Source organism: Marmota flaviventris, chromosome 1 (genome assembly GCF_047511675.1).
Source record: "Marmota flaviventris isolate mMarFla1 chromosome 1, mMarFla1.hap1, whole genome shotgun sequence".
In the NCBI taxonomy this organism is placed as follows: Eukaryota; Metazoa; Chordata; class Mammalia; order Rodentia; family Sciuridae; genus Marmota; species Marmota flaviventris.
The window spans coordinates 20,118,603-21,153,492 of NC_092498.1; the positions used below are offsets into that span (position 1 = coordinate 20,118,603).

A 1,034,890-nucleotide genomic window follows, 5' to 3' on the forward strand; every position below is an offset into this window, starting at 1 on the left:
TCTTCTGGCATCCGGGTACACAGAAGATGCTAACTGCTCATGCCTCTAGGTGAGGCACATGCTGTACGTGCACATGCATCAGCCTACTAGCTAATTCTGCAACCCTGAATACTCAGCAGAAGGATGACCTTCTCTTGGAAGTGTTTCCTGATCCCATTTTCCTATCTCAGACTGAATTCAATGTCCTTCCTTGGTGTTCTTTGGAGAGTCTGGAAAAGTAAATAAACGGGTTTTTTGTCTGTGGGATGCCAAATACAGCTTAGCATGCTACAGGGCCCCTAGCTACCCTAATTACCCAGTGTTGAAATCAACCCTCTTGTCTGTATTCCTTGATGACAGAGAGCGCTCCTTGAAGGGTCCTTATCGTCCCACTATATCTAGCAACTATCAGAGTATCTGGCAACAGGAAATGTTCAACAAATGCTTATTGGATGAATGACTTAATAAGTATAAATTATGATATGTTTTTAAAGTTACCCTATAACTTCTATCTTGAACAAACCAGATAAGTCAGAAGAAAATTACCAACATTACATACTTACAGGAGGATTCTTAGCTTATAAGAGGATTCCAAATCCTGGATTTTTTAAAATATCAATTTCCTCTACTGCTCTTGAAATAACATTTGCTACTCATACTGTTTTATGGACACATATCTTTTGTATAAGACATACCAGCATTTGGTCATCAGTTACATTTTTTAAATACAGAATGCCAAACATTGCTTAGCACATTGCATATGCATACAGTAATTACATAACAAATATCCTGTAAGTGTTCAACAGTGAGATCTTGGGTTTGCTGCCTGGATCACAATTACTCTCTCTTCTTGGGGAATTCAGTTTCCATACAGAGGGATGGTTTATGTCAAAGGTAACAGAGATTGGTTCAAAAACGAAATGCCTGATTGAAGATGGATTGTTTTTAATTTTAAAATTGAGGAAACATTCAAGTTAATCCCTTTATAGTAGCAAGAACTACCAGAGTTAAAACGAGATATAAACTTGACGGCTGTTGATAGCCATGTTCCCTGCCATGTGCAGAAATGGACACACAGTCATTTGTAGTCCAGAGAATGAAGCCAACATGGAGAAAGAGACAGATATGAGATGGTGTGAGTCCCAAATAAGAGTCCAGAAGATGACAAGAATCCTGGAGATGACAAAGATCCTGATGATGTTCAGTAACTGGTCCCCTATCTCTTTGAGAACCTATTGCACCTCTGCCCTTCCCATAGTTGTGTGATAAACTCCACTTCCTTCTAAACACATTCACTTAGGCTGGCCCTGGTTGGACTTACATCATTTACAGCAGTAGAAGAGAATAGACATAAATAGATAAATGAAAAAACAGATTCACCTGATTTTCTTTCCCACTAATTCTTTTAACTAATTTTACCAGATGGTTTGGCATAATGATAGCATGGGCTAATTTACATGAGATTCCTATTCCGAGAGAGAAGGAAGGTATTCGTTTTAAAATACATTTCAAATAAAAGTTCCAAGCAACATATGCCAAAGCAAATCTGAGGTGCCTGATCATAGCTACATGTGTGAAAAGATGTGTCCTCTCTCCTAAAGAAGATTCCCACAAATTAACTCTAAGTAGAGTTTTCCAGAAACAACAAGATTTCCTTTTTCAGAATTCTTTATGCTTTGGGTCCCCTCGATAATGCAACAGGTATGAGAGAATTTTCTAGAAGTGAATTTTCCTAATTCAGAGAGCAAAATTTAATGGCTCTCAGGCACTGACTGCTTTGGCCAAGTTGGAGTCCACGTTGGAATCCACTGGAATCCGTGTCTGGACACAGATTGGCCATCACTGGCAGCAACTGACCCAGCTGTCTTTCCTGCTGCTCTCTCCCTCTGCAATGGCTGCTCTTCCCACCAAAAAATGGTGAGCCAGATAAGGGGCACAGAAGTTACAAAGATTGACCACCTTCTGGGCCCCCAGGGCAGGTCAGCATGGGATGGCCCCTCCACCTGTGCTGACCTGTGGTTGCAGAAGGAAGCCTGTGTGTAACTCATAGTGCCCTGGCCTTGGCTTTTCATTCCGAGACAGTGCAGCTTGATGAGGTTTAATGATCTGGTGGCTTGAGGAAGCACTTAAACCTTGGTGCTCTGACTGCCCCTGGCACGCAGTCTTCCTGTCCGGCTGGCCTTCTCCTCAGAGGACACCTGATTTGGGGGAGCAGCAGGGCTTTTGTCCTGTGTTGCGCCCATGTTTTTACGGGTTTGTCTCTCTTTGGTTTGCTGCTTGGAAGCAAGAGCATCGTCCCTTTGGATGGGGCTCTCTTTGATCTGACGGGTGCCTTTATGGGCTAGTGTCTCTCTGACAGGCTGCTGGGCAAGGGCCACGCCCTCATGCTCTGGGGGTTCCAACACAATCTCTCTCTTCTGAGGTCTTTCCTTTTTATGAGCCTGCTCCCTTCTCTCTGGGTCCTGGATTGGCTCTGCAGGGACCTTTTCATTTCCAAGGGGTCTGCTGTGTGGGGGCCCAACTTCTTGAGTTGGCTGGTCACCACTGAGGGCAGTATCATTTTCTTGAGATAATCCTTCAGAAATCGGTGCTTTCAAAGATGGTCTCTTTTTGGATATACCTACATCTTGAACCAGGTCATGGGGGGGAAGGTTGGTTGGGGCCTTTTTTCTGGGATGACGCATATTCCCTCTTTTCTCTTCCTGTGATTTGGGATCTCTGGGTGATGGTTCAGAAATTCCTGGAGTGTGGACTGGTTCTCTCTGCTTCCCCTGGGGGCTCGGGGGAGGGACGGGGTCAGGATGGTCGGGCACCTCTGCGGGTCCTGGCTTACTCTGGGATTCTAGCTGCGAGTCTATCTGGGGGCTTCTGGGAGGTGCCTTTTTCAGAGGTGCTGTCTTTCCTTGGATAGGGAGTTTTTTTTTCCTAGCTCCCTTCTGCGGCAGGGAATCTTGGCCATGGGGCGAGGCCTGCACATCTGGAATCTTCCTGCTGGAGGAAGGGGCTGCTTTGGGAGCTCTCCTTTCCTTTGCAGGCTTTGCCTCAGGGCCTGTGCTCCGAGGCAGCTGAGGTTCCGTGACAGGAGAAGGAATGTGCGGGAGCCTAACTGTGGGCGCCTCCTCCTCCAGAGAGGCACTGGGGATGCGCTGCGAGGCTTGCTCCTGGAAGGGGGTGCTGATAGGAGGGAGTTTCACCTCGCTGGCTTTCTCTTCCTGGCCTTGCTGAGCACTGTGGGCTGCCTGGGGGCTCAGATTTGGGGGCGGTTTGGAACTGGGAGGGCTGATGGCAGGAAGCTTACTAGTGTCCCCTTCCTGAGTGAATACAGGCCTGGGAGAAGGGGTCACGTTTTGATTTGAGCTTGTCCCCGCAGCCTCTTCCCTGCTGGGTGACAGGAGCTTGGGTGTGGGCCTCCTGCTCTGCAGGGGAGCCAGTGTCTGAGGCTGGGGCAGCCTCGTAGGAGCCAGACGACTCCTAGGGAGCAAAGTCACTGGGTGTTCCCTGTCCTGGGTCTGTTTTGTGTTGGTCATTGAGTCTTGGGGAGGTGGCAGTTCTGGGTAGGGGGTACTGGCCCGGACAACTTCTGATTTGGGGGTTTCCCCCTTTAGGGGAGGTGGCTTCACTGAGTCAGGGTGGGAGGGCTCTTCTGGAAGATCATGGTGGGAACCTTGGGGCAGAGGTTTGGCTGACTCAGTTTCTTGGATTTTCTGAGGGCTGAGAGAAGATGGGCCAGGTCCCTGAGGTGGTTCAGACAGTGGAGGGCTGCTGGGGGCCACCCTGGTCTCCCCAGATTCCTCATCCTGGTCTGGCTGAGGGCCATGGGGTGGAGAAGGGCTGGAGTGTTGGGGTGGTGCTTGGGAAGCAGTGGTGTGGGACTGCCCCACTTCACCGGCTTTCATCTCAGATGGCCCGGTGTCATTTTTAGGGACATCTGGCTGAGTGGTTGTTATTTTTGGAGAAAGATCTGATTGTTGAACACCCCCTTCCGCTGGGTTTGGAGATTTGTCTTGGGTCTGCTGAGGAGCCCCAGGTGCTGATGAGTCGAGCTGCTGAGGAGGCTCTGAATTGCGGAGGCTGTTGGAAGAAAGCTCCTTCTTATGGGTTTCTCCCTCCTGAGTCAGCTCTTGATTCTGGGAGGGAACTGGGTTCTGATTGTCAGGGACCTTTCCATGAATCTGCACCCCGGAGAGATGCTCTGGTATCTGGCCATCTGCTTGCAGTCTCGCCAAGCGCCTGGGGGACGGAACCAGGTGTGCTGGTACCCCAGAGACAGTCTTCCTGCTAGAGGGAGCTCCTGCTTCAATACAAAAACAAGTTAGCTCAAAATGGTCTTGACCACCTAGAAATTAATGACAAAAACTTCTCCCTCTTGTGTGATGCACACAGATCCTCAAAAAGAATAGAATCACATAGAGGAGAACTAAATCTTCCTGCTCCTCACAGGCACTAAGTTTCTACAATTTTCTTATTTAGTAGAACTTAGGACAATTTTAATCAACTGAACACATGAACTCTAACGAGTAAACATAAAGAGGATAGCTCAAGAGCCCAGTTTGGGTTTTTGGGTGGTGAAGAAATTTTCCACATGAATGAGGTCTGAAATTTTGACCTTAGCAATCAAGGCTGTTTTTGACTAGAGAAACTAGAGGATGGACATCAAGTCAGATGACCTTGCACTTGTTTGTTCCCTTGTTTAATGGTGGTCCCCTTAAATACACTGTGAGCCCTGTGAAGAGTCCTGTCTGTTTACCAATACCTGTTTACCAATACCAATACCAATACCTGACCATCTGCATGATGGTCAGCAGAAACTCAGTAAATAAGTGATGAATGAAACAAGGAAGTAAAGAAAGTGTCCACTGAAATCCCAAGGCACCAAGGCTCAGAGAAGCTGCTCCTGAGAATCTGCACTCTGAGCTGCTCCCGCCGCCCCACCCTCATCCCCAGATCTCCTCTTTTCCCACCAAGTCTACCCTGGCTTCACAATAGCTCTCAGAAGCCACTAACGATGTTGGACATTGACATTGTAGAAAAGAATTCCTCCATCACCGTCGGCGCAAGTTCTCAGAGTGGCTCTGGTCTCGCACACTCACCTACATGTCACCTTTACCTAGCCCTTTACCTAGTGCAGTGGGCAGAAGTGGAACATCAGTCTGGAACTGGAGGAAACTTGTCTCTGATCCTCAGAGATTCCAAATCCAAAAAGACCTCTAAGTGATCCCAGAGTGGTCTGACCCCCGCAGCAAACCACACTCCCAGCCACCATTCCGAGCAGAGGGCTTAAGCTGCTCTGGGTTCACACTGAGCCTCCTACATCTGAAGCCTCCTACACTGAAGCCCCTTGCATCTGGTCAAACCAGATGTCTCTTGGGAGGGAGAGGGAACAAGTAGAAACGAGGAAAAGCTTACTTCCTGGGAGGATGCCCTGTCCATCATTTTTATGGTCCTAGTATATAACAATATAAACTAAAATACTACTTTACGCAAGAAACAAGGTTAAATTAAAATATAAAACAATGAAAATGTCTAAAATAGGCAAATTCACAGAGAACAGAAAGTAGATTAGAGATTACCAGGGATTAGGAGGAGTTATTGTTTAGTGGGTATAGAGTTTCTGTTTTGGGTGATGGAAAATTTACAAGATCTAGAAATAGGAAGTGGTGATGGCCCTACAACATGAGGAATGCTACTAAGGCCAATTAATTTAACAGTTAAGTAATTATACATACATAAATACATACATATACATACATGTAACATGTACATAATAAAACATATATATGGTTTATATACATGTGTGTGTATATAGATGTATTAAATTAAAAAGGTAATTTAAAGGGAGAAAAATATAAGAACAGTAAAACCTGATGCTAAAGGGTTTTTTCCCTCCTTAATTATCTTGATTTCCTATAATCAGACATACAGAATTTCTTTTCCTACTTTTACAACTTAGCAATTCACATAATTTGGCAAATGATTCCATGCCCTTCATTAATGATAAGGGCACCACTTTGCAGGCTAGTAAATTGCTCAGTTTTCCTCTGTTTGACTCATCATTACCATCATCATTTTCTTCTACCATTAGTCAGAATTCTGCATAATGATTTGCAAATAGAATTTCATTTCATGATCTTTTTAGCAAAAACTCAGGATGACAGTTGGTTCAGCTTTCTAAAAGCTTTATTGGAAGCACCAACTACCTAGAAATAGGCTGTCTCGAGACAAATGGAGGGCAAGACATCCCTCACCCTGAGTTGAGAATATAATATTTCTTGATTTTATAGAAAAGGTAGTGTTTAATCAACTTTTTTAGGTCTTTGTGCTTTAGAGACAAATATTATTTGTCTTATTATAAGGAAAAAAAACAAGATAATTCTATACACAAACTGCAATACTGTGTTTTAATTAGACACCTAAATATTTCAAGAGTTTATCATCTGGACCTAAAGCTACTATTTCACACATGCCTTAAATAAAAATTCAACTAACTATCCACTGGTGAAGGTTCACATTTCTAGGTCTAGGCTGACAGATGCTGTACTCAGAAATGATAGCCCCTGGCTTACTTTTCATCTCTTTGTTTCACTCCCATTTTTAAAAGCAGACGTTATAATTGCATTCTCAGTTACAAATTAGCAGCATGCAATCACTAAAGATAAAGCTATGTAACTTCAAATATTTGGGAATTATCTTTAGTTTGCATTGACACAGGATTACCTCTTTTAGAAAGACAGTGCTATTTGATTATAAGATTTCTGTTTGTACTGAAGCTAAATACATAGATGGTCTAATTCAACTGGGAAAAACCTCAGCTTTGGAAGGCCAGATTCTAATAATGGCCATAAAATTATATACAGTTTTCTTAAGAAAATAATTATTTTCAAAATAATTTCTTAGATCAAATTAATGATTACTGGCTAAATCTAGAATAAAAATGTGAGACTTCTTATTTTCAGTACAGTTTTCTAATTGCTCAGACCAATATTTCACAGAATCTTAAATTTTTTTATTTCAATTTCTTTCCTTGGACAACTCCATTAGCCAAAAAATAATTCCATTATTATTATTATTATTATTATTTCTAGGAATCTCATTTAGATAAGTAATGTATTTATATAAATGTACCTAAACCGTAGAACTTAAAGTTAGAGTACCTAGTTTAGTGCAGAGGCAAAGATGTGAGTACCAACCAGGCCCAGGACAGTGGCTTACTGGGTCAAGACCCTTTCTCAGGCATTTTTGACCATTTGTTTAGGGAACTATAGTTGAAAACTGTTTTCTTACACTGAGTTTCATTCTTATCTGGCCCTTTTCCCTTGTGTAGACTTCACAGTCCTGTAACTGAGCCACTGGTCCTAATTCTTGGGCCATTGGAGATGCCATAAAAGCTTATTAATAAGGACTGTGGCTGTTAGAATTTTTAAATACTCAGTTGAATAATGTCTGGCCTCTACAGTTTCACTTTATGTGCAAGTTTATCCTTAAAATTAATGTCAACTAAAAAAACATAACTCCCTCCACAAATTAACCATATAAATAAGGAAATACAATCTCAGCTTAAGAAAATACAACCTTTTCCAAAATATTAAACCTGCCAGAAAAGCAAAGTTCTGTTGAAGCTAGGGATCTTATATATTAATTGCAATCTCCCCCCGTCTACTTTTTCAAGCTAGAATTCTGATAGTCAATAACTGGATGGCTGGGTTTCAGTTATTAAATGTATCTGAGAGTGATAACATTTTTACAAATTCTATAATTCATACCTTTCATTAAATCAGACAGGCCTAACCTAATTAGTCCAAACAAATACAATTTTATTATACTCTTTAAAAAGGGAGTCCATTTTCCTATGAACACATTATCTGGTCTATTAATTTGCCAAATGGCAAATGCACCCAATAATCAGTGTTCCTTATCATCATAGAATAAGGAAAATACAAAATACAGAGGGAATCCTGCCAGATGTGGAAGCTGCTTTGCTCATACGCCTCGTTCAGAGGCACTGATACAGAAATGCACATGTCTCAGCTACGCAGAACTGGTTAGCCTCAGGGGACTGACTTGTATTTTTAAAACCACGAGAGACTAACATGAAAGCCAGCACACCAATATATTAATTTACAGTGGGAGATGGACCCAGCTTGGGGATCAGGGGAGGGTACACTAACGTAAGGCATAGTCCTCACAGGGACAGTCTACTCTGGGGACCAAATTAAAGATCACAGGTTGCTGGGATAGCCCAGAACCAAAGCAACAGGATCCAGATTTCCTCAAGAGAAAGTTCTGTGGCCTATGGAAGCCTCATTAAGTACCCTAAAGGCCACGGCTTTGTAAAGAACTAGTGCTTGATGTAGAGAATCGATCAGGGTTGGCTAGCTATGCCGACATGCTCCTGATTTAATGTCCCCACCCCCCACTTTGTAGATGGAACCCAGCCTTCCAATTCTCCATTACTGCCTCCGTTAATTTTTAGACAGGTCAAACTTTCTTCATGTCCTTCTCGGGCGGCAGGTCATGCTTTGGTCACTTTATCTCCTATACATGTGTAGAAGAAAATTCTCATCTGTTTTCTGTTGATTTTTACCAGTTTCACAGTGACCTCATTCCAAAATATTAGGGGCACGTGACCTGGGGAAAGCATGCAAAATTGCAAAATGGCACAGTGGGTTTGAACTCTGGCAAAATCATGACCTGGCCTCCCTCAGCCTTCCAGAATGCAATCAGTCAAACAAAATCATGTTTGGGCAAGAGTCACGGAGGTGAAACCACAAAGCTGCACAGCATCTACAAAGTGGCAAGAGCCTCAGTTGAACATTTTGCAAAACGTGACCTATGAATAAAGTTCAGTCCACTGAAGGGCCTTTTTTTTTTTTTTTTTTCCATGTTTTGGGGCATGGAACCCAGGGATGGTTAACCACTGAGTCACATCCCCAGCCCTTTTTATACTTTATCTTGAGACAGAGTCTTGATAAGTTGCTTAGGGCCTCACTAAGTTGCTGAGGCTAGCTTTGAACTTGTGATCCTCCTGCCTCAGCCTCCCAAGCCACTAGGATTACATGCACCACTGCACCCCACAAGGGGACATTTTAAAAACAATATTGATTGTAGTAAAACACACATAAAATTTGGCATTTTAACCAGTTTTTGGCCTATGGCTCAGTGGCACTAAGTACATTCACATTATTGTTAAACCATCACCATCCTCTTTCTTCAGAACTCTCTTCATCTCCCCAGTGGAAACTCTGGACATGTTAAATAATAACACTCCTTTCTCCCCTTCCCTCAGCCCCTGACAACCACCCTTCTTTGTATCCCTATGAATCTGACTACCCTAAGTACTGCATATTAGTGGAATCATATAGTATTTGCTTTTTCCTGACTGGCTTATTTACTTAGCATATCTTCAAGGTTCATTCATATTGTATCAGAATTTCTTTCCAATAATATTCCACTGTAGGTATACAGCACATTTTGTTTATCCATTCATCTGTCCATGGGCACTTCATTTGCTTCCATCTTTTGGCTAAAGTAAATGCTTCTATAAACAAGGAGGTGTAACTATCTCTTCATGCTCTTGCTTTCAATTGTTTGGGGTATATATCTGGAAGTGGAATTGCTGGATCATATGGTAGTCTATTTTTTTTCTGGGTACCAGGCATTGAACTCAGGGGCACTAAACCACTGAGCCATATCTGCAGCCCTTTTTTGTATTTTATTTAGAGACAGGGTCTCACTGAGTTGCTTAGTGCCTTGCTGTTACTGAGGCTGGCTTTGAACACGAAATCCTCCTGCCTCAGCCTTCCAAGTCACTAGGATTACAGATGTGTGCCCTGTGCCTGGCTTGGTAGTTCTATTTTTAATTTTTATGGGGAACCACCATGCTATTTCCAAAACAGCTGCACCATTTTACATTCCCACCAACAGTGCACATCCTCACCAACACTTGCTGTTTTCTATTTTTTGGTTGTTGTTGTTTTGTTTTATTCTGTTGCTAGAGTAGCTATCCTAATTTGGAGGAGAATTTGGGAAAATCTTTTAAATACATCTCAAAATACTTATGCACCAAAATTCTAAGAGAGGGCTTTCAAATTCCTAAATTCCAAGGAGATGCCCTCTTATATGTCTTACATCATTTGCTGATGATGATCAAGCAGGAATGAGGGGAACAAGAAATCCATTTAGCAAGAGAGTAAACCTAAACTCAGAACATCAAAGAAGCTTGCCCAGGGGAGTAGAGAGCCAGGAAGAGGGCCACGTGGCTAGGGCCCTGCCCCTCTATTCTGCAGTACAACACTTGAAGGGCTGGGGCAATCTGAAGGGGAAAGAAAACTCTTGGACTGAAACTCCTGGGCTAAACATCAACCTGGTGAGTAGAACAACACCTCAGCCCCATAAGGGAATAAAATTCTGGAAGGTTGAGTTCTGAACCATGAGGCTAACCCTTATTTGCTGTCCACTCCCCAAGACTATCTCGTATCTCCCGAAGGTGAGTCCCTGAGTTCTATTATGGTCATGGAGACGAGTAGAGTTATAGATCCAGGGTACTAATCCATAAAGCTCATTTGTGGGAACAATTACCCCAGAAGAACTACAGGCATTAAAGAGTTAGAACCAGATATAACCTGGTTGATGGGTACCCAGACAATAACTCAAAGATTTGCTTTCTTTTCCATAACAATAATTTTAAAATGGGCGCACAAAAGAGATAGGATGGTACCTGCAGTCGGAGCCAAGCTTGTGGCAGGTTCCTCAGTCAATCCCAGGTATTCTCTAATGAGCTCACTCAGCCTTTCGTAGGCAACTTCCAGATCATCTATGGTCAATGAGATAGGTACTTTAATGCAACAGGATCAGGTTAAAATACAGTTAGTGTTCAACTGCTGGTGGTACTGATTTGGGTGCTATGTTTAGTTCTATATATTGTGGTATCAGAATTCTAAGATGGCTCTAATGATACTTCACCCTTGTATGGTCTCCTCCCCTAAAGTGTGGGCAGAACTTACGGTGGTAATGAGATATCATTCCCAGGATTATATTATGTTATATGGCAAACAGGATTTTTTGCAGATGTAATTAAGGATACTCATGAGTCTGAGCCAATCAAAACGAAGGTTATCCACATGGTTCCTTACAATCACAGAAGGCCTACAAAAGGAGAGCAAATTCTCTGGCTGGTGGCAGAAGAGAAAACTGGAGACTGAAAGCACAGGTAGGATTTCATGTTCTGTTGCTGGCTAGTAGATGGTGGACACCACGTGCATAGGATCTGGGAGCAATCTCCAGGGAATGAGGACAGCCCCTGGCAGACAGCCAACAAGGAAACAGGGTCCTTAACCCCAAGAGACTGCACTGGGCCAACAAGTAAGAACTTTGGAGCAGATTTTCCCCCAGAGCCTTTAGACGGGACCTCAGCCCAGCTGACACCTTTGCCTCAGCCTCCTGATCCCCCTGATCCCCCTGATCCCCCAAGCAGAGAACACAGTCATGCTGTACCCGACTCCTACTGAACTGTGAGCTAATAAACAGGCATGGTTTTAAGTTGTGTGATTTTTCTTATTCAACAAAAGAAGACCAATATGCATAGGAAATACATTAACAGGTTGCAGAGCTAAACTATTAAGTGAAACCATATCAAATTATTGTTCTCGTAGGTTAAAATAGTTGAATTGGCAATTTCATATGGTTAAATTTAATGTCCCCGCTATCCAATTTCCCTCTAAAAAGATATCAATGTTATTAATTTCTTGAGGATTCTTCCATATACTTTTATGTAGTACAAGAAAATACAAAATATATAGAAAATACAACTATATAATGCTTTTTATTTCTTTTTTTAAACATAAATGATGGCATACTATACATAAGGTTATGAACCTGGCCTTTTAAAAATAACAATATGGATTAAAGATATTTCTTTAGCTACATACAGAGTGTTTTCTCATTCTCTTTTATAGCTATATAATACAGTGTGGTTTTAAAACATATAGAAATATCTATATTTTGAGAAATTCTCTATTACTTCAAATAAATAGCCATGTCTAAAGGAATCTTTGAAAATGTTTCCCACAGATATTTAATGGTTATGATATTTATAGTAGTTGGGTTTTTAACTAGAGGTAGATTATGATAAAATTGCCTGGGTATCATTTGCCTTCCTAAAAATTTAAATGTGTATTTCAAATGACGTATTATCTAACTTAGTTCTCACAATGTCCCCTAGGAAGGAACCTATTTTAGGGTCCATTTCACACCAAATCTTATTAGTTAAGATCTGAAGGATTAATAAAAATAATAAATACTCTGATTAAAAGAATAGAAGGTTAAAGCTCATGGATTCCTACCCCTTTCAACAGCTCTTTGCAATTTAGAAGTTTATTTCCATAAAACAGTCTCTAACCTAGTGACCTCATACTTCAAAAGTAAAACTGCTGAGAGTACTGACCTGCATTGATTACTGCATCAAAATACCCTGGAAATTTCTGATTAATTTTAATATAAAGGTCCACTCTGGAGACAGCAAATTCAATTTCTGCACGACTGAATAATCCTTTTCTCCGCAAATGTCCCTCATATTTTTCCTTGTTCATGGGCACCACCAAGATATAGCGAGGCTCAAAATAGGAATATTTCAAACTTCTTACACCCTAGGCGTTTAAAGAAAAGATAATAAGGTGGAAACATATGCATGATTTAGAAATCATTTTGGAGACATCTGACAATATAGTGTATAATAAGTAGTATTATATTGAAGAATTTATCTGTAGAATTAGCCACTATTTTCCCACAAATATTTCAAGATTCAATTACTTTTCTCTCTTCATCAAATATTAAATTGTCATTAGAAATATTAGATAGAATTCATTCCACCTGGTTTTTCTCTAATTAATCATTTTAATGAATATGACTGCTAAAAAGGAAAATTGCTGGATATAAAATAGGTAATTCACTTTATTACTCTAAAGTAATTTCAATTCTGTCTTTTAAAACGCATCTGTATAGCACCAGAAGAGAGCCCCTTTTCACCCTTGTCAACACACCGTGGGACCTTTCCTGCCAGCAACCTGTGTGGGCCAGTTCCAGTGACATCCTACAGGCTCTATCCAGAGCCCAGAAGGCTGAGCTCAGGGTAAGCTGCTGATCACAGCACAAGGCAGCTCAGGTACAGTTTGTGAACCCAGCGAGCTTGGCTGTGATCACAGCTCTCCACAAAGCCCCCAGCTCCCTACACATTATTCCAAAAGGATCTTAAAGTCCCTTTTGTCTCAATTCTATCAACATCAGTTGAACTCAAGTTCAAAACCTTTCTTTTAAAATTTTGGTAGGAAGGAATCCAAGCTCTTTTTAAATGATTTCTGGAAGAGTCAATGACAACAGTAGTTTGGAAAAATACATCAGCTGGGGAGAACCAAGGGAATAAAACATGGTTTTATAGACTCAACCTTCTGGAAATGAGTAGGAGTCAGCTCCCAGGGAGGAAAAAGTAATCAGGAGCCATCACTCAGATAACTGTTCAAGTGGAAAAAGGTAGCACAAAGAGGATGGAGTATTTCTGCACTCAAAAACGCATTTGTTTTTGTTTCTGCCTTGTCCAAAGAAGAAATTTTTTTTAGAACTGGTCTTTTTTTTTTTTTTTAATAATTAGCACAGGAACAAAGAAAACACCTCTTTAAGATACAAAACCAGTCCACTGCAGAAAGATAAGAATGCAAGGATTGTGCAGAAATTTAAGAGGTAGAAGAAATGGGAGTGATTTTGCTGAAGCTAGGGAACACTTAAACCAATACAAGGGGCTGAAAGGGAGTTGCAGTCCCTTGTCTGTGGTGTTACAGAAGGAAACACAGGAAAGATTCAGAGTCTACAGAAAATACCAGACTTTCTTAAGCTTTGTTTTCTGGAAGTTTGGTCTACTTGAGCCATTTTTTGCCCCTTGATTACAAAAGTGTTATACTGCTCAATGGAAGTAACTTGAGAAAGATTACTCTCTTTGAAGAAGTATTTAATGAAGTTATATATTTTTTAAACTCTGGATCTTAATTTTATAAAATTTTATAAAATTCTGGATACTCCAATTTGAGAAGATAGTTGGGGAAAGATGGCATATGGAGGCAGAGAGAAAAGTCAAACTTGGAAAACCTAAATTGCTGGAAGTATAAAAATACTGCACCCGGTGAACAAGTGGAGTCAAAAGATGCACAGCCCAACTGTCTGCAGAGACTCAAGGAACAAGGGATACCACTCAGGGCTGCCACTGTCCTGAGGGGACAAGGAACCAGGGTCACACTTGGCAGTAATTGGACTTTATCTAACATGTCTTTGCATAAACAGACCAAGTTGTAAAAAGAAAAAATAATAATAATATAGGGAAGAAATAAAAGAAAATAAATTTTGAGTGCCAGTTTTCTTCCTACTATATGTACAATTTCTTGCATTTTAATCAAAATGCTGTCTCTTTGCACCAGTCTTGCCTCCTCCTTATTAATTACAAATGGAACACCTCACGCTTTGGCATGCATTTCTCTTGGGCCTGGCAGCATGCTATCTGCCCTGCACTGTAGACCCAACCTCAAACACACACACACACACACACACACACACACACACAATTGATTGAATAAACAACACTTACTTCTATTTCCATATGAATACAGCTTGCTAATCCATCTCTTGCGATACCTTCTATGGTGTCCCTATTTAATCCATAATTGTGATTACCATAATTAAATGTTAGAATGAATTTCCCCTGGAATTTGAGAAGCACAAAGATTTTGTTTATATAAGTAGCCATAATAGAATTTAACATTTGTAAAATAATTTGATGTCTTAGTTTTATATAAATCTATAAAACTTCCAAATATGAGAAAATATGTAAGAGTGACAAATTAACAATGAGTTTATGAAGCTTAATATCAAACTTTGTGATAGAAAAATTTATTCAGAATTCTCAGCTGACCCAAAAATAGGTTTTTGGAAATAATCCATAGAGAGAAGGATCAAGGACTGGAGTTTATGGTCGGACAGACCATTTTGCGTACTTACCCACTCCTGCCAAATCCACACCATAAACCTTCACTATTGAGAGCAAAACTAATAGCTTGCCCTTTCCTGCCGCCATTTCAGCTATGCCAGCATCCAAGGGAGTCCAAAATACACTCCCATTCCCCAAAACCTTGCATTCCAAGATAAGCCATGAGTTATGGATAATTCCTAATGGCCATGAATTACAGTGACATCCTAAAAGCTTTGAAAAATAGGCCCATCCTGGTTTTCCTCATAAAGATAGTGTTTTATTGAAACTACCCCAAATCGCTGCCTGCCCTAGAGTCATTTGAACTATAAATACTGCCCTCTCTCTGCATTCTGGAAAATCGGTTTCTCTGACAGCTGTATTCCTTTGCAAAAAATACAAGTAAAAAAAAAAAATACAATTTTGAGAGCAAAACTGTGACTTTTTCTGGACAATATTCATCTAAACTGGGAGGCTGGTAACAACAGAAGGAATAAAAATGTGGATAATCTTGGGATGTGTGACATCTCACACACGTGACTTTAAAATAAATAATGAAGCCAGAGCTTCCAGGGCTGCGCTGAATCCCATCGAATGGCAGCACCATTAAGAACAGCAAGCAATTAAGAGCCCGTTGCTCCCCTCCTGGCCCCAGGTGTTCTGGAGATATGGGTGGAAGGGGAAAGGGCTGTCTCAGGGGACAGGACTAGGCAGGAGACACAGGGTGCCTCTAGGGCTAGGGTGAGTCTCTGGAGGATGTGTCTACTGCAGATGATGAGGAAAATCTGTCTCCCCCACAATCAAAAGAAGGTTCTGTGATGGATTCTAAAGTTAAAAAGTCAACAATAAATATCCTTAAGATTTTACTCCTTCAATGTCATACTATCTGTTCTTTGAAAAAAAAAAAAAATCTTTATAGATAGGTAGTTATCCGGCTCTCCTTTTAGGCATATACTTGATCCTGTTTACTGTGTGTGATGGTTAATTTTGTGTGTCAACTTGGAGAATGTTGGGGAGGAGATTAACATTTTAATTGTTGCGTTTGGAGGAAGGGGATTCCCCTCCACAATGTGGGTGAGTCTCTCTGAATTAGCTGAAGGCCTGCACAGAAAATAAAGGTCAGTCTTTGCACATCACCTCCACCTCTGACTCTCCTGGGTCTCCAGGCTGCTGGCCCACATTACAGATTTGGCTTTGCCAATCTCAATAACCATGTGAGCCCATTTCTTATACTAAATCTCTTTCTACACACATACACACAACCTATTGGTTCTGCTTCTCTGAAGAACCCTGACTAATACCCTGTTACCCCATTTTCAAAATGTGTACATATTTAAATTATTTTCAGATATATAAGTTCATTCATTTGTGTGTACAAGGACCTTCCTCTGCAGATCCCAAAAACATTTTCTGGAAGGATGTAGGGTTGGGAGAAATCTTGCGTTGTGGATACATATAAAAGAGATTGCATTGGACTGATTTGTTAGGAATTGAGTTGTAGTTCCCCCCGCCCCATAGTTTGGGTTGGTGATACTCCTCTCATTTCTTTCTGCATGTGGATTACCTAATAAGTAGCAATCATTTTATTTCCAAATACTCCAGGTCTGTGGTTTTGATTCCACAAGAGAGGGGCAGGGTCTGTGGATAAGTGACTGTGTGTGCGCCTGTGAAAGGGTTCATGTGTCAAGGGGCACGTGTAGGAATGACGTATGGGTTGGGCAGGTGTTTGTTGGGGGAGGCATGTAAATGTAGGAGGACGTGCAGGCCCTTGTGTTGTACCTGTCACAGCAAATAGATGTGACTGCCCATATAGGTGCATAGGGGTGGGGTATGCCAGGGTGTCTGTCAAAGGGGACCAGGGTAGGTGTTATGTGGAAAGGGGGCCTATGTACACAGGGCAGAGTATGGGGGCCTGGTTGGCAAATCTGACAATGTGTCATGAATTTATTATCTCTAGGTTTCTCTCTCTTCATTAGACAGTCTCGCATGTTAAAGAAAAGGAGATCAGAGGCAAAATTCAGGTGGAAGAAAATTACATTATATTGAAGTAATGCAGATAGCAAAAACAGTAAAAAGGAGTGATTCTTAAACACAGGGGATTTTTGTAGAGGCAGTTAACTATAAGGCTAAATATAGCAGAGGAGTTTCTTAGGCTAGGAATGGAACCAGACTAATTGATCATAAACCTATAACATGTGGAACCTCAGGAGAGCATCCAGAGTACTGAGCACAGGTGAACTGCACTAAGGCAAAAATGCCTCCGACTCCAACAGGAGATATTAGTATTAATTTAGGGAACCAGCTGTCTTTCACCCTAGAGTCCTAAGAGAACACTTCTTACTAAAACTCCTCTATTAAAGCTCTGAGAAATGTGAAATTCCAGAGTTCTCTTAATAAATCAAATGATACTGCCAAAATACAGGCTAGGAGAGAAAATTATAATGTCCATGATATTTCTTTTTTTTTAATTTTTCTTTTTCTTTTTTTTTTTCAGCTGTAGCTGGACACAATACCTTTATTTTATTTATTTTTCTGTGATGCTGAGGATCGAACGCAGGGCCTTGAATATGCTAGGCGAGCGCTGTACCACTGAGCCACAACCCCAGCCCTGTCCAAGATATTTCTGTGACAAGGTTGGAGGGAAAGCTGCCTTTGCAGTATAGATAGGACTTTCTCGCATGTTTCTCTGAGTGTAAGAGAAGTCCTGAAAAGACGCACCATTCAAATTAAACTAATGGAAACTGTGATTATATACACTGTAGGTGTGAGCCAGGTCTATTATTTGGGGGTGAAGCCAGAGAAAGAAGGGAGGAAAGAGGAGGGGAAAGGAGGTGGGAGGGCTGTAGCTGTAGCAGTAGTGCTGGTTGGAAGGTGATTTTATTTTAATTTTATTTTTTAATTGGTGCATTATAATTTACATAACAGTGGAATTATTGTGCCATATTTGTACATGTGTATAACACAACTTGATCATTATCCATCCCCTTTTCCTCCCCTCCTGATCTGCCTGCTCTATTCTACTCATCTCCCTTCTATTATTGTAAGTATTATTTAACTAATGCATTATAATTATATATAAGAAGGATTCAATATGGCCTATCTGTACATGATCGTAGCATCATTTGGTAGATTTCCTGCCAGTACTAGCCCTGCCCTCTGCTCCTCCCTCCCCTTCCTCTGCTCTCCTAGGCTCCTAGAAAGTGATTTTTCATAGGCAGAAACAGATTGGTCCCTCATTCAGTTTTTCAGTAGACTTTAGAAGAAATAAAACGTGATGTAGGAGCCACTGGCCAAGGAAAGAATGATAATATAAACAAAAATAAGAAAAACATAGATTTACACATTCATTCATTGTAATGAAGATACGACACACTCTCAGTTTAACTGAAGCCCCGGGTGGCTGTGGAGTATGAAAGTATTTACTTTCAAAAATAAAACACAGTAGGATTGTGAGGATTCCCTTTCCATGGGAAGGCCAAGAGGGAAGGAGTACATTCTTTTTAAGACAATGAATTAAAACACAACAGTGTCATGCTCTACTACCAGTGACTAGAGCATCAGATTTTTTTGGTCCAAACAAAAACAGAAAGATACAAATTGAACCAGATTTAAAACAAGCCCAAAATTAAATTTTTCTCTTCTTTCAAATCACTATTTCCTAATATTCTCGACGGAGAATGTCTCACTTATACAATTAAACACAAAGGAAAAGAGTCTTACCATGTTCAGCATTTCATCAAAAACTTCTTGAGAAATAAAATGATAATCAACTCGATCCCCTTCTCCAAAGTAAGGTGGTCTTGTTGTGTGGCAGGCCCTGAAATCATAAAATAAGTAACCTGGTCTATTTCTATTAACTTTGAATTCAAAATGAATAAGATCTCAGTATAAAGTATGTTTTTGAAAATGAAATTGATCCATCAATCAGAAAGCAATAGAATTGTGGAAACACCATGGTTCTGAAGTGCTAGACTACGTTCAATCACTGGTCTTCAAGGATCACACAAATCTTGGATTATCGGGATCAACTTTTTGCGTACTGCTATTGAGTACTGGGTCATCCCCTCTGAAGATGATATTTTCACTCTCCCAAATGCTTTCCTGTTCTCTCTGCTCTAGTAGCCTGCTCTGCAGGCCCCTCTCCTGTGCCTCCATGTGCCTGGCCCACTTGTTTTCAGGACTGGGTTTAAGCATCACTCCCCCCCACCGCCCCCCGCCAGTGTTCTTCCCCACCTCCCAGGGCTGCATTATGCACCTCTGCATTCTCTCATAGACTTAGCCTATGCCAACTGCATTCCAGTACTTTGGGGGGCTCCCCCACACCGCACCCTGACTTGAGGACAGAGTCGTCTCATCCACCCTGTGCTGCACTGATTCCAGTGCTGAATGGAATCCTTAACTCAACCTTTTCTATCCCCTGCCTGAAAGGGCCCCCCACCCACCACACCCCAATTACTCTCTATGACCAGAACTGCCTCTTTCACACAGTGAGCTGATTTTTCCTATCTTCCCCAGCAGAACATATAAATCACGAGGGGAGGACTTTGTCTGGCTCAGCATTCCCAATGCCTGGCTCATAGCAGGTATCCCTAAATGTTTGTATAATGAATTAAAATTTAAATGTGTGAAGTACATAAGAAGAGCTCCATTGAATGGATGATTATAAAAGTGACTTGTCCTAGGTCACACTGCTAAGCAGCAATGCCAGGACGCCTCCAAATCAATTCTTTTTTTTTTTTTTTTTTTAAAAAGGCTGGTATCAGAACTAGACTATGATGGTTCCAATTACCCAAGACTCTAGATTTCCTGTCATCCCACCTTCCCAATGTTAAGCTTAGGGATGCAAATGGATTTTTGGATTAGCCTGTGATTTTAAAATACGAGATATGAACAGCTAGACGCTCGACATTGATCCCTCACAAAACCTATCAGGCAGGTATTCCTATTTTTATTTTATAGATGGTGAAACTGAGTCATAGCCACTATGGACCTTGCTAAGCAGCAATGCCAGGATGCCTCGAAATCAATTCTTTAAAAAAAAAAAATTCTTTATTTTATTTTACTTACTTACTTACTTACTTACTTACTTATTTATTTATTTTTATGTGGTGCTGAGGATTGAAGCCAGGGCCTCTCACGTGCTGGGTAAGTGCGTTACCGCTGAGCCACATCCCCAATCCCAAATCAATTCTTTTTAAGATCACAGTAATGAAGAGGGTAAAGCTGAAACCACAAAAGTCTCTCCATTTCAAAGGCAAAGATAAAAAAAAATCCATGCACTGCTCCTCTTCTATTTTAATGAAGAAGAAACTATACCAGGAAATTTTAAGGTCCTAATAATATATTCACATTGTATACTAGGGAAAGACTGTGCATTCTTGGAGGAGACTGTCAAAACACCTTGGCGTTTGTTCTGTTGTTCGAATGCGCTGGCGTTTCTTCCCATGCTTGGCAGAGACCTGAGACCCTCTGTCTACTGGTGGCCCTGACAGAGAAGATAAATCTGTGGCCCTGCGCCCTGTGCCACAAACCCTCAGCATAGTGTTCAAACGCTACGCTGGATTTACATTTCCCAACAGAGAAATTGAGCGGCACAGATTTTTTTTCAGTTTCTAAAAGGAAGACAAAACAAAGAAGCGTTTGAAGCATCAGGCAGGTAAAAAGCCGGCTGCAGTGATGTGGAGGATGCTCACCACAGGATTGTGGCGGAACTTTCTTTGGAGGAGCACTTGATGACCTGTGGTGCTTGTGTCTGTCACCCAATTTTTACACACAGAAGCGTCCACTGTGGAGCATGCAGCCCGAATGTGAACATCTTACAAGGAAAACACTTCACGGTGAAAGCCATGTTTCCCAAACTTACTTTGAAAAAATGATGCCAGATTCTAGACAAACAAATCCACTTGGACCATCGCTTTCAATATCCCTCCTCTCCTCCACCTAAATATGTCCATGGGTTTGTTATTTACTGATTAATTTACTGGCTAAGTCATGGTCCGTAACAGGAACTACACTCTTGTTAGTTCCACTTAACAGAGGAAAGGATTGAGGTGGGACTAACCCCAGACAGTGTCTCCGGTGGTGAAGGCCCAAGGTTGAGCTTAGCCATTCTAAGGACAGACATGAGACCACAGAAAGCAGGGGACCAGGAAGGAAAAGAATCATCTGGATGGCCAGGCCAAATTAGTGGAAAAGAAAGTATCCAGGGAAATTTAACGGGAAGAACAGATGTCTGAGAAGAGCTAAGCAGGTGGATGAGGAAGTAGACTTCTTTTTTTTTTCAGTGTGATTCAGAAGCAGGCAGATTTAGAATCTAATTCTGGACCAGACTGCCTCAGGAAATAATGACTCCTTGCTGCTACCAATGTTTAGGCAGAGGCTTGGCTGGGAGCACATCTGAATTCAAGCACATTAGAACATGCTGTGTAGAGCTGGTGAGTGGGCATTTCCAATGTACACCCTCAAATGCCCAGGTGTCCAGCCAAATCCATCAGGTAGGTAGGTGAGTTACGTTGGTCTTCACATCCAATGCAAATATTCGTCACCGAATGTGGGACACACTCTAGGGATCATGAGCGCAGGGATTCCAGCACACACTGTGTCTGAGGGTCAGATTCCACAAAAGCCACGACTCTGCCATGTTCCAGTAGCTGCTCACCACCTTAGAACTCCTGCCATCCTCATTTGTCACTATATTCTAGCTGGTCTTCTTGTGTCCAGCCTTCCTTTCCTGAGCCCTGTCCCAAACTGCCCACAGGGTATGCTTTCCAAAACACAACTGGGAACTGTTTAGAAGCCCTTTGTGATCAGACCTCCGTCAGTCTCTCCCGTCTTGTCTTCTGTCACTGTCCTTCACAGCTCAGGCTTAGCCATGCCACAACCTGTACTCTCAGTTAATGCACCACGCCTGCAGTTCTCAGCGGTGTGGCTCAACGCCAGCCCAGCACCAGCTCTCTCTCTCTCACTTCTATTAGAGGCTTTTTACTTCCTCAGAATAGTACCCATCAAACCATCCTGTAAGAGAATTTCCCATTTAAACCCCATACTAGACTGAACGTAAACTGCCAGGAGGACAAGACTCATGTCTGTTCGTTTCAGCTTTATCACCAACACATGACACACGGATGGTGCTCAACAAATGCTGAGCGAATGAATAAATGAGCCATTTTACAAGTTTGCTATATTTGTAGAAATGGACACATTAGATTAGAAACTACATCTATGTTGCTATACCTCAGACCATCTCATGCAATGAAAGAGCTGTGGCCTTTTACTTTATTATAATGGTAAAAATAAAATAGATTTAGTAGTCAATACCATGAGAAGGTTATAATGGTTATGAAAATAGAGATTGCTATAAAACAGAGATGTAAAGGAGAATAAAGTTTTTCTTCCCAGACTATTCAGATCACTAAAATGGTCTTAAATCTGGAAGATAAACAGGCTTGCTGGTGTTGTTCTGTGGTACCCTCATTATTTGGCACTCTTCCAGGAAGTCACTGATTTGTGTGGCAATATAGAGTCAGAAATAAATAGACAGACTTTGAAGGCAACCAACGAATATCTCCAGGCCACCTATAACTAAAACAGGTAAAGAAAAGACATCCAACTTATTTCTAAAACCAAGAACAAATAGTAAAATCAAACATCAAAACCTAAGACCAGAGCAGACTCTTCATCCACACCGTTTGTTATAGGACTGAATTGTTTTTTTATTTGTTTATCTGGACGTGCAACTTAGCTTGTGAAAACTTTGCCGAACACCTTGATCTTGAGTGAATCTAATTTGAAAAGAAAGTAAGATACAGGAGAAAATGGAATACATAACAGGGAGAGAAAAGATTCAAGCCAAATGGCAGGGAAAGTGCCTTTGCAAATGCTTTCATGTTTCACAGAGAGACTGTATTCATGCCTGCTTTCGTTTAATTAAAAACCAATAAAACTTATGTTGGATAAAGAATAAAAGAAAAGAAAATCTAAACAAGAGAAAGGACTTGCCCCTGAAGATGTGCTTTGGTTTTATCTCCTTTTAATTAGAAAGTTGCTGTGTATAATAGTAGAGCTATCTTTCTTTCTCAATGGAGGAAATGGCTAGCCATATAATATCCTCTTTTATCCAATGACATGGTCTTTGATCTGGGCATTGATGAAATTCTTAGGACGATTGGCCACTGAACAAGCCCTGGTCTCTGCCTCCAGGAGGATGACAATGAGTGGTTTGGCCGTTGCGTCTGAGCCTGTGAGGGAGGCGAGTGAGTGACTTGGTGGGGGCAGTCAGGAGTCTCTCCACTCACCACTAATTCCATTGAGAGGAGAACAATCACAGTGGCAGCCATACAGGACATGAAATTTATTTTAGAATTTTGTTTTGCCATCTTGTGCTGCCACACAAATTTTATATCATACTAATTATCTGAGTTCCCCACCAGACTACAAATTTCCTGGAGACAAGGACCTCCTCAGTCTGGTTAACACTACATCTTCAGGGGCTATCACATGGGAGAAACTCAAAAAATACCTACTGATTGAATGAACTCATCCATTTCTCCATATCTATTAGGAAATCATCTATGCTTTTTATCATAGTCATTTCCACTAAATATTAGGTACATTACTATGAATCAAGTCTTCCATTCACTCACCCAGTCATTTCTTTTTCTTTTTTTTTTTTTTTTGAGAGTGTGAATGCAGTCCCCCACTACCACAAATTATGCAGTCGAGGTTCCTACATTTGGGGAAATCACAGGGGTCAGCACATCCGGAGTGCAATGGATGAGCCTCACCCTGGGAAAACCACCTTCGTGATCATGGAATCTCCCCTGCCAGATAAGTATCGCCCAGTCATTTAACACACAGTGCCAGGCCATATGCTGAGCACTGAGAACTCAGCAGTGAACAAAGCTGACATGGCCCCTACCCACATTGGGCTTGCAGACAAGCAGAGAAAACAAACATTAAATAAATCAATTGAAATGTGGAGGATAAGCATTCTAACAAGGGAAATACAAAATTTGGGGAAAATGAGTAATTGAGGGTGCCAAGCCAGCTAAGAATGTGGGGGTGACAGGACCAGAGTCTTGATGGTAGTCAACAAACATTCCAGGCACACAGGGACCCAGCATGCTTCAGCAATAGCACATCACAAATGCAAAGCTCTGGGCAACACAATTGGTATAGAGACGTGAAAGGAACCAGAGAAAGCCTGGCTCCCTAGGTCACTTTGGTTTGCTAAAAGGTTCCAAACTTACACATTAGCACAACAGTCCAGCATATGCCCTTTGTCCCAGTTTGACTTCACATTCACTGTGTTCAACTTATCTTTTAGGACAGGTTCAGTACCTTCATAATGACACTTTATGCTTTTTATTCTAATATTAGCTTTTAATTTATTTTGTTACTTTAGAATATTAAAATATATTAATCAAATCATTCTGTAGTATGTATGTCTTAAAGTTGTTGAGATGCAGATTGCAATTTAAAATATTTAAATAAGGTGACCTGTTTAAAATAGTATTTACATTATTTGAACTTATGTAGCTTAAGGGGAAGGAATTTTTTTTGTAAGAGCATAAGTTTGCATTTATTTTTTCTTGCTGTCCTATATATCTTTGTAGTCACATCCTCAGCTCATCAACACACACCACTAATCTAAAAGTAATTTCTTTACCATAATAAAAAATAAATAGGAAAACTGCTGAAGAGACCACAGCAGCAATTCTAAATCGCATTCACAGGAACCTCTAAAACATCCGTAAACCCAGCTGGATGGTTTTCTTGGACGGTTCTAGTTTTTCAAGATATATCCTCTATTTTAACTGGGCCATTAGGGAATCAGTCACCAAATATTTGCTCCAGAAGAGTTTATCAAGTGCTAACCTAAAGGGAAAGACAGGAGATGTTTTTGCTGCCTCTTTTCTGTCCTTGTTGCTACTGAAAGGTGCCCCAGAAGACGAAGACCAAGCTCACATGCTGCCAGCACATGTCCCAAGCGAGCAAGCTGGGGTCGCTGTCCCCTGGAGCACATCCCACCCAACACCGTGATTCACGGCTGCACCTCGAGGCAACAGGAGGAGCCTGCCTTCAAGCTCCATGCTGATCAGTTATAAAGAAGAGCACTCTCAAGCTCTGGAGAGTGATTTGGGCTGGCATTGAATCAAGTTAAACATCTGGAGGATGTATACTACAGTATAATAAATGGCAAAGAAGCCAGTGGACCTTTTATGGAAGAGGCATCTAATAGTCAGGATGTACCACTGATTGATTGCTTCAGGGAGTGGTCACTGCTATGTGCTTACTGTCTGTTTCACAAAAGACCAAACCTTCTTGCTACTTGTTAAGTTCCATAACTAGGAAGTATGCTTTAACAATCATCTTGACCATGTCTACTAACATGGCATAAGAATAAAGATTCCTAGTCTTTCTATGACCAGCTAACAACACTGATTCAATTTTATTAAAAAAAAAAAAATTACTTTCAAGAACTGACACTCTCAGGGTACTCTGTCCTTCCCAAGAGCTCATGTCTGTGGAACATTGAGTTTACTTACCACTTCTAGCTTTGTTATAAAATATAATATGAAAAAATTGATTATGTACTTTTATGAATGTGCTTAAAATTAATAGCCAAAATTAGCAATATCTGAGATTTGAGTAGAAAGGAACAACTGATACTTGTAACAACTTGGAAGAATTTCCAAGTCTTATAAGCCAATAAACACACTTACCCATATCTGAAGTAAGTACTAAACTGTCTGCAGAGGCGGTGAGCAAGTTCTCGTTTCCCACAAGCTTGAGGACCAGCAAGTATCAACATGGGATAAGGAGCGTCCAGACTGGGAAGAGTGCTGCGACACAGGACCAGAGTGAATTACTGTCCTACTCCCATTAGAGATGCAGCATATTAACTACACCCATTAGGAAAAGCCCCCATGTCACCACTACAGTAATGAGCACTTATATACATAGACACTACAGACAGAAGGATGGTCCAGAAACAAGTTGATTATGTCAAAAATAAAATCCAAAGCATAGATAAAAACTAGGTAAAATACAAATTTATGTAAATTGACTTTACTAAGCTTTTTAAAGGAAAAATATGGTAAGATAAGTAGTTATTAATTGTTCAGATATTCCCTCCAGAACTTGTCAATGAAAGAAATGACTGCCCTCTGAGACTGAGTTGGAACACAGGTAGGCAAAGCAGACTTTATAGAAATGACAAAAATTTACCTGAGCAATGTCTATGTGCTGGGCACTATTCTAGGAGTTTCTAGGAGGTGATTCTAGCATAGCACCTCATTTGATCATTACAAGAGCTAAGGAAGATGTTACTGTCATCACTCCCCTCTAACACATGAAGAAACTGAAGTGCAGAAAGGTTAATAAACTCGCTCAAAGGAAAGAAGAGTTGATAAATGACTCTAGGTTTGGCTTCTGGACATGAAGACTGGACTAAAGGACGAATTTATCGATAGAATCTCCTGCGACATGCACAGCAGTTTGGACTCTTGAAACAAATCGTAGAAGTGCAGAACAAAATAAAATGTTTGAAATACACAACTGAAGTATGGGTTCAACGAAAATTCTGTGAAGACGATGAAGCAGCATCCTGTTCTAATCTCTTTGAATGGCCACATACAGACAAATGTAAGAGCAAAGGCTCACGGAAAACCTGTGTAAGAAAACAAACACACACCCACAAAAGCTGCAGCGTGCTGGAGTCTGTGCAGGAGGGAGGAGGAAGTAATGGGGCACAGCTGGCAGATCTGAGGACAGGGAACCCCACAGCCACCAGGCTGCAGCTGTCGCACACGTGCAAAAGCCTGATCATTATGTACACAGCAACTTTATTAGTAGTGGCCAGAAGTCGGAATTAGTCCACATTTCCTCCAACAGGTAAACTGTGTGATACATCTGTACCGTGGAACACTACTCAGCACTAAAAAAGAGGAATTATTGATACATACAACAACTTGGATGAATTTCTAAGGCATTGTACTAGGGTGGGGGGATCCCTGAAAGTTATGCTGTATGACTGCACTGGCATAACATTCTTGAAGTGACATTACAGAGATGGGGAAAGATTAGTGATTGCTAGGGGAGAGCAAGGGAGGCACTGTGGCTGTGGAAGTCCTTGTGATGAAACTGGCTGCAGTGGTGCTCAGATGAATCTACAGGTGATAAAATTGCATCAAACTAAATAGTTAAGACACACATGAGGACAGGCCCAGCTGCTGAAATCCAATAAAATTGGTGGATTTCCGGGCCAATTTCCTGGGTTTGATGCTCTACCAAAGCTATGTGAGACATCACAATTGGGGGAAATTGGGGAAAATGTATACAGAATTTCTTGCTATTGTTTCTTATAATTACATGTGAATATATAATTACCTCAAAATACATTTCTTTTAGAAAAGTGTCTAAAGAGAAAAAATGTATTTGAGAGGGATTGACAAATGCTGAAAATAGACAAAGGAGATCTTCCTGAAGAAGCAACGAAAACAAAGGAATAGGAAACATAGTAAAGACTTTGAATTCAAGAAAATTTTCCTGACATTACAAAACAAAACAGATAACTACACACTTTATACCTATAAATAGCCAGAATGACCAGTACCGAGACACAATACAGTAAGATTACTGGGCTTTAAAGAAAAAGGGAAAACATGGTGGTTAAACTAGAAAAAGAGAGCACACAACTTATAAAGGAAAACAGTAGATTTGGACAGCAATGTTTTATGCCAAAACGAAGTGGAGTAACATCTTCAATGTATTCAAGGGAAAAACTGTGAGCAACCAATTTTATATTTAGCAGAAATGACCTTCAAGTGTGAAGGGGACAACTGTTACCAACATGCCAGAACTCAAAGGACAACGATCCCACAGTCCTTCCTAAGGAATCTACTAGAAAACAAGCCTCATACAACCCAAATGACTCAAGAGACACCAGTAAAAGGACTGGTAGTGAGCAATAAATATGTAGTTGCTCAAGACTAATGAGAACTAAGACTAAAAGCGAATAAATGAGAACAAAGAAGGAGAAAGTACTGTATGTGGCAACTGTATGTTCTGACCAGAAAAGTGCAGTATGCTACTTTAAAAATGGGGTTGTTGATACTTCTAGGAAATATATGGAGTAGGCAAGTTCATGGAGACAGAAAGAAGGTGAGCGATTACTAGGGACTGGAGAAGGGGAGTTACTGCTCAGTGGGTATAGAGTTTCTGTTTGGGGTGATGAAAATATTTTGAGAATAGATGGGAGTGAAGGTTGTACAACATGGTGAGTATTTAGGTCCCTGAACTGTCTGCTTAAAAATGGTTCAAGTAGCTGGGAATATATCTCAGTTGGAAGAGTGCTTGCCTCACATGCACAAGGCCCTGGGTTTAATCCTCAGCACCAACCACACACACACACACACACACACACACACACACACACGCAAAAATGGTTAAAGTAGGAATTTTATGCTGTAGATATTTTACCACAAGAAAAAATGGGGCAAAGTTAAATGGGTGCAGCATAGGCAGAAAATGCTTTCAATGTCTTTCAGGACTCATTGGCCATAGCATTTTAAAATTTTAAAAATGAGTGATTACGAGATTTTGTCATTCTATGCTCCTCTCTGTCCTTGAGAATCAGGATTATGGGTGGGGGAGAAAAGTAAATGCAGATGTAATGGAAAGGAGAAGAAATAAAGCTTAACTGTAGTCTTGAAATTTAATTTTAAGTATCGCTATGAATTGACAAGTTACTTAACCCATGGATCTCGAGGTACATACAGATAGAGCCATCTATAGAGAGATACAGTCGGATTGAATGGATGTAGATGGACACGTGCAGATAAAGATGGATGGATGAATGGAAAGAAAGCTGTTACCAGCTCTTTCCACTAAAAAGCCTAGAAACAATGACCAACCCAAAAGCTATGAGTATCTCTAGCACCATTTTAGGACAGAGAAGTACCATTTCTCACCAACACTGGGGCTTCATGGAAAAATGACTAATTCCAGATTTGGCACAAGACATGCACAAGACTGGGGAAGTTTGTCATTTCAAATAAGAAAGCTACCAATGACTACCAGGCCAGAGTCAAGGTTTGGCCGTGTCATTTGAATACGGTATCCTCTCCCTGGTCATGCCAGGAGAGGGGGAGACAAGGATTCTCCGATAATGCAACATTCATTTCCCAGGGCCAAGAGTCAGAGCTCCCCTCCTGGGCCTGACTTCTGGTGCTGGCGCCCAGCGGAAAGGGCAAAGGCAGGCCAGTGCACCAGCTGCTGAGCTAGCACCAGGAACACTGCTCCATCCTGGACATCCGGCCTGTTGGGCCTTGGCTCTTATTTTCCTGACAGTCAGAAATGATCAAGAAATACATGTTTATCAAACATGCTGCAAATTTTTGATACATGTTTTTATATAAATGCCCCCTAAAGCATGAAATAAGTAGCAATATTATAAACTGGAAAAAAAATACAATGAGGACATAAATGCCCACCTTTTAAATCAAATGTGCTTTTCCAGATGTGTACAAATAACGATAGATCATTTCACCTAGAGGGCTTCCATACACACAGAAACTGTCAATGTCCACATTATTAAATTCTACGTAAAAATCATGTCCTGGGTTGCAAAATAAAACATTTTGCTCTCTGTGGGAAACCAGCCATGTGAAATACAGAAGCAAATATCACAAGAAAGGCCATTTATACCCAAGAGTTTTACAAGTATTTTTAAAATGCCTTTGGGTATTGATAGAATTTCTGCATTATACTTACAGCATAAATGGCCATCTGCTCCAACAGATTGTTTAAAAAGAAATGGAGAAACCGTGGTAAATCTGTCTTGGAATTTAGAGGTGAGAGACTCTATTCATGCGCCCAACCAAGCTGGGCGACTCCTCCCTCAGTAAAGATATTTCAGGTCTCCCTTAGGCTAGCTGTGCTTCCTTCTAGGGACTCCCTAATAATCTGAGTTCACAGAAGGCTCTGTGGCAGGAGTATTTAGTATTAATTCACAGCAAAGGAAAGATTTACAATGGATATAAATGATCACAATTTTCCGTTAATGAGACTAGGGACTGGGTTCTGATGCTAAGGCAGAAGAATTGACAACCTTTTTTATTTTTTTATTTCAGTATCATATGGCTCAGGCTAGCCGACATACAAGGGGTCTGATGAAAGAGTAAAGATGAATCAGTGGGTCCCCCTGCTTGAGAGCAGCAGGCTGAAGTATGATAGGCCATAACTGAGACAGTACGGTCTATCAAAAAACACTTGCCCCTTCCCTCAGAGAAAGTCACATGTCTAGGAAATGAACCGGTCACAAAATAGAGGGCTGGGGAAAATGATGAGCTTGTCGTCTGCTTGCCCATCCTGAGTTCTACCCTGGAGAGTCCACATAAATACCTGTCAAAGATCCTCTGTGGCTGCAGGACGCTGTTGACAACATGAGTCAGGTGATCTTGGGCTGCGACCACTTCAGGGGGAGGGTCATATTTATTCACTGCTGAAACCTTTTCCAGAATTAGACAAGTAAAAGGGAAAATGTTTGGTTTCTGAAATGAAGACAGGGCTTAGAGTTTCTTTAATGAATTATTCTAGACATGCAACCAGGTATGCAAACTAATCTAACCCATGCCCGTGATTAGTTTTCATGTCAACTCTTACATTCCTAAAATCTAAATAATGATAATTATTTTTAAACGTTGAGTAGAATCCTTTGATCTCGTACTTTTTATATCCCTGGGTTTGGGAGGGGCAGAAGGAAAAAAAATAAAAAAACAGACCTCTGAAGTCTATGCTTGCTTTTACTATGGCAAAGATTGCAATTTTTAGTACAAGAAGAATAATAAAATTTGTAGTTCTAGATTACAGCAGTAGATACTGGGGAATTTTTTCTAATGCCATGTCACCCAGAATTATTCCACACTCTCACATTCTACCCAAACTTCCTCCTTTAGTAGAGCTTTCTCCATTGGAAAATATGGTCTTTTCTTCCTAATGAGCTGCTCCCTATCTCATCTTTACCATCTTCCAAACAGTCTCATCTGCCATACTTTTATTTAATAATGGTTATAAATTTTATTCTTTTTGCAAAATATTAAAGGAAAAGAGAAATCTACTAAGTGACTTTCAGCATGAAAATAATAATAGGGATCATCTGTATCTATTTTTAGTCAAGATTACAGAAAGGCACATCTGAGATGGAATACGTGCCTCTCCACCCATTTACACCTGTCTTCAGTCCTATCTCAAATTCACATCCAATGTGGGAAAGGCCTCACTAGTAGAGATCTCTACTCTGGCGATGGTAGGGAGGGAGTCAGGTGTTAGCATTCAAGACTGGCTGCTCTGGAATTGTATGACCAGATAAATCATTCTTTTAAAGAGCAGAATTAAAGGATTAAAAATATCAGAGAAGCTATTTATTTGAATACCTTTTGATTATATAGTAGGATGACATTATAGTACATTTTATTATTAAATTAATTTTTAAAGTAACCCAGATAGGATGGTATCCTCTCCCAACAGGATAGTTTTCAAACTGCTAATCTGCCACAACGTGGCCTAGATAAGAAGAGTGTCTTTTCTGCTTCTCATAGCTAAGCTTTCCACTGGACCAACGGAAGCCTGCATTTGTTGATGCCAAGCTCTGCAGAGGGTTTGACTGATAAATCCTGGGACAAGGAAACAGTCCCTAAGTAAGAATTAATTTACATATTAGTCTGCATCTCAAATATTGATTATACTGGTCCTACAGCACTCAGTGGAAGCTTTTTTTAACCCATAAACACATGAAATGATAATGATTTACATACCTTTTCTTCTACTTTAATCTTCTTCTGATCTAATTCTGTGAGTCGCAGTAGCATAAATATTACAAATAACCAGTATTCAGGGTTTTCCTATGTAAAATATCAAGAGGACCATTCAGTTGCTTTCTTTTCCCCAAGTCGGCAAGCACCACAGTCTTTTCTCATGAGCTCGGGCCTTTGGCCTGCCACCCCTACCATCCCCAGACCCCCTCCTAAGACTCCCCAGGCCCCATGTATTAACAATCAGATGCAGGCTGCGCCTTGTCATTTTTAAAGCTCTTCAAATGTGCAGATCTTATTAATCTCCATGTGAGATAAGCAGGGTAGGTAGGATTATCCTCATTTCTAAAGAAAAAAAACAACTAAGCCTCAGAGAGGGAAAACATCTCATCTAAGATTCCAAGGCCAGTAGCTCAAACCTTGTTTTCTAATGCCAATGAGTTTCATTACTGCAAAGAATTAAATTTTGCGATTTATTATTATTTTATTGTCTATTTGCATTTTTGTATTGATTTGTATCATTTGTTATTAATTTCTCGTAACAATAATAATTTAATATTCACTTATAAAACAAATTCTTTATTACCCCCTACCATCTGTTCTATTAGGATTATCTGCTTTTTAAAATGTCATTTTGTCTTTTGTATAAAGAAGCTACATTGCTTTGAAAGGCAAGATAATAGTGGATGGTACCTTTTATAGAAGAGAATTCATGTGACTAAATATACAAAGGTATCTTTTACTGAGCTTCCCAACAAAAAGGAATTAGGAGATGAAAATGCTAATTACCCTGATTTAATCATTATGCACTGTATACATGTACTGAATTATCACACCATATCCCATAAATAAGTACATATGTCAATTAGAAATGTTAAGCTTTCTTTGATGTATACCATGTGTGAACATTGTAGAGAGGGTGTGCACCCAGCATTCTCTCCAGGGCGTGTAGTGTTTCTTTATGGACATGTGTAAATGCAGTTTAAGGATCTGCAACTGGGACATGCAGGCCATGTCCCACTCTTCACTTTCCCAGAGACGCTTTTAAATTCTCTCTCACTAGTCCCTCAACAAGGGCTGCTTTTACTTTTAAATCTTCCTTATTTATTTTTCTATTTTGCGGTTCACTTTCCCAGACATATCCATCTACTACATACAGGAAGAAAGGCACCTGGGGATGCACACAGGCAAGAGTCTGTGGAAGCTAACGTGAAGGATGAGGTATAAAACTGGATGAAGGACAGATGGACAGGAGGGAAGGAGGGAGGCCAGAAGAATGGATCTATCAATGGAGAAAAAAAAGAAACCCAAAAACCTGAGCTTTGCATCTCAGAGGTTAAGAAACCCTAGGAGATAACTCCATACATATATACATATAGTTTTATAATAATTCTTATAACCACACCAATTTCATGGCTATATATCACTTCAGGTATTTAATCATACAGTTTCTCTGACTCTGTTACAAAATAGGAACCATGTTCTGTCTATACTTCCGGGGTCTTGTGTTCTCTGATGTGAATGAACACTGCTCTCCAGTGTCACTTGTTCTCTCCTACAATCCTAGTGCCACCCAGGATGGGCCACAAATGACCCTGCAAGGCAAGTGAATGACATTCAGTTCTGGACTCGACTTTTACTGATAGTGTTGCTGTGCAGACAGCTTGTAGTCACAAAAATCTAATTTCTAGAAAAACAGGTCATTTTAGGTGCCACGTTACTTATCCTAATTTTTTTTCTAAAAGACAGAGAAGAAAGATAAAGTGTATTCATATACCGGATGTTCTTTATCAGAAGTACTTCCCGAAGAGGAAAACTTTTAAGGTCCTCCTCCACCTCCTCCCCTCATATAAATGAGCTCTCACCTGAATTGGATTTCTTAGAAGATTGAGAATTCGGAGAATAGGAAGATTTTCAATGTATTCTATTTCATTCAGCTCAGCAATCTGTTTAATCAAAGCAAAAATATTAATAGACAATGCACAAAGGCAATAGGAAAAACAATATAATGGAGTCCAGTTTGGATTCTTAAATTTATTTTTTAATATTGCCCTATTTGAATATCCAGCTTTTTAACAAGAATTCCACAAAACTACACAGACATGGGAATTACCTCTTCAATAAATGTGAACACACAACCACCTTTTCTTCTTTTTCTCAAGTTAGAGAACCTTTGGCTTCCTTCTCTCATCCATGTTTATTTTAAATGGAAATAAAAGAGTACAAAAGTAACAGTACAAAAACTGCACACAAGGCTGGCCTGACTCCCCACCTGTCCCTACACCTACTGAGCCCTCCGCCACTCAACCTCCCTCCCTAGCCCTGCTCCTTTGTAACTGGCTAAGCCCTCTTACTCCATATGCCTGTGGCGCTATCACTTTTTTCACAGAAGAGAATTATTTTAGGAAAGGGAAAAACGAATAGGCATGACATATTTCTTGATGAGTATCCACTATTTGCCTTAATTTTTTTTTTTTTTTGCTAATAGACTGTACATTTATTTTTCACCCGTTTCTGAATAAGTTGTTTCCCAACTTTGAAAAGTAAAGGGAAAAAAGATTGCCTGGCAGATCCTTAATTTAACCAACTTGGGTTGAAGCAGGCCTGAATCCTCCACTAAAGACAAATACTTTAAATTTTCTACAATTAGACAAATCACAACGTTATTGGTATAGATATTGGAGTTTTCAATAACTTAATAATCACTTTTTCATTTCTATTTTTTTCCAAAACTTTTGTGCACATGCTGCAAAAGCATTCCAATAGCAGGGTCTCAGTAACCCTGAGTTCTGCAACCACAAAATGCACTAAAATGTAAATTAGTCCCAAAGCTAAGTTAGGAGATGAACATATGCATCATGTTCAAAGGGTGCCATTTTCAAAAATGTAATATGAAAGGCAAACTCCAAAGTTGCAATATACAACCTGCACACATCAATCTGGCTAGAGCAATGTTAGGCTATTATACACATGCTTTTCCATAGGATACTAGGCAGTCCATCATTAGATGGATCATCTAAAAAAAAAAAAAGAGATGAATTTTTTAATATTGTGTCATTCAAGAAGATAGAGTATAAACTTGTTTCATACTGCTCCACAGAACTTTTGAGTGGTGGATAATTTCCCTCTAGCATGGAATTCTTGTCCTTGAACCTAAAATAAACATTAAGAGGAAATGTGTTCCTGCACTCACCACATCTCACCAACAAGTCTTAGCCACATGCACCTGTAGACATTGCTGGTAAGAATAGAAATTAGTATATTCTTTCTAAAGGGGAATCTGATGTATTGCATGTATGTTTAAGCTATGAACGAGCTATCCTACTTCAAGATGTTTCTGATGGAGATCATCAGACAGGCAAAATTAGATATAAGAACATTCAGTCTAATGTTATTAGTAAAAGTAAAAAGTTTCTAATTTCTCAAGAACTCTATTATTATATCATTATGTCATTGAGTCATAACACAGTCCCATAGTAGGAACACTATGTATTCATTTTAGACAATTATGATATCTACAGTGATTGACATGGAAAGATCATTTTTTAATTTTAATTTTTTTTTTAGCTGTCGATGGACCTTTGTTTTATTTATTTTATGTGGTGCTGAGAGTCGAACCCAGTGCCTCACACATGCTAAGCAAGCACTCTGCCACTTAGTCACAGTCCCAGCCCCAGAAAAATCTTGATATGTTGCAAACACCATGAACAGAATGATCATGGACTGTATGAAATTATATCACCAATAAAATGTCAGCTGGGATCAGTGAATCTTTGAGAGTCAAATGCAAGGGATACAACTTTCTTCCCAGTCCTTCCAAGGGTCTGATGAGGTTGGGAAGAAGGAAGCAGCCATGGGGTAGCCTGGCTTCAAGTCTCCACTTCTGCTAAATTAGCAAATGCCACAGATACCCATTACTCTGTATGTGTCCCTGTCTCCTGCACAGCCTCACTCAGCAGCCGACACCACCATCCTCCATCTTTTCTCCAAAAGGCCACAGACCCAAGGCTATGCATGTGCCAAGCTTTTACAGGAGTGTAGAAGGGACAACAGCACCCCAAATGACTGAAAGTAAAAATTGTCAGAGAGGTTAGACTCTTATGAGCTATCTGCTGGCAAGAATGTCCTGCCAACCCCTTCCTAACCTACTTGACCCTTGGTGACCACTGCAATCCAGAAGTACACCAACTTCTTTTTTATGCCATTTCCTTCATGGTCATGCTCTCCAAGCACCATCATCCAGCACTAAAGGGATCTATTAAAGCCTTTTCTTTAAAAATATCTCAACATACATATTATATTCTCTCTCTCTCTCTCTCTCTCTCACACACACACACACACACACACACACACACCTCCTTAGGAGACCATTAGGTGCAATGATTAATTTTTTTCCACTGCTATGTATATATCCATCTGTGCAGAAAAGCAGTGTTTTTCAAACTACAGACTCTATCAATTAGATGATGATGGCGATGATGATGGTGGTGGTGATAAATGCATTACTGCATTAAAAGACAACAGATGGACCAATGGAATAGAATATTTTAAAAAGTGGACCACAGGTCAGTGAGAAAATTATTCAGAAAAGGTACTGGTTAAATGTATTAATGAATGAATGAGAATTATTGAGCATAATGTTGGGCATACAGTGAGCACTCAATAAATGATAGCTGTTATCATCATATTACTATTAGATATTGGGGAAAAAGAGAAAATTTAAATTTTTGTTTCAATTATACCACAAAATAAACTATAGATTAAAAGTTGAAGAAAAACAGACAAAAAAGCTTTGGTGAACGTGTACCAGATTTAGAATGAAAAAAGACTTCACAAACATTATAAAAAGAATAAAGGGAAGCAAAGGAATATATTGATTATACTTCATAAATTACTTTATCTTTAAAAAATTTTTTAGTTGTAGATGGACACAATACCTTTTTTTTTTTTAATGTGGTGCTGAGGATAGAACCCAGGGATCTGTTGAGTCATAACACAGTCCCATAGTAGGAACACTATGTATTGGAATCCAATCCTGATGTGCTTCATCACTTTGGCAAATACTTTTTTGAGCTTTCAGATCAAGGCCAACCACTTCCTCTCTGCCCATGGCCTCATACCTAGTGCATACCTCATGGTGATGAGTTTGGCTCCATGTATGTGCCTCCCACATTCGAGGTGAGTGCTCTATCACTGAGCTACAACCCCAACCCCTTCATAAATTATTTTAATATGTATATCAAAAGCACCTTAAGCACAATGAAAAGCAAAAGAAAAACTGTCATAAAATAATTAGTAATTAAGGGAATGAAAAGATAATTTCTAAAACAGAAATCAAAAGGTTAACAAACATACAAAAATATTTAACCTCAAAGATATTCCTAACAAACAGAATACAAAACACCATTTTCCTCTACCAGACTGACATGATTTTAAAATGACATTTGTTGACAAAAGTGTAGTAATATACTATAGCAGAGGTCTTTTTTTTTTGTCACTATAATTTGGTAACTTTATTTATTTATTTATTTATTTATTTATTTAAACATCAGAAATTTATTAGTTGCTCAAAACATTACAATGATCTTGATTTTTTTTTTTTTGGTCACTATAATTTGGTAACTTTATTTATTTATTTATTTATTTATTTTAAACATCAGAAATTTATTAGTTGCTCAAACAGCAGAGGGTCTTAATTAGTATGAACCTTCAGAAAATATATCAATCGTATTTTATTTATTTATTTATTTAGTTAATTGTTGATGGACACAATACCTTTATTTATTTATTTGTTTTTATGTGGTGCTGAGGATTGAACTCAGAGCCTCACACATGCCAGACAAGTATGGTACTACTGAGCCACAACCCCAGCCCATCAAGAGTATTTTAAATGCCCATACCCAGGAATTCCAAGAATTTATCCTCATAATAAAATATGCACATAAGGAATACACACTATAACATTATGTTTAATAGCAAATTACAGACATAACAAATTTCAGGGAGTGAATGACTTGGTAAATCCTGATGTATCATATCCATTCGGTAAAATATCTTTACTATTAAATCAGATTTTTTGAAATGCCTTTTTTTTTTTATCCACAATCACTCTAGAATCTCATCACATGCACCTTAAACGCCAACCAAGCACTTGCGAGGCGAGAGGCAAATCTGAGCGCTCTTGAGGGCTCCTGAGAGCCCTGCATTCAGTCAACAAATACTCTTCAGTGCCATCTACGAACCAGACATTGCACAAAGTGAACAAGATAAAATCCCTGAGCTCATGAAGCTAACAGTATAGTGGGAAAGACAAAAACTCTTCAAGATGTAACAACAGAATACATGATACGCTATAATCTCAGACAGAAATAAGGACTAGTGAGAAATAAAGACAGAAAATAGGGCCGGCGAGCTGGAGAGGCCTGAGATGGTCAGAGAATGTTTCTGAGGGTTTGACAGAAGCCAACATTAAACAAACATGTAAACTGTTTTGAAATTTTGGGGAAAACTCCTAGTGGAGATGCCAGATATGCAAAGCCCCTGAAGTGGAAGTGAGCTTGGTCTGTATGAAGATCGGAAGGAAACGCCAGCAACTGGGAATTCCCACCCTCTTCTGCAAGAGCGTCTCACTCCACACGCTGCCCCTAGGATGCTCTCTCCATGCCCAGTGATGCAAAAAGGCCACAACAGGCCTCAGTCCTGAACTGCTGGCTACAGCAAGCTGACTCCAACTCCATGGCGCCAAACTCACCACCATGAGGTAGGCACTAGGTATGGGGCCATGGGCAGAGAGGGAAGGGGTTGGCCTTGATCTGAAAGCTCAAAAAAGTATTTGCCAAAGTGATGAAGCAGATCAGGATTGGATTCCAAGTGTGTCCCTCTCAGGGCTTTATGCCACAGCCACCAGGAGAGAGAGACACTGGGACAGTTTCTATTGTCTTGGAAGTATATGGAAGCTCAGGTTACCTAGACCTGGCCAACCCTCCTGAATCTAAAGAGGCCAAAGGCCTCCGAAACAGGCCTCCTTCCTGTTTGCATCCCGTGGCAGGAGTTCCTTGGCCAGGTGGAATGGGAACTGAATTTAGCAGCAGATCTGATCATGCCTGCATCTCCTATACCCAGCTCAGGTGACTGCACCAATGTTGTCAGTCCCTGGAGGCCCCAAGGACCCCAAGGAGTCCAACCCCTCTCTTCTCAGGTCTAACAAATGTAAATCACAGGAGAGACCAAGTTGACTTAGGAACCAGACTGTGTTCAATCCCCCAAACTCCTTTTGTCCACAGACATAAACAGAAACATGAGCCAGGAACCAATGAAGATTTGAGCATTGCTTGCCTGAGACAAATGGTATGCATCTCCGAACAACAAGAAGCAAGAAATCTTCCATGAAGAACTTCTAATCTGTTTGAGGTGTCACAAAAATAAAAGGTAAAATTGTGGTCTTCTCATTCTGGGAGAAAGGCCAGGACACTCAAACAACAAAGACTAAGAGCTTGAGGGAGTACCACTGTTACTTAGGATCACAGTTCTTTCCTTGCTTGTATTGCTTTATGAGAATTATCTTGTTAATCCTTACAAAGACTCAGAAGAAAAAATATTTGGGATAAACCATGTGAAACGGCCACACTAAGACTCAGGGAAGTACCCCAGGATTCTCTAAGTCACTCCAGAGCAGCGTCTCACTGCTGGAAGAAAGGTCAGGGGCTACCTGATAGAGTTAACAGATTTGGCTAGGTTTTAAATGCTAGACATGGTTTAAAATCTAACAAGGTCTGCAGCATGGATGGTGACAGAGGTCCCCATGCATGTCACCAGCAGACAGTAAACAGGTGTCAAGGACAGTAATTCAAATGAAGCTGGGTAGGAGCTACCACGTTTCAATGGCCAAACAAGGAAACAACCTTGATCCAAGTCCTTCCCATCAAAACTGTGCTCCTAACCCCAAAATAATCAGATGAGAAGCAGAAACTCTGCTGTGTTTCTTTTACATGATAAATTTTCCATCCCTGATACATAGAATTCTCAGTTGTCCTGGAGAAATCTCTGAGGAACTCTTCAGATGGCTCAGCAAATGTTTCAAAGTACCATCTGTTGCTCCCCAACCTACCCAGTGGGGAGCCGGGTAATCCTGTTATTGTCAAGGACCCAGTTGTTACCAAAGGAGCTCCTTTTGGGACATGTAGCCACTTTTCTTTTTAATAGAATCTCTTTAACACTTGAAAATTATAAACTCCTGTCTTTGCTTGAGGATAGCTCTTTTTTCTTTAAACTGTTCTGAATGTAATGTGAAAAGTCTCTTGAAATGGAAGAGAACTATATACTGTTTGAGAGGTGTCTGCAGACTTGCATTCCCCAATATGGTAGTCACTAGCCTCATGTAGTACTTAGCACTTGCATTACAGCCAGAGTGAACTGAGATGTCATCTAAGCATAGAACATATACCCAATGTCAAAACTCAGTATGAGACAACAGAAGGCAAAATAACTCATTGATAATTTTTATGTAGATTATGTGCTAAAAATATCATATTTTGGATATATTAAGTAAAATATATCATTAAAGTTAATTTCACCTGTTTCTTTTTTCCATTTATTGTGACTACTAGAGAATTTTAAATGATATCCATGACTCACTTCTGTGGCTCACATTGTATTTCTAGAAAAAAGCACTATTCTCTGGCATTACACCACACCTAGTTCTGAAAGGAGGGGGGGCATTGGCATTTCATTTGCTGTGTTATCTTGCAGAGAGTAAGCACATTGACTCAGGAGGCAAAGCATTCTCTACTTGAGTCCTGGTTCTGCTTTTTGCTATATAGAACTTTGGGCAAATTACTTAATTTTTCTGTGCCCTAGTTTCTTCATCTACAAAACAACAATAATAATAGGGCTGTAATAAGGATTAAATGAGATATGTAAAGTGCTTAGACTAGTGCCTGGTGTATAAGTACTCAGCAGATATGTCTAGATAATTTTATGACTGTAATTTTTACTATCATTACCATTGCTCCTTTTCCTAAATCATGAGATGCCCCGAGTTGACATATAATGAGCTTATTCCAACTTTTCAACACCCCCGGCTATATGTGAGAACCATTTTAAGCAGGAATTTAAAAAAAAAAAAAAAACCAGCCTTCAATGGTAATTGTGTAAAAAGGAAAAAAATAACATGAAATAGAGATCATGCTGATGTCCTAAGAAACACAGTGCAATGAACAAAGTTCATCCACTACAATTGAGAAGTGATCAAAACAACTTGATATACAAATCAAGTGAGATGAAGATGAACAGTTTTTCTATGATTAAAAATTCACTTATTCTCAGACTTTAATAACTAACTTTGACTTTTAGCAACTTAACAGATGATGTAAATTTGTCAGAAAAAGGGTCAGACCTAACTGATAAACAGCATCCCAGCAAGACAGAGCAAGTCTCCACAGCGTCACACATTGCTCCACTGAGCACAGACTGTCTCAAGCTTTGACCAACTTTTCATTCTCAAGAAGAAATAAACAAGTTGGGCATGGTGGCACATGCCTGTAATCCAAGTGGCTTAGGAGGCTGAGGTAGAAGGATTGAGAGTTCAAAGCCAGCCGCAGCAATTTAGCGAGACCCTAAGCAGCTCAGTGAGACCCTGTCTCTAAATAAAATATGAAAAAAAGGGATGGGGATGTGGCTCAGTCATTAAGCACCCCTGGGTTCAATCCCTGGTACAAAAGAGAGAGAGAGAGAGAGACAGAGAGAGGAAGAAGAAATAAATGAAGTACTCAATATGAATAAAATCACTTTATAGAGATCTCATTGCTTATGAAGTTGGCTACAGGTGCCAACTTAATAGATCACGACTAGAAGTGCAAATGCTTTATTAAAAATAAAATGCAATTAAGAGTGAAAATCAGCTTATATAATTTTTGCAATATATCTTAAACCAGATTTCAAAATTTGAATATGCCCAATTCTCAACCCATTATACAGATTAGGATCATACCCTATTGTTGCCAACAGGATATAAGAAGTCACTTTCCATGCCTCTTCTCTACATTTATTTTTTTTTTGTCCCTTTCCTGGGGTGTTCACATTTTTAAAGTTTTTTATAAAATTATATGTATCCATCATGTGTAACATGATGTTTTGAAATATATATAAATTGTCAAATGGCTAAATCTAGCTGATTAACATATGTATTACTTCACCAAGTTATTATTTTATGGTAGAAACATTTAAAATCTACCATCTTGGCATTTTTCAAAAATATGATATATTATTATTAATTTTAGTAACTATGCTGTGCAATAGATCTTTTGAATTTATTCCTCCTATCAAACCAGAATGTTACACGCTTTGGCCAATGTTTTGGTCAGCTTTTTCAAAAACTGCTGCAACTGAAAGACCCGACCAGATCTACTGTAGAGGAAGAAAGAGTTATTTAAGGGTTCACAGTTTCAGAGGTCCCAGTCCACAGACAGCTGGCTCCATTCCTCAGAGCTCAAGATGAGGCAGGCATCATGGTAGAAGAGTGTGGCAAAGGGTAGCATCTCACATGATGTTCCAGAAGCAGAGAGAGAGAGAGACTCCACTCTCCAGATGCAAATTATATAGGGACATCTCCAATTCCCACCTCCTCTAGCCACACAAAACCTCTTCAGTTACCACTCACTTAATCCCTATCAGAGGATTAATTCACTGATTGGGTTAAAACTCTCACAACCCAATCATTTCTCCTCTGAACTTTCTTGCACGGTCTCACACGGGAGCTTTTGTGGGATACCTCACATCCAAACCATAACAGCCAACATCTCCCAAGCCCCTCCTCTGACATCAATACTGGCACAGTCTTCTCTTTGAATGTAGGCAAGAGTAATACCAGCCTGAGGCTAGTCTCATATTCCACTCCCCTTGATCTGACAGTTCAGATATTTCTAATGCCATCTTTCTACACAAAATTTTGCATGAGCACATTTACTCCAGAAAATTATACACACATAATTGCAGTTTAAACCTTTAAAACAGTGCAATTAGTAAGCATCAACTTTTCAAAACTCATGAACTGTAAATATTTATTTTAAAAAACAGTGCTTCTGGAACTACTGCTCTAATAAATTTGCTAGAATAACATTTCTAAACTGGCATTTCATGTGACAGGTCATTTCATGTGACAGCCCTGAGATATGTAAAAATTCCAGCTACTCTATTGCAGAGAACTTGAAGACAGGCCACCTAGATAAATAAAGGGTGTATGTGTTAACTCTCTAATGTGTCTTCTTAGGTAGATGCAGACACCAAGACTTGGGAGCACCTTACCTTATTATCCTCCAGGTTGATCACTTCCAGGAGGTCATGATTCTGTAGGCCTTGGAGGCTGCATATCTGATTATGGGACAGATCTAGGTTCTGCAGGGCTTTCAGATTCTCTAAACCCGTGATGGTCTCAATGCAGTTATTGCTCTAAAATGAACAAAATATATGTAATATTTTAAATTCGTCTCATAAGAAAAGTTGTAATAGCAAATTTTTATTTTGGATACTTCCCCGAATCTTCTTTAAAAAAAAAAAGAAAGAAAGGAAGGAAGTCATTCTTTGCACCACATACATATTTTCATCATTTACTCTTTGAAACACCCCAGAGAGTAATCCTAGTTTTTCAACTGAAAGATTGGAATATATCATCTTCATTTTAAAGATGAGTATTCAATCAATAGGAAAGACAAAAGGTGGGTAATATGAGCTTGTAACATTGCACAGCTTAAGCCTAATGGCAGTATAACTCCATCTTCCCAGTGTCTCATCGAGATAAATACAAACTAAATACAATTCTTTCAACCTATCACAATAAACCACTAGAATATTATAAGTCCCACGTATACTTTGTTTTCAGAAATACTCTAAATATAATAACATCAGACCACAAAGGCAATGGTAGTGTGCTGCTTTGGTGGCCTCCAGTGAATCTTGTCTCTAGTAATTCATACTGTGTACAATTCCCTTTTCTTAAATCTAGGCTGGCCTATAACTTCTCATAGCCAAAAGAGTATGACAAAAGTGTGCTAGTTTCAAGCTTAAGACTTAGAAGGCTGGAAAGCTTTGCTTTGGGTTTTGGGGGAGCTCTGAGATATCCAGCTACTCTATTGCAGAGGACTTGAAGACAGGCCACCTAGAGAAAAGGAAATCACATGGCAGAGTCCCTGGGACTAAAAAGAAAGAAAACCTAACCATCCTAGCATCCCAGCTGAGTCAAGTCCCAACCAATATGCCAGGTGAATGCAGCAAGCCCAGCAGAAGAACCACCCTGCAGAACCCAGCTCAGACCAGGGAACTATTAGCTAATCAAAATTATTTCTCCAAGTCATTACAATTGAGGTGGCCTGTTATGCAATGACAGGTAACAAACTAAGTTCTTCAATAATTCACACATGAGTATCTTCTCAGTCAGACTATAACAAAGATTTCATACTCAAATATTTTCTTTCCCAACCTCCATGTACTCATAATAACAAGAGGGATAAAAATAATTCTATTTTCTTGCTGGGTGCAGTGGCACACACCTGTCTGTAATCCCAGAGGCTTGGGAGGCTGAGACAGGAGGATCGTGAGTTTAAAGCGAGCCTCAGCAAAAAGTGAGGTGCTAAGCAACTCAGTGAGACCTTGTCTCTAAATAAAATACAAAATAGGGTTGGGGTGTGACTCAGTGATCTAGTGCCCCCAAGTTCAATCCCTGGTATTCCAACCCCAAAAAATAATAATTGTATTTTCTTGTATGTTTTCCAACACATTCTTTGTTTCTTGACTTCCTTAGCCTTTAGGTATAAGAAATAGTATAATAAAGTAAAATTAAAACTTTAGTTTGAGTTGAAAATTATAATAAAGAGTAATTTTGAGGTTCAGTGGATGACCTACTGTACCCATCCTTAAACTTTCAAAACTTTTAATGAGCATTTAAAAAATGAAATTCTAGTGGTTCTTCTGCTGGGCTTGCTGCATTCATCTGGCATATTGGTTGGGACTTGACTCAGCTGGGATCCTGGGATGGTTAGGTTTTCTTTCTTTTTAGTCCCAGGGACTCTGCCATGTGATTTCCTTTTCTCTAGGTGGCCTCTCTACAAGTTCTCTGCATTTTTTTCCACCTACGATATTTTCACTAGTATGGGTTTCCTGGTACATTTAATAGCAAAAGCTCATTGTCATCCTATTTTTCATAAAACTTCACTTCAATAATGAGTTGGATTTGTGTTCATTAATGTAATTCTATGACTCCTTAAAACATGTTAATAGGATGTTAATAATCTATAAAGCTGTTAAAGTGCATGAGGGCTTATTATACTATTCTTTTTATTTTTATGTTTTAAAAATGCAATAATGGAAAGGAAAAAAATATTCATAATCCCATTTGCCAAAATGAAATCAAATTTCCTTCTGTTCACACTTCAAAAAAGTTATAAAAAGCATAATAGAAAAAGGAAAGAAAAAAACTAAGCTTAGTATCATATCCATATAAATTTAATGTATTGAAATAAGACCTCAATATCCTATTCAAAAAATGCCCACACATCAAATTTATATACAATGCATTTTCCCCCAAAGAACTTTGAAGAGCTTTCGATATGTTAGATAGACCGTAATTCTTCTTCCCAGTGTCTCTGATGGCTTTCAAAGTGGTAGATGATATGAGCAGAGTGATGCATAGAAAAATTTAATTAGATAGCCTGTGGTCATAAAAGAAACCAGAACTGAGAAAATTTCAGAATTGCAAAATTTCTGAAGTGAGCGTCAGCTAGTCAAAGCCTTTACCCACCACTGAAAAACTGACCTTCCCACTAGAAAGGGACAGCAACTTCTGCATGGATGGTTCTTCCTGCTTGTTTTGTGATGATTAGCAAAGATAACACTTTTAGAGAAAAGCTATCTTCTTAAATAAGTAAAAAACATTCTTAGTCTATCGATTTGGGAGGGAAAAACCAAGTGGCTCTTAAGTGTGGAATGTGCTGTCATTACTTGCTAGGAAAAGCTGGGTGACAGAACAGCCCATTAGCGAACCACATTTTCCACTTTTCAACTTTTACATTTATCAGAAAAGTCGAAGGTTGAGAATTAGGTCTAAACTGTAAAATGAATTCAATAGTAACAAAAGCAACTGTTTTTCTGATTCCATAAATTAAAAACAAAAGCATTAAAAATGGTAGAAGTAAATATGTGTCATTTTATGGTATAAATCTATTTTTAAATATTTATTTTTTAGTTGCAGTTGGACACAATACTTCTATTTTATTTATTTTTATGTGGTGTTGAGGATTGAACCCAGGGCTTTGCACAGCAAGGTGAATGCTCTACCACTAAGCCACAACCCCAGCCCCATATGGTATAAAACTTTTTAAAAATAGAAAAAGTAAACCTTCTTATTCTCAAAAATTTTAAGGACAATAAAAGATAGCATGTTGTATATTTTGTAGCTCATTTTGGGTGATGGGAGCTGGAGTTGGATTGATCTATTTGCAGAAAAATATAAATACTTCATGCTTTTTCTAAAAACTGGTTGAGACAGACCTGTCAACATGGATTATTTATGTAGTTAATGAATCAAACTCTGAGGATGAAAGTGTTGTGTGTCATTCTCAATAATGGATTCAATTCTCATTTCCTTCCATATCTCTTTCCACTTAAAGTTCCACTTAAAAATAGTGGGAATGTTAATGCAGACGAGATATGCATAGAAAAGGAAAAGATTCTAAGAATCTAGGAAATGAGTAGTACAATATTGCTAATAATCCTTCAGATGATCATAACTTTAAAACATGACTTTCTTTTTGAATTTAAAATTTTCAATACCATTTATCAAATTCATTTTCATATGCTTTGTGAACAAACCCTAGTAGGCAGAAAACATGAAGTCCCAGGTAAATTATTAAACCTTTTGTCTGATTCTAGAATGTTAGTACTTTACCCTCACCTAACTCACTATGGAGATGCTCTAAGCTCAGGGCAAGGGAAGTTTTCACAAAGGCAACCTTCAGTGATCTGTGGTTAATAAGACAGGAATAGTATATCTCATATGTCAAAAATCTGCAGATAGCCCAAGATGTCATTTCAGACAACAGTTCAACATCCTCCTGTGGGACAGTTCACATACAAAATTGATAAGCTACAAGCTCCACAGCTGGAAATGCTTCCTGCCCACCCTGTGACACATGTAACAAAGAACAGCAAAACCATCTAAGGGTAGGAGGGAGGAGGAAAGGAAGCAAAAGAAATCTGGATATGCCAACAAACAGTATTATGGGCACCCCACATTCGTGAGCTATAGTGTTATTTTTAAGATATCATGTATATCTCTGGGACCACCATGATCCTGCTAATGTTTTTGGTAAATGACCTCTATTTTCACTGAATCATAGTCACACTGCATGTCATATGGCTTAAAAAGGATGCTCTCCATGGGAAAAACCAATCAAATTGAACATTCTGGTTGGAATTGTTCTGTTATTGTCAGCATGATTTCTGATTTTCTAGAATGAGAGACTAGAATGTACTAATATAAAAGGACAACCAAAGTTCAATGCCTAGAAACATCGTACGGTTCATTTGAAGGCAATAAAGTGTGAACCACAATAACTACTATGCTTAAATAAGGTTTAATATTATTTTCCCAAATAAAATACTGTTAAATACTTTTTCATAACTGATAAAAGATATCTTTCTTTCCCGGTATATAAAGTAAATCTTTTTAAAAAGTTGGTTAACAAATTAGAAAATCATTTTACATTTTCAAGGATTATCAATAGTGCATGCATGTGCACATATACACTCACACACATACACACACACACACACACACACACAGAGCCCAAACATGGAATGAAGCAAACAAGGAGAAGACAATGACATTTCATGAAGGAACTGGCTCTTTATCTACTTGAAAAATTCTAAGTAGTCATAATTCATAGATTTACTAAGCATTAATTGCTACTTCTACAAAGAATGACACTTACCAGACAAAGTATTTTGATGGGTAATGAGTTTAAGCCACTAATTGTCGTGATCCTGTTGTTGGACAAACTAAGGTGGGTGAGGCTACTGCACATATCTAGTCCTCTAATTTCCTCTATCTCATTGTCTGTATATCACAACGGTTTAAGGAAAATGTCATTGAAAGCATTTTGAAGATAAAAAGAATTAGTGTTAAATCATCACTAGAAAAATCAGACAACAATTGAAATAAAGATTATATGCCCAATATAAGATGAACACTAGATCCTGAGATATATTTTTCATATGGCATTCTATATGAAATTAAATGTTAAAAAAATGCTCAGTAGTATTTGCATTCATATGTGACTCATTCAAATGGTATAAAAGAACTCCCAGTTTCAGAGCTGCCTCCTTGGCAATGTCTTCTCTTGGTTGGTTAATGATCTCCAGGATAAGCTCATGTGCATTCTTCCGGCTAGGACTTCTGAATATGGGGTGGCCCTGAAGAGGGCACAGGTGCCAAGGTTTTTCATCTCTGTAACTAGAGTGACAGCCTGGGACATGCCCTCTGTAGCAAATGGGTGGCCCAACGACTAGCACCTGGCACAGAGAGGGGCATCCCTTTCTGTTTGTATTGGTTTCTCTTCTCCCTTTAAAATAAAAGAGGCGTAAACTCGGCTTTCTTCTGTCAATTAAATTTATTACTCATTGCTAAATGTTAACATTTTATCTTGTGTCCCTTCCTTGTAGTCCCCTAAAGCTGCAATCTCAAAGTCACCAGCTCTTTGTCCTCAGTCTCTCTGATCAGTTCCAGGATTTAATGTCACTGCCTCCTCTAAGCTCAGTGTTCCCTCTCAAGTAGCCTGTGACATCACCAGTTCTCAGCTATTCATAATCGGCATGACATCCCATTCATCACTAAGACCTGGCATTTTTGCCTTAAAATGTCTCTTTCATCATTCCCTGCCTTTAATCACTCCTCTGCCAACTGAACCCACCTTCAGCACTCACCTCCAACACTACTGCTATATTCATCATTCCTGCCTTTAAGTCCCCTACACACTGTAGTCAGAGGTTAATTTTTTCAAAATGTTGATTGGATATCTTGTTTCAATTTAAAAATTCTCTTAGGACGAATTTCAAAGTGCTCACTGACATTTAAGACCCTTCACAAAACCTACTTATCCTATTTCATCTCCATTATAACCCATTGAGGGTTCTCCATTTCTCCCATGTTCTCCAATTCTCTCAATTGTTCTGGAATGTACCAGGAGCTTTCTTACTTGGCAGTGTATTTTTTTAAATCCATTTTGCTTTCCTATTACTTTCTAAACCTTAATCTTTTTAAATATATTTTTTAGTTGTAGTTGGACAAAATACCTTTATTTATTAATTTTATATGGTGCTGAGGATCGAACCCAGGGCCTTGCACGTGCTAGGCAAGCGCTCTACTGTTGAGCCAGCCCTAAACCCTATTCTTTAGGATATAACTCCATATTCCATAGTTTTTTATTTTCCTTTCTCTTAAACATTCACATTACACTGATATCTCAAGTTTTATTTTTGATAATCCTCATATTCTTATTTCTTTTTTTATTACTTTTTAATTATACAAGCAAGTAGAAAGGATAGCCTGGGGGGGGCAAATTCACACTATGTGTAACAGATAAAAGACTACTACCTAGGATACATTAAAAATTACCACAAACCTAGGAGGGGAGAGGACAAACCAACTCAATATAATATGGACAAAGAATATGATCAAGCAATTTCCAGAAAATAATACCCAAGTGACTAATAAACATATAAAAAGATGTTCTACTTCACCTGAAGTCAGGAGAATGCAAACCAAGATGCCATTCTTCACCATCTGATTAGCAAATATCATAAAATAAAAGATTTTGAGGAACATAGAATTTTACATAACTGGATGAGTGGGTCTGTTATGATAGAGCCACTCTGCAGGCAAGTTGGTAATGCCTATCATACTTGCAAATACGTCACAGCACATCCACTTCTTGGTATCCATTCTAGAGAAGCCATATCTTTCTCAAGGCCTTTTCTGTTCAACTTCTAACCCCTTGCTATCCTCTCCCATCCATTGGAAAACAGAGAACTTTGTAGATAGGAAGGAAGGGATCATAAATATCATAAAAACATGTTTTGCCTCAGAATGACTTGGAATTATCCTAACTCTAGGATTTACTGGTTTTATGAATTCACTGCGCTCTGCTCAGATTATTCATTTGTAAAATGGGGACATCAAGTTGCCATTAGGCCAAATGTTAGAATGTCAATGAGCCATACCTCAGACTTATAAGGCACTGATCTCATTTACTAAATTACAATCACATGAGGCCAAGGAATCTTGTCCTGCACCTCTTGGCCAATAGCATGGAAATGGGAGATTCAAGGATGGGATTAAATCAAAAAAGAGCTAGGCCAGAGAAAAAGGTCAATAAGGAAACTAGATAAGAATATGTTGCTAAATATACAGAAATTCCTAGGTTTTCCTCACTGGTTTCAGATTCAATCTTTGGGCAGAAATCCAGCTCTGTGAGGTCAGTATGTATTTTCAGATTGACTTCCAAGAAGCTCCCACTAGAACATTCTCACACATAGATATTTGTGCTCACAAACACTATCTTTTCTGCTTCTGATTTCTTTGTGCTGTTCAAATAATTATTCTAAAACTAGAATAAAGACCAGACCTTTGTAAATATGAATTATAGCAAAAGATGGATATAAAATATAGGAAAGAGGAAATTAAACTATCTCACACAGCTATGGATGAAATAAAATACTCTTTAAAGAGGTAATCTTTGACAACAAAAACTAGGCTCTGAAACTTCAAGTGGCCACCTTCTTTAGCTATTTCAGGAGCACTAGTGTCCTGGTAGCTCTTTTATAACCAAGATGAAGATGCTCTGAATCAGGCAGAATAATACAGGTGCTTGTGAGTAACTGGGTAGGGTCCCATGGGAAACAGGCAAGGATCAGAAAACTACAAGACAGGAATCCTGATATTAGGAATTGAAAGTTTGTTTACTGGGTCCACAGTCATTTTCCCAGACATTCAAGGATACCACAGCTCCCTTGGTACACCCAGCTCCCTATCAAGTTCTCAAGTAAGTCCTGTAAGGATAGAAAGAAAGAGGAATGCAGATGTCTTACTTCAATCCAGCATGGCTCCTGCAGGTCTCACCACCATCCCTCACAGTCCTGGGAGAAAGAGTAAGGCACTAACTAAACATCTCTGCTCAGAAATATGCTCATCTCAGAAAAATTATCTCCTCCAGTTTCCCAATTCTTCACTCCAGGCACTGGAAATTAGTCAGGTTGTTGTGTAAAGAGCACAGCTGGCCCACCAAACACACAGGGTCCACGTCCTCATATTGCACCAGCCAAGAATTGAAAATATTGTATAAAGACAAAATTACATTGTAAGTATAGACTTCCTTCATTACTTTATTCTCAACAATACAGAACAACTATTGAGTATTATAAGTATTCTAGGGATGAATTAAAATTACAGGTGCATGTGCCTAGGCTATAGGCAAACACTAGGCCACTGTACATAAGGGATTCAAGCATCTATAAATCTTGGTGTCTGAGGCAGGTTCTGAAACCAATCCCCCATGGATACTTTAGTATGACTGTACTTATAGCAGCGGTATTCCAGTGCCCCTCTAATTATTCTAACAGTCACATCACACCTGGCTGCCAGCAACAGTAACAGTCGACATGCCAGACTGAGCCTTAGAGAGCTCTTGGTTGGCAGTTTGCTTTCAGGAGCACCTTTATCTCTTCAATCTCCTGCTTTCTTATTTTAAGAACCTTCACAGAATGTAACTTGCCCTTCTTCCTAACATTATTCTTTCATGTTCTTTCTTAGGTCTTAGGAGTTTCTGATAAGAAAAGGAATAATCTGATAAATCACTAAACTATTACAATGAATTAGCTTACTGGGCTAATCCTCTTAGGTATATTATAATTTTAAAAGATGGTATCAGGTAAGAGAGACTCCAGGAACTCAAAATCATCATATTGCATTCCAGCGCTGAAGTTTTGCCATTCTGTGAATAAATCTCTTGCAGGGGAATTTTAGATCCTTGTGGAAACCGAGTGGAGAACCCTGTGGCACTTTAGCATAACTTTACAAGGAGGGAAAAATCCCAACAATATATTTTTACATTTTGGCAGTCTGTCAGTACTTCTCAAATGCTTGACATGAATTATTCACTAGTTCAGTATTTGCTCTTATTCATTTGTCTACAATCATAAAATATGGTTCAGGTGTACAGAAAACAGTTACCGAGAAATACGTAGGAAATCCATCACAATTCTCTTAGTGGAGAAGACCACAATGATGGCTTTAATCAAAACTAATCCTGAAAGATCTACATCACCTTACCAGTGAAAAATGAGTGAATCTAAGAAATGAAACATGCGTATGATTTAAATGGCTATGCAATAAAAGTAATAATTACTCAGCAGATTGCAACATGGGAAAAACAACTGAGTTCTGAAGACTAATCTCAGTTCAAGCATTTACCAGATGATTCTGGGCAAGTCCTTGACCCTCAACGAGTCTCAGACTCCTTTTTCATTAAATATATAAATAAAATAATGGTAAGCACTAGATGATCTCTAAAATCCTATCTAGGTTTAAATCTCTATGAATCATTTTTTTAAATTCCATGATCCATAATCCTAAAATGCAGCCTAATCAATAACCACTCAATGCTTACAGGTAAAAAAATAAACTGTAACCTTATATAATAATAAGTACATCTACTTTACCTTAGCAAAATTTCTTATCTTGCAATTTAGGGTGATTGTCAATTAATCATCAGTTATCCATCAGTTAAAAGTTAAGACAAAATAGCCTAAAATAAGTTAAATTTTAAAATTGAGCCTTTAGAGTTTACAATTCACTCTGAGTTATTGATATAATCTACTATAATCACATTGTCAGTATTACTAGCTTGTTTAACTGATGATTTAATCATTATTCTCAACTAAATTAATTCAGATATTCGGGGTTCTTAAATTTTTATATAGAATTAAGCTAATTAAGTTAATCTTTGTACTTGATTTATTATTGGCCATGGATGGCCTTTTATATTCTTCCAAAAATAATAGGGGGTAGGATGTAGCTCAGTTGTAGAGCACCTGCCTAGCATGCTTGAGGCCCTCGGTTCAACCTGAAACCACACACATAAAATGAACATTCATGAAACTACTCTCATCCCAGCCCAAGAGTAGAACACCAGCAACAACTTAAACCTGCCTCTGCACACTGTTCCTGTTGAATCCTGTATCTGGGATCTGGCAGAGATCATCATTATGCTGGATTGTCTCTTTCCTCCTCCCTGTAGTTTCATACCTAAATTTATTTGTTTTTATCAAGATTCATCTTTATTGCTTCACGGAGGTATATTTTACTCATTGTAACTACTGTATGATATGTTATGGTGAGAATACAGTATAATTTTTGCTTTCCGTTATCAATGAACATTTGGATTGTTCCAATTTTTGCTTTGATGAGCAATATCAGTATGGACATTCTTACACACGTCTCCAGGTGCATGCTAAACTTTGCATATGAGGAATGAAAGTGTTAGGTCATAGTGAATTTGGATGTTCAACTTTACGAGATAATACGAAGTTATTTTTCAGAGATGTCATACCTACTAACAAGGTAAAAAAGAAATCCTCTTGCTCCCCATGTTCTGTACAACATAGCCTGTATTTATTTCAACAGATGCCCAGACAATTTGAGTGGACACTAAAGCCTGAGAAGCATTGGTCTAGAAATCAGCTTCCTTCCTAATCCCCTGCTTTCCAGAAGGGCCTCAGCATCCAGAGCCCCTTCCCAGCCTTCAGGGTACTCAGACATGACAGTGTAGAGTTTGATATGGAGAACGCTGTTCTCCAACATTTGCTTGGTATTTTTAGATTTCTTAAATTTTGCCAATGAAATGGATATAATACAGTGTCAAGTAGTTTTCAGTTTCATTCCTTTGAAAGCAAATAAGGCTTATCTAATTTGTTTTCTCTAAGATTCATTTTACATCTTTGCACATCTTCTTATCCAGGGTCATGGGATATATTTCTCTATAAATCTTCAATACCCTTCAAGAAAGTTTTATTATGAACCCCCCCACACTTATTTATCCTTAATAAGATTCATGTTTTTGCTCTTATAAGTGGTGTCTCTTTGTGTTTTCCAATTCCTTGCTTCTGATAAAGAGAAATGTGATTGTTTTCTGTTTATTGAAGTCATATCTAGCCACCTCGCTGAACTCTCAAAACTATTATTTCAAGTGCAAGCTCTTGTTTATATTCTCTGTAGCTATACATGTCATTTGCAAAGAACGACTTATTTTTTTTCAGTCTCAATTTTATACATCTAATTACTTTCCCTTGGTTTAGGGTATTGGCTAAGACCTCAAAAACAATAAGGGGTAAAAGTTGCAATGGTGGGTATCCTTGCCTTGTTCCCGATTTTAAAGAAGAATGCATAGGATCCCCAATCCCCCAACTAGGATAAAGTTTGAAACATTTTTGTAGACATTTTGTAACAAGAAAAGCCCCTGTTACTAGTTTACTGGGAGTTTTATTGTGAATAAGTGCTGTGTTTTATTAAATTTTACTTATCTATTCAGCTTCTTTAAGGACTATAAGGCTTGTTTTCCTTAATCTGCTAATATAGTTAATTTATAGATTTTCAAATATTAAACTACTCTTACATTCCTAAGATAAACTCATGTTCACATCTTATCATCATTTTTAATACTTTATCAAATTCAGGTGCTACTAATTTGTTTAGGATTTCTACATTTATATCGCAGTTGAAATAAGGCTGTCCTTTTCCTTTCTCTTGTAATTCCTTGTCTGGAGTGGCGACCAACGTACCTCATCAGAATGAATTGTGAATACGCTTTCTATTTTTAATGTTTGAAAGAAATTATTCATTATTGGAAGGTCTGTTCTTAAAATTATGGGTATAGTGAAATGTTTTAGTAGGAAGATTTTTAATCTAATTAATTTTAATTTGTAAGAATTACGTTTTTAATGAATTACTTTTATAGCTATAGGACTACTTGGGGTTTCTAATTCCAAATGAATGTTTTGACTTAAAATAATTTCTGGGCATTTGTCCATTTCATCTAAGTTTTCAAATGTACTACCATAAAACAAAATTATCTTTTTAATCTCAAAGTAGTTTAGTCATTTAAGAAATAATCTAATCTGGTTCATTTCCCTTCCAAATAGATTAATCTATAATCTTACCAAATGCATATTTTAGTTTCAACTGTCCAAACTTATAAAGCCCCACCACCTGCACCATGTGCAATATGATTATTGAAAGAACAAGAGGCATAAAATCGAGTACTGTTTAGAAAACAGCCTACTAGCTTTTCAAAACTGTAAGATATTTAAGTTTATTTCATTAGTAGTCCATGAAGAGTAGTTTATTTTGACTACTTTGCATTTTTTTTCAAACCAGGTGACTCATGGTGCCATGTTATGCTTTAATCAGATGCCCATATTCTGGATTTTGATTGGTTCTGATATAATAAATATAGCTGATGTGTTTCAGTGATAAAACTTGATTGCTACTTCTGATGTAAAGTTAAAAACAACAACAAAAAAAAACTAACTCCTTTCTTTATGAAAGTTGACATTTACAGAGTCATAATACTTTAATTTTATTGCATGGAAATTTAAGATTCTCATGCTTTAATATGTGTTCCCCATTTTGACTCCAGAATAATAGGAAGTTATTTTCTTTGACAATTCCAGACTGCACATAATGAATGATTTGGGGGGAAACAGTGCTTTCCATATCAAACTCCACACTGTCATGTCTGGGTACCCTGAAGGCTGGGAAGGGGCTCTGGATGCTGAGGCCCTTCTGGAAGGCAGGAGTTTAGGAAGGAAGCTGATTTCTAGACCAATGCTCTCAGGCTTTAGTGTCCACTCAAATTGTCTGGGCATCTGTTCAAATACAGGCTATGTTTGTATAATTCTGGGGTGGAGCCCAAGAACCTACTAAGACATTGCAGGTGATGCTGACTCTAGTCTCCCTGGGAAGCACACTTCCATATGGCCTGAGATGACTGGATTTCTTAACCACATGGCTTCTAAGCTGTCAGACTCATTTTCTTTGAAAATTTAATACATTTGATACTCAAGCATTAAATTAAGGTTTTATGGAGACATGCTGCTAATGGGTATTTCTAATTTGTCAATGGAACATTCCATTTGGATCACTATTTGATTTCTCTATTAGGCTACAATCAGGAGAGCATGCTCATGTCAAGAGCACATCTAAACGTCCATTAATTGCTTGTTGTCACATACAAGTTCTAAAGGGATGGGACTACGCTCTAGCATTCCATGATATATGAATAAAAGGTTTCTTTACAAAATATGTTTTCAAAAAAAATATACCTTCTGTAATCTCAGCCTTAATACAAACAAGCTGCTGCCATATCCCTGGAATGAGGTACCCAGGGGCAATCAACTCATGCTCCATTCTGTCCTGAAGAACGTCAGGTGGGTAGAAAGATGCCTAGAGAGAAGTCACTGCTCCCTTATTACCCAGAGAACATCGGTCTCTGGTGTCAGGAAGAAACTCAAGCTCATTAAACTCACAGATCTCCAATTAACTAACCTGTTAGGTCCCAGAAGTTGCTTTAGAACTTTATGAGTTCTGTCTGCATGGGAGCCTGATTCATGCAAGAGGTATGCTCCCAAAGTTGGTTGTAAATCAAAAGGGGTTCTTTGTTTTTGTTTTGTTTTGTTTTGTTTAGTGAAAGCATATTTAAATATACTAAAGGGGTTGGGGGCATAGCTCAAAGGTAGAGCCCTTGCCTAGCATACTCAAGGCCAGGTTTGATCCTCAGCCCTGCAAACAAACAAACTAGAAGGGTTTGCTTTATTTAAAGGAAACCTAATTTGAATTCTCTTGTAAAATAAATACCAGTAATTTTCCTTATAAAAATATCTGGATTTTCAAATGCTGAATTTATATAAAACTGGGCACAAATTTAAGAAAATTTGAAGAAATTCATTCACTCTGGCTCGGGAATTAAGAATAAGCCTACAATCCTCAGAAGGACTACCTTACTTCTCAGAAGTATGCTCTTGGAAAGCTCTAACTTGCAGTTTTATTCCTTAGTAAATAAAATATCTTTACTCATTTTGTGCATAACAAGTTTTAATCATTGAAACGAGTCACATCTCTAGTAAATTACACATCTGCTATTATTCCATCTAATCTGCTCCACATTCTTTGATGGAGCTAGTAGTAGCTATTAACCAAATTTTCCCCTTTACTCATTCAAAGGATACTATCCAAAATCAGTTTAGTGAGAGCATGGTATGCCGACAAATTACACATTTCAGAGATTTGATTGCTGGAAAAATCCACCATCTGGAGAGAAAAAGAGAACATGTTACCCATCATTTTTCATTCGTATTCACCACAGTAATTAATTGCATGAGAAGGTATTTCTGTCATTTCTGCACAGCTCTAGTTAGAATACGTTTCTGAAAGAACACCAAGGCTAAAACATTCAGGTGTCTCCAATTAAGTTTCCTAAACTTGTCCTTTTCCGTTGACTCTGAGGGACAGGAGGTGGGAGAGACCTTCTTTCATGGCCACCTCCCCACGACCCACAGGTTTTACGTCTGCAGCTGCGCTCTTCTGTCCAGCATTGGTTTCAAACTTCCTTGGTCTTCCTGCAGGCTTCCCTCAGCTCACCCTGACACCGTGCCTTTGGTCTTCTCCAACACCCAGTGAACCATATCCACTTCCCCTCGCCTCTTTCTTTCCTATGACAGTATATTCTCCCATGTCACCTCCTAATTGCGGGAATAGTCTTTTTTCTTCATCCCTCAGGCCGCCCTTTCAACTCTACAACCTTTTTCAAAATTGACAATTTTAGGTAAGCATTTTCAGCAACATCTGTTGTTCCTGGTCAAAAATATGAGCCTAGGGGCCGGGGGTGCAGCTCAGTGACAGACACTTGACTCCCATGAGAGGTTCTGGGTTCCAACCCCAGGACCCCCCCTCCCCCAACTCAAAAAGACAAAAGTATGAGACTAAAAATGACATTAACTTTGTTTAATTATTCACCTACCATCAAAGACTATATATATATATTTTTAATAAACTCCAAATTCTTTTAAACATTGCTTTGATAAGTTGCTGGGCAGACTAAAATCATTTTCTGAAAAACTATCAAGCAATTTATGTAATGAGTACTATCCTTAAAGTTCTTATGCCCTTTAAAGCCATGATACCACCCCCAATTTCACTAATATTTTTTTAGCAATGCACTGAATACTAAATATTTTCCATACTAAAATTTTTTTATACTAAACACTAGAAAAATTAGTACTCAAATACAAGAGTAGAAAACTGGTTAAATCAACTACCAGATAATGACAGGATTATAGTCAATAAAACACAAGTGTGTAGGCTGTGTGAAAGAATAGAAATGTGCAAATAAAACATTAAGTTAAAATTCTGACCACAAATTTGTACCTAGAAGAATGGCGGATACATAAAAGGCATACTATGAGGCAAGTAAGCTTCGCATGATGTAAATGGAGTTCAATGTGCACTTTTTTCTTCTATATAATAACCTATATAATAATTCTTCTATAATAATTTCTTCTATTTAATAATAATATAATTATTGGAAGTAAACATCATTGTCTGGGCTTACCTCACTTGACACTTTCACTTTTGTGCTGTAGCACGCCATCTAACCACACACACCTCTGTCAGAACTATCTGCCAACACTATGCCCTCTATGCACCTATGATGTTAGGTTTGTTGAGAGACTTTGAAGGGGTCATGATAGGGCTCTGAAACTAGAACTTACAGGAAGTACCCATCAAATCAAATTAATGGTTTTTTCCACCTACTAAAAGCAAAATCATTCTATAAATACAAAAAGAGTACATGTGTAAGCCCCTGCTCTTTATAAAGGAAATGTATGCTTTCAATTTGGTAGTACAAAGCTCATAGAAATGAAATGAAAAAGAAGTAATCCTCTCAAGAGGGGGGAACATAGTTCTACCCAAGCCTGATTTTCAGGAAAAAAAAAAAATGGGCTGTGGAATCTCAGGCTTTGAGCTCAATCTCAGTTCCCTACCTCCCAGTAATGGCTGATACTTAACCTTTCTGTACTTGAATGTCCAAATCTATAAAATGGGACAGAATCAGCTGGCTCACAGCTTCTTTGGGAGGGTTAAATAAGAAGATGCATTGATAACACTGGAAAGTCCTCAACCATTCCTTCCCAGGTCTGCACAGAGCTCACACAGGGTTGATAGCCCTGGTCAGGGCACTCTGGCACTTGGCAAACATGTCTCTAAAGTCACCAATATGTTTGCTCTTAATGCTCAAGGAAGTTGGAACCTTAAAGATGGGGCATATGGTTTGTTTTTGTTGGTTTGTGGAGTCTTTTGTGGGGGGTGGGGGCAAGGTAGGGTGTGAACGGAGAAACAGCCTGGTGCTGCCATGATTGATTTCCCTGGGCTCACAGCAAGGTGAGTGGGGCAGCTGAGGAGAACCAAAGCAGCTCTGCAAACACACTTCTCGATGACCTCAAGACCCGCGTTCTCAATACTAAGTACTAAAAACGCACCTAATGTGGCTTATCTGGACCAAGGAATGGCTCCCTAGGAATAACTACAATTTCAAAGCAGGAAAATGTACTACTGACAAAAACGGAGTGATATGAAGCAAAGAAGAAAATCAAGGAGTCTCACTGACAAGATTATTCATTTAGAACATTTTCGTGTTTGTGCAAGCCTCAGAACACTTGAGATCTAATTGAATTTGTAAATAAGATAGCATGAATAGATTTAAAAAGGCAGTAGCTGATGTCCATTTTTTAGGATTTTTTTTATTAAATACTAAAGTTCAATAGAAGAAAATTAATCACAAGTTCTGTGGCAATGACTCCCAAATTTGTCAGCACAGTCTGCGGCAGGGGATACAGGCTTTGGTAGTTCTTAAAACTCCCCTAGGTGACTCTAATGGGCAGAAAAGTTCGGGAACCACCACTCTGACCTCTCTATCTAAGTAGGGTCCGTGGATCAGCAGTGCCTGGAAGGGGGCTAGAAATCACTGTCTCAGGTCCCACTCCCCAACTGCCAGGTCAGAATCTCATCTTCACAAGAACCACAGGTGACTTGGGTACACATGGAAGCAGGAAACACGCCCCTCTACGGCAGAGCAAACTGTCCCCAGACCACAGAGAGTTCATTTCTGCTTTAGAAGTGCAAGAGCAAGTCCAGAGAACAAGAAGGAAGGTCTGAAAGCATTCTTTTTCAAAACAGTGAATGTTGGATAAATAAACAGGGAGATATTGGAGCCCCAAGGAAATTTGTACAGATACAAAATTTTTCATATTAAAAAAATTTACTTGCTATAATGAAATGCAATGACAATTATCTAAAAAAGGGCAAGAGGAAAACAGAAGTAAGTTAGTCCTTTGAACACTAGGTTTTAGGCAAAGCTTCCTTAAAAAACTCTCTTTTTGATAGTCCATCCCCCTTTTGCAAAATAAATGATTCACAAATATTTCATTTTTATATCAATTCAGACATACTACTCCTACATCTTATTATTTTCAAATGCTCTATTTCAGTGCTATTTTGCTTATTTAATGTATTTTGCAAACCACGCAACATATGTAATTAGTGTATTGATAAAGGGTACCTTGAGATTTTTGGGTGGCTTGAAATTGAAGAATGAAGTCAGTTTATTTTGAGAAGCATTAAGTTCTAGAAGATAAGGCATGCAACTCACACAAGACAAATCTGGGGGAAATAGATACAGAATAAGTAAGCCAAGAGAATAACGAGAAAAAGTCATTAAAAACAGTGATGTTACTTGAGAATATTTTTTAATTATGCTCGTCGTAAGCACATCTTAAATATTACAGATGAATGAAATGGGTAAAACCAGGAGTGTGTGAAATTAAAAAAAAAAAAAGTGTGGAAATTCTATGCAGCAACAATTTAACCTTTTTTCCCAGGGCTGGTCTACCTCTTCCATTCTCCCTGCTTCCAGGACCACCAATGGCCAAGGCCTCAAGCATGTTCCTGCTCATTCTCCCACAATCTGCTTATGCCTACGTGCTTCAAAAATTTCCAGCCTTTGAGGAAACAATGAGAAACTAAAGCCTTAGATAATCCTCTTGATAATTAGCCCCTAAATAACTGAATTAGGTCTTTTCAGAAGATTGGAAATGCCACAATTAGGAAACTCTCTTTGTTGTAAATTCAATTTTGTTTTAGTTGGACTTAATCCTAAATCTCATTAATTATTTGAAGTTATTTCAAGCATTATTGCTATTATTTTTTTATTCTGGATTGTTTCAAAATTACATCTAAATTTTGCATTTTTTCCCAAGCTGATATCCTCAAACTTCAATACAGAGTAAAGGACTCTATGTGGATAGAGACTTTAATGGAAATTAGATATAAAACATACTGGTTGTTTTGCCGTTCGCTGCCATTTTGTGACAGATGCACTCAGGGTAGCAGAATGAATTAGAGAAGGAAGAGATCTAGAAGAATCGCAATAAGGGTTATGGCCTTGTGGACACCAGTAATTCATTTCTCCACATGAAAATGGTACCAAGAACAGCAACTCCTGTCCCTCTCCTTCAGAAGCACAGAAGGAGCTGTTACAACCCCTCAGAGGATGGCTCCCAGTGAGAGAATGGAACCTCTACACCAAAGCCACACGCAGTGTGTCTGCCCTTCACCAGGTGGCACAGACACATGCAGAGACAGGGACTGGGTAGAACAATGGGGCAGCAGGCCTTTCCCTGAAGCATATGGGCAGCAGTGTTAGAGGGCCTCCTGCCATCTTCCCTTCTCAAGGGGCACTGAAATGAGAAAATATCCACCAATTTCTACTTCATTTCTCTGGACTAAACCATCCCCTAAATGTAAATGGTTCTAAGAGAGATGATACACTAGGACATAATCACTTGGTTAGAAATTTATCAACCAACCAGGGAAGGCTGCCTGTGAGAGGAAACCTAAGGAGTAACTAACTGCTCTGTGATATGCATCTACCTGTCCATTCTGAGCCCAGATGCATGTCAGGAGTGGTCTCACCTCTATGAACTTCTACTGGGCCCCAGACTCCTGTTGGAGCAGATCTTTTTGTGGGCAGGTAAATGCTACCAGTGAGATATGTCTTAAAGCAGAATCAGCATCAATACTTAAATATACACAAAGAGATGATGAGGACATGTCCTACTCTGGAGAGAGTCAATGTTTCAAAATCATTGTGGCAGAAATAATCCCTGGTCACAAGCAGGCTGAGAGGTCCCTACTAGGTGCAGTGACCTCCTTGTCCACCAGATGGCAGGAGCACCTCATGTCTACATCAGTGGTTCTCAAAGTCTGATCTAGGACCAGCAGTACTGGTCTCACAGGGGAGCTTAGTCCAAATGCGAATTCTCAGATCCCACCCCAAATCTACTATATCTGAGGGTAAGGCCCAGGAATCTGTATTTTAACAGACCCCCCTTCCAGATGATTCTGATAAAAGCTGAAATTTAATAAACATCATCATAGAAAAAATATACTGTAGTTGACACATAGTGGGATCTCAAACATTGGATGAATGTCAAATGGTCACATGGGAATAATGAAGGGGCTGTACAGGATCAATGAAGACTGGTCTAGATGAAGAGGAAGGTCTCAACTGTGGACTTCTGCTCAAATGGCAAGGATATGAAGCCAAGTCTCTTCCCTCGCTGCAAAGCCAAGTACGTTCCTATGGCCAAAGCCTCCCCCTACTCTGTGATTTCTTATCTAGAAAATGAAATCAATCTTGGAAATATGGGGTAGGTGGAGCACTCCTGTCCATAACACAAAAAGTCCTTCTGATGATATGATTAATCATCATCTGGGATTTACTTTAACATAACCCTGGGAAGTGGGACAGGGAGGTATAGATGAAACAAGATTGGCCATGGGCTGATAACTACTGAACCTCAATACTCATTCCAATGTTCTATTTTGCACCTGTTTGTAATTTTCCACAATAGTTTTATAAAGACTGAAAAAGATTATTGAAAAGTCTTCTTAAAACAATAGCATTTTAAAAATTAAAAGAGGCTGGAATATTTCTTAGCCCTTGAAAGGGGTGGATTTTAATTTTTAGAATCACACGTGGGGTTAAAAAAGAAAGAACATGAAACAGAGAAGACCACATCAGGAACATTCTAATTGTCGTTTTTAAAAAAGAAGGCAAGAGAAGCAAGTACAAAGAAAATCAGTGGAGAAAGCAGGTCAGAAATAATGATTTGCTTACTTCTCTAGGAGTTTAAAGGAAAAAGCACACACTGTTAACATCAAATAAGATCAGAAAATCAGAAAGGAGGATCAAGCGTTGAAAATATATGACAACTGTAGTACTAATTTCATTAAATGTGAACAAGGTATCATAACAAATATATAGAACTACAAATGATGGAGTTGAAAGAATCAATAAACACAGAGAGACAGCCAAAAGAGAGAGAAAATACATTTGTGAATCCCCAAGGCTCAAATAATTACAAAAGTAGCTCGCCAGGATTAAAATATCAATGCAAAATCAAAGTAAAGAAAATAATGTACTAGAGGGAAGAAAATATGAATTCATGGGTACTAAATTACTAAGAGAAGTAAAGAACAGGAAGTATTGAAGAGGTAATGATCAACCTCTTACAAGGAAAAAAGTGAACATTCCACTTCATTCTCTAAAGCATCACTGAGTGCATCTCAAACCTATCTTAATATTGCAGATTTTAGCCTTTTTCTTCATTCTCGGTCATTGATGCCTGGGGTGGGGGACGTGGAAAGCAAAGGATCAACATGTGAACTGAGCTACAAGTTACTATATCAAGCTTAGTGTTATTAAACTATATTGCATACTGCAACATTTACATTTTCAAATAATTTAGTAATCAATCTACCAGAATGACAATCACATACCTCCAATTTTATTCGCTGAAAGATCCAACTTCTGTAGGTGAACGTAGCCACACAGAATACTAACGTCGATTAAATCACAGCCCTGAGGAAATCAAGGTAAAAGACTTTAACAGGTTAGTTCTTGGCCTTCCAAATTTCTTTCAAAAGTATGGAAGAAATGCGCAAACAAAATCTGAGGTCTACTATTAATAGGATCTCAAAAAAGACAACAGACCCCATTAAAAAAAAATAAGACTATATTCCTCTGAAAAAAATAATAGCTTAGGAAAACAGTGGTATTAGAAAGAATGAATACAACATGAAAAGGCAAATTAAAGCAGTGTTTGTGGAGACCTTTAGCACAGAGTTTTATATTTAAAAAATAGCAATAAAGACAAAGCTTTTATCTAGTAGAAGAAAAAGCAATGCCTAGAATTTAAATTAAGTTTTAAAGAGAGTTCACGCCTAATCGGAAGATCATTAATAACAATACTACCTACATTTTCACAGGTTCATTTTCAAAGCTCTTTCCCAATAATCTCAAGGACGAAACACATCTCTGAGATCTGAAGGGCAGATTACTGTCAATTTAGAGATGAGGAATAAAAGGTACAAAGAGGTATGTAAGTAACCTGAAATTACAAAGCAAGGTAGAAAGAAGCAGCATTCCAGTCTTCTGAGTCCTGGTACAAAATTGGATCTAGGAAACTGGTGTTTCTAGGGAACTCCAAGTGAGATTAGGGAATTTGATCCTGCGGAACAATGATTTACACGATTGGTTTATGTCATATCATCAGAGTCAGAATAAAAAAAAAGACAAGCAATGAAGTCATTGTAAGCAAATTCTCATGTAGAATAATAATTGTTTAAGAAAGGCTGCTCCACAAGCAATAAATAAATACTGAATGGTTACTATGTATAAGACATCATTGTGGGGAGCTGGCATGATGAGAAATGGAATAGAGATATATTGGGCCCTTAAGAAATGTATGACTTTGGCAGGAGAGAAGATATGTACACAAGTAATAGGTGAAAGCAAAAAATAACGTGCGACCTAAGTGAGACTTGGGGGTGGTGAGGAATCACTGAACCAGAAAGTGTATTCAGCAAGACAGGTTATTAAGGCCAAGTGATTCAACATGCAATACCTCAAATGTAAGGAGGTCAGTGGCAAAATAAGTTAAACTTCAGTCCCTTCAGTTGAAATAAGATTTAAAGGATTGCCTTTTTTTTTTTTCTTGGTAGATCAATTTAAGGCATGGCACTACATACATAAGGAGAATATTGATTGAAAGGGACCCGTGGGGGGGGGGGGGGGTAATGGCTGCTGGAATCATGCCACTGCAGTGCCTAACAGTGCGAGAAGCCTAGGGTGCTCCCCATATGTTATCTCCTGGCTGGCTGAGTCTTACATAAATGTTATAAAGTGACAAGAGTAAAAGATTACAGCCTTAATAGGCTGACCTCGAAGGACACGCCATGAAATGAGCACAGGTGAAAACAGTCTTTAGTTTTACTAATTCAAATCCAAGACAGACCGGCCTTGCAATGAGTGAGCTGAAGTCAACTGTCAAGGTGCTCTCTTCACCTACGGATCTGTATTTACTCTGTGGATCTCCAAGGAATAGCTAATGCTTTATCACACAAGGAAGCAAAAAGAGCGAGATTCCTAAGATTGTGGCAAAAGGATGAGAAAAGAAGCTTCACTCTGAGCAGTCTGCTCCCACAGCTCCTCTTAGGATGAATCTGGAGCCAAGACTCGGGGCCACTCTATGACGAGGGTTGAAATCGTGAAAAGTGATGAATAAGAATAGATTTTTTTCTTCAATGATAGGTATTTTGGGAGAAGTAAAATATAGCTCAAAGCTACTTATTTCTTGACATGCTTAGGAGGGGAAGTCAATATCAAAATCCTTGGTTCCCGTGGATTCAGATATAAATTTTAATGCTTCTTTCACTGATCAGAGAGAAAATTCTTAAAGATTCTGGTTTTACAGAATCAAATTCAACTTCTTGGAAAGAAATCATTGATTACTATAACACAGGCTACTTAAGATGAAAGAAATAGAGTGTGAAGAGACTGGAAATGAAGGAATTGGGGAGCTAATGCCTGACCTGACCAGTACTCTTTGAAGTCTAATATTTACATAATTATCTCATCATTCATCTTCATCAAATGCTAAGCCCTGAGATTTTCTGTCACCATAACATCTACGAGCACCAAAGAAAATGGACATGGTCTCGACAGTGTCATGCCAGTGACCATCCCATTACACTCACTGATAAAGTCAGGTTGAGGTAGACTTGCTCGGTCCCCGGACCTGAGCGCCCCAATTCATGGAGGGCCTTGGCCACAACCTCCTCTCTCAGAACCCCATCAAATTCCTCCTGTAAAATGACAAAGAGGCAGACAAAGAAAGGATTCTCATTAGAAAAGAAACAATTTGTCTTGTCATATCTAAAATTTATTTAGCATATTATATACCCAGTGCTGTGCCCTCCACAACTTGCCACCCCCAAAGAAAATTCTATGTTGAACACATACACATACTAGGTATAATTAAATACATATCTACCAAATTAATATTTTTATTGCCACTGATTTTTCAGGTGGTCTCTTGTACTAGGCATTCAAAGTTGAGTGAACACACAGTGGTCGTAGAAGCACCACCATCAGTAGTAATGGCAGCCACTGAGTGAGTGGTCCCCAATGCAGGCACTGTGTGTGAGTTCAGTCACCCTTCCATCAATCCTCAGGCGGGTACTCTTACCTCCATCTAACAGATGAAGAAACTGAGGTTCAGAGGTTACCTTGCATGAAACTGTATTCGACAGAGCTGAGATGACCTAAATCTGTCTGACCCCGGGCAATTCTATACTTAACTACCTACCCACACCCCAAAGAATGGTTACATCAAATGAAGTAAAGTATTTCTCTAAATTTGGTATTCTTACTGTAGAAAGCAGGTCCTCAGTTCACTTCCCATTGGCCAATTTTGCTAGATTAATATAATTTGCAAGATATATTAAAAGGTATATTAAAGGATGACAATCCTTTTCATAAGGAGGTTGATCCTTGATCCATACACATCTCATGGACCAAATGGTAGCCAGAAATGCCTTTGCCCCAATAATGACAACAGAAGAGCTAACAAGTAGGTCAGTGTCATGTTTGTGCTGACTTCAATTCCATAATGACCAATGCATTAACATTGAGCAAAGCACAACAGAAAATACAGTAACCATGTAAGTCACACTGGTGTACCTATGAGTAGCATATGAACCACAATAGCAAAATATCCTTTTTCTGGGTCTTCCATTTAATTCAGGAGCCCACAGTGCAGCTGAGGCTGTGAATACTGAGGACATGAGTATAGGTCCATGCATATATTGCCCATGTGAAGACAGCACACGAGCTTTGTAACTGGGCAGGTGTGGCCAAACCACAGTTCTGCCATTTTGGATATGTGACTTTGGGGAGGTCAAGTTTTCGCAGAGTTTTATATCTTCATTTATTAGTAGGAAGTGTTATTTTCTTTGAAGGAGCTCTGGACATGCCACTCCAAAGTACGCTGCTTTGGTATATGGATTGTTTGGAACTAAAGGTGCTTGAAAACAGCACAGGCAAGGAGGGGCTCTCTCCAAATTCCTTTTATCTATTAAAGACAGATCCTCCCAAAGGAACTCAATTGTCATGAATCCCTCCCTGGGAGTTGCTCCAACCAGAGAAGACTGACCCTTCTCACAGGAAAAGAGAAGAGAGCTGACACCACACTTTGTCACAGCTAGCTTACCTCCTGGGTTCTGCGAGAGCCCCTGCAGCTTTCCGGAAAAGCATTCACTCTCCTCTAAGTGGGCTACAGCCTCCCTCCCCTTCCCCTGTAAACATGGCATTTAAACTCTCAAATCTCACTGTTTGGGGGAGGGTATTCACTTTTGTTAGTTCCTATGATGTCCCCATACATGTAATATTAAAATTAATAAATCTATATGCTGATTTCCAGTTCATCTACCTGTTGTCAGCTTATCTCATAGGCCCTGCTATCAAACCTGGAAGGTAGGAGGGAAAGCTTTTCCTCTCCTATGTCTAGTGTTTGGGGGAGAATGAAAAAAGAACATATATAACATTCTTAGTGTAGTGCCTGGAACCCAACAAGTGTCCCCATTAAATGACAGTTACTGTATTTGGTTGATGTCAGAAATTTCACATCTTAATATTTCACTCATCCATTCCAAACAACCTGTTCACAAAAGGGAAGCTATTTCTTTCCAAATAAAGTGGCAATGTCTTCTGTAAGGCCCAGGAAGGAATGGAGACAGGAGAATATTAACTCCTGTCCCAAACTTTCTACCTGGATGCTTAAGTTCACCTGTCCCATCATACCCCCATTCCCTGAAAATGTGATGGCATTCCATCCTTCCTACAGTAGGTAGATGCCTGTCTTTTGAGGTCACTGTGACAGGGAGATGGGCCACTCTGTAGGCATTTTCCCAGATTCCCTAGGCAAGACTGCCCAGCAACCTCCTCCCATGTCCTTTGAGGTTCCCATAATTTGGCCCTACCATGCTTTCCTCAAATAAGCAAAGAGAATGAGAACTCTACCGGCCTCTTCCCACATAATCTATCAGTGGCAGAACCTACATCCACGTTCCTGAGACTCTTCCTTGCCTTGGTTCCCCATTATATAGCTCTTCTTTCTTCTCCTACTTCTCTGACCAGCCTTTTCCACTTTCACTCCTTGATTCTTCTTCCTCTGCCTGTCACTAAAATTACTGTAGCCCTAAGATTCTGTTCCTGGTCATTCCCTTCCCTTCCCTTGTCTTCCCTGATGACCTCATAGGCTCCCATGCAAAATGTCCCCAAGTCATCTACTCTGAGACCACTCTCCTGATTTTCAGTCATTTGGCTCCTAGATCTACCTCCTTAATGCACAGCTCCACCTGTCCCTGATTCCTATGGTGATGGTGACCCGTAGGCCCAGCAGTCATCCCAGACCACTGACATTCAATTAGTAACTATCCCATCTTAAATATCTTGCAACCTTTCATCTTTATCTTCCTTTGCATTCCCACTGCTGTTGCCTTAATCCAGACTCTTCTAGACACTGCTAGAATCTTCTTACCGTCTTACCGACCTCTCATCTAACCCCAACTGGCCATCAGAGCAGTTCCCCACTGCTTAGAGTATCAAGTCTGTGCAACAGCAGAGAGCCCTCCACACTGGCCCTGCCACGGCTGCTGCTTCTGCTCTCACCTGGAACTCCTCAGTAGGAAGCTGCTCCGCGCACACCTTTCACCAAACAGGAGATATGATGTATGATCCAACAGAGGCTGAGTGCTAGGATTCACTCACATGCTCACCTCACTTCCAGAGCAGAGATCACGTATGTCCTCCATCATTTTCTCACCTTCTCCTACCATTACTGTTGCTATTATTTACTGCATCTTTTAATTTCTTGAGATCCTATGCTATACACTTTATGGTTTATATTTATTATATTTTGTTATAGTTAATTATGTTGTATCATATTTAATAGATTCTCTCATTAAATTTGGTGTTCATAACTATCTCATGAGTAGGCATTGTTACCCACATTCAGTTACAGACAAAGTGTGGTTTTCATGCATCAGATTTGGGGACTTGCTGTTTCTTTTTTACACAGTCAGAGGGCTTCTTATATAGCAATCATTCCATTGATGTTTGTTCGATGAAGGTCAAACTCATTAAAACCTTGGGCTGGGGATATAGCTTAGTTGGTAGAGGGCTTATGTCACATGCACAAGGCCCTGGGTTCAATCCCCAGCACCACACACACAACCTCTTAATAGACTCTACTAAGCAGATAAAAACATGTAAAACTTTATTCTATTTACAAAGTATAAGTGATATATTAGGCTAAGCATTTTACAGATAGCATCTCACTTAATTCTCACAATTCCCTTAATATAATCCTCATGTTATGCATGAGTCAGAAAGAGGTTAAGTAACTTGGTCAAGATCTCACACTAACAAAACATTAAACCAAACCTCAGACACAAATCTGTCATTCCAAAAGCACTGCTTTGAGTAGATGGACTGCACTGCTTCCCTTAAATTCATAAGGGCTTCTGAAATTTGAGGCTAATTGCAATGATAGGCACTCAATAGTCATTGTGACCATGTTAGCATTACAACTCAATCAGGCTAAGACATGGAAAATAAATCACAGAGAATGAATGGCCAAATGTTTCTTTTTAAAACTTTTTAGTTCATTCAGCACATTAAAATTTAAACAATACTATGAAAAGTCAAAATAGAATGTGAGGACCCAAAATAAATATTAATGCTTCGAACATAAATGGAAGAAATAATGAACTTTTTCTAAACACATTCTACAAGCCAAAAAGGAATAACTAGTTCAAGTCAACTCCTTCTATGGCTTGTTAATGGCATACTGAAGACAGATTAACATTGGTACTAATGAACCCCATAGCTGAAGAGCATGTGTTAATTAGAATAATAAAGTATACTGGTGGTTCATTTGTGAATTCCTCTGGGATGGAAGCTGGTGGAAACCATACAAACATTTCAAAGTTGCAAAAACACTGCTACAGTTTTGCAACAGTTATTGTTAAAGGTGGCAAACAAAGTAAATCAACAAAATATGAACAAAGTAATAACTTTCTACAATTAATTTATTTAAGCAAGACTAAAGTGCTAACTAGCATAAGTAGAAGAAGAAAAATAAAATGGAGGATTAAAGGTGGAAAACACTGCCAATTGTTCAAAGTGAATAGAAAAAGGACATTACTAAAGAAGAGGAACCCAAGTGAGGGAAGAATGTGAACAGTTAATAGTAGAATCAGTAACATGCAGGCTAGAGAGGGGAGAATGAGAAGAAATAAGACAAAGGCAGGAGTTTGTGAAAGGGAACAGTCATTAACAGAGAAACATGTTTGGCTCCAAGGAACAACAGTGACTAGGGAAAGACACAAAGATGCTAAGAGGGAAAGCAAGAAGAATACACAGAATGGAGATATTGGAAACATTCTATTTCCAATTATTATGTGTACTTCTAAAAAGAATTTGAAGCACTTTATATTATGAAGGAAGAGGAAAAGGGAAAGAAAATTATTGAAATTAGGAAAAATATTGATTCTGAGTCTCCTGGTAGCCAAAACCAAGAGGGGAAACCTAACTATGTATTGAAAGGAAAACAAATCCATTTGTTTTCAAAAAAAAAAAAAAAAAGTAAAGAATTTATTAGAAGCCAAGAGAAGAAAATGATCTGATGAGAAATGAAAAGGAACAAGAAGGCTAAGAGGGGAACAGGAAGCTAGTGGAAGAAAGAAACTGGGAGATGGACAAAAGAAGAATTGTAGAAACGGGAATTTGTATTGATGTGGAAGGTGAAGCCACCACTCCAAGTAATACAGGTGAAAATGCTGGGAAGGCTCTGCACATCTGTGAAATACGCCCCAGTAAACTGGCTGTTTGAACATTCTACACTTTTCACCTCTCTCCCCCCACCCCCGCCTCATTCACTCACATAAGGCATATGTCCCTGGCAGTAATACATGAAAGTTTTAAGTCGTTTTAAGTCACTTAGTGTTTGAGGGAGCACTTAGATTACTTCAAGAGAGTAACCCCACAACCCGGGGGAAAGTGCGAGCGTACTTCACACAGTCACGGGAAACAGATCAGCTGCTGGGGATGCCAGAGATGAATTCTGCCTGTTCACAATAAGGCAATCATTTTGTCCAGGTGTGATTTTTGAAAACGTTAAAGCCCTAACCCTCATTCAAATACATACTTCTTTTCGTAACGATGCTATATGTAACTTGACTCATAAGAAATCAAATACGTCAACGAAAAAGAAAGATGTTTGGTGATAGTTCACGCAGCGGGTGGAGAAACAGGTGACAGAAATGAGAAGCGAAGAGCGGGACTGCGCCGTCCGGCAGGGGCGCTGGAGCCCGGGAGCACGGGCCGAGCCCGGGGCTGGTGAGGGGTGCGCGGGGAGCCGCCGAGGCAGCGGCAGGGCCTGACGGCTGGAGAGGGAGGCAGGGAGGGAGGGGCAGGGGAGAAGGCACACCTCCAAATTCAGCATTTCGGACTCGGAGGACTCCTCGGATTCCCCTTCTCCCTCGGGCTCGCCCTGGTAGTCTTCTCCTTCCGCCTCCGACTCCTGATAGCGGTGAATGAGCTGCTGGAGAAGGTAGGAGGAGTCTTTGCTGAAAGTGCTTTTCTGTTTCTGCCCCATGGGGAAAGAAGACCAACAAGGATAGCGCTCTTTTTCTGAGTGCAGCATCACCGACGGGGATCCAGTTCGTAAACTGTTGAAGGCTCTCTGGAGAGAAGGCCCTCTCGGTCCCTGGGGACCTCCCTCGGAGGCCGCCATCTTGTTTGGCGGAGTTGCCTAGGAGACTAACGCCGGTGGGGCGCGGCGCCGCAAGGGATCCTGGGGGCTGTAGTCCCCGCCCTGCCGCGAGTGCTCGCCCTCCTCCCGCGCGGCCGCTCGCCTTGGTTTTGAGTTCTTTTTATCTGCATTTTTCTATTATTCTTCTCTTTTTAGCCCGTTCAGTTCAGTCACTGGCTTTGTTTCTTTTTGTGTGTCTCCTCTTTTCGCCACCCTCCTCCTTTTGTCTCCACCTGTCTCTCTTCCCTCCTAGAAGCCCCTCTCAGAGCTTTTTTTTACATCTCACATTTGATCACACGTGGGCCTCTTGTCCCGCTTGGTTCACAAAGGGCCCTTTCTTCAGAATCTTACTTTAGAAGGCTTTGATGTCCCTATATCACTGAAATTTAACCGTGTGCACAGTGTGGGGCGAGGAGATGAGGGTGTGCATTAGTGAAATCCAAGGCATGACTCCTGTTCGTATGGTTTAATTGTGGATAATAAAGAGAAACTACCAGCAGACTTCTGAGAACTAACTTGCAATTAATTTAATCTCCCCAACCTCAAATGATAAGCTCTGTCTGTCCTGGGGGAGAAAAACTGGTAGTGGTCTGGCAATCCATACAGAGAGAGGAAAAAGAATGGCTGTCAAATTGAGGCTGAATCTGAGAGCCTCCGAAAAGCTATTAGCATCCCATAAATAATTGTATTAGTCAAGTGACTTGCATTGGTAATTATTTGATTCTTGTTGCATAGTATCCCTTTGCAGTTTTATAAAAAGCATGATTCTATGCTAGTGTGATTTTATGTGACCCAAATCCCATAGCCTTAAGCTCCACAAAGTAGACACTCCATAGAAAAGCAGGATGAAAATTATAGTAACCATTATTGCCATAGTGATGACAATAGAGATCCTTGCAGGGAAGTTGCCCTCATCCTCCTGGCCTTACAGGGCCTTTTCTCCACGCTTCAGTGACAGCAGTTGCAAATACAAAATGATCCTGTCAATGGCTGTCAGGGGAGAAGGAGAAAAAATCCTTATGGACACCATCCATTGACTATTATCTTTCTCAGTGCTTGAGGGACCGTTAAAACTGACATAAAGCGTTCAGAATTACCTTCCTTCATTATCTTGCTAGTCATAAATGTAAAGGCCACAGTGAAAGTATCTCTACTAGGCTCATCTTGCTTCTTGCTTATTTTTTCTTTCTGGTAGTAAAGATTCCTCCAAGGGATTTCTCTCTACCCTCTCCCCCAAACTGACACAGGGAAAAGGGGAGCAGAAAGTATAAAAATACAAACCTTTGTTGTTGTTGTTGTTTTCTACAACAATCAGCGTTTCTAGCAAACCAGCTTTGCTGGCTTCCATCTATCAGGAAAGGTGTCTTAAGGTAGAGCTAGTTATGTCGTGTCAAAGAATAATTTCAAAAAGTAAAAAACAAACATGATTCTCATATAAAAGATAGAATAAATCACATGTGAAAGATTCTGTATAACTCATTAAATAATGAGGGAATAAGATGGTAATGGTATTCAGAATCCACTAGGAAAGACATTCTGAAATGATCTGGCTAAGTTACAAAATTTGTTAATGCTCTACAGCACCAGAAAACAGCATTTGCGTAATATATTTCTAGGTGTTTGATTTCTTTTCAGCTTCATATCTACTTCGTTTTTTTTCCCATTTTGATAGGTGAAGTCACGGAGGCTCAGGGAAGTTAAATTACTGACCCAAAACCACATGATGGTGCTGAAATCCAGAGCTAGAGTGACCAACTCCACAAACTGCCACCTTTGTAGGTGGAAAAAAAATGGGAGGCAAGATAGAGCTAGTGGTCTCAGAAGAAAACAAAAACAAACCAGTCAAGGTTCTTAAGAACAAATAAAATAATTTACTTCACACTTTTTTTTTTTTTAGTACAGAGGATTGAACAACTGAGGGGCACTTGTCCACTGAGCCGCATCCCCAGTCCTATTTTGTATTTTATTTAGTGACAGAGTATCACTGAGTTGCTTAGCTAAGGCTGGCTTTGAAATCGTGATCTTCCTGTCTCAGCCTCCAGAGCCCCTGGGATTAGAGGTATGTGCCGCTGCACCCAGTTCAGAATCACTTTTTCTTATAGATTAGATCATGTAAGAATCGAAAGGAATCTAGAAGTCCATCTTAAAACCAACTCTTTCTTTTACAGAAGAAATTGATGGCCCTTGAGGGACAATGACGTGCCCCAAATTGCCTGACTTGTTAGCCACAGAGTACTATTAGAGTCTAGACTGTTTGCCATTCTGTCTTCATTCTTGGTAGTTCACCAATATGTTCCTGAGGTTGGAATTTTTCTATAAGAATTCTGACTTTGGAATAATGGACATGAAAATAGAAAGCTTATGTCTCTATAAAGCAACTTATTTTATCAGGTACAGAAGAAAAATAGGCAGAGGGAAAGAAGGTGAGCAGAGAGCGAGTGTTAGTATAGAACATCAATCATCCTTTTCATTTATACATTGCTTACTTAGCCTTGCTAAGTGCTGTGTACATATCTCATTTAATTATTGCAGCTATCCTATGAAATAAGAATTGATATACCCTCTTTTAAAGAATGAGGCTTAAAGATGTTACATGAGTTAACCGGGCACAGTGGTGCACACCTATAATCCCAGTGGCTCAGGAGGCTGAGGCAGGAGGATCGTGAATTCAAAGTCAGCCTTAGCAATGGCAAGACACTAAGCAACTCAGTGAGACCCTGTCTCTAAATAAAATACAAAAAGAGGGCTAGGGATGTGGCTCAGTGGTCAAGTGCCCCTGAGTTCAATCCCCAGTATCAAAAAAAGATGTTACATGAGTTGCCTAGTCACACAACATGTGTCTAAACTGAAATTCCAACTCAGATCTTTCTGGATCCCAAACCCCTGATAGTAAACATAATGGTTTACTTTCTCCAAGAACATTAATTGGTTTCTCAGGAATTTATTGTGAGAGACAGACACCTGGTCCTGCTGAGATACTATAAATGGCTGTGTGTGTGTGTGTGTGTGTGTGTGTGTAGCCAGGAAGATCCCAGGTTTCGGGGCCAAGGAGGTGGAATAGGGAAGGCAGCCACTGGGCTGTGATCACCCAGCAGAGCAGGGTCTTCTGTGATGGCTCTGGGTCCTCGGCACCTTAGGTGGAAGAAAGGAGAAAGTGGAAGAATGGCACTGTGACACTTAGGAGTGTTCCTTAGAGGGCATCCAGAACAGGTAGCTGGCAGAAGAGGATCAAGGGGTGTAATGATTTGGATGTGAGGTGTCCTCCAAAAGCTCACGTGTGTGACAATGCAAGAAAGTTCAGAGGAGAACTGATGGGGTTATGAGAGTCTTCACTCAATCAGTGAATTGTCCCCTGATGGGGTTAACTGAGTGGTGACTGAGTGGACTGGGAGTGCCTGGAGGAGGAGGGTCCCTAGGGGTGTGCCTTTGGGGCATATATTTTGTATCTGGCCACCGGAGTCTCCCTCTGCTTCCCGATCATTGATGAACCCAGCCTAATTCCACTTTAAGATTGGGAACCATCTCATCACAAAGTCATGAAAAGTTAATTTCTCTTTTACTATAAATTTACTGAGGTTTCTAAACTTGTCTGGAATTCCTGCCCGTGCTCAGAACTCACCCATGCCTGGCTCTCCTTGATGAGATAACAACCCTCCCTAAAACCTCAGGGGCACCTCATAAATTCTGATGTTGGAATCTCAATTTACTCCCTACCTTGAAATGTTAAGCCTGTAGATTATGAACCTGCTTCTGCCTTTGTATTATGCTTGCCAGAATCCTGTTAGCTGTAAGTTTCAAAGACACCCCCCTCTGTAACTCTTTGTGCCATAAAACCTTTTACCTGGAGAGTTGGGCTGCTGCTCTCTAGCCCAGCTTTGGGAGAGACCGTCGCTGGCCAGCTTTTGTGTACACAATATAAGTTTGCTTTAATTTTATTTAAAATTGGAGTCGGTGGTCTTCTCTTTGCGTAGTGGTTCAACAGTGATCACTGAGCTGCTTCCTTCCACCACACTCTTCTGCCCTAACATTCAGTCTCACGTCGAGCCCCAAGGAATGGAGCAGGCTGTCTGTGGACTGAGACCTCTGAAACTGTGAGCCCCCAAAATAAATTTTCCTCCTTAAAATTGTTCTTGTCAGGGCTTTTAGTCATAGTGGCAAAAAAGCTGACTAAAACAAGGGGGCAAAAAGCTTAAGTTGGGGAGGGTAGTGACCACCAGCTTCAGGTACTTTTCCTCAGTGCTATCCTTGACTTTTCATCCTCACTTCTTTGTGTACACCTGAAGTCTTCTCCTAGTCTGGAACCCCACCCTGATGTAAGACCTTTCCTCACTGAAAATGGAAGAAAAAGGCAGAAGAAAAAGAGGGTTCGATCCCCAGCACCACATAAAAATAAATAAAATAAAGGTATTGTGTCCATCTACAACTAAAAAAAATATTTTAAAAAAAGAAAAAAAATTTTACAACCACGCTTGGTGCAGTAGCACATGCTTGTAATCCCAGTGGCTCAGGAGGCTGAGGCAGGAGGATCGTGAGTTCAAAACCAGTCTTAGCAACTCAGTGAGGCCCCCAGTGACTTAGTGAGACACTGTCTCTAAATAAAAAATTTTTTAAAAGGCTACGGATGTTTCTCAGTGATTAAGCACCCTTGGGTTCAATCCATGGTACTTAAAAAACAAAACAAAATGCGATCACAACTAATGTTTATGAGTAACAACTACATTCCAGGCAACTTTCTGAATGCTTCACGTATAGTAACTCATTTAATTGTACAGGAACCCTGCAAGGTAAAGATTCATATGATTCTACTCAGGATATTGAGCTAAGTTTGAGATCTGTATGGGCAACTTAGTGACAGCTGTCTCAAAATAAAAAATAATAATTAAAATAAGAACTGGGGATAAAGCTCAGTGCTTGTAGAGTGCTTCCTGGCTCTGACCTGAGGCCTGAATTTAATTCCCCAGTAGTTAAAAAAAAAAAAATCACATTACTATTTCCTTGTATTAACAGTGTAACTCACTAAACCCACTTTGTCAGACAGTGACAAAGTCAAGACCCATCCTACACCCTTGATCAAAACACTGCTTTTCTCGGGCTGGGGTTGTGGCTCAGCAGTGGAGCGCTCACCTAGCACATGTGAGGCCCTGGGTTGATCCTCAGCACCACATAAAAATAAATTTAAAAAATAAAGGTATTGTGTCCATCTACAACTAAAAAATAAATATTAAAAAAAAACACACACTACTTCTCAACTGCTTTAGTAAAACTTCATGGAAGAAAACCCTAAATTTGAGGTAACTCAACTATTATCCTTTTGTGTTTTATTATACCTTTATATGAAGAAGGGATGATTCTTCACAAGAAAGCTTTTTATCTAATAGATACCTGGTGGGTCCATAAACATTAAACAGTTATATACACAAATAATCATTTGGTTTTTATTGTCCCAGGGCTAAAAAGGAAGCATATAGGAGCTGTGAGAATATCACTTGGGACGTTGATCCAATATGGCAGGGAGGGGTCCTTCAAAATGTCACACAGCCACTTTAAACCTCATAATGCTTATCAAGGAAGTTGGAAAGACAATAAGGCAAATGAGGACTATTTTTATTGTCCTTGCAGAACTCGGCTGTATTCAGATTATTACTGTCATAATTAATTGTGCTAATAGGACTTTGAGTCAAATAATATCTGTTTTAGAAGATATCAAAGGCACAGGGGAAGGCGTCCCCACTCATAGAAAACGTGGATGAGACACTGGTGTTAAGATCAAAGATAAAAATTGAAGTCTAGGAAAAGTTCATCTTGAGAGCTCAGAGACTAAAGCAGAAAAGTCAAGCCCAGTGAAGAATTCTGCAAAGGAATTGCCAAGTGTCAAGTTTGAATGAAATCTGAGCCAAGGACTAGAGGGGATTCCTGGGAATTTCTAGCTCAGATTACTTTAGCCCACAGAAATGTTTATCTCTCGCACATACATGGATTTCATCAGGGAAGTCATCAAGACTTAAGGTCAAAATGACTAGAAATATCTGGGATGAAGACATGAGGTGGTGCACGTCTATAAACCCAGTGGTTCGGAGGCTGAGGCAGGAGGATCACAAGTTCACAGCCAGCCACAGCAACTTGGTGAGGCCCTAAGCAACTCAAGGAAACCCTGTCTCTAAATAAACTATATTAAAAAGGCTGGGATGTGGCTTAGTGGCAAAGCACCCCCAGGATCAAACCCTGGTTACGCACCACATACACACACACACATACACACATACACACGGACTTGAGGGTGTTATGCTAGGACATTCAGAAGATTTCAGAAGAAATTATTACAGGAGGTGGTAGGAAATAGAGCTTGAGACACACCAGGTTGCATAACCAAAGCATCAATGGCACTGAATAATAAAAACAGAAGGAAGAGCAAACAGAAGACAGGAAAATGAAATGGGCAAGAAATTCCATCAAAGCCCATCCACTTTGGAAATAGCAATGTACTTCATCTGGTTAAGAGCAAATGTGAAACGGTGGTGCTCTGTGGAAGAGCAAGTCAGACAGCCTTAGTATGAAGCACAGGGACACCCACGTCACCATTATCACCACCTGATTACAACTAGGAAAGCCCTACATATATAGAGCAGCTTGTTTTTGTACCTGTGGATACAAAAACCATTAAAGCCTGGGTCTAAAGAGATTTGCATTATCCAAGGGATTTGCATCATGGTTGGGCCACAGGATACAGACTTCAAAACATAAATTTAAAAAATACTCAAGAGGAGATAAGTTCCCCTTGATTGGTCTGCAGTTCTGTTAAGGCTCTCAGGGAGGGACTGAGTTGGGGACAGCCTGTAAGCCACCACTCCCCTCTGTAAAGAAACTTGGGCCTACTGGCTGATAAGAGGCCCAGTCAATCATGGGCTAAGCACACAGTCATTTAAAGCCACTGAGATCTGGCAAGGGTCAAAAGGCAGCAACAATCAACTTACACATATGGTGTCTGGAACACCTGCATGTTCCCCCAGCTGTTTACTAACAGCCTGAGGTTAGAGTCTTTATTTTCTGATTCTATCTGAAGGGAGGATTTGCATATTAGCCTTTAATACTGTAGGTACTATTTTCCTTGATAAACATATCTGTGCTGCTATTGAGGCTTCAGATCTTTCCAAAAATGTAAATATGTTAGTAGTCAGGGTTCTCCAGAAAAATAGAAGCAGTAGTGTGTGTATGTGTGTGTGTATGTGTGTGCACGCGCTCACACATGTGAGCATGTGTGCATATGTGTGAGAGATAAACATATACATCATAGATATTTAGATATTATCTAGCTACGCAGTTATGAAGGCTAAGAAGTTCATAATCTGCAGTTGGCAAGCTGCAGACCCAGGAAAGCAGGTGGGGCACTTCAGGTACAAATCTTGCAGGCCTAAGAATCAGGAGAGCTGATAATGTAAGTTTTAGTCCAAGGGCAGGGAAAAATCAAATTCCCAGCTCAAGCGGTCAGCTGAAGTCCTCTCTTACTCAGCCTTTTTGTTTTATTGAAGTCTTCAATGATTGGATGAAGCTCTGCACTCAGGAGGGTCATCTGCTTCCCTCTGTCCACCAATTCATATTTTCATCTCATCCCCAAACACCCTCACAGACACACCCAGAATAACATCTGTTCATTCACCTGTGCATCCCATGGCCCAGTCCAGTTGTCGTATAAAATTCACTATCTCCGCAAGTAACACTTATGGGAAGTCACTAAGTAAGTGACAGAAAAAAAGTCTGTGGAGTCTATGAAGTTCTTTGGAATTGATGACAGGGAAGAACCCCCCCATCTTTTTCATGCACCATTGTCTGGGTAGCACTCCTGCCTTCCCAAAGGTCTGTGATGTTGCAAATCTAAGAATATTAAAAAGTCTTGGTTGCACACCCAAATAATAATAATGATGATGATGAGAGCCACACTTACATGAAAAAGTACAAGTAGACAAGAAGCAGCTTTGAAATTCTTTTCCCTTCAAATCAAACATTAGAATTTCAAAGATAAAAGTGGATGGTAAGGAGAGAAATCACACCCAGAGTCATGTTATGGGGCCTTTAGGTGAGTGAGGACATTTCAATGGCAACATATATTTTTGTAGAACAAAAATCCGTAACCATCAGAAGAATCAGATGGACCTTGGCCTTTGCCCCTTACTGCCCTGTGATACCCAAGTGATCAAATTTTTATTTGAATTATTCATCTGATTTATAAAAGTCTTGCACATACAAAAAGCTTTATGTATGCATGTTTTCATTAAAAATAGCTAGAAGCTTAGGGCATTTTTCGAAGTTCATTAATTATTGAGTCCTCTTAAGCAGCTCTCTTTGTCATGCTTTGATTTTTGTTCTTGACCCAATCAAGCTACTCAAAAGTCCATCTTGACTATGAGTCCATCCAGAAAGTGGTTATGGCTTTGGAAAAAATCTTTTGAATGCAAATTATTTAGGGGAAAATTGATTTTACCTTTTTAGATATTGAGTTGCTTTTAAAAAATTATAAAACACACATAATGTATAATGTACCGTAAAACAATGGTTAAGTGCACAGTTGAGTGGCAGGAGGGACTTCATACTGCTGCACAGCCATGTCACCAGCCATCTCCTGAAACTTTTCATCTTGCAAAACTGAAATTCTGTATCCATTAAGAAATACCCTTCCATCACCCTCATTCTCCTTTCTTCCTCTATCAATTTGACTAGGTACTTCATATAAGTAGAATCATACAATATTTGTCTTTTTGTGACTGGCTTATTTCAATCAGCATAATAGTCTGTAAGGTTCAACCATGTTGCCGTATGTGTCTCAATTCTCTTCCTTTCCAAGGCCGAATACTATTCCATTGCATGTCAGTACCATTTTGCCTATCCACTCACCTACCAATGGACACTGGAATTGCTTCTATCTTTTGGTTGTGAGTAACAGAGCTATGAACATGGGTGTGCAAATATCTGTTCAAAATCTTGCTTTTAGGGATGGAGTTGTAGATCAGTGGTAGATCACTTGCCTAGCATGTGTGAGGCACTGGGTTTGATCCTCAGCACCACATAAAAATAAATAAATAAAGATATCGTGTCCATGTACAACTAAAAAAAATTAAAAAAAAAAAAGATCTTGCTTTTAACTTTGGGAATTAGGGGGTTATATATCCGGAAGCAGAATTGCTAGATCATATGGTAATTCTATATTTATTTATGTGTTTCTTTTAGAAATCACCAATTTTTCCATAGTGGCTGCACCATTTTATATTCCCACCAACTCTGCCCAAAGTTCCATTTTCTCCACATCCTCATCAGCCCTTGTTATTCTGCTTTTTGATAGTAACCATCCCAGTGGCATAAGGTTTGATCTCATTGTAGTTTTGGTTTGCATTTCCCTAGTGATTACTGATAGCGAGCATCTTTTCATATGCTTATTGCACATTTGTATACCTTCTTTGGAAAAATGTCTATCCAAGTCCTTACCTATTTTTAAATTGGCCTGTTTATTTTTTTTTACATTGTAGGAGTTCTTTATGTATTTTATATACTAACCTCTTATCAGATCTATGGTTTGCAAGCACTTTCTCTTATTCCAAATCCTTTAACCATTCTTATCCTAGAGTTTTTGTTCTCTTGATTGTGACCTTTGAGACTCAGAAGTTTTTAATTTTGATGTATTACAATTTATCTCTTTTTAATCTGTTGCCTATACGTTTACTATCATATCCAAAATATCACTGCAAATCCAATGTCATGAAGCTTTCACCCTGTTTTTTTCGAGCTTTACTCCAGTATAATAGGTATAAATTATGTATAGTTCAGTATAAAACTTGATATTTTGATAGAAGTACACATTGTGAATTGATCATCATAATCAATCTTATTAACATATCTGCCGCTTCAGTTTGAAAACCATTTTTCCTTCTTTCTTTTTTTGGTTTGGATGTGGGTATTTGTGTGCTGAGAATACTTACGCTCTGCTCTCTTGGCAAATTTAAATACACAACACAATATTGTTAACTATCTTCATTCTGCTATATATTAAACCTCTAGAATTTATTCATTTGGCCTAAAAATTTGTAACCTTTGACCAATATCTTGATTCCATTTATCCCTCCCCAAAGCCTCTGAATCCTACCATTCTAATCTGTTACTATGAGTTTGACTTTTTACAAGATTCTCCATATGAGATCACAAGAGATCATATTTGTCTTTCAGTGTTTGGATTATTTCCTTTAGTATAATGTTCAGGTTCATTCACTGTATTGTAAATAGCAGGATTTTCCTTCTTTTAAAAAACCGAATAAGGGGCTGGGATTGTGGCTCAGCGGCAGAGTGCTCACCTAGCACATGTGAGGTGCTGGGTTCAATCCTCAGCACCACATAAAAATAAATAAGTAAATAAAAATAAAGGTATTGTGCCCAACTACTAAAAAAATTTTTTTTTAAAAAACTGAATAATAGTCATGTACACTCACATATAATAGTTATATATACCTATATAAGTATACATATATATGAATTTCTGTTTTTAAATACAGATGCTTATTTTATTTAAAAAATATGTTTAAACATATTTTAAATGTTTATGTTTATTTAAAAATAGAAATCCATGTATCTATGTATACACATATTCATACATGCATATATATATATATATATCACATTTTTCTTTATCCATTCAACTATTATTGTGCATTTATGTTCTTTCTCTACCTTTGGTTATTGTAAATAGTGCTACAATGAACATGGCACTACAAATATTTCTTTGAGATCCTGATCTCATTTCCTTTGGATATGTATTCAGAAGTGGGATTGCTTAAGTAAACATCATACTGTTGTCCATACTGTTAGCCATACCAGGGTCCTGCAAGGAATCAAACCCGTGCTCAGACAGTAGCTCGGCCAGGCCAACTTCACTTCTGCAGAAGGGTGTGCTACCCAACAGAGCCTGGCATGCAAGCACACCAGGGCAGGCAGCCCGCCTGTTCTTATCCATGATGCGGCACAGCCCCTTGCTCTGATAGGAGGAGCTTAGGGTCACAATCTACGTGACTGGCTAATTTTAAAACTGGGAGGGCAAATGGAAGGGCTATGGGATCTTACATCTCAATTAAGGCTAAATACTATATTCTAAAACTGGACTTTCTATTTCTTATAACGATGACTGTACCAATTTACTCCCCAACAGTATACAAGGACTCCTTTTCTCCCATCTTTGCCAACACTTGTTTTCCTGATGGCAGGTGATGTCAAACACCTTTCCATGTATCAGTTGGCCATTTGTAGGTCTTCTTTGGAAAAATACCTAATTCAGATTCTTGGTCCACTGTTTAATTAAATTGGTCTTTGTTGTTGCTCTTTTGTTTGTTTTTGTTACTGAGTTGTCTGAATCCCTTATATATTTTGGATATTATCCCATTGTTGGCTAAATAGTCTGCACATATTTTCTTCCCTTTGCTCTGTCGATTGTTTCCCTTGCGGTGCAGAAGCATTTTAGTTTGACGCAATGCCACCTGTCTGTCTTTGCTTTTGTTGCGTGCTCTCTTGTGTCCATCTGAAAAATTATGCCAAGACCGATGTCAAGTACATTTTCTCCGAGGTTTTCTTCTAGCAGTTTTACAGTGTTTGGTCTTAGGTTTAAGTCTCAACCCATTTTGTGTTGATTTTTATACACAGCGTGAGACCAGGGTCCCATTTCATTCTTCTTCATGTAGATATCCAGTGTTGCCAACATTGTGTGCTGAAAAGACACCACTGCCTTTTAAAAAATATTGTCTGCTCCCCTTGATCCTTCCTTTTCCCACAGCGGCTAGGCCCTGGATACCTCAACCTCCTTTGTTAGTTCCTCCAACCCTGACCTTACCTCTGAAAAGTATCCCTTAGTTAAATCTCCACAGAGTTCTGAGGGGGCCTCAAGTTTCCTCCAGGGCCCCTGCCTGACAGCAATGGTAGATGGATATAGACACGACCATTTGAAAGGAGCCCATGAAACTAATTAGTCCAGAGAGATACTTGCCTCCGGGCCTAACTTCCTGTGTGGTAGCTGCAGGCTGAGGGAGAGAGACCCCGGAGTCACCTCTTTTGCCTTTTTTTCTTTTAGATTTTTTTTCTTGGTATGGAGGAGGGAGAAGCTTGGGAAGGGGATTCTGACTTTTTTTTTTTTTTAAAGGCTATGATTTCAAAGGGAAAACTTGATGTGAAAGACCAACATCCCTTGCTGAGCACTAAGTAGACTAGTAATAGGATTTTACATTGTCAGCACCTTAAAGTAACCAAAAGGGGTTTTAAAGACTCCCCAAACCCAGTCAAGAAGTTAAGCACTGGCCTGGGAGTGTGGCTCAGTGGTAGAATGCTTCCTAGCACACACAAGGTCCTGGGTTTAACCCCCAGCATGGCCAAATAAAAACAAAAACAAAAACAAGCATCGTTTATGTACTACTCAGCCACAGAAATATGTTCATAATTCAGGAATAAAAAACAAATCCAGGGCTGAATTACATTAAGCAAAAAATTTATCATTCTGGAAGTTAATGGCATCAATTTGGGACTGCCAAAGTATTCTATTTCTTTTAATCTTATGCTTTTAGTCCTCTCTCAGAGAGATTATATCTTTTCCTGGCCAATTTCTCTTCTATACATTTGAACTTATTCATTGGGAAAACCCCATTCACACTCAGCCCTGCCTCAGTTATTTACCAATCTGAGTCTAGAAGGTCCTTCTGCCATCTAACAAAACTTATATTAATAATTGTTAATAATACTCAGGCTGGGCGCAGTGGTACATGCCTGTAATTCCGGTGGCTCAGGAGGCTGAGGCAGGAAGATTATGAGTTCAAAGCCGGCCTCAGCAAAAGTGAGGCACTAAGTAATTCAGTGAGTGAGGACCTGTCTCTAAATAAAATACAAAATAGGGCTGGGGATGTGGCTCAGTGGTCGAGTGCTCCTGAGTTCAATCTCCAGTACTACTACTACTACTACTACTACTAATAATAATAATAATAATAATAAAATACTCAGAATCTTATACCATAGAGGTGAATCCTGAGCACACATGAGGTCAGAGTCACAGCACTTCCCTAGCCCTGGGGCAACCCCCATTGCTGATTCAATCATACGATGCTGCTTCTGCCCTTATAAACATGCCCACTACCACCCAACATCAGCTATCAGGATTGTAGGGGTAGATTTAAGCCTCAGATGGAAATACTCTGTGTGTGGGATTTTGTAAACCCAACTTGGTCCAAGACCAACAACTATCATAATCAGTAAGGTTACATGGTGTTATGGTTTGGAACTAAAAGGTCCCCAAAGGAATCATGGATTAATTCCTTGATGAACTCATGAATTAACAGGATATTGGCAGGTGATGGAAACTTTAGGAGATGTGGCTAGTTGCAGGAAATAGGTCACTGAGGTTGTATCTTTGAAAGGTATATTTTATCCCTGGCCCTGATCACTATGAGGTGAGCAGTTTTGCTCCACCACATCCTCCCTCCCATGATGTTCTGCCTCACCACAGACGCAGAAGCAATGGAACCAAGTGACATGGACTGAACCTTCTGAATCTGAATCTGTGAACCAAAATAAACCTTTCATCCTTTTCTTTATTGCTAAGAGCCACAGCCAAGTAATATGATGCATGGCATTTTTGGTTGAAAGGTGATGCCAGCAAGCCATTGAAATGGTATGATTATGTTAAGATCTGCATTCATATGGATATTGGACTCCTGCTGTCCACCTCGGCCTGCTACGGGACTCCTGGAGAGTTCCCATTGGTTGGGGAAGTGTGGTAGGAGGGAATTCCAGAGGAGGGACTTCCTGTTGGTCCAGGAGAACACCACATGTGTCGGTCGGCAATTTTCCCAGGAGCGTACAAAGCATTGGCGGCAGTTTCAAAAATAAAGTTTGTTCCTGCTTGAGTGGCTCATGATTTTGTGCCCAGCAAGACTGCGGCAATTGGTGGCCCGTACGGGGAACGCCTGAAGCTTGGAGGTGAGTAAAATTGCTCGCCCCTGAGGGAAGGTGAAAGAATGGGTGACCATTTCAAAAAATAATGTGTCCTTGTTTTGATTTATTTTGTTTTTGTTTCAAGCTGCGTATCCCAAGAACTTTCTCAGACAAACTGGGAAAAATGATTAACTCAAGGTTTGAAGTTGTTCGACCCTGAGAAAGAGAAAATTGATACAACGATTTTTTGTTCCATTTTTGTTTCATTCTGTTTTGGTTTTGTTTTATGTTATCTTATTGGGTTGCGTTACCTTTATAGTAGATTAGAAATTAGTAAAAAACAAACTGAAAGACTGTTAAGTAAATTGTTAGAGGTCCAGACTATGGTAGAAAACACGTTAGTTCAAGCAAAAGAAAAGGTCTCTCGAGCTAGTCAGACAGAGGAAAATTTAAAGGAAGAAAGCTTAAAGGACAAACAACCATGGGGGGGGGGGGGAGCTACAACAGGAGGCTGCTACTAACTCTGTTCTATCACCAGAGGGCATAATTCAACCAACAGCTCCATCTACAGCTGAGTGGCCCTCAACCCCCGTAGTTGATGGACGGAATCCTGAGGCAGGACCTCAAAGATTAGCATGCCCTGTACTTGAGCAGGCAGGAAGGCAACGAATTTACCGTGCTTTAGATTTCAAAACAGTGAAGCAATTAAAAGAGGCTATAACAACCTATGGTCCACAAGCACCCTTCACAATAAGCATGGTCGAATCCATTACCAACGTGGACATGACGCCAGCAGATTGGGCTAACATGTATCGATCTGTGCTAAATGGAGGACAATATTTGTTATGGAAGGTTGCCAATGAGGAATTTTGCATGGAGACAGCTAGGCGAAATGCAGCAGCCGGTTACCCTCAAAGAAATCTAGATATGTTGTTAGGAAAAGGACCTTATGAGGGTCAACGGCAACAAATTGAATATGATCCTGGCATATACACACAAATTGCTGTAGATGCGATTAGGGCATGGAAAACTTTACAGGGGCATAGAGATTTACAAGGACAATTATCTAAGGTAATACAAGGAACTAATGAACCTTACGCTGAATTTGTAGATAGGCTTATTCAAACAGCTTCCAGAATTTTGGGGGATACAGAACAAGCAATGCCATTTATAAAACAACTGGCTTATGACCAAGCAAATCGTTGCTGCAGAGAGGTCATTAGACCATGGAGACATGAAGATTTAAACACATATATTAAATTATGTAGAGACATTAATGAACAAGGGCAAGTCTTGGCAGCTGCAGTACAACAGGCTTTAGATGCCAGGCCAAAAACATGCTACAGTTGTGAACAAACAGGACATTTTAAAAGGAGTTGCCCCATAGGAGGAGGAGGATTTAACAAAGCTAGGTATCAAAGGAATAGAATACCGGGTATTTGCCCACGATGCTGTAGAGGGAGACATTGGGCTAATGAATGCCATTCTCAAACCACCATAGAGGGTATTCCGTTATCAAAAAACGGACAAGGACCAAGTGTTTACCCACGATATCGTGGAGAAAGGCATCAGGCTCCATTGCCAAAAAACGGACTGGGGGGCCCAATGCTCTGGGGCCCACAACCACAAATATACGGGGCAATGGAGGAACCCAGCAACACCATCAGGGTAGTCCTGGGCACTACCATTATCCATTAAATCCCTCATCAGACAAACTAGAGGGAATGCAGGGTTGGACATCTGCGCCTCCGCCAGAGCAGTACTAACTCCAGAGATGGGAGTTCAAATCATTCCCACAGGAGTAAAAGGACCTCTTCCCCAAGGAACAGTAGGCTTATTATTGGGACGCAGTCCTTCTACACTAAAAGGACTTATGATAAGTCCTGGGGTAATTGATCCCAATTATGAAGGTGAAATAAAAATTATAGCTAGTTCTCCAAAAGGTATATCAGTAATTTCACCAGGAGATAGAATAGCACAGTTATTAATAATACCCAGCCTGCATGATAAATTTTCCAGTCGTTCTGTAGAAAGAGGTTCCAAGGGATTAGGCTCCACAGGTGTGGATTGGGCTATGCTGTCTTTAAATTTAGATTCTCGCCCAATGCTAAAACTAAATATTCAAGGACATGAATTTAATGGGCTACTGGACAAAGGAGCTGACCTTAGCATCATATCTCGTCAAGAATGGCCAAAACATTGGCCATTACAACAAGCCACTCAAACGCTTCGAGGCCTAGGAGTGGCAACTAATCCCCATAGAAGTGCAAAGGTATTAGATTGGAAGGATCCTGAAGGATGTGAAGGAACTATACAGCCATATGTATTGGATCATCTTCCTATAATTGGCGGCATTTGGTGGCAGTTTCAAAAATAAAGTTTGTTCCTGCTTGAGTGGCTGGTGATTTTGTGCCAAGCCAGACTGCGGCAGTTTATCTCAGGTATTTTGTCATAGTAACAGAAAGCTGACTAACACACACCACTAATTCCTAATCCTTTGACACCTCAAGAATTACTCTTCATGCTAATTTTGTTTTAAATGGATATGAGTCATATTTTAAAATATAGATAGTAGAGCTGAACACAGTGGTGCACCCTATAATCCCACTGGCTCAGGAGGCTGAGGTAGGAGAGTCACAAGTTCAAAGCTAACCTCAGGCACTTAGTGAAGCCCTAAGCCCTGTCTCAAAATAAAAAAATAAAAAGGACTGGGGATGTGGCTCAGTGGTTAAGTGCCCTGGGTTCAATCCCTGGTACCAAAAAATACATAGAGAGATCCTCTCCCTAATCAATCAGCTCCTATTTATTTAAAATAATGACTTAAGCAAGGAGAGAAGACTTTCAAATTGATTCATATCTCCCCATTCAACCATTTCTCAAAGAAACCGCCACATCTTCTTAAGATAAATCCTAAACAATATTTTATATTTTCATTATGCTTGTTTTTAAAAATGAAAGTAAAAAGAGAAAGTATTTCTCACCCTGGCAATAAACCTGCACAGGCAGAGAATTAGATGTCAGAATCTTTAGTAGCAGCCACATTATTTAGCTGATGAATTAATAGGAATTCGTGGAAGAGGAGGTAGGATTTAAAGTTAAAGCTGAATAACAATTAGGTTTTAGTGTCATTAAAATTCCACTTTCAGCTGCTTCTAATTTTCTTTTGACCACAAAAGACATTCGTTTTTCTGAGTAAAGAGGAAAGAGATCTATATTGTTTTACAACAGTATCCAGCAAAAAAAAAAAAAAAAAAAAAAAAAGGCAGCCACTGTAGTAGAGGTTATCATTTGAATTGGCTCGACAGGAATAGATGAATGGAAAGGGAAAGATCGGAAAGATAAGAATGTGCTGTGGGGCGGGTTAGAATCTGGAATGCATCAGCAAACTCAGCAATACTGTTTCCAGTGGTAAGAAAACAGATAAGGGAGAGTAATAGAAAGAGCAGAGGCTAGAAGTTGGAATCAGGGAGCAGAGAGCACTAAACCTGATGTGGGCGGGGGGGGGGGGGGGGGGTGTCAGATATTATCAAGAAAAGGATAGGATGTTTTGGAAGGGAAGGTTGTGGGTGGCATGCAAGACCAAAGACAAGTCTCCTCAACTCCAAGTGACAGTGAGGCAATAGCTTTAAACCATCACTGAGCCATTGGTTTGTTTTGAGAACTTCCTTGGGGATGATGGGTTTTAGGATATAATACCCCAAAATCTGACAACTTGGTATACTGCATATTTTAAGATGAAGAGATTTGAGAAAACTATTGAACAAGGAAGGTGATCAGATGATCTCTCCCTACCTCTCCCCCACCCAGGAAGGATTCTCTGGTCTTCCCTGAAGAAGGTTCTAAGACCCTCATTGGAGAGGTGCTCTCCCTGTATTAGGAGGAAATGAACACCAGAGAAGAGGCCAAGAAGTATCTGAACAGACCTTGCTGCTCCCAGGGCAGACCCTGTTCACCTTGTCACACTTTTCCATGACTTTCTACTTTTAATCAAGTCTAGCATTAAAAACAACAACAACAACAACAAAAAACCCAAAATACTAAAATTGATCCACTTCTTTGGGTCTTCATTTCCTTACGAAGGCTCTTGTGTCACATAAAACATTAAATCCATGTGCATGTTTTCTCTTCTTAATCTGTCTTTTGGGAACCCTGGCTAATGAACTTACAGGTAGAAGGGAAAGATACCTTCCCTCTCTTATAGGGCACAGGACATGGGTTTGCCACGCAATTATGTTTTACCACCCAGCCCTCCCTCCCCTCCCCTTCCCCAAATAAATGCTGGGCATCTGTTAGTGTCACCAGGGTTATCAACCCACCTAATTCCTGATTGCAGATACTACAGACAGCAACATTTCATTGTTAAGCAGACCCATGATGTATTAATTAGACCAAAAGAATATGAGCATTTTAATTGCATGACAAACTGTAGAATCTGAGCTCTAGACCATCGAAGCTACAATTCTGAGCTCAGCCATTTAAAAACTGAAGCATCAAAAATGAGCAAATATCATAGCATGAGGAATGTGTGGAAATCCCAAATAAAACCGGGCCACCAGGGCTAAAACTCAAGGCCATTATTAGAAAACGAGTTCTTCTGAAAGCCAGTCTGGTAAACGCAGCTCCTGGAGAAAAGCACAAATTGAAGAAAGCTGAGTCAATAAAATTTGAGCCACTCTACTAGAATAGAGGAGCAAGAACTCCCTCTCAAAGAATAAGATAAAAAGAGATCTGCCAAGAGAGGCTGAGATAAAAAAGCAATGACTCAGCAACAAGATGGCAGTCCCCTTAAAAAAATGAAATGTGGGTCAGAGACTCAGCCCTCCCTTGCCTTCCTAATGGCTCCTCCGACGGTAACTCTGTTAACTTTCCAGCCATCCCTTAAAGACATGAGGAAAGGGCACCTGTGACCTCATCACAGAACTAAAAGGGGTCAGAATTAGTTAGAAAATGGCAGTCTCTCTTTGTAATTTACATACTAAACAGAAGCTTCTAGATTCCTGGCATTTCCCTTAGGAAGACAGAATAAAAAAGAATCAGTGCTTAGGCCAACTCATGATCTAGTAGGAGAAGCTGCTAAGTCCAGATGATTCTTAAGACTGGTGCTCTAATACTCGATGAATGCTAAAAATGAGCCTAGGGAACGAGTGGTAAGGGAAAGCAAGATGGTGGGACTAGCGAACCAAGTACTTCTGGACCCAACAACCCTTGCCATTACAGCCCAGTGGACAAGTGGAGTTCTAGTCCTGGAGATGAGAAAATGGGCAGCCCAGCATTTCACTGTTTGAATCCACTGATTTGCTAGACTGGTGACACGCACCTCCACCCTCAGTATTTATGACAAATATCTCATTCTACACCAGTTTTCTCTGTGGACTCTACAGAATGGTAAATTATTTAAAGTGTTCCCCTTGAAAACAAATCTGAGATGTCATCCTGCTACAAATTAATAAACAACTAGCCCATAGGGTACTGCCACTGTTTCAAATATAGATGGAATAAAGGGACTTCACTGAATGGACACCTGTTGTATTCCAGACCCTGTGCTGGGTTCTTTACATACTTTCTGTTTCTTGATGCTCATAGGTGGTAATTATAATCTCCATTTTGCAATCGAGGAAACAGGATTTAGGAGGTTAGACGACTTACCTACAAGCACATATGCTACTTGGCACAGTGAAAAATATGAATCCAGTCTCTCTCCATCCATCCCAAAGCCCTGTTCTCTCTACCAGATTCAGGGCATCCCCAAAACACTGAAATACAATCAAGTACACTGAAATTTCTTAAAGAAAAAAAAAGCTGAGATATCATTAGTTTAACAAATGGAATTAAATATTGAGTGATGAGAAACTCAAACTAGAGCATAGCCAATATTTGATAACCTAATTTCTATGTCCCCCACCTCTTCCCAGCAAAAAGCTCAGTTCCCTTCAGGAACGGGGACTTCCAGGGGCTCCCCTCCAGCCACAGCCACTTGACTGATATCAGCCAATCAGAGTGTTGTTCTTTGCTAGTGATGGGCTTAGGATGGTCACATGGAACTTGTCGGGCCACTGAAATCTATGCTGGTGAGGTTTCTGGGAATGATTTCCCTTCACTTTTTAAAAGAAAGGTCCCCAGTGAAGCCAGAATTAAAAACAGGCAGTCAACACAGATAGGTGATCCCGGTCAGATCTGGAGAAGGAAGACCAGTTTGGAGATCACATGAGGAACTGACCTGTTAATGCCTCCAGAGCCCTTCCTCCACCCTTATTCAGACAACCTGCCCCTGCTCCAACCTGTTGCTAAGGTAACCTTCCCCAGGACTGTCCCTCCCTACAGGGAGTTATAAAAGGGCACCCTTCCCGCCTGATCACTCCACCTTGGCCCCCTCCAACCCATCTCCTTCTCACCTTTTGACCATCCCACGGGAGCATCTCCTGGGCTGGATCATGTTCACAGGAAAGAGAGAGATAAGAGGGAAGAGAGGAGGAGAACATAGAATATCTAGGATGTACAAAAGAGGCAGAACACCCTCACTTCTTGGGATACTGGGATACCTTCTCCTTCCCAGGAAACATCTGTTTTACCCCTTTTTAAAATAAACCCTGCTTTATATGCTTGCCCGTGCATGCTTCTCTAATGTCTTTCTTCAACATGTCAGGGAGCAGGATCGTCACCAATTTCCAGTGGTATCATCAGGAAAAGATCTTGAGTCTTGAATAGATTGGTGACACTTCCACATAGGGCTCTTGGGACTGTGCCAGCTTCTTTGAGGTTCCAAGTTAGGCTGGCATGTCAGGATGACGTGGTGGCCAAAAACAACATACCCAAACCTGTGTATTTGGATATACGCTGAGCTTGTGCGTTCCAGCCCTGGGGCTGGGATTGTGGGACTTCATGTTATAAACATGAATCATCTCCTTCGCTGGTAGAGCTGTTGGACATTAGAGCCTTGCCATCTGTTTGCTGTGGTCCTGTACTTTGTTTTCTTTTCCTGAAAATGGGGGGTGATACCTGCTCTCCAGCCGTCTATGCTCTGTGGGTCAAAGGGCTTTGAGATCACCAAGGAAACTTAGGAGAAATTACCAATCAACTTTAAAATGGTGAGGCTCCCTTCCTGGAGGGGTTTTTCAAAGGCTCTGGTTCAGAAATGTGGATTTTCAGCTTCTGAAAATCACCAGCCTTCTTAGTCAGCAGGATGTCACCGGGGTCTGTGGGAGGGGACCTGGTGTTCTGAAAATGGCTGCCTTCTGCCCAGATCAAGATCCAGCTTGGGTCTTTCATTATTTTCATTGTTTTCCTTGATGTGTCCAATGGTTAAATGGTTACTTGAGATCTTTTGCTTCCACCCCTCCATTTTTGTAAAATCTGGGGCAGTTAATCACTTCACCTTCGTTTCTCATTTGTCATTTAGAGAGTTCTCTCTGTGAAATGCAGAGCAATTTCACAGGAAGCTGCAGGAAACTTCTCTCCCTGTGTTCCTTCCTAACATCAAACAGATATCTGTCAACAAAGGGCAGTCCTCCTGTGCTCGAGCTCTTTAATGTGATAATGAGATAATGTTGGTCTAGGATTTCTCCTGGACTCTTCAAGGGTCTGCAAGCTGCACCCTGCCTACACCTCTTCTGCCAATTCATCCCCTGTGGGCATTCTCCCTCCACTCTTCTCTCTCAATTCCAATGATTTTCTCAAAGTCTGTGTTCTTTGCCCCCTCAGCTCCTTTACTTTACAACCTTGAGTTCACAGGACATGCCAGATTTTTTTCATTTAATTCACCAAATGGAGTGTCTACTATGTGCAAAGCACAGCGATAATTGTGTACAAGAATATACCAGAAAGAAAGTCACGTGTCTACCCTCGGTTAACTTGTACTCTAGTAAGGGAAATGAGGCAGAGTAAAGTAAGGGAAGAAGAGATTACAAATCAGGGTTCCATTTTCGACTGTCAGAGGCAGAAAGGGCAGGTGAGACTGAGGGAGGGAGGGGCAGAAAGGGTGAATCAGCTCCTGCCACCCCCTTGACTGGTCTGCAGATCAGCTGCAGGCCCAGGTCCCATGCCCCCCACCAGATTTTCTACCACTGCCTTTTCTTGACCTCTCTTCTTAACCAGTCAGTCCTTTACCCCTTTTCGTTGCCCTGCTGCCTCAGCTCTCCAATAAGCAGCTCTCTTCAACCACTTTTTTTTTTTAATTAATTTTTTTTTTAGTTGTCAATGGACCTTTTTATTTTATTGATTTATATGTGGTGCTAAGAATCGAACCCAGTGCCTCACACATGGGAGACAAGCACTCTACCACTGAGCCACAACCCCAGCCCCTCTTCAACCACTTTTATAAATTTATCGTTAACTGCCGTTGCCTGCTGCCTCCTTTTCCTCCCTTAAGCTGTGCATTTCCTGGGATCTTCTAAGTCTGAGCATGAAGAAGGGCCCACTCCAAGAGGCTGATTTGTTGTAGGGACAGAGGAGGCAAAGCACGGAAGACAACAGGAAACAGTTTTACTTGGCTGCAGCCAGGTTCAGAGGGCACAGCTTTTGCTGTAATCAATCAATCCCATGAAACCTGAGTTTAGGGAGTTTCAGAGTTTTATACCCAGCATGGAAGGGGAGGGGCTCAGAAGTTCACAGTCTGCAGAAGTTCACATAAAGCAGCTTTTTCTTTCACTGTTCTGGGCAAGTTAACCCTTCAAGGACAGCACCTGAGAAGGGGAGAGCTTCTTCTCTCCTTTATTTCCTCCCCCTCCAGCTGTTACCATGGAGCCCAATTGTAACTTATCTTAAAAATGTAGACATCTCTGTGAAGCCCAGTTCAAGGCCAGAGGCCTTGTTTGCACATTTCTACAAACTACTATACTGGATATGTTTGTGAAAAACTAGTAAGGGGGTGTCCAGCACCTGGAGTGCTGGTATCTTCTCAGCCAGTGGCCAAGTAAACAGGGTGACATGAAAATAGGAAGTTTATCTACATTGGACTCTTTTGCAGACTCTTTTGCTGACAGTCCTAAAATCAGCCATGGTGAAGATTTCTGGAGAGGCCCAGTTAAGACTTTTCAGTGGAGAAAGGGGGTGCCACTTCAGATTAAGCCAGCTCTCATCCTTCAGCCCATGAGACAAGAATTTAATAGTAGAGGAGGGACTAGGATTTGTCAGGACAGGGGTTGGGCAGCCAGCTTAGCCTCTGTCTCAGTCGAACATTCCCTGTTTGTCCTTCTGCTGGAATTTTAGGGCAGAGGTCCCAACACACACAGTTTGGGGACCCTTCCAACATGCCAGCGAAAGAGATGAATCAAAGAGGAGCGATAAAGGGCAGGAAAGGAGATTTAATAAGCGTGGCAATGCCAAGAAGGACAGATTTCAGTGACCTAAGATCTGTCTTCAAGGGCCTGACAAGAACTTTGAGATTTTATAGAAAAGGGGTACAAAAGCAGGGGTTGGGGGCATGGCATGGCTGGGGATGCAGCTTGGCCTGGCTGGCAGAGCTGGGAATCTTGGTCAGGCCATTTTCTGGTTGATCATTATCTCAGGACTGGTTCTGTGCAGTTCTTAGAAAGTTGTCCTTGCTCAAGGGGTTGATTTGGTTGCCACGATGAGATGACTGCTCCAGCTTATGGGGACAACCTTGGTTCCATGGTTCCCATGACGGGGTAATCGCATCCCCTAGCAGGGCAGTCTCATCATGGGGTGATTTGTTATCTTAGGCTCATTGTTGCTTGGGGATAGTTTTTTGTCTCTTGCATAAAGATGTTTACCAATCAGACTTGTTGTTCCTGGAATCTAAGAGAAGATAGTGCTCAGAAGGGGGGTAAAGTCTGAAGAGGCAAATGAGGAAAAAAAATGGAGTCGGTTAGGTCAACGACTGGGCTCTCCTTCAGTCCCTCCTTCATCCCCCTAGCAGGAGACCTTGGTAGCTTCAGGGTGTGCTGGGCAGGGTCTGCATGGTGCTACATGTGTTAACATGAGGGGAGGTGGATGGGATGGGTCCAACGTCCACCTGCCTTAATAAGAATGTGTGACAGTTTGGATGGCCACATGACCTGCCTTCGTGTGCTCACTCAATGCAAGAGAAAAGGAAAACCATCAAGGACCTTGGCTAGTAGACCATTACTTAGAACTAAAAGGACCATTAATATTGAACATTAGACCTTTTAATGGTGACACTTACAAGCTGTTATTGCAACATGTACTTGGACAAGATATTTAGACAATTTTATATTCAGTTTTCTCATCTGAATAGGAAACTATTGTAAATGTTAATGTTCTTTCTCCCCAATGCCTTTCCATAAAAATTTGAGATTCTAGTTTGCCTTTGCACTGTAGGGTAGGAAAAAATATCTTCCCCCAAACCATAGCTAGGCTCCCTTTAACAAAAGACAGATTGATAAGAGAAAAGCACACACATTTGTTTAATGGAAATTTTAGTGACATGGGAGCCTTCATAAGGAAATGAAGATCCAAAGAATAAATAAAATTACTATATTTTTAATCCTAAATTTGATGAAGAACAGACAATCATAGAGAAATATAAGGACAAAAGGGGGATGGTTTAATGATAATAAACCAGGGTAGGGGGTGGATCCTAGGAAGGCCTATTGGCTCAGACTCCTCTGTGTGTCTGTGTTTTCAAAGATGAGGATGTTCCTTCCCTCCAGGTGAAGGGAAGGCATTTCAATGAAGGCCTTATGACCTTCTTCAAGGAAGGTCACAAAATCCTCTCTAAGTTTTATGACCTGTTTCAGGGGGCAAAGACAGAAGGCCAGTCAGTAACACTTCTGCTTCTGTGGTTTTCTCAAGTTCCTTTAGCTTAAAATAGTCAATATGCTAATGTTCCATATTTTTTGATGGGGTGGTATTAGGCTAGAGTCTTTTACTTTAAGTTTCTGCAGAAGCAAAGCAAAGCCCAATGTAAACAGTAAAAAAAAATTAGAGATTCCACCAGTCAGAATCGATCAACTAACCTCTAACTAGGACCTTTCCACTCTAGCTGGTTAAATAGATTCTTTTTGACTACTTCTGCTTATAAAAGCTCACTGCCCAGGCTACAGCAGCAGTGGGGCTCTCTGAACCTCTTTGGTGCTGCCTGATTCATGAATTGTTCTTTGCACAAATAAACTCTGTTAAATTTATATTGTTTAAAGCTTTTCTCTTTATCAGAAGTAAAAAAAAATAATAATAAAAATGAAAAAGCAAGTCAGACATAAGTGGTGCCTGCCTGTAGTCCCAGAGGCTCTGGAGGCTGAGGCAGGGGGATTGCAAATTCAAAGCCAGCCTCGGCAACTTAGTGAGACCCTGTCTCCAAATAAAAAGGGCTGGGGATGTGATTCAGTGGTTAAGCACTTCTGGATTCAACTCCCTGTACAATAAATAAATAAACATAAAAACAAGAGGTTAAAAATTTTGAAAATGAGGCAGAAAGCCTTAACTAGAGAACTGATATGTATGAATAACTTAGCAAGAGAGGAAATCTGTTCAGAGGAAAGAATGCTTTCCACTGAGGTGACCTTCAGTCACATGAGGCTATTGAACACTTGAAATGTGGCTTGTTGTTTGAGAAATGCTTTAAATATAAAATACACTCTGAATTTTGAAGACTTAATACTGTTACAGAGCTGGGGCCCTCCAAGAAACTGAGGCCATTTAAAGACCCGCCCTTCAAACCCTGATTCTTGTTATCAAGTCAGACAGATTTCAGACACGTTGCTCAGAGTATCAGGCATGATTTTATTAAAGGGATAGGAAAAGGGAAAGGGGACATTCTCAAGGGAGAGAGTGGGTCCTCTCAGAGAGGAGAGGGACAGCTGCCTCTCCTGCTCTCCAGTTTGTTTGTTTGTTTGTTTTAATATTTTCTAGTTGTAGATGGACAACACCTTTATTTATTTATCTTTATGTGGTGCTGAGGATCAAGCCCAGTGCCTCACCCGTGCCAGGTGAGTGCTCTACCACTGAGCCACAACCCAGCCCTGCACTCCAGTTTTATTGGGGATCTCAGAGAAGTTTCCAGAGAGTCCTGCCCAGGTCCACCTCTTGACTTTTGTCTGACAGCAAATGACACCAGACTTTCAAGTCACACTGCCATGACAACTCTGTGTCACCCTGGCCTATGCTAATTGGTTCTAATTGGATTTTTAACCATGCATTTTTTGTATGTTTTATGGTAAGAGAAGGAATTCTTCTTCTTCTTCTTTTTTTTTTTTTTTTTTGATACCAGGGATTGAACTCAGGGGCACTCCACTGAGCCACATCCCCAGCCCTATTTTGTAGTTTATTCAGAGACAGGTCCCAACTGAGTTGCTTAGTGCCTGGCAGTTGCTGAGGCTGGCTTTGAAGTCGCAATTTTCCTATCTCAGCCTCCCAAACTGCTGGGATTACAGGCATGCGCCACTGTGCCCTGCTAGGAGGAATTATTCTTATTTTCCAAAATCTGGTCTGTGAAAAGGGTCACAAAAGTCTCTCCCTTTCAAATAACCTGAGTTCCTTTTATCCCTGTCATTTCCTGCCTGCATTTCCTTATAGGTAACAGGTAATTTGCTGAAGAATGTGACATATCCTGTCCACTTAGGCTGGGCAGGGCTGCAGGTAAATTGCTTTTCTGCAAAGAAAACATGTGGGAGTCAGCACAATGGGCCCATTTTATAGAATTATGAATTATTCCCTTAACCTCGTATTCCTACCATCCTCCTCTATCCCCTAACAATACCAGGAAACAAAGAAAAAGTGAACTATGGTTGTGTATTGAATGTATTAGGTTAAATGAGATTATAGTTAAAATTAATTTTACCCGTTACCTGTTCCTTTTTACCTTTTAATGTGGTTATTTTAGAAATTTCTAAGTTACATGTGGCTCACATTCTAGTTTATTGGACAACACTGAGGCAGTGAGTGGTTTTGGTGACAAGTCATTCTGTGTGATCTTATTCACTGTTATTTGGCTTAACAGGCTTTGGTGACAAGAGGCCACGGGAGATATTATTCACTGGTACCTGCTTAATAAATACTTCAGCACAGAAGGAGTGGTGCTGGGTATCAGGTAAGCTGTGGGCTCTTCACTGTTTAACTTAACCAAGGCTCTTTTTACTCTACTACAGAGAAAGGAATCTCTCTCATTGTGGTGCTAAAAGCATCCAAGGTCTTCCTGAGGCTGCTTCTTTTGTCCCTTTCTGCAGATGCGTCAATTAAGGATGCTTTGATAACCTGAGCTTCCTCGGACAGAGAGCTCCTTGCTCACTTGCTAATTAACTCTCCAAAGAAAGCACGGGAGGGGCCCTCATCTCAGAGGTTTCCACTTCCGCTTCCTGTGCCTCGGGATTGCAGGGCTCCAGGCTCACCGATGAGCTGGAGTTCAAGCTTTTGTTTTTCAGGCAGGAGAGACTTTCCCTGACAAACTAGAGCATTCTCTGCAGGATGTCATTCCTCCACAGAGGAACAACTTTGCTAAAAGCAGTGCCTGGACCTCTTCTTTGCTAACAGTACTTGAACACCAACAGCACACATTCGAATAGACAGACAAGCTTCACGTGGATTAAGAGAGTGAGTCTTCCTGCCCCATTTCATTTCATTTCCTGTCGAGTGGAACAGGGTTTTCAGCTGGCTTCAAAATGTCACTTCTTGAGATGAATGATACTCACTCACTTGGAGGCTCCAGGGACACCTCAGAGTCAGTGCGTGCAAAACCAACCCATGGACACCACCCCAGGACCCTCTCTGTTCCTCACTAAGGCTTCTCATGGCACTATAGTCCCCCAGTCGTCAGACTTTCTCCCACGTTCCTCACTCCAAGTTTTGCCAGGTCAATCCATAATCTTACCTCTAGTCCTTGACCCCTTCGTCTCTGACTGGCCACCATTTTCCCTGTTTAGATTTTCCTTGCTTCTTCTTTAGATGAAGACCATGGCTTCTTACCCCGACTGTTTGCCTGTCATTTGGCTAAGGGGCATTTGAGTTCATCTTCCTGTGGAGGCTCTGATCAAGTCACTTCCTACCACCCAGCCTGGTTCCCTGTGGCCTTGCTAAGGCCAGCTACCTCCAAAACATTTTGGGGGGCCAACTGGACCACTCTGGATTTTGAAGACTTCATATCAAAAAATAAATAAATAAATAAAAGGAAATATCGTGTATTGAAGGGGTAGTATTTTTGGATTTTTTAGGTTAAATGAGATTATAGGTAAAAATCAATTGTACCTGTTCCTTTTTCTTTTAATGTGGCTATTGGAATGTTTTACATCACACGTGGCTCACATTCTAGTTTATTGGACAGCACTGAGGCAGTGAGTGGTCTTGGTGACAAGATATCCTGTGTGACTGTTATTTGGCAAATAAGCAAACTCCATAAAATAAAAAGGTGTTTCCCTAGCGTTTGAAGCCATCTATGGCTTGGTTAAAACACCCTTCCCACAATTCCTCTTCGACTTGTGATAATAGTGGAACCCCCTGTCACTATGTAGGAACATCTTTTCAACCTACTCACCTTATGCTCATCCCTATACCCGAGGCTGTTTATAAATATAGACCCTACAAATGTGTATTCATTGCTATGGCTGCTATTTTAAGCCACAAACTGGTGGCTTGAAACAAGAGAAATGTTTTGCCTCATAGGTCTGGAGGCCAGAAGTCTGAAATCAGGAGGGCAGCCTGCTGGGCTCCTCCAGAGGTGCCAGAGAAGGGTTGATTCCAGCCCCCTCTTCTAGCTGCTGCTAGTTCTGAGGCTGTGGCAGCATCGCTCCAGCCCTCACATAGCATCTCCCTATGTGTGTTGAAAAACCAGCCTCTACCTCAGAGCAAAGCCTGTCCAAGGAAGGGACACGACCTTTGTCCTTGGAAAGACCCACAGAGCACTCCTGCTAAGTTGTTTATCTACAAATGAGATCTGCTGCACCAGGTGTCCCTGACTCAGGCTAGGTGGGGACCCATAGCAACCCCCTAGCAGCCACCAATTAGCATGAGACAGGGAAATACCTGGGATGCCAGATGACCCTCCCAGTAGTTTATGGTGTTGGGAAACCATATAGTTCAGTAGAACACCCCTCTTGGCTTAAACCAATCAGTTTAAATAAATCCCCCTTTTGTAGTAACCAATCACCCCTACCCAACTTGTTCCTGCCAGTGAATGTGCTAATCATGTTTTAGAGTTGTTATTTGATTTTCCCGCGGTGTGTGATGATTTGCTAACAGATGCTATGATGTATGTGAAGTCCCTGCCTTCTCCAAAGAGTGTATAAAACTGCTGCAAACCCTGGGCTCGGGGCCTCTCAGCATTACCAGTTGCTGTGTGTGCACGCGGAGGACCAAGCTAGCTCACAATAAACACCTCTTTGCTGTTTACATCGATCTTGGTCTCTGGTGGTCTTTTGGGGGTCCCGAATTCAAGCATAAGAGCGTGTGTCTCAAAATGTCCCCTTGTAGGGACATTTCACGGCTTTCTCACCCTGGCATAGTTCATGGCTGAGACTCCTATAACCAAAGAGATTAACAATAGAGAAGTTCACACATTTATTCAACATCAGTTTTATGTGACACAAGAATCTTCATAAATAAACATACAAAGGGGACATCTACGCATTTGTATGGACTGTGTGCAGAGGTAAGATTGGAGGACAAAAGGGTTTTGGGGTACTTGGCAAGCTTGCTTGTTCTGACCCTTCGAAGCAACCCTGTGTGACATTCCTTCCCTCCAGTATAGGTGAGAACACTTGTCCCAAGGTCTTCAGAGGTCAATGGGGAGAGAAGGCAGAGAGTAACCTTCCTACGTTTTAGGAATAAAAAGTTCCCCTGCTTTAGGAATAAAGGATGAGGGGAACAGGAGAGTGGCCTTCCTGCTTCCACTGTTTTCTCAATGGCAAGGTGCCACACAGGGGGTAGCATGTTCTGAGTCCCATCTTTTGCATAAGGACAGCACTTTCATAGGATTAGAGGCCATCTTACTCCAGTATGGCATCATCTTACCTATTGACATCCATAGGATCCTGTTTCTATATAATAATTTCTGAGTTACCAGGGGTTATGACTTCATTATACAAATATCGGGAGGACACAGTTCAACCCATCCATGACACCATCTTAAGCCAAGCCCAAATGCTCTCTAGTTCTGAAAACAACCCTTTCCTCATTTCCCTATCCCAGCCTGACATAATCTCTACCCTTCCTGACACCTCAGGCCTGAGTAACTCTTTCGGATTTGTCAAGCTTATGACACACAACACTGGCTTTGCATCTGATTCAGATATTCAAGTTGGCTCCTGGCTACTTTCTGAAGGGAATGTTGACCCTGGGCCTGCAGGGTCTCTAAATCTCACTCCAGTGTTTCGTCTCTCTTGGGGACAGAGAACAGGAAGCGTAGCTGCTTCAATAAGAGTGCTCCTTGTCCCTGGAACCTCCTGTGTACAACAAGGTGTGTCCTCGTGGGAGTTCTCTGCCACACCAGTTGTTCCCAGAACCAGCACTGCAAGTTCTGAAGACATTCCTAAGGACTATCTCACCTCAGCCACTAAAGGCCGCATCTCCAATGGCTACCTCTGAAGAGCAGGCTGTTCTGAACCATCCCCACCCCAGTCAGCAACTTTCCCGTCCAGAGCAGTTAATCTGCTGTTTAAGATGCAGATCTCGATTTCTTTCCACAGCCGGCTCAGCCACGTTTTGTGGTTTTGATTAGGAGATAGCGCCCTGTGCGCAAAAATTGGGTCAGGTCACACCATTTAATAAAGCTATCATGACTGATGTGAGCAGTACACACAAAAGGGAACAGGAGTCGCACAGCTGTACTCTTTGTGGCATGAAATCGTGCAGCTTGCACTTGGGTAGGGACCCTTTTGATGTCACAGGGCGAGGGATTAAGTCATAATTATGTAGATCTAAATTACCTTCCAGCAAACCCACTGGCTGTTCTTCATTAACATCACAGCAGGCTGTAATTCCAGCATAAGACTGATCATCCTTCAGCTGCCTGACATCCAGCCTGTCGAATATGTTGGGAATTAAGCAGGGACCTTCCTCAAAAAGAACATCAGGTGCTGTTTCTCTCCTTTTGTCTCAGACTTTATGTTGATGGATACTGGGAGCCTTCCTTCCCGGGGATTGCCTGAGACGTGTGTGCCGGTTTCTGTAACAGTGGTCCACTTTATGCTTTGAATATAACCCTTGCTGCTCTGCCACCGCAACTTATTTTTGAAATGGACATATTTCTTTCTCATCCCCTCTCCCAGCTTCTCCCCCATCTCTCCCCATCCCTAATCTCAAGGGAAACAGAATCACCTTTCTTCCCCATTTTAGGCACAGTTATCTCCTTGAGCACATACCCATCATGGAACAGAAGTAATTCAGAGTTTGGGGATTGCACCAGAAGATCTCAGAAATGACTAGCTCCCAAATTAACAAGCGAATTACAGCTCTGGACAGAGCACACGTGGAAGGTAGCCTTTGAATCCCTTCTTTACAAACCCCCTCTTCCCTTTGATGGGCAGAATCACACCCTCTGGGATAAGAGTCCCCTGTGTTTCTCCTTTGCTAGCAAAGCAATGAACCTTTTTCCTTTTTTCTCAAAACCATGTCCTCATTATTGGATTGGTATTGGGGACAAGGACCGAGATGAGATTTCAGTACCAGTAACATCTTAATGTCTCTCACTAGGAAGGCTCAGATGACCAGTTTATGGCTTGGGTATTTGAATGCCACATCAGGCTATGGAGATAGATCCCCGGTCAAGGGGGGCAGGAAACCTTATTTTGCAATCACCCAGATGTTTGCCTAAGCAAGGATAGTCTATGAGCCAAAATTAAGTCTTCCATCTTCCATTAGGGTAAACTGAAGAGACTGCTCCCCAAATTACACAGAACAAAACAGCCTTACTTCAGGGCATGGCAAGCATCTCCTGTGAACAACAGAGTCCATTAAGGAGGGAGGTAGAACTTTCTCAAGCCTGCTTTCTGGGATCCTCTGTCCATGGGTTTATTTTCTATTCAAAACAAAAAATATTCAACTTACTTTAAATTGAGTAATGCTTAGATCCTCACAAATGCACAAAGGAGATGATAAGTTTGGAGGGATAGTCAGAGTCAGCAGAATTAGCAAGGGGGCTTAAAAGAAAATATATTACCTGGTTCCTCTTCAGGCTTAAGTGAATTAACATTTCCAGTGTTTAGGAGCTAGATTTCTTTCTTAAGTTTCCATGAGCCTTAATTTTAATTGTTGAAACTCTAATTCTTCTATGTGGTCTTTGATCTCTATTTTTCACTTTTTTTATTCTGAGCATTGTCTCACTCTCTTGCAGAGGGTGATCTCAAACTTCTGGGCTCAGTGATCTTCCTACTTCTGCTTCCCAAATGCTAGGTCTACAGGTTTGTGCCACTATTCACAGATCATTTTAAAATTTCTTTATGAGTATGGTTCATGATTCCAGACTACTTCAAATTCTTTCTGAAAAAAGATGGTGGTGTGTCAAATTGCAAGTAAATTTGAAAACAGAGCTCATCTCTGTTGAAAAACTCCTCTAGACACCAGAGAAGAAAACCACATTCATCCTCTATGAAAAGTGGCCATCTATCTTTGGTTGAAATCTCGAAGTATCAAGTCACATACTACTTTACAATGAATCCTAGTCCAGTGCCACAGTCTGGCTGGGCACAAATCCCGCAGTCTAATGCCACAGTCTGGCTGGGCACAAATGCCGCAGTCTGGCTGGGCACACAATCACGAGCCACCACACAGCTTGTAGATTCAAACAGCAACTCTTTATTCCCGAACTCACACCAGCCGTCTACAATCACGTTCTGGGGAAATCCACGTTCTCTGCCCAAATCCACCTCCACTGGGCTTCTATCTCCCAAAATATACTGTCTGAATCCCGTGAGAACTCAAGGGGAACTCAGGCAGCAGGATACGCCCTATTCCCAGGAGGAATAATCTTAAACCTTAAACCTGGAACCTAAACTGGGAACGCCCTAAACACGATTATCTTAGACCCGGAACACCCTAATCCGCCCTGGTCCTTGAGCAAGGTCACCTACATTCAATGTCACTGCAACATGGGGTACGCTGGCAAGGAAATTGTCATACCTACTTACTTGGCTAATGGCTCCCAGCAGTCCAGCCCAGTGTGGTGGCACATACCTGTAATCCCAGCAGCTCAGGAGGCTGAGACAGGAGGATCAGAAGTTCAAGGATGGCCACAGAAACTTAGAGAGACCATGACTCAAAATAAAAAATAAAAAGGGCTGGGAGTGTGGCTCAGTGGCAGAGTGCCCCTGGGTTCAGCCCCAGTACTAGAAATACACAAATACATAAATAATATGTGACCTATTCCCTGTGGGGTGCTCTCACTATGTAAAGTTCTTCCTGTATTAAAACAAAGTTAGCATGGTAACATTTCCCTATTTGTTTTAATTCTTTCCTTGATTAGAGAATTTTTCTTTTTAGCATGTACTAGTTACTGTTGCTGCATACCAAATTATTCTAAAATCTAGCAACTTAAACAACAAACATGGTTTGTGTGAGAGTCATAAATTCTGAGGGTCAGGAAACAAGAGCTAATGACTTGGGTGGTTCCAGCTCCTGGTCTCTCCTGAGGGTGAGATGCTGGTTGGTGGGGCTTGGCTACACTGAGGATTTGCTTCCCAGATGACCCACTCACCTGGTTGTTGGAAGAAGGCCTCGGTTGGTTCTTTGCTGGCTTCTGGCAGGAGGCCTCTGATCCTTGCCATGTGGCTTTCTCCAAATCCTGCTTAAGTGTCCCGCAGCTGCCCACCCCCAGAGGATATCTGAGAGAGAAAGAAGAAGCCTCCATGCTTGTTATGACTAATCTGGCCCCACACCATCACCCTGCCATATTCCACCCAGGAGAACTCAGGGGCTAACTGCAGTCCAGCTCAAGTGGGAAGGGAATTAAAATCAATCTCCACTTCTTTTACTTATTTTTATAATCATTTCTCTCATTGATATTCTCTGTTTGGTGAGGATTGTTCATATACTTCCTTTTAATTCCTTATACATGATTCCTTTTGTTCTTTGGACATACATTATATTAGCTGACTGAAAGTTTTGTATTATAAGTCCAACATCTGGGCTTCCTTGGAGACACTTTCTATTGACTTTCCTTTTCCCCTTGTGTATCGGCCATACTCTTCTGTTTCTTTGTGCATCTCATTTTTTTTTTTTTGTACCAGGGATTGAACCCGGGGATGCCACATCCCCAGCCCTTTTTACTTTTATTTTTTTGAGACAAGTTCTCACTAAGTTGCTTAGGGCCTCATTAAGATGCTGAGGCTGGCTTTGAATTTGTGATCCTCCTGCCTTAACTTCCCAAGTCACTGAGATTACAGGCATGTACCACACTGCACATGTAGGTCTTGATTTTTTTATTGTTGAAAACTGGACACTTATTTCTTAAACATTTTTTGAGATATGTCACATACTTTAATATTCACATTTTTTGAAGTGTACATACAATTCAACGAACTTCAGTATACTCACAGAGTGTACAAATATCACCACTCTTGTATTTTTCTCACTCTAAAAAGAAAGCTTAAAAGAAACCTTGGAGCTCCGATGGCACAATTGGTTAACATGTGGTACCTATAAAAAGAAACCCCATACTTACTACTTGAAAAGTAGAAATTTAGAATAATGTAATGTTGTTCCTCTGGAAACCAGATAGCTTCCTCTACCCAGGATCTATTGTTGCTGTCTTGTTGATGTCATTGATCTTTGTTCAGTAACTTTTCTGGACAAATTTTGTAGTCTATTCCCTGTCATGACCAAAGCCTCTGCTCGGTTAACTTAGTGGTCAGCTAATGATGAAGCAGAGGATTTCCTTAAATGCCTTGAACCAGTAAGTCTCCAACCTTTGCTAGGGGACGCTGTTTGTTGCATGCTGGGGTGCATCGTCAGTGCTCCCACAGATTAAAGCTTCCTGCTTATAGAGGGCATGAAGATCAGCCAGGAGTAAAAGGCTACCCTGTGGGTCTTTCCTGAGCAGGCAACAGTCCTGCAGGGCGTGTATAATGCCCACACACATATGAGTGGCCTTCTAGATCTCCAGGGATGTGTTGGAGCTTTTCAAAGCCCACTAAGAACATCTTGTTTGCAAGATCTTTCTTTTAAATACTTGGCCAGACTCACATTTGCCCCAACTACTACTGTAGCCTTAGGCAACCAAAAGTTGAAAAATTTCTATTGATTGTTTTTGACAAATGCCCTGGGGATGAGACCTTTCTCTTCCTCTCCTAACCCAGAAAGCTCTGAACGAAGTCACATGACAACATCCTGGGTGTGAGGCTTTTCCAGAGGCTGCAGGATAGCTTACACTAATGACAATTATATGGGATACGCAGTTTGAAAAGCTCTAGACCCAGTGTATCTTTCCAGAGGCCACAGCACTGCTTATTTGCACAGTTAACCATGATTACAAAGCTGCTGTTTTTTTAAGGCCACCACAGAGTTAGGGTGAGATGAATAGCATAAGTTAAAACACCTATTGCTATTATTATGCAGCAGTTTTTCTTGAATAAATATTCTATATGTTGTTGCATGCTTGTGATAAATTTTCAGAGTTTGGAAAAGTTGGTTTTTCCTTTTTGGATCAGTATTCTTATTGCTTTTCTAAAGAAGCACACTTTCAAAAGATCTTTAGCTCCCCATTCTAGAAGTCTCCAAGCTCCACTTTTTGAAGGAAGAAGCACCAAAGAATTTGTCAACATATTTTACAGCCACCACACTCACCTGTACTGAGAACTGAAATTCAAGGTCTCACCTCAACCTGGCCAAGAGCTGTCATTAACAGTTACAGGATACAGCAGGGGAATTAAGCGGGTGCTTTCTCTAAAGTCAAACTGGAAACTTTTGCAGAAGAGCTCATCCCCTCTTTGACCACTTGGAAAGTCTGTGTCCTCTATAAAACCACCTGCCAGCTTTGCAAGATGGGGAGGGATTTACATTCAGAGAAAGCTGCCCCAGATCCTTCTGATAGCAAGATAATCCAAGGGGAGCTCAGATGTCAACCTGAGATAGGAGCACTTGCCAGCTTTTGGGGACCTTCTTTCCCATCAGCTTTCCTAGCCAGGCTCCCCAGTGCTTCTGGCGCTCTTCTTCTCTGGATGGTGCCAGCAATTGGTAGCCGCATTCTCACTGTTGATCACTCCAATGGTGTAGCTCATGGTGTGCTAATAGGAGATTGGATGCCTTCTGTAACACTGCAAGAGGCAAGTCTCTGCTGTTAGATAAATAAGGGAGTGCTGGGCGCAGTGCTGCACACCTGTAATGCCAGTGGCTCAGGAGGCAGAGGCGGCAGGATCATGAGTTCAAAGCCAGCTTCAGTAACTTAGCAAGGACCTAAGCAACTCAGTGAGACCCTGTCTCTAAATAAAATACCAAAAAGGACTGGTGATATGACTCAGTGGTTAAGCGCCTCTGGGTTCAATCTCAGTACCAAAAAAAGAAAAAGAAAAAAGAAAAGGAAACATACTGTCAAGTTGTATTCCAGAAAAGTGCTATCATTTTCTACTTCCTTCCAAAGTCTAAAGTGCTTGCTCTGTGCTCCCTCAAGAATACTGGCTGCTGTCAAGGGTGGTAGTGCCAGTGACCTTACGAGTAATGCTGTGTATCTGCATGACATCAGTTCACACATCTTTGTATCCACCATGCCTGACATAGTGTCTAGAACAACTAGAATAATCATAAACATTTTTTGAATCACAATAAGTTTTTGCAAAATCTATTCCTCTAGCCCACTGCTCTCTCCTGTCTGTCTTGTCCTAGATATCCCACAGCTGACTCAAATTTATTACACATTTCTTGCTTCAACTCCACCCTGCCCCTCTCCTTCTGCATGGTATTTCTCCATATCATGAATGGTAACCCCCACACCCGGTTAACCGAGCAAGAAACCTGGGACCTTCTTCCCTTGCTCCTTAATTTACCACTTCATCTTGCCCCACCCCATCCAACCCATGATCATATCCTGTCAACTCCATTCATCCTCAACCTATCACTCCTCCATCCTCCACCCCCCACCCTCCTCCACCCTCCCAACACTAGCTGATAATTTGAAGGTCAAAACCTGCTTCCCCTCTCTTGCTTGAAACCCCTTGGTGGTTATTCCACACTCCTCGAAGTAAAAAATGCAAGCTCATTAAATAATGTCTCCCACAAGCTCCTGAGTCCTTCTCCAACCTTGTCTCCTCCAAGTCCCCACTCAGGGCCACAGCTGTAAGCACAGGGATGAATTCTAAGAACCTTCCTAAGATCCTTTCTTCTCATTCCATAAAGGAAACAAAGGAAGTTTGTTTTTGCTGTCAAAAATTTTTTTTTTAGTTTAATATGTATTTTAGAGAAACTGGCTCCTTTTAAAAGAGCTATTCATTCAGAAAGGGTAGGTTTTATGACAGGACAAAACTTTCTAATCAGGAAGGTAAGAGCTAATCATGCAGATGAGCGATGTTGGCAGCTTAACTAAGTCAGGAGCTGCAGCTATACATTATTAATAAGCCCAGGGCTGGTGGCATGGCCCTGGCTATTAATAGCACGAGCTAGCTGGACCCCCAGTCTTGACATGATAAGAGTACAAAGCTGTGTACCCTCAGGGAGGGTACCTATCACATGGCAATGGGGGTTAGGTTTGGTGGGGGGGATTTGCACAAGCACCTCTTTGACTCAGACTTCCTGATTGAAGGTGTATTAGGGTTCTCTAGAGGGACAGAGCCAATGGAGGTATGACTATAAGAAGGGGATCTGTTAGATTGCCTTACACAACCAGAAGCTGGATAGTCCACAATGGCTGTCTGCAGGCTGGAGAGCTGGAGGCACCAGTAGCTGCACAGTCCAAGATGTTGAAGCCTCAGAACAAGAGGGATCAATGAGGCTACTCCAGTCTGAGACCAAAGGCTTCTGGAAACTTCCTGGAGAATCACTGGCAGAGTCTGTTTTGGAAGAGTGGAGGAGCCTGAGTCTGATAGCCTCAGGTGATTGTAGCAGCAATCAAGAACCCATTCAAGAAGAATGGAGCTAGCATCTGTGGCTGCTTCCCTGTTCTTCCAAGTGTTATTCCACTCAAGCCACCTTCCTATTGGATGCTGCTGCCCACGCTTAGGGAGGGTCTCCACTTCAGTTCGCTATCCCACATGCCAATCATTCCTAGACACACCCTCACTGATACCCCAGAAGCCTGTGAATCTTAGGCATCTCTTAATTTAATCAAGATGGCAGTTCAATTGAACTGTGACAGAAGGTGACTGTGGAGCCCACTGGGTCAGAGGAGCACTGGGCCACTGGGGCCAAGCACAGTCTTGTGTGTGGCAGAGCTTCACGCTCTGAAGCAGACAGGGGCTACACCCTGGATCTTGCCATGCCAATCTGAGTTATAATTCCTAAGGCTGTGTGGACAGCTTAGTGCAAATCCATGCCCCAAACTAAGAACGTGACAATTAGTAGACGTCCTATTGCAGATTAGAGGAACTGACACTGCATCTGAAGGTTGGGATATTCATGAGGGACATGACAGCCCATGCTGATAGCTCCCTGAGAAAGGCTGTCCTTAAAGACCAGACTCAGGGGCATTCTTCTAGAAACTGCTCTCCAGAGGTGGCCACAGAGATATCTCCAGGATTGCCATCCAAATTGGAGTAGTACCAGAGGGTTGGTTAATTAGCATAAGACTGGAAATAAGTGGTGAAATGTATTTAAGATGTGTGGTTGGCTGGTAACTTCTCTGGGCTTTTGTGAGTATAGTTAAGAATAAGTAAACCCAGTACTTGACAGCCATGGAGCCACAATCCCAGACCCTGGTCTTCTATAATGAACTCTGTCTCTGGTTCTGTCTAGATGGTGGGTCTGATCCTGTTGGCAGAACGTCTTGGTTTGCCTTTGAGTAAACATTCCAATAAAGTTCTAGCCAGAAAGTGGGGCCATCACCCAACTCACAGAGCATCTTGGAAGATGACTTCCATACTTTCTTGCTAATAAGGTTAGGCCTGATTTTAAGCCTTAACAACAGCTAATTATTATAGATAGCAGCTGTTTCTATTTTTATATTGGATTTCCATAGAAGGTTTCCTATGAATAGTCAGAAATACTGAACCTATGTATATAGACTCACAAACAATATTTGAGTTAAAATAAAGGAAGGAGGCAGAGAAAACATAAGATGTAAACGAGCTGAGGGGACCCAAGGTCACACCTTGTGATGGAAAATTGTATGTGACCCCTTGACTGGGCTAAAGAATGCCCAGATAGCTGGCAAAACATAAGGAGGATCTACCTTCACCAATGTGGGAGGCCATCAGCCAATCTGTTGAGGGTCCCCAGAGGAAAAAAAGTCTGAGGAAAGATGAATTCTCTCTCTTCTCATGCCCTTTGAAATTGGAGCTCCTAGTTCTCAGGCCTTTGTACTTTAGGGCTCATATCCCTTGGTTGGAAGTTATACCCTCACTGGTCCCCTAATTCTCAGCCCTTCACACTGAGACTGAACTGTACCACCAGTTTTCCTGTTCTCCAATTTTCAGATGGCAGATCATGGGACTTCTCAGTCTCCATAATCATATGATCCAATTCTCAAAATGACTCTGTCTCTGACTCTCTGTCTCTATCTCTGTCCCTGTCTCTCTTTCTCTCTCCCTCTCTCTCTCTCTCTCTCTATATATATATATATATGCACACATACACATAAAAATATACACATACACACATATATATATACACATATGCAGATTTATATATATATATATATATATATATATATAATTTATATGAGCCTTCATAATATGTGTTCTCTTGTTGAGGGCCACAGCCGAGTTGGGATGATGCATGGCATTTTGCCAGAAGAAGGGAGTGGTTGAGAGGTGACGCCAGCGAGCCATTGAGATGATGATGGTTATGTTAAGCTGTATATTCAATTGTATATAGACCTTTACTGTCTGGCAATAGGGCAGCTCTTGCTGCTCGGGAGCCCGCTACTTTGGAGTTCCCATTGAGTTCTCGAGGGGTCCCAGAGGGTAGGCGCGGAGCCTGGTGGGGAGCTGGGGAGTTCCCGGGGAGTGTGCATGGAGTGCTGGTGGAGTTCGGGCAATAAAGTTTCCTGTTTGAACATACAAGTACTTTTGTGGCGGCTCGGTGATTTGTGCCCAGCCAGACTGCGGCATTCTCTGTCTCTTTTTTCTTACCCTTCTTCCTTCTACCATGTGATGACACAGCAGGAAGGCCCTCACCTGATCCCAGCACCTTGATCTTGGACTTTCCATTCTCCAGAACTGTGAGACATAAACTTCTGTTCTTTATAAATTTCCTAGTCTCAGGTATTCTGTAATAGTGGCACACACACACACACACAAGTGGCAAGTTTTCATGAATGCATCTGCTGGTCCTTCTTATACTTCAGATGGTTCTTTGTTTCATTTTCATACTTTTTTTTTTTTTTAAACTATGAAGTTTGTTAAAATGCCTCCCTTTATCTTGGCAAGTTTTCATGAGTGCATCTGCTGATCCTTCTTATACTTCCGGTGGTTCTTTGCTTCATTTTCATACTTCATTTTTTTTTAAACTATGGAGTTTGTTAAAATGCCTCCCTTCATCTCAAGTCCCCTCACCAACGCCCTAGCTCTACATTTTCATTAAGACCATTGTCCAATACACCTCCTTCATTAAGTAACAATAGTTTACAGATTGTTATCCCCTTTTCTGAATTCCTCAAGTATGGCGGAATGATCTTCCACTGGTGATGGGTAAACATATGCAGCCGCATCCCAGAGAAAAACCCCAGCATGGCGTCTAAGACCCTCTTTCTCCTCTTTGTTTCTTTCACTGGCGCGAAACGTTCCCGCCGGCGCCAATGTTCAAACCCTGCCGGTGGGAAGCCTTAGCCCCAATTAAAATTAACTTCTTGGGCTCCGGAACTGACATATGGAAGAGCTTGCCAATAAGCGGGCGACCTGTTATCTACCTCAGCCCTGCGACCTCTCCTTAGACCTATATAAACACACAGCCTTTTGTAATAAAGCGGAAACCTCTTTGGTAATCTGTGTCGTGTGGTGCGGCGTTTTTCCAGTCTTACAACTGGCAGGCTGGCTTAAAACACTCCATAGTTAATTCACGCGCACTGTCCTGTTCTTTCCATGAGGTGGCCATGCTTTTGCACTCAGGGCCGGGCCTTCTAACCCTCCACTTGGCAGCCTACAGTGTGAGACCCAGGCCAGGACTCTCTCAAATGCAGGGTCCCTGGAGTGTGCTGGTTTACAGACCTGGATGCCAGTCCTGGCGGGGTCATTAACTAGATGTCTCTCCTGTCTTCTTTTGGACTTCCTCATTTTGCTGCTCTGAAAAGTTTGGTGGTTAGGATGAAAGCTCTCTAAAATTCCATCCAGCTCGATGTATCCACCACAGGGTAATTTACTGCTAGAGCTTGGATCTGGAGCTAAATTTGGAGGCAAAACCCCGTGTGTTAAAATTGTAGTCCTCAGTTGGCACAACTGGAACACTGAAACCTGTAAGAAGTTAGGTCACGAGAGGGGGGGGGGCGGAGGGGGGGCTTCCCTTGAAGCGGGTATAAGGCCTTTCCTCTCTGGCTCTCTGTTTCTTTGCTTCCTGGCTGTCATGAGGTGAACAGGCCTCCTCTGCCATGATTTATTGTGCCACCCCAGGCCCAAAGCAACATGAGCCAAAATAAACCTTTTCTTCATGTAAACTGGCTTATCTCAGGTACATGTCACAGTTAGTCACATGATTAACTGAAAAATTAATTTATGTAAAATTTAATTTAATTTATGTTACTGAAAAATTAATTTATGTAAAAACCTTATCCTAGATTAGAATAAAAAAGAATACCCCCACCTCCCGTCCCTTCATAGGGAAGATTATCTTGGGATTGCTCTTGGAGTCCAAGCTCCCTTTACCTCCAGATAAACATCCTGTTTGCTATAAACCTGTAATCCCAGTGCCTCCAGAGGAGGCCAAGGCAGGAGGATCCAGAGTTCAAAGCCAGCCTCAGTAAATTTAGCAAGGCCCCTAAGCAACTCAGTGAGACCCTATCTGTAAGTCAAATACAAAAAAGGGCTGGGGATGGGGCTCAGTGGTCAAGTGCCTCTGAGTTTAAACCTTGGTACCAACCAACCAGTATGTTTCAGGGGATTGAAAAAAAGGAGGTAGAAGGAAGAGGAGAGGAGGGGGAGAGGAGAGGGGAGGGGAGGGAAGGGGAGGAGGGAGGAACATACCTTTATTTGAGGAATCCCTGCTGAAGGCTTTTGTTCTGGAAGGCTTAGGTTAACAGAAGGGAGTCCTGATCTCTCAGTGCAGAAAGGAAAAGGGATGTATGTACTGGGGACACTGAAGAGGACTTCCTCGGGAAGAGCAGCACAGCTTGGGGAGAGCAGGCATCTAGAGTCCTCACTGGTCACAGGAGGAGCAGGGTGACAAAGGGATCAGGATGCCATGACAATATTGTCTTCACCCGATCTTCCTGCCCTGCTTCAGCAGTGATGTTGGCACAGCTGGAAGGAAGGAAAGCATCCCTTTGGGGAGGAAGCCACAAAACATGACTGAAGGTGGACCTCTGCTGAGAATGTTAAGTGGGAGCTCAGCTAGATTTGATTTAGGAAAATTAAAAAAAAAAAAAAAAAAGAATGTGACATTTTTTCACCCCAATTTCATACAGCAATTTGAGAAAACCTATTAGAAATCCATGCTCTGACGTTCTTCAGCTCAGGTGGGAAGAGAAACTGCAACCCGAGCCCGGCAGAAGGCCAGGAAAGGCGGGGAAGGCCTGGCCCCTGAAGGGCACTGAGGCTCCTGAGTTAATGAGATGCGCATATAAAAACCCTGGCAGGCAGGGAGATGCAAAACTGCTCTCTAACAGGTAGAAAGGGAGACCCAGGAGCCAGACGTAGGGGGCAGTCATCTTGTGTGGGGCACCACAAGAGGCAGGGGCTGAAACAATCACCTAACAAAATCAGAACGTCTGGTTCTGGTTCTGCCCTAGATCCCTGGGGCTTCAGGCATCCAAACACAGCAGGCAGAGCTGTCTGGGACCCTCCTGCCATAACCCAGGCTTGGGCGGGGTGGCTGGCCTCTCAAGCCACCTGCAAAGAGCAAGTTGTCTCAGAATTGGGTTAAAAGTTCCTCAAAGAAATGGGCAAACAATAATCTTATTACTGGTTATGTATGTTTATTACATGGCAGGCGGGGAACACTTTGCCTACCTGAGAGAGCAGTGCTGTAGGGTAGAAGCTATTATTATTATCCCATGTCACAGATGAGGAAACTGAGAAGTTGTGCATTTAATAACTTGTATAATATCAAGGCACCTGTAAAATGGGTTGAGTTCAGTACACACGACCCCCAAATCCCGCACCCTGGCATCCTGCCTACTCAAAGCTGAAGAAGGTTTCAGGAGGGTCTCTCTGACCTTCCCCTCCTTGTCCCCCACAACAGGTCATAGAACCTTGGCAGGCATTTCTGACCTCACCCTAAAGCAGGTCTTGAGACCCGTAGGTGAAGTACCCTCTCTCCACCTGGAGGAAGGCACTTGTTTATCTCTGAAGATGAAGGTCTGAGACACGAAGCCCACAGAAGGCCCTGCCTGTTCCCCGGCCAGCTCATGCCCAGCGTCCTCTCGTTTCCACGATCTACTCTTATCAAATCTACAAAACACTGCTGAATTGCTTCGGTGGACCTTCTGGGACTCGGCCCTGGAGCTTCGGTGGCTTGTTTCCAGGGTTCCTGTGGCGTGCATCTTACTACAGGGTGGGCTCAGGCAGCCGAGGCCCAGAGAGTGGGGAGGGGCAACTCCACATTTGGTCCAGGAATGGCTCCTTCGAGGGGCCACAGGAGAGGACAGAGGAAACAGGGAGTCAGCTTTCCAGAGAACATCACCTGCAGCTCAGGCAGAGGGCCGCTCCCTTTGCCCCACAAGTTTGGCTCAGAACAGAGAACACAGAGGGGGAGTCTGAGCTTGAACTCTGGTAGTGGGCAGAACATGGCCACTTACTGGACGTGGGGCGAGGTCCTTAACGTGAGCCTCGGTTTCCTCAGATCTCCAGCACAGGCTCATTGTGGGGAGGAAATGAAATGATGTGATAAAGATTTAGCACAGCATCTGACACTCAATTTTTCAAGAACTGGTGCTTCACATAATATAATGGCAATTATACAATAAAACCAATAACCAAACCTGCCTGCTAATGGTTTCCTGATCTCTCACAGTAAATAAATCCTGAGAAAGAGAACTCAGCCTGGTTTTTCTGTTCGGAGTCAGGTTTCTCCTAGAGTGTTGCTAAGTCAGCAGGAATCAGAGGCCACATTTCTAAATGGGATCATGTGTAATGGGAACTCCACTCACCTGAAAGCACCTTGACTTGTTATTTTTTTCAGCTGTGTGTACACACATGAGCTGTATATTCATTTAAAAAAGCAGGGATTGGCTTTTACAGGTCATTACATTCTTGGGATCCCAGGAGCTCCTGCTGCAGGTGTGTGAATGTCCTGGCGATATTTTTAATCACAGACGCATCTTTGGCTCAGGTATGTTACAGCTCCCCACCCCCACCCCAGCACGTCCTGTGCATTCCATCACAGTCTCACCTGCCTCGCTCGCTCCCTTAGCAGAAAGTCTTTTCTGGTGTTTGCATCTTAGTTCACTTTTAAAGAAACTTCCAGCTCAGCTCCGATGGCTTTTGCGTCTCATTGCACTCTTGATAATTAGCTCTATCTCATTACACTCCAGCCCAGTTGGAATAGGATTAGCTGGTTCAGGTGTAAACCTGTGGCGTGCATCTTACTACATCTCTTCAAAAATCCCAGGCAGGCCTTCTGCCGCAGCCAAATTAGGACAACTGCTTCCAGCTGTGTACAGTTCATTACCACTTCTATTTCAGGAAAAAAAAAATCCACTGTATTTCACATCTGGTCATATGCTTATTAATTATGTACTTCTTATAACAACTGTGCCTAATTAGGACAGAGTTGAGACCTTTGCAGAGCCTAGTGATTCTTTATGTTTTCTGGTTCTTCGTACCTCATTACCCTCCCTCCAAATTATGCCCAATTTGTTTTACATCCCTGCCACATTAAGGCCGATTGCTCTCAGGTGTGCATGTTTCAACACTTTGCTTTTCAAGCAAGATTCTGTTGACCAGGACTCTCCTTGTGTTTATATCCTACTAGGACAGTCACCTTTTGGGGTCTTTTGATCACATTTACCCTAAATGGAGTAAATCTAGCTTGGGCTTGCTAGCCCTGGGGGTGGACTCTGTTCTCCTTCATTATTTCCTGGGAAATTTCTGTGTCCTGATCCAGGGGAGGCAGCAATGGTTATGCCTCAGTGCAAGAATCTTGGATGCAGTGGCCTTGGTCCATTCATAGAGCCTATGAGGTGGAGATCCATTTGCTTTACCAAGGAATGGTAAAGGGTGAAATGCCAGGCTGTTGCCTGCAAGGGCACATGAATAGTGACAGTCCCAAGCTTATAGAAAAGCAGAGCTCAGAAGAGAGCAGCAGGAGGTTAGGCTGAAAATTTCAGTCAATCCTATGAAATATCTTGCTAAATGAAAGGGCAGTCTTTGAGAATATGATCTCTGTAAGAGGTGGCTTGAAGAAGCAGATGGAAGTATATAAGCTCCATGTCACAAGGCCTGTCTCATTGGCTTGCCACTGCATGAATCCCACACCACCTGAGCTGTAACAGGCAATTATATCTTCCTGACTTACTGAATGAATGCGTCAGTGCTAAGAAATCCGTGCATATGACTTGACAGTAGGAGTCATTAGGGTTTGGTTGCCAATTCAGTTTGACTGTTGTTTTTCCTCCCAAACCGTTTGAAGCATGAGATTGTGACTGTGAGGCACTGAAAACATTTAGTAAGAAGGCAGTCCTGGAGAGGGGCTGGAGCTTCTGTCAATGAGGTCACTCTGCTGAATGCAGGGACTGGATGAGGGTCCCACCACTCATTCTGTGAATGCCTGTCTCAAGAGCATGGGCTGTAGAAGCTCAGGCCTGGCCCTAGCCCTTAATCTGAGCTGATTTGGATCCACTCAGAAACAAACTTGTCTTTCAGGGCTTGGAAGCAGGAATTGTCTGCTTCAGGCAAGGGCAACATGAGGAAGGTACACTTGTCCAATCAGCAGGGACATTAGTGTGAAGGGGAGAAAGTTCTAATTGGGAAATAAGATTTAAGATTTTGATGTAGCTGTAAAAATATTGCATAAGGATCAAAGCCCTGGAAGTATCTGTGTTCAGAGGCCAGGTATTTTCAATGAGTGCTCATGGGGTGCCCCAGTCTGGCTGGGCACAAAATAACGGAGCCACCACAAAAGCCTTGTAGATTCAAACAGCAACCCTTTATTCCCGAACTCTCACCGGCACTCTACACGCACGTTCTGGGAAAATCCACTCCCTCCACCGGGCTCTGCGTACCAATACTCTCAGAACCCCGCGAGAACTCCACGGGAACTCCAAGAGTGGGCGCCTGAGGCAGCAGGATCTGCCCTAATCCTGGAGCTGCCCTATTCCCAGCAGGATCCACCCTAAACACGGAGCCACCCTAATCCCTGAGCAGGGTCACCTTTCAAACCAAAATGCCATGCGTCATTCCTACTTGGCTATGGCTCTCAGCAATGGGGTAAAGGGCACAATAGCACCAAAGTGTAATTTTGTTTATAAATTAAAAGGGGGTACTGACAGGTGATAATAAGACGGCTAAGTAACAAGAAAAAACAAAAACAAAAAAAAACCCCTGCAGCAGCAACTACTACTTGCAGTTCTGAGAACACAATTTGCCAGTTAAGAACTGCGTCTAATCTGTTAAATTGGTTTTTCTTTTTTTTTAAACAAATTTATTCTAAAGGTAGCTAAGTTGAGAGAGAAGCTTCTAGTAGTTTCTGATCCCTTGGGTATGATAGAAAGGAAAGTATTATTTAGGACACAGGTTTGTTGTGGGGACAAAATGAAAAACTTGTGAAGCACTGTAGAGTAGACAATAGTGACCAGAGAAGTTAGTTTTCTCAAACTACTGTTGTTGTATCACCACCAGGCTGCGTGATACAACCAAAGCCTTCTTTCTTTCATGGTTATGTCTATGGCCATCTCAGGACCCTGCCTAGTCATGGGAGCCTTCTCCATGATGTGTGACTAGTGCTATAGACAGTGTTCCCCTTGTAGTAATCCCTTTATATCTGCAGGAGGTTGGTTCTAGGGCCCCCTCTTTCTGGATGCCCAAATCTGAAGACACTCCAGTAAGTTGGTATGGAGTGGCTTTATTATCCTATAACCTATGCACATCCTCCCATAAACTTTAAACCATCTCCAGATTACTTGTATACATAATGTGATGATGTAAATGACATGTAAACAGTGGTACAGTTTTGTTTAGGGACAAGAAGTCTATCCTGTTTGTACACATGTGGGTTTTTCCCCCTGAGTAGTTTCAGTCCACAGTTGTCTGAATCCCTAAATTTGGAACCTGAGCACTGGTTGGGCCAGCTATATATTGTTCTACTTGTCCCTTCTGTGCAGGGAGAAAGTGGAGCTGTGGTGGTGACTGCCTATATTCCCAGCACTTGGGAGGTTGGGGCGGGGGGAAGATCACTCAAATTCAGGAGTTTGAGACCAGCCTGGGTGACACAGTGACACGTTTTCTCAATACATGCAGACATATATAAAAAGAAAAAGGAAAAAGAAAACCAGGAATGAGAATATGGTTTACTTTATTTTTGGTGCCCCTTTGGTGAGGACTATTTTGTTGATCTTTTTAGCTGCAACTGCACATCTAGAGGGTGGCCTTCGTGGGAGAATGTGACTCTTGTGGTTACATGTCAGTGTGTGTGTGTGTTGGGGCTTGTCCTTGGTGGACTCTGGCTCTCTCGAGCACTTTTCAGTCATGGCTGTGAACATTGCAAAACCTGTCTCACAAATACCTCCGAAGCGGGGCCATAACATGTAGAAACCCTCACCGTGTCCCTAGTGATGGCAGATTTAAGATAATCCTGCCATCTCCAGCTGTATCCATTCAACCAGCCCCTGAATGCATCACTGGGGATTCTTAACCTTTTGAAGAATAAAGACTGATGTTCCAACTTTCAAGAAATTTGTGTCTGGAATGTCTTGCACAAAGATCACTGAACTCCCTCTTCTGTTCAGAATTGACACGTTTCAATTGCATCATTATTGTAAGCACAGTAAGGGTCCCACTTCCCTAAATGCTGCCCTGAAGCAGCTCTGTGGCCATTTTTCTGTTGGCTATCGGTGTTTCTGGCATTCTACTCAATCGACCCAAACGCCTGTCTCTCTCCACATCCAGGGAGACTCTCCTAGGCGCTCCCCAGTCCTACCCTGGCTCTTCTGGCAACACTCAGGTCCTCCCCCTAGAGAGGACAGGAAAGAGAAGAGAAGGCATAGAGGGAGGCCACTACAAACAAAAGTGGCCCACTCTAACCTCCGCTGGCCTCCCTCCTTCCTGGGGACACCAATGCCAATGACCTTGTGGAGGACCCTGTTTTCCCACAGCTTTCTCCTACACAGATTCAACTTCTTTCCAGCCAGGCCTCTGAACTACAGAGCTCTGTCACATTCCTTCCCCTGAGAAGCCTGTGGAAGGCCACCATGCAGTTTGCAGCTGGGTCCCTGCAGAGCTGCTGCACTGGCCAGCCTGGTTTCCGGCTTAGTCTTGAGCAGAGGCTGGTGGGATCTGAGTTGAGTGCAGCTCCTACACTCTGCCACAATAAGGATGTCCTCTTTATATATGTGCCCAGGGCCTCGTGGCTTGACACACTGGCCTTCAGGGAATGTTTGCTGAGTGAAGAATACAACAAAAGCAACACACAACATTTAAGCTTCTCAAACCATCTTTTAATTTTCTGTTTATTCCATCAAGACCAAAGTTGTTACAAACAAGCATAAAGCTCCCCACACCAGGGCACGAGGTGAGACCCTGCACATTCAAGTCCTTCTGGCTCTCGTTCCTGTATGTAGTCAATATGCACCCAGTCAGTGACTGTGGCCTCTGGTCACACATGAGGCATGGGCAGGCAGAAGATTTGGGAGCCTGGGGACAATGGTAAGGTCCAGTGGGCCAGGAACACAGGGAGTGCCCACCCACACCACAGAACAGCAATTAGAAACAGGCCCAGGTGGCTGCACAGAGGAGAAAGGTCACAGCTGTCTCATGGTCCTGGCACTCAGCTGAGCAGACCTGGGCTGCTTTCTGAGGTGAGAAAGACTGAGGTGCTGGCAGGAGGACAAGTGAGGACCTCAGGATCACTATCCCCCAAATTTTGAGTGAGATGGAACATTCTCTAACCCTTATTTTCTCTTGGAAATTAGAGGGGAAAACCAGGCAGAGGGTTGAATTGCCTTTCATTCTTCCATATTTGTCATTAATTTTATGGGTTTTTTTTTTTTTTTATAAAATAAAAAGGCAACAAACCAACCAATACCCTGTGTACAAGCTACAGCATACAAGTTTGCTCAGCGATGTGGATAAAGGGCATTTGTTTCTAACCCTGGAGAGTTCCTGTTTTGGTGAGGGAAATTTGTTGGAAGTCACAGCCAGCTGAGAAGCCACTTATTTAATTTTGGCAACAGAGTCAGAAAGCAATGAGCATACACTTATTTCATTAGGCTCTAAAGGGGATAAAAATCTTTTTGTTCATGTAGGAGAACCCCATTAAGTGGCTGTAGAAAGGGACTAAAACTTAGGTGGCAGTCTACTTCCCAAGGTGGAAGTTTCCATGCTGGTAATCAAACATTACTGAATGTCACAAATTCATTCTTTTGTTTTTCAGCGTGTAACAGCTTGATGTGCCCTCCCCCTGTCCCACCCCAGCCCCTGATGAACAGACTGCATTAAAATCGCTGTTACCTGGCGACACTGGTACTGCAAACTTCCTTTAGAGTTCCCGTGGAAAACCAAAACTAAAGAAAAAGCCCTCACCCCGGCTTCTGCTAGCTATCAGTGAGGACAAACTAAGCTCAGAGTATAGCGAACGACCAACTGAAGGGGGCGCGGGTCTGGCGGAGGGAAGGGCCCCAGCCCGGCGCCCCTACACCGTGGTTATTTTCTTGTCCTTGGTGGCCTGCTTGATGGCCGCCTGCTCGCAGATGATCTCCTTGAGCCGCTGCAGCCGCGTGTTCTGGGTGCTCTGGTCCCCGACGCCGGTCTGACTGCGGTGCAGCAGGGTGAGGGCGTGGATGTACTCGAGCTCGGTGTACTTGACGCCCTGGTCCACCACCAGGTTCAGGAGCTCGTCGGCCGTGTTGTAGAGCATCTCGTAGTACTGCCTGCGGGACAGGACAGGGTGGTGACATGAGACAGGAATGTGGGGGTGTTAACTGCCTACTATTCCGCAGCAGTGACTCGTCCCTGGCAGGCAGGTTTGGTCCCATTCAACCCCCCCCCATTGGTTCACTTGCTCATTCATTCATTTCTGGACGCTCCATACAGGGGGCTAATAGTAGTACCTACCTTTTAGGGTTATTGGAAGAATTAAATTAATGCATAGAATGGTGATACTTGATGAAGAGGAGCTCTTATTAGGAATGAAACAATAATGTGTCAATAGCTAGAAGTAATAGCAATAAGCAAGAAAAGGCCCCTTTCCTCAAGTAGCTTGGAGGAAAGGTAAAGAGAAGAAGAGAAATAATGACATTGCTGTTGACTGAGTTCCTTCCTGTCCAACCCTTGATGCACCCAGGAAGCTGTAACTCCCATTTCTCAGATAAGGAAACGGAGTCCAAGAGAAGTTAGCAGACTCGCCCAATATCACTAAGAGTTGTTAGAGTCTGTAAACAAGTCAAAATAACACCTGGCATTTAGTCAGGGGAATGTTAGAGTTCGTAAACAAGTCTGGATGGTGCCTGGCAAAATGCCAGAGGGAGTGGTTTGAGAAGTAACAAAAGCGAGTCATTAAGTGTAGAGATTCCTGATTGGTTGACTGATGTATCTAGTTTATGCTAATTAGATAAGCTGTGTGGAATGTATAAATACTGCTCCTGTCCTGCAATAAACGGCTCCTACTCCTGCTGTATCAATCTACACAAGTTATTCGTCACCCCCTGGTTATTTTGCTGCAGCCGGACTGCGGCAGATGGTGGCCCATTACGGGGAGCCCCGGGACACTCGGGGGTAAGTGACGAAAAAAAGCTGCCCGTCCATAGATAGGACGGGAGCAATCTGCTCGTCCCTAGGCAGATAGGGCGAGAGGAAAAATGGCCATTTTAAGAAAATGGAGAAGATTGATACAGTATGTTTGTGTCTTGTTTTGTCTTGAAATGTTGTATTGTCTATATGATGAAAATATGGAAGGGGTGAGAAGTAAATTGATAAGGGAAGGAGGCACCCCAATGGAACCAAGAATATTTAAGGCATGTGTTGATGGAAGCCCAGGAACTCTAGTCAGAAAGAAAAAGAAAGTTCAGAAGAAGAAGGATTATCAGGAAAAAAGTTGCAGCAAAATAACCAGGGGGTGACGAATAACTTGTGTAGATTGATACAGCAGGAGTAGGAGCCGTTTATTGCAGGACAGGAGCAGTATTTATACATTCCACACAGCTTATCTAATTAGCATAAACTAGATACATCAGTCAACCAATCAGGAATCTCTACACTTAATGACTCGCTTTTGTTACTTCTCAAACCACTCCCTCTGGCATTTTGCCAGGCACCATCCAGACTTGTTTACGAACTCTAACATTCCCCTGACTAAATGCCAGGTGTTATTTTGACTTGTTTACAGACTCTAACAAAGAGTGAGTTCCTGCACCAGGGTATGAACCCAGGATGCTGACTCCAAACCCATTAGCATTTCTTCGCAGACACAGAAAACTCAAAAGAAGAATGTTCATGTGCCATGAGTGAGGTGTACACAGAGTGAATTGACAGCAGAGGAAGGAAAAGTCACACTGTTGAGAGGAGGGTGTGGGACCAGGGGGACAACTCACAGGCCTAGGCTTTGGTCATATGGGGCTTCTGGGAGGAAATTCCAGATGGAAGGGAGAGCAGGAGCAAGGAGTCATTGGCTGGGTGTTGGAGAAAAGAGCAACACTGCATTCAAGTGCCACACATCTTCTCCACCCCAGAGAGAGGGTGAAGGCGGGAGTCTGAGAAGGTGAAGAGAGTCGCCATTCCTAAAATGGACATTACCACCACTATATCCCAATGCATCCGGGGGACTCTAAGTTACTACTTGCATGGTCACTCCAAACTACCCAGGAGGAGCAATTTGGCACAGGCTCCGAGCCACCTTTGCCACTATAGCTTGTTAGCAAAGGACATGAGAGCCTTCCCAGGTCTGGTTCACCTTCTCTCTTCCTGACACAAAGGGCTGGAGCTTTGCCAGGGTCGTAGGGCTAGACCAGGGAGCAGGCCCAAGGTAACTCCTGTGGGTAAAGGGGTCTCACAAATCTTATCAGGATCACTGGCTCGGAAATCCTGTATTGTTGGAATAAGGATCTTTGATTTGTTTCTTTTTCATCAAGAACATTTTGAAAAAAAAATATAGGTATATGTACATATCCTAAGGAAAGATGAGGCCATCCTGCCTAGGGAATATATTCAAGGAGCTTTATAATTTCAAAAATTACACAATGGGATTGTAATCAAGAAAAGTTCTGGTGTCTTTTCATATGATTTTTTTTCCCCCTGCTTTCCTTACTCTACTTTTCTAATTAACGTTCTATTTAAAAATGACAGCCTGTAATCCCAGCAGCTTAGGAGGCTGAGGCTGGAGGATTTTGAGTTCAAAGCTATCCTCAGCAAAAGCGAGGATAAGCAACTCAATGAGACCCTGTCTCTAAATAAAATACAAAATAGGGCTGGGGATGTGGCTCAATGTCGAGTGCTCCTGAGTTCAATTCTGGTTAAAAAAAAAAAAAAAAAAAGAAAAAAAGAAAAATTAGGAGAAGAGAAATAACACTTTTTTTTGGAGAAAGGGTCTTGCCCAGGCTGGCCTTGAATTTGCCCCCCTCCTTCTGAGTAACTGGGATTATAGTGTGCACCACTGTGCCCTGCAAAATAATTCTCTTTTGTGAACATTCCTGAAATGTGGCAGGAATGAAAGTGCTCATTTTACTGAGTGTCTCCTGGGAGCAGACTGTTCAGCATTGCCTTCGTAGAGGGTCCTCTTCAGACTAATTTTCTGTAGTGGTTTCTAAAGTGTATTCATTTAATCCCATGGAACCTGATGTGCAGGAACCCCTGGTCAAGGGTAACACTGAATATGACAAAAGCATTTCTGGTAGAAGAGCAGAATGAACTAACCTCCAGGCCCGGGGTCTGGGAGCCATATTAGCTACAGTCAGGACACCTTTTGAAGTTACATGTTTAGTATAATCCCCATGTGAGCTTTGCACCCCACTCTTCAATACACCTCTTGTAATTTAAAAATATTTGACAAAAACATTTATAAATAATATTTTAGAGAAAATCTTATGCTGTAGGAAGATGCACCATATTTGTCCTGTCTTCACGGGTTCCCTGGCACACAATGGCCTCCTCCCTGACACTGGCTTTTGTTTTAAGAAATGAGAGCCTATATCATTTAATTTGCTTTCCCGTAGCTATACCTGTGAGGAACAGAGCTGTCTGTTTAGGAAACTTCCTAAGAATAGACATGCAAAAAATTGCCTGAGAATAACTCACATACAAATTAAGGTTTACCAAATAGAATGAGAATTTGGGGCTTATGATGCTTTTGAAGCTTGAAGGGACTTGAAATCTGCAGTTTCTAGACTAGTAATTCTTGAATTTCAGAGGGCCTCAATATTAATTACCTGGGGAGTTTCTTAAAGGTACAGAGTGCAGAGACACTGACACAGATACTGTGACTGTCAAAGGTTCTGAGCCAGCCAGGACTTCCGAGTCTCTTTGGTAGGGGAATAAATACAAAACCATCCCCATCTTCTCCCACCAGGCCCTAAAAGCCTTAGGGAAGGCCACAGAAGCCTGCTGTTAAAGGGTTTGTGATGCTTTTCACTGAGACTAAACCAAAAGAATTGGAATTCTTTGCATTATAATGTTGATATTTTTCTCATTTATCTTAAGAAGTAACACTGAACCCATCAGCCTAGATGAAATTGGATTTCTTTTGAAAAGTCTGATGAATTGTTTCTAGGGATACTGGCTGGTTTTCTACAGAGACTGCTCTTTTCTGCTGGGAGCAAACAACAAGATAAAGATGCCTGGATTGCTAGTCCTGGATCTTCTGTGTGACAGTGACGAAGGGCATGCCACTTAAGTCCTTAATGTTTCAATATCCTCTGTGCAATGAAGACCTTTATAAATCCCAGATTGACACTTCGAAGTGGACTGAGAGACTGAGAGAGTTCTCAACAGCTTCAGATGAACAGTGTGCCAGAATTGCAAAGCCAAGTTATTAAACAAAATTGACAGGTAACTGATGGTGTATTTTTCTATAGTTAGGGAAAAAATTCCCCTATAACCATGATGATATATTAGATTATAAAGAAACATAAATATTTAAAGACAGAATGAAATTCATTTATCTTTCAGAAAGGTACCCAGTAGCAGAGACTAATAAATCGGCATAGCAACAGTTAGACGTGGAGGGGGGGAAAGGGTGCTGTGAGGTGCCCTAAAGAGAAAATAGGAAAATGCCCCAAACTATGCAATTAGAGTGAGCCTCCATGATAAACACTGGCAGACTGAAATGAAATTATGTCACCCAACAGGGATAAATAATTGATCAGTACTTATTGAGGCCCCAGGAAAAGCAAAACTTGGTCTCGAACAGCAAGCAGCTGTTACGGGAGCAGCCACGGCTTCCTGGGCACCACATTTTACACTAGATGGCGCTTTACTTAGCTGTCTGGGCAGGGTCAGTGACATTTTCTAGCTCATGACCTGTACAGCAAGTCTCTTCACAGGCCATGATATTCAGGGTCACTTACTAGATGTGGACCCAACACCCTAATCTAAAGACCCAAGAGTTCCGCATCAGCATGGTGGACAGCAGTCTGTGAAGAAGGGTGTGCCTTCCGAGGTGGCTTCTCTTATCCTTTGCTGTGCCTTTGGGCAGCAGTTCCCAAAGTAGTATCACCAACAGCGAGGGCAAACAGGGAGTGGTAGAGAAGCAGCGCGTGATGTCACACAGTCTGGCCCTCGTGGTCCCAGTCTATAACACACAGCATTGGCATTTTGTTCTGGGACAAACACATCATTTTCTCTTATCTTCCTCAAGTTTGCTTTAGTGGTAGACAGTTCTGCCCCGGCTTTTTCTTTCCTTTCCATACTTTTTTTTTTTGGTGCTGGGGACAGAACTCAGGGCCTCACACATTCCAGGTGAGCACTCTATCACTGAGCTGCACCCCAAGCCCCTGACTTTATCTAATGGCATTGCCCAGCAACGCTTCCCCCCAGAGATTCTGTCTGAAAACATTCATACCATTTATAATGATATGAAGGCCATTTGGTAGGGTGGGCATATCTTTTTAAAGTTTTGTAATGAATTTGTATCTCTCTGGAACTTAATACACATACCATATAGAATATATGGAACATACAGAAAAAGATTACTCATATAATTCCATCATAAAGAGATACCACATTTTGGCATATTTTCTGGTAGGTCCTCCACCCACTACCATGTAGTGTTCCAATCAATTTCTTTCTTATAGTTGAAATATTTAGGTTGAAGCACAATTGGACACTTTGGTTGTTTCCAATTATACAAGACTTTCTCTCCTGAGGTAGATTCTAAAAGCAGAATTAGTCCAAAGGTAAGCATATTGTTTTGAATACTAGGCAGTGCTGCTGGGTTGCTTTTTGATTTTCAATGTATATAAACAAACTATTGACATCTGTTTTACTTTTGAGTATTCTGATCTTTCTTTAAGAGCTTTTCATACATTTTCAAAGCTAAGACACCAGGATAGTTTTAGTCTCTCATCCCTCGCTCTATCTCCCACCTTGGCAAACTCGGTATAGAAGTTACTAATGCATCTCTGGAAGTTATTGCAAATATTACAAAAAAAATCCTTTTTTTTGTAAATTGAGGGAACAAGGCACCACTAAAACATCTACTTCCACCCAGGGCAAACTCTCCTTCTTGTACCTGTGGGCTTTGGGTGTAGGGGTGACAGGAAGGCCCTGACTATAGAACTGTCCAAAATCTCTGGATAAAGCTTTGCCATTTGCATTGGTGAGATTCAGAGTCTAGATCCCTGAATGGAAACTGTGCTTTTAAATAAAAGTTGTCCTTAAGTATCTGGGAGGGGCTGATTCCAGGATCCCCAGGCTCAAGTTCCATATATAAAATGGCATATAATTTGCATATAATCTATATACACCCTCCCATATTCTAAATCATTCCTAATTATCTGTATTACCTAATATAATGTAAATGCAACACAAATAGTTGTTATACTCTATTGTTTAGGGAATAACAAGAAAAAAATCTGTACATTTAATATTTTTTCTTAATATTTTTGATTCTTGGGTGTTGGAATCCGTGGATGGAGAGCCCATGAATAAGGCTGGCTGGCAGTGCGCTATGTCTCATGCTGGTTTTTAGAATCTGTCTTTATTTTTATAATGTTAATAATAATGTTCAACTTTTAGATATATCAACAGAGTTAAAACTTTGAAACAGGTACGACTATCCACATTTTACAGATGAGCAAACTAAGATATAGAGTACGAATGATTTATCTAAGGCCTCAAAGTGAAGTACTTTGAACTCTGTACTCATTCCAAAGCCACATAATATACATATCTGAAACTGTAAAAAGCGAAAGTACTAATTTCAAAGAATATTTGTATAGCTAATTCAGTTTTAGCCCTGATTTTGGAAATATAAATTAAATAAAATTCCTGTACTAACTCTTTGACTTCTATCATAATGGAATGAGCCAGTAAAGTGGAAAGTCAGAATTCATTTATACAAACTTTGTAGTTAAATTAAAAAACACTGGCTTGGACCTGGGAATTAAGTGATACAAACTTAAACAGTGCATAATTAAGGAGTTACAGAAAGAGTTTTGACTATTTCATTTTATTACCTTTCTTTATTCCTTCTTTGCTACTCAAAGCTAAAAGTTCATGGATGAGTAACTTTTTCCCCCTTTTTAAAGTTGACTGCTCTTCTGATTCATTACTTCTGAGTAATCAAAGCATTTTCATTGTAAAGACTTTATCTGAAGGGAAACTCTTATACACTGTTGGTGGGAATATATATTAGCAGAGCCATTTGGAAAACAGCATGAAGATTTCTTAAAAACCTAAAGAGAACTACTGCATGATCCAAACTATCACTGTGTATATATTTAAAGGAAATAAAATCATTAAAAGAGAAACTTGCCTTGTCATGTTTATGGCAGTACTATTCACAAGAGCCAAGATAAGAAAATAACTGCATTATCTACAGATGCATAAAAAAGGAAAATATGGCATACACACACACACACAATGGAGTATTAATTGATCATAAAAATAGTGAAATCCTGTTATTTGCAGCCACATAGATGAAGCTGGATGAAGGGTCATTATGTTAAGTGAAATAAGCCAGAGGCACAGAAAGACAAATGCACATGTTTGCACACATTTATAAAAAGCAAAATGTTGATTTAGAGAAAAATGGAGTGGAATAGTGGTTACTAGACACTGAAAGGGGCACAGGGAGGGCACAAAAGAAGTCAGATAAGGGCACCAAAACACAGTTAAATAGGAGGAATTAGTTCTGGTTTTCTAGAGTGCATTAGGGTAATAACTGTTGGTGGAAGAAGATGGAAGTGCTTATTACCCTCATTTCACCATTACACACTACATACATGTATTCAATTATCATACCATAACCCTGAAATCCATGTAAATATTATGTCTCAATAAAAAAGACGTTCTCTTTAATCCTTCCTGAGATAAAACTATATTGGTGTCAACAAGATAATTAAGTGCTGATTTCTGAAATACAAGTTTAAGAGGGACCTATATATACTTAGTAGCTCCCCAAATAACTTTTTAGCCAATACTTGCTGAATATTCTTTATCTGAAATGCTTGGGACTAGAACTGCTTTGGATTTCAGATGGTTTTTTTTTCACCAAATTTTAGAATATTTGCATATATATGAGATATCTTGGTGATGAGATCCAAATCTAAACATGAAATTCATTTGCTTCATATATATACTGTGGTTTGAATGTGTTTTGAGCGTTCCTCCAAAGGCACATGGGTTAGGAGGCTTGGTCCCCAAGGTAGCAGTATTAGGAGGTGGAGGGGCCTTTAAAAGGGGAGTCTGGTGGTGGGTTCTTGGGTTTTTGGGGATGCTACCCCTATCTTAGGAGGGAACTACTAGTTTCCTGGAGGAAGTTCTCTTGAGAACCAGTTGTTAGAAAAGCCTGGAGCTGACCCCTGAGTTGTTCTCTGGTTTCCTGAATCAAGATGTGATCTCTCACTCCTCCAACACTCCCACTATTGCCATCTGCTATCATGTGATCCAGCTGAGGGCCCCTCATCAGAGCTGAGCAGATTCAGCTACCATGCCCTTGAACTTCCACAACTGTGAGCGAAATAACCTCCTGTGTTCATAAGTAGCTTGCCTCAGGTACTTTGTGATAGTAATGAAAAGCTGATTAACAACATCTTACATACATAACCTGAAAGTGCATTTATACAATATTTTTAGTGAGCTTGCATTTTGACTGCAACCAGTCAGGTGAGGAAGTTTCCACTTGCAGTATCATGTTGGTGGTCAAAATTTTTTTGGATTTTGGAGCATTTCAGATTTTAATTTTCAGATTAGGGATGCTCAACCTGTTACTGGAATATTTCAAGCATTTTAGTAAAACTTCAGGGGTAAAAGGGCCACTACATCAAGTGAAACATTGAAAACATTCCTGTTTTCTCTGCCTACCCAATGGTACGTATGATAATAAGCAGGGAAATGGAAAGAAAGGAACTGAATAATCCATAAACTAGATAATCATCCCATAAATAATTGAGAGGTGGTTACAACAGAAAGACTTTGAGAGGTAATACTCAAGAGATCAACTAAACCCAGACTCTGGTTGTGTTGCTCATTCCCCCTGACTAGCTACATGACCTTGGGCAAACGATGTCAGCTCTTTGGACATCTGTTTTCCATGTGGAAACTGGAGAGGTTATAGGTGCAGCTTAGATACCGCCGGCCTTTTTGGATTTTACAACCTTTATGGCTTTCCCTGCTGGGTCCTTTAACATCATGGGGCTTCCACTGGAATCAGCTGATGCTGATTTTCACCAAGCAATGGTAAGCAAATGTATTAGCAATTGATTTGGAACACTCGGAACAAGTGTAGTCTTAGCTCTGATGTATTTTCCAGACCAATAATAAAATGTATGGTAATACTATGTGTCATAACAATAAATTAGTTTATTAAAAAATAGACTATAATTGCTCTTATTTGTTTTCCCGTTCAAAGAGCTTAGAGTTTATTACAGACATTATTGAAGATTCTAATTTGAAATGAGTTGGAAGTTATTTCCATTTCAAGAATAAGAACACTAAGGTAGAGAAAAGCTGAGTAATTTTCAGGCAGTTAGTGGCAGATTTAGATGAATAAAGGGGAAGAGAACCCGAAAGTGTATGGTTTTAATGTTTGCCTGGCATCTCTGGTCGTCTACCTACATTGTCTTTATATAAGGTGACACCCCATTTAAGTATGGCATTATATTTACAATGGCCATTGCCAGGCTGGGAGTATAGCTCCACATTTAGCATGTGGAGGTGCTGGGTTTGACTTCCTGCACCACCAAAGGAAAAAAAATGACAATTACCTTTTGGCCCAGTTCTGATGAATGCCATGCTCGACTAGTACTGTGGGTGTTTCTCCTGGGGATGCTTTAAAAGTTAAAGTCAGTTGTGTCCACTCCTTTCAGGAACATAGATCTTGTCATTTTTGACAGTCAGCAACAGCCATAGCCTGGATTTATGTCTCTTCAGAAAATATAATTGCTCAAAACAAAGGAATCCCCCACGATGTCCCCATCACTGTTGAGATGGCACACTCCCAAGCCTGGTTAGTCACTGGAATGGGGAGAAAATGTCTTCTCATTCCCTTAGCTAACAACTTTGCTCTCTCTCCACCTTTGGAATACATTCTAAATTTATAAATATCTATGGTTAAATGTCCTCTTCAACACTTAAGGATTCATATGTCACTCTCTGCTACATCAGATAATTTTTTAAATTAAGTTTTCTACAGCAGGGCTGGAGGAAGATCTGCATTTTAAATTTGGTACAATTAAAACTGTGTCTCTTTGGTCTGGCGCTGCCTTTGGTCAAAGCCCATTTATATGAATAATTATTCAGTCCATTAAGAAGTCTGCTCAACTCCTTCTCCCATTTTGAAGGTTTTAATAAATATTGATCAGGCACATTTCTGTTTGCACTTGCCAAAGCAATTTTGATGGATTCATCTTCTGATGTTATCAAATAATGAAATATGAAAGAGTGAATAGAATTACCCTCTTGTTCTGTGATTTTTTATTTAGGTCCTTCATTTTACTTTCATAATTGTGTTTGTCTCATACTTCTGTAAATGCTCTTTTGATTATCAAAAGGTGAGCCCAGGTTAAGGAGAGCTATGCTGTGCTGAATATCACTTCAGAGTCTTTTCAATTAAAAAAAATTGTTTATCGAATATCACTTTGGAGAGTCTTTTCAATTTTTAAAAATTATTTGTCTAATATCACATGTTGATAAAAAAGGACCCAGAATATATTATGCATTTTGGTGGCCAGAAAGTACACAGTCTCCCTCTCTCTCTCTATACACACACGCACACACACACACACACACACACACACGTATGTATGTATTTCTTTTAACTGATCTGCATGGGCTTCTTATACTGTGTATTATCTATATTTCCCTGCTTAGAGATCTGGAAAAACAACTGCTGAGGTATGCTGACTAAAAACAATTCAGAGGCCCTATGGCTTTTTCAGTTTTTAGTAATGAAATGGAATTATTAACTTTTCAATAAATAATGCATAGTACTTCTTCAAAGGGAAACCTAATATTATTATTATTAATGCTTAGGAAGTTCCAATAACATTTTAAATGATAACATAACATAAAAATGTATACTCCTTAACTTTAAGAGGCTTATTTAATTTACTCTTAAAAAAAAAAATCCAGTCCAGGCCCAGATCAAAGGTACTCAAGGCATAACGCAAATGTTTTAATTTAAAGTAAAACAAGGCTTTCCAGTCTGCCTGTGGTCCATTCTGCTCCATTTCTTGTTTTGTGAGATAGAATAAAAGTGTTGGAAGACCCTAGAAAGGAAAGAAATCAAGACTTGGCTCCAAGTGATGACTGGAGTTAGTAATGGGACGGAGATGTAAAAGGTAATGGGCTTTAGGTTTCTTCACTTATTCATTCATTTATTTATTTGCTGTGCTGTTGATCAAACCTTGGGTCTCACACAAGCTAGGTAAGTATTCTACTACACTACACACCCACCCAGTGTGTGTAGTGTAAAATATAAACACTTTAAACCATTTAAAATATAAACACTTCTACCTAGAAGTGTTTGGGGAGAAAGATCAGTGGGAATAGGCGTGGATCACATGGTTTTGATGGGAAAATACTCCCACTGGAGCATCATGCCAAAGAGGCCAAGGCCATGAATTGGTTCTAATAGGTGCCGGTAGTTCTAGTCTGTGGCCACTGACTGTGCCTCTAGCCAGTTGCCTCACAACTGTGTCCAGACAGGGGCCAAGTGAGGTCAAATGGATTCTTTACTGCACCCCATTGTGGCTGTTGGGCTGGAATGGAATTATAGATAATGGAAATATAGATAACACACAGTATAAGAGGCCCATGCAGATTGGTTAAAAGAAATACATACATATGTGTGTGTGTGTGTGTGTGTATGTATGTATGTATTCTGGGTCTTTTTTTTAATCAACCTGTCGTATTAGATAAATTATTTTTAAAAATTGAAAAGAGTCTTTCAAAGTGATATTCAATAAACAATTTTTTTTTTAATTGAAAAGCCTCTGAAGTGATATTCAGCACAGCATAGCTCTCCTTAACTAAAGCTCACTTATCATTTGCCCGAGTCCCTTAAACACTGACTGGACCTTGTGGTTCTACTTAGTGATCCTGGGTACACTTCTCAAAATTGTTAGGGGATTTCTCATTTTGCTGAGAGAAAAGAATGCATCTTTTAGGACTGAAAGCCAGAAGGGAAAAAGGTTTGGCAGAGGAACCAAAAAAGTCAGTGGATTATTTGAAAGCGTGAGCATATGCAAATCAGCCAGTCCCAATAGTAGAGACTTGAGGGTGTATTAACTAAAGCCTTAGGTTATTTATGAAAGAGAGAAAAACTAAATAAACCAAAGCTACAAAATGGGCCACCTGAGATTCAAGGACATGTGACTCAGAATGGATGTCAATTAGAAAAATAATGGACTAAATAGGAAGGAGCTAATGGAAATATGTACAGTATCCAGCAGGGTTTAATTAAGGACCCAAAGACTCTGCCAAATGTGATGGATAGCTGTGGAGCAATGTGAATTTGGGGGATGAAAAGACCATTGTGGCTGATACATATTCGGATGTCAGTGAACCATTTGATACAGTGCTGCTAAAAAAATATAACTAGCAAAATGAATTTATTCTGAATGGCTACCCCTGATAGGACACAGGCTGAAAAACAAACAAAGGGAAATGATAAAAGCAAATCAACAATTTCAAAGGAGAAAGCATCTAGTGAATACTAAGGACCCTGGCTTTACAACTGATCTCACTTAATACCTTAATTATAGCTCAGGAAGATACAGAGTGGTGGAGAGGGCAAATGTTAGGAAGTGGGAAGGGCTGTGCACATTGACAAAGAAATAACATGAAGGACTCCAGAGAGCTTAGAACTATGGGAAGCAAATAATGAAAAGAATTCCATCATAGAAAAACCCATGTGAATATGTCTAGAAGAAATTCTAACTTCCTGTATCAAACAGCTGAGAGAAACCTCAGAACTGTACTGGGTGAAATGGACCCGCTGTGTGTGTGCTGGGGGGAAATGGAGGAACCAGAGCATTTTCTTACTTCCTGTAAACAAAAGGACTGGAGATAGGGCAAGGAAGTGATGTAATCTCTGCCTTTGCTGTTCTTTACAGTAATTTTTTTTTTCTTTATAACAGAAGACAATTGAAAGGATATTCCAAAAGAACATCAAATGGGATTAAAGGGATAAAGAGTTGGGAGAAAATACAAAATTAAAAGAGATTCAGTCCAATTTGTTTAAATGGCAGGTTGTCAACCAGTGGGGTCTTCCCTATTACCTTATTAAAGTATGCCTGCCCCATTCTCATCCAACTGTCCTTCTATAGAACTCTTCTTTCCAGTTTCACTTCCATCTAACAAGCTATATGCTTTCAAAATATATTTTAATCTGTACATTTAAATATAGGCATGTAGAGAGATGCAGCTTAGGACAGCAGTTAAGATCCTGGACCCAGGCAGCAGTGGCCTGGGTGAAAGTCTCCACTGTGCTTCTTATTATTTGTATGACTTTGGGCGATTTATTAATTTCTCTGTATCTTATTTTCTTCATCTGAGAAAAAGAAATAGTACTATGGGGTTGTTGCAAATCATAAATAAGAGCAGAGACTGGATGGGTTAAAGTTATAGAAGCATCAATAAATACCTGCCTCCTGCTCCTAGAATACAGGCCCTCTGAGAACACAGCTAGACTCTGTATCTCTCCTTGCTCCCCCAGGGGCCTGTGAAGAGGGTGTCTTGGAGGGCTAAATAAGTGAACAGGAATAAATGAGTATGAGCTATAATCATATTCATTGATACCGAGAGGGAAGATCTATGAATAGAAAACAGTTGAACTATGTAAAATGCAAAGGACTATTATCTTGTAACACAGAGAGACATGGTTGGGCAGCTGGTTGTGAATGGAAAGGGGGAAGATATGGTCAGAAGTGATGTTTTTGGCTAATGATCTGTAATCCTCTCCATTCTTTAATTCTCTGGCAGAGAATTAGATGTGAATCCCTGTCTTTCATTAAGATGTATGACCTTGGAAATTTCTTAACCTATCTGAACTTCAGTTTCTTCACTTACAGAATGTGATAAGTAGTATGACATCACAGGTTAGATGTGAAGATTAAATCAAACAACATGTAAAAATAATGACTGACTTACTGAACACTACAGGTTGAGTCTCTACTACCTGAAATGCTGGGACCAAAGTCTTTCGGATTTGGGGTTTTAGAATATTTGCATATACATAATGAGATATCTTGGAGACGGGACCCAAGTATAAATACAAAATTCATTCATATTTCATACATTTATACTCAGGGCCTGCAAGGAATTTTATACAGTATTTAAAATAATCTAGTTCTTAAAACAAGTGTGTATGCTGAACTGTTGACTGTGTATGTGGTGTCACTTTGGAACTCAAAAAGTTTTGCATTTTGGAACATTTCAGATTTTCAAACTAGGGATGCTTAACCTGTAGGATGTGGTTTTCACCTGCACTGTTCATGTTTAGATCATTTCTTTGGTTCTTCACTCTACCACAATTGTATAAGGGATTGTATCCTCCATACTGAAATGTCAGAGAGAATGTGAGTGTGTGTGTGTGCGCATGCGTGTGTATGCATGCATGTATGTGTGTGTGTGTGTGTGTGTGTGTGTGTAATCCCTCCCTCTTGATTCAGAAAGAGGAGTATCTTTTCTTCCTTTGTCCAACATCAGCCCTGTGTTTTGGATCCCAGCCCCTCCCAATGCTTTCAGGACCTTCAGGGCATTGTTTTGAGTTAAACTCTAGTGTTCAGTATTTCCTGTTTCACTGGTTCTTTCATGTCTGCCTTCAAACATCCTATGTTTCTCTTATTTTGGAAAAACAACACAAACAACAAAACCCACGGGCCCCGTGTCCACTCCATTTCTACTCTGTGTCTTTTTTCCCTTTCACTGTTGAATTTCTTGAACAAGCATCTGTATTCCTGGTCTTTCCAAAGCCTCCATTTTGTGTTTGAAAAGGGTCACCAGTGACATCTTGGTGAACAGACACAATGGCCCTTACTTAGTCCTCTTTTCCTTGGTAGCTTTCCATCTTAAACTGACTCTGCATCATGTTTTTTTAGGTGTTGCTCTCAGCTCCCTCTCAGGTACTTCTCTGATGTAGTGGCTCTGACTCTGCCCACTGCAGTCATTCCTCCTCCCAGTCAGGTCCTTTCTCTGCTTCCCAAAGTCTTATCTGCACTTGTGATGCTTGGGTTTCTTTCTCTCAAGATCTGGCCCCTCATTTAAATAATAATAATTAATAGTAGTAGTAGTATTTGTATGGTACTGGTAATTGAACCCAGGGATGGTCTATCACTAAGCCACACCCCTAGGCCCTTTATTTTTTATTTTGAGACAGGGTCTCACTAAGTTGCTGAGGCTGGCCTTGAACTTGCAATCCTCCTGACTCAGCCTCTGAGTTACTGGGATTACAGGGTTTACTACTGTGCCTGGTTTGGTCTCTCCATAGATCAAAGCTTAATTCTCACTATTCTCCGACATTTCTACTAGAAGCCCTTATCAGGTAACCTCCCTAACTCCTGAATTTTACTGACTCTTCACTCCTTCATTTCTTCTGCCTGATTGTCACCAGGTCTATCAATATAACATCTTTCATGTTCATTTCCTCTTTCCAATCTCATGATCACCGATCCTAGGCACTTCTCACTGGATTTTTATCTACGATTGCAGACAGGAGGAGCTGCATGTGTCTCAGAGCAGTCGGAAGGTTTATTGGAGGAAACAATAATGACAAGGCAAATATGAGGGGAGAAAATCCTCCAGGACAACAGGAAATGGAACGTGTGAACTGGGTGGGAAAATAAGAAGAGTGTGGTATTTGGGGGGAACTGTGAGAGGTTTATTTCTCACTGAGTGCAATGGGGGGAAAGCAGGGAAAACACTAGCCAAGGTAAACTGGGGCCAGACTGTACCAGACCTGGGTCATGCTGAGGACTGAGGACGTTCATGGATGGCGGAAGGGGAGGAAGGGTAGGCTGCCTGAAGAGTTGTTAATATTTTACTTTGCCCAGGTTATTACAAGAAAACAATTACCATTTATTATTTCCAGGATTTAATAAAAGAAGGTATGTGAACACTCCTCAAGTAGAAAGGAAATAATGTCAGAATGAAAGGTTCCATGTTTTATTTTCTGAGAAACTTACACACTCACTACTTGGTCATGATTTTTCTAATTCTCCTGTGTGTGAGGACTGTCCTGCTTTGGTACAAACCCCTGGCATCTGGGAACTGATGCTTTAGTAGATAGGGGAGGAAGAAAACTGAAGACAGGCCATTTTGGGAAGAAGTCACACTGGATGGCCACTGTGCTTCAGAGAGATCTCTTCAGCTGCAGCACAGAGTGGGACCGAGGGTAGGAGAACTTCAGATCATTGGGCAATCCAGCCCTAGCCTGGGTTCCTTAACTTCTTTTCTCCAATCAGACTGTTAGGTAGGAGTTCAGGGACAACATGATGAAGAAGACAGGATATTAGAAAGAAGTCACTGGAGGACAAGACAGGGAAATGAGTCCTGTCCCTGTTACAATAAATCCCATTCCATGACGAGTCCTGCCAGCGAGGACTTCTCACCATGACAACTCCTGCCACAGTTTGGGTATTTTAAAATGACCAATGTGGGTAAAATGGGTAGTATTCTAATTAGTTTTTCTAAAGTAACCAATGGAGGAAAATTGGACAAAAATTAAAAATTAACTGATATTCTAATCAGTTATCATAAGGTGACCATTGGAAGCCAAGGGGATAAGGTCTTCTATCAGGTCCATATAGGGAGGAGACTGCCTCACATCTCAGCATGTAAGACACTGATTCCCAGAGACTGGGGCCTTGAGCTCCTCTCTCTTGCTCAGTCAACTCTGCTCCACCCAACAGAGTGCTACTTCACCTTCACCTTCAATAAGTCTGTACTTTGCCCGTTACTTTTGTATGTCTTATTCATTTCTTTGTTTGGGACCCCAAGGACCTGGACCCCAATTGGACTCCCTGATGATAACAAGACCATATCTGTCTCCTGAAAAACTGCCTTACAATTCTACATTCCCAAGTTGGGAACTGGACAAAATCAACCTCAAAGAGACAGAAGAATGCTGCCACCTGAGTAGAGGACAACAACAACAACAACAACAACCACCACCAGAAAAACTCCAGGTCTCTAATCTTTTACCTTTTGTTCAGGTCAGCACTGGCCTGGGACTTTCACGATACACACACCTGGACTGAGAAGAGGCAGGGGGCTGGGAGGAAAGGAGGGCTGGCAGGAAGAACACAAGTAACAGAAAAGATGCCTTTTACTCAAAAGTACCTCTCACCCCTAGTCTCCAACTAGTCAGGCTGAAGTGTGTGGAGGGCAACTGAGATGCGGGGTTATGCATTAGGAGTTATATAGCTATCTCACGTAATCACTGAAAATCTTACAACAAAGGTTTGATAACCACGATTTGGTAGGCAAATAAAGGGTCAGAGAGGTTCACAAAGTCTTCACATGAATTCAGTCCTTGGATGATCTGATCCCAAAGCTCAAGCTCCAAGGTTCTTCTGGGAGCTAATGGACACACTGGTAACTCCAAGCACCAATATCACACAGTGAGAACGTCCACTAGAATTTAGAATTGGGATTTGAGTCTGGGGAGGTTGTCTCAAGGGAAATGAGATATAGTTGGATAAAACTAACCATAGGAAATACATTCTGAGAGTCAGCAGAGAAAAATCAGGCATTAAGAGAGAGAATAGCAATTTTTTAAAAAATGGCCCTTCCCATGAAAAAAAACAAACACTGAGACTGCTCTACAATACCACTCTCCTAAGTCTACCTATAAAGAAAAGGGTCTTTGATGGGAAAAATTTATATAGCATTTGCAGTCTTCATTTAGAAAGAAAAAGTATCTGATTTGAAGAAAGCCCTCAGAAAGGGCAAGGTCTTTGAGTAAGTTTACGGCCTCTATTTAAATGCTAATGCTAACCTATGGCTCTGAACCACAGGAAAACTAAAGTTTTTCAAAGATGGTAAAGTGAATTTAAAGTGAAACTTAATTTCTTTAAGAAATGCTTTTTTATTTGTGAAGATCAAACTAGTCCATGGATTTTCATAAGAGGGATACCACTCTGATCTGTCAAGTGAGCCTGTGACAAGGCAGGGAGGTGGTGGCAGAGACTCGCCCCCCAGGTTTCCCCTCCACGCACTGGTCACACCCAGCAATTGATGGCGGATGGAGGTTGGTGTCCCTCCCATGCTCCAACCATTTCTTGTGGTGACCAGTGCCCAGAGAGTGCTAGCATCTGGGAGGAAAGCTGGGGACAAAAGCAAGGAGACACAAAGGCCGGGGAGTCACTTGGTTCAGAACAGCAGAAGGACCGGAGTGCACCTGGAGGGGCTCTGAGTGTCAGCACACAGCTTTCTCCAGGGAACCAGCATCAATGAATGCAGGCAGCTGAGGCTGGAGTGTTGGAAAGGGCTCGTCTAGTCGGAATACGGCAGCTAGGGCTCTGCAGGCTGCACAGGGATGTGGACGTGCAAACAAGGACATCAGTCTGGGGCTGGGGCTCAGTGGCAGGGCACTTGCTTAGCACGTGTGAGGCATTGGGCTGGATCCTCAGCACCACATAAAAGTAAATAAATAAAATAAAGGTATTGTGCCATCTACAACTAAAAGCATTTAAGGAAAAAGGAGGTAATCACAATAAACCAGGAGATATCTGGGGGCAGGGGGATGACTGCGGGGAACAAAAGGAAGCTTTGGGGTGATTTTAAGATTGAAAATTTTTATCTTGGTGATATTTAACAAGAATGCATTCGCTTTCTAAGAAGTAATCATGCTGTACACTTAAGATTAATGCAGTTTACTGTACGTGTATTTCAATAAAACACACTACTATTCTCCTCATCCCTCCATCAAAAAAAAAAAAAAAAAGAAAAAAGAAAAAAGGAGGAGGAGGAGGAGGAAGAAAGCAAGAAAGTGAGCAAGTGGTGGCCCAGGTGTTGGGGTAGTGACCTGAATATACCTTTTTAACTCAGTCTCATATCTTACCGTTAATAAATGTTAATTTCATGAATCTTGAAATTTTTATGCTAACTGAAAGAAGCTAGTTACAAAAGACCACATACTGCATAATTCCATTTATGTGATCTGTCCAGAAGAGAGAGAGTAATTAGTGGCTGCCAGGGGGAGGGCTTGTGGAGGAACAGGGAGTGATTGCTAATGGACACGAGGTTTCTTTGAGGGGCAATGAAAATGTTCTAAAATTAGCTGGTGATGATGGCTCTACAACTCTGTGACTACACTAAAACCCAATGAACTGCACACTTTAAAAGGGTTAGTGTGTATAGTGTGCAAATTATAACACCATAAAGCTATTATTAAAATGCAAATTTTATGAGCTAGAACCCTGGCTTAGGTATACAGAGGACATCCAGCCACAGCCACACTCCTGTGAAGATTCATCTGTTAATCAGGACATTTGCTTCAGTTCAGTGTTCCCCGGTGATGATTTGTGGAAAAGAGTCTCTAAGCTGACAGAAAAACACTTTCAGTAGGTGCCCCCAAAATGGACTAAAGTCATTTCTCAGGACTCCACACTTCTGCAGATTAGGGGACCCCCAGCATTTTGCTGTAAATGTTTCAAACTCACTCTATCCCTATATAGTATTCTCAAGAAAAATTTATGGCACCTAATAATGATTAATCCAAATTAGAAAAATAGGTTAGAATTGAAAATACTTCTAGGTGTACAATTACAGAGTAACTGAGCCAAAGATTCACTAATATTGCATTGATGTTTATTATTAAGAAGGACAATAATTAAGGGGAACAATTATCATTTAACATATAATAGGTGCCTGGTGCTTCATGGGTATACCTGATTGAGTTCTTGTAACTAAGGCTCGAAAAGGCTGAACACTTGCCTACAGTCACATGTCATGATTGAATTCTTTTTATTTTTAGGACTGGATTTTGACTACATAATGACACACTATATTGCCTTATCTCCCCTAGACCACTCCAGGAAAACAGCTGAGTTGGGCCATGAGAAAACAAACCAGAGCTTGGGTTTACTCATCGGGAAGCCCATTGAAATCATATTTGTGGCAGCCTTAGGGAAAGCCTAAAGTGCTCTGCGAGTATGCATCAGGCAGGAGCATATTGGTGGGTAGTGGATGGGGAGATTGGACACCATGGTGCAGCTGACTGCTCAAAGTATAAGTGTGACGCCCACTTGTTAAGTTAAAGGGGACGATGAGGCGTCTTGCAATCGCTGGCTCTCCTGCACAGTTAACCTTCAGATTTTTACTCGTGGTCATGAATGACCATTCACAATTGAAGAGAGAGAGAGGAAGGTGCAGACGGGATGGCCTGGGATCTCAGCAGATACAGATTTTAAAGAAAATATATGGTGATCCCTACTAGGAAAAGTAGAAGTCATCCAAAAGGCAACAGAAATATCCTGGAAGCCCAACCTAATATTTCTCAGATCCTGCAGAAGAGGGTGGCAGGCAGGATGGAGCCCAAAGGGCTTATTTCATCTACTTCCTTCACTCTTAATACCTCCAGAATCAGACTCCCATAATATTCAGTGCTTTCAAAAGCCTACTGAATTTACATAGGTGCTCACATGTTCCAGTGGGGAGGTGACTTTCTGCTTGCTTCCCTGTGACCCAGAGGAAATGCTGCTCTCATGACTTCTGTGTTAGTGGAAAGAAACAACATGGGAGGAAGCGGGTGACAAACCACCTCAACCAGACATTGGCCAGGGGCCTTTGAGCCTCTTTGCCACTGGGCCTTGTCCTGTGCAGGCTGGATTACTTGAGGTTATCCATGGGTCAGAGGTAAAGTCAAGATTCAACCTGAACTTCAAGTTGCTCGTCTCATCCCTAGATCATGCTCTGCACAGAGCAGGCCATGCTACTAAGCAAGGTTCTTCTAAATCCCCTGCTTCAAATTAATGCTACTTACTATGTGGGAGCTGCAGAGGCCATGTTGTGAAGGAGGAGAAAAAGAAGGAATCAAGTTGGCCTCACTCTGCGCCACTCTATGGTAGACTACTCAGCCTATGTCTTGCCTCCTCCCTTCACAGTTCCTACTCCATAAACACTCCAAATTCCCAGCCTGATGGGAGGACTCGCCTGCCACTTGCAAAACTCACCTGAAACCACAGCACCACTCAATATCCTTATTATAGTTTAAAGTCAAAGAATGTTAAAGAAGTCTAAGGTGATGTTGGGAGATGCCATAGTTCCTTAGTGACAGGACAACCACAAAAGTCGATGCATCAGCAATGTCGCATCATGCCTGCACGGTCACATGCAGTTCTGGAAGAACTGCTATGCTGGAAGTCCCTGGATGTCCCAAACCATGTGGCTGGGGGTGCCCCTTCCATTTCATACTTATGCTGCTGCTGGAATCTGTTTTACTGGCAAACATTTCTAATGTTTTCAAAGGGAAACATTTGAAAACATGGTGGTGAAACAAATACTGGTTTGTGACCCAAATGTTTCTGCAAATGTTTTCTCAGGCTGGGGGCAGGAGGATGGAAATGTTTACAAACCATTTGGGCAGGAAAACTGCAGTGATGTGTTTTAGTAATAGTTGCTTGGGGGGGAAATCCCAACGCTACCTAATGCAGCCAGAATGTCATTAAGAGAATGCCTTAATGCTTCTGAACTCACTCCATTCCTGCATAATGCACTGTTACATAGCATGTGACCGTGCAGGCGTGATGTGACATTGCTGATGCATCGACTCCTGTCCTTGTCCTGTCATTAGCTAACTAGTGATCATGGTCGTGCTTCTCAATCCTATTGTACCTCAGTTTCCATGTATGGAAAACTAAATGGAAAAGGCTAGAACAGATGACATCTAAAAGCCATCCCAGCCCACGTGGGAGCCCGGAGTCAAGGGAAGGGGCAGTATTATTAATATTACTTCCATTTTCCAGAAAATGCAATTTGGACTTGAGAGATGGAGAGATTAGGCCCCAGGTCACACAGCTAATCATCAGCAGAGCTTTGACTTAAATCTGCATCTCCTGAGCCCAAAGCCTGTAACCTTTCTATTATCCTACACAGGCTCTCGACAATTTATCTGGTTCCCTGGCTTCCTCCGGGCCTCTGTGCTAAACCACAGTGTACCCATAGATGGTCCACATTTGTTATTTGTCCTTTCACTTTCATTATTTTGCTAGCATGCATTGTATCACTCCATCTGCACTAAAAAAAAAAATGCTTTATGCTTTTCACAAGAGCATAGAGTGAGTGCACTGGGAAATGTGGTTGATGCAGCTTTATTTCAGTGTATATTCAATTGAATGTAATAGCAGCTTCATTGCAATAAAAAGCTTTATTGTGCTTTGTAATGAAGACACAAAGCACTTAGTTGAAATCACAGTCTTTTAAGCTAATCTGCTTTATACCCCATTGCAGAGATGTAGATACAGGGAATTCAAAAGCAGTTTCTACAAAGTGATTCACTCAAAGTAGGCAGATCTCTGAGTGGGCACCTCAGTTTTTCCTAGGGCTTCTTTGCTCAGGGTTGGACTAGGGTTTCTTATCTTTTTTCTGTTTATGTCAGATGCTCCCAGATCTTTCTCAACCTTTATTCTACTTGTGAGGACTGATGACTTCCCAGCAAACACCACTACATATTACATGATCTCAAGGCGTTCTTCCTTCCTGTGCACGCGCACACTCAGGCATGCACACCACAACAGAAGAAAGCTAGCTCAAGGGAGGAGAGGGAAATGAGGAGTTTAAAGCCTTTAAATAAAGATCGTAACTGTTGTTAGACTCCACAAAGATACGAAGTAATTAAAAAGCTCTTCAAAGAATGGAATAAGACCATTAAATCCAGTTAAATAATTTTTCAGAAACACTGCAAGAGATACTTCTTGCTGTTTCGTTCTCTCACAATGAACCAAAGGAAGAATATCTCATTTTCCAAATGGAACTTTATGGAGTTTTCAATAAGACCCCTCAGCACTTATCTAAATCTTTAATTAGTTCTATAATATACTGATGATATCAAGCCTAATTAAATTTATATAGATAAGGCGCAATGAAATTCTAACCAAGTGAGCTGGAAAGCATATATTAAATAGTAAATTTAATGGTTCAAGCTGATAACTACAATTTTATATCAAAAAATTAAATTCAATTTACATGTTGTATTCAAATTGATTTTGAGTGTGCAAATTATTGGAAAAATCTCTTAAATATATCAGTAAAATTGCTAATCCAGCCTGTTTAAATATCAGTTATTAATGTCTGCATTTGCAAATAAGCCACACACATTTGCATTTTTACTGCATATAGTAAAAAATTATCTAAACCTTATTGCTGTTTTATTAAGAATACTAAGTGATTTTTCTTTTGGCTTCATGCATAAATTAGGGAGGAAAGAAATGACTATTGGATCTAAAGAAGAGTCAGCAATTCAATATAGAGCAAGACAAATATGATACATATATTTGCTGACTAAAGCAGTTTGTTATTCTTTGGGAACAGTAATTACAATGGAAAAATTTGCCCTTATTTAGGACCAACTGGAACAGAAACCATCTACAAACATCTGATGCCATAATCACAGGGAGATCTAGACATATGCAAATTCAGTGGTGTTTACTATCAGCTTAGGGAGGGAAAGGGAAATGCATAATTACATTTTACAGAGGTCAAAAGTAAACAGCTCACTACGTTTCACCAGTCAACCAGGGAGCAGGTTGGGGAGACTACATTAAATAGTCACCTGATTAGTTAAAGAAAAGGCCCAATCACTGATACTATACTATTTGATCAATAATAACACCACGCTATAGGCAATTGGCTGCCCTTCAGAAGCATTAGCCTTAAACATTCTTAAATCTGTTTCTTTGCTGACCTCAAAATTAGCTGCATATTGGTAAAAATCTGGCAGTAACTACTCTGCCATAATTATCACATGCTTTCCCCCAGACAAACCTTTATTACCCTTGGATTCCATTTATTGAAAAATAATCTTTGAAATGATCAAATATTTATTAAGATCTATTATAATCTCTGCATTATGCAAATACAAATAATATGTTAAGGACCTTAGAAAATAGAAACATGAGGATCAACTGAAAGTAGCCAATCATTCTAGAGAACGGGTAGAGGTGCCATGTGTTTTGGATGGTGGGAATTTTAAGAATCAAGCAGCAGAATGGCAGAGCAAAGGCATGGGGGTTGGACCACAAGTCACATGTAAGGAGGACTGTGAGATCAGTGGGAACAGATGATTCCAGTATAAATAATGAGAGAACCAGCCAGCTAATTAAAAAAGGACAATTATTATTTGAGCATCAATTTTTTATTTGAGTATCAATAGTATGGGCTAGGTGGAGTATATATAAAGATGTCACACTAAGTACTGTGCAAAAAATTAGTATAAGGGGAGCACAATTTGAAAATAATTAGGCCAACAATATCACAAAGGATGGCTGAAGGGAAGAGAATGAAGAACATGGATGTCAGCTGAGAGACTGCTGCTTCATTCCAGATGTGATGTGGTAGCGAAGATGAGAAAAGTAAAACAGGAAGAAACTGAGAACCATTTAGAAAAGGAGATAATGAAACTCTGTGTTTAACTGGATGTAAGAGGGTGACAAGATAGACAGATAAACCATAGAGAGGTGTTAGCAATTGTAATGTGAAATCTAAGCGAAGGGATGGGATGTGGAGCTAAGGTTCAGATTGGAAGATCTGAGACGACCAATATATAGCTAATTCTGAGGTCACTGAAACTCAGTAACATTTTAGAGAAACAAAACCAAGCGAATGAACATGTTTGTCAGATATCAAATGCCTGAACACTAGGACCAAATATGAGTAAGGAAACAACATCAGGAGGCAGCCACTATGCGAGACTTCCCTCCGGAATGAGAATGCTGTCAAGGTTAGAAACTGGAACTTGTTTTGTGAGTGTTGCTGAGCTCTTTTTGATGTAAACTCTTCAGTGAAGTGAAAACCCTTGCATTCTACAACTGTATTCCACAGTGTTCACTCTTTTGGGGCAGCTGAACAATACTGGAGAGCGTGATCAGTTGTGAATGGAGGACTATGGGAGACACCGAGGGAGATGACACTAGTGGGCCCAGCATGGTTACCTCTTGTCCAAGTGGAATGTCTGTTCTGATCCCCAGCTTTGTGTTCAGAATGCCAAGAACGAGAGCAAATACAGAGGGCCAAGAGAAGGAACTTAGAATCTCATAGCACCTTTTGAAAATTTGGTAAAATCATGAATTACCCTGTCAGAAAAAAATTCACATCTATATAAACAAAGCTTTTGATATAATTTTAAGGTGTTTTTGTACCTCTGAAGCTCCATCATGCACTCTAAGTCAGGATTGCATGGTTTATACTTTACACTGCACATGTACACATGTGTACACACACATTCATTTATCCAGAGATACTTCTTTACAACATAAACCATGCCTATGTGAGTGCTTATATAGTTATCATCCATCTTCCTACTGATTTATCTACTATTAAGGTCTCACACAGCACTTTCTCATGCATGCTATTTCTGATTAATCAGCATTGCTGTTCAAACCAAAAGGAAGCAGAAGACTAAAGCAATGTAAATGTGGGTGGATCTTTCGACATCACAGCAAGGCAAATGAAGGCAGAAACCTCGGTGTTTCTGGAAGTAGGACCACAGGTTATGGCATTTATTATGTAGAGACACATATGTATCTTTACACATGTATTTTGAGTGCTTTGAGACTACAGTGTAAGCAAATTACAATTATTTTGTTTCACAGCATCCTTACCTAGACCCAGTCAAGCCCTAGGACAATCTTGTCCTAGAGATCATCCAGATCATCCAAGAGATGATCCTAGAGATCATCGAGGGATCACCCAAGAGCCCCTAGTTACTGTGGATGGAAACCGATAACAGATCTCAGCAGCTTGTGCAATGCCTTGCTTGGCTGGGCCTAGGCCTCACACTGCTCTTTGGGAAGAACCTCTGGCATCAGGGCCAGGAGGAGAGCAAAAGAAAGTAAGGTAAGAAATCAGGAAAGAAGTAGCACAGAGATGAGAATGAGTTAGAAGGCAGAAACAGGACCGAGATGTGGAGCAAAAGGAAGCCATGGAAAATGAACTTTAGGTATTCCAAATGATTTCTCAAAAAATATGAATTTGCCAACATAATTAAGCTCTGCACTCTACAAAAATTTAAGGCATACGTAAAACAAATTATTGAGGCCACCAACCCCAATACCTGACTCCATGGAGTGGTTCCCAGAGAGCATCAATGTAACTATAGATGCCCAGAGTATCAACGTAACACTTTTGGAAAATATTTTTATTCTATTATGCTTAACATATCCCCAAACTAATAAAGGATTTAAATCTTTTTATGTGTTTGCTAGATCTGCAGGGAGGTGTCAGGCTGCTACATCTTGGGCTGCATGTTAAGATCCTGCATCTGCCATGTGAAAGTTCAGCAGTGCTGATTTCCTGGTGCAGACTCCCCTCATCCAATGAGTTCAGACAGCCCCCATCTGCCAGATATGCTAATCCTTCCACAATCGATACCGCAACTCCTCAGCTGGTGCTACTCAGCCCTGCTGCAGAAAATGTGATGTCCGTTCTACTGTGCGGGCCACGGGAGGCAAAGAAGGCCTAAAATGCACTGGATTTTGTTTCCATCTTGACCTTCTAAAGTTAGATGGTGGAAAGAAAAGCTACCTGTTTTGGTGTCTTGTTATTTATTTGTAGTTTATGAATTCTGAAAAGAACCCCCTAGGTTTAGAAGCAGAGAAAACCTGAGCTGGTATGTAGTGAGATGCTGAGGATTACTATTTTATAATTGGAATACTGGAAATAAAGACATGCTTTGTAAAGAACTCCTGAATTATCACTGGGGAATAAGAACTTGTGAAAAGTCACAGGAAGTCTTCAGTTTGTTTTCTTGCAGCACTCCATTCTACAAACTGTTTGAACCTAGAGCGACTGTTCTAAGGGCATTCACAGATGAAACTGGAAAGATGATTCTCAGGACCAAGAAAGTCTCCCAGGAGGGATGGGGATAATCCACTTCTGAATCATGCCTGAAACGTTTGTTGCAAAGTTTATCAAGCCACAGATGAAAAAGTGTTCCAGTCTCATGGCCTTGGTGGGAACAGAAGAACAGAGGACCTAACCCCAGGCCCTCATCTCTACCGATGAATGCGTTATGATTAACTGAGATGATACATTTGAACTTATTTGTGCCTCCCCACCAGGGACAAATGCTAGAGAATTTCAATATTACTGAATTCTAATCCTATAACATATTTTACTCATCAATCATGCTTTCTGATCATCTGATTTCTTTTTATAATTCAAAGTGTTTCAGTGAAGAGATAAGGTTGCCCGGGTCTCCTCCTGTGAGGGAACAGTTCCACTGAAACACCTTCAGTGGGGCTCCGTAGGAGCCAGCTCGGGGCTAGGTGACAGCAGCTCAGTCTTTGAGAGAACGTAATTGAAATCACTGGTGTTTTCTCCCTTTGGTCTTTATTCTTGCTGCTTTTCATCTCTTTTCTTGTTGTTATAGTCGTGAGAGCTAAATTCCCCTGCCTTGCCCCCTAATTTGACTCACTTTTCAATAATATCAACCTACTAGCAAAAATATAAAAACTGGCTCATAAAAAACATGAAAACCAGGAATCCAAGAGCTAGACATCCTTTTTTGGGGGGAGGATGGGAGGACAGGGATTGAACCCAAGGATGCTTAACTACTGAGCCACATCCCCAGCCTATTTATTTATTTATATTTTGAGACAGACTTTTATGAAGTTGTTCAGGGACTGGCTAAGTTGCTGAGGCTGGCCTTCAAGTTGCAATCCTCCTGCCTCACTCAGCCTCCAGAGCTGCTGAGATTACAGGCATATGTCACTGCACCTATCTGGACAACCTCTTGCATGTTACAATCATAAGAAAAAGAGTGAACAATTACTGACCTCCCCCTTTTATTTGTAGCTGATACTTCTGTTTGTAGTTCCATTTTAATCCTTATGGCCCTCTAAAATGTGAGTACACCATCTCCATTTTATAGAGAAGGTTAACTAAAGTATTAAAAGAACAAGGAAGTTTTGAGAAGAGAAACAGAATCCTTCTGTCTTTATAGAATCTATATATTATGTAAAACTTAGAGATTACATAGAGATGAAGGATCTTTTAGCATCTTGAATTATATGAAGCTATTTAGTCAAAGAAAAAATTCACTTAACCGCTTTGAGGATCCTAACCTTTCACATTAGCCAGAAAGAAGGAAAGCCCATTTGTATATCTCAAGACAGAATTTCTGAACAAGGGAAACAGACAGTGACAGTGACCATGGTCTTTCTGAATGATGTCTGTAATGGATGTGAGTACAGGGCTAATGCGGGTATCTTTTCTTTAATAGGTCTGTTGGTGTGAGCACATACTAATTAAGAGACGAGATTAGGAGAGGATTTGCCTATATCTTAGGCTCATGCTGAGATACAAATTACCCTTTCCAGGGACCTTCCTCTGAATTCAGTGTGCTGGGGAGTGGCTGCAAGGTAGCAACTTTCCATTTTTGTTTCCAGTGACTGCTTTAGGTGTGTGGTGTGGGTGTGTGTGTGGTGTCATAAAATTTTGACCAATAAGACACGAGAGGAAGTAAGCTGAGAGACTGCAAAATGTTTCTGTGATGACAAGAATAAAGCACTGGACGAGGAAATGCTCCTCCTCTGTGGGATGTTTTTGTGATGCTTGGAAATCCAGCAGCCATCCCTGGACCACAGACAATGCTGTGGAGGATGAAGCCAGTTGACCTTGAGGAAGTAAGAGCAGAGATGGCAGTGCCTGGGCTCTTGGTGACTTCCAGAGGCCATAGAGTCAGCCACCTTATCTTGGGATTTCATATTATTTCAGAAAAAAAAATCTTAAAAAAAATGTTTTAGTAGGGTGTGGTGGTGTGTACCTGTAGGCCCAGCTGCTTGGGAGGCTGAGGCAGGACCAGTTGTGTCCAGGAGTTCAAGGCCAGCTACAGTGATTCCCATCACAGAAAAACCCTCTCAAGTCAGGGTTTCTTTTTCCCTTCCCCTCCCTCCTCTCTCTCTTCTTTCCTTCCTTTCTTTCTACCCTCCCTCCCTCTCTCTTTTTTTCTTGATGCTGGGAATTGAACTTGGGGCCTCAAGAAAACTCAGGACTTTCTGTTACAGGTAGTCTGAAGTATCCTAATAGAGAGATCTCCTGATGTGAGAAACAAAGATATGGCTCACCTATAATACTGCTCTTCTTCTAATATTTTATAGGAAAATGCTGTTCTTCGTTATTTAAATTAACCACCCAAGCCACTATTTTTACTTCATTATATCTCTTGCCTGCTCCCTTGAATGACTTTTTAAAATCTTTCTTCCTCCCTCTACCTCTGCCCACCTTCTATTCCTCTCAGCTACATTTTCATGTTGCTATGTGAAGGCAAACATTTACAAACTGTCCTGCAAACACATGAAGTCTTTCACACTTTTTCTGCAGGATGATTCACCAAACCAATAAAAAGGGTTCTTGTCACTGTGCCTATGTGTCCATAAATACTGGTCCATGCTCAGCCAGGATCCCTGCCTCCTTATAAGGCAGTCAGGATCTTCAGAAGGGATGCTTCTAGAAGTTTTTTTTTTTAATAGATCTTTTATTTTATTTATTTATTTATATGCGGTTCTGAGGATTGAACCCAGCGCCTCACACATGCCAGGCAAGTGCTCTACCACTGAGCCACAGCCCCAGCCCTATTTGTTTTGTATGAATTTCTTATTTGGTTTTTTTCCTGAACATTTTGAATTGACTTTCCTTTCTTCTGCGCTATTTGTATTTATTCTAAGTTTTTTCCAACCTGTCGATCATACTGCCTATTGTTTTTTTTTTTCCTGCCCTCATTATATTTATTTTCCCCCCGGCAAATCATTATTATTTATTTGTTCTAATTAGTTATGACAGTAGAGTGCATTTTGACACATCATACATAGATGGAGTATAACTTCTCATTTTTGTATATCATGTAGAATTACACAGGTCCTGTAATCATCTATGCATACAGAGTAATAATGTCCTATTCATTCTACTATCATTTCTACCCCACTTTTTTTTCCCTGCTGGGAGGCCTCTCCCCAAGGGAACTCTATCTTATTGCTCCAATTTGGATGGATTCTTCTCTAAGCCTGCTTCATGGCTACCCTTTCCCTGTCCTTCCATGTAGAATCAAGTTTTTTTTTTTTTTTTGTACCAAGGATTGAACTCAGGGACACTCAACTACTGAGTCACACCCCAGCCTGATTTTCTATTTTATTTAGAGACAGGCTCTCACTGAGTTCCTAAGCACCTCGCCATTGCTGAGGCTGGCTTTGAACTCATGATCCTCCTATCTCAGCCTCCTGAGCTGCTGGGATTATAAGCGTGTACCACTGTGCCTGACTCAAGTGTTGTTTTTTTTTACACATTATGTTTTCTAATTTTTTTTGTTTATTTCCTACCTTTGCTTGAATAGATCTTCAATTAGTTCTCTAGAAAGAAGACAGGAGAAGTAAGCTGTCCTTATACATCTGGAAGGATGTATCTTGCCCTCAGAATTGGCTAATACATGGGCTGGGGTTGCAGCTCAGTGGTTGAGTGCTTGCTTTGCATATGTGAGGCACTGGGTTTGATCCTCAGCATCACATTAAAAGATAAATAAATAAAACAAAGATATTGTATTCATCTACAACTAAAAAAATGCTTTAAAAAAGAGAAACTTTACCTTTGGCATTCTGAGAATTTGTGAAGCTGGGTTAGGTGTTGCTATTTTTTCATTCACTGCCCTGGGCACCAGTAGGCTCTTAATATGAAGACCTGTGTCCTTGTCAGTTTTAGGAAAGAATTTCTACTATTCTTCAGTAATTTCCTTCCCCTTCATTTTCTGTTCTCTTTTCTTGGGGCTCCAATTGAATACAAGTTTTCTATGTATGGGCAGAATCCTGTTCCTAAAAACAGTGCTGTGCCTGGGTGACGTGGGGTGGTGCAGAAGGTGCCAACAGGTAGGTTTCTCTTTTAAGGGAGCAGATGGGATGCCAACTGTCAGATAGGAAACCTCTTCCTCCAATCTCAGAATTAGGAGGTTTCACTCCAACATTCCCATCAGAATTCTTGACTATCCTTAAGTATTTCCTAAAACGGCTCTTCTAAAAATAAATTCTCCAACATGTTAGAGGGGACAATGAAAGAGAGCTACATGATATATTTCTACGCATCTTTTCTTCTGGTTTCTGTTGGCACTCCCATGGACTGTTGATTATGAGTTTGGAACTTCTCCGAGGCGGTCACTACACACTCTAAGGATTTCTCCACTGGTTTACCAGTGTCCCTTATTCTTCCTGTCTTCTAGAAATCTGTTGAAATCTTTTGTTCATTGGTAAGTAACCTCCAACTCGTTCTCAGCTGTGGATTCATTCTTTTTCATTTCTCTGTGAAAGTTCAGTAGTGGTCTGCCACATTGTGTCCTACCTATTTTTTAAGCCTCATGGGATATGTTAAAAATATTAAACATGATGCAGGACACTGTCAGCTTTCAACGTATGGCAATCAACCTCTCTCTACGCTGTGGTCATGGATGAACAGAGTACTGCCTACCTACGGTACCTGCGCAGACACAAGGTGAGGAGGAGGCTGGTGAAGCTGAGCCCTGAGCCAGAGAGCAGTTCCCAATTGCTTTCATCTCCAGAAACCAATAAACACGAGACCTGATAGGGATTGCTTTGACAACCCCAGAATTTTTTGAGTTCCTAGGTCCCATCTCACTAAGAGCTCACCTGCTTCCACAGGCAGCAAGGCGGCCACTGCAGTCACTTCACCCATGAGGCCTCCCGGCTCAGCTGGGGTAGTCCCAGTTGGTGTATTGTTGGGAGGGTGATAATGAGCAGTGGCAGTCAAGGGTGTCAGATGGCTCTGAGCCTGGCAGGGTGACAGCATATGCACCTTGATATGGCATGGAGAGGTGCCAGTCAGTCCCATTAGCAGCAGGAAGATGGTGGCAGGGGCAACAGCTTGTGTGTGATAGTGATGACAGCAGCAACGGTGAGATCAGGCTGGCAGCTGCCACAGACACCAGAGGAGCAGCCACTGGACAGTGACAGCAGCTACAACTGCAGGAGAAGGTGTTGACAGACACAGGGCTACACACATCTAATACTTTAATGTAATATAATTGTTTCCAGAACATAGCATATTGATTTCTAGTTAATGTGGTTAAAAGAAAAGACTTCAGTATGTTTAAAGATGCTATGACAAGGGGTCTCTTTCTGATGCCAGGGTCAGAGGACCTTATAAAAGCCCTTTGTCACCATCTCTTATCAATGATTCCAACTTTCATCTACCAAGAAGTTAATTTATTTCTAGAAAGGCTAGTATTTCCAGGGGGGCTGTACTCTTTGTTGTCATCAGGTGGCAATAAAGAGTCATAATTTATACTCCCGGATGATTGGGGTTCCTGCAGAGATCAGATGTAAAGTATTTTACATCATGACTTTCTAAATTCACTGTCTACTTATTATAATAATTACAACCAAAGGATTCAGCAACAAAAACATATGGAACAAAAATTTTCATTGTAAATACAAAACAATTCTGTCATATTTCTTTAGCTGTTCTGAACTTAATGGATCTATAATAGAGTCTTCAAGTCATTTGCACAGAAGTTTCCTTCTCTGCTTGAGATGCATTCATCCTGACATTGGAATTGCTATATCTTCAGTAACTTATTGCAGCACAAATCCTCTTCTAGGGTAAGAAAGTCTTCCAGCTGGGTGGAGCTGTGCGTCAGATTTGGGACCAGTAATATCTGTCTGTTCCCCCCTAAGTACAATCTACCCTTTTTTTCTAGCTGGTTCCTTAGTCCCAATTAGTTCCACAATCAATTCTTAATTATAGAAATAATAAAAATCACCAGGACTACTAAAAGCATTCCCTTACTTCCAGAGGCGATGTTGCAAACTTTGTGTCTGTTTTTCATCAACCATAAAAGATTTTTTTTTCCCTTTTGGAGGGGCACACTGGGGAGAAGCTCCTTACTATTCTCAATTTTTGCTCTTATTAATTTTTGTTTTTTAAAAACAGCTTTTTTGAGATATAATTCAGATACCATACAACTCATTCATCTAAAGTACACAATCAATGTCTTTTAGTATCATTTACAAATCTGGAAAACTATCATCACTGTGAATTTCAGACCATTTTCATTACTTCAAAAAAAAAAAAAAAAAAAAAAAAACAAAACAAAACCCAACAATACTATGTCCTTTAGCTACTATCATGTTGTCCCCTCTATTTCCCACCCACCCCTAATAAAAAAATAATTTTCCTCCCTCCCTTCCTTCCTTGTTTCCTCTGGGGATATAACCCAGGGGTGCTCTCATTCAACTATATTCCCAGCCTTTTTATTATTATTAGTTTTTGATACAGGGTTTTGCTAAATTGCTGAGGCTGGCTTGAACTTGGGATCCTCCTGCCTCGTAGCTGGGATTACAGGTATGTACTATTGTGTCTGATTCTATTTTCTGTTTGGATTTTCTAATTCTAAGTTGATATGAATAGACTCAGATAATGTGTAGTCTTTCTGATTGTCATCTTTTAGTTAGCATAATGTTTTCATAGTTTCTCCACAAGTATCTTGCATGTTTCAGTTCTTTGATCTTATTAGAGTCAAATAATATTCCATTTTATGGATATGCCAAGCTTTCTTCATTCATTCAACAAGGTATATGGCTTGTTTTCACCTTTAGACCATTATCAATAATGCTGCTATAAACAATTGTGTACAAATTTCTGTGTGAGCATATGCTTGCATTTCTCTTGGGTATATAGCTAGGAATGAATCTTGTGAGGTTTTAATACCCTTTCTTATCTCAATCCTCTCTCTTAATTCTCATCACACTGCACTGCTCATATTACTGAGCCTCCCATGACACACTACATGCAGGAACCACATATTTGTACCTATAGCTGCAGGAATTATGCTGATTATCTCTCACATACCTTTAATAGATAGTTGATATATGAATGAAATGACCGGCCCCTTGACAATCTGTCACAACCACCTCAAGCAAGTAACTTCTTTTAGAAATGCTTCAGATATTGAAATGGTTTAAAATATATGCTTTATGCTTGTACATGGCTATACTTAGTAAACAAATCTATGGTAAAAAGCCACCAATCATAGATAGTTCCATAGATACTTCAAAAGGACCACCAATATCCTAAAACTGGGGATGAGACTTAATGTACAGTCAATGAGAAAGAATCAATACATGTTGGAGAAAGAGGGCACGTCACCCCTCAACATAAGAAGGCCAGCCTATTGGGTGAACACTCTTTGCTAGCCACAAAGAGAAAATCATTAGGTGCATGTCCCATGATCCCTCCTAACTCCTTAGAAAGACCACTGGATCTCTCACATCTATGTTAGACACACCAACATAACTGAGAAAATTCTTTCAAGACAGTCAGCAGACATCTAGACTAGACCGGGGGAACATAAGAATTTGAAGATCATGTGTGAGTGGCCTCAACAATATACCTCTGCTCTTCTCCAAACTGGTCAGGGGTTTAGATTCTCCCTTTCATCTGGCATTTTAAGGGTACATTTCTACACTCTGATCATGAACTATGGGGCTCAGGAAAAGAAAGTGTGCACCCTGGAGAGAAATCTTCACTGGAGGAAAGAGACAAGCACCAGGTCAGTACTTGGCAAGGCAAGTCATCACCCAAGCTGGGGCAGTGACCCTGTGTCCACTGGTGGCAAGAGATGAGCCTAGCCATCCTCCACACTGGGATGACCTAAGAACTCTGTGTTCTATAAAGATTTAACTTTCTGTTCCTTAGCATCAGAAAAGTCTCCTATGATCTCTCATTCTCTCTGTTTTGACTTACTGTTTAGGAGAATTTAGATAGCTATAGTTTCTATTTTAATTTCCTTAATAAATTAATGTAGGTTCAGCAGACATTTACAGTTGAGAGAATACAGCAATATCAATATCAAAAGCTAATAAAACTAATAATCTGTCTACATTTGCTTAGTAATAAGGATGTGAGTAAGTGTACACAGTGAGTAGAAGTCATAATTATGGCCTTGTAGGAGTCTTCATAAGGAAGTACCTGCAGCTATACTACCGTAGTAGTAGACAGCCGACAGTGGTTGGTGAGGGAACACGACACCCTCAGGACTGCATTATGGGTAGGGAGCGGAGGGTCCAGCTGTACCATGACACCCCTTCCCAGAGGATGTTAGCAACTCCTCCTCCTCAGGTTGCCTCTCACTGGTCCATGGTGTCACTGTTTGTGAGGAGAACGTGAACAGGGTGAGAGCTTCTGCCGTCAGTCTGCAGGAAGCGTTGGGATCTTCAGGAGGGAGCCCTAGATGAGGAGGCAGGAAAGCTAGGTTCCAGACCTGCCAGGATCATTACTGACAGCTATTCCATCTCTCAGAGCCAGCTTCCTGCCTGTGAAAAGAAGGGGCCAGATGGCGCCATCTCAAAGGCCCTGTCTAATGAAGTCCTTGTAGGTTTGGGGCCATATGACGTAAGTAATCCCAGGCACCAGGAACTTTACTTACCAGATTCTACACTTTTCTCAGCCTTCCACTGCTTTCTCCTCACCCCCCTGGAAGCTGTTAAGTCAGTTTAGCTGACTCAGTTTTTGTTCCTTTGCTCTTCATATTCTCGGTCCTTTTTTGCTACTTTTCTCAGAGAGACTGAAGTGGTTGGGAGAGAGAGAGATGGTGGTCGGGGGGAGCCAATTCACTCTTTTTTCTTAACTCATGAGAGTGCTGCTAAATTAATCCACATTCATTGATGCCTTCAGCATCACAGGAGGATAGACACAGGTCACTATTATTTCTGGTAATTTCAGCATGTAATGGTAGTCAAAGTGGTAGAGGAGGAGAGATTAATACACATTTTAAAAAGGGTTTTCTTTTCTTTAATACCAATGACCTTGAAAATTTTATCTTTGTATAAGCCCATAAACACTGACACACCTATTAATCACATGTAGGGTTAAAATTTGTCTTAGAATCAATCAAATTTGAAACTATATAGTACAACATACCTAGAGTCAATAAAGTCTTGCTTTTCTTAGAGGTCTAGTTTCAGGAGAGAAGCAGCATTCCAAATTATATTTTGTAACATCTTAAAGGTCATTTAAATAGCATTTGGTTTTTGAGAAGGTAACCTTTCCTCTTCATATGATGTCCTCCTTTCTTTTAAATCTTACCTCTTTCCAAGTACAGCTCAAAAACTGCTTCTTCAACATGTTCTCTAATTATGTCAACCCACTTTCAATAATGGCCCAGCTGCATCTCTAACTCTACCCATAAAATGTCTTTCCAGAAAATAATTGTTTTAAAATGTCTATCTTCTTTGACACATCACAAACTCAGGACGTCATCGTCTGCACCACTCATTTGTTACTTAAACTGTATTCCTGCAGCAAATTGCTGTTGGGAGTAGTGGTTACCTCTTGTTTCTGTTTACCTGTCTCTCTTCTTTTGGAAACCAAGTTTTCCTCATCTCTGGAAAGTGTTCTATGAGGCCCTAATTAACCCTTCAGGACAGTTGGGGACAGGTGATTTGGGTTTAGTAGAACGCTCCATTCTTCTTGACCACAGCAACTGGTTCAGAAATGGACAGACTCCAACAAGAGTCCTGCCATGAGACTTGTTCTATGCTTTTGGAAGAAAGAGTGTCTCTCCTTCCCTAAGATTTCCAGCTGAGTATGATTTAAGTGTGTGCTCTCTTTTGCCACCATGTAGAGACAGGCTACGTAATAATAATAAAGTCCAAGTAGATTTAGGTAATATGAGATGGAGGAAGAAAAGAAGTTCTGCTGATGTGGTTTAAATCTAAGTCTAGAGCCAGCTTTCTCTTGAAAGTCTTAGTCTCATGATTTCAAAAAATTTCTTATTTTGGCTTAAACTAGTATGGATTAGGTTTCTTTCCTTGAAACTGTAAGTCTTGAAAAATACATCGGCTGTCTACTGTATCACGCACTGAATTAAATGCACCTAACCTAGAGCCTGTCCAAAGAAGACATCCCCTAATAAGCCATGACTCCCATTATTCAGGCCTTCATATAGTCCTCTCCTGTGCTAAATCTGACTAGCCTTGTGACTTTCTTAAAGGATGTGACACTGGTGATACTGTGCCAGTCCTGAGTCTAAGTCTTAAAAGTGTGTAGTAGCTTCTCTTTTCATGCTTTGGGGAGTCCTCAGTCACCATGTAAGAAGTGTGGCAACCCTGATGTCAAAGCCACATGGAAAGGCTACAGGGAGAAGGGAAAACTCTGAGAGTTCATAGAGAGGTGAGGGCTCTAGCTACCTCTGCATCCCAGCTGAGCCCAGCCTTCCAGCTCTCTCTACCAGGGCACAGACGTGTGAGGTAAGTTGTGTTGGATGTTCCAGTCCTGGCTGTCAGCAGCTTACAGCTATGCGAGAGACCTCAAGCAGTCTAGAGAAGAGCCTTGCAGCTAATCCCCAGTCATAGTGTTTTTTTTTTTTTTTTTATAAATTGGTTAAAATTTTTTAAAAAGGAAAGAAAGCAAGAAGATATGTCTTTTTGTTCTATCAACAGAAAATCAAGTCCTTTCAAAAAAAATTAGTGACATATGACATATTTTGGCTACCTAGCTTCTAAATATATATGGGGGACTCCCCATCACCTGGACTTGGAAGGAGACAGTTCACCTTCCATCAAAAAACACAGAAGTCCAGGCCTGCTGACTGTGTGGAGGACAGCCTGGACCAGTCAAATGCAGCCACTCAGAGCTCTCATCTGGGAGCTGGGGCCTTGGAATACAGAGAATGGAGAACCACGAGAGGCAGTGGCATGGCAGTGACAGCTTCCACTGACCTAAGGCTGTGACAGCAGCAGTGGTCATGGCATAGCCAACATCCAGTCCTGCAGGCAGCAGAGCGAGATGTGGTGATCTGTGTTTAGCAGCAGCGGTGGTGCTATCTTCATGAAAATATCATTGAGGAGTGATTCTGGAGTGCTTTGGCTGTGATCCCAGCTGCTGCCTAGCTTACTTCATTCTTGCTCACTTTCCAAATCTCATTCTCCTGGAACTAGGAGTTACCCAGTACCTTTTCAATAATTCCTTCTCTGCAAATTCAAACCCAGACTGCTGCATACATACATATAGACATGGATAGAAAATCTAGCATTTGTTATTATGCATGATTAAACTTTTGACCCACATCCTCTTTATCTTGGTCAATTATATAACATACTTAAATAACTATCAAGAATTGATTTTCTATTGATAGAACAAAAAGACATAACTTCTTTCTTTCTTCTCCTTTTTGAATGCTTTCACCAATTTATACAAAAACACACTAGCTTTTAAAGACAACTTCATTGGTCATCATATTACAACCATCTGCACAAGTTCTAAATACTCTGGGATCACAGTGGCAGACCCCACTCTGTTCCAGTTTTATTCACTGATTTGCACACCCTTTAACTCTGCTGCCATGCCAAGTCTCTGTGATGCCCCACACCCCTTCATGCCTCGTTTGGGTCTGTCAATGATTGTGGTCACCCATGGACAGATCTTGGCTGCTGTGCTAAACTCCTTTCTCATAATCTTTTTGTTTTCTTTTGTTTATCCCTGCAGGTTTACTAAGCAACATGGCCTTTCAGTTTCTCTCAGGGATGATAAAAAAACTGTCACACATACCCTCTTCCTTTAAGCCCTTTCAACTAGGAACACCACATCACCACTGTTTAATAGAGTCAATAAAAATGTTGAGGCCATGGTATATCTTCTTGGAATATGAAAGCATTATATTGTCATAAACTGCACAGCAGGATGGCTAAACTGCAGATAGACCTGGCTTCGGAGCAAGTCCTCTCATTTACTTGTGTAGACCTTGGGTTACTTAATCTTTCAGAGACTCCATTTTCCCATTTGTAAAATAAAAATGCAAACACCTATACACACTAGGTTAGTGTGAGGATTAAGACAAAGAGTGTTTGTAAATTGCATAAGGAGGATTCCTTGTACAAAGTAATACACATATAATTAATATTAACAATAATAAAATATTAAATAATTATTTTAAGTAATTTCTTGTTACTACCTAATCTTATAGAAAAAATGAAAGGATTATATGAACATGAAGAATTATAGAGATAGAAAAGCTCCATAATGCCGTATGGAAAGAAAACAAGGGGTCAGAGTTAATTAGACATTCTTGGTGATTCTGAGACATCACACTGAATCACCTTTTTAAAAGACCGAACACAGTGAAATTTATATAATGCTATAACCATACTAAATGTAGCAGTATTCTGCACGACAGACGGGATCTTCCACACTCAGTGGCAAACGTCACGAACCCCAAATATAGAAGTCCTGGTCAGTATGATTTTCCATAGAGAAGAATTATTGATAAAAAATTCCCACTGTTTTTATACCTGGTTCTGAATGTAAGCAATAGTCTAAAGGAAAAAATTAGTACTGGGAAAGGAAAAACAACTATTCCTTTAGGACAGGAACAGCTTGGTCTTGGAGATTAAGCAAACGTTTGAAGTTAGGATTTATAATCGCTCACTGATCAGGAATGGACAAGACAGATTAGACAGAATAGGAAAACAGAGGATTAATATTAATTAGTTGAATTGAAAAGAAATATGAATATGTAAAGTTCATATTTTTAGAGGTGGGCCAGCCTCAGCTCAAGCAGCATTACCTTCGTGATAACGCGTCAAGCTGGTCATTGCATATGCCTCGCTATGTATCCATCTGGTGAGGCTCCCTCTTGAGAGCTGCCAAAAGGAAACTTCCCTGTCTTTGTTCAGGTAAGCAAACACAGAGGTCGGTATGACCCAAGCAGATCTGCACAGGTCCCCGGGTAAGGAGCAGTAGCTGTTATGGGAAAACCGTACATTTGTTTTTGCTTTTGTTGTTTTAATTTTAAAAAGGGGAAAGGAGCTATTACAGACTATGGCTTGAGGGCCCATAATTTAAACATGCCTTTGGTGAGAAGGAGCCTCACAATGCCTGAGAGCCAATTCTCCCCTCTGTACAACACAGTAAATATTTAAGGCTCATTAGAGGAACTGGCAAATCACTGATAGCCAATAGCTACAGAACTTAACTAAGGCAATCAGCTCCCTGGCAGACATATGCTTCTCTTGTTCAAATGTTGGTTATGTGTCATCATCATTTCAATACTTACATCCCTGGAGAACTACCAAGCCAGGAAATGAAAAAAGGCAAATTTCTGAAAACTGAAAAATACAAATCCTCCTATGCTCTATAATTAAGGTTAACAAAAGAATCAGACAGAAACACATACATGAAACCCAGAGAAGCCGAAGCTTCAAATGACTGATCTATCCCTGCAAGTAATTACTTCATGTTTTTCACAAACATTTGAAACCTATTATTACTTTCCCAGCAGCACACGTCAACAGAAGACTGTCACCTGAGGGAGAAACGGGGAACCGGGCTGTAATTAATTTCTGGTCAAATATATCATGAAGCCTTTAATGTTGTCAATAAATGGCTCTAGCCACTAAAAATTCCCGACCTCTCCCTCCCTCCTCTGTCCCTAGTACCACCAAAATGTTTAATCAGCGTCTTTGTGAAGCCGATTGCCTGAAGGAGAATGAGATGCAGTGCTAATGCCTGCTGGAAGGTTGGCGCCATTGATCCGCTCCTTCCCGGCCGTGCATATCGAGAGAGAGAGAAGTCAATCAAGAGCCAGACTCTCCTACCCCCACTTGGTTTTCTTTCTTGTTTGACTCCATCTACAACTGAGAAAAATAGAAGGTGCACAATGCTTTGGAAAAATTTAAACATGTAGATGCTGGGCAATGGAAATCATTATGGCAGCAACTGAAGCCTATATCTTTAAAGGTTAGAACATAAAGATTAAGAGTGCCTCCAGGAAAAAGTAAAATGGCTGATCTGAATACAACCTTTCCATCAACTGGAAAAGCATAGCACAGCAAAGGAGATGAAGAGCTACAGCAGATGTGACATTTATGTTTTTGAGTACCTACATGTTTATTTTTTGAATTACTATTCAGAGCCTTAGAAGACCTTTATAGGTCAGGCACAAGCAGTAGCCAGCTTCTATCTCTGTCTGTCTATCTTACTCTCCTGCATGTGCAGTGAGCAAATACTATAAACATGATCTTGACTATGAAAAGAAATGAGCCCGTGTCACTTCCTTCTTCATTCATCCATTCTCACACACACATTAGTTGTGTGGCCAATCAACAAATACTAAAATGCATTCTTAGGTACTGTGTATTTCAGAAATCTTTACAGTATGGATTGTAGCTACTTTCCTTCCTTTTGAAAGCCTTTCCTGTGAGATTGTCTTTTGAAAGGTAGAGGTGAGGTAGAGCACCAGTCCTTTCAACCCCATCTCTGGCACTACATCATGGGACTCTGGGCAAGTCAAATTTGTAAAAAACCTTATGGTTGATGTTCTATTCCAACTTATTCTATACATTTAAACTTGTTATATGACTTGCTCAAGTTCATGTAATAAATGAGGGTGGAGTTTGTTGCTTAGCCATCCACTAGACAAATGAAATACAGATGCTCCTTGCCTTATAATGTTATGTCCTGATAAACCCATAGTAAACTGAAAATTATTGTAAGTTGAAAGTATTTAATACACCGAACCTATGGAACATCATAGCTTACATTAACATGTTCAGAATGCTTATATTAAGCTACAGTTAGACACAATCATCTCATACAAAGCCTATATAATACTAAAGTGCCAAATATCTCATATACTTTATTGAATACTTACTTGAAAGTGAAAACCAGAATTGCTGAAAACATGAAGCTCTAGGTTCAATCCCTAGCACCAAAATGCCAAACCACAGCAACCAACCAAAGGTAGAATTGTTGGTTGGGTATACTTCCTCACCATCATAAAGTTGAAATATGTAAGTCAAACTATTATAAGCCAAGGACTTTTATAGTGTTTTGTTTGTTTACAGTGCTGGGGATCAAATCCAGGGCCTCATGCCTGCTGGGTAAGTGCTCTACCACTGAGCTGGCTATCCAGCTGGGGATTTGTCGTTTATACCAGACTTCCAAGAATACAACTCGACTCTGCCAAAATTTCTACATATGTAAACTAAAAATAATAATAATGACTGATTCGTCCAGTAGTTTTAATGATGACTCAATCAATACAGAAAAGTTCTTTCGGGTTATTCTTTTGCTGGCTGTAGCAGGAGAGAAAGCAAGAGTGAGGTGTCTGAAGGAGAACAAGAGGCTGGAAGCACAATGGCCTGGATACCGTGTAATCCCAAAGTCTGACAGTCAGGCCTGTGTTTCTCCAAGAGTGTCCACTACTGACCAGCCATCAGGATCTGCTGGGCATCTGTCAAATTGCAGTGACCAGACCACACTTTCAACCTTGTAAATTAGAACTTTTAGGGATGGAGTCAGAGTTTCTACTTAAATCAAGTTCCCCAGGAAATTATTATACCCTGGTTCCTTTGGGAACCACTTGGCTAAGCTGCTTATTGTCTTAAAAGCACAGGTATGTGCAGCTGGGCATGGAGGCGCATGCCTGTAATCCCAGTGGCTCAGGAGGCTGAGACAGGAGGATCCTGAGTTCAAAGCCAATCTCAGCAAAAGCGAGGCGCTAAGCAACTCAGTGAGACCCCGTCTCTAAATAAAATACAAAATAAGGCTGGAGATTTGACTTACTGGTCATATGTCCCTGAGTTTAATCCGTAGTACCAAAAAAAAAAAAAAAAAAGCACAGGTATGTGAATTTGGAATTGATGCTGAAATCTGCCAGTGATGGGGATGAGCAAGTGCTACCTCTAGTTGTGGCTCTAGTGGGTGGGAGGTAAATGCTACTACTCTACAACTGTTGTGTGCAAGGTCAGCAAAGATCAACAAGCAGCACAGAGCACCTGATGGCTGTGCAAAACTAACCCCACAACACAGGCCAGGGTAGCAGGAATCTGCAGAGCTCTCTATATACTGCTAGGTTAGTTAAAACTCTGCCAGCCATCAGAGTGCAATGGAAATCAAGGAGGTAGACACACAACAACAACAAAAACAAAGGGAAAAAATATTTAAGATCTAAGAGTCTAATTGAATAGTGAAATTATATCTGAGTTAAACAAAGCAAAATAAAGACCAAATATTTACCAAAATAATAGTCTTACTTCACATGGGTAAGAGCATGTATGACTTTGGGCTTCAAGTGACCTAACTTTGAATCCTGCCTCTGCTATAATATAAATTGGGAATTTATTTAACTTCTCTCAACTATTGCTTTTTCAACTATACAATAAGAAAATTACAGCTGCAGATGACAGACTTTCAAGGAGGACTCAAGTGAACCAATGTAGATTGTAACTGAGCTCAATTATATAATAGTAATCACTTTTACATTATAATGATAATATATCATCATCAATGAAAATAACCAGTTTAGGCCTCTAGGATAATGTACATTAAGGTCACTTGTCTTCTAGGAATTGTCCTTATTTTAAAGAAAGCAGTTTAGAGTCCAAGTTTATAAGGCTAGGTACAAAAATGATTTCTTGGTAACCTATTTAACCTATTTGTATTGAGTTAAGGATGTTATCTGAAATACATGGAAATTTCTACATATCAACATACTTTGAAGCCCAAATTACACTCATAGTACTTTAGATTGTTATGAAAAAGAAAGCCTAGAAAACACCCAGAAACCAAAATACAATCATAACTAGTCATAAGGGTTTATAATTAAGTGGGGAGGGAGGACATGCTAATAAAACTGAGAGCAATAATAAGATGGGAACAAATGAAGAATGATTCAGCATATGATGAATGAGGTATTAATTTCAGAATATAGAAAAGTAGGAAAAAAGTGTAATAAAGAGAGAAACTCATGTGGGTAGACACACTGGGGAAGGGCTGGGGGAGTGTAAGGGACTGGGGCTGAGAGTGGCCCACCATGTTCCAGTGGCCTTGTTCTCTGTAGAGGGCAAAGGCTGTTACGTGAAGCAGGAGGGAGGCCTAGAGGAGGACTCTTCTGTATTCTCTGGGCAAGACAAGGCAGGAGCCAGGTAGAAAGCCTGCTCTGCAAGGGTTGGCAGCTCTGCTTTACAACTGTCACAGCTGGGCCTATTTCCTACTTTTAAGCAGCCAAATTTCAACACTACATCTTTATTTAGGAAACTAGAAAGGGCAGATTCTAGCCTCAAGTTTTTCAGTACGAATTTTAATAGAGTCAGTAAATGATCAGTCTTGGGCTTTAGTCACAGTACAAGTTTAATGTCTTTTCAGTACAATGCAATCCTTTCTTGGCAGAAAAAATGGCCTCACTGGGTAAGTTAATTTAATTTCCTAACTATGATGACTACAGAGGTATTGCAGGATATATAAATAGCACAACTTGAGGAGATTTTGGACAAGTCACTTCTGATTTCTGTTTCTCGGAATCTTTATTGGATAATAATAGCACCTGCCATCTATGCTAATCTCTAAATCATTCCAATTCCAGCAAATGTGCTACAAAGGAAAGACCGCCATGTCTGCCAGTGATCTTGAGAAACCCTAAATTATACATTGGTACTATATATGTACAAGGTATGGTGACATTAATTGAGTATAATCAAAAAAATCTTTCTTAATGAGATATGTTTATAAGAAATCAAACACCAATTACAGACATGCATTTTCCTGAGATACTTGTAAGTATTCATTGTTCTAGGACTAGATATGTAGTCTAGCAAGGCATACTCACCTGCATTTGAAAAGCCCTAACTAATTAAATAATTAATTAGAATCCAATTAATTGTTACAATGTATAGGATCTACTTTGAGTATACTAAAAATAGAAAAGGGATATGGAAGGATATCAGGTTGAAATGCCATAGCAAAGTCAAATTAGGGTTTAATCATATGTAATATTATTGAAATTGGTTTACAAAAGGTCTTTAAGAAAATTCTATCAGATTTAGTCATACACATTTTAGTTTTATTACTAAATTTTATTAACTGGTATATTTCCATCTACCAAGCAGCAGAAGCTATGTGATTCATCATATTTGCCAGTTTACTCTGGGCCCTATGAAAATTAGGGCTAGCTTTTTATCACCATTTATCAGATTTTCTAGGGGCATCATCATGAAAAGACTTTTTTTTTTTTTTTTGCATCAGGTGAATCTGTCCTATGAAATTAATCACAAATCCACATGGTTAATTAACTTGAGTCAGGAATCTGCAGTATTACAGGTCAGGCTTGGAAAAGGGACAGGTTATCCTAGAATTGAAAGGCAGGTAGACCAACGGCAGAAATAAAGGCAGGAAAACAATAAACCGAGAAAAGGACATAGAAAATATTTTTGATTCTTTTCTCTGAAACAAAACCACTCTTCTGCAAGGCAGTCAAAGAAAATTACATCTGATGGGTGGGGGCATTTCATATTTTCTGCTAAGTCACCTTTGAAGTCTACTTCAGGGGCAGTACCCATCTTTGATTCAGAAGAGATGGGGATTCAGACCACAGATATTCATCTGTCTGGATGTTGGTGGGTGTTCCAGTAGGTGGCAGCATGTCATTGCTAATCCCACTCTCAAGCTATGCCCTGGTCACTCCAAATAGGAAAACACATAACCTTTCCTGCAAATAACAAAAGTAATGCTCCTGTGCAATAGGTTTGTAGGAAAGAAGTGAACATGAACAGCTCCCCTGGGAGGAATTGGACACTCTCAGCCAGGCCAGAGATCATTCCTGGCCTTTGAGGAGGCACAAGGTCAAGGATAAAGGCTGGCTTCACCACTCACTCTATCTCCTAGAAGAAGGCATTTGGACAGCTGACCTCCAAAAGGAGTTAGAGAAGTTAAAATGAGAAAATGCTTTCATTTATTGGGAAGAAATTTGCTACAATAGTTTATGGGGTAAGTAGCACTTGGGCCCAGGCAGCAGTGGGCCACACACTCTGGTCTTCAGACACTTTCCCCTTCTGGGCCTTGTTCTAATAGTGCCTTTCCTCCTCAGGATTCCTCTTCCTTCTCATGCCCTTCAAGGTTGGGTCTGTTCTAGAGGATTCTTCCATGTCATTGTGTTCATCTTCCTTAATGGGTTTAAATTAGACTATGCTGATGATTGATAAGATCTTCTGTTGTATCCTGGCCTTTCCCTCAAGCTTCCAGCTTGTGTTTCCAGTTACCTATTACACATCCCAGAAGTTCCCCAGGCATCTTGCACACACACAGCCATGATGATCAAACCTACTGCTCCTTTCTCCTGCGGCCTGTCTTCCTTGACATACTATGGCCAAGGTCAGACACTGGAGAGTAAACCCATCCTTATTTCTCTTCCTCTACTCTTGCTGTTCAATCACTCTTCAAATCCTACCAGATTTTAGCTTCTTCACAATTCTGAAATCTGTGTCCTACTTCTCTGCCAACATTGGCTTGATTCAGGTCCTATAAATCATTCTCTTAAGAACTACTTTCCAGTTGGGCCTCAGATCCATGCCCTCAATAGCTGCTGAAAATGACTCAGTTGGAATACAAACATGACCGTTTCACTCCCCTGCTTAAAATCCTTTGGTCACCTACAAAATCAAGTCTGAATAACTGTAGCACTTCACCAGTGTTCACTGAATTCTACTACATGCTGCATGCTGGTCCAGGGCCCAGGACTCTCACACTGAACCAAAAGAAAAGAGCCTATGCCTGCAGGTCTCCCATTCTACATGGGTTTAGACAAATAAAGGAACAAATACATAAGTAAATGTAAAATATATTAGATACGTGATAAGAATAAATAAATCAAAGTAAGGAGAATAGGGAGTGCTGGTGGGGGAGGGAGGTGTGTCTCAAAATTGCAGGAGATGTAGCATTTGTAGCTGCCCTAAGCTAGCCCTGACTTCACCTCAGGCTCATGCTTACCAATTTCTTCCTTGAACATCTATCCCAGTCAGTCCCTCTGAGTGGTTTTTGTTTGAAATGGCTCTTCTCCCACCCTTGATAATTCCATTTAGAATTAGTATTCAACATCACCTCCTTCTCCAAAAAATTCTTTCTTGGTTGCCTAACTCTCAGGATGGGTTAGGGAAACTAAAAAATGAGCTAGATATTTTCATTTTCTTTACAAAGTCCCCGCACCCCCCGCCCATTAATATCACTATAAAGCTTTGGCTACTCATTTGCTGACACATAATTTAGTTTTTTTAAAGTTTTTTTTTTAAGTTGTAGTTGGATACAATACCTTTGTTTTATTTATTTATTTTTATGTGGTGCTGAGGATTGAACCCAGCGCCTCCCAAGTGCTAGGTGAGTGCTCTACCGCTAAGCCACAACCCCAGCCCCATAATTTAGGATTTTTAAGCTCAGCATTTTTTAGAACAAGTTATTGCAATACAATTCACTCACCATTATAATCCATACGTTTAAAGTATACAATTCAAGGTTGTAGTGTATTTATGGGTCATGTAACCATCAACAATCTTTTTTAGAACATGTTCATCACCTCCAAAATAAATCTTGGATCAATTTCCCCATTTCTGTTCAAGCCCCCACTCTAAGAAACCACTAACCTATTGTCTATCTCTATAAATTCACTGATTTTGAATATTTCATATAAATAGAAGCATGTAACATATAGTCTTTCCTGATTAGCTTCTTAAATATAATATAATGTTTCAAGGTTTGTCCACGTTGTATTGTGTGACTTCATCTCTTTTTATGGTCAAATAATATTCATTGTTTGGTGTACACATTTTATTCATCCATCGGTGATGGATACCTAGAATGTTTCTATTTTTTGGCTATCATCAATAATGCTCCTATGAGTATTTGCATGCAAATTTCTTATATATGTATGTTTTCATTTTCCTTGGGTCTAGAAGTGAGACTGCTGAATCATATAACTCTATGTTCAATGTTTTGAGAAACTGATAAACTGTTTTTCAAAGCAGCTATTCCATTGACATTCCCACTAGCAAAAAATGAAGATTCCAGTTGTTTGTTTTGATCATTGCAATCCTGGAGGCTGTAGAATGACAACTATTGTGGTTTTGATTTTTATTTCCCTAATGACAAATGATATCGAGCGTCTTTTTAGGCTCAGTGTGAGTTACCAATCTGTATATCTTCCTTGGATAATGTCTATTCAAATCTCTTGCCTAATTTCTATTCATAGACTTTAATTTTTAGAATAGTTTAAGATTCACAAAAAATTGAAAAGAAAGTATGAAGTTTCTACATAATTCACACCCACTTTCCCTGTTATTAACATTCTACATTAGTATGGTACATTGATCACAACTAATGGACCAATATTAACACGTTATTAATACCTTAAGTCCATGGTTTATTTGGCATCATTAGTTTTTACCTAATGCTCTTTTTCTGTTCCAGGACTAGAGCCTGGAGACCACATTACACTTGGTTGTCATGTCTCCTTGGCTTCTCTTGGCTGTGACAGTTTCCTAAACTTGTTGATGACTTTGACAGTTTGGAAGATCCCTGATCAGGTATTTTATAGGATGTCTCTATTGGAATCTTTCTGAAGTCTCTCTCATGATTAAACTGGGTTTTGGGAAAGATGGTCATAGAGGTAAAGTTCCATTTTTATCACGTATCAAGGGAACATACTCTCAAAACGGTTCCTGCATGCTGATGCTGACCTTGAAAAAAGAGAAGCTGCCAATATGGTCTTATATATTTCACACTACAAACATTCTAATCCCATTTTTGTTTGCTCTAATCACATCAGACCCTACTACTTAATTGAGGAGTGAGAGTCCTGCTTCTAAACATACCATTTGAAGCTGATTCCTGTTTTACATAAGTTGTGAAGGGAAGATGAAGGGATGCATTTCAAATGCTTGTCAGAGCTCATCAAGCCCAACACCAGACAATTCTCTCTTTCTCTTTCTCTTTTTTGTTTTTAAATATTTTTTTAGACCAGTCAGTTCTCTCTCTCTCTCTCTCTCTCTGTTTTTAAATATTTTTTTTTAGCTGTTGACGGACCTGTATTATTTATATGTGATGCTGAGAACTGAACCCAGTGCCTCACACATGCTAGGCAAGTGCTCTACCACTGAGCCACAGCTCCAGTCCACCAATTCTCTGTCTTGAGCTAATTTAATCCAGCAGCAGCATTTGACACAGGAGAAGACCCGGCCTCACCTCCTGCCCTCAGTGTTTCAAATTCTCCACTGGGCTTCCAGATGTGACCCCCCACCCCCAATCTTCCCACTCACTGGCTGTGTCCCCTCCAATCCCTAGGATGGTCCTTCCTCAGTGCTCCAGCATCTCAGCAGCGGGGTATGGAGACCCATCTCCTAGCTTCTCTTCTTCCTCTACTTGTGCTCTCACCTTTCCTCCTTTCTCATGGCTTGAAGTCCCATCTATATGCTGATGCTTCCCAAACTCAAATCTCCAGCCAGACTTCTCTTCTGAACTCTATAGTTTTAGATCCAGTTTTCTCCCTTTTTAAGAAAATCTTTTTTGATGTCTAAAAAGCTTATCAGACTTAATGTAAAGTAAAAGTCTTCCATATCTCCTCCCTATCTGTCCCCCTGCCCTCCATACACTCAGCTGGCCTCACCCATGATCTGGCTCATTTTCATTTCAGTACATCGAAATCTCAAGCTTGGGGCTGGGGCTGGGGCTGGGGCTGAGTGGTAGAGCGCTTGCCTAGCACGTGTGAGGCACTGGGTTTGATCCTTAGCACTACTTAAAACAAATAAATAAAATAAAGCTATTGTGTCCATCTACAACTAAAAATATTAAAAAACAAAAACAAAACAAAATAAACCCTAAGCTTTGAACTGCTCAGATCAAAAACCTTGGAGTCATTGGTTCACTTTGAATCTGTTAGCAAACCCTGTCAGTTCTACTTTCAAAACATACCTATGCTGACCTGCTTCTAAAAACACCTCTTCTCCTCTCCACTGCTGTCATCTTGGTTTGATCACCACTATCTTTCACCTGGAAGATCACTGACATAGTCTTCCAATGGATCCTTCTGTTTCTGTCCTTGCCTACAACCCTTCTTATCCAGGGGTCTGTTTATTCAATGTAGCAGCCAAAGTGATTCAGATTAGGGTTTTCTTCTGCCTCAAACCCTCAAAATAGCTTACTGTAGAGTAAAAGTCAATGTCGGTACAATGGTCTTCAAGATTTAACCCCTTGGATTAAGCATCTGACCTCATCTATCAGTCTTCTTTGCTTACTCCATCTACATTAGCCTGTCTACTGCTTTCAAAAGTCAAGGATTCTCCTCCCCCTGGGTCTTCACCCTTAGAGACTGTTTCCTGGTATGCTCCTCCCTAGATATCCTCACAGCTCACTCCTACTCGTCCTGTTGTTTTTTTCCTCCAATGTTACCATCTCATTAAGGATGTCCACAAACACTCCAAATTTCAGGTTATCTTGATTAGACCCTGGCACTCTCCAATCTCCTTCCCATGCCTAGCTTTTCATTATTGCTTATATCATCATCTGACATATTTTACATTTTACTTATTAATCAGATTGCATACCCCAAATGATATTTGCTGAAGGAATGGAATAAAAGGACGAGGAATCTTTCTTGTGTGTTAGAACTTGTCTCCTGGGGCTGGGGATATAGCTCAGTTGGTGCTTGCCTTGCATGCACAAGGCCCCGGATTCTAATCCCCAACACCACACACACACACACACACACACACACACACACACACAGAACTTGTCTCCTTACCACTCTCTGAAACTTAACCTTTCATTCCTTTATCTTTGTCAGATTTTAAAAAAAGAGACAGCCGTCTAAAGAAGTACTAAATGAGGGGGGAAATTCAAGGAGCAATGAAACCTTAGAGAAGCAAGTCAGGAGGCAGAGTGACAGGATAGAGGAAGAATGCCTGGCAAATGAAAAGGGTCACAGATTCAAAAGGGAGGATGGGGGAGAGAAGGAAGATGAGAAGAGAATTCTGGGGATGTTCCTTTTGAATAGGTAGTTGGTTCACTTCAATTACAAAGACTGCCAGATACACCTTGGGGCCTTTAATACCCATCCAGACCTCTGTTGTTTCATAATCATCATTGCAAATCTTTGGGGCTTTTAGTGTTTCTTACATTTTGAAACACACATGGCAGCTCAAGATGATCTGTCTGGCGCCGTGGTGCATGGCTGTAATCCTAGCAGCTCCGGAGGCTGAGGCAGGAGGACAGCAAGTTGAAAGTCTCAGCAGCTTAATGAGGCCCTAAGCAACCTAGTGAGACCCTGTCTCTAAATAAAATACAAAAACAGAATAGGGATGTTGCTCAGTGGTTAAGTGTCCCTAGGTTCAATACCTGATTACAAAAAAAAAAAAAAATCTGTGATGGAAGGAACTGAAAAGGAGGTACTTTCCACTTTATAGTTAATTTACAACGATCTTCCTAGATAAAGGATCTTTTTGAGTATGACCTGTACAACAACTGTGCGGTTGTACAGGTCAAAAATCTAGCAGTGCTTAAGCAATCATTACCCTAAAGGATCGAAGTTCAGAAATTCTGGTAACAGTATAGACTGTCTTGATCCTTTGCGCAATGAAGATTGTTGTGTATGAAAGACAGACAACAATGCCACAATCATAAGAGTCAACACAAAGGGAATCAATCACTCCGGCTCCCTCATTTCTTTTCTCTCCCTCCCGTCCCCCTCCTCTTCCTCCTTCTTGTTTTTCAGGGCTGAGGATTGAGCCCAGGGCCTTGTGCATGCTACACAAGTGCTCTACCACTGAGCTGCTCCCCCAGCTCCAGTCCCAGATCCCTCATTTCTTGAGTACAGAAAGGTGTTATATCTCCCACTGGCCAGAAAGGCTATGGAAGTAAAAAACTACCAGCACTGAGTAACTTCTTGTTAAATAAGTTTTCTGACACATGGCAACCAGTGATTAATTACTGTGTTAGAAGATAACATTCCTATAGAGATTTGCTGGAAATACAGATGCCGTCCATGCTTGATTAGACACTGCTTAAGGAATGCTGAGGCACACTGCTGCAGTCTATTATTTCTGGCTATTTTGGTACTGCTGTTAAATTTATTTTACATAGCTTCAAATTTGGTAGAATTGACGGAGCCCATTTCACAAAACCTGTCCCTACCAAAAGCAAGATGGGAAAAAATTAAGGCTATAAAGTGTGTCTCTATGAGAGTAAGAGAAAATGAGAGAAAGAGACTATGAATTATTACATTATTAGTTTTTGTAATGCTTTCTGCTCTAAAAGAAAGAAGTGTAAGGGGGGTGCTTTGTTTTTTATCAGCTTATAAGGAAACTGACCATGTCAGCTGGTTAAAATAAAACCTTCAGAGTATTAAAGATAAACTAAGCTGTCATTAAGCAAGCCCTTCATCAACAGCAAAACACACCTCCATGTGATATCCAGGCATTCAGTCAATACACACAGTGATCACCTACTCTGGTCCAGGCACTGAAGAAACAGTAGTGGCCTCCTGGACATAATCTGCACTGTGTTCATGCTAGCCTACTTCTTTTATAATCCATTTAAGAATAAGGAGTAGAAGTAGAAGAAGCTCTCCCAGTGGTCACTTCAGCTTTTACCTACTTCCTTGGACATAATTCACAAATCCAACTGTGAAAGACATGAATTGGGTGCCCTCTGATTATGTCCTGAACAGACGCTTCGTTGGAACACAGCCACTCATGCCAACCTTAATTCTGCCCAGTCAGCACTGCATGATTCAGACACCAGTGTTTTCAGCACGCGTTTGGGCCCCATACTGTCTGCCAAGAACTGTGTTAATTTACTTATTTCAGCTAAATAAAAAAAATCATTTAAAAAAGGATGATTGAATTTAGGAATTATATTCCTCAGAGAATTAGTAATGGTTCTCTGTATCCCTCAGGCCTCCATGTTCTTAACTTCCCTTGTCAATGTTATTATGAATAGACTAATTCAATAATGAGATCATTTCCCATAAGAGCAGCCAAATAAATGCAGCATTCAGTCACACCTGGTTTCCCTAATCTGAGCAAGGAAGGCTTTCCACCAAATTTACCTAGAACAGGGAGTTTAATACATACACATACACACACATACACACACACACACACACACACTTCACACACACTTACACACTCTCTTTCCTGCAAATAAGAGGAAAAAGACAGGGAAGGAGGAGGAGAGAGAAGCATAGGAATGGATGGCAAGGCAGTAAATGAAATAAAAGGAGTAATAAGGGCAGAAAGGTTAAAAATGAACATGTGTGGTTCATTTTCAAAACAAAGATACTAGAAAATATGTCTTCATAATTGTCAAAGTAACATAATGTTTTATGATCCCCTTAAATAACTCAATAATTGTTTTAATTTATCCTGAATTTTTCAAGGAATCAAAAATCAAATGAAAAGAAACAGAAGTAATAGTCAGGAACATTCTGGACTATTAAAAATAAGTAACTTCTAACCATAATGACTTTTGGAAAATGAAGGAGTTTATGGAATGATCCACCTAGGTATAAATAGCAATAGAGCGTGGGGGGTACCTTAATTATTATCCATCCGCTTCAATACTGCTTCAACTTTCATTAAAGTACCAAAGGTTTGATTGTTTAAGATACAGTGTTAAGACCAAATGAAAAGAAAATTAACTCTCAAATTTAAAAGTGTATCTTATAAGAAAAGTATCAAAAAAATTGAGATCAGCAAACCTGAAGAGAAAGGCCAGTGGTGAATAACTATTATTCTCTGGTGGAAACAAGAGGAGATGAGTTTCAGTTGCACCAAGACAGAAGAGATAAAGAAATAGGTTCTTATAAAGATACATTTGATAGTTGTTATTTACTATGAGAGAAAGAAGGTAAAAAATTCAAATGTCCAAATAATCGCACACTGATTAAAAAATAAATCATGATTTTTTTATACTATGAAATATTTGTTTAGGTATTATGTTTTCAAGAAGTATTAATGAATGTTGGAAAGATTATAGTATCAAAGAACATTATTGATATGGAAAAGTGCAATTAAATTAATATAAAATTATATTAACATAGCTCTGATTTTGCAAAAAGAGAAATAACGTGCAGTTATGTGTGTGAAAAGTTGTATATGCATTCAGCATGTGCAACAAAAGCCAAGAAGAGGGTGCACCAAGGATTGTGGCCCCTGGATCAGAAGTTTATGAGAAATGTTGATATTCTTCTTTGCATATTAGCTTATATATTTTATGCAATGAGCATATGTGACTTTTATTTAAAAAAAAATAAGTTGCTAAAGATTTATAGTAAGAACTTAGGTTAGATAGGAAAAATGACCCGCCCAAGGAATGTTAAACATTAAACAAAATTTTGTGGAATTGATTTCCTGATCAGCTAAGAACATCTATCTTTTTCCCCCTGCTATTTTTAACAAAAGCATTTTATGTATCAAGAATCCATTTAAAAGATTACTTTACAGGTAGTGAGCCTTGGCTTTGGTACAAGAAGTTGATCCCAGTCTTCACTCCTACCTTGCAAAATCCAGGTCTGCCTCCCGGGACATGGTGATATTGGTCAGATTCTGCTGAAGAACAAAAATGTTCCTGCACATTTTCTTGATGCCAGACTCACTGATACGCCTGAAGTACTGGGCTCCATTAATGAGGATGCAGGAAATGAGGTGTCCCAGGCCTGGGGGTCAGCAGGGCAGTGGGGAGAAAAGAGAAGACAGATTAGGGCATCTCTTCTAAATCTCCATAAACTGAAATGAACAAAGAAACACTTCTGATAGCTGTACTGGCTCATCTTACAATCATGTCAGAATATTTCTACATTGTCCTAGTATGTTGTCAAGAAAACCTGGTATATCTATAGTTCCTGCACTGCCACATTCACTTACAGCCACCATGCCAAGGCTTAAGGAATATGTCAGATTGTGATAAACTATTAATGAGCATTTATGTACAGACAGTTGGGAAGCAGTAAATTCAAGTGATCTGTTTTGGTCTCTCCTTTTTTTCCCATAAAACAGGAAGGGGAACAATTTGGCTTAAAATTGATTGGGAACCTACATAAGTAAAAATATTTCAATACAAAATTGGGCATTGATAATATTGTGAATAAACCTCAATATCAACAAGTAAGAAAATAAATCAATAAAAAAATGTGTTAGGGTTGAGGATGAAGCTCAGTGGTATAGCAATTGCCTAGCATGTACGACACTCTGGGTTTAATCCCTAGTACCATAAAAAGGGGTTGGGGAGGTTTACTGGCAATAATGCTTATTAATACACCTAAGCATTGGCAATGGGGTACATCTCTAAAGTAGTAATAGGAGTGATGTGATCAGAAACAAAATACAAAGGAAAAGCAGATCATGAGCTAGCTGTTGAGTTCCCACAAGATGTCTGTGAACACTTCTGGGGGCCCATAAGTGGGGGTTTGTTCTTAATCTTAAGTATTGTCTTATAGTCTATGAAATTTGGTAGAGGGCAGCCCAGGACATCAACAAACTAATGGGTCTCCTACAGGGAGATATAAGGCCAAATCTTTGTGCTCCCATGTGCTTCAGTTGAGGAATACCAGTTCAGAACAATGTGGGGCACGTACAGATTACTGTATCTAAAAGTTAGATTTAATTATACATACTTAGAACTAAGTAAATGTTTTTTCCTTCACTTTTTCTTGTTTTTGCAAAGGTGGCCCCAAAGGCTCATGTGTTAAAGGCTCAGTTCCCAGCCTGGCACTACTGGGATGTATTGGAATCTTTAGCAGGTGGGGCCTAGTGGGAGGTCCTTGAGTCAGTGGGGAGGAAACTGACCTCTCCTTCTTTCTCTTTTGTTTCCTGGCCATGAGTTGAACCATTTATTCTGCTGCTTACTCCCTGTCATTACCACCTAGGACCCCTACCAGAGGCCTAAGAGAAATGGGTCGACTCAGTCATGGGTGGGAACCTGTAAAGCTATGAACCAAAATAAACCTTTAATCTTCATAAGTTAAGTATCTTAGAGGTATTTTATTACAGTGACAGGGTTCTATGAGTGGAATTCAGCCTGAAAAAGTTTTTGGCTGGCACCATGTTTTTAAAAATTTTGAAGGTCAATGTCTTTAGATGGTACTGCCTCTCATTCTTCTTCTGCCTGCTCCTTCAAATGCATGTATGCATGCTGTTTTCCTCATTATTGCTGCATTATAATCACAGGCTTCTGTTCTTTTCCTGCGATGATGCATTCTGTGAGAGAAAACTTCTTCCTCCAATGATAATTTTAGCCAATGAAAGATTTTTTAGGGTGCTCTCCTCATTGAGTTTTTCTTTTCTTTCTTCCTTGTTTTTTTTTTTTTTTTTTTTTTTTAAATGGGCTGCTCTCTAGTTAATTCATGGTCCAACCAAATCTCATGAGTGGTCTGTCAAGGTGGACAGCAGGCAGCCATCTGCATTACCTTGGATTAAATCTCCCTGTCAATCAGGAGCAGATGGCAGCCGTATTATTTACCTACTTGTACAGGGAATGGCTGGGTTCTGCAGCTCTCATCCAAGCAAACTAGTAAAATACCTGTTTCTACAATTTTTCACTTCACAAATAAAGAATATCAAGAAAACCTTCACCCTTCCTTCCTCCCTAACTCCCAGAGACAGAGACCTTCAAAGATATACTGGAACTTGTGCTGCTGAAGGCTGGCGCTCATGGCCTCTTCGATGGCACTGATGTCTTTGTTGAGCTTGACCACCAGAGGGTCATAATCCATACTCTCCACGTTGGCGACAATGGCATAGTTCCCCTCCTTGGCCAGAGGGATGAGATAGTGGAAACAGTGAACTCTGAAAAAGAGAAAGATGAGAGCAGCTAATAATAAATCTTTCCAGGGACAATGATCTTGTGACAGAGTACCAAAATATTCGAAGTGACAGTGGCTTCATAAATTTTTATGTACTTCCCTGCCAGCCTTTTTTTTTTTTGCCAGAAAGCAATTTTAGTTTTTCTGTAGAATAGCTGAATGATCTGGAGCAAAGTGGGCTTCTAAGGTCTTTACTGATCCACACAGTGTTGATAAGGAATAGAGGAGTTCTGCAAGTCTTTTCAGGGCTAGGATTGTATGCAAAATGTGGAAAGCATTATATTTGTCAGTATAGGTCGAAATGGAAATGTCAGAGGTCACAGATCCCCAAGTGTAGGCTTTGGTGGGAAACTACTGGTTCTGATACCAAGTTCCAACATTGCTGACTTTAAGCAAGTTACTTTATCTCCCTAAGCCTCAGTTTCCTTATCTGTGAAATGGGGATGATAACCCCTACTTCATGGGGTACTACATATAAAGTATACGGCACAGTGCTGGGAATAAGGGAAGTGCACAGTGAAGTCTCGGCTATCATTACTAGCTGTATGATTATCATTGCTAATGTGTTATTTAAATACCTGCTTACTGGGCATCTATGAACTTGTTAGAAATTGTACTAGGCCCCTGGGAACACAAAGCAGTTTGTGTCCTTAAACACACCACAGCCTATTGAGGCAGAAGAAGAAAAAAAAATGCCCCCGAGGGGACACATGTCATTGAAAGCCCATCAACCTGAGGTGCCACAGAAAGTGACCCTGGGGTACCAGGAAAGGGTCACAACAGGAAGAAATACTTGAGTCTCAAAATATGTCTGAGCGAGCCTGGGAAGAAGGGCATTTCTTGGCTGAGCTGGTCTGAGTCAGTTTGGACATGGATATCCTTAGCGTCTTTTGGCTGATGTTAGTGACAGTTGGAGATATCTGAGGTGGGTGAGGACTGGCTCTGTCTCCTTAGCCTACTTAAATTGTAATGAAAGCAAGTAAGTGCCATTGGATTCTGCCTCACATACAGGAATTTCTTTTGAATAAACTAAAACACCAAACCCAATCCGTCCCCCAACACCCCCAAATCAATGCCACGCATTGGCAGGCATAGATCAAACAGTCTGCTTCTGTAAGTTCAGAAAGTCCTAACTCTCCACTGCATCAGGTGCTTTTTCTGATCCTTCATGATCTTGTTGGCTGGAAGTGACAGAAGGTTAATCCAGAGTTAGGCTGCCATGACCCAGGGATTTGGCATTAGATATAAGAAGCATTCCTAATGAAATGGTGGCAAAAGCCCAGGAAATCATTCCCAAAGATACAACTGTAGGCTTTGCCTGTCATATTTCTTATTTTTAAAATTTTTTTTTAGTTGTAGATGGACATAATACCTTTATTTTATTTCTTCATTTTTGTGGTGCTGAGGATCGAACCCAGTGCCTCACACGTGTGAGGAAAACACTCTACCACTGAGCCCTAACTCCAACCCCATCTTTCTTTTTAAAGGTTTATTGAGAAATATTTTACAGTAAATTTCCCTTTTAGTGTACAGTTGTATGAGTTTTGACAAATGCATCTAGTAGCATAAGTAGCACCATACAAATTCCCTCATGTCCCTTCGCATGTAATTCCTACTCAGACATCACTGATCTATGTTCTGTCCCTGTGGTTTTGTCTTCCTCAGAATGCAGTCAGATAGCATGTAGCCTTTGAGTTCGACTTCTTTCACTATGCACAGAGCATTTATTATGGTCTGGATGTGAGGTGTTCCCGAAAAGCTCACATGTGAGCCAGTGTAAGAAGGTTCAGAGGAGAAATGATTGGGTTGGAAGAGTCTTAACCCTATCAGTGATTTAATCCCCTGGTAGGGATTGACTGAGTGGTAACTAAAGGGGTAGGGTGTGGCTGGAGGAGGTGGGAGCTGGGGTGTGGGCATAAATTTGTATCTGGAGAGTGGAGTCTCTCAGCTTTCTGATCACCACACAAGCCTCTTCCCTCTGCCACACTCTCCGCCATGTTGTTCCTGTCTCACCTGGAGCCCTGAAGAATGGAGCCTGCTGTCCACAGATTGACACCTCTGAAACTGTGAGCCTCAAATAAATTCTTCCTCCTCTGCACTTGTGCTGGCCGGGTCATTTAGTCACAGCAGCAACAAAGCTGACTGAAACAGCTTTTGTGATTTATCTTGCTGTGTTCACTCATTGTCATTGCTGAGCAGTCTTGCACTGAATGGCAGGAGGTATATCCATTCACTAGGTGACACCGAGATTATGTCCAGCTTGGGACAGTCATAAATAAATCTACCTAATGTACAGGTTTTGTTTAAATATGAATTTTCATTTCTCTTGTTGCACAGCCATCACCAAAATGCTGTTCCAGCTGCTCTGCATCCTCGCCAGCACTCAGTGTGTCAGTTTTTAAACATTTTTTTCAGTCATTCTAATAGATGTATTGTGGAATCTCTTTGTGGCATTTATTTGCATTATCCTAATGACTAACGATGTTGAGCACTTTTTATGTACTGATTTTCCAACCAATTATCTTTGGCAAATTACATATTCACATTCCTTGACCATTTTTTTTTTAAAGTTGGGTTGTTTGTTATTAAGTTTTCAGGCTTCTTTATATATTCTGGAAACAAATCTCTTATGAAGTGTGCATTTTGCAAATATTTTCTCCCAGTCTTTGGCTTGTCTTTTCATCTTAAAAATGTCTTTCAAGGAATGGTTCTTGGGCTGGGGATGTGGCTCAAGCAGTAGCATGCTCACCAGGCATGCAGGCGGCCTGAGTTCAATTTTCAGCACCACATACAAAGATGTTGTGTCTGCCGAGAACTAAAAAATAAATAATAAAAAAATTTTCTCTCTCTCTCTCTCTGTCTCTCTCTCTCTCTCTCTTTTTTTTTTTTTTTAAAAAGGAATGGTTCTTAAATTTGATAAAGCTTGACTTACCATTTTTTCTTTTATATGTGGTTCTTTTGGTGTCTTATTTGAGAAATTTTTGCCTAAACATGTTCACAAAACTTTTCTCCTATGTTTTCTTCTAGAAGTTTTAGGTTTTACATTCAGTTTAGACCCCTCCCCCTATTGAGGGGTGCTGGGGATCAAATCCAGGGCATTGTGCATATTAGGCACATGTTTTACCACAGAGCTCTACCCCCAGTCTCCAGAATTCATTTGAGATAAGTTTTGTGTGACATTCTTATATCCTATTCAGGCAAGGGAATCTAAATATCCTGATAAACTACTGTTCATTTTCACTTACAGGTGCTCATCAAAACAACTGCTAATTAAGTAATGACTAGTTTCATCAATAAAAACTCATCCTGACATTCATATGCTAATTGACAAAGAGTACAGTTCTGATAAAAATGCCAGTAATGGTACTGGTCAGAGCCCCCTCTCAAATGTGACCTTTCTTATACAATGAAAAGTGAACAATCCTGGGATTCATGATTAGGGCAACGGATCACTACTGCAGTAGAAACTCAAAGGAAGTAGGACTTAGTTGAAATCAAAGCATGTCTGCTAAGGTATTTTTAAATTAAATTACAGTTGGCATAAACCCAGTCAACAGGAAGACTGTGTTAAGAAGGCATGAAACAGTAGGCAGAGGATGGTTCTGAGCTATGGTGAGTGGTTCTTTCTTGCTTCACTGAGATCATGACCGAGGCATGAGATAAGTCAGGGGAAAAGGACAGGAGGTCATCACAGGGTTTGGAGACCAGCTAGAGAGTTTGGACTTTGTTAGAAGCCACAGGGAGCCTTAGGAGAATTTTAAGAGATAAAATGGTATTATCAGATATGAGCTTTGGTAAGGCAACTCAGGCATAATATAAGAATGTGTTGATGATAGAGAATGGAACCAACCAAAAGTAGAGATACTGGTCAGGGAAGTCTTACGAATTGGAGGTGAGAATTTATCAGATCCTAAAGTGGTGGCAGAGAGAGAGAGAGAACCACTGTTCAAGGTATACATTTCTTCTTCCCAAATGATTAGAGGTGAAGAAATTAAAATAGTCATCAGTCAAATTCAAATAAAGTTGTTTTTTTTTTTTCCTTTAAATTCTGGCATGTTGTTGCTAACCTTAACATGACTTTGGCATTAGGTTTTCTGCAAACACTGCTGATTACATAGCAGGATGGTTGATTTTCAGAATGTGCACACTTAGGGTGCCAACAGTGATGGGCAGTTGCTGCTGAACCCACTCAGAGCCCTCTGGATAGTGAGGGAAATCAGCTGGTAAAGGTGACATTCTTGGCATCTTGGACTCAAATGACAACTTAATTTTCTTCTTCTAAAGTTCAAATGGGAAACAAAATTTTAACAATTTTTAATGGCTGCACTACATCCTTCAACTCTGGGGGTGTCATCTCCCTTATGCCTCAAACTGTGGAAAGGGGGTATTTGGTGCTTAAATGTGACCCACAGTGACCCAGATAAAAGTTTGAATGCTCTTTGGATGGGTTCTTTCACAGAGTACTTGCTGGATTTGAGAACGTTTTTTTTTTTTTTTTTGGTTTGAATTTTAAAACACTAAAGAAAATTATGGGCTATAGATATAAAGATTTTGGGGAGAATAAGAACGATTTTTGGCATTTGAAGTTGTTCTATATTTTTTGATGGCATATCCCATCACTTCTTTTTTTACATGAATCTTTTTTTTTTTCTTCCTTTCTATTCTTTCTGTGCTCTTTTATTACAGTGGCTTCTTGGCTAAAAGTGCCAGAGACAGAATCCAATGAGCCACTTCATCACACTAGCTCCTGGACAACAGGGCCCAGTGTTGATTCTCTTTCACAGAGTGATGGGAACAGCAAACATTAGCAGTACTGCACCCTTTTAAATACGAGCAGGGGACTTGCCAGTGGACTACTGTCTGAAAACAGAATCTATAAGTCGATTCATTTCCTTCAAAGAGCTTCAAATTTTGTTTGGGGAATTAGAACTTATTTTATCTAAGTGTGGTTTCAAAACAGATAATTCTTAAAAATCATTCATGCTTTTACTGAGCACCTAATATGCAAGAAGACTGATTCAGGTTCTGGGGCCGTCCACAATGGTGGATGAACTGATGGTCTCTCCCACACAGCCTTGCACTCTGGGTCCCCAGGTTGCTTAGCAGATGCCTGTGTGGTATTGTAGGATTTGTCTTATTCATTTTGTATTACCACTGTACAACCCCCTCATTGTTAATGTGGTAGGAGAGAATAAAGTGTGTTAACATTTACTGTCTGAGCCACACATGGAGTAATTTCCTAGCTTAATAAACTATAGTTTAAAAGGAACAAAGAAAAATGGAACAATAAAATAAAATAAAAATAAATAATAAATAAAAATAAAATAAAAAATGGAAAAATAAAAACATTCTGAATGTTGAAATCATGTTATAAGAGGAAATGTGTAAATTTAATTAAGAAAAAATAAGTATGTGTAGTGTTTGCAAAGTCAAGGAAAGACAATTCTGCATTCAGGATTCTAAAATCCAGTCTTTTTTGTTATTCAGCCTAAAATTGCGTTTCTCTGTTTTTAAACTAAAGTTGAAGGAGATACGGCAGAGTGTTATAGCACTGTATGGTTTCTTGTAAAGTTAATAAATAATGGCTAACACATGTTCAGCATTATAGGAATAGTATTGCCAAGATGTACAGAAATAAAAAGGACAGAATAGAGGTTAAGGATTTAAAAGATTTTACTCAAACGTGTTGAAAATATCCCACTTGGAATTAACTACACTCCAAGTAAGAAATTCAGAATGTAGAACACGTCCCGCCACCACACAATCAATAGCATAAATTCCAGGAGTTGTGAGAGTAATTAATTTGGTGTTCCCTTGTTTTTCTTTGTAACTCAGGTAACAGAGGCATCAGAACATTACTGGGTGTTTTTATCCCCCTTTGACTATTGCATTTATCTATTCATAGAAAATGCCTGACTTACTTCACTATCAGCATGAAAATAAATAGAAAACAAATCTAAAAATTATCATAAAATAAATCAAAAAACATATAGCAAGAGCCTTTATTTCTCAAAAGGTTAAAGTAAAAAATAAAATCAGAAATAATGCTGGGTAAAATAGATTCCAAATCTGCAATGCTACTTCTTTTGTTCCACTCACAAGTTGCTTATAAGCAATAAAGGAGTAAGTCATTGGCGAGATAATGAAGAATAAAAAAAGCAAGTGGCACAAAAAAGAAGTGATAGGAACACCATCTGAAAGATACCCAAGGTATAATTTGAGTCTAAGCATATTCCAAAGATGTTACTATGAACCAAAGTCCTGTTTACATTTTTAAAACCTAAATCTAATAAGACTTCAAATGAAAAGAAAATATTCTATCGATTTTAATAATGCTCCAAAGTAAACAGAAGAAAAAGTATCACCCTACAGTGTACTTTCTGGTCCTCTGAGGTTTTTGATCCTGAAGTTTCACAAGTATGCATCTGTCTACTTGACACTGCCACCTAGACGTTTAATGAGCGTCTCAAATTGAGTATCTTGAGAAAGGAATTCTTGGTATCATCCCTCCCCCACCCTTTCTCCTTCTTTGGTCTTTCACTTCAGGTAATGGCTTTGGCATCCACAATATTGCCAGGCCCCACACTGGTGGTTTTCAGTGAAACCTTCCTTTCTCCTGCTGCTACCAGCAACTCGACCCAACCCAATCAATCGTCAATAAATCTTTAGTATATGTTCCAAATCCAACACCTCTTACAACTCCACCTCTGCCACTTTAGTTCTCTTAACGGGTCCCAACTGGCCACCCTACTTCCATTCATATTTCTCCCTCTAATACCTTTTCCAAACAATAGCCAGAGTGATTTTCTGTTTGTTTTGGTACTGGGTATGGAATCCAGGGTCTTGCACATGCTAGGCAAGCTTTCTACTTCTTTTAAACATGTTAATGAATTAACATCTCTCCCCTGCTTAAAACTCTCCTGTGGCTTTTTAGTACCCTCAGAATAAAATCTGAACAATTCACTTGGCCTATAAGCTGAGGGTGAGGTTCTGTGATCCCACAGGGTCAGGTTCCAGCCTGTCACTTGGATCTTATTCTTCCAGTTCTTCCCATGGTCTTGTTCCTCATTCTACAAACATGTTGGGCTTCTCTCTGTTTCTCAAAATGGCCAAGCTTGATTTTGTCTCAGGACCTTTGTAAATGTTATTCTGTACTCTGTCTGAAATTTTCTTCCCCTAAGTTTTTGTTCGGATAGCTTTTTCTTGTCACTTTGTCATATTTCCTCTCACTACTTAATCTAAAGAAAAAAATTCCCTTTCTAGTCAACCTTGTAATTTTGCAACATCCAGTCTGCTCTGGCCACATGTGACTACTGAGCACCTGAAATGTGACTAAAATTGTAATATGCTATAAATGCAAAGTATGCAGATTCCAAAGCCTTAGTACAAAAAATGCACAATATCTTATTAATCATTTTATGTTAATTACATGTCAAAATACATTGGATATAATGGGTTAAATTAAATATATGATTATAATTCATTTTACCTATTTCCATCTATTATTTCAAATGTGACTATACGTTGAGTATTTCTTATCTGAAATGCTTGGGACCAAAAGATTTTTGGGTTTTGGAACATTTGCATAGACTTTACCAGTTGAGCACTGCTAATCTGAAAATCCAGGATTTGAAATGTTCCAAAATCAAAGGAGAATTTCGCATTCTGAATTTCTGGATTGAGGATGCTCAACTTCATTAGAAAATTTAAAATTATCTATGTAGCTCACATCTCAGTTCATATCATCTTTTTGTTGAATAGTACTGATTGATCCCATTATGTTATTTTATGACTATAGTAGCACTTATTTGAAATTGTCTTTTTAATCTAGTCTTGACTGTTTCCCCTGTTAGAATGTAGTTCTATGAGAAGGAACCTTGAGTTTTATCCATTGCTGTAACCAGTTTTTAGAACACTGCTTGGCACAAAGAAAGCACTCAATAAATACCTGTTCAACAAATAAAAGACAACTGAAGACTTCTTAGTCCTCCTTCCTCCCACTTCTATATGCATAATAATAGAGGCTGCCAAAGTCAATCAGAGTATTCCTCACTTCAGGGGGAAGAACAGGGACAAGAATATACCATATTCGAAATAATATTCTTCAATTATTATTTAACTTAATCTCTGCATTTGGATTTTAAGTACCTTGAAGAAGTAGATCATAGTTCCTGCATCTGTAACTTCCTTCATGATTCTCCCCTTCAGTAAAAATATCAATGATAATAAAGTCACCCTAAATGCAAAGCTACCATATTTGGAGCACTTCCTGTGTAGCAGGCATTCTGCTCAGTATGTATTATTTTGCTCAGAAAATCTCTCTAGATTAGGAATTACCATTTCCAGTTTTAGGAAGAGAAAACTGAGGGTTTGTAAAGTTAACTAGCTGACATGAGATCACCTACCCAGTTGGCAAATGTCAGATTTCTGACTATATGGGCCATGCCGACGCTGGATCATCGTACAATACAGCATGTGGTCAGTTAACTTCAAAGTGACTGAATAACACTAAAAATCATATTCATCATGAAAAAAGGGACAACATCAACATAAGAACCACAAATTATGGTGATACTCCACCAGTAACACACAAGTGATTTATAAATAATAATGTACTGCCACAGCAAAGTCCTACGTTTGGCTGGCCATACCTCACTTCCAGATGCAAGACTAGCAAGCAGCGGTCAGCCATATCCTGGAAGGACTTGGCGAGTTCACTTAGAGTCTGCATGATCTGCTCGGACACTGGGGGAAGGTCCATGTTCACGTGACTCTCTTGAGCAGGAGAAAGCACTGGAAGAAGGGGTGAGGACAAAACATTAATCATCTCATTAGATGTCTACAGATGTTTCTGGAATACATATTATTTTGTTGTTCATTTTCTTGTTTTTACTAATTTGGCTACTGTTAGTGTTGAGAGCACAGAAGCCCAAGATATACTAGACTATTTCTGTACTTGGTTAAACACAGAAACTATTAAATACAGAAGCCACTGCCTCCTATCAGTTCCTAGAATAATAGAAACAGGATCTCAGAGTTGGAAGTGGCCTTACTGGTTGTGTGGATGGACCCATGGATTGTACTGTATCTTCTGTACCTCTTCAAGTGGCTGACCAGCTTCTGGCTGCAGGCTCACACAAATGTTTATGCAAGAAAACTCAGTACCTTCTGTGGTAGCCTATTCCGCCTCTGAAATATCTGATTATCTAACAACGAACCAAAATCTGTCCTCATTAATTTTTCATCTTTGGCTCTGATTCCATCTTTTTACAATCCATGTCAGTGCTTCAAGTATTGAAGATCTCTCTTTTGACTTCTTGAAGTCTTCCCTAATCTAGGTTAAATGTCCTCAGTTTTTCAGTCATTCTTCAAATGACTGAATCACATTATAATTCTCAAATTTTACTGACAAAAACTTTCTAGTTGATCTATATCTCCCTTGAAATGTGGGACTCAGGATCAAGCACGATAAATTCCACAGAGGGGCATGACCTGCCTAGACAGAATTATCAATTCCCTTTTCTGAGATGCCTTGCCACTTGTACTGATGCCTAAAATCTGGGAAGAGAAACTCATATAGCTTATGGCCAACTAAGGTCTTCAAAAGATCTTTTTGGAAACACTGGTAGAGCTACCTTCTAGATCTTTCAACAATAATTTATGAAAATATTTAACCACATTTGAACATTTTCTTCAGGAACATAAATCCAGAAGTGTGAACTATATTTGTTTATTTTCAAAGTTCAATTGTATTTCCAGCTTCTCACAATTTCTCAAAGATCACCAACAATAATTTGGCAATTATTCAAATTATCCTTTCCAAATTTCTCTTGCTTCTCTGGAGCTTCAAAGGTTGGTTTTGAATCCTGTCTCTACTACTTTCTTTATATAACTAAAACATAATTACTTACGTTCTCTCTGCCTTAGTTTCTTTTGTAAAATGGGGAAAATAGTACCTATGTTATGGGGTTAAATGGATTAATATAGGTGAAATATGAAATAGCATATAAAACTTAGTCAATATTAATATAATTCAGAAAAATAAGCAATTATCATTCTCTATCCTGTTATTTCTCCAGATTATATTAAAATGAATTTTAGCTACGAATTCCTTACAAAATAATTCCATCTGTCTTGAAGTTCAATTCCCATTTATCAGCATTTTTTGATTTTCTCTCTGAAAATCTTCTCTATCAGATGATGTGAAGTCCTTTGGAAGAAGGGCTCCCTGGACCAAGGACACATGGGATCTGGTGAGCCATCACTGACTAATTGGACAGTAGCTTCACCTCACAGGGAATGGAGCCACCCTCTGGCTATCACAGTGAGCACTGTCATGGCCCTTCAGTGCTGTCTCTATTCCTAGACTGGGCCAGGTCCATACAAGGGCCTGGATAGATAATCCAGATGTATAACTTATAAAGCTAAATTATCTCCCATGGAGCCAGACTCTAAATCTAAATAAATCGAAATAATATGGTAAACACAAAAAAGTGAACATCGTTCAAGGGAGCTGACCTGCAGGGAAGAAGGAATGTAGCAATGTAGATTTTGAATTATTCCCAGGCTTGGTTTCATCCTAGATATTCACTAACTCTACCTGCTGGAAACTTGCTGAGAGCCACGGCTGAGTCTGTATGGCCCCTGGCATTTTGCCAACAGTATTGATTGACAGGCGCCTCTGCCTGTCCGCCTCTGCCGCAACTTTTGAGTTCTGGCACTATTTTGGAGTTCTCGTGGGGATTTCCGGGGATTCCCCGAGAGTTCCCATTGGTTGGGGAAGTGCAGGAGGAGGGATTTCCGGGAGAGATAGTTCCGGCTGGGGGTTCCTGGACAAGCCTCCTGGCGCGTTGGGGAGGATTCCCCGGGAGCTGTGTGAAGTGTTTTCCTGCAGTTTAAAAATAAAGTTTGTTCCTGCTTCAGTGGCTCGTGATTTGTGCCCAGCCAGACTGCGGCAGAAACTGGATAGGAAAGACACTGCATCCCCCCTCTCTTAGGTCAACATTGTTCACGTCTGATTATAAGGCAGGATCACTGCCTTCATGATGTTTCATGTGGCAGGCAAGACAAAAGCAACTGTAAATAACATTGTTGTAATATTTCAAGGCATGTGACAGCCTTTCAAACCCTGGATTCCTCTGTCATGTGACACTAAGGTGTGACACTAACTGGGGCACGTACCCAAGTTAGTGTCACACCTAAGTATCAGTAAGAAGAGGCAGAAATCAGACCCTGCAGTTTCACTTGTGGACTGAGGTCCAAAGCTATACTAATTGATCAGACTCTATCAAAGATATCCTGAACAAAACCTAAGTAGAAACTAAAACATTTCCCTTTCCTACAACAGAAAGATGTAATTTCATCATGTGGCAATTGACTACTGCCAAACTACAAATATAAGAAAAATCCAAGTGGAGTAAGTCAACAGCATGTTTAGCTGCCAAGGTAATTAACTGATTTGCAATGAGCAAGGTAAGAGCAGTTTTGAATAGAGGCACTACATTTCATTTGACTGTAATCTGCAGCAAAAATAAAACATTTTATTAAAGCAACACAAAAAATTATGCCCAGAGCTCTACTGAAAAGCTGGTTTATGAATTCCTGAGGGCCTACTGAAATTTACTAAGGGTTCTTAATGAGAAGGAATATATTGAGCAAAGAAATGCTGAGCATGGCAAATAAAGACAACACAAAATAGTTCTTAAATGTCAAATGGAAAGCTACAAAAAGGCAATGCTGACAGAATCTGGGAGATTACAGTCAAAAAATGAGATTAGTGGATATACACCACACACACACACACACATAATTGCACATATCCTTTAGCGGCCACATGATTCCATATTTATCTCAGGGATTGATCTTCACATCAGCATAGTCCACATATATTAAGTTATGAATATATTAGCACATGATTTTTTAAAAGACATGCACATAGAGTAACTTTTCTAATATTGGGATGGGTGACATCAGATCATTCATATCATTAGTCTTTTTACAATCACTGAATGCAAGCAAGCTAGTTGTTCATGGCAAGGTACTATGGCTTCCTGTACTAAACTGATTGGTTTATACGAGGAGGCGGAACCTTGGTCTCTGAAGCAGACATTTCTTTTGGGGGGAAACAACAGGGCATTTCCAATTCCCTTCTCTCTTGCTCACTCTACTTTAGCCTCTGGCAAGTGTACTATTCCCATTGTCATCCCTGTTTCTAGAAGTTACAGAAAACTCTACTTAGATAATAGCTAGACTGTGACATGTGGTCACTTCTAGCTAGTGATCTAAGTAGAGTTTTCTGTAACTTCTAGAAAGAGGCTCCCCCATCCTTGGGGCTGGGGATTAACCCCCCTACCACTATCACCACTTGAGTGCTCTAATACATTTCCAGCCTTTTAAAAATAATTTTTTAAGTTTTGAGACTGGGTCTCATTAAGTTGCTCAGGCTGGCCTTGAACTTGTGATTCTACTGCCTCTGCCTCCTGAGTACTGGGATTACAAGCCTATGCCATGGCACCTGGCTAGGAAGGTTTTTGTTTTTTTTGATAAAAGGAGAGAACTGAGGCTGGTGCTACTCCTTTCTCTCCTGCTTTTCATTTTTCTGACTGAGAGGGAAAGACCGAGAATCAGAAAGGTGCAGGTCTTATTGCTGGACCATTGGCCAAGCCTAGTCAACTGCTCGCTTTCAGATTTCTTGTTCTATTAGGAAAACAAACACCTCTTAAAACTACTGCAACTTCAAAAAGAAGCAAAACAGTAATTTGCTGCCAAGTGAAATCTTGTTTTTGCCTCTGAAATTTTTAGCACTAGGATCATATTCTGAGATGAAAACCTTCTCCTTTTCCAGCTCTCTCATACCTTCTTTCCACTATCTCTGCTGTTCCACTTAAACTCTGTAATCCCCCCATTTTCTCCTGGTAGATGAGGTCCCTCTGTGGGTCCTCATCATGGAGAGCTTGGCTGATCCTGTGTACTGCTCTTTTACCAACTCCCCTGAATCCTCTCCTTTCACATAAATGCCCTAAAACTCCATTTAACCCTGGGTCAGTTCTACAACTAACTTCTGACAGGAAAACCAAAGTACAGAGTTTTGCCAATAAGATGTTTTGGATTTCAATCTCGACAAAGGGTTTCCACATCACTTGCCAGTCCTCTCACCATTGCTTGGCTGCATCTCCCTTTCTCACTGATCTTTCTACACTCAGGCTGTTCTCCTCAGACCCTCCCCTACTACTTCTCTCATGAGAACCTCAGACTCATATTAAGGCTTCAAAAGAACTGTCAGTACTTGCTTTCTCCACAGTTCGCCTTTCTATTAACAGCTCCTCCGTGTGCCACATTATCTAATTTTGATCTCTACCTCTTTCTTAAAAAAAAAAAAAATACTACTGATAGTGCTTGTTAGGGTTTGGATCTGAAATGCCCCCCCAAAGCTTACGTGGCTTGGTTCCCAAATGCCCCAATGTCTAGAGGTGGTTTGGGGGAAGTGATTAGAAGTGATTAGATCATAAGGGCTCTGACTTCATCGGTGGATTAATCCACTGATAGCTTAACGGACTGCCGGGAAGTGGTGGAAACTATAGGCGGGTAGGGCACAGCTGCAGGAAGTAGGTCACTGGGGGCTTGTCTCTGGGGACTATACCTTGTCCCTGGCCCCTTCCTCTCTCTTTCTGTCTCTGCTTCCTGGCTGCCATGAGCTGAGCAGCTTCCCTCTGCTGCTCCCTTCCTTCATGATATCTGGCCTCATCTTAAAGCAAGGGAGCTGGCTGACCATGAACCGAATCCTGTGAAAGTGTGAGCCAAAATTAAATGTTCCACCTTTAAGTTGTTATGTCAGGCATTTTGGTCATGTTAATGAAAAGCTGACTACCACAATAATCAAGGATGTTCTAATTGCAAAACGAGGTGTTTTTCCAGTCCTAGTCTCTTAAAAGCTCTCTGCTACATGTGACATCACTGGCCATTTACTTCTTGAAACTATGTCTTATTTTGACTTATTTGGCTGTTCTTTAACTTCTCTGACATTTTCTTTATAGTCTCCTTCACTGAATGACCTTCCCTTTCATTTGCCCATAACTACTGGTGTTTCGGGGGAATTTCCCCCTATATGGGTCCTCCTTATTTCCCATTATGCTCTGGGTGATCTCATCAATTTTCATCATTTGCACTATTATCTATGACAGGATGACTCCTAAGTCTCTGTTTGCAAAATTTCTGTACCTGTGCATCCCCCCTTAGGCATCTCGAATGCAATGCGTTCAAAGCTAAACTCATCATCTTTCTTTGGCATCTGTTCTTTATCCTGAATTCCCCTTCTAACAGTGATATATCAGTTTAGGAATTTAAGCTGAATTTAAATGTGAGTAGGATCTTTGACTCATTTCCAGCAAAGGTTAATTTTATTTGCTAAACATTAAACATCATCTAAACCTTTTCTTAATATATGTTATCTCTTTTCTATACTACTACCACTCTGTTGGTTTAGACCTTATCTTTTCCATGGACAATTGGAATCATCTCCCAACTGGTGTCTTTGCCTCTTTGAATGTAATTAAATGAGTTATCCAAAATATGTGTTATCCAAAACACAAATTTGACTATGTTAATTCCTTGTGTAAACTGTATCAGTGTCTTCCACTCTCAAGTGATCAAGTCCAAGCTCCTTATCAAGGCTTTCCTATTTCTGCCCAACCTTACAGCACTACATTTTCCACTAGTCTCTTTTCTGACTTATCCCTTCCCTAACACTGGCTCTCTGACCTATCACCCTTTTAAAGCAAATTTCCCAATTATTTCATGCTGTTTCATAATCTTATACATTTGCAGGCTCTTTTAAAACTATTCACTCTTTCCAGGATAAGGTCAGTGGGGCTTCCAAGTGTTTTCAGCTGACACAATTCTAGCACGAAAGTTGTCACATTCATTAACATTATCTGCTTATCAGCATGTCTCCCTTCTTGATCATTAACTTTTTCAGGGTGTGGAAATATACATTCCATTTTCAAAGCCAGCAGAATAACTCTGAGGCACTTTGGGGGCTCAATCCACTCCTTGTTAACTAAACTGAACTAATGATTTTAATTGACCAGTGTAATATGATGAAATATTCACATAACATATTGATAAAGATCAGGAAAAAAAAGAAGGAACAGTTTGCCGTTTACAACTGTAACTTTCTTCTTAGTTTTTTCTGGGTTTGATCTAGGGAGAGAGTGAGGATGATTTCTTACAGCTGATTTCCTGGGATATTCAGGATGCTTACTGCATGCAATTTTTTTCTGCTTAATCCCTGCAGCCTGAGCACTTTTCCTATTGTTGGGGTTGCCCTTTGAAGACTCTTTAATTTCAGAGACTCAGTCCACCTTGCTGCATCAAGACTCGGAGTCTCTCTTCTCTATTGACAAAATCCTTGGCATGTCAAAGAACCAGCATCTCTCAAGGAAAACCAACATATTAACTGTCGTGGAGAAGCAATCAGTTGAGGACATTAAGATGTCTCAAGTGGTTCCATATCCTAATATTAACCGGACTGAAATCTGTGTAGGCCTTAAAATTAGTCAAAATTGGACTCATTCAGACCCAGAAGAGCATCTGTTTTCAAGGATGCAGCTGCTACACTTTCAATGGCAACTTACTGTGACTTCTTTAATTGATTCATATGAGGATGTCCTTGTGCATCTGCAATATTCTCTAAAACTGTTACAATATTAGCTTAGCCTGCTATCAGCTGTCACGAGAGTGATAAATTGAAAAGGGAAAGATAGTTATTATGGCAGAAAAAGAAAGGTTAACCCTGTGAATTCAAACTTTTTGGAAGATAGAAAAAGACAGTGAAGAATGATCTCATGAGACTTTCTTGCTGGAAACATTTTAGATCAAATTTGGGTGCAATAATTATTTCTAAATCCTCTATTCGTACAGAGGCAATAGACTCCAACATAATGATCTTTGCTCTAACCTGGGATGAAATTATTTAATTTCCAATCTTCCATATTCCTGTTTAGAAAACTGTGGCAACAGCATCTTCTTAGCTCCTATGGCAATGTGTTATTAGGTCTTGTAAAGGATTTTGAGATCCTTTGATGTTGTTACCAGGCTAAGCACCTTGTTTTAAAAAAGTAAAAATAGGAATATGATGAGGTCTGTGACATTAAGAATCCACAGGACTCACAGAGTCATTGGGGTCAGTGACAGCAGTCCCTCCACCTAGCTTCTTTTCTCTCCCTAAATGTCTACAGGATATGTGACTAGCAAGCTCAGCACTGAGGGAGGGTGTGAAAGTGTCAGACATTATAATACCACAGCTCCAAGCTGCAACTTTAGTGCCACCTAACTCTACCCTTAGTCTTCCTCATTTCTTTATACCACTAGTTTTACTTTTTATTCATTCGCTTGAATTATTTGCAAAGGTACAACAGGCATCTTCTCCCACTCTGGTACACTGTAGGAACTTAATAAATGCTTTTTAAATAAATTTTTTACCTATATGTGAAGCCACCTACTGACTTCTGGAAAGGACAGGTGGTCTTCACTGAAGTATCTCCCATCTTATTAACATCTAATTTGAGTTAGGATAGAGATGTCCTTTCCTCTTTAATTACTCTAAGCTAAATTTTCTTCCTAACTCTTTCCCCAGACATATTTTCCAATGCTCCCAACAGATCTCAGCTTCTGTTACTATTATCAATTCATTTGTTTAATTGCTCTTTCTTACCTTCCAAACCATCTGTAATCTAGTTTTGAGGTTTTTGTTTGTTTCTACATGAGGATGGGATCTAAGAAATAAGTTTGTGAAGTCTCTTCATTTTACTTCCTATTTCAGAAGCAGTGGTTCTTCCATCGCCAAAGAATAACTACTGAACCAGCAATGTTAACTGATTTTGAAAACCAACATGCAGGTTCTTAACAAGGATTCTGATTTCTAAAGGATGGGGAAACATTACCCATCACTCAGATTACACTCTATACACACATACACAAGTATATGACTGTTTCTGCAGAGAGAGCCTACTATGTGAGACACAACTCCCAACCTCTGATTTCTTATGCATCAAAGAACTGTGCAGCAACAACTACCAGCCTTGGCACTGCCGGGAGGGGAGCTCTTCTTTGTCCCCTCTGATAAGGAAGAGGGGCAAATGGAAGGTACTTTTTAAAAAGGAGAGTGGGAAAGAGTAGGAAAATTCATTACCAGGAAGGGAAAAAAATAAATAAGTTTTGAGAACTGGAAGACCAGGGGAAGGTATATTATTTCTATTTGCTTTCCTACAGATTAGTTGCTTTACTAATAATATATTTATGCTAAAAATAGGTGCAACCTAAGTATGAAGGGAACACTTCATACATGGGTATAGGAGGTAGAGATCAACTTTCTCTTCTGTGGTACTGTTATTTAAATGACCATGTATTACATCTCTCATTGCTACTGGTTATAAGACTATGGGCAATATGGCTTCTAAGCATTCCACAGCTTGCCTCCTCTGAACTGTCACATATTACCCTTTGGGGAAGAAAGGATATGCCTGTCCCCCACCTTCCCTCCAAAAAGACCAAATACCAGGCTCTTATACAAAGTTGCATTGATTTTAAGGATACCACTTAGGAGTAATTTTCATCTCTAGGAAGCCATACTCCTTTCCTGCTACTTCCCAGAAAATATAATGTATTCACTTTTTATTACCTCTAGAACAAAGTCCTTAACAATTCTAAGCCTCAGTTTCCCAATACACACAACTTATTGTGTGCACAAAAGTGGGAATGGGATACTTGGTGCCGTGCCTGCTGCAGAGCCAAGGGCCACCCTTGGACCTCTAGTAATGCTCGGCCTCTCTTCAGTCGACTTGGAACATTACACTTTGTACTTTTTTTCCACCTACAGTATCTCTCACAGGCTGTAAGACTCATGGCAACATATATAACTTGTTCTTCCCGGCCTCTCTCATACTATACAGCTCCTGCTTACACTCAGCAGACTGCCAATAATCTTTGCTGAATTTAACATTTAAGGACAAATCAAACTGTTTTTCTTCCCATTTTACAAATTATACCTCACAGTACTTTTAACCTAAGGTCTTCCAAATAGTTCACTAGCCTAGAACAGAATTCCATTTCAGGGTAATAAACTGAAGCTCCAAAAAGGGTATGAGCATCTTAAACAGAAAAAATTATTCCAAATATGAGCTACATAGAAAGAACAAAGGCAAATCATGTAAGGCCCATTCTGAAAAGCAAAACAGGAATAAGAGCCAAGTTATAGACGGATAGTTGTTCCCTTAGGCTACCATGGGATAAGAGGCCAATTCTGAGCCAACAGAACACACTGCACTCTGCACAGCTCTGTAGAGAAACGATCTCATCCAGTCACTCATGAAATAGTGCTTGATGGTAACAGGTCTGGGGAAGCCCCAGGTCCTCCAAGCATTTAGCTTCAGGGTCCTATCTACATACAGTGCAAACCAGCCCCAACATGTGCTTTACACGTCTGGTGATTGACAGGGCAGACCTCAGTCTCTTTTAGTCCCAGGGAGAAATATTAAGATTGACTTTTTTTCCTTTATTCCAAATAATCCTCCCGGAGGCTTGATAGAAACCTCATCATCTACTGAAAAGGACTGTGGTGTGGCCAGTGCAGCTCTGACAGATGTGGAAAGGAGTGTGGGGGAGGTTAATGAGCGGTTCCTATCCTGCTGAAGAGTGCTGCCCTGTCCATGGCTTTGTGAGCTCTTCATACCTCTGCAACACCCCATGTCGGAGATCGTCTTAGACTGTTAAACACACAATCAGACTTTAGTTGAATAAGTGACATGGATTGTAGTTTTAAGAGAATTTTTGAGGCAAAAATATTAAATGGCAGAAAGAAAACATTTATCTACATGTTCAAACGGGATGGTTTATTCGGTGGGTAAATGAAAAACATTAGGTTCATTTATGAATGGTAAAGTTGAACAATAATGGAGTCACATAGCAATAAAGCATGTTTCCCAAGATGGCCAGCAAGGAAATGTCACGATGCGGAAGCACTCCTCAGTGGCAGAACCAGGAGTGAACTGAGAGTCCCGGCTGGGAAACTGATAACATTTCATTGTTTTCCAGTTGCCTTTTTTCAGGGGTTTCCTTTTCAGGCAGCTGCATCACTCATAAATTTGGGCCTGGGTTGAGAAATGATCATTACCTTCTGGACTGACAGCAGATACAACCTCATTCTTATCTTTGATCTCCAGCATATAATATTTCTGGAACCAGAAAGTACCAAGTACAGTGAATGGGAAAATGCTCTTCAGAGGTAGACAGACCCAAGTTCAAATTCTGACTTTCTCATATACTATTTTTATGAGCTTCTTTGTAACAGATTCTTCATTTGCCAAAAAGGATTACTATACCTACCTCACAGGATTCTGATGGTCAAATAAGAAAATATATAAAGAACTGAAAAAAGTGTACGATACACATAGCGTCTTACTACATGGACACAGAATCCTAGATTCTTGGCTGCTCAGTCCTATTGTTACATAGACAATGTATAGATAACTGGTTTATCTGGAAGAATGAACTGTCCCTTTCACCAGGCACATGGACCATCACCATGACTATGTAGTTGGAAGGGCTCCTTTGAAGAATGTTGGAAGAAAGAAAATACACAGAGAATCAACTTACTGACATATAGTGTAGAATCTTCAGGTATAAATCTTGCTAAGATAATTTTTCCTCAGTGAGGACAAATATGGCCCCTTCTCCCATATGTGGGAAAGATAACGGATGAATACTTCCCCTTTAATCTCTTGTGTAAGATATTTAACCTGTATAGGTTAAATTGATGTGCTGGTACCATACACATATTGACTAATGCCTTATGAAGGTTAGTAATACACGGCCATATTTCTGTCTTTATATATTAGTAACACATGAACACTGTTCACACATTCATTTAAGTTTTGCCATATAATCCCTCGAATAATTAACAGCTCACATAGATGCTTCCAGAATCAACTTCCCTAAAAAGAAAAAATATTCCTAATCTGTGTTTATATCCCTCATAGAGAATCATCATTGTATCTATCAGCTGATTACATAATTTCAGGATATTGCCTCAAAATCTAAATAACTTTATCTACGTAAAAGGATGTGAGTGTTCTCATATTAATTATGAACCGAATTCTTTCATCTACAACAAAAACCTTTTCTTTTTTTGATTGACTACCTTTATTTTTACAATGGCCCAGAAAGCAGTGATTATGTTCCACTTCAACCACTTACTAATTGAATAACCTTGGGAAAATTGTTCAGCTTGTGAATCAAATGACAATATTTTCAGCTTAGATTCACTGAGCGCTTACTATGTGCTTAGCGTGTATTTTTAATCTCACTGTATTTTTAATTAAAAATACACGCTAAGCACATAGTAAGCGCTCAGTGAATCTAAGCTAGTATGCGAATGTCCTAATGGGAACCTGGAAGAGTGAGGTTCCGGGACCCACTTCTTACTCACCAAAAACTCTCTGAAAAACCTGAGAGCTGTGGGCTTAGTTGTTCACATGGCTGATGGTCAGAAAGGAAATGATATGTAGACACACTTAGGACATTTACACCGTGTAAAACCATGACTTTGAACTTAAAATAAGGAGTTACAGAAATATGAGACCCAGACAGAAGTCAAGAAATGTTGAAACCAGTAGACATGCAGGAAAAAATAGGAATTGAGGGACACTGGCCTAAAATTTATCTTTTCATCCATGAAAGGGAAGAGCAACTTTCTCTGGAGTTGCCAGCTTAGGAGTAGAGATGGCATTTCACTCAGGCATGAGGTTAGTGGCAGTCTGGGGACAGAAAGGAATGACACTCAGAAGTGGCTCTGGAAGAAATAAAAAGGGTGTTCCTTACATTATTTTGAAGGTCATTCTCATTCCTTGGAAGGGTCAAGTTTGCCAAAGAAAGGATGTGTAGAGATTTCCTTTGTTTAGCAAACAGAAGTTAGGAGTTATTTTAGGAATTCAAAAGAATATTCATCAATGCTTTAAAACTCTTCACATGTTTGAGAGATCAGGTCCATCTCACTCACATAGGACCTGAAAGGTTGAGCTTATATTTATTTTGAATCAGCATTTACATCATGACCACTTCTCTTCTACCAAAGGTGTGATGAGGAAAGAAGAAAAAGAATACACATGGGTGTGGTTCTGCATGGTACGATAAGGGGGTGATGATTATTAACCTAATAGCCATTATGGTCACATACACACTTTTGACATAAAATGACAGAAACTGGGTTATTTTTACCTGAAGAGACTAAAATTGGGTTATAAATTAGTTTAATATGCACAGAAAGACACTGACAAATCAGGCCTTCTATTAAGGCTTAAAATAGCTGAATCAGGATTACTTGGGTAATGTGCTTATCTGTTTACTACACAGGTGTCTTGTTATTTTATTTGCTTTCTTGGAAATATGTTCCCCTTCATATTACCCTAGACTAAATCTACTGTAGGAAGTGAAGTGGGAATTACCTTTGTGTCCTTACCTGCCATCACCATGGTACCCTCCGCATGAGGACATTCTCCAACATTTGTCCAGCAGGATTTAGATCCTGCCACTGGGTGGTGTTCCCCAAAGATGTGAAAGGCAAAAAAATAAAAAAAGGAAAGCATCATCTCCACTTGTAGTGGCAGAAAGATGTGCAGGCAGCTGGCAAATGAGAGGCTTGCTGCAGCTTCCCCAGAGCGCCTGCAAACAGCTGCTTTCTCACTGCAGATAGGCGAAACCCAGGGCTTGCACTTCCTGATTTTCCTGAAAGCCAGCAGCAACTTTCCTTGCTTTTTGCTTCCTTCCAACTGTTTTCTAAGCCCTTTCAGCAATTTTAAAGCATCTAATTCCCCGTATTTGATTTCCTCTTACCAGTTAAACATTTTAACTGGTTTCTGTGTTCTTGACTGAGCCTTGATGAGTGAATACAACCTTCCGCCCAGGAGAGAGTTCTGAACTATGCATCTGGAGTCTCAGAGAACATTTGGAGAGGAGGAGTGGCATGAGGGGTCACCAACAACCACTCTTTAATGGAAGGTGGTAAACCCCAAGGCAAGTGTTTGCAGAAGGTGCTCAGAGTCCCTAACCTCCGTTCTCTCAGTCTTGCTCTTCCCCACCTTAATCAGGGATGCTCCATATTTATTTGTTACCTAATTAAAATTTGCCCATAAAATTCTGCTGAAAGAAAGGGTTTTGCTGCTGCTGTTTTTTCTTTTTCTAAAGGTCTTTACAAACCATTGCTGTTGAAAAGGAAGGATCTGGTTACAAACAAACACGTTTCTACTGCATTCCACTCTTCAGTTGGCAGCCAAACTAGAATTAAAAGTCGAACATTTAAATTAGAGCACAACTCCTACAGGCTGAGGATAAGTTCCAGGAAAATCTATATAAATAATATTTATTAGGAGTAAGTGACCAGCTTTCTCCTTTTTCTTTATTATTTAGTTATATGATCTCTAGTGTCTTATTATTTTTGTATTTACTACAGAACTGATTACAAATTGCTGATTTTTGATAACACATTCCAAGATTCCCTTTCAAAGCAGATTTGAGCTTTCCCTTCAGAAAATATTTTACAGAACAATTTTGCTTTCTAATTTTTCAGAAAATTGTGCCATGTTATATATAATATTTTCTAAATAAACCTTAACTGGCACCTAGGTCAATCCCATATCTTGGTTTTGTGAATAGTGCTGCAATAAACATGCACATGAAAATGTTGATTTCATTTCCTTTGAATATATACCCAGAAGTAAGATGGCTGTATCATGTGGAAGATCGGTTTCTAGTTTTTCGAGCAACCTCCATATTGGTTGAATAGATTTAAAAAAAAATTGATATTCATATATATACACAGTGGAATATTATTCAGCCATAGAGAAGGAAATTTTGTCATTTGTTGTAAAATGGATAGAACTGGAGGGCATTATATTAAGTGAAATAAGCCAGACAAGTACTAAATGTTCTCTTTCAGTTTAGAAGGAATAAATTCTAGTGTTCTATAGCACAGTGGGGTGACCATAGTTCTCAATAACCTCGTGCATATTTTATGAAGAGTTGGAAGAGAAGAGCTTGATGCTCCAAATATAAATAAATGACAAGGAGATGGAAATGCTAGTTATCTCAATTTGATCAGTACAGGCTTTGTATACACTTGCTGAAATGTCACACTGTGACTGTGCCCTATATGATTATTGCATGTTAATACCAAGAGACATAGACCTTACAAAACAGATTTCTTAGTAAGGTCACTCAATTTTGAGTTGCTTTCAATCATTCTATGAAAGCTCAGATTAATACTGACTGTACCTTCCAAACAGACACCTTGTTCATGAACACATTGTGTCACAGCTTCTGAGCTCCACAGTTTAGCCCATCTGTCTTTTTGCAGCTAAGTTAAAGGCATAAATTAATCAAGAATCACTTTTTGAGGAAGAAGAGCTTAGTTCTTGTTCTCAGGCCCATTGTGTAGAATGTGTACTTTGAACATTGGTTGCATATCTCTTATCCAAAAGACTTGGTACCAGAAGTGTTTCAGATTTCGGATCTTTAATGGATTCTAGAATATTTGCATATACTTTACTAGTTGAACATCCCTATTCTGAAAACCCCAAATCCCATATATTCCAAAATCTGAAGCTGCATGAAATGTTACCTATCATTTGAGATTTTGGATTATTCGTTTAGGGAAGCTCAGCCTGGACTCTTAAATTTTTGCATCTTCCTCTGGTAGATTGACTAAGTAGATTTGGTTTGATAGGATGTAAATGTTAATTTAAAAACAGATTAAAATATATTTGAATATTAAATATAAATATTTTAAATTCTTTACTGATTTTTAAAAAAATACATGACAGCAGAATGCATTACAATTCTTATTATACATATAAAGCACAATTTTTCATATCTCTAGTTGTATATAAAGTATGTTCACACCAATTTGTGTCTTCCACGTACTTTGGATAATGATGTCCATCACATTCCACCATCCTTGATAACCCCCTGCCCTCTCCCTTCTCCTCTCACCCCTCTGCCCTATCTTGAGTTCGTCTATTCTTCCCATACTCCCCCTCCCTACCCCACTATGAGTCAGCCTATTTATATAAGAGATAACATTCAGCATTTGGGGGGGTGGGATTGGCTAACTTCTCTTAGCATTATCTTCTTCAACGCCATCCATTTACCTGCAAATGCCATGATTTTATTCTCTTTTATTGCTGAGTAATATTCCATTGTGTATATATGCCACATTTTTTTTTATCCATTCATCTACTAAAAGGCATCTAGGTTGGTTCCACAGTTTTAGCTATTGTGAATTGTGCTGCTACAAACATTGATGTGGCTGTGTCCCTGTAGTATGCTGGTTTTAAGTCCTTTGGGTATAGACTGAGGAGAGGGATAGCTGGGTCAAAGTGGTTCCATTCCCAGTTTTCCAAGGAATCTCCATACTGCTTTCCATATTGGCTGCACCAATTTGCAGTCCCACCAACAATGTATGAGTGTGCCCTTTGCCTCACATCCTCACCAACATTTATTGTTGTTTGTGTTCTTAATAGCTTCCATTCTGACTGCAGTGAGATGAAATCTTAGAGTAGTTTTGATTTGCATTTCTCTAATTGCTAGAGATGATGAGCATTTTTTCATATATTTGTTGATTGATTATATATCATCTTCTGAGAAGCGTCTGTTCAGGTCCTTGGCCCACTTATTAATTGGATTATTTGTTTTTTTGGTGTTTTGCTTTTTGAGTTCTTTAAATACCCTAGAGATTAGTGCTCTAACTGATGTGTGAGGGGTAAAAATTTGCTACCAAGATGTAGGCTCTCTGTTCACCTCACAGATTGTTTCTTTTGCTGAGAAGAAACTTTTTAGTTTGAATCCATCCCATTTATTGATTCTTGGTTTCAATTCTTGCACTATATTAGTCTTATTAAGGAAGTGGGGGCCTAATCCCACATGATGAAGATTAGGGCCTACTTTTTCTTCTATTAGAAGCATAGTCTCTGGTCTAATTCCTAGGTCCTTGATCCATTTTGAGTTAAGTTTTGTGCATAGTGAGAGATCGGGGTTTAATTTCATTTTGTTGCATATGGATTTCCAGTTTTCTAAGCACCATTTGTTGAAGAGGCTATCTTTTCTCCAATGCATGTTCTTGGCACCTTTGTCTAATATAAGATAATTGTAGTTTTGTGGGTTAGTCTCTGTGTCCTCTATTCTGTACCATTGGTCTACCAGTCTGTTTTGGTGCCAATCCATTCTGTTTTTGTTAAACATAAATATTGAGAATGTGGCAAGTCTTGGTCTCTGATCACCAATGATAAAAATATATATGAATATATACATATATTCACTAATCATAAGGATACATATTGTCTTTTTCAACTAATCTCTTTCTGTGGTCCTTGGCCTCCTGTGATACTTTCCCTCTGGTTAACCCCTATTATTGGCTCTTGACATTCATTCCATTCTCTCTCTCTCTCTCTTTTTTTTTTTTGTATCAGGGATTGAACCCAGGGGCATTCAACCATTGAGTCATGTCCCCAGCCCTTTTTTCATTTTTTATTTTGAGACTGAGACTTGCTACTTGCATGGGGCCTTGCTAATTTGCTGAGGCTGGCCTCGACCTTGCAATCTTCCTGCCTCAGCCCCCAGGTCACTGGGATTATAGGTATGCACCAACACACCAGGTTCCTTGTTTTCTGTGTACTAACAATCACAATGATTTTAGGGCTCATGGTCTAACTTTAGGCTGCATAATCTGTAGTTCCTAGAATTTCTTCTTTTACTGTTTTGAAAATAGCAATATTTGTGATAATCTGGTGTTTGGTCATCTTTTACGAAATCCACAACTTTTCGACTTCAGTAAATGTTCATAACATCTTCAGTTTTGATCTATTTGAGCTCTACTTTAAAGAAGCCAGGTGCCATCTGGTACTCTCCTCACAATTGTTACATACCACGACTTGTCCTGTCCTTTTATCTGGAGAATAGTTTCCTTCCTAAAGAAGAAAGAAACAAGCAGGAGAGTGGTTTGGTTTTCTACTAATGGCACACTCTCCACTTCTCTCATTGGCAGGTCTGTTCCACGTTCTTTCTGTGCCCAGCACCGCCACATTCTGCAGCAGCTGAGGACAACGAAATGACTACCAAGTCATTCTGAGCTTTAGTTTGCCTGACAGCGCACCAAAGGCTCACCTTCATGTCGTGTGCCAGCTCTGTGCTCATCTGTGATGGGTCCAAGAGTCCCCACACAGACTGTGTGGGGAAATCCAACTTGCTGTGAACTACTGATAAAGGATTGGCAAAAGTATCCATCACCTTAGGACGTGGAAATCATGAGAACAGTGTACGGACTCATCATCAAACTTGAGGGACGCTGAGAGAATGGAAAGTACGACATGTGAGGAAGAGAAGGGGAAGTAGGGTAAACTCTAAAAGGAGATGTAATGAAAACGAACAGCTCTCAGATCAGGATCCCAACTCTATCACTGGCTAAGTATAGATATATTGCATAAGGTACAAATGGAAGGCCAGGAAGGTTCCACACCTAGACCTTGACACCTTAGGAAATCAAAGAGAAAGGGAACAAAATTTAAAAATGGACACAATAACCTCAAATTTTCCTGGGGCGCCCTGGATAGTGGTTTCAAGGAGGAGAGCAGGAATGCCCACTGAAGCTCTGAAAGTGATGCAAACTCATTTGAGATGAGGCTGTGATAAGCAGGCTTGACCACAGTCCCATCGGCTCAGTAAACACAAAGGACAGAGACAGTGCAGACTGCCACCGGTGATAAAGAGCCAGCTAGACACTCGATTAGTTTTTCATTTTGTGAATTAATGTCCTTCATGGAGTGTGTACACTAACCACTAATGAATTGTCTCCTTCCAACTGCCTGGGGTACTCCACACTGACTCTGCAAGAAGGCATACATTTCACATGGAAATGAGCACTTTTAAGGAAGCAATCAGTCCTTTAAAAGTGGTTTGTTTTCCATTAGTTCTTGCAAACATCCTGCCTTAAGAAAATCTGCCTCTTTATAAATTATCTAATTTATTTGATAAAGATCAAAGACAGCAGGCAAAACAAACCTTCATAAAAATCCATCCATCCATCCGTCCATCCGTCCGATGTAAGGATTCAGATATAGGCTAAGAACATTTTTAAAAACCCAACAACTCTGAAGTCCTATTAGTTTTCCATGACAATATAGAGAAATCAATGTCTCCCTGGTTGAGTCTTAAACATTAACCCTGACGATTAAGTTTTTCTCCGTTTGCCAAGGTCCTTAGCCCTTCTCTACTCCTGCAGAATTAAGACAGTCATGCCTGGGCCTCAGATACTTCATTTCTCTGAGGTTAGGACCTCTGTGTCTTACAAAGAACTGCAGTTAAGACTGAGGTTTTCTTCTCAGCCTCTTCTCAGCTTCTCTGTGGGTTCTTCATTTGGAAGACATTTCTTAAAGTTGCAGAAGTAATCTGGGAATCATTTTAAAGTCTAAGGAGAACTTAGTAGAGGAAAAAAAGGAAGGCGGATCTGGAGAAGGTGGTTCAGAAATTGGAGTCTCCTGGTGGTAGTCGTTTTCTCTACCAGATAGAAAACTGTTTAAAAACCTGAGAGAAAAATATGGTTGGCCCTTCAACTTAACTGGCTTTCCTTTTTCTTTTTTTTTTTAGTATAAAAAGGTATGGTATAAAGAACTAGATGAAGAGCCAGGAGGTCTGAATTCTATGACTGGTTCTTTTCCTGATTTTTCTAAGAAGGTTTGGGATTTATTTTTCTCCCCAAAGAATTATACGCTGCCTATTTTCCTAAGAACTTGAAGTTCTTTCTCATATATTACCTCTTATTAGTCTTTCAGATTTTAATTAAAAAGATTTCACAAGGGCATACATACATAATAAAAACATTCTCATAAAATATATAAGACAAGTTCCCATTTCTATACTTAACATTCTTAATATTCATCCTCTCAAGATAAACTACCCCTTTCTTCTTCACGCCACAACCTTCAGTATTTCCTAGGTAACTGTGTTAAAAATAAAACAAGAATTTCTACATTGATTTAACTCATGTCTTATGTAGATAATGGCCCCTTAGGTGACAAGCCCCAAAGTGGCCAGGGCCATGTGTCCGTGGTTCACCCTGAAGTCCCCGAGCCTAACACTGGCCTTGGCATAGAGCAGGCTGAACAGGAAGAATGAAGGAATACTATCCTTTCTTGCTCTGTGCCAATTTAATCTTCCTCTCTCCTGTCATGGGACTTCTCATCTCTTTCCTTTTTGACACTTTAATATCATGGATTACACTGCACCAATTTAAATATAAAATCAGTCTTTTCCCCAAACGCTTGGCCCTACAGTTGTCCCGTGGCTCTGGGGCCCTCCACGTCAAGTGCTATGTCACTTTCCTCTCAGTCCTGGCCTCACTTGTCAGAAGAACCCCTGTGGGCTGGCACTCCTTTTGCCCTGTGCTGTCTCCCATCTATGGAGAAGTTCCTAAGAGTTCAGAATTCCTGTGTGCCACCGGGGAATGTGTTTTCTAGTTTATATCACAATGGTACTTAAGTGAGGCTGCTGGTTGGGTTGCTGGTCAATTGGTGTTTATTAAATACATGTAGACTCTACAATGACAAAAGAATTCATTTTTAAAAAAATGTCTGAGTGGTTCAAAGTTATGAGCACTTTATATGGGTATCTCCCTTCTCCCAAGCCAAAACAGAAATAGGAGCCCCACAACCACCTTCTGTGGTATCTGATCTGGGGGATGAGAAGCAGCACCACTGCAAGTGGGAATTTAGCTGAGGCCACTTGGCCAAACGAAGAGCCATGGAAGGGAGCCCCAGGCTGCAGTGTGCCCTCTGGGATCGACTCTCTGTTTTCCTGATGCCTGCCACCCTCATATCTCAAAGGCATTTCCACATGTACAGCATGTGAAAACATATTGAGATCCTCTTCAGATCACAATACATCTGTTCTAAGAGGCTGAATGAGAGATGCCAGGGGAACATTAACTCAGAATTTCCTAACTTGAGTGCAATTAAAATCTCAGCCACAGTGTGGAATTAATGTAGCCCTTTGCATGTTAAATACATATTATAATTAAATGACACCCATCTGTAGAATATGAGACTGCATTTTTATTGAGGATTTCAAATGATATAATCTGTTCCTATGAAGCGTAAATGGCTTGGTTCATGTTTCCAAAAACCTCAAAAGAATTATACAGACCTGGCATACCCGCACGTGGTGACACTCAATTTTGCTTAAATTTAAATCTGTTTAACTTGCGTGATAAGTGATGTTTGTATGATATGATCGAGACTGTGTATGAGAGTGACAGAAAACAGGAGCACAGCCTTTTAAACGTCTTGGGTTGTGTCTCCACGGAGGATGTCAGAGGGAACCAGAGGGTCAAGGCAACACATCTCCCCCTGACTAGAGCCAAGTAGTGACAGCAATCCACTTTGAACAAATTTAACCTAAGGAGACTGTCATTTAAGGTAAAGGTATGTTAATGAGCCCAGCTAACAAAATACAGACACGACAGTCACTTGGGATTTGCACAATTTCTTTTTATAGAAAGATTTCAGGTATGTACAAAATTCCTCGGGAAAACTGAACCACACTAACAAAACGGAGAGAGCAAACGCATCATTTGGTATTTAGGGCTGTTATTTAGAATCTTTGCTCAATGTGGCATTTCCACGTTAACTATGTGCTTCAAGGAGATAAACAGCAGTTTTAAATCCTGCCTTTGCCACTTTCAGCCTCAATTTCCTCCTCTGAGAAATGAAGGCACTCACCTCCTGCTTCATAGGTTGCAGTAAGGACTACACAAGATGTCACACTAGAGTGCACAGACCAGAGCCTGCCTTCTGCTTTGTTGGTGTTCAATAAATGCCAGCTACTGTTGCAACTGAAAGAGTCTTGGCTGGGAGGCACGTGGTTCTAGGTTTCAGTTCTGGGGATTAGAGTGAGGGCATTTTTGGCGCAGTGCAGCCACCATTTTGCCTAATATGCTTACCCTGACAGGGTTGTGGAAATTAGAGAAGATATTGTAAAACCCTCTGTGTAGTGTCTTGGGCATAATAAATTCTCAATAAATAGCAGTGCTCATCATTGGAGCTGACTAGTGGCTAAGACCTATGAAACTTGGAAGATCTTGTCATTTTGTAGCTAAATGATTTGCTCATAATTTTATGTTTTCATCCAAAGGAGGTAGAGTCCAAGTCCTGACTGTGTAACTGTAACATTTGTCTACTACCAATAGACAGAATATTATAACAAAATTATATTTGGCTCTCTGGTTGAACTGTTGATAGTAATTTGAGGCAAGTTAAATCTCTTAACAGGATTATTATATCTCTGGGGAAACTGTTTTAAAAAACCCTATCAAATAATTTACATAAAATAGCCACACAATAGCAAATTGTGTATACTATTACTTATGTGGAGTATAATGATATGTCTCTAAATATTAAACATATTTGCATTTTTTCCCAATTTTTCACATGTGTATTTATACAGATAGGTTTAAAATCTTTTACTATACCTGAAAAAAAAAAAAAACCAGAAGTCAAAATCTTAGGGTCCTCCCTCCTGTATCTCTTGGAAGTACTTAATGCTATTAGCAGGACCAGGTCCATCTATTCTGGTAGACATCCTACAGAATGGAAGAACATGCTATTGTTTTTAGTTATCTAACCAGTAAACACCTTGGCCAAGAGTGTGTGTCCATGACAAAGACAGAATATAGCAGAATCCATGTGGGGTCTACCAGACAGTAGCTTTTATCCTCTCACACAAATCCAAGCAAATAAATTATTCTGGTCAGATTTGGGTTTCGTGGTCAGTACTAGGAATGGGGTCTGATTATATAGTCACTCCCATTAAATTTCACAGGAAAAACTATGAAAGTCCATATTCCAACAGGTATTTGAAAGGTCTGTTTTTCTCTAGTTTTAGATCTCAAGAGGACTGACTGGAACTTTGTGGACAACAGTCTCTTCCTTGATTGGGCCCATCGGTATATTTTCATGTAGTAGGTGTTAAAAGAATTGATCACAAACTTAAAAAAAGTGAAGATTAGAGAGGACTATTACACTAAAATAACTTTAAAAAATATTTTTAGTTGGAGATGGACACAATGCCTTTATTTTATTTATTTATTTTTATGTGATGCTGAGGATCAAACCCAGAGCCTCATATTTGCTAGGCAAGTGCTTTACCGCTGAGCCACCAACCCCAGCCTTTGAAATCACTTTTTAGTTCACTCTTTACTTTATTCAAATCTAGATACTCATATAAATTAGAATCAAGTAGATTTCATAAGTTTTTTGTTTTTTGTTAGAAAAGCACTTTCCAGTTGAATTCATTGGTTCTTCCCCTGCATAGAACTAACTGGATGTCGTTGCCTTCCCACCATGAAGAATAAGGATTTCATTCCCCTTGACATGCTGTGTCCATTACCCTTTCACGACAGAGTCCTCCTAACTTTGGTTACATCAACATCTTGTGTTTGCGTGGTTGTGGCTGGGTAAATGCCATCAACGTCTAAAGAATGTTGTGTCCAATAATTTTTCTCCTCACAACATGTCTGTTTTCTCTGGCGTTTCTAGCAGTCATATTAGTTGTTTGCTTCGTTTCCTAAGTACTGAGGGATCCTCCAACCTAGACTTCTTCCCAAGTTGAACAATTCTCCTTCCATACATCTGAACAATCTGGATATTCTTTTCTTGGGGGGTGGTGGTGGGGAGATGCGGTGGGTAACGGGATTTAAGTCAGGGACCCTGGACCACGGAGCCACATCCCAGCCTTATTTAGAGACAGGGTCTAACTGAATTGCTTAGTGCCTTGCTTTTGCTGAGGCTGGCTTTGAACCTGAGCTCTTATCCTCATTGTTTTCCTGAGCTCTCCTGAGATCTGAGGTCCTCCTCCTGGGCTAGTTCCTCTGTAAGCCTGTGGCAGAGCTGGTATCCTGGCATCTCCTGTCCTCATCCCAGGGAGTTTTCTAGAATTCTCATTTCTTATAGCCTGTGTCTTCCTATCTTTATATAGTCTCCTTCAGTTTGGCAGATTGTGGGGAAGACTGTATAGAGAGTGAATTTTTTGAGACCTCAGATCTGAAAATGTGTGTATTCTCCTCTCACACTGAGTTAGTGGTATGCTTAGATATATAACCCAGGCTTGGAAGCAATTATTCCTACAATCCTAAAGGATTTTCTGTTGTTGGCTAGGTTTCTGTATTAGTTTTGACAAGTCACTTTATTTCTTTTAGGTCTTTTCTAGAAAAACTTACCTTTTTTTAAGTTAAAAAAAAAACAGTTATAGAAATTTCTCTTTATCCTAAAGGATTATATTTTGTGATACCTATATTGGTGAGACTGTCCACTCAATTTGGAATATTTTGAATATCCTTTCAATTTAAAAATTCATGTTTCCCATTTAGGAAGTTTTCTTACATTTTGAATGAATCTCGCTCCTTTATTTTCTCTTTGTGGTCCTATTACTCAGTTGTTCAACATCCTGGAGTGTTCTACAAGGTGCAGCAGCTTTTTCTTCTTCTTTTCCTCCTCCTCCCCCTTCCCCTCCTCCTCTTTCTTCTTCTTCTTTTTTTCTTTTTAGATATTTCTTCAACTCTATCTTCTAACCTTACTTCTGAGATTTTTATTTTGCTTTCTTTTTATTTCTAAGGATTCTTGTATTCCGCATGTGTTCCCTTCATACAGCATGCTCTTCTTGTTTCATGGATACAATACCTTATTTATTCTAGGGATATTAATTACAATTTTTCTCAAAAAATTTTTTCTTTCTTGATAATCCCTACCTCCTCTAAGGCACACTTCCGTTTGCTGTGGTCTCTGTGCCTCATAGTAAGAGGGTTCTGTAAATATCTACTGTCTTTGGCTGCCTGTTCATATTTAAGAGGGGCTAAGTAGTTTTGTGTCTGGGGAGGGGTGGATGGATTCTAGTCATCCTTGTAGATGATCTGACTGACCTCTTTTATGAGGGAACTACTGATGTTAAGGTCTTTGTTCCCCCTTCTCTGGGGGCTGACCAGATTCTTCTAGTCTTTTGCCTGAACACATATACCTAGATACTAGCCAATGGGGGAAAGAGGGGAGGTCTTAATAGTCGCACAAACAGTGGTTAATTCTGGTAGGGAGGCCCCCACACTCAGTCATGACTTATGTCCTCCAGTCCAGGGAATCTCTCTCTTCCCAGTCAGTTGTTATGGTTTGGATATCAGGTGTCCCCTGGAGCTCCTTATTAATGCAGGAATGCCTGGAGTGAAATGATTGAGGTGTGAGAGCTGTACCCTGATCAGGTCATCTTGGTTTTCAACCTTTCAGGACTGGGTTACTGCAGGCAGTTGGGGTGTGGCTGAAAGAGGCAGGTCACTGGGAGTGTGCCCTGGAAAGTTTCATCTTTCCTACAATCCCCTCCCGTTCCTTTCGCACTCTTTGCTTCCCAGATACCATGTCCTGACAGGTTTCTCTACCATGCCCTTCCGCCACCATGTGCTGCCTCACCTTGGGCCCAGAGCAATGGATTCAGCCAACCATGGACTGAACTTCTGAACAGTGAGCCAAAATAAACTTTCCCTCCTCTAAGTTGTTCTTCTTGGATACTTGGGTCATAGTGATGCAAAGCTAATAGGCCAGTTTTATTTATTTATTGTTCTATTTATTCATTTATATTTTATTTGTTGTTTTTACATAATCATGACAGTAGGGTGTATTTTGACATATTATACATACAAAAAGAGTGGCACATTCCAATTTGATCCCGTTCTTGTGGTTGTACATAATATGGAGTTACACTGGTCGTGTATTCATATATGAACAGAGTAAAGTTATGTCCAATTCATTCTACTGACTTTCCTATTCCCATCCCCCTTCCTTCCCTTCAATCTCCTTTGTCTAATCCAATGAATTTCTATTCCTTCACTCCCTAGCCTCCTTTGTTATGGGTTAGCATCCACATGTCAGATAGAACTGTCTTATTTCACTTAGCATGATATTCTCCAGTTCCATCCATTTACTGGCAAATGCCATATTTCATTATGGCTGAGTAATATTCTATTGTGTATATATACCATATTTTCTTTATCATCTGTTGAAGTGTACCTAGGTTGGTTTCATAGCTTGTCTATTGTGAAGTGAGCTGCTATAAACATTGATGTGGCTGTATCATTGTAGTAATCTTATTTTAGTCCTTTGGGTATAAGTGGAGGAGGGGGATAACTGGGTCAAATAGTGGATCCATTCCAAGTTTTCTAAGGAATCTCCATATTGCTTTCCAGAGTGGTTGTAACAATTTGCAGTCCCACAGCAATGCATGAGTAAACGTTTTCTCCACATCCTCAAGAGCATTTATTGTTACTTGCATTCTTGATAATTGCTATTCTGACTAGGGTGAGATAGAATCTCAGTGTAGTTTTAATTTGCATTTCCCTAATTGCTATTGATATTGAACTTTTTTTTTTCATACATTTTTTGGCCATTTATATTTCTTCTTCTGTGAAGTGTCTGTTCAGTTCCCTTGTCCATTTATTGATTGGGTTATTTATTTTTTGGTGTTAAATTTTTTGAGTTCTTTGTATATCCTGGAGATTAATGCTCTACCTGAGGTGCAGGCTGTAAAGATTTTCTCCCATCATGTAGCCTCTCTGCTCACGTACTTGATTGTTTCCTTTGCTGTGAAGAAGGTTTTTAGTTTGATGCCATCCTATTTATTGATTCTTGATTTTGCTTCTTCTGCTTTAGGAATCTTACTGAGAAAGTCCGTTCTTAAGCCAACATGATGGATAATTTGGCCTACTTTTTATTCTAGTAGGTGCAGGGCCTCTGGTCCAATAGACCAGTTTTAGATACTAAACATTTAGTACTCTATGGTTTTGATAGAAACAGTGGCATCTGGGTAAAACGGGGGAGAAATTCTGAGGTTGCATATCCCTTAAACAGATTTTCAACAAGTCTTTCTGTTTTTAGCCTCATCAGCACTTACTCCTTCTTCCAATGGTAATTAGCTATGCCAATTCCCTAACTTTTGGGTAAAAAAAAGAACTTTAGGAACATAATATATATATTACTCAGTGAGTGAGTATTTGTGCCCAATAGGTACTAAAGGACAAATCTGTATAAAAAGAAAAGACAAGTCAAAGAAAGTCAGAACATTTGCAGTAAATAAAATGTAACTTTAGGAATGGATAAAATATGCATACAATTAAATATATTGCTTTAAAGAAGGAATTAAATTACTCCTGTATTATGGAAATTCAAAGGTAATCATACCATTTAAACCTAGGAGAAATTCATAACAGAGAAAAATGTATGACCAGAAAAGAACCTTCTTCCTGTACTACAATTGTTACTATTGGTTGGGAAATATGAGGAGGAAGAAAAGAAAGAATCATGGCTACAAAATAAGAAAATAAGAAAAAGGGTTGGCCACATCAAAGTTTACAGCAGCACAATTCACAATAACTACACTGTGGAACCAACCTAGATGCCCTTTAGTAGATGATGGATAAAGAAAATGTGCTATATATACACAATGGAATACTATTCAGCATTAAAAGAGAATAAAATCATGGCATCTGCAGATAAACAGATGGAGCTGGAGAATATAATGCTAAGTGAAATTAGCCAATCCCCCCAAACCACATGCCAAATGATTTCTCTGATTTAAGGATGGTGATTCATACATAATATGCTGCAGGCTTGGGGGAAGATGGGAGGATCAAATGAATCTAGATAGGGCAAAGGGGAAAAGGGGAGGGAGGGGCAGGGAGCAGGCATAGGGGCGGAATGCGATGGTCTTCATTACCCTAAGTACATGTATGAAGACACGAAGGATGTGACTCTACTTTGTGTACAACCAGAAATATAAAAATTTGTGCTCTATATGTGTAATATGAATTGTAATGCATTCTGTTGTTATATAAAACAAATTAAAATTTAAAAAATTACCAAAAAGGGTTGGTTCATTTAATTTAGCAGCCAATTCTGAAAATGTGAGCAAAGTAGTAGATAACAGGCTCTCACTGGAAGCATTTTTTGTTAAGTTAGTTCAATTTAATCAAACATTTACTCAGTACCTGCTATGTTCAAGAAATTATACCACGAACAGGATTTATTATTGACACTGACAAAGCATATTGGCTCTGTTAACATCCAGATCAACAGGAATAATTCCTATTGTATCACTGGGCCCCATGCAGCACATCAGGGTGTGGGTACTGTTGGTTTACAGTCTAAGTCAACATGAAGTACTGGTGAGGAAAAGGAATCTTAGTGCTAACTGATCTGATAGCAGCAGTGGGGTTGTCAAGTAATTCACATGTCTACTTCTAGGAGGAAAGCAGAAAATTAAATAAATTGCAACATGGGTAACTGACCCCTAATGAATTCAAGCTAAATGGCTATTTCACTATTCTTGTTTCTTAGCCTTTCGAGTATATTACTAGAATGTACTTCTCAGCTATTCAGATGTTTCAAATAGTTCTGCTGAAGCTAATAAAAACCTCTGGTAGTACTGTCTCATGATGTAGGTAAAATCTTAAGGAATGATTCCTAGTAAAGGGCTGGTATACACAGAACTTTTATATATTATGAATAATTTATTATCTAAATAGAGGACCCAGAAACTACCTCATTAACATTTTGAATTTTGATTTTCTAAAGGCCAAAGAGGCTTGAATTTCTTGGACCCTTATAAGAAAAGTCCTAACTTTGTCTAATTTAAGCTTTTCCATCAGGAATTTATTAAAGACTAAAGACTCTACTTATTCAAAAGTTATGGTAGATTTTGAAAATAATGCATATTTATTTATTCACTTACCTTTTATATATAAAATCAGTGCATATTTATTTTAAAAATTCAGTATATATAACATTATTGGCCTGTCAGTTCTTAGTACACCTTCCTAGGTCTATTAAGGGTCACTCATATGTTGAACAGTATATAATTATTCTGTCTACCTAAAATAAAACTATTTATGAGAGGCCTAAATGAAAAAATCTCTATGAGCAATCCTTCTAATGAGACATGTTAATAAATTAATCTCTAATGAAGAAAGGAAGAAAAGATTTGACTTTAGGGAAATACACTTGCATTGAAAACTTAATTCAGTTAATTCTAAGCCATGAATATAAAGACCATTTTGAGTATGACATTGAGGAATACTAAAAAGACGTATCATTTTAATTGTGCATTTTAGTCTCTCTCTGTAGTCTTTACACTAAGAAAATCAAGAGTACTATGAGTTCAAAAATATAATAATGTTTTTTTAAATATAAGGAAATGCACAGAAAACATGTTTTTTGTATAGGCCCAACTGATTAATTAAAAATAAGTAATATCTTTTTCTGGTATTATTTCCTCATAATTAAATATGGTAACATTTCTTGCTGTTTTCCCTTTAGGAAGTAGAGTCTTTTCTCTGCCTCTTGAATCTCCACCGGCCTTCTGACTTATTTTGGCTCACAGGATGTGATTGAGGTCATGTTAGATAGGTTCCAGAACCTAGGATTGAGTATTATAGCACCCACCTTTTTGGAACTGCCAGAGACTTCTGTGCATGGGAGAAGCCCAGGTTGAAAGACCTCATGAGGGGAGGGGCCCTGCTAACCCAGATGAGGTAGCTCTCAGCTGAGGTGCTAGCCTAGCCCAGCTGTTCAGGGAGCTCTGGCAAGGAAAGGTGCCCAGTCACATCACTGAATTGTGAGAAATACTTGGGTGGTTTGTTTTATAGTAACAGATAACTGAAAGACTAAGTTTCTGTACACTCCAGCAACACCTTTTTTTTTTGACCATGGCAGTTTCATTTTGCAATGACTGAAATAGACCTGAGAGCTTCCATAAGGGAAAACTGTTGTTAATCTCTGTTTTTCCATCAAAATACCCTTTCCTATTTGAGTCACTTCTATCCTTTACCACTTACTTTATGTGGGAAAAAACCTGGAAGCTGCTAAAGTTCTAATTATGTCATATTTTCAGAGACAATTCACAGTGCTCATTTAATAAAAATAAAAACCAAAAGAATGCAAAACAATAATGGTAATGCTGTCCCTGTGGTCCCATAACAGCTCCATCTGAAGACAATACTGTCTAGGTATTGATGATCTCCGAATTCCTTTGATTACAACAGCAAAACATTGTTGAGCCCAGACCATCAGTATATGTACATTTAGTTATTTATCAATTCTACAATTTATTTTGTTACTATATATACACTTTACATAACCAGCAAAGAAATCAATAACAGATAAGCTAAGATGGAATAAACAATGTTTTTAAATGTCTTCCTTATCATGATTGCTTCAAACTGATGCCAGTGAATATCTTGAAGTACGTACACACCTAGGGCAAGGTTTGTGTTCATGATTTCAGATATAAATCCATATTCCAAATAATACTCTTGACAATTTCAACTTCTTTTTGCCAGTTTCCAGTTATCTGATTAGACTGTAATTACTCCTTAGATATATTATAATGCAACTGATGAAGAGCCTTCCAGCAGAAAGAGTGATATCAATTCTGCCATTTTATTGTTGCTCACTCTTGTTTTTATCTTTAACGCTTGTTTTTAAAATTTTCTTTATTTTTTGCAGTACTAGAGGTTGAACCCAGGGCCTGGTGCATTGGTGCATGGTAGCAAGCACTCTGCCACTGAGCTAATCCCCAGTCCCCTTGCTTATATATTTAATCCTTGGTTTCCCTTTTAAGCCATTAATCCATTTTGTGAAGGTGAGTTTAGTTAAAAACTAGAAAGTATAATCCATAAATCCATTTCACCAGTCACTCTGTACAAAATGTTGAAAATGAAAAAAATGGCAGAGATGTCAAAGTTAGCCTTCTTTGTTGTGTAATCTTTAGAATTCCCTTCCAGATGCCACCTACACAGTATCTGACATATAGCCCAAATGAGTGGCTCCATGTCATTTCTTACAGTAAATAAACGTCAGTACGTTGTTTATGATTTTTTTAGATTTCAAAATATAAATAGAAGAACTAATGTTTTCTTATGCTCCAATGTATTACAGACTCCCGGGGTGGGGGGAGGGTGCATATAGTCCCCATTGAAAACAACCTATCTAAAGAACAGAACAGTAAGCTTAATTTTCAGTGGTAAATTTAAAATTCCCCAGAAATGAAAAGAGGGCTATATCTAGGGATTTTAGAATTTTTATTTTGTATTTTGAGAGTGTTTAGGAATAATGATTCCTTTGAAGGCAGCGGGGTTGTGATGGTTAAGAGACATGAGCCCTGATTTGCTCAAATGTGAGTGTGTATTAACTCTACCACTCAACAGCAGAACCATGAATTAATGGGTCACAGGCATAAATTCTAGATGGAATAATATATACAGCTTGGCATACATTAATATAATCATCATTATTATCATATCTGAAAAAATGCTGAATTTTTCTTCAAAAGACATCTTGTATATAAGCAATCAAGGGCTTAGGAAGTACTAAGTGGAAACACAAATGAAGTTTATCTTGCCTCAAAATACTAATATTCACAATTCCATTCCAGGGTACATGCCAAAAAGAACTCAAACAGAAGGAGGAACTCAAACAGATACTTTTATATGCATGTTCACAGAAGCATTATTCAAAATGGGCAAAAGATGGAAGCAACCTCTCCATTCATTAATATATGAATAAGAAAATAAAATGTGGTATATCCATACAATAGAATATTATGTAGCCTTAAAAGAAGACAGATATTTTGACACATGCTTTGGCATAGAGGAACCTGAAGACATCGTATAAATGAAATAAGGCAGTATGAAATGACATACACTGTATAATACCTATTTTATAAAGAGTTAACAAAAATAGTCAAATTCATAGACACAGCAAGTAGAAGGGTGGCTGCCAGAGGCTGAAGGGAATGAGGAGTGGGGAATTATTGTTAATGAGTATAGAATTCCAGTTTGGGAAGATTAAAAAAAACATTCTGCAGATTGATGATGGTTATATAATAACGTGAATGTACTTACTGCTGTGGAGCTGTCCATTTGAAGATGGTTAAAATGGTAGGGGGAAAAAAGCTAATTTCCATTCTAGGTAATACTCCTAAAGTGTGAGCAAAATTGGGACCTCAGAACTCCCCTGAGTGTTTTATTATCCCAGAGGTGGCAGAGAAGGGGCAAGCAGCTAACCAGATCATATGCTACTTTTGTGGAGTAGGCTCCACTGAAGCTTGGGTATTATAATGGGAGCTATTTCATAAGCCTAGTTCAATGCAGACAGAATCCTTTGACATTAAAAGGCCCAAGAGCAGGGCTGGGGTTGTGGCTCAGTGGTAGAGAGCTTGCCTAGCACACGTGAGGCACTGGGTTTGAAACCCAGCACCACATAAAACTAAATAAATACATATTAACAACAACAACAAAAGCAGACCCAAGAGTCCAGAGCTACTAGTGGCTCTAAAATTAGATGTCTACCATTTTGTTATAGTCTTCACTGAAGCCACAATACAGCTGAGTCTTCAGTTCCATATCTCCTAATACAATAAAGTTCATGTTTACAGAGAAAGTCATTTCACAGGAGCTGGAGGTTTAACCTTAAGTTTCATTCATTTGGTCCTGAATAAATACAATCTTACCCTGCACCTCAGATCCAAGGCCACATGGGATTATGGAAGGCTGTTAAATTTAAGAGTTCAAAATCTAATTTCAAATGCAATACATCAAAGATCCCTTGACAGTGAAATTAAAGTATTAAATAGAATGGCCCAGCTATCAACAGGAAGGATGGGGGACAGGAAAGTAAACAGGAGGCACACCTAGGCATTTCACACTGCGTGTCACTGTACTCAACTATTGGCAGCAAATGGGAGAGTCAAAAATAAGATAGTCCCAGGATGGTTAAGAATGATGCAAAGAACTTTAAAAAGCAGCAGGAGAAGAAACTATTATGGATCAAGTCCACCGCCAGGCACTGTATCAGGTGTTATGTATACATCAGATCACTAGATCCACCAGGAAATCCTATGAGGGGTTTCTTACACAGGACACCTCCAGTGATGTTAAGTTCGTTTGTCCACTCCTCTGCTGAGTTATGCTGGTGCTGAGGAATAGTAAGAAGACAGAGGAGTGTAGTGTGACATTAGATGTTGAGTTGGCCTCAGTGCTCCAAGGGCAGGGTTGGTCAAGAGAATGCGAATCTGGGCACAGTGTTAAAGGAATGCACCTCTCCCTACTTGTTTTGCAGGAATGGGAGCTGGTGGGTGGAGTTTCTGGCCACTGGCAGTGCTAATGGCAGCCATCTGTCTGTCAGTGACCCATGCTCTGCTTCTCAGAGAGAGGCAGATACAGCAGCATATGCAAACTCTTGTGGGGGTGTTTCTCTAGCACACTTCCAAGATTTCTGTGAAAAGCTAAAAGGCTGTTGGCTTGAACAAATGCGTTAATTGGCTTGTGGTACCTTTAAACAAATAATACGATGGCAGATTCTTAGTCATACTCCCTCTTTTAGAAGCACAAGTTCTAATCATCTCTGGGAAAAGTTTGAGCAAATATTTTTCTTCATAAAGCCAATCCTAAAGGGCAGCCCTTACCATTAGTGTTATAAGAAAGATTCCAATGTTTCTTCTATAGATACTCATAAAGCTTAAAGTTAATATTTTGGTGGGATTATTCTCTCCAGCACAATCTTTTTACAGTATTTTGACATCACTACTGAAAAATTGTACCAGAAGAGACCAAGATCTTTTCATCAAACTTTTTGAATGAAGTTCTATTATTTCCCTAAAAAACGTGAGACTGTTTTAGACAGAATGGACAGATCCTCAGGAGGCCAAAGGACAGAGTTCCCAGTGAAACCAGAAATGTGTCTGTTTTATTCTGTTCCTTTGTTCAGGCTGTCTCACCCAAATCTCCCAGGGATTCTCATTTTAAAGAGACTGGGTTCTAGGAGAGCACCCAAGAAAAAAAATCCAGAATAAAAGGTAAACACTTAAATGTATGTGTTCTGGGTCAGGTCCAAAGCTTAGGTAAGGTTTACAGATCTTTTCAAAGAATCCTTCCAGAACCACAGGTAGAACTTTTCAAAACAGCCAAATTCTCAATAATGACCTGTGGATAGAAAGAGATGTTGTTTGCATTGGGGCCTCCTTCTCCCACGTGTAAAGCTAATGACTTTATCATTTTCCTTTCAGGACGTTTCTCATATAAAGACAGTCTTTATTTATAGAGAGAGCCATTTACATCACTTATCATCACCTACTGAGGTTCTAGAATATAATAACTTTGATAATACCCTCCTTGCCTTGCCTTCTAACCACATCAGGCTTCATAATATCTCATTTTTGCCATATACTGTGTATCTTTGCAGAATGGTGTGGGCGGAGGGGTTTCGAAGACTTCTAAAATACGCATAAATTGGAAAATAAAAAGAATGAAAAAGAAGAGGGAAAAACCCCAACTGCAATTAAAATGCAATGGTCCTCCACTGCGTGTCCCAGTGCTAGTTAACACAGACATTTCCAATAACTTTAATCTTCAAGTGGTGATTGCTGAAAAAAGAAATCAAGTTTGCGTTTCTTAAAAGACAAGAGGGAAGAAAATGACTTGTCATATCTGACTGGTTTGGAAATATAAAATCCAATTCTGAAGGAGTAGAGATAAGAAAAGTGTGGTGGAAGTGCCATCAGCTTAGCAAACACTAAATAATGAACAATGCAGAGACTGTCCAGCCTGATAAAGCACTCTATTAGAGGGACTGTTTTTAAATGAGTGATAATTGTGGCACATCCACAGTGAAAGGTTATTGAATTTTTATCTGTAGGAGAAGCTTTTGACAGACTTGCTAAAAAAGTCACCTATAAATAGTACTTCCTTTAGATGAATTTGACCAAAGGGGTTTCCCAGCATGTAACATCTTTCTGACATTTACAGGATTTTTGCTTCCTTAAGAATCAGATCAGATATTCTTGGTTTCTATAAAGACACTTAGGTTTTTTCATCAGTCTTACAGAAAAGTCTCCATTTATTCTTCTTTTCATAAAAATTGGATTAAGTTGTTAGTTAAGAGCCTAGTCAAAACCACCTAGGATTCAATGACCAGAGCTCAAAGATGTTAGTGCACAGAATTAACCGCCATTAATAAGCAACCCAGTACCTTGAAGTCTGACATCTGATATACCTGTTCCTCATATGAAGAGGAGGTCTTTTACATTTTTATTCCATAACATATGATGTTTAAAATAAATTACAGTATTGGATTTAAGATAATGAAATATAGAATTTTCCCCTGATACATGACTACCAGATTGGCTTCAAAATAGGTCCTTTGGGGGCTGGGGTTGTGGCTCCATGGTAGAGCGCTCGCCTCGCATGGGAAGGCACTGGGTTTGATCCTCAGCAAAACATAAAAATAAAAAAATAAAGGTATTGTGTCCATCTACAACTAAGAAAATATTTTTTTTAAAAAAAGGTCCTTTGGGGCCAGAGAGCTATAATGCTTCAGCTTCTCAAAGTGGGTGAAATACTGTCAAGATCACCTTCCTTCACTGTTTTTAGTGTATCTAATGTTTTTCATGCCAGTGACATGGCATGGCATTCATCTTGCCACTGTCTTTTGGGGAGACAATGAAAGAACAGCTATGTCTGTTTCTGTAGGGACCCAGCTGGTTTAATATTCGGAGGCAGCCTTATAACAGGTGAGTACATATTTTTTTCCAGATGCTGTGGTGTGCACTCTGAGAACAGTTATATTTCATCTAGATTTTGTCACTGACTCATTTTGACCTTGCCAAATGGTCAATCTTCGGTTTCATGACCATGCTTTGCAAATCTAGGAGAATAAAGGTAGGCAACTGAAGCTTGAGGCAGGGTGAAGTGATTAAGAATTAATGATTGTAGAGGTCCTTGAAAGTATGAAATGTAATCTGTTGAGTGCAATTACCATCATCCTTTGGGACGGTTACATGCACGCACAATCATATATATATATATATATATATATATATATATATATGTCTCCCTTTGCTACACTTTCTTGGGGTTGGCAGTCTAGGAAAAGTCTTTATGCACCATTGATGAATAAGCACTGAAAAAGCATATCCAGTATACATTTAGAAAATTTTTTCTCAATTCAATCCCACCAAGGAAGAGATTTCTTCCATGAAACCTCAGCCAATCCTTCAGCCTCTTTCTGGTTTCTCTGTTAGGATTTGTCTCCCTTTACCCACTCACTACCTTTTGTAACATACCTAAACTTAGTTTTAAGGGTGATGAAATTAAAAGGCACTCTCTCTAGTGAGGAGTTTATTAATCATGATTTCATGTTGGTGCAGGGCTTATCTCAAGTTTTAAAGCATCTAACTGACTACTGGTTTTCCAGAGGATAGCGTAGATTTAATAGTACAGTTGGTGCCTTCAGGTACAATCTTCCACTGCTTCTCATTGTAAGATGTCCCTCTATTTCCCAGCTAAATCAGTCCCCTCAGATTTCTTATTCAAGTCACGCTGCCACAGTAGCCATTCCTCCTCAATCTACGCAGGGTGCCAGCTCCGGCCAGGCAACTCTGCATTTCCACCATCTTCTCTGTCTGGCTCTGCAATTTCAGCATGTCACTAAAGAGCTGCCTTTTGCTTTCCACCTTCTTCTGCCTCCTCTCTTTCCTTGAGATTTTCATTTACATTTATTCTTCCTGTATCCATTTTATAGTTTTGTTTGCAGATACAGTCATTCAGCTGGAAGCTCCCCCCCAACACACTTGAGCATCCATGATATGATCATATTTTAATAAAATATTTCCCTTATGAATACAGATGTTGGCACTTGTAAAGAAATAGTCACATGATTCTTTATGGGAAGATACTCAGAACTCCATCATTACACTGGAAAGCTCACAGCACAAGTCTTCTGCTCTGCAGTTAATAATCACCTTGCAGAGTGGGGGAGGTCCTGATCAGGACTTGGCAGAGGACAATGAACTCTACAGATGACCAGCTGATCAGAGGAAGGGAACTGGGTTTGGCTCCGGGCATGTTTTTGAATAATGGTTGGGCCTTCTCAGAATTTTGAAGAACAGAAAGGTGCCCTGGCTTCTCAGACAGTCACTTGAAGCCTCTCAGATGCAAATACACTCTCAAGACATATTCCTATGACCTCAGACACATTTGGAAACTGGTGATTCACTAGAATGATTCATAAGCACATATATTAACATGTTTTAAAAACCACCATACAACTTGAGATAACAGAGAAGCCTCTGAAGGGGTATGGAAGGTAAAAAACCCAGTACAATGAATGAGAGATCTTCAGTGATAAGATTTCACAGTAGGAAGCCCAGGAATCTATTATTGCTCACTCACTGTGTGTCAGACACTGTTAAGAACTCCAAGTTCATCATTTCATTTATTGGATACAGCAACATCATTATTTCTACTTAATCGGTGAGGAAACCTATTTGGCTTATAAAGGCTAAATAATTCCCTCATGTTAATACAATAATCTGTTTATTTGTTCTCAAGTGTGACTAACTTCAGAGTCAAGTATGTCCAATATGCCTCCTACACCAAGGAAGAAAAATGGGGAAGATTCTACAAATTAAAAGGACATAGACATATGGAGAGAGACACAATCAACCATAATTAGGGAGCAATGAGAGGGCGCTCAATGAGAAAAGACAAAACAATAGAGCAGGAGTGCTTAAACAGGAGAGCTTCCATTGTGCACTAGCATTTATAATGTGCTCAAAGCAAATGAACTGGGGGACCCCACTGGGGTTAGTCTGAAGCTTGGATGACAGTGGATATTCACAGTGTGCAGCACATCAGTGTGGAGGAGACAGGGGTCCAGGTGGTATTTCTTACAAAATGGAAAAAGCAGAGACTCCATTCCTTATAACAACCTAAGTTTCAGAAGAATCTAAGAACAACCAGGTGAACACCCTGAGCATAGCAGCTTCCACACAATCCTTTCCTCATTATGATAAATGTCAATGGGTTTATAAATATCAACAGAGTACAGTTAAGACTGAAAATGGACAAAAATGAAATCATCATAAAATGATTGTTGGTATTTCTACTCCTACAAAACCTGATTAACTGTGAAATTGGGTATAACATGGAAATACATTTGGACATTATTTTAACAAGAGAGAAAGGCTCATACAGAAGTAGAGCAGTCTCAATTAGATAATACCAAAACAAATTCTGAGTTGGACCACGGGTGGGAAGCTCATAAGCAAAATATAATACCAGTGGTAATTTAATTTTCTTAGTAAACAGCATGACTGTGAAATTAACCAATGCCAATGAATTTGAAAAGTTTCACCAGTAAAAGAAGAGGAATGATAGGAATGAGTCCGCTTAAGAAAATGACAGCTACTAAGAACAAAAACTGATGACGAGTGTTTCAGTGAGCCTTTTCAATGCTGTGACAAAAAGACCTGACAAAACAATTTTAGAGGAAGAAAAGTTTATTTTGGTGCTCACGGTTTCATAGATCTCAGCGCACAGAAGGATGGCTCCATGCCTCAGGGCTCAAGGGGAGGCAGAACATGATGGCAGAAAGATGTGGAGGAGGAAAGCAGCTGAGAACATGGCACTAGGAAGCTGAGACAGAGAAGTCCCCTCTGTAAGGACACAACACCAGGGACTCATCTCCAGCCACACCCTACCTGTCTGTAGTTCCCACCCAGCTAATTCTTATCAGGGGATTAATGCACTGATTAGCTTAAGGCTTTCCTAACCCAATTATTTAATTTCTAAACTTTCTTGCCCTGTGTCACACATGAGCTTTTAGGGGACACCTAATATCTAAACAGTGGGTGAGGAAGAGACAAGAAAAGCCTAAGCACAGAAAGATGATTAGAGGAATGAAATATGCAGCAGAAGGCTAAGCATGCTGAGGAGGAGCTGTCTGATAACAGTCTACAAATATTTGAAACTTGTAAATGCTGAAGCAGAAGAGGAATTACCACACAGAGCGTCCTAATTAAAAAGAATCAGATGAAATTATGACAAGGAAAACTCTGGCTTAATAGTTTGACAAAAGCAAAGCTGAAACAGGACAGTGTCCCATGAGACCTTGGCTATAGAAATTTTTATTCTCATTTTTGCCAAGGCAGAGATTCGCATTTTAGTTTTCTTTTAACATCAAGGCACAAAAAGTCCAAGATAGTAAATTCTAGCTTAAGAGAATTCAACTTCCATCTTCAGAAAATGTAAAATCATAGTAGGCAATGCGTGCAAACATCCTGGCATGCCACACAGCCAGGCACTCAGAGATGGCTGGACAGCCACCTGGACCTTTTCCATCTTTAGTTTCAATGATATAACTGACTGATAAGCATATTTCCACATTCATTTCTAGGTGTGGCAATTGTGGTCTTTTGAGTCAAGAGAAGCACTGATTCCTTGTGTCCTTCTCATTTAGCTAGTTTGAAAGGATAAGAGGAATGTTTTTATTTGTGGTTGGATTTGGGTGACAGATGGGCTATATATCTATTGGTAAGCAGAAGTGGGTTGTTGTGCTGACTCTGGCATAGACACAAAATATGGTATCTCAGTGCCTTTGTTTTTGTCCATAAAATGGAAAATCATGTCAACCTATGCATCTGAGAATAGAAGAACTGGCAAAACAACTCCAAAGCATTTCCAAAATATAAAGAACTATAGAGATTGAAGAAGAAAATTTAGGGGTTCTTAACCCCTGGCTGTTTGTTGAAATCTCCTGGGGAGATTTCATGGGTGTTATGATAAGAGTCAAAGTTGAGAATTACTCCTTTAGAACTGTTGTTCTCAGCCTGATTTGGCTGGTTTGGGGTACAGCCAAAGCTTGGAACAATGAAATTAAAATCCCTGGGAGTAGGACCTAGTTCCTCAACTGATTACAAAAGATGTGTTGCCAAATTTGAGAATTGCTCCTCTAAAAGGATAGATCTCAGGAAGCAAGTTTTCTTCAACTCAACATTGCACATTAGAATTTAATGAAAATGAATTAAGAATGAGACTATTTCTAGTGAAGAAATCTCAATATGGTTTAGTTTCACAATGATATGGGTGTGTATGTTTATTAAGGGCAACTTATAGCACAGTGGCAACTAAGAAGTAGCTTCAGGCCCTAAAGAGTGACCCAGGTAAGAAAAAACTGTTTCTCCCGCATGGAGTCTTTCTGACCCTTAGGATTATAAGCTATATTGATTGCATAATTATTTAAGGTGGATAACCACATTTTGCAAGTATTCAACTTGTCCATTTTGCAAGCATTCAAAGGCACACTTCAGCTAAATGTATTGTGATATCCCAGATGAGCTCCTAATGAAAAGGGACACTAGACAAAAACCAAGAAAATTTAAATAAAGTATAGGCTTTGGTTAATAATAATGTACAAATATTCATTAGTTGTGACAAACCTATTGTACTAAAGTAAGATGTTAACAATAGAGAAAACTGGATGTGAGATACATGAGAATTCTCTGCAGTGTCTTTGCAACTTCATTCTAAATCTAAATGTATTGTGAAATCAATTTGATTTTAAAAAAGTCAATTCTGCAAGACTGTCAATAAATATACTAGCATTCCTCTGTGAACTGAGGTGTGATATTAGGATACTGCAGCTAGAATTTTTGAGAACTGTGAGAAAAATGCAGTCTGGAAAAGGGTCAGTATAGCAGCCAAGCTGGAAACAAACCAAAAGGGAAACCATGGTCATTTTGTATTGGGTGACTTGAACATTTCTAAAAATAATTAAACAAATCAAATCATCAAATAACCAGATTGCAAGAGAAGTTATCTGATGTTGTGCAAATTTGTCAGCAATATGACATTAAGTTTTGGTAACAGTGGAACATCTGTGCCTTACAGTATTGGGAGAAATAAAAGACAGTGAACAAATTATATAAATATAGCACTGGACTGTGTGGCTTAGAATTGTATTAAGGGGAAAAAAGACCTGTGAAAAAAAGAACTCTGAAACAAGAGAATTCTATTAAAAAATAAGCCGAAAAAACACTGCTATAATTACCTGGGTGGGTGAGGAAGAGACAAGAAAATAATTAAAAAAACATAGGTTTAGGGTATAGACTTATACTGAATATTCTTGTCCTAACTGTTTCTCAAGTCTATTTGATCACTGCACCTTTTCCCTTTAGCATCTATCAACATCAATAGAAACAAAATTGGCTAATGCTCGGCTTAAAACATGTATCTATGTACAGGCATATGAGTGATTTGGGGGCTGGGCAGTTAAGGTAGTTATCCATGTTTTGACATAACTAGGTGGATGCTTGGAGTATGCTTCAAGGACTAAGTATGTAACTGGTAACCTTTTAAACCTTTACCAATGACCTATGTGGTAATCTATGGCAATGTAAAACAGAACATTCTGTGATAATGAAAGTCTCTATTTGTGTGCTTCTACAGTAGCCACTGAACATTTAAAAAGTGGCTAGTATAACAGAAAATCTGAAATTTTAATTTAAATAGACTCAAAGTAGTGGCTACTTTATAGGATCATACAATACCTAGAATATATTGTATAGCATAATAAGACACTGTGAATAACTTACAAAACACTTCTATGCTTTAATTTTGTTTTAGCTATTGTGGGTTGAACCCAGGGCACTTAGCCACTGAGGCACATTCCCAGCCCTTTTTAGTTTTTAAAAATTCGCATAAAGGGTCTTGCTAAGTTGCTTAGGTCTTTGCTGGCTAAGTTCCTGAGGCTGACATTGAAGTTGCCTCCTGCCTCAGTCTCTCGAGCTGCTGGGATTACAGGCATGTGCCACTATACCCAGCACAAAATACTTTTAACACAAAAATAGAGGGGGGAAATTTAGAGAAATGTTTTATTATAAGTCAGATGAAATTTAAAAGAGATTTATGCAATAATTCCATCTACTTAGGGTATAAAAATTCTGACAAGGCAAAAGAAAATGATAATCAGAAGTGATCATGAGTAAACTGCAGGTATTGGAGTGTTTCAATTAAAATAAAATATGTCCACTCTGCTGAAATGGTTTAATAGGAATATGGTGTGAAACACCAGCTAGTGGTTCTAATGCTGGTATTCATTAAGACAGTGAAGTGGCAGAAAGGAAATTAGACTGAGAATTTGAAGACTTGCTTTTGTCCCAGGTCAGCATAGTCACACAGTGTGACAATCCTGAAGCCTTAATTTCCTCATGTTTAAAACAACTGAGTTGTAGCAGATGATTTTTTATCCTTAACAATAATTCTATTTTAAGAAATAAGTATATAAATAACTTTAAAATGAATACTGCAATTCCTGAAACAATCCCAGGAATCAATATTATGAGATTACCTGCCCTGGAGGTTAGAGGGATTGTGATTGCTGAGACTGAAAAAGACTAGCTGTATGACATTATTATTTTTTTATTACCCACATGTAAGGGCTCAGCGAGATCTTCAGCAATTGGGACTGAGTCAGAGGGCGGGAGATGAGTCTGGTGTCAAAGGAATCTAAACAGCTCACATTCCCCAAACCCAACAGCAAAATCACAGAGCAAGAACATGTATGTAAGTGAACCTGGGCCTGATATGGGCTTCAAATCCCACCAGGTTTGGGTACCCTTGACTCAGACTGGGACCTCCAGGCTAAAAGTCTTTAAAATGGGCAGGTATGGGATGAGGAAAATGTTCTCAGAAACATTTAAAGAAAAAACTAATCAACATTTAATTTCTGAAACTACCATAACATATGAAAAATGTTTAGAATGAGGCAATGGAGCTTTAATAATAATTTTTAAAAAGAAGATGACCTCACCAAGGATTGAACTCAGGGGCACTCAGCAACTGAGCCACATCCCATCCTTTTATATTTGTATTCTTGAATCTAAAATGGTATCTCTGACAGTATATAGTTGTATCTCATTTTTTGTTTGCTTTGATTCAGTTGGTTAATCCATTTATGTTTAATGTTCTTTTGATATAAGCTGGATTTACGTGGCCATTTTAATGGTTGTTTCCTGTCTCATGTCTTTTTGGTCTTCTATTGTTCCTTTACTGTTTTCTCTAGTATTAAGTGAACATTTTGTAATGAAGCATTTAAATTCTTTGATTTTTTTTTGTCACTATTTGGTGGGTTTTTAAATGTTTTTTTTCTTTGGGCTTCCTGTACACATCTTAACTAATCAGATTCAATTTCATATTTATACTAACAATTCCAATGAGATACAGAAATGTCACTTTTATATATTCACCACACCCCTACCTCTTTTGTCTTTATTCTTATACATATTATGTCTCTTAATGTTATAAATGAAATAATACATTGCTATAATTGTTATTTGATCATTTATAGTCATTTATGTAGCTCAATAAATGTTGGTTGCAACCATCAAAAAAGAAAAAAAAAAAGATGACCTCTTAAACAGTAAGGTTTCTTTAAAAGTAAAGGACAGTATACATTGTAGAAAGTTGTGGATTGGAATCCTATAGATTTTAACAAACTCCAAGATAGAAAGGAGGGCCTCTTTGAGAGCAATGCAGGCAAAACCAGCCCTGGAACTTCCTTCCAGCTTTATGAAGCATGATTCTAAAAGCAACACATCTTGTGGCGAGTATAGAAATAAGCCCATGCATTTACAGCCAACTGATTTTCAACAAAGGTGCTAACACATGTTGGAGAAAGTACAGCCTTTTTTAATAAATAGGGCTGGGAAAATTGGATACCCACATGCAGAAGAATGAAAGGAGACCCTTATCTCTCACCAGTTGCAAACATCAACTTTAAATTGACTGAAGACTTAAATGTGAGCTCTGAAACTGTTCAGAGAAAATAGAGGGAATGCTTCAGAATATTAGAATGGGCAAGGATTTATTGAACAAGACCCCCAAAACACAAATAACAAGTGAGGTCATATTAAAGAAAAAGCTTCTGAATAGCAACAGAGACAATCAACAGAGTGAAGACACGATCTACAAAATGGGAGGAAGTATTTGCAAACTAACCCTATAATGAGGAATTAATATCTAGATAGATATGGAACTAAAATAACTCAATAGCAAAAAAGCCAATTAACCCAATTAAAAATGGGCAATAGGCCTAAATACATATTTATCAAAAGATACAAATGACCAACAGATACATAGAGAATATCAATAATGATCAATATCATTAATCATCAGGGAAATGCAAATCAAAACAAGATATCACCTCATCCTAGTAAGAATGACTATTACCACAAAGACAAAAGATAGCAAGTACTGGCTAGAAGGCAGAAATAAGGAAACCCTGCACACTATTGGTGGGAATATAAATTAATAGATCCATATGGAAAACAGTGTGGACATTACTTGAAAAATCAGAAACAGAACCACCATATGTCCTAGCAGTCAATCCCACTCCTGGGTGTACATCCAAAGGAAATGGGACCTGTAGGTTGAAGAGACATCTGCACTCCCACGTTCACTGCAGAGCCAAGAAAAAAAAATGGATCACCTGATGAGTGGATGAACAAATGTACTACATATATAAGATGAAATACTGTTCAGCCATAAAAAATTAATGAAACCCTGTCATCTGCAACAATGTGGATAGAGCTATAGATCATTAAGTGAAATTAGCCAGGCACAGAAAGATCACTTGATCTCACTCTATATGGACTCTAAAAACATTGATTCCATAGGAGTTGAGAGTAGAATTGTGGTTACCAGAGGCTGGGGAGAAAGGGGAGGAGGGCGATATGGGGAAAGGTTGATCGGTGGTACTAAGGTACAAAAAGTTAGAATAAAGTTCTGGTGTGCTCTTGCATGGTAGGGTGACTACAGAAAATGATAATATATTATGTTTTTGAAAAAGCTAGAAGAAATGATTTTGAATGTTTTCACCAATGATAATTTTTAAGGAGATAGATATATGTAACATGATCTAAACATGACACACATGCATGTATTGAAACATCACATGGTACCCCATAAATGTTTTTTGTTTGATGTATTAGTTAAAAATGAAATAAAATAAATAAAAGCAACACATCCTTAAAACAAAAGGGTAAGTATAAAAGAAAGTAATTAATAGTAAATTGAAATATAATCCAGGAATTTTTATGTAGGTGGTAATCTACCCTTAGAACTCCCTTAATCAGAACAATTTCAAAGTCACTATTTAGAATTTTTACAAACATCAGATATTATGAAGAGCAGAGGAGATATACTTAAAAGGCCCTCCTTTGGTACCTTCACTACATGGTTGAAATTGTGATAAATGGGGGAAAATATGTATAAACATAGATTATGAATACTCAATGCTGAATGTGATCCTGATCAACTTCTTTGCACCAAAATCATGGATATTAAAACAGATCCTGAAAATTAAGGTATTCTATGGATGGGAATGGCAGATAGACATTTAGTTAAGGTTGGGAAGAAAGTCAGAAAACAAGACGAATAAACCAACAAAGAGAACCTGCTACTGACATGCAATACTTTCTTCAGCATGATATGTAATCTTTCAGATGGGCGAGAATCCTACTGTACTCTCTGAAGAGATATTCTGCCATGAAAACAATATTCTGCAAACTTTCTCTAATCTATTGCATTTATAGCTTCTTAAATTTAATAAAATATGATGTTTACTGTGTCAAATAGTTAACTGGATATAAAACAACAAATAAATCCAAAATCTTTTTGACTTGACTTGATTTTTTTTTCCCTTGTCCTTCTGAGAATCTGTGAGTACAGGATAAAAGGCCAGCATTTTCTTCATGCAATCTCATCTCCAGATGTGGAAATGCTTAGCTGGAGTAATCATTGGGTTCACTTTTCAAAAGAATAATAAAGAGCTTCCCCTTATTCCCTCCATAGAGTCACACTGACATGGAGCAATCAAAGTAACCCATTATCAGAGAATCCCCTGCTCTGTTCAAATTATAAACATCAATGAGCATCTCTCCTGGGACCTCAGAGAGCATGCAAGTGTGGGTGAGGTAGGCTGGGTGTTAGCAGGATAAACTAGGTTTGCTTGACGCTTTGTTTTAGCAAAGACACCAGAAAGTGTGATTACGGTTCACTTGGGTTTTGCACTGATCATCAAAATGCTGACAGTCACTTAAATCACTCACTGGGTGGAATAATCATCCTGAAAGGAATTGAGAGGGTACAGCTTATATTATAAAATGGAATTGAGCACATGAGACAGAGTATTAACGGGTGTGGCAGAAGAGATCTTTCTCAGAGTTACAGAGATGATTAAAGACGTGAATCAGACATCATCTCCACCGGGTACTCTTAGTGACATGAACACAACAGCTAAATTGCACAATTACAAAGTTAAGCATAACTCAGAGAGCATCTTTCTCTTTTTGAAGCAATTGATGCCAAGTTAGCCTGTTTGAATCACTCAGTGTTTTGCCTTAGAGATGGTGAGGGATCTTGCCTTGTGCAGTCCTTTGAGATTGCATAGGATAGAAATCTGGAATGCTATGCCAATGGAAACAAGATCATATTACAATTAGACACTGCTGGCCACCACATGAGAGGACCCCTTGTAAACATCACTAAGAAACCTCCCCAAGCAGCCCTGCATTTGCAGGAGCCACAAGAAGTCAAGAGGCATGTGGTCCCTTTTATAGAGCTGTTCATTTTGATATTAGTAAACAGAAAATTAGCCCTTTCTGACTGGGGGTGGGGAGAGTGGGCTTGTCTGAGATATAAAATGGACAATTTCAACTACTGCTTGTGATAGAACTGCCTGCTATTATGAGGTTCTAAAGTTGGAGGGCCTTTTAAGTATATCTCCTCACAGAGTCAGCTCAAATGCAATACTATATTTACTAGGCATATGCATTTTTTATTTTTATGGATTTCTGAGAATAAATGTATAATTTTGCCATCAGATAAAAGTAATATTTTAAATAAAAGTATAAAAATTATGTTATAAAAATAAAAGTATAAGAATAATATTTTAAGAAGATTTCTAAAGTTGATGACAAAATCTCCCTTAGAAGCCCACTCCCTCTGTCCCTTCTACCTGCCCTTTGTTGGCCCTCAGAGTAGGGACATAATCAGCATGAGACTGCAGGCAGACTGAGCATTCAAAGAAGGTCTCAGACTCAGCTATGGATCCTGTATTTCAGGGAATAATTTACCCCTATGAAATTCATCCACTCCTTTTCTATCTCTAGGCTGGAATCATGGTTAATCAAGTAGGAACTTCTCAAACGACAGTGATGGTAACTCAAGAGTCCACAGTCCAAACAACATCAGCATTTTCTAATAATCATCTGACAGTTAACCCTAAAGTGAAATACAGAGCTGATTTTGCCGCTTTCTTCCTCCTGCTGCTACGTGCTTTTTGCTATCTTGTTTTTGTTTCTCCATTCATACATCTAAACCTGCCTTTTCCTTTATTCCTTCTTCACATCAGTTTTTCTTGGTCTCTATTTTAACTACATCTTACATACATACTCCTAAAGCAATGCTGTAGAAAAAGTATTTATTTTATCACCATTAAAAGTTTATGTGCCCTAAAGTTTTCAAATTATTTTTTTCTGAGTCATTGGTCCTTGGTCGAGAAAGTTTTCCCATTCTTATTTCACACTCTATTCTTTAATTTCCTTGAAATCTATAATTGTTATCTCTCAGCCATCTCTTTTCCAGAATAATTGCTGTCCTCATTACCTCTATTTTCTAGCACCTTAATTGCTTCTATTATTCTCTTTTTAGACACTTTTTATTAGCTTTATATCAAGTTAAAATGAGAACGTAGCCATGCACTCAACCCTGAGCTCTGAGACAATTTCTGCCCTTGAGAAGCTATTGTAAGGAGGACCACAGGTACTGCTTTCTGTTCCTGAGACACAGTGGTTCAGTCCGACATGATTTTATGTTTCTAGACCTTAATATAAAGCCCTGTTAACATGAGCCTTTCCTGACTGTCCACACCCAACTCAGGGAAATTAGATTAGCTCCTTTCCAGAATCACAAAGTAGTGGAGATCAGTACAGATGGAATTCAGAGATCTAATAGGATCTTCTGACACTCTTTTCTTTTTGTTTCATTTTTTGAAGTGCTAGGAAATCACACCCAGGGCCTTGTGCACGCCAGGCAGGTGCTCTACCATCCCCAGTCTCAGATCTTCTGACAATATGGCACACGCCCTGTCCCCACATTGTGACAGAAAGACACATTTCAAACAACAGCACTCAGACTAGTTCCTCCACAGTCCCCACAATCCTGTCCTACTAGAGACTTACTCTGGGATGTAGACAGATTGGAGAAAGCTGACTTTGTTCGGCCTGCCAACCATTCCAGGCTTTCATGCATGTTTGCCAAGGCTTTGAGGTCACTGACGTCACGCAGAATGTCTTGTGGAGGGATTAATTTATCACCCAGGTTCCCAATGAGAACTTCGGACTCCTTGCCAAAGGCGGCCCTGAAAAACAAATGAGGAACACATTTCACCCGCAGCACAGCGAAGGCAGAGATGTGTGACGCTTTTGAAGGCACACTGGCGCAGTCACTGTTTCACTTTGTGCTGTGTCCTAGGCTTAACTTCGTGACAGAATGGTCATGTGCTGGCTTATAATTATTGGTGGGAAAAAGAGTTCTTGGAAGAAGAAAGAGGTAACCCCACTGGTTGCAACTTTAGGAGAAACCAGTATGGGCCCTGTGACAGTGACAGCCCCCACGGATGGTTCTTGTGCTACTCTCTTGTGGGGTCTTTCCTTACTGCTTCTCCAACTGTGGAAGAGGCACCTGGAGTTTTCTCTGAGTTCCCCTAATGAACAGCTTAGGGTGCCAAATATGGTTAGTGTTTCATCGTAAACAAAACAAAACAAAAGACCATGTTAATCCGGTGGCTACTAAACACTTTAAAATGTTCAAAAGCAAAGACGACCCGGTCTCTTTGAGGGAGCAGGTTATATCTGATAAGGATGATTAGTCTTATTCATTTACTTATTCTAAAATATCTGATGCAAATAAACTGTAAGCATCACTTGGAAAGAGAAACCAATAAAAACCAATGCCAAGTTCCTTTACTAACTGAAACGATATAATCAGGTAGGTTTCACACAGAGCCCAATATCTTCAAAATGTTTACAGGGGTGGAAAAATCAAGTTACATAGGGTTACAGAGAATAGATCTGGAAGGGACCCTGGAGACCACATGTCAAAACCACCACAGAGATGAAGAAATGGGGACTGAGAAAGTGAACTGCTTTGCCTATGTGACACATGAGCGGCAATGCTGGGCTCACGTTGCCTGGTTTCAACAGCTCTCTTTCTTTCCAATAGAGAGAGGGCTAAAATAAGAAAAGATGACTGAGGATAGTGGAAAGAAAAACTATGTTTTTTCCAGAAAATTACACAGGGCAGGTAAGAGAGTTGATGCTTGGGGAGGTAGGAAGAGGCACCGGGAGTTTTCTCTAAGTCCCACGGCTTTTAAAACACAGAACACCTTAAGTGAGAAGATGCAAGGGCTTTATTTAAGTAGAACAAGGTGAATTAAGTTTCAAGCAAGCAATGAGTAACAACAGGCGAACTACAGTCAGAAGGTGTTTAACTGACAAATAGATCCTTAGAGCCCAGCACTATAGCACTCAATGCTGAAACTACTACTATGATTAGATGTCTATTAAAAATGCTTATGCTACCAAGCAGTGACTCATGATTAACCTTATTTCAACAGAGGATTGCCTTTTTAAACGGAAAAGTCATAGATGATTGACTGATTTGAGTAAGTCCTGGTTTTAGGGACAATAAAGTACAATGGACTGAGCACATGAAATTTGAGTATGCCAACAAATCTTATCTGGGATCTTATAAAAGGTCTTGTTGTGGGACCCCAAATGCTGCATTTCTAACTAGGTTCCAGATGATTCCCAGGCTATTTAGTCTGAGTAGCAAGGGTTAAATTGCAGTCTTCCTTAAATTGCAGTTTGAATCCTGAGTCTGCTACTAGCTCACTGTAGGATGCTGCTTAATGTCCCTGAGCATGAAGTAATGCAACAATCAGATAAGGTGATTTTTTAAACTTTCTTCTTCTTTTTTTTAATGGCACTGGAGACTGAATCCAGGGATGCTCTACCATTGAGCTTTGTCCCCAGTCCTTTTTATCTTTTGAGATAGGGTCTTGCTAAGTTGCTGAGGCTGACCTCAAACTTGCAATCTTTCGGCCTCAGTTTCTTGAGTAGTTGGGATTCCAGGTGTGTGCCAACACTGTGCCCAGCAATTTTTGACTCTTTTTATTGGGAAAATTTCAATATCAGAGAGAAGAGTATTACAAACCCCAAGTACCCATATTCCAGTTCAACTGTTAGAAACTCAACATGGAATTTAGTTTCCCCTGTCCTTATATCCTCTCCCTCTTGGAATACTTCAACAAAAATCATTTAGGTGATGCTTTTAAGAGTGTATCACAGTGCTTGGAACTTGGTAAAGCTTGTCAGTTGAAGCTATTACTATTCTTAGGTCTGCTGAGATGGCTAGTTATTTAGAGTCAGCCCAAGGCATGTGATGATGAATAAATTAAACAGGTAAGAGTGAGCAGCAGGAAATAAATTAGTTCTCATTTAACAAATGGAACCTCATGACACTATAGCATGTGTCCCTGTATCTCACAGAATCTTTAAGAGGTAAATTATTGTGACAGAAATCACTACCCTACCCAATACTCAATATCCCATGTCTTTCTGGTAAGAGGAGCCTGGTATTGTTAGCAATAAACCCCAATTAAACAGAAAATGAACCCAAACAAAAAGTCCACTAAATTTCCCTGTCCCTCTTGTGGATGTGATGACCTGTGACATGTAAACTGAAATCAGATGGGCTTCTAGAAAGCTCTTTCTCTGTTAATCTTAGTTGGCAGGGACCTCTTTTGCCTTCCCACTTTTTGGAATGCAGCCATAGCAACTGAGCTCTTCTCAAACATCAGGTGACCTTGAGTGTGGAAGTAAGTGCTGCGGTAATGGAGCAGAAAGATAAGAGGGTGCAGGCACTGATGACATCATGGAGCTGCAAACTTCCCAGACAATATGCTTCTGGGCTTCATGTCATTGCAGAGCAATAGAAACCTTCTTTGTTTAAGTCACTGATATTTCAAGTTTCTGTTACTAGCTGCTAAATGTAATTTCTAACTGACACAATCATCTGATTAGCATAAATGATGTCATCCTCAGAAAACTGACTCTGTATTTATATATCCCTAAAAATCCATTTATTGGGAAAGCAAAACCATGTCCCTTCTGTGACCGAGTCCAGAAGACATTTCTAATATCTTCCCCTTGGCTGTCACCCAGTCAAATTGTAAATATTTAGTTTTCTTAATCTGTTCTTATATATCAACTCTTCCAGCCCTTAATCATCTTTGATAGATATAACACAAAGAATGCCTGCAAGTTGGGTGGTTAAAAAGCAACAGGGGAGGCAAATAGCTTTGAAAGCCAGGCTTGAAGCCATTTTTATGCATGTAGGTGTAACCCTGGGTGGAATGTGACAATCAAGACAAATGTTAAATTTATGTAGAAGGCTAATCTGTGAGAGGGCTCTGTGGGCCCCAGGCATGTCTGCTGTGCTTCCAGCGCTGGATGCCTGTCCCATTTCCCTTTGGCTCACCCAGATTTGCTTAACCTCTTTAGATGGGAGAGCAATAGACTGAGAAAAATACAAACTGCCTCATGTTGAATACATAGTAGACATTTCATTTGACAGGAATCCATAATCGCCCCCTAAGAACCTGGAACGAGCACAGAAGCCACGGCGTGGAGGATAACTGATTGACAGCTGTAACCATCTCACACAAAAACCCATTCCTTCGAGGATTTGTGTGTATGAGAGAGCTCGGTGGAAGGTTTTTATGTGTAACAATAACCTTAGAGGGCTGGCTTTAGCTGCCTGACTACAGATTTTTCCCTAAACCCTCTGATTTATTAAATTACAGTATATCTATGCTATGAAAACTTATGGAGTGATTAGAAATTACATAGTACAGAATATGTAATTTCTATGATATCATAGGAAAATGTTTGGTATTACTTATTTCTAGCCATGATATGTAGTTGAGTAAATAAATTATTATTAAAATGTATACACTGTATAATAATACAAAATAATTATATATATAAACTGGAAAAAGGATTGGATATCTAGATACAGAAAGTATTAACTATGTGACTAAATCATGCTTTTTGCTCTTCTTTACTTTCCTCATTTCTTCAAGAAACATGTTTATTTTTTAATTAAAGGAAATACCGAGGGCTGGGGTTGTGGCTCTGCGGTAGACCACTTGCCTAGCATGTGCGAGGCGCTGGGTTTGATCCTTAGCTCCACATAATAATAAATGAGGCCTGCACCGCTACCGCCATTGCTGCTGCCTCTAATTCCACTGCTGTCAGCCTGAGGTCACCTGGAGGTCTTCTTTCTGGGTGCTGCTGCCACAGAAGAAACCACTGCCCTGGATGCAACTGAAGCCGACACTGCTACTGACCTGCTGCCTGCTGTCAACAACCACCACTGCCACCCCAGCCTAGAGGACTGTTTCGGAGGAGACTCCAGGTTTGGTTGCACGTGGCTGCATGTAGTTTGGGACACCAGCCAAAGCTTGAGGCCTGGGTGCCAGCAGGTTTACCACCACAAGAGCCTCTTTCTGGGGATTTCAGCTAAGACCACAGGTCCAGTGTGGGGGTGCCTACAGGTTTGGAGGAGCCTGGGTGGGGTCTTCCTGCTGAGAGTGCTGGTGGCCCTTGTCTTGCTGCCGCATCTCATGGTTGCTCCTTTGCATGAGTGTATCCCTGGTGATCTCTCTGCAAGTAGGAGCAGCATTGAGATCTTGGGACTGGAGTGTAGCCAACCCTGAGGTATATGAAGCCCAGATAGGTGGGATAGGACTGGGTTTAAAAGGGCTAATCTGGGTTTGGTGATCCCAAGAGACATTAGAGACAGGGCTAAGAAACTGTTGAACACTGACAGAGACAGTTCGACTTTCCAGCAAGATTTATTTTATTTTTTTGATTCACTAATCTCTCTACCATATTTGGAACAGGATGTTTTTATGCATCAGTGTGTGGAGGACCATGATATATGAATGGTTTTTTGCATTTTTGTTGTATTCTTATGTCTTTAATTGTTCTCTTTGTTCGTATTCTTTCTCTCTCTTGTCTATTTTGTTTCCAACTTTTCTCCAACCAACAACCAATTTATTTCAGCTCCTCTTCCACTCTTCCTGTGAATTTTTACTTCTAACTTCTCTCTTCCTCCCTTGTGAATATTGCATATTATACTATCTCTGTTCTCTCATCTACCATTTGAAATTGTAAATCATTTTTACAAATATTCTCTTTGTACTGTAGATAGCAAATATACTGTCTTCTCAGCAGCATTCTCATTTCAGAACTCATCATTTTGGTTTAATGTGAGAAAGCAGTAGATGCCTTAGTGGGAGCTATTAGGTTTAACGCTCTATATTGTGTACACTGGGTGCTGTTGATATTGGTCTCACCAGTAAAGGCGAAGCGCTTGAAACCTTCAGGGACATAATACGTCTACAGGGTAGAATTTATCCTGCCTTAGATCCATACTTTTAGATGGGAAAACACACTAATAACATGAAAAAACAAGGGAATAAAGTGCCCCAAACAAACCAAGATGTTTCAACAACAGAAGCCACTGACAACACAGTAGAATGTCTAAGAAGGAGTTCAGAATGTAAATAGTGAAATTGATACGTGAGGTAAAGGATAGTATAAGGAGTGAAATCAAAGAAAAAATACAGGAAGTGAAAGACCACTTCAATAAAGAATTAGAAATCATGGAAAAAAAAAACAAGCAGAAATCCTTGAAATGAAGGAATCAGTACACTAAATTATAAATTCAATAGAAAGCATCACCAACACACTAGACAACTTGGAAGACAGAACCTCAGACAATGAAGACAAAATACATAATCCTGAAAGGAGAGTGGAACATGCGTAGAAGATGGTAAGAATATATGAACAGAACATCCAAGAATTATGGGATAACATGAAAAGACCAAATTTAAGAATTATTGGAATAGACGAAGAAGCAGAGATACAAATCAAAGGAATGCACAATCTTTTCAATGAAAAAATAGCAGAAAATTTCCCAAACCTAAAGAATGGAATGGAAAATCAAATACAAGAGGCTTACAGGACCCCAAATGTACAAAATTACAGTAGACCCACACCAAGACACACTATAATGAGAATGACTAATACACAGAATAAAGATAAATTCTTAAAGTCTGTGAGAGAAAAAAATCAAGTTATACATAGGGGGAAACCAATTTGGATCTCGACTGATTTCTCAACCCAGACCCTCAAAGCTAGGAGGTCCTAGAATAATATATTTCAAGCTCTGAAAGAAAATCAATGACAACCAAGAATTTTATATCCAGCAAAATTAAGTTTCAGATTTGAAGATGAGTTAAAACATTCCACGATAAACAAAAATTAAAAGAATTCACAATTAGAAGAACAGAGCATTCTCAACAAAATATTCCATGAGGATGAAGTGAAAAAAAAAAGTGAGAACCAGCAAAGGGAGGCTCTACATTAAAGGGACATTCAACCAAATGAGAAACTAAGACAAATCAAAAACCAAAAATAAATCAAAATGACAGGGAATACAAATCATATCTCAATAATAACTTTGAATGTTAATGGCCTAAACTCATCAATCAAAAGACACAGACTGACAGTTTGAATTAAAAAGCAAGACCCAACAATATGCTGTCTTCAAGAGATGGGCAAAGCATCCAGAGGGTGAAGGTGAAAGGATGGAAAAAAATTTATCACTCATATGGATTGCATAAACAAGCAGGTGTTTCTATTCTCATTTCAGATAAAGTGGACTTCAAACCACAGGTAATCAGGAGAGACAAAGAAAAGCATTTCATATTTCTTAAGGTAAGTATATCTAAACATAACAATTATGACTATTTATGCCCCAAACAATGGAGCATCTATGTACATCAAACAAACTCTTATCAATTTTAAGAGTCAAATAGACCACAATACTACAATAATACTGGGTGACTTTAACACACCTTTCTCACTACTGGACAGATCTTCCAAACAAAAACTAAAGAACTAAAGACTACAATCAATAATTTAGACTTAATAGACATATGTAGAATATTTCATCCATCAACGAGCAAATATACTTTCTTCTCAGCAGTACATGGCTCCTTCTCTAAAATAGACCATATCTTATTCCACAAAGCAACTCTTAGTAAATACAAAAAAACAGAGATGAAAAAACATTCTTAGAGGTAAATGACAACACTGATACAACATATCAAAATCTCTGGGACACTATGAAGACAGTACTAAGAGGAAAGTTTACTGCATTGAGTGCATTCATCAAAAGAATAAAAAGTCAACAAATAAATGACCTAACACTGTATCTCAAAGCCCTAGAAAAAGAAGAAAAAATCAACACCAAAAGCAGTAGAAGACAGGATATAATTAAAATCAGGGATGAAATCTAAACAAAAGAAACAACTGAAAAAGTTGACAAACAAAAAGTTTGGTTCTTTGAAAAAATAAATAAAATAGAAAAACCCCTGGCCATGCTAATGAAGAAAAAAACAGAGAAAACTCAAATTACTAAAATACAAGATGAAGAAGGAAATCTCACAACAGACACATCTGAAATAGAGAAGATAAGTAGAAACTATTTTGAAAATTTTTACTCTAAAACACAGAAAATATTAAAGACACTGACAAAGTTCTAGAGACACATGACCTACCAAACTGAATGAGGAGGCCATACATGATTTAAAAAGATCATTTCAAGTAATGAAATAGAAAATGCCATCAAAAGCCTACCAACCAAGAAAAGCCCAGGACCAGATGGATTCTCAGCCTAGTTCTACAAGTTTTTCAAAGAAGAATGAGCACCAATACTCCTCAAAGTGTTCCATGAAATAGAAAAGGAGGGAACCCTTCCAAGCTCATTCTATGAGGCTAACATCACCCTGATACCAAAACCAGACAAAGACACATCAAAGAAAGAAAACTTCAGACCAATATCCCTGATGAACACAGATGTAAAAATTCTCAATAAAATTCTGGCAAATCGCATACAAAAACATATTTAAAAGATAGTACAACACAATCAAGTGGGATTTATCCCAGGGGTTCAGGGTTGGTTCAACATACAGAAATCAATAAATGTAACTCATCATATTAATAGACTTAAAAATAAGAACCATAAGATCATCTCAATAGATGCAGAAAAAGTATTTGATAAGATACAGCACACCTTCATGTTCAAAACACTAGAAAAACTAGGGATAGCAGGAACATACCTCAACATTGTAAAAGCTATATATGCTAAACCCAACACCAGCATAATTCTAAATGGAGAAAATTTGAAAGCATTCCTGCTAAAAACTGGAATGAGACAACGATGTCCTCTTTCACTACTTTTATTCAACATTATCCTTGAAACTCTAACCAGAGCAACTAGACAAAAGAAAGAAATTAAAGGGATACAAATAGGTAAAGAAGAACTCAAACTATCACTATTTGCTGATGACATGATTCTATATCTAGAAGATCCAAAAAATTCCAACAGAAAACTTCTAGAACTAATAAATGAATTCAGCAAAGTAGTAGGATATAAAATCAATACCCACAAATCAAATGCATTCCTATATATCAGTGATGAATCCACTGAAAGAGAAATTAGGAAAACTACTCCATTCACAATAGCCTAAAAAAAAATAATTAAAAAAAAAACCAACCCTGGGAATCAACCTAACAAGAGAGGTGAAAGACCTCTACAATGAAAACTATAGAACACTAAAGAAAGAAGTTGAAGAAAACCTCAGAAGACAGAAAGAGCTCCCATGCTCCTGGAGAGGCAGAATTAATATTATCAAAATGTCCATACTACCAAAAGTGTTATACAGATTTAATGCAATTCCTATTAAAATCCCAATGACATTCTTCATAGAAATAGAAATTTATTTGGAAGATTAAAAGAGACCCAGAACAGCTAAAGCAATGCTTAGTAAGAAAAGTGAAAAAGGAGACATCACAATACCAGACTTTATACTACAGAGCTATAGTAACAAAAATGGCAATACCAAAATACCAAAATAGACTTGTAGACCAATGGTACAGAATAGAGGACACAGAGACAACCCCCCCAAATAAATAACTAGACAAGGGTGCCAAAAACATTCACTGAAGAAAAGAGAGCTTATTCAACAAATGGTGTTGGCAAAACTGGAAATCCATATGTAGCAAAATGAAATTAAACCTCTATCCTTCACCCTGCACAAAAAATCAACTCAAAGTGGATCAAAGACTTAGACACTAGAACAGATGAACCTAATAGAAGAAAAAGTAGGCACAACTCTCTCCATTATGTCAGCTTAAGAACTGAACTCTTCAACAAGACTCCTAAAGTACAAGATCTAAAATCAAGAATCAATGAAAGGGATGGATTCAAATTAAAAAGCTTCTTCTCAGCAAAGAAAACAATTGATAATGTGAGGAGAGAACCTACAAATTGGGAGAAATTCTTTACCATGTGTACCTCCAATAAAACATTAATCTCTAGGACATATAAAGATATGATAAATTGTGGTATAAAGGTGTATTAAGAATTGTATGCAAAAAAAAGAGAGCTCATGTATAATGGCATAATTTGGCGTGAACATACTTTATATACAGAGTTATGAAAAATTGTGCTGTGAATGGATAATTATGAATGTAATGCACTCCACTATTGTCATGTATGTAAGAAATAAAAAATAAAATAAAATAAAATAAAATGAGTGTTACAAAAAGAAATTCAAAAAACTTAACACCAAAACCCCAAATAACCCAATCAATAAATGGCCTAACAAACTGAACAGATACTTCACAAAAGAAAAAATAAAATTGATCAACAAATATATGAAAAAGCATTCAACATCTCTAGCAATTAGAGAAATGCAAATCAAAACTACACTAAGATTTCATCTCACTCTTGTGAGAATGGCAATCATCAAGAATACAGTCAACAATAAATGTTGGCGAGAATGTGGTAAAAAAGGTACACTCATACATTGCCGGTGGGACTGCAAATTGGTGCAACCATATGGAAAGCATTATGGAGATTCCGCAGAAAACTGGGAAGGGAACCACCATTTGCCCCAGCTATCCCACACTTTGGTTTATACCCAAAGGACTTAAAAATCAGCATAATATAGTGACACAGCCACAATGTTTATAGCACCTCAATTCATATTAAGGTGTATTAAGTTAGACTATGGAACCAACCTAGGTGTCCCTCAATAGATGAATAGATAAAGAAAATGTGATATATATATATTTTTCAATGAAATATTACTTAGATTTAAAGAAGAGTGAAATTATGGCATTTGCCAGTAAATGGTTGGAGTTGGAGAATATCATGCTAAAAGAAATAAGCCAATCCCACAAAACCAAAGGCTGAATATTTTCTCTAATATGTGGATGCTAATTCACTATAAGGCAGTGGGTGGGCACTAGGGAAGAACAGCATTACCGTAGATTAGGTAGAGGGAAGTGATGGGAGGGGAGGGAAGGGTTGTGGGATAGGAAAGATAGTAGAATGAAACAGACATTATTACTATATGTATATATATGACCATATATATATATATGTATGTATGACCATATATACATATATATATATATATATATATGACCAACATGATTCTGCAACATGTACACTCAGAAAAATGAGAAATTATATCCCATCTATGTTTGATATATCAAAGCACATAAATGCATTCTACTATCTGACTTCTTAAAAGAAATAAAGATGGTAGAGTTTGATGATCGTTATTATCCAAAGTTACATGTATGAAGACAGGAATTGGTATGAACATACTTTGTATACAATTAGAAAAAAAAAACCTAGAGAAAAAGATTTTGAAAGTCTTCACTGTAAAGAAGTGATACATATTTGAGATAAATGTGCTTAATCTGACTTAAACATTATACAATGTATACATATATTGAAGCATCATAATGTACTATATTAATATGTATGGATTTAATAGTTTTATGCATCACTTTAAAATAAATTAAAAATCATATAAGGTATTCTTTACTTTTCATTAAAATCTTTTTATAATTAAAAAAATAAATGAATAAAATAAAGATATTGTGTCTAACTACAACTAAAAAAAGAAAAAGAAAAAGAAAAAAAAGAGAAAGAAATACTGAAAATCCTCATCAAAAATGAGAAAACAAATGGGCATGTCAAGGATCCTGGAATGGCAAACAGGAAGATGTGGGTATAAAGTTATCAGAGCCAAACTGGGAGGCAATGAGTGGCTGGCCTGGGGCTGCTCTGTCCTTGTGGCTCTGGGCTTACTAAAGATGCACCGTCCCCAGCAGAATGTCTCAGTGCCACAGTGATCACCCAGCATCTGTAGCAGAACTATTTCCTCTTTCTAGATCTGAATTGTTACATAGTCTTCATCTTCTGCTTATTATGAAAATAGGTTACTTAATGAGGACATTACATAATTTTGAATGTTGTGGGCAAAAGAATGATCACTATGCTGAGAAGGTGAAGTAACAAACTCAGAAGAAATAGGCACTCATCACCATCCAGAGATCATCTGATATAGCCCAGAAGAGAAGGCAGAACTCAGAATGTGCAGGTTTTAGGTAGTAAACTGCACAGGAAGAGTCCCCTTCACAATCAGCTGGCCAATGAGCTTACACAGAAGCTTATGAAACTGAAGAAGGGCATTAAACCTGTTAAAGCTTAATTTTCACCACACAATATTTTTTAATCTTTAAAGAGCCTGATCTGACAAGAATCCATTTAAAAGAATTTTGCCAAGAGTGCTAAACCTGTTTAACTTAATTTTACCACACAATTATAATCTTTAAAGAAGACTATCTGACAAGAATTCATTTAAGAGAATGTTACCAAAGATGCACAAAATTATCTCCATTTAGTCTTTAAATAATTCTGTTATTCACTGAAAGGAAGGCCAAAAAAAATCTGCATTTTCAGCAGACTAAATGAAACCATGAAAAAAACATCATAAATGGCTTCAAAGTGATTGATTTGCATATATGTTGTTATATCTGATCAAGAGAAAATACACTTAGATCCAACCCTCTCTCCCCAAGTCCCCATCCCAATTCTTGTACCACTGCTTCCTACTGCTGAGCCCAGCCCTGACATGGCACAAGAGTCTCATACACAGGACAGTTGGGAAGGATGAAGAATGGTTCAAGTGGATGGACAGATTTCTCATATATTGAAGGGACAGTTTGGAATTGCCTTCCTTGCTTGAAAAAATTCTGCCAACACCATTGCTGAGAGATGTACTCAAAGTCATATTCACAATCATGGTATCCCATTCAATAATGCTGCTGACCAGAAACTTGTAGCAAAACAAGTGAGGTGGGGGCCCCAACTCCTGGAATTTTCCTCTCATATTGTACACTCAATTGTTCAGATAGAGGTGGCCTGACACAGGGGTTGAAGTGGCTTAGGCAGAATTTAGCCATGGCACCAGGAAAAATATTTAAAAGGCAGGAGTTCTGGAATACTGTGATCCAGAGACCAGTGTATAAAAGCCCTCCCTCCACCGATCCAAGAACAAGAAAATGTAACTTAGGAGTACAAATGATCCTCTGTTCAGCACTGCTACACATGGTGTCATACTCTTTCCCCTGCAGCTTGGGGCTAAGCTAATTTATTGATGTACAGGAAGGGATACTTCCATTGAAAATACAATGACTGCATTGAATTGGAGGGAGAAGTTGTCATCTGATTATTTGACACTTCTCACATTACTGAACCAGGCAGAGAGTGTGTTGGACTCACTGGGTCCTCTCTTCCTTGTCCATAGTAGAAGTTATGCAAAAAAACATGGTAGCCTAATAAAGGCAAGCCGACTAGGAAGTCAGGTCTTCAGGGAACAAAGGCTACATTCAGCACAAACAGGTAAAGAACTCTGACCAGCTGCAATGTTGGCCAAGGACAAGGGCAGCATGGGATGCTGAAGTAAATATATCCCACTGCCTGTGACCAGTAATAGAAAGGACTGCAGCAGCCTTACATAGTTTGTATTGATTGATGCTTTCTGTTTTTCACTTCTCCATCAATTTTTCATTATATCAAAGTGTATAAATACATATGACCTCATTACATATTAAGATGTTTTAAAGGTACAATTCATTGTCAACAAGCATATCTTCAATATTGAGCAACCAACATTTTCCAGGTCTATCACCCCGATAGAAACTGTGTCCATTGAAAAGTAACTTTCCATTCCTTCCTCTCCCTGCTGCAGTCCCTAGTTACTATATTTTACTTTGTGTCTGTGAATTTGCCTATTTTAGATACCTCATATAAGTGGAGTCCTACAATACATGTTCTTTTGTATCTGACTTATTTCACTTAGCATACTGCTTTTGAGGTTTATCTCTATTATACATCAGATTTCCTTCTTTTTCCAAGGCTGAATACTCTATCATATGTCCATTACCACATTTTATTTATCCATTCACCTTTGATGGACAGCTGGATTGTTTATACCTTTTGGCTTCTCTAAATAATGCTCCTATGAACATTGGTGTACAAAATACCTATGCTGCTTAAAATTGTTTTGAGTATATACCTAGGAGTGGAATTGCTGGATCATATGGTAACTATTTTTTTGAGGAATAACCAAACTGTTTTCTACGGTGACTGCACCTTTTATATTCCTGCCAAGAGTGCATAAGAGCTAATTTCTCCATGTCCTTGACAACATTTGCTATTTTCTACTTTTTGTTTGATTTTTAAAAAATAACAGCCATGGGTATGGGTATGAAGTGGTATTTCCTCTACTATTTTACATGAGCAGCACTGGCAGTGACAAACTTTCCAATTAGTTCAGAGGTCACCCAATACGAGGATGCAGATCTGACCTGAAATGGACGCCTGTCGAGGTCCTAGACTTGAAATGAATGGAATGACTGATGGGATTTGAGTCTATCTTGCTGGAGAGAATACCTTTATATGTGATGAACAGGAACTAATTAAGCAGAAATGCAAACCTCTAAGATAAGTCTAGGGTGAGAATGGATACACAAACATCCCAGGCTGCTTTGCTCTAAGATTCATCATTCCCCATCTTTCCCCTGCTCTGATCTGTACTGAGGGGAGAGGGATCTGACTCTTGCTGGTTGGCTTCCAAGCTCTCAGCTGAGTCCTGACAATGGGAATCCCTGGTGGGAAACTGAAGGGCAAAAAGAGAAGAGAAGCCAGGGATTATCCCCCTTGCTCATATCTCTAGCAATGGCAGCACCTCCTCCATGGCTCTGGTTCCCACCATGCCCCAGCTTCCTTCTGCTGCTTTTGTGCTCTGCTAACTTGCCTGTCTGGTTGGTATTACAGCTGGGGGGCAGTGGGGTCATGATGGTCATGGCAGGGATAATGGCTCCTTGCTCTTGCTAACATGTGGGTTATCTTAATATCCTCTGCTTGAGGCTCAGAACCTCATTAACCTATGTAACCAATTTCCTGTGTTAAATACTCTCTGAGGTAAATACCTGGAGTGACTTTGTTTTCATGTTAGACCTTGACTTATCATGATATTTCACTATGTTTAATACCAATATATTTAATACTACTTGGAATTGATTAAAGTTCTCAGCAAAGGGATCAGTAGTTCTGTCACTTAGATACAGAACCTGAAATATGTTAAGGTGACCTATTAAAAATCACTCAGGCAGGGCTGGGTCAGTGTTTGCCTAGCATTCATGAGTCCCTGGGTTCAATCCCAGCACTGTGAAAAAAAAGGAATCACTTAGGCATTATCTGGTAAAGCTGAGACTGATAAAGGTAATAAAAAAGTTGAGGTCACCTACTTAGATTCCTAATAATGCTGACTGATTCTTATGAGATGTGACAATGACACTTCCATTTAATTCTTCTACTTTTCACAACTACTCAATTTTCAGCCCTTTCAAAACCTTCCTAATTTGTCCATGTCAAAAATAATGGGGGTACTACTATTCTGATGAGTTATTTAATCAGTTTTTCAAAAATTGTTTTTCTAAAATGATCTTTGCTAAACCCTCACAAATAGAAAGTAATAAAACTGTCTAGCTATCTTGATTAAAATTTAATTTTTCCTCCTAGGAACGCTCCTTCTCATCACTAAGTTGATCCTTCAGTGGTTTTCATGCATGTGCATGTCATTACACGCTGTCATCTGCATAGCTACTTTTTTGTATTTAATAAGTAATTGCTCCTCCTTTAGTGATCATGTTCAAGGATTTTTCATTTGTTTTATCAACTTTTCTTCTACCATTTAAAATCTGCAATGCATTTGATGAGATGAGGCCATACAGTCCCACAGTGTGCAGAGCACATTGGGAAGAAGTGTGTTCTTTGTAATCAAGTTGCATAAGGAGAGATATCAGCAATGCTTCTTCCCCTGCCTCCTGTTCAATACTCACAACAATGTTCATTTAATTTTTTTTCTAGTTGAAGGGAAATTAAGGCTTCTGGATATCTGCTCACTTAGAAAATAGCCATAGAAATTCACCATGTCTGTAATTAAGGTGTGGGGAGGTGGGTGAGGGAATCAACTTGTCCCCTGTGTCTTTAAATCAGTTTGTTCCCTGGGACAGGCACAGAACATTAGACTTAGGAATTTAACTAAGTTCTGTCCTAGATCCTGTGGTGAATTCAAGGCACATGTTAGTAATAAGCATACTTAATGCTAAAATCTTAGTTTCTAAATAACATTCCCTATAAAGGAAACCAGGATTCTTAGGAGAAATGGCTGGCTTCAGACTTGGGAAGTAAAAATACAAGATGAGCTTAGATCATTTTGTTGTACTAGAAGTGATGAAAGATTAAAGGGGTCATCCCAACAGAAAAAAGGATTATCCCTGGCTATATCTGGGACAATCTGAATCTCCTCAAACTAAAAGTAATAATGACTTCCATTTTCAGTCATGATAGAGAAATTGGTATTGAATCAGCCCTCCTACTATGGGCCAACCATAAAACTGGATAAAATAATTAAATGTTCAGATGTTAAGCAACAGGCAGCATGAAACAGTAACCTCCTGGGAGAAGGAAAACAATGAAGTAAATTCCATCCCAGTTTGCCATCTGGTGGCATTATTTGACTTCAATACAGACCATATCAATGTGTATATATGTAAATATATGTATGCAAAATATATATCTGCAGTATATACACATGCACTATGTATATGTGTGTATACATATATCTTAATATAGCACTGAACTAGTAATAAGTATTTATTTCTAATATCACTGAACTACAGTAGAATACACATTCATTACAATTATACCTGGAAGAGTAATCAAGATAGATTATCTTCTTGGCAATTATACCACATTTTGGGCCCCATTTTTTTTATACCTTTACTTTATTTATTTATGTGTTTATTTATTTATATGTGGTGCTGAGGATCGAACCCAGGGCCTTGAACATAGGAGGTGAGTGTTCTATTGCTGAGCCACAACCCCAACCTGGGCCCCATTATTATAACAAATACAGTACATTTTATAATAATTATTATAAAATAAGTTTTCAAATAAATTTTACTTCTGTAACTTAAATGAACAAATTCCTTAAAGTTTAAATTTGAAAACAAATAGAAAAAGTAATAGAAAATGTAAATTGCTATATTAAAGAAATCAAAATAAGAAAAAGCTCCTAAAAAAGAAAAATACAAGTCCAGATTGCTTTGCTGTTGAATTCTATCAATTCTATCAAGCATTTAAGAAAGAAATAAAACCAGTCTTACATGAACTTTAAGAGAAAATAAGAAACAGAACAAAATGATGTTAAGGATGTGAAGGAGTTTAGCAGTTTAGCAATTTCATATGCCTAACCTATAGCACAGCAATTCTACTTCTATGCCATTGTCAAAAGAATAAAAGCATACAAAGACAGCCATTTAATAGTAATTAATGAACAACACAGCATCATTAACAGCAGTTTTATTTATCACGGAATGAAACTGGACACAACCCAAATGCCCATTAACAGGACAACTGAAAAAATGAATTGTAGCATATCCATAACAGTGGAAACAGCTCAAGAATAAACAGCAGAAAGTACTGATAAAGGGATGATATAGTATGATAATAGGGTTGAAGCTCAAACCATTATTCTGAATAAAGGAAGTCAGACACAAAAGGGCATTACTGTATGATTCTGTTACTGTGGAATTCTAGAATAGGTAAAACTATAGCAGAGATATCAGAGCAGTGGTTGCTCTGGAGAGGCAAAAGAAATCTTTCCGGTGGTAGTGAGTGTGTTCTCTATACTGACTGGGGTGCAGGTTATATGTGTGTATGAACCTGCCAAACTCACCCAATTGATCACTGAGATCTGTTGTATTACATTGTAAGTAAATTATACCTCAATATTAAATATAAATGAAAAGAGCGAGAGAGAAAGGAGAGGGAAATGTAGAGGTAGGGGAGTTAGAGGAAAAGCTCTTTTTAAATAAAAGAATGACTTAATGTTTCAGACAAGGGTTATCAATGGATGCTGAAACTATGGAAAGTTGTTACAGAAGAGGAAAATCACATTGTGTCAGAGTGCCACCCCACAAAGAATATTAATTAACCTCTTTTATTAATTAATAACAAAGGAAATAAACCTTGACCAAAAGGAGATCTGGCAGTACTACCTTGCCCAAATGGTCAGCTTGGCTTTCCTCCATGCACATAGCCAGGCTTCACAAGAGGGCTGCAGGTATAATATATCACGTATCTGGTGATCCTGACAGAAACAGTCATGCTGAATATAATCACAAAGAAACTGGTAGATGAATTCAGACCTCTGCTTGACATCTCATCCAAAGATTCCAAGTTACAAATAAATAGAGGGAGTTAATGAGACTGTTGTTGTACATTAGTGAAAACGGAGGTGCTAAAACACAATATGTGAACCTTGAGTGAATCCTGGATTTAAAAAGAAATGTAGGTGACATTTTTGAGGGGCAACTGGGAAAATATGACTGTAGATATATGCTGGATAAAGTTTTGAATGAAAGTTGATTTCATTAGGTGTGGTATGGTAAGTAGAATCATGGCCCTGCAAAAAAGTTCTAATTGCAGGGACTGTGATTATGTTACTTCAGTAAAAAAGAACTTTACAGATGAGATTAAGGTTAAACACCACATTGAGATGGGGAGATTATCCTGGATTGTCTGGGTGTATTAAATCTAATTACATGGTCCTCAAAAACAGAGCACTTCAAGTGATTGGTCAGTGAGCAAGATGTGATCATGGAAGAAGGGTCCGAGAGAGAGGCTGTGTTGCTCACTTTAAAGATGGAGGGAGACTACAGACCAAAGTGTGATGCTAGTCTGTAGAAGGTAGAGTGACAAGGAAATGGATTTTCCTCAGAACCTCCAGAAAAGAAAGACAGCCCTGCAGAAATCTCTATTTTATCTTATTGAGACTTAGGTTGGAATTCTGACCTACAGAACTGTAAGGACAGATTTGTGTTTTAAGCCACTAATTTTTGAGTAATTTGTTAGGGCAGAAACATAAAACTAATACATACTGTAAGGAGGTAGGTATTGAAGAGGGGGTCTTTGTTCTTGGGAGATGCATGCTGAAGTTCAAGGGAGAATGGTCACTGTGTTTGTAGCCTACTTTTGGAAGGCTTGGCAGGAAGGAAGTGTATGTGTATTTAGAGAGAAAGAAGAATGTACATGACAAATAGTAACAGCAAGTCCAAGTCAGTGTACAGTATATATGTATTCCTTGGATTGTTATTTCACATTTTTTGAGGGTTAAAAAATTTTTCAATTTTTAAAAAACAAAAAAGTCTAGGCTCAGGAGAAAACTAAGAAGTGAGAAACAGGGCAATGGTTGGGCTTTTCAAAATTAGTTTCTCCCTTATCTCTAAGTTTCTAACCAGTGTTGAGTTTCTAGAAATGAAGGTTTTATATAAGGTATAATATAACATGTGTGATAAGAAGGCAATGCACCAAATTAAAAACTTGAACAATATTACTAAAGCCATCAGAACTCTTGCAAACTCTTTTTGTTGTTCTCATTTCAGGTCCAGAGAGATAATATTTAGAATGACAGTTATGTTTTCACATGCTTAATTTATGAATGCATAAATGCATACTGTCTTATTTTTCTTTTCTTTTTGGGTGGTGCTGGGGATGCTAAGCACCTGTGCATGCTAAGCAGATGCTCTACCTACTGAGCTACATCTCCAACCCTGTCTTTTTCTTCTCTCGGCCTCCTCCTCCTCCGCTTCCTTCTCCTCCTCCTTTTTGTCTTTATATAAGTATTTTTGAGCACTTTATATGTTACGTTCTTATTAGGGAGCACAGAAAAAATTATATGCATAACCAAGTCTTTTCTTAAAGAAAAAAGGGCTATAGCTACCAACGCTGTAGCGGGGCAAAGGTCTAGAAACTAAATTGCAGGCACCATTCTGTTAGGGGCAGCTTTGCCACCTCTTGGGCTCCTTTTCTAAAAGAAAAGACACAAAAGCATCATTCTGACAGAGATTAGCTGGTAGCAAAAGATTGGGGTTCAAAGAGCTGGTCTCCAATTAGAGGCTAAGATTTTGATCACAGGTCAATGTAGGTAACTGTGTGATAAGTTCAAATGCATTATTATGGGAGATTCATTATTGTTAAAAAAAAAAACTTTTCCTACTTGAATCAGATCTGCATAATTTATATAAGAAGAAATTCTTTAACACTTCTCTATAATTTTATTTTTAATTTAAGCTGCTTTTCTAGCAGCATAACTTTGTTCCTTTGCCTGTATTATTAATGTATTCTATATATTATGTTAAACAGTTAACTTAAAAATCTCCAATTGCTAATGGAAAACTAGAGCTCAGATTTTAGGTAAATAGTTAAGTATCAACACTCAAAGATTCCAACACTATCCTTTTTCTTATTTAACTCCACTATTTGTATAACAAGGAGTACAAGAAGGCAGGCCTGTGTGCATTCAACAAGCATATATTGAGCAAGTACTGTGTGACTCATTCTGTTATTCAACACCAAAATTCTAGAGCAATGACTCACTCTAGTCATTTGCATTACACTTCTGATATCAGTGTTGAATCCTGAATTGATCTGGGAACTTGATGGTTTCAAAACCTATTACAAGCAGTCTTTGCTTTTGTGCAGCGTTTTGCTGAAAACTTCATTGGCCAGTAAACATCAGAGAATTAACCAAAGTTTCTTATAAAACAGCATTATAATTGAAGGTTGTTTTTCTGAGGCATCAAATAAATGATGAATGTTTGCAAATATATGCCATGAATGTAAACATACTAAAACTAGAACTCTAATTAATAACTAAAAATAGTGAAATTATATTCAAAGTTTGACAAAATGGGCAGAATGCACTAGGTGTACTCATTATACAAGGAGTTCCAATCTATTCCAGATTGTAAATCCAAAACATAAAAACACAACATAAATAAGACTTAATACGTCAGTTAAAATAAATACACATGCGTGTATGTACACACACACACTCACACACACACACACATTCAGGCTCACTATTTTTGAAAAATGACCAATAAATCTAGACTCACTGATTGTGGTTGGCAGATGAGATGGAGGTGCAGAGGAATGAGGGGACACACAGCAAATTAGAGGCAGACTGGGGCAGGAACTAAGGCTCAGTATCACGAGTTTCTCCACATTTTTAAAAATATCCCTTTTTTGGAACAAGAGTTCACTGATATATCCGTGGGTAAAGAAAGTGAAAAATTCCATGAAAATTGATGCTGCTAACAATAAGCAAAAAACCTGATTGCAAAGCAGCATCTTAGAGACTGTGGCACCAGCCCAGAGTTATGGTGTGGAAACTAAACTAGGAATAAAGTTGCATTGACTTGCTTTGTTAGCTAAGAACAAGAACACATCTTTTTTTAGAAAAGCCACTCAAGCTTGGCCACTAAGTTTCCTTCATAGATGTTGTTGAGCAACACTAGACATAAACAATTAAGCACAAGCTGTTTCTTTAGCTGCTGGAACTTCCAGGGGGTGCAGGTTTTCTACAGCACTCACACAAATAGTAATAGTTTCCCATCAAGAACATGTCTTGAGCTGAGAGACATTATCAGTGTATGATTAAAATAATCGACTACCACTTATAATTTGAACATAATATACTTTGGCTTTTCGACTACATAGAATGATGATGTTTAAAAGCTGAAATTTATATAGCATTGAACACTTTCTCCAAGTATTCTTCTAAATCTGTTCAAAGTAGAGACACTAAACAATTGATCTTAAGCCAGGGCACCCAAGCATCAGATCTTCAAGTGAGTCTCTTAGACTAGAGAGAAGAGATGAGAAACAGGGTGTGGTCTTAGGAGAAAGACACACACACACACACACACACACACACACAGATGGGAACTTTAGTGCAATGTATTCTCAGTACAGAAGAGTGAATGTTTTGTATAAAATTGGTGAAAAATAAAGATAAATGAAGACAAAGTTTTTTTTTTTCAGGGATAAAATTGTTAGAATGACAGTGTATTTTGGAGAATTAGTGAACTAGAAGCAAATAGTGACAGGGTTTGAGGATGTATGGAGTTTTTTTTAAGCAAGTAAAAATTTTAAACCAAAAGTAATAATTACCCATGGTTAAATGATGAGCACTGACCCCCATGCCACTCCTCCCCAGCCTCTGTCCTGTGCCCCAAGAAAAAATGCAGAGGTTTTGAAAAATAGTTTCTTTCTCTTAGTTCTTCTAGTGATCATGTTCATCTAGCTAAGTAATCTGTTAAAACTGCTTCTTGTTGATGTGTTGATTTTAGAGATTTTTATTCTGATCTCCTGCTTGATGGGTGGGTAAAGACTTAGCTTACTTGGGTCTCCTCCTCTTGGCCCCAATGACATCCCCCACTCCTTCCTAACATATAACGAGTTTTAGCTTTTACTAGTCTCTTCTTCATATGTTTACACATAGCTTTACCTTAAGGGGCAACAGATATCGCCCCCTAAAGTGTCTGCTCATTTGTATGACTCTCTCCAGACTGGGAGCTCCTAGCACAATGGGAAGCCCTGTGGCTTGCAGGAAGGGAGAGGGCTGCTGGGAGAAGATGCTGGGGGAGTTGATACCTGAGTTGAATCTTAAAGCCAAGCTGTGCAGGTACAGGAGGTATGGTGGGATGATCAGAGGGCATTCAGGAAGGAGGAATGGGAATGGGAGATGACAAGGGGTAGTAAAGCAGTGCAGATTGAAAACCTTAAAAATTTCAACAGGAAAAGACAGATATGAGGAGGTGAGTGGCCCTTCATCATCTGGCAGGGACTTTCAGCCTTCAGTAGAGACAGAGAGGGGAAGCTGGCAGAAGGCACAGGCCTTGCAGCAATGATTTTGCAAGTCTCATTGCCTGCCCTGTCCTGCTCACCTTCCAGGGCCCCATCCTGAACATCCTGTCCACCATCGTGATGGCAAGATGATCACTATCAGCCTCAAGGGCTAAGGTGGACTAAATTGGAAGGATGACAGTTTTTTCCTTTTACTAAGACTGCAAATGAGAAAAAGAGAAATGGGATTAAATGTACACCTAATGAAAAATATTAAATAATTCCATGAACTGAAATTAAATAAAAAATGCAGAGAATATCAAATTAGTGGCTTTTTAATAATACTAACAGGATTGTACTTGCCAAATAATTGCCTAGAGAGACTAGCACTTATGCAACTTGTAGGGGAGATTTTAAGTTTGTTTTCTCCTCCCTCTGCCTCATTTACTACCAATCTTTTGACAACAAGAACTGGATCACTAAGAAAAAAAAAGAACTTTGATGTAATAACAAAGTGCCTAATTCAGTCATCTTGAACATTAATCAATATGTTTGTTGCAGTCTCTAATTAATGGCCTGTCTTTTTTGTTTTATTTTGGGATGTAAGTCTGCTTCTCATCCTGACTTACATCTATCTATGAAGTTTGTCTGATTTAATGAAGGTAGGAAAAGGGAACATTTTAGCAGAACATTTTCTACTCTTGCACTTATTTGATATAGTCATGTTTTTAGATTCATTTTTCCTCTTATAAATATATTTTTAAAGTCATATTAAGCACCCAGAGGTAGTGAAATCAATGTCAGCACCCACTGAACATTTTCTTCAAGGTAGCTAAAGTCTTTTTCTTGCATCTCCTCTTTTATTTGCTTCCTCAAATTTATCTAAAGATTTTTGAATAGTTGTAGTTAGGTAGTACATGTTAATAGCCATTGCTTACGTTATGCTAGGGACCTTTTAAATTTTCGAGTGGAACTTTTCAGAAAATTATTAATGCTCTACTTTATGCAATTTCTATATCAAAATGTATTCCTACCTGTGCTAGATTTCTGCTTCTCTTATAATTGTCTAATTTGAACTGGATAAAGAAATAGAACAGATATAATGACCCAAAAAGGAAAACAAAACAAAACAAACTAGGTAGAGTCAATGCTGAGGACCAGAATTCAGGCCCATGAAGCTTCCTAAGGGAAAATGTTTCTATGTGTGTAACTTTCAGGAGTCTACTCAAAGCACCATCTTATAGTTTAAAGCATCCCTATTACTCACATTTTATGATTTTTAATTGAAGAGTGGCTGATTTTTCCAGTTTTTAAAATTCATTTTATTCATTCAACATCTTAAAGGACCTAGGATTCCACAGAAGTCAGGTAAAGGTGTTTTCTGCTTTTATTCAGACTCTTTTTTTTTCATTACTCACATAATACAGAAGTCATGCCAAATACAAACTCAGAAATTATCATAATCAACCAGTTGATCATTGAAAACAATATTTTGTGATTATTTAATCATCTTAACTAATAATTTATAAAACAACAAAAATGAGTCTAAATGAGCATCCACTCATTTGATTCCCCAAGTTGTAAAAGATACCTTCTAAATAACTAAATAGCTACAAATGGGCTCTCTTCCATATTCAGGACTGCATCACCCTCTATCCCAAAACTACACACTTTAGTTTTATAATTTTATATTTCATCCCCTTTGTGTTCTCCTTCCCTTTTCAACAATGGTTATTTCTATTTTCTTTGCTTTGACTAGGGAAACTTATGACTCAGAGGAAAATAAAAGAAGCATTTTTAATGCACCTATAGACTTGGTTTCAATACATTATTCTCCCTAGACATAGCTGGATATGTGCTGTTTTAAGTCTGTTATTGGAAGGAATACATATATCAAATATAACAGTGAATGTCAAAATATCAAACAAATCTAGTCAAAGTGCCAATGTGATAAAGCTTTTGACCTTATCAGAAAATGATGACTATCAGTCAAGATTATGATGGTGAATGAAAATAAAGAAATGACTCAAAAGTTCAAAAATGTAAATTCCGGATCCATTTTTAGGTGGCTGACTCCAGTGTGGTGGCTCAGGGAGCCAGGCGACCTGGATTTACATTCTAGCTCTGTCACTTGATAGCTCTGTAAACTTGGGTAAGTTGCTAATTTTTCTGCGCCTCAGTCTCCTCATTTGTTGAATGGGAGTAACAGTTCTTGGAAACTCATAACATCACTGTATGGTGGGTGCCAGGCTCTGTTAGCTCTTACTATTTAGATCGTTGAAATCGATTGTACAATCTGTCCTTAGACTTAATTCTTTATCATTCACCTCTCTACCTGCTATAGTTCAAGACTAGTTTTTAGGTTTTTATGTAATGTTTGATCCCTTATAACCTGAAAAATCTAGCCCTGGTCCCACCAATCCCATTTAAGAATTTTCAAACCTGGTTCTAGAGGAATGATACCTATTCTTTGAAATTCAGGGACCCTGAATGGATAACTGGTTTGGGGGGACTTTTTCTAATACACCTGGCCTCCCCACCTCCTACACAGCCCTTCCCTACCTCCTTTACTCCTCCATACCTTCTTCCTTCTGTTAATTACACCTCCAGCAAGCAGGGCTGCCTTTTATCAGTGGATACTCCCTGATCCCAAAAGGATAAATACATACATATACCTGACAGGTGCAAAGACAATCGTGCTAAAGAACCTGCTTTCAGCTTCCTTGGGAATAGAAGGGTATTTGCTGTTTTTCTTTGCTATTAAAGCCCTGGCTTGACCTAGTTTGTTCCCCCTCTATTCAAAATTAAACCTGGAAATAATACATTTTATTTTTTAGTTAAAAAAAAAGAATAGAAAAGGGCTTTGTTTAGTAATGAAGGGAATGTAACCTTTATTGGATGCAAAGGGCACTGGATTCTATATTCATCTCGGTGCCAAATACCCTTCTGAGCTTTAAAAACTAATTATAGGAGGAAAGTGTGACTTTTCAGTCCTTTTGGCTCGAGCCATGTTCTCTGGCGCTCTAATGTGCTGCTCAAGGCTCTCCATCAGCTCAACCATAATGAATAGCAATGAAGAGCATCCTTTCCTCCTGACTTGCTTTCAACTTCTAATCCAGAAGAGAATGTGACAGTTTAAAAAGAAAGAATCAATCAACATACAAAACAAAACAGATCGCAAAATGTAGTTCTCTTCTGTTAAAGGAAATATAATTTGTTTTCCAAGTCATGTCTACCAACAAAAACATGAGCAAATCTTTGAGGCTTATTCAGGAAAAACAAACACAAAAATAGAACCAGACAATATGATGAAATGTATGTAAAATTTAAAGACAGACAAAAGTAAGCTATGAATATAGAAATCAGAATAGTGGTTGCTTTGAGGGAAGGAAGGCCATTTGAGAACAGTCAAAAATTCCATATTTTGATCTGGGAGGGGGTTACAAGGGTATAATCATGTTTATATATTTCAGTGTGTTATACAATTAAGACTACACCTTACTTCATGTCTTCATGTAGATCGCACCAAGAAAGCTAAGAAATGTTAACATAATTTGTTTTTCCTTCAAGTTTAAGATGGAAAGTGATACAATTCTTTCATAAATTCAAGAGGGAAAAAAAAAGGGTCTTATTCGTAGCTTTTCTAAATCAAAAAAGTGAGGCATACACAGACGTTCATCTCTGGCTCAGCATTCTCTTCTCTAAAATAGAGCTAGAAACTGTTTCCTTTAATTCTATGCTATAGAGGATAACTAACACACCTGATTAAAAACCATTTGCAAGTATAAAACCCAATTCAAAAACTATAGAGCAATAAGCTGAGGAACAAGAAAAAGGCACATATTTACTTAAAGAGTCCTGCAAAGTTGGGAGAAATTGCTTCAGAAATAGCTTCTTAAACAACTATTAATGCTAACAGATATGGTTATATGAGTATACTTAAAGAAAAGGGTGAGAATATGCTTGCCCTAGACCTTTTAAGAATCTGGGAAGGCTAATATGAAGGTAATTCAGTGAGGAAGTGGAGCCCCGTGGCCTGGCTGGCTTCTGTCTTAGGTCAGTTTACTTATTTGTACTTGGGGCTCAAATTGATCAATCTCTTAATCCTCTTCACCTCTCCTGACAGAAAAAAAATCAGGAGGATACGCTCTCCTACTAAAGCCATGATAATGTGATCTAAATTAAGGAAGTATAGAGTGCAAGAATACAAAATTAAAAATTTTAGAATTTTAATTGATTTCAGAAGCTGAGATTTGGATATATATTCAGCACAATGGAAGTTTTGAAGGAAAACATCTATGTGACTTTGTATAAACAAAGGTTTCTTAATAGGGTACAAAACGGCATGTCCATAAAAGAATTAATAAACTAGATTTACTGAAACTTTTAAAAGTTTGTTTAGTAAAAGACACTGTTAGGAGAATAACAAGGCAACATGTCAAGTGGGAGAAGACTGATCCATCCATAACAGAGTTTCACCTGATGTATAAAGAACTCCCCAGAGTCTCTAGGGAGAAGACAGACAACCTATTTAGAAATTATTGGGAAATTATCTGAAACAACATATTATGAAAGAAATATCCAAATGGCCAAGAAATACATAAAAATAAATTGAAAGTTCTCATCATCTGTGAGAGAAATGCAAATTAAATAATAATGAGAGGGTTGGGATTGTGGCTTAGAGGTAGAGCACTTGCCTTTCACCTGTGAGGCACTAGGTTTAATCCACAGCACCACATAAAAAATAAATTAATAAACAAAGATAATGTGTGTCCATCTACAACTAAAAAATTATTAATAACAAATAAATAAATAAATAACAATGAGATACTGCTACAAACATACTGGAATGGATACAACTTAAAAGAATGAAAATGGCAAATGTTAATGAAATGTGGAACAACTGGCACTTTCATAGATCACTGGGAGAATGTAAATTCTTATGACCAATTTTCTTTGGAAAACTATTTGACAGTATGAACTCAACCAGCAATTCTTCTATTGGCATATACCCATGGTCACCAAAAGACACAGCAGAATATTTATAGCTATACTACTTGTTATTGCTCCAAAATGAAAGCTAAACAATGCTCACCAACTGTAGAATGAATAAATATACATATACACATTTCTGTACCTATGCGTATATACATACCACCACATACATACATAGTCATACATACACATAATAAAATATTTTCTAAATAACCTGTAGTGCTTACTACACACAGTGGTCTATTCAAAGTAAAGAGAACCTATACACAATATGGATAAATCTTGCCAACATAAGGTGGAACATAAGAAGCCTGTCATAAAAGAGTACATAACTGCATGATTCCATTTATATAAGGTCCAAAACCAGATTAAACTGTCTATGTAGTTAGAAATCAGATAAGAATAACTTGGAGTTCTCAAGTTGCTATGTTTCATCTCTTGTTGGTTACGTTATGTTTCTTTTCTTCTTTTTTTTGGTACCAGGGATCAAATCCATGGGTGCTCAACCACTGAGCAATGACTCCAGCCCTTTATAAAATTTATTTAAAAGTTTTGAGACAGACTCTTACTATGTTGCTTAGGGTCTTGCTAAGTTGCTGAGGTTGACTTTGACTCAGCCTCCCGAGTTGCTGGGATTATAGATGTGTGCCTCTGCACTTCGCTTAAGTTCTGTTTCTTGATTTGGATATTAGTTACAAACACATTCTGTTTCATCACCATGTTCACTAAACTGGCTTTGATATATGTACATTTCTATATATTTATTATGCCTCATACTATTGTGTGTACATGTATATATGTGTGTGGTATACGCACACACATACACACATGTGTGTACATATATATATATATATATATATAGAGAGAGAGAGAGAGAGAGAGAGAGAGAGAGAGAGAGAGGGGTATGTACATTTATATTTTTCTCAGTATATTGTATTAAATAAAAAGTAAACCATAGGTATATAAGAAGAGATGACATACTAAGAAATGATCAAGAGGAAATATTAGAAATCAAAAACACCCTAACCAGACTCCACAGGGCCAAGGAAGGAATCACAACCTTGAGGAGCTAAACATATGTACTTTCCTCCATATGTTTATATCACTTAGAAAACAGATCTTAAAAAAATAGATTTTTACCTTATGAAATCTTCTTCCTCTTCTCTCTTTGGCCTCAGCTGTTTGGGCTGAGCCATATTGATCCAGTTTGGTAGTGATTTCAAGAGTCTGCTGATATCATCGTCTTTTGCCCAAGATGCACTGATGACAAGTTTTTCTTCTGACTGGACAATGCCCCTAAAAATAGCCCATAAAAAAGGTGCTTTAGCACAATGCCTGGTATTCAGTTAGCTTTTTTTTTTTTTTCATTTACCTTAGCTGCAGAAAAAGATATCACATCCATCTCTCTTATAACATAATCCATTATCTGAGTAGGAAGCAGAAGCATCCATTAATAGGTCACATTATTGGGAGACATCATTTCTAGATTTCATTCTTAGTTTCTGAATTGTTGAGTAATCATGAAAGCAGATCATACTAATTAGCATTTCTTATCATGGTTAATCCCTCAGGATAAATAAATTGTGTGGTAGGTTAGGGGGTATCTTTCAAGAATATATTCAATAAATAAAAGAGGGATGATTGTATTTTTTAAAATGCTGCTAAATGACAACATGAGCGGTACCTGAAAGATGACAGAAGTGTTACAAAACATTATTCTCTGACTTCTTGGTTTAAACTATCAATTAGTTCTACTTTAAGTTTTTTTTTTTAAACTATAGACACTCCTTTATTCAAAACAAATATACCAACATAAATCTTTCTGTTGGGAGACAGAAAGAGCCTTTGATTATTGCTATCTCCAGTGGGCTTTAGCTAGTGACCCAGAGTTGACAGGCTTTTAATAAGTCCTTTAATAGTCCGCTGGGATCACTACTAACACTGCTTTTACCAGAGTGTACCTGAAAATTCACCTTAAATATTCCATTTCAACTTAATTAAAAAGCTTCTTTTTCTGTCACTAAGACTGATTTCAATGGCCTAAAAATCCTTATCAGTAATACTAGTGTTAGAAATGACATTTATTTATGAAGGAAGTGCTAATTAGCTGGATGCCCCCTGGAAGATGACCAAGGTTCCAGGAGGTTTCCCCATCCCAGGCAGAGATATCTTTTGTTGTAAGTGTCAACCTGGGAACATTATGCATTTTCAAGTAAATATATATATATATAAAATGTATTTACATATGCTAAAACTTGCTGGACCCAATAAACAATTTAAGGTTTGAAGACAAGAGAAGTTGAAGCCTCCAAACCTTGACTTAATTACAGCCTGACTTAAGGTAATGCAATAGTGCCCTGATTCTCTTAAGATAAGCTAGAATAAATAAGAGAACTGTATGTGATTTCTAGAATTTTTCTAACTCACTATAACTGAATGGTTTCTATTAGTTACCCTGGCCAGAGATAAAAATTTGAGTGTAGAACCTTCTTCCCTCTATTCTCCCAAATTACTCTCTGGGTGTTACCTTTTATTCCCTCTTTTCTCTTGTTATTTTCTGGCATCTTTCTGCAACATTAAAGGATTAATTAAAAAATCTAACTTTAATAAATTTTATAATCATACTTGCATTGCTGGGTAAAGAATGGTACCACCGCAGATTTCTGACATCTCATTGCAGGTGGACCCTCATTCTTTTTATGTGTCTCTGTTCAGCTTCCTCTCTCCACTTCTATAATGGATTTATAAACAGATAGCCATTTTGTTCTTTCTGAATCTCCACATTGCTTATTCTCCTTATCCTTCCTATCTGACAGAGAAGAGGGGACCTACTAAATATGGCTAAATATTCTGCCTCCCATCTCCAACAGATAATATGTTCAAATTTGTTCCTCATTTATTTCAAGTAATTTCTCTACTTAGGCTCTGAGGATCTATAATTATCCCTTTTCCTTCCTATATTTTTAGTATTTTTTCAATATTTTCTTAAAAAAAAAAAGATTTTTTTTTTCCCTTGATCCAACATTCTGCTCTACCAAAGCTCTTCTCTCTCCTTCAGATACTCATCAAATGAGTAGCCTGGGAACCCAGAGTTTTCCTGGTTCCATTCATGGTTAGAACAGTTCCTCTGCATAACTATGCACAAAAAAGCTCCCTCTCTCCCTGTCTTGGAGGTGTTAAAATGCCAGTCCCTGTTTGACCTCCCTATGTGATCTAATACCTTTGTGGCCTCTCAACTTTGACACTTATTTCTATGGCCTCTAATCCCTCTTTTGTTCATGACATCTGGAGAATTCTTTCTTCCTTTTGAATTTGGTTAGAGTTGGTTAGCTATTTGAAACACTTCTAAAGTTACACATTTTTATCTACTTTCCATATAAAAGGAGCAGGAAAAGGGCTTCCTAAAACTATTCACTCCATATTTTTTTGACAAGAAGTTAAAATTCAGTCTTAAACCAACTGTAAAAAGGGCTTTATAACCCAATTCCAGTGACGCTGCTTTACCAACCCACAGGCATGTTTTAATCTTCATACTCTTTGACCATTCTGAAGCATCCAATTTTTTTTTTATCACTCTTTTCCTAAAACATTATTCCTTCGTTTTCTATAATATCATTTCCTCCTGGTTGTATTCCTGCCATCCTAACCCCTTTCTTAGCTAAACTGATGGCTCTTTTCCTGTATCTATACTTCAAATGTTGTGTTTTGCAGATTCTGCATTCCTCACTTGGGCAATCTCATCTTCCTGCCAGATGTGACCAACCTGTATTCCAACAAATAAATTAATATCTCCAGGGCAGCCCTCTCTTCTAAGTCTGCATATCCAAAGGTTTACTGGAAAACCTGCTTGGTAGTCCCACCAGCATTTCAAATTAAAATGAGTCAAAGGAACTCATTTGCTTTCTACCCCTTTCTCTCCCACTAAACACCTGGTATCCCCTATTCAAGCCATGCTGTTGTTCAAGCCAGAAACACAGAGGCATCCTAATCACCCACAGTGATTACATCCTGCCAATTCCACCTCCTTACTATCTCATAAATCTGTCATTTCCTGTCCAGGTTCACTGCCATTAACCTATATTTAAACCCTCATCATTTCTCACTTGGATTTGGCAATAACCTTGTAATTGGGCTTTTTGCCTGAAGTACAAGACCATCAGTCCAACTCACCACACAGGTTGGAAGAATCTTATGTCTAAAAATCTTATGTCTAAACTACAGATATAATAATTGTATTCCCCTTCTCAGAACTCTCCAGTGACTCCTAATTCCATGTAAGACCAAGACCACACTTAGCAAGCATGAACATCTATCTTTCTGGAGGTACCTGCTGCTACTGCTTTCCTCCTTTGTCTTTGTTTACTGCTCCAAGCTTCTGTGCACGTTGGGTGAACATGCTGTATATTGTTTCCTGCTTCTCTGTATTATCACTGCCAGGGAGGCTTTTTTCTCATCCTCCTCCTTTGCCTCTGCTTATCAAGCACTACCTCCACTATGAGATAGGGATTCAGTAGAAAGATATACAGAGCCTCAAAGGAAATACCTATAATCCAACAAGATGCATCAAGATGCAAAAAAAGTGCCCAGGAAGAATTGCAATTCCTGAGCTACATGTCCTTGGCCCACACCCTTGACCCATGCCTGTGTAACATGAGCAAAACATGCAAGCACAGGAAAAACTAGAGTGAAAATGTGTAGCTCCACCCTGCTTCACCTTTAGTCCAGCCCCTAGGACCAGCCCTCTATAAATATAAACACCCCACACCAATGGGGTGCTGTTTCTCCCTCTGAAGTTAACCTGCAATCTCCCTTGAGTATTTATTGCTCTACCCCAAAGGCCTCTCTCTTGAGATTGCCTCCACTGTCCCTTGAATGTGTATCTATCTTCCTAAATAAACCTCTGTCTATGCCTTTGACTGGAGCGTGCTGAAATTCTTTTCCTTCACGTATGCCAAGAAACCCTGCAGGCCCTGAGTCAAGTTCCCCTTCTGTCTAGGAATTCTATGGACACTTCTTTGGAGACTGCTCTCCTGTGACAGTTCCTACCTTGCTACAGCTGAGTCCTCCCTTCTGTGTATGGCCCATCACTCTTACATCAGAGGTTTTCAACCTTGACTGCACATAAGAACCACCTGGGGAACACTTTCAAAAACTAGGCACCCAGGCCATACCAGACCAAGCAAATCATGATCTCTGGGGGCGGGGGCAACAAAAGATTTTCATTTCCCAGTAGATCCAAATGTGTGCACCCAAGGGTCACAATCATCACCCTGCACATTCTCTCACTGGCCCTGCTACACATTTTTACAAGTTTGGAGAGTTGATTTCTTATTAGTTTTTGTATCCTCGGTGCTCAAAACAATACCTGGTATTTGGAAGGTATATAAGAACTAAACTGGAGATAAAAATAAGCAGTCCTCAATTTAAGAAGTCTAGATAATGTATTAAACTAAAACCATTTTAGTGGGTTCCCTTTGCTTCTTCGCAGTAAATGACTCAGATGAGCTACTAAGTCACTTGGTGTTCAACAAAATCACAGATCATTCTGTGCCTCTTTGAATTTAATACAAAGAAGAATACCAACCTAGATGCCCTTCAGTAGATAAATGATAAAGAAAATGTGGTATATATACACAGTGGAATATTACTCAGCAATGAAAGAGAATGAAATCATGGCATTTACAGGTAAATGGATGAAGTTGGAGAATATAATGCTAAGTGAAGTAAGCCAATCCCCAAAAACCAAATGCCGTAATGTTTTCTCTGATATAAGGAGGCTGATTCATAGTGGATTAGAAGGGGGAAGCATGGGAAGATTAGACAAACTGTAGATAGGGCAAAGGGAAGAAAGGGAACCAGGGGGTAAAAAAAGATGGTGGAAGGAGATGGACATCACTAAATACAGGTATGAAGAAGACACGAATGGTGTGAATATACTTTGTATACAAGAAGAGAGATGAAAAATTGTGCTCTATATAGGTAATATGAATTATAATGCATTCTGCTGTCATATATAACAAATTAGAATTAAGAAGTACAATAAAAAAGAAAAAAATACAAATAAGAATAATAAATCAATATAGGTGTGTCTCCCTCTGAAAAAAATTAAACAGAAAAAGTCCTGACTCACAAAAGAAGTGAACCAAGGACTGATGACAACCTCTCCTTTCAACTATTAAAAAACTTCCTCAAAAACTCACTTTTTCTGAATAATCTGTTGGTATGACAGCCTACAATGATCTCTCCTTTGGAAAGGAAACAAAACTCTATCACTTTACAATGGTATTTTGTCCTACATAGTGGGTAGGCAGACTATGACCTGTGAATCTCATCTATCCATCAGCTGTCCTGTATTATGTCCTGTAAGCTAAAAAGAGTGTTGACATTTTTAAATGGTTTGTAAAAAAAAATTAAAATAATAATAATATTTTGTGCCATATATAAATTATGTGAAACTTAAATTTCAGTGTCAATGTCCGAAAAGAATTTTGGTTGGATGCTTCAATTCCTTTTAAAGCCACATTTCAGGCTGAATTCTGCTCTGCACTTACAAGCCCAAAATCTGACCCAAAGCATCTAAATCTTTGGGTCAGAGATAGTCTTTCCCCAACCCCACCCCCGCCCCCAAGCTTGGGATACAGTTTCAATAAGTGTGAGATGGTATTGTACACATCAGGGTTATAATTTTCTATTTTAGCATTTGATGGAATAAAACATTATCTTAGTGGGACACTATGTTAAAGGTACACATATTTTTTACTTAGGTATTTTTTAAACACCGAATTAATTCAAAAATTCAATATTATGTTACTACCTAACATTCATGGATCCAATTTTACTAAAGAATAGTAATCTGAATGAATTAAAATACTACTTCATCCTGCTCTTAACAATAAATATGTTAATTCATATTGGAATGAATACCAATCCCAAAAGCAATTCCAAATATTCTAATTTGAAATACTGGCATCAATTAGCATACAATTACCATAGAGGATTTTTTTTTTTTTCCATTCAAGTGGCAAAGTTTCCACCCTGACCAATTGCCTTGATTAGTTTTTGGTTTTGCGACAAACAGGATCATGTGGGTTACAAAATTCCAGGACATATCCAAATAGCCTTAAAAAAGAACACTGCATTCCTAACAGTTATTCTCTAAGAGAAATAGGGTTAATCATCTCTACCAGAACCATCATCTACTAATTAATTCACAGCTCAGTGGGCCACAGACAGAGCCATCTGTGAAACTATTTGTACCCGTTCCCAGGAGGAAGAGAAGATAGGTATACCTCTGGAAACAGGTGATAAGGCTGCCACAAGAAGGGTCCACCTTCTAGACACGGTTGAGTGGGTTTCATTCAGAAAACATCTGCTGGTGTCAACTCGCTCTGATGTGCATTGCTTCTGCGTTGGAGCAGTTGGGATGTGCAAGTGTGCATGGTCCCTGGACACAGCTGGGGTGCTGAGTCTTTCATTAGGTAAACAACCAGGGGCAGGTGGGGCTAATTGGATTCAACTGCTTGGTGACAACCAGGGCATGATGCTTACTTTACCAGACTGAATCTTTCAGACACTTCAAAAACTAGGAGCCAAGCTAGACAAATGAACCCTGGACAAAACTGCTCCAAATTAAACGGCTGTAGTCCAATTTAGACTGTGAATGACTGGGCCTGCAGCAGGCCAAACTGCAGAGCAGTGCCCAGAAACACAAGTGATAATGACAATGAGAGATTCAAAATAAGAGTCAGTATTATGCTACTGCTGAAGAAAATGAAACAAAACCAACAGGCAACCCAAACCAAGATCCCTCAAGATAAGATGGAAGAGAATACATAAGAGGAGAGAAACTTCAGATTATCTTTGATATCAATACCCCATGCTGGTCACACCCTATGGCGGTATGTATTTGTACCCAGAGGTTAGAAAACATCTGATAATTCTGGAGATGGTTCATGGGAAACAATTCAAGAGGACCCTAGGGAAGGAGGATTTGGAATCTGAGAGTTTACACAAGGTAACTCATAGAGATAATTTAATAGCGATCTTCAAATACACAAGTTCTCATATGAAGAGTCATAATTGTTGGACATTTAAAAGCCCAAGAAAAAATAGAATTATATTGTAGCATAGACAGTGGACCAATGATTAATATAAAATCTGTCTCAATTGTCATTGATCAGACTTTTCTTGTGCTAAGCAAATACAAACACATTCTGTGTTTGTATATCCTTAAGATCTTTATAAACAGATGTTAGACCAGGTAGCTCCCTGTTTAAACCTTGCATGTCTTCCCATTGCACTTAGAGTAAAATTCATATCCTCTGGTCTCAAGGTCCTTCATTAGTGATTCTTAAACCTGGCTGCATGTTAAACACCTGAGAAGTATTTTAAAAATATATCAATTTCACATGCTGAAGTGGGGCTCAGAGCTGGTATTTTTAAAGCTCCCACATAATTCTCACAAGTAGCCAGAAAAATACCCAAATGATCTGACTTCTGCACCTGTCTAACCTCATTCAGTATTCAATCTTTGCTCACTCTATTCTGTTTAATTTACCTGAGTTCACATAAGCTGTGAGCTAGATCCTATACTCTGCCTGTTCCTTCCTTTTCCTCTCTGTGGCTCCTTCTCATCTTTCAGAATTGAGCTCAAACATCACCATTCTTAGTGAGGCCTTTCCTGAAGCTGCCCCTCATTCAGAAACTCTTTTTTGGTGTTGTTATTTAAATCACACCATCCTCAATCCTGATAAATCTATTTTGTTCTTTCATTTGACAACTGATTATTTTTCATCTCCCTCTATTAGAATGTAAAATCCTGGAAGGCAAGACCTTGCTAGGTGATTCAGTTCTCTACTCCAGCCCTCAATAAATAATTGTGTATTTATTCAAAAATTTTATTCTTAAATCATAAATCAACAAATTATATCCAATATACATTTATGGGATACAAAGTAATGTTATGATTTATGACTATAATGTGAAAAATTAAATCAATCTAATGTGTCATTACAGATACTAGTTTTGTGTTGAGAAAGTTAGAAACTTATTGATTCTGAACATACATTATTATTTACTGTACTTATCACATTGCAATACACTAAAACAAAAAAAGTCTTCTTCCCCTGTTTAATAGCAGCTTTGTACCTGTGCCTCCCATCTCTTCATCTCCTTCTCCCAACCATTTGGTTACCACCATTCTCCTCTCTGCTTCTTTGAGTTTGATTGTTTTAGATTGCACAGATAGGTGAGGACATGAAGTTTTTGTCTTCCTATGTCTGCTTTATTTCACTTACATAATGTTTGCAAATTTCATGCATGTTTTCACAAAGGATGAATTTTCATTTTTAAAGCCGAATCATATTCCATCATGTACATATAACATTTTTCCTTTTTTATTGGTGTATTATAATTAGGCATAATAATGGAATTCATTGTTACATATTCATACATGCACAAAACAGTATAATTTGGTCAATTTCCCTGTATAACCACATTTTCTTTATCCATTCATCTACTGATGGAGGTTTATGGTTGACTTCATAATATGGCTACTGTGAACAGTGCCGCAGTGATCATGACACTTTTTGACATATTGATTTCATACAGAGTATGACATCTTTTTGACATACTGATTTCAGATGCTTTGGGTAAACATCCAAGAGTGGGATTGTTGTATTATGTGGTAATTCTATTTGTAATTTTTTTGAGGAACCCCCATCTTGAGTTTCCCATAATGGCTGTACTAATTTACATTCTCACAGCACTGTACAGGAATCCCTTTTCTCTACATCCTTGCCAACACTTATCTTCCATCTTTTTGGTAATAGTCACTGTGAAAGGTGTGAGATAATATCCCTTTGTGATTTTAATTTGCAATTCCTTATGATTAGTGATGTTGCGTTTTTTTCTCCATAATCTGCTGGCCATTTGTATGTCCTCTTTTGAAAAATGTCTATTTAGGTCCTTGCCCATTTCTTTTTTCACTTTGGTGGTGCGGGGGATTGAACCCAGGTCCTCATGCATGCTAAGCATCACTCTACCACCGAGTTATATCCCAAGCCCCCACTGCCCATTTTTAATTGGAGTAATTGCTTTCTTTGTATAGAGTTGTTTGAGTTCCTTATATCTTTTGGATATTAGCGACTTATCAGATGTATGGGTTGTACATGTTTTCTCTCAATCTATAGGTTGTGTCTTCAGTCTTTTGTTTCCTTTCTTGTATAGAACCCTTTTATTTTGGTGTAATCTCATCTATTTTTGCTTTTGTTGTCTCCATGTTGGTCAAATGTATATTTGCCTAGAGCAATGCCAAATTTTCTTCTTGTAGTTTTACAGTTTCAGATCTCACTTAAGTCTTTAATCCGTTTTGAGTTGATTTTTGTACATGGTGTGAGATAAGAATCCAGTTTCATTTGTCTGCATATGAATATCCAGTTTTCCAAACAACACTGTCCAAAATATACTCCTTTCCTCAATGTTTATTCTTAGAAACTTTGTCAAAAATAGAGGGTTCATTTCTGGGCTCTCTATTGTATTTGTTGGTTGATGAATTTACTTCTATGCCAGTACTATACTGTTTTATACTGTAGTTTTGTAGTATGGTAGTGTGATGCCTCCTCCTTTGTTCTTTTAGTCCATGATTGCCTTGGCTATTCAGGGTCTTCTATGGTTCCCTAAGAATTTTAGGATTGTTTTCTATCACTATGAAAAACAAGAATTTGGGTAGGGATTGCACTGAATCTGTCTGTGGATCACTGTGGGAAGTATGAACATAATCATGGTATTTATTTCTTCTATCCATGAGCAGAGGTTATCTTTCTACTTACTTGTGTCTTCTCCAGTCTCTTTCATTAATGTTTTAGTCTTCAGTGTGTAGGACTTTTATTGCCTTGGTTAAATTTATTCCTAAGTATTTTTAAAAGTAGTTACTGTAAATGGGATTGTATTCTTGATTGCTTTTCCAGAATATGCATTATTAGTGTATAGAAATACTACTTGTTTTTATATGTAGATTTTGTACCCTGAAACTTCACTGTATTCTTTCATCAGTTCAAATGTTTTTTTTTTTTGGTGGAATCTAAAGAGTTTTCTGTCTATATGATCATGTCATCAGCAAACAGCAACAGTTTTTCATTTTATTTCTCCCTTTTGCCTAATTTCCAAGAACTTCCAATATTATGTTAAATGGAAGCGATGAGAGTGGGCATCCTTGTCTTGATCTTCTAGATCTTCAAAGAAAGAGTTTCAGTTGTTCACCACTGAGCATGATATTAGCTGTGAGCATATCATGTCTGGCCTACACGCATTAAAGTATATTCCTTCTATACCTCATTTATTAGAATTTTTTTTGTCAAAGGGTACTATATTTTGTCAAATGCTTTTTCTGTACCTAATGAGATGATAAGATTTTTGTCCTTCACTCTGTGAATGTGATAAACAATATTCATTGATTTGTGTATGTTGAAGCATCTTTTCTTCCAAGGAATAAATCCCACTTGAACGAGGTGAATAATACTTTTAATGCATTGTGGAATTTGATGTGCTAGTTATTTTGCTGAGGATTCCTGAATCTATGTTCATCAGGAATACTGGCCAGCAGGTTTCCTTTCTTGTGATTTCCTTGTCTTACTTTAGGATCAATGGTTGTTAAGTAACATATGGAATGAGGGAATGACACAACTGAAGCACAAAACACCAGCAAAATAACAGAAGTCACAAGAATATTCTTCTTGTGACATCTTATTGGCAAATATCAACAATATTACCAATGAAATTACTTTCAAAGTATAAAACAATGAAAACACCACAAAGAGCAACAGCAATAATAATACTCGCCAACACATTATTTACCATAAACTAGGTAGGGGTTCTTCTAAGCACATTATGTCTATTAACTCTTATGATCCTCACAACAATCTCTGCGGTAGACACTATCGTTATTCCTATTTGGTGGATGAAAGTCACAGGCACAGAGGTCAGGGAACTTTCCCATGGTCAACTGGCTGGTGAGGCTGAGCTTGAAGTGGGCCCATACCCATTATTCTGGAGTCTGTGCTTCTTACTATTATACTGTCTCTCTAAACCACTTGAAACATTTTTCAGGTTTCTTTTTTCTTTTAGAATTCCATTGCCTCTTCCTTGGACTTTATAGTAGACAGACTTAGTTTCTAATGCACGTACTATGACTTTCATACTCTATGACCTTTGCCACATTATTAACCTTTTTGAACCTCTGCTTTCTCATCTCTAAGGTAAGAAAAATCCAATTTAACAGAATGGTTGTGAACGACTAGATAAAGCTAATGACTAAAAAGTCCCTTGCACAGAGACCAAGTACATTACTGAGTGTTTATTTCCATTCTCGTTCAGGTCCTCATTACTGCACATCAAGGTCACTGCTGCAAGAGACTCCTATCTGATCTTGCCAGGCTGAGTAAGGCAAGGGACATGAGGACTAGCTGCTTGCTATGAAATTCCTAGGACATGTTTTAGGGAGACACATTTGTATTGGGCCAGGAGAGCAGCCAGTGTGCACTGCCAAAGTCAAGTGAAGGTCATTTGATCAATAAACACACGTGGAAGCCCATATAGAGACACCATGCTACATAATGGAGGAAAAACTGTGTAAAACCTCATAATAACCTCCTTCTCATAGCTGAGATATGCCACAGTGATTTCTAACCAGAAAGAGAAGAGTCACTTTGGGGACATTTTAAAACCACACTTCCCCAGGTCTGTCAGTGGGCCTAATGTGGAAAAGCCAGTAAGTGTATCTGATATTATAACTCACATCGTTATAACTCTGATGTGAACCAATGGTTGAAAAATAATGTTCTAGAGAGAGGAACACATAACAGATCAAATAATACATAAAAATTTAAATTTCAGTACAATGGAATAAATATCAGAATGAAGTTATACAAAATAAATTACAGAAGCACATAATAAAAGCTCACTTGCTGAATGCCCTCTATGAAAGAGATACTGTACATATTTTATAATGTTCATTTGTATCTAATCAATATTTAATAAAAGTGAATCTATATATAATCAGTGGGAGTTGAGCTAAAAAGGTAGGGGAGAAAGTTGTAACAGGCAGATCAGAATTCAAGTTTCTGCGGAGCTTGCAGAAGGTTTCCCTGGCATTTGACCTCAGCTCTCCTGATGTTCAGAGTGAGTCAGGTGAGCAGAGCCTGCAAGGCAAGCTCAGCCGGGCTCTCATTCCTGTAGTTTCTGGTTACACAGGGAACCTGAAGGGCTTCACCAGAACTTCTGGCATCCAGTTCCTGCTCGTTAGCACAGTGGGATCAGAGGATCTTCAAACTGTGTGGTAATTGATCATATTATCCTCCTGGTGAAAACCTGTGACAGCATTCTTTTAACCTATATGGAGAACTTTCAAAACTCCCCTTTCTGACCCATTGCCACCCAACCACAGTAGTCATTTCAGTCACTTGGATTTCTCAACCTTTCCCCATGTATCATGTTCCTAGATACTGCTCTGCTGCTGGCTCATCCTGCTCAGTCTGGAAGCAATTTCCTATTTATTCAACAAGCAAATTAAGGGCAACCAGGTGCCCAGTCCTGGTCCAGACATATCTCATTATCCTTATCTTTTTTTCAGGCTCCACCATGGGTTCTAGCTCTCCTAGAAGTGGTGAAAGGTGAGCTGTGAGGATGATGATATCATCCCTCCAAAATACCTGCTTATGTCTTATATCAGTTGAACTTCTGAGAGTGCAGTTTTTATTTGTATTCTTTACTAGGCCCAGTTATTGGGTGGGATTCTCTCTCAGACCCCCAAAAAATTAATAAACTGATGCTAAATTAGAACAGATAGAAGCTTCAGAAAACTGTGATTCCAATCATGAAATTACTACTTTGGGACGCATAAGCTGCTGCTTGTGTCTCAGGGCAAAGAGGACAAGCAAAGGGAGAGAAGTGTTCAACTTAGAAGCAGCAGAGTAATGGACCAACTGCCTGATTGCTAATGCAGTGCAGAATTCACAGCTGAGTTTTCTTTTAAGCTCCAAGGGGTGTGACTAATTAAGAAAAAGACATCTAGTGCTCATTTCCCTCTTAGGAAACTTCTTTATCCAAAGCCTGTGACATGACATCATTATATAGTACAGTCCACCTCTCCAGAGTGAGGTGCTCTCAGGAAGGGAGATTTTTCTGACCTTCCGTGGATCTCTAAACTCCCAGTGGCTGCCAGGTTCTTGCAGCAAATGGAAAAGAAACCAAATCTCAGCAGAGGGCATTGTGAGCTTATGGATTTGATCACTTCTGTGAAAGATATCTGCTGAGAATCACGGGGGAGAAAATCAGATTGCAATGTTTCCTGCTCCCTTCCTCCTTCCCCAATGTTATATCATTTTGGATCATTTGAATTGTATATGGCTTTCTATTTAAATCAGTCATTTGCTGGCAGCAAAACTAGAACATTTCCTGTTTTTCCTCTCACTGTAATCAGAATTTGGCTGTCCAAATTAGGACTGCCCTAATTACTCCTCAGCAGGTGCCAATCCGGGGGAGAGCAATAAATGAAAAGAGAGGAAGTGAGGACACCTCGAATCTTCAGACCCATACAACAAGAAAACATTTTCTCTCTAGACCTGGAAAACCTGATTAAGAAACAAGCAATGTGCACCATGGGGCCGTGTGTTGTGTGTGCGTGTGTGTGTGTGACTGTGCACTGCTGCATAACAAGCATAAAGATGATTTTCTATTTATTCCCCTTCAACTCTTCACAGATTATTTTCCCAGACCCTGAGATAAATCCAACCTAGACCTGTAATTCAGCAGCCATGGCATATCATCTCAGGCATCCCCCTATTTGTGGAGTACTCTGGGAATGAGTACTAAAAAGTGGACACCACTCCAGAAATTATGGCCTGGAGAGATGTTAACGGGGTCTAGTCTCTTGGAAAGAAATCAGGATAATCTTGAGAACCATGATATGCTAACAACCAAAAGAACTGTGTTCTAGCAGACAGTGCAAAAGGTAGAAGCTTCCTGCTTGAACAAAATGGTGAATAGAAATGAGAGAAGCAACTCAATTCCTATAGGCAGAATAGACCCCAGTGAATAAAACTATTCTTGTTCCTGCCTAAAACCATCACTCCAATTATGCATGAGATCCCATGCTTGCTTACCCAGTCAAAAGCACAGTTTCAGTAATTCTCCCTATTCTTTCCTACCACCAATTTTCTCTTTCCCTAATCATTTTCTTAACATATAGATATGCATTTACTTCTCCTATTTAAAATAACATTCCATATAACAACAACAACAACAACAAAACAAACAAACAATCAAAAAAATAACCCTTTATGTGGGCTCACTTCTCCAGCCACTAACCCATTTCTGTGTTTTCTGGGCAGCAAAACTCATAAAAGTTTTGCTTATATTTACAATTTCTCTACTTCCCCTTCCATCCTTCTCTCTCTCTCTCTCTCCCCCCCCAAAATAGCTCTCATGATGGTCACTAATGACCTCCATGCAGTCCATTCTCAGTTCTAATGATGACCTAATAGGAGTATTTGACCCAGCTGATCACCTCCCTCTTCACTTGGTTTCTACAACACCATATTCTCTTGACTTCTCTCCTATTCCCTTGTTGTTCTTCTTAGTGTCCTTTGTTGTTTCTTCATTCTGCAAACTTCTGTTTTTTCTTTTTTCTGTGCCATATATATACTCACTCCTGTGGAGATTTCATCTAGTAACATGGTTTTAAATATCCCATATATAGTAGGTATATGTCAATGTCTGGCAAATATCTATCTTCAGGCCATAGCTCCCTCTATTTGATTCAACTCTCTACTCCATTTCTCCAAGTGGATATAACAGGCCCTCCAAATTTAAATCTTGGCCTATTTGATCCTAAACTTGCAGTGTCCTCCATCTTAATAGCTGGCAACTTACCTTTTCACAATGGAAATAATAAGTCCTAAGAGTCATTTTGCCACCTTTCTTTCTCTCATACCCTATGTCCAATCTGGCAAGGAACTTTGTTCACTGTTGCTTGATTTCTTATCTTGATTACCACAATAGCCCAATTGGTCCCCTTGCTTCCAATCTTGTCTCCCTATAATCCATTTTCAGTACTTATATTTTAAGTGTAAGTAAGAGCATGCTGCTCCTAGCACAATTCCTGCAATGGCACCCATTTCACTGAGTAAACTTCACATCACAACAGTGGGCTGGCCTTGTCCTCATGGCCATCCTCTAATACTCACTTCATTACTGCCTCTGTGATTCTGGCTACCTTGCTGTTCTTGAAAAGGGTCATGCAGAGTTCTGCCTTAGGGCCTCGTCCTCTGCCAGGGTACTCGTTTTCCAGATACCTTGCCTAACTCTCCAGCCTTTCCTCAACCTCGACTCTACAGGGCCTCCTTGGAATACTGACTAAACTTCTAACTACATTCTCCCACACTCACCTCAGTACTTATTATCTTCTGAAATTCCTTATGTTTATGTATTATATTTACTTATTATTTATCTCCTCTCTCCCATCCCAACAGATGTAAGCCACATAAAGGCAGATGTTTAATCTGCTTTTTCACCACTGTATCTACAAACTCTCTTATGAGTACTCCATAAACATTTGTTAAATGAATGAAATCCTAGAAATGAAGTAAATAATTGTTTTAAGGATGAAATAATAAACTGTGTTAATAATTACTGAGATGAAAGAATATTCTGACAAATTTAGGCAATTAATCTTGGGATACTGAAATAATTGAACATGGAATCATAGAACTACTGGAGATATCTTGACAGAAATGGAGAAACACTGAGAACAAATCCCTGAGGTTCAAAAAAAGAAAAGGAAATTAAATTAAAGAAATGGAGTGAATTTGGAATCATGGACAAGATTCTGAAGCGATTATAAAAGGCAGTTTGTGAACAGTGAGAAAGTGGTCCTCTCCAGGAGCTAGGAAGGTCTTTCAAAGAACAAGACACATGACTTTGTTCCTTTCCTGATTTAAATGAAGAAATGACAAATTTGGCTTTCAGTTGTTTTGACTTTGTTCTCAAGATCTGACTGTGTTAGTTTGCCTTTCATCACTGTGACCAAAATAGACAAGAACGTCTTGGAGAAGAAAAAGTTTATTTGGGGCTCATGATTTTGTTGGTCTCCATCCGTAGATTGTCAACTCCATTGTTCTTGGCCCAGGTAAGGGCCTTCATGGGGGAGGGCCCAGCAGAGGAATGCTGCTCAGTTCATGGTGAGACCAGAAAGAAGGGGCAGGGGCAGAAGAGGAGGGAGAGGGGCCACAGGAAAGAAACATCCTTCCAGGGCATTTCCCAAATGACCCATCTGATCCAGCCATGTCCCACTTCCCTACAGTTACCATCCAGTCACTCAAACTAGGATGGAGTGATAACCTCACAACTCCCATAATATAATCACTTTACCTCTGCACATTCTTACATTAACACAGGGGTTCTTTTTTGGGGGAAGGGCACCTCATATCCAACCCATAACACTGATATTTTCACTTCTGAACATTTCTGTATTGTCTAACATGAGATTTTTTGGGGACATCTCCTATCCAAACATGGCCTAAAATGAGAATTCCTAAGGAATAGTTCAGTAGAGCAGGAGAAGTAGGTCCTGAAAGTGAAGGGTTGGGAAGATTTCTGAACAAATACTTGGAGTATTGTCCACAGCTGGCTTTTACATGCACATTTTGGGGAGACACAGTAAGCGGGGTACTGTTTGCCTTAAAAGTGTTATAATTGGGAGATACCAGAAAGAAACCTGATACAATCTCTTGTAGGGCAGAAGATGAAAAATACAGGTGCCACAGGTGGTAGTCAAGGCAGCCATCACCACCACACACTGCTATCAACAAAACAGAAGCTCATCTTTGTGTGAGGGGGGACATACTATTTTACTTAAAAACAATTTTTTTTAAAAAGTTAGTATTTTTTAAAAACCTCTTGAGAAAAGAAAAGAACTATCATTATCCCTTTTTGCAGATGAGGAAGTTAAGACAGAGAGACTGGGTTAGCTGTTCAAGTTCATATAACTAGTAGGCAGAAAGCTGGTATTCACACTTGGGCTGCAGGGCCTGCTCTTGAACTAGAGTCCATGTTCTTAGTTAGAAAACCAAAGGGGCTCCTGAAGTATTGAGTGATACATAGTTATCTTAAGAAGTAGATTCCAAAATTCCTCAACTTTGTCTTGTTAGGTTGAACTTCTTCTTGTTTTTTTCTTTTCAGGACATACATAAAGAAGCTAAAAGATTGCTTCTAAAATCAAGAATGACATGGAATTTGGAAGAATAGCTTAAAATTTTTTGATGACAGAATGAAGATTTAAAAATACCTTAATAGACTTCAATAAGGAGTTAAAAATAACATTACATTTAATGGGTAAATGTAAGATCTTAAATTTATGTTTTAAAAAAAACCCACAGTGGAGCTGGGGTTGTGGCTCAGTGGTAGATCACTCGCCTAGTAAGTGCGAGGTGCTGGGTTCGATCCTCAGCACCGCATATAAATAAATAAAATAAAAATATTGTGTCCAACAACTAAAAAAAAAAAAAAAACCAAACCACAGCAATAGAAAAGATAATGCTAATTTCAACCAGTGTTTCTTCCTAACGTTTCCTTATTCTCTGTAGCCAACTAACAGTCAAACCTAAAAATTTTACCTCTTTAATTCCTCTTGAGCTGTCTACTTCCCCTCCATTATCCCTTTCTTTCCCCTAAATTCAGGGACTTAATCTCTCTCCCCTCTACTTGCCCACTCTCACTTTTCTAGTCCACCTTAAAAAATACTCAGAAAATCTCCCTGAAGCACAGGCCTGTGCCTGGTGCTGTCTACCCACACCCAGTCAGTGGCTGTCCACTACCTAGTTTTAAAAGGCCCCGCTCCTGGAGCTTGGCATTCAAGACCCTGCAGTTTGACTACAGCGTTCCTTTCCAAGCCTGCACATTCACTCACTTGTTCTTCCCTCCCCAATGTACCCCCAGTTCCTTGACATTGCTCTGGTTCCTTTCTTCCCCTGCCTAAGACTCTCTAAATCCTCCTCTTTTTCCAGAAGCCTGGTTCATATCCTTCCCTCAGTGATTTCTTTCTCCCTTACCTTACCATATTTCCTGTCATAAATTAGTGGTGTGAAGATTATATATAAAATTATGATCATTTGTCTCATATTTCCCTTTCTATCCTTTATAATATAAGTTCATTAGAGGTAGAATCAGTCACTGATTAAGTTCTTTCTTCCCACACACTTACACAGTGTCTTGGCACATGCTCAGTAAATAGCTAACAGATGCTTGAACACACTCTGTGCTATTTTGGCTGAGGTCCAAAGCCATGGGATCATCTGAGTTTTGACTGGACCCTCCAGAATGGTGAACCAAAATAATCCTTTTCTCTATATAAGCTAATTGGCTCAAACATTTTATTATAGCATCTTAAAGCAGACTAATACACATAGCTTCCAGTCACATCTCATGTTGAGAGGCAGGATCAAAAATTACGATAAAAAGAGCACCTGTGATGAATAATGTTGCAAGAATTTTAAAATTTTCTGTCAAAATATGGTGAATAACAATACTATAAAAATGACTACAAGAGGCATTTAGATTCTAGAGTCAACTTTATTATAGTCAGGTTATATAACTTCTTATTATTTGTGAGAAATTATTGGGTACTCATAATCAGATATAAGAAAAAGAGGGCAGAACTTGCTTTTTTTAAAAGTTTTAAATTTAATGGAAGTTCAACATAGTCATAAAAGCAAAATTAAAATGCAATGCTTTCAAAATGTCATTATTTAAAGACATTTTTACTATTTATGCTTTAAAATTTAAAATATGCTATTAGATTCTCATTTGGTATGTGAGACATTGGTACAACTTTTTAACTGCTTTGGAATTAGGTTTTGTGCAACTGAAAAAAACAATATGTATGGCTCAGAAATTCCAATCTCAAGACAGATATCCTAAGTCAGTGTCTTTCACAGGTGTTATTTATAATTTTATACCCTCCATTAAAATATAGATGAAAAGGCTCTTTTTTAACAGTTGGATGTATTTTCTTTTCTCTTTGAATATTATTTCTATTTCACTTCCTCAATGAATTTTATCCTAATGGGATATATGGAATTTTCTGCAAAAAATATTTATACGAATTTGAATCTAAAAAATATAAATTTAAGATTTCTGTTAACACAACAATATACTTTTTAGCCTTTTTATCTGAATTAGTATAGTAAATATTTTTAAATACTCTATTATAAGTTATTCATTATATGTATAATTTTAACCCCAAAATAATTTTTGATGAATTAATAATTGAATGAAAAAAATAAAATATTATTGGGAGTGCATCTCGGTAAAGTGGTTGGGTTTCTTTAACTGGTTCACGTAGGTGTGCACAAATACCACTTATTGCTGGAAAGAAGAAGGTTGAGCATTCATCTATACTGTATTACTCTGTCTGATTAATCTCCCCTAAACACTGCTTTCGGACTCACTTAGTATTTACTATACAATGTTTATATTTCCAAGTCTCATTTTTTAAAAAGACTATGTTGCTTGGTCTTACTCTTTCTATTCAACATTATCTCCTACTACCTTCCATTGAGAGCTCTATTCCAGCCAAACTTCCTTCTCATCGTTCCCTCCAAAGGCAAGGCAACTATGCTAGTGCTTCCCCTCCGCCCCGGCAGAGCTGCACCTCCCTAAGTGTCATCTCCCCAGCACATATGCCTCCTTCTGCAAAGTCACTCCTGGCTGCCACCATCCTTTTCCAGTCTTGCTCATGTTTTGCTCTTTCTGCCCTAAGAGTACGTCTTATAAAGTTATCACCTTTGCAGTACAGTTACTATGTTCTGTAACTCTCTATCCTTAGTTATATATCACATACATGTTAGAAAATTACCACACATTCCTATTTTGTGTGTGTGTGTGAGAGAGTGTCTGTGTGTGTGGTGCTGGGGACTGAACTCCAGCCTTGTACATGTGAGTCAAGCACTCTACCAACTGAGCCATATGCCCAGCCCACATTCCTTTCTTTGATAATTGTCCTATGTCTTGCCAACAAGATCATCATTTGTTCCTAAATTTGTTTTCTGTGAGAAGGACTATGATCTCTTCCATAAGCCCAGAAAGGTTTTTCAACCCAAAGAAAATATATCAGACGTATAACTAACCATTTTCAAGTTTGTAACATTAGTTTTTCATTTCTAGTGATATTGAAAACATCACCACAAAACTGTCCTTTTGTGAAGGTAGGAAGCTTATAGATCAAACATCAGGGAGAATACATTTGTAAGGATGAAAAAGAAGTACTTCACAGATTATTAAGAGTTTCAAATTGCTCTACTTAAAGGATCTTTTCACTCACCAGATGGACTAATCAAGGTTTGAAATTTCCTTGAGGACGGCAAACCTTACAATTCTAGAGTCTCATGAAAATCAAGGCTGACACCCTCCGCTGGGCCACTCCAGGGTAGTCTTATGTGTCTCTGATTCTTGGTCTCTTTCATTCCTTCAGTCAGGATGACTATGGAAGAATCTAAAAGCCTATTTCTATGAAACATGTTCTATCAGGCCCCCTGAAAAATTCAGGAGTGATCTTTTTTCTTAAGGTGGAAGTTAGGCAACAAAGATAGTATCATTAATCAGAGCCACCCCCGGGGTTCTAAAGTGACTTTGCTTAGGCCCTAGCAGAAGCTCTACCTGTAGGCTGCAGAGCAGGTGTCCTTGTACTCCTGGAGCTTCACACACACCATGTTGAGGAACTGATCTGAATATGCACTCAAGTCATGCATCAGGTTCATGAGGTCTTGCACCGTCTTCTCCACGATGATAGTGCTCTGGAAATGAATGAAAAAGAGGACACAGAAACTCATGAGATTTCCGTGCTCAGGTAATGTGTAGGACAAGGAAGGAAAAATGAAGGGATGTAATAATTGAAGACACTTGAACTCTCCTGAAGGATGTGACATTTAAAAACATGGACAAATATCAAGAACAAAATTAGTATCTTACATCCTACTGGGTCTTCCAAAGACCTGTGAAGGTATTTTCTCTGGAATGACATAGGATAAGGATTTGCAAACTGATTTTGAGGAATTCTTGTCAGTCACAAGATATCTCTTTGTTTTTTAAGAAAGAAAATGCATATTCAGTTGGAGCCTGATTTTCAACCTTCAGGGTTCTTCTTTGAGAGGAGTGACCTATGATAAGCAGCACAAAGAAAAAGCCTTTCATGGTTTATTTTGAAAGTTTCAAAACTATCAATCTATTAACAACAACATTTGTATTGTCTTAAAGCTTGTAGAACGTTTTCACATGCACAGCATATGTTTTCTCACTCGAGACTCACATAATCATCATGACTATCATGAACATTTATGGGGCTCTTGCAAGTGCAGGGTACAGTGCTAAGCACTTTGCATGCATCAGCTCATTTATTCCTCTCGACACCCCTACCCATCACCCCAAATCACCCCTAGTCAAAGGAAGTGTAAAGAAACTTGGAAAGATGAAGCAAATAAAGCAAGGGCTCCAGGCTTTGCTCTCTTCACCAAACTGTTTTGTCTCAGCGCTAGTCCTGAGTTCTGCTCACAGCTCAAACATTTTCCCATGATCAGAGTATATTACTGTGTTAGTCAACTTTCCATTATTCTAACAAATAACTGAGATAATCAACTTATAAAGAGAAAAGGTTTATTTTGGCTCATAGTTTGGAGGTTTTGGTCCATGACTGACTGGCCTCGTGGCTTTGGGACTATGGCAAGGGCATCATGGCAGAAGTGCACAGCAGAGGAGAACTGCTCATCTAATGGCCAGCAGCAAGAGGAGGAGGAGGAGGAGGAGGAGGAAGGGCTGGGGTTCCAAAACCTCCTTCAAGGGCATGCCTCCAGTGGCCTGAAGACCTCCCAGTAGACCCTATACTCTTGGGGGTTCTCTCCAACTTCCCAACAGCACCACTCTGGGGAACAGGCCTTTAACATAACATCCGGGCCTCTGGAGACATTTCAAATCCAAACTGTAACAACATCATCGTCACCACTACAGGAACAGGATCCAAACAGACTCAGACATATTTTAAAACTGAATTAAAGAACTATCCAAAGGGAAAAATAATAAGCCCACTTTAAAGTTGGATAGATAGTACTGTGCCACAAATCAGTGTTATATCTGAAAAGAGGCATATTCAATTAGCTGTAAATCTCTGATTAAGAAAAAGACTGAGTCTTTAAAACCATTAGTTCATGTCTCTTTCAAAAGGAGCAGAATTACATGGGAGTAAATATTAATCACATGCTTAGCAACCTGGAATCCTTTGGTCAATAACAAGTGTGTTGAATATTTATTTGTGTAAAATCACATAGGCTATAGTAGACTCAGGCATAAAAGTAAACATTAAAAACATTTTTCTAGTGACCTATGAAGGAATCAAAGGCATTTTATTATGCTTAAATACAGGCTATAGGATACAGGGTTTTGACTAATTTTTTTTTTTAATAAAGAATGGATAAAAGTGTATAGCTTTTCTCAACACAAAGGAGGATTAGCTTGAATTATGACTTACATTTGCATGCTTATTCAAGATGATTTGGTTGTAGAGGTTTCTGTCTTTTTTCCCCTTCCCCTCCCCTTTCCATTCTCAGTAAAATAATTAGAAGGAGAGAAGAAAGGAACAGTTATATTCTGTAAGGCAAACCTCTTAGGAAACCAAATTACAGTCTCTATAGAATCCCCACAAGTTCAACTTCCTTTTCTGTATTGATTTTAAGATTAAAGCACTGCAGCTTCACCCTGATCCATAATCCCATTCCTCTGTATTTGTGAGTGAGTGACAGGAATTGATTCTGCCTGGCTACATGTCCCCATGCGTAGAAACATCTAAAATTCTCATCCTGATTCAGAACACAGGGTATCCTAAAACAAGTGGACAGCAATTAATAAAGGAGAGAGGAGTCAGCCATCCTAACGGAGCCCATTTAATATCTAAAGCATTGCAGGGAAGATGAGCACAGGGAGATTACTCTAATTATTAAGAGAAAGAGCCTGGTTCTATTCCCAATCGCAGTATTGATAGTCATGTCTGGGGTAGCTTGGGTATCCCCTTCCTTTCTTCTGATTCAGTTTAGTACTCTGATAACCAAGGATAATTTGATCACTCTCATGACTCATGTATTCAATTTGCTCATCATTACACTACCTTGACATTGCTGAATCACAGTGTAATAGTTCTCAAGTCATCACAGGTACGTGTGGCCTTCCTGACTACACTGCCGAATTCTCAGGAGGGATCTTTCTCCTTTCCTTTTTGTTCAGCTCCCATGATTCCTTTCTCTCCTTGTTTATAGTTTCTCAGGACCTTCGGGATTATACTACTAATAAAAGAATGTTAATGAACATTTCTCTGAATGTCATATATGTGAGGGATGTTTGATACAGATGTCTCTGCATTTTGAAATCTCTTGCTGTGAAGTAGGTTTGCACTGTATTTACCACAGTGCATCTGGGTGACAAGAACTGCACTGATGACATCTGTAGGGGCAGAGGTGACCGCAAGCATCTCTGCCCCTTCCTTGGAGGTTCATGTTTGCGGGGTGAGAAGGATGTACAGCAGGGAATGGTCAGAATGGCATGGCTTAATTCTAATGGCTGTGCTCAGCACACACCTAGGTGATGCTATATGATTACATACAATTTTCCAGCTATTTGGTTGGTTTACCTTGTCATGGCAGCACTCTGGATAATCAATCACTACATTCTCTTCAAGGAAAATGACACTGCAGTTTGCAAAATGATGGGGATTTTTACAGGAAAAAAAAATGTTCCCATTTTTTGAGAAGTTATAACAATTTCCAAATCAGTGGCTCTGACAGATAAATGTTGAAAATATTAAATTTTTAACAAAGTCAATCCTGTTTTTTTATTTGATCTCTTTAGCATCATAATGACTCTATTAATTTTGAGGTTTGCCAATGCAGAATATAAGGACTTTATAATAAGTAAGATCTTGACTTTATTCATTATAGTTTCTATTAAATACATTACAAACGATTGATATTTGTTTAGCAACAACTCACTTCACATTTCTTGGAACTTAAAAGCAGGTCATATGGTCTGAGTATGACATAAAAAGTGAGGAGAAAAGGACAGGTGAGGCGATTAAAAAAAGTTGCTATGAAAAATAAACAGCCAAAGTTGATGACAAGGATACAAAGTGATCTAAGAAGTGAATCTATAAGAACCAGCTCTTTGGTCCTGCACATTGAAGAGGAATCACTGAGGACCGAGGGTGAAGCTTGATTGTGGAACACTTGAAGGGCATGCGCCATCCCCAGCATACCAACATAAACAGAACAGGGAATGAAGATGTTCAGACCGTGGAGACACAGTCCATTCTGTTTGTCAAAATGGGGTTCTACAGCATGACATTAATATAGAAAATTGACTCCAAGCTCAAAAAACTTGAAAAAAAAATGGTGAGTTAAAACTAAAGTGGTTCTTTTACTAGAAGACTTTGAAAACCTTTAATATGCTCTCATTGTGAATTTTGAAGAAGTGTATATAGTATTCAGTCTTCTCCTTAACTACTGAAATAATTGTTTTTTCTCATGGCCCATCTTTTTACATCTACTAGAACAATGTTCTAGAACATGGTTTGGAAATGTCTCTTTCCTGATTGCTCTGTCAAGGACACTAAAGACCAATGACATGCTTGACAAGTATTACTACCAGTGTTCTTCATAGTGGAGAAATCAGGTCTGTTCCTTCTTGACCTACACCCTGTCCTACACTCCAGGCCTCTTAAGCTCTGGCCCTGTCTACCTGTTTAGCCTTCCTTCCATCTCTACTGAGCCCCTGCTCTAACCACACTGAGTCACCAGCAGCTGCTTGCTTGCACCAGGATAATCCCTGCTTCTGTCCCTTTGTGCCTCCTGATCTCTATACCTGGAACAGTCTTCCTTCCTCATGACTCTTATCCTTGAAGATTCACCAAAGGGTTGCTTGGTCTAACGTAAATGCCAGTCTTCTGTGCTTCAGCCTAGTCTAAATCATCTTTTAAAAAATTATATCTCCCACTGACTAAATAATTTCAGCCTAGTCTTTAAATGGTCTATGGTAACCACCGGTTCACTTGGCTGTCTCTTCCACTACACTGTAAATTCTTTTTGACCAGTGACTCTACCCTAGCTAAGTATCTAACACACTGCAGGTGCTCATTAATTGTTTATTAAATAAGTTATGCACTGCACATTCAGAAGACGGTGAAAAGATAAATTTGGAATACAATTATAATGCTCAGTAGTGGGTCAAAAACCTGAGTAAAGTGGACCATAGCCTACTTACTACTGTTATGAACACATCTTGATTCCCAAGGTTCTAAGGACTAAACATTTATTGTAGCTGAAGGTCTTAGATAGTTCTGCAAAACACTTAATTTCATCCAATTATCTTAGTTTCTATAACACATTTATACATAAAACAAAATATGCTAATTAGAGATTTAAAGATATATAAATTAACTCACAATTTAGAAAAACAAACAAGGTTTGAAGGATGCTGTCTTTATGTGTGCTGTTCTAGCTCCTGTGCAGGGATGGTTCAGAGATGATGAAAGAACCTAGGATTCTGGGAAACTGCTATAGAAGAATTGGAAGGAAAACATGGTCATAAAAATCCACTCACTACCTCAGGTACACACACTGCGTCCCCATGATACACAGAGGAAGTTGTGGAATGAGGGGGTGTCACAAATTCTTGATGATGACAATAACCGTTGTTTATTGAAGGATAATCAACTACAAGTTAGCAAAACATATCATACCACACTGTCCTTCCAGTTACTATCAGCAAGAAATAGTAACTGGCTACTAAACAATGAAAATACCTACAAACACAACCGTGACAGAGGCCGAAAGGAAACCTGCCTTCTGTTTTTTGGCCCATGTTGTGATTTGTGTGATGTTTCAACTGTTCTGAATGGGTCTGCTCTTTACTGAACCAGTTGGTAAAAGGCCACAAGTTCAGAAATTGGTGCCTGAGGAACTGCCACTGCTATTCCACTAAATCATCTGTCAAAAAATTATATCTCCCACTGAAATGTATGCTCCTATTCATCAAAGGACAAGAATACACACATTCATAACAATTTTATTTAAAATGGTCAAAAAGAAGAGCAAGTTTCAGATCTATCAATAGGCGTGAGCAAATAAATTGTGGTATATTCATTCAATGAATACTGCAGAGCAATGATAAAGGACAAATGTACACAATGACAGGGATGAGTCATACAGAATTTATGCTTAGATAAAAGTGATCAGACATAAGTAGTATAAGTGTAAGATTTTATTATTATTGTAGTTTAAAAACAGGCAAAAGAAATCTCTGGAGAAGTCAGAATACTGGCTCCCCTGGGAAGGGGCAGGTCCTGAAGGGGAAGAAAGAACCTTCTTCAAGAAAGAAACTGGTGCCAGGCATGGTGATGCATACTGTAATCCCAGTGGCTTGGGAGGCTGAGACAGAAGGATCGAGAGTTCAAAGCCAGCCTCAGCAAAAGCAAGGCACTAAGCAACTCAGTTGCTAAATAAAATACAAAATAGGGCTGGGGATGTGGCTCAGTGGTTGAGTGCCCCTGAGTTCAATCCGAGGCCCACCCACCCCTCCCCCCAAAAAAGGAAAAAAAAAAAAAAAGGAACGCTCAACTTCTAGCCTGGGATGTAGCTCAGTGATAGAGCACTTGCCTAAAATATTTGAGACCCTACGCTTGATCCCCAGTAGAAAAAAAAAAAAAAATCCTGACTGGGTAGCTGTTCCTTTAACTTCTTTGTTATAATATTTTTTTTTAATTTTTTATTGTTGGCTGTTCAAAACATTACATAGTTCTTGATATATCATATTTCACACTTTGATTCAAGTGGGTTATGAGCTCCCATTTTTACCCCATATACAGATTGCAGAATTACATCAGTTACACATCCATTGATTTACATATTGCCATACTAGTGTCTGTTGTGTTCTGCTGCCTTTCCTATCCTCTACTATCCCCCCTCCCCTCCCCTCCCCTCCCCTCTTCTCTCTCTGCCCCCTCTACTGACATTCATTTGTCCCCCTTGTTTGTTATAATATTTTGTGTACTTTTAATCGCCTCCCCACTGTTCCATAAGATTCCTTAAAAGAGGGAAAATAGGCACATAAAAGGCACTGTCTATGTAAAGAGCAATCCATTACCTGTCAGAGGAAGGAGGAGAAAAGAATAAAAAGCAGATCACTGAAGATATGCTCCTTGTTCCCAAAGAAAATCTCAAGGCTAAGCTAAAAACTGGAAATAACTCAAATGTCCGTTGACAACAGAACAGAAAGTAAAATTCTGAAACAGCCACATAGTTAGATATTGCAGAGCAATGCAAAACAACAAACTAGTGGTGCACACAAGAATTCTCATGCATGAACATCACAGACATAATGCTGAAGCAGCCAGTAGTCACCAAAGAGTATGTATACCATTAGATTCCATTTATGTGAAGCTCAAAATAAGGCAAAGAGAGTTTATGGTGGCAGAAGTCAGAATAGAGTTATTTTTGCTGGAGCCAGGGGAGACTGACTAGGAAGGGCATCTGGCTAGTGGCTGTGGGAGGGGCATTTAAACCTCAATTTTAAATAACTCATCTCTAACCATTGGCACCTTTTCAAAAACTTTTCAGAACTCCATCTGTATGTATCCTATCATAATGGTTTTTACTTAGGGAGTATTTAAAACTGTGACTATGTAGCAGTGTTGCTGGCCATGCTACTACTGACCACCAGCTGAGAACTAGTCTAAAGAGGATCAGAAGGAAAATAACTAATTGAGAAGAAAATGATTTATTAATTAAATATGGTCTCTGTGCCAAATATTAGACAAACTTTAGGAGATGCAAAGCCAAACAAGACACAGTTCCTGCCTTTTAACAATCTTAGATGGAAAGACAAATGGGTTCACAAATAAAGACAATAAAATATCGGTGCTATGATGGGAACTGTATATTATACGGGAGAGGCACAGAAGAAAGAGTTAATGGGGCTATGGTGGAAGGCTAGAGAAAATGGTGAGAAGGAAAAATTCACAATTGAAATGAGTTCTAAAATATAAATAGCAATTTACAGGCTGAACAAAGATGAAAGAAAAGTACTTCAGGTTGATGCAAAGTGTGAATGCGACATAGCATGGGACTCAGAGAATTGCAAGTCGTTCTTTGTGGTTGGGTTGAAGGCTGTGTGTGTGTGTGTGTGTGTGTGTGTGTGTGTGTCTGTTTGTGTGTGACGAAAGAGAAAGAAAGAAAGAAAGAAAGAAAGATCAACTTGAAGGGCAGGCTGAGAGGCCGTCAGAAGTGAAATAATGAAAGTCCTTTTATAATACATTATATGTGTATATATATATATATATATATATATATATATATATATATATATATATATATATATATAGAACATTTTGAATATCCTTCTTTTTCAGCAAGAAAATCCAACAAAGTAATCTAATCTGATGACACTAGTCACTACGTGACCCACTTCAAATGCAGGAAGGTACTCTTGCAAAGTTCCACTGCTCAGAAAAGATGAATATACTTATATAGCAGACATGGAAAAATATTCTGAGGTTCTTTCACCAGGTTCAAGAATAAGGGAGAATTTACAAATAGGCTTAAACAAAGAAAATATGAAGTCAAATTTTGGATATTTAGAAAAAAGTATATCCCTTTAGGATCCATGTTTCTTTTTTCTTTTTTGCTGGTACTGGGGATTGAATCCAGGATCTCATGCACACCAGCAAATACTCTGCCATGAGCCACATCTCCAGGCCTAGAATTCATAAAAGTGATTATAAAGTTCATTTGCCAGTTAAAAACTTGGAAATATATATGATATAAATCATTGATAATGTATTTTTAAGCATTTTGGGTAGATAATCACTTATGTTTGAATAAAATCTATGTCTAACATATTTTACAAGCACAGTTGACTATGAGCTTATTTGGGATTTGTGATTTCATCTTCAAAACAAAGCAAAACAAAATAGCAGGAAAGGGGAATGAAACAAAAAGCATCAACAGTATGCTCAATTAGACTGTGAGCTCCTAGGGGGCAACTTCCTTTCCCTGGATAATATTAGGTAATAAGAAATGTCTGTTGACTTCTATTTATATCAGTGAAATGCTATGGCTAAGTTATCAATTCCCCTGGATATATAATAAAATCCAGAAAGTGGAAAGAGTAGAAAATATCCTCAACATATATCCTCTCTCTCTCTCTCTGTCTTTCAATAGTACCGTAAAGTTGCTCCTCAGCAAAATAGAAAGCACTATATGTTAGGAAACTTATGGATTATGTAACATTAGTAGCTACAGTACTTCTTTTGTGTCAAGAAATATTCTTGGTTAAAAAATATAGGCTCTTCTTTCTGGGGGTGATGCTAATCTAGTTAGGCTAACATCACTCAGAATAGAAAAAGGTGATATTCCAATAGCAGATGAAAATATGTGCAAAAAGGCAATTTAGGAAATAGAAGCAAAAAGGTAGGGGAGGCTGGTCTGGGATGTGGAGGATGGGTGAGGTTTGGATGCTTGGAGAGCTGAGGCAAGGTATTCCAGGCAAGAGAAGGGTGCAGGCAAAGGCTGGGGACAAGGGATGAGCTGGTCTTGTGTAGCAAACAGGAGAAAAATATGACTGGAGGAAGGGATTCCCACGGAGAAATCAGGGGAGTTGGGGCTGACTGGAGAAGAGGAACCAGTTTGTGGAAAACCTGAATGATAGGCAGGCTGAGGGTCTCCTGCACCTCGAAAGCAGCAAGGCAGTGTATGAGATAGTGGAGCTTGGAGTCCTAATTCTAGAGCTGAAAGCAACCCTTGTTCTCCAGTTGAAAAAAAGAGTCATAATAAATACAAATCTTAAAAGATCTGGCAACATGCATAGATAGATAGCCCAATCATGATATTTCAAAAGCTAAAGTCCAAGTCTCTCAATTCCCTTTGGCCAAAGCTGATGATAAAAGCATCAAAAAGAAAAAAAAAATATTGAATTGGTTATGTTTACTGAAAAACACATGAAAATCCAAAGAAGAAAGAAAATCAGAAAAAGACTTATTTGTCACAATTTGGGTTGACAAATCAAATCTCCTTTGAAAATGGGCAAAGAGAAAGTATTGAGTATTTGCTTGGTCTTTTCAGTAGAAACTGTATTTTCGTATTACCAAATAGGGAAAAGACTACTTTAAGAATGCCAGCTAATACATGGAGATGTAACTGAATTAGAAAATCATTTTGTAGCCAAACAGTGGGTTCAGGTAAAAGCTAGCCATTGGTACTGAAACAAACAAGAGACTTGACCGAGAAATGAACATTCCTTGTACCAAAGTTAATACCACATGGATTACTTTATGATCAGACAAAGAAAACCACACATGGGGTAGAGGTCAGAGGGATATAGGCCTCATCCAGACATCATCCCAGCATCACTCTCACGAAAGGACCTAAACAGAACCTGGAAGACTGGCTGAGTCGAGGAGACAGAATTTGAAGTTGGAGGAGACCAAGGCAGCTAGAGTTTTGTGAGGAAAAATACTGGAGAAGAGGTAGCTGCACAAATAGAGGGAGAGAAAAGATGATGTGATGAAGTGAAAGGGAGGGGCAGAGGGAAATGGCCAGGAGGAGGGGGAGGGAAAGAGGGAGGAAGAATGAGAGAGAGAGAGAGACAGACAGGAGAGCAGGCAGGAGACAGTGCAGGCAATCCCGGAGCTCTTCAGAAGGGTCCCTTTAACCCTTCAGCTGAGTATTGATCTACGTCAAGGAAACCACTAGAGCCAGAGAGAAGTGTTTGAAAGAAGCAGGAAGAACAGTCTACAGAGTTCACCCAGCTCAGGAATGGCCCATGGTCCCACCGGCTAGGGTGGAAGAACCTCCTAACAAATCGGTGTGGGCAAAACCCTCAGAAAAGAAATGTGACAGTAAGGGGTTCAAACTGGTCTCAGATAAAGACTGCTCTAGAAAAATCTGACAAAGCTCAGAAGCATGGCATGATCAAAATAATCTCCCCAAATTTATATGTGTTTCCAGAGTTCAGCAACATTCAAAGGACTATAACAAAATTCAGCATTTAACAATGTAAAAATAAAATTACATGTTCTGCATCACTCCAAATTTACTTGGCATGGAAGAATATGGGAAAATACCCAAGAAAAAAGAAAATTAATCAAAAGAGATCCAGTAGTACACAGATAATAAAATCAGTAGAAAGAAGGTTGAAATACCTATGATAAATGTGATTCTATGCTTCAAAATGTAAAGGAATATACGAACATGATAAGAAGAGAAGTGAAAAACATAGCAAAAGAAACTATTCAAACTAAAACACACACAGAGAAATGGATGATAAAATAGAACAGCTAGTGAACTGTGGGACAATGTCAAGTAATCTAATACACTCGCATCTTTAGTTTCCAAAGAAGGTAGAGGACAAAGAGAAGGAAAGGAGATAGAATGGCCGCAAACTTCCCAAAATGGATGAAAAATACAAGTTCACAGATTCCAGAAGTTCAATAAACCTCAAGTAGAAGACAACAAAAACAATAGCAAGGTCCACTATAGCCAAATTGCTGAAAACCAGAGATAAACAGAAAATCAAAAACAGAGGGGGGTGGGAAAGGATGAAGGAAATAAGATTGGGAAAGAAAAAATAAGTCAGGCCTTCTGATTTCCAGGTCAATGTTATCTTTACTAGCCCCTACTGTGCCCCCTCCTGGGAAAAGGGTGTTAGACATAGATGAACTGGGCAGGCACACTGGGCATGGTCTAAAGAAGGGAGAGTTCAGGGCAAGGAGGTGATTACGGACCTGGCAGGAGACTAGAATGGCTTGGACAGTCGTGGCATGAGGTAAAGATGATTAACAGAGAATAAAGAACAGAGCTATAGACAAAAAGGAGGAGGAAGAAGAGCGGAGGAGGAGAAGGAGAGGAAGGGGAGGAGAGAACAACCTTTGACAGAAGCTAAGGAAGAGGGCTTGGGCTTCCTGTCTCACCATGTGGTCTTTCTAGCTGGGCCTCATGCTCCCTCCCCCCGCCCCCACTCCGTCACCATGTGATGCAGCCTTGGGGCTCTTCATGGGAGCTAGCTGATGCTGGCACCATGCCCTAGAGCCTCCACCACTAATTCCTGAAAAATGGTTCTGCTACAAATGATGGGAATATTATTTTTTTCCCTTTAGAGTACAAAACACTCTGAGAAGATGCCTATATTGACTTAAGAACCAGCAAACACACCAAGAAGTAGTGTTCAATTCAGTTTGAAGAATGATTTTGAAATCATGATAAATATTCCTCAAAGTAGCAAGGGCCATTCGGCTTCAAAGTTCAGCTGAAGAACAATGACAAAAGTGAATTTCTGTCAACGCCACCTTGTAGTCTAAGGAAAGATTAATAGTTCCAAGGTCTCATTCTGACAGTGAAAGTGAATATTCTGCTTTCAATTTAAAGGATGATGAAGAGCTTTCTCAGAATACGAAGAGGAGACTAATGCAGTCATAGCCAAAAGATTCAAGCCTAGAATAGAGTTTCAGCTCTTGTTTGAAAAGAAACACCTTCAAAGAAAATTTAAAAAGATAAAACAAGCAACTTAGCAGAGTATTTTGAGACTCACAGCAGTTTAAAAGTTTTCACCTCTGATAGAACACTGCAGAAACCAAAGAGAGCTAACCTGGATCTGCCAACTCTGCGTAATCTATTCAGTAAGGTTTCTCCTTCCTTTTCTAAGGAACTTGCACAACTCTATGAGGAACTTAGTCATATGAACAATGGTTTCATGAATGGATGCTACAGTTACTCCTTGAGTTGTGCTTGATGGTTTGGGTTCTAAGATTTACCATAAAGGTTTTGAAGCACTATGCTGCAGGACTTTATTCATGTTGCCAACTCTGACTTCTTTCCTGAAACCAATGTGAAATTAGTCCTTAATTTTATAACTGAAGAAGTCCTTGATCATATTGGGACTTTATGACATTGCGGGGATCGACTAGACTGGATAATAATCCAATGTAAAGGAGATTCATCTTTAGAACTATACTTTCCATCCACATTTGGATGTTGAGAGGAGATGACAGCCAGCAAATTATTGGACAGTAATCATCTTTGTGTAATATACATATTGTAGCATCTACTGACTACCTCATTGCTTTTCTCAGTGGGATCATGTAAAAGAGAGTTGTTGTAACGGGCTCCGGTCTAAAGTGACTACATCTAATCCTTATACTAAAGAACATCCTATGGAAATTCTCTTATGGATAAACAGTCTGGATCTCTACCTCTTAGTTCCCTGACTCATATCTCACAAACTCTTATTCCTAACATAAGGTGGATGTTCAGGCTACTAATAAAGTATCAGTGGATAACTAGATAACTTTTCCTACAATGGACTTTCTTTTCCAGATGTTTACCAGCAGTGTTGGGGGCATTCCTAGTCAGTAGTAATCTGACACTCCAAGATCAGTTAACTGAATTTAGCTATGATAAACTTATAAATACCTAGGAGGGAATTGATGGAGTGAAGTATTTATTGATTTCTTGGAAAAGGAAGAGGAGACTTGAAGCTTTCCTTTATTCTTGAACTTTCCGTGAAAGGGTTGTTAAACCCCACCTGCCTTTCCTCCAGTCAAAAGTGCTGTGTTTACATCTAACATCAGATTATTTTCCCAACATATGACATTTAATATTGGTCAGAGGAGATGGCATCAATTAGAACCCCTGATTGGCCTGGCTGTTATATGATCTCTAGCTTAATGCAGTGGTCCTCAACTTGGGAAAAATGTGCCTTCCATTTGCTACCTCTCTGCACTTCTTGCTGGAACAAACAGTGTGCACAGGGGCTATTTGTAACTGGATGTTTTAAAATTCTTTTATACTAAAAATACTATTCCTAATTTCTGAGGGCCTTTTAGCACTTCTGGAGTTGATTGTTTGCAAGTATATACATTCCAGAGTATAGAAATACAGGTACAGCCATCACATAAATCTGCTTTATTTGCTGTTGTATATGTCAGGACCAGTGAGTGTGATGGAGAAGGCAGAGCATTTCTCGCTGTTTCTGAGACAACTTAACAAAAGGTGTAGATTGAAAAGTCAGTGCTGCTGTTTTCTTCTTTAGGCGAGAAGGTAGAGGTAAGAAAAGCACAGGAAGTACACAGGTATAGACCTAACATAGAACATAAACAATAGGTCATGATATTTGGAACGATGAATATCTGTGCCTTGACTTTGACCTTCATGATACAAGTGAGAAGTCAGTTTAGAGAAGTAAAATAAATTGATTTCTAAGTATTTTCAAGATAAAAGAAAATAAAAACATTTCATTATTCTTATAAATTGATGTATTTTTCTTTTCCTGAGTGGTGAGTGGTGTATTATTGGCTGGCTATGAATCAATCTTGAGTTTTCTGTCAAGTAGACATAAAACTCACTGTAAGACATTTCAATTTTTTTTAAAGTGACAATTTCAAGGCTTCTAAGTATTTACACAAGCCTTCTTAAGCAGGGAAAAAAATAGATAACCTTGGTTACTGTTATCAGCTTATAGTCTTTACATACTCCCTGAAATATTTCATACTTGGAAATGAAATTCTTCATTAAAATATCAGTGTAATAAAATATTTACTGCATCAGCAGTTTTAACTTAAAAAAAAAAAAAAGGATGCAGTTACAAGGAAAAGGGATAGTGTAAGGGCATCTGACTTTTAAATAACAAAACCAACCACTCATGAAATCCCAGGGAAGAAAGAAGAAACTGGGAAGATTTATTCCATCTAACATTGTTCCTGGGAATTTTACTTCCCTGTTGTATATTTCTAAATGTTCTCTTTCTGCTTAAAGAGCCCCAAATTATTCCATGTGTTAAAGGCTAGGTATACACATTTAAAAAAAAAACCTTAATTCTTTTCCTTAACAAAACCAATACAAGTTCTCTTAAAAAGGCAATTTACTTAAAGAAGAAAATTAATAACAAGAAGTAGTATAAAAGTAAAAAGGAATTAAAAGGATCAAAGATAAATGAGGTTACAAAGAATAGATGGATATTTAAAGATAACTTTATTCTAACTCTTATTGATCTTGATTGAACAAAGTAAGATTCCCAAGAACCATGGTTTCCTTTCTCAAGTTTTGGATATAAACATAAAGAGTTTACATTGTAATATAAATGTGAATGTTAAAATGAGCTGCCTACCTACCATTCATCCATCAATCCATCCAATTTTTACTGGAGTGGCATCCATTATGTGCCTGGCCCTGCCACTGTGCTTTTCTTTGGGAACATAAGAGTACAACAGTTTACACACACACACACACACACCACACACACACACACACACACACATTTTCTGCCTCCTGATGTTTATAGTTTAGATAAATAAACAAAACAGGAGATTGTAATAAAATGTGGCATAATAGGTCCAAGTACTTTATATGCATTATCTTATTTAACTCACTGTAAGTCTTACTTAAATTTCTATAAAACAGTTCCTATTGTTACCCCTGTTTTACAGTTGAGAAAATAAAAGTACCAAGAGGTGAAAAAGTTGTCCATGATCACACAACTAGAAAGTAATAGTTACATAGAGAATCGGAACTTAAGCAGCCTGATCCCAGAGTCCATTTCCTAGTCAGTATTTTTGTTGCTTTTAGTAAATACACAAACACCGTAAGTGATGCATTCTAGCTATCCAGGCAGTCTACGGTGTCTGGTGTAGCAAGGTCAAGATGAAAAAGGACTAACAGGAAGAAGCTTATTGCACCTTAAGACAACAGTTACAATGGTGGGGTTGTTAGACCAAAATCAGGTTTGTGGATGGATAGCTATGAAAGGAGTATATGCGAGGGAAGAGAGACGGTCACCTGAGATGTGTCAGTGAAAGGGAGATGAGAGGAACTCAGCCAGTGGACAAGACAGAGTCAGAACAGGAAACAAACCTTCTGGTGGATCAGCAGGCTGTTCTGTTTGACCAGGCTTCTGGAGGCAGAGGCCACTCCAGGCCAGCAGCCCATGGTCTACTCCTGGGCAGTTTTGAGCCAGCGTGGGCAAACTCTTCTTGCTTTCCTGAAACCCTGGCCTCGAATCACACCAAACTGATACCTAAGACCAAAGGACAGACCACAAGGATGCAGGACAGCTGCACAGGCTCAGATTAGTAATCCGACCTGTCTTCAAACTTGTTTCTGAGATTGTGTCTTAGCATAATTTTCCATGCCCCGCGAACAACATTGCCATAGCATTTTGTAATGCTCTTCTTCCTGTTCCTGAGAACTCAGAGTACTTTGCAAATATCTCAGTCAGTATCCTAACAGCTTGTGAGAAAGTGGAGCAGTCATTATCTCCCTATTTTATAGCAAGTCTAACACTTAGAGCAGCTTCCAGGAACAAGCATAACACTTAGAAAGAGGTTTTCAAAGAACATCAGAACATCAAGCTGCCACCAAAGGTGATTGGAAATGCTGTTACTTCTTTACATTCAAAAATTCTCATGCTCCTCAACAGATTTCTGTCATGTCACAAAGCACCTGCAGTACAGCAGCCCCTTTCTTGATGTGGCAACATTATTCCAGCATTTTATGTGATTATTTTGTCCTTTTAGAGATTACATGTCCTCAGCCACTCCCATTAGAGCCAACAAACAAATGCAAAAATTCACAGAGCAGAACCTTTGCTATTCTTTTTGCTCATAGAAGCAGGTTACTCACCAGGAGGCTGCAATGACCCACAGTGGGGCAGGATTCATTAGGGAAGAGCTACAAATAATATAAATCAACATGTCAGAGGAGGAAGTCCAGTTGGACCCAGTGGGAGATACACACTACATACGCATTTGTTCCGCTCTGTGCTGGCTCACCTGTCTTTGGTGGCTCACGCCATATAATAATCAATTATGCTGACAAGTTTCCCTACAAATTGTTTCAGCCTCAGTTACTCATGCACCTCAGAGGTGAGATCTGGAGTCCTCTGAGGAGGAGAATGAGCAGGGAGCTTGGCTTCCAGTAAAACAGAACATATGGAACTGTTTGGGGGAGAGAATGCTCCAGCAGCATGCAAGAATGCACAGGCAAGGGAGAATTTGTTCAAGGGTAGAGGTACAATTCAGATACGCCTCACACTGGGAGGCACGATAACATCTGAGAACTAATGACTTTTAAAAAGTAGTTGTTTGGTTTTTTTTTAAAAAAAACTGGCAGTTGTAAACCCAGCATTCTAGCTCATTCCAGGAATAAAGTTAACTGCTCTATATGTTCTTTCCATGCTGAGCAAAACAGAATGCACTGCAGGCACAAAATCAAACAAGCCCACAAGAGAAGTGGGCTCTGAACATCATTTTAATACTCACTGACTTTGGGATGTTAAGCACCTATGTTGGCAAGGGGCGAGATAATCTTCGTGAACCACAGTGACATCTGTAGCCTGCCTACCATAAAGTAAACTTGGGCTTTAGCTCATCTTTCCAAGACATGAGTCATCCACACTTTTCTTTCCTAGATTTTAGTTATTGAGGCACATTATTTATGAGGAGATAGGCCAAGATGAGATTGGAAATCCCTATAATGCATTCTAATGAACTAAACTCCAGGGCATCCTGCCAAAGTCAGTGTGAAAGAACAGTAATAGAACCACCCACATGCTGCCCAGGGAGGCAGCTTTTCTCTCAAGTACAAGAATAGTTAGTGGTTAAAAATCAGAATATTGAAGCTTTGATGTATTTCCTTCTAAGACAATCTCTTCACACAGGAAACACCTACGCCCTTGGGAAGGATACAGCCAATACTTAGAATCTACAATTACTTCCAGACTTTAGGATTTCACCAACCAGAAGGAAAAGGAGACCAGCATAGATATGACCTTTAATCTTATTAAGACGCTTGAACCAAAACAAGAAGATCACCTATATTGTCACTGTTTTCACAAAATTGTGACTGCTTTAACAGAAAAAAGGAGAAAAATAATATCAGAAAAAACAAAGGCAGTCCCCCAAAGAAAGTAAACTTGAAATCTTTACACAGCTCATACCTCCCATGCACATGCATACACTACCAGCTTTCGTGGACTACATGCTAGGCTGGTGGCCTAGCTTTGTGGGCCATCTTTCTACGAGGGAGAGGTAACAAAATTCATGTTTTGCAGATCACTATGCCTACTGAGACCTAGGCCAGAGGACAAAGGTCAAATATTCTGATTGTCTTCAACCTTGAATAGTATGGGAGAGTGCTTACTTTTAAGTGGGAAGCCATCATTATACCAAACAAGGGCTTCATATAGTCACTATACATGAGAATAAAGACAGCCTCCACTGATTTAAAAAGGAGGAGAAATAAAACACACAAAGACTCAGCTGTCATGATTTTATCTCTGGGTTGTTAAGTATAAATTTTTTAAAATGCAAAATTAGTACAAAATTCAAAAGCATTAAATGAAATTGTTCAACAGCCTCTTACTGTGGGTAACTTAGGAGGCACTTTAAGAACATGCAGATATAATTTGGAAAGAAAACTCTAATGATTCATAAAATTACCACAGTTCCCATGTAACAGAAAACAATAGAGCCCACCACAAAATACAGACAGAGCATTCAAATCATTTTAATGGTTTTTCATTTTTTTCTTTTAAACTCTCTGCTCCTTTTATCACTAAGATTTTTTTTTAAATGAAAAGTACAATGTCCCTGCTGCCCATTTTCTTCTTTTATTGTCTCCCTTTTGTTCTAAAAATGAGGGTAAAATTAAGTGCCTAGATCACTAGAGATTTCCAGATGGTCAAACAAACGAGTACTCTGGCTCCTGGGCCTGCGTTTTTTTTTATAGATATGGACACTCTTCTCACTCTGTCTCTGTGGCTCTTGTTCAATACATGTTTGATTTAGCTTAAGTACCTTAAATATATGACAACCAAATTTCTGTCTTGAATGAAGACTGAAATTGATTTAATTGCTAAAATAAAAATGGACATTTTCTATACAGTTAGAAAAATGTGCCTTTATTTTCCTGGTATTCTTGTTTGAAAGAAAATATTAAAAGTCTCTATTATATATTTTGTAATTTTTGTAGGTTGCTCTGAAATATTACTGTTTTTATTTTCTCTTACCTCCCTCCCTGCTGGGACCCCTCCTCTGGTTTATTTCGCCCACCTTTCCCCTAGTTTCCTAGAGCTATCATTTTCAGGTGCATCTCCAGGCAATTTGGCTTCTTTTATTTTCATGTATCCCTCTACTACTACTTGGTCTTGAACACTACCACATAAGCCTGTAGGAAAGGACTAGGTAGCTGTTTTTTGTAGCAGTGGCCAAGACACCTGACAAGAACAATCTAGAGGAGGAAGAGTTTATCTGGGGTTCCAGTTTCAGAGGTGTCAGTGCATAGATGGCCGACTGCATTGCTCTGGGCCAAGGTGAGGCAGCACATTACAAAAGGGCATGGCAGAGGAAAGTCACTCCACTGATGGCAGCAAGGAAGCAGAGGGGGAGGGGGTGGGATGGGGGAAGGGGACCTGGGGAAGATATGCTCTTCCAGGGTAAGCCCCCTCGCTCCACAGGCCTACAGGTACCACACAGTTCACTCAAACTAGGATGGTGAAGTTCCAGTGCTCCAGTGCAGTCATTTCACATTCCTACATTAGCACAGGAATGTGTTTAGGGGACACTCATTTGCAGACCATAATAGTCACAGGTGTTTATTTTAATAAAAAAAAATGTGCCTATTGCTTACTATGTGCCAGGCAGTGTTCTAGGTGATTTAAAAATCATTAATTCATTTAAGCCCCATAAAAATTGTGAGGTAAATACTATTATTATCTCCAACTCACACATAATAAACCCAAGGCAGAAAAAGTAATACCACCTGTTAATGGTGGATTCAGATTCTGAGCCATTCAGTCAGGTGGGCTTCAGAGGCCCTGCTCTTAATCACTGGTAGAGAAAGAATATGAAGGAGGAGGAAGGAGAAGGGAATTGATGGTAAAAATAGAAGAAGGAAAGGATAAATGAATGACTGGTTCATTGGTGATAAACAGGAAGGAAGGAGGAGCAGTGTAGGAGTGCTCATGAATCCAGAGTAGAAATCTGTTCACTCAGGCTTTGGGGCAAAAGACAGGTTTGACTATCTTAGTGGGAGAATTGGCCATCTTGAAGATAAACAGTAACTGTGGTGCTCAAGGTCATTGGCAACTGGTAGTAGTAGAAGAAAAGAACATGACTGGCGGTTTGATAACTGGCTCTCCAGAGAGATGGAGAAGTTCGATTTGTAGTGTTTTTGGTTTTAGTAATGTAAATAGTTCTACCATGGCCAATTTTAAACAGTAAATGTAATGCCACCAAACTCAGAGCTGGGAAGAGATGCACAGTAACATACATAGTGATACATAGTATCGCTACAATGGATGGAAATTAACTCAAGGGCAGGGATAATAGTAAGATGTAGTAAAATAATTAAGAACTTATGAATTTGAGTATTTCTTACCTTTGCTTTTAATATTATGAAATCTATTTTTATTAATGGTTGTGTTTATTAATCAGCTCACAAAATTCCTAAAAATATCAGACCATCTCTCAGGAACCTCAGGAGTATGACTACCCAAATACATCCATTCTCAAATATATGGATAGATAACAATCTGGATGTTTGATCTAATAATTCACCACATTCTGAATCTAATAAATTCAGAAAGAGAGTGACAAAAAAAGAACGCTAGAGTTTATGAAAAACAGAATATGCACTCTAATCCAATGAGTAGAACAGAGGTCAAGTGTGAAAAAGGAAGTTTGAGAAGGTAAGTCCAGTGCATGGCTGAGTCTTCATGCTCTACCATGCTATAGGCTACCATGCTCTCAACTCCCTAAGCAAGGTCTTGCATCTTCTTTCTGTGTCCTGCAGAAACTTTTAATTCACGGGAAATAATCACAGCTCAAGCCATAATGATAAAAAGAGAGTGCAACAAATGAATTTAATGAAGACAATCCATGCATAAAGCTGGATGTGGCACTAATAAGAGTCTCATGGAAAGCTCTGATGTCATTAAATATCACAAGCAACTAGCAACCTTTGGAAAAAGATGGTCTGTTTCACTGACCAAGGTTTCCCCAGAGTCAAGCAGAGTCCACTACAATCATTTTTCAGAAATATTTTTCCACTAAATGGTTACACTAAATGGATTTCCATGATATCTTTTCCATGAAGTCTTTGAAACTCTTATCACTTGAATACAAAGGGTATGTATGAAAGAAAAAATATTTTTTAAATAGAGAACATTCTACATTTTTCATTATTGCTTAAGATTCTCTTGGAAAATTCATGAGTTCACAAAGGAATGCACATTTAAATTTCTGACCTCCAGCTCTTTGTGTAATTTTTACTAGGTATGCACAATATAGAATTTTATGTACAAAGCACTTATCAAATGCTTGTTGAATTGAAAGATTAGGGCAAGATCCATCTCATTACTCCAAACTGCCAAATAATGGGCTGTTTTGCTAATTGACACCTGAACATATAATTATAACTGGCAACTCTACATAGCAGAGTGCCTTAGGTCAAAGAATCAGCTAGCTTCCAGATCCCAAGTGGCAAGCTGTGGACTGAATTGGAAGTTAGTTAACACAGTTCTCACTTTTATAATTGTAAACAGGAAGCACAGCTATAAGCCTCAGGTTGACTCTGGTAAAGCCAATACTGAGACTGAGGCCTTTTCAGTTTTACTGAACACTGTTTCTGCTCCCCTGGTGCCCTAAGAATTTCCTGCCATAACATTCTATGGACGTTAGTTGTGCCACAACTGATGTGACACAGCTTGGACAAAGTACAGTAACTATGTCTAATGGAGAATCTCTACTAAGCTCTTTTTTTCCAGAAAAATCATTTACTGAATATTTCTTGAGCTCTACTATCAAGGAAGCACTGTGCCAAGAAGATAGAATTTGTATTCAACACCTCCTCTATGCCACAGGTTACATGTCATGTCATGCAGTCCTCACACAGCTCATTTACAGATGAAGACAGAGAGCTGCAGAAAGGTTAAGTTAAATGTCCATGAAAACATAGCTGGAAAGTGGTGGAGCCCAGATCGGCCCCCAGGCTGTCCTAGTCAACGCTGCTCTTTTCAATTGATCATATTGCCACTTCCATCACAAATTATCAGACAAGGCACTAGCATGAAGAAAATGTAATTGAGTTTTAGGGTTCTGAAAGATAAAGGAAAAGATGAATATGCAAAAACTCAGTCACACACATGAAATATATATGGATGCTCTTCATTACAGCCTGGGATGCTTAGAATGGTTTCACAGACAAACCAAGAAATAAGCTGGGCCTTTATGGGGTGTAAGTGGAGAAACTGGACCTCAATAGCATGGGTAGGAAGAGAAGAAAGGGACATATTTCTCCTCAGATGCCTGTCGTGAATGGCAGAGCACAGCTCTGAGTAAAGGCACAGGTATGAGGAATAGAGAGATGCGATGAGCAAAGAGTTTACTTCCAGGTAAAGAAAGCTGACTGAACATGCAGATGGATTCTCTGTCACCCAAATCCCTGCTGAAATGACAGTAAAAGAGATTATTTCTTTTCTAAGACATAAACCTACAAAGGGTAAGGAGAACAGGAGGGAAAAAACAAAAACAAGCCAATTATGGAAGCTGGAAAGTAGATTACAGTGGCAAGCGACTCTATAAATTAGACTCCAGAAAACAGAATCCTATGGCAGTAGTGGGGAAAGTTGAAAAGCAACCCACTTCAAATTCCTATCAGCTCCAGGCATATCTGATGCAGGAGCAAAAGGGTTAATAAAAATGGCTAATAAAAGGATTGCTTATTGGTCTATTTCAGTAGTCAGACCTCCAGATCTCCTCCCCACTCTAACAAAAACCTGAAGGTTTATTCTCTGGAAGAATAAAATAGAGGGTCTCTGGACTAGGCGGTGGCATGAATAATTGAGGGCGAGAGAAAAACGTGGGCATTAGGTGAATTGACACATATTGGATGACAAGAATCACCAGCCCACTGCCACTTTGTTTGCATTTGGTTTCTTTGATGTTGGCAGCCAGGCTTTAGTCTCCAGAAAGTAGTTTAGAGAATCTTCCTCTGTGGAATCTGGTCCAAAAGGAATGATCTAAAGATGTGAACACTGGAGGTCTCCCAAATAAATGGCCCAGTCAAATCTTCACAGTTCTATGACCCCTATCCAAGCCAAGAAGTTTGATCAGAAGGGTAAAAAAAGTTAAAGAACCCTTGCTCTTAAAATAAAATAAAATTTGAAAAAAAGGAAGAATCTCTTTGAATCATATTCCACATAGAACTCTTACTAAAGACAGTTTATAGTATTTTAACTTATAAAAGAAAATTCTTATTTTTCGCCTTCTGTATTCTTGGTGATTATTTGATTACCAAATTGATGAAATATGTCAAATGCATGCAGGGCTAAAAGAGAAGGCCATTAGCACACATGCTTTAAACAGCCCGTGGAAGCATACAGTAGTCAAGAGAACACACGGAGTGCAGTGCACAAGTTATAATCTTCCTTTAATTAAGTGAATCAATACGCATTTGCTCAGGGTTCTGCTGAAAGACCTGGTCTTTTTAAATATGCATGCCCACTTCTGAGGCATCGAAAAATTGGTCTTTGCAGGTTTAAGGAAGTGATGAAGGTATTCCACTGTTATTCTACAGGTCATCCTAAATGTCACTTTTAAGTGAATATGGCAGGAAAATTTGAGAGACTAATTCTGTTATAGCCAATAAAGAAATGGCTGAGGGAAACCCCTCAAATACATTATTCTCCTTCCCTGACTCCATGTGAAAGAATAATCATCTTTTTTTTTTTCCCCAGGAAAAGTTTAACAGCTTGTAAGGAGACCTGACCTGCACTGGTCAGGCCGCTGAAAGAGGAGGTTGGGATACTGCCCTCAGTGGGAAGGGGCAGAAGGTTCTGTATGTTCTGAAAGGGTTGAGGTCAATGATGACAATGACAATAACAGCATGTTAGCTGAGTGCTGATCACTACTTCAGAGAGCATTCATAGGACACATATTAGAAATTTATAATAGTTTACTTAGTCCTTTCAATAATCTTGTGAAGAAGGTGCTATTATTGCCATTTTGCAAAGCAAAAAACTGAGGCAGAGGGGGTAAGAAATTTTCCCAAGGCTACCCAGGTAGTAAGTGGCAGAGCCACAACTTGAACTCAAGCAGTCTGGCTCCAGAGCCTACTGGCTTAATTACTCCTAGTGGATCCCTGGAGCCTGGCAATGCCTGGACTGAGTAGTAGCAGCTTCCATAAGTGGCAGAATCCTCTATTATAGTGCCCAAGGTCACTGATAGGTGGTGTGTGGCTGTCTGGGAGCCCAATACTACACTACAACCAGGCAAGTTCCAGGGGTTGAGTTTTGTTGGTTTGGATAGAGAGAATGCAGGGCACAGGACAGATAAATGTTTTCAAATCAACCAAAGGGACTTACAAATGAGCCTCTCCATGAAAACTAGGATGGACTGAATCCATTTCAGCAAAGGGAGCATGCACACTTCTGTCTTTATTAGAAGCTGTACAAGTCCTGCAAAGCTCTAAAACTCAAAGCTTCAAAGAGTAAGTATATGAAGCAATGCATGTACTAATTAGCTTGATTGTGGTAATCGTTTCACAATGTATACATATATCAAATCATCACGTTCTACACCTTAACTATGTAGAATTTTTATTTGTAAATTATACTTCAACTTGGGATGGGGGAACCACCTCCAAGCTTCAGAGCACACGGGCTCTCAGATCCAGAGATGAATCAAAATGAGTTCTACTTTGGAACACAGATAAATAATTAAATAGGAGGGCAGTTGTCAGAGTTTAGCAGGAGGAGGAAGCTGCAGTGCCTCAGATTAACCAAATCCCTGCTGCCCAGCCTGTGTGACTGAGTACCCTCGCCAGTAATAGGACAGCAGTCTTGCCAGCATGGTGTCTCCAGTTGGCCTCATCTCTTGCCTATTTCCTCTGGTACTGCTTGCACTGAAAAACACACCTGCACCCCTATTCTTTAGTCCCTGCCCCAAACCATCTCATCCCAACTAAACCTTGAGACACATAGGGCCCTGCACACCCTGAGCAGCCAGCCAGTGTCTGATACCCAGTAAGCCAGATGCTTGAGGGAAGACTTGTAGCAAGGAGAGCAAAGTGTGGGGATTCACTGCTAACTCTGATAGTAACTTGCTCTGTGCCCTGAGAAGTCACTTAGTTTCCCTTGATTTAAAGTATTCACTTCAGAGGATTATTGCAAAGATTAAATAAGATTATATTTACGAAAAGCACTTAGTGAAATAAATGGTGGTTTTATAGTCCCCATTCATAAATGTTGACCAAATTAAGTTTAGTTCACCTGCAAAAATACTCGAGACATGAATATAAAGAAAAATATGCACAGCAAAATAGATGCCTTTGCATTCATTTGGTTATCAAAATGTATCTTGAGAAATCAATTAATTAAAAAACAAGTATCCCTACAGGAATGAATAAAAATAAACATGACAGTGCAACAATGGGATTATAATGTAGTTCAATTAAATGTTCAGAATATTAGTATAATTTAAAAAAAACTTTTGGCATACACTGAATTTATATGTCATTTGTAAGTAGATTATATGACTCTTAGAGGTTTTCATCACAAGCTACTTGTTTTCATCTGTTTCAATGCACTGCCAATGAATTTCTTAATTTTCATTTCTTTTGACACAAGGTTGCCATTTTTTAAGAGAATGAAAATAAGAAATTCAGTAAAAATAAAAATGCTAAAAATCACTTTAAATCTGATTGGGAAGATGAAATTAGCCAAAATAACAACTCTGTTACATGAAATTTGTTTAAGCAAATTAAAAACTATTAGATAACTATAAATATCATTGAAATTACATGCATAATAGGGGTGGGGCTATAGCTCAGTGGCAGAGTGCTTGCCTTGCAAGTATGAGGCACTGGGTCGATCCTCAGCACCACATAAAAAAATAAATACATAAATAAATATATTTTAAAAATGCATGCATAATAATCCTTTACTACTCACTTACATTTTCAGAAAAATAATTCCCAAATAAAATCCCAATTCCTAATAAGTAGTTTACCTGTTTTAATATAATATTTAATAAATCAAACTTCCAGTATAAACAAACACTTTAATGATTTATATAATTTCTTACACTCCAGTCTTTGATGATTTTTCTAAAATATATTCATGCTGCCCTGCCTTTTGTAGTGAAATCCATAGATCTTAATGTAACCACATAATGACTCATTATGAATTAATGGTTTGTTGTTATCACAATTAACCTCTCTGTTCAGCAACAAAGCCATGCCCTCAAAAGGTACTGTGGCAGAGAAAGCAGTTTGTGTCCCACTTAAATAGTTGCAAATCAGCATGTAGTTTAATGATTTCATAGTTTTCCTTATAGAGACTGGCAGCTATTAAATCTTAATGCTTTGAATAAAAAAAATAGTAGTAGACCCTGACTATTTTCAGTTCCTGAAATATTAGTATGCTGCTTTTTAAAAATAATGTGAACCAGAGGCTGGAGATGTAGTTCAGAAGCAGAGCACTTGCTTAGCATGTGAGAGGTCATAGGTTCAATCCCCAACACCAAAACTAATTAATAACAATGTTAGTCAGAAAATCAAATAGCTGAAATTTTCTAGAATAACTAGATTTGACTAAGGGTCTGTGGGTAAGTACACAAACTTTGGTACCTAGGTTAAGATCACTAGTTACGAACTCGGAAGCTTCCATTTTATTTATACTAATCTACTTTTACTGTTAATTTCTTAAAGCAATCAATTACTTTAAGTGCAAGAGCATCGCTATCATTTCCCAAGTCAGGTGTGCAAAAAGTACCATGAATACTTTGATGAGGAAGACAGAATTCATCATACAAATGTATTTTTCATATACCTAAGTTAAAATTTAAGTTTCCTGAAACAAAGCCTGGTCCTGTTCATTCTTGAATATCTCAGATCACCTGAGTGAGTTTATGCCTGTGCAAAACTAGTAATCAATTATTTCCTAAAATCACCACGGGAATAAAAGAAATAAACTTTGGTATTTCATGAAATGTAGCAACTGCCTCCAATAAGGATGCCATCCAATAAGGATGAAAAACAATATGGGCACACCACCCCTTTGGAACACAAAATGGGGAAGGGGGCAGAGCAACAATAGGACTAGGCCAAGAAGGTGAGAAGGAACCCAGGCGCTGACCACCCAGGACTGGAGAAGATAAATGCTCAGAAAGGACCTCTCCTTCCCCTTGTCCCCAGGCTATCAAATGTTCTCAGGGCTTCAGTTTCTGTTCTTAGGGCTCCTGGTCTAGGAAACTTGGTCTTCGGGACTCCTGTATTTTCACTTCTTATCATGTAAGACTACGAGGTCCAGATAGGCCACAGCAGGACAAAGTTTAGTTCCCACTTCTGATACACAAATTTTCTTGGGAGTAATTATCCTTCATCATTCAATCCCTCTTCCTTTTGTAGTACAGTGAAAGTTTTAAAAACCAGAAGGAAATGATTTAAGAATTTACTACTAAGCAATATTTTCTGGATTGGTATTTGGCAAATTATTAAATATCAGTAGTTATTGGAAAAGGTTGGGGGTTAGCAAGATCATCTAATAATTCCTACCAACCTTTGAAAGTTGAAGACCCCTTATGCCTTCCTAATTCAGGAAAGGAAGCAGAGTAAGAAGAACACAAAATTAGAAGAATTAAAGAGTGGATCCTAATGTCGCATACTCTAATTGTGATACAGTAACAGAGTTAGACAAGTTTCTTCTATGCAAAATAGAAGAAATGACCTCTTTCAAGATGGCTGTGCACATGATATACACAAAAGCAACAAATGAAATGCCATCCAAATATGCACTGATAGCACCCATTTCCACAAATAGATTAGTGGGTCTAGTCAAATCAAACTTCAGAACTTGTGAATAAATAATCACCGTGGGCACACGATGCTCTGCACTATTTCATTACAGTTGTTTATGTGAAGTAGCCGTTAGGGATAGCAGCAGAGACACAGCCAGCAATCATCAAAATATTAACTGATGATGGTGATGAGAATAAGTCTTAGGTGTGGAAAGAATCAAGATATACTTATTATTGCTACTAATACCATCCTAAACAGATGCAAGAAAACAAATAACTCAAGGGCCACTTATTGCCTTTTATGAAATCTATTTATATAACTGTTTGGTCAGTAGATTCCAGTAGAATTGTTGAATGTCACAACCATCAGTCACTAGTGCAGAGTTGTAAAGTTGGGAGTTTTTCCAAACAAGAAAGCTGTTCCAAACTAGATGGCATCCTCTAACACAGTCTTTGTTTTCTTGCCAAAAACGTTTCAATGAAATACATTTACAGGCTACAAAACAATTACCTATGTTGACAAATTATTCAGATTGATGGATCCTTGCAATAACACAGAGATCCTTGACCTGGTAACAGTTGCTTTATATGTTAATTTTTAAATGCTTTTCATTATACATCACCAAATGTAAGTATATGGGAAAAATGTTTTTCCTACATAATGCCCACCTCAGTTTTTTGTTTTGGGCAGTGCTAGGGTTTGAACCCAGGACCTCACTCATGCAAGACACGTGCTCCACCACCAAGTGTTGTCTCCAGACCTTCAGTTTTTTAATAAGAAATATCGCTCTCCTTGGTCTATACCCAAGGAATTAAAAATAGCATACTACAGGGACACAGCCACATCAATGTTTGTAGCAGCACAATTCACAATAGCTAAACTGTGGAACCAACCTAGATGCCCTTCAGTAGATGAATGGATTAAAAAAAGTGGCATATATATGCAATGGAATATTACTCAGCAATAAAAGAGATGGCATTTGCAGGTAAATGTAAATGAAATAGTACAGAATTAGAAAAGATAATGCTAAGTGAAGTTAGCCAATCCCAAAAAAACAAATGCTGAATGTTTTTTTTTTCTGATATAAGGAGGCTGATTCATAATGGGGTAGGGAGAGGTAGCATGGGAGGAATAGAGGAACTCTAGATAGGACAGAGGGGTGGGAGGGGAAGAAAGGGGGCATGGGGTAATTAATGATGGTGGAATGTGATGACCATTATAATCCAAAGTACATGTATGAAGACACAAATTGGTGTGAATATACTTTGTATACAACCAGAGATATGAAAAATGGTGCTCTACATGTGCAATAAGAATTATAATGCATTCTGCTGTCATATATAAATAAAAAAAAAGAAAGATATCTGGGTTGGGGGATGCAGCTCAGTGGTAGAATGTTTCTCTGGAATATGTGAGGCCTTGGGTTCAATCCCTTGTATTATTAAAAAAAAGAAGAAGAAGAAGAAGAAAGAAGAAATATGAATGTATCTATCTTTGACTTAAAGAACATCCTTGACTTCCTGGAGATGTCCCTGGAAATCTTAGAAAGAGCCATACATGAGCTTCACAGCTGGAAGCAATGATTTAGTTTAACTAAGGCGATCCATTCTATCCCTTCTGCTATAATTAGTACTTCTGTCAATTGATCAACCAAAGAAATAAAATGCCCTGAAAATAAAGCTTTTTTTTTTTTTAAAAAATGAACTAAATAAAGTTAAAAAAAGAAAGATAAAAACAACTAAAGATCTGAAGCACTGGAGCCACTATTGATGTATGCCTTAGCACTTTATTGGACTGTTTCTAAAGCTACATAATATAACCACCTGCTGACCAAACACCATGTCTCATGACTTTTATTTGTAATCACCATTCCACTGTCATATATAAATATATTAAAAAAAAAAAAAAAAAAAAACATCAAGAAAAAAAAAGATATTTGCCCAAAGTTGCATTGCAGATATGGTGGGGTTGGGATGGGGGTTCCTTTTCTTTCCCTTTCTTCTTTTATTACACAGTTTCTTCTTCCCTCTCATAAACTGCCAAATAAACACATTTCTGGCATCACCAGAATTAAAAAAATATATATATTGTCAAATACTTTTTAGGAATGAGGAATTGCTGGCTGTTTTACTTGGTTCCTCAGAACCTGTAGTTTGGTGATCGCTATCTCATGCTGCTGTTAACTGTAATATGCAGGAATGCTGAGGAAAAGGAGGCTTAAAAGTGGGAAGAGAGCAGTCCAATACTAGCAGGTCTGTGTTCCCAAGATGTTCCCCAGCATAGAGACTCTGTCATTTTTCTGATACACAGTTAATACCTTAGGGTTGGGCTCCTCTCAAGGACAAACAGGCCTTGGCCTCTAGGCTTTGGGTGTTTTCAGAGAGGGAAACACATACCTACAGTACTCTGTTGGCTTTTATAACTGTATCTAAAAAGCCCAAACTACAGAGTTTGAACCTGCAAGAAATTGCCAAGATTTGACCTTATTGACCAACAAAAGTGTCAATTTCATAATCTAACAGAAACATTCTAGATGTGTCCTAAAAGTTTTGTAGTCTGCATCCTGGCTCTGCTTTTTGGAAGATAAGAGTACTAGTTGTCACAAAATTTCCTGCATTTTAAAGAGCTTCAGGATATAAAACATTAGCAACATTGACTATTATACTTAAAAGTGCTAGAGAAATTTCCATCCAGCATCTTATTTTATCGTCACAATCTTTGGCATTGAAGAAACACAAAAAAATGCTATCCATTCTTTTCCCACTCTTAAAAGTCAGAGATGAACTTCTTATGTTAGGCTATTTGTTCTACTTCTACAAGGATTTTGTGAATCCATTCTCTAAAAGAAAATCCAACCAACCAACCAACCAAGCAACAAAGTTGTCCTAGCTGAACAAGGATGGCATAACAGCAGCTCTCCAGACCTTGTCTTCAATATCATTTCCTGCCCATGCTAATGACTGTAAGCCACTATCCCGTGAATAAACCCATTTAGGTCTCCTAACTCCAGCTGCAAGTAGGAAATTAAAGCAAATGGAAAGCTAGGCACTGCAGCAGTTCCAGTGTGGGTACCAGGATCCAAGAGACACTCATCCATTAACTAAACAGCAGCACTTTCAAACCCAGCGGGAACCAACGGCTCCCTGCTGAGAAACAGAAATTAACTTTTCCAGGAGATAATTCGTCTTTAGATGGTTGTCATATTCAGAAAAGCTCTCTGGGTGAGATGGTAGGAACAGAGGGAGCAAAGCTCCTGACAACAGAGCCACACATAAAACAAAAGCTTATCAGGGAGCCAGGTGGCGCTGAAGATTGATGCTCTGTCTCACCACCTTTGGGACATTGTGCTTGAAATGTAGCAGGAACTGTGGTTCCATTTGCCTCTAATGGACGCTTGGAAAAACTAAGAGTGCACAAGCAATGGCTGTAGATTTAACTCAACTGAAAAGAAATTGTAAGAAAAGCAGAATCAGTTTTTTAAAAAATTAAATAGGTGCCACTGGGTGTGGTTTGGCAAAGTTTGAAGGGCAAAGTACCAAGAGGATATCAACAAAAGAGACCTGAAAGAGTGTAACGCTGTCACAAAATAAGTGACTGGAAGTTGAGATGCATTCTGGAATTAGGGAGCAAGCTGCAACACGATGCCACTTGCTGTTCAAACCAAACGAAGCATAAGAGGTGCCCAAGACTGTGACACTATTTTGACTAACTTGAAAATAACCTAATATAGGTTTGGACTAACTGTCGTGGAGTAAAGGTATAAGAAAACTGTGATGTCTGCAAACTGAACAGAACACCAATCTTAGAATCAACTGAGTATCTGCACAAAGCCACACGCAAGGAGTTTCTAAGACATGTGATTCCCAAAGGCATACAGAGTATCTTCCTCAGGGCCATTTGGCAGATAAAAGTATGTGTGTTTAGTCCCAGGTACTAAGGCAATCATCCAGGTAGAGCAGGTGGAGGTATTATTTTTAAAAATGTTTTAAGCCAAGTATGGTAGCACATGCCTATGATCTCAGTTACAAGGGAGGCTAAGGCAGGAAGATCACAAGTTCAAAGCCAGCCTGGGCAACTTGGTGAGAACTTATCTCAAAATATAATAACAATGATGACAATGTCAATAATAATAACAACAACTGCAATAGCAGCAGCAACAACAGAGAGCCAGTGATGTGGCTCAGTGGTAGAGCACCACTGGGTTCAATCCCCAGTACCTCAAGAAGAGTGTCCTATTTCTCCTTAGCACTCTGGTTTCAAATGAGATCCTATCAAGCAAGAAACTTGAATTGAAAGCCATCAATAAGCCTGAAGATGGATAGGAGCAATTTTGTAGATTGCACACCAACTGTATTAATTGGCCATTGCCCTCCTAATTCCAATCTATAGCCACTTTTCTAACTGTGAATGATATCTTATGAGGAACCATAGCATAAAAAGTATTGTAGATCATAAAAGCCTCACATTTCATCATTCAACAGACTTTTCTTGAGATGCTACACTGGGAGATGCTCATGTAGTCTCCCTATACTCAAAAATAATCTAATGTGGGGTGGCAAAGAATTTTACAAGCAATTACAGAACAGGTGATGTCCCTCTGTGAGTAAACACCAGTGCCAGGAATTAGACCTAGGGAGAGTGCTACATGGGCTTAACTGTTACAAAGCTCTCTCACAACTTAGTAAAGCATCATATATATTTTTTCATTTACAATTGCACCAATAACTTTATCTGTACAGGTCTTACATTCTTTTACATGCATTATGATTTAATTTACATACTGGAGTAGCAAGAGATGGATTAGTATTATTTCTAACTTATAGGAAACTAGGGCTCAAGGAAGCTAGGCTTCCTATGAAAGTTCACACAGCCAGTAACAGCAGGTTGGAATCTGATCCCATATCTAATATCAAAGCCCATTCTTGTCTACTGATAAGGACCAGTTTCTTAAAATTAATATTCCTGTAGGGTCTCACTTTACACAGTTACAGTTCTTCTATAGGTTCCAGATCATCCAATCTCCTGATAATGCTGTGGGGTAAATGCCTCAGATCACAGGCAAGAAAACTGAGGCTTGGAGCCTTGGTGTGTTGAGGGATGAGACCTGTTTACATGGCTAAAAGGGATAAGATTAAAGACTTACAGCCAGGGGCCGGATCTAAACCAGCTCTCCCCTTAAAGTCTACATATATAGACATAATAATTGTAGATAAGTCTTACAGTTATATAATAATTGTTCACTAACTTTCTTGACTATAAAGGGGAATGCAGAGTTAACTACTTTGACTGGTAGACAGAACATAGGGAGTGGATGTAAGAACCACTTTCCTACCCATAGTTGCTTTACCCTCTCCCAAAAGAAAAGGGACGTGCTATGCTTTTCAGAACCATTTATTATTCTATATTAACAGTACTCTTACATCACAACTTGGGCATAGGGTAAGAGAGTGGATTTGAAGATTTGAGGGTAACAGGGTAAACTATGGACCCAAGGATCCTAGAATAAAAACCACATTATTTCCAAATACATTTGTGTTGGTATATTGAGAACTGAGATAAAAGTCCTTTAAAAAAAATCTGGGGGCTTGGGCTGTGGCTGTGGCTCAGCGGTAGAGTGCTTGCCTAGTACATGCGAGGTGCTGGGTTCGATCCTTAGCACCACATAAGAATAAATAAAATAAAGGTATTGTGTCCAACTTTAACAACAAAAAACTTTAAAAAAAATATGACTGCCTGCTCAATAAATGGAAGAAATATGAACATGGCTATTTATATATTTTATTTTCATATCTTATTAAAAGAAATCTTGTAGGTACCTGCTATGGGTACCTACAGGTAGAACTAAATTGGTTTTCTGGTTTAGATCATTGGGTTCCAGGAAGGACGGTGGTTCAGTAGGGTTGAGAGAACTGTTTAAGGTAGAAGAGGTTCTCTTTACTAGATGCCTGGGATAAGCCATACATGAGGACTATATCCACTTCTCTAACTTGGCAGTGCCACATATGGAACTCTAATCAGCTGGAAGACAGCACCTTGCTATCTACTGTAAATGAGAACAACAGGGCCATATTAAGAGAATCACAGAATAGGGATATTATACAGCACGAATCTCTACCTGGTGGTCTAGATCACAAAGCATCTTCCTTATTTAATTAATGCCAACAGACAAGTTCTTCCTCTCTCTCTCTCTCTCTCTTTTTTTTAATTGGCTTCTAGGAAGCAAGGGAAAGAGGGGGTGAGGAAGATACATTAAGCAGAAGAAATGGATAAGAGGGACCATTTGAAGGTAGGGATGGGATGGGGAGTTAAGAGGGCTCAAAAGTTTAAAGTGCCTCAGGGTCCCATACAGCCTTTCAATTTTGCTGATGGCTGTGCTTATGTTTTAAAAATAAAATATCTGCTGAGTGGATTAAAGCAGTGAATTGAATTCCCGAGGCTCCGATTACCTTTCCCTTTGCCAGTTTTTATCAGCAACAATCAGTAAGACTGTCAGGTCTGATGTAAACTTCTTTCCTCTTGCACTGCTTTTAGCTTCAGAGCATGTGAAATACAGGATTAGAACTCTGTGTGTGTATGTGTGTGTGTGTGTGTGTGTGTGTGTGTGTGTACGTGCACATGTCCTAACAGTTGAGCCCAGGTGAGAAGACTGCTAATGACAAATACCTAGAAACCAAGAGATCATCAGAAGGGACAAGCAAGTGTGCAGGAACAGCATCTTCAGTCTTGAACAGCCCTGACCTCCCTCAGTCCCTGGAGGAGTCTGTGTGCAGAGTTCTACCTTAGTCTGGTGCTGAGAAACAGGAGGCTGGGTGACCAGGGGAGAGGCAAATGTAAAATAACACTGCTGATGTGTCACTATGAACAGTCTGCCCACAGCCAAATGGGATGGACCATTTGACACAGCCCTTCCGATGTGAGCACTGATTCTCTGATGAAGTGAAGGCTGCTTCTTCTGTGCACCACAGCTCCTTGAAGATTAAATGCCCTAATTCTGGAAAACAAATGGAAACACAGTCCAACATCTTTGAATCAAGCAGGGCCTGTGAACTGCCAGAACTTTGTTCATGAGGAGCTCTGTACCTCAAGACACACCAACAGAAGAATGTACCTGGAAAGAGGGTATAGCACAAAACTGCTGCTCAGCTAACGTGAACCAGCAGGTTCTTTTGGGCGCAGAAGAGGTGAGAAATGTCTCTAGAACAGAATCTCTGTGCTCCCACAGATGAATACAAATGCAAGTACATGCTAAAGGTTGCATATACAGCTGTTGAACTGTATCAAGCTGAATTAGGATGACTGGGGACTGGCAACACCTGTGAATGGTTTTTGGTTCCTCAGGGGCGCGCAGGCTTCGTACTGAGCAACTTAGATAACAGAGCAAAGGAAGATTTTCTTTCCCTGTGAAACAGAGGTGGTGATGGTCAAAACGATGGAGGAAACGGAGAGGTGAACGGCATGAAAACCTAGCTAGCTACGTGAAGCAGGTGTTCTTGCTGGTGAATAAGTGCACAGTCACCCTTAGTGTCAAGCTAAAGAATGGCACTGTTCCAAAGAAGCCTAAGACAATCTTGATTGTCTACACACCATCAAATTGTACTTTAACAGGTACTTTTCTACCTGAGGCTAGAACCATTTACTGGATTCTGAACATTAGGAACAAAAAGACAGGTAATTGACTAAATTTAGCTTCCAGGGACTTAACCCATTTCAGATTCTGCCAGGCCTTCAAGGAATACTTAAGAACAAAGATGCTTGTCTATTTGTTTATTATTTTGGTGTGTGTTTTTCACAAATCTTTGGTCCCTTTGTCACTTTTGGAGCACTCAATAAATTCACTATGTGTGCCCTCATAACGGCATGGATTTTAAGAGACAACAGATGTTACCAGTATTCCTTTTCCTTAGAAAAAGTGCTTTTTTTTTTTTTTTCTAATTCCATAAAGTTTTGTTTGCATTCAATCTCCATCCCAGCCTGGAGTAAGGGAGATACTGTGCATATTTTTAAAAAGAGGAAAGGATGCAATTTAGAAACTATTGATTAAATTTCTATCATCTCTTATGTTATGAAAGTTTAGACAAAGAAGTTTTATCACCCAGGTACATTGATTTTTCTTTTCTTATAGAACTTGTAGACAAAATCGTCTGTAAGTCTTAAAATATCTTGAGATAAAAATGTAGGATGGATGACAATTCATGGAGTAAAAAGTGTTAGCAGGCAGCTGAGATGCTACACTGAAGAGAATTTGCTCAGTGGAGTATTTTCAACTTAAAGGGTATCCCTCACAGACTACAGTGCTCAAACATGTCCTGCACAGAAATTTTATTGATAATTTTGAATAAAGACTTTTATTGTTTACTTATTAAACTCGATAAAACCAGAAAGCTGAGAATGCTCTAATACCACTAATTACGTGGTCAGGATTCAACATGATTCTGATAAGCATGAGACCAAATTTATGAAATTTAAGAGCAAGAAATGTTTTTTACCTGGATTCCAAATTGCTGGCTTTGTCAACATCTTAAGAAGAAGAACGACAACAATGACAAAAACATCTAGACATTTTAATTTGTTGAAAATCAATAAGAATTAGAAATTTGAACAGGTTCTTAGAAGAACAATAATAACAACCAAAAATCTTGGCCTGGATTCCCAGCAATATAATGTAGCAGGATGGCTCATGGGCAGATCAAATTGACTGATATTATCTTTTATAAGTTTGTGTCATTATGTTGCTTAAATCTTCCAATGGCCACTGCCGATGTTCAAAACCTACACTTACCTGAGCAGTGGTAACACAGCTGTCCCTCCTTAACTAGTCTGGCTGCTGCCTTCTTCTCTGAAGTCACCTCAAGTTATTCTCCCCTTCCTTATTATACTTCCTGAAAGAGCTCTGTTTCTATTGACAAGACTTGTGTCCACCATTAAGCCTGCCCTTTCCCACTTCCTCTGCCCGGAATGCACTGCCTCAGAACCTCACACACTCTGAATCTCTCAGGAACAGTTCAAATGGCACCATAAGAGGCCTTCCCTCACCACCAACCTAAAATAAGCCACCTCTCCGCAAACTCCCTCTATTGCATTATCCTTATTTTCTTCAAAACTCTTTTGACCATCTTGCTTATTTATGTACCTTAATTTGCCTTTCCCATCACTAGACTGAACTCCATGAAAGCTATGACATTGCCTGTGCAGGAAACCAGAACATGCCATTCCCAAATATGCCAATTTGGTATACTGAGAATGTTGAGCTGAGGGCACTTGAGAAACAGCAGCTGTAGAAAGTACTATCTGATCTGCCCTTTTCTTCTGTAGCAAGCCATAAAAATTCTTATGGGAAAGATGCCTTCCCTGCACCAAGACAAACAAGATAACTCTCATAAGCTCAGAGACAGCATCAGAGGAAACTACAAACAAACCCTACTCTATTGATTTCTTCCCATATATTTACCTCCCCATAGTTTCCCACCTCTGGAAACCTAAAACTGCTTTCCTTTGTCTTGTCACTTTTGTAATATTTATTATTCTTTTTTGAAGATGCTATGTAAGCCAGAGTTCTAAGCCACTGCTCTGAGTTACCTTTCATAGAGGTTTCTCTAGTGTGATGTGCACCCACATATTAATAAATGTGTTTTTTTCTTGTTAATCTGTCTTTTGTTACAGAGGTATGTCCCAGTTATGAATTTAAAAGGGTTGTGGAAAAATTACATTTCCTACTCAACACCTGTCTTATTGCCTGCAGTATTCCCTTCATCTAGAAGAGAGCCCAAGATAGAATAGTAGCTCCAGAAGTATTTGTTGAATAAAATGTTAAACATTTATGCATTGCAGATTGTAGCAGACTGTGTTTAATTCTAGATATCTCACTCAGAGAAACTGGACATTATCCAGAGGAAAGTAACCAGGATGGTGAAATTCTAGAAACTTCCACATTAGAGAAAAAGTTGAAAAAGCTAGGAATATTCAATTCAAAGAAGAGAAGGATAACAGAAAATATGACAGTCATAATGTATAAAAGAAAGCAAGCTCTTTTTGCCCACAGTCCAAATGGCGAAACTAGAAGGAATGGTAAGTCACAGAGAAACAGATTTTTGGTTCAATTATAAGAAAGAACTATGGTTAAAAAAAGAATGGAGGTCAGTGATAGAGTAGATTGCTTTTTGGAGTAGTAAGTTTCCTGCTAAGGTTTGTATTCAGCAGAGGTCCAATGGCCATCTGTAGGGTGTGCTGTGGAGAGGGCGGGGAAATAACCTAGAATACCTTTGAGCTTCCACGATTCTGAACATTATATGATTCCATAAGTCTGTTCACACATAAACGTAATATTTCCGTGATGTTCTTTTGAATTTGTGTTGTGTGCCTGTGTGTGTGTGTGTGTGGGGGGGGTTATTTGGGAGACAGTATATACTGTACCCTTTCTGTGATGTGTTACTGAAAGAAACCTAGTTTGTCTTTGCAAGCAGTTCTAACACAGTACCTATTAAAAAACCTACACAGCTGGATCTAATGAAACGCATTTTAGGAAAAGTTAGCCTACACTATGGAAACAGGATTCTTTTCTTCTTAGACTTATCTTAAGTGTAAAAATGCTAGAATTTCTATTTCTACATTTGGGTCAGCACCAAAGCTTTAGGTTGAGAACATGAAAGATGTACAGTACCCCAAAATTAAAAAAAAAAAACTTTCTGCAATTTCAAAAAGACAAATTATACATTATAGGAATTGGCAGTGTCTTATTGATTTAAAAGAACACAAGGAACTCAAAAGACATCAACATTCTGCTGAAAAATAGGTCCTGAACATATTTACATTAAGAGTTACTTCTTTGAACACTATACCCATGAATAACTCACATATGCTTAGTTGCAAGATATTGAAAACATTAATATTTCATATGTTGGAATGCTTAGAGATGAACATTCATAGTATATGTTGAAGTCAAACAGAAGGAAGAAAATGTGATTTTCAGAAAAAAAGACCCTTTTCCTTTATTTTAGGTTTAATTTGATAAGAATGAAAATATTAGACTGATTCATTCAGTCAACAAATACTTGGGTATCTAGTATATGTTCGTCATTAGAGATGTAATAAAGACATTACCCCTCTTTTCAGGAAGCTCATTATTTAGGAAAGAAGGCAGACAGTTAAAAAAGCTATTATAATAAACTGATAACAACAGTGATGTGCTGGGCCTGGCTCCTATCAGCTCCCAATGTTACATTGTTAAGACTTTTATAAGCCAGTTATTAACCATTAACATATTATCTAAGTTATAATTAAATACATTTTATTAAAAACAAGGATAATAAAACTTAACACTTCCCAGCTATTTTGCATTTGCCTCCTTGGTGCTCTGGAGACGGTTTATGGCTACTGAACCTGTGTGATGGAGATTCTACATAATGGTGTGATATAATGTGTGTGTCTTCCCAAGACTGATTCAACACCCTCTTGGCTTTTAGAATTGGCAATAGTATTTATAACATGGAAATTGTAAATACTACAAATCAGAGTTTCATTTATTAATTTTCCTCCTCAGTCTATTTCTCCCCCTTCCCCAGAAAGTTGGTTGCTAAAAGTTTACCAGAACACTATTGGATAAGAACTACCTTCAGTTTCCCAGAATTCAGGTTAACATAGATGAGGCCTCCATTAAAAGATAGAAACTACCAAAGATTGTTTTTATATTCTGGTATTCCTGGCTTCAAAAGGTGTTTTTTTTATTTTTTTTATTTTTATACTAGCGATTGAACCCAGACATACTTTACCACTGAGCTACATTCCCAGCCCCTTTTATTTTTTATTTTGAGACAGAGTTCCTGCCTTAGCCTCCCCAGTCACTGGGATTACAGCCATACTTCTATACCAAAAAAGTCTTTATTTTTGCTTAAACACATTTTTACCCAATCAGTAGTTATTAAAAAACCTATCATACCCAACATTCTGAGATGGATGCATAATTAGATTAGAAAGAGTCTCAGATTTCAGAAAATTTACAATCTCATTGAGAAGAATGAAAAGATAAGAAATAATAAAATGAGCAATCTCTAACTTTTCATTGATGGTCCGGACAGCCAGTATTATTACAATACTGAGAACAACAATACTTCACATCCCAGAGAAGAAGTGAGATATATTTGTAGACAGGATCTGACAGTTGAAGGAAAGTATAAAGACTATTTAGGTAGAGGGCAGAGTTGTGGAAGAGTAAGGGGTCAAAAGAATGCCATGCATGCTTTTGAGGACAGTGCCCGATCAATTAAAAGATCTTAGTTATACAAAATACACTGTTCTATATAAGACAGAATTATTTTCCATAGTTGCCCTTTATGGGACATGTTTGCAGATTGGCTTCATTAGTGTTAAAGACACACAAACTGGAAAATTTTAGCAGCAAAATGTGAGTATAACAAATCCTTGGTAAGCCTGAAATCTTCACAAGGGAAGACTCAGAAGGAAGGGGGACGAGCTGCAATACTTACCAGCCGCTGACTGCCATGGCTGATGTAAAAAACACCACTGGCCTTAGGGCATCCCTCTGCTCCTCTGTGTGCTTCCTGAAACTGTGTACTCAGGCAAAAGGGGCCACTTCTAATTTCTTCCCTAGCAGAGGGAACACACAAGGGAATATGCTAGGTGCTATGCTACCGGGTTTCAAATCAGAATCACGTTCACATGAACATTTCCAGATGCAGTTTGCCTCCCAGTGTTCTGTTGCTACCCCTGAAACTACAAGTTCCAACATACTCTGTTATGGTTGTGGGGAATTAAAAATGAGTCCTAATCCTGCCTTTATTGCTGCTAATAATACTTATTAGGAAAAAAGACTATGTTTACACAGTACTTCACAGTGAAAAAATCCTATTCACCTGAATTATCCCATTCAACTAAGGGAGTTGTAAGAATTGACATTGCCACAAACTTTACAAATAAATATAAAAGCAACAAGACTCACTTAAGACGAAATTGGGATGATTATAGGTCTCAAAACCCAGTTCAAAATCCAGGATTCTTGTCATTTTAGCAGGGGTCAGCAAGCTATCGTCTGTGTGCCAAATCTAATGGAACCCAGTTACATGAGTTCATTTATGTATTGTCCAAGCTATTTTCCTACTACAAAGACAGAGTTGAGTATAGACACTCTTCAACTTATGATGGGGTTACATCTTGAAGGACCATCGTAAATTGAAAATACTGCAAGTGGAAAATGTATTTAATGTACCTAAACTACTGACCATCAGAGGTTAGCAACACAGCCAAGAATAGGGTATCAGCTGCTTTCCTTCACTATCATGTGGCTGTCTGGAGCTTAGGTTCATGCTCCTTCCCAAGTATATCAGAACCCACCACTGGTACACTAGGAAAGGATAAAAATTAGAATTCAAAATAAGCTTTTCAGTATGGAAAATGGACCCACCATTTGACCCAGTCATCTTACTCCTTAATATATACCCAAAGGACTTAAAATCAGCATAGTACAGTGATGCAGTCACATCAGTGTTCATAGCATCTCAATACAGAATAGCTAAGCTATCTTGGTGCCCTTCTATAGAAGAATGGATAAAGAAAATGAGGTATATATACACAATGGAATATTACTCAGAAATAAAGAAGAATGAAATTATGGCATTTGTCAGTAAATGGACAAAACTGAAGACTATCATGTTAAGTGAAATGAGCCAATCCCCCAAACCAAAGGCTTTATATTCCCCTGATATGTGGATGCTAACACACAATAAGGGGAGCAGGAAGGAAAAAATAGAAGTTCACTGGATTAGACAAAGGAGAATGAAGGGAAGGGAGGAGGGACAGGAAATAGGGAAGACAGCAGAATGAATTGGATATAACTTTCCTATGTTCGTATAGAATACATGACCAGTGAAATTCCACGTCATGTACAACCACAACAATGGGATCCTAATTAGAATAAGTTATACTCCATGGATTTATGTCAAAATACATTCTACTATCACATATATCTAAAAAACAAATAAAACACAAAGTACAGCTTCTATTTAATGTGTATCACTTTCACACCATGATGTAGTAAAAAAATTGGATATCGAGTCATCAAAGTTGGGAATTATCTGTAGTTATGACAGTAGTGATACTGGTCACATAGCTGTAAACAAGTTTGCTGACCCCTACAGTACTATACCATATTGCCTTAGTCGAGTAGTTCTAAATTTCTGGGAACAAAATATGGACTCCTTCAGTTCAGCCTATAGTAGAGGTTCCGGAAAGGGAACCTCTAAGCCACAATGCCAAGACATGATAAACACCACCTACATATCAACCACAGACTCAACAAGCCAGAGTGCCAACTATGGGATTTCTGGCACCAACACCCAACTCAGTTAAGGGCGGGGAAAGGGCTATGGTTACAAGGTACTAAGTAACTTCAGATTGGCCTATGATTTTTATGTTAGCATTTTTTTAGGTTTCCAAGAAATTGAAGAAAAACAACGAAGTAGAAAGATGGAACCAAAGATTTAAGAGATTAAATGAAAGCCTAAGGTAATGAAGCAAGCAGCTGACAGGCTAGAAATGGATTTTATGAAATTCCAGTCTCAGCTTGCTGCTTGCATTGCCTTTTCTCAAATTTCCTTTCACTTTATCCCCTATTTCTTTGCTTGATTGAAGACCAACTTCATAGATATAAAATAAATGTGACTTTCACTTTTGGGGGCTATAAATTAAAAATTTCCTCTGTGTGTGTATATGAATGCACACATATGTGTATAAGAGAGTGGAAAGATGGCAGTTATCACAGAATTCATTGTAAAGTTTGCTGGTTTATTATAGTGAACAAATGCTTGCCTTTTATATTTGTTCATATCTTGCAAGACTGAAGAGTTTAGCCAGTCAACCAGAGACACTTCATTTCCCCCCACAAAAGGGGAGTGCATTATCAGCACTGAGATGCCACCGAAGCCAAGGTCAGAATATTGTGTCTTGTGTTCATGACATGATTATAAAATAAACCTGTAACCCATTAGAGTAAGCAAAGCTCCCTTTAACTCACTGCATGCAATGGAAAGTGTGGAGTTTGGTTTAAATCAAACTCTAAAATGATACCAAGAAAGATGCAGTTTGCTAGGTGAGAGGGAGTCCTCAGGGATGGAATGCATGGTAGGAGCTACAAGCTGGAGAGTGACATATGTAAAGTGTTTCTGTCAGGAAGTAAGCCCACCACACCACACATCAATGTTTTTTGACTTTCTTAGAGAACCAGACAGCAGATGGTTTGGGAAGAGTGTAACCCACAGGTATTTTCAGTAAGGTCGAAGGACAGAGGCTATATTCCTAACCTGGCTCTCCATCTTTGCTAGTTGGCCCACACGGGGAGCTCAGAACACTTCAACTGAATAGACCGTTCCCAGTGGGCCGTTTGTTGTAGGAGGGACTAGGAACAGGATGTATGTGGAACATGCAAGTCCAGGTGCTATGCTAGGAAAACAACATAAAGCATACGACAACCTCATTAGAGTAGGCCCCATATCATCTTTTTAAAGTAGATAACAGGATTTATTCATTCTATTTCAAACAAAGGGAAAACAAAAAGCAATAAAAACCCAGCATAGAGGCCATTTATTCCCACACATTTCAATGTCAAGATATAGGTTTGAATTTTAAGGCTTTAGTTAATGGAAGGCCTTTCTAAATTAAAAAAAAAATCCACGTTTGACAGAACGAAACCTATTACAAAGTAGAAAATCTAGTGTGGCCTTCAATAGATACAGACATTTTGGGGTAGTAGTTCAGGGAGGGCCTAAATGATCTATTTGGGGTAGGAATTGGCTTTTGAAGGGGATTTCAAGTTTGGTCATAAAAACTGAGTTGGATCTCAAGAAAAGGATGTAATGATGTTGTTCTGCCTACAGAAGCACAGCAGGGAGGTCTGGGCAAGGGTGTGGAAAGAGAGTGAGCAGGAAGGACTGTACTGTCAAACTGAGAAGAACAGAATGTTTGTTTGCAGGGAAGACTCATGGGAATTAAATGGGTCAGATAAACTGTGTGAGAGAATACAACTGGCTTGAAGTGATCGTGGGAGTTGTGCCTGCATCAACAGCCGAAGATGCCAACTGAGCAGTGTTCTTGGAAGGACTGAGGTGGAAGGGGTAAGTGACTATTCCAATCTGAAGAAGCAGGTATGAAAAGTAACCTTTCTGTGGAATAAGAATTGGTCTAAAAGGAAAGAAAAGCTGTGTCAGAAAAGTCCTTGCCCGTTATGCAAACTTCATTCCCTATCTCTGCAAAGGCCAGTTTCTAGTCCAAGTTAAAAACCTGGGCATCATGGTGGATGCTGGTGTTCCACCCCCGGGGGAAGCAGTGGCCATGTGGCTCTACCACCTGACCCTCTTTACAACCATAATGGATTGAATGTTTAAGATATCCCCCATTCATATGTTGAAATTCTAACCCTCACGGGCTTTGAGAGCTGACTAGGTCACAAGGACAGATGATCTATGACTGACTTCTCAAGCTCCAAAACTATGAGAAATAAATTTCTGTTTTTTTCCTAAGCCACACAACACAGTTTGTGATATTTTGCTATAGCATCCTGAATAGACTAGGACAATTCCTCTTCTTCCATTTCCTACTAATTTACTTTGGATTTTTATCTTCTTAAAAAAACTCTATTTAAAAATTAACATACACACATGTGCACACACACATACACATGCACACTGCTATGGTTTGGATATGCTTTGTGTGTGTCCCCCAAGGTCTTTTGTGCTGGAAGGCAAGTCCCCAGTATGGCAATATTGACAGATGATGGGACCATAAGAGGTGGGGGTCCTATGGGTGTTAGTGAGATTACTGGGAGCATCACTCCTGGAAGGGATTAACAGAGTTGTTGCAGGACTCTGGTAATTCTCCCAAGAATCAGTTGTCATAAAAAACTGCAAGTCTGACCCCCAAATTTCTCATTTCCTATTTCATCCTGTGATCTCTTCCACGTATATTACTGTCATTATGGGGCCACCCAATCTTTGATCTTCAGCCCCTGAAACTATGAACCAAATAATCCTCTTTACTTTATAAAGTACCCAGTCTCAGGTATCTTGTTATAGCAGCAGAAAACTAACATGTATATACAAAAACCAGCTTATAGTATGAATTTACATCTCAAGCATCATATAAGAAACACCCAATGGAACCACAAATCTGGTAAAGGATCAAAACTTGCCAGTATCTTAAATGTTTCCCTGTTCTAGTCAATACCTTCTCCCTCCTACCTGAGGTAAACTCTGTACCAATCCTTGGTTAATCTTTATGATTTTACCACTTAACATATGTATCCTGAAACTATATATATATATATATATATATATATATATATATATATATATATATATATATATATATATATATCTTAATTTGGCCTGTTACAAATGGAATCATATTTTACATATTCTTTTGTATGTTGCTTCTTTCCACAATGCTTGTTAGGTTCACCCAGGCTATGTGTAATATGTAATTCATTCATTCATTTTCACTTCCTTGGAGAATTTCCTTATAGTGGTTGTGCTAGTCAGCTTTCTGGTGCTAAGACAAACTGAGACAAAAAATTTAAAAGGAGGAAAATATTGATTTTGATGAATGCCTTCAGTCCATGGTTTTTGGCTTGGTTGTTTCTGGACTCTGGTGAGGGAGAACATCATGGCTGACTGTGTGTGGTGAAGCAAAGCTGCTCACCTCATGGAAGCCAGGAAGCAAAGGAAGGGACAGGGATAAAAATATAAGGTTGTAGGGCACATCGCCTCCAAGGACCCACTCCCTCTAACTAGGCTCCTAAATTTCTACCATTTCCCAATAGTCCATTAATTTATGAATCTATCAATGGGTTAATCCATTGATGTGGATTAATGATTGGATTCTTCATGATCCAACAGCCTTTCAAGACCCCACCTATGGACACTGCTGCCTTGGGGACAAAGCCTTTAATGCATAAGTTTTGGGGGATCATTTCAGATTACAACAGTTACAGGTATCTACGGTATGTGTCTTTTAGCCTCACAGTTATGCCTTACTTGTTACACCTTTGCTAATGCTTTTTCCTGTACAAGGAACATTCTCCTACCTTTCTAGATTCAGCTTACATATAAACTCTCATATAAAAAAGTCTTTCTTGAATAATTTCAAAGTAGAAATGACCACTATCTCCCAAGCTCCCAATGTGCCATGTACAGTCATAGATGATGGCAGATATAACCCTGATCTGTCAGCATGTATGGCTCTCTCTAATAAAGAGCAAACTTGAGGGCAAGACTCTGGTTTCTTCATCTCTGTTGTTCTAGTGTCTTCCACTGTGCTATGTATTGAGTATGCACACAAGATATGTGTTGGCTACTGTTCAAAAGTTAGACAGTCTTCAAGTATAGCACTTAAAATATCAAAGAAACAAAGTACATGTGATTTACAATAACAGATAGATTAAAAAGGTGCACCTAGTATATAAGCCTGAGGTTCGTAAATCTGGATTTCAACATCCCATAAAGCACTTGCCACTATAGTATTTGGGTATTAGCACAAGTCCTCTATGGCTGATATCCTAAAGCTCAATAACCCTCTTAAATGAGTACTAGCTTTGGTCTTTGTTATTGACCGACAACTCGTATGACCACTTTCCTATTACTGGTAGACAGACAAATGCTAAATAAACTTGCCAAGGAAAATACAGTGAAAATGAATTTATTAAGAGCTTACATTTTTCACCAGAGCACAATCTTCAAAGCAATATGCTGCACTGTCATTATCTCATTACAGTAATTTCAACACTTGCTCCTGTTAACTTATTAAAAAACATTTTAAATCATTTTCTTCATTGCAGGCACAACAAACTATCTCATTACCCAAATATGGATCACTGCCAAATGATATGGCAAGGGATGTTATAAAAGAAATGCACACACACAGGAAAAAGTCAGAGTTCAGAGAAAGGCATGCACAGAACAATATATAACCGTAAAACACTACTTGCCAGAAAGGAAGTGATTTTTCAAAATGTTGGCACTATTATTCCACAAGAGGGCTAAGACATTACTCATCTCACCAAGTCCTCTATGGGGAAGAAAAATCTTAAAAATCTTAAAATTTTTCTTATATAATACCTAGGTGGAGCATAAATTAACCTCTCACATATTCTATATATATGCATACCACCTCAAAACAACCTTATGGAAACATTTGGATGGAGACCTTTAAGTCAAAACAACAATAATAAATGATTCCAAACACACTATCTAAAGCAGAGGTTTGGCAAACTACAACCTACAAGCCAAATTCAGCTGCATTATATGTTTGTAAATAAAGCAGGTTTATTTTTGTAAATAAAGTTTTATTAGAACACAGCCATGCTTAGTCATTTACTTATTGTCTCTCCTTGCCTTTAAACTATGAAGGCACAGTTATTCAAACAGAGATGAGTCACATGGCTAAAAATCTTACCACATCTTTATAGAAGAAGGTACACAACCTTGCTCCTGGACTTCTGCGCCAGCTGCATCAGCATTATCTGAGTGTTTGCTCAAAATACAGAACAGCAGGACTTACCCAGATTAACTGGATCAGATTGTGCCTATTAAAAGTCACCCCCCATGATGAACATAAATATTAAAATTTTAGAAGCACTAGGCTAAAGAATATAGTCCTAAAGAGAAACAAAACTCCCCAAAAGGAATGGGATAATTCTAAATTCATAATATTTGATTACTAGACAAAAGAGGTGAAGGCTGCTCATAAATATTTTTATAATGATGAAGAAGGGCAAAAAAAAGAAGGTAGATGGCAAATTATGGAAAACATTGATATTATACACAAAGAGGGAGAGATTTCTAGCACCAATTTATACCCTTAGAGAATATGGGACATGTGCAAATTATGTTAGCCCAGATGGCTACTTTTGTTTTGTTGTTGTTTTTCCATAAAAGAACTCTTAGTATTGAATATTGAAGCTGGTTTAGGCCCCAGTATCACCTTCCCCAGTACAAAAACAAGAAGTAAGTAAGAAACAAATTTGCTGATTTCAACCGAGTCCATTTAGTTGTCATATTCATTTCCTTTTTAAATACTCCATTTTCCCTGTGTAACAGGAAAATTGTTTTTCCAATAAGGCAAATGGGTTATGATTTGCTCTCTGAAAATAAACATGTTATAAAATCCACTCTAAATCTCTATTTTATCATGTGTTATTTGTGTTCCATTTGTAACAGGCTATCTACTGTCATTTTGAGTTTACTTTATCCAACACCATAAGGATCTGACAGAGATGAATACCATGACTTAAAGTTACAGAGCCTACTCTACTATTTTTTATATTTAATATCTTTAAGTTTTCAAAGTTGGCAAGTTTTACCTCATCCACATTCAATACCTCTAAAGAGAAAAGAACCATTTTATGATCTTCCCTTCTAACCAATGGACAAAGAAATTTTGATTTGTGAAAAATCATGTTAAAAATCACATGTGGGAATTGCTGGGAAAACAGCTTTGTGAGCTAGCAAAAATGATGTTATATAAGAATTTGATAGGGGAGTTATCATTCCTTTAATAATAACTTTCTGTTGCTTAGACAATGTATCCTCTGTCCCTAAACAGAATACTAAACTTAATAGGTAGAAAATATATTTTAAAAAGAAAAGAAAAAAAAATCATTTGTCTAAGTGCTTTCAAATTGGACCATGTTCGATTTCCAGATGACACACTGACTTCTGTCCTAGAAAATGCATACCTTTTACCATTCTTCACTCTCCCAGTTAAATATGACAAAGAAGGAATGTGGTTATTACTTTATGAACTTTTTTTGGAATGTCACCAAATGTTACAGGTAGGAGGAAATTCTGAAGAGGCCCAGCTGCCTCTGTGTGGAGATGAGGGATTGAGGCCCAGAAGTTAAGTACAATGCCCAAAGTCATGTCACAGGTAGATGGAGGGTCCTGGAGGATAGTTTTTTTTTTTTTTTCTTCATTCTTTTTAAATCTTTGTACTTCCTAATCCTTAGTCCTGTGCCTGGTACACAGCAGGCATTCAGAAATTATTTGTTCAATGGACTACAGACCCCTGAATTCTCTCCTCCAGTTTTTCCCATTGTACCCTGCCTGTTCATATTTAACAATGGATTAATCTCTCTTTTATCTTCCCAAAGAATCAGAAGTCACATTTCAAATTATGCTTTTACACAGGTATAATTAAATCTTTAAAAGGTGGGATGGCAAAGAAATTAGAGGCTAGAGTATAACAGGCATTTTACAACCTGCAGATGCCAACAGCAGGCAGCTCCCGCCCCGCTCCGCCCCCTCTTCCCCCACAGTATAACGGCAATTATATTCCAGGGTGAATAATATAATTATCTAAATGAAACCAGAAAGAAAAAAAAAAGCATACAACATAAAAGGATTAGCTGCTCAAGGACTTGTGGTTGAGGGAGGCAGGAGGATGGATCCAGGCTGACAATTTCATAAAGTAGCCATCAATTATTTAAATGATTGTGACTTTCCAGACAGCATTCTGGACAGCAAGGGAAAAAAAAAACACTATAAAATTTTGAAAACCATAAATTAGGAGAGAGATGCTTGTTATTTGGTTTTGGAGTGAAACGTGCTCTGCCTAGAGAAAGAAGCAAAAAGAAAGGCAAAGTCACCCTAAATAGGAGGTGATTTAAAATGTTATTTTTCCTAAAGTTCAGCAGAACAAAATATTTTTCTTATACTACAGTGTTGTGCTGTTAAAATCCAGTACGAATGAAGCACTCAGCCCATGAGAGGAGAAGATTTTACACAGTACTACAAGTAGAACAGAAAGAGAATTGGGCCAGGAGAGGGACCTGGATTCTACCAGTGGAGCTGCCATTTAGCAGACCTTAGCAGAGCCTTGTCACCTTAGACAAGGCTTTTAACGTGCTGAGCCTGACCCCAGTGAAGGACATGGACTACTTTCTAAAGTATATTTTAGCTTTGACAATTCTACCGAAGTCAAGTTTTCAGATGATAGACTACTAATATCAGCTGGGAAAAATTCATAACTCAGGTTTATACAAAAATCAGGCTTTTATTAAAAGAGCTATAATTTAGAAATAATATTTGCCCCATATGTATGAGTTTGGATGCAACATTACCTATTGCTTTCTTATATTGCCACCATATAAGTAAATCGGCCCGTGAGTATATGTTTGGGATTTAAAAGAAATAAGGAAATAGAATTAAATGAGTATCTGTACCTGCTAAGCTAGATCTAAAGCAATCGATTATTTCTACCCAGGTATAAGATCTGCAATTGGGTTAAATACACATGAGGTATCTGACCAGTAGTTTCATGAGCCAATTAGCTTGGTTTTCTCTGGATTTAACTAGTTAAGAGTAAAAATAGCTTTCAACTCAGTCACTTATGCTAATTTCTATAAAATGATTATATATTTTCCATAAAAAGCAGATATTATAAATATGTAACTAATCATATAAATATTTAACTCATGCATTTTAAACAAACATAGGGACTTTATATTCAGATGTCCAAGATTGAAAAAAACAGTTACCTAGGGACTAATTAAAAATATTCACCAACTAAATAATAGCATTATAAATTACAACTTATTTTTTCACTCTAAGAAAAATCTTTATTTTTTTTCTTATTTATGTTTTATGCATCAAAAAGCTTCTGATCACTCACTGCTTACGAATTTCTTGTCATGCTGACTGTTGAGAAAGTGCTTTCTGCACTCACACTTTGACCCCTCTGCCTATATTCCCACATTATTAACTCTTCTCTAAATGATAGATACATGATACCATGCATTTGTCAAAACCCACAGAACTTCAAGACAAAGTGAATACTAATGTATGCAAATTAAAAAAGATCACTTAGGATGCCATGGGATCTCAGGATAGAATGTAGAATTAACAAAACCAATCATATTCCAAATGTATAAAATAACTTCTATGAAGGGAATGGGAAACAAAGGTGCTGCCCAAATCATTTTGGAGATTAGTTTTAGACTCTGTAAGACCCGTGGCAAAAGAAAGTGTACATAAGCATGGTATACTGGTTGCTAAGGATGCTTTTCACGAGGGTATAGATTAGCAATTCTGATATTGCTATACATGTATACTGGAATCTAATAGTTAAAAAATGGGGGAAAAAAAAAGGAAAATGGACGGGAAGATGTGCGGGGAGCCAGGTTCCCACTGTTAAGCAAGAGAGGAGGCTAGAATGATCCATGTGGTAATGAATGAGAGTTGGATACATCAGCAGTTACATACAGAAAGATTTTTAGATATAGATACAAATATATACAAGGGTTAGAATACATACATATACTTCTTCCTTCTTTCAGCTGAGAGGGACTAGAAATAACGACATCCAAGTGGAACTAGAAATACTAGAAATAATGATAAACTCAAGCAGCAAGAAGCCTACCAAATTCCCAGATTTTGAATTCTAATACCATTCTCCAATAAACAAACAAACATACTGGGGTTTTTTAAAAAAATAGATGACTTTCAGATCAGGACAGGAACCTTAGAAGCCTGGAACATCTTTCAGTGCTAATAAGTAAGGAAGTGCTTCAAAAACAGAAAATAACAAAACAGCCAAAACCAATGATGTGGACATAGGCGATATAAAAGTCAACTAAAAGAACTCCTGATGGTCAAAACAGGAACAATTAGAGCAACAAACTGAAGTAATACTGAATTATAACCCAAAATATGATTCATGAGTCCATGTTGGTATAAATAAATGATTGAATGAATACAAACATGGAGAAGAAATGACAAATCTCTTAAGTAGAAGCATTGCAAATAATTTTTGCAGATACTCCACCTTCAAGAAGTGGGGCATACATACCTCCCTGCTCTCGGATGGATATACTGGCTTCCCTCTAAACAGTACAGTATGTAAAGGGAGGAAAAAAAAAAAGAGTTACTTTATAGTGAAAAAAATCTGATAAGCATGGCCAAAGGTAAGTGACCAAGGCACTCAGCCATCCCTATAGTCTACACCCCTAGGATGGTGTCCAAAAGCACATAATCCCAGTGAGACCATGAGAAAAACATCAGATAATCCCATACTGAGGACATACTACAATATACTTAACCAGCATTCCTTAAAACTATCAAGTCATCAAAAAAGAAAAAGCAGAAAACTTTTACATCCAAGAGAATCTAAGGAGACATAAAAATTAAATGTCATGTGGTATTGTAGATGACAGTCTGGAATTGAAAAAGAATATTAGGTTAAAATCAAAAGAAAACAACAAAAAAACCCAACAAGGCAGTATAAGTAAAGCATGGGCTTCCATTAATAATAATGTATCAATATTGGTTCATTAATTATAATAAATGAACCATAGATGTTAATAATAGGGAAACTGTATGTGGGGCGTATGGGGACTCTGTATTATCTTTGCAACTTTTCTGTAAATCAAAACTTTTCCTAAATGGAAAGTTTAATTTAAAAAAAAAAAACAATTTGTAATGGTCCTTGCAAACAAAATAGGTTAATTTTTATATACTCATATACTTTTATATATTTATATACTCCCTAAATATGTAAACCAGAGAATACCCTTTGACATATCTGTTGGCAATTTCTATTTTATTCATTCAACAAGGTGTTCCTACTCTGAGCCAAAAAAAATTTTTTCTATTGGCTCTAAAGAAAAGCTTTGAAAGGACTGAAGAAAAGGGTACTCTAGTTTGGGAGGTAAGAGATTAACTGCCAATCCAGCCCTGCCTGCTCAGGCAGCCTCCTCAGTCTGGTAAAGCTTTGGAAAGCATGGGCAAACACAGCCAGCAAGGTCTCCAAAGCATGTATGCAAGCACCAGATAGGTAGCCTTGACCTTGGTATGACCAAGGGGACAACCAATTCAGAAATGCTTTGTGGAATAAAAAGGAGAAAGCAATTAAGCTCTTGTGGGTTGAAACAGGGCAAAAAGAAGTAGTGTGTGTCCAATGAGGGGAGGTAGAGAATGGCTCTCATTTAAGTGCAGTTATCTGAATTTGACTTTGTAGCTATTTGCAAGTGAATGCTCAGGGTATTCTGGCCTCCACAGATATGACCATCCATCATGGGAATAGTTGTAACTATGGAGGGAGAAAAGTAGATAAAAATGAGGAAGAAAAGGAAAGGGAAACCAGAAGCCTACATGACTTTTTTTTTCCTCAAAAGACTATTTCTAATATGCACAATCCAAAAGGACATAATGACATAGATAACCTGCTAATAAGCGAGCTGCATGTTGCCTTTTCCCCACGGCAGGACTTTAACTGACAGAGCTTCTGTGTGTCTAGAAAGGTAATAAATGAGAAATGTACAGCTTAATCTTTAAACAAATATGAATGTGTTACAGCTAAATGGCGCTTCCTTCAGACACAGAGGTGATGACGAACTTCATCTAGGGATGGCCTTTGAGGCACAGGAAGAAAAACCTGATGGGAGATTTATGAGTACAATATTTATTCCAGAAAGTCAGTCTACTGGGTTTGTTTGGTTGATTAGGACAATCAATCAAAAGAATGACTTCAAATGCTGAGCTCAGCAAAATCTGGGGCTTACCATATCGAGCAGCCTTGAGATCATTACCCGAAGCTTCAGTCTAGAGTGAAACAAAATACAGGAAACTCTGTCCCTCCTTCAGCCCTGGATCACCGAAGGCTGCCTTGGCTGCCTCTGTGAGCCCAGCTCTGTCTTCTACTGTGTCCGTCCATGGTAAGCCCACTCTTCCTTCAAAGCACATCCATGTGAGCAGGTCCATTCTCTTACACTTTCATTACTGTATATCTTCCCAGTTATTGGTCTCCTCAAAATCTCAGACCTTTGCGATAGTTTTGTGCCCCTGATAACCTGAATTCTCACTCTCCATCCATTCCTTCACTCAGCTGTATCACTCCCCCTCTTCATGACTACATGATGGCCAGTTCTACCTTCTTTGTTCTTGCACATCGTGTATCCCGTGTTTGGATGCCTTCTCCATCTCTGCACATCCTATAACACCCAAGGATCCACTTCTTGCCTAAGGTCTGGTCTCTCTTGAATCCTCCAGCATTCAGTGTGCCCCTCCTCAACTTCTACAGTGTGAATCTTCTGAATCATCATATTCCGTGCTCAATTATAAACTGCCTTGTACTGTTTTTGGATTTATAGGTGAGAGGAATTCTGATTTCCTAGTTGGCTGATTTCCTTCTAAACTGCTGAGAAGTAACAGCCTTGCTTTAAATTCATCTAGTATTTCTGTATAACATTGTCCAGTGATAGCACAAAGCAAATGTTTAATAAACAAATATTAATTATTTAGCTTTATTAGAAATTCAACCATTGAAATTACGGAACTGTGCCATGTTACTCTTGTTCTAGGGCTTAAACCAAGCTATCTTAGATGTCTATACCAAGATTAGATGCACACAGGTTCTGAGTAGGACAGGATCCTTGAAAAGCATAAAGAAAAACAGCTGCTTTCCTTTAACAGTTAATCTGAAAGAGCCCTTTAACTTTCAAGCTGAGAGGTCTTCTTTTTCTCTCTTCATTTTCTCACTAGAACATCTCTAAGCCAGAGCTGCAACATCCAGTCAGGGCAAAAAAGACTTAGGATAAGAACCTCAAAAATTCCCTAGGTACAGCAGTTCTCTGTCTCCACTCATCTGGCTCAGACCAGTAATCCTGCCAGATCAGCAATTCTGTTGCTCCCGAGAATGATGACTATCATTTGCCTGGGCTGTTGAGACAGGCTTTTCTCTCTTCTGAGTATCTTTTGATGGGACACTCTTCCTCTTCTCTAACATTTAAGGAAAAGAAATAAATCTGAAGATGCCTTTGTTAGCAAGTAAAGTCAAATATATTTCAGGCAAAGGCAGCTCTCTAAAGATCTGAGTGACAGAGTGTTAATGTAGTTCGGTTCCTGTCAGCAGATCTGTCATAAGTCATTACCTTCTCTCCTGCTTATCCACCAAGGAGTGGGCTGAGGCAAGATCAAAATGGACAGCAGCCAATCAACGTCTCAAAATATTTATCTCAAATGAGTCCAGTTTCATAGAGCAGTCCAGGTGACAACTAAGCTGGCCATCAGTGGACCTACCTTTACTCATGATAGAAAGTAAATTCAGAGTCCTAGTTTAAAGCCAGAGCTTATCCCCATATTGATGTCATTCTCAAACAGGCTTGCACTGAAACTAGTTTCTTAGTACCAAGCAAAGCTGGTAAACAAGTGTCACCAGCTGTAATTACTTTTCTGTTCGGCTGTCCCTTGTGACTAAAGCCTTCCAGCTTGTTCTTTTGAAGCTGACCCCTTAACCCAGATGTAGTAGATGGATTTTTGAAAAAATGCATCTAAATTAAAATCTGTTCCAAATACAGTGTTTGAGATGATGGATTGCTGAAGAAAACATTTTGGAATAATGATTGACCCCAAAAAACAAAAAAAATTGAGATCATAAGGATCCTTACAAAATATACAAGGCTAGCAGCAGATGATTTTCTGCAGACAAAAGAAAAAAAAAACAATGCTTATTTCTTGTCCCTTTGGTATTACTCCAAATGCCTAGCTAGCTATCGTCTATATAAGTTGGTTTAAATATAGTTAATTTTTTTCTCTCCTGGCTCGCATAAAGCTACTTTTATAAAAGTCTTGTTATCCAGGATCTTCTCTAAGAAAACCAGACAGATGAGATCCTATTTCTTTTTCTTTCAGAGATAAAACTATAAGTTAAAGACATTTATAAAAATTGAAGACAATTGTATAATGTGCCTGGACTGGCTATGTATAAAATCATTTCTCACCATCCCAGTTCACAACCTTCTTCATCAACAGTTAAGGGGACAAGTTCCTTTGTAATAAAATATTTATAAAGACCTTATTTGTAGATTAATCATAAGCATGAGCTGGTCAATTTCCTGTTCTATGATACTATTTAAAGGAGACATCTGGATGAGTTCTTTTAGAAGTTGAACACATTCAACAAAGCAACTACTTTCTCATGTTCAAATTTTCTACATAAGATATTAAAATCCTGTGAATAGCATCTTGATAAAGTGCTTAGGGAGTGGTTGGGGATTCATTTCTTGGATAAAGGAATTAAGATGACCAGGTTCAGTTGTGGTATATGTATAATAAATATAGAAGAGTGTCAATTGTAGAATCTGGGTGGTGATGATGTAGCTGTTCACTGGACATTTTTCCAGCTTTTATGTATGTCTGAAATATTTTCATGATAAACTGTTCTTAAAATAATTTCATGATTGTCAGGTTCTTATGATGGTTTTCTAGTCATATGAAAAAAACTGTTGGTAAAGACTAGTGAAGCTTTTCATTTAAGAGAGAAATTTTTTATTTCTGCTGGTGTTTTAGCACCATTCTCTTTAATGCTAAAGGATTTTTCTGAATGGAGCAATTATGTGAACATGTGGACCAATACCAATAAATATCAAAGAATACCTCAATATCTAGAGCACCTCCCCAAGTCCTGCTGAATACCTTATCCCATTGTACTTCTTGCCCTAGTCTGATGAAGCAGTTTGATAAGTATCATTCTCATTTTAGAGATGAGGGATGGGAACTCAGGGAAGGCAGCTGCCTGGCTTGTCCTCGGCTGCTACAGAGACCAGATTCATGCTTTAGTTGCTTTTCCCACCCCACCATGATGAAACTTAGCAGTAATTACTTTAAAAGATGGCTCTGGATCTTTTAAAGATCACAACAAAAATTCTACACAGTTAAAATGTATTAAATAAACAGGAGAGTTAACAACAGTAGCACAACTTGATGAAATGATCTGAAAACAGATGAATGTCAAAAGATCCTGAAAGTCCCCCTGGGTAATGAAAGATTTAATTTGTTTAGCTGTCATAGAAGTGAACAGGTGAGTGTTGAAAGCAATGGTGACAATCTAAACAAAGACAGGAACAAAGGGCCTCTTCTAGTACTCCACAAGTGGCTGCTCATGTGAGGCCCTTATTTGTCATGAAGAGGCCACACAACACAGCTAGTGAATAAATAAAATTATGGGTAAAACTCAAAATAAAACCGAGTGGTAAGTTGTGTTTCTTTAGGTATAGATACAAGTGAAGAAAGAGATTAGATCCCAAGACACGCTGGTTCTTTGGCCTATTTTAGAACAGTGAGACCATCAGCGCCATCTCTCTGAGCTTACAAGGGGGATAAATCAATTGATCAGCTCCCTTTTCGACTTAATGATTTTCGTGATGACTTCCAGGAGACCTAAATGGGACTAATCTAGTTACACTAATAAAAGCTGAATCTATTCCATACCAGAAAGTGGAACGGCAACAACTGGCTGTGGTGCAAATGCCACTCAAAGGCAGCATTCCTCATATTAACATAATCTGATATGATGAAAACAATATGCTGTTACTGCTGGCCACACTTCCTTGGGAAAACAGAAGAGGTTACTGGCAGTGCATAGGCTTAGCTGGGGAGATAATAGGTTTGGGAATTGGTGTAATTATCTCTAGCAAATTATTATACTGTAAGCAGCTGTGTCCACCAACCTTCAATATGGCTCAACTAGAGCTTCAGCAATTACTCAGCCTACTCAGATCATTCATTCATTTTAAACTTAGTGTCTAGATTTTATACCATCCTGGGCATGTTACTTGAAAGCAATATTTCTACACTGTTTTCTGACAGACGGTCTTGAGGAAAAATATTGCAAATTGAGTATACTGTATTCTAAGTAACTTGCTTCTAGTTAATGACTGTAGTGAACTGGACAGTGTTGCCCCCCAAGATTCTACATGGAACCTCAGAATGGAAAAATGAGAACAGACTCTTTGTGGATGCAACTAAGGTAAAAACTGGGATGAGACCATCAGGGTTAGGATGGATCCTAAATGCAATGCAAATGGCTTTATACAGGCCAGAAAAGGACAAATGAAGACACAGAAGAGACCATGTCGAGACTGAGGCAGAAACTGGAGTTATTCTGCCAGAGCTAACAAATACCAGAAGCCACCAGAAACTGGAAGAGGCAAGGAAGAGTCCTCCTCTAGAACTTTGGAAGGACTATGGTTTCAGAACTGTGACGGAATAAATTTCTGTTGTTTGAAGCCATCAAGTTTGTGGTAATTTGTTATGGCAGCCCAAGGAAACTAATCCACTAATCATCAATACTGTGTGCTGCTTCTGCTGCTATAAATGATCAGTAGATAAACTCCAGGAAAGGGAGAAAGGAGGTCAGAAAATACGATTTCTTGTGTCAGGTCAGGGTAGTGGGGGCCTGGAAAGAAAAGTGACTAGGTGGGTGCTAGAGTACAAAGAGCAAGTAGTGGGTAAACAGCAAGTCAGGATAAGGAGATGCAAAATGAAATCCAGGGAGATGGCAGGGGTTGGGGAGCCATTGGTAGAGGTCAGAGGTCAGAGGTCAGAAAGCCATAACAGTGAGATTAAGGAGCAGGTAGGTAACATAGGAGAGCAGCCAATGCTGAAATCCAAGCCCATGTGACATGGAATAGAAAGAAGAGGGCATGCTTTACAATTGCTCCAGTTCACCATTGGAGTCTTCTTATGATATTTTATTATTCCCATCTTTAGAGAAAGAATGAGGTACAGAAAGATTAAGCAATTTGATCATGAACAGATACTGGAATTTAAATCCATTTATGCCTGAATCCAAAACTTCTATACAAAGTTTGGTTCAATGTTATCCAACAGAGCACCCTGTTATATATTTGACTGAAGAAAGCCTCAACTATACTTTTTTATGTTCTCTTTCTCTGGGCAATAACTGATTCCGTGGAGTAGAAACTTTAGGCCAGTGGTACTAATTCTGCCTGCATGTTGGGATCTTCTGAGCACTCTACAAAATACTGATGTCAAGGCAGGCCCTAGCAGGGCAACTGATTGGAAGTGGGCAGGGGTATTTACAGGAAGCTCCTGGGTGATTCTAATGGAGCTGAGAATCTGCCACGACGAGCCCGCAGGTGTAAGTGGGAAGTGTAGCTGGCTGAGGAGGAGGTGAGAGTGTGGTGTTTGCAGGCAGACTAGCTGTTTCACTTCCGAGAAGAGACTGACAAATACTAGGGCAGTGAGGAAAATGAAAATATGCTTTAAATGTTTTAAGACTGCTTAAAATTTTACTTGCACAGCTTATGTTTGTTCCTCCAGGGATGTGGGAATTTGAGCCTGAGCATTAGGAAAGCTGCCTCTGTCTCGAATTGCCTTACAGGAGCCAGAAAATGTGGGTTCTTCCTGCCTTTGAAAAGAACTTAGCAAAATTCAGAAATGTGCTAGACTAGGAAGTGGCTTCTGCTGCCACGACAAATATTGTTTTTACAACGTCTGGGCCTGTGTGAAACAAAGCGGAAAACTTATTTTTAGTGACTACTGTTGTTCACCACAAGGTTAAAAGCTCAGAACACCAGATCCTATTTGTTAACCTCAGGCCGGGCATGATGCTGCTGTATTAAGGACATGAACCTAAAACCTCAGAGTGTATCAAAATCACCTGGAAGGCTGGTTTCTTCAAAGATTCAATGAGGTTCAGTAATCTGTAGTTCTTACAAGCTCCCAGAGATGCCAACACTACAGTCCATGGCCCGTGCTTTGTGTTGTCCTGATCTAAGGCAATGCTTCTCAAACATTAATGGGCAGATAAATCAGCTGGTGACACCAGACATGCGCAGACTCTGATTCAGAGGTCTGGTGCTCTTGTCCACAGATTGCCCTTTAAGTGCCACTGGAGGTAGGACAGGTAACTTGTCTAGGGCCATTGTTCACAGATATTTGCCCATTCATCAGTTTTAAAGGTAAAGAATAAAAATATTAAGCATTAGTCCCTTGAATCTTTAAAAACAACAACATAGAGGTACCAAAGAAGAAATAATCCCCAAACCCATGATAAACTAAAGAAAAAAGTGATTACTCCAATTTTTCCTCATGTCTTATGAACAATTTGTAGACTATGAGAGACATATAAGGTCTCCCTAAAGTGACTGTTCCCAAAATCCATTGTCTAGAATGCCAGACATGGAGTTCCCAAATCCCATGTCCAGAATATGACTCAGGAAAAATGAATTTCTCCTAAAAGGTCTCCTTGCTTTAATTTGAATCCATATGCTTTACTTTACAAGGATGGAAACCATTTTGCAGAAAAAGGGATGGGTATACAGGGCTCTCAGATGGTCAGCCCATGGGCCAGAACTAGTTCTGACTTCATGCTATCAGCATGAGAAGCTTAAGAACTGTGCCATTTTAACTTAAGTAGTGTTTAGAATCTTAAATCCAGTATCATAAACTTTATATCATGGAGGAAAATAGACACCACATCCTTGTACTAAGGAAGCAATCATTCATTCATCCATCACTCATTTATTAAATATTGAGTGCTTCCTCAATATTCAAGTTATTTTAAGAGTCTTCAAGGAACTGGAGATAACCAACTATGGCAAATATCCAAGCTCTTCTATGTGTTATAAAGTGCTTCAGATGCTGACGAAAGAGATGGTTTGGTGCTTTACTTCTTTGTGAGTCAGTACAAAGAGAGTAAATGATTTAGAGCTGTGCTTTTCAACATGGTGAAAGTCTAGTTTGTTCCCTCAATATATTTCAGATAAGTGCCTTTGTGAAATGCAATAGAAATAAATTACTAGAAAAGAAAAATTTAAAACTCACAAAAATGTACAAAACATTAAGTCCCTCTCAGTTTTTGTCTTGACAATGTCAAATTGCATATATATACATACACATACACACACTTACCTTCAAATTGTCTGTGTCTGAGATACCTGTAACATATAACTTGCAGACAAACATGATCCTTACTACAATTTGAGTAGAACAGGCTTACAGCACAGATTCCAGGGTTATATTGCCTGGGTGTGAATTATAATTTCACTTTTGCTAGCTATATGATGATGGCCTAATTATTTAATTTCTTTGTTTCTCACTTTTCTAACTATAATAAGATCCTCACAGAAGTTCCTGCCATACAATCAAAGCACTTATAAGTCAACACACATAAAGCACTCAGAATAGTTCCAGCTCATGGAAAATGCTACTGAAGTGATATCTGCTAACATTACCAATTACCTACTATTAAGATTGCTGCCATTACTAGTAGTACTTCAATTATTTCTACCAGTACTACTTTGCTGTATCATTTTGGGCCAATACTTGCATAGCTGTTTCACTTATAAAATTATATTTGTATTCTCTTCCTTCCCCTTGACTTCCTTCCTTCCCTTCTGGGGGATCTGTGATGGCAGGTGAAATCACTGGTGGGAAAGCATGCTAGCACCCAAGGAGATGCCCGCTCATAATATGAGTGTCTGTAATGCCCGGAAGCCATCTCAGAACACATAGGAACACTGGTGCTCTCTTCACAGGGCACCCATGCACTGCATCTGCCTATCATTAAACAGATGAAAACAGCATTAAGACATCTGTCCGTCCTCTTCCCTGAGGAATCAGGCTGGGCTGACGACAGATGACACTGGGTGCTGCCTCAAGGAAAAGGCATGTCCTCCCTTCTATTCTTTGACCAAACATCCGTCTAGTAGAGGGCATAACTGTAAAGGACATTTTTATGCTTCATGTAATTGAATACTTAACCCACCTGCATCTTTCACATATGCATATATTTTTCCAATTCCCTTCTTAACTTTTGTTTTGGATTCTCAGTTCACATTTCTGAGAATTATTTCTTACTTTTTTCCCCCAGACTAGTTACCTATGATTATTTGAGAATAAAAACATAAAGAGACACAGAAACAGTGAAACATGAGCATGGGAAATCATGATAGAAGACAATTTATAAGGCAAGAGAAGTTCTCAGCATGGGAAAGGAAAGATAAGCATCTCCTCATTTGCTTTTTAAATCTTGTAACTCTGAGAATATTAAACAAATGTATTATCTGCACCTCCAGCACCTTGCATTTTCATAAAATAAAATTTGGATTGAAAAAAGAGAGAGGGCAACAAAATAACTCAATAACAAAGCAGGTATTTTTATCTCCAAAAACAAATTTAGAGGCTAATAGCTTGAATGGCCTTAGTCTCAAGATTTACTTACTTACATATAATTATATCCTGACAAGGTCAAAGACGGAACAGGTGAAATGGAGTTCTTCCTGAGTCTCCGAGCAGAGTAATTGATTTAAAGGACAAGAGGCGCAGTTACACATACAAAATGGCTGGTGACGAGGTTGGGAGTGATCTGACAGGCACATCAGTGCACTGCCCAGAGATGACACTCAGATGGCAGCACATGGCCTGACACAGCCCAGATTGCAGTCAGCTACTGATAAGTTTTAATGTGTCCTTGCTATTCAAGCTGAAAACAATCATGTTTAATAAGCCAGAATCTCTAGTTCACAGATCTCCTGGTAGTGCCCTGTGCCTTTTTCCCCCTCTCAATCTCAGTACACTAAGCATGTTTAAGTTGCTCTATGTGGCATATAGCACAACACTTCGGGGAAATAACTAACGAATGGGTTTCTCATGAAGGAGACTAACATGGCCAGACAAAGCAGGACAGTAAACATGTTTTTGCCATTATCTCTCATTTTCCCATTCTGACTCTGCAGGTATTTATGACTCTCAAAACTTACTTATTGTGTCCATCCATCTACCCATGCATGCATGAATGCATTCAAGAAATTATTTATTGAGCATTTTCCTGCTGTCTGATACTATATTATGCTTTTGTGACTTACCTTTTAGTGGGGGAAAAACCAGAAATTAAACAAGTTAGCAAAATTAATAAATAGTCATGATAAATGTTGAGGACAAAAACAACCTATGTTGGGGTTGGGGATGTAGATCAGTGGTAGATACCTAGCCTAGGGTGTGCAGGGCCTTGGGTTCAATCCCCAGCACTGCACAAATAAATAAATAAGTAAATAACCAAATACAATAAAAAACCCAAAGTGTTAAAATAGTGATTGAGGAGACTCCTTTGGGGTTCTGACACAAAGAGTATTTGATTCAGATGATTCAAATGAAGAGAGATTAATGAAGAGAGAACTCACAGAGGCATGGGCAGGGTGGAACAAAGCATCAAGGGATAGTGAGGCATTCGGAGACCAGTAACAGCAGAAAGCTGCAATCAAGGGACAAGGAAGAAATGGTGTCACCAGAGACCAGTGAAAGCCAAGCTGTGAAGGAAATGTCACCTGGTGGGACCTCTGGTTATGGAGGGATGCACCCACAGCCAGGACCATGATCCAAAGTGGGGAGGAAAGGGAGAAGAACAAACTCAACCTTGTTCTCCTCACCCTCCACCTCAGCTGGTGTTTCTTATTGAAAGAACCTGATCATAGCCATGTGGCAAGTGACACAGACCATAGAGTTTAGCTGTAGTATTGAAAACCTATGGGAGGTGAAGAATGGATGAAAATCAGGAAAGGGGAGCTACTTAGGTGGAGCAGTCAAGAAAGACCTCTCAGTGGAGGTGGCATGTCAAATAAGACGCAGAAGTTCCCCACTATGCAAAGAACCATTATAGAGTAATCCACAGATGGAGCAGTGAACACACTCCTTTGCCATTTCCCCTTCTCCACACCCAAGACTCAGTATAGATCCTTCATCAGGAACATATTGAACACAGGCCCAGATAATCCAAATGAGCATCTTCCTAAGTGTGAGGCCTCTGTTCAAAATTCTTTGTATCATAGAAAAGTTTGCTTATAAAAAAAATGCTCATAACTAGGATAATTCCCTAAGATCCCACAGGTAACTGAAGCAAGTAAAACTCCCCTCCAGCTTCTCCTGAAGCTTCTCCTGAAGAACTTGAGTCTTCTGTACCTTGAATATCACCACATTGTGTAATTTATGTAAACATGGGCTTTATGCCCATTGTTCCTTTAAATGAAGAAACCCTATATAAAGTTGCGAGGTAATAAAAGTCAAACTTCACCCATAATTTAAAATTGTACTAATCTTCTATTAGTTTTATATTCATCTCCAAGTCACCAGCCAAAATGTGTATAATATATATATTTCAAATTTATTAATCAAAAGTATCTATTTACAGATTGTTTAATTTCTACTGCTCCCAAACCATTTTGTTATGAAGTCAAAGTAGAACTTTCAAAGTTAATGAGATCATTACTTGAATTAAACGATTTCACTTGTAAAAGTCAGTTTACTGGTTCAAATTCACCATGAACTAGTCAAGTTATTTACAGCAAGTCTGCTGTCAAATGGTGCAGAGGGTTTCCGGCTGGTAATTGAGGTTAGGTAGGGTGACTGAATTCCTTCCTGTTAATCCTTCATACTCTGGGATGCATTTACAAATAGAAAAAGAAGGCCTTTCAAGGACAAATTCCAGCAGATAATGAAGGGTTGACTTTGTGTTAATGAGACTCAACATTTCCCACAAAGTTAACCAGTTTTTTTCTTAAAGATCTTAAGGAAATTCCAACTATGTTAGACCTAAATTTCCCTAGTGCCTGTTTAATTTATTTCCTCTTGTTTTGTCCTTGCTGAATATGGAAACAGATGGTAATCCTTCTTCTTTAATTCACAACTCTTGCCAAGCCAATAAAAATTGCTGATAAAAGCAGTAAATTCTGGAAGATTATTACCTGTAGGAGAGGCCGCTGCACCCCCAACACCTTCATGGTGTCTGCATTAGCGAGGATCTTCAAAGGGTCAGATGTTTTAGTGACTCCTTCAATCTCCTTGTTGATCTCAGCCAAGACCTGACTGAGGAAGATGTTTTTGATGTACATGGTGAGAAACTCTCGAAGAGGGCACTGTTTTGCTGGTCCAAGCCCCAGGGCATGCTCAATCTCCTGAATAAATCTGGAAGACAGAGTAAAAAGGTTGTTAAATATATCAGAAAAATATTTATATAAACATGACACCACAACACATGTCCATGGAGAGAGGTCAGCACTCTAGTATTCATCTAGACATGATTTTCCTTAAAAAATTTATTTCACTTATTAAATAGAAATAGGATGAAATAGAAAAACATGACTCCTAGGAAAAGGAGAGAACTAAGGCTGCATGTGGCAAAGGAAGAGTATGATAAACAGAAAACAAACTGATGACACAAATCAAAGAACACACCTACAAATAGTACATATTGCTCACTGAAGCCTTCACAGGAACACCTATAAACATTAAGAGAGAGAGTAGGCAGGGTCAGGGGAGAGGATAAAGGATACTCTTGTGTGTGTGTGTGTGTGTGTGTGTGTTGCTGGAGATTGAACCCAGGGTCTTGTGCCTACAAGGCAAGCACTCTACCAACTGAGCTATATCCTCAGCTCAAAGGATACTCTTTAAATTCATGATGATACATCAGTTTGGAGGTTGAGGAGGAGAATACGATGGGAGCTGCAGGGCAAAGAATATAAAATTTATTTTTAATGTTTTATTTCCTTTATTAATAACACTCGATGCATACACAACAAAATGTTAATAATGGTCAAGTCTCAGAGATGAGTATGCAGAGTTTTTTACATTATTCTTGTTCTTTTTTAAAAAGAGGCAGCCCTTGCATTGTGTGGTTTGATATGCACAAATTTAACTTACTACGGTTTCATTAGGTAGTATCATTGCCCTGACATGATTTAAATTCCATAGTATCACCGTATAGTTACCAGAGTATATTAATTCTGAGTAATTGCATAAAGTCAAAACTATGTTGCCAGCTCTTCTGAATTCTCTAAGTAAGTAACAGCCTTGCATCGTGATCGGTGAACAATCACATGACTTTTTCCAAGTCTACTGGTAACTGGTCATGGCAAGACAGCCTCATGACACAGTCCATAGGGCTCCACTTGAGCATGGAAAATGCATTGGCTATTCCATTCATGTGCAGGCAGCCAAGTGTGTAGTTGTGTTGTCTCTTTGTCTCCCAGCGATAAGCCCATGTGACATTTTATAAAAATGGATAATTGAAAGAGGGAATTGGAGAACAAAGATAAAAGCACAGCAACAAAACTAAAAGTGATGGCATTGGAAGTGAAATCTGAACTGAATGTAAATAGAGCTATAGAAGACACAGATGACTGAGGGGATATTGACACTGCTGCCATTGGAGGGACACATGTTGCCAGAACAAAGGGGAGTTTCTCAACATCAGTGAGGAAAGTGCTTGTGATGAAAGGAAGGAAGAGGATGGAGAAGGATGGGATGCCAGAAGAAGGGATGCTGGCAAAAAGCTTCACATTAGAATTCGTGTAGATATTTCACAACAACAAAAAAGGATCAAATGCTGGCAGCTGATCCAAATGTAGACAGGATATGACAGTTTTCCAAGACATGGAAAAGACTCTCACCCTGTCTCACTAAGTAATGAGATGAAGGTGGAAACACTGTTCAAACTACTCTTGCTAAGGTTGTCAAGAAGAAATAAAACACTTTAATTCTCATTATGGTTTAGATCTGGAATGCCCCCAAAGGCTCAGGTGGCAAAGGCTTGGTCCTCAGGCAGCAAGCTTCAGAGGTGGGGATTTGGGGACGTGATTGGATATGAGGGCTCTGACTTCATCAATGAATTAATCCTGGAGGAATTCATAATCTGATGGCTTTATTGAGACATAAATGAAACTATAGGAGGTAGGGCCTAGTGGGAAGAAGTGGGTGACTAGGGTGTGCACTGGAAGGGTTTATTTCTCTCTAGTCCCAACTTTTCTCTTTTTGTACTTTGCGATGTCCATGAGGTAATCAGTCTGCTCCACCATGTTAATACAATGGAGACAAAAAATCATGGATGCAAGCCTCTGAAACCATGAGCCAAAACAAATCTTTCCTACTCTAAAAGTAGATTTTCAAGGATGGGGATGTGGCTCAAGTGGTAGCGTGCTCGCCTAGCATGCATGAGGCACTGGGTTTGATTCTCAGCACCACAAAAAAATAAAATAAAGATATTGTGTCAACCTAAAACTATAAATAAATAAATAAATATTAAAGAAATAAATAAATGAATAAAAGTAGATTTTTCTCAAGTATTTGTTACAGTGATAAGAAGCTGTCTAACATAATTCTCAATGTTTCTAATGTTATAGTATACTAAATATATCTTAGTTTTCTTATTTTTCATTCCTCTATTCACTTACAAATATCAGTTTAAGAGTCCTTAGTGTTTTGACCAAATTTTTTAAATTACTGTGATTTTTCTCATTGCTTAACATTGCTTCACATGGTTTTCACTGGCTTGGTCATTTTTAGCATTCTACAATGCTATGTAAAGCAAGGGCTGCCTTTAAACGTTCCTTACAAAGGAGAAGAAGGAAAATGAAATGAAATAGAGACAGGTGTGGCAGCACACACCTGTAATCCCAGTGACTCAGGAGGCTGAGGCAGGAGAATTACAAATTCAAGGCCCTTCTCAGCAACTTAGTGAGACCCTGCCTCAAAATGAAAAATAAACAGGGCTGGGAGTGTAGCTCAGTAGTAGAGCACTCTTAGGGTTCCATCCCTCATATTGAAAAAAAAGGACAAGATGAGTAACCAACTGGGAAGATGCATGTCCAACTCATATTACAGATGGTGGCTAGAAATCAAAATGAAAACCCTAGACAACTTAGTAGAAAACTGAACAAAGGACATGAAAATACCATTAATAATAAAAGAAATACAGTGGCCAGTAAACATAAAAAGATGCTTAGCCTCGTTCATAACAAGAAAAATGCAAAGTAAGCCATACTGAGATACCAATTTTTACACCCATGCAATTGTCCAAATTCCAAAAGTTTCAAAATATCCTTTATTGGTGCAAATGCAGAGGAAAAGGTTTGCTTATGTAACACTGATGGGAGGGAAACACGGCATAGCACAATACAGGGCAGTTGATACTAGTATCTTTCAAAATTACAAATGCATTTCTTTTTGACCCAGAAATACCACTTCTGGGAAATTCTTCGTACAGCTATACCTGAATAAGGACACTCAACATTTAACATTGTTTTTATGGCAAAAGACTAGAAACATCCCCATAGTTCATCAATTAGGGGAAAATGAAACTATGGTGTACTACATAGTGGAATACTGTACTGCTCCCCCTAACCTCCAAATACAAAAGCTTTTGATGAACCATGTGAAAACATCTCCAGGATATATTGTTAAGTGGGGGAAAAAAAAGTAAGTGGGGATCAATAGCTATTTGGGAATGTTTACTATAATAATTTCTATATAAAAATTATATATCCTCATTTGTTTACTTTAGCATAAAGACACCCAGGGTAGTTTTACAAAACACTAAAGAGTACATGTAGGAGGAAGGGGCAGGGATGAAGTCTGGAGGAGGAGTGGGAATGAGACTTTCAATTATAACTTTTTAAAATCATTTGATTGTTAAAAGTTGTGAATGTATTAGCTGCTTGATTAAAAATTAAATTAGAAAGTTAAAAAATTACCTACACATATCAAAGACTATATTTCATAAATTGCTATGTAATTAGATCACATTTAAAGTTTGGTGTATAAATAATTCTTTAAGTTAGCTTTCAGCCTAATAGTTTCTTCTACTTATTAAATTAACAAATTACAGATAATCTTGCATATCACCAGTTAAATACTCTATTAGCCCTGGTGTGTGTGTGAGTGTTTGTGTGTGTGTGTGTGTGTGTGTGTGTGTTAGAAAGGGGGTGGCATAGTATTTATTGGATCATCATAATAAAAAAAATCAACCCAAAAATTCTGAAAAGAAAGTAGGAATTGAGAAGCAAGAGAAACAACAATAAGACTTCTTACTTGATGTTATCAACATGGAAAAAAAGAAAATGTAGATAGTTCAGTGCTATGCCATGTTTCCCTCCCATCAACATGTTGATGTTCAACATGACCTTGAACAAGATTCTTTCAGAAAAGGGTGAATTGAAGAAGGCAGAGGAAAATGGAGAAATAAAAGTAGTTAACCAGGGCCATAATTTTAAGTTCTTCCAACCCCATATCCTGCAGGCTAACCTCTTCTGACCTCATCTAACTCCCAGAGAAATCCCCCACCCAGGTGCATCCAGGTCTCCTTGGTCTGCTTCCAAAGGATAACTGCTCTTATTAATTTGCTAATGAGTAAATACTTCAAAATTACCTTTATTATTACTTTTTTAAATCAATTCTAGAATTCCTGTTTATTTTCTTCAAACAACTTAGAATGAGATTTTCTAAGCAGAAAGTACTGGTTATATTTTCAAAATGTTCTTAAACATTAGAACACATATTTTCCTAGTCAACCTGTTCCTAACAGACTAATGAAGTCTCTAAACTATCTACATTTTCTTTTTTTCCAGTGTCTATTTGTCTTTGGTGTCCCTACAATATGTGACTGCTCCAAGCGCCACAGACAAAGGGGCCCCATCACTTGCTGCTGAGTGATTTCTTTCAAATAAAAATCATTCATTTCCTAAAGCACACTCATCAGTCTACAAAGACATTTCCAGGTTGATACTGTCATCTCTAACTGGAGGGGACCTATTCAACATGTTTCCAAATCTGCTCTCAGAACCCTGAGAGACCTCAAAGTTCAGAAAGCGTGAAACATGGGTGTGTGTGTGCAGCGGGGGGTGGTGCGAAGAATGAAAGAAAAAAATTAGGGCTGTCTCACCAGCCCCTTCTTTATCAGAGTGGGTAGAAGGATGGGTACTAGTGGCTGGGTCGGGGCAGGGTGGTGGTGGGGATGTTGATCAAAGGAGACATTGTTTTAGTTAAGGAATAAATTTAAGAACTCTATTGCATAAAATAGTTAATAATAAAATATATTTGAAAATCACAGAGAATGTAGTTAAATTTTAAGTATTCTTCCTATAAAAATGGTAAATATGAATGATAGCTGTGTTAATTAGCTCAATTTAGCCATTGGAAATGTGTATTTGAAAAATTGTGCTACATACTATATATATAAAACTTTGTCAGTTTCATTATAATAAATAAAATTAAGATAATAAATTTTAAAAATGAGAAGCTATTTGGGCAAACTGCCCTTTCTTGGGCAGAAAAGACATAGAAAATGAGCTTTTCTAGCCATCTGAGAGGCGAACCTCACTCACTGTACCCACTGTCACAGTAGCAAGGAACAATGTAGGGAAGCAGAGTGTTAACAGTACAGAACTCAGAGTAGGTACTCAAGAGTCTGGATCTGGAAGGAACCATCTTGGGCAGATCACTTAGCATCTCTTAGCTTTACTTTTCTAGTCTGTAAAAAGGATATAACAATACTTACCCTATAAGATTGCTCTGATGATTCAATGAAGAAATAAAAATTAAGCATTCAGAATGGAGGATGACACGTTAATAACTGCTAAGTAAATGATGGCTGCTGCTATTTTTATAATTTCTATTATTACTATTATGTAGGACCCAAATGGCTAGAAATTAATGTGTGACATTTGATGATTGTTTTCACCTTGATCCTTTACTTTTCCATATGAGCAGCCATAACCAGCAACTGACATGATTAGAGTGATACTTTGAATATTTCAGTAATAGATGCAGGAATAACCAAGTCCCCAAGTGCACAGAAGCCAAGTGTAAACTGCTCCCTATATCCTTAATAATCAGTAAGTCCCAGAAAGTATTTGTTGAAAAAAATATTGAATAAAATAAAGAATATATCTTTATACCCATAGTGATTTATACCCATAGTTTCTGAAACTAGGACATGACCTACCTGAAAACTAATGCCCTACTCCCAAGAATTTGGAGAAGTTCAAATAGAAGATTTAAAAAGAAGAAAAAAAATTATGCCACATCTCCACCACTTCAATGTTAACTGGTATCTGTTTTGACAAGAGTATTATCTGGTCACAGTCTGCATTCCACATTGTTCTTAATCATTTTGTGCAATATGTTTGTCCATACTACTTTTTTTCTTACTTTTTGAGAATATTTAAACTCATTCCATGGTGCTAACGAATATGACATTATTAAACCAAACATGTATTAGGCAACATCAATGCTGCCTCCAGGTTTTTTAAAATTGATAACCTCACAGTGAATGAAGCAAAATCTTCATTTTGCTGCTGTTGAATTATTTCCATAAGTTAAAATGTGCGCAGTTCCTCAACTTTTTTCATGAGCAAATCTATATTTTACTTTCCCCCAAATTCCCACAATAAACTGCCTGTGTTCTTTTACCTAGTAAGTACTTTTTAAATGATCTGTTGAGTGGGAGGATAGGAGGGATGGGTAATTATGTAGAGGAGAATCATCAAAAAAGTCCAGTTTTTCCAACAAGGCTCTTAACTCTATGGAAGTAGGAAAGCATTGAATTTTTAACAGTGAAAAGAATCTCATTAGGAAAGAAAATACTTCACTTCAAAGTTAAGCTAGAACACAGATGGAACCCTGTCAAAAGGGTAAGAGCTCATCTCCAGAAGTGTTTTCACACTGGGGACTTCCTAACCCTGCAAGTGGTGAATGGGCAGACACCAAGTAAAGGTACATCTGTGCATATGGGAAAAAGACCATGGGAATCAAAGAAAAGGATCTGTATAAGGCTGTGCGTGGAGCATCTAATTTCAGGATTTTTAAAGAACATTATCCAAATCAGCTTCCTAAACCTAAGGTTGTAAAGTAGGATAAACCACAAAATAAATAACCAACGTATGCAAGTCAATTCATCATATTTGAATGTGTAAAGCATGGATCTTATTTCCTCAATTCTAATATTGGTAGATGTAAATATTTAACCAGAAGTTTTCTTTTTAGATTATCAGTAGGGAATTTCTAAAAGCATATACATATGTAATACCTGCATTTTAAAATTGACTTTCTTATAGCAAGTTATGCACTTTTGGGAATGCACAAATGAGCATGCACTATCAACATTTCACCCAGTATTCTCAAAATTTTTATCTTGATAGGATTTCTATCCAGTTAAGTTATAAATTAAATAAAATTTCACTCGAGTTTCCCAAGCCCCTTGCTTAGCTCAGCCTCCTTATCACAAATTATGTTTTAGCGTAAAGCTCCATTTTTTCCATTTCATGTCAGCCAAGAATTGTGGCTGCTAACAGCTGTAAGTATCCTTGAACACAGAGGGCCTACACTGTATTGTAGAAGGTGTGATGGAAACAGGTTTAATTATTCATCTGAATAAAAAACAGCTCTTGATAGTGGACTGAGAATACAGGATATTCAAAATCCCTTCCATGTTTGATTTGTATGGGGGAAAAAAATCCCTAGAAACCACAATAGACTCTACTGCCAGACACGAGTCCATTCTTATACAAAGGATGACCAGCTGGTTGTACTAAAGTTAAGTGTGGTTTCAGAATCAAACCCAAGTAAGGTCATGCAAAAGAACAGAAATGCTCAGCTGCAGAAAGAGGCAGCCTGGCAAATGTGGCTCCTTTTAAGACATGTTTCTTACTTCCTTGACTGTTCCCAGATATGACGTTTAAGGCACAGAGAACACTGGAAAACAACTTGGGCAAAGAGGAAAAGAAGATCAGAGGAATTGATTTGCAATATATTCAACTTACTTGTATTATCTGAGTCGAAAAAGATCGTTTAGGAATGATTTACAAGGGACTCATTCAGAAACAGCAGCAACAGGCATATTTAAGACCATAAATCAGTGGAACATGAAAACCGAAGAAAAATCCATAAAGGTTAATGCACTTTGGAGCACATTTGCCTCTTAATTCATGGGAGTAAGCCATTGGCACATCAGGAAAAGCCTCTCCCCCAACAGGCTGTAATTGTTCATGCTGAGTCTAACTACTGTCTGTGCTTTTGTAGAGAAAGATTTTCTGGGTAAAAGTGCAAAATAAGCTCATCACTGCAAAGTCCAATCATGTCCTCGGCCCACACCCCTAGGAGACAATTTGCAGAAGTAATGAAATAAAAAGGAATTGGGCACTCTTATTTATAATGAGTGAAATTTATGTGTAAGACTATAGAAGAAAAGAGGTAAAAATCGCTAGGAAAAGGGAGAAAAGAATATTATCTACAAAATTTGGACTCTGCAGGCTTACAAACAAATTTAACTTTTAAAACTCTTACCATGAGTATATTGCAAGAGATTCGCAACTGCATTTAAGTGTTCCCTTCTGACTGAAAAGCACTTTAGGTAAAACGAAGTAAGGCTCTTTAAAATGACAGCTGTTAAGTTTTTTAAGCATATAATTTGGAAATTGAAGTGACTTAAACTCTAACCCTTAATATCAAGAAATCTTTTTTTAAACACCTTAAAATGCACATGAATAAATAAATAAATAAATAAGGCCTATGAATATAGAACTCAAAGGCAAAATTATCCTGCTTTTCTGGTAGGTTTGAAATTCTATTTTTATCTTTTCAGTTTACTTTACTTACAGTAAAATAACCTCCCCTTTATATTTTTTTCAAATAAAAGATAAAGCTGTCAAAAATTTTTCCAAGAAAAAAAAACCAACTTATTACAAAATGACTATCATCACCTGGAAAGTTACGTGTAAAATTATACTCTACTTTAGGTGCTCCAGATCAGGCTGGGCTTCAGTTATTCTAATGCAAGACACAGGGGAATCTGGCAAGTCTTACCTGTTGCTGTGTCAGTAGAAGCTGTGTTAACAATTGCTCACACCTATGGAGCTCTTACCATGTCCTGATTTAAGAGCTTTATGTGGAGTATTTCATGTAACTTTGACAATTACTCCAGAGGACTGCACTATTCCTAGCTCCATTTTTCCTAGGATGAAACTGAGCAACTGAAAAAATAACAGTAGCATTAATAGCTGACAGTTATATTGTTCTTATTATATGCCAGAACTGTTTTAAGGCAATCATGCTCTGCTTCATCTATTCCTTACAACACTATGAAATAAAGTACTTCTGTAACTGCCATTTGCAAGAGGAAAGAAAGGCATAGAAAGGTTATGTCATCTTCCCAAGGTCATATAACTAGTAAGAGTTGGGAATAAAATTTGATCTTGGACAGTTTAGCCCCAGAGACCACTCTGGAGGCAAGCCTACTCGACTATCTCACATACACCTCTAACATCACTGCCTCTAGAATGTTCACCCTCAGGGTTAGGACTCTTGAGGTGGGCAGGCGAGTGGGGAACAGCCAACAGTCCCAAGTCCATGCTGAAAACATCAGTGGGCTCCCTAATGGGATCTTGTGTGGGTGAAGAAGTCTAAGTATTGCTGAATACAAATATTTTAATATATGAAAGACCACAATATGGTGAATCATATCTAACACTTTTTGCTTGTGATCTGCAATTTCAATCACTTGTTAGAAAATTTCAATTGAATGTCCTCTTGATAATTCAAATTACGCCTAACACGGAATTCATCACCAATGCCCTCCAATTGTTATTTCAATTCTCTCTTTGCTCTCTATTTTTGTACCATCTTCACCTTCGTTACCCGGGATCAAGCTTAAAAACCATCCTTTAATTTTTCCTCAGCTTTCTATTCATGTAAGAAGCTTCCAGACTTAGAGACATCAGTTTTATATAATCTCTTTTGTTAATACAAATATTCATTAGTTCATGACTTCATTTATATAGGCAATGTTTATGGTGTGTCCACCATACTGCTGTAGGTGCTCAGGCATCCACAGTGAAAGAACAAGTAATGGTCCAAGGGCTGTCATTCACACAGCAAATGATATGAATGGAACCAACTCAGGCAGATACTCCTGTGCCTCCAATTCTAACAGTCACTCCCTAATTCAGGTTCTTATTAAATGAGATATGTAGATGAATGAATAGAACATGTAAGCTTTCTCAGGCTTTCCTAAAACAGTTTCCTAACTGGTTTTCCTATCTTCAACCCCTGCTTCCTGCAATTTTTCAAAGAGACAGTTATCATATTTATCTCACAAAAGCACAGAATATATAACTACTGGAAATTTTGTACATGTGTCCTGCCCTCCCTCGCCTCCGGGTCTTTGCACATGCTGAAGCATTTACCTAGAATATTCCTGAATGGCATGTGTCTTACAGACACTAATTTAGGTGTCACTTAATCCTATATGTGTATGTTGAATGACCTTTTTCTATGTGACCATATCATTCTACCTACAAAGATTACTCCTGTTGAGGGGTCTGTAGCCTAGTAGGTTTTAAGTTTCTTGAAAAGAGAAAATATGTCTTATTCATTGTAGATAGTATGTGGGGCTATGTAGGTAAGGTACATAAGATGTAAGTCTGACATTATTTCCACTTTTATGCATCAGCAAACTTCACTTAATGTGTACTCTGTGCACTGAAAGAAAAATAATTCCATGCCTTTTCTCACAATGTCCATGTGGTCTATTTATGGTACACCCTACATTTTATAAATTGTGGCATATCAGAGTAGGGGTTTGAAAAATTATTATTTTCACTGAAGCTTTCCTTCAAGGACTAATTCAAAACTGACTTGCTCTTTAAACCTCTTTAAACTGCTTTACTTTACTTATTTGTTCGAATTTCTTTATTTCATTACATCATAATATTAGTCATTTTTCTACCTATGTTTTTCTCTCTCATAACAGAATTAAACTCCTTCAGAGCACCAGTTATATTTTGTACATCTCTGAATCATACTGAAGCACCTAACAGAATATTAAGTACAGTGGACACAGCAAACAAGCATTTTAATAAATAATATTAAATTATTATTACAATTTACTTAGACTTGATGTTAAAGGCCAGGACTTTTTAAAGGTTAGAATACAATGCACATATTATTTTAAAGCTATTTTAGGGAATAACTAGGGCTGGATAAAAATATGATAAAATAATTGAGATAGAATTGAGTATATCAAATCAAAATAGGAGATACACACACACACACACACACACACACACACATATATAAAATGAAATGATGCAGGCATTAAGTTAAATGTGTCAAAATGAGGCATTTTAAAGACAAATTATCAGCAAATTTAAACTTAGTCTTTTTCTCTAATGTAAACTTCAGTGAATCTTTCCTAATTCAAACACTACTCAGGCTTTAGTAACAGAAGTCCATAGTGACATAGCCATACCAATGTTTATAGCAGCTGAATTCACAACAGCTAAACTGTGGAACTAAGCTAGATGCCCATCAATCCATGAATGGATAAAGAAACTGTGGTATATATACACAATGGAATACTACTCAGCATTAAAAAAGAACAAAATTATGTCATTTGCAGGTAAATGGATGGAGTTGGAGAATATTATACTAATTATATTATATTATAATATAATATATTATAATATAATAATATATAATATTATACTAATAAGCTAATCCCCCCAAAATAAAGGATGAATATTTTCTCTGATTAGTGGATGCTGATCTATGATGGGGGATGGGCATGGGAAGAATGGAGGGACTTTGGATTGGGCAAAGGGGAGGGTGGGGAGGGGTTAGGGGGGAAGGAAAGATGGTGGAATGAGATGGATATCATTACCCTAGGTACATGTATGATTGCATGAATGGTGTCTACATTGTGTACAACCAGAGAACTGAAGTGTTATGCTCCATTTTTTTTATGATGAATTAAAATCCACTCTGTGGTCATGTACAACTAAGTAGGAAAAAAAAAAAAAGACACGGCTTGTGAACCTATTGGGATAAAATCACAGTATCCTGTTGTGGAAGAGACAGGCAGGCTACTCGGTTCTCTCCTCCATGGTTGCTCAACAGGATGGATTTTGTTATGTTTAACAAATGAACTTTGGAAACTCATCTTGAATGATCTCTAATGAGCCTATTTGGCAGCTGACCTTGCTCCTGAACTTAACTTATGATTATTTTGCACCCCACCCTTCTGTTTCTTGTCACTTGACTACCTGCCAACCTGAATGAAAAGTGCTCTGAGAAAAAAGTACCTATAAAGTAGTAAGTGATCCTCTAGTCAACAAATAGGACACAAGACACAGACAGACCATAACAATTATGATATGAGCCTTGACCCTTACACTTTTCTACTTACATATTCATTTATTTGCATACTTCATTACTTCAGTTAAGAAATAATAATTTCTTATCATTGTTGGTTTCATTCTCTGCTACTATATCCCCACTTTCCCAGGCCAATGTATAACATGTATTATATCTAATTATCTTGCAACAATATTCCCAAAGTTATTATTATATAGTGGTTCAAAGTACTTCTCAAATTTACTTTCTACAGAGTCCATTCCTACTTGAAAAGAGTCTCACTTTTTAGATTCATTTTTGGCCAGGGATTCAACATGACAAATTGGACTGGTGTAAAACCAGTTTAATATCAGAAGTGAACTAAGCTAAATATCCTGTGTTTGACTTACTAGACAGGAATTAAAGAATGATTATTCCTCTTGGGTAAAGGATACATGAGATCTCTCTGTTTTATTTCTTATCACTACACTTAAATATATAATTATCTAAATATAAAAAATTTAATTATGAGAATATTCTGATTTGATCATTATGATATATACATGTATTAAAAGAGCACACTTTATCCCATAAATATGTATGACTATTATGTGTCAATCAAAAACAAAATAAAACATCAGCCAATCTAAAAATAAAAGAATTATTATTTCTAAAGTTCCATTTTATTTGTTTCCATATTCTCTGTAAAGCTATACTAGAGTTAAAATTCTGCTCACAAATCTGAGATGTAGGAAAGTATAGATTATTACATTGTATACTGAATATGACAGAAAAAGAATAGTCTCCTGTGTGGCTGGGAACTTCCAGGTGAATATGTATCAACTGTGAAGTCATTAAAATGATGGAACACACAGCATTTCCAAAGAAAAACTATCCCCCATAAAAGAATTACAATATTATCAGTTTCTGCAGAACTGATATTCTTTTGGATTATGCTGATGACAAATACCTAAAAAAACACAGCAGACAAAACAGCTGTCCAAGAGTCAACTCTGCAATCAGGTGACGTTTTTCAGTGTGTGACATTCTTGGGATGATTGTTGCTCTTAACTACAGAAGAACATGCAGGAAACAGAATGGCCTGTAGAAGTTGTTTGTATATGAAAATTTATTTTAAAAATTCCAGCCATCATATCAGCAGCCAGGTCCCTTTAACACCGTTTATTTCAGTATGATAGTAAACATAAAATTGTTCATTTTTATGAGATCCACAATGAAAAATTATGGCCGCAGGCATGATAACTACAAGCTCAGGAGTTAGTTCTGCATTTACTATTTATGCATTCAGGTTGTTACTACATCACATTCTTACTTATTAATATCTTTAAGTGTTTTTATGTTACTTTCCATAAGCATACTTTGTTTTGGAAGTGACATAAGCCCTTCTTGGACAGAAGGTATTCAATGTATTTTCTCTCTTTTCTAAAAAGAAAGTCTGTTTATTTTTGACAAATTCTAAGCAATAATCCTTCACATAAGATCCCAGCAGCACCTGGGCATGGTGGCACAGGACTTAACCCCAGCTACTCAGGTGGGGCTGAGGTAGGACTGCAATTTTGAGACCAGTCTGGGCAACTCAGCAAGACCCTGTCTCAAAATTTAAAAAAAAGATTGAAGAGTGGTGGTGATGTACCTCAGTACCCCTAGGTTCAAATCCCGATGCCACCAACAAAACAAAACAAACCAAACAAACAAAAACCCAAAAAGACAAAACCAAACAAAAATGTCAGCAACAATCTGAAACATCATATTAAACCTCCAAAACATAAAACTAGTATCTACTGACTATGAACAAGCTGTGCTCTAGGAGCTAGCGATGCCACATCATATAGTGCAAATGGATGCATGAGGACATCTCATACCTGTAGTGTGTGTCAATGCTTACAAAGGACTTTTTCATATTTGAACTTCATTCTGCTTTGGGGGCTATTTGGATATTGATAATTATTTCCGGTTTACATATGACAAAACTATAGTTCAGATAAGTAATTTGCTGAAGGTCACACTGCTATCAAGTTTTAAGACTGTCTAGAGCCCTGATCTGGCTGCTAATCAGTTCATTATTTTTCTTCCAAACCACATCCTAAAAATGGCTACCCCTATGCACACAAGGTTATAAGAATGTAAATTATATGGTTACAGATTCAATGATTCTAGAAAACTCCCCAATGAGTAGAAATATGGTAATCAAGATTTGCATAACTAAATTTTGGACATTTTGGTAGTTTGGAACTTTCTGTTACACTAACATATTCTGAACAGCTTTAAAACTTTGGTGAGTTCTGATGTGCATAAGTTTATTGGAAAAGTAAGAGGGTAAAATGCATATATAAAAAGGAGCAGTGTGACAGGATCTAATATTACTGTTGTGTTTATAGGAAAGGATCCCAGTATGTAGGACATGACACACATGCAGTTCACAGGAAGTGTTGGGATTTTCCAACACGCGAGACTATAGGCCAAAGCACAGAATCCCTGCATCTTTTGCCTCTTAGTTCAATGCTCTATTCTCCAATGACAAGAGTGGAAGAGTAATTAGACTATGTGGGTTCTCTTTAACCTGGTTGGCCATTTCCCCTAGCAGCACAATTACCCTGCTAATGAGATTAAATTTGGTTTAACTGAAGGATTATTTCACTGCAGAGCCCCTGCTGACTCTGGCTCCCACAGGGACCCATGGCTCTGTGGATGCACCCATCTAATATTCATTTGCCTTGATGAAAGCCAGACCTAGGAATCGGCCTGCACAGTGGTGGAAAACACAAGGGCTTTTGTTTATATTGAAAAAGAGCCTCATTTAGTCAATCTGATTCTTCCTAATACCCAGTGAAATATTTATTAATGAGCATCAGCACAGCAAGCCAGGAAGTCTTATTTGCATTAATTTAAACCATAAATAATTGAAGGTAGATTTCATTCCTTAAGTCATGGTTTCAGAAAAATCCTCAACAGCATGCTGAATAAAAGAGACCATTAGTGAGATGAAATGTATTAATAGTTGAGGGTGGTATATGTTTTCGCCTACCCTTACACCATATGGATGGTTTCCCAATATTACAGAATTCATTATCCTTTTACATTCACCTCAGTAGAGGTGACAGAAGGAAACACTGGCATTTTTTTCTTATTTCTCTAGGTCAGGATCATAGGGAACATATCTGTGCCATTCATCAGGTTTGACCAAAAATTGGTTGTAAGGAGATTTGAGTATCTATGAAAATTGAGTGTGCTTACCACACCTCAAGCATGACTGGATGATGAAAATTAGAAAATGAACATAACACAGAACCTGTGTCATTATAGCTCAGGCAAAACCATGCTGAGTGCAAACCACACCTCATGCTATATTAATGTCATGAAACAAAGAGTTGCAGATAGTATGGTGGTGAGGGAAAAGGAGGGGGAGAGAGGAAGACTGAACAGGATAGGAAATATTAGAGTGTATTACATTTATTAATAGTAAACCATGCATAATTTTTCTAAATATATATTTATTTTATTTTACACACATATAGGATGTACCACACTACAATTCTTAATGTGGGTTGAAAAAAAAAAACAACCCACTGATTCACAGAAAAAAAGAGTTTCAGAATTATACTTTAGACAAGCCAAGAGCACTGTTAGGATCCACTCTTTGATTTGTTTACAGACCTTATAGCGCTCTAGGCTTTAGTTCCTTTGAGGGTAGGGTGTGGGTTAGATTTACCATTACCTTCCCCACAATGCCAAGCATATCGCCCTGGCAGATGCTCAGTGCAAACATCCTACATAAAGTGGGAAGTTAAGCCAGCTGTGAGAGTGGCCATGGAGCAAACTAGCTACCCGGGGCTATGTTTAGCTGAGCATATGTGAAAAAATATATATTCATTTGCTGTCGGCCAGTTTTTATGATAATTTTTATGCTTGTATCCCTCTCCCATGACAATTAGACCTAACTTCATTTGTGCAAGCTCTAATTAATTTATATTTCTGAGAATCTACTTCAGGAAGTATTCAGGAATTATAAACAATATTGCTGCTAGGACAAATCTGAGTGGAGGGGAGGAGGGGAGGAGTGGGCCTCCTGATTATTCATAAAGAGAAAACATAACATACTTGCCCAACAACAGAATATAAACTGGGGAAAGCCAGTAAATAATGTTGAACTCACAGCCAACAAGAAGAAAATTCTTTTCCAGTGAAACTTTCCATGCTCTCCTCCCTTCACAGCCTTGGAAATGGGCAGGGGAGTAGAAGGCATCGCTAGGAGAGCAGTCAGGGCCGGAAGGGAGCTGCCTTTATGCTCTCTCATTACCCTGGTCCCTGTTGACACCAGGTTCCAGTATCTGGTAGGTGTCTGTCGTGCAGGTTGTAGCTCTTGGCCAGTTGCCATGTAACAATTCTTTTATTCAGTTAGGAAAGGATGGGCTTAATCAACTTCAACGGTAACACTGAACCACTCTATTCCCCAAGATAATTTATGTAAGTAAAATGCTGGAAGGGAACAAAAACATGAGATGATCTTAAAAATTTCATATCTTGCTCTCAGACTTGAGAAGTTATACTTGCTTGACACTTTTTAGTTTGTTATTAGAGAAGAGAAGACCCTTGCCTGCTAGGTTTCCCAATAGGAAAAGAAAATTATAATTAGATGTCAACACTGTCAGTTACTTCAGTCAACTAAACTCTGAAAGCAATGACCAGGGGATCGCCATGAATGTTTCCGTAAATGAACTTTTTTTGGATGCCATTCGTAAGGTTATTTGGCCTTTTGTAACCAAAAGAAAGAAAACCTTATTATCAGAAGATCAAAAATACAGTGCTTAACATGACTGTCCTTAATACTGTCTAATGAGAACAAAAAAGAAATCTTATTAAAACAGAAGAGGACAATTGTTATTCTTAGAGTTCCAAATGTTTCATTAAGAGCATCATAGAGAAAACCAAAGTGATAATTCTAGGTCTTGATAGAGGAAAGAAAAAGTCTTCCTTTTTGATCAATTAGTTCTCTAGGAGATGCTGTCATAAAAATGCAATAGGAATCAGAATAATTAGGAACTAGATCATTGAACGATATACAGTGTGTATTTTGAAATATACAAGCAATATGTAATCTGCCTACATAATTTAAATATGATTTTAAGAGAATCCAAAAGGAATGACAACTAAATAATAAAATTAATCTTACCATTTCAAATATGTTTTCAGAATTGTTGAGTTACTTTCACATTCATCACCTAATTAACTGCCACCAACGTCTTATGGTGCTATGCTGGGACTTTTATCTGGGGAAGGAATGTGTTTGTAACCAAATATTTAGAGAGGAAGGAAAGAAGATTGGATGGATGGGTGGATGAAAAAATACATTCTAAAAAGTTACAGCTAGCTGAGTCACCAAATTCTTGGGATTGAATAATAATGTGCTTCCTTTAAACTGTTTTAATGAGATCAAGCAAGATGAAAAGAAAATAAAGTTATCTCCAAACAAGTTCCATCTCTATGGTTGGTCAATACTTCCTTTATACCACCTCTTTTCCTAGATTATTACACATGCCTTTACACTGGTTTTTATCTGTTTCTATTTTACTACCCATCCTACATTTTATCAGCAGATTAATCTGCATTACATATCTATTCCACAATGATATTCCATTTCTCAAAAACCTGCAATTATTTCTACTTCCAACATGTGACTCCTGAGCTGTCTCTGGTTTTCAAGGCTATCCTATGATCTGGCCCCATTGCTCTCCCATCTCTCGGCAGGATGCTCATTTGCATATTATCTCATCAGAATCCAAAATTATTTCCACCCTCGACTTTTTGCTAGTGTTTTTCTTTTTTTCTCAAATGGAACATGTCCTATTTCAGTAAGGTTTTAGAATATTCATATTTAACATATATACAATCAATAATGCAAGGGCTGAGAGAAAGGGCGCAACATAAATACAACAAGACATTTAGCCTGCCATCCCACTGAAGGAAAATATACCCCAGGGTGAGTAGGACAGGGAGACACAAATCCTCTATCAGGTGCAGCTCCTGGCTGCCTTTCGTGTCAGTGTCCAGAAACTCTGAATATGACTGTGTGATCTAGTATTTTAAGATACGATTTTTAAAATGTAATATAATGCCTATTATTTATAAGGTAAATACTTCTTTTGGAGCTTAACCAAAGCGGGGACAACTAGAGAAAAATCTAGCTGCACTGTATTTATTTACCATATTGAGAGACAGTAGTTCATCTTTTGCTTGCTAAGTAATTTTCATGGGTAATCATCATATTCGATTTTCACCCTAAGTACAGAAGTGGTTTCCAACACCCCTATCTGATTGGAACTCTATGATCTGACCTACCTAATTTCTACCTGTCTTTCAAAAGCTCAGCTTCAGGCTTATTGTCTGCAGTCTACATTAATCTCCCTCTTTCATAGTCCTAGGAATGCAATTATGTGTTTATACCTCATCTTTCACTGTCCTCTGTTATTTCTCTTGTAATTATCTCCCCCCAACAGTATTTTCATTTCTCTGAACACAGGACTTTGGCTTTTCTTTTCCCCACATTTCCCATGGTTCCTAACATGTCTGCCACTCACCTAAGAACTTGGAGGGCCCATCTTTTGGGCAACATGGTACAAAGAAGAGAGTACAGGGTTTAGTGTCAGACAGGCGTAGGATGGAATCTCAGCTCTCCTGGATTTAACAGGGGACCTTCCCTGACCACCCACGTACCTAATGTATAAAATGGAGAAATAATACATTCCCTGGAGGATTATTATAAAGTTGGTAGTTTTCCAATAATGCTATACAGCCCCTCAATATATATAAGTATAGTTCCTGAAATATGGTAGCATTCATTTTACAGTAGGTGATACTTCTAATAATGGATTTGTTTATTTATTTGTAAATGTGCCAATCAAATTAATAATAGAATATTTGTGTCATAAATTTATGTCACCATAAATTCAGTGTATTTAGAAAGAAATTCCTTCAAAAATTTGTAATGGCTCAATTTACAATAATGGAGTTCTCTAGAGCTTACTAACACTAACACTATCATATATTTATATATTATTTAGAGTTTACAGTTCCCTAATTCCATAATTTCAGACTATCAAAGTTGGGGACTATTACAAAGCAAAGGAAGCTGGCTGTAACATGGAGAAAAACATTTATAATAACTTTGGCTGAAAATGCTGCCTTTCTGTCGGGTGCTGCTCTTTCTCAAGACAGTCACAGGACTCACTCTGTCATTGTAGTCTGCATAATGTCCCCTTCTGAAGATGTTCAGGGAAGGCCTGACATTTAAAATATTGCCGTAAGCACTGCTATCTCCTTTCATTGACTCTCCCCACCACCCCTAGTCCTGAAGATTAAACCAAGGACCCAGGGGGCACTCTGCCACTGGGTAGTGTCCTTTTTTTTTTTTTCTAATTGAGACAGGCAGGGTCTCACTAAATTGCTAAGCCTGGACGTGAGCTTGTGATCTTTCTGCCTCAGCCTCCCAAGTTGCTGTGATGACAGATGTGCACCACTGTACCCAGTGTTTTATTTTGCTTTACAGAACTTGTCGCAGTCAATAGAACATCTATGGATTTGCTTGCTTATTATGTTCCATCTGCCTCACTGGAACATAAGCCCCCTGAGGGCATAGCCATTGGTTGATTCACAGCTGTATACCTAAGACCTAGGAAAGTGCCTTGCACAATACAGGTGCTCTTTAGATACTGTTGAATAAACATAAGCTTGCTGGACTCCTGTCTACCTCTCTCCATGAGCTCCAAAGATAAGAAACTCCAGGAATTCCAATGAGCAGGGTTCTGGCTCTCACTGAACTGATTAGTGAAGGAAGGGGGACAATGTCTTTACTACCTCCTCCCCATCAGATCCAGCCAGCCACAGCTGGCCAGTGAATAAAGCACCAAATCCAGTGCTGCTTCCAAACCCTCATCGTATCTTGTCCATCCCATACTCCCTGATCTCCAGTGGTACCCAGGAATAAAACTAAAACCTCAGAAAGCAAATAGTGTGGGTAAATAACACTGCTCTAGACCTTGTCACCCTTTTCTAGTGCCTAATCAAGATTGTTGTTTGACGATTACACCTGACAACGAAAAAGTACGCGTCTAACGACATCACTTGGGAAGAATAGCTTCATTTTTAAAAAAATTTAAATTATCACCAGTAGCACATTCTTGCATGTTCAAATCCTGCAGCTCTCAATCTGGACCCCTGTAAAAAGTAACATATGCTCACAATAAATCTTTAAAATGGCTCTATTAATAGAGTGGCTGTGGTGACAGTTTTATAAATGGGCCCCATCTTTATGCAAACTGTGTTTTATTAGATTGCATTATAATGATTTGTAATAAGAATACAGAGATGAATTCTGAGAAAAGGAACTCCAAATGCTCCTAAGCTGGTCAGGGGCTTCAAAGCCCATATATTCTGTGTGGAGAACTATGCATTCTGGGAACAACAGACATCATCAGATTAGTTTTGCTACAGTTGTATGCTTCTCTGTCTGCTTTTTTTCCCCAATCAGATAATAACAGTCTAATAACTGGCTTTGTGTCTGTCAATCCAATTACTTCCTATTTGGGATATGCTGACACTCTATTAAATCGGCAGACAGATGGCAGGGTCTTTCATTACCCTCCGACTGAATAATTAGCTTTCTAGGCACATAACTGGGGAAGGACCCCATCTATGAAGTCAGGTGTCTTCCAAATAAAACCAAAGACATAGATCACTAAAAATAATCTTGTTAACCCAATGTTATGTCAATGTCATGCCTGTAACAGACAAAGCCATCTACTCCACCCTCAGTCAACTGAGATACTTCCTCAGCAACCTTGATTGGGAGCAGTGGCTCTCTGGCCATCTTTCGAATACAGCCCTTTCCCCCATATGTTTGATTGGTACCCAGCCCAGAAAAGATACAGCCTTAGTCTGGGATCCAAATGATGTCACCTTGGGCAACTAAAACAGTTCTTTCATTTTACCTAATCTCACTTAGAAATTTAAAGAGTAAAATGAACTGTGTATAGAGAAAGTTAAAGGGAATTTAACTGAAAAAATTTAAGATTAGATGAATTCAATTCGGAAAAAATAACTTAAAAAGGGAGGAGCACATGTTTTCCATATTCCCCACCCTGGGTAACCTAATGATTAGCATGTAACGGGTATTCTATAAACTCTGTTGTTAACTTAAGAATGTTTTATAAAGAAATTATTAAAAATAAGAAGAATAATTTTAAGAGGAAAATATATGATATAGTTGGTAAAATTATTCCTCAAAATATAACTAGTGTTTACTTCTAAGAACCAACATAGTTATAGGAACGCTTTTCCACTCCATAGTCCTTGATAGTTGTCACAGATGTCACACCATCATGGCCAAATACTAGCTAGATATTTGGCATTTCATGTCTTCCCTGGTTTAGAACCTTAGGAAGGGAAAAGACAAATTAATATGGAGATAGCATGATGTCATGGAAAGAACAAGGCCTGGGAAATCAAAAGACCAGAATTCTGACATGGCTACACTATTTATAACTATGGAACTCTGGGTCTCAGTTTAATCACTGGATCCTTTCAATACAGCCTCATTCATCCCATGGTTCAATATGGGATGCTGACATGATTTGGCCTTTTTCTTGGCTTTCCTAGTTGCTAGGAAGTCATTTCCTCAGGGCCCTAAAAGGGATCTGAGTCATCGTGGCTATCTCATTATGAATATTCATTCCCAAAGGCCACAAAGACTAATATACTCCCAGCTGCAGGGAACAGAGGGTCAACACACTAAAACAGCACTAAAAGCAAGGAGACATTAGCACACTGAACTGCTAGGCTGACAACTTACAGCCCTTTAATGAGGATTATATTTTCTTGGTTGCGGCTTGAGGGAAAAGCAGACCCATTAACCATTGTTCTGTCCTTTTAAAGTATCTTCATTTCTTATTTATTAAGGATAATAGTTTATTCAACAATGGTTATATATAAACTTGCTTGGGTAATAATTTTTGTAAAAATAATGAATACGTAGCATCTTCAATTTAGCATGTTGAGAAAATATGCACAGCAAGTAACATATAAGAAAATATGCAGAGTGATTAGACTGGGAGACGCTTCCTCAGTGAGGCCAAAGGGCACTCTCCTGAAGAGAAAGTGATCAGTGCTCATCATCTGTGATACATTCAGGCCATTAGCAGCAGCCAGGACAGCTTGCAAGGACCTAATATAAAGTTGGAAGGAACATCTGGGCTGAAAGAGTTGAAGGTAATATCTTTCAGGTGCTAAGTGAAAGCCAAGGAAGTTCAAAATTGAGAAAAGGGTGATTTAATTTTGAGATTGCACAAACACTGACAAGTAAGAACACTAACGTAGAAGACACAGGCTCTGCTCCTGGGCTTGGGACGTAGGCCAGGTAGCATCCATGTCACCAGGAGGAGGAGATAGGCTGCCAGAGGCTTTCTGAAGTAATTCACCATTGAAACTGGGAGAGGCACTTAGGCTAAGACTTGATTTTGACAGCAAAGATGAAAAGATCACCCTATTTATTCAAGTCTCTTGAGGAAGTACAGCTTTTTTAAAAAATATATACATTTTTTAGTTGTTGGTGGACCTTTATTTATTTTTCTGTAGTGCTGAGAATTGAACCCAGCGCCTCACACAGGCTAGGCAGGCGCTCTACCACGGAGCCACAACCCCTGCCCCAACATGGTTTCTTGAAACAGTTATTTCTTCAGCTAGGAGACAAGAGCTTTAAAAGCCTCACAAAGGATTCAAAGTTGAAAACAGAAACTGGAAAAAACCCACAAACCACACTGACGCAAAATAACAACCGGAATATATGAAGAGAAATGGCTTAAATGGCTTCTCTATGCACGAGGTCCTCACATCCGACTCTTCCATCAGTTTCTCGCTGTATCGGGGGACTGATGGAGGAAAAAACCTTCTATAAATGCAAGGGAGGCCTCTTCATTGTCGTGAGAAGGGCAACATGTGGCTGAAGGTCCTCTTGTTGCTGTATATCTAAGAGCCACAGTTCAAAAGTTACATGAGGCTCCTGATGAACAAAGTTGAGATTAACAGAGTATGATCACCTCTGGGAGAGCCTCTTTAAATCACTAGGATTAAAAGTCTTAATGAAGATGAGAAAATGAAGTTAAAAGGCTCCCAGCTAAAGCTGCTCTTTGCAGATTTTTAAATAAAGAATTTAACCTTCATTTTATTTATTTGTTTTTTTGTGGTGCTGAGGATCAAACCCAGGGCCTCATCCATGCGAGGCAAGCACTCTACCATTGAGCTACAACCTGAGCCCTGTCTTTGAAGATTGAGACTCAGTTTTTATAAAATGTTTTCATTTGCTAATTTAAAACACTGGACTTGCTTTCCCAATAATTGGCTTATTTTCATAGGGGAAAGAAAAAGATGGTAAGGGAGAAAAATGCCTCAGCAAAGCCAAGGTGAGTGTCTACATTCACCTTCCTGTCTCACAATGGTCCTGCTGACATTCCAAAGTAAGGAGAACATTGGGAAAGAGGACTCGCCACGTGGCCCTCTCTGTACTGATGAGCCTCCAAATCCATTCAGACAGCTGCAGCTGACTGCTCTCTTCCACGACCTGACACTCGAGGAACTACAAATGCATACTATTTTATATACTTTTCCCAGAATATTAGTCTGTTTTTACAGGTCCATTTTCATTTTGCGATAAAAATGCATATTTTACAATAGCTCTTCTATGGCTTCATCATGGTGTAGTAATTTAGATTTTTGCTCTTTGTGAACAATTTTCTTCTACAGCAGATTTTTGATATTTTAAAAAATGAAAATGCCTGAGTTGTAAAGGAAGTAATCAGCTTCTAAGGACAACGTGAAAAGTACATTCTGGGGCATTTAAAATGATGAAACAGTATGGGCTATTTAACTGATCAGAGTAGAAGCTCATCAATTCTTTTTTTTTTTTTTTTTTACAGGAGAATATACTTTGAAGTACAACTTGTTACAATAGGATCCCATTATAGTGGTTGTACATGTTGTGGAGTGACATTGGCCATCTATTCATATATGCAGATAGGAAACATATGTCCAATCCATTCTTCTGTCTGTCTTTCCTGTTCATATCCCTCTTCCCATCTCTTCATTCCCCTTGTCTAGTCCAATGACCCCTCCCTTGTTGTGGGTCAGTATCAGAGAAAGCACTTGACCTTTCTTTTTGGGGGACTGGCTTATTTCATGTAGCATGATAGTTTCCAGTTCCACCCATTTACTGGCAAATGCCATAATTTCATTTTTCTTTATGGCTGAGTAATATTCCATTGTATATATGTACCACATTTCTTCATCCATTCTTCTATTGTAGGGTACACCTAGGCTGGTTTCATAGCTTGGCTATTGTGAATTGAACTGCTATAAACATTGAAGTGACTGGTCACCATAGTATGCTGACTTTTAAACCCTTTGGTTATAAACCAAGAAATGGGATAATAGGGTCAAATCGTGTTTCTGTTTCAAGTTTTCCAAGGAACCTCCATATTGGGAAGTTCATCAGTTCTGAAAGGAACATCCCAAACCACAGGAGGAACATAGGAATGGTGGCAGGTTCCCTAAATCAGGATCCTTAACCTGGGATCTATGAACTGCTTGATGCAAGAAACACACAGGTGTTTCTTCAGAGCTGTCACCAGCTGTAATCCCCAACATGTCTCAAAACCACAAAGTTCCCTTAGATAGAGCCTGGTCTAGAGCCTGGTCTTCATATGAAAAACAGCATTAATTTTACACACTCACAAAATGTAAGAATAAAAATGAGAAGAAACGTAAGAGAAAAGCTGTACTTACAGCCATGGATTTTGCATTTCTAAATCTTAGGAAAGGTGTATTTAACTGAAGGAACCTGGAGTAGTTTGGGAATAAAGTTCTTAGCAGGAAGACTATGATATCTTCCCTTAAGCTACTATTTCTAAATCTTAAATAGGGAGACAATCTAGCTCTAGTCATGGAGGGTGAATGATATGAAGGATTTGCCTAATCATTTATTTTTCAAATAGAATGGATATGGCCACCTCCAAAATACAAACCATATGAAATAGGACCAATGTGAACTTGCTTTTGCTATACATGTCTTGCTTGGAGTAATTTCTCTGTTGGTGAGTTTGCAGCCATTCTGAGTACACTCAAACACAAGAACACATTGGGGAAAAAATCTCATCAACTTCACTGATTTCTAGGAATTGGGACCCCTGAGCAGGCTGCTGCTGAGACCAGCTGCCAGATTCCTTTTACTTCTACCATGTTAAGATTCCACCATTCCCAGTGGAGAAGATCCACAATTCAATACCAGTCCCTGATCTGCAGCCCTAATAAAAAGGATACTTCAATGATTAAAGCATTCCACATCCCCCCAATCTACATAAATGTCTTCTTTCACTAAAACCTAATTATGTCTACAACTAAAGTAGATATTTAAACTGATAATTCAATCGATGTAATGTACATCTCCCTCCATGCTTCAGAGAGTTGAGTTTAAATGCCTTTTTTGATTACTAATTATTTTCTAAGTGAGTTTAATGCTTGTGAAAGCTATTGAGACCACATGCCTGAGAATGAATGTTCTCTGTTTATTTGACAAGCAGGCTCCTCAGAGCCCCCACCGCACACAGCATGAAACTACCTGCAAATCCTGTCTGGACAGGCTTGTTTTTCCATCCTGATATCTTCCCTTAAGCTACTATTTCTAAATCTTAAATAGGGAGACAATCTAGCTCTAGTCATGGAGGGTGAATGATATGAAGGATTTTCCAAATCATTTATTTTTCAAAAAGAATGGATATAGCCACCCCCAAAATACAAACTATATGAAATAGGACTAATGTGAACTTGTGATGGAGGCAAATAGCTTCCATGATTTTCTATCAATTGTCTAAGTTCCATCACTTTTGAGATTTGAGGTCTTACGGTAATCACCCCACAGTTCCAGAGGACTGAATCATGCTTCTGCATCATTTGTTTCAGCCTCCTCAGTGCTCAGCAATATGTGTGTGCTCCAAATGGGATGGGCAGAGACTCATTAGCAGCATAAAGCATTAGGACTATTAAGCAATCTCAGGTGAAGACATCTCTCAGACTTTTCCAGTGGAAATCAATTCATCAAATTCCTTTCCTGTCTACATTCCAGTGCATGCTCTATTGCTCCTAAAAAAAAAGCTCCTTTCTCCCCCAGCTGGGGAACTGCAGTTCACTCAGCAACCACTGACTGACTCATTGACCATTCTGAGCACTGGGAAGGGGGCTGATGTTTATTTCTGCTGGGAAGATCAGGTTGTGTTAGTTATGTGCTCATTATTTACAAGGCTGGAGGCAGCTTCTGACTCCCTCAGGAGCTGCCTAACACTAATGGTGTCAGGTTTGTTACATGAGAATATATATTTCATCTAATTATGTGGTCAACGGGCTGAAGATCTCACTATCCAGACAAAGTGGCAAGCCCTTGGACACTTTAAACAGGATGGTCAATATGTTGACTACATCTAAGATGGAGCATTAGAAACTAAGTCAGTACAAGATGGTCGTGGTGGTTACATGCACAATTTACACGTTAAGTCTATCCACTACTTGTAACAATGGTATGTCTTTGAAACCTAAATGGAAAGGAGAAAGTCTCTTTTCACCATGTCTATAATTTCTCTTGAAATGGATGAATTAGATTGATTAGTAAACCTACAATTATTATAATGGTAACGCAATCTTATAACCAAAAACAGTCATTGAAGTATAGCTTTTCATAATTTGACCAAGTATATATCTAGCATCAGCAATGGGCCTAGAACTCAATCGTAGTGTCTTGAATACATACAAATTTTATTCAATTTCTCTTCCCTCTAAAAAAGTACCTAAACTATGATATTTCATAATGGTCAGGAACACAAGCATAAGGAAGAAGTATCTAGGTCATGCAGCTGCTATATTGACCTTGAACAAGCTATTTAACCTCTGTGAGTGCTATGGATTGAATTGTGTCCCTCTGCCCCCAAATTCTGATGTTGAGGCCCTAACTTTAGCCCTCGGCCAGCACAGGCTTCATAGGAGAAGGTTCGGCTACATGAGAAATACAAAGGGAGTTTGAATTAAAGAGAGAGACAGACTCTAATTACCTTTAAACCAGCTCCAGGACAGCTTCTCGTACCCCCAGGCTCAAGCTACCTATTAGAGTAGGGAGGTTTACTGAAGAGGCCAGCGAGAGAGAAGGAACATGCCAGGGAGTAAATTTTTATTGGGAAACAAAAAATTCTGGGGAAAATCCCATCCAGTGAAGATTAAGGGGGGCAGTGTCCCAAGGTCAGGTGAGACGATTGGGTCTTCAGGGGCTGTGGTCAGGCACGCCTCCACAGGGACAAGCCCTCGGACCCGAGAAGGGTGGGGAAAGCTCTGAACACAAAGATGTGTCTAAGCGCCTCTGGCCCAGCCAGGGAGGTGACTCGAATCACATGCAAGGATGGCCTCTCACACCTAACTCCCACTGTGATGGTATTAGCAGGTGGGGCATTTGGGAGGTCATTAGGTTTAAATGGGGTCAGGAAGATGTAGACCTCAAAATGGAATTCAATTTGTGTCCTCATAAGAAGAGACACCAGGGGGCTAGCTAGCTCTCTCCCATGACCCCATGTGAAGACAACCAAAAAAGCAGCTGTCTGTCTGGCCAGGTGCAGTGGCACATGCCTATAATCCCAGGGGCTCAGAAGGCTGAGGCAGAAGGATTATAAGGGTAATGTCAATCTGGGCAACTTAATGAGACCCTGTCAAAAAATTAAAAAAAAAATGCGGATGTAGCTCAGTGATAAAGCATCCCGGGTTTAATCCCAGTATCACAATAAAACAATAAAATAAAAGGAAAAAGAAAAAAAGAAAGCGAGCGAGCACCTCTCTGTAAGCCAGGAAGAACGCTGACCAGAACAGTCAAATTGACACCCTGATTTCAGACTTTAGCCTCCAGACTATGAGAAATAAATGTTTGAAATTTAAGCCACCCAGTGTATGGTATTTTGATTTAGCAGCTCAAGATGACTAAGACAATGACCCTGTCTCTTTGGAGGATTACAGGTCTTAACCCATAAAAAGTGTTCAATATAGTACCTGACAGAAAATATTCAATAAATGTTACAACATTATCATTGTTATTCATGAATCCTTCCTCTTTTATGCCTAAAGCACTTACCATCTATAAACTGATCATTTGGAACTTATTTATAACCTCAAAGCATAATTTTAACTACTTCTGTGTTATGTCTTACATTTCCAACTAAAGTATAAGAATTCAGAAATGGTTTCAACTTCCTTATATTTTTAACAATTCTGGTTATAGACATAGTAGATACTGAACACTAATGTATTAGTGGAATAATACACTATGGCAGAGCAGAATAGAATCTGGGTCTTTCATTTTTTTTTTTTTTTTACTTTATTCTCTAATTGCCTAGATGCTTAGGAGGGAACATATATTATGAGATATATAAACCATAAGTTTTCTAATAGGCAGGATGATAAAGTCATCACCATTGAATCTTACATGGCCTCTTCTTGGATGGAGAAGAAATGGCAAATACTTGAATAAAGGTCATAAAAAATGCAAGCTGACATATATAGGAGAGTATAGACCTTCTTTGTGGCCTTGAGCCTGAGGGAATATCCTTTTCTGACCTATTGCTTCAAAATTCTCAGGTACTGAAAGAACTCCTTGAACTTCTTACTTTTTGATGTTCTAAATTCTCCTATAAGCCCTTCCTTAACTCTGGTTACAACAACATGGATGCTTTTTGGATGACACTCTCTGGTACCTTCTCAGAGAGGGATCTATAACCCCAGAAAGATAGATCCTTTGAATTTTTTTTTGGTGTGTGTGTGTGTGTGTTTCCCTGCTGTATGGCCCTATTGTTGATCTATGTGCATTCCACAGTATCAAGAGGTAACTGGCCTAAGTGAGAGACCTGGGATTTAGGAGTTGATAACAAAAAGGGCCTGTGATGGTAGTCCAAAAGAGAGAAAAGCCATAGATTCATTTTGTTGAGGTCCCCTTCGCTGCTTGGTTGTCATTCTTCCAAAGGGTTGGACCCTATGAGATAGTATAGTGTAGTGTCCTTCTAAAATATTATATTTTTTGCTTAAAAGTTATGTTTTAAAAATTGGTTACTTTTATATACAATCAAAAAAACCCTTAATTGTATATATGACATATAAAAAAGGAGTTGGGATGTTAAGTAAGAAGACTCATGAATGTTTTAAAGGAAAACCAAGAAGTTAATACATGTGTTGATTTCTGTCTTCCATCTCTTCCTTTAAACTCATTTTGGTTGCTGAAATAATGGCATTATCAAGTGGTGAAGAAGGAAGGAGCCAGGCAGTTTAGAGAAAGTGCTTAGGGGAAGAATGAATATGGGCAGGTTTTGTTCAAGTCTTCTCTATAGTAAACAGTAATTAAAAAATAAAATTCTTAATTATGACAGTATACTAAATGTTTTTCATCATGATATACATAGAAAGAAAAAAAATCAACTGAAAAAATCTCTCAATTGTATGGAAGAGTCAAAGAAAATAGCTTATGAAAAGTTATGACTTGATATAATGCTTATAGTTGTTTTTATATTTAAAAAGAAGCTTCATAGCTGATAATGTACAAGTAATTCCACTGATTCTAGAAATTACCTCCACTAAGTCAAATAGGCCTAGGAGACATAATTCTAACCTCTAAAAGAGGTTCTTTTTCCCAGGTCCCCTTTTGCTGTGAGGCAGGAATTGGGAAATGCCTAAATAAGGTTGGGGATATGATATCTGGTGATTTGACTTTTTGAAGTTAGTTGACCTTATGAGAACTAAACTCATGGCCTTATCCTTGCCTAACTGTGCTCTAATGACCACAGTATACTATTCTGCCCTCATGGAGCTACAGGTATTACCTGCAGGGCCTGGAATAGTACAGCTGTTAGTAGTAAAGCTAGCAGTTAAGTAGTTAACTGCATTTGGGAAAGCAAAAGACATTTTTTTAATGGTTTCTTTTTTTAAAAGTTAGCCTGAGTGCAGCTGCGATTCTTGAACAGCTTGTTCTGAGCCACATGGCCTTCCAGCCCCCCAATCTTTCCTCTCCATTCCATGCTCAACTGGCTTTCAACAGCTTTCCTGAAGCAACTCTTCAGCATACTAAACTTGGGATTCTTTAACACCGAGTAACACTTTTCTCTCTTTAATGGGATAATTTAGCCTTCTGACTTTCACAGCAGATGCATTTAAGACTCAGTGATGTCATTTAATTACAGACTCTGAAGAAATCTGAAAGCATCATTATAACTACCCTCTGCTGTCAGCTCCCTGATGGAGCCCACCAACAACGCCATGCATGAGAAGAATGGACTCCAGGGAGGAAGAAAGAAGAGAAAAAGACACAGGTCAAGGCCTGTGCTCCATCGAATGAATATTGATGTCCAGGGCTCTTCATATATCACCTAGTTAAATGGAGATAAAATTCAGAAAGGCAGAAACTGAGGGTCCAAATTAGAAGGCAAATGAATGATCAGGTCAATATACCTACTGAATAATTATTAAGGTGTTTTTTCTCAATTAGAGTGATCAAATTAAGATATCAAAGGTGCATTTTTCTATCCTCTTAAATGGTCTCTTGAAGTCTTAACCACAAGAGTTCAATAACTGTTATGCACCATTATAAGCACTTCCACTTGACCTTTGCCTAGTGAGAGATGAAGAAGAAAAAAAAGGGGCAAAGAGAAGACTGTGTGTTAACCACACGAAAAAGTGCTTTAAGAAAAAAAATTAAGTGGCACAATTATAATTTTTATTGACTTAAATTAACATAGTTAATAATATTAAGATTGAAAATGAAAGGATAGAAAAAAAATGAGTGTTTTGTTGTTGTTTTGAAGTGCTGGGGATCAAGTCCAGGGCCTAATGCATGCTAGGCAAATGCTCCACCACTGAGCCCAGGCCCAACGTGGAAGTTTTTCAATTAATGGTTCCTATTCTTTAGGAGCATAAGGATGGGGGTGTGAATAACTTATCACATTTAAGTTGTCCAAAGAGAGCAAAACAAACTGCATCCAAAATAAACATGCACTTCATTTAAAGAATATAACTTTCTCTTTGTGCTGGCAACTAAGTGTCTGAGCAATTAAACTGTGTAAAAGAATTTAGCAACATTTGAAAGCCTCACATCCCCAAGTCTGTGCTAAATCCTGTGTTTTGAGAACACATACTTCTGCTGTATTGTAAGTGAAGAAAAAAGAACTAAGCTAGCCAGTGTGGTAGCACTCACCTGTAATCCCAGAGACTTGGAGAGACTGAGGCAGGAAGATAGCAAGTTCAAGGCCAGCCTCAGCAATTTGGTGAGGCCTAAGAAACTTAGTAAGACCCTGTCTCAAAGTAAAAAAAAAAAAAAAAAAAAAAAAAAAAAAAGAGGGGGCTTGGAATACAGCTCAGTAGTTAAGCGTCCCTTGGTTTGGTCCCTGGTACCAAAACCAACCAAACAAACAAACAAAAACCCCAATAACTAAGTTATTTTTTGTAACTTGTTAAAGTCGGAAAGTCTAAACCTTCCTGCTTTCCAAATCATTTACAATTTTTTGAAACTACCTACAAGCAATGATCCCATACACTAAATGCATGATCCCATCACTGCATGCATGCTTTATTATATGTCAGTGTGACAGAGTTCAAGAGCATAAAGATGGATGAGCAATTTGGCATGGTGAATGAGATGAACATTCTGGCCCTCTGCCACTAGAGATCATATAAAATTCATTGTTCATAAAAGCAGTTATGTCCTAAGGGAACCACAACATGACGATGGCCTGGGCCATGCCTTGATATGATGTCACATATAGTGCTCATATGTAAGCATCAAAATTCACAGGAGTACATGACTATGATGCACTCTTCCCACAATCAAGCACAGCCGATCCTTGGTATTGGTCTCTGAATATGTGCATCTAGAGCTGGTTCTGACAACCTGAACAGCAATGAGACTTAAGGATGCTCTGAAGATGTGATGACCCTTAGGTTCCTTGGCTAAAAAAAATAAAGTTTTCAAGGAATGCAAAGGCTCAACTTCACACAATACAATCAGTCTTTGACATCACATCCCTCTCCCCACATGTGTAATATAATTATAGATACGTACCCAGCTCCTAGGAAAAGTTAATCAAAGGTGACAATCATTCTGGCATTAATTTAACCAGATATTTTTGTACTAAATAAAGTATTTCAGGAGCCCATTACAGTATGATTAGCCCCAGACTCACTTCTACTATGGGTGATGCTTTGAAGAAGGGGATCATTTTTCTGCCCTTATTTGAAACTATCCTTTGATGGCTTTCAGCCTGCATGATCTGAGTCTCATCTGTTCAAGCAGATTATTGCAAAAGAGACTTCTTGCCTAGTGAAATCAACATGCAGGGAGCATCAGATAATTTCTAATTGAATTTTGCATCACTTTGACTAATGTTAATGCCCCCAAGACCCCAAGGATAGGTGCATTTGTGTGATTTGAAATAATCCAACATTTTTATAAAACCAAGGAAGGATATTTGCTTATTGTAAGCCTAGAGGCCCAAGTATCTAAGCAGTATGGATTCCAAAATGATTGCATGCCCTCAGAGGTTACATTTATTTTAGTAAAGCTGGATATGTATAAACATAACATTTCCTCTGTAGCATTTTGACAAATAACTGGGAAGGTCTGGATTGATGACTTCCTCTGAGCTAAGAAAGCTAACATGGCTTTAATGAAAGTTTCCAAGATACTACTGGTAGCAGACAATCCAGCAACCCAGGACATCATGTCACTCAGCAACCTTTTTATACTGACCCAACCTGTTTGTTTTCATCCCCCCAAACAAATTAGGTAGAAAAGTTCATATAACTGGTCATATATTGGTACCAATACCAAAATAGACATGTAGACCAAGAATACAAAATAGAAGACATGAAACAAATCCACATAAATACGGTTATCTCATACTAGACAAAGGTGCCAAAAACATATAATGGAGCAAATATAGCCTATTCAACAAATGGTGCTGGGAAAACTGGAAATCCATATGTAGCAAAATGAAATTAAACCTCTCTCTCTCACCCTACACAAAAATCAACTCAAAGTGGATCAAAGACTTAGATACTAGAATAGAGACCCTGCGCCTAATAGAAGAAAAAGTAGGCCCAAATCATCTTCATTATGCTGGCTTAGGACCTGACTTCCTGAACAAGACTCCTAAAGCGCAAGAAGTAAAATCAAGAATCAATAAATGGGATGAATTCAAACTAAAAAGCTTCTTCTCAGCAAAGAAAACAATTAATAATGTGATGAGAAAGCCTACAGAATGGGGAAAAATCTTTACCCACACGAACCTCAGATAGAGCCCTAATCACCAGGATATATAAAGAACTCAAAAAACTTTACATCAAGAAAACAAATAACCCAATCAATAAATGGGCTATGGAACCGAACAGACACTTCACAGAATACAATCAATCAACAAACATATGAAAAAATTTTGTTCAACATCTCTAGCAATTAGACAAATGCAAATCAAAACTAAGATTTCATCTTACTCTAGTCATAATGGCAATTATCAATAATACAAGCAATAATAAGCATTGGCAAGGATGTGGGGGGGACAGGTACATTCATACATTGCTGGGAGACTGCAAATTGGTGCAACCACCATGGAAAGCAGTATGGAGATACTTCAGAAAACTTGAAATAGATCCACCATTTGATCCAACTATCCCAGTCCTTGGTTTATACCCAAAGGGCTTAAAATCAGCACATTATAGTGACTCAGCCACATCAATGTTTATAGCAGCCCAATTCACAATAGTTAAATTATGGAACCAACCTAGATTCCCTTCAACAGATGAATGGATAAAGAAATATTCCATTGTATATATGGTACATATATACAATGGAATATTATTCAGCCTTAGAGAAGAATGAAAGCATGGCATTTGCGGGTAAATGGATGGAACTAGAAAATATTATGCTAAGTGAAATAAGCCAATCTCCAAAAAGCCAAAAGCTGAATGTTTTCTCTGATAAGCAGATGCTGATCCATAGTAGGGCAGGGGATAGGAAAGAATGAGCGAACTTTGTGTAGAAGGGAGTGGGTGGGGCTGTGGGGATGGGAAAGATGGTTAGAATGAGACAGACATTATTACCCTGTAGACATGTATAACTACACTAGTGGAGTGACTCTGCAGCATGTACAGACAGAGGAATGAGAAGTTGTGCTCCATTTGCATACAATGTCAAAATGCATTCTACTGTAAAATAAATTAATTATAAAAAAGAAAAGCTCATATAAGCTAGAACTGAAAAGGAATTTTTTTTTAATTAGAAGGCACAAAGTAATGATTAAAATGGAAAGTGGTCAGTTTTCACAGAACAAAAGCTTTTCTATGTTATCCCTCATTGATAACACATTCAATGGAAGGAAGCATTATTTGTATTTTGCAGCTGGTGAAACTAAAGATAAGTTAGACAAGTTGCCCAAATGCACAAGAACTATGAGTAAGCCAAGAATACAATTGGGAAATGAGGCTCTGAGCCCCACTCTCCACTGACCAGGAGGAGTCAATGCTGCATCCCATATGGAAAACTCACGGAAACGAAGACGCCCCAACGTCAGGCAGAGTCTATGGAAACATCAATCTCTGCCACAAGCTCCAGTTTGTGGGTGGCTGGGTATCCAGGGCCACAATTACCTGGATTTAACCCAGACAATTACAGAGTCACTTTTTTTTAGAAATGGAAAGGACAGGTGCATTCACTGATATTCCAGATGTTGCCTTCCATAGACAAAGAAAACCTACAAAGAATAAGTGATAAACCCTCAAGGGAATGCACCCAGTAGGTGGCAGAGCCAGATCTCAAACTCAGGTTTACCAGTTGCTGGCCCATTGTTTCATTACCATCCTTTGGATTTAGAATCTACAGAAAGCTGGTTTATTTTTAGAGTGAATCTAGAAATACCAAGAAGTCTGGTCTGATCTTGAGTTGAATGGCCACCCTAGGAGAAAAACAAAAGAACCAGACAACTTAGAAAAGCCCTTAAAAGTTTTCAGTTTTCAACAGCCTTCTTCACACACTGTTTTGAATACTATACAAGTTACTTGTTTCTTGATCCTGTGTATTTCCCTTATATGGAAAGACAGCCTATCCACAAGTTGGCTTTATCCCCTCCCTCCAAGAATCAAAGTACTGGAGAGAATCTAGGCCATATTAGGCCTCGTGCTATGAGGGCTGCTGACTCACTAATCAGGGCATCAGGCTTCCAAAGAGTAATTAAAGGTCATCTGTCCACTTTTGTGATGAGTCACCATGAAGCACAGCATGTAATAAGAGCTATCTTTAGTAGAACCAATACTTACTACATTTGAGGAGGGACAAATGCACAATTCTTCATTTAAAAGCCACCACCATGCTACCAGGAGTTGTGATAGCCATGGAGGTGTCCCTTTTGGATCTCTGATCCACATAATCTGCTTCGGGGAGCAAGCTGATTCCTTATTAGTGCACATCTTTGGATTCTACAGTCTTGTTTCAGTTTGTCCCTAGTCAATGATTGCATGTGGTAAGCATACTTGAAGGCCACTCTGGCCCAATGTGTGATTCTTTGTATTTTATTTGTGGTACCTAGGGATAGAACCCAAGACCTGAGGCATGCTAAGCAAATACTCTAACTGAGCTATATCCCCAGGTTCTTTTTATGTTTATTTTTAGACAGGATCATACTAAGCTCCCTAGGTCTCAAACTTCCTCAGGCCTCAAACTTGGGATCCTCTTGCCTCAGCCTCTCTGCTCACTGGGATTACAGATGTGAATCACCACACCCAGCTCCAGGGTGGGATTCTTTATGAAACTACCATACTACCAACACAAAAAGAAACATTGCTCCCAGGAATTATTTGTACAAAAAATAATTTTAGTAGACTCAAGGTGAGTCTAGTAGAGTTGTTAAGTCAATCAAGAGCCTGTCTCTATTAATATAAAAGAAAATTAAAAACCTATATATGTGTGTGTGTGCAAGAAGAAGCCGAGTTAATGACAAGCTCTTAACAATATGCTTTGAGCTCCTGGTCTAACACTTCGCTGAGGCTGCTAACAGCATTGGTGCCTCCCTTTCCAGATTTAGAAAAACAAAACAAAATGCTTTTATTGACTTGGCAATACTGTCAAATAAAATGCTAAAAGTGTGATTTTTAAAAGATTCTTAGAAAGCAATTAGAGGAAGAAAAAAGTATTTCAAATATAAAGAGGTGTTTTTAAAAATGCTTATTAACTATGAATCTAAAGCATTTAGGACATTTGCTTGATGAATATAAATGAAAATACAGCTACTTGTCAAAAACAGTTAGTGGCCATTAGTTTTATGGTAATATCACTTGCTAAGCAAACTCCATCCCTCTGGCCTCTAATTCCTGCTCTTCTATCCTCCCAGAACACACAGCCCTGCTCTTCAACAAATCATCAAGATATGTCCTCTGACCTAAGCATCAAGAAATCAATAACTGGAATTTCCCAAATGATCCAGAGGCCTAGTTGAGTTCTGAAAAGTTTCAAGGAACACAGTTTCTAAGATAGTTGAATTGTTCTTTCTCTTTTCTACTCTTTGCATTTTATAGTATCATAAATTCACACTTTTCACCTAGCACTGCAGCAAAAATAAGAGTTAGTAGTATTGAGAAAGCCATTAAAAAGAAAAAACCCTCACTTTTATAGACAAGGGCATTAAATGCATAGTATTTAAACCTCTTACTTATACAATGCAGATGGCAAGTAGATATAAATTTTACGGTATCTCAAAGCAAAACCCTGTGGCCTACCCAAACAAAATTACCTTTCCAATATGACTCTACAAGGGAAATTTAAATTCCAAAGGTAATTTTGCATCTAAGGTGCTCACTGATGGATGAATTATGCTCACAGAGATGAATCAATAGAATCTGTTTGATTGCTTTATCATCCCTCCATTATATCAAATCTTCTTAAGGCGGCAGGAGAGATCAGAGGATGTTTGAGGATTGCTTATTTGAAGATACAGAGGAGGCCAAATCCTATCATATCTATTAAGGAATGGAGCCTGACCATGAAATTTTAATTAACACTGTAATAATTTACTTAAAAATCTCTGATGCAGCCCATGTGAGTCTAAATCAGAAGGGAAATGCTGTTAGCATTTTGGTAGAATTAAATTAAAAGAAAAAACAACATGACAGAGGCCATATTATAGACTAATAAGGGATTAGATAAAGTAATTATTGCCTGGGTATTGTTTCTGCTATGTGATAGAAAGAAGGGGAAAACAGTTCTGAAAGTTTGGTTAGGGTGGCCACTGCTTGCTAATTCTGTCAGCACCCTGCAAACAGTGGAGTCTAAAACGAGAATGTCTTAGATCAAGTCCCACTTGACAGTTAACAAGAGATTCAGGAAGAACTTGGTTTACATTTTGTCCTCATTAATCACCCTCTGGGATCAGAATCAAGAGATGCAGCAGAATAGATGGCAACTTGGATCAAAATCCTTACTTTTAATCCTTTGGACATTTCATTTGTCTCAATTATGGCAGTGTCCTGGTTAACATGTAAATATTCTTGGGAGAACGCCTTCAAGTCTCATCAATTGAGTAGACTTTCATAAACCTTTCAGAGATACTCTTTAAAAAAAGAGAGAGTGCAAATGTTAGTAGGCACCTAGGCTGAAAATAGCACAGGAACACAGAGAGAACAGAATATTAGCAGGCAAGGTATGGTACCAAGACAAACTTCATACTGGCTCATAAGAATAGCCAGACATTATATACATTCCATATATGCTAGCTATATACCAGAGACTTGTAAGAATTAACAAGCTTGATCCTCATAAAAGTTTTCACCATCACTTTCATCTCTGTGTACTAGGTGACATAACTGAAGCACAGGTGGGTTTAGCAACTTTCTGAAGTTTATACATTTAGTAAGTGATTGGGCTGCAATTTGAATCTAGAAAGTCTGCTTTTAAAGCCTGCAATCCCAAGTATATACTACTATATATCATCTATTTTATTTAACCACTCCCTGCTACAATTACAAACCAGGACATTTCTGATTCCACAAATAATCATAATATGCCTTTTTCTACAGAAATGCATGAAGAATGTGACAACACTTCTCAGCTCTAGAAGAAAAACTTCTTATATGACCTTCTACAGGAAGTATTTCTACCATGAATTGTGAATTGTGATCCAAAATTTGACTGTTAGACTGTATTAATCAGACCTGGTATAGAACAAGGTTTTATGATAATTCCTTCTGCAAATGTAGCTAATGAAATAGAATTTAATTGATATACAAACACATTCTCTCTCTCTCTTTCTCTGTCTCTCAGGCGCGTGCATACACACACACACACACACACACACACACACACACACACAGGCTGAGAAGAAAGAATAAAGTGTATACTGTTTTCAATCTCAATAGAAATTCTGATAAGGACCACAGCTAAAGAATTCACCTTCACAGTGAATAAGAATCATTAAAGATCATGATAAAGTTTACTACTTTAAACCTGTAATATTAGTAGTCTAATTAAGTATCTACAACAAAATGTATTTATGAAATAATATCTGAAAATATAAATTAAATAATTTGTTGGCCCTCAGGCTACCCCATATTTAGAACAAAATGAAAGCTCTTGCTCTCCTTTGTTTTCACTTCAGTTACTTCCAGAAGGCTAAAAGGGTCTCTCATTCCAGGGCAGCTTTGTTTTGTATCTTAAGCATGGAAGTAAACTATAGATAAGTATTCTTAGATACAAGGACTTAGGAGTTTATCAGTAAAGCAGGTGACAAATTCAAGGCCCACAACCTGCAATAAAGAAATACAGAACATCACATTTTGTTAAGAACACTCACTTGAAGACCTAAATCAATATGTTTCTGAACTTAATCCAAATTATTTGGCATATGAATAGGCTTACTCTGGGCCAAATGTTAGCTCTTGAACATTCGATAACTCTTAAAAAATAATGTTGATGATTTAAGAGGACACAAATCAAACACGAATTGAATTTTTCATAAATTACACATGAACTTAAAAATTACAGAAGAATAAATAAATCATGTCCACATTCACAAAGGACCCCAATTCATCATTCACATTCTGAAGTCCTTCATTCACAAAAAGGTCAATTAGCTTTCTTTGGCATTCCCTTTTTCCATATAAAGGAATTGAGCTTAGGACAACACCTGCCAAATGTCTGGAACAAGAGACAAGATGTTCAATTAACGCTTGAAAGATGATTGAATAGAAATTAAGATAGAAGTGAAGTTAAGGTCCAAATCGTTGTGATTGCCTTTAACAGGCATCAGAATGGGGGAGGAAAGGTAGCCTTTGAGGAAGATACTGTGCTGTAGTTTTATTGAGTAACAATATAGAGATAACATCATTTGTATTCTTATAACTAAAGGGTGGAGTTACAAAATAGATTCATGACAATCAGTCAAGAGACAGTGTAAAAGGCAACCAGAAACTCAGTTTCCTCAAGGAGTTAACCTAGACTTTAAAACCAAATACTTGTAGCTTGAAGTTCCCATCTCCTTTAAGCACTCTAATCCAACTAGAAAAATATAAATACTTCATTTTACCTTTTTTTAAATTTAAGAGTACTATTTATCTATAGAATAGCCAGGATTTTCCACAGGAATTAAGTCCATTAAGACTGTAAGCAAGAAGAAGGTGGATGCAATTCCTAGTAGAGAACTGATGATGTTTTTTTTTTTTTTTTCTAGCACCAAGCCTAATTATACATTTCCCATCCTTTTCTGAAGCCTCAAGAACATCATGTTTCAATTCTTATTTGCAGATACCAGAACATCACAAATGGTCACAGCTATGATTTATCTGTATTAAGGGTGCCAGTCATATCAGTCCCACTAGCTCCTATGTTTTTGTGCAATTAGGACACACAACTGAAGAGTGAATGGAAAGGTTTGTAAGATTTATGGATACCTTGCAGAAGATGTGGACAAGGAAAAAGATTTCACATACATTCCTAGTCATTTTGATGTCTTATCCATGTACTTTGGTTTGAATAATGTTCCCCCAAAAGTCCACGTAGTAAAGGCTTGGTCCTCAGGGTGGTGCTACTGGGAGATACTGTGGACCTTCAGGAAGTGAGATCTTGTGGGAGGCCTTTAGATCACTGGAGTCATGCTGTTAAAGGAGATGGTGAGACCACTGTCTCTTCCTCTTTCTCTAGGCTTCTCGGTTCATGATGTAAGTCTGGGTTCTACTACATGCTCCCAACCATGAGGTCCAGGGCTACTTGGTCTTAGACTAGAACTTCCAAAACCAAGAGTCAAAATATTAACTTCTTCACTTTATAAGTTAAATGCTTTAGGTATTTCATTGTAGTGACAGCTGACTAGCATGCCACGTTACAGTCCTATTATTCTAAATCTCTGTGAAAACTGTACGGAGAGTATATCCCAGATAGCATCAGTGTAGCTGTGTACGCTCTTCTGGATAAGCCTGCTACAATTCATTTAACCCCCTGTCTACCTCATTAAAGACAACAAACTACAAAACAAGAGTATGAGGACAATGCTACCTTGTGTACTCAGATGAGAACACTAGGTTTCTGCACATCGCCTTGTGGGATTGTCAAATTGATGACTTTACTGAATGGCCTAACAGGTGGCTTGAAGTCATTTTTCCATGACACAAGCTGTGAATGATCAATGGACACTCCGTTAATTGATATGAAAGCCTAACACACGGAGGCTGTGCATTTCATCCATGTTGATTTCTGCTCTTTTTCCCTGAAGGATAGGCATAATGCAGATTAAAGACATTAAGAAAATTTGGCATGTGACATTACACAGTAAAGAATTTAGGAGGAAAAATACAATTCTTCACTTCTGACAAGACACACTAAGAAAAAAATCATGCAAAATATTGTGTACCTTTTTGAAAAATTGCCACAATTATGGCTCCATAGGGAGTTCAATCCATTTAAAAGCCCTAGACTTGGAGCCCCAGGGGTAAAGGCAGGCTCCATTCTACCGCCATATATCTGGGTCACTGCTAGAGGCAACAGACTTTAGTCAGGTTAACCATGTTTTCCTCCTTATTTATTCAACTAATAAAGTGGTGTGGGGGCGAGTTGAGTGGAAGATTAGAGTCCTTAGGGAAAAATAATCATAAACTTTGAATTGACATTGTGAATTATCCATAAGCCAGGGATGAGTTTCATACAGCCCATTTAATTCACCTCAAAACATCTAATTCACTAAACCCAATGGAAATATAAACTCAGAGCTAATGTCCATAAGTTAAGGACCATATACTATAATACACACAAAAAGAGTAAGAACATAGGCTTGAATGAAGTAGATTAAAAAAATATCAAGTTAAATGCCTTCATCTTTCTATGCTTAATATCCATGGTCAATATGCCTCTGAGTATCAGCAATAACTTCAGTTAAAAAGTGATGGCATTAGAGTAATAGTAATGACCTCAAGTAGAGCTACCATGTATTAAAAGCTTATTGTGTGCCAGGTTCTGCTAAACTTTCACATATATTATCTTATTATCCTTGACTACCTTGTTTTTCCAATATCTTTATTCAATGTCATTCTTCTTCCTTAGTGGAGCATCTTTAAACCTTTATAAATAGTAAGGGTCTGCAGCTGGTAAGGAGGTTGCATTCAATTAGAAAGCAAGTAAACCATGACAGCTTCACATATGGAATTGGCTGTGTATGCACTGCTTATGCTTGAATGTAATTTAAGACATCAGCCTGGATCTTCAGAGACATTAAAGGCCTACAATCCTGCACCTTCCCAACTCTGCCCTGGTTGGTTAGTTTATTGGGCAGAGAATCACACAATGTAGTCAAGGCTAGGGCTTAATCCAATACCAATTTCTCCTGCATAGAGAATAATTATTCAAGGCCATATACTTTATCCTTAATCTCAGATATATGTTTTGAAAATATGTGTCTTTGATCATGAGGGAATCACATATAAGAGACAGTGACTTAATACAAGCCCAGCTCACTTATTAGGGTAGTGGGTTTGAAGTTAAAAGTATCACCATAAAACAAAACAAATCTCAGATGTGTTTTGAATTGGTAGTGGATAGCAGGCTTATCTTGGTGAGTTTGAAGTTAAAAGTATCACCATAAAACAAAACAAATCTCATATGTGTTATGTATTGGTAGTGGATAGCAGGCTTATCTTCAGAGACATCAGCTCTCTACTATATAATCCAGGTAGGTCAGAAGGGTTGTGCATGGTGCTGGTAGAGGAGGTGGGAGCTTCGCATATACCTGACTATGTAAGGGCAAAGAAAGAAATGTGAGTTTTTCTGGGAATTTATATTATCAGTCTACTGTTGTGAATTCAAACTCTAAAATGTTTAATCAGAATCCAAAAAAAGTATCCAGATCCAGAGGTTTGAGCAACTGTGGAAGGTGCTGTATTATGGAATATGGTCTGCTCTGGTAAGCATCAACTCCTAGGCAGTTACTCTAAAATCTGAATGCACTCCACAATTACCCAGGGAGCTAAATAAATAAATAAATAAATAAAAATAAAAACAAATAGAACAAAGCCTAGCAAACATACAGATTAATAGGACCTCCTTCAAATCAGCTGTATTAGAGATTTTTTTCTAAGAGAAATTGGTAGGAGTGCATATGTTGGATGCTTGGAATATATACTAAACACTCTCCAGGACTGGGGGTGTAGCACAGTGGTAGAGCACTTGTCTAGCATGTGCAGGGCCCTGCTCTTGATCCCTGGCCTGGCAAAAATAAATAAATAAACAAAATAAAAAACAAAACAAAACACTTTTTGGGTAATTTTCACTCTGTCATGCTTGGAAACCACTGCCCTAGAGAGACATCAGCTATGCTAACTTGGTTGGAAAAGCTTGTATTTCTGCACATAACTAGAGTGAATATGTAGCTGAACCAGAAAGCAGAATTTATTATAGTGGACAATCTGTCAAAGAAGACGTTTTCAACCAGAAAGGGACTAAGAGCCTTTGTATGTCCCTTTGAGCTCTAGGCATGCCCTGGGAAATGATGACACACTGGTAAAAGCAACCAGAGGACAACACAATTGCTTGGAGTCCTATAGAAGACTGAAGAGTGGCTCTACGGCAACTCTATGAAATATGTACTATTCCTATACCTATTTTACAGATCAGGACATTTGAGCTTAAGGAGAAAGAATGGTTTTCCGAGGGTTAAGGAAGTAAAGGAAGTAGACTAGGAAATTTCCACAAATCTTTAAAATTTTGACGATCTATGATTTTATACTGACATAAGCAGAGATTCTACCTCATGGGTGTTTCTTTAAAATTATTCTTTGTGGTCATGTTATAATGATGTTTGACAAAGGGGGGCATGAAAAATCTAGGTTAAGTACTACCATAAGAGTTATCCAAATGTAAGGATTTTATAAACACACAAAAAAGAAATAACTTTAATTAATGCATTGTAAGTTCTGTTTTAGTAAAGAGGGGGGCCTAGTGGATTGAATTTGACAGTGTGAAAGATGCTTTGTGTTCCAATGCACAAGTTGCAATGACAAGTGGCATCTTCCATGAGACCAGGTGTTAGAGGCTGCTGTGTGAGATGTTCCTAAATATTACCAAGGCTGCAGTAACATCTCTGTCTGCAAATGCATGCCCAGCATAGCCTGGAATGCAGAGCACATACTAAATAGAAGACGTAAATGTGCTGAACGACTGTATAATTGTTGAACTCGTGCCTCATATATTCATAGTTAATTTTGGCAACCGATTTTAGTTACGGGAAGGGGTAAGATGGGGAGGGGTGACTTCTCCTGTCCTTCAACTTCCCAGAAATGTATTAGAAATGACAGCCTATGATTGCTGCAGACAGTATCTAATTAACTGTCATTATAAAACACATGTCAGAGCCTGGGGCCTACGAGGGATCTGATGTCTAATTTCTTTCCAGAATAATAAAAGTCTCCTTTGAAACAAGCTGGTGAATGAATTTTGTTGTCTTATTAATCAAGTGATTTCAAGCTGACCCTTTATTTCCCTCCTGTACCTCATTCTTTCCTGCTACATCCTCCTCCCCTAACTATTTTGGAACTCATATTTTAGACAAGTGATGAATTTAAAACAACTTCTTGTCATCTTCTGCCTAGGCAATCTCAATAAAGAGTGACTGCAGAAATATGATATGGAAATGGAAGCTGTTTGTAAAAACTATTAACTCAATAATGGAACAATTATTCCTAAACAACCATGAAAATTACTTACAAGCCTTATTTTCTCTCATTTTGCCATACCATGGGATTGCAATTCTATTTTCATTCCTATTAATTAGAACAAAGAATTTAATCCTTTTCTCTGTCTATTATGCAAAAACAAGCATGGTTATTAGGGAGCTATCTAGTTTCCAATTAATTTTATTTAGGAATGAGTTGCAGAGACAGAATCATTACTGATGTCCTCTAACTAGGGGGTTAAGATGAAATGGGGCCTGAATCAACATAGAAAGTAAGTAATTTCCCTCAGTTCATTTTTCCATTCACAAGATTACTCATCAGCTTCTCCAAATGGATTCATGACATTCTGCAACTAAGCAAGGAACATTAGCAAATGAGGCTGAATGGAATACGACAGAATACTGGCAGTGGATAGAAGTTGTGTAAGATCCTGCAAATAATGCATATAGGGAACTCCTACCCACCCCACTCTAAGATTGAGGCAGTGCACATCTGCAATCATTTATGAATTTCTGGGAGTGGAAGGAAAATTCTATATGTGCTCAATTTTGTGTTATTAATAATGACCAAACCAGTGTTTTCCAAAAATGGGTCAGCATGAAATGGAATGCAACAGACAGAATAGAAAAATTGGAGCCTGCTGTAGGTAGTGAAATGTGTGCATATTGTTGGTTATGGCCCCAAGTTTGGAAATTTCCTGGACTAAAGCAATTGGTCAACAAATATTCACTAAATAAATAAATGGCCCCATAGCAAATTGAACAAGTATAAGCCTGCCAGGTACTTAATTTCAGTCTTTTCATTAGATATGTCTGCTCCCATCTTCCATCCACAGGGGTAAATAGATAAGATTGAATAACTCTAGTGGCAAAGGTGTATTTTTAAAATCTTAATTATTTAATTAATTAGTTTTTTTTTGAGGTACTGGTTATTGAACCTGGGGTGCTCCACCACTCAGAAGCATTATCCATACTTTTTTTTTTTTTTTTTTTGAGAAATGCTAAATTGCTGAGGCTGGCCTCAAACTTGTGATCCTCCTGCCACAGCCTCCCATGTTGCTGGGATGACAGACATGTGTCACCATTTTAGACCTTGTTGACTAGTACAGCCTCCTCACTGCAGGAAGAGAAGATTCTCAGAATAGACCACCATTTGACCCTGTTATCTCACTCCTTAGTATACCTCAAGGACTTAAAATCAGTATACTACAGAGTGACGCAGTCACATCAATGTTTATAGTAGCTTAATTCAGAATAGCTAAGCTATGGAAGCAAACTAGGTGCCCTTCAACAGATGAATGGATAAAGAAAATGTGGTATTTATACACAATGAAATATTACTCAGCCATAAAAAGAAAGATTTTGTGTCAATTTTCTGGTAAATGGATGGACCTGAAAACTATTATGCTAATCAAAATAGGCCAATCCCCAAAAGTCAAAGGTGGGACATTCTTTCTGATGTGTAGACGCTCACACAACAAGGCATGGGAGGAAAAGAACAGAATTTCAATAGGTTAGATAACAGGGATGAAGGGAAGGGAGGGGCACAGGAAATAGGAAAGACAGTGAAACGAATTGACTTAACTTTCCTGTGTACATAGATTAAATACACCACACTGGATCTCCACATCACATACAGCCATGAGACTGCGATCTTAGTTAGAATAAAGTGTACTCCATGTTTGTATAAATATGTTAAAATATACTGTCATGTATAACTGAAAAGAACAAAAAAACCCAATTATTTTGTATCTTATCTTAGGATATATGTATATGTGTGTATGTACATATATAGAATACACACACACACACACATATATACACACGCATATATTCCAAATTAATTTATGTTCAAAATTAATATAATTATTCTTCCTTAAAAAAATAAAAATTAGATGAGGTGACTCACCTTCTGAAGGCCTTCCCATTGTCCCTAGAACCTGGCCAGAGAAGAACAGTGCACAGACACCCTGAGGCACACAACACCCTACCTCTATAACTTGGTGCCACATGGGCTTTCCAGTCCCGTCTCCCACACAGACACAGACCCTTGCCGTATTTGTTAATGGTTCTATGTCTTTGCCTGGGCTTCAGTTCTGCCTAGATGGTCATCTCCCTTCAGGAAATTCTATTTGCACTGCCCAAGGTCTCTCTTTGGGAATGGGAAACTCAATCAGGGGAAGCACAGAATTCTTCTCACAGGTCTACCACACCTCTGATCACTGCAGGCGCCCACATTCCCTTTTGCTAAATCCTGAGGATCAGATAGACTTCAGAATTCAGAAGTTCCGATCTTAGAAAAGTTATGCTATACATTATGCAACAACTCCAGCAGAATTTGGGGCAGCACTTCAAAATCCAATACAAAGAGGTAGAAACAAAGGTCATAAGCAGTCTTCTATCAGGTCAGAGCACGCTAGAGTTTCACACATTAAAAACTCCTTTCTCATAGTATTTTTGAATAGGGAATATTGGATAAAGGATTTCACATGATTTTTTTTTTGGGGGGGGGGTAAGTTTTCATGAGATGTGACTTCCTCAAGACCAAAGGATATTTTTTGTTTGTTTTAACCTTGATAATGACTGGCTTATTATTAGCAACAACACACTTGCAGGATAAATAGCTTAGTCTGCACTCTTAATAGCTTAATATCAATGTTTAAGAACAAAAGTATCAATAAGACAATAAGCATATTGTAAGAGATCACATTATGGTGTACAGTAGGAGTTGTCATAGGGAAAGTATACTCTGGAACACCACAGAAGGATTAAAGAGATGCAGGACAGCCTGGTGTTCCAGAACAGGGGCTCTGGAATCAGAGGGCCTGGGTGTGGAACCCAGCCCTGACGGATAATAGCAACTTTTTGATTTCTTCGGCCTTCCTTTCTGCATAGATAAAATGATGTCACTCTGGGATCTACTGAAAGGACTGTCAGAAAGATAAATAGAATAACACATGCTAAGTGGTTAACGTGTTAAATAAGGAAAAAAATTAAAAAACTAATATTATGATTATAAAATGATTATGAGAATACTTGTGATGTGGCTGAAATAGCTACAGAAGGATGGAGGTGGCATTTTATTGGTATGGTAGGCTATACATGATGATTTCACCAAGATTACTGAAGATCTATTCTCTCCTAAAATATAATTTGGTTACTTTCCTGACAACTCATGTCGGGCAAAAGTGAACATATTTAAAATACAAAAGATGAGGCTGGCGAAACAAAGGCACTTGCGATAACTACATGGAAAATGATTCTGTTCTGGAAAAAAAAATGGCAAATATAATCGAAGTGGGAGGCTCCCTGTGGTGATTGCTAATAGTCCTTCAAACCTGGAAGCTAATTCTGAACAAAATCTGCTCCTTTGGATATTAAACATTCATGATAAAGGGAATAAGGGAAAAGTTCAAAATTGTCTCAGGTTTGCTTTGTTATCTAGGAGACAAGATTGATGTATTGTATTTACAGATTTTTTTTTCCTCATTAGAAAATAACTAAAAGTTCTCTCAAGTAAGCTTTTTCTTTCTTAAACAAATGTTAACTATTCCCGGTAGTTGTTAATAAAGGGATTCATAAGAAGCAATCATTTGTCCTTCTCTGCACTACATGGCTCAAGGCACAATGTGTGCAGACAGACCTTAAAATTGGAATAAAAACCAGACACAACCCCAGGACAGAAAGATTTGATGGATCAAAAACTTGTCTGTTCAAAGTCTCTGAGAAAAATGCTGTATTAACTGGGAGTGAAACTTTCTATCTTAGTAGCCTAACTAATGTATGGGTACTTGGCAGGTTTAGCTGCTATCAAACACCAGAATTTGGCAGGCTTGACAATGACAGCCCAACCGTGAACATTCAAAATGAAACCAACTTATTATTGAACAACCAATAAACTAGGCCTCAATTAGCCTCTTCACATCTATTCTCACTTAACTCTCGCAGCATTTTGTGGCAAACACTAAATGCAGATGTGGAAAGTAATGCTCAGAGAGGTTAAAAATGGCTAATACACGGTTACATCACCCTGTGTGGCCAACCTAGGCTCTGGTGTATCAGATGTCCATTCCAACAGAAAGCACATAGAACATCTATCTTATTCAGCTTTCTCACCACTGTGACCAAAAGACCTGACAAGAACAACGTAGAGGAGAAAAAGTGTATTTGGCACCTGTGGTTTCAGAGACGTCAGTCCATATGTAGCCAAACTATTGCTGTAGGCCCAAGGTGAGGCAGAACAACATGGCGGAAGGGCATGACAGAGGAAAGCAACTCAGGACATGGCACTAGGAAGCAGCAAGACAGCTTCAATCACCAGGGCAAAACGTGAACTCCCAAAGGCACACCCCCAGTGACCAGCCTCCTCCAGCCATGTCCTACCCACCTTTAGTCACCGCTCAGTAATGTATTCAAGTGGATTAATACACTAAGTTAAGGCTTTCATAATACAATTATTTTGTCTCTAAACTTGTTGCATTGTTTAAAATATGAGCTTTTGTGGGACATCTCATATCTAAACTGTAACAATGTCCTTCCCTACATCTTCTTTTGCCTAATTCCTAATTTATTCTCAAACTTCCAGCTTAAATGTCATGGCCTCTGATGGGACATCCTCTTTTTTTCTGTGTTCAAATAAGCTTCTCTTCATATTTCTTCTATAGCAAGTACCACAACATCTTGAAATTGCCTGCTTACTTTTCTGACCCCAGTACTGGATTGTGGGCTCCCTGACAACAGGGTTCATGCCATCTTCATCTTGTACCCAGAAGAGTACCTAATATATGACAATCAACCAAAGAATATCTGTTGACTTGAACTGAATACCTGTTCTAAATTCAGCATCAAATTTTAGAGAATTAATTGAAGTGTTATAACATAGCTAGTAGAGAATAATTTCCTATGGGCCAGGTACAAATTTCTAAATATGGGGAATTACTCTAAAAAACGCTGTAGTATTTGCATTTTGCTAATTACATTTTATTCTCTAATCTTGGGGACATCTGAACTTGAAAAGCAGTTTTGACTATTTTCAGGTTCCTAGAGGGCATCGTTGCTGCTGCAGATAGAGTAGATTCATCCACAGTGTTTTATGACCCAGGGATGCTCTCAAATGCTGCTGACTGCCTGTTTTCAAAGGACACAGGCAGGGTGTGTATGGGCGGGAAGAGGAGTAGATGACAAAAAAACTCCAGATGCACAATAATATTCTTTCTGAATAGCATTTTTTTCTTGATTAAAAAGAATCTAGAGTGCTCCATACTGACCATTAACCAAGTTGTTTTTAAATCGTCTGACAACTGGTGCCAATTTTTCCTTCAATCTCATTTCTAACTTCTTAGTTCTGCCTTTCCCATTTGACAAGATCAGTGCACTGAGCAATGTATTTGTTTTCTATCTTAGTCTTTGATAGGTCCAGAAGTTTTCATTTATGCAGGGATTCCTTTCTACCTCTGGCAGGTAAGTGTCAAGTTTTTGCAAATCATCACTGGAGGAAATCTTCTGAGATGAGTCTATGGATAAACACAACTCTGTTTCCTTTAGATAATTAAATATCATATTTAGCCATGTACATTGTTCTATAACTATTGACATCTTTATTTGAATCTAGAATTTCTAAACCTGAGTTGGAAGAGGCTATCTACCAGACTGTGAATTCTTTGAGGGGAAGGGTATGTCTTAATTTATCTTCATCTCTAGCACCATGCCTAGCATACAGCGGGCACTCATTAATGTGAGTGAATTCAAAATCATGGCTCAGTAACTTTTTAAATTATGGTCACAGACCACATAATTTTACAGGGCGTGACTTGGAAAAGCACAAAAGGATCTTGTGTTTCATGGAGAATGGATATGCCTTTCTCTGTTTCACAAAAGTCTCATATGGTTTCATGCAAGGTTTCAGCTGAAAAGATTTTTCCACCGCTCAAAAGAAAATCACTGATTTGAGTAGATCTTGTGTCATTTGTAAATGTATTTGTCTCTTGAAACAGACTGGGGGAATATGAGAACAGGGGTTCAGCTGTGTGTACATAGTAAGTTTAAAATATCACATACACATCATGTATAGTATGCACACAACATGCCACTTCACTGAAGTGTTATGAACTAGATACTTTACATATGTTATGTCATGGACATGCTCCCAGCTGCATATGGCAGTTATCTCTGATAACCCATCTTACAAACAAGAATTCAGGCTCAGAAAATTAGCAATCGAGGCACGTTTAAAACTCATCTCTGCTTGGACCAAAGATCAAGCTCTTAGAACAGAAAAAAAGTTTTTGATCTCTAAATTAGGGAGAATGAGTTGTAAAATTTTAAAACTGGCATTTTATAAAGAAAAAGTAGCTTTAAACTAAATGAAGGGAAAGCACAGGTAAGAGGCAAGCCTGCTAAATAGATGCAAGTACTCATGAAATAAATGGGCAGTTATGTGGATAGGAGTTCCACCTCCTCACTAAGAGAAGAGGGAAATTGTTTTAATCTGTCTAGTATCTGACAACAGGTGGAGGGAAGGTGAAACTTATAGAGGTAGAAGAATTCTGAAACAGAGAGGATGAAGAGAATAAAATGGAAAAGACCCACCTCTACTGGGAATCCAATTTTTTTATTTTTGTAGTACTGGAGATTGAATTCAGTACCTTACCCATGCTAGACAAGCACTCTACCACTAAGCAAGATTCCCAGCCCTTTTTATTTTATTTTGAGAGAGGGCCTTACTAAGTTTCCCAGGCTGGCTTTGAACTTGCCATCCTTCTACCTCAGCCTCCTGAGTAGCTGGATTACAGGTAAGAGCCATTGTGCCTGGCCAGAAATCTGATTTTAACTTTAATGAAAGATTTGTAACCTTGAGAAAGTGTATAAATATACTCAGCCTCTGGGTGAGTGACCTTAACCAAGTGACTTGGGCAATCTGACCTCAAACAAATGCTTCAAAGACTGGATCAGAAGGAGAACTGCACTTTGTTGGTTTTGAGAATCACTGTCAACTATTTCCCTCCCTCTCTCTTCTGAAATATGTGATGGGGAGGTTTGGAGGGCAGGGAGGTTCTCTTTAAAGGGTGGAAGTCCTTCTGTAGAGGAAGTATGTGTAGCAGCAGCTGAGGGCTTAGTGATCTTAACCATTTTACTCTAAAACTTTAAGATCCCTATGACGACTTGATATTAAAACAACTCTGTTAAATTTTAGACAGTCCAGATTCCATTGAGGTAGATAAATATTTTTAACTGCTATTTTAATGAAATGTCACTACTACTATTTTAGGAAGCATATTAAATTGGAATTTAATTTAAATAAAAAGCGAGTTGCTTTCCTTTAAAGAATTACGCTATTGCCTGTGTTAAGCAAATAATAATTAACACAAGTACATACAGTTATAATTAGCAGGGAATTTAATTAAACAAATATGCCAACATAACCAGATGCATGACAAAGTAATTGTAATATGCCTTGCCAATGTATTCTTTCCCACTTCATAGTTCTTACATAGTAATTATAAAGCTCTCTCTCTCTCTCATTTTATAAGCATAGAAGTTTCTAAATACAAGCCTCCTAAAAGTCATCTTCAAGGAAAAGAAAGCAAAGCAAAGAAACCTACTGAAGAGAGAGCACTGGAGAATGCAATCGAGTATCACTGCTAAAAGTCGAGTTGATTTTGATTTTGAAGCCCCATCCATACATTACCAGATTTCATTTCACTTCAGTCTTATGGGGCCATATCACTAAGCTGGAAAGACAAAGCCATATTTTAAAAAGATTGATTTTACATAATTCCCTAGTAAGATCTTTGTCCTTACAAAAGAAAACCAATCACTTAGAAGTTGTATGTCATTCTGAGTCTAAGTAAATTACCAAAGGAGAGAAGTATAACTATAGGTAATGTTTAAGATATGTATTGTTATTTAACACCGAGCAAAGAAAAATGATGGGATAATTAATTAGGTAATTTCTAAAATAAGTTGAAGTAGAAATTTTAGCCTTGCAATCTATTCCTTACAAAGATTTTAAAATACCATATTCTCTATACCCATAGAAAATATGTTCTTTTCTTTTTTTAATTGGTTGTTCAAAACATTACAATGCTCTTGACATATCATATTTCATACATTTGATTCAAGTGGGTTATGAACTCCCATTTTTACCACGTGTACAGATTGCAGAATCACATTGGTTACACATCCACGTTTATTAATACAACAGACACTAGTATGGCAGTATGTATAAACGTGGAAAATATGTTCTTTTCAAGCAACAAAGTAACAAAGTAATCTGGAAACAGATAACTTCTGCTTCCTGAGTCTACCGTCCTTAGAAGTATTCCATTAACCTCTGGTTTTCAAAATGAGAATAGGCTATTTGAAAATCTGATCTATTCTACATTAGAAGAACTATCTAGATGATGATGATGATGATGATTATGATTGTTATTAAAAATAGTATGCTGTGCACACAAGGCAAGAACTCTACCACTGAGCTACATCCCCAACCATCAGTTTTTAAAATTTTTGTATGATATAAGTTACATCTAAACCAGTCTGAACCAGTCAAAAAAAAAAAGGTAGGTAATGATCATGTGTTAGGGGTTACTTTAATTTAAATGGAAGTTCTGAAGTCAAGGGAAATACTCATTAAAATCAAAGTGTAAACTCTCCCAGAGCAACAAGATTTTCTTGTTTTACAAAAAAGAAAACTTATTTTTACAAGTAATATAACAGAGAGCAGCAGTAGCCTACTTCCACCTTGGAGTGGAGGCCCCACCTACTTTCATAGGTTATAAAAAATGTCTCCCATTTTACTTGGTTGATAGTCACAACTGTAGTTACCTAGTGAGTTATATCTATTTTATAACACAGTAATTGTAATTTGGAACAGTCAACTTTCCTGTTTGAGATCACCTAGCAAGTAAGTAGCACAACCCGAGCTTCAAACCAGGCCTTTGGATTTTAAATTTTCTGTTTTCCCGGCTACCTTCTATATGTCACACAATGAACAAAGGTCTGTGAGAATGTATACTAGATATCACCACTCTCTAGATTAGCAAAAACTTCAGCAGTAGGAAGTAATTTCAAGATAGGTCAACAAATGGCAAAACAATCCATCTGGAAAAGTTACTTAGTGTGCTTGAAACTAACAACTTTCTCATATTTTCAAATATTACCTAAAAAGAAAATTAAATGGCAACTGTGCATACATGAAGTATATGGTCTGTTTCTTAACTCTTCTATAGGAAATCAGCTTTTCTGGATGAATACCTTTTAAAACTGAAAGGCTCAAATCAAACAATATCCAATGGCACATCTGCCTCTGAAAAATACTTCTCTAGGCACAGCAGTTGGAGCCCCCCTAGCAAGGGTCATTGGCATCTTCCCTAACACCAAAATGCCATAATGAAACAGACACAGAACCTTCTTCTACTGTAAGAGAGAGAAGGGCTTCATATATTGAGAGGGAGGATTAGAGTTATTATTTTCTTGCTTTACTTTTGGGACTTGGGATTGAACTCAGGGTGTCCCACATCTAGGCAAGTCCCCTACCACTGAGCCACACACATTCTCAGCCCCTGGATGGATTCCTTTCTTAGAGTCTATCTTCTCTTTTTTAATGGCAAGGGCATCAAAGATTATTATTTTACTTTGTGAAATATTAGGGTAGTTTATCACAATGTTTACCAATCCTAGTAGAAATACTATCTTGATTTCCGTCCAATATTTGAAAATTTATCTAGTAATGTGGGACCCAGAAGGATGAGCAGAAGGTAAAACAAGGAGGGAAAATAAAATGATTTAACATTTATTAGGTTGAATTGTCTGTGTGCCTGGGACATTGCTAATTAATTTCCATATAATTCCTTATACATTTTTTACAACTAACCCATAAGGAAGTCAGTATTGTTGCCATTCACATCAGAGACAAAGGCCAGAAGTGACAAGGTGAAGAAATTCTTCAGGAGGCTGAGGCAGGGATTGTGTTTGAAGCCAGCCAGGGCAACTTTGCCAATCCTGTGCCAAAGCAAAAATTAAGAAAAGAAAGAAAGACATTCTATCCAGGCTCAAAGATTTTTATTTTTTATGTCTACAAAAAAATAAAAATGACTGCAAAGTTTTCAAGTACTTTTGAGAGGTACCCTAGTTGGTAAATCCTGGGGATGTGAGGGCTACTAAAAGTAAAAATATACAATGGAAACCTGTTATACTGCTTTTAAATAACTCTATTGGTTCTACAGTCCTTTCCTTAAGTTTCCCTGGTTATTAAAAGAATCATAATTTCCCTCTCTTGAAAGGTTTGCTGGTGTATTTTGTTGGCTGGGTACTCAAATAAATTTTCTGTTTTGAAAAAACATTAAAATGCAGGTAATCCTGTATGAAAGTAACAACAGCTGTGAATACTTATAAAGTTCTATTTTCAAACTAGTGTCTTAACTATTTATCCCAATAATCCCATGAAATAATTTTACAGATAAGCAGCAGGGGCACCAAGAGGGTAAGTAATCTGTCCAACATTATATCATAGGAAGTTAATGGGACCAGGATTTTAATTCATTTTTTATGATTTGAAAACTACATTTTTCACCACTTCATTCATCCAATAAACTAACCAACAGAACTGAACATTTTTTATATGTCATGTACTGTGTTAGGTGAAGGGGAGACAGAAAGGAAAGGCACAATTCTGGGTCCTCAGGGTACACACATATAGGACAGTGAACAAACTATACCCCTCTCACTGTTGGAGCCTAGTGACTTAGAGAGACAGCCTTGGCACTCCACCCTGTTTTAACTAAACCTAGGCCTCATTCATAAGTGTTTCTGTTCCAATAAGCAGAAGCCTCACTGGGATGCTGAGGTTGTGGTGAGGACAGCAGCCGTGGATATGTGAGGATACTGGGAACATGTTTATTCCATGGGGACATCCCTGTCAAGTCACTGTCTACATTAGTAATTCTCAGCGTGGCCTAAGGCTCACAGCAGCAACACTCCTTGGGAACCTAGAGATGCAGGTGTCCATGTTTTTGTATGAACATGCTAACTTTTGTCCAGGTTGCTATACTTGACCTTGAGTAAATAGGTATCTAATCAACAATTATTTGAATGTTCTTCCACATTATAAATAATAAACATTTATTCTTATTAATATATACTAACAATACAATCAATATGCTTATGTATGCTAATTGCATAATAAATGAAAAGTGCAAAGATTTTTCTGTCAAAAGTTAAGACACTGTCCATGTTTTGGTATATTTTTTTCCTTTGACTATAAACTGCCTTTTTAACATAATTATGACAATGTATATACTATCTGAAATAATTCATTTTTTATTCTAGACATTTTTCAGTGTCATTAAAAACATTTGGTAAGAATCATTTTAATTACTACATAACACTACATAAAATGGATGTATCGTGATTAACTTGCCATTCCCCTATTATTAGATATTTAGTTTGTTTTCAATTTTCTGTTGTTATAAACAAACTGTGATGAACATATTTGAGTAGAAATATTTATTCACATATCAGTGTACTATCTTGTATAAATATCTAAAAGTGAAAAAACACTGAGCTTAAATATTTCCATTTCCATTACTGATTGGTTGCATTAATCAATGTTCCCACCAGCAGAGTATAAGACTATGTGTTGGCTTATTATTCAACAAAAGTAAGGAAATGGTTCCTTACTTACTTTGTTTTCTAGCAGCGTTGAACTTCTTGAATTATATTTATCAGCTATTATGATATTTTAACACATATATGATGTATTATTTGATTTTTACTTTTTGGATTAGTCTTTTTTGTTTTTTAGGCACTGGGAAGTGATCCCAGGGCCTCATGCATGCTAGGCAAGCACTCTAGTTCTGAGCTACATTCCCTGTCTTTTTTATCTTATTTCAAGACAGGGTCTTGCTAAGTTGCTGAGACTGGCCTCAAACTTGCAATCCTCCTGCCTCAGCCTCATTAGTAGCTGAGATTATAGGCCTGACTAGTAATATTTTTGTAGATAAACTATGTTAAAAATCAGCAATTTCATATTGTTCAAACCTAACAGCTTATCCTTCAGAACTCTGTAATTATATCACTTATACATGAAATTCTAAAGTTGTGTCACCCTTGTAGCAGTGGAATTTTCAGTTTATCTCAGATGCTACAAGTATATACATGAAAACAGAAAAAAATACATATCACTACTCAGGTACTACAACTCTCAATTACTCCAACAACCAAGTAACCACTAGGATTATACCATTTAAAATATGTAATAGATAAGATTGAGCACAAGAGAGCTGAGCTCATAGAGGCAGTGAGGTCTGTCTGCATATCTCTTCATGTGCCTATTTCTCTTTCTTTCTTGGCAAGTCACTTCAGTGAAATCTCACAAGAAGGGAGAGAAACTCTTTACTAAGGAAAAGCCCGCCCAAATTGTCTATTTAGTAAGTGTAGGCCCAAATCACTGGGTTAAAGTGAAAGTGATGCTTAGAATTACTATTGCTAGTGAACTGCCCAGGGACATGGTTAGAAATGAACAACATCATATAGCGAAGTCACTTATCTGCTACTAGCTCAATCAACAAAGTTGACTGCGCAGTGAAAAGCAAATCAAACACAAGCCAGGTAGTATGATGGGATAAAAGAGCTCTGAACTTCCCTTTATCTTTCAGGCAGTCTGGATTCCAGCCCTAGACCTGTCGCCTAAGCTAGCTGTGGGACCTTCACTGAGTGAATAGCCAATGTATGAATTGGTTCACTCCTTTATAAAAAGAGACAGATTAGAAGAGCTCTATGGTATCTTTCCAGTTCTCAATTCTATGAAGACACTGACAATTGTATAATACTATAAACGGCCTCTTTTCCTTATAATTCTGGCAACAGTACATTTTTACCAACGGAGACTCAGCAAATCTTTCAAAGTAGGCCCTTAAGCACCCGTATAATTCACATGTGCTAGAAAATACAAGGCTTTTTTATGAGTTTCATGAGTCGGCTTCAGATGCTTTAGAAGAATAGTATTATCCAACCTAATTAAATCATTTCATCTGTGTGGCTCAATGTAATTGTGGGATTTGCCAAAAATGTTCCTTAGGGTATCTTTTGCTTACACTGTTTTGTTCAAAATTTCAGAGGTAAACATCAACAGAGTATGCTAATCTCCCTTTAAGACTTCTTAATTAGGGAAGGTTGAAGCCCCAGTAGATGTAATGTTAATACTAAATTCTTAATTTACTGTTTTGCTTATTACTTATATTACTTATAGGTTGAATCCATGACAGTTTCGGTGCAGGGTTGTGAATCTGCTATCCTGCTTTTGCCACCAGATTGTACAGCTGAGTATTTTAGACCAAATAAAGATGAAAGGAAACCCAGAAGATGATATGTATGTTTATTCTGTTAGAATTTTGTTGTACCAGATATTGCTCGTTGCAAATAGTTTTGATACACAGAACATTTTGTTCTTGAGACAAAAAAGCCCCTTTTAAACAGCCTGATAGGACACTAAACAGGTTATGATGCATTTAAACACTATTATGTATTATTTGTAAGACTGTGGGGGCCTTGGTCCTGGTTTTGCTACCAATGCCTTTCCTAAATGAGGTAGAGAATGGTGAAGATGGGCAGAAGCAAGTCGTCACCAGAAAGGAGAGCAAAGCCACAGGTGCCAGGCACTTGAGTAGACAGAGATGAAAGGTGGAGGTGAGCCCCGATAACTAATTTGAGTTATCTGAGTTTGGAGGAGAGGGACAGCTTTTCCACCCTCTTTGCCGCCTTCTTATTCTAGGAATGAACTGTCTATTAGGGGAAAATATCATGACGGGGCATATCCTTCCATATCCCACCCCATGAACTAAGACAATAGTTTGAAAAGGGTGGGTGTTCATTAAGAGCTTTACATATTATATTAAAATTAAATCACTGCACAAAAACACTACAAGAAAAATCCTATTTTCTTCATGAAAAGGACTAAGCAAACATATCAGGGTATTCTGAGTGCATCTGATTTACAAACTTGCTTTGACTTTACACAATTTGCAGTGTCCATGTCGGGAGGGGAGTTTTGCCATGGGTCCACTGAAGATGGTGGCTTCATTACACAGAAGTGGATATCACAACAGTCCCCCTCAGTACAGACTTCACCACCTTTGACTTTAGTCATAACAGATTTGACTTGTTCTGACATGTCCACATTGTTCAGTATGATGTTGCCTTGGAAAAACAAAATTCCAATCTGCATTCTGTTTCTTTGTGTTTTGTTAATTTTAAAACATCCCTTGTGCTAGAGACATTGAAAAGCAGGTGAAATCCCCCCCCCCCCCCCGCCACACACATACTTTACTCCTACTGACCACACTCATATAGCTCCCCAACATGTGAGGACTGAGGCCTTTCTCCCTGCCCTCAACTTCCATCTGAACTTTAACTCACCGGGCCCCTTCTCTTAGTTTGCTATACTAGAGAAAGTCAGTTACTAAGTGATTCTAGGCTATAAGTATCTCTGTCATTAACTAGTTGTTTAATCATGAAAAAACTATGGAATTCAGTCAAGACTAAATCTCTTCATCTGTAAACCAAGGAAGCTCATAGGTGTATAGCATTTAAATGAGCTAATACATGCAGAGCCACTCTAGATCTGTACCTAAGACATAGAAGACACCCAGTTATGGATTCGTGCTATTTTACTTCATCATTAATGTTATCATTACCACCATTATCATCACATATTGGCCTCTCTCAGTTTCACTTGAGTTTTATAGGAAGATTGATTAGAGAACTAATACCTTAATCCTATATTCCATGAAAAAATAAGGATCCTACAAGCACATAAATTCCTGAAGTGGTCCATGTCTGTAATCCCAGTGACTTGAGAGGTGGAGGCAGAAAGATTATAAATTCAAGGCCAGCCTTTGCAATTTAGCAGACCCTGTCTCAAAATGAAAAATTAAAAGGGTTGGGGTTGTACTTAATGGTAAGGCACTCCTGGGTTCATTCCCCACTATTAAATTAATTAAGTTGTGAAGGGCTGGGCTAATTAGAACTGAATGGATTTTTTTCCCCTCTTACAAGGGCACTTCTTAGCAATTGTCAAGAATGGGATTAGTTGTAGTATTTTCTAACTTTATTCTCTTATTTGCTTACGAAACTCTTTCTTTTGCCTAGAACATGTTTTAACATTTTGCAAAATAATAAAACTCTACAGAACATAATTTGGGGCAAAGTGAGTTAATGTGTAAGATATTACTGGTGGGATTTTAGGGAATGATGGAGGGAGAGAATTTTTGGCATTGAAAATAGTCCTTCAAATCCAAAAAAAATTCATCATATTTCAAACTGCCTACCTTAGCAATATCCACTGGCCTCTCTTCCTATTCCCCCTACTCTCCAGAAATACCTCGAAAGTTCAACACTTATTCCTTAAGCACTTGAAACTGCCAAAGACCTTTAATTCTTGATTTTCCCTTATGAATCACATAATCTTTATCCTCTTTATGGTCTACAGACTGAAAAGGCAAAATATATCCCAGAAGGGGGAAAAGAGAGATATATTTTAGTGAGGTTATTAAACTTCAAAGATTAATAAAGAATCAAGTGGGCATCAGGCAAGAAAAATTAATTAAGCTTTATACACACACTTTTAGTGTATAACTGTGTAACACTGCCTACTATTAGAATTAAAATACCACGTATCCACTTTTTTATAGTAACAGAATTAAATACATTCATGAAATATGACTGAGGGGAAAAATACTTATTAGTCGGCTTTTCATCATTGACAAAACACCTGAGATAACTCATAAAGCTCAAAGTTTCAGCGGTTTCCTGCGATTTTGGGCCAATGGCAAAGCTGAGCATCGTGGCAGGGACTGCCTCACAGAAGACGCTGGTCACCTCATGACAGCCATGAAACCAAAGAGGGAGGGAGGGAGGGAGGGAGGGAGGGAGGGAGGGAGAGAGAGAGAGAGAGAGAGAGAGAGAGACACGGGGGAAGGGGCTGAGGGCTGGGGTCCCAACATCCTCTTCAAGGGCACACCCCTGATGATCTTTCCCTCCACTAGGTCCCATCCTCACAGGTACCAGCAACTCCCAATAATGCCATCAACTGGGGACCAAGCCTTTAACACACAAAGCTTTGGGAGACACTTAAGATCCAAACCATAATGACACATTCACCCCCAGTGCTCTCCCTGCATTTGTATATATTACCTGAGTATACCTATGGTTTCTATGTCTGCTTCTCCAAGAGAGCTCCTCAGAGACCAAGGCCTGGACTTCAAGCCATCTTTGAATCCCTAGTGCTTGGGGTATCATAGGTATTCAAAAAATATCTGCTCGATTCAATGAATAAACTGAGCAGTGATTTAGTTATTTGAGGCTAGTGTCATGTCATTCTGCCTGGGTCACTGTTAACTAGTGGTACCACTAGAGATGTTTCCCAAACAGTGCAGCGATTCAGAATTCTCTTGACTGAACACAAAATAAAAGTAGCTGTTAGGGTGATCTTTCTTTAACCTCTCTGGATAAGAAAGAAGGCTCTCAAGCTACCTGGACTGAGTTCAAATCCCTGTTTCATCATTTAGTTGTTGTGTCAACTTAGGGATGTTAAATAATTTTTTTAAAGATTCAATTTCCTTATTTGTTTCAAAATATGGGGATAATAATGATACCTACCTTCACAAGGTTACTGGGAGGATAACATGATTCAATCAATCTAAAAGCATAATATTCAAGGCTTAGGAGCAGCCACTCAAAACCAAACTGATTTGGCAGCGGGAAGTGGGTGCTAAACAGACAAATATTTAGCTAGAATACAGATCCACGAATATCTTGTTTTGGTTCAGAGCATTTCAAGAATGTATGAATCAAAAATTTTCCACAGATAATGAAAGATATCCAATTATGGCATTATTGCTAATTTTTAACTATAATTTAATCCAAGATGAGATTTCATGGCATTTAATTATTTATTTTTAAAAAGAATCTTCTTTTAAGAATTTTTTAGTTATAAATGCACTTTATCTTGGTTATTTATATGTAGAACAGAGAATCAAACCCAGTGCCTCACACATACTACACAAGCACTCTACCACTGTGCCACATCCTCAGCCCGAGATTTTGTGGCATTTAAAAGTCTCTCTTAGAAGAATCCACCAAAGAGTTTTGACAGATCTCTGGAAAAGGGCTGACAGTCTTCTCTCACCTCAGCCTAGGCATTTCTACAGCTAAAGCATCCTCAGGACACTCCTTTAAACATCTAAATTGCAATGCAAATCCAGTCTACAGCTTTAAAAAAATGAGATGCTGCTTAATTTTCCCCCAAATACCCTCCTTTTTTTTTTTTTAATTCAACAGAAAAAATCCAAACCATTCAACTAGAGGCATAAAATGCAACTCATTTGTAATGGCTTACATTCAACATTACATCATTTCCTCACTGTAATTGCACTTGAAAGCAGGATCTACTATCTTCAAGGATAAAAAGAGGGTCCTTTCTAGAAAGAAAGGAAGGCATCATCAGTCTTAAGGCAGAATGCCAGCATCTGCCTGCTTACACAAGGGAAGCAAAATACCCAACAGCCAATTCCACAAATAGGTTTTTAAGTAATGCACGGTAAATCCAGGGAGCATATTTAGTCTTTTAATACATATTTTAAAGAAGCAGCCAGACAATTGGGATCATGCCCATTTCCCCCTTCCCATGCATACTCTAAGCATCACTGTCTTTACTACAGTGATTCTCTTACATGAAATAACCAGATCAAAATCAAACATTTTAAACTAATTGAGTCAATATTTTATATAACTTTTCAATATGTTTTATATACACTTTTCAGAATTTCTTCTCATTTTCTATTTTCTTGGTTGTGCAATACCAGAGTAAAAGGAGCCACATCATTCCCACCACCTCTCAGATATGAAATGCTTTCTGACTTCTATGTCATTTCCACAATTTTTCTTTCCTATGCTTAGGGCAAGATTCTTAGTCCCCAGATGGTACTGCATGAGACATTTCATGTATTTATGCATAGGGGCAGTTTTAAATGGAGAGGCTCAAAGCTTTCACCACATTCTTAATGGGGTGTATGGCACAAAAAGGTGAAGAACTATCAATACTTTAGAGGTTTATTACATTCAAAGAGTCAAAGTCATAGACTGGTTAGAGCTTAAAAGGACTTTAGAGAAAATCTCAGAGATAATCATTTTACAAGTCGCATAATAGAAGTTCAGAAGTCTAAATGAATTTGAAAGAACTTTTATGAAAAAACGACTTTATCAAAATAAAAAGTGGCAATCTATTTTTCCTTAGGTATTTAAACATTTCCACTCTTTAACCTAAATTGTAACAAAAGTACTCAGAGAAAATAAGCAGTAGTGTCATCATGCTAGTAAGTGTGTCTTATTTTCTGTAATGCAGTAATATTTTTTGATGAAAATGATTATGATGAAAATTATACAGAAATGTGAAAATATGTGTAAGAAATAGTAGAATACAAAATAGCACTTTTAGAAAAATAAGCATACATATGCATGAGGAAAAGAACTGGAAGGTATGTAACTAAAAGAAGTTGCTATGTGGGATAGAATGATGAGTTTTTTCACCCAAATATTTCACTGTTATCCCAGTATTTTTCCAATGATTTAATTGTGAAGAAGCCACCACACAGAGTCTGGTGATAAAAGCTAATTCATGAAAGATGAAGAGGCATCTCAGAGAAGGCAGGGCAAGCTATACAGAGTGAATATTCCACCTGGAGTCAAGACATGACAAATTAAAATAAGAACATCCAGAAAATGGTATAAGCAGCTCAGAGTAGTTGAGTACACAGATGTGAGGCTAAGAGAGGAGGCGCATACTGCGCCTGTTTGCACAGAGCCTGGAGAACAGGCGTTCAGCAAATGGAATTAGGTACTGCTCTTATTTCTTCCATTGCACCTTTAAACATTCTCAACAAATGGCTTACTGTTTACATCAGATGGCTTTCCATAGCATAGAATTTGTGTAGAATCAAGTAGGTCTTATGGAGATAAGCTGGTGAATGGAGGCTGTGTTAGCACTTATTTTCTGGGGTTCTTACATAGTCTGATTCTCAGCATTTATATCATATTTTAAATGAACTATGCTGATAGAAAAAGATAAGCAGGAGAAATGCAGGGTCAAACTTGATGCCATGATTTTCTTTCTCAATAGGAAAAAGATCATCCTCAATAGATATTTACTGACCAGCAACTGTAATACTGTGTTTACAAATCTATGGAAAAATGGAGACTATCCATCTTTGTTAAGATAGAAAGTGTGTATGTAAAAGCCAAACATTACTGAATAACTTTAGGCATGGATTTCAGAAATAATATTTAGTAGCCCTTCTAAACTGAAATTATTAATTAACTATGTGGTGATAATCCTATTTGTTAGCATTAAATTTAAAGTCAAGATGGATTTTTAAATGGTGCATACATCATACTTCGTAATTCATCAGAATGCCTTACATAATCAATCAATATGGAACATTTATGATGCTAATCATTTTATCACAGTTAAGAATTTTAACATTTATAATAGAAGTATCTTCACCTTAAGCCTCATTCCTCTGACCACTCCATAAACATCTATGCTCAGCCAATTCTTTTCTTCACTCCCTACTTCATTTCAACTACTCTTCTGGTTTTAACTAGCACTCAAATACCTATCATTCCTTTACACACATCTCCTACAGCTACCCTTATAAGCTAGAGACAGATGCTTCTAACTAACTAAGGCACTCCTTCCAGCTATTTTCTTCAGAACCTCAAATGCTACAAGTTCAAACCTAAACATCACATATTTCTCCAGAAATCTGCTCCTGAACTCATATCTTTATTTCAGAGAAAGGGTCTTTCAAGTTCCCAGATGTACAGGGCAGAACTGGGCCTCCTCCCTCTCCTTCATCTCCAACAACCTGTCCAAGACCTGTCAATTCCATTGACAAGACTCTTTACTCCAGACTTACTGAAAAATCCTATTTCAAGACCTCACCATTTCTCAACCAGACTATACTCATTGCCTTTGGTTTTGCCCCCTTCAAAATATCCTCTATACTATGCATGTATTACTGTGAGCATAGAAGACATAAAGATTAAATGAGTAATATAGAGAGAAGATAGGTTTTTGTCTGGCATGTTTTAAGAATTATTTTCTCTCTTCCTCTCTTTCATCTACCCTCAAGTCAGATCAAGTCATTCTGATTTTAACCCCTTCAATTCTTTACAACACATGAAGTCCAGCTTATGAATCCTCTGTAACTACAAACAGGCCCTGAGGCTCCAGCCTTGGCGCCCCCTTCTCCAGCCTTATGTTCACGCTTCTAAATATACTAGGTGCAGTGAGCAATTTGTTCTTATGCAAATGTGTGAGATTCTTTCCTACTTTCTACATATTGAAGCTTCAGTTTAGAATGATCTTCTTTACTAATTCACCCGAAGAAATCCTCAGCATCCTTTAGAATTTAAGATATACGATATTAATGTTCACTAGGCCTTTCTGGACCTCCCTAGGTAGAGAGCATTTAATCCTCGCCAGGTATCTACGTAGCATTAATTGTATATTGTTGTACCTAAAAATATTTACTTATTTCATTTCTAGGGCATTTGATTGCTGTTTATATGTAACAAGCTCAATTGTGACTATTTTTAGTACATTCTTTTAGTTAAATACCATCTTATCAAATATCTACCATGTATCATTCTAAGTATTCTTGGATGCATTAGTGATACAAAGGTGAATAAGTTCAAGTCCCAATATGAGCAAGACCACAGTAAAGTAGGAGATTCAAAAACTAAATTGGCAATTAAAATAAGAACTACATTCTTTTAGAAAAGAATTGTTATTTCACCTTCTTGGTCCCAATAGATGAAAGTGTTTTATATATATACTGAAGTGGCATTTATTTACCTTGTAAAAAAGCCCAATCTAAAGAGACTGAGTTCTTTGATCTTTGACAGAGGTGGTCAATATGGCAGAGAAAAGAGTATTTCACAACACAGGGGTAAAAAGAATAGTGTCAGAGAAGCAGAGGTGACAAGATCCCAGAGGAGGGAAGACAAACTGACTAGCTCTACCTGAGTAGAATGCAAGTGGCACATGTGTGGGATAATGTCTGATAGAGCCAGTTGAGCTGTCAAAGGCTGAGAAGAAATGGGAAACTGAGGCACTGGTAAAACATTTGCAGGACTTGTGAATGGCAGAAAGGCATGCCTCCCCACCCACTCAGCCTTTATGAAATCATAGATGAAATCACTGTTTATTTGGTGGGCAAAGCTCCTCATGACTAGTCTTAGCACCCCCAACCTGCTAAAATAGAAATAGGTTGATAGTTTTTGCTTGCTGCTCCCCTGCTTTGCTTCTAGGGCATCCTGTTTTGGGCTTTGCTTTTAAGCAGTGGTCATGCTTGTAACCTACTTGTTTAATGTTCACATCCCCTAATAGATGGCAGGCTTTGTGAGAGCACAGACTATCTTGGCACCCCAGCATTAGCAGAGGGTTTGACACAGAGTAAATGCTCAAAACATGTCCTAAATGAATGAATGAAAGAAAGATGAGCAAATTAAGAAAATAAAGAACATCCCAGAAGGATGGGTACAATTAGTCCCATTTCATGATGAGATCATCGTCCGTCTCTGAAGTTAGCAGCAGGGGCAATAATAAGCCAAACTGTTAAGGCTACCATCCATGTTCTTTCCTTTTGATAACTCAGCTTCCCTTATGAAGCAACTGAAAAAATTAAATTCATAAGTGCTGAAGGAACCTTAATGAGTCTCTAGGAAAGGAAGACTTACAGGAGAAAGATTTTAGATGTTGGTTTTAAAATAAATTGGAAAATCTAGAGATGTAATAGAGGAGCCATTCCAAGTAAAAGGAGCTGCTTCTGAAAGGATAGTTACAAGGGCTCTTGAAACAAGCTAAAATAAAAAGTTGGACATAAGAATTTGCAGTTTTGTTTTAAGGCAACATGTAAAAGCCCACATGACAAAAAGAGCTGTAAAGGAAACTGTGATTTTGATGGAAACAAAGAACAACAAAGAACTCACAAACACCCGAATCGAGATGCTGCTCTAAATGGAATCATTTGCTCACTTACATCATCGATCTAACTTTTGCTTTCCTGATTTAATTCAGTCCATGAAAACCAATTAAACTTGAATGAAAAGGAAACCAAGCAGTTTCTTAGAAGATGCAACACCCTCTTATATGCTTACGAATCAAATTCGGGTGGAGGCAATGTAGCAAGGAAATTTCAAACTATTTTGGGCTATGTGTTTTCTCAGGTCTTTCCCTTGCTAACCCTTCCCACCCCAGATATTTCACTAATTGAAACTCTAAATTTCCAGCAGAAGTCTCAAGCTGTAATTTGGTACAGCTGCTTAGAAATGTGACTAGAATCTCAAATGATTTAATTGTAACATTTTGGATAGTGAACATTAGTGCAATTACAAATAACTACCAGAGAAATACTAATAAATGTCACTGTTGGGAAAGGAGAAAGACAGGCTCCAACTTCATGTAAGCAATTAAAGGTGTGTTTGTGATGAGAAAATCAGTTAGCTTTCCAAATATTTTAATAGTTCTTGATGAAAAAAGTTAACTTGAAAGAGTCAGTAAACCAACTCAGGGAGAAAAGTACTTTCTGCCAAGACAGTCCTCTCCTACATGATGATACACAAATGTGGGGAGGAAACACAAACAACTTCTATGCAAGTGTTTTGATCCTTGTGTTCTAGGAAACCCTCTGCTCTCCAGAAATGGATCTCCTTAAGTTTTGCCATTGAAAAAGTTTAAATCAAGTCCATAATCCCTCACACATCAGCTACTCATCTTTTAAGTACCAGGCTATCTTGATCATAGTGGAAACCTGGGTTCCCCAAAACATTCAGCACCATAGACATTTGTTTCACATATGTAGATAGATCATCCCTAATTCCAAACCTAAGATTAGAAATTCTCCGAAATCCAAACCCTTGTGAGTGCCAATATGATGCCACAAGTAAAAAATTTCCACATCACGTGCTAGGTTTAGATGTTGGGTGTCCATCCAAAGGTGCATGTGAGTCCTCAGGTAGCTGTGCTAAGATAGATAGTGTGAACCTTTAAGAGACAGGGATTAGCAGGAGGACCTTATGACATTGGGGACATGTCCTTGAAAGGAATTAAGATGATTCTTGTGTGACTTCTCCTAGAGGGTGGATATAAAAGGAAGCAAGCTTGGACCCATCCCTCCCTTACTTCTTGTTTGTGATGTCAAACCCTACTCCCCAATGCACGGCCACTGTTGAAATCTGTCACGGTATAACATAACCAAGAGGGTCCTCACCATGTGTGAGCAGATGCAGGCATCATGTCCTTGAACCTCCAGAACTGTGAACAAAATGAATCTCTTTCTAAAGTTATCTACCTAAATACTTCATTATTGTGACAATAGCCAACTAATACATCATCAAACTTTGTTTCATGCACAAAATTATTTAAATATTGGATAAGTTTACCTTCAGGTTATGTATATAAGGTATACACACAACATATACAAATTTTGTGCAGAATTGGATGCCATCTCTAAGATAGCTCAGTACGTATATGCAAATGCTTAAAAAAAAAAAAAACTTAAACCCAAGCCACTTCTGATCCCAAACAGTTTAAGTAAGAGATGCTCAAACTGTATGTTCATTTCAGAAGAAATCAGTAAGCTACCAGTAGTGCTGGGTCTCCATCTAGGAAAGACTGAATGAAACCAAAATACCTAAGATCAGTGGAGTTCAATGAAAACTCTGGAAAATATGTTTTAAGCCAACAATTCTTAAATATACTGGGGCCTAAAGATGTTTGAAATATAAAATATTATTAATAATGGATCACTATGAAGGGCAAATGGAATCCAAAATCTTGGAGGTAGGGGACAATTGGAATCAAACACCATAGAGAAATAGGGCACATGTAACTTGCATTCCAGGTAATTCTAATATATACCACACCCCCCTCTGCTAAAACTAGAAAGTCACAACATTAGGTTGTGTAGCTTTCCTTTATGTTAGATAAACTTCCAGGAATCTAACTTTGTCTCAGAGGGTCATCTGCTTAGTATTCATGACATAAAAATCCACTGGTAGAGAAAAAGCCAACCACCTTCATGAAGGCCAATAAGGAAGGGCAAAAACAATTTTAAAAAGCAGGTTCTTAAGTCATCTACTGAATCTCAAGGTAACTATAAAAGGAGAAACAATTTAACTTGGAGAAAGAATTGAATATTGGTTTGGTGTCAAAATACTAGTTCATACTTGACACTGCTCAGTGCTTGAACTAGGGAATTTTGGACATGATATTATTCCTTTGAAGTTTGAAAAGATTAGATTTACCAGTGATACAGGTCAAACCAGTCTCAAAACAACTGTTCACAAATTTAGAGTTCTTTAGTCTAATACACACACAGTTTTTAAATAGAAGCCACAATCCACCAGGACCTGAAAACACGGATAAAGCTGTAAGGAGCCCATCGGGAGGAGTCTCTCTCCTTTGGATCACCGCTCCAGGCTCTACTGGAGAGTCTATTTCGACAGCAGTGATTTGCAAAGAAAAGACAAGTAAGGGCGCCAGAATCCCCTAAACTCAATTTCCAAGTTAATGGAATTCCCTTCAGTTACTGCCACAGTGAGCCCTCTTTACTGCTGCGAGGATGGGAGTGTGAGAACAGAAGCCTCATGGAAAGCCAGCTCCCTGGCTCCTCAGCCTATTCTGCCACGTTGCGTTTCAGCTGTCCAGTGAGTTCACGGAGGCTGGTATGCTTATAAGGTACAAGATAGGGTTAGCATAGCAAGCCTGAGGCCGAAATCTTAAGAAAGGCCAATTTGCAAGGTTGGCCATCGACTGGGATTTGCAAACTTGGGTTTTGGAAGTGACCTCACCTTCTCCTAATTGTGCTTTTTGCTTTCCTAATGGGAATCTAGAGTTTGGGTAAATGCTAGTCAGACGTTATCTCCATGACCCAGTCCCTCACCTCAGCACCGAATGTCTCCAACACATTACTGTATTTTTGTCCCTGGGAAATGAGTGTTGTCTGTGTGAGCCTCTCAGGGAGGGGGAGCACAAGGAAGGCTGCACATGAATTCCTCTAGACTTTCCTTGCCTGTGTCTTTCCGCCTTATCATTCAGCATATGACCGTGCTGCATCACTGTAATAAACTCTAGACTCAGACTCTGTTACAAAAGTCCTTCTAGTGAGTCTCCAAACACGGGAGTAATTCTGGGCACCCCTGATACAACTCTCGAATAGCTCCCCAATCTGGGGCTTCATGTAGTTCCTCTCATCACTGGGGCTCACTCATTGGTAGGCTTCACTTGTCCCCATTTGAAGCTTGTCCTAGTTTTTACCTTTGCAGACTGAGTATATTAGTACATGAGTATAAATTATATTAGTGAAAAGTGTCATTATATATTTCTAGGATCTGAGATCTTCCTTCAAAACCGTACCATTTTTAGTAAGTAGAGTTTTGAAAACACATTACTTCAGGTTCATTAAATAATTTAAAGAATGAACTCTGGTAGTAGAAATTCTAAGGCCAAGTAGAAAGACTGAATAACTGGTCAGTGAAATAAGTATCTGGGGGGAATACAGGCTTTGCAGGGTCTCAGGTCATACTATACCAACTGGCCCTAGATCTGCAAACAGGGCTTGTCTAGCACAAAGGGAAGGCTGAAGGCACATTCCCAGAGGAAGAGAAAATCTACCAGTCTCCTACTCTTTTTGACTATACAGATTTTATTTTTCAGTGTGAGAACAAGAAGCAAAAAGTTAATGAGACATTCTAAATCTGAAAGATGAAATTTTCAATCAGGATGTAGATATTGCAATTATGTGGTGGTGCCTGATAGGCAAGAAAATAATTAATATATTCCTTAACTGTTGATTTTTCTTGCTGAATCATACAGATTTTAAACTCTGCCTCAGAACAGGAATAGTTATGTTTGGGCTAGGGGATGGGGAAGCAAGGAGTGATAGAGAAGCTAAGAAGTCAGGTTATGCACTCAGTGTGATCCATGAGGGGCAAAGCAGCTCAAATCACCCTTATTTTTGACTGGAATAATTACATACATGAGGATCAGAAAGGCACAGAATAATCACCATCATCTTACCAACATTACAATGTATGTAAATTTCAAAGTCAATTCACAAACCATTTCATTTGACTTTCACAGCATACCAATTTCTGTGATTATTTCTGGTGTGATTTTAAATAAATGATGTTACTCCTTAGAGGTTTAGTTTTTTTTTTTCTGAACACTAAACATGCTGAATGTATTTCCAATAAGAAAAATAAAATAACAACAGTGATATCAATCACTGCTACAATCACCACTGCCACTACAACCTGGCATCCACCATTTACTAATACTAAGAATACAGTTTTCTTTACTCTTGAGTTCATTACTTTCAATGGTAACTGCTTTTAAGTGTGCTCACTGCAATGCATCCCAACATTATGTAAAATAAATAATAGTTGTTAATACGGAGTGATAACAGTATTTCAGAAAATAATCAGTAGCAAATTGGAGTTAATCTGAATTAAGGGCTCAAAGAAGAGAAATCTCAAACTGGGTGTGGTGGTACATACCTGTAATCCCAGGAGCTTGGGAGGCTGAGAATGGAGGATAGCGAGTTTGAAGACAGTTTGAGCAACTTGGTGAGACCCTAAGCAACTTAGTGAGACCCTGTCTCCAAATAAATTATTTTTAAAAAGGGCAGACGATGTGACTCAGTGATTAAGCACCCCTGTGTTCAATCCCTGACACACAAGGAAAAAAAGAGGAGAAATCAGACCTTCAGACCTTCAACAAAGGAAGACTTATTACCCACAGATATAATCACTTCTACCATAGCTGTAGAGAGCTCATGCTTTTCTCAGCGCTGCCTGGACGATCTTTTGACATACCTGAATCTTAGCACTCCCTGCATATACTTGTACCCGGTACTGCCCTTCTTCTGAGTCACAGACTCTCACACCTTTACTTACTTCTTATTTCTCTCATCTCCTTTGCTTTTGCTTTTTCCAAAGTACTTCACTGAGACCCTCTTCAGAAAAGAGAAAACTCTGCCTTGACTTATAAGAACCGTAATAAAATTTCTTGCTGTCAGTCTGGCAGTTGAATGAAGAATCATGGGAAATATGAGCTGCATCTCTGGGACTTTGAAATGTTCGAGCAACAGATGAAAAGGTTTCTGCATTCTGTTTGAATTCACTGTGTGAACCTGTGTGTTTCGTTACAATCCCGCTTCACTGAGGCTTCCACTTAAAAAATGAACACTGAATTACAGAGTTACCAGAGAGCCTGTGTACTTCTACCGAATGCCAAGGCCAAATTTCACCGGAAAGTAAAGTCTCTGGCAGAGAAGCAAGTGTGTCCCCCTCCCTTCACTGTCATACTGCAGGTAGACAGAGACATGCCGTGGCTCAGCTAGTCAAAAATGTACTAGGTAGGGACTCTGGGCTGGGCATGTTGACATGGAGCAAACCACTAAAGGAATCTGTGAGTTCATTAGCCAGGTTATACTTTTTGGAATTAAGAACAGATATTATTTCTTCATCTACAATAATGCTTTAAAGTAAAATTTAACCAGAAAATAACTGAAATTTCTGTTACTTGGAACTTGCAATTATAATTATTCTAAATGAAAAAGAAGAGTCTTAGTATGTTTAAACCAAAATAGTAGGAAATTAATGACTAGGATTTTCATAAATTGACTAACAGCTGAAGACAAAAATATCAAAAAGTTAAAAATAAAATCTATGAGTTAGAATGGCCAATTCTAAAATCAACCAACCAACAGACAAAAAAAAAAAAAAAAAAACCCAAGTAAATAACATAAGAAACTGCGCCTTCATTTTTGACCACTCACTGTAAACTGCACTATAATAATTTGCCTTTAGGAGGGTTAAGATACTTTTAAATAGTCCCACCCCAGTATAACATACTTTTCTTTTAACATCGTTGGAAAATACAGAAAGGTAAGACGTAAACACATTCACTCAACAAATACTTATGAAGGGATCTCCTGTGCCAGACACTAGGCCTTAGACGCAGGATATACAATCCTGAAAGACTGACACAAGTCAGTCTGACAAAAATTATACGCTGAAGGGGGCTGGGGTTGTGGCTCAATGGGAGAGCACTTACCTAGCATGTGTGAGGTTCAATCCTCAGTACCACATAAAAATAAATAAATAAATAATTTGCTGAAGGACGAGATAACTACACACCAAGTTAACAGATCATTAAAATACTATGTGCTTTGAAAAGTACCTCAATTTTTTTTTTTTTTTGTAAAAGACAGAGTAACAAGAAGAAATGTTTCTAAAATGAACCACAATATTTTATTCTACTTTATTCAAGTGATTCTGTCACTTCACATCCCATTTCTTTCACATAAAGTTTTCCCCTGAACGTTTTCTATATCAGTATACAATCCTTATGGATGTCATTTTAATAATAGTTTTTGTTATTAAGTAGGATAATATTTATAGACCTCTGTATAGAGGGTATTGCCTGTGTCTTAGCTAATTTAATCTCTGTAACAAGTCCATAACTTAGGTACTACTATTGTCTTCATTTTACAGATTAAATAATTGGACAGAAAGTTTAAGCAATTTACTGAAGATTACCTAGTTAATGAAAAGCATAGCTTTTGAAAAAAGTAGAAAAAGGAAGGAAGAAAGATAGAGAATAAAGTACAGCTGAGATCGAAACTAGGCAGTTAGATTCAAGTCTAGCTCTTAGAACTATTCTGCCTTAATGGTTGCATAATATTCCATCACTCTTATTTGGTTAACAAATATTTCATAATGTGAATGTGGAAACAATACAGAGAAAAAACATGGAAAAAAGGGAAGTGATAAATACAGAGGGGTAAGGTAAAGCAGTAGTAAGAGGCTTCCTTTGGAATTACTAAACAAGTTAGGAGAGAAGAGGAAAAATAAGCTTTCAAAAACTTTTCCCTTGGCAAATTTCTACACAGTGCCAATCCCGAAGTGGTTATATATTAAAAATAACTTTTTTTTTTTTAAGGAAAAGAACCAATGCTTATTATGTACTGTTTTCACTATGAACATGTCAGCTAGAAGCTTCTGAACTTTTGGGATCATGGATAAAACCCAGCAAAGTATTCAGCTGTCAGATATGTCTAGGTTTAGTTGATTTGTGATTCCCAGGCCTCAATGAAAGGGTACACAGAATCAGGAATCTTCTGAGAGCTTTGGCACCATCTTATGAAAATGACAGACCCAAATCACCAATCTGGACTGGCTTCCTGTGCTGGAAGTTCTACATCCAGCTGAGATTCACATATGCAAGCTCAATTAGTGGTAGAATAATATAAGACCATGTGCAATATTAAGAATAACAAAAATTCTTACCAAAACCCTAGTCAATAATCCTCCATTTCACTCTCCAAATCCATACCTTGGCATCTCTATCATAAGATTTTGGATTCAAAGAGTAAAGACAATGCTTCACACATTTCATCTTCCCCCAAAGAGCCTTAAAAACAACAACAAAAATTTCAAATGAAAATTATAATGTAATAAAAGGTTTACAAGCCTGAACTTTGAAATCAGACTGTCCTGCATTCAAATACTGAATCCATCACTAACTTCTGATTAACAAACTTTGAAGGGAAGAAGGGAGATTTGATGGTGGTATTGAAAGTTTCCTGCATTATTTTCTTCAACTGGGGAGTCTCCTATAATGCTTTGGATATAACTGGTGCTCAATAAATACCTGCATATAAGAGACCTCATATCTTAATTTTCTCTGGACATTTAATAAGATCTAATTCTCTTCTACATTCTTTTTTTTTTGTTTTGTTTTGCCTCCAGGAAATATACACCTGGCAGATGTTTAACAGCTACATATCAACAGAGAATGAAATGATGTCAGTATATAATTTGGTTGTAAAGTTTATAAAGTGCTTTGAGCTGACAGAAATAGTGCCAACGAATACTGTAAATGGACATAAAACATGAAATATCTCTCTCACTAAACTATCCTCTCTCCTTAGAGTTATCTCTCCCAAACTAGGAATTCCTCTGTTTTGTTTTGTTTTGTTTTTTCCTTCTTGAAGAGGCAGACACACCAACCTAACATGCAGTATATAAACAGGATGGCTCCTATTTATTTAGAAGACTTACAGCACCAGGGCCCAAAAACACGAAAATCGTTCAAAACCAAGGATTAGACTCAGTCCCCTAATGTAGATGGCTTGTTCATTAAGGCCCAATAAATGGACAGTGATTCCTTCACTTACATCCACAAAGAACAATGGCTGAAATATGGCGTGCAGTGACAGCCAAGGGAGATTTACTTATCTCATTGTTTTGTAAAGCATATCATCTGGTTTCCAGAAAGATCCTGATGTTTCTGGGAGAAATTCATCCACTATCTTCCTCTGGAGGTTTAATACATAACATGTCACCGAGCTTTTGAGTGGGCTTCTGCCAGTGACACAGAAACCAATGACAGGAAACAGGTACCAACGATGGCACAGCTGCTAATGGGCACTGAAATCAACGTCTATTCTTCCCCATGCCATCATGCAAAGCCCCCTTGACTGTGCTAAAACAAATACAGCTTAATTTTATTTCCTGCCTGGCTTTGTATAATTTTGACATGTCCTCAGTCAAACACAACCCAGTCCTTCAATCAGGCCCTATTTTTCTGGAGATGGGAAAACAAGAAGAAGCTAAAGTAATTATTGAAAACTCATAAGCAGCAGCTTTAGCCTAATTACCTTGACTTTCCTTTTTAATTTTTTTATTGATTGTCTCTTGTTAATATACAAGTATTGACTGAGCTGGTAAAACCTGGTGCTACTGTGATAAGAACAGATGCCACTGGGAAGCACAATGTAATTAGGGGACCCGATATTCTGCCTTGCTTCCCACAGGCTCACATGGACAGCAAAGACTCTGGTTTGAGACCCCTGTAAGGATCACCAGCAGCACCTGCACCACAAGAATCTTTGTTCTGTGTCTTCGCTGTGCATTGTGCCTTTGCCACCAGAGGGCAGCTGGGAAAAGGAAAACAACTCCTTTTTCTTTGTTCCTCTTTTGATGTTAAAATGATGTTTCTCCTATTTTCAGCACATAATCTATTAGAACTTCCAGGTCAACAACTCCAGGAGGATAAACAACCTAGGAATGAGGGACATCTTTTGAGTTCATGTTCCCTTTCAAATGCTGTTGTATTTAAAGTCTCAACTTAAAAAAAAAAAGAAAAGAAAAAAAAAAGCAATATTGGGTGAGCTTCCCTGAATATTAATGTGCCATTGACAATTGCTTTTAACAGATCATGATTTCTTTGTCTGGGAGAAATGTAAAGTTTTCTTGCTGTAGGGGATGAAACCTGCTTAAAAGACACTTCTAAGGTGCATTTAAACTTTTCAATTTTTCATAAATCTAAGTTTTCTGGAACATTAATAATACCTGTTGGTTGAGAGTCTTAAATTGCTACCGAGGTGTAGTTCTCTAGAAGCAAATATAATTTAGTAGAATTGTGTCCAAATCAATTATCTAGAAGTCAAGATGACCTGGTAAACAAAAATAACTGATGTATTCTGTTTTACTTTATATTTTTAGGTAATTCTGAGAAGAAATACATAAAGTATGAGCAGTTAATAATGGTTAAAATGATTAGAAATATCTAAAAGGGGGACTTCTCAAGGGCTAACAATAGCCGTAAAACCTGTAATCCTTGAAAACCCAGAACATGGGGGAAGTGGTGGAAAGAATACAGTGGAGACAAAGGAAAAAATGAGATGCAAGAACTCTCAAAGAGCAACAACAACAAGAGGAGGGCTAAGGCCTGGTCCATAGCAGAGAGGGTGCACTGAGCAGTAGGAGCAGCAGAAGGAGTTCACCCCTATACAGCGTGTTATCATACCAACAAAGGCACATAAACTATGAAGTGACAATTCTAAGGACTTCCAGGAGATTTAGTGAATGGGCAAATGGATTTATATTATAATAGCTTCATCAGTCCCTGAGGAAATCATTGTAATCAGCTGGTCACAGGCATCAGTATATCACAAATCTAGATCAGCAAATGACAAACAATTCATTGGAAGGTATTGAGAAAGTCATACACAATCTATGCCACAATACAGAACGGCCACAGATAATGTCGTAGGTAATCATCTATGATTTAGGTTTCAAACATACTTTAGTTGAATATTGGTTCAGGTGCATTATATAATACTCAAGTTCAGAAATGAAAGTTGAAAAACATCCTTAAGATCTTGAATTACTTATTCTGAAGATTAATACTATGCTATACACAAAGCTTGATTTGAGCACTTGATGGTGTTTCTGTAGTTCAGGAAACAATTTTGAGAATCCACTGTGTCCCAGACAGTGGAGTACAAAGGCTTACTTTCTAAAATGGTCACTGTCTAGTGGTGATAAACACTCAAAGTCAAGCATAATGGCACATGACCACAATCCCTGTTACTGGGGAAGCTGAGGCATGAGGATCATAAATTCCAGGTCAACCCTGGCAACATTAGTGAGACCCTGTCTCAAAATAAAACTTAAAAAACGCGGGGGGGAATTAGGGGAAGCACATCAGTAGTACAGCACTTGCTTTGCATACTTGAGACCCTGTATTGAAAAAAAAAAAAAAAGGAACTAGTTGTTCATTTGGCTAAAGATAGAAAAGTTTATTTTGGCTCACAGTTTAAGAGGTTCAGTCCATACAGGGCTAACTCCACAGCTCTGGGCTTAAGGTAGGCAGAACATCATGGCAGGAGGGCATAGTGGAATAAAGCAGCTCAGGACATAGCAAGCAGGAAGCAGAGAGAGCTGCCCTCACCAGGAACAAAATAAAACTTCCAAAACCCACAGTAACCTACTTCCTCCAGGCATACCCTACCTAGGCCTACAGTTACCACCCAGTCCAAATCAGTGGATTAATCCACCATTATGTTAAATCTCTTGTAATCTAATCATTTCACCTCTGAAAATTTTTGCATTACCTCACATATGAGCTTTGGGGGCACACCCCTTATCTAAACCATAGCAGTAGGAGCAGATATGTGTTTGGAAAGACAAGGAAGGTATAAGAGACAGAGAAACCTGTGAGGAGGTTACTTTAGGAGATGGGGATGGGAAAAGAAAAATGAAACAATAAAGCGAATGTCATCTTATGGACTTCCTAGGCATGATGTCATGGTGTCAAGTTTGAATTTGTAGTCCAGGTGAGCTGGATTTTTAAGTCCTAACTCCATTCTTTCGTATGTATGCAACTGTTTTAGCCAGCAGTTTTAGCTACAAATGTCAGAAAACTGAGTAGAAGTGGTTAATAGGGTTTCATTGTAAGCAACAGAAAACACTCCAGTTATTTCAAGCACGAGGAGGAATTTAATACAAGAAATTTGGTGCTTGCAATATCATAAAAAGGCCTGGTGGAGCTGGATCCAAGCTCAGTTTCCAGGAATTATTCCAAAATAACACTGAAAAAGTGACCCTCTGTCACTATTAGAAAGCTGAGGAATTAGGAGACTGCCAAGACTACAACTGCCTCTTGAGAGCAAAGAAGCCAGAGAGTGACCAGCAGCACTGTTGGAAACATAGCAATTTCTCTAGACTTGTCCAAGAAACAAACAAGCCACAAAAAACAATCTTTCTCCAAATCTCTTCCAAGTTCCCCCTTCCAAATATCACATGAAAGCATCTACCTAGAGGAATCTAAGTCATCCCCTAAATTCTGCTGTAATGAAGGTCAAAAAATATCACCAAAAAGACACACTAGGAGGAGCTTGGGATGTTTCCTTAGTACCAATCACCATACCCACCACACGCAGATTAAACACTGAGGACAACTCTACCATTCATGACAAGAATTCTAAAGATAAGACAGTTTCAGAATAGTTAATCCATTATTAAGGACTCAGTTTTTCCATTTCTATTCTCTACCATCAGATTTGTCCCTATATGATTGAAAAATGGCTGCAACCATTCTATTTAATATATGTACAAGTGATAATGTTGCAGGAACAAATAAGACTATTTCTTTGTATTATCTTTTAATTGGAGAAAATCTTTCCCCAAAGGTCTCAATAGATGTTTTCTCACATTCACTGACAGAACCATATTATTTATCTATGTCCCAGATCACCATGGCTTGAGACACACTGTTATCATGACCAGTCTTCCTTTAGCACATCACCGTGCAGAAAGTGCAACCTGAACAAAGTGAAGAATGACATCTAGGAGAAGGGACATGAGCAGTCAACCAACAGGGTGAGCAAGGTTGCTCACCTCCAATCCTGTGTCTAACACCCCTCCATTCTAAGCAACAGTGTAATATCTGCCTGCTCCTCTAACAAGCGCATCATTCCCATGGTAAGTAATGCCTCTGATCTAACAGGTCAATTAGTCCTGGAGGATCACATGAAGTGACACAAGTAAAACCTCTGTAGACAATGTGACATACTATGGGGAGTCAGAGAGGAGACTTTTGTTTTCAGAAAGTACCATCCTCTCTGATGAGTTTAATTAGAAGAGCAAATAATTGTCGGGGAAAAGCAACTTGCTGAGATGTGTGTTTCTGAAACATCTTATATAGTCATCCTGGGAAAAGGAAGTTAAATTCTATCTGATGAAAGACAAGCAAGCCATGAAACTGCCAACAGTGTGGGGAGTGTTGCCAGAGATTGGTCAGGTTTTGTTTTGTTTCATTTTTCATGAAGACTCTTGTGAGCAGTACCACTATATTAGATGAAGGTGTGAAGGTGAACTGTACTTGGGAAGTATGTTAAGTGCTATCCAAGTAGGTAATAATGAATCAAGACATGTGAAGTGTAAGGGACAGGGCTTGGTATTAATATACATGCTAATATCCAAGCAGGTTCGTCTATGTAAAATGTGTAGATAATGAAAATTTCATGGGCCAGAGTTTTCAAAGGTCACATGCTTGCTTGATGGCTACAGTGTACAAGCTAATGCATATCAATCCTGTCAAGTTCTAACATTTTTTTACACTCAGTAGTATTTCATTTCATAAAATCATGAGGATATCAAGGATTACGGCCTAATATGCTTATAGTATCATTCTGCTTACTAAAGTTAGTTCACTAAATCAAACTACATTATAATATGAATTACTATCCGAGAATTGATGCCATCAATTTATGATGAAACTCTTAAAAGAGATTTCTCTGATACCTTCATTTATTTACTCTTAATTTTGCTATATTCTAATAGTTTACCCTTAAATACAATGGGCCAAACTCTAAGACTCTCAGCTCCATAGCAGCATTAATGGTGTGATTATATATACAGGTTATGCCTGGAATTTTGTCATTCAACTATTATGAGAAGGCTGGAGAAGCTATGTCCTGTAGAATATTAGCCTTTTGAATAAAGCAGTTATAGAGAGAGCTAATTTGTTATCATAGTAAATTATAACATGGAACTGGTATAGACTGAATTGCTTTTCCCAAAATCCCCTTCCCCATGTGTTTAGGGTTGGTGGGGGCTACCAGACACTTTTGTTGAGATATGAAGGATGGCGGTGAAGCAGAAGCTGCTGTGTTTTATATACCGGCAGCTGTGTACTCAATGTTGTTGCTTAATTGCTGGCTCAACTCCTTGGTTTTGGGCAGTTGCCCAGCCTACACATGCTCCAACTTCCCAGCTTTGTGGACTTCTGAGCCAGTTGTGCCTCTAGCTCCATGACGGGGTTCTTGCTCCTGGGGTAAACTTACACTATCAGAGTTGGAGATAGTAAGAACAAAAATTCTAGAACATTTTCATGGGTTCCATCTTGTCCTTGCTTTCACCAACTTTATATCCCTCTCACTTTCCTGATGATCTTTTCTACAGATTTCAAGCTGCAGTATGAACCATAAATAAATAACCTCATAGAGACTGTTTATCCTGATCCCACAATTGCCTGAGTTGAGTGAAGTTCCTGTGACAAATCCCTTATTATATACATGCTTCTGTAGGGCAGGAAGATGCCCTGAAACTTTATGTTGTCCTTTCACAAAATGTGTTTGTTGCCCTGTAAGAAAAAGTAAAGTCTTTATTTAGGGCAGTAGAAGTAAGAGTGTCTCCTCTCAGACCACCCCAAATAATTTGCATTTATATTACACTAGATAGTTCAAGTTGTACTTCTGGATCTCAGGTTTGTTTCAGTCTCCATTGGACCAATTAGTTTTGCTCTCTTCCACAGCTATAAGCCATCAAAACAATCCATCTATTTTATAAATATCTTCTCTAGATAAAAAGGAAGAATCATCTAGAGCATATTCATTTCAGTTACTGGAAAACCATTCAAGTGGAATGCAAGTAACAGTACACCAGGGCATTTGAAGGGAACTTATAGGCACATAATGTCTGCAGCATCCCTGATATGACAGTAACGTCAGTTTCAAATTAGAAGAAGATAATAATTTAGAGAATTTCTAATAAATGCTACTATATGAGATTTTAAATCATGTTCGCTGAAAGTGATAATCTCAAAACTCCAAAAACACACGCCCAAAATTATCTATGCAAAATAGGTCAACATGATTAGAACCACTGAGATTCTTTATGTTTGTAGAATCTGATAGTTAATCCCAAAGAATACCTCATAGAAGGCAGCACAAATAGCAAGAGGTGATCAGTTTGTCATTCCATTATCTATACCCTCAACTATAAGGCTCATTCTCCTGGAGGAATTCTTCTCATCTTTTAAAATGTTGCACTAAGCACTGTGCCATTTCCAGCAATGCTAACCACAAAGGTAATGATGCTGTACATTTAATTTTTCCAGCCTCCATGTGTCTGCTGGCATTATAAATGAGTCATTAACAGTCTCAAATAGATTGACACTGTTATTTGCTACTGCTGAGAAATTTCATTTCTTTTAAGATAGCAGAAGGACAATTTGGATTTAATAATCGAGGGACACGGACAGCATGCAAAGTTAAAAGAATAGAAAATTAAATGGGCCCAACTTTCTAGGATATTTATTTTGTCAATAAACTCGAGAGTTGAACAGCAAAAGGTCCAGACTGGAAAGATAGACTCTGGCCTACAAAAACATGGGAGCTGCCTCTACAACAAGCAAACAAATAACTACCCCCAAACTAAGAAACATCATCGTGACCTTTAATAGTTTCTTTTTTCTATTTTTATTTTTTATTATATTTTTATGGGTGCATTATAAATAATAATGAGATTTATTGTTATATATACCCACATGCACACAATATAACAATATGATTTGGTCTATATTGTTTCCCAATATTTCTCCTTTCCCTCTCCTCCCCTGATCCCCTGGAATCTTTTCCACTATTCTACTGGTCTCCTTAACCTTCAACAGTTTCAAGGAAAGATCCAATTGCTACACAAAGTTCCAGGATGTCACATGCCTTACAATCAGCCACAAACCATTTTCAAGTATATAAAGACATCCTGTTTAAATGAGATCCAAGCAACCAGAAACCTCAAGGTACTAGCTCTGTGTTGTATCTAGAAATCAAGCAACAGGAGAAGGATCTACATAGCCTGGGACATTTATGGCAAAAATCCTCCTGACTAAGAGAACCAGAAATAATAATAATCTTCATAAGATAGAAAAGTTTTAAGGCTGGGAAACAACAGCAAGCAGCAGCCCAGTTTAGCTGGAAATGGAGTTTGAGGCACAGTGACAGGGATGGACAAAAAACGCAGGCAGGGGCCTGTTATCAAGTGCCCCAAATTTCATGCTAATTGTTTGTATTCAATTATAGTCAATAAGGAGCCTTAGAAGGTTTTAAAAGATAGTGAAAATATTGGAGCTCTGCCTGAAGAGCAATATGACAGCACAGTGTAGGACATGGCAAAGGCCAACCACAAGGTTATTGAAGTTGTCCACACACAGTCAGAATAAGATTAATGACTGGGGAAATATTAAAAGAATAGCAAATTAAGGAGTAATTCTAGGATGGAATCTAAAAGATTTAGATAATAACTGGGAGCCACAGAAAAGAAGATAAAATCGAAGACAAGTATGGTTTTTATGACATAAGTGACTGAGAAAAACAGAAGCTAGAGAGAACAAAAAAATTCTGTCAGTAAGATAAGCTCTTGTTTGGACATGAATGCCATTGGTATATGCATAGGAAGGTGTCTGGATGGCAGTTCACGATGAGGTCTGTGGGTTTTGGGACAGAGAGTGGGATCTATTATACAAATATAAGGTATAGCAAGGAAATAATATCATTAATCTACATTATATAGACTAAGTTAATAATTCACCTAAGTAAATAATTATGGCATGGACTAGAGATGGAGGTCAGTGGTGGAGCTCATGCCTAACATGTAGAAAGCCCTGGGTTCAGTCCCCAGTATAATCATAACAACAACAACAACAATAGCAGCAGCAATAATAATAAAAAGAAGAATCAGGCAGAAGCAGTAATTTGGGAACAGAAATGCGTAAAGGAGTTAAAAAAGAGAAAACGAGCAGTCAGAAAGGTGGGAGAACAAATACAGTGCACAGTTTAACCATGAACATTTATACATAAGGAGGAGGTTTTCACTTATTTCACAAGAACTAAGAAGCCAAGAAAGATAAATCCTGGGCAGAAAACCCACTGGATTTAACAATTAGGAGGTTGTTACAGTGATCAGTTAGATCAGTGGCTCTTGACCCAGGATGTACATCAGAATTTTCTGGGAAGATTTCTAAAATGATCAATGGGGAAGCTTATCACTCATCAATTTAAACCAGAAATTGTCAATGTGGTGCTCAAGCATTAGTTCCTTCTAAAAGCTACTCAGATTCTGGCTGATTCAACCATGATTGAAAAGTGCAGTTCTACACAGAATGATGAAGTGAGGACATTCCAAAGAGAAAGATGAAGACTCGCGGGTGGTAAAATAGAGAAAAGGGAAACAATTCTACTCTCTGGATAAACCTGGTGCAGAAAGAAGGCAGTATCTCAAGAGGAACTCAGGTTCGGGGAGGATGTCTTTGGAATAAGAAGGGCACCCACATACCCTTTGGTAGAGAGAGAGACTGAACACAGAGAAAGTAAGCATCTTATGGGAAAGCAGAGAGGGTTGGACAATGGAGCAAGGGCATAAATGGGGAACTTAGCTTGATATGGCAGAAGAGGACTTATTCTTCAGAAAAGGAAATAAAGGGATAGACGAGGAAGATAAAGGGAGATTTTTGAGTTAAGTAGAGTAGACTAGGGGCATACTAGGAGAAGGCCCTTTAGATGGTAAATTGGTAAGTTGGTACAAAGTAGAAGAAGACTACAAATCTCAAAAGATAAAGAACCAAAGATCCCATTTAACTGGGGCAGGAAAATAATCTCCTGATGTAAGTAATTATATTTCTTTAAGTGAAAATATCAGGAAGTATTTGGAAAGCATGCAGAGGACTCAGGTAAACTTGTGAGTCATCTGGTAAAGGTTATAAATAATATGGCTCAAGGTCAGATACCCACTCCTTTACAAAAAGGAAATGAACTGCTTGAACTGAAGTTTCAACTACTACATACATTAAGTCTGAAGAAAGTTAAAGATCTGATTAAATTTTGAGTTAGGAATGGCTTTTAAGCAGTTGACAAACACTGAACTTAAACGTTTAAGAAATACTGTCTGAAGTGTGAATCATGTTTTGCTAAATCCCTAAAAATTCAAAAAGTTGCATGAAATCAACGCAGAAAAATTAGAATATTAAGGAATCCCTAGGTTTCTCGAAAATACTCAAAAATGAAAAGAGGCTGGCAAGATCCTCCAAATATAATTTTTCCAATAAATGGAGACAGAAATAATCAGATCATCTAAAGTTTCAACCTCATAACCATGTTTTAAAAAAAAGTGAAGAATTATCTTGAAATAAGTGAACTCAAACAATTCCATTTATATTCTGCCAGGTCCTGTTTAAATAAAATGGAAAACCAATTTATGACCCATCATCATTTCCCTGCTTAATGTGATAATGACTGCAGAGGCTTAAAACGTTTAATTCTTTATTACTTGGGATGTTCTCATCAATAATTTGAATTTTTAAGTGTCACCAACTCTCAACCTGGTCTGTTAAAAGACAATGTCCCAGTGATACAATGAGGCTCTCCTACAGATAACAAACAACTTACCTGTACAAATTTGATCTGCCAAAGGCGCTATTGTCTACTGCTTGGTAAATGGTTTGTATAAAAATCCATATATTGAGTTGAACAGAAATGAAATAAAGTCTGAGCAGTGACAGAATGTCAATTATGGAGTTAGTAAAACAGCCCATTTAAAAAGTTGTTAAGTTTGGCACTTCTTTGATTCAAAGAATTTTATTTAAATATCACTACAAGGAAATGCAGTAAAAACACCCAGGTACATGACATAAATGACATGTATACTAACAGTTGAAATGCTACTTCAGAATATTTTGACATAATTAACTCCTGGGTCTTATACATCATCCCTTTGAGGTAGGAAAAAATAAACTCTTAATATACCCATTCTAAAACTGAAGCTATAGAGGCACAGAGAAGCTAAGAAACTTGCTAAGAAGCAGCTATCTAGGGTATGTGTAGAAGGCAGAATTCAAATTGAGGTTTATGCCCAAATTCCATGCCAGTCAGTGAGTTTTATGTGGCTAGACATATTGCTTTTTGTTTTGTTTTGTTTTAAATCTCTTTTTCTTCTTTCTCTGCTGTTTTGGAAGTTATATACTTGTGGAAGTCAGTTTGATATCTTTTTCTAGTTTTTAAAATTTTTATTATTTTATTTTTGACAGTGCTTGGATTTGAACCCAGAGCCTCATGTATGCAGGCAACTCTTTATCATGAGCTACAGCCCAACCCTAAGTATGATATTTTTTCATTGTATTCCAGTAATAAATAGTCTTCAGTTAGCACAATTAGTTTACAAAGAGCCAAGGATACTAGACATTCTTTTATTTAGGTCCCAAATAAATGAAATACAAGTCATTAAAAGGGGTGGAGACTTATTGCTTAATGAGTTCACAGTTTGCATTTAGGGAGATGAGAAGGTTCTGGAGATAGATGGTAGGATGGTTGCCTAATAATGTGAATATGTTTAATATCACTGAACTATACAGATAAATGGTTAAATAGTATATTTGATGTTATGTACATTATCACAATAACAACAATAAAACTTTTCTAAATCACATCATGCTTTGATTGACTTATTACTATGCAAATCATAAATTATTTCCGGGTGAAACCTACTGTCTTTAAGGATCTATGTTAAATATGCTGTTCTTCATTTTAAATGTGACACATATTTAAAGTAAAATATAAAAGAAAAAACTTAAATTATACTTTCCTTCAGAATAACTAGATTCTCTTTGTAATGATTTAAAGACTTAAGTGAGTCTCATGCTGTCAAGTGAAATCTAATTGCAGAAGGTAAGATATTTATATCTTCTATAGGATTCACATGAAATGAGTAAAACTCACCATATTAGTGTTTATCTACCAATTAGCTACTCCTTACAAAGCTTAGGACAACCAACTTAGGAAAACCAACAAAACAATAATTCTAAAATGCTTAATACTCAGTAATGGTATTTTAATATAGTTCTTTCAAAATGCTTTGGATTGTAAGCTCCATGAAGACAGGACCTTGTCTTTTTCTTTGCTGTGATCCCAGACTTAAGCAAATAACAGAAGAAGGATACCAGGGAAGAGAAGGAAGAGATGGAAGATTAATAACTTTATAAACACATCCAAACAGGCACTCAGGAAAAAAAAAGCTGTGATTTGCCAAATTTGAAACAGCTGGTTGCTCATCGAGTTGACTTTGCTTATATCAAAAAGCTACTGTTTTAGAGCCTTGCTCAGCAGATATGTCAGCACCATTAATATCACCTTACCTATCCATCTATCATCTATTTGAAAGGAATAAGGCCAAATTAGAATATTTCAGCAAAGTATCAATACAATTAATTCTAAGACTCCATGCTTGGGGATTCTGTCTGCTGGCTTGTAGGATTATTCCTGAAAGGTCACAGTCCAAGTTAAGAATATAATTTTATATATATATATATATATATATATATATATATATATATATATATATATATTTCATCAATATTCCCATATTGTCACTATCAACTATTAGCCTGTTTCCCAGCATCTCTTTTGTACTATGTAGGGCAGAAAGGAGGTCACCAAGACACTGCTTTGGTTGCTTCTGGGTGCTAGAAAGTGTTTTTGGTTGTGGTGGTTTTGTTTGGTTATTAGACATAGTGCCAATATTAGAATAACAGAAAATAAAAGCATGGCTATTATTTGGTCAAAAGCCTACATTTTTTATTTCCTTCACCCAGATTTAAGAATCATAGCAGCCAATGATTATTCATTTGAATGTTATAACATTTAATTTCTAAAGGTCAGTTACTTTATATCTTGCTCTGGAAGGTTTCCAGATTAAGATTTAATTAATCTTAGTCTTTTGACCAAGAGGCAAGGCTATTTTAGACCCAGAAAAAGGAAGTTTTCTTAGTCTTTTGTAGTGAGGGAGAATTCTATCTCGTACACTCAAGGAAGCATTTATAAAAAGAGAATCACAGTGTTGACTGTGACTATCCCATTTCTTTAAAAAATATTATCATAAAAATATGCATATAAGATTAGAAAAAGAAGACACATTTAAAAAAGGTTGAACAAAATTCTATAGCTAACTAAAAAGAAGAAAATCTTGAGGAATCCAGAAGCTATTCTGTAAGTTAGCACTCCCTTCTGCCATGCCTAGGAAGCACAAGGAGGCCTCTACATTGCTCCCTAATGCATAGGGAACTTACTGGCCTGCCTCCTCCTGGCTAAATAAGAATTTTTCTGGAAGTCTCTTTCATGTATTTCTACCTTTCTTCAGTCCCTCAAATAGCAGTTTGCAAGATTTGCATATTAGGCCAATATGATGCATCCAAACCCATTGATTAGTGACAAATAAGCAAATAGTATTGCTTTAACAATTATTCAATACACCAATGCAATTACTGTCTTCTCAAAATGTCAGATTTTTAAATGAAATGGCATAATTATATATTTACTCAATAGAGAGTAACCAAGTCAGCTGTCACTCATTCCACATTTCTCCTTATACAGCCTGTCCCAAGTTTCTAGTTTGCAATTGAATTTATTTTTGTATTTGTTCTTTTTAGCTCTGTCTGAAACTAATTCTAAGTAAAAAATAAAGGAGGAAAAAACTCATCAAAAACCAACACTATCTGAAAATCAAAAGAATTTATACAATAGAATTATTTTCTTGTCATTCAAATATCTGAAGGACCATTGGGTGGAAGATAGATTAGATTGTTTCCATAAGAACCCAAAGGCTAGACCTGGACTAGACAGGTAAGACTTGGAGGAGACAAAGTATTTTTGCAATACAAGACCTTTCACATCGCAATTTTACTGAAAGGCGAAATGGGTTTCCTCAAAAGGTGGAGAGTTTTGTCAAACTATAAACCTACTAATTATTAGAATGGACTAAATTCAAGATAGGGAGAGTAGAGAGAAGATCATATTTTGGAGGGTGGTTGGAATAGAAGACTTTAAAGGTCTTAGAACAATGACTTGCACATAGAAATGATTCTTTTTAACTAATAAAGAAATGGGAAGGGCTCCAAAGGAGTTTGTGAAATACAATTTAATATTATGTTACAGTAGAACATAATATAAATTACAAATAACGAAGGCAATGAAGTAAGGAAAATTTGCACTAAATATCAAAACAAATTACCAACTAATACAATCATTTTCCAAGTCAAGGATAGAAAATCTAACAAAAACCTAACAAAGAAAGGTACTCTTTGATTGATTCAATATGTTCAAAAAGGTCTGAGACAGTATAACACTCAATGTTATCTATGGTTCTGAAATAAAAAGCTGTCACCAGTAAAAACTATGTGACAACATCAATGGAAAGTCTCAATAAAAATTTTCCCAGTACACACTGTCTCAGAAATAATCCTTTCAAGACAACTTCCTAGCAGGTACTTTACAGAAAGAGAAACTACTCTTCTTGCTGCCCAGGGTTCACAAAGCCATTAACCATAGGTTTAGCTTCCATGTAACTTTCCCTTTCTCCACCTGATGCACCGCCATAAATTTCTCACATAACGTTTTAAGGTCTAATGAAAAAGTTATAAATATTGACTTTGGCTGCTACTCCTTTTCACTCACTGATGCTCTGTTGATCTATAAGCAAAGTGGCATGTGGGGGTAAAGGAAGAAACAGATGTTCATATGCTGTTATCAAGTTAATAAACTGCCAAGTAGAAATGATTTAAAAGAACTTCAGCAAGGAATATAAAATGAAAAAAGAGGAATTGAACTGTAATTAACTTAAGGCATAAAACTCAGTGCTTAATCCTTTCAATGTCAATGATTTAAGAATAAGTATGTGTGAACGAAAGTGGCAAACAGTGGAAGAGATTAGAAAACATGGATAACAATAATCTTAATGATTTTTCTTTGTACACACTTGTTTGTTAAATCATTTACATTGACAAAAAAAATTTAATTTTAACCCGACATACAGTAAATGCAATAAAGGAATAAGCAATATGACTGTCTCATCTAATTCCCATGAAACCTTATTTATCTTAATTTACAGGTGAAGAAATAAAGCTTCCAAGAATTTAAGTACTTTTGCAAAGTCACGAGCTAGTAAATAAAAGAGCTGGTATTTAAAAACAAATCTGTTTTATATCTTCCCCCATGCTCATAATCAGTAGAGTGTCACTCGCCTGCTCCTACAGGGTCCAAGTCATGGTGAAGTACACAACTGGAATCAAGTGTACAGTGAAATGCACATCCATGGAGCCATGGCAAAGGTTTAAGGATGAGTTAGAAGAGACAAAAGGAAGGAGGTGTAAGTATTCCTGGAGGAAAGACATTTGAATTGGCCCCCAATAGATGGCTACAATTTCAATAGGTAATGGAATACAAAATGGTATGCCAGATATAAAGGAATCTACAAAGACTGAAGAATCTACACAGGGAAGTACAAAATTGCTGGACCTTTTGGACACTTATAAAGAAGTGCTTCAATGTGGCTTACAGCCATATTAAAATATAAACTCTTGGTCAGCAAATGAGCAATGGGCATCCATTAAAAATTTCTGAATAGGAGGAGACTGCATATTACAACTCAACAGAAGTGCAGAGAAGTGTGTGTCCAATGCCACTCAGACTCAACATGTATACATGTGCTTATTATGTCCAGGCAGAATCTGATAGTTGTAGATGAATGCCTCCTTGACATACTTTAATTGGCTTCTAGGATATCATTTATGGTTTCTTTCACCATTGGTTGAAGTCTTCTTTACTGCATTCTCCTTCTCTGTTCTATTTTATGCTCAAGAATGGTTCAGTCCTAAGTCCCCTTCTCCTCTTTGTCAAGCTCTCATTCTATCTACATCCTATTCATGACCATGGTTATAATACATTATTTTTCATAACTGTCAAATTTATATTTGCATACCAGATATCTCTTCCAAACTCCAATCTCCTTTTGGATGCCTAATAGACATCTTAAACACAACAAAGCCAAATTCAACTCTATTTCTCCTCCCAAATCGACTCCTGATTTGCATTTTAGTATAAAGCAACTCCATTTTACCAAGAATGGGAGTCAGAGAGATGCTATATTTAGTCCTCTTTCACACTACCTGTGCAATCTACCAATAAATCCTGCCAATTCTCTTTGAAGAATAGCCTGGTCATCATCACCTCCCAATCTCATTAGGGGTTAGAAAGCTATAGCCCCGGGGGCAAATCTGACCCAATAATGTTTTAAATAATAAATACTGTTTTATTGAAACATAATCATGCCAGTTCATTTACATATTGTTAAAAGCACAACTGAGTAGAGATCATATGTTAAGAGACCATATGACATCCATGTGTTAGCTTTTTATGGCTATGATCAAAATACCTAACACAAATAAGTGGAAAAGGAAAGGTTTATTTGGGCTTACAATTTCAGAAGTTTCACTTCTCTTCCCTCACTGTTCTGATCATCTCAGTTTTCCTACAGTTCCTCAAAATGCCAGGAATGTGCTTCTTTAAGGCACTTTGTATTTGTTCCATGCTTCCAGAGCATCTGTCTCCAAATATCTGCTTGAATCATTCCCACATTTCCTTTGGCCTCTATTAAAAAGTCACCTTCAAAAATCCTTTTCTTAATAAGACCTTTAGTGTACTTTATCTTGATGATATTTTTTGCCATCTGGTCATTATTTATATTTTATGATTCGTTAATAAAATAATAGATATGATGTTATTAATATCTGCATTTCCCCATAGAGTGTGAATCTCCCAAAAGTAGGAATTGTGTCTGTCTTATTATTGATATATTTCAGAGCCCAGAACAATACATGTACATAGGAATTACTCCATAAAAATTAGATGAATGCGTGAATGGACAGAAGAATTAGGATGTGAGTTCTTCTGCTTTGAAACATGCTTTGCTGACCTATTTTCTTGACATGGATTTGAAATTTTGTCTTCTACTTCCACCAAAGCTTGGTTTAACTGACATCATTCAGTTGACTTTGGAGTCACTGAAAAAGTAAGTAAAAGATTCTTTACAGCTCAAATTGAATTCTACCTCAAGCTATTCTACAAGAGTGTAAGATGTGAAATATCAGCCTAAGAAAAACGAGAAGTGATCAAGTAACCCAAGGCCTTGTACTAAATTTACCATTCCAAAGATAAAACTTAGCATTGCTAAATCTACTAGCCTATGTTCAATTATTGACCTATAACTAATAATCTTTAATCAATAATTAAAATTATAAATGATTATATTTGAGTTATTTGTATCACATAAGTTTGACTAGCATGACCAGCAATTATATGTAAGTTAGTATTTTTGTTGGTTTGTTTTGTTTTTACAACTCAGGACTTCATTTCCAATTTTGAGAAAGTCATTATGGAAAGAAACTATATTTGTTAGGTAAAGCAAGATAATACTCCCTGGTAGGTATAAGAGGTAGTCATATATTTGCTCTCTGTCAGAGAGATGCTATATCTCATGTTTCAAATACTGTTGTCCTATTTGTCCACTGTAACCAATCCCAGCTAAGACTGAAGGAGAGATAACAGCATAGAAGGTAGAAGGGTGAACAAAGGATTCAAGGTCTAGCTGAAATGGAGCCAAGGCCACTTGATGTGAGCTGTAGTACTGCAGACTTTGATATGGACTCTTGACCCTTCTCTCTTTTTTTGCCCTTCACAACACTTTATTGTTGCCAGAACCCCAAACCATGTACTTTAATGAGAAACAAACAGTAGCAAAAATATATTCACTCATCTGACAGTTTTGATCTGGTAAATTTGTAACATATCAATTTCAAAGCAGGTAAATAATTTAAGGTTACTAATATGGAGAAGAAACTTATAAATAGTACTCATGAACAAAGGAATTTTTATTTTCTGAGCATATCAATAAAAACAAATCTGTAAGAGGATCACTGACCTAGGAAAAAGGTTAAGAGCACTTTAAATAATAAATGCAATTCAGACTGACACAAACTTATTTTTCCTTCTACTGCATTAATATGGCAGTAATCTAACCTGAGAAGTTGAATGTCTGTGGTAAGGGACCCAAACTCTGCTTATTTGAAAATTCAACAACTTAGGGTAGTTTGGAGTTGTGATATTATATAACACTTGCATTTTGAATGGTGGTGAAATTTTGCATTGATTTTCCACAAGACACTTAAATGAATACTCTAGTAACAATTTAATGGACTATTTTTCCTTTTCCAATGACCTTTAAAATGCCTAAAAATTCTAGCTGGGTAGGGTGGTGCACACCTGTAATCCCAGCAGCTCAGGAGGCTGAAGTAGGAGGATTGCAAATTGAAAGCCAGCCTCAGGTATTTAGTAAAACCCTGTCTCAAAATATAAATAAAACAGGATGGGGATGTGACTCAGTGATTAAGTGCCCCTGGGTTCTATCTCTGGTACCAAAAAAAAAAAAAAAAAAAAGCCTAGAATTCGAGCTTTCATCCCTAACAGTTATCAACTCCGCTGACTGCACCTGTTAGTTATATTATACCAAAGATGGAAGGTTTTGATATTGTTTTCAATCTGACTACTGATAGAGATACATGACTGCCCAAATCAACATTTAACAACAGCCAGTTTCTCTTTTACTGTGGAAAGAATACTTTGCTTCTTTAATGTTCCTCAGTCTGCTGAATCTTGATTTTTCCTAAAGAGACAGAAATGAATTCTTTTCTCCATTTAAAGAGCCTCTGATTTCCCTCCTGAAGTCTAGATAAATGCAAAAGCAACAAGAATTTAATAAACTCAGATAAAGTAGTTGAATATGTGTGGCCAAAGAAATCAGTTTACCCTAATTTTATGTCTGAAACTCTCAAAATCAAAGTTCACTATCAACGAATTTCCAATATTTCATTGCAATGAAATAATGGTTTTAAGGTATTCAAGTTCCAAACGAGATAAGGGTAAGACCTATTTAGTAAGAAATCACAAAGCCACATTTTATATCTTTAGTTCTTCTCTGTGTGCCATGAGGTTGCAAACTGCATCAGGTGCAGAACTTCATCTCTGTGCCTTATTTTAAAATGACTATGTTCAAATTCAACTCTATTGGGAATTGTGAAGAATCTGAGATCTTACCCTACCTGCAAGCTAAGAAGCTAACCTGCTACAGTCTCATGGATGCTGGCAGAATTGAAATTTAAAAAAAAATCTTCCGGATCAGGGACAAAGGACATTTTATTACTCACAGCAACAACAGCAGCTAGTTCTCATCATTTCCTTATACTGGTCCTCCCACAGAACCATATGATGAGGTCAGGGTGTGCACATACTCCGTTGCATTATAAGAGAAGAAGCTGGGGTTAGAAAAGTCCAAGACTCTATAATGGGCTTCAAAACCTGTCCAACCTTTGCCCTGAGGGAGATTTATTTTTATGACTGCAGATAGTACACAATCACTTTCTTCCAAGGCTATTCATTATGTGCCCGTCATTGAGAAAAGAGTCCACAAGAAAAAAATATTCTTGAGACAGGAAGAAACACAAAAGAACTGTGCAAAATTGTTTCCCTACAAATTTCTCACCCTGGAAACCTGCCCAGTGTTTACATATAAAAGAGATACATGATGTAGTAGGAGGTCATGGAAATTTCTGGTACTTTCGGTTGACTACAAAGGTTCCAAAACTTACTCTGTCTTGGAAGTATCATATTACGTCTATATATTTCTTTCACTAAATCTTACGATGGCCTGTGTCAAATGAGATAAAATCTGGCCTGTGACATAGGTAATAACAATATTAGGAACAGGAACAAGACCTCTGGACTTCAAAACATACTATTTTTTACTGCCGTCCCACACTGTGTGGATATTAAAAGGGGTTCTCTATCTTATTAATGGTTCCAATTATCAGTTTTGATTTCTGGTTCCTTCACTAAAGATGTTATATGAATTCTAAATAGGCAACACTCAAAAAGTATGTTTGAAGATATTTCAAGGTATTTTTCTTTATAATAAGATCCTATGAGTATGGAAAACAGTAAATTGCAATATGATGTCATTGCTGATAAATGTGCAAAATACAGATATTTTTTCTTAATCTTAATGAAAAAAATGGAAATGAAACTCCATATTTTCCCATCTTCACTGAAAACCGAAGCCAGCCCATTAATGTAGTGAAAGGCAGAAGGAGTTCTATGAATTTCAAGTTCTCCATTTTCCCCTTAATTGGATACAGACAGTAAATGCAAGAGCAAGTCCACCAAACGCAGAAAAAATAGAGCCAAAATAACATTTTTAACAGCAAACACTACCTACTTACATATTTGCTCAAGGAAAACTGAAGTCTCCTATTAATACTAAGAAGTTCCTATTCTAGCCCCAAAGATTTTATTTTTAAAATTATCAGATTACATTTAAGCCCTGAATAACAATCCATTCTTTTTGTGGGGGCCTGCTGAGAATGGCAGTCAGGACAACCTCAAGCTATCTATTCCTTTTCTCGGTGTCCATTTTCTATTTCCCCAAGTGGTCTGCATACTGTTCATCTGGGATGGGAATATTATTATTTGCAAAACTAAACAGTGAGCTGCTACAAGTATCATTAACAGAGTAAGCAAAATATTGTCCTACCCTTAAAAGTTTAATTTTTCCTCCCTCAGATATTTTAAGAGAAAACAACTGGGGCAGGAGTAAAAGATCCAATAATTGTCAGAAATTTTCAGTTTTATAAGTTTAGAAATACCCAAAGTAACTATATTTCTTTTCTTTAAACTGCTTAAGAAAACAAAATATCTCCAAAATAAGACTATAAGGTTGACTGTATTGTAAATCATGGTTTTTATACAGTGCTGTCACTTATCTGTAGCTGTGTCTTGAAATCTCATATCATGCCTTAAAAGCTTGAAGCAAGTTCCCCCATAAGTTGCATAAATAGACTAGATTATTATAACTCTGAAGAACTCTGCATCATTTTTAATATTACTATTATTATATTGCTATTACAGTAATGGGGACTGAACTTAGGAGTGATCTACCACTGAATTATATCCCTGACCCTTTTTCTTTTTTATTTTAAGACAAGGTTTTACTAAGTGGCCTTGAACTTACAATCCTCCTGCCTTAGACTCCACAATAGCTGAGATTTATAGGCATGCACCATTGCACCTGGAGTATACATTATATTTTAACCTGTTACTGGCAAAATGGATGCTATCCACACTTTTACAGATAGGGAAACCAAGATTTACAGATCTTACTTGAGTGACTCAAGGCTCAAGGCTAGAACACATCCCCTTCGTGGTGATGCACTATCTTAAAAGGCCATAGTTAACCTCATAATGGGGTAAATTCACTCACTTTAGGAGAGATTATTCTAGGCACTGAGGTAGGAATTGGGGATACAATGAAAAAAAGAGAGCCGGTCCTTGCCCAAGAAGTCCATGGTCCACTGCAGTGACAGTGGGAGACATATCAAATAACCACACATGATCAGTTACAATCCAGTGGGACAGCATCCAGCAATGCCTTAGCAAACTGTCAATGCATCTCCATCCTTCCACCATTTCTTGAGAAGAAATCAGTTTCTAGAAAGTACTATGTTAGGCAGGGTTGGAAAACCGAATTTTAAAACAAACATTGCCAACTTTTCTAAAACTCTGTCTTGCAACTTTAAAAACAATTATTATTTCTTAAATAGGGATGCATTGTTTCTGAGTTTCTGCCAGTTCAACTTAATAAGAAATCACCAAATGCATTTCAGAGAAATGCTATTATATATAAATGTTATTTATATTTGTTACTATATCTTATTTAAAATAATTTGTATTAATTTTTAACTTCTTGTTTTTACAATGCTAAACTTCAAACCATGGCCACAATAAAGAACAATGGCAGATGGAGCAAGGTCTGACATATATTGTAACTAAGGCTGTAACTAAAGGGATGAAGGCTGATGGCAGACTGAGTGGAGTCAAAGTTCAAACAACTCAAATCTACAGATCCCTGGAAAATAAATTGCTTCCAGCCTAAAAGGTCTTCCTGCTTTTAGTTTCTTTACCTTTTAATCTACATGGAATGCCTAACACTACATTATTCTTCCTAAAAATTCAATTTTCCATCATGGTTTGATGGAAAATCTTCAGGAGCTTCAAATGGACTGGAAGATAACTCTACAGTCCTTCGCAAAGGGCCTATCCACAATTCTTGTCCTCTGCTCCCCAGAATGAGCACTTTCCCCCACGAGACTGGTCAATATTCCACTTCTTAGAGGATCTTTCCTTTTCAGCTAAAAATCACGGAACATTAACTATATGTGATATGCTTATTTATTTTTATAAATTTTTAGTTATAGATGGACAAAATGCCTTTATTTATTTATTCATTTTTATGTGGTACTGAGGATCAAACCCAGTGCTTTACTTGTGTTAGGTAAGCACTCTACCACTGAGCCGCAACCCCAGCCCTATGTGCTTATTTAATTCTCATTACCATCTTATGAAAAATAAACTACTATCCCAATTTCACATTTCAGAATATTGAGACTCAGAGAAGTTAAAGGTCCAAGATCACACAGCCAATAAGTGGGAAGCTGGAATACAAACTGAGGTCTCTACTTCTGGGGTCCAAACTCAGCCAACATAGTGCAAGAGGCAGGTTTATCTTATGGTAACCCCAGAGCTCAGTCAGTGTAACCTGAACAACAAGCTGGCAGGGGCAGGTGAGCACCTGACTTCCAGGTCAACTATCCCAGCAATGGTGACTTCCTCCTCTCAGAAGAGGAAACTGCAACTTCCATTGCCTGAAGGTATCAAGGTACCAGGCAGCTGATGTTCTCAGACAGCTTCTACGGGCTGCAGGGACCCCAAATAGAACTGTTTGGACCAAGCAGGCTAGACATCCTCCCAATGACAAGGAGGTTCCATTCCTGCTCTAAGGGAAGGCAGAGTAACAGGGAACTTATACCCCCAGAGCAGATGCAGCACAGTCCCAAAGCAGTCTGCCTCTCTGTGGGATGAAGGGAGAATTGGGGACACCAATTCTTTCCTTGCCCAGTTAGCCTTGCAAGTTTGCCTTTAGCCATTAAAACCTATTCCTTACTCCTGCTGGGAGAGATTCTAAGGTCAGTTTTGACCTCTGGTACACTATGGAGAGCTGGATTGAGCTGCTGAACACAACAATCCCCATCTATATTTTCCTACCCACACTTATAAAACTGAATTAAAGTCCCTTTCTTTCTGGAAAGAAGGCCCTCGTTCTCCTTAGGAAAGGGGGTCCTTTGGGCTCCACACAAAGTAAACCTTTGATACATTACACACCAGTAAAGGCACTTTTTCCGCAAACATGCATTTTGATTTCAGTGAAATTTTGTTTCTCAAGGGTAGGGCAAGGTAGGGAACGGGCCCTTCATTTAGAAACTTTTAAGAGGCTCAGATGGAATCATGTACAAGCATTTAATATATATATTTCCTAGTTGTTTGTGTTTATAGCATATAAGTATACCTGTTCTTCAAAAGGGCACCCTTTATCTGCTCATTAGAAATACGCAGACATCTAGCATATCAGGAACTGTGTTAGGCACTGGGCTCACAAGATACCACTATTTCAGCAAAAGAAGCTTCTAAGCTAGCAGGAAGACAAATAAGCAATGTATTATAATAAAATTAATCAGAAACACATGGTAGTATGCGCAGGACATGTAGGACCTCACGGGTAGGTGGAGGCAGATACACAAGTGGAGCACCACAATGTATATGGCATGATGAACCACACTAAAGGGAGGACACAAAGCTTACACAGGACAAGAGAAACACACCAGTTAGTTATTTAGTAATTTAATACTAACATATAAGGAGATAATTCCTATCATTTATAAAACTATAAAGTTCACTTAATGATCAAAAATTATCCTATCAGTTATTAATCATGAATTATACAGAAAGGGTAATTTTATTGATTTTATTCTTTGGAAATAGCCACCCAAAAGGATAAGACAGAGCAATGACCTTTCAAAAGTTCAAACAATTCATCTTTGTCTGAGATTTGTGTGTGTATGTTTTGTTTTTAGTTATTTATTTGGGTATTGGGGATTGAAACCAGGTGTCCTATACCACTGAATTTCACCCCCAGCCTTTTAATTTTTTTGAGACAGGGTATCTCTAAGTTGCTCAGGCTGGCCTCAAACTTGTTATCCTCCAGCTGGGCCTCCCCAGTTGTTGAGATTATAGGGTGTGACACCATGCCTGGCCCAATTTGTTTTATTTTTATTTTAATAGCCAAATCTAATTCTATGGGAATTATCAAATGAAATTAACTTGAAATAAATAGTTTTTAATTAATAATGAAAGAAAAACAGAGTTATTGTTTCTTTGTATATATCTGAGTTCAAGGAACACAGAGCTGGTATGAGTCATGGTCAATTGAAGAGACATATGTTTTAAGAAACAGGTATACTTATATGCTATAAACACAAACAAATACATCCTGTAATTACAAGAACACTGTAGATGAAAGTGCCTCTTTTTTGGATATTTCCATTTCTGCATTTCAAAATAGAAGACCAGATCTCTAATAAAAATCCTTTTAAGTCTTTAATTCCAATGAGACAAGATATGAAAAGTATGTACTTATCCTATGGATAGAGAATTTCCTCTCCTAGATCCTTCTAAAGTAGTGTTCTTTACTCCCAAATTTTTCTAACTATGTGTATATGGGTTATTTTTGTCTAAGACCTTCTCCCACTCAGCTCTTTAACAAGCCCTTAAATTTAATTATTCAATTTGTTTTCTCCACCATTATTGAAAGCCGCTTAAATGCAGAGTCTCCTGTCTACATTTTCACTTGGAAGTGCACTGCACATAAGAAGAACTCAGTGAAACATTTGCTGAATGAATCACTAAATCATGAAATGCATCTAGAAAAAGTATATTTTAACAATTATCATGCTAGAATAAGTGTCTTTGTAGGCAAGCATGGTGGCCCAGGCCTGTACTCCCAAATCCAGAGGCTGAGGCACGAGGGTTACAAGTTCAAGCCAGCCTGGGTGACTTAGGGAGATACTGTTTCAAGATTAAAAATAAAAAGGTCTAGAGGTGGAGCTCAATGGAAAAGCATCTCTGGGTTTAATCCCCAGTATAACACACACACACACACACACACCCCTCTTTGAAGGTAATATTCTATCATACAGTCTTTGAGAATTTGATTTTAATTTTTTTTTTTTAATACTAGGGATTGAATCCAGGGATGCTCTACCACTGACCTATACCCCTGGCCTTTTTAATTTTTTTGAGCCAGGGTCTCTCTATATTGCCCAGGCTGGTCTCGAACATAGGATTCTCCTACTTCAGTCGCCTGAGTTGCAGGGATTACAGGTGTGCACCACCACATCCAGCTGACTTTAATATTTTTAAGAAATAAGAAAACAATTTCTTAACCAGAATATAATGTGCTAGCTACATCTTCAAGGCAAAGCTAATTGCTTTAATGATTCTGTATCACCTTCAAGCAGTTATCACTTGAAGATTAATAACATGGATAGTTCACAGCAACATTGTGATGAAGAAATATGCTTTGTGGAGTAAGAGTTAATATGAGAAGTAAATGCCTGGTCCCATGAATCTATACTACAAATACCAATACCCTCCTCTCTAAATAACAGACCCCTGACACCCTCTCTCTTCTCTTCCTCTTTCTGAATGTCTCTAATAGTGTAAAGAAAACAAATAAATAAGCAACGTCTAGCAAAACAACAGAAAATGCAGAAGTGGTAGGAAGTAGTAAGCTTTGACATTAACCAAATTTTTCAGACACAACGTCTAGAGGCCTTGGCATTAAGAGAAAAGTATAAGAGCTGAGCAGAGCTAAGGCAAAGGAAACAATAACAACAAAACCAAAAAAACCTTTCTATATTCAAAATAATAAGGGCCTTTATGCTGTAAGACTGAATTACCATAACTGTGTGTGTTTTACTTGGGATCGAACCCAGGACTTTGCACAGGCTAAGGGAGCTCATGACCACTGAGCTCCATCCCAGCCCTTTTTATTTTGAGACAGGGTCTTTCTAAGTTGCACAGTCTGGTCTGAGTAGCTTCCCAGTAGCTGTGATTACAGACATGTCCCACCATGCCCAACTAAATTACTATTACTCTTACGACCTTTAACTTGGATCTCTCCCACTGGTTGTATTCCCAGTATCTCCCCCTTCTTAAAAAAAAAATCATTGGAAGAGGGAAATTGAATAGTTCCTTCAAGGACAGCAGAAAAGGCGGCAAGAGACCAAATTCACTTTTATAGTCTATAAGTTAAGAAACACCTTTTCTAGCAGAGTTGTTTAGTGTTGGCAGCAAGAAATGAGGGGACAATTAGGGCACTGAAGTCTCCACACAACTGGGCTGGGATGCCAGCGCCCAGAACACTCAGTCTGAGATTATTCACAGGTTTCACTCTCTGCCTTGCAGCCACCTCTATTTATACAACCCGGGAAGGCACTGCTGATCTTTTGCGATGATGATGATGATTGGGGGGAAAATAAAAAGACATAAAAAAGAAATGTTAATGGTCTCAGGAGGTTTTAGAACTATCAGAAATAGTGTAATATATGTACCCCATTCATTACTCTGAAGGGATTTATGAGGCCCAGAGATGTGATGTCTTTCTCATGGTCATACAGTGGCAGAGTAGAGGCTAAAGTCCAAATGTATTTACTCCTTTATAGTTCAGTATTATTTTTATTATATTATGACAGTGATTGTGATCTGAATGGAAAAGAGCTAGATCAGCGTTTAAAGATCAGAACGTGACTCCTGGCTGAGCCCTGGGCAAGTCACCCCTAGAGCCTTTCATTTCCACTCTGGTAAAGTAGGGCAACTTGCCAGCTTGCACAACTGTTTCCTGAAATAAGACTGTACGTTTGAATATACAATACAGAGTACAGGTAAAACCCCAAGGCGATCTATTCATCAGTGTGCTTCCAGCAGCCAGGGAAGGCGGCAGTAAGACAATCTATTTTTTTACTTAATAGCTGCTGGGAAGGAGGGGAGGGCTCAAGGATGGTAAAATCAGGCTGTGGCTCCAGTTGTCTGCAATTCACTTCCTCCTCCACAGTCTGTCCTCAGGTTTTTCTGCTTTTAAACTGCAGTATAGAGAAAACTTCTTTCTCCTAACTACGGAATACACATCTTTCCTTTCAGTCTGTCTGGGCCAAGTGAAGTTTTGAGTCTACCTTGTACTGGGGTATTCCTTAGGGGAATCCCACTGGAGTATAGTCCCTGCAAAAGGATTGTTTTAGAATTGGATTTGATGAACTCTGCATAACCTCTAGAGCTTGGAAAGTTAGACTCCCCCAGGTCCCATGGGCTGCTTTAGGGAGGAATGGATACTATTCAGAAGGAGGGAGAGGAGGTGGATTCTGGGCAGGTAAGCACCATCATCCAATATAGGTAATGATGTCACCCTGATAAACATAAGACAGACCACACAAATCATATTTGATGAAAGGGCGCAGTCTCAGTGGAAAGTACAAGAATGCTCAAGGCTAAGGTTGAATTCTAGATCAGTAATAAAGATGTAGGTATTCCTAAAGCCCCGTACCATGATTAAAACTTTTTCTTCAATTCCAGACAACCCTTTTGAGTGAAGTCCTTGCTTTTTCCCAGAATCCCAAAGTATGTTCTGACCCTATCACCTCTTGTCACTCTGATACCTGCCTAATTGCTTTCACTCTGCCTTTCCTTCTGCAGCCATGATTGATATTGTCAATAAACAAACCCAGGAAAGACCCATCTTTAAAACTGATGCACATACAGATTATATGCATGCTTTCCTGGCTGCTCATGAAGCTATTGAGGAAAACCAACAATTGTACATTTTCTGACTTTGCTTTCATTATCAACAGGGCAAAGAGGGAAGAGATGAGAATAAACAGTTAGGTCAAGGCTAAGTATAAAAGAGTGATTGGACAGAAATCAGAAAAGAGTGCATCATGATGGAACTCTAGAAGTTGGATATCAGACAATGAGACCAATTTGGGAACACTAGAATCAAAAGCTAGAGAAAAGGTCAAACCAGTAATGCATGTTACTGGTATCACACCAGTAACAAGTAGCAAAGCAAGGTAGTATTCATAATAACACAAAAGGTGTTCAGACCAGTTATTAGAGCAAGGCATCTGGTTAAAAACTAGTGTAAGCAGTAAGGGAACAACATGGGGATATGTAGAAACAATGTTGGCAGCAAAGCCTTGGGAAATGGAGGCAGCAAGCATAGATACTGGCAGCAATATTAAGGAACCCATCTACTTCAACCCCAAAGACTTTTTGGGGGGTGCTGAGAATAGAATTCAGGGACTTGTGCATGAGAAGCACATGATCAGCCACTGAGCTCTCCTCTCAGCTCCTAGAAGACTTCTGAGTAGAAAGTTTCTAACCAGCACTGGCAATTATTGTGGGTGTGGAGGTGGTCATCCCCATGTCCAAGACCCTGTGTATCATATATCCTATCGAGTGGAACAGAATAGGTGTCCTTCCATATTTTCATGTCTCAGCTTCTGGTTAGTTTCATTCTAGCCCTTATAGTGTTCTATGGTCCTCTTAACTGCATCACTGTGCCTGGCTATCTTTAACTTTTTAAGGAAATGTGCAAAGTTTCATTGTTGAACCATTCTGCATTCTTACCAGCAATGAAGAAATACTCCAATTTTCAACATCCTTGCCAACACTTGTTATTTTCTATTCTTTTGATGTAGCCATCCTAGCAGTGTCAAGGGATACCTTGCTGTGGTACTTGAATCTTTTTTACTGCTCTAATTTCATACTTTCATTTTCTGCTGGGTACTTCTGAATACTCTTGAGGTCTGTCCTATCCATTTTACATTATAAAGCTCAAATTTAGGGTACATGGGGAATTTTTAGAAGCATATTGTTTTAAGCATGAAGAATGGCAAGTTGCAAATAAGGATAAATCAATAAAATAACAGGGAGGTAGTAAAAACTATGGTCAAATAAGTCAGGAAATGATAACAATGAGAAGTACCCAGATGGAAGGAATCCTCTATTCCTAGCCACAAAATCTCCCAAATGATTGGGGTTAGGAGAAGGCTTATGCTAGGATATGGCCAGAAAATAATTTTGACTTTCTCCTGTTCTTTGCTAGCTCAGTTCACTGAGGAACATCCAAAAAACACAGTTTTACATGTATTCAAGGCTAGTACCATGGCCCTGACTACAGGCAGGTACACCCAGGCTGTAATGATCTGAGTTCCTCTAAATGTAGGGGGTCTTATCAGTATCCAGCCAAGTCTATTTTCCCTATAAACATCCACGAATTGCTTAATACCATGTACTTTTATGAGACACTCAAAAGTGATTGTGTGTATCTTATCAGTGGGTTTCAGTTTGTGCTTCCTTCTACGAAAATCCATGAAACTCTTTCTATTTTGAGTTTCACGAAATCCATTTCTCTCTCATTTCAGTCTGAGCATTGCAATCCAGCTCTACAGGTAGCAAATTGAAATGTTTAGTGGCCCATTGCAGACAGATTGAATCTGAAAAGAATACGGCAATAAGAAAGAAGCAAGGCATCAATATCATACAGTCAAGCTCTCACCAATGACAGCGCTGATGTAGGGTGAATGATTGAGCATTTGTTAAACTTTACCATTGTGCAAGTAACCTATTATTTTCCTGGTTGTGTGCTGAAATACCTCAATCACTGGCAGAACAAGTCAGTAAAAAATGATATAGTTCATTTTCTATTGCTGTTGTTCCATGGGGACAGTGTGGCATACAGTCCCCTTCACCCCTTGAACTCCACTTTACCAATAGTGTGCTTAATTTATCCCTCCCTTCATTCATTTTGTAAAATGTCTGAAACTGGTGATGGGTGATGACACCTTTTCCTTCTCCTCTCTCTTTTTTTTTTTCTCATTGTTAAAATTAACCCTGATAACATGACATGGTTTCCTGATTTAGGATTATGACAAAGAGAAAAAATTTTTAAAATGACAATTGTGTGAAAGCAAAACGAAGGAAAGAGAAATTAGTAGAAACTGTCCCAGAATATGCTTCTTTGTCACTGACTGCTCAATAAAAATGGTTGAGGCTGCTGGACAGGTCTTACACAGCAGCAGTTCATATTTTCTGTTACCAAATATATATATTTTTTTAGTCATAGATGGACACAATACCTTTATTTTGTTTATTTATTTTTATGTTGTGCTGAGGATCAAACCCAGTGCTTCACACGTGCTAGGCAAGTGCTCTACCACTGAGCAACAGAACCAGCCCTGTTACCAGTTTTTATCCCAACTCATATCCATGTTCAAATCATCCTGCCACTGAGTGAAATCCCCATATATTATATCAGCCACCAAAGCTGCACAGATTCAGGCTGTGAGCAAAAGGGAAAATACAGGAAGGTGACTAAAGATCATCTGCGGAGGAGATGGAAATCCCCAAGGACTGTCCCACCATGCCATGGAAGCCCACACTTTGATCTGTGCCATTTTGCTCCACTTCTTCTATCCTAAAAGCTCAGCTACTACTGCATGCAATATTTTATAAAACTCACAAGTTCTTTTATGGCTAATAAAAATCTGACAACAATTCATGGGTAAAGTACTAAGATTCTAAAAGTAAATTTGCCATTTGATGTTAAGAGGATAATGGTGACCAATTTAAGCATGACATGATAACACTTCTATAATAACAATAATAGCAATAACGACAACAATCATAATAATAGCAGCCTAGTTAATGTATATTACATCTACCATGTGCCAGGCACTCCTCTGAGTACTTTGCTCACAAAAATCATATCAGGCTTGGGGTGTTGTTTAGTGGTAGAGGGCTTGCCTAGAGTCCCACAGACTAGGTGTGACCCCCAGCACAATCAAAAAAGAAAAAGATGCCAGGCACTGGTGGTGCATGCCTATAATTCCAGCAACTCAGAAGGCTGAGGCAGGAGGATTCCAAGTTCCAGGCCAGCCTCGGCAATTTGGTAAGACCCGAAGTAACCAGTCTCAAAAAAAAAAAAAGGTGGGTGTTGGCTGGAGATGGATATAGCACCCCTGAGATAAATCCCCAGTATCAGAGAGAGAGAGAGAGAAACAAAAATTCCTACAGAGTGATTTCTATTGCTGTTCTCATTTTACAGAAGAGCAAACTGAAACAATGAGATACTGAGTTATTTGTCTGAGGTTTCACAGGTACTTAGAGGTGGGTGCCAGGGCGATCTACCTACAGCTCCACAGGGTTTTCACTACTACGCTAAAACTCCTCACCACTCTAAAGGGAAATAGAAAACAGATTATGATAGTGATGAGTCTATTAAAGGAAATCTGAAAACAGTGCTAAACTCACTCAATGAGCAGACATGCCCTCCCATCTAAATGTGAGGTCGACACCCCCTCATTAAACATGGTCCCTTTTCTGTTGGACCAGATGTAATCAAAACCTTAACCTAATAATCAAGATATCTAAACATGGCTGGGGAATCTGAGACAGGAGGATCTCGAGTTCAAAGCCAGACTCAGCAATTTAGTGAGGTCCCTAAGCAACTTAGTGAGACCCTGTTCTAAATACAATATAAAAAGAGCTGGGATATGGCTCAGTGGTTAAGTACCCTTGGGTTCAATCCCCAGTACCAAAAAAAAAAAAAAGATATCTAAACAATTTGGCAGGTAACAACACTAACTTACTGGGGCAGAGTGTGTTAACAGGCCACTGGTGACAGTACAATGTATTACTGTTTTACTATATCTGATCTATAATACATGGAACTATCTTACTTCTTTTTATCCTTTTTTTTTCCTTGATACATCTCCTGCAGTCTATTCCCCTCTCTCTCTCTCTCTCTCTCTCTCTCTCTCTCTCTCCTTAACCCTTCCTTTCTTTTATAAAGAATGAATATTATATATTTATTTTGTGGTGTTGGGATCAACCCAGGGTCTTGGGCATATAGGCAAGCACTCTACAACTGAGCCACACCTCAACCCACAATCTATATATTTCTGTAGCACCTTTGCCAATGTCAATCTTGACAGAAAATGCCTTATTATAATTGGCTGTTTTTTGCTATTTCACAGACTAAACTATTAAAGAGGCTTATCAGAGCCACCCTTTTAATGACAGCACCCATTAGGAATCTTCTAGTGCCACAGTTTTGTGGAAGTAAAAAGTAATACTCTCCTGCCATTATTGAGGGGAAGAAGCAGTTTGTGCGATCAGATCAGATTAAGCATATCAGATCTGATTTCTTGTGAAGACATAACCAAGCTTGATAACAACAACAAAAAAGCAAAAGAATGATAAGCACACTTACATTTTCTAATATTATTAAATACTGACTTTCAACAAGGTTGCCTCGTAAAGTATGTGACCATGGGAGATGTATATCTATGGGACTATGCATGGGGTCAGACAAATCAAGACTTTATTTTACTTTGTATTTTATTTATTTATTTGCAATACTGGGGATTGAACACCAGGGCCTTTTACCGCAGCTATATTTTTGCCCTTTTTACTTTATGAAACAGGGTCTCACCAAGTTGCAGAAGCTGGCCTTGAAATTGCAATCCTCCTACTTTAGCCTCCCAAATAGCTGGTATTATTTTGAATTTATAGAAGTCACTAACTTAGCCAGGCATGTGGCTATAATCCCAGGGGCTTGGCAGGCTGAGGCAGGAAGATTTTGAGCTCAAAGCCAGCCTTAGCAATTTAGCAAGTCCCTAAGAAACTCAGCAAATTCTGTCTTTAATAAAATATAAAAAAAGGGCTAGGGATATGGCTTGGTGGTTAAGTGCCCCTGGGTTCAATCCCTGGTACCAAAACCAAACCAAAACAAAACAAACAAACAAACAAAAAACTATTCCACTTAATTGACATAGCAAAAGCTGTATATATATATATGTTTGGGGCTAAGTATATACCACCAACCTTTCTTGCTAATTAACTGGTTGTACTACTAAAACTCAGTGTCGTTTTTTTTTTTTTTTTTTTTTGGATGGGGTGCTCTCACTAGCCCAGGTTAGCATTGAACTCCTGGGTTTAAGTGCTCCTTCTTTCTATCCCAAGCTAGGCACAAGCCACCACATCTCCTGTCTTCATCTTTTCTTTTTGATCTTACAGGTTGGACTCAAGGCTTGGTGATTGCCAGGTAAGCACAGGCAACTGTGGCAGGAGGATCACAGTTTGAAGCCAGCCTAGCAACACAGCAAGACCCTCAGCAACTGAGTGGCACACTGCCTCGAAAAATAAAAAGGACTGGAACAAAACTAAGTAGTAAAGCACCTGCCCATGGGTTCCATCCCTAGTACCAAAATAAATAATAAATAAGTAAAATAAAAATAAAGCCTGGCACAGTATTGCAATGAAACAGAGACCCTCCAGGACCGCAAGGATTCTTGCCTATTCTCCAGCATATGATATGTTTAAAACACATGTATTGAATGAATAAATAAATAAATATTCTGTATGCCCTTTACCAATCCATTGTCCATTAATAGCTATTCCTTTTTCAGTGATGTGGAAATTCTTTTATTAGGACTAAGTGACTTATGGAATCCTTGTAAATCAATATGCCACTGTCTTAGTCCATTTTGTGTTGCTATAACAGTATGCACAGACTAGGAGATTTACAAAGAACAGAAATTTATTTCTCAGTTCTAGAGGCTAAGAAGTCCAAGATCAAGGTTCAAACATGCAGCCTTCTTGCTGCATCATAACATGGCAGGAGTACAAGTTAGCACTCATCAGACACTTGACCTCTGTGAGGAGCCTACTCCCACAACAGATAACCTGCTCTCTTCGGAAAAACACAAATCCATTCATGAGATGGCTGTTCCCATGACTTTCTTTTTTGTGCTCTGCTCAAAATCAAGGCCTCCACTGCTCTATATCCCCAGGCTAAAGTTCAAGATGAATTTTAGAGAGGACATTCAAGCCCCAGAAGTCCCCATCTGGTGAATTAAATGTTTGATCTTTCCTGAACTTAGTACTTTAAACTCAAACAAGAGCTTATGATGATAAAAGCCTCAAACTCTTCATTTATTTCAGTTTACCAAATTGCTTATGAAGAGTTCATTTATTTTTCCAGGTTTTTTTCCTTTTGTTTTTGTTTTTATGTGATGCTGGGAATTTGCACTACAGGCAGGTGCTTTACCACTGAGCCCCATCCCCAATCCTTTTCCGGTTTCTTTAATATTGACCATATCCCCTCCTCCTCTTCTTTTTCTTTTCTTTCTTTTCTCCCCCTCCCCCTTCTTTCTTCTTCTTCTCCTTCTCCTTCTCCTTCTCCTCCTTCTTCTTCTTCTTTAATGAAGTTCTATATTGAGGCTTTCCTAAAAGCTCATTATAAATATTATAAACCACAAAGCACCATAAAGTTTTCAGGTTTTTTTATTATTCCGTTATCTAGTTAATAGTTCATTGTCACATACTACAACCAGAATTGCAGAATTTTAAATTTCCAGGGCCTCAAATCTAACAGAAGCAAAAAAGATAGTGAATATATTTAAAAAATAAGCATTTTGAGGTAGGAGGTACAGCTCAGAGATAGTGCACTTGCTTAGCATCATAAGCAGGCCTTGGGTTCGATGCCAGTACCACAAAGAAAAAACAAAAAAGAAGCATTTGGGATATGAGAGAAACCGAGGAGTAGTCCTAAAATCCACTTTGAAGTGGAAAAGTATTAATCTAAATGGTATCTCGTGAGTCACCTTATTTTTCTTTGTTTCCCTTTAACAATGGCTTTTCTGTCATTTTCTTAACTAATTGCAGGTACGAACTAAATTCTATACTTTTGCCAGTGAAAGCTTCAATGCAAAGCTTCCTAAGCATCTGACAATTAATAATATACTTCATTAATCTCTAGGCTTCCATTCTGTATTGATTTTCAAAGAAGAGAACAGGCAGAAAAAGGCTGTTTTACGTAAACACATAAAAACATTCTAAGAATTCTGGTATACTGGGATACAGTGAAAGCCAGAGGCATGAAAGCAGTCCCCTGTGCTATGGTTAAATGTTTGTACCCTCCACTCATTCCTAGGTTGAAGTCCTAATCCTGAGTGAAATGGTGTTAGGAGGTAGGGCCTTCTGGAGGTGATTAGGTTCAGATGGGGTCTCAAAGGTGGAGGCCCCAGGTTGGGATTGGTATTCTTGTAATGAAAGTTAGACAAGAACTAGTGTGTGTTTCCCTCTCTTCCTTTTCTCCCCTTTTTCCTTTTTCTTTCTTTCCCCCTACACCTATCTTTGAGCACATACCAAGAAGGCAGAGATCTGCAAGCCAGGAATCTGACCATGCAGGCAACACTGATCTTTCATTTTCAGCTTCCATTACTTTGAGCAATAAATACCTATTCTTCAAGCCACCCAATCTATGAAGTTTTGTAATGGCAGCCTGAGCTGACTGAGATACCCCTTCATGCTGGGTCTTCATATGTGCAGTTATTGTGAAGGTTACTCAAAGGATTCTGAAACTTCCTTCAGAACAGCTTCAGTTCCAAGATCCCCGCTCCTTCTACATGTTAATGGAAAACTTGCTGGATAAAGCAGGCTTCCACTCCTGCATGTCTCCTGCAACCCTGAGAGAAGGCCTAAGGAGGAATTAGTAAGGACTGGAAATGTCTGTGACTCTTACACTTATTTTGAATTTGAAAAATGTTGCTTTTGTCAGCAAGCTAGAAAAAATAATTGAGTCAATTCTTTGGGTAAATACTCTTTGTGTCCACTTATATTTAGAAAGCTATCTTATTTTCCCATTTTCTGTTTCATTTTTACCTACTATAGCAAAGAATCTGTGATTAGTGGGTAAGCTGTCAAATGAGCTATGATTTAATACTAAGTTTATTATTCTCACAATTCCAATCCTTCTCACAGCTTCAAGCTGATAGTCGTCTACCCTGTGATGCCCAATAATGGTAATCATGAGCTAAGCATGACTATTCAGCACTTCAAAGGTGGCTGATCCAAATTCAAAAGTATTCTAAAATATACGCTTAATTTCTAAGACAATATAAAAAAGCTAAAATACGTTAATAATTTTTATATTGATTACAAGTAAATGATAATACTTTGGATGTTGTAAATCAAATTAAAATGTTATTTATTTAATCAGTTTATACTTGTCTAATGTTGGTTCATATTACATTTCTATTAATAAAATTACATTTGTGGCTTGGGTTATATTTATATTGAAAATAAAGTCACATTTGTAGGTCATATTATATTTTATATTGCAGAGCGCTAATCTGTACATTTGTCAACCCAAAGCCAAGTCTAATGTTGACTTAGGGGTTCATGTGTCTATAAAGGATATATAAGGACAAGTACCAACGTATTTCTTTTGTAATTGATAAATCTAGTTTGCAAATTCCTATAAAGTAGAAGAAAGGTAGTATGCTGAAAACAGCTAACCAATTGTTTTCAGTAAAATATTTAATTGTATTGATGCTACTGGAGCTAATAATACCATATATATTTTTAAAAATTAATTATACATATTTTATACATACAGACACAGACCTGCATACATACAGACACAGACCTGCATACTTACAGACACAGACCTGCATACATAACTAAAACAGGGTAGTTATAATGACATGAATTCATACAACTTGGAAGGAAAGTTTATTCATAAACTCCCAGAAAGGCCAGGTAAATACTTTAGTTTTTATTTTAAAAAATTAAATTTGATTATTTCTGAAGATATAAATACCCTGGAACTGCTAACTAAATGTTGTCTCATACAAACTATAACTTCACAAACAAATAAAAATAATGTAAAATTGGCAGAGCAAAGCCCCAATGGGAGCAAGCTCTTTAACAAAGTGCCTAAGAACGGTTTGATGAAACAAATATTTCCCTTTTGATCTTGTTGATCTTGCCTAATCACGTTAATATTCTCCTTCATTAAAATCTTGAAAGTAATACACTTCAACTCAGCTCCAATTCAGATTATCCTACCACAGATGTGGAATTATGTGATTTATTGCGCTGTACAGATCTTCTGGGGCATGTAACATCTATTTAGATAATGGAAAATTTCTGAAGTCTTGGAATACAGTGTAGTTTTAATTACTCAGCGAGAAATGCTACTTTGAAATTACGACTTTCTAGGTATTTTTAAACTTTTAGTAGAATACCACCTACAAGTTTAAGTAATGTTTATATTAATTGATGTATAGCTCTGCATTTTGAGTCTCAAAGTTCCTATTTGATCTTTTCGATTTATTTTATCAGGTAAGAACATGTTAAAATATAATTGTTATTTTTAAAACATACAAATACATAATGAATATTTAAATAAGAATCTCCCAAAACAATGGCGTATGGATGTTAAATGTTTATCTCAGAGCTGCTGCCTCAGTTGAAATATTCAAGAATTCTACTTAAGTAACTGTCTTAGAAAAAAAAAATCAGCAGGGATACACTTTTGTTGACTACATATTTTTTTTTTTAAGTATGGGGGATTGAATCCAGAGCCTTGTACATGCTACACAAGTACTCTACCACTGAGTTATATCCTCATACGATCTGATTTTGATTTTGATACAGAGTCTCACTAAGTTCCCCAGGCTGGTTCTGAACCTGGAGTTCTCCTGCCTCAGCCCTGCTAATGGCTGGGATTATAGGCATGTGCCACAGTGCCCAGCTAAGAATTTCTTTGACTATTTAAAATCATTCAGGGGCTGGGGTTGGGGCTCTGTGGTAGAGCGCTCACCTAGCATGCATGAGGCACTGGGTTCTATCCTCAGCACCACGTAAATGTAAAATAAAGATATTAAAAAAATAAAATAAAATCATTCAAACCTCAATTAGATGAAGTCAGGAAATTGGATACTATGATTTTATGTTCATAAATATATATATATATATATATATATATATACACACACACACACACACACACATTTTTATATATACACATATACAAATATACATATAAAATAAATATAAATATATGCAAAATGTATAAGGCAACTACACTTGATTATTAGAACCTTAATTTTGCTCTAAGATAACTGCAAAGAAAAATTTTTAAAAATGTTTGAAAAAAAGAGCACCATAATTATTGAAAAAAACATACATTCCTAAATAAATATTTTTATGGGTAAAATTCAATTAGTTGATCAAATCTAGATTATTTACTAAAAACCAAAATCCCTCTAATGAACATGCCTTTAACATGTCACCTCAAATATTAATGTTAAAGACGTTTCCTCTATTTCCTCTTCCATTCCTCTCTCTGAGTTGTGGTCTGATGAAGTCTGAACTTCCATTTTTTCCAAGTATATGAAGAGGAGAGGAGCTGTTTTATGTCACAAATCTTATGGGCCTGAGTCTCAGCCCAGTAATACTCCCACACTGATTCATATCTACAACATTCCCTCTCTTCAAATTCAGGTAGATCCAGAGCTTTAACTTAAATCACCAATATTTGTTTTGTTGGATGATTTCTCCTGGAATACATTTAGGTAAGTTTGAAACATCTTCTCTTGGGGAAAGTATAAAAGCTCAGTGTCTTTCCTACAATTATTGATTCCATACAGCGATGGCAACAATACTCCCTTGCACTGATGATCCTGGACTTCCAAAATCTACAATCTCTATTAGCTTTCTGAGGTTTGTATCTTAAATTATAATATAACTATATCTAAATGCCCTCTTGTAATTAAACTTTAATTCATAGTTATCCTTAGATTTGAATTTGATCAAGTTAAAATTTCTTACAATAGACACTAAGTTAATATTTAATAGCAGAGAAAGATTTTTTTTTTCTTTTTACAAGACAAAGGATAAGTGGCCACAGAGAGAAATTTCTGCAATATTTCTTGAACCACATTTAATGCCTAAGTCTCCATATAAAAAACAATTACCAAGTCAACTGCTTCAGGCAATAAAAACATAAATTCAACAAAATAAATGAATGTCAATTGTCAATTGTTGCTCTTATAATATGATCTGACATATACATCTTGCTCAAGCCCATTAGCAAAACAATGGCTATAGGCTCAAAGTCACAAATCCTAAGGTTGGGTATTTGACCATGACTCTCCCCAGATATTCCCCTTACTAATAAAAAGTAGAAACAATTTCCTGCAATGTTGGGATTTGTCAAAATTCACAGAATAAATCAGAGACAAATTCAGGAAAAGAGACCATAACCAATATTCTTTCATTTTTGTTGTTGTTGTTGTTATTAACATACAAAGTCAAGATGACTTTGACATTAAAGAACTTGCACATCATATAAAATACATTAGTCCACCTTCTCCAAATTGTATGGTTAAAAAAAAAAAATCCAGGTTTTCCAGGCAGACAAGAATATTATTTTAAAAAGATTTCTAATATTTAACCAAGTTTCTATCCCTCACGCTCCACCAAATCCATCTTCCCCTTTAGTGGCCGTGAGTTCATTTACATTTCTTAGGGGCAATAGTGGAAAATAATTTTGCAAATGTTGTTTATTGAAAAGCGTACAGATTTAAGAAAAATGAACACAGTGTCAGACTAAATCTAAGAAAAATCTGTATGGCTTTAGCAAACTATAACTCCCCCATACCTCAGCTTTTCTAAAAATAAGCATCACAATACGTTGCACAACCATATCATGTGAAATCAATTTTCTGGTATAGTTTCCATTTGAAGGGCAAATAAAATATATTTTATTCATCAAATAAAAATCAAATATGTAGTGAATGTGCAATTTTTGTTTTGTTTTGGTACCAGGGATTTAACTCAGGGGCACTTGACTCCTGAGCCACATCCCCAGCCCTATTTTGTATTTTATTTAGAGACAGGGTCTCACTGAGTTGCTTAGCACCTCCCTTTTGCGGAGGATGGCTCTGACTCAAGATCCGCCTGCCTCAGCTTCCCAAGCCAGTGGGATTACAGGCATGTAGCACTGCACCAGCTCAATGTGCAATGTTTCAGAGATGGTCTTCACCATCTCTGGAAGCATCCAGGTCTGGTATTCACACAAAGCAGCTGACAATCAAATACACTTAAAGTAATCAATTACAGGCAGCTTCCAGAGGAACAAACACTTTTCACAGTTTGTTACCAGAGGTCAACTGTGGTCCAAAAATATCAAACGGAAAGTCTAGAAACAAATGATTTGCAAGTTTTTAAATTGTGCACCATACTGAGCAGTGTGATAAAATCTTGTACTGTCATGTTCCACCTATGTGGGACATGACTCATCCCTGCATCCAGCAGAGCCTTGCTACATGTGTTGTCCACCCACTGGCCTCCTAGTTGCTATATTCGTTATTACTTGGACCATCTTGGTAACACAGTGCTCTTGTTTAAGTACCCCTATTTTAGTTTACCTTGAGAATTTCTATGCCAAAGAGAAGCCATAAAGTTGCTAGTCTAAGTGAAAAGGTTAAAAAAAAAAAAATTCAGTACTAGGGATTGAACGTCAAAACATTCTACCTCTGAGCTACATCCCCAGCCCTTTTTATTTTGCAACAGGGTCTCTCCAAGTCTTGCCTGGCCTTGAACTTGTGATCCTGTCTCAGCCTTCTGAGATTTTGGAATTACACGTATGCATCACCACACCCAGCTAGTTTTTTTCTTCAAAACTGGTTGTATCAAGGGGAAAAAACATGAGCTATGGAGTTATACAGTTCTGTGTTCCCGAATTTGGGTGGTCCTTTGATTGTGTGCCTTAAGTAAGCTTTTACAACTATTTTTCAATGCTTCATGAAGAAAAAAAAAAAAGAAGGAAGAATAATCTTAACTTCACAGACATATTGAAAGATAATATTGTTATAATATTATAAGAAAATAATAAGAAAACAAAATAATAAGAAAGTTTATGTTAAAGTTCTTGCTTTTTATTTAAACTTTTGTTTCTATGAATGAGAATAAACATAAAAAGAAAAGAAACAAAGATAAAAGGTAAGGAAAAAGAAGATATTCTCCATCTTAGGAAAGAACCACCTTTTTCTCTGTCAACTCTGAGAGAACATTAGCATTACCGTAGGAATTTTTTAAAAAGTACCTTCCCAGGTCCCAAGACTTACCCTATGTATTAGAATCACCAGGAAAGGGCCCTGGACCTGGAATTATTTTTGAAGTTCACTAGGTAATTCTCTTTCAGTCAATTCCAGACCTGTTCTTAGATGAAATTTCCTAAGGCATAAACCCATAACATAAAGGTTATGTTTAGTAAATATTTATTAAATGAGTATTATTAAACGAGTATTTTGCATATAATGATTGATTGAGCCCATTTGTAATATATTCAAAAAAGAAAACACTAGAACTATACTAATAATGTCCCAGGAGAAACACCAACAAATAAGATATTGTGCCGTCACAATTTAATAATGGAGCCTGACAGTTAAGTATAATGAAACAAAATAAAATTGTGATAAATGCAATAAAACAAACATAGCAAAAAGTAGAGTGGGATTAATGTGCTACTCTAAAGCAGCTATATGAATTCAATAGATTGTATTGTTCCAATGTCAACAACAAAATTCCTCAAAACATTATATAGAAAAAATAACCCCAAATTTAAATGGAAATATCAATACTTTGTATTTATAGTGCCCATGTTTTAGATGCCCATTAATTAGGACTCTATGTCCCCACCCACACCACTTTACCTGTTTTGAAGTGCTGGAAATTGAACCCAGGTCCTTAAACATGCGAGACCATTGTTCTATCAGTTATTTTACATTTCTTAATGACTAAGAAGCAGTATGAATAATCTTTGAAACACAGTATTCCTGACCCATATTTATGTCAATTTTCATAAAAAACTATACTTTTTATGTAATATCTCATGCAGCCATATTTCAGCATAATCAATGAATTTGGATGTCCCTTGGTTTTTACTGTTACAGGACTTGAACCAGGCAACATAATTGTTAGGATAAACATAATTCCAATGCCTGTACAATTCCATTTCAAACTTTTAAAATGCTGTTCTTAGATGAAATTTCATAAGGCAGATATCAACTCCACATAATGGACATCATTGGTAATAAAGACTAGAAAAGTTACTATCATGATCATTATAAAAGTTACCAACATAGACTTATTTAAACTACTAATGGCTTGGTTTTGTCAACTCACTGGCAAATAACTCATTATTTAATTATGATATCTTATCATTAAACAATATCAAGTTTCTCAAGACAGGCAAATTGGAAGATATTTAGCTTTTAAGCAAAGGACTGAAGAGTGACAGTAAAATGCTGAATCACTAGACACAAAGTCTACTATCTTATTTAAAATAAATGAAGGGCTGGTGATGTAGCTCAGTGGTAGAGTGTTTATCTAGTATATGGAAAGCACTGGGTTAAATCTTCGGCATTTTCAATAGACAAATAAATAAATATAAATAAATTAAAAAGTGAGTGCATCTTCAACTGTTTTCTTTACTTTTAGGCTAGGGGAATAATCCAGGTGCGATAAACAAAGAACTTTGGGTTGCCAGGGAGAGTAATGAAAATAATATTCTAATTTTTAAAATGTCAAGATTTCTTTCTTTCTTTCTTTTTTTTTTTTTTTTGGCTTTTGGAGCGTTTGCATTTGCAGTGGTACACAAATTTAAATACACTTAGAATTATCCAAAAAGGCTTTTTAAAAAATGCCATTTTGGGGGCTGGGGTGAGAGCTCAGGTAGAACACTTGCCTCGCAACTGATAGGCCCTGGGTTCGTTCCTAAGCACCATATAAAAATAAATAAAGATATTGTGTCCATTTTTTTTAAAAAATGCCATTTTGGGGGGTGCCCATCTCCCATGTTTCTGATTCTACCAGTCTAGGTGAGGGTGATGATTTGTATTTCTAATAAAATGCCAGAGAAGGCTGGTCCAGGGGTCACCACCCTGTGAAGTACCTGGCAAGCAGCTCTTCAGCCTTGACCAACTAACTACACAAACTGGCTACATCCACTGAAGCTTACCTCAAGCACAATCCCATCTCTAGCCCTGGAGACTCCACCAGTATCCTCCTAAACTCATTTGCTTTCCTCCTATAGAAAAATCTGTTCCTTACAGTCCTTCTATGTCAGGGGGAAAGACTGAGATGAAGTCCACATAGCTACTTTTCTTTTTAGTGGTATTGGGCTTTTAGCACGCCAGGCAACCTTCTGATACCACTGAGCCACACCCCTATCCCTACATGGTTGCTTTTCTATCTTTAGTGCTTAGAACACAAGACAGTGTTTTACAAATTTTTTATTGATTTACATGCATGTTATGATTAAGGAAATGAGTCGGCTCTAGAATCAGACCACCTGGGTTTGAATCTGGCTATGTGACTTTCTGTGTAGTTAGGAGTATGCTGTTTAAATTCCCCGGGCCTTAGTTTTCCTATCTAAAACACCTAGGTTTATCAACAGGGCTGATAGCAAGGGGCTTTAGTACAAACTGAATTACATAATACATGTCAAGTGGTTAGCACAGTCCTGACATTTGGCAGAGACCCAAGTAATCATTAATATTTCTTTGACTATATTGTTAAAAATATTCTAAGGAGGAAAGCAATGCTAAGATGCTGCTGGAAAATTCCTGAAGAAAGGGTACATGAGCATACACTGATTTTCACACATTGATAATATTCAATGCTTTTGAATAGGATTGATTACTACATTTAGAATTGACAAAACTCTTTTTTTTTTTTTTTTTTTTTGGTTTTAACCTAGGGGTGCTTTACCACTGAGCTACATCACCAGTCCTTTTAAATTGTATTTTGGGACAGGGTCTCACTAAGTGGCCCAGACTGGCTTCAGACTTTTGATTCTCCTTCCTCCTTCCTGATCCTGAGTCACTGGGATTGCAGATATGAGCCACAATGCCTGATTTGCTTTTTAAGTAATTTTTTCTCTATTTCTCATGATTGTCCAATACAGGACTGAAATGACAGCCATGAGATTGTGAGGGACATGGAGAAGGTGGTCAAATGTAGTTTTTCTTTTATATGAACACTTTTTATGATTTGAAGAATAGCTCTGTTCTAACCACACTAGTTGCTTTCCAATTTCTCAAATGTGCCGAGCTCTTCCTCATTACAAAACTTCCAATTCTTGTGCACATCTATAAGTAATCTCAGCTACTTGATAGGTTGAGGTAGAAGGATCTGAATTTTGAAGCTACCCTCACCCATTTAGCAAGACCCTGTCTCAGAATAAAATAATAAGAGCTGGGGGTGTAGCTCTGTGGTAGAGTGCTTGCCTAGCATGGGTGAGGCCATAGTTTGAATCACCAGTACTGCAACAACAAATAAACAAACAAGAACTGTAACAACAACAACAACAATTACAAAACCCTTTCAATCTTCAACTTCAATGCCATCTCTCCAGGAAGACTGCTCAATAATACTCTTGAAGTGGCCACACATTTTTACCCTCCTACTATTCCCCTCATGATTGCATTCATGTCATTTATTGCATTTTCTAATTCTCTGATCTTTTTGCTCTCATATATTTGTTTATTATCTCTCTCCCCATTATATTTATAAACCTGTGAAGACAGAAGTCATGTTGGTTTGGTTCACCTCTACATATCCAGCACACTTAACATGTTTCTGCCACCATATAGAAGATAAATAAGTACTTTTTAATGATATTCTATTTATTCTGTTGCATTCCATTTATGGATTGTTGAAGATGTTACTGTTCACGTTACATAGTATTATCTCCAAGATCTGTAAAAGCTACTCTTGTTTTCAGCAACAGACGTTCTTTTGAGCAAATGGTTTAGTTTATATTACAGATAAAAGGAATTAAATGAGATATGCGTGCACACACATACATATACATACACATATATACATAATGATACTGCAAAGCTCAAAGACACACCTGTGGCTCACCTATGGCCAGAACACTAATATCATAGCTATCTCACTTTTTTGTGTGTGTCCTGGTGATTAAACTCAGGATCTCTTGCATCAAAGCATTTGTGCTACCACTGAGCTGCACGGCCAGCCCTCTATGTGACTTTTTCAGCTATAATATCCTTAATTTTATATTTATCAAAAGATTTTAGGTTACTTAGTTGCATCTTTACAAGTCATCTTAGATCTTTTGAGAATGAAGAGGATATGGATATTCTACCCCCAAACATGCCATTTTAGCACTAAAGAAAGCAGAGAATCAAAACATGTAGGAAGAAATTTTTATTCCCCTTGGCACTTAGAAGAGGGACTAAATTTCCCTTTGAGAAAGGGGGATAATTTTCCCATTAAAAAATATTGTCTCAGGCTGGGGTTGTGGCTCAGTGGTAGAACACTTGCCTAGCATGTGCAAGGCACTGGATTCAATCCTCAGCACCATATAAAAAATAAAATTATCTCCCATTAGTTTCCCCATTTTCCTAGTCATTTCGCCCAAACTAACTGACCCATGAAGCTCAACCGCTTTCATTTTGTTAACTGGTATATAAGACCCTGGGTCTAGTCACTATTTAATTTTTTCTTTAACTCACATGCACTGAATACTAATAGACACTGAATCTTAGAGAGTAGAGGAAAAGTTTTTCCTCCTTCTGCATGGGAAAAGAGAGAATATAAACAAACACATCTGTTTATTGACATGAAGCACTGTATTATAGAACTAAATGGGAGCCACCTGTCAGGAAAAGGCCCAGAGTGGGATAGAGAATACCAGTAGGGGAGGAAGGAGGCAAAGGCTACTGAGACAGACCCATAGTGATCTGGGGCCTGTGAACACATTAGTGGCACCTCCTGTGACTGTTAACTTTGGGTTGAGGAAGACATATCAAAAAACGCTTTGCAGTGAGATGAATTTTATTTTAATAATTCATTAATTAATTTTGGCAGTGTTGGGGGATCAAACCCAGGACCTCATGTATATACCCCTAGCTCAGGATGAATTTCTAAAGATGACTTTTTCCTTCTTCAAGAAACTCAGAAGTAAATATCTCCTTTATTCTGACAAAGACTCTCGACTTGGACCAAACTTGAGCCAGTCTCCTCTTTCTGCCTAGGCCACTAAATTTGGGCTCTGTCCTTGGCCCCTTTTGTCAAGTTTTAGCAATAATACTCCTGGGTCATTTTAGGCAACTGACCTTCATATCTGATCAAATATCTCTCCTAGTGCCCCACACTTGATATATGGCCATCCTTAATATCTGGTATCAACTTTGCTCATCCCCAAGCCTCAATATTGCATTGCCTTGACCTGTCTTCAGCAATAATCCAGTTAAGTTGGTATATCCAGATTCCTCTACTCCTGGTTGTTTCTTCTAAGCAGTTTTCCATCCATCAAACCCTACAGACCTTTGGTTTATAATACGTCTGGTGTTGAGTACAATGTTTTCCTCTACTACAAATCACTGATATAGCAGCCCCACTTAAATAAAGTCTTCATACCTTTTTTTTTTTTTTTCCCCAGTATTGGGGATTGAGTCTTGCACATCCTGGGCAAGCAATCTACCACAAAGCTACCCCAGCCCTTTTAAATTTTATTTTGAAACAAGGTGTCCCTAAGTTGCTCAGCCTGGCCTGAAATTTACAATCCTGCTGCCTTAGCCTCCTGAGTAGCTAGGATTACATGTATGCTTTACTGCTCCTGGCTTCCTACTATCTTTAACAAGTGTCATGAATATTGTTTTTTCTTTAGAAATTCCTTTACAGTTGTAACTCTTAGCCTGATGTATAGTAGATCAGGCCATGAATGCTAGCTTTCTGCATTTATGTTTGCTAGAATAGGGAGAGAGAGAAAAGGTGCTGGGTTATGACTAAAGCAGGAGGACTAAAATGGTCCAACAAAATCCTTCTACATGGTCCTGAACAATCACCCCTATTAGGAAAGCTATTTATGAAGACATTGCTTGGAGAGAAAAACAAAAATTCAAAACTGTTTATTTTTCAAACTATTTGATCTATAGCAGTAACTTTGGGGAGGGGTTAAGAGAGAATGAGAAGCACTGGGTTGCAAAGGGAAGAAGCTAAACAGAAAAATAGTAATACAATAAAACACATCTAAGGCAAGAAGACATTAACACAGTTTTAGTGTGCACACAGAATGTTGTGAATGCTTGACTGATGGATGAGAAACCATTGGTTAATTCCAAAGGAACTGGAATCCTTTGTTTTTTCAAGTATTCAGAATGTAATATAAATGTCAAAACTTTCACCCACGAACAAATTAAGCATCTCTTGACAAAGAAAAATGGGCCTAGACTATGAAACTATGTTTTCTGAAATATTTAAATGATAGACAAGATAAATTACATATGAGGGTTTTATTTTTCTAAGGCAGAAAAGTACATTTCACCAATACTGAGAGATAATTTACTTGCTTAAAAAATATATATAAAATATATATATATATATATATATATATATATATATATATATATATATATATATATATATATATATATTCAGGCCATATTCTACTTCCAGAGCTTCCTTCCCATACTACTTATAACAGAGAATGCTAATAACTAATATAATAGGGCACCATTTCTTTTCTTATCAGTCCCCAGGGAGCAATAATCATCACTATACTATCATTTATACTATAAAGTAAAATTGCTAATCCACTGGGACCCAGAGTAAAAAGCTGCCAGGTATTGTTTTACTGCTGCCACTTTCTTCAGTGCATACTTTCATTTTGTAGAAGATCTCATTCTATTTAATTAAACATACACATTGATCAAAGGAAAAACGCAGGTAGAATGCACATAATGAAATGCCTGGTTCCTCTAGTGTGTGCCTTCGGAGTTCCATTTTCAACCCACTTCATAAAGGCCAGCCGTCTCAGAGTTAATCACGTTATAAAACTTACTGCCTTCTCTTTCCTGGCTCTGTTTCCTGGTGAAGTTCTCCATAAAATTACATAATGACCTCGGGACATTTCTATTTACATTATAGGGTGTCTCCATCATGATTTTAACCCCAAGTTCAATGACATTTAAATTGATGCTAAAGAGTTCCACTCTAGACCAACTATTTTAAGAGTTTCGAGGCAAACATAAATGCCCTCTAATCCTATTATTTAAAATAAATTTTTACACATTCCTGTACATATAAAACACAGTTTGCTAAACTCACGTACTAGTATTTTAAGATTTGATATAAATATTTATCTTAAATACTTTTAGCCAACAGAATTATTTCTTTAAGTCATATTTCATGGCATCTGATTACTAGCTAGGTAAGCTAAAATAATGATCAATGGCTTAAATTAATTTTTAAGAACAGACTGAATAATTTAGTTTAAACAAAGGTTAATACTTGTATTAATAGTCAAGTCATGAAGTATGGAAAACATTGATGTTAAGAAGCCACATGGACAGGAGCCAATGTAAAAACTTCAAATCCAAAATAATATGGGAAAATTTATAAGGATATTAGAGCAAGCCAATCTTTAAAGTTAGTAACATTCCAAAGCATGTCTATTCTTCTCCTATAGATTTATCAAAACTGTAGAAGTGAACTGAGTGCAGTGGTACAGGCTTGAGATTCCAGCTACTCGGGAGGCTAAGGCAGGAAGATCCCTTGATCCCAGGAGTTTAAGGCCAGCCTGGGCAACAGAGCAAGAAACTAAACAACAACACAACAAAACAAATCTATAGGAGCCCAGTCAAGTCTCAGCTGGTGTTAGCCGAAGTGACAGAAAACACTCTGTTGACTACTCATTCCTGGATATACTAGATCAAGTTTACCACAATCACCATCACAATCACAATCACCATAATCTACTTCACACTGTCTCTGTTAATAAATGGGTCAGGCCAGGAGACTCTGTTCTACAGCAGGATTCTACTGCATCAAACTACAGAATTCAATGGCAGCCAAGTCAAAGGATAACTAGAACCCAGGATCTTATTCTTCCTATTACAAAACTGAAATTGAAATGAAGTAGTAAACATTAAAACAACAACAAATAAAACTCTAAAGGATCATGGTGTAGAGTAAGGATGGAAATGACATATATGTTGATTTTTTACAGGAAAACTCAATTAAAAAAAAAGAAATACTAACAAACGGAAAAGCAAGCACGATAGCCAAATTATTATGGAAGACGAATCTTGTGGGCTAGCTGTCATTTAAATCCTGTCTTCTTTCACCCAGTTTTATAAACTTTACTACCATTGTTATGTTTCCCTTGCATTTTTTAATAGCCCCTAACTATGTCACACATTTGCCCTAACACTTGCAATATTCTGAATGAGTCGCTGTTCTTTGCAAAGAAAATATCCAGTAATGGAGCACATCTGTAATCTCAGCAACTTGGGAGGCTAAGATAGGAGAATCCAAGTATAAGATCAGCCTGGGCAATTTAGCAGGAGACTGTCTCAAAATAAAAATGTTAAGAAAGGGTTGGAGGTAGAGCTTAACCTAGGTAGAACACCCCTAGGTTAAATCTCCAGTAGGGGGGAGGGTGTGGGGGGGGGCGGGGATCCAATGGAAGATTGGGTAGAAGCTTTACCAATGGAATTTATTTACTTTGTTTGGATATTGTTTGTTTTGCAGTACTGGAGATAAAACACAGGGGTGTTCTATCAGTGAATTATACACACAGCCCTTTTATTTTGAGACATGGTCCCTCTAAATTGAGGCTGGTCTCAAACTTGTGATTTTTCTGTCTTGGTTATCCCAGTCATGAGGGTTACAGCTGTGCACCATTGTGCCTGACTAGATTTTAAAACCTAGTAAAATTTCCAAGTAAGTTGCTATCTTTATAACTAATTTTTCTTCAACAAATTCTCACTGGAGAGAAGAATACAGATGGCAATAATGGTCTTGCAACCACCATTCTTAGCAATTTTATAATTACTGTTCCTTCACTTCCCATCTGTCTTTACCTAGTCTCTATGCCTCACCTCACACATCTCTCTCTATTCCATTTTTAATCACCTAACAAGGACTTCATTTATTATTGACAAATTAGTGATTTATAGACATTGGAGAAATTAATAAAATGCTCTTTACCAAAATCTGATTATTCATTATTATAGATACTAAGACCATCAAAAGATTTTAAGACCATAAAGATTTTTCAATGGTATCTTACTTATTATGAAGCAACATATCATTCACAACAATTCCTAGACTTCAATCATAAGGTCTCATATTGGGCTGGGGATGTAGCTCAAGCAATAAAGTGCTTGCTGAGCATGTGTGAGGAACTGGATTCAGTCCCCAGCACTGAAAACACAATAACAAAAGAAAAGTAAGTTTCCATATCTCGTAGTTCATGTTCTCCCTTTCTCTACTCCATGTACTCCACAATTCAAAATCTCCCAAAGAGAACTGATCCCACAACTGATGTTATCTTTCACTTGTACATTATATTACTTACCTAAACCAAAGTATAAATAAGATTCACTTAATCTCTAACTTCCAAATCCCTTTCAAATTAAGTACTTATTTCCTTCAAGGAATAAGTTTTGTCCTACCAGACTACATTCCTTTTCCTTTTCCACTACCTTGTTAACCAAGGGTGATTGGTTCCAGGATCCTCTGCAGATAATCAGATCTGTGAGTGCTCACATTCCTTATGTAAAAATGGCATAGTATTTGTATATAATCCAGGTATATCATTCTATTAATTAAATCATCTCTAGATTACTTATAAATTACCTACTACAATGTAAATGCTACATAAATAGTTGTTACTTTATACAGTTTAGGGAATAATGACAGGAAAAAATGTCTGTATGTGTAAAATATAGATATAATTCTTTTTCTGGTGATTGTAGATATGAAGTTGCTGAATCCATGCAAGCAGAATGCACAGACATGGAGACTTCACCTCCTGAAAGGATTATGGTCCTTAGTTGTACTCCTTTTCTTTCCCTACTCTTCTGACTTTAATGTTTATCATTCATAATTTGATTTTACATGTACGGATTGCTAAAGCATGCATAGTATTATTTCTCAACTTTTTAAACTTTATATAAATGCTTTCGATGTGATGTTTACCAAGCACTACATTTGGAAGGCTGATTCTTCATGTTGATACACATAGTCTCCCTTCCAATCAATTTTACTGCTGGGTAGAATAGATATCCTTTTATTATAACATTATGTGTTTCTTATATGTGATAAATACATTAATATGTTTTATTACAGCATTTTTATTAATCCTTCTATTCATGAATAGTTAGGATATTTCCAGTACTTTACTTATACCAACTAATACAGGGTGTTACTTTATTGGTAAGGAGTCTATCTTTTCTGTCTGCCTTTATTCATTTATTTAGCAGTACTGAGGCTCAAACCTGGGGGGGGGGGGTGGATACTTTACCACTGAGCTACATCCCAAGTCCTTTTTTCTTAGCATTTTGCTAAATTGCCCAGATTGGCCTGGAACTTGTGATCCTCCTACCTCTGCCTTCTGTCTAGCTGGGATTATAGATTTGTGCCACCATACTCAGCTCCCTCTGTCTGCTTTTAATGCTGCTTAATCTTTGACTTTGCTGTTCTACAGTTTTATATCGATGCATTGCGGTAGTGTTTATTCTGCTTTCCTTGCTTGGGATTCATCATACTTCTGAGATCCAAGGGTCTTAGCCACTTAACAATTCTGGAAATTTCTCATTTTCTATCTTTTAAAATATTGCTTCTTTCTGATTTTTTAAATTGTCTTCTTTTGTAACTTCATTTATGTGTGGTTTTGTATTTGTTCGTCCTAGGAACTGAACACAGGGGTGTTTTTCATTACTGAGCTACATCCCCAGAACTTCTCTTTTTCTTTTTTCCCTTTCTCCCTTCCTTTCTGCTTTCTTTCTTTCTTTTCCTTTCAATTTCAAGACAGGGTCTCACTAAATTGCCTAGAGGGCCTCAAATTGGTGATCCTCCTGCCTCAGCTTCCCTATTAGCTGGGATGGTAGGCATGTGCCACCACACCCTGTCCCATGGATTCTATCTGCAAATTGGATAGTGTTAAAATAACTTGTGGTCCTTTTTAAAACTGCTACAGAATTCTACTATTTTGTTTTGGTGTTTTGTGGTGGGAACTGAACTGGGATCCTCAACACATGCTAAGCATATGCTCTGTCACTAAGCTGCACCTGCTGCAGAATCTTAGAAATTTTAATATCTCTTTTGTACTTTTGTTATTTTTTAAAAATCTTTCATCTTTATATGTGTTACATTTCAGGTACCTTTGTCAAATGTATGTTTTTGCTTACTAATTATCTCTTGAATGTGTATAATCTGTTGTTTAACCCTAAGCAAGTGTGTTGGGAGGTAGGGGTACTGGGAATTGAACCCAAGTGTGTTGTACTTCTGAGCTACTTCTTCGTTGTTTAATTTTGTTGTTGTTGAGACAGTGGCTCACTAAGTTGCAAACGCTGGTCTTGAACTTGTAATTCTCCTACCTCAGACCCCTGAGTAACTTGGATTATAGGCATGAATCACCACATCTAACATTTAGCCCATAAACTTTAAAAGCAAAGATGAGAATTTTCATTCCTAGAAGTCTGTTTGGTTCTTTTCAAGTCTGCCTAGTCTTTTTTGACAGCATCTTTTTCCTTTTCTCATGTTTTCATCAAAATTTGTTTTTTTAATCTTATCATTATTAATATTTTGTTTTTCTTGTCCTGGGGATTGAACCCAATCATACTCTGCTACTGACTACATCCCTTGCCCTTTTTATTCTTATTTTTGAGAAAGCATCTTACTAAATTGCTTAGTCTGGCCTCAAACTTGTGAACCTCCTGTCTCCCACCCTCCTGAGAAGGTGGGATCACAGACATGCATTGCTATTCCCAGCAAAATTTTATTTTAAAGTATCTGAATCATAACTATTTTACATTCTTCAATCAGCAATTCCATTTCTAAAATTATTGAGAACTAACTGCACTGTTTACCATTTCGAATGGCTCTATAGCTTCATTATAGCTTCATTCCTTGTGTATTTCTGTGATTTGGGGGTGTGAACTCATGTTTTAGGAGATTTTTTTTTTCCCATGGAAAGAACCTGAACCCAAGGCATGCACCTTAAGAAGAAGGGTTCTCTTGCCATGGCAAATTTCCTCCTCATCTTTCTTTGCTGATGAGCTTTTTTTCTTTCCAATTTTTTGGGGAAGGGCAGTGCTGGGGATCTGGAATTCTTTTATTCTACTTTTTTACTGAAGGTGTAACACTTAGAAATTCCTATGCTTCCAATGGAGGTTTTGATTCTAAATCCCTCTTGACCAGGCCCCAGGCCCTGTGTCCAGGAGTGAAGCAGCTGCTAAAACTCAAACTTCTAGGTAACTGAGATTGACAAATGCCCCCAAAGCAGCTGCAATATCCGTGTCAGCTCATGGGCCTGGTTTTTAGTTTCCTCTTCATTTTCATCCCAGGAGACCTCTTATTCGCTAACAAGGTGAGCAATACATTTAAAAGGAAGTTTATTACATTTTAACCAGCATTTCTAACTGCTTTGTATCAGGAAAATTTCCAGACTTTTTAGTTTTGGACTTTGCCAGAAACCAAAGCCCTTTCAACTTATTTTGGGTCATTTCTAATATTTTCTGTTTCCCCATTTCTTTGAACCCACAAATTTGTCAAATATCACAGAAACGCCTCTTACTTCAGCAAACTACACTATTAAAAAGTAAAAGTATTTTTGTTTCTATAAATTACTAATCCTTAAAATGGGAAATTAAATAAAAAGATGGTAATTTTTTATAGTATTCTCTTAGTTCTTAGAAGCATATGTAATTTATGTACAGTGTCAACATTAAACTATAATTTTCTCATCCTTTGCAAAGTTACAAGAGTACATTAAAACTAAAACAATAAAGATTTTTATCATTTTAAGTGCATTTTTTCTAATCTTCAGGGATGAATGTTTTATCTTTCATTTACAGAATAGTAATGGTACAACATCCAGACATATGTGTTCTGAGCTGTGACCAGTCCTCATTAAAGTTCCTCCTATGTGGGCTAAGAAGTACCATCCAAAGTTTGTTAAAGCAAAGGTGCCTCAATTCATTGGATAAACAGTACATGTTACATTGACATATATTATAAAACTGGAGAAAGAATAATCACCTCAATACAGTTTCGTTCAATTCAAAAGCTATATCTATTAGTTATAATGATTCAGATAATCAAATAATAAGACATTTATTCTTTTGTTGCCAGCCTCTTGACAGTTTAGCATATATGTTAGATCCAAGCCCCAAGATATGAACTAACGCTGCATATGAAATCAGTACACAGTGAGTTAAATTAAGAACCCAGATGCAGAATAAACTGCAAACTTCATATTGATCAATTATGCCCCAAGCAGAGCAATCAAGGAGTGCTATCTTTGAAAGTAAGCTTGCTGACCTGGAAGAATGAGAAACAACACTGGCAGTGATTTCGCTCCTTCTAATCTGTCTGATAACACTAACAATATGTGTCAGCTGGAATGAGCCTTGTAATATAAACATACAGGGGAAGGAGAAGCCAGGCCCCAGGAAGAAAGAAAGGAATAGAAGAGAGATGACATTCAGAAGAGTCATGGTGCTCAGAAAAATCAAGATGGAAAGGAAGGTCTTTCCAATGGGACTTCACACCCCTCTCCCCTTTTCACAGGATGACAAAGTCTCTGGAAGATCAGAACATTAGCTTGTTTAGAGGAAGGCACTTCATGGTATTCAGTATAAGAGGAAAATCCATGAGTCCCTTTGCCATATTTGGAGCAACTTCTTTCCCTCAGAAGCATGCACTTGTGCTTGAAAAAAATAACCATGTGCTCTTAGACCCAGCGGGGGCAGCTTTTGAATCATTTTGACTGACAGCCTCAAACCCTATGTGGTGGAAAAGGGTCTGATCTTACATATGGTACACAAGAGGTAGGCAATAAAATTATAATGTGTGCATGAGAAAGGTGGCTCATGAAACTGCTCAGGGGTGGCCCTCTCCCACGCATACCACACAGTCATGAGTGTTACTTCAGTGAGTGCAATGGCATCAACTGGGTAAAGGGAATTCTCAGAAATAGGGGAAAATTATTGACTTGTATATTGTATGAATTTGGGCTTTTTTCCCTGTGTATCACATACATCATCTATAAAGCAAGTACTACAACAATGCCTACCTGATAAGCTATAAATAGTTATAAGGATTAAATAAATCCATATGTGTATAATGCTTAAAGCAATGCTAGACTGATACCACTCTATAATTGTAAACTTATCTAATTGTACTATTGTTGTCATGCTTAAGGTACTTATTTGATTTTCTGACTTCTATATTATCATTTAGCAAACTTATAAATTTTTATAGTTTTTATAGGTTTCCATCTCAACCATTTTAATGGAACATTCTTCCTCCATACTAAATGGAAGAGTATGTGTTACACGTGCATATTTACAAAGGAACATGAAGCTAAAGTCAAAGTATAATAGTAGATCTGCCAGAAGAAAAAAAATCCAAGAAAATATGTAATAGAATAATTGTTCAAAACCGGTAACAAAGGAAATTGAAATTGAACCAAAATTTAACAAGTTAGCAAATTTCAAAAGATTAATGAGATTTTTCTCTCCTTATTCATTTTTTTTGTGTATGGAAATGACTGTAGGTCTACCTGCAGATGAAGCCTGTGTTCTACCATTGAGCTATACCCTCATATTTCAGATTTTAATGATGTAAATTATATTGATATACTTTATGATATACAATTTAATATAATACATAGCACAGCACTTCTTTTGCAAAACTATTGTTATATATGTATATGATTGTTCCTAGAAATCTTTTTTTAAATGTTATTTTGAAAGCTGTTAATGTCCTCCACTTGAGCCCCCCAAAGATGAACATTTGAGACAGAAAACATCTTCTCTATCTTCTCCAATGCTAGCTTTGAATAAATGTTTTTGTACACCAAAAATAAATGAACAAATATATTGTTTTAGAGTAACTGTACACATACAGAAGGGTTGCAAAGATAGCACAGAAAGCTCTTGGACAACTCTCACCACCTTCCCCTTATTTAATCATGGCACAATGATCAAAACCAATGATCAATAACATGGATCTGTTATTACTACTGAACTATAGACTTCCTTCTGTTTTCTCTGGCATTTCCACTAACGTTTTCTTTTTGATTCAGGGTCCAATGCTTGAGGCCACATTGAATTCAGTTGTCGTGTCTCCTTAGACTCCTATTAGCTCCATAGTACCTTCTCTATCTTTAATGGTTTGGAAACTTTTGAAGAGTATCAGTCAATTATTTTGATGCTCTGATGTATTCCTAAGATTAGATGGTAGTTATAGATTTTTGGAAAGAATGCCACATGGGTAAAGTGCTCTTCTCATCTTCACATGGGGAAATACACAATATCAATATGTCTTACTACTGGTGATGTAAACCTGGAGCACCTGCAAGGGGATACCTATTATGTTTCTTCCTTGTAAGATTATCTTTTTCCCTTTTCATGCATGGCACTTGGATAGAGGAAAGTCACCATGCAGTAGGGGAGAAAAGATTTATTTTTCTCATCCATCACTAGGTTCATGGTTAATATGTCTACAATAAAATACAGATTAACAACAGAAAAACATACAAATGTATGTAATATAAGTTTGATGAGACATGAACTCTTCAGAAATGAAGTCAAGAAAAACAGACACTTCTGTACTTTTATGCTCTTTGATCAAGAAGTGGATCAGTGTCGAGAAGTTCAACTTGAGAAAGGAGTATGATATAACAAGTAACAACCTGGGAAATGTTGCAAGATTTGTTGGTTCAGGTTCTTCTTGGTTGGAGATAAGGGTGCCCTTTTTCCTCTTACCTGAGAATCTTAGGATTTTCAGGTAAGGTCAGTGTTATGGTTTGGATATGAGATGTCCCCCAAAAGCTCATATGTGAGGCAATGCAAGAAGGTTCAGAGGAGAAATGATTGGGTTGTAAGAGTCTTAACCCAATCAGTGATTCAATCCCCAGATAGGAATTAACTGAGTGGTAACAGAAGTGGTAGGGTGTAGATGCAGGAGGTGGGAATTATGGTGTGGATTCGAGTATACATTTGTATCCAGTGAGTGGACTCTCTTTCTGCTTCCTGAAATCAACTACCTAGTAAATAGTAGAGTGAGGAGTTGAAACTAGATAGAACTAGATTTAGGCTATACATATGCATTTGCCTAAACTTATAGGTACTCACTCTTTTATTTATATCTGAATTTGAACATACTAAGTTGTATGAGATTACTTCTCTTAGACAGAATGCCTTCTTAAATTGTCTAGCAACTTTTGACACTTGTTTCAGCTAATACAATACATACTCCTTGGACAAAAATAAATAGAAAAACAGAAAGGAGAAAATAATAAGAAATGCCCACATTTATTATTTGTTATATTATTTCCTAGTTATGTTCTATATAGCTGAAGTCATAGTGTGTGCATTATCTCATATTCACTTGGAACATATTCTCTTTGCTAATAAACCTCTTCAGGGACAGAATTTTAAGAAACTACTAATAAAGGTGAAGGAAAGGTGAGGTATTAGGGAACGAAATTGACCAAATTATGCTATAGGTATGTACGATTATATAACAGTGAATCCCACTGTTATGTATAATTTTAATGAACCAATTTAAAACTTCAAAAAAAGTAATCAGACAAAAAAAAGAGGTACTAATACTAATAATAACAAAAATTTATGTGAAGCTTACTTGAAGTATTGAAGTGTTTCATATAGATGGACAATTAATTTTCACCTCAGCCCAATGAGGCAAGTACTCTTATGCCTATTTCACAGAAAAAGATACCTGAGTTAATGACTAGATAAATTGTACACTGTCTGAAAATACCGTAATGTACTCAGTCTTTCCATATTGCCCTTCTTTCTCCTTTCCTCCCTTCCTTCCTTTCTTTTTAAATTTTAAGATAGCGTCTCACTATCATGTCTAGGCTGGCCTTGAATTCCTGGCCTCAAGTGACCTTCCTGCTTAGCCTCTTGAAAAGCTGTGATGATAAAGGTGCACTAGCATGCCAGGCTTCACTATTTCTTGATGTTTAGATTATTTGTAACTTATATAACTGTAATGCACAAAGCTAATGTTGAAGTCGGACTCTGCATGTATTATAAACTTACGCTGATTGGCTGAAACTGGATTAAGCAAGTGGACTGAGAAGTGAAACATAGTATTTATGAGACATTGCTGTGTAAGTGGTACCGGAAAAAAAAAAAGGTAATAAAAAAGTAAGGCTGCGTTTATATTTTCAATTATCTTGGACTGCCTGTATCACTAACTATTAAGTCTTATGGCCATGGCCAGGAACCCACCTAATCAAATTTTTTGCCTGAAGAAGAGTCATTTTATGTTGATGTCACCTTCATTCCATGGCCATAATATTCAGTGGTTTGGTTTAGGTATTGGAAATGGTGGCATGGAGAAGCAAACTCACTGAAGTATGATGAGTCAATAAACAGCCAGCTGACACTCAGCCAAGTTCCTGAGCTAACCATTCAGGTCTGGCAGATCACACTGCCTTTCAGTTTTAGCATTATCAAGAGTTTTCAAGTTCTTCCACATGTTTCTTTCCAGGACAGTAGAAGACCAAAGTGCACATCTAACAATAATGAATGGAAGCAGAGACTCAGGGAATGTGGAAATTTACTTTGCTACTGCCAGTATGCAAATAAATACCTGTGTTGTCATAAATACAGGCCTTTTTCATTACAGCTACAGAGAAAGAGCATTGATGTTTAAATAAAAAAAAAATTTTCCCCTTGAAGCAAGTTTCCATCATTCAAAAAGCTATCTGGTGCTGCATTGCCCTTTACCTGCTCTATTTACATGAGAAACACGACAGAAAGAGACTTAAGACTCTCCACCACCTAATTTCTCTAAGCTACAGCCATTGATTCTTTGTAAGTTTATTTATTCAAAACAACAGCACAAACAATTCTTTTTTCTTGGGTCAGCAGCTTACTGAATTAACATCAATCATCAAAGGAGACAGGGCTGAAAGGAAGATGGAAGCCCATTTTCTCAAAGATTGATTTTTTTTTTTTAAGCCAAAACACACAGGCATAAGCAGGAGACTATTTACCATGAAAGGTTCAACTTGAAAGTCAGAGCCCCAAAGTGGGCACTCACAGTACTGCCCAGATTCCTTGAAATCTAAATAAAGTATTGTTGTTGTTTTAAACAGTTACATTTCTTTTTTAATAACCTCTGAGAATTTTATTACTTTGCTATATAAAACCCACCTAAATAGCTGAAGACAAGGAAAGGGGAGGTTCCAGAGGAAAGGGAAGTAGATCAATGTTGCTGTTTATTATAATGATTTTCTAATGGCTTTTTCTACTCTTTTTCATTCCTTTGATGTATTTAAAGTAGGAAAAGTTCATCAAAGACCCCTGTGATTAGGGGCTTAAATGTATTTAAATAACTACCTTTGGCGTGTTTGAAAGGTGATTTGCTCTGTAGGTCCTAGCAAAATTATTCTTTGAACACCTTGATTTACTTCTTGCTAGGAATTCAGCTCAATTATTTTTCCTTGCAAGATGTGGGTGGAGAGTTCTTGCTTGGAAATGAAGTCAGAGGGTCAGTATTCCAGAGACTGCTCTAAGAGCTGCAAAAAGTAATTGGTTTACATCCATTTTACATCCTGTCCTGCCAGGGGCATGTGTTTCCCTCCCATAGCTTTTCTTGAGATTTATGTAAGGTGAGGAATGCATTAGACCAAACATGTAAGTCCTGGCTACTTATTTTTGTAGAATGTGATATATTTTTTAATTTAGGTACTTTAAAATGATAACCATATTGGTAAATCAACTTAGAAGAAAATGTGAGATTTTTCAACTTGGGGTAGAAATAAATAAAGAACAAAAAATAAAAAGCAGTATTCCTAAGTTAGTTGGCAAAGAGAACCTGTGTTATCACTGTTTTCTCTCAAATTGAGACAAAATTTATTTCAGTTCACAATTTGATATCAAAGCCATCAATCACTCTCTTGTCTAGAATGACACAGGAATATCCATTTGTTCTCCAGATATAAAACAAAGAGTTTTAGCCTCTAATTTACAGGGATTATGCTAAGGAATAAAGGTTACTCCTTGGAAGGGAGAATATACACAAATTCAACAAATAATATCAAAGCAAAAAGGAATAAAAAGGCTTTGTAAAAGTCTGAAAATAAAATTTTTTGAAGCTTTCGAAATGACTCATTTATTTTTCGACGTGATGATCTTTCCTGAAATATTTATCAATAATATCAAAAACATAAAGGATTTTGAAGTAATTTAAAGAACTGAAAAAGAAATTATTTTATATTGAGATAGTATAATTTGTAACCAGCCTAAATTTTCATTTCTACTTATGCTTAGATCATAGACAAACTATTAAACTTTGCACTGCATATATTATCATCTACTGCCATTTTTGAGTAATCTTTTATCTTTAGATAGTTGTGCAGTGAGAAAATGGAAAATCTAGGAGAACAAAGGCTTGCTTCAAATAATGACGGGCAATATCAACTGATGATGAGTTACAGTGAATGTCATGTCTGTACCAGGCCATGAGAGGACGGTGGACTCAGTGAAGCTGAAGACACTGCACAGGCCAGCACTGGGGAACAACAAAGCAGCAGCAGCAGGCGCTCCTGGAAGACCAGGCCAGGGGTCTGCTTCTGTGCTCTGTGGTGGACATCCTCAATCAACAGGAATCTCTGAGGTCTCTACAGCACTGACAGCATGGAGGAGGAAATAACTGACCACAATCAGTTATGACGGGGAGGTCTTCAAGACACAGCTATTAATTAAAGTGCTTTGGGAGAAAGTTTTAAAAAGCATGATTTGAACAAAGATGGCAAAAAAAAAAATTTCAATAAAAATGCTTTGCAAAAGTCTGAAAATAAAATCTCCTGAAGTATTCGAAATGACTCACTTATTTTTCGACATGATGATTCTTTCCTGAAAGAACACCTTATAGTACAGAAGAATCATACTTATAGGTACAGGAGGTAAAAACTTGTTCTGCTTTTCCCAGGCCAGGAGATGAAGACAAAACTTCAAGGCAAGGGCCAAAGTTATTAATGTGTAACAGGGCTTCTGAACTTTAATGAGACAGAAGTTCGCACTGGATTGAATAATAGAAAAATATAAAAATAACTGTCTAAATGAAAGACATTTATAAGATCAGCTAGGTAGGAAAAAAAAAACGGTTGGAGTCATCAAGAACTGGGTCAGTTTCGAATTTCAAAGGGGAACAATACAAACAGAGAGTGCTGGGTGTGGTGGCACAGATCTGTAATCCCAGCTACTCAGGACACTGAGGCAAGAGGATCCAAGTTCAAGCCCAACTGGGGAATTTAGTGAGACCCTATCTCAAAATAAAAAATAAAATGGTCTGGGGATGTAGGTCAGTGTTAGAGAGCCCAGGGTTCAATCTCTAGAGCTAGGACAAGAAAGAAAAGAAAAGAGAAGTTGCCAGGTATGACTAAATTTATGACCTTCAAGAAAATAATTTCAAAATAAACGAAACCTTGAGAAATGAGTTACTTTAATAACAGGGTCAGCATGAGGGAAACAGTTGGGAGTAAATTGCATTAAATTATTTCCTTGTGAGTGAACACACAGTGTAATAAGCTGTGAAGAGGGTAGTTCCATACTTACATTGTGTTTTGCAAGCAAAGTGGGAAATTGGGAATTACTGAACCTTGCTTAAGTTCTTATCCAAATGAGTGTCTCAATTAGTTAACTAAGATTTTTCCATGTTTTGAAACTGAAGTTAGTATGTGGAATAAAGCAGTTGATCTGTGGTGCAGCAAAATGGTCCAATAAATTTGTTATAGATGGGATTAAATCTAAAGAAGGCTATTTGTGTTTCTAACATACAATAATATTATTTAAGATCTTTCTGGTTTATTTCATATATAGAGATATAGATATAATCTGTATAGCTATGCTGAGATACAATTTATATACCATAAAGTTCAGCTGTATTTAAAGCTATAATTAACTTCAACAAATACAGAAGGGAAAGGAGACTTATTAAATATAATGGAATAAAGCTGTCAGGCTCGAGGGTGGGGACATGTCTGAAATCCCAGCCACTTGGAAGGCTGAGGCAGGAGGATCTCAGGTTCAAAGCCAACCTGGGCAACTTAGCAAGACCTTGACTCAATAGGAAAGTAAAAACAGGGATGAGCATATAACTGAGTTTTTGACACAGCACTTGCCTAGCAAGCATTATGCCCTGGGTTCATCCCCCAGTACTACACAAAAAACCAAACCAAAAATCAAACAAAAAAAACACCTAAATAAATAAGAGCATAATTATAATAACACCTTTTAATTCGACTACACTGCTTAATACATTTTAGGTCATTCAGTAAACATCCTAATTCACTACATTCTCTGAAATATAACTGTCAACCAGTGAAAGGAACTTATTTATAGAAAGGAAAACACTTAAGATTAATTGATGGTTGGGTGGTCTTGGGTGAAAGAAGGAAGAAATGTACATTTGCTTATTTTTGTAACTATCAAGGTGCTTGGAATAGTTTTGGCATGTAGTGGGCATGTAAGAAGTGTTTAGAATAATTTTTGCAGTAGTGGGCATTTTAGAATACTTGCTAAAGAATGAAGAAGCTGAGATTCATGAAGAAAGCAAAAAACAAAGTAAAACCAAACAAAAGCAAAGCAACCTTTGAAACCACAAGCCTGTAATTCCAAACTGAGGCTATGCAATTTTATTTTGGGAGCTGATAACTTGGATGGCAAACTTTTCTTCTTCTTGCTGTATGCAATATGTTGACATATGAAAAATTCTACTACACATCTCCTATGCTGAGGTCAGTATGGCCTTGACAAAGATGGAAGTGTGGAAACATGAAATCATGGAACAAATCAAGCACAGTAAATCACCTGGATAAGGCACTTTGACCCATGGATTTGGTAGATGCCTTGTGGACTGGAAAAGACAGGGATGTGTCAGTTCTTCCCTGGGATGGCAATCCATCTTAACCACAACAAAGACATTAATAGAAATCTTTTAATTCTTTTCCTAAAACAAAAAAATTAGAGACAAGAGAGATACTAAAAGTTCACAAAACAGTTCACTTTTTTCATGTATAAGAAACAATGAGTTCAAATAAAACAAAATTTTATGAGGAAAAGACAGATATCTGTACAAATAAGAATGACTGCCAGAATAAGGTGGAAAAAAATCCTCAGCCTTGGAGACGATCACTTTGATCTCATTAACACAAACACACACACACACACACACACACACACACTGCATTTTTGGACCCCAAATAATAATTTTATATGAGTTCTTGAAAATCTTTTTCTAACATATACATGATATTAACCTCCTACTGCAAATAAGATGCCTTAATCACATTCTTTTTACTAATAAAAATGACCAGGAAAATAAGAAAAATTAGCTGGAGAGTAGACATACTTAGATACCACATACATAAGCCTGTTAGTTGATTTACTTAATGAAAAAGAGAAAAATAAGACTGCCTTGGGAAAAAAATGAAGGGGGTTTTAGTTAATAAAATATCTTGTGCAAAATTAATAAATCCCACAAAATATACCACCATCCCCACCACTCTGTATACGCAGATCCTCTCACAAACATTGTGTTCTGTCTGGAAGTTTGGAAAGATGAAATGTCTGGGTACCTGTTAGAGTTTGTAAACAAGTTAGGATTTTGCCAGAGGGAGTGGTTTGTGAAGTAATGCCAGCGAGCCATTAAGTGTGGAGATTCCTTATTGGTTGACTGCTGTATCTAGTTTATGTTAATTAAGATAAGCTGTGTGGAATGTATAAATACCTCTGTTGTCCTACAATAAAAGGCTCCCACTCCTGCTGTATCAATGTACACAAGTTGTTCGTCACCCCCCGGCTATTTTGCTGCAGCTGGACTGCGGCAGGTACCAACACCTGAAGGCCTACAATAATCAACTAGAGACCAGATCTACAAAGAAGAAAGGCAACCAAATTGTTTAGAAGAACTACTGTTATTTAGCCTAGACATAAGACAATGGGGTTAAAACTCTTAATAACTGTCACAAAGTGATCAGACCTACTCTATGTTGTTTTCCAAAATAGGTATAACCACCAACCCCTCCAATCCTAGGGACTGAACTGAGTGATTACGCACACTAGGCAAACACATGCCATGGAGCTATATCACAGCCCCCCGCCTTTTTTTTTTTTTTTTTATTGAGATGGGGTCTTCTTATTAAGTTGCCCAGGCTGGCTTTGAACTTGCAATCCTCCTTTGACCTACTGAGTTGCCAGGATAACAGGCATGCTTGACTATATCTGGCTCAAATATTTTTTGAATGACAACTCTCACCCACTAATTTTGTGACTATTTGCTAGTCTGAGCTGTATCAGGTGCTTTGCCCAACCACAGTACTGCTTTGGTTGCAGGCTTATGGAGTAGGCAACCTTGCTAAAAAGAGAGGACACATTCCTCACTCATGGTAAAGGCATAAATAATACACATGGCAGAAAGTAACAATTACCAGAGAAGAAGACAAAGAATTACTATGAGGAATCCAGAGGTTGAATAAATTAGAAGTAAAAATGACAAGAAAGCAGAGTTTATTTCAACTTAATAACTGAAGTTGTCTAATACAGGAACAATTACTGGGCTCCCAGCTACACAAGTCAAAATCTGCCTTTTGAAACTGCTCTTCAGAGGGACTCTTCATACTGTTACCAGCCAGTCTACCCTGTTATCTGGAGATGTAATATGGGCCCAGTACAACCTACTAGGACCTTCAGGAGTGCATTCTGCTCTAAATCAAATAGTCTACAAAGCAGATGATTTGCCCACACTGGAGGTAAATCAAACCTCAGAATCTTTCAGAATAAACTCTTCCCTGATTCAGAAATACAGATTTCTAGAGTTTCCTAAATGATTTAATACATCCTTAAATAAAACAATAAAGACAATAGTCTTCATAAACTGATCCCCTTTTAAAATGCATACTTTTAAATATAGACATTATTCTCTAGTTAATAAAAACAAATTATATATAGAGAAAAAACATTGGGTTGCAGAGAAGTATCAATACAATATCTCCTCAGTATTATACAATAAATTTTAAAAATACATTTTTAACAAATATCTTTAAATAAAATGAGAAAAATCTTTGACGTGTATTTGACATGTATTTCTGATTATCATTTACTAATAACAAAACACAATTAAATCAATTGTCTATGACTCTATTACTATTAAAGAAAAATCTCAGCATTTCCCTCTATTCTCCATATCGATTCATACACTAAAAGGAAATTTAAAGACATTGATTTTTAAAGACTGATATATATAAAAATGACATATCAAAGAAACACTATTCTATGTGTATTATATGCATATATATATAATTGTGTATATGTATGTATATACATATATATTTACAGTAGTATATGTGTATATGCCTCTATTTTTCTAATATTCAACTTTGTTTAGCAATTTCCTTTTAAAGATTTTAAAAGAATATTGTAGTTAGTAATTATAAAATGGTCAATGATGAATCAAAACCAGAGTGCTGAGATATCTGATATGAAATTACATATTTAATTTTTAAGAAATTAGTTTATGATTGAACATATGAGGATTTCACATTAAAATTAAAGGTATATGACTTTTTTGTTTTTATTTTTTTAATTTTGAAGATTTGGGACAATAGGGACTGTATTCTGGATGACAGTTAGCTGGACCTGAACAGGGGCTAGATCCTTTAGATGGATGGAACATGAGTACATCCAATTGGCATTAAGACTTAATTCATGCTTAAGTCACTCATTTGGGTCATAAATCAGGCTCAGACTCCTAAGGCATTTACATTTGTAACCCTTTATTTCAAGGAAGAGATAATCTAATGAAGCAAATAACATCAAATGAAAGCAAAAAAAAAAAAAAAAAAAAAAACACAAAAAAAATCACCTGAATAACCTTGGTATATAATCAGGCACACATTCATGTATATAGATTTTTGAACCCTTATAAACTGACTGCCTCCACATCAGAGATGGTGACCCCACTGACCAATGACCATGTTTAAGTTCTGGCTTGTAGGTATTTCATGTATAGATGGCTTACAGGATCACCTTAAAAACTCCAAACAGAAATGGTGATGAAGGGATTTTGAAAAAATGTTCTCTCCAAACAAAACAAAAATAGGCCAAAGATTTTCCTTTTAATGAAGAAGGTGAAAGACACTACCACTTAGTTCACATAAGAAATTAGGTTTTGGCTGGGTTATGACTCAGTGGTGGAGTGCTTGCCTAGCATGTGTGAGGCACTGGGTTCGATTCTCAGCACCACATATAAATAAATAAAGGTCCACCAACAACTAATAAAATATTTACAAGAAAAAAATTAGGTTGTATACATTTTAAGAACACTTTCTTATTTGAATTGCCAATTTGAAGTTGATATAATCTTCTAAAATGTGGCTAATATGACTGAGTCTTTTCTGTCTCTGAGCCTCATTACATTCAGATGCCAGTTCTAAGCATAATGTTAAGCATTGTAATTCTGCCTTTATTACATTCAGGTATATAAATGGCATCCCAGAGAGCATGGTGAATTTTGATCATTATTTCTCCACTCAAGTTGTGTTCATCTTCCCGCTGAGAGGATGATCACCAAGTTTTACCATAAGCCCAAGGGACCCATTATTTATTATATTACATTTTATGGTGTGGAGTAAATAAATAGCATTAAAGTGCTAAATTCATTCACAGGGATGAACTGCATTCATAAACTGGAGAAGTTCTTTAAATCAAGCCTATGGTGCTAATAGGCTCTTCATAAAAATGCAGAAAACATTCATTGTAATATGGCAGTAATAAAGGCAGGCAGCTGGGTTAACACAGAAACATTAAAAGGCAAACATTCTAGGCAAGAAACACAAACGGCATAGAAGTAAATGATGAGGTTAAATACAGAAAAGTCATCTAGTAATCTGTCATTTTCATGTAACTGGTTGCAAAAATTTGTACCTTAAGAATAATATAATTATCCTTACAGGAGAATTCAGAATAAACTAAGTGTACGAATGCATGAAGAATCCAGTAACCCTGACCCTTCGTAAGATATGCCTTAATTACTGTGCGTTTTGGCTTAATCGGCTTGTCTTATATTGAAAGCCCATTGGGCAGGGAATGTGTGTGCATTTGTCTTTTGTATTATATATAATCCATTCTCATTCCCACCGTTGGTTTCTAGAGTTTCAAGCAATTGCTTTTGGTACAGCTTTTGACTATAAAAGATTTTCTAGCCACCAATCCTTTGGGATTTTCTTTCTCCATTCCTTGTGTGACTTTTAATCATTCAAGGCAAGCTACAGCTTCGCATTTTTTCCTTGGCAGATTTAAACTCTGGAGAGCTTGAGAGTGACACCAATTCCTTGCCTCCCTTGCACTTCGCTCCACAAAGTCATTGTGGGTCTTCAGGGTCAGGCTCCATACTACCCTACCATCTGCTCCTCCTCCCTGGTGCTGCACAACACTACCCACATGACTATGAGCACTTTTAACAATAGGAACGAGACTGCATTCTCTGTGTCAACCATACTATTTGTTTTGCATTATGGGATAGTACAACCAAGACATAAAGAACAAGGAAAATGAGCACCAACCAAAGGTAGTAATTATTTAAAATCATTCTACAAAGAATTACCATAGGAACTATAATTGTTATGGTTAAAAAATAATCAGGGGAAAAAAGCATGACTGTTGTTTCCTTGGTTTTGAGATTTTTCTTCAAACTACTGTAATAACTCAGAGATCAGCAGAAACTGTATGTCACATATACAATGGAAGCTGAGGTAGAGGCAGGTGCACAGAACCAAGACAGAGGCCTGGACACATGGGGAACATTCCTAATGAAGGCATTTCAGAGCATCGCAGGATAAAACAAGGATGTATGTTCAGATAAAGTAAGAATCTGAGACAAGGCATACACAGGAAAAATAGCAGAATTTCTCAAAAGTAGAGAATAAAGGGAGAAAAGAACAGGGAAAAATATACACAAAACAAAGGGAGGAGATTACATTATTGGGTGTTAAAACTCAAAGCCCAAAAGAAGAATTAAAAGGAAGTAGGGGAAAATCAAGTTCAGTTATCAGAGAGTTGGGGTAAAATTGGCTTCTTAGTCATACAAAATAACTTTATTTGACTCTAAAAGCTGACAGGGGCCAAGTGTACATACAGCTTCCCACATCCATATCTAGGATACCCCTTTAACAGAACTCTTTAAATGAATCAATAGCAGAAAAGCAAAGTATAGGAGAAAAGGAAAGCACAGGGTGAGGCAGATGTTTGGTTCTTTCATCTCAGCTGCTAAGAGGTCTGGATGGTGTCTGCACATCTGCTCCTCTGAAATAAATACTGCCAGGACAGGGGAGGGTGGGACGGTGGTGAGGACCAATGGGTAATCACTGCTGGGGATTTCAGCAGGTAGCTGTTCTAAGATGTCAGTGCATCAACCCTATATTAGAAAGCATATTTCCTGAAAATAATTTTTTAAAGACTCAGTAAACTATTCTTTGTCCTAAGTCTTCATTGGAGAAATGATTATATAGCAACAATTATTTGCTAGGAGCCAAAACAAGGGGAGGCGATAAAGAAATAAAGCCTTAAGTGACTCACTGTAAGATGAGGTTGATGGACAGCTCAGCAGCATGTACACACTCTCTTTAAATCATGGCTCCTTAGAAACCACTTGCTTCCAGTCTTTGCTTCCTCAACATCTGCTCCTTTTTAAAATCCTTTGCTAGTAGCCCTGTATCTTGAAGGGTCTCAGTCTTCACAACTTTTTCTTCTACACCTATTCTTCCTCCCAAATGTATTATCCCATCTCACAGCCTTAGACAGCATAGGAATGTTGGTGGTTTTAAATTGGTATCTATGGTCTTCCACACTTAGCAATACAGTAATCACTAAACATAAATGATTCTTTTAAGTTTTATTTAAATAAATTAAAATTAAATAAGCTCAGTTCCTGAGTTGTACTAACCACATCTTAGGTGCTCTGTAGCCATACACATGGATAGTGGCTGTCCTATTGGACAGTAAAAATTAAAAACATTTCAATCATGGCAGAAAGTTCTGTTGGACAGTGCTAGTCCATTTCACACTTCCAAACTTTAGAGTTATATGCTCACGTAATTAGTCAGCATATACCCTTCGCTAAGTAATAGTCATCTCAAATGTAGATGTCCCCAAACAGAACTCATGATCTCATTACCCAATTAGCTCTTCCTGTAGTCTTCATCTCTTGAATTTATGACATAATATGAGGTTGATGGAACCATTCTTCTTTTGCTTAAGTGAATACCTTTTCAGATTTTCTCTTTTTCTAACATTCATGTTCAACTCATTGAAAATCTTCATAATATTTTCACTATTACCAACCTAGTTCAGGTCATTAGCTTCTACCATTAATTATTGGAATGGCTTTTTACTCTGTTACTACTTGTGTTAGTCAGCTTTATATTCCTCTAACCAAAATACCCAACAAGACCAACACAGAGGAGGAAAAGTTTATTTGGGGCTCTGAGTTTCAGATATTCAGTCCAGGGTTGGCTGACTCCATTGCACAGAGATAGGGCATACTGCCAGAGACCTATTTCCTCCAGCCATGTGCTACCTAACCACCTGCCTACTATTACCACCTAGTACATTAGGCCTTTCAAATTATGGATCCACCAAATGGATTACCTCTGAACATGCCTGCATTATCTATCACATGAACTTATTGGGGGACAACTCATATCCAAATCGTAATACTATTTTGCTTCTCTATGGCATATTTGTCAAATAGCAACCAAGGCAATCCTTTTTAAAAAATGAAACCTAATTATGATTTTCTGCTAGTCAAAACTTTAATAAGTCAAGTGTGATGGCACACCCCTAAAATTCCAGCTACTTAGGAGGCTGAGGCAGGAGGATCACAAGTTCAAAGCCTGGGTAACTTTGCAAGATCCTGTCATAAAATAAAGTAAAATAAGAAAAAAGGGCTGGGGATTAAAGCTCAGCGATAGCTTCTAAGTTCAATCCTCAATACCATGCAAAACAAACAAAAAGAAACTTCTTTAACAGCTTTTCTCCTCAGGATAAAATCCAAAGTCCTCATCACCACCGAAAAGATTTAACTCATCTTGTCCCTAGCATCTCTCTGACACCATCTTTGACACCATCTCTTTGGTTGCTTGTGAATTCAGGTATATTTCTATTTCCTCTGTCAAGAATGCTCATTCCCACATATACCATTGTACATTACCTAATTTCATTGAAGTCTTTGCTTGAACACTTGCCTTGAGCCCCCTGAATAAAACAACATCCTCCCCAACTCCTCCTTCCCTTACTTTATTTCTCTTCATCATAGGGAACAAAAAACCTGAGGCAACTGACATTTGCTTATTGTCTGCCTCTCTCATCAAAAATACTCATCATTAGAGAGCAGATTTGTTTTTCATTGATTGGCACATAATAGAAGCTATATAAATATTTGTTGAACATAAACAAAGATTATATCATTGTAGCAAATTGGGGTATATATAAGAATGTTCCTTAGATCTGTTATCCAGTCTACCAGATGGAATTATCTTGATGAGGCAAATCTTACCCACAAGCATAGAGATAAAGGCACAAAGAAACATTCAGGAGAGTTTGCCAGTTATACAAAGGCACACAGTGAGAAAAAGAGATGGAATTCTGAAATCTAGGATGCAATTTCTGGAGGCTTGCACCCTGACACAGAGGCTTCATGGTTCTGCAGTGTCACAAACACCCTCCAGCCAGACTGTGCAGCTGTGGTTTCTGCTTGCTTTTTAGCAACAGGCCAAGAGCACAGTCACAAAGGAATTAAACTAACACAAACCAGACACTGGCTGGGCAGCTAGTAAATGCCAGGACCTTGCACATGTATTGTTAAGATTTAACACTTAGAACAACACTTCCAGCTGGGTAATATTTGCCCCATCAGACAGGCAAGGAAAGAAATTGAGATTATTAAAGAATTGCCTTGCATCAGAAAGCTGGCAAAGCTAGAATTTCATCCTAAACAGGGCTCTAAAGACTCTGCAAGCTGAGAAAAGTCAACATAACTGCTGACACTAGCAGGTACTTCAGTGACGCAGGCACCATTCTGAGCCACTTTTAATTCATAAACACCCACTTCATCAGGTATTGGCAACATCATGCTCATGACTAAATCAATTGCGAATTTGTACTACCCCAGATTGAAGTAACTAATTTCTAGAAAACTCACCAAAATTTCATCAGAAACTTTAGTCTTAAGAAAATGAACTTCCTACTCACCCCTCAAAACACACAGCTACAATGATAAATTAGGTAAAGAAATAACTATGAATATCTATGTAATGTTAAGGTAAAAAAAAATGGAATAAGAGGGTCAATGTTTTTTAGGGTCCTTTTAAGAGTTCCTTAGAAATGAGAATGTTCTCTCCCAATGCCCTTCAAGAAGCTCTCAGTGAATGGAAGGGACAAGGACACCTTCTTCACAGAGGTCTCTGAAGGATTTTCCTCCATGTTTCGTGCCGTCCATTCTGTTTTGACCAGCCTCTCTCACCTCAGCAAACACAAATACATTTTACTGCTAATTTCTATCTTTCAACTATAAATATCTATAAGATTCAGGGTAAGAGAACATAACTTCTTGTGTATTAAACGCAGTCATTTAATGAACATGGGTTATTCAGTGTGGTGTTTGAATATTATTTGTTTTCTCAAGTCCAATCTCCCATTTAATTTTCCAGGATTTGTCACCAAATCACATCTTCTGACTCATCAGGAAAGAAGAGTTTCCCTGCTACCTCCTCACCTGCAGGCAGGCACCGCAGCTTGGCCATGGAGTTAGTGCTGTGTTCTCTACCATGTTGGCAGTGGCTTCAGCAGGCACTGTAATGTGTGTGTCTAGCCCTACATTCAGACGGCCTCATCCCCCGAACACCCAGGCTGGATTACACAGGAGCTCCTTCCTGCCTCACTGACAGAACACCCTGTTCCTCCGGCTGTCACCACTGCAGACTCTGCAGCCACTGGATACCATGGAGTTCTGTTCCTCTAGGGGCTTCTGTTTTGGTGTGTTGGTGGCGGCAATGGGGAAGTCAAAGATGAATTCCCTTTGCCACAAGAAAGGGAGCTCAGAATCTGGCTTAGAAGGTAGAGGGGAAGTAGATGGAGTAGGGTACAAAATGTGAGGCAAAGAAGGAAGAGCAATTCTGCCATGCGGAAGGAGGGCCCTGCACATCCACTCCTGTCCTCAGATACCCTCAGCATCTCCCCTTTCCATACCTCACCAAAGAGACAGGCCTGACCTAGGACAGATCCTGCTTCTCCTATCAGTGATTGCTAGAGACTCTGCTCCTCACTGTCTGTCCCTATCTAGAAAGGAATCCCTGCCTCAGGCATTGGTAACAGGAATGAGGGTTATATTCTTATTCTCAAAAATAAGAAAGTTGGACGAGATGATGTTTAAGGTCCCCTATGTTTCACATATTCTAACACTCCATGAACTTTGACCCCACTTTCAGGCTTCAGTAGGAAGAAATGTGCTCCAAGAATCTCAACCTAAACTCTAAATCCATTCCCAGGACACATTTGTTAAATTTCAGAAAGTCACAGTGACATTAGAGATACATTTTGGATAAAACTGCTTTGTGGAAGTTTGCAACAAATAACACAATATGAGATTATTTCTATGAGAAAATGCATTTGGAGTTCCAAACAACTGACTTACAAATGATCCAGATGTATGGAGTATAATCTTTTCACAAGTATGAAACTATATTGTTTTGATAAGACAGGGTATTGTATTTTAGAAAAGCTTCAGAAAAGAGGCTATTTGGCAAGTGACCATGAACATGACCTAAAGATGCCCACAGAATATTCTACAAAATGAGTACAGATTTTTTTAGTTGACTTACATGCTTTCTTGGAACAAATTTGTAGGAGAAAAACAGGTCTTATAAAATATTTTCCATCCATACATTTAACAGGCATAAATCCATCCACAGGCCTATATTTATTGCACTTCCCCTGACATTAAAAAAAAAAAACTTTCAAAATATAACCTACACAGATTTTAACTCTGAGTCAATCTACACATGTCAGGAAGCATGGAGGAAGCAGACCCAACAGGGCCTCATATACGATAAGACTATTGAAGACACACACCCTAAAACTTATGATAGGACAGAACAGCTGAGAAAGCTGCAATGAAGGAAAAGAACAGCTGACAGATTCAGGTATTGTAGGAAAACAGCAAAAAGTATTTGACTGGAGAGGCTATTTTTGGTCTGTTTGACTGTAAAGGTTATTTATGATTTTGAATCCAATGCACTAGCTATTTCAACATAACAAACTTGTGATCAGGCATCATTTGAGACACTGTGGTATAGAATGGAAGGGGCAAAAGATTTTTGTTTTGTTTTTAGTTTCTGCTTCTAACTAGCTCTGTTATCCTAAGTAAATCATAAAGCCTCTCCCTCCTGGCTTCTGTGTCTGTTCAAGTTGAACATGAGGGACAGAATGGACGACTACTGATCATTTAAGAGTTTCACACATAAAATATCTTTGTAGATTAAGCATCAATGTGAGCAGTGAGGAGGGGGCCTATTTTTCTTTTGTAGGCTGCTACTGGATTTGAAGGGACAACAGGTTCAAAGACTGACCAGATTAAATTCTCAACAGCTGTTCTGGGCAAGTTGGATTGTCTGCCCATCATCTCTTCTAGGGCTGTTTGGCAAGTGGATGGTAAAAAATGGCTATGTTGTCTGTTCTTTGAAGTATGTTCTGAAGAAGAGCAACCCCAAGAGTGTATACTCTTGAATAAAGTGTTTATTATTCACATAAGCTCAGAAAATGTGGCACATGCTCTTTGCCTCCCTCCACGCATTCATTCACAATGCACCTTGTGTATGAAAGGTTTTTAAAAGTTCAGTGATAAGGAAAGCTGCTTGTTTTATAGATGAGCAAATAAAAATATATATTTTTTGGTAGATAGTTGTTATTAAAAAGGACATTCTAGAATAATTTCTTGTATATAAGAACCATTTCCTAATTCACCATTCTGGCCATGGGATGGTACTTGACATTTGATAATACTGCCTTTTTCTTTTTTAATAACTGAGTAACTAGAACTGGAAATGTGGCCATTGTTCTTATTCTAATGTCTTGTACAGCAAAGGTTAAAAAGTAAAATGTATGAGGAAAATGCAAATGTAAAAATGAAATGTTCAAAAACAATGCAATGACTTTCCATGCAAACAAAAGAGTAAATTCAAGTTATTAAGTCACAAAATACTCTCCTCAAACCTAAGGTGGAAAGCTAGAAACAAAACATATTGCACAGGGCTCATGAGAGTATCATGATCCACACAGGTTCAATAAACATTAGCTGACATTTCCCAGCAATGTCCATGACTTATTTATCCACTTATGATCTCAATGCCTCAATTTCCCTGTCTATAAAATAAGCAAATATTTACTGCAAAATAAAAAAGCAATCTATACTTACTGAGGAGTTGGGAGGCTTAATTTAAATTTCAAAAGCATTTGGAAAAAGGCAGATGATGGATGGAAGTGTCAATCATCATCACTGTTCAGGACTGCTGGGGCAGGAAGCAGGTTAGCAAAGCAGCATGCCAGCTCTCCTTGGCTCCTGTGTTTTCTGTCATGGGAGAAGTGTCCCTTTTAAAGAACCATAAACTTTTCTGTTTCTTAGAGTAGGGAATGAAAGATGAGAATTGCTAAGGCATTAAAATTGGACATAGCTAAATTGCATTGACTTGCATTAATAAAGATTTCCTGTATTAATCTACAAATATGCCTACAAAGATTATTCCTAGGAAGTACAAAGGCAGAATGGTTTAAAGATATAAGGAGAAAGAAAATAAGAAAGAAGGAAAGCAAGCTAGTAAACACATCTGAAGTTTGAACACAACTGAGGGAGAAAAAAAAAATCCTTGCTTAGGATCTTGACTGTATACCACTGATTTCCAATACATACGTTTGCAAGTTACTTGAGAGCAGGGATTGTGGCAATCACTCTTATATCCCTAGTGACTGGCATAGCCTCTGGAATGCATTAGGCACTGAAAGAAGACCAAGTGAATAAATACCAATGTCTCAATATTTATCAAGTAATAATCGAAACTAGTAAAGGCTGACAAAACATTGATGGCTCCAGTTGTTTGTAAAACACTTAAAAGAAAAATTTTAAATGTTCCCATCCCTATTAGTCTTACCCTTAAAGGAAAGAGAGGAGGTACATGGGGGTCAGCAGGGAAGAAGCCAGCATCTGTACACACCACAAAATGTCCACCAGCTTAATATACAGCACAGCTATCAATCTGTGCACTAGTCACCCCAATCCATTCCGGGGGAAAAAAATCATTGCTTCCAACATAATACACTAAAACAAATTTATAAATGTTAATAAAATTTTTAAAAGGTCAGGTCACTACTTCCTGAAACATATGTCAGGGGAACCTAATACATCTCAGTATCAGGTCATTGGTAGGACAGCTATGACATTAAAAGATGGAGAAAATGGGATTTTTTTTCTCTTTTAAAATTAGTTAACCAGTACATCCGTCTGTTTCCCCTTTGGCTGCCTGGTATGGAGCAAGCACTGTACAGGGGAAATTTATTGAAACATACCATTAAATCAATATGGCAGAGCACTCTACTTTATACTGGGCTATAAAAGTCATGCATGTGGGAAAGCTGAAAGAAACAAATTGGTACTGAAAATAAGAACAAAAATGTTTTAAAAAATAAATGGATTCCTAGAATTTATAAATTTAGTAGACCAGGCAACAAAACGAGGGTCTTAAATTGTCCTTGTAACCCTTTATTCTTAGGCTGAAATAAGAGCCTTCTTATTCAAGAATCTAGCTTGAAAATGATAAACAAAACTGAGGGTTTGGGTTGGATTATCAGAAATTACTTTGGGCTCAGGTAATAAAACTAGATTTATAGGAAAGCATCATACTAGGGCTTTATATAGTCACAAATGGAGATGCTATATTGTTGTAGATCATCCAGAGAGATTCAGAGGGCAGGAAGGAAATGTGTTGTTAAGTAATTCTGCTGTAGAGTAAAATGTGTCCTGAATATCTGAGAAGCAAACACTAAAAATACATCATGTGCAGGTCATACTGGAATTCTGAACAGATTAAAAAAATCCCAAGTCACTTCAGATTATTTAATATTTCCCAGTTAAGTCTCAGAAGTCTCTGGTTTTACACAGACATACACTTAGACATTAATTACCTAAATTTATAGAATCTACTAGAAAGATTACTTTTTGGAAGTCTTCAAATAATTCAGGTCTATAAGTGAAAGAAGTCTTAGAGATCAACTGGTTTAATTCACATTAGCATTGCTAATTTAAATGTTAAGAGTAGTTTATAAAGTGCGGTTGTAAGTATATGTTTGATTCTCTTAACAACACGCAATAGAAAAAGGTAACTAATTACCACAAGATTACCCAGTTAACTATGTGACTGTCAAAGGGGAAGAGGGGCATAAATAAATAAATAAATAAATAAATAAATAAGCAAGCAAGCTCTTACTTAAGAATGGGAGAAATGAACGGAAAATGACATATGGATCACTATACTGATTGTAAGTGTCTATAAGTAAGAACAAACAACTAGAAAACTCAATTTAACAACCTGCACGATGAGCCATATGCCATGGAGAAAGAAACAAATGAACTTGCTATTAGGTAAAGAAGGTTGTCTCTACTGGTCCCAACATTTACAGTAGTGTGTGTACTGTGTACCTTTTTCAGCCAGAATGTACTTTCCAAAGTGAAAAGGAAAAACAAAGAGCATGAGAACTCATGTTTAACTTGGACTACAGGTTGTTTCTTTGCAACCCTGGAAGTGGCTTTGTCTTTAATAATGATAATGAAAAAAAGTAAAAAGAGGGAAAATCTCCACCTTGCATGGCAGCTCAGTCTATAGAGGCCCATTTTGTCACAGGCCATTAGTGTTCATCATTACACAGCTTAATGCAGTTGTCTGATCCCTTTAGTGAACTCTGCATAGATTTATCTTCAGCTAATGCAACAGAGGCAAAGGGAACTACAAAGGTCCCTAGATTTCTCTGCCTTATGGGACAGGATTTTGAAGTCATTCTGGGCCAAAGGGACTCTATGGAATTGAAGATGGTGATATGTGTTTCTCTCATCTGGCTCTAATAGGCAATGCATATTCACAGAGCTAAAGATGTGGGTATACAGAGGTACCTTTTTTAGAAGTAGACAAGTGCTATCTTAGGACTGAGGCTTAGCAGGTAAAAGAATTTTTTTTTTCCACAAACATATACAGTACTTATATACCCTGACTCAATACCTCTAGTCTTGGAAACTTCATTTATTCATTAAAAAAACGGTAAGTCAGGGCCTACTTGTTTCCCTGCTACTTAGAATGGCATTTGCCATTCTAAGTAGCAGGGAAACAACAATGAACCAAAAAAAAAAAAAAAAGCCCTGCATTTGTGGAACATATATTGAAGTAGAGGCAGACCATAAGATAGATAAAAATAACATATGCAGATGATAATACAGGTGATGGGGATAAAATAGCAGAGTATCTTGGAGGGTAATGTCACAATTTTTAATAGGATAAGGGAGGGAGGTTGGCTTCGCTAGGAAGGTAATATTACGGTTTGAGAAAAGCAATAAAGATGTTAAGGGGATAAGATACAAGGCTGTCTAGTGAAAAAAACGGGTAATGTAAATGTGGGGAAATTTCAGGGAGCATCTAGAAGACCAGTGTGGCTGGAGGCGAGTGAGCTACAGAGAGGGTTGTAGAAAACGCATTCAGTACCAACTGGCAAGGCCACATTATTTAGGACCATGTACGTGTTAAAAAAAGAAAAAGAAAATATTTGATTTTTGCCCTGTATGATGTGAAGAGTTTGCCAAAAGTTCACTCGATGTGACCAGCATTTCAGCAGCATCATTATGGCTAAGAGAACAGAGGAAGAAATAAAGCAAGAGACAGTTGGGAGCCTAATTTAATAATCCAGATAAGTAAAGATGGTGTAGCTTAAACATGCATAGTAGTTTTGAAATGGTAAGCAATGTTTAGATTCTGTTCTTATGCTTTTTATTTTTTGGGTTTTAGGACCTTGAGCTTAGAACATACCAGACAAGAATTGTACCTCTGAGCCACATCCCCACCCCTTTTTACTTTTCCATTTTGATAAAAGATCTCACTAAGTTTAGGAGGCTGGTCTTGAACTTGTGATACTCCTGCCCCAGCTTCTAAAGTAGTTGAGATTATAGGTATTGCTCCACCACACCTAGCTACAGATTCCAGGGATTTTTTTGAAAAGACAATAGGACATGTTGTTGAATTGCATCTGGGATATGTGCATATGAGATAATATCTAGGATTTGGTCTGAGCAACTAGAAGGAAAGCACTGCCATTTATCGAAATGGGGAAGATAGCAATTGTTGAACATATGATGCAAATCTCACTTTGGTATATTTTAAGCCTGAGACTCCTATATGACAAAGAAATGGAAATGTCAAATATGCTGAAAAATATATAAGGCTGGAGTTCAGTGAAGTTGTCCAGTTTGGAAATATAAATTTGGAATTTATCAGCTTGAGATGATACTTTTAAAGTCCTATAAAATGGGATGAGATGTAATAAGAAGGTGACCTGGGTACCACAGGCTAAGAGATTAGGTAGATGAGAGCCAATGTGGACGGAGGAAAACTAGAGGAATATATGACCCTGGAACCAGGTGAAGAATCTTCAAGGAGTCTCAGAAAAAAGGCCCATGAAATACTCCAGATGAGTTTTGTAACATTTGTAACATCTGTAAGTGGTTGGTCACAATGATGGTCACTTTGTTTTGACTAGCAGGAAAAGTACAGAATAGGGGAGAATGCACAGAAAAGTAAAACTGGGGGTCATATTTTCTCCATACCATACAATTCCTGTCTCTGTTTATGTTTGGGCATTGGGAAAACAAAGTAAATTAACAGTCTATCTTTCATACATGTCATATTTCATTTACAAAAACTGAACAAGTCTATGAAATGTCTGAGTACCTTATCAAAAGCATAGGAAATCCTGCTTTCAAGAGCCCACTGATACATTTACCACATCACCTATTGCTATCTTCTATCTACTTTCTCTTAGCAATTTTTTTCTAGGCAAAATATACAAAAATATCTGGTACCTCACAGCTATTTTCAGTAAGGCAGACAACATGGCACATTCTTTTCTTTGTTTTACACATGTACTTTATTTATTTGAGGTAGGGGGTGGAATAAAGATGTAAAGTAAGTGCTACATAGGTTTCAATTTGCTAAGAAAATGTTCAGATCTATTATCCTAGACAAAATTATGATCTTGAATTAGCCTTAAGTGATATTCAAGGATAATCATTGAGTAAACTAATCCAAATGTTCAAAATGAATGGCATATTGAGCTATGATTAAATGTTCTATTTAAAATTGCTCTTTTCAAAGTCTCCAAAAAACACAATCTTGCAATCCAATGATTCCTTTCTCATTCCTTAACTTTTCTGCAGCTTTTAATACCTCTCTATTCTACAAATTCCTGTATGGTTTTCTTAATTGGCTTTTTTAAGATGCCCTTTGCTGTCTCATCACTTGCTGTCTCAATACTTCTCTCACCCCCTTCATATAAGCATGTTCTAAGATTAAATTGGGCCTAGTTTCCAATTATGTATATTCAAGTCTTAAAAATAACCTTGTAGCAGACAAACTCACATAGATACAGTCATCTGATCCTTGACAAAGGCACCAAAAACATATGTTGGAGAAAAGACAACTATGCTAGAAATACTGGATAACCATATGTAGAAGAATGAAATTAGATCCCTATCTCTTACCCTGCACAAAAGTCAACTCAAAATAGGCCAATGACCTAGGAATTAACCCAGAAACAAGGCGCTGCTAGGAGAAAACAGAGGGTCAACACTCCTAAAGCTCAGGAAATAAAACCAAGAATTAATAGATGGGATGGCATAGAAATAAAGTGCTTCTGTACAGGAAAAGAAAAAATTTGGAATGTGAAGATAGAAACTAAAGAATGGGAGAAAATCTCTGCCAACTACTCTTATGCCAGAGGACTAATACCTAGAGTATACAAAGAACTAAAAAAAAAAAAAAACAAAAACAAAAATTTAAAAAAAACCAAACAACTTTCCATAAAAAATACAACAAAACAATGATAAATGGGCAAAAGAATTGAACAGACCACTTCTCCAAAGAAGAAATACAAATGGCCAACAAATGTGTGAAAAAGTTTCAACATCTTTAGCAATTTGGGAAATGCAAATTAAAAACTACAGTGATATTTCATCTCACTCTAGTTATAATGGCAAACAACAAGAACATAAAGAACAATAAATGCTGGTGAGGATGTGGGGGGGCACTTTTACAGTATTGGGGAATTATAAATTAGTACAACCACTATGGAAATCAGTATGATGTTTCCTCAAAGTCTAGGAATGGAATCACCATATGAACCAGCTGTACCATTATTCAGTATTAGTTTTAAAGAATTAAAATAAGCATACTATACCAATCACAGGCATACCCATTTCCTTGTGAGCTTTTCATAATCCTCATGGCTATAATGTTCAGATACTTCTGTCCAAAAGAAAAGGGCAGAATATTACAATAGCTCAGGTATCAGAAGTGGTTATTCAAATGTGTAAAGCTCCTCCTGGATTGCTCAACGATTGCTATAGTTTGGATCTGAAATTCCTGCCCCCTCCCAAGAAGCTATGTATTAAAGGATTGGTGCTTAGATTGGTGCTCTTTGGAGAAGAGTGAGCCTTTAAGAGGTGAATCATTGTGGGAAGAAATTAGTCACTGAGGGATGTGCCCTAGAAGGGGGCCCTACCCCTCTTCTTCCCTGTCCTTAATTTCTGGCTATCATGAGGTGAGCAGCTTCTTTCACCTCACGGTCCCAACAGGATGTGCTGCCTTGTCACAGGCCAAAAAGCAAGCAACCATGGACTGAAATCTCCCAAACTGTGAACCAAATAAACCTTCCCTATTTTTAAGTTGGTTATCTCAGGTATTTTTGCTATAGTGACAGAAAGCTAACAGAATGATCCAACACCATAAGATGAGTATAGGACTCATCGTGAATTTGTATTTTTCTCCATTCAAGGATAGCTCTTAAAGTGGGAATTCTTAGAACCTCACTCTTCAGAATCATAGTTAGCATCTCTTAGCGTGTGGCTTATGACCAGCACACAGGTAAAGTGAGCTCACTTCTCCTAGTCATCTGTGGAACAATGCTATGCCTCACTGTTATATCAATCATCTCAAGTGTGTCAGGCTGGCTCGAGTCCGGTGCCAGAAAGCAAATGAAACTTAAAGTAAGACAAATATGAATTCAAATCCATCATAAGTTACTATCTTCTATGACTTCCAGAAAAAATCACTTTATCTCTTTCTCAGATTCTTGTTTTTCTAAAAATGTTTTAAATAGTATTTTATAGTTATACATAATAGTGGGGCTGAGTCTGGCATAATCACACATGTATGGAATTTAATTTGCTTCATTTCAGTCCCTACTCTCTCCTCTCTCTCTTCCCTCCTATCAACCTCCATCCCCCTTCCCCCACTCTACTAATTCTTCTTTCTGTTATTGTTTTTTTAAAACTGGTACTTTGCATATAACACACAAAGGTGAAATTCACGGTGATGTAGTCATATATGTACATGACATAATTTGGTCACTTTTATTTGACAGTTCCTCCTTTTTCCTGTCCCTCTTCCTTATCCTCTCTCCCCTTCTTCTACTTTACTGATCTCCATTCTATTTTCACAGGGGTCCTCCCTCTCCTTTTCTTTTCTTTTGTTCTACTTCCACAAAGCAGGGAAAACATTTGGTACTTGGCTTTCTGAGTCTGTCTTCTGGTTTTTAAAAATCAAATGATTATCACAAAAATTCAAATAAGACATGAAAAGCAGTTGGTATACAGCAAGCCTTACTAAATGAATAAATGGCAGTTCTCTGACTCTGGCTTTGTGTGAACTTCTGCATCTGGCAGCACATGCCTGCCCTACCTTCCCATTATATTCTGCACTCAACTTTATTGAGGCATTTATTTTTTATCCCCATAAACATAAAACTAACATTGAGTTTTTCCATAAAGTAATCTGAGGGGGATAAAAAAGAGTTAAAAAAGAAAAGGAAAATCCTAAACTGCACTCAAAGGTTAGTATTAGATGATTTTAAAATATGCATAATTGCTCTGGGCCCATTCAGTGGTTAATATATTGTTTATGGCTTACACAGACCACCACAAAACCAACGATACATTAAAGAGCTACTCTGCCATTATCAAGAAATCTTTCAGGTAATGTGGCAGAAATAACATCATAGCAGGTGAGCATTTTCACCATTTTGCTCCCCTCCTCTTTATTCCTCTACACACTCATGGCAGCCAACACAGGAAGACAGCTGCCCACCTATGCTTAACATCTCTCTTCACCCTACTCACTGTTGCTTGGAAGATACCTGGAAAAGAAATGAATGGAAACAAATGAGTCATTCTTCAGTCTATAGATTAAGCTGCACTACATCAGAGTTATATTGGGTGTGGTTTGGGAGAAAGGAAACAATCAATTTAAGGATGTAAAAAATTTAATGAAAACACATACAGAATTTCAGCCCTTTTTTCCTTGTTATTAATATCCAGGCTATGGATGCTGAACGTATTACCCCAAGGTAATAAACACTATGATGGAGAAAAGAAAAGTGCTTTATTAACTACATTATACCAAGCTTGAGGACAAAGAGGGATTGGCCTCTCCTTGAGTTTTAGATAAATGGATGCTAGGAATGGCAGACTTATCTAGAAAGAGTTAGGTCACATCTTACTTTTCTCTGGGAAAACCTTTGTAAATGAAGGCTACTAAAGAAATAAATTGCTGCCCTGCATGGTGGACCACACCTGTAATCCCAGGACTGAAAAGGCTGAGGCAGGAGGATTGCAAATTCAAGACCAACCTCAGCAACATAGTAAGGGCCCAGGGACTTAGCTAAATCTTGCCTCAAAATTAAAAAAATAAAATAAAATGAAAAAACAACAACAAAAAAGGCTGGGGATGCAGTTCAATGGTTAAGTGGTCTGGGTTCAATACCCTGGTTCCAAAAAGAAAAGAAAAAAATTAAAAAGAAAAAACAGAATTAAATAATTTCATTTCTCTAAAATAAAATAAAACAGAGTCTCTCAGGATTCAAAGTTGTAGAAAACATATATAATAGAAAGAAGTGGGAACATGGGAGGAGGATTTGATGAACTCTAGACAGGGCAAAGAGGTGGGAGGGGAAAGGAAGGGGGCAAGAGGGTAGGAAAGATGGTGGAATGAGATGGACATCATGACCCTAAGGACATGTATAAAGACACAAATGGTGTGAGTGACTCTACTTTGTGTACAACCAGAGATATGAAAAATTGTGCTATATATGTGTAATATGAATTATAATGTATACTGATGTCATACATAACAAATTAGAATTTTTTTAAAAAAGAAACAAGTAGGAAGTTGCTGCCAGTCTTTCCTTACTATAGCAGCAAGTGAGAGGCTAGTAAGACCATGGGATTCAAGGTTATAAACTTCACTATGTACAGGAGTTCCCTGAGAGCTGTTTAAATGCTGATTCCCACACTTGGTCCTCAGGTTGTGATTCAATAAATCCAATGTAAGGACACGGAATCTTGTTGTTGTTGTTTTTGTACTAGGAATTAAACCCAGAGCTACTTATTTAACTACTGTCCTCTGAAATTATCATTACTTAACCACGTCACCACATCACCAGCCCATTGTTTTTTTGTTTTTTGAGGCAGGTCTTGCTAAGTTGTCCAGGCTGGCCTAGGACTTGTGATCCTCCTTTCTAAGCTTCCCAAGTGGGTGGGATTACAGGTGTGCACCACTGTCACGTACTTTTGGAGCTTGAGCAACATGACTTACAAAGCAGCATGGTAATACAGAGGACATTCAAAGTAAGGATGGTCACAAAAGGAGATCAGAACCTACTAACCTTGGTTGGCATAGGGAAGATTGCCGCAGTCTGGCTGGGCACACAATCACGAGCCACCACACAGCTTGTAGATTCAAACAGCAACTCTTTATTCCCAAACTCACACCAGCCGTCTACAATCACGTTCTGGGGAAATCCACATTCTCTGCCCAAATCCACCTCCACTGGGCTTCTGTCTCCCAAAAAATACTGTCTGAATCCCGTGAGGACTCAAGGGGAACTCAGGCAGCAGGATACGCCTTATTCCCAGCAGGAATAATCTTAAACCTTAAACCTGGAACCTAAACTGGGAACGCCCTAAACCCGATTATCTTAAACCGGGAACACCCTAATCCGCCCTGGTCCTTGAGCAAGGTCACCTACATTCAATGTCACTGCAAAATGTCAGCAACATGGGGTAAGCTGGCAAGGAAATTGTCATACCTACTTGGCTAATGGCTCCCAGCAGAAGATATAAATTTTAACCTAAATTAAAAATTCTAGGATTCTGAAAAGTCCTAGAAATATACCGGCAAAGAGGTCATGTGGTCTACAATAAGTTGTTCACATTTCAAAACACAGAGGAGAAACACCAAGAGCTAATGGCCAAATGTGTTCATGATGGCACAATGTGGTGGACCTTAAGACTCATAAAGCCCTCACAGATGCATATGGACTTCCATCCTCCACTCTCCTTGCTCTTTTATTCTGGTTCACTCTTCCTTTCTCCTTACCTGAGCACATGCTATACTCTCTGAAAGTTCTTCCCTCATTCCTAAGTCCCAGATGTCATCTGCATCTCAGGTTACACACTTCCTGATTTAGGCAAAGTTTGGCCCTCAAAGTCAGAATTAGATTACCTACTATATTTTCCCATTCTTTGTGGTGCTTAACTACTTTCTTCATGATTGTTCATCTCCCCAGAGGGTTGGGATGTGTTACTCAGGTCTACTCTACTCCTATTTGCTAGCTTAGGGCCTAGCTCATGACAAGTGCTCAGTAAATAGTTGCCCTGTAAACCAATGAATAAATAAACAAACAAGCAAACTAAACCCTACCGAGGTCCAAGCTCCCACAGTAGGTTCAGAGTGGAGCCAATTCTGCATAATTGACTTCATGTCCCTCTCCCTAGAGCAGTAGAAACTAAGAGCAAAAACTGACTTGATTTCTCTGAAGTCCTAACCCATCCAGAGTATTAAAATACAACAAAGAGAACCCCAATTTCCAATTTTTTCCATAAAGCCTCAGTAATTGACTTGATGGTCTCCTAATATTGATTTCATTTTCAACTAAGTCAGTTTCCACAATAATTCCTAATATAATAGTGCAACTCTCGTTAGAAAAGAAAAATCTCAAAACACGTGCCCAAAATGCTGTCCTTGGGAAATCAAATATCATTTCTGTTCATAATTACAATTTATACTGAACATATAATGATCTCCTTTAGTAAAATATCACTAACATTCAATTGTGACTGTCAATGGTTGGGATAAATGAATTAATATAGAATATCCAATAGTATTTAATGTCCATGATGAAAAAAAAATGATCTGAAATAAAATTTGGTTACTCAAGATTTTATTTTCCTATGTTCAAGTGACAAAATTCTAAGACTTTCTTGATAGTAGCTGTGAATGGCAGTTTCTTCTTGGGCTGAATATTAATTACAAGTGGAAAGAAATTGATGCTCAGGACTCTCATTTGTTGGGCTTAATTCATTATCATTAAGTTAATAAGAAACCAGGAAACCAGAAGGGATCAGTAACTATCATAAGCCACTTAGGATAACTTTCTTTTTCTAAATCATGCCTCAGTTCCTAGAAGAAATGTCATTTTACTTTACCAGACTAAGAGCAAAAAGATAGGTAATAGTATCTGCTACTTCTGAAGCTTTGCCTGGTTGTATATATCTCCTCACAGCAGGTGTTAAATTAGATGAATGAAGTCCCCCTCCGAATGACTTTTGTTATCTGATATGCTCTTGTGAATTCTTATTTCTACTCATGACTTAATTTCTGAAATTGGCTATTAAAAGTAAAATTCAAACAAGTATAAAAACAACAGACAAAAAACTATACTATATTATTTTACAATATTCTGTGTTCACTTACTTGCATAAATCGTATATATCATTTCAACTATCATTTTTAGGAATATTTTCTGCATAAAACCAAAACATTTTAAAACAGGTGGCTGCCTATTTTTTTTTTTATTCAGTAAGGGTTCACTATAGTGCTCACATAAAATTAATTTGCTTATTGTAAATGAATCTTTAATGTGTAATTTCATCAGTATTCTGTTGTCATGTCATTTGCACTATTATTTTAATTAACGAGGATCATTCATCATTTTACTAGAGCTTATTCTGTATTTGAGGTGGTTACTATTACCTACTTAGCATATTAAAAACTGAAAAATAATTCTTGCTATTCTGATTGTATACTCTTAGATATTTTACAAGATGAGATTCATTTTCAATTTCTCCCAATAGCCAATTTTGCTAATTTCTTTTCAAAGAAGGAATGTAGCATAGTCTATGTATTATTATGAAAACCCCCCAAAACCAGAACTATGCCATTAATAATCAGTCCCTAATAATTTACATGCAAGCAATTTTTTTCTTCACATACTATAAAACAAATACTGTGTAAGAGCAATATATCTTATTACTTTACTATGAATGAGAACTGATCAATAGGAAAAGGCAAGAAAGAGTTGCTGGGCCCACTACTGAGATTAGAAGAAAGGGTCAAATATTTTCTCTCTTCCCTCAATTTGCTCTATCCATATCCAATAGCCACTAAATCTAAGGCCTGCAAATCACATAAGAATGCTAATCCATTTTAACTATCCATTTTCAGTTTCTATAATAACCACTTCTACTAATATTACTTCTGGAAACCTTACTGTGATTCAGGTATAATCCTAATTTACTTAGGTAATATTGGCTCATCTTCTCTGAATAATCCCATAAAGCTAATGTATTATTCCTCCTCATCTCCCTTGGAGCTGGGGATTGACTCGGGGGCACCCTACCACTGAGCTATATCCCCAACCCTTTTTATTTTGAGATAGGGTTTTGCTAAATTGCTGAGGCTGGCCTCCAACTTTGCAATACTCCTGCCTTAGCCTCCTGAGTCACTGGGATTACAGGCATGAGCCACAGCACCCTGCTACAATATTATTCCTATTTTATAGAGGAAAAAACTGAGGCTTAATGAAGCTCAGCGACCAAAATGGAAATTGAAATTAGATTAGTTTGACTCCCAAACCTGAATCTCCACAGTATTTCTGCCTTCAGGGCTAAACAGCTTTACTCACAACTCGTAGAATACTAATGAATTGAAGGCCCTCCTTTAAATTCCTACAAACACTTATTCTTTCATGCAATATCGATTTTTACAAACCCTTATTCACAAATGTCTAGAAGAAGTGCTTTAATGACAGAGATCATCCGGTGCACTACTTGATTTCTTATTAAGAAAAAACTCATATATATTAGAAACCCTATTTTATGAGACCCAAAGGACAGGGGAAAATACATGACATCTAGGGGAAACTCGATTCTTCCATGACTGCCCCTGTGTTTCCCAATAAGTTTCTTAATTATAGTTAGGCTTTCTTAAGACTACTTATTGTATACTAACAGAACTTGAATTGCTCCAGCCCTGAATACTTGCTGTCATTCTCCTGTCATGTAAGTACAAAGACAAATAGCTTATGGACAAATAGCACACAATTCTCAAATATTTCTATTTTGTTCACTTCAAATTCTGCTGTGCAGTTCAGAAACAGGAAGTTGTTTGAGAAGTGACAGGACAGAGAAAGGTTTAGAAATCCCAGCTCACTTTTTTTATCTGTCAAAAAGGAGGAAAATCCAGCTATACAGAAAAGAATATTCAGCTACACAGGGGGAGGTATTTGCTCAGCTTTGGAGAGTTTACAAGGAGTGAGGGGTGTCTGCAGAGCTGAAGACCCAAAGGAAAAAAAGATTAGAAATGGTATTTACCCATTTGAACCTGCCAGAGAGAATTGGAAGTTCTAAAAGAAAAAAATTACTGCTGTTTTGTATGTAAATGCAAAATATTGCAAAAATAGCAATAATTCTTGTACCAATAATTCTGTACCAAGAGTTCTTGTATATGCTTCAAAAATTATTTTTGAGCACAATTTTCCAAATAAAGAGGTGTTTTAGTACAGTGGGTATTGTTATCTGTGATAGGCACAATATGTAGAGAACTATTTTATCATAGTAACTGGTCTTTAGGGGAAAAGGCACTGAGAGCTAAGTTATGGTTTTAGATTTCTGAAGAATTCAAAGTAACAAAGAATCTTAAAATATAATATCTGCTTAAAAATATAAGTATTGCTATTAATAATGACCCTCTCCTCTCTAAAGTTTCATTAGTAGACACCCTTAGGCTCATTGTATATTAAGTACATAGAAAAATACTACATAAAGCATTAAAGCTATTTTCATTTTTATATTTCTAAGTAAAAATGAATATTATGATGGGAGTCTGGAGAATCAGGAGGAACAGTTGAAATTTCATAAAAACACAAAATAGTCAATTGCAGATCAGGGAAGGCGCTGAAGGCTGCGTGTCCTGGGGACACCTCTCACTCCCCAGCTGCCAAGCACTGCCATTTCTCTCTTCCAAGGTCTCCTCTGGGAACCATGACCCACCCTCCCCCATTCTTTGGGCCCTCGTCTCTCTCCTTGCTCTGCCCCATATGATTTCCTTTCTCTCCCACTCTCTCCTTTCCAACCCTTTCCTTCCTTCCCTCTGCTAAGAGGGCTTACAAGGAATTGAGGTCTTGTTTTTAAACAATTGTTATGTTTAGTAAATAAAGGACTATATTTCTATTTTATGTTAAAGACAAATTAAATAGCTTCTATTTCTCTAAGAATGACAACAATAACAACAAAAGAAAAATCCACTTTATCAGTATTTAGCATATAATTTATTTTTGGGCAATCCAGAGGGGAGAAAAAAAATTCTCCTTCATCTCTCATTTGTCTGTAAAAAGATACTATACTTCTGGCTATGTGAGAAAATAATCACAATTGCATAGGTTTTTGCATGTAAATGTTTTAAAAAACACATCTTTTATCAAAAGTACGTATGCTGGTAGCTTTTCATCTACTGAGAATATTTACTGTGGATGCCATAAGGAGAAAGGTAGGCTTTAAAATATCAGCATCATAGCTGAATATCTGGGAGAGGAAATTAAGCAGCTTTTCTGTTTATCTTTAAGCTAATAAAGATAATCAATCTACCAAATAGTATGTGGCTTCTACAGTTACTGTGTAACAAGGTGTGGTACCTGTGGGCAATTCAGATAAATGTCTTCAGTGTAATTTTTAAAATCATCCTATGCAGTGAACACTCTGTATCTTTAAATCATGGATTAATTCTATGAACTTACTTCAAGCTATAAGCAATCCAACCATAACTCCATTAAGCAATCTTTTTCTTGATAATGTAATAATTTTTCAGACTAATGAAACATGATATTTTTTCTAAAAGTGTTCAATTCAAAACCAATAGAGAATCTGTGGTGCTAAGAAACTAGGTGTTGATTTTCTTTCCTCATTTTGTTTTGATGTTTAATTTTCTGAAGATACCTCATCCTTTTCCTCTAGATTTATTCAAGCTTGAATAAAAAGTTCCTGCTTCAGTTTTGAGTTTTGATCTTAGCTATGATGTCTTCCTTGGCCTTGGCCCTAATGAGACTAAGTCAGTACACATGCTGTCAATCATCTACATGAAATGCTGAGAATGAGTAGAAAGTGACATTTTACTACATAACATCGATGTCCGCTTTGGAGAGAAATGGGCAAGGGAGAAAATGTGGCCTGTGCTTTCTTTCAATTTGTCTTCTTTCTTACATGGACAGTACATTGGACACATTCAAAGAACCTTCCACGGTCATAATAATTAAATTAGCAAAGAAATGGCCCGCTTCCCACTTCCTTCATTCTTTGAAGAAATACAATAATGCCCATTCTAAAAATGAAATGGACCAATCTCAGTACTAAGAAAGCTTTACTTATAAACTCAAATGAATAGCTTTGCTTTATTGTAAGATAAAATAGCTTAGAAAATAGGAATATCTCCTAGTTTTTCTTCCTCTTAAATTTGTATCACTAAAGTTATTTCATCAATTAGATTGTTATTGATTACATCTTATAATAGGAATACTATTCCCTATGTGAATTTCAATACAGGATGAGAAGTCAGCCTGGATTTTTAGTGTTAAGTCTTCATGTAAGTTTCACTTCCCCATCCTAAGGGCTTACTACAATTACTAGGGACCCCATTAGTCTTCAGTGGTGCTGATTAGGGTTTGGAATTTAGATTCTACGTAACACACAGACAAAAACATATCATGTAAACCTTGGCTCTTTTCATAAGAAAACATCAACTTAAAGATTAAAAAGAAATAAGACTAAGTATTCTTAACAGGGTTCAATTTTCATTTTATGAAAGAAAGAAGAAATTTAGAGTTGCTACCAGTGGGAGGAACAATTGAGTTGAAAGCTTCATTTCACAAATAAATTTCTGGCTATATTTTACATCAAGACTTTTCTTTTTCTTCAAAGTGCCAGAAATACATTCCAGAGCTGATGTTCTCAAGTAAAAACATACAGTATTTAGACAAGCCGGAATTTGCAGTTATGTTTCCACATAATCAGTTCACACATCATGACTAATCATGCCACGTGAGGGAAATCTCTAAATTAGGGAACATATATATGGTTATAGGATTATCAAACTGAGAGATGAAGGAAAAATGGCCAAAGAAAAGAGTACCTTAAGCTGATTTAGAATTTTAATACAAGTTGCTTTGGATAATTTTGGATACTTACAAAAAGGTAGAAACCTGGAAAATAACTAAAATCCTAGAATTATAAACTCTTTCTCTTAGTTTTGAAATTTTTATCAGAAATTATTTTTTTCTCAAAGTAGTGACATAACATCAAATACATTCCCACAGTCATGTTTCATCACAATTTCTAAGGACTAAGCTCTTAAAAATTATTTATTGAGACCCATTAATTTAAAAATGTGTACTGAAGTACACTCCCAACAAAACACACTCTCCCTCTTCCAGCTTCTCAAGCCACTAATGGGAAGCCATTGAGGTAACTGGGAAGAACTAATCAGAACTCCCCAGAGCATATTTTTGCTGAAAAGAGATGTAACATTCAGATCTCCATTTTTTGTCTCCATTTTCGTAAAAAAAGTGACAGAGGGTGGTAAATGAACGAATTAGTAAGGTTTACAGGAGAAACAGCAAGAGAACCACTTTGAAAAGACACACACCACTCCTTCCTATCTTCAGAAACGAAAAATAGAGTGGAAGAGTTGTAAATGATCCTTGGTGGTACGAAGTAGTCATGTTTCCCATTTGGCAGGGGCTGGCAGAGGATGCTACAGAGCCAGGTGTGAAATGATTCCTGATTATATTCATTCCAGTTGGCTGGGCTGTGAACCCTGCCACAGATATTGAGAACTAGATGAAACAATACTAAATGAAAAGATAAAAAGCAAGGAAAGAGGTGCTGGAAAAGTAATCATGAGACTCAGCTTGTTTAATGATTTTGTTAATACCTGGAGAAGAGAAATTTCACAGAACCAGAAGAAACCTCAAGGAATTTGACAAATGTTAGAAAAAGATTACTACAGAGTTTGCAATATGGTACTTTGAAAAAGGGGAGAGCATATTATGTCAAAATAATAAGCTCCAGAAAATATCCGACTACATTTAAAAGCTTCAAATGATTTTTACTTATGAACTGAGACTTTGCTTCTACAAAGAAAAAAAAAAAGCCTACTTCATTCTCATAACAATCTACCAAAGGTAATAATCACTTCATTTCTCTCTCCCCAATATTAAGGCACTAAATGGGAACACATAGGTAGATTAAGAGAAATGAGTAAGAAAAATTAAACAGGTCCACTGCTTTTCTTTTAATAAGTCATTTCTGGAATTGTTTTACTTTAGCTTTTAAGTGTTCCTCAAACAAAATATTTAATCAGCTGTCACACAGTCATTTTAGAAAAGCAGAAATGTGAAGTGAACAAGTAAGTGAATTATAAGAATTAATGAAATTCAGAGTCCAAAGTACTAAACTTTTACTCAAACGTTTCCAAGAAAATATATGGATGTGTCTATTCTTCCTCGCTGGTTAAAATTTGGCAAGATGACATCAACAAATAGCCCAGGAGAGTCAGAATTGTCTTCCTTCCCTTTATGGATCTCACTGTATTTTCCTACTATAAAATAAGGAATAAGGAATATGTTATACATTGGCAGATATATGTGTTTAAAGTCAATTCATAAAAATTCATATTTTAGTCATAAAGACTAAAACATTTACAATACCATATTTGTCATACTTCACAGCAAAAGAAGGACTTACAAAGTCAGACATCATTTGAGAAATCATATAATGTCAAAAAATATAGAGAAAGTGCAATCCCCAGAAGATAATGACAATGAGAATGTTCATGAAGAAAACAGTCCTTCAGTCACTGCAGGGGATGCTTGAAAGTTTTCATTTCACTCCATACTAAGAACCAAACCTAATAGGAAAATTGCAATGTTCTATTCTAAAAATAGTAGGTGCACCTTTCCTGCAATAGAGACATCCTTAATCTGTGCAAATTTCTTTTAAATAAATTTTATTTTAAATAGGTTTAAAATTTTACCTTGGGTAAGTTTATATAATAAAAGTCCTTAAGTTATGCAAATAATTATACCCAAATTAACCAGTTAAGTCCATGGTATTTTAAATTGGCATATATATACATATATATATATATATTTTTTTTTTTTAATATTTATTTTTTAGTTGTAATTGGACACAACACCTTTATTTCACTTGTTTATTATTTTTATGTGGTGCTGAGGATCCAACCCAGGGTCCAGCACATGCGAGGCGAGTGCTCTACCACTGAGCCACAACCCCAGCCCCTGGCTCATATATTTTTAAGAGGACACAGTGATTGACAAGACCTGACCTATAATGTCTTTGAGAATCAAAGCTGGTCATAATTATGTCTTTTCATTTTATTTTTTTTGAACAAAAAATAGTTTCTTGTGACCTACCAGAATTATATGTGTTGAGCTACTTTATCTCTAAACCTTTTTACAATGGGGTTGATAGGGTATGTACCACAGAGAGCTGCTGGAAAGACAAAATTAGATAATACATGCAAAGCACTTATATTTGGGCACCTAATTTGGGCTTAATCATTTTAGCTACTCTTATTATTTATTTGAGTTGATTGAGACCTGAGTAACACAAAAGCAGATTACAAAAGTGACATTCACAAAGATTTGGATTTGATTCTCAGGACTAAAAAAGAAAAAAAGAAACCCAGAATGTATACTTAGACCATTAATTCCACAGCATATTACACGAACATTGCTAGAAACCATAATATTTGAAAACTATTATTTATTTTGTATATGTAATACAAAATTCAAATTATTCTTTATTTCCTCATATATAATTCAACAAGCACTCAATATGCATGCTCATTTGCATTTCTAGGTCCAAGTAGGAAACAATATTAATGTTCTAGAAATTCCATGTTTGCATGGTGTCAAACATTTGGTGGTAAATTAGATGTGAGCAATGCAAGCAAAATCACTAGGACTGCATCAATAATCTGATTCCTTATGGCTTTGGTGATACTCTTCCTGGAGTTTGCTGTGATAATGAGTATAGACAGTGTTGATCCATTAAGGACCATGCCTGCTGTCTTAATGTGTTCCCTCAAGTAATTCAGCCATGTTTGTTGGGGAGAGTCTTTGAACTATCTTAGGGACATTCAAATACCAGGGTTTCTTAGAATATGCTAATACATTTAAATTATAGAGGGGTTTCCTGATTGCATTCCCCTTCTCTCTGCAGAGGGCACACCACTCAACTGGCTTTGTCACAACCAAATGCAAACTTCTTCAGGGCTGGGGTTCCTAATTATATTTTGAAGTGCAACTGGTTTCTTTCCTGGTGGTTATTCATTAGCAACCAAATACAATTATATCTGAAAGATGAATAGTACACACATACATTTCATCCAATGCTCAAGTGAATAATTTCTAAGAGTGGGGTTAGTAGAAAAAGGTCAGAAGACTGAAAAAAAAATTTAAAAAGATATTTTATAAATACCAAGACTATTTAGAAAAGTTTACACTTTGCTTTTCAGAGAAAGGAGGTTAAAAAAAAAAACTAGAGTATAAGACATAGCTAATATTTTGAAGAAAAATATGTAGTCTCTAGTAGTGCAATAAACTATAAAATTCTCATATTCAAATAAAGTTCTCTTGCTGGGAAGATTTCAAAAGTGTCAGCCAGGCTTCCTTCCTCTGCCCAGTTCAAACTGCATAAAACTTCTTGCAGAAGCTCCAAAGTCTGTAACAAAATACCTCTAACATTTACACCTATAATGGTTTTTCTTCAAGAACGAAGAGAAAATATAGGGAAATGAAATTTTTGACAGTCTTTGTGATGTTCAGTAAGGTGGAAGTGTGTTTGCAAACTCCAAACCTGACTGACTTGCTGTAGTACCTTCTCTGACAGGCAACGTTAAACAAATGTCTCAGTCAGAAGGTTTTTGTGATACATGCGCTGGGCGTGGGGAGGGAGGCGAGGATAAGCTTCTTGTGCTGTCACGGGAAATTAACAGTCTACCTTAAGGAGTTTACAGACTATCATCTCAAATCAAACACTGGTGGCCTGTCAGCAAACACAAAGCACTGAAGACAGCACCTGAAGCAACTCTCTCTGCTTCCTCCTCCTCTTTCTAATGACCTAAATGAGAATCAGTTCTCCTCAAATAACTTTACCACAAAACACACTGGAAGATGTATGTTTGTAATTTAGCTATTTGGGCCTCAAAAGCAACAACTAGGAGAACAAAATGTAAATCCATTTTAGGATTCAAGGATCCCAAGGCAAACACTGGGAGCTTGAAACATGAAACATGAACTGTCTATGGTCACCTGACACCCAGTTGCCTGGTCGCATCAAGCTTTTGACAGTGAGAAATTGTGGAAAAAATCACACGACTTATTCACTCACCAGATATTTACTGAAAACATACAGCAAGCTTGACATTAATGAAGTTGTAGGTATAATGCAAAGCCAATAATAAATGGTCCCAGCATCTTCTTCATGAAGGAGGAATGGGTGAGAACACACATCCAGATAATAATTCCATGCCAGGTCTTACTAGAGCACAGAGGAAAGGGAAAAGGACACTGGGAATAAAGGGGGAGTGAAAGAAATGTTGGAAAGTTTTTCCAATAAGATGCTGCTGACAGACAGGTGGAAGTTCACCAGGCAAAGGAGGAGGGAAAAGGCATCAAGTAGACAGAAAACACATTCACAAAGGGATAGGTATGACAGAGCACTGTGGTTTACAGAACTTCAAGCTATTTACAAGGGCTATGTAGACTGTAGGAAGAAGACAGAGAAATAAAGGAAAGGAGCCTGCCTTCTTGTTCCCTTAAAAAGACTCTGAGAGCCTAGACGTGAGAGGAGCCACAAGGTGGTGGCCTGGTTCCTGCATCACTTTACAGTACCTTCCATGGTGTCCCTAAGATAGTCCAGCTTCATGCCAGGCTCCAAATTCAGCACACTGCAGAAAACCCTGTATCTAGAAGTGGATCTTTGGGACTAAGACCTGCTTCCAACACTGTAGTCCTTCAAAGAGGAAACTGAATGTTCACGTGTATCTATGAAATTAGGGACAATAGTACGACTTCTTAAAACTACTTATAAGAGTTGTTATGAGGATCAACCTTGGAAGTATTTTACAAATTGCTATTTACATGTTAGGTATTCTTTGTTACTATACATTTAAGAAAGTATCATGATCTATCTCATTAATACAATCCTTATTTTTTGTATTCTGGTAGACCCTCTTCTCATAGGCTGGCCCCTCTTTTTGACTTTCTTTTTTTAACCATAAAATAAATATACAATTCTTATCATGAATCCACAAATATAGATAGTATAACAAATAAGGTTATATTCATGTAATATAATTTGTACAATCAATTCCTTTAGATAGACAGCCCTATAAAATATAGATCTCAGTTCTAACATCCCCTGTGATTCATCCATTTCAGAATCTTTAACATTCTTCTTAGCCATCCTCTTCCCATCCTCTTACCCACTCATCCTTTTGCTTTGTTTTATTGCCAGAATCCCTGTGTTCAAGCTTAAGGGATTTCTGAAGGCCCTCCATTCCACCATCATCCAATGCAATATTTGATTGTTCCCCTTAAATGAGTATCATCAGCTCATCTGGCTCACATCATTTATCTAGAAGTTCCACTCTCCTTTACAGTCACTCCTTTTCCATCTCCCAACTCCACTTTCCAAACAAAAATATTGAGTTTGAATACATTCCAACTACTTTTTCATCCGTATTCTTCTAACTTCTTCCCAAGTATCACTAGTAATTACAGAGGCTACCATTTTCTCCTGATTAGGAGGTTACTTTCTTAATATTTTCACTTGGGGTAGATATATTCCTTTCAAAATAAGATCTAAGTTCTATCTTGAATCATTTCAAGATAATGTGTTAAATGGTATAAAAATATGTCTAAATCACAATAATTTTCAAAAGGAGACAATAAGCAACCCACATTTATTTCTAAATATAGATCATAAAGGTGTGTGGGAGTCATTCACAAAGTAGTAGAAGGGGTGGTGTACAAGCTGATTCTTGAAGGATAAAATGTCATATAATAAAAAAGGGCAGAAGAAGGCTGGGATTGTGGCTCAGTGGTAGAGCGCTTGCCTTGCATATGTGAGGCACTGGTTTGATCCTCAGCACCAAATAAAAATAAATAAAATAAAGGTCCATTGACAACTAAAATGTGTCTATCTATCTATCTATATATATATATATGCATACACATACACATATACATACTTAAATGGCAGAAGACTGATATCAGTGGGTATATTTCTGGTGAAAAAGAAAAATATGTATAAGAATATGACTGTTCTAAGAAAAGAAAGGGATCTTAGGTCAAGGATGTACAAGAGGGACCTGACAGCACTGTACATAGATCAGGGTTAGGCCTTTTATTCCACAATAAGGAAATCAGACACCATGAATAGGGAATAAGAAATTGCAATGAAGCAAGGAAGTAGCATGATCACTCCAGTAGAGGCATAGTAGACGGAGTAGATAAGTCCACGTTTAGCACAATGCAAAGAAATCAGGAAGGTGAGGAGACTTTAAGCAATGCCAACAGGTATGCAAAGAAGGTTATGAATTTGAGACATTTATTAAGTCAAACCAGAAGAAACTGGTGACCCTGGATGTGTGGGGTATTAGGAACAAGAGTATTCTAGTTGGACTCCAAGCTTTTTTTGGCCTGGATTCCAAATGGAATGAAAGAAAGCAGAATTAAGACTAGAGATAGAATTAATCTGAAAAAATAAAAGGCCACAAAAAGAGAGGTATCTCTACAACAAATAACATTCCAAAGTGAAAAAGAAAATGGAGGAAATGCAGCACTCAGAATAACGGACTTCCTTGTCATGACTTGTATTTTTATAATCAAATGACCACATCCTAATTAGAAACATAAGCTCCACAAAGGCGTGGCAAGGATCTGATATATATTAAGTTCATGATGAATATTTGGTTGGGGGAAAGGGAATGGAACAATGAAAAACAAAACAGCAGAAAAAATAGGACCAAATTAAAGGAACCCCCCCACCCCCATTCAGTTTACTTAAAGCACAGTCAACTTCCATTGGATGTCAGTGTTGCATCTCGAAAATCAACAAGTCAATCAAGAACATGTTGAGAGAGAACGTAAAGAGTTAAGGCTTATATAGCAGATGGACCTCCACCTTCCAGAGGATGATATTGGGTCCTTTTTATTTTTTACTGAAATCCTCATTTCAATTTTCTTAAAAGCTTCAAAATAAGAAAGAAGTATAGATTCAATGAGAGGCATTTCTGAGCATCGATGCACCTCTCTAAGCATTTCTAATTTCATTCTAAAGAATAGATTTAGGGGCTGCTTTTTTTTTAGTTTTTCAGACAATTTTCTTTGCTACTCTTATATCCACTCTTTTTAAACATTTTCCCACCATACCGCACATGGATGTAAAAAGCAAAAGCAAAATAAGCAAATAAGATATGGAAGGTTTCACTGATGCTAGCACTCTGAATACACAGGACAGAGTGAGAGTCCTTCATATGGCTGGCTTGTAATCCTACTGGCCACCAGGAGAGCCCACAGATGTACCGAAACTCCCCAAAATAAAGTGCTTATGACAAATATGACTACAGGACATATTTCATTGTAATAGCCATTAAGCTAGAGTGAAGGTGATGAGTAAAGGGACCTAGGACACTAAAAGAGATTAAAAACACATATTTTATAATTGGCAAGAATTAAAATGCAAGATTTCAAAGACATACTGAAAGAGTACTCAATATCTGTCAAGTTCACCTTGCACTTTTAAAATTGATCCAATACCTACCTATGAGTCATTTGTTCATTTACAGAAAATGGTGTGTGTGTGTGTGTGTGTGTGTGTGTGTGTGTTTTGTTTGTTTTTTAACTGAACTGCTATGATGGACCAACCAGACCATTTTATTGACTAAAACATAGTCAAGAAAAGTGATTTTTTTTTCTCACTATGAATTGTCAAATGGGCCCATGCCTTCTCATTGCTTCCTATAATATTCTTCCCGCTAACAGGCTTTTAGCTAATCCTTCTTCTCAAGCGTCTCACCTCCATTTTTGGATTGAATTCTTTCCCCAAAGTAGTTTGTTCATTAATGTTTGCTTAAGAATGTTGATTTAAAGTTGCCTACCTTCTCTCTTTGAAAAACTATTTAATGCTGAAATAGTATCACTTTTTTTGGTGTCAAAATTCTTTTTCTTTAAATAAACTGGCAAATTATGCTACTTGTTAATTATTTTTTCATCGGTTGATGCATAAACCCCAAAGTCTTGGATATAAAGACTCATTTAATTTTAACTTCCCTGACTTTAAAGATTTTTTTTTAACATTTATTTTTTAGTTATAACTGGGCACAATATCTTCATTTCATCTATCCATTTTTAAGTGGTGCTGGGGATCCAACCCAAGGCCTTGCACATGCTAGGCGAGCGCTCAACCACTGAGCCACAATCCCAGCCCCTTCCCTGACTTTTACAACCAGGCTTATGACACTGTGTAATGTACAGAATCTGACTCTGGATCCCTGGCCCATTGCCCAATAGGCACTGTCCCAACAACCAAGGTCTCTTACTAGCCTGAGAGGATCTTTGGCCAGGCATGATAGGAAATGAAAAATATTTCTAAGACATTATTTTGAAGAAGTTTAAATTGCATGCAGTTTTTAGTACCATAAAATGCTAAATATTCTCATATATTTCAAAATGATGATTGAGAATTTTGTTTTTACAACTGTAAATTTCAGTAATGTACTCACACAATGACAAACCAACTACTGCTAACACTTCTAATAATGTAGACAACACAGACATCATGTTGCACAAAGAAGACACATTATACTAATGTAAAAATTCATAAAATATATGAATATATATGTAAAACATTTGATGTATATCATATCTCAATAAAAATGAAAAATTATTTTAGCTTTAAAAATTTAGAGAATCTGATATGTATAAAAATGATGTACAAATAAAAACATAACAGAAAAATTTATGACACTGCACTCTGAGTCTAATTGAGTATATTTCCATGTTCCTTCTCTAAAAAGTGGTATACTAGAAAATTACTAGCACTGTATAGTTTTAAAATATTATTGAATACTTGCTTACCTATTTACACTGTGGTGTCTTATAGGAATAGGCTTTAAAGAATTCTCATTGAATTTAAAAAACAGTAATTGTCAAATAATTGCTGCTCTTCTATAACTAATGAAAACTACTTTGGGACATCAAAAACTTCAGTATTTATTTCAAGTGCAAAACAAAAGAGAGAACACTCAGAGTTTCTAAGTTCAAAGCTGCTTGGAACCACTCTTACCAGAAAATGAGATGGAGGTAATTAAAAACTAAACTAAAAATACATCTATTCTTCTATATAAGTAACTGCTTTCTCATCTCTTGCTTGAATCAAAGAACTTTTCATTCTTTCTTGTTAAATAAAATCTGAAAGTCCCTTTTCTTCACATATTACCCATTCTCAGACATTTTGTTATGACAATGGAGAACAAGCTATTATATACATTAAAAAATAGTAGGCAATATTAATGATTAAATGTTCAAAAAATTAATCAAGGTCAAAAAGTTTCAAACAATCAAGGAAGAGTCTTGACAGTATACAGAAGCCATAATAATAAAGTCTAAGACAAATTAATAATAAAGTCTACAAGGCAGAAACAAGAGAACAAAATAAACAGGAATGTGCGTGTGTCTGAGCTCTGAGGAGCAAGGGGAATGGTAAAATAATTTTACAAACTGTACGGAGATATAATGCATATCCAATACCCAAAGGAGTATAAGTTATTAAAGGGAGAAACTGTATCTTTTCCTCTGGGTATGCCTATATTATTTTTGATACCAAATTACATTATCAATTTAGATTTCAAAATCATATGTAAATGGGCCTGTGGCTGGACATAAATATATTTCATTGAATGCTGCATAAGCATATTTTGGCTACTGTAGTCCAAAAGATGAATACATGTTCAGAATACATAAAGAGCAGTAACCAACCATGTAAGCATTTTTGTACTGAAAATAATCTTTTCTACTGTCTCTTATATGTAAATCTCCAATAATGTTAATTGATAGTGATGAAATTTAATTGAAAAAGTTAAGAAAACCTCTATCTAAAATATCTGCTAAAATCTAGGTCAAAGTCACAGCAGTAAAGTCATGATGATTTTAGGTTTTACAGCAAAAGAAAGGCAGATTTCTTTTTGCCTTTGAGGGTCACTGAAAAAGTTAAGTTATATGAACTAGTTACTGGCACAGGAGAAGAATACAAAACAGTAGACAGGGCAAAAAGAAAGAGAACAGAGCTACGTGGTGATGGAGGTGGAGTTTCTCTACTAAGTGCTCCAGATTGAGTCATGGCATGAGTTTCCTTCTTGGTACACATCAGGAAGAAGAAAGTGCAAAACAAAAGCAGTCCAAACAGGCAACTATAATTTCTTGTTGCTGCCAAGGATAATCACCAATATTAACATGAAGCCAAAAAAGTAACCTGAGAAAATAAGACTGAAAGAAATAGATTTATCTATAGCTTTGAAGTTGCACGGTCATAGCATGAAAGAATGTAGATCTGAGAGCTCAGCATCCAGGTAACTGCAACCTGAACTCAGCTTCTGGTTAATTAAGCATCTCAGGAAGAGTACTGCCGTCCAAGGAAAGCTATCCTATTTCTGTTGCCATATTCATTAGAAAATTATCATTATTTAGCACATAGTCTCATTATGTAGAATCGCATTTCTTTAACATTCAATTAGTTCTAATCCAGGTTTATGAAGCAACAAAGGGAAAAAAAAAACCTGTTTTCTCTCATTTAAATGATAGCTTTTATATATTTGGAAATAGACACCAAATCGTCAAAGGTTCACTAACATTTCCAATTTTCTTATCATTTCTCATAAGAAATGACCTATACTTTTCTGGTAACCAGGCAGGCATGTCTTAACTTCTTTTGAGATTGTTGAAATGTGCATATATAAGTGGGTTGGAGCCTTGACTGTCTTTCAACTTCCCTCAAGAATATGTTAATCACAATCAATGTTTAGCTATATCTTAAAACACTTTTTGATAATCCAATGTGAAAAAAAGGACTAGAAGAAAACACTTATATAATCTCCAAAAGTTAGTTTGAAGAATAAAAGCATCTAACATTGGTAATATAAAATTGAAAGCAGTTACATAAATGTGAACTTTGGAATCTAAATATACCACCAATCAAAGCTTCACAGGCCTTGTAGGTCAGACTGTCTGAAAACATAGCAATATTTGTCATAATTTTGAGAACAGGAAAAAAATAAAGGTTGTGTTTCATAAAAATTCAACAAGGTGGCCACATTTCCTTCCATGCATGAATAATGTATGATCCACAATATTATTTGCTAGACTATCTAATCACCAACATCTTTCAAATGTCTATATAAGCTTTAGCTCATTAAGAACAAACATGTACCTGTATAAAAATATCACCTACCTGTGAATACTAAGGAAAACATTCTAATACATCAATGCACACATCAAACTGACATAGGAAGGAGAACTCCTCTGTATTTCTCAAAGATAAAAATACTAAGAAAGGAACTAAGAAAGACTTATTTCAAATTTTGATATTTAAGTTTAATGTAAGTATTCAAACTAAATCTTCCTTTCAAAGACACACACACAAAATATCAAGGAATGCTTGATCCAAGAGCTACTATCTACTGTCTAAATAAAAGTGAAAAAAATTCAACAGAAATGAAGTAAAAGGCTAAGAACTATTTCAAAACAGGGTTTCTTCTATCACAAAGGTTTTATAATGTTAGAAGAAGCTTCCATGATTCATGAAAGAACAAGGCAAAAGATACTTCATTCAACCACTGGCTTTCAAATGCAGTAGTAATAAGAGAGAGAAAAATGTGAAAGGAGAAAGTATCTCAGTTTCTAACAAATCAGTACAAAAGAAATTCTAAGTTACAAAGAGCAGAAATTTAGGATCAAAGCTGTAAAATAGTAGATTTCTAAAAACATACTTATAATTCTATATTTTATCCTATGACAAACACTTCTTAGTTATTTACAATAAAGGAAAAAAAAGACATAAAATGACTCTAGAGTAGTTCCTCTTATCTGTAGTTTCCATTTCAATGGATTCAGTTACCCACAGTCAACAGTATTCCAAAAATAAATAGTAAATTCCATGTAATGGTAATTAATTCATAGGGTTCTACATACTTTTATTACATTATACTGAAGTAGTTACTCCATTTTATTAGCAGTTGTTTTCAATCATTGCTGCACATAGCTTATAAATTAAACCTTATCATAGATGTGTATCATAGGAAAAATAGTATATTTAGGGTTGAGTACTATTTGTGGTTTCAGGCATCCACTGAGTGTCTTGAACATGTCTCTTGTGGATGAAGGAGAACTACTGTACTATCTTTAGGTCTGAAAGACAGACTAATGTCATTGCTAAAGACAAATTATTTTTCTGCATATTTTATGCATATCATATAACAAAATATTTAGTAAGCACTCCTACAACATACTGCTTAAGAACTAGTGGGTATCCCAGTCATATTGAACTTACACCTGAACCTCTGTTCTCTCTCTTCACTAAACAGTGTTTAAAAAGGATTGGAAAAGGAAACATCAAAAAGGCAGAAACCTAGAATGTTAAGGAATACAGATTCAGAGTTTTGAAGGCCTAAAACAATCTTTCCAAATTCCTTCATCAAGTTAATACTGCCAAAAACAAAAAATGTTGATAACACCTTTTGTGCTAGATCAGGTTTAGACTAACACATTTGATAAATTTGTTGCAAACCTTATTACAAAAATCAAAAACAAACCAGGCTTTCTGCAATGCAGCCTGCCATACCATACATTTTCGAGGAGAAAACAATAATTTATACTCTTTGAAAACTCATATATTTGAAATACCATATAGGATTACTCCTTAATAACACTCTGCTAGCAATTTACAATAGCTAGGTATGGAACCAACCTAGATACCCTCCAACATATGAATGGATATAGAAAATGTGATACACACACACAATGGAATATTACTCAGCCATAAAGATAAATGAAGTTATGCCATTTGCCAGTAAATGAATGGAACTGCAGACTGTCATATTAAATGAAATAAGTCAATCTCCAAAAAACAAAGCAAAGGCTGAATGTTCTCTCTGAGATGAATGTTCTCTCTGAGTCAGCAGATGCTGACTCACAATAGGTGGGGGTCCGGGGAGGGAGGAGTGGAAGTACACTAGATTGGAGCAGGGAGGGAGGGTATATGGGAATGGGAATGACAGTAGAATGAATCAGACATATCATTTCTATGTTTATATATGAAGACACAACCAGTGTTAACTCCATATCATTAACTCCACATCATGTACAATCACAAAAATGGGAAGTTATACTCTAAGTTTGTACATGTCAAAATACATTCTACTGTCATGTATAACTAAAAAGAACAAATAAAAATTTTTTAAAAAACCACTCTGCTAGTCTAATGTCATATTTGCCCAATATCATTGGCTAATAATGCCAAAGTGGCCTCTATCAAATTATATATTCTATTTTGGGATATAGAGTTCTTGAGAGGATGGAGCATTTTCACTATAATAAAAAGAGTAGTGACAATGACTTCACCATTAAAAACAGAGATTCCTGCATATCTCAAATCCAGCAAGATAAAGTCTTCTGAAATAATTTCTCCCAACAGCCAGTATCATCAGGCTTTCTCTATGCCATCACAATATTTGGGAATTTGAGAAGCAGTGCCAAAATTTCTTGTAAATCCAAATATCTTCCTTGTTTAAGCAAAGAGAAGACCATTTTCATCTAGACCACCCTGAGTACAGTTCTACACATGTCCTCCAACATGAGCCCTTCTAGACCACACCCCTATTCATATCAGTCTTTTCACTATTCTTTGAAAATGTGTGTCTTCTTCCTTTATACTTACCATTTCCTATGGCCAAGTCATTCTGCCCCATTTATTCATACAGCTTCCTCTCTCACTTCATTTTCAGGTCTAACCAAATGCTGTATTTTAGAACATCCCAGTTCATCCTAAAATAGTGTCCCTACCCCCAACACCAGTCCATACAGTCACTATCAAATTCCTTTCTCTGTTGTTCTTCATAAAACTATCACTACTCCATACCTTCTCCACATGTACTAGTTTACTTCTTCATTGTGTGATTTTTCCACTAGACTAAATTCCATGAGGCAGAGACTTGGTAATCACTAGCTGAAGATTAGCTACAAAATTCTCAATAGATTTTATTACTGGGTGAGTGAGTGAATTTTTCTTTTACTTAATTATAATTTAATTTTATGTGCCTTTGACCTAGCAGCATTGGCAATGTGATATTGTAAGTACTGTAGTAAAAGAAACAGTATGAAGTAAAGTTAATCACAATTGTCATCTATTCTAGAATATCATTTTGGAGAAACATAACTTACTATGTTAATGGCATTATTATTCTTGGAGCCTTTCTTTGTTCTATGTCTGCCTTTGGCTACTTCCTGTCCTCCTAATTTCTACTCCCTCCTAGCCATCACAGGCATTTCTTTTTTTTTTCTTTCTACAATTAACTTTTGATAAATGTTTTTATTAGTACATTATAAAAATACGGTATAAACATACATGTTCATTGTGGCATATTCATATGTACTTATATCACAATTTGTGTTCCATTTCATTCCCCCGTCCCTCCCGTATCCCTTCCCTATCCTCTTCCTTTACTCCATTGGTCTCCCTTCTATTTAGTTATTTTTCAATTTCAAAGCGATTTCATAAAAGGGCCATAGTTTTTGAAATGGTTCCCTGTACCATTGCCAACTGGTAGTTACTCTATCAGATATGAAGTTCTTCTTCTCTATACATTAGACAATACAATAATAACTACTTCTTGTCTTTACTATTGCTTGATTTAAGAAAGTACACAGCCAACCAGAAGATACACTGTCCATCAATAAAAATCTAAGTGAAGAAAATTTCATTTTTTCACTGACCTAGATGCCAGTGCACTCCTCACTGACCAGTAAGTACTTCACTTTTGTTCTCCCCAGGAAGACATTGATTATTACTTGACGTTAATGAAGTCTGGCTGATGATAACAGTGAAAATGCTCATGGTCAGGTATTCAATATTCAAGCTGCCTCTAATACAGTGTGCATCAGTAACATTTTCACAACTTTGAAATCCCTCATCATCCCCATGTCTCCAGCTTGTGGTCTCTGAAAATACGCCCAACAAAAAATGCAAACAATTTTTCGTCAGCTGTCTCATAGGAAGCATATTTCATATAAGAAAGTCCTCATTACTGTGAAGAGTAAAATATTCATAAAAGCTGGTTGAAGCAAAGAAGCGAAAGAAACACACATGGTAGAATCCATTTGTCACTTGATCTTTTGAAATGTAAGGGTTTTAGAATCCCTAAATAATATAAAAGCATTTCCTAGTCATGGAATCATAAAAATTGAAAGACAGAAAGCAACATGCAGGCCAGTCAACTCCTTGCTGTACATATATGGAAAATGAAGAATCACAAGTGATTTGGCCAACATCAAAGATTAGAATGTGTTGACTCCCATCCATCCCACAAGACACTTTCATTGACTACATTAATTTTCTGAATTGGTTTTAAATATAAAAACTAACATATGTGAAGAAAGTAATGTTTATGTAGAAAAGAATTAAGGTCAACTGAGATCAGGAGGCTGGACCTGATCCAACAGGGCTCATGTGCCCATGAGAAGAGGAAAAGATATCAGGGAGCTCTCTCCCTCCCAGACACAGATAAGGGACAAAGTGAGGACTCCTTGGACTCTGTGTCCTCCTACGTGACTCATGTCCAAGCTAATTAGGACTTGGAATTCTGTTTCTAAAGCCCTGATGGACTATATTAAATGCCTGCACCTTTTTTTTTTTTTTAAATGATTCCCCTTATGAGGGAGTAGATGTGACAGAGTCAAGGATAGGATTTTTTCCCCCTGGTAGTGGGGTTTGAAGACAGGGGCACTTAACCACTGAAGTACAACCCAAGACCTTTATGTTTTTCAGAAGGAAGCTTGCTGAGTTGCTAAGGCTGCCCTTGAACTTGAGACCCTCCTGCCCCAGCCTCCTAGTCACTGGGATTATAGGTGTGCACTACTGACCTCATAGGTAACTGCAGCCAGCTAGAACTTTGTTTTCATTTAGAAACACTGTTACCAGTGTACCTTATTTGCTCATTAAAGGAAAAAAAAAAAAAAAGCATATTTTAGTTCAGTGCTGTAAGCATTTAATTTATGAAGGAAACGTTTTTGCTCTCACCATGTTTTACTATATGAAGGAACTGTAATAACAAATCTAAGGCACAATATGTTTTATCTCATTTTAGGTTTTCAGAGAATAATGAAAAATTAATGAAAAAACAAATAAAAAATTAAATTCTGACCATTCAACTCCAAAATTCCACAAGGAATCATTATCCTGAAATGATCACTATTACTAATTTAAAAAGTGTCATTGTGATAAACTGTGGTTGATACATCAATAAAAGGAACTTCATTGCCAAATGTTCATTTATATCTAGATTATGGTGAATAATTACCACAATGTTATTATTCAGAAATAGTAGTTTTCCAAAAACATCTAAATATAAGTTGGACCTACACAAAATAAGGGAAATATGCCATTCAAATTTCAACATTATCTTCTTTCAGGCTCAAAAACATTAAATTTCAACATTATCTTCCTTCAGGCTCATAAAATAAATTCCACTTATCAAAATCAATCTACCCATTTCTCTTGAAAGTTTCCACAGAAAGCTGAAAAACATGTGGTGGGCAAAAAAGGCATTAGTCATCATATCTATGCCAAAATATTTTAGAAATTACCTGGGCATGGTTAGAAATTTATCTGTTTCAATATAGTTCTTTTCATTTGGACCTAAAGAAAGAAAAATTGATTAGATGACCACTGTCATCACAAGCTTCATTAAGGGTTTATTTGCACAAACTATCTTAGTAGACGAACAGTACAGCAAGAAAAAAAAAATACTACATTCCATCTTTCTAAGAACCAAGACTGGCCAGAAAGAAAATAGCAATAAAAACATGAAATAAACAAGTAAAAGAATCAGCAGACTTAAAGGGGAAAGAAGAAATTGGAAGTGAGTTCATTTGCCTCCAACATCCTATGAAATCATGTAATGATGAGACTACAGGGGGTTATGAGGGCAAAACAAAAATAAGCTACAAAATTACCAGGATTGAGGACATTGTAGTATGATGTTAAGAGAAGGGAGCGTGCAGGACTGTTGGGAATCTACAAAAGAGTGTAACAGGAACTGCTGTGTAGTATTCCCAGCGGGATGGTTCAGAGGGTTTGATACAGAAAAAATACTCCAGGCTTCAAAGACTGCACTGCCAGCAGAATGAAAAGAGCTTTCTTAATGAATGACATATAGAAAGCCAAATGCACAATGTTAGGAAGACAGAGTACCAGAGAGGCTAGACAAGGGGAAAGATTAGAAAAGGAAATGTCTCTCCCTTCCAGTGAAAACTAGTTGATTTCACTCAAACATTCCAAGGAGGTAATGACGTAAATTTAAATAAACAGGTGTTAACTTGTGATAAAAGTGAATTCATTAAAAAGTTCCTTCTGAACTACTGAATTATGATGTAAATTCTAAGTAAAAAATAATTTGTTAAGATCAATTAGAAGACGAGTGTGGCTGGTTGGGATGGGAAAATAATATGAATCAATTGATACAAGCAGAAACACATTGAAGAATAGCATTAGGAGTGAGGTAGTAGTAAGGGTAATAGGATATGTCATTTCACATATGGCAAAACTCTTTTGGGAAAGGCTATAGTGATTCATAATCTCTCACAGGCATAAGATTTCCTATTAATTCGTGTTCTTTCCAATATCTGGTGTTTCAGGCTTCTTAATTTTTGCCACTTATGCAAACTACCAAGTGAGTACTTTGTAGAGAAGAATATCATTTTACTATTTGTTTCTAGGACCTCTCGTTTGAATCAGAGTCCAATTTGGAAAAAAACAAAAACAAAACAAACAAACAAAAAAAAAAAAACGCTAAGTAAAACAGAAGTGAAGTCGCCTCCATTTGAAACAAGATACGTTGTTGTGGTTTTCATTTTTAATTTCAGGTCTTCTTCTTCCCCCACCCACTTTTCCATTCTTCTGCATTGCCCTCCTACTATGCCAGATTTTCTGCTAAACAACAGAATGCTAAATCACATTTACTTTCAACTAGCAAGGGAAAAAAGCAATGAGAATTCCAAAACATAACAGCACAATTTTATTTAAATAATTGCACAAAAATAAGAATAACTGTTCTCAGTTGGGAGTCCACAACTAACTTGGAGAAGGGAAAATATACAGTATAAGTAATCAATAAACATTTGTGCTAATGAGTAAACGAATGACAAAAGAAAAAATGAGAAAACTTTTAAATGAAAAAGCAATAATGAAACACATTATGATAATAATGCACATTGATTCTTCTAATTACAAAAATTTAAATTCTAGACTTAAGAAGTGATAAATCCAAATAAAACAAGGCTGAAGTATATAAACTAAAGTTAAAAAGCACAAGAATACTAAAAGCCTTATGGTTTGAAATTCCACAAGCCCAGTATTCTATAATGAAATTCTTTAATTGGTTTGAGAAGTAAGTTGAAGTAAGTTGAAATTTGTGTCAAGGGCTAATTTAAAGTCTATAATCATCATCTACTGATCAAAGAATTAACTTACCTTACAGGCCACATGATATACCTATCAATTCCATCAAGAGATATATAGAGAAAGAATGAATGATATACTATTTATATCATGCAACAAATCTCCTCTAGTTATTATCAATAATAAATTAAAATTCTGAATGAAAGTAGAAACCAAATAAGTAGACCAGTGGGAGTACTATCAAGTCTTGAAACAACTCTCTACCAAAGTAACATAAATATTACACTAAAAAAAGACTGTCAAGAACTATAATACATTAAACTCTATCAGTCTTCTTTCAAATGTGAAAAACAGTATAACATATTTTTCACTTACTTTATGTTAAAAACGTTCTATAAGAAAAAGCTCTTGAAAAACAGTTATTGGCAACACCACTAAATAGCCTCCATAGGGTTACTTCTATACATGAAACAGATGTAAGCATAAGGATTCCATTTATTCAAATTATAGCAGTAAATTATGGCATTAAGTTTAGAAGATGCCTACAATGATAAAAGTGTTTTCTCATTTTCCTAACAATTAAAAACACTAAGGAGAAATCAATTGTAATTGCAGAAAAGAGTGAATACTAACTACCAAAGTCAGTTAATATACATGAACAGCACCATCTAAGGGAAATTTTGCATGTTCTAATATATCTTTTATAAATATGTGTGTGTGTGTGTGTGTACGTGTGTGTATACACACTCTATTAACTAAACCAATGGAGAAAGTCATAGTTGTCTTAATCCTGTAATTTTAAATAAACTTACTTGCTACAATGTTTGTTACAACAGATTTCTTAAATATCATTAATTTTTTCATTGTATGAGAGTGGTATTTCTTACTTTAATTTATACATTTATGTTTTTATATTCAAAACTAACAAGGGAAGGTAATCTTGTGGAAAACAATGGTTACCTAAATAAGAGATTTGAATTTAAATACTCATAAGGATATTAATTCACTATCTTGTTTAATGAGAAAGTAGAACGTTCCAGTACTGAACTGCCCAATTCAATAGCTTTCATTTAACTGTTATTCCAAATGCCTTAAATGTTACAGGAGTTATCTTAGAAGGTTAATGAGTTATTGTGAAATATACTTAACTTTTAGTGAACCCACAAGTTCCTATTCTTTTATATGAAAATAAAGCAAAGTATATAATGGTTCTTTACAGAGAAAACATACAAATAAAATTATATTAGTAATCTACATCCCAAAATTCCATTTCTAAATTGTGATCACAAACATGTAACAGTAAAGTTACCACCTTAATATTTTTAAGTGTACAGTAGTGTTAACTACTATATTTTCATTGTTGGGAAAGTCATTAGTACTCTTATAGAGAACAGTACTGAGAATCTTCAAAAAATTAAAATTGGAAGTGTCATATGGTCCAAGAATCCCACTATTAGAATTTCTACAGAAATTAAATCAGTAATGTTGTAGAGACATCTACATTCCCAAATTCATTGCAGCACTATACACAATATCAAGAAATGGATACAGCCCATGTATTCATCAACTAATGAACGGATAAAGAAAGTATGGCATGTATACACAATGGAACACTATTTGGCAATACAAAGGATGAAATCCTATCATTTGTGAGAATATGGATGGAACTGGAGGTATCCGTATTAACGGAAACAAACTATGCCCAGAAAGACAAATACTGCATAATGTTACTCATGTGGAGTAAAAGAATGTCAATCTTGTAGAAGAAGCTCAGAGTAGAGTGGTGGATACCAAGGGCTGGGAAGAATACCATAGAGGAAAGGATGGGAGAGGTTGATCAACGGTGGAAAGTAAATTACAGAGGAGAAGGAAGTTGTGGTGTGCTACTACCGGCGGCATGTCTATAGAGTAGAATTATATATCATACATTTCAAAAACGTAGAAGGATTTTGAGAGTTTTTATATTAAAGAAATGTTAACTGAGGAGACAGACATGTTTAACCTGATTTTGACATTACACAATGTATTCATGTATTGAAATGTCTCATTACAATTTTTATATTTTTATATTTTCATGTAGCAGTTAAAAGTTTAATTTAAAAAACATATTAAATTTACCACCTTAATCTTCTTCAAGTATACAATAAAATACTGTTGACTACTGCATACATACTGTTATCTAACACATCAATAAAAACTTTTTTAAGCAAAACAAATTTTGTATCCATTGAACAACTGCCCATGCCCATGCCACCCACCATCACACTGAAAAGTACCTTTTTAAAGATGTTGTGGGCTTAGAAATTTTCTTAACGGCATCATGAATTGTTGCTTTTGTTGTGTTCCTATAATCATAGCATTATACTTAACTAAGATATACAATAGTTTCACATGTCATAAAATTATCTTTTTGTCTTTCTTTTTTTCCCTTCCACTCTGGGGATTAAACCCAGGGTGCTCTATCACTGAGCTACAAAGTCCTCTCTGAATTTCATTTTGAGATAGAGTGCCACTAGATTGCTGAGGCTGACCTCAAACTTGTGATCCTACTGTCCCAAACTATAAGACTGGGGGTGTAGCTGAAGCAGCTGGAATTATAGGCATGAACCACCATACCCTGCTCAAAATCATGTATCTAACTGCTATAATATCTTTCAGTTTTTGAAATCATATTCATTCAGACACCTGCCAATTCTCAAAAGACAAGGAATCATTAATGTAAATAAGAAAGACTGATTATGGGCCAGCAATTTTTTTCCCCATAAAGAGCCAGAGAGTGAATATTTTAGGCTTTGTGGGCCACATGGGTTATGTCGCAATATAGCTCTACAAATGTAGCTCAAAAGAAGCAAGGAGCAATACATGAACAGATGAGCAGGAATGGGTATCAATAAAAATGCTTTTATAAAAACAGGTGGCAGGAGGGATGTCTGCAGGGGGCCATGGTATGCCAACCTCTGAGATAGACCAGACAGTAAGAAAAAGGGAGCAAAGAAAGAAAATCAAAATAAGTATTTAGAAACAGCTATTCTCAAGAATAAGTGACTACTTCTAGGATCGATGTTTTCTGTTTTATTGACTAACTTTGATTGTGAGGGCCAAACAAATGGAATATTTTTTAATGACTTTTTTCAACACTGAACTATTGGCATTCAGTACATCAGCATAAATAATGGAAATGCTGATCTGTAGCAAGTTCTCATTGGACTTGACTTACCTTAGTAATGGGTGGAATATGACGGTAATGTTTCTGGCTCCAGGTTTGCAGACAAATTTTGTTCCTCCACCTTCAATTAAGTTGTCATCAGGACCCCCTTTCAGAAAAAAGAAAACAGAGATATTTAGCGTGCTGAAACTTTTATAAATAAATAAGCCAAGTCTGTATACTTGAATGTCACAATTTGAAAACTGTTATCTCCATATCTGCAAAATTATCTTAAGTAATTTGACCCAGTCTTCCCTGAATAAACTGTGAATTAGGATTTTGGAATTAAAAAAACAGAACCTAGTAAGAATAAATGCAATATTTAAATCAACACCACAAGGTTATAATTATTTTCTGAAGGACAATGCCGGTTAAGGTTAAAATTTAGGTCTCTGGTCAACTATGCCTTTCTTAGGTGAGCACATGAAACTTCATGGGGAAGGAAGAAGTTCCATTCAAAACTGTCCCGGGTTGTAGGACTAGAGCAGAGGTTTGTATAAACCTACCTACCTGGTCATATTTCATCAGATTTAAGACCCCAATGATTATAGATACATTGTTATTTTATGTACTACTAGAAAAAAAATCTAAGAAAACTATATACAGCTTTCTTAAAAAACTTTATTTTTTTCTTATGAAAAGCTTCTTTGGCTTTTAAAATAAATATATGTTTGCCAATACTCTCTTGTGCACATTCAATAAGCAAATATCAGAAAAACAAACCCTTGAGGCAGTTTTTGGGGATTGAACCCAAGGCACCATTATCATTAAGCTACATTCCCAGAATTTTTTTTTTTTTTTTTAGCTCTTTATTTTGAGACAGGGTCTTGCTAAGTTGCCCTGCTAGTATCAAACTTGAGATATTCCTTCCTTACCTTTTTGAGTACCCAGAATTATAGGTATGCACCATTGCTAGGCTGGTTAAAGCATTCTCAAAATTATATAATGTTCAAAGGCTTGTTCTTGGGGCTGGGGTTGTAGCTCAGTGGTAGAGCACTTGCCTACTATGTGCAAGGCACTGTCAATCCTCAGCACCACATTAAAAATAAATAAATAAATAGGTTTTGGGCCCATTACAGCTATTGAAAAAAAAAAAAAAAGGCTTGTTCTTCCAAATAAATATGACTTAGAGTTGTCAATGTCCTTGTGTTCTAAACAGTGTCATTCTTGTCACCAAGCGTGTGGGTTTCTTAAAGAAATATGCCATGTTGCAGCTTCTAGTATTTTGTTCCAAGCAGGTGATGAGCATTCTAAAAAGTTTAAAGTTGATTCTTTCTTGGTGCTATTAGAAGATTTAAATAGAAGCTTTTCCTATACTAATCATAATTCATATTACTTTATCAAATCATCCTTAATTGGTTAATTAACTGAAACACTGAAGCATCATGGTGCAACACATTCTGTGGCATCATAATTATTTTCTAAAGGACAATGGCCAGTTAGATGCCACGGGTTTAGGGTATGTCCTAATTTCAGAGAGTTTAGAATATAAAAAGGATGTTTATAACTTTGGATATTAGGAGAAATGCTTCCACCACTCCTCCTGTTTCTTTCCATTTTAAAATGAAATTCAATTAATATAATCCCTGACTTCTCTCTACTTGTATCCACTCTAGGGGCAGCGAAGTAATTCCCCTTTGATTGGTAAATATTGAGAAGGAAACGCTGGGCATGCATGGCTTAGCAAGGCTCTTATTCTACTTTGGAAACTGAATGCCCATAGATATTAAGTGTTGTCTGATTTGGTGTAGCTATAATGCTGGGGAGGTAGATCAGTGGGAGAGCACATGTCTAGCATGTGCAAGACCCCAGGTTCAATCCTCAGCACTGCAAAAGGTAAAAGAAGAAAGAAAAAAGTAAAGAAAGAAAGGCAAAATAAATTTATAAAGGCCCTGTTTTTGGAAGTGGTCTAACACCTTCTATAAATGAGTAAATACATCTAAATTTCAAATTTCATTACCACTCCCATTTGACCACAAACTAAGTTATGTCTACATCACTATTATTAATATAAAAGTGGTATTTAACTTTCTACTACCTTTTGTTATTTCTTAATAGTTTCAGAATTCTGGCAAGAAAAATAGATGCTATTTAGTGGGTTTCTTCAAAACTCTACCATTCTACATTTAAATATTTTATTTCTTCTAAATTAAACATCTGCTTTCTGACTATAGTTCTTTGAATGATATCAAACACGAAAAAATCTCATTTGATTTATTATCTACCTAATGGTCTCTTGAGGCATCTTGGAAATCGATAAACTTTAGAAATCCATACCCTGGATCAAGACTTCCCAGAGGCATCAGAGACTAGATAAGTACATTTAGAGCAGCTGTTTCCAGCAACTAATCAGAATATAGTTTTGCAGGCACATACAGTTCTTAATTCAAAATCATGACCTATTTATTCTTATTTGAAGAGGTGCTGGTGATCAGCGCAGGGCCTTGTGCATGCAAGACAAGTGCTCTGCAACTGCGCCACGACACCAGCCTGGAAAAAAATCCAGCTTCTAATATCACATCTGCATCAGAGATATTAATGTTAGGCTAATATTTGCAGGTAAAAGAAAAGCAAAATAAATGTGTTGAGAATAACACTGAATCTGGGTCTGTAGCTTAGTGTTAGAGCATGTGCTTCAGGAATGAGTATGGCCCCAGGGTTCAATCCCCAGCACCAAAAAAAAAAAAAAAAAAGACTAACAGAAACACTACTCCTTTAATAAAGATCCTCTTCAAAATGTCACATGGTAGGATTTCAAACAGAATAAAGAAATAGAATAAATATATCATCTTCATCAAAAGTTTTCCTTCTAAGATAATAAAATCTAATCAAAATTAAATCACCATGGAGACATGTATAAAAGAAACCAGGTTATATTCTGCACTCCAAGAACCATAAGCATAACTTCCTATGCAATAAATACAAAAAATAATTCATTATTCAACCCAATATGAACATATCTTTAAATTATACATATGAATTCAAAGAGATGATTTCCAATGTTTTATAAATATTGTGAAGTGCTATGATTTTTGGTACTTAATAATTAAATTCAGACCTGATTAACCTAACTCTAGTCAAGCAAGTCTCTTCTTGCAACATAATGAATGCATGATGTTCCTGCCCACCTGTATGCCTTGGCTACACAGGGCTGCCCACTGGAGGGCTTTCTCTCCTCCTGCTATTCCTTTAGGTCCCGCTGGCCCCAAACTGTCAAATGCCTTCCCAAAGTCTACAATTGCATTAACAGTAACTGTATAAGTAACCTATATGAACCTTAACATAGGACACTTCCAAGATCCTTAGTGCTTTTTAATGCTTATGTAAATCTTTTTAAAATGGAGGGTCAGAGACCTATCTAGGCAGAACGTTATTAGAATTAGATGATAAAATATATGAAATATCTTTGCAAACTTTCAAAAGCCTAACAAATGTAAGGAATACTCTCTAGTGACAATAATGTGAGGAATAAAGACAAAAAATGAAATATAAAGCATAGAAGTCACATGAGTGATTTAAAGATTTGACTGTGAAATTAATGACAGAACACGAGGCTAGAGACTAAATAATCATTTGACTTGGTCTAAATCCCCACTAGCTACAGAATGACAACCTCTGATTCACTGAGTGGGATAAAGCTGAATCAAATGTGAAATTTGGGCAAAAACTTTAACCCCAATACCGAGCCTCAACCCATGGCTAAAATTCCATCTACAGAATGCTGTATACTCTAATAGTTCCATCAAGTGTCAGCTATACTACATTTGATGTGATTTCCTCTTTACAAACCAGATATCCAAATCTTATAAATGGGTTCCCCCAAAAAGCATAATTTGGAAACTTAGTCTCCAATTTAATAGTGTTGGAAGGTAACACCATTACCATGAGGGCGGTCATGAATGGATTAAAGCCATTATCTCAGGAGTAAACTGGTTATAAATTCCTGTTGGGACCTCTTTCCCTCACTCTCTCTTTGCTCTTCTACCAAGGGATGAGGTAGCAAAAAGTTCCCCCAGCTCCATGATCTTGGTCTTCCCAGCCTCCAGAACCACAAGTCAATAGGGTTCAGTTCATTATAGACTACTCAGTCTGCAGTGTTCTGTTATAGCAAGAAATAGACTAAGACACTAAAGTACCAATGAACAGCACCTATCCAGTGAAAATATTCTTGACAACAAAGCTGTCAGACAAAGTAAAGGCCAACGCCAGAGATTAAAAGGTCTGTGAGTCTCTACCCTCTGAGATCTAATCTAGCATTTCAGTATTCTGGTTGAGAAATGAAACTCACCTCTCCTCACATGCCTTCCCATAATCAAGGCATCTGGGAGCTACCGTCATGATTTAAGAAGCATGCTGCTCAATGCTGAGAAGAGTACCCAATATGCCAGGACATCTCTCTCTTGCATTCATTGTGCGTAAAATCTAATCTCAGCAGTGGAGGCCATGTGATCAGCACCAAAAAAAAAACATTAATTATGATGGATAGTTGGGATGAAAGGGAATCTGAGAACAGCACAGTGCAAAGGGAGGGAAGCAGAGCTCCAGTTGTATTTCCTGCTTTTGGTGAGGATGAGAACGGTCTGACAGACTCTCCTGAGTGACTGGGAACCAGCACCAAGGCCATCTGACCACTGAGCATGACAGCATCTTAGTGCTCCCAGGCTAGTTCCTTCCTTCAGAATTCATTTACTTCTCAGAAATTACCTTCAAAATTAATTTACTCTTTCATTCTCCCCAACTAGGATTTGCTGTCATTGATAATGAATATAGCCATCTCAATCAAACAAAAATAGAAAACCAAAGGCTCAGATAGAAATGGAAATAAATATTATCCTTGAAGGAACCATGATATACTGGGAAAAACCAATAAGCACTTGTGTAACATCCCAGATTTGTGGTGGTGTTTCAATGAGATAATACATACAAGGGCACATACTACAGCATGTGACGTACACTCTCTCCAAGTAATGGTTGTGTACTCTTCTTTTAAAAATTTCAAACTGGGTTATGAACTCCCATTTTTACCCCATATACAGATTGCAGAATCACATTAGTTACACATCCATTGATTTACATGTTGCCATACTAGTGTCTCTTGAATCAAAGTGTGAAATATGATATATCAAGAACTATGTAATGTTTTGAACAACCAACAATAAAAAATTAAAAAATAAATAAAAATTTCAAACTGTTAAGGATCTAAGTGAACACTCTCTCTCTCTCTCTCTCTCTCTCTCACACACACACACACACACACACAGACACACACACTCATTACTGGATATAAATTAGAAAGAAAAAAAAAGGTCCAAATTAACAGAAGTGGTATTCTTGATACATTAGGCAACAAAGTAAAACAAAGTCAATAACATTAATGAGACCAACTTTACCACAAATGAAAAAAAAAAGTGTTATTTTGGGACAAAAATACTGCAGTGATACGCTTAGAAAATTGATGGGAAATTTACAGCATGATGGAATGAAAAAAGTCTTTTTCTATTCTTAATTTTTCAATTAAAGGTAATCAGTATCAAACATGTAGATGTTAACATTATGAATACCTTGTGTCAAGTACTTAAATAAAAAAAATGATAATCAGGCTGGGGTTGTGGCTTAACGGGTAGAACACTCTCCTAGCATGGGCAAGGCTCTGGGTTCGATCCTCAGCACCACATAAAAATAAATTAATTAATTAAACATATTTAAAAAATAGTAATAGAATTTGATAGTGACATTTATTAAGCCAAAGAAGGCAGCAGGCCCCATCTGATATTTTTAATGTTTTCTGGATTTAACAAACCACTGGGAAGGTGAATTCTTTCATAGTAAATATTTGCTCCATAAATACACAAAATGTATACAGAACCATAAACATGGACTTATTGATCACATCAATAAATAGGTCCTTAGTTGGAGAGTGAGTCATCTGAGTTTCCTGATGCACAGCTGTCCCCTTCCTAGGATGGCTCTTTTAGATCAGGTTTTTTCACATGTGCCTATTCTTGAGGCATAAACTATCATTATGACTTCCTACTTTTGCCACTAAACTTGTAATGAGTCTGTCAATAAAAAGACCCTGGGGTTTGGTGTCAAGAAGAAAATGAATATAAAATCCTTATCCTTTCCCTCAAATGGTTTACTATTGCACTGAAGTCAAACAAATCAGGATTGGTGATGTTATTGTTTTGCTCAATGATGACTTGTTTTGGAGCCTGGGAAGAAAAGCCGGGCAGAAGTCCCTCAAGGAAAGAATCATCTTCAGGACTAAACTCATAGGGTATAACTGTTAACGACAAGACTGTTTTCTTCATGGATGGATCTCTTGTGCCTAGAACAATTTCTGGCACATAATAACCACTCAATAAATATTTGTTGAATGAATACATGAATATAAGTGGATGAACAACAAACCAATAAATATGCATTTTTCTAGACCAAGTGATTCAACCACAAACAACCTTAAAAAAATAGCAGCTATTCCTACATGAAATATGTTCAGCAAGAAATCCAAGTTTTAATAAAGGGCTCAAAGGTATATTGGTTATTTGTAGAAGAAAATCTTCCAAATAGTAATAAGTTAATTATTCTCATCATAAAAGAGTAACTTCTCAAATAAATGCCTTGCTAAGATTTCATTATTCAATTATATTTTATTCTTAGTTAGCACTAACTTTGGCCTATATAAATAAGATGGGTGCTAAGTGTTACCCCTGGATGCGTTGAAAGAGCTAAGAGGGGAGAAAAGGATTCATATTTATCAAACAAATAACTAAGAAAGCGGTACTGTGCTGCATCCTTCACATAAAATATTTAATTTGATCCTAAGGATATCCCTGCAATATTATTTTCTAACATAGACATGAAGGAAGGGAGGCTTGTAGTGGAGGAGGGGAGGTAAAACATCTCGCTCAAGGTCACACACATTCAAACTTCAGGCTGCCCTCCCCAAGAAATTTTTTTCAACCATATTAGTATCCTATTATTTGTTTAATATGTTATATTCCAAGAAACTCAACTCAGAAGTTAAATAAGGAGATAGAGATATGGGTGATATAAGAAAAGTCCAAAAAAGAGAGCAGTCAACCCTGATTTTGTGGTATTATCACACACAAAATGTATTCCCCAGAGTCAACACTGAAGACAGCAGTAGGTTATTCAAGCCAATATTTAAAAAGGCTCTCAGATTACAAGTGTAGCCTGAGAGCAACTATGCTGTCTAGCTGTATAAACTATTGAACAGGAACTTCCTGGGGGAAAGTGAGGCCAGACAGAACCCCTCCCCTCTAATACAGTCCAGCAGCAAGAACAGAACCCTATTTCCCCAAGTCTCCTGATTTCCAGCAGTAGATATGCTTCACACTGCAGGAGAAGCTCTGCTTGTAGGGCCAGGAACATGAAGGCAGAAAGACAGGAAAGGGCTGGGACCTTCAGGGAGGGAATTTTGGACAGTTTATCTGTCTCAATCCCCAAAACAGTAACAGAATCTCAATTATTTTCTGTTACTGCTTAAACAAAAGTCTTCCCTGGCTTTTTATGGTCCCCAACAGGTCATTCCCACTTTTTCTATCCCCTATACAATATCTTACAGTTTCCTCATGTCACACACACAAAGCATGGAATCCTAGAGAAATCATCTCAGAGTTTTTAATTTTAACAACAAAAGCAAAAGGGATAATGTGGAAAAAATAAAGTTCAATATGTGTCAAAAGTTCCATAATAAAAGGAGCAGTCCTAGCATGTAAATGAGATAGACTTTCCTCCCCCCTTTCCCTTCCTTCTTAAAACTTGTCTCTATTTTTTCTGTGACTTTAGAGTCACATGCATGAATCTTGTTTTAATAGTCATGAAACACCCCAACCCACCCCCAAACACCCCCAACTTAATATGCAGGTGTGAGCACTGGGAGAAAAACAAGCGATGGGATGGGTTCTTTTGGCGTTCAAAAGCATAATAAAGTAAGGTGACAGACATCATCCAGGATGTCCTCCTGGCCTCTCACAAGCACTGGTGGTGCTCACTAGTTGAATCAGAATCCTTTCTGTGCTCTGAGCAGCTAACAATGGAAACTACTGGAAAGTGAAAATCAGTCATTCCGGTTATTTTTTTTTTAAATCTCTCTTGCTCCATGTTCTTCCTTTATTAGGATTTGTTTTATACAAAACAAATGAACAAAAACAACAAAGCTTTCTTGAACATTTTTTCAGGGTAATTTTCTCATACAAAATGGGGGTGGGATGAAACAGCAAAGAGTAAGGAGCTCATGAAAATTCAGTAAATTCATGCTTAATTTCCTCAGTAGTTTAAAGCTTAAGGTAAACTGAACTGAACTTTGAAAGGAATAAAAGAAAAAATATTGATTAAGGATTCCTTGATAATTTTTTTATGCTACCAATAAATAGCCCAGCTGAGATAAAATATCTGGAATTTACAGTATCACTGTACAATTATAGAACATTTTAGAGCAGAAGTAATAGTGAAAATGACTCAGGCAGAGTTAGGAATCTATGAGACAGATATGGTAGAAAAACTAGGGAAAAAAATATACCTGAAAGTTCTGATGGGATAGAAATTCAGACTATTAACTATAGATGGAAAAGAAATGAGGCTAAAAAGGACTTGGCCCAAAAAAATGGAGGCAGCTGATACTTGGGGATCTCTGTAAGGTCACAGTATTTATGACTGATGTCAGAATGAGAGAGGTTTCAAACTGGGCATTCTGGAGTATGCCTGTAATCCCAGAAACCTGGGAGGCTGATGGAAGAGGCCAGCAAGTTCGAGGCCAACTTGGGCAAATTAGTGAGACCCTGTCTCAAAATAAAAATGGCTGGAGATGTAGCTCAGTGGTACACCTATCATGATGATACTGCCAGATACTGGTGACAAGTTCTGCTCCCTCAAATGTCGAAGTCTGAACATTAGGGAATCATATCAAGGAAGCACATAAAGCAGGGTTTATTTTAAAAGGGGGTAACATAGTCGCTGGTATCCTGTATCCCCAGAAGCAAGGTGTTCTGCCCTTCTTACGTGTCCTAGGCTTCCCTTGTCCTCCTGCCCTCTTTCCCTTATCTTTCTCCTTCCTGTGTACAGGACTGGGCCCAGGAATGCTGGGTGGGATGGGAAACAGGTGTGCTGAAGGGGGAAGGGCAGGATGCTGCAACCCGGGACACCTTAACAACCTTAGAGCTCCCTATAGGGAGGGGCAACTCCTGGGACAGGTTACCTCAGCAACAGATAGGAGCAGGGGCAGGTTCTAGATAAGGGTGTTGGAAAGGCTCTGAAGGAATTAACATTTCAATCCCTCTGAGCAGTCTCCAGCTGTCAATCAAAATTGGCCTCCTGGACCTGACCTGACTCGATTTACCTATCTATTCTGACTGCCTGTCTAACTCTGGCTTCAATGACAGAGACCAAGGGCTCAAGCCCTATAATCTCCGCCACCCCTCCCCCCCAAAAAAGGAACTAAGGGCATTTGTTTGAAAGGAAAGGGAGACTGAAGTTAGATGGCTGAAATTATATCCTGCCTCAGTTTCCCTGTGAGGAGCCACAAGAGCCTCTCTGAATTAGAAATGTAGAAGGGGAGGAATAAATCTGATGTTTCAAGGTTTGCATAAGCAAAATTTGGGGATAATGGTAAGACACAGAAATGAAGGAAATTCCAAGGGTCTCAGCAAAAGAGGAAAAAAGGGAAGATCCTTTTCTCTTCCTGGCATCTTGTATCTGCTGGAAATTTCCCGATGAGCAGACTGCTAGACAGTGGGTGACTCATCCAAATTTGGCTTCATTCCTATATTTTTGGTTAGAGACCATGAAATAATTCTTATAAAGAGCACTGGGATATAGGTCAAGGATAAAGTGCCTGCTTCCCATGCATGAGACCCTCCTGGGCTCAATCCTCTCTCTCTCTCTCTCTCTCTCCCTCCCTCCCTCCCAACCACCCCCCCCCACACACACACACACAGATGATATCCTTTTGAAGCTCAAGAACTGAATACATGCTAATAAGTGAATTTTATAATAACTTGTTACTTATTGGGGTGCAGTCTCTGGTTAAAAAAAATAAAACCAAAAGGAAAAACATACATGGTGCCTATTATCTTCTCAACAAATATTAAAACACGTTTGGGAGGACAGGGTGACATTAGAACCAAAATGAGCAATGTCAGTAAGAGTTTCGGGTCAGTCAGAGCTCATCCTGAGCCATCAGTTGACTGTGTTCATTGGGACCTCCTCCATAAGCACAAGTCAAAGAAGGATCCAGTAGCAGCAGTCGGAATTCTTCTGGAATGGAGTCTAAAATGGCATGCCCCATGAAGAGGGACCATGTAGGACATGAGCCAATTACCAATGGACCCACAGTCCCTGCATGCACATTTTTAAATGGTCGATCAATAAGGCACAAGGGAACTTTAATTGACCATTTTTGAGAAGCATTCCTATCTTAGTGATATTATCCTCCAACTAGCTTTATTTTAAGGCTACATCAGGAGATTGTATTGATCCTTTCTTTTCCTTCCACTCTAACTAGTTTTAATTATCTTGAATCTATTAAATACATTTTAGTTGTCTAATAGGGTATATCTAGTGCAGAATGCTCATTGTGTAAGCTGGAGTCGCCTACCTTACTTATCTCATGTTTGATTTCTTTCACTTAGCATATTTTTTATGTTGTAGCATATATTAGTACTCCATTTCTTTTTATGACTAAATAATATTCCAATTTGTGCACATAACATTTAATTTATTCAACTTTTCATCAGCTAATAAATGGATATACAAACTTTTAGGTTATTATGAATAATCCTGCTATGAACATTTTGTATGAAAGTATGTTTTCAATTTTCTTGATTATATAAATCTGATTAGCCTTTTAAGAAACTGCTAAATCATTTTAAAAAGAGACTGTGTCCCAACACTAGTTTTTTTTTTTTTTTTTTTTTTTTTGGTCTTTTATTAAAGCTTGATGGTTCTACATTGTAGTTGGGTTCGTCCTGACAAACTCATACATGCATGGAAATACATTTTAGTTTATTAATTTCTAGTTTTCAACAGAAAATTGAAGGACTTGTGGGTAGTGATAAAAAATAGGCACTACGAGTATTTTGTACTCCAGAAGAAACCCTTCCCACTACCAGCTCTCTGTAGGCATGGCTCAAAGGACCACTGAGGAAGATGCAGCAGATGCTGGCCAAACAGAAGCACATGGAACAGGCACAAATGCTAGGGGAAAGGCTATGTTAGCTGCACTGCTGCCACCTGACAAAACACACACCCAGCTCTCTCTCCTTCATCAACTTCAGATCGCAGAAGACTAAACAGTTTACTCAATAGTTGCTGGTAAGTAAGCAAGAGTGACATAAAAGACACCAGAATACGATGAAGTTCCCTAATCCGATGAGACTACCTTAGTGCTCATCACAGGTTACCTGCAGGTACTTTCAGCTAGTTGGAGACTTCCCATGATGGCTTGGCAATTGGGTGGTAGATTTATCATGCAGAGAAGTCTCAAACTGAGGACAGATTGAGCCCGTAGGCCTTATTCTGCCTATGAAATTGTCTAAAAGGGAGCTCACTGGGATTGTTTAATGTATAAATATACGAGTTCATATTGAAGAAATGGTGTTCTTAAATGCTTTTATTGTCTTTGCACACAGAGATGTGCTTAAATCTAAGTACTCCCAAAGTTGGGAAATAATTATTTTGAAGGAATCAATGTGACAGATATGAAGTATAATAACCCAAAATGACTAAGGGAAGTAGGAGAGATGATGGGCTCCTTAAACACAAATTTGGAGTCAAAATATAAGTTGCAAAACACAGTGGCATTTAGCTTACTGACAACGATAATCAGTCCTGGCATCCAAACAGAACTAGCATTATTCCATGGCTCATTGAAAGCATCTGGATTACTGAGGCACAGGTGGCTTTAAATAACTTTACCGGCACACTCACAGTCACTGTTTAGGTTTGATTAGCAACAGTCAACTTTCCACAGCAACTCTTACAATACTCTTACAATATTCTAATGAAATCAAAATTAGCCTTCCAAGCCAGCTGAACATGATCCATGACATTGTCAATAAAATTATAGGTGATAGAGGGGCATTTGTTTTACTGCCTACGTGTAGACAATAACATAGGATTAAACATACCTAATGTCCAGCAAATAATTCATGAAAATAATCAGTGTTTTACAATCTATCCAGACTGCCTATCCTGAAGCTCTCTGATGTCAGTATTCTTTTACCCGCAGTGGAGTTTTTTTATATATAACAACAGGAAACACAGTCCCCTCCTATTTTTCTACAATTGAAATAGTGACAATAACAATACAGAAAAAGTTTTCTGTATTCAAAGTCTTTACTTCTGTCCTTCACTAATTACGATAAGACCAAAGACAGAAATACAGTAATTTTTCCAGTCTTATTTGCTCCACATTTATCTGGCACACTTTTATTTTATATTTAGCTTCAAATTTTTAACTTTTGTTTGAATAGGCAGGACTGACTGTTGTAAAGCACATACTTAAAGCTTTAACATTTGACATTTTATTTATTTGATCCTAAACTTCCCATTCTAGGAATTTACTCTTACCCTCCATAAAAAGTAATAATATGAAAGAACTAAAGAATTGGCAAAAAAAAAAAAAAAGGATGTTCATCACAGGATAGTATATTAAGCTAAAAAAAGAAACACTTAAAATGAAAAACATAATTGGCTAAATAAATCTAAGTATATAAGTATCTAACTATATGCATATGTACATATACATAATTGGAATATTATACAACCACTAAAAGTACATAAATTGCAATAAGGCAAGAAAAATATAAAACCATTAAACAAAAGGTCAAAGATTAAAATCATAGTGTGAGATGAGCCTATATTATAAGTCCCATAATTGCACTTTTGGAAATATTTGCTGATCTGGTGCTTTTTTCTTTCAAGTCTGCTAAATCTTGACTTCTTTTTTCCTGTGCTGTACATTGTGTGTGTGTGTGTGTGTGTGTGTGTTATAGGTTCATATTCCATAGAAATTTATCTGTAGAAATTATTTAAGGAAACGTATGAAGATCATTTCCCTCAGAAAGCATTTGTAGGAACTTCTGCTACTCTACCAAAGGGAATGATCACCATGAAACTCACTCTGAATCAATTAGCATTTTGAAATTTTCTTACACCACCAGAAGATGTATATTTAGACAACTAATCTAGTTTTCAGTTCTCTAGGAATTTTTCCTCCTTTCAGCCTACTACAACATGGTTAATTTTTTTTTTTTACGGTCTCTGACAAGAGGTAAGAAGATAATAGGATAGGGCTGATATTTTTAGAATATCCATATACTAGTTTCCCCAGGCTGGGTGGGTCCTGTGCTTTGTTTCTATTCTCCTAGGCTTCACAAGTTGAAAACTGGCTTTGGCAGTACTTGGTCTAAAATCATAGGCCTTATTTTGTTTGGTTTCCCAAAAGTGCTGTCTTGCCAGCTCATCAAAGAAACTTAATGCATTTTTCAAAGTTTTATGCAATATTTTTAGTTTTTTTTTTTTTCATGGAAAGAGTAATGAAGGTACCAGTCATGGTAGAAAGAGAGGTCCATTTGCAATCTATTCTTTTTACAAAGGTCTACAAATAACTTTCCCCTCAGAATTCATTTTTTTCAGGTGCAAGTAACTTTGAATTATATCAGATATAACTATGACATTTTTGGGTTTTGTCAATTCTCATAGTCCAACTAAGATAACTATTTTAATGAATTCAAGAAACATATATCATAAAGCAAAAATTAGCACTTGCCTGAAATATTATCAGTTAAGATGACAAAGAAATATAACAATATGTAAAGAAAAAACATGGATTATAAAATCAGATATTAGGGAAATAAATTTCTCTTTCTTACTTTGATATCAAGTAATAGCATCAAGTAAGCTGCTTATTCTGAGTCTTCTATTTCTTATCAATAAAATGAGAGAAATGAACCATAGAGTTTGTTCTCAAGAAACCCTTCCATCTATGAATTTTGATTTCCTAAATTATAAAATTTCCTTTATAATATATCTATTTTACCCATTGGTTTTATTTACACTCTTTCTGATACTGCATAAAATGATAGAGTGGTATTGTTATCATAAAAATTTATTCCAATTATAATCATTGAAATATCACATGCATAATTTTATTGAGATTTTAAATGAGAATGAACTGTATTTTTTTGCTTTGGGATATTAGTTATTCTTTAGGAAAAAAATAATTGGTATCATTTTGGGCTGACACTTTTACAGACCTAATATGACTGTTTTATGCTCTCATTCTTTCATGAGAAACATTTCAGATTCAACCATGACTGCCACAAGAATTTTCCAATGCAGAGAAATAAAAGAAGCAAAAGCCATAGCAAGTCTCTGAAATTTATCTAAAATATTTCCCATTTACTCCCAAACTAGCATCCGAATTTTAAAAAGTCACTATAACCAATGGTTCTTAAAAAAAACAATCTGAAGGAAACATATGCAACAGGAAAAACAATGTCATTGTATTCAATACTCTATAATGAGTGACTCAGCATCTTTGTGCCTAGGAATGGGTTGGTTGTAAAATAAGCATGAGTGATAGACATAAATAATGGTCACAAGAAGCTCATGTTATGATTAGGATTTTTAAGACACAGCAAAAAATATAAAACCCTTATAAAATACAGCAAAATTTAAAAAAAATCTTCAAAAAGAGAACAACTGCTCTTGAGTTTGGGAACCAATTTATGTAAGCATAATAAAAATCCAAGGGAGAAATGTGAAGTTACATTTGTTTAGTGGAGGAAATGTGGCACTGTTCATCTACAAAATAGCCTTATGTTAATAATACAAGAAAATAGATTGGCAATGATAGCACATAATATAGAATTCTTAATATTGGTATTCAATAAACACTCCATTTGGCTGATCAAAACTAGTGACTCAATCACAGAATAAAGGAGCTAATTATTAACATTTTCTAAATACATCTTGGAAAATTACTGCTATGACCTCTTCCTGGAAAAGTATTTTTCCATTGTATTTCTTTAAAGATTGGCTATTCTGCTTTTTAAATGTTGTTTTTCAAAAGTTTAAAATACAGACAGGAAAAAAATAAATAAAATACAGACAAAGTTTTATTAAAATGAATGCACAAAAGAATCACTTGTCAGTTTAGCTTAGGAGGGAGCAGGGACAGGCAGAGGTCACCAACAAAGAGGCTGTGGAGATACCGAAGTAACCTAGCCTAGAGATTAATGGTCTTGGAAAAGAGCTACAGTGAGGCCTTCTTCATCTCGCAACACAGAACTAAGGGAAATTTAGAGGAAAAATATTTCTCATTTACTCCCAAACTAGCATCTGAATTTTAAAAAGTCACTATAAATTATAAATTCAAATACAAGTGACAAGTATTTATTAAGAACCATTCTGGCAATGAAAAGAACACCAGCCTCTGTTCCCTCATCCAAAACCTTAGTGTCCCCCACCCCGTCAAGCTTTCAAGCACTTCTCATCCAACCCACCAGAGTCCTGTCCCAGTACTTCTCACCCTACTCACTACTGCCACCTTCCAGGCCACCACCTCTCCTTTCAGGGATGACTGGGCTCCTAACTGGTCTCCCTACTTCTGTCCTTGCCCTTTCTCCTCATGAATGCCAGAGTAATACTGCCAGAGAGTCTGATCCAACTAGGGTTCTCTCTAGGATGCTGCAAGGCATGCCCTTCCCATTTGGAGTAGCAGTCAAACTCCTACAAAAACCTCTAAGACTCTACACCCCTGCTGCCGTGGTTGGGTTTCTGAGTTCATCTCCTACTGATCCTTTCTTGTCTCTGCTCAACTCAGGAGAACTTCTTGCTCTTTTGCAAATGCACCATGAATGCCTCTGTCTCAGGATCTCTGCTCATCCTGTTCCCTCTGCCTGTGGACATTCTTTCCCAGAACTGTATGGCTCCCTCTCTCACCTCTTTCAGGTCATTACTCAACAATCTCCTTCTCAGTCAACCCTTCCCTGGCATATGTCATAAGAGAAAAAAAAATACAAATAAATTCATTTGAATATTCAATTTAATCAGTACAAAGCATATATTCTATATTTCAACAATTAAATCTCCTAGAATTAAGTTCAAGAATTCTGTCATAATGATATAATTCTATGAAAGAGGTAACACATGGGAGACCCACCCCAATGAAACATCTGCAAAGCTCACAGCTCAAACATACACACAAAAAACTGAAGCTACACACATCTACGTGTCTGCATCAGCTTTTCTTCCCCTAACAACATAGTTTTCTTATGTCATTAAATATTTTTTTAATGAATATTTACTGAGTATGAGTACAGACCTGGTAGGAAACTGCCAAACATTTACCATTCAATAACTATTATTAGAAAGACTGCTGTGTGCCAGGCACTATACTCGGTGCTGGAACATAAGAAGGATCAAAAAAGATATAGCCCTTGCCCTCATGGAGAAGACCAGACTGTAAATGAGATTATTCACATAGGCTAATGCAATTTGGAATCACGTAAATAAAAATGTCACCATGAACTGCCTTCCATGATATGAAAGATAGACCAAAGTGGCAGGAGTGACCCTGAGCCCTCTACCACATAGATGGATAATCTCTATAATATTATTGGGGTCTAATTTACTTCAAGAACCAGAGAAAGCCTCCCCTTTCAGGAATTTTTATTTACACAGAGACCTAAAAGATGAGTGGCAGTTGATCTCTGGAGTTGGGGAAGGTGCGTTTCAGGCAGCGGAGGAGCGCATGTGAAGGCACTGGGCACCTTCAGGGCACTGAAAATGGTTGGGTGTGGGAGCAGACCATGGACTGGGCAAGCAGGCAGAGCCCAATCACACAGGACCTGCGGGTCTTATGAAGTAAAATAGATTTTTTAAAAAATCATAAATGCAGTGAGAGGCTATGAAAGGGTTATAGTAGGGAAGTGATATGACTTAATGGAACTATAAGAAGACCCTGTCTTCAAAAACTTAAGGGTACTCTCCAGCACAAAGCCCTCCGTAATTCATATCCCAATAAGTCTTGCTTTGAAATGCCTCTCCTATCTGCTCCAAAGCAAAGTCTCTGGACTGTCTCAGTCTCTTCTCTCCACCAAATAGCATGTGGAATCTTCAGCTTATGGAACAGCCAACCATCATAGGATGACAAGACCTCTGGCCACTGTAGGTAAAAGCCAGAACACCTCTGGTTCCTATTTCATCGGCTAATTTCCTTGGGTGGTAACTATCTACCCATTACCCCAGAATTCCCCTCATGATATTCTCAACTTCCTTGCTCCTGATTCAGATCCCCTTTTCTAGTTTCCAAAACTCCTCACAATTATCTCCTGGTTTTCTCCTATGAGCACCATTTTTCTCCAAGGGCCTCTAAGTGTTGTTATTTACTCTCACACAGGCAGGGGCACTAGCTCTCTAGACTGAGTGGTATCCCAAAACATGTTTCAGACCACTGCATCTCCAGCATTTGGATAATAACTTTGTAACAATCCTACTACTTTAGGGTCTGTACCTTTATTCTGTGCCATCACATCTTTTTTGCTACCATTTACTAACTTTTGCTCTGATTCACTGTATTATTCCCCTAAATTTGTCCAATATTTAGGCAGGTTGTCAGTATTAATGCTCATGGCCCTCCAAACACATGGGCCTCTAAGGGCTTTGACGTTCTCCTCTCCAAGGACCTCCTCCATTTACTTTAGCCACTGTGGTAGACACAGGGATGCACCACTCAGAATTTCCTTCAAGGAAGGGATTGCTTCTGCTGCAGCAAGTGCTGTCACCTTCAGTGCCCAGCTATCAGCCACTTGGTAATCAGCCTTCTGCAGACTATGAAGACCTTCTCTGTGGAGGCCATGCCCTTCACAGGCAGGCCCACATCCAGTGATTACATAAACAAGAGGCCATTTCAGCCAAGTGGAGGGAAGTTCTGATGGGCAAAATCCACTCCACTGATCCCTGCTCCGTTCGCCTAGGCTCTAAAGGGCCTGCCTGCTATTTGCCATTTTTCTGCCAAACTAGCTGTCATAGTTGGTAACCACCAGTAGATCATTCACCTTTACCTCTTTCAGTCTCTGCCTTTAGAGAATCCAACCTGCCTCAGCCCCCAACGTCCCCTCCTGTCTCAACCCATATATTATCACCATCTATTATTGCTCCAACTACAAATTTCTCACTTTCCTCTTGCCATCTTCTTTGGCAACATCACTTACAACCTACCAGGTCCTTCCTCACCTTTCCCCATTTCATCACCTTTTCTGTTCTCACTTTCCTCTTTGTTCAAGCTCTCTTGCCAACACCACTTCCTTGTCATCAAACTACTCTGGGGAAAGCCAACCCAAGAGAAGCCCCATTACCTGCCTTCACTCTGTCTATACACTGCACATTGGCCAACTAAAAAAGACCTCAACTCTACCCTGAACACCCACCACATTTTTGTGGATAATTTCCTTTTCCACTGTCGGCAACAACTACATCAGCCCTTCTCTATTCTCAAACCCCAGTCTCCACTACTTCCTCCCTCACTCTTCCTACTTTATACAGATGTCAACAACCTGGACCTCCTGTGCTTTCCCATTTGCAGAAACATCAATGTTCCCATATCCACGCCCACTGTAGTTCTCTTCTCAGAGCTTTGAACCTAAAGCTAATACCTAAGAAGAATGTCTTAGAATAATTTTAATAATAAATTAAAATAATTTTAAACTTCCTATAATTGAAAATTCAGCCTCTCTCAAAATGACCAAAGAGATAAATTCATAGCACACATTAAACTCTGACATAAATGTGATATTATTCAATGAGGTGCAAATATAAAGTATGAGGATGAGTTCCATAATTCAGATTTACTTTGGCTAAATTTGTTTCTTATTACTTATAAAACCAACAATAAATTATTTGGAAATTATAATATGAAAAGAATGGAAAACATAATGAAATATATAACAGAAAGAATACATTTTCTCTTTCTTTCTGTCTTCTTGTTGGATGTAAACAATGAAGAATGTTCATTACATATTCAATTCATATGTTACAGCCAGGAGATTCAACCTAGAGAAAGGTACATCTGTGTCTTTATAAGTAAGGAAGCATTGAAGTCAAATCTTTTATTTAGTAAAGAGTCTGCCTCTAAATCAGTCTCTGATGGTTAATCCGTAAGAGAGGCAGGCATATATATGTCCACAGCTCTTAACCTTGGTGGGGTCACCAAAGTTTCTCAGAATCTTATCTAAACTACAGATTCCTTACTTAGAAAAATACACGTACAAAAGAAGACATCATTTTACAAACAGTTCTAGGTGGTTCATAGACAGTCTTAAAATCCTAACTTTCAGGTATAATAAAATTAGTAAAGTTTCTAGAATTACAAACAAATCCAAATGTTGAAGTCAAATTCAAACCCCACTATATCCTCTGTTCTTGTCTAATGTATGGGTCCTTGGTCCAAATATTTAAACATTTCCAACCTTATTTAGTTATCGATAAACAGTAATAATACCTTCCTTGCTGTTACGGATTTTTAAAAAAATATTTAATTTTTTTAGGTGTAGATGGACACAACACAATGCCTTTATTTTTATGTGGTGCTGAGGATCGAACCCGGTCCTGCCCGTGCTAGGCAAACGCTCTATTGCTGAGCCACAATCCCAGCCCCAACTGTATGGATTTTTATATAAAACAAAAAATGTGTGTGAACCTCTCTGACTTTTTAATAAAATTATTATTACAAATACTAGTTATTACAACACGGAAACACTGTGATGTAAAAATTTTGCTAATTTGCCCTATGAAAAATCTATTAAGAGCCAAATCCTTATAGAAAAGCAGGATAAATTTTCATAGTTTTATTCTAGAAATTTAAAAAATGTAGAAGAAATGGGAACAAGTGAGCTAGAAGAATGGAGGTATAGGAAGGAATTTGATGATGATCTTCAGATCTGTCATCTATGGTCCCAAAGGAGAGAATGAAGACAAACAGTTAGAGAGGAGGAATTAGTTAGTCTACAACAATTTGTAATGTATTATGAAAGATCTAGAAGAGTCCAAAGGTTCCCAACACATAGAAATGATAAATGTTTAAGCATATGGAAATGCTAGTTAGCCTGATTTGATCATTACTCATTATACATTGAACACATGTATCAAATTATCATACTACAACCCAAAATATTGCACAAGTATTATCTGCCAATTAAAAATAAAAGTAAAAAATTCAAAAGGGCAGATTTGGCTTTATAAAAGTAAAAACTTGCTAAATATTAGAAGGGCATGCAAAATTAATGATTTAGAAGATAGTTTCTTCCTTATAATATAAGTCGTTTGTTTTTCCAAAGTGAAACAGGAGATAATTTGTCATGGTATCATAAAGGAGATTTAAAGCACTGATTGAAAAGTAAGAATCCATTACAATAGTGAGATTCTGGGATTTCATTAAAATGTCTTGGGATTGAAACCATAAATACTAGTAAGTCACAGACCATCATCAAGGGTCAATAGTCAAGAGTTGACAGGAGGTAACTACTCTAAAGAATTACCATTATATTCTGTCATAGTCACATAGGATAATAAAAAGGGAATGAAAATATATAACATGTCCAATCATATCTAGTGTATGAAGAGGAAAAAGGAATATTGCACACATAAAAAAGCAGATGATCATAAAAAATGGAACAGTTTTTTTTTTCTTAAGAAAAAACTAAAAGTATAGAAAAAAAATGAAGCGGTGTTCATGCCTCTCACTACATAGGTAAAAAGTTTTTCATGCATTATAACCACTGGAGTATTGGTTAATATCTGATAATGAATTTTCTGAGAAAAGCAGGAACCCTGATTTATAGCATTTTTTATTTCTGTGGTACAAATACTCCCAATCAAGGTCAATTTCAAGCTACCAACATGATGTCATTGAATGCAAAAATGTGACAATCAGCTCTAGTGAGCCATTTTGAGCCTGCTCTGTTTCACTAATGATTTTTATAACTATTCTCATGATTTTTATGATATAACTTTATCATCGCTCCCCCCAAAACTTATCATACTTATAATACTAGTTTTGTATTTTCATACTGGATCTCACACAACAAAAAATTATTTCTTTTCTACTAAATCCTTTTAATTAGAAAATTCTAAGTGAAGGCAAAATGTATAATGAGAGTTCATAACACTTCTATGTACTAAATACAATATTAAACAGTTGTTGAAATTGATGGTACCTTAGAAAGTATGCTTATGTTTTAAAGGTACATATTTAGGCATGTAGGAGTAAAATGTCATGATATCTTAGAATTGCATTAAGATGCTTCAACAAGAATAAAAAGGAAAATAAAATGAGAAATGAAGCAAATATAGTAAAATGTAGAAAATTCTGTAATTATTAAATGTGCATAATGTGAAAGTTATATGCGTCCTATTTACCAACATTTGTGCTTGTTTTGAAATTCTTCCAAAAATAAGTAAGTAAATAAAACTTCCAGAAAGAGAGCAGTAATAGTTACCATAGATAACAATCACTTATTAATTTGCTCTGGACCCATTAGCATCTTTAGTAAGAAATCCCCCTAAACCCTGCTGCAGCATGTTTGAATAATATATTTATTTATTTTTTTATTATTCAAGAAGTGAAGAATAGTTCATAAAATTTCACTACTCAGGTCCAACTTGCAGATGGCCCCCTCCAATGAAGAGTGCTTTGAAGATGCCACTGGCACTCCCAGGGCTCTGTTTTGACTGCTTAGATGACTGTCACTATGTTTATATATTAATTTCTCTCCTATTAAAGTAACTCCCTCAAGGTAAACACCTGTCTTCAGACATTTTGGATTTCTTTTGCTTAGTGCAACCCTGGCAAGCAGCGCATACCTGGGAAGCCAAAAGCAGGCAAAGCAGAAGATTTGCTAGCATGACACTCAGTGCACCTCGTCAGAAGCATTCAGTGTGACAAGTGGCTTAGAGGTGGCAGGCAGTGGTCTCCAAGGAGCCAGTCTAAAAGATTCACTTGACATATGCTTATAGCACCTCTCCAAATTCACAGCAGGTTGAAGACAAAACCTCACAACTGGGTACAAGTTGGTTACAAGTTTATAACTGAAGAAAACTTTAAATTCTATGCCCAGAACAAATTACTGCTTTGCCTAACTAGGTTCATGCAGCTCATGTTAATATTTCATTTTATCTTCATTTTCAGAGCTTGTGTTGCCCTCTCCTTGCCCAGGGACAGCGACCATCTTGAAGGCAAAGTCTTTTTATCCCATATTTCAGCAGAATGCCTAACCTTCTGATAGTCTTCACAATTCGGTGAATATAATAAATACAAAATCATACTAAGAAGGTAGAAAAATTAACATAAATTCAATGAAGAAATCTAACAAATTACCTGGTTACAGTACCTTTAAGGAATATGAGAAGATATTCACTGGACTCTATGGAAAATGTACTTCCATAACTATTTTTTATTTATCCAACAAAAGTAGGACTCAAACTCAGATTAAAGCAGTTTATATGAAGCCAAAACCTAAGAATCTACCTTAAGAGAAACTTCTAAGAAAATGCCACTACAAACTCCCAGGAAAATTCTATATCAAATTGTGAACATCTTCAATTTGAGGCATATTCTACTAACAAACTTTTAAGGCCTTATTTTTAAAAATATTTTCTGACTTCATATACAAGTTTAAAAAGCCAATAAAGACTTAAAATTACTTAATGATATCAATTCTTGTTTGCTCCACTCCCACATCTTTTGGCAAATATTAAATACAATTTTTAAGCCATGACTGTTTTCTTTTTCTCCCCCCACTCCCACTTTCTCTCTCTCTTTTTTAAAGAGAGAGAGAGACAGAGAGAGAATTTTTTTTTTAATATTTATTTTTTAGTTTTGGGCGGACACAACATCTTTGTTTGTATGTGGTGCTGAAGATCGAACCCAGGCCGCACGCATGCCAGGCGAGCGCGCTACCGCTTGAGCCACATCCCCAGCCCCCCCACTCTCTTTCTCTTTCCCTCCCTCTCTCTTTTTCTTTCTTTCTTTTTTTTTTTTTTTTTGGTACCAAAATTGAACTCAGGGGCTCTTAACCATGGAGACACATCCCCAGCCCTTTGGGTTTTGTTGTTTTTTTTTGAGACAGGGTCTCCCTGAGTTGCTGAGGCTGGCTTGTGATCCTCCTGCCTCAGCCTCATGAGCTGCTGGGATTATAGGCCTACACTATAGTGCTCAAAGTCTGTTTGATTTTATATAATCTATTTTTACACTTAAGTTGCATGCAATGGTCCATTTTATATCACTCTGTGAACAAAAGAGACAACTACATAGCATGGAACAAGCACTGATGCAAATTTGCTCATTACAATAATCTGAATTTGTACTGTTAATGCTAGTTATGCGAAGTTTATAAAATGATTACAAGTCTTCTGATCTTCTTAAAGCACAATGGAGAAGAATATATTCAAACAATAACAGAATGCTGGTAGTAGTACAATTTCACTCTGATCTCTCTTATGTACAACTCCAGAGAGACCTCCAAGGCTCCTTCTGGTGTACTATAATTACTGATTTACTAAACTTCTGAGCCTGATGCCACAAAATGAATCCAAATATTGTTATGCAGATGAGGCCTAGGTACAATGTCCTCCTGATACTGCCTAATCTATTTTTACTCCCAAAACTATCTTGTCTAAGATCCAACACCATATGCATTGAAGTAAGTTGTTCTTCAGTGTTTCAAAACCTGATTTATTAGTTGTTCACATTCCATCTGTCTCAGAAAACTGCAATGTGCTTTTACTTTCACTGACTGCCCAAAAGGTTGAGGCCCAGTTTTCTTTACTTTATCATTTGATCAGCTTGTCAGACACATGTGTTGAGTTCTCCTTTCAACTACATAAACCACTTAAAATTCATGCATTGTTTTCAGAGCAGGCCTGTACAGCAGGATCTCGAAGAATGCATTTGTCATTTCCAAATTTACTAATGTCTCAAAAAAACTGGTCTCAAACAACTGTCCTTGCTTTTGTAAACTACACTGAAGCCAGGTTACAATAATGATGCTTGCCGAAAGTAAGAAAAAAATTCATTATTAGTGAATACACACTGTAGGATCTACAGCTAAAAAAGAGGTAGAACAATCCTAGGGTCTATAAATAATTACAAAAAAGGAATAATAACTGAATGAATAATCTTAGTGCATAGAACTTTTTAGAAAAAAGAGAAAGAAAATGGTCTGGAAGAAGCCAGAGCAAGCAAGCCACCTATCACATCTCTCCATGGGTCAGAGATGACCCATCATTTAAAATAGCAGAAAGGGGGCAAGTTCTCAGGAATGACATGGGGTTTAGTTCTAATTGCTCTAAGAAGGTTAAAACAACATTCAGTGAAGGTGTTTGGAATGTAAGGGATTTGCAATGATGAGGCAGGCAAGTTCACCACTGAAAGATGAGGAAATGGAGATGTTATAGCATTGCTGGAGATAAAGGACTTGGAAAGTTGTTTAATTGCTACTCTAATTTGGATACTCATTTGTTTGCTTCTTTTGTGCTGTTTGGAAACAAACCAAGGCCTTCCACATGCTAAGCAAGTGCTCTACCACTGAGCTAAACCTCTAGCCCTATATTTGGGATGCTGAATGTCCCTCAAAGGCCTATGTGGCCCATGTGGGCTTGGGCCTCAGAGTGGGGCTACTTGGAAGTGTGTGGAACGTTTTCATAGTGAAGCCTAGTGGAAAGTACTTAGGTTATTGGAGCCACACCCTTTGAAGGGATCTTGGGAGCCTGATTTCTTCTTTTTCTTTTGTTTCCTAGCTATGAGGTGAAAAATTTGTTCTATCTCATAATCTCCACCATTGCCCTAAGCAACTCTACTCAGGTATTTTATTATAGAAATAGAAATGTAACACATATGATGGGGAGCTCTGGGCTCTTTATGGTAACTCATACAAGTAAAATAGTGAATATGATTAGATGCAGAGAGTATAGATGTGATGTTGTTAGAGTTATGAGAGATTAAGGACCATGAGAATTGCCAGATATATTCACAACACTTTTTTCTTGAAGTTGGTGATGTGGAAACTAACTTCATAGAATGCTCTTGTACAATGAATTCTTCTCTTCTCAAGCAGCGTCACAAGACACAATTAACCAACCTCTTTTGAAATACTTTCTTTACTTAGCTTTTTTTTTTTTTTTTTTTAACTATGCTTTTTGACTCTATTCCTAAGGTACTAGACAAACCTTCTCGGATTTTCTTGTTAGTTCCTTCTTGTTTTTATAAATGTTTGATGCATTCAGTGTTCCAGGCTCAACTCCTGAATCCTTTCTCTGCTGTATTTATGTTCCAAAGAAGACTTCATTTCACCAAGGTGGCTTTAAATATCATCTATATGACAATGACTTTTCAACTGTTGCCTCCAGCCCAGATGTCTCTCCTGTACTCCAGATCTGCATGCCAAAGTGCGTACTCCACATCTCCACTAAAATTCTAGTAGGCACAAGTCTAATTTAACATCGTTCAAAATATCCTTCCATCTCCTACTTACTCCTTCAATAGTTATCCTTACCTCAGAAAAATGGAGTACTGATTCATGCTAAAACATGGATGAACCTTAAAAACATTATGCTAAGTGAAGAAGCCAGACATAAAGGCTACATTATTATTATTAGATGGCTCCATTTATACTTAATGTCCAGATTAAGCAAATGCATACAGACAGAAAGTAGGTTGGTTGTTGCCAATGGCTGAAGGAAGGAAGGATGGACAGTAACTACTAATGGATAAAGGTTTCTTTGAGGGGTGGCAAAAGTGTTTTAGAATTAGATAATGGTGATGATCACACAATTCTGTAAGATGGTAAATATTTTGACATATGAATCTTATTCTCAATAAAAAAATATCAAAATAAAATAAAGAAGAAACTGCAAGAACTTCAGTTTGCTCTTACATCTCAAGTATCTTCTGAATAATTGACAAGTTCATATATATGTGCACACCTACTATTTTACTGTTCTCTTTTCTTGATATGGCAACTCTTACGCTAAAGCAGCAGTAAAACCAGAAGGCTGTTGTTCTATCTTAAAATCAGCCTCCCAAATTAAGTAAATACATAACCACAGCTGAATGAAAAATACTAAGTGTATCAGTCTTTAAGTTCAGAACTCTCTGAAGTTAGCATAAATTTAATTATTTAGGTATTTGCATGAATTTCAGTTGAGTTTAAAAATTATTTTTGTAGAGAACAAAGGGAAATGTCTAAGTCAGGGCAGACAGGCATTACAAAACTATTCGCTATATTTCATAGTAAGAGAAAGCAAAGTCTAAGACATGGTATCCTACCCTCAAAGACTTACCAACTTATTTAAATAGAAATAAATAGCCCCTAAAATTTCCAAAGAGAACATAAAATTATGTAGAAATTTGATAATAATCAAAAAATTACACATTGAACATATACTTGAATTCTAAAATCTAGTACTATTTTTTGTCCCACTGTGGAAAAGAATATGATTAACCGGGAAAGTAATGCATATTCAGTATTTTTTTTTTTAAACAACCATAACCCACAACATATTGCAAAACTCAGGGAGTGATTTGCCCACAGCCCACACCTTCAGTATACATACATACATACATTTTTTTTTTTTGTACGTAGAAAAAAATGGTTCTCAATTTCTATTTCATATTAGTAACAAAGATCCTTCCTAACAGCAGGGCGTTCCCAGGTATGCTGCTGCCTGGGCTGCTCAGGCCTGGCACAGAACACACATGTCAGGAAGAAAGGCCCAGCAGAAGCCAAAGTATCTGATTCCCTAGACCTCGCCCTGCCATATTGAATTCCTCAACCTGTTCATTCATAATCTCTTTTAGATGGGTTTCTCTCCCTTCTCATCATGGCAGCTTTGTTTAGTCTGAAATTCAATCACAGATAAATTAGGCTTTAGGAAACATTCCCATTTGAGCTCTGTAGTCACATCAGAAACCTTAGACCCCTTGTTAATTTTGTTATGGATTTTAGTTCTCGCATTTCAATGCAAAATCACTTCCCCCCAGAGAATGCCACTGATATTGGCAAGAAAGCACAAGGGGCTGCCACACAACTCAATCACCAATAACAACCAGGGAAACTCAAGCCTCAGCAGACATCAGTAATCACGGGAAAACAGCCAGAACTTTAATCACAATTCCTTCAGTAACAGCCAGGGATTTCAAAATGCTGTTATTCTAGGATATGACCCTAACACAGTGCTTAATCAAAGCCATTGCCAGTACAAGATCAACCTGCAGACTTTAATGAAAACCAATTTTGTGAGAGTCAGTGTGTCAGCATCATGCTGGACCCAATTTAGCAAAGCTCTGAAAATTGTACATATATACACATTCTAGAGATACAAATTTGTTTATGAGTCCATACACACCTCTCTATTTGTTTACTTATACAAACACAGAGACAAGTGCACGTCCACACACATACACATTGCCATTTAGGCATGCATTCACACAACCACAAAGAATAGAAGTGGAACCTATAAAACTGGTGACCAGCTAGGTGGGCAGGTGCAGGATCTGGATTGAATGGTCCCCATGCCCCAGAGATCTATGGAGGTTTTCTTCAAAACAGAAATTAGGAACAGAGCCTTTCACTGCCAAGCCTCTGCTGGCAATGGGCACAGTCCCAGATGTTTAGGAAGCCCCTCAGCTTGACTGAACTATGCCACCAGCTCAATTTTTAGCCAGCGTTGTGGTGAAACAACAAAAGCCATGATCGCACCTTAAGATACAGCACCTGCCACATCTGCTTCTACAGCTGGAGCTGTTCTCTGTCATCATCTTCACATCCAGAGAAGGAAAGAGAAGAAGAGCAGAAAACTGCTAGTCCATCTTGTCTATTCTGCACCTATTCTAGAGCACTTCTCTTCTCTCAACAAGGAGAGTATTAGGGAGTGGAAGTAGGTAGAGGTACAAGACAGAAAGAGTAGACCAAAATATTTTGTTCACGTTTAAAGATTCCCACCAGAGAATGTGAACAGAATGGTGGGCTAGATACAACAATTTAGAATGATTTATTGAAGAGAATGAGTTATCTCTTAATGTTAAATAGTATGCATACCTGAAAACAAGTAAATATATATGCAAATATATGTGCATGCATGTGTATATATATTTGCCTGTGTATATGTGTGTATACACCTGTGCATCCACGGAGATATATATTTATATAATATATAATTTATATATACATACACATATGTATAGATATATATGTGTGTGTGTGTGTGTGTACATACACACATATAAATTTCCACAGAGTGTTTCCTTTCCCTAGATATCTCCACCATCCCAACCAGATCTTTCTACTAAGGAAAGAGGAGAAATTCCTTCAAATAGAAATAGCATGTCTATCAGTTAAGTGTCACAGTGATTTCAATGAACACCAAAACCCAGTATTTGAATGAATTGAAAAATGAACTGGAGATTTTTGCCCCTGAAGAAAACACTTTGGTCACAAAGAGGTTTGTAGAAAAAAAATGAAATGAATATGCCAAATTCTTTAAAAAAAAAAAAAAAGTAGCATGTAAACGAGGAGAGGCTGGGTGATAAATGTATGCATGTTGGATTTCCATGGACTCCAGCCAGGACAGTCTTCAGGGGATTATTCCCAGGAGTGGTGATTCACAGAAAACCTCCTTTCAAATGCATTCTGATGATATTTAATTATGTACTTTTGTCATAATTTGTATACAGTTGATGCTTCTATAAAAGCAAATAAAAGTCTTCTTCATAAATATCTGTTCCTATCTCCCAAAAGCACTGAAATGCTAAAAAAAAAAAAAAGACAACAGTGATTTAAGCTAGAACTTTGCATTGGTTAGAGAAAAACACACGTTTCTAACAATAAGTCTGCGGGTTAAAAATAATGTAAAGTTTCTTCTTCTCAATCAGACTTAATTTTTTTTTAGTTTTTATTTCTCAAATTATTAATTCTTAGAACATAAAAGAGATCCATGTAATTGCTGGTAGATATTCTAAATGGTTTTCTAAGTTATTTGCTTTTTTGGAAAATCTGTAACACTGATTCTTCCTATTTATGAAAATAAGAGGATACTCTGCACCTAGGTGGTTGGGGAATTAGGAAACTAAACCACTCCCATTTCAATGAGGAAGAAAATAGGCCTACACAAATAATACAATGACATTGATACTAAGCATCCAAATTGCCTTGGCAGTCACACTCTAACCTGGGCCTTGCAGTCATGTGAGGTAAAGCAAGTGCTATTGAGGCAATTGATGAGAAAATTAAGATACCAAAAGGTGAAGTACCTTGCCTTAAGATCCCTATAGTTGGTTAGTGATTTAAAACAACTACAGGGCTGGGGATGTGGCTTAAGTGGTAACGCGCTCGCCTGGCATGCGCGGGGCGCTGGGTTCCATCCTCAGCTCCACATAAAAAATAAAAAAATAAAAAAATGAAGATGCTATGTTCACCGAAAACTGAAAAATAAATATTAAAATTCATTCTCTCTCTCTCTCTCTCACACAAAAATAAAATAAAATAAAATAAAACAACTACAAAGAAAATGCTAGGCAATCCAAGGAACACAGGAAGACTTCAAAACATATAAATCTGGTTGTTTCCAATATTTACCCTATGATTTACTTGTAGTGTGATATTTAGGTCAATAATGTCAACATGGAAATGAATTTTCACTTTGTAAACTAAGAATCAGATCTCCCCCCCCCCCCATCATCTTATCACAGATACCAAATTGAGACAATAAAGAGTACGCTTTGAACACAATACACTTCATATAATTTCAAGAAAAAGATGAGGACTCTGTTCAATCCATTTCAGAAACAACCAAAATCCAGAAATAACATATGGTAGATGTGGAAGTAAATGTCAGAAAGGCTAATTTGGTATTTGCCAACAAAGATACAAGGATACATCATATGGATGAAGTATGTCACATGAATAATACACAATACGGTCATCTTCTTTTAAACAGTAATTAGTCAGCAACTTTTATGTGAGGTGGGGACAGGGCTAAGGAGAAGCCTCAGGAAAGGATCAAAAGAAGCAGAGAGAAACAGCAACATAAAGAGAATTCACTAGCACCCGGAAAGGACAATGTGGCAAAAAGATAAAGCCTGGCTTTACTCATATTGAAAATTTCTGCTTCCCCAAAACAAAAAGATATCAAGAAGCTTCTTGTCTGTAAATGAAGGCAAGTCCTCTATTAGAAAATGAAGTTTTACAACAATGCTGACCAATGGGAATACTGTCATGTATAATTTTGAATTTTCCAATAGCGGTATAAAAATGCAACATGAAATAGGTGAAATTAATTTGTATTTACTCCAAAACAACGAAAATGTTATCATTTACACATGTAATTGCATCTTTAAAAAACTGAAATCCTTTACATTTTTCCCATACTTAGTATTTTAATATGTTTTGTACTTTATACTTAGAGCCCAGCTAAGTTCAGACATTCTGGACATGTTCATCAGAAATACTAGACCTGCATTTGGATTTCATAAGATTTACAGTTGAAAAATTAAAGTCACACCCCAAGTTGATCCAGACACAACTAAAAGACACCAATAATCAAATCAATTTTTAAATTTAATCTAAATTAAATTAGCAATTCTGCAATTCTGTTTCTCGTTACATTAGCCACATCTGAAGAACTCGACAGCTTCATATGACTTGTGTCTACTGTGAAGATAGAACAGACACACACATTAAGCTCTGCAGTTTCTAGACACTGGACATCAGTCTACTGGTAAAGGCACGACTTCCCCCTCCCCCGCCTTTGCAGTACTGGGGATTTAATGTAGGGTTGCTCTACCACTGAGACACACCCTAACCCATTTTTACTTTTAAGACAGGATCTCACTAAGTTGCTGAGGCTGGCCTTAAACTTGCAGTTCTCTCGCCATAGCCTCACAAGTCTCTGAATTAAAGGTGTGCACCACCACAGCAAGCAATAGCACAGCTTTCTAAAGGACAAATGGGAGTAAACAAAGTTCATATATTAAGTAGTTGATCATCTGTTCACTAAAAAAACTATTCATGTGATAAGACTGGAAGGTTAGGCAGACACTGTTAGATGTACCAATACATTCTCCTCGGATTTTTTTGGATGAGCAAATAGGAAATCAGAATAAATTTATTCTCATTTTAATATTTATAAAAATAAAACAAAATTGGTTTATTTTTGTTTGCTTAATAAGCTACTTTTGTGTGTTAATCTTTAAAACTTGTTGTACATTTTACAATATCTGCTCAAATTATGATTCCTTATCTAATTTAAACTCACTCTTAAGAATGTTGGAAAAGAAAAGTTTGAGGTGTGAAAAATGGAGAATACTGTCTTTTAAAGCCTTTTGATTTGTGGGAAGAGAAATCTAGAATCAGAAAGGATTTCTATCCTTCAAGAACTTTGACCATAAAGACCCAGTATGATAATTTGCCACACAGATCTGACAACTGTACTTCCTCAGCTATTACTCAGTTCAGTTTCCCAAAGACAAACCGATTCCCACTTTGTAATTACATGCATGGTAGTGATTCAGGGAGCAAGATGGCCTATGGCTTATAGATTCCCAGCTGGATTATCTCAGGCTCTGAAGGTTATGCCTGCTGGGTAAGGATTACCAGAGTTAATTTCAGATAGTGAACTGAAGATACTAAGAAGTAATGTCGAAATGTCAGAGTCCACAACCAGAACAATAAAGCAGCCTTGACGAATGTCTCCTTGCCTATATGTGATTCATTCTCCTGTTTCACTTGTAAAAATGAAACAAAACAACCCCATAGTGCTTCCTGCAGTACAGAAATGATGGCTGCTTATAGCATTTTTTCTCTCCTAGGTTTCACAACAAATGAAGATTGAAAAGAACTTGTGAAACCAAAAGACTTTCCAGATTTTTGGAACGTTTAAGCCTTGACAACATCTGTCACTGAAGTGACCAGATGGATCTTTCAAAGCCTTTCCTGATGATACAAGGTATAGACATTCCTGGGTATACTAGAGTTGATGAAAAGAAATGCTTACAACTAGCCTGCAAAGAGTTCAAGTCCAGATCTTGCCATACTTGTCTTCCACCCAGGAATAATCCCAGGAGGGGAATTTTAGAGACCAGATGGGAAAATATAAAAACTACTTTGTGCTCAAGCCTGAAATTGCCCTCTCAGGATCATAATAGACATCACTGCCCTATGTCTGTCTATTTGTATCTGCCTTGTAGCCACAGTGTAGGCCAATAAAAGGTCATGGGCCAACTCTCACCTATATCTTACTCTCACCTTTTATAGTCCAGTGGGCTGCCCTTTAGTCTTTTAAGTGAGGTCCTGAGACAACTCACTTCTGCAAAGACACTGCAAGATGGTGTCCTAAGCAATTTCCATTGGTATTTTACTTCCAGACATGTATTTTTTACACAAATGTACAAGATTATAAATGAAGAGAAAGAGGCAGTGTTGCTAGGAAATATAATGACTGCGTGTATGTGCATTAATTATAAGTAAAAATGGAATCGCATCAAAATAGTTGAAAAGGATATATTTTTTTAAAGGTGTTACTGTAGCAGGGCAGGGGGCACTTTCATATAACAGGAGTATACTTCATACTGTAAATACAGACCTTGCTGCTCAACCCCTGGAGGCTTACTTTAAAACTGACTCCCGCCCCCCTCTCCTTTTTCTCCCTCTTCTCCTCCCCAAACCCAGGGGAAGCAAGATTAACATTCTTCCTGCCCTGGGCCAAGTTGTCTGCCCTTCCACTCACTGTGCACAAGAATAAAGAAATTCTGGACCTGGAAACTGGAACAACAGCTCTTTCAAGGATATAAACATTAATTAGATCTGCTGATAATGATAATTGGAAAAAAGTCCTTGTAGCCCCCTTTTAAAGCCCTCACTTCCCCCTGGCAGTCAGACTGTCAGCCTCTATGACCTGAAAACATTGCCTTTCTCCTTTGCTGGCAAAGCAATAAAACTTCTCTTTCCTTTCTCTCAAAGCCTTGTCCTCATTATGGGATTGGCACAGGGACAAGGACCTAACTTTTGGTATCACTCAGTCTTCATTTCCCTGTTATTTGGACATTTCATTTTATATAGATAATTTTTTTTAAATGGCAAAAACATGATCTCTTAAAATTTTACTAATAGCTAGTAAATTATCATACCTCAAACAGAAAATTACAAATAAACAAACTATAAATAGTGAAACAAATGGCATTTTATATTTTGATAGTTTGTTTTTAGAATGTCATTTAATATTTTTAAAAGGTAGAATAGGGTAGACCAGGGAAGTAAAGGGGAAAAAAAGGTAAATTGTTCATTTTGTGCATTTAATTTTGTTTTTGGAATGAACTGAGGATCTGGGTCTCATGATTCTAAACACTGCCACATGGCCCAGTTCCTAATGATTAGTCTATTACACTATACTGGATTTATTTGAACAATTAAATGGTTTGTCCAAAACAGAAGGAATTCCTGCCTTGCAGTAGATAAAATACACAATTTCCCTTAGGGGATGAATATAGGGCAAGCATACAAAGAAGTGTGTCTAACAATGGTAAAAATGTCAAGAAACAGAAAATGTCAAATCCCCAAGGGAAAAACAAACTCAAACTTTGGTTACAGTTTGGGCACCACTTTTTTGTGTGTGATAAAATTATAGTCTGTAGTCTCCCCTAAGGGGAAGAAACAAAAACAAAAACTGCTAGAACTAATCAAAGTGAAGTATTTGTTGGATTTTTTTTTTTTTTCCAAAGTCGAAAACAAAAGCAATGGCAGCCACACAGCTTTCGTGGCATTGTTGGCAGAAGATTTACCTCTTCTCAGGATAACTTTTCTTTGGAAAAAACTGAACCACAAATGAGAGCTTCACATCCTGAGTTCCTTTTTCAGATTTCAATTTCCTGCCTGGTATGCTGAAGCTAAAGAAATCTGGAGGACAAATTTAACTGTTAATTACATATTCAAAAACCATCTGATTTTTTTTTGATGGGTTCAAACAATGATGCTAAAACGTGGGCATTTTACTTGATGGGGTCTGACATGTAAACACCTTGTAAAACAGACAAGTGAAGTGAATAAAATTGGCTGCTCACTCTCAAGGTCAGTCTAGTTCAGCTTCGGTCTGAATGCTGGAGCCTCAGTTGGTCTGAGGTTCAGGTCATTTTCCCCACCCCAGCCCCCCATACAGTTCAGTTTTCACTCCCATCCTCATTTGAAAACTCCAAAGAACAACACCTGATACTGGAAACTAATTTTTATTATTCTGGTTTTCATTTTGAAATCCTATGTCTAGATTTTTAAAAATTAGATGAAATAAATACTAAATATTTAACTTTCACAGAACTCCACCAATTTTTCCATCCATATGCAAGCCTTGCCTTTTCCATTATCTCCACTTACATATTTTGATATTGTATCAATTTCTCCTCAGTATGATATATTTCCACTGTGGTAAAAATGGGGTGAGGAATACAAAGGGCTAATAAAAACTGTCCCTCAGCTCAAAGAGCCCATAATGGAGCTGAGGGCAAAGCTGATGAGATGCACATGTCTAGACAAACAACAGAAGGTCCCAGGGTGAGTACTAAGAGCATCTCAAGTGTTTCTGGATTACTGAAGACAGAATATCTCAGAGAGGCTTCCCTTTTCAGTCAGTCTAAAATTTCCACTCTCCCTCTCAATAATTCATGTCTGTCTTTCCTCCTTTAATTTTTACCTTAGTACTTATTTTGAAAATAGTACATATTTCTTACCTTGTTTATAATATTTCTCTTCTTTAGAACCTAGTTCCATGGTGGCAGTGATTTTTTTCCATTTTGTTCCACTGCTCAAAGTAGTGCCAAAGCAAATATTTGTTGAATGAATAAATAAATAAATGAAGGAGGAGATGTGAAGGAACAGCAATCAGAAAAATTAATTAATGTGTTATATATCTTTTTATTAATTTAACCCATACAAAGGCCTATTTAGAAAGTAAAGTTCATAGTAGTTTCTCTCATAAGTTACCTAACACTACACAGATGATAAGTCACTGCACAAAGATCTGCACAATATCCACTGCCTCCTCTTCAAATAGAACATGAGTTGTAAAGAATTGAGTTTGACATTTGAATGACCGAGAAGAGTGAACAAGGTGATGAAAACAGCCTAAGAAAAGGCAGACATGAAAATTCAAGAGGATTAAATATTACAGAATGGCAGGAACCTCAAATGCATGCAGAGGTTTATATTCAAAAAGATAAAACACCGGGTGCAGTGGCGCATGCCTGTTATCCAGTGACTCAGGAGGCTAAGGCAGGAGGATCACAAGTTCAAGGCCAGCCTCAGCAACTTAGTGAGGCCCTTAACAATCCAGTGAGACCCTGTCTCTAAATAAAGTATAAAAAGGTCTGGGATGTGGCTCAGTGGCTAAAGCACCCCTGGTTCAATTTCCGTTACCAAAAAAGATAAAAGGTGAGAAAAAATTCTGGAGACAAAAAGATACATTAGAAAATGACTTCAATAGATTTAAACAAATACCTGAAAAAGGTGATATAACTGGGAAAAATAAGGAAGAGCAGATTTGAAAGGTACTGTGAGGTAAAAAGCAAAAAACTTGGTGACAGATAATTGTCAGAGAGAATTCCAATTTTTGATTCCAACACATTGAAAATGCTGCCATTTTGAGAGGACAGGGAAATCTGGGAAGATGCGTTTTGAGGAGATGATGAGGGATACGACCAGATGCGTATGGTCTCCTCTACCTTCAATGTCCCTTTCTTGCACAGGTTCTCAAGTGTCTTATTCATTATAGGAATAATCAATACACCATTATGGCATCAACCACCACATGAATACTAGTGACACACACATCCCTGCATGGCCCAGACTGCTCTCCCTAACTCCAGACTTCATCTGTATAGCTCACACACTTCAAATTCAACAAGTCCAAGTCTGAGATCATCTTCTCTGTATCTAGCCCAAGCTCTTCACCCAAGGTTTGACCCTCTGCACACAGGCAGGAGTCATTCAACAATCCTCTCCTCATCTCCAATCCTTTCCCACCAAACAATCACTTTCTTCCTAGTCATAGTGAAACCTGAGTTTTACGATGAAACTCTATTCACTGCTTCTGCTGGCACATGGGATCTGCACAGCCTGCAAGCCCCTGCAGCCTGAGGCTTAATGGTGGCCTACCCAACCAGTGTTGCCCCAAACCCCAGAAGCTCACCAATGATTTCTTATTTCTGGGCTCTTCTCTCATGAATTTGAAGAATGAAGTCCAGAGACCAGAATGAGTAAGCTTAAGAGTAGGATTTATTCAAGTGTGCATACAAACAGAACTCCCATAGTGCAAGGGGGCACTCCATAGGGGTTGCCACCTGCTATGTGAGGGGTTTATATAGCACTTGGGTCAATGCTAGAGGTCCAAATATATGCTAATTAGAGTTTGGAAAAGGACTACCACTATTAGTTAGCCCTGAATCCCATTCAGGTTTGCCTTGCTTCCATTTTCTCCATTTTCAGGAAGACTAAGGTTGAAGTCCTTGAATTGTACATGCTCAGTGTGGGGGTCTATAACTGAAGCTCTGTGTGGAACGCACTTCTGCAGAGAGCATCCACACCCTGTGCAGGCCAGCTGCCCTGGGCTAACCCATCAGCTTTCTCTGGTTCACTTCTGCACTGCCCCCCTCCCTTCACCCCCACCCCCAACTCAGGACTGCAGCACCTCAGGCCCAAGCTAACAAGGTGGGCTCCACAGGCAGCCGGTACGCACTGCCTGTGCAGCAGCTCGCCCTGCTGCCACTCTGCAGCTTCAGTGCTTCCCTGCTGCTTCCTGGCAGGGACCAGTGGGCTAGCTGCACAGCTTGGTGGCCAGGGAGCCATGCCAATAAGCACTCTGCAATTTGGCCTCAGTTGGTCACCTTTAATAGGAGCAACTACAATAACTTCATTAATTGGATATCTATCTCCAGTCCACGGCTTACCAAATTTACCCTCAAAACTTCTGCAAAAAGCTGTTCATACCAATCCTCGGCTTAAAACCCTTCATCAGCTTCATCATTTTGTCCTCTTATTAAAATCCTCAAAGTCTACCACTGGCTTCAGGATAAAGGTGATAGTCCTTGGCATGATATCAGAGTCCTTTCAAAATGGGGCCTTTTCCCCAATCTCTTTCTCCAGCCAGAGTGCTCACCACTGAATGAACTACTTGTCCTCCTCTGAATGCTGCAGGTTCTCTCGCATCTTTCAAACTCTATATCTGGGAATCCCTTTGCCTGGCACTCTCTACCATGCACGTCATGCTAACTCCTGCTCAATATTCGGGTTTCAGCTCAAGACTCCCTTTTTCTGTGACATCTTCCCTGCTTTGCTCTCAAGTGGCCTTCCTCTGTCTTCCTATACCATCTAGAACTTTATATTCATTGGAGCATTGCAGCTCCTGGATTTTTACATTACTGGATTACAAGTCTATCTTCCCGGCTAGGCCAACAGTCTAGTGCTTGGCAGAGAAAAAGATCTCAATAAATACTGAAAAAAAAGATTAAAACAGCATGCTACATGGGGGATATGTGAGTGAGAAAAAAGTTACAAATATATGGCCTTGTGTAAATGTGCCTAACATTAGAGTTAAATTTGATTAGAATTTTATTCTTATTCTACTGTCATGCATAACTCATTAGAATACATTTTAAACATTATTTTTAAAAGTTCAGGACAAAAGAGGGATAAGATCTCAAGAAAACCAAGTACATTAAGAACAATACAATCTTGGGAAGAATGTAAATAACAGCACAAAAACTGGCATAAAAGAAAAAGTATATTCTAAAATTATACATTTGGGATGGCTATACAATTCAGTGAGTTAAAAAACAAAACACTGAACTGTACACTTTAAGTGAGCAACTTATATGTATGTTGAATTATGTCGCAATGAACCTGGTAAAAAACCTAAAGAATGGAAAGTTATAATCCATGTATGTATAATATGTCAAAATACTTTCTACTGTCTTTACTGTCATGTATAACTAAAGAGAGCAAATAAAAAAATTTTTAAAGAATAAATAAGAGGAATTCTTCTATCTCCTAATATCTACATATACTGTTATTTCTTAAAACAATGCAACTGATCTACAAAGAATGATGGTTTTAAAAACCTATGAACTCTTTTGTACTTTTTATAAACTCCACTTCTTTTTTCAGTTAATGTATAATTAATATTTGGAAATTTTTCTGATTACCTTGAGAAATAGGTCAATTCTAATCTTGTGATTTGGTTTCACTGCCATTTAAAATGCACTTTCCTGAATTTTTAATCATAAGCCTTCTAAATATTATTCATATTCACATTAACATGGTATGGTATCTAATCATTTTTACACCTGTAAATAATACTAAGGAAAAACCTCTATGTATTCATCCTTTATTTAGAATAAAAAGTACAGCAATTCTGATTGCACAAAGATAACTAAGATGTAATTAGGGTAATTCTATTTGATTAAATATGTTTGACAAATCTGGCTTAAACATCATAATACAGTCTCTCTTATTTTGTATTGGATGTAGAGGCTCCTGTGATTTTATAACACAGGACCCTTTAATAAAGGGGCTAAAAAATAAAAAAGACAGAGTGCTGTTTAAAACTTATGTCCTTCGCATAAAGAAGTCTTTGAATATGTCAGTCTCATCTGCAAAGTTAGTTTTCAGTTTACTATTTGATACCTTCAATTCAACTTAAAACTTCCATAATTCTAAGCTCCACTAAGCAACTCAGAATACTTGGTGTGTCTCAACATTTTCTGATCCTACATCAAAAGCAGCATTAAATAGTCAGGCATTCTCACAGGCTTCAGAGGAGACACAGGATGGCAGTGTACCGCCACCCAGTGTACCGCCACCCAGTGTACCCCCGAGAAGAGACCGCCAATAGAGAACCTAGACGGAAAGGCCCTGGATCAGCGCCCTTGCATCCTTCCCATACCACACCTGTACTCATCCATGACACCTGTCTTGAACAATTAAGACATGCTAGGCACTGTGATGCAGGTGCTGCTGGTGCCACAAACATGAAAAGCATGGTTAACACAAGCCTGGCAGAAATCAACTGCACATTCTCTTAGGTGGCAGTTATTTCACCAAGAATCTCCTTAAAAGAGAAGCTCAAAGGAAGGAGGGAGGGTGTTATGAAAATGCTGTCCTGGAGAAGGTTGTCAGAGGAACTGGAAACCTCATTTGAGACCTAATCCAATCACTCTTAATCAGTGTTTTAGGAGTCAAAAGGGCTATTGATAGATAACAGACTTGAGTGGTGGGAACATGATATTAAGGGGCTAATTCTATAAACTGAGTCTACTGTGCTGATCCCCAAATGCTTCCTTTTCAAAATCAATTTACCTGTGACCCTGTCTTGGCCACACTACTCAGCAAACAACCTGTCATCTGCGGGAGAAATCCAGGCCCAAGAGGTTTCTCCCTGTCAATAAGAACACAAGTTACCTTAAAGCAGGGGACTTTTGTGAACTTTATACCCACAAGATTCCAGGACTCAGGGAGACAGGAAAATTAAAAGCAAAGCCCCCAACCATAACATTTGTAAAACAAGTTCCAAGTAGAACTGATCAGCATGACCCAAGTGACCCAGGGTTGCTTCGGATCCTTAACATGTCACTATTATAGAGAAATCTTCCATTTATGGGTAAGGCCATGAGCAATGGGAACTTGAAATTCTGATGCAATCCTGGGTCAGTCAAAAGTCAAGAGGTGGACCAGGACAAGATTCCCTAGAAATGACCTTTGAACCACTAATAAAACTGAAGGGCAGGAGGGGCACACCAGTCCCTTTCCTCTCTGTGAGAAGTTACTCTTTCCCTTTCTCCTTTGAGACTATTCCCTTATGCACTTTCCAATCTTGTCTAACAAATTCCTGTCTACTACTATGTGTGACACATCTGAAATCCTTCTGGCATGGTTGCAAGAATTGGTGACCAAGAACATCCTTGGTCACTTCAGCTCCAAGGATTGCCTTGCTCTACTACAGTATAAAGAAGGATCTTCAGTTTTACTTCATACTTTCCATATTGTTTGAATCTCTACAATAAGTACATGCAACTCCTATAACTTAAAAATCAATCTATTATATAGAAAATAAGTTCCGGAGAGGATGTGAAGAAATTGGAACCCAAGTGTATTACTGGTGGGAAAGTAAAATGGTACAGATGTGTGGAAAACAGTATGGAGATGCCTCAAAGAATTATAATTAGAATCATCAATTGACCCAGCAGTTATACTTGAGGGTATTTATTCAAATTAATTGAAAGGAATGTCTCAAGAAGCAAAGTTTTATATGCCTGTGTTCATACCAGCATTATTCTCAATATCCAAAAGTTGGAAGCAACCCAAATATCAATCAACAAATGAATGGAAAAATTAACTGTAATATATAAAAATGATAGAATATTATGCAGGCTTAAAAGGAAGGAATTCTACACATACTACAATATGGTTGAGTCCTGATAACATTATGTTAAGGGAATAAGCCAGTTGCAAAAAACAGAAATATTGTAGGATTTTCCTTATATGAGTAGTCAAATTCACACAAACAAAAGAAGAATAGTGATTGAGAGGGGCTAGAGGGAGGAGTAAAAGGGATTTACTGCTAAATGGAATCTGAGTCTGAGTTTTGCAAGATGTAATGAGTTCTGGAGATGGATGAAGGCGATAGTTGCACAAAAATGCAAATTGAATTAATAAAATCATCCTATGCATTTAAAAATGGGAAGGACACTAAAGTTTATGTTTTACGTATTTTACCACAATTGGAAAAATTAGGACTGGCATGTATCTCAGTGGTAGAGCCCTTACCTGGCATGCATGAGGCCATGGGTTGAATCCTCAACACCATGAAAAAAAATATGTAAATAAATAAATGGAAAAGAAATAAAACAGTCAAAGTGACTAAATAATGAAAATCAAACTAAATAAGAAAGATGAAGACTAGTGTTTTAAAAAAAAAACCAAATACTTCAATATGAAAAGATATTCAGACTATGTGCATGCGCTTACTATATACTCAAAAAGAATAGTCGTTTTATCCAAAGAAATGATGCATTGCACGAATAAGCAAATTATTTACACATCAGGTACAACATTTTCATTTCAGAGACAAAAAGCAATATATTATACTCTATGCCTAAATATCCCTTCACTGTTAATCAAGTTTAAATGAAACTCTTTATGGATGACTAGAGACCTAAAACTGAAGTATCAGTACACCATTAATATTTTAATTGAACCATGAATATTCATAGTCATTTATTTCTTTAAAGAACAAGATAAGATACAGAAATTATTCTAATATGCAAATTCAGTCCTGACATGACATCTTACCTTCATCTACATAACAAAACCAATGCATTTTTGGACCCATTCATTATTTATGTGATCTTAGAGTTTTCAGGTTAACAAGAACTACTGAACACAAGCAGCATTTTCTCAGATGGGAGCAAAGCAATTGTGGTATTCCAAAGTGATTTTGTCCTCTCCATCTTAAAGAGCTGAATTTTATTTTTTCATGGTTCCAATCTAATTTCAACAACACCCTAACACCTGTTCTTCACTGCAAACCCAAGAGAAAAACCAAAATGCAATGCTATTAAAGATTTGTTTCTTTGCTTTTTCTTCCAATGTCTTGGGAAATTTGAGCTCTAATACCACAAAGAATTATAAAAGGTTTGACAGCTCTTCCAATATTTTATAAAAGTAACAATGCATTACTTTAATTTTCAATCATAAGCACATTTATGCAAATTAGTTGATAGTTCCCCAAAGTGATTCAACTCTTTTTTAATGCAATGGTTCCAATAACTTGAGAATTCAAGGAGCTATCAAAAGTATATCATCATATCAGAGTTACATATTTTTAAAATCAAATTATTATTTCAAATTAGTCATGGGGATAAGAATAAAATGGCAAAAATATTCGGCAAGAAATTCTATTTTTTGGTGATTTTGAGATATAAAAATATCTTAAGATCAAAACCATGTATGTGACCAGATAACAAGAGGCTATACTTGTAGTTGCAAAATAATCAGCAATCTGGGAACTATATGCACGGTTCTATGGCATAAAACAAAGTGAAAAAATTCCTCTTTTTATATACTGAGGATAGCAAAATAAATCATGAAAATCTCACTGAGTATATTTTGAAGGTGAATTGAAAGAAAAGAAAGAGATCTGGTCAAAAGGAGAATACTAAACCATTAACTTCCTTTCTTTGAATCCTATATAACAAACCTATTATAAAAGATAAGTATTACAATTTCAATAAGTTAAGCCAATAACATAAAAACAGCAATTTCAATTTCAAATGCCTAACCTATTATGAAAATCTATAATCTCTGCCATGTTGATTTTTCACCAGTTATAAACACTGACTTACATAATGTGATTGTGTTGATACTTTATTATATAATAAGGTTCTTTCAAATCAGCCATATGGATCCATCTTGGTTTTTCTGATTTAAATTTCCTTTTGGAAGTCAGAAAAATTGCATATGCCAAACAAAATTACCAGTTTCATTCATTCAGTCAGTAAATATGTATTGAACATTTTTACATATATGACTTATAAAAAATAATAAATTTGAACTCAACAGTTCTATGAAAATATGGAAGAAAATGTTGATAGCAATTGCAGAATTAGACTTACAATTACACACTCTTGGCTTTTTGTAGACAATTCATCCAGACTGAGAATGCGATAGAAGCTTGATTAGAGCAAGAGTACTGAATAGAAATGAGAGGATCTAGATTCTTCTCCAGGTTCTGACTTAACTACACAATCTTAAATCCCTTAACTTACTGGGGTTTCAATTATTGCTTCTATAAAGTGAATTTTATTCAGAAAGTCATTCCAATTTTATAATAATTATTGGAATTATTTGAACAAACAGTTGCCTTATTAGAAGACAATGGTGAGTACAGAACTTACAAAGTGGCGTTTTTATACTTCATACTATTTTCATAAAGAAAAATATTATTAAAATAAAGGAAAACACAGACAGGCAATTTGTACCATCATCATATATTTGCTAACTTCTTAAAAGTCTGATGAAAGCAATAAGTAAATATTTCAAAGCAAATAGGCAGCACATTTTTCTTTTTCTGATCTACAGTATTATCCAAACTTTAACAAAGGTCTGTCCCACTTACAGCATTTGTGTAATTTGTTGTTTTCCATTAGTTCTGCCACAAAGTATACTATGAAATAGATTGTCAAGTTTAGGCTTTTGAACATAAGGTTAGGAGCCTCTTCTTCCATGTATTAAGAAATGAAAATACTGGCTGGGGTTGTGGCTCAGTGGTAGAGCACTTGCCTCACATGTGTGAGGCACTGAGTTCGATTCTCAGCACCACATATAAATAAATGAATAAAATAGAGGCCCATAAACAAATAAAAAATGTTTTTTTTTTTAAAAAAGAAAGAAATGAAAATACATATCTGGTCCTCCTGGGAATATTATTTTAGACACACACACAAACACACACACACATTCTCACTGAATAACAGACCTGTAAGCAAATAATTAAATTCATTTACCCTTAGCATCTTTTTTTTTTTGTAAGCAGAAATAAATGTCCATTATCAGTATAACAAAAATTAAGTGTTACAGTCAGTCATAGTGGTGAATACCTATAAACGCAGTGACTTGAAGGCTGAGGCAGGAGGACCACAAGTTCAAAGCCAGCCTCAACAAGTTTAGAGAGGCACTTAGCAACTTAGTAAGACCCTGTCTTGAAATAAAAAAAAATAAATATAATGGGGATGTGGCTCAGTGATAAATAAAGGGCCCTTAGGTTTAATCCATGGTGCCCCCCCCAAAAAAAAGAAGAAAAAGTTAATGTTACAAAAGGAATGCTTTGAAATGCTCATATTTACACAAATGCTGATTTAATACTTATCAGAATTATGGAAATTTCACAGGCTTATTTGCTTTCAATAAAATTAAAACAAATGTATCGATTTTCCTTAAACCTCAAAGTGTCCTATAAAGGTTTGTTACCCATGCAGGGGCTTCCTGGATAGAAAGACCTACCATTTCCCTCCTCAACATCACACTGTGCTCCAACATCCTCTTTCTCCATGTGGGCAATGAGCCTTCACTGAGGTGGTTTCAAGGTCCCATTACGCACTTCTGATTTTTTTTGTTGTCAACCGAGTGAGATTACCTTCAGTATTACCTGGGTAGTGATACCCCCTTGAGAAAGATGCTTTATAAATCTGTGATTATTAGGATCCCCCATCTTTGCTCATTTTATTTTGGCCACTTTAAATAATTCAAACTTTAAATAAGAACACTTTAAATAATTCAAACTCAACTAACTAAATTGACCACTTTAAATAATTCAAACTTTAAATAAGAACACTTTAAGTAATTCAAACTCAACTAACAGTTGCCCCCCCATAAATGGGTTAAATGACTTTTTAAAAATTATAGTGATATACTACACAATGGCAATTTGACTGTGATAGAGACAGCAAATTTAAATGAAATAGACAAGCCAACCAATCACTTTTCTTAAGGTGTGATCTGCCAATTATCTCAACCAACACAGATCCTAATATTATCATTCTGGGCCATATGTGTAATTCTCAGTCAAAAAATAAATCTTTTAACAAGTCTGTAAGAACTGTTGGCACCCATTCATGCCAGCCTGCACTAACATCTTGAGAATTTTCTTTATTCCAAGAAGTATTTAACAAGCGGGGAGTAGAAGAGGTGGGAGAAAACCTAGCCATAAACGTGAGTTAGTAATAGGTCCAAAAAAGATGTTAAGATCCAAGCGGCTCTTTTTAAATTTGTTAATAGATAATAAGAAAAATGCTGGCAGTGCTCCCCACTCATGAGCTGAAGGAGGATGCGGAGGTCCGGGACACTTTCAGTATTCTCTGCGCCCATCTGTCAGCAACGTAGTCGCCAAACAGAACGAGCAATTACCAGAGCCCCTTTCAGATATAATCTGTCAACCACATCTAGTCCTCTTGCCAAAGAAAATCAGAACTGAGGCATGCAAAAACAGACTGGCCTTATGGGAACAAGGGGAGGATCATTTAAGATGAACCTGGAGTTAGAGAAAGGGAAAAAACAGAAGACTGTTACAAGCACTCACCAGAATGTTTCTTAATTGTACACCACTAAGGATCAAGGAAGCACAGGAGGAGAGAGGCAGCACAATGATTCATGCAGGATTTGCTGTACTAGACTTGCTGTAATGTTAATTTCAAGAAGTGGTCTACTCATCCCAGAATTGGTCATCTTTGCCCAAGGAACATACTGGAGTTACTCTTCTCTAGTTATCCATTTACTATATCCTACCACCAAAACAAAATTTTTAAATCAAGGAAATTGCTGAATTCAGCAAATATTTATTAAATGTTTTCAACATCCAAATTAGTACTATATATGTGATGAGTCCTCAATTATTGTTAATATAAAGAGGACCTTGTTTTTTAAAATGAGTGCTCAGAAGATTCCAAGCAAATACATCTCTGGCCCACCTCACAGTAGAGAACTAAGATCTTATGGCCATGAGGTAGACACTAAACAGACTGGGCCAGAACTAGGGGAAACAAGTAGAGGGTGTATATCAACTAGGGTCTGAGGTGATGAAGACGTGAGTAAGGTAGAGGCAGTGAAATCAGGCACCTACACCAGGCAAATCTGAAGAGGAAAAAAGAAGAAGAAATGACTGACTTCCTTCAGGGAAGAAATCACTTTAAAACTTCCACAGCTGGAAACTGAGCACATCTCTTTTCTGTTCAACAATGATGCACATTCATAAATATAATTATTTAATCCTGTAGAGCGCTTCATTGATATAGATAATAGAAAGACACATAAAACAATCAGGACATGAATTTTATAAGTAGTATTTTATTGCAACATCCCTTCCAACTTGTTCTAGACCTCTCATCCCCACTGAAGATAAAAGATAAATTTTAATTCTTCCAACATTCCAAATCTTCACCAACTCACATCTCTGTAGGTGACCATTTTACAGATGCATTTAGGTGTAAAGGGCAAAGAAAAAAATATAATGAGAAAAAGATGAAGAGAAGAAAGAAGAGCAGGCAGCATGAAGCATAAGTACAATATTAACAAGAGAACATTTACTTTGCTGAAATGCAATGGTTATGCTGACCAGAAGTTTCATCTTTCATGCATGCAAAGAACTGACATTTCAGGATGAAGGCAGATATCAGGGGTGGCAGGTCAGTAGCCCTCTAGACAAATGGACTGACTACTTACACACAAAGAACCCTGATTTTAATTATCCCCTAGAGAGAAATACTCATCTTCCCAAAGACCAAAATCAGAGCAATCAACAAATATTTTTATTTAGTGTTTATTGAATATGAAGAACAAAGGGTTATTAAAAATGCCTGCACTCAAGAAGCATATAGTCTGGCAAAGAAACTTATAATCTAGATTCAGCCTAATTCTCTAAAAATCTAAAACTACATATAAGTAGGTGCATATTATCAAATGTGTGAATAAGACTTAACAAATGTATATAGAGTTTCACATATATAGGGAGCATACTATTCTATGCAACGAAATGATTATGCATGTGTATACTCCAACCACATGTACAGATATTCACATATGCACGCATAACTGCACATACACTTACTGCTTCAAGAGTCACAGCTGCTACTTACATATATCACACTTTCTACTTATTCATATCAGATACTAGTTATAAACAATATATATGTATTATAATATATTATATTATATATAACAATAAAATATATATTATAAGTAACAATGTATACAATCACACAAACTCTTAATAAGAACAACTTATCAAAACTCTTACCTTATAACATTAAAAAGCACTTTGAAAATACAAAATGTTTTAAATTGTTAAATAATAACTAGGAAAATTATAACATGGAACTGAAAGTGTTTTAAGGTTTTTACAGGCTTGAAGAATATCTCTTCATAATAAAAATATATGTAGTCCCAACATCATTAATTTATGCTTAACACAGGAGCATACAGGCCTAACAGTTATGTATCAATTCCCAGGCTGACAGTTAAAGATCTGGCCCTAAGTCCACCAAGTTCTGCAGGACTATGTTGTTGGGGTGCAATGCCACAGTCTCCTGATCCCTAATTTCTGTTACTGGAGCTGCCTCTATTGAGGCTTCCTGGGTAGGTTCAAGCAGAGGGCAAGAGCTACCAAAATCAGAGCAATCAACAAATATTTTTATTTAGTGTCTATTGAATATGAAGAACAAAGGGGTTATTAAAAATGCCTGCTCTCAAGAAGCATATAGTGACTTACCAGAGAGGGCAATTAGGGGACTGAATAGGAATCCAATCTGTTACTGTCTGGCACTAAAAATATTCTGGATAGCCCTAGAGTTTACCTAAACTGATGCCCATATAATTTGAGTTCCTGTTTCTCTATCAATAACTAGGAAATCCCCCTCTACAGATAAAAGCTTTTAAACTGTGGGAAAACGGGGTTCCTTCCATATATCAAATTATAAATTGCAGTTTGAGTATCATGAATATCATAGATTATTATTTTTTTGGTTTTAGTTATTGTATTCATCAGAAGACTTCAAAGTCAACATATTAACTACATTTATTACCACAACTGAATATGATCATCAACTTTTGATTGTTTTAGAATGATCTTGTTTCAACTTACCTACACAAGTAAGAGCTTTATCAGATACTGACATCCTTAAATGTTATCTTAGAATCTGGCTAGTGCTTCCTGGTGAGTGGAAGGTATCCAATTCAAAAATAATAGATTTTCCCCAAAACAATGCCCACTTTCACTACGGAAGCTTGAGGCTATTAAATTGTAAAATGTCTTGTAGTTGTTAGTTGGAGATACAGTACTAAATCATCTTAAATCACTATAGATTAAGTTCAGATATTATATTCTCGGACTGGTTACTAATTAGCAATCGCAGTCATGCTATTCTAGTGGAATGGCATTTAAAGATGTACCCAAACCTGCCCATAAGGAATTTTTTTATATAATTTTTGTTTGTACTTCCTGTATTCTGCCATAGCTTTTCAAATACTAGAAATCTTTCATATATGTTCACATAAATGATCAATTTTTTTGTTTCCACTGTTCAAAGTAAAATGATTATTCAAACAACTCAAATGTTCATTAGTCTTGATTTATTGATATTTTTATATTGAACAAACTTTTACAAGTTTTTTTCCTAAGCTTATTGATCTTCAGTTCTAGTCTTCTTTTGCAGGCAAGTTCATGTTTTGGCCTATTCAATTGTTCACTGCTATAATTAAGACACATTGTTTGCATTGCTGCAAATTTGGAGAAGAAATTTTGAGAGCATTCCCAATGAAAATTTGAGTTATTTAATTAGTTATAATGCTGGAGAAACATAAGAAAGTAGGCTATGGTGTTGCAATAAACTACCTTCAATCACAAACGTGATCATTAAAACAGTCATCTACTTTCCTTGATACCAATGACACTTAAAATCTTCATTCTCAAACAGTACTGCCTTTTCTATCAGATGTTCTCCATTATTTCTTATTTTTCCATAAACAAAGTATTCTCCAAGTCTATTTTTCCAGTGAATTAATTATTTATTAACCCTCTCTAAGGTTTCAATGCATTCCCTCCAAAATTCAGGTGTTGCCAATAAGATGGTGTTGAGAGGTAATGCCTTTAAAAGGCGATTAGGCAACAAAGGTTCCTCCCTCATGAATGGGCACCCTTCTACCTTCCACCATGTGAGAACACTGCATTCCTCCCCTCTAGAGAAGGCAGACTTTACCAGACAACTTCAATGGCTGGTATCATATCTTCAACTTCCCAGCCTCCAGAACTGTGAGAAAATGAATTTCTGTCTGGGGTATATTGTTGCAGCAGTAAAAAAGGACTATGACACCTTCTTATATAGGTATTTGGTTTTTATTAGTGATTTCCACACTCTGCGGCTTCCTTCTGTCAGATAACATTTTTCTATATAAACCATTAAAAGGGCTTATTCGGTTACTACTCTGAGACTAGTCTCTTCTTCTCTGAATCATCATGTGAACTGGAACCATACAAGGGATCATTTAATGGTCACTTTTACAAGCATCCTTTAAAAAAAAAACTTTTTAAAAATATATTTAAGTTGAGTCTTTCACAAGACTGCAAGTTATTTAAAGGTAGAGTTCAAAACAATTCTAAATTCTACCATCTGGGAAGGAGTGGTCACCCAGTACAGGAAGGAACATCAGGAAATATGGACATACCAATCTATGAATTAGCATCTGTAATCAACTGAAAGTTAAATTGCTGTTAAAACTTTAGTTATCATAGTCTTCTTTTGAATACCTATTTACAGGTGAATCATGCTGGGCAATTTTATTTTGGTTATTAACAAATATACATACCCCACATCACAAGAAGCATTGTGTTGATTTTAGATGCTACTTAGAATTCTAGGTAGAATTAGTCACTTAACATTTTAGAACATGAAAACTATAGATCAAAAATATATTGAGGATAATAATGACATTATTATCCAAAATACATGTATGAAGATATGAATTGGTGTGAATATACTTTGCATACAACCAGAGATATGAAAAATTGTGCTCTACATGTATAATAAGAATTGTAATGCATTCCGCTGTCATATATTAATAAAAAATTAAAAAATATAGAGGAGTGAATAAGAGATTGGTTTTCCTGCTTCCTATATGTGTGACCGTGGATATATGCCTCCTATGTACTGAAATTTAATATGAGACATGTTCCATCCTTCTCAAAGAGTGGCACAAGAATCATCTCCATTTGAGTAGGTACTTATATGAACATGTAGATTCTTGGGGTCTTGTTCCCAAAACCGTTTCGATCAAAATCTCTGAGGCTGGATATCAGACATCTGCATTTTGTCAAGAATCACATGCAATGCATTGAAAATTGAAAACCATAATGATGAAGGAGGAATATGTAATTGAAAAAAAAAAGGCAACAAAGAAAACTAGAAAAATCTGATTTAACTTTTGCCACCAAAATTTGCCTTGAAAAATAACCACTTTAGATTGCACTTTCCTCAGCTATAAAATAATGTGACTGACCTAGATGAGCATTAACTGCTGAAGCATTTTCAATCTTCAAACTAAAGAGACCTGGTGGCCCTTAACTCCCCTCAATCTTAAAAGTCTTCAGAGGTTCCACATACATGCAGGAGGTTCTCGACATTCATACTGTGCCTTCTATTCCACATTAGGTATTGACACTACTAGCTTGACTTATATATACCAAGTTGAACTGTCAAAATATTCCAAGATAAACCACAGAGGCCCTTCCTGTCAGCTCACAATTCAATTTCACCAACACTGCCATCTTAGTACAGAAGCAGTAAGGTAACAATTTGATATTTTGTTGCATTTTGCCACAGTAATATAAAAATAAGTGGTGGACAGAAAACAAGTGTGCACACTGGTGATAATTACCCATCTCAAAAACATATTCTGGTTGAAACAAAGATGTAAAGTACCAGATGTGCAAAAGCACCGCATCTCTAGTAACAGCCACTCATTCCCTGGAAGAGGACTAGAAACCCGAGGCAAATGCAAAGAAAAAAATATAAATCTTCATGCAAGAAATGCTGAAGACTATGTACAAAATTTGAATAATAATTAAATATTTTACACCTCTATTGTCTTTCTGGAAACAGATCCCATTGCCTCATCAGTGTGTGTGTGTGTGTGTGTGTGTGTGAGAGAGAGAGAGAGAGAGAGAGAGAGAGAGAGAGACAGACAGACAGACAGACAGACATATAATATACATGCATATATATGTGAAATAAGGTCTGCACATACACATACTTTGGGGGATTTTTCTCAATATTCTGTCTTCCTCATTCTTTATTTTCTTAAGAACATTAAGTTAATGCACATTTGACCACAGTATATAGTATATATTCTCAGCTTTGAAAATAATTTGATATCTTTTCAAAGTGAAAACAACTGCCTACTGGTACTTCTATTGAAATGTCATTCTATGCTTTCCTGAAAGTTATGTAAACTTACAAATTTCATCTGGTTTTCAAAACTGAAGCTACTGTCATGTGAGTTATGTGTTCTGGGTACACCTAATATCTTTACTGTCTCCTGCATTTAAGTTCTATCCAATTACTAAAAATTTTGCTTACCTTGATTAAATGTACCAAGTGTTATTCATTCCCCCATGCGATTAAGCTTCTTTATATCTATATCATCTTAAAATTCCTTCTGTCACCATTCTAGTTATCTGAGGTCTTAATGTTTTATTAGTCTTTGCCTTTTAAAAATTTTTTAAATTATTCTGGGTCGTTTCTCAAAAGAAGTTCCAAAAATCATAAAGTTGGAAAGTAAGAGCTCTTGAATTAACACTTACATCCTAGAAATGGGCTCTTTCAATTAGTTTTCTCAATCCCTTTATTACTTTATTTTATCTAGCTAAAAAAAATATATCAGCAGGGAGTCACCAGTCTTATAATTGTGAATCATGCCATCAGTTAATCCATTCACTCCATACACTAAACTCTCGTAACTCAGACTGCACCTGCTCTTCTAAATCAACCCTTTGATTAGTATTTATAAAACTAAATTGTTTTAAGACATTCCACTTCAAAAAGCAGTATGATCAAAATATTTCCTTATACCTCTCTTTTTACACAGAATTCCATTTCTCCTCTGGGTTCCTAGACATTCCCAAGCATCAGGGATCATACTTAAGCTTCTTCATATTATTTGCTTTGGAAATCCAACCCATCCTACTAAGGTATAAAATATCCTAGAAGAAGGCATCTAGAAGGTTCTTCGCACACAAATGATAATAAATAAAAATTAGTTGAATTAGTGGAATCAGAAATAAAGCAAACTCATGAAATAAAATGATTTCCTCACATGTAACACCTAGATAATTTACAAATGAATTAAAATCTTAAATGTAAAAAATAAAACTATAAAATTAATGAAAGAAATCAAGATAAAATCCCTTATACTATAACTTCAAATGGTGGAAGTCTTTTATAACTGTGTTAACAATGTAAGTCATAAAAGAAAACTTTGTAATATTTAATAAAATGAAAATTAAGCATTTCTGTTCAGCTAAAGTGATGATAAGGAAAGTCAAAGTTTAAATGAGAAAAAAATGGAAACTCATATCTCAAAGTGCTAAATTCCCTGATAAAGAATTTCAACGAATCAATAAGAAGAAAAAAGAGGCAATAAAAATTATCTGAAATAATAAGAACAGACAGGTCACAAAAAAGGAAGTATAAAAAGTGCTCAGATAAAAGATAAAAGTTCAATTTCATCATTAAGAGAAATATAAATACAAGCTAATATAAAACAGGTTTTTACACATCAGAATTGACTGAAATGACTCAGGAGTCTGAAAACATGATGTGTTGATATGAATGCAAAGACTGAATAGCACTGCATGGTGAAGTCTAAACTGGCTACATGGTCAGCACGGCACTGTCCGCCAAAATGACAAGTGTATGTATCATTAACCCACAAATACAACTTCCAAGAATTTACTTTACAAATATACTTACACATGAGTGATGGGACATTTATATTTTAGACTTCTTGAGAGAGCAAAGAATAGGGGACTAGTTAAACAATGGTACATAAACACAGTGAAATATTCTCTAGCCATAAGGAAAAAAAAATTCATTATGTATTACATGAAGATAACTGATATTCAGAATATTACTTATAATGGGTTATTATTTAAGTATAATAAGAGCAGGGATAATATGTAAAACATTCTGAAAATAATAAACAAGAAATCAATGTTATCAATTGTCTACACAAAAGATTAGGGTGTCTGACACAGGAGTTACAGAGAGATAGTTACTATATGTATTGTTATATTTTTTAATTATAAAGCATATGAGCCTATTACTTATTTGAATTGGATTTTAAAAATAATAAGTTTGGGTTGCAGGTATAGCTCAGAGGTAGAGTGCTTGATTAGCAGGGCATGAGGCCCTGGATTCAATACCCAGCACTATAAAAATAACAAGAACAATAATAAAGATATTTTTAAGGCAATATATTATGTCAATATGTTAAAAAGAGAGTGAAAAGAAGCAAAGAGACTTTATTCCCATAGAGAATTAATGAATGCATAAACATGTAAAACCCTTTCCATTTTTATTGATACTATGATTCTATACATATGCTCACTTTTGTTATTTGAGAAATTCTAAATTTTAGTCAAATGTTATATCAATAGGATAATAATCTTTCAACATAACAAGTTTGTCTACATGTTACTATACTATCTTTAAACACAGTTTATTGAAAGTATTTATCAATGGCAGTAATCTTTCACTCCACAAATATTTATCAGCATCTTTATGTGAAAGGCATTGTTTTGGGCATTAAGGATAAAAGAACAAAACAAGAACAGTCCCTGTTATCAAGGAGCTAATATTCTATTGGAGAGTACACCAAGTAACCACGTTTAATTATGCATCTTCCTGCCCCAACAAGACTCAGCAATGCATCTCCATCACAAACAAAACTTCACTAACAGATTTGTTACACTGGCTTAAGATCTTTCCCACTGAATGGAGGATCTGAGTTTTATTGACTCTAATCCTACTTTAGCCTCCACTTAAGAGTTTACTACATGTTCTATGTGCACTCCTGTACATCAAACTTGCAACAATCCTATGAGATTAATTGTTACTATTATTATTTCCACTGTACAGATGAGAAAAACGAAAACTGGGCCTTGAATGGATTAAATAACGTTCAAGCTATGTGTATTTGTGTGTGCATGTGTGTTACTGAAGGTCAAATTTAGGGACACTCTAACACTGAGCTACAGTCCCAGTGCTATTTATTTTCAGACAGGGTCTTGGTAAGTAATGAAGGTCCACCTGCAACTTGTAATCCTCCTGTCTCAGCCTCCCAAGTCAGTGGGATTATATGCCTGTGCAACTACATCCAGCAATAACTATTTAAAGTTCATGAAAAAACCACTCACCACACTCCCTTTTATATGATTAATTTCTGGCCTTTGAATTAAAAGGGAGATAAACACAGATGAGTTTAAGGTTTGACTCTGGGTCTTCTCACTCAAACCTAAAATATAGCTCCTGTCATCTTTAAAAGCTGTAAATCAGAGAGATTCATGGAAGGAGATGTGCCTAAACTGAAATCATGCTAAAGATGAAATGTAAATCTACTTCATTTATGCCAATGCATTTATTTACATACCTTTGAAAAGGATATCAACCTTATGATCCTTATTCTTAAAAATTATATCACATGTCTATAACACCCACTAAAGTGTGGCTACATAAATATTAACATTATTGCATTGTATCATGTATATTTTAAACTCCCAAGGAACTACCCACCTGTGTGACAGGTATTTTTTTAATGATTGTTAACATACTCCTCAGTTCTACCTATCTGGAAGTAGTTTCTGTACTTTGGGGACTGAAATGGGGAGATTGCTCAAGTCTATGAGTTTAGGTCCGGCCTAGACAACAGTATGAGGTCCTGTCTCAAAAAAAAAAAAGACAGAAAGAGGGAAAGAAAGAAAGAAAGAAAGAAAGAAAGAAAGAAAGAAAGAAAAGTAAAATGTGTGATCCTGAATGTATAAGCATTACTCTTGAGGGAACTTGTTTGACACAAATTCAAACATGCCATACTGCAAGCTAAGTTTTCCATATCTAACATATAAAACAAACATATGAAAACCCAAAATGCCCAGTTAAATTCAAATTTAAGTTACACAATGATCTTTTAAAATTTTTATTAGTATAAGCTTATTGCACATTTTGAATGGGACAGTCTGGAAAAAAAATCAACACACAGAAAGTTTGAGACTCACTGGCTTGGACCTTACTCCTTCCTGAGCCATCTCTAACCTAGCCTGGCCTCAAAGTAAAAATCCTGTGGTTAGTATCTATAATTATCAACCTATTTATTGAACACTCACTACATCTCAGGCCTTGTTGTAGGATTCCCTATGAGACTTTCTCTCTCAGGGATCATAGACAATTCTATGAGGTAACTATAGCTATGGACTACTGTTAACTGTCAGAGGAGAAAACAAAGATTGAAGGAAATAAAGCCCAGAATCCAGAACAATTCAGAAAGCTCAGCAGCCTTGCAACCTTCACTATCAACCTCACTAGGCATGTCCCACTACTGGGAATAAGCTTCTCCCTTAGCTCCTCAAACTAGGTGATAGTTCCTTGGAACCCTAACATTTTGGTTGTGCTTCTGAAAATGGGAAAACTTTTTCTGAGGGCAACTAAATTTGAATTCTATTTCAAACTAAATCTGGCATCCCAACACTACTGCTCACCAAACTGAAGATTTCCTTTGCCATTTGCAGTCACCACATTAGATCCCTAGATAACCTACACTATGCTACATGAAGCATGTGTTTATACAACTGTTGGGCCACTTCAATTCAGACTGCTAGAACTAACCTTAGCCACTTACCTCATAGCTCTCATGTCAAAGTCCCAGAAAACTCTTATAAGGTCCAAGTTAGGACATACTTTCATTCAATGAGAATGAACATTGTTTCTCAATTGCACTTCCAAAACCTCACATGATAAAAATCTTTAAAAAATATTGATAGTGAAAATCTTAGCCTGTCTCCTACTGGTCAGTCACCAAAAAGTAAGCATTTTGACTGGATCTTACCTTCCACATTGATCACCGGATATAGTTAAGTTGAAGCTATTATTAAACTGGTATGTTTAAAAGCATGTCAAAATGCATCTGAAGTATATTTATTATGTCTAATTTAATTTCCTATTAAAAGTGGAAATAGAGAGCAAAAAGAGAAAAGTTCAACTTTGACCTGCAACTTGGTAGGCAAAATAAAAGAATTTCATTGAAGCAACTGTTCTTTCCATGAAGTTCAATTTGAATCAGACTTTTTATGTCAACAAATATAAAGCATTCTCAGTACTTACAATTTTCTCTAGAGTAACTCACATCTATAGTATCATGCCCAAAAGAGTAATTTAGCAGGAAAATTCAGATGGACATAGTGGTTGATGTCAAAAGACAGTGCTCTTAATGTGCAATTTAACTCCTGGCAATTTTGTAAAAGCAAATTTCTTATCTTCACACAATTTGTAATTCATGTCAAAAGTATAAGGAAGTATATCTGAATTTTTCTACATGAGCAGTCACATTTGACTTTTAAGGCACTATTTTACAAAGAGTTTCTATAATCTAGGATTCATCTAGATTTTTCGAACTCACATGCCATCTACTTTTACCAAACCCATTTCAACAAAAACCTTCAAAAGATAGATAATATATGAGACCTCTCCCACTGAAGCCACACATAACTAGGCTCTGGCTAGTACATAATCAATTTCACTGCTAACACGTGGTTGGTGGAAAATTTTTTAGTAGATAAGCACACTGTCTTTAGGTTTGTAAAAGTAACTAGAACATCTTAATTTTTCTACATGAGCAGTCACATTTGACCTAGGCAACAGAAAAAAAAAGAGGAAATATGTGACATGAAAAGAGGAGAAATAAAGAAAAAAAAAAACTAGAAGTCTCAGAGCCAATAGCAGTTATAGGGGAATAAAATTCAATGCTTTACAGATGTTCATATGTTCATGAGAGAAAACCCAATTTTGAGTCACCTTTAAAAATATATATATATTTATATATAGACAAACACACACACACACACACACACACACACACACACACACTTGGGTTTTTTATCCCCCCTTTAAAATTTGTTTTTATGTGTCTCTTTAGATATACATGACAATAGAATGTGTTTTGACACACATACACAGATTATAACTCATTCTAATTAGGATCTTATGGCTGTACGTGATAAGGAGTTTCACTGTTGATAAACATACACTACTTGAGAATTAATTTTTTTCATTCAGAATATTTAATAAATATAAAACATTGTTTTCCTTCCTTCCAATCCATCAATCTTTTTCAATTTCATATGCCATTAAAAATGGCCATTTAAAATGACCACTGATACCGGAGTGTGAAAACATACCAATAAATATCAGACTCATAAAATAGAACACACCAAAGTACAATATTCAGCCTCCCAAATGCTGATCACAAACAGTCCTCCTTGGCCTCAAATGGCCATTTAAAAAAAAAAAAAGTGGCACTGAAATACCCCAAAATACTTCATTCTCCATTCACAAGTTCATGCATCACCACAGTCTATTCCAGACTTTTCCTAATAGGTCTTCATATTATTAAAATTAATTATTAAAGTATATGGTTTGGCTACAGGAAGGCTAGCAATATAAAAATGTGATCACTCAGGGACAAAACATTAAAGCTCTTAATTAGAGGCACGAGGATTAGTAAGGACACATTAAAATCCGTTTATTTTGTACGTTATAAGTAATAAGGTCCCAGTATGATACATGAACCCCCTAATGCATCAGCTATATCTTTAAAAACTACAATGACTCAATGCCCTCAATCTTTTTTTCAATTTGTTGTCTTACTACAAAACAAGAATATTTCAGCTGTGCTTATCTGAAACTAATTGCAATTTTCCAGTTCTTCACACACTTGTGAAAACAGCCACAGCTAAAATAAAGCTAATATTTTTCCTAGGTAAGAAAAGAACTCTGTCAGGGGTATGGCGTAACTGCTAAAGCAATGAGTCCTAATAAAAAAGATAAGTCTAGAAGTGCCAGATGAATGAGATTTAAAGAATCACCTTACAAGACTGGGCATAGATGTCAGGAAAGTGGAAGAACCTAGAAGTGCAGAACCCAGGGATCAGAGAAGCATCCAGACAATCTGATTTCCAGGGCAGGCTATGGCCCAGATAGACATGTGGTGAGTAGAACCAAGCCCTGGGCATGGGTAGCCTGGAGCAGGACAGAGGTGACCATGACAGCAACTGTATCCATCATAGCACTTTGAGTATTTCTTCAATATAAAAAGCCAATAAACAGAAACAGGATTAGCATTCAACTCAGTGAGGAATGACCAAGACAACCCAGTCATAATCAGTCAAGGAATGGCATTTTAAAATTATGGAGGACCAGGCACAGTGGTGCACACCTATAATCACAGCTACTTTGGAAGCTGATACAGGAGGACTGTAAGTTCAAGGCCAACATAGGCAATTTCATGAGACCCTGTCTAAAAAATAAAAAAGGAAAAATAAGTAAATAATGACAGAAACAAAATATAAATAATTTTTAGGGTTTCCAGGACCATTTCCTGCACTGTATAAGTATCAGGCAATAATAATTGCTTCTTAGAAATTCTTTGGAGAAAAAAATGAAAAAATTAATTAAGTCACGGTGTTTACCAGTTGAAGAACATACAGAAGAACATATCTATGATACAAAACTCTGCTTGTATAATTTACAAGATTTTCAAGGGTGATCATGGTCTCATTTGCAAAGGCAGATGGTATTAACTAGATACTAAAAGGCCACTCCAGACCACTTCCCACAGTTGACACTAAAAAAACAGGATGCTTGCTCCTCCATCTTATCTGTGTGGCTCCTCCATCTTACCTGTATGGAAAGGTGCTCATGTAACTAGATGTAAAGACAGGTGACCTAAAAATGCTTTCATTTTTATGAGAAGAAGGTGACAAACTGACATGTGCCATCCCTACCCTCTTGCCTCAAACATGAACACGACTATCCTAACAACAAAAAAGGCACAAACAATTTTATAGAACCAGCTCTGATTTCATTCAGCCACTGAACCAAAATCTTCAGATCTTGTCAATTATAAGTAATAATAGATTTTACTGTTACTGGGTTTCTTGTTTCTTACAAGTGAACACAGTCCTGATAGAAATACCAGTTTGTAGCTGGGTATGGTGGTGAACACCTATAATCCCAGCAGCTTGAGAAGCTGTGGCAGGAGGATCATAAATTCAAAGCCAGCCTCAACAATTTAGTGAGGCCATAAGCAACTCAGCAAGACTCTGTCTCTAAATAAAATATAATAAAGGGCTGAGGGTGTGGCTCTTTGAATAAGTGCCCTTGGTACAAAAAAAAAAAAAAAAACAGCGAAATGTCAGTTTGCTGACTCCTAAACTTTCAACTCTTCAGAAGACGCAGTACCACCACATGCCTAAATGTAAATGGTTAACCCTGAATGGCAGGCAGGATTATGGGAAATCTTTTTTTTCTTTCTTCTTTCACTCACCTGTGTTTCCTAAATTATTATTCTATGAAGCTTTTTTTGATGTGGTAGAAATGAGTAATAAGAACTTAGCTGACACTAATATAGCTATGTCAGTCTACATTAGCATAAAAGAACCTTTTTTAAATGGAGAGGCATACCATGATTCTGGAAAATAAGTGGCAAAGATGAAAGCCCATTTCCTACCTATAAAACTATAAATTCAATGTATACCCATCAAATAAATGTGGACCATGTAATGGGACTTGACATACTGGTTCTGAATTTCTTCTCAAGATTAAATACCCACCAATGGTATTTTTAAAAACTGAAAAATAAAACCAAGATAGAGTACTTGTCTTACAGTTTTATAAGCTCAACAGAAAACACAGCAATTGACAAAGCACTGAACTGGGTCAGGGATGGATTAATTATAACTTCTGGAGAGCCCAGAAGGAGATCCACATACAAAAATCCAGTGGGCATTGCAGGAAGCATGAGTCTTTCATCCTCGTGGTCTGGCCAGGGCTGGCTATGCTCTTTCATATCTTCATTTCTAGAAAACAATGAAATGGGTAGGTGGCCGCACCCCAAGATTTTTGAACTGGAGAACAAAAGTTAGTCTCTAAGTAGATGAATGGCTCAGCAATCGATTAGAAAAAGATAGTCTATGTTGAGAAAGAAGAATGAAACAAACAGAGGAAAGAGAGGAGCTGAGAAAAGGAGAGAAAGAGAATGAAATCTGATGGTATTTGAGTCCCAGGTCATAGCTGTACCAGAAGCCTGCCCATAGTCCTGTTTGGTGGTTTTGGAGGGAAAAATCCACTCTCTGTAATAACTGCCCCATGTTGCTCAGTAGGCTGATTCATTCTCACCTGAAATCAAGAAATCCTGAGTGTGCTTTGGAAATACCTGTTGATATTTCAAATCACTAGAAAATGGCAGAGTTATCCAAAATGAGGGGCTGGGATACTGATTTGACAACAGGAAAAATAAATTAAGTTGAAGCTCTACCTCACATATACATCAAAATAAACTCCAAATGGATTAAAAACCAATATTTAGTACACAACAACTGAACTATGGAGTACAGGGGGAAAACTGTGTACTTTTAATATTAGCCGAGAGAAGGCTGACCTAAACAAAATTTGAAGACCAGGAAGCTATAAAGAAAAAGGAAAATTAATGACACGGAACATTACACTATTGCATAATGACAGATACTATATAAAGTTTAAAAGATAAGCAAAAAGTATGAAGAAATAATTTTTTCATATAGAGAAAGGATATATATATATAATATACAGATATATACAAATCAAAAAGAAGTATAGAAAATAATAAAGAAATAAGAAAAAAACCCAGAAGTATAAATAGGCATCAAGTACAAACCAAAGTACAAGACCAAAGTTTGAAGTAATTGCTTTAATGCTTAAAATCATAGGCCCAAAGAACAATTTATGTAACTACTGTAACATGATATCGTTCTTCTCCTATGCCCTTTTTTAGCCTTAAAATAGGAAGATAATGGGGCTGGCCACAGGGAACCCCTGGAGGAGAGCTGAGCACAGAGTGTCCTTCCCAAGGGCCCTACAGCTTTTCTTGGATTCAGTCATAGGTAGCTTTCCCTCTCTGAGCCAACAAAAGTTTACTATGTGGTTTGGAAGTGTTAACTCTCAGAGATCTTACATGATCAGCATTCCATTAAATGCAGTTTATATCCTAACCCCTTCAGTGAGAAACATTCAAAAAACTCAAAAATTTATATTAATGACTTGCATTGAAAAAAAGAAAAGAATGAAAAAGAGATTAAAAGAATATATATGCAATTTGTTTATGATATTCAAATTTATTTTTCTACATTAAGGGAAGAGAGTTCAAAAACATGTTTGCTCTTAAATTAGTGAATGTTTCACACATCCTTCTCCCTAGTGCCTCAGGAATTTCATGAAGTCAAAAAGTACAGTTTATGCATTTAATGTCAAATTGATTATGATAATTCTATGCCTAGAAATTAAATGAAAAACATAGTATATAGTGGCTCTTTTAATTTCAAGTTAGAGTGGAACTCCTAAAAGCCTCAATTCTCACACTTTAATATTGGATTTCCCTTTACATATTTCCTAGGATTTACATTTATATCAGAATTCAAGGCCAAAATGTTTTTAGTAAAAAAGGAAAGAACCAAAATGCGAAGTAACATTTCCTTGCAGGAAGCATTCCCAAGGTGCCTAGAGCTCCTCTTGCTTCTATATCACACTGTGCACTCCCCAAAACAGTCATGATTCTGTTTTCATCAAGCAATAAAGAACAGATGAGGGCTGGGGATGTGGCTCAAGCGGTAGCACGCTAGCCTGGCATGCGTGCGGCCCGGGGTTCGATCCTCAGCTCCACATACAAACAAAGATGTTGCATTCACAAAAAACTAGAATAAATAAATAAATATTTTAAAAAAAAGAACAGATAAATTCACAAACTCAGGACACAGGTCAAAAAAAAAAAAGAAAGGAGAAATCACAATAATTCCCCATGCTTGTGTTGTTTTAAGTGCCATGGAGAACAGACTATGGAATTTGGGAAGTTGGTATAAGGAAGACTTCCTTTCCTAATCAGAACTCCACAAAAAGCACAGGTTTTATTCACCGCACACCTTTATTTCAACATCCTGACAAGTCCTAAGAGTATGAGTCAATAACTCTATTTTTTTCAGAACAAAAATCATTCCTTTTTAGTTCATAAAATCTAGAAAATTTTATTTCCAAATCAGATCACTAACTCTGGGCCCACAAATCCTGAGACCATTAACAGAATGTAAAGGGCATGTACCACTTAATTGGCAAGAGAGTCAATATGCAATCTAAAGTTGCTCTGTTTGGGGTAGGAGTAAAGAGGTGAGAAAGAGGAGACTAGGTAGCCTTTAAAGATGACTAACCCACTGTGAAAAAGTCAAGTTGAATAAAACCTAAGTTAAAGGACTGGGTGCCTGTCTCCTTTCAAACATTCTAAGTAAGCTGCTCATTTCAAAAAACTGCAGTGATCACCATGATGCTGAGATGAGAGGGAATGAGAAATTCTAAAGGAGCCCATCCTTGACTTATCCACAAATTCCCTCTCTTTCTCTCTCTCTCTCTCTCTTTGACTTTCATTCATTAAATAGAGAAGAGCATAAAGTGTTTTGATTTTGGTTTTTCTTTATACTGGGGATTGAACTCAGGGGTGCTTTACCACTGAGCTACATCTCCAATTCTTCAGATTTTTTATTTTAAGAGAAGGTCTCATGAAGTTGCTTATGGCCTAAGTTGCAGAGGATGGCTTCAAACTTGCAATCCTCCTGCCTCAGCCTCCCAAATTGCTGGGATTACAGGCATTGCCACCAGGCCTCACAACACATAAAGGATTTAAGAAAGGGAGCCTAACTCAGTCCATGAGGTAGAAGGTCTTGCTGGTGCTGGAGAGTCTCTAAGGTGACCCACGCCTACAATCCCAGCACTCTGGAGGCTGAGCACCCTGGGTGCAATGCCAGTACTGCAAAAGCAAATTACAAACAAACACAAAGTCTTGCTGGTTTGCTTACAGCTCCTTTTGCTTCTATATCACATTGTGCACTCCCCAAAACAACAAGTCCTTTGTCCTATTACTCTTGTCTTTTCATACATCATTTTTCCACTAACACCCACAGAAAAATACTCCATTAGTGACTTCTATCCCTCATGTCCATCCCCATAATTCTTCTCCTGGTGGTTAATTCCTTATCATAATACTCTCTTTGTAAGTCTCCAGCATCCAAGCAGAAATGTTGTATCTTATTCACTGAAACTAGCTTGCATCCTTACTGGGGAACTTTATTGTTGTTTATTTAAAAATGTGACATAGTATGTTCCATTAAATGTAAAGTTGACACTTGACTTTTTCTTTCTGGACCTTGTTGGGGTTACTAATTTGGTATTAGTATAGAGATTGAAGATAATAGGTGTATAACAAGGAAGTGGACACTAAAATCAAACCCATTTCAAAATGGGATGGTAAAAGTAGGGCAACAAATCTCCTTTCAAAATAAGAATTAATGCTAGATATATATGGAAATTCCATTTAGGATAAGAATCAGCGACAAGAAACAGCCAGAAGGGACTATTTGTACTGAAATACAAGCCATTAACTTGAGCCAAGCTAACAGCAAATGACTGCAGTGGCAACTGCTGGCTGCAGATAATTAGTTTAGAACCTATTTTAACATGAATATTTTATCATGCAGCACAAAACTCGTTATGGAGAAGAATTAGAGAGCCAGGACGTCCAAAGGCTCTGGAGAGGTGATCTGTCAGGTCCCAATAAAGAGTCTTCGAGGAGAAAGCAGGTTTAGTGATTCAGCAAGACTGGATTTCATTAAAGTTACAACAATCCATTAAGAACATATCTAGTGACAAGTTAAACAGTACAGGTACCACGCTGCCCTGCAACAACTTAACTGTGAGCAACAACTGGCAGGAAAAATGAAGTTAATGAAAAAGCCTGCAATCCCCACTACGCTGGGAAGGTAATGTTCTCAATGACACATCCTCCTTCTGTAAGAAATAACCTAATACACCTGGCCATTTCCCTTTCAAAAAGTATAACTACATGCTTACTCACAAATGCTAAGAAATTCAAACTTTTTAAAAATTAAATATTGCATTTTGCATGCTATATGGGGATATCAAACTGGAATTTTTATTTTAAAAATTCCTGTATATTGAGTGCATGTTAAAAACATGAACAATCATGGATAAGAGTCTTATGTGCATTATCTCATTTAATCCTCATTATTAATCTATGAAGTCGGTACTACTATTATCTTCATTTTGTAGATGACAAAATAGCATAAAGTAAACATGTCTGAAATCATAGAACGAGTAGCAAAGCCAAAATCTAAACCCATGCAATATGATTCTAAAGTCTACAGTATTTCTCTGTGTTCCAAAGGACTATATGGCTTCTGAGTAGAAGCCTAGATCCTTAGAGGAACCAAGACAGTGTCTTTCAATTTTATTAAACAAGTAAAATAAAAAAAGAAAAACACAGAGGTTTATAGGCAATACTCAAAAGATTACTAACCTAAGGAAAAATATAGTTTAAAAAGAATTATTATTAAGTATAGGTTGTCTTCTGAGACATGAAATGTCTTCCCTAGAATAACAGTTAAGAAAAGACTAATGTACTACCATCTTCTTAACTACTGACACTCAGTGACGAGTCAAGAGAAAGGACATTTTAATTATTGCTAGTTTGGGAATCTATTTAGATGCCTCAGTCTATGAAAGGCATCTTCATGTCTAGCACAGTCCCTTAGGCTGATGGGTACTCAATAAATACTTGTTCATTGTTATTTAGATAAATAACTTGCCCAGCATTCTGTATTATAAGAATTAATCCAGATCCCAGGGGGAATTACAGGCTAGATTCAATTTTTCCAATAATTTTTAATCCACTGCTATTCCAAATATTTTCTATCTATAATAGTCTTGGAGGTTTCTCTGGACTTAATGGCATACTGCTATACCTAAGGGACACTAGAAGATGAGAACTCTTATTATTGTTAACCCATCTTTTAATTTCAGCAACATTTACTATATGGAATGTGCAAAGCACAGGGTTATACATAATAAGTAAGATACAGATCTTATGCCCATAACGATGTCACAATGTAACTGGGTAGAGAAATGTATAAGTAAAAATTTATAATACAAAGTGATGAATACTAATATATATGGAGCTACTGGAATCGGAAAGAAAACATTAAATTCTGAGAGCTCAGGTGGGGCACTATTGATCAAAAGTGACACACAGGCTGCTACAGAATGCCCACAGTAGCAAGTTGAGCAAAAGAACAGGGTCTAGTACAGTAAAGAGAAGAAAATGATGACTGTCAAAAAACCAAACCTAAAGTGAACCCTGTGGCTGGTATTCAAATTCATAGTGATTCTGTTACAGAAAAATAATCAATTTAGTTGCATAAATCACAGAACAGGGAAGTAAGTACACATACTACCCTAGCACTGAATCTAAGCTGGAGAGTACAAACAGTGAAAACGTTACTACCAGATTATCAAGTTATTTTGCAATTTACCAAAAAAAATTTTTAAAAGTGTGTGTGTGTGTGTGTGTGTGTGTGTGAGAGAGAGAGAGAGAGAGAGAGAGAGATGACAATAATTCTATTTTAGGAATTATTTTAGAGAGGTAGAGAACTCAGAAACTCAGTTTTTAAACATACAAAGCTGCTCTGTTGACATTGACAAGATGCTTATAACTCAAATCATATAAACAAGAAAATAATTCCCTTATATTAATATTTCCACTAACATGGAATAAAGTATGACAAGGTTTTTAAAAAGCTAATATACAGAAAGCTACATTTACATAATAAAATATGAAGTTTTTCATATAAAAACTGAAATCTTCACTTTCAAGGTACTTCACCTCTCCATTACTCTAACCAATATATTTCCTAAGGAATTTACATAAGATTTATTTTAAAATATTTTTATCTATATGTAATGAAATAAGTATATAGACCTTTATAAAATCTGGTAAAATACAAGTTTAAGCATAACAGAACAGATATGAATGAAGGAATTGGTGACATGCTACAAACCTAATGAGAAATACAAACCTAATGGAATTTTAAATTCTCCAATAGGGAAAAAAAAACAAAAAAAAAAAAAAAACAAGGATCACCTCAAACTGTAATGGTGAAAATATAAAATCAAATTAGATAATACTGTTTCTCCTCTGGCCACCATCCCCCAATCCTAGCTGCCATTATCTATTCCTATAAAAGAAAAACTGGAGTCGAGTGTGGTGGTGCACGCCTGTAATCCTAGCAGCTAGGAAGGCTGAAGCAGGAGGATTTGAGTTCAAAAGCCAGCTTCAGCAACAAAGAGGCAGTAAGCAACTCAATAAGACCCTGTCTCTAAATAAAATACAAAATATTTTGCAATGTGGCTCAGTGGTCTAGTGACCCTGAGCTCAATCCCCAGTACCAAACAAAAGGAAAGAAAGAAAAGAAAAATTGGGTCTGGAAAATGGGTAAATAAATAAAAGGAAAGAAAAATTAATGGACAAAGTCATATTTGAGGGCATTGGGAGACATATAAGATTTTATTGAGAAGAAACACAGTGAGAGATTATAAGGGAGAAAGGATTCTAAGTAAAACTAAGAGCATGTGCAGAGGCACATACGTGGCAAGTGTGAAGAGGTGGAGAAACAGCAAGTTGTCCAGCGAGTGAACTGGGAAAAAGCTGTGCAAAGAAAATGTGAGGCTGGAAAGTAGACAGGTGGCAGAGTAAGAAAGTCTGTAGAAGGAATGAAACATATTTAGAACATTATTTCAAGATCACTTAACATGTTACATATAAGCAAGTGATAGAGAATTCATTTAGTAAAAGACAGGCATCATTCAACTGTGAGAAAGAAAAAGATTCAGATCAGTTGGGCAGTAAGAATAAAACTACGTATATAAACCACAGACACAATGTGATATAATACCTATCACACAAACATTGCATGCTAGAAAATATTTTATACCCATTGTCTTACGTGATGCTCATAATAATCCTATAAAGTAAGCAGGACATATAATTTCTGCCCCTATATTACCAAGAAAGTATCATTGCCTGAGATATTGTCACTTATTCAATGTCACAGACCTAATAGTATATGGCAAGTAGTACTAGAGTTCAGCATATGTTTAAACCCAAGAATCTTTCAACTCTTCAAAAAGCAAATGGGACAGAAAAGAAAAGCAGGTTTTGGTCTCTGCTTTACTTTTTAATTTACCAGAACATTTTGTTCAAGATTTAATAAAATATTTTGAAGTAAATAGTAAAACACTAGTAATAAGACATAACTAGATTGCTCACACAGTTAAATGTGAAAAATATGATTTCTTACAATCAAGAAATTCCAGTGTTCAGTACTCTACACCAGACACTGTGCTGTTGCTGTGCACACAGTGGCAGATCCGTGTACCTAAGGGGATTGGACTGACTCTCCTCATAGGCCCACTTCCAACACTGTTGGGGAATCAATCCCTCCTGCTACCCTCATTCTCTTTTTCATAACTAATACATAAAAACTGTACCTATTTATGGGCCACAGTGTGCTGCTTCAATCAGTACACATGTACACTGTGTGATGTTCAAATCAGAGAAAAACATCTCCTCCTTTCTTCCCATTTTTTAAATATATACAGTACATTATCATTGTTCCTAGGAACTCTTCTGTGCAATAGAATACCAGAGCTTCTTTCTCCTACTTAACTATGTAACTCAATACCCATTAACCAACCTTTCCCCATCCCTCTGCGACCTTTGTCCTAAGTCACTCTGAGTCTCAGCAAAAAAGGGCCTGCAGTAAAGATCCAAAGTGCCATTCTTTTCTAGGGTGACAACTGAAAATAAGGTTAATGTCCAAAATATCTGGCCTTCAAGGAATTTCAAACATCTGTAATCACGACTCAATGTCCTCAAAATGTTAGTTACCAATAAAATACCTTCAGTTAAGTTTCTCAAATGCATGCTAGACTGTAAGCAAGAAGCACCTTTTTGTTTGTACAATACAACAATAGCACAAAGAGATCTTCAATGATTTTTGCCCTTTGTGTTAAAACAGCTGCTTTAAAGAGAGGCTAAAACGTTTATGATGCAATGTAAAACAATGCTAGCTGACACATAAACCAATAACTCCGCCTCGAGCTTAAAGAAGCATTTTTATGAGGTCTGAAAACCATGGTTCAATAGAGACATGTTTTTTGTTTTTGTTTTTTTTCTTTTTTCTGATTCTGAAATCAAAGGTACTTAATGATATAAAACAACTTCAATATCATGCAGTCAGAATACAACCAGTTTTATTACTTTTTATATTCAATCAAAATGCCAAATGCCATTCACAATACCATTACACCCGAACCATGAAAACATATTTAAATTCATTACTATTATTACTCTTAAAAATGTCCAAAATGATCTAACTCCATCTTCTCATGAAAACTCAATAAAATAAAAAATAATAATTTTCCTCTCCACTCCACAAGTCAGAAATGGATATGCTGCTCCCCGCTGTTAATGAGGTGATAGAAACACTGCTGCTATGTTACTAATGCACTCCTTTAATGAATTATTTTTCCTCGGTAATTACTGTAATAACAGTAACTCATCCCAAACTTTAGCATTTTAACACAGGCATATTATTTTCACATCCAGGTTTAGTTTGCTTACCTCTTGGACAAATTCAAATGAATGAAAATCAGCTAGATTACAGGTGGTATAAACCCCAAAAGAAACACCATATGGCAATCCATATGCTTTGGCACTATATCAGCATGTGACAGAATCCTGGAATACAACTTCAGAGCAATTGGCATTCCCTTTGGATCAACTCTCTGTGCTCTAGAACACATATTAAACCTGTGCTAAAATATCATACACCTAGCTCCCAAATGCAATAAATGAAAATGCACAGCAGCTAATTTTCTTTCTGAAAATAAACAGAGCAATTTTAAAACAACTAAATTTACCCAAACATTATTTTCCTATATATTTGAATGGAACAATAACATGAAGAAACTTTCCTTACGAAAGAAAACCTGGAAGTTACAACAACAAAAGAATCAAATGATAAATCAATGAGTATATCACAGGTCAGTTTACAGCAGCAGCACAACAGAAAGGTAGGTAAAGCACAGAAATGTTCCATTAGGCAGGGGTCCTGTATACAGGTAACAGAGGAATAGACGAATTAGGAATCAAGCTTTGCACCACACTATCCTCATAAAATCATCAGGATCTGATAGGTCAGTCAGGGTTCAGCTGGAAAAGCAGGACAAGTGGGAAATATATATTAAGAAATGTAGTGCAAGGACCTGGCTGAGTGTGTGTGGGAGCTATCTAGGCAAGCTCAAAATCCACAGGGCAGGCATTCAGGGAGGAAGGCTCTGTGAGAGAAGAAGTTACTGTCCACAGAGGGAATTTCTCCTTCAGGCAGGTACCACTCTGCTTAGAAGGCCTTCCACCATCTGGACCAGCCCACCCACTGATGATGATGATGATGATGATGATGATGATGATGACGACGACGACGACGAAGAGCTATCACCACTCTTGAAGGCAACTGACTGTGGACTTTAAACATGTATACAAAATACTTTCACAGTGATATATAAACAACCATGTCACTGAATAACTGAAGACTATAGTCTAGAAAAGTAGACACATCAAAATGACCTTCACAAGTATTACTGTAGAAGCCGGCACTTTGCCCACAATTGTGGGGTTATGGCCCTATAGATGGCACTCTGCAATTGCATCTCAGTTAACTTGGACTGCTTATGTTTAATTCATAAAAGTCAGTGATAGAGGAAAGTACAAAAACCCTATACTAATAGTACTATTAGTGGGGATAAAAAATACTCTTGAGCAAAAACTAGATGTTATTAAATGCTAGATTTGCTCAGCAATAGAGATTTTATAGTCTCAGACTATAGTTATATTTTCATCAAAAAATAAACTTTTATTAAATTTCTGCAGCAATAACAACTTTGTTTTTGTAAGCAATGGCCATAAATGTATAATAAAATAAGCCTAAAAAGGGCCTGGTACTTATTATGAGTAAGTACAGTGCATTTTACTATGAAGAGATTCTTATGTAGGAAGCAGCCATTATGTGCCTGACATCCTCCTTGATCCTGGGGGCACAGCAGTACACAAAGGAGACATGGTGCCTAACCTCAGAGAATTTATTTAGTGAATGTAAATAATCTACTAGGAAACATCCTCTGACGGTGTGGGGTAGACCTGATTCCTCATGAAAGTGTTTTGTAACAAATAGCATGGCTTCAATGCAAATACACAATGTATTCTATATTATCAAAGTTTTGATATACAAGAAATAGTCAAATGAGAATCAGAATATATTGATTTTGAACTATTTATAGTTAATGGAAAGTACCACATGCATAAATTTCAAAATTTTAAATGTCAAAGAACAGAAATGACAAAGAAAAATGTGGTTTCATCAGTTGGTCATATGATAATTTCTATGTCAAGCTAATAGGCAAAAAAGGTGCTAGACTAGTATAAAACAGAAATCTAGTTCTAAAATTGTGTTCTAGACTTTAACAAGGCATCTGCCAAGATTTCTCAGGCTGTCCTTGGTTAAAAATGCATGCCTAAGTATAAACAGAATGATAATGCAGTTAGGTAAATTAAAGTACAACACCCAAAGAGAATGATTAGTGAACAAATGTCATCATAGAAAATGTTCTCTAGTGTCAAAGGATGATGCCCTTTGTTCATGTCTTTAGTTAGTATTACCTACCATAACATGGAAAAATAATATAACAAAAAACTTGCAAATTTATGCATTTATGATTTCATGGGGGCCCATTTAAAATCAGAAATACCAGCTTATTTTTTCTTCTCCATTTTCTACTACCCTGTGTGTTAAGTCATTTTCTCCATTCTAGCTTCCTACCAGCTATCATCTTATGCTGAAACTGTTCCCCAAACCCAGGTTACCAACAAAATTCAGAAAACCAGGACTATAATATATCCCTCAGCTGACAGGGCTTGGCTGACCTAGATATGTATATTTCCTGGCTTTTGATTTCTACACATGGCAAACTTTCTATAGGATGGTGAAAGCAGATTAGCTGTCTTCCCTGTTAGGGTCAAACTGTGATTAAATTCACTTTTTCTTTTATGTATTAGTTTTTCTTATTTCTGATGCAGCAGGCAACCAAATCCAGTTAGTCTGGATCCTAGCAGCCTCTGGCATGAGCCTTAGTAACAAGAGACATGCATAATGTCAGACCAGGATCAGGGTCCAAAAACATCATGATGGTCTAGAGCTCTGCATCCAAGCTAAGATGAAGAAAACTTAAAAAGAATAAAGATGAAGTGTTAACACCATAACAGGAAAATCAGCCATGTATGAATAGAATGGTAGTAACAAAATGCAAAATTACAAGGACAGAAATCAGATTGCCCAAGGCTGCTGGTAGGAAAAGAAACAGTCTGACTGCAGAGGGGCACTAGGAAACTGAATTAATGAAGGAAACACAGAAAACACTCTACATCTCATTTTTAGTTTAGCATAAACTCATCAAATTGTCAACTTAAAGAGAGTATATTTTACAATATATAAATAATTTTCTCAATAAACCTGATCACAAAAATGTCTATAAAAATGAACAGATATAGCTTAAAAACAGAACCAATAAAGAACCTTTAGAAGTCATGATGAATCAACACATTGGCTATAAAACACATGTATAGCAATATAAGATTACATTAATATAAAACAAGCATCTAGACTAGAAGAAATAATCACCCAACTCTCCTGGTTAAATTGCATCTGGAATAGAGAATCTGTTTTTTTTTTTTTTAAACAATTTAAACTAAAACTGTCAAGAATATCAATCAGAATGTCAGAATGTCAAGAGCACTGGAAACTCACAAATATAAACTGGGAATGGAATTTTCATCTAGAAAGAGAGGCTCATGGGAACATGCCAGCCAGTCTCATTTATTAGAAAGGAGGCCACGTGAGACAGATATTAGACATTCTCTGTGACTTTGACACAGGGTGAAAGTACACCCAGTACATTTAAGCAACACAGAGACTGAAAAACGACTTTAAGAAATAGTGTATATAGAATTCAAGTCAAATTACTTTCATGACGCTTAAATGTTGAAAATGGTTCATGTGAATAAAGAAGAGAATCTGAGCTGGGAAACCTGTAGTAAACACAGAGGTTCAAATAAAAAATATTAGAATGTAAAAATCTAATACTTATGAGATACTTCATTTCTTAATAATACCAACAAATGAGGCATTCCTAAGATTTTATCTCTATGACGCACATCTTGAACCTAAAGAGACAGAGGGAAGATGCTGTCATTTATGAATATTTGATAGAGATATTTCTCTAGCTAACCTATATACCTGCTGCAAATTTTCAAATACCAAGATGCACGTGTGTGTGCATGCGTGTGTATATTGCTCTTGACTTTTAAAGACCTGAAGTGAAATAAAAGTGTAAAACAAAAGGTAAAGAGCTATCCTCCTACTCATTCAAGCCTTCACCCCATTTTATTTCATGTAAAAAATACAAAGAGTCCTGAAGCATGCTGACCAGGAAACAGAAGGAGGGAAATCTACAAACAGATGACAAAAAGGTATTTTCACAATTAACCCAGCACATCAAAGTGCTACAGCTTAGAAACAGAACTTAGAAGGTCACTACTTTAAATGTCCTTGATTTAGTGCAACTTCACATTTGACAAAACATGATCCAACAAAATATTTGCAAAATTTACTTCAAATGTGTATTGCTCAATTCACCTGGAGGAATAAAGTTTGGTTGCAAGTATACGTGATGAGAAATCTTTTGTTCTGTTCAGGAAATGTAAGCTGAGTTCTAAACACTTTGATTTTCCCAGAGCACCATTATTTGGTTTGATAAAAGCCAGACAAAAAATATCTGTATACAATAATAATCAAAATGTAGCCCCTAGCCTTTTCTATTTAACTTCATTCGGAAAGGTATAATTCAAAATTTTCTAAGTAATGTTATTTCTTGGAGAAATAAGATAAACTTAATTTCATTTACAGGCTAACTAAAGACTTAGGGTCCATTTATCATTTTTAAAATGCTAGCCAGCAGATAAGATTAGTTTCTGTCACTCACAGCACTGTCAAGATGACTCAATATGATTGCAAAGTCAATTTTTATGGCCATATACTGAACAAATAATAAATGTTCCCATGGAGGCTTCAGTTTGAGAATCTCAAAGAATTTGACTGATACAGAAGATAAATGACAAGCATATTTCTAGTAAGAAGTACATGTTATAATCTCATACTATTCTTTTCCAAAGATCTAGAAGAAGTCATTAAAATCATTAAGGCCTAGATAAAGTCATATAAAAATAAAGCCCCAAAATAAGGGGGGGTAAAGTCAGTGAATATTTTGAAAATGATAGCAAGTTGAGTGGAACACAGAAAGAAAATTGAGGAAACTGAGGGAGGTATGGGAATGGAGAGGAACAGAAGAATGAAGTTGACCAAAGTATGTGGTGTGCATATGCCAAAGTACCATGATAAATTCTGCCTTTATGCATGCCTATAAAGAACCGATTTATAAAAACAAATAGATAGGAAGGGCCAGTGAGGAGAGCAGTGGGAAAGGGTGGGAGGAGAAAGGAAGGGAGGGAAGTGCTAGGGACTGAATGGAACAAATTACATTCAGTGTATGCGATTATGTCAAAATCAACCCACTACTATGTACAGCTTTAATCCACTAATAAAAACATTTTAAAAAATAAAGCCTAAAGGAACTGGGATTATTGTGGCCAAAGAAATGAAAGTATAAGAATAACCAAATAATAGTTACTAAAAACATACATGAGAGTTCATTGTCTGAAGGATGAGAGTAGCTCTTCAAGGAACCACTCTAGCGGAAATGAAATTAAGGAATCAGGTGAAAGGAAGGATTTGCCTACAGTATAACCACTAGATATTGAAAGTATAAAAATCCTCCCTCTGAAATTCAATACTAGAGAATATCAAATGATAAAAGCTTGTGTGAAATCTGCAGAATTAAGTAATTTTACTTGGATACATGAGAGAATGAGACTTTTTAAAAATAGAATAGAAAATATTAGGCTATTCAGATTATGTCCAGGTACATACAAAATGAATTTTGGAAAAATTATTTTCTTAAAAAGCTCTGATCATCTTTTAAAATCAATACAAGAATATAAATCCTTTAACGTGTCATTCAGAAAACAAATTGCAAAGCCAACCGAGAGTTCAAAGTCAAACCCAAAAGGCTTACATTTCCAATTTTTCAAGGTGTTTTGTTTGTGGTATAAATGAAAAGAAGCAAAACATTTCCAGAGCTGTGGTCATCTTCTGATCATAATTAGCATATTTCTAGTCTAAACACACTTAACCTTATTAATATTTATAACATCTAAGTTTTAATTCTGAATCCATCAAGGATCTTGAAAAGAGCAATTCAAAGTTTTCTTAATTCATGGAAGAAATATAAAGCTGGTACTGAAAATCAAATATAGTTTTTAATATCATCTATTAAATCAGGTTCAAATCATTTCAGATTGTATGGTTTGGATGTGAGGTGTCCCCCAAAAGCTCATGTGTGAAAAATGCAAAAAGATTCAGAGGTGAAATGGTTGGATTATAAGAACCTCGACTAATTAAATGAATTAATCCCCTAGTGGGGATTAACTGAGTGGTAACAGAAGGCAGGTAGGGAGTAGCTGTAGGTGGGTCATACTTTGTACTTGGTGAGCGGAGTCTTTCTCTCTTTCTGCTTCCTGATCATCACTTTCTTCCACCATGATGTTCAGCCTCACCTGGAGTCCCAAGGAATGGAACCCGCTCTCCATGGACTGAGATCTCTAAAGAGTGAGCCCCAAAATAAACTTGTTCTCCTCTGATATTGTTCTTGCCAAAAAGCCAAAAACACAGATCATTTTGTGAAACAATTTAAATGGGTATTCCCCAAATGACATTTCAAAATAATTTCTAAATAATTTAAAAAATACATTTACACTACAAAAGCTTAAGTTTTTAGAATACATATGTACTGTGTACTACAAAAAAAGGTTGATACTAAGAGATCTGGAACTTTAGGTCTTCCAGGGAGGAAAGTACATGACCACCTCCAAAATACACATGAGCCTCTGTCTTCCTCACTGATAACCCCCCCCTCACATGATACAAAGGTCATGTCTTGGCAAAAGGTCTCTCCCAAGAATTACTCCCAAGACTGCCCAGAATTTTTTCCTCTTTCATACTGCTTATTCATTCATCAAATAGAGGGTCCGAAAATCTAGAGAGAGAAAAAGTGAAAAGAAAGTTGGGGACAGGATGTCTCATAAAAATCAAAGGAAAATCAGTATAGTAGATGAAAAGGTACAGGGGAGAACGAGAGGAAGGAAGGAAAAGCAGAAGAACAAGGGAAATATTGGCTAAATTATATTGTTATATTTTGTGTACGTCATAACACATTCCACCATTATGTACAATTATGATGCACCAATAAAAAACACGGAAAAAACAGAGATATACACAGATAAACATTTTTCTTTAAAATGTAAATACACATACCTAAAACAAAGAATTTGGGGCAACTGTTTAATGTGGCCCCAAGCATCATTATTCCCAAGTGTTCATGGCCAAAAGCTTTCAAAGGTATCAGAGTCTAATCAATAGTGCTACAGAATAGGCAGGTAACAGTGAAGGACAAAACAGTGAAAAAGTAATCCAAGGGCCATTAAGGCTTAGGTTCTCAGAAATGGAAATCTAATCAGTATAGTGCACAAATTCTCAAATTGTTTGCAAAAATGGGGAGAAAAATTTCTAGTAAAAAAAAAAGTAAATAATAGCTATAATTAACTTAATTAAGCCAAAGTACATTGAATGAGAATGACTCAAAAACATATTTTGTCTCAAAAATTATTTCATGTAGACATAAATAATTCAGAAGATGGGCCATCATTTTTCTTGTTACCTATTTTAATGTGAGGCCTTTCATGTTCCTAGAATTTAAAAATAAAATTGTTAACAAAGTGAGAAAAGCAGAATTAGCCAGCAAGAAATGCTTTTATTCAATGTGTAAAAATATCTCACACATCTAGAGTCCAAATTTCAAAACAAAATATCGTCTAAAAGTTTCTTTTTTGAGAAGTAAATAGAGAATTAATAAATCTGTGTGGGTAATAAAGTCTTTCTCTATAATGAAAGCCATTAATTTTGCCAGTGAAATTGGCAAAGTCCATCAGATCAATGTATTGTTCTATAACATGCACATGCTGTCAGGAATCTTTCAGAATAAGAGACAGAGAACTTTTAAATATGAAAAAAAGACAGTACACCAGAAAAAAAATGCCCATGTGTTCATATATATCAAAGAGTTGTGCATTAGTAAATGAAAGCACAAATTTGGAAATTATGTTTACAAATTTGAAAGTAAATAAAAAGGCAACTTAGAAATTGGTTATAAAAAATGAAGTCATATGTGGAAAACTTATTAATGCTCTTTTACTAATTTTCTGAGATAATGAGAACCAGGAGAGGATTACCAGTTGGAATTACACTGATTTTTAATATTTTATTTTCATGGACATCTAGTAGCTTATGTTCCTAAGAAATTTCCATTAGGGATTCATTGACAAATGGGACAGAAACACTAATCCAAAGCTGGAATTTCAAGAAAAAAGAAATCCATTGGTGACATTTAGATGTTATGTGGTTTACCAGATTACATAATGACAAAAAGTAGCCATCAGCAGTAAAATTGCAGCTCTGGTAAGCAATTGCATTAGTGAAACAGGTGCTACATCAATGATAACAAGTAATGGCAACAGTAATAACAAAAATATGCCTTATGTTTATCTAATGCCTTCCTTCTAAAGTGCTCAAAACTACCAACAGGAAATAGCTAACTGCTCCTCTCAGATTTTAGAGGTTGCTGGTGGGGTTTATATACTTACCTGAATTACAGAATTGTCAAAGAATCACAAAGCAAGAAGGGATTCTGTGTGATCACCTAAAGTGAGATCACCCATTACCTCCATAGCAGAATGAAGAATGATGCTCTCCCCAGTTCCATGCAGGGCAGAACATTCTGCCATTGACTTCTGTCCTACTCTTTATAATCATATGATAAAGTGAATGTGTGTGCAAATATAAAATTGTCTTTTCTATAGATGTAATGAAGTACAACAGAGTCTTCAACATACCATATGTACAAGGTACATGGGAAAAAGATAAAGGAAAAACAAATAAGTATTTCTAGAATAGAACATGACAGGTCAGTATTAGTTTACATTAAAAATATAGTGGTTAAAGAACCATAAATGGAAAAAATTACATATACAACCATTTGAAGGAGCAAGTATAACCAAAAGTGATTTTAAGTTCCTTGAGAGCATGAACATAACTTTTTAAATGATATTACAAATTCAATCATAGAAGGAAAAGGGTCTAAAAGTAAAGAATTTTAAGCACAGAGAAGAATGCATTTATTAAGGTAAGAAGAGAAGAAACCAAATAGCAAATATTAAATAAAGAAAAACAATGGTGCAACAGCTGAACAAGATGGTGGAAACTGATCTCCTCCTGTGAAAGATGAGTCATCCATCTGGAAAAAGTCAACAAAAGGGAATTTTAAGAACTCCTATCCTGTGATTAGTGAAATGCACCCCTATTTTTCAGCTGCTGTATTCTCATGGAAAATAAACTGAGTTTGAATTCAAAAGACTCTGGTGTGGGGTGTGTCTTCCACATGCTGCTTACTAATTATATAACCAGTCAACTCATTATTCAACCTTTAAAATCCAGTTGCCATATCTGTTATAATGAAAATATCCTTCAGGCCTCACCTTTCTGTCAATCACAATAAAATCCATGAAAAAGCAAGGAAAATTCTTATACTTATGCTAACAAAGAAAGAAAACATGAATTTGTAAAACAAAATAAAATGAAACAAAACAATGAGCTGCTGCAACTGATTTGTAAAACTTTTTACAATTATATCTTCAATACAGTTCAATTAGATATTCTTTCATCATTTCACATGAACACTGATATATTTGAAATATGGGATACGTTTCCACAGATGCTTGGATAAAAATACAATGAGGAGTGCTACACCATCATTCCTCTGATTAAAAACAATATTAAAGTCCACATACATGTTGGACTACTTTCAGAGGAATGTAAAGAAAAACGCCCCAACACTTGGGATCTGCATGCGAAGGCCACAGTCATGGAACATAGTGCCAGAGTCATGCAGGAACAAAAAAAAATTTGACTAGAATAGACACTTATCTCTGGGCAAGAAAATGAACAAAATAAAGTGCCATTGGCATTTTATTTCCATAAATAGTGCAGACTTACAAAGTGCAATACAAGAAGCAAATGATAGCTACATAAGTGGTATTTTTTTTTTAAAAAAAGGAATTGACTTCCTGGTATGTTAGTGAAGGACACCATACATCTCACATGAACCAACAAGGCAGACATTGCTAGGTGACCTCAAATTCTCTCCTTTCAAAGCACATGGATGGATGAATAGACAATATTTCTGAGTTTTTCTATGTCTATGTATGCTCATGTAATAAAGTTCTATCCAATAAAATGTAACAGGAAGTCAGTATGTACAGTTTCCGGAGAGAAGAAGATGTCCTATTTTGCCCATATATCCTGTTGTCTAATATTTGAGTATGATGACAAGAGTTCAAATGTACACGTTGGATAAGGATGAGACCTTAGAATAAAGTACACATATATGAAATAATAAGACAGAAAGTGTCTGGGTTGTTGGAGATGTCAGGGATCAAAGCCACCATGCCAGCATTGACTACTAGATTTTAAGTGACATAAAATCCCATGTTGTTTACATGATTGTGACTGTTACACTGAGTCTCTGTTATACAAAACCAAATATACTCCTACAGCTGTGATAAAAATGTCTAGCAGGAAGCTAGTCAACTTGACATGGAGTTCTTTAAAATGAAGTGACAAGAAGCAACAGGTCCAGATAAAACAGGTAGCAAGGGAGGGAGCAGGTAGGACAGGAATAGTATGATGAAAACAGTGAGTCCTGCTGAAGAAACAATAACAATAGTCCTGTTTGTCTAACACTAATGACCAAAGCATGATCAAGGCAAACTTCAAAGTCGTTAAGCAGATCTCATGAGATCACTAAGACTTTGGGGTAAGAACAGATAGAAGAGAAAGAAAGGAAGACAGAGGGAGTGAGGAAAATATCTAATAAAAAAGCATGAAAAACAGTTCTGCATAAAAGGGAGAATTATAATTTATTGAACATTTGCCCTGAGTAAGGAACTATGGCAGGCCTCTCTTTTAGGCTGCCACAAGTAATCCTGACAATAACCTAACTAGCTCTTAGTATTATGGGCAGAATAGTGTGGATGAAAATAGTTTAGAAAACAAAACAAAAAAAAGTAAGTAGAGGAGCAAGAATCCACATTCAGGCATTTGTCTCAAAAGCTCACATTCTTTCCATTACCTGATGTTCTATTTCTGAACAAAACATACTTGACTCAGAATAGAAGCAAAGTAAAAAATCCAGATTGGCATAAAAGGGAAAGGAAACAAATGTGTTAATCGGAACCACCAGAAGAGAGAAAGATGATGCAATAGTAATGGGAATCTTGGAAGAAAACAAGTATGTTTAGTCCGAGTTTATGACATCATTAAAAAGTATGCTGGAAACACTTGCGCACGGGCACGCATGCGCGCGTGCACACACACACACACACACACACACACACAGAGCTGGTTTTGTGAGAAATAAATTGACCACATTTGGAGGATAAACAAACATGATTCCAGGGTTGGAATTTTAAAAAGAAAATAAAAACCCATAAGGTTAAAAGAATTCTAATCATGTAAATAATTGATATTATTTTTAAAAATTCATTAATTTCCTTAAAATGGTACTAGAGCTCCAATTCCCCATGCTGTCCTTGGTCTTACTACAAATTCTATAACTCTCTTGAAGAATCCTGGTGTAAACTTTGGTGTCACTCTTGCTTTCTAGAACATTTCCAATATTAGTGCTTATCTTTAGTGAAGTTAGGATTCACAAAGTCATGGTCATACAGATATGATGGCAAACATCCAAGTGTAAGACATTTTTTGACAAATTCATATTATGGTTATTGTTATGATTTGGATATAAGATATCTCTCCAAAGCTCCTGTGTAATGCAATAATATGAAGAGGTGAAATTGTTGTACCAGGAGATCTGTAACCCAATCAGCCCATCTTAATTTGAATCAACTGACTGGGTAATAACTGTAGGCAATTGGGGCATGGCTAGACAGGGTAGGCCTCTGGGGGTGTACCCTGTAAGGGTTCATCTGTCCGTTGGCCCCTTCCCCTCTCTCTCTGTGCTCTTCTCTGCCACTGCTTTTCCCCCATGCTGTTCTGCCTTACCCTGGTCCCAGAGCTATGGGGTCAACCAACATTGGACTGAACATGTAAAAGTGTGAGCCCAAATAAACTTTTCCTCCTCTAAGTTGGTCTTGCTTGGTGCTACATAAAGCTAACACAATTATCTATTATATTACCCACATAAAGGCAACAGCAACAGGGCACAACAGCACATGCCTATAATCCCAGCAGCTTGCGAGGCTGAGACAGGAGGATCATGAGTTCAAAGCCAACCTCAGCAAACGCAAAGCACTGAGCAACCCAGTGAGACTCTGTCTCTAAATAAAAATTCAAAATAGGGCTGGGAGTTTGAACTTTAGCACAAGGAAGGGATGAGAATTATTTATTATAGGATAAATTTGTAGACATCAGTAATTGACTTATTTAGCAGTAATAAGGTGATTTTAGAAAATTTACTTTCAAGAAGGAATTTCAATAAAGGATAATTAGACAATTGTGCTAAAGTTCACACTCTACCCCCCATACACACACAAAAAAAGAAGGCAATAGCTATGTGGGTGAAAGATTGAATTACTACCTGGAGTCAGAAAGACTTGCATTCAATGTCCAGCTTTTGCTTACAAGTGGTTTAACTTTAGACAAGTCACTTAGCTACTCAGAACTTCATCAGTAAAATCAGAATAATGACACTTACTTCTAACCATGAGCTACCACAAAAATAATATGTGATAAGTCAAATGCCACAGAGACATTAGGTTTTATAGTGCACACACAATATGTACCATTTAGGTGTGACAAACGAAAAAACTGTTTTTCAAAAAATAAACTATAATTGTTTTCTGTGCTCAAGGGCAAATACTGCATAATGTGTTCCACTATCCCAACTCCAAATAATGACTCTTCTGCCCTGTTAATAGTATGTCTCATAGGCAGATCTGTTTATATATCTACACAAGTACCACTGAGAAATAAGCAACTAACACTACACGGGATACTGTCAGCTCTAAACATAACATTTGTCCCATGTACCACATACTTTTTCAGTCCATGTCGTCAAAGGTAGCAGATTACTAATCAAGCAGTTCTTGAGCTGGATATGAGTGACTCAATGAGACCAAAGACAAATAGGCTGTTTGTTTACTGAATTAAAATAACAAAAGAAGCCATCTTCAAAGTCTACTTATTTTTTCCTTTTGTTTGATCTGGTCTGATTGACTTTGAACATGATGTAACATTGCTTCTGTGTGTGTATGTGCATGCAAGTGTATATACATGTTAATGTAATTCAATACTACTAGGTTAAACTGCAGAGAAAACATTTCTCAGCCCTTGATTAAGGCCTGCATTAAACCATTAGACCCCCATCACAAGCCTTGCTGATGAGTAGCTATTTGGACACACACAGAGCCGTGATTTCCATCCACTTTACTAATCAGCAAGTTCAGATTTGCTGTTAATGTGACATTGATGAACAGGAATGATGCTAATGTGACAGTGATGAACAGGAATGACAGCTCAGGGTTGATTAAAATTAGCTGAGGTTTTTCAACCTAGGACAAAATGGAGGGGCTCTGAAAACAACTGCAGCCAGACATGGATCCGTGAAACAGAAAGGAAACACCAAAAACATACGTTTACTGATTAGACATAAATTTGAGCAAATATACATTTCAATGTGACATCGTTTAAAATGTATGCAGTCATTAAACAAATTCTGCACTAAATCAAAAATGGCAATAAAAACATGAATACACAGAACCAAAGTGCTGAGCAAAACAAAATGTCAAAAGGTAAAGCTATGGTTTGATTACGAAAATACAAGGCACACTAGAAACAAACCAAGTACTGATCAGAAATAAAATTCCCTGATTTCCTAAGTTGATTAGGAAAGGCACTCTCAAATGCCACATGGACTTCTCTCATTCTGTTACTTACTAAGATTAGGAGTTACATAGTTTATCCATAGCTTTCAGGGCAATGATCTCCCATTCCTTTCCTTCCCTTTTCTTACCTCCTCCTCCCATAGTATCAAGGCCCAATCAGCAGATTAAAACATAGGGGGAAACAGAAGAATCACTGAACTATGTCTATGAGAGTCAAAATGTCCTCTTGTCAAAGGAGTAATAAATTTCTATTTTCCAACCTACTCAACAGAATCCATCCACCAATGTTTCTGGCAGCATAGCAGGTTCAATAAAACAAAAACAACAACAATAAAAATAAATAGCAAGTCCATACAGGGATGGCATAGCCAGTTGCATATCTACTTTAGCTTTTAAAAGATAAAACAGAAAACCTACAGCTAGAAGTTGACCATAAATAATCTGCACTGTAGAGGCTGTTCCCAGAGCTGGAGTAGAGTATAATACCACACCAATGTTCTTTTTTTAAAAAAAATACAGGTCCATTTATTCAGTCTTCCTCTGTAGAGATCTAAATAAAGTGACCAGTATTGAATTTAGTTCTTAAAGACAGAATTACACAAAACATTGACCTGCACTGATGAGTCACTCAGAAAGAGATGGCATCTACAAACTGCAATGTCCTGCCACAGGCTATCACTCAAGGTTAAGAATTTTGACTCAAACATTCATATAGATGAAGTTCTAGAAAGAATAAATAAGACAGTACATTATATGCTAAAAAGAAATCAGTCTCAGGATTTTAGTGAATTTTAATTCAGAGGGTTTTTGTTGTTGTTATATTGATATTGACTGAAATATTCCCCTGGCAAACACTAAACAGAAATAGATAAGCAGTCTTCTAAGAATTCAAAATCTATAGATAAAGCAAACACATTTTACAAGCATTTCTGAAAAGAGGTAACAAAGGAGATAAAAGGACAAGAAATACTGTTCAATGCTTCTGTAATCAGATACTGGAAGTCAATCAACACAGGCAAATCTTCAATTACTCTATTCCCAGTGGCAATCATTGACAGGGCTGTTTCTGGGTCATGCTCCATCTATGTAATTTTTTACCCTGAAATCTCAGAGAAGAGACTATTTTCAGAGAGAATCTTTAGTTTAAGCTCTAGCCATCATTAGTAAACTTAATCTCTTTTTAGTAAATAGTCATTTCTCATGCATAGTACAATTGTCTAATTATCCTTTATTGAAATTCCTTTTTGAAAGTAAATTTTCTAAAATTATTTGCATTACCTTATTACTGCTAAATAAGTCTATTATTGATGTCTACAAATTTATCATGTAATAAATAATTCTCCTCCCTCCCTTGAGCTAAAGTTCAAACTCAAACATGGTTTTCAAACATAATACCATTTGTGGCCAATTTTTGACCTGACCACTCCAAAATTCCATTCAATTCTAGAAAAAAGGTATATCACTAGCAGGCTTTCTCCCAGGGCAATGTTTTCATTTAGCTTTGCACTGTTTCCTGTCATTCAGTTACTACCATATCACCACATATAAAAAGCATTCAGCACCCCAAAAAAGAAATTACCTATAAAAGTAAACACTACCTCTTAATTGCTCTGCTCCTGTCTACAGTAGAAGGAGCCATCGACAATCATTTCATAAGAGGGTTTTTTCCACTGGAATAAATTATCCCAAATAGTGTTATTATAAGCCCATCCTCTTTTGGGGTTTTCTAACTAAAACTATCATTCAAGGCTAATAAATGGTAGTAAATAAGATTTTCTCAATAGCCTGAGGAACAATATCCTTTGGTCTCCAAAAGAGTAAAAGACTCAAGATCAGACTAATGATTAAAGAATAAATTTATAATATTTTTCAAAGAGAGTGATTCCCCAAAACTTAAAATAACAAGTATTGGATATTTGCAGGTCTACCAAGCCTCTGTTCTCAAAGTCAGTTTCTTTTTTTAATTATATTTTTTACTTATATATGACAGCAGAATGCATTACAATTCATATTATACATATAGAGCACAATTTTTCATATCTATGATTGTATACAAAGTATGTTCACACCAATTCGTGTCTTCATACATGTCCTTTGGATAATGATGTCCATCACATTCCACCATCATTTATAACTCCATTCCCAACCCTTATATACATGGGACAAAAAAAAAAAAAAAAAAAAAGGTAGTGCAACAGGCCCTGACTATACCCAAATCTGTCTTGGTTTTATTATAATGTTCCTTTGTTTAGGTAGTGCAACAGGCCCTGACTATACCCAAATCTTTCTTGGTTTTATTATAATGTTCCTTTGTTTGGCTTATAGTTTTCACCTACTTGTTGGATTTTTTTAAAAAATTATTTTTTAGATGTAATTTAACACAATACCTTTATTTTGATTATTTGTTTTTATGTGGTACTGAGGATCGAACCCAGGGCCTCTCACGCTGCTAGGTGAGCGTGCTGTACTGCTGAGCCACAACCCCAGCCCTACTTGTTGGAATTTTAAAATAAACTACAAATTCAATCAGTAAATCTGTAGTTAGACGCCAAATACATATCCAAAATGCAAAATGTGAAATATTTATTATATCAAACCTAATTATAAAGCATGAATACTTTTCAACACAAATGGTTAGATTCTTCAAAGTACCAATGGTAGAATGTGGTTCAGGAGTTGACTGAGGAAAGACCACAAAGGTACATTTATAGCCAATAAAAGAAAATTTATTTATTAATTGGGATGAAAAATAATGGGTAACATACTACTATTTTAATTACAAAATTTTCCTCATTAAAAACTTAATTTTGTAATTTCCCTACAATTTGGCTCTTTTCTACTGAAAGTAAGTATACTAATAAATATCTGTATGTGTATGTACCAAAAGAAGTGCTTACTACTCCACCCACATAGTCAAGGATTTTTCTAAGAGTCTTGCAATGATTGTCAAATACCTTAGAGATGCTTTAACTAAGAGAAAAGAGATAAGGGTAAAGCCATCCCCTATGCTCAAGGTCATGCAGTTAATGTAACAATGCACTGAAATCACTCCCTCTTTCCTCATAGATGCTTCAGTGTGCAAAATGAATTGGAATCCTTCATCTAACAAAACTGAGTATGTGCAAACCTCTACCCTTTCTCTGCCACTGCTTTAACTTCCCTTTCTCATTCTTAAAATTCCCAGTTCCTTTCCATGGTACCTAACATGAGAAAGTAAGAAATCACATTACTAACTTTGATAAATAAGAATATAAAGTAAGTTTATTTGAACTTTAATTTCTCTTTAGGAGATTAACATTTGAGAGTGAATAAAAGTATGTCCATTTTCTTAACGCTTCTATTTTGCTGATGGAAAAAGAAAATATCCAGGTGTTCAAATAATTTATCCCCTTTTCTAGGTTACTACGTCACAGTATCCCACTTCCAAATCAGATCCTAGATAGTACAGCACCAGGACTCACAGCATGAGCATTAGAATCGTATAGCAGTATACTTGCAAACTAGGTGACCTTGGACATGTTACCTAATTGTTCTGAACTGTATTTTCCTCTTCTATGCCAACACCTCCTAGAGAATTAAAAGAAAAACTACACATATGAAGCTAACACACTGTACACTCCCAATATATGTATGGAGGTTAATATTTTCTTCTGTTCAATTAGAAAGAAAGTTCCAGGTTGTTATCCCTGACTGTCCTTGCCTATTTCATTTATAAAGACTTAATAATTCTCCAAATAGAAAAAATGATGTCCTACATAGAAATCTAAATCTCCAGATAAAATCAATATTGTTAACATGATTCCTCTGGTTTTCTATTTTTGTTCTGAATGTATAATCATGCCACATAATAAATGATGCCATACAAAAAATGATCACGGACGTTCAAATTTATATAACTTCACAAATGGTTATATAAGAAGTAGGGAGACATGAAAGAACTGAAAGGACACAGGTTTGAACCACTGTGCCACAATTTACTAATTGGGTTTTTGGATCTTTCTGACATTTAATGACCAATCTACAAAATGGGATGACAACATCATTGATGCCTCATTGGTTTATTGCTACAAACAAATTAAGTAATATAAATAAAGCACCTGACATACAATGAAAAGTGAAATGTAAGCTCTTTCCCCCAAGAAGCATGAGGAACTTAAATTGCAACCTTCTGTCCAACAAAGTTGCTCCTTGCCTCAGTGGAGCAGGGATATCTAAATAACAGGGATTTAGTGTAAGAAATCTACTTTAAAAAATCTTTTAGTTACATAAACAAATGATATGTACTAATTACACTGAGTTTTTTTAAATAAAAGGCATAGCATATACCACAAACATAATAAAGGCCAAAGGAGAAGGAGAGAGGGGGGAAAAGGGAACAGCTGGTATAAACTGCACAGACCCTTCAAAGAAGCAATTGCTCCAATAGAGTTTTTCAATAAAAGCAACAGAACACTAGGTGGTAATGAAATGGATACTTTAGATCTGGGGCAGCAAAACATATTCACTACTCTTGTGGATGCCATGGGAATCTTAGATAACATCTCCTGTCTTAATGAGCTATACTCCATTCCCAGCTGTTCAGAACAATGACAGAGTTCACTGCAGCAGAGAATCCACATCCAAAAACTCTATGGTCCCTAGAGCCAGAGGTGCAGGGCAAATGCTAAATCATAAATCTGTTGATGTTTGGATGTGTAAATGAATAGGGATTTAAGGGAGGAAAATCTTGCACATACAGGATATTTCTCCTCCAGTAACTGTCAAACTTGCGTACATATTCTCATCCCTTCTCTTTCTGTTCAGATAAATATATTGCCTCTGAAAATGTGTTTTTTAAATTAATTGAGTTTATTTTGTAGAGCAGGTTTAGGATTGCAGAAAATTAAACCAATTCTACTATAAAGAGTTCACATGCACTCTTTTACTCTGAGCACTTTTCTGTGTCCTAGCTGACTTAAAATATGAAATGGTCACCTAGTATTTCAATGAATCAATATATTCTCTGCCAATGGTGTTTCTTTTTAGGACAGTGAATAGCTGGTTTATTTCAAATCACTGATCCTACATCACAAACAAATTCCTAGCCATATATCACCTTGGATGAAGAAGGAGTGGTCAACATTTATAAATGATAATAACTTATATGTGTAAACAGGAGACAGAAAAAATGGGGATTTCTGACAAATTAATTTATGCTTTGGTCTATACTATCTCAAAGAAATAAGAATTTCTCAATAGCCTGAGGAACAATATCGTATTGGTCTCCAAAGAAAAGAAAGAGCTAAATATTAGAGGAAAAGAAAATAATGCAGCAGAAGACACTAAAGTTATCAAGGTACTATATATAGGCCTCATCTGCTAATATTTAGTGAAGTCAGCTAATAACAGCCTCTCTTACTCTAGAACTCCAAATGGCTCCAAACAATTACTGAGCAGACAAGCAAAAATCCCTTTAAAAAGAAGCCTCATAATCTAGGATACATGGATATAACAAGTATATGACCTTGGAGCAGAAAAAACAAACATCTTTATTTGACTATTCCTCACTGAAATTTACCATTTCCTTCAATTCTTATTATGCACAAAACAACAATAGTATTAACATACTTGTATATGTGTCAACAACAGAAACAAATAATTTCATATCACACATACTACAGTTATTATAGGTAACCTCAAAATTACACTTAGACTCATAACCTCTTTGAAATTATAGTATTATTAGACTCACCAGTAGATCTTATTACTTATTATAACTATTTTTCAACATAGTTGGTAACTTTTTTAATCCTGGGCAGTCTTCAATACATTTTACAACATTATTAAGAGTCAAGAGGGCACTGTGACTCAAAAACAGTTAAGAACTCTGAAAAAAAAAATAGGATGAGAAAAGTGAACACTGAACTAGTCCTAGAAAATTCAAAATAAACCCCATGATGAAAAGAAATTTTCCAAGAAACACAAATGCATATTTTTCTGAAATGAACAAACAAATTAGGAAGAAATACTAGCTTGTCATTCTCACTTGAAAACTAAAATAAAACCTAAAAAAGGTTGAGATGATCTATTTGGTCTCAATAATTTTCAACAATCAGTTTGACCTTAGAAATATTAATCTACCAGCTGTGGCTGTCCTGGGACAGGAAAAGGCAGTTCAGTGATAATTCAGCAAACACATTATCAGGCGCCATATTTTCCTCAGCCCTGACTCCTACCTACAAGCCCCACTGAAGGAACATCATGAGGCCATACCATGAACTGCATCCCTTAAAGTAGGAACACAGGAAGTAACAAATGACATGGGGCACACCATTCAGGTCAGCTAATTTCACACTTATAAGATGGAATAGGTCAAAAGCTCTTTGTCAGCATAGAAAGGATTTAAAATTACCTGACAGTTGAATAACTTTGCAAAAGACTGACAGGATATTAAGACAATCACAACCAATATTTTTATAATTCTCAGATATGTTTGGATTATCCAATCTACCATAAAAGATACTCTTGAAATAGTGCTTTGTAAGTCAGATGTTTTCAAAGTGTTAAGAAAGGGCTTGTTATTGAAAGAAATCTTAACGTAACACTTGAAAAGCTGTTGGTACTCTAGTTTTAAGCTTAGATCCTATCTCTATACATATAGGTGAAAATACTTTGGCTAAGCATAGCATTAAATGCTCACTTCAATGTTAACATATATTTCCTCAAATTAACTCACAGGAAACTATTACTAATAATACATTTAAATCCTAACTGAATTTAAAATGTAGAGTCTGTTTTAACAGAGCAGCTAACTAATCTTCTGCCACCTATTTTATGAGGTTCTGAACTTTAAACCTTTCTTTCTGAACTTTTCATTTAAAATATCCTAGAAGCAGGTAACCTTGGCAACCAGTACATATAACACCATGGCACATTATACCCATTAGCTGGAACTTTAATTGAGCATAAATAATCATCATTACATTGCAGCTTTAGGTATATTTCTTGATGACATCAGGCAATAGCAAACAAAAGGCAGGAATGCAGTTAAACATCAGTGGTCAACTTGACATGGCTCCAAAATCAAATACTGCCAAATCCCTTCAAATGGGCAGCTATCTGAAAATAATTAAAACCAAACTCATTGGCCATAGGCTTCATGTGGCCATTCTTGAGATAAAGGCAGGCAGGTTCCCACTGCATTCTAGTCACCAATTAAAAAAAAATTAAATTATGCGTATGCAAAGATCTTAGAAAGGGATATTGCAGAGACAGATTTTATGCATTTAAAATGCTCTGCAGCCAAAAAAAAAAAAAAGACAACACACTTTCCCTCTTTGAACAAAGAATTTTCTGTCTTCCACACTCCTCTCTGCGATATACCATCCAAATTTTTAAAAAATCTGTGCATACCATTATGATTCACTAGGAAACAAAGATAGCACCACTATAATTGTGCCCAATGAGCCCAAAATATTAAACTTTTATTTTCAAGTATGGCTTTCATCATTCACTCCTCCAATGCAGTGTATATGATAATATATTATTTGTTATTCAGAAGAGGAAGAGTTCCATACAAAATAAATGACTTCAATTGCCTTATAAATAAAACATGGATAAATGTCTTGGTAAAATAAATTAAAGGAACATTTGTATTTGATCACTCCATCATATTACTGTCTTTATCTACAAGCAGAAGAAGCTGTTGTTGTGTACTTCCTGAAATTCATTATGTGTAAAGTCCATAATGGAGAAAAATCACTATGGCTAAAACTCAAATAACACATATTATGCTCCTCAGAGAAACTCAAAACACATTAAAGACATAAGAGAAAAGATAATGATGGCCCACACCTGGAGTTGGGGATTTGTTTGTATGTTTGCTTGGGAAGAACTTCAACTAGCTTGATGATTTTAAAAATTAAAGTATAAGATATGATTGAAGGTTGGTAATAAAGTGCAATTTCACTTCTTAAGATTTACTAAAATGGCTAAAAAGGACAAATATTACTCTTGATAAAATACCTTTGCTGACTTTGATTTAATCAATAGGAGTCATGAGATAAGCTACTTACATTCACTTTGAAGGAAAACTGAATTCACTCCATTATTACTGCATTGTTAAAGTTACACATATATGTGAAACAGAATTGGAATAAAAATAAAAAATATAGTACATTACTCTGCAGATATAATTCTATTTTATTTTTCATTTTCTACATTGTTGTTGAAATGCACAGGGGACAGGACAAAGTTCAAAAACTATCAAAATAAGAAATATTAACAAATCAATTTTTAACAGATTCTATAATGTAATAGTCTTAGATAGGACCACTTTGTTTAAACAATTCTTTTTAAAATAAAGATGACAAAAAATATTTTCAGTGAGAAAATCATAAATTAGAAATCTTTTTAAAATATTTGATATTGGGACTTGAACCCAGAGCCTTGGACATGTTAGGCAAGTGCTCTACCACTGAGTTATATCCCCAGTCCTTTTATTTTGAGTCTGGGTCTTACTAAGTTTGCCAATTTGGCCTCAACTTGTAATCCTCCTACCTCAGCTTCCTATGTACACCATCAGGCCCACTTGAAAAATCTTTTTCTCATGAGCTACACGGAGAGAGACTTACAAACATAAAATCTTAATTATATAACATGAAATATTGGGGAAAAGAAAAATCAAGCAATTTCTGAAGATTTCAAATTTTCAACTATTGTCTCTCATAGCAAAAGCAGCTCTGAAAGAACAGCATTAAAATATGATTATCAAGTGTATTCAATACAATATGTGGAAGAATGATTCATTCAAATATTATTTTGAAAATATATAAACATCATCATTTCCAGTAGTCAATATCAAACTGGCTCAGTTTACCATTCAGACCGTGAAATGTGCACTTATAAGCCCTGAAGGGTCAACATTCCTACATAACATCCTTTCATTTATTTTATACATCATCACCAACAGTAATCACCCCGCATTGCAGGCTGATTTCCCATTATAGTAGTGCTATCGGAAATAAACACTTGGTTGATTTTTATGGTTAAACAGGGAAAGGCATAAATTAAACTCAAAAACTTTATATTCTTGCTGAGATTGTTGAGAAAACTGAATGAGAATAAAAGAAAGGAAAAGAGGAAGGGGGAATAGAGAAAAAGAGAGGGAAAGAGTAGAGGGGAGACAGGGAAGGAGGTAGAAAGAAAAAAAAAGAGGTGAAATAAGACAGGAGGAGTGAAAGGAAGGCTGCAGCAACTGAAATGGAAAATTAAAAACTGTAGCAGAGCCAGACACAGTGGTGCATGACTGTAATCCCAGCAGCTCAGCAGGCTAGAGGCAAGAGGATCACAAGTTCAAAGCCAGGCTCAGCAACTTAGTGAGGCCCTGTAAACTAATAATTGTTGTTATTTCCATTGTATAATGTGATGTCTATACCCGTTGAATTTTTAATGGAATATATGTATTTCATCTTTTAAATGTTTTACATTTAAATGATTATGTATGCTATATCGGCAGGATAATGTAGCAATCCTTGCACAATAATGATGACGCACATTATTCCACCATCCCCAAATCTGCTTCATCAATGGACAAAAACATTTGTAGAATTTCAGACCTTTGGAAAAAAAGCCCTCCCACTCCCAAACCGACTTGTTCATATTCAGACCTTTGCTAAGTACCTTCAGCTAGACTTTATATTTGTTCAGGAAAAGGCCAAAAATTTTAAAAAGTACACAGATAGGCAATTTCGTGCACGCGCGCGCGCACACACACGCACACACACACTTACCACTGTAAGGGAAACAGGCCAAAAAATAGTTATCATAAAACAGTGTTGCAATCCAAGAATCAGCTACTTGCACTGGTCTTATGAAGCCTACATCTGAAACATCTTTACACTTTCTGTGATATTTTTTGCAAAATTAGTCCATTTAGTTTGGGGGGATACTAATTTTACATATTTTGGATTATAACATTTACACTTATATGTAACAATATTAAGTTAACCTTGCAAAGTGTTTTCATTATATTTAAGCACTAAGTATTTTTACAAATGAACATTTAATAAATGCTTGTACTGTCTAATTTTATGGTTTTGGTATATTTTACCTCTTTGAAATATCTGTAATTAATTTTGTCAAATATTATGAGGTAAATTGTGCAGATTCTTTACAAGTTGTTCTAACAACATCTATTTACTACATGCACTGCACCATAAATTATCATATACAGCAAATGCTTACAAAATCTGAGATGTGGATTCATTTCCATTGATGGAGTATTCTGCTTTACACAAGAACTTAATTTGAAAACTGCTTCTTACTAGCAATGACTACTAGAACAGATTTTCTACAAATGCTCAACTTTTCTGAACTATAATTCTAATTTGGAGGCTAATTAAGTTGCAGTCAACTTCTATAAAACTCTTTTGTTTGCTATGAAAAACTCTAATGGATTTTCTCTGGTTTGACTGTTTTTCTTCTCTCTGCTTATTTTTAGATAACTTTTTCTTGTAGTTTCAAAGACAATACACACCTGTTTTATGTATTTTATTTATCTGTTTGAGTTGTATTGTTTAAATACATGCCCTTTTATTTATGACACAACTTCTTCTCATTAAGTATTCTTATAAAACATTTAAATGAATACCTCTTTCTAAACTTACATGAAACATTGACTTATCTGCAATTTCCCTACTCTTAAACAGTTGGGAAGTTGCCAACTTTTCATTAATGCAATGAGTATATTTTTTAAAACAGTGGTAAAATATACAAAACATAAAATTTACATTTTAACCATTTTTAAATATACAGTTCTGACATGCATATTGTTGGGCAATGGTCACCACCATTCACTTCTAGAAATATTTTCATCTTCCCAAACGGAAACTCTACCCAATTAACACTACCTCCTTTTCCTTCCCTGCTGGCAACCATTCTACTTTCTGTTTCTATGAATTTTGAATACTCTAGGTAACTTGTATATGGGAATCACACAATATTTGTCTTTTTGTGATTACTCTATTTCACTTACTCTAATGTTTCCCAGATACATCCATACTGTAGCATGTGTCAGTATTTCCGTTCTTTTTAAGGCTGAATAACATCCCATTGTGCATTTTAAACCACATTTTGTTCATGAATTTATCCACTGATGGACACCTGAGTTGCTTCTAGCTTTTGGCTATTATGAATAATGCACTTATGAAGATAGGTATATTAATATCTGTTTAAGTCCCCTTTTTAATTCTTTTGTGTTGTAATGAATCTTAAGTTTTCCTTCCATATAATTTCATTCAGATAGAAACCAAAACACACTCTAGGAGAATGGGAAAAAAGTAGGAAGACACAAATACTATTAATTCACCTACTGGATGAGAAGAGAAGCAGGAAAGATACTGATCCTTAAAACTAGCAACAACCCTGGTTTCTCCCATTGAGTATTTTTATTTTTTTCTCTTTCACTTCTATCCCTCTATCCTATGGCCCTCACATCCCCAATATATGTGAAACCAAGAACTTTGTATAAAATAGGATTTTGAGGAGTGAGTCATCTGAATAATATAATATAGAGGTGTTGGAAATGCTCTTTTTTTCTTTTCTTTTTTCTTCTTTCATTTTTCTTTCCCCCTCCAAATTTTACTGTTTTAACATCCTGTATTTCTCTAAATACATATGTCTGTTTGTTTTATGTACTCTACGGTCTTACCACGTACTTGTCTACCCTAATTTACTTCCTGTCTATTCTATCTCTACTAACCCTCTTTATTAGATTTTTCCTTCACACTTCCTAAGATATATTAACTCTATATACACACATCCTACCTCCTCAGCATATCATCCTATGCCATACCCCCAGTTCACTGTCCACCATCAGAAACTGTAAAATCTTTTACAAAACTGCTGATTATATTTTAGATAATAATTGAATCCAACATTGCTGTTCATTGAGACTAAACTGCAAACATCTTAATAACAACAAATTGTTCATAGGTGGTATATTGTTGATATTGCGTTCTGTTAACATTGTCCTTCCACACAAAGGAGAGGTCTTGGAGCCTTACAAGAGCACTACAAACCTATAAGATAAAAACAATAACACCCCAGACTCACAGAGCTGGAAAGGAAGACACATGAGAAACATGAAAAGACAAGGGAAGAAAGTGTCCCAAACAAATCAAGATACCAGTAGAATCATTGGCAGCCACAGCAAAAGAAATGACGGAGAAGGAGTTCAGGAGGTACATGGTTAAAATGTTCTGTGAACTCAAGGAAGATATAGGAGAGCAAATACAGGCAATGAAAGATCAGTTCGACAAGGAGCTACATAAACAAATACTGAAAGCAAAAGATCACCACATAGTAATAATGGTAAGAAACCATGTGCAGAACATTCAAGAAATATGGAATACCATAAAAAGACCAAATTTAAGAGTTATTGAGAAAGAGGAAGGCACAGAGTTCCAAACTAACGGAATGAACAATCTATTCAATGAAATAATATCAGAAAACTTTCCAAACATGAAGACTGAATTGGAAATCCAAATTCAAGAAGCCTACAGGACACCGAATGTACAAAATCACAACAGATACATACCAAGGAACATTATAATAAAAATGCCCAACATACAGAATAAGGAAAGAATTTTAAAAGCCATGAGAGAAAGGAATCAGATTACATATAGGGGAAAATCAATTAAGATAATGGCAGATTTTTCAACACAGACCCTGAAAGGTAGAGAATCCTGAAAGAACATATATCAACCTCTGAAAGAAAATGGGTTTCAACCAAGAATCTTGTATCAAGCAAAATTAAGCTTTAGATTTGAAGATGAAATAAAATCTTCCATGATAAACAAAAGTTAAAAGAATTTATAGCTAGAAAACCGGAACTACAAAACATCCTTGGAAAAATAATCCATGAAGAGGAAACAAAAACAACAAGGAAAATCAGCAGAGGGAGGGCGTACCCTAAAGAAAAAACTAATCAAAGAAGAAAATCAAGTCAAGTTAAATAAAAATAAATAAATAAACACATATGGCTGGGAATATAAAACATGCTTCAATAATAACCCTGAATGTTAATGGCTTAAACTTACCAATCAAAAGACATAGGCTAGCAGATTGGATTAAAAAAAGAAAAGACCCAACAATATGCTGCCTCTAGGAGACTCATCTGATAGGAAAAGACATACGCAGACTGAAGTTGGAAAGTTGGGAAAAATCATACCACTCACATGAACTGTGGAAGCAAGCAGGGGTTGCTATCCTTGTATAAAACAAAGTAGACATCAAGGGAAAGTTAATCAAAAGGAATAAAGATGAACATTACATAGCGCTCAAGGGAACCATTCACCAACAAGACATAACAAACATAAATATATATGCCCCAAACAATGGTGCAGCTATGTTCATCAAACAAATTCTTCTCAAGTTCAAGAGTCATAGGACCACAACACAATAATCTTGGGTGACTTTAACACATCTCTTTCACCCCTGGATAGATCTTCCAAACAAAAGTTGAATAAAGAAACTACAGAACTCAATAATACAGTCAATAACTTAGACTTAACTGACATATTTAGAATATTTCAACCTGCATCAAGCAGATACACATCTCAGCAGCACATGGATCCTTCTCTAAAATAGACCACATAATACGCCACAAAGCAACTCTTAGCAAATACAAAAAAGTAGAGATACTACCATGCATTTTATCAGATCATAATGAGATGAAATGGAAATCAATGACAAAATAAAAACTACTCCAACACCTGGAGACTAAACATATGCTACTGTATGAAAAATGGGTTGCAGAAGACAAAAGGAAGAGATTAAAAAATTCTTAGAGGTAAATGAGAACATAGACACAACACATCAAAATCTCTGGGACACTTTGAAAGCAATACAAAGAGGAAAGTTCATTGCACGGAGTTCATTCCTTAAAAGAAGAAAAAGTCAACAAATAAATGACCTCACATTAAATCTCAAAGCCCTAGATAAAGAAAAACAAATCAACAGCAAAAGCAGTAGAAGGCAAGAAATAATTAAAATTAGAAATGAAATCAAAAAGAAACAATTGACAAAACACAAAATTGGTTCCTAGGTATATGAGTCTATACCTAGAAGACCCAAAAAAGTCCACCAGAAAACTTCTAGAATAGTAAATGAATTCAGCAAAGTAGCAGGATATAAAATCAACACCCAGAAATCAAAGGCATTTCTGTACATCAGTGATAAATCCTCTGAGAGAGAAATGAGGAAAACTACCCCATTTATAATAGCCTCAAAAAAAATAAAATAAAATACTTGGGAATCAACTTAATGAAAGAGGTGAAATATCTATACAATGAAAACTACAGAAACCTAAAGAAAGACATCAAAGAAGACCTTAGAAGACAGAAAGATCTACCTTGCTCTTCAATAGGCAGAATTAATATTATCAAAATGACCATACTACCAAAAGCACTATACAGATTTAATACAATTCTGATAAAAATCCCAATGGCATTCTTCATAGAAATAGAAAAAGCAATCATGAAATTCATCTGGAAAAATAAGAGACCCAGAATAGATAAAGCAATCCTTAGCAGGAAGAGTGAAGCAGGTGGCATCGCTATACCAGACCTTAAACTATAAAACAGAGCAATAGTAACAAAAACAGCATGGTAACTGGCACCAAAACAGACTGATAGACCAATGGTACAGAATAGAGGACACAGAGACTAACCCAAAAAATTACAATTATCTTACATTAGACAAAGGCACCAAAAACTTGCATTGAAGAAAAGATAGCCTCTTCAACAAATGGTGCTGGGAAAACTGGAAATTCATATGCAACAAAATGAAATTAAATCCCTCTCTCTCACCATGCACAAAACTCAACTCAAAGTGGATCAAGAACCTAGGAATTAAACCAGAGACTCTACATCTAACAGAAGAAAAAGTAGGCCCTAATCTTCATCATGTGGGATTAGGCCCCAACTTCCTTAATAAGACTCCTATAGTGCAAGAATTCAAACCAAGAATCTATAAATGGGATGGAATCAAACTAAAAAGTTTCTTCTCAGCAAAAGAAACAATCTGTGAGGTGAATAGAGAGCCTATATCTTGGGAGCAAATTTTTACCTCTCATACATCAGATAGAGCATAATCTCAAGGGTATATAAAGAACTCAAAAAGCTAAACACCAAAAAACCGAATAACCCAATCAATAAATGGGCAAGAACCTGAAGAGACACTTCTGAGAAGAGGATAAACAACCAATGAACAAACATATGAAAAAAATGTTCATCATCTCTAACAATTAGAGAAATGCAAATCAAAAATATTCTAAGATATCATCTCACTCTAGTCAGAATGGCAACTATTATGAAGATAAACAACAATAAGTGTTGGCAAGAATGTGGGGGAAAGGCACACTTATACATTGCTGGTGGGACTGCAAATTGGTGCAGCCAATATGGAAAGAAGTATGCAGATTCCTTGAAGAACTGGGAATGGAACAACCATTTAACCCAGCTATCCCTCCCTCGTTCTATACTGAAATGACTTAAAAACAGCATACTACAGGGACACAGCCACATCAATGCTTATAGCACCACAATTCACAATAGCTAAACTGTGGAACCAACCTAGATGCCCTTCAGTAAATGAATAGATTTTTAAAAATTGGCATATATACACAATGGAACACTCATCAATAAAAGAGAATAAAATCATGGCATCTGTAGGTAAATGGAATGCGTTGGAGAAGATAATGCTAATTAAAGTTAGCCAATCTCAAAAAAACAAAGGCTGAATGTTTTCTCTGATATAAGGAGACTGATTCATAGTGGGGTAGGGAGCGGGAGCATGGGAAGAATAGATGAACTCCAGATAGGGCAGAGGGGTTGGAAGGAAAGGGGTGGGGGCAGGGGATTAGCAAGGATGGTGGAATGTGATGGACATCATTATCCAAAGTATATGTATAAAGACATGAATTGGTGTGAACATACTTTATATACAACCAGAGATATGAAAAATTGTGGTCTATATGTGTAATAAGAATTGTAATGCATTCCGTATTACATCTCCTAATGTAACTTCCCCCTCGAGCTCTGCCTAAGATCCCAGAGAGCACTGAGATAGCTGTGACCTGTCAAGATGTTAATCAACCAGCTGACTACAAGACATCACAAAGCAAGACATCGCCCTTGAAACCTTAACCCTGCTTTTTCATGTATACCCTTAAATAAACCACCAGAGCCATTTTGTCTTTGTGTAGTTCAAGAACCCATGTGGTCTAGATCTATCAGGGGCTTTGCTTTTGCAAATATATTTCTGAGTGTTTGTGTTTTATTATTTGTTAATTGTTGTGAGATGTTAAGATTTAGGGTGGTTTAATTATTCGAGATATCAAGATTTAGGGTGGCTATTTAGGGTGGCTTGGATTCCTCTGGGCAGAAGAATTCCCCAATGAGACACTGGCTGTCTTCCCCCTGAAAAAATGCCATTTGAAAAATTCAGTGTCTTGTGCTCCTGATGTTGTAATTTCAAGGGCTAGAAGACAGAAAGGTTTTACAACTCATCTGATGAAAGTATATACCAGATCTCTTGCAATATACTGCTTCATGCATTGGTTACAAAAAGAATTTGGGGCCAGATTTTTCTCCAATCTCAGTATAATAAGTAAAACCAAAAGTAAATTTGCCCAAAAGAAACAATATGCTCTAAATAACTTATTCTTTTCAAAATAATATATTAAGAACTATAGTTTAGGGCTGGGGTTGTGGCTCAGTGGTAGAGCACTTGCCTAGCATGAATGGGGCACTGGGTTCGATTCTCGGCACCACGTATAAATAAGTAAATAAAATAAAGGTCTATCAAAATCTAATAAAAATATTTTTAAAAAGAACTATAGTTTAACAGTTGGCTTATCAATCTGAATTTCTCAATAATTGATAAAAACTAAACTGAGGACAGCAAATAAAAAGTTTCAAATGCCCTTAGTCCAAATATCAGAAAAAAATGTCCCTTACATACAGAAGGTATAATTTATCATAGTACAAAGGACTTGGACCAAAGTATCCCCATTCTCCTTTAGCAAACTCTTTTTCTTTCTCAGTATAATGCCTAATTCATAGAACCCCTAAGTCTAAGCCCTCAGGGTTTCACTGTATTTCAATCAACTTAAAATATGCAACCCTGTTTTCCTATATATTTTTATATTTTCATTAGACTCCTTTTAAGAACTTTGATGCTTCTTGCTATTCCTATGGAGAGTCTATAAATTGAGACTAGGGAATGTATTATCAATAATGTAGGTGCTGGGGGCTGAGGATGTAGCTCTGTGAAATAGGATGCGGAAGGGGGTCTCTAGTTTGTTGCCCAGCATCATCATCATAATAATGGTGATGATGGTAGTGATGATGATGATGATGATGGTAAGAATAATTTAGCCAATAAAGAGGCATCTGATGCTATTTAGAACATCTTTGTCAAATTTTCTGGAACATTCATTCTAGAATATGCTGTTATAAGAAATTACATGGGAGAACAAAGTTACTTTTTGTTTTTAAACATAGAAATGTTCCTATGAGTTGAATATTAGGACTACATGAATTAATATATTATAAAACAGCAAAAATATATCATCAATATTATTTATACATGTGAAACACCTTGAACAATATCTGGGTATGACAACCACTTAATAAGGGTTCGGTATCTACTACATACATGAATTCGTAACTTAAAAGGGTCCTGAGCCAGCCACCAACATACTAGAAAAACACACTCAATGGAACAACCAATTTTCTCCTCTGCCCAATTACTGTCTAGCAAATTGGAGAGCAGATACAGCTCACATATCCAGCAATTTCACGAATCCAGCCAGTAATCGAGAATTGGAAGTAAACAAAAATGGCCTCTCAGGGGACAAGATAGATGTTATAAATTTCACATGCCTTATTACTCACCACAAGTCTATTTACTTCTACTTTACACGGAACAATACATTCTCATATCCAATTTCTACATTTAAAAAAAAGAAGGGGACAAAGATTACTAGAAGAATATAAGCCAGGAACAGAAAAAAAGCCTGACAATAAGGAAAGAAAGAAGGAAAAGAAAATAAAATTAAGTAAAAAATTAGACCCCAGACAGGATGCTGGATCATTTGAATCAAAGACAAGCAGACTCAAACCTTAATATAGTATGCTGTTTGAAGTTCATAATGACTTCCTGAAGTTACCAATAAAAAGTTATACAATATGTAAAATATTCGTGTTCAAGAAGATAAAGAAGTGCATGCTGTACTTTAAGGAAGTTTAAGAAAATATATAAAACTGTTAATGATAAAAATAACATCAGTCATATGGCAAAAAATTCATTTATTTTATCTTCTATATTAACTGCTTTCCTGAAAAAGTCATGTAACTAATGAGACAATGTGTAGCCACATCACTGAATGATGTTCAGCCTAACTCTTCAAGTTCTTCCTCATTACACTAGCTCCTTAAGAAATTCTTATACACCCTCCTTTTCTTCCTGATTCAATGCCTTCAACATTCTCTTCCTTGTGTAGGGAACAATCTACTTTGCCTCTGCCCCATCTCCCTTCAGAGATCCCCAGAGAAGAAATCTGATTCTACTGGCTCTGCTGTCTCTTGTACTGCTCAATTTCTAAGCACCCCACACCTTCTTCCTTCCATAGCACTTATCACAACTTGATAGGATTATTTGTTTGAGGCAGAAATGAGGATTTCCTAAAAATAGGAATGAGGGATTACATAAACAAATAAAATGTTTTATTTTATATATATAAGCAGGTTGACAAATGTGTTTTAAAACTGGATTGTGGTAATATTTATACAACTCAGTAAATTCACCAAAAATCTCCAAATTATACACATAAAATGGGGGAATTTTATGTTAATAAAACTTTTTAAATTTATTAAAATTAAAACCTGTTATTTAGACTGAAAAAAAACATACTATTTCACTAGGTGAAAAGTAGAAAAAAGAAAAGATGTAGAATGTCAGGAAGCTAGTCCTAATCATGGAATAATTTATAATGAATTCACAGGATCAATAGTAAAAGCACCTCATAGATTTAAAGACATATTAATCTTTAAAACAAAAGAAAATACCATCTTCAATATAAATAATAAGGTTTACATATAAATAACAGAAAATCCAAATAAATAGGTTAAAAAAGACAATTTGAAGGTACATAGTCAACTAGTCCTCCTTGCTCTACCAACATTAGTCCCTGGCTTCCAATTTCAAGGTACCTCATAGTTCACAATGGCTACTAAATAAGCCATCACATTCAAATTGCAGGCAGAGATCCTGAGTTCAAAGCCAGCCTCAGCAAAAGTGAGGTACTAAGCAACTCAGTGAAACCCTATCTCTGAATAAAATACAAAAAATAGGGCTGGGGATGTAGCTCAATGGTCGTGGTATTATACACCACCACCACCCCCCCCCCAAAAAAAAGAGTTCCTACTTCTCAACTGAATCAGCCCCCTTTTTAAGGAGTTTTCTCAGAAGTATACAACTACTTCTACTTATATCTCATTGGCTTCATCCAATTGCAAAGGACACAGAGAAATGTATCACTGAGAACATTACCACCCAGAACAAAGTCAGCAGCGGGTGGAGGCAAAGTAAAACGGACACTGACAAAGCAACTAAGAGTGGCCACTAGATGACCTTTAAAATTGCTCACGCGAATGTACAACTAAACAATCAGCATAGCACAAAGATAATATCTTCCTCACAGTATTTTATTATATTCAAGAATGTAGTATGCCTTATAGGCACATGACTACTTATTTCAATTCAAACTTAGTCTGAAATCTCTATTAGAATAAGAGACCTTGGAAACAAGTCCTTCACATTCTTTTCCCAAATATTATCCTATCTTCAGGTTTGTAATTCATGCATAAAACCCCAATGAAGGAGATTTGTACAAACACCCAATTACAGAGACTGGTAATTGTTAATTTGTTACTATAGCTACAGATTTTATGTCACTTGATGGGAATGTCTCTTTTCAAATTACTCTAGGCCCAGGGGAAAAGGTGTAAGGTTGATGATCTCCTAATGCATGTGCATAACTCTATTAGGTTTGATATTCTCCAGAGGAAATAAGATAATTCCTAAATACTAGAGTGTTAAAGAAGAAACAAATACTTGGTCAGAGTCAACAGGTCTATTCTGCACAGCACAATCTTTTTGCACTTTTACTACAAGGTTTGGAATAGTAATTCTCCAAGCATGTTTCCCTGGATGAGCAAAAGCAGCATCCTAGAAAAACTTGATGGAAATGCAAATTCTGAGTCTAAGTCAGGAACTCAAAAACAGATGTCTGTCTTTTAAACCCTCCAGATCTACCCTGAAGTTGGAGGACACTGTTCAGGATATACTTTATATTGTACTTCTTCAGTGAAGAGAGATAATTCTTAACATATGAGATAAGAAATGCCATTACATATTCAATGAGGAAACTTTATAGTCATTGATAAATAAAAATAACTATATTTGTTCTTGTTTTTTTTTTTTTTAATATTAAGCGGAGAGGTGTTATAATGCTCCAATTTGCACTTAGTTTACACCATATCACTAACTGCTGGAGATGGGCGGGTGAGGGTGAAGATTAAGGAGTCCTGCTAGGCTTTTTCCAGCCATAATCAGCCCTGGTCATCAGCCAGATGGAAACTCTTCATGGAAGCCTTGAGGAACACAACACAGGAATGATTCTCATGTCTCCTACAAGAAACACATGCTGGACCACATACTGAGCCATGTATTATTACTAGACAAGAGAGCTATGCCCATTTGCATGTCATAGTCATTTTTATCTTGAGAGAACATCTTAACAGACTGGGATCTTAATTTCTAGTTCTGCTGTGGTATTACTGTCAGCAAATTGTTGAACATCTGTGCTTCCCTTCTGAAAAGTACAAACGATGCCCACTTGCAATCTATCTAGAGTGATATTGTAGAATACGCTCACAGTCCATAAAACAGACTAATTTTAAGAAGAAAAGGAGAATTAAGTTGCTGCTTTTTAACTAAAGATTTGAGATTAATTAAAAGTGAATAATAAAATCTTGAAATTTTATGCTGGGTCAAATTCTTGACTACTAAACTAGATAGATATTCAAACTAATATAAGATGTTAATTGTCACATTTAAATTTTTGAAAAGTTGAAAAACAGCTGGTAAGGACTGTGAGGCACTAAAACAGATTACTCAAGGAAAACTATACCTATTTACTTTGCAGTTTTTAAAAAGTCTATTCATCTAAAAGAACTAATCATATCAAAAATAAATTCATACCATACAATTACAGTTGTAGCTTTAAGATTGTTTTTAACAAAATCATCTTTTCCTCCAAATTACATTTTATCTAAGGATCAGACTGGGAGAGAGTATTTATAATACAATTACATCTAAGACATTTAAAATCATTTAAAAAGAAGGTAACAGCCACTAAAAATAGAAAAGAGGTTAGTTTTAGACTCCTAATAATCATTTTTTTAATATTTTTTTTAGTTGTAGATGGACACAATACCTTTATTTATTTATTTTTATGTGGTGCTGAGGATTGAACCCAGTGCCTCGCATATGCTAGGCAAACGTTGCACCACTGAGCCACAAACCCAGCCCTTCCTACTAATAATTTATTGGGGAAAAAAATCATAATGCATGGTGGCACATGTCTGTAATACCATTGACTTAGGAGGCCAAGACAGGAGGATCACAAGTTCCAAGCACTCCTCAGCAATTAGGAAGACCCCATCTTAAAACAAAACATAAGCAACAAAGGAATGGCAATAGAGTTCAGTGGTAAAATGTCCAAATTCAATGCCCAGTATTAAAACACACACACACACACACACACACACACACACACAAACATCAAATAAATGTACATAAATAGACATGGCTATCCATCAGGTACTTTCACTAGTCAGTAAAATTTGAAATCTTAAAAATTTTTACATTTTTAAAAATTGACAATATTAAATAATGTTAAGAATGAAAAGAAATGGACACTTTCATAGACTTTTGCAAAGAGTATAAACTGGTAAAACAAATTTTAGAATGTAATTTGGGAGTCTATCAAATTTTAAATAGGATTATCCTTTCTCTGTTCCTCAACATTAAACAAGTGTTCATAGAAAGGTTCATTGTATCATTTTAAAAAATAGCAAAATTTGAAATTTGTGAAAAATTCAAACATTTAAAAACAAATAACTTGAGCTTCTCTGGATGAAGCTTTCAAAAGAGGGCTAGGAATGCTGATTAGTGAGTTCTTGTAACTCTTTCCCTCTAAGGCAATACTTATGATTCTACCCAAACAGTATTTATGCCTCTAAGTGTCCTAGAGAATATATACAATTCATAGTCACTAGACTAGATAAACTCAGAAGATGCTTCCTAGTCCCAGAGGAGAATATGTTTTTAAGGGGTTCAATACCACTGAAGACCACCCAAACTTTAATTACGTACATGAATAATTTCAGATTACTAGACCACTACCATAGAGTTGCTCCTACAATTTAAATCTATCATACACCAATATCAAGAAATATATTCCCTTAGTACATTTAGTTATTCTAAAATATAACCTGTAATCCAAATGCAAATATTACACAACTACCATTAGCCATCTACTACCAAAGGAGTATATTTGATAATATTTCTTCATCATGGGTCCCATTTCCAACAAAGTATATTTGGAGAAAGACATTTGAAAATATTTACATATTCCATTGAACTTAGGAAAAAGAGATTATTTGTTCATCCTGTATGAAATGCTGCTGATGGACACTAGCTACCCAGTGGGTAAGTAGAAGACTTCAGCAATGGTTAAAACAATGAGGTTAATACAACCACAAAATCACAGGAATTAAAACTCCCAGAGAGTAATGAGGGAAGCCATTCAACCTAGTAATCATTCATAACATTTTTTATATTATTTAAAGAAATCTACTACAGCACATCAAACTTTTGTGATTATGCTATCAAGCAATTAGAGAGAGGTATGAAAAAAAAAAACTAAGATAATCTGCAGTAGTTGCAAATTCTCATAAGATTCAGAATGAGAACAGGCTCTCATTCACTAACTTAAGAGGTCTTGCAATTAGTTGGGCCTCAGAGACAATTCATATAAGACAGAGAGAGTAATTCTTGAGACTACAATGGAAAATTCCGAATGGTTCCAGTTCAGTTCATGTTAGCAGAACAAAACATTTTCATTAAAGACTTGATGTCAACATTAAATAAAGATACTTTTTCACCAATAATTTTGATAATGGCTACAGAAGTCATAAAATTTTATCTCAGGAATTTGTAGCCTAAAACAGACTATTAAGCCATTATAATAATCCCACAAGTTTGAACATATTGGGCTGAGAGAGAAAGGTCTAGTAATCACAACTGACAGAAGGGCACTGAAAGCAAAAGCAAACATTTGGTTATGGTTCCTAGGAATCATTAAGACCTCATTTAGGTGAATTTTTTAAAAAGCTGATAACATGACTTTCACTCAAGAAACCTTGCGTGTCCACCTGCCTGTCTATCCCTAACTTTAGAATAAGTTAGGACATTCCTAGAGTCTCAGGAGCTCTTCTTCTTCAACCACGTAGCAGCCTTTTCCTTCTGCGGATTTCCTCTGATTGGTCAAGAGTTTTTCCTTCCATGTAATCCTAATTCAAAAGCTAAACAACTCCAGGGATTCCATCGACCATAAAGAAGATTCATAAATTTCAATCCCTGACCTGAATCTCTCCCAATCCATTGTTTCTTTGGACCTTGAAGTTTCAACCCTTCATTTCACTGGCCTACCCTTCCCTTCATCCTCACAAAGTAATCTACTTCCACAAATTAGACTGATCATGATTCTATGAAAATGGGTTTCTTTGCTTCTACACTATCTCTGCTAGACTTGATAGCACTATCCAATCAAGTATTTCAATGGGAAGTGGCACTAAAGAGGGTTTCAGGTTCAATGGCAATGTAATCTAGTCCAACAAAAATTTCAATAGTATCTCTCTATATTTAATAGTTAAGTATCTGTGTCTATACAAATAGATTATATGTAATCATAAAGATACTCAAGACTATCATTATTACAGATTAATTATATGATGCTAACATGTTAAAGTATTTTTTCCAATCATTGCCAGCATGTTTTTAAATAGTCTATTTCCACATCCGTCATCCACCACTATATACTCTGAGCATAAGCAAATTGAACAAAAGCAGAAACGTTGCCAGGAGAGCAGCTGACACCACCATTTCACTACTGGTGTTTTTATTATCAATTATGTTTATTATCAATTGTGAGCCTCTTAAAGAAAAATCAAGTTCCTTAATTAATTGATAGAGCTATGTCCAACTGCAATTATAAAAAACTTCACATTATGAGAAGAAAAAAAGAAACAAGCTTAGGAAATCCTTACTTTTCCACTCCACTAAATAATAAATTTTGCTTTCTTTTAAATGATTTATATTTAATTACTCTACCTCTGATTAAAATTTCTTCAATTATCATAAGTTCAATTATTTCCACCTACCTTTTGTATTAATATTATTAACATTAAATGTTAATAAACATTTAAATATATGTATATTTAGTTCACATTTATTACAAAAGGCTGTAACCTTATGTGTTTTTTACTAAGATTACTTTATTTTTTTCCTATAGGTAATAAGACTCTCAAAGTTAAGAACTATATTGTACATGAATTTGTAAATGTGTGTATTTATATACAAACACATAGTAATAGCATTTTACAAACCTAACAAACACTAGTCTTCTTCTTCCCACTCTTCACAAATCTGCAAACACTGCTGGGTACCACAGACTGCCCAAAGGCTACATATATAAACCTTCCCCCAGCACAGATCACAAAGGTTGAGAAACTCTGATTCTCAGCTCAGTCTATGTAATGGACCTAGAAACACAGAAATATTTCCCAATTAAAAAAAGAAAAAATCTATAAACATAACCCTATAAATTCTTTTAGCAAATATTTATTTGACACACAAAAGCATATAATCATCAACATTCCAAAAACACGAACATCAGCATTGAGACTGACAGCTACAAATCTAACAAGATAACCCTTTGGCCTCGGATTGGCAGTTTTTCTTCCTCCTTTCCCAAGATCAAACTGCAGCCAATTTTCATCCAGCCAGTGATAGATACTCTTCATCAACAAAGAAAGGCGGATTAAGCAAAATTGACATATAAAGCTGAGAATCTAGAGTGGGATTGCAAGGATGATAGAGTAGATCAATGAATCATGTTCCTAAATCAGAGATGCTTTCGGGAGAAAAAATGCAACACCAGAAATCTCTGATTATATAGATACCCTATAATCTCTTCCATTCATGGTTTTGAAGCTCTTTTTGGAGATTCTAACAAAACTCTAAGCTTTAAATAGAGAAACCAAGGCTGGGAGAACATCAGAGAAGTCATATTCACAGAGGCATACTAACCAATACCCAACCCCACACCCACCCAGTCCAAGTAAAAGGTTCATCAAGAGTTCTACTCCATAAATGATTGTCAAGGATGCCCATGCTATCAATAACTCATAAAAAACACATATTACTATTGCACTATGTAAATACAGTATTTATATATTACTTCTAGATAGGCAGAGCACTGTAAGTGCAAACATGAAAACAAGGCAGTGAAGAGATGATTGGGTAACTTGAAAATACTGATGAGGTCTATTCATTTAAGAATCTAGGAACCTAATGAATAAAGAAGAGACATATCTGAGTTTTAACAGCAGAATGAGCTAAGACAAAAGATATGTTGCTCCTCTATTTCTCAATGAAATTAGATGTCCAAATTAAGAGGCTAGAGGGTGAAAAAAATGTTTTCCAGAACAAATGAATTTTCATTATGGTGTATCTCCTTGGGGAACACCAATTACAATAATGACAGAGTATACTTTGTTTTATAGCAGATCTGGGGCTGCCTTACTTCTTAGGCACCTACACTTTACAAAGGTCACTTATCAATAAGTGGTAATCTATGGCTTGATATGACTCACTATCTAAACTATATCTCAAGTGATTTAAAATAATTAAAAACACCAAGAAAAATGAAAAGATCTCCAAACTAGCAACCACCATTTATAAAAGAAGCTTCCTTTTCTAATGAAAGAAATTTTGGCCTCCTTACAACACATAAACATTTTAAATATTTGTTCAAGCACTGAATATCCAAAAGAAATTTATGAGAGAAAGAGTGAATAATAAGTAATAATTAAGGAACAAAAAATATCGCTGTGCTTCTAACACATACTCTGAGTAAACATTTCCAACAGATATTCTGCATAGCAAATAGGTCACAAAAGAATCAGGTCTTTCTGGTTCTTGAATTTTAGATATTTTTGTTCTTCCCCTCCTCTGAATTTTCTATTTCCTGAATAGCAATCTCAGAATAAAAATCAAAAGACATTTTTTTAACGTATAATTTCACACTCCCCCACTCCTGCTTTGCTGTCAAGTGTCTGACCCTGGTTTGATAATCTCATTTCCTGAGAATCAAAAAGCTGGAAATTTAAGCTTCCTAGAGTGTTAATTGCGGCCCTGCTCCATTGCTAATCAAAAAATTGGATGTTTTGCATGAAAATGCTTCTCTAATTAATTCTCAGTCATAAATCGCCCTGGTTTTAATAACCCCTCCTTGATTGGATAGCCTTTGAAGAGACAGTGCAGCTAATCCGCTAAACTAGAAAAAACACACGCAGAGGAAATAATAAGTGGGCTTACAAGGTATGAACTAGATGACTGCATTAATACTGTCAAACCAAAAACGTGGGTTTCCTTTTCAGGGCTTTCATGCCTTACCCCGTACCCCAGGAAAATAAACCATGAAACTACGAATCATGAACAAAGGCCACTGTCAAAGAAGTCATGCATCAAAAGTCAAATCTTTTCACTCTCCTTCCACAAAACAGCTATTCCTATCATTTTTTTCAGAAGAGATTTCCCTTGACATTTTTTTTCTTAGAAACCAGAGATCCAACAATGTCCACTTGTCACACTGTCTATTTTAATAAGACAAGGTTTGTGCATCTCCCTTCCCTCTGCTTCTGACTGACAATATATTATCATACATATCTCTAAGAGGTGCTGAACTGAATTTTCATTATCCAAAATGTCAAGATTCGTTTTTGTCATCAGAGAACACATCTGGTCTACACCAGTAGCCCTTTGATTAATTCAAATGGAACAAGTCACCTATACATAACTTCATTTTCCCTAGACTGGGCCTTGCATTCTGCAAGTTTTAATTTACAGCTTGTCAGTTTAAGATACCATTTGCTGCCATGGTGGCACTCAAAAAAAAAAAAATGGAGTCTTAATTAGTAGCACTTTGCATCAGTCCTGAGATTACTAATAAAGCAACAATTGGGAATTTTTAGCTTCAGAGCTCCCTCAGAACTCACCCACAAACTTTCAGAAAATATTAAAACTATACAGATATACAAAATGAGTATTTTATTGAACACTTTATTAATTTTAACATGAATATAAATATTATGTGGCTTTCTGGTTGACATGTCAAATACTTCATGTATTCTCTGTATTTAAAATGTTCATGAATGTAGATATAAGTTTTTCCAACATAAATGACATGAAAAAGAGGTTTGGACAAGGAAAAAAGGATTTAGGTTATTATTTGGATACAGAAATCCCAAATCCACAGCTCTGTAGGATCCTACATCAATAAGATGATACATTAAAAATGGACAAGCTACCATAATGAGATACTATTATATACCCAGCTGAATGTTCAAAATTGGAAAAAACGGACAATACTAAGTTTTGGTATACATGCTGGGGGGATATAAAATGATACAATTGATTAGGACTACATAGTTTCTATACTGACTATATGATCCAGCAAGCCCATTTCTATGGATTCCCAAGGAACTGAAAATGCATTCCCACATCAAACATGTACACAAACAATCACAGCACATTATTCCCAATAACTAAAAACTGGAAACTCTCTGGGATAAATAGCCTGCAGTACATCCATACAATAGAGTAGTGTTCGCTGAAAGAGGAAACAAACTACTGATACGAAACAATATGGATAAATGTCAAAATCACTAGGTGGAGTGAAAGAAGCCATTCACAAAATTGTATGTTTGATAATTTTATTTATGCAAAATTCTACAAATTTCAGGCTAAACTACTGTGATGTAATGAATTTCAGCAGTTACCAAAGATTTGGAATAGAGGGAGAAACATACTATATAAGAGCACAAGGAAGTTATAGGTGATGAAAATGCTCTGCACCTTGATAGAGACATTATTTAACAGGTGTATACATCTCCTCAAAATAATTGATTTTGCATTTCACTGCAAACACTGCAAACTCTATATAATAAAACCATCAGAGAACAACATTGTCATTTACTGGTTCTGTGACTTTGGTAAAGTTACTTAACCTCTATCAGCCATGGTTTTCTTAGCCATATAGAAAAGTTAATAAGGCTTACCGGACAAAATGATTGTGAGAATAAAATGATAATTATGTATGTACTCCAAAAAATGCCATCTTAATAACTTTACCTTTTTCCCTCAAGTAATATGTTTCCCTTATCTTCCTCCTTAGCAAAATTTAATCTGTGACTTATGTATATATTTCCCCAAGTATTATCAATATATTGGGAAAAGCTATGCATGAAGAGAAAAGACTTATGTTTCTGTCTAGTTCAACCATTTAGTTAATGAAACTTTTCAGCTGTGAACATTTATTGGATGCTTACTAGGTTCTTGCTATGTACAGAAAACCCAACTGTCTTGGTTCCTGACTATGAAATTGAAAATGAATGATAAATACACATCTCAAACAAACAAAAACAAATAATTCAATAACTATATGTGTTACACACAAGGAAGATAACCTAATTTGAGGAGCTAAGGGAAAAAAAAAAGTCCCCAAAGAAACATTGTGAAAGAGGATAGAAAAGATGTAGTAGAGCAAAATGGAAACTTTCCCACTTTAAGAGCTGTGAGGCTGTGGTTTTGCACCTGACACACAGCAGCTCTGCTTACTGACATTTAACTACAGGGGCCGAAAGTGGCTAATATCTATAATAAGATGACCGTAGTAGCAGAAGCAGGAAACAATGTAGCGGGGACAGAACCATCCTCCTTTAGGCTTAGTGCAATAAAACCCCCTAAGGTGGTATGAACTAAGAGCCTCTAGGCTGTTGACAACATATAAGGAATGTGGAACGCACCGTCCAATAGAATTGCCTTTATGTACCAAAACTTGCTTACATATAAAAGTAAAAGCCCTGTTGTGTTTAGAGCTCAGATTTGGGAAATGATCCCTCTGGGCCCTGGTACCACTAATAAATTGTTGCTTCTAGATCTAATTTTCCTGACTCTATTTCCTTCTACAAAGATACTGTATGTGAAGTTTTTCAGGGTTCTGATGATACATGGTAAGTACTCAATATGCACTATATAAAATTCTTATAACACAGCAGAGTACTGCCAAGAGATGACAGCTGTTGTCAAAAAGATAGAAACAAGCCAATTCCAGGTACAGACAGAGACGTATAAGGAAGCCCCAAGGCCGTGGTGATAAAATGGGGTCAGGAAAACACTACACGAGCCAGTGATCAAATCATGCAGAACCTTGCTACACACACAAACAACATGGGGCCTAGCACAAAAAGACAGAAGAAATCACTAAATCCTTTAAACCCTTTGGTTCTTATATAAAAACTGGTTTTGAGAAATTCAGGACAAAAACAATCAGGAGATAACGTTAGTTAGACCTGAGTGAAAGCAAATAATATTTTTAAATGAAACAGTAGGTGGGCTTGTGAGGCACTAAGGAGGCAACATAAGTAGGTTCTGATGATCAGTGATCATCAGAGGGCAAAGGAAGAGTCAAGGATGCCTTCCAGGTTTAGCAACTGGTAAATCAATGATTTCATTTAACAAAACTGGGTGCACAGAAAGAAGAACAAATTTGGGGTGGTGGGAGAGAAGGAGACAATGAGTTTAATTTAAAATGTTGGGTGTCAGGTGCCCATGAAAAATCCCAGAGAACAATATCATCTGTCCTGTTTTCCTATAAGGTTATGTTGATATTTTATTATACATTTGAATTACTATAAATATTTTCAAAACTGTTATCTCATACAATAAAGCCCACAGAAACACAGATAACCTACAAAACCTTCAAGTTTCTCCAAAGTCCCTTTTAGCTTCTAAATAAATAAAAGTCACAATTAGAGGGGCAGGAAACAATTGAAAGATTGACAAATGGAGTAAATTTGGGGTAGGAAGAGGAAAAAAGTTGTTTTCATAGAAAAAGTCTATCAACTTCCATCCATTAGTCGAAGGGAATATTTGGAAATCAAGGAATATCAAGGCTAGGTGGTGTACCCATTTTCTACTGCTGTGTAACCACCACCAATTCAGCAGGTTAAAAATAACACAAACAATGCATGTAGGTAAGAAATCTAAGCTATTTGGGTTACTTGGGTCCTATAAGAATGCCCCACTAGCCAGAAATTAAGGTTTTGGGTCTTAATCTTATCTGAGATTTGCGGCCCTCTTCCCATCTCATTCTAGATATTGGCAGAATTCTGTTCCTTGTGGTTATAGAACTGAGGTCTATATTTTCTTTGCTGGTTGTTGAAATGGGGTCACTTTGGTCCCTGACTACACAGCTTATGCTTCTCTCAAAAATCACTACTCCACTGCTACCAGAGGAGCACAGTGAAAGAATATCTCTTTTAAGGACTTGTCTGATAAGGCCATGTCAAACCAGAATAATCTCCTTTTTGATTAACTTCAAGTCAAATCATTAGGGACTTTATTTATATTTGCAAAATCCCTTCACTACCACCATATAATGTAGACTAATCATGGGAGAGACTGTCACAGATCCTGCCCACAAAAAGGGGAGGAATTACGGGTCAGTTCAGTGAGGTCATTACAGAAATCTGTTTAGTACCAGTGAGGATACCAATAAAATATATGTAATAAAAATATAATTCAAGGGCTGGGGTTATAGCTCAGTGGCAGAGTGCTTGCCTAGCATGTGTGAGGCACTGAGTCCAATCCTTAGCACCACATAAAATTAAACAAAATAAAGGCATTCTGTTTATCTACAACTTAAAAAAGAGAGAGAGAGATTTCAAAATAGGAGGTCAATGAGTTTAAAAAAAAAAAGGCAAAGAGAGGAGTACTTTAACTTCAACCTCTAGAATACTAAGAAATTAGTAGGTCTCTAGCAAGAAAGGCCACTTCAGACTTCTTGGTAGAAATTTTATATACACAATCAGGACTTCTTCTGGGAGAACCCAAGATAATTTTTAAGTATGAAAAGACATACTGTAAGACAGTGAATTTGTATGTGACCTGTAAAGTAAATTATTAAGTCCAGAAACTCCTCTAAAAATGCAGGAGAAGAAGAATGAGAGAAAAAGAAATGCTTTGGTAACTGTTTGGAAAAAAATTTAATAAGGTAGTCTACACAACCACCAAAATGGTGGAGAATTAGGTTGATAAAATCATGTTAGTGACAATGCAGAAAAATTGGAATTCTCATTCAATTTCTATAATTTTAAAATACTTGTTAATATCTTTTAAAGTTAAAAATAAGTATACCTAGCTCAGAACTCAGTGATTCCAACTTCTGAGTATATTCCCAAGGTAAATGAATAAACATATATAAAACTGTTCATTGCAGAATTATTTACAATAGCCTAAACATGAAGCGAATAAAACTCTATAAAAAGGAGATTGAATAAACTGTTCTATGGTCTTGTAATGGTGTACTACATAATATACAACAAGAACAAACTAATCAACATAACAACATGAATATATATGTGTGTGTTATACACATACATGTATATGTGTGTGTATGTGTTCTTGTTATATACATATATCTATACATAGATACATACACACACACACACACACACACACACATGCTCATATGTCAATGTGTCTGCGTGTCTGTGTGTAAAGTTTGCTTCAGTCTATGATGGTTAATTTTAATGTGTGAACTTGACTGGACTAAGGGATGTTCAGATAGCCTGAAGACCATTATTTCTAGGTGTCTGTGAAAGTTTTTCTGAAAGTGATTAGCATTCGAACCCCCACTGAGTAAAGCTCCATCTCCCTCATCAATGTATCATCCCACCCACTGAGGGCCTGAATTGAACTAAAAGAAGAGAGGTAAACTCCCTCTTGGTCCTTGAACTGAGACTTCCATCTTCTGACCTTACAACTGGCTCTCCTGGTTTATGAGCCTTCAACTGAGCAGAATAAATGAGACCTTAGGCCTCAGAGTGACATTTGCACAAGTGGCTCTGTTTCACAGGCTTCAGGTTTAGACCCAGAACTATACCATCCTGGGTCTCCAGCTTACAGAGGACATATCACAAAACTTCTCTGTCCCCTTAATCCCATGAGCTAATCTCATATAATAAATCTCATTCTATACATCCATACATATTGCATCCATACATAAGGTTCTTTCTCTGAAGAACCTTAACAAACATGGAGTCACATGTCTTTTGTTTTTTAGAACTCACACTGTTTTCAAAAAATAATTTCCATTTATTTCATTATATGGTACTAGGTTGATATCTCTGTAGCTCTAACACATTTAGGTTAAGAGATGTCAACAGATCATGAGTTGGAGTAAAACTTCCTTTTTTTTATTTTTGTTTTCATAAGTGGCAAGGAAGTGATTTCAACCGGAGGCAATAGGAATGCAAAACAACAGTATACATAAAACACTGCCAAAATGTTTTGATGCAAAGCACTAAATTTATAAATAGAAGGGATGTCCTTTCCATTTTAACCTTTTTATTTTCCATATTCTAATTGTTCTAAGTTATTTGTGTAGTAAAATCAGTTAGAGACATTTAAGGTCAAATTGGTTTTTAGGAGAAATGTCTATGTTTGTTACAACTACGGATATTTACCTGAGGCAGGATACAATCCAGGAAGAGTAGTAGAACACTTAAAAAAAAATCACAGCATGGACCTCTTTTTATTAGAGGTGTATGTGACTCTCCCTTAGACTGCTCAGTCAATGTCTCTTCACACTATCAGGTTAGGATGATCACTGAGAGGAATACATTTTCTCAATACTCTGAAAGGATTTTTGTCAAAAATAAATTCAGAATGGGGGGGAGTGTTTCTAGAGACAATTCTGGAAGATATTATTTAAATTTACTTGTCATGAACATGCCTATTAATTCATGCACTTAAAAAGACACAGCTACTGATAATTCTTGCGTGTGGGTGGAATGAGGCTAGATGCTAGGGGGTGGGGTATCACATGCAAAGTAATAGTTACTGACATTTACTCATTATAAATATGTGCCAGGAACAGTTCTAAACATTTTACATGTGTTAACTCATTTCATCTTCATTAAGGCACTATGGTGTATTTTATTCACAGTTCATAGAAAATGAAGTGACACACAGCAGAGTTAATTTGCATAGTAACCCTGGTTGTGAGCCTGACTCCAGAAACTACACTCTGAACCTCTAAATAGTCCTCAAGCTCCAATCTAAGGAAGAGATAGAAAGCAAGCGGCTAAGTATCTAAGAATCTAAAGCTTTGGAGATGAATAAGCTTCACAGAAATAATTTAACTTCTTCCTTTCACAACCCAGAAAACTAGTTAGGTGATTTGCACAAAAAAAGAAAGATACATAGTAGCTTGATTTTAATACTAAAAATGCAGGATACATCTAGGAACAAAAATTAAAGAAATTTGTATCCTTCAGAGACTAAAGTGAGTGTTAACATTTACAGATTAACCAAAATTTAGAAGAAAATAATATTTATAACTTGAAGATAAAAGGAGGAAGAGGAGGGAAGAAAAACAAAACTCCAATATTGTGGACTTAGGAAGGGAGTCCTTCTGGGTAATCACAAACTGCTAAGAGCCTCAAACCTGTGGAAGGAGATAAGAAGATTAGATTAGAGTAGTAAAAGCATATTAGGTTAGATTCGTTGATATGTATAAATAAAACTGAACGAAATGAAATAAATACTAAAAAAGTTATCTTCATCCTTATCTAACCTTCCATAAAACTACTCCTCTTTGTGTTTCTTTCTTAATAAATAACACCATTATCACCATATTGGAAAATTGGTGATCAGCAAAACTGTGTATCTCTTGCTTAAATCCTCCAGAGAATATCATGTCCAACTGACTCTGCCTCCAAATTAGCTTCTGGATCTCTTCCATGTGTTCTAAAAACCTTCCATAAGGTTTCACTTGAAATAACAGCACAACTTGCCTCTTTGTCAATGATCTCACTGCACTCAACTCATTCTCCATCAGAATTTTTTTTTCTAAAATCCAAGTCTGACTATATTTACATACTACTTTCCTACTTCGACTCTTCAGAGGTCTTCATTTTATCCATAAGAGAGAATCCAAACTTTCTTGCTATGTTATATCAAAACCTTTGAGATTTGCCTGCCTGTCTCCCTGTCCAGGTCCGTTTTTCCACCTACACTTTATGTTTCAACACCAACAAAATGCCTACAATTCCATGAAACTCTCATCATCTTCTCCCACCTCAGTGAGTTCTCTCCCCTTGGTCAGCTGGTTAACTCCCCTTCCAGTTTACTGTAAGGAGGCTTCCTTTGTAACATCTTCTGTGACTTCTGGCAATGTTAAATATGTGTCTCCTTCATGTTCCCAAAGTTCTTGACACATTCACTAGAACTTTAACTGTTTGCACATCTTCTCTTCCATAGCACCTAAGACCTCTCCTTCTGTAGGAAATGCTCCCGAGGCAGGACCCAGAATTGAGTTGACCTGGAAACTGATAAAGCAACTCTGAGAAGTGGGTAGGGTAACTATTGTTGACTCCATTATCTAGACTCTAAATCTAGAACTTTGAAAGGTAAACTGATATGTCCAGTAAAAGTGGAATGAGAAATCATTGCTCCATCCATTAAACTACAACACTCCTCAAGCTACTCAAAGCACAAACAGAGCCACACCAATATTTCATATATGAACATCACTAACTAACTGAACAGGGATATGTAAATTCGTTAACTGATGCAGAAATCAGACATTAATGTGCAAACAAACAGGGACTTATTTGAGCTAAGTGGGCATGAATATGCAAATGAACTGGCTGCGATTCAGTAGATGTCATCACAGTTCTAGGAATGAACACCCTATATTATGACTACTACAATATTCATGCAGCATTCGTACATACTATCATACATTACAGTAATATGGGCTTTTTGAGTTTAATTTGTGGGGAAGCCAAAAGTAACTTGCGATGCAAATTTTCAATCCACACCACAATCACAAGCTGGAAACCAGACGTGAGTACACAGAATTCTGCCATCTCCGTACTGAACCAAGCTGCCATCACCACTTGCAATTCAAGTGGAACATTCTAGCTTTAAGCTTTAAAAACAGGTTAGGCTAATCCTTCATGATCTGGCCCCTGCTAATATGTCCAGCCTCATCTACCAGGAAGAGACTGACAAGATCCAATAGTTGTACATAAAAACAAAGTTGTTTTGCTATAGAAATTTTAATAATGATGTTGCACAGCTATAACTCTTGAACATCATTTAGAAAATGCAGTATATGATTATATTTAGTTTTTACTCGAGTATAATAATGGTCTTTATTTTCCCATCCTCACTAGTACACATTGGTACTTATTGGTTCTTAACTGTTAGGATAAACAATGGCCAATGTCATTCACAATAGCCTTGGAATCCTTTCTATCATCTCTGGTTCCTGGAAGTAATATTATAATCAGTAGTTGTCTACAAATATGAACTCAGTTCATTAACTAATAGAAAACATTATAACTAATTCATTTTCTGAAGCTGAAGTTATGAAAGAATAGCCCACACTCCCACGCTTTCATACATTACCCAGGGCCTGCAATGCCTGCCATTTCTTTCTTTACCTAGAAAACTTCTCTTCATTCTTTATACCAAACTTAAGCCTTAAAAATGTCCAGAAGCCTCTCTGCCTTTGCCAAATCCCAGCTGTATTCACAGTGCAGTTATACACATATATGTATAACTCCATCACAGTGTGTATCACAGGGCTTGAATTAATTAGGATTAAAGAAGGGCTGCATATAACAGAAAATCAAAAGGCAGAGTATAGTCTTCTCTCATACAGAAGTTTATAATGGTATGGTGGCTCTAGTGTAGGAAGTAAATATATGCAATAAATGATTGTGATCTTCCCTGTTTTAAAAAAATCTAAATTCAGCATTATATTCATTATGTAAACTATTAAGTTTGACAAGAATATAATTTCTATGGTACTAAAGGAAATCTAAGGAAATGAGAAAAGCTGTTATTTTCACCTTATTAAAAAAAAACTAATGTTGCTCAGTGATAGAACACTTGCCTAGTAAGTGTGAGGCACTGGGTTCAAGCCTCAGTACCACATACAAATAAATTAAAAAAAAAATTTATATATATAAATACTAATGTTATATACTAATGTTAGCCAAATGATGAAAAAATAACTTATAACATTCAAAGTTTTCTGTTGCATCATGTTAGAAGTTCTTTTTTCAGACTTATTTTTAAAACCTTATAACCAAAGTATAGTAAGGTATAGAGAAATGCATTTGGTGTCACCTTTAAAACTCAAAACATTATATTTTATAGCATTCCCTCTTTTCTCATAACTGTATGAATGAGTGAGTGAATAAACAGAATGGAATTTTTCTAAATGAGATTACATGTCACCAATTGGTTTTGCATGACAACCAAAGATCATATCTCAAGAGTAAGTAAGCTATATGCCTTTGCTAAGTAATGGGCTTTGTGATGGCTATGTTGTACCCTCAAGAGCCATTTTTTCATGAATCCTAGGTTCTTCCAAATGTTAGAATTAGCAGTGTTTTGTAGGCTACCATAAGAATTAGAGTGTTTTAGAAAATAAACCTTCCGGGTTTCTGTTCTCGCGACTAAAAGGCTCAGGGGTCACTCCAGTTAAACTGGGCTAACTGGGCTGCATGAAATAACCACACAAGAGACACAATACCTTTTTATTTGGGGTCACTGTTATGGCTCCTCTGACTTTAAGGGTCCACAGAAAGAGAGAGAGCCAGAGCATACATACGCTGACCCCTTTTATTGAGAAGCAGCTATTCAAATGAGGCAAGGGGTCAGGTTTCAGGGGACTGAGTCTATCTTCATGATGTCCACTATCAGCAGGTTGACTGACATCTGGGTAGGCCACACCCAAGGGCACACATACAAGGCACTTCCATGGAAGATTCTATCCTAAACAGAGCAAGGGATTATAATACAAAGGAACAGGTGAGCGTAGCTTCACCCGCGGGGCTGTAGCAAGACACACCCATGCACGAGACACCGACCCTGGCACCCAAGAAGGGTGGGGAAAGCTCTGCCACATTTCTGTGACTGAGCGCCTCAGCACCCAGTCGGGCGGAGAGTGTAACCCAGTCACATGTAAGGTTGGTCTCCCACATAAATCCTTTTTATATAAATTAAATCTACAACTAAAGAATATTTTTAATTAAAATAAATTTCTACACCACAGAGATTGAGGCTAACAAGTAGTATACTTAATAACAACCTTGACATAAAAATATTTTATTTCCTAAATGATTTCAAATAATGTATGATTCTGTTCATGACCTGAGGAAAGAATATTTATTACTTACTATTTCTTAGAAACAGATGAAGAAATTAGCATTGACAAGAGTTCTATTTATGTTCATAAGACAAATCTTACAAATAAATGGACTAAGGTCATTCTTTTAAAAAGCAAGAATATAAATATACAATGAGAGAAGGACTCGATTTTTACCCACTATATTAGAGGCTAAAACAGAAAAGCTAACTGTGAAAGATAATTTTGAAATAATTACATGCAATTTTCAAAAGAAAAAACATATCTCTTCACACTTCCTGAATATTGTTAAATAATTATTAACAAAGTTATTAAGTAAAATTTAACAGGCTGCAAAGAATTTTCTAATCAAATTTCAGGATACAAAGCTCATAAGTGTTTCTCATATTTCAGGCTGTGGAACAAATGTGGGATATGAGTATAAAACTGCTATACTACAGAGCATCCCTTCTTTTAACGAAAATGTCCCTGAAAATGTGTATATAAGTGAAGTCTTGCTTTAAATGCTCCATAATAGAATATCCTGCTATCAAAGAGATTCCTATTACAAATCCTTTTGTAAGAAAGACAATCAATTCATGGTTAATAGATCTCAATATTTTGTTTAACCTCAAGGCAAAGTATCTCCAAATAGATTAATTACATACAATATCATTACATATTCACAACCCCAGGAACCAACAATCCATGAGAGAGGGAAACTTGGAAAATTCAGATCAGGTCAGTAAAAAGGCCAGTTTTCCCTGATGCCAGTACTTCCATATTTACCATGTAAACCAAATCCTCTTAGCAAAGTCAGTTCTCAAGTGGCTAGAGCTTTACAGAATATATTAATGTCAGAGCTATAGAAATGTCACTCATTAAACTAACGGAGATAAAAATGGCACTGGGAGGGTAATATCACTGAATACAAACAGGAGTTAAGTAGTCCCAAGATACAAAAGAAACTGTAATCAAAACTGAGTACACCTTGACATTTGAATCAATGACCATTAATGAACTCTACCCATTCGTGAGTCTTACTATCCTTAAAAATTAAAAAAGACAAATTACAGACTCCAACTCTTTCTCTATTTATTAAAGCTTTCCCTAGAGTTTCTCAAATAAGCAGGATTGTCCTCTTATTGAAGAAAAAAGAGTCTCCTTCACCATATTTACATTGTATATATATTTATGTGCATGCTAGGGATCAAACCCAGGGTCTCATACACACTAATCATATGCTCTATCACTGAACTTCACCTCAAACCCCTGTTGTATATTATTTAAGAGCCTAATTCAATAATTCAAGCCAAGCATCCTAAACACTGGTGTGTACCAATGAGTACCACTTCAATTCTGGACGAAGGGAAGTGTAGAAAACACGTTAACAAGTAAATAAAACATAGACATATTTTAAAAAAGCATTATGAAAAACTTCTAAAAATATTTTAATAAGCATAGAATGAAGGCTTGGATAATGGAAAAAGTCAGGAAACAATAATGAGACTTAGGAAAGAGAAACAGACATAGAGATCATCTGTACCTAGGGTAGTAGATAAAGCTTGGTCTTAGCTGAGGTCATCAGGGGAAAGTTAATAGAATGAGCACAGAAGAAATCTCAGGGTCAAACCCTGAGACAAGAGAATCTTGAGAAGACTAAGAAGAAACATGAGGAGGAAAACAGGAAAAGAACTGCTAAAAGATCAACTGAAAGAATGCAGAAAATCAAAGAATATGCCATGATAGAAATCACTGCTGACCTTGAGAAGAGTCTACTTGGTGAACTGGGGTTGAGGAGAAAAGAAGAGTGAAGAAGTAGATGCAGTACTACTACTTCCACAGTGATAATTTCTTTAATTTAAATCAACATAGTTATTCTAATTTTTAAACTTGTAACTGAACAATATCCCCCTAAAGTAGTCAGGACTGATAAAGGCTCTATTTTTCATTGAGAAAATACAGACACAATTGAATTGATTACCCTAAGAGCTTATTTTGTTCATGGGTAGCAATATTTTGATTTCTTTTAAACTTCATGAGATACAGCATTCATCAATTATCTTATTCTCCTGAAGAATTAGACATTAAACCAGAGAAGCTTATGTTCAAGGTAAACATTCATTAAAACTAGTATCTTTCTTCACCTAGAACACTTCTATATAGCTAAGCAGCACAATGAAGCATTAGAGAGGCTCAAAACAACAGGAAGTCGATGATTAACATAGACACATACACAAGCTAGATTTCCACCTGTTATTTCACACACTTGGAAGTCGCACCCCCACCTTCTCAGCCCAATTGCCAACGGTAGACTATATAATGAACCATCTGTACCGTAGCAGCTAGAGCCAATTGAGATGGGTTGATAATACCAAAGAAATCTCATTTTTACATTCTTTTACCCCATTCGTATTATTAGACTGAGTAAAATTTTAATTGCATGATAAATTGAAAGCACTGGCAGGAACTGAACTTTTCTAAAATCTGAGCTTTTTAATTCTACTTTGACAGTCTTTGTGGTGGATTTCTTTGCTGCTACCCTGCAACAGAAGGAAAGGTTGACCCCACAAACCAAACCATTGGGAAGCGAAACCTATGTGGTGGTAATAGAAAAGACAAAAATCTTTTGCCAGTCTCTTATGATTTAACTGAACTATCCAATTATGTTTTTTTCAAGGGGAAGCTGAAATGCAGATCTCACTGTAGTCCTTGAACTAGTCAGATTAATGAAATAACTGAAAAGGGATGACAGTTTTTAATGGAAGATGGGTGTGATTTCCTCTTTTTATTCCTGCTGAAATGTTAAAAGCATTTGTCAGAAAAACTTTTGCTGCTATATGAAACAGCATCAAACTTTTACAAAAACTAGTTGGCTGATCCATGCTCTCATCAAATGTATGATGTATCACCTCTACTAAAGTACGTTTTTTAAAATATTTTTTTAGTTGTCAATGGACTTTATTTATTTATATGGGATGCTGAGAATGGAACCTGGTGCCTCACACATGCTAGGCAAGTGCTCTACCATTGAGCCATAACCCCAGCTCCACTAAAGTACTTTTTAATGATTATCATGAACATGATGTCTTTGCTAACTGTTTCTCTCATGTAACTAGAGATACTCCTTCTGTCTTGCTGAATAATGTAAGTGCAATAGACTTGAGCCTGAGACATGCATATTTCAATGAACTACCTACAGGATGGGAAGATTAGATTACAGTGATTTTTTTAACTACCTCAAAGAATAAAATTTCTCTGCAGCTAAACTGGATTATAAAATGTTTTTCAATTATACATAACAGTTTCCTCCTGGGTCAGACAGTACAATGGCAACTCTTCTGCTTAATAAAACTTATATATAATGAAACTGCAGAGGAAAAAAAATACGCAGAGCCTTGACTTTCTTAACCCATTAAGTCTCTCAAGTTTTCAATTCTGTTAACGTAATAAATATTCAAATAATAATCCAAAGCCACAATAAGTAGTATAGTTGTTGCTCAACTTAAGTTTCCTTACAAGTTCCATGTCTAGGACAATGGGACAAAACAACAAACTTGAAAGTGAATGGGAACCTATAAGGCTGATATTAACTATCAGTGTCCCACCTCCTTTTAGGGCCCTCCTCCCTCTCAATGGTGACCTCTCTATCCTACTTTACATTTCAACTGTCCTCTTCACTCTGTCACTAACTCAACTAGTGTCTATCAAAAAATTATTGCACTAGGCACTGTATGAAGCACAGGAAATAAAATGTTGCAGAACTTCTGTTTTATGGCAACTTAAGCAAGTGAGCTTTGACTTATAGTATCCAAGTACTCAGAACAGTAAAAATGTGTCATGAACACATTTCAGGGCCACAACCCCACAATATGTGTGTGTTTGCAGAAGACTGAGGAGAGAAAGAGCCAGCAAGGAAACTCATGAGAATAAGTAATGACTAAATTTAACCTAAAAAGCTAATCATAAGTAGGATTTAGTCATAAAAGATAACACAAGGATAAACGAAATGTGTGTGAAAACTCTGGAGTCACGGTACTAGAAATTAACACTGGAAGCGACATAAGAAGGCATAACATTCACTCTATGGTAGATACATTTTTAAACACACACTTTCACAACCACCTCATGGGGTAGGTCCCATTACTTTTATCCCCTTTCAGAGAAAAGAAAAGGAGGCATAGGGGTCATGATGCTTCTTCAAGGATGTGAGGCTAGTAGTAGAGTTAGATTTTAAAATGTGAGTAGTCTGAGCTCAGAATCCCCTACTCTGCATTACCATGCCACACTGTCTCTGAAGAGATCATGGAAAGCTGAGGGCATCTGAAAATTGGGCCATGTGGCTACAGCACAGAGTATTCACTACCCCTATTGTATAACAAAAAGAAGAAAGTGTGAGGAAACAGCCATTTATCCTAGTAGCTAATAATCCTTGATCTGGGTGAGTGACAGTTTCTACTGCTGACCCATTAATTATATGGTCTCTTTTCATCTCAAAGAACCACGTGAAATGCTTCACTATGGTGTGGAATATGGATACAATAGGAGGTTATATGGGGTAGACCAGGGGACATATAGGAACTCTGTATTTTCTACTGAATTTTGGTGTGAATTTAAAACTGCTATTAAAATATTTATTAATTTAAAAACAATAAAATCATCAGGATTCAAACTAAGGGGCAGGAGGAGGGGGTGAGGCTTTGTCACCATTAAAGGAACTTAATATAATAGAAGACAGGTAGAAAAAAAACATTCCTTCACCACCACTGCAGAGAGACCAAAATCAGGACATTGTAAGGAAGATACATTAGCCCTAAATAACCTGCTATAACCCTAAGTGACATTTCAACCACTATCCCAACTCCAACAGGAACATGTTGTTACCATCATTTTATCCACACTTTGCCGCCCTCCCTACTCCCCTGGGAGGTGCTGCCTGCTAGACCTGGGTTGTCCCCTCTTTAACTGCTTGTCCAACCACAGAGCTGGTCATTCACAATTTTAACTATTCTCTCTGTACTCCTCCAAGAAACACACTGTATGCTTTCCAAAATGTACAATAACATTTTAAAATTAAATAAAATATTGGCAGGTCTCTTTTTCCCAGTACTTTAGAACATATTTCTAGGCTTTCACTTTGGGGTACCATATATATAAGCAGTGGAACAATTACTATGATATAAGTGAGTGAGCAAAGCTGTATGAAAAAAATTAGAGATTATTAGACTGATCAGTCTAATTCATTATTATAAGCCCATGTGGAGGTGAGATGACAGAAGTCTTCAACCAGAAAAGGTGACTGGTTACTTCACAGTACTTTGATGTGGAACTATGATGAGTCTTAAAAACTAAATATTTAATTGTGCAGGCTAGTCACTGAACAATGCTTCAAAGTATCAAAACTAAAGTGGTCATACCTGCCCCTCATGAACAAAATCCAGAATTCTAAAATAATTACAATAATCACTCTCTTCTCTTAATTCCTCTAACAATTCTATATATACAATCTACTTAGTTACTCCTATGTACTTCCTCACATTGTTGGTGAGGTGTCTGTGTCTCTATGGGTGTATGTATAGTTGTGTGAATACAGACATCTCTGTGAGTAATAAAATCGACAGTGGTCAAGTCTCTTTCATAAAATTGTATAGTATTTGTCTGTAACCTGTACACTTATTATTGTTACCTTAAATTATCTTTAGATTACTTAAAATATCTAATATGATGGATAGGCTATATAAGTAGTTGTTATACTGCAGTGTTTAGGGAACAGTGACAAAAAAAAAAAAAACTCCTATAATTATTCAGTATACATGCAGAATCCACCATGGACTGTGGAGGACTGACCACAGACAAACAGACACACACACACACACACACACACACTCACACACATACACACACACACATACCTTACTTTCACAACTGGATCTTAAGGTTTTATCTTTTATTTCTTTGTACCCAACTTCAGTTCCTTCTAAATCCTATGATGTCTTACACTTAGCAGGAACTCACAAATCTTTCTTAATTAATTAATGTATCATAATTACCATTTTTGATCCTAAAAGGAAATGTTATTAGTTTGATTTTTATTTATTTATTTTATATTTCATTTCCAAACTATTTTCTTCTGCAGATATGCAGTAAAACACTCTAGTAACCACAGATGGGTAAGAAGAATCCCATGTATCCCAGTCATATTGATTAGACCATACTATATAGAGGCATCCTTCTTCCCTTTAAACAATGACAGAGATTGTATTTGCTCTTTTCCAAATCTCACTTATGCCTGCCATATTATTGAAAGTGTCAAAAAGAAAACAATAACAAAAGGAATAGTAACAGTGGCTACCACAGAAGACTGGCATTCTACTGGACTGTGATTGGACTTGTATGCTAGCTAAGCAAGAAGAACCTAACCACTTCTGTGTCACTTAGAATCCCTGCTTGAATGGTAGCAGATCTGGAAGTCTTCTGGCTGTAGTAATAGTTTTATTTGCTTGGCAGGAGAGGCTGGGAAATGATAGAAGAAATAGATTATCAAGTCTTTAAATGTTCTGATCTAGAAAGAATCTTCTGAATGCAGATCATGAATTCTTATGCTATAAACACTTCAGATCTTCCTCCAGAAAATTAATATTTTCAGAGAAGGCCCATTACCTACCTTGAAGTTCTCCACTCCGACTATAGAGTTCCCTTCTCTGCTCCCGCAAATAGGCACTCATACTGATAGCATGAGAGGACGATTCAAACCTGCAGTGAAACACAGGAAACGAGTGCTTAGTTAGGTGTGTCCAGTTCTGGATTTCCAAAAGTATTCTACTCTGGTCTGTGTGATGTTTGATCATCATGAAATTTTGGCTATATGAAGACAAGGCCAGAGACAGCTGCTCAGAGACCACGGTTTATGAATGATATTCCAGGATAATCTCCACTATAACAGTATTTAGATTTTTTGCTTATCCTCCATTTTAACAGATACAACTCTGATCTTCCTCAATTTACCTTTGCCTTCAGAAAATGATCAAGCTTTGCCTGGATTAGTACACACCCAGCAACAAGATCATCCTATAAAATGTCATTCTAATTATGCTATTACCTAGCTCAAAACCCACCAGTAACTGCCAGTTGCCACCACAGGCTTATTTACCTCTCAGAGCAGAACTCATACCTTTCTCATTTCCTCAGGTGAAGGATTAGTACAACAGGCTTCACTATAAATGATGCTGAATAATGAAATCAAATAAGTAAGGCAATTTTGGCATTTTGTTCTTAAATGCCTTAAAAAATAATGTCATCAAATGGCTATAAATTTTTTGATCTGCCACTTACCACCACATAAAATACTCTCAAAACTACCATGCTACCAAGTGTTTCCAAAGGTTGAAAATATGAGAGGCAGACTTACAGTATACAATGGGTCTATAAAGCTGAAATAAACAAAACAACAATGACAAACCAGTTTCAAGGAGAAACATACAAGTGAGGAACAGAAAACAACCTGTTAAACTCTGACTATATCAAACAGTAAATCCTTTAATATGCTAAGAGATTCCATTTTGAACCTGAGAGTTTCAAAGGCAGGATATTAGGCTGATAAAGAAGGTATCCTTCTAAGAATTACTGAGGTGTAAAAAACATGAAAGAGCAGAGTGATAATGGAATAGATCTCTGGCAACATGAAAGGAGCAGCATCATTCCCTTAATTAGGTCTCTATATCCATTCCTAACAAGGAAGGGGAATACCAAGACTGTAGTGTGTGAGGCAAATACTTGGGTAATTTGATTCTCTCTCTGCACCCTACCAAGAAGGAAGGAAGGCAAAGAGTTCTGCACATCAAAAGTGCCACCTGCCAATAAAGTGCAGAAGAGAAGCCACTGACCTCCAAAAAGCATGCTGACAGCTATTGATCAGAGATGGCAAGGGAAAAAAAATAAACTCTTGAGCAAAGAATACAGAGGCATACTTTGAATAGTAAGACAGAACTTAAATACACTTAATTAACCTTGGCTGAGGGCAATTAAAGAGGGTAATAAAGTCCTTCATAGATGTGATAAAAACAGATTACAGCTCTCCAAAATCTTACTCCTTTGTGACTGAATATATTTTTACTACTCAGGATTTCTTTTTATGTTTGCAACAAGTCACAGATTGATATAATTTTATAGTAAAAGAGGCAATAGAGATTACTCAGTCTCACCTTCTTATTTTATAGCCAAAGGCACTGAGGCCTACCAAGACAGGAGACCTGCTCAGGCATGCACGGCTCATTAAAGGTGGAACCAACACCAGAAACAGGCAAATCTGTAATAACTGTATAATTCTGTGCTAGTGCTGAGTTTTTATCACTGCCCAATAATAATACATGTATAACAATTACTTAAGTTAATTTGATCATTTCCAATAATTTGTTTGTTTTTCCCCCTATACCACAAACCACAGAATAGTGGCTAAATGTTTGAAAATATACACATGGTCTGAGGTTGAAAGTTAGAGGTGAGATCTAAGTGCTTGAAATCTAAAAACCCTGAAGATTATTTTCTGCAATAAACCTACATCTAGAATGTAATAAAGGGGAAGAGAGGTGGAGGGGAGGAAAAAGTCTGGTTATGCTGCATCTCAGTCTTAGTTGCCACAATCAACCACTTCTTCCTTCCATTATATTTCTTACTTTATGCCATATCCCCAGTTCCATCTGGTGTTTTACTTTCTTACTCCCTCTTTACTTAGCTATGCACTCAAGAAAAGTGGCTCCCTCTCCAGTTGGAAACCAGGTAGCAGAGATGAATTTGCCTAGTTTAAGACAACTTCAACTTCCAAGAGATTGGTTTAGAACTGAGCCAAAGACCCAATTCTAGAACCTGAGGGGAAATAGCAGAGGGGATATGCTACTGTCAGAAAAATATTAACAAGTGGATAATTAGTTATTACTAAAAACATTTGAAGATTTTAGACTATGTCTTACAAAGTGAGTTAGTCATAGCATGTAATCTGTCAATAATACTCCTAGATATTAACTCAAATAAGTACAAACCTGTACATGGGTATTTATATCAGGCTTTATTCATAACTGCCAGAAGTTGAAAGCAACCAAGATGCCCTTCAGTAGCTAAATAGATATATCAGTGTTGGTACATCCACACAAGGAAATATGACTCATCAAATCTAACAAGCCATGAAAAGAAGTAGAACAATCAATTCATACTGCTAAACAAAAGAAACCAGTCTGAAAAGATTATGTAAAATATGGTTCCAACTACAGGACATGAGGGATAGGTGGCAAAACTATGGAGACTATAGAAAGATCAGTAGTTCTCAGAAATTAGGGAGGAGGTATGGAAAAGTAGGTAGAGCACAGAAAAATATTTAGAGCAGTACGACTGTTTTGTATGACACTGTAATGGTATACACATGATATTATACATTCCTCAAAAACCCTTAGAATTATACAACACAAACAATGAACCCTGATGTAAACTAAACTATTAGTTAATAATGACATAACAAATATTGGTCCATCAACCATAACAAATATATCACACTAATGCAAGATATTAATAGGGAAAACTGGGGGGAGAAGTAAGAGAACACTCTATATTTCTTTATTTACTTTTCTCTATAGCTAAATTTGCCCTAAAAAAATAAGTACATATATTAAAAATGGTTTTAAAAAGATGCACAGGAACTAACTCATCCTGTTTCCTTGGCATCACCCTCTTGATTGGAATGGAACTGATGCAAACACATTATAATCACAATAGAAAACACTACTGATTTCTCTGGTAAGAGAAGGTAGAGACACAGAAAGGGCTGGGTGCTTTATGATATTGTAGCAATGAATAAGGAAACCTCCATATTTCTCTACATGGTATGAAATAACGACTTCCTTATAATTCCATCTGTTCCATTTAACATCTTATATTACTTGCAGCCCAGAGCATTTAAACGGATACTGCATCTATTCAAGGAGTAAAACTATTTAAAAAGAATTGCAGGGGGAATCCAAGATGGTGGGTCAGAGGGAAGCAGCATTCTGTGTCATCCCACGACCCAGGTCTCAACTAGTAGGAATACTGATTTGCTGAGAGTGACAGAGGACCCCTCCATAGCTGATCCTGGGCATGAATCATGGCTGCCATGCTGTGAAAGGTCCCAGGCCTCAACATTAGAAAAGGATTCCTGACAACTCGCCCACTTAGGTCTCATGGGTGACTTAACGGGACCACCGGCATCAGCACTTGCACAGAATTCCCAGACACCACTTCCACAAAGGACACTCATCCAATACTCACAAGCAGGAACTCTAGCCGCCACCCCCATGTGGACCCCTGTCTACCAACATGGGGCTCCTCTGGTCACCTCCATCTTGGGACTTGGCAATTACCATCATAGTCCACTACTCGCAGCAGTCTGCCTGCACCTGGGGACATCACAGGCTCTGAAGAAGCGGACAGCTGCAACACTGAACATCACAGAGCTCATCTCTGAACGCATCGCACAGGCTCCCCACACCCAACCTGATGCCTCATCCCTGAAAGCAGCTGCCTTCATCTTGGGCCACCTCCATCACCATATTTAGTTGGATCAACTTCCAGTTTTCAACACCTAAGAGCCAGGTACCCATAGTTTTTAAATTCACCCCAATCCTAGCAGCTGCTAACTCAGCAGAGCAACTGCCAATTCAGAACTGCACTAGGTGACAGGTGGTCAGGCACCAGAGTGCAACACACAAGACCCCTCCCTCCCCCCAAGGAAAGGTTCCTGATTAGGAAGGAGAAGGGAGAAGGTGAGGGAGACAGCTTTAGAGACTAATTTAGAGGGCAAGAACTATGAGGTCCACAGGGAAGACGAGGAGATAAGACCTGGAGCTCACATCACAGGAGCAGACCCCAAAGGAGATCCTTGAGGTGCAGTCTCCCAACAGGACCAGCGGGTGCCATAGCCCACTTGCAGGTGCCCTGAGCCCAAGACCAACCAACCCTTACATACTTGGAACCCCCACCATCCTGAAGGCAGAGATACCAACTAAGAACAGACAACCCCACCTGTTGGATGAGAAGGAAAACAGAAAACACACTGATCTCAAACCAAAACTATCCTTGTTTCTTCCTTGGAGATGATTTTTTTCTTTCTTCTCCCTCTTTATTCTGCCGCCATCACATCCCCAACATATGTGAAACCAAGCACTTTTCATGAATTAGGATATAGAGCACTAAGACAACTGAATAGTATATTACAGTTGTGTGGTATATTCTTTCTTCTTTTTTTTTTTTTTTGTTTTCTCTCCAATTTTTACTATTTTAACATTTTTTTATTTTTCTTAATATATATGTGTGTTTGTTTAATGTACTTTGTCTTCCCTCTTACTTGTCTACCTAAAATTACTTCCTCTCTATTCTTCTGCTACTAACCTTCTTCTTTAGATTTCTCTTTCACACTTCCTGAGATATAATAACTCTATATCCTCACCTCATACCTCCTCAGCATATCTTCCTACACCTCATCAACAGTTCTTTGCCCACCATCAGAAACTGTAAACCCTTTTACAAACCTACTAATTATATTGTAGATAATAATTTAATTCACCATTTCTGTACATTGTGACCAAACGGTAAATGTCTTAATAACAACTCTTTGTTTTTAGGTGGTATTTTGTTTATATTGGGATCTGTTAACATTGTCTTCCCCTCAAAGGAGAGGTATTGAAACCCTTCAAGGGCACTATAAGCCTTCATGGTAAAAACAGTAATGCCTCAGATCCACAGAGCTAGAAATAAAGACACACAAGCAATATGAAAAGACAAGGGGAAAAGATGCCCCAAACAAATCAAGATACCACGTTATTAGAATTCATGGCCAGCACAGCAGATAAAAGGACAAGAGAAGGAGTTCAAGATATACATAATTAAAATGTTCTATGAATTAAAGGATGATATAAGAGAGTAAATACAGGTAGCAAAAAAACATTTCAGCAAAGTGCTACATAAGCAAATACAGGAAGCAAAAGTTTACTTCAATAGGGAGATAGAGATTCTTAAGAAGAACCAAACAAAAAAAAAAATCCTTGAAATAGAAAAACAATAAACCAAATAAAAAGTTCAGTTGAAAGCATGACCTATTGGAAGACAAGACCGCAGACAATAAATACAATACATATAAACTTGAAAAGAATGTAGACCAGAGTGAAAATGGTAAGAAACCAGATTAGCAGAACATTCAAGAAATATGGGATAGCATAAAAAGACCAAATTCAAGAGTTATTGGGATAGAGGAAGGCATAGAGTTCCAAACCAAAGGAATGAACAATCTATTCGACAAAACAATATCAAAAAATTTTCCAAACATAAAGAACAAATTGGTAAACTAAATTCAAGAGGCTTACAGGACACCAAATGTACAAAATCACAACAGACCCCCACCAAAGCACATTATAATGAAAATGCCTAACATACAGAATAAGGAGAAAATATTAAAAGCCATGAGAGGAAGGAATCAAATTACATTTAGGGGGAACCAATTAGGTTACGCACAAAGTTTTCAACCCAGACCCTGAAAGCTAGAAGATCCTAGAACAACATATATCAACCTCTGAAAAAAAATGGATGCCAACTAAGAATCTTATATCCAGCAAAATTAAGCTTTAGATTTGATGAAGAAATAAAAACCTTCCACGATAAAAGGTGAAAGAATTTATAGCTAGAAAACCTGCACTACATCCTTGGCAAAATATTCCATGAAGAGGAAATGAAAAACAACAATGAAAATCAGCAGAGGGAGGTATTACACTAAAGAAAAAGCTAATCAAAGGAGAAACCAAGTCAAGTTAAGTAACAAAAGTCAGCAAAAATGGCTGGGAATACAAATCATGTCTCAATAATAACCCTGAATGTTAATGGCCTAAACTCACAAATCAAAAGTCATAGGCTAGCTGATTGGATAAAAAATAAAAAGATCCAACAATATGCTGCCTCCAAGAGAGCCATTTCATAGGAAAAGACATACACAGACAGAAGGTGAAAGGTTGGGAAAAATCATACCACTAACATGGACTGTGGAAGCAAGCTGGGGTTTCCACCCTCATATCAAATAAAATAGACTTTGAACTGAAGTTAAACAAAGGGACAAAGAAGGATCTTTCATACTTCTCAAGGGAACCATACACCAACAAGACATAACTATTATAAATATATATGCCCCAAATAATGGAGCATCTATGTTCATCAAACAAACTCTCCTCAAGCTCAAGAGTCGAACTGATCACAACACAATAATTCTGGGTGACTTTAACACACCTCTTTCATCACTGGATAGACCCTCCAAACTAAAGCTGATCAAAGAAACCATAGAAGTCAATAACTTAGACTTAACTGACATATTTAGAATATTTCATCCTTCAAGAAGTGAACACACTTTCTTCTCAGCAGCACATGGATCCTTCTCTAAAATGGACCATACATTATGCCACAAAGCAACTCTTAACAAATACAAATACAAAAAGTAGAGATACTACCCTGCATTCTATCACATCACAATGGACTGAAATTAGAAATCAATGATAAAATAAAAAATAAAAACTACTCCAACACCTGGAGACTAAATAATATGGTACTGAATGAACAATGGGTTGAAAAAGACATCAAGGAAGAGACTAAAAACCTCCTAGAAGTAAATAAGAACACTGGTACAACATATCAAAATCTCCTGGACACAATGAAGGCAGTACTAAGAGGAAAGTTCATTGCATGGAGTTCATTCCTTATATGAAGAAAAAGTCAACAAATAAATGACCTAACACTACATCTCAAAGCCCTAGAAAAAGAAGAGCAAATCAACACCAAAAGCAGCAGAAGACAGGAAATAATTAAAATCAGAGCTGAAATCAATGAAATTGGAACAAAAGAAACAAATGAAAAAATTGACAAAACAAAAGGTTTTGTTGGTGTATGTTTCCCTGGAGCAGGGAAAAATATAAATAAAAGTGACAAACTCTTAGACATGCTAACAAAGAGAAGGAGAGAGAAAACTCAAATCACTAACATATGTGATAAAAAAAGGAAATATCACAACAGACACTATAGAAATACAGAAGATAATTAGAAATTATTTTGAAAACTTGTACTCTAATAAAATAGAGAATATTGAAGGCATCGACAAATTTCTAGAGGCATATGAGTTGCCCAAATTGAATCAGGATGATATACACAATTTAAACTGATCAATTTCAAGAAAGGAAATAGAAGACGCCATCAAAAGCCTACCAACCAAGAAAAGCCCAGGACCAGATGGATACACAGCTGAGTTCTATAAGACCTATAAAGAAGAACTAATACCTATACTCTATTATCTTATAAAATAGAAAAAGAGGGAGCACTTCCAAACTCATTTGATGAGGCCAAATTCACCCTGATTCCAAAACCAGCCAAAAACACATCAAAGAAAGAAAACTTTAGACAAATATCTCTAATGAACATAGTTGTTAAAATTCTAGCAAATCAAATACAAAAACATATCAAAAAGATAGTGTATCAACATAAAGTGGGATTCATCCTGGGGATGCAAGTCTGGTTCAACATATGGAAATCAATAAATGTAATTCATCACATCAGTAGATTTAAAGATAAGAGTCATATGATCATCTCAATAGATGCAAAAAAAAGCATTGGACAAAATACAGCATCTTCAAATGTTCAAAGCACTGGAAAAACTAGGGATAACAGGAATATATCTCAATATTGTAAAAGCAATCTATGCTAAGCCGCAGGCCAACATCATTCTAAGTAGAGAAAAATTGTAGGCATTAGCATTCCTTCTAAAACTGGAACAAGACAGGGATACCCTCTTTCACCACTTCTATTTAACATAGTTCTTAAAACACTGGCCAGAGCAATTAGACGAAAAAAATTAAAGGGATACACATAGGAAAAGAAGAACTCAAATTGGCACTATTTGCTGACAATATGATTCTATACCTAGAAATTCCACCAGAAAACTTCTAGAACTAGTAAATGAATTCAGCAAAGTAGCAGGATACAAAATAAACACCCAGAAATCAAAGGCATTTCTGTATATCAGTGACAAATCCTCTGAGAGGGAAATGAGGAAAACTACCCCATTTACAATAGCCTCAAAAAAAAAAAAATACTTGGGAATCAACCTAATGAAAGAGGGGAAACACCTCTACAATGAAAACTACAGAATGCTAAAGAAAGAAATTAAAGAAGACCTTAGAAGATGGAAAGATCTACCTTGTGATTAGACAGGCAGAATTAATATTAGCACAATGGCCATATTAGCAAAAGCATTATGAAATTATGCAAAGATTTAATGCAATTCCAATCAAAATCCCAATGACATTCCTCATAGAAATGCGAAAAACAGTCAGAAAATTCATCTTGAAAAAAAAAAAGAGACCAAGAATAGCTAAAGCAATCCTTAGCAGGAAGAATGAAGCAGGTGGCTTCACTATACCAGACCTTAACTATACTACAGAGCAATAGTAACAAAAACAGCATGGTATTGGCTACAAAATAGACTGGTAGACCAAGAGTACAGAATACAAGACACAGAGACTAACCTACATAATTACAGTTATCTTATATTAGACAAAGGTGCCAAAAACATACATTGGAGAAAAGATAGCCTCTTCAACAAATGGTGCTGGGAAAACTGGAAATCCATATGCAACAAAATGAAATTAAACCCCTATCTCTCACCATGCACAAAACTCAACTCAAAGTGGATCAAGGATCTAGGAATTAAACCAGAGACCCTGTGTCTATTAGAAGAAAAAGTAGGTCCAGATCTCCACCATCATGTCGATCAGGTCTCAACTTCATTAATAAGACTCCTATAGCACAAGAATTAAAATCGCAAATCAATAAATGGGATGGATTCAAACTAAAAAGCTTCTTCTCCACCAAAGAAACCATCAGTGAGGTAAATAGAGAGCCTATATCTTGAGAGCAAATTTTTACCACTTGCACATCAGAGCACTAATCTCTATGGTATATAAAGAACTCGAAAAGCTAAACACCAAAAAAAACAAAAAGTCCAATTAATAAATGTCCAAGAAACTGAACAGACAATTCTCAGAAGATGATATACAATCAATCAACATGGAAAAAAATGTTCAACATCTCTAGCAATTATAGAATTGCAAATCAAAACTACTCTAAGATTTCATCTTACTCTAGTCAGAATGGCAGCTATTAAGAACACAAAGTGTTGGCGAGGATGTGGGGGAAAAGGCACACACATACATTGCTGGTGGGACTGCAAATTGGTGCAGCCAATCTGGAAGTAGTATAGAGATTCCTTGGAAGGCTGGGAGTGGAATCACCATTTGATCCAGCTATTCTTGGTCTACACCCAAATAACTTAAAAACAGCATACCATAGGGACACAGCCATATCAATGTTTATAGCAGCACAAGTCACAATAGCTAAATGGTGGAACCAACCTAGATGTCCCGCAGGAATGAATGGATAAAGAAAATGTGGTATATATACACGATAGAATATTATTCAGCAATAAAAGAGAATAAAATCATGGCATTTACAGATAAATAGATGGCATTGGAGAATATAATGCTAAGTGAGTGATCCATAAAACCAAATGCCAAATGTTTCCTCTGATGTAAGGAGGCTGACTGATTATGGGGTTGGGAGGGGGAGCCTGGGAAGATTCGATGAACTCTAGATAAGACAAAGGGGTGGGAGGGGAAAGGAGGAGAAGTGGGGGTAAAAAAGATGGTGGAATGAGATAGACATCATTACCCTAAATACATATATGAAGACACAAATGGTGTGAATATAATTTATATACAACCAGAGATATGAAAAATTGTGCTGTACATGTGTAATATGAATTTGTAATGCATTCTGCAGTCATATATAACAAATTAGAATTTTTTAAAAAGCAAAAAAATTAAAGAGTAAATATAACCTTTAAAAAAAAGAAAAAAAGAATTGCATTAAATAAATAGAATGGGTTTAATTCCAGGCAGGCATGCACTCTTCTCCATTAAATCACAATACAAACTAAGTGTTGATACTGAATTATTATAAACACTATCAATATAAAATAAAAGCAAATCTCAAAGGCAAATCAATAAAATGTACTAGAGTTTCAGACATTTAAAAATAATTAGTGCAAAATACTGGGATGATACTTTGGCTTACATTTACAGATACAATTTCTTAAAATATGTATTAAGCCCTCAAAAGGACACAAAGGTGTGGATTTAGACTGTTAAGAGTTTAAAACCTATTTCTATAACTTGCTAGACATATGACCTTACCTAATTTACTCAACCTCTCTTGTGTTGCAAATTTTTGTGTTCAAGGATTAAAAACGGAACCCTTGCCTGTACAGTTGTAGTAATGAGCAGATGAGACAATCCATGAAATTGGCTTAATGTCTCAGCTAGTACTTAGTAAGAACTCAGTAAATGTTAGCTACTATTGCTGCTGCTGAAACTTGTTATAAGCCAAATTATTTTATGTTTAATTGATTAGTTTGAGAGACTCACCTGGTATAGAGTCTGGTACATAGGAAGCATTAAATCAATGGTAGCTATTAATACTATCAGTATTATTAATATAATTAACTATCAGTTGTTACTAAGAGATAGACACTTTGGGCACAAGCCTGCTGGGTACACTAAGATAGTAACAACAACAAAATAAAAAACCAAGACTGGCAAAAAACCAAATGCAGAATGTTTTCTCTGATATAAGGAGGCTGATTCATAGTGGGGTAGGGAGGGGGAGCATGGGAGGAATAGACAAACTCTAGATAGGGCAGAGGGGTAGGAAGGGAAGGGAGGGAGCATGGGGTTAGAAATGATGGTAGAATGTGATGGACATTATTATCCAAAGTACAGGTATGGAGACACGAATTGGTGTGAATATACTTTGTATACAACTAGAGATATGAAAAAATGGGCTTTGTATATGTAATAAGAATCGAAATGCATTCTACTGTCACATATAAATTGAAAAATAATAATTAATTAATGCTACGTGAAGCTAGCCAATCCCTAAAAAACAAATGCCAAATGTCTTCTTTGATATAATGAGAGCAACTAAGAACAGAGCAGCAAGGAAGAGCAGGAGGAAAAGACTAACATTAAACAGACACATGAGGTGGGAGGGAAAGGGAGAGAAAAGGGAAATTGCATGGAAATGGAAGAAGACCCTCATTGTTATACAAAATTACATATAAGAGGTTGTGAGGGGAATGGGAAAAAAATAAGGAGAGAAATGAATTACAGTAGATGGGGTAGAGAGAGAAGATGGGAGGGGAGGGGAGGGGGGATAGTAGAGGATAGGAAAGGTAGCAGAATACAACAGTTACTAATATGGCATTATGTAAAAATGTGGATGTGTAACACCGATGTGATTCTGCAATCTGTATTTGGGGTAAAAATGGGAGTTCATAACCCACTTGAATCAAATGTATGAAATATGATATGTCAAGAGCTTTGTAATATTTTGAACAACCAATAAAAAATAAAAAAAATAAAATAAAATTTGGACAAAAATTGGAAAAAAAAAGTAGAAGATAGAGAAGTTAAAAAAAAAATAAGGAATTCCAGTCCTGTCTTCATTAAGCTCAGTGGTTACCAGTAAATTACCCAATGAAATGGTACTGGTAGCCATTTTTTTTGTTGTTCTCTATCCTTTTTTTTTTTAAGGCAATTTTGTATGGTCATAGAATGAATAAACCTATGATACATGTTTCAGAAAACAATAAAAAAATATTATTTCATTTTTGCACCATATACTTTGGTTTAAAAGGTATGTATTCAGGTAATACCATTCAATCAAAATCTAAAACCAAATTTTGCTTATATGTGTATAAACTGTGTGACCAGAACCAAGCAATTTATCTTCATTGAACTTCATTCAGTTTTATTAATACTGTTAGGATATAAACTAGCATCTTTTGAGTTAAACTTATAAAAGTTTTATAGATATTTTATTTATCCCTTAAATCATGTTATGTAAGTAAGTCCATTTACCATTTACATTTTTTTCAGTAAATTAAATTGATGCTTTATAATGGATAAATATTTTGCTCAAATGTAACAAGTAAAAGGGGGAAATGAGAGATTTAAATTCAGGAAATAAAAACAAATCCTGATTATTTTGCAAAAAAAAAAAAAAAAACAGGGCTGGGGTTGTGGCTCAGCAGTACAGGGTTCACCTAGCATGTGCGAGGCACTATGTTTGATCCTCAGCACGACATGAAATATATTAATAAAATAATGGTATTGTGTCCAAGTATAATTAAAAAAAAAATTTAAAAACCAAACCACCTTTCAGACTGTTCCTTCATTAAACATGTAACCACATAACGTCCAACACTGCTTTGCTAGAGAGAGTTAAAAAGGCGATTTCTTGGCACATGGGGGCTTTTTCAAAGCTGGTATATTTCATTTCCTTTAATTTCCCTTAATTTTATATACACGCTCCAGAAACAAATTTAAGAAATTTTTATTAAGAGTTCTAAATAGTCCACTGACCATAATCTGGAACAGCCACTTTCCCTTATAGAAAACAAAGGTAAAAAAAATCAAATATTTATTCGTTTCTTATAAAATACTTCAACTTCAGTTAGAGAAAGTAATGGCTGTCAGTAAAATAGCAAGGCATCTTACTTGGATAGAACTCTTCTAGATACGTTGCTATCTTACTGGCATCATACTTACTTGAAAAGGGAATTTTTCGGTCTTTGAGGTTTCTTCTTGGCAAAAAAGGCTGCAAACTCTCGTCCAGAACTGGCATAGCTTAGTTGAGCTGATGGTTCAGAGGCAGTGCGAGTATTCTTCATATCCAAGTACTCAGTCAACAGCATCTGTATAACCAGATAAAACAGTGTAATTTGTATACCTATAACTCATCCTTGACATTCAGAAGTATACTAAGGTGGCTATCTATTTTTCTAATTGGAGATCTGATGAAAGATTCATTAGCCAGAAAGTCATCTACTTGTTGACTATTTACAGGTAACAAGGAGGGATGGGCATTTGCACATGGGGGTAAAGAGAACAATTTTATTTAGTGTCTACTATTCTTCAGGAACTGTGATGATTGAATCAGTCTTCTTTAATTGTAATTTAATCCTCATTATTCTGAACTACAGCAGGCTTAGCAGCAATGTCTTAATATTTACTGAGAGCTTACTATGCTGCAGGCTAGGTGCTAATTCATTAATATTTACTTATTTTCATTTACAGTAAATGAAATTACAAAATTTTATCAGGGAAGTTCACAGGGCATTGACAAAGAAAATAGACTAAGAAAGGTTCACGAGCTGCAAAGTGGTCTCTGATGTTTTAATTCCAGAGTCTGTGTTCTTGCCCCTCACTCTGTCAGCATCCTACGTACTCCTCCAAAAACCCTACCAAGGGGAGGTATAGGAAGAGAGGCTGAAGGAAGCTAAGAGGTCCTAAACTCTTACTATTCCAGAACTACTGCTCACTGTGGGAAGAAAAGCAACTAGGTTTTAGAGCAACTACTGCCAACAGTTCCTGTTTATCAGATCAACTTGCAGGGGGTTGGTGTATGGGCTAGAATCAGTTTTTATATAATATCTAAGACCAGATTCTAAAGAGTTCCCACTGTTGTGAAAGAACATAACAAATCCAGAAGAGAAAACACCATTGTTCCTTAGAATCTACCTTGGGCAGAAAACATGTAAACTCACTTTGATATCCTCTTATCACACTTAAAACTTTAAGATACCCAAGTAAGACAGAGGTGGGCAAGCATGAGTTAAATAAAAGTTTGTCAGAGACTGAAGGTGCCATCTAACTATTCATTTATTTATTTATGCAAGAAAGATTTTAGGTCTATTTCAACCCTTGTTATCAAAGATTTATGAAGCATCCTATGTACAGGATAGTATAAGTTTTAAAGCAATTATGTCCCTATCATAAACTTACATTCCTCAGAGCTTAGCAAACATGAGAAATTTTTAAAATATTACCTCTTATTTGAACCTCAAATAAGTGAAATCAGAATTCTTATCAACATTTTGGAAATGAAGAAACAGAATTAGTGGTATGCAGAAATCAGTCTAATGTCTCATAATTATAGAATAATAGGCCAGACTTTCAACCTGGTTAAATTGACTCCAAAGCCTATACTGTTAACCATGACACTCTATTTGTACCAAGGTTATTTGAACTATCGATAACATCAGTTTATACGTATTTCAGTCTCTATATAATAAAAACTGCACTGGGAAAACACACGATATGTTAACAGGTCAATCTTTAAAAATATTATTTATGAAGTCATTGGAGTATTATTCAACATACTGATGAAAAAATATTAAGACAAACACCATCCCTGTTAATATGTCACCCAAACTATTCAACAGTCAGGGAGAAGTGGAGTCTCTACTAACAATTCAACTGAAGGACACAATTATGTTGTAGATTTGTCCCTGATGTGCCACAGTTCAGATTTTCAGCAATCTGTGAACACAGGAAAGCTAAAAAAAAAAAAAAAAAAACTATAAAATAATTTCAAATTGATATAGTCTAGAAAGATGTCCACAACTGTACTGTTTCATTCCAGTGTTCATTTTAACATCAACATGGCAGAAAGATGTTTCTACTCAAGCATGAAAATAAAATACCAAGTAATTCTTCTAACATACTTAATATCATAGAACATAAAAGATGACCTTGTACAATAAAACAGTTACTGACAAGAGCATAACTAACCAACATTCTCAAAACCAAGTTATTTTAAGATCACTTTTCTTCTCAGTTATTTTAAGATCACTTTTTAAAGATCTTATTCTCCACATCAATAAAGTCCCCTGAATTACTACCTTGCAGTACTGTTGGTCTATTTGTATCCACTGGCTTCTCTATCTAGAAACACAATTCCTACTTTTACCCTTATCCACTATCTGCAATTTTAACTCCCTGTTGAATTTTGGTCCCAAACTTTGAAGAGCAGTCTTCACAAATATTATCTCCTTTACCATTATGTGAGCTATTCCTGATTTGTCTCCCAAACTTCAATCCCACCTTTGTAACTGCATGCTTGATATATTCATATATTCCACTGATAAAATCAACTTCCCTAAAATTTAAATCATTTTCCAGTACAACCAGGAATTCCTTCTGCCATCATTTTTAATCTATGTAGTTTCATTTTCTCACTTGTCACTGAGTTTAAAACTTCAGAAACATCTTTTGATACATTCTCTTATCCTTTGTGCCCATTAAGGAGTTAGTCACTCAGTCTATTAATGACTCTCAACTATTCATATGCAGCTTCAGGTCCATTCTGCCAACAGCTAATTTAGTTCAACTCAGGTAGTTTTCCTCATTTAAGTTTCTGACTCCCATCTCATACAGGTCCAGTCCTTCCCAAACACCATCAACAGATTGACAGTCCTAACACATCACTTCTGTCATCACACAAGTATATGCATTGCATCACTTCAATATATATATCTCCAATTGTATCTTATTCTCCCCAAAATGAAGCCAAAACTCCAATCAAACTCACTTACATAATTATACTCTGAATACATCTGGCATCTTCATTTCTGGAAAGCCTGGTCTAGATTATGCTCTCCCCTAAGTAAATCCCCTCCCCCACTCTACACCCCAAAAATAAAAAAAAACACTCTCTAAGGACACCTTTAACATTTTCTCTTCAACAAATTATTCATGGGCCATTCTAGGTCAGCTGTTCCCCTTTCTGAACTCCTAAACTACCACTATTTTACATTGTTCAAACAGTATCCATCAAAAACTGCCTAACGGTGTTAGTCTTAAACATTCCTTAAAACACTATATTTCTTCATTTCCCCAACACACCCATGTATCATACTAGTAAATCAAAAGGAAATAGTGAAATGCTGAATTTAAAAAAGGAAAAGAAGCCTAATGTATATATAGTTGTACTCAAGTTGGAGTCTCCAAAGTAGAAAGAACCCTGCAAATTAGTTCTCGGTACAAAAATCTATAATACATACAAAAGTTACCATAGGTTAAATGGTTGCAATGTTTGTTTTATTGTGTTAGCCTCTTTTTCCTAATACCATTTACAACTAGCTGCTTTAAAAATGAGGTAATGTTTTGTTTTGATACCCATATTGGTAAAGGCATATATTAAAATATCTACAAGAATAAAAAAGCCCCTATTTCTAAACTGTTTGAAATTTGCCTAAATTAGACTATATCTTTCACTATGAAGTTGTAACACAAGCATAATGACTCATTAAAATAAAACTAGAGGCTGGGAGAATAGTTTAGTGGTAGTGTGTGTGCTTTGCATAATCAATGCCTGGGTTCAAACCCTAGTATAGATAGACACATAGACACACACACACACACACACACACACACACACTATAGATAGACACATAGACACACACACACACACAAACAAACACACACACACACATACACACACAATACACATATACATACATAGAAAGAATATAACTGTATAATTTTGTGGTGATTCTACAACAGGGTAAATAATACACTGTATCTTCCAAATTGGACAGAATATTTTAAGCATACATCCATGAGTCCATATTTCCATTTTTATAATAGGAAACAAACTGTACAGATTGTCATTTGCCTGTGAAAAATTACTTAAGACAAAGAGCATTACACATGACATAAAATACATCCTGTCAACAAAAAATCTACAGAAGATAATCCCACATTCTTGCTGGCTCCAAATTGCTTCATAATGCAAGCACTAATTTATTTTCTACTTGTAAGTATCTGAAATTATAATTTCTGGTTGGTCAAGAGTTTCAAAACAAAATCCAAAGTTCATGGGTGTTTTAAATTTAACTTTGAAGTCTTTAATTTGTGAAACTAAAGACAAGAAACACAAAGACACAGGAAGTACTTGAGAAACTATATATTCCAGTGATATCATGATATTTCTTGAGAACCTACCTGATAGGTTGGATGGCTCTCTAGTCAAAGCAATGAAATATAATGCTTTAAAACATATAAATTGAAGTCATTAGGCACCTCTTCTATAATATCTGATTAGCAGTTGCCAAGATACTAGTCAGAAATCTCATGATATAAAAGTAGGGCCAAAATTCTGAGATACATAACTTAGTATAATATTGGCAAAACCATTCTGAAGGAATTCTCCATTCATCACCTAATCTTGTGGCTGCTTATGGTTATACATGTAGTTTCCTAAAGCTGAATATGGCACTTATAGGCTTAGCATTAACAAATCTCCTGCTCTCAGTCTCTCCATTTGTCCAAGTAACTCCTCATTTAAACACTCAAGACGTTCCTTGGTACTTAATGTGGCAGATTCCTTTCAAGAAACTTCCCAGTTTACAAAACCCTCTCTGTATGTAAGAACTGGTCCCAACCATATGGTAGACTCCAGTAGTCATGCTTATACCCTGTGATACCATCCTCTCAGTCACAGTAAAGATATCCACCAGGGAGACAGCCAACTTCAATGACTTAACCAGATTCTTTTTCTCAGGGTTGTGTTAGGGGAATACAGACTTTGCTGGTTAACGTAAGAGAGAACATGTAAATTCTTTGGGACAACCAACTTTCACCATGAGGATAGAAAATCAAAGAAAGCCAATCTAAAGAGAAGTAAAGAATGAAGAAAATAACAAATAGAAAGATGGCCAGGAGAGTTGAGGAAAGGGGACAGGGCCAGGGAGGAAAAGAGGAAGCATGGACTGAAATGGAGAAAATTACATTCCATGCATGTATGATTGTGTCAAAACGAACCCCACAGTAACGTATAACTATAATGCACTAATAAAAACATTGAAGCCAGTGCGGTGGTGCACACCTGTAATCCCAGCAGTTTGGGAGATGGAAGCAGGAGCATCACAACTTCAAAGCTAGCCTCAGCAACTCTGTAAGACCCTGTCTCAAAACTTAAAAAGGGTTGGGGATGTGGCTCACTAGTTAAGCACCCCTGGGTTCAATCTCTAATACAAAAAATAAAAAATAAACACAATGAAATATATGACCAGAAAAAAAGAAAATCCATAGAGAGATTGAAAGTTTGCAACCTTCCCATGTTTTCCAAGGTGTTGTTTGGATGTGAAATGTCCCTCCAAAAGCTCCTGTGTTAATGCAGGGATATTCAAAGGTGATGATAGATTGTGAGAGCTGTGACCCAATCAGTCCATCCTAGTTTGAACAGACTGTGTGGTAACTGTAGGCAGGTGGGGCATGGTTGCAGGAGGTAGGACACTAGGGGTGTGACTTGAGAGAGTTCAACTTTCCACTTTTCCGCCCTCCCTCCCTTCCTTCCTTCCTTTCTCCCTCCCTCCCTCCCTCCCTTCCCTTTTCTTTCTTTCTCTCTCCCTCTCTCTCCTTCTCCTCCTTCTCCTCCTCCTCTCTCCCTTCTCCCCTCTTCTCTCCCTGGCCCTAAGCTTCCTACCCTTCATGAGGAGATGGGGCTTTTCTACCACACCCCTCTGCCATGATGTTCTTCCCCACCCTGAGCTCTGAGCAATGGAGTAAGCCTACCATGTAATAAATCGCTGAAATTATGAAACAAAATAAACTTCTCCTCTAAGTTATTCTTCCAGGTATTTTGGTCATAGCAATGCAAATCTGACTAACACACATAGCTTTACAGGTATCAAATTCAGTTGCCGATAAGGTCTCACATTTTCTACCCTTTGATTCCAAAGAACCTCTCCAATACATTTTCCTCATGACAGTTTAAATAGGTTTTTGTTCCTTTACTAAGATATCTAAGGATAAATGAGTAATATTTATATCACCATTTCTTCATAGAATTCTTGTATTTCAGGAAAGCAAAAATAATGATTTGCACAGATTTCAATCTGTACAACAATGAATCCAATTCTTCTGACTACTAACTTCACATATTCAATAATTTATAGCAAAACCATACTATAATTTTCCTCCTTGACAAATCTGAGAATTATAATGTTTCAATATTTCTTATGAGGGGAGTTAATAATAAGACAAAAAAAAAACACCATGAGCTCCCAATATAAACTAAACCTCAATTACTCTTCAGCAGTCTCTTGAATGTGCCTATATGAAATATTTTAAAACAATTTGCTGTTTCAAAATGCAGATGCCCAAGAGTATGTGATCCAGGCAAAGCATAGCATTTTCCACAGGATTAATTTTCATGAAGATAGTTTTTTTTCTTTCTTTTCTTTTCTTTTCCTCCTTTGTTGGGGGGTGCAGGGGGGAGTTGAAGGTCCTGAAGAGGAACCAAATTAGCCAGAAACTTGAAGCCTAGGATCCCTGGAAGAAGAAAAGAAGCAAGCAAGTGGCTTCTCCCAAAAGGTACTTCCCACTTATCAAGAAGCAAGGGAAGAGCCCAGGCAGGAAGTAGAGTCTTATGGAGTGTATTGAAGGAAAGTTCAGAGAAGGTGGGGAGGAGTAGAAGAAGAGTAATATACCTGTCAATCATCCTGATTCCTGAAAATATTACAAAATAAATAGTGAAATGATGTAACAAAATGAGGACCTCCATTTACAATTGCTAAAAACTATCAGGTTTTTCCCCCATAGGGTTGCTACAGAATGGAATGTTACCAAATAAAAAACAGAAAAAGTTATCTTTTCAGTATAGCAGCCATTATCTATTATATAAGGACTAAAATATTCTGCAGCAAGGAAACCAAAAGAAAAATAAACAGTCATTTTGAAAGTGGAATGGTTGCCTGCTTAATTATACTCATTTCAATAACAATTGTACTATTAAAAAACTATTAAATGACCTTGTGAATAGTTCATTACATCAATATGCAGAATTAAAGCTTAAAAAACTCCAAAAGTACACATTATTTTCTGGTTCTATATCAAACATCTGATCTGTAAAGTCTAGATCAGAGTTCATGGTTTTATTTTACTTTTCCCCACAGAAGAGCTATTAAAAAAGAAAATCCATTTTTAACAGCTTCCAAAAGAGTATTTTCATTTATCTTAAACTAAATATATATTTATTTAACACATAAAATATGCAAACAAGTCTTAAAAATACATCCTTGCCTCAGTGTGCATATCTAGTAATAAAGATACATACAGGAATGACTACAAGAAAACAGTGATAAACCATCACAACAAAGAAAAGGCTAAGAGCTTTTATAAAAGCTCAAGATTGTTCCCAAATAGGACAAGAAGGTCTTCAAGATCATGGCACTATAGAAGGACAAAAACAGAATCTAAATGTTTTTTTAAAAGAACCCAACAGTAAGAGCCAATCTCTAAATAAAATACAAAATAGGGCTTGGGATGTGGCTCAGTGGTCAAGTGCCCCTGAGTTTAATCTCCAACACCAGAAAATAGGTGGTGGGGGGGGGGGGTGATAAATCAAAATGGTAGAAAATAAAAATTATCTCTCTATAATAATATTGAATGTAAATGGTCTAAACTCACCAGGCAAAAGACAAATATTGACAGAGTAGGTTAAAAAAACAAGAATCAACCAGATGTTGTTTTTAAGGGTCTCCTCTTATAGACAAACACATACAAAAGCTGAAAGTAAAAGTGTAAAAAAAGATGTGCCATTCAAATGGAGACTGAAACCAAGCAGGACTAGCTACCCTCATATGTGATAAAGTAGACTTCAAGTAAAAATTAATTAAAATAGATGTGTAAGGTTGCTTCATACTTGTTAGAGGAATTATTTTAAAATAAGATATGATTATAAATATTTATGCACCAAATGTTGGTACACCTATGCATATAAAACAAACTCTACTCAATAAAAAGGGTCAAACAGACCCCAATATAATAATACTGGATGATTTCAACACTCATCTTTCACTAATAGGTAGGTTATCCAGGAATAAACTAAGCAGATATTCTTCAGAACTAGAAAACACCATTAACCAAATGTACCTAAAAGATATCGTCCCTCCTTCAGTTTTCCAGAATTAAGGGCCTCTATGACAGATGGGGCCAAGGCAGTTTCTGAACATTAAAAAAAGAAAAGAAAAAACAGAGCCTATAGAATGGGAGAAAATCTTTGCTAGCTACTCATCCAATGGGGGATTAATATCCAGTACACATACAGAACTAAAAAAATTTAACATTAAAATAATAATAATGACCCAATTAATAAATGGGCTAAAAAAAAAAAACAGACATTTCTCAAAAGAAGAAATACAAATGGCCAACAAATATATGGGGAAATGGTCAAATCCTTAGCTATCAGAGAAAAGCAAATCAAAACTACAATGAGATTTCATCTCACTCCAATTGGAATGGCAATCGTCAAGATATAAATAATAATAGATGCTGTTGAAGATGTGGGGGAATAGCTAAACTCATAAATTGTTGGTAGAATTGTAAATTAATACAGCCACTTTGGAAAGCAGTATGGAGATTCCTCAAAAGACTAGGAATGAAAACACCATAATAACCCAGCTTTATCACTTCTTAGTATTTACTGAAGAGAACTAAAATCAGCACAATAGTGATACAGGCTATACCAATGTTTACAGCAGAGCAATTCACAATGCTCATGTAATGGAACCCTCCTAGATACCCATCACCAGATGAATAGATAAAGAAAATGTGATATATATATATAATGGAGTTTTACTCAGCCATAAAGAAAAATGAAATTGTGGCATGTGCTGGAAAATGGAGAGAACTGAAGAACATCACACTAAGTGAAATAAGCCAAACTCATAAATTAAAGGGTCAAATGTTTTCTCACACATGCAGAAGGTAGAGATAAAGGATGGGGGGAAGGTGGGTTCATGGGGGAATCTAAGGAAAACCAGTGGAGGAGAGAGAGGGGATTTAAGGGGAAGGAAGAGGAAGGGGAAAGGAAGAAACTGAAGAAAGGAATTGACCAAATTATACTAGGTAAATATATAAATATACCACAGTGAATTCCACCTTTATGTGGAACCAATAGTGTTTATAGATATACACATATATACACATATACTTATATGTGTATATATATAAGGCACCAGTTAAAAATAAATAAATAGAAGGAACCCTTGTAGAGTGAAGGAAGGGAAACAAGGAGAGGAAGCAGAGGGCAGAAGAGGAAGTACTAGGGATTGAAATGAAGCAAAATATATTCTGTATATGTATGAATATGTCAAAATGAACCCCACTGTATGGATAACTATAAGGCATTAATAACAACATTTAAAAGTATAAATTGAGTAGATAAAAAAGATGTTAAATAGGTGAATAAAATGGTGATAAATACACTATGAACATATAATAGGAAATCATAATAAATACAGTATGAAATAAATACAAAATAATAGATTAGCAGGCAATGGAACTAAGAGTACAAACCAATGATTCAGAAAACAAAACAAAGAGAGAAGAGCAAGAAGAAATAACCTATCCAGAGCATTTAAAGATAATAGCAGCAATAATAATAATGTTTTAAGCCAAAGGGCTGATAATATTATACATTTAGGGATAAATCTATGAGTCAGTGTAGAGGAATAAAATGGACCAAATTTAACTAGTTATTCTACAATGAAAAAAAAGAAGAAATAAAAACAATGTCTGAAAATTATGTTACTGAAGGACAGACAACATCATGCCATGAAAAATAATCAGGAACACAGAAGAATGAGTTTAGTAGGAGCAATAAATTTACTCTGGAATACACTTCCTTATAAACTATATGAATATTGATATTTGTGCATACCCTGACATATTTGACATGAAAAGGTTTAGTACTGATGAGATTTCCAAGATTTATAAATTAACTTTCATTAGGACTGCTAAGTGTATATCTATAAGGCCACAAAAGATCATCAGCATTCTGAAGAACGTGTAACTTTAATTCTATTCCATAATAGCTTTAAAACAGCTCTGAGAAGATATAATTTATGTACCACAAAATTCACCCAGTATAATGAACAGCTCCTTGTTTCAAGTAAATATATCTCGTGTAACCATCACCAAAATAATTTTAATATACTACTGTTTCCTTATATTAGCTACAGGTTTTTCATCAAAGTCTTTTATAACATTGAGAAGTTCCTAATTTTTTGTGTGGGGGGAGGTCATTAATGGGGATCAAATGCTTTTCTGAATCTACTCAGATGATTATGTGAGTTTAGCCCATTATTCTATTAATATGGCATATTAAGTGGTTTTTAATAAAATTCTAATTAGTCATGGTATTTAATGCATTTGACATGATGATAAATTCACTTTGCTACTAGTTTTATTGAGGATTGTTTTATTTATGTTCATGAGAGATGGTGCTCTATAATTGGCTTTGCTATTAAGGTCTAAATTTTGGCCTAACAGGAAGTATTGAAAAGTGTTTACTCCATTTTCTGAAAGAATCTGAAAAAATATTGGTATAATTTCATCTTAAAGTGTTTGAACTTTTATGTGGCTTACAAACATACAGGAAAAAAATAATTACTAATTAAACTTGTTATAGAACAATTCAGATTTTCTATTTCTTCTTGAATCAGTTTTGATATTTGGTCTCCTCTTTTTTTCCTTTCCCCAGCTTGACTTTTTTTCTTCTATTTTCTTTTTTTTTTTTAGAAATAACAAACCATCAAAACACTATGGAATCCAAATTACATGGAGGAAAAACTGATCAAATTGAAAGCAAATAAATTTCTCAACTTCATCTGAGTTATCAAGTTGACTGAAATAACATTGTCAATAATACGACCTTATAAGCCTTTTACTTTCTGTAGGGTCTATAGTGACATTTCCTTTATTATTTCTGATTTTGTTTTTTTTTTTCAATGACTTCTTTTTTAATTATTGATTGGTCACTCTAAATATTTATCAATTTTTTAATCCTTTGCAAGTACCAACTTTTGATTTCAATTGTTTTTTCTGGTGTTCTGATTTTTATTTCACTGATTTTTAGGCTTTGTCATTTCCTGTTTTCAGCTTGCTTTGAACTTGCAGTTTTTCTTCTTTTTCTAGCTCTTGGGGTGGGAAGAAAGATTGCTGATATTAGGTCTTTCTTCTTTCACCTATGATGTATGCCAAAGCTTGTTGTTTTCTTTCCAAATACTAACAGAGTTTCAATTTTTCCTCCTATCTTTGGTTTAATTCTGTTGTGGTGAGAGAATATATTTTGTGCGATTTATACTTTGAGTGATTTTAATCCTTGAAAATGTATTGAGATTCCCTGATGACCTATACGGTCTCTCATGGAAAATATTCTATGTGACTTTGAGATAATCGGTATTCTGAGATGTTGGATAGAGTGTCAATATACTTAGTTGAAATGAAGGTGTTTGATAGTACAGATTAAGTCTTTGGGGTTTTTTGTCTGGTTGTTTTATTAATTGTTAGAAGAGAGTATTGAAATCTCCAATTGTCATTACTGTATTTTTCTGCTTTTCCTTTCAATTTGGTCAGATTGTCTTCCACATAATTTGAATTCCATAGTATTTTGATGGTTTTTTTATTCCAATTTTCACCATTAGAAAATAGAAGACAAATTTTAAAAGGTCATGCTGAGTTAGATAAAAATATATTCTCCTTCCTAACTGAAACTGATATATATATTCTCTGCCTACTTCATTCAAACATATTTTAAAGATCATTTTACTTATTCACCTAATTTTCCCTTCTTTATCTCATCAGCATTGCCCACCCAAGCTCAAAAGAGTTTTTATTAACACCATCATGAAAACTTTAGCTACTGTTGCTTAATTCTATAATTAATACAATTTTACTCTATATTAAGATTTGAGTGTTTCAGTGCTGCATAATAATGACTCATTCCATCATCAGTCTTTCTCTGTCTCAGTTTCAATGACCTCCACTCCATTATTCTATCACATTTATCACCCTTGGAAATACTCCATCTCCAAGGTCGGAAACTGAATTTTCTCTGACCATGATGTTTTATATCTTCCCAACAAATATAGATCTCTTCTCAGTTTGTGCTAAATTTCTGGGTAGATTGATCTACTTTAAAGTAGATTCGATTTAAAGTGGATTAGATATTCATGTGCCATACCTTCAAACTATAAAATGAGAGGGCAATATGGAAATGTATAAAGTCTAGGCTTGAAATCAGCTCTACTACTTCTCAATAATGTGACCTTAGCCAAGATACCTGATCTCTCTAAGCTTTATTTCCCTTGTGTGTGAAACAAAGTAGAATTCAAAGAAATAACACATATAAAATGCTTAGCATGTAACAGACTATTATTATCTTTATGGATGAAGCTCAGGAGTCTGTTTTCCTTTCTGATGCATTTCAGAAACTAAATATATATTACCTCTACGTTATAACCTCAGTTTTCTCATCTGTAAACAGAAGTAATAATATTATCTACTCCACATATTATCAAGATTAAATGAGTTAATACTGTAAATTCCACAGAACATTACCTAAAATATTGCAACCACTTTATAAGTGTTATTAAACAAATAAAATTTTTCCACAGCCTAATCACCACTTCATGACTATCCTTCTTCTTCCCTTGTCCCCTTTGCTCTACAATAGAAGCCTTGATCATTGAATCCAGGTTCTACCAATACTCTTTCACAAAACTTGCTTAATGTGTTTTTTTTACTTAAATAAATTTTACTACCATATTTTCCATACTAGCCACTTAAATATTCTTGTTCTCTTCCACTTTTGCTTTTTTACATTTCAAATGATTCCCTAATCTCCCTTTTACTCCCAAGCTCAGGAAATGCACTGTCATTTGCCTGCAAGAACTACTGCATTCACATTTTTATCACAGGAAGGTTAAAACTGCACAGCAAATTTTTTTGGTAGTGCTGAAGCATGGATCCAACAAACAGCCTAACCAAGCAAAAGCTTTCCTACCACCTCTATTCAAAGGGAGCAGAGGAGGCAAGGAAGGAAGGGCTCTTTAGTTCCTCTGTTTTGCAATAATATCATTATCATTCTTTTAGCTTTTGCAGGGAGTAGAGGGTAGAGGAGTGCTGGGGATTGAACACAGACCTTGTGCATGCTAAGCATGTGCTCTACCACTGAGTCACACCCCTTGGTCCCAGGATCAAAATCTGTACTTAGCTGTAACTCTTTCTTAGTCTTCTCAAAACCAACTACCCAGTCCTACAGATACCATACATTTCATGTCCACTTCATTTCTAACTGCTTTTATTCCCATATTCATTCTTTTAAATCACAACTTCATTATCCTTCATAAGATTATAACATCAGTTTCTCAAATGGCCACCTTGCTTCAAACTTATATCATTCTATGCCATATCTTATTACCAGATTAAGGCTAGGATATGGCTCAGTGGTAGAGTGCTTGCCTAGCAGGCCCAAGGCCCCGAGTTCAATCTCCAGCCCCACCAAAACCTGTTGCCAGATTAACCTCAATATCATCATCCCCTGATCCAGTCCTTCCATGGCTTCTACACAACTTCTGAAGGATTAGTTCCCATTTATATCACTATCAATGGATTAAACTAGATTATTTCCTGTTCCCAAACAAACTCTCAAAGATTTTTATCATATCTGAACTTATCCTTTTTCTCCATCTTTAACTGCCCATTCTACCCATCAAGCATTATTAGCAAGGAGATCAAGAAAGTGACTCTAAGCAGAACAAACCTGAACAAACCTCTATTGCTCCAGGCAGATGTTACCCATCAGAGTCCTCATGCTTGGAGAAGATGTTGTGCTCTTGCATGAGGAAACAGAGGTAGATGTTACAGCTTTCAAGTTTCAGCTTCCTGTGGAGGTGTTCCTCTATCTTCTTTTGAAAGTAACTTTTGCAGTGTTTTTCTTTTCTTAATCGTCACTTTCCTTTATCTTATAATGACAACTAGCTGCCTCCATCTACCCATTAGAAATGCGGATGGATGGACTAAATCATTCTAACCCTCTTTTTTAACTACCAGTCAATACCCCACCAGAAGGCTGACACCCAAACTGAGGCTATCAATCAACAAGTGAGCATTCTCCAGAAGATGCTGCCTGGCTTGTTCTTCTGTGTTTTGTTTTGTTTTGTTTTGTTTTGTTTTGTTTTTTTTTTGGGGGGGGGGGTCATAGTTAATCTGGTCCTTGAAGGAAGACTAGGATTTAGGTATCTAGTTAGGAATAAAATACATATACTCAGAATAAAGAGCATCTTACTAAATTCAGTTAAACCCAGAGCAGCCTTATTCTGATGAATTCAGTTAGAATCCTTAACACGGTCACTTTACATCAAATATCAGACTTCAGTAAATCATATTCTTGTAGGGGGATATGGCACACATGTGAAAATTGTTTTAAAAAATGCTTCTGATTAATGTAGTCCAGAATTCCCATATATTTATACATACTTGCTCATATTTGTACATATATTTGAATATATACATACAAACACAAATGTGAATATTGTATGAATAAGTCATGATTCCTACCTTCCTTCGTTACATTGTCAATTAAACAGCAGTTTGGTTTCCCAAGAATTTCATCTTGTAGCTAATTGCCTTATCTGCTGCCTCTTAGTTCAGGCCATGTCTCCTCTTTATATCTCTGTCAACATGTAACACAGTATCTTAAACAAAGTAGGTGGTAAGTTATCTAAATTAAAAGTAAGATGGTCTAAAGGGCAGCTACTTACTGATGTTTCACATTCACAGATGAGCTCCTCAGAGTGTAACTACAAAACCCATGGTGAAACTTCAGGCTTTTTGAGGTTCATTAATTGACTCACATCACAGGAATACCGTTTATTAAATTTCTGCTCCAGTGAGGTAAGTGCTACCCTAATGACCTGAAAGAGTTAATACATCTTGGAAAAGACCCAAATTACTCTCTGGAGGCAGTTTATTCAATTAAGTGGTTAAGATTCAGCATTTTCAATTAGCAGTTCTTCCTAAAGACATTTTTATATTGGTTATCTGTAATATGTGAATATAGATACACATAAAAATATTTACTTGTAATTCATTCAAAATGATATCTTCAGAAATAACAAGAGCAGATACATATTCAATTAATATTTGCATGTACCTACTGAGTGCCAGGAACTGTGTTAGGTACCTTTCCAATGGGATTTGATGGGGACATTGTGAAGACTGGGATGTAAACAGGGTTTGAAGGCACAAAGGATATAAAGCATCAAGATACAGAGATAAATAAAGTGGTTCCTTTCATAAGGAGTCTATAAGAAATCTCAACTGAATTCATCAGAATCAGGCTGTTCTGGGTCTGACAAAATTTAGTAAATTTAGCTCTTTATTCTGAGTATATGCATGTTATCCCTAAATAGATGCCCAAGTCCTAGCCTTCCTTCAAGGGCTAGATTAATTATGACTCATACACAAAACCTTCTCTGATCACCCTAACTAAAGTCATCCTTTAAATATTTACAATACACACAGATGATTACCTAAATATGGAAATTAATAATATATGGCTAGATATTTAACTTGCCCTGTATAAGTTGAGCAATAATGCTTAACTTCCCAATGTAATATGATGAGAAGATACTTTGTCTAATGTTCCTCTATATTACCACTATTTCATGTCAAACTGATTACTGTATTAAAATCCTCTATAACTGAAAGCATACCACTATTTCTGTAGTTTGTCAATTCTTGGTTCTAAAAGAAAGATTCTGTCTCTAAACAAATTCTGCTAGCTAAAAGTGATGATATGTATATATCCCTTGAATAAGATGTTAAACTGATAAAAATACTTATCAACAACAAAAGAAATTCTACTATATCAGTTTTGTTGTCAGAAAAGAAATGTCCATTCCACAATAGTTATTATACGCTATTTTTGACAAAGTATTATGTGTTAAATCTACACATTGGATTAAACCATTTTGTCTATCTACTATGCATGAGGTTAGATTACAATTTAAAAGTTTAATCAAATGAACTATATTGCTGATTTAAATAAGTTCATAGTAAATACAGAAACTAGAGTCCCAAAGTAGAGAACTACTCCATTGGTATTGACATAAAATATAACTCTTTTAGAGTGGTTTTCCTATTTTACTTTATATTTTCCAAACATTTCTTCCCTTTGAACATTCATTTAAAAGCAATTTATGCTCATAAAAATTTCACAGTACAGAAACATGTAAAGATTCAAGTATTCTTGAAGAGCATAGTTACACACAATGTACTTCATTGATTTGCCTCTGTTGATGCTTTGTTTCATTGTTTTTCTCTTGTCATCTCTCTAAATGTGAATTAAGCAGGGTCCTGCACACATATAGTACCTAAGGAATGCAATATATGAATCCATCAAATAGAGAGCTTAATTCTATCATTAAGTGGCAGCTTATGATCAATAAGATCCTTTCTGCTTTCCATTATTTGTCCCCTATTTCCCATACATCATCACACATCTCAACCTGCAAATTACATTATTATCAACTCCATGGGTTCTTGTGCTCTTTATCTGAAGAAACAGAAAAACACATTGGCTGCATAGGAGCAAGACTATTCTTATGCTCGAGTCCAAAAGAAGCAGCACATTGGGCCAGAAATCAGGGGGTGACTTAAAGGACAAAGGTGTACAGCTTTTATGGCATCTGTGGAGTAGAAGGGACCCAGTCTCTGATGTCATGGCACATAGAGGTGTGTTTAGTTGTGTCTGTGCTCTTCTGTGGCATGCCACTTCATGTAATGTCTAGTTGCCATCTAACATCTCCACCTCAGGAAGTGATTTTTACTATACTAGTGAAGGTAACAATAGTCACTTCAGTGATTAGTCTATGTTATGTTGTTCCTTACCTCTTAGAATTTGTCCCTTGTCCTCTAAGACAGCCCCTAATATTATTTTCAGAGCCGGGAACACTATCATCCTGTCTCATTGGGTTTGATTTTAGTGACCTTGTCTGTCTTTGGCCTCCTGGTATGCCTGTAACCCACATAATCTCAGAAGACTCACCTGCCTTCGCAACCTCCCACCTCCAGGTATGTTATCTCAATTCTATAGTCTGATCTACTCTTTAGCTTCCCATTTTTTGATACATCAGTTAGTTCCAAAATACTGAAGCCTAGCTTATTTAGCTCTCAAGAGTACATGTGTCTGCTCAACAGATGTAACTCTCCTCTTCTGCCCCCATGACCCAAGGTTGAAGAACTGAAACGCCTAAGAGTTTGGAAAACAGTTGTATACCTAATTATTTCTGTTTGCAATGACTACATCTTTCAATTTTAATTCTCAAAAAGACTACCACACCCTGTAGAGAGAGGGAATAAATTCGATGAAGTAGGATGATTAACCTGACTCCACACGACATAGAGTGAATGTTTGTAAACATGACTTGAGAACAGCAAGGGGGAGGGAAGAACTGTGCCGAACTCCTGTACTTATGAAAACTGCCAGAGCTCCACCTAATTATCCTTGGCACTATTCTACCACTCAGTAACAAGCTCATACCATAAAGCAAGTCATAGAAAAGAAAAAGACAGCATGCTATTTAAATACCAACCATGTTAATGCAGAAACAATACAGTATAATTCATGTACCCCATGTTCTCTGCTAATTGCTTAAGACATCCTGCTATAGAGGAGACAGCAACAGTGGCCAGGCCCTAGTCGTCTTTAAATGCCAGTTCTTAATAACAAACTCCAAAAAGGTCTTAATTGCATTTACCAGGAGCTCATGAACTTTAAAAGTTGTTAATCAGATTTCCATGTAAACGGAATGACGATTAAAGGTTAAGTACAGGTTTCTGAAATTTCAAAAGTTGAGAATATATTGCCCTTCACGGGGGAAATAAAAAAAAAAAAAAAAACTATCAGCCTTGACAGGAACTAAACATCTTAATTAAACATGCAGAAGTACCATGCTTATTTTTACGTGAAGTTCCATTTCCAAATGTCAAAGTTAATCATGCACTTGACTAAAAATGTGAAATATTTCCTCTGCCAGAGAAGAAATATCTCAGTGTTCTTTTCTGAGACGACATCTGCAGGCCTCCAAAATTCTCTCTGGTGTCCCCTCACACCTGATCCCTGCCTTTGCTACAACAAAACCTGAGAATCACAGTGGAATGCCTTCTGCAAAAAGATCTTAATTGCTCTCCATCTGAGGAGTAATCTAAAGCCACACGTTTTCAATCAATTCTATTTCATATTTATGTGGCTCTGGAGAAACACGAGGTGCTTCCTCCATAAATTTGCTGCACCTGTGTCCCTGGAGTGACATGTTGACAAATGAACATGACATCTCCTCAAACTCCAATAAGAATTTATGATTCCTGGAAAGAATATATTTGATCAATTATAGTGTCATCAAGTTGAAAGCCAAACCATGTCTTTGGAGTGCACTTCACAAAATTTGTGAGGGCTTGTTTTTTGCAATAGGATAAATGACAATCCTAAACCCCAGAGTCAGGTCCTCGTTCCAGCTCTAACACTCAGATTCTCCAGCTTAAGAGGAGCTAGGTACAACCACCACGGAGTGCAAAAATGAACAAGATAAATACTTATGTCATGCTCTAGACAAAATAATATAGAACTCAAAATCAGAAAATGACTGGTATCATCCAACCAATAAGAGTAATTATTCGGGGCTGGGGATGTGGCTCAAGCGGTAGCGCGCTTGCCTGGCATGCGTGCAGCCCGGGTTCGACCCTCAGCACCACATACAAACAAAGATGTTGTATCCGCAGAGAACTGAAAAATAAATATTAAAAAATTTTCTCTTTCTCTCTCTCTCTCTCTAAAAAAAGAGTAATTATTCTTTAACACAAGTACACATTTATCTTTTTTAAAGTCCTTCTGAAAGACTACTTTCTATCTCTGATTATACTTCTAATTCTCTCTTCTTTCTCAAAGTCTGAATAAAATTCTGTGGTTACCCAATATACGGTACCTACAACACACTTTTCTAAAAAAAGAAAATATGGATTCTCAGCATTACTATTCCATGTAAACAGAATTACTAGTGGAGATACAGCTACTCCTCATTGTTATACAAAATTACATATAAGAGGTTGTGAGGGGAATGGGAAAAAAACAAGGAGAGAAATGAATTACAGTAGATGGGGTAGAGAGAGAAGATGGGAGGGGAGGGGAGGGGGGATAGTAGAGGATAGGAAAGGTAGCAGAATACAACAGTTACTAGTATGGCATTATGTAAAAAGGTGGATGTGTAACCAATGTGATTCTGCAATCTGTATTTGGGGTAAAAATGGGAGTTCATAACCCACTTGAATCTAATTATGAAATATGATATGTCAAGAGCTTTGTAATGTTTTGAACAACCAATAAAAAAATTATTATTATCATTGCCATTAAATTTGGCCATAGAACAAACCAAAGCACTTGAATTCTAGAGAAATCCATAAGTGAAATAGTAATATAATAAGCTGGGTGTCGTGGCACACACCTGTTATTCCAGGAACTCAGGAAGCTGAGATAAGAGGACTGCAAGTGCAAGACCAGCTTCCGAAATTTAGTGAGACCCTAAGAAATTTGACAAGACCCTGTTTCAAACTCAAAAATACAAAGGACTGGTGATACAGCTCAGTGGTAAAGCACCCCTAGGTTCAATCTCTGGTACCCAAAAAAAAAAAAAAAAAGACGTAATATAGTAATTATCTAGTTTAGCAGGAAAATAAAAGGAGGAATCAGAGGAGCAGAGAAAAATTATTAAATAATCATTTATTGAAAATGCCTCAGCTAAATTATGAGGTTCTTTTAGGAGAAACAGTAAAGACCTCTCAAGAACATGGGATAGGCCAACTTTAAAGGACAAGGGTTTCCTCTTCCGAAGAAGAGAATTAGGGAGCTTTACGTTTGATTCAATCCAACAATTATCAATAAGAGGTTGACAAGCAATCTGGATGAGAAAATGATCCCACTCAATACACTGAGCTCTAAACTGTAAGGAGATGGGTGTTCTGAGCTACTAACCTGGCTTCTTGCTGGACCTTTTTGGGAATAACCGCAGAGTAAGGATACTGACCTGAAGATATGACAGTAGTCTATAAAACAGGATTTTTAGGAGAAAAGTATCACATTCTCCTTTTTATTCCCCAAAGCTTGCCCTAAGTGTGTCTGTCTCTTTTATGCGTTTTCTATTAATAATAACTGAATTAATGATGTTTACCCACAAGCCTGATCTCATTCATTTAGTACACTGTTCTCCAAAAGATAGTTTATCCAATAAGATATATAATCAAGACAGGGCTTCAATAAAAACAAAATTCCTAGGAAACCATCTTTAAAAACAACCTGTTACCAACTATTACAACAATATCTACCTCAGGATTCTAATCAGACTGACTTCACCAGTGTCCCACAAAGTCAAATAAGCTCATTCCATCATCTGTGCCTTTATTCACAGTGACCTACTAATTTGGAGAGCTCTTTCATTTATCTCTGCTAAATCAAATTCAGTCACCTTTAGGGGCCCAACACAGATATCAACCTTTTTCGAAAGTTTCTGTTCATGCAGCTAGCATGCGCTGACTGCAAGGCACTGAGGTGCTGTACATACACAGACGAATATGGAGCTCTCAGAATCTCCAGTCTCTCCTAGTACTGTCAACTATAATATTTAGCTTCTCTGCTGGCTATACAAAATAGTCCTACAGAAAAAAAAATAATGTTAAAAATATAATAAGCACACAGAAAAGTCTACACTCAAAAATACCATCCAGCCAGCAGATTCCAGTCACTAATGAGGCACTTATTTCTGTTCCCCATGTTCTGTGGCCCATTCCTTTTATTTCCTTGATTGATTTAAATAGTATTTGAGTATTTCTTATGAGCTAGACACTATCTTAAAGACTTTCATTTATCTCCTAGGTGCTAGGTGGAGTTGACTCAGTTCCCTAACCTAGCTATCATGCCCTTCATCCTGGGCTCTGTGATACCTGATCCCACACTGGGAGCAGCAACAGACTTATCTCAAGTTCTGGGAAGTTGGGAAGGTTCCTATTAAGTTCAAGATGATTATCTGTACCATTCAGCAGAGCTTATGGAGCTCAATTTATGATATGTTCTAAGTTTTCTCACACAGCAGACGAGAATTCAATAGTATACAATCTGTTTACTATTTTCTGTTATTATCCAGCCTTTCTGAGTAGCTTCCTCTGAAGTTCCTCTCCCTAAGCATATTTGATTATATGATCATATGAATATTAATTATTATTGTCTGCTCCATAAAGGCAATTTTATTAGCCCTGCCAGTAACACACTTGCACACTCTGAAGATATAATAATTATTGCCTATATTATTGGCCTTGGTGCAGCTATTCTTTATTCTGAACCAAAAAAAATAATCCAAACATTTTTTAGCCACCTGTTGGCCCCTGTATAATCTGGTGACCCATATAATTAGAGTGATTCTATAATTCAATTGTAATAACATACAAGCAGGAATTACAATCACCAATGACAATGCATAAAATGGGAAGGAGTGGATTCATTCCTTTGAACTGATAAAAAATTTATTTATCTTTAAACAATAAATTACATGGATAAAGGCAGAATGTGCCAGATAGATTATAGAATGTAAGGTATCACCCAAAGACATTCTTGTTTGGCCCAAGATAAAAGGAAACACACTGCTTACATAATTTATTTCTGAGAATTTATATTAGCAGAAGTTAAATCTATTATAATCAATAATTCTCAAATTGATGAATAATATAAGTTTATGGTTTGGGATATGATAGACAAGGAAAGCGCTACATTGCTTGAGTTGCATAAAATTCTGCTACATTTAATGTTTAAAACATCACTGGGATCAAGATAGATCATTCAATTTTTAACTCAAAATAAAAGCACCTTTAAACCATAAATCTATGGATTTCCAGTTATGTATATTATACAGGCAGTCTTAAAGCTGCAGTTAGCATTTGTCCATTCAGACAACCAAGAGCTCAGTCTTGTTCAGTAATAGCAGTTTATTCCTATACCTACCACTTGAATTTTCAGATTTATCAACCCTGGAACAGTTTTCAATGAAGCCTAGAAGTCAGTATGATAATGTGTTTCTACAGGTAATAAATTTAAAAAATAAAAATTCTTTTTTCTCATGTGTCAGTCATGATACTATTAACCAAAAAGCATTCATAGGAATCTAGATGGTAGTATTCCTCAGCTTTGTCAGAAGAGGTGAAAGTTGATAATAAAATACTACTTAAATAATAATCTCAAATTTCTAACTTAGAAATATATTATTCCCTTAGCAGAGAAGGAATTTTAAGCTTGTAATCTTCAGCTTAAAAACAAATCAAAGTAACTCCTCAAAAAAATGATGATTGTTTTGGAGAATTGAAAGCATGACACAAAACAACATGTGCTTAAGTATGGAAGAAATTTCCTGTTAGAAATCAATTGAGGAAAACAGTCCCTAATCTACTGGGAACTGAACATTTAGAATGTTCCTGGTTGGTATGTGTGAATAGGGGTAAAAATGCAATGGTAGCCTGTCTCCAGCTTTCTTTAAGACTGACATTTAAAAGTGGGCTGAATTACAGAATTTAAAACGTAATCATATATTGTCTTGAAATGCCAATGCTGTTCAAAATGATATTAGTTTGATCTCATCAAGGAAACAATCTAACAACAAGTACTGTGCCCTACAACTTTTCTGTATAACCTATTACCAACTATTAAAGTTATTTAGCTCCATAGCACTTTTTATAAAAAAGAAAGACCATCCTATTTGAAAATAAAGTTATACACTTAACAGATAATATAACTCCTTAACTGTATAAGAGTTATTATACACAGGGCTGGGGTTGTGGCTCAGTGGTAGAGTACTTGCCTAGCACAGGTGAGGCCTTGGATTTGATCCTCAGCACCACATAAAAATTAACAATAATAATAATAAAATAAATAATATAGAAGTTTAAAAAAAAGAGTTATACACAAAACTTCTTCAGCAAGGAATGGCCTGTTGCTAAAACAGAAATCATTATTCAAGAGATAATACCTTTATTATAAAGAATATTCTCTTTATACATAGTTAAAAGTTTACTCACATCTGTTTATAATTAATTTTCCTTAGAAAATATTATTATATAATAACAGAAAAAGATAAGTAAATTATCTGCATACATTATAAGTTTCAAAAAAGCTAATATAAGAAAAATGACCTCTTCTCAAGTAAAATTACAATGTTTGAAATTTTTAATCCAGATTTTCATTCTTAAAGAATGAAAACTCTGTATGCTATTATCTGAACACAAATATAAACAGGCAAATATAAAGATTTCTGTTGTTTACATTAATATGAATATAAAGCAAATGTAATCTTTACTAGCAAGTATCAATTATGCATACCACCAATTATCTTCAAGAATTTTTATTGAAAACTCTACTGTATTCCATGTGAAATCTGGTCAACCAATAATATTAAAATCATTCAGCCTTACTGTAGCAAGTAGAAATATATTTCTGCTTTCATATAAAATGATTTCTATAGCCTCACTGTATTATTTATAATTCACAGTGATTTTTATATGCTCAGTCTGCTACAGATTTTTCTTAGTGATTTATGTTAGGCTCTTTAGACCTCTTTCATATTTATGGCTTACTCTCCTTCCAGGAAAGGTAACAGTCCTTTCCATGTATATATGTCATGATAAACTTGAGATTGACAGAGGGTGGACACAGACAGGCTTTACATAATGGAAAGGAGATTGATGAACAACTGGTGATGCCATTATAAGGCACTTTCCTCAGGGGAACAAAAACAAAATGGACCACCGAATTGAACAACTAACCTCACATGACACAATTTTAAACAGATATTTATTTCAAATGTCCACATACTGCTCATTTGCTTATAGTAAACACAAAGGAAAGTAGTTCACATATGTAACATTTTGTTGGCTATTCTGTCATTATTACTAAGACCATGTTTCCACGGGGTACATTTGTTAGAATGTCAGTTGCTGTCAACAATCCATAATGGTAGGAAATCAAAACAACCAAGTTCAAAACATCTTTTATAGAAAAAAAATTATTATCTAGAATCAATGAGCATTACTGATTCTGGACACAAAAGATGGGCAGAGAGTTGAAGAGTGCGTGGAGTATGAAGGTGGCAGAGCTAACTGAGGGCAGATGATGAGACCTTTCTAGAGGCCTGGGCTGTGGCGCTGTTCAACTTTGGTCACCAGCTTTCTCGAAACTCAGACACTTTCACTGCTTCATTATCCACATGGGGACAGTTTCTCATATTTCTTAAGATTCTATGGTACAGATTTTCTCACATTTTAACATATCTTAAAAAAATAGTTATCTTAAGATAGCTGTGTACGTTGAAGGTGGTATTTCTCTTTCCTTTTTTCCTCCTCCACATCCCCACCAATCTTATACTTCTTAGTGTATTAAAATCAAGAAAATGAGATATTGGCTAATACTGCTGCTGCTGCTGAAGGGCCATTTCTAACCTGAGCTTTATTCCTCTTCCCTCCTCTCTGCTTCCATCCTGTCTCAGTTGAGCTTTTTTTTTTTTTCCTTTGAAGCATGCATTGTTTATTTGGAATAAGAAAATGCAAAGGTTATTTACTCTCCTCTTTATGAAAGCTTAATTGACCAAGGATTTTTTGCTTGATAATTTTGGTTTGCCTTTAAACTTTCAAGAAAACTGCAAAATCACCAAAACTTTACCCTGCACTGCAGATATTTTTGATATGTTCTATGACAAGGTCTTTATGTTTCCTATATGAAAATATATTTAATTGGATACATGATCATTCATTTTCCATTTGACATTGAAAAAAATAAAAATAGCAAAGTATTTAAGCATACATGCCATTAACAAATTTTACATTTGAAAGTGACAGTTATGCAGAATAATCTTAAGAAGGAAAATACCATCCCATTGTTTTGATGTTTCCTCATTAATATTCAATGTTGAGAATCCTGGTCTTTTACAACTTTTCTCCCTTTTGATCTTAAATAGAACTTTAAGACTTTACCAGTTTTTTTTTTTTCTTTTTTCTTTTTTTACTTTTTCAAATGCTATCTCAGAATACACTCCTCCTACTCAACTGACTCAGGTCTAACCATGTGATTCTTATGCAAAACACCCCTTATGCCCACAGCTCATTATAGGTTTACTTTAGTCTTATTTTACCCCTCACAGTCTGGTTTTTTTTTTTTTTTACCTGTTAATTCATTTTTTTTTTAATTATTGGTTGTTCAAAACATTACAAAGCTCTTGACATATCATATTTCATACATTTGATTCAAGTGGGTTATGAACTCCCATTTTTACCCCATATACAGATTGCAGAATCACATGGTTACACATCCACATTTTTACATATTGCCATACTAGTGACTGTTGTATTCTGCTATCTTTCCTATCCTCTACTATCCCTCCTCCACTCCCCTCCCATCTTCTCTCTCTACCCCATCTACTGTAATTAATTTCTCTCCCTTGTTTTTTTTTTCCCTTTCCCCTCACATCCTCTTATATGTAATTTTGTATAACAATGAGGGTCTCCTTCCATTTCCATGCAATTTCCCTTCTCTCTCCCTTTCCCTCCCACCTCTCCTCCCAGTTTAATGTTAGTCTTTTTCTCAGTAGGGCTTTTGTGGCTTCATTTACACTTCTTTTAAGGAGAAGTTGGATTGTTCCAAAAACCACAGTTCATCAGCTCAGTTATCAGAGCCTGAACTCTCTTCAGTGAGTAGGACAAAAGGTAAAAGCCATAACAAAAAGACAACAGTATTGTGAATATAGTTAGCATTATTGTACACTTTAAGATGGCTAATGTGGTAAATTCTACATTATGTCTTTAACCATAACTAAAAATTTTTTCTTTAAAAAAGGAGTAAGCAAGGCACAAGGTTTCTGTACTTAAGCTGACATACAGCTGTCTTTCAACCAAAATCACTGGCCTCTATATATCCCACAGTTAGCTTGGGGCTGAGAAGGTCTACCCTACCAACACACTGACAACTAGTATCATGCCTTAGACCTTATGTGAAAAAAAATGTCAGAACTGAGGTCCAATCTACTTTATTCCAAGGACAGCAGTAGAGTTCATGGGCAGCCACCAACTCGATTTCCTAGATAAATCCCTAATACTATTTTGGCTCAGGTATTTAAATAATGCCTACAGATAAAGGATAGGGAAATATACAAATAGCAAGAAAAGCACCATTTTAAAATACTATGAATATGTCAAATGCATGGAAGAAATCATTCATGAATATAAGAAAATACTCTTTTACTAAAAAAATCTTATCAAATTATCTGAACTATTACTATTAATCCATGTTAACCATATACATCTAAATTTAAAATTCCATTTAGAGCTAAGGAAAATACGATTAAAAGGAGATACCACCCTAACTTACAAGTCAACAAATAGTCTAAAAGTAGAAATACAAAGAGTTAAAATGTTAAGAAGCTATTTGGAGGATAGTACCCCACACAACTTCTCCCACATATTTATTAAAGTATCTATGAATGAAAAAGACAGAAACACAACTCCCAATGCCAAAAATCTGGACCCACACAGGGCTACTGCCAGACTCTTTAATGAATTCCAACTAAATGCAAGTTTGATGGAATGGAGTTGAACCCATACTTCAAGATTTAACTATGTTTCACCAAGGGAAAGAGAGTGACCTGCTTGATTGTAACAAAAAGGTCTAAAAACCTTTTCCCACCTTCACAGGGTCTGTACTCTTCAGAGCAAACAAAACTGACCAACCCCCCACATTCCAGGGAGGCTGACTTGGAGCTAGCCCTCCAGCTCACCACCTTAGCCAAATGCTGCTTGTCCTGCATCGTTTAGAAATTACAAACTAAGCAATTTATTATAAAGTAGGAGAGGACTGACAATGGAGCTTTAACAAAATCATCTTTCATAACATACTGTAAATAAAGATAAAAATAATCTTGGAAATGGTTTGTTTAATATTTTATTTATTATTCTCTGTATACCAGGAAGTCAAGTAGTGATACAGGTTCAAGATTCCATCTCAAGCAAATAGATTTACATTATATAAAAACTAAGAACTGAGCTGGCAGATGTACACATAAAATTGATTTCTAGCAATAATACTCAGGAAATGATTTCATTAACACCCAAATGTTTGAATAATAGTCTAAGTGTCAGTCCTCACATTCCAGTAGTTAGCAAACAATAGGTCTAAATAAAGTTCCTGTCACTTAAGAATGTGCAAACAACAGGTAAATTTCCAGAAACTAGAAACAAGAAATTTTCAATAAATGTCAGCATCTCTATAGCATTGAAGATCATATGTCCTCTTGGAACAGTAAAAGGAACCTTTAAAAGGAAAACTGGCTAAAAGGAAAACACAGCAGGATAAGATTAAAAGTGAAAAGATAAGAACAGCAAGGAAAATTAAAATGCTATAAAAAACAAGAAAGCTGCAATAAAAGTACTATGTTAGGTAGAAAAAAACAAATTTGAACTATCAAAGGTAGATACAATGAAAAACATTAACAAAGATTGCAAAAGCTGGGAACAGATGACAAACAGGAAAATTTGAGAACTATGATTAAATCGAAGAATTACAGAAACTTTTTTTTTAATATATACATACAGAGAGAAAGAAAAAGAGGGAGACTTACTTGCTTTGGTGGGAAAATAGCATGAATAAAAAAAGAGTTTACATATTTCTGAAAACAAAGAAATAACCCTTATCTAGATAGAAATTATTTATAAGGCAACCCCTGCACAAAAAAAGAAGCTGTGGGGGCAGGGGTGGTGGAATGCAAAATAAGGAATTTATGGGAAAAAAATCAGGATAACCATACCATTTTTATATATATAACTAAATGATAGAAAACTGTGGAACTGTCTACAGATACTTACAAGAAAAGAATATGCTCAAAAAATATTATCCTCCACTAAGAAAGCTTAGATGAAAGGAGACCCTCATCATTATACAAAATACATGTATGAAGATGTGAATTTGGTGTCAACATACCTTATATATAATCAGTGATATGATAACTTATGGTATAATGGTGTATTAAGAATTGTAATGCAAAAATAAATATATAAATTTAAAAAAAAAAAAAAGAAAGCTTAGAAAGCATCAGATGAGAGAGTTGAGAAAATAAGTAACCAGTATTTAGGGAAGTAGATTAGGTTTCTGGGACTGTGGTAACAAATGACCACACACACACATAGGTTGGCTTAAAGCAGAAACTGAGTCTCTCATAGCTCTAGAAGGTGGAAATCTAAATTGAAGGTGTTGGCAGGCCCATGGTCTCTGAAGGTTCTAGAAGAGTATCCTTCCTTGCCTCTTCCTAGGTTCTGCTAGCCGGCAGCAATCCTTGGTGCTCCTTGGCTTATAGAAGTGTTACTGTAATTTCTGCTTCCTACATGGCATTTTTCCTCTGTGTCTTCTGTCTCTGCAATTAAATTTCTAGGCTACCATGGATGAGTAGAAATTAGAATTTAAAGAATACAGAGATCACGATATGCAGGATCCATGAGTTGTCCCAGGCCCAGTTTCAGTAATCCAACAGGATTAAGTGTACTGAGGCACCCTGTGCAGCACAGGGGCAAAGTGAAGCCCCTAACGCTTCCAGGTACTAGGCCATTTCCTGGTCTGGCCTCACCTAGAGCCATGTGTATTGACCCAAGCTGACAACATTTTAGTTGGACACTTAAGACAATTAGCACTGTTACTCTTTCTACCACTTTACTAAGAGTGGTTTAACTATTTAAACACATTTGGGACAATATCCAGAAGTACTTTATAAGAAGTACATTTTTCTTTCTAAAAGGAAGAGCTACATAGAAGAACATAGTATGTATTTATTTATTTATTGCTCAAGAACTTGAGTAATAATTTTTCATATCTTCCAAGCTCATACTGAATGACCTGAATCATTAGCTTTTCATTGAGTGCTCTTTCACCTAGGTTCTGAGACAATGTCTTTATAGGTGTGCTTAAAAATAATTAGGATACAAATTCAGTTTTTAAAAAGTAAATGAATATGCAAGTGAAAGTTGCATATTCAGGATACAGGATTCCGAATGACTCTTAAAAGTTTCTACTTTATAAATTTTCTTTACTTTTTGAATATTTCTAAAATGTGCATATAATTTATAAACAGAAAAATGACTTATTTAAATAAATGCATAGAGTTATGCATTCCCAATATGACAAGTCTATGATTTTTAATGAAGTGAAAATCTGGAGAAGGAAATGCACCAAAAATGTGAACAATGGTTATTGCTAGATACAGGAGATGTGGAAAGATTAACTTTCCTTTTTAAACTTTTCTGAATTTCCCCAATTTCTATCATGGTATGCCTTATTCTTACAATACTAGGGAGGTAAGTAGACTTGTTTCATGGCTCTGCAGGAAGAATACAGGGGAAGCAATGCTCTTTTCTCATCTGTAAGATCCATATATCCCAGTGGGCGGGGGAGGAAAGCAAGCAGAAGTCTTTGCCTAAAACAATGTGTAATAGAAAAGAATTACCACGAATGTTTTCATGCCTCAATATGCATTTAAAAAATGATACATTTTCCAAAACACATTAGCATAAAATCCAAAATACATAAGAACATAGAAAATGATGAAATGATTAGTTGATTTGACCAGAACCACTCAAAAATGGAAATAGAAGCTGCCAAAGCAAACTGAAAGCGATCATTCCTCTTAATCACTTAATATGTTGTTAAAGAACAACATTATACCTACCAAAATGTCCCTGTCTTCGAATGGCTAAATAAACATATGTAAATGTAACTGCAGCCTAAGAGGGCAGGTGGCAAATAAAGTGTCAAAATATGTTTAGAAATTTAAACTGTAGATTGAGGCTCAGTTCTAGCCTGGTTGCTATTGCCAGAGCTTGAAATTTACCACTTGACAACGTGTTACTCTATAATCTTAAAATAGTGCCCCATCAGAGATGATATGATGCCATGAGTGAAAAAGTAAAGTGGTAAATAGTCCCTTCCATTCCTGCTGGGCTTAGAGATCTAGTCCATTCTGAAATGATCTGGGAGAATGAGTTCGGTTTTTTAAAACATAAAAAAGTAAAGCTTTCTTAATAAGTCAAAGATGAACACAATCCAAGCTCCAATTTTATGTTTATTATTCAACAGACATAAAATTACGTTGCCCACTCACTAAGAGTTTCTAAAGGCTTAGTCTCAATTTCTTTATTTTCTCAAGATGTAGCAACTGTGAGCACACTAGTATTACTCAGGGAACCATTCTCTGAGCAGCTCTGAGTATTCCAATCCAGTTAGAAATTGGCTAACAGTATGCAAACCAGAGAAAAGTTCACCTACATTTTCCAGACAACTCTGCATTTAAAAGCTGTTAGTAACCATTCAAAAATGCTATAAAATCACCCAAGATAATTTTCCAGGGCAGACTGGGGAGGGGAGGATATCTATGAATCCCAAAACCTGGACAAAACACCCTCTCAAGTAAGACAGTTTGATATACAGGTTTTGGTTTTAATAGCAGTGAACTTTAAGAAGAAGGGAGCTGGTCCAGCTTCAGTGCTCTCAGGGATAGGCAGAGAGTGCTGGTATCAGGGGAGAAATGTAGGATGCCTTCACACTACCAGAGAGGGAAACCAGCACAGGTAAGGGTTGAGGTTCTTTTTGAGACTTTTTCAGAAATAAAAGATAAACCCCTGCTTTCCAAGGCCATTAGAAAGGATCCTGAAAGGTTCAATAAATTCTTAGGAGTAGAAGTAATTTTGGATAAGGCAGCATGGTTCAAGGTGGAGTACCACAACTCACACTGGCATCAGAATTACCTAGAGAGGGTTTTAGGTTTTGTTTTGCTTTGTTTTCAAATATCATCTCCAGGACTCTGGTGTGGGGCCTGAGCATAGGTTGATTTGTTTCTTTGTTTTTTGCCTGACCTAAATTTCTTTTTCTTTTTTAATTTTTTTAAATTAAATTATTTATTTATTCTAATTTGTTAAACATGATGGCAGAATGCAATTCATTTCATATTATACATATAGAGCATAATTACACATATAGAGCACTGATTTTACACAAAATATTTTCACACCATCCATGTCTTCATACATGTATTTAGGGTAATGATGTCTAATCATTCTTTTTAAATTCTAAGGTGTATCCAAAGTTGAGAACCACAAAGTAATACAAAGAGCCTTTCCATATAAACTAAAGCCTTGGGTTCTAAGATTGACCCTCATAATTCTTAGTTGTGCTGCACTATGTGAGTTATTTTGTATTCCAGACCCTTCCCCTACACAATTGTAAAGGAAAGAGTACAACATCTTCCTCCCTCACAGGGATTTTGAAGCCTCATGTGTGTGTTAACTGTAAAGCACTTTACACATGTTCCAGCAATCCTTTTCAAATACAATATTTACTAAGAGAGAGATTTCAGGGACTCTTAATAAATCTGAAGATCAGAACCTATGACTGCATATTCACACTTGAGTAGATTCTATAATGAGTTTAGAAGATTTCAATTTGTCAGAATACAAGTTGAAAACTTTGAGAAATGCTGTCGTTGAGCTATCAAGTACCTGGGAGAAAGACATTATCAATCAGTATACATATGGTCCGGAAACATTGGGAAAATGCATACATAAAATCTTATTCATGCCTGCTAAGTTCCACCTAATTAAAAAAAAGGAAAAAAAAAACCAACTTAAAATAAGTATTTTAGGGATGTGACTTGGTGGTAGGCTGCTTACCAAGCACATATATATGAGGCCCTGCATTTAATTTCCAATACCAAAATAAATTTTAAAAAAATAGATAAGAGTTTTTATATGCAGCTAATCTCTAGGCAAATACACATGATTAAAAAGAATTCCCCAGAATATTCTGAGTATTAAGATCTTATCTAGTCCTGTGACTTCTGAAATGCAATTTGATAAGACTTCTCAATTTATCAGCAGAGACTTCTCTCCTAAGTACCTAGCTCAGTATCTCTTGTCTCACAGGCACCCCAAACTTAATATGAATGAAAGACAAACCCCAATTCTCTTTCCCTTCTCCCAACTGTAATGGGGGCCCCCTCCTTGTCATCCTTCAGGACTCAACTCAAATGACATCTCTTCAAAGAGGGCTTGCTAGACACCCTAGCTTAAAAAAGACACCTCCCAAACAAATCACAACCTAGGATGTTGTTCCCTAATTTTGTTTCTCACAGAAACTCAACAGGAAGGGAATTACCTTATGTATATAGAGCTCATTATCTCCAGTTGTGTACAGGACATAAGCTCCATTAAGAATGAAAGACTATCTTGTTCATTGCCACAGCACGGACACAGACATTGTCTGATACAAAGTCAGTCCTCAATAAATGTTATTCTCCAATCAGTCAAGTATGTGTCTGAATGAAGACATATGGAAGGAGGGAGAGTCAGGAAAACCTGGGAATCTCCCTTGCAAACCTTCTGCTTTGACACTTCCTTTTCTGGCTTCCTTGATCCATTTTACAGGGTCTCATCCAGGATCTCCCTTCTTTGGACTGAAAACTCTTTATCAGTCAGCCAGCCTGGTTTCATAATCTGGGTTCTCCTGAAGTAACACCAGGACTGAGCCCATGACCATCCACTGCCAGTGAGAGGCTACAACAGCTCTCCTGGAGAAATCTTTGCTAGTGCCCACCTCAGACCAACTCCCTAGAGATGTAACAGGCATGCAACTGAGTCTGTAGATTAGTATAAGCAAACCTTTAGTCAGAACATCAACTAGATTCTATATACTGGTACTTGACCATAGAAATGTTCATGGAGTTGTTTTTGGTATCTGAGTTTCCACCACTAGAATGAAGTGATAATAGACACAGCAGAAACTGTAATGCACTTCCCAGACCAAGGCCTGATTTCTGATTCCATTCAAGACTGCCTTGTTTCTCTCTGGTGAAGAAAGCAGAGATGAGCTTCCCACACTCTGCAGGGTGCACAAAAGCTTCACCAATAGGATGGGTGTCACTGTTCATCTTCCCTCTAGCCTCTGCTGCCTAGGTCTCTGGATCCTTGGCTGAGAAGTACACTTTTGCTTCTAATAATGCTTACATCCACCATGCCAGAAATAACCTCCACAACCACGCCCATGCCCATGCCTGGACAAACACATGGCCTGTAGAAGAAGATGTGAGGACAAGACAGTGGTAGACAGACAGGGAAATGAACAATCTTAAATCTCAGGCCACATCTCCTGTCACAGCAGCTGAGGCTTCTCACTTCGCCCCTTTATAATTCCGGGAGTCCAGCAGACTGGTAATCTCCATTGCAGATTACATGGTCATTACACTCCTCTCTGGTCAGTGGTGCCCACTCTCATCTTTCGTGGGTTGACCTTATCAACCCTCAATATGAGCTTCATACTGGACCTCCATCATCTCCCACTCAAATGCATTTAAAACAAATTCATGTTTTTTATTACAAATGGTGTCTCCTTCTTGTCAAAATCCATCTACTCCTACCTTCTCCATACTTACATACACCTTACTAATTATCCCCCCCCCCCTCAGCTGGATCATAAATAAACCTCTCCTTTTCTACCAGGTTCTTTCCTTCAGCCTTCAAATAGGACCCAATATCACCTTTCTGTGGCTCTTCTCCATTCCATCCCCCTCCCCACCATTCTGAGGAGTTGCTTCCTGTTTCCAGGGCACTTCCATCCTGTTCCATCATTAAATGCTGAGTGCCCTCACTGTTTACATATTGCACTGCCCACTAGTGGGAACTCTTTGAAGGAAAAAGCCAAGGTTTTGAATTTTGAATCCCCACAGCATAATAAATTTCAGAAAATATTTATTAAATGAATAAATTCTCTCCATACATCCTGTCTAATAACTATCCCTTTCTCTCACTGTCCTGAATTGGCCTTGAGATTATGTTTTGATTTTTACCTCCAATTCATCATGGAAACCATGCCTAATATGTCCTTTCTAAAACAATAATTTCATAGTATCAATTCTTAGGATTAAAAAAAGATATTAAAACAAATACAGGTCCAAGTTGTATTTATAGGTTGGATTACAAGTGCACAACTATAATTCCAGTGGTTCAGGAGGCTGAGGCAGGAGGATCTTGAGTTCAAAGCCAGCCTCGGTAAAGGTGAGGCACTAAGCAACTCAGTGAGATCCTGTCTCTAAATAAAATACAAAAAAGGGCTGGAGATGTGGCTCAGTGGTCAAGTGCCCCTGAGTTCAATCAGAATAACAACAATAACCCCAAAAAAGCAAAAAGCCTTTAGTAGTTTCTCATTGCTATGATAAACCTTCTCAGTGGGTCAATCATTAGAAATCAATATATCTGAAAGACCTTTTCATTTCTCAGCATTCTAGGATTATTCACTAGAGGAGAACTAGTCCAGCAGCTCTGCACTCTCCTCCTCTCTCCTCAATGGTCCTCATCTTGGTGATATCCATCAGGAGGTATGCTGTGCTGGCATAGGCACACAATCACAGACACACAACGGCTCAGCACTGTTGGTCAGAATTGGTCCCACTGTACCATTTGCAAGGCATAGTCCTCAGAAGATTCTTGGCACCTTAGAATTATTGATAAATGCCATATAAGATGTCAGAAACCCTTGCTCCATAAGACAAAATTGAAAATCCTTAAGTAGGATTTCCAGGTCCTCCACCACCCAGCACCAACCAGATCTTCTTTCACATAGATCTGCACAAGTCCACACCACATATTCCTTGCACTTTCCTACTTTTGTCTTCTTCTGTCAGCTCCCTAGATCTCATGGCTTACTCATCTATAAATACTACTGCCACCTTGAAGCTTCTTTCAACGTCACAATGATCTCTCTTTTAACTCACTGGGCACTTACAGACCATACCATTTATTTGGCTTTTACCACGAGCTGTTGAAGATCTCAGCAAAAATCTCCCAGTAGTACCTCCAGTCACATCATGAACACTGATGTAGCATGAGAAGTTAATTCCAAGGCTAAAAGTGCTTGAAAGAAGAGGGAATTGAGTAGGAACAGTGGGAAGAGTAACAGGGTGAGAGCATTATAGAGTACAAGGCTCTTTCTAGTACTTTCCTCTGGACTCCCTTAATATGTTATCCTCCCTTTTAGGACTAGTCAGACCCAGTGAGAACATGAAGAGAAATAAGAAAGCCCTTGAAGTTTTCAGAAATATGATTTTTCTGAAAATTCAAAAGGTAGGTAATGTTCCCTGTGCCAGGTCCTGGCTTGGGAATGGCTGGGGGAGTGGGGGTTGGTGAAGAGGCCTGCCCATAAATGATTATTAAATTTGATCATCAAGTATGTTTTCTGAAAGTCTTTTAAATGAATACATTTAATTAGAGTGAAAAACAGAAGGCTGGAATTCACAAGAAACACTGGGTTAACCTGAGTCTAGTTTCTTAAAGTTGCCAAAAATAATAGCAAATAAAAGAGTCACCCACTGAATTACAGTTTCCCAGGTGATGCTGGAGTCTTCACACACCCCACAGTTCAACAGTGAGGCACGTCCAGGGGGATCATGTAAAGGGTGTCTGGGTTGAGAGAGTGATATGACACTGTCCTGGTAGATTTCCTCTAAATCTGACTGAAAGACCTTGAACTTAGAAACCACAGATGATGTTCAAACAGTGATTCAAAGGAGCATAAGTAATCTAACCTAATCACCCTTATTTTACAAGTCAAACATAGACAAAAGCAGGGGCAAAAGTAAAACCAAACTGAAATCAAAGCTTTCAATTCCCAGCTCTTATGTACTCTCAGGACCTTAGCAAAACGCTAATGAACTGACTCACTGTCACTGTACAGGATGAGAAATCAAAGACTTTTTGAGTTGAGAATGGCATGAAGAAAAGCACTCAACATGCTTTCAAGTGTTGCAAGATCAGGAAATAAGTCCATTTCGCTCATTCTGATATTCTGAGGGCCCAAAATAGTGCTTGGCAGATAGCAAGCATTTTATAAATAATTTTATGAACCAATACTCTAAAATGAAAAACCTGGCTGTTGGATTTAAGGCAAAGGTTGGCAGTCTGGACCCACTGTTAACAGAAGGAAATTACACAGTAGACCATCTCATCCAAACCTCTTAGGATACTGTTAAAAACTGAGATATCAAGACTCTGAATTAGAATTTCAGGAACTAGGGCTGAGAAACCTGGACTTTTAACCAGTATTCCAGGTGATCTCTTGTTATTAAAGTTTGAGAACCAGAGTATGTTAGATAATAATGATATGTACTGGAGACAATGAAAAGAAAGGAACAAAGGTCACAAATAAAAATCTTGAAATTAAAGAACACAGGGCAATAGAGAATGAAGAGACAAAACCCAAATGACCTGGCAAAGGAAAAAACAGGGGAAAGTTAGTTATAAAGAAACTTAGGAACCATTTAAATATAAATGTGCAAACATTAAAGAATCAGGAACTCTGAGGAGCTCTGGGATGAAGGATTAATTCCATCAGTGTGCAAGAGGCCAGGAGTACCTTATGAGACATCATTAGGATAATTAAATAATTAACACACATAGGATTAAAATTCCTCTTGGGGAAAATGATAATGAACAAAAAACACCTAATGTAGTTTCACAAATGACTCTTCAAATATCTACAAAGACAGATCTGAACTAAATATGGAGAAAAGCAAAAAGTATCTTGTAACAGTCAGCTAAAACTTTAAGAGGCAGAGATAGCAAATTAATTCATGCTACTCAAGTAAGTCAGACATGAGAAGACGAGCTTTTAAAATTATCAAGGGGAGGGGAAAAGCCTAGAAAAAGAAAAATGCTGCTAAAAATGGAGTAGGTTATGGAATTAATGAAGACTAAACTGGCTCAGAAACTGAACTAATTCTTTTTAATTTGTCTTTGACAAGAAAAATGAAGAAGACATATTTGTGTAATTAGAGAGAATGAAGACTTTGCAAAAATAGCGACTGACAAAAAGCAGATGTGAAACACTTGACAAAACTGAACTCACAGGAATCAGTAGGCCTGGATGATGGGAAGCAGCGGAGCCTCTTAAGGGAATTCACTCACATACTGCAGAGTCATTTACAATCATTATGGAAATATCACAGAAAAATGGGGAAACATAAGATCTGAAGTGGAGGGGGGGGGGAAATTAGATAATGAAATATCCTATCAATCTTAAAGTGGTTACAAAGAGAGATTATGGAAAATTTTAGCATTGGAATCAGGAACATTTTTCCCCAACCCAGACTGTGAGCTCCATGAGGCCAAGGGGTATTCTTCTTCACTTTGCAACATTAGCATGGAGTTCAGAGCAAACAGTACAGGATCCCCAGACAGAACATGGACAGACAGTGAGCTAGAAACTGAAAGCTACCTAAAGAAAACTATACCCCAAAGGAGTATATAGCCTTCTTGCTTTTTTCTTCTGACATAATGGCAAAAGGCATAAGACTTCAACATCTAGTGGATAATTAAATCGTAAACCATAATGAGAATAATAACCTAAAGACTCTAGTAACACATAGTAGATTGAGAAATTTTAAAATAAAGCAAAAAAACAGTGCCACATACCACTAGAAATTTGGGCAAATATTTCAGTACTTTCTTTAAAAAGAAGACCTTTTATGTATTTGGAGAACAAGCAAAAGTGGCATTCTGTTGTCATATATAACAAATTAAAAATTTAAAAAATAGGGCTGGGGTTGTGGCTCAGCAGTAGAGCGATCGCCTCACACGTGCGAGACCCTGGGTTTGATCCTCAGCACCACATAAAAATTAAAAAGTAAAATAAAGGTATTGTGTACAACTATAACTAAAAGAATAAATATTTTTAAATATTTTTAAAAATTCAAAATAAAAACTAAATAAATAAATTTTGAAAAATAGACAAACAGAAATTTTAAAAGCACCTTTAATACAATCATTATATAACTTAATGAATCTTTGCAGTTCCTCAAATATACACATTCCAACAGAACCCAATTCAAGGTCAAACACTCAGATGTATTTTCATTAATTCATCCTCAGTATATAAACAGGGCAGGCAGGCAAATTCATATAGACACATGCTTCCAGGAGGGACACTAAGGCAATGGGAAAGATCACAGGCATATCTCAAATAACATTAAACGTAAGCCAAAAGTTTTTAAAAAGACTAAATGCTGCATTTTTACATACTAAATTAAGAAGTGGGAATTGGAGGAGACTTCATGTTTTAATATCTTTTTGTGCAGAGCACAGTGTAGTCCACATGTTAATAATAGCACATTGATTAAACCAAATTGAAAGCTGATGACTCACATACGGAAAGGAATATGACACATCTAATATAATTTATATGATAATCATAACTCTGGCCTAAAAAACAACTAGATTCAAATTCAAAATCTTCTCATTCAGAAGGCAAAGGTCAGGAGGATAGATGCCACATGTAGACACACCAGCTAAAACAGTATGAAGGGGGACAAGGAAGGCACAAGCCAGTGTGGGTCTGACCCAGTTCACATCCATTCAGTTTGTATACCAAGAAAAAAACTAATCTTTCAAAAACAAGCAAACTGATACTAGAGCACCAATCTCGTGAATCAACTGGCAAGAGTAAATCCTGTCTCCTAAAATAATAATAACCACCTAGATAATTCAAACATCCTTGTGTTATTCCTCCTTATACTACCATAAGAAATTAAAAAAAAAAAAATCAAGAAGAACAAATTAAAACGGAAAAACAACCAAATATTTAACTCAAAAGAAAAGTAATCCCACTCGCTTCAGTATCAAAAGAAGCTAGATCATTCATTCAACACAAACCAAGTAGGATAAAAATGGTATAAACTATATACCTACCCTAGATACTTCTGGAAATTAACAAATAATGGAACATTTGCCACAGAAAAGTATGTCCATGGAGCACCCATTTCTGATACATCTATTAAATTATACAAACATAGAGGACAGGACTGCAAAAAATAATTTTATAATAAAGGTGTTTTACTTGAGTGCCACTGTTAGCACTGTTATCTTGCAGCCTGGACCACTCAAGAATAATAGAAACTAAAGAATAGGAAAGAAAGAAGATAAAGGATATCTCCATGGGAAAAATTTACTTATGCTAAAAAATCCCAAATTAAGAAATTATGCATTTGATGCCAGAGAGCATTTCTCTGGTTACTACTTATACACAAATTTCTAACCACCCTGGTTCTCTGCCTTTGTACTTACTTACACCACAGCAGATGAGCCACTTAGAAAGCAAGAGGAGCTTGTTTGAGGCAGACACAATAAATAGCCAGATATGACATTCTACAACAAATAGCGAGGGGAAGACACAGACAGCATGGGAAGCAGACAAAGTGAAATAGAAAGAAATGGTAGTCAGCGATGGTCCAGCGAGGGGGAACATGGGACATGCCTTCATAAATGAAGGGCAACCATAACACATCACAGTGCAGTCAAAAAAAAGGGTAGCTTGGAAAAGTTGAACCCAAGCGTCAGTTATCCAGGGCTGAAATAATTATTTCAATCATCAAGAAGATTCCAAATGTGTCAGGTATATTATGATAAAAAGACCAAAATTAAGAGACATTATTTTACAAAATTTTTCATTAAAAATGTTAATATAGAACCTTTCGTGCTTAAAGGGGTGAGATTTGGTTTTGTGGAAAAATAAGCTACAATGAAAATCAGATTCTAAACGGGACATTGCTAGTTTTTTCTTTCAAACAAATATGACACAACAGCTAGGAGTTTGCTTGCAATAAAGCAGTCAGTCTCTATCAGAACAAAGATAGCCATTTAAGACCAAAAAAAAAAGTAAGGGGAAAGCATTAATTGCAAAAACAAAGAGCCATATGGTTCTGTCTGTTATGACAGCACAATCCTGAGGTCTGTGAAAAGAGCACCTCATTTTAGTCCTGGCACACAGGCTTAAAAATGGTTAACAAGCTCAAAGTATCTTTGAAGCAACATCAATGGCGTATTGGGTTTCCGATTTTTTTTTTTCTTTTCTGAACTGAATTAAAAGTTAATAAATGTTTCAGGCAGTTCCTCAGCATTCCCACCCCCACCATACACTCAAGGAAATAAAGCAGCCCCTACCCTCACTTTATAGTCTAGAGGGTTTGCAAAATGACTTGGTGGGGGAGCTTTGAAGTTAGTAATTACAGAAAGAGAAATATACCATGAATGCCAGAGGGGGGAGCTCAGAGCAAAGGGAAAGATCATGTGTATAATGGGCAAGAAAGGGAAATGCTGAGAACGTTCTGGGCTTTAATACAATATCTTTTTTTTTTTTTTTTTTTTTTGGTAGCATTCTCTTTTGAAGGATGGGTTACAATACCTTTTGAAATAAACATCTTTTTTTCCCCACCTTTTTCCTAGGAAGAAGGAAAAATAAATAAAAATACTGCAGAGGATAGCCAGTTTAAACAATGGGCAGGTTTCTGAAATGTCTGCTTTAGGGATGTCTCTGGCACACAGCCTCCCCTCACCAATCAGTTTTGTTTGCAAATGAACCTACACAGTAGGACTGGCATCTAATGATCTAGAGGCACAGTGAAGGAATTAGTCCAAGACAATCATTATTTTAAAGAGGTGTTTGGCCTCCTCCAGATTCCTTTATATGTTTACTTCTAAAGACAAAATGGAATTTTAATAGGCTCTTTCCATAATTAAAGAGACTATCCGTGTGTATTCACTGCCCTTTTTACCACTGAGGATATACAACTAGTTTACCCAACAAGAAAGGAGCTTCTGGCCATTATCTTCTAGAAACAAATTCCAAGTACAAGCAGGTTTGCAGAGATAACCAGGGTCGATGAGAGCCTTTCTTCCTCCAGATCTCAACAGTTAACTTTCCTTTTAACTGAGCTTTCAATTCTGAACAGTTTTGTTAGTGACCAGTGACACAAAACTGGTATTAAACTATGTGCCATGAAATAAAGGTCTTGATTCTGCAAGGAAAACTAAAGCTCCCAAATCAGTGCCCAAAGAAAATCTTTAAAAGAAGTCAACATCCCTTTTATTTGCCAGCTACTGCCACAACACTACTGAGTAACAAAATGCCCTATAAATCAGCAGCATACAATGATAAGAACTGCTTTCTTGCTCACATCTACGTTGGTTCTGAGAGACTCAGATGTAGGTTGGGTTTAGTACCATGCTACAGATCAGGTCCAGAACTGTTGCTTCTCAGCCGCCTTGAATTAGCAGCTATTAGAAGCATGACAATAGAAAGAAGATGGACTTGGTACAAAACACCAAGTCCAACTGCACAAGCCTTTGCTGCTGGTATGTCTGCTAATACTCCACTGGTCATAATAAGTCAGTCATATGTCCAAAACCAATGGGGCACAGAAGCATGCTGCTCCCATAGAGGTGGGAAAGAGGAAAAGTGGGTGGGTTAGAGAATGGATATTTGCTGAATAATAATCCAATCTACCATATTCATAGAAGTAGTGTTTTTTGTTTACCCACACCAGGTATCCTCCTGCTAATGAAATATTTTATTGTCACTATATCATCCAGGCAAAAAAGAACTAGTTCTAAGCTTGCCATTTATAGGACCTTTAGAAAATACAAAATAAATAGAAAAAAAAAAAAAACAGTAAAGTTGGGACTATACTGGATTTCTAAGTATAAATGGATATGATTTAGAGCTTTATTAGTGCTTCAGCAATCTATTAACAAATAAAGGGTAACAAATTAGAGTTTCATTTCATGGACTTCCTGAATTGTATTCCTTACCTCAGCACCAACAATAGTTTATGCAATATTCATTTAGCACAGGAATAACCTGCTTAGCAACAGAATGATGAAATGATGAGGAGTAGGAAAGACCATGGCAAGGTTTCAACTTGGATAATGCAACTAATAGTGGTGGCATTAGCAGAAACTGGAACAGAGCTGACACACATATTAATTGTAGTTATTTAACAAATCTTTACCACAAACAATTTTAAAAGGTTCCGACTAACCACATACATTTAAGAGTTAACTTCTCAACCACATAACCAGTTAAATATAATTGGAAACAAGTTATGAGATGAAGATAGATTGAAGGATGAAGTTTATTTATACATAAATAACCCCCAGGTTCAGAGTTTATTAACAATTACTGAAGGCCTATTATATGTCAACAATATAGTATCTCAACAACTATGAATCTATGTCATGAGGTAGGAATCATTATGACCCCTATTTTATAAACAAGTAGAGTGAGCCTTGGTAAAATTCTGTGATTTAAACAACATAACACATTAGACATAGAGCCAGAATTTGAAAACAAACCTAAATAAAAGCCTGTGCATTCTTTTCCCTACTACCCCATACAAACTCCCTAACAAAGCCTTTATTTCTTACCTTCAGGAAAAGGATTCCTTTATATTTTTCTACTTTTAACTCCCAAAATTACAAGGATGAAATATACCAGAAATACAATTATGATTTTAATAGACTCAAGGATCCTCCCTAGAATATGTACCACAGATTTGGACAAATATAACCAGAGTTTAGGAATCTTTAAAACCTGTTATTTTAATTGATACCAGGTATCAATTAGCTTGTCAAAAGTTATTTTAAAATAAGGAAATCTCACTATCTTCAAGTAATGTCTTAATATTCTATTTCCTAGAATGAGTTTTGACTAAGGTAATTGAAATGACTGTTTCCCATAAAACCTTATAAAATAAAATCTTTGTTAAAAGGAAGTGAAATATATGCACTTTGCACTCTCAGACTCTAGATTTCTACCTACAGCCTCCGGCTTTTGCACAGTGAATCTCTACTTCATTAAGGGCCTAGTCTATAAACCTATCCTTCATGGCACACAACTCCACTTAACATGCAAATGTGGCTCCAAGAACACTGTCCCCGACACAGGGCCATCTATGCTTGCTTATGTTATGCTACATTTAATTTATACATATATTACTCTGGAAGAGCTGTGTAAGGAGGAAAGACTGATAAAATGGATTCTTCCATCCACAAGGGTGATTAGGAATGAAGAGAATACTAGTAGCAAGTAAACTTGCATTAACTTGTCTCCGTTTCAGATAATTAGTTGTGAATTTTTTAAGGTGTGTGACTCACAAGGGAGGCACAAATTTATTGTCTTCCACAATCTAATAATCTTAGTAGATGTAAAAATTATCTATTTATTGATGGGCAACCGTAATTTATCTTCCTGAGGTAAATGCAGTTATTTAAATGTTTTTCTCCTTTTATAAATGCTGGACTCAGCACTAAACATGTAAATAACTTCACAAGAACAAAAACACTCAGTAAATGCCAATAACCTTTAAAACACAGCTATAAAACTGTAAGAAAATCCTGTAGCAGGCCAATAGACCACCAAGCTCAAGAATATTAGGGAATTCAAGATAATAATTATGGGTAAGAGTTTGGCAGGGAAATTAAGACCACAGTTCTATCATTCTGCCATTAAGTCTCTGTGTGGCCTTAGGATGCCACCTGACTTCTCTGGACACTGTTTCTCATTATAAAACACAGGGGTTTGATTAGGTCCATTTATTCAGAAATATTTACCGAGTGCTTACTATTTACCATACTGATCTAAATAGAGTGGATCTAATAGTGAACAAAATGGACAAGATATCTGACCTCAGGGACATTCTCTTCCAGTAGAAAGAAGGGATCTATTAGAACTACTCCAGCCCTAACACTGTATAACATTGCAAAGCTTCAGGCAACTATTCATTCCAGTAAGCAGTAAGCATCATGTCCAAAAAAGACAGTAGAGAAGGGCACACTATTTTTCAACAGCATGTCAGTTACACTACAAATAAAATGCCCAATGTTGTAGGAGTGTAAAAATGGTACAACAGATTTGAATAAGTATGGCATTTCCTCAGAGAGTTAAGCACAAGCCAGGTACAGTGGTGCAAACCTGTAATCCCAGCTATTAGGGAAGCTGAAGTAGGAGGATCACAAGTTTGAGATCAGTCTGGGAAACTTAGCCAGATCCTCTCTCAAAAGAGAATCTTTTAAAAGGACTATATAGCCCACTGATGGATGTAGCTAAGTGGGAGAGTACTTGCCTAGCTGGTGTGAGGCCCTGGGTTCAATCCACATATGTCAAAAAATAAATAAATAAATAATACAAAAGTTTAAAAAGTTACTATGTGGAACCAACAATTTCATTCCTGTGTATATTTAAATTATAGATATATATTCACAGAAAACTTGCATATAAATTTTCAGAGAAGTGTTATTTATAACAATCAAAAAGTAGAAGCAACCCAGATGGCCACCAACTGATGAACAGATAAAATGGTCATACAATGAAATATTATTAAGAAATAATGAGAAATTAAGTACTGATACATGTTACAGAAATGAAACTCAAAAGCATTGTTAAGTGAAAGAAGTCAGTCACAAAGGCCACATATTGTATGACCCCATTTACATGAATATCCAGAACAGAGAAATCCACAGAGACAAAGTAAATTGGTGGTTGCCAAAGGTTGAGGAGAAAGGAATGGGAATGACAGGTGATGGAGAATGATCACTAATGACTAATTCCCTTTCTGCAGTGGTGATGAACATGTTCTAGAATTAGACAGTGCTAATGGTCGCACATACTTGTGAAGATACTAAAAACTACTAGTTGCATGCTTTAAAATGATGCATTTATTTGTGAATTATATCTCAATTTTTCATTTAAAAAATTTAAAACTTACAGAAAAAAATATTGGCCCTAATATATAACAAAATCAATTAACTCAGCAAAAGAAAGACAATAACATTGAAATAGAAAGCAGGTGATACGCTAGAGAAATATTTAAAATAATGTTCAGATTATGATTTCAAAGTAGTCTTATATTTGGTCCATTATCTTAGGTCAAAGACAAACACCATTAAAATTGAAAGAATATGAAAAAGTTATGCATCTATCAATTCCTTCGCTAATATTCTCAGACTTCATGGTTTCAGTACTCTTGTACTAACTAAATCAACATCCTCCCAACTTCTCCTCCATCGCTGTCCTTCTAACCCAAACTGCTAATCACCTCAATCCTGATTCTCATGCTGGGTCCCTCTTGGTTCATACTCTCCCTACCCCTCCAGCCTTTCCAAAACATCAATATTTCTCCAAATCCCCTTTAGTCAGATTTTGACTCATTATAAATTAGGATTTTAGATATGCACATCTGTATAACATTCATAACAAAACTTTCGATCAGGGGGAAAAAAGGCAGGAAAGATAAAACACAAATAATTAAGAAGAGTAATGATATTCATTGCAAGCAATTTTATCAAAAGTAATTTTAAGCCCTGGTATAACCTAGGTGAGAACTAAGCTTAAGGAAGAAAAAACAGCAAGTGGTAGTACAAGAAAACATAGTGCTGTCTAAAATAATTAAAGAAACCTGAAGATTATGTTAAACAAGTCTTCAAGGCCCAAACGGTTTCCGGATTTATACATTCTACAACAGCAAATTTCTGAACCTTGCATTTGTACATAACTAAAGTTGTATAAGCCTGAGGGATCTTTTTAAGGAAACCCTATGAGGACCCATGTAGTAAACATAACAAAATATTACATTACATAGTAATTAAATTCCAAGATTGCTTCTTCCTAATCACTCTAAGGCATAGGTGACAACTGGTGGTACATACCTATGGCTGCCTGAAAAACAAGTGGTATTTAAATGTAATAGAGAACAAGGTCAAGCGTGAAGAAAATGTTAGCAATTCTCTGGTTGAGAAGTCCAAGGGAGAATAAACTCCTTACAACTCAATGTAGTTGGCCTTGACCAGAATCTAAACTGTGGTTGAGAAATTTATAATCTACCACATAAAAAACAGAAAGGATGGCTGCTCCTCACATCAGACCAAGTGAATAAAACTGGAAATTTTTAAATCAGGACATTCTCTATGCTGGGGTTTAATAATCCATAGACATACAAATCACTGTCAAGTGTGATCCAGCAATTCTGAGAGCTGCATTTTAAGCTTCCATTAGACTGGAGCACTTTTACTATGATCCTATCAGTCATAAGTTGAGAAGTTAAATACCTATTTCTCAAACTCTTGAAAGCATCATAGACTGAAAGCAAATAATTTGCAAACACAGGTAGTTGTGTCTCTCATCCATTTCTATAATAAGAAAATTGATTCTCTCCTCAAAATCTGCCAGTGGATTTTTGTCCTCCTTTTAATCAGGATTATTAAAAGGAAGTATAATTTCTTTCCCTGGGAGTTGCAACTGAAAGGCGAAACAATAAAATAGTGGATTCCCAAGGTGAATGTGTTCAGAACTCTCGACCCTACCCCTTGGAAACACATTTTTAAAATATTTGGCCACCAACCTCCCAACCTCTAACCTCTATCATGGCAATCAATGAAGAAGACAAGCAAAGAGATTCCCCCCAAAGGCAAGATATTTACAGAGTTCAGTGGTTCAACCTTCTTATTCCACCCCTATTTTCCTGCATCCCAACACACATGTAACCACTAGGTGACAAAATGAGGTTGAAGAGTAGTTGACGCAATTTAGTCCAAATTTTTTAAATGCTTTCTTTTTCACTGAATTTAATAAAACTCTAGCTCTAAAACTTACAGCAAAAGTCCATTTCCAATCTACTTTCTATTTTGTGAATAAGAAATATCAATCAAGGTGTCTGGTATTCCATAGATAATAGTTACCAAATTATCATGTCAAAATGTCAAGGATGCTGATGAAAATGCACAGAGGTGAGTAAGTGCCAGAGAATTAGCATATCCAGAGCAAACAAAGGGTAACCTGGTAGAGGTGTGGGTCACCTGATTTAGGGAGGTAGACAGTGGATAAGTCCAGCCTATAAAGCTGAACACAATAACAATTGCTTCTCTGCCAACTAAAATGTTCCCTGGCCTTTGGGCATCTGATATAGGATCCAAGCTAATGACTCACAAGAACTGATAGTTTTAGGGAGAAAAAGAGAGAGAACTCATCTCATCACGTTGATACACCTGCAGAAACACACACACACAGCAGCAGCAGAACCCAGAGCATGCAGCAGGATGCTAAGGTTCCAATAGAGAATGTGGAGCACAGCAGAGTTCTAAGGTATCCTTGCAAAGGGAACTTAATTACTCATCAGTGGAATTGCAGACGACACCGGGATCACACTGTCAATATAAACTGTTCAATTCCTTGTTTTGCCTTAAGAGAGGAGACATCTCAAGTTCACCAAGAAGCTGACATCAAAAGATGTTTATGAAAAAGATCAACAGAAAGTAAATCTGGATGGGACTATTCGGTGCTAATATGCAATAAGAACTTCTCCATTACACAGTGATGCTGATGATGGCCACGTTTGTTTAAGGAAGGAAAAAAAAAAAACCTAAATACAATTAACAGTTCTTTCTTCACCATGAATTCACAGATACAGTCTTTAAAATTACCCTTGGCAAAGCAAAGATAGAAAGACAAGATAACAGTTTACATAATTTCATTAAAGTATTTAAGAAAGGAAAGAAAAGAAACCAATAGTTATCATTTTCCACAGGAAAATTAGCAGAAAATTGTGCCATGTAAATAAACTTGCCATAAACATCTAAACAGATACTATTATTATCCCACACTTTATGAGCAACAGTTATTTGCATGTAATTAATTTGCTTATTTCTGGTGCCTCAGACAATGTAATATGCTTATCAGCTTGGTTTCTAAACAATAAGTGTTTAACTCTTCCTTTTATATTTATAAGAAAATATTTATCTTGCTCTTTCCTTGACAGATTCCGAGCCATCTGCAGGCATAGCACACAGAGCTTCATCTATGGCAATTACAGACATAACCCCCAACTGAGGCATGATGTCACCAACTCTAAAGTGAGCGTGGAATTTGCAGAGGCTGGATTCAGTTAACACCTCTCCTATCTGGGCATGCATGTTTACCAGTGACCCACTTTGTATCAATTACACATTACCAGAGACAAGAGAAAGCATCCAGGAAAACAGGGTACCCACACCAACTCACACTTCTTGATTCTATCCTCCCTTAGAAAAGCAATTACCTCCCCACCTCCCCCATCCCCTGTAGCTTTCATGGGTACTTTGCAGTCTTTGAAGTTTTTCTCCTCACATGCTCATAACTGCTATCCATGGAGTACATGCCTTCCCCAAAGAGTACCATGCTGCTCTCTTCCCCTCTCTTGAGCTCTGACCCTAAGAAAACACCATTGCTTCCTTAAGGAACTTGTTGCCATCACTGAAGCCATGGAGACTTACTAGAAACTGTCCCCAGAGAACATTGGTACTCATCTGTCAAGTCATGGGGTAAGGCTTGGAAATGTCCAACTTAGTGATTCCCTTCCCTTCTCTTTTCTTTTCTCAAGGTCTACTTCTCTCTGAGAGAATATAGGAAATGAGTCAAACTGATAACAGTTTTATGAATTATTTGCTGACCACATTCATCGTGCTAAACTTCACCTCAAATATACAATATTCTAAGAGCCTAAAACTACTATTTCCTAAAAATACTTCCAGCATATCTTATTACAAGTAATGTTTGTAAGGGACAAGGTAATGGAAATAAGTAAGTGTTCACTCATTCATACATTCAATAATTACTGAGTACTCGTTAGGTCCAAGGACAGCACTATGTCCAGGGCATACAATCTAGTAGTAAAGAAACTGAGAAATGTCTGTATGTGTATGTGTGCATGCACTCACACCTACACTTTTACCAAATGAGCTAAGTGATGTGAAGGTGATAGAGTGCCAAGAGAAAACTACACATGGCTTATCTAAGATGAGGGGGAAAGGTAGGATAGAGTATCTCAGCCAGGATTAGTTTTATCACTTTATGAAGTTTTTAGAATAATTTTAGAATTAATCACTGGCAGAATTCTCACAAAGAAAATTATTTAGCTTATTCTTAGGTTATTATATTATTTATTACCTTCTCTAATGATATTTTCCTAATGGGACTAATTGTTTCCTTTCCTCCTTTTATAAAATTTAAGCTTTTCCCATAATTTCTTTAGCAGGAAAAAACTTTTACATACTATTCTAAAATTCTAAGCACAGGTTTTGTTCTATTATTAAAAAGAATGAGATTCCCAGTTTTTGTTTTAATTGCTCCATAAATCCCCAAGGGATTTTCTACCAATGCCCATTTCAATCAGCTCTCTCCAAGTTGAATGTCATTCCAAACTGGGTCATTTGGAAGAGCTGCATGAGCCAGTAAAACATGTAACCTACATAATCTCCATGTTAAGAAAACGTGGTTCTAAAATCAGCACTATGCAGTTTAACTATCATTTCACTAGTTTCTAATTTAAGCACACATTTTATTATGTAATGCAAGCTATAGGGAACACAGAACCCTTATATGAGGGAACGCTTCATATTAATAAAATGCAAGATACAGCAGTACTGTATTTATTACATAACCCAAGGTATATAAGTATCGATTTTATACTTGATGCAAGCTGGGGAACACAGAACCTCAAGACCAACCTTAAACATGGAAATGTTCAAATTGCCCTTGGTGACTTAATCATCTTAAGGGGCCTTAGGAAGAAGTTTAAAATAATAAAAAATTAGATCTGAGCTTGTTTTGGTTCATTTTCTGCTTTGCTTATATCATTGTAATTCTCTGCACCTACTTTAATAAAGAAAGGCTCCTGTAGACAAACTGCCTGGCCTACTTTCAAAGCTTAGAAGCACAGATCAAAGTGATTGCTCCAAAAGTGTCAGAACCTAAGTATTGGTCAGGGACAAAGGGGCTCAACTCTTTGAAAAACTATATATATAAAATATATAAAATAAGTATATATAATATAATAAATATATAAAATTCAATGACTTTAAGCAAGATTATCGAGCATAAGATAAAAATCACTTCACATGAGTTGTGCACTTATTTTTTCCTTCTGCCTAATAGAGCTAGTCATTTACATGTCCATCTCTCTTAGCAAATAAAAAATAGCTTGGATACAAAGACCATATTTCCTCATCTTAGTATCTCTAAAATACCCTGGAAAAAAAAAAACTCAATGACTTTTCGATAAATGAAGGAATGTAACTGGCCGTTTAAAACAACTTAGTAGACATTAGGGGGGGAAATAAATGAGTAGTTAGAGTATTAAAAATATTAAGTACTTACTTACTGGCTTTCATTTTAACTCTCCAGTTAAAAGTAACAGAAAGCAAAACAGCTTAAACTAAAAAGAGTGGAATTTATTATACAGAATTAGAGTTATATATGATACAACTCCAAAGCAAAAATGCAGCCAGAACCAGGAACAGGAAGCAGGAATTGGAAAGCACACAAGCCCTCAAGAGCAAATCCTCTGTCTTTCTGTGTTTTTCCTTTTCCCTCCAGACCCAAGAATCCCTGTGTGCTCTGCAGGATCTTTCTGTTACTCATTCTGCACGGTAGAAGACAGCAGCACTACAGCTTACTTGGTTTCTAACCTCCTTACATTAGATCAGCAAGGACTGAACTGTCATTGTTTGATATCAAATGCAGACTCCCAAGAAAGAGAATCTGCGTGGCCCAGTTTGGGTTGGGCATTCATCCCTCTCTGAGGTATTGTGGTCATATGATCAAGGTACAGTTACCCACTTCTACAGGTGGCAAAGAGGTAACACTGTGAACTAGACAATGTCTACAAAAGGTATCTACTACTATAACTTTATAAAATGCTTTACACTTTACCAAGAACTTTCTCTTCTTTAACTCATTCAATTCACACAACAACCCTGTAAGGGAGGAAGAACAGAATTTACATAGGAGAGAACTGATGCAAAGGAGAGCCCAATGTCTTTCTCAAGGTTGTTCTGCTATCAGGGCAGAGGAAAGAACCTCAAGTCCACTATTTCCCACCAATCTCCAACACCAACATGGAATAGTGCAAAGAAACAGAATTTCTTTTTCTTTTCTCAAAACATTTAAATTAGAAAATCACAGACTCTCAGAGAGATGTCCAACAGCATCTCAGACGGGAAAACCCTGCCGGGCCTGGTGGTGCACTCCTGTAATCACAGCAGCTCAGGAAGCTGAGACAAGGATTGAGAGTTCAAAGTCAACCACGCAACTTAATGAGGTGCTAAGCAATTCAATGAGACCGTGTCTCTAAATGAAATACAAAAGAGGACTGGGGATGTGGCTCAGTAGCCAAGTGCCCCTGGGTTCAATCCCTGGTACACCACCACTGCCCCCTCCAAAAAAGAGAAAAAGAAAAAAAAAGAAGTGAAAACACTATACTTAATGGAGTGGGGGAACAAAAAGTCCCTGGTGTGAATAAGCCTTTATGGCACAAATTAGTTTCTTCTTCATAAGACAATCCATCTGTCCAATCTATGACCAAAGAACCTTCTATTTCCTCCAAATCAAATTCCTTTGACATCTACCATCTATAGTGCCACCTCTTGAAATGTAACCACCTGGGAAATACAGTTAAAATGTAGATTCCCTTTTAGTTCTGTTCTAGATTTATTTGCTCCCTTTAAATTTGCTTTACAGCAAAACAATAGTCAGGTGGTAAATTCCTTTACTATTGGTTCTTCAAAATTACTTTTGAATTATTTCAATGATGAATAGTAACTTGGAGAACTGGAGAATTTCAAACTTGTTCCTTCAGAGCATCTGCAAATAATCTCTTCATCTGTTGCATGCCAGGAGCCTTCATTCTTTTTCTTCCTTGACATTGTTCCACTCCTACTAACCACACATCAGGTCATAATCACCAAAACCTCTCAATAGGTAATTCATCAAATGCCCCTCAAATTGAAACCACTTTGTTATTTTCTTGAAATTATTTCTCCATTTCTGCCATCTTTAATTCTGCCTACACACCCAGCTACTTGAAGAAAGGACACTTCCTGTTTCCTCTGCTATACCACATGCCATGAATTCATTTACACACAATGAACTACTTTATGACTTCTAAGCACAGTCAAAGATGACCATTTTCTCAACACTGAAGTTGTCATCGTTACAATATATTTCCACAAATCTCTATTTATTTTTTTTCATTTTTAAAAGTTAACCATATGTAAAGTCTTTATCTAATCCTATATTCAATATTAGAGGTTGTTATAAAACTAACTGACCAAATAGAATGATTTCCTATCCCCAATAATGTTCACCAGGATTGTGGTTCTCAGTTTATCTTATATTTCACAACATTTACAGTAATCCTAAAGACAGTCACAGGTAGTAACACAAAGCAAGATAAAGAATCCTGGGGATGGTGGCTCTAACACCTGAGGAAGAGAGTCATGAGCCTGGCCTGTACAAACATTGCAACCACAGATACTGGCATAGCCCTTGAAGAATGTGGCCCCTCCCCTATCCCAAGAGCTTCAGTGCAATGGCTCTTTTCTTCTCTTTCCAGCATCTCACCAACCTATGTTCATCTTAGACATCCTTCTTAGTTATCAGACATTATTTTCCATGAAGGCTATGCCGTTAATTCCATAGTATCTTATCACTACAATGTGAAAGTAATTCTGAAAATGATTATTCAGTGTTCTACAAAACCAATGCATAAGCTCAGTAAGCAAAAAAAGCTGACTGGCCAACATTATGAACCAAATTCTGTTTTCATTCCTTTCACATTTAGATGAAGTAAGAGAAACTGCAGTAATCTATACTAAATTTCTGGGAACTAATGTACCACACCAAAAAAAAAAAAGTTGAGCTGAGATCCTGGAAGACTGCAGTCCACAGACAAAATATGCTAAGCAATGACCAAAATGAAACCAAAACATACAGTTTTCCCTTATCCTAAACTTCATGTATGATGACATTCTCTTCATGAGTGAAGCTAATAAACAGTTCAGATATTTTTAATAATGAAGAGGAGCTAAAGGATAGAACAGAAACCAATTTATTTAGGGATTGTTGTTTAGTAAATATGGACAAAACAGCTGTTCCTAGTATGAATGGTTTTTACCCAACATCAAAAATTCATCTATAGATTGATCTGGGGGGAAGCATGCAAAAATGGCAACTGTATAAAGAATTATAATGTTTCACATGCATGAACTACAAATAAATTTAGAATCCCATTTTTATTTCAAGCAAGTCAAATACAGTGATTCACCCTAAATTAAATTATAAATGAAGGTGAAAACACAAGGAGCCCAAAGATACTGGTGAAGTAAAGTATAAAGTAGTTAAGGATCGTAGCAACTGAGGGGAAATATGGCTGAGGGGATCTGTCCTTGACATCATGAGGAGAAAAAAGGTAATGAACTGCAGCATAGTGGTTCCCCAATTTTCTTAGACCCTCATTTCATCTCCTTTCCGGCTACAAATACTATGTAACCTCAACTGCACTCTTGCAGTCACTACATTTATTCTGCTCTTAACTGCAAACTACATTTTCTTACCCCATCAATGTTGCAATTATAAAACCTTCCAACATTCTAAGTGCTGAAAGGGTTTATAGATAATGTGCAGTGAGACCTTCCTTCTTCACATCCTGGCCTCTCTTTGACTCCTCCTACCCACAAGAAGCTCCTTTCTCAAAACACGATAATCTAATATTAGAAAGCTCTAATTAGTGGATTAGTGGTGAGTTATTTTCACTGGGCAGGAAATACTAACTTATTTCAACTCTTTAGCCTGAGTTCTGTCCTCTAATAAGAAAGAATTTTTAAAAATGACTTATCCAAATTGGAATTGTTCAAATCATTTAAGGAAAACTACCAAGTCTTTCTCTGCAGCCTTGTGAATCCCTTCCCTTGTAAGACAGACCCTGGATGCTCTTCTTCAGGCCCAGCTTCTGAAGCATAAAAATCACATAATCACATGGAACTCATCATCAGTCATCCCATCTAAATTCAAGTGAACCCTCAATTTTGTGGACAATGCACTTAATCATCAGCCTTTTTTTTTCTTTTTTCTTTTTTTGTTCATCCAAAGAATCTCCACAGTCTTTCTTCCTTTTAATTCCCTATATTGTTACCTCCTTCCCCTCAACTCCCCACCACCCCCTCCTCCTCACTACACTAGGGCATTGACCATGCATTCTGCATTCATTCGGTTCTGCCCTCCACGCCAAAATCACCCTGTCCTCCTTCCCTGAAAGGGAAGAGTCATTTTCCTGTCTTTAAAAAAATCTTTCAGTCACCCTTTCTCTCCATTCCTTTCAGAGTCTACTGGAGCTGTTTTCAATTGCCTCATCTCAAATATCTGGTAGGGGAGGAAATATGAGGGAACACTCACGCTTATTAGTAAGTCAGGTATTGTTGGGGGCACTTGGTACACACTGTTGCATCTGATCGTTTCATGTTTTTCCATGGCTTTCCCACATACAAAGCCTTGGCATGCTGAATAAAGTTCCCTTTTAAATTAAGTTCATTATTTGTGCATGTGCTATACACAAAGCATTGCAGTCGGCAGTGATACAAAGATGAATAATTAAGCCATCATTCCTTCACTCAAAGGATAGCACGAACTACAAAGGGAAAGAGCATGTATGCAAATTACATAATGTTTTTAACAAGGAAGGAAAAGAGAAATTATGAATAAAAAAGTAGCCACTCTAAGCTTCTAAATTCAAACTGTGCTGCTGTGGTATCACTTTGGAATCCCAAATGATCCTTATGGATAATGGGCATATACTGTACCAAGTCTGATACACACAGCAAGGTTCTTAGATTCATCTTTCATTCCAAGCTACAGCCCTATTTATCTCCCTCAATTCACTGACAACCTTAATGTGTTTTACACCATTCTCTTCTTTTTTCCACAGATTGTATATTTATTGCATCCCTCCTATAATTTGAATTTGCACCTCACTTCTAAATCAAAACTTAGACCTAATTATCAAATATAAAATTTTATTGTTTGTATCTAACCAAACCACATTATTTCTCTCTCTCTCTCAACATTTGACACTATTAACAGCCCTTATTTGGTATCTGTACTAGCAATTGATCTTCAATTTAAACTTTTTGACCAAACATTATTTCCTATAGGTTCTACTTCAACAAAATGTACATACAACAAAGCATGTCTGGACTTTCATGTTTTATTCTTTCTCAGAAAAGTTTTCTACTCTCACCATATCAACTATTATTTTAGGGTACCCTGTATATGTGTATGTATATGTATATGTATTTATTTTAATACACACAAATAAAAAAATAACATCTATATATTTAACATTATAACTTTAAAAAATGGTGATACTTCTATTATTTGCTTCACATTTTTCTTTTTAAAAAACGAAAAGACACAAATACAGCTAAAGCCCCACTCTCCTGCCTTGCCCACTTTTTATACTTTTATTATACATATGTATACCCAGAAACAACACATACCAATGTTTATATACTTTATAAATGTATATGCAGTCAATAACACATGGAAAAAATGATTTATATTATTACTCACCAAGAAAATGTAAATCAAAACTACAACTGAGATACTACTTACACCCACGTGAATGTTTATAACAGGGAAAGACAGAATAATAACAAGGATATAAAGAAACTGGAACCCTCATATGTTGCTGATGAAAAAGAAAAAGCATGCAGCCTCCTTAGAAAACAGCTCAGCAATTCTAACATATGATTACCAGTAACTGCACTCCTAGGTGTATACCCAAAAGAAATAAAAAATTTTGTGCACACAAAAACTTGTACATAAATGTAAAAAGCAGCTTTGTTAATAACAGCTAAAAGGTGAAAACAACTCACAAGTCCATCAATTGATGAGTGGGTGAATCAAAAGCAGTGGATCAATACAATGGAATATTATTTTCTAATAAGAAGTAGTAAAGTGCTGGTACATGGCACAACATGTCATAAACATCATCTAACTAAAAGAAGCCAGTCACAGAAGACCATGTGTTATACGATCTCACTCATATGAAATGTCTAGAATAGACAAGTATGAGAGAAAGCAAAATAGTGGCTACTGCTAGAGGCAACAGGAGTTTGGGGAGGATGATTGAGGGGGCCAAGAAGAGTGGTTCTTTTGAGGGGTAATGAAAATGTTCTAAACTGATTATTGTGATAGATGTACAATTCTGTAAATATAGTAAAAGCTACTGGATTTTACACTTTAAATTGACAGATTGTATGGTATAAGAATTATATACCAACTAAATTTTATATGTATTATAAAATACATGTTATAATATTGCAGATATATAATTATACACACACTCTTCTACAGCTTACTGTACTCATCTAGTATCATGTTTCTGGGATTTATCCATGTGGAAACACGTACAACTAGTTATTTTAATTTTTCCAGTATATGAAAGAAAAATAAATACAACATTTATCAAATCTCCTGCTTTTTTTTTTTCATTTGAGGTAGTGCTACAATGAACATCCTTGTACTTGTCTCCTTGTTTTTAAAATATGACAATTCTCTAGGATGACACATGAAAGCAGAGAGCGTCAGTTGCAGAATATGCACATCTTCTACTTTATCAGATATTTCCAGAAGGCTTGATAGAAAGAATGTAGTAATTTATTCCCATCAGTGATATACAAGAGTTCCCATTCCTTCCTATCTTGCCAGCACTTGGTATTATCAAGCTTATTAGGTCTTGCCATCAATAGTTATAAAGTGGAACCTCACCAGGGTTCAACTTTTCATTTCTCTTTTGCGAGGTTGAACATCTTTCATAATTGGCATTCGATCTTCTTCTTAAGGGAATTGTCTAATCATATCCCTTAACACTTTCTCTCTTTTTCAATTGGTTCTTTTTAGTTATACATGTCAGTAGAATCCATTTTGACATAATTATACAAGTATGGAATATATCTTGTTCTAATTCAGATCTCAATGCTTCTCCTTCCTCTTCCTACTCCACACACCCTTCTCCATTCCCTATGTTGATCTTTCTACCATTTACCCAAGGAATTTATTAATTTATTGTGGATGTACATGATAGTAAGATTCACTGGTATATTCATATATGTACATAGGAAAGTTTTGTCAGATTCTTTCCACTATCTTTCCTTTTCCCATCCCCCCTCCCTACACTTTATTCCTCTTTGTCTAACCCTCTGAACTTCTATTCTCTATCCCTCTCCAATTGTGATTTAGCTTCCACATATAACAGAAAACTCTTGGCCTTTGATTTTTGGGGACAAGCTTATTTCACTTAGCATGATAGTCTCCAGATCCATCCATTCACCAGCAAATATCATAAAGTCATTTTTCTTCATGGCTTATAGTAATACTCCATTGTGATATATACCACATTTATTTTATCCATTCATCTGTTGAAGGGCACCTTGGTTGCTCCATAGGTTAGCTATTATGAATTGGTGTGGCTGGATTACTGAAGAATGCTGATTTTAAATCCTATGAATATATACTAATGAGTGGAATAACTTGATCAAATGGTGATCCCACCTCTAGTTTTTTGAGAAATCACCATACAGCTTTCCAGAGTGGTTGCACCAATTTGCAGTTCCACCAACAATGTATGAGTGTACTCTTTTCCCCACATTCTCACCAACATTTATTGTTACTTGTATTCTTGATAAGTGCCATTCTAGATGGATGAAATACCAGTGTAGTTTTAATTTGCATTTCTCTAATAGCTAGAGAAGTTTAATATTTTTTCATATATTTGTTGATCCTTTGTATTTCTTCTTTTAAGAAGTGTCTGCTTATTCCTTTGCCCATTTATTTATTTATTTTTAGGTATTAAGTTTTTTGAGTTCTTTATATATCCTGGAAATTAATGCCCTATCTGAGGTGCAGTTGGCAAAGATTGTCTCCCATTTTGTAAGCTCTCTCTTCATGCTCTTGGTTGTTTCCTTTGCTGTAAAGAAGTTTTTTAGTTTGTTGCCATCCTATTTATTGGTTCTTAATTTTACTTTTGTGCTTTTGGAGTATTGTTAAGAGAAGTCAGTTCTTGAACCAACTTGTTGGAGTGTTGGGCCCAACATTTTCTTCTAGTAGGGCCAAGGTTTCTGGTCTAATTCCTAGGTCTTTGAAACACTTTGATTGAGTTTTGTACAGAGGAAGAGGGGTTAAATTTCATTCTACTACATGGATTTCCAGTTTTCCCAGCACCATTTGTTAAAGAGGCTATCTATTCTCCAATGTATGTTTTTGGCACCTTTGTCTAGTATGCCAATAAAATGATCCTATATTTAGAAGACTCAAAAAACTCCACCAGGAAACTTCTAGAATTCATAAATGAATTCAGCAAAGTAGCAGGATACAAAAATCTACATCCATAAATCAAACATGTTCCTATGTATCAGTAATGAATCCACTGTATGAGAAATTAGAAAAACTACTCTATTCACAATAGCCTTAAAAAAAACAAACTTGGGAATCAATTAACAAAAGAGGTGAAGGACCTCTACAATGAAAACTATGAAACAATACAGAAAGAAATCGAAGAAGACCTTAGAAGATAAAAAGACCCCCCATGTTCTCAGATAGGCAGAATTAATATTGTCAAAACGGCCATATTACCAAAAGCACTGTACAGATTCAATCCAATTCTCATCAAAATTCCAATGACATTCTTCATAGAAATAGAAAGCAGTTATGAAATTTATTTGGAAAAATAAGAGGCCCAGAATAGCCACAGCAATCCTTAGCAAGAAAAGTGAAGCAGGAGGCATCACATTATCAGACCTTAAATTACACTACAGAGCTACAGTAGCAAAAACAGCATGAAGACCAGTGCAGTAAAATAAAAGACACAGAGACAAACCCACATAAATACAGTTATCCCTTATCATTTTCTATTGAGCAATTTGTCTTTTTCTTATTTTAAGACTCCTTTCAAAAAGAGCTGCAAATATATACTCCTAGTCTTTGGTCTACCTTTGCATTTTGTTTTTAAAGTCATTTGTTATACTGAAGATTTAGTGTGATAAAAAATATTAGTTCTCAGAAGCTTGTGATTTCTCCATCTTTTTAAAATCATCCTTTTCTATCACAAATTCATGAAATACTGCCCTTCAGAGTACCAGAGTTTGTCTCAGATGGTCTGGCTTTTTTACCCCCTCACTGACCAGTCAGTGTGGGCCAACCCTAGAAGGGACATGATCTTGGGAAACATGACTATCTGCAGCTCTGGCAGTCTCTGATAGGCCTGTCACCTTCAGTTCTGGTCAATAACATCTCTGGTCTGATCTATAATACATATAAATGATTCCCTATTTAAAACCCTTCAAAACCTCTACTGCCATTCCAACTAAGTCCAAATTCATTAAGCATGACCCACAGGTTCCCTTGGGGAAACTGAGGTTTATAAAAACTAAGTCCCTTGCACAATATCCCAGAGCCAGCCAAACTGGCAAAACTGAAAGTCAAGCCTAAATTTGACACCAAAGTGACATCACCAATAAAATACCAATGCAATTGTATGGAAGGCGATTCAAGTTAGGGGTGACTAAAGAAAGACTATCTACAGCAACATTTCCCTAAGAGCAGCTTACCATCTACATAGGTCCCAACAAAACATCACTATTAAATAAAGTGAATCAGAATGCTCCCTGGTTAACTCCACTGGATTTAAGCACTAAGCAAAATGAGAAAGAATTTGGCTTTCAAACAATCAAATTATCACTTTAAACAAAATCTCCATTGGATTTGAAATAATATAAATCAGAAGAAAATACAAGTCAGAAGAAAATTCAATGAGCTGTGCAAAAGGAAAGTCACTAAACTCAACAGAAGGAAGCAATCTGAAATGGGTCCTCAGTAGATGGAGCTCTCCCCTCTGAATTGGTGCTGAACCACTGAGCAGGGAAATCTGAAGAGCAGGAAATACAGTCATTGAAAGCTTCTGAACACTGGCTCTGATTAAAATGCCAATCACCCTCCTCCTAAGAGCACCAGCATTAACCTTGGTGTACTTGACCACATTTCAATCCTGAGTAACATTATTATTAAACATGAACTGAACACCAGCAATGAATTCACCACCCCTAAGAAACAGAGTCCTTGCCTAGTAGTAGTTTGCCATCAAATCACTGTTTTGAGAAAGATAGCCCTTTTGGATTTTGTTTTCATAATAAAAACAAAACTTCAAAATTTATCATTCCCTTGAATTTAATAGATTCAAGAGTTCATTTATGAAAAAATGTTTCTTATGATTTTTCTGATACTTGCTGTTGTCATATGAATCAGTCCTATGACCAGACTTTATTTTAATTAATGCAGAGATCTGATATTACATTGTTGGCTTGAGGGTAACATAAAATTGTGAGATTGTAGAATTGAGCTGTGCTTAGACAAATGCTTAAAAAAAAAAAAAAAAAAAACAACTTTATGCCTAACTATGAAAAATTAAGTGAACATAAATTCAAATAAATATGTAAGTACTAAAATATCAAATTACATTCAAATAAAGTATATCTAATCCTCCCAAATGTTCCAACCCAACAGACCATTTTTTATTAGCTAATGCCAGCCCAGAAAATATTGACCAAAAAAAAAAAAAGCTGAAATCTGAAATACTCAGAAGTTACAAGTCAGAAATATTATGTAATCTAGAAGCTCTTTAAAGACTTAAGAGTAGATTGCTTTTTGTAGAGCAAGACTGACTTTGGTGGAACAGTCAGGCAATAAGCCATCAAAAGTAACACACCTTAAAAATAAGCTCACCAATAGATGACTATTGTTTGATGATTCAGATTATGGTTTAGGGTCCTATTGTTTCCTTTCAAAGGCTACAATTAGAAGTAAATTACACTATTAGAGAGGAGCAAAAACTTGCAATTCAAAAATCAAGGAAAAAAATGCCTTGATGTGATGACTTTCTCCACGATTTTTACAAGGCAAAAGAAAGTACAGGAGCAGATCCGTTCAAGGATTTCAGTATAAACAACACTGCATGAGTTTCCTATAATATAGGCATGTTCCTTCTACTTGACATTGTGACACAGCTTTTCCTAAAATCACCACACTTTGGTGACCTTGAAGGTAAGTCTTTCATAATCCAATCAGTTTGTGCCTGGCGATGCCCTCTCTGGAGTATTCAATGGTGGGATTCTCGCTCAAATGACTTTTTTGAGAATGTCAATATATGTTTATATGCAATGTAAAGACCAAAAATTGTTTAGAAAATACTTTCCTAATGCTGAATCCTGAAAACATTACAGATAAGATCTAGTTAGAATTCTCCAAGTGTTAAGAATATGCTAAAATGTACTGGCAGAGGTCAGGAAATGCACAGGAAATGGGAAATGGCTATATAATGATAAATGGCTAATGATATTTCTACTAATAAGAATTCTCTAGTTTGTTTCTGATGACATTACAAACCATTAAAGACAGCACTATAGTAAATAAAGTGATTTCAATGTGTATCATCTCCAGATTCCACAAAGATGCTTCAATCTCCTTAAATTGGGTTAATATTTTAATGAAATAATTAAGGCCCTTTCCTTTGTCTGTGAAAATGACTTTATAAATGTAAGATTTTAGGATAACTGTATTTTTTAAAATATGGATATAAATTGATACTCATCTTTCTTCTGCTAAATTCCTTATGATAGAAAAGATGAATATCTTTAAGATGCCTGGCTGTAATTTTGGATATATTCTATGGTCAATAAACAAACCAAAGTTACCTAACCCAAAGATAGCTGACCCTCTGTAATTTCAGCCTCTTAAGATCAGAGGCCTATCCAATGTAACGCCTGTCCTAAACTTTAGTTAATTAAGGTCAGAGAGGTTGGCTTAGTACAGTTAAAATAGTCTGTATTTATTGATGCTAAAATAAAAATTTACAAACAAAAAATTTTACTACCATTTTTGGTAACCTTGAATGCACTATCCAAACATAACACAATAAGGTGGTGGACAGATGCCCATATGCACACAAGGTGAATGAATGTATAGCTGCATGGAGAGAAAAAATTTGCATATACCCAGATATACATTCATCAATCTTAAAGTTAATTTGATAGCCTTTTGCAAAACTCTAATTTCCCTAACATAATTCCCCTTTTTCTTTGCACCTCCCCCATATCCTTTGAGATTTAAGTCTTGATAAGAAGACTCTGAGCTACCTTGAAACACATGCCCAACACATTATTATGATTCCTGCAGGCTAACCGTGTGGAGCTCATAGACATAAAACCATTTCAAAAGTGCACTAACTGTATGGGCTCAGCAGGAAGGAGTCTGAAGATAGAGAGAAAATAAAAAGGCGATAAGCAGGCAGTCCAGGTAGACCATAATTTCATTTCTTAGCTGGAAAAAAAGACCCCCTGCAAATCTATATGTTCAGTCTTTATTTCTTTCTTGTAAAATAATGCTAATACTTTTGAATATTGTCTAAAGAACATCACACAGATAGGCTAATTAACAATAAAGAACCATGAAAATGCAAAATTCCTTTAAAATGCTGACAACCAGCCTCCCTCTAAGTAAGATCTTGTCATTTCCAGTTCTTTAATTCAAATCTCCTTTCCAGCCTTGAAAGTCTAACTCACTTAGAGGGAGTATTTCCAACACTTATGGAGCTGGCCAATAGGAACATTCTTCAGAGTACAGGATCCCTGGGGTAATTAAAATATATGGAAAAGAAAGAAGGAATTAATTGAATGACCACAGCCTGCCAAATGTCCGCGTAAGGCAAGTTGTTAAATATGCTCCACTAAAGTAAGAAATGTTGGGCAAAGGTCAGGATGAGGATAGCAGAAAGTCACACTTACTGTTCTGAAGTTAGTGATCTCCAAAGGCACCAATGCAAACATTCAGGGAAAACAAAAGAAAATCAACTCCTTTGGTCATTTATGGAGACATTCTGAACAATAAACAAACCCAACCTCTAGCACATTCTGCCTCTCACAGTGGGCACTGCTCCTCAGGATCTCTTTGAGGTGATGGGGGTGGGGGGGGTCACTGTGCTTAGCAGCGGCATGTAGCACACAAGCATTTATATATACATCTCTTCTCTTGCTTGTGTAGCAGGAACATTGTGTCAGAGGAATGAATTAAAGTGAAAGAGCAAATCTAATGCAGTTAAAATTCTCTTAATTTTAGTAGACCATCAAAATGGTAGTTTTCTGGTAGGAAAACAAAGCCTCAATAATGTAGCAATAAAATTTGATCACTCTCTTATTGTATTTTAGCTAACCATAAATTTGTTTATTTATAGTTCAGTCCCTTATGAGCAATGCAGAGACATAGCCTATGAGTAAGAATGATCATTTATCTATACAGACTAACCTACTGGGAGGTTTATCTGATTTTGATTACATTTCTCTTTTTATGTAGTCAAGAGAAAATTGTTTATAGAAGACAGTCCTAACAAAGGCTACCTATGGTGGTTCAGAAAGATCTTTTGGTCTCATAAATAAAGTGCTGCATATTGACAAATGTAGAATTAAATGAAAAGAATCAAACTAAACTTTTAAAAACTAGACATTCTATAACTAAATTAAAAATGCAATCCTGAGAAATACTAGTATTTGAAAAAGCAACACAGATTCAATAAATATCATAATAGACACAAGTTAAGTTGTATTAGATACCAGTGCTCAGATATTACTGAGCATTTGAACATGTACCATAAATTTTTCTAAAAAAAATATTTTTCAAACTCTGTTCTTGAAATCTTGATAGGGTTCCATAAGGTATTTCAAAGTAGTTTATGAAGGCAGTACAAAGTGATGTAAGAAAATAGCACAGGATTTGGAATCAGAATCTACCCTGGGTTCAAGTTTATTTTCTCCACCAGGTAACCATGTGATTTTTTGCAAACTACTCCCAAACTCATCTTCTTCATCGGTGGTATAGAAATAAAAGAAAATAAGACACATGAAAGGGATCTACAAGCAGTAAATCACTTCAAAAGTATTAATTATCTATGGAACACCAGAGTAGAATCACACTTAAGATATTTTTATAAAGTTAACAGATTATCTGTAAGATCACGTTATATCTTATCTGTAATCCCAGAACCTAAGAGAATATCTGGCTCATAATTGGCATTCAAACACTTGCTAAATAAGGTGGATGGACAAGTAGATAGTCCTAGCTGTAAATTATAAACCAGACACCACCTTAGGATGGTGCATTTGCTTCAAAAGGCATTCAAAACACAAAAATAATAATATTAATATTTGTTTGAAATATTTATATATTTTTTCCATAATCAGAAAAGAGAAACCACAAAAAAGGAGAAATGATTTAATTTTTTATAATTTCCACAAGCTATCTTAATTCAAATATTTATTATTGGTCTTATGATTACTATTCCAGATATTTTTCCTCCTCCTTCACATTTAATATGGCTCATTGACTACATACCAACAACAAAATTACAAATTTTATTTTATTGACATTTGCTATATGTACATCATTAAAATTTGACTGCTAAATCAATGTTATATGATTTTAATATAAAGTTTCTATGTCCTCAAAAACATTGCAAATTCTACCTTAAACAAAATAAATAAAGGATTGAAGTCTTAACCTTTTCTTTCTCATTCCGGCCCTCATTCAGCCAATACACTTATGTGCCAGGCACTACGAATACAGCTGTGCACAGGACTCAGTTATGGCCCCAAGAAGGTCCCCAGTCAGGTCCCCCAGGAACAGGCAATGAGAATATAACATGAAAACCTCCAGGGAGGAGAAGCGCACAGACTTACCAAATCCTCCCAAGTGTTCAGGATCTGCCTTCCAGAAAGTCTGACATCAGAGCCAAGAAGAGCTGCCTAGTAGAAGAAGGGGTAAGAAAAGGTATCCTAGGCAGAGGATACAGAATGGGCAAAATCTTGGAGTCACAAGAGACTGGGACCCCACTAAGGAACTAAGTGAAATAAAAGTTGCCAAGGCCAGGTAGAGAAAGGACATGTACACCATGCCAAGAGGTTAGGACTTAACCTTCAGAGTTTGAATGTTAGGGAGGGATTTGTCATTTGGAAAGATGATGTGAGCTGCAATATGAAGAGAAATCAGAAAAGAGCCTGAAGCTCAGTGAACAGAATGATATAGTGGTGTGAGGAGAGAAAATGGTGCTATGGAGAGAAAATTAAGAGGATTTTTTAGAGCTGCAAAGGGGCAGAATTATCAGACTTTCATGATTGATATTAGGTATTTTTGACATGGGGCTTCTAGAATGGCAGTATTCAGGAGTTCCTAAGGATAAAGCTAATTTGGTCCTCAGCACTGAGTTACGCAAACAGGCAGGACTCAACAAATAATATTGGCATCACTGTAGTGACCAATGACTGTGACAGGCTAAATTCATTTCTACTAGCATTGAAACCCACAGAGAAGTTCAGAACTGAATTCTGGATCAAATATGTTATCCAGCTGACAGCCTTTCCTCAAGTGCACTGGCATCCCAATAATCAGGGAAACAGATATCAAAAGGGTAGGAATCTTGACCATAGCCCTCTAAAGCCCCCAAACAGTTCCCAAGACTTCAAGATGTGTGCTTCCTATTATTTTTAAATTTAAAAATTAAAGATAAAAGGCTTCTCTTCTTATCCCAAGAAACATTAATTAGGGTCTTCCTATTCAAAGTTTGGTCCAAGCAACATCAACATTACCTACAAGCTTACTGGAAATATAAATTCCCTAGTCCCACCCAAGAAATGCTGAATGAAAATCTGCATTTGGGGCTGGGGTGTGGCTCAGTGGTAGAGTGCTCACCTAGCATGCGCGAGGCACTGAGTTCGATCCTCAGTACCACATAAATGTAAAATAAAGCTATAAAAAAAAAAAAGAAAATCTGCATTTGAAGGAGATCCCAGGTGATTCATGTGTTTGTTAAATATGTTTGAGAAGCACTGAATTAGGGAACAGGTCCACAATTTATTCCCTATGGATAAAATAAAAACAGTATTGCTGACTTCATACCTAATTGAAGAAGTATGTTACAACAACCTTCAAATTGTACAATTTACAAAGCAGTACACAGGGGCACTTAATGGCAAACAGCACTGATCAAAAAGTAATGCAGGATTTTCCATATTTAGTAGGCCAGAATACTTAGGCAAATAGAACTAGGGTTTGTTCTTGTTTTAAGTATATTCCGGAGGGAAAATTCATTATCATTACACATTTATTTAGTAAATGTGTAATAGATAACTTATATATACTTTCAATTCATCCCGTTTTCTTGTTTCCTCAGAGCTTTGCAAAGACCTTAATTACATACTCGTCTGGAACAATGATTTCATTAGCTAATTTTCTGCCCACCCCCTTTTGTCAGGTGAAAATGTGTTACCACGGTTCTTAGAGAAGGCACAGTTAATGTATTTTGTATAGTGAGTTGCCTTAAAAGGGCTAATTAATATTTCAGTTCCAAATTAATAGCACATCTATTAAAAATAATGCATTCCAGAGTAGATTAAAAGGTTGGAGAAGTTAAACTCAAAATTTAGACAAAAACAAAATCATACTAAAATCATTGCATGTACTACTTAATATCTTTAGTTATTTTTTAAAATCCTAAATGAAAAATATTCATATTGGTGATTTATCCTCTAATTACCAAAGAACATAAAACACACTGTCAATGTTAAGAAAGACCAAATCCTAGGACAACTAAAATCACTGAGAAGTAAGTAAAACAATCGACAGAATAGGAGAGAGAAGACATACATACTTACCAAATTCGGATCAATATTAGTACTAAAGCCACTTAAAAAGGCTCAGTTCTCCAGATTGCCAAATAAAAAAAAATCATGTAGGTTCTGGCATCAAGAAACAAAATTGCATACAAATGGTGGTGGTAACTGTGATTCTGAGGTCCACTGTAGAGCACTATTAAAAACCATGACAAATCTCATAATTGATTCAAAGACAACTAGAGTGATATTTCAATAGTTTTGACTGTGTCCCACAAAACTTAATTAAGAGTTTAGAAATCTGACTTTGACCAGTAATATCTGGCTATAAACAACTTTTCACACTACCACTCTTGAGATTGCATATCATTTTGTTTTCTCATTCCTATTTTCACCCTCTGTATGTTTTATTCTCTGCTTCTGTTTCTCTGTTTTCTGTCTTTTCTTATACAATTCATTCTCCAGTATACCCATTAAACTACTAGCCTACATACCTTGTTTATTTATAAATCTATCATGTCATTATCTAGTTTATTAACACACCACCTAACAAAACAGAAGAATAAGACCTCTTGGTGGGTGATGAAAGGGAAGGAGAGCCAGAGACAAACTTAGGTAGTTGTTATGGCCAAAAGGGGCTAAAACTGGAAGAAAGATATCAAAGGCAATTCCTCCCAGAGCTCTGGCTTTGGTTCCAAAATGATGGAGTATATGGAAGGGGAAAAACAACAAAAGGGAGAAACCATAAACTGACATGAGCACATTGTTGTAAAAAAGACAAAAATTCCTCAGGAAAAAATGCAGGGGAGAGTAACACCACAATCCTCAATCAGATGACTCCCAAACTAACAGTCACCTGCAGATGCTAGAAAGTAACAATGGTTGCCCCCAAATCAACTAATGCCAAATGGGCAGAGGAGCAGAGTGAGCAGCCCATAAAGCCCAGACAGATAGACATAGAGAGAGAGAGGGTCATTGGTAAGTATCTGTCCTATAGTTATTCATTTTATTACTGTGAACTCTTTACATATTAGACTACATATAGAATAACCTTGAAAACCTAAAGTCTATCCTAGGGCCAGGTCTACAAATTTTAAATACAACCCTAATCAAAGGTTCATCACCCCACATCTGAACCACCATAATAGCCTTCTAACTGTTTTTCCTTGTCTCTAGTCTCTTCATTTTTCTCCAGGTTCCTCATGTCTTCAGTGTCACTAACCTCTGACCCTCTGTCCCAAATGTCCCAAATTTAAAAATCTCTGAGAATGGTGCCTAAAACAGACAGTACACAAATAAGTGTTAGTTCTCTGCCTCCTTAGCTGACACTCAAAATTCTTAAAAATGAAGCCCCAACTTACCCTTCCAATTTAAATGGTGATTATGCCCTTACATGAACCCTCTACTCCAAACAAACTAGGATAATCCAGGTCATGTGTAAGGCATCTCCACCTGTTTGGACTATAGGCCACCCCTACCCATCTTTTTTCCTTCTAGTAGCTCAAGCCCACTCTTCTGCCCAGGCTCTCTATCCTCAGAAAGCAGCACAGCACTAATTCCACCTCCAGCTAAAGTGTTGCAAAGAGGACCCATCTTCTTTCCGGCAATATCCAATAATATATTTTGTCTACTCATGAGGCACATCTTGTGTGCATCTCTTTCTATGAATATTCAGAGCCAGTAAAAAATATGGAAATAATATTTCTGGGATGTATACAAACAAGTTTCTTGACCGAAGCAACAGCTGAGCATAAAACTCATTATACCCATGATTCCAAATATACTGATCTTTGTATGTCTAATGTATAAGACAGAATCTTGCATTCACATAGACATTCAATGGACAAGTGGGGGGGGAGATGCTGACATTGTGTTATTTCCTGTCCTAAGTGTTGATTATGTGGATAAGTATAGCTGTGAAAACACATAAAAAAATATACACTTATAATATGCACACATTTTGTGTGAATAAAAAATACAAACTAAACAGAAAAAAGAGTGAATAAGGGGGAGAAAAATCTAATCATCTGTACAGGGAAAATATTCATTTTCCAATATCAGTATTTCTAGCACCCAGTTATATCTGCAAGAGTATTTAAGAATGTTTACCTATGTGGTTTTAAAGCTATTAATTGCTTTCACCCTTTTAACAAGGTGTAATACAGCTGAAATAAAAATAATAACTATCAACAGAAAATGGCAACATTTCATGGATAATACTGACATAATTTATAGGAATGCCAGGAGGACCAGCTAATTTACATGAATAAAGCACTTTGGAGATGTAAATGGTATACAAATTCTAAATGATGACGATAATGATGGTTGAGTTATCTATATTTTAACCTTTATAAATGTAATTTAAAAATAATAAGCACTTAAACTCCATTTTATATTCTCTAATCAGTTTCAAGATAAGAATTAAATCATAGGGCATCCCCCCAAATACATGTAAATATTTCCATTTAGAGGAAATGTAAGTCAAGTCATCAAGTCAGGGTAACATTGAAAGGAACTAAAGCTTCCTTTGATCCTTGGAAATTCAGTTGACAATGTGGAATATACCAAAATGAACAAAAGAGAACCATACCAATTCAATTTCTAGTTCTGATTTTAGCTCCCTCACAGAACTGATTTGAAGAAAGAATAGATTAGAGGAGAGTCTGGGAGCAGAATGCTATTAAAGTGAAGATCTGACCCCACTATGTGCTCTGGTGCACACTTACAAGTAAAAGTTCAGCCTGACTAAATTAGTCAAATACAAAGAGTAAACATGAAATTAAAAAAAAAAAAAAAGATTTATGAACAAATGTACAAAGTCACCATGCCTGTAATCCTAGAGGCCTGGGAGGCTGAGACAGGAGAATTGCAAGTTCAAAGCCAGCCTCAGCAACTGCGAGGTGCTAAGCAACTCAGTGAGACCCTGTCTCTAAATAAAATACAAAATAGGGCTGGGGATGGGACTCAGTGGTCGAGTGTCCCTGAGTTCAACCCTCAGTACCAAAAAAATAAAAAATAAAAAAAATACACACACACACACACACAAAGTCACCAGACCCTGCACTGAAGGACTAGGAATGTGGCCCCATGGTGGAACACTTGTCTAGCATGAGCAAGGATCTGGGTTTGAAAGAAGAGAAAAGAGAAGAATAGAAACAAAAAGATCCCGGATTATAGGGAATTGTGTGGTATAGCAGAAGGTAGTAACCAAATTGGGAAAATACTGATACAATCCTATTTCATCGCAGGGCCATACAAGCATGCTTGTCCTTACACTTATACAATTATTGAACATGACATTAAAGCTTAAGTATGAACACATTCATTAATTTTGTCATTGCTAAAGAAGGAGATTGTTTGGACCATGTGAAATGAATGTTAGCCAGGGGGCTGTAGCCCATCATTGCTGCTCATAACATCAGATCCCTCTAGCAGAATATCCCAGGACTCTACGTGTGGAACTTTTAGCTTGAAGGGCCTGCCTAGCAGTCTCTACAGTGTATTTTCCCAGATTACAACAATCAAATTAACACAATATATGAGTAAGATGCCACAATAAAGCAAAGGAGATAAGGCCAAAAAGATTCATATGAAATTTTGCAAACCATGGAGACAATACACCACAGTGGTTAACTATCTAACTGAAATCAGACAATGCTGGGTTTGAATCTCAGCCTCATCACTTTACAGAAGTTTATCTCTTTAAATTTCATTCCTGTCACCTACAAAGTAAGAATAATACTGGCATAATTAATTTGAGGACTAAATTAGATAATGTGAATCTAAGCATAATGGTGAATGATAAATGCTCATTATATGTTAGCTGTAATTTTTAATATTTTAATACCAATGGAGACAGTAAGTTAGGGAAAGGGCAAATACAAATGCTTACAGGAAACAGGAAAAATGATCAATACAGAAAGATAAATGGAGTAATACACCGAGGACAGACTGGAAGATACTAGGAAAGAACAGCAAGATAAGGAAAAGCCAAAATGTTCTTTATAAAATTATTTAACACCTGCTGTGAAATGACATCATATTAGTTTTATAAACAAACAAACAAAAAAAAACAAGAACTCATACTCAATGTTCAAAGGCCAATAATTCAGCTAAGGAGACTCCAACTTCACATGACAGATAAGAAAATAAAATGATAAACCAATGAAAATAAGAGCATATTTTCATATTTTCATGCCTAGATGGAAAGCTAGATCAGGTCTGTTTGGGATAGATTCAGAGTGGTTCAAAGGCCATTCCAAATCAAGCCTTGACATGGATACAACCATGATTGTTGTGAACAAAGGAGAAAGTCAAAGAAATACTTTAGTTTTGTGAACAGTATATGCAAAATAAAATGCAGGGAAAACTGAACTTCAGAATCTTGGTTGGTTTGTATTTCTTTGCGCACTGAAACAGGATGGTAACAAAGTTGTGAACTTCTCACACTAAAATGAACAGAAGCAAACTAGAGCTCTTCCACTCAAGGAGGAAAATGACCTTGAAAAAAACTACTTCACTATACTAATTTTTCCAGTTAGACGTGGACTTACTGTAAAATGGCACCTTCACAGGGAAGTTACAGTCTTCTAAGGAATGAAGACTCCTAAGAAGACTGTTCAGAGAGACATTAGGTGGACTAGATGAATCAGAGAGAGAAAAGGTAGAGCTAGGGCCGGAACTGAGTTCTCATTTTATGCTCTAGTTTGTTCTTGTCAAGTGACTTGCTGCTTATCTTCCAGGTGCCTTCCTAACCCAGGGCACACCAAGTTGTAAAACACAAAAATACTCACTTGAAAGCATTTTTCTTCAAATCTTTCTGTTCAGTAGTAGTAAAGAAAACAAACTTAGAAATCATACCAGGATTGCTTCCCAGTCACATGGGCTTGGACGTAGTCATCACCAAGCTGGGAAGGCTGACAAAAAACAATACATTTAAGCAAGGACCAAGTCACAATCATCAGCATGAGTCTGAGTGTTGAGGTTTCTTGAAATAATAGTAGCATTTTCTCATCATGGTCTGGGATCTGATTCAGTGGTCCTCGATAATGAGAAAGGCCCGTTAAACACAACTGCAGGGCCCTAAAGGAAACCCCAAAAGAGAAGGTGGTTTTGGTGCCCCCCCACCCTTTTCTATATTGTTAACACAAGTTTATTCTGTATAAATCCCAAGTGATTCACTGTCAATTTAGATCCCCACAGAAATGGTGGATAGGATGAACACATAGCCTTTTCTTTCTAAACACTGTGTGTGTGTGTGTGTGCACGCGCACACACACACACATGCTTATTTTATACATATAGTTGTTTCATTTTTTAACTTACGCAGTAAATCTCACTGCCTTTGGAGTCACATAGGCCCTAAATGCAAATCATCTCAATACACTCACCACCACTGTCCTGTGGTCCAAGTCACTTGCCCCTTTGATATTGTGATCTGCTTATGCCCTATTTACATTCTGCTGACTGAGGTTGAAGGAGATACAGTAGATATAAAATCAAGAGCATAATAGCTAAAAAAGGACAAGGATTTTCTCAACTCTTCTGACTGTCTCCAGGCTTTTATTTCAGAGGAAAGGACACTGCCCTTCACTGCATATACTTCTCTCTCTCTCTCTTTAACCTCTGATTAATGATCCCAGAAGATAAACAAGCGCTTTTCCCACATACTGTGACAGGGTTTACACATGGATGGGAAAAAACTGTAAGACTGTTTGGTACTAAAAACACAAACTTTTCTTGATGTAAATGCTTCAAATGTCCCTATTTCACTTCATTTACCCTTATAAACAGGTAAAATGGATTTTTCATCATCTTCAATTGCAACCAGGTAAGAAAAAAAGGCAAAATTACTGCTGTTTGACCATCAGTAAAATAAGGACTGAGTAACCACAGCAAGATTATACTAATTAACAGAGACTAGCTGGTCCTCTTTAAATCAAGGCTCTCAGAAGTAATTTACTACCACAAACTGACGCAATTATAACAATTTTAATTTCACATTCCTAAGGCTTCTCTCTCCTTCTTCTTCTTCTTTTTTTTTTTTCATTTTCCCTCTCTCAACATTGCTGATGTTTAAAAAGCACACTGTCAGACACTTTCAGTAGGGCCTTTTCTTAGTGCTAGATTATTTGTATCATTCACTTGAAGCTTGAAATTAAAATTTCTTTCTCCTACCAATTTAGTCCCTTCCCATTTGGCAAACATCTTTTTTGAGTCTTGCATCTCTAATGGAGCTGAAAATTAATATGACTTTTTTGTTTAATTCTTTGACTATGCAAAAGAATCATCAATGATGTTAGCATGGTTCTGTATAGTAGGCCATGAGTTCTAATAAAAGCCTTACATTTCTATAGCCCTTCGCCTCCCCAAGTACCCCAGAACACTTGATGAACTATACATAGAGGAGACCCCTCCTAAACACTCAATGAAAGTTGCCCCTCTGGTTAAATGCATGTCCTAATTAGCATCTACTGCAAAGAATTACAGAATAGAAGCTCCAATTGTGCTAAACAAAGACATAACAATTAAAGAAAGTAAGGACACACCAAAGATACCACCAAAAGAAATGGATTTAGTTTACAGCAAGTGCACTTTAATTATAGAAAGATTTAGAGGAAATTGTTTCAGTAAGGACAAAAAAATTTATATCCAAATCTTAAATGTTATATTAAAATTGTAAATGAAGAACAATCTCAGACAGTTTTATTTTACTTAACCTAATATCAAATTTTTAGCTTTCTTCCCAATCTATATTGTCATATGCAAGATAAAAATGATGGCTGCCAGTGAGCAAACATCAGTGAGATGGCAGCAATACTGTAAAAGGCTCAATTATTTATGGTTTCTCTTTCAACATTATTTCATTCCTCATATCTACCTGGCCAACAGAATCACTTCATAAAGGGAAAATTTAACTATAAGACAATGTAAGAGAAAGCAGAATGAATTTGTCTCTTATGAACACAGCAAACATTCACAGTTCTATGATTTCTTTGCCACAGAATTTTTAAATCTATTCATCAGATTTACATGCCATTTAAAAATCAATCTTGTTATATGTTAGCATCATAAGTGTACTCCAAATACCACCAAAGAAGCTAATATTCTTCTTGTCTTGTTTTTTTAGAATTCAAATCCTTAATCAAATAAACCAATAATCCTTCATATGTGAACTAGTATCCTTTTCCATTGTTCCATTGACAGCATACTTATTCTGGCATTGTGGGCAACAGCCATCTGTACCTGACTTCTTACTGAGAGGAATGGCACATGTTCAAGTGATGATCATCTAAACCTAAGACTATTAAAATTAATGAAAATTTGAAAAAAAAAATCATTCTTATTCCAGTTGGGCTATGATAACAAAATACCATAGACTGAATAGTTTGTAAACAAAAGGAATTTATTCTAAAGAATTCTGATGACTGAGCAATCCAAGATCAAGGTACCAGCAAAACAGATATTTGCTGAGAGCCAATTTCTTGGTTCATGCCGGCCATATTCTCACTGTAATCTCAATGGGCAAAGTAATCACAAAGGTCTCTGGAGCCTCTTTTATGGGGGCAGTAATTCCATTCATGAGAACTATGCTCTTATCACCTAATCTTCCAAAAGCCCCACCTCCAAATACGAACACATTGGGCATTAGACCTCAACCCCTGAATTTAAAGAGGATATATTCCATCTGTAGCAAATCTTAAATCAACCAATCAATAGATACATAATGAGTATCTACTGCTTATTCATTCAAGAAGTATTTATTAGGTACCTATTACTTGCAAGAACCTGGGCCAAACTCTGTGAATAGAGGGGAGGGGATCCACACAATAAATACACTAAAATCTCCTCTCTCAAAAGGCTTACAGACTAGTTGAATAATGAATTGAAAAATGAAAGTGCAAAAACACTGTAAGAAATTTAAAGACATGTAAGAAATGGCACTCAAGAGGACCTTTAATCTGATTAAAAAGGAAAGATGTAGATTCTGTAACAGAAGAAAAGTACAACCATTAGATATGTCAAAAGAGTATAGTGGTAAAAACAAAAAGCACAAAGAGGTCTTGAAAGGACAAGATCAATGAATGCTTCACAGGTAACACAGCACGTCTGAGTGGATATTCAGGGATGAGAGTGGGAAAGATGTGCAGTTCACACGGGAGCACTGAATGAGAAAGGAGAGTCATATTGAGGGGATAGGGAGAAAAACTGATTTAACTGGAACACAGCATTTTTTATATAAAGAGCAAAAGTAAGCCTGGAAAAGAAGGCTAAGCAAAGGTTGGGGTCAGTAGAATGCCAAACTAGGAAAACGATGCTATCGAACAGACTATTTATTATAAGGAAACACAAATCATTTGTAATGGACGAAAAATTTAGTTAGCATTTTCAGTTTACTTCTTTAATTACACAGTGAGACTACTATAGACAGACTGGCACACATGTCACCACCAAACCCTTAAGGAGCCAAGCTGGTTTTCAGCAGACCGTTCCCATCCAGGAATCTGACATTAACAAACCTCTAAAAGAGGAAAAGAAAGAGTCTATGGTCACCTGGTCTGCTAAATATCCTTTTTCCTAAAAGCAAAGTCCAGAGGAAAACAGACTACTATTCACTTCCACAGCTCTTCTGGCCCCAAAACATAGTGGCTAGCTATGAGGTATCTGAGAGGAAGAACTGACCCCACACACCAGCCCACTCCATCAAATTTATCCACCTTCAATAAGGGTTTCTAACATATGTCCCAACAGAGGGGAGCCATCCTACAATATCAGGAGGGATGGCAGCAGGTCAATCCTGGGGCAATGAAGCTCCACTTTTGGCCTATGTCAATGAGCAAAACTTCTCATCTTGTAGAAAAACAAGAGATAAAATTTCTTGCTGATCACAGCAGGTGAAGAGATCATCAACAAGAACCCTGAATCAGAGGAAAGATAAATGAAAATGCCTAGAGGGATATTCGGCCTGTTTCCCTACTGATACACATTCAATTCTGTCAGGATCAACTGTCCAATGAAATTTAACCCCATTTTTCTAGGATAATGTCCGGTGTGCCAGTAGTTCTCACTGTAGAAATATACTCTGACATTCTGCTTACATTCTGTGTGTCTTAATTTTTTTCTGGTATACTTGCTTATACTACTGTAGAATCAATGATTCATTATTTAAATTTTTAAAGATTTTTAAATCTCACCCCCATTGCTTCCAAGATTAACATTTGCGTTTGAATTTCCCATCCAAAGCACCAGACCTATATAATCTATTGTTATTTTGTATTCCTTTTTCCATTACAGCAAGCATTGCCAATGTTGATCCCTTGAGGAAAAAAAAACAGTTACCTATAAACAAATTTTGCAGAACAGTCCTTTCTGACAACCTGCTGTTTGTGAAAGTGCTGGTGTGACCCCTTTGAGTGCACTGTGTTACACCAATGCCAACTGTGGAGGAGTTACAATTCTCTTCTTGGTGACCAACCTTATCCTGACAGTATTTCTTCACTACCTTACTATCTCTGAAAAGGTTAACATTTCTTTACACTCCCATACTCATTCCTAAATGTGCCACTTCCTCTCAAAAGCAGCAGAACTTGTCCCATCTGAAGTCTTTCATCACTGCAGATGCTCTGCTTGGGACTCCCACCCATTTGTCTATCTTCCCAACACACATGTGCCCAATACTCTGGACAACCTCCCAGATGCTGCCTCCTGAGAACTGGATAGAAAGGGATGATCAGCCCAAATCGGTGATGAGATGCTGTTTTGTGCAGCACAGCCAAAAATAGTGCTGGCCTTTTGCATTGCCATATCACGCTGCTAACACATATCTAATGTGCTGTCGTTTATCACCCCCACGAGGCTGGCTCCTTCGTGCTGAGTTTTCATCATTTGCTGTAGTTCACTTGGCAGCAGCCCTGGTCTTCCTATGGAATCATATCCAAAGCAGTGGATTTTGTTGTTGTTGTTCATTTTCTATTTTCAAAGGCCTTCAAAGTTTTTAGGTAGCTAATTTTAAAAAGTTCATGCCACTCACTTATGTGAACAATTCTTTAGCAATGACAACAAGTACTTCTGGGGAGCCCAGAATGACTTACAGGGAAACAAAAATCATCTACGTCTTTAAGTACTATAAGATTTGCTATATAAGGATTAAAAAACCAAAACGATTTTGAACCCAAGTCTAGTGTAAAGAAGAGCCCATCACCTACTTCAACACTTCATTGAACTATAAGTACAGATTTGATAGCAAAATTTATTTTGGCTTCCTACAACGAGGCAAAAGTATACACAAATCACAGAGGAGTAAATACAATGCTGTTAAACAGTTTAAAAGATATTTTCTTCAGATCCTTCCAGTTAGGAAGGACTTTTTTATGTTATACCCAATTTTTATAGTCACCCATGAACAACACACTCGGTGTTCTGATTCCATTTATGAGAACTAGGCTCTTATCACCTAATCTCCAAAAGCCCCACCTCCAAATAGGAACACATGGGGCACTAGACCTCAACACATGAATTTAAAGAGGATATATAAAGGAAGGAACAGGAGAAGACTCTTGTGCCCACCCCCACTAACCAGAGATCAGTCACAGTACAGGTCAGGTTGGCCAATATAGTGATTATAAGGGAAACAACGAAAAATAAGCTTGGTACATTCAATCCTTTGACTCCAGGGTCTTTTCCTTATATTTGGCCTCATATATGTTGCATTTCTCATTTTGCTTTTTTTTTTTTTTTGCATTATTCTCCCTATACAATCCTATTGTTTTTTTATTTATTGTAATTATTTATATATGACAGTAGGATGCACTTTGATACGTCATATATAATGAAGTATAATTTCTCATTCTTCTGGTTGTACATGATGTAGAATCACATTGGTCATATATGTACATATGGTAATAATGTCCAATTCATTCTTCTATCCTTCCTACCCTCAGACCCCCTTCCCTCCCTTCACTTCCCTCTACCCAATCTAAAATAACTCCATACTTCCCTAGCCAGCCCCCTCCTGCCATTGTGAATTAATATCAACATATCAGAGAAAACATTCAGCTTTTGGTTTATTGAGATTGACTTATTTCACTTAGCATGATATTCTCCAGCTCCATCCATTTTCTGGTAAATGCCATAATTTCATTCTTCTTTAAGGCTCAGTAACATTCCATCGTATGTGTGTGCGTGTGTATACACACACATGTACATACACACATATACACACCCCACATTTTTTAATCCATTCATCTCTTAAAGGACACCTAGGTTGGTTCCGCAGTTTAGCTATTGTGAATTGAACTGCTATAAATATTGATGTGGCTATGTCCCTGTAATATGCTGATTCAAATTTCTACTCTAGCCTCCCAAGCTCAATATAATTGCCTAAACATAATTCCTATTCTGCCAATACCCCAACTTTAACCCACATAAAGCACCACCTTCCTATCCTAATTCCCAATCACCCAGTTTCAAAACTTTACCCTGACTTAAGGTTCTTCATTTCTCAGAGTAAATATTAAGGCTTTGAGAATTCATTCTTTTTTTCTTTTCAAAATCTCTCTACTCTTTCTCCCCTTTCTTTTCTCTACCCTGCCTTCCCATCCAACACTGATTGAACTTTCCTTCTAATTGATGTCTCTTCATCCATTTCCTTATCCATCAATTCATTCTGTACCCTATTGCCACAAAATGCATCTTAAAAATATGACTTTCAGTATATTATTCCTCTATCAAAAAATTAAAAAATAAAAAGGATAACATCTACCATCATCTCACCTCACCTGTGAAATATTCATGCACCTACAAATCAATTTAAATCTGATCAAGTCTCTAGACTCAAGCAACACAACAAAAGTAAACAGTAAATGACACTAAGCATTTAACAACTGCTACACTGTAGGGAATTCTGCAAGACTGATGATCCGCTTCTTAAAAAATAAATTTTGAGGGGTAAAAATAAAACGAGAGATGGAGGGGGAGCTTATAGATTAAAGAGTCCTAAGAAACATCAAACTATAATATTTAAATGTTGTTTGGATCCTGGTTCAAACTGTGAAAAACATAATTATCACATTTGAGACAACTGGAAACATGAACATTGACTGGATATTTGATGATAAATTTGTTTTTAGGTATAGTTTGATTTTTTTCAAAGAACGTTCTTGTCTTTCAGAGATACATATTGAAATATAAACAAAATAATGTGATTTCTAGGGTGGTTTCAAAATAGGGAGAAGGAAGTAGTAGAGGGAGGGATAAAGCAATATTAGCCAGAAACTGATCTGATAAAACCAGATGATGAGTGCAGAGGGATCCATTATTTTATGTCTGAACATATTCATACTTTTCCATAATGGAAAAGCAAATAAACAAATTATAAAGGCAGCCTACTTTCTGAAAGCTCAAGTCCAAACGGCCCAATCTATTCTTCAAAGATCTCTCTACCACCCAAAACTAACCAAAAATAAGGGTGTTTTTTTTTTTTGTTGTTGTTGTTGTTTGTTTGTTTGGGGGTTTTGGTAATACTTTTCAAGAAGACCAACTAAAAACAAACAACAAAAAATAACCTCCCTGTTCCCCAGTTTTCTATAATACTACTCACATATATTTAGCCCTAACCATTTTTAAATGTGCCAAGTCCGACTATTCCATAAACTCAAGTACTTTACCTCACTCTGACCACGTCCTTCTGTGATCTACACTAACACTGCTTTAATACTGGTCATTTTTCCAGGGCACCATAATCTGCTCCATATTGTTATGGTTCTTGTCTTAACTTCCTGCAAAATTAAAATAATTTCTTAAATTCCTTTTACAAGAACATGTTTAAAGGGAAGAATATACAGAAAAATCATAGAAGAAATAAATGAGAATAGAAGGAGAGAAGCAACCCAGAAAACCCCTTTCTTAATAATATAATAATTATCAACACTCTGTTGTCATTTTTTTCTAGGCAAAAAAGTTGTTGGATGAAATACTGTATTTTTCAACATTCTCAACTATTTAGGTCACAAATAGGAATTACCGACATTTGCTGTCTTTGGGCTGCTACACTCAAGTTGACCAATATCATCTGTAAATGGAGATCAACTCAGGCACAGGTGTTAGATCTTTCTTAACCCTGTAGAACGTGCATATATTAATGCCCTTTCCCATTTTCATGGAGTTTCTTCATCCTATCACCATTTGCCATACGTCATGGAACCCTCCCAAGTGTGCAACACTGAACATACCTTTAAAAGTTAAACTAAATCTAACTTTTATAAGCTTCTCCCACTCCCTAATACTGTCTTTCATGGTCTTGGTATTAATACAACCAAACAATAATACTATCCCTAGTATTGAACCAGGTGTGTGCATTAGAATCAGTTATAATCCTACTAAGTAGGCTTTCCTGGTAGGAAGTCCACAGAAATTCTGACTATGCACCTTCTCGCAGAATCACAGTTTTAAGACAGTAAATATGAAAACATCAAGACAGAGCATGACTAGTATAATAGAATCCAGAAGACATAACTGACTAAATTATATTTATGTTTAAAGAAACCAAATAATGACATTCAGTATGTCACAGGTCACTGCATCCCTGCTTCTTGCCACCTCTTAACCACAGCAACTACCCACCATGGAAGAACTTCATGGAAAATCACTTCTTTCAGTATCACTTTTTTTAGGAGACCTCATGAAGATTGAACTAATACAAGAGCTAGTTCTGTATCACCCTTCACCTCAGAAGTTTTAAGACCAAGTACATAAAATATTAATATCCTACTTAAATTATTTAACTTCTACTCAATTTTTAAATTAAGCTTTGCATAAACTCATATTATAGGTATCAGTAATATCCCTCCTCTGAATATTCCAACTTTCACCCAAGAACAAGAATATAAGCAGTGGAACTAACAAGGTCAAGGACTGCTCCCTCCACCACTAGAATGCAGTCCTCACTGGAGGGACAAAGAAGCAAAAGATGCAAAGCAAAAAGACATCTCAAAGGAAAGACAACCACCAAAGCCTCTTTGTCCTCCCTGCCAACAAAACTGCACAACAGTAAGGTAAACAAGAAAAAATGGTTATCTTTAAAACAGGAAAGAAAAGAAGGAAAAACTAGGGGAGGAGGAAGGAACAGACACTGGGAGAACTGATGACCACCATGACTAGCAAAGCATTCAGAACATTCAGATCATTTAATGCAAAGCTACTGCCAAAAACATAACTACAATAATCTTTAAAAAACAAGTATTGTTAGTTGTAGTTGGACATAATAACTTTATTTACTTTTTTTATTTTTATGTGGTGCTGAGGATCAAACCCAGTGCCTCACACGTTCTAGGCAAGGGCTCACCACGAAGCCACAACCCCAGCCCTAAAATATTCTTAATTTCCCTGACTATACAGGGCAAAGGCTCAAACCCATGTTATTGGATTCATCAAACCTTTGGCATTTTAGAACAGGAAAAGCCAAATCTCTAAGCAGTGACTACTGCAATACACACACACACACACACACACACATATATGTGTGTGTGTGTATTTATATATATATATATACACATATATGTGTGTGTGTGTATATATACACACACACATATGTATATATATATATATAAATACACACACACACACACACACATACACACTAAAATCATTTCAATCAAATGAATCAACTAAGAGAGTAGCACAGATTCTCTTGAGTTACATGTCGAAATGTCAAAGTAGAAGCCAAAGTATGCTTCTGAACCAATCGTTTAAAATTTCTGAAAAGACAAAGAAGGGCTGGGGTTGTGGCTCAGTCGAGACTGCTTGCCTACCATGTTTGAGGCACTGGGTTTGATTCTCAGCACTGCATATAAATAAATAAAATAAATATCCATTGACAACTAAAAAAAACTATTAAAAAAAAAGAAAGGGATAATACATGAAAATGTATTATCTCAGTTTCTCCATCTCTAAAATGGGAGACAATAGGGCAAATGGTAACAAGGGAAAGATCAAAGGAATTAATAAGATGTAAGGAATCATTTCAGTGCCTGAGTATAAAGTGACAATTTGTTAAACAAAATGTCATTACTATAAGGATTTTCATAAACTTGAACAGTTTGTGAAAGACTTGTATTTACTAGTGTATCTTGAACAGTCTTTAATATGATCAAACTGGTAAATCTGCTGACCCTTTACATCATTTAAATATTCTCTAACTAATTAAAAGAAGTTGGAAAAAAATGTTGATCTTTTATCTAGTGGCAAAGATGCAAAAGAAATAACCTCATGCCAAAGTCAGACTCTGGAGGATCTATAAAAGCAAACTTATAAACCCCACAAAATTGGCATGGAATAAAGCTAGCTGCGAATTCTTTGCTGCTCCTCCCAATGCATGGACTATATCTTCCCTCCACTTGAATCTGAACTGTCCTTTTGTCCAAAAGAATGTGATACCAGGCAATGCCCAAGTCTGAGTCTTATAAGGTCTCCAGCCTTCACCTTTCAGAAATTGGCTCCAAGTATGGTGGCTCATGCCTATAATCCCAGAGACTTGGGATGCTGAGGCAGGAGGATCACAAATTCGAGGCCATCCTCAGCAATTTAGCAAGACCCTGAACAACTTAGTGAGACTCTTGTCTCAAGATAAAAAAATTGAGGGCTGGAGTTGTAGCTCAGTGGTAGAGCACTTGCCTCGCAAGTGTGAGGCACTGGGTTCAATCCTAGTACCACATAAAAACAAATAAAGACATTGACTCCATATACAACTAAAAAAAAATCATAAAAAAATTAAAAGGACTGGGGATATAGTTCCTAGGCTCAATCCCTAGTACTGCACCAAAAAAAAAAAAAAAAATTTAAAGTCAAACGCATGCACTGCTTCCATAACCAGAGTAGATTTAAGAAAGACACATTTAAAATTTAAAAAAAAAAAAAAATTACCAATTCAGAAAAATATAATTATTGTTGCTCTAAAATCTTTTTTGGTAGACCTGAGAAATGTAGTGAAATTCATAGCTTTTACTTCAATTTCATGAAACATATGATGATACTTTGTATATCATACTATTTCATCTACTACTATTAATCATCACCACTTTTTTATTTGTTTTAATTAGTAACACATGACAGTATAATGATCTTGATATTATCATACATTTGAATCAGATAGAATATAATTTCTCATTTTTCTGAGTGTACAGGTTGCAGAATTACATTGGTATGCAGTCACATATATACACACAGCATTAACAATGTTTATTTTATTCTGCTGTCCTTCCATTCCCCCCTTCCCCTCCCCTCCCCTCCCATCACTTCTCTCTACCCAATCTAATGTGACCCACTTCTTCTTTTTTTTTCCCTCACATCGTCATACCTGAATTCTGTATAACGAAGGGGGTCTTCTTTCCTCTTCCTTACAATTCCCCTTCTCCCTCCCTTTCCTTCCCACCTCTCTTCCCTATCTAGAGGTAATTTTCTTCTCATGTTCTTCCTCCCTACCCCATTTTGAGTCACCTCCCTTATATCAGAGAAGACATTTGGCATTTGTTTTGGGGGGATTAGCTAACTTCACTTAGCATAATCTGCTCTAATACCATCCATTTTCCTGCAAATGCCATGATCTCGTTATTTTTTAGTGCTGAGTAATATTCCATTGTGTAATCATCACCATTTATTATGGCTCCTTGTTTAGTCCCAAGTATACCAAAATGTGATAAAGGACACTTAAGGCAGTAGTAGTGACATGATCTGCCAGGGCCCTTGGCTTTTAACTGTTCATATGCTAAAATCTCAGAAAAAAAAATAGATAAGGACTAAGCTTTGGAGGTGGTGGGCTGGAAGAAAGATTTGCCATTTTTACCTGAGGTCCTTTAAACTAAGGTAATCAGGCCATGCAGACCATCTTTGGTATCTAAGAATATAAGAAGAGCAGACTGACCACCAGATATTCCTATTCTGGGGTACGCCCTGACAAGACACTATTTTCTGAAGTTTGGCTTAGTGTATTAAGCTGTCTGCATTTACATCAGGCTTCACTGAGCAGCAGACACCCCAGCACTTTGACTTGGGCATTTGCCACATCTGCACCAGGAGCAATCTCCTTGGCAACCCATCAATTCCTGCTTGAAGAATTAGTAGTGAGCATGAAACAACACAGGAAAAGTCTCAGTACTGTAGAAGCTGATTCTAATTTAGAAGAAGGGTTTTAACTGAAGTTTTGAATATTAACTGAATTCTGGGCTGGGGTTGTGGCTCAGCAGTAGAAAACTTGTCTCATATGTGTGAAGCACTGAGTTCGATTCTCAGCACCATATATAAACAAATCAATAAAATAAAGGTCCATCTACAACTAAAATAAATATTTTTTTAAAAATGTTAACTGAATTCTCCTCAATGTGCAGCATACTATCCTCTGGGAAGACAGAACAAACATTTTAGGAGCAAGCACCTTTCTGAGGACTCAATGGCATGGCTAACAGCATGGCTTTATTATGTCACCCAAAATGATGCCATGAGAAGTTTTAAAGGCTGAAAATGAAGAGAAACTATTTCTGCAAGAATACTCTCTAGCCCAGAATTCTGAAAAGAAGCTAATTTTACTCTAAGGTAGGGAATCCTCAACTAACCAAAATATAGAATAAACTAAGAATAACCCAGTTCCAGGTATGGATTCAAAATAGAAATTACATGTCCCCTTGAAAATCTCCTGCAGGTCATGGATAAGTAGCAATAATTTTTGTGGCTTTTCTTACTTGACAGCAAACTTTCAGTTCTCTCTGCATGAGGTTAATTCTGTCACTATTTAAACATTTATGTGGCAGTTAACAAAAGTAACATGATTTTACATTCTGTCTGTTACTCTCTGGAAAAAGAAATCAAGACACTAAAAAAGTGAAAGGATTTGTTCTGGGAGACACTGTTACTGGTACACCAGGTAATGAGAACCCACTACTTCCATCTGTAAATACTGGTGAGCACACTAAGGGGTGTACGTTTTAACCAACAATGGCCAAGTAGACAGTTTTGTTTTGAAATGAGATATGAAAAAAAAAATAGATCTTCTTCACAACGATAATGCCAGGAGGATGAGTTGGTTCCAAGTAATCCTCTTATTTCCTTTTATGTAGAATTCCACAAGAAATGAAAATTTTGTTTCTGGTGTACCTCAGCCTTATATACACTTGAAAACGTGTAGCCAACAGTATGACAGGCATGTCATCAAGTAGGTGACATTTTGGAAGGTGCTGCTGCTGCTGCTCAGAAGGGCAAAAACATGTATTTCTATTATCACAGTTTCAAAAGAGTGAAAACCGAAAAAGGAGTGCAATGGTGTGTGGTCACAGGGCTGACACCAGGAGAAAACTGTGACACCTTGTTACTATGATAGCTCTAGCCTTGTCTCCTCGCTGTCTGTCTCCAGACGCAAACATACTGAGACAAACGAGCCTTCCAACTAAAGGACAGTTCTGCCTGCCAGGGAGAGCCCAGGTTCTGGATGAGAAAAAATGCTCATCTCTAAAAGATCAAGAATAACTTTCTTTGCCTAAATTTAATATACAAAAGAACACTTCAATTCTTTTCAGCAAGAAATATTTTTCATTTAAAGAAACACTGAGATTCAAACTCTAAACATTTCTAACTCCATTCACCATGTGATCTTATTCTTTTCATTCATGCTGCTATATGCTTAAAGCAGGCATCTACTGTTCCTGATTATTTTGTCCTCCAGGAATAATATGAAACCTAAAGATCAATCCTCCAATAAGTATATAAAACTAAATTAGTTCTACGCAGAAAACTATATGGAAACTTGAACCAAAACTCTCTGTCCTAAACCTGCATGTAGGAAAACACTAAATATTTCCTACCGAGGATTTCCTGTGCTGTTACTTGTATAAAAGATCACTAATGATGAATTTAATAGAAAAACACACACTACTGCAGGCTCTCCCTACTTCATTGAAGTAAGCTCTCTTTCTTTTGTTCATTTTATTCCCCAGTACTTAGCAGATAGTTGCTCCAAATAATTTAACATTAAACCATCATTAAAATATCTGTCTTATTAGAAACCAAACTGACAACTATATCATTTTACAGATTTTTTAAACACTCTCAAAAGGTTTAAAAATCTTATACTTTTCATATCTCTGTATCTTTAAAGTGTGTCTTTTAAACCCCAAATGAGAAATCTGTCTTAAAAGGGGAGAGCATATTTTTTCAAAACTGCCACTGTCAGAAAAGAAAAAGAAACCGAGCGTGATGGCACTCACCTGAAATCCCAGCAGCTCCAGAGGCTGAGACAGAGGAGAATCTCAAGTTCAAAGACAAAAGTGAGTCACTAAGCAACTCAGTGAGACCCTGTCTCTAAATGAAATACAAAATAGGGCTTGGATGTGGCTCAGTGGTCAAGGGCCCCTAAGTTCAATTTCTTCTTCTGAAGAAGAAGAAAGAAAAGAAAAAAAGAGAGTAGAAATATTCAAGTTGAAAGGAGACTAAATGTAATACCTGCTCCTATGTTGATTTCTCTACTAAAGGAGTAAAAAATCTGCTCTATCAAACGTTATTTCACAAAACTAGAAAATAGTAGTTAAGATAACAGCTGTCAGTTTTTCAAAGAAAAATGTGTATATGCGCATGTACATATAGAGAAAACAACTGATCAAGTGGTAAATTGCTAAAAATAGTTAAATCTAAATAAGGAGGTATATGGGTATTCTTTGTACTATTCTTACAACTTTCCAAAAATTTCAAAATCGTTTAAAAATTAAAAAGTAATAAAATGACATAAAACACAACTCTTGAAACTGCATGGCTGTGTCCTGCTTTTTATTTTGTTTTTAATCCTGGATGATCTCTGATTTTTTGCAGTATTCAGTCATTTACATTTAATGTGATTTTTTATATGTCTAACATCTTGCTATTTGTGTTCCATCTTGTCTATCTGTCCTTATCTCTTCTTTTTTCTTTGTTCTTTTTTCTTTCTTGCTTGCTCTCCTTTGGATTAACCAAATATTTATTCAAAATTAAATTCAATCCCCTTTATTGGCTTTTTAACAATATCTCCACTTTAATGTTTTAGCACGCCAGGAATCAAACTGTGCATCCTTAACCTATCCTAGTTTCTACCCTGACAATTACACCCCTTCACATATGATGTAAGACATTTACAACTCTACAATTTCATTTACCCTACTCTCCTGTCCTTTATGCAATTACTGCCACATCTTTTAGTTCCAAATATATTTTTAAAAAAACACATATTACTATTGTTTTTACTTTAAAAATTCCATTAAGGAAAGATAAAGAAATTAAGAAATGAGAATTTTTGCTCATATGTTTATTTTATGGCTCTCTTTAATTTTTCTTCTAGATCTGACGTACCATCTGGTATAATTTTCCTTCAGTTTGAAAAACTTTCTACATTTCTTTAAGTGCAGGTACAAAGGCAACAAATTCTTTCAGCTTTAGTTCACTTGAAAATGTATTTATTTTTATCTTCATTTCAAAGGATATTTTCAGTTGAGAACAAAATTCTAGATTGACAATTTTTGATGTTTCAAACACTTTTAAGATGACGTTCATTGATTTCTGGCTTGCGTTGTTTCTCATGAGAAGCCAGTGATAATTTTTATCACTGTTTCCCTATAGGCAATGTGTCCTGTTTTCCTTTGGATATTTCTAAAGACTTCTTTTCTTTGACTTTGAGCAACCTGATAATGATGTGTCTAGGCGTTGATTTTCTTTGTGTTAATCTTTCTCGGGATCTGATAAGTTTCTTGGATTTGTGTATGTATATTTTTCAACAAAATTTAAAATTTGGAAGCCATTATTTTTTCTGATATTTTTCTGCCCTAATTTATCTGGCCCTTATTCTTCTATAATAACAACACAATTGATAGGCTGTACAATAATGTCCCAGAGCCTCTTATGACTTTGTTCATTTTCTTTTTGGTCTATTTTCTCCCCATACTTTGGTTTGCAGTCTATACTGATCTAACTTCAAGTTCACTGATCCTTTCTTTTAGACTATGCAATTTGCTGTTAAGTCCATCTGGCGAATTTTTTATTTGAGATACTAATTTTTGTCAACTTTTAAAATTTTGCTTATGAGTCACATTTTCTTGCTCTTTCACAAGTGTAATAATTATATGCTAGACATTGTAGCTGCATCATTATTGAGAATCCAAATTATGTTGGCTTTTTTTAGAGAGAGTTTTGGTCTACCAGGCAGTTAATTTACAGGTAGATCAGGCTGATCTCAAAGGAACATGTTTTGGGGATTTGTTATATAAATCTGCAGTAAACTTTCCTCAGTGGCTAGAATAGCCTTGGTCCTAAAGCATGATCTGTCTGAAGTCACAGCTGAAAGCACAGGGCATTCTGCAGGTTCTCCCACACTAGATGGCCTGAATTACAACATTTCTGACCATTTTGCAGCTTCTTTTGAAATCTCTGTTCAGCTCAAATCCCACAGTAGCCGTTTTCTACTAAGCTACGTTGTGTTGCTCAGCTTCATAATAGACCCAAGGGTTCAATGGCACTCATTTATAAATTCTGAAGGGGCTCCTTCAAATTGAATGCAATTCTCTGCTCTCCAGGATCCCAACCCACAAATTCCAGCTGCCTCTAGATCCTTCAACTCCAATCTCTGCTAAGATAGTCTGCTGCTATCTGGACTTCACTTCCCTATGCCATAATTTGGAAAAGTACCCCCAGGAAGAAGCAGTGATAAATATGAAGCTCCCCTCAAGTGTCTTCTCTCTGCTGTCTGAGTCTAACCAGTTTTACCTTTGCTTCCAGCAAGAGGAAACTTCATCATGGCCAGAACCAGAAGCTCCTAATGCTAATTATATTTGAAAAAAGCTTTAAAATCTATTATTTTATCCTGAAAATAAACTGCATAAAAAGCACATATTCATTCCATATGACAGATTATCAAGTCAAGATATAAAATATTGAATCACCAGCCCATAAAGATATTTAATTCAATAAGTAAATATTCATCAAGCACCTACTATGGGTACAAGAAAATTGACATATTGGTAAAAAATAACTCAGAAAATGTAATTTCAAACCATATTATTTCTACTGATGGCATATTATGATGGCATCAATAAAGCAAATGCACTATACAAAAAAAAAATCTAATGAATGAATAACCAAGAATCAATCATTCAATCCAACAAGAGCATGCCTATATTCTCAAAAATGACTACATTTTATATTCATGATTTATTTTTTACTGCAAAGATTCCTATTTGCCATGCAAGTAATTTCATTCCTACATAGTTATATTTTTCAATTTCCTACATATACTTAATTTTTTTCCTACTAGTAGGTACTACTTAACTGAGTCATTTCTATTTAGCTATTTCAAACTTGCTTCAGCTAACTCTTAATTGCATTTCTAATTTTCATCTGGCCAAATCAAGTATATTTTGCTGGAAAGAAAATACAGCACAGTTTCTAAATGCCATCTCAGCAGTATCATACCAAACAGCAATATAATTCCTCTGATCTTCAAGTGATACATTTATATCTTACAGATTTATTCTCTTCTATCAGAATAAGCTCTTAACATGTCATATAGCCCAAAATATGCAAAAGGTGACTGTTAGAAAATAGTCAGTACAAATAAGTGCATATGTTTTTATGAAATGGTGTTTAAGGGTGTTTTAATTTTTTACATTATATATACCTAATTCCAGTAAAGAAAAATATAATACAACAGAAAGCATTATACTATAAATCTTTGATCGATACAAATTAACAATCTGTTCTTATTTTTAAAGTTAGGCAAAAAGAAACTGTTAAATGGCCTTCGAAGATGGTAAAAGTTAATTATATCAGCAGTTTCCCTTTTAAATGGAAGCACTACTTTCTCACTGTTTATGATTCTTAATGTAGTATTTTAGTTGACTGATTTATTACTATTGCTATTCTAAATTGCTGTCCTAAATCAAGATGAAACCCTTTGCAAAAATCCCGTACCTGTAGCACATCTTGGATCTTCACCCACACATCTGCCATATCATACAATTTGATTTCTTCCTGTTGAGTTACTGGATTCCCAACAGAGTCCTGCAGGTATCCCAGGACCACAGAGTGTGCAGCAGCTACAGCATTAAATTTGTCAAACAGCAGCTCCAGCAGCTCTAGAAGTAATCTAGTTACAAAACAAACAAACAGATAAATAAATAACATTTATACAAACACACAAACATGCAAGCATGCTGATGGATGGTTCATACTGGTCTATAAGAAAAACATCAGGTGTAGCAAAGTGAAATAACATACTTCAACATAAACAGCATAAATATCACACTTCAACAGATTTGATTTCAAACAGTGGCATATTCTATGCAACTTAAAAAAAAAAATAATTTTCTAAGCCTCAGTTACCTTTGCTACAAAACAAAAATAATTTAAGAATTTAAAAATCAATTATAAAGTCCCTAAAGTAGCAATAGAAGCTCAATGAATGTTTGTATCCTTTTTAATGTATTTCAGTGATTACAATTCTACCACTCTATATTCACCCAGGCAGCTTCTCCAAGGAATTCAGGCAATTTCTTCAAACAACAGCTCAGATGTTGCACAGAATATGCTATTCCCTAGCAATAAATTGGGTACTTTGGTAAGGATTCTAATCCTTTTAGTCATGGAAAGCCGTGCTTACTACCATTCAAATATATGGCCTAAGGTGCCTGAAAAAAAAATACACACCTGCCAAGCAATCTGACTTTCACTACAGGGAGCAGCTTAGGCATCCGCATTATCTCATTTATCATAGTGAGATATGCTAGACACATATTAGTACATCGATTTTATATACTCAAGGACACAAAATGAGGTTGCAAGGCAGCTGGGCCTAGAACAAAAGTTGATTTCTGTGTCAGGGCATTTAGCCACCTACCTGTCACTACCATACTAGAATGCAGATTGTGTATTTAGAGATAGTACAGAGCTTTAGGTCAGGGTACAAAGCAATTCTTCTACCACCAAGACATATAGCTTCACTGATCACCCAAGTCTAGAATCTCCATTTCCTCCTCCGAACTTGTGTAGTATTTTAATCCATTTTTATGGAACTTATCATATGTGGCTCATGTATGTGGCTCAGTAATTGCGGGTCACATTTATTCATATACAAATATTTTATTGCCCTTCTCCATTATTAATCTTTCAGGGTAGGCACTGTCTTACATGTCTCTGGTATATTCAGGAGCACTTAGCAGTGGTTAGCAATTATTTTTTTTAACTAATTTCCTGTGTATACCGTGAGAAAGTATCAAAAAATCTTAGATTTTGAGCTTTATTATATATTACGTGGCTCTCAGTTCAGACTGGTAAATCTACCAGTAAAGTACAAAGAAATAGCGAAAGAGCTTGACAGAATGCCAGTTAACAAGATGGTGTTACCATAAATAATAGAAGGTATCTACCATCTCATCAAAACGTATAGCATATTATCTATTACTATGGCTTCTTTACTGCCCAGTTATTGTAATTAGTATGCCAATATGTTGGTCCATAACTATCTTATGACAAAACCCTAATATCTATTGACATCATAATTTAGATGAGACAGAAACAGAATTTATGTAGTACTGCCACTCTAGAACACATACTTAATCTTGAAAATATACACCTTTTGACTGATAATTTAAAATATCATTTTTCATATTTATACTCATATTTCTAAGAAAATTACTCTTTCTCATCTGTGTTATTGGAGAGCGACACAAATATCAGCAGACAAAGGTACAAAGTACAGGAAGATATGACTAACCAGAACAGCTGAAATAGTTAATATGGTGCCTGGAAATAATTGTCATAATAATAAAAATAACAAAACTGGAATTACACATAGTAAATACCCAGTTAAGAGACGGTTCTACTTTTCAAATAAAGATTATGATAAGTATATAAGATTGTAGTTCCCAAATATAAATCTGCAGGTCATATCTATTTTTCAGTGGAAGGCAGCAAAATAAGAAAAATAAAAACAATATACTGACTTTTTGCTAAGTTAAATTTATTTAATTTTATATTTTTAGCACTCTCTCAGCAGAGAAATCTCAGTTATTTTCTGTCATAATGGTAGTTATGTTGCCAAATGTCCTTACTTGACAAAATTAAAATTTAATGACCATATGTTATACTCAACACTTTTTGAAAGCACATTGATCCGTGACATTCAGAAGCCTGAAGCCCAGTAGTGTGCAACATCCCAGTGGCTTGAAGTTCTTGGTACTGGACTGTGACCTAGCAATAAAGTAGAAAACAATGGAAGAGCAGTGGCTCCTCTAAATGAAGGGGTGCTGCTGTCTGGTTATCTTGGGGCCCCTAAGCTCCATGACTGCACACCTTATCTGTCAGTTAAGGAGAAGAACAGCTTGACAATGCTCTAACAGAGCCATGCTCCATTTAGAAAAGAGACCAGTGGACAAATGAAGTGTAAGATGAGATTCACGGTATCCAGCAAAATCATGGAAATAGAGACCTAGATAAAATGCAAACACAGTGCCAGCTTCAGCTACTGCTGGAGGCTCAAGGTCAAGACAGGCCTGTGTCTACAAAGGCCATCACAGCCTAGGAAACAGGGAGGGACTTAAGAAGATACAGGCCAGACATGGGGAGTATGCACTGGAGTTCTACCTATGTGAGACATTCACCCACTTTAATAGGAGGGAAGCTGGCTTCTGCCTTATCACAAAGCAATCATAATAGTAATAAAACTGTAGTTCTGACAGTAAAATTAAAAATATTTCTACCCCAGATGATACCATCAACAAAGTGAAAAGGCAATTCATGATATCGAAGTAATGATTTTCAAATCACACAAGTCCTGATAAAAGACTAGTAATGAGAATACCTAAAAACTCCTAACTTGTAATAAAGACAACCAAATTTTAAAATGGACAAAGATTAGAATATGCATTGCTGCAAAAAAGAAAAACATAGCAACATATATATAAATATGAATGGCTAATAAGGAACAAGATGCTCGAAAACATTAGCCATCAGTAAAATGCTAATCAAATCAAAATGATATTGCACTTTGATATACCAGATAGCTATAATCAAAAGACAAAAAATGTTGGTGAGGTTGTTGAGAAATTAGAACTTTCATACAAGACTGGTAGGAATAGAAAATGGTACTGCCACTGTGAAAAAAAGTTTGGCGGTTTCCCCAAAACATTAAACACAGAGTTACCATATGGACAAAGTGATTTCATTGGAAGGTATACATTTGAGAAAAGTGAAAACATATGTGCACACAAAAACTTGTACACAAATGTTCATAGCAGCATCACTCATATTAGCCAAAAGGTGAAAAATCCAAAGGACCACCAACTAATGAATGAAAAAACAAAATGTATAGAGAATATTATTCAGCCACGAAAAGGAACAAAATACTACAATATGATACAACAGGAAAAAACCTTGAAAATATTATGCTAAGTGAAAAAGATCCAAAAGACCACATATTGTATGATTCTTTTTATATAAAATACCCAGAGTCAAAAAAATTTTAGAAACAAATAATACATTAGTGGTTACTGACAGAGTATAAGGAATTGGGGGTAGGACCTGACAGAGTATAAGGAATTGGAGGGGGGCACAAAAAATGTTCTAGAACTAGATAGTTCTGACAGTTGCAAAATCCTGTGAACATACTAAAAGCACTGAGTTACATATTTTCAATAAGGTGAATTGTATAGTAGGCAAAATGTATCTCAATATAGCTCTTTAAAAAAATTATTTCAAAGAGTAGCTGTAGCTCTGAGTAAGGACAGTGAGGGTCCAACATCTCTCTTGTGGTGAAGAGAAAACTCACAAAACGGTGGAAGCCTATGCCTTTGAATTCTTACTACTGGGAGGACATTAACTGCTCCCTTGTGGTACATTTGGTTTTTGTTTGTTTCTCCTTCTTATATAAATAACATATAAGAAAGTAAAGACTTCCGGGGCCTGAGGCTGGGGCTCAGTGGTAGAGCAATTGCCTTGCACGTGTGAGGCACTGGGTTCAATCCTCAGCACCACATAAAAATAAACAAACAAAATTAAGGTATTGTGCACATCTACAACTAATAATATATATAATAATAATATATGATAATATATATTTAAAAAAGAAAATAGAAATTAAAGACTTCCATTCTTTCCCAGAACTGATGCTTCCTAGACCTTTAATTATGCGGGGCGGGGTGGAGCCTCAACTTTTCCAGGAGTCTCTATCTGTAAGAGCAAAGAATCAGTACCTGTTCTAGGTGCCTCACAATACTGCCAGAAAGATACAATTTTAAAATGAACAGAACTAGTTGAGATAATGGTGTAATATTAGAGAAAGCAGCAGGTTCAGAATTTCTTTTTCTGGGTTTCTGGCTTGAGCAACACTGAAGATGATGGTTACTTTTCCTAGGAGGGAGTGAAGGAGGGAACAATAATGTCAAGATAGAAATTTGGGTTTAGCCCTGGGTATGTTAAGTTTAAGGTGTTTTGTCCTTAGGTACTTGGGTATGCAAGTCAGGAGCTCAGGAGAGAGCCTGATAACTGGAAATTGTAGAAGTATAAATATTTGAGAGGATGAGATCACTCAGAGATAACATGCAGACTAAGAAAAGCAGGCAAGCCAGGACAGAGGCGACACTGTAGGAGAAGGCAGCAGTGAAGGATGGTTAGGAAGCAGCTAGGGAGGAAGAAGGAACCAGAGGAAATGTGAAGACAAGGGGAAAGAGTATCATCAGAGTCAAGGGTATGCAGAGGTCAGCTAAGGGAAAAAGAGAAATGTACAACTCACAGGTCCCCAGGGAACTGGGCAAGAAAGATTCCAGTAGAGCTTTGGAAGCTAAGGAGTGAATGACTAATAAGGAAAAGTAAACCAAGGTCAGTCTCAAGCTTTGCAAAGGCACAATGTTCCTCACCAGCATGTGCACCTTAAAAAAGGAAAAGTAAGAAGATGCTCCATTAATGCATCAAAGAATAAAAGAGATTAGGAATCACCCAAACAAACAGGACCAAGTCCACACTAGTATGGCCCAGTTTAAAGCCACCAGAAATAAACTGAAAAATGTCATTAACATTCATATACACTCTCCATCTGCCCACACACAACATAAGACTGTGAAAACAAGTGTGTTTGCCTTTAGCTGCAGAGACACCCAGGATTAACTAAATACAAAAAGTCCTACTAAAACTGTTCTCCACCCCACCCCCACTGCAAAATATTAAATAAAAGAAGAAATAAAACATTATATTGCAGTTAGCTCAGCTGCTTAAATCCAGTTTAGATCAAGGTTTTCACCACTGATCTAAAAGACAATAGAGCAGGCAAGATCATTAAATTACCTGACAATTCCTTAAGCTGAATTGAATTAGGAAAGGCTTCTTACAGGAATAGGCCTAAGAACCCTGAGAGCTCTGGATTTCAATTAACTGAAATTTCTACCCTTCAGAAAAAAGTAACACATACACACGCCCCTCTCATAGGTTATTTCTAGAGACATGAAACAGCATACAATAATATGCTATACAGCATCACAAAGGTAAATATTAACCCTGGGATGGCAAAATGGTAGCAAGAGATGGTATAAAGCACTGAAGTAGAAACCTAGACTTCAATACCAGCTCTCTGCAAACAGCCCTGTGACTTTCAATACATGTTGGGATTGAAATCTAAGGTTCCTCAATCTCAATTCCCTACTCACAAATTGATTGTGAGGGCTGTATGCAAAAAACACATGCAAATGTATACTTTTAAAGAAATCTAAAAGTAATAATAGATTTCAGAAACTTTAACAGCCACCATCTAGAGGGCAAAGAGGGAGGTAAGCATTACCCGAGATGTTCCTAGGACCAACCCATCTCTGTCCTTCCCACAGCTTAGTTAGTAAAGTCCTGCTTATACTTCATAACATAGTTATAAAAACCCCGCTTTAAGTTAGTAAAATTTGAGTCTCTGTGTTCCTATGAACTCCTTTCAAACTAAAACAGATCATTACAATGATTTTAGGGGAGTGGCAAAATATTGGTGTGCGTAGTCCCCTAGACCAGAAGGTGAAGAGAGAGTACCAACTTCATGCTTCTTTGTTACCACACCTTTCTGCCAACACATGGCCCAATGTATAGAATGGAGAACACACTTAAATTCCATGGGCAACTGAGTTCACAAGTAAAAGAGTGAGCAAGGAAGGATAGAAGTATTAGGAGAGATCTGGGGTTCAAGATGCAATCTGGGGTCTTGCCTCTCATGGGGCAGACAGCTAAAGCTGTCACAATGCAGGGGACCCTAAGAAAGTAAAGCCAAAATGAGAGATCAGGTAACAACAACGAAGATGACAACCATTACATATGAGGACAACAGCAATGACAAGTATACAAACAATAGTCACATTTTAGTACTAACTGCTCACAAATGCCAGGTTCTGTGTTAAGTGCTTTATTTGGATTACCTCATTTAATCCTCATGACCACCTTATGAGGAAGACATTACTTTTATCTCCATTTTACAGACAAGGAAACTAAAGCTCAGAGACAAGAAGAGAACCAGGACACAATTTTAGAGAATGTCCCTTTTTAAGGCTATTACGAAATAACGAATAAGAAATATTCAACACAGGTGGTCAGAGAGAGATTAGTACTCTGAAGTACTTGGGAGAGTAGAGAGAGTATCATCAAAACTGTCTACATTGCCTCGATCTTCTTACTACAAGCAGGTTATCACACCAGGTCTACAAATAAATTATCTCTTGCAAAAGTCCTAAATAAATATTTGGCTCAGGTATAACCTCTCTGGTCTCTTTTTGGTGGTGGGGATCCAATTCAGGGCCTTGTGCTTGCTAGGTGAGCACTCTACCTCTGAGCTCTATCCCCAGCCTACTTTGGTCTTTAATCGACAAGGTGCAGGCCTCTGGCCTCTGGCCTCTCCCTTCTTTGTCAAACACTGTCTTCCACAGGCCTTGCAACCCAGACACTTCTGTTTTCTTCCCCCTCTCTAATTGCTTCTTTTCAAGAACTTCATTCTCCACCAGTTCCTTACGTGCTAGGAATTCTTCTCCAGCCTCATATTTTCTTCAGGTGAGCTCATCCATCATTTCCATCTGCTACTGCCTCCAAACACATCTCCTAGCACGATCATTCTCCTGGACTGTAGTCCTCAAACTTGACACGACTTCAGTAGAACCCATCATCTCCTTCCCTACTTCTCCCTGTTTGCTACAGCAATGATTGGTTCACTTGTCCCAGCAAACAATCCTCACCTTCCCTTCTCCCTCATAACTATCTCGGTCCCCTTCATCTACCTCTTCTCTGTCTCTCAGACAGGCCTGCTTCTTCCCGGTGCCATTGTTAGCCTCTAAAGCTGGCCTTATCATCTCTTCCCAAAGTTCCTAAAACAACCCTCAACCCAGTGTCCTTTCCTCTAGTCCTTGACTCTTTCCCTCCAGACTGTCAACTCATGGAGGATAAAAACTGTTTCTAACTGACTGATGTCTGTCTGCATTCCAGCATGCGTCATAAGAGCCAGCACAGGACGGGCAATAAATGAGTATTTGAATGAAGGAATAAAAAATGAGCTCTAGAACAAAGGGACAGGCCCGATCACAGATGTACGTGCTGAAGAAATAAATGTTGATTATAATCTCTCATAATTACAAAATATTTTACACAAAACTATACTCTCAAAAAGGTGACCTTACCAACATAAAGATGAGAACATAAAGAAGTATAGTTACAAGCTGAAAGACAAGCTTTCACAGCTGACTTTGATAATACCACAGTAAAATGTATTTTATGCAAAAAATAGAAACGTGTTAAGATGAAAAAAGCATTTGTTCTTTAAACACACATCCAATTACCTGGCAGGCTTTAAAAACAGCCATAAATAAAACATTATTTACTCTCCCAGAGCTTCTACCAACTTCCTACCCGCAGACATCCTACAAATCTCAAGTGCCACCATGAAGAAAGGCTAAGAATAGAAAGTTAAGAATGGTCACATGCCCAAGGCAAGAAGTGTGTATGGTATAACTTACATCATCAAGCTGTGAAAAATGTTCAATATTTAAGGTGAGATAAAGACTATCTGAATCTAAATTTAACATCAGGGAACCTTGAATTAGTCATTTGGCTGGAAAACCCATGTTTGCAGCCAAAGAGCTGCCTCGCTTGGTCACGAAGCAAAGACATACACAAGGTAGAAAAGCAGTTCTGTTCTACTATTTATCTGCTGAGACCTTAATGCCAGCATTTTACATTTTCCCATTGACAGACAAAGGTATAACACAGAATATTTATTTCCCTACTGCTATGCTCTAAAAGGTAAGAAAGTACAAAGCTCAGACTTTATATGTCATATGAAAAAATAAATCAATGATATCAAAATGGTCTTCTTTTTCCTGCCTATACTTACAATCTGATTTTCATAACAAGCTCAGCTGATCTAGTATCTTTCTTTTCAAACAGGACATAAACTCCAGTTACCTTCAAGGTTATCTAAAACCTACTTTTAAGGAACAGAGATAAGTTTTAGCACTTATTAATAACAAACTTCATGTAAAAAGAAGTTACTATTTGAAGAATGCTGACTAATTCTCCATCTGCAGTATGAAAAGAACAGGAAAAAAATTATTAGCAATTCAGAATGAAACACAGCAAAAATAACAGGAACACTGCACCGGGTCCTGGCTCCATCTCTCCTCTCCTGAGTCACTTCCCTCCTTGGGCTTCTGAGTGCTGGAGAGATGACCTGGAATAAACTGCTAATTCTGATGTGTGGCAAATTAGTGACTAAAATTAGATAATAAATCGAGGCCTTCTTTCCTTGAGTTTAAATATCAGTGTCACCCTTTTAAAAGCCTTTCTCTCATTGTGAAAACAGTACTTCATCCATGTGAAACATTTAAAAAATTATCTATAAATCTACTTTCCAGAGATAACCAAAGTTAAGATTTTCAGTGCATATTCTTAGTACTTTGTTGCATATTACCCTTAGTATGAATGTCAAGGCCTCTAGAGGAATTGTTTCCGTAACTAAGTTTGAGTCTCAAGTGAGCTAATTAGAATCCATTTATTCTGTGGCTGCTGATCCCACTTCTTAACATGTCCAGTTATCTCTGAGATGCCTGCCATTGATCACAACGGGAGGTATGGGCAGGAGAATGGATGTGTCTATGTTGGTACAAACACTGCCTTTTCCTGAGGAAAAACAAAAACAGGTCCAGGAAATGAGCTAGAAACATCATCTTTGCACAAAGCAAACAGCAAACTTCTACACAGTGAAAAGAGACTACTTTTAATCTTAATTCTCCACCAACAAGTTTTGTGAACTATCACATTGTTCCAGCTTTCACATTTCTTTGGATAAATCTGGGATTAATAATAATGCCCCTGTCTGTGTTGAGCCCAGTGGTGAGATGCACTCGGGTGAGATACCAGATGGCAGACTGCCTTGCAAAGCAGGAATGCTACAAAACTGACTGCAAAACTCTGTGATGTTCATGATGCTATAAAGAATGTTCTAAAACTTAAGCATGCATAAGAATCATCTAAAACAGAGAGTCCTGTGGGCCCTGTACCCAGAAATCCCAATTTAATCACAACTCCCTTAAAGTCTTAAAGGAAAAAATAATCATAATTTAATTTAATTATTTAATTTAATTCTTCTAACTATATATCTTCTTCACATCTTTCTCAGAAACTCATTTGTTAAAATTCTTGAGCATTTACTATGTGCCTAGACCTAACTCTGGCTAAAAACACAAAGTTAACTCCCTTCTTACAAATTCACAGTCCAATCTAATTGGAGATTGTACTAAGAAGTATGGGCCAGGAGTAAAAGGAGGCCAGATAATATGAAGTACAAACAGAAACACACGAGAGGGCTTTAATCATGTCTGACACCACCCCCCGACACCACCAAGTGAAGAAATTAATTTGACACAAGTTTATTTGTTTTTGTAATGAAAAGATCCAGTGTCCGCTTAAACTTGGATTACCTTTTGTATTATGGAACTAACAAGTGCACAGAAAATAGCAAGAACAAAGGCAGATCCTACTATCTGCCAAAAAGATATGACCTGATGCAGCATGAAGGGTAACATCTACATAAAGTTATAACGACCCATGAAATAGACTTTATCTATTATCCCCTTAACTGGTCCCATCTCTAGTTTCAACCCACTGTAGTGTGTAAAACAAAAGAATTTGAGAGCGGATTTTTTAAAAACTTGAATTTCAAGTATGAATCAAAGATTTAAGAAATTTCGTAGCTTTGGCCTATTCAAGATCCCTTTTTCTAGAGCTCACAAGCAAAGGACAATCTATAACTTCATGTTTACCAGATAACTATGAACATTATTTATAATACTAATTCACCTCATATGTTATGATGCTATTATCAATTAGTTTAGTTAAGTCTTACAAGAATGTACGTAGACTTGGGACTTCCATGGTAATGAATTGTGTATCTTAGTTAACAACTAGAGTAATAAGTCCCATATGTGAAAGAATTAATTCCTTTCGTTTGTTTTAAAAATATTTCAGTGAAGCTGTGGGGGACGTGCGTAGTTAAGGAAGAGTGGGATTTCTTCTATATGTCCCTGGATCATCCTATTCGTACCCTTCAATATTTAATGGTTGGGTGTATTTAAAGCATGTTCTCACTGATACGTGTAATCAAAAGTAGAGATTTAATCAAATGGAATCATAATCACTGAAGTTAAATTTACTTGCTTCCCGCTTGCTTTGATTCGAATTAACTACTCATCTAAATTACATCGAGGCCCTTCCTGATTCCAAGCATGTCCAGGTGCTACATGCAGAGCTTGGGAATGGCTACAAGAAGCCACAAGGACAAATGCCTGACCTTGCTTCAAAGCTGCTCTTAAATGACTTTTCTGTAAAATAAAATGACCAATTTCTACCAAGTCCTGAATTTCAGATACTTGGAGAAGAGTAACTAAATTAGAAAGAAGAGATGAAAGGAAATGCCACTTTGAAAAGGAAACACATGTCTGACTCTAGCCACAAGTCTAAAAGAGATCCTGAGAAATATGCCATTTAGTTCTCTTTCCATAAACACTGCATATATACTTGTGGACTGAGCCTTTAGACTTCCTCATGTATAAAACTGTTTAATGAGAATGCTCTGTTGCATCAGTATGTCCTTCTACTGAGTTATAGACTTCAAATTTTAAAAATATTTTTAAAGTTTTTTTTTTTCAAATTTTAGAACAACAATTCAATGGATTTTTGAAAACCTACAACCTTCACAGGCTGAGAAACCCCAGGAAAAAGTTTTAGGAAATGAGGCAAATATCAACCTTGAAAAGAACCAAGACTCTAAAGTAAATGATTCAGTGTTACAATTTTCAGCAAGCCTGCAGCTGACCCTGACAAGGAAGTACATGGCAGATACACTGGCAGAGGAAGGAAAGGCATGTACAACCCAGGACAGTACAGTGTAATAGGGCATATCTATGAAAGAGTGTGCCCCTCCTTCACATCCCAGATGTTCCAAAGATACACAATAGCCCCTCCCCTTCATCAGCAGTTTTGCTTTCTGTGGTTTCAGTTACCCGTTGTCAACTGTAGTCCTAAAGTATTAAATGGAAAATTCCAGAAAGAAACAATTCAAATGTTTAAAATCATGTGCCATTGAGATGAGCATACCCACTCTGTACACATTAGCTACTCAGTAGCTATCTCAGTCATCAGACCAACTGTCATGGTATGCTTGTGTCCAGGTAACCTCTGCAAGAGGCCTAATGCCATGTCACACCCTATGTTTCTACCTCACTTTACCTCATCCTATAGGCACTGTATCATCTCACGTTATGACTAGAAAGGTGAGCATACTACAATAAGGTATTTTGAGAGAGAATGACCACATTACCGTAAATTTTATCACAGTATATGGTTAAATTTTTTTCTATTTTATTAATTATTGTTCATCTCTTACAGTGCCTAATTTACAAATTAAACTTCATCATAAATATTTATATGAAGGAAAAAACATAATATATGTTTGGTTTGTTACTCTTCACGGTTTCAGGCATCCACTGGGGGTCTTGGTATCCCCCCAGGTAAGATGATATTACTGTAAATATAGAAGTTCCCCAGCTTATAATGGTTTAGAACCAAGAGACAATGTTGCAAAAGCAATATGCATTCAGTGGAAACCATTCTTCAAATTTCAAATTTTGGTTTTTTCCTGTTCTACCTTTCAAAGATAGGACAATACTGGCTGATGGGCAGTGGCAGTCAGCCATAGTTCCCATCAGCCACCCAACCAGCAGAATAACAACTAATACGCCACAGTATTATGTTACTAGGCTATAATGTTCAGTAAGTTAGGTGTATTAAGTGCATTTTTAAGATGATATTTTCAACTTACAATGAATTTACTGCAATAAAACATCATAAGTCAAGGAACATCTGCATTAAGAATGAGGTTATTTACATACTAAAAGAAAGTCTGGAAATGTTTATTTATAATCTAAGAATAGAGAAGACCTAAGTTTAACACATAATCCACAAGCTATAATTATAATAAAATAGAGCCTCATAAAAATAAAGCTAATATCTACACGGTCAGAAACATCACAAAGTCAAAGCACAATAAACTACGGAAAAGTTGTGAAATAAATCTAAAGAACTGATTTCCTAAATATATAAAGAGCTTTGGCAATTCAATAAAAGACATAGTAGAAAATAGACAATTTATTGAAAAAGAAATAAACAATACCTGAAGTTTATAACTTTTAAGACATCAAACATCAAAAAAAATAAAGGTAATGGAATAGTAAAGCACACTGTACCCACACTTTGCTTCATTATCATTTTCATGGCTGGTTTTATTTATATCTTCACCTGCTCTCAATCCCACTTATAATATATGTTTGATTTGTTACTCTTCATGGTTTCAGGCATCCACTGGGGTTCTTGGTATCCCCCCCAGTTGCCTTACTTTATTATAGATATAACCCAGATATTGCAACAAAATTTTTCTAAACAAATGAAAATTTAACTTACTCAGAAGAAAAATAAAATCTAAACCACACAGAAAATATCATTTTTTACCTTTCAGATTGGCAAAGATAAAAACATTTGATAATACAATGTGTTATCAGAGGAATATAGGAGCACTCAAACATTACCCACGACATGAAAAACCGCTATCATCTCTTAAAAAAAAAAAAAAGCATACTTGGCAGTACTCATCAAAATTTAATCAACCATAGAGGTCAGCAAACACTCTGAAAATGGCATATGGAAATGCTGGCCACTCTCCTCACATCTTACATGTCAATGCCATATTAACTGCACAAGTAGAAGAATAAATGGTAGGTGCTATCAAACAAATGGTACCTGACAACTGCAACTATTATACAACAATAATAAAAAGTTTCCTTACTTTACTATCAAAATAATAAAAGCAACTTCCTAACACCAAACTACCCATATTAGATAGTATACCCAGAGTCATATGTTTCCATGGCATGTGAAACACAGGCTACTTCCTAAAACCCTCATACCCACACTAGATAGCAAATCCAGAGCCATATGCTTGTATGGCACACTTTGTCTATAGCTCTTATCATAATTTGTAACATTTATCTGAACATTCTCTGAGTAATGCTTTTCTTTAAATTCCATGAGGATAGGGACCATGTTTGATCTGTTTGGCACTTTAATCCAGTGTCTGGTCCCTGGCAGACACTTGCTATGTGCAGTATTCATTTTTTCATTCAACAAATATTTGTTATAGGTCAGGTGGACACTGTGTTAGGTTGTGCAGGTATGGGGCTGAACAAGGTAGACTAGTTCTCTTTCCCTTTCTAGGTTCAGTTGAAAAACTAACCACACACACACACACACACACACACACACACACACACACACACATTAATTATTTAAAAAAAACAAACTTAAATGTCCAGTTGGCCTACAAATAGGTGTTAATTTTCCCATACTAAAATTTACTTTAATGGTGATTTAAACCCCCAGAGGCATTTTCATTTATAATGATTTCTTCTGATTAAAATACCTTGAATATAAATTTAATTTTTAAGTAATAAATGTATTTAAATATATTTTATTATATGAAATATATTTTACATAATAAAATATATTTCAATATAACTTAATATATATTATAAAATAGCGGGAGGAATAAAACCTATAGCCTTGCTACCCAAACACAATTACTTTAAGGATTAAAGTATTTCTCTCCTGTGTTTTCCATGAACTTTCTTCCATGCCACAGGAGCACAAAACAAGTAATTTCTCTGTTTTTCATAGCTGACATTCAATGTTCCTTCTTCATATAGAGGTCAATGGATATTGCAAAAAGATATCTCTGGCAGCTGTGGCTCCAACTCATTCAATTCTTTCCGCCACCTTTAAGACCAACAGTTTTACCAAAGTGGAGTGTGCCTTCAGCATCTCCTCATGTAATAATCTGTGTGTGTGTGTTGCTGGGGATTGAACCCAGGGCTTTGCATATGTTAGGCAAGCACTCTAGAATTGTGCTACATTCTCAGTCCTTTTTATTTTGAGACAGGTCTCATTAAATTGCCCAGACTGGCCTTGAACTTGAAATTCTCCAAAGGAGGTGGGATTACAGGTGCCCACCACACTCAGCCCCTGCAATGAAATTGTGCTTTCGCATGTTAAACAAAAAAATAGATGGAGTGGTTAGTTGCCTTACAGATGACAACCATTCTCTTTCCCACATTCTTCTCTCTTCCTATTCTTGACAAGATTTCACCACATCTTTGAGAAAGATTTTTCGTTCCATCTCTTCCTCATGCTTTTCTTATTTGCTAAATATTAGAGAACTTCCAGCTTCTTTGCCACACACAAAAAAAGATATGAAAATATTCATGTTATAGATTTTCGGAAAGAATCAACAATTAATCAATAGAAGTTGAAGAAACTGGTTCTGAAGTGTTGAGGCTGCAGCCCACATTTGTCATCTGAAGCTGAAGACACCACCTTCCTTTCTGAGAAAACAATGGGTGGCAGATGACTCTGGTAGATTAGCAAAAGCATATATTACCCTAATGTTTATGGAACTACTGATACTAGTAGTTGAATACATTCCTTTAACAGTAGGTAGAGGCTTATAGATACCAATAGATTATGAATGAACAGAAAAGATATATCTCCTATAAAGAGACAACAGATAGCTTAGGAGATAAAAATAAAATAAAATCCTAAGTGGGTCACCAAAGTGATTTTTCAAAATATATTTTTAGTTGTAGATGAACACAATTTTTTAATTTAATTTAAATTTTTTTTTTGATGTGTTGATGAGAATGGAACCCAGTGCCTCATATATGCAATGCAAGCGCTCTGCCCCTGAGCCACAATCCCAGCCCCACCAAAGTGATTTTTAAAACTGGCTGAGGAAGTATTCTGGCTCGGTAGGAATTAAAGCAAGACAAAATTCATTATCCTTGTTTTTTCCATATTTCTAGCAAAATAGCACACAACATTAATTCTCTCTACATAAAGACAAATGAAAACAGGCCTGCAATGCCTCACTACCAGAATATATTTAACAAGACGTGGAGGAACAATGAAATTTTTAGGGAAAGTTACAGTACTCCTACCCTCCTTCAGAGAAGCATTTACATACTAATGTTATGGAACAGGCCATTTGTGGCGTGGGAGGGTAAGGGAATATGCATATTAGGGAGGTATCATGTTTTTTTTTTTTAATGCTATGCTCCAACTTTCTTTAAGAAAAACAGATTCTTATATCTTGAATAGTAAAACAATGATACAATGATAATACAATAATAATAATACCGAGTGCTGCGATTCTACTATTTTCTGAAATAAATGCCTCCCTAATGAAGTTCTGCACACACAAAACATCATGCAAGCTGCAAGGGATAATTTGACAATATCCTTTCTAAAATTCCAATCCACTAGAAGCAACAATGTTAATCACTTTCGAATGATTGTGATTAATTCAAAGGAATTAATTCCTGAGGAGTTTTAATAGCACACAAGTACCAAAGACTAGCTCAAAATTATCAGTCATTTGGAATCCCAGCCCAAGAATTTAATCTTTGATCTCCCAACAAAGTGATTCACCCCAAATATTTGCCTTTTCTGTAATTTTTATCTCATAACAAAGAGTTTAGGCCTAAAATTTTTAAATTTGTATGTTTTATAAAATGGGATTATGTTACAGATAAGAAGCTGAGGAAAACAGCATGTTCACTTGTTAGTATCCCATATACTCTGCCCACAAAAGCATTTTAAAATACTGTCAAAAAAAAAAAAGAAACTTAAAGAGAGAGGTGGGAAAAAACCTTCTGCTGACTCATTCCTCACAGAGAAACATTTAGTATTTCCTGGGGCAGTGAGCTCAATTTCTACTTCTAGTGCTGTAATTTCCACTCGTGAATTCTGGAAAGGACTGAGGCAATAGAAGAAACAGAAGAGGAAGAGGTCAAAACCCTTTGAAAGACAGGATGTTTTTAAGAGTACTGTAATGAGATCTGCAGAAAAGGTATTGATCTGTGCCCTTTTGCTTTATTTCCAGTATATATTATAGTAATGCCATTTCCCTATGAAAGTTCAGCATATTTGTCCAGGGACTTGCAGCAACAGGGTAAATAACAAACCAGAATTTTAGAGTATTCATTAGTAAGGAGTCAAAAGGTGTTCATGGAAACCCAGGAACCAGGCAAAGAAAGAAGAAAAGTTCAATTTAGAATCATATCCTGACTTCTCTGAATCATGACATGAGTGATCAAAAACATGGAAACAAGAAGGCACCAGTCATGAACAAACAGGTGTGTTCACACACACAGGTGTGTAGGCAGTGTGCCTATGGTGCTATTACACTAAACACCATCCAAATAACCTTGGCTACAGCTAGCAACCCTGTAACACAGATCACAAAGCCAGAATACAAAGTCAGATTTGCTTTCCAAAACCCATGCTCATCAATAATTTGCTGCAAAACATTGTGTGACTGGAGAGGGTTAGACCATAGTTTTTTCCACCAATCACAGTACTTCTAAATGAAGTTCACAAGGGAATTATTTTTTGAAGAGTTGTAAAGTACAATTAAAATCAATGTTATGTAGATACACAAAAGAATATAAAAAAAAAAAATAGAGTATCAATTTTTCCACAAAAGCAAAATGTCTAAGGAAGTCTATACTAAATGAGCTATGATTGTTTCTCCTCAAATCTGCTTAACTGCTTTTTAAAATATTTAAAAGTACCCAGTACAATGAGTAGAATTTCCCTCACAGCATGTCAATAAGATGATGACCCCTCTACACATTGCCACCTCCCAGGGGCTCACACCATTGAGCAAACAAGAAGATATCCTCTCCTCTGACTTCTATTCTCAGATGACACAATTTTTTAATTTAATTTAATTTTTTTTTTTTGATGTGTTGATGAGAATGGAACCCAGTGCCTCATATATGCAGATGACACTGTCATTTCCACTCACGTTTTCCCTCCATGCCAAGTGCCTGCCTGGTGTATGTGGGAGTTTGGGGACAGAAGTAGGGGCAGAAGGTGCTGAGGTTATGGCTCAGTGGTAGAGCACTTGTTAGCATGTGTGAGGCACTGGGTTTGATCCTCAGCACCACATAAAAATAAATAGATGGATAGATAAAGTAGAGGTGTTGTGTCCATCTACAACTAAAAGAAGAAAGACAGAAAGAAAGAAATAGTAGGGGCAGAAATCCCTTTATAGTGAATCCTTGATTTTCCAGGAAAGCCCCAATTTCATAGATGACACTGGTCTAAAATCCGGTTTGACAAACATGATTGCACAGTGTATGATAGTCAAAGAGTTAGGATCAGAATATAATCTCCACATTTTCTTTAGGAAACAAAAGTTATGAAATCCAAATTCTACTTATTGTTTTAAATAATTATAGGAATTCCTGAGACTTGATCTGCCTATTGGCCAATATCACCACATGTTAAAAAAGAAAGTCTGAGGCAACAGAAGACCAAGGACTTTAGAATCAAATGGACTTGTAACTGGACTCTACGAACAGCCTCCTGAGCTATAAACTTAGGCTAATTACTTAGTCTCTAATCCCCAGTTCTCCTAAGTATAAAATATGAGTAGTAATAACTAGTTCACAGAATTACAGTGAGAATCAAATGAGATAAAATACGTAAATCACCTTGAAAACTGCTTAGTTCTAGTGCATGTTCAATACCAGCTATGTTCTTTCAATTTCTTTATTCATTCAATGTCTTTAAATATAAACTTTTGTTAGATATGTCTGTAGCTTTCATTCAATGTATGTGAATAAGAACAATATGACTTAAAATTCCTCAACAGTAAAAAACAGACAGCTAAAATATGTCTAGTCAAGCTGTTTCACCCATGTTTGTATGAGATATAGTATTCCAAGTTTCAGAAGATAACACCAAGATAAGTTACTTATGCTGTACCCTAGAAAATACCCAATAAATAAGAGTTATCAAAAACACAAGCGACACCTGCATCTACCTTGGCTGGTTCTCCACAGTGAGGTTCTCTCCCCTCTGATAGCCACTGTCTGCCACCTGGGTGGTAGACCTCTTCACAATTTGCTTTAACTCCTGTTCTAAGCGCTCCTTGATAGCCTTCACCGTCTCTGGTATCTTCTTCAGTTTGGCCAGCCCCTTGATGAGGATACCCATAAAAAGGGTACTGTTCTCCTCTGGATCCAATTCCAAATCCTCCTTGAGATCCTGCAGGTTTATCTCCTTCACTGCAAAATAAACAATAATATTGAGAATACTAGTGATACTTTTACATTATAAAATCCCAAAACAGAAGTCTAATAAATGAGATTACTCCTTTGATTCCTTCCTTAAAGGAATCAAAGATTGTTGTTGTTGTTGTTGTTGTTGGGGTCTTTTTGTTTGATTGGTTGTTTTTTGTTTTTTATTTTGGGTACTGGGGATTGAACCCAGAGGCATCTTTCTTAACATATAAACATTTTAACATTTGTTGTTGTTATTTAACCACTGAGCTACATCCCCTACATCCCCAGTCCTTTTCATTTGCTATTTTGAGACAGGATCTCCTCATTTAGTTGCTAAGGGTGGTCTCAAACTTGCAATCCTCCTGTCTCAGCCTCCCAAGTCACTGGGATTACAAGTGTGCACCACCATACCCAGCTCAAAGATTTTTTACAATCAAATGAATTTACATAGTAATTATCTAAGAGTCACAAAATGATATTTATATTCCTCAAATCATACCCAGTAGTTAGTAGCAAGTGGTAGGAGCAATTAAAATTGAGTATGCAGATCTCCACAGGAAGTTGTTCTTACGTAACTTCTGACATGCATCCATTGATATTTAATAGGCACCGGTTCTTTATAAAATGCCATGTATGCTGCTACAGGACAATTCTAAAAAGCCAGACCCCAACCTGAAGTTCATATTCATTGGTCAGAAGTGATAAGCAGCTGGAGTAAAATATATTACAAATCCATATAAGGGAGCACGGTAAATAAGTTAAGATTGTAACAAATTAAAAAGAAATCTAGAGAAACAAAAGCAAGAAAAAATGTACAACTGAGACAAGATTTCAAAGAAAAAAAAGTAATGAACACATGTTGCATAAATATAAAAGAAGACCTCCTATTTTTCTTTAAAGATTTGCCTGGAATAACATTATCTACTCAACATAGACACTGCTAATAATCCATAGTAATCTTTTGAGAAGTAATATTATAGGTTAAAAACCTCTTTGGATCTTGAGACGACAGCCTTCAACCAAATCATTTGGTTTTGAAAGGAAGAAATACCCTAAACCTGAAGGTAGCTAAAGAGAAGAATTAGTTGGTGATCTGAGACCTCTGTATCTACTAAAGGACACAGGCCTTTCCCTCCACATAATGCACAGGCGCGCGCGCACACACACACACACACACACAACTTCACATATGAATTTTGTGGTTTCACACCTAGAAAAAAGAATCACAAGTTACAAACCTCTAGCTTAAAAGTAATTATTTTAATTTATTATGGCAAGAATGAAAGGAACAAAAGCCAAAGTGAGTACAAGTCCAAAGATGAAGGCTAACTGTTAAAAGTTTTCCCCATCAGTCATCCTTCAAAACAAATGGAAGGATTTTACAACATGTTTACAACCTGAAGGGATGGATGCACTCTTCTCAGTAGATTCAAGTTCCAATGGACTATAAGCCACTATAAATTGTTCATCACCACTGGAATCTTACTGAAATCTACCCAGGGAAGATTGAAAATACCCCAGTATATGGAGTAAAGGCCACTATACAGAGCCTTTAAAACCTCTACTTTAAACAATATAAAATCCTCTGCCCTCTATCCTGTCCCTTTTAGAGAACTCCCAATTCATAACATGTTCTTAAGGAGGATTCTAGAAAGATAGCAAAATAAGAAGCACCAAGAACCTCTCTCCTCACCTAGACAACAATTGTACTGACAGAGTCTATCTGATTTAACTACTGTCATATGTCACAAAATGAAGTTTCAGTCAATAACAGATCACATATATGATAGTGGTTCCATAACACTGCATTGCCTAATGACATCATACAGTCTATGATTTTTACCCAAGGACAAAATCACCAAATGACGCATTTCTCAGAAAGTATCCCCATCCTTAAAGGACTCATGGAACTCTGGAGTCTACTTACTGAAGGCTTGTTGTAACTTCTATGTGAATGCTTGGATGGATGGTAAACCATAGTTAATGTCAGTCAATTTCAGTTCTTAGTACAGTTACAGCTACCCATCCACCCCCACCCCAGACCCCTGGCAGGCAGCTGTTAACATATTTATGGGGCAACTTAGACACAGCTGGCAGGACATAGGATGGGTCAAAAAGGATCTTATCCTACAAATATTTGGGAATCTATGTTGTTATTGCTGATTTCTTCCTCTGTTCACAGAGGTGCAGACAGAGATGAGCTGCCATTATTGTTGCCCTTCTCCAATTTTTCAAGCCCCTCTTGCTTTGGCTGAAGTGACTTCCATAGAGTTTCAAGAGCCAGAACCTTCCTTACACTCCTTCATTTTTCTCTCTCTCCTCTTTTGGGTATAAGGCATTAAAGACTAAAATTTTCAAAAACAACTTCATGTACAAAATGATTGTACATGGCCAAGAAAAGGTATTCAAGCATAGACAGATCTGGGTAAACATTACATTTACTCCCAGGCACATACTTGGGACTGAGATAACCTATAACAACAACAAAGGCAGCAAACCCTAGAAAAGGAGGAGAATCTGATTTCCAGAGTCACCAAATTATCATGAATAAATTCCCAATTTTAAACAAAAAAAAAAATGGCAAGACATACAAAGAAAGAGAATATGACCCATTCAAAGGAAAAGAAACATATTTATAGAAACTGTCCTTTAAAAAGAACTAATGGGAGATCTACTCAACAAAGATTATAAAATATCTTAAAGATGCTCAAGAACATCCTTTATGAACAAAATGGCAATATCAACAAAGAGACAGGAACCAAATTAAATTCTGAAGCTGAAAAGTATAATAATTGGGAAAAAATTCACTAGAGGAATCCAAAGGCAGATGAAAGCAGGTAGAAGAAAGAATCTATAAACTTTAATATAGGGCAATGGACATTATAAATTTTGAGAAGCCAAAAAAAACGCAAGAAATGTAAAGAGGTTTTTTGTCTTTTGTCTTTTATTTTATAAATGTACATTTTCTATTAAATTAAGAGGCTAATGCACTTAAAAGAAGAATCAGTTTATGATTTGGGGCACACAACATAAAGATGTAATTTTATGACATCAAAAATCAAAAGCGGGGATGAGGCTGTAGCTTAGCAACAGAATGCTTGCCTAGCATGCATGAGGCACTGGGTTTGATCCTCAGCACCACATAAAAATAAAATAAAATAAAGGCATTCTGTCCTTCTACAACTACAAAAAAAAAATTTAAATCAAAAGCAGCAACCAATAATAAAAAATTTTTAAAAAAAATCAAAAGCAGTGGACTCATAGTAGTTAATACAGCTAAGATTTTATACAACTTTTTGTATGTTACTGAAGTTTATCTGACATAAATTCAAGTTAGTGATATAACCTCAGAATGTTTAAACACAGTGGTAACCTCAAAGAAAATAGCTATAGAATGCACAGAAAGAAAAATAAAAAGGAATTTAAATGTTTCACTACAAAAATATCAACTAAACACAAAAGAAGAGGGGCAAAAGGAAGCTATAAGGCATAAAGAAAACAAATGTCAAAATGACAACAATAAGTCTGTCCTTATCAGTAATAACTTTAAATATAAATGGATTAAACTCTTCAACCAAAAGGCAGAGATTGGCAGAATGGATTTTAAAAACTCCTGATCCAACTATGAGCTGTCTACAAAGACACAAAGAAACTAAAAGCAAAGAAATAAAAAAAGATATTCCATGGAAATAGTAACAAAAAGGGACCAAGACTGTAGTAAAAATATAAAACAAAATGGAACTTGAAATTTTAAAAAGATTACAAGAGGCAAAGAAGATAATATATTAACAAAAGGTTCACTATAGAAATAAAATATAACAATTACAAACATCATATGCCCAATGACAGACTATGAAATGAAGACTACACATAAAGCAGAAATGAAGGAAGAAAGGAGCTGTACAATAATGGAGTTAAATACTCCATGCTCAATGGATAGAAAACCAGACATATGTAAGGAAATAGAGGACTTTTAAATAACATAATAATCCACAAATTACTAACAAACTGAAGCAGCAGCAGACTAATAAGGTTATGCACCAAGACCAGAAGGGATTTATTTATTCCAGGAAAGCAAGGATGATTGAACATATGAATAATCAATGTAATACACCACATTCACAGAATTGGTAAGGGTGGAGTGACACTTGATCACCTAAGTTGATCCAGAAAAATCAACACTTTTTCATGATTAAAACAATCAACAAACTAGTAACAGAAGGAAAGTAAATTAAAAAAATAAAAGCTACATATGAGTAACACTGTGTGTGACCCTAGATGGACAAATTCTGAACACCTACCAAAACTAAATCATGAAGAAATAGAAAATCCAAATAGACCTATAACAAGTAAGGAGATTAAATTGAAGATCTCCTGACAAAAGTCCTGAATCTGATGCTTCATAGTGAATTCTACCAAACACTAAAAGAAGAACTGAAACCAATCCTTCTCATGCTTTTCAAAAAAAAAAAAAAAAAAAAAATTGAACAGGAAGGAAAACTTCCTAATTCATTCAATGAAATCAGCATTATACTGATACCAAAACCAGTAAAAGATACTATAAGAAAACTACAAACCTAGTTCCCTAATAAAATTCTTAAGTATATATTTGAACACCCATATTCATGGCAGCATTATTCAGTCACAATTGCCAAAATGTGGAAGTAAACTAAGTGCCCATAGACACACAAAAGGCTATCCAAAATGTGATACATTCAAACAATAGCATATTAGCTTTAAAAAGGAAGGGACATAATACATTCTAACATGACTGAATCTTGAAAACACTATGCAAAGTGAAACAAGCCAGTCATAAAATATATAAAACATAAATACTGTATGATTATACTTACAATGAATTAAGTACTAAGAGTAGACAAATTCTTAGAAACAGAAAATGTTGGTTGCCAGAGGGTAGCAAAGGGAGTAGCAAGGAGGAAGTTACTGCTTAACCGGTACAGAGTTCCAGTTTTACAAGATGAAAGAGTTATGTAGATGCATAGTGGCAATGTTTCACTATGAATGTATTTAATATCATTAAGCGCACACTTAAAAATGGTTACAATAATAAGTTTTACATTGTATTTTACCATAACAAAAATCGTATTTATATATGAGTCAAAGATATTTTAATTACATACAAAATAAAATTACTTGCACAAGTTCATTCTTATGAGAACAAATTCTTTACATATTTATCTGTGTTTTATTAGACTTTCTAGATGTCCAAAATTCACAAAGAAAGAGAAGGACATAAAGAATAAGCAGATTCATGTGGCCTTCCTTGCAAGGCAGAGAGCATTTGATGATATGCTACTTAAGTATACTTTTCTAATATTAGTGAAATTAGCAGTAGTACCAAAAAGCCTCAGACTTTAAGGATGACAATTCTGAAGGCAATTTAAAAAAAAAAAAAAAATCAATATTTCCAAATGTGACATTTCAAGAAGAGACATGTGATTTTGTTTTATACATGAAGAAACTAGACACCTTAGGCCACAGAAGTGTACTCTCTGGACTAACCAGCAGCACAATGAGAAGAGGAAAGTACTTAGCCAAGGAGCCATTTAAATTCAGAAGCCTGGGGAATGAAACATCTGCTTGCTTCAGGAAGAAAGAAAAGCAAAAAGAAATTTAGCTGAGACAAAATGTTCTTTAAAATGGAGCACATTTGAGTCACAAACATGACACATACAAAGAGCCACCTAAATATCAGCTACCTGCCACAAAGGTGATTGGTGATAAGGTAAATGTGGTTTAAATCAATAAGGCCTGAGATTACATGGCATATAGCTACTTATATGCACACTAATATGATAGATGGCCCATTAAAAAGCAACAAATAAGCAAGGTATGAATAATAAAATTGCACAGCCCCAACTGGTACATTTGTTTAGAATCTTATCTTTCTATTTGTCTCCTGAAATCTCCTAGAGCATAAACATTGAAAAGATCCAATATTAATTAATTTATATTATCTATTTCACTTACATCAGCTAAAAATTAAATGGCAATTTAAAAGGATAATATAATCAACCATGACTAGTCTAATATTCACTAACCCTATGAGGTCAGATAGAATTACTGGAGCTTAAAAAAAGGGGGGGGGAGGCTTTCTATAAAAACAAGTTAACTGAAATTCAACAAAGCCTAACACAATAATTAGAACAAAATGTACAGATTCGGTACAGACTACTGAATCCCAGATCATCCCTTAGTATCTTTATTGCTATGGTTTGAAACACTTTAAAATAGAATTACTTCACTTTACTTCACTGCCTTTCCCAATTCTCTTCCTCTTTTTTTTTTTTTTTTTTTTTTTGAGCTGTTTTTACCAGGTGGAAATTCCTCAAATTTAGTTCTGAATCTTACCAAAAAGATAGTGCTAAATTTAAAAAAAAAAAAAAACAACAACTTTGATGTCCTTTGACCAATTATTTCCACAAAATTCCCACTGGCCACAAGGGTTTCTTTTTACTCACACCCCTTTACTATAGATTGATCTGATACACAGGTATATATGCCTAAGTGGATGTAAACCATGTTGGGGCTAAGCATGGAATCATGGAAATGGGGTTCAACTAATAATCTCTGGGACTCATGATACGATTAACTGGATGATATCTAAGGTCATCTCAAGCACTAAAATTCCATAATTCCATTAATTTTAGTTTAAATCTGTTTGCATGACTGATAGTAACTTACATGTATACTTATAGTACAGATAACACATTTTTAAAAGGAATAATCCATTCATGTGGTCAAATATTTTATTTAAAAAGCTACCTTGCCTGCCAGTGAGAAACAATCTACACCACCGGTTCATGGTTGCTTGCTTTCTTCAGTATGTCTGCTAAGCCAAGATCAGTAGTAATATGTGTCATGCCTTGTTCATGCATCTCACCAAAGTGCAGAATACAAGGGCCCCAGTAACACACTTGAGCTTTTTATTGAATATGCTATATATGTCATTTATCATTTGTATGTTAACCAAGGTATGAGACAATAGCAAAGCTATAAGACTCATAACAGATGTCATTTCTTATATTACATGTGGTATACCAATTATGCAAAGTTCTTATATTCATATATGACTTCAATCTATATAATCTAAATTATATATTGTATTCAAAAATATTATCCCTATTAACATGATATCTGTCTGCTGGTATTGAACAGATTTCAAAGGAGACTTTAAAAAATTATCCAGCCTAACTAGACCATTAAACTACCAAATTACTCACCTACAAAAGTTACTCCACAAATGGGAAACCTGGCCTCAGAATGCTGACAGTACTCACAAGTAGAAAATAACAAGAAGGTTACCATATGAAAATAATTTGTTTCTGATCAAAATGGAACTATAAATTCACACTCTTGAGATATCCAATCAGCTTAAAATATACAAAAATATGTGATTAAGAAATTAAATAGTCTGACTCAAAATTGAGAGTAACATTTCTAAGGACAAGAAATACAATGAGAGGTGCTGAAGAGTATGGGTCCAATGGAGCTCTGGACACAGAAGCAGGCAGAGGAAGGCTGGATTTGGCCAGTAAAGGGACTCTACCTTGCTCCACTGGCCAAGTGAGCCAACAAAAGCCACCTTCAATGGCTGCAAGCTCCTACTTGGACTGCAACTCTACTGACCTCACCAAATCCTTATCCTCCATTCTTGTCTCAGTGGAAATTCTTGGTCAACCATATTATCTTAAATACTATTTCCTTCACCAGTGAAAAATTACTTCTTACATCTTTTATTCTAATTAATGCACCCACTGGTGCAGATTGAGAGCAATATCTGATGCACTGGTTGCCTCTGGAGTATAGAATCTTGATTAGGGTCTTTCAAATGTTAACTAACTACCCCTGGAGTGTAGATTCCTGATTAAGGTACTTCAAAAATGTTAACTAAGCACCCCTAAGGTGCAGATTAAATTACTTTAAAGAAAACTACAGACAATATAACACCCCACTCCAGAAAAGAGGCTGTCAAAAGCTGTTGTCACCTGCATCTTGGAGCTATGGTTTCTTCAATGGAAGTATTTACAAGGCCTCAGGATAAGACCATGAAGTGGCAGATAAAAGGGACAGTTTCAGTTTAGGGATGGAGAGAAACCCCACATTGTAGTGAATTTTGAAAGAACTTAAGAGTGTACACTGGTTCTTCCATAAGTGAAAGTAAGTTCTGTTAGATCCCAAGCAAACAAAGCCAGCTTACATCTACTGGATCATTTTCCTATTGACGGATGCTTAACTTTCATAACTCACTTAGAGCAAGGAACAGAGGTCTTCGAGGGTTGAGTAGAGGAGGTCTGCTTGAGAAGAGATGACTAAAATGGAACACGGACACAGGAACAGGGAGAACAAGAATTGATAATAAACTGATTGTTATATTGATAATCACAAAAATGATTAAGCCATAGTCCTTTGTTAATTTTTTTAAGTTTAATAATGCAGGAAGACAGCATAATGTCATGGAAAGAACCAGAACTTGTCATCCTTCAGTTTTAGATATGATTGGCATCTCTACCACTTCCAAGTAGAGTGAGCTCACTCATATCATTTAATCTTGCAGATCTCAATTTTTTCATCTGCAAAGTAGAAATAATAAGACCTGCCTCACAAAGCAACACATATTAAATGAGATAATGTGACATCAAAAACTCAAAGGCAAGAAAAATGCTCCCCAATAATGTACTCTGAAAACTTCTGGCTTTGGGAGCACACAGACCAGGAATTCCCTTAGGTGCTAAGGTCCCCATCTTGCAATATTTCCTCCAAAAACAATATAAAACATTAAGAAGAATCAACAAAACTACATAAAAACTATGTCACCAAGGTAATTTGAAAGCAGAAATTGCCCGAAATTCAAAATAACTGTAAATAAAAATAAGACAAAACACCTAAACCCAACAAATGACTCTCTCATTCTGGCACTGCCCCCTTCTTTGCCACAAGGCTCTGAAGCAGACAAAGTAGAGCATGGAAACCTATGATCAAGAGGATAAGTGATGTTAAGGTTGATCTAAAATCACCATACAATCATCATCATAAAAGACAAAGTCCACCCTGAGCTTCAAAGTACTATAAAAGGATCTAACCAGATCAGAGCACTGACCATAGAGAAAGGACTTAAAAGTAGACACCATACGAAGAAGCAGGCTTTCTTCTGAAACAGAAATAAGACATAAAGGAAGAGATAAACGCCCTCCAGCTATAGGACAGCTGAGAGAGAAAGAAGCAAAATGGAAAAAAATCAGGATTCTATACAAAAGAGCCAAAATTCAGAGAACACGCAACTTTCTCCCAACACCAAAAAGAACCACAAAAGTATCAAGACTTTGTGATATGGACAGAAGAGGGAGCCAATGAGCCAAAAATCCTGTAAAGCACCTAATACCATAAAAATTAACAAAAAATAAAAAATAAATAATGATGAACAGATTCACACTGAGGTATTATGAAAAGGTCAGAAAACCCAATACATATCAATTAAGGTAAAGTTCCTCCAAAAATTAACCATGAAACACAGCAACACAGGAAGGCAACATTCCAGATGCAACTGATATATTCAAACAAGAATTTGGTGATATAAAAAAACCATCTTGAGTCAGAAATTCAAAAGCTAACAACTGACCTGGATAAAAAAAAAAATAACATAAGAAAAGTGATTAAATTCAGAAAATAAATGGAAGCAAAGGACAAAGTTATTTCAGACATGAAGAAAAAGTTATAAAATGCCCAAGAGAACGGACTAACATATATAAAACATATATTTTTATGTATAGATTCCTTTTCTATATATTTCCTCATATCTATTGTTTCATATATATGTGTATTGTTACATATGTGTGTGTGTGTGTGTGTGAATGTGTGTGTGTGTGTATTTCCTAAAAAGTATTGAGGAAATGCAAGGTAGCAATGTAGAGAATAAAGTAGAAATACAGTGATGAAAAAGATCAAAGAGAAAGTAGCAGAAGTAGAAAATAAAAGTAAAAATAACATTATTAGGGAAAGAAGAAAAACAGTGAGCCAGAATACATAAAATTATAAATCAAGAAAATTTGCCATAAAAATACACACACGCACACACACACACACAAAATGAAAAAGTCCACTGGGTATCTGGGAAAGGTAATCCAAATAATCAACACTGAAATATAATGTTAGGTAAAGCTATTATATTTCTAAGATTAAAAAAAATCTTCACCCAGGCACAGTAGCATGTAACTGTAGTCCTAGCTACTCAGCTACTTGGGAGACTGAGGCAGGAGAATGGCTTGAGCCCAAGATTTTGACTCTGCCGGCCTGGGCAACATAGTGAAACCCTAGCTTTAATACACACACACACACACACACACACACACACACACCAAAAAATAATAATAATAATAAATAACAACAAAACTTCATAGTCTATAGGCAAAAAGTCACAATAAGGGGAAAAAACCATTAGAATTATTAGAATTTTCATAAAAACATACAAAGGAAGATAACAATGAAGAGCATTTCTTACCAAATAAAAAAAAGAAAACTCAATGAATGAAAGTATAAGCCAAGGAATGAATACCACTGGAAGTTGTCCTTTAACAAGACTACGGAAAATAACAGCTTTCAATTGAAATGATGAGCCCTTCTTAGTTGATGAGCTTCATCCAGCCAAGAACTGACAGGGAAAACTTCAACAAAAGTGCTTGTGATGAGCATTTTAAATATTTCAATATAGATTTAAGACAAATGCAAAAATGAAGATGAGGATAGAAGACAACTAGACAAAAGTAATAGGTTGTGAAAAACTAAAAATTATGCAAAAGATCAGAAGACAGAGAATGAGGCAGGTAAAATAAAGTTACTGTTTATCTAGGCAAATAGATGGGAATTAAAGGATACCAATAAAAATGAATACATAAAAAATTAAGTTAAATAGAAAAAAAGAAGATATTGAGAACATTTTTTTAAAAGGTATTAATTTCAGGACAATCCCTAATACAAAAGCATCCTAAAATCTGATGTGGATCAGGATATGGTTCCCCAAAACAGGATACCTTGTCATTTAAGAAATATGCAGGATGACTGTGGTTGTGGCTCAGTGGTAGCGCGCTTGCCTAGCATGTGTGAGACCTGGGTTCGATTCTCAGCACCACAAACAAATAAATAAAATAAAGGTCCATCAACAACTAAAAATATATGAATATATATTTTTAAAAAAGAAATATACAGGAAGGTCACTCTCACTTCCCCACTGTCCTTCAGCACTGAAGCAGCCATAAATCCCAGGAAGGTCACTCTCTGACCTCCCTCAGTTCTCCCCTGAAAGACCTCAAGCAACAAGTCATGTAAAGAATATGAACTAATAAGCCTTGCTAAACTCCTCCTACACTATTATCTGAGATCATGCTGTTGTGTCCTCCAAACATGTTTTTGTATGGCTGTCTATAAAAATGGAGATTTCTCCATTTCTTTGAGTCTTCATTTCTGAAAGCACCTGTGAAACAAAACACTTACATTAAGTAAATTTGTTATGCTTTTCTCTTCTAAATCTCTTTTGTAATGGAAGCCTTAACCATGAACCCTCTGCCCTATGACACCAAAAGATGTGCAAAATTAAAAATAAAAAAAACAAACTCAAAGAGACATAACCAGTGTAATATAATACATATATTTATAAAAGAGGATGGCAGTAGTTAACAAAATATATCATCATATTCCTACTTATCAAGGGATTCAATTCAATATTGAAAGAAAAAGTATTTTAATTTTGGCCCACAATGCAAAGTAAAACTATCTGCTGTACATATATTCCCAAAACTTAGAAAGGCTAGATTATAGCATGAACAAAGGTATGCCAGTCAAAAGCATTAAACATGACCAAGAAGTATTTGAATACATAAGCAACAATTCACAATGAAGCTACACTTCTGACTACATGCCAAATCACCTTTAAAAAGCAAAAACTATAGGAGACGTAAAGAAATATGGAGGGAAAACCATCACTATTAATAGGAAACTTCAGTCCATCACAAAAATTAGGAAAGGAGATAGAAGACCTGGGTGATGTAATTGAATGAGGAAGATCTGAAGGATACAGACCAAACACTACACCTGATAACAGTAAATCTTCTTGCTGTCAAGTATCCATAGAAGATTTAATTAAGAAAAAAAAAAAAAAAAAAACGGATCTTACATTGTCACAAAGAAAGCTCTAACAAATTCCACAAAGTAGAAAGAAACAAACACTATTCTCCAATTACACTCAAGTTAAACTATTAGGTATTAAAGCAAACAAATACAAAATGCCATTCATTTTTTGTTGTTCCACCTGCTTCATTTCTTTGTTTAATTTGTGCATAATGTTAATTATGCAGAACAGTGGCCTTCAATGTGGTATATTGGTACATGAGTGAAAACATATTTTGTTCAATTCACTCCCCAATATCTTCCCAATCTACCCTCCCCCCCCCCCATCCCTTTCTTCTACCTTACTCATCTCCCTTTTAATTTCATGGAGTCCCTGTTGTTGCCTTCTAGCTTCCACATATGAAAAAAACATGATTTTTTTTCTGAGTCTGACTTATTTTGCTCAAAATCATGGTCTCCAGTTCCATGTTTTCCTGAAGATGATATACTTTTGTTCTTGTTTATGGCTGAATAAAACTCCAGGGTGTATATGTATCACATTTTCTTTATCCCTTTATCTGCTGACAGACACCTAGGCTGATTCTGAAACTTGAAAATGGGCTCATTTCAAAGTTTAAACTTTCTGTACTATAAACATTTAGATAAAAAGGGAAAGACAAATTGAATTAAGATAATTTTTAAATGATAATGAAAATCCTACATATTAGTGTCTATGGACCATTTAAACCAGTGGTCAGACAAAATTTGCATCACATAACACTTTTCAGTAAAAATGAAAGAATTAAATACCTGACTTAAATTCTAGCTCATACAAAGTCAAAAAAAAAAAAAAAAAGACTATATCACAAAATAAACCAAAAGAAATCACAAACAAGGAAATAATAAAGACGAGTAGAAATTAACAAGATAGAAAAATAGAATAACAGTAAAATTAATCGATAAATTCTGTTGTATTTCTTGAAAAACTAACGAACTGAGAGCGATTTTGATGAAGAAAAAAGGTAAAATAACACAAACTTAAAATATAGGAAGTGGGAGAAAAAGGAAAATAAATTTAAAAACCAGAAGAAAATATTCTGTAGACATATACATAAATAAAATGTTTAAAGTAGATGAGATGAATAGTTTCATAGGAAAAATACAGATTGAAATAAGATCCCATTGGGATAAAATACTTTAAAATTTTTGTAAAGAAGATACAGACAAAATTTTAGGAAAAAAATTAAAATGTAAATCAGTACACTGTTTCATAGGGGAATTTCTAAACCTTCAAATACCACATAGTTCCAAAGCTCCACAAGTTATTCCAAAAACAATTTCAAACTTACAAATTTCTTCCATGAATCTAATTATGGTATTGAAAAATAAAAACCTAGTAAGGTTAAACTACACAGTTTCACTCATATGAAAATATCTACTAAGGTTTAAACCATACAATATCCCTCACCTGATACCACACCTGAACATCAGTGGTGCAAAAATCCTGAATAAAATATTTGCAAACATTTACTCTTGAAAGTTACTGATTTATTAGACTGCTTTACAAATCAAAAGTACTGTAAGCACACTCTCTCTGTGATAACACTAATACTGACTGAATAGGAGAGGGTGACCACAGCTACCATATCAGTGCAGGGAGAGATAATGCGGAACAGATCTAAAAACTCAGGGATGATCTGAAGATCCAACAGATAGTCACATGCCTCCTTCTTTTGAATCACAGCACAAAAGACAAGGAAAAGACAAACTGAAGTTCTTCCTTTTTACCAGACCTCCTGGTAAAGACACTTTCTTTTTACCAGACCTCCTGGTTTAGACTCTAAACCCTATGCTTTGCTTTCAGTTTAGTAGGTTATATCACACATGGAATCACAAAAAATTAAATAACAAAATAAAATTTAAAATTAGCAACCAAAAAATAGCAAACAATTAAATATCACAATGAGAGAATAATATACCATAATCAAGAGTGATTTATTCTAAGAATTCAAATTGGTTCACTATTTGGAAATACAGAAATACAGCATATTAAAGATTTAAAGATAAAGAATAGACATAATGGTAATTCACACACACATAAATACACATACACACACACACACACACACATACACATACTTTAAACATTGAGAATGCAAATTAAACAAAGTGATATCATTGCACCCATCGGATTAGGAAAACATTTAGAAGTATGGCAACAGTATCAAAGTATGGCAAGACTGTGGGGAAACAGGCACTGGCACACATTTAGTAATGGGGATACAAACTAGCATTATTCTAGAGAAGAATTTGGCAAAACCTAATAAAAGCACAGTTGGGTGGGGACCCTTACTTTATATCATACATACCTAAACATAAGGTCTCCAACTATAAAACTCTTTTAAAAAATATGAAGAAAATCTCAGAAAATTGGATTTGAGAAGTATTTCCAGGATATGACACCAAAATACAAAAGAAAAAACAGACAAACTGAGCTACATCAAAATTTAAAACTTCTGTGCATCAACAGATACCATCAATAGAGTGAAAAGGCAACCTATAAAATGGGGAAGATAATTAAAAGTCAATACAAATAGGGGATAATGTTCAGAATAATGAACTTCTACAACCCAACCAAAAAAAAAAAAAAAACAAGCAAAGGATGTAAGTAGACATTTCTCCAATGTCTCCGAATGGCCATAAGCACACGAAAACATGTTTGACATCAGTAGTCATTATGGAAACAAAAACCAAAAACACATCAAACATAATCTCATTAGGATGGCTACTATCAAACTAAAAACAAAACAGAAAGTGAGAAGTGTGGAGAACATGGAACCCTTGTACACTGTTGGTAATGATGTAAACATGGTATAGTTGCAATGAAAACATTACGGTCGTTCCTCAAAACTTAAAAATAAAATTACCATATGACCCAAAATTCTTCTGCTAAGTGCGTATTCAAAAGAACTGAAAGCAGAATTTCAAGGAAATATTTGCACACCCATGTTCAAACCAGTACTATTACATTAGCCAAAAAGTAAAACCAATCCAAGTGTCCATCAAAAGATGACTAGACAAACAGAATGTATATACATGAAATGGATTATAATGCAGCCTTGAAAAGAAAATTCTGGTATATGCTACAACATGAATAGATATTAAAAACTATATATAAGTGAAATTATTCACAAAAGATAAATAATATATGATTCCACTTAACAGTTATTGAGAGTTGCCAAAATAATAGAAACAGAAGGTACAATGTTAGTTGTCATGAGTACAGGGTAGAAGGAAAGGAAGAGTTGTTTAATGAACATAGATTTCAACTTTGCAAGATGAAAAAGTTCTGGAGATTAGCTGCACAACAATGTAAATACACTTAACACTACTGAACTGTACTCTTAAAAATGGTTATGATAGCGCAGGGCACAGAGGGACACACCTATGATCCCAGCTACTTGGGAGGCTAACGCAGGAGGATTGCAAGTTCAAGGACAACTTTGGTAATAGAGTAAGACCCCATCTCAAAGTAAAAAAGAAAAAGGGATGTTGCTCAGTGGGAGAGCACCCCAGGATTACATACCCAGTACCACCAAAAAAAAAAAAAAAGGAAGGGGGACAAAAAAGAAATGATTCATGATGGTAAATTTTATGTAATTACTTTTTTATCACAAGAAAACCATTTTTTAAAGCTTAAAAAAAACTACATATGGGCTTAACTTGTGAAATTTAAGTCTAATGATACACTTCCAACAATATGAAAACATATAATGAACTTTTTCATTGCATCATTGCTTACAATGGGAAAATATGTAAAACAACCAAAATACCCATAAAGACAGTGGTTGAATTATGGTAAATCAACTCAACAGAATATTATTTTAAAAAATAAAGAGCAAATTCTCTATGAACCGATATGGAACAACTTCCAGAATGTATGGTTAAGTGAAAAAAGCAAAGTATAAGAGAATAAACTACCTTTTATGGAAGAAAAAAATGTAAGATACATTTATCTGACTGTTTATAAAATAATACAGGAATGATGAAGCAAAAACTAATAAGATTGGTTATCTACAGAACATGGGTAGAAACAGAACAGAAAGTAGACTAGATATGGATAAAAGATAAGGATGAAGAAGTGATGCTTATCTGATTAGTTTTTGTATATGTGTGATGCTTAGGACATTATAATGTCTCATGTCTCCCAAAATAAAATATTAAAATCAGCCAGGTTCTAGATTAGCCCAAATGAAATAAAAAGCAGAAACAAACAAACCTAAATAAATTGCAAGTAAATAATCACAAAGTGGTTTAGGGAAGCGAGACCTAACCTACGTAGTAGCTTTTGACCAATTTTGACAACATACCCAAAGTGTTATAGCACGCACATAGAACTGTACACAAATATTAGAATAAAGTTGTTTTTCACTGTTATTATTTTTCCTGGGTTAGCAATTCTTAACTTACTTTATATGTATAGTAGGATTACTGGAATAAATAAAACAAAAATGAAGGCCAGGTTTCTCATTATTGGAGAAAAGAAGTAGAATTAAGTTAAGAAAGATTGCTAGAATTGCAGTGGGTTAATTAGAAACTGGAGTTGAACTCATGCTTTCTCTTCATGTACGTATTTGTTTCTGTGTGTGTGTGTTATACACAAATTTACATACTTAAGTATAAATGTGTGTGTGTATTTATATATTCCCCACTAGCTCTGTCAGAGGCACTACAGCAATAGCATAGCAGTAGAAATGTGTACAACTCAAACACAAATCTTGGTTTCAAAATATCATTCTCCAATAGAAGGAATCAGAGTTGCTTAGAGAGATTTGATTTTAAGGCTAGGACAGGGAATGTACAATGTGAGTCTAAAATGTCTTATGGCACTGGAATGTAAATGATCAAAAGATGATGAAGGAAATGTCGGAAGGACCTAGACACCAACCTGAAGTAGCTACCTACCAGCAGTCAGATTTGGGGCAATTTCAGTGAAAATGTAAATAATTAATGGTAATCAATTAGAACTCATAGCACAAAATATGTATCCATGAATTCGTACTGATTTAAATAATGAATAATGAATGTAGAGGAGACATTTCTTCCTCATGATAGAATTCTAATTAGTACATTTTTCTATTATAAAAGAAAATCACAATTTGGCAAATACCTTATTACTGCTACAGGCAAGCAGTAGCTTTGAATATGCACTGCATTTGAAATAATAAAAATAGATGGCTGATAACTTTAAAATATCTCTGTGGAACAGTAGGTGCTGAAACATCAAGGTTAAAATCTAAAAGAACAAAAACAGAATCTATACTTTCCCATTCCACAAAAGGGTAGATGGTTCATCAAAAACTAAAAGCAAATATCATATTTAATGGTGACATTTTAGAAGCATATCCATCAAAATCCCACTACTGCCTGTATCAAAGTATTACTGTACATTCCCAGCTACTCAAAAATATTAATAATCAAATATAAAAAGGGAAAGGGGGGAAATATCAGTTAAATTTTTAAGAAAAACAGATAAAACTACTAATAGAAGACACTATCATTATTTACATATGAATCCAGGAAAATACACAAATATATTTTTCAAGTATACTATTAGAATTTTTAAATAATTCAGCAAAATTTCTAGGTACAAAGTCTACATGAAAAATCAAACTTCCTAGAAATATAACAAAAGACAAAAAGTTAAAAAGAATCACAGTAACCAGAAAAACTATAAAGAACTCAGGAATACATCTAATAAAAGGTGAGTAAAACATCATCTTTTTTGACAAAGTAAATAGTTGATGGTGATTCAATTTGATGGTAATTCAATGAGGTTATTTTAAGTTCATGAATGTGAATACTCAATAAGAAGACACAAATTCTTAATAAAACCTGACATTCTACTTCTAAAATGTATATGAGAGAGTAAAGGGCCAAGAATAGCTTAGCTGATTCTAAAAACAAGCAAGATAGGAACACTTCCTTGCCAGGCACCAAAATAAACAAGAAAGCCAAAGATACTTGAGCAGTGTGGTATTAGGAGAGGGACAGTATAGTCCAGGGAAACACAAGACTATAAAAACCCACAGTTTATGGGAAAAGTATAGAAGTGGCATTAAAAATCAATGGGGCTCGTTGTTCTTACTCTTTGCAATTTTCTGACAGTTTATAAAACTATTCTAAAATAAAGTCCATTTAAGAAAAATATTTTTATTAAAGGGGGAAAGGATGAGCTACCACTAAATGCTGGATTAACTGGCTACGTATAAGAAAACAAAATTTCAGTTCCTGAAAAAGTATATAAAACATAAACTCCAAATAGCTTAAGAGAGTCAAGTTTAAAAGGCAAATTTGTAAAACATTTTAAAAACACATGCAAACATGTTTTATGATAGCAAAGTAGGAAAAGATTTTTTAAGACAAAAGAAATATAAATTATAAAAGAAATACTGACAAGTCTAACTACAATAAAGTAAAATTAACTATAATAAAATAATAAATAAGACCAACTATACAAGACTGGGGCTGTAGAGCTCAGTGGCAGAGCACCTGCCTAGTATAGGTGAGGCACTGGGTTCAATCCTTAGCACCACATAAAAATAAAAAAATAAAATAAAGGCATCCTGTCCATCTATAACTACAAAACAAATTTTTAAGAAGACCAACTACAGAGCTGGAGTTGTGGCTTAGCGGTAGCGCGCTCACCTAGCACATGCAAGGCCCTTGGTTCGATTCTCAGCACCACATAAAAATAAGTAAACAAAATAAAGGTATTGTGTCCAACTATAACTGAAAAATAAATATTTTTTTTAAAAAACTATACTGGGAGGTATTTACAGAACAGTGATAAGCATCCACTTAACTCTCTTATTTATTTATAGAGAAAACTGCACAATAACAACCAGGCAAAAAACAGACAATTCAGAAAAGAGACCAAAATGGTCCATATACATGGAAAGATGATTAACACCACTGGAAACCAGAGGAATGCAAACTAAAATAAACAAAGCTGAAATTTCAAAAGCCACACACAGCTTGTCTTGTCAGATTTTCAAAAATTAAAGTCTAACAAAACCAACAGAAAGGACAAGTGGAGAAATAAAAGCTCATGCACTGCTCAGAGGCATCTGCATTGGTACGATCACTTCAAAAAGAAATGTGGTTAGAAGAAAGGATTTTCACCACAAAGAATGACAAATGTCTGTTCTCTTATTGTCTAATTTTTTGAGTTCTTTGTATACTCTGGATATTAGGGCTCTATCTGAAGTGTGAGGAGTAAAGATTTGTTCCCAGGGTGTAGGCTCCCTATTTACCTCTCTTATTGTTTCTTTTGCTGAGAAAAAACTTTTTAGTTTGAGTAAGTCCCATTTGTTGATTCTAGTTATTAACTTTTGTGCTATGGGTGTCCTATTGAGGAATTTGGAGCCCGACCCCACCGACTGTAGATCGTAGCCAACTTTTTCTTCTATCAGACGGCGCGTCTCTGATTTGATATCAAGCTCCTTGATCCATTTTGAATTCACTTTTGTGCATGGCGAGAGAAAGGGATTCAGTTTCATTTTGTTGCATATGGATTTCCAGTTTTCCCAGCACCATTTGTTGAAGATGCTATCCTTCCTCCATTGCATGTTTTTAGCCCCTTTATCAAATATAAGAAAGTTGTAGTTTTGTGGATTGGTTTCTGTGTCCTCTATTCTGTACCATTGGTCCACCCGTCTGTTTTGGTACCAGTACCATGCTGTTTTTGTTACTATTGCTCTGTAGTATAGTTTGAAGTCTGGTATCGCTATACCACCTGATTCACACTTCCTGCTTAGCATTGTTTTTGCTATTCTGGGTCTTTTATTTTTCCATATGAATTTCATGATTGCTTTCTCTATTTCTACAAGAAATGCCGTTGGGATTTTGATTGGCATTGCATTAAACCTATAGAGAACTTTTGGTAATATCGCCATTTTGATGATGTTAGTTCTGCCTATCCATGAACAGGGTATATTTTTCCATCTTCTAAGATCTTCTTCTATTTCTCTCTTTAGGGTTCTGTAGTTTTCATTGTATAAGTCTTTCACCTCTTTTGTTAGGTTGATTCCCAAGTATTTTATTTTTTTTGAAGATATTTTGAATGGAGTGGTTGTCCTCATTTCCATTTCAGAGGATTTGTCGCTGATATACAGGAATGCCTTTGATTTATGCGTGTTGATTTTATATCCTGCCACTTTGCTGAATTCATTTATTAGCTCTAATAGTTTCTTTGTAGAGCAGCACAGTTCACAATAGCAAGACTGTGGAACCAACCTAGATGCCCTTCAATAGACGAATGGATAAAAAAAATGTGGCATTTATACACAATGGAGTATTACTCTGCATTAAAAAATGACAAAATCATAGAATTTACAGGGAAATGGATGGCATTAGAGCAGATTATGCTAAGTGAAGCTAGCCAATCCCTAAAAAACAAATGCCAAATGTCTTCTTTGATATAAGGAGAGTAACTAAGAACAGAGTAGGGACGAAGAGCAGGAGAAGAAGATTAACATTTAACAGGGATGAGAGGTGGGAGGGAAAGGGAGAGAGAAGGGAAATTGCATGGTAATGGAAGGAGACCCTCAGGGTTATACAGTGGAGGAGGTAGAGAGAGAGGAGGGGAGGGGAGGGGAGAGGTGGGGAGGGGGGAGGGTGGAGGACGGGAAAGGCAGCGGAGCACAACAGACACTAGTATGGCAATTTGTAAATCAATGGATGTGTAACTGATGTGATTCTGCAATCTGGGTATGGGGTAAAGGTGGGAGTTCATAACCCACTTGAATCAAAGTGTGGAATATGATATGTCAAGAAATTTGTAATGTTTTGAACAACCCACAATAAAAAATTAAAAAAAAAAAAAAAAAAAAAAGAATCAAAGTCCAGTGGTCCTGTGGTTGTCATGAATGCCTGTGTGGAGAAAGACAGCCAGGAAGCAGATGAACCACTCCCACTTCTTGCTACTTGAGGACTGAAAAACACCAGGAGCAATGGTAGGGAAGCCCCAAGTGTTTAATATTACACAGAACTGTCTGAGATTAGTTTCTGATATACACTTGAATGGTGGTAAAAATACTGAGTTATACAAAACTTAGAAAGTTATATTTCTTGCACACCTGCTTTTATGGAATGAGATTTGGCTAAACAACGACTCAGAGATCAATCCAATTACCTCAAATATTTGGAAGTATAATGGAAAAAGTATACATGGACATAAAGACAGGATCTCAAACTTCCTGCAAAATGACAGAGGCTTCTGAAACTAAAATGTGATTTAGAACCTTATCCCAGTCATAAGGTTTATTATGATATTTAAAATGTATTGCTTACTTGCTTGTATCTTTAATAGACGAGGTGTGTTTTTTTTTTTTTTTTGATTGTGTACTTTTAGGAAGAAAAATATTTTCAATACTCATCTGAATTTTAGTTTATTTCTTGAAACCTAATAAAGTTGCAATATTATGTTATCAAATGTACATCATAAAGCATACTAACCCAATAGATTTCAAAATTATTGGAAAAATCCTATGCAAAAATAAATTTCTTTCCTTTCCTCAAAAAAAAAAAAAAAGAATGACAAATGTCTTGAGGCAATAGATATATTTAGCCTGAATTAAACATTACACAATGTATGCATATATGTTTACATCACATGGTATTCCACTAATATTGTATATTTTGTTTTTATATATGAGTTGAAAAATAATGTTTTCACAAAAACAACTTGGTAGGGGCTGGGATTGTGGCTCAGCAGTAGAGTGCTCGCCTAGCACGGGCGGGACCCGGGTTCGATCCTCAGCACCACACATAAAAATAAATGCATTGTGATGTGTCCATCTACACCTAAAAAATAAAATAATAATAATAAAAAAAAATTTGGCAAGCAGAGCTGAAAATACACAACGTTCCTATATGTACATACAGACATGTGCACCCTAATAGTAGAGCTTCTCCACTTTTTGAGAATCATGGCACATATGGAAAATAAAAGCACTTACATAAGTGTGTGAATGGAAGAGGCTGCATGTGGCTAGAGAGCACGTGCATAGAGATTCTGACTCAGACACATATATAACCCATTTCCAAGAAATTCATGGTTGGGAAACTGTCCTATAAAATATGCATACAAATAACCATTGCTATAAGGTTCATATGAACAAAAACTGGAAACAACTTACACTTTGTCTAAGCATAGGGGAATGAATAGATTGTGATCTATTATGTAATGAAGTACTACATAGTGGTTAAAATTAACAAATGTAAGAACACTTTAGGACCAGTTGATTTTAAATGCCAAGGGAGGCCTGAAGTAAGGACAGAAGAAACCCGAAAGACATCATATAATTTTGTAGAATCAAGATTTTCACTGTTTTATACACATGAGTTGTAAGAGAATTCATCTCATATTAGGATACATAGCTCCCACTGCATGTAGAGAGAATTCTTTAAATAACAGACCTCAAAATCTTAAATATTAAGTCTCAAACAAGATGTTATGAAATAAAACGCACATCAAGAAAACAGCAGCAAAAGGAAAAACATTTAATTTGTGTTCTCTTTAGGTTTTATTTCTTAACCTATGCTGGTACCAAAAAGAAAAGAAGTAAGAAGTCCAGTTTCATTACAGTCATAATCACAGCCTTCCCAGCAGGAGCATGAATCAAATGAATAAAGAAGCCACAAATGAAATGCCTGTGTACCCTGGGAGTAATTGCTCAGTCAAAATGTTCCAAAGGCAGTTTGCCAAATGAAAGGACATACTGGGAGTCCAAAAGCTTAAACCAACATTTTTACTACAATTATTGGCTTTTCTCCACATTTTCCCATCCTTCTACCTGATGGCTGAATAACTACATATAAATTAAACAATAGTTTCCCTGTAATTACAAAATACTGTGACTGATAAGAACAACAAGAGAAAGTCTTGCAAAATGCATTCTTTACATATTTGAAGTGGAAACAGCATGAGACCAGGCTCAAACAACAACCATCTTAGTTGACCCCAGGCCAGTCCCTCAAATCTCCCTGGGAATCAGTTTCCATATCTATAAAATGATTTTTTAAATAATGTCTGAATAGTTAGAATATGCACAATTTTTCTTACATTAGTTAGTAGGGGTTTCATACAAAACAAAATGCACGTTCATAATTTTGTCTATTCTCTTCGCTTGTTTTATTAGTTTATAGATGTTCTTTATATATTCTGGACATTTAATCTCCATCAAATCAATGCCAACCTTTCCATGAGCATGAACTTTTCTGTTAATTGCCCATTACCTGCCCAGGTCTTTATTATGCCATTTCTTTTCTTCACTAACATGTAGTTGGTAAACAAAAAGGATGTTAATCATTTTTTGTTAATGTATTATTTGCTTCTGCCAATCTATGCCTTGACTTTTCATTTTCTTTATTTTTTAATTAGATGATGCATACCCATACAAAATTCTATATAATTTTTATACCTTGAATATATGATCATATACTTAAAATTAATAGATAAGTATAAAAATAATAATAGTACTGACAACAGTACCTGCCCTGACTACTTCACAAAACTGTTGTGTGGATGATAAAATATATCTTGCAAACTATCACTTTTAAACTATGACAGAAAAGTCACTCGCAACTCTACCTTTAAATAAGACATCTGAAAGACGACTCATTCACAAGCAATCAAAACTCTCACTTAATTAATAATAACCTGAAAGTTCTCAGGAATCACCTCCAACCTTAATTTATGGCACCCCAATGGGAAATCCGTTTTACCCAGGGATTTCCTATTGCAACTTCTTCTATCAAAGTGTCAATTTTAATGGATTACATGCTCAATCCTACTGTTTCACAAGATGAGAGGGGAGCTTTAAGAGCCCATGTTAAACTCCCTGCTGAAAATGGCTGTTACTTTCTAGGCTGACTTGCAGAGCACTCCACAAGCAGACTCTTAGGACTTATTGTTCATGATTAAGAATAAGACAAAATTTCTTCCCTTTATTTATAGAAATCTTCTTCACTCCACTGATTTTTTTATGTCCTTAGTAACATTTGAAGCAATATCTACAAAATTTACATCTTCCTCATTTATACAATCCCCTTTAATAATGTGATACAAATTGATAAAGTTCCAAAGACTAGAACTTCAATTACATGAAAAGATTTCACTACATAATTTAAAGAATGTCAAGTTTTCCCACATTCACTCGTAAAAATAACTTGAGTCAGAAAATCAGCAGAACAGAGTGTGATTAAGTCAAATAACAGTTCCCCAAGGAGACTCATGTCCTAAACCCTAGAGCCTTTGAGCAGGTCATGGCAAAGGGTACTTCACAGGTGTGATCAGGTTAAAGACCTTAAGTTGGAGAAATTCATCTGAACTACCCACATGTGCTCAATCTAATCCCAGAAATACTTAGAAGAGAAAGGAGGTAGCAAAAAAGTAGGTCAGAGAGATGCAGCGTGAGAAAGATGTCCACAACCACTGCTGATTTTGAACCTGGAGGAAGGGGGCCAGGAGCCGAGCTAATGGCAGCCTACAGTAGCTGGAAAGGGCAAGGAAACAAACCACCCCTAGACTCTCCAGAAAGGAACACAGCCCTGCCCAACAACTTGATTTTAACACAAGAGGACTCATGCTAGATTTCTGACCAACAGAAATTTTATGTTTTAACTCACTACATCTGTGTGACTAGAAAACTGCTATACAGAGGCTGGTTTCTTTTCAGTAGAACAAACTACTTAGAAGAGTCTACTCTGAAACCTAATTCCTGAGTTAAAATCATAGCTCTGCTACTTGTCAGCTATGTATGTTTAAGCTAATTATAAACCTCCCTAGGCCTCAGTTTTCTCAGTTATAAAATGAGGCTCCTAATAATAGCCATTTCAGAAGATTGTTGAAGGACCAAATGTAAAGCACTTAAAATATCATTTCATTTTTAGTAGACACTAAAGACATCTTAATCTGCTATTAGATTTTAGTCATCATTTTAACTACTTATTCATTCACCCACCAAAAAATCATGAGGTCAACAGTCTCCAAAAGGGTCAAAAGTAAATAATAAAACCGTCTAAAAGAAAAATTTGCACATATCTCTAAAAGCAGTCTCCATAATGGCCCCAGCTTCAATAAACTACCATGCAGTGCTTCAAGAGTTGTTCCTAATAATGTCAAAGTCCAAATATCACCATGAACTCCACTAAGTGACAAAGGCTTACTCCAGAATCTGACAGAAAATGTGCCCATCAAAAAGTAAAGATTGGAAAGATGGTGGAATGAGATGGACATCATTACTCTAGGTCCATGTGTGATGGCACATACGGTGTGATGCTACATGGTATACAACCAGAGAAATGAAAAGTTGTGCTGCAGTTGTGTAAATGAATCAAAATGTGTTGTGCTGTCATATATAACTAATTGGAATAAATAAATAAATTTTTAAAAAAGAGTAGAGCTGTCATATTAAAAATAACAGACGTGGCAAAATTAGTTTCTACTTGAATTTGCCATAATTGTCATTATTCAGCTTATTTGATATTTATAAAGCACTTTTATTTGCAAAGCCTACACTTTCATTTGTTCATAAACAATTAAATTTTTTATTTCACTTGGCCATTTACAGGGCAACATTTGCATACAGTAATAAAATCAGACTAGACAGTGAGATTCACATTTCAAAAATGCCAAGATGTAACAATTGGTAATTTCCACAAAAAGTAGAGGTGAAACACAAATTAAAAGTATAAATGTATCTTTATTTCATAATTCTACACTCAGTAACAGCTCAGGAGAGAATCAAAAACTCAGTGAAAAGTAACACTACATCAAAAGGAGGAAAAAAATAAAGACATTCCTAACTCAACGAAAAGATTTGTGTTCTCTTTTAAAGCATTATAATAAAAAATCAGTGTTTGGGATATTTTAAAAATCGTAAGAAAACTGGCAGAAGAAAAATCTATTATAGAATAATTCCTATACTTTTCTACAGTAAAAGTAATAAACTTCAAAATTCCAAGCCTAAATAACCCTAAAATGATTTAATTAAATGGTATTTTAAAGGACAATGAAATATGCCACAGGAATAAAATATTGTTAAGCTCTCAAAAGAAATACTTTCAATTAGCTACACAAAATGTATTGGTCGATTACAAATTATTTTTTCTCTTTTCTAGTTTTACATTATTTCAAGCTCTACAGAACTATGGATCTAATAAGAACTATTACAACTAATTTTTATCTGAAAGCCAGTAACAGATATTACTATTTTTAAAAAGACATGGAGGACTCTGGGTGCCAAACGAAGGCACTTGCAAAGCATCACACAACACACCCAATTTCTCTTCCACAACCCAAAACTGCAATAGCAGAGAAATTCTTTGTAGAGGCCCAAAAACTCTGATTCTAGCTTAGCCTAGCCCTTTGCTGAAGGGGCAAGTTTGAGCCACTACAGAAAATCCAACTAAATATTTATATCCAGAATCAAAGAGAGACCTCCAACCCCAAACTTAAACATAGACTATAATGGCTCTCCTATGTCTCATTCAGTAGTATGCTAGGTCACCCCAAAGAAGGATTAGTTTACAGATAATTCCTCCAAATGTGTTAAGTGTGTGCACACAAGTAGGCAAGTATATTTGGAAGTAGTGAGGCCACAGGAAGATGCACAAGCAACCAGGTCACAGGAGAAAAGTCACATACTCAAAAGCTCTCAAGGACCAGAGATGAAACAGTAAGTGAAACAGGAGCAATAAAGTTATATTAAAAAGGAAAGAACATGCCTGCCAAGATTTCAGCTTTAGAAAACCAACAGTGCTGGTGAAAGGAAACGTCCACATCTGGAATCTACACGCAGGCCAGGGTTAGCTGCCCGTATTCAACTATGAAAATGCAATAGGCTCAACTGATGGTTTTATATCATTTTTTTTTCTTCTTAGTTATACATGACAGTAGAGTCCACTTTGATAAAATTATACTTGCATAGAATACATCTCATTCTAATTAGAGCCCTATTCTTGTGGATATATATGATGGCATATTCATATATGTAACACAGGAAAGTTACATGAGATTCTTTCCACTGTCTTTCCTATTTCCATCCTCTCTCCCTTCCCTTCATTCCCCTTTGTCTAAACCTCTGAACATCTCTTCTTCTCCTCCCCCTCCTTTATTGTGGATCAGCTTCCACATATCGAAAAAACATTCAATCTTTGGTTTGTTGGGATTGGCTTATTTCACTTAGCATGATAGTCTCCAGATCAATCTTTTACCAGTAAAAGTCATAAAGTCATTCTTCTTTATGGCTGAGTAATACGCCACTGTGTATATATACCACATTTTCTATATCCACTCATCTGTTGAAGGGCACCTAGGTTGGCTCCATAGCTTAGTTATTGTGAACTGTGCTGCTATAAACATTGATAAGTCATGTAATATGCTGCTTTTTTAAAATCCTTTGGATATATACCAAGGAGTGGGAAAACTGGGTCAAATGGTGGTTCTATTCCTAGTTTTTTGAGAAATCTCCACACTGCTTTCTAGAGTTATTGTACAAATTTGCAGTTCCATCAGCAATGTATGAGTGTACCTTTTTCTCTACGTCCTTGCCAACACTTATTGTTACTTGTATTCTTGATAATTGCCATTCTGACTGGAGTGAGATAAAATCTCAGTGTAGTTTTAATTTGCATTTCTCTAATATCTAATATCTAGAGATGTTAAACTATTTTTTCATATATTTCTTCTTGAGAAGTGTTGATAAACTCTTAGCCAAGCTAACCAAAAGAAAGAGGGAAAAAACTCAAATTATTAAAATTCATGATGAAAAAGAAAACATCACCACAGATACTAGTGAAATACAAAGGATAATCAGACGTTAATTTGAAAATTTAAACTCTAATATACTAGAAAATCTTTAAGACATCAACAAATTCCTAGAGACATACAACCTACCCAAATTGAACCAGGAGAATAGAAAATTTAAACAGATTAATTTCAAGTAATGAACTGAAGATGCCCTCAAAAGCCTACCAACAAAGAAAAGCCCAGGGCTGGATGGATTCTTAGCCAAGTTCTACCAGTTCTTTAAAGAAGAACTAACACCATTCCTCCTTAAATTATTCCATGAAATAGAAAAGGAGGAAATGCTTCCAAACTCAGAATAAGAAGCTAGTTTCACCCTGATACCAAAACCAGACAAAGATACCTCAAGGAAAGAAAAATTCAGACCAATATCCTTGATAAACATAGATACAAAAACTCTTAAAAACACAGGGGCAAATCTCATACAAAAAAACATTAAGGGACTGGGGCTGGGGCTCAGTGGTAGAGCGCATGTCTAGCACATGTGAGGCACTGGGTTTGATCCTCAGAACACATAAAAATAAACAAAATAAAGGCATGCTTTCTATCTACAACTACAAAATTAAAAAAAAATACACATTAAAAAGATAGTGCTGCCAAATGTTTTCTCTGATATGAGGTGGTGGGGGTTGACTCATAGAGGGATAGGGAGGGAGAGCAGGGAGGATTAGATTAATTCTAGATAGGAAAGAGGGGTGGGATGGAAAGGGAGGGGAAAGGGAATTACCAAGGATGGTGGAATGTGATGGTCATCATTATACAAAGTACATGTATAAAGACTTGAATTGGGTGTCAACATACCTTATATACAAACAGAGATATGAAAATTGTGCTCTATATGTGTAATAAGGATTGTAATGCATTCCACTGTCATCGTGTATTTTTAAAAAATAATAAAATCAATTAAAAAAAAAAAAAGATAATGCACCATGATCAAGTGTGCTTCATCCCAAGGATGCAAGTTCGGTTCAACATAGAGAAATCAATAAATGATGGTTTTCTGTCTTATTTCCTGTGAGGGTCACAAAGGGCTCATTATAGGTACCAAAGCACTTACCTCAGACCTCCACAGATACTCAATAGGCATACTAAAACATTTTGTGGCTGAAGAATGAAAACTTACCACTTGAGCTTCCAGGAGTAGAGTATTGAGCAGCATCAAGGAATTTGCGTGGAGTAGGGAGGTTTGTAACATCGATCAGAGGACCAGGAGAAGCATCTTTCACGTGGGAGCTTTGGGGAAAATGAACAGTAGTTACCATTTTCGCTAAAACCAACTTAAGTCCTACTAGGTGCCTGGCCCTTATCACTTTCCTTTTTGCTACAAGCCCTCTTCACACTGTGATTTCAAACATCTCACAAGCACATTTCCAATAAAGAGGTGACTGACACAGCCAGGAGCATAAAAATGTAGTCTAAAGATTCAAAGTATTTAAATGATATTCTGGATCATCTGGATGACCACCTTATAATGACATTGTGCCAAGCTATTGCACAATTTCTTTATATTCTCCTTTATATTAAAGAATACCTTAGCAAGAAAAGTTCAAATGACATCATGACATGATATCTAAATGAAGGTTTACTAGTACAGAAACTTCATTTAAATTTGTATTATTCAAGCAGATTTTTACATATTTTTTCAGAAGTTAACTACTCTTCGTTTTCTTTAAAAGAGACCATAAATTTCAACAAGTTGGGAATCACTAAAATAAAGCTGATTTAAAGATTCTCAAACAGGCTGATTTAGTATTTGATTAGCTTTAAAAAAAAAAAAAAAAAATCTTCTTTTAAAGCCTAGTCCCTCCTGTTAATAATAAACTACAGAGTGTCTTTAAAAAAAAAACAAAAAAACACTGATCTTAAATGATACAAAGATTATAAAGAACACTTCAATTTTCAAGCTATCCTATTAAATTTATGAGCACCTGTTACCTATAAGAAAGTAGGCAATGCTAATGCAGATGAAACCTGGGCCCTGCCCTCAAGAAACTAAATGATCTAGCCACACAACAGGACCACAGAAGAGCTGCTCTAACATCAGTTCCAAGGATATAGAGTCAAAGTCATAGTTCTCACTTCTTTCCCATTTCAAAAAACACCATCAGTAGTAATGGCTACCCTTGGATTGATTTTCAAAGTAGGTCATAAAAGGACAATAGGCACAGGGGGAGAAAGGAAAAGACCATCTCCATCAGAAAGGTATCTCCAAGAAGGATGGACTGAGAGATGTGAGCAATTGTGAATGACACCTGCAACCACCCCATGGTCATGTGTCCCCATTTCCTTCCACACTCTTTTGGAACCAAGATGCTAGTTGTGTGAGTATTTTGGTTATTCATTCATTCATTCATTCATTTAGTGGTGCTGGGGATGGAACCCACGCTAGGCAAGCACTTTACTATTGTGCTACATGCTATACCCAGGCATGTGTGCATTTTGAGCTTACTTTAAAAAAACGGTTCCTTCAGAAAAATTTGAAAAATAAGGTTTGTTAAAGAGTAAAATTATCAGTTAAGGTATCACTGTTTTCATTGAGTCTTAATAATGTATGAGCCATTGTTCTAAGCCTTGAGGATGACTATGACAGTCATTAACTTTTCCCTTTTCACTTACCCAGAAAAGAAAGGAAATCATTACCCAAACAATTACTGAGCATCTGATCGTGTTCAGCACTGTGCTCTGTGCTGAAGATGCAAGTGTGCTAGGATATGAGCTACACCAAATTGCAAAATTCTAATAGTTCACTCACAGGCTAATGTGAAGTTGAAAGTATAAGATATAAAAGCTATATTAGGAGGAATTGAACCATCATAGTTCTGATGATTTTTCCACCAACATAAAACCATAAGCTCCTAATTGCCTCAACGATCTTTAAACATTCCAAGTCTTCAAAAAACACAATATTTTGTAATAAAAGTTTATGTATTTATAAAATCAGTTAGATCAGAGGTTTATCCTTCTTCCATCTTTTATGATTACTTTTGCATTCTCGTTGTTTTATTTTTATCTACCTTATCACTTTTTATCTGTCTTTTTCTCATAATTAGAAAACTAGCTGTCCATATTTCCCTAGCACCCTAGCCCATGGATCCGGAGTCTACTGAGGTTTATAATACTGCTACTGAGTGATTAATAAAAAGTCAATTTCAAATTTACAATGACAGGAAAATTATGTATTTCAGAAATATTTAAATAACCAAGTGATTTTTAAAGGAGGATAAAGGTATCAATTAGCAGGAAAATCCAGGTAGATGTATAGCTATAATACTACCTGCCAAATCTAATAATAAATAAGTACAGTTAGTACATATGTATGTGCATACTGACATGTATATACACATGAGAATCTGTAACAGTACATACTTCTAAGAACACAGAGCACACGATTCATCTTAAATTAAAACCTACATTATTTTCTCAGTTTTAACCTAAAAATATATTTCAGTTAAATATAGGGTGATAAATGGCTTGCATTTCAACTCTGAAAAACAAAACCTCCCAACTTTATAATCAGAGCCAGAGGGCTCTCAAACTCCATCAATAAACTTGTAGAAAGTCAATTTACTGCAGAACTATTTTCATAGACTCATCTCTTTCTCTCTCTAAAAATTTCCCTTAGGCCTCAATTTTCTCCTTTGTGAACACTAACCCAAAGGCAAGTAACTCTGGAAATGATTTTTGGTTTTTTTCTTGTTCTTTTATGGAAGGACTTGCTTTCAAAAGTTCCAGAGAAAAAAAAAGGATACACCCACTCATTTAGTAACTACAGACATGAAGTTTGGCAGACAGGTAGGTGTTATTATGGAATATCACATTTAATGTGTATGGACCTTAGTTTTCGTTTAAGAAGAGAAAAGAAGACCTCTTCTCACCATATCAGAGATAAAGGTGAAAACTCTTAATTACTTCAAAGGGTTTTGAATCCCTCAATGTATTTTATAAAATAAAAACTGAGATAAAAAATAATTTTTTGAAGTTTGTAATTAATATGAACCACTTTATTCTGAGAGAGATATTGATATTTTTCTTTTTAAATACATATAACAACTTTTTTATTTTAAATCCATTCAGAATCATTCATGACTGAATTGAAAACAATAGCTGATATATACTAAATCCCTCCTAGCCTAAGAGAGTCTTGCAAAATCACCAATTGTATATTGGGATTGCATGTGTTTTGCAATTCAATAACAACATGGTGGAGGACAGGAAAACTATAAAACAAATGAAGCCAAACCAAAAATAAACAACAACTACTGCCCCCATAACCCCAAGAAATTTCTGGTCATTAATCAACCATCCCAGCTAATTAGGATCTGCTTCTAAATGTGTTTGATCTCAGAATTAAATCCATGAAAACTGTTCTTGTTTGTTTGTTTTTAAAGAAGGGCAAGAAGTACTAGGCTTACTGAATATTTGCTTTTTAATTAGAACATATTTCTATTCCTTTGCTTAGTAATCAATGGTCCAACTATGTCCAAAATTTATAGTTGCAACTCATCTGGCTGATCTTAATATCAAACCAAAGACTGACACAGGTGAGCTGAACTGTAAGCTATAACTCTAGTTATAACCTCTATAACCAGACAGTTGGCACAGTACCTATCAAAGAGCAAATGCACATAAAAGTTTGTTAAGTCACACTGAGATGAGAAATATCTGTCATTTGATACTATGCGTTTAGTACATGTTTAAGTGAACCATGAAACAGGAATGACTGGCACAGTAAGTCTATATAGTTCTATGAACTGGCTGAACATACAGAAAGAACAATGAGTGATTTAGAAGACATAAAAGTAAAAAAGAGTCATAGTTTCAAATGGCAGACCAAGGACAAAGATGTGGTAATAGAAAATAAAGTGAAATGAAAACATTAAAAATCAAAGCAGCCAGGTGCAGTGGTGCACACCTGTAATCCCAGTACCTTGGAAGTCTGAGGCAGGAGAATCCCAAGTTCCAGGCCAGCCTCTGCAACTTAATGAAACCCTGTCTCATTTAAATAAAAAGTGAAAAACAGGGCTGGGAATATGGGTAATAATAAGGTCAACAACCTTGGATTAAGCCCCCAAGATCAAATGAATAAATAAAGCAAGCAAGCAAGCAAAGAGGGGAAAAAAAAAAAAAACGAAAAGAAAATGACATGTAAACAGAAAAAAATAAAAGATGAAACAGGGATCAAATAACATGATGGGATCCACAACAATCTCAACACATTTCAGAGACAAATACAGACACCAAACCCATGAGTTTGAAACGTTCTGCTCCATAAGCTAGGAGATGTCTGAAGATGTCCAAAGAAGCAAGAGCAAGCCAAGAGCTAACCCAGGAGGCATGCAATAAATGAAAAAATTGACTTTTTAATTATTTTATGTGGTTATAAAGGTGTTTTTTATGAAAACATAAAAATAAGCCATTAACTTCATTTTGATGTAATACCTTTCAAAATGTTTTACCAAAAAAAAAAAAAAAAAGTCTATCCACCACAAAACTGGAATTTCAAATAGAATAAGATATACTCCATGTTTGTAAAAATACGTCCAAATATACTCTAATGTCACATGTATCTAAAAGGAATAGATTTTTTTAAAAAACTTTAAAAAGTTTAAGACACAGGCACAGCGGTACATGCCTGTAATCCCAGCAGCCCAGGAAGCTGAGGCAGAAGGGCCTCAAGTTCAAAGCCAACCTCAGCAACAGCGATGTGCTAAACAACTCAGTGAAACCTTGTGTCTAAATAAAATACAAAAAAAAAAAGGGGGGGGGGGGGGCTGGGAATGTGGCTCAGTGGTTAAGTGTGCCTGAGTTCAATCCCTGGTACCAAAAAAAGAGAAGTCTCTTCATACACACATACCCCAGAAAAGGCACATTTGATGTTTTCAGCATTTTTTTTTTATCATCTTGCATACAGTTCCGAATTCTAGTTTTTCCCTTCAACAGTACAATCTAAACATTTTTACATTTCATTAAAAAAAAAATCTCTAAAATCATTGATAAATGTAGTATCTTACAAGTAATACATGCTCATAGTACACACAGGGAAGTCCTTTCCTATTCCTCACCTCCCAATTCTATTTCCCATAGGTAACTCTGATGAGAGCTTTGGTATTATACTTCAAGGCATTTTCTATACACATACAAGTATTTATGTCTATATAAATATAAGTGATACATATTTAAATATATACTCAATTCTTACACAATAAGTTCATATAATATATATTGTTTTCAACTTGTTTTGGGGGGCCAACATATTTCAGAAATCTTACCAAATCAGCACATAGAGATCTTTCCCATTTGAAGGTCCAGCATTACATGGAATGGATGTATAATGCATTGAACCATATTCCACTTCATGAACATTACAATCATGTGGGGATTTGTGGTTGTTGTTCTTACCTATAATGTTGCACTAAACATCCTATTATAGACATTTTTATGAACTAGTAGTACTTTTGTACTTCCATTCCTAGAAATGGACTCCCATGCTCAAAGACTATGCAAATTTTTATGCTTAAAAAGGCATCTTGGCCAAGAAAAAACTATTTCTTTCCATCCTGCCAACAAAGTATGTTGTGGGTGTCTTTAACTTTGATTATCTGTTAATTAAAAAACTGCATTTGATTTCTTCAATCTGTATTTCTCATGATATTGAACAATCTTCCCATGTTTATTACCTATTTGCATTTAAATCTATGAATTACCCTTTGCCCTTTTTACTATTATTCTGAAAACTATTTTAGTATTTTAGTTACTAAAGCTTTATATAATATAAATATTTTTCTCAGAGTCAGCGATTTATCTTTTGGTTCCATCTTGCTATAGACACCTTTTCAGATTTTCAATATTTAGATTATTTCATGTTGTTCTTTACATTTTCTGACATTCTTAGAAAAGCATCCTCTACACTTAGTTCTTGTATTTTAATGTTAATGAAGTTTTATCATGTGATTATTAAATCTAGCTAGAACTTTTTGTATGTAAAAAAACATAGGTATCTAAATTTATTTTCTTCAAATCACTGGCCAGTTGGCTCAACTCTTTACTAAACACCCGTTATCACTACGACTCACCCACACACAATAAAATACTAAAGTGTCATGAATCCTGGGATTGGTTTCTGAATTCTATTTTATCCCAGCAATCTGATTTTCTATCTGCATGCCTGTATTATTTTGACTAAAATAGCTTTACAATATATTTTGATATCACATAAGAAAAGCCTCCATCACAACTTCCCGTCTCAACTTTTTTAAAGCAAATCTTATATATTTCTTCTTCCATGTGAACTTCAGGTTTCATGTGACAGTTTCAAAAACCTCAACTGGGATTTAACTGCAACTGACACCTTTATGAGGTAAGAACAAGGACAGTCTCGCCATTTGTTTTATTTCTTCCAGATATGATGTTTAATATTTTTTTCATGTAGTCATGTGTCTTCTTTTGTGTCTACTTGTCTATTTCCTACTCAAAAATCTCTGTTCTTTATATGTAGATGCCTTCATATGCTTTCCTTTGTTTTCTCCTGCTGTAGAAATTTGTTATTGGATTTTATTTGTTTTAGGAAACTAACCATGTAAACAATCTTTTTATTTGGGCAGAATCCCCATGGAGTCAAAGCAAAGAGATGGACCTACTTCCTACTATGGAAACTAAAGGAGGCAAGATAGGGCCCAGGATGCTCAGCAAACTGGACGTTTCTACCCAAGACTCGGACGTTGGAGGAGATGAAGGACAGAAACAGGACATTTAAAGATCATTGACAGGAGTGTTTAAAATCCAGCCATGGTAAGCACAGTACCAGCAGTGGTAGCAACCCTCATGGGCCCTTCATGTGGTCTAAGACTGTGTGCTCAACTGCTTTGTTTGCCTTAGTTCCTTCCTAGTACATTTGAGAACATGATTGTATAGAATGCTCACAAATTCTGTGAAATATATGATAACTTTCCAGTTAACTCCATAGCTGTTTTAGTTCTCAGGATAGATTTCTACTCTTTACAATCAAGAATCTTAGCTAACACATCATCCTCTGAAATACCAAGTATGTTTTATTTGATTCTGTCTTCCCTAATAATTCTTAAACAATACAGAAATCTCTAAACATACCTATCAAGAGTCATAAAAACAAAATTAAATGTATTTTCTCTAATAGTTAAAGTCTAAAACAAACCAACTCTGACTCATCTTTAGCAAAAATTCAATTTTCCTTTTTATTTTCTGCCTCTTCAAATTTCCCACTCTCTACTAACTCAGTGTGGTGATATAAATCCTGCTTATTATTAGGGAAGTATTCCATGACTACACAGACCTTCTTCTTCAACAGTAGTTCTCTGCTTGTAAACACACATTTATTAGTTACTCATATACAAATTTACATATTAAATGGTGTATGTTCTTCAAAAGTTGTTTCAAGCTATCTATAACTGTATTGTTCTCAAGCTGTGATTTTTGAGTTATGACAGAGTTTATCTGTGAGTAGTTTTCTAGGGGAAAAAAAAACACTAGTAATTTATTTCTTGTCTACAAATTCATATATGAGAACACTCAGCTACTTATGCATACCCATAGCCACTTGGCTGGGCCTAGAAATCTTTGGTCATCGGTGCATATTATACTATAGACTTGACTCCACTGTTGTCTCACATTTACTGGTCAGCAAATTCTGATGAGCCTGACTTTTACTCCTTTTTGTGTATCAAAACTAGAGTTTACAATATAAAATGGAACACATAGCTGGGCACAGTAGCACATGCAGGTAATCCCAGCTTTCAGGAGACTGAGGCAGGAAGATCACAAGTTCAAAGCCAACTACGACTACTTGGTGAGAATCTGTCTCAAAAAATAAAAAGGTACTCTACCTAGCTCAGTGGTAGAGTACCCCTGAACTCAATCAATACCCAGTATAGAAAGACGAATGAGCGAGGGAAGGAAGGAAAGAAGGAAGGGAGGAGGAAGGGAGCTAGGGAGGGAGGGCGGGCAAAACATAATAATAGTGATCTGAGTAAACCAAAGGATTCTTTCCTCTCATACAAAAGAGGCAGCCCATCCAAGGCTCTAATAGATGGTTGGACATCATCAGAGTTTAGGATGTGACCTTCTATTCTTGAGGACATCTCGTGTCTAAAATAACTTCATGGCACCGACGCATGTCACAGATAGGAAGGAGATAAAGGCACGTGAAGGTTTAAAACAGTAAGCATGCCAATTTAGTTGGCATCTTTGAAAATTTTTCCCATGAGTTCTCATTCAACAGTTTGCAAGCAGAAGACCCACTAATCAGCTCTAGCTATATAGAAAAATAGAAAATAAAGCCTTTAAGCTGGGTCTCCGGCCACCAGGAACAAACAGGATTGCCATCAAAAGTAAAGGGGAGAATGGATACTGGTTAGGCAGATAACTGTCTCTATCAGAGCAGTAAACAGAATTATTCTTCCTAGTGCTTATAGAATTTGTTTCTAATGAAAAAATTCCTAAGTCACATTTAAGGATTTTTTTTATTTTGTTTTAATTTTACCTTGAATCCTTTTGATTTGCAGAGCAAGGTCTTTTTTTTTTTCCTGTTAAAGCAGACTTTTTAATTTACATTCCAATTATTGCTTCTGAGTATCTCTGCACTGATTTGCTCAGGTTGTCATAACAAAGTACCACAGACTGACTGTCAACAATAGGAATATATTTTTTTGTAGTTCTGAAGGCCAGAAATCTGAAGTCGAGATGTGGGCAGAGTTGATTTCCTCTTACTCTTTTGTGTGTAGATGTGTATCTTCTCCTCTACTGTCTTCTCACTGTATCTCTCCTTGTCCAAATTCCTTCTTTTTACAAGCACAACAATCTATTGAGTTAGCAGCTACTATAATAACCTGTTTTTAACTTAGTTACTCTTGAAAAACTTTATCTCCAAATATAGTCTAAGGTTCCAGAGATTTGGATTTCAATATGTGAATTTTAGGGGGTGTGGTTCACAATACAGTCCACAGCACTATCATTTTAGTGTAATCCTCACCTAAAATCATTGGATTGATCACTGTTTTCCATCTTTTATTCCATCATCTTTCTTTTATCACCTTGTCTTTTTCTTCTTCATGAGGAGGAAAGTTTTTCCTCCACATCGCTGATTCGTCTAACATTTTAAGACTTAAATTTCTTCGCTTTTGTTTTTCTCACATTTAACTCACACTGTAGTTCTCTTAGCATCTCTCCCTGTTCCACTCTAGCTGCTCCCTGTTATTGTTTTATAGAAGCGATACACTTGCTGCCTACAACCACAAACGGTCCATGATGTCAACAATAAGCATATATTCTGGTGCTAGCTGATCCACGTTGGGCAGGTCTGCTGGTCTTGAATTGATTCTGTGTCTCTCTCTTCCTCCTCTGGGGGAAAAAAAGCCAGCAGGGAATGGAGGAAGCACGAGAGGGCATACTCCCCATTTACCAGCACAAGAGTATTTGCAGCCTCTGTCTGTGTTACACATCCTAATGACTCACAAAAGTAAAAGCCAAAACTAGAGGGGAACAAATGTACTTCTCCCACTGAAGTGGAAGAGGAAAAGAGATTATTTCAAACAATCATGTAATCTACTACCATCAAGTTTCTTTTGAGAAAACTTGAGCTTCTGTTTCCCAAATTTTTTCTTGTTTGCTTTATAAATTCTTTTTTTAAAATAAGTGTTTCCTTATCAGAGTGTTTCCTCTGATACCTCAACATAATACTTATTTTCCTATATGGCATAGAAACTGACAAGACTCATGGTAATTTTGTTTTACTGTTTTTCTTGGAATGGGAAGAAATCCATCAGACCTACCATTTACCACCAAACTCTGGAGACAATCTCCTTAGCACTCCCACTCCCTCTCTGCAGAATGGGTAACTCAGAGTTAACCCTATTCAGATCTTGTATTGAAGTTTTGTCTTGGGTACACATTCCTACCTGGAATGGAACGTGCCTGGCAAGTTTATATTATGTCTATCTGCTGAAAAGGTACAAATTTCTCTTTCTCTGTCAGGATCTCTGGCTAAACTAAAGCTTCACACACAAAGTTAGCACTTTTTGTTCAAAAAGGATAGGACTTGAAAGACTTCAGTGCCAGCATGCAGTGTTCTTCTGGTATACATGGATGAAAAAGCAAAAGCATATCTATTTCAGAATATGGTACTAAAATCCCCTCTGAAAAGATTTTATGGCTATTTAAAAGAATTTTGAAAGGACATGCACTTGCACAGCTGTCATATGTTAATAATCCAAACGTTTTACCATCTTAAGATCTAGGCTTATTCCCTATCTGGTCTATACTAAAGCAACGGATTTCTTAAGCTCACCCAGACCCTTAAACACAGAGCTACACTACAACCATCCAAGGAGTAAAAGGAAAGTGTTCTTTCTGAACCTCTTCTGAACAATTCCACAAGGAAGAATGCCTAAAGCTAAACATAACCCTAAGTAACAATAAATCTTATAACTTTAGTGCATATATCTATATTTCCTAACTTGACTGACTTTACTGCCAAATTTTAAAAAAAGAAAGAATTTTTCATTCCCTTTTGAGATATAAAAGAGTGTCTCTCATCCAATATACAAGAGGCCCACAGGAAATGTTTCTTAGGTATCCTTATGAAAGAGGTCCACAATAAGTGTACAATGAATGAATCAACAAACTTTGATGCCCACCTCTCAGAACAAGGAATAGCTATTACAAAACCATCTTCAAGTCTCAGAGACAGTACATTAAGGGAAAAATAAAACAAACTAGAATATTCTGAAAACAAAGAATATTTCTTCTGATAATTGCCACAAGACACTATGACAAAGAGGCACTTTAACCCACCTCATTTTCCCTTTTTCCTTGTTTCGCTGCACAACTCGGCTGGTGGACTTGATGTACAGGTGCCGGTGCAGTTCGTCTATGAGAACCAAATGGAGGTTCATCTTCTTGCTGTGAAGCTCCAGCCTGAGGTCACTCAGTCCTTCTACCTGAAGCAGGGGACCCTCCAAAGACTCTACTGCTGATACCTGAAAAGACACAAAAGGAGAGCCAATAATGGACAATTAAATAATAACCAGCAATACAGTAAGTAAGAAAGACTATTTTTAAGGTACTATGAAAAGGCAGTTCATGAAAGCCTTGTGAGCATACATCAAACATGGCTGAGCATCAGGTAGATGTCTAGTCCTGCTCTTAAAGGACTGATCATCTAAGGTAAATAAAGAAAATTCTTGACCAAGATAAACATGAAGGCATGTGAAGCTCTACAGCTATATGTACTATTTAATTCCACACATATCACTTACTGAAAGACACACAGAAGTGACCTCCCCAATTAAATGATTATATCATTCATATTCTCACAAGAATCCCAAATGCTAACTATTTAAATCAGCTTTTAATCAAATTTAGCCTTTGAAGATTAAGACCAAATAAAAGCATACTATATGAAGGTTTTAATAGCTTATTCTCATGGTGCTCACGAGTCAGAGCTTGGCTAACTAAGTTATATGTATATCTACACAGATCAGTCTCACTCCCCACATATACACACACACAGAGGGAAGCACTTTTTTTTTTTTTTTTACACAAATGCTACAAGTGGGAAATAGCAAATCATTGACTCCTCCTTATCCTGATCCAGTTTGAGAGAATAAATGTAATTTAGATGGTAATAGAAGATAAACTATAGAGAGGACGATATTCCTGGTGTAAAGTGGTTTGGGAGATTTTAAAGATAAAAATGATGGGGTTAATCAAACTGGTGTAGAAATGCCTAAATAAATGGAGAAGGTGAAGGATTCTGAGAACAAAAAGCAACTGACTCTGAAACTCAAAACAATAACTACAAAGGGAAAAAAAAGCACATATGATATGATCCCATTTATTTATGTATATAAATAATGTGTGTCCATGTATACATAAATATTTTTTATATTTTAAAAGAAGAAAATATAAAGTGAAAAATATACTTTCAGTACTATTCCTCAAGAGGAAAAAAAAAAGGATGATGAGGGAGACATAAAGAATGTTTAAAAGAAGACTCGAAAAGAAATGACATGACGACAAGCTGGGCTTGGAGGGGGAAGAGCACACCAGCGCCCTGAAGGACTAAGATCTGTGACTATTCCCTGCTTAGGTTCTACTTCTTCATACTCTAATAGGTAGAGGAAATAATGACCGACTACCCGTTACCCACTTCACGGTGGAACCACTCAACATAATTATAAATACAAATATGCCTCCCAAATCAAACACTCATACAAAAACAATAAACAATGAAAGCCCCAAAACATACTGATGATCAAAAAGGTTGATCACAGATGTACAGCAGTTTAAGGAGTCATCTTAGAGTTTGCAGACAGTGAATACAGAAAACTGCAAAGCTGCCAAATATAAACCATTCTGAAACGGTTAATGAAAAAAGAAATCCAATGGCTTTCCCACAAACACATCACTTGTTTTGTGATGTGCTATAATCAAATGTCAGTAGTAAATAAGTTTGCTTAAGTTAAGCAAGAAAGAATCAAGGAATGGAAGAGTGACAAGCCCTGGGCCAGCTCTGCCCTCTGGAGCCCTGCCAGTTCATTTTCACGCTGACTTGCAACTGCCCCTGCTACAAGAGCCCCTGGGCCGTGTGCAAGCTGCCAGCAATTCCAAATGGAAAGGCAGCCTCACAAAATGACCAAAGTGTCCCCAAGGAGGAAAAACAACAAATTCATTTACACTTATGCCCTAAAATGGATTTTAACTTAGGTCTCCAATGAAGAAAAGAGGATGCATTAACCTTCAGTGACATCAAGATCCAGAAAATGAAAAATAATTTGGTAAACCACTGGCCCATCGTGTAGCCTTATCCCTTAAGGTAATTAAATCCAGCTGAGATGTTTAAGCTTAAAAACCACCCACTGCACATCCACACTTGATTTATTTGTAGAAATTTGCATGAAGATTTTTAACCCAAACAGCTCACACTCCAAATACAAAACAACATGACAATATCAACTTTGAAAACAATCTAATCAATTTTTTTTTTTACAAAAAATTCAGGTGAAACAATTAATGCAGTGCCTGGCACACAGTGTCATAGAAATTATTTTTAGCAACACCTATTTATTCTGTAGATAGAGAATCTCAGAGAGGATTTACCTGATGTTTCAACAGCATTTTCAGCAAGGGTTCTTTCCTTCATTGAACCACCAATCATTTATAGGACAAACTTTCTGAATGTTTCCTTGACCCAAAACACAATTAACATATGTAATCAAGGGGGATCTTAGAACTTCAAAGTTTGGATACCTCACCACAAAAGAGAATTAAGAATAGTCTCTTATTCCTATTAGAAAATACAGTGCTTTATTTTCTGACCTTCACTTATTAAAAATCTATTTGTAGAGCTAAAATTCTGGGAACTAGGCAAAGTCGTCATTTGCTCCTCCCCGGATCTTCTTAGTGGTATCAAGCCATTTTGAAGAAATAGTTATCAATGCAACATTTGATCTCTAGAAAGTCAATTTTAAAACTTAGCATTTTTTAAGTGTGGTTTTAAGTAGCCTGCACCACAAAGTTACACATGAAGGAAAACGTGGTGAGGCAGCACTCAGCCTAAGAGACCATCCTGTCACTGGTGGTCAATTCTGTTGTACTACAGAGTCTGGTTTCCAAGTAATGACTAAGTATTTCTGAGTATTTGGGATTTCCTAAAAGAAAAATAATTTAGTAACCTTCTATTTTTAGAAATGTGCATAACTGAGGCTGTATTTTTTAAGTATATGAAAAATAGTCATAAGTTACTTCACTGGGTTAGTCAGTTTTTCATAACTGGGACAAAACTCCTGAAATAAACAACTTATAAAGAGGAAGATTTTATTTTGGTTCATAGTTTTAGAGGTTTAAGTCTATGGCATTTGGTCCTGTTGATTTGATCCTGGGGTGGCCCGGGGAACATGGCAGGAACATGTAGCAGAGGGGGCTGGAAAGTGAAACAAAGGAAAGGGTCAGAGTCCCAATATCCCATTCAAAGCATGCCCTTAATGACCTAATTTCCTTCTACAAGGTTCCACCCTTTAAAGGTTCTACCACCTCCCTCCAAAAAGCACCACAGACTTACAACCAAGTCTTCAACATATAGGCTTTTTGGGAAACATTCAAGATCCAAACCACAATATTGGGTTTTTCCAATTCAATGACTACAGAGCATTTTTTAAATGACACTGATGAAACATCAATAGAAACTGAACAAGATGAATTTGTATTCAACTAGGCAACAAAATGAACTCGACAGGATGGGGGCTTGGGACGTAGCTCAATGGTGGAGCTCTTGCCTAGCATGCATGAGGCCCTGCGTTCATACCCAATACTAGAGGGGAAAAAAATCAAAATCAATGTGACAGGAAATTTGAACAAAGTCACAAATGTATACTAAAATTACAGGACAAGACACAGCAGATGAAAGAAAAGTAGACAGTACAGAGGACAGTGAATTAATTAATGCTGCCTATGTATCTAGTCACAGAATAAACAATATACATTCATGCCCTAAATGATATCTAATATAAACTCTTAGACTTTTCCAGTACGCCACACCATTTCTTCAAGTTAGATTTCTATATCATGAGAAGAGTCACCTAAATATATTTGGAATTTTTCTTACACATTTTTTTAAATAAACTTTGTAAGAAAAAAGATACTACTAGCAGGGAATTCTTTCACAGAATACTTACTACCATCTAACAGAATATCAGTGTTTTAGTCAACACAGTAGGAAACTGTTCATAAAGGTAACAGAAATCTGATTTAGAGTTGAAAATAAATATTTCTTTTAGGATTATGAAGATAAATATACATTCCCAAAATACTTTAACACACAATACTGAACAGGACAGCATGTTGTAGTACTAGAAACCTATCCATGTAAGAAAAAAAATATCAAAAAAATGTTTCTGTAACACAAAAAATAGGTCAAGTACACAGTTAAAATATACATAATCAAGAATTTTTTTGTCTTAAATTGAGATACCGGTCTATAACAAAGAAAAATCTTTGTGATTAAAAACCACCAAATGCACAAATTCTATCCCAAATTCGATTTTTCAATCTTATTTCTGTATAAAGTACAGGAAATTATTATTTCATAGTTATGTGCTTGTCTTCAGCTAATCTGACTCAAACTTCTAATTAGAAATACCTAATTCTGTAGTCTATACGTTTTAGAGGAACACTGAAGTTTGCCATGCTCAGTAGCTCCTTCGCTGAATAAATCCTATAAAACTACTGAACTTTTCATTTTTTAATTTGGGAAAGGTAAGATACACAAAGGTAAATGATATAGTAACTGTTTTTTTAAAAATACCTAAATTCAATCTAAAAATATGGAAATTATAAGTGAACAAACTCTAATTTGAGCCGGGCTCAGTGGCACATGCTTGTAATCCCAGCAGCTCCTAAGGCTGAGACAGGAGGACAAATTCCAAGCCAGCCTCAGCAAAAGTAAGGCGCTAAGCAATTCAGTGAGAACTTGTCTCTAAATAAAATACAAAATAGAGCTGGGGATGTGGCTAAGTGGTCGAGTACCAGTTCAATCCACCATATCAAAAATAAATTTAAAAAAAAACTAATCTGATAACTAAAACATCTGCTAGCTACAGAACTTGCTTATTTTGGCAACTATATAAACCAAGAAAGCAAATGCATTGCTGTTGTTGACTCCAAAATAAATATTTCTTTCAGGACTTTGATAATTACATAGTTCCAAAATGCTTTGACACTTTTCAATAGGTCACTTTTCAAGAGTAAATCTCCCTTAGGGAGGCATTTTTCTAGTGAGACAAAGTAACTATTCTGAAAATGTGATTACCACCCAACTTATTCATATAATAAAAAGATAGGGCTGGGGTTGTGGCTCAGTGATAGAGTACTTGCCTAGCATGCATGAGGCACTGGGTTCAATCCCTGGCACCAAATAAATAAATAAATTAATTAATTAAATAAAGGTATAAAAAATAAATAAAGTAGGCTACTACAGAGAATTGATACCTTATCCCTTCCTACAGGTATAAAATAAGACACAAGTTAAACAAACCTTTGAACAATCTCAACTAAATAAGAATACTAAAAAATCTTTGGCTATGAAAAACCAGAAAAACTGCCTTGGAAAGACAGATTGATTTGGTATCAACGTAATCACTGTTGGTACCCTACCTGTTAGTTACTAGAAGGTAACTCTAGGTGACTTCAGGCCTGGCTCCCTGGGTGGCCTTGACTTCCAAATGTTTACCTTCAAGCTCAGGAACTTTCAAGAGACTAAAAGAAGCCTACAAGACTCCCTGTGAATGCAGAGTGATTCCAACTCACCTCTAAGCAAGAGGGAAGTCCTTTACTACACAAGAAACAAGAGTCCCCCCCATCCTTCTCATCAAACACTCCTACTTTGCTACACCTTATTTGCAGAAATTTTGACCTTTATCAAGATAGGAACTGGTAGAACATACTGAATGCTATTTAAGAAAAACAAAAAACCAATATGGCATCTTACCTGTATTAACTTGAACAAAATGTGTTTTTACAGGTCAAAATGATCAAATATTGGCTTTCATATGGTTCAACCTGTGAAACTTGTCAAAATCAAAATGAAGTTACTTATGCCAGACCCTAATAAAATGCAATCAGGATGTCATAAGTAGGGGCACATCCTTAAGATTATAAACTAGCACCTGACTCTATGAAACCACAACCTTGCACAAAGGCCACCACAACTTTAAACTAAGAATGCTCTGCCAGGACACGTGCCCAGCCCTGTTTGTTTAAACGTGGACCAAAGTCCTTTTCTACAAAACAACTTCTGTAAACTTCTTCATTTTACTTTAAACCCTCTTTCTTCCTTTGCCTCCTTGGAAGTGCCTATGATTCATCACAGCATGAGTATCCTGGAATATAATCCCTTTTGTTCTTAAATAAATTCATTTCTTTGTACAGCCACTCTGCTGTTATTTTAGCTTGACAAACCTATCAATTTTAGGAGAAAGTCTAAAAGCTTTGGTATCTCTGGAACTTTACAACACACTTGTAGAAAATTCTGACCTTCATAGAATCCTGTATATGTAACTGATCCAGATAAATTAGGAACAATTTTACTAATAGAACATAATACCATATTATGTGTATATGACATAAAAGTGCAAAGCAAATGAACCTATGTTCACAAAAATCCCAACTGTTAAATATAAACTCAATTATCATCTACTTCACTTCTGTTTATAGCATGACACCAGCTAGCACAGGGAATGGACTGATCATCAAGCAAAAATGGCGGGGTGGGGGGAGTATGAGACCTGCTGGGGAGAATTAAGAAAAATCATTCAAGGGTCATGGCTATGGCAAAGTTTTGGGGGAATGTTGGAGAACTTAAAGGAAAAACAATGTTTGATCCTAGCTTCACTAGAGAAGACAGACAGATGATGTTTTTGGCTCCCTGTTGCTCAGCTTTGCCACTGTCTGAAGGCCTCAGGCTATTGACAGTCTGGTACTGAAGACAGACTTCCCAAGATAGCTGCATCACAGAGCAAGGACAAGTGCCTGGAGGAAGAACACCTTTTCCCCCCAACTCCTCAGCCCACATGCTAATCCACAGTGATCAAATCAGGCAATCAAAAATGCCCATTTTTAAATCAGTCTGATAACACAATATTGATCAGACCGGTCAGGTACACCAGCTCCCTCAGGAAACCAATTCCTATAATGCAGACTCAGCAGTGCTCTCAACATTAAAAACAGGATGCAGTCTACCTCCATTCTCCCTTCATTACTGCCAGGGTTATTGCATGTTTTTATTTAATAAACCTTCATCAGCTCAAATGAAGGGTTGTTATTAGTTCAGCTAACAGCCAAATGATAATGCTCCAGAGAGATATCAGTGCTTGTTGGTGCATTAACAAAGAGAGGAGAAGGGCTGAGGTCAAGCATGTGTCAATGTAAATGAGGCGATATTAGGTACTAAGAGCTTAATGCAATGGACTGCCTGGGAGATAATGGAATTTACAGGATAAGCAAATGAGATGAAGTTATTGATAAGTGAGTGAAGGGGGGCGCTGTAAAATAAAGTGTTGTCAAAGAAAAGACCTTTTACCTATGGATTTCTTCATTAAAGTACCATAGAATCTATCTTAGAAAACAAAACTCAAAAGAAATTAAATGGGACTTATAGTTTCATGAAAGGTCTCACCCTACTACTGCCATCAAAACTGACTTGTTTAAAAGCATTCCATTTTATTAAGCTATTTTTAAGCTTACCTTGGACTACTCTCACCCAACTTTGGCTTTTTAAATTCTTCTACTGAATAGGGTATTCTATCACAAATAATTCCTATTTTTTATTAAGGTGAATATCTTATTTCATTTTTGTTACTGAAGTAGGGGAAGCTGGGTCTTCTATGATATTTCATCAACCAGGCTTCACAGAATGACAGTATCTGGAGATGAAATTGAGGGAGATGTAGAGGGGCTTAGGTAGCACAATGAGTGAGGTCAGGGACAGAACAAAGAAGCATGGAGAGGGTCTTCTAATGAAGTCAACATTCTGCTTGATAAAAGTTCTCAGGACACAAGCTGGCAACCCAATCAGACAGACATTTCTATTCTCAAACTCCTAAGAGGGGGATCCAATAGAAAGCCTAAAAGAGACACGTGGACACAGGGGACACCAATCAATGAGAGCATAGTCAGAGGAGGAGATAAAGAAAGGAGGAAATTCCAGAGATCATTAAAAAAAAAACAAGCCATAATTCCCCCACCAGACTTCTGGTTCCGGGTCCCCTTCTCTTGGGAGAAGTCTGTCTTCTGTGGCTTTTGCAATAACCCTGCTGCTTGCTTGTTATCTGTGTCCTGTTCTTCAGTTCTTTACTGAACAGAGATAAACCCAACAGGATTCGAAGATAACAAAATGTAAGGTTTTTTGTTGTATGGTTGTGTTTTCTTTTGTTTTATTTAGTATTTACACTACCAGAGACTGAAACCAGGGGCACACTATAGCCCCAGCCTTTTTTATTTTATTTTGAGACAGCGTTTTCCTAAATTCTCCAGGCTAGCCTCAAATTTGGGATGCTCGTGCCTCAGCCTCCCAAATACCTGGGATTACTACTGTGCCTGGTTAGAACTTTCTATTTGAGAGTTTAAAGCTTGATGAAACTGGACTTCCACACAATTTTATGGATTTATAAAAAAAAAAAAAAAGTGAGGTCCAGAAAGGCACTTTTTTTCTTAAACTTTATTTTTATTCTAAATTTCAAAGTTAACATATGCTCAATTGCAGTGAGTAAGATTTGCATTAATATAGACTGAATATATTTATATCTTTCCACAGTATCAGAATTTAACAATAAATTCATAAGCTACTCCACTTTTATTTTAGGTTAAGCAAACATAAGTTCTTTAATTCCACTCCAATTTTAATTCCTAATATCTATAACACTCAAGTCATAGGTGATATATATACACTTATAAACAGAGGTTAAAAAAGACTAAGAAAGGATTGAGGTGGCCACAAAGTGACAGGATGTTCTGCAAAGGCAGACAGCAATAGAAATGCAAAGAGTCCCTGGAGGTGGTCAGATAAGGGTTTTGAAGAACCAGTTCCACAGAGTTGTCAAGGTAGGGTTCAGAGGGATGGCACTTTCAGAATGTCAACTTGAGTGTCAACTTGAGATGTCAGCTTGCAGTGCCCTTGCACTGTCATCACTAGTAGAAGAAACCATGCTGAGCTGAAGCCCAAGGACAGGGAATCAGAGGTTTTTTGCTGTGGTGATTTTCCACAGTGAGGCTCATGCAAGAAACCAGTGCCACTGTGTCCCATCTTGGGAGGCTCCTCCTTGGATGAGTCTTAGGTGAGGGGGTTACATTTGGTGAGGGCGATACACCCCTGCATCTGGTGTTTCTGATATGATTTGGGATGCCCATGTGTCGGGTGCTCCTGATGTAGTTTGATAAGTTGACACAAATATGTTATATATCAATTTATGTCTTATGGTAGTGCTGGGCAATGGCGGTAGTTTATTTGCACAAACAAAGTGTAGCATCATTCTACCCTAGCACCTGTACTCAACAGGAATGATACATGGCAAATTTAACTCAGGGTTAGGCACAACCTAAAAACTACTGCTCTATTCATCATGAAGTAATTCATAGTCTGCTCTTTACATCAACCAACTTGAAAGACAGAAACTCACTAAGGAAAAGATCACCCATAATCTTACTCATCATAGGCAATAATATATTTTTTAATCTGATTCCTTCCAACCATTTTGCCATCCAAGTTTTACAAAAATGACTATTTTTAAAAATGCTTTTTATCATTTGGCAACACACTGGGAACATTAGCTTATCACTAGATCTCATATGATTTTTAGTATTTGTGGACTATATCACAAACGACTTAAAATTCCCTAGACTGAAGTCACTGTGATTTTTTTTAACTTCTGTAGATCTTTCATAAATATCCTAGTATGTACTTTTGTGTGTGTGTGTGTGTGTGTGTGTGTGTATGTGTGAACACTGGAATATATGTGTATTGTATATGTGAGTGTGTATGTATTTACATTTCAAAACACAAAATAATTAAAGTCTTAATTTTTTCCTCAACATAAAAGTATCCAAGTAGAAGTCCAAATCCAAAGTTACACTCACATTTAGGGGTTCTAGAGGCATAACACCAAATTAAGAAGGTTATTTATTCAAAAAGGCCTTATAACAGATCTGTCCACATTACTTTCCTGATGAAATTAACTATACCTAACACCTTATAAGAAAGACAAGAATTGTAAATTACTTATAGAAAAGCTTCTGGGGAAAAAAATCCTTCCTTATTCCAAATCTCATGGACCCTGCAATTCCCAGTTTTCATCAGTGCACTATAAAGAGAGCATTAAAACCTAGGTTTATCCTCAAAATATAAGGACATTGTCTTTTAACAAATGTCCCAAAAGTCACTTAACCTATCATCTTATTTGTTATTTGGGGACATGAAAGATTACAGAATAGGACTCTTCTTAACAGTTGGCAAAGGAGGTCACTGAGAATCACTTCAAGGTCACACATAAATCAAGACAATTTCACTCGTACTCCGAAAGAGCCCCAAAGCCCTTAGAAATACTCGGCACTTACACAACTCTTTACTAACTTGAACTCTTAAACTCCCACAAAATGTGAGAGGAATATAGCTTCTTTCATTTTAAGAGTGAGATAACCACAAGTAATTAGTATTGGAACGAATGTCAGAGAAAATAGACTTCTTTAATAAGCTTCTCCTATCGTGTCAAGCTAAGTGAAAGCTACTGATCAGCATTCTCAGACCATCATCAAGTTGAGACAGAAGTCTCCTATCAACAAGAGTTGTCACTGCTGTAATTTACACAAATATCTAGTTTCCATCTGGCCACAGACTGACCAATTGAAAACCTACTTCAGTAAATCTGTATATCAGGCTAAAAAAAAGAAATACGATGGATGACAGCAAATGACTTGGGCATTGTTCTTGACCTAAATAATCCCTCCTACAGACCCTATAGACTTATGTGTATGAACACACATGTGGTTTATCTGACTAAACAACATATGTACATTACTGAAGGCAACACCAGAATAGAAACACTGCTCAACATAAACAAGTCCAAGACTCTTGTCTTTTCTTCTCGCCTAACACTGAGTAGTGGTTATCATGACCATAATATTGACCACCATTATAAATTTGAATATTGCTTTGTATCTTACAAAACATTCTTCCCATAAAATTGTCATTCTCATAACCATAATAATGTAGACATAATATTTGTATCTCCTCTCTACAGATATGATATTTAAAAAAAAAAAAAAGTGATATATTTGTCCAAGCTGCACAGCACTCCATGAGTAGTTGAATTAGGACTACAATCGTGAACTTCTTGCAGCATTTAAATCCACTCTGTTTCCATGTTGCCACCCTGCACATAGCCACCACTTGTCAGTTAATAAAAGAGTGCCCCAGTTCCAATTCATTAAAGCCCTGCAATCAGTAAAATAAAGACCCACAGCAAAGATGCATAAGAAATATCATTAAGAAGACATCTCCGAAAAGTAGCAAGTCAGTCCAAACCTAAAGAATCATCTAATTTGACTATTAAACTAAACTTATTTGATCAAATAATCAGGCTATAAAAGCCATGTATGTACTCATGAGCTCTATCCTGAAACTGCAACAGAGGGTGGCAACAAAGCATCTTCAAAACAATAATATTTCTACATAAATGTGAAGATCACCATGTGATGTCTTTTGAACAAAAATACTTTATTTCTGACTACTTGGAGCTGGTGTTAAATGAAGACAATGACAATGACTTTTTTTCCTATTCCATGGCACAAGGTAAACCCTACACCAATAGTTCAAAATTTGTCTGCACACCAGTATCACTGATGAGAACAGCAAAAATTACTGAAGCCAGTGGCCCACCCCCAGAGATTTTGATTTAATCATTCTGGGATGTGGCCTGAGCTTCAGAATTCTTGGAAGAATTCCTAATGTGCAGTTTAGGAATCATTGCCTTACAGCCAAATGAGCCAAACGAAAACTGCTAAACCTTATAAGGTTTAATGCAATAAAATAAAGTTTCTATCAGCTTTAAAATAAAAGAGGCAAATGAACTGCAGACAGAAAAGCAAAATAAAAGAGAAGGAAAACACATACAATACCCAGGTACCTATCAAACAGTCTGTTTTCTGGAAATTACAGCTTTCAAAATCAAATATAAATAAAAAGGGCTTTGAATCATGAAAAAGAGTTACCACAAAGTTCTGTACTTGTACTCTGTAAGACAAAAATAAAGCTGGCACAAATCTGCTCAATTAATTTGGGACACAAAAACCAAGGTCACTCATTCGATAACTTTTTTTTTTTTTAATTTTTTATTGTGGGTTGTTCAAAACATTACAAATTTCTTGACATATCATATTCCACACTTTGATTCAAGTGGGTTATGAACTCCCACCTTCACCCCATACACAGATTGCAGAATCACATCAGTTACACATCCATTGATTTACATATTGCCATACTAGTGTCTGTTGTGCTCCTTTGCCTTTCCCATCACAAAAGTTAATAACTAGAATCAACAAATGGGACTTACTCAAACTAAAAAGTTTTTTCTCAGCAAAAGAAACAATAAGAGAGGTAAATAGGGAGCCTACACCCTGGGAACAAATCTTTACTCCTCACACTTCAGATAGAGCCCTAATATCCAGAGTATACAAAGAACTCAAAAAATTAGACAATAAGAGAACAAACAACCCAATCAACAAATGGGCCAAGGACCTGAACAGACACTTCTCAGAGGAGGACATACAGTCAATCAACAAGTACATGAAAAAATGCTCAACATCTCTAGCTGTCAGAGAAATGCAAATCAAAACCACCCTAAGATACCATCTCACTCCAGTAAGATTGGCAGCCATTATGAAGTCAAACAACAACAAGTGCTGGCGAGGATGTGGGGAAAAGGGTACACTTGTACATTGCTGGTGGGACTGCAGATTGGTGCAGCCAATTTGGAAAGCAGTATGGAGATTTCTTGGAAAGCTGGGAATGGAGCCACCATTTGACCCAGCTATTCCCCTTCTTGGTCTATTCCCTAAAGACCTAAAAAGAGCATGCTACAGGGACACTGCTACATCGATGTTCATAGCAGCACAGTTCACAATAGCAAGACTGTGGAACCAACCTAGATGCCCTTCAATAGACGAATGGATAAAAAAAATGTGGCATTCATTCGATAACTTTATTTTCAGCTTTTTCCTAACTCATCTTGGAGAATCAGAGATAAGTGTTCAAGGGAATGAAGGGGGTTTGAAGTGCTGCTAAAAGCAACAACAGCTGACCACCCTGTGTAACAGCAAACCACATGACCTCATCCGGAGGACCCATGGATGCCCTCTTACTGCACATTTCCCCACTGCACTTATCATGAGATGAGACGCTGTTGTATTTGTTCACCACCTGTCTCTCCCTGCTAGAATGTAAGCTCCTTTAAGGTTAAAGCTACCTTCACAGAAAACACATAACAAACAACAGAAATGATCAACAACTGCATCATCACATGTTAAAGACCCAATCGTTTCTCCATCTATTAAAATATATGTCAGATCATTTCCTGATGAGTTATTACTAGAGAACATTAGCCTTAGTCTTTCAAACTGATATCCTATAGTAGGATCAGATGTGCATTAGGAAAGACTATCATATCATTGATCACTGATATAGGGATTCCCAGCTCCTGATATCCATAGTGCTTTCACCTCAATACCATTCCCAGAAAAATGAAAAAAAAATCAAGTCTGTGAGACCACAGAAAGTCTCAAGCTAGTAAATATATTTTGCCCTTTATCCTCTTACTTCTACATTAATCATTTAATAATTGATGAATGATCACCCCTTCCCTGCCTATAAAGAAGAGAAAGTAAGTTCAGCATATTGAGTAATGACACAGTTTTCCCGGCACAAATAGGACAACCTCATTGTTTCATTGCTATCTAAACACTAACAGAAAGAATAGATTAAAATCAACCAACATTAAAATCAGTAGTTGTTTCTGGTTTTGTTTTAATATGGAGTCTTACTGTTATTGTCCAGACTAGCTTTGAACTTGTAATCGTCCTACCTCAGCTTCTCCTGAGGGGCTGGGATTATAGATGGGTACCACCATACCTGGCTAAAATTCAACACTCTTAACAAGCATTTTCCAATAATTAACTGGTTTATACCAAATTATAACATTCAGTAGATTAACACATTTAGTTACCGAAGAGTAGATTTTACAGTAAGCTGATCTTGGGTACCAACATTGCTTAAAACCATACACTGAGTCTCCAATGAACAAATACTTCATATAAGATGAACAGGTCATTGATGACACAGAGAACCTGAAATTTGTCCATACCATATTCCAAAAATATGGCATAAGGAGTCTATATTGCCCAACTGTGCATGTGTTAAAGCAGACCACAACTGCTTTCTGAAAAAATCCAGTCTCTAGCTGTAGGAACTTCCATTAACTATAGAGAAGAACAGGTGGGCTTGTCACACCACTGCTGTAACTGAGTGCATGTGCTCCAGCCTCCAGCTGCCATCGCCACCACTGAGTCTGACAGCAAATTTTGAATGTACCCACTGTCACCCCCCGCTGGGGCTAACCGTTACTCATGGGCCTGCACCTAAGGTCTAAGGGCATATGCTCTAGGTCCCCAATGCCACTGGAACTGCCAGAGCTAGAGGTCTAGCAGAGCTTAACCCAGCAGGGAGAGGGAAGAGAGATGGGTGCCAATTCCCCAAAGGTGGTGAAATCTAAAATTCAAGATCTATAAAGAAGAGCCTCCATTTTAAAACCCAAAAAAGAGAAATTTTAACTTTTTTATAATTGGCATTGTATTTGATTTTGTTTGTTTTGTTGTTGCTGTTGTTTTTAGTTGTAGATGAACACAATACCTTTATTTTATTTATTTATTTTTATGTAGTGCTGAGGATCGAATCCAGGGCCTCACACATGCGAGGCAAGCACTCTGCCAGTGAGCTACAACCGCAGCCCCTGTATTTGCTTTTGGAAGTTATTCTTCTGTGTCTTTCCTCATTATTTGTTTTTCATTATTCTACCTCATTTTGTGTTTTTTCAAATGATGGGATTTTTTTTTCTTGAGACCTCTTTTCTTCTTTCTTATTTTTATTCTCTTCCTTTTTCTCTTTCTTCCTCTCAACATTTCTTCTCCTGTCTCTTTCCTCATCCACACTTTTTTGAATCTTAATAAGGATAAATTTTCATGTCTGCATGTTTATTATTCCATTAACTTTATTTGTAAGTTATTTTGTATTTTTCTCTCATTTATTTTTTCATATTTCTTTCTAAATTTATGTATTTTTGCAAATATATTTCTTGGTACATCCCTTCTTCATTCACATCTCTATTCCCTTTCATTCTTTCGTTCTTCTTTCCACAATTTTTTCTTCTCTCTTCCCTCCTCCACAATTTACCTCCTTTCTTCATACATAACAAAGTATTAAGCACACTATCATTAATGCTCAATTTTTCAATCTGTTCCATATTATTTCCCACTCCCTTTTCTCATTTGTTAGTGGTTATAGAGATCATTATTAATAAATTGTTCATTACATGTTAGTATATGGTTTGTTCTTACATTTCTGCTGTTACTGGTAATTTAGTCTCTTCTCTCAAAGTGCTGCTAGTGGCTGCACTTCGATTATATTGATTGGTTGCTTTGATGCATTATACCCTGAGCCCAGGGCACAGTGTAAACAGGTAACTGCTCACTAAAAACCAAGAAAGAGAAAGCCATCACGGTATATATGCAAACACACACACACACACACACACACACACGCGCGCGCGTACGCATACGCATACACACACACACAAAAAAAAAAAACAGAATCACTGGAAACAGGTCAACAAGACACTGCCAAAAGTTCATAACTCACCAACAACTGAACCATAAACAATGAAGTAAATGAATGCCAGACAAAGAATTCAAAAAGTTGATTGTTCAAATGATCAAAGAATTAAAAGAAGAACTAAGAAATGAATTAAGGGAGAAAATATGGGATATGAAACAGCATTTCAGCAGAGATTATGAAAAATAACCAAAGAGAAATCTTGGAAATAAAAAAAAACTCAACAATCAAATTAAAAATTCAGTGAAGAATCTCAACAACAGACTAGATCCAGCACAAGAAAGAATATCAGGGCTTGAGAAGAAGATGGATAAATAAGAATATTCAATCAGTACCAAAGGAAAAAAATAAGAAACCAGATTATACAAGACCTCTAGCACAACGTTAAGAAGCCAAAGTCAAGATTCATAGCTCTTGAGGAAGGAGGGGAGATAAAGACTAATAGTACTGAAAACTTATTCAGTTAAATAATAGTAGAAAACTCAATGAATTTCAGAAATGTCACGGGCATGCAAGTACTGGAGGCATTTAGAACTCCAAAGAGACAAGACCAGAAAAGAACCTCTATATCATATATTATGGTTAAAATGTAAAATAATCAGGAAAAAAGAATCTTAAAAGTGGCAAAAGAGAAGCACCATGTCATTTATAAAGACAAACCTATCAGCATTCCAGATTTCTCAAGAGTGCACAGTATGATGAATTTAAAGCCCTTAAAGAAAAAAAACTGCAAACCAAGACCACTATATCCATCAAAGCTATCCTTCAGAATCAAAGCAGAAATAAAAGCCTTCCAATGTAGGCATAAACATAAGAATCCATGACTACAAAGCCAGCATTGAAGAATAGGCTAGAAAAAAATCCTTCAAACAGAAGAGGAAAATAAAAATAACCAAGAAAACTTGCGAAAGAATAAATCTCACCAGAAGAAGATAAGCCAATAAGAGTCAGGATTGACAAAACATTTCAAAAATTTTAAAGTGACAGAAAATAACATTCACATCTCTATAACACTGAATGCAAATTGTCTTAATTCTCCAATTAAAATGCATAGGCTAGAAAACTGGATTAAAAAACAAAACCCAACTGTATATTATCTCCAAGAAACACACTGCACAGGCAAAGATTTTTACAGACTGAAAGTAAAAGGATGGAAAATAATATTTCAAACAAATGGAATCAAAAAGTAAGCAGGAGTAGTTACTCTCATACCCAACAAACTTCAAACCAAAATTAGAACAAAGAATATCACTACATATTGGTAAAGGGAGCAATTCAACAAGAAATATAAACATTGTAAATATTTCTGCCCAAAATGTTATTGTCACTTGGATAAAAATCAACATTATCTAATGTCATTAGATAAAAATCAACATTACCAACATAAAGGAATTGATAAGTCCTAAAACAACAGTAATGGGGGACTTCAATACATCACTCTCATTAATAGACAGGTCTTCCAGACAGAAAATCAACAGATATAACATATTTAAACTATATTATAGATCAAATGGACTTAATAAGCATCTACAAAATAAATCATCCAACAACAGCTGAATAGACTTTTAAGCCAGTCATTGAACTTTCTCCAAAATTGGTCATATATTAGACTACAAAGCATGTCTCAGCAAATACAGTTGAAATAACCTTTTATATCTTTTTAACCCCTAAAAAGTCTAGAAATAAATAGCAAGAAAAACTACAGAAAATACACTAATATATGGAAATTAAACAACTCATTTTTGAATGATAAGTAGGTCACTGAAGAAACTGAGGGAATTAAAAATTGTTAAAATAGAAACACAACATATCAGAATCTAAGAATACATCACAAACAGTTCTAAGAGAGAAATTTTAGACCTGAGACTAAAACTGATATGGTACATAAAAATATTATAGCTAGTTGTAGTGCTACACACCTGTAATCCCAGTAGCTAGGAGTCTGAGGCAGGAGTTCAAAGCCAGCTTAGCAAAAGCAAGACACTAAGCAAGTCAGTGAGACCCTGTCTCTGAATAAAATACAAAATAGGGCTGGGGTTGTGGCTAATGGTCAGGTGCCCCTGAGTTCACTCCCTGGTACCCCATAGAACTACTTGTAATGTATTCTCAGATTCTGATATATGGTGTTTCTATTTTCATTTTATTTTAACAATCTTTAATTCCATCAAATAAATAATCTAATTATGCATTACCAGGTCTTGGAAAGACAAAAACCAGTACCTAATCTAGTAGAAGAAAATAAACAATAAATATTAGAGCTAATAATAACAAAATAGAGTCTAAAAGAAAAACATAAAGAATCAATAAAACAAAGTACTGGTCCTTTGAAAAGATCAACAAGATTGATAAACCCTAGGTAAACTAATTTTAGTAGAGAAAGCTGCAAACTAATACAGGCAGAAATGAAAATGGAAATTTTTGAAAAGACACAATGAAATCCAGAGATTCATTAGAGATCATTTTGAACACATGTATTCCAATAAATTAGAAAGTCTACAAGAAATTAATAAATTTCTACAACACATACAACCTACCAAAACTGAACCCTAAACAGACCAATAACAGGCAATTCGATTGAAGCAGTTATAAAAAGTCTACCAAAAAAGATAAGCTCAATAACAGGCAAGTTTCATAATCTAATATTACCATATATTTAAAGAACTAACACTAACACTCCACAAATTATTTCATGAAACACAAAGGAATGGAATGATTCCAAACTCATTCTACAAAGTCAGTATCTCCTTGATAGCAAAACCAGATAAGGACACATCAAGGAAAGAAAACTACAGACCAATATCTTTGATGAATATTGATGGAAAATTCCTTAATAAAATACTAAAAAACTGAATTCAATAACACATTAAAAATATCATACATCATGATCAAGTTGGCTTCATTCCAGGGATGCTAAGATGGTTTATCATGTGAAAATCAATAAATGTAATATAAAGATACATAGAACCAAGGACAAAAATCACATGATCATCTCAATACATGCAAAAAAAAAGGACTTTGCCAAATTCCACACCCCTTCATGAAGGAAAAAAAGGATAGAAAAAAAATTTACCTCAACATACTAAAGATTATATATGACAAAGCCAACATCAAACTTAGAGGAAAAACCTGAAAGCATGTCCTCTAAAATCAGGAACAAGAAAAGGATGTCCATCTCCCTACTGCTAATCAATTAGTGCTTGAAATGTGAGCCAGAGCAGTTAGGCAAGAGAAAGAATTTAAGAGGCATACAAACAGGTAAGTAAAAAGTTAAATTTTACAGTTTGTAAATGATACGATCCTATACTTAGAAGACACTAAAACTTCCATAAGAAGATTTCCAGAGTTGATTTTTTAAAAAAGAAAGAAAAAGTTGACACTGTAACAGGACACAATCAACATACAAATATCAATAGCTTTTCTATACACCAATATGAATCGACTGAGAAAAAATCAGGACAATTCCATTCACTACAGCTTCAAAGAGCAAAAAATACCTAGAAATAGACCTAAAAAAAAAAGAGAAAAGAAAGACCTCTTCAGTGAATCACAGAACACTGAATAAAATTAAGACATCAGGGGTTAGAGTTGTAGCTCAGTGGTAGAGCGCTTGCCTAGCATGTGTGAGGCACTAGGTTCGATTCTCAGCACCACATTAAAATAAGTAAATAAAATAAACATCCAAAAATAAGTAAATAAAATAAAAGTCCATCAAAAACTAAAAGAAACAATTAAAAAAAAAGAAGGCATCAAAAAATGGAAGAAATTTATATGTTCATGGATAGGCAGATTATTATTAAATGGCCATATTACCAAAACTGATCTACTAGTTTAAAGTAATCTCCATCAAAATACCAAAGATATTCTTCACAGAACTAGAATAAACACTCCTAAAATTCACATGAAAAAACAAAAGGCCCAAAATAATCAAACTACCCTGAGCAAAAAGAACAATGCTAGAGGCATCACAATACCCAATTTCAAATTCTACTACAGAGTCACAGTAACAAGAAAAGCACAGTACTTACATAAAACACACATAGTCCAATGGAAAAGAACAAGACACAAGAGACAAACCTCCAATCATTTGATTCTTGACTAAAATACCAAAAACATATAATGGAGCACCTTTAAAAAAAAAAAAAAAAAAAAGATGCTGGGAAATATGGACATCTCTAAGTAGAAGACAGTGATCCCTAATTCTCACACTGTACAAAAGTCAATACTAAATGGAGAAAAGACTAAAGCATAACACCAGAAACTTTGTAACTATTAGGTGAAAAAGTAGGGGAAACACTTCAACATATTATAACAGGAAACAACTTCCTGAACAAGACTCCTATAGCTCAGGAAATAATAGCAAGAATCAAATGTGGTGGCATCAAATGAGAAAACGCTGCACAGCTAAGGAAATAATTTAACAGAGTGAAGAGACAACCTAGAGAATGGGACAAAAACTACACTGAGATTCCATCTCACTCTAGTCAGAAGAGAATACAAATAAAAATAAAATACGGCAAAGATGCGGGGCGGAAAGGAACTCTATACACTACTGGAAGAACTGTAAATTAAAGCACTCACTATGGAAATCTGTATAGAGGTTCCTCAAAAAACTAAAAACAGAACAAACATATGATCTAGCTATACCCTTCAGTGATATATATCCAAAAAGAAGTCAGCATATTTTAAAGATACATACATACCCATGTTTATCACTGCACAATTCATAATAGCTAGATAAGAAAATCGGTCTACATGTCCATTGACACATGAATGAATAAAGAAAATGTGACCTTATACACACACACACACACACACACACACGTTTTATTCAGCCACAAAGAACAAAATCATGTCATTTGCAAGAAAATGGGTGGAATTGGAGGGCATCGTGTTACACAAAATAAGCCAAACTCAGAAAGATAAGAATGTCATGAAAATAGAAGGGAGACCATTAGGATAGAGGAAGAGGATTTGTGGGAGGAAAGAGAGAAGAGTAAGGAAAGTTACTGGTCAGTGACATTGATCAAATAATTTTATATGCATGTAGAATAGATCATAATGAAACACACCATTCTGTACAATTAATATGTATAAATAAAAAATTATTATAAGGAAACTGAAGTTTTAAGAAAATATATAAAGTTGAATGAAATTAGAAAAACAGTTCATAATATAAATGAGAAATTCAGCAAAGAGGGATGTTGAAAAAGAATCAAAAGGAAATCGTGGAAATGAAGACCATAATAATATCAAATAAAAAATACTGTTGAAAGCTTGAATACCAGACAAGATCCAACAGAAGAAAGAATATCTAAACTTGAAAGACAGAAAGAAGACAAGACTTTTGAGGCATCATTAAACAAATAAATATTTGAATTTTGATAGTACTTGAAGGAAAAATCAGATAAAACCTCTTTAATAAAATAATAGCCAAGAATTTCCTCAATGTAGATATTCAGGTACTGAAGGCCTGTAGACATAACCAGAAAAGATCATCACCATGACATATTATGTTACAGTCAAACTGTCAAAATAAGAAGACAGAGAGAATTCTAAAACCCATAAGAGAAAAGCAGCAAGTCACACTCAAGAAGGTCTCCTTAGATTAAGAAAAGATTTCTTAGAAGAAACCTTACAACCAGAAAGGAGTGGAGTGACATATTCTAAGTTCTAAAAGAAAATAACAGCCAACCAAGAATACTATACACAAGAAAGTTATCCTTCAAAAACAAAAAAAAAAAAAAAAGAGATAAAGGCTTTCAAGACAAGTAAAAAACTGAAGGAATTCATCAACACCAGATGACCTACAAGAAGAGTCCTACATCCAGAAGCAAAGTAAAGGTTAAATACTAGAGTAAAAATATGTGAAAGTATAAAACTCACTGGAAGAGCAGGTTCACAAAAACCACAAATGGATAAAATCTTATCAACACAAAAAACCACCACACCTCATAGATAAACCACAAGAAAGGAAGACTGACATCAAAAGATATTCAAAACAGGACTGGGGTTGTGACTCAGTGGTAAAGTGCTTGCCTGGCATGTGTGAGGCACTGGGTTCGATCCTCAGCACCACGTGAAAAAGAAAGAAAGGAAGGTTAAAAAAAAAAAAAAAGATATTCAAAACAAATAGATTTTTTTTTTTTAATGTCAGGTGTTAGTCCTGACGTATCAATAACAACTTTGAAGGAATTAAAGATACAGAATAGATAAAAATCAAAATCCAATGATAAGCTACCATAAAAACTTTACAGGTAAAGACACATATAGACCAAAAGAAAAAAGATGGGAAAAGATATTCCATGCAAATGGAAACCAAAAACAAGCAAAACTAGCCATACTTAGACAAAATACACTTAAAGACAAAACCCATAAAAAGAAATAAGGAGGGTCACTAGAAAATGATGAAGGGCTCAAGTCAAGAAGATATAATGATTACAACTACAGATGCCCCTAATTCCATCCGTTTATCTGCAAATGTCATGATTCTACTCTCTTTTAATAATGAATAATAGTCCACTGTGTATGTATACCACATTTTCTTTATCTATTCATCTGCTGAAGGGCATCTAGGTTGGTTCCACAGTTTAGTTATTGTGAATTGTGCTGCTATAAACACTGATGTGGCTGTGTCCCTGTGGTATGCTGTTTTTAAGTTCAAGGAATGGGATAGCTGGGTCAAATGTTGGTTCCATTCCCAATTTTGCAAGGATTCTCCATACTGCTTTCCATATTGGCTGCACCAATTTATAGTCCCACCAGCAATGTATGAGTGTGCCTTTTTCCCCACATCCTTGCCAACACTTATTGTTATTTGTATTCTTAATAGCTGCCAGTCTGACTGGAGTAAGATAAAATGTTAGAGTAGTTTTGATTTGCATTTCTCTAAATGCTACAGATGTTGAACAATTTTTCATACATTTTTTGATTGATTGTATATCTTCTCCTGAAAAATGCCTGTTCAGTTCCTTGGCCCATTTATTGAGTTATTTGGGGTTTTTGGTGTTAAGATTTTTAGTTCTTTATATATTCTAGAGATTAGTGCTCTATCTGACGTGCGTGTGGTAAGAATTTGTTCCCAATTAGTAGGTTAGTGGTAAGAATTTGTTCCCAATTAGTAGGTTATCTGTTCACCTCACTGATTGTTTCTTTTGCTGAGTCTGCTGAGTCTTACTTTGATGCCATCCCATTTATCGATTCTTGATATTAACTCTTGTGCTATAGGAGTCATATTAAGGAAGTTGGGGCCTAATCCAACATGAGGGAGATTTGGGCCTACTTTTTCTTCTAATAGACACAGTGTCTCTCGTTTAATTCCTAGGTCCTTGATCCACTTTGCGTTGAGTTTTGTGCATTCGGAGAGATAGGGGTTTAATTTCATTTTGTTGCATATGGATTTCCAGTTTTCCCAGCACCATTTGTTGAAGAGGCTGTCTTTTCTCCAATGTATGTTTCTGGCACCTTTGTTAAATATAAGATAACTGTAATTATGTAGGTTAGTCTCTGTGTCCTCTATTCTGTACCACTGCTCTACAAGTCTATTTTGGTGCCAATACCATGCTGTTTTTATTACTATTGCTCTGTAGTATAGTTTAAGGTCTGGTATAGTGATGCCACCTGCTTCACTCTTCTTGCTAAGGATTGGTTTAGCTATTCTGGGTCTCTTATTTTTCCAAATGAATTACATGACTGCTTTTCCTATTTCTATGAGGAATGTCATTGGAATTTTGATTGGAATTGCATTAAATCTGTATAATGCTTTTGCTAATATGGTCATTTGGACAATATGAATTCTGCCTATCCAAGAACAAGGTAGATCTTTCCATCTTCTAAGGTCTTCTTTTAGCCTCCTGTAGTTTTTGTTGTAGAAGTCTTTCAACTATTTCGTTAAGTTGATTCCCAGCAAGAAACATTTCTAAAAAACAAAATCTACTATATGATCCAGCTATCCCACTTCAGTGTATATACTCACAGGAAATGATGCCAACATATAAAAGCAATACCTTCATGCTTATGTTTATTACTGTACCATTCACAATAGCTAAGCTATGGAATCATGCAGGTCAGGAGACAAATGGATGAAGAAAATGTGATGTATATACACAATGGAATCAGTCATAAATAAGAATGAAATTCTATCAATTTCAGTCAAATGAGTGGAATTGGAGAAGATTATGGTTAGGGAAATAAGGCAGACATAGAAAGACAGAGATTCCATACTTTCCCTCATATGTTGATAGCCACAAGTTGATCTGGATATAAAACAGTGGTTACTAGAGGATGGAAAATGGGGAGGCAGAGAGAGGTTGGACAATAGTACCCAAATACCATCATATTGATAAATAAGACCTAGTGGTTCTGTAGCACTGTGGAATGACTAGAGAGCATGATAACCTATTATATATTTTACAAATAGCTAAAAGACAAGGGCTCAATGGCTCCAAAAGCAAAGTAAAGAAAAGGTGACAGAAATGCTACTTACCATGATTTAATCATTACATATTGTATATAACATGTATTGAGTATCACACAGTAGCCCATAAATATGTACAAATTAAATAATAATCATTATAATAAAGAGTTAGACTGGTCTTTACTGCATTCAAGTAATGTGCATGTTGAGCCAAAAAGAAAAAAAATCAAGAATGCTTAACTAGCCCTAAAATATTTCACCTAGCCCTACTTCAACCATTTTACTAGCTCTATGTAAATCCACCTCCAGATTAGTTTTTGAGAATATAACATGGTAGCAATCACCATATTCTTTCCTACCAATAAAAAAAACAAAAAATTATAAATAACATTTGGAGAATTTACTATATATAATATGAATACTTTATGTATAAGGTTTAATATCTCATTTAATCCTTCAACAACCTTTAGCGGTATATATATTATTCTTAACTTCAACTTTCAGCAAAGATAAATGGCCACAAGGGCCACAAGTCCACTAATCTGCAGAGTCAAAGTGGGGATTCAAGCAAAGGTCCACCTAACCCAAACTAAGACCCATGATGATAATCCACATTACCCAACAACCGCCAAGGATCTTATAAACTGAAAATACTACAAATACTCTTAATTTTATTATGGGGTTCTAGAAAATGATTTAATTCATTATCCCAGACACAATCATCTTTTCAGTATGAGTGAAAGAAATCATTCCACCACACCATTCTTTCAGGAAAGTATTCTGGGATCCTCTGGGAAGAAGGCAGCTACATAAATATGTTATTACTATAATTATCATAATAATCCTTATCTGACTGTATAGCTATGGATTCCTATTTTAAAGACATATAAATAAAGAAAAATGATTATAAGACATTCAAAATATCTATAATCTTAGGAAGACTTAGAAATGAAAAATTTATTTTAGTCACAAGTCTTGTGACTGTCAGCTAAAGTGCTTCAAAACTACTCACACTGGCTTGGTTTCCACTGATTGAATGCAATTATGAATTGACTTCTATGGGCTGATAAATCAGAACTTGTGTAAGTGGTTTTCAAAGCTCTCTGCAATCTTGGTATGATACAGATTTCTACACGCAAATTTTCTTTGAGAAAAAAAGTTTATAAAAATATTAACTATCACAAAATACCTTCCTGGCTAGCTTATACCACTGGGAAGAAGCCACTATTCTTATATTCATAATTCTTCCAGAATTAATCAGTCATTGTACATTAGAACCAGCAGCTGGAGTGTTTTGAGTGATAATGAAACCTGTAACAAGGCATCTTCAGCCGTCTTTTCAAGACAATAAGGGAATTAAAATTTCAATTTAAATGCAGAGGTTTGAAACACGCTTCACTGGCAAAATTACTTCAATTAATGTGAGTGGAATACAAAGGATAGACTGCAGAAATGTGATGCAGCAACCAGAAATTATGTCATTAATGTGCTTGCATCAACCCAGTACAATGACTGCAAAGGTCTAATTTAAACCATACATATCACAAAGCTACAGGCTACAATATTAATCAAGTCTCTGATTTCAATGTGACGGATACAGGCTTCTTGTTGGATCACTTCTAGCTTTTCATAAGCCAACAGCAGCTGTTTACCTTGAAGAAGGAAACAAAAGGCCAGACCTATTTGCAGACATTCCCTGTCATGACAATTTAATTATTTTATGCAATACTTGGGTTATCATATCAAAAGAAGAAATAAATATCCACCTAGAAGCCAAGCCTATAGCTACTAGGCCAGTCTGACGGTGAAACGAGAACAGCAGGAGCTGGCAAGAGCCAGGGGTCACCACTGATTTATTTACTCTAGAATATTAACCCATATGAGTAGGGATCAAATTACTACATATCTGCATCTGCACCTGCCTAAAATGAAAATGCAAAATCTCAGACAAACAAATCCAAGGAAATTAGGGGGTTTTAAAAGACTAGATTGTTTTGACATTACTTTCCACCAAGGTCTTTTAGCAAAGATTTCCATTTGGACCCTTGAGATTCTTTAAATAGATTTTACTTTGAATGGCACATAACCATGGGCAAAGAAAATGTGATCTTTTTCTATATGAAGTCCAGTGAAAGAGCATTATTAACCTTATTCTTCACTCTTATATATAAAAGACTACGTTGAAGAATACTTCCAACCTTTTAGGCACACTTTAAATCCTATCTCCATGAAATCTTTGTGATTGGGATATTCAAACAATTGCTTATTTGGAACATGCCAACCCCTCAGATCATGCAAACAAATACCACATCTGAAAAATGGCAATAATATTAAAGCTTTATTTCTTATAAGGTTATGGAGAGCATTAAATGAATTAACAAATTATAACATACATATTAGCTAAATATATATTAGATGTTATAATTGTTGTTATTCATTTAAATATTACTAAGAAGAATGGTCAGAAACAAGATGTTTATTTTTAAAAAAGAAAGAAAAAAACCCACTAACCAGAGAAGGAAAAGCATACCAGAGCTCCTAGAAAAGAAACACCTTTCACTCCACTAGTATTAAAGATTTTCACATAGTTACTCATTTGGGCTAACAATTTGTGAACTCTGACCACATGGACTGCACTATGCTAGGCACAGGGCAGACAAAAATAGATAAGAACCAGCCCTACCTTCAATGACCTACCACACAAACAAAATCAATTATATTATATTGAATAACACAATGGTTAAGGAAACAAAAAAAAAAAAAAAAGCATCTAAGTGTTTGAGGCTTTCAGAGAGTCGATAAAATCTTAGAGAATATGTCACCATTTTCCAGGGACACAGAATTGTGAATCATGTCAGGAAAAAACATGGTCAATTAAAAAAGAAACATCTATCCGATCCTTATATACCAGCAATGAATAACTAGAAATTATTATTAACAAAGAACTATTGTTTTTTAAAAGCCTCAAAAAATATGATACCCAGATTAAATCCATCAAAATACACAAAATATTTCTAAAGACATAACTAAGCACTAGTAAAGGATATTAAACAAAGTCTTTAATAAATGAGGCACATCCAATTAATGGACAAGAAGCCTCAATATTGCTACATAGAGATTCTCTTAATTTTAATGAAAATCCTATCACACTTTTTGTGGAATTCAACAAGTTGGCACTGAAATTGCTATGGAAGAGTAAAAGGTAAAGAACAGCACATACAGAAAGTGAATGTCTTCACTTCCTGTCAGGATGTATTATAAAGTTACAATAATTAAATCAGCGTGGTTTGGTGGAGGTATGAGACCAAATTGAATAAAATAAAGAACCTGGAATCACATCTAAGCATATGTGAAAATTTGGCGTGTGACAAAGAGCATTATAAATCAGTACAAACATGATTCAATAAAGAGTCTGAGCCTATTGGCTATCCAGAAGAAAAATAAAATTAGATCCATAGATCATACCACATAGAAAATGGTCTTTGGAAAGATTAAAGAAGAGAACACAGGAACTAAAAAGAATACATTTTTAAAAGATTTTTAAAAAAGAGAACATAAGAGTTTATCTTTGAGACATTGGGATGAAAAACATTCTTAAAACAAAAGCACCTAATATAAATGAACAAGATTCAGAAACTTCATGGCATTAAAATTTGTTTAATTTTCTAACAAAAGACACCACAAACAAAGTAAAAAGATGAATCACCAACTGGAAGAAGATATTTATAATCCACCTGCTGACAAAGGATTAGTATCCAGAATATATAAACAACTATAAATAGGAAGAAAAAGGAACAAAAACCTCTGGGAAACATACCATATGCACTCACCCTGTTGTGGAGGCAACTATGGTTCCTTCCCACCCCAATTCCCACCACCCTAACCACATGATTTTGGTTAAACCCGATGACCATGGTACCCAAACTGGCTCAACCTAAGTCTCAATTATTTAACTATGAAAAGATATTATTTTCTTCTGCAAAGCAATCTTTGCAATTTGATCCCATGTTTTTCAATTAGGAACAAAAGGTTATTTTCTTATGAAAAGCTGAAAAGATATGGACTACAGCCTATATACTTCTCCCCACACACCCACATCCTTTCATATATGTGGAAGAGATCAGCCTACAGTAGAACAAGAAAACATGCAGAGAGAACATACAGTGACATTTCATGTATATATTTTTAGCAGATTGGTTACATAAGCCAAGCAGTTCTTTGTACTTATGTTAGTGCCAGTTTGGATCTTCATGTTCTCCAAAGGCCATATGTTGAAGGGTTGGTCCCCAGTCTATAACCCTATAGGGAGATGGTGGAACCTTTAGGAGATGGGATCTAGTAGAAAGAAGTTAGGGCATCAGGGGAATGACCCTGTAGAGGACACCCAACCCCTTCCTCTTTCTTTGCTTCCCAGGTGCCATGAGGCGACAGCTTCCTCTGTCACCTATTCCTGCAAATATATACTGCCTCTCCACAGGCAAAGGCAATGGGACCAAATCACCAAGGACTGAACCTTCACAAACTGTGAGACAAAATGAGCCTTTATATTCTTATGAGCTAATTTACCTCATAAGAATTTAAAGAATTTAAAGCTAACTAACACAGCTAGCTAGCATTGAATTTCTACAACTTATGACCAATAATTTAATGAAGTTATATAATGAAGTCCTGAAGAAAAATATGTCAAAAAGGGAGGAGGGGGGTATATATCCATAATTCATTAGCCTTTAAGTAAATAAATTAGCCCTTGAGTAATAAGACCAAAAAACAAAAATTTGAAATCCTAAAATGAACATAACCCAGAAATATAGTCAAGCAACTATTTCAATACATGGCACTTACATAAATGCAGGCCTACTCCCAAATAATCATGATGCAAATGGATGTATTATGCTTCGCAAATATGTATGAATTTATCTGTTGCAATTGCTGTTTCTTAATAATTTAGCACAACTATGCATTAACCAACACTAAAGCTGAAAAGTAATTTTTTTCTATCAGACAATCTAGAGTCATTATTAAGATGTCACTTTAAATAAGATGCTGGAAACAACCAATTCTCTTGCCACTCCCCAGAGCAAACCACTATTAACCTTCTTCCCCCGTGGAAATTGACCAGGCAGTCCATTCAGAACCAGGTTTTAATATATGATAGCACTTCTCAAACTTTGGTTATGACATTACCTTAAAAACTTATGAAACACTTTTAGCAAAACCCTTCTTGGAAGTCTAAATTAGTTGGAACCACTTAGAACATTGCCTTCAAATTCCCACCAATTTCCCTTAGGGATTTTTTTTTTTTTTTTTCCAGTGTAACAGTGAAAATAATCTGATAAAACAAAGAAAAAGGGTTTCACTTCTTGAGGGAAAAAAAAAAGTAAATGCAGTCAATCTGCTGCTGAGAACTTCTGTAGTACTCAGCCAACTTTGAGCAGTAAAAGTGGGTGTTTACACATGTAGAATGGGCAGAAGATAGAGCAGCCCTCTGTAAGAGCCACAGGCCCTGGAAAAGTTACATTACTTGGGAGCAAAATCTGCATTTTTATTTTTTATTCATCTGCTTGACACTCACCAACAACCACAATCTCCTCAGAACTTTCATACAGTCAAAAAACAGCAAAACTTAGCCGGGCGCAGTGGTGCACGCCTATAATCCCAGAGGCTCCGGAGCCTGAAGCAGGAGGATCTCGAGTTCAAAGCCAGCCTCAGCAAAAGCAAGGCACTAAGTAACTCAGTGAGACCCTGTCCATTAAAAAAAAAATGCAAAATAGGGCTGGGGATATGGCTCAGTAGTCGAGTGCTCCTGAGTTCAATCCCTAGTACCCCCCACCAAAAAAAAAAATAGCAGAATTTAATGGACTATGATAGAGGCTATAAGTTGTAAAGGGCTTCTGTTTAACAAGGTAACTTCTAGGAATCATCTCAAAAAAATTATTTTCTTTCTTATCAATTGAAAATTAAAAAAAAAAAAAAGCCCTAATGTAAAAATTCCTTAAAGACTTTGTAGAGAACCAGGTTTATAAATCTTTGTAAGTTCTATGTCATACAGATTTTATTCCTTAAAATGAGATTCATTATCTTCCTCTAAAGCTAACAAGAACACCTCTCATTACCATTCCAACATGATTTAAATACTGGTTTCTTTCCATTAGATTTCTGGCTATTGTTCCAAAGGTAGAAAATACATAAATAACAATCATCTACCATTTCAAACACTGAAATTAGGAAGAGAACCAGCCAGGCTTCACATGTGAGGGCTACTGAATCCTAAGAAGGCATTTTGTAATGTACTGCATGCATTACAGGATTCACAGGAAACAAAAAAGAGTACTTTTAAGATAATTTATCTTAGCAGAAATGACCCTTAGAACAGGTTGTTCTCTTACCAGCATGTCAGTGGCACTGAGATAGTGCTTGCTGGCCATGCACTGTTCCAGCTTTTGAGGTACTTGCTTGATGTTCTCGATTTCATCTAGCAGGTTCAGGACATGCTTATGTTCAATTCCTTCAATCCACAGTTTCCGAAGTTCATCTCGTTTGCAGTGCAGTAACATCTTGCACGAAAGAAGATTCTCTTTTACCTACAATAAAACAGATTCAGTCTTGAGCCAGTCTAAACCCATAATCTAGTTAGCATTCCTCAGTGGTTCCACTATGCAAAACAGTTTCTAATTCCCACTCCCACTTATTTCCCTTAGTTGGTCTGCTTACAAAATTCCAATCCTGGTTTTGACACTGACTCACTTGGGTGCATCTCTACCTCTTTGTGCCTGTATTTTCTCTACCATGAAATGAGAAAACTACTCCTAACATACCTTTGAATGAATCTAGAAGTAATTACTACAAATATAAAGCACTCTGAAAATATAAAGCACCACATAAATGTTAATATATATAAAAAGGGAATAGTTAATGTAAGTCCAAAGCCATTATTACTTCTCCAATCCTCCTTGTAGACATCTGATTCAGCTGATAGACTTGGTCCATGCTTCTAACTCTACAACTTTGGGCAAATTTACAAGTAAGGAGCTGAGTGCTCTTCTCAATTGCCTACAATAAAAATAACCCACTTCTAAAAAAGAGTAGGTACATCCAGAGATAATCTTAAAATTAAAGAACATACCAAGGATTTTTTGCCTTTATATTCTGAAAATCAGATATTAAATAAGATAGTCTCCAGCATTCTGTAGTTCTGTCCAGTGTCCTGACTAGCATAGGCACAACACGACAAAATTAAAGGACAAGGACTGGAAAGAGGGGAGGAATCACAATACACATGGTAAGAGTAAGGGTTTTTTAATTGATTTATTTATTTCAATTAGGTACATATGACAGCTGAATGCGTTTTGATTCACTGTGCACAATTGCAGCACAACTTTATATTTCTCTGGTTGTACACAAAGTAATGTCACACCATATGTGCAGTCATACATGTACCTAGGGTAATGATGAAGAGTAAGTCTTTATTTTGTGCCCTGATTTCTTACAACATGGAAAAATTTTTGTTTTAAATCGTGACCTTTGACCATTCATAAAACTGCTTTCATATACTTTTAACAATCCTCATATATTTTATTTAAATTAAAATTCAGTATGGGGGCTGGGGATGTGGCTCAAGCGGTAACGCACTCGCCTGGCATGCGTGCGGCCCGGGTTCGATCCTCAGCATCACGTACAAACAAAAGATGTTGTGTCTGCCGATAACTAAAAAATAAATATTAAAATTCTCTCTCTCTCTCTCTCTTAAAAAAATTCAGTATGTATTTATAGTTTTGTCTCTGATTTGTTTGAGCTAAAATTTTTATGCCTGACTGCATCTCAAGTGTACCATGAGATGAGTTTAGGCAAATGTATATGGTTATATAACCAAACCTTCATTAAGATGAGGCATTTCCATTACCCTGGAATACCTGCCACGTTTTTGACAACTAAAAAAATCTGTATTCCTCTTCTGCAATATTTGGTGTGTGTTCATGTACATACTCACTGACCTTATAGTTCTGTGGTTACAAACTAAATTTCCACATTTTTCTAGTAAGCACAGAAAATATGAAGATAGAATGCTAAGATTAAAATGTTTCTTGAGGAAGATCCTAATCCATTTCTGTAACCCCAGGATAATACCTAAATCATATTTATATGATACTCTCCCATGTTTAAAAACAAAAATTTCTTTTGATGTCCCAAGATAGGCATGGTAAAATAAGTGTTAATAATTTGGGGGGGGGGGGCGGTCACAGACCCCTTGAAAAATCTTATAGAAATGGCTCCCATTTTCTTTATTCCTTCCTGCAATCTCACCAAAGTAAAGGCAAAGAAATTCTTTCTTAAGCAAAGAACATCAAGAAAAGAGAAGAGAGGAAGTAACCGCAAATAAGAGATAGCAACAGAATTCTAGAAGATGGATGGTGTGGGCAACTGAATTATCAAACCAGAGAAATCTGAACACCTCAGCCTGGACTGAGAGTTTGTACCAATGAAAAAAGGCACCAGGTATTCAGAAGGCAGAAGTTCAGAGTTACAACTTTCTATAGGAGTACTTGGAGGGCCAAACTCCCATCAAGCTACCCAGACAGGTAATTCCTTTCCCTCACACTGGCCATTCTGGAGAGACTGAATTAGAAAGGATTTGAACCAGGCTGAGGGGAAGGCATGAGATGCTGGACAGAGAGCCAATTGGACAGCATGCTCCTCAGCACCTCTGGACCCTCTGCCTTCTACAGGGATCTGGCTCTAATTAACAGAAGCAGTCAACTTTCAACCCCAACACAGGAAATTTATAATTTTCCCAGGAAAGTGTCCCAGTCCAAGTAAAAAGACCTGTATAATAGTGACAACTAAGGTTTCACTGAAGAAACCACCAAGTACCTGCCCAATCATCAAGCACAAACCCCAGAATATGCTCTGTGCTTCTAACCAGCTCCCTCCCTCTTGCAGACAAATGGTTAGTTTAAGGTCACCATTCAAGGAAAGCATGCAGAATGGACAGACAAGCATCTAAACAAGCAAAAAGAAAGAAGTACTGGAAGGAGTGGGGGAACAGAAACCATGCAGGAAACAGAATTTAAAAAAAACTATAATTAACAGCCTGAGGAAAAATAAGAGACATTATTACATAAAACAGCAAAACAAGACAGGTGCTACAAAAGTTTTCAGAAAATTAAAAACAACTCTTAGAAATTTAATTACAGAAATTTTTAAATTTAATAGAAAGGATGGAAGACATCCTTGAAGAACTCTCCAAACAGAAACATATATAAATATACATCAAACAACAGGTAAGAGATAAAAGAAAATGAGGAGATTGGCCTAAAAGTCCAATATTTGCCAAACAGGAGTTCCAGGAAGAGGAAAATGAGAATAGTGGAGAAAAGGCTAATAAAATTTTACTAAAAATTTTCCCAGAACAAAAAACATGACTTCTCAAACTGAAAACGCACATCAAGTGCTCAGGGGAATGGAATGAGAAAAGACCCCACCCAGGACACATCATCCTAAAGTCTAAGAACACCAGGGATAAAGAAACAATCTAAAAGCTTTCAAAAGGAAAAGGGGAAAGCAGGACCTATACAAAGGTGTGAAAATCAGAATGACATCAGACTGTTCTCAACTGCAAGACTAAAAGCTATAATACAAAGAAACATTATACCTTCAAAATTCTGAGAGAGGATTCTTTCCCAGGAAAAACAATCTATCCAACATGAGGAAAGAATAAAGACATTTTCAGACATGCAAGCTCTCAAAAAGTGAATATTACATGTACCAGGCCCCAGCACATTTCTAAACAATATGCTCTCCCAATACACGAGACTAACAGAAGAAACATGGAATCCGGTTAAGGGTAAAACTATTGTAGAACTCAGGCAACAGGAGTATCCATTCGCTAATTCCAGAGAAAACAAAAACAGCAACAAAACTGCACAAGAGAAAATGTAATTATCGTGTGCAACTTGAAAGTAAATATTTATGTAGTTCTAACAAGGTAAGCACTGATAATTTAACCAAAACCAGGATACAACTTCTATATTTAGAGAGAATGAAGGAGGAAGATATAATAGGCTGGGGAGAGGAGAAAGGACTAAGTCCTCATCCTCCATAGCTAAAAGTCAACATACAAGATCCCAAAGAGAAAACGCAAGAAAAAATAATGTGAGCAAACTAATAAAAACAGAAAGACCTGTGGGGCCTGTGGATTAGAAGAGTAGTCAGTGCCTCTGAAGCACTGGAACTGGGAATGTGGTAGGATAAAGTAGGGGAATCCTGGCATCTATCACCATTTCTGATTTTGACTTTTAAACATCTATCTCAAGGCCATTTCTGACTCTTCTTGAAGTTATTGGTCGCTGGATTAAGAACTTCAGCTATTAAACTCATTTTAACTTAGTTAAAATCTTTTAGAAATGATCTTCTGATATTCTACTCATATCCTTGGTTCTCTTAGTCTCAGCTTTTTCTTCTATGTAATGGTCACCATGGAAGTAGTAAAAAATAAATTTTATGTCATACAACACTCAACTAGGCTCCTGATACATTTTATGTCATACAACACTCAAATAGGCTCCTGATAAATTAACAAACTATCAGTAAAGCTTGGCAAACTCCTGTATGATTGGGAAAAGACCATTATGGCATTTCACACTAGCATATATACAATGTTACTCACTCACTTTTTACTTCTTCACACTACCTGGAAGGAAAAGTGAAAGGCAGAACTTTTCAGGACAGGTGGGCAGAAGGCAACATAGGCATCAGACTGCGCAGAAAATGAACATCACCAAAATTATTCCCTAAACTGAGGTAACACGGGTGCAAACATAAGCCACAAGAACTTTTATTACAAATTATCCAGAGTCTTCAGCTTTTATATTTGTACATCACAGTTAAAAAGAACTATTATTTTAAAACTGGGGGCTAGTCAGCAACAAAAAAAGAAGAATCAAAATAATCTCAAAACTACATGATAAGCAAGGCATGGGGGTGCATGTTTATAAAACCAGCAACTCAGAAAGCCAAGGCAGGAGGATCACAAGTTCAAGGCCAGCCTCAGCAATTGGAGAGCTCAAAGTCAAAGGACAGCATGCTCCTCAGCACCTCTGGACCTTCTACCTTCTTCTACCTATCTTACAATAAAAAAACAAAAAGGGCTGGGGATGTAGCTCAGTGGTAGAGTGCCCTGGGTTTAATTCACAGTAGCAAAATAATGATAATAATAATATTAATAATAATAATAAGGAGGAGGAGAAGGAAGAGGAGGAGGAGGAGGAAGAGGAAGAGGAGGAGGAGGAGGAGGAGGAGGAGGAGGAGGAGGAGAGGAAGATGATGATAAACCAGGGATAGTAGTAGATGCCTAAAATCCTAGTGACTGGGAGGCTGAGAAAATGGAATCACAAATTCCAGGCCAGCCTGGGCAATTTAACAAGAAACTCAGCAACTTAGCAAGACCCAGTCTCAAATAAACAATAATAATTTTTTTAAAGAGTTGGGGTAGTTCAGTGGTAAAACAATGTAAGCATAAGAATCCAGATACAAAAGAAGGTATAAAGTATAAAGTTCTAGAACAGGCAAAACCGAATCCAATTTCAAATTCATAGTAGCTTGTAACAAAATATGGGAAAGAAGCGACTGCATAGAGGCAGTAGAGAACACTCTAGGGCAATGGTAACACGTTCAAGGATATACACACTTGCCAAATTCACTGAACTATACTCTCAAAATACATGCTTTTAGTATATGTAAATTAGATATAGACAAAGATGGGGACTACAGCCATTATAAAAAAAAATAGTATGGCAGTTTCTCAAAAAATTAAAATAGAACTAACTACCAGATGATACAGCAATCCCCCTAGCATGTGTACAGTCCCCAACTTATCATGCTTCAAATTCACAATAGTGTAAAAGTGACACACTCTCAGGAGAAGCTATACTTTGATTTTGATCATTTACCAGACTAGCCATATGCTATATGATCCTCTGGTGATTCCAGGAAGTAGCAGCAAGATGCAAGCCATGTGATCACAAGGATAAACAGCCAATGCTCCACACTGCACTATACCAAGCTAGAATGTTCAGTAGAAGGCATGCACTAAATGCACTTTTTATTTATGGTATTTTCAATTTACAATAGGTTTATCCAGATATAATCCCATAAGCCAAGGAATATGTGTATATCCAAAGTAAATTAAATCAGTATGTCAAAGAGATACCTGCACTTCCATGTTCATTGCAGCACTACTCACAAAGGCCAAGATATGGAATCAACCCAAGTGTTCATCGAAGGATGACTGGATCAAGAAAATGTGGTATAAACATACAATTAAATATTATTCAGCCTTAACAATGGAGGGATCGTATCGTTTGTGACAACATGAATGAACTTGGAGGACATCATGCTTAGTGAAATATGTCAGGCATATAAAGATAAATACCATTTGACATCACTTACATGTAAAATCTTAAGCCAAAGTCACAGAAGAGAATGAATGTGATGGATACCAGAGAATAGGACTGAGAGATGTTGTCAAAAGAATTTCAATTTATCTAAATTCAAAAGATGCATTGTACAACATGTTGACTATAGTTAATATATTAAAAATACTTGAAAATTGTTAGGCCTAGTGGTAGAGCTCAGTAGGAGAGCCCACTTGCCTAGCATGTGCAAGGCCCTGGCTTCAATTCCCAGCACCACAATAAATACATTAATTAAATAATTTTTAAAAAGAAAATTGCTGAGATATTTTAAGTGTTCTCATTGCAAAGAACTAAATATATGAAGTAAGGCATATAATAGTTAATTTAATTTAGCCATTCCACAATGTATACATACTTCAAAATATCCATCTAAACACAGTAAATCTACACAATTTTTATTTGTCAATTTAAAACATTAAAAAGTAGTTTTATTTTTAAATGAGGAAAAGGAAACAGGGATATGCCTATCCATAAATAAAAACAATCAAATATGAGAAATGTACCCAACTACACATAAAAATTTATTTCTCAAATCCCTGTTCTACTTTAATAAATGTGATGATGGTATTTTCATTCCATTCTTTTCTTTTTAATTTAAGAGAATAATTAAGATTGAAAAATTATGTTACTGTTTTTTTCCTTAAAAATCCACAAAAAGTCGAGGTGTTCAAATCATGACATCACATATGGAGACAAGTTTCCTTGGAGTCCTTGGAATTTTAGCAACTTCACATTTGCCCCTCATCACCTGTCCATCGATACCAAGAATTTCAGGGTTCAATACACAAGACCTGCAAGTCACTCTAATTAGAGACCACAAGAAAAAAAGAAAAACAGAGTCTAAGAGGTTATTGAAAACAGAAATGAGAGATGATACAGAAGGCAGAGAAGCAGAGATTTTGCAACCTATCCTTGGGAAAGATGAAAAGATGAGGAAAACAGGGTTTTTTTGTTGTTTTTTTTCAAAAATCATAATGTCTTAGCTTTGGGGAAAGGAGGAGAAGAGATATACTCAAGAGGGGCTGATGGATACAGGGACAGGGAAAATGCTGGAAGATTATAACATTTAAATTATGTAATTAGAAAAGTACTGAATTAGGATTAAAGGGAGGGTGCACCTCTAAGTGTGCATATTTTCTGCAATAAGGTGCACCAAATGAGCAAGGAACTCATCAAACCTGTAGACCACAAAGATCCTGAAAGTGCCCTATGAACAAGAGATGGTCATTGAAGATTAATATAAATCAATATTATTCTTAATTCTAAAAGTACAAAATACTGTTTTACCACTTCCGCCCTGCTTTGGCAGTGAAAGTAATTCTACATATAAGCACTTTTCTATGGGTTGCAAGTATCCAGCCCAACTTTTTCCATGAAATTTTATAGAAAGTGCCTAGAAAGACAAACTTCAGAAACACCATTCACTGTTCTTTTTAAAAGCCCTTTGGAACTATAGGTCATTTCAAAATTACACTTAGTTTTTTTCAGCTGACATTCTAATATCTTAAATTCTCTGAGAGGCTCACCACAACCCTATCCCAGGGCAATATCTCCTTTTGAGCAGCTGAGTTTGGGTACAGTTGAACTACATGCAAGGATTACCTCATGGTTCTTATTACTACACTAATGTACTGCGGACTACTGGTCTGTTTTTAAATTATAATATCTCATTACCGCCTACTATTTACCATCACCATTTCTAGAAAGCTGAAGGCTTTTTTCCTTTTTTTATACAATCAGGTAGGAATTTCCATCTTATATTTGGGCTACAAAAACCATGTTGTTGCACTATGATACTCCTAATTTTAATTAAGGCAATTCTTCATTCTAATTCCACCTCTCAAAGTATACTTTCATATAAAAGCCAAAGTTATTTTCTGTACATGTTAAGTAATGAGCATTGTATTACCGAATAATTAGGCCCTAATGACTTTACTTGATTATCATATATAGCTATTTTTCTAGTTACAGGCAGCAAAAACAGATTTTACATCTTGATCTAGTACTAAGAGGGCAGTCAAAAATGGGGTTAAAGCCAGGTGCAGTGGCGTATACCTGTAATCCCAGTGGCTCGGGAGGCCGAGACAGAAGGACTTCAAGTTCAAAGACAGCCTCAGCAATGGTGAGGCACTAAGCAACTCAGTGAGACCCTGTCTCTAAATAAAATACAAAATAGGGCTGGGGATGTGGCTCAGTGGTCAAGAGCCCCATTCAATCCCCAGTACCAAAAAAAAAAAGGGTTGGGGCAGTGGTAAAATGTTAAGTGTACATCACAACAGAACTGGATCTCTGTGTCCTCCCTTCAGCCTACATTGCTCCTGTGATAAGCAACAGACTAACTCATCCTAAAGAAATCTGAGTTAGGGGTTGGAGTTGTGGCTCAGTGGTAGAGCACTCAACTAGCACGGGTGAGGAATTGGGCTCGACTCTTAACACCACATAAAGATAAATAATTAAAGATATTGTGTCCATCTACAACTAAAATATATTTTTTAAAAATTAAAAAAAAAGAAATCTGAGTTATCTTACCACCTGGTACACCACAAAGAAACTCTCAGATTCAAATACCTACAAGTCTCCAAGTTGTATCAACTCATATTCATCTACTTTGGTAGTGCTGCTGCTATATTAGACAGTCTTAATGAGAGACACTGGCAGAATTTCTGGATTCTGAAATTACCTAATGTAATAATATCTCATTTTGACCAATTTTACAATGTATTCAAAGTAATAGAACTTCCCAAGTATTCTGCTTATTACTCGAATTATTTGACCTTGTCAATCATACAGGGTATTTTATTTGTACAAGTTTTTAAATCTAGAAAACATTTCTATATAAATATTGAAAAATAAAGAAATAAAAGGGCTAGGAATGTGGCTCAATGGTAAAAGCACCCCTGGATTCAATTCCCAGTACAGAAAGAAAGAAAGAAAGAAAACAAACTGTAAACAGTTGCATGGTCTCAAGTTTTAGAAGGTAGCAATGCATGAGTATGAACATCTGCATCTGTCTTAGTCCCCACTAAAACCTAGTCCAAGACCAATAGCAGTTCTAAGAAAAATGCGAGTCACATATGTCATTCTTATGCTCAAAACTTTAAAATCGTTTCCCATCCTATTGAAAGTTAAAAATCAGAATTCTTTTAACGACCTACAAGGTCCTGTAGGCCTTGGTCCTCTGTGCCACACCTCACCCACCCACTCTCTCATCTCTCTCCTCCTGCTCCCTGGACTCCTCCGTTTGCTCCAGCCTCACTGGCCTCTTTGCTACTCCTCCAAACTTCTAACCATGACTCTGCTGCAGTTCCTACCCTCTCTCTCACCCCTTTAGATGTTGGCTCAACTGTAACCTCAGTGAAGCTTCCCTGACTTATGAATTAAAAGAGCAGTTTCCTACTTTCCTTTTCTTTTTTTTTTTCCTTTTTTTGCACAGCATTTGTTACCATCTATTATTCCATCTGTTTACTTATTTATTAGTTTTCAGTCTCTCTCTCTTGATTACAATGTGGACTATTATGTAAACTCCATAAGGACAAGAATTTGTGTCTGTTTTCATCACTTTAATACCCCAGAGCCTAGAACAATGCTCAAGATACAGAGATTAAATAAGTGTTGATAAACATTATCTATTTGCTTATTTCTTGCCTCCTCCCATTCACATGGAAGCTCCATGACACGGTCAGGGACAAGTGTTTTCCACTTGTATAGCCCCAGAACCTAGAACAGACCTAGAACAGAACCAGCACTCAACACATATGTTGAATGAATCCTCATTATATTTTGGTACAGAACAGAAAGAAAATTTCAACTCAGTCTATACTTCTCCACATCTTGCTTGGCTCTAAAATAAAGCACCCCACAGATGATTGAATCATTCACATTTTTAATTCAAAAAATGCATACCTATATTTTATATGCAATCCAAAATGCAATTAAAAACCAAAAATGACAAGGAAAGATAAGAAATATCACTGTTTCCTTGGTGATAAGAAATGGACAGACAAAAATTTCATGGTACAAAATTGTCAAATTATGCAATAAAAACATATTCACTCTCATTTTTCCCCAACATTTTTCTTCTCCTATTAATCAATTATTAAAGGCTTTTTTTGCAAAGAGTTTTAGTTCCTTTTTTTCCTCTTCCCAATATTGAAGCTAATTCTGAAGACTGAGTTGTATGACATTTACTTTCATGACACTGTCTGATACAAGAAAGGTTTCTTTTGTTTGTTTCCTTTTGCTCAGAACCACAGCATATTGAAAATGAGGAAGGTAAGAAGACTGTGGCTACTAAAACAAATGTGCAGTCCTCAAGATGAGGCCCTTTTCAGTACCAGGCGAACACTCTTTGTTTGCAGCAAAGATGCTATCGACTCAGAATGGTAGGGAGCAAAGCAGAAAGCAATGCTGGTGCTTCCCTTGAGATTAGGACAGAGTCCATTCAGTCAACCAAACTAATCAGAAAACACAAATACCAAAAGGTCCTTCACCCTTGCTGTGATTACCTGAGGCAAAGCCAGAAGGTCAGCAGCTCTATACATTCATTTTCTGACCCTTCTTGAGCTTAGTATATTGGGCCAAAGTGGACTACAGTTTATTTTAAATCTACAGCAACTGATCTATAGCTTTACCTAGTCTCACAGACAAATCCATAGAATGAACTCAACTACTTGTGAAGGCTAAGAATTATAGTATTCCTTTCCAAAATGTCCAAGGAATACTATAATTTTTATTTTTGTATGACAGTTATTTTTAAAACGTAAAGAGGTCAGTACATTTATTCAAAAAAGGTTAAGAGCTAAATGATTCTGAAACTAGACTCTGAGAGGTTGCAAATCATATACCAATAATATTCTTGGAAGGATAATTTATGTATCTGCTTACAAAATCATAAGATAAGGTCTAAAGAACAGGAAATAAAGCATGTGAGAATACCCTAAACACAGCCATTCTGGGTAGGTTCAGGTCAGGGAGTCCCCTACCAATCTCTACCATAGGACTGTGAATCTGAGACTGATACCCCAGTGGTGCTTGAAGGGCAGTAGCCAAATGCTAAGGACACCACCAAGCATGATGCTCTGGATGGCTCACTCCAACTCCAAATAAGTAGAAAGCAGTGCCCCTTAATGTTTGCTATGCTTAATTGCTGGGAGCCATTAGCCAAGTAGGTATGACAATTTCCTTGCCAGCGTACCCCATGTTGCTTAGTGGAAGGACTCGTGGAAATAGGACATTTTGCAGTGACATTGCATGTAGGTGACCTTGCTCAAGGACCAGGGCGGATTAGGGTGTTCCCGGTTTAGGGCGTTCCAGGTTTAAGATTATTCCTGCTGGGAATAGGGCATATCCTGCTGCCTGAGTTCCCCTTGAGTTCTCACAGGATTCAGACAGTATTTTTTGGGAGACGGAAGCCCAGTGGGAGTGGATTTGGGCAGAGAACGTGGATTTCCCCAGAACGTGTTTGTAGATGGCTGGTGTGAGTTCGGGAATAAAGAGTTGCTGTTTGAATCTACAAGCTGTGTGGTGGCTCATGATTGTGTGTCCAGCCAGACTGCGGCAGCAAAATATCACTTGTTTTTTAATTTAAAAGGGATTTTAATGCTTAAAAACTGCCTGAAAATCAGCAGCAAAACTTTATATTCAGGGAAACTATAGAGTTCAAATTCTAAATTTGACAAGAAAATAAACACAACCATTTATGACAAAGAATCAATGTTCAGTAAGGGTAGAAATTATTGTTACTCATCAAAATATAGTATTAAAAAAAGGTATTTAAGGAGTGATCTTAAAAACAGACAGCCAAGAGGGGTTGAGGTATAATTCACTGCTAGAGCACTTGCCTAGCACATGTGAGGTCCTGGCTTTAATCCCCAGCACTAAAACACACACACACACACACACACACACACACACACAGCCAAGAACAATACAACTATAAAATTACAATAAACAACCCTTACTTTATCAGTTCATCCCTTGACAAACATAAAAATGCCCATTATGAACTCACTTTATCACTTAAGTACCTCAGGCAGATAACCAGGAACCAAGAGCTTTTCAAAGACTTATCATTTAAAAAGGGGGTGGGGAACAGAGATGAAAAAGAAACAGTTCCAAACAACAAAATTACAAAATAAAAGTTAATACCAGTTCATCACATCCAAGTGTGATATTCAAAAGTTGTTTTTCATAAACATTTCATCCTGTCTAATTTGTATATTAGATTTCCTTTTCTTCACAAAAATACCAAGAATTCACACAACTGCAGATAAATCACAACTAACTTCCAATTATGTAACATACTCAAAGCCAAAATTTCATAAAACCACCAAAAAAATGTTTTCTAATTGCTACAGCAATATACCTAAACGTGTAAAAAATAGGATATGAGCACATTAAATACACTGTGATGGAGCCTCTGATAGTAAGAAGCCCTGGAGTCTGAAAAGAGCTCTCCTCTGGTTCAGATTCTTTGCAGTCTTCCTCAAGTTGAGGCCACCTTCTTATGCCACTTCACACTGCAGAAATCAAGGAGACAAAGAGGACGGAAGGACAAGCCCAGGATGTTCTCCGTGGTCTTAATCAGGCAGGCTTTCTAGACACCTGCAGAACTCTTGAAACTGTCATCATGAATCACTTGTTAAGGACCATTAGCCATTGCCATGGCACCTCTCCAAGCACACACCTGTACTAAAAGTAAGTGCCACAGTCACCAGACAAGGAGGAGGCCTACCTGTTTTATTTTATTTCGGGAGTTGGTGATGCGCTCTGTGATGCTCTGGTATGTGCGAATGGCTGTCGTCAGTTCTGTGTAGTGTTGCACAATTAGTTCATCCAGGTCACGGTCACATTTCTCATAGGCCTCTTCAAGGCGACCCTTCTCATTTTCTCTGTCTTCAACATCATCACTGGTAGACAAAGTCCTGGTAAAGACAGAATATATCAAGCTGAATACAATTTTTGCAGAAAGTAAAAGTCTCTGTCAATATGCTAGCACATGCATTTTATCACCTAGAAAAATGAAGTAATGGAAAATATGACATCTCCTTCATGGTAAATTCCAACAGGCCATCTACTTGGGTTTAGGGCTTATCTGTCCAAGGAACCCTTTCCTTCACCTGTTTCCTTGGCCTTAGAATTTATTTTAATCAGATAGCAGGTGGGCATGAGCTCTGTGAGAGGCCAGGCAGCTCTTGATATGCTGAGTCAATCAGACTTCCTAATGATTCCATTTCTCTTATCAGGGACAAGCTTGGTCAATACGAACTCATAGAAATCATTTTCTTGGAAGAAGGATAACAGAAACCCTAGGTATTGTTATAAAAGCTGAGATGCTCAAACACCAGCCACCTTACAACCATGGAGGAGAAAGCCAAGAGAAATGCCAAGTTACCACAATTATGTCACCGGGCCGTGGAAGCAGCCAGGCCTGAAGCCACCTTACCTCAAGACTTCTTCTTAAGAGAAATAATAAATATCCATTGTTTAAGTCACTTTCAGTTGATCTTCTTTTATATGCAGCTGAAAGGGTACTGATAAAATTACATTGAGGAACCACCTTCTAAAGAGTTCATTCCAATGACCTGAATTTCACAGAGCCCTCAGCAGCCTGGAAATAAGGTTATATTAATTCTAAAATGCTACAACAGCAACAGTCTAAGCTATACAACAAGAGTCTCTGCATTTACTCTTCTTCAAACAGCATTAACAAGATTGATATGAATCAACAATAACCAGAGAATGCGATAGATACACTTATTAAAAATATTTCAATAACAGTTTGATACATGGGCCACAGATCTTTGTTTCCTCTATTATCTTTCTTGGGTAATTTTTTTTAATTTAGTATTATAATCAGTGACAAAAAAAAAAAAAAAAAAACACCTTTTCCTCTTATCTGTTGGTTGAAGTAATTTAGAGTTTCATTAAATTCCCTCAGATTTGTCAGCTTCTACATTCAGCCTGGTTTATTTCATTTATCTTTTTTAATTTAGGGAGGGGGATATTTTAGGCTCTCAATGATGGATGCAATCAATTATAAGTCCATCATTAGAACTGCTTTCAGAGATGGTATGTCAGCAAATCAATCACAAATCCACTTCTAGATACTTGCAAGCAAAATACTGTACAACAGTCTTCTCCAAACTGTCATTCAGAGGAAGGATCTTAATTCATGAGCCACACAATATATAAAACTTCCTTTTCAATTTAGAGAATTCAGGAGACCAGCCTTTGACTACAATCCAACCTCCAAAATGAAGTCTGTAAATGTGTCAGGCATGCCAAGAGACCAAGTACTGCATGAAACGGGCAGTGAAAGAAATGCGATGAACAAAAAGGCAAAAGCCACAAAGGACAGTATGAGATACTCGGGAAATCAACATTCCAGGGAACTATAAGTTGAATGAAGGCCTTTACCTTTATTATACCAAATTCTGTTTCCTCGTCTATAAACTGGTGATTCTGTACCACACTACATCCAAGGTTATTTTGGGGGTAGAGAATAACACACAAGTTTTGACTACTAAAGTAAATCAAAGTGGAAAATTCGGGGGAAACAGTTTCAGAGACAGAAAGAACTACCAAGATTACTTGTAATATTTGGTTACAGAGTAGCTGAGCATGTCTTCCAGTTGTTTCTATGATGCATAACTTTGCTCTTTAAATCTGAAACCTTCTAGGCTATTAATCTAAAGTGAAGCACAATCAGAAAATGCCTTCAATTTATCAACTGTTCCAAAGGTAAGAGTTCTTAGATTTTTAACTCTATCCGTTCCCCTTGGAACAGCAGACAGTCACAGATTTTTAAGCTACAATGCATAAGTCTACCATCTTGACGATGCTTTTTATAATTCTTTCTCTCCACTACTATTTGAAAGAAACATGCCAAACATTTCACATTGTTTACCTTAACCAGTTAGAATTACCATGAAGGAAAATGTCAGGCCCAAAGAGGACACCTTCTCTGGCGTCAGCTGTCACGGCAACATATTACTGCATCATTAGGAGTTATTTAGGAAATAGAACAGGGTACTAAAATGAAGATTAGAGAGTAAATTGGGTCCATAGGGGATTTTTGCTGCTATTTTCACTTTTAGAGAAAATATTTGTATAAGAAATATCCTGTGCCAGATATGCCCAACATCTGAAATTCAGCGTCTTGATATAAACTGGGAAGAATAACATTTTGTCTTTTAGTCAAAAAAATTTATGTTACAGAATCTGAGAGCATGAAAACACAAAAAGTTCTTTTTTAATTAGAGAAAAAGGCAGTAGGATAATAAAAATATTAATAGACTCTAATATTTAAACAGGCTCACTAGCTGCCAGGAAGCAGCTGTGTGGTGCATTTTATAGAATATATGTGGAATCCCTCTTGAGGGGGTCCTGTTATTACCTCCCCACCTCCCCCCTTACAGTGGAAGCAGCTGAAATTTGAAGAGGTTAAATTAATTTACCCTACCTCACACAATGAGTATAAGGGTAGTACAGAGATTTAAAACCCAGGCTGGTCTGTTTGCAGATTATGTTCCAAACTGCCAGAGTCAAACTGCCTGGATAAGAATCCTGGCACTGCCACATTTATTTCCCATATGACCTCAATAATGGCATATCAATTTACTCATCCACAAAATGGAGACAATAAAGATACTTCCTTATAGGGTTATTAGTAAGAATTAAATTAGATGAAACTAAGCCTAGTATATAATTATCACTCAACAAATGTTAGTGTAGTTGTCAACTATTATTTTTATAGTAATACTAGTAGTAGCACAGATTGAGTATCCCTTTGTGGAGTTGAAATGCTTGGGATCAGAAGTTCTTGGGAGTTCAGATTTTGTAATGTATGTATATGAATAACAAGATATCTTGGGAAGGGGATTCAGGTCTAAATATGAAATATGTATTTCATATATACCTTATACACATAGCCTAAAATTAAGATTATACATTAATAATTTTGTGTATAATACATGGTGTAAAATATTCCATTTGGAGCATCATGTCAATGCTCAAAAAGTTGAGGATTTGGGAGTGCTTCAGATTTCAGATTTTCAAATTAGGTACTCAACCTCTTAGAAGAAACAGCAAACACAACAGCATTTTTCCAGAATAAAATAGGAAGTACATCTCTAGAGACAAAGGTTCAAGTCCCACTACCCCAAATACTAGATCACTTAGCACTGGGTATGAGACTTCTCTGACTCCTACTTTTCCCTAATGTCTAGAATTGTGAAGAGTCTGAGCCTTTATCCTATTTATAACCTAGCAAGTTTGCCTGCCAAAGTTCCATTGCTACTGACAGAAGATACAAACTTCCGGAGAAAACTTTAATCAGAGACTAAAGACTTTGTTACTCACAGCATGGTAAACAACATGAGAATCAGCAAATCTGTATCAGCTCCCCAAGGAGATTAGGCAGGCAGGACCACATGGATGCCTGCCCCACAAAGGGAGTTCTTGGAGAAGAATCCTGCAGAAAACTGAATCTTTTATAGTGGGCTGAAGACATGCCTACCCTTTATCTGGAGGGACAGGCTATTTCTGTCTTTCAAGGTTGTTTGTCAAACAAACACCCTTGACAAGATAGTCTAAAACAAAGGGTGCTCAGTGCTTTGCTCACAAGAACTTCAGAAAAACAACTGATCCAAGGAGAACTATCCCCCAACACTAATGAAACCTAAGTCACCGAATTCCTTTAAGGATTGAATGACATCAAGGTAAGGATTCATTTCTTAGGTCTGTTTTCTTTTCTGCAAAATGAGACAATTTACAATGTCTCACACAGTAAACACATGGAAAATGAATGAATGATAGACCATAAACTCATGAAGCAGCAAGCTTCCAGAGATAAAGCTCTCACTCATACCAGCAAAACCAACAAATTTCAGTGTGGGTATTACTTTAAACTAGTCACTTAACCTGAACTGACAGGGTAAAACAAATGTCTGCATTCTAGCTCATCCCACAAGCCAGATCAGGAACCTCTCTTCGTCTTCTAAGCCTCTGTGTGATGTGAAGCTCACTAGCTCACAAAGCAACTCATTGCAATTTTGAGTTCTATTTGTTATAAAGCCTTTTATCAAAATAAAATAAGCATCTTTATAATTCTACCCATTTATCCTAATTATGTTTCAGCAACACAAAATAAGCCTATTCTCTCTTCCATAAAACATCCCCTCCAACATCTCCAACTGTTTCTTCCATACAGTGTCTTCCAAGTAGTCCAAAAACCTTGTTGCTATCCTCTGAAGTTCCCTCAAAATAGCTAACACTCTTATAGAACTTACTGTAGCCAGGCATTAATCTAAGTAGTTTAAACATAATTCATATATTCTGAATAACAACTCTGTCAGGTAGGTACCATTATTATACCTCCTTTAAGAGATGATGGATGAGATTGAGTTGTTTGTTCAAGGCACAGAGCATTTAAGTAGCACAGTCAGACCTTGAACCTGGGCCACTGGCTGCACAGTCCAGCTCATGAGGGCTTTAACGATCCTGTTTTTCAAGATGTGTCCAGAACTGAACACAACTGCAAGAGTTTAGGGTATGAAATGTCCCCCAAAGACCCAGGTACTACTGAAGGATCTCTAGCCTGTGGCACTATTGGAAGGTAGGTGAACCTTTAGGAGCCAGGACCTAATGGAATAAAGTTAGGTCACTGGGGGCATGCTCTAGAAGGAGACATTGTGGCTAGAGCCCCTCCTCTCTTTCTTTTCACTGACTACCCTGAAGCAAACAAGCTTCCTCTTCAACATGCTACTGCCATAAAGCTTTGTATCACCATAGGCCCAACTCAGCAATATCAGGTAATCAAGGATTGAAGTCTCTAAAACCATGAGCCAACAGAAATCTTTCCTCCTTTTATATGGATTATTTTGTCACAGTGACTGAAAGCTGCCTGACTCAACAACATACTTCCAAACTGAAAGTTTAGACTCTTTATTCCAAACAATCTAGCCTAAAACTACATTGCATTTTTAAAAATATAGAATCCAAAAATAATCTGACCCCTTTGACAGTAAACCCTGATGAGCCAGCTCTCACTCATGTTATACTTGCAAAATTTTTAAATGAAATGCAAAAGTTTATGTTCATCCCTATGTCCTACCTGTTGGAAAAAGAAGGTACAAGTGAGGCACAAGTACAAATTATTGAGTGCCTATAATACGATAGGCAATGCACTGTTATTTTGTATACATAATAAGACAATCTTCAAAATAGTGAGTTGGATAGTATCATCACCCTTCTCACAGCTGGGGAATCAGAGGCTCAGAGAAGTAATTTGCACACATACCTTTAATAATACCAGAGTGGAACTAAAATGTACCTATCCTTAACTCCAAAGCCCATGCTCTTTCTTCTATAGATGTTACAAAATCCTATCTTACCTGCCTTCAACTCCTAGGGTGCACACTGCACCCTAACTGTGCTATAATCAACACACATGCAAGGAAAAGAGTGGATAGCTAGAGATGGACACAGAGCACTAAGCAGCTTTTTAAGTAGTTAACAGTCTTGAATCTGGAGGTTTTAAAGCATGAGCTAAAAGACATGAGCTGGTCTGGGGTGTTTCTTGTGGTAGAGCACTTGCCTAGCATGTGCAAGGCCCCGGGTTCCATTCCTAGGACTGCAAAAAATAAAAATAATAAAAGACCTAAGTAAAGACAAAATGGTTTAAAGTTGCATTCCAAGATACTAAATCACTCCTTAAAATTTTTCCATTTCTATCTCAAAACAATTGATTTTCAATTTTTCCATTTCTATCTCAAAACAATTGATTTACAAACTATTGTCAAGTTCATGGAGTAACAGAATAAACCAGGTTGCAGTGACGCTAGACACAGAGACATTTCTGGATCACTAAGAATTTTTCACAAAGACAGCTCTGGTATTTTACATGATGAATTACATCTCTAACCATGACTAATTAATCCCCAGAAAGGAATTTATTTACCTAATGGGTTAAAAGGGCCACAGTACATTCAGCTACTGTTAACAAATCTAGTGGAACAACAATGTTATATGGTTCTAGTGGTTTCATAAGCCATCAGATCCAAGCAAATCCTATAAACAAATATTAAAATCCAGGGTAAATAACGAGATTGAAAACTGAATTTTCTGTTTCTTTTTCTTATACTAGCTTCTATATTTCAGTTGGCCGGTCAAATGTTTTGAAAAGAAAATAACTAGTCACCATCACTGGTTCCTTCTATGGAGCAATTTTGCTTTCAGTTTGGACTTAATAGGGTAATGGAGTCCAGACAGGAGAAAGCACATAAAAGTTGATATTATTCTTTTAAAAGACAAAAGGAAAATCAAAAAGAAAAAACACACCTATGAGAATAAGGTTAGTCACCAAAAAGTGACCCATCACTCAAGGGGAACAACAGCTTTCAGTCAAAGACAGAATAAAAGGATATAAAAAGAAAAAAACAAATCTAGAATGCCACCATTAGGAATACACCAGAAAACCTTCTTCTACCCTCATCAAATGGGTCAAATGAGAGTAAACATCAAAAGGACACAAGTTCTGGAATGCACAAGTACAGATTCAAACAGGGCTCTGCAACTTTAAGCTATTCGACTTTGGGCAAGTTACTTAATCTCTCTGGGTCTGTTTTTTCTTTATAAAACAGGCAAGATAATAAAAATACCTGCCTCACCAGGATGTAATAGGGATTGGAGAGGTGTATAAATGTACTGTGTAAAAATATATAGAAGTTTGGCTTTAAAAAAAAAAAAAGTTAGATGATATTAGAAACAATATTTAAAAATCTATGAGGGGGGTGGTGCGGTTGTGGCTCAGCGGTAGAGCACTAGCCTAGCACGTGTGAGACCCTGGGTTTGATCCTCAGCACCACATAAAAATAAATAAATAAAGATATTGTGTCCAACTACAAAAATAAACATTAAAAAAATAAAAATCTATGAATCACACTATTAGCCCAAATCATCTAAAGCCTCCCCCATTCTAAAGTTCTTGAGGATATTATTCAATGAACTGAGACCAGACCTTTTCTCTATATTATTACAGTGGCTGGTATATTAAATGCTTAGTAAAAGCTACAGATGCAGCAGCAAAATGCAGAATCTGGCAAGGTCATAAAGAGAACTCCCTGCCCTAAGAAACAATTGCAACTAAATTGTCTTACACAAATAAATAACTGCTCAAAAATCTCTAGGCAAGGACAAGCAATAGGTATGGTGCCCCTATTTATTGCATTGAATCACTGAACAAATATTTATTAAGTACCTATTACTTTCCAGACACAGTTCTAAGGAGCTAAAGATACAGCAGTAAATAATGCCAATCCCTCCCTCATGAGCCTACATTTCAGTGAGAGGAAGTCAGTAAAGCAAAGAAGCACAGATTATAGCTAGGGAGGCCAGGAAGGACCTCTCAGATGAAGAACAGCATCTGACTAGAGTTTGCTAGGAAATGAGGGAGAAAGTCAGGCACTATCTAGGGAAACTAATTCCTAGACAATAGAACAGAAGATGCACAGGCTCTGAAGGAGGACATGTTCAGCACGTTCAGAAAAGTGGGAATGGTGAGGAAGTTAATGTGGCTGTACAGATTCCAGGAGAGTGACAGTGATAGTAGAGGAAGTCAGGAAGGAAATTGGGAGCCAGACCAGGCACAGCTTTATAGGCTTTTATTCTGGGTGTTCTTTGAAGCCACTTAAGGGTTAGCACCCAGCCAAAGAGTTTTAACTTCACAACCAGCATTTAATTATAGCCCACCTCTTTTCAAAAAAAAAAGAAAAAAAAATCTGAGATCATTTGAGCAAGAATATAATTAATGAAATGAAAATTCACACGAGAAAGTGGGAGTATAGAGCACAAGCAGGTCATGTGGCCAAGCGTGGTTTATATGAAATGAGCCCCTAATGTAAATCTGAGTTTTCAGGTAGTCAAGGCAAAAAGGAATCAGTATTATAGTTCTCAATCTCAAAAACACAGACTCTAGATCCTCTATGAAAACAAACTTTACACTAGTCTAAATTCTAAAAGAAATCTTAAAAACAAGGGAGACATTATCAAACATAGCAAATGATGTCCTCAACAACCCCCTGAAAACAAAGTAATAAATTTTACATCACCATTTCTTACAAGTTCCTTCAGGAATATAACATTAAAATCAACTTAGGCTAAAAGGTTTTGAAAGACTGAATATGGTATATGTGTGAAGTTTTTCAGTGATTCATTTTAATCTAAGGTTAGAATTTAGGGAATTTATAAAACCAAATGGATCAAGTTGTTTTATTAAGTTCCCCTTCTCAGCAAAACTTCTGCTAGTTCAAGCCTACCAGCTAGCAGTTCTTTGAAATAGTGCATGGTGTAAGTGTTGGTATGAGAGGGCTATTAGAAGACTATTAAATTCCATAAGCCAGAAATCATATAGGAAGGTTGACAACTGAGGGTGATAAATTAAGACACAGACCAGGGATCTCACCTGGACCTCGAGATTATCAGCTGGTGATGGCAGAATATCACTCTGGAAGCAGTTAAGGTATGTTAATCAATAAAGAGTTTCCAGGGTATACCTGTTATGTACTGAACCCCCACACACGCACACAACACACACACACAAAATGTATGTTGAAACCTCAGCCCTCAATGTGACTGTATTTGGAGATAGGGCCTAAGAAGGAGATATAAAGATTGAGGTCAGGGAGGAGCCTAGACAAGAAAAGAAAGAGACAGCAGGGAGCCCTCTCTACAGGCTCACAGAGTAAGGAGGAGGCCATCTACAAGCCAGGCAGAGGTATCACCAGTCTCATTCTGAGACTATAGAAGTGTGACACAATACCATGGTTTATGCCACACAGTCTCTGGTATTTTTTGACAACCTGAGCAGAATAATACACCACATCATAAAACACTACAGTGTATTTTGCAGGGTTAAAATCTCAGGCAGATGTTATTAGTTGGCCTCCTTGGCCACAACAACACAGATTCTTGGCAAATCCACAAGAAGAATTTGCTGGCTAATACAACTACAGACAACTAAACTAATTAACCTGCTATAAGTATTTAATGTAATACACCTGAATTTTGGTGACACCTGCAGAATGATTAGCATTAAATCATGCTTTCTGAAAACAGTTCATGGGCTTGATTGTCTACTAAGGGCATTCCTTGTTGGCATCCAGTGACCACTCTTCCAGAAATAAAAAGATTAACAAAACAATTAATGGAAATCCCTTCAAGCAACTCAGAAAAACTAATTACAAGTAAGGCTTCTCATATCCAAACATCACTTAAAAGAAAACGACAGCTCTTTAGAGCACAATCTACAGTAAGAATCAAATCTCCTCAGTGACCCTCCATTCTAAAAAGTCCTCAAAATGGGCCTCTGAGGAAACCAACTAATGTCAGAGGCCCCTGTAATTTTTACTCATCAAACACCTGAGCACACCAGTCAGCGATACCCTCCCTCTTTGAGGACAGTTCTTTTTTTTTTTTTACTTGCATAATGAAAAGAGCATGGAACAGGCAGTCACCTTTATTTACAAAATATTCTAACATTTCCACAAGGCAGAAACTAGGTACAGTTTAACTCTCAACAAATGTTCAAGCATTAACTAGCTTCAGAACCTCATTCCAAGCAGGAAAAAAAAATAATAAAAACTATTATCTTATTGATCCATCCAGAACATAATATTCCTTTTTCTAACTGACTCCACACACACCACACACACAGCTGACACAACTCTACAAAATGTGAATCCTGTTTTCTTTCCCAAAGTTCTTTTAACCAGAAGTCCTTTGGGTATACTATTGGGTCTATTTAGCTCTACCTCAAAGTCAGATTTTCTTTTCCTTTAAAATATGAAACATCCCATGTAAGAAGTATCTGACAGCAACATATGCCTTTTACATCAGCAGGAAAACAAACATGCAGTTCCATGTATGAGTGGAGTGAAAAACCACAAACTGAAGAGGAGGAAAGGAGGACTACTCCGAATATAAACACTAAACAAGCTAGGGGAAGACCTGCAAACCTATTATACTAAGCAGGACACTTTGTATATGATGAACAGCCTGGAAATGCTTCCAGTGAGTTATAAAAATAAGGGGCGTTCATCATAATTCCAAGTTTGCATAAAAAAATTACATATTAAAGAAATCATTGATATGTATTATCACTATAATCACCTAAGATAGGGCTTCACTCAGAGCACAAGCAAATCTACATTGCACTTTTAAATCGAATTTTGTTATATTGTATTATACATTGTGATTGCTTATTTCTTAACTATGTCTTATTAGAGCCCACAAAACACAAGATAATCTCATCCCAATTGATAGCAATTCAAAATAACAAGTTCCTCTCAAAAAGTTTTGATGCACAAGAAAAGCATCCCTTAATAGCACAGAGATTCATTTAATATCAAGTGACAGTAAACAATTTCTGCTTTAAAGTAGTCAATTGAAAATTCACTAGTGTCTTACTTCAGACAGCACTTAGGGCCGACTACTACACACCACTGACACAGTTTTTCAATATTTCAATTAACTCAGATACACAGAATATTTCAGGGGACAAAAAGCTAAAACTGTTTCAGCCAACAAAGACCATTATGTGAAATTAAGTTAAATCACCCACTAGGACAAAAAAATGACTCTAAAGGTGACAAAGTCTACTTAAAATGTGCCCCTACACTTCCTTACCCAAATCCTAGCTCTCTTCTTCCATTTTAAGTCCCTCATCCTTCTTTAAGGCACCCTCCATGGTAACCTTACTTCCTGGTGAGTTTCTGAGAAACAATGTTTTGCAAAATATTAATAGGTTCTATGTGGTCAAATACATTTTGGAAATTCTGGGTCACACAAATTGGAGCAGGTTTCTGTAACTGAGACATTCATAAGATTTTAATATGTCAAGGCACATGGTGGGAAGGTGATAGAATATATATATATATATATATATTAATTTTTATTATTTATTGATAGAGCTTTTTTGTCTATATGTGGTGCTAAGAATCAAACCCAGTACCTCACATACGCCAGGCAAGCTCTCTACCACTGAGCCACAACCCCAGCCCAACAGAATATATTTTGTAGCATTTTTATAATTTATTAATCTATAGGACCTGTTTTCTATTCCTTTACCCTTTACCATAGGTACACAGACACACACTTTTTACTTTTTCTTTTTCTCTCTTTTTTTTTTAATATATTTATTCTTAAGTTTTAGGTGGACACACAGTATCTTTATTTTACATTTATGTGGTACTGAGGATCGAATCCAGTGCCTCGTGCATGCTAGGCAAGCACTCTACCACTGAGCCACAACCCCAGCCCTTTTTTTTTTTTTTAATCTTTTGCAGTACTATGGATTAAACTCAGGGCCTCAGGCATGCTAGGCAAGCACTACAGAGCTAGATTCCCAGTCCTAACACATACACTTTCAAGGAAATTTTCAACCATATACAAAAATTAACAGACTTGTCAAAAAAATTTTTTTTAAAAAAATAAAGCTTCAACAGCTATTAACACAGTCCAATTTTGCTTCTGACTCTTTAACACTCCTCTCCAATTATTTCACTAGTGTCTTATTTCAGACAGCACTTAGGGCTGATTACATGGTATTATTTTTATATTTCAATACATGTGTATACATTTTAAGAATAATCCTTTTTTAAACAACATAGCCATTGTTAGGTGCAGGACAGGCTGAGTAAGTTGTCTGCAGGGCATGCCAAACAAAGTTAGCTGCAGGATGACCTGGCCACTCAAACCCTCTGTCTGGTTCTTTATCACCTGTTTACTTCAAGCCCAAACGCCCAAGCACCCCCCCCCCCCCCCCCCCCGCCAGAGCACTTGCCAACAAAGCAGCTTGCAGACCCAGTGATCCTATTAGATTTGGGCTATAAAAACTCCCTCCTGCCTGGCCACTCTCTCTCTTGCTCTCTCTGTCTCTCTTGCTCTGCTCTCTTGCTCTGTCTCCTTTGTGTGTGAGCGCTCTCTGTCTCTCTCTCTCTCTCTTTCTCCTTTTTGCACTGCTGCAATAAAGGTCTCTTGGTCGCTCTGAGTGTTGTGGTCACTTTTCTTTCAGCCATAATACCATTATTTCAGCTAAAAAATATTAACAATTCCAATTGGTTTTTTATTCTTTATTTCCCCAAATACATTATGTTCTAAGAGCAACTCAAACTTCACAGGCTTTCAAATCATCTGGGACTCTTACTTAAATGTATATTCACATCAGGGGGGTGAGTCAAGGTGGTGCCTGAGTTCATACATTCCTAGGAAACTCTCAAGTGACATTTTGAATACAAAATAATGTCTCCTATAATATTCAGCACAATGATAGGCACCTTTAAATGGAAAAACATCTTTTACATTATATTCTACATTACCTTTAGCAAGTATTTTACAAATACTTTTTCAAGAATAAATAAAAGTCAAAAAGGTTTTTCCTAGGAATCTTGAACTGTATCATTTTCTTACCAACAGTGCCAAATGTAGCAGAAGAATGTTCCCTTATTATTGTGTTAAATTATGAGTCTAAGTGAAGCTAGCCAATCCCTAAAAAACAAATGCCAAATGTCTTCTTTGATATAAGGAGAGTAACTAAGAACAGAGTAGGGTCGAAGAGCATGAGAAGAAGATTAACATTAAACAGGGATGAGAGGTGGGAGGGAAAGGGAGAGAGAAGGGAAATTGCATGGAAATGGAAGGAGACGCTCAGGGTTATACAAAAGTACATACAAGAGGAAGTGAGGGGAAAGGGAAAAATAATACAAGGGGGACAAATGAATGACAGTAGAGGGGGCAGAGAGAGAAGAGGGGAGGGGAGGGGAGGGGAGGGGAGGGGAGGGGAGGGGGGATAGTAGAGGATAGGAAAGGCAGCAGAACACAACAGACACTAGTATAGCAATATGTAAATCAATGGATGTGTAACTGATGTGATTCTGCAATCTGTATATGGGGTAAAAATGGGAGCTCATAACCCACTTGAATCAAAGTGTGAAATATGATATATCAAGAACTATGTAATGTTTTGAACAACCAACAATAAAAAATTAAAAAAAAAAAAATTATGAGTTCTCATGTTTTTCAAGGCTAAGTCCCAGTACACAGAGAATTGGACACTAATATAAGAATCAAGTTCATAACTTATTTCATAGCTTGAAACAGTTAACAAAAATCTAACTCTATAAAGCCGCAGAATGTAAGACTGTAATAGGGAACAGAGAGGAGTGAAACAAAATCAGCCATAAACTAAATGTTGTTCTGCTCCTAACTAGTAAAACTTAGAACAAGAGCTAAAAAGACTAAATTGTTTCCAACCACAGCCCAGGAAAAAACTCAAGAATTTTTATAGGAACACAAAAATATCCAAAACCAATATCCAACAAGGTAAAATATACAATGTCTACCATGTAATCAAAAAGTACAAAACACATAAAGGGGGGAAATTAATCCTGAAATGACACAAATTTTAAAGTTATTAGTAATGAAACTGAGTCATAAAATACTTATATTTCCTATGCTAAAGATATAAATTAAAGATGTACACAGAGAAATGATATCTTCCAAAGACCCAAATAAAACTTCCAGAGATGAAAACCATAATTTAAGATAAAATTTATATTAGATGAGAGGCTGAGGTTGTGGCTCCATGGTAAGAGCACTTGCCTAGGATGTGTGAGGCACTGGGTTCAATCCTCAGCACCACATAAAAATAAAAGAATAAATAAAAAGTTATTTAAAAAATCATATTAGATGGAATTAACAATAGATTAGGAACAGGGGGAAAATAGTGAATTAAAAGGTTCAGCAATACAAATATAAAATAAAGTACTAAGACCAAAAAAAAGAATTTGAAAAAATGAAAATTAGTCTTTAGAGAACAATAACACAACTTGAAAAGGTCTAAAATTCTTAAGAGGTAAATATGACCAAAAATATAAAAGTCCTATACACTGAAATCTATTTTTAAAAAAAGAAAGAAAGAAAACATTTCTGAGAACTAAAGTCAAATTAAATGGAAAGATTCACCCCCCCCCCTTTCATAGACTAGAAGACTCAATATTGTCAATTCCACTATATTAATATATACTTTTAATACAATTCCAACCAAAATCAGACGTTTTATTGTAGAAACCAGCTCATTCTAAAATTTGCATGGAAATGCAAAGAAACTAGAATATCCAAAACAACTCTGAAAAAGTAGAATAAAGTTTAGTGGCTCACACTGTCTTCAAGACTTACAAAAGCAATAATCAAGATAGTGTGGTATGTCATCAAGATAGACATGAATGGAACAGACTACAGAGTCAAGAAATAGACCCACATATATAAGGTGACCTGATTTTTTACAAAAGTGCAAAGGATAACACAGGGAAGAAAGGACAGACTTTTCAACAAACGAATTGGAACAGCTGGATATTCTTGCACACAAAGAAATGCATTGGAAAAAACTAAAAAGGAAAGAACATTCTAAGATGTTGGAAGTGTCCTATATCTTCATCTGTACGGGTGAAAATTCATCAACCACATACTTAAGATTTGTATGCTTTACTACTTATCTGCATATCTCAAAAAGGAGGGAAAATAAAGTCAATATGTAAAATAAGATTCCACATTTCATAAAATATTATTTCTATCTATCCATCCAACATTTCATACACATGCACACAGAAAAAGAGAAAAAGAAATCTAGAGTTAGATTCACCCATTTTCTATGATGATAAATGACAGAAAATAAAATTCAGAATAATTTCTTTTTGTATTCATCTTCAATTGTTATCATATTTATCATCTGAATTTTTTATCATGAGTATAATAATTTTATAAAAGTGAAGTAATTTTTGTTTTAAACTGGAAGCAATAGTATTATCAGTGGTTAATTCTGTCTGGAGAGAATATAGTTATTTTCCATACTTAAAACTACAGTCTACTTATGTGACTAAAAAGGTTATACAGCAATATAAAAGTTTGTTATGTTAAACAATGTTACGCTTGTTATAATTACAACTATTAAACCTCTGTACATCCATGGACAGAATCCATATGAAAATATGAAAAAGAAAATAGGCAGTGGCTCAGGACGCTCAGACAGGAAGATTACAAGTTCAAAGCCTGCCTCAGCAACTAGATCCTGTCTCAAAATTAAAAATGAAAAGGATTAGGGATATGGCTCAGTGGTTAAGTGATCCTGGGTCCAATCCCCGCACCAAAAACAAAAACAAAAAACAAAACAACTAGGTAGTATTTTGGGAAATGACTGGTCAGTGTCACTCTTTTATGGTCTACTTGTTTCAAATTTGTGTAGTGTATTTTTACAAAGGACAACAAGGATATCTAGGCAAGGATACCCTTTCTTGTTTGTAAAATATTTTGAATTTAATCTAATGGTTTACATTTTGTGTTCTATTTTGTATGTTTTATGCACAAACAAGTATAAACAAAGACATAGGTATTTAAATCTAGCTCCTTTAACTGAATCTCAAATGATCAAATAGCTGCCATCTTAATTCAGCTGTATAAGGTTTTCTTTCTAGTTACGAAGACAATATTCTAACATGGATTCACTCAAACACTCTTGTCAACCTGGCAAAGATACTTCTGGTGGAAAATTCACATTATATATTTGTTGTCATCTGGAAAATTTATTAAAATCAAGTTTTTAACCAAAGAAGCAACAGATCCCACAAATGAACATTTGACAAACTTTTCTGTGCTTTTATATACTCATATCTCACTTAAGGCTCCCCTATACCACAGTAGATTAAATTATCATTCCATTTTACAAATGAGAACTAAGCACAAGGATTTTACTTGGTAACATGGGTAATACAGTAAATATCTACCTAACCAAACAAAACCACTTACGTATGTCTTCAACTAACTAGAACAGCTTGAAAAAAAACTTGACCATATCACCAAATATTAAAACTAAAATAACTCAAAGACTTTAAGAAATTCCAGTGTTAACAATCACATGTGGGGTTAGAAAGACATACATGGATCCCCAAGATCTGCATGTTCAACCAGAAAAGGGTTTTACTTCCACATCTGTTGTTAAGTGTCCCAGAACTTTCTGAAAGTTTGTGAAGTGTTTGGTCTCCACGTATTCTAACACTGCATCACTAGTGCCAAGACTCTGCAAGGATACAAAAAGAAGCAGAAGCCTAGAGGTCATGATGAGATGGGCTCAAATGAAAAGATGGTGCTGGAGACAACCCCTACCACAACTTCCAGGACTCAGCTGGGATCAGGGACCACAGTCCTTTCCCACCACAAACTCTGTTGTGAACCTCAAAGCTATTTGTTCAAAGCCCTGATCAAAGCCTGGGCCCCTTCAACAAAGCTGACTTTGAATTAACTGTGGGCTGACCAAAATACACTCTGAGGAGGAAGCAAATTTAACTGGTGTCTACAATAAAGGATATTGAAAGTTTTTGAAATTTCAACATCTGTGAAGGCACAAAAGTTGATGGAAATGTGAGCCTTTAGCTGTGTTCAATTCTCCTTGACATTTACGGAGTCTGTCTACAAAAGCTCTGCCCAGAGGTTTCCATAAGGTCTCCTTAAGTCACAACTAAATTTTGTTTCCCCAATTAAACTGGCTATTACAGGCCAACTTACAAAGAAAAGAGAGGCAACATTTAATTGGAAAGCAAATCACCTAACAGTAAGTGGTAGACACATTTCCCAATTAAAAATCTGACAGGAACTCACAAAAATAAGACAACGTCTTCAAAATGCCATCTTGCTTTCTTCCCCAAGTAGAAAGGCTGCCTCTTCCAACTCCACACCAAACAAAAAGGTGTTGGGGGGTGGGGGGGAGGTTGCATGTGTGTGCCTGCACACACACATGCAAACTGTCCAAACTGTACATCAGCAGATAATCAGGACTCTGTCCACCCAATTAGTTCCATTTTAAAGAGCCAGTAGCAAGATTTAAACCCCAAATGTACAGTTAGCAGCAGCCTCCAATGGAATAAATCCCAAGCACCATCTGTCTCCTTACCAAAGCCCCCACCCCTCACCCCATAGTTTGAAGACCTCTTTTGTAAAGCCCTGGAAGTCTACTATTTGAGACATCTGACTGTCCTGAAATATTTTTATCCATTATTTTTTGAATGATCAGAAATTTTTATTTATCAGTCTTGGGCACTTAAAAATACATACATCTATCAAATATAATACTTGTGTTATAATTATACTACATTTTAAATTATTTTGGCCTTTAAATGCTTTAAAGTGGTAGACTGTCATACTAGCAAAATAGAGTCATCATTTAATTATTTAGTACCACTTCAGGAAATAGTGATGAGACTTAGATATTCCCCTTATCTACACCTACTCTGTCCTTACATTAAATCTTATCTATTTTTTTTAAAAACCCACTATTAAAAAATGACTGCAATAATAAATGCTATTCCAACTGTTAGGGATAGCATTTTAAAAACAATATAAAGTATTGCAAGGAAATGACATTTTTTACATACCTGAGCAAAAGGACTGAAGAAGAATTATGAACATTTAAAAAAGAAAAATAACTGCTCAGTGACATAAAAAGATAAAGCTAATCTGATCAAATTTTTCAAAAGTGAGTGGACTATATCACTAACAAGTAATTTATTTCATGAAAAAATGATCGGGAAACATGAAAGAGAACTAGCATGTACTAGGTTCCTCTTAATAAACACAAGCCTAAAATGGGTTTTTCTTTGGAGGCTTGTTGCCAAAGCAACCACTACAGCTACAGTCTTTGAGAAGAATTTGAAAAAAGTTAGATAGGTGGAGTTTTTGTTTGAGAAATTAAGAATCATGAATACAATGTTGCAAGAAGGATAACAAATAGGATACTAAATGTACAAATATACAAAGTAGCTACTTTAGAGCTACAACATAATTTCTAACAAAAATTATATTCCCCCTTCCATTCTTCCCTGTGTGACCTTTCCCTTACCCCAAATCCTTAACACTGAAGGAATCCTGTCATCCTCCTCTCATTCACTGCCACTATTAATGGAATTTAAACCATTTCAAAAACACATCAGAAAGGAAACAATAAGGAGAGCAACATCCTTACTTCAATCCTGAAGTTTCCTGTGACTCAAAGAAATGTACACTTCAGCACTAACAACATCCAGGCGTTCATTCACATGTAACTCTGAACCCCAATCTTTACTAAACTTGCCCAGAATGCTAGATCAGGTACCAACCAATACCATACTTGCAATGGACATGATAATAGTGTTATTCAGGAGCTTTGAAGTGGTCAAGAGTAAAGAAGAAAAATGAAAAGCAGTTAATACACAACAGAATTAAAAGCAAAAAATGCCCAGGCCCAAATCATGGAAATAAATGTAACAAGTCCAATAAAATAAGAGATGGATGAATAATCACAAAATCATATTGCAACCCATCTGGCATAGAGTCCACATTGAGTCCACCAAAGGCAATGTATGTTTCTGAGTCAGTATCAGTAAAAAAAAAAAAAAAAAGCTTTTGATTTCCATGCTGCTTTCAAATATCAGACATGCAGGGTATATTTAACTGGCACTGAAGAAAACCAACATAAAGCATTAAAAAAAGGAACAATCTCCAGGATCAAAAATATATAAATGAGAATAGTACCTTTGTATATAGCTGCTACCTTGCCCGGGCCCTACTCCACTTTCTTTGGAAGTAACTACTCCTTCTATAACATTCCTGCATGTCCATATTACTTCATCTCTTTCTTCTGTCTTATGTCATAGTTCTTACAAACATTTATCCCCCAGATAGACCCTCGAAGGTAATATAACTGATTTGTCTTTGCAAAACTCAGGGGATCTGCTCAACAAAATCTGACTAAGTATATAATAAATGCCAGGCAGCATATTGAAAACTAGCACTAACTTCTTATAAGTGAATGTTGACTGTAAAGCAGAAAAAATTAACAATTTTTTTAAAAATCCAAATTCATTTATTGTAATTTTAGAGAGAATTATGAAGATTCCAGTTGGAATTTTAGTATAATGAGACATATCCATACACCACATGTATAGCTAAAGCAAGAATGTGGATCTTTAGAATCCAAAAGAACATCATTTCCAAATGCAAATGTGAATTTATTGACTCTGATAAGCACTTTACAACTATTTATAATAATTAAATCAAGTTAAAGATAATTAAAGATAATGATTGTATCAGTCTGAGATTATAGTATGATATTCCAATCATGCACAAGTAGGAAGCAATGTTTATAGAATCATGATTATGTAAATATATTGTGAATATAAGCTCAATGTGAAGCATTAAACATTTAACAAATAATGCTTTACATATGACAAAGTAAACAATAAATAAATAAGATAAAAATGTTAAAAATTTTTTTTTAAAAAAAGCATTTCCTGTTAGGCCTACCAAGTATATTAAGTATTTCCATACATAATTATTCTCCTAATTATAAAACAAATTGATAATGATTTAACAAGACATAATCTTAAACTTGAGTCTCCTAAGATCCAGAGAATGGATCTTTATTAGTCCTTGAGTGGTAAACTGTCCTTTAATAAATGCCAGGCATGGTGGCACATGCCTGTAATCCCAGCAACTGTGGAGGATGAGGCAGGTGGATCACAGGTCTGGGGAACTTAGACTGTCTCAAAACAAAATATTTTAAAAGTTAGGTAAGGGGGAAGCAGAGATATAGTTTAGTGGTAAAGCACCCCTGGGTTCAATACCCCATATTGCAAAAAATAAAATAATTAAAGTTTGATATATTCATTCAAATTGCTTAGTACTTATCAGATACTGATGAGTCCTGAGTTTTAAAAAGATGATCAAACCAAATTATGCGGTGTGCATATAAGAATATGTAACAACAAATCTCACTAATATGTATAATTATAGTGCACTGATGAAATGTTTTTTAAATAAAAAGATGATCAGGACATTCCAGGAGCCCTCCAAGAACTCAAACAAAAGTTTAGCATAGGTCGGGGAAAGGAGCAGAAAGCGGTGTTCGTTTCATGGAAAATGACTGACTTGACATTCAAGTGCCAACAATGTAAAAACATGTCACGTTACTTTTAATTTGGGTTGTTTATAGTTATTGCCTGTATCATCCTTAACGGTACTCAATTTATTTCACTTTTTTAAAACACAGGTTCCTAAAAGATTCCCTTTCCCACTCTCATCCTAACGTGGCAGGGAAGAGGATGCGTGAAGGAGAATTTGAAACTTGCTTCGTTTTGTTAAGGAATAGACAGATAGAAAGGCAGAAACCGGCACAACACAAATCGAAAACAGATGTGTGCCTTCAAACCCCAGCCCTTCTACCAGCCCACTGCCGGCCCTTGTACGTGGGGCTGCGGCCGTTCACAGTGGTGGAAAGTGACCAGAGTTGGACAATCTGCAACTCCTGACAGTAGTCTCCGGCCTTGCACCCAGAGTACAGGGAACAAGACGTCTTCCTCTGAGAGCTCTGCTAAGGCAACCCTTCAATCAAGGTTTGATCAATGGATGAACACACCTTCACCTGGCTCTCTCCACCAACCCAAACTGCGTGCTCTTGGGGCCCAGGGAACCTAGAGGGCTCAGCCCCTACTGACTGTGAAGCGGGGCTCCTCCCTCTAGGCCCAGCCCGGAGAAAAGTGGGGTACTACTGGGGCTGAAAAGCGTGGGGCTGCTGGGGCCCTGGGAGGGGCTGGGGAGGCAGGGAGGAAAGGAAAAGGTGTGCGGGGTAGAACCCGGCGAACCCTTCTCCCTTCCACAGAGGAGATCGAGCCTCTGCCCCCGTCCCCTGACGCTGCTTCCTGCCTCCCTCACCTGATCACAGAGATGAGCAGCCCCGAAGGGTCTTTACTTTTGCTGACTGTGCTTCTGTACTTCCCACCAGCTGCTTCTGCCGCCATCTTGGCACGGAGGGGAAGGCCGGTGGGCTTGACAGAACCAAGCCGGCCGAGCGTGAACTCCGTTGTTGACCCCGCTGAAGCCTCCACCAATGGGAGAAGGGAAGTCCAGAGGCGCGGAAGTGGGAAGTCCAATCACTGGGGCGAGAAGGCGGGACTCAGGCGGCAAGAAGTGAAGCCGAGGCTTGCGTTTTCGCGCTTAGCATAGTGGGAATTGTAGTTCTCCTTCTGCGGCTCAGGAAAACTTAACCATGGCAACTTTGAGTCTTGCAAGGAGCAGCTTCTTTTATATCTATTCAGGTCTTTGGCTTTTTTCAGTATTCTTGCTTTCAGAATTTTAATAGTCTTTGAATCAAATATATCTGATGGCTTCAAAATGTGTAAATATATGTGTTTAAATGAAAGGGATTCCGTGATGTCTATGAGCAAAATTTTTACTTCAAGCATAAAGTGATTTTTTTTAAAAAATTCAATCATTGTGAAAATTAATAGAAATGTTTTCCTTGGTGTTTTCTAAAACTAAATGTTACTACATTCGTTTTATGTATGAGTCCAATTCTTTACAGTGTTCCTATATTTCCAGATTATTTGAAAATTCATGCAGGAATGTACAAATCAATATTGATAAAGAAAAGAGGAAAACTGAAAAAAAAAAAAAAAAAAACTGACCAAATTGCATATTCCTTTTCTTTCCAAGCTAAATAAATACAGGTAGTAATAGAACAAGTTTGTGGTTTATTAGTTGTTTTACCACTAAGTTTATTATGTTTTCTACATTAACTCTATTGGCCTAGTCATTCATTCAGAACTCTAAATGAACACAGAGCCAGAATTAGAATGTTTCTGGAAAGTGAGTAGAGTGAGGAACAAGAACAAATGTTGAGAGGGAATAAGGAGATAAATTGCTACTAGCAGAAGATGGAAGAGCTTCAGAGATGAACAGAAAAATAACTTACCTACCTCCTTGGATTGTAGAGCACTTGATTCCAATTGTGCTGTATATGGGTAATAAGAATTGTAATGCCACAATGGAATATTACTCAGCACTAAAAAATAACAAGATCATGGCATTTGCAGGGAAATGGATGGCATTAGAGCAGATTATGCTAAGTGAAGTTAGCCAATCCCCAAAAAACGAATACCGAATGTCTTCTCTGATATAAGGGAGGTGACTCAAAATGGGGTAGGGAGGAAGAGCATGAGAAGAAAATTACCTCTAGATAGGGAAGAGAGGTGGGAGGGAAAGGGAGGGAGAAGGGGAATTGCATGGAAGAGGGAAGGAGACCCCCTTCGTTATACAGAATTCAGGTATGACGATGTGAGGGAAAAAAAAAAACAAGAAGAAGTGTGTCACATTAGATTGGGTAGAGAGAAGTGATGGGAGGGGAGGGGAGGGGAAGTGGGGAATGGAAGGACAGCAGAATAAAACAGACTTTATTATTGCTGTGGGTGTATACGTGACTGCATGACCAATGTAATTCTGCAACCTGTACACTCAGAAAAATGAAAAATTATATCCCATCTGATTCAAATGTATATATGTCAAGATCATTATACTGTCATGTGTAACTAATTAAAACAAATTTTTAAAAAAGAATTGTAATGCATTTCACTGTCATTTATTTTTTAAAAATCAATTTAAAAAATAACAGGAAAGTTAAAAAAAAGAAATGTAGCTAACAGAAAAAATACTGAAGTTATTGAAACAACAATGTTTTTCAATAAATTATTATAGGAAAATAACATAGGCACTTGAAATCATGTTCTCGATTAAAATAATTTTGTGTTATATGTGCTAAATGCAGGATATAAAATTAAATAATTCATAAAGAAAGAGGCAATTGGGCCTATTGGCTAAGAATGCAGATTGTGGGAGAGGGGAAGAGCATACAATCATCTCAATTGATGGAGAAAAATCTTTGTCAATATTCAGCATGCTATCATAATAAAAACACACAGAAAAGTAGAAATATAAGGAAACTTCTTAAACATAATAAAAGGAGTTTTAAAAAATGAATTTCATACTCTTCGAAAAACTTAAGCTTTCCCACTAAGATCAGGAACAAAAGAAGGATGCCCACTTTTACTCCTTCTATTCAACAGAGTACCAGAAATTGTAACCAGGGAAATTGGGCAAGAAAAAAAGGTATCTAGTTGGAAAGAAGAAACAAAACAATCTCTATTTGTAGATGACAGGGTGTTATGTAGAGAATGTCATAAAGAGTACAAAGAGTACACACACACACACACACACAAAAAAAAAAAAAACTATTAGAACTACTAAAGGAATCCAACAGCATTGTAGGATACAAAATTAGCAACAAAAAAGTCAGTGATTTTTCTATATATTAGCAATTTCCTAAGAGGCAATTAATGAAACAATTCCATACTTTTTTTTAAGAGAGAGAGAGAGAATTTTAATATTTATTTTTTAGTATTTGGCGGACACAACATCTTTGTATGTGGTGCTGAGGATCGAACCCGGGCCACACGCATGCCAGGCGAGCGCGCTACCACTTGAGCCACATCCCCAGCCCCAACAATTCCATACTTAATAGCAGCAAAAAAGAATAAAATACTTGTAGACTTGTATGTGAAAAACTACAATATTGCTGAAAGAAATTAAATACCTAAAATGGGAAGACATCCCAAACTGTGTGCAGTGGTACATGCCTATAATCCCAGCAACTCGGGAGGTTGAGGCAAGAGCATTATGAATTCAAAGTCAACGTGGGCAACTTAGCCAAGTCCTAAGCAACTTAGAAAGACCCTGTATGGAAATTAAAAAAAAAAAAAATGTCTACTGGGGATGTGGCTCAGTGATTAAGCACTATTGGGTTCAATCCCTGGCACATACAAACAATAAAAAAAAAAAAAAGACATCCCCTAGCATAGGAAGAAAGCTTAACAGTGTTACAGAGGCAAAGCTATCTAAAAATTCAATGCAATTTCTATCAAAATCCAATGGTCTTTTATTTAACAATTCATATTTAAAAATCAATTTTATTTAAAATTCATATGGAAACAAAAATGGCCCCAACTAGCCAAAGTAATCTTGAAAAAGTAAAATTTTGACGTCTCCCATTTTACAATTCCAAAACTTACAGAAAAGTTATGGCAATCAAAATAGGGTCATACTAGCATAAGGCAAAACACACAAGTAAGTGTAATGCAATTGAGAATCCAGGAATAAACCTATACATCTATGATTAGGCACAGCGGTGCCAAGACCACTCAGTGGAGGAAAGAATAGTCTTTTTGACAAATGGTCTGGAAAATGAGATATCAAAATGAGAAAAAAAAAATGAAGTTGAACACCTACCTCATACTATATGCAAAATTAATTTTAAAATGGATCAAAGACCTAAATTTAGGAGCTAAAACTCAAAGGAGAAAATAAAGAGGTAAATATTCATGACCTTAGGTTTAACAACTGATTCTTAGAAATGACACCAAAAGCATGAGTAACCAAAAAAAATAATAATTAGATGAATAGGAATTGCCAAAATTGAATTTTATCAAAGGATACTATTGGGGGCTGAGGCTGTAGATCAGTAGTCGAGCGCCCACCTCACATGTGTGAGGCACTGGTTTCGATCCTCAGCACCACATAAAAATAAATAAAGATTTTTAAAAAGGATACTATTGGGGATGAATGGATAAAAAAAATGTGGCATTTATACACAATGGAGTATTACTCTGCATTAAAAAATGTCAAAATCATAGAATTTGCAGGGAAATGGATGGCATTAGAGTAGATTATGCTAAGTGAAGCTAGCCAATCCCTAAAAAACAAATGCCAAATGTCTTCTTTGATATAAGGAGAGTAACTAAGAACAGAGTAGGGACGAAGAGCATGAGAAGAAGATTAACATTAAACAGGGATGAGAGGTGGGAGGGAAAGGGAGAGAGAAGGGAAATTGCATGGAAATGGAAGGAGACCCTCAGGGTTATACAAAATTACATACAAGAGGAAGTGAGGGGAAAAAATACAAGGGGGAGAAATGAATTACAGTAGAGGGGGTAGAGAGAGAAGAGGGGAGGGGAGGGGAGGGGAGGGGGGGATAGTAGAGGATAGGAAAGGCAGCAGAACACAACAGACACTAGTATGGCAATATGTAAATCAATGGATGTGTAACTGATGTGATTCTGCAATCTGTATATGGGGTAAAAATGGGAGTTCATAACCCACTTGAATCAAAGTGTGAAATATGATATATCAAGAACTATGTAATGTTTTGAACAACCAACAATAAAAATTGAAAAAAAATAAAAAAATAAAGTACCTAGGTTCTTACAAAGTAAGATTTTTATCAGTGTAATATGATAGCATACTATATACAAATAGCTACCACATTGTTTTCTTAACACTAGATATATGCAAAACATAAACGGGACATAAATAATGCATTTTAAGAAACAGGCTGAGATATGCTATTATATAAATATTCTTTCTCGAGAAATTTTAAAAATATAATTTATTTTACTTTGCAGTTATTCTTTTGGGATAGAAAGGGACAGAGGAGAAATACCTGTCTTTGAAATAAAAGGATGCAATCAGTTATAACTTATACTACCATATTTGAGAATGTACTTTTACCAATAGATTTCAGAAAACCTAAAATATTTAATTATTTTATGTGTAATTTTATTTTTTAATTTGGAATTTTTTAAAAAAACATTTCTGCAGTTTCATTTCATTTCTTTTATGTACTGTATTCTTATGAAAGAGAACTCAAATAAACTAGTTATGAAAACCAAAAAAAAAAAAAAAAAGGATACTATTGGGAAAGTAAAAAGACATCCCACATAATGAGAGAAAACATAGACAAATCTGTCTTATATACAGAATACACTTTTTAAAAAACTCTTAGAAATCAATAAAAGATTTTAAAAAGCAAAAACTGAGCAATGGATTTGAGTAGATATTAATCTAAAGGAGGTACACAAATTGTCGACAAACATTAAAAGATGCTGAACATTATTTATCATTAGGGAAATGCAAATTAAAACAATATAACCACATACCACTTCACACTCACTAAGATGGCTATAACTTTTAAAAATGAAAAATAAGTGTTGGCAAACATGTAGAGAAACTGAAACATTTGAATATTGCCCGTGGGAATGTGAGATGATTTAGTCACTGTGAGAAATAGTTGGTGATTAAAACATGAAATTACACATATGCCCAGAAATTCCACGCATAAGTATAGTCCCAAATGAATTAAATGTTCAAAAAAATAACTTGTACGTGAACATTCCTAGCATTCCTCCTCAGAATAGGCAAAAGGTGAAAATAACCAAATGTCTGTAAGTGAATAAATGTGGTGTAATATGTGGTATATGACTGTAGTATAGATAAATAACAATGGAATATTACTCATACATTAAAAGGAATGAAGTACTGATGTATGCTGCAACACTGATGAACCTTGAAACATTGGGTTAAGTGAAAAAAAGTCAGATACAAAGGCCATCTAGTATTTAATTCAATTTCTATGAAATATCTAGAATGGGTAAATTCATAGAGACAGAAGGGATATTATGATTGCTCAAATGGGAACGACTAGAAATGGATACAAGGGTGATAAAATGTGCTAGAACTAGATGGTATTGATAGTTGCATAACTTGTGAATGTATTAAAGACACTGAATTACATATTTTTAAAGGTTTAAAAATGGTAAGTTTTATGTTACGCATATTTTGCAACGATTTTTTAAAAAGAATGTATTTTGTACAGTAGACCAGCCTGGATTTTTCTCCCAGGTCTTTACCCACTGGCTAGCTTACCTTTGGAAAGTGATCAATTAAGGATTCTGTGCCTCAGTTTCCATATCTTTTTAAGCAAGAGAGATTATTACTTCACTTAGAGAGTTACTGAGAGACTATGTGAGATATGCATCATCAGCACTTGGGAAATACCAGCTATTATTACTGAAATGGGTACTAGCATCTTCAAAAAATACATCTCTGTTGGTAATATGCAGTTGTTTTGAGGCACAATAATATGGGAAATTTTTCAATATATTATTTTCATGGTTTCAACATTTATAAACAATAATATACAAAATTACCTTTTTTAAAAAAGCAAGGATTACATAAGTGTCAAAAATGATGGCCCAAAGAGAATAGAAGAGCAAAATATTCTAAAGTCTTTATGACTTAAATTGTTCTATACTTTTGCATTATTTTGCAATCAATAATATAGGGATTTTATCTTTTATTGTCCTTAATGTAAAATGAACTGCTATAATTAGCTGCTATTATTGTCACTCTTCGTGGTCATAACAATTGTGGCAGGCACCTAAAGAGACAGGCCATGTCAAAGATCTTGACCTTGAACAAATCTCCTTTTTCCAAGTTTCCTAAAAAGGGGGTTGGTAGTAACAAGTGGTCTCAAGTCCAGGTCTGGTTGTACCCATGGGAGAGTAAATTCAAAAACCAGTGTGACAGGGGCGGGGGCTGTGACTCAATGGTAGAGTGCTCTCCTGGCACATGTGAAGCACTGGGTTTGATCCTCAGCACCACATAAAAATAAATAAATAAAATAAAGGTATTATTTAAAAAAAAAACAACAGTGTGACAGGGGCTGGGGCTGGGGCTCAGAGGTAGCATGCTTGCTTGGCATGTGTGAGGAAATGGGTTCGATTCTCAGCACCACGAAAATAAAAAGTCTATCAACAACTAAAAAAATTTTATAAAACAGTGTGACATATGATTTTTCTATAACTTAAAATATAACATGTCCAGAAAATGCACCCCTTTAAAGTATACAATTCAGTGTTTTTTAGAGTGTTCACAATATTGTGCAACTTACAGAACATTTTCATCACCCCCCAAAGAAACCCTGTATTCATTTGTGACCACCCACATTGCCCTCTTCCTACTGCACCAGTGACTACTAATCTACCTCCTGTCTGTGATGGACACTTTATATAAGTGGAACTATACATCTCGTGGACTTTTGGTTTGGCTTTTATTTATCTTGCTTAACTTAGCATACATATTGGAGCGCGTATTGACAATTCCTTTTTATGGACAAATATAGTAAACCGTGTGGATGATACCACATTTTTAAAAAATCTAGTCATAAAAAAAAAAATGATGGGGCCTGGAGTTGTAGCTCAGTGATGGAGCATTTGTGGTAACGTGCGGGGCACTGGGTTTAATCCTCAGCACCACTAAAAATAAATAAATAAAATAAAGGTATTGTGTCCATCTACAACTAAAAAAGATATTTTTAAAAAATGATGGCCCACTTTTGTCACTGGAAATGCGATTAAGTGATGGTTGAATTAACACACCCAAACGAAATCTTCATTCAATAAACTTTTTGATTGTTCCCTTCCTTCGTATCCTACCTCAGGAAAACTTTGCCCAACATACCTTTCATCTGTGGATGATGAACTTATCCCTTAACACTTCTTCTATTCTAGAGTGACTCCAAACCTGTATCTGAGTAAACAATTGTTTAAATTTCTAGCCTAGAGCATCTTCCTGTAATCTCAGCTACTGGAGAGACTGAAGCAGGAGGATCTCAAGTTCCAGACCAGCCTCGACAACTTACTGAGTCCCTGTCTCAAAATAAAAAGCCTAAAAAGGGCTGGGGATGTAGTTCAGTGGTAGAGCACCCCAGGGTTCCGATCCTCAGTATCATCAAAAAAAATTTTTTTTTCTTAGAAAAGGATTAGTATGTGTACACATTTATGACCTTCAATGGCCAATGCAGATTCCCAAAGCTCACCAGGTTACTTGGAACCAACTAATATTTATGAGTATCTAAGAGACTAATTATACACTCTTCTGGGTGGAGATGCTGACATGCTATGCAAGGAAATAAAAGGAAATGTAGAAATTACTGTAAGCCACAGAATCTACTGAATGCCTAAATAATAACAGCATAAATGCTTCAGATATTTCAATGCAAACTAATCAACGAAGAGTAGGATGACCAGAGTAGTCTCGAATGGAGGCTTAAACCCCTAAAGAGGCAGACAAGGACCTTCCAGACAGGGTATGAAGTGAAAACATGCATGATATATTCAAGGGGATAATTTGTCTAGAATGTTTGGTTCATGAAGAAGAATTGGCATCATGAGGTGAAGGGACACACAGAGATCCTCTCAGAAATAACCTTGAACCCCACAGTCAGTCACTGGTGCAGTGAGGGCAAGAAGCAGTATATGTGCAGGTCTTGTTTTATGTTGTCTATTATTTTGCAAACCAGGGCAGACTGTTTCTTTATTATTACATTTGTAAATATACCCAGAGGCTCTTAAAGCCATGGGAACATCCAATTAAACTGAAATGCTTTGACCTCTTTGGATGAGCAGCTCTCTATAAATCCAAGGTATTGATATTCTTATTATTGTGGATAAATGAAATGCGTGAGTGAGGCTTGCTCAGCAGCAGAATGGCTTCTCTGAGATTTGTAAAAATGTCCAGGCCTGGGTGTCTGCAGAACACCCAGTGCAGACACAGGAGATTTGAAAACAAGCATCCTGTACTCTCAGCCCTGGGGATGGGACTCTAGTAAAGGAACTATTCATGCCCCTGTCTACACTGCCTGCTTACAACACTCAGCTCAGCTAAAATATAAAAAAATGCACTTTAGGTATGACCATGAAAGTCAAGGTATGGGCTTCAGGTTATAAATTCAAGGAAGTCAACTATTCTTTCGTCATGAAAAAAGCAACTGTTTTATTTTATTGGGGACAGATTTTGTATAGCTTTTTCAATTGTGTTGATTTAAATAAATCTTACATAAATGCACACTTGATTTCAGGTATACACATACTGTACTCTATTTGTAGAGAATTTTTATACATAGATCACAATAGGCTGAATCTCTCTCACACCAGTTAATTTTGTTGTCCACATTCTTAATACCTGGATCAATCTATTTTGTCTCATGGGGAAATGGTGGTTTAATCTTAATGTTGCATTTGGGATTCTGAGTGTATTAGGAATTTGGTCAAGGATAGTATTTTCTTTTTTTTTTTTTTTATTCCTCCTCCTTCTCCTCCTCCTCCTCCTTTTTTCCCCTACTGGGTATTGAGCCCAGGGGCACTTTATCACTGAGCTACATCCCCAGCCCTTTTCATTTTTTATTTTGAGACAGGGTCTTGCTAAATTGCCTCACTAAGTAGCTAAACCTGGTCTCCAACTTGTGATTCTCCTGTCTCAGCTTCCCAGTCACTGGGATTACAGGTGTGCATCACCATGCACAGAAGAATAGTGTTTTCAATAATAAAGGATCATTTTGTTGAAAGAGGAGCATCCTTTGTTTCTGTGGGACACAAGCCTGTCTGCTAGTGAGCAAAGACACAACACTCTCCCAGCTTCTATCCTGGATTCATCATCAACACTGAATGCATGGCATGTTCCAGATATACGTCTATCTAGCCAAAAGCCTCTGGGCATCCTCTCCCCATACTTCAAACCAGACCTGCTTCTCCCTTGCTGTTACATGGCCACCAGCTTCTCCCTCTGTGTTTCCTATTTCAGTAAATGACTCTAAAATCTATTCAGTGAGAAGGCTGTCAGTGTAGCTCAGTGATAGAACACATGCTTAGTTAGCATTCACAAGGTCCTGTGTTTGATCCCTAGCCCTGCATTATTTTAATTATTTGTTTTGGTTTTGTTTTTCTTTTATGGTGCCAGGGATTAGAACCCAGGGCCTTGTGCATGCAAGACAAGTACTCTACCAAATTAGCTGTATCCCCAGCCCACATTTATTTTAATTTTATTAAAAGTATTGAAAGAAAGAACAAATCCACTCAATGAATAGGCAACCCACAAAATGGGAAAAATATTTGCATAATATTCTAGTCTCCAGAAAATGTAAAGAATTTAAAACTCAGCATCAAAACAAGAAATCCAACATTTAAAATGAGCAAAAGAACTTTTCCCAAAGAAGATGTACAAATGGTCAGCAATCACATGAAAAGATGTTCAACATCATCAGTCATCAGATGAACACAAATCAAAACCACAATGAGGTATACCATTTTACACCTACTAGGTTAGCTCTAATTTTTTTAAAAGGGGAAACAAATTTGGGCTTATATTTGGAGAAATAGAAACCTAGCACATTAGTTTTGAGAATACAAAATAGTGTAGCTGCTATGGAAAATGGGTGGTTCCTGAAAAAGTTAGATAAAAAGTTGTCATATAATCCAGTAATTCCACTCCTCAGTATACCCAAAAGATTTAAAAATGTGTTCTAATAAAAACTTGCACATGAATGTCTATAGAAGCTCTGCTCACAAAGCCAAAAGGTGTAAACAATCTATTTATCGATTACTAGTTGGACTGAATCCATCCCATTTATTGATTCTTAGATTTTACTTCTTGCACTTTAGGAAGTCAGATCCTAAGCCAACATGATGAAGATTTGGGTCTACTTTTTCTTCTATTAGGCGCAGTGTCTCTGGTATGCCACAGTCTGGCTGGGCACAATTCATGAGCCACTTGTCAAGCAGAAACTAACTTTATTTTTACAACACACGCTACACCACAGGAGCTCTTCAGGAATTCCCTCAGAGCCCAACTGCCACCATCGGTTCCAGCGAGCCTCTCAACCCCCACTCCTCCTGCTCTTGAGGCTGATTGGCTGGGTCGTGTGGGTGGAGCCAAAAGAGTCCCCCAATGAGCAGCTCCGTGGTCTAAAAGGGCAGGGAAACAGCCCAATGAGCATCACCGCAGAGGAGCCAATCAGCTGGCAGCTGGAAGTTTGCTGGGGCCACGGTGAACCAATCAGCTGGAAGTTTGTTGGGGCCCTTTCGTCGGTGGCTCTTAACACTGGTCTAGTGCCTAAGTTTTTGATCCACTTTGAGTTGAGTTTCATGTAGGGTGAGAGATAGGGGTTTAATTTCATTTTGTTAACATGTGGATTACACTCATACATTGCTGGTGGGATGCAAACTGATGCAACCATTATGGAAAACCATATGGAGATAACTCAGAAAATTTGAAATGTAACCACCATTTGACCCAGCTATTCCACTTCTCAGTTTATACCCAAAGGATATAACATTACAGTGATGCAGCCACGTCAAAGTTTATAGCAGCTCAACTCACAATAGTTAAACTAAACCAAACTTGGTGCCTTTCAACAGATGAACAGATATAGAAAATCTGTTTTATATATATATATATATATATATATATATATATATATATATATATATATATATATATATATGATGGAATATTACTCATCCTTAAAAAAAGAATGAAATTATGGCATTTGATGGAAAATAAATGGAGCTGGAGATATCATGCTAAGTAAAATAAGCCAGTCCCCAAAAAACAAAAGTCAATTGTTTTCTCTGATATGTGGATGCTAATTCACGATGGGGTAGGGGCTAAGAAAGAATAGAATTACTTTAGGTAGAGGGGAATGAAGGGAGGGAGGGGGGATGGGAGTAGGAAGGATAGTAGAATGAATCAGACATTAGTACCCCATGCACATATGTAACGATATGATTGGTGTGATTCTACATCATGTACAACCAGAAGAATGATAAATTATACTCCATTATATAAGATGTATCAAAGTGCATTCTACTGTCCTGTGTAACTACTTAAAACAAATTTTTAAAAAATTAAAAAGAAATAGTTGGATAAACAAAATGTGGCCTGTGAAATGAAATGAAGTACTGATAGGTCCTACAACACAAATGAATCTCAAAAACATGGAAAATGAAAGAAGCCAGACACATGAGGGGAACTATTATATGATTTCTATTATATAAAATATCCAGAAGAGGTAAAGCCACAGACAGCTAGTAGATTAGTGGTTGTCAGGGTCTGAGGGCTGGGGTGGGGAGAGAGCGTAGGGGGACTGCCTAGTGAGTGTGGGGTTTCCTTCCAAAACCATAAATATTGTTGAAAGTTGCTTACCCTTGTGGGTGCACGAAATGCCATCAGGTCACACCCTTTCCAGTGGTTAATTTCTTTTCTTTTTTTTTTTTTAAAGACAGAGAGAGAGAGAGAGAGAGAGAGAGAGAGAGAGGGGCAGAGAGAGAATTTTAATATTTATTTTTTAGTTATTGGCAGACACAACATCTTTGTTTTGTATGTGGTGCTGAGGATCGAACCCGGGCCGCACGCATGCCAGGTGAGCGCGCTACAGCTTGAGCCACATCCCCAGCCCTCCAGTAGTTAATTTCATGTTACCTGAAAAATAAATCTTTTGAGTCCTCAAGTGAGGATTGTTAAGTCACTTTTCAGTTGGCCACCAAGTTCTCCCTGTGTGACTTAAATCCACCCCTTCCCCACATTTTCATGCCCCTGGTCTTGATTGGACCCTCATCTTCTTTGAATTGCTTTCTACTTATCATCCCTTTCCTTGTAAGGACCTCACTCTAATCTACCCACCATATTTCCTCCTGATTTATTCTGAGGGGGGAATATAATCCTTCTACTCCTACTTTTAAAAACTCCAAGTTCTCCACGGCCCACATCATTGGTTTTCCTACCGTTCACTAGAGAACCAGGCCCCAACTAATTGTCCAGCTTCTTTATTGATTACTCTTCTAGTGGCTCTCACTCTCTACTTAGGTCCTGAAAATGCCACGTGTTATTATACTTTCCTTCTTCCTGCATACTTTTGCTCAACCTAAAATGTCTCTAAGCCTCCAATTCTCTATCTGTTAAAATGTGGCTTCTTATCGCCAGGGTTATTGTGAGACATGGAGACCATAAGATATGTATGTAGGACACTCAGCATTGGGTTCTTTTTAAAGCATTGAGTTTCTTTCAATTCCCCTGCTTAAAATTCTGCTGATTCTTCCAGGCCAAAGGCCAGTAGCTAACCCAACACTCACACATACATATGTACGACATGTTTACACATTATAGCTTTCTTAATCTTGATTAGTACTAGTTATGACAAAGTGACATGATTGTTATAGAGGATGGGTTTGCGCCCTGTAGTCTTGTTTATGTATAAACTTGAGTGAAAATGTTGTGTTCATTTTAATCCCCCCAATGCATTTCACAGACTAGGACTTTGAATAAGTACAGTACTTATTACATTGAAGCATCCTCTCTACTACTTTACTATATAATCAGGCTAAGATCAAACCTTTCAAAAATACTTGATTTTAAGGGAAATTACACCAGAGAGGCTGGTAAAAGTCACCACAGTCGTCAAACTAATGATAAGTGATTTAAACACAGTATTTCCTTTAGCAATTTTTAACAGACTTCACCATTTCAACAAATTAATTCAAATTTAAGTTGCCTTTGGGAACAATAACAAAAATAGAAATCATTTTTTATTGATTTATACACTGTAACTCGTTTTAGTACATAAAATTAGGAGGAACATTAAAACAGTCAGCAACCTAATTTCACATCTGAAACTTCTCATTCTGTCTATAGAAAAATCCTCTGTTATGTTTAATTTTTTTACATCTTATTTAAACTGTAGATAATATAAAAAAACATGTCCTTGTCCTATAAGAATACTTATAGATTTTTATTGTAGAATGAAACACATCCTCAAAATACAAAAGTTTTTGAATTTCTGTTTACTTATTTGATGTTTATTTTTGTCCTTAAATGGCTCATTTGTGAAAGGAATGGAAAAAAAAAAACCTATACCAAATAGAAAAATAGTAGAGTTGGAAATTCAATTGTCCTAAAATGGCAATTTCCTTTGCAATGGTAATAGTTATAATAGCACGAACACCATCTATCTTCACCTCTCCTGAGAGCATCTTCAACAACCCACAGAGATCACTTTATATGTTATGCCAATGCTTCATGGATATGCAGAGGTTGGGAAGGTATCACAGGGAACCCAGTCCACAGGTGGGTTCACTGCTCCATACAGATGGATGAATTGAGTTCAGTCACCATGTCCATGATCTCTCTTCTAGCTCTGGGTGCCAAATAAATAAAGTCTGCTGGTGCCCTTAATATCCAAAATTGATACTAAGCAAATGGGAAGGGAGAGAGAGAACATGAGAAAATACTGAATAAAAATCAAGCGCAGTGCCACAAAGGAAGTAGAGAGAGTCAGACAGAGAAGGAGGATTGAAGGTAGTCATGGCAGTAAGAGGTTCTCCAGGTGCCCATCATATCCAAGTCAACAGACCTGTGCCTCCACTTTTTAAAATAATGCTTTCATATTATGAAAACTGTGTTTATTATGGAAGAAAATTTTTATAGAGCAACAACATGAGTAAAATAATCCTTAATAATATTACCACCTGCTACTCAGACATAACTACAATGAACATTTTATTTGTATGTGTGATACATACTATCTTGTTCCATTAAACCATAAAAAGTCTTTGTTTCATTGCATAATTTTAAATAGCTGAATAGGGTGGATTTGAACAGATACATAATTAACCCACCTCCTACTTTGGGACATAGGAGTATTTTACCTTTGTCATTGTGTACACAGTCCTGGAGTTCAAGAATGAACATTCAGGGCTCAGAGGTAGAGCACTCGCCTAGCATGTGTGAGGCCCTGGGTTCGAATCTTAGCAACACAGAAAAATAAATTAGGGATATTGTGCCCACCTATAACTAAAAAATAAATATTAAAAAAAGAACATTCATGGAACAGAGATTATCAAGCTGAGTTGATTCAGTGAATACATGAAAAATAGTTACATACATAGTGGAATTTGATTAGCTCCCACAAACCAAGTTGCCTCTATTAGTCCTGTTTGATTAAAAAAAAAAAAAAAACTTATGAAAAAGCCATTGTATGTGGAGGGAGTAATAACATATGAAGACTTATTTATATTATCAATCTGTCCACCTTCGTACCTAGGTGTAGATATATAGTTCTCTTCCCAACAGAGGTCTGTGTGTATTCTAGCAGCATTAGTCATAATATCCCCAAACTGGATGTTTTGGGGAAAATGCCCAACAACAGTAAACATAAAAGTAGTAGCACATTCATGATGGAATACCCTGGAACAATTTAAAAAGGAGCCAACTTCCACTACCCACAACATGAATGAATCTCCAAAACATAAAATGGAATGAACAAAGAAACAAAGTGATGTGTTTTGTCTAATTCCATCTGTATAAAAATTCGAGAAATGGGGAAAACAAACTTTACTGTTGTGAGTCAAGAAAATGGCTACCTTCCAGGCCGAAGGAAAGGGTGACAATGATTAGGTAGTGGTCACAACGGACATTAACTTTGTTTTACATTTCATTTACTTTTGTGTTCTATGTATGATTTTGATAATTTTCCTGTAGATGATGACAACATGCTGCTCTTAAATATATGGTTCAATTATATGCATGTGAGTGTGCACACTGAATATTTTTATCCAGACACATAGGTGATATATATCCTTGTTAAAAAAAAAAGGGTATGCTAATAATAATTTTAGTTGCCAATTGAGAAGCAAGTGGTGACTAAAGAGTGAGGGTGTATTTCTTGAATTTTGAAACATATAAAGGTATTATTTGCCAAAAAATCATATTTTAAATAAATTATTACCACAAACATTCCCCAAGATAAGCACCCTCTTCACTGCATGCAACAAATGCAAAATAGTTGACATTTACTTCACTTTATAGGTTTGGGAAATTTCTATGCTTATTTTTCAAAAGTATGAAGTAAATAAATGCTCAGATATGCATGCAATTCTTAACAGTCACTACCACCTGCTATCTGTTCAGTGCCAACCTTTGTAAATTAATAAATGTGATTTTCACCTCAGCACTGGATGTCAGGAGCTTTGTGTGGAAAATGTGCTCTACCTTGGGGAAATTTTATATATACGTGTGTGTGTATATACATGTATAATGAATATTTATACACACATGGGTATATACACATAGATATATGATAGATCAATGGGAGTCCAATGACAAGAAAATTGCAAAGGATTGTGAGGGAAAACAATAATTGCAGTAAGATGAGAAAACTGAAATAGAAATAGAATTACATGGAATTTGTCTGTTGGAAGTTTTCGTTCTTTTAATTCAAGGATGATGGAAAAGTTAAGAATGGTGTGACAGATACTGACCAATTAGAACAGACATCTCAGTCTTGGTCCTCGAGGTCATCTGCAGTGCCAGGAATTAAGGTTTTAGGTGCTAGAGTTTGCCTTTGGAAGTGTGAGGATGGGAGCATATTAGGGGTGCTTCAGGCAGTATTTTTAATATTAAATGACCATGGCAATTTTATTGGCGCATATTGCCAGAATATCAGCCTTAATCTAATTCTAGTTCTTCCCACAATAGGTGTCTGATATATATCAGGCTATGCTCCAAGTGTCCTCATCTTTTTACCTTTAGTCCCTGTACAAATTTTTCTGGGTAGAAATAATTATCCAGATTCTACCAAGAATCATGGAACCAGAACAGTAAACTTTGAACAGAAGAACTTTGAACTTCCACACTGATTCAAAGTGACCTTGTAATATAAAAATAAGATGCAATTCATGAATCTTAATGAGATCCTCGATTTTAAAAACTATTTATTTATTTATTTTTAAAAAAATTTTATTTTTTAGTTGTAGTTGGACGCAATACCTTTATTTTATTTATTTTTATGTGGTGCTGAGGATCGAACCCAGGGCCTCGCACATGCTAGGCGAGTGCTCTACTGCTGAGCCACAACCCCAGCCCAAAAAATAACAACTATTTAAAAGACAATTTTGAGATAATTAAGGAATTTTAAATATGGACTGCACATTGTTATTTTTTCCTGGGTATAATATAGTAGAGTTATTATATAGAAAAATGTCTTTTTTGTAGGAAATGTGTGTTGAAGTAGTCACAGTTGAAACATGATTTCTGTAGCTTCTTTTCAAATGGCTTAGAAAAATAAGGTTTGTATAAATAGAGTAAAAGTGGCCAAATATTAACAATTGGTAACTCCATGTGAAAATGCACAGATTTTCATTGTTCTTTCAATTTCTCTATAGGTTTGAACATTTTCAAAATAAGATGTCAAGAGAAAAAAGGGAAAGTGGCATATGTGGGAAAAGTATATTTATGAAGCAGTTAATACATATAAAATTCAACATTCAATCAGACATGGAGAAACATTAAGGAATGTTAAGGGTAGTGCCTGCCCTATTAAAACACACAAGTTGGGAACTATTAAGCATAGTACATGATTACAATTCAATATTGCCACCTAGTTTTAGAAATAAAATGTTAAGACAATAAGATCTAGAGTCACTAGCACAGAGAGAAGGGAGATGTTAAAGTTAGAGCTCAAAGCAGGATCAAGTTTTGTTTGTTTGTTTATTTTTGTTTTTGGTACCAGGGATTGAACTCAGGGGCACTTGACCACTGAGCCGCATCCCCAGCCCTGTTTTGTATTTTATTTAGAGACAGGGTCTCACTGAGTTGCTTAGTGCCTTGTTTTTTGCTGAGACTGGCTTTGAACTTGCTATCCTCTTGCCTCAGCCTCCTGAGCCACTGGGATTACAGGTTTATGCCACCGCGCCAGGCAAAGCAGCATCTTTCAGCCTAGTTGCCAAGCAAGAATTACTGCCCATCAAAGCGGATTAAATGGCTCTGGGATCATCTCCATACAGGAAACACAGATTGTGTCAAGACAAAAGGAGACCAAGGGTAGCCATGTACTCTGAGACTGAGAGGAATTCCTATTCTTACTATGTACCCACTTTTGTTAATAGTAGAGCAGACACCTAGCAAGTAATTTGTAGAACCCACAGTGGATAGGCAATCTTCCATAGAAAATAGGCGATGTTTAGTCCAGAGGTGATGCTTTGACAGATGAGGGCACCTGCATCTGCAGCAAGAATTACCTGGAACATGTGAAAGAGGGAAAACCGAGACCAGAACCATTCTCTTCAGCATAGAGGTTAAAGGCTTTTACTAGGGCATTAGGATATATGCTTTAGAGGATGTTTCATTTAAATGCCTGGAAAAAAATAAAGATTTTCTTCACAGAGGTGCATTTCGTCTTTCTCAACGAATCTTTGTGGCCATTTTCATAAAGATCTGAAGTAAGAGATTTTTCTGAGTTATATTACATTGAGATACTTGGGCCCAGTGAACTCCAAACCACTAAGTCCATCTTATCCTGAGGAGGCAAACCAGTGATATTCAGTCCCTTTGCAGAACTGGGTCTGAACATCTTTCTGTCTGTCTAGTATGCTATGTTACATTAGCATGAGGGATACCAGGAGTAATGGTTATAGGAGTCCAGAGACTTTAAAAGATGGGAAGCTGAGAATCAGTGCAGAAAAAACAAAATAGAATGTTATGGTAAGCCCAGCAAAATGATCTGGGGTCATATGGAAGAGAAGGATTTCTTGCCTGTAAGGGTTGTAAGTCACACATACACACACACAAACACACACTCACACACACACACAGACGCGTGTACGCTCATGTTTTCACAAAAATCTCCTGGCCATGAAAATACTGTGCTCCTCCACAACACTGGAGCTATAACAGGAGCTGCTCCCTGGCTGACCTCTCCTCCATAGTCATCAACCCCACCCCTGTATCCTCCCATATCACTAAAATAAGAAAACAGAAGCATAGGCCTGCAGCAAATTCTAAAAGGCCTTAGGCATATCACATTGGTTTTGCATCAAATTTATTGCTGAATTTCACTGGCTTCTCCTGATCTGCTTTATTGCTGATTTTAATCTTGTTTGTTTTAGGCTTCTGAGCCCCACTGCAAAATACCTAATAATATTCTTTGTAGCCAGAGACTGTGTAAATAAAATGCATCATATTCCTGTTGGAGTCACACTATATCATCCACATTATGCAGCACCCATAGGTGGCCTATATTTTTAATTATTTCCCTCTCAAACTCTAAATTAATACAATGAATTTAGAAACCCCTCCACCTCTCATCAGAGCAAGTAATTGAATACTCCATTATGATAATAAACCATTTTTGTTGTAAGTGCTCATTCCCAGAGGGCTTTGCTCTGTGCAATATGTCTACAGGCAATAGTTCTGAAAGGCAATGTGTGCTGTGTATGCAGATGATAACACTTTGTTATTTTGCCTTAGATCTTAAACCACTTTCACTCCAACAAACCACTTCCAGTATTCTGTGGCAAAAAAAAGCTATCAAGAGAGCTTCATTTTCCTGAGTAAAAAGCAGTTACAAAACAGGAGGCTGAGGCAGGAGGATTGCAAGTTCGAGGTCAGCTAGAGCTACTTAGTGAGACCCTGTCTCAAATTCAATTTTTAAAAAAGGCTGTGGATGTAATTCGGTATAGAGAGCTTGTCTAGCATGAGCAAGGCACTGGGTTCAATCTCCAGTAGTGCCAAAACAATCAAAACAAAACAAAGCAAGGGTACAGGAAAGCTGCAACTTATTTCACACCATCATGGATTGAAGATAGAGTAAGAGATAAAGCTCATAGCTAAACATTGCTTGAGCTGAGTATTTCTGTTCTTAGTGTTCTGTCCTGCTCCATCTTCTCCCCCAATGCCCCTGGATCCAGGTGAGGTGTAAGAACCTGCATGCCAGGGATAATGTCTTATACGTTTTAAATCCTCCCAGTGCTTTGTCTGTGATGGGCACTCAATTAGTGTCGAATAAATGGACAAAGAATAATGCAGGCTCCCCTACCTGCTTCACCTGAAGCACAGGTGAGGAACTGCAGAACACAGCCCCACCTCTGAGCAATTGCCCAGGGCCCAGATGATAAGAGGCAAGAAAAAAAAAAAAAAAAAACAACTTCATCCAAAATTTGTAATAGCAGCCTACAAATCCCAGGGACATGCAGAGAGATTGAACATTAAATGTAGCTTTGATGTAGGCAAGGTATTTTCAAATTACGAATTAGTTTGTAATAGAGTAAGTTCAGAATATGGGCCCTAGAGTCACACCCTCTTGCTGTGAATCTTGTTCTTGCCACATATTGGCTGGCGGTGACTTCTGATAAGCTACTTGGTCTCTTTGTGCCTCAGTTTCTTCATTTGTAAAATCGATGTAAGGATAGGCTGACTTTTATGGTTGCTGTAAAGACTAAATAGATTGAAAACCCCTTGGAACAGGTCACATTATAAATACTGCTAGCTATTATTATGGTTGACACAGATACCATGCAGATCAACGTGCGGGGACTTAGGAATCGAAGGCGGGGTGGACAGCCAACTCCATGGTGAGGTAGAAGGGTTGATAAAGGGCCTCTGTGAACAGAGTAATCTCCCTGAAGAAGTCATAGGAGTGAAAAATCACTCGTCCGTCCTATGATTCATGTCAGAAGCCCCCTCTGAAAATAAAAGTAAAGGTATAGAAGAGGAGAGGATTGGCTTTGATCAGTTGGCCTCACAAATCTCCAGCAGTACCTGATTGCCAACAGCACATTTCTCTCCTCTGATTGGAAACTCTACTCTGTGGACCCACACTGTTTTCCCCACCCAATCTCATAACTACTTTTCACATTGATCTTGGCTCTGGGCTGCTGCTATTAAACTCTAGTCCAGCTAGAAAGAATTCTTCTCACCATGTATTTTCTAGGGGGCGCTATTTTTTGGCTTTAGCCCTGGGAGCCCTTAACAGTAAATGTTGTTGAGGTTCATTGAGTTGCCTGGTTAGCTCTGCCAAGCCTCAGGTTTTTTCCATAACAAAAAGACTAATTGCCTATACCACTGTGGGAAATCCATATACAGTTAACTAGCAGTTATCTTCAGCATAGATCCGGCTATAACTCTCTTCTACCCCCAATTCTTTCATACTTAAGGACATTATGTGTTATCTGCTCAGCACAAAGGGAAGAATTTGTTCCTGAGGAAGCTTCTAAAGAGATGCCAGAGAGACCAAAAGCTTCTTTCTGAATCTTGTCCTCAGCACCAGGCAGCCACTGTCATTAAGGTAGACAAGCGATGAAGAAATAACTTATAGAACGTTTGGTGGGTAAGTATCTACAGAAAATCATAGCGAGTCAGGATGTGAAGATGATGATTTCACAGGAAAATGCAAAGGGGCAAGAAGGCCCTTCTGCGACGCTACTCATGTTCTTCTTGGTAACTACATGGGTGTGTTTTGTGAAAGGCCTTGCAAACTGAGCAATTGTGTCTTCCTTTTTTTTTTAGATTTTTTTTTAGAAATTTATCTTTAGTTGTAAATGGACACAATACCTTTATTTATTTTATTTTATTTTTTACATGGTGCTGCAGTTTAAACCCAGTGCCTCACACGTGCTAGGCAAGCGCTCTACCACTGAGCTACGTACAGCCCCAGCCCAGCAGTTATGTCTTTTCCCATGAGTGCTACACTTCAATTAAAAGGCTCAATAAAGTATTAAAGAAAACTGGATAGTTAAATCTGCATGTACTATTTGAAATTTTAATGAACAATATCCATGGGCTAGGTACTAATCAGTCAGATATAATAAGATTTGTAAATTGAACTTAAAAATGTAGGAAAATATTATCCAGCCACAAAAAGAAGGAAGAAGCATTGACAGATGCTACAAGGTGAAATGAGCCCTAAAACATCATGCTGCCTGAAGAGCCAGACACGAAAGGCCACTAAGTACATGATTCCACATACATAAAATATCTGGAATAGGTAGGTTCAAAAGGACAGAAAGCCGAATAGTGATCACGCAGGGTGGAGGGGAGGCTAAGAGTGGGGATTGCGGCTAGTGGGTAATGGAAATAGAGCCATGGAAATGCCTGGGGACTAGATAGAGGTAGTAGTGCCTTCACTGCATTGTCCACTTTAAATTGGCTGATTTTATGTGAACTTCATCTCAATTAAAAAACTAAAAATTAGATTCAATTTTAACAACTAAAATTTAATGGCGGGGGGGAGGTGGATAGCTCAATTGCTAGAGTGCTTACCTAGCACGTACAAAGCCCTGGGTTCAATCCCCAGCACCTCAAAAACAAACAAACAACAACAAAAAAAAGATTTAATATATCCAACAGCAATTTTTAAAACCTGTAGATGTTTTTTTTCTATGCACCAAAATCACCCTCAAGGGCACACAAAACAACCATTTGTGTGTGTGTGTATGTGTGTGTGTGTGTATGTGTGTTTTGGGAGGGGGCAGGTAGTGCCATGGAGACTCTTAATAGGGTCAGGTCCACAGTTGGGTGGTAGGGATGGAGTACCCCTCAACTCTCTCTGTATGAAATGACTCACCACCTTGGCAAGTCTAGTTTAACATTTCTTCTAAGCAAAACAGAATTGGGTAAAGGAAATAAAAATATAATTGATGTAGTCTGGGGTGTTGTCTCTTCTTTCCTCCTGACATGTGGTACTCTTGAATTCAATCCATTGAGATAGACCATCTATCAATTCAATCTATTTAGATAGACCAACTGACTCCCAGGAAAGAGATTCTACAAACTTTGTAACAGACCTTATACTCAAAGAGTAGAATTTACAGGAAAATTCATGATGTTGATGACTAAGCCTTCCAAGGTGTAAGCTCCAAGGCCCACAAGGAGGTCGACATTGAGTTCACTTTGTGATTTAACTGGAGTTGTTTGCCAGTTGGGCAAAGGAAGTGATCTTGGTGACAGGGAAGAGATTGAACATCTCTGCAATTTGTAAAAAGGAGAGAACAAATCCCAAAACATACCTAATTGAAAAATTTTCCCAGCATCTACAGAGTGGGAACCACACTTGAAATGTGAATCTTGAGTAACCATAGCTAGGGACTAAGAACCATTTGCAGCTAAGTACAGGTCTGAACACAGAAAACAACTGTTTCGATAGGTCAGTGGGAAATAGTAATGGTTTGTTCAGCTTCTGTCAGATTATATTCACTGTAGCAAGTTGATCTGAAGCTTAATTAGGTTAGAGTTAACCGATTTAACAGATCAAAAGACAATACACCCAATTAATTTTAAATTTCACATGAAGAACAGTTGGTTTTTTTTTTTTTTTTGGTGTTTGTTTCATATATCCATGGGGGCATACTTAGGTTAAAATAAATTATTTGTTTTAAATCTAAAACTGGATATCCTGGTATTTTATCTGTCAAACTTAAATTGAGTGTGCTTTTGTCTTTAAGGGAGACAAACTGAGGCTCAGAGCATACTTGTACTCCATTCAATTTATACAGTTGACCATTGTGAACAGGGTCACTGTCCGTTTTACCCTAAGATGCTATGAAAGGTGAAAGAAAGAGTGATCTGAGGCCCCAGGGTTTGCTTTATTCTTTTTTTTTTTTTTCTGATCTTCCTACACTGCCTCTGTTTTCTTGGCTTTATAGCTACACAGATTTCTAGTTATCTTCGTCTGTCCCTATTTTGGCAATCATCCTCACGGTTTATGTCTGCCAATGAACCTGTCTCTTTCTCCCTGGTTTCTTATCCTGCCCCAGAGGTTTAATTTTGTTCCGAAGTGTTCTCCAAACAAGCAGAGTAAATGAGGACCGTCGACTTACCACAACCTGGACCAGGTGTAGTGACAGAGGTAGTGAAAACATGAACCAAAGGCATGGGTGGGGTGGGGGGATCTGTTTTACTTGTCTCTTTTTGTCATATATCACAGAATATGGGACCTGCTGTGTTTGCAATATTGACAGTGGAAACAAGCTTTGTATAAATTGGGCAAGCCACTTGACCTGGATTTTTTTTCAACAGTAAATAAAAACCACCTCAACCTAGGACTGCAGATAGGTTCTAAAGAGAAAAGGATATGAAAGTACCTTATAAAATGTTGAGGGCTATGATTATGGCAATTATTTTTCCTCTGGCACTATCAAAACTAATACAGGCTTTGATCTCTTTAAAGAAACATTGTCAATCTATTCTTTTCACTATCACCCTGATCCTAGCCACTAGCCAAAAGTGTTATAACGATGATAAGGAAGCTTAATTAAGGTGGGCCAAGGGCCACCTCCAGCATAAATCACTGATACCTTGCAGTTTCTCTGGGTTCCCCTCCTTGGGAGAGCAGATGATGGTTGGGGAGAAACAGAGGAATACTCTTTCATTGCATTCTTTTGAAGTCCTGGGGATCAAACCCAGGGCCTTGAGCATGCTAGGCAAACACTCTGAAGCTGAGCTACACCCCAGCCCTGATACTCTCTTTTTAAAACCATGTTGGAGTCTCTAGGAAATGACAGTGTTTCAGATGCATAAAAAGAAACATTCTGGAGCCAAACACCAGGAAACATCTATCAAAACACAAAAGAAGTGACAAATTACTTTATAATATGCAGAAAATATGCATTTGAATGATCATCTTTAAAGACTTTTTGGGGGGAGAATAACACATTCATAGATGTCAGGCAGAAGGATGGGTGACTGCCTTATTCTTCTATTAAATCTTCCCAGAAAACGGAAACTTCGGGGACTCAAGATCCTTTCGAACTTTCTTTCTTTATCTTACTTGCTTTTTTGAGTTTTGCTTTTAACAAAGCACCACAGCTCTGATCGTTACATCCATCACCATGTTGGGTCTCTGATGGTATATATTGTTTTTTGTTTTTTTAAAAACATCCTTCTGTGGTCTCATCTTTCCAATTCCACAGAGAGAGCTGTGATTTCTAGTTGTTTGTGTTCTTATTTGATCCAGTTTTGTAAATCAGGTATAGAGATTCCCTAGTCTGACAAGAGGGAGTGTGTCTCTCGGGTGACCTTGTTGGAGATCCTCCCTGGCCATTCAACACCATTTGTCAAAATTAGTTGCCTACAAAGGATTAAACCATAGCTATGGATGTGAATAGGGGCTGATGTTCTTCCAGGGATTGGGTAAAATGATCCACTGGTGTATGAGGAAACATAATAAAATATTCATTCATTATTCTTAAAAAATAAAAGGAGTTAAGCTTTAATAATCAGCAATGTGGACTGACATTGACGCTGTTATTTGGTCCACTTATTTGCCACTGGTATATGCCAAATATCTTAGGAAGAGTGAAGATGCCACACTCAGTTGACATTGACAATGACTCCCATTCTCCTTCATTCTATTTCATTGAATTCTGCGATGTTGCAATTTGCATGCAATTTGCATATATGGTATTCAGATTGTGTTAGTTAGTTTTAAAAAGAAGAAGTAACTTTAAAATATTGCCCAGAGAGAGAGAAGGGAAATTGCATGGAAATGGAAGGAGACCCTCAGAGTTATACAAAAGTACATACAAGAGGAAGTGAGGGGAAAGGGAAAAATAATACAAGGGGGACAAATGAATGTCAGTAGAGGGGGCAGAGAGAGAAGAGGGGAGGGGAGGGGAGGGGAGGGGGGATAGTAGAGGATAGGAAAGGCAGCAGAACACAACAGACACTAGTATGGCAATATGTAAATCAATGGATGTGTAACTGATGTGATTCTGCAATCTGTATATGGGGTAAAAATGGGAGTTCATAACCCACTTGAATCAAAGTGTGAAATATGATATATCAAGAACTATGTAATGTTTTGAACAGCCAACAATAAAAAATTAAAAAAAATATATTGCCCAGAAAGATTGTGAATTGAGCCGAATGTTAATAACATAAGCACAGGAAATAAGAAATTAACAGGGCTGGTACTTTTTCTACTTATATGAACTAGTGAAATTAGTGGTAATCTAAGAGAGGATACACATTTCTTTTGTTTAAAAAAAAGTTTGTTTCCACTGATAAAATAAAGTTTCACATCACAAATCAGTTAAAGTATTAATTTTCCCTTAAAATTTGTATAACCAAGTTAGTATCGTAGTACAGGTACATAATATAAAACTAGCTACAGATATTTTGCAATTTTGAGCTCGAAGAATTATTGCTAATTGGTATATGCAACCACAAAAAAATTGGCAATTACTGAATGAGAGTCAGTGGTTGGCTAGAACTGGCTCATAGGAGTTCAGGAGATCCAATTTGTTAAAATTTCAGAAATTTTTCAAGTTGTCTATTAAACACACTACTATTAAAATTTTAATTACATAAATATAATTACATAAATTATGCTAGAAACAAAGGTAATAAATATTCAAAATTCAGCATTTTCTAATTATTTTACTGTTATTATTTTATGATTATCTATGCTTGTGAGTCTATTAACATCTATTTTATCTGTATGGCGGTATTATCTATTGCTGCATAACAAATTAACCCAAAATCTAGCAGTTTAAAATAACAAATATTAATTAGCTCACATAGTTTCTAAGTCAGGAATCTGAGAGCAGCTTAGCTGGGTAGGCTCCTGGTTTCCCATGAGGCTGCAGTGAAAGTGTTAGTTGGAAATAACTAGAGCTGGAGATTTCACCTCCAGGAGTGTTAACTCTTACATCTGTTGGCTGGAGACCTCAGCTTCTTGCTACATGGGCTTCTCCAACAGGCTACTCACAGCATGGCAGATAACTTCCTCAAAGCGAGTGATCCCAGAGAGGGAGAGGTCAAGACAGAAGTTTCGTTGTCTTCTATGGTCTAACCTGGAATATTACCAACCACCAGCTCTGCCATTTTCTATTGGTTATAAAAACCAACCCTGGAACAATGTGGAAGGGAAACAAACATTGGATGTGAATACCAGAGGTGGCAGCTTAAAGGCTGGCCAGTACAGGTGGAAAAACTATAGAATGATAAACCATTGTGCTTCTTCCCAACTCCACTTTAAATGACATCACATTGATTGCCTGAACTTGGCCATGGTGGAAGTATTTACGCCACAGAAATCAGAAAACATATACACACACAGAGCATATGTAAATAGAAATGTTCTAGGGTCCAGTAATCTGGTCCCAAACTATCACTATTGTCTAGACTGGATCTATTTTAGGTTCAATCTTAAGAATCAAACCAAAGTACTATGGGAGGAGGGTTGGGAAGGCAGGTAGGTAGGTAGGTCAGAAGGATAGGAAATATATACCTTGGCTCAGTGTTTGTCTTTGGTCCTCTGAGCTTTGCCAGAAGCAGTTCCCAAGACACGTATTCAAAGGCAAGTAACACATTCTGGAAGGATAGAAAGCTTCGATAAGATAGTGCAGAAGTGAGACAGAAAAGGAAAGCTACCAGTAAAGCATGCATTATCAGCTAACTACCACCTGGGTGGCTGAAAGCTTAATCCCGTCAAGAAGCTCTGGTTCCTGGTACAGGGCACACACCTGGAACCATCCCAGCTGTTTTTAGGACTATTCTTGGAGGTCAATTAAAAATAGCATAAAATGTAAGGCTGCATTTGAATTCACATGAGAAAAGTTGCAGAGGCTGAACCAGAACCTGCAGGGACTTGAAAACATGTTATTTTTGAAATCCCAAAATATGATTCAAGAATTTTACCCTCGAAACATTGGAAATCAGGGAAGTTTGGCCTGGGAATGACATCTGGCTCATGCTTTTAGCTTTTAAAGACTGCTCTGGCTGCTGGGTGGAGAATAAAGTTATGGGAAAGCAAGGGTTAAAGCAGTAGAACTAAGTAGAAGGAAACTTTAAATTTCATACTGGGACAAAAGATGGTGGGAACTCAGGCTTGGGTGGTAACAGCAGAAATGGAGAGAAATGGTTTGATCTAAGTCATTTTTGGGGGACGGGCAGTGCTATTGCTAATTCTGGAAAGGCTGGGGAGGTACACTTTAGGGGTAAAAATCAAGAATTCTGTTTTGAACATTTTATGTTCAAGATGTCAGTTAGTCACACAAGTGAAGCTATTAAGTAGGCAGTAGCAGCTACAAATCTAGACTTTAAAGGAGAAGTCTGGCTTGAGATATAAAATTTAGGCCTTAATAACATCAATTTAGGTGTCAGATGAGAAATAACATTTAAATACAGGACATCAAACTTCCAGTTTTAATTTGGTAGTCAAAGAGATTTACACCCCATTGCCAAATATCTTCTGTTTGGTACTCCATAATCACTCTCCCCTTTCTACCTTTTTTTCTGTCTCAACAGAGCTGATATATGGGTTTTTTAAAAATTTTTTATTTGTTTTAATTAGTTACACATAACAGTACAATGACCTTGACATATCACACATTTGAATCACATGGGATACAATATCTCATTTTTTCTGAGTATACAGGTTGCTGATATATGTTTTAGTCTGCTTTGTGTTACTGTAACAAAATACCTGATGCTTGGTAATTTATAAAATAAAGAAGTATATTTGGCTCACAATTCTTGTGACTGGAGGTCCAAACAACAAAGCACAGGCATCCTAGTGGTGATACGCAACATGGTAGGGAAGCAGAAGGGAACCAGCCATATGCAGGTGTCAAGTGCATGGCATAGCTCTGACATAACAATCTACTCCTAAGAGCTCTAACCAAGTCACCCAAGATCTAATCCACTCCAAGAAATGGGAATTCACCCCTTTCTGGGGTAGTTCCCTATGGTCTAATGTAATTGGGCCTGGTCTCCTGAAGTTTCTACCACCTGAATACGGATACATTGTAATCTGAGCTTCCAGTACACAAACACAAACCCTTGGGAGATAAACCACATCCAAACCATGGCGATACATATGTACAGAGCCATCAGTGTTTTCTCTTGTCTTCTGGCTCCTGGCTGGGTTTAACCCATGGGGAACTCTGCCCTCACTCCCAGGAGAGGAGAGGGAGGACGAATGAGGAGTGATGAGGTCACTTCCAGAGCCACACAAAGGTCACAGATACTGTCTCGGGATGGCTTCCTCCCCTTAACTCTCTCCTGGATCTCAGTTCCCTTTCCCTCTTTTCCTTTTCAGGTTGAAGGCTGAGTAATAGATCTGCTACAGACCCTGGCACTGAAATATCCCCTGTGGTTTCCCATATCCTTTATAAATACCCATGTATTGAACATTATGCAAATCACTGCAAATTTAACATGCCATGATTTTCCTCTTTGGGCCCTAAATAAAATACCCCCTTTCTCCTTTGGGGGAATCACCCAAAACAATAATGAGAATGATGAATGAAAATACACATGCCATCTCGTCATTTATAAACCCAAGCAAAACTACCTGAACATAGAGACACGGTGAGGAAAGATAAATGACTTCATGAAGCTTAGGAGAGCCCAAAATTAGAAGCACTGTGGTTTTTTTTGGAAGGGAGAAGGCAGAGCATACAATCAGGAGGATGGTTTAAAAGGTTCTATGGCCACACTCATCTCCCCACCTCCACTTTAAATCACTCTCACCCATTTGCATGGAAGAGGAGAGATTTATTTTCTGGAGAAATTGAGCAGAGAGGGTCCAGATTGAAACAGAAAGGTGCAGACTCTAAGAGGAATATTCTGGAAAATAAAAATTAGAATAAATTAATATCCTAACAAGTTTGACTATGTAGAAAAGTCTTTACAGTAGCATTTTATATTTCTCTGTGATTGTATAGGATAGATGGGTTCAAAAACTACAGAGTAACTACTAAGAAATACGGATATTATAAATAACTCCAGGTAAAGCAAACATTTGAGAAAGAAAATAAATGTAATTATGACACCTCAGTTGGCTCAGCAGTAAACGGTATTTATCTGTTCATAATACTGAAAACAGACTTGACATATTACTTGATCTGGAAGAAAGCAGATTATCTATCACGAATGTATCCACTCAATGACCCAGAAATTCCACTTAAAATAGTAAGTTCTGTATTGGCTTGAAGCTCCAGTACAATGGTGAATAGCTCAGCAGTTGCTTGTCCTGATATCAGTGGGATGTTTCAGGTCCATTCCTTGTGCAGAATTTATGGAAGATATCCTTTGTCAGGTTAGGGGTGTTTTTTTTCTTTACTATTTTGTATTGTTTTTTATGTTAATTAGAAAAAGAAGTTGAATGTGAGCAGATTTTTACAGCATAGACCAATGTCAAGTCCTCATTTGTTAATGTACAAAATTATAAAAAATATTTTCTAACATTGCAATATTCATATATCCATGGGATGAAATCTACCTTGGCTATGATGTGCAATTGCACGTTTATTTTATAATATATTAGACAGGATATTTATTTAAATTCATGGTCATGTAATTTTTCTTAGCCTAGACATGTCTGTGTAAAAAGTTAGAAAACTTTCCATCTTTTTCTATTTCTGAAATAATTTATATGAAGCACAAGTTATCTATTTCTTTCAAGTTTGGTAAGACTTGCCTATAAATTATCTGGGACTGAGCCTTTGAAAAGATAGATATTTGATTACCTATTAAATTACTTTTATAGGTATTGAATTATTCAGTTTTCTACTTCTTACATCTACTTACATAAATATGGAAAATTTATATTTTTATGGAAATCCATCCACTTAATCTATATTTTCAAACATAATGCTATAAAATTTACATAATCTCATGTAATTTTTAAAACCACTGCTAAAACTTTAGGTTGTTCAGTCTTTTCTCTAAGATTTGTTGTTTTCCTTTTTTTCTCTTTTATCTTTATGAGTATTTCCAAAATTTGGTTTATTTTATTGTTCTTTAAAATAATTCATTTTTATTTTGATCCAAACTACTGTATTTTCTGCTTCATCAGTTTCTACTATTGTGTTTATAATATTTCCCCCTTTTTCTTTTTGTTCTTTTCCAAGCTTCTGTGATGAATGTCTAGTTCATTTGTTTTTAGTCTTTCTCATTTTCTAGTAAATTTTCCTTGGTTACACCAGAACAAGTTTTGACATAGAGGGCTATCGTTACCGTTCGTTTCACAATAATTTGTAATTTTAGTATTGAATTCCATTTTAAGTTAATAATTATTATAAAGGTATTAAAATATCCAAGTGATATTAGGAGGACTTGAATTTACCTTTTAAAATAAGAATTATCTAAAGGCATAATCATATGAACATAGTTAACACTACTGAACCATACACTTAAAAATGGTTGAGGTGGTTATGTTATGTGTATTTTATTCATTGTAATTAAATTATAAAAAGGTAGGTATATTATCGGGGCGGGGGGGGGGGCGGTGTCCAATGTAATCACAAGGGTTCTTAAAAGCAGAAGAGGGAGGCAGAAGAGAGAACCAGAGAGATAACAGTGTCACAACTTGGCTGATATTGCCAATTGAGATGAAGAGAGGGACATACACCATAGAGAAATTCCTGCTGTGAGAAATTCCTGCTGTAAGAAATCAAAAGCCTCTTGTTCTCTTGTGAGCCTTTTGCACAACCACAGTACAAACAGGACCACCCAATTTTTCCAGTGAGAACGAGCAGGCAGAGGCATGTTAAGTCCTAGACCTCAGGATCAGTGCTAGGTAAGGGACAGAACCTTCTAGATCAGGGCTATTTTCACCATCCAGAATCCACTTCGTATATCCAGAATCAGATTGCAAAGCCCCTGGCACCCAGTCCCAGGGAGGTCCAGAGAGTCAGAGCTGGAGAAATATTAAACTGAAAATCTATCAAGGCTTTTTATCTGCCCAGGGCTTAGAATGGCAGAAAGAAAACAAGCCAAGCAGTGATAGACAGGGCGCAGCACACCAGGCTCTTGACCTCTCCAGGGCTTAAGGGAATTCCACTCCTGGAAATGTGTACAGAGCCTTTGCCACTGTGTCTCAGATGTATTCCACCTGCTTATCCTTTGAACTTTAGATTGCATTATAAGAGCTAACATTTGCTTGTTTGGAAAGGAGGCTGAGCCTCTTCTTGACCCTTGTCCCTAGCCATTTGAAAAAGGTCTGGCAGTGAAAAGGATTCCTTTAATAAATGGAGACAGAGCTTCATCTTGTCAACCATATGTCCATCAATCCTTCATTTCATTAAAAAACAAAAACAATTTGAAGATATTTTCAGATTTGGCACAATTCCTCTGACTTATGGTTCTATAAATTCATAGATTAGTGCAGAACTTTCTGGCAAAACCCACTTTATGAACAGAGAGTGGGGGAATGATGGAGTCCAAGTTACCTCATTGTACTAAGGGGGATTTGGAAACCCGCATGGCATAATGAGTTGGTTAGAAATAGCCAGAGGGTTTCAACTTGTTTCCCCACTCTTCCCCTCGATGGTTTCTAACTCAGAATAATTATTTTCTAAGCTTCATCTGTAGTTCTTTCTCCAGTGCAGAAAGTAAAGGTGAAGGTGGATTTTACATGTTAAAAGCTGAACCACAACTCTCTCTCTCTCTCACTGCCTTCCTTCAAATTATTCAGCTAATCCAAATAATTACTACAGACACAAATGGTGTAACTCTACTTTTTGTACAGAGATATGAAAATTGTGTTGTATATGTGTAATGTGAATTGTAATGCATTCTGCTGTCATATATAACAAATTAGAATAAAAAATAAGTTTCAAAAAGGTGAAAAAAAAATAATTACTACAGTAATTGAATCCTGGAAAAATACTTTTAAAATTTCCTCTAAACATTTTTGAGGGGTGTTTAAATGCTGAATTTTGTAGGTAAAATCACTGTTCGCAGCCAGTAATTTTTAAAAATATTTATTTTTTAGTTGTGGTTGGACACAATACCTTTAGTTTACTTGTTTATTTTTATATGGTGCTGAGGATCGAACCCAGGGTCTTGCATGTGCAAGGCAAGCGCTCTACCGCTGAGCCACAGCCCCAGCCCTACAGCCAATAATTTTAATGAGGACTCTTTCACAACTTATAATCTTGACAAACTACTTTCTTATGTAATCTTCCTCAGAAAGCAGTTTACTTAAGAAGGCAGCTTATAAAAGTTGTAAGTTGCTGAGAAGTTACTAAAGAAAACCATTTATGTGCGAAATAAAATATTGATCAAACGGTTATAACTTAGAGTGAGCTCTCACATAAAAAAGAAATAAAACACAAAGATGTAAAGGCATTCAAGTGAAGAGAAACCTAAGAATAGAATTAATTACCAAGAGGTTCTTTTGAAGGGCTGAAAAGCCTTACCTGGTCATACTCTTCTTTTCCTGCTGCAAGGGGAGAATTGATTTTAAAACCTGAAACTTCCAAGGAACTACTTCAGCGGCAGCAATGAAAAAGGAGAGTCATTGAAATGATAATCTTTTAAAAAATATTTTTTTTAGTTGTAGATAGGCACAGTACCTTTATTTTATTTTATTTTTTATGTGGTGCCAGCCCAGAAATTATAATCTTTTTTAAAAATATGTATATATTTTTAAAGAGAGAGTGAGAGGGAGAGAGAGAATTTTTAACATTTATTTTTTAGTTTTCAGCGGACACAACATCTTTATGTGGTTCTGAGGATCGAACCCGGGCCGCACGCATGCCAGGCGAGTGTGCTACCGCTTGAGCCACATCCCCAGCCCCAGAAATTATAATCTTTAAGTATAAGCAGTAGCCAAGAGTTGATGGAAGCTATGAAGACAACTTTCATCCTAAGACAGCCTCTGGAGCTATATCTGACACGTTAACTGACTTTAAAATAAGAATTAGAGACATCTTCAAATCAAGTGTTAGAATAATTAACTATGCTATCAATGATAATGTTTAGAATCTGTAAGAAATGAACTGTGTTTTGTCATATACCAGAACGTCTTCCAACTATTGCCCATAAGTTAGGGCAGCTGAAGCAAAGGGAGCGAGAAACAGGGAATATTAATGCTGATGAGTAGCCAGGCCTCTTCTGCTGCATTGAGCATGATAAGAGGCCCCCTCCCAACTGACCCATAGGTGTGACTTCTTGGTTGAGTTCAGCTCTGGACACATTACGGTCACTGCCATCATAGCCTGTAAAGTCTATCAAACATCTCACATACTATGGACTTTGCATTCTCAATCTTCCTTCATTTCTTGAGTGGAGATAGGTTTTTCCACGGGGACTCCAGTTCTCTAGAAGATGAAAGGTTAGCAGTTTGGGTTCTGGATCTCAGCAGAAGGATACAGATTCATTTGGATTCAGAAATGAATCTTACATGTGTGTTAACCATATGAGGTTTGATGGTTACTTATTATGGCAGATAGGTGACCTTGGAAATATAATACTTATCAAATTGCAGGTACCTTGTTTCATTCCCAGATATACCGAATCAGAAACTGTTGAAACAGGGCCCAAACATTTGAAATTTAAAGAAATTCTTCAAGTGATTCTGTCCACACTGAAGTTTGAGAAGCACCAATGAAAACTTCAATTTATTTCAAAGTCACTCCCTATATAAAATGAAATGAACCTTTTTGAAACGTGTTAAGTCAAACTATTCTAAAGAGTTTTAAATATATTAACATAGAGTAATGAATTTGAAACATTAGTGTTGCTTTCAAATTCACTCTCACAATTTAAATCATGTTGAGCAGAGTATGCAATACTTATTAAGCACCCACTATGTGTCACTAGATGCTAGAAAGACAATGGTCAACAAGATAGTTCTACTTCCTGCTTCCATAGAACCTTTTATGAATATGCATAATGATAATATTCTATGATACAGTAAAATATCTGTTCCTCTGGGAGCAAATATGAAAAAGATTTAACTCAGGTGTGATGGATTCAGGGAAGATATCTCAACTGAAGCATGAAGAAAGAGCAGAAATTAACCTGATGGAAGGGAAGCAGAAACAGAGGAAGAGAGAGAAAGAGAGAGAGAGAGAGAGAGAGAGAGAGAGAGAGAAGATATTGAATACATAATTTTTTAAAAGTGTGGTCCAGAAGTATTTTCAGTGATGGATAAAATGTAGAAGATGAAGAAAGTAAAGTTCAAGATTCCAAGATGATGTTCTGGTTCCTGTCACGAATGAAGATACCACCATTCAATGAGATAAAGAAGACGGGAACAAGAGTGGACTAAAAGAGATAATATGTTCCAATTTGTATTTATGCTATCTGATTCAACATTTATTACAAAAAATGCTGTAATTAAGATAGTGTGGCATTGGCTACAGATAGAAAAATAGATCAATTGAACAGAATAGAGATTCCAGAAATAGATGCACACATACATGGTCCACTGGTTTTCCACTAAAGGTAAAAATCAATCCAATGGAGCAAGTATAGTCTTTTAACTAATGTTATAGGAACAATTGGACAAATATATGCAAAAATAAACCGTGCTTCATAATTTTTTTTATTGGTTGTTCAAAACATTACAAAGCTCTTGACATATCATATTTCATACATTAGATTCAAGTTGGTTATGAACTCCCAATTTTACCCCAAATACAGATTGCAGAATCACATCGGTTACACATCCACATTTTTACATAATGCCCTATTAGTAACTGTTGTATTCTGCTACCTTTCCTATCCTCTACTATCCCCCCTCCCCTCCACTCCCATCTTCTCTCTCTACCCCATCCACTGTAATTCATTTCTCTCCTTGTTTATTTTCCCATTCCCCTCACAACCTCTTATATGTAATTTTGTATAACAATGAGGGTCTCCCTCCGTTACCATGCAATTTCCCTTTTCTCTCCCTTTCCATCCCACCTCATGTATCTGTTTAATGTTAATCTTTTCTTCCTGCTCTTCCTCCCTGCTCTGTTCTTAGTTGCTCTCATTATATCAACGAAGACATTTGGTATTTGATTTTTAGGGATTGGCTAGCTTCACTAAGCATAATCTGCTCTAGTGCCATCCATTTCCCTGCAAATTCCATGATTTTGTCATTTTTTAGTGCTGCGTAATACTCCATGGTGTACAAATGCCACATTTTTTTATCCATTCATCTATTGAAGGGCATCTGGGTTGGTTCCACAGTCTAGCAATTGTGAATTGTGCTGCTATGAACATCGATGTGGCAGTATCCCTGTAGTATGCTCTTTTTAGGTCTTCAGGGAATAGTCCGAGAAGGGCAATAGCAGGGTCAAATGGTGGTTCCATTCCCAGCTTTCCCAGGAATCTCCATACTGCTTTCCAAATTGGCCACACCAGTTTGCAGTCCCACCAGCAATGTACAAGAGTACCCTTTTCCGCACATTCTCGCCAGCACTTGTTGTTGTTTGATTTCATAATGGCTGCCGATCTTACTGGAGTGAGATGGTATCTTAGGGTGGTTTTGATTTGCATTTCTCTGACTGCTAGAGATAGTGAGCATTTTTTCATGTACTTGTTGATTGATTGTATGTCCTCCTCTGAGAAGTGTCTGTTCAGGTCCTTGGCCCATTTGTTGATTGAGTTATTTGTTATCTTATTGTCTAATTTTTTGAGTTCTTTGTATACTCTGGATATTAGGGCTCTATCTGAAGTGTGAGGAGTAAAAATTTGTTCCCATGATGTAGGCTCCCTATTTACCTCTCTTATTGTTTCTCTTGCTGAGAAAAAACTTTTCAGTTTAAGTAAGTCCCATTTGTTGATTCTTGTTATTAACTCTTGTGCTATGGGTGTCCTGTTAAGGAATTTGGAGCCCGACCCCACAATATGTAGATCGTAGCCAACTTTTTCTTCTATCAGACGCAGAGTCTCTGATTTGATATCTAGCTCCTTGATCCACTTTGAGTTAACTTTTGTGCATGGCGAGAGGAGGGGATTCAGTTTCATTTTGTTGCATATGAATTTCCAGTTTTCCCAACACCATTTGTTGAAGATGCTATCCTTCCTCCATTGCATGCTTTTAGCCCCTTTATCAAATATAAGATAGTTGTAATTTTGTGGATTGGTTTCTGTGTCCTCTATTCTGTACCATTGGTCCACCCGCCTGTTTTGGTACCAGTACCATGCTGTTTTTGTTACTATTGCTCTGTAATATAGTTTGAAATCTGGTATCGCTATACCGCCTGATTCACACTTCCTGCTTAGAATTGCTTTTGCTATTCTGGGTCTTTTATTTTTCCATATGAATTTCATGATTGCTTTATCTATTTCTACAAGAAATGCCGTTGGAATTTTGATTGGCATTGCATTAAACCTATAAAGAACTTTTGGTAATATCGCCATTTTGATGATGTTAGTTCTGCCTATCCATGAACAGGGTATATTTTTCCATCTTCTAAGATCTTCTTCTACTTCTCTTTTTAGGGTTCTGTAGTTTTCATTGTATAAATCTTTCACCTCTTTTGTTAGGTTGATTCCCAAGTATTTTATTTTTTTTGAGGATATTGTGAATGGGGTGGTTGTCCTCATTTCCGTTTCAGAAGTTTTGTCGCTGATATACAGAAATGCCTTTGATTTATGCATGTTGATTTTATATCCTGCCGCTTTGCTGAATTCATTTATTAGTTCTAGTAGTTTTTTTGTAGACCTTTTTGGGTCTTCTAGGTATAGAATCATGTCACTGCAAATAGTGATAATTTAAGTTCTTCTTTTCCTATTTTTATGCCTTTAATTTCTTTCGTCTGTCTAATTGCTCTGGCCAGTGTTTCGAGAAATATATTGAATAGAAGTGGTGAGAGAGGGCATCCCTGTCTTGTTCCAGATTTTAGAGGGAATGCCTTCAATTTTTCTCCATTCAGAATGATGCTAGCCTGCGGCTTAGCATAGATAGCTTTTACTATGTCGAGGTAAGTTCCTGTTATCCCTAGTTTTTCTAATGTTTTGAACATAAAGGGATGCTGTACTTTGTCGAATGCTTTTTCTGCGTCTATCGAGATGATCATATGGTTCTTATCTTTAAGTCTATTGATGTGGTGAATAACATTTATTGATTTCTGTATATTGAACCATCCTTGCATCCCAGGTATGAATCCTACTTGATCATGGTGCACAATTTTTTTGATGTGCCTTTGTATCCGATTCGCCAGAATTTTATTGAGGATTTTTGCATCTAGGTTCATCAGAGATATTGGTCTGTAGTTTTCTTTCTTAGAGGTGTCTTTGTCTGGTTTCAGAATCAGGGTGATGTTGGCCTCATAGAATGAATTTGGCAGAGCTCCCTCTTTTTCTATTTCCTGAAATAACTTGAAAAGTATTGGTATTAATTCTTTTTAAAGGTTTTGTAAAACTCCGCTGTATACCCATCCGGTCCTGGGCTTTTCTTGATTGGTAGTCTTTTGATTGCTTCTTCTATTTCATCCATTGATATTGGTCTGTTTAAGTTGTGGGTATCCTCCTGACTCAGTCTGGGCAAATCATATGACTTAAGAAATTTATCGATGTCTTCACTATCTTCTATTTTATTGGAATACAGGTTTTCAAAATAATTTCTAATTGTCTTCTGTATTTCTGTAGGATCTGTTGTGATATTGCCTTTTTCATCCCGTATGTTAGTAATTTGAGTTCTCTCTCTTCTTCTCTTCGTTAGCATGGCTAAGGGTCTGTCGATCTTATTTATTTTTTCGAAGAACCAACCTTTAGTTTTGTTAATTTTTTCAATAGTTTGTTTTGTTTCAATTTCGTTGATTTCTGCTCTGATTTTAATTATTTCTTGTCTTCTGCTACATTTGCTGTTGTTTTGCTCTTCCTTTTCTAGGGCTTTGAGATGAAGTGTGAGCTCATTTATTTGTTGGTTTTTCCTTTTTTTGAGGAATGACCTCCAGGTGATGAATTTCCCTCTTAAAACTGCTTTCATTGTGTCCCATAGATTCCGGTATGTTGTGTCTATATTTTCATTTATCTCTAAGAATTTTTTGATTTCCTCCTTTATGTCTTCTGTAACCCATTGATCATTCAGTAACATATTGTTCATTTTCCATGTGATGTAGGATTTTTCCTTCCTTCTTTTATCATTGATTTCCAGTTTCATTCTATTATGATCAGATAAAATGCATGGTATTATCTCCACCCCTTTATATTTACTGAGGGTTGCCCTATGGCATAATATATGGTCTATTTTTGAGAAGGACCCATGTGCTGCTGAGAAAAAAGTATATCCACTTGATGATGGTTGATATATTCTATATATGTCAGTTAAGTCTAGGTTATTGATTGTGATATTGAGTTCTATAGTTTCTTTATTCAACTTTGGTTTGGAGGATCTGTCCAATGGTGAGAGAGGCATGTTGAAGTCACCCATAATTATTGTGTTGTGGTCTATTTGATTCTTGAACTTGAGGAGAATTTGTTTTATGAACGTCGCAGCACCATTATTTGGTGCATAAATATTGATAATTGTTATGTCTTGTTGGTGAATGGTTCCTTTTAACAGTATATAATGTCCTTCCTTATCCCTTTTGATTAACTTAGTCTTGAAGTCGATTTTATTTGATATGAGGATGGCCACCCCTGCTTGCTCACGAGGACCGTGTGCGTGGTATATTTTTTCCCAACCTTTCACCTTCAGCCTGTGTATGTCTTTTCCAATCAGATGTTTCTCCTGGAGGCAGCATATTGTTAGATTTGTTTTTTTAATCCATGTTACCAGCCTATGTCGCTTTATTGGAGAGTTTAAGCCATTAACGTTTAGAGTTACTATTGATATATGGTTTGTACTTCCAGCCATGTTTGATTATTTATCTTCTTCTTCTTTTTTTTTTATTTCATTTGTTTCTCCATGATTAGCTTTCCCCCCGCCCTCTGTCTTTACAGAGGCACTTCCCACTGATGGTTTTGGTTATTGTTTTTCATTTCTTCCTCATATAGTGTTTTGCTCAAGATGCTTTTCAATGCTGGTTTTTTGGCTGCAAATTCTTTTAGCTTTTGTTTATCATGAAAGATTTTTATTTCACTGTTGTACCTGAAGCTTAATTTTGCTGGATACAGAATTCTTGGTTGGCATCCATTGTCTTTCAGTGTTTGAAATACGTTGTTCCAGGATCTTCTCGCTTTCAGCGTCTGTGATGAAAAATCCGTTGTTAACCTTATTGGTTTACCCCTGAATGTAATCTGCCTCCTTTCTCTTGTAGCTTTTAATATTTTCTCTTTGTTCTGTATATTGGATATCTTCATAACAATGTGTCTTGGCGTTGGTCTACTGTGATTTTGTGTACTCAGTGTCCTGTATGCATCTACAATTTGTATATCCATTTCCTTTTTTATTTCTGGAAAGTTTTCTGTAATTATTTCATTCAGCAGGTTACTCATTCCCTTGGTTTGAATCTCTGTACCTTCCTCTATCCCGATGACTCGTAAGTTTGGTTTTTTTATGTTATCACATATCTCTTGGATGTTTTTCTCGTGCTTTTTTACCAGCCTTTCTGAGTTGGCTAGACTCTTTTCAAGATGATATATTTTGTCTTCATTATCTGTCGTTCTGGCTTCTACTTGCTCCACTCTGTTAGTGATACTCTCAATTGAGTTTTTAATTTGGTTTATCGTTTCCTTCATTTCTAGAATTATTGTTTGATTTTTTTTATAATCTCTATCTCCTGATAAAGATGCTTAACTTCTTCTTTTATCTGTTTATGTAATTCATTTTCAAAGTGTTCTTTTGTGGTGAGCCGCTTCTGCCGTTTCTGCAGACTATGGTCGCCATTACGAGATGGCGCTGGCTCCGCTGTGGTATGTGACAAACAACTCCTTATCTGAGAGAGTTGGCACATGATTTTTCACCACCCTGTGAGAAAGTTCCACGCGGCAGCTTTGCATTGGGGCTTGGGATGCTTTATTAAGGCTGGGAGGGCATCCGGGAGAGAGAGAAAGGGAGAAGAAAAAAGAATAATAAATATCAAGGGCCCGAATAAACTACTGAGAAAAGATTTTGGAGTTGCGTCTTCCTTGCGGGCAAGGGGTCGCGACATTCTTTCACTGTTTGGATTTGCTGTCTCGTATCCTCTTTAAGGTTCCATTCCATCTGTCTAAGGTATTCCTTGAGTTCTTTATATGACCATTTTTCTGATGACTCTAGATCCTCCTGAATATTTAGGCTGTCCTTCATTGTTTGTACTCCTTATCTTCCTTGCTTTTTTATGCTGCTCATGTTACTTCTTGTTCTGTTTGACTGCTGAGTTACTATTTACTCTTATAAATTTATTTCATGCTGTCGCGCTGGTTTCAATGAAGTTATCTCCTCCGCCTGTGACGTCAGTTCTCTGCCATGGTGGTATCCCGTGCAAATGGTGACCGTTCGTTCCCTTTGCCGGGTGACCAATGCAACGGGTGGGTCCTGACTGTCTCTCCCAAGCCCCGTTTCAAACCTGTGGCCACTGCCTATGCAGGCTCGGTTGGCTTTTACCTCTGTAAGTTCAGACAGGCCGACCAGTTATTTCAGCGGGATCGTTAGTGCTGAGTCATGAGAAGCAGGCGAACCGGAGTTTGAATGCAGCCGATCCGGGCTCCGTGTGTGTGTTCTGAGGGGCCCAGACTGTTCGCCCCAGATCCACGTCAGCTCAGCATTGCCTAGTGATCCTGAGCAAACAGCATTTAGACAATTTACGACTCCCTATGCCCGCGCAGCTGGAGAGGTCAGAGACTTGATCTCTCCGCGCCCGCCGCCATGTTGGATTCCTCCCTGCTTCATAATTTATATCATTTAAAAATGAACTCAAAATAGATTTTAGATCTAAGTGTAAAACTTCTAGAATAAAGCTTAGAAAAAATATCTGTGACCTTAATTTTTTTGGATACAACATCAAAAATGAAAAATATGAATATATTCGTTTTCGTCAAAATTTAAAACTTTGAAAGACACCATTAAAAGAATGAAAAATAAGCTAATAAGCTATCTACAGAAGTGATAATATATTTGAAAATCACATATCTAATCAAGAACTTAAATCCAGAAGATACAAAGAATTCTCAAAACTCAATGAAAAAACTCAAAAAATAAAAAAAACCCACAATTACCTTTAAAAATATAAAGATTTGAGAAACTACTTAACCATAGAATATATACAGATGGCAAATAACCACAGGAAAAATGTTCAACATCAATAGGAAATGCAAGTTAAAATTATAATGAGACATGGCCACATAACCTACTAATGGCTAAAATGAAAAGAATGATTATACCAAGTGTTGGAAAGGTTGTGGAATAATTGGGACAAGCGTACTACACATACTTCTGGTGGGAATGTAAAATGATAGAACTCCATTGGAAAAAAATTTAGGAGTTTCTTAAATAGTTAAATATACAGTATGACTCAACCATTGGCTCCTAGGAATTTACTAAAGAAAAATGAAACTGTTTGTCTATACAAAGACATGAACACAAATGTATAATAGCATATTTGTTTTCAATAGTCCCAAGCTGGAAAAAACCCAAATGTTCTTCAATGGCTGAATGATTAAATTGTAGTACATCTATCCAGTGGAATACTATTCAGCAACAAAAAGGAATTAACTATTGATACATGAAATAACAGATATCACGATTATTATACTAAGTGAAAAAAGTCATAAAAATAGTATATGCCATATGACCTTATTATTTAAAATTGTAGGAAATTCAAACTAATCTATAGTGATAGAAAGCAGATTAGTACTTGCCTGGGAACTTGTGGGCCGGCACAAAGGGCTAGGGAGGGGTTACAAAAGGATGCCAAAAATTTTTGAGGGTATAGATGTTTCTTATCTTGACTATGTCTGTGGCTTCATAGGTATAGATATATCAAAGTTTTAAAATTATATATTTTAAATATGTGTAGTTTTGTATATCAATTATCCCTCAACAAAACTATTACAATATCTTAAAAAGTAAAGGTAGTATGCTTCTACCCATTAAAATACACTTGCAAAAATATTAAGCCAAAAAAAAAAGTAGATTCAAACTTCTAGAAATGAAAACAGAACTTCCGGAAACTAAAACATAACTGAAATTTAAGACCCATTGGATAAGTTTAGCATTAAATTGGACACAGTTGAAGAGTGATTTTGTGAACCAGAAAATAGATCAAAGTACACACAAATTGGTTTTAGCAACAAAGTTGTTATAGTTGACCTCAATGCAAGCAATTTCAGTGGTGTCAAAGGAAGAAACCAGACTATGTTGGAATGAAGAGTGAATGAGAAATGAGTATGTAAAGATAATGCATTTGGATAATTTATCAAATTTTTGGGAAAAGGAGATAAAAAATAGAATATACAGAGACATTTTCTTTCAAATATGTTCAAATCCACCGAAAAGTTAAAATGATGAATGCATCCAAATTCACCCACTTCGTCTCACTACCCTTCCAGAGAATCTCAAAGCATCCAAAGGTGCCCTTCCCCTAACACTGCAAGCACATGTATTTCATGAACAAGAACATTCTGTTTCTGATCTAAGAAAATCAACATTAATTCAATAACTTCATCCAATATTCAATCTATACTTGTATTTCCTCAACCATCCTGAAAATGTCCTCTAACTTACTTTTTTCTTTGATCTAGGATCCAGACAAGGTTCACATGACACATTCGGCAATGATGTCTCTCTAGTTTCCATCAATGCTTGGCTCTGTGTCCATGTAATAAAATCCTTTAGTGTCTAGATTAACTTTCAATCAGAACATCTACATGCTGAATTTATCCGACCATATCTCTGTCGTACGGTTCAGGTCATATACGTCTTTTAAGAACACTGCAGAAGCGATCCCACTGACCTCCAATTATATTGCATTAGGAGCCACAGACCATCTTACTTTGATGACAAGCTTGACATTGGGTGAAGATGCTACTGTTATATCTGAGGTACAGTGTTTCCTTCCTTCCTTCCCTCCTTCCTCCCTCCCTCCCTCCCTTCCTTCCTTCCTTCCTTCCTTCCTTCCTTCCTTCCTTCCTGTTTGGAGATGTTGTTAAGGATCAAGTACAACAGGAGAGATTGATGCTGCCAAAAGAGCACACATAGTAAATGGAATGTGATCCCAACACAGGTGGAAGGAATGGATCCAGAACAAAGGAAGATTATTAGCCTTTCACATAAGGAGAAGCATCTCTTCACTGGGTCAGAAGGGAAGGAAGCAAATCCAGTGCAGAGCAAGAGATGGATACCTTTCTGGTCTACCACCTTTATTTTCTTTGTACAGTAGAGATAAGGTCATCTGTTGAATGTAGGGGGGAGAGTTGGAGACTTGAGGGTCTGGAGGTTTGATGGAGCTGCCATAGAGAAGAGGAAAGGGGAGAGTGTGGATTGCTGGCAGTTGTTGAGATTTAGCAGAGATTGGAGGCCATCAGTGGTCCAGGCCAAAAGCAAAGAATACATGCAGTGAATTAGCCAAGAAATGCTGCTGAGCCCGGTGGTTGGATAGGACAGAAAACGAGACAGGAGAGTTGAGGAAAGAGAGAGCCATGAAGACAGGGGACAGGAGTTGCCAGATATTGGGGAAATAAAAGGGAAGTAGGTGGGTGTCCAAGTGGTCACTCGAGTGAAAGGAATAATGGGAGAATGAAAGTTGTCAGGGACAAGTATTTGGAATGAATGAAACTTTTCTGCAATGGAGGATTTCTGGATGGTGATAGTATCTAGGGATGTGGTCTTGGAAGTCGATGACTGTGAAGAAGCCGAGGCGATCCTTAGTGGCATCATGAGAATCAAGAAGCTGCCCAACAGTAGATGGGGTAAAGAGAGAAGATGGGAGGGGAGGGGAGGGGGGATAGTAGAGGATAGGAAAGGTAGCAGAATACAACAGTTACTAATATGGCATTATGTAAAAATGTGGATGTGTAACTGATGTGATTCTGCAATCTGTATTTGGGGTAAAAATGGGAGTTCATAACCCACTTGAATCTAATGTATGAAATATGATATGTCAAGAGCTTTGTAATGTTTTGAACAACCAATAATAAAAAAAAAAAGCTGCCCAGTGTGGAGTTCTTCATGTGTTCTTGGTGAGTGGAGGGTTCGAAAGAATGCAGGCTTTTGTTCCAGCCAATACTGACGTCTCCTACTTGCAGGCTTCTCTACTACAAATGATGCATTACCACTGGGGAAAATGATACTCCTAAACACACAGAATGATCACAGAAAAGATCATCCCTGAAATATTTTGACTAGAAATCTGTGTAGAGTTCTAGCTGGCTTGGGTCCCTTCTTAGTCCTTTTAGGGTGTTTTTAGCCCTGCAAGCTACAGGACTTTCAAAGAAAATCTTATTAGAAAAGTTCCCTTCTTGTGATTGATCTTCCCTAATCCCTCACCTGGCAGCTCTGCGTTAGCTCAGCAACTTGAGTTAGTTATGATTGGATGGTCTGGAGGAAATGAAGGCATTGGATTAGATCAGCAAGAGGTTCTGGACCTTTTTTTTTTTTTTATTGTTGACCTCTTGGGAAATTTGATGAAAATATGACTCCTTTTTCCAGTAGAATGAACATTTGCACATACCCACACAATATTGCATCCAATTTCAAGGAGTTTCACAGTCTGTCACTTAATATAACCTGAATTTGATTACTGTGGGTATCATTTCAATTCTATAATATTATGACTCTATTACAAAGTCAGTTGACTTGTTAGATGAATTTTTTTTTTACTTTATTGCAATCTTTTCCTCCAAACTTATCTCCAAGATCCCTTTCTTAGTGAAGTCTAGAGCTGCCATCTGAATTCCCCTGTGATTTGTGATCGGATTTTTCCCTACTAGTATGACCCTTCCCTGTCACAACACCCAGAGCTTTGTACTATTCACCCAAACAGATTTTATTTAAAAAGGATCAATCTCTTTGGCTGATACAGCTGAGCCTGACATCCAGTCTGTTGACTGGCAACAGTCCAACTCTGCAGCTGAAATCATCTAAGGGACACCAGGGCCATCCTGCCAATCCACTGTGGCCTGAGAATTGCAAGTCAGAGAGAGGGGTCTGGCCAGAGAAGGCAGTGCTGTGTCTGATGAACTGAACAGAGGGATCTCTGCTGAGTACGCGTGTGCTCATGGTCTCTCAAGTGTCAGAAAAGAGCCGGGCATGATGGCACATGCCTGTAATCCCAGCGTCTTGGGAGGCTGAGGCAGGAGGATCATGATTTCAAAGCCAGCCTCATCAAAAATGAGGCACTAAGCAACTTGGTGACACTCTGTCTCTAAATAAAATACAAAATAGGGCTGGGGATGTGGCTCAGTGGTCAAGTGCCCCTGAGTTCAATCCCTGGTACCACCCCCACACACACCAAAAAAAAGTGTCAGAAATGAGAAACCCAGGAAGAAACCATTGAGTGAATGAAGAAAGATAAAAAAGAAAAACGATTCTCCCTATAAGCAAACAAAACATGCTCCATTTAAAAACTGTGCATAGAGATAACCTTTATCATTTCTTCTTAAATTAGTCAGTCACTAACATGGTCTTTCTTTCTGACAAAATGTTACTAACAGTTTGTCCAAGCAACAGTTGGTGATCTGCTGCTTTCAGATGGGGTGCAAATCCTAATCCCCTTTGGTAAATAAGTGGGCTGCACAGAGCAGATTATTTCTTCCCACTTTTCTTCCTAGCAAAACTACTCTTCCCCTCTCTGCCTGTGTTTTCTCTTTTTCTATAGCAGGGCATTCTCTCTCTACCTGTAACTATATCATGTTACCAGGAGGCTGGTATAAACATTATGTGTGGCTTATTTACTTAGTATTTTGATTTTATGTACTGTCCCAAAAGATTTTAAATGATTTATAACAAAGAATAAAACACTAAAAGATAGAAAGAGAATAAGAGCTAACCCCTAGGTGGTTTGCAATAATGTCATAAAAACTTAGGTCTAGCAAAATTATAGCAATTGATCCCAAAACATATCACCAAGCACTCTGGAAGCCAAGATAAAAAAGAGATATGATCACTGAGATAGTCTTCATTACCTGTGCAATTAATTATCCCAACTTAGAAGACATTTTTCCTATTATTATGTTCTAAAATGAATCTATGTGTCATGGAGAGATTTGACAAATATGGTGGATATATTATCTTTGATTTTATTTGAGATATAGGAACATTTTTTATCTAGAACTTTCTCAAATACAAATGCCAATGGAAGAAAGTTAAGCAGATTTGTAGTGGTTTGTTAAAATTTCTTCATAGATAGCTAATAGAAGCCTATCACAAGTGTATTATTTGCTAGTTTTTTAAAAATTTTTAAAATTCTTTTTAAGTTGCTGATGGATCTATATTTCATTTATATGAGGTGCTGAGAATCAAACCCAGTGCCTCAAATGCTAGGCAAGTGTTCTGCCACTGAGCCACAACCCCAACCCCTATTTGCTAGGTTTATGTTGATGGTGGTGTTTTGTTTTGTTTTGTTTTTTTACTTAGTATGAGAATAGAATTTAGTCTAGAAGAGAATTTAGGCTAGGAAGAATACATCTTCAGCTATGCCTTGAAGCTTCCTTTCAATGATCAGTTGTCTCAGGTAGGTAATTAAAGACAATGAAGAGCAGGTAAGTTGAACCTAAGATATATATATTCCACATTCTTGACAGAAGATTCATATGCTTCAGTATATTGTGCTAATGGCTAAGCTGAAGTTTTATGATGAAACTGAAGAACCTGATTTATATTCTTGCTTAGATGATGGGTCTAAGCAAGACCCTGGTGGGTTCGCCTAAAACCCTATGAGTTTTTCTCAGTGCCTCACTTTTTTCAGGAAGCAACTTTGGATAAATATCTCCTGATCACTAATGAAATAAGAAAGTTGTTGAGTCTGGAAGTTGGAGCCCATCTGCCCACGGTGACCATTTTAAATTTAGCACAATTGATCTTAGGTTGATAATAGTTAACCAATGGGATTATTTGTTTTCTAAAATGATTACTATAGAGAGTAAAATCATGCCATCATCAGAGAAAATTATGCTCCAGCTGACAGCATGCAGCACATCTAAAAGTTGCATCAATGTCTAGTATGAGTTGCAGGGAATAGAAAAGTAACTATAAAGATGCTACTGAGAGGGTAGGGGATCTCTCCTTCCCTCTCCTTAGGACCCACTTGAGGGTGCTGATGAAGTCAGAGTAGGATTAGATTGACATTATTCATTTCAGCAAGGACAAATGGCCACGTGGTATAAGCTATGAGAAGTAAAAGACTAGCAATGTCAGCATGGTTGTTACAGCAAGAGGAAATTTGCATTCCAGTTTCTCATGTTATTAAAATAAAATCATCTCTTTTAGATTCAAAGTCCACTCAAGTAACTTGTCATATTAATTAGTCTTTCAAAACAAGGAACTCCTTTGTTCTGTATCCTGTTATTTCTCCTCTGGGAACTTGATTATCTTATAAATCAATAAATAGGCAGAAAGGAGGTCCTAAGGAGAACACAGTCATGAAAGCACTTCTTTGAGTTTCAGGATTTGAAAAACAAATCCAACCAACATGGACAGTGGTTCATGGACAGAGGAGTAACTAACTTGACCTGAAGTCCACCCAACAAAATATCTAGGTCTTGACTTGAGAGATGATTTTCAGAGCTGGGGCAGAGGACAAAAATTCCATTTACATAGATCAACATTTCCTGAAGTGTGCTTCCCCAGAGTAAGAATTCAATATTACTTTATAGCAGTTCCATGTTCAGTCAGGAGAAAAAGGATTTTCCTCGGCCAAATAAGTTTGGGAATTTGCACACTCCATCCTGATTCCTGATGTTCAACCCAGAGTTTCCTGAACTTATATCACCAGGGCATTTTTGTGTTTCCAACCAAATGCAATTTGCTATACCCAGCAGTAGGTGAAATGGCTACTTTCTAAGCAGAGTACCATGCAACAGGTCTGTGTTTATGTTACCAGTAGAGGACATATGGAAGCAAAGGTTTATCCTTCATGAGTCTGCAATATTTCACTCAAGACAAACTTCTGATGAATAGAAGTAAGTGCCAATCCTTTGGAGTTTTCTTATTAGCACAATTGGTCCCAGAAAGTCTGACTTCCTTTCTGCTATCTACCATCATCCATGTTGGTAACTAACCTTGAGATCCAAATATTGTGGACAGAAATCATCCAATAGGTACCTGGAATGAAAACTGTAAAAGTTAGTTGAAAGAATTGTAGATTTTTCTACTTTAATACAGATGAGACAAGGTTTCTGTAAGTGTGACATTTCCCTGTAATTGTTAACCTTTAAAATTGTTACTTACTCATTTGTGTATGGTGGTTGTTTTTATAGACAAATGACAACATAGGAAGGGAATTGTCATTAATCACCAGTTCTAGTTTCCATTGCTGAATCCTCTACATAGGCTGTCAATTTTATATTCACAATAATCCTATAATATGAGTGCTATTATTCTCTTTTTGAGATTTGAAAATTGAAACTTAGAGACATTTATAAACATCTGTAATTCAAATCCTGAAAATTTGAAGCTAGCTCCCTTAAACTCCAAAGCCCACAGTTTTTCTACTATTCCATGGAATGTAGGACACTTGAAGCGGGTTTAGAAGACTGGTTGGCCTTTTTTTTAGTACCTTTTTTAGTTGTAGATGGACACAACATGCCTTTATTTAGTTTACCTATTTATTTATTTATTTTTTATGGTGCTAAGGATTGAACCCAGTGCCTCACACTTGTGAGGCACGAGCTCTACGGCTAAGCCATAACCCCAACACCCCCTGGTTGGCCATTTACCAAATGCATGACCTTAATCCAGTGCTGTGAAAGAGAAATAGAAATACAGAAATATAGGCAATTGTGAATTGGTAAACTGGCCCTCTGGAAGGACTGTCACCAACATTGTCAACACTTTCCCCAGGAATTAAGCCTTTGGCATTCATTGACAGTTGAAGATATTAGGGTGAACCTCAAGAGAAAGTTCCTGGGCTTTCTGCCAACAGGTACATGGGAAAGTTTTGCTGTAGGGCAAATAATAATGAGAAAAACAAAAGGACTGAACATATTTGCACCTTGAGTTGTTGGAGCAAATATGTTACTATTGATATAAATAGAAGCAACTAGCTCTGCAGGCAACTTGACTTTAGCTAGTGACACTGATTTTGAACTTCTGATCTGCAGAACTATGAGATAATAAGGTCTAACTTCTTATTCTAAATTTTTGGTGTTGTTCTAAGCCACTAAACTTGGGGTAATTTGTTACAGCAGCAATATAAAACTAATACAATAAAATAGAATACAATAGAAATGTAATTTTTTTGCTGTTGCTTTTGTGGTGCTGGAGATGGAACTCAGGGCCTCACACATTCTAAGTAAGTGTTCTGCCACTGAGCTATACCTCCACCCTACATGTACAATTTTCCATTTTCTAGCAATCACATTTTTAGGAAAACAGGTAAAAATAATGTAATTACATTTTTAATACAGCAAAATATTATCATTTCAATATGTAATTAATATTTTTAAAATTACTAAAGAGGTATTCTACAGTCTTCCTTTTGTAAAACACCATCAAAATCCATTGTAAGCTGGGCATGGTAGCACATGCCTGTAATCCCAGCAGCTTGAGAGGCTGAGGCAGTAGGATTATGAGTTCAAAGTCAGCCTCAGCAATTTAGCAAAGCATTTAGCAATTCAACAAGACCCTGTCTCTAAATAAAACATAAAAGAGGGCTGGGGATATGACTCAGTGGTTGAGCACCCCTGAGTTCAATCCTCAATTTCAAAGTAAATAAATAAATAAAATCCATTGTGAGTGTGTTGGGTTAGGTGGTGCACACCTCAATCCTAGCAGCTCAGAAGGCTAAGGCAGGAGGATCATGAGTTCAAAGCCAGCCTCAGCAAAAGGCACTAAGCAACTCAGTGAGACACTATCTCTAAATAACATACAAAATAGGGCTGGGGATGTGGCTCAGTGGTCAAGTGCCCCTGAGTTTAATCCCCAGTACTCCCCCACCAAACATAAAAAAATCCGTTGTGGGAGTTTTATACTTACAGTATACTTCAGGTTGGACTTGTCACATTTTAAGTATTCAAGAGTCACATGTGACCATGGCTATCATATTGGACAGTACAGTCTTTGCCTATATAATTTACTCTTTCACAAAATAGAAATGACAATAACCTGCCCTCAATGTTGTCTTAAGCATTACATGAAATAATTTAACTAAAACAGTTTTTTAAAAAAATATAATGAGTTTGGTAGACTGAATAATGCCCTCTCCCAGGATATTCACATCCTAATCCCTGGAATTTGTGAACCTTTTGTATGTGAATATGTTCCCTTATATGTTACCTAATATGGCAAAAGCATCTTTGAAAATGTGATTAAGTACCCCAAGATAAGGAGATTATCCTGGATAATCTGCCTGATGTGATTGCAAGTGTCCTCATGAGAGCTCTGGTGGCAGGAGATCAGAGTGAGCTGTAGACGTGATGACAGGAGCAAGAGGTTGAAGTGATATGAGGAAGGGGTCATGAGCTAAAAGTGGGGACAGCCTCTAGATACTGAAAAAGATAGGCAGAAGATTCTTCCCTGAGAGCCTCCAGAGGCAACTAGCTCTACAGGCATCTTGACTTTAGCTAGTGACACTGATTTTGAATTTCTGATCTGCAGAACTATAAGATAATAAGGTCTAAATTCTTGTTCTAAATTTTTGGTGTTGTTCTAAGCCACTAAATTTGGGGTAATTTGTTACAGCAGCAATATAAAACTAATGCAAAGAGCAATGTGAATAAAAAGTACCACTGTGATCATACGTGGATAGAAAAGACCATTTTTGCCTTGGCTTGGCAGGAATTATGGCTGGCCGGAGGGATTAGGTGTGGGTCTTGGCTATGGCCAAGTAGGTAGAAAGGTGATTTTCACCTCCATCCTTGATCTATTTGCGATCAGATATAAGAGGCCAAACAGCCAACTGGGGAGAAAACATTACACCTTATCTGGGAATATCCTAAGAGTAAATGGGATGAAGATATGCATGACAGATGAGTCCTACTTTACAAGGTAGGCTAGTCCTGCAGCCTAAAGGTAGATTGCAGAATAGGGTCCCTGAGAGGAGACCATTGTGAAAGAGGACAAAATCTGGGCTGATGGCCTGGACTTAGCATGAGCAGCTTGGCTGTCAGAAGAAAGTGCTGGTTTGAGGTAGAGCCCATGAGTTAAATTTAGCTTCTCACCTGTCCTTCCCAGCTCTATGGGACCTCCACGATGAAAATGGCTGTAAACTCAAAGAGTGGGACCCCTCTGAGACAGGCAGTGTGACTGCTGCCGCCTGACATTCCACTTGGCCCGATGGCAAGGTGTCTGATGGGGACCCAAGACGTCCTCTGCTGCCCACTGACTGGCTTCAGGGGCATCTGAATTGTTCTCTCCTGGCTGCTGGCAGAAGCAATGAGGGGGCCTCCCCGGAGAAACCATGGAGATCTTGAGGAGATTGGGCAAGTGGGGCTCTGTGGTGTAGTGATCTGGGGTGTTAAAAAATGTGAGCATCTTGTTGTTTGTCAAAACCCGTGGGTGTGCACATCTGGGCTACTTTAGGGAAATTTTTCAGTCAACATTTGCTTTATGAACTAAGAAATGAGCATTAGGAAGTGATGTGCTGAGAACAGTGTGCCTAGCAAGGCAGAGAGAACACAGCGGCCATCCACAGTGGTGCTTAAAGTGACATCTTTCCTGGAGAGACTGTTCTTACTTAGACTCGCTTGAGCAGAACACCGGCAGACTGGAGAGGGGTGACCTGTGGCTAAGAGGCGGTGTGACGATGCCACTCACAATCAATTGTCTTGGGATAAGTTCTCTGAGAAAAAGTGAACAAATTGACAGAGACACAAGGCAGCCCCGAACGGAAAACACAGAGGAAGGGTGTGGAGGGGGAACTCAGGGGAAGGCCTGGCCCTCACACAAAGGTCGCGGAAACCCCTTCGAGCTAGCTCCTAGGTGGTTGTGAACTGGTAAACCGTCCCTCTGGAAGGACTGTCACCACCATTGTCAACACTGTCCCCAGGAATTAAGCCTTTGGCATCCACTGACAGTTGAAGACACTAGGGTGGACCTCAAGAGAAAGTTCCTGGGCTTTCTGCCAACAGGTACATGGGAAAGTTTTGCTGTCGGGCAAACACTAATGAGAAAAACAAAAGAACTGAACATATTTGCGCCTCGAGTTGGTGGAGCAAATATGTTACTATTGATATAATCTACTCTACTTCCTGGAGTACTTAGCATTCAGTACAACATCTGGTCTCACTGTTTCCCTCCAGAGCAGACATTGCAAGGCCTTTTTACCTAAAGCCTCAAACAGGGTCGTCCTCGGAGAAAACATTGGGAAATAGTCTCGCAACCCTTTAGCTGTCATCCTTTGCGAACGGGACTCTACAAGCATCACTGGGTTTGTCTGACATTTGCCAAATTCCTACATAAATAACTATTACCTGAATCTCTAGCAGCTGGGAAATAAATACGATTTAATAGGTTCAGACAGAGAAGGTGGTCCAATCCGGCTGACTTTGTTTTGAGAGGAGATGAGATACCCATCTAGGAGCTGTGAGAGTGTAAATATGTGCTAAACGTGGCACTGAAAGCTTCCCAGAGGTGTGAGGGGAAAGAAATTTCCTTGGTGCACAACTGTAGAACATTTTAACACCCTCTGCCTCTGCAGATGAAATCCTGTCATCCTGTTCATTCTGAAGCCTCTCTATGTTCTTTAATATTCAGTTTTATTCAGAGGAAATGATACACAGTCATTTAAGGAGAGAACCATAGCTAGAAGAGGTCAGGTTGGAAAAATTAACTGCTTAAGGCTGCTGAAGCTCTTATTAGGGAGACAAACTGTTACGCGGATGAAGGCAAAGACAGGCCTTCATCAAGATGGAGGGCGACGCTGAGAGCAGGTTGGTAAAGGGAACCTAAAAATCTTTTCTGACTGGAAAATGACCATTATGGGGCTCCCATGCTGCTGACCTGCAGGCAGGAGTGGGTCATAAATCTCTCCTACCGCGGCACTGAGTTCAGCTTCAGAATCTTGGGCAATTAGGGAAGTTCTGTATGCGCTCATTTGCATGAAACAAAGTGACAGGAGGAAGAGGAAAGGGAGGAATCAGGAGATTGGTGTTGGGAAGTGGGTCTTCCACCGACTTGTTCTAAAATGTCTTCTGGCTGTTTGCTGATAGACATGGTTAATGATTCAAAGCAGCTTCTGACCTCAACAGTCAAGTCAGGAGGCCTTAAGCTCTGCCACCTGTTCCCAGTTATCTGACCAGTTGGATGCTTTCCACCCACAGGAGAGTGACTTAACTCATAGCAGGGACCACAAGAGGCCCTGCTCTTAAAGTCACTGGAGGATCATGGCTGGACTCATCCCAAATCTGCAGGATCGTGGCTGGACTCATCCCTGACTGACCTGGGGTGGGAGCAGAGTCTAGGCCATGGAAATGCACCTCAACAGGACCATCCATGGCTCAGGTGGTAATGTTTCAGGTCAAAGCCCAAAGTGTCAGCATTGGAATGGTCAGAAAGACACAAGGTGCCACAGGCTGAGTAGTGAATATGGACAAGTGACATTGACAAGTATGGAATGTAGAAGATAGATAGAAATAATTCCTTATTCAAGCGCGACATGGTGTCACCCACCCCTTTGGATTTTAGCATGCTTAAAACCTAGATCCTGTTCCTCAGTAAGAGCTATATTTGGTTGGTTGATGGGCTGAGACCCATCAATTTCAATATCCCTGGATTATGGCAAAATCATTTCAAAGCTCGCTCTGACTGATGGGCTATTCTTTCTCTCTTCCATCATCACAGCATGTCGACTATGTGCTTGCCATAATTAACTAACTTAAACGTTAATAGCAAACTTCAATGATGTATATCAGCCCTCAAACTCACTAAGATGGAGGAAAATGTTTAATTTTTTTTTTCTTGCTTAACACACAATCCCCCGGGGAAATCAGAGACTAAGGAAATTTCTACAATGAAATTAAAAATGATTCCCTCAGTGAATCAAGTCAAATAATATGGGATAAGAGTGACTGTAACTTAACTGTAAGGGACACTCAGTTTCATTCCAGAACTGGCAATGCTGGCACACAATAGGCCTTCAATACATGTTGAAAGAGGGAGGGAGGGAGGGACGCGGGGGGGGGGGGGGGGGAAGGACAAAAAGGGATATGCAAAAGAAAAACTGGGCTTACTAATTTTAGCTGTTTTTTTTTTTTGGACCAGGGATTGAACCCAGTGGTGCTAAACCACTGAGTCACATCTCTAGTCCATTTTATTTTTTATTTAGAGACAGTGTCCCACTAAGTTTCTTACGGCTTCACTAAATTTCTGAGACTGGCCTCCTACCTTGGCCTCTGGAATTGCTGGGATTAGAGGCATGTGCCACCGTGCCCTGCATGTGTACACACACACACACACACACACATATACACATATTCTGAAGAAGTGTTTAACTGTTGCCAAACACTTGGACGTGATTGACATGTTAAACCCTGACATGTAACTAATAATTGAGGGTATTCTATAAATATTTTGTTTTAGTGGGAGGAGTCCCCTTGTTATAGTTAGATATGAGGTATCCCCCAAAAGCTCATGTGTGAGTCAATGCAAGAAAGTTCAGAGTGAAATGATCAGGTTATAAGAGACTTAATCTAATCAGAGCATTAATCCCCTGCTAGGGATTAACTGAGTGGTAGCTGTAGGCAGGTGGAGTGTGGCTAGAGGAGGTGGGTCGCTGGGGGCATGCCTTTGGGGTTCATATTTTGTCCTTGGTGAGAGAAGACTCCCTTCCTCCCTTGTTACTTCTGTCTCCCTCTTTGTTTCCTTCCTGATGTGATGTCCTGAGCTGTTTACCTCCACCACACATTTCCACCAAGGAATGGAGCCAGCTGTCCATGGACTGAGACCTCTGAAACCATGAGCCCCTAAATAAATTTTCTTCCTTAAAATTGTTCTTGTCAGGTCTTTTGGTCACAGCAATGAAAAAGCTGACTAAAACACCCCTAGTATTGCTTTCAGTTATGAGACTGAGCATCAGTTGAAATTAGAATAAGGAAGGCTTATCTGAGTCAGTAACAATAAATCTTACTAGAAGGATTCTCCTGAAACTCTTGGGTTAAAATGAGAAAAAGGCACCTCATATTCTAAACTTCTTCTTTTTTTTTTAATTAAAAGATTCAGTTTTGCCAGATCAGAGTCTTTAAGAGACATCAGCATTCCTAATGTTCTTTTCAGCATAATTCACAACAGCCAAGATGTAGAAACAACCTGAATGTATATCAGCAGATAACTCAATAAAGAAAATATGCAAATTAGTGCAGCCAATTTGGAAAGCAGTTTGGAGATTCTTTGGAAAGCTGGGAATGGAACCACCATTTGACCCAGCTATTCCTCTTCTCAGACTATACCCAAAGACCTAAAAACAGCATACTACAGGGACATAGCCACATCAATGTTTATAGCAGCACAATTCACAATAGCTAAACTGTGGAGCCAACCTAGATGCCCTTCAGTGGATGAATGGATTAAAAAAAATGTGGCATTTATACACAATGGAATATTACTCAGCACTAAGAAAGAATATGATCATGGAATTTGCAGGGAAATGGATGGCATTAGAGAAGATTATGCTAAGTAAAGTTAGCCAATCCCAAAAAAACAAATGCTGAATGTTTTCTCTGATAAAAGGGCGGGGGTGACTCAAAGTGGGGTAGGGAGGGAGAGTATGGGAGGAAAATTACCTCTAGATAGGGAATATGGGTGGGAGGGAAAGGGAGAGAGAAAGGGAACAGCTAGGATGGTGGAAGGAGAGGGTCATCATTATACAAAATACATGTATGAAGATGTAAATTTGGTGTCAACACACCTTACATACAAACAGAGATTTGATAAATGGTGGTATAAAGGTGTATTAAGAATTGTATGCAAAAAAAAAAAAAAAGAGCTCATGTAGAATTGCAAAAAGAAAATATGGCAGGGGCTGGGGTTGCGGCTCAGTGGTAAAGCACTTGCCTAGCATGCGTGGGGCACTGGGTTTGATTCTCAGCACCGCATATAAATAAATAAAGGTAAATTGACAACTAAAATTTAAAAAAACAATTTTAAAAAGAAAATATGGCATATACACACAACGGAATATCATCCAGCCATAAAAACAGGAGGAAATCTTGCCATGTGTGACAACATGGATTATGCTAAGTGAAATAATCCAGTCCAAGGACAAATACAGTGTGATGACACTTACATGAAGGATCTAAAACAGTCAAACTCATAGAAACAGAGAACAGAAGCCTGGTTTCCAGGGTTAAGGATGGTGGAATGGGGAGACGCTGTTCAATGGGTATAAAGATGAATAAGTTCTAACAGATTTACCAGACAACATAGTGCCTTTCATTAACATAGTGCCGGCTCCACACGGACAGACACGGTCCCTGCCACTCAGACATGCAAAGCTCTTGTATCTATAAAGAGTGAAGCCTCGGGGCCAGAGTCACTGGCCTTTCTCCCTGAATTGCTTTTTCCAGCCATATCTTCCATGTCATACAGATTCTGCCCTGCACAGTGCAGGGCCTGAGCATCCACACTGGGCAGGGAGCATCCACCTTCCACACACTCAAAAGGTTCCAAGACGGCTTCTAGTTTTCTTTGTCAACGCAAGCTTTCTCTTGCCAGTTATGGGGTAGGTGAAGTTAGGCACACTCTCCTTCTTTCATTCTGCCCTAGCCAAGTCTCTCTTCCTGTCCCTTTCTTTTTCAAGCCTTAAAGATTTGTAGTCTCTCATGCCTTAGCCTAATAGTGGTAGGTTACCATTTGAGCATCACTGGGTGTGGAGGCAAGCACATTTAATCCCAGTCACTTGAGGGGTTCAGATAGAGGATTGCTTGAGTCCAAGAGTTCAAGGCCAGCCTGGGCAACGTAGCAAGACCCTGCCTCTAACTACATGATTTGAAGATAAATAAATAAATAAATTTGTTGTAAGTGACAGAAATCTAACTCCAACTGACTTTAGTGGAAGGGGAACTTACTGGTTCTCATTATGAAAAAGTCTGGAGTTTCAGGTATGTTTGGTCCAGGGACTAGAACATGTGAAATCATTAGAAGTATGTTTTTTTTCTCTCATCTGTATTAACATTAGTTCTAGAAGTTGTTTCCATGTGGGAGTTCCCAGTGCCTTCAAACTGTTATTAATAGCTAGAAATAAATAATAATAATAAACAAAACCTCTAATATCCTTTTTTCTTTTTTTTTTTTTTTGTGCTTGGGGATTTGAACCCAGGGCCTCAAGCATGCCAGGCAAACACTTTACCACTGAGCCACATCCCCAGCCCCTCTATTATCCTTTTACTAGTAGGCAGAAATACCTGTAAGAGTGTATCTTTCCTAACGATTCCAGAAAAAGTTGCAGGATTGACGTGCATTGTGTGGCTTGGATTTTATACCCACCGATGAGCAGATTAGTGTAGCCAGCAGAAATTAAATATGCTGGTTGGCTATGCCTGGACCCCATGACAAGTTTTGGAGCTATGGGGTGGGGTCAATTCTATGAAAGCCAAACTGACTGGGAGTAGCCTAATGACCAGGAAGGGGAAAGGTATTCCAGGTGTATAAAGGCAAGCAATGTCCACATGTATCATTTCTCCTCTTTTTCTCTGCATCCCTGAAAACTCAAGAAGATCCTTTTCTCTGCTTTTCAGGAACAATTTCTACCTACAGTGCCAACTGGAAAACGAATTTCTCAGTTACTTGTCAGTCTGAATGGAGTGCCCCCACCGCCCACCCTCCTTTCTCATCCCAGAGCTTTTGACCTAAGTGAAAACATTCCCCTGGGCATTTGCTCTCTGCTTTCAAGACTATTCTAGATGCCTGGCCTCTGCTCAGTTAATTTTCTTGGACTCTGATTACTTCTGCTTTCCTCTGAATTGGATCACATCATTCTGCCCCACTCTGCCACCTACTCCTGTGCCTCTGGATGCTTCCTTTTGCTCCATTCTATCAACATTCCTGGGCTCCCAGGCCTAAAGGGCTTCTCACTTGCTGAGCAATGCTGACCTTAACATATAGAAACACAAATTACTTGTGAAACTATTGCCCTGAAATAAACAGGCTTTTAAAAAAAATCCACAGGAAGTTGGAGGTAGGAAATTTACTGCAATGGATGATGGGAGGAATTATTGAACATAGGCAAATGTATAGATTTATTTTATTTTGAGTTCCAGGGGTTAACAAATTAGTAGTATGCTAAGTATCCTGGAAAGTCATGGCAAAAATCCAGAATTTATGCTCTGGGTTTTCTTTCCTTCACTAAATTATATAATGCTGAGGTTGCAAATTTGATGTCTACAGAAATCTAGCATGTTGACATAAATGAAAGCAGAACTGGATATCAGGCAGTAGGATTGAGGGGGACTGTGGTGAAGTAGAGACATGTGGTCCTTGTACTGGTGATATGCTAAGGTTAAGAGAACAGACTCTGGAACCAGTCTGAGTCCAAGTTCTGCTTCTGTGGTTTCTTCCTGTGTGATCACCATATATTGGATCTCTTGGTATCTTGGGTTTTTACTTGTGGAATTGGCATATCCCTAGGACTTATCTTGTAGGATCACTGTGAGCATTAAATGAATCAATGTATGTGAAGCATTTAGAATGGCTTCTGGCACATAGCAAGCTCTGTACAAATGTGGATGGTTATTTTTAAATCTAGCCAATTGTTTTCATTCAGGAATGTGTGCTATCTTGTGAGATCTTCTAATATTTTAGGACAAGCTAGAAATGCAGTTTTTCATATTAAGTTTACTGATTTTATGTGTTTAAACTAATTGAAAAATATTGTAAAACACCAAGAGGCCTTTATCAGTTGGGAATTCATTCAGCTGTGAGCTTACAGTAGTTTAAACAAATATGGAAGTGGCTTTTGTTTTCACATTAAAAAAAAAAAAAGACACAATCCTTGTGGAAAACTGTTTGTGAATGCATATCCTAGGACTCAGCAATCACACCCTTAGGTATATACCCAAGAGAAATATGTATGTGTTTACCATCAGACTGTCTAAGAATGTTCATTGGTAATAATCAAAAACTGAATAGTTGGGCTGGGTTGTGGCTCCGCGATGGAGGGCTCACCTAGCACGTGTGTGGCCCTGGGTTCCGATCCTCAGCATCACATAAAAATAAATAAATAAAATAAAGATATTATGTCCAATTACAACTAAAAAATGAATATTTAGAAAAAAAACTGAATAGTACACAAATGCTCATCAATGGAAAAATGGATTAATATATTGTGATACATATACATAAATGGCATATAATAGAAAATGAATGAATCAGACCAAGATGGAAGAATCTCATAAATATGGAACAAATGAAACTAGACATAAAATAATACACACCACACAATTCCACTTACACAGAGTACAAACTAATCAGGCCAAACTAATCAATGATGTTAAAAGCAGGAAGGGTTATCCTCCTAGAGGTAAGACTGAACTAGGACACACCCATGACATTGGGGTGCTGGTTATGTTGTCCTTTTATTCTGGGTTCTGCTTACCTGGGTGTGTGGTTCTATGATACTGCATTGATCTGTCCATTTGTGGTAGGTATATTTTCTGTGCTTATATTATGCTTCACAACAAATACTTGGAAGAAGAAGCCCAAAAGTACATGGTTTCTGGTATAGACTCAGGACCCATCTCTTAATGCATGTGTACTCAACATCCTTAGCTGATTGGTTTTCATCCCTAAACCCATCATTCCATGTGACACTTACCATAGTACTCCAGGTCATGTTCATCTTCATGACATCTCCTTTTATAAACAGGAGAGAAATTCTTTTCCAGAATTTTCCCTCACTATGGCCCACCAGTCGTTCACTTACATCTCAAAGGCCCAAAGACTGGATTGTGTTGCCTCTGTTAGTTGCAAGAAGGAGTCCTCCCCATTGTGGGAGGAGCCAAAGAAGAAGACCTTTGGAAAAGGCCTTTGTCAGTCAATCAAGTGTCTGTCATACAGATTAAAGAAGTTAGATTTACAAATCAGTTTGTGGCTGTTATTTTTTCCTAAATCACTCTATAAGGAGTGTTTCCCTATGTGAGTTCATGGGTGGAACATATCTAAATCTAAGACATACTTTTTAAAATGAAATTTTACTGTAATTGTCATTATATTATTTCATTTATGATTAATATGCCAACATATACAATCCATAAATCTACATCACTTTATATGCAAGGTTAAATGCAAATATTCTGTTGGTTGGGCTGGATCTCACTTCTGAGAAGAAATTTTGCTTTAAAATAGGTGCAGCCTGAGCCTCTGGGGTTCAATTCTCAGACCTCAAAAGAAAAAAAAAAAAGAATGCAGTTGGGAAGCCTGTCAATCTGGCCTCATTCGTGCCTGGATTGGTCATCATCTACTGTCACTCAGAAAGAAACCTCTCTAGGTTCAGACTTAAGGGGTGTGGCCTAAAGCCCTGTCCAATCAGGAGCGCTTGGTGAGAACGAAGTCATACTTTGGAGATTAACATGGCTGATTGCTAAACTATTGGACTGGATAGAAAAGGCTCATCCAAAGTGATAAATCAGAGACGAGTCATGGTCTTGAAGGTGACCCAAATGATAGGATCCTCATTTCAGGAGTGTTATGGTTTGGATATTAGGTGTCCTCCAAACACAATACAGGAAGGCTTGGGGCAAAAGGATTGGGTTATGAGCCTTAACCTGATCAGTGTTAACTGAGTGGAGACTGTAGACAGGTACAGTGTGGCTGGAGAAGGTTGGTTGACAGGGACTTGCCCTTGGGGTTTATATTTTGTCTGTGAGGGGAGCTCTTTTTCTCATTCTCTCTGTCTTCCTGGTGCCATAGTCCAGCTTCTTTCCTCTGCCACACACTTCCACCCTGATGATCCGCCTCATCTCAGGCCCAGGGAAAGCGAGCCGGCTGTCTATGAACCGAGACCTCTGAAAAAGTGAGCCTTAAAGTAAACTTTTCCTCCTCTAATTGTTCTTGTCAGGTCTTTTGGTCACAGCAGCGCAACAGCTGACTACAACAATGAGATATGAGACTCTCTCTTCATTAAACAGTGAAACGCAAGACTGTTTTTCTTACCAGCATCTAGTCAGATTTCTGACTACAAAATTTTGTACCTAGAGTAAAGGCAGGGCTTTTCTGGATTTGGACACTGTCTGAATACACTCCTCCCCCAAATCCCAATGGGCCAAACATTTCACAGTAAAAACTAGTGAACCAGCAAGAGGAGTAACATGCAGAAACGCTGCAGTAGGGTGTCTCTGGTGGCTCTTGAGGAATGACAGGAGAGGCTAAACCTTAGAAGTGGATTTGGGGATGGTAATTAAGGTTGTTGAACTGTAAATCCAAGTGGAAATAATCTTCTCCATTGGGCCTAGACTGTCCACCAAGGGGAACTTTTATTATTTAAGCCAATCCATAACAAATGGATTTTCCTTTTCATTCAGTTCCCCTTTCCTCAGATGCTTTGATTTGCAAGCCTTGTTCACACTGCCTAGTTGCTTAAGTATTTTATGCACAGGTACTTGTCCCCCAACAGATCAAACAGTTATGGAGTTTGGGTTCTCTGTCTTCCTGTTCCTTTTTCTTCCTTCCCTCCCACCTGCCCACCTTCTTTCTCCTTCCTTCGTTTTCTCCTTTCTCTTTCTCCCTCTCTCCCCTCCACCTTTTCAACATTGTGTATCATGTTGTACACCCAGGAACTGCTCAGTAAATATGACTGACTGTCTGGCCAGCTGGATGGATAGATTAATGAATGAATGATGGATGACTGATGAATAAAGCTGTCTTTCATGTCTTTGGAATGTTTGTATTCTAGCAGAGGAGATGACAGGAACAGAGTATTTCGGAGTCTGCGCAGCCCAACACTAGGCTTCTGACAACGTGCAGAGATCCTGTGGTTAAAGTCATGGACTCTGAGGTCTGTCTGAGGCCAGACACCTATGGGCATGTGGCCTCATATCCCAGTTCTGATACTCTGAAGCTGTGGGACTTTAGACAAGTTCCTTACAAAACCTGAAACCTTCAAAGACTATTTCATTTTGGATGAGTTTGGCTGGTTAAGTGACAAAAAGAAATTTATTATCATGATACTGAGTCACTTCAGTTAAATAATCCAATGGAGAGTCTAGGCAGCCCTGAGGAGCTAGCAGTAGAAAGATGTGTCTTCTTCCTTTTTTCCCACTCTTTCTTCTGTGGTAAAAATACAAATAAAATAAAATTTGCCATTTTTAAAATATATATATATTTTAGTTGTTGGTGGACCTTTATTTTATTTATTTGAATGTGGTGCTGAGAATTGAACCCAGTCCCCACACATGCTAGGCAAGTGCTCTACTACTGAACCACAACTCCAGCCCCTAAAATTTGCCATTTTTAAAATGTATAATTTGGTGGCATGAGTTACATTCACAATGTTGTGTAATCATCACCACTATCTTTTGCCAAAATATTTGTGTCACTCTTAACCAGAAACTCAGTAAAACAATAAGTAATAATACTCTATACCCCCTTTCTCATAGACCCTGGTAATTCTAATCTACTTTCTATCTCTATGAATTTGCCTATAGTAAAATATTTTAATTAATTGGAATTATTTTGTTTCACTTAGCATCATGTTTTTAAGGTTTATCCGTATTGTAGCATATATCAGAACTTGATTGCTTTTAACAGTTGAATAATATTCTATTATAAGGATATACCACAGTTTGTTTATCCATTCATCTGTTGATGGTGGACATTTATGTTGTTTCTACCTTTTGGTAATTGTGAATAATATCACCATGAATATTAGTGTATTTGGGTCTCTGTTTTTAATTCTTTTTTTTTAAATAACTTTATTTATTTATTTATTTTGTGGTGCTGAGGATCAAACCCAGTGCCCCACACCCCCAGCCCTGTTTTTAATCCTTTTGGATATATACTTAGGAATGGAATAGAAGAGCCATATGGTAGTTTTTTTTTAAGAACCGTGAAACGGTGTTCTATAGTGGCCACACCATTTTAAGCTTCTACCAGCAATGTATAAAGGGTTCCAATTTCTCCAAAGGATATGTTCTCCAACAGGATTTCTGCATTAATGGGCACAGCTCCACCTCTGTGCAACTGTACTTCACATTTCATATATCTGGGAAGAAAGAATGTAATTTACCCACCTTGGGTTCAGAAAGAGATTCCCCCCTCCCCTGTATGTGTTGGCAACAGCAGGGAAGGGAAAGGATCAAGAGTCTTGGGGAGGAATTGAGTGTGCTGAGTAATCAACCCAGGAGGTTTGTAAATATTCAGTTTCCTCTTTCCTGAATTGGGGATAATAATGCCCAACACAGTGTCCCTGTGAGGATTAAATATGATAATGTATGCAAAATTCTTGGTAAGTTTCTGCCACTCAATAAGCAAAGGAAGCCAGTAGTAGTGGCTGCCATTCTGAGAATGGATGCTTGGTAGACGAGTGTTGCTATTCTGTGTCAAGTGTCAAGTGTACCTAGATTTTGCATTCCAAAAGAGAATGCTGTAGTAGATTCATAAGTCTTGAATTTATCCAAAGCAATTTTTGAACCTATTTCTATTTTCAGCCTATAGCATGTCGCCTTCAGGGGCAGCATGTTTCATTTCTCTTCTACCTGCTTCTCTGAGTAGTAATTTGTTGTATTTGTCCTAAAACCACCCCCTTCAAGCTCCTGAGACAGCTTCTTGGTTCTATCTCAGTAGCCTTGGAGACCTCCACCACAAGGACCTGTTCATATTTCTGAATTTGAGTGAATGTGAACATTTGTACAGGCTCCGGGGTTTCTTCTGGGTTGCATTCCCAATCACATATTTCCCTTGCAAAGCTTCACAGACAAATTCATAGCCTTTTTGTCCTTATTAAAATCTCAGAGTAGGGGCTGGGATTGTGGTTCCTTGGTAGAGCACTTGCCTAGCATGCATGAGGCACTGGGTTCAAGCCCTAACACCACATTAAAAAAAAAAACTAAATAAACAAAGTAAAGATATTGTGTCCATCTACAATTAAAAATATTTTTTTAAAAATTCACTTCATGTGTGTGGATGCTTATGCAGACAATACTGAGTAGCTGCTTGGTTACTGTCATCTCTAATGCTGGTTCCCATTACTTGTCACACACCACAGTTAATTCAAACTCAAGCTTAAATAAAATGACAGACTGCCTTACCTACCTTTGGAGTCACTCTGATCACAAGCAAAATACACAAATGGAAGAATTTACTGATTCAGAATTGAGTTAACATGCATTTTCTTAACCTCTTAATTCTTTTTACAATCAAGGGTGTAATTAGGGACATTTGAAGAAAAATTTTTCTGTATATAAATCTACAGAGATCTGACTCATGCTCTTTCTCGGGCTCCACCAACTGAGTTAATTACATTAACCTGAACTCTGAGAAATGGTATTGTGATGTGATCCATATACAACAACTGTATATCTTCCTCATATAGAGTCAACTCCCAATTATCTGCACAAATGCAGGGGTGCGGTGGTGCAGATAATTCAAAACAGCAAACAATCCAAATGCCATTTCTGCTTGGTTTGAGAATACATTATGCAAATTTGGGGCAGCAAATTTACCTTCTTTATTACATTTTGCTTGGATTCATATTAAAAAATTGTTTGCATTCTCTGTGAGTGTGTATATCTGTGGGGGGAGGGCTAGGAACGGCATCCCTAGAGTTCAAGAGAACCATAGACCCTTAGCTGCAAAAGGAGCCTTAGCAATCGTAATGCAAATTCCTCCTTCGTTTTTGAAGAAGAGGCATTCAAGGCCCAGAGAGGTTATGTGACTCTTTTGATATCTCAGAGTGAACTGGTGGCACAGCTGGGAGCAGACCCAGGTCTCTGACTCCATCATTCTAAAAGGAGAAACACACACTGTTAATTAGAAGCCTGACTGAGTGTTCTGGCCTTGTCAGGACAATCTCGTTAGTGCTCCAAAGGGTGAAAACATCTGCATTCTGACTTCTGGAGGCACAGAGCTTCCTAACAAGGCTGGATCAGGAGGCTCCACCTCCCTGCGGACCAGACAACACCTGTTTCCCCAAGGCAGCCTGACAGCCCCGTGGGCTCTGAGCCTTCTTAGCATATGCTACTGGGATTTGAATTGCTTGGCATCAGCTGAGAGCTCCTGAGGACCTTCACCTGAGTTCTGTGTGAGTCGAGCATCGGGTGCTTTCGGGATTAGTGACTCTCAGGGAGTATGGCAAGGAAAAGCACACGCAGGCACAATACTTCAAATCAGGACACCAGAGCATATGCCGATCCGATGGGTAACCTGGGGCCTGGCTGCTGGTGAGTTAAGTTGACCTTGAAATAACAGCTGAAGAGCAAACACGAAGCAGAGAGGCAGCCCCTGCCTCTGGCTCCCCAAGAAGGACAGCTGTGAGGTTTGAGGAAAGACATTTACAAAATCAGCCAGCCAGCAATCATCAGTTTGGTGCCACGGGGGAGCTGGGCAGCTGGAGGGGACAGAATGCTCGGTTGCCACACTCTACATCAACTTCTAGTCTGGCTCCTGGTTGATCGAGGGTCATTAGCAGCTAATGGCTTTTTGTAGCTCAAACAGGGTTGGCAGTCATTTCCTGAGGTTTCCTGTGTGGGCAGGTGTTCATGGTGCCTCGGGTCCTCTTAGAGCAATTCAGCAGAAGGCGCTGGAGCACCTGGAGGTGCTCAGAGGATGGCGTGGCATTGGGGCTGGGAATGGAACCCAAAGACTGGGCAGGGATACAGGAAGGGTTTGCTTCAAGCTTCCAGGTCTGATAACTTGTATCTATCAACCCCACTTCCCTGCCCTGCACACTCTTGTTTCCTGCCAAGAATGAAGACAAATATTTACCTCTGAATGCAGAATAATGTCTGAAGCTACTTAACCGGTGAAAGGCCTTCCTTTTAATCAGAGACTGATTTCATGAATGCTTGTTAATTCTTTCTGGGCAAAGCCTTTTTCTCAGCTGATAGCAACATCCACTCCAAACTGCTGGTGCCATCAATACTAGTGATGTTATGTCGATACAATCGGTTACTAATAGTCATACATAGCAATATAACTTTAGTTTATATGAAATGTTAACATTGATGAACTAGCTTGTGTGAAATTTCTATTTAATTCCCACAATAGCCATGGAAAGCAGATGAGAGCATTTTATTATCTCTAGGACTTCAGGAGGTAAACTGACTTCCCTAAGCATACAGTGGAGTAGAAACTTGAAACTAGTTCTTATCATTCTTTTGCAGGTTCTATGGCTCCCCCTCCAAATACCTAGGAGAAAAGAGTAGATGGCTTATGACAAGTCAAAGTCAGAACTATGAGCTCAACCCCAGCATTTGGTAGGTGCTCAAGGAATGGAGGGCAGAGCAAGGCCGCATTGAATGCGTGCCCCAGACACCTGGCGTTTGGATTGAGTAACCTCTGTTACCAGCTCACAGAGGACATCAATCAGGTAGGTGCCTATGTAGGAAAATTTGAGGATCACTAGAAACAATTCAGAATGCAAATTCTTAAGCTCTTCTAGATTTAAGGAATCCAAAAAAAAAGGTAGATACAACAATCTGTGTTTTCGCAGGTACTTCAAGTAATTTTGATGCACACTAAAAAATCTGCTGGCTTAGACCAGAGGGTCAGCAAACATTTTCTAGAAAGGACCAGATAGTAAATATTTTTAGGTTTTGAGGGCCACACAGACTATGTCAAGATTATTCAACCTGCCATTGTAGCTTGAAAGTAGCAGTGAAGAATATGTAAATGAATGGTTAAGGCTTCATTTATACTCCTCAGGGCTCATCCAGTTAATGACATTAATGCACACCAGGGTGAGTATATAGAATAAATTCCTGTAAGTTAAATTGGTTTTTCAAAGTATAATATGCTGTTTGGTGAAACTTTAAGAGGTATTCTTTTTGTTTCAGGATGATTCATCTCTCATCTACATACCTAACTTTCAGTATTATAAAGCTACTTAAGTAAGCTGTTTCCCTTTTTTCACGGAATTATATATTTAATATTGTGTCAGATAGCTGCTGCATGCACAGTACCCCAAAACTTGGCAACTTGAAATAACAACCATTTATTATTGTTCCTGAATCTGGTTCTACTGGATGACTTAGCTCCTCTAGGCCACACCAGCTGATCGTGCCTGGGCTTGCTAATGGGTCTAGGGTCAGCTAGTGCATTAGCAATAGGATTACTGGTCCAGGGTGGCCTCATTCATATGTCTGGAAGTTGCCTAGAGTAATTATAGTGACTGAGTCACATTTCTGCCACAGGAATAAGCCTGGGCTTATTCATATGGTAGCTGAGCAGGGCTCTAAGAGAATGTGTGAAAGGCTACCAAGCCTTTGGAGGCCTACCCTCACGACTGGCCCAGAGTTATGTCTGCCATATTCTGTCAGTAATTTAATCCTCAAGGCTAGGCCATGTTCAGGTTGCAGAGAACTAGGATCTCCTCTTGAGGAAGGAGCTGCAAAGGCACATAGCAAGGTAATGTGGGTACCGGAAGAGGAATAATCACTGTCATTTGTGCAAACAATCTACTGTAGGAATGCTTTTCATGTTTAAAATTTGGCTTTTAGAAAGTTCTGAGGAACACTGTGTTGATCATAGAGCTAATATAGACTCCTGCATGATGCTTTGGGTTTTTCTATCCCAACTGACACATCTGGGAGAGAAGGTCTTATGGGATGTTAAAGATACACTCAGAAGACCAAGGAGGTTAGGTGTTTTTTTTTTTTTCTTTTGGTCTCCTTTGGCAATTTGTGAAGTTAAAACACTTGTGAAACCATTACCCTCCCTACCCACAAGGTCTATGTACACAAAATGTAATTCATCCTTTTTAGTGTACAGTTCTGCGAGATTGACAAGTGTTTAATTGTTCAACCCCAGCATAATTAAGAAGTAGATTTATTCCATCACCTCAAAAAGATTCTCTTAGCCCCTAAGTCAGCTCCACATCCCCATTCCAGACCCCCAGCCACAGATTTATTTCCTATGTCTGTACTTTTGTCTTTTTAAATGTCATATAAATGGAATCACATGTTATACAGTCTGTGGCTCTCTCGCTTCTTTCTCTTAATTCATTTAAGAGTCACCCATGCTGAAGCATTTATCAGAAGTTACTGAGTAGTTATTCTATTTGTATTCTATTAAATTAGTTCCAGAAATTAACCTAGGCCAAATTCTAATCATACATTTTCTTTTCTAGTCCAAAATGGAATTAGAAAAAACTAAACTAAAACTGTTCATGCATATGAGTTACTTTTATAGTTAGAAAATAATAACATGCTAGTTACCTGTAACATGCTAGTTAGTTTTCATACTTTTCTCTTTCAAGTGATTTCTTTCCTTTGAAACTTTCAGGAAGTGCCTCTTAAAGCTAGGGGTAATTTTACAGATCTCTTTATCTTGTTATCACTTTTAAATAAGGGCTTATTTTTTAAGATCAAATTACTGCAGGAAGATCATTTTTAAAAAATCAAATAGCACTAGGAGACTTATAATTAAAAACCAGAGTGCCCTGCCCAACCATTTCTTGATCCTCCTCATGCCAACCTCTCTACTGTTAACCCTTTGTTTTTATTTTCCGGGTTTTTTGTTTTGCTTTGTTTTTAACTTCTGTATCTCTAAATCTTATGCAAATACTGATAACATTTGGTGTAACTATTGTGGTGCTTTCTATTGCCCTTATTTTATGTTAGATGAAGATTTTGGTCTCTATGCACATCACTCTTCTCACCCCCAGACTGTTGATGTGGCCATATCACAATTCAAGGTTAAATTGATACCGTAACTAATGTACAACCTATGACTACCTTCCATTTTCTTGCTCCAACTTGACCAGTTGGCTCTCTGGGCTACCCAGCTTTTACCGTCATTCTAAGAATCCTTATTCTCATGTTGGGTTCCTACTTTCCAGCTCCCCGTCTTTTCTGAATTTTTTTTCAAGCTTTTTGTGGAGTACATTCTCTAGTATCTTCCTGAGACTGATTAATGAAGGGCAAAATGTTTAAGTCTTTTATAACTGACGATGTCTCTATTTTTACTTTCACTATTGATATTTTGGCTAGATATAGGTAGAATATAATTTTCCTTCAGAATTTTAAAGACATTTTCCCATAATCTTTTGATATCCAAAAATGTTGTTGAGAAGTCCAATGCCCTTCTGATCACTGATAAGTGATTTAAAAAAAAATCACTGATAAGTGATTTAAAAAAAATGCTTTAGAGTCTTTATTCTTGAGGTTTGAAATTTGACAGTGAATCCTTTGGTGTGGGTCTTTTTCATTCTTGGTACTGACATTTGGGGCTCTTTGAATCTAGAGACTTGTGCCCTACACTTTTCTTGTATTATTTCTTTGATAATTTCCTCTCCATGACTTTCTTTGTTCTCTTTTTTTTTTAATACATTCATCAATCAGGTGTTGGATCTCATGGTTTGAACCTCTAATTTTCAAATAGTTTCTCCTATGTTTTATTTCCTTGTCTCTTTGTTATACTCTCTGAGGGATTTCCTAAACTCTTTCTTCTTCTACCTTCACTGAAAAAACATTCTAAAGTTTTTGCTTTGATGTTTTTGATTTTCAAGAGCTGTTTCTCTGATTATATTTTTAAAGTTCCCATTCTTTTTCCAATGAAATAATGTGGTCATTATTTCTAATGCTATCATTTATGTTTAATTTTTTTTTTTTTGGCAAGTAGTTTTTCACTGCATTCATTGTCTGTTCATTTCACTACTATTTTCTTCTTAAGGTCATTTTTAATTTTCAGTTTTTGTTTCTGTGTCTTAGTGTCTTCAATATTGAAGGTTTTTCTGAAATGTCAAATGATTCCTGGTTGTCAGCTCATATTTTAAAAGAAGACATTAAGAAACTGATTGAAACTTCCATTTGTAAGGCTGAGCTTGTTGGCTTTATTGTAGGTTAGTGGATAGCATGTTACATGATTTTCGTTGGTGGAATTCATACCTATTTGTTTCTTGAGGTATTTTCTCTTCAATATTGCAGAGAAGAGTTGTATGATTTACTTTCTTTATGCAGAGAGTGGTGAGAAAAGGAGGAGTTCGTGTTAAAAAGGCAGATTCCCAGTATCCGGCAGCTGGGCACACACTGGGGTGGGGAGGGGTCTCACTGTTCACTTAACACAGAATTTGTTTTTAACCTAGTCCCTGTCACCTGCCTTCTTCTACTTAGCATCCTGAGTCTGAAGCTCCTCTGGATTAATTTCTTCTTGGTATGAATTATTTGAGGGGTAGTCACCTGCTGCTTAGGATGGAATGGGGTTATGAGAGGTCTTCTCTTCTTATACAGACTTCTAATTTATTTCTCATTTATATCCCCTTCTCTAATCTCTTTTTCTGTGTTATTTTGATGTCTTAAAAATCCTATCATTAACCAAAAAATCCTATCATTAACCAAAAAACCACTCTGCTACATCATAAAACTCCTCTATTCATTTTTTTAAAAATATTTGTTTTTTAGGTTTAGGTGGACACAATACCTTTATTTTATTTTATTATTTTATTTTTTTGAGAGAGAGAGAGAGAGAGAGAGAGAGAGAGAGAGAGAGAATATCTTTTTTTGTAGATGAATATAACACAATGCCTTTTTATTTTTATGTGGTGCTGAGAATCGAACCCGGGTCCCACCCATGCTAGGCGAGCGCTCTACCGCTGAGCCACAATCCCAGTCCTCCTCTATTCACTTTTATGTATTTTGATTATTTCCTAATGTCATAGATTATGGACTTTGTGTTTTGTTTCTCTTTACCCTTGGATTGGAGTGATTTCTGCAAAGAAAATGAAGCAGAAAAATCTTGTCTCTCTCATCTTAAAATTGAAAATCTCTGATTGCACATTTAAATTTTGATAAATATTCTCAAATTGCCATCCATAGATTTTGTACCAATTTATATACAACAATATTTAAAAAGTGTCTATTCCCTATATCTTTACCATCTTAATATATTTGATTTTAAATCTCAATCAATCTTAATGAAAAGTAGAGATGCACAATCTTTATCTCTTATAAAGGGCACTAAAAATTCATTCACACTAAATTTAGTCATTCAGTAAATACATGTTCTTGCATGCAACCATTCCTAGATAAATTACTGCAAGCTTCTCTATGGAAAATACCTCAAAGGGCTCACCTTTCTGACAGTGTCAGTAGCATTGTATTGATATGTGAGCTTCTCTGTGAGTAGGCTTGTTCATACACAATAAAGGGCCCAGTGAAGTGGAATCTTAAGAACTCTGGATCCTGTGCCATTCTTCCCCAGTTTGCTTTTATAGAATGTCCTCCCAGGAGGCAAGTAGAGGTGATGGAAAGGGGATGGGAGACTTATCCTGCATTATGCTTTCTTCTCAGGTTGCTGACTTCTTAGCTCTTAGAATTACACAGTATGTGTCCTCTAAGCTGTTCAAGGTGCTATATAATCTCTTTGACAGTGAACATTTCATAAACATCACAACATCCCAGCTGTCAGACACCATGCTAAAGGAAAAAATTTGGCACAGAAACTAATCCAAATCTCTGGGCTACAGTCACTGAGGGTTGTGGAAAGAGATGCTTAAAAGAGAAAGATCTGATTAGGAAGTTATCTATCCTCATGTTTGAGAAATGTGAGGGGATCAGACTTTCCATTTAATGACTAGTTCGTCATTGAGGACCCTGTCTACCTAGAAATTTAAAGTACCAAAGACACCTTAAAGGAAGGTACATAAAGAAGATTTTCCACATTTCAGCAAACTGAGTATATAAGTAATTTGCTAATGCGTGAGAAAACTGCTTCTTTCCCCCTTTATTGACATTTCATGTTGACATTTGTGCCTAATTAATATCTGTGGCTAGCTTATATCTATGGCCAGATTGAGAAGATAATCTCAGTCCAGAGGAGAGGTAAAGGGAGGAAAAAAGGGTTTCTATTTAGTTTTGACAGTTTAGCTACACAAACATCATGGCACCAGATCTTACTATTTTTTTTTTTTTGAGACTTAATTATTCTATTTAGTCTTCTATGGGTTATTCTCCTTAAGGATTTAAATGGGTCTTTAATATTTTGAAAAAATTTAAAAAACAATAAGATTTGTTTCATTTAAAGTTGATTTATAGTTCTGAATCTATTTTGATACTCCTTTTATCACTCTCATAAAAAGACAGATAGGAATAAACCTCTTTCTTCCTCGATACCAGATGAACAAACACAACCACGTGATCTGCCAGACACTTAGATGGATAATAGACGCGGATATCTGCTTTACATTTCAGTTTCTCAGCGTGATTTTTAGTTTCCCTGGTGAATGCCCAACATCTGTGGGTCTCTGGTGCCATACTGTATTCCTACCTTATTTAAGAGACATCCAGCAATTTCATCAATAAAGTTTTTCTGTTGTCACTTGACAAGGGAATAATACACTGACAGACTAAGTCCACAATAGCTTCTATCAATCAAGTACTTCGGGAAATCAGAAATGACAATGAAACCCACTGCATTAAATAACCCATGGTGCTGGGAATTAATCAGAAATCTGGTGTTGTTGAAAATAGATGAGTTCTTAATAAATTAGATCTGAGAATTACTTACAAGCTGTGGATTATGGGTCTGTGTGGAGGCGGCTTCCGATTCATTGGGAAATCCACAGGGGGAAACTGCTGCTAAAGTAGACAGGAAAATATGCTTGTTTCTCATATGTGTTTTATGAGCCAACTTCTCCTCTCTTGCCTGTTCCCACATTGGCCAGGCCACATCTTTGTTTGAAACTCTTACCTTCTCTGCATTGACTTTGAGATCCAACAAAAATTTGTCCTACCTGCTCTCTTACACTCTTTCCCTGCTTATCCTCTTAGATTTAAATTGCTTGAAGTTTTAGAGTAAATTATTTAAATGTGATAACACTCAATTTCATAATTAAATCAATCAACTTAGTTTGTTTGGGAGACATTCAATGATTGATATACGATAGGCAGCAAGACCTGGTCCACCAGACCCTAGAAATCAATTAGATTTAATTCTAAGGCAATATATCAACTATTTAAGGAGTGTCCACCACGTGTGAGATTCTGAGTTGTGTATTAGAAATATAAAATTGCCAAAGCTCCCTCAAGGATCTTAGAATCTTATAGGGGAAGCTGGATCTGAATATAAAGCCAGGTGTTCCAAGTGCTCTGGTAAAGCAGAGGAGGATCAGAAAATTCTAGATTGAGGAATTGGGGAAGACTTCACAGATAAGGGGAATGCTTGCTGGAGAATTAACTGAAATGCAATTGGAAAAGGAGTGCTTCTCAGCATTCCAATTGATGGGACAGTCTGAACAACACTATGATGGAGACTTTACAGTATAGAACATGTTTGAAAATTGCATTCATTCATCCAACAAGCATTGAATACTGACTCCACTTTCACTGCTGTATAATATACTGAAAGTGCAATGTTGTGGCAGGGATATGGTATGAGATGAAGCAAGGGAAATGTTTGGGACTAGAGTTAGAAGGATGATGAATTCATTTGAAATGTATAATTCTATATTTTTATGTTTTAATAAATGGTATTATACAGAGACTGTTTTGCTTGATTTTTTTCACACAATATGTCTTAGGCATACTTCTATATCTGTATCTGTAAGACTGTCTCATTCTTTTTATTTCTGTATCATATGTAGAAATGAATCATAATTTATTTAACCATTTGCCCATTGATGAATAATTAGGATAAGGAAAACTATCTTAATAATTTTTTTCATGAAAAAAGATCAGCTCAAATGCCATTTACTATGTTGCAGAACTTTTTAAAGGAAGATATATTAGGGCCAAGATTGGATAGTATTAATGAATAAGTCTATTAGTCAGTCAATCAATATTTGCAGAAGACCTTATCAAAGTCAAGTTGGAAAAGACATTGTGCATCCAAGCTAGGAAACTGAGAAGAGTTTAATAAAGTTTTAATTAATGAAGATAATAAAGGCATTATTTATAGAAGTATGGGAAGAGTTTATGGGATGGTGTCACAAACAGACTAACAATGACAGGGAGCTGTCATCACCCCTAGGCCAGATGGGCAAGTAGGGGGAATGGTTTGTACAACCTAAAGCAAGTTGCCACATAGAAAGAGGCACCAAGTCATCATGACCAGACAAAGAGGGACCTGTGACAAATACACCTTGATCTCATTATCCTCTTAACCAATTTCTCCCAAATATGCTTCCCATTGGCCAAGACATTTAGCATCCCACGGGCAGGATGACGCCATCCACAGAGCTCAGCCTCCTCGAGCACAAATTAGGATGGAGGAGGATGAATAGAGATTAGGGAAGTGTACCTAGACAATGTCTAGGAGAAGGACCCAATCAGAGTTGTCAACATTTTTATAATTCGAACATTATTCTAAGATGGGGAGTTTTCATTTAGAGTCTTAGAATGAGTACCTGTCAGGGAAGAAATTAATACTTTTGAGATTCAAAAAAAACGAAAACAAAAAGGTTTCTGAATATTAAGGGTAAAATTCAAAAACCTTCTTGCTATACTGATGTTTTGACTTTTAACCAATAATTTTGCCTGTTCCCCAATTTAGATAAATGAGGAGGCCCTCAAAAAAACTCTGCAGTAGATCTGATTGGTACTCCAAAAACAGAACTCTAAAACTCCATCTTTATTTTGATTTTTCTCCTGAGTTTCAGACTCAGATTTTAATTGATGGCTGAGCATCCTTTCTATGACAAAGTTAATATGTCAGATTCAGGCTTCTCTAAACCAGGCCAATGACAGATACCCTTACATCCCTGCCCCTGAATTTGTCTATTTCTCTTACATCATTATATCAGCCTTTATTTATCTTTCTTCTTCAGCTAGACTGTTAGATCCTTGAACTCAGGACAAGGTTGTGGCTCCTTTTGTAACCTTCCATAATGTCCGGTGAAGAGCCTGTCTAACTCCATCTTGGGGAAAAACAGGAACTTTTTTCTCCAGAAGAGAATCTATGCCATGAGACCCACCCTTGTTTGCATCACTGTAGTCATTCCCAAACTATCGGAACTTTTTGGCCATTTCCTCATGGTAGCATAAGTTATTGGAGGGAGAGGGCCATGTCTGTTTCTCTTGATGCATCTAATGGTGTTCCATATCCTGAGGAAAGAACACTCAGTAGCAGTGCGGTGGCTACTGTTTATGTTCTTGCTCTCACTGTTGATTGCATCTGGAGAAAACCATATCTCAACCTGGGCACCTCCTAAGCTCACTCAACAAACCTTAACGTAAGAACGAAGTTTGGAATGATCGTATTAAAGACGGATTTCTATTATGTCGGGGTTCCCAGATGGGAAAATTGCTTTTAGTTCAGCCAGCATTTAACTACTTTTTCAACTGACATGAATATGCAAAGGGAAGAGAGGCCACTGACAGATCCTAGCCTGGCTTGGTGATTAGACATTAGCAGACAATCAACTTGTAGACAGATTGAGTCTTCAAGTGCTGCAGGTAGCAAGGAAGGGCACTAAATCGTTGATTTCGTTGAAATGGCTGTTAGACAAGACTGAAAAATACATGATTATAACTATCCCTTTGTGGGTCTTTTCCACATTCATTTGGAAGAAGTACGGCAGCTCATAAAAAAACAGCAACTTCCTTGGAAGCCAGAGGGCTTAATGAAGAATTAAGGATATGGCAACCTTGTAGCTGAAATAATAGAAAGAAAATTGAATTATTCTTCCCATATTAAATGCATATATTCCTGAGTATTTCTGCCAAAATGACTTTGCTAACCCACGGAGTGAAATACACTTTGTTTTCACATGGGTGCACTAAACAAAGCTGTGGGCTCTACCACAACTACTTTGAAGGGAACGAAAAACATCAGAATGAAAAAGCACTCTCAACGTATGGTTATATCAGCTCTAAATTGCATCACAGCTGCTTCTGGCACCATTAGACGGAACACTGGGTAATTTATAGAAGTCATTTTTAACAATTTGATTGTTGGTATATATCTGCTGAATTGATTGGTTGCGGAGACAGATCTTTATTTTTATAATAGCAATAACATCCTTTGCAGATTACTGCTCCATTTATTCCTGATGCTAACATTACCAATCAGCATCTATCAATTTATATTGAAAAAATATGTTCTTATTTCTTAATTATCTGCTTAATTGTAGGGAGACTAGCATCCCGTGATGCCTTGATTTGCCAACACTAGGGAGCTTGCCAGAGCCAGTGAGAGTCTCGTGGTTTCTAGAAGGTTTTGTGCAACCTTGTGATGGTGATAGCTTTTGCCCCCATGTGTAAGAAGACACTCTTGTCCTATGCAAGGCCAGCAGCACAGCTGGCTCTTCCACACCCCAAACAAAGCCTCTGTAAGCCTGTGACTGGCAGTTTCATGGACCTGCTTTCCTCCTGGTCTAATCTTGCCAACTCTAGTCATCAATAATCCTGGTGATGACACCTCCATCAGGCCTTCTTGGGCTTCCTGGGCCTTTCTGGAGAGTGATTGTCAGGAAGGCAGAGTGGCCCACATTTTCTGACAGCTCCTTGAAATAAATTATAGACCCTATTTCTGAGCAATGGAGGGTTCAATTGACAAGATGGGAAGTTCTACACATTTGGTCAGTTTCATCTTTGTCCCAGCCACCAAGTTATATCTGGTAATAGCTGTGCATGAGAAGGTAACTGCTATGATGAAGTTTTATCATTCATATTTGACTACTCCTTTGGTGACATTTTCTGTATTGTTTTTATTGTTGTAAAATATGTATAACATAAAATTTACCATGTAAGCCACTCTTAAGTGTATACTTCAGTGGCTTTAAATACATTCACATTGTTATGATGTCCCCTTGTATGTATATACCTCATTTTGCTTTTCCATTGTCTGTTGACAGATTCTTTGGTTGCTTTGACCTTGTGGCAATTGCGGATAATGTTGCTGTGAACTTCAGTGTACAAGTATCTGTTGGAGTCCCTGCTTTCAGCTCTTTTGGTCTTTGCCCTCCCTTTAGAAGAACCACTCATTCTCTTGATTGTGCAACTCCATCGCAGCTTTCACCTGTGACTCCCTGTCAAACCTGGATCCTACCTCTTCTTCTACTGCCCCCAACTATCATGCCCTCTTCTTCAGCTCGCAGATTCTAATTCATCTCTCAAGCTTTTTTATCTTTTTGGGTGTGTGTGTGTGTGTGTGTTTTGATGGGGATTGACCCCTGCCAGGCAACTGCTCTACCACTGAGCTACACCCCTAGTCCAAGCTTGCTGTTTATAGATTGCCTAGTGCTAAGGCAGAAATAGTAACTCGGGACTAGAAACTTCAAGGAGGATATACCCACACTTTCTCAGTGATACCCATAAACCTAAATGAGCCCCATTTCCAAACATTCCTCAGTGAAAATATTTCCTGATTTCTACCTAGTGGCCTACATGAATACTTGAGGCTCATCCCTGATTTTGAGATGGGCAGAAGACAAAAGTTGAACACATCACTGTGGTCAATGATCCAAATCAGATCTGTGGCCATGGCCTTGGTGGCTTTGAACTTCATTGACCCCCTATTAAGGAGTAATAGGATCAAGTAAAGAAAGTCCTCTCTCGAGCAGGTAAGTTGTTGGCATAGGGCCACTAATCCTCTCGGATTGCCAGCATACCTTTTTAAAATTAGCTTGCTTTTTGCTGCTCAAGGACACCATCATTATTGTAGTTGACTTCCATGTGTTGCATGCTTAAATATGAAGCACACAAGAAATGTACTTACTATTAATCAGAACCATCTTTAGAACCAGTCTGCCAAGTACAGATCCGGGCTCATCTCTTATTAATGGCTTGCACCTCTCTGTCCCTCAGTTTCCTCATCAAAGAGGGAATAATAATTGCATGCATCTGTAGTGATAAAAATTGAATGAGATAGAAGCACAGTCAGCACTTTACAAAGGTTAACTCTTACTATTTTTCCATCTTGAAGATCAGGAAACTAAGCCAGATTAGGTTAAGAAACTCACCCAAAGTCACACATTCTAGGTCTGCTGATGCTAAGGTTGTAATATTTCTTAAGAAGTTAATAGATGCCTATTCTGTTGTCCATGAAAGAAATAGAATAAACCATATTTTAGCTTTTTATATATAATATAAACACGGATCCACCCCCAAGAATATTTTGTGTTAACTAGCCTACACCTACTTCAGATTGCAAAGACTAGATAACAAAGAGTTAAGTAAAATTTCTGCCTCTAATTTTTATTGACCTAAGGCAAGTGGGTTCTGAAAGGCTGATATATCGATAATATCTTCCATGTACAAACACATAGAAGGCGTGGAGATTTCTTATCTCAGCCTCTGCTATAGATCTGTTCTCAGCATTCCCAGTCACTGGGAAGCAGACTATTAATCCTTTTTGTATCTCACCACCCTCATCACTCTCCACAAATTGGTACATGAGAGATAATGGATGTCGATGGCAATTCACGGAGCCGGAAATGATCTCCACAGGTATTCCTGATGCAGAAACCTGCCCATTCCCTAAGAGGAAGGCCCAGATGAGTCCTATCAACAGAGTAAAACTCTTAAAATATGGACCATTTCAAAATGAACTCTAATAGATTACTCATTTCATTTTCTTGGGCTTTATTCAAATCAGAATCACTCCTTCCTTTTGAAGTTCCATGACAGGGCTGTGGTTGATTGGTTATTTGCATCTGGCTGTGTGAAGGTAAGTTTCTGAAGGAAGCATCATGCTCCTTCACCTGTGGATGGGCCTCTGGACATAGATGTGAGCTCATGAAAGCTACTTTATGCAATGTGGAAATTATGGGATGCATGTGAACTTCCCTTATTGGGAGGTGCTAAGGTTGGTGGGGCACATATCCAGATGTATTATAGAAAATGCTTTTTAGAAAAAGAAGGTGTTAGACTGGAAAATGAAGTGAAAAGTTGCTTTTAATATCCAGTTTTTCTGATTCCATAGCACAGATTGAGTGTGTGTGTTGTGGAGTAGGATTGGGAAACATTTTCTAGATGCACTCCTCATGTAAAGCAAATATTTTAAGTTGGGAGACCATAGGTTCTCTTTCACCAGTGCTCAACTCTGCCATGAGTCAGGAAAGCAGCCACAGATAACATATAAATGAATAAGCAGAGTGTAAGCCAACAAAAATTGATTTAAAAAATAGTTTTGAGGGTTGGGTTTATCTTTAAGGCCATAGTTTGTAGACCCTGTACTGAGTACTGTTTGGGGCATTTTACCTACATTGTGTCAATTTCTTGGAGCAGTAAGCATCAAAACACAATCTAGTTAAGCTAGGTTAAATTATATACACAAGAATGAAGATTTTATTTGTTAATCTAGCCAGAAATGCTAAATAAGGCCGGCCCCAGACTTCTCCACACTAGCATTCAGTGCTAAAAGAAGAAAAAGAATATTATCAAAGTGGTAAGGGAAAGTGTGACTTGTAAACATGAAATTGTCCAATAAGCCTTCAAGTGAAAAGCCTCACACAACCCTTCTCAGCACATGAAATAAAGAATACAGGCCCTCAAGCACTTTGGAAAAACTGTGAGTAACACAATGCCACATTGAGGTAAATCAAATATAAAGAACTCAGAAATGGAAATTCTATGATGAAAGGACTCGGTGAGCAAAAAATTCCTTTGAATATAGAGTCAAATGTAGAAGTAGAACCAGTTTCCAAGCGATCATGGGCATTATACCAAAATCAAATGGGAAGTTATCAATGTGACCAATATAAAAACTTCAGTACAGCTAACACAAATCAAAAGGGGAAGGGAGGTTGGAAGAAATGTGAGAGGTGATGTCCAAAATAGAGAGACGATGACTCTAACCTCCTAATATTGTTCATATACTCCTTTTGGCTGTAGAGGAATCTTTTAGAAATTGTTTTTATTGTAGTGAGTTTATTAGAAGTTCAAAAATTCTTCTGTTTCACATCTATTAAAATAAAATGAAGTTTCTTTTAATTTAAAAGAGTGTCTATCCTGTGAACCCATTTTTAAAAAAAAATATGTATTTATTTTTCCAGTTTCACATTTGCATTTTTAAAAGATGCTTTGTTTAAGCAAAGAGTTTTAATTGTGATCTCCTTAAAAAAATTTCCAGATGGAGGAATTTTGGGCTGTTATAAAATGTTTAATATATTTACATTTCCACATTAATTAAAATATATCATAAGCAAGTAAAAACTTTTACAAAATGGTGAAGTGATTTTTTTATAAAGAAAAGAATAGAAAATATAGAACTCATTTTTATATTAAATAATGGCAATGGCTTAAAAATGACAATTTAAAATGTTGCTTATAATATAGTTTTGCTTGCTAAAGTCTCCACATTGTGTAACCTGCTTTATTTCTTTGGGCATAAAGCATTTTTGCTTAGTATTGTGATATTGCATATGTTTTGTCCCAGTTGTATAGTAATGTTTCAGTCCATCATCCAGCTTTGGCTGCTGAAATCATACAGCTGTGAAGATTTGCCTTTGTTTCTGTTAGACTGCTTTTCAGTTCTGAATTGAGTATCTTGAGTACTGTAGAAAAGATGTCACTTATTCCTTTAAGGCTGTTTTGTAATATATATATATATATATATATATATATATATATATATATATATATATATATATAGAGAGAGAGAGAGAGAGAGAGAGAGAGAGAGAGAGAGAACCAAATGTAGAACTAGAACCAGTTTCCAAGACCCTGTATATATATATGGTCTGGAATTGTGTTTTTAAAGGAAAGCATTCCAGTATGATAATATACTATCTGTGTTTCCACCAAAGTGCTGTTTAGTAGTTTAAACTTCAAACTATTTCATGTCATTTAATAAAGTGACCAAAATGAAAAAAAAAAGAATAAAGGAGAATCAAATATGTTAACAATGGTTAATTTTTAGTGATGATACAAAAGATCAATGATTACTTTTTGTTCATTTATTTAGTAAAATAACTTTAAAAAAAAACCATCATGGATTTGTAAAATCAGAATGCATTGATATAGAGGAAATATAAAGAGAATTTTCAAGAAGGAAAGAGTGATCAACAATGTCCATACTGAAAAGATGAATACGATCAGGACAAATATTAGCAACAGAGAAAGCTGACCTTAATGACAACAGAGAGAATGAGTATAGGGTAAATGGAAAGGGAATGTCATGGTTTGACTATGAGGTGTCCCCAAAACATTAACGCAGGAATGTTCAGAGGTGAAATGATTAGACCACGAGAACTGTAACCTATCAGTGTATTAATCCATTGGGTGAATTAATAATCTGAAGGACTACTGGAGTTGCTAACTATGGGTAGGTGAGGCATGGCTGGAGGAAGCAAGTCCCTGGAGGTCTGTCCTTGGCATTGTATCTTGTGCCCTGGCTCCTCCTTTTCTCTCTGCTTCCTGGCCACCTCTGCCTCATGTCTCACCTCAGGCCCAGAGCAATGGGTCAGCTGACCATGGACTGAGACCTCTGAAACAGTGAGCCCAAAATAACCTTTGTCTCCTCTAAGTCGTTCTTGTTAGCTATTTTGTTCACTGTGATGAAACGCTTATTAACAGAGTGATGAAGTAGAAATTTTGAATTTAGGTGCTCCTTCCAAAATGAGTCATTATTTCTCAAAATCACCTTTTTAAATAATGCTATTTCCATTATTTTTAAGGAGAAATTGAGGTTTATGTAATTATCATTCATATGAGAGCCAGTATAATTACCAGAACCAGTATTTGAATCCAAGTCTGTCTGACTGCCAAGCCTATTCTCTCTCACTGTATGATCACTTGGGTGAAGTTGTGGTTGAAAGAGAAGTTGGAGGTTGTGCTTAGAGTGGAGAGAAATAGAAGTGAGAAGGATGCCTTTTGAGGTGCATATCCCACCCATAGTCCCCTTTCCAGAGAACATTCTATAGTCACAGGAATGGGTAAAGATAGCTATGTGGGTACAATTACTTGCTTTTGGGCTGGGGCTATAGCTCAGTGGTAGAGCACTTGCCTAGCTTGTGTGAGGCCCTGGATTCAAATATCAGCACCACATTAAAATAAATAAATAAATTAATTAATTAAAGGTATTGTGTTAATCTACGACGAAAAATTTTTTTTCAATTACTTGCTTTTGCTGTCCATTGAAGATCTCAGGGCATGCATGACCCATCCCTCAGTGCATCAGAGGCACCATCCTCTTCCCTAAAACTTGAAATATTTTCATTTGTCAGATACTCTCTGTCAAGAACCCAGTGGTTGTGGAGTATTCCCATGGTGGACTGATAATTCAGTGTACTGGATGAACTTTGGCTCTCAGATGGAGTATGACACCAATGCTGTCCCTTGGCACATTTTATGCCCTCAGCCAGAAGTTCCTGTACATGATATCCCATTCTCTGAATAACGAGCATCTAGTGTCCAAGCCAATGTGTGCGACTTGGCCGATGTAGATTTAAATGCTACGATGCATTACAAAGTGCTACATGTCACCCCAGGTTGTATTCACCTCCATCATGGTTTAGGCTGATGGGATGTAACATAACAGGATGCGGCAAGCTGGGAGATGTATAATGCAACGTTACGTGTCCTGCCTGCAAAGCACTGTGTTCTCAGTGGGAGCAGCACATCACAGCAGAATGTCCCGCTCTCAACCAATCCTGCATCTGTCAGTGGTCTGGAGAGAGCTGGCTCGTGTATGTAATGGGCTCTCTTAACACCTTAGAAACCACTGCATAGTTCTAGGCTGCATTCTATCAGCAACGGCTTTCAAAAACCTGATTCTATCAGCAATTGCCTTGAAAAAACAAAGCCCATTTAGCTTCAACCTAAAGCCACCTCAGGGAAGAGATGAGCCTGGAATTGCATGTCTGTGCTTGGAAATTAGGCATGTTTCAGATCTTGGTATTGGTCTTGACTTTTGAAGGTTCCTGTAAGGGCAATTTCCTACATAGCTTCTGCATATGTTTGCCACTTTTGTATTTCACTCTGAACATGATCAAATTGATGATGCTAAAGAGCTTACACGGGGCTATTTTTAGCCTAGAACTCACCTCTTTATGAATTAGAAAAGGGCACCACTTTTTCCTACCAAGTGCCTTTCGGTGGGGCGGGGGTGGGAGCCTGCATATTCTGATAATAGCTACTTGCTATAGACAGGATCCCAGTTCCTGGCCACTTGAAAAGATACCTGACCAATCTCTTCCCAGAAGGCTTCCTTGGTCAGACTACCTGTTTCTTACACATTGGCACTGCTTCTTGAACATGTCCACCTCTGTGCAGGGTCCTCTTCAGAGAAAATTTACTCAGAAAAGGAAGGAGAAGTTCAAAATTCCATGTTCTCTAGAATACCCACTCCCTGAGGGCAAGACCAGAGAACACCAGTGTATGTCTTCAACAATGAAAAGGATGTGGGCCCTCGCCAAATAGCAGGTACTCAGTCATTGTTAATAAACAATGTGTCAGTGTTTATACATAATTGGCTTTCTTGATTATAAAAATAATGTTTATTAAAGAAAAATTGGAAAGTTATAAGAAAACTGAAATCATCTATAGCCCTACCACTCAGATATAGTTATTGTATTTTCTTCCAACTTTTTAAATAGGCACAAATGTGCCTTTAAAAAAATTCTTGAGATTATATATATCTGTGATCTATGTATATATGACTTTGTGCCCTTTTCTCTATTTAATATAATATTGTTGGCATTTCCCTGTGAATTACCTTGGATAAATTACTAGCACAGGAATTACAAGGTCAGAGGGGAATTTGTAAATCATATGATACATATGGTCAAATTACAAGGATATTGTCTTGCTTTGAAACCTTAGCAACCTCTCAGGCCAGTGCAGAACAATCCATCATCCCCTGAGAAGGACACAGGAACTAGCTCATAGTGACTGGAAGCCAAGTGTGACACTCCTGTCTTGTTCACTAAGTCATTGAGATAGTAAATATTTCCACTTTCAAGTTTCAGTTTCCATTTCTCTGAGATGAATTTGAAAATGAGCACCTTTGGGATTCCTAAGACCTTGTTGAGGGAGCACAAACACCCAGAATGGGTTCTCAGGCAGGCTTCCTTACCTTTCACTGCTTTCCACAGAAGCAAGTTGTATTAGTTTATTTTCTACTACTATAACAAAATACTTGAGGTTGAATACTTACTTTAAAAGTTTATTTAGCTCACAATTTTAGAGGCTGAAAGTCCAAAGAGCATACTTCTTGCCACTATTGAAGAAAATTCTATGTACAGTGCTACTTAAAACATTCCTTACATACAGCACAGCAATGTATATATCCCTGGGTTTCTGAAGCCTCTGTCAGAACTTGATCAGGGGAGAAATTTCTTGGACATCTCTTGTTTTCTTTTAAAGCTCATGTGACTTTTTCATTTACAGTGCATCTATCTTTGTTTTAATGGAAAAAATGATTTTAATACAGAACATTGAATACCACTGACAACCTGGGAAGGTGTTGGATGTATTCTGTGGTTTTTCACATTGTTGCTGGAGGGACACAGGTTTCGAAGAACTGAGGCTGTCTCCATCAGTACTTCCTGCCTCCCCAACCAGTGAGGGATGGGAAGGAATGAATTAGAGCTATTGGAATGGAGTGATTCATAATTAGGACCTGAGAATGATAGATGAGCCAGCTTCTCCCAGAACCTCCACCTGCAACCAGCGAGACATTGTGAAGCACAGGAAACATTGGAGGTCATTTCAGAAGATCTTTGCCATTTTTTATCCACGCTGTGACAACCTGGCTGGATAAATAGACATAGATTGAATTTGTTAACCCGGTAAGAGAGTCCCTATCCTACTGATCACTGAGATTTTAGCATTCTCTTCTAGAACATTGTTCTCAAGGAGATTTCTCCAAGCTCAATGCTGGCATTTAGTGGCCTTCGGCCAGGAATTTCCAAAAATCACTTGAAGAATTTATTAAAAATATAAATTCACCGAGGTTCTGATTCAATCTGCTCTTAAACAAAAGTCCTTATGTTATATTGCATGTGGTCTCCAATTACTGAACATTTACTGTATGTGAGCACGGTAGTGAACACCAGAGGTATTTCTAGAATCCTAAGCTTGGAGGTGACCTCCCAGGATCTAGAACCTATCCTTAAGCCCTAAGAAGATTCAGTTATATTCTACAGACTGCTCCCACCTCTGATGTGTTACATTGGGACTTTTGTTAATGATTTGGCCTGTTTTCTCCAAAGCAGATTTTGTGTCTAACAAAGTCTGCCTAAGGATTTCCAACAAAAGAGATATCCAGAGTAACACGTAGAAAATGAACATTATGGAGGTACCTCAAAAGACTAGAAATTAAACCACCATAGGCCCCAGCTATACCACTCCTCAATATTTATCCAAAAGAATCAAAGCCAGCATACTGTATCGATATATGCATACCTATGTTTATAGCAGTGTAATTCACAATAATCAAGTTATGGAACCAGACGAGATGTCCATCAGCAGATAAATGGATAAAGAAAAGGTGGCACATACATGCAATGGAGTTTTATTCACTCCTAAAGAAGAATGAGATTATGTATTTGGTAGGAAAATGAATGGAACTTGAGAGCATTATGTTAAATGAAATAAGCCAGATTCAGAAAGTCAAGCATTGTATATTTTCTCTCCTATGTGGAAACTAGAGAGAAAAAAGGAAATAAAAAGGGTGTGGGGTGAGGGAGGATCTCATGAAATTAGAAGGGAGACCAGTAGAGTAAATGAAGGGGACCCAGGAGGGAGAAGGTATTCGGAAATGAAATTGACCAAATTATGTTAAGTGCATATGTGAATATGTCATAATAAAGCCAGAATTAAAGACAGGCAGATAGGCAAGGATTAGATCCAGAGAACAGAGGCCAGTTTGGTTCTGGGAAGTTGGAGACCACCTGCTGAGGGATTGAAATATTAGTGCCTTCAGAGCCCTTCCTCTATCCTTATTAAGATAACCTGCACCAGGACTGGGTTATGGTGCAGTGGTAGGGTGCTTGCCTAGCATGTGTGAGGCCCTGGGTTCAATCCTCAGCATCACATAAAATAAATTAATAAAATAAAGCTATTATAAAAAAAAGAAAAAATATAACCTGCCCCTGTTCCAACCTGTTGCTAAGGTAACCTGTCCCAGGGATTGTCCCTTCCTACAGGGAGTTATAAAAGTTGTTAATTAATGCACCCTGGGCCCCCTTCCTGCTCAGATCACTCTACCTTGGCTCCTCCTGTCCGTCTGCTTCTCACCTTTTGGCCATCCCACTGGAGCATCTCCTGGGCCTAGTCACTTACGCAGGAAGGAGAGAGATAAGGGGAAGAGAGCGGGAGAAACAAGGAAGCTAGCACATATAAAAAAGGCAGAATGCTCTCACTTCTTGGGATACCAGGACACCAGCCCCCTTCTCCCTCCCAGGAGAAGCCTAGGTGACCCCCTTTTAAAATAAACTCTGCTTTATATGCTTGCCTTGGTGTGCTTCTCTAATGTTATACTTCAACGTGTGAGGAAGCAGGACTCATCACTGATAACTGGTGATATCAGTAATGAATCCCAATATTATTTATAATTATAATGCACCAAATAATTAATTATAAAAATAAATAAACCCACAAAACATAAAGATGAAACTTATTTACAGAATATCAAGGAGAGTTGTGTTTGGATTTATAGCCCCTCTGCGATTCTAAAGTGTTAGAATTAGATCAAATATGGTAGTCACCTGTCTGAAAATTGAAAACAGCTGGGCGCTGTGGGACGTGCCTATAATCTCAGTGGCTCTAGAGGCTGAGGCAGGAGGATCACAAGTTCAAAGCCAGCTTCAGCAACTTAGCAAGGCCCTATAGCAACTTAGCAAGACCCTGTCTCTAAGAAAAAAAAAAAAAGACAAGGGGGTGCGGTTGTGGCTCAGTGGTAGAGCACTCGCCTAGCATGTGTGAGGCACTGGGTTTGATCCTCAGCACCACACACACACAAAATAAACAAAGGTATTGTGTCCATCTATAACTAAAACGAAAAAAAAGGGGATGCTGGAGATTTGGCTCAGATGTTCTATAATTGAGGGTTAATCCTTCTTTGTGTTCAGGAGAAATGGAAGTGGCTAATTTCTGTCCTTGGGGAGGGGGGAAAGAAAACTTCTCACTATTTTGACAGTCTTTATGGATGTACTATGCAGATTCACAGCCTAGGCTAAATAATTTCTTTTCTTTCACTTTCCTCTTAGGTGCTATTTTTCGATTCAAATCATTATTGCTAGTTTCTGGAACTTCTTCAGTTTGCCCATACCCATTCTAAGCTAAATATGCTGGACAAAATAAAGTCCTAACCAGTGCTACAGAGTTGGATTCAACTAAAACTGCGCCAAGGCCATCCAATTTCAACAGACCAATTGTTTTTTTCCTTAACCTGGGGCCTAACACCTGTTTTTCTAAAATTTCCACCTCTGACCAGACCTCTCTATTAAGATTCTCTCAGAATTCAACTGTTGCAAATATATCATCTATAGAAATTGGTATTGCAAATATTTGTTTCAATTAATTAGCAATGGCCTTATGATGAAGCCTGACTGCATTTTTCTATTGTAACCATGTGGTAGCTCTAGCCCCAGGGTGATGCACAGCCCAGCAACATTCCTTAACGATTCTCTTAATTACACAGTTGGGGTAACCATTCTGTCTAAAAAATCTGCTTCGTAATTACAAAATCACCAGCCCAGCCAGCCGTGTTGACCCATCCATCGCTTGCATTCCACTGTGTCCTTAAAATGTGTGCTGTCTTCTCTCCAAATGACAGGGAAGCTTTGGAAACTGGTGAGTGTGGGCTGCAGCTGGTTCTGGAATAAAAATGCCTCTGCTTCTCTCTACCCAGGGCTGCTCCACCACTGGGCCTTTTCCTTTACCTCCAGCCATCTTTTCCTCCACAATAGCCTCAAAACACAGCAGCATTCATCCCCTCTTTCATATCCATCTGCAAAAAAGCTCATTGCAGGAATTTAGCATAAGCCTGAAAAAGTAATTACGGCCCCTTGGGTTGACTGGCCCAGTTTCTTGGATGCAGAAGCTACGGTTGAAATTGTCATTTAACTTCTTTTTTACTAACTAGATTTATATATCAGCTCCAAAACCAATGTGTGTCCCTTGCTGGGGGACAAACATTGGATAGTAAAATTTGTAGGCATGTTGGTCTCCTGCTTGGTACTGGGAATTTAGGATGCTAGCACCTAGCACGGTGACTGACCTATTGCACAGGCTCAATGGATCTCTGTGGTGAAGTGTTGGCAAATGAGCAAGCTGGCAAGTTTTTAATTTTTCTTCCATGTTATATATTTATACTTTGAAGATTCCTGCTGGTTAATTTGTCCTGACTACTATGTATGTGAGGAAATCTTGGGACCCAGGTTGCAGATGTTCAGTTTGAATGTTAGTTAATGCAACCCCTTTTCTATTACACAGAACTACAATTTGTGCAATGAGAATATCAAGTATTTCGAGTGTCCTCGAACTATTCTTCCCTCTTGTAAAATTATTGCAACTACAGGCGTCCTTTGTGAGCTAGTGTCCCCTAGCACTATAGTGGGTCACAAGGACTGCTGCCTCTTCTTAAGAAAACTGCCTTCTGGAGCAAAGGAGATCGGGAGGTTTTCTTCATGTTGTAAAATATGGTAGTTGAGTTAAAAGGGAAGGCTCAGGGCAATAGCAATCCTCATTCATTGCTGGAAGGAAATGCAAAATGGGACAGTCACTTTGAAAGACAGTTTGGCAGTTTCTTGCAAGGCTAAACATAGTCTTTCCATACAACCCAGGAATCATACTTCTGGGTATTTACCCAATTGATCTGAAAACTTATGTTCACACAGAAACCTGCACATAAATGTTTATAGCAGCTTTATTCATAATTGCCAAAAGCTGGAAACAGCCAAGATGTCCTTCAATAGGCAAGTGGGGGAATGAGCTGTGGTACATCTATACTCTGAAATATTATTCAGTGATAAAAAGAAATGAGCTATCACGCCACAGAAATGCATGAAATTTCTTTAGAGAAATTTCTAAGTGAAAAAAGCCAGTTTACAAGGTTGCAGATGATGTGATTCCAATTGTATGACATTCTAGAAAAGACAAAACTACAGAGCTGGTAAAATGGACAGTGGTTTCCAGGGGTCTAGGGAGAAGGAGGGCTGAACAGTAAAGCTCGGGGATTTTTAAGGCAGTAAAATTATTTCATGTAGTCCTGTAACAGACACATGACATTGTACTTTGTCACAACTCATAGAACTTTCCAACACAAAGAGTGAATCCTAATGGATGTAAATCTTTAAAATCATTTAGAAAGTTGAGGGGTCCCAGGAAGAAGAGCCAACTGTGGAAGAAGCCACTTGTACTACAATTGTATGAGACAATGTCACTGAAGGGGACAGTGGAAAAGGCTCCAATTCAAGTCACTCTGGAAATTAGGGGAATCTGCAAGACTAAAGACAGAAGGAACTGCACCAAAGCACTGAATTCTAAATGATAAAGCGCTGTATCTCTGCAAATTGGTATGTTGTTAATCATGGGGTAGGAATGAACAGTGCTGATACTGCTCTACACACGTCTACCTGGGAGCCCAATTTATTTTTTATTTATATATGACAGCGGAATTCATTACAATTCTTACTACTATATAGAGCACAATTTTTCATATCTCTGGTTATATGCAAAGTATATTCATGCCAATTCGTGTCTTCACACATGTACTTTGGATAATAATGACCATAACTTTATCTCTTTTAAAATGGAAATTCACAGATGAACACCAAAAGAAACCTGGAACAATTCATATGGCAAAGGATTCGAGTTGAAGACATCAGTAGGAGATCCTGTTTAACTAATTATAGATACAGATGATACATATAGAAATATGTATAGATGTAGTTACTGTAAGCAAATATAGATTTTTCTTTTGTTTTGTTTTGTTAGCTAAGAAGGCCTAAAATAAGCAACACCCCAGTAACAACAAGTGCACCTAATGTCTAGATCTTGGTTTCTAATATTATTTTTCAATAAAAGGAATCAGGGATCCTTGGAGAAATGTCAGATTCCAGGACTAAGGCAAGAAAGACACAAGATAAGCTTGGAGCCTGGAGTAAGAAAATGCAAACAAATAAACAAAACTAAATAAAACCCAGGAAAACACATCAATAGGGGTATGTATGTCAGAGGAACACAGGAGCCAACTGAAAAAGCTCCCTTTGGTCAAGGCTAGAACAATTTGGGCAAAAAGATATGTAAAGTAGTATCTGATTATAAATCAAAGTGTAAAGTAAATATCCAGGAGTTCATACTGATAAATAAATAATTGAATAAGTTAATGAATAGGAAAGAAGAGAGACACAAGAGAGAAATCTAAGCAGGAGAATTTATGTAGATTCATCCCTTCTCCTGAATATAGTGACTTCCTTCTAAAGGGTACAATATTGAAAGTGGTGGTGGTGGTGGGGAATCTTTACAGTACACTCCCTCAGCCATGTGATCAACGGTCACCAGTCATGTTGATATTATGGACCTTTGATGTGATAGGATGAAAATGGTACTTTACCTCTGTGGGTTGCCTCCCAATAACTCATAACCCTAGTTTTCCTAAGAAAAATAACAGACATTTTCCAGTGGAAGGGCAGGCATCCCATAAAAGACCTGAGTAATACTGCTCACAAGTGACAAGGATATCAAAACAAGAGAAGACTGAGAAACTGCTCGAGCTAAAAATGAGTGTAAAGACACAAGCTTGAATGTAAGGAGGTATCCTGAATGAGATTCAGGAATAGAAAAAAAATAATGGAGAAAAAGTAGAGACATCTGAAAAAACTACGGATGTTAGTTAGTAGCAGTATGACAGTATAAGCTCATTAATCCTAACAGATATTCCATACTAATGTAAGAAATTAATAAGAGGAAAAACTGGGTGCAAGTTATGTGGGAAGTCTCTGTATTATTTTTGAAATTTTTGTAAGGCTCTAAAACTTTTCCAAAAATAATCAGTTGAAAGAAGGACAGACTCTACGGTCATCAGGTCACCAGCCTGGTCCCCTTTCTCTCAGACCTCACATTCTGGAAGTCTTGCAGCTCTTACTCTGCCCTCCTCTTACCTTCAGCTAGGAGAGTAGGGTCCTGCTGCTATACTTGGCCTCTTGATTCACTCATCACCCTCTGGATGCCTTAGAAGTTAACCACCATGGATGTATCCAACGAGCCTTCCTTGTCCCCTGACTTCTGGTTGAGTTCTACAAATGAAAAGACCTGGCAGGAGATCAGAAAGTGGGAGAAAGAGAGTTTAGGTGTTTAGTTTATAGTGAGCCTGCCACTTGGCAGTGGCTTGGTCACAGCTTTTGTGTGGAGCCAGAGCTCCATCTGAGAGACCGCTGCTATTGCTCTCCCAAGGTTTCCCTGACTGCTCCTTGCTCTTGCTCCTTGGGCCTAGGCTGGTGACTATTGCTGCCCTGGATTTTTATTTTATTTTATTTATTGTGATACTGGAGATTGAACTCAGCCCTTTTTAAATATTTTATTTTGAGGCAGTCTGGCTAAGTTGCTGACACTGGCCTTGAACTTGCAATCCTCCTGCCTCAGCCTCCTGAGGACTGCAGGCATGTACCACTGCACCACTGGCGGCTCTGGATATTTTACCATCACTTACTGGATTCTTTCAGTCCTTTCCACCCCTTTGTAATAGCGCCTTCATTAAACCCATTCTGATTTCTCCCCTTGGTGGGACCATCCGTTTCCTTCTGTGATTCTATTGATAGGCCCTCAGGGTCCTGATGATCACCAATACTCCCTCTTGTGCTTGCTCTAGTCCCTCATAGCCTACACGCCCACCAGCCTATAACACCATGACTCTCCAAGAAAAACAGAAACCCCTTTCTTCCCAGTGATACTCTTGAAGCCCATCCTAACTGCCCCAGTGTCTACGGACCAGGCAGAAAGAGGAGAATGAGAAACATACTGAATCTCCCAGCATAAACCAATGGTAAAGAGTATTCTCAAGTACAGGGTCTTCATTTGAAAAATGGGGATATTGCCACAAGCCTAAGAATTGCTAGTCATTAGTAAACCTAAAGAAATATGTAGTAATGTCATTTTTATAATCCCTTCTCTTCGTTATAAAAGTAATATAACTTGTACATTGTTGAATATTTTACAATAAGCATATATTCATGTATTGTGTTTGTAATTAAAAGACTATAAAAGATAAAAATTAAAGTAATATACGTGTATTATCGAAACTTTGAAAAAATATTTTAAAAGTTTAAGGGAGAAAATAAAAATGACCCGCAGTTCAGGAACAACAAAACTGCATGTTGAAAGGACTTCAGATACTAAATCCAGCACTTTTTGGCTATAACCATGCAGCAGCCCTTAGCTCCTCTGAGCCCCATTTGTCACAGCTTTGAAGAAGGGAACCAATACCTTTCTTGTTGTGTTGTTGCAAGAGTGAGAGGTAATGTCAGCAGGCTCTTTAGCACCCGGCCTCATGCTGGGAATATGTGAATGAAGACAGATGTGAGTTTGAATCTCTGCCTTATCAGTTATAAGCTGTTTGAGCATGGGATGTTAGAAAACTTCTCCTAGTCAATACGACAGGGGTATAAAAACAAAAACTATGTCCTGGGGTTAAGCAGGATAATCCATGAAGAGAGATCTTAGGGCAGTGAATAGCAGGTGGTAAGCACAGGCATGGCAACCATTGTCTTCATCCTTACTATCATTATCTTACCAACGAGGATCATCTTGGGAGGATACCCCCAGTGAGTGCTAGGGTTTGGATCTGGAATGTCCTGTCCAGAAGTAGGGCTTTGGGGAAGTGACTGGATTTTGAGGGCTCTGACCTACCTCACTAATCAATGGATTAATCCATTGATGGCTGAATGGACTACTGGGAGGCCAAAACTGGATGGAGGGGTAGGTCACGGAGAGCGTGTCCTGGAAGGGATTACCAGCTTTCTGGCCCTTCCTATCTCCCTCTCTGCTCTCACCTTTTCTCTATCATGCCCTTCCACCATTAGGTTCTGTCAGGCCCAAAGCAATGGAGCCAGCTGACCGTGGGCTGAAACCTCTGAAACCATGAGCCAAAATAAATCCTTCCTCCTCTAAGTTGTTCTTGTCAGGTGTTTTGATCATAGCAGTGAAAAGCCGACTGACATAGTGAGACCCAGGCCAAAGTGGGTCCATTCACTGCCCCCAAAGTTGTACCTCAGAGGGGTACTTGTGTAGTTCAAGCCTACCTATCAAAATGCAGTAGGGTGACACAGGAGCTTGTCAGTCACAGGGCTTCTAGAAGATCTGCTCCAGAAGGGTAGAGGGGCCAATGCCTTCCCCCGAGACTGATAAAGCCTGGCAAGATCAAACAGAGTGGTGGCCTTAAATGGGAAAAAAAAGCAAAATCCAATTTGGTGGAAGTGAAACGGAGAAGGGAAAAGACAAAGGAGGGGTGTTAGAAGGGACTGTCTGCTCTCATTTCTCTCAGTAGCAGGGGAAGGTTTGCTAGGTTTTTGTTTATTTTATTTATGTTTGTTTGCTTGCTTTAAAAACTCATACATTGTTTTCTATGAGCCAAGCACTGTTCTAAGCACTTTACAAATAATAAATTTGTTACACAGATAAATTTGTAAGTACAATCATTTGGTTACGTGTAGGCCTAGGAGTCTTGAGCCTTTTTAAAAGCAATAAGTACATCTGTTCTTCTCTATTTCTTTCCTCTCTCTTTTTTGGGAGTCATGGGGTCATGGAGTCATGTCCCCTCCCCCACCCCCCACGCATATCACTCATTTCAAAGTTCTAGAAAAGACGTATTGAGAATCTATTAAGTCAAGGCGTAAGTATACACATTGGTCTTCTGGAGCTTATGTTTCAAGAGAAAGAGACAATGAACAATTAGTTGTCATTATTCTACGGTAGAACATTGAGCATGAATAAGTTCATCACGTACTCTCTTTGAGTAAAAACCCAAAAGGAAAAACCCCAAGGACCTGGTTTGGGAGTGACAGGCATATGGATACAGTCAATCAGAAGAAGACTCAAATAGGGACTGTTGTGGTTTGGATGTGAGGTGTTCCCCAAAAGCTCACCTGTTAGACAACGCAAGAAGGTTTGGAGGAGAAATTATTGGGTTATAGCATTAACCTAATCAGTGGGTTAATCCCTGGGGGGATTAACTGAGTGGTCACTGGAGGCAGGTGGGGTGTGGCTGGAGGAAGTGGTTCATTGGGGGCATAGCTATGGGGTATATATTTTGTAGCTGGAGAGTGGAGGCTTCTCTCTCTGCTTTCTGATCATCATGTGAGCTGCTTCCACCTGCCACACTCTTCTGCCATGATGTTCAGTTTCACCTTGAACCCTGAGGAATGGAGCCAGCTTCTATGAACTAAGACCTCTGAAACCGTGAGCCCTTAAATAAACTTTTCCTCCTCTACAATTGTTCTGGCGAGATCTTTTAGTCACAGCAGCAAAATAGCTGACTAAAACAGGGCCCTTGGACGCCTGGATGATTGCCTAGGGTCAGCTCAGGGTCTCTGTCTGAATGGCTGGAGCTTCGGGGTCTCTGGGTCAGCAGCCTCTTTCCAAACCCTCCACGCTTCTCTGGAAGCTCTTGGATATGGCGTGTGCCCACAGTCACAAAGCTGTATCCGAGAATCAGCGCAATGCTGAGCCCAGAGGCCATGCTGTTTCAGAACTTTTCTATCTCTTTATCTCCAATGGGACTGTTTCAACAAGCCAGAGGGGGTCTGGGATGATAAATTTTCTTAAGAAAATATATTAAAGTTCAATTTGTTAAATCAGTTCCCTGATCTTATCAATGGTGGGCAGTCGTTCTAGCAGCAGAACCAGGAGGTGATAAATCCTTCAGGCTGAGTCCACAGATGGTTATCCTAACAGTGTGGATGCAATCAAGGGGGAAGTCATCTAAGGGAATGTTCTCGGGGTTTATATAATACAGGCTGTAATATTGCTGGATCAGATTGTGATCATTATTTCTCCCTCGTGTGTGTGTGTTTGTGTTATTTCAATAACAAAGCTCTCAACATGGCTGGAATTTTCCTCTTCTACTGGCAAGAGCAGCAAAAGCACCTGTTACCTGTGCTCCTGTTCTCAGCACCCAAATTCCAATGCATGCTGGGCCAAAACATGGCCTGGAAGTTTCTGGAAACAAGGCTGGAAGAAGAGGTTTTGTGCTGCTGGCTTCCAGGAACCCATTTATCTAAGTGCTTTCTCAGAGAGCCTTTGGTTCTGAGGAGAACTCCCCAGCAGACGAGTTAGAATTAAGCTAGGAAGCTCTGTCTTTTAGGACACTTCCTGGGGGGAACAAACAGGGCAGGAGGTTCAGCAAGTGAGTGCTTTGTAGGAAGCGGTCAAGGGGCTGGCATTCGCCCCACTTGTTCAGCCACCAGTAAGTGCTAAGCACACCCCACGTGCCAGGCACTGAGCTCAACAGAGAAAAGAAGCTCTTTGAAGAAGCTGTTCTTCTCTCCAGGAGCTTAGGATCTTGGGTGGGGTGGGCCATTTTGCCCAAAAGACTAACGCTCTTTACAATTTTTTCATGTTGGGAGAGGGGTATATTTCACGATGTCCAAATGTTATGAACTGCAGATTTCAGCATCCACTGGTGAAGTTTTACTGGAATGCAACCTGGCTCATGCATTAATATGCCATCTACGGTTGCTTTCCCACTCTAATAGCACAGTTGAGTGGTTGCAGCAGAGACTGTACAGCCTGCAAAGCTATAATATTTATTGTCTGCCCTGTAGAGAAAAAGCTTGCAGCTATGGTCTGGGGCACAGAAAATAGGAAGGCACTTTGAAGTGCTAGACAGTAGTAAGTGCAGCCATAGCTCCCTGCATTTAGGACTCCAGACAGAGAGATACTGAATCACTCATTAGCAAATGTCATTGCTCTTACAAACAGTGCTGACTAAGCCACCAGGGAGCTTTTGCAAGGAAGAGGAGGCTGGGCTGGCTGGTAGTGGTTAATCACACAATGCATGAGAAGACATCACGCCAGTGAGAGAGGAAGGGGAAGTGGATGAGAGGGGACTGACTTCCATTTGGGCTCCTTTGAAAGCAAAGCCTGAGACAAGAACTTGCAGATAGAGAATGTATTTGGGAGGTGGTCTCAGGAACCCATAGTGTGAGGGTGGAGAGAGTGGAACAGGGAGGGAGAAAAACTGAGTGGCAACATTGATCACTGGTTACTGCAGTGGGCGGCTATGGCTTGGTCCTTTTGGAGACACTCAGAGGAACAGTGTGGAACAAACCTCAGAATTGCTCCCCCTCCCCCACGGGACAGGTGAGCTGAATGTTTACTATCTGGGCATTTACACACTGGGTAAACTCTCTGCACTTAAAGGTTGCACCTGCAGGTGGCTGCTGAGCACCTTCTGTGGCTTCAGACAAAGCCCTGAGCTAGGCAGAAGAGATGTGAAGCAGGCAGGAGGATGGGGCAGTGTGCATGGCGCTGTCCACTACCGCTGTGCTGAAATCAAGTGGACCAAGGAGATGTGGCACCGTGCATCATGGCCATCTGCTGCAGAGCTGTCCAAGCAGCTAAGTAGGAGCAGGATTAAACTCTGGCCCCAGGCAGAGGTGCAGTCTGCTGGATCCACACATCCTGCTGCTGGCTGCTAAGATCCTCAGACTAGGAGCTCCTGTGGGCTGGAAAGAATACAGTGCTGGGAATTGGAAGGCCTTGATTCCATCTGGGATTACCCTGTCTTGACCTCTGACTAACCCTAGTAAGCCATCCATTTACTCTGACTAGGAAAACAACAACAACTGCCCTTTCTAATTCATACATTTGTGTTAAGGATTAAATGTTTCAAGCTTTACAAAGAAGAGTGTCATATGCATATGATAGTATTATTACTATTAATTCGTGGGCCACCTGTCCCTTCTTATTTCTTCTAACACAGAAGACTTTTTAGAGAGTGTTAGTCATACATCAGCAGCTGGCAAAGAGCCCCACTCTGTGTTCCTTTAGTGGCTCTTGATAGGTGAAGTTTGCCTGTGTGTTCAGTGGGTTTGCTTGACCCTAGGATGTGTCTGTGAAAAACTGTAGGTAGGTTGCTGTTTTTGACAAAAGCACATAAAATTCTGACCAGGATTGTTCTTTAAAAATTGAAAAAAAAGGGAAGAAGATATTGGACCTTTCTGAGCCCAGTGCCTCTCTGTTTCCAAGAAGAAGCAGAAAAAGAAGAAGAAGGAAAAGAAGAAAAAAGGGAATATGTTGAGATGGCAGATGGTTTATAGGCATCTCACTTTCTGGGGACCCTTGCAAAGGCACTTTTCATATTTCCAAGCAGTTGATCTTTGATTGTGTTTGCTACTTGTGCACTACCTAGGGAGAAAAAAAATACCCTATTGCTTTTAAATATATGCCAAATATCTCTCCATGATAGAAGGCAGTTTTCATCAGAGGGAGAAATAAACAGGGAAAGGGAGAAAGAAAAGGAGAGGGAGGTAAAAGTGGGAAGAGAAAGGGAGAGCAGTGAGCCATTACAGGATGCTATCCACACCCTAGGCTGTCAATGACAAGGCAGGTGCAGAGAGAAATGATAGCAAGAGGGGATCATCAACATCTGGAATTCACTGCTCATCACTTTCTTGGTTCAATCTAGGTGAAAATAGTGTGGAAAGATCTATTTTGCTCAAACCCATTTTCACAACAGTGAAGATAGGCATCGGGTCTAACCAATTCCATTTTAGAGATGTGGGAAGTGAATACCTAGCATTCTCTGGCAGGGACCCAGAGTGAGGATTCAGAGATATCTATTTCTTGGGCCGCTATGATCTTGAAACAGTCCGGTTCCTGCTCCTTCTTTGTCACTTCATCTCTCCACCTCCAGTGGCGTTTCATTCCTCAAAGAAATTATGAGCATTCATGCTGAGGTTCTGCCATTTGGAGAAAGAACTTTTTTAAAAATTAAAACCCTTCAATGCAGGCATTAATCCCTGAAGTTTCCATCTTGTTTTAAACATTGGAGAGTAGAAACACTATTCTTAAAGAAAAGCATAGATCAAAGGCAAGAGTTAAACCCACACTTACAGATCTGCCACTTAAAAGATTTTTCCACCATTGCTTTATTTGGAATTTGCAACAGGCAACATGTCTCATGTCAACTGCTTCATCTTCTCTTCCTGCTGCCTATTCCTGAGAACTAGACGATCTAACAAGCATCCTCCAATCACAGGAGCCAGCTTGAGATCAGTATCTTTTCTTGATAGATAAAGACCCTAAGACAGAGAAATGACAAATGGCTTTTCTTTGTCTCTTATCAAAGTCTACAGAAGACTCGGCATTTGGAGAAATAATTTTGCTGTCCCCTTTTTAGTTACTTACTAATTGATACAGACAGATGTCTGGTCCTGGGCACAGATGATACAAACATATTTTAAACACCCTCAATTCCATCCTCTATTTCCCTCCATAAAGACACTTGCTTTCCCTCTCTCTAACTTACACAATATTTTTACCTTTAGTTAATTAATTGTTAATTAATTAACTAATATTTATGTGGTGCTGAGGGTCGAACTCAGTACCTCACATGTGCTAGGTAAGTACTCTGCCACTGAGCTACAACCCCAGCCCCTAACTTATATTGCTTTTGTTCAGGGCCAATGAATGAGGAATACAGTACAGCCATATCCTTGTTGAGAAATTTCAAGCTTCAGGAAACCAGAGGTTACAAGGGCCTTAATAAGGTGGTAACATCCATGAAGGTGCCTCCCCTCTCTCCTAGAACTTAGAATCTTGGCTATATCAGCTATCCTTGAGTGCTAGCTGCCAAACTGACTTGACTTAGAAACAAAACAGAACAAAATCTTATCAGTTGAAACTTATATTAAATGTAAACAATCTAGAATAACATGGTAAAAAAAAAAGAGGGGTCACTGAACCTCACTTTATCAGTTTACCAGAGAGAAGCATGGCCTCGGATTTTCTACCCTCCCTGCATCAGGCTTCCTACCCTCTTCAAGAGGATTCTCAGATGACTCTGGAATTAGGGTAGAGACCCATTTAGCAGACCCAAGAACAGAGAAGAAACAATTGGATTGGGAAAGCCTCTAGTTTCAAGGTGTATGTGTGATCATCTCTTTTACCAAGCCTGGGCTCTTTGGAGCGCACCCTCACAGTGAGCAAGCAGCAAGTGGCTCATATAGGAAAGACTTACCTTCTTGACCCCCAATTCCTCACTTTTAATTCTAATATTGGAATATGAGAATTGACAGGTTGAGCTCTTCAGGAAGCAGGATTTTACTAGGGAGATCTCTTGGGATTGACAGATATGAAAAGGAAGGAACTTCTAGAAGCAGGACTGGGCAAAGGGAGATGTTATTCTATAATGTAGGCTCAAGTATGTTTTGAAATTACCTTATGGGCGGTTGTGAAGATGCGATTACCTTAGGAGCTGTCCCAGTGGGGCAAGAAGGACTGGCTTTTAAACTCCCGTTGATCAGTTGTTGGATGCAGACCTCCCTGGGAAGACAACATGGCTTTGGGCAAGGTGACTCTCTTTATCAAGTGCCAAAGGGGACTGGTGAGCGGCCAACAGCTACCAGCAGCTGGGCAGCAATCTCTTCTTCTTGAAGATGATCTGAGTGGTACATCACAGCATCCATCATAGGGATACAAACACAGACAATGATAATTCCAGTAAAGAAACATATATAAATCAGATGAGGAGAGAGAACCCAGCAGTCCCAAATTTCCTGGTGCCTCAAGCCCATTCAGACAGTCCTTTGACAGAAACTTTGTCACATGAATTCAGCAGGCTATGCAAGATGCAAGATAGAAGCTGAGAGATGGAAGGTCAGATCTTGTTGGTGGCTGCACAGTCCTGACTGTAATGCAAAGGGAATGTCCACTTGCAGCAGGGAGCCAGAGAGAGTTTCAAATGTTGGTTCTACAGGGGAAGGACATAACTCAGAGTAAGATGTTCTTATGGTTGCTAAGGAACCTGTGCTCGCAGAGTTCAGGTTGGCTTTATACCAAGTTGCTCTGGAATGTGATAAGCAGCAAAGGGCAAATTTGCCAGTTTTCAATTATATCATGAAAGCCAAGCTATGCTGGAGCATTGTTCCCCCAGTTACTCTTATCAAGATAAGGGTGACTCAGTGTTCTTGAGCCAGTGTGTCTGAAAGCCTTATATTCATAGCACCTAGAATCTGGATCCAGTTAACAGTGCAACAGATGTTCATCAAATGGGGCTGACCTTAGAAATGACAAAAAGAAAACTATAGAGAGAAATTCTGATCAATCTTAGGAATGAATATCCCTTTCCAGTTCTCTGCTCCAGTATTTGAAACTTGATCTACATGAGGAGAACTGAGGACTGGAATCTCTGGTGCTACAGAGTTCCAGCGTAGGATGGGCTTATGGTTGAAGAAGGTCCAACTTAAGTCAGGTGTAGAAAACTGATCTGCTATGTCCGGTGATGATAATTTGAGCCATGAATAATGGAGCTGGGTGCACTGTTGTAAGTAAGCCTGGTAACAGGTCTAATCTGTTCAGATGATCTTGATTTTAGGAGATTCGTTCCTATATCATATCCCTGCTTGAAATCTTCCCATTAATTCTTTCAACAGACATTTTCGTGGACCTACTCTGAATGAGGCATTGCATTAGAAACTGCAGTTATGAATGGCTAATGGCTGGACTTTTCCCTTGAGGAAATTCAGTAGGCTTTACTGTGTTATTCCCTATAATCACTATGTACTGTGATCACTATCACTTGACCTGTGATATTGCCATCTTTCTATCTTAAGGTATTTCAACATCATAGAACTTGCTGACTTGCTTCACGCAATTGGTTGGACTCCCACATCCCTATGCCGCTGTGGCCTAAGGTTTAATTTCTTACAGCCCTTTGGACTTGATTCCTTCCTTTCTTCCTTCCTTTCATACATTCATCCATCCATCATGTCTCACTGGGACTGACCACTGGCTACCCTTCCTTGAGGATTACCTAGAGAGCCATGTTAATACCTCGGTCCCAGCTCTACTCACTGGTTGCTTCCCCCTTTCCATCCTGGCCTGTAACTGAAAGCCCAGCATGACTTTAAGACAAGACCAGTTATTATGACCTTGTTCAGATTAAGCCTCTACCTGAAGTCATCTGTACCATGCCCCTGCCCATGTGCTCCCATCATGGATCCCTGTGTTTGACTAGGGAAGACAGCAGTCTGAATTCTTCTGCTGATGGCCACTGGATGGGACAGTGATGTCAAAGTCATGTGTGAGGTTGAGTTGAGTCCTAATGGGCAACCCTGAGGGCTTCCTTTTACTCTGTCCTCTAGATCATAATTTAGATCTGCTTTTACATAGGAGTTGAGCTAAGGTCTTAGGGGTGGCAGGCATGGGTTTTAATGCCAGCTTTGCCTTCTTTTATGATATCGCACATTATTACTTAGTTCTCTGAGCATCAATTTCACTAACTGTAAAATAGCAATATACTCCCCTCACCCAGAGAACTGTCAGAGTATTTAAATGAGATGGAAGATCTGTCCAGTGGTGATAGAGGTGTGTTGAAGTCTCCCATGATTATTGTATGGTGGTCTATTAGACTCTTGAACTTGAGAAGAGTTTGTTTGATGAACATAGCTGCACCATTGTTTGGGGCATATATATTTATGATTGTTATGTCTTGTTGGTGTATGGTTCCCTTGAGCAGTATGTAGTGTCCTTCTTTATCCCTTTTGATTAACTTTGGCTTAAAATCTATTTTATTTGATATGAGTATGGATACTCCTGCTTGTTTCCGAAGTCCATATGAGTGATATGATTTTTCCCAACCTTTCACCTTCAGCCTATGTATGTCTTTTCCTATCAAATGCGTCTCCTGTAGGCAGCATATTGTTGGGTCTTGTTTTGTGATCCATTCTACTAGCCTGTGTCTCTTGATTGGTGAGTTTAAGCCATTAACATTTAGGGTTATTATTGAGATATGGGTTGTTCTTCCAGCCATATTTGTTTATTTATGTTACTAAACATGGTTTGTTTTCCACTTTGATTATTTTCCCCCCTTTAGTGTCCTACCTCCCAAAGTTGGTTTTCATTGTTATTTTCCATTTCCTCTTCCTGTAATGTTTTGCTGAGGATGTTTTGAAGAGATGGTTTTCTAGCTGCAAATTCTTTTAACTTTTGTTTATCGTGGAAGGTTTTAATTTCATCTTCCATCCTGAAGCTTAATTTCGCTGGAAACACAATTCTTGGTTGGAACCCATTTTCTTTCAGTGTTTGAAATATGTTATTCCAGGATCTTCTAGCTTTCAGAGTCTGTGTTGAAAGATCAGCTGTTATCCTGATTGGCTTACCCCTAAATGTGATCTGCTTCCTTTCTCTTGTAGCTTTTAAAATTCTCTCCTTATTCTGTATGTTGGGCATCTTCATTATAATGTGTCTAGGTGTGGGTCTCTTATGATTTTGCACATTCGGCGTCCTGTAGGCTTCTAGGATTTGGGGTTCTGTCTCATTCTTCAAGTCTGGGAAGTTTTCTCGAATTATTTCATTGAATAGATTGCTCATTCCTTTGGTTTGAAACTCTGTTCCTTCCTGTATCCCAATGACTCTTAAATTTGGTCTCTTGATGTTATCCCATATTTCTTGGATGTTCTGCTCATGGTTTCTTAACAGTCTTGCTGAGCTGTCTATGTTCTTTTCAAGTTGAAATACTTTATCTTCATTGTCTGATGTTCTGTCTTCTAAGTGTTCTACTCTGCTGGTAGTATTCTCAATTGAGTTTTTAAGTTGGCTTATTGCTTCCTGCATTTCTAGGATTTCTGTTTGTTTGTTTTTTATAACCTCTATTTCCCTGTATAGTTGATCTTTTGCTTCTTGGATTTGTTTATGTAATTCATTGTTGAAGTGATCTTTCATTGTCTGATTTTGCTGTCTGATGTCTTCCTTGAGACTCCAGATCATCTGAAGCATGTATATCCTGAATTCTTTATCTGACATTCCATCAGCTGCAGCTATTACCTCTTCTAAAGTTGAGTTGACCTGCAATGCTTGTGGTCCTTTCTTTCCTTGTCTCTTCATACTGTTCGCGTTCCTTTCTTCTTGGTGAAACTGTTGTGCTATTGAATTTTCCCCCTATATATTTATATTGGTCTTGTATAGTTGCAAAGTCTCCCTCGCAGGCGCGGGCGGCGGCTCTGCCCCTCCGCCAATTGGGGCAATGTGCCTACCACGCCGGCAGGCCGCTGGGCCTGCTCTGCCAGTCGGTAGCAGGTCCGCCGTCCTTGCAGGCGCGGGCGGCGGCTCTGTCCCTCTGCGGGCCGCTAGGCTTGTTCTGTCGGTGGTCGCAGTTCTGCCTACTTTGCAGGCGCAGGCAGCGGCACTGCCCCTCTGCAGGCCTCTGGGGCTGTACTGCCAGTGGGTCGCAGGTCCGCCTACTTTGCAGGCATGGGGGGGGGGGGCGGCTCTACCCTTCCTCAGGCCACTGGGCCTGTTCTGTCTCTCGGTTGCAGGTCTGACCTGTTCTGATGGTGGTCTCAGTTCCGACTACCTTGCAGGCGCGGGGGGGAGGGGGCGGCTCTGCCCCTCAGCAGGCCGCTGGGCCTGCTCTGTGTTTGGTCCCAGTTCCCTCTACTATGCCGGCACAGGGGGAGGGGGCGGCTCAGCCTCTCAGTAGGCGGCTGCTCCTCTTCTGCCAGTGGGTCGCAGGCCCGCCTACCTTGCAGGAGTGATTGGAAGCTCTGTCCCACCGCGGGCCACTGGGCCTTTTCTGTCGGTGGTCACCCTTCCCCTACCTGGCAGGCGAGGGGGGTGGGGGGCGGCTCTGCCCCTCAGCAGAGATGCCCTTCAATAGATGAATGGATAAAAAAAATGTGGCATTTATACACAATGGAGTATTACTCTGCATTAAAAAATGACAAAATCATAGAATTTACAGGGAAATGGATGGCATTAGAGCAGATTATGCTAAGTGAAGCTAGCCAATCCCTAAAAAACAAATGTCAAATGTCTTCTTTGATATAAGGAGAGTAACTAAGAACAGAGTAGGGTCGAAGAGCATGAGAAGAAGATTAACATTAAACAGGGATGAGAGGTGGGAGGGAAAGGGAGAGAGAAGGGAAAATGCATGGAAATGGAAGGAGACCCTCAGAGTTATACAAAAGTACATACAAGAGGAAGTGAGGGGAAGGGGAAAAATAATACAAGGGGGACAAACGAATGTCAGTAGAGGGGGCAGAGAGAGAAGAGGGGAGGGGAGGGGAGGGGAGGGGGGATAGTAGAGGATAGGAAAGACAGCAGAATACAACAGACACTAGTATGGCAATATGTAAATCAATGGATGTGTAACTGATGTGATTCTGCAATCTGTATATGGGGTAAAAATGGGAGCTCATAACCCACTTGAATCAAATTGTGAAATATGATATATCAAGAACTATGTAATGTTTTGAACAGCCAACAATAAAAAATTAAAAAAAAAATAAATGAGATGGCACATCAAAGCTTGGGCTTAGTGTTCACTAGGAGCTCAAAATATGGAAACTATTACAATTTTTAACCATGGTGGCTTCTCCTTATTGAAATCTTGAAAGGACTCAATCCTAGATTTGCCATGCTGATCTTGAGACACAATTTGGGATGGCCTCACAAGGTGAGCTGAAGAGCAGCCTGGGGGAGAAGCACTAGGGCCCAGCACCTGTCTTTGCTTTTTAGTTCTCTTTCCTGGGGTCCTCTCTTTCTACTTTTCATACAGATGCAAACATACAGAAAAACAGAGGGCTACACAATCGGCTTCCTGCATAGCCATCAACCGGCCCAAGGGATGATCAATACTTTGTCAACCATGTGGGTCTTGCTCAAAGTGCCTTAAATTCTGCCATATGTGGACAGAATCACCAATGTCTGTTCTCCTGGCTCTAGGTGTGAGATCCGACTCTGCCCCCAACCCCCAAATATCTCCCAAGAAAGCCTTGCAACAAGTCTCATTGTCTCAAGTACAAGAGATTTCTGACAATGTCGAAAATTTCCCATCAGGCATCCCCACCCCCAAACTTGCTCATAAATCTAAGACATAACCATATCCCACTTCTCTTTCCCCTACCTCCTGTCACATTATGCAGTATGAAACAATTTGAGATTAAAATGACAAATTAACTGTTAACTGCTAAATATTTAATGTCAAGAAAAAGCTGTTTAAAACCCATAAAAATTCAGGCAATAAATCTAAATAGTATAGTGGGGAACTGTTATATTAACTTAGATTTGCAATACCTTAATATTGTCTTATATCAGGCTTTTGCCAATTGGAGAATACACAGCACATTTACTGCATAAATTTATGGACATGTTCTAGTAACCCCATCTATTTTCTCTGTATTGTTTTCACTTGGCATTTATAGTAACTTCAGTTTGTCACTGCACAAGGGTAAGTGTTTTTTAAATTTTTTCTTCCAGCTTTGGTCCTTGTTTAGTGGAGTGCCCTCATGGCCGCCTCAATTTTCTTCCACCGTCCTTGAAAAAAAAATCGGGTTAGTTTTTTTTTTTTTTTAATTTAGGTGATAGAATCTAAGAAGGACTGGAGAGGAGTTAGAGCCCAGGGATGGGAAACCCTCTCTCTCCCACCTCTGCCAATAATTCACTCTCAGGATCCAAGTTGCTTCTTTAATTCAACTGAGATTGCTGTGAGGGTAATAATACTTCCCACAAACCAATTCCCCAGAGATATAGAGGGAGTTAATGAAGTAATCATGAGGTGAAAACGTCTATGAGTTACAGAATGTCCCTTGGATTAAAGTGGTAATAAATGAGTGTGGATCAAACGAGGGCTTCCGGTTGCTGCTCATGTTGTCCTCACTTCCTAGAATGCGTGATCCCCTTCTTCTGTGTACAGAGCCGTGGGGATGCCACTCACAGCCACACAGCTGGGCCCTGCCCCGCTGCAGGGATCCATTCCCACAGACTCCAGGGTGGTCAGCTCTCCAGACCCTCACGCTCCACCTCCGAGAGGCCTTCTCAGATCCCTCAGTCCTCAGGCCTTCCTCAAAGATGCTACCAGAGGGGCCTCAACACCAATCTCCTGAAAAGACCCCCCAAAAGGATTCTCTTCAGAGAAGACTAAAGACCCCCCAGATGAGTTGCTAAGAGTGAACCAAGAAGGAGGTTTTAACCCCACAAGTAAAACCCAGTCCCCCCAGTGGTGTTGAGCTGCCTGCAGAGAAGACCCATCGAGGTGGGCCCAGGAGGACTCCGCCTTGTCATAGGGAAATGAAAATGGGTGCTCACAGGAAGAGAGGTCAGCTGAGGGTCTAGCTCAAAGCCCTCAGGATGCTGCTGCCAGAATTCTCTACTAAAGTCTGACCCAGGCATTTTTCCAGCCCCAGACATTCTTGGGAGCCATCAGCAACTAGTTGTGCCGCGACTCACTCTCACTTTGCATCTGTCAAGAGACTGGAGCCTTTCTGTCAATACCAGCCCGGCCCTCTAGGAAGAGGCCTCCTGTAGACCATGACCTGTGCACGTGGCCATCCTGTAAGCCCCACTGCTCCGCCGCCAGTCACTGCTGCTGCCCACTGTTGAGGCCCACTAGGCAGCCCGGGACAGAGCAGCTGCCCTATACTACCACTTGTCACATGCTGCCTGTGATGACTGGGGTATGTAAAACTCCGCCCCTCAGCCTGGAGCTCAGGGACAGGTTGTGTGGATCTTTCCATCCCCAAGGGTCAACACAGGGATGGACACATGGCAGGAAGTCAGACAGCATTTGTTAATAGGGCCACACGTACGGAATGAGCAGTTTAAAGTTTCCTACAATAATAAAGGGAGCACAGTCTCGTGCCAACCCCTTTTTATTACCTTGTATTTGCATGCTCCTGATTAGTAACTTGAATCTATTTCCATGGTGGACATGATAGGACTAGAGATTGTGAGTCTGTGACTTTCTCTTCCTTTTGAAAAAGCGGTGTGATTCCAAGAACACTGACTTTATCTCCCTGTGTAAACCATTTCTATGTATTATCTTATGGCCAACCCATTCCCATCAACGGACTTCCGGAGTTAGCTTCTCCTTCCATACAGTTGACTGTTCTGTGGAAAGTTCTTATAAACACTTCAGGAGGCATCGGGCAGAAATTTCAAAGTCAGAATGAGGAAAAGAGAAATTATGTTTTTGTGGGGTTTTTCTCCTGCCAGGATATACATGACTCCATTTAACCCTCAACCCCATTTTACAGATGGGAAAATTAAAGTTCAGATAGGTAAGTAACTACCTAAGTGACTTCCTAAGATAGGAAAGGTCCTTAAAAGTAGAATTTGATTCAAATCCAGATATATCTGGCTTCAGAGTCTACACTCCAGTCAGTACCTGTGCTTCAGAAGTCATGGTGGTAAGACAGCTCAACAATGAGACCAGGGAAGGTCAAGGAAGAAGGGGGGACGCATGACACCCTATATAGAGCCAGTGGTGGTTGATCAAGAAAGACAAAGGGAGATAATGTTGTCCATATAATATTGGCCTCAGTTTTATCCAATGTAAGGGCAGCTCTGTCCCCTTTACTATTGCCTCCCCAATGCCTGACTCCAAATTTGTCCTTAATTTGTCAAATGACTTTCTAGTTTCTGGTGTGAGAATTTCTTTTTCCCAATTAGTTCTCAGCAAGAACAATCAAAGGCACCTTTATTGATTTTTATCTACCGTGCTCACAGATTGTTTTATAAATTTGTAATCAGTAAATCTGCTGTGGGAGAAAACTGAGAAAAGTGGTTTGAAACTGCACTGTCCAATACAAGAGCCACTAGCCACATGTGACTATTTAAATTTTAACTGAATAAAGTGAAAGTTCAGTTCTTCTTGCACTAATCCCATTTCCAATTTCAATAGTCCAATGTAGCTAATGGCTTCCACAGTGGAGAAAGTCAATAGCAAACATATCAATCATCATAGAAAGTTCTGTTGGACAGAACTCGCTTACAGCATGGGCTTTTGTGTTGGGACCAACTGGGACCAAATCCTGCTTCCACAACTCAGTAGTTATGTAACCATGGAGAAATAACTAATTAGTCTATAAACACAGAAATAACAGTTGTACCCTGTCTTAGTCTAGGTTTCCCATAAAGCAGAGCCTGAGAGGCTAATAGGAAAATGTTTTATTGGCAGTGTCATTCCTAAGAACTGAAGTAAAGATTGGGACATGTGCTGGGTGTGGTGGTTCATGCCTGTATTCCCAGCGTCCTGGGAGGCTGAGGCTGGAGGATCATGAGTTCAAAGCCAGTCTCAGCAAAAGGGAGGCACTAAGCAACTCAGTGAGACCCTGTCTCTAAATAAAATACAAAATAGGGCTGGGCATGTGGCTCAGTGGTGGAGTGCCTAGAGTTCAATTCCTGGTAATTAACACCCCCCTACCAAAAAAAGAATGGGACATGTGAAATAGGAAAGGAAGGAGAGCCAACACCCAGGTGTACATTGGAACTGGTCTCAGCGGTGGTTAACTGGCTGCTTGATCCTGCAAGACTATAAGAAAAGTTATTTATTTAATTTATTTCAGAATCAGTCATCTGGGGAATGACAGGGGAAAGGAAACATTTATTTCTCTGATCCTACCCTCTTTGCTTCCCTGGTGGAGGATGATTCAGATATTCATTTCTAAATAATCTAAGCTTTAGTTGCCTTGGCAGCAATGGTCTCTAAAATATCACTTACCACTTACCAAGGGATGCTCCCATCGAATCCCTGGGTTCCAGACCTGTCTGGAAGTAGGGAGCTACTTACACTGGAAAGCAGTAGCCACTTGTGGTAATCAGTGTCAATTACCCTTGCTAGTATCATAATTCCTTTCTTAGCTTCCTTGTCCTTTAACATGAGAATCACTACCAAAGTGATCGTTTGATAGTGGCTACTTTGAGTTCCATGACTAAGTGCCTTGGCATTCATTCCTCCGTCCTGCCCCCGTTGTGTATAGCACATATTTTCCTTTGGCTTATTGTATATACTGTATCCTTGAGTAAAATGCCACGACCAGCAGAGCATTATCCAGGAGATGAGACTTACTGGGGACAACACCCCACCCAATAAAGCATTCGATTAGGCTGCTTGCTTCTAAATAATGGGGTACATGAGGTACCAAAGGTCGTATGTCCATTGTTGTACCTCTCTGCCATAAAAATGGACCCTTTCTTCTATGACACTGTCCTTCCGTACTGTGCTAAGAGGTCAGGCATTCTGGAGACCAAGAATGATGGCTCTGATGGAGACACTGTGGGCTGGAATGGCAAACACGGTCTCTGGAGTAAGTATAAATTCTAGGAAGGGCAAATTTCTTCTCCCTCCAGGGTAGGGGGGTCTGCTATAATTGACCTGTCCCCAAGTGTCTGCTGGTATCCTTAAGGCATGGTGCCATCTCAAGGGCTCAGTGTCAACCTTAACTCTGGGCAGGTTGGGCATTCACTAATGCCATTAGCCTTGGTGAGAGGGAGCCCATGCTGTTGGACCTATGAATAGACTCTATCCTTGCTACCAGGGTCACCATGTTTATCAATTCACTGAGACACTGGGGTGGCTTAGGAGAGAGACTGGCTGACATCCATGACGTGAGTGGTCCTGCTCACCACTTTGCTATTTAGATCCTCCTCTGCAAGGGACGTTCTCTGTTGAGCATCAGTGTGAGACACAAAGACCTGCATGCTTTCTTCTCAGAAGTCTATCCACAGGCCTTTACCCCAAATTCTTTGTCCCATATATTACAGTCTTATTTCCTTGAAAGCCCGTGACCACCAGCCAAGGTATTCACGAATGCTCAGGAATCTACATTAATCCCAACCTTAGACCATTTTTCCTTCCACAAAACAAACAAAAAGGAATGATTAAGTGTATTAACTACTCCTTGCTTTTCCTGAAAAGAAAATATCCCTCGAATACCATAATTTATAAGATTATATATTTGGGTAGCACCAACATATAATGTAATTCATTTATGAAAAAAATCATTTCTTCCTCTATTAGTTGGGTGTTAATACTCCCCCCCACCGTGCCACGATCCCAATAAAGCCACTGGTGTAAACTGAGGGGGAGATGCGGGTACAACTGGAGTAGGTGACTTGGGGGCAGGACCAGCTGATCATATATTTTGCTTGTGCATTCTAGTCCTGCTCAGACGCGATCCTACTTCTATTGATAATGCACATTGGACTACTGCGGTGGGAACGGACTTCATGACTTGTTGGTTCTGGTAATAGGGAACTCAGAATGATCAGTTTGAGTCTCACAGTCAATTTGCATCTCCAGAGTTAGATCTCTGATGGAGCCAAGGAACACACCAGGAATGTTTCTTAAAAGGAGAGCAGTTCTCTTCTTTAGAGGTTGTGGTCTTGCTTCAGAAACATCCTATAACTCTCATGTCAGGGTTTGTCAGAAATTTCACCAAGCATTCTTATCCACTGGGGATCCCTCAGGGCAAATTGAACCTGCTGGGTCATGTGGTCCAAATGACAGGCAGTTTGTTCCACAACTTGGGCCTATTGCTGATTGTGTGTGTGTGTGTGTGTGTGTGTGTGTGTGTGTTCTGAATCTGTATTAGTCAGGTTTTTATCACTATAACAAAATACTTGAGACAAAACTTATAAAGAGAAAAGGTAATTTTGGCTCAGAGTTTTAGAGGTTTACTTTGGGCATGTAGTGAGGCAGCATATCATGGTAGAAATGTGTGGTGGAGCAAAACCACACACCTCATGACTGGGAAGTGAAAGAGAAGAAGAGAAAGGAGTAGGGGGCATGTCCCCAATGACCTAAGATCCTCTCACCATGTCTCACCTCCAGAAGGTTCCACCATCTCCCAATAGCACCACCCCGGGGACAAAGTCTTCAACACGTGGACCTTTGAGATGCATTCCAGATCCGAATGACAGCAGGCTCCTGCTTGAAAATGGATGACTGTCTGGCTACCCACTCAACGGGCTCAAGTGCATTGTGTGCAAAGCCCAAAGACACTTATCAAACATTGTGTCTCCTTAATAACAACAGATGCAACATATAAAAACCCATCCTGTACCTTAGAGGCACATACCCCAGGACATCTCAGATTCTGTGACTCCAAAACATTTCATCACCAATTGCATATCTACAGGTAACACAGAGGAACGTGTCAAAAAGACACCACAGGGATGCAATTAGCACAATCCAATCTGCATGGGAAATGACCCAGTTTTTTTAACAAATAAATTGCAGGGAGAAAAGTTTAGAGTGATGGAAGGGGAAGTCATAAACTAGAAGAGGCTTTACGAATATACCAAGCAACTGCAATATGTAGGCTTTGTCTTTACTCAGATACCACCTTTAAAATTGACATTTGTGGGCTGGGGTTGTGGCTCAGTGGCAGAGTGCTTGCCTAGCATGTGTGAGGCACTGGGTTCGATCCTTAGCACTGCATAAAAAACTAAATAAAGACTTGCTGTCCATCTACAAGTATAAAAAAAATTTAAAAATTGACATTTGTGAAACAATTGAAATTTGAAAGATTGATATTTGATATATTAAGGAATTGTTCAGTATTTTGGATGTGATAATGATATGATAGTTATGTTTAAAGTTTTATCTTTACATAAGGAATATCTGTGAATGAAAGGAGTTGATGCCTGGATTTGTTTCCAACTTTATTAGAAGGGAGAAGGAGTGAAGTTATAGATGAAAAAGACTGGTTGTGAGTTGATGATCATTGAAGCTAGGTCAAGGACACATGCTGATGTATTATACTATTTTACCAAGTTTGTGTACATCTAAAATTTTCTACAATAATCATTTAAATTTTCTTAGTTAAAAACTTTAAAATGGTGAATAATGACATTAGTGGTGCCTGCCATTTTTGTAGATCTGCCTCCACAAACTGGCTCGCTTACAGGGCATCAAGGATACTTGCTATTCCATTCTCATCAGCTCCCATTAGAAGATGTCACTAATGTTCTGGTGGACTGTCAAGACAGGTCTCTGCAGATGCTTTTGGGGCAGGGGACAGGAAAGTTAATGTAGGCCTGGGGCAAGACAGTAAGTACATCTCTGTCCCTCTCATGTAAAATCAAACCGATTGTGATCCTCCCCGTACGGATCCAAACGGTGAAGAAGACATTTGCCAGATCAATAGTCACATGTGAAGAGCTAGAAAACTGTGATGATCTGCTTTAGTAAAGACAGGACAGCTGGCACGGCAGCTGCTCTTGGGGCAATCACCTGATTAAATTTATGATTGTCATGTACCATGATCTATCTTGTTGTTGTTGTTGTTGTTTGCAACAGCCAGACGGATGAATTGAATGGGATAATTATGGGGATCATGACCCCGGCATCTTTTAAGCCTTTGATGGTAGCATTAATCTCTGCAGTTCCCTCTGGGATGCATGATTGCTTTATTATTTTGACCAGAAAGGTAGGGGAGGAGGGCAGTGACAGGAGCCCCCACACAGTCCTTCCTACCCCTGAAACTCTTCAGATCAGCGCGTTAACCTGAGGACTCTTCTAAGTGTAGCTATCCCGATGACATACCAGAGCTTTCTACAAGCATCTCGTGCTGCAGCCTCCACAGAGAAGCTCGAGGACAGCAAGCAGGAGGTATTTGGCAGGGACCAGGAGCAGGCATCATCAGGGAATTCCTGTATGAAGCTGGCTGAAGTAGTAGCTGGCTAGTCCTCAGTACTTGCTAGATTAGCAGATAAGCAAAGCGAGGGAATATGAAGTGGTATACAGCAGGTGTCCTGCACAGGACCCACGTCAAAAAACTGTTTAGATAATTAAGTGAAAAAAAAAAAAAAAAAAACCATGTGAAACTGTTTTGCACATCCCACACTGATGTGCTCTAAAACTTTTAGTTACTTCCGTCATTACTGTCATTATTGTTATGATTGCCCTGAGGAACAGATTTTTATTCAAGGAAAGAGCAAGGTGCAGGTAGCTTAGATTATTATGCCACCACTTCCCATCATCTCTGGGATCTTCTTCAGAAATTCATTGCTCTCTAGGCCCCATAGGCATAGAAGCATAATTAAAACTACAGTAGCAATTTCTACTTTACCTCTTCCACTGGAATCTTTGCTGATAATAACAAGTCATTTTTAAGCTATCTTCCCCCTATTATTAATTATTTTTTTACTTAGTAGGCAGGCTGGATACTTCCCATTCCTTCGATTCCCTTTTCAGAGGTCTGTTGTGATTTCCTTATGGCACCTGGATTCTACACTATTCCTAATTCTGAATCTTACTGACTTCACTTATCAGATCTGCAAAACTTGGTTTCTTGAAGGATAATATCCCAATAACTTCCAAACTACTTCAAAGGGGGAAACCATCAGACAAATAAAAAGCGATCAATTGAAAAGAAAGCAGGAAATGAAAATGAGGAAAACAATAAAGAAATGTAGAACCGAGAGGGACAGTATGAAGATGAGATGGTAGATATAAACCTAAATGTACCAACAATTCTTTAATAAAACTGAACTGATGCTTTTGACTAAAACATAAAGACTTTGAAATTATATTTAAAAGACCCAAATGCATATTATTTTTAAAAACACATACAAAACCCGAGGCTCTAGAAAGATTAAAAACAAAAGAATGGAACTTCTACTTCCAACTAACATTAAATAATATGAACTAGATATAAACTACACCTGAAACAAATAAAGTGTTTGAAACAATTATATTCACGTCACTGGATACTAGGCAATGAAGGATGGTGATTTCTTAAAGCTGGGGAACGGATGAGGTGGGTCCTGCCATTGTTCCAGCTTGTTGGGATCGCCAGGTTTCCCAGGTTGGTAGGTAGAATCCAAGTGCAGGTCAGTAATTCCCAGAGAACTGGAAATGGAGCTCAGAGGGTAAGTGACTAGAGTTTGCAGGACAATTATAGTCTGGAAAAGAAAGAGCTAAAGAGACCAAGAACTCTGGAGTTCTCTGTAGGGCACCGGAACACCCAGCAGAACCCTGATCAGTGCATGAATGTGCAGGAACTGAGGTGGAGAAAGAAGCATTGGAAAAGTGGCAGGGGACAGTTCATGCCCCTCACATAGGACAGGGAGAGGTTAGTACCTCTTCCCACCAGTCAAACCAGAAACTGGATTCACAGATGATCGGATAGAATACTTAGAACAAGTCTTGCTTTAGCAGTGAGGGATAATTCATGCTAGACGAAACACCAATCTGGTCCTAACAAAATTGAAAGAAAGAGCAGAAGGATCAAATGGTTTCAAAATAACTAAAATGTATCTCAGAACAAAGTTCAAAAAATAGCTATAGGAATACAAAAATGTCTATCATCCAAAAAGGCACGATGTCTGGTATCCATTTGAAAATTACCAAGCATGACAAGAAACAGGAAACTATGACTCAGAGTCACAAGCAAAATCTATAAGTTTAAAATGATCAAGAACTGACATAATATAATTAGCAGGCAAAGACATTAAAACAGCTCTTATAACTGTAATCCATATATTTACAAAGGTAAATAGATATATGGAAGACATTTTAAAAAAACAAATTAAATGCCTACATAGGAAAGTTACCATGTGTAAGATGAAAAACACACTGGATGGGTTAACAGCACATTAAGCATCGCCAGAGAAAAGAGGAATGTACTCAAAGACTAATAGCAATAGAAACGACCCAAAATGAAACACAAGAAAACATTTTTTTTTTTAATGAAAAAAGCTTCTGTGAACTGTGAGGCAACTTCAGATCATCTGATATCTGTGTAAATGGAATCCCTGAAGAAGGGGGTGAGTAGCTAGACATTTGGAGTAATAACAAATAATCAATTGGTATGCACAAAATGGGTAAGTTTTAGAATATTTATGATGAGGGCTGGGGCTGGGGCTCAGTGGCAGAGCGCTTGCCTAGCATGAGTGAGGCACTGGGTTCAATCCTCAGCACCACACAAAAATAAACAAGTAAAACAAAGGTATTAAAGAATTATAATGAGCAATAGAATCCAGATTGTATAAAGAGTGCATAAATTCTATAAAAAGCAAATAAATTTATTGGGACAGAAGAAAAGATCCGTGGTTGCCTGGGAATTGGTGGGAAGGGTTGCAGGAGAGTTGAGGGAAGGGAAAAAGGTATAAGAGAAATTTGGGAGCGATGGACATGTTCAATATTGTGATAAGGCTCATAATTTCATGGGTATATTAATATATTAGTACTTCTTCAACTGTATGCTTTAATTATGTGTAGTTCATTATATGTCAGCTATATTTCAGTAAAGTTGTTTTTAAAGAAAAAAGATGCACAAAATTATACTTATTAGAGAAATATTAACTGAAAGAAAGCTGGTTTAGCTAGACAAATATCTCTTGAAATAGAATTTTGGTTAGAAAATTACTAGTGGTAAAGATGATTACTTCTTCTTGATAAAATTGCAATTATCAAAGTATATTTAAATCAATATGTACCTAATAACATCATCCTAAAATATAAAAAGCAAAAATGGACAAAACTAAAAAGAAACATAGACAAATCCACAATTTTAGCAAGAGATTTTGACTTCTTCTTTTACTAAGAAATTCATAGACAAAGTGGGGAAAAATCAGTAAGCACATAGAAGACTAGAGCAATTAACAATTCAATTAACAAACTTTGCCTAATGACATTCAACAGCACAGCAAAGACTTTTTCTAGCATGATAATGCTTTACAAAGACCTATGGAAAATTTATAAAAAGTGACCATGTGCTAGAACAGAAAAAGAAATCTCCACACATTTCTAGAGTATTGAAATGATGTTGAGTAGCATTGCAGGTTGGGTTCTCCCTCAGCATACTCTGAGATGGAATTTGGGGTGCAATATGTTTCTCAGGGATCAACACCAGTCAAAGGAAGGAGTAGAAAGCCAGAAGGAGTCACACTGCAGGTCAGGCTCAATACAGTCTTGGCTAATATGGTAGAGAGCTGTTGGTGTTAGCCAGCAGAAACGTCCTTGTCTAGCTCAAGTCACCAAGCTCAGTGGCCCCATGCAGCTTGCTGTGTGGCCAGATGAGGTGGCCTCAGCAGAAGCAGACCCTGAGCAGCTGACAGGTAAAGTGTGTCTGCTGACCACAGGCTTCACAGCTGGGACCTTCCTTGAAGGGAGATTTACAAGATAAATCTCAATGTTTACACCACGAGTAGATCCTAGCACGCTAAGGCAATGATTATACAAATCATTTAGAAAGATATAATGGGGGGAAATCCCCACATATTCAGAAATGAAGAAACATACCTCTAGCTAAAGTACTTCTGAATAAACTATGGATCACAGAGGATACCAGAATAGAAAACAGAAGATATTTTGAATTGAATAATTTGAACTGTGGGATACAGTACAAACACAACACAGAGAAACGTTCAGCCCTAAAGGATCATATTAGAAAATTAATGAAATATGAAATTTAAAGTAAGGTAAAGTTGGGGAAGTAAAGAAATTAAACCCACAGAGAGAAGAAGAAAGAAAATTAAAATAGTAAGAATGGAAAGTAATGAAAAGCAACAAAATAACAACAAAATGCTATAAATAAAGTGTCAACAAAACCAAAAGTTGATTTTAAAGACTAAGACAACTGACAGCTTCCACCCTGTGAAGAGAGCAAGAAAACCTTATCAAGAACAAGAAAGTGGCTTCTATCGACACCAAATATGCCAACCTCTTCATCTAGGACTTAGCACACTGTAGAACTAGAAGTCATTTTGTCCCCACTGTCTCAAACCTCCAATACAGAATGCACCTTTCCCACTGATTGTACACACAGTACTAGAAAAATCTTTGCTTCAGCCTAATGAAGAAAGCAGAGTTACCCTTTCAAAAAAATATATGTCTTTTTTATTATCACTAAAACTAATTATGAACACCAATATATGACTTTCTCTTTTGCAAATTCATTTTAATTCTAAGTTAAATAAAAAAAAATAACTCCATAATAAAAAAAAACTAACAAGCTTTCAGTGCAATTAACCAAGAAAAATACAATAAGGAACAAATAAACAGGAATGAATAACGGGATATAACCATAGCTGCTGCTGTAGCAGATGAGATGACATTATGAACAATATTATGCTTATATATTTAAAATAGGGGACTGAGCAAATTCTGTTGGGAAACAGCTCGGGCTTCTTCAGAGAGTTGACGTAGAGTTGCCAGATGACCCCACAACGTCAAACGTGGAACTAATCCAAATGCCCATCAAACAATGAGCAGACAAATAACAGAAGAAATATTATTCAGACAAAATAAGGAAATAAATACTGAGACAAGTTGCTGTGTGGGTGGACTTGGGAAGCGTGGTAGGCCAGACAGAAGAAGGCACATATTCTATAATCCCACTGTGGGAAATGCCCCCAATAGGCAAATCTTTAGAGGCAGCAAATAGACTAGTGGATGCCAATGGTTGTGGGGGAAGGAAAATGCGGAGTGACTGCTAAAGGGTGTGGGGTTTCCTTTTGAGGGTGATGATAATGTTCTAAGATTAGATAGTGGTGATAGATGAACAACTTTATAAATATACTTAAAACCACCAAAGTGTACACTTCAAAAGCATGAATTTTATGCTCTGTAAATTAGATTTTAAGTTTTAAAAGTGGAAAAAAAGAAAACATTCATTAATAAGATAGTATTTTGAAGACACTAACTGAAAAAGAGCTTTTAAAAAAAACCAGGATGATTCTAGAAACATTAGAGAAATTGAATCAGTGACCAAAAACTTTCTCTCTACTTTTTTTGGTGTCAGGGATTGAACCCAGGGAGGCTTAACTGCTGAGCCACATCCCCAGCCCTTTTTACTTTTTATTTCAAGACAGGGTCTCCTAAATTGCTTAGGGCTCTGCTTCATTACTGAGACTGGCCTCAAACTTGGAATCTTCCTGCCTCAGCCTCCTTAGTTACTGGAATTATAGGTGTGCACCACCACACCTGGCAAATTTTCTGTCTTCTATTCCTAGCAACACACACACACACACACACACACACACACACACACATTTCTCTCATGAAATTGCGAGCTGGAAGTCAAAGGGGACAAAGTTCCATTTATGGGGGATAAGTAGGTCTGGAGATCTAATCTGTAGCCTGAGGACTATAGTTAATAATATTGCATTGTATTATATACTGTAAATTTACTAAAAGAGTAGATTTTAGGTACCCAAGAAAAGGTTTAACATGTGAATTATTTTACACACACACACACAAACATACACATACACCCACCCACCCACACCTTTGTATACTTCAAATATAAAATACTTTAAATTTTTCAAATATACAATAATCCAAACATTTCCCTCCTTGAAAGTTTCAAGCCTAGATGGTTTTTTACCAAACATTTGGATACCAAAATAAATGAAGAAAGAAAGACAGAAAGAAAGAAAGAGAGAAAGAAAGAAAGAAAAGAAAAGAAAAATCCAACTTTGAAAAATTAGAGGAAGAGGTTACGGAGTGGTGTGCACACCTGTAATCCCAGTGACTCGGGAGCCTAAGGCAAGAGTATCACAAATCTGAAGCCAGTCTGGGTGACTCAGCAAGACCCTACCTCAAAATAAAAAATAAAAAGAGCTAGGAATGGGGCTCAGTGGCGAAGAGCCCTGTGGCTTAATGCCCACTACCCTGGGGGAAAAGAAGAAGATTGCATGCTCACACTTCAGTGAGGCCACGAAGCTTGCATAACCTGACACACCCTTAAAACAGTGGAAGAAAGGGAAATTGTAGGGTCATCTCACTCAGGTTTATAGGTAGGATCATAGAATAAAACCTTGGCTGATCCAATCCAGCAAACACATAAAAAGGACAGTAAAGATGGGTTCATCCCATGAAGTCTGGGCCATTCCCAGTGCTGTCCTGGCTTTTAGATTTGCCACCAGGAAAGTCCCTCTGGTGAATTTTATCTTTAGATGCTGTGTCAGGTACCAGACGTCCCATGTCCCAAATTCCAGGAGATGCCTAAGTTTCTTTCCCTTCATCTTGATTTGGGTTCCCCAGAAGCAGACTGTAGACAAGGGCATAAGTGCAAATGATTAATTAGTTGGGGATCCCAGGTGCCCATACAGGAGTGGGAGAATAAAACAGGATGGGGAAGGAAACCTATAATCTTAGAAGGAATTGTTATGAAGAAAGTAACAATTATGGACCCTTGGTCTCAGTCCTGCCACGGAGCACTTAGAGCTAATGTAAAGCACACAGTGCCAATTTATTACACCCACTTCGTTACCAGCTCCTGTGAGCTGTGAGATGCTCCCCTGGGTCAGAGGAGGGGAGACCTTCATTTCTAGCAATTTCTCTGGGTCTGAGGACCAGAGGTCACTCTAAGAAAGGCAGGGCAGGAAGCTGACAAATGGATAAGTAGGCACTAAAGTGTGACGGAAAGGGGATGTGGGCAGAGGGGAAGAGGGAGGAGGAGAGTGTGGTTATGAACGCATAGATGACGGCACTTTGAAGAGAAGTCCCAACTCTTGGCCACTAAATCCCTTTTATGAGTTAGATTTGTCTTATGTTGCCTGGAGGTGGGAGATGAGCCAGCATTGGCCACCATGTTCTTTGCAATTTCCTTTCTTTGTCCTGCATCCATGCTCTAGGGTATTTTGCACCAATAATCATGAGTTGGGGACCCTGATCTGAATTCTGAGAGAGGGAGGGTGACATTTTTACATCTTATTACAAATCCTAATAATTGATTATCCTTCCCTGTTTTTTCACTTGAGGCAACTTGGGCAAAACTCTGTTCTTTGAGAACAGAATTCAATTATACACACATATACATATATGTAAATATGTTGGTGGACAAGGTTTTAATTATAGGGCCAAGAAGGAATAGTAGTTTAAATATCTTTGGAAAGTACTGGAGCATTAGTGATATTTGAGGCATATGGCACTAGTTCCTTTGTTATTTCTGAAAGGGTAGAACAAATTTTAGGGGAAAAGGAAATTTTCTAAATGCTGGAGTCGATTGTGATCTGTGCTCTGTAAAACATCCATCTGGGCAACAGCTCTCTGCCCCCGGAAGCTTGAGTCCTACGCATGATCCTCCCACTTTCCCAAGTAGTTCAGAAAAACTTTCCATTGTAAGTCCAAAACCAGAAAGTTGGAGAGATCATTTCACAATCTGTTCAAGCATCATCAGACCAGAAGAACCCAATCCTCCAGAAATGCTAGGCAAAAACATTGCTGCCATCTCTAAGAGAGAACTTGTGCAATCTGTATCCCAAGTCCTCGTTCCTGGGGTTGATTCTTTGCAATATCTCAGATACACCCCTCCATTCCCAATTCTCGCCTTCTTAGGTAAGGGTTCCATAGGGCTTGTATGAACTACAATCATGCATTGCCTAACAACCGAGAAATTTGTTGTTAGGCAAATCTGTTGTTGTATGAACATCACAGACAGGCATAGTGGCATACACCTGTAATCCCAGCTACTTGGGAGGCTGAGGCAGGAGGTTCACAAGTTTGAGGCCAGCCTCAGCAACCTAGCAAGACACTGTCTCAAAAAAATAAAAATAAAAAGGGCTGAATACTAATTTTGACTGTTTGAATCAACAAACAGCATGGGTTGATATTTGCACAGCAAAAATAATCACAAAGATAGAACAGATCAGCAAATGGTTCAGGAGGCAGATAAATCCAAAGTCCATAGATGCTGAGGTGGTTTTGTACTAAGTTCTTAGCATTCTTTTATGAGGTTACGAGGTTACTTCTCTGTATAAAATACGTTTCCAGATCTTACACTAAAAAATCCACCCAAACTGCAAGATGATAATATATAATATAGTCAAACTTCAAACAAAAATCTGGTATCAGAGGAAATGTAAGTAAATGAATGATTTCCTACATTCTAAAACAATTTAATGGTATGCACTTATATAGTGAATACCAAAGTGTCAGTAAAAATACGGCATGCTACTACATAAAAATCATATAGAACTTTCATGAACATGTTTATTGCACAAAAGCTGTACATCTGCATTTATGACTTGGTCTAATAAAAAAGCAATTATTAAAAATCCAACAAAAAAGTGGCTGAGGATATATAGCTCAGTGGTAGAGCATCCCTGAGTTCAATCTGCAGTACAGCTAAATAAATAAATAAATAAATGTACTTCAGCAGACCCAGATTGTAGAGGTTAATCACTCAATGAAATCCCTTGATGTAATCTAGTGACATGGTAAACACAAGCTATATGAGGCTACCGTTTCACAGTAAGTAGGAATATGCTCTAAAATAATGATAATAAAAGTGCAGTATAGAAATTCATATGAAAGTAACACAGTCATTTTCTCTCATCATCAGTATTCTGTACTGTACATAATTCTGCTGTACTTTTATATGACTGTCAGTGTGGTAGGTTTGTCCACACCACCATCACCACACATGCGGGTACAGCATTGGACGACAACATTGTGACACCCACAATGTCGCTGGTGATAGGAACCTTTCGGGTCCTTTGTGATCTCATGGGAACACCGTGGTGTATTTGGTCCCTTCTTGATGGAAACATCATTATGTGGCACATGGCTGTTACAGTCTTCTGGAAGGTTTTCTTGTTTCCTGAGTGTCTCTACTCCTATCTACCCTGGACTCTGTCCCCAGAGGAGGCCTCTTAAAATATCACTTTCATCATTTTATTCTTTTGCTCAGTTGTCTACTCTGGCTCTAAATTTTTGTCCAAGACCCAGCATAACGGCTTTCAAAAGTCTTTCTGGAATGTTCTGTCCCTGATTCTCAGCATGCATTCTGGGCCCTCCTTCACCTGGTTTGCTTTCTCACCCTGGTCCAAACCCAGGATGTTTTTTCTTGCTCTCGCCCTGTGCAGGCTCTAACTTTCCCCTTACTGCCCACTCCTAACATGTCCACACGTTACTAAATGAGATCAGATTGTGGAAGACCCCAATCCCCTTCCTGACATAGTCAGCCCTCACCTGTTGGTCCTGTCTCCATAAACCTCACTAATTATAATTTGAGGTCCACCTGTCATGAGCTCTTGACCTCAAAAAATGGGACAGAAAGGGAAACCGATCAAACTTTAAGCAATGGGTTTCCTAAACCAGTTGCTCTAAAGCCCCTGCCTTCATTACTCCTTCATTCTGTTTTAAATTTTTTCATAGTACTTATCAAAATTTAAAGTCATCTTATGTACTTACGATTGTCCATCCCTCCCTACCCGAATGTGAGCTCCTCTGGAACAGTGCTCTGTCTTGTCCTGACTTATACTTTATCCCCATTGCCCGTGCACATAACAGATGCTCAGGAAATAGTAGCTGAATGAATGAATGAATCTATTTCCTGAAGCCTTCTCCTACTAGGTTGGCTAGCACCGACTTCTCACTTTTAGCCCTGACTTCTCACTTTCCTGACTGGGAACTCCTGCTGCAGATTTGATTCTTTGTTATACATACAGCAGTATAACAGCTTACTGAAGTTATTTGTCTGAACATATTTGATACATGTATCTCTCATTTTTTACTCCAGATGCATTTCTTCTTAGCAAGAATTAAGACTTGGAGATGGAGATCACTGACTTTGGAATAAGACAGAACTAGATTTAAATTCTACTTTTTAGCTGGGTGGCTTTCAAAGAATTATTCAACCTTCCTGAACTGCAGAAAAGAAAGGAAAAAATCAGTCCTTTCTCAGAGGATTGGGAGCAATTCATGTACAGTGCTTATTGGAGTCTTGGACATAGTGAATACTCATTAAACTCAGATACTTTTAACTTGAAAAAAAATATAATATATTTTTTATGTACATTTCAATTTTAGTTAGCTTTCGTGAGGCTGTGACCAAAATACTTGACAAGAGCAACTTAGAGGAGGAAAAGTTTATTTGGGGATCAGAGTTTCAGAGGTCTTAGTCCCTAGACGGCAGACTCCATGAGGATAAAAATCATGTCATATATTTTTCCCATTCTTGCCTTCTTCCATCCCAGCCCTACAAATGATGGCATAGGTGCTTTAGGAATATTCGTTGAATTAAATTGGAATGAAAGTTTATTCACACTATAGAAATATGATTTAAAGTGGATAAGAGGCTTCCGGATTGTCAGAGCCAGGAAAGATCTGCAGTGTTTCTAGATCATGCCAAAAATATTTTTATCATGTTTATCAACCCCGTGACAAAACTGGAGATAAATTCTCCCCTGCACAATCTCAGGGAAACAATACAGTTTAAGAAAATACAAGCAGGGGGACAGGACTCACATACCACTCCATCTAGAATGCCCTGGAAGCAGCATCCAGCCAGCTAACAGCAGTTAGAAAAGCTTCCATCAGGGAAGACGTGATTAGGAAGCTGCCGCTGGTGCATTCAAAGAATCTTCTGTTGGGAACCAAGACACAGGAAGCAGGAGTCTGATATCCAGGCACAGCCTGAAAATCTGGGTGCCAGGGTTGGCGGGCTGGGTAGCAGGACAGAACAGCTCTAGCAGCAGAGCAGAAGTCGGAGATGCAGGAGCCAAGCTAGTGGTTCCTGATTAGTTGCTTGGGCTCCTTTGGGCTCAGGCATTCCAATGAATGGAATGGGACACTGATCTCTCAGGTTACTGTGAACTCTGAAGTGCTATTTGGAGTCCAGTCTGTTTCTGAGCTGAGTCCTGCTTCTGAACAGTTTAAAACTCTATTAGGTCTTTACTTCTGTGTAACAACTTAATCCCAAACTTAGAAGATCAAAACCACGTAGACTTACTGTCTGACAGTCTCTGTCGATGAGGAACCCAAGCCTGGGTTCGTGGATGCACTGGCTTAAGTTTCTTCAGAGGCAGCAGGCAAGGTGTTGGAAAAGGTGACAGCCATCTCAAGGCTGGACAGAGGGAGAATCTGCCTCAAGCTCAGTCAGGTGCCTGTTGTGGGCCTTGGGTCCTTGCTGGCTTTTGGTCAGAGACATCAATTCCTGACTTCTCCATAGGGCTGCTCCCAACATGGTAGCTGGTTATTCCTTAGAGGAGAAGGAAAGAGAGCTGGTGGGAAAGGGGAGGGGAGTAAAGGGAAAGAAGAGAAAGGAGAAGAGAAGAAAAAAGGAGTGGCCTAGATGGAAGCCTAGATGGTATTTCTAAGATGATCTCAGAAGTGGTGTCTCTCCACTCCTGCCCTATTCTCATTAGAAGGGAGTGAAATAAATCCAGTCCACATCTAGTGGAGGAGATTATACCAGGTGTGAAGACCAAGAGGTGGGGATCACTGGGGCCACTGAAGACACCTACCATAAGAGTGGAAGTGGAAACTAGGTTGGATGGAGATACAGGGCAGGAAGGAATTTGCCTGGTGGGCCCTGGGATGGAGACACAGGTAGGGTGGCTAACTCAATCAAGTTTGAAACCTTCTCCCCCTTTTTTTTCACTGAAAGTCTTGCATGCCAAGTAAGTCCCCCAGTCCCTGACCCAGTGGGAGGCTGGTCACCCTGTGGTGTTCTGACCACCACTAGTTCTCCTCTCTGGGATGTGCTCTTTCAGCACAGTGAGCACTCTCTGGAGGAGGAACTACCCTCTGTCACAGTAGCTCTATATAGACAGAGCTGATATTATCCATGGGACCGGGTATATGCTAAAATGGGTCACACATGACTTGCTGTAATGAGAAGCATGTTCTTCATTTGGCAGCTTATACCTTCCCTGGGAAGACCTTCTTGCTGAACCAATATACGGTTTATTGTGTCGTGCAGGGCATTGTTGCTAATGCCACTTTGGCTGGCACTGTGGTTGGTGGATATTGGCATGTCATCCTGCAGAAAGGGCACCATGCCATCATGACAGATGGATTCCTGTGCTGGCATGTTGTGGAATCAACAGGTCGATCAAGTATGAAAGTGACAGGCTAGAAAGGGGATTCAGAACTTATACCGCATCCTAGGACCCTTGGGGATGTTGTTTGGGTAGGCTAAGAGCCAAACTTTTTTGAGAGGAATTTTCTGAAAATTAAATGGAGTACCAGTGTCCTCCTCAAAGACTGTGCAAAAGAATTTGGCATCAAAGGAAAGTTCCACCCACTGTTATTTTGTTGTTGTTTTTTCCCTCTCCGAGTGGCAACAAATGCCCAGAAAGGAAGATCATCTTCTCACCATCAGCACAATGAATCACAGCAAACCTGAGAGAGAAAGAGAGGGTGAGAAACAAGATCCTCCAAATCTAATTTGACTTTCATTCCCCCTCTGTTTTGTCTCCTTATGCATGTGTGTGTGTGTGGCTACATTTTTTGTTACATTAATAGAAAACTCCTGGGGTAAAATCTCCTTTAAGAAACATTTTTTTTTTGCTAAAAATAATAAAAGATATCTCATACATTATCACATTTTTTTTCCCTGAGAGTCATCCTCATTCCACTAGAATGTAATTCGATTTCCCATAGAGGCTATTATTCCCTGCACTTACCTTAGAAACCTTGGGAAAAACACTCTCTGTGAAGAAAATTATACCAGGATAGAAAAGGGAGGCTTTTTAGTTTCAATGGTACATTTTTCTCAGAAACAAGAAGGGCCTGGGGAAAGGGGCCAGCCAGGCGAGCCGTGCCCTAGACTGACGTAATGTGCTCATAGTTAAGGAGACTCCACTGTCTGGAGGTTGTGTCTGGCTTTCCTTGCTTGGGTCACTATAGGGAAAGGAGACAAAAAGAATGATAAAGGTAGAAACTACAAGAAGGCAAAAGACTGGGAAGGGAATCACAGAATCTCCAACCAGGGCAATGTAATTTCCTGGGATCTATTAGTTATTCCCTCCAATACCTTCTCCTCTATTATCCCACTGGGCAGAACAATTAGGGAAGGTGACACTGACCTCACTTTATCTGTGAGGAAAGAGAGAGAGGAAATCTGCCCTGTGTCTAAATTCCCAGCCAGTGGACCCTGATCAGAGCTGAACCCGTATATCATTCAGTGCCTCAGCACCCCGATCTCAACACTTAACACCCATTTAAGCAGCCCTTTCATTTAATGTGACAAAGGAAGAAATATTTGCCATCTTCAATCCTCCTCTTTTCTAAGGGAGAGAGATGCCCAAGGAAGTTCTTTGTGAAGATGCAAATTGAAAAACCAGGAGGATCTGTAAATTGCCAAACTCTGAAAGGCAGCAGAGTCCCCTCAGCAGGAAAGACAGACCACTGGCTCCTGAGAGGAAATTAGGGGGAATGTTTTGTCAAATTTTGCCAACTGAGCTGTGGGTTAGCTCTCTCCTCTTTCTTCTCACATTATAACTTTTGAGAGCGTTTGGAGTTTGTTATTTTAGGCGGTTTTGCTGTTGTGTTATTTGGGGAGTGTGGGGGGCAGGATGCCTTGATGTGCTGAGGTGACCTAAGAGGGTGTCATGGTTTGGATATGAGGTGCCCCCCCAGAGCTCCTGTGTTAATGCAGAAATGCTGAAAGTAAGATAAAATAATTAGATTAGGAGAGCTGTAACCAGATCAGTTCAGCCTAGTTTGGATGGATTAGCGGGTGGTAACTATAGGCAGGTAAGGAATGGCTGGAGGAGGTGGCTCACTGGGTGTTCATCTTTTGTGTGGTCCTTTCCCCTCTCTCTGCCTCTGCTTCCTGGCTGTCATGAGCAGAGAAGCTTCCCTCTGAATGCCCTTCCGCCATGATGTTCTGCCTCATCCTGGGCCCAGAGCAATGGGCTTGGCTGACTACCCACTGAAACTCTGAAACCAGGCGCCCAGTTAAGCTTTTCCTCCTTTAAGTGACTCTTGACAGGTATTTTGGTCACAGCAATGAAAAGTTGATGGATACAGAGGGGCACTAAGAGTGAGCACAGGGAGCGTTCACACAGAGAAAACCAACCTCAATTGCCCTGGCAAGAATCTAATGCTGCTCAAAGGCTTGAGACTTTAGCCAGAAAGCAAGCTTTCGGGTCCCAGAAGCGCTCAGGAAATGAGGGCATTCATTTCTTTATTTCAGAGTGTCATTCAGGGTGGAGAAGAGCCTTAGGCATTCTGTTGCAAGAGTGGGCCCAAATGGAAAAGTATTTTGAAAGTTTGTCATTGGGTACTTGGCCCTGATTCACCTCAGAAAAGAACAGGACAGCGTATCAAGAACCCTTCCAATCTGCAGCAGCCATGCCAGTGTCCCTGTGTGAGGACGTAGGTGACCTCTGGGCTACTTTTTCCTATGGTCTCTATTCCTTTCCTTGATGCTATGCTAGTTGCATAAGGGGAAATGATGAAACCTACTCTTTCTCGTTTGACTATTTGTGTGTCTACCTCTTACCCAGATTCTACAAAACTAACACTTTTATCACCAATGTGTAAAGACTCCAGATATGTTAACCTGTGCTTTAAAATCAAGCAGGTCGAGCATAGTAACAACAGAAACTCAAAATGAGAGACTTTGCACTACTCTCTTACTGAGAAAATAACCTGTTGTGGTTGCTGGCAATTAATCAATGTGTTATTTTGTGCAGGAGTCACAGACTCCCGTGTTTTCCATGGGCTGGGAGCAAACTACATTTACATTGAGTAGACAATCAGTTCTCTACCAGGCCTCCACCACAGATAAAGTGGATCTGAAGAGACCATGCCAGAAGAGAGAATGTGGGTTCCGCACTGGGGGGTGGAGGGTGTCTCCATGCTACTGCCCCCCACCCCCTGGGGCCTGGAGCTAGCTCTGAGTATCAGAGGAAAAATGGGCTCTGAATGCCAGTGGAACATCTGTGGAGCAAAGCCTATCCTCCTTCCCTCGCTTTTTGACTCATTGCAGGAATCTCATTATGAACTCATTTCATCTCTCCGGGGAGCAGGCTGATGAAAGACACCGTTCAAATTGTATTTCAGTGTCTTGAACCTATTTAAAGCAGACTGCTGGGAGGTGATTATCATTCCTGTCATTAAAAGTAGAAACAATTGCTAACAATAATTTTTTTTTGAAAAATTAAAAATTAAAATTAAACCACCAATGTTTCTTAGATAAGTCTGATATATACTTTGCACTGTACCTGGCATTGGGGGAACTTCCAAGTATCTTAGTGCTTAATCCTTGTCTCAAGAAATTTGCAACACCATTGGAAACCAAGGTGGATCTGAAACTATTTTCAGTGGAGTTGAATGGGATAGTGGAAAGATACCACTTCAGGGACACAGATGACCTGGATCTTAGCTGTGACTACACCATTTGCTGACTGTGTGATATATAGCAAGACCCGTGGCCTTGGTGTTCTTATTGGTAAAGTGATATGTTTGTCCTATATGATTTAATCTGCAAATATCGACTGAGCCTGTGTTTGTCAGGCATCATGTGGGAGTTACAGAAATGAAAAAAATCCACTTTGTAGTGGAAGCAGCAGAAATATCAATAGATAATTACAGCATTCAACATGAGGGAATAAATGTGATGGCAATTCACTCTTGCCATTTTTCATGGGCTCACAAAGTACCTCCTTGTGTGCTAAGCACTCTTTAGGTGCTTGGGATGCATTGGTGAACGGAATGGGTAAAAATTCCCTACCCTCAAGGGTCTTATATTCTAATAGGGGGGAGACAGAAATAGATGATAGGAATAATAAATAAATTGCATAACATGTTAGAAGGCGAGAAGTACAAAGACCATTAGAGAAACACATGGTAGATTGGATCAGGCATGAGGAGAAGGTGAGTGAGGAAAGCTGAGGTGATTTTTGAGAAAAGGCTTGAAGGACATAAGGGAGCCAGTCCTGCAAATAGCTGGGAAGAGGATCCCAGGCAGAGAGTCAGTCAGTTCAAGGCCTGTGATGGCAGGACCGGGTGTTTGAGCCCTGGCGAGGAGACCAGCATGGCCAGAGCAGCATGGACCTGAGGCAGGGGAGTAGGTGAGGGCAGAGAGGCGTGGAGGGCATGTGTGGCAGACTGTCTTGGATTCTATGGGATCCCTCTCTGGAAGGATATTGGCTCCTAACTCTGTGAACTGGGGAGCCATGGGAGAGTTTAGAGTGAGGATCTTATAGAGCATATGGTAGCCCACAACCCCAAGGATCTCAGACCATGGGCTGAAGCCAGCAGAGTATTTTAAGACTGGAGTTATATTACTGCTGCTCAAATTATAGAGGGTCCTTCTTGCAGTGTAGAGAGTGGGTAGGGCCCGAAGGCAGGAAGGATAAAAACAAGTCTCTTCTAATAGTTCAGTACAGAAGTGAGGTGGGCTGAAACCAAAATGGCTTGAAAGCTGTAGAGGAAAACCCAGTAAAATTCTTTCCAGGTAAAGAGCCAAAAGGACTTTATGATCCGTGGTATTTAGAGGGAAAGGGAGAAGATGGCTGTTGGACATGGACTTGGGCAAGCGCAAGGATGCCATCGATCTCTGGGAGAAATCATTCACAGCTCAGGTGTGGGGCAGGGTGCTGTGGGATGGCATTCAGCCTCAGAATTGCTGCATCAGGTGACAGTAGGCCAAGTGTCCTTAGTGATTGAGACAGCCATGAGTGCCTGTCAATCCCTGCCTCCCCTTCCCTTCCAGGCTCAGGGAAGACCACTCTCACAGCCCTCTCCTGTTGGGCAGCATCGTGTGACTGTTCTGACCGCAGGGTTGTGGGTGAGAGTGAGGTGTGTCCTTTCTGGTCTGAACCACTTTGTCTTCTGAACAGACCCTACAGTGCCACTTCCCAGGCCCACACCAACTAAGAAAGGCAATACATTCCAGATGGAGCCTTAAGACCCTGTTGTGTGCTGAATTGTGTTCCCCCAAATTCCAACGTTCAAGTCCCCAGGTACTTCAGAATGTGACTGTATTTGGAAACAAGGCCTTTAGGGAGGTGACTAAGGTAAAATGAGGTCATGTGGGTGGCCCTAACTCTGTGACTGTTGTCCAGGGAATCTGGACACAGACACACACGCCGAAAAGATGGTCAGCTACAAGCAAGGAGAGAGGCCTCAGGAGACACCAGTCCTACCAAAATGCCTCAACCTTCCATTTCTAGCCTCTAGAATCATGAGAAAATAATTTTTTGTTGTGTAAACTACCCAGTCTGTGGTATTTTGGTATTTATGGCAGCCTGGGCTAAGGCAGTCTGAATAGCAGGGTACAGCAGGAGCTCTGCCACCCTTCCTGTTATGGTTTGGATGTGAGGTGTCCCCTAAAAGCCCATGTGTGAGACAACGCAAGAGTGGAAATGATTGGGTCATGAGAGCTTTAATACAATCATCAAATCAATCCTCTGATAGGGATTAACTAACTGAGTGACAACTGAAGGCAGGTGGGGTGTGGATGGCGGAGGTGGGCATTCGGGGCATGGCTTTGGTGTATATATTTGTATCTGGGAGTGGAGTCTCTCTCTATGCTTTCTGATCACCATGTGAGCTGCTTCCTTCCACCACACTCTTCTGCCATGATGTTCAGCCTCACTTTGAGACCTAGGAATGGAGCCTGCTATCTATGAACTGAGACCTCTGAAACCATGAGCCCCCAAACAAACTTTTCTCCTCTACAATTGTTCTGGTAGGGTCTTTTATTTGCAAGAGGAAATGATTAAAACACTGCCCCCTGCTGGTCCATGTTGTATGGCAGGGGATCAAAAACGGGTCAAGGTGCTGAATCCGTGGGCTTGTTTGTTATGTATCTAAATGAGCCTATTGTTGGATAGACAAGAGAGAAAGTTGAGCTGGAATAGAGCTCTAGGAACTGTACACATCCAGGTGATATTTGAACATATGGGTGAGATCTGGTTGCCACACCAGGGGAGATTGGAAAATCTGTATAATTTTATTAGGACTCTACTCTGAGCAGTTATATTGATGCAAATAATTTCCTTTGAGTAAGTAAACCTTAATCTTTTTAAACGTTTTTGCAAGAAAGTCTGGAAAAATGAGCTAAACATTTTAACTATACATCTTCTTTGGTCAATCAAGGCTATCTCTTGGGTTTTTTTTTTTTTTCCTAAATAGAAAAGTATTTAGCTGCTGCATTATATGATATAGGCGTTTATAACAAGGAAAAGCTAGAAACAACCTCTGTGTCAAAAAATGAAGGATTTTAAAAAAAATTATATCCACATATTGCAACATTTTTGTCATTAAAGACAGTGTTTATGGACATTTTTTAAATTAGGGGAAATTTGCATAACGTGAAATTAACCATTTTAAAGTGCACAACCCAGAAACATTTAGTACATTCACAATTTGCATAGCTAACAATTCAATCTCATCTGAAAACATTTCCATCACTTCAAAAGGCCATTAAAAAGTTACTCCCCATTCTCCCCTTCTCCAGCCCCTGATAGCTACCTATCTGCTTTCTGACCCTGTGCATTTACCTGTTCTGCATTTTTCATTTATAACTGTGCAAGATGTCTGCTTCTTTCATTTCACATGGTCTTTTGAGGTTTATTCACATTGTAGCATGGATTAGTATATTATTCTTGTTTATGGGTGAATATTATTCTAATATATGCCCCACAGTGCATTTATCCATTCAGCCATCGAAAGACATTTGGCTGTTGTGAATACTGTGGCTGAGAACATACATCTCCATATATTTGTTTTCAATTCTTTGGGGGCATATTCCTAGGAGCAGAGTTGCTAGGTCATATGTTTAAGTTTTTAGGAACTGTCAATCTATTTTCTGCAGTGACTGAACAATTTTACATTCCCAAAAGCAAAGTATGAGTGTTCTGATTTCTTTCATCCTCACCAACACTTACTTTCTATTAAAAATTTTTTAAGACGACTATCTTTATATATATATATTTTAGGTGTAGATGGACACAACACAATGCCATTTTATTTTTATGTGGTGCTGAGGATCGAACCCAGGTCCTGTCCATGCTAGGCAAGTGCTCTACCGCTGAGCCATTCATTTACATCCATCCCCTAAGACAACTATCTTAATAGGTGAAATGATATTCCCTTATTGTTTTAGCTTGGATTTCACTAATGACTAATGATGTTGAGCATCTTTTCTTGTATTTCTTGGTTCTCTCTCTCTCTCTCTCTCTCTCTCTCTCTCTCTCTCTATATATATATATATATATATATATATATATATATATATATATATATATACATATGCACACACATATATTTTAGAGAAATGTCTATTCGAGTCCTTTGTTTTTTAAATTTAATTGTTTTCCTTTCTATTGTTGATTTGTAAAAGTTCTTTATAGGTTTTAGATAGTAGATACATGATTTGCAAATATTTGCTCTCATTTTGTGATGTATTTTTACCTCCTTTTGCATGTGGATATTATCCAGTTATCCCAGGAGGAGAATATTTATTTATTCATTTACTTACTTATTTAAAGGCACAAGGTCTCACTGTGTGGCCCAGGCTGGCACTGAACTCCTGGAATCAAGTGATTATTCTGCTCCAGGCTTCCCAGTAGCTGAGGCTATAGGTGTGTACCTCTGCAACTAGTGCAGTTGAGGAATTTTTAGTGAAGATATTCACAATACGTTTAATGAAAAACAACATGAAAAAAAAGAAAAAATGAAAAACAACATGATACATAAGAGTCAAGTTTAAAATAGTCCCTTTTATGTTTTTATCTGTTCTTTTTAGATACATGACTATAGAATATATTTTGACATATTATACATACACGGAGTATAACTTCCCATTCTTGAGGTTGTACCTGATATGGAGTTTCACTGGTCGTGTATTCATATACAAACATAGGAAAGTTATGCCCAATTCATTCTACTGTCTTTTTCCATTCCCATCCCTCCTCCTTTCCCTTCATTCCCCTTTGTCTAATCTAATGAAATTCTATTCTCCCCACCAACACTGTGTGTTAGCATATCAGAGAGAAAATTTGGCCTTTGGTTTTTTAGGATTGGCTTATTTCACTTAGCATAATGGTCTCCAGTTTCATTCATTTACAATGTTCCCATTTCTGCTAAAAATACACATGTATGTCTATTTACTAAATATCTCCTGTTTCTATATGTCACCTGTTTCTACATGTTACCTGTTTCTACATACTTAATCCTCATGCTCAATTTCACAGGTATCTATGTAGCTCTTGAATTTTCTGAGGAAAGAACCAAATGAAAAGGAAGTTTATTGCCTCCCTGCGTAAACACTAATCCTTGGTTTAGGACTTGATCTTGTAAGTTGTTATTTTCCTACCATGATGCCAATAAGGTTTTGCCTCTTGTCTTTTAAGACACATTGGCCTCTCTGTCCTTCCTCCTGGTTTCCCTCAAACACATTTATCTCCCTGTAATTATGCAAAATAATCTGCTCTGCTTCATCTTCTACCTCCCCATTTGTATTCCCCTTTCCAATGATGTGCTAACAGGGGGAACTCCTGCTACCAGCATCCTTTCCCCCATCCTCAAAGTGGTAGTAGATAACAATGGCAATAAGAACCATTTTTTAAATGTGGTTTTTTTTAGTTGTAGTTGGACACAATTCCTTTATTTTATTTATTTTTATGTGGTGCTGAGGATCGAACCCAGTGCCTTGCACATGCTAGGTGAGCCCTCTATCGCTGAGCACTGGCCCCAGCCCAATAAGAACCATGTTTGTGTGTGACATTCAGGTGAAAATGCTGGAAAAAAAAATACAATCCATATTAACAGCTATTTTCTCTAGGCAGTGGGATTACAGGTCATTTTAATCTTCCTACTTCTGCTTATTTGTGTTTTATTCAATAAACATATATTGATTTTGAAATAAGGAAATGTTATTTAAAAACAGATCCCTGTGATAAAAATTGACCAGAAATATTATTTTCCCACTTTCTTAAAAATCTACTAAAATAATCAAGAGTAAAGGAATTTATTTTTTAAAAAAATGGCGTGAACTTATCAAGACCAAAAGAATACAAGATGAATCAAGAGTAAATAGATTTCAAGACATTTTTGGGAAACAGCAGGCAGATGGAGGGAACAGGACACCCTACAAAGGTTTGAGTGAAAACCAGCATTACCTCGGGAATTCTTTACCTGTTTATCAAGGGTGATGATAAAATAAAGATATTTTCAGACATGCAACCTCTCCAGAAGGAGGAGGAGGAGAGGCCCTGTCTCAGGAAGACAATGGAGAGGATGTGCCACAAGAACAAGGTAGTGAGCCAAGACAGAGAGAATGTGGGATCAAGGAAAAAGAAGGCTAGCATGGGAGAACAGACCAGGGAATTTCCAGATGAGGTGAAGGATGTGGAGTTTTGTGCAAAAGGATGAGTCTTCAGGAGGCAAATCTCCAAGAGAAAATGGGGCTGATACGTTTGAGCACGTGAGAATATGGTAAATGGTCATGTCACAGTAATGGGTCACATATTCAAGGAGAAGCCTACATGAGCCCTCTAGCTGCACTTGCTCTTTTTTTTCCCCACTTGCTCTTCATTGACTTAAAACTCACTAGTTTTGGAGGTCACACAGTAGGCTGATGCATTATTGGTCTCCCACTGGTTTCACTTTAGATCACACTCTGACATGTGGGTTAGGATGGTAACAATTGCCTAGGTGAGTCTTTGGGGACCTGAAGGACACTTGTGCTGAAAACACTGTCTGTTCACTTGGGCCTCAGCTTTTGGGTCAGATTCTGTATTCTGTTCAGCTTTGCCTGGAGACATGCTGATCAGTTGAGAAATGTTTTGTGCAAAACTATAACATAAGCTTCACATGACCTAAACTTCCCTCATTTCTCCCTACCTTATTTAAGGTCAAATGCATGACCCAGAACTCTAGACCATGAAAGAAGTTTAAAAAGAGATGGCACCTGAGTTCCTGGAAGAACTCTTCCCATTCCTAGAAAAGACATGAATATTTCTCCTCATTATTAGATGATCCCGCTCCTCATAATTCCTATCCTAGATCTGAAACCTCTCAATCAGCTGGAGTTGAGAAGATGAATTGTGAGCAAAACTCCATCCACTCCATTCTTTGGCCACTGAATAAAACTTTTCTTTCTCCCTGTCACTCAACTCTCAGATATTGGTTTTTCCATGGGTTGAGCTTCCAAATCTGGGTTTGTTACCAGTCGGACATTTGGGAACTTCTGTGAAATAAAATTTGCTGGAGACCTTGGTTTTGGACCAGGCGCTTGCACTGGACCAAATAGATCCCAACAGACCAGACTAGAACTCTAATGGAGTTGCTCATGCTAAATTTCCACATCACAAACCGGAACCAAGTTGTTGTCTGACCTCCCAAGATATCAGGAGAGACAAGTAACAGCTAAATGTAGCGAATGATCCTGTTTCAATTGTTATGATGCCGGAAGTTCCCCCTGCCAAGAGAATTAGAAGAGAGGGAGGAGATGTTTGAGTAGGGAACTACCATTAAAGTGCAAAAGCCTTTTCATGCATTTTTACTTCTTAAACATTCAATATATTGCTTTGATTAAAATAAAAACTAATTAAAAATGAATGCATGTCTAGGTGTATTTCCTATAAGCATAGGCTAAGGCTAAGGCTAAGGCAGGGATTTAGGGCATGAGAATTTTGAAGGAAGGCCCTTCAGGATGCTTCTCAAAGGGAGTGAGAGAAGCAGGATAAAGAAGTGGAGGAGCTGAGCTAGGATTGGCCTCAGGTACAGCCTAGCCTTGGCTGATCCATGGGCAGCTCTGGGTCATAAATTGCACTGCAGATTGTCCCCTGTAGGGGGGACTAATCAGTCTGCACCTGACTCCTAGTAACATCCTAGGCATCCTAGGTGAAGGTGCTTTGTCAATCAAGGGCAATTCTCCTTGAAGGTCACAGGTATGTCATTAGATACTCTCAGCAACTGGGAAGGGGGGTGGACATACTAGCTAGAAAGGGGCTCTGGGTGGGACATCAACAACATCTATTCTACCATGTCACAAATCTCAAGAATAAATGTAAAATCCGTATTAGGACTCTTTCAGTTTCAAATGACAGAAAACCACCCCCACCAACTTAAGGGCAAACAATACTGGGGAAGGGTTTTATTGACTCACATAAAGTTCACACTTGCCAGGGCTAAATAACTATCACCTAGGATCTACCTATCCTTCCCTCTCTGATAGACTGTTTCATTGTGTGGTGACAGTGATGACTCTCCCCAACAATATTCCCCTCCAGCTCAATCCCAATGGAAAGAGAATACTTCCTGTAGATCAGTCAGAAAAATACCAGAGACGTTGTTGACAGGTCCCTTTAGGTCCCTGCCTCTCCCTGAGCCACCCTCTCCAGGCTTGTACTCTAGCTGTGGTGGTAGGGAGGGATAAGTCTCTCCAAACACACATAAAAGGTTTCCCACAGCAAGGAGGAAGTTAAATGCTTGAAGAAGAAAGGGATCTTAAGTAGGAAAAAGAAAAAAAAAACCCAATAGTCCACTACCGTACATTTTTCTAATTCTCCTTCTGCTCCCCGTGTTCAGACCCTCAATTATCAGGGGGGACAAGATTTCACATCTTTATTCACTCCAGTTCAGGAGTAATAGCAACTATCTTAACCTTGGCTGCCATCTTTAAGAAGCCCAGGGAATTGATATGAAGTAGTATTTGTGACTCCACTTAGTTTGTCTCAATTCTGTTTTATGCTGAGGAAGTCTAGGGAGAGAAGAGGGCTTATGGAAGGTCAAAATAGAAGTAAAATTTTTTTGACCTGATGATAGGACAATAAATTCCTTAGCTATGTGGTCTTGAATCAGGATGGAATGACCTTTTCAGTGTTGGAGCTGTGTGCTCTGTCAATCTGGTTATTAATATGTGTTAAGGGGAGCCTGGGGGCTGCATGGAGGAAATGCCCCCCACATTATGCTTTCAGCAGTTACCATTTAGGCCTCTCGCCTTTTTTCTTCAGCACTAAAACCATGGTTGAACAAATTAGAGGCTGCTATCTCAGAAAAGAACACAAAATTCGCTTCTTCCATGATGAATTTTATTTCCCCATTTTACATGAATATTTCTCAACTCAGAATCCCAAAGATGCTTTTAGAGAACATTATACCTTACAACAAAATTAGATTCTGATTTAGACTTTAAACATCGACTGGCCTAAAATCTTGCTTCTCTAAACTTTTCTCATTTCAAATGCAGACCTTATTGGGCATTGAGGAAATAGTAAAAATTGAGTGTTAATAAAGTACATTGGGGAAATAGTCCATTTAAAAAGTAAGATGACAGGTAGATGTCAAATGCTGTGTGATGACAGTTTCTAGCATAGGAAGCAGGAATCTCGTGGAGATTTTAACCACTAGAACAGCCATGTGGGATGTGGACCCCTGTATCAGAATCACCTGGGATGCATATTAAAATGGTAGATGAATGAGGCTGCGACCCAAACCTAATGAATTACGACCTCTGGGGATGGAGACAGGCATTTACCTATTTAAAAGTATCCTGGGTGCCAAGCAGGGTGATGCAGGCCTGTAATCCCAGCTACTTAGGAGGCTGAGGCAGAAGGATTACAAGTTCAAGGCCAACTGCAGCAACTTAGTGAGATCCTTTCTCAAAATAAAATAAAAAGGGTTGGGGCTGTAGCTCAGTGGTAGAGGCCTCTGGGTTCAATCCTGACTCCCCGTCCCCAAATGTATCTTAGGTGAATCTGTTTGCACTTAATGCTTAAATCTGCCCTCCCCCAAAAAACAACAATAACAACAACAACAACAGGAAGTGATATTCTCTTTGGTACCCTTGGAACTTGGTAGGTACTTAAATTTAAGGCTGCATGGGAAAGCTAGACCTTTATAGGGACAGATAAAGAAACTTGTAGTGTAATCTCAATGTCATGCTTCATAATATGGTTACTTTGTAGAAAGAGGGCCAGAAATGCTTGGCATAAGTATTTTTAGAGAACGTGCTATTTGATCAGGAAATACCCAGACTGAGTTTCAAAGGATAACAGAAATGAAGGAATTGAGGGGAACTTAGACATGTTTTTTTCTTTGAAAAATATATTTAAAGTATCACTTGAATGTTCAGATTTTTGGCTAGTCAGCATCACAAGATGGAACCATGTGAAAGCTATTACAGAATAGATCCATCTCCAAGCTAAATCAAAGAAACAGTCACAAAGCGTTACCTGTCCGCAGGTGTTATTCCACTACATCTCGGGGTAGGTAAGTTCCCAGCTGTCCACGAATGGGCAGTGTGGTTTTGGAGACTGTGTTTTGTTCGCATTTCGTGAAAGTTTATCATTTCACAGTCAGCCTCAGTACCCTTTTGCAGTTTGGAATTCTATTCAAATAGATTCTGGCTAGCTTAACAAGAGAGCTGATCAATTTATTTCCTATTCCACCATTTCTTATCCACTTGGAGAACTAGGCTTCTGCACACAATACACTTTCGCCCTTAGTAGCCATTTCTTGGGTTACACAAGACCAGGTAAGGCACACTCAAGGGCAGAGGCAATAACTTTATATTTACAAGCCACCCTTATATCCATAATGTCCTCAGTTCCTTTTTAATGGCAAGACATTCTGATATAAGAGGGAGCTCAGTTGAGTGTTCGAGGAATCAATAAAGGGGAAGTCAAGTGAATTATTTTTGTTTACTTAGGAAATTAAGTTTATGATTAAGTATGCATCTAATTCTGGTGCCATGGTTTGTCCACAAGGTCAGCAGTGCTCACTTCAAAATGACCAGCATCTGCTGCTTCTGAGCCTGGACCACAAGTTCAGTTTTCATTCTCTTCTAAGGTCACTAGCTGTTTATAACCCTAGCCAGCTGTCTCCCCAAACTCAGCCTGTGGCTGTCAGGAAACCTGGGGAGTATGTGTTAAGTCATTCTATAGAAAAATTATCCCTGTTTCTGGACAAGCAATTAAAGGTCCATTATCTAGTGATGGTGTGGCTTTTTGAAACAACTGCATTCTGCTGGGTGTTGTGGCTCATGCCTGTAACCCCCAGTGACTCAGGAGGCTGAGGCAGGAGGATCACAAGTTCAAGGACAGCCTCAGCAACTTAGTGAAGCTTTTGTCTCAGAAATAACCAACCAACCGCCACCACAACAAAAAACCCAACTTTGTTCTTTAAAAAAAGGAAAGAAAGAAAGAAAAAAAAAAAGGAAACACTTTGCCCTTCTGTCAAATGAAAGAAATGAAATAATTGTCATCTGGGTATTATACTTTCTTAGATGTCACTGTAGGCTGACTGGTACTACTTATATTTGGTGTTTGTCAATAATCCCAAATCTTATCAACCACAGGTCACCTGTAACTAGAAAACCAGACCTGTCCTGAATGGGAAAGGGAGAAACTCTTTGGGGAAATTCCCATCATTGTCCCTTTCTCCAGCATGCAGAAAGGGACCAAGAAAGAGGTAAGAGAAGAAGACATATCCTTTTTATCTTTTTACCTTAAAATACAAAAGCAAGTCTTCTACTTGTTTATTGTTATTTTGCTTATTTTAGGCTTTTAGAAATTATCAAATAATACTCACCGATATATTTTTTCAAATAGGAAAGTGTACACAGCAAAATATTAAAGTCCCCAATTCATCAATTCACATACCATTCACCTCCTCAAAAACAAGCAACTTAATAAGTTGGTCATTCTAGATATTTTTCTATCCTTTCACATTTATAGTGTAAATATCAAGCTTTTTATTTGTTCCAATTTTTTTTTAATAAAGCTTGCCAACTTGAATAAAGCACTATTATTTTCTCATTTTACTTTAAAGTGAGTGAGGAGTCTAGTTGTCTTTTTGGATTGCAGATCTAGAAGAGTCATTGTTTCGGTGACACAGCTGTTGCTACAAAATTACTCTATAACTTCATGGCTTAAAGTAATACAACATTCATTTTGCTCCCAAATGGTCATTTGGGCATGGCTCTGCCTTGATGGCACGTCTCTGCTCCCTAGCATAAGCTGGAGTGTGTCAAAGCTGGAATCCTCTGAGGTCTCACTTACTCGCAGGTCTGGGGAATGAACTAGCTGGCAGCAGCAGCAACCATGCTTAGCCTGTGTGGCCTGAGTGTCCTTGTGGAGACTGCATTCCCAGGCTGGAATTTGGGAAAAAGAGACAGGCGGAAACTATCTTGCTTTTTATGACCTAACCTCTCAGAACTCATACAGCACCTCTTCCTCTGCATTCTATCATTAAAGCTGTCACAAAGTCCCACCCGGGTTCAAGGGAAAATAGACTTCACCTCTTTATAGGGAGGGCAAAGTTTAGGAAAAACACACCAGAATAGAAATATTAGAAATGCTGTTTTTTTTGTTTGTTTTTTTTAATGTACTGGAGATTGAACTTGGGGTCTTGTGCATGCTAGGCAAGTGCTCCACCGCAGAGCTAGATCCCAGCCCTGCTGTGGTCTTTTTTTTTTGAAAATACAATTTGCCATAGCTGTGGTATGAAATCAAAGCTGTAACAATGAAAAAGCTTCCATTCTTTGTTAGATGGGTTCTTGTATTGGAGGCCACTTAAGTCTAGGAGGAGATGGTGACTGGGGTGGCACAGAGTGCAGACTGGGTTTCATCGTGACCTACCTACCTCTGAGAGGCTGGAGAGGGTCAGGCAGAAGAAGCCAAGGGTGGAGGGGGAGGGGGAAGAGACAAGACTTCTTCCTTAACTGTCCCTAGGCACACTGACCATTTAGCATTCCGATAGGAGAGAGCTGGCATTTGTTGCAGATATTTTGTTTCTAATTAAACCCATCCTTCTGGACCCGCTGGCAGTCCAGTCACAGAGATGGTACCATCTGAGATTGATAAGGTTCATCACAACTCGAGATTAACTATAAATTCCTAATGTGTTCAGGTACCAGAGAGCAGACAAAGCAGCAAACACAATGATCCGTGAAAGAAAGAAACAGAGATACTACCCAGGTGAAATGATCCTTTATATGTCCCTCCCTCACCTTGTGTTTCTGTAGCTTTACCTCCAGGCCTCCGGCTCGCTGCCTGAGGTTTACTGATGGTTTCCTTCAGGGATCATTAAAGGTGATTTGTGAGCTAGCAAGGCTCGCATTTGCCCTGCTCAGGATTCAGAGGAGAGCCTGCAACTTGGGAAGGGCTGTGTGCAGGACTGCTTGCCCATCCGGGAAATCTGCTCTGGGAAGTCCGAGCAGGCCTCCAACAGTCAGCTTGTGGGTGTTGCCAGGTTTGAGTGAAAGAAACTGGCTCCTGGGAATCAGGGTAAGTGTGGTGTGGGGACACAGTAGCTTGCCGTCTGCCTTCTCCACTGTCAGGCTGTCCTGTGAAGAGGGCCACAAGAGCACATGGCTCTTAGCACCTGCATCTGTGGCCAATGCGGTGTGTTGGAGTGGTGCCTCAGATGACCAAGCCGCACAAAAAAACCTTTGACTCAGTTTCTTTTTATTCCCTGCTGGAATAAGGTTGTTTCCCCATGTAGTTCTTGACCTTCTCTCTCCCTGGGAGGTGCACTTGGACAGAGCACTTGGAATTTGCAGATGCGTGGAGTTCTTCTTGCTATGCATGAAAATACATGTGAGGCATCCAAGTGCTCTCTTGAGATACCAGGCCTCTCTTTGGGCCAGTACACATCCTTTGGATGTGTACACATTCAGCTCGCCACCCTCTGAGACGAGGTCTTTTCCCCAGAATCCTGTGTGGGTGGAGCCAGAATGCCCACCTGCCCAGTTGCTTTCTCTTCCTCTCTTCACCCTACAATTTTAACCAGGAAGAATACTTTTACAGCATCTCCTTAGACCTCAGAGTGGCGCTGGTCCTTATGTCTCTGTGTGTGAGGCTTTGTACTCTTTGAAAGGAACAAAGGCTGTTGCACTGTGCCGTTGGGTCTCAGGTCAGGGTCTCCCTCAAAGAAACAGTTCAAATATAAATATGTGAAAGCACATCTAGTCTAGACTGGTGTAATGGCTTTGTTCTATGTGTCAATTTGACTTGGTGAGAGTACTCAGTTATTTAAATATCATTTGAAGTATTGTCCTGGTGTATTATACAGATGTGGCTGACATCTGGAATTTCTTGACTTTAAGTAAAAGAGATTATCCTCAATAACTTGCATGGACCTTAGTTGAAAGCCCTGGTTTTAGTAAACTTTTTCACTGTTGTGAATAGAAGTCACAGTTTATTTGGGGGCTCATAGTTTTAGACAGTCTACTGACAACCGACTCCATTCCTTGTGGCTTGAGGTGAGGCAGAATGTCATGGTGGAAGAGTATGGTGAAGGGAAGCAGCTCACATGATGATCAGGAAGCAGAGAGAGAGTACATTCGCCAGATACAAAATATATTCCCCAATGGCACACCCCTGATGCCCACCTCCTCCAGCCACACCCTACCTGCCTTCAGTTACCTCTTGATTAATCCTGATCAGGGGATCAGTTCACAGATTGGGTTAAGGCTCAAATAACCCAATCATTTCTCCTCTGAACCTTCTTGCATTGTCTTATACATGAGCTTTTGGGGGACACCTCACATCCAAACCATAACATGCCTTAAGAGTAAGATGTGGGATTTCTGTAGGAAGAAGAAATTTCACTTCGAGACAGCAGTATCAGCTCCTGATCCAGAGTTTAAAGCCGGCAAGTCTGCCCTGCAGCTTTCAGATTTGCCAGCCCCGACAACAGCTTAAGACAATTCCTTGAAATAAATCTCTATCCATCTACAGCAACACACACACACACACACACACACCACATATCTATAGCACATCTACATCTGCATCTATATTTATGTCTGTATCTATATCTACCATCTGTCTCTCTTCTACCAGTTCTATGTCTCAGGAGAACCCTCGCTGTATAACTGGCATCTCCTGAAAAAGAATAAAGTGGAGACAATTCACAGGCCACAGAGACATTTGTTGAATTTTCCCATCACTCTGTGGCTCTGTCCTCCAATTCGGATCCCATTACGCCATGCAGTTGAGCCCTGCACCCTCTCTGCAACCTTCTCTGTTTCATATTTCAATCCACGAGGCCTCTCCTTCCCTTCTCCCCTCTTCCTTTTGCCCCTTCTGCTGCTCTCTCTTGGAATCAAGCCAGGCCTTTCCCACAGAGGGCCACCCTCACGATGCCTCTGGACCCCTGAGTACTGCTAGCCACCCAGGTACAGGGATGGGGTAAAGGACAGGGGGAGCTGCCAAGTGACCAATCACACATGCACATTGGGCAAGGAGAGGAAAAAAGGGCCTTCATACCTTAGTCACCTTGTCTTCACCAAACTTCCCAACTACTTATAAATTTAATTTTAAAAATGTCTGAAATGTTCACAACCCATAAGGTTATCTTCATTTCACCCTTATAAGGTAGACTGGTTAGATATTATCCCTTTTTTAGAGATGCAGAGATCAACCATTAGAGAAATTAAAAGTAATAAAGAGGTCTCACTTTAGTGATAACAAGATAAGGTTTCTGACTCCATTGCTATGGTGGCTCTTCACATAAAAATATACTTGGTTCTATTAATTGTTTTGCAATTCATCTTACAAACATATATCAAAGACCAGGGACTCAGCGTGGGCTGAATCCAAAGTTGAGTGAGACAGAGCCCCATCTTCAAGGAGCTCCTGGTTCAAGGGGGTGGGAGCAGTCACTGAGAGGCAAGCCTTCTCCTGCACCGCTGTTGGGAGGCCGGCAGTTGTGCAGGGACCTCCCATAGCTACGATCTTCTGCCCACCTTGCCCTCCTTCCTCATGGGACACTGTTGGCAAAACCCAGCCTGCTTCACATCTAGCCACTGTAGGTATCAGGGACTCCACTTGTCACGTCATCGCGGTCCATGACAGTGTGGATGCAGAATGTCCAGAAGTCACAGCATCCACTGTCACTGGGGTAAAAAGGATAGCTCTGTAGGTCTCCAAGAGAGGGCTGGGCACTTGGCAGAAAAGGAAGTGCGGTAGAAGAGGAACCTCGGACGGCTGAGAAAGAAGGCTTCCAAACTCCCTTGAGCACCGTGGACTCTCCCCACCCCTCCTTCTGCTGTTCTCCCCTTTCCTCTTATTAGTCTGAAACTCATTTAAAAAGATAATTAAAAACAGAGAAGATTTTTGAGAGAAATAAGGAGGGGATAAGAAGGGTTATATAAAGCAATAAAATGATTGGAAGAAGTATTTAGAAAGGCCCAAATTAGATAACAGCAATTATTAAAAAAATGAGAAAAAAATTGAAAAATTAACAAAATAGATATGAAATAGTTTAAAGTAAAATGCCACAATTAATAGTAAAAAGCAAAATTAGGTTTTAATGTTAGTTATAAAGATAAATTTTAATTAATTATACATTTTGAAGATTAATAATTAAAAAGTAGAGATAAATAGTATTAAATTTAAAACTATAATTAATTGAAGTATATTTTAGAAATGATGAATATGCCAATAGAAAATTGGACAAAGAACATGAATCAACATATGAAGATGTCCAAATTAAAAATGGGTGAGAAAATGTTCAATCCCAACTGGTTATAAAATGAATACAAATTAAACTCTAAACTATTGATTTTTTCAAATTTATCAAATTGGTGATTATTTGAAAATTGATATCTTGTGTAGTCAAGGATTCAAGAACCATTATCTCATGCCCCATAGGTGGAACTGGAAATCATGTCAGCATAGATAGGCAGGCAGACATGAGAGATTTGACAGCACACACACTTTCCCATGGCAATGTCATTGCTAGGAATCTATCCTAAGGAGATTATCATGAATACAAACAGTGAGCTGCCTACAAGAATCTTCATCTCCATCATTATTAATAGTTAATGATATTTTCAAAATTAGGGGGAAAATTCTTAAATGCCCAATAGTAGGAAATTTGATAACTAGATTAGAATTCACAAAGGAATACTATATAATCATTAAAAACTCTATTGTAAAAGACTATTTGATGATACAGTTTAAAAAAATCATAATATGACAAGCCAAAAATTTCAGCAGACTAAAGAATAGCATATACTGTATGACCCCATTTATTTTGGAGAAAAATATGTGTGTATATGCTTAATATATTAACAGTAGTTATTTATGGGTAGTAGGTGTTATGGATGATTTTAATTTTGAATCCTTTGATCCTTTGTTTATCTACATTTACTATAATGAACACATGTCATTTTTTAAAAAAATATTTTTTAGTTGCAGATGGACACAGTATCTTTATTTTATTTATTTATTTTTATGTGGTGCTGAGGATCAAACCCAGTGCCTCATGCATGCGGGGCAAGTGCTCTGCCACTGAGCCACAACCCCAGCCCCCATATGTCATTTTTAATAAACAAAAATTACTTAAAAAGATTAGGAAAACAGGAAAGCAGTTTAGAAATAATTCTAAATTAAGATTTAAAAATAGATACAGCTTAATTTCAATATCTGAAACACATACAAATACATACAACAGGAAAAGATTGGAAATATAATTAACAATGTATTTTAAATCAAAAAGAATAGAATGAACACTGCCAGGATAACATAAAATCACTATTTATTGAGTTTTTAGTGAATGCCAGATGCTATGCTATCTTTGCTAGGTACTTCAAACATATTACCTTAAATTTGCTGGGCGTGGTGGAGCACCCCTATAATCCCAGTGACTCTGGAGGCTAAGGCAGGAAGATGGAAAGTTAAGGACAGCTTTGGCGACTTAGCCAGACCCTGTATCAAAATAAAAAATAAAAGGGACTAGGAATGTAGCTCGTGATAAAAGCTCCCCTGGGTTTAATCCTGAGTGTGTTTGTGTGTGTGTGTGTGTGTGTGTGTGTGTGTGTGTGTACCTGTAATAGATACTCCTTTATTTAAATAATCTATAGACAGGGAGAAAAAGGCAGAAACATGTTTAAAGGGCTATTTAGTCCTTACAGCAGCCTCTATATTGGACATCTATTCCTCCGAGAAATCCCTTTCTCACAGCTGAGCATCACAGGAAAATAACTCCTCCGCTGTTTTCCAGGTGTCAAGAAGCAGTACAATTCAAGGGGTTCCTTAGGCTCCAACTCATTTCTAGATAGATTCTATGTCTGTTCAGGACCCTAAGGGAGCCCTTGTCTAGCCTGAGACCCAGTCCCACATCCTAGGCTAGTAAACAAACAGACCATGCAGCCTGGCCTTATGTAAGGACAACACTGTGCCACCCTAATGTCAGGGAAATGTGGGTGACTTGGTACATGGCCGGGGCCATTAATCAGTCAGTGTGCTGTTTGCAGCAACTCACAGAAAACAAAACTCAGGTTTGTTTGCTTATATAATTTAAAATTCCAGGAAGAAACAGGACTTCAGGAAGGGTTTAATTCAGAACCAAGTGACAGGGCCAGGCGGTCTGTTTCTCCTCCAGGTCTTTGTTCTATTCTCTCTAGTTAGCTCCCTCCTTCCTGCCTCCCTCCCATCCTCCCCTGCCCCTGCCCTCTCTCCCTCTCAGTACTGGAGATTAAACCCAGCAGTGCTCTATCACTGAACTATATCCTCAGCCATTTTTCACTTTTTACTTTGAAACAGGGTCTAACTGAATGACCAATGCTGGCCTCAAATTGCAATCCTTATGACTCAGCCTCTCCAGTCACTGGGATTGCAGGCATGCACCACCACAATCGGCACTGACTCCATTTTCAAGCAAGATTTTGGGGGTTCAAAAAGATACATCCCAGACTATATTATCCTTCCCGTGCAATGGGAGATATTCTAGTAGCTTCCTTATAAGAAGGATATTTTCCTCTCCTAGAAGCACCTAGAGATCTGATGATACATTTAAGCCCTAGACCTCATCTCCACCCCTTGCTGGAGTCGAGGGTGGAGGCAATCTCATTCAAACCTGATGGTGAGAAAGGAAAAGAGTAAATTTGTCCATGGGAAATTAGAATATTAATGATGAGAGAGGATAGAAATGGACCTGGGAGAAGAACCAACAGCTATCCATTCCAGCCATCTTAGGAAGATGGGGAAGACTTCATCCAGGGGGCCACATTTGAGATGGAGCTTCGAGACTCATCAGCTGAAAACCAGAAGGAAATACTTTCTAGATGGAGGTGCCAGCAGGCTGAATGATTGAGAGGTATGAAAGATACTGTGCTGCTGGAAATGGGGGAGAGGTTAGTGAGAAGGTAATTCCAGGTACATGGGGAGGGAGGTTGGCTGGGATAGGACCTTCCTGGTTAGTACCCAAGGAACAGAGTGTAGGTCCATTTGCATTTTGATGTACAGTCTCTTGGCCTCCTCTTGGGATTGGTTCCAGGACACCTGCAGATATCAAAAGCCACAGAAACTCAACTACTTTATATAATTGTCATAGTATTTGCATATAGCCTACACAATCCTCTGGATACTTTAAGTCATCTCCAGATCACTTAAAATATCTAATACAATTTAAATACTATGTAAATATTTGTTATACAACATTGTTTAAGGAATAAAGACAAGGAAAAAAACTGTGCAGTTTCAATACAGACACCATTTTTTTCCAAATATGTTCAGTATTCATGGATGGGGTCTTTGCAGACAGAGAGGTCTGGCTGCGCTTACTTGTGGATATGTGGTCCTAGAATCCTGGATGCCTTACACCAACCCATGTGGATTGCCCTTAAATCCATTTTAACAACATACTATTTGGTAACCAGCTTAAAGAAAAAATTTAAAAAGGGCTGTCTTTTATTATCCCTGATTTGTGAGGCTTGCCTTCCATTATGGTGGAACTATTCCTACCATGGTCAATTTCAAGCTGCCAAGATGATGTCTCTGAATGTAGAGTTTGGTGTCACTGGACATGGGATGGGTGGTCGCACTAGTCAGTGAGAGCTGGCTCCAGTTTGTCTCTGCTTTTAATTCCTCTGTGACATTTCCCTTAATCTGGAATGGATTTGGATACATCTATCCTACGGCTTCTTCTTCTTTTCCATGTTCTGATTTGCTCAGCTTAATAGATGAATAGCTATACTAGATTTAGAACACTAATTATGGAATATCCTGGATCTTAGTTTTCCAGTAGAGGATTCACTCATCTCCTAAGACATATTCTACCAAGCAAATCTCTTCCCCATTCCTTTCTCCCTAGTTGCCTCTTTCTCTTAAAAAATTTTAATTGAGGTATTACTTACATCTTACAGGCAGGTGCACACAAGTATATTCACAGCTCAGTGAATTTTTCTGGATATGCACACCTATGCAAAACTACACAGTTCACGATTAGCTCATTTCTTTTTTAAAAATTTGTTTATTTATTTGTTCTGATCAGTTATACATGACAGCAGAAGGCTCTTTGATTCATTGTACACAAATAAGCACAATTTTTCACTTTTCTGGTTGTACACAAAGTAGGGTCACTCCATTTGTGCAATCATACTTGTACCTAGGGTAATGATGTCTGTCTCATTCCACCATCTTTCCTATCCCCAAGCCCCTTCCCCTCATTTCCCTCCCCTTTGTCCAATCCAAAGTTCCTCCACTCATTCCATGCCCCCATTATAGATTACCATCCACTTATCAGAGAAAACATTTGGCCTTTGTTTTTTTGGGATTGGCTTACTTCACTTAGCATGATATTCTCCAACTCCATCCATTTGCCTGGAAATGCCACAATTTTATATCTTTTATCACTGAGTAACATTCTATTGTGTAACACTTATCACAGTTTCTTTATCCATTCATCTATTGAAGGGCATCTAGGTTGCTTCCACAGTTTAGCTATTGTGAATTGAGTTG

General features: G+C 37.5%; 2 protein-coding genes, 1 non-coding gene and 1 pseudogene across 4 annotated transcripts; 1 reads left to right on the forward strand and 3 right to left on the reverse strand.

The window, feature by feature from the left end:
• Positions 1-2,105: 2,105 nt before the first annotated feature.
• Positions 2,106-72,150, reverse strand: Lrguk (leucine rich repeats and guanylate kinase domain containing). Its single transcript, XM_071605869.1, has 16 exons — positions 71,845-72,150; positions 66,050-66,157; positions 63,791-63,872; positions 60,510-60,610; positions 57,121-57,202; positions 47,775-47,899; positions 43,096-43,239; positions 33,660-33,740; positions 31,798-31,884; positions 30,386-30,492; positions 25,705-25,824; positions 18,701-18,797; positions 14,603-14,716; positions 12,419-12,620; positions 10,694-10,789; positions 2,106-4,270 (listed from the first exon to the last, which is right to left on the reverse strand). Exons 1-16 carry the CDS (start codon positions 72,148-72,150, stop codon positions 2,106-2,108), a joined length of 4,017 nt encoding a protein of 1,338 aa, XP_071461970.1.
• LOC114104147 (U1 spliceosomal RNA) lies at positions 23,653-23,814 on the reverse strand. Its single transcript, XR_003584796.2, has one exon. It is a non-coding gene; the product is annotated as a U1 spliceosomal RNA (small nuclear RNA).
• A 48,720-nt stretch (positions 72,151-120,870) lies between the features above and the next one.
• Positions 120,871-886,392, reverse strand: Exoc4 (exocyst complex component 4). 2 transcript variants are annotated; one of them, XM_027950110.2, is made up of 18 exons: positions 886,223-886,386; positions 865,164-865,353; positions 852,347-852,541; positions 821,914-822,098; positions 811,214-811,323; positions 781,856-782,099; positions 763,330-763,504; positions 673,774-673,919; positions 660,723-660,811; positions 534,305-534,401; positions 347,615-347,834; positions 283,862-283,998; positions 263,294-263,449; positions 235,078-235,256; positions 187,527-187,668; positions 178,680-178,858; positions 176,571-176,730; positions 120,871-122,323 (listed from the first exon to the last, which is right to left on the reverse strand). In XM_027950110.2, exons 1-18 carry the CDS (start codon positions 886,306-886,308, stop codon positions 122,086-122,088), a joined length of 2,928 nt encoding a protein of 975 aa, XP_027805911.2. In that variant the 5' UTR covers positions 886,309-886,386; the 3' UTR covers positions 120,871-122,085. The 2 variants fall into 2 exon arrangements, with proteins under 2 accessions (XP_027805911.2, XP_027805912.1); XM_027950111.2 differs by lacking the exons at positions 120,871-122,323; positions 176,571-176,730; positions 178,680-178,858; ... (4 more) ...; positions 347,615-347,834; positions 534,305-534,401 and adding an exon at positions 650,249-650,359 and having other exon boundaries at positions 886,223-886,392.
• LOC114104126 (origin recognition complex subunit 2 pseudogene) lies at positions 295,334-296,782 on the forward strand (annotated as a pseudogene).
• Positions 886,393-1,034,890: the final 148,498 nt, after the last annotated feature.

Coding starts and splice junctions, on each gene's coding strand:
- Exoc4 (XM_027950110.2), bottom strand. CDS start 886,308: ATGGCGGCAGAAGCAGCTGGTGGGAAGTACAGAAGCACAGTCAGCAAA. Junction 782,100..811,213: donor TACTCCTGGAAGCTCAAGTG/GTAAGTTTTCAT, acceptor TTTATTTTGCAG/TGAAGGAGATAAACCTGCAG. Junction 660,812..673,773: donor CCGAAAAATTCCCTTTTCAA/GTAAGTATGATG, acceptor GTTTCACTGCAG/GTTTGAATCGTCCTCTCATG.
- Lrguk (XM_071605869.1), bottom strand. CDS start 72,150: ATGGCGGCCTCCGAGGGAGGTCCCCAGGGACCGAGAGGGCCTTCTCTC. Junction 25,825..30,385: donor CCACAGAGGATCTTTGACAG/GTATTTATGTGG, acceptor CCTGTGTCGCAG/CACTCTTCCCAGTCTGGACG. Junction 14,717..18,700: donor TTGATGAAATGCTGAACATG/GTAAGACTCTTT, acceptor CTCAAATTCCAG/GGGAAATTCATTCTAACATT.